Genomic DNA, 993,376 nt, shown 5'->3' with positions numbered 1-993,376 from the left:
ACAAAAGACATATGTATCTATTACACAAGTGCCAATGACAAGGATCTATCCGAGGATTTTGTAATCACACTTGAAGTCACAGCAGTATCATGGCAGAAACCAGTCACAGAATATCACTCTTGTCCAACAAGAACTTTATTATTGAAAAAAAAACATCTCCCTCTAGTGCACAGAAGGGCAGAGAAGAGCAGTACAGGTTGGCCTACACCTAGGACTCAGATCTTCATGGACCTGGGATGTGCATCTGTATCCAGCACCTCTGGAGCACACTTGGGTCCCTCAGCACACGACAATTAATTAATTCTTAAGAAGCTAAGACTTGGTTTGATGATCAGGACATAGCTCTGTGCCAACAGCAGGGAACACACCACTTCCTTGGATCCAGAAGGAATGAATTCATAGAATCATAGAACTATTCAGGTTGAAAAAGACCCCTGGGATCACTGAGTCCAACCATTATCCCTACTCTACAAAGTTCTCCCCTAAACCATCTCCACCAACACCACATCCAAACCACCCTTAAACACATCCAGGGATGGTGACTCAACCACCTCCCTGGGCAGCCTATTCCAGTGTCTAGCCACTCTTGCTGTGAAAAAATTTTTCCTAATGTCCAGTCTAAACCTGCCCTGTTGCAGCTTCAAGCCATTCCCTCTTGTTCTGTCGCTAATTACCTGTGAGAAGAGACCAGCACCAACCTCTCTACAATGGCCTTTCAGGTAGTTGTAGAGACTGATGAGGTCTCCCCTCAGCCTCCTCTTTCTCAAACTAAACATTCCCAGCTCCTTCAAGTGTTCTTCATAAGACTGATTCTCTAGGCCCTTCACCAGCTTTGCTGCCCTCCTCTGTCCTCGCTCCAGCACCTCGAGATCTCTCTTGAATTGAGGTGCCCAAAACTGGACACAACACTCCAGGTGTGGCCTCACCAGTGCTGAGCACAGGGGGACAATCACCTCTCTCCTTCTGCTGGTCACACAATTCCTGATACAAGCCAGGATGCCATGGGCTTTCTTGGCCACCTGGGCACGCTGCTGGCTCATATTCAGCTGCTTGTCAATTAGAACCCCCAGGTCCTTCAACCACTATTACTCTCTTAATGACAGTGCCCTAGAATGTGTGAATAGGAGCCTTCCTCCACCCCATTACTTTCTAGTAATTAGAAAATCCTGTATGAAGGGACATCTATAATTTCTATGACTCTGCAGAGAAAAAGAGTGCCATGTTCAATCATCTGGCAACAAAAAAGGCAAATCTCTATGGATAAATACCCTTATTTTGCCCAGTAGGACTTTTACACAGCATAGAAAGTTATTGGCATGGTGTAGACATGAGCTGGCAGAAGTGCTGAGATTCTTTGACTCAAGCCACTTTCTGTTTTCTCTCGTAACAATTCAGCATCTCTTATATTAAAAATAAATAAATTGGGGACTGAAAATACCACTGGATTTATTCCGTGTTTCCACAGCAGTTTCTCCACACAAGTCTGTGAGGATGTACTGCACACCAAGCAGTGCCAGCAGCAATGCACTCATGCCAAACAAAAATTTAAGAGGGAATAGGGAGGGAGAAAAAAAAGTCAATATGTGAAGAAAAACAAGTAAATCAGGCAATAGGAAGAGAGTAGGAATTTAAACTTCCTATTCTTGCAGGGAGGGAGACTGTCTGTCTTGCTTTCTGAGGAAAGTGAGATGAGAGATATTCCCTGGCAGCTGCTGTCCACCACCAGGCATAAAAGCCTGTGATGGGATTAAGATCCCTTTTGGCCAATGGACAACAGAGTAAGATCATAACTGCCCCTAAAAATCTAGAGCCCCTGGCAATCTACAGGCACCGAGATTAGGTGGGTAGACAAACAGGACATATCCCCACATAACATGAACTAATTTATTTCTGCAGCGAAATAGACTCCCACCAAACCATAGGGTGGGAGTCTCTGTTTGGCATGTATGTCACTGAATGTGGGACTTAATTTCTCCTGGCTAAGCAGACATGATACATTGGGTGTTCCCTTGAGCATGGCATGCCTCAGGCTCCTCAAATGACCACTTGCTTTAAGAGGCTGAGAAGGAACAGTGATAACTATAGCTGTCTTTGCCCTAAGAAAACCCTTCTTGCAAACATTCTGTCAGGGAATAAATTTTCCAGATCTAGGTGACCTGAAGAGTAGAGAAAAAGTGGCAGACTTCTTCCTCTCAGACCAACACACAATATGCCTCATTCCACACTCCTCCAGCAAATAAAACCATTTTTTTACTGTGTTTTTTCCATTCAGCCTTGTCACTATGCAGATCAGTTATGCTCTAGGATTAATTTACATGGAGAAAGAGTCTGTTGCACTAGTAGTCTTATGAAGCAACAAGCCCAAAGCCTCTTCAACTACCAGCACTTGTCAGCATTGTTTTCAAGACAGCCCATTGTGTCTGTCCAAGAAAAACACAGAATCATAGAATCATTTTGGTTGCAAAAGACCTTTAAGATCATGGAATCCAACCACTAACCTAACTCTTCCAAGCCCAGTACTAATCCACATTCCAAAGCACCACAGCTAGACATCTTTTAAATACCCCCAGAGACAGTGACTTAACAGTGACTGCTCCCTGAGCAGCCTGTCCCAGTGCCTGACAGCTCTTTCAGTGAAGAAGTTCTAATATCCAACCTAAACCTCCCATGGCACAACTTGAGGCCATTTCCTCTTCTTCAGTCACTTGCTACTCGGGAGAGGAGACCAACCCTCACCTTGCTACAACCTCCTTCCAGGTAGCTGTAGTGAGGGATAAGGTCTCCCCTCAGCCTCCTTTTCTCCTGGCTAAACAGCCCCAGTTCCCCTAGATGCTCCTCATAAGACTTTTTTTCCAGACCCTTCACGAGCTTCACTTCCTGACCTGCTGGAGAGTAGTGTAGGTGAAAGAGACCTGGGGGTCCTGGTAGACAGGAGGATGACCATGAGCCAGCAATGTGCCCTTGTGGCCAAGAAGGCCAATGGCATCCTGGGGTGCATTAGAAAGGGTGTGGTTAGTCGGTCAAGAGAGGTTCTCCTCCCCCTCTATTCTGCATTGGTGAGGCCGCATCTGGAGTATTGTGTCCAGTTCTGGGCCCCTCAGTTCAAGAAGGACAGGCAACTGCTGGAAAGAGTCCAGCGCAGAGCTACTAAGATGATTAAGGGAGTGGAACATCTCCCTTATGAGGAAAGGTTGAGGGAGCTGGGTCTCTTTAGCTTGGAGAAGAGGAGGCTGAGGGGTGACCTCATCAATGTTTACAAATATGTAAGGGGTGAGTGTCAGGGAGATGGAGTTAGGCTCTTCTCAGTGATGACCAGTGATAGGACAAGGGGTAATGGGTGTAAATTGGAGCATAGGAGGTTCAAGGTGAATATCCGAAAACATTTTTTTACTGTAAGAGTGACAGAGCACTGGAACAGGCTGCCCAGGGAGGTTGTGGCGTCTCCTTCACTGGAGACATTCAAAACCCACCTGGATGCATTCCTATGTGATGTACTCTAGGTGACCCTGCTCTGGCAGGGGGGGTTGGACTAGATGATCTTTCGAGGTCCCTTCCAACCCCTAGGATTCTATGATTCTATGATTCTATGATTCTATGATTCACTGCCACGTACCACGTGCAAGATGCCTTCTCCATCACTGCCACTCAGACACCCACTAAAACTGCAGAGTTGATCTGTGCTTGGGGAGACACAGAGATATTTGGTTAAGTTGTATAACTACAACAGCAAGAAGTGTCCAGTTTGCATCTTGCCCTGCTCAGTGTGCAGACAAGAAGCTTCATAATTACGTGGCTTCCTCACCTAATACATGCTTTCCTTATCTTTCACTGCACCAAGCAAACCTTTGTCTTTCTAGTCATAACACTTGAATAAACAACCTTTTCTAGAATTGCATAGAAAGGAAGTCTGTGTATGAAATGCAGTACAGTTTTAGCTGCTTTTCTAGTTTTAGCTATGTCAGTTTGTTTCTTATTGGAATTTATGTAAAAAAACTATTTCACTTGTATTCCTTGTGTTATGCATCTTCACATTAAAAGAAACTTCAAAACTGAATATTTTTGCCCCTGCAATTTTATTCTAACTTCTTTTTAAAAAAAGTTTTTGCCATATAGTTACTTGATACCAAATTTTGATGACTTAAAAGACTTCCCACTGCCTGACAAATTAGTATTATGCCATATCTTTTCCCTCATCATCACTAATTCATTGAAATAACACAGAAACCCAGGTATCACTTATTCTTGCCTTTCAAGCTATGAAACAGTTATAATGCTGCATGAAATCCCAAATCAGTTGTTTAACACCATCCATAGGTTAAAAAAGTTTGTGTACATATTTTAGTTCCTTAAACCAAGAAAGCTGTTCTAGATTTGTCTCACTATTTACCTGGACATGAAATCTGTCTTTTACTATGAGTTAAATCTGTACTGACTTAGTCAGAATTTAGTTGTTAATTCACACAGTTGGACATTTTTCTAATATATTAAGACAAAATTTGAATGTCCTTCTAGTCTCATTAAGATTAAATCTGATAAATTATTCTGAGGTCTCTATTCTCTGAGCTTCGTATTTCTTGTCTCTGGAGGAATGGACCAGCAAACTCTTCTATATGAATATTTCTTGCTGCTAGCAAAAACATGTTGCAGATAACTGAAAAAGAGCACGATAACATAGTGGATTTAAAATCTATTCAGCCCCCTGGATCAGCATCGCTTTTCACTGTAAGTTCTTTGCTGTTTGTACCTTTGAGCAAATATTCAAGAATCAGAACTAAGAGTATTTGAAGACATCATTTGTTATTTCTGTTTGAAAGTCTGAGGGAGCTGAACTCTTCACTCACACACACACAGACAGTTACCAGTCTGGGAATGGAGACACTACAGCTGTCTTCCTCTAACACTGTGTTACAGTCACTGTGTCTGAAAAATGCAATTTACAGCTCATTTTAAAAGATAAAGGAAAATTAAGAGAGGAAAGAAGAGGAGAATATTCTATGTTTAAACTTGGTTCACAAACATAAAGAGGAAATTTGATCAAGTTCTGCAATAGCAAATAAAAGTTCTAAAGCTTTAAATTAGAAGCACAAGATGTACTTTTTGCTTCAGTAAAGGCACCACACTTCAGTCTTAGATTTCTCCCCCTCTCAAGGGACAAGGAATAAGCACGGAATTTCAAGGATACAGATGAGGAAACATATTGCTGGTAATACTCAGCACATCAGAATCATATGCTAAATGACTTTAAGTTCAAAAGCAGTTTCTCATGCAACTCACAACCATATCAAAACTTCCTCTGCACATAAATGGTAACTGCATCATTCTCCAAATGAAAATTCTGAACCCTTCCCCAAAAAGAAACAGCACATTTACCGGCTGTTCCAAGGTCTAAATGGCATAATTTGCTGTTTATCTCATTCTCTCTCCAGATGGAAATTTATTTTCTCCAATAAAACCTCCAAGATTAAAAGACCAGATCGTTTTTGTCATTGCTAGCCAAAAGTCCTTCACAGCATTCAGGCAGGGGTTCTGGTGGGTTTTATGAAGATTTACATACATGCTGCCCAGTCTTTAGTTATTGTTAAATATACTTTTTAATGTTGCCAAAAGCAAACTTAAGGAACAGGCACGTATATTCTTGTCTAATTAGGAAGATCCTTTTCAAAACCAAAGGTCTCATTAAGAGAATGTAAGCCTGTACCACTGACTTAAATACAGGAAAACTGCTTAGGTAGGGACAGCAATTGTAAGAACAAAACCTCAGATATTTATCTGTATGAGAATTTGAAATATTTGAAAAGTCAAATCCGTGAGAAAACTTCCAGTGTCTCCAATTGACTTTGGATCAGGTCCTACAAAAAATACTATGATGCTATGGATATTTATTAGCATACTCATTTGTTTTAAAAATTAAAACAAAACAAAACTTTAAAAAAACAAGCCCCTAATCTATGTTCAAAAATACTGCTGCTTTTAGTGCAGCAACCCTATTCTAACTCAATTCTTAAGCAAAAGTACTAAAATACAGCAAACTTCCACTATTTTCTCTGAATCCTCAAAGACTTTTTAAAATACAAACCTGTTGAAAGATCATTTAACCTGTTAGACTTCAAGAAAAATGTCTACTGGAGCCAAAACAGAATCTCTCAATAATTTAACTATCCTATTTCACTTACAGAGGTTATTGTTCATAAACCCAGAGGTTATTAATTGCAGAGCTTTGGCAACATTTAAAATAATAAATATTACATTCAATATAGCACATACCTGATTGACAATGAATAGGGTTTCTGCTCTTTATAAAAGTGCTGACAGCATTGCATGTCAGCAAGGTTTTCCCATAGCAATTCAGGATTTGTTTTCCTTCTTTCCTTTATCTCTGGTTCTAAAGCAGCTGTGCCCACCACCAATTAGTCATCAGACCTCAAATATTAATCTTTTCAAAGCAATGTGATGCCCGCTCATCAGTGCAAGATGACACAGATACTATCAGTGTTTCCTTTCCCTCTGAAGGCAAGACCTAAACAGAAGTTTCTCCTCCTCCTTTCTGACATAAGAAGCTTCTGAATTTGTCATTCACTGCAGTTAAAGCTCTTACAGGACTAAATGATTTTGTAAGTTAAGCATTCTTATACTTAGCACAGAAATATTAATTATGAACTAACCAGCAATTCTGGAAGCAAATACTAAGATTTTAAAAAGCTAAATAAAACTTTTTATATCTTTGTCACAGGAAAACCTGAAATGTAATTAATATTTGTTCTGAACCAGCAATGTACTCATCTTAGACATCTTGAGTAACATAATTAATAAACTACTTTGGCATTGTTTTTAAACAGCAGACACATAATTATAGATGAGAAGGGATTTAATTTTTTTTTTAGGTAACTATGTTGTTTTTCAAACAAAGCAAATTGCCTGGATGCCATTTAAGGCAATATCTTTATTTTACCAAGCTAGCAATTATTTAAAAAGTAATTTGAAAAAATTGAATTATGCAGCAAGGTCCACTTCTTAATTATACATTGGAATTGCTTTCAAAATGCTTGATTAGTTGCACAGCATTAAACTAATTTATTTTAGGGAAGCTGACATGCTTGTAAATTTGTTTGGATAAAACCATGTTATTCATTCTTGCCTTTTAGACCCCCACATACCTCCAATTCCACACAACCTTCTGAAATCTCTTGTCTGAATTAGGAGATTTAACTGTTGTTAATCCATGCATCTGAAATAGTCCTGCCCCGGCTGCTATCAACAACTTCTCTGCAAGCACATCCAGGACCAAACCAGGGTAATATTCACTCAGTCAGAGATTCCCATGATTACCTCATGCTAATGCAATTTTTTTCTCAGTATCAGATTTGTTTTTCTACCCTGTTTCTGTGTTCCTTTCCTTGAGCATCCCCATTTCTTCTCATTACTATTTGGCAGGTCCAAAGACAGCTGCTTTTAATCTGAAATTCCTTTTATTTTAACAGACAAAGGCTTTTGCAAGCTACCAGGGACTTAAATCCCTACTGCCAGTACTTTCCCATTAGTTCTTATAAGGAGCTGGACCTGTCTCTATCCAATCCTACACGTCAGTGGTAACCTCTAAACACTGTTTAAGGCCAAGGCCATGTTCCCTGTCATCCTCCATACTAATGGGAATGTAAAGGTTTCCTGATAAATACTACAAGAGTGCACATTAATTCTTCACAGATGCAAGGGCTGCTTTCCCCTCATGTCCTGACATAGCACCTGAACCATCACTACCAGCCCCTGATTCTCTAAGTCCCTTCACTCTAAACACCTGACCCTTGCCAAAGCTCCCCCCTGTTTTTAGCACCTGTCCTGCCCCTTTTTCAAGGCAGCAACAGAGACCCTACTGCTAAAGGGTCCCTTATTTTCCACAAATGGAAGGAAAAATCTTTCAAAACCAGGAAGGACAGATGGAATGCTTCCCATAGCTGTCAGTAGAAGTTTGACTTGTCAGGATATTAGTGGGGTCAAGAGATCTTTATGGCTGTCTTCACCCCATGAAATCCAAGGGAAGTCAACCAGCTAAACAGACACCTGCCTTTTTTTTTTTTTTTTGGCAAATCTACCAGAAACTACAGCAGCCTCTGTCATCAGGCACCTTACATCACTCTAGGTTTCTGTAGAAAACTGTTCTGTATTTTCTCACCTTCAATAACTTCAGGTCATGTTGCCACAGGCACATCTAAGAGCTAATGTACATATTCTGCCTTACAGACAGCCCTGAGTAAGATTAGAGTAAAACACTTGCACATCTGCAGAAATGTCCACAAAATGCAGATCTAAGAGGATATGGATACCAAGGAAGCATTAGGAGCAGCATAAAGTAGTTACCTGTGAACTGTATCTTTCCGTTTAGATCTTCTCTCAGATAGGAGCCACAGCTATTTTGGGAAATATAACCAAAAACCTTGAATCAGGGCAACTTCAGGTTGTATTAAGGATTTTACATGTTAGATAATCAGGTGGAATAAAGAATAACTAGATAAATGATCAGGAACACATTGGTAGTAGACAAAGATAAACAGATCAAGTTCTCTTATGTAGATAACATATATTAATGTTTTCTAAAACAATTTAAAATGAGAAGGCTTTTAATTAATGTATTTTCTTTTTTTTTTTTTTTTTTTTGGGGGGATGAGCATCAAGACAGGAGTCTTCATGCATAGAAAGGGACAATTAGACTCTGAGATACAGCAGTTTGTAACAGGAGCAGCACCTGTTTGTCAGACATGTAGAGCAGCTACCAAGAGCCTGGAGACAATACACAAGACAAAAAATAATCCATAGAAGATGTAGCTCAGGATTACATGCTCTGTGCATGAAGGAGAATACATTAGTGCAAATAAATAAAAAAAAAAACACAACAGTTCCTTTAGACAAGGGTGTTGCAGTCAATAAAATGGGTAAATTTACCTACTTGACAGTCCAGGCCCATCACTGGTGAATTGATAAATTTTGTCTTGTATACCACTATCACATAAAATTATTCAAGGGTGAGCAGCTCCTGGACCCACAGGATTTCCCATGCCAGTTGTATGGTGTATACTGTCTGTATATTCCCCAAATAAAGCACCAAATTTTCCTCTCAGCATTCCCACTATATTTAGCACCCCAGGTCTCCCAGTCATGACTTGTCTTTCTAGCAAATCCACTCAGTTTGAAGAATGGTTTGACTTGAAGGTTGACCTCACAAAGAATCTTTTTACCACCTCCCACAAGTTTTAAACGTGTTATAATAATAAGATCACAGAGAAGGAGGAGTGAAGAAAAAGGGCCAGAGCAGAGCTGCAGGGGGAATCTTTTTGGATAGTGTTCATCAGTGGTTGGGTGTTCTTTGCATGCCTATTATTAAATTGCTGTGGAAATCTCCTTAAGGGCACTTGCTGATAGCTTTAAAAAAAGTACACAATTTCCTTGCAGTATCTCATATATCCATAAAAAAGTAAACTTTAAGGAAAAGAAGGATTCAATAGTATATTTGCAGAAATAAATACTGCAACCATACCTAAAAGAATTTGAAGGAAAATACCCATCCTCGTATCATCTTAGGCAAAGGTACCTTGCGTTCCTACCACAGCTCCTGCCCCAGCTTCCACCCCAGCACCACACACTTCATTCCCTACCTATTGCCAAGAGAAATGAAAAATCAATACCACAAGGGAAGGCTTATTTCCGCTCCATACAGACAAAATTAACAGTTTTAGATACAGCCACCTGGTTCACAGCACTTCCAAATCTGCTCAGGTTTTCAGCCACCAGACTAGCCCCTCTCCTTGACGCTCCTAGGTTCTAGCTGAGCAGGGACATGTCTGGATGCTGTGATCCCTTCAGATTGTGTCTAATGCTAGCTGCCGTTTCTGAAGGTCCCCTCTTTTGAAGCTCAGCCCTACTGATAAGCAACTTTGACATTGCAGAGAGACCAATAAACATGGGCACGTCCCTTGGAGAAGACTGCTTTCCATAAAGCCACAAAGAATCAGCAGAGAGTTAACTGCCTTACATATACTGTGATATAAAATGTGAACCATGCAATTACAAATATAACAACTGCTATTAAGGACATGACTTATGTCATACACCTGTTTATTACATCCACTCAACCTCAGCTTGCAAATTATTGCTGCCTCCTATTATGAGAAATTAGGCAATGGGAGGGGGAGGAACAGTTGGGCAAGGTAGAGAAAGCCTGCTGGCTCAAAGTAAACACTAATGAAGTATCCTTGGAATGGGGATGAAATCTAATTGGTCACACCCAATACTCTTCAATAGTTTTTCAACAGACATCAAGAACAGCTGCCCTTAATTCAGTCTCTCTTACAATACAACTAACACACTCCGGCAGAGCAAGATGTATTTTCTCTCCTCAGCAGACAACCTGAATCTAACTAGTAAAGCAAAGTTCAAGACGCAGAAGATAATACCAGCAGAAGAAGAAGAGTTGAGAGAGAGTTACAAAGCTGTCTGAAGTGGCTGAAAGATTCCCAAAGTATTTACAACAACTGAAGCAACTGAGCTTTATTCTTTGCTCAAAGCAAACACTTAAAAATGACTTGCCCTTTAAGGAGCCTGCTTAAAAAGAAATCAAGCCACCATAAACACCACAGCAGTGAAAACTCCTGTTTCTCTTTTTAATGTCACCACAAACAAGTAGACACAAAGAAAAAAAATGGTGACTAATGCCATGTATTTTTTATTTTGCAGTTTTCTGAATCAGACCACATTTTGCAACACTTTTAGTTCAACTTCCCCTTCAAAAATAATCAGTCTTCAATGGCAGCAGCTACTGGCTGAGGTCAGACTGGGTCATCTCCTCTTGTCTGACAGTTCATGGCCATCATCATCAGCACTGTCTCTCTCTTGTCTTCTCAGGATGACATGGCCCCTCCCTGTCCCTTGTGCTGGCTCTGGAGCTCACCTAACCCAGAGAAGTCACTTCAGCTTGGGAAATTGCCAGAAAGCTATCTCAGCAGCAGGAGAGGTAGGGAGAGAAGGATCTTTTTTTTTTTTTTTTTTTCTTTTTGATTTCAGTACTGGGCTAGTGAGATGAATCTACTGCTTGAGAGGTCAGACAAATGGCAAACCAAAAAAAAACAGGGCTGGGAGAACAGGAATGGGGGTGGAAACACTGCTCCCTTGCCTGGCTGCAAACTGTTAGATCAGATCAATTCCTTTCCTCGTGCAAGGAACATTTCTAGCTACAACTGAGGCACTGACTGAATAAAATTAGAGGAAAAAAATAGATTTAAGTCAGGTCACACAACCTGTATGCACCCTTCTTCCCCATCATTGCAAACTGTGGAGAAGTCAACCCCCTGGCCAGGCTCATTAAGAACCACCTCTTCCCTTTGATCCCCAGACAATCCCTCCTTTGCCACCCAGGGAAGTAAAGCCACAAATAAGATCCATCAAGAGTGCTGGATGACAGGCAGCAGAAACCAGCAGGAAGTGTCACAAAAAACAACATTAGGCTATTTGAGTATGGCAGGCCCTGTCACCACACTGTTCACGTGTGCTGTTCTCCCACAGCATGCTCCTGCACCCACTCCAGTTTTACTCTCTACCAGCCTTCTCCATCTTCTCAAACCACATCCCTTTCCTACCTTCCTAGGCAGCTAATCCATGACCTACATCCACCCTCCCAAAAGAAGTGCCTTCCTCCTTTTTATTCCCATTGCTCTATAGCACAGAGAAGGGATCCAGATTAAAATCTACATGGTGGAAAAAAATCAAAACCAATGAAAAAAAAATACTTCACTTTCTGAAGGAATTAATCAAATGAAAGAATTCTAACATGAAACAGTTCTCCATAATAAATGCAATATTAAAACATAAACATCATACTCAGTGCAGTTAGGAAACAACAGCATCTTATGTACATTGCTGGTTTACTGAGAAGCTTTAGAGCTGAGGTGCTCTGATGCAGAGACAGAACATTTTGAAAGGGGTTTAATTCCTACAGTGGGAACATGACTTCTGCATTCTCCCAGGAAAGCAGCTCCAGATTTTCAACCAGGATAACTCTTGAGGGATGACGGATCTAGTATATGCCAAGACTAATCAGGTTTGCTCTTCATCCAGAATCACTAAGAATTTAGGCAACATCTTGAAATGTAGTGGAAGTTTTGAGAAAATCTGCCAGTGTATTAGCACAGAACATGTTCTTTTCACCTATTACCTTGCAAAAGCAAATGTAATGGGGGAGAGGGAAGTAGCAGAGTCTGATTTGCTTGAACTGCGGAAAAAATAAAACTTCAAGGGAAATAAAAAGCTGTAATCTCAAAGAAGTCTGGCTATCCAGTTGAGGGTATCAACATGGGTAACCAGCTGGGTGACTGGCTGCAGTTTCACACTTGTTCTGTTGCTCTCTGCCCTGTCTGTTGCCTGTTTCTCAAAGCTGAAAGAACTGGACTCAGATTCCCTACTAGAGGGGGGATAGCAACAGGGAAAGAGAGCAGCAGCAGTTAAGCAACTGTACCACTCTGTTTTAAAAAAATCACCTGATGCTACAAAATACATTGGCAGAATAAAGTCCAATCTTCAGAGTTATGTAACTGTTTTATCCTTTTTTTCCAGAAGTAGCCTTTCTGTAGGCTTTAGCACATTAACTCAGTAAGGTACGAGGCCAGACAGTTGAGGGAACTGCATCTTTCAGCACTGCTCCCCTATTCATTCCCAGAGCACAGTTCAGGGAGAAGACTGTGTCACTTGGTACAGCATCAGGAAGTTAAATACAGAAAATACACAGCACCTAAGTGAAAACTGTGCTGGTGACCTCAGTTGCAAGGTTTTCAAACTGCTACACACCTACTGTTTTTAATCTAAGTGCTCACTAAACAATTTTGTTGTATGTGTTCATGGTCAGCCTCTGTTCTAGACCCATGCTCTCATCCTATGTGGGATCTGCAGTCATTTCTCTTTGACTGTTTACTTGCAGAATACATACAAAACATTGTTTCTCCAATCAGTAATCAGTAATAACTTCTTTTGACTCTTCCTGAAATATCCTGCACAAAAGGCTCCAAGCAGTTCTTGTTTATCTCTCAAGCTTGTACTAGGAGCACTCCTGTTTTCAGTTGCCTCTTTCCTTGCTTTTAAACACACCCACCCACAAGCAGATCAAAACCTCCCAGCTTGTACTTGCATTCAGGCTGGTTTCAGAAATAACTTCCCACATTCCAATTCTTGTTAAACAAAGGGGCATATAATTGTTCCCCCTTTCAGGCAGAATGGAAAGCAACTATCACATCCATCAGTCAAGGAGATTTCTACCCAGCCTGTGAAAAGCACGAAGCAACAATGGTGAGTTTTCAAAGAGCAACTTCCATCTGAAAGTCCAATAATGCAGAGTGCACTTGAAAAGATCAGGGCCTGGACACATAAAATCAGCACCCAAAATTGAGAGAAACTTGACATTTCAACCTTAATCTCTTTCTGTCAGTTTCTTTGTCTACTAAATGAATGACAGAGCTCTGAGAGATCTTCATGTGAAACCAGGATGCAGGAAGAAAGCTAGGAAAGGACATTCACAAAATCCACAGGATTGTGAACACTGAAAACAGCAGAGACAGGAGTCATTTACTTCTGCTGCACTAGTTGTGAATGTAATAAAGAGGGTGTTAGAGACTAGCAATGGTGCCTCTAGTTGAGTGCAAACAGCATTCCTGCTCATCTCTTAAAGCCATCTTATCTTGAATAACCAAAATATTTATGAACATTAGAGTTCTTTCAACAATCAATTTCCTATTTTGTCTATCTCTGCCTGGGCAGTGTTATGCAGAGGTGTAGTAATAATGACAGCAGGAATTAGGAAGGACTAGACCAGGCCTCTCAATAGAAGCCCATCCATTCCTGAACAAACTCAACGTATAAAATAATTATTCAGTTATTCCATGCAGATGAGATTGTTGGAATATGCGAACTAAAAGCATCTGGGTAGTTCTTCTTTTTGAGAGATTTAGAGAAAAAAAGTCAGAAGTGTGTTTATGTGAACACACAGTCGAAAGAAACAAGATAAAGAAATGCATCCAGTCCAGGGCTAGCAGGGAAATTGCCAAGAAGACAATACCAGAGTCCACTGTCTGAAGAAGAAAGAAAAGCATCAGAAATTGATTAGGGAGAGAAATAAAGGGATAAAAAGTACAGATATTCACCAAGCTGATATTTTTGTGTGATTCAGTGCATGAATTACAGAATAAAACTGTCTTTACTTCTCCTGTCTACCCCTCCCTACCTGTATACTTCTAAGTGACAGTCACCCACCTCCTCCAACCACAAATGAAATGTAGAAATAAGAGTAGTCTGTGTGCAGTTGCATCTTTACCATGCTGATTTCTATTTCAAGCAAACAGAATCTGCTGGAAGGTCATGGTGTTTAGCCAGTTGCTGAGATGAATATGTGCAAAAGCTGAGATGTTTTATTCCACCTCTGGTTTGTCTCTGTGCTCACTACTAAAACAAGAACCAGGAGATCTTTCTTTGGCACTTGCTGAATTGCTGTTGTTTCTGGGTAGTGCACTAGTCACAATTCTGAATGAGAATCCACACCAGGGACAGTGTCCTCAGGGAGACTCACAGGCCAGGAGAGCAGACCTTTCCTGTGAATGCTATGAAAGATCCAAGCCTGTCCTTGGTAGCCACCTCCCAAGGCTGATGACTACTGTAGAAGTACCAAGAGGAACCGATTGAGTATTGCTGGTTAATCTGCCCTCCTCCAAATGCTGGACCAGATTATTTTTAAGTGTGTTCAGCACTGAAAGAACAGCCTGAAACTCTGAAGGAGACAGGTTTCTATACAATGTATTTGCAATGTTCAAATTATTTCTGCCAATGTCTTTTGCACTCTTGGAAGAAAGAGACAGCCAGCACAATGAGGATGCTTTTGTGTAATTTACATAGTTGGTTCCTGGTTGATATTTAAGCTATTTCTTGCACATGCACCATATATTCTACACCACTGATCAGCAAATTGCATTCAGCATCTAATTTGTTAAATGGTTTCCCCTGTCAGGAGAATGTTCTCACTGTAATAGTGATCTTTTATCCTGTCAAAAAATGATTAGGCTAAAACATCTTAGTAAATACCGTAAACTACCCAATAACATCAAAAATTGTAGATGTACAAAGGCTATTCAATTACTCAGGAAACTTCTAAATTTTCAGGTAACAGAACTCATTTTCTGCTTGAATGAGTAATCAAGGAAATACAATTTTCTTTTATATTGATCATGGTATAAGGCACAGCCTAAGGACAGGAGCATAAAATGGTCTATTACATTTTCTTTATTAGTGTTAGAAAATACTTTTCAAAACTATTTCACTTTTTTTTTTCTAGGAAAGAAACCTCCTTTCTAGCTATTTTTATGCCCCATCTCCAAATTCTTAGCTGCTTGAACCTGTCAGTGGTGGAATAGCTTGGTCTCCGAGAACTCTTGTCCTTGCTGAAGTCAGTGGGAGTCTTGCCATTAAGCTCACCTGTGTCAGGATCTCTACTTCCATGTAGGATAAGAAAGAAAATTACCATTCAAATTACCAAACTGAAATAAAATTACCATTCAAAATCCAGAATAACACCAAGACTTCGGTGACCAGGCATTACTTGCATTCTGTGCCAAAAATAACCAAAGAGCAAGCACAAAGAGCACATTCAGGTTCCCAGCATCTAAATGTCCTGAAGCCAGCAAGCTGAGCTCATGAAAACAAATGAGGTTTCATATCACCATAAGAGGTTCTGATTTGAAGGCTGCTTGTGGACTGCTTCTGGGCCTCAGGGAAACTAAAACCACCCCTGGGATGCTAGAGAGCTGCTAAGAGCACGCCCAGCAGCCAAACATCTTGTTTCCCTTAACTGCACCCACTTGCCACGATTTGCTCATGTCACTGTTATGCCAAACTCCACTCTCATTAGTGAAACAACCTTGATTAGGAATGGCTTCCAGAGTTGGAATATACTGCTAATGTATATAATCAGAAACATACCAGCTTGGATGTAATCCAAAAGTAGCAAAAATATTCTTCCCCAGAAATCAGAAATCATAGCTTGGGGGAAACAGACTGTTTTTCCATGATGTAGCATGCAGTAAGACTGGGCTTGCCTACTATTTCCTGAGTTGCATTTTGGGGAAGAAAAACTACATGTATCATACCTACATGTAATAGACCTAATTATCTCCTTACTCCAACTTGCACTCACTTCGATTGTGACTCTTTTTTAGTTCTTTCCAGTTTCCAATACTGTGAAAAGTGGATTAGGCTACTAAAACAATTTATACAGTCTTGATTAGAAAAGCATTCTGTAAATAATTTCCATGTTCTGGAATATGAGATATTTAATCAAGATACAAGTCTGTTTAAATGAATTTCTAAACTGTGACTGTTCTCTTGCCACTTATAAGTGATCCTAAAATATTCCCCAGTTTGTAATCCATAGGTTTCTCTCATTAAAAGCCTAAGCCATGCTCCTTAACACAAACACATTTCCAGTGGGTGAGATAATAAGTGAGAACCTGTCCATAGTCTAATACCTCCTGCTTCTTCTTTCTTCTCCAAGTAACAAATTTTAAGTTATTTGGTCCATTCACAATTGCAGTACATGGATGTTTTTCATCCAATAGGTCATGGTCCCAGAAGTATCATGAATAGCAGTGAGGCCAAGATAAGAAAGACATTGAATATTTTATTTCTTACAATGAGAAAGAAAATACTGCTCCTGAACACTCACATCACCTTTGCATCTCTCACAATCATCATTATCCAGCTGAACCTGAAGATGCACTCACCAAGACTGCTTGAAGCACAAAACACAGATAGACACATACTCATATCTATATACACATGTATTTTCTACTTCCTTCTACATATAGTTCAATATATAATTCAAAGTATAGCTCTGCAAGAACAACAAAAACCCCATATCCACCTAGATGTTTCTCAGAGGTTTTGGATTGGCAGCTGGTCACTTGTGATAATTTCTTCTTTTTCTTCTATTTCCTGTTCAGACACAATTGAATGGGAGTCATGAAAATGTGCTAATAAAATAGCCAATATGAGGAGGGCTCTTTTTTTCTGAAAAATACATGCTTTTTTAAATATCCAGCTTCCCAAAAGAAGGATGGCAGTGTAAGAACTCAATTAAGGGACCAAATGCAATAAGCCAGTAAGTAAAAGGACCATACTTCAAAATAAATCTCTGAATCTACATCTGGATAAGATTACTATTGCAATTCAAGAAGTGCTATTAAGCAAACAACCATCCTTCTCATATTTTGTACTTTAAATGGCTTAAGGAATATAAATACTCTGATTTTGTAATATGCTTTGAATTAGATACTTTTAAATTTGTCACAGATGGAAAGAATGCAAATATTAATGAACGTATTATGTTAAGCTGGGCTACTGGACTGAAGTCTGCCAGGAACTGCTAGAAGCCCAAAGGCTGACCGTTCATTACACTGAAAGCCTGAGGAAAATACAACTAGTTCTTCACCAGTGATATGATGGAAACCTTACCAAGCATATGTTCTCGCATGAAATTTGACATTCACTTGCTTGTGCTACCCTGGATCAAAATAATCCAATTACAAGAATACACAAGAAGAACTAACAAGTGGTTTCTATAATATGATTTATGTTAACCACTATTGCAGACATTAAAGGCACATACTTCTGAGACCTCAGAAATACCCAATTTGGTTCAAATATTTAAGCCAGAGATCACAGAACTCAAAGTAGCATGCAGTGTACCTAAAATATGTCTCTAAGATGGGCGTGCAGCAGAATGAGAGGATTTCTGTGAGACCACTGGTCAGTGAAGGGTAGTGTCAGAAAGTTAATTGGAATGTAATTAGAATTCCGAGGTCCTGCTGTTGATTCCTCCCTTTGGGGTTTACACATATTCTTCATCAGCTTTAAACAATGAGAACATATGGGATGAAATTAACCAGTTTAAGAGTTTTTAAGATATTTTTTTTCCAGCTTGGCAGCCTTTCTTCTGGAATACATTACTTTTCTTCCTCCATAAGCTGTTCACATTCAATAGCAACAGGAATGAACCTCATTGATTCCCTTGGAATTTTAAAGCCAGCTGGTATTCTTTGAGAATACATTGGTGTGGACCATAATATCTCTGCTGGTAGTACCTGCAGTGTGAAGTATCCCTCAAACATTAGACCACAGACAGAAGGAAAAGTTTAGCAACAAAAGGTGGCACAATTACTTCATTTTCTGGGGCTTGAGTTCCCTTCTCTGTGTTTTACACCCTAGAATATTTCCTCTGACCAGATCCATAACTACATCTACTTCTTTTACCTGTGCTGTAGGTTTACTTTCTCAACCATGCTCACAAGCAAATTTTAACGCTCCTATATTTTGTGAGAAAGATGAATGTTGGAAAGATGTCATAGCAATGGGTGTTGGTGCAGAAAAATCCCTAATATTGAACTGCAGCAAAGCAGTGAAAATAAGAGAGTTGTTAAGATAAACAGAACCTGCAGAGACATTTTACAAATCCTGCTCATAAAATGTACCAGTTTCCTGAATCTTTGGTCCTGGTCTTTGGTCTTCCTCTCTCTGCATTCCACAGGAAAATAACCTGTTTTCTCTTTTGTTTAAAACATCCACAATATTTTTAACAACTCCAGTCTCAATATGAATAAATAGAAAGGTAATGGGAAAGGAATCTACCCCGTGTATTGGAAATTAGAGCAAAGCCAGACATAGAATCCAGTCTCAAATTTTCATCACTTGAAACTTCTGCCCCTATCAACCCAATTCTGATTTTACTGAACGTACTTCCTGACATCCAGGTTGTTCTGATGTGAAAAAAGCCAATAGTTTGAAAGCTCTCTACTTATCTAATGTTTACATCTGATACAGTCAATGCATTTCTATTAAAGCACATTATCTTCATAACACATCCTATGAAGCCAACAAGCTGTAACAAACCAGTGAATGTGGTTACTTGCACAGCAATGTGCTACAAATAGTAGTGGTATGAAAGTAATGAGACTGTTACTATAATTATTTTTAGGAAAAAAAAATCATTATTGTTCTCATTCAACCTCTAAAATTTTCTTTCTTCATTTTAAAAAACTCTTTATAAACCAACTCCTGATTGCCTTTTAAAGGAACAACACAGTTCTTGTTACTCCCCTCTTGCAAACAGTATTTTTCTTCTTGCAATATATTGTGTCTCTCTTTGTGACAAAAATCATTCTTTCACAACAGTGAAGTCTCTTAAAAACTCCTTAAGCTACCATCATATGAAAAGAGAGTCAACTCATATTAGCTAAAGCACCCAAAACCTTTTTAGCAAGCTCTTAAAGAATCTCTTAAAATACCTTAATGATTGGCTTTAATAGCAATACAGAGAAAATATATACCTGGCTCTTTTTTTTTTCCTCATCTTGCTGCTTCTTCAAGTGTTCTTTTGGCTGAGTACAGATCATTAGTAACTGCCTCCAGCAGATGCCATCTTGGTCTTTGTCTATTTTATAGTCTGTGGAGACTTCTTCTGTTTTCAAACTGACCACCTTTCCAGATATTTCTTTTTCTTTAGTCTTCTAAAATCCTTAAAAAATAGGTAGGGTTCTGCTGTGATTATTTTTTAAGTTTTTGCAAAATATGTTTCATAAAGCCAGGAAATAAATCAGAACGTGCATTCAGGCATTCAACTGGTGAACAAGGAGCTGAATTCCCCAAACTAGTGGCTCTGTCAGGCACATCTTTGGTGTAATTAATCCAATAAGCAGTTTGAAGCGGAAAGAATAAGGTGGGGCAAATCTTCAGTATCTACATTTGGAGAAATATGTATGTTCTAGAAGAAACAGACATGTACCTAATGATTTGAGGCACCTGCAGTCAAATGGAGATACTTTGTCCCAGCTGACAATGCTAAAATGTTAAAACTGCATCAACTGATGACCTTTACACACTGTTGCATCTTGAGTAAAATTGTGCTCAGTCATTAAACTTGAAAAAAGCTGCCTAAAATGGTCTGCCTTGGTGCTGCTGTGTTAGCAATCTGCAGCAATGTCCTCTATGTGGTCAGTAAAATAGGACTGCTGCACTTCATGTTCGGGTCATAAATTGAGCTGTTGATTTGGCACCTTCCTTTCACTGAGCTATTCCTGAAGTTTCTCAGCACCATCATGAGTTTTGAGGTTCTGAGAAACTTTTTGCCCTTCATCTTTCTCAGGCTGCTTAAAACTCCTCTTCCATTGGTTTATCTGTTCTGCACGTTTTTTTGCCCCTTCTTTGGAAAGCTTATCCGTATTATGAGAATTAATTTTGTACAGCACGTGCCATAGAATCATAGAATGGTTTGGGCTGGAAGGGACCTTAAAGATCATCTAGTTCAACCCCCCTGCATGGGCAGGGACACCTCCCACTAGATCAGGTTGCTCAAGGCCCCATTCGACCTGGCCTTGAAGACCTCCAGGGAGGGGCATGAAAACCTTGAATTCCTCATTATAACATTTGACATTTCTTCCCTAAAACAAAGACAACCTGATGAGCAGGTTTGAATGAAAAGGCAGGATGACACAGTTGCTTCTCAACATACCTATACTATTATCCTGAAGTGCTTTCATGTATTTATGAATTTACTGTTTTACTAACAGTTAATGGCTTATAAGGTGTTTGGGAAATAAACTACACTTGTTTCTAAGCACTGAAAATGTCCTACTGCTGTAGCAATCTCTGAGGGAGAAAAGCAGTCTGTTCCTCTCGTAAAACATTAGGAAGACCCAACTTCCCTTCATGGTGAAACTCACCAGGAAGAAGAGTCATGAACAACAATGAAAAAAAGCAGTAAGGGGGAAAATGTGGTGAAAGGAAAATGTAACAGTTCCCAGTTCATTTACTCATGGGGTAAATGAGTAAAAATCTGCCACTTTTCCCTGAAATTGTTGAGTGTTCTAAAACCCTTATGAAATCTGAGAGTTGCCAGTGCCTTAAGAGCTGGTCCCCTCCTGCTTTATACCTAGTGCTGCTGCCTCATCAAGGCTAAATGCAGTGCTAATTAGTGGGATATCAGAGCTGCTACTGTCAGAGTTAGACAGTGTCTTTAACAAGGTCCACTATTCTTGCTTTTTAATCTTGTTCTCACTCTATGCAAACTTTACTCCTCAAGCTTTCTTTTCCCAGTGTTTCAAATTTTTGAGGCATATCTCTGGCTTTCCAAGTTGTCTTCAGAGCTTTGTGGTAGGGATCTCACTGGTATTCTGTAACAACAGGTTAGTGATGGAATTTTTTTGGAATAGCTGAATAATGTAAGTAATCTGCATTTAATTGCTCAATGCAGTCAAATTCTGAGTATCTCCAAGGACTGAGGTTCCAGAAACCTCCAGGACTCCTTGTATCAGTGCTGATTCAGTCTCATGGTGCAGAATTTTTCTCCTTATATCTGATTGGAATTTTCCTTGATACAATTTGTTTCTGTTTCTGCTTGTCCTTTCACTGTCTACATGAATGGAGAGTCTGGCTGTGTTTTCTAGTGCATGTTTTTAGAGGCATTTGAATTAGATTAATTAGATAATCCCTTTCTCTTCTTCAGGCTGAAAAAAATCCCAACCTGCTCAGTCAGCCTTGTTTGTCATTTGCTCCATCCTTCTCATCATCTTGGCCACCATTTGCTGGGCTCGACGTAGGGTGGCTAGAGGGCTGTGATAATTCATCTGTTCCCAGGTACTGGACACACTGGTTCATTCATGGCATCTCTCTTTCGGGCTCTTCACCTCTAAGAGCATTTACAGACTCTCTTCCTTGTAACCAAACCCATGCAGGAAGAGAGGAGGGTAGCAAGAACCATCAAGGAAGATTTTGCTACCACACACAGTGTTTCAATGGAGTAGAGAAGAGGATGTTCTGCAAAACGGTTTGCCCATGAGTGCCTGCATCCCATTTTTGCTTACAAAGCAAGGCTGCTCAATGACCAAGGGACTGCAACACTTGGCAGTTAACTAAGTATTCCTCACTTGAGATGGTATTTCATCAGGCATTTTGGTAGCCATTTGCTTCCAGACTCTCAAGTAATAGCCAAGTGAGGTGCTGCCCTGCAAAAACAGTGGATAAAAGAGCTCTGCTCTGCCTCTACTAAACTGCATTTGCAGTGTGGGGAAGTGAATACCCAGAGTACTGCTATATTGCTACAGGATTCAAGGGACACCTCCCACCAGGCCAGGCTGCACAAGCCTCATCCAACCTGGCCTTGAACATCTTCAGGGAGGAGCTTCCACAACCTCCCTGGACAACCTTATTCCAGTGCCTTACTACCCTCATGGTGAATAATTTCTTCCTGATGTCTAACCTAAATCTCCCCTCTTTCAGCTTAAAACCATTACCCCTTGTCCTGTTACTGCCCTCTCTGCTGAAAAGCCCCTCCCCAGCTTTCCTGTAGCCCCTTCAAGCACTGGAAGGTGGTAGAAGGTCTCCCTGGAGCCTTGTCTTCTCCAGGCTGGACAGCTCCAACTCTCTCAGCCTGTCTTCATAGCACAGGTGCTCCAGCCCTCTGATCATCTTCGTGGCCCTTCTCTGGACCCTCTCCAACAGCTCCATGTCTTTCCTGTGATGAGGACTCCAGAGCTGTCATATCCATTCTGTTCCTTGCTTCTGATATCCACACTGTGTTTTGATAGGTGCATGTCCCACAAGCCTGCTGTCCCACACATCTACACCCCACTTCTTGGCAGGCCCTTTTACCATGCATGCCATTTGCATGGGTAGTCCTTGCAAGCCTCATAACTCTCCTCTAAATGTGCTGTACAAGCAAGTTGCTTTGTCCTGATGGCAAAGAACAGTGTCACAGGCAATCACCCCTGGGGGGTGAGGAAGCAGAGGGCTGAAAATGTCATTAGCTCGTACTCTTGTCTAGTTCCCAGGGCACTGCAGGTTTTCTGGCTGGAAGGATGTTTACTCCTTTTCCCAGCCTTACCCCCCACACACAATGGGCCTGCTTCCTGAGAAAGAACAATAATCACTCTGGCTGGTGTAACAGCAAGATACACCACAAACTCAAGCAGTAATACATATTCCTTCATGGTCCCACCCATGGATCTTCTACGTTTCCTCCTTACAGCTGTCTTCTTGCTTCTTCCTAGAAGCCAGGAAAGTTCCTTTCCCTCCCTTACCACTATCTGTCTGTCCCTTTCCGTAGTGTCCTCAAAAATACAGCTTCTCTGCAGTGTCCTCAAAAAAATGCCTTATTCCCTTTTCATGTAGTTTTTGGACTAAAAGCAGTTTGTGGCATGTGAACCCTGGATCAGAACAGATACTGTTTGCTCTCAAATAAAATATTCCTGATGTAAGGGAAGGGATAGACCTAAGCATGTAATGGAATCACTTTGCTTTAAATTAAAGATATTTTTTTTAACATGTATTTTACTTTGTGACTAGAATGATAATGTTTACAGTTGGTGAAATGTCATTGATTTTATTTTAGTTCTATCAGATTGTGAAATGATCCCTTCATTAATTAAATTGTTCCTGAAAGTACTTAAATAGCATTTTTTTCAATTATTTTTGGACTTTTTTTCCTCCTCTTTGCCATTGTATTACAAAAGAAGCAGATGAGTAGTTATGTAATACAATTTTGATTAAACTATACTAGAGCTAACAAGACATTTAGCAATGTTTTTGCCATTTGATCTATTGCATTTACTTTTGTTCTCAACAATTTCAAATTCAAAACAAACTCATGGCCAGTTTTCTGTGAAATTTTAAAATAAAAGACACTCCTACACGAATTCACATAGCATCTGCTGCCATTTAATTAAAAACAATTATACAATCTTCAGAACACAGTTGCTGGTAACCAGGAAGATACTGGCAATTCTGTTTAATAAGGAGGTGATTGGTGACAGCCAACCTGGCTTCACTAAGGGCAAGTCATGCCTGACCAATCTGGTGGCCTTCTACGACAAGGCTACAGAGATGGTGGATGGTGGCAGAGCAACTCACATCATCTACCTGGATTTGTGCAAGGCATTTGACACTGTCCCACATGACATCCTGGTCTCCAAACTGACAAGACATAGATTTGACAGATGGACCACTTGGTGGCTAAGATATTGGCTGGATGGCCAGACCCAGAGAGTTGTAGTCAGTGGCTCAATGTCCAAATGGAGGCAGGTGACGAGTGGTGTCCCTCAGGGGTCAGTACTGGGACCAGTGCTGTTTAACATCTTTGTTGGAGACATGGACAGTGGGATTGAGTGTATCCTCAGCAAGTTTGCTGACAATACCAAGCTGTGTGGTGTGGTTGACACCCTAGAGGGAAGGGAGGCCATCCAGAGGGACCTTGACAGGCTGGAGAGGTGGGCTAGTGCCAACCTCATGAAGTTCAAAAAGGCCAAGTGCAAGGTCCTGCACCTGGGCTGGCACAAGCCCAGGCACAAATACAGGCTGGGGCGAAAATGGATTGTGAGCAGTCCTGAGGAGAAGGACTTGGGGGTGGCAGTAGATGAGAAGATTGACATGAGCTGCCAGTGTGCCCTGGACCTGGAAGGTCAGTTGTGTCCTGGGCTGCATCAAAAGAAGTGTGGCCAGCAGGGCCAGGGAGGTGATTCTGCCCCTCTGCTCTGCTCTGGTGAGATCCCACCTGGAATAATGTGTACAGCTCTCGTGCCCTCAGCACAGGAAAGACATGGAGCTGTTGGAGAGGGTCCAGAGAAGGGCCACGAAGATGATCAGAGGGCTGGAGCACCTGTGCTATGAAGACAGGCTGAGGGAGTTGGGGCTGTTCAGCCCGGAGAAGAGAAGGCTCCAGGGAGACCTTCTAGCACCTTCCAGTGCCTGAAGGGGCCTAAAGGAAAGCTGGGGAGGGGCTTTTCAGCAGAGAGGGCAGTGACAGGACAAGGGTAATGGTTTTAAACTGAAAGAGGGGAGATTTAGGTTAGACATCAGGAAGAAATTCTTCACCATGAGGGTAGTAAGGTGCTGGAATAAGGTTGCCCAGGGAGGTTGTGGAGATGTTCAAAGCCAGGTTGGATGAGGCTTGTGCAGCCTGGTCTAGTGTGAGGTGTCCTTGCTCATAGCAGGGAGGCTGGAACCTGATCATCTTTAAGGTCCCTTCCAACCTTAACTGTTCTATGATTCTATGACTGGCTTGAACTCTTTGGTTCTGTGAACCCATAGCCAGGGTTGGGTTCAGCTATGGAAAAGAGTAGAAAGAGATTCTATAGATCTCTAGTTTTACCTCCTTCCAGTGCAGATCTAAAAAAAAATGCTTCTGCTCAGAAAGCCATCTTCACTGCTCTGTCTGCTGGAGGTTTATACCAATGCAAAGAAAACATATTTAAACAAGACTATTTCCCACAATACAGGTAACTTATACAAAAATATTTGGTAGAGGAACTAAATGTCCAGAAATTTTGTATTAACACTTTGCTATAAATTGCGTTTTATTTCTAAAATAGAGGTAGTAGAAGTATATGTTCAAATAACAGTGATTCATTGTAATAATTTTAACAAGAGTGTTCAGGGAAAATTAATCCCTCTTACCTTTTCTTCATAATCTATGAAGTTTCACTGTCGGTGAATTCAGCCTATTGTCACTCTGGGTTATTCCAAACTAATAGGGCAGACATTTGGAGACTAAGCATTTTTCAACACAATCATATATCATGCAGGATATATTGCTTTCAGATTTATCAGAAAGGTTGAAAAGGCTGAAAAGCAGCAGGGATGTCTGCCACATCTTTGCAAAGTCATTATGTTCAATCTGAATCTCACATGTGGAGAAAAAGGAAATAACAGAACTGCTGCAGCAGGTATAAGGGAAGCCTGAAAAGGAAGAAAGCTCAACTGAAGTAAACCTTGCATATTCTACCCTCTTTGTAGCTTTTCTCAAAAGCACAGTCTAAGTCTGTCCAAGTGCTTTTGGATTTTCATGATGCTGAAATGAAGCAGAAAAAGAGACTTTTTTAGGAAAGCCCGTGTGGCTCTATATGATGTATTTTTCAAGCTGAGGTAACTGCAGCACTTCAAATCCTTCTATTGGAAATGATTTATACTGCAGAATCACAGAAAAGTTATGTACCCAGAGTTAAAATAGAAGATACAAAGTTCTGTGTTTGAGGACTGACTATAAACCGTAAAGGAAATGGCAATTTAAATTAGATTCATCTTGTACAGTTCTGGAATCTTCATTGCCACAGATTTATTATATCATTTTTTGGCTGTTCTTGTCTCAATCCATCATGCAGCTGTTACTCAGGAGTGCAGCCAGCTGAGTAGTTTTAGTCTTGTCCTTGGAAGCAGAGTTTTAACTTAGTGCTTTTTTCCCCCTCTTTATGTGGAAGTTTGTGGAATTAGACCTTTGCAAATACTTTGCCTGTCTCTAGGAAAATATTATTGTTCCTTTCAGTATTCTGCATGGTCAGTGCAGCCTTATCTCTGTCAACAGAACCAAATCACAACAAGGCATTGCTTCTCAGGCTACCAAGATGGTCACAACAAACTAACACCTATTTGACTCAGAAAAATGGCAAGAATCTTCTCCTGTCTATCAAATAGTGTACTTTATTGCTGCTTTCTAACAGAAAGACTGTGAATTTGTTGCATTTTTTTTGCTGAACCTTTTAATGAATCCTAAATACACCAGTATTCCAATAAAGCAGTTTTCATAGGACAGTAATCTCTTTCCTTGCAAGTTGTACATCTCCAGAAAGAATAAAACCCCTTTAATATTTCATTATCTTTTTGTTGTTGTTTTAGTTTAAAAGGACAAAACCAGCATATTTTGCTAATGCCTGAGGCAAGGATAGCACCTTTACCTTGTAGTTTAACTGCAGAATTAGTTTCAGGACCCTTCTGCATCATCCAGTACCACCATAACTTTTTAACCAGGAAGTATCTGGGCATTTAGCCCAGCAACAAGAGACAGTGACCTACCACTGAACTTGAGAACAGCAAGTACCATGCCCTAGATAAGTATTTCCTTTATCTTCAACAGGTAGCTGTTCAAGGTACCATAAATTAGTGCTATTTTTCTCACAAGGTAAAACAGGCATCTTGCTTTTCACTTCTGCTAAATAACATAGCTTTTCACAATGATACTAGCCAGCTGATAGTTATCAGGAGAAGTAAATAAGAATGTCCTACCTTTTCTTGGCATCACTTGTTCGATTAAACCAGCTGCTGCTGCTTGTTCCCTTTACTGTATTTCTCGAAGTAAAGTCACTTTAGCTTCCCTATTAATTTTAAATTTAATTTCCTGAGCAGTCAATGCCTTTTCAAGAGTGCAGTGCTGGTCTTCCCCAGCCAATGTTCTTCCAAGGTATTGTGCATTGTATAGCTAAAAAGGCAGATGCCCAAAGAAAGTACCACAATTTGCTGTCCTAGTTATGGCTCAAGTCAGGGAATAAAAGTAATATTGAACAGTATATAATGCAATATGGGAACACCAGTGTCCTTCAACAGCAAACACTTTTCATTATTTACACAGACCTTTAATGCACTTGTAGATATACCAAGTGAGCAGCAAGTCAACACAGGAGTTATTTTACACCTCTGAGATGCCATTGATTATTCTGACCTGGAGCAGCTGGAGACGATGTATCTTCTGGGGACATTTCACCATTTTGAAATTGCTGCACAGGAACATGTTGGTTACAGGGAGGAATCCAAGTACATAATGCTTCAAAGAAAGCTCTGAGTCTCCCTAGAACCTTTTCCTTCAGCACAAAAATATGTACCATGGATGCTCTACCAGCACTGCTCTGCGACTTATCTTTTTTAGCTAAAGTTCACCTCAGGCAAGAATGGGGAGAAACAAGTTCTTAAAAATTTTAGAAGAGATACTATCACTTGCTTTTGGAAGAGTTGTTGACTTTCATCACATCCACTGAGGTCTTGGTCACAGGCGCAGCCTGTCTGCTGATATTCTATATGTACAAAAAGATTTGGTGTGCTAGCCCATAGATAAACCCACTCAAGCATTTTTAGTAAGTACTGGTCTCAGGTGGAGTTGTTACTAATAGTTGAGAGATTATTAGGAGCACCTTTCTACATTTCCATTCAGCTGTTACTGACTATGCATATGTTTCTTGGCTTCACAGAAAGCTAAAGCAGGAGACTTAAAACATGTGACTTTACCTGGATGTCACTTATAGTTGGGTATCACAACTCACCTCCTTAATAGCTAAGCCACTAAGCTTCATAATCACACAGCAGGGAGTGTGTGCTCGGTCTTTGCCACCCTGAAGGTCTCCTGTTTCAACTGAAAGTCAATTACATCAAGTGACACAGAAATAAGCTCCACACATGCTGGAGTTTCCGAGCTGGGTGCAAAAACTCCTTTTGGTCAGCCCTGAATTGGTCAGGCAGTTGGACTAGACGATTCTTGTAGGTCCCTTACAACTGAAATATTCTATTCTATTCTATTCTATTCTATTCTATTCTATTCTATTCTATTCTATTCTATTCTATTCTATTCTATTCTATTCTATTCTATTCTATTCCATTCCATTCCATTCCATTCCATTCCATTCCATTCACTATGGGGATGCTGGATCCAGACAGGCTATCACAGTTCTCTTTCATTTAGATCATCACATGTCATCCTATTACAGTCAAATTGTTAATAACTGTAACAGCTGCAAAACTGACACTTTTGAAAAGGATTTTTATTCTACTTTTGATACTTTTTCAATTCTCAGACTCTTTCACTTAGTTGTCCCTATGGAGTATATAGATACTTATATCTGACTGTGACTCAACAGTGGTTTCAGCTACTTGACATGAGTTCTCAAGGACTCAGTGTGAGATCACTAAAAAGAATGATCCTTTTTTTGTAAATTCCTAATTCTGACTTCATTCCTTGCAAAGATGACTCTTTGGTTACCAGCTGGCTTTGGAGAAGCCACACCACAGAAACAAAACTATAGAAAATGAGAAGTACCTGTACTTACAACAGACAGAATTATGGAATGGTTGAGGCTGGAAGGGGCTTCTGGAGATCATCTAATCCAGTCTCTTTGCTCAAAGTAAGGTCAGCTAGAGTAGGTTGTTGAGAGCCATGTCCAGTTGGGTTTTGAGTATGTCCAGGGAGATACTCCACAACCTCTCTGAGCAACTTTTTCCAGTGTTTGACTACCTTCACAGTAAGAGAAGTTTTTCCCTCTGTTTAAGTGGAATTTCCTTTGTTTCAGTTTGAGTCCACATTGCTGCTTCTCTTTTCACTTGGCACCACTGAGAAGAGTCTAGCTCTGTCTTCACACCCTACCATTAGGTGACATTCTTCTTGAGCTTTTTCTGGACAATGTTGAACAGTGCCAGCTCTCTCAGCCTTTTCTCATATGGTAGATACTCCAGTCCTTTCAGTGGACTCACTGCAGTATGTTCATGTCTTTTCTGTGCTAGGGTGCCCAGCACTGGCTCAGCACTCCAGATGTTGCCCCACCAGTGCTGATGAGAGGGGAAGAATCACCTTTCTTGACCTGCTGGCAGTAGTGCTCCTAGTGCAGCCCAGACTGAAGCTGGCTGTCTTTGCTGCAGGAGCAGCTCATGGTTCCTGGCCAGCTTGCTGCCCACAACAACCCCTGGGACTTTTCCTGCTAAGCTGCTTTCCAGTCAATTGGCACCGAGGTTGTACTTGTCCATGGGGTATTTCCTCACCAGCTGTGGGACCTTGCATTGTCCTAGGTTGAGTTTCATGAGGTTGCCCATTTCTCCAGTCTGTTGAGGTCCCTCTGAATGGTGGCACAGCCACTTCCCAGGTTTTGACATCAGCAAATTTGTTGAGGGTGCACTCTGTCCCATCACCCAGGTCATTAGTGAAGATGTTACACAGTACTGGGCCTAGTATTGACCCTTGGAATACACTGGGAGTCACTGGTCCAGCTGGACTTTGTGTCATCATTCATAACTTTTGAGACCAGAAGTTCAGTCCTCAAACCACTTTGCAGTCTATTTATCTAACCTGTATTTCATCAGTTTGTCTAGGAGGATGTTATGGGAGCCAGTGTCAAAAGCCTTGCTAAAGTCCAACTAAACAACATGCCCCTTATTCACCAAGCTTTTAATTTCATCACAGAAAGCAATCAGGTTGGTCAGTCCTTTGCTGTTTATCTACCTGTAGAACTCCTTTTTGCCTTTCAGTTCCCCAACCAGATTCAATTCTAGGTGGGCTTTGGCTTTCCTAACTCCATTTCTGTACAATTGACAGTGTCTTTATATTTCTGCCAGGTCACCTGTCCCTGCTTCCACCTCTTCATCCATCCTTTCCATGTTTGAGTTTACTCAGGAGCTCCTTGTTCATCCATGCTGGCCTCCTGCCACCTTTGCTTGGTTCCCTGCAGATGTGCATGGACTATTTTCGGTGATCTTGGACAATCAGCTACATCTTCTGGGGCCTTCTTCTTTCCGCCATCATATGATATGGGAGCCTTCCAAGCAAATCACCTGAATGGGCCAAAATCTGTTTTCTTGAAGTCCAGGGCAATGATCCTGCTATTTGCCTTGTTCCCTTCTCACAGAATGCTCAGCTTCACCATCTTATGGTCAACTTCTCACAATATCTGTAATTTGGAAAGAAAAGTAAGCTCAAAAATGAAAAACTTCATTGGGTGGATATTGCTGTGCTTTGTGTGATGCTAACTGAAAGAGCAGGAGCAAAATTACACCCCAATTATATGTGACAGCTACAAAATTTAGTACATTTTAAAATAAATTCTTACAGTGGCTAAGTTGAGTGGTCTGAAAGAACTTGCAGACAAAATTGAGATGTTCAGTGTCCCTCTAACATTACAGCATTATTAAAGTGCAGTACTCCTCAAATCTCTAAATGTAACTAGAAACTGCAAAATGTAAGTTAGTCAATTGTTCAGTTCTCTACATAATCCTTGCTCAGGTTCTGTCTCAAGCTAAATAATTTCCGTTTGGAATGAAGGTTTTTTTAGCTTGCTCACAGCTATCTCCTCCTTTTGGTAAGAGAAGCCCACAGGAGACATGTCACAGTCAAAGCAGAGAAGTGGGATCCTCTGATAAAACTTATCATCATGTTGATCTGAAAGGTGGAAAGGGAGGGAAGAGTAGGAATGGCCTCCATCATGAGGTATTGTATCCTTCTTGCTCCTCCTCTCTCCTCTGACCTTTGCCCCTTGACAAGCTCTCTTCTACTGAAATTGAGGACTTTGCCCCTGGGTTTATAGCTTGCAAAGGTCTGCTTTGCTTAATTAGATTCCGCAGGTGGCAAGAAGCAGAACAAAGTTCTTAATTCTTGCAGCGGCTGTATCGGTTTTGGATAGATGTGGCCATGAATGTTTGCTGTGGGATCTGCCTGGCAGGTAACATGAGAAATGGGCTGTGAGCCATTTCTTATGTCCTTGTTTTGTAAAAATCTCCCTGCATTAAAATGTTATGTTCTTCAATGTCATGCTGACAGTGCCCTCACTCTCACACACTTATATACATGTTCTAATTGCTTGTAAATATGAAAAATACAGAAATAGGAAAACTGAAGTAGCTGTTTGGTGGCCATTAGGGTCTTAAACAACACCATTCTGTTCTAATCTATTTAGTTCAAATTTCTTATTAAGCAGCCTAGTACATAACACCATCCTTAAGAACTAGCAGGAGGGGAATAGGAGCGATACTTGATTTTACTTGACATACTAAAAGTACATTTGCTCAGTGATCAAGAAAAGGTCAGGAACATTTTGTTATTGCAAGAAATTGCATCAATTACAAGCCGTCCAACCTCTCCCTGCAAAAGTAACATGCACATCAGTTACTTGCAGCCTCCAGGCTTTGTTCCTTGTTTTCTTGTGCATTTTTCCTCTGGGAAGAGTTGCCTTTAGATAGGCTTAGCACAGTGAACTACTGCTGAACATGGCATGCAACAGCTTGTTGAAGAAAGAGCTTCAGCAAACAGATCGTACAATTAAATCCATGCATCCAGACACAGGAAAATGAGTTTTGTACCTCCACACAACCTCTAAATTTAGATTACTGATTGCCAGGAGCAGTTATATCAAGGAAGTATCACTCCATACATGAGCTTTTCCTTATACTTTTCACTGAACATGAATTATTGACCTGTATTAGAAATGAGATAATGTTCTAAGTAGGATTTTGTTCTAAGCTATGTATTAATTCATACGTGTTATGAATCACAAATTACATTTTAATACACTTTCTGGATGAAGGAATGGTCTGCATTTCTTAGGAGAAAGACTCAATTTGTAGAAGCAGAAAGTTGTCATACTTAGTCTTGGGCTGCTGAGACCTGCAATGTTGCAGATATTCAGAGATTTTGCAGTTCATCGTTAAAGTGGAAATTGGGTCAGTTTTGATGGTTTGATGCAGTACCTGTACCTGTGGTTGCAAACACTGAAATTCTGCCTTCCCGTTAGGGTTACGTTTGTCTCTATCCATGACCTGAAATCATAGATTTTTTTAAAATGACTGTACAAATGGCCACATCTCCATTTTCCATGAAAGACATTGGAATTACAACTCCCCCAGAAGTATAATACTCCATCATGCTGGTTCTGTTCCTTTCCAGATTTTAGTGTTGCCCAACTAAGCAGGAATGCGTGCCTGAATTTTCCATTGCAAAACACTTCTGGTGCAAGAAAATATTTAGGCAAATCACACAGAAAAGTGAGACTGTTCTTTGTAACTCACTCCAAGTAAATATATTATTCAGCAGCACATAAAAAGATGTTTTGCTTGCACACATTAAAATTAGATGCAATGGAATACCATTAAGCAGAAGATGTGATATAAGGTAAATAAGTGCTTATCAGACAGTTTCCAAGGCACAGAATAATATATTACTGCTTTTACACTTAGCTTCTCTTTTCAAGCCTCATGCTATTAGCTGCTTGAGAGGTGCAGTTTCGCAGAGGAAAATTTACTCCTTCCTAATTATTTCAGCTTTACATTGAATTACCTTTAAAAATCTTTTTTTGTTAGAAAAAATAACAGTAATATTAGCTGTAAGGAGTTCCTGTAAGTATACTAAAGAATTCTAAAACACCGTAAAACCTTCCTCTTCCACTATGCTGACTGGTCCTGATGCTTGTATATATAATATCTGCAGTTTCCTGTCTTGTTGGTCTGTGCAACCAACAAGGACTTCAGTGATGTGATTTCTAGCTACTGCTCCTGTTCTCATGGAAACAGATGTCAGCAGTAGGTACTTTAAACTAAACAGTTTCATTTTTAAAAAGTCCTTTGAGAAGCCATGATTAGGTATGGGCATGAGTGTCCTCACTCTTCTTTTTAAAAAATATTCTATTTCTAGATGTTTTCCCTACCATCAATTATTTGCCATTCTCTTGGTGCAATCATTGGAGTGAAGCTAACGAGTTCCAGTCTGTACATGTTTGCAGTGCTTGGTACAGTCTCCAGGTAATAAAGTACAAGTTCTCATCATGTTTATTTTATAACATGTAGTATGACTCTGCTAGCACTACTGCGATTATTTTGAAATTTTAACCTATCTTAGCACATTACTGAATCCAAAATCTAATCAGTCACTCCCAGTTATTCCCTGGCCACTTTTTTGAAGAAAGCTAACCAGTGTCACACCACAACCGAGTGGTTTTCACCATTTGCTAAGTGTCCTAAAGTGACTACTATTTTTGTACCAGGTCTGGCTGAGTCACACCAGCCTTAGTCAGTCTGATAACATATTTGGGAACCACCTGTCAGGGAAAAGACAAGGGGTTGTGAATGATCTGTGATCTCTTTAAGTCCTAAAAGCAATATTGGTCTCTCAGCTTATCAAAGCTCTCAGTTTCAAAAACAAATCTGCTACTCTGTGGGATCTCTTAAAATAAACTGATCTAACAGAGAAGGTAACCACCTAGCCAGAAAGAAAACCAGTGAAATTCTGACACAAGCAATGATATCCAAATTTTATCTGGAAGACTAGGGGTTTGGAATTGTCTGAGGGTTATGTAGCTAAGCACCTATCAAATGTATGACTAGATTGGAGAACAGCCAAAATCATAAGGTGAAACAAAGCATCTGAATGTGTAAGTAGGCAGGTGCAACACATGTAACAGGAGCAAGCAATTGTGGTTTAGCATCAGAAACAAGAGGTGTGTTACTAGAAATGCAGATCTAAAACAGGGAGAACATGAGCAACTTTCTTCAAAGGTAAAATTTTTATTTGTCAGAAGAACTAACCAGATTTTCATGCAGACACAATTTTCTCCCTGCCTGCTAAAATACCCGGCAGATCACACAGTTCCATCTGGCAAAATATGAGGGTTTTAAGACCTATATGAAAACGTCAGAGACCTAGATGTGCTGAAGACAGTTCTAACTAAACAAGAAATCAATGTATCTTGTTGATTAGAGGCTCTAGACTTGTCTTTCACAGATAAACTTTTGGTGACACCAAAGATGGTGATACCCTCACTTGTACTGAGCAGCATCTTCCCAAAACACCTAGACAGTAAGAGGAGGGAAGTACTGCTTGGCTAACTGGGATACCATCATATAAAAGATAACAAAGACTGTGCAAGCTTGCAGTCAAAATCCAAACCATGCTTAGAATCTAAGCTGTTTATCAGCTTTGGACAGAAAATCCAGCCAGAACAAGAAAGTGTTTCATTTTTTCTTCCTCAAGCTTGAGCCAGTTCATCATGCAAACATACAGCAAGTGAGCAACCAACAAATGATCTGTCATATCAAGAAGTAAACCAGCTAATATCTTGCTCAGACAAACTCCTCCAGATACTGGAGGAAGGGTATAAGTTAAATAAATTGCCTTCTCTAAGAGCCAATTCCTCTTTCTCATAAGCTGTGCTGTTCAGGATAAAAGCAAATGAGAAGTATTAAGCAAGTTATCTTTTGGATATAAATGAGGAAGAAATTCCTATCATTCATGCTGCAGCCAGGGAAAGGCTGCAATGCAGATTGTAGTGCTTTAAAAACCTTTGTTATGAAATGACAAAAATCCAGGTGAGCCATGATTAATCGTCGGACTCTTCACTATCATGACTAGAACTGAACTTAACAGAAGTCCCAGCTGATGCTATTTTTTCCTGTACTCCACCATGTCTCTGAAGACCCTATAGTCCACAGTGGAGCACAACAATATTTATGTTATATATCTCAGCATGGAGGCAGCATGTTTTCATCTGCAGGGCTGACTATTCATTGCATGCTGTACTGGTGGCTGTTCCAATGTGAATGTGGGACCCTGCCCCCACGGCTGCCCCTGAGGGACAGGGAGATTGTTACCAGAGCACCAAGACCCTGGATCTTGTTCATTGCTTGCCTGGTCTGGGACTGTTGGTGGAACCCATTGCCACCTTTCAGCTCTGTCTACCATGTTCAGACAGAACTTGGCCATCCATCAGTGAGGGCACTGCCAAGGCTGGGTCACCCTTTGGGCTCTTGGCTCACCATCCCTTAGGGAGAAACCAGTCCTTACTGCTCCCTGACAGTGATTTTGCAATCCAAAAACATTTAAGCATGTCTTAACTCTCCTTCTCCCCTTATTCTCCTCATAGAAAACCAGAAGAGGATGAATAAAATTATAGTGTTTTTTTAACACTGTAACAGGGGCAGTACATATGAGATCATTTTGCACCAGGAGACCTTGCCTTCAGGTAGAGAATTTTCCCTTTTTTTTTTTTTTTTTTGACTAGGCACAATCCAAGGGGTCATAAGGACTGAGCTAATCTGTAGCCAGTAGAACTGTGGCTGAGACCTCAAAGATCAGAAAGGCAAGAAGAAAGTTTTTTACTTCAGCCAGAAAAGCAGGAGTTCAATAGCACACAGGCATGTGAAATTATTTCACTAGCTGCATGAGCTGTAGCTGCCTGCATAAAAAGAGCTCTTTCTTACCAAATTAAACAACAACAACAACAACAAAAAACACTGTTGCAAAATAAGTCCATAAAACCAGCCTGATGCTAAAACCAGCCTCACACCATCCTTCCCTCTACGGTGCCCATAAAAGACGCCTGGCATGTTTCCCTTCTCTGTTACAAGAGCTCCCCTTAGTGTCCAATGTGTGAAAAACAGATTTAGCTGCACGACTTAATTGCTGTCTACGTTGAATTCAGCCTTCCGGACTGGTCCAGAAGAGCCATATGGTCACTAAATTCAGTGTACACTGGAGCGTATATGCTACATACTGGAGTGAAAAACGCAGTCCCGGAATACTCAGATGGAAATGTGTGTAAGCTCTTCCAGTTTCACAGCTGTAGGAGGAGTTTTGAGGAGAAAAATCGAAGGTAGGTCACTTAGCAAGAAAAATCACTCCACTGTCTGTTCTCAGTCTTCTGGTCTCACACCAGGCACTAGGAAACTGCTTTGTCTTTTAACATTTTTTATTGTACCAGATTTATTCCAGGAATGATTTTGGTACTAGGACAAATGGCAGAAAACACAGATAGATCCACAAAGTTCTTTTTCAAGTTAATGAAAACTGTAAATGTTCATAAAACAGGCCTGAGTGGTGGGTCTGTGCTTAATTCATAGACTGTTGAGTTCATCTTAATATGTTTCCCATTTTGTTGAATAGTACAGAGCACTTTCCAAGAAAGCTGTGGGATATCCAGGATCTTCCAACAGACTATATTACCATTTGCAGGGACATGGCACTGCCAAAAATTTCTTGAAAAGAGTCAATGGATTACAGTAAGAGAGTGATGTGGGAGAATTCACATTGCTTTTCTGTAAATAACTGGCTCCCTCCAACTAGAATTGGGAGCATGGAAAGGATGGTACTGTGGCAATGATTTTGGGCAAAATGCTGTCTGGCCTTGCCAGCTCTGCTCCTGGAGCTCAGGGGAGCAAGTGCTTGGCTGGGAGCTCTGCCTCTGCCTGAATGGGCTCAGCATGTGCTGTTGCTGCTGCTTGTCATGAGAGGGTGGGGGAAAAGGCTCAGTACATGTCCATTGCTCCCTCAGAGCAACAGCACTGCTTTCTACTAAGAGAGTCCTTCAAGATTCTTTAAATACGGATGTTGGGGCTTTGTGGAAAAGCACTGTGAGAGTGAGCTTGTGACATTTACTCCATGCAGCTTAAAATGTCCCTTTTGCTCTGCACAGATTTTCATCCTGTGCTCACCTCCACCATTACTGGATGCAGTATCTGCCGTACCCGGTGCAGAGTCAGGGCCATATTCAGAATGTCTAAAACCACATCTGAAGTGCTTGGTTTTGGCCAGCCCCTTGGCTTTTAGAGGACTCAGCCCACAGGTAACATCATGCCTAGGGACACAGCTGACAGATAACCCAAGCTAAAACCCACAGATTAACAGTAAAGAAGGCATTTGTGAAACTCATATTTCTACAGCAATAAGATGCACTGATTTCTACTCTTGCCATGTGAGGAGCATTTACTTTGGACCTCTGCTACAGCCAAAATGTTTCTCACAATTTAAGAAATGTTGGCTGATTCTTCTTTGGAGCTAATTAGCAAGAACAGAAATTCTGTGAGTATCCAGAACACTTTGTAAAAGTTAAAAAAAATCCCAAGCAACTTATTTTCCTCCAGTTCTTTATTTACCTTGGCTGGCTGCTACTGTTACTGTTTGTTTGTGGTTTGTGTCACAGGGTCAAACATCTACATTGTGACGTTTATATCATTGTACCACAGGTATTGCATCACCTGTGATAACAGAAGTCACTGACATAGTCATAGGACAAATGGCAAGATTCCCACTGACTTCATGACACCAGGACCCTATGTGGGGTGACATTTCACTGTGGCACCCAAAACCAAATAAGACCCCGTTTGAATGGGTCTGCTCAGTTGTGGATTTTGGTATGGGTGCACTTCATATCACTCAGTTCTCTGTTTGCTTCTTAATCCTGCTGTGAAGAAGCATTTCAGATCTACTTATTCTGGGGTACAGGACATAATTTTCTGGCTTATGCACTTGACTGAGCAGTGTTCTATGCCTGTGTCTTCAGGAAAATCCCTCTTCCTCCCACCAGAAATATTTGCTCTCACTGTGGGCATAACATGAGTGTCCAAAGCCTTCAGTAAATTCTAGATTTAGAAGTAATCAGGCTGGGTAGATTTCAGCCTCTTTCCTTGATTATAGCAACCCTGCTATAAATATAAAAGCCCCATCCCTAAATAAATAAATAAATAAACAAGATAATGCTCTAGACTTCTTAAAATTCAGTGCTGAAAACTATGAAGTTTTACAAGAAGCAACTGGCAGAAATTTTTTCACAAATTATGTTGTCCATTTTATGTACTAATAAACTACTCATTCATCTCTGTAAGGCTGACTCAGAAAGGCTTTCCTCTGTTAAAGGACTTGCAAACTTCAGGTGTCCTTTTGCCTTGATGATATTCAGGACACCTACTGAATTCTGAATTTACATATTTAAGAATTTGAGAATATTGCCTGCGGCTGAAAAAAACACAGAAGTTACTCACAGTTGATAGGCAAAGCTCTTGGTTTATAAAACAAGTTATTGCTTCTTGACTGGTCCAAGCATACATTCAAGAAGTGCCAAGAAGAAAGGATTTCTAGGGATGTTAACCTGTGGTGGTATGGCCAACTCTTCTGGTTTGGCTCACTGCTTCCTAAATATGAGGTGGGACTCAGAAGGGAGATGTGCAAGTGATAAAGATTAATAGAGCACAGAGTGCACAGTCCAGCATGAAGAAGTTGTTCAAGCAATAGCTGCAAAGAGAGGGAGAAAGCAACAGTAATAAGGGAGATGTGAGGCTGGCTGAGCACTGACCAGGGAGGTTATGGACTCTGCATCCTTGGAGATCTTCAAAACCCAGCTGGATAAGATCCTGGACAAACTAATCTAGCTGACCCTGCTTGAGTGGAGTGGTTTGACCAGATGTTCTCAAGGAGTCCCTTCCAGTCTCAACTATTGGCACAATAGCAGAGAGAACAATTGGACCCAAAGGCTAAGAAGATGGCATAAGCAAAGCCTGCTAGAATAAGGTCAGGAACCACTGTTATGAAGAGAATATGACAGAAATGTCTCAGATGTGCTCAATCAATGCTTCTGGAAATAGACTGTTTCTGAAGGAGTCCCCAGTGCAACCAAGCATTGCATTCAATGTGTAACAACCAACTCTGCATAAAAAGTGCTGAGCTCCAGAGTTCACCCAGTCTTCCTTAGAAAGTATCAGCAAGGCATCAACACCTGATCCAGATCCATATTTTCTTATTTCTTCACACATGAAGACATCCCCCTTCATACTTTACCAATTGTATGGCTACAGGAAGCACTGTAGAAACAGGATACTGGTTCATGTTTGCATGCTTGTCCTTCCACCCTGGAGTATTCTGACTGATTACTAAAGGGGCATGCAGTAGGTAGCTAGAAGATCTGTTCCCATTAAAACCTGAAAACTACTCCAACTAATGAGGCTTTGAACACCTTTAATTTTCTATTAAAGAAAGTTCAATGCCAAAGGTGGCAGTTATCAGAGTAAATTGTCCTCACACCTTCCATGAACCCAGAGTACACTCATCACTGAGTCTACAGAAGAGCATGTCCTTCTCATTACTGTCACCTTTTGCAAGAATTATCATAATGCAGCCCAAAAGCTGAGGAAAAATGCTTTTTTGTTCCCCTTGGTTCCATTTTAAAAGTGTTTTAAAAGTTCAGAAAGTGCTTTCCCTTAATGTCTCCCACCTCTTATGAATTTTCTTCTTACTTTCCCCAACGCAACTTCACAGAATCACAGAATCACAGCATCTTAGAGGTTGGAAGGGACCTCGAAAAATCATCTAGTCCAAACCTCCCTGCCAGAGCAGGATCACCCAGAGCACATCACACGGGAACGTGTCCAGGTGGGTTTTGAATGTCTCCAGAGAAGGAGACTCCACAACCTCTTTGGGCAGCCTGTTCCAGTGCTCTGTCACTCTCACAGTAAAGAAGTTTTTTCTGATGTTTACGTGGAACCTCCTATGTTCCAGTTTGCACCCATTGCCCCTTGTCCTATCACTGGACAGCACTGAAAAAAGCCTGGCTCTGTCCTCCAGACACTCGCCCTTAACATATTTGTAAACATGGATGAGGTTGCCCCTCAGTCTCCTCTTCTCCAAGCTAAAGAGGCCCAGCTCCCTCAGCCTTTCTTCATAAGGGAGATGTTCCACCCCCTTAATCATCTTTGTGGCTCTGCGCTGGACTCTTTCAAGCAGTTCCCTGTCCTTCTTGAACTGAGGGGTCCAGAACTGGACACAATATTCCAGATGCAGCCTCACCAAGGCAACTTCCTTGGCTCCAAAGATGCAACAAAGCTTGGATATCAAGATTGGCTATTTGCTCCCAGCCTTTTTGTTCTTCTGCTCTGAAAATGACTATCAAGAAATTGTAAATGCATTGTTATGCAAGTTTTACACAGTTACCTAGAGCTTATGCTGCAGAGGGCTGAAATAACCTAGTCAGAAGTGCAAGCAATTATGCACATGGATAGGAAGGAGTGGGCCCCATCCCAATGCCTTGAACCCATGTGTCTAAAACTGGCTCTGCCCATTGGGAAGACTGATACACCCATGCAGATGTCAGCAGTTAGAGATGGAATACATGTATTTCACTGCATCCCCTGCCCAAACATAGAAAGTTGGTGTCTCTCTGTAGGAAATCTTGATGCCATGAGCACAGCAACTGACCGAGTCACACAAAGTACCTCTTCCTTGACTGGGTGTGCTATGTTCGCAGGAGACCATGAGCTGGGAGGTTTGGTATGGACCTGTCCACTGCTGTTGACTCACTCTAATTCAGCCCGTTCAGTTTTAAGTCCAAATTTATCTTGCAGTCAAGCTGCCTGGTTATGAGTTCAAACTCAGAAGGACATGTTTATGTTATGGTCCAGATGCTCAGCACAGGCTCTGCCACATCTACCCCACAGTGCAGTTTGGCAGGACACCAGATGCCCACCAGAGTCCTCCATTCCCTGCTTCCCAGGGCCTTCAAGAGATGCACAGCCAAAGGCAAGCAGACAGATTGGCCAGGCTCCTTCATGGAAGCCCTCTGTTATGATATGATATAAATCTTCCAAGTCTAAGACTGCATAAACTGTAAGAAGGGTATTGCTGGGAAACAGCCAGGACAAAAGCCAAGCTTCATATCCCAACTGCTTTTCCTGTTCACTGAGCTGTGCAGGGGCACTTGAAAATGGTAAATCACAGAAAATAATGGAAATTGTGAGTGTATGTGTTTGTAAGCAATTTTAGCTAGTAACATGGATGTTCTTCCCCTTGTAACAAACCTACTTAAATAAGATACAATAAACACTACACTAAGAGCTATCAGCATCAGTTGTTACAGTAAAAAGGTGATTGTGAAACACTCCACACAGAGTGCAGTGAGGTGAGGAAGGAATTGCTGCTGCTGAGGTACGAGCCAAGGGCACTGCAGATGTACATGACCACACTCATGCCTAGAACCACACAGACCTGTGGCCTCTCAGGATTCACACCCCTGTCCCATCCTACCAGATCCTTTCACAAAGCTCCATTTGGAGTTCCATTGGACAAGCTCCAAGCTCATTCTCAAAGGAAAAGGGACAGAAGACTCAGGCCCCGCATGTGTTCCTGTGGCAGCAGGTCAGACCTTACTTGTCTTGTCTTTACTTTGCTTATCTTTTCCTATACTGACATCTCATCACATAGGTGCAGAGGGTCAATGTCTACACTGCAGAAGGGCCTTGGGGCCAAGTCTGTTGTTTGTCTCATGGACTTACTGCTACAACATCTCCTTCACTGAACCTGTATGACCAATACAGGGTCTCAGTCTCCTTCAGAATCCTCCTACTGGTCCTACACTGCTTGGCAAGCACAAGAGACAACAATAACATCACCGCTTGGCACAGCTCCTCTTGGAAGGAATTATTAATTTTCTTCTTCAGGCTTCTGGGTCATAAAAGAGAATTCACGGGCAGCATATTTCGCCTTACTGAGGTCACCATGTTCCAGTTCCACACCAAGTCTACACCAGGATGTGCAGACTAGAGATACCAAAATTCTTCACTTCAAAACTATGTCTGGAGGGGACGGGCCCTTAATGTGCTCTTTGCCAGCTATAGCTAACACAGGCTGTAGGACAAAATATTACACTGCCCTGCTGGATTATTTAAAGCTTGGAGACAGCAGCAAAGGACAGACCATTTCATGGCACAGACTTTCTAATCAGTTTTCAAGCTGGTTTATGAATCGGAAAGCTCAGAGAGAGTTCACAGTAGTAGACATGAGTAAGCCTTCCTGTTCTTTTGAGAAATATTTCTCCCAGAGATGTGCAGCACAGACGCTAGAGCTCTTCAGACTTGTAAGGTTAATTTACTGCTTTTCTTCACTGATGCAGCAGAGCATGCAGGAATGGACACACTCCACAGCTTCAGGGCAAACTTTAGTAACACGTCTCTGAATCTGGTGCCTCTGCCAGGCTCTGCCTCATTTATAAATGAAGCAGTTCTTGTTTAAAACACCAGACAAACCACATAGCTCTTAGGCAAAAGGAAAGGACAGAAATGTGGTCACTCCAACTAGAGGCTGTGAAACTTTTGGGATATGAAGGTTGGTAATATAAAGCATTTAAACTGGGAAATATATCATAAGCATATCTATAAATGAGCGTGGAACAAGCTTACAAGTTCACTTGTGTTCATGCTGTTTAGAGTGAAAAAGAATGAGATACTTGAATATTCAGTGTTTCTCCACTTTTTATCTCCTTCCAAGCTGTGCTCACAGGAAACTGAAATGCAGCTCCAAATACTTAGATCAGGAGACCTTCAAAGAAAGGAAAATCCTTTCGTTTCACGTGTGCATGTGCCTGTGCTCATATAAACAGCATACCACACAAAGGTCTGCTTTTCCAGAGCAGTTAATTCAGGCCTCTTCTTCCTTAAATGTACAGTTCCTTTCTCATTTACAAACAGCAGTTATCAAACATGGGCAATGGGAGATAAAGATGGATTTTTTTGTTTTTAATGATAAGAAATTAAAGTCTAATCATGAACAGCCTTAATAGGGAGATAATGAAGCACAGTGGACAAATATACCCATATTTCACAGACAAAAAAAAAAAAAAAAAAAGAATCTGCACATATCAAATATGGGAAAATATAATTCACTACAGCGTGTGAAGGTACCTTATTAAATACTGTTTCCATTAAAACTAACCAACACCTCATATGGCCAAGAGGTGTTATGCAAAGGAGAAGCACACAAAACTCCTGTGTAAGAAAAACTGAGATGCTCTGTATACTCTATATCATAGGGAAATTATCTATGTGCTTCATGAGCCTCTCAGAACGGAAGGCACGGGGCTTCAAACCATTCTGTCCCTAACTTTACTCTCTTTCTCACCCACTTCCATTATCCTCTTTGCACACGAGTATGTAGAAATTTGTGTCATGGACATACTAACACAAGTGGAAGTTCAAAGATAGCCTGAACTGGTCGTTGCTGTCTGTAGAGTGCCAGATAAACTATGGTCAATACAAAGCCCCTGGATGGTAGGCATATGAATGGCAAGCTTGAGACAGGGGTCAGAAAATCACTTCAGAGTCCTGTTTGTTATTGCCACTCCTTTGGACACAAGCAGCTCTACCACCCTGCCACAAAAACCTATGATGAAAGTACCCTTCACTTGCTTTATAGAAAATCAGTTCATTTTAGTTAAAACTACAACAGTTATTTGATGAATCTGTCTGGCTTCGCACTGAAGTGGATGAGGAGCACTTCCAGTCCCTCCTATGCTAGTTCAAGCATCAGATCAGGAACCCTGATCAGAAGGCCAGAGAGCAAATATCACCTTAACCCAGGACAGTTGCCTTTGCAGTGACTGTCAAACAACTGGCTGCATCACCAGCTTGTTATTTCCATGGCATGTATTTAAATGTGTCACTGTTATCCCATTACAAAGTTATGCTCTCCATCACAGTAGAAAAGGTACATTCCAGAGTAATATCCTTCACTTAATCATTCTTGCTTTGTTCAGTGAGACACCTCTAAGCTGGAAAGGTTCTCCGTAAGTGTTTGAAGAATCCAAGTGTAATATTGGGGTTTTTTGTTGAGCTCCTGTAAATGAGCTTTCTCAAAATTTCTTTTCTGACCAAGGTTTGTGAAGCTAACCTAAGATTTCTGTTCCTCTTCCTTTACTGGAGAAAATGTCCTGTCTGAACTGTTCCATTTAATGGGTAAAACACAGTTCTTCCTTAGTCTGCTGATTCAAGGTCTGTTTCTCATAACAAATTGCAGCTTTGGGGGGCCCTGTGCCACCAGAGACACAGCTGTTAGCACAACAGTGACACTGAAAGTATTTCTGGCATAAATTTTGCAGCCTTCCTGGCTTTTTTAAAGAACAAGCTCCATGACTTTTGACATGTTGGGTAAGAGGGGGTGGATGCAAAGGTAAACAATCAAACTGTGCGAATTGCCAAATCAAACGCAGGGATGCCTGGCAGGGAGGTGAGAGAGGCAGAACAACTGTTCTAGAGCAACACTCAGAGCAGAGAGGTGTCTCTTACTCTGAGGTTTCAGTCTATTCTGAAGTACCTGTTTTTATCCTTCTTCATCCCAACAGCCAGAAGAAAATAAGGCTGCCTTTGTATAAAACAGACTGTGCTCAGAGCTATCTTTTCTTACCATGGCATTAAGGTTGTGGTTTTTTTTCTCTCATTCTTTTGCATTCATATGGTCAAAATAATGGTAATGAAACAAAAAACATTGTTTGTTGCTGTCAACTTTAAAAACATTGTCACAATGTTTCTTTCCTTTGCCATTGTGTTTCTCTGAGATTTCCCATGCATGAATGGTAACTTCAACTTTCTACTGCATTTCAGGGCTGGAGCTTGCTCTGATACAAGCTGAGCAGACGGGTCTGTTCAGCCATTTCTCCTCACATAATCCCTTTTCTGCTCCTTTCCCACCCTATTTTCAGTATTTTGATCTCAGGATGGTAGGTAAGAATAAATACTAAAGAACACAAAAGCATGATACACACAAACCCTGAGGAACAATCTCAGCTTTAGCACTTGACTGCCACGTGAGACAAGTCAGAAAAACAAAAGAACTTCCTGCTGTGATAAAAGGAGGTTAGCTAGGCTGACTTCCTGGTATAAGCATTTAAAATTAATGAGTCTGTCCCTTCCCACATATGAGAAATTGTCTCAAACATAATTAAACAATAAAAGAAGCAGTTTAGGGTTATTTTCAATTCCTCTCCTACTTTTTAGACTCTACAATAAATTGAGGTATTTTTCAAAGTTTTATTTGTCATCACGAGACATCTTTTTCTAAAGACCTGGGGCATTATGAAGAGCAGCAAGTGACAATGTTCACACACAAATCATGCAAGTCAGCAACTCTGAGTAGGAATCTACAGTTCCTGATGGCAGCTGCTTCTGCTCACTCTGCAAACAAGGTGATCTCAACATTTTAAATAAGGTAGTTTTTTTCCTTTGCCGCCTCATATTTTTACACTACCCATTCTGAGTGTCTTTTTTTTTTTTTTTGTGAAAGTTGTTTTTGTGAGCTTACCCTGTCCTTAACCAAAGAAGTTTGTCTTTTGCATTTTTTCCTTAACACAGGGTTTACACACACACACACACACACACACACACACACACCTGAGTTCATTCAGGCCTCAGAAAAAGGCAACAGAAGAAACAAATAAGGCACAGAATTTTAAGCAGCCTAGAAAAATCCCCTTTCTCAGTTAATTGCGTAATCTCAGTTTTGATTGTATAACACTCCAAGTGTCTGTTGGAGCATTCCAGAAAATACAGGGAATGCATAATGAAAGAAGGGGGGGGGGAAGTTCTTTCTAACTTTTTCTATTTAGCATATGAAAGCCTCAAAATACAAACTTTTCTGTCTTTTCCAAGACACTTCTTAAGAGAAATTTCACAGAATCACAGACTGGTCGGGGTTGGAAGGAGCCTCTGAAGATCATCTTGTCCGACCCTGCTGCTAGAGCTGACCTTTAATCCCACAGTTATATTGTTAATTTAAGGTAGTTTAATCACTGAAGGTAACAAGCTTTCACCTCAATAGAAAAGCAAGCAAAAAGCAGAAAAGACATCATTTGTTAGGCTATGAAAGGAAACACAAGGAAGAAAAGCCTTATCCTCAGAGTTTTGAACTGTGTACAGTTTATATTCTTTTCCTAGAATACCAGAGAAGCAACTGTAGAGTTTCTGAAAGATAGAGGTCCATACATTTTCATCTTCATAGTTTTGTGCCCTAGGCAGAAGCTGTGAGGCCTACACTTCTCTCTTCTCAAAATCTGACAGTGCCCAAAATCCATGTGTGACCTGATTACACTGTAGGGTAGCAGGATTGAATGCTTTCTTAGCAAACTCTTTGGAACAGGTATTTTCATTTTTCAAACCCCTGCTTTCTACATAAAGCAAAGACCTTTGTGAAAGCACTTCACACAGGCCTTTCAAGTTTCAGATCCTCAGCAGGAACGCTGCTGCTACAGCCTCCAACCCCTGCTCTCCATTGCAGTGGGATCATCCTGTTTCTTTGCTGCACTGCCACCACACACAGCAGATGTGTCTAGGTCCAAAAACAAGCTGTAAGAGGAGTACTGCTTCACTGCATGCACAGGAACTTGCTGCTGTCCATCCTATCATCAATCTCGATTTGCCAGTTCCCTCCAGCTGAACTTTTAATCCTGTTTTTTTTTGTTTTGGTTTTGTTTTGTTGGTTTTTTTTTGTTGTTTGTTTGTTTTGGGGTTTTGTGTGTGTGTTTTTGTGGTTGTTTTGTTTTGCTTTTTGTTTTTTAATTATGGGCCTGTTCTCTAACCATACTAGCAGGGAACACTGACGAGTACCGTAACTTCTCTGGGTTGTGGCGCTATCTTGCCTGAGCAAATCTGCCTCAGCGACATTTAAACCGCTTTTCCCCTTTCCAGCTCAGGCTGGAACCTAATCACTTATCTGCCATACGGGGGAGAAAACCACCAACAGCCGAGTCTCTCAGCAAGGTCCTAAAATGCTTGCGCTGGCCTGCAGAGCAGGGAAAAGCCTTGGTCAGGTAGACAACAGCACACGGGGAGGGCTGCGTGGGTCTGGCAGGAACCCGCATCTTCATCGGCCTTTAACAGGATTGCCAATTCCACGCGCAGCCCTCGGAAGCGACTGTTAGGAACCTGTTTCTCACTCTCGACAGCCCCTCCGAACTTCAGCCCACAGCCCCGCCCTCCGTCCTTGCCCTCTTTCCGCACCGCCAGCCGGCGTTTCGCTGACCTCACGTCGGCAAGCCGCGCTGCAGCCCCGAAGGGGAAGACCTCCTGTCAGCACCGCCTCCCTACAGCACCACAGCGCTCTACCCCCAGGACACGAAACGCGGAGACTGTGCTTAGCGCTGCTTTGCAATTGCAACGACGACAGGGCCAAGGACTTCCCCGTGCAGAGCCCACCGGCGGGGCCCCCGGGCGCTCCGGCCGCCGCTCCAGCCTCCTCCCCCGCCGCCACCGGCGAGCCCCGAGCTGCCCAGGCCGGCGGGAGGGGCGGGGGAGGAGACAGGCGAACAGCCACCCGGCTGCGGGGAAGCCGCGGCCGCCCCCCCGCACCGCCCTCCCGCGGGGCGGGGGCAGCGCCTGCGCGGCGGGGCCGGCGCCCGCCGAAAGTTGGGGTCCACGTGGGGCGCGGGGTAGGGCGGGCGCGGGGCACGGCCCGCTCCGCAGACGCTTCGGGAGACCCGCCGCGCTCGGTCGCTGCTCGCCCGCCCTCTCTCGCCATGGCCCCCGCCGAGGTCCTCAGCGGAAAGGCAGTCTCTGCGTACGTACCCTCTCTCCTCACCCCCCCCCCGCCCCGTCCTTCCCGCCCGGCAGGTGTTGCCTCGGGCGACGAAAAGTCCGTGAGGAGCCGGGATGGGAAAGGAAAGCGGTGTGGCCGGCGGGCTGGGGGGTGCCCCGAGGGACCCAGCCCCGCTGGCCGGGGGCGTGGGGCTGTGGGCGGCCTTTGCTCTCTCCCGGCCACCGGGATGAAGCGGTTGAAAGGCACCCGAAAGGTTGTGTTTTTTTCTCCCCCTGTGTTGGGTTTAAAAGCTCACTTCTTCCTGGCTGCAAACGGCCGGGCTTGTGATTAGAGACCTTGAGAAGAACCTCAGGTGCTGTCGCGGCTACGTCGCTCCCCGAACAAGCCAGCCGGGGTGGCTGGCAGGGTCTCGGTGGCAGGGCCAGCCCTGCGGAGCGGCTGGCGAGCCCTCGGCAGCGCCTCGGGTCGGTGCCCGGGCAGGGGGAGCAGCCGGCGGACGGACGGGTGTCTGTGCTGCTGCTGGGATGCTTTGGAAGCGGTGCCTGAGGTAATGGTCTCGGCGTTCCTGCCGTGCGGGCCGCTCCTTTTTAAAGCAGAATAAATCAAACCATGTGTTGGGTAGCGGCAAGGTGAACGTCTGCAGGTGTCCAGCTGTTGGAAAGCTTCCTCAGGCACTGAAGGAAAAAGCTTCCTTCTGCTTTTTAACCCAGCTGGCAAGCCCTGAGTGTATGTGGTCCTGAGTTGTGTCTTTTAGTTTGCTTATTTTTCCTACTGCTGCTGTACGTACAGGTAAGAAATGGTAAAAAAAGCTAAATCGATTTCGCTAACCCTAGGAATGCACAGCAAAGGGTAACACATTGTTGTAATACCCTGTGCACATGGGGTTTGGTGAGGTGGGTTCGTTTGGTATGTACGTCCTACAACCAGGGAATTCAGACAGAAAGTGTGAGTTTGAAATGGTCTAAAGTAATCTCTTGAAAGTTATTAGAGCTGATATTAGATATTGCTGCGTATGACACGTCTATATCCAGCTGACAGTGGAACATTTCTGACAAGTAGGCCTAATGTGTCCTGAGTCTCAATATCCATGATGAAAGGCTGCTGGCATATTTTTTTTACCTGATAATTTTTGGGCCAGTACCACTTAGATATTGCAGTCTCTCAGTCTTGTATGCCTGCTTTCTGCTTTTGGCAGTCTTGAAGCCAGCACTCTCTACATGCTGTATATATGGTCCTGATGGTACTTAGTCATGTGTTTGCTGCAGGTTTCCTTTTTATAGCATAGAAAGTGGGTGCATTAGAAAGGGTGTGGTTAGTAGGTCAAGAGAGGTTCTCCTCCCCCTCTATTCTGCATTGGTGAGGCCGCATCTGGAGTATTGTGTCCAGTTCTGGGCCCCTCAGTTCAAGAAGAACAGGGAACTGCTGGAAAGAGTCCAACGGAGAGCCACAAAGATGATTAAGGGAGTGGAACGTCTCCCTTATGAGGAAAGGCTGAGGGAGCTGGGTCTCTTTAGCTTGGAGAAAAGGAGACTGAGGGGTGACCTCATCAATGTTTACAAATACGTAAGGGGTGAGTGTCAAGAAGATGGAGTTAAGCTTTTTTCAGTGATGACCAGTGATAGGACAAGGAGTAATGGATACAAATTGGAGCATAGGAAGTTTAAGGTGAATATCAGAAAAAACTGTGAGAGTGACAGAGCACTGGAACAGGCTGCCCAGAGAGGTTGTGGAGTCTTCTTCACTGGAGACATTCAAGACCGGCCTGGACGCCTTCCTGTGTGATGTACTCTAGGTGACCCTGCTCTGGCAGGGGGGTTGGACTGGATGATCTTTCGAGGTCCCTTCCAACCCCTAGGATTCTATGATTCTATGATTCTATGAAGTGCCCCTAAGGCATGGTAGATCCTTTCAAGCTGTACATTACTCTAATTTTAGAGTGTCTAGCAACCTGAAAAGATGTTAGATTGAGTACAGTGAATGTGTTTTGGAGGAATTTTGAGCATTCACCTTAAAGTTCTAGCTTCCTTGGTACTGCACATTGCTTGATGTTCTTTTACTTTATAGGTACAGTGATGGCATTTTTTTTATGTATCTGTTTGCTGTCTATTACATTGGAAGCTATTTTCAGAGTTGAGGACCTTTGTGATGTTGTGAAAATATTTGAGAAGAGGCATAAGCTCTTAATAGGAAAAAATAGGAATACATATAGGAAAAAGGAATGCTTAGTTTCCAGCACAGCTCTGAGGTGTTGTCTTCCAAAGGCATCAAATCTTGTCCTAAAGACAACACAAAATGGAAAAATAATTGCAGCTATGTGTGTCCAGTCTAGCAAAACCATTCTGCTCGCTCTACAGGAATGGGCCTTATAAAGTTCTGGTTATTCCTAGTAGAGTGCTTGAAGGAGGAGAAAGGAAATGGTCTATTCACTCTGCAGTACCTGTCCCTTTCTTCCAGACCTTCTAGAGAAGTGCTGGTCCAGAGGATTCTCCTTGTCCAGAGTCTACTGCCGGGCCAAGAGTCTGGCAGCAGAAGCAGGAAACAGGCATGTGGTTTTTCTAGGGATTTTCAACTGAATGGCCTGTTGTGGAAAGGGAGAGTTTCTCACTTGACTTAACTGCAAAGTCTTTTACAGTCAGTTACTGGCTTTTAGGGGATGGGTTATGTTACTTTATCCTTTGATCAATAGAAGTGTTTGTAAGTCAGTCAAATATTAACAGATGAGGTGAATCGACCAAGTAGTGTTAACAGCTACGTAATCCAGAAGTGTGTGTTTTAAATCAAAACTCATAAGTATCGTGAACTTTCTTCTGCCACCAAGTGCCCCTTCCCCAAAGGGAGTGAAAAAATACCTACTCCAGAGTCATGTCAGTTATTTAAACAAAAAATCAGGTACATGGTGGCATTCTTATTTTTGTGAAACATGTTAAGAGAATAAATACTTAGTGTGTGGCAGATAATATACTCACACATAAAAAATATTTTTGTACTGTGAGAGAGCAAGCTTCATTGCTTCTATAAATAAGGAAAACTAGATGAAATAAGGCTAGTTCATACCTAGAAAGTGAACTGTGTGGTCCAGTGCCACCCAGTTCCACTGAGCTGCACCAAATATGAACAAGAATCCCTTGTGGCTGCTGTACAGACACAGAATTAAAAACGTGACCCTGCGCCAGAGGTTAGAAGCTAGGAGAAAACATTGTCTGGTGGACAGCAGGGCCACAGAGCTGTCATCTGTGCACATCAGCACCAGGTTACATGGAAAAGGGGAGTCCTGAGGGAAAGAATGTGTAGGTGACTGCCGTGTCCCCTTCAGGAAAGGAAGAAAATCTTAATACCCTTCTTAGTGAAGACAAATCATTGTAAATAAGGCCTAGAGTATTGGGTGAAGTGCTTGCAGCCCCGTAGAAATGGTTGGAGTCTTTACCTATTTCTGTTCTGTTGTCCTCCAATTAAATCACCTGATAGTTGGGTGTTGTAGCTGTTTTGGGGTACAGACCTGATAGGTGTGGTTGCCATTGCAGCATGGGAAGCTGGTCATGGCAGTTCATAGTATTTTAGCTCACGTTTGAGGTGAACTCTTCTGTGTTAAGTTTTAAAGACAGCTTTATGTGAAACTTAAACTCTGCTGTTCTGTTGGCAGCTGGCCACATTCGAGTAGTTCCTCAAGTACTGCCTATTCCATCCCCTGTGGGTGACTTCTTCAACCGTTTTGTGGTTCTGGAAACGAAAAAGCCTGTGAGAAAGCAAAAGCATCTTCATTTATTTATCTGGCCTGAAAGCACTCAGACCAAGTATTTGAACTGACACAACCAAAAGAGAATATAAACCATGGAAGTGTGAAAGTAGTAGAAAGAAGCAGGTAGTTCTTCTGTGAGGTAATGAGAGTGTTCCAGGATTGCACAGTGGCAGGGCAAGGCACTTGTCAACAGATTCCAGCTCTGTTCTCTAAACAGTGTCTTCCCTCAGCTGGACCCATCAGTTGAATTGCCAGCAGTGCTCAGATAGGCTTTCCCAAGTCATTTCCTATGCCAGTGCCACTCCATTGACACAGCCACTCTTTGACTATCCCCAGGAGAGATTCCTTTCTGTCTCTTCTTTGGAGTGCCAGGAGTGTGTTTTGTGGCACACTTGCATGCAGCCTCTTCACAGAATTTGAAGATAAAGCAGTGTCTTGCTTGCTAAGACATCGTGCTGTGGGGGTTTGGGAAAGGGGAAGCTTGTCTCTCAACACTGCAGTGGTTTGTTTCTCACGGGGGCAACAGAAAGTGAGCAGTGGCAGGGCTGCAGGCTGTAAGGAGCAATGGCTGTAGGGGCAAGGGCTCTGACCAAGATGGTGCAGGACCTGGGGAGAACCATCAGCCTCATACGGCCATTTCTGGAGGGCTGCAGCAAGAGTGTCTCTGATGCATATTTCTGAAATCTGTGATCCAGGCAGCGAGGCCAAACCCTTGGGGCAGCCGTGTGTTGTCACTGAAGGAGGTATTTGCCAGGTCATGCATTTGGCAGTATTTATGTAGACCTTGGGGCCTGTTACAGAAGGGGCAGAAACACAGCCTGGTCTCATGTTCAGTATGCACATGGGTCCCCTCAATCCACAGCCAGCCAAACCGTTGTGTGTACAGAATCCTATAGGTGGTATAGTGGGGTCTGCCTGAGGAAGCAGCTGGCATGGGAGCTGTGCTTCCCTCTCCGTTTACAGCAGAGCTGGAAGAGTGTGGTTTGTCCTTTGCTGTTCTGGGAAATTAACTTGATGAATTGAAATTCAGCTCACTGTTGCAGTCTAGAGGAAGAAAAGCTAACAAGTTCTTTAATCTTTGGATCTGGCTTTTGTGCTGTGTGCTTAGAGCCAAGTGCTGACCTTAACCTGTGTGGACCCTGCACCCTTGTTTGTAGTCTGAATTTGTGGAAGAGCATGTGAGCACAGGAGAGGTCTTAGTGTCAGAGCAAAAGCTTTTGAGAAGTAGCCACCCAGAACTTCAGATTTGTGTTTGAAGACTTAAAAGTGTTTTCACACAGCTAGTAAAATTAAAAAAAAAAAAGGTTGATTTATTAATACGAACGTTTATCTTCATGAAGACCTGAAGTTCACAAGACAGTTTTGTAAATTGTATCACTAAATAGCTTCTGATTTGCAAAGTTTAGTTAGTCATGTATTTTTAAGTCTGCAGAGTCAAACCAAACATTTTGAATTTATTTTTTCCTGAACTTTCTCTCAAACCTTTGCAGCTGTGGCATTGCTGGTAATTAGAGAGCGGTGGTAGTAAACACTAGGTGGCTGTCTAACAAGAGGTTTCTTGATTTAAGTCTCCTAAAGCATCTCAGCGCTGGCAGCAACGTTCTGTGTGTTAGTGCAGGTTACCTTTCTTCTGTAGCTGAGGGGAAGTGAGCTAGTGCTTCGTTACAGAAAATGACAGCAATATGTGAACAGTGATGGTAGCTGGGGGTGAAAGCACGCTGCAGCCCTGCTTCAGAGGACAGAGGGAAACTAGACCCTTGGGTGAGCTTGGTTCTCCACCACTGAGGAGACTGGATTAGAAGTAAAACCCAGACGTGAGACCCTTTCCAGTTGACTGTTCCTTCTGAGGGCTTTACTGCATCATAACTTACAATACGTTTCATGTTTGCTTGCATTTGTTTTGGTTTGCAGGCCACAAACCAGTGCTGTTCCTTCCTTGCTGGAACACTGGAGGCTGTTCTCAGAAACAGCTGCCTCAGAGAGCTGGCCCACAGCACCTGTGCACAAGCTGTGCACAGTGGGTTTCTGGTGCTCCGTGTAATTGTGGTGTTGCTCTGATGGGCCGCTCCTGAGCTCAGGCCCTCTTGTGTCTGCAGCTTTGGATTTGGTGCCTTCCCTAGGGGAAGGAAAGGAAGTCAATGATTTTTCCACTTTTGTCACTGGAGCATGCAGAATTGCTAGGACAAGGCTGATGAGTTCAGAAAATAGTGTCATAGCAAGCCAGTCTTAGTGTCAAGTCGTTTACAGAGGTGATAGCTAAAGGAAGCCTAGGAACTAGTATTTCTTAAGTAAAATTGAAAACAACCTCTTTTACAAAAACTCGTGAAGAGACTTCAAACAGCTTGGCCAGACACAAACACCTATAAATACTCAAAACCTGCTCCTCAGGGACTGCAGAGCTCTGACTGCGTGATGTGGGACGCAGCAGGAGAGGTGCATGATTTGGGACAGAGCAGGAGGCTGTGTGATTCCCCTGAGAGAGGACGTGGAACAGCCTTGGGGCTGCTTCTGGCTGGGCCAGCTGCAAACCATCCCCTGGGATCACTGCTGCTGGGTTGCAGCAGAGCCATGTGCTGCTCCCATTTCCTTTTCTTCTTGCCTCTGGCATTTCTGATTTGGAGCTCATAGTTGCAGCTAATAGTTGGCTTCACTGACTACTTGGCATCCTGGAATTTCTCTATGGCAGGAACTGCAGCCCTTCAGCTGGCATCAGCAATTTACTCTGTCGTTGTACAAATGCTATTTGCAATTTGAATGAACTGGCATCAACAGCACCTCCTCCAGTCTGCAAAGTCTTATTCCTTTTGGGAAATAGGAGACCTTGTGATACTGATATGAAGGTAGATGAGCACAGGGAGATCATCTGTTTTTAAAACATTAGGGTGTTTGGAGCAGGGTAGATTTGCTAAGTGTGATGGTAGCGATTTCTTACGTCTTTGAGAATAGTGGGTGTGATATGGGCTGGAGATCACATGGAGGAAGACAGACCTATCAAGCCTCTAATGTCCTATCAGGTTTGCTTACCTGACTTTTGCCTTTGAGTGACTATCTCCTCCAGGCTCCTCCATAAGATGGGCACAACTGGTCAGTTTTTCTCTCTGAATCTCAACTGCCTCTGGTGAGGAGACAGAGCAGTAGGGCTGGGTCTGCACCCAGGGTTTGGGCAGAGCTTCAAATTCAAAAGAGCACATTGGGCCTGGCACCAGGACCTCTTCCCCACCACCTTCCCTGGTGAAGAATCAAGCACATGGAGCCAGAAAGTGATGAAGAAATTAGAGAGGAATGTGAGGCTTGGGAGGGTGGTGATAGTGGTTTTTGAACTGTCCATGGCTAATTTGTCACTGATTGGTACTCGTTATCTCTAAAGCATTGCATAGTAAAGTGGGTATTAATTGACATCTGAGCTAGATTCATTGTCCTTTACCGGGACAGCATGTGTGACAGTGTTGAGTGATGCCCATGGAAGACAGGTAGATTTGGTAGATATGATGTATGTGGAAAGAAGGTTTGCTTCTGAGCAGGGAGTTGGAAATCCCAGGAATTTCTGTGCCACATTTTGTACTTTTTTTTTTTTTTTACCCTTGTATCCTATGAGATCATGAAGAGGAGGGTGAAGAAGCACAATGTCGACTTAAAAATAAAAGTTTGAATGAAACTCCCAGCGTGTCTTATGACACTTAGTGATTTTTGGAGATTAATCTTACTTGGAGATTGCTGGGACTTGTATACTCAAGGTGTAAGTGTTTACCAGTTTGCCCATCTGTCATCTTTTTAACTCCTGACTTACCACTGTATGAGAATTGAAACCCTTGGTTAATTTCTACCTTGTTTGTTTTTTTCTCTCATCAGACAAGTGAGAGAGAGACTACAGAAGCAAGTTGCTGAGATGAAGGAGAAATATCCAGGCTTCGCACCAGGACTTGCAATTTTGCAGGTATTGTATTCTTTATTGACAGATTTTCTGTGGGTTGTTATTTTTTTCTGGTTTTCTTTTCCATTAGCTTGAAGAACATCTCTACAGAAGATCTGTCTTCAGGTATTTAGAAGGAAGGAGAAAGGTCTTCTATTTAAAATTTTGTAAGAGATGCTTTGATGGAGGGCAACAAACTTCTAACCTTGTAAACTGTCTTCAAAAATTGCTGTCTTGTAGTGCTATCAGAGTTCTTTCTTGTTTGTCATGTGTTCTCTTCAGTCCTGGGTTGTTTCCAAGTCTTTTACAGCCTGTTTGCTCTTTGGCTCTCTGACACTTTTGTAAGCTACCAAACAGTAGCTTGGAGTTCATCTCCTAATACTGATATTCTTGGCGGTCTGTTTTTCAGTTAAGTCAGGACAATTAGCTGATATGTAGCACCCCACACACTATGTGCTCTTTTATTGGCTGGTATCAGGTGTCCTCTGAACTCAAAGACTAAGTCAGTTAATCTGTTTGGGATTTTTTTGTCCTGTAGTCAGGAGTGTCCTCTTTTGCACAATACACTTGGATCTGTTTGCTGACATCTCCTGATGCCTGCTCTCTCTCTCCTTTTCTGCCCTTTATGAAGCATACCTTTTCCTAAACCCAGCAGCCTTTAAAGGGGAGAGAGCCCCTTTGTCTCACCCCAGGGAAGAAGAACCAGTTCACGCTGGGTGATCAGGTGATGCAGCATCCCTGGAGCTTGTAATCTCTGTGAGAACCAGGGATAGCTCCCAAGTACCAGGGAACAGGGTTTCAAAAGTTTGCTTATCAGCTTTTCCTTATTTATTCCTCGTTTTCTTGTGGGTACAAGGAGTATGACCTTTAACAAAATATACTGGAATGTTATAAGCAGTCTTCTGAATAGCAGTTGTGCCCAATACTGCCAAAAACTACAGGCATTCGTTCCACTTGCTGCTTTCTCTTTGTGCATCACTTTATTCTTCTGTTGGTTTTATTTTGGCAGTAAAATTCTCAAGGTACAAAAAAGCAGTGGAAGAAATTTCTGCATCAAGTCACATGTATGTGCATAAAATTAAGATTCCTGGGTATCAAGAGAGGCCCAACTTTTCTGAAAGCCTTAATCAGATAATTGGATGTTATCAGCACGTGCTGATCTTGTTAATTAAGTAGAGATTTAGCTTTCTCAGATGAGATGGCAGGCAGGTATCTTCTGCTTTGGAGAGTGCTGTGTTTGAAAGGTTTTTCAACAGCTGTAAATAGTGTTTATGCAGGAGATTAAACAATGTATCTTTAGCTGCCCCTTACTTGAAAGAAAACTTTCCTGTTAGCTCCAGCTACGTATAACTTCTATCAGGATGTTTTACAGTTATCAAGAATAACTCTGTGGCCTCAGTGTAGTCTGGGACTGAGTCTCTGCAGTGTGACTCAACTCTCTTTTCAACCTTAGGTTGGAAATCGGGATGATTCGAACCTCTACATTCATATGAAGCTGAAGGCTGCTGCTGAGGTAATGCCCAAACTCTTAATATTTCATTTTTACCCTCCTACAGTAGGTGAAATCTGGATATGAAAAAACAGATGCAAAGCAAATAGTTTTTTTCTAACCTTTGCCTGTATTGGAGAAGCCATTGTTGACTTGAATTCCTTGTTATAAGGAACTGGTATGGAACTGACACTTAGCCAAGTGGGGTAGTGGTAACAACAGCAAAAGTTGGTGTCACTTTTTGTGTTATCAGTTCCCAGGTTGCATGTATCTGAAGTGCTGATGCTCTGTCTTTCCTGACCTCTGGTCATGCACTTATCTTCCTTGAATGCCTTGTACCTGCAGTTGCCTTGAATCTGTCACAGCAGGGCTGGGAATGTAGCTGAGTCCCTGTTTTTCTAGGTGATAGCTGGTGTCTTCTCTCCTGGCACGTAAAGGCAGCATGCTGTCCAGTAGAAATGCTGTTCATGTCAAAAGGTGAATGGGACAAATGAAATCTGGATCAAACTAAGAAGGCAAAGGACTAATCTTGCATCTTCTCTTCCACTAGTATTATTTCCAAATAATAGGACTGTAGCCACAGGAACAGGAGATAGGCCTGGGAAATGTGACAGAATGTAGTTCAGGATCGAGAGAATAGCCAGATCCATCTCTGATACCAGTTTATAAAACAGATAATTTCTGGGTATTCTCATTTGCAGATTGGGATCAGTGCCAATCACATCAAACTGCCAAACACAGCAACAGAAGCTGATGTAAGTAATACAGCCAATAATGAAAAAAAACATGGTTTTGAGCTCTAGAGATAAGCTTATATTTGCCCTCTCTTTTTATAAAAGAAGATTGCTTGCCTGTAGACATTAACTCATGAAGCAAGAACTGGAACCTGCTGAGATTTTTTTATTTTTAAAAGAAAACTAAGGCACTACAATGTAAAATGTAGAGACTTTAACAGGTATTTTTCTAAAAATGCAAAATGTGAGTCACTTACACTCTTGGATAGGAAAAATAAATGTATTATATGTGTCTGTTAATCCACATAGGATTGTGTTTTTTCCTTCCCATCAGTCATATTTCAGTTTATCGGCCATGAGGTTTTTGGTCTTTACTTGTAGGTCCTCAAGTGCATTGCCTCTCTGAATGGAGACCCTGCAGTTCATGGCTTTATAGTGCAGCTGCCACTTGACTCTGATAAACCCATCAATACAGAAAAAATAACCAATGCTGTTGCACCTGAGAAGGATGTAGATGGGTAACTGACTTCACCTGTGGAGAGCAGGACAGCTACTCCAGAAGTCCCTTTTTTTCCCCTTTTGAATGGTGATCATGAACCTGGGAAACTTATTTGGTCTTTATTCTTTCAAAATACAGCTTAAGTAGCATCAATGCTGGGAAGCTCTCTAGAGGGGACCTCGGAGACTGCTTTATTCCCTGTACACCAAAGGGATGTATGGAACTTATCAGGCAAACAGGTAAGGAGGTTACCATCCATTATTTATGAGTGCAGTAGTTTTCAATAAGAGGAGAAATTATGCACCTTTCAAGGCTGTGCTTCACATTGAAATTTTTTTATAAGATGCCACATTTCATGTCAACCTTTTCAGAGAGGAAAAGAGCTAGTTTTGAAGTGGTCTTTCCTTCCTGCCTCCCAACTCCAATTCCCTATCACACACAACCCAGACAAAAATCATATCCTTAAGTACCAGAGCCAGACTTGAACTGAACAAAGGACTCCAGAGCTGAGTTAGTTTGTACTAGAATACACAACAACCCCTATTTTTTACTTTCTCCTTTCTGTGGTGCAGGTGTCCAGGTTGCAGGGAAAAGAGCTGTAGTGGTTGGTCGCAGTAAGATTGTTGGTGCTCCCATGCATGACCTGCTGCTCTGGAATCACGCAACGGTGACCACTTGCCATTCAAAGACCTCAACACTAGCTGAGGAGGTAAGGACAGGAAGGCTGTAGTTACCTCCTTCAAACCAGTGCTGCCTCCTCTACCTTGCTACTTGGTGTATTGCTACTAAGTCCTTTGGTCTGGCTTGTCTTTCAAAAGTTTTTCTGAAACAGGTTCCCAGTCTTGGAATGGGAATATAACCGTTGGATGGTTGTGTAAAGAATTATGCTGGAATAGGATCCTGAGTATTTTTTGCCTTAATTAGAGGCTTTTAATTATAACACTGAAAGTATTCTTTTTGTTTTCTTTGGGCAACTGCTGAGAATTTTATCATCCCTTCCTGGCCTGTGGCCTGCAAGACAGTAAAAGTTTGTTTTTTTCCAAAAATGTCAGGTGGTCTTTTGCTTTAATGGCTGGGAAACACTAGACCAAATGCTTTTTTCCAGCTCTTTTTTTTTTCCCCAGTCTGTTTTCAGTGACTGGGAGTTGGTACCATTTTCCTCTTTAGCAGTGAAAGTGACAGAAATAGTGTGTTGCTGTGCTGCCACATACTTGGATTTCATAGAGCAATCAGCGCTGCCAGGCTCTGTAGGCAAGTATTACAGCTGAAAAGAGAGTAGGTGTATTTGAATATAACTCACAAGGAAGATCAGAAACACTGCAATGCTTCATGCTGTTAAGTTGCCGTTCAATAAGACTGTCATTAGGTTGATTAACAATTGAAGTGCTAATTCTTAGTGAAATCTTAAAAACAGTTTATCTCCCTTGAAGATTAAAAGAAAAAAATCAAAGGTTTATCAGCTTCCTTAGCAAGCATTAATGAAGCAATGCAAGAACTGACAATGAGCTTGAATCAGAAGCTCTAGTACCAGCTTTGTGCCCAGCTCTGTGAAATTTACTGAGTACTGTCTGAACAATTATTAGTGCTGATTTACAATCAGCTTTCCATGGAGTTGCATATTACACAGTCCCAGACTTAAAACCCAACAGACAACTCACCCACAAGTGAATTGCTGCTTAGAGTTTTGTGCAGGGGTTGTTCTTGGCTGCTGACTGATGAGCACTGGGTATATTTCTAGCATTGAAAAGAGCAGCTGAATATGCAGGGATATTTGAAGGGAGGAAGAGAAGAATATGCAGAAGGCTTTTATTTATCTAAAAGCAGTCTGTGTGATCCGCTTGGGAATCGTGGAGGAGTTCAAAGGAGGTTGTGAAGTGTTGACTAGCAACAGTGCAGGGTAGGAGTATGAATATAGGCCATAATTTCTGGCTGCAAGAATTTGTGCTTGCCAAGGAACTGCTTAGCTACCTTTAACTGCTGACAATGCCCTTCCATCCCTCTGATGGCTATGGGTGAGCACACAGTTTTACGGCAATTGAAGCTGATCCTGCATTTTTCCAATGCTGATACGATACAGAGTTGTTTATTTGACTTTTCTTACAGGTTGGTAAAGCTGATATCCTGGTGGTTGCAGCTGGCAAAGCTGAAATGGTAAAAGGTGAATGGATCAAACCTGGTGCAATCGTAATAGACTGTGGAATTAACCATGTGCCAGGTGCGTGGGTAATATATAAAGAGAGAGAATGTGCTTATTTGTATATAAATGCAGTTGCTATGTAAGTACATGGATACTGTTTCCTTGGTGTTTCTAGTCAATGTGGGTTTCTTTCTTTTTTAAGTCTGACTTGGCTAATGATGGCAACCTCTGAAGATGCCAGAACAAAAAAGGCTGGTCTGAAGTACTGTCCTAAAGCAGATCAGTGGCAGTTTTGTTTCTGCCTTCAATGATGCTGATGATCAGAGGAAAGAGGAGGCCTAGGAAATATTACAACACAATATCCATGGAACTTGCTGCAACTTCATAGGGAAGTCTTGCTGCTGTGGTCACTTGGGAGAATGCAGCTTTGCTGTCATTACTTTGCAGTTAGATCTGATCAAGCTGTTCTGTCTGAATTGCAGAAGTCTCTTAAACTTCTTTGAATCACGACATTAATTTCTTGGGCTTGAGTGGCTGTTGTCTTGAAACAAAGCCACTCTGCAAGAGTATTGGTGACAGTGGTTCTGGCACAGAATAAAGTGCTTGAGCATAATGGTTTTTAGAGTAGAGTTTCACTTAGCTACTCCTTCCTTATAAAGGAGGAACAGACAGTCTGGCAATTTCTGTTTTCATCTCATTTTAAATCCAAATTACTGATATTGAATGATATAGAAAATTAGTCACCATGCAACTCTCTCTGTGCTACACCCACAAGGCTTTTAAAAGGTAGTTTTCATAATTAATCAGTCATTTTGTTGCCATTATTTAATGGAACGCAAAGAAATTTCTGTTCAGGAGTCTTACTCCTCAAAGGTGACACTGAGTTGCATTTAAAAACATTAGTTCTCTGTCTAATTAAAATTTAAGTCATCTGCTGTTGCTATTTGTTGCTTGATGTATTTGTACCAAGCTACCCAAACTTAGGCAATTTGCCAAACCCAACAGGGCCACTGCTGGTTTGCATGAAGCAGAATGTCTTTGAGTCCCCCCCACTAACATGTTGCAAATAAAACTACCATTGTGTTTCTGACATATTACGGTGTCACCTTTTCTTTTCCAGGCCTGATGTGAACTCCATCTCTGAGGACACATCCCTGTTTCTTGGCAATTAGTTTGCTTCAGGCATTGCTCTGAGATCTGAGCTTCTTGCCCAGCCTAGCCAGCATTCCATGGCAGCACACTGCATGGTGTTGTGAGACTCAGTCATCAGGCTTGACAGAGTGCCATGGAAATTGTCAGATTTCAAAATGATGGATGCCATGGACTTTTCTGTGGCTTTGTGAAGCTGCTGAGTTCTCCTACTTCTTTCTTCCCTCCTGCTAGGTTGCAAAAAAGCTTTCAGATGAATCTTCTGGGAAATCAGTGCCAGAATTGTGGGAATTGCAGTGCTATAGAAGGAGTGGCTGCTAGCTTGCCAGCTTCACCAGCTACATCACTGTACAGATAGAGTATTGCTGCTAGTTACGATGGTGCTTTGAACGTGGTGGGGAGAGAAACAGCACAGTTGCCATACATCTTACTATAGCTGTAAGTGCACCCAGCTGGGTGCCTCCTAGATCTAGATGTGAGTTGCAGCTGGAGGACATGGCAACCTGTGGATATGCCTAGATTTTGCAAGTTGAGATGCCCTGTACAGGCAGATCCCAATATGATCTGGCATATCAGGACACTAACTTCATGCAAGCTTGGCAAGTTGAAGTTAAAAAAAGCAGTTGCCACATTGTGCTGTGCAAGTGCTGCATTGTGCTTTTGAATGGGTGGTGACCTCTACACTCCCAAAACTGCCAGTTTTAAGGCTAGAATAGGCAGTTCAGGCAAATCTGGCTTTTGGTTCATCTGTACTACGGCTAAACAGAATTTACTCCAGGTCTTCAGGTGGATAGAGAGAGAGAGAGGAAGAGAGGATCTCCTGAAATCTCTTATTAGAACAGACAAGTGTGTCTTACTCCCTTTCCAGACGAGTTTGTATTTGTCTTTTGCTCCCTGCTGCTGCAGTTGGAGGGCTAGTTCAGCAAATATTCTGAATGCTTTTTTCCAGACCTGTAGAAATTGCTCTGCTACAGGAAGGGAGAGCAGTGCAGGCCAGAGGATATTCCCAGAGATGGCATAGTCTCTGGAGTGCCCTCTCCCAAGTCCTGACAGAGTAAGCAACCCCATTCAGAGACTTCCTCTGCTGTGGCATTTTGCAGCCCTAGTCAACAAATAACCTTGAGCAGTGGGGTATGAGAGCAGCAAAGGGGAATCAGCCCCTGTGGGTCTCGGTGTAATGCTCTTCAAACACCAGATAAGCTACAAAGATATAGAAAGCCCTGACTTTTGTATCAAGCTGTTTGTATCTGTTTGAATCAGGCTGGCATCACAGGCCAGATTGTGTTGGATCCCTCAGGAAACACCATTCCTGGTGGTGTTTCCAGGGAAAGAAGCAGACTGCAAGCACATGGCCTCAAGTTTTATAGATGAGGGTCATGTATGATCTCATGTGTTTGCAGTCATATATTCACCAGAAACGTTACAGTTGCATGTACATGGGCACAAGTTTGTTTGGAAGTCATTTGGATATTCCCAGCCCTTGTCTGGCAAAAGTAGGACTGTGAATTATCTCTGGTCCAGAAGCTGTACTCAGGCTGTCTCTCATGCAGCTGTCTCTGGAGATGGATGGAGATCATTGTATGTTCACTCCGTATGTGTAGGCATGTCCTTCACTTTGATCTCAAAGTCCTTGGATGCTCACCCTCTCTCGTGTTCCAGCTGGCTAGAGCACCTACTGGACCAAAGAAGGCATAGGCACTGGGAACGGCTTTCGTGTCATAGAATCAGAATCACAGAATGGTTTGGGTTGGAAGGGACCTTAAAGGTCGTCTAGATACAACCTACTTTTGTGGACAAGGACACCTCCCACTAGACCAGGTTACTCAAAGCCCTGTCCAGCCTGGCCTTGAACACTTCCAGGGAGGGGGCAACGATACTCTCTGTAGCTAGTTCAAGTTTTTTTTAAAAGTGGGATGATGAACACTGAGAAGGTGAAATTATGGAGAGAAGTTGAAAGTGTTGTATGTGGGCTAAGCTAATTGAATAGCTGCTAAGTTGTGCACAGCAGTGCTTGGTGTGAGGTGCAGAGGCAGGGACTGGGGGTTGGTTTGGCATGTGCTCATCACTGTGTCTGAGTAACAGATTAGGCTTGTTTGTGTTTGGAGTGCCTAATTCATCCCTTGTTTTCTTCCTTCTTGGGCCTGGAGTCTTCCTGGCCAGGGTGGCTGGTAAGCCTGCTTGGCATTGTTGAAAGAGAATACAATTGTGTTATTTGCCTTTTGCAATCTTAATTCAATGGGGCTCTAGCCTGAGAGGCCAGATTGGTCTGCAGTTCAGGCAGCAAAGCTGACGGAGGCTGTAGGAACACTTTCTGACAGCTGTGATGTTGTTCAAGCTTTGAACTTTAGGGAAAAGAAGTGTTGCTTAAAACACAAACACAGCAAAACATCCAAGCTGCTAATTGGCAGTAACAATACAGCTAGAAATTAGTGTTGGCAGGAGCTGCTTTTATTCCCTCTGCAGTTTACCATCATCAGCTGTTTGGGAATTTGGTTTCTCTTCCCCTCCACCCCCTTGCAAAATGCATGTAAAAGTTATTGTGTTCTGTTTATTCATACACTTATTGTATGCAATGCAATATTTCAATGTAATAACACTAAAATCTATCTTCAGGTTTTTCATACTGCTTAAAAGTTCCCTAACATCCTCATATCTGAAATGAGGATCTGCCACTCTGGGAGAAGGTTAAGTTGGCCTTTTCTTTGTATGCTGTGTCTATAATAATCGAGTTCCTTAGGTGACTGTGTTAGTTGACTAAGGCATTTTGTCTCTTTCTCTCTTTATGAGTGAACTTAAAGGTCACCACTGGAAAAGAAAAAGTGATATATCTGCTTCTGAATTGTCAGGTCATACAATGCAGCAGGATATAGCAACTTTTTCATGGAGAGAAAGGAGATTATTGGAGCTCTCTTAAGCTACCTGTGGGGTTTGTCTTGACAGGACTCTGATCTCTGTGAACTGCAGTAGTTGCTGGTCCAATGTTAGAATGACAGTGAGTAACTGAAAAGCTCAGTGCTTTCTGTCTTCCGGTTCTCTAAAGGCAGGTGATTTTATCCAACAGTAAGGCAAAGATTTCCTCCAAAATGGAACAGAGCAAATGTAAACCTGGATTTTTGGAACAAGTCAACCATGTTTTTTCTGTCGCTTCTTCTAGACCATTGGTTTAAATCTCCTTCAGGTTGGCAGCTGTCCTAATCCTTCAGAGCAATACAGGAGGAGTTGTGGGAGGATGGTTCAGGTGATATGTCTATTGTGTGCCCTATTTGTGTTTAATTATTGCACAGACATGAGACTTGATATGTGCTTTAGTCCCTCTGCATTTGTTTTGGAGTCATCTTCAGGTTGTCCTGTGGGCCACATTCCACTGAGAAAATACTAAGATCCTCAAGGAAAGGGAGATCTATCTAATGGTGCTTAATGAGAAGATATGCTGCATGAGCTGTTGACACTCTCTGAGCAAAGTATGATGATAACATCTTCATCTTGTAGTGTTTTTTTAACTTTTTCTCTTTCTTTACAGGTTCCTGAGTACCCACCTGTTTGTTTTTTTTACTCTTAACAGAGGGAAGGGCTTCAGCCAGTGCTGCCTTCTCTGGTATTTTGCTGAAATGTGATGTGTAACATACTTTTTCCTTAAATCTCCAGACAGCACAAAGGCCAGTGGAAAAAGAGTTGTAGGAGATGTAGCATACAGCACAGCAAAGGAAAAAGCTTCCTACATCACCCCAGTTCCTGGTGGTGTTGGGCCTATGACTGTGGCCATGTTGATGCAGGTACGTGGGCAGACCGTGAGGCTGCTCATCATCTCCTTTAAATTTGCCTTTGGGGTATGTTGCAGCTGACCATTGGCACACTGCCAAAGCAACTGGTAGTCTTCTCATCAGGATTTCCAGCTTCTAGTCCAAACAATTTGGATTCTGTTAACTGAGGAAGAAGATAGGCCTGAAGGAAGTGTCAGGACAGAGCTCTCAAAACAGTGAGAAGCAGGCTTGCCTTACAAAGCTCTGGCTGCAGTCTAGAACTATTTGTAGGGTAATTGAATCAAAATGAGGAAACTTAACAGTATTAAGTCAGCTCCCTCTTTGCTGCTTTGATTAAGAAACTCTGCTGGCACAGAACAGCTAAAAAACTCCTGTGCACTGTGGAGAAGATGGATGGATATGGTGGGGTTTTTTTTCTTTTTAAGATAATTATGAGAAAAATATTCTGGATTTGTTAGCAAACGATTTAATCAGAGCATTTTGTGGTAATCTCAAACTGAGACAGATGGGAGGGGAAAACCTTTCTGAGTCTGTTAGTTAACCAGCATGGTTCAAACAGCAATGGTTGCTGTAAGGCATTTTCATGCTCATTTTTAGAGCACAGTGGAGAGTGCACAGCGTTTTCTGGAGAAGTTCCAGCCTGGAAAATGGAACATCCAATATAACCAGCTTACCCTAAAGGTGCCTGTTCCAAGGTAATCTTTTCAAATGAAGCCACTAGCAGTGTTCATGCAGTATAGTGTTCACTTCTGTTCCCAAGCTTTGCATAATGTTTGGCATACATGTGTGTAGATTGTAGCTGTCATGGAGGTTTGGAGAACAGCAGAAAGAAAGCACTGTGAGGCCTTGCTAAGGGAGGAGAGCTAACCTGCTGTGATGCTGTGACATATGTTGAAGTGTAGGCTTGAGTCATCTTGATAGTATTAAGGCATAAACAAGGACTTCCACAGACTCATAAGGTCAGCTAGATAGTTGCTGATTTGGCAAATAGCAAGATGCTTGTATTTTGGAATAGTTCTGGTCTGACATGGCAAAAACCTAATATCTTGACATAGGAGTTGTTGGTGTGAAGTCCCCAGGGAGCACTTGAAAAATATATAAAATAAGGGAGCGTAGCACGTTGCCTACAAAAAGGCATTCTTGGGTTGGAGGTAGGGGGTATTGGGAGTGTTTTCCTGTTTTTTTATTTGTTTGTTGTTGTTTTTCTTTGGCTTTTGTTTTTTTTTAACAGTAAACTCTTAGGATGTCTATTCTAAGGTAGCCAGTATCGGTGAAATTGATTAGTTAAACTAGGAGGGGTTGAAGTTTCCCCTTGTAAAGTATAGATTGTTTGTAGCTTATGCCTTCCAGAAGCAGGGAATTTGTGAGAAATCTGACTTAGAAACTGACTTCCCTCTCTTTCTTTAAGTGATATTGAAATATCACAGTCTTGCATACCCAAGCCCATTGAGCAACTTGCAAGAGAAGTTGGCCTGCTCCCTGATGAGCTGGAGCTCTACGGCCAAACTAAAGCCAAGGTGCATCTGGCAGCTCTGAAACGTCTGAAGAACCAACCGGATGGCAAATACGTTGTTGTTACTGGGTAGGTACTTCCTTAACTGAGGCATCACTTACATGGTGTCAAGGTGAAAAGAAATGTTATTAGCGTGGCTTGTTGTCGTATTGTCTCTTGGAGAGGTGACTGTATGGGGTGCTCTGGGTTTTAGTAAACCGCACTGTGAAAATCTATTGGTTTAGGGTATAGATTTACCTCCTGTGGCAAATGGTGGGAATGGAGTTTAAAATTTCTCTCCTGGAGATGAGTTGTTTTGCTCTGCAGGTCAAGGTTAGGAAGGGCAGCCTGAATCATAGCTCGTGTAGTCTAGTAGCCTGCCCTCAGCAGTAATTAGCAAGTTGTTTCAGAGGTGATAATTTGCCAATCCAGTTTCAAACTGGTGAAGATTAGCAGAATTTGAGTTGGCATTAACTGCAATCAGCGGGTGACTGTTTTATCCCAGTTAAGTGTGTTGGGTCTCACTACAGGGGTTTCATTGTCTGTTCTGCTCTTTTGCTGCAGGATAACTCCTACTCCCCTGGGAGAGGGGAAGAGCACCACCACTATTGGTCTTGTTCAATCCTTAGGAGCACACCTTCACCAGAATGTCTTTGCTTGTGTTAGGCAGCCTTCTCAGGGGCCAACCTTTGGTATAAAAGGTATGAGCTGTTACGTTGCTTGCAGTTGGGGTAAATGGGGGAAGTTGGCATTCAGAGATCTTACTCTGCTGCATTTTAGTTTTTCATAATTCCAAATCACAGTTACAATTCTACATAATTTTAATTTCTTTTAAGAAAGAAAAACCTTGCGGAAGTTCTTCAGTGTTGTCTTCAAGTGCTGTGCTGGAATTTAAATTAGGCTGCTCCATTAAGCAAACACATGTAGTACCACTCTGAGATAGAGAAACCTTTATTTGCATTATTTGACTCTTGTCTCTCTGTAGGTGGAGCTGCAGGTGGTGGCTATTGTCAAGTTGTCCCCATGGACGAGGTAATTCTTTGAACAAAGCCTCATTGCAAGTATACCTCACAGACCTTGAAGAGATACTGCAGTCAGATAACTTCCAAAATCTTTTTTGTTTGTGGCCTGGTGTAGCACTCCCAGGAACTGAATGCTTGACTTCAGCAAAGCTTTTTAAAAAACACACCACAAAAACAAACACAAACACGCAAACAAAAAACTAACATGTTGGATTGTTTTGGAATGGTGATTGCATGTTCAGGGAACTTCATAGAACTGAGAATTCCCATTTTCTCTTCTATTCTCTACCTTGAATTGCTGCATACCCTTCAGCAAAGTACATCCTGTGCCTCTTTTTCCCCGCACTGAAATGAAGGTGATAATGACTTAATAATGTTTGGAAGCATATTAAGTATTTCTGTCACCACTGGTGGTCACCAACTCTCTTTGTGAGCTATTTTGGTGCACTTGTGTTTTAGATTACTAACATGAAATGGGAAAAGGGAAGTTGGGAATCAGTAATGCCAAAGACTTCAGCCTGTGGGGGACTGGCACTGCAGCATATTTCTGACATGACTTGGCAACAAGTAAAATCCCATGTCTGGGGGCAGGGAATTGAAAGGCACGTGAAGCACGTGCTCTTGTGCTTGTCTTAACTCTCAAAGTAATTGCCTGTGTAATTCTCCTTTTGTCTTGTATGTTGTAGATTGACACAGGGCAATTCTGGGAAGAAAAGCAGGGATTATCAAAATGGCTGTTTGTTCCAATTGATGCAGCAAGTCTATAGAAGATAAAAATGTTAAGGATGCAGAATATTAATTTATTCAGGTGCTGAGAACATGTGTGAATGATAGATGTGACAGGAAAAATAATCTCCTCCTGTTTGGGAGTGTTAATAAGATGAGCCAAAATACTTGACTGTGTGCAGCAATGGGAAACAGCTTCACTCTTGGAGCCAAGTGGGCTGAAAGGACTTTATTTAAGTATGACCCACGTGGTATAAATACACATAGTTTTTGTGGGGGTGTTTTAATCTATGCATGTCTCATAAAATGGAAGTATCTGGAGTCCCAAGTTACAGTAATGGCCTGGATACGTCATACATGCAGCTTTCATCCTAGGAAAAGATGAGCAAGTGAGAAGCTGAGTTCATACTGCAGAGCCAAGGTAGTAATAATTGCTTCTTTTTGCTTCTATGTAGAATGGGACAATAATTAGGATTTACTGCTTTGGATTTATGATTGCTATGGAACTAGCTGCGTTCTGCTTTTAGCTATTGTGGTGGGTTGACCCTGGCTGGATACCAGATGCCCACCAAAGCTGCTCTGTCACTCCCCTCCTCAGCTGGATAGGGGAGAGAAAATGTAATTAAAGGCTCGTCGGTCAAGATACAGGCAGGAAGAGATCACTCAGCAATTACTGTTACAGGCAAAACAGGCACAACTTGGAGAAATTAGCTTAATGTATTACCAATCAACATCAGAGTAGGATAATGAGATATAAAAGCTGCATCTTAAAACACCTTCCCCCCACCCCTCCCTTCTTCCTGGGCTCAGCTTCATTCCCAGTTTCTCCAGCTCCTCCTCAGCAGTGCAGGGGGACAGGAATGGGATTTGTGGTCAGTTCATCATGTTGTCTCTGCCAGTCCTTCCTCCCCAGAGGGAGGACTCCTCACACTCCTCCCCTACTCCAGCCTGGGTTCCACCCACAGGAGACAGTCCCCCATGAACTTTTCCGGTGTGAGTCCTTCCCACAGGCTGCAGTTTTTCCACAAACTCCAGCATCCTTTCCATGGCATCACAAGTCTTCCCAGCAAACCTCCCCCAGTGTTGGCTCCTCTCTGCACAGGACCAGAGGTCCTGCCAGGGGCCTGCTCCAGAGCTGATTTCCCACAGGGTCACAGCCTCCCTGCTCTGGCGTGGGGTTCTTCACAGTCTGCAGCTGGGGGGGGGTATCTTCACCATTAACCTTCATTGGCTGCAGGGGGACAGCCTGCCCCACCATGGTCTTCACTAGGGACTGCAGAGGAATCTCTGCTCCCGTGCATGCAGCACCTCCTCCCCCTCCTTCTTCACTGACCTCGGTGTCTGCAGAGTTGTTTCTCTCATATATTCTCACTCCTCTCTCTGGCTACATTTGCTGTTGCACAGCAACTTTGCAACTCTTCCCCCATCTTAAATACGTTACCACAGAGGTGCTACCACCACCACTGATGGGCTCAGCCTTGGCCAGGGATGGATCCATCTTGGAGCCAATGGCATTGGCTCTGTCAGACATGGGGGAAGCTTCTAGCAGCTTCTCACAGAAGCCACCCTTGTAGCTTCCCCCATTACCAAAACTTTGCCACACAAACCAAATACAGCTATTTTGTAAAAACACAGTAGCAAGGTTTCAACAATATGGTATTGTGAGGTCTTTTGTCATACAACCTTTTCTAATGTCCCCTTTTCATCTTCCTCCTTTCTGCTCTGCTGCAGAGGAAAAGGATTGTTTTAACCACACCTTGTACTTCCCTGCCATAGTGCAAGTTTGTCACATAAGCTATATATCCCACTTCATCTGTCAGTATAGTTACAATGCAACTAGGTAACCTCATGTAGACAAACCCACTCAGACTATCTTTAAATGAGGTAGAACCAAGAAAACTACTAGCAGTGTCACTGTGTAGTACATGGTCTACAAGTTCTGCCTACGATACTGTTTGAGTGGTTAGCTTATGCAGAGCACTGTGCAACCACAGCTCTCCTGCTGTTGCTAGTTTTAGTTTAGCTCTATCTTTGTGGGTGCAGAAGCAGCTACAGCCTAGTGTGCGTGAGAAACTTCTTGTGCAAATGATGAGAGTGGGTCAGAAGGAAGAGGAGGGAGGAGCAATGCAGATGCCATACCATCATTTTCTCAGGTGTGAAGGAGCCTGTAAGAACTGTTCTCATAAAAAAAACATCAAAACACACACACACACACAAACAAACAAACTTTATTTGGAAGCCTCATTCTGAAAGTTTGTAAAATGACATAAATGTGGGGGAGGCATTTTTCTCTTTTAGAGAAATTCTTTCCTTTCTCCCACGTACTGCACTGAGCAATCTCTCCCCCTCCACCTTCACCCACTTTAACATTGCTATTAATACTTCTCTCTCCATCTGTCTACAGTGAATTGAAATAAATGAAAATTGCAGTTGAGGTAACTGATACATTTTTTTTGTCCTCTAGTTTAACCTTCACCTCACTGGTGACATCCACGCTATCACTGCAGCCAACAACCTGGTCGCTGCTGCTATCGATGCACGTATGTTCCATGAGCTAACTCAGACCGACCAGGTACAATCCTTTCTTAGGATGTATTTGAACCCAACCCACTTTAGCCAAGATGTTTTGGGTGTGCCAGCAGTGCTAACTAAACTACCTGTTTCATTCTTCAAGGCTCTCTACAACCGTTTGGTGCCTTCTGTCAGTGGCGTTAGGAAGTTCTCAGACATTCAGATCCGAAGACTACAGGTAAGTTCACTGGTTTCACGTGGATTTCTGGTTCTGTTCCACTTAATTATCCTTCATGAAGGCAGAGCTATGTTACAGAAACCCTCATGTTGCCTTCTGGGTCATTCTGCTGGTATTTATTTTTTACATAAAGTGTGCAGAAGTGTGGTAACCCCTCTTACAGCACAGGAAACAGTAAGATGCATCTCCAAAGACAAGAATCATTGATTTAACTGTCTTTATCATATGCTGTATGAGTAACACAGTGGGAAGAGGCAAAGGACTTAGTGCCTTTTATTAATAGCATCAATTCAGTGTCCTTAATGCAGTTTAAGAAAGCACCAGAACAAGACTCTGTGCCTCACACCTGTTACAGCTAGAGATTGTTCCCATGTGACTACATAGATAATGCAGCACTAAAAAAAAGGCAATTTATAAAATTCAGCAAAAAGAGAACATAAAGAATTCTTCGTCTTAGCCAGATTAAGCAAATATGTAAAATGGAAAAAACACCTGTCCCCTAATTCCCCACTCCTCCTCTCCCCAAAAAGGAATACCTAGTTAAATGAGTAGCCCTGTTACTGTGTGGCAGTCCCTGAGCAGAGCACAGTTCCTCTGATCCAGAGAAATTAATGTGAATTAGCACGTATCCCTGGCCTATAAAAAAAAAATGAGGATTAAGAGAGGAATAGTTTTACACTGGACTTAGAACTTCTGGCTAAGGAGGGCAGCCTGGAGCCTGCTAAGTTCATTTCAAGAACAAACCTGTTTGTACAATATTCATGTTCTATCAGTTGCCCATGTGGAGATGAGAAGCAATAGTCAGACTACTTAGGAAGCTAAAACTATGATTTATTAGCTGGCTATAATGTCTGAACCGCTAGAGAATGTGTGGTTTGCTTCCACTGCTGAATAAAGAAATCATGTCATATTGTTTGGTGTTCCTGATGGGCTGCTGAGGGAACCCCACCACTCTTCTGATTATTAAATGGTGAGGTGTGAATAGGTTGTTAATACTCCAGAAAGAGGATACTTTCATTATCTTTATTTATTTATTTTTCTACATTATGTGCTTGAAGAGGAAAATCCTTTCTTCTTCCTTGCTGTTCTTCAGCAGAAAAATACAACTTTGCTGTCTAGTTAATGGAAAAAAAGCTTGCTTGGTCATCAATCAATCGTTTTCCTCATTCCTAAGCTCGCGCCTGGATCAGGCTTCCTGAGATAATTCTTCTCTCAATTAAGCAACTTGGCAAACTGCCCATCCTCTCAGCGTGTTCAAGATCAGCTTTCTGGGATGCTGACAGCCTTGTGACCGAATTGTTTAATTCCTCCTTTGTGCTGCTTAACCAGCAGGCTGAACGCAGCGCCCCTGAGTACGTGTGGCTGTGTGCAGTGACCCCAGGCAAACCAATAAGAAATGGATGTGAGCATGTGAGGCTAATGATTAGAACAAGGCGTGTAAGAAATGGCAGGGCTTTCTCTCTCTTACTCCTTCTGTAGTTGCCTTGGACAAAGCTTGGTGACAACCTGCCCTAATGAGCTGTGTTGTCTGCCCTGCCCTTTGCTAGCTGGCCAGCAGCAAGCTCTGCTTCCAGGTGCATGCTGATATGGATCATCTTACCTTGTTCTGGGGTCTAGGAGAAGGGGCACCAAAAAGGCAGCCCCTCCTTACTTCTGAATATGCAGATGCTGCTGCCAAAGGCTCCCTTCTGTAGTGAAAGGCTCATTTCTGGGAATTTTTTCATTATATCTTTTATTTTATTTGGCCTTTCCTCCCACAGAAACTGGGCATTAACAAAACTGATCCTATGGCTTTGACAAAGGAAGAAATAAACTTATTTGCGAGATTGGACATTGACCCAAGCACCATAACATGGCAAAGAGGTACAAAAAACATTACATGAAAGAATTATTGAGAAACAAAACCAGTGTCAAAGGAGAGGTTTGCAAGTGCAGCAGGAAATGTATTTCCTGGGAAAATGGGAAAGAGAGCACAGCTGGCTCTCTCCTGAGTGGTGGGATAGATGCCTGCAGCTGGGATCCCATTTCTAAAGGATCTGACACAGGGGCTTAAATCTTAATCCTTGTGAATTCAGGGTAGATTTCACTAATTGTCGTCAAATTGTGATTCTGGATTTGTCGGTCACTGAGAGAGCTGTTTGGCAGCTGTAGCCAACAGCTTTTTACCTGACTGAGAAAACACTGAGCAAGGAGGGGGTTCTTTTCCGTGATCAAACTCAGTTTTAATCTACTCGCTGTGTTGGAGACAGACAGCAAATAAAGGTCAGATTTTTAAAAGGTTTTTCAAGATACCTAAAAGTGAGATCAGCCTCTGACCTGGCAGATTTGATATTTCACTAGCAAAAGAAATTTCAAATATGGACACTTTTTTTTCCTGGTACAAACCCCAAGAGTATTGTTTTTTCTCTTTTTTAATTAAAAATGTGTTAAATGTATTCTTCAAAATTTACTCCATAAACTGTAATGGAGCTACAGTGGTCTGCCTCAGGGGAAATCTTTTTATAAATTACTTAGAATTTTTCAAGCAGATAGTAAGAAGCAGCAAATTTAAGCTGGTATTCGATAGTTTGTGTTTCCAAGGTAATTTGAGTTAATGGGGCTGTGTAAAACTGGCTGTGTAAAAATGGCAGAAACTGACCGTTTTATCACTTAACCTATAAAATGATGATTTTATTTCCTTTTGGCTATAATAATTTCCTGATTTCACATTGACTAATGATAGTGAAAAAGCAAATGGAATAATACTCACAGTTCTGCTTTTCTGAAAGGCTTTGAACTTATGGTCAGAGCACACAGAGGGAGGGAGGCACCCTCTGGCTGCAGTGCTGGGCCTGCTTGAGGCTGGGGGCATCCTGGTTGCAGTTGAGTTTTGGGGAAGAATTACACTGAGTAGCACTTGGCTTGCTTTAGGAGAGGATGCTATCTCAAAACTGCCATCCTCTCTTCCTGGATGATTAGTTGAGTGTTGTGGTAGGTGTGACTTTTAACTTGAAACGTGACTTATCATCTTCCTCTCTGCATTCCTGGCAGTGCTGGATACAAACGACAGGTTCCTTAGGAAAATCACTATTGGACAGTCTCCAACAGAAAAAGGCTTCTCACGAACGGTAATTGTTCCCTTTTCTTACATGTTTTAAAAAGTACTTTGAAAAATGTGGCCCTAAAGCAAGTTTCTTTAACTCCACATATTCCCACCTTTTACCAATGCCTTGTTAAAGACAAAGCAGAAAGACCCTTCAACCAATTGAATCAAGCAATTAAATTCACTACCAGAGCAGTGTTTAATTTTATTATCTGTTCCCTCCTTCCTTGTGCTTTCCTGATTGTTGGCCTCCCAAACTGGGATGACTGCAGCATAGTGACAGTGGTACACAAATGCCCTCTGTGAATATGATGCATGGCAACATAAAATCTTCACCACTGCAGATGCTTTGGTTGGGATCTATCTGGCCAAAACTAGGCACAGTATCTGAGCTTGTTGTCCCGATTAATTGTATAATCCATAGAGTAAATTAGGCAACCTGAGCTGTGAGTCTTCTCATCCCTTAAGTAACTGTCAAATTAACAGTTCAAATGAATTTCTATTCTATTCTGTTGACTTGAAATGTCCCTAGGGTGCTTAGCTTCAATAGAGGTGTCTGTGTTATGTCAGATGAATTCTACCCTTCATTTCCTATAGATTCTGATAATATTTTTGTCATTTACTGTACTGTTTAGTGATAGTCAGATGAGTGAGTAAGCTCAGTCTTCAAAAATATAATTTAGTGTTAAGCATTCTTACATGAATCACTAATGTATGTGCCAAGAGAGTCATGTAATAGCAATGGAATAAGTAATTTTTACTTCATTTTGAGAAAAGTATCTAGCTTAACATGACCAAATTAAATTGAGTATGTTCTGAGAATAATGCTTTGGATTTTTTTTGTATCTCTATTTCTGTTGGGATTTTTTGTGTTTTTGTTTGTTTGTTTTTTATTATGGTGATTATTTGCCTTGTTTCAAGAATTCAGTGGAGGTAAGGATTGCTGCTAGGGAATCTTGATGAGTTCACATTCTTCTTTCATCTCTTGCAGGCTCAGTTTGACATCACTGTGAGCAGTGAAATCATGGCAGTTCTAGCACTCTCTGATGGGTTGGATGATATGAAAAAGCGACTGGGCAGAATGGTAGTGGCTTCCAGCAAGAGAGGAGAACCAGTTACAACAGATGACCTTGTAAGACATTAATTCAGTTCTTAAATGCCAAGTTTTTTCCTATTACTTCTGAAAGTCCTTGGATTGAAAAACATAAAGACAGTTCTTTACAGATAAGACTTTAGCATGTAGAAGATCAAAGATGAAATCTTAGCCCCTACAGTTACTGAAGATTTTTTTTTTACTTCAGTGTGGCTATCACCTTGCCTAGAGACTGTGTGTGTCCATGTGATCTGGGCAGGGTAAAAAGGATCCAGTGTGAATTGTGTGTGCCAAGTTGAAGCTAGCACCAGAGAAACTAATGGGGATATTCATGGGGAAGTCTAGATAAAAAGCATATTTACGACTTGGAAGAGCTCAGAATGCATCATTCTGGCCATCCTGTTTCTCAGGCTCCCTGGAGTGTGGAAAACATTGAGCCAGAAGACACCCTTGTGCAAATTTAATTATAGTAGCACTATATAGTAATAGACACTGATGTCTATTGCTGGCATGTGAAGCAGTCCTAAAGAGCAGTTGCAAGCAGCAGCAGCACTGTCTTGCAGCTCTCCATACAATAATTATTGGTACAGTTCTTAGGAAGCTAGTGGAGCATGTCAGCTAGCACTCCCCCAAATGATAGTTCAGCATGGTTTCAGGAGGATAGACTGTGTGCCAGACTCTTCTTCCAATGAATGTTTTGAAGATAGCAACCTGTTTGGAGAAGGAAAGAGGAATTGAGCCCTGTATGTGAATGTGCCCTGTCACTTGGCCTCAAGGCAGGGAACAGGCTGAGGACCATTGCTCTAGTCTCTAGAGATGTGATTTTGGTGCTTACTGCTCTCCCATATAGTAGATTTTTCACAGCCTGCTTTGCAAAAGACAAGAACGTTACTAATTCACATGACATGGTGTTAATGAGGCTTGTCTTGAATTTTTTGAGTGAACCTTTTCAGTGAGACAGAAGAATACACAGGGTGAGTATCCTGACCTGTGCTTCCAGTGAGGTGGACGCAGTACTAAGGCTTACCCAGCTCTTGCTATTTTGCTGTGGGGTTTTTTTGTTTTCTTGTGTTCAGCAGGTGTTTATGTTTTTTGTTTTGTTTTTTTTTTAACTTCCTCCCAGTATAAGTCTAAGAAACAGCAGATCAGCAATGTGGCCTGACTCTGGCCTTGCAGAAAAAGGGGCTACACTGAGAACCATTGATCTGTAAATGTTTTTATGTGACACATTTGTTGCAAATGAGGGAGGGCATGTGCCAAAGTTCTGTAGGCAGCTTTGAGATTTTAATTCCTACTGCTAGCAGGCTGCCAATTTAACCTTTAGTGCCTGAGTTTAAAAATGCTGTTCTGGAAAACAGGAGACTCTTCTGCTGCCCATCAGCAGTGGAGGCAGGAAGTTTTATGAGTTGAGTTTTATGTAGAGTCAAGGTGATAAAAGTCTTTAATATATTTATTTTTTTTTTAATCTGATTTTGTCCTTTGCAATATTGTTAGGACCATCTTACATGCTCCTCATGCAGGCAAAAACATGGTGATTGCAGAGACCAGACTGGCACAGTAAGATGTCTGTGTCCTCCTGCTGTGATATAACCAATGTCAGGAGTGTGCTACCAGGAAGCCCAAAGAAACTGGGAAGAAATGTGGAATTAAAAACTGACTGCAGTTTTTTTACAGCTGGGGTGTATTGAAATGCCACTGAGTGACACGGCCCTGAAATGTCGTCATGGAAATCTTGCTCTGTAGTTTTCATCATTCTGGAGATGACAGAAGTTTAAAGCTTATCCATTAAATGTTAAATGAGCTTTCATGTGGCAAGATTGAAACTGATGAAGCAAGGCAGTGAATATCTTTAAAAAAATATTTCATAGAATTGAGTGCTGCAATCCAGTTGAAAGTAAAAGGGGAAAGAAAGAAATCATGACTCAAGGTTTTAATAACTACTGGGAATATTTGGCTCAGTACTCATGATAGCAATTCTAGTTACTTTTGCAAGTGCTGGATAACAGCCAGTTTGGTTTCTACTGGACTGTGTCATTCACAAGGATGACCAAACCTTCCTTTTTCTCTTCCCAAAGCAGATGTGGATGAAATTACAAGCTTTCACTTTGCAGGAAGCAGTATTGCAGCAGGGTATATTACTGCACCTCAGAGGAAACATAGGCTCCAGGGTTTGCCTTTCATGATGTCAGCCTGGTCTTTCTCATGAGACTTGGCCAGGATGTAGCAGCTTATTATGACATTTTAAGGTTAATATGTAGAGCCTCCACAACCTCCCTGGGCAGCTTGTTCCGGTGCTCTCTTACCCTCAGAATAAAGAAGTTTTTCTTATATTTAGAAGTTCAAAGTCACAGATAAAGTCAATGTTCTTGGGTTTTGCAGGTAGATCTGTCATGGACCTTTTTTCTGCTCCCAGCAGAAATCACAGACCCTCTTACAAGGGTATAAAGTTCATTATCCTGCCTTGCCCTCACTGGAGTTAGTTATACTTGAGCAGCTGCTGGTTCTGGTCCTGAAAGCTCACCAGGACAAAATCATATCATAGAATCATAGAATGGTTTGGGTTGGAAAGAACCTTAAAGACCCTCTAGTTTCAACCCACCTGCATGGACAGGGACACCTCCCAGTAGGTTGCTCAGAGCCCCATCCAGCCTGGCCTTGAACACTTCCAGGGATGGAACTTCCACAGCTTCTCTGGGCAGCCTGTGCCAGTGCCTCACCACCCTCACACTAAATAATTTCTTCCTAATGTCTAGCCTAAGTCTCCCCTCTTCCAATTTTGATCCATTACCTCTTGTCCTCTCATTCCAAGCCCTTGTAAAAAGTCCCTCCCCAGGGAGGATCAAAGCAGAGCCTGACACTGCACAGGAACTTCGGGATCTTGGTACATCTGGAAACTGATTGCCTTTTTTTTTTCTTTTAGGGAGTGACTGGTGCTCTGGCTGTCTTAATGAAAGATGCTATAAAACCAAACCTTATGCAGACACTAGAGGTGAGCACAGATTATTTGCTATATGTGCCAAGAAGCAACTGGTTTAGTTCATTCCTCACAATCATGCCTAGGGGAGAGGGCTAGCTTCTTTCCAGGTCTGCCTCTGGTGTGTGAGATGGCTCCAAGGAAATGCAGTAAACTTTGTTGCATCTCTGTTCTCTTGTCTTTCATGCCAGGAACTGTTTTGGGAGTCTAAATGGTGTGAGTGCAGGAGTTGCTGGGATTTATCCATCCTATCCCTAAGAGGATTAATATATCCACTTGTGCAGATTATTATAATCCTGTTTGCCTGTAGTCCTTATTACTGATAACAAGTGTTTGATCAGAAGGCTTTAAGATCCGTCTTCTACAAGCATATTTCTTTACCTTCAGACACCATAGTACTTAGCTCCTGAAATGCTGCAGATTTGCTAAATTTTACCCTATGATTTTCTCCCTCTCTCCCACAACCCCTCCTTTTCTAGGGAACACCAGTGTTTGTTCATGCTGGACCTTTTGCCAATATTGCACATGGGAATTCTTCAGTGTTGGCAGATAAAATAGCACTGAAGCTTGTGGGTAAAGAGGGTTTTGTTGGTAAGTGTATGGGGTTTGGGGGGGGGGATTTATTTGCTTTTTGTTTGTTTAGTAGGGAGGGATCTGCCTTTTTTATTGTGACTGTCTGTTTTTTGTCTTGGAAGAAGCTTCAGATTTATATAATCAGAGCATGAATTCTCCACTCAGCAACCTCTCACAAGCTTCTTCTCTTTTAATGTCTGCTCTAGTTACAGAAGCAGGATTTGGTGCAGACATAGGCATGGAAAAATTCTTCAATATTAAGTGCCGCTATTCGGGTCTCCGGCCTCACGTGGTGGTGTTGGTTGCTACTGTCCGAGCTCTGAAAATGCATGGAGGAGGCCCTGCAGTAAGTACTAGGCAAGATTTTTATGGCCCCAAAGGGCTGTTGACTTGTTCTGATCCAGTCACTGAAAGCCCTGTCAGGATTGATCTGCTTGCAATTGTCATGAGGCTTGTAGTTGTAAAAGGAATCTGTATGTTGGGGCCTACAGGAAAGCTGGGGAGGGGCTTTTCAGCAGAGAGGGCAGTGACAGGACAAGGGGTGATGGTTTTAAACTGAAAGGGGAGATTTAGGTTAGACATCAGGAATAAATTATTCACCATGAGGGCAGCAAGGTGCTTGAATGAGGTTGCCCAGGGAGGTTGTGGAAGCCTCTCCCTGGAGATGCTCAAGGCCAGGTTGGATGAGGTTTATGCAGCCTGGTCTAGTGTGAGGTGTCCCTGCAAGTGCACCTTGTAGTCTTTTATTTTTCCTTGTATTATTTTCTTAGAAAAAGGGATCACCCTGCCGTGACACCATTTAAAAAGAATCAAGCATGAATTGCTGTCACGGAGAAAAATATTGTGGGGTTCCATATTTTTTTTCTTGCCTTTTTTTCACAGGTCACTGCTGGGGTGCCTTTGCCAAAAGAGTACATGGAAGAGGTAGGTAACCTTCTGTAGCTGTTGTGACAGTGAACCCACTAACTGCGGTCGTGACATGATGTTGTCATGCAGTGCATGCCTGCATAGCTAGTGTGTCATGTCTTTAGCTGCTGAGGAAATGCTTCCTCATATGAGCTGTAATCTTCTCTTTTTTTCCTTAATGATGTTACTCTGGCTCTGCTCTCTCAAGCGTTTATTGTGTTTGACCTAGCCAGTATTCAGAGCCTTTTAATTTCTTCTGAGCTTGTGCAATTCTCTGCACACTCAGTTTTTCATAGTAATATCTGCTCTGTGTCCCCTGACCCTCTCAGTATGGAGTAATTGCTTGGTGGAAGTACTGTCTCTGATTCAGAGTGCCTCTCTAATTATGCTCTTCTGAGCAGCAGCAGTTTCTGGTTTTATTCCCCCTCACTCCTTTGCAAGCAGGGAGGAAAGTGAACTGAAGTCTCAGCTTCTATCCTTTATGCCTTGAATGGTTGTATATACTTGGATAATTGGTCTGGCCTTCTTTATATGGCTGCAGCTCTTTTACCTGTGGAGCTTCTGTATGGGTTATTCTTTGCATAGGAAGGGATGAAATGTCTGGATTTCCATGAATAGTCTCTGATGCTGCAAGATGTAAATATGTGTAAACCAAAAGCTGTTGCCACAGACTTCAAACAACTGTCATGACATTCACTGCTAATGTTATTTAATACATCGAGAGGAATGTGTCAGAGCAGAAAATGAGGCTTTACTGTGGGGAGTTAATGAGAACTGGTATTAACTTACTAAGAATAACAAAAAAAAAAAAAAAGGAATAAGTCAAAAAAGTGATTTCTCATACCTTGGCTTGACAGTGAAATTGGTGATTATTAAGAAAAGGAATGACTGTTTCTGTCTTCCATCCAAGACCATGGACTGTTCAGAAACATCACTGGGAACTTGCCTTTGTGGTTTCATTGTCATTTTGACATTTTTATCATGAGCTGTGGACATAGCAGATATGGAACAAAAGTTCTGCTACCGCTGATAAAATGTGCTTCCTTCTTGCTGTCTTCTCTACAGAATCTTCAACTGTTGGCAAAAGGCTGTAGTAACCTAAACAAGCAAATTCAAAATGCACGGATATTTGGTGTCCCAGTAGTAGTGGCTGTCAATGCTTTCAAGTAAGTGAGCTGGGACATGGAAGTGTGATGGGAGTAAAATTGTGGCACTTTTTATGCTGTCTTTAACACAAACTCATGTTTTCATTATGGTCAATGTATTGTTTGCAGCATTTTGCATGTGGGAAGATGCGGAATAAATAGGGGAGCACTGCTGAGTAATTTCAAATGCATTCCTTACTTTAAATTAGTTTAGGATTTTATGATCGGTGACTATTATCTGCCATCACTTATATCCTGACTGGCCAACATACTGTGGACAAAAGGTGTCTGTGATGATGTGGAATCTAAGCTCCTAACAGATGGTGAGATGCCAGTGCTGTTGACCACACTGTGTTCAGTGGTCTGCTGTATGGAATAATTATTCCCCACTAAGAAGCATTTTGGACTCTGCACATTGTACTGCACAGAAAATAAAATCTGTGTGTGGTCTTTTTATGCAAGCAGAAGAGCTTTGAACTGGTGTGTTAGAGCTGATGCTGGTTGAAGAGGAGTAGCCTCCTAAGGTACCTTCATCTGAAGGTAAATGCATATTGGCTGATTTAGAGAAATCATGTTTTATAGCTTGTTGTGTGTTGTGCACATGATATAGCAGCCCTTAGCATCTCTAAATTAGCAATACAAAGGTCTTTTAAAGAGTTTGCTTCTGAAAACAGGAGGTTCATTGCCAGTACAGGACAGATGCCCCAGGAAGTCCGGAGCACTGCTCTGTCAGTAGCCATGGGATTCTGCAGGTAGTTCAGGGCTGTCTGTTCCTGTCTGTTCCTCCATGGACTCGTTCCCTCTGCTAAGGTGCAGAAGGCTGTGGTGGATCAACAGCTTCCCGTTGGCTAGATTGTGTGATTTCTTTGGACAGCTTTTGAATGTTGTTAACAAGAGTGAAAAATTATTAGAACAGTTAATTTACTGTGTGTGCATTCTAGTACAAATGCTCAAACGTTTCTCCTTACAGGACAGATACAAAGGCTGAGCTGGCCCTTGTAGTACAACTGGCAAAGGAAGCAGGGGCTTTTGATGCTGTGGAGTGCACCCACTGGGCAGAGGGAGGTAAAGGAGCACTTGCTCTGGCCCGAGCTGTTCAGAGAGCATCACAGGCACCCAGCAACTTCAGGTTCCTCTACAATGTGGAGGTAAGGACTTGCAGTATTGCCGAGATACTTTGTAAGGTGGAGGAGGTCAATTTGTTTCACTAGCTTGAGTTGCTGAAGGCTGACTGAAAGGCTGCTCTGAGAAACTGGGAAGAAATTTGGTTTTAGGAGATAACGTTTATTCCACCAGTCTCAAAGACCTAGTTAGGCAGTTCTTGATGTTTTGACTACCCAGTGAAATATCTACTTTTGACACTGAAAGGTGCTGCTTATGAATCTGCTAGAGATGACAAATGGGTTTCTACCAAGGCAGGCATGTTCCAGGGTAGGAGGAAGTTTAGCTCTTGGACTTTTGAGACCTGTATTCTTGTCAGAGCATGGACTTGGAACAAGCCTGACCAAAACTGTTACCTTACTGCAGAGCTGGGTGTGCTTAGTGCTCAGGATGGAAATCTATACCACAGGCTGTGGAACAGAATTTGTCCTTTCTAACTTTTGTTTTTTTGTTTGCAAGTAAGGCTTATGGAGTCACACTACAGGTTGGGGTGGAAGAGAGAGTATGTGTATTTCTAATGACTTTTTACATTAAGCAATTTTGACAGATGACTTGGAGGTAATCAAGTCACTGTTAGTTCCCAGATTATGGCCTGAATCCATTAATAGCAAGCACCTATTCAAGAAACTAATGAGGTGCAGAGCTGTGTCACTATGTCTGTTTTAGCTCCTTAACAGATGCTTTCAGTTTTTCTTCTTTAACCTGTTTTAATTGTGCTTTTATTTAACTGTTAACTTGTATTCCCTCGAATTGCCTTTGTCTGCTTTTTAACTTAGACTTGAGAGAGAACAAAGGTGCCTCTTTTGCAGAGGGGGTAATTAACATGTAAGCACAGCTTGTGAGAAATACTGCTATGTATCTTTTAGTTTCTGACTGCAGTAGACTAGTTTTTCCCTCTTACCAAGAGAAACAATTGCAACAAGATAAATGTGTTTTGAAAACCCACAAATTACTGTATAGCTTTGTTCTTCAGTAAATGGGAATAGCTCTTGTATCTGCAGAGGGGTATTACATGACATGTATGAAGGATGGCAAAGCTGCTGTGATGTTATGGCTTGTTGTAGTTTGGCCACACTGACTTGCCTGTCTTGTATTGTTGTTTTCTCTAGCTCCCTGTTATAGATAAGATCAGGCTCATTGCACAGCAGATCTACGGGGCAAGTGACATTGAGCTACTTCCAGAAGCACAGCAGAAGGTTGCATTGTACACTAAGCAGGTGAGTTGTCCATGTCACCTAACACTAGTGGTGCTTTTCATTGAAAGTGTTTGTGGTGTTCAAACTGTGTGTGAAGAGAATCATCACTCAAATCATGTCCTGTCCAGGACTCACTGGGTGCTGCAATGGCAGAGGAGAAAGAGGAGGTGGTATGAGGAGGGGGAAGCTGGCCCTGGCTCTAGTGGAGAAGACAGAACTCGTCTGGCCCAGTAGTATGTCTATGATAGTGTGTGGGGAGAGAAGAGCAGGAGGATTCAGTGATCTTTCTCTTCTGCACTCTCCAATCCTTCAGCAGTTTTGGAATTAAGGCACTAGAAGTGGACAGATTGAACCTATGTAGTCTCTGGTGATTGTTATTTTTTTCTTTTAATCTAGTTCCACTGAGCTGTCTCATCAGTTTTTGAACCCATACGGATTTTTGGTAGTCCCAGTTATGTTGAGGAAAGAGTTCCACAGAGGATACAACATTTCTTGTGGAAAAAACATCTACATTTTTAAGTTTTGAACCTGGCATCTGGTTATTGAATGAGATGCTTTCAGGTCACTGTGTTGCTTTTACTCTTCTCTAGCTTGATGTTTGGTGAATTTACCTATTTTTGCACTAATAAAGGTCTGTAAAGGTCTTTGAAGAGAAGAGCAGGGTGAAAACTAGCCATTATTTGTTTACAGTGGGCTCAAATAATTTTGCTTTTGCAGTCTATTTACTACTGGCATATATAGTTCCTCACTTTCATGTTTCTTGCATATTTCTTTACAAGTCTCTCAAAACACCCTAGGCATGTAATTGCAGCTTCCTCACGGCCTGCAATTATATTGATCAAACATTTCTAATTAACTGAGCTCAGCTGAACAAGTACTTCAGTTCTGAGTTGTTTAAATTAATGTTTTAGGAAAAGGGTAGAAAGTAAGTTAGCTATCAAGGCTGTATATCTAACATTTCCATACCATTAATTTTTTCCTCATTTGGAGGTGCTGAGGGGCATGGTGGTTTTTTCTTTAATGCGTAGCAGAAGGTTGGGATAGAGTTGGAGAGAGAAGGAATCAGGATGCATAGTAGTCAATGGATCTGACAGGATGTGAATGAAGCAGTTGGTGAGGAGTAAAATATCCTGATAAAATGTCTGTTGTCTGCAAAGCATGACAGAATAGAGCAGTTACATTTGTATAAAGGAAAAGTTACTGTTCCTTCACGTATTTCTCTCTCTTTTCCTTGCTTTTCCCAGGGATTTGGAAACCTGCCAATCTGCATGGCTAAAACTCACTTGTCCTTGTCTCATGACCCTGAAAAGAAAGGAGCACCCACAGGTTTTGTTCTGCCCATCCGTGACGTTCGGGCCAGTGTTGGTGCTGGGTTCCTGTACCCACTAGTGGGAACGGTACGTGATTGAGGGAAACCCCAGCTGTGGGGTGAGGTCATGAGCTTCACATGCATTCCAGCAGACAGTTGTGTTAAATTGGGACAGTCCTTGTCATTTACAGTCAGTGCTTTAACAGTCCAGTGTATTAGATGCCCTCATTAGTTTTTGTTCAGGGGAAGAGGGAAGCTAAAATAGACCATCTGACCCTTTGAATACTTAGCAAGCCCCCAGTGTACTCCTCAGGTTCCACATCTCTGTCTTCCTGGATTCTGAAGAAAGAGTGAACTCTGTGTAGCTAATGAATTCTGGGAACTGCAGGCTGGTGAAGGGGATTGGAGGAACGTCCCACCTAATGGCCATGGTGACTTTGCATTCCTGATGAAAGCACTTTGCAGAATTGCCGGTGAAGTCTCTGTACACCTGCAAATCAGGGTAAAACAAGACAACTCCAAAGCTTACAAAGCAAACAACTTTTGATGAGGCACCTCCAAAGTGAAGCTGACCTGTGCTATTAATCATTTATCAGTCTCCCCTCCCATTTGGTTTGTGTGGTTTTGCTGACCATCTGTTTGCTGCTCAGCCTGTATCAGTTCCAGCAATTCCTTTCACTGTGCCCTGGAGTTTTTCATTTCTGTTCTTTGACATGATTGGCATCATGTCAGCTGAGAGAAGAGAGAGTAGCTACAATGGAAACAGGATCCTGGAATAGCTTTGATACAAATTGCTGGGCAGAAAGAGGAGCTACCTGCAAAGTGAACTTATGTTCAGGTTTGCATCCAAAGAAAGAATGTTAGGATGAAAGAATCCACTGGAAATCTCTTATGAGCAGATGTAAAGTAACTTGCTAGACTGTTAACAGGGGATGGAGCAGTTGGAGCAAGCAGCTCTGTCTTTTTCTTATTTTGGGGGGCCTGAACCTTTTCCTGAAGTCTTCATGGCAATGTGTTTGTTTTAATAAGATTCCAAAACCTTTGGGGTGCATGGCTCAGATGATGAAATCTGCTGATTTAAGAGCTGGATCCCTTCTTCTTTCAAATCCTAGCTAGGGGCCAGATATTGCATATCTTTTCAATTCTTAAAAAAAAAAAAAAGGAAAAAAAAAAAAAGAGGGAGGTAAGGGTTTCCAGATTGACCAACATAAATAAAATAACCGCATTGTTATTAAACTCTAGCTCATCCATCTTTTTATAGAGTGATTTGTGTTTTGGAATAAAATGGAAGATAGCATGCTTGTTCCTGTTATAAATGGCATTTTTGCAAGCCAAGATTTAATCCAAACAATTTATTGGTTTTTTTAATAAGCACTGGAGAAGGAAAGGGTACACAGCATTAATGAGTTACACAAGAGAGAGATGTTTTCAGACATTAAAACTGACATTTTGTCTCTTTTTCTGATGTCTTCTATTTCTATGAAGTTGGACTCTTTCCTTTCTGCTCCCATCCCAGATTCCTCATGTTTTCTTGGACATGTAGTAAATAGTGGCCTTAATTCTGCCAGAATTAACAGTGAGTCTTCTGGCTAGGGACATGAAGATCACTCTTCTGTGGCATCTACAAATGCCAGGGAAGGGTTGGCCTTTTGAGAAGCAATCCAGGGCATTTTGAATCAGATCACTATTTTAAACCCATTCAGCAGGAGGTGTTTTAGCCTCAGAATACATTTTTGGCAGCAGCCATTGAACTGTGAGCTGAAAGTGCAGCAAATACATGGCTCCGTGCAGAAGCTTTTATGAGAAATTTGAGGTGACACTAATCACTTGTGCATGCATGTTCTTGTTGTCTGAAGTTAATCACAAAGGTATGTCACTTTATTTTTCTTCTCAGCCTCTGAGTCTTGGGGTTTTCCCTTTCTGGCTCAAGGTTCAATCTGTTGTACTTTAATGAAATACTTAGAGGTTTTAAAAGAAATAAAATTTCAGATATTATCTAGGTTTCATTTTGAGCATGGGAGATAATGAAAGTTAAATTAAGTGTTGGACTCAGATTGGTTGGGTTTTCTTCTGGTGCTGCTGATGGACTGAGAACAAATTATTTTTTCCACTCGGTTTTTTCAGTTCCTAAAGGGCTGCCTTTTTTTTTTTTTTTTTTAGTCTAAGTTCCACAAATGCAGTAAATAATACATGCTTAGTTGGTATTGGTTTTATTTGAAATCTTGCAAAAGGACTGATGATATCCATCTGGTCTAATTTTTTCATGTAAGTAAATAGTGTGAATTGCCCTGTGTTTTTTCAGTATATGTGGTATTGAAAAGGAGGAAGCTTAATGGAGGAAACATTCATTTCTTCAGCTCTGAAAATAACTGAATGAATTAAGCACTGTAGAAACTTGTACAGAAAATTAGGAGCCTGGTTGGAAATTATCCTGTACTGCATACAAATTCAGGGTTTAAACAGATTGCCTTTAAGTAATTGGTAGCAGAGTAGCCACTGTGGGCTGACCTGTGGATAGGAAAGGAGGAAAATTATCCATTCCTTTCAAAATAGGAAGGCAAGCAATAGTATAGTCAGGCTCAGTCAGCAATATGGCATCTCCTGCTCTATGGAGCATCCCTGTCTTGGCTCCTGCTGTAGTCCTCTGAGTCTGACAGTGGAGATCAGCAAAGCTCCCTCATCATCCCCTTGTACTTGGCACTGCTGAGGCTGCACCTGGAATCCTGTGTTCAGTTTGGGCCCCTCACTACAAGAAGGACATTGAGGGGCTGGAGTGAGTCCAGAGAAGGGCAGCAAAGCTGGTGAAGAGTCTGGAGAACAAGTCTTACAAGGTGCTGCTGAGGGAATTGAGGTTGTTCAGCCAGGAGAAAAGGAGGCTGAGGAGAGACCTTATTGCTCTCTACAGCTACCTCAAAGGAGGTTGTAGCGAGTGGGGGTCAGTCTCTTCTCTCACGTAACAAGTGCTAGAACAGAAGAAATGGCCTTCAGTTGCACCAGGAGAGGTTTAGATTGGAATTAGGAATAATTTCTTCATTGAAAGGGTTGTCAGGCACTGGAACAGGCTGTCCAGGGAAGTGGTGGAGTCACCATCCCTAGAAGCATTTAAAAGACATGTAGATGTAGTACTGAGGGACATGGTTTAGTGGTGGACTTGGTAGTGCTGGGTCAGTGGTTGGACTTGATGGTCTTTAAGGTCTCTTCCAACCAAAATGATTCTGTGATTCTTCAGTGTAGTGTAAATAAATAGGAATTTTCTTGCTCTGCTTGGCTTGAGACTGGCAGTGACTGTGTTAAGAACAGAAAAACCCCTCTGGGCACTTTAGATCTCCTGTTTCCTTGGCACTTGAGAGCAAAATATCCAAACAACCAAACACAAAGACAAGAAATGAAGGTCTTCTCTGTAGCCCCCTGTTCCCTGTCTGGAAAAGCAGCAGCTCTAACAAAAAGCTAGTGCAGTCCTAGAATTCATTACAAAGAGTAGACTTGGAAGGGATTTTTACCTCTGCATAAGCCATGCAAGACCTGCAGCAGTACCTTGCATGTGGGTCTGGTGTTACCACTTGTAAACAGCCTAGGAAAATGGGGCAGGATTCCAAAAGCTCCCCAAACAGTTTTGAGAACTACAGAAAATGCCTAACCAATAGAGCTTTGCCTCCTTGCTGCTTAGCTTATTATCAAAAGGAAGGTAATTTGATTAGCATGCAAAATACTTGCTCAGGGAGAAAATACCAGGTTGCCAAAGAGATCTTTAATCTCATGGAGACAGACATAACAATACTGATTGTGAAAGCTGAGGCCAGATGATGCAGAAAATGAGACCTTTATTCAAGGGCTTAAAGACCACTGGCACAAACCACTGAGCAGGGTCACATGTTGCCCACCTTTGTGGAGCACCCATGTCAGCCTACGTGTGCTGCTGGGCTAAGTGCTGGGTTAGGGAAGGGGGAATCCTGTCATCTGCATTAGCGAATGAAGCCGAGCGTGTCCCTGCTGGCCCCGTGGCTCCCACAGTGAGTGCTGGGCACTGGGACAGCTGGAGAGGACTGGCCTGGGGCAGGTGTGGTGCTGACAGCTGTGTTGCACACTCCAGTTCTGCCACTGCACAGCCCTCCTGAGTTGAACACCCCAGAAATATTCCAGTCAGGAGAACTGACCTCTCCATCTATTTCAGTTGGTTGTTTTTTCTTTTTTTAAATACTCTCTTCACAAGGATACTTATTCCTAATTATTTAACACTTCTAGCTCTAGAATCTTGAAGTATTTTAATCAACTGAGGCTTTAGAGTGGGCAAAATGCTGTTTAAACATGCATGTTCATTTTGATAACTAGGAAGCTACCACAAGCAATTATCTTACCACAGCAAAGTCTGTGAACTAATAGTTAACTGGTCAGCTGGATGTTTTAAGTACTTTGCCAAATCTTGGAGTCAGTCACTGGCAGAAGCAGAAGGCAAACTAAATCCATGTTGCAAACAAAAAGCATACAAAGAAAAGAAGTGTCCAGTCTACCTACTGAGCTTGGGAGCTCCTGATACTTGCAGTGTGCTTCAAAAATGGTAGGTGAGCATCACCCAACTAGTATGTGTGTGTGCAAGGAGCTGCAGTGGCTGGTGCCATCTTTCTCTTCAAGAATGATTAAGTATGAGATTTTCTGCACAAAACTGTGCTGCTTCCATTTCAATAGTTTATCTTTCCTTGTTCAGATGAGCACTATGCCAGGACTTCCTACGAGACCCTGTTTCTATGATATAGACTTGGACCCAGTGTCAGGAGAAGTCAATGGGCTCTTTTGAAAGGATTAACCAAAGGTGAGTGCCTTCTTTGGGGTAGAAGGCTTTCAATATTTGGCCTTTATTTCTCATCTTAAGATAATGGAATTAAGCCAATCTCATATGATGCCCTGTGTTTCCAAATGACATTTGATTATAATTCAGCCTGAAAGTTGTCTGCTGTACTATATAATAGTAATTAAACTTGCTTTTCTTTTTAGATCTTAGAAGAACACGTGATGAGTCATGTAAATGGAATTATGCCCTTATTTTTTTAAGTCAAAGCAAGATATGACTGGGAATAAGGAGCAAGAAGTGACTGGAAGGAGTGCTACAGAATCAACCACTTGTAATCTGTAATAATTTCTAAACTGTTGTGTTCTAAGCTAGATTACCCTGAGTATTAAAAGCATACCGCCTGTACAAACCTCCTGCTCCATAATTGTAGCTGAAGCAGAGTGCAGAAGCTTGGGTTTGGTGACCTCTTTTGATTTAGTAACATTATTTTAATTATTAAAAATCAAGGAGCTCTTTGTAACAGTCTTGAGACTTAACTGTCTTAACCATAGGGGCTTTGTGGCATATATTATCTTTGAAAGTCTTGAACACTGCATATTCCTAATTTCCATACTGAGTTCCATATTCCGTTTCTTGCACTATGGGAGAAACTGCTGTGCTCTGAAACTGCACCAATGTCATTTCAAAGAGGGAACAAGGGGGAATCCCCTTCGCTTCTCATTGCTTTCCAGACATGCTTACCCTGACTTCTGCACTGAATTATTCCTGCAGAGTCACCTGAGCCACATCAAATTTACCTTTTAGAAAGCCCAGCTGTCACTACCATATTTTACTGTTAATGGAAATTGAACATCTGGATATCAAATCTGTAGGGGCTGAATCTGTGGCTTCTACCAGATGTCTTTTGAACCATTTTATGCTCAATAGTAAGAAGAGCTACACCAGTGATGAGCCTTGTTTCCTAAGGATACCTTTTTAGTGAACAACATGCGTAGTGATCAATTCGTTTGTAGCTGTTTTTTTCAGGAGGCCAAAAATCATTTTGTAACATAAAAATATAGTTGCTGCCAATTTTTTTAACTAATACAAATAAACTGGTAAATACTTCAAGTGCCTTTTGGGTTTTGATGTTTGCACTGGGATTATTGATATAGAATTATTTCTGTGATAAACTGTAAGCAGCAGCAATCCTAGTATTGACAAGTAGAAGTGATTATTGCAGTAATAAGTTTCCTGCAATGCACCAATGTGTGTGTGAGTTTAATCTTGTTCCCTTTCCTAGATGATGTGTGTAGTCTATAGGAAATAAACTACCAGAATTGTTCTGTGAAATTGAGATACTTGCAGTTGACTGCAAAAGATCAGAATTGAGGCTTGCAAGGCCCATCTGTTTGCATCAGAAGAGAATCTAAAAACATTTGGATTTTGGTGAGAACTGGGAGAACCAGGATGTAGGTGTGCACCGATGTGAAGGAGCCCTGGTAGTACACAGGCACTGTGTATTATGGGGAGAAAGACAGATTGATACCTCTCAGGTTCTTCAGGAGGGGAGAATAATTACATTAAAATTACCTGGTTGTCACAGCAGCAAAGACAAAATAGCTTAAATTGTTGTAAGAGGATTTGAGATGCTTGCACAGCCTCCTAAAATCTTTTTTGATGATATTCAGCTGAGGATTTAGCAGCAGCCACGTTTGCCTGAGCACACACACAAGCAGGAGGTCAGAAGGGTTGTTCCCCAGCTGCTGCCCCAGAGCCCGTGCTTGGCCAGAAGTGCCTCTCCTTCACCTGCAGCACCTTGGCCAAGCCTTCCCTTGGAGCAGGTTCCAGAGCTGATGCTGCCAAGCCTACTGTCAGTTCCCACATTTCATCTTCCCTGCTATGCTGCTTTCCTGCAAGCGCTCTGTGTTCCACCTTCATTTTATGCTTATGAAACATGGGATAAGTGCAAATTTATGCTAAGATTAGCCTCCTTTTAGTTTAGCATGAGATCATAGACATGTGCTTGAGAGAGGTGGTTCAAGAGGTTGCTGGCCCACCTCCTGCCAGGGGGCAGAAGCTGCTGAAGGGTTTGCTACACACCAGGGGACTGGAGGCAGCAAAGCATAAGGGCCAAAAAATAGCCCCAAGCATCTCTATAGGTTGGTGGGGAAGCTTTTCTAACCTGTACTTTAAAACATGAGCTCTCCAGTGTCCCTACTCTAGATCTTACAGGACAGATTCATAAATAGGTTGTTTATTCTTAACTCTCTCCTTTGTAACTAAGTATTCCAGCTAGTTCTTTGCCCTATCAAATAGGACACAAAGGACACTTAATCTCTTCTAACTAAATATTGGAAGGTTGTCTTATCTTCCTGTTGCCTAGAGAAAAAACTAATTAAGTATAAATTTGTTCTCTGTGGGCTATTTGTGAGCCCAGAGCCCTTAAGCTGGTGTTGTGGCCACCCGTTCCCTCAGCTGTGATGTAGTGAGAGTCCTGCATCACATCATGTAAGATACAACACAGGTTTTTTTGGACTAGCAATGGGAAGAAAAGAAACAGGAGAAAGCACTGCTTGTCTGGGTTGCTGCACAGCACCAGCGCTTCACTGTGGGTTCAGAAAGAAAACTGGAGCCTACAGCTGGGTTGGGATCTTCTTTCAAGCTTATTTATCTTCTAATCAGATCCTCTGCTTGCTACAGACCCCATTATTTATTTCCCTTGCACTGTAGTTGTTGGTGCTACCATCTTCCCCTGGAGCAGCAGGAATAATTGAATTTCATGCAAGGTGCTTCTGAATGGAATTGATGAGAACCCCTGAGGCAGGGTACACATGGTAGCCATCCTCCCTGATAGCCATCCTTCCTGTTAGCCATCCTCCCCACCTCTGCCTGCTCTCCTTCCCACTGCACAAGGGGAAATACTGTGCTGAGGAGCCTTGCTTGGCTTTAATGCAGAAGCTAGATCATAATTAGAAGCCACCGCCCACCCCAGGGAGAGAAACCATTTCCAGTGAAGATTATTATCCTGAGTGAACGTGAGCAAACACATTTCATAGGGGAGCTTTTAAAAAGGCAATTTCTTGTGGTTGCTTCATCCACGTTTCTGCCCTACTGGTTGACATTTCAGCCAAAATAACCCGTTTTTTTCCACAAAGAAGCCAGGAAGGGGGAAGGCCATGTGTATTTTTCCAAGGCTGGCCTACACTGGAAGCCCCTTGCAGGTTCCAAATGTGCTGCTTTGCCTGCATTCTTTTGTGCAAACATGCTGTGAAGCAGCTAAGGTCCTTAAAATGTTTGTGGGCGTCAGTCAGTTCCCCGTGGAGATGAATGGGGACATTCAAGCATCTTGAACTATAGTTTCATGTAGTTCATCAGCCACACTTGGTAGTTGTTTTTCTGGAGGCCCTCCCATCAATCTTAACAGCTGGAGATGCAATTTATTTTATGTCACACCTCAGCTGCTTTGGAGGAAAGAGGCTCATGTCGAAGAGGCACTTTTTCTGGTATTTTGGGCAAAGATTAGTTTAAACCCAAGACCTGGCTGTCCTTTACCCCCAGCTCTGAAGGTGTAGCTCCTGCAGGGCCCCATACAGTGTGTGCTGACAGCTGCAAGGGCTCCAAGTGTGACACACACACACAAAAAAAGAGCAGCTACTAAGAGCAAGACCCCTCCCCTTCCTTCCTACATAGCCAGGCAAATGCTGGATCTGCAAATGCCTGTGGTCTCTTCCTTCTGGGTGTGTGCTGGGATCCGAACTGGAAACCACAGCTTAGTGCCTAGGAAGACCTTTGCCTCGTGGTGCAGTTCGTGCTTTGCGTGTCTGCTGCCCCCGGGCACAGCCTGGGGGGCGAGGAACGGTTACTCTGCAAGGGGAGGGGGGTCCTGCCCCACCAGGAACGATGCTGCCTTTCCAGAAGGGAAGGACGCTGCTCTGCAAGGGGAGGGGGGGACGCTACCCCACGAGCAGGGAGTGATGCTGCCTTGCCAAGAGGGGTGCGAGGAGAGGAGCGGGGATGCTGTCCCGCAGGAGGGAGGGGATGCTGTCCCGCAGGAAGGAGGGGATGCTGTCCCGCAGGAAGGAGGGGATGCTGTCCCGCAGGAGGGAGGGGATGCTGTCCGGCAGGAGGGAGGGGATGCTGTCCCGCAGGAGGGAGGGGATGCTGTCCCACAGGAGGGAGGGATGCTGTCCTACAGGAGGGAGGGATGCTGCTTCGCAGGAAGGAGGGGATGCTGAGCTGCAGCAGGGAGAGACCCTTTCCGGGAGGAGGAGGGACGCTGCCCCGCACGTAGGGCTGGCCCGGGGTCCCTGAGTCCCTTCCCCAACCCCGCGCTCTCCGGAGCGTGCGAGCAGGTGCCCGCGGAGCCGCCCGCCTGCCGGGGGGCGGGCCGGGGGCTGGCGGCGGGGGGCGGGGGGCTGCCGGCAGAGCCCTCCCCGCCGGCCCGGGGGGCGGTGGCTGCGGCGGGAGGCGGCGGCAGCGCGGAGCGGCGCGGAGCGGGGCTGGGGCCGGGCCGGGCCGCAGGTGAGGGCGCGGGGGGCGCGGGGGGCGCGGGGGGCGAGCCCCGCTCCGGAGGGAGCCGCGGGGGAGGCGACGTGCGGGGGGTGCCGGGGTCGGTCTGGGCGGCTGCGGGGGCGACCCCAAGGAACCGCCACCATCCCTTCGGAGGGGTTCGGGGGGTGCCCCTTGCGCCGAGCGGGGGGCACCGGTGGGGCGGCAGCCGCGGATCCCCCACCCCCAAACTTGCCGGGCTGCGGCGGGGCCGGGCTCCGGGCTCCGGGCAGCAGCGGCTGCGTGCGGGCTTCTCTCTCACGCGCATCTCTCAGCTGAGAGAATTTTTGCATAAATCAAACCCCCCCCGGCGAGCGCACCCCGCCAGAGCCCCTGTTTTAATCATCTTCCTACTTAAAAGCAGAATGCAAAACACTGTGTGCAAAGATTGCCCGGAGTCACTGAGCCAGTCCCAGAGAAGTTGGTCTGTTTGCAGTGACACATTTTTGCGCCTTTCTATCCCAAACCGTTCTGAAGGTGTTTTATGGCAACACTTCCCCCCCCCCCCCCCCCTCTTTTTCCTGCTTTTTTTTAAGGGTGACATATATCTCACAATATCATACATTTGATGAGCACAGGCGGTGTTATAACTGAGGCTGCCATGGAAGGCGTGCATGTAGTATAAATAAGCTCCCTTCTGGCCATGTGATTTCACTTTTGTATTCCACGAGCCTCCTTTTTGTATTCTTGTGTTTTTGCATATTGTCATATTGTCATATGGTGCATTAAAGATAAAAATATCTGCTGTCTCAGGGTGTAATTTCCCTAGCTGGAACTGTGAGTGCATATGGAGAGGAAGACTCAGCTCACTGTAGGAGAAGAAACTACAGGCGCGTGCATGTGTAATGTGTATTTGCCGTTATAAGGGGCAATTTAAAAAATCCCCTTGACCACACGAAATAGCAAAATAGTGGTTGAACATCACTGGGTTGATATCTTGGTGGCCTTATTTTGTCTTTGGATATATGGTGCTAATTAGTGGCAAAAAACAGCTATGGTGCATCCTGAGGCAGAACTGCTTTTCCAGCCCAGGTCTGCGTCTCAGCATGAAGTTCTTTTAAAATATATACTTTTCAATACTTGTTGTTGTTGTTTTTAACATTTGTTTGTTGTGTTACAGGTAAAAGATGGAAACGTTGGCCATGCTTCACATAACCTGCGAGAGGAACTGAAGCAGAAAGCAGAGCTGAGACAAAGCAGCATCTGACCTTGTCACTGGGGGGCAGAAAACAGCCACTGGCTGCCGCTGGTTTTACTGGTGCTTCAATCAAGCTCCCTGTGCAATGTGGAAGTGCAGTTCTTTCCAGGTCCGTGGGGTGAATAAAAATTGTTAACTCTTGGCTTGATTTGTCGTCCTTTCGGGGGAAAAAAAAAAAACCGAAACACACAAAAAAAGAGTAATATCAGACTGGCAATTAAGTACTCGTGTTGATAGACTGAGCACAATTTGAAGTGGGTTGTCCCGGAGGTGACTCTGGCCAGCAAAGCCAAGGAGAAGCTTGTTCAACTTCATGTCTACCCAGGATTCCTTGGAGAGGTGATAAAGTGAGTAATGAGACAAAGTGGGAGTTATAAAGCAGATGCAATAGCTTCAGCAGAACTTCTCATGATGGACACAGAGGCTCATTAAAAGGCAACTAACATTATTTTGAAAACAATTTGAGGAGAAAATGCACTTTTAGCATCTCTGCAGTTCATGTGTCTGATACATTAATCCAGAAAATCAATAATATCACACAAACGAAGGAGAGGAACAAATATGGCAAAGGCAGCTAATGAAATTCAAATGGAGAACCCAAGAGAGGTAGAAACTCACAGCACAGGGGCAACGTGCTCCCCATCAGAGGAACAGGCAGAAAAACCCTCCATGCTCTGTTTTAGGAAGAGGAAGTCCTGTAAGAAGAGGCTGACGGTGAAGGATGCATGTGAAGCAGCTTCAGAGGAGAAAAGCCAATGCATCAGTGCTGAGGCAAAAGTTCCTAATCAATCACAATCCTCCAGAGGAGCCTGGGCAGCCATCAAAAACCTCACAAAACCTCGGAGAAGGCAGAAATCCTCCTCGAGCAAGAAGGCACCCTCTGATTCCCAAGTGCAGCTGGAGGTGGATGCTGAGGAAGGCTGTGCACAAGGCTTCCCAAAGAAACGAGTGAGCTCTGGAGTGAAGATGCCCTGCGTGCGGTTCTCCAGAGGCAAGAAAAAACCCAGCCCCTCTGAAGCAGTGGAGGAGTCAGAGGACAGTGTTCAAGCAAATGAGGTGATGGGTGTCGTGAATAAAGCTAGTGAAGAGCAGGAGGATTTGCCCCCGATGGACAAGTCTGACTCCTTCAGCCCGGCCTCTGTGCAGGAGGACCAGGATACAGCAAAGGAAAGTGCTGATTCCATTGGGAAGAGTGAGCCCTTGACAGAGCCCACAACTGAAGCAGAGGAACATAGGGAGTGCACCATTGAGTCAGAGATAACAGAGTCAGAGACAGTTAATGAAACAGCCCAGGAAAAGCTGCAGGAGGGGAGCCTGCCCCAAACCACAGTCCACATGGAGGGCAGGGAAGATGCTCCCGAAGTGCCTGCTTCCCAGGATCAATCCGACAGTGCCCCTGAAACCGCTGAGCTGCAGGAAATCCCTAATATCTGCAAAGAGCTGCCCGAAGGGGATGAATCAGAAAAGAGCATAAATCTTCCTGAGGAGTGCAAAGCCCAAGAGACAGTAATGGATTTCAGTCCGTCGGAGTCCAAAGATGATGCAGTGAGCATGCAGGGCTGCTCCAGCCATCAGGTGACCCTAGAAGCCAACGTGGGCGTTGGGATTGTCATCACTGTCACCGAAGCTGAGGACTCTGATCACACCGACTCCGACCAGGCCTACGAGCTGTCCCCTGTCTTGCAGCGAAATAAGCAAAAAGGGAATAAAAAATCAAGCGGGGGCTTTGATTTTGGTAAAAAAGAGGGCCCCGCGGCTGGCGGTGGTCCCCAGGTGGAGGAGAAAGGTCCAGGTGACCAGGGGCAAAGAACGGGGGAACAGTACGAACTGCTCCTCATAGAAACGGCATCTTCCCTCGTGAAGGCAGCCATCCAGTCATCCATAGAGCAGCTGGTCAACGAAATGGCCCTGGAACAGAACAAACACAACAGTTTTCTGTGATGGCAGCGATGCCCCCAAAATAAGAGTACAAGGGATGATTTAAAACTGCATTTGGCCTGGGTGGGGAGAGCTTGAGAGGCTCCCGGGGCTGAGATGTAGTTAATTCTGCATGCCCGTTCAGTTGTGTACCTCTGTGAAACAGATCCTGGGGTGTGGGGCAGACCCTGCTACCTACACCCTGCCCCCTGGGGCTTCAGGCAGCGCCATCGACTGCAGCTGTGGGGAAAGGAAGGTGTTGCAGTGACTGCATTTTCATTTAATTGGTATCTTTATGCCAAAGCCATATTTCTGCTGTCATTCACACCAGGTTTCCCTGCTGTCCATGCTGTAGATCTGTATGTACCATGCATTTAGTGAAAAGGTCCCGAGAGGTGGCAAGCACCCCACCCGCTGCTAGGCTGGATTTGGGACACATGGGACATGGCTGGAAGTTTGCCCTGGGGTTTGGTGCAGATGAGGGAGGGTGAAGTGACTGAGTTGTTAACATGAAGACATTAGTGCCAGACAGGCTCAGGCCTGTGTTTAGTATTGCAAACAGGTACTGGCTACGTACAGATGCCAGAAGCCGTGGTCACCCCCACAGTCACATCCCATGGAGCCGGCTGGTTGCAGCAAGCAGCATTTTTCCATTTAGCCCCTGTCACAAGCTCCCTGTGCATTTCCAGACACGTTAAAGCCCAGCATCAGCTGCTCACCTTGCTGACCCTGGGCTGTGCAAATGCCAAGAAAACGACAGCGCTTCGTCTGCCGGGGGCCTGTTCTTGCACCATTAAGCCCGATGGGCAAAATTCCCGGTGGCATCGGCAGCATGGGCTGGGCAGGAGAATTCCCACTGCAGGCAGCTCCTCTCTGTCCTTCACCTTCCTCCATCCAAATCATGATGCCAGGGTGAAGCTCTCCTCGGATGTAGCATATTTTTGATATGTGGCATGTGATATAAATAGCAGTGAGCTGCATGAGTGTTAGCAGTCAGCGATTCCCTCGGTTGACACAGTTTGGGTAGCTGCCATGTGCTGCCGGCCCTGGAATTCCTTGGAGTGGGGAGGAGATTTGGTGTGAGCGTCCCCAAGTGCTGGCAGCAGCCTGTCCCACACCTTTCTCCCCCTTGCTGGAAAACCTGCCTGACTTCAGCAAGCCTGAGCATCCCTTGGGAAAGGTGCATTACGCCCGACTTGCCGCTGCCGAGCTCTGGCTGGCTCCGACATGCCATGTAGCTTGGTCTGGAACGTGCAGGGAAACGTTGGAGTGATCTTACCAAAGTCCTCAGGGAAAAAAAAAAATCTAGACATGAGGACCTGGAGACACAGCCATAAAATGCCCAGACAGGCCAATTGCCATCAAAACTCATGAACTGCCCAGCTCTGAGGGGGTTTGCACCAGTGTGGCGTGTGTGTGCAAGCATCGCCTCTAACTACCAGCTCTCCAGGAGAAAGGAGCCTTTTAATAATTTGAGATGACATCTGCACGGCTGGGATTTGTGTACAGCTGCGTGCAAGTCAGCCTGTTCTTCTGAGAAAATTCTCCTGCGTGTTTCTCAGCCATTACAGAAATAGCAGCCTGGCTTGGCAATTGCTCACTGACCATAGGCGGTTCGCTGAGATTTCCCTTCCCAGCCTAGGTTTTGGATTCCTGTTAAAATACAAGGGCTGTAAACTTTCCTACTACCCAGTGCACAACCACATTTTAAACTTTGATAAAGCATCCCCGTTGTTATGAGAGGACTGGAAGCAGTGACTGCCACAGCTTGTTCCTGTGCAAGTGAATCTTAAGAAAAAACGGAGGGGGTTAAAATAAAGGGTTGTCTTTTACTGTGGGTTTATTTAATAAGTTATCAGATATTGATAATTCAGTGTGTACAATGTTAATGGCTTTGGGCTTCATACTGGCCCTTCTAGGTATTTTGCCATAGTTTTGAAAGAGACTTTTTAAGGACTTTTATGTACCTTTGGAGCTGCTGCAGCCCCCCAAGAAGAGCCATACTGATCCTGGAGCTCACTTATGGGATAGCACAGGATTGCTGGGCACCATGACAGGTCATGGACAAGGGCTGCAGCATCTCTGTGGAGCCCTGCTGGTGTTGGCAGCAGAGAAGGATGTTTGGGCTCCAGTAAAGAAGTGCAAAATGACACTGCAGGGCCTGGCTGTCATCTCCTGTCAGCCCACTAAGCAGTGCTGGGAGGATTTCATATGTTTCTGTATTGCCTTTTAGATACAAAGCATCTTCAAAAGTAGAAGAATGGCAGAAATGTTTTGGTCCAGCTTGGACCCTGCGACTGTAGCTCCATGTCCAGGGTTGTGTTTGCATCATTTCTGTAGCTGTTGTTTTGGTTTTTTTCCCCACAGTTATTGCTGTACATATAACTGATGATTATTTCATTAAAGTTGAATGTACCTGTTGTTTTCTTGCCTCGTGATTGAGTGGGCAGCTGTGGAGAGATTTTATATACAAAAGGATAAACTCAGAGTAGTGCTCCATTGCATCCAGCTTTTTCAGGCAGTGAGCAGAAAGAAATCATAAAGTTGGTAGCAGGCCTGAACCTCTGCAGGCTTGCGGCTCTTGTGCTCTCTTTATTAAGGTTTCCATGTGGTTGTTGGCCAGTCATTTCCATATGCAGAGTCCTGAATGCCCAGGAGCTGCTGTAAGGTGTTTGGGAAGGATCACAAATTTCCAGTGGCTAAGAAAAACCATCCTGCTGCCCAACAGTTGTATTTCCTACAGGATGCCCCACACCACCAGAGGACAATATTTGAGGCTCTGCACACTGAGTGGGTCAAACCCTGCGGTGTGTGGAGTGGCATGGCTCTTGCTGATCCCACACAGTATTTTGGTTTTCTCCACGAGCCACTGGTTCATCCTTTCTGCTCCCAGGGCTCCAGGTTTCTATTCCCAGGTGTGGTTTAGTGCTGATGAGGTCCACAGTGGGGCCAGCACCTCAGAAAGGGGAGCAGCACATTTGGTGCTTCAGCACCTTCTGTTATGGTACAAACATACCCCATACCCTAATTTTATTTTATTTTATTTTTTTTGCCTAACATCATGTAATTTCTCAGTTTTTCTTTATAACATACAGAAAATGTGGGGGAAAAGGAAGTTCCACATTTTTAATAGTATATATTCTAGAACATAATATAGACTCATAAAAGCCACTAATGACTGAATTATGACTCTCTGCTCCTTCATTATGATTAGAGAGTTGAACATTAATAAAATATTTTTTCTTTTGGAGAAGGAATGTTGAATTTACTATTGTGAAGGAATCCCAGGCCCGGAAAGCTGTGAGGACATAACTGTCTGGTTGTGCCAGACAGTTGGTTTTAGGACCATGTTCCTCACTAACAGCTGAAATAAACTGGAGTAACACATAAACTTGGTTTTTTTTAGCCTCCTTCAAATTGCTTTTGGGCCATCCACCTCCTCTTCCAGAAGTTTGTTGCTTGCTGCCCTGTTGAATGATGGAAGTGGTTGCTTTGCAGCAGCACCTGGTGAATTACTTGGTTCTTCTGCTCACCTCATGGCCTGTGCTGCTGCTTCATCTCCCAGATATTTCCAGTGCTCCTCTCAGCAGGGACAATTTGGCTTTATATTCAAAAAGTCCCCTCAGCTTTTAAAAAAAATTTCTTTCCTCTCAGCTTTTCTTATATCAGCAGCAAGTAAAGAGTGTTTAAATAGTATAACTCATGCCTAGGAACACTTCCAGGGAAATAAAAATCTTTTTATAGCAACACAGCCCAGCAAGAAAACAAGTGTATCCACTGAAAAGTTCCGTGTGGAAATTGCTGGTAGACAATGATGGCACAAACATATATAGCATGTTCTTTCCTTCCCTGGGACACATGGAAAATGCATGAGAAGTGCTCAGGCTGCTTAGGGCCAGATCTCCAGCTGCTGAAGGTCACTGCAGCTCCCTGTGCTTCAAAGGACCAAATCCACAGCAGCCAGGAATCCCGCTTTTGAATCTGAGATGCTGACCCTGCATAAATGATGGACATTTTCATGCGTGTGCTTATGTACAAATTTGAAAATGTAACACCTGTTTCCATACCTGCGTATAAGAAGCTGAGTAAATTCACAACATGCAAGGGAATCCTGGTCTGTGCTCAGGATGGATGGGTGGAAGCCAGACCCTGCTGAAGGACCCACATAGGGGCAGTGAAGCCCTAATATTGCCTGTCTTATGGATACAGGGTTTCAACACGAGTAACCCAAAACGATGACATTCTCCAAGAGAACAGAGTGATTTCATTCATTTGGTTTAATATTGGTTTACATCTGCAGTTTTATTTCCCAGATAAATGGTTCTTGTTAGCTCTTGTTGAGTGGTATTAAAACAATAAGACACTTTAATCTGCAACCAGATAAAATTTTTATATGTATTTTTTTTTTAAATAACCAAGCAACTAATCAGAGGATGTTATTTCTTATTCAGTTCTTTAAGCAACAATTTAGGTTACCAGTTTTTAGAAGGCACAACTTCCATATTTATTTCTTTTTTTCCTTATCTTTCTTTTTTTTTTTTTTTTTTTTTTTTTTTCAGAGAATTGTGAAGAGCACAGTTCTCTGCTAAATTACGGGATTTTTCTGAAGTGGGGTGAAAGTTCATTTAGCTGGAAAGTGGATGTCAGCTGAACTACCCAAACCCAGCATTTAAAAATAGCTTTTGTTGCATAAAAACTGAGAAACACGCTGGATAGAAATGCGGGGAAGAAGTTAAGAAAACACATTCTGCAATTCAAATTGCTGAGATGAAAGTAGCTAGAGATGACTGGCAGTCACCCCATCAGGCTCGAAGTTAGATTTAGCAGATGCCATCCTCTCAGACCTCTTTGTTCTTGAAGAGATACCCCCTCCCCTCCAAGGTGGGGGCCCCAGCAGGGTCCCTTCTGCAGGTTCCCGTTGTCCTCGCGGGTGGTGCCTTCCCAGCACCAGCTCCTCACCAGCGCACGGACACGCCGAGCACCACCGTGCCCTTGTCCCACAGTTCGCAAGCTCTCATCCTGAGCGCGATGCCATCTCCCTGCCTCCATGGACCGCACGGCCGCGGGAGGGCTCCGTGCCCGGCGGGGGAGGGAGGCAGCTGGCTGGGAAGCGCTCCGGCTCCTGCGGTGCTTCGGAGCATCCCCAGCGGGGAGGAGGAGGAGGAGGAGGAGGAGGAGCCATGCCTCCCCTCACCCTTTCCAGCAGCCCCAGCCTCTCGCTCGCTGCCCCCGCAGGCTGCGGCTGCACCGGGCGGGCGCTGCGCCGGGTTTCGTGGCAGCCCAGCCAGCTTGAGGCTGAATTTGCATTTGGTTTCCTAGCTGGAGGGAGGCAGGAAAGGCCGAAGAGCTGGAAGCCTGCCTCGTGTTCCGAGTCTCGCTGAGGTTCGCAGCGCAGCTGCCAGCCTGCGGGCACGCCGCAGCGGGCTGGGGGGGCGGGGGGCGGCAGGCGTGTGCAACAGGCACAACAGGAACGCACACCTGCACCCTGCTCGTTCCAGCGATGAGTAAGCGGCTCACACAACCGCACCGCAGGCATAAACAGGGGCTGGTAGGGGATGCTCAGCCCCTAATGACAGGCGCCGGCGCCTGCTCTGCTGGGCCCGGCCTCGCTGCGGGGCGAGCGGGTCCCTGCGGGATGGCTGCGGGGTGACCCTGAGCAGCAGCCTCCACCCCCGCCGTGGCTGCGCTTTCGGCTGCAGTTTGGCGGGGCTGGACCGGTTCCCCCGAGGCCTGGCTCGACGCTTGACACTCTGCTTTGCATTCTTCTTCTGTGTCCTGCATGCCCCGTGCTCTTCAGACCTTCTCAAGGGCATCTCAGCTCAGGAGAAAACCAGCCTAAATCAGCAGACAAGGTTTTGAGCTTTGCTGCGCCTTTGTTCTGAAAGTGCAGCGTTTGGTTTAGAATAGTTGGTGGAAACGTTTCCTCTTTTAGGCTGCTTTTGAAGTTGTGTCATTACTTCTAATGAAACATGCAAATCTGGTAAATGCTGCAAGTGCATCTTGGGGAAATCAGTCCTGACACAGCTCTGGTTGTACATATCTAACTGGCATGGAATTTAGGGCAGATTCATCCTCATTACCTTTTCATCCTCATTCCTTATGGCTCCAAATCTGTTTTCCTAGTGCTGGACTGCTGGGAAGCCCCCTCAGTAGCAGTCCTTTTTGCCATAACATGGCAAGAGGGGGAAAGAAAAAGCTGGGGTTTACTAAACAGCAAAGCAGAAGTGGTTGCAGAGGTATGGAATGCCCTGCTGCTGGCAGATTGCTGTGGGAGGGCTTGGAAAAGCCAAGAAGAAACCTCTCACCTTGGCCACATGGTCCCATTCAATAATGCTGACTTGCATATGCGGAGATCACTTCTCACTACATTTCGAAAGGCTTCACTTGCATGGGATTTATACCTCCTGCCTCCAAAACAGCAGAAAACTATTCAGAAGCCTCTGGGGAGAGCTCACAGCAGCCTTCAATATCTGAAGGGGGCCTACAGAAAAGGTGAGGAGGGACTTTTTACAAGGACTCGTAACAAGAGGACAAGGGGTAATGGATTAAAACTGGAAAAGGGAAGATTTAGGTTAGACATTAGGAATAAATTCTTCAGTGTGAAGATGGTGAGACACTGGCACAGGTTGCCCAGAGAAGTTGTGGATGCCCCATCCCTGGAAGTGTTCAAGGCCAAGTTGGATGGGGCTCTGAGCAACCTGATCTAGTGGGAAGTGTCCCTGCCCATGCAGGGGGTTGGAACTAAATGATCTTTAAGGTCCCTTCCAACCCAAACCATTCTATGATTCTCTGATTCTGATTACACTCTATCTGGAAAGCTCATGATGGCATTATTTCATAGCTTTATTTTTAACTGCAGTGCTCACTGCTTCAGGTTTACATCCTGACAACAAATCTGTTTTTCCTTTTTAACCTTCTCAGCATGCAGAGATGTCCCAAACCCCTCTGGTGAAGGGTGCTGCAGCCATGGACAGGCTGTGTCAGCTCTTCTGCATCCTCGCACGCTGCTGCCTTGTTTTGCAGTGATTTGACAGACAACACATGAGGAAAGAGCCTGCCTGAATGGCTCGTGTAGCCAGATGGCTGAAGACACATGTTGTAACCATAGTCTGTGCAGAAGGTAAAATTAGCTGAAGGGTTTTTTTATCCTGCATGGATGGGGGGTGGGGGTGGGGGGGGTAGCATGGCCCAGCCATCACCTCCTGGGCAGTTTGCAGGCAAGAGCTGGCATTGCTCTACCCCAGCCACCCAAAAAATCAAAGCTGAAGAGGTAAAATCCAAACATTTGTTGGTGAACATTGAGAGGGGCCAGGTTACCATTTAAGGACAACTTGTACAATTAACAGGAATCAATGCCTCGCTGCTCTGGCTCTGGTAGTGCAGAAGTACAGCCTAACACTTTCACTGCACAAGTGCTACCAAATGGCATCTTCAGCCAGCACTGCAGGTGGTGAAAAGCAAGTTTCTCAGCAAAATAACCAGACCCCTGCTACAAAGGGGGAAAAATACCCTTTATTTCACACTCTTTACTAAGCAGCCCAGGAACCGTGGCCCCTGTTGGACCTGATCTGATCAGATTCAGAGCACTAAAAATATCTCAAAATGCCTATCTGAAAATTGTTTAGCATGCATTGGCAGAGAAGCCACCTAACCTACAACAGGCATGTTCAGGCCAGCACCCAGATGCATGTGGAAGTGATGGCAGCCTCTGCAGCACTTCCTGGCATTTCAGAGGTTAACCTGAGCTGGCCAAAGATTCTGCTTCCATTACAGGGCTTTGGCAGGGGTCTGATCCCCAGTCTTCCCATGTTTTTGTAAAACACAAGCTGCAGATCCCACAGCCAAAGCTCTGGTTCATTAGCTCTGCGTCCTTGATGCTGGGACCCCGTCAGAGCACAGGGCAAAGCTCTGGGGATCCCCTGGAGTTTTCAGACTTCAAGTCTCACCAGGCTGGGGCTTTCTTTGCCTAAGTCCATGTGCATCTATCAACCAATGGCAGATATCTGGGAGGAATCACCAGTATCATTATTTTGCACACTCAGACAAATTATTTTCTGTCTTCATGAAAAAACAACAACAACAACAAAACAATAAATTAGTATTTGCCAAGCTCAGCTGTGCAAGTCAGGCAGATTTTCAAGTGTGCACGGGCATAAAGGTTAAGCACTCAGTAATCCAAATGTCTTCTACATAAAGTAATAGAACTTCTGGTGATGCATCCAGGAACAGCTGCTGCCCTTGCATTCCAAACGTAACTGTCTTCTACAATTATTTTCTATTCATAAGACTTACAGAGAACGATGTTTCAAGTTAACGTAACTCGGAGCTGATGACTTCTGTCTCTCGAGCTTTTTCGACTGCTTTAATTATAAGAGCACTTCAGTGCTTGCAGTAGAAAACTGCTGAAACTGCATTTCTTGTGTTGCAAATGATGCAAAAAAATGCCTTTTACAGATGTTTGATGTCGCAGATGTTCAATACTGCAAAGCTTAGCCAAAGTACACCCTAAAAAGGGGTGTGACAATGAAAAAAAAAACAAACTACTTACAGTTATAACTTCTCGAAGACATACCGAACGTATCCATGAACACAGGGCTGATTTCAGTACGATTTCAGCCTTCCTGATGTATTTACAGGGAGCACAGCAGAGTCATTCCTACCACACAGATGCACATGGAGCTGAGACATTTGGATCATCTACCCGACTTCATAGGTTTTATTAAAGCTCCCTTTTAATGGCCAAGAAGTGAACAAAACAATCCTGCCCACAAACCAGCCTGTCCCCGAGACGCCTTCAGGGGTCCCCCCTGCTGTCACCGATACTGAGCTCTATTATCACTGCTCGCCCCTCCCTCCCGTTATCTTTGCAGAGACATCAAGGGCCATTTGACTTTCAATATCAATTAGTTTAGGCAAGTTAGGCACCTAGTCAAGTTCCAAGGTGATCACTTAGTGACTGAATAGGCTGAAAACTCCCTTTTAGCTCTTTACAGCTATACCCAAGCCAGCAGACACTCCTCTCTGTTCTTAAATTAAATGTAGGAACCCGAGTGAAGCAAGGAGCACCCACAGAAGCCAGCCCACTCGGTAAAGTGTCACACACAAAGAAGGAACGACGATAAAATACAATTTTTATTATTTACTTTTTTTTAACCACTGTGTAGAAATAGAGGTCAGCGGAACTGGAGAGCGTTTGCCCCAGTTACAAGCAACCAGTGCTGGATGTGATTTAGCTGATGCTGTTAGCCTAGGAGAGACCCAGAAGGCTCTCTTCTAGGAAATGCTCCATGTGAATCACTCCATGCTCAGACCCAGCATTTTCAGCCCTGGATGTCGGCAGGAGTTTGTTTGTTTGCTTGTTTTAAAGAAAAGCTTTTTAAGCAGAGTTGAAATGCATTCACACCAGAGCGGCTTTAATGGATACAAGCAGCTTGTCTTGCTCTCAGTCGAGCAGACAAGCACACACCAAACCGCATGTGCATTTTGTAACATCATCCGGGCAGCCTCACAGGCTGTTTGTTTTTCCCCTTTGTCTTAAAACACAATTTGGCAGCCCTCAGCGGCTCGTCCATCCCCTGGAGTGTGCAGCTCCCTGCCCAGGAGAAGCAGTAGCCACCCTTACAAAAACCTCGGATGGTCTTTTTATTCGGCAGCAATTTAATTACAGCTCTTGCTCCAGGACAGTTTCAAAGAAGACAGCTCAAGGGTCCTGACTACAAAGAGCTCTGGAGTAGGCACTTTGACAATAAACTGTTCTCACCATTGTTCAGGCTCCCCCTTTCCCAAGGCAATGACTCAACTCCACCAGGACTGGCAGGGAGCCTCCAGCTTCTCAAAAACTGGGTAATGAGATTATGAGAGCAGCTCGCAAGGCTTTGCTCTTCACTGCAAAAGCAACCTCTACTCTGTAAGAACTTTATGTACCTCTTCGGGGCCTTCAGATTAAGAGCATCTCTTGAGGGATGGGTTGGAGACTATCTGGTAGGAAGCCTGGGGTGTCTCAGGTGAAAAAATACAGAGGGACAAAACATGAATCCAAGAGGAACAAGTACAGTTTGAAACCCCTCTTGGATAAGGTACTGTTCTTCAGATTTAAAGTAATAATAAATGAAAGACAAAAAGGTTACATTTTACCATTAGAACAGGGCTCCACAAGCAGAGAAGAAATAACACATTATTTGCTTTTAGCAAGATTATAATATTTAATAATGTGTCCAATCCAAGCTATTTACAGAGTAAAAAATAGTGTTCACTGAGAAAATCCATGTGTGATATTTAATCCTGTAAAGACTTAGGTTAGGATGTGCCTTGTCTCTGAGAGGAGAGGACAAATCTTTGCATCTTTCATTCTTCCTTGCAGAGAAGATAGTACAATAAGACATCTTCATAGAGGGGCATCAAAATTTGTCTCTGCTCATGCAGAGACAGTTGACAAAGGAGGAGTTGACAAAGGAGGAGTACGAATGAGGAAAAACATATGCAAGCCCCTTGGAAAAGTAAATTTAAAATACTGTACTGATGAGGATTCCAGGACTTGTAGAAGCAAAGGTTGCCACCCCTACACCAACACCAACAGTTCCCTTGAAAAGACCAGCCTTATGGCTCTCGCATGTATTTATGCATAGATTTATTAATTGCAGTTATACAACATAAACGTCAGTATTCATCTCCTTGAGATTGCTTTTTATCAAAACCAAACTATTTGGGAAACACAGTACATATTTCCCTCTACATTTCCCTCCATCTACTTTTGGAACAGCAATTCTATGGGACACAAACAGTCCTAGGCCCTGCACAGCATATTACACGATGTCTAAACCTTACACCCAGCAATACAGTCTTTACACTCCAGTAAAGCAGAGCAGGAACAAGTTTACACTTACAAAAAAGAGGCTTCTAAGAAGGACTTAGATGGGAATAAGCTTAAGATAGAGAAGTAAAAAAAAGCAAGTACACAACTCTTCAGTGTGCAGTTCTTCACAGTTATCTCAGAGGCGACGGGAATGATGAAGACAACCAGCTGCAGAGAGCAGCCACTCACTAGGTGGAAAACACCAAATTACCCAGTTTCAGCACCTAAAGGCTACAAAAACTACTCTACCAGGATGGTATCAATGCTTTCTTGGATGAGATCTGACTCCAGTATACATTCATCTAAGTGGTCTTGGGATAAACTGGAGCTTTTCCCCACACTCTCACTGTCGCAGTAGGGACGAAACCTGGGGGTCGTGGGGCTCTCCAGCCGCTGGCAGCGGCTGTATTTGTGCTGCTTCCCTCTGTGCGTGTACATGTGTTCCAGCAACTGGCTCTTCCGGAAAAATGCGCGGCCACAGACGGTGCAACTGATTTTCCTCTTTCTTGAGAAAGAAAAGTTACAGTTCAACTCCACTGGTTCGTGGTCCTTGGAGATGAGGGAGAGCTGGCTGATCTGCAGAGGCTCCAGGTCGCTGCAGCTCGGATGCTCCAGTTGATGCTCGTCCTCCTTGAGGAGGAAGGCCCCGAGCTGGTGGCCATCCCCAGCCTCCCTGTCCTCAGCCAGAGGCTGCACCTCCCCCAGGTCGCTGCTCTCCAGGATGGAGGCCGGCACGCCGAACGGCAGCGAGCCCGAGACGTGGGTGTGCAAGTGCTGCCGCAGCCCCCCCCGGGAGTCGAAACGCTCCCCGCAGTAGTGACACAAGTGCACCCTGAGGCTGGCCTTAGCAAAGATGGGGCTTGCTACCTCTGGAGAAAGAGGGGTGCAGCTCTGGGACACCACAGGCTCCGAGTCACACCGCTCCTGCTTTACGGAGACTGAGAGCTTCGGATGCTCTTCTGCCGGCTTGGTGAGAGCAGCGGGCTGAGCTGAGGGGCGAGCGACCTGCGGGTCAAGGGAGCTATCATCCAGGCCGATGGCCAGGGAGAGCTGCAGCTGGGGGTGATCACCCTGGGCAGCAGACCCGCTGCCCACCTTGGGCAGGCTCTCCTTTGCTCCCAGGCATTCTCTGCCCGGTTTGTGTGTGGTGGAGATCTGGATGCCATACAAGTTTGAAGACTGGACCGGCTCTGGGGAGAAGACTTGGTTCATCTCGACAGCGATATGGGAGAGGTGGTCTGCGTGGAGAAAGCGGATGCCCTCCTCCAGTCGGCTCTGGCTGACTGTCTGCTTTGGCCCTTTCCCGGTGTACATGATATGCAACAAGTAACTAAATATGTCAGGCTGGATGTCTGCAGGCTGAATCTTTATGCATTCGCTGAAACAAGACAGATTATTAAGTACATACGGGGCTCCAAATGACGGTCCTGATCCATGACCTGCCCGCTCACTTGCTCTGCCATTTGCTGCTGGAGCGTGGGTGCTGCTGCCTGCCCCTTGGCTCACAGCGCTCCCCAACAAGACCTGCAGAAGTGCATGTGCCCTGTTTGCACAGCAAAGTGCTTGAGTGTACATTTATGCCCGTGAGTATGAAGGCAGCATGCACAACTGCAGGCAGGGACAGAGTGGCCTGGTCACTCACAGGCACAGTCAACTGCCACCACAAGGCAATGATGCCACCAGGTACTGGTGTGTGACACTCTAGTAATACCAGGCAAGGAATATTTGTGTGTTTAAGTAATAAATTCAGCTACTACTGCTGTGTAATCTTTATGAGCTGTGCACTGAAGTGTCAGTAAACAACATCCATCAGATAGGAAGTTCACCGATTCTCACTTCCAGCCAAAGGGCTCCGTGGCTGATGGCTGATTATTATCCTGCAAAGGAGCTGGGGCCCACATCCCTCAAAAAGGAGGGAGAATAAAGAAGGGTTCAGTTGATTACAAGCAGCAAGCCCCTGCTCAGAGGTGAGATTAGACCTTGGCATCGCTGTTGTTATACCTGTAGAACCACTCCTGACCTGGCTGGGTGAAGCATCTGAACAGCAGCTTGAAATAAATTGATGATCTCAGTCTCGGCCCTTATGTGCAAGAGTCTGAAGCACAGAACTGTGATAAGGCTCCTTGATTGCTTCAAGCCCATGGGTCCTGCCAGAAGGGACAGTTCCACCCAGCCACAAGCTAATGCAAAGCAATAAATATGTTATTTATGGGCAGGAGGTACCTGGACTGCCCCAGAGATTGCAAATCTGTGAGGTCTCACTTCAAGGCAGATTGAGGATGTTTGTTTTTGTCGGTCATGCAAATGTCTCATCTTCAAGATGTGGGGCCTGGTGTTGGTGTATGCTGACTAAGGAAGTGGTTTTAAAGGACAGCACGTTCTGGACTGGAAACGTTTAGAGAGCCGAGGTCTGTGCTGGGTTAGGAAAATAATCTCAGGCCATCTAACATCCCCAGTTACGCTCTTTTAGAAAGGGTAAAAGGCAGAAGGCTGAGTGAGCGGAGTGGTTAAAAGGTAGGAGGAGAGCTGTGTGTCCTTACCTCGTCTGATGAATAAATATCATCTTAAAATAGTTTGAAAAAGCAGCCAGCACCGCTCTGTGGGCCTTGAAGTAAACATCTCCAATGGCAACTGTGCAGTCGCACAGAAAGCCGAACTCCCGCTGCATGTTCAGCTGCTGGAGGAGGAGGACGCTGTGGCCGGTGGTATCCATGGCGTGCCTGTGAGCAAGAGAACAAGATGTTCATGTCGGGAAGAAATTACACGGCTCTCGAAATGTGCTTTTCTCGCCACTGTAAACGAGATAGGTGCCCGGCACGGAGCACGGCCTCGCAGAGCCACTTCCCTCCTCCCGACGGTCCCTGCACCCCGATTTTGTAATTTCTCCTCCCGATACCCACGTTCCACGAGCTCAAACCCTACCCGGGACTTTTCCACGTCCCGGCTACGTGCAGAGCTGTTTCTTCTACAAATTAACTACGCTCAGGGGCGCATCGGCACCAACTTTAAACCGCTGGCGTTTTTGCTGACCTCGGATTGTGCTTTTCTACCACACAACTGCGCTCGCCATCCCCCCCCCAGGCGAGCCGGGCAGCAGCGGCTCACACAGGCAGCCCTGTGTCCGCCCAACAAAGCCCCGATTGTGCCGGGCAAACCCTTACCCGCCCCGCCAGCGGCCCCTTCGCAAATAAATGCTGATATTTGCTATTGTTTCAGCTGAAAATGATTGCGGGGGTTGAGGGTGCGAGCAGGGGGGGAGGCGGTGAGCGCAGGCTCCCCGGGGAGCGTAACCAGCGCCCTGCCCTCCCTTCCTTTCTCCCTCCCTCCCTCCCTGCCGGCCCGGCCCCCCGCAGCTCTCCCGCGCCCGCGCAGCCGCTTACCCGCACGGAAGCGCAGCGCTGAGCCCGGCACCGCCCGCCCCCGCTGCCAGCCCGGCGGATGGGGTGGGCGCTGCCCCCCCCGCGCTTCCTGCCGCGGGGCCGGGCCGGGCTGGGCTGGGCCGGGCTGGGCTGGGCTGCCCCCGCCGCCACGCTGCGCCTGGGAAGAGGGAGCGCGGCCCCTTGCGCGGCTGCTGCGCGGGGTGCGCTCCCTGCGGGAGGGACCGCGTTGGGGCCCCTGAGGGGAGGGAAGGGGGGGTGGGTGAGTGTGTTTGTCTCGGGGCTGCCGAGGCGCCTTCGGAGGCTTCTCCCTGGGCTGGGGGACTTGGCTTCTTAAGGCACCCTGTGGCAGAGTATCACCTGCTGAGCTCTTCAGCTCTTCGTACAAGTGAGTTGTGGGGTTGGGTTGGTTTTTTTTTTGTTGTTGTTGTTGTTTTCGACAGAAAACAGCTATATGGTCGCCTTCCCAGTCTGCCTGCTCATGAAAATGGATGTGAAGATAAAATCTGGCTTTTTCTCTGATGTCTGCGCCCCAGGTGATTTCTTTAACCACTGGATAATCCTGTGGACACACTATTTTTCTCTCAGGCCTCCTCAAATCTCTCACTGATTTTTAAACCAGGGCTTATTTTGGGGGAGACCAGCTGTGCTGGGTCGGGCCGCAGCTGGGTGCAGCAGGGCCTGGCAGAGGAGGGGGCACAGACAGGGGCAGCGTCCCCCGACCCTGATCTCCCAGCCTCCTGCAGCTCCTCCTGGAGCACTGTCCTGAGCTGCAGCTCGTGCTTTGGTGTTCAGTCCAATCTTGGAGGTGGCTTTCCCATTAATTTTATCAAATGACTTTCTGAATCCATTTAAACTTCCAGTCGCTGCAGCCTCCTGCTGCCATCGGATTAGTTTGGTACCCACTGGTTGTTATTTTTTGCTAGAAAAGGCAGTGAAAACCGTTGTTTGTGTGTTTTCACCACATTTTTGTTGCAGTTTCATAGATCTGTCATGCCCACCTCCTTAGTGGTGTCTCTCCTTGCTCAGGGCCTCTGCAGAAGGTGTGCAGTGCTTTAGATCATTGCTGGTTTTCTCTTCGCTACTTTGCAGCTCATAATCTGACTGCATTCCTGTATTTGCAGTTTTTAATTGGGCTGTTCCCAAATCTTCAGGGCAAGTGATCCTCCTCGGCCCCAAGAATCCGTCAGTTTATGGTGGTGTTTCCAGTGGTGCCTTGAGGCAGCCTGAGTCTGGCCAGAGCATGGAGACAGGCTGAGAGAAGACAAAGCATAGGCTCCAAAGCATTTTGTTCCATGCAGTGTTTGCTGCTTATCCCACTGGCCAGTGCAACTTTGTTTTTTTCCATCAGTCTGTTTTTATTTATTCTATTTTAAATAAAAACCTTGTTGGGACCATCTTTGCCTCCTGTGTTTGTGCAAGCAGCAGGACTGAAAGTCAATGGAGGTATATTCCTGCTGCTCCTACAAATATTGGTAGCTGCTTGTCTTCCCCAAAAAGGTTGGGAATAGGTGGCTCAATGTTTTGTACTCCATTCTGGGTTATTTAACTATTTATTAACCCACATACAGAGCGAGTGGCTATTTGCAAATGCCATGCTATTTATTCAAATGATTAATTATTTACATGATATTTAGGTTGACTCTGGTCCAAAGAGGGCTCTGAAGAGCTTCAGAGAAACTGGAGCCAAAAGGATGGAACTGAAGGGAAATGAAATTTAGTGTTTTGCTATAAAGCACAAGCGATGCTACCATCCTCCTGAGCAGATATAAAGTGATAAAGCCTGTGCCCATGGGCTGAGAGCAGGACACAATCACAGCTAATCTTCATGAGTGTTTATGCTCACTCCTCAGTGGCCAAAAATAATAATAATAGATGAGGAAGGCAAGCATGGCAGGAGTGCAGAGAGGGAAAGGGGACTGCCTTGTGGCCCGACTTACTGGAGGTGGCAGAAGCTTGTGGCATGAGGCATGTGGGAGGGCTGGGACAGAACAAGGGGCTGCGCAGGCCCCACATGGGCACTCTTTTCTGGTGCTGCTCGGAGACGTGTAAGGAGCTGGAGAGAAAAAGACACTTGGACCATGAGAAAAGCAACTTTTCGGTGTGATTTGAAAACCACGACTGTGAAAGCTTACAGAAACCATTTATTTAACTTCCTATAAAACAGGAAAACCTCTGAAGAAGAAGTTCTACTGCAAGGGGTCCCTCTGCCTTTCATGGGGCCTGGTGCCTTACAGCCACAGAGGTTTTTTTTTTCCTTTGGCTCTGGTACAGGCATCACACCCCTGAGCCAAGGCTGCAGCACAGTGAGGGGGAAACACGGGGATTTTTTCGAGACACATTTTGAAAGCTCTACTTTTATTCTCTAGTGGTTGGAAATTCCCCAGACAGACCCAGGAGAAAGGGGTGTTAACCCACTTGGAAACTTAGGATTTTAGTAATGGGGCTTGTCCTGGTTGCTTTCACAGTGGAGGGATGCTGTAGGAAAAACTTCAGGTTCATTGAAGCAGGGATCGATGCTGGCACTCTTTAACATGGTGGCATTTTATTTTGTTGCCTTTTTTTTCTTTTTCATTTTCAAATTTGCAATAAAATCTTTTAAATTTGCTGCAGTTTAATTTTTCCCTGTGGCTTACCTGAAGGTAGGAGGGATCCTGGATAGTTGTGGCAAACACAAAAAACGGCGGTATATCTAGAAAGTGTCCAAATGAAGGAGCTGTGCAGATTAAACGCTTCCGATGCTTGTGCTGAATTACACATGTCACTTTGGGGGTGGAAAAGTCAAGTGGCAAGACCGGGAGGAAAGCCTGACCTGACAGATGTCTTCTCGCAGCCCTGTGGCAGGTAGCAGAGGGGCCGCCCGCAGCTGCAGGAAATCCCGTTTGCTCACAAGGGCCAGCTCAAGAAGAGCTGGATGTTGTTAGACGGGAGAGGTCCAGAGAGTGATGGGAAGAGGGCCTGGGAAAGCTCCTAGAGATGAAACAAAGAAAGTGCTATCCTTGGGATCTGTGATAAAGCAAGGCAGTGGCTGCCAGCCCCTGGGCTCCCTGTGTCATCGTAGCACCCCGAGAGGGAAGGCGGTGGGTGATACTAACGTGTGAAATTGCAGCAAAAAGGAAATACTTTCTCACGCAACTCGCAGTTGTTTTTCTTGCAACTTGCCATTTAAACTCCCGCACGCAGGAGGCTGCGGGTACAAAAGTCAAACGCTGGGCATCTGCACGGGCAACCGAGCCTGCCCTGCCCCGTCACCGCCAGCCACGGCTGGTCGGAGGGGAAAGGAGACCCCGTCCTGTGGGGACACCGCTGTGCGGGGCCAGAGCTGCTGCGCGCCTCAGGGGCGGGTTTCCCCCCGCCTCTCCGGGGGTCGGGACAGCCCAGCCCAGCCGCGAGGGTCCCGCCGCCGGAGGATGCTCCGCTCCAGGTGCCCCCCTGCGCGCCGGGGGGCTTCGCCGGGGGGGGGATGGGGGAGCGGAGGGGCCGGGCTTGTGGCACATGGGGAGGGGGCGCCGGCGGCGCCAGGCTGGGCCGGGTTGGGCTGGGCTGGGCCGGGCCGCGGCGGCCTCCCCGGCGGCATGGGAGGAGAGGGGAGCGCGGCAGGGAGCCGCCCGCCGGGCCCCGGCATTGGCGGCGGCGCAGCAGCGCTGGCAGCGGCGGGGCCGGGAGCCGCCGGCCGCCGAGGGGAGGGGTCCGGCTCCGTGCGGTCGCGGCGGAGCCGGCGCTGCGGCAGCAGAGGCGCGGCGGGGCGGAAGTCCTTTGTTGCAGCCGCGGCGGCAGGAGCAGCAGCAGCAGCAGCCGCGGGAGCGGCGCGGGAAGCTTCTTCCCCCGGGCGGCCGCCGCTTCTCCCCGCGCCGCGGGTAAGCGGGGCTGCGCGCCCCTCCGACCCGTCCCGCGGGGGCCGCCGCCGGGGAGGGGGGCAGGGAGGCGGGAGGCGGTGCGCGGCGCGGCGGCCGCAGCTCCGCCGGCGGCGGGAGGTGGGAAGTGCCGAGCGGCGCCGGCCGCGGCATGGCCCGGCGCGGCCCGCCATAGTGGCGCGGGGGGGAGCGGCGCTGCCAGGTACGGGGGCTCTGCAGCCGCGGCCGGTCCCCGGCGAGAGGCCGCCGCGGTGACCTTGCGCCCGGCGGGCCTGGCTTGGCGCCTCCCGGGCTCGGCGGGGGCCGGGCGGTGGCGGCGGGGCCGGCGCGGTTGTGCCGGGGCGCTGCGCGGGGGCCGCGCTCCGCCTGCGGGGCGGGCGGGGGAGGCGGGCGCGGCGGCGGGGCCCGGCCCGGAACAGCTCGGCCCGGCACAGCCCGGTACAGCTCGGCACAGCTCGGCCCGGCCCTGCCCTGCCAGGCCCGGCGGGAGGGCGCGGGGATGCTGCGCTGGTCTGAAAAATGAGAAGCGGCCTAAGGAGGTGCGGGGGCGTGAGGCGGGGAAGGGCACCGCGCTGCCCTGTTTACCGCGGGGCGTTTAACATCTCGAGTTTACACGTTAAACATCTCGAGTGCCGTTATCGCCGCCCAGCCCCGTCACCCCCCCACCCCCCCCCCCACCCCAGCAGGCCGGCGGATCCGGGCGCTGCGAGCTCGTTCTTTTAAAAAGAAAAAAAAAAAAACAAAAAACAAACAACAAGAAACAAAAAAACACGAAACACAAGAAACCAAACAAACCTCAGAAGTTGGAGCGAGTTGCAGTACTTCAGCGAAAAGCTGCGCTGCAGCCTGGAGGGAATGCTCCACCCTGCCAGGCGGGAGACTTGGGTTTCACTCGGGGCTGGCCGTGCAGAGGATCGCCTCGGAGGCGGCTGGAAGGGGAATGGGTTTGTCCCGTGAAAACAAGCCCTGTGTTGCCCGGGGACCCGTGTCGAAAGTGCCTCTCCTCAAAGGACTCCTCTTTTCTTGGATAGAAAGGTAGTAAAAGGAGTAGAGGAACGGGGACTGAAAACACTGTGGGTTTGGGGCTGGGGTTTCATTCCTTTTTTTTTTTTTTTTCTTCAGGATTTTTTTTTTAAGTCACATTCTCAAGTTTGGCCTGTTTGTGGGCCGATAGATGAGTGTTGGCTCCTCTTGACATGTCGGCATTGATACACGGATAGCACGGGTTGGATGCTGCTTAATACTGGGGTATTTACTGCCAGATTATGTCATTTACTTGCCTTATTTCCCTTGCACTAGAGTATCTCAAGGTACAGCACATACTGCAGAGCTGTCCGGGGCTGCAACAGTGTGGTGTTCCTTAGGCATTTAATTACATTCAACAAACATTCCTTTAATTAAAGGTGTTTGTTTAACATTCCTCATTACAACTCTTGGAAAAACCCACATAGCAGCCGTGAAGTGGGGGGGGGGGGGAAGAGGAGGATGCGGGCTTCTCATTTTTACCAAATTACAGCTTAAGCTTTCATGGCAAGCGGGGGAGAGGAGGTGGGACCATATGGCCCTGGGGAAAACCGGCCAAACATGCTGGTTGCAGCGCTGGCAGAGATTTTCCTAGGCAGCAGCACAGCAAGTTGACAAGATTGCGGGGAGGATTTTGGATGACTGGCCAAAAAATCTTGAGGAGTAACAAGTCATATTAGTTGCACTCTGCTGCTGTGGGAGGTTAGCAGGGAGCCAACAGGCACTGGACTGAGGGGGAGGATTCAATGGGAGAGGGGTGGCTGCAGGAGGGTGAAGGTGGTGAAGACATAGTTTGTGCTGCGTGGGCAGCTTGGAGGAGTAATAGAGGCCCTTCTTCCCAGTAGCCAGAAAGTTTTGTGTGGAATACATTCACAGACTTCAGCTCTGCTTGCTGAAGCCCTTTCTTTGTGCGGTGTTGTCACTGGCACAGGAATTTGCAGTACTTATGTTGAGAGTGCTCATATGAACCAGTGATTTGGGATTTTACATGCATTCCTGCTTGAATAGGCGAGGTTAAGATTTCCATTGTTGCTGACAGTGGAGATCCCTGAAAGTCTAGGATGGATGAAGCCTTAAGAGTTACTTATCTGCTGTATGGAAATAAAGTAGTTGCTCCAAATTGAGATAATTAAAGTTTTCTGATAAAAATCCCAGTGTCCTTTCCCTTAGTTGTTACAGCCAGACCTGTCACTTAGAGCCCTTGGGACCTCATGTGCATAAAGTGTGAGTAGCCCCATGTGCATTTTTCAGTCTGACCGGTGGTTGGTTGCCCAGTGGCTGGGTTGCCCTGCCCTGCTTCGCCTCTGCTTGGGCATGGCGAAGACCATCACTTAGAGTTCTGCTCCAGACACAGCGTGTGGGCACAACAGCTGACGTGATTTGCATGAGCACCATTTATATCCTCGAATTTGTCTGATAATTTTTTCTTTGTCCATGCTGTGCCATTGCAAAACTCTCTGGAACTGGCTGGCTCTTGCCTTTTTTCCCCCCATATCAAACCTGTTTCATTGGAGATCTTAGTAACTATTAGTTTTATGTTTGCAAGTAAAATGGGAAGCATGTAAGACCAGAAGGAGTCAACACAATCTGTAGTTTGACCTGTGTGTCACAGGTTACTGTGCTGCATTCATGTGCATTTAGCAAGCTGGTATGCCCAAGTATGAACTGTATTTAGCCAGGGATGATTTCCTGGAGGGCACATGTATCTTCAATTGAAGATCTCAAGAGATGGATAAACCACCAGGATGGCTCTTGAAGTTTAAAGTTAGGGTAACTCGGAGAGCCTAGATAAAAGTACTCATATTTCTGCTACAAGGCATAAATGGGGTGCCATAATTTCCCCCCCACTAATTATTTCTTTTAAACATATTATTACCATGTTGCCTGACAACTTTTTACAACTGTAAAGGTGTCAGATAAAAGATAACTGTGACTTTCTAGAGTAATCCTTTGTGGCTAGCGAGCTACTTTAAAAGGCAGCATAAGCTTTCCCTTAGTGCTTTTACTCCACTGATCTCACCTGAAGTTGTTTGAAGTTGAGAGGGGGTTTTAGTGCAAACTCCATTTTCCTAATTTATTCACTTACACTTTCCTGACACCTTACTCCTTGTCTTTCACGGGTTGTTCTTGCCTAGGATCATCTTAACTGATTCTCAATTAGCAGCTGAGAATCATAACTTGATAAATTTTAATGGCTGTTTCTCATTTATGGACAAGGATGCTGAATCAGCAGGATGCTGCCTGCTGAGGAGGGGTCAAGTTGGGGGCTTTGGAGTATTCTAACCTTTCCCTGGTTCAGATCTAGTCCAAGTGTCAGCTGAAACCTGTTTCTGTACATTGGCCACAAGTCTGTCTAAAATGAGTTGATTCAGCCATCAGGATGTGTCTGAAGATGAGTATCTGCATCATTGGAAATGGCCTCACAGCTAGCATGCCTGAAGGCAGCTGATTGGAAGGGCTATGGGAGGAGGGTAATTGATACCTTCAGTCCTTCGTAGCCTGAATAATGGAGCTTAATTAGATTTTCCCTGGCAGTACGTGGAATTCCCATAATTGTTTTAGTTGATAGTCAAGGCTACGCTTGCAATGCTGACTGCATCTTATCTATACCTGCTGTTGAGGTGGATGGTGGTCACCTGGTTCTTTGCCATTTTTGCAATGTTTGTGTAAGCTAAGGCACCTTCTTGGACTCTCCAGTGCCAGAGCAATCTCCGTGGCTTCCTGTTGAGTATGTCTAGATAAAAGTTGTTGCGTGTCTACAGCTCCGTGGTCAGTGCACTAGCCAAACACTGAAGCTTCTCAGGCACCACATGGAGAATTTAGACATACTGTGTAGGATTTTCTCTTGAGAATGTAGATGCTGCCATTTAGGAATCCAGATTCTTCAGTGGATCTGACCAACAGAGGCAAAGTAACCATAGGGAGGAGAGTTCTTGGGAACTCGTGCCAGAGTGGGATGGTGTCAAACTGGGATGGGGAATTTCTTTTCTGCTGCCTACACGCTTGTTTCTTTGGGTAGCTGGGCGTTGTTTTCTTGAGGTTTTCCAGTCTCGTTTTCTATTAGCACCAAATTCTCCTCTCGTTTATTATACTTTTGTCCAGCCTGCTCTTGGTTTCCAAAGAAAAGCAGCCTAAGCTGCATGTAAGCACTGTGTTTTTGCCTGCTCAGCAGTGGAAATGCTGGGTTTTGAAAACCAGTTACTAATTTTAGGAGCCAAAAGGCTCCTGAATTCTGAACCTTGTGGTACATCTTTTTTTAAAGACAGAGAAATTAGCAAAAGAACTTTACCAGTTCTTTGCTTGAGGATTTTTTTTTTTTAATTCTTTAGTTTTAAAACATCTTGGAAGGATTTAAATGTGAGGGTATGACAAAAAGCATGGAGTTACAGTAATTATATGTGCTTTCTTGTTAGCTGACTTACTAAAAATGTATTTAGTTAGTGCAACTAACCTGATTCATGGTAGCATTAAAATAATAATAGTATCTGAGTATTGACTCAAAAGAAAATAAAAAATCTGGTGGCAGAACAAACAGCTTGAATCAAAGCAAGGGAGTGTAAAAATATTTACTGGGAAAATAAAATGCATATGTAGACTTTGATTTTTGCAGAAAGGAGTGAAATTACCTTCCTCAAGTATCTTCACTTTTTGTTTTCACATCAGATGCTTTTCTAGAATATTTTTTCTTCAGAACACCTCTGTCTTGGTCAGTATTGCTTACAGTGTGGCCTGTTGCTGTGTTTTCTGCACAGACTGATCATTCTGAAGATGGAGTTACTTGCATTCATCCTGCACTTTTCTGCGTGGTTTGTGAATGGGCTATTTGAGTGCTTCAGAAAGGCAGTGTACTCAGCCATGGGGCAAGTGGCTGGCATTTCTCCTCTGTTTGAAATAGAAAAGAGTCAGAGATGATCAGAAATACTTGAAAATCTTGGATTGACAAAGTTGCCTGCATGGAGCTTTAATTTTCCAAGATACTTGGTGATTAATACATACAGAGGATAGCTCCCATTGGCTCCAGTTGCTGCCAGTGGTGTGTAAAGAAATGGGACCAAAAAATGCAAGCCAGATTTTAAAGAAAATGACCTGTCCTGGCAGTGGCAGCAGTGGGATGCTGCTCTTCAAGGCTGTGTTCATTGCTCTGAGATTCTTTTTGTCCCCCAGTCTCATTCACTTCACATCTTCCAAAAGCTGTGCTGAATGAGCAGGGATCTTGTGTTGTTGCTGCTCTGATTGATCCCTGGACAGATCCAGAGGATGTGCTGTCTAAGGAAGGGAGCCTTTGGTAAGAGGAGGCCTGGAAGACTTTACTACAATATATACATAAATGGCAACTGAATTAATGCTGCATTAATTATTACATTTCCTGTGTATACACCTAGCTTTGAAATCCTGGGTTTTCTGTGAGAAGGACCTGTTTTTATTCTAATGCCTCCTTTTTTTTCCAAAGCAAAATTAAAAAAGACTTTGCAGTGTTGAACCTCCCTCATGGGTTGATAAATTCTGCCATAAAATCTCTGATGTTTTAGCAATTAAAGTAACAGAATAATTATAATTGATCATTTTCTGAGAGCTTGCTCCTGATGGGGAGGAGTTTGTCAGCAAGCCCGTGGTATTTGCTGATGGCAAAGGGATGGCAGATTTGGGAATTCGGGGTTCAATTCCAGCTGTGATGGGGTGAATGCTGTAATTGTTTTCCACCCGTTCCCCAGTAAAAGCATGGGTTTATTTTTTTACCCTTTCTGCCCTAGCTCCTGCAACTTAGCTCTTCCCAGCCCCTTCCCTCTACCATTTAGACTCCGTTCACCCATTTTTAATTCCCACTGCTGCTTCCTAATCCCAGTACTGTCCTCTCAGCTCAGCACTCCTCTCACACCCTCCCTCTCACTCAGCTCCCAGTATTGGGGCTTATCCCTCCCTGACAGTTCTCCTTATTTTTTCATTAAGAGCACTGATGGGTCTGGGTCTCATCAGCCAGAACTGGGTGTCTTTTCCACCCAGCTGCCAGGAGGGATGCTAAAACCCAGCAGTGAGTCTCCAGGAAGCCCTTGCTGCCTGTTCGTCACTGTGTGGAGGTGGCACATAGAAGCACAGAATGGTTTGGAAGGGACCTTTAAAGGTCCAACTCCCCAGCAGTGAACAGGGACATCTTCAACTAGATCAGGTTGCTCAAAGCCCATCCAACCTGACCTTGAAGTGTTTCCAGGGATGGGGCATCTACTTCTCTGGACAACCTTCTTCCAGTGTTTAACCACTCTTGTTGCAAAAAAATTCTTCCTTATATCTTGCCTGAATCTACCCTCTTGTAGTTTTTTAAACCATGGCAGAGCTCTGTACAAAATGGGGGTTTCACCCTGGTTGGGAAGGCACAGGCAGGCCCCCATGAACAGAGGAGCTGTAGGAAGATGAAATGTTCTCAGTGGGGCTGTAATCTGAGATTTTAGTAACTAACAAGTCTTAAGTGTGAACAAACTGGTAATTTTTATCTTCTCCCTCTCAATCTTTTAGCTTGATTTTTCAGGCAGATTTTTATATCATGACAACATATCCAGGACATAACACTTTCATATTTAGTCTCTCCAAAGATTTTGGAAGAGAACCTTTTTATTTTTAAAAGAAAAAGGAATAATCTGCATAGATGAAAGCTCATTTTTTGAACCATATTGGGTGAATTTTTCTATGGAGGGGGGAAAAAATGGAGTTCAAAGCAGACAATTCAGAAGGAAATCTTTGCCTTTGCTGGTTGAAATGTGTCAAAGTTTTAAATAGCTCAACACAGGCTCTCCTAGTGGGAAGTGCTGGCAGCTGTAAATATATAGTTACATCCAGCAGGTTAATACAGCATCCAGAGGGAGGATGCTAGTACTTTCATTAACATAATTAACTTCAAACACTCTCTATTTTGATACCTACATGTAGTCCTACTATGATAGAGGCCAGGTGTGTATCTGAGCACCTTGGTATCCTGGTCATAGAATCATTGAATGGTTTGGGTTGGAAGGAACCTTAAAGATACCTAATTCCAACCCCCCTGCACGGGCAGGGACACCTCCCACTGGTCCACGTTGCTCCAAGCCCCATCCAACGTGGCCGTGAACACTTCCAGGGATGGGGCTTCCACAGCTTCCATGGTCAAGCGGTCTCATGCTTGGTCTGTTTTTTTCCAGAGTGGTGGCAGGAGGTGGACATTGCCAATGGGTTGTTTTTGTTTATCAGGACTCATGTTGAAAGCTCTGTGAGAGTTCACCTGTCAAACGGAGAAATATCTTTAACTTTTTTCAAAGGAGAAGGAAGCTTAGACAAGTTTGTGTGCTGTCACTCCAGTGGCTGCCAGATCTTTCCCACCATGTGGAAATGCCCTGGTCTGCAGATATTTTGCAGACAGTTTGTGACCTTCTTTCCTGGTACAGTACAGGCTTGTGCTTCTGCCATTTGAAGATACGATGAAGTATTTGTAGTGTACAAAAAAAAAAGAAGAAAAACCAGAACGTGCCATTTTGAGGAGAAATTAAAACCAGCTGTCCTCAGCCTTTTCTTCTCTTGCTAGCAGTTCACACCAAGAGGCCAGTGGTACCTTAGACTACCTCTTCTTACTTTTTTGTTGGGTTTTACTTTCATAATATAGAAGTTGAAGTAAATTCTCTGTCATTATCCAGCTGCTATTCTTAATACTTCATACAGTATATAAAATTACATTTTAGCATCTAATGAATTACCTCAAATACAAAACATGTTAGCACTGGGAAGAATATGAAGTGTTCTTTTATTATTGACGTTGAAAGCTTTGCTGTTTTTCACAGAAACATCTGAAATTACCCAGCGACTTAAGACAATAATCAATTTTCTGTGGAAAAAACATGAAGTTGTTTCAGAGATTCTCCTACTTTCAGAGCCACCCTTTTGTGAGTTAGTAAGAAAGCAATTAAATTAATTTCATGCATCAAGTTGTATTTTTGCAGTGGACATCACTGGCCCAAACTGGTCAGAGAAATATTATGTTGGGGTGCTCAGCTTGAGTTTTGGGTATGGAGGATTGTGTTGAGAGTATAGTTTAACAAACATCTCAAGGGTCCTTGTGCCAGACAAGGTCTTGTGCTGGTGGTGATCCATAGGTACTGCTGTATGAATTGGCAGTTGGGAATATTGCTGGGCACGGTGTCCATATTCTGGTCTTGAGAGGCTGAATGCATTTCTTCCATGGCAGTCCTTTGTGGAATGAAGGAACAGTGACTTAACATTACGTTTGCTACTTAACAAGCCAGGCAATGCCCACGACTTGTGAATTCAACACAATTTGTGGAATTGGATTTCTCCACCAGTTTCCCAGCCTCTAGATGTAAGTTGTCAGGGGAACAAGAAGAAATAGGAAGCATTTTTGTGTGTATTTTGTTAATTTTTGGACAGCTGAAATAATGGTTGCAAATCAATCCATGTATTGAGTCATAACATGCCATTTGATGTTTGCTAGCCTGTCATTTATTTGTACAAATCTCTTCCAGTTATTTGCCTTGTTTGCAACAACCTTTCAAAAATTTAAGAGTGCTACTTATTGCTTTGGGTTTTTCATTCAGTTAGGGTGTTCTTTATACCTTCTTCTGGTTTCTCATGCCTCTCCCCGTGCAGTTAGTACAGATTACGTGGATCAGCAAAGGTTTTCCAAAATTAGTAGTGACTAGCTGCTGGATCTAGCCATAGTTGGTTAAGTTTATCTTCTCTATATCCCATGCACACCTCCTGTGTACAGTACATTTTTCCGGATGTTTTGTTAACATAAACCGTCAAGTTTTCTTCCTCTTTTCTCCTGAGGACAAATTAATCCACTGACAGCAACTTTCAGCACTCACAGACCATTCCCTCCAGCCTTTGTCAAGGCTTGGTTTTGCTGTGGCTTCACCTCTGGCTTGTGAGCTTTCGCACTTCTCCATTGCTGAGCTTGTTGCTGTCCGGTCTCCCCTCGACCTGTTTGGATTGTATGAGAGTGCTCTGAGCGCGTGGTTTCGAGAGCAGCTGGAGGCACAGCCTGCACCACTTCCTGCCTCTCTGCAGTCCCTGTGGCTGTCACACACATCTGCAGCAGGCTTGGACGTGGGACATGCCATCGCAGCCCAGCTGCCCTGTGCTTCTGGGCATGTGGGTTTGCAGGTCCTGGTCTGCAAGATGCCTGGCAGATAAGGTTGAGACTGCCCCTGAGCTGCCCTGAAGAACACAAAGTGTGTGGACGTAGCTCGTGTGGGTGCTCCACTGATTTATCTTCTTTAATGGGGAGGGAAAGGCCAGTTTGAGCCTGGTCTGGTTTCCAGTATACATTGCATCATACGTTCTTTGGACTGACAAGTGAAGAAGGCAAGTTGAGACTGAAGAGTGGTTTCTTACAGTCAGCTTACCTTCTATAGGTGTTGTCCTGGGGCCATCATACAGAAGTCTACACTGTGAAGGTTTTGAAGTTCTGCATCCAGAACTCATATCTGAAAATCTTGGCTGTAGGACTTTGGGATTTGCTTATTTATATTCTAGCAGCTTTGCTCTGACTGACGTGTGGTGGTTATGTTTATTAGTTTACTAGTCTTGTAAGTCTAGTGGTGAGAACATGGAATTATGGATGTTTTCACTGGCATCAATACTCGTAGTAGTTACCAGCAAAGATGTCCAGACAGGAAGCTGTTACCACAAACAATGTGAGAATAGGAAGATCTAGAGAAGAAAAAGATGGCAGTTCCTCCCTATCTTTATGTGCTTTTTGTTCTTACGATTTAACAGATGTCTTCATGATTTAACAGGTGTCTTCTTCTTTATGCAGGGCTTTAATTGAAATACAAGATGGCAAGAACCAGCCACAGCAACTATGTCCTTCAGCAGCTAAACAACCAAAGAGAGTGGGGCTTTCTGTGTGACTGCTGTATCGCTATCGATGATATTTATTTTCAAGCACATAAAGCAGTCCTTGCTGCATGCAGCTCCTATTTTAGGATGTTTTTTATGAACCATCAACACACTACAGCCCAGCTGAATCTAAGCAACATGAAGATTAGCGCTGAATGCTTTGATCTTATTTTGCAGTTCATGTATTTAGGAAAGATTATGACAGCCCCTGCCAATTTTGAGCAATTTAAAGTGGCCATGAACAATTTACAGCTATATAATGTACCTGAGTGTCTAGAAGATATACAGGATACAGACTCATCTAGTTTAAAATGTTCATCTTCTGCTTCTAGCACCCAGAATAGTAAAATGATATTTGGCGTGAGAATGTATGAAGACACGCTCGCTAGAAATGGCAGCGAAGCAAACAGGTGGGGCATGGAGCCGCCAAGTTCAACAGTAAATACATCCCATAACAAAGAGCCTGATGAAGAAGCTTTGCAGCTCAACAGCTTCCCTGAACAACTGTTTGATGTCTGCAAAAAAAGCACCATGTCCAAGTTCTCTCACACAAAGGAGCGCGTGTCCCACTCGCGCCGTTTCGGAAGAAGCTTCACCTGCGACAGCTGCGGGTTTAGTTTTAGCTGTGAAAAGCTACTGGATGAGCACGTGTTAACGTGCAATAACAGGCATTCTTACCAAAGTGCCAGGTACTACAGTGCTGAAAAAATAGACTTTAACGAGAAGGACTCTACTTCTAAAATAATCTCCACACAAACAGAAAAATACAAGGGGGACTCGAGCCAAGCTGCGGATGATTCTTCATCTCCCATGTCAAACATCACGAGCAGAAAAAGCAGCACAGTTGCCTCTGAGACATCAGGTGAAGAAGGAAGCAGAGCCTCTGAGAGGAAGAGGATCATCATCAAGATGGAACCAGAGGACAATACTACAGATGAGCTGAAGGATTTTAACATTATTAAGGTGACAGATAAAGACTGCAATGAGTCTTCAGACAATGATGACCTGGATGATGAACAGGAAGAGCCACTTTACAGATACTATGTTGAGGAAGAGATCAGAGAGAAGAGGAATGCCCGGAAGACTTTAAAACCCCGTTTATCCATGGATGAGGATGAAAGAAAGTGTTTGAAAAGTCCGCGGCACCTGAGCAGGAAGGCTCCTTCAGTGCAGGAAGATGCAGAAAATGCTCCCTGTGAACTTTGTGGGCTAACAATTACTGAGGAAGATTTGTCCTCTCATTATTTATCCAAACACATAGAAAATATATGTGCTTGTGGCAAGTGTGGTCAAATACTGGTCAAAGGCAAGCAGTTACAGGACCATGCACAGACCTGTGGAGAACCCCAGGATCTGACCATGAACGGTATCAGAAACTCTGAGGAGAAAATGGACTTGGAAGAAAACCCTGAGGAACAGTCAGAAATAAGGGACATGATGTTTGCAGAGATGCTGGAGGACTTCAGGGACAGTCATTTCCAAATGAACAGCCTTCAAAAAAAGCAGTTATACAAGCATTCTGCCTGTCCTTTCCGATGCCCCAACTGCGGTCAACGTTTTGAAACGGAAAACCTAGTGGTTGAACATATGTCAAACTGCCTGGAGCAAGATCTGTTCAAGAACTCCATGATGGAAGAGAACGAGAGGGATCACAGACGTAAGCATTTCTGCAATCTTTGTGGGAAAGGATTTTATCAGCGTTGCCACTTGCGGGAGCACTATACCGTTCACACCAAGGAAAAACAGTTTGTTTGTCAGACATGTGGGAAGCAGTTCTTAAGAGAGCGCCAGTTGCGGCTCCACAATGATATGCACAAAGGCATGGCCAGGTATGTCTGTTCCATTTGTGATCAAGGAAACTTCCGAAAACATGACCATGTACGGCATATGATATCTCACTTATCAGCTGGAGAGACTATATGCCAGGTCTGCTTTCAGATATTCCCAAGTAATGAGCAACTGGAGCAGCACATGGATGTTCATCTGTATACATGTGGAGTATGTGGAGCAAAGTTTAATTTGAGGAAAGATATGAGATCTCACTATAATGCCAAGCATTTGAAAAGAACATAAGCGTAAACATACTGTTAAAAAGTGTTAAGTTGGCAGCAGAGAGAACACCAAAGCAAGGCATACAGTATAGTAGACAAAAAATTGGAAAAAAAAAAAAAGAAAAAAAAGAAAAAAAAAAGAAAATAAGTATCTTTTTTTATTATTTTTTTTTTAAGACCCTCCTAGCCATAGGTGTCTATTTAGGCTCATTAAGTATATAGCTTTGAAAAGCATCATATGTTGAATTATTACATTTTCACTGTTTCCTAATATCAGTTTCTGTTCTTAATTTTACTGTTTTACTAAGTAGATATACAAATAATTATTTTTAAACTGTAGATGAAAAGCACAATGTTACCCCTTCACTGACTGCTATTAAACAGTTCTCGGATCCACGTCCATAAGATGAGTGCTTTAATATTTCCATGTGTTGTTTCTTCATGTGAAAATTTTAGATCACAGCGATTAACGTGCAAGAGCATAATTGTTCATAATCCCCAAATTAATTTTCAAAATGAAAAAAAAAAAAAACAAAATGCCCCAATGCCAAGAAATAATCCTTTGCTCTCTGCTTCTGCTATAAGGGCAGAGCTGGCTCTCCTGGTCCTCTGCTTCTTGGCTCTGTTGGAACGTGCATCCCAGGGGTGAGAGCACGTAGCCTCAATTAAACCTTGCAAACCTGGACTGGTGTGTGCAAAGGGAAAGGGAGTTAATGACTGTCGGGATAACCGAGGAGTTCCCAGCACAGTGATCATTTACCAGACTTGAAGTCCTAGCAGAACTGTTCAACTGACATTGGCCTTTCGTTCTCTGTCTGTACCTACATGGGTGTATATAACCTGCTTATTCTGACAAACAAGGGAAGAGTGGCTGTGGTGGATTGCTAGGAATGCAGAAGGTGCACTGAAGACTGCATTTCTCAGCCTAGCTGTAAATGGTGCCTTGCTGCTTGTGTTGGGAGGTTGAAAGTGGGATGGCTGTGAAGATAGTCCCATTGCTTGGGTGGGGAGGGGAAGAGGGAGTGTGGCTCATGTGAACCTTAGTTTTTTTGTTTCTTGTTTTCATGATACTTTCTGAATGTTCTGTTTTTCAACAAGAATATAACAAGAAACGGCTGCAGAGTTTGCTTAATAAATGTAAAGACATTTTACGCCTTTTAAGATTTCTTTCTGATTCTAGTATAGCCCTAATCTGTGTAGCTTGTCTCTTAATTTAATTGAATTTAAAAATCCTGCTAAGTACCAGCTGACATCAGTTCAGTGAGGCAGTTTGGCCTTTGAGAGAATGACTGGCTTTGACTCTTAGGCACCAGCTGTCTAAATGTTTGTTAAGTGCATGATTTTTCATGGGGGGAGGAAAGGATCCTAATACGAAACGGTGGAGAAAACTAGTACAAAATAAAACCTAGCAGTACTTTCTCCCAGCAGATCTTAAGCATAGAGGGTTGTAATGCTGTTTCCCACTGAGCCATGGAGGGCTCAGATGAGCATTTAAGCCAGCTGGACTAAATGATCATTGTAGGTCCCTTCCAACTGAAATTTTCTGTTCTCTCACCTTGTATGCCAGTGGTGGGGTTGAGAGTAGGAACCAGGAGCTGAGGGCCAAGTCTGGGGTTTTCACACACTTGTCGCTGTCAGGAGTTGAGTTTTGATCTCTTGTTTCTTGGGGATTAGGAGGAGTATCGAGCTTTAATGCTAGACTATTTAGAGAAATTAATGCAGTTCACCATCTCCACTATAACTAATTAGTATTAGTTGCCTTGCATTTGTTCAGTTCTGGATGTGTGTTAGAATTTCTCTTGGTTGGGAGATGTGTGTGTTTCTGCAATGATGAAGAACCTCACCACCAGCCCTCAGTCCTGAGCCAGCAGCTGGCAGTTTGGGCCTTTAGTGTTGTGCTGTAACTGCTCAGTCCTGTGTTTTCTTGTCTGATGCTGAAGCCAACCAAATCCTGAATAACACTGAGGCCAAAAGACCCCAGGGCATGAAGGCCCTCCAGCATTTCAGTTAGTTCAGCGCTTCCCCCTTCTTAGGATTTATTCCACATTCCCCATCCAAACCCAGACTGATGCTCAGGCTGCAAAAGTTGAAAGAGTAAGTGAGATGGGTATTTTAACACTTTTTAGCACTGGAATCTGTTCGAAGGTGATGATAAGACACTTCAAAAGACAAAATATTTAACTGTAATGATCATCTTAGAGATGAAGTAGTTAAATTCCATAGTGGAAGAGTTGGATGGGGTAATACACCGCACACAGCAATTCTCTGACATGCAGGTTATCCCTCAGGGTATCAGCTATGGCTGGACTGGGAAAAGCAGCCAAGGGCAGGGGGGGAGAACTGGGGGAAGCTGGCAGAAGAGTCTTGTGTTGCTGGTGGAGCAGGAAGGCTGAGTGGGCGAGGAGATCCTGAGTGGGAGGGAGTGGTGAAGGCTGGGGGGCCAGGATTAGAGCTGGGCAGTGGGAAGCAAATCCCAATAGTGGCATAGAGGGGGCGGCCGGAGGAGTGAATAAAATGTCCTGTAGATGCCTGTGAGGCCGGAGTGAGAGTGACTCAGCTTGGCTGGGAGAGCTGCCGGCCTGCACGATTAGCTCAGTACGGCACAAAGTGGGAGCGCGGGTTGCGTACCAAGTACAGCCAGCCCCCGTGCTGGAAGGGCTGCAGTGGCACAGCAAAGCCTGCTAGATTAAAGACCTTGTTGAAAAGGAGAAGGTGACCTCTGTGGACTAAGAGATCATTCCTGAATACAGTGAAGGGCTAAGGGTGATTTATGGAGACTCAGGCTCAGGGTCAGAACCCCTTGTTTACAATATATTGGTCTGAACTTGATGCAAAAACATTTCAGAAAAAAGCTACTTCCTAGTGTAAGCAGAGCTGCCAACTACAGAAGTTAAATGGAGGAACTGGGAATGATGGGATTTGTGCGTACTATCTAACTTCATAAACACCCTGGAATATCTTTGTTTTTCAATTATAAGCTGTGTTTTGGTAGCCTTTCAAAGGAAAACTTGTTAAACCTTTCCAATTGAGCTTTGCTTCATGTTTTTTCCTGTTACAGTGAAGCAAAACCCAGTGCCTTGGAGTTCAGGTGCATGAATGTCCAGGCAAAGGCTCAAAAAGAGCATGAATTGCACTGCAGGCGAGCTTAAGAGTGGATCTACTTATATGTAGCCAGAGAAAACCAGAATGATCGAAGTAGCTAGAAGAGTGATGAAGGGGAGTGTAGGAGAACAAAAATAATAAGGCATAAACAAGACAGCCTGGCTTGCAAGTAGATGGGGAGAGCAGGGGAACAGCATGGGACTATTAAAGAAAAGGCCTGGAGTGACAGGGGGAATGTGGCTGCTGTGAACAGTGAGAAGGGGTGGGTGCTGAGGCAGCTTGGGGCTGGTCACTTTTAAGGACAGGGTTGTTTTTCCCCGGAATGGGACAACATCTACAGGAGAATGAAGTGATGGTGTTTTGGAGCTTCTGCTATAATAAAAAATACTGTGGAGACAGAGCAAAAGCAGACCTGAAAAAAACAACAACAATTGCAGTTAAAATATCCTAGAAATCTTGCTGTTACTTGAAAGATAGTGAAGGGGAAGTAAAAATACTTCCTTTGGAGTTCTGTTTCCTCTAACAAATCTGTATTTCTCAGTCATCATAACATAGTTCCTTTGCATCTCCTTACTGTGCTGCGTGGCCTGTTACAGTGTAAAAGCATCTTTGAAAGTGGAGATGCAAGTGTATCACGTTGCTCAAGGTGTAGCCAGGAAGAAAAAGACTTGCTGGACCATCTGACTTACATTTTTAAGTGATGTGCTATTCTCATTTTTTGAGGACCTCTGTTCTGTTGTTTTTCTTATTTTGGCAGTGATGTGGGGCTGCAACCCTGAAAATAATGTATAAGTAGCGAGCCTAGCTCTTAGCTTTTAGGATTTACTGAGAGTTCAAAAGAGGGAATTAATGAAGACCTGGAATGAGCTTTAAATTACCACAAAAGCTGTTGAGCTTTTGTTGAGCTCTCCTCAGTTTCAGAGATGTTTCAAATTTAAAAAATACGTATACACACTTGTAAATTCTTATGTTTGTGTATAACAATATTTGAAGCTGACACATCTGTGAAGAAATATTGAATAGATTAGAATATCACAGAATTATAATAATTTATGCCTTTATTAGAGGATTTCTCTATTAAATATTTTTAGTTAAAGGAGAAAATACAAGTCATATTTTTTATTCAAAGCTGAAGACAGAAAATGTACTGCTCTGGAGACTATATTAAAAATACATGGTTATAAAAGTAAATACTTTTATACACGATTATATTTGAACACACTAGTGCTAAACCAGCAGAAGTATTCCAGCTATTGGTGAGGATGTAAGTCAGCTCCTGAAGGTAGTGCCACCTTGAGTCCTGGCAGCCCCTTCCTCCTCCCCACCTGGTTTCAGTTCTCATACCCCATGTGTGCCATCCTCACCATTGTAAAAAAGCACATATTTATGTAGCTTCACAATCAGCTGAATCAAACAACAGGCTTTTTTTAATTCCCAGTGGGGCTCTTTTTGGCTAGATAAGTTCCCCACCGTGCTTCCCTCTCCGGCTGGATGTCAGACCTTGTGTGCTAGCACAATAGCAGAGGTGGCACAGGGGAGGAATGAGTGGCTGGGAGGGGGCTCATTTGCTTAAATAAGCTGCACCAGAACTCAAAATTACTTCCCGAGCTTGTCTCGGTCTCTGTCTCCCCCAAGCATCCTTGTGGAAGCTGAACTCTTACATTCATCTCCGATTTCCTGATAAGGAAAAGAGGCAGCCCAGCCTTCTACATAGACGGGATACATCTCTGCTATCTGCCCTCTTTATGAGAACTGGAAGCCTTCCTGCCTTCATCTCACCCCTCAAATATGCTCTGGTGCTTTCTTAATCTTTCTTGAATCAGAATGTGTAGTGCTCCACGTCACCGGGTTTGTGTGGTTGGCCTGGCCCAGGCCCAGGAATGAGCTGGGCCCCTTGTCTGGCCAAACACCAGGAATGGCTCCCACCTCCCTCTGGTCTCCGTGTCCTCCAGCTGTGGGCCCAGAGGCAGCTGTGCTGTCCACACACCCACAGCTGAGCCCCTGCTCTCCTGCTGCCTTTTGCCCCTCGCCGCTCACAACCTGCGCTTGGCTGGGTTTCACCCTCAGGGGAGGCAGTCATCTCGGTTTTGGTCTGATATTGAAAGCTCAGGATAATTCCTTGCATAAGTTAAGGAGATGCTGTCAGTGTCTTGTTACTATCCCTGTGTGCCTGCTTCTAAGTGTTTCCTAATCTGAAAGGGTTAAAAAACAAGTATTCTAACTTTCCTAAATCTCAGTTGGTTCGATGCTTGTCAAAGACTTCAAGACCTACAAGATGAAGCGTGACTAATTTGACTTTATAAAGTGTGCTGAAGGCTAGAAATTAGGGACATGTTTTTAGAGGCTGACATTTCTGTAGTTCTCAGCTATAAACCAGTTTTCTGTGTTTTCTTCCAACTTTCAGAAACTCCCAAAATATTGCTGTGCAGTGTATTGTGTGTTCTTGAGACGTGTTTGTAGGCTGACACTCTGAAGGGGGAAGATGGCAAAAAACAGGACACGTTTTATAAATTAAGCATCTTCTGCCACTTTTACAGTCACAATTCTGGAATTAATTTTAGATTTTATTTTTTTTTCATGCAGAAAGACAAATCCTAATTTGTTAACAGGGCAACAGAGCTCATGACTCAGGAGTCAGTTCATCATGACTATAAATATTCAGCCCTGAAACAAACAGCCCACATTCCTTTTCATGCCAACTTTGCAAGAGAAATGCTATTGGATTTTTCTTTGGGTAATTTTTGCCCTCAGATGTCTTGTAGGGTGTTCTTATTTAAGTCATAGGAAAACAATCTTGTGCATCATGCTCGTAGAGAAACTCCTTTGTGCACATTCTCTATATAAAAGTAGTTGAAAAAACTGCTTTTAAAATCTCATATTCATGTACTCAAGGGAACATAACAAGATTATGATAGAATTTCAGAAATTGTCAGTATCTTTGATTCTCTTGCAAGAAAACAAAAAGATTTAATCCTTTCCTGTGCCTTCTGCCATACTAAAACAATAGTAAATCTTCCTGCAACTACAACTGAAAAACCAATGCTGCATCTAGCTTATGTCTATGGGAGAAAAAAACCTTGCCCTTTCAGAGCTGTTCAAGAATTTCCCTCTCTGATGAAGCCCTGATGCTGCTGTTGTTTTTACCCAAACTTTGCTGTGATTTGCATCAGTGAGATTTTGGGGTGTTTTTTTTTTTCTGGTTGCAAGTTAGAGAGATCCCAAAACTTATGACAGGGAACAGGAAGAGAGCATCCCTTACAGGCCTCCACATCCCAAAAGCTGTGTGAATTGTGGGAAATCCACTGAGAATTGGGACTGTCTGCAAATTCCTGGTTTCTCTACCTGTCAGGCAAAGTGCCATCAGTGTCAGCAGTTGCCTTTTTAAACAATTCTCACATGTTCAGCTGAACCTACCCAACTCAGCCATACCTATTCTCTGCTTTTTTACATACCCAGCCCACTACATTGAGGTGGTCACCAGAGGGACTTCTGCTTCACAGGGCCCAGCAAATGAATAGGAGAAATATATAATGTCCTTCTCTCTATTGCAGAAGCACCTAGACCATGAAAAGTTTGTGGAAATGTAGATATGCTGGCTAAAAATAGAGTTTGTTGAATGCCATAGATTACTTTTGGTTTTGGCAATAGATGCACCAGAGTTCTGGGATTGGTTGGTTATGCTCCTTCCTTTCACACAAGTCATCCTTAGAGCATTTACTTGGGATGCTAAAGATGCTGCCTCTGTTTCCTCCCTGCCTGTGGGGGTTCCTACTGGTAGAGAGCCCCAGGTGCCAATCTGCTGAGGTTCTGGGTTCTAGCCATTGGTTATTTAATTATAGAAAGTGGAAACATTTTAAGAGATGAAATCCAGAATATCTCTCCTTCAGGAGGAAATACAGGGTAGGATCCCTTGGAACTGATGAAAAAATTGTCTTAGTACATCCCACAGCTTGGCTTTCTGAGCTGCATTGCTGTCAGGTAGATTAAATATAATTTCTGTACAGTTACATATGCTGTAAAACATGACACTGGCACAGACTGTGTGTCTGGAAGTATGAGGATTAGCCCCACCTAGTCTGCTTTCAGACAGGATTGTGTTTCACTTAGATTTTACTGGCTGGTGCTAACATAGTCAGTTCTTCCAGAAAAGTCAGAGGTCTTGTTGAACAGCAACAGAAAAACTGAAAATAAGTCAATTAAGACACAATCTTACAGTAATTGCTACAGTTCTTTCAGCTTTAGTTTGCTGTCTGAAGAGTTAAACAGTTCAAAGGCAGTTTCCTTTGGAGAATGTTTATTTGATCAAGTTCAGTGTGGCTTAGACCCCAAACAGAAATGCTAGTTTCAAACAGAGCACTACTATGAAAGTAGGAATAGTGTGTGGCCTTCCAGACCTCACAAGCTATGTTGGTTTGTTACACGGAGGCAAAACAAAGATGCCCCTTAAAACACATGCACATTAACTCAGTGCATTTCACACACCACAATCTCAGAACTGCTTTTCTCCCTAGTCATTGGGGCTGTGCCAAAGTCACTGAGATCCTGGATGAACTAGACTTCTCAGTATAATGCATATAAGGTATGATTGGACCACTGAAGCTACTTAGATCATTAGACAACAGACTTTGAGTGCTACTGCTCCTATTTACTAAGTTTGAAGTACTACATCCTTTGGATTTGGGAACACAGCTTTTCTTTGCTCCTTGAGTCTCCCCACATTGCAGAAAGTAGGGTGAGGAAGAATCCAGTGGGTGCTTCTCTTAAATGGAGCTTAGAAGATCTTCTTAGCTTTGGGGTGTTGGGTTTTTTTTAAGTCCTTAGCTGGCTGAATGTTCAAATTTCTAATAAAGGCTCTAAACATTAAAAAAACATTATTAATACGTGATGGGATACGCCAAGTTCAATCACTTAATAGAACAGTCAAACTGATGCAGATGCTATTAGTACAGGAACTTGATATCATGCCAGATCTGGAGAGTTATCTTTGATCTATCTCCAGAGCCTCCTTTTATTTGTAAACATCCAGCTAATCACAGACTTCCTCTGACTTTTATGAAGTGGAAGAAACTGCATCCTTTGTAACATCTCTGAAGTGCTGTAACTTTGCAGATGTTGGTGGATTGTGGTGTGCTGGGGAGCTCTGAGCTCCATCTGGTGGCCAACTGGGAACGTGCAGCTTTCTATTGGCAGGGCTCAAGGGTTTCTTCTACATTTGGGCAGAGTTCTCTGTAAAGAGTGAAGCAGAACCTCTTGCAGCTCTGCATTCCTAAAACAGCTTCTGGTTTTCGGGTAGCTAGAGGATTTTAGAGTCTGGAAGGAGGGCACAACATTCTACCTCTAATCTAGCTTGCTGTGGGCTAACAGTTATTACCAGTTCCAGCAGTTCTGCCGTGTTCACAGTTCTGTGCATATACCACACCACCACAGTTGGCACTGATTAACAGTATTTCTGCAGCCTCATCAACAAAATGCAGTTTAATATTCACAGGCAACCCAGCTTCCCACACTTAGAGGTGGTCCCACATGGTGTAGTTGATGTATTTGAGAGTGGTGGTGTAAAGGAGCTCAGCGATGCCATGTGAGCTGTGTGTTATCTGCAAATAACAGAGATCTTTGACTGTAAAATGCAGGCTGGCATCTTAAACAGCAGCATTAAACACTGATGTTGCCTGGGGAAAAAAATAATGCTCACATTGAATGCTGCAGTGAGAATATCCTTTTCCTCCTTTGTTAGTTTACAAACAAAAGGCATTTCCTCACCCTTGAACTAGTCATGTAAGTGCTACTCAGAGATAACAGCATCAGCCTAATGAATTTGAAGGATATATTAGGTAGAGACTCAGACTTGTTTCAGAACCAGGAGTACTTGGAAGGCAGCAGTTTGCCCAAGACCTGCTTTCCCAGCCACTGGTGCCAGATGCCTTTTTTGCCCACCATCAAGTATGTGACACAGCACATAGATAGAATATGCTGGCTGTTCTGGGCCTGGCATATGCTGTGAGGGCCTGGCCACAAGTCACACGGGGCCTTCTATATGTGCATGGAAGGGAGGAACACCACTCCAGGCTTTCCTCTCAATGGTGTGCCAGGAAATTCAGCCCTGATCTGGCTTTGAGGATGCTCTAACAGGTAAGTAATGCAGACAGCTGATAAACCTGGCTTCACATGCACCCTTGAAGCCTTTCCTGTTCTGCAGTGTAGGCACAACCACTCGGCCCAGGGCTGCCACAGCGTGCATAGAAACAGTAAGTGTACATTAACCAGAAGGGTGACAATGGTGTGCTTTTTACAATGTGATTTACATATTCAGAGAAGGAAGTGTACCAAGAAAAAAAACCCTGAGAGTTGTCTTTAAAAGTTACATCCACATGTTTCCAATTTCTTGACTGTTCGTATCGAATACAAAGCTGCTTTTTTGTCATAAATTACTTTATGTTTGGTCAAAAGAGACTTACAGAATTGTAAATAGTTATATCATCTATCTGCATTTAACTTAAAATAAGGATTTGGGGAGGGAGGTTAAGTAAATATATAACAGTTATCTCTGAACTGGGCAAGGAAGAAAAAAAAAAACCACAAACAGAGGCAAATATGAAGCAGCAAGAAGTATTCCAGGGTGGGGATGTTCCAAGCTATGAGAATTCCAGGTTGAGAGGGAATAATACCTGTACAATTTTTTGAGCATCCACTAAGTCAAGCCACAAACCACTGCAGTAACACATACAGTATCAAAAATAACTTCTAGGAGGCTTGGGAAGTGAAGTTTTTCCTCAGCAAACCTTTAGCTGTTTTGAAAATGGAGGGTGAAGGAGAAAGAAAAATAGAAGTTTTGGAGACAAAACATTGTTTAAGGCTAAGTTGTGTTTTGGTGGGATAGGGGTTGAAAGAAATGAACCCTATGGCTTTTAAACAGAGTTCCTAACTGTGGTGGGTGCTGTGAATGTAACTGAAGGATGGGTATTAAGAGCAAAACCACACACAGTGAGGTGGGAGGGACCACATCATGCTAGCAAATACAGAACTGGAGTGTGGGCTTCTGACTTTTAATATTTTTCTTGCATTTCTTTTCTGCATGGCAGTAGTGAAATAGGGACTTCTAAGCTTCTGAACAACTGAGAGAACCAGGTTTGAAGAAGACATGAGGAAGAACTGGTCGGCAAAAGATTTCATAAAAACTCAGAACCACATGTGCCAGATCTGAGCTGGCACCACCTTTGCTTTTTTGACACACTGCAGCAGTCGCAAAAGGCACCAAAGCAGTCAAAATTAGAACATGCAGTAAAACTTGGTTTGGACTCCTCTCTGTATTACAAAACTTACTTCCATGTAACATTACTTACACTTGTTGAAAACAAATTTGAAATGTCCTTTCCTGAAGCAGACAGCTAAAAAAGGCAGATGCCAGGTGTTAAGGCTTGCACAGAAATGAGTTTGCAGAATTTGCTATTCAAGTGTTGGAGTGCTCCTTTCCTGAAATGAGGCTTCTTCAGAGTTTCTGTAAAACTTGTTTAGATTTTTTAGTTCTTACATTAGAAGTGTATACTTGTGAACTAACCCTTATGTATTTTCAGACAGCTACAGTGCTAAACTATCAAGTATTAAAAAAATAAATAAAAAGAAAAAAAAAAAGATAATAAAAAAGGAGTAAGAGGTGAACAAAACCTTTAAAATATGAGGACAGAGAGTCATTGAGGAAGGACAGGATGGTGACCTGATTCCCCCCGCTGCCATGATCATAATTTTCAAGCTGAAGAGGACTTCCCATGGAGCACAGTGCTTGTATGTGGCAAAGAAATGGTACTCTGGTCTTATTACAAGAATGGTGAAAAATGTTGGCCACCAAGGAGATGAGTAAATGTGGACAAACTTCATGGGGCACAGGGTGCACCTTGTTCTGGATCTAAACCTTGTAAAAGCTGGCTTGAAGAGGAGAATCAGGCATTCATGTTCAGATTTTAGCATTTCAGGAATTCTAATGCTTCCAGCTAAATTACTGGGGGGAAAAAAGCTAACCAGAAAACCACCAAAGCAGTAAATGCTTTAAATTAGGGCCAGCATGGATTAAAAAGAAGTTAATTTCTTTTGCTTCCCCCAGACAACAGGGGATGAGATTGAGACATGTAAGCAGACTAAACATGCTATATTCTGTAGTTACGCATCTTAACTAATTTTACTCATGACAATAAAAAAAATGTTTCATTGTTCAGTGTAACTGTTATCTCAAGAAGAGTCTGTCTATAATTTGATTTATAGTTGGCATTTCCATTACTGTTGTTATGAAGTGTGTAAAATATTGTCTGTATTGCAGCTTGTATAGGGCATTTGTCTGTGCTTGCTTTACTCTTTGAGTTTATAAAGTTGCTATACAAGATGTTCAGATATCTTTGAATGTGGTTGCTTAATCTAATTACATAGCCCCAAACATTTCAGCATATAGATGTTTAAGGTCTGTTTAACACATACCATCTTTAACATTAATATAGGCACTTTAAAAGCCTTTTGTGGAATATTTGGATGCTGACACTTAATGTCCCAGTGGCTGTGCTCCAGCAAAGGGGGAGATGGTGAATATCTGTGCAAAGTCAGATACTAGTGGGGATTCTGCAGGGAGAAGGCACAGTATAACTGGGAAATCTAGTAGAAAATGGGGTGTCCTTTCCATAGACAACAAATAGGACCTTCAGAATAGGGCCACCACAAAGCAGAGACGTGAAATATGTTTATAGCACAAAGATAGGCCTTAAACAGCATACTAAGTGTAGGAAATTCAGCACAGGCTGTGACTGTTCTCTTAACTTAGCAATTATTTGTAGTCTGTATAGTGACATTCCAGGTTAGTTTTAATAATCTTTAAAGCTTATTCTGTGCTTTGATACAGTATCTTTAATAAAATATTCTTGCAAATCTGCTTATTCTCATTTAATTACATTTTATACCTGAGTTAACAACAGCCCCAACAACAGGGTGAAGTTCCAGTCACCACCTGCTTCATCTGCTCCTGTGTTTTTCCCATTCACCTGCTAAGAGAGACAAGGAGGAAAACTGAGATAAGTAAAAATCAGTCATAGGAATGAGAAAATAAGATCAATTCATAGCACTGATACAGTTCAGTTATTGTAAATATTATTCACACTAAGCACATAAGTGAATCTGAGAGATTAATCAAATTATATTAATCTCTGAGTATGAAGTATTTGTCTTTCTCCATGTTTACAGTACATTTCCCTTGTTTAAGACTTATAATAATTTTCTAGCTTTACAGTTGCTGCCAATAATTCTAGGATGTTGTTTAACCCCTTTCATAGCAGTTGTAGACAAAATGTTTTCATTTTTTCAGCCTCTGGACCATACAAAGTATCCTTTTAGTATCTTCAAACAAGACCAAGCAGAGCTGGACTTCAAGCACACTAGAAGATAAGATTAGAATTCAGAATAATTCTAGCAAGGTGCAGACATGATCTGAAATAATAAAATGTTATTTAATAGGTACAAGTGGAAACTGGAATAATTAACTGTGCAAGTGAAGGAACAGCTGTTTAATGTCTAGTGAAAAGAATCACTGTGTTACTTTGGATCAATTATGAAAGTGAGTCTGCAGCATTGTGCTGTTGCAAACAAAGGTGAAAACTGAAATGTCTAAACTGGAGAATAATCTGCTTCTTCAGAACTGCTAAGGTGTGAGCTAGTAAAGTCTCCAGTGTTTATCTCTGAACTTGAAAAATAAGGTACAGGCTTCACGCAGAGAATCAAGGAGAAAGCAATAAGAATACCTAGAAGCCAAGAAACCTTTGCCTTTGAGCACAGATTGGATGATTTTAAGTCATCTTACAGAAGAGACAGTAGAGGGGAAACATGGTAATTTTCATATATATAAAAGCTGGTGGCAAAGAAAAATGGAATAACATGTTTTCTCATATCCACAATCAACAGGAATAGAAATAATTGCCTTATATTGCAAGAAAGTATATTTTGGTGAGACATAAAATGACACTAAATAACCTACTGAGGTCCTTTTCAGATCTGATTCTATGATTACTTGCAAATTATTTGCTTTTAAGTCCCTTGTTCATTACTGTCAGTAGAGCTGGCACTGGCTGCAAGAAAAGGAGGCTGCAGTTATAGGAAAGAACTGACTGCCTAAAATGCACAGCACACCAGTTTATCTAGTTAGCACTAGTGATACTAACCTCAGCTTTTAATCATGCCTCAGCAAACTGTCAGAAGTCTATGTAAATAAATGTGCTTTAAAACCACTTAATTATAAAATAATTATTCCTTGAAACATCAAGCATTAGTTTAATCAGTGTTGACAACTTCCATGATTTTATTTGGTCTAATCAATCTGAGGCAGCCTGGTTTTAGTCATGAGATGGTGTAATCAGCTATTTTATTTATAAAAAAAAAATAAAATCATCTCTTCAAATTACATGGAAAATCCTAAAAGTGTAATCTGAACATATGCTAAAGATTAAAAAGCCAGAGGTGAATAAAGCCACGTGTGTTTTTTAAGCTCGTAGTTTAAACTAGGTTTATAATTTTAGGAGATCTGAATAATGATTTTTGAACTTCTGGTTTGGCAATTCCAAATTACTGTGCCCTATATTCTGCTGTTCTGAATAGTTCCACATTCCTAATCATGCATGTGTGTGGTTGGCTGGGGACATGTTCTACTGATTTGCAGAAATTGATTTTGTTATTCACAAAAACAAAGGAACACTTATTTAAAGAAAGATCAGGAATTGTGCCTGCCTTTCAAATTAACAAGGAGCATCTGTGTGCAAAAAGTGGAGGCATATAAAAGCGAAATAACACAAAAAGGTTATGTTGTTCCCTCACATACACTATGATTTTTAACACAGTGGCACCTTGTCAGAAGAATCTGTTACCATTTCATACACTGGTAGTTCTTCTCTGAATTCTTATTGCTAGAAATATATTCACAAATATAAGCAAGATTAAGAATTTCAGTGATGAAAGGGTATTATGACAAAGTAGTATTCTCACAACAGCTATTGCCTAGACTTTTCTGAACTGCTGTATTCTAAAATGATTAATTTATCCTCACCAATACAGTCTGCAATTATGTTTTACTAGGGAAGTTGATATGAGGGAAATGGATACCAGAATTTAAGGGCTAAGATCTTCAGATTGTCAAACCTGAACAGACCATTGCATTTCAGCTTTATCATTGTAATGATCCAAGTAGCTGATGTCAGACTGAGCTGAAGATTGGGTTCACTCCTGTTTTATAATACATTGCTTTATGAAATATAAGGGGGCTGAGGGGGAATCTTTCTTTTATCAAGATAGAGATAAGGGTTGAGTTCTCAGTTCTGCTCCCGGTGCAGAGCTCTTGCTTCACTGTAGAAATCTAAATGCCATCTTCGTTTCTGACTGGGTGGTGTCATGGAGAATAGCCTATGGTGTGTTACATAAGGCTGCCAAACAGGAGACACGGGTGCATTATTGATTCTAAACATAAATAAATAGGTCTGGAAGAGGCCTGCAACTTCCAGAGTTGCCAACGTGCTGTTCTAAATACGGCTTACAGATTCAGGATGGGGGAATAACAGCACGTTTTGTTAAAGGGAAAATCAAACTTGTGTTGAAGCACTCACCACAGAACTCACTCTTTAATTTCTGAACCAGTCTGTTTGGCTCACCTATAACATGACTGCATATGAAGCAACATAAAAGAAAGTCATGCGGCTCTTCCTATATGACTGCACAGATGAGTTGGTTCACAAATTGTGCTGCGAGTCTTAGAGAACTGCTGACAAAAAAAAAAAGCAGGCTTGTAATAGCTCTGCTGAGAGGAGAGAATAAGTCTAATGAAGTTTTAGAGGTTGCTCCCTCTAGTTAGACTGGACTTTCCCCAAGGACATTGGTAAGAGATGAGAGATGATGGCAAGAACATCACGTGAACTTCTGATTAGGAACAGAAGCTTAAAAAGCAGCTCAGACCTACACATGCTGTTGTACAAGAAGAAAGCAGCACTGACATGTTCAAGTGGAAAAGAAATACTTCTGCAACAGGCTAAAAGCAATGTTTGGTAGCCTGAGTCCACAGACCTTTTGGGTTTTCCTGGTAATGCCCTGAGTGTGTAATTTACACCATTATCATTAAAATGGTATGCTCCTACATTCCTCCAAGATCTTTTCCCCAAATTTACTATAGCAAAACAATTCAAATGATGAAATAAAAAGGACAGAGGGAGTAGTATCAGGGTAAGCAGTAATCCAGTCAATGCAAGTTAACTCTTCAGCTGATTATCAGCACATCTGAGCATGAGCACAACCCATACCAGGGCCTTAGTAGTTACTGGGACAAGTTTTGTCTGGAGCTGTCGTGCATATTTTGTGCCTGGGCAGATAATATATAGCTAAAAGCTTAGGGCCAAATTAATGAAATGTCACTTCTAAGTCTGATAAAACCTGTTTGATTACAGCTACACTTAAATGAGGTTTCAACTTAGTTTTGCTGCAAGAACTGCTTATTTTGCTAATCAATATTGTTGTGTTATTTCTCAGTCCATTTGTTCTCTCCATCTCTTGTTTCTGTACATATGTTATTCAGGCAGGAATTGTCGTTTTACTCTTAAACAAGAGAGTGAGTTTGTATTGGAGCTATCAAAACGGGTTCTCATGCATTGTTCCTAAGGGACAATCCTCACAAGGATTCAAGGAATAAAGAGGACCATCTTTTCAGCTGAGATGGATTTTACCAACCAGCTCTCTCTGTATAGCTCTGGCATTTCTCCCCGCTCCATAGGATGCAATCAACTGAATGAAGTAGCAGTGAATTACAGGAAGAGATAGTTCAGTGATGAATCAGTCCCTGGTCTAGCTACAACAGAAACCGACACCCTCCCCATCAAAGAAATATGCATATGGGATATACAGAGCAGCTCCTCTTGGAGGCAGGGAGAGCTGACAGTTTCCATTTTCCATTGACTTCTTTTGGATTTCTCCAAGGTCAGAACCCGTGTGAAAAAAAAACACAAAAGTCCAGGATCTTTGGAAGAACAGTTATTTAAGCATGTACGGTATTTCTCGTCAGAAACCGAAGCTCTTCCATCTCAACACTACAGACACATGCTACACAGAAGAGGCGGAATCCTCACGTCTTGTAAACAGGCTTTGAAAAACACACTGATTGAAACCAGGGCGTTTTTGAACGGGAGTTGGAGCATCTGTCCTAACTGCGCGAACACAAATAATTCCGGGCAAGGCTGTAACATGTTTTCTATGTGGGCTACTGCAGCACAATGCTGAAAGCTGGGGACAAAATGATGATGATTGAAGCGTACCACGTATTGAATCCTTCTGTCAGGTAACACCTCAAGTCCATGGGCAGCAGACTTAGCCACGGTTTGAAAGGAGATGCCCAAAAGCAGCTCCTCGGGTTCAAACAAGCGCTCAGCCTGGTATTTCGCTCTGCTTACTAGAACTGGAATATGTTGAAGTGCTCGTCTCCAAGTAAGGAGGAACAACTTGGGAGGAACCGCCGCCGGTTTTCGTGTCGAACACACTTTCATCGAAGCGCTTTCCTCGCTCCGAGTTAATGGCTTCTTGGCTGGGGCTGCGGGCGGGCGGTGACGACGGACAGACACGCGGGGGCGTTTCGCGAGCGGTCGCCCCGCAGGAACACGCAGCAGCAGGGCTCCCTCCCCGGACCCCTCCCCAAGCCCCCCCAGCTGCTGCTTGCGGTGGGGAAAGCCGGGTGCCGTTCCCGGGGGGGGTCCGGGGAAAGCCGGGTGCCGTTCCCTGGGGGGGTCCGGGGAAAGCCGGGTGCCGTTCCCTGGGGGGGTCCGGGGAAAGCCGGGCGCCGTTCCCGGGGGGGGTCCGGGGAAAGCCGGGTGCCGTTCCCTGCCTCCTGCCCCCCGGTGCCCGCAGGCTGAGGGGGCGGCCGGGAGAGGGGGGGAAGGCGCGGCCCGCGGGGCTGTCAGCCGGCCAGCCTCAGCCGAGAGAAGGCTGCCAGCTGCCTCGGCCGTCCCTGCCAGGGAAGCAGGGCCGAGTTCTCCTCCTCTACCCGAGGGGGCGGCTCGGCGGCCGCTCGGCCCTGACAGGACGGGGGTGGGGGGGGGGGGGAGAGGGAGGCGGGAAGGAGGAGCGTGTGTGTGTCTGTGTGTGTAGGGGGGGGTTGTGTGTAAGAATTTCTGCCGCCTTGCGACCAAATAAGGGTAAACTCCCGGCCGGCTGCCGGGGCACGGCCGGCAGCGGGGCCGGACTCTCAGGAATGACAAACACGGGGAGGCGGGCGGCCCCGCGCGCGCCGCTCCCGGGCTACGTGCGGCCCCGGCCGGGCGGGTCGCTTAGCGACCACGCGGCCCCGCCCCCGCCCGCCTGCCCCATCCCCATTGGACAGCGCCCACGTCAATCTCCGGGTGGAGGCGGGAACGTTCCAGCATCGTCTCGGCGAGGGGGCGGGGCGAAGGCGAAAGGCGAGCGGTGATTGGCCGAGGGCGGCGGCGCCCGCCGCGAGCCGAGACAGATCTAGAACAAACAGGAAGGAGCGCGGCCGGGCTGAACGGCGCGCGGGGAGGGCTGGGCTGAAGGGGGGGGCTCCGCAGTTCTGATTGGCCCGGGGGCAGGGGGCGGGTTCCCTTCGGCTCCTCGGGAAGACGATTGGCCAGCAGTAGCAGGCGGGAGTCTGGATTAGTCGGCTGCGTTCTGGCAGGTTCCAGAAGGCGGCGGGGCCGGCTATAAAGAGGGCGCCGGCGGCGCCGGGAGGGCAGATCGCGCCGTGGACGGGAGCGATAGCGGGTGGTGGGAGAGACGAGCGGGAGCCTGCTGAGAGAAGCCTGTCATCATGTCTGGCAAAGGGCCGGCAATCGGCATCGACTTGGGCACCACATACTCCTGCGTGGGCGTCTTCCAGCATGGCAAAGTGGAGATCATCGCCAACGACCAGGGCAACCGCACCACGCCCAGCTACGTGGCCTTCACTGATACGGAGCGCCTCATCGGAGATGCTGCCAAGAACCAGGTGGCTATGAACCCCACCAACACCATCTTCGACGCCAAGCGCCTCATCGGCCGCAAGTTTGATGACCCCACGGTGCAGTCCGACATGAAGCACTGGCCCTTCCGTGTGGTGAACGAGGGTGGTAAGCCCAAGGTGCAGGTGGAGTACAAGGGTGAGATGAAGACCTTCTTCCCGGAGGAGATCAGCTCCATGGTCCTTACCAAGATGAAGGAGATTGCTGAGGCCTATCTGGGGCGCAAGGTGCAGAATGCTGTCATCACGGTGCCTGCTTACTTTAATGACTCCCAGCGCCAGGCCACCAAAGATGCTGGGACCATCACTGGCCTGAATGTGATGCGTATTATTAACGAGCCGACGGCAGCTGCTATCGCCTACGGCTTGGACAAGAAAGGTACCCGGGCTGGAGAAAAGAATGTGCTCATCTTTGACTTGGGAGGGGGCACTTTCGATGTTTCCATCCTTACCATTGAGGACGGCATCTTTGAGGTGAAGTCCACAGCTGGTGACACCCATCTGGGTGGGGAGGACTTTGACAATCGCATGGTGAACCATTTTGTGGAAGAATTCAAGCGCAAGCACAAGCGCGACATTGCTGGCAACAAGCGGGCGGTGAGGCGCCTCCGCACGGCTTGCGAGAGGGCGAAGCGCACCCTCAGCTCCTCCACGCAAGCTAGCATTGAGATCGACTCCCTCTACGAGGGCATTGACTTCTACACCTCCATTACTCGTGCCCGCTTTGAGGAGCTCAATGCTGATCTCTTCCGTGGCACTCTGGAGCCAGTGGAGAAGGCCCTGCGTGATGCCAAGCTAGATAAGGGCCAGATCCAGGAGATTGTGCTGGTGGGGGGCTCTACCCGTATCCCCAAGATCCAAAAGCTGCTACAGGACTTCTTCAATGGCAAAGAGCTCAACAAGAGCATCAACCCTGATGAAGCTGTTGCTTATGGTGCTGCTGTGCAAGCAGCTATCCTCATGGGAGACAAGTCTGAGAATGTGCAGGATCTGCTGCTGCTGGATGTCACCCCTCTGTCCCTGGGCATCGAGACAGCTGGTGGAGTGATGACTGCTCTCATCAAGCGCAACACCACCATTCCCACCAAACAAACTCAGACCTTCACCACCTACTCAGACAACCAGAGTAGTGTCCTGGTCCAGGTGTACGAAGGTGAGAGGGCTATGACGAAGGACAACAACTTACTGGGCAAGTTTGACCTAACGGGCATCCCCCCAGCACCCCGTGGAGTCCCCCAGATCGAGGTAACTTTTGACATCGATGCCAATGGTATCCTGAATGTGAGTGCTGTGGACAAGAGCACGGGTAAGGAGAACAAGATCACCATCACCAATGACAAGGGTCGCCTTAGCAAGGATGACATTGACCGCATGGTGCAAGAAGCAGAGAAATACAAAGCAGAGGATGAAGCTAACAGAGACCGGGTGGCAGCCAAGAACTCCCTCGAGTCCTACACTTACAACATGAAGCAGACGGTGGAGGATGATAAACTGAAGGGAAAGATCAGTGACCAGGACAAGCAGAGAGTACTCGACAAGTGCCGGGAGGTCGTCTCTTGGCTCGATCGTAACCAGATGGCTGAGAAGGAAGAGTACGAGCACAAGCAGAAAGAGCTGGAGAAACTCTGCAACCCGATCGTCACAAAATTGTACCAGGGAGCTGGAGGGGCTGGAGCGGGTGGCTCTGGTGGCCCCACCATCGAAGAAGTTGATTAAAGAGGACTGAAATACAGACTGGTTTATGGACAGTCACTCCATTCTTTGCTTTTTTGTTTTGGTTTTTTTTGTTGTTTTTTTTTTCTAACGTTTAAGGAAAACGTCCTTACCGATAACAGAGTTTGTTCTGTTGGGTGTGTATAAAGGCAGATCTGTCAGCTTGGTTTTGATAAAAGGGAAGGCACGTCCTGCTTTATAAGGTTAGTAATAGACAAGTTTTGTTAATTCAGATACAGCCGTTTGTACTCTGGATGTTTGTCTCTGTTCAAGTGTCTCTTCTAACGCAACCACTTGCCTGTTGCAGTTGACAAGTTTCAAGTTATGCATGAAAATCTTTACAGAGATTATAAAAGAAATATGCCAAATTCGGCTTCTGGAAATTTTGGTAATAAATAAAATATATTTAAAGCATAAACTTCTCCTCCTCTCTCTGAAGGGGCTGTAGTGGGGGATGTGTGGGGGGGTGAGGAAGACCTTCCTGGTACTGTTTGTGTGCCCCTTGGACCCTGCTCTGCTGTGGGGTGGGTGCTGAAGCCTGCTGAGCTGGGGGGTGGGCTCCAGAGGGGTGGCTGGTGCCCCCTGGAAAGGTGGTTTGAGCAGAAAATTTGTTGGGGGGTGGTTGGGGGGCATCTTGATACTGTATCAGGGCTTGGGGTGGCAGCCAGCCTGAGTGCAGCCTGGTCTGGGTGGCCACCAGCTTCCCCTACAGGGCCCTGAGGAGGGGGTGCAGTGGTGTGGCAGACCCCAAACCCCACAGCGGGGGAAGTGTTCCCCGAGTTGGGGGTGTTGTTTTCAGGCAGGACCTGCTCTTTGCAAGCAGTGGCTTGGGCTGCGGCGCCCGGCTCTGCCCTGGCACTGCAGGCACGGAGCAGCGTGTTGTGTTCGTGTCTCTGAAATAAAAGTGGGGAATTAAGTACAACAGAAATAGTCCTGCTTGGCAGGCAGCTGGGCTCCATAAAATAGAGACTGGTTAGTGGCCGGCTATACAAAGTGCTGAGTTATTCTTGGGTTGCTTGAATGCAAGCTGAGCTTTCCATGTTTTACGGAACGTGGTGGTTTTTTTCCCCCATAAGATGATCAAAAGCACAGCTGCCAAGGGGGCCCCGAGAGCTGGGAGTGCTGAGTAAGGAGCCAGGAGGGTGAACTTGGTCGAACAGGCAAAATTTTTAACATTTAAACTTGTCTGGCTTTACTAGAAATCCTCTCCGAGTTTTTAGTTTGCTTCAGGAGACAAAACTACGCAGTGTTTAGAGTCCAGGGAGCTGCAAATTAATTAGCTCTGATGGAGGAGCCTGATGACATGTACATTTTGGACTGGCTTGTCCTTTAAGGGAAAAAACAGCAGAGCAGTGGGCAGCTGAAGGGAATCATCCGCCGTGTTTTTGTTTGGTTGCTCGTTAGTAAGTGGGAGTGTTGATGTGCTGGGAGGACAGGCCAGCGCTGCCCTGCTGCTTCTCTATGCTGCAAATAGCTTTTAGGATCCCAGATTCCTTAAGCTTGCAGGTGGTCTGTATGAAAACACGTTTTAAAAATATTTTACAACGAGAAGGCAGGCAAAAAGAATCTTGTGTACTATTTACTAGTTGGTGGAGGTAGGAAAGTCTGATTACTTCTCTGGGCTGGTTTGCCAGGGCACTGTCTGCGGGTTTCTCCTCACTGGCTGCAGAGGGTTTACGGTCGCCATGGGGGGAATGTGAAGCTTGTAAAAAGCTTGTTTGATCGGCTTTTCTTGCAAATGATTTTAAACCACTTCAAGTTTATTGAACAGTTTGTGTGTAAATGGCAGTGCCATCATAGGGAGATCTGAGAAGTCAACTACAGCAGCTTCAGCACCTGCTGAGTGCTTCAGTGGCATCTGCAAACCTGCAATCAGGCTGGGTGCTTTTGGTGTTTAAGGACACTGTGTTTTCCTGGCAATCAGCCTCTTGATTTCCCTGAGAATGAGAAGATACTGTGACTTCTTAATATTTTTTTTTCCTGGAAACTAATAGGTATATATGTTTATAATAGCAGTAGATGATCTGTAAGTGAAAAGCTGTTGCTGCAAAGTGTAATACTTTGTCAGAAATACTCTTCCGAACCAAAATCCCACTACTATGGGGTGACCATAAGGATTAGTTGGCACCCCTGATCATTGTAAATGCAGGTTAACTTTTTTTTTCTTCTTCTAATTAACTGACTGGTAATTGCCCTTGCCACATAGTTTCCTTTACTTTTCAGCTGCTGGTGTGCATTCCTCAGCGTCGCTTCCCAGTCATTAGACACAATTTTTTGTTGTTTTTCCCAAACGTCTATTTAAGTATATTGCAGGGCTAATGTAGCCAAACACACAGGGCAGATAGTTTGTCACACACCTGCACTGTCATCTGTCCTCTCCCTCACCTCGGCTGCTGCTGCTCTGTGCCCATTTCAGCAGTGGGGCAGGCAGGGAGTAACAGAGACCACAGATGTGAGCTACCCAGGGACTGAAGATGAACAGGATTACTGGAATAATTGTATTTATTTTTTTTTTTCCTAAGAAAAGGGGTATTTTTTAGTATGGGCACACCTAGACTGTGGGAGATATATGTAAACGATGAGAAACTTCTGCTGGCTTATTGGACTGGAAAAAGTTTTGAAGTCTCGAGGCAAAAAAAGTAGCCTTGCAAATATGAGACCAACCCCCCAGAGTGCAAGAAGTGGAAAGCCTGAAAGGCTCCAAGCTAGATTCTTTGCATTCATTCGCATTGATTTTCAGTATATTGTACTTACTGTAGAGTGAACTCTGATGCTGTTAGTGAAACTTGCTACTGACTCCAGTGTGTCCACATTTTTTGCGTCACTTGCTTAAAAAAATAAATGTCAGAGGGGAAATTGCTGCTCCTCATTTGCAAATGGGTGTATTCAGCGTGTACGTGTATTTCTGGGGAGCAGTCGCACATTTCAAATAGATTTGGCAGAGCTAAGAAAATAATCTTGCCTAAAATCTGCAGTTTCACTGCTTCCACACTCGGCGTCTCTCCTCCTTTGTACTGTCCTGACTCATGGGGAGAGCCAGCTCTTTTGGTCAGGATCATGGACCTGGGTTTCTGAAGTTTGCTTATTCTTACACAGGGCTGAGCAAAAGACCAAGCCTGTAGGAAGGATATAAAGTGGTTAGAACTTTGTAGCACTTGTGTAAATACGGTGTTGACTTTCGGTGGCTCCTTGTAGTTGCTGATTGAGTTTATACGGATAGTATTATTTTGTATAGAGGAACACCCATAGCATTAATGCTGGAGAATTTAATCACCCAAATTAAAACCCTTAAGCACCTTAGCACCTCACTCGAGGTGCAGCCAGGTGTCTAGCTATGCAAAGCAACCACTCCTGTGGCAGTGCAGGTCGCCCTGCAATTCCTCGCTTTGCAGGGGAGAAGGAACAGCCTGAAAAAGATGAAGTAAAAAGCATTACTAAAATAAAGTGCCATGTGAGAGCCCTCAGAGGGAGCTGAGGACAAGAGAGCTGTCTGAGGGCAGCCCACTCAGGAGCTGGAAAGCTGAGACAGGCTTGGACAGGCAGTGTCCAACCAGCCAGCCTGGCGAGTCAGCCCCATGCCCTGCCGCCTCTGGAGCGTCTGTTTGAAGTCAGCACAGAGGACCTAGCAGACAGGCTGCAGCCCTGCTCATCCCCTTGTGATACCATCTTAAAGACAGGAATGAATATATCCGGGCAGCCTTCCTTTTATCTCTCAGGCGACACTGTGTAGAGCCCTGCAGGTTGGGCAGCCTTTCTCTTGGGAGCTGAGCTGCCTGTCATTTATTTGAAAGGTTCTCCTTGAAGCTTTGGGGAAATGTGGGGCACAGCCAAGGGCAGACAACTCTGAAGGAGATGGGGCATCTCAGGACCGCACCATAAATTTTGTCTTCCCTATAGTGAACCAGTCTCACAGATACATACAAGGAACAGGAAGAAAAAGGGAAAAATGTTCAGGGAATTCACATTTCCAGTCTTAGCACTTAGGTTAAACCCCATGCATTTACACCCAGCATACATACTTAATTTTTAAGTTCTTCTATTGAGTCTTGTCAGTGCCTTGCCACGTAATAGCATTTCAAGCTTTGCTTGTTTATAAGGTGTTCCACATTTTTCCTCCTTTGCCCTGTGCCTGGCATGAGTTTCCCATAGTGTCCCTTTAGAAAGCACAAGGTGGTCTCATCCCTGCCCATGTCAGGGACACTGTGCCTTGGCACATGGGAATCCTGTGATATTAAACCAGCAAAGCATGTGGATGCTCTTACAGCAGCAAAATTATGTCTGTAGCTGTTCATCACAGGAAAGTTATCACCCCTCCCTACCCCAGAGCGAAACAAGTTATGCCACTAAAGCTTCTTTAGCACACACACCTATGTGGGTCAGGTATCACATCTTTCCTCCACTCTCATATTTATGCAGGCAGAAGCCTATAGCATAGACCTGCCTTGAGAGTAGATTTTGCTTGCAGCAGCGTGGTGATTATATAGTTGGGCAGGCCAGCATTTCCAGATGCAACAACATATTTCACTTCCACATATGAAACAGCAGCATTAAAAACCCCTGATCCACCCTTGCATGACCCATTTGCCTCTACTCTCTCCTTCATCAGTAGAGTGGAGACATAGACAAGCTGGTTCCTCTTGTCATCCCAATAACAGCACCACCCAGGAATTTTAGAGAGGGGATAAATTTCCCTCTAAAGCCAACATATTTACTGTAGTCTTAAGGAAAATAAAAAGCAGTATGGAAAATTTTTGTTCCTTCTCCACTGCCAAAGAGAATTTCTCCCACCATTCAGGAACTGGTATTTGTGTGTTGGCCTGTACACAAGTTGACAGATGACTGTTGCATCCTGGACCAAGAAGTGTGAGTTCATTCATGCTCATGTATAGCTGGCAGTTTGCAGCATCTGTGGCCTATTTGTTGGAGCACTTAAAAAATGTCCCTGCTGCAAAGGATTGCTGTTTAAAAATCTATTTTTAATAGAACTAAGGAGACAAAAACATTTCTAGAAGTGCTGATGCTCTGTATTTCAGCAAAACTCTACAGAAGACCCTGTGGGTTTAGAGGTCTTGGCTGCCTTGCTATTCACTGACAAAACACAATGAAATGTTTTCTAACTATCCATCCCTCTATGAGCTATTGCATGGTTGAACTAGCAGTCTAGCAACCACATGTCATAGCTGAAAGCACCATTTCTTTTGGTCAGGCTGCCTCTGTAAACACAAACGTTTCTTTCAAAACTACATTTATTTCTCATTTGGTAGACTCCTTGTTTTTCCTGCTGCAGATCTCATTCACAACATATTTGCAAATGTACTAACACAGCTTGGTTAAAGGCCATGGATGCCAGCGAGGCCTTAGTCCTATCCCAGGCATTTTTTAGACTTAGTTTATTGAACTAAAACCTAAAATAAAGTTCTCTGCAATAATTACCTTAAAAGCTCACTGATTTTAGCAGAGTTCTTGTCTACAGTACATCTATATTAAGTTTCCCCTAATTCTATAGCAGGGTTATTATACCCTACAGAAGAACTAGAAACTAGGCTATGACATTTTTTGTCAAGCTGCATAGATTTCTGAGCATCTCAGAGTCAAAATCGTATTTTTGAAAATACCTATTGAGTATGAGATGCATTTAAATACTCCCTCCTTTCTGTTACAGCCATGTTAATAACAAAAGGTTGATTGTTAGCAGCACAAGGCACATGCCTAGCTGCATGAAAATAGCTGACAACTGCTAATGTTCAATAATCTCATCTGATAAAACCAGGCAGAGGGAATAATTGCAGGAGGATTTCAGGAAAAGAATGTGCAGCTGGTTTTTCTGGCTTGCCAAAAGCAGGCTGCCTTCCTGCAAGCAGTGCGAGGCAGTCACTGCCTCCTGATTTCCCTTGCACCTTCAGCCTGGACTCAGTAGCTAGTGCTGCCTTTGCCTATCAAACACCTTTGGCCAGTTTGCCTCTGTGGGTGTAGTCCCCACTGAATGTGGCAGGTAGCCATGGGATCTCTCCAGAAGTTACAGTGCAGCTATCCAACTGCTTTGGATGATCCAAGGTTTAGGACTGACATCCAACAGTGTTAACATGTGCCAACAGGGAAAATAATTGAAAACAAAGAAGCAGGAACTTCAATTTTGCACAAATCTGAAGTGAAACCCCATACTAGTGCTCATAGTATTGTGCCTAAGGACATTATTTATTCCATTTGTATAGCATGATCCTGTTTTTATGAGCAGAAGCACTTGGCAGGTAAATGACACAGTCATGGACTAAGTACTAGCTACTGTGAAATTGAGTTCTGTGCTGGTGTGTCTAATGCAAACAGTAATGTGCACACACACAGCCTAATATTCCCAGAGAAACCAGGCCTGATGTTTAACTGCCCTTGGGAAGAGAGGAGGAAGTTCCTGTGGTGGGTATGGAAGACAGAGATTTGACACAGCAAGAAGAAAATAGAAGCAGAAAAGGGCTGAATGACTGGATGGTGAGTCAGTGATATTTTTGTTGAGTTTATGCGTGTGTTTATTTTCTGGGCGTGATATCCGAATTAAACACTAGATATACCTAAAGAATGGAAACATATACATACTGTTGAGTGTTCCCAGCTACTGGGACGCACATGGGCACACAAACACCACAAGAAGCAACATTAGAAGAAGCCTATTAAGGCTGCAAGGTCAACTGTTCAGAATTATGACAATCAGAGCAAGGCTAAATTCTTTCTTTCTTTGTGCTTATGCATCATAACTCAGGTTTTAATTACATAGTAACAAATTTTAATGTTTTTTTTTTCTTTTGTAGGGCACCTGCCTTAGTCAGTGCACACAATGGGCAGTGTATACTCTAAGAAAGTCATGTTTCCCAGTCCAATATGCACCTTATTTACTGTGTGCTGTCCAGCCCCAGATCTGGAGGAGTATTATCCCTTAGGATGTGGCCTGTGGATCTCATCACCATCACGTCGTGAGTGATTCAAAACATTAAGTGTTTAGTTTTCATCCCTGAAAAGTGTGTAATTCCCACAGAGAAAAATGCCAAAAGTCAAATGCCACCTGTCTATTATGGGGTCTTATACTGGAAATGCCAAGGAATGCTTTTTTGGACAGCTTGGTATTTATAGACTTCTTGGACTGTTCAAAGTACAGTTCCTTTTGGCTTTGGTCACACCCATGGATACCAAGTCCTGCATTTCACATTTCCATGAAGCCAGGCCGTTTGCTCAGAGAGAGAAGAGCATGCAAATAGTGGTCATTAGGGTTAAATGCGGGTTGGAGTGATTTGCCTGGAATTCTGTGACTGAAGCCCATATGGAAATCAGTTTCCCATGTAACCTTCAACTGCATTACACCTTAATTTCACTTCTTGTAATCTTCTGGCTCACTCATTTTGTAGCTTCCAACTCTTGCAACAGCTAAAGCAGGGATCCAACAAACCTTTGCTAGACAATGCCAGGCTCTTCATTTTTTTTTTCCAGACTGATACCCATTTGGGCCATCAGCAGGGGTGAGGGGCTGGGCTGAACTGATCTCCAGCCAGCATGTGGTTAAGGATGGTGCAGTGCTGCATCTGAGTACCCCAAGTTCTCTGCCCTGATAACCCAGGCAGTCTCAGGGTTCCCCCTGACATTGTTGTCTGTCCTGGCCCCTGTGCTTGGCCAGAGCCCATTCAGACCCACTCTCCACAAATTCCTTCCACATTTTCTTAATTTTCCCCAAGTCTGCTGCACTGATTCCCAGACCTTTCCTGCCTGTCTAGCCAGCTCTGTCTTTAGCTCTCAGTCCCAGTCTTTACATTCACAGTTGTTCTACCTATAGGTAGTTCTCACTCTTAGTTTCTCCCCATCTTTCATCTGGGTTTTTGTGCCAATTTGCTCCCAAAGCAAAGAGAGCCAAAGGTTTGTCTCTACTGCCTCCTGCACCACAAAGACTAACACAGGTGGCCCTGACTATCTGCAACACGTCCTTTATTTTCCCAGTTCTTTTGGGATGAATATCACTGGAGCCAAGACGGGCTGATGGTCTCCTGAGGCTGATGACAGCCCCACTCTATAAAAATGAGTCAATGAGCCATTAGTTCCATACCTCCCACTGTCCCCTGATGGGGAGCCTATTTCTATAGTGCTGCCTGGCTGCCATGGGTGAGATTTGAGGTCGTTCCCAAACCTGCTTCTCTCTGCCTCCTAAATATGTAACTTGGCTGCCAAGTCATGGAAATGTACTTGGCAGCCTGCAGTAGCAACTGGAAACACAACATACACAATATGATTGTCAAAAAGTAAAAAGAAGGTGGCTGTGGAGAACAGAGCCAGAGCTTAACTTTCAGGCTGATTTGATATTCTTGCTTAGCTATCCATGGACTGATTGTGTTTGCATGGATAATCCTTGGCAGAGTATTTACAGGAGACAAGATGCAGTGTTTGGAAGTCTATGGAAATGGGGGGGGAAATTAGGGACTGGTTATTTTAGGGAAATTTTCTTTGCCCACATTGTATTGCCTGTATGTTCTTCCATGTGATTGTGAACATCTCAGTGCTGCTTTCAGGAGTATTTTCCCTAGTTAGAAAGTATTGCAAAAATGAACAATGTCATCCTTAAGAGCTGAAAGCATAGGAAGTGATCCTTCTGTCTTACTGAACTGACATGTCTAGAACTCTTAGCTCAGGTATTTTCCTCTCTTCAAAGTCCATGCTGGCCTAGTGCAGCTGTACGAGCAGAGTTTTCCTAGATTGTGGCTGGGTTTCACCTTACAGCTGACCTGATCTATCGAGAGGTGTGGTCCTCCTCGTCCCCTTATCTTTATCTGCATATCTTCTGGCCCTTCTCTGACTCCACCATGAGCTATAAAATGCCAACTCAACAGAAATTTCCTCATTTATTTTCACTAGATTACTATTTTTGACAGCTTAGGGAGCCGCCTTGCTGTGGGGACAGAGAAGAAGAATCAACACAAAGATAAATTATGGGGAAAAAAAATGATGGGAACAAGAATGTCTCTTCCATCAACAACTGGATATTAAGCTGGTTTAGCTGTAACATGAAACCTCACCCTTCGTGGGGACTTGAATTATATTGGCAAAAGGTGGTATTGTCAATAAAACTTGTACCAATCTTGGGTGCGATCTCAGTAGGACCAGTTATAAATGACATCGTTCAACTGTGAATGACGAGGTTGAGAGATTTTCTGCTTGCAAAAACAATGCTTCACAATATCCCAAAGATCAAAACCCCTCCCTAAAAATCATGCCTTTAAGCAACCTGCCTTAATGTATGGGAATTATTTCTAGGGGCAAATTGCAAGTCCTGGGCTGATTGCTCACGTAGGGACCTAGGTCATCTCACAGGAGAATAGTCACCTGGTTGATACACTTCTAGAATCATAGAATGGTTTGAGTTGGAAGGGACCCTAAAGATCATCTAGTTCCAACCCCCTTGCATGGACGGGGACACCTCCCGCTAGACCAGCTTGCTCAGAGCCCCATCCAACCTGGCCTTGAACACTTCCAGAGATAGGGCAGCCACAGCTTCTCTGGGCAACCTGTGCCAGTGTCCCACCACCCTCCCAGGAAAGAATTTCTTCCTAATGTCTAACCTAAATCTCCCCTCTCCCAGTTTGAAACGGTTCCCCCTTGTCCTATGATTACATGTCCTTGTAAACTGTCCCTCCCCAGCTTTTCTGTAGCCCCTTCAGGTACTGGAAGGCCACTGTAAGGTCTGCACAGAGCCTTGCCTTCTCCAGGCTGAACAACCCCAACTCTCTCAGCCTGTCTTCACAGCAGAGGTGCTCCAGCCCTGATCATCCTCATGTACTCCCCTGGACTCAGTCCAACAGCTCCTTGTCCTTCTTATGGTGGGGGCCCCAGAACTGGAGAAACCTTTTCAATTTTGTAAAGTCCAAAGATACACTGTGTTTAACAGGCAGAGTGCTGTGCAGACACCCATGCCCATAGTGAAGGGACTGGGTGCAGCTGCCTTCCCTGCTGGCAGTCCTGGGCCAGTAACCAGGAAAACCTCTGCAGGTCCTGACTGCCAAAGAGCACAGTAATCCCAAACAAGTGGCTACAGAGATATTTTTGCATGGAAAACATTTTAATTTTTTGTTTGGACTCAAATGTTACCCAGGGAAGCTGCTTAGCAGAGGTGGGAAGAAGCAGAGCATGCAGACCATGAGTCCCAGCCCACAGCACAGGCTGGAGGGGGATTTGCCTGCTGGGATCTGCAGCTTGTCACCAGGGCACTGCCCTAAACACTGTCTGCCCTGTGTTCCTGGCATATCCCAGGCTAGCACCATGCTCTCTGTGAGTCTCCCCACCTTTCCCAGCTCCATCCAGGTGCTGCTGTTCACGTCTGCCCCTGCAGCAGATGCTGTGGCTCTGTGGGGTGGGTTGGGCAGGGATCTGTCCCACTGACCCAGCCAGGGAGCAGGGTGGCCCGGGGCAGTCATTCAGCCACTCATATTAGTAAGAAGCAGCTGAGATGTATTTTGAAGGCACAGGAGTGGTATTTTCTCCTTATTTTGATGTGCTGGCAGGCCTTGCTCTGCTGGAATGCCACCTTTTCTATTTTGCTTTCATGGTTCATAATCCCTTGTGTGTAATATAAAGGCATAGCATTTGCATGACCTTTTTCTTCTAAGAGTTGTAAACCAGTATTAGAAAGCTGGAACTGAAGACTAGGACAGACAAGTTGAAATAACCACTTTTTGTCAAAGGATTAGAGACATGGTTTCCTAATATTCATCTCTGTGGTCTAATCGTGGCATGGGCTGCTGGCTGCTGACATGAAATTATTCTGGTGTCCCATATCCAGCACTCTCCTGCCAAACCAGATTGAGCAAGAACTTGTGAGAGCCTTCTGGCTGACTGGCTAAATGGTACCTGGCAAAAAGTCACAGAAAACCTGAAAGTTTCACTTGGTTTAAATTTGTAGGCAGAATTTCAGCAATAAGAGTAATTTTGCTTTAAAGATGACCTGCAAATAATACTTAAGGGCTTGCAAATCTCTCGTTAATTAAGAAAGGACTAATAGATCTTACTTATTTCCAGGGGATATTTTTTTTATATATGGACTTAAAAAAAAAAATTATAGATGCTGTAGAATGCTGCTACTACTAGTTTTGTCCAGTGTCCCCTGAAGGGTCTGTTATGTTTACTGAAAGTTCTCAGAGTATCAAGAAAATGCATAACACACTCCATTTTTAAACAAAGGCTTCCTTTCTCCTGATACTTAGTCTCTACAGTTACATAAATATTATTTTAAAAAACCCAACAAATAAATCAATGTGTTCTTTAATGCATGGCTCCATTTGATTTCTCAGTCTTTATTGATTCACTGGCAATCAAAGAACTGATGTTCCTTAGCAAACTTTCAGTCACTTATTCATAAATGGAAAGACATAAAAAAGGACAGATATATATATTTCTTTCTTATCCTGGCAACCTTTAATCTCAGAGAACTTATGTTCAAATAACTCACACACAAACAACATTTGGGTGAAACACAGACAGAAGAAAGCCAGCAAGTGGCCCATATGTGCAGTGCTTGCTTTATAAATATTTTGTTGGGCTGAGACCTTGAGCATAGATGTATGACTCGTACTCCGTATGCTGATTTCTTGCAGATGATAAAAGTAACTCCAGGCACGTGGTACTGGAAAGATGATACTAACACACTTGAATTTGCAAAGTAAAAGAATGTTTAATTTCAAGTTATGCAGATTTGTAGGCCTAGATGCAGCAGTTGCAACTAAGGTAGAGTCTAATATTGTTTTGCCTAAACATCAACTGCAGGAAAATTTCGTTCTTCCTTTTTTTTAAAAAATTATTTATTTATTTATTTATTTATTTTATGTTTTATTTAGCCTGAAGCTCCTTAACTGTTGCTCTGAGGCATTTATCCCATCATATTAATGGAGAAAATCAGAAGTATGCATATACTCCACACTGCTCTCAAGATGGACCCAATACAGAGAGGGTCTGTGTGGCAGGTCCTGCTGTGTGTCAGAAATGTGCCCCATGCACTGGAGTAGCAGTGTGGGACTCTAGGTCCAAAAGCCACCCCAGGTGTCTGTGTGGGTGTCCACAGACTGATGTCCTCTGTTGCTGGTGTTACACATGACCCCTGTGCAATGCTGAGCACTGGAGGACTGCAAACCTTTAGGGAAACTACAACTCTGTGTGGGACAAAGTGCACGTAGCTGTGCTTTGAATTTCTGCAGCAGTTGTGGATTAAGACTTTAAACTATTGGGGCAAAAAAGCCCAACACCCAAACTCAATCCCTCTGCTCTCTCCTCCAGTGCAGGGTAGGGGGCATGGTGGAGTGTGGCAGCAGTGGGTCCATCATATTCTGCCTCCTGCCCTGCCAGACATTTTCCAAGCCTTTGTCACAGTAGAGCTAGGCTGCTCATCTCTCCCCTGGCCACACAACAACTGCAGGTGCTTTTCCTGGTCTGTGTCTCAGCAGCTCCAGCCTACTACTCTGCTGGGTTTGGGAACGCTGCTCCAGGGAGAGGAGTGAGCTCCTCGGTGACCTCTGCTTGTCTCTGCCCTCAGCAATTCCAAAGAAAAGGTCTGGAACTGAGCACCTGACATTTAAAACCTTCCTATAGCCACTTGAGACACCAATTGCTTGAAGGGTTTACATGGAGCAGTGCAAATGGTGGCAGAAGACAGAGCAGGAAGACCCAGGGAAGCCCTTTTACTCTTTGCTGCTGTGTTTTTGAAAGCAGTGTCTCTGGGCCTTACCACAACCCAGATGTTTTCTTAGTGTGTTAGAGGCCAAAATAGATATGCCTTTGTATCATGGGGTGTTGGCCTCTTTGTACTGCTGCTGGTAACTTAAATTCATACTCATTCACACTCAGACTCCGTATTTCAGCTCCAATCCAGCAGCTGAGAAAAACCTAAAGGAAGTTAAAAATATTCTCTTGCAGGAAATGCGTGTCAGGACGTTAAAGAGGTACTTCGATTCAGCTAGCCTAGCTCAAAAATAAACAAGATAATTTGGGTGGGAATATTTTCACCCATTGTCTGAGGATCGTGTCTGAACAGCACACGTGAAGCAGGAAGGCAGCTGTCATTTCAACAGGGTGGATGAGTGGTCTGAACATAAAAACAGAACCAGACATGCCTGGTGTTGAATGCTAGCTCAGGAGCTAGCCTGGTATGACTTTGGTAAAGTCATTCAGCATCTTTGCTGCTGTTTCCAGATTGCTCAGAATGAGGTAATAATTCTCATCTACCCTAAAGTGTATTGTGAGGTAATTAATTCATCTGTGTAAGGCGCTTCAAAGATTAAAGTATTATTATTATTATTGTTATTAATTTTATAAATTCACAACATGGGATAGCTGACTTTCATCCATTACTTAAAACCTCTTTGATCTAAATAATATAGTCACATTTTATTATATTAGCAACTAAAAGAACAACTTCAGACGCAACCTTAGAGGTGAAATGTCCTATTTTTCTCAACATCCCAAGCCTGTTTTGTGGTTGTAATGGTTGAAAGTTAGCTCAGGATACCTGCCAAACACATTTCACTGCCTGTTTCTTTGAAACTAAGTGCAATGAAGACGGTAGGTACCAGGTAGATAATCTTAATATTCTCTGACTGGAATTAACACTGTGTCCTTAAATGTTATGTACTGGTCAACCACTAGCATCTTCCAAGATGATTGCAATGCAATGCAGGCTGGCTGACACAGAAGGAAAATTGCATAGTCTGTCAAAGTGGGTACATCATAAAGATGTGATGTTGGATGAAGTCAAATGTGAGTAATTGCTGGTATTTCATATCAGCAAGGCTTTGCCCATACAAGTTAGAATGCTTTTTCTACTCACTCTGGCTTTTTTTTTTTTTTTTTTTTTTTTTTTTTTTTTTTAGGAAATATTGTTGTGGTTTTTTTTCCTCTGTGTATCTTCAGGTGCTGCTTTCCTTTTGAAAGAAGCAAATGAGTCACATCACACGCTATCATTTGCAGTGGTTATGAGGTGTGTCATTTAGAGCTTGCTTCAAGAATGATGTGTGTGTAGCTGGTAGTGGAGGGACCAGGCTGAATGAGAAGTAGCATGTGAATATCAGAGGTTTAAACTCTCTCCTCTGTGAGGCTCGGTGGGAAGCAACACCAAATGCATGTCATTGTCAACATTTGCCAAGGCATATCAGCTCTTTGAAAGCCTTCCACTTTGTTACCTAAAGGAAGGCAAGAACCTGGGCCTAAATATCTGAAGATTGTTGTCCATTTTACTCTGAGTTACATTCCACGTTAGCCAGCGCACCCACAACACTGTGTGCACTGACTGCTGATGTGACTGGGAATCTGGGCTGCCTTCCTGGGTTGCTGCTGCTCCTGTCAGAGCCACAGGGCTCTTTATTTGCTGCTGTCACTTATCAGTGTTACTGCTCCATAGGCTAAAAGCAAGGAGGCAGCAGGAGGAGCATTATATCTCAGAGGCATATCCCTGAGATCACCAGGGCCATTCAGTAGCTGCATTGTCTTTGACTTAGGGAAGTACCTGCAGACCTTGTTGAGCCTTAGCCATACTGGCCTTTCAGAAGGGGAGAGGTGTCCAAGTTGTCCCCCTTTTCCTTTGAATGTGGATGCCACCCTTCCACCATGATCAGTGCAGAAAACATGCTTCCTGGAAGTATGTCTGGTAATATCCAATTCAATCCACTCCACATGTTTATTGGAGATGATCAGTAATTGTCTAAAAGCCTTCAAAGTCTTAGGGTGAGGCAGAGAGGGGTTTCTATGAATAGGCCTCAACCCCATAGCATAGCAGAGGGCTGGAGCACCTCTCCTACAAAGACAGGCTGAGAGAGTTGAGGTGTTCAGCCTGGAGAAGAGAAGGCTCCAGGGAGACCTTATAGCACCTTCCAGTGCCTGAAGGGGCTACAGGAAAGCTGGGGAGGGGCTTTTCACCAGAGAGGGCAGTGACAGGACAAGGGGTAATGGTTTTAAACTGAAAGAGGGTAGATTTAAGTTAGACATCAGGAAGAAATTCTTCACCATGAGGGTAGTAAGGCACTGGAATAGGATGTCCAGGTAGGTTGTGGAAGCCCTTCCCTGGAGGTGTTCAAGGCCAGGTTGGATGGGGCTTGTGCAGCCTGGTCTAGTGTGAGGTGTCCCTGCTCATGGCAGGGAGGTTGGAACCTGATGATCTTCAAGGCCTCTTCCACCTTAACCTATGATTCTATGATACAGCTAATATTTGGTGTAGTGCAGGCCCTCGAGCAGAGACCAGCACCACTTCTGGAGGTGTTTACATAATCACAGTGACCTTTCTTGGAATGAGAAACTAGATAAATTCCTCATGGCCCTGCTCTGCTGTCTATCATTTGACCCGGAAAAAATTGCCCTCGAAAAGAAATGCAGATCCTTGGTCTTGTGAGTACAAGACTTTAGGTGTGTAAGTACACAGAGCTTGCTCCAGCACATCTGGAATCACAGAGCAGTCTTTTGTGTCAGAATCAGTGGGATTCTGTATATGAGCAAGGAGTGCTTGCTATACTGGCCCAGTCTATACATGGAACACCAAGGAGAAAATCCCCTTGGTCGCACTGTTTATGTCTCCTATCCCCTTGTCCTCTGTGCTCTCCAGGCCACAGGCTCCTCTGACTATGTAGAGGGACAGCTTTTCTGGGAGGGTTTGAACCCTGCCTTGCCCCAGCCTTGCCCTGAGTAGCTCGCACTGCTGTGTACGTGGCATGGCAACAGCATCTCCCTTTCAAGATCCAGTCCTGCTGCAATGGGGTCACCAAATAATTTGGCTCCTCAAGGTAATGCTGCAATTTGAATAAATCATTACTACTGCCACTGACATTGAATCTATGTGAGTGCCCTGGATGGAATTACTATCCCTTAATGCCATTTCCCAGCAATAACATTAGCATCCAGTCATTTCTGCTTGCAATACAGTGGACCAAATAGTTGCAACTGAGTGCTGGGTGTTAATTTGTGCTGTGGGTGACATTGCTTTAAGACTTCATTTCTAAATACTTTGCAAAGCAGGTTAAGATGACTCTTAGGTGCTAGAAACATGTTACAACATGAGGAATATATGCTAGGAAAGCAGTTCCCAAGTAAGGGTGTGTGACCACACTTGCTGCCTTGCAGAGTGGAAGTGGGGATGCCAGCAGAATAGTTTAGCAGCTGCTGTGTTAGAGGGTTATATGCCTTAGGAGAAAACATTACAGAGTTACAAACTGGGATGGTAAGAAGCTTCAGTGATTTTCTGGAGTCTGTAATAGTCTCTGAGAATTGATTAACCATTTTCTTAAAACATCTAATGAATGCATCCTTCATAAAGCCTTGACACAGAGAAGTGGTTATTTATCTGGATTAAAGAAAAGACAGTTGGAGGATTGCTGGTCTTAGGGAATTGATTTGTTCTACATCCATAGATTGGCAGGTTTTTCTTTCATTTTGCAAGGATAAATAAAACCGTAAGTATAGTTTAATACAGAGTGGTTGTGGATTCAATTGAGCTGCTCTTGGCTGCAATTGACAAAATTATCCCCTCTCTTCTGGCTGGTAAAGGACAAGGAAACCACTCAGTGGGCTATTACATCTCAAAATGTCTCATATCATCTACTAGTGTGGCAAATACAGAAACAGACTGAATCAAAGAGGAGTTTGGACCTCTTGCAACATAGGGTTATCTTTACTGGATCGAGGGTGCTCTGGTTAGAGCCCTGGATAAACCCTGCCAGGAGAGACATTTCATTGTGTTCTGTCATGCAGTCCTCCCAAAGTGACTCCTGCCTAGTGGTAGGAAATATACACTGACGTGCCATTGCCCAAAGGAATATTCTACAATACTGTTTTATTTATATTCATTACCTCCCCTGAAGATAAGTGGCTTCCTTGTCAGAATTAGCTGCATGTTGTGTAACATCAGAAAAGCTTAAAGAGACACTGTGCAGAAGCAGGAAGTCTGGGTATTGATCTACTGGAGTAGAAACATGGGAAAGGAAAATAAAATTACAAAAGGCAATTTTAGGTCCTCCTTAATGTTGAAGTTAATCCTTAATCTATACCAATGTCTAGCTGACATGGAGGAGCAGAGAGATACGTATTAATCACAGTATGAAGAGCTTTGTAACACTGTACCTTCTTTTCTTGCTCAAGATTTCTTATTTCCCGTTAACCACCTGATTTAATTCAGGTTTTGGTACGTACTGTATTTCAAACCAAACGTAGCAAGGACTGTCTGTTTCCTCCTGTGGAGTTAAGTTCTGGAATGGTCTTCCAAGATGAGGTAGTGGGGGCAGGCAAGAAAATTACTTTTTTTCTGAAGGTGGAGCTCTGTGATCTTGGGAAAGGGCTTTTATAACTACGTCATAGAATCATAATGACATAAAATTACACTTGTGATAAGAATCCTTGTGTTTGTGATATGCTGATGTGTTTGAAAGAATGTGAAAGATTGCATAGACTTTTTTTTTTTTTTTTTTCCCTGTATCTATGCCACATAAATCCCATTCTCAGGGCTGTTGCTAGTGGCCTGCTTAGGAAGAAAACTTCCTCCCCCTTCCTCCAAGATGTAATTTATTTTCAGAGGCTTTTTTCTTTCCTATGTAGTACTGGCTACATGCCACAAGTAGAGACAGACTGAAGGCAAGGCATGCTGGTATCATTTCATGTGTCTCATTAGTGACACCGATTATTTGCTCCCAGTTAACCTGAGAGACACATTATTTGGAGACTGGGCTTGGTGACCTGCCTAGTCCTTTATCAGCCTGATGTTCTTATATTACAGACCCATCCAATGGCTTTGCAGTCTTTGTGCTGCTCTTCTTGTAGACCCTGTGTGATAACCTAGTGACACAGAAAACAATGCTGGTTATTCCTGCTCAGAATTGGTGCTTTTTGGGGTTCCTGCCATTTGGGCTGCTTATGAGAGATGCCTAACTCATCTGTTGGAACTATTCTTGTCCACAGGGAGCTGGGTCTGATGGTCTGAATAGCTCCTCAGCTGTTTTGAACCTAGACCATATTGGAGTGTCAGTGTCTGCAGTGCCTCAAGAGAACATCTAAGATCATCCTGGCTTTAGAAGTCATTGCTTCTGAACATTAAACTTTCTTTGGAAAATAAAGTATTGGAAGGGGTTCCTATCAGAGAATGTCAGGATGAATATGGATATCTTTGTCTTCTTATGACTTTGTTGCTGATGCTGTGCTGATTCTTTGTAAATCCGAGCCTAAGGCTTTCCTGGCTTTTTCTGGTTTCAGGAAGATCTTGCAACTAACTTCAAAAACAACCAAACAGTTTTCCAAAGCAGAGGTCATGAGGCATTTCCCCACCAGAGACAGCTTGGGAGTATTCACCTCGGAAATATGTGACTCTAAGAACAAAAACCCAGCAGTGGTGGATGAGACATGAATAGAAGAAGGGCTATTATTTCTGTCCTGCATTTTCCTTCCCCTTTAGTTTCTGTTTCTTTCTGCTTCCAGCCCTTTCATGTCTTTTGAGGAAAATCTGCTGAATTTTATTAGCAATTATCCTCAAGAAGCCCAGAGCAATTGTCCTAATTTATTAAAAGTGGGTTGTGTAGGAAGCTTTAGAGCTGGAGGCTGTCAGGGATAGGAGAGATAAAAAAACCCCCAGCTCTCCTGAGTGTGAAAGGAGGCTGGTGACTTTCAGGCCAGCAGTGCTCCCAGGCACCGGGAGACAGTCGGGTGGATTACAGGGGAAGAAGAGGAAACAGAAAGCTCTTTGGTTTGGCATTTCCTTAGTGTTTGATCTGAATTGGTTTAAAATACAGGCTTGTGCTGTCAGCCATTCCTGTTTGGAGGCAGCCCCGAAAGCGCTTCATGTGCCTTTTTGAAGAGAAGAAGTAAGTGCTGTCTGTGAGGGAGCCAGGCCCACCGCTCCAGGCTGGCCAGAGACAGGCCCTGCAGATATCTACATGAACCTCCAGGACTTTTATGCAGGCTGCAAAAAGGGTTCATAAGCTGTGCAGGATCAAAGACAGCAACCTGACATGCTGTGGGCATGGAGCTTGTAAAGCTGTGTGGGGCGAGAGAGACTGTCTGGGCTCAATTCCCAGGCTCTGTGGCCCCACCAGCATTGCCAAGCTGTGCTGGAAGCATCTGAGCCCAGCTGTGCTGCAGAGGGGTCCCCTGACAGGGGGTCACACACTGGGCAGGTTGGTTGATGTGCCTGGCAAAGGCAGTGGTGTCCAGGATTCACCCTGCCAAGGTGTACTGTAGACTTATCCTCCAAGGAGGTCTGGCACAACAGCATCATGTGCTTGGTGGAAAGTAAGCCAAGGAAAGCCTTCCTTTCTGGGGGCCCTCACTTTGTCAAGAACCACAGCAGCCCAGGCCCCTGTTGAGTGGCATCAGTGAATGCCCAAGACAATAAATGTCTTGTGAGCCAAGGAGTCACAGAGGGATGAAGGACCATGAGACAGAGGAGTGTCTCCTGCAGAACTACCTGTTGACTAACTCCATGAGTGTTTCTGGTGAGCTGCTGCCAACTGATCTGGCCACAACAAGTTGCAGCAGAGCTCTGGATACCAGACTGGAAAGCTCTAGCCCTGGTATGCGGAAGCCTTGCTAGATACACAGAACAGGAAACTTTGATGGGTTCCACATGAAATTCAGAAGGGCAAAAAGCAATGCAGGCTCTGGATCTTACCTCTGCCGCTTCCACTTACTGAATATTGAAAGCAAATTGTTATGTACCTGATGGTTCCCACTGATCCCTGCATAAAATTCCTCTTATGCCAAGCCTGACATAGCGTACAACTAGTCTGGCAAGTGAAGGAGACCTTAAGGGCAGCAAGTGAAGGGAGTAGAGACAATCAGAGGCTGTGCTTTGGGCACTGGAAGAGTAGGACTCCTATCTCTGAGAAGAGAATATGGTGCGTGGCTTCTTCAGAGTGGTGGAGACCGCCTGCTCTTTAGATGTGACAGTCCCAGTGATGAACTGAAAGGGGAGAGAAACCCATATTGGGAATTTTAAAAGAAACTGAAGAAGGCGGGAGTGGATGGGAAGGTATTTCAAAGGCAAGAAACTGATGAAGATAAAGAAAGGGGAGTTTTAACAGGAGATGAAGATGATGTGGTTTAACACTGGCTGGCAACTAAGCTCTACAAAAAATGGTTAGTGGAAGGAGAATGTAGTGACAGAGGTCACACACCATGCTGGTGTTAGGAACTCTTTCCTCAGCCATGTGTGTTCCTGCACAATGTTTCCTTTCCCTGGCAGTAGAGAGGAGCTGGCAGTCCCCACCCAGCACCCCAGTCCTTCTCAGAGCCTTTTCATGCAAATTTTTCCAGCTAGATGGTGTGAAACTGCTGCCAGTCCTCAGAGGAGTCACAAACATTCACCTGTCTTCCTGGAATATGGCTCTGGGCAGCCTTGCTCCTGGATGGGGTGCGGGAACCTGGGATTCCTTCCGATCAAGCGGAGAAGGTAACCTGAGAAATGACTGAATCAAAGGGGAGCTGAAACTCCTGTGCCACAGGGCTTTCATTTCAGTGTGCCCCATTCCACAAGGTGCTGCACCCTGAGAATTAAAAATAGAATGTGTTCCCTCTGCATCTGGAACGTTGGCATTTCAGCAGGCACTCCTGGGAGCAGCCTGCTTTGCCAAATCCCTGCTCCCAGATTCCTGCTGAGCAGAGACATCCTCTTAACCCTCTTGCTGCTTGGACAGGGAGGGTCATGACAGCATTTCGTTCTTTCTGTTGGGTGGCCCTAATGCCCGCACTTACAAGACTCAGTTGGAGGAACCCATTGCACAAAGTAATTAGAATCCAAGAACTGGATGCATCTGGATAAAACAGCCTGTCCTATACCCAGCTGGGTAGTTCTGCTGCCTCTTCACTCACCTGTATTGTCTGGTGGATGGGAATGTGCAGGGCTGAGGCAAGGAAGAGGTCTAGTGACAAAAAAACCCAGCAGCATGGGAGGGTGAGCATAGAGCTGAAAAAAGAAACCATGTTCTTTAATATTTCCATCACAGTGGGGGTTGGAGGCCGGCAGGGGATTGGGATGTCAGCGTCCAGGCTGTGAAAACACCAAGGCTAGACAAGAGCTGTGTCTTAAAGCCTTCATGGTGTAAGGTGCTGTGTGAAGAGACACCTCACCAAGTTACTCATGGCAGGGTGGTGGTGGCTTCGAAGTCAGGCTAATGCTGAGCGTGTTACAATATAAGGCACTTCCCATACCATACTGCATTTACATCAATAAAATCTTTTCCAGGCTGAGTCAGTGTTGCCTTAAATGTTATCTGGATCCTCCCAGACCATTATATGAACTGCCAAAAACAAGAGCTAAGGGACAGAACTGATTAACATTCTTAATTATTAGAGAAGGTTAGGATTTTTTTTGCACACACATTTTTGGATGGGAAAGATCCTTCATCGAATGAAAACTAATGAGGGTTACTTCTGATGATGGTTTTTAACCTGAAAAATGTTTAGAATAAAAAGCTGAGAAGCTATTGATAATGTACCACCCCCAGCTTTACTCTATTTTCTTATAACACAACTATGGGTTCATGCTGGTGTTGAAACTCTTCCTTTTCCCTCTAAGTCACCATAGCAACATTGTAAAGAAATCTTATACCATGTTGGTAGACTGCTTTCCCTCCCAGATCTGCCAAGTGTCTGTGTGTTCATATGAAATGATTAGTTGTTTTTTTTTATGTAAAGGTTTTCTCTGAAAACTTAAAAAGGGAAGCTTAGGTGGAGAACATCTTCATCTTAACAATTTACATAATTTGTAAAATGCAGGTTTAAAATCCTATCTTGATAGTATCCCAGACTGGGATTTGCGAGAGTTCCTCCAGACCTGTTATTTGTGCATTAGTCCTTTTGTGCCTCCAACGCTGAGGAAGGAATAGGTGTGTCTGGCTTTCTCCTTTTAAGTTGATGGGGGTTGTGCAACCTTTTTGTGGTGCCAGTTTCCTTATGGGCGTTTGTCATAATAGGAAAAATACAGCATGTTCCCAGAGCTGCATGCATCAATGCTGCAAACACAGTTGAGCCAGCCCTTACTGATCCTTGGAGCTGGATGGATCCCTGGGCAATTAAGAGTCATGGGAAGGAGCTGCTAAATGGCACAGGAAACATTTCTGCCCCATGTGCCCCTATGAACAGCAGTAGTTCTTGTAGATGTCTGAAGCCACTGTCACCTTGCATCCAAACACCAGGCTTACTGCACCCACTGCCCTCGGCTGTACTGTCCTCCTCTTTTATGCATGAGCTCATCCCCTCCCTCTGACAGCTCTGAGAAACCAGTGTTACTGTATTTCTAGAAGGCATGATGCTCTTTGCTCACTCATTCACGTTTCTTACAAGTCCTGTCCTGAATCTTCTTGCAAGTTTGCTGTTTTCCTGACCCTTTCTGTATTTTTCTAGGTAATTAGCAACTGTGTCCTAGACATGGGAGGTGCCTCCTAGTTCAAAACTTATTTTAGGAAACTACTTCAAGCAGGTCTCTTAGTTTAATACCTCACCTGAGGGAGGAAAGCACTGAGAGAAAGAAGGGTGGAGACCCCTAGCCTTATTTCACCCTAATTATTAGTGTTATTTTCTCTTGCTGGCCTCCATGTAGGTTTCTCTGCTAAACTAGGGACTAATTCTAAGACACTGCATGAGCTGTGCAATGTTAAAAGGTGAAACTGGGTTTCACATTGAGGTTTAAGAAGCTGGGATCACGTTAGGTTTCTCCACTCTGGTGTTCTGAAGACAGAATACTGTGCTTTAGCAGAACTCACAAGGAATCAAAAGCATCAGAGTCGTTCAGGGAGTTCTCCTTTGGCAAGTGGCCCTGCTGTGTTTGCAGAGTCAAACTTCTTTTCCCTTGCACAATATGGGAAGTGTCAGCAGGATTATGGCTAGTGGGAACCAGCTAGGGAGACACATGGTCCTCTTGATCAAAAAATCAATAAACAGAAGTCAGAAGATGGTAAATAGCGCTACAGGGCTGAAAGGTGTTATCTTTATGATCTGCTCTGCATTGATGTTTCTGGAGTGATGGCAGCTGGGGATACCCTAGATGTGTGAAACACTTGGTGTTATCAGGAAGATAAGGAACATGTCAGGAGTTGGTGAGTTGATGCAGAGACAGGCTTTCCTGTGCATCTGGCAGGACCAAGCCAGATCTGTGGGGATCGGGAGGCTAGCATGGAAAAGTTGCTCTTATTTCCATGAGGGTGAATTGTGCCATCTCCAGGAGAACAGAGTGGCTCTTGGGATGTGTTCATCGCCCTCTGCTTTAATTGCTGTTTCCACAATGGACAGTCATTTGGCTTTGTTTGACAATCCCCGGGCTCAAGTGGGTGGTGAGAGCATCTTTCAGGCTTTCACCAGGCAAATTGCTGCTTCTTTAACAAAGGCCTTTTTTTGTTCTTGAGCATGTTTTAAATTTCCTCTTGGAGATACATCAGGCATCTCTCTTCTGGTTTTCAAGTTTATTGTCTCAGCATTGGCCTGGCTCTGTGCCCTTGGTAACTCTGCTCATTGCTCTTCCAGTGATGTCAGGAAGAGTTTTTTATTGACTTCACTGGGAACTGGGTTAGATCAACGCTGAGAACTTTTGAGAGGCCCACGCAGAGAGCTCAGTCTAGGTAGCTTAGCAGGAGAACCTTGCTTGCTCATCCAGCTTTGTTCTCTGTCATGTTTAATTAACTGAGCCATACAATATTTTGCATTTTCTCCTTCTGAGGCAATGCAGAAGCCCTGCCTTTCTCTTGGACAGTGGGTCTCTGCATGCTAGTAATGAGGATCTACCAGCAACAACTTTATTGCCCTGGTGAAATGCCAGCTTGGCATAGCCCCATGAGTCATATTCAATGCTCTCATTCAGAAAACTGAAGGGATGACTGCTGCTATTAATTTTGTGCTCTTGTTCACTGCCTTAGGAAAAAAAAAAACAACAAACATTGTTGCAGAAAGATGGGAGCTTCTTTGAGGTAAGAAAGACACAAAGTTAAATGGAGAGTGTGACTGTCAGCCCAGAACACATCCCTCCCTTGCACATCCAAATGCTCCTTTTCTTTTTGATTCCCTCAGAAGTTTACTTATAGAGCAGAGCATGGAGAATAAAATGTTACCTCTAGGGTCTAGGTGTCCCTGTAAAATACCATCTCTTTGCCCCTCAGCCCAAGTCTTTTCTCCCTGGAGCCTTCAGCCAGGGAGTTTCAGTCTCTCTGTAGCTCTTGGACCCCAAGCAGTTCCCACCACAGCCTGAGGTCCCTCTGAGAAGTCTGGTCTATAGGTCTATAGGTTTCTTCTCATCATTTGCCTCTTGGTTTCATCTCTGTAGGTAAGAAATTTCACAGCCTTCTTTCATTTCCATTGCTCTTGGCAACATTTCTAGATGCCAGTAAGTTCTTCTGGAGTGCAACATACACCTCCATCAGCCATTTATGAAGCTCATGATATACCAGGGCTTCAGCAAATGAATAAAAAACAGCTGGCTCCAAATCATACTGTGTACTTCCTAAATTGGGAAGTCTTCCCTTGTAAAAAGGGGAAGTGTGGATTCAACTCCAAGGACATACAGCAGTTCCAGCAATGCCGTCTTTTCAAGAACAGTCTCAGTAGGGATTAGATTTACTGGGGGGGGGGGATTCAGCTTATGCCAGGGATCACCGATGTTAAATAGAAGTAAAAAGCTAGATTGTGGCTTTTTAATCAACAAGTTGATATGCAGAGGTGGGAAGTGATGAGTTCATGTTTAGTAGTAATATTTTCTGTAATCATAATTCTGTCATTCAGGGTAGGGATCACCTTGTCTACCTGCAGCTGCCCAGACAGTAGCTGCCCAGCCAGCTCATGTCCTTCGGCTGCCTTGACAGCCACTGCAGGAAGAAAAGCTCAGCCAAAGGGTGGGTTATTGCCTCTTGAGACAGATGTGTATGATAGGAACCCCCACAGAATGACTCACCCCATCAGTCTCTTTCCATTGATTATTGAGGGAAACTGGGTGGTGATCTCAGACTATCTCCTTAGTTTCTAGCAGCAAGGCTGAGCCAGATTGGTCAGAGTTGAGATAACTCTGTTTCTAGCCTCATCTGGCTGCACAACTTAAAAAACCCAGTCCTTTCAAATCCTCACTAATGGTAAACTTTGATGCCAAGTGGTTGCTGGCATTTTAGTGGAGTCATGCCAACCTGCACTCTGGGATGCAGTAGGACCCTGAGCCTTTTCTCAGTGAGAAGGGGATCTGAATGTTCAATTTAGGCAGGCTTCTTTGCTCCAACATGTTGAGTCCTGCCTTTAGAGACAGGAACAATGTTGACTTGCAGAAAGCAGGAGTCCAGACTGCTGCTGCAAAGACAATGTGATTGCTGTGTCTGAAGTGCACATTTGACATACTGCTGAGTCCTTAGGGAACCTGTCCTGTCCAAAGGTGACACCTGCATTTGTTTTCTTTCCAGAAAACTCCATGTCAAGCACCCTTCCATGAACAACATGGTTCACCAGCACTCACCAGTGCTCGGCAGGCTGCTGCCCTGACCAAAAGACAGTGCTCAATACCTCCCCAGAGCCACACTGTTGGGGCAGAGACCCTCATCCTCGCAGGTGTGACAGCTTGCTGGTCTTCTCTGAATTGTTCACTGCCAAGTAAGGGGCTATTTCTCTGCACAAATAGATGTGGCAGTGCCATAAGGAAGGATTTCAGACAGTCGTCCTCACCAGGAGAGGAGCCTGAAGATTTGGTCTACAAGGGAGTTAGAGAGGAACAGGAGTGTAGGTCCTGATACACCTGAGAGAGGCCAAAACTTGCAGAGGTAGCACTTGTGGTTGACTATGGCAAAGAACCTACTGTCCATCGTAGTGCTTTGTTAAAACTCAGAAGTTTTCTGTGGAAAAGAAGTATGGTCTAACATAAATTTGAACAGAAATTAATCAAAACCTCTCAAAATCAAAATGTGATGTTTATTTTTCCCCTCTCATGATTAATGGCAATTTTTTATTTCTTCTTGACTTTTAGTTTTTAATAGGGTTCTGATCAGGCATCACTGAGGTACTTTTTCTGAAAAAGTGATTTTGTTACTATAGTGTACTTTTGAAATATGATTTTAATTGTACTAGAAATAGACTCTTTTCTTCTGATTCATGATAAAACCAAAATCTTTCAAGCCTGGGCACACCATATGAGAGGAATTCCATTTCCCACCGAGCCCTGGTTAACAGCAGTATCATGACAGTACTTTTAAATGTAAAATCTCATGTAAACAGGAGCACTGTAAATCAGTTTTGCTCTATTGAAGTGTATGTAAGGCTGCCTGTAAGACTTTCCTTCATAAGTCTTATTTTTCTGCCTGGAAATTAGAATTTTGGAATTACTTTAATTTGTCTGGATTCTCCAGATTGCTGGCAATCTCACGCAAAGTCTTTGGACATAGCTACAGCACACAACCAGCAAGGCTGGTATTTCTTGAGAGTGTGAAATATGCTTTTTTTTGGTGCATGCTTTGGAAGTTGGGTGCATCCTGAGCATCTGGGCTTTATAGCTTCTGCAGAGAGTCATGTAATTCGTATGTAATAGGGCCAACATTTCCAGGGAGCCCCAAGCTTCACTTGGATGTCTGCAATTCACGTTGAGTGCATGTACATTTCAGACAGAAACATGACCTGGTGTGCAAGGTGCTGAGGGAATGAGCAGGGTTATTTGTTTTTCCCTGGGGGAGTGCAGATATTCTTTGCTAAAGGAAGCAAGGTGGCTTACTGGTTTACCTAGGAAACCTTACAAATCTGCCCCCTTTTCTCCTGTTTTCCTTTACTTCATTGTGTCAAGCTCATTAACAGTTTTCTAACAGGGTGGGCATCCCTGGAGCTCATTCTAGTGAGTTAAAATCTTCTACGAACATGCCTGATGGGATGAGGGAGGAGGAGGAAGAAGAACAAGAGCAAGCAAGAAGGTGGTTTCTTCATCCAGACAAATGACCTTGGTTTGCCATCTCTGAGAAGCCCCCAAAACATGCTTAGCAGTCAGAGCACTGTGCTCTCACGAGCAGTGGCAGAAGGTGGCTGTAATCAGAGCACCTAGCAGAGGTGCCATCTCTGTTGAGTGGCATGGTTTCACCTTGCTAAATAAATCACTTTGAAATTGCAGTTTAAGAAGCCTTGCTCATGTGTCAGAGGTGGGGGGTTTAGCATGCAAGTGCCTCGACTGGGTGACTGGAGACCTGGGCTGTAACCCCTGGTTCTGTCACTAACCATTTTTCCTTCATCTTGATGTCTTCATTGCACCATTTCTGAGAAGATGCTTCTACTGACTTATTTTGGGAAGTGCTTTGACACCTGCAGGTGAATATGATTATTGATTTTAATGTCAGCCTTCTTTTTCTAAAAGGTTAGCAAAGCAACCAGGAGACATGACTTACTATAGATGCTGAAATATTTCTTTTAAAGGGAGTTACTCTGGCATCTTTCATATATTATGCTTACTTCATTTTTTTATTTCCATAATCTCTCATTTTGGTCTCAGATACAGCTATTCTAATTTATGACTCATTGTGAAAGAAGTATAGCAAAGAGAAATGCTGTTATTTAAATATCTACCAAGTCATAGATATAATTTTATATTTTTAATTATATATAAATTCATAATTGATTTTATATGATTGGGAAAGCAGATCCTAGATGTTCAAACTGAAAATACACAGTTGGGATGTCAGTATCTTGAAGCAAAATTAATTAAGGATAAGAAATGGTATAATTTTACCTACAAGACTATCTGTACATCTGATCATTAGCATTAGGAGGAAGATTTAGGACGAAATTCTGACTTTATCATAGCCAATAAGAAGAAACTAAAAAAATAATGGATGAATAAACAGCAGAAAAAAAACAGAGAGGTAATATTTTCATCATTATTAAGAGCAGAAATGTGACACCTTAGTGCTGGTTTGGAAGCTTTTTCAGCAAAATGTATCTACGCTGGAGAAAAGGGTGAAATTCTGCAGCACAATTATGATGAGAAATTTACTTTTTCTGGAGTAACCAGTAGTCCAGGGACTAGATCACTTATGTGGGATGCCTTGCACTGCCTTATTGAGACAGACACTTTAACTGCAGATTCACAGCTATTATTTAGTCTCTTTACTTAGACTGGCACGTGTTATATTAATGCCTAAGTAGCATTGTGGGCTAGGCTTGTTTTCCATTTGTCAGGTGAGTCCTTTTACATGCGGATGATGCTGTTGTGGCCTGCAGTTTGCCTCTCAAACTTTTCATTAGACACCTGCCCTAGTACAGAGCAAAAATATTTAGAAATTACCTCTTAGAAATTTTGTGGGATGGAAAACACATTGTCTCCCAAAGATACAGAAAAGATGTATTTAGAACTGTGTGTGACTGCTGTATCTTCCTCATATATGCAATGCAGAACAGTACACTCTTTATTAAAACTTAACATTTCTAGGTTATCCATTCATTTTGGGCAAGCAGGTTAGTGCTCACATGGTGGCGAGACCTTGAGATGGTGCTTTAGTTGCAGGTTTCCTGAGAGCTTGGTTGGGTCAAAGCATGTACAACTGTCTTTCCTGGCTGCATGGACTTCTCCTGGATGGTGCATACCTAGAACATGGAAGAGGCTCTTGTGGTATCATTGCCCTACAGCAGCATGGTTTCCCTTCTGAATGATGCAGCAAGATGTTGGCTAATACCTGGAGCTGAGAGAGGCTACAGCACAGTTTCCTTGCCATGGTCTTTCGGTTCCTGCATTAGGATTCCTCTCTATGCTAAAGGATGGGAACAGCTTTGTCTCTCTAGCTGTGACCCTCTGGTCTGTGGAATGACATCCCAGAACACTAGTCCTTGCAAAAGCACCTTGCTTTGTCATGTCCCAGCAAACAGATATTGTATGGAGCCTTACAAAGAGAGTGAGAGAAAAGTGTCCTTTGCCACATCAGTCCTGCATGGCAGTGCAGTCTGTGGTACTTGCTAATAACTGGGATTTGTGAACAGTCCCTGCAGTGCCTGGGGCAGAGATTTCACAGAGTTGCACACTTGGCCTGTGGTGGGCCCAGATGGCAGGAGAAGACTGAAGGGTGGAGCACACACTCACGTAGGCACCACAGCTCCTGGATGTGAAGGAGCTTTTTGTGCATCGTCACATACCTGCAAGGAGAAAGCACAGAGCAGATGCTGGTGCTGCTCAAAAGCAGTCAATCAGCTGCCCAGACTGGGACATCATGTTCAGCCTGCTATGTTTGTCCCCCTCCAGATTTAGGGGAGGTTCCTCACAGTCTTCTTCAGTGGAGCAGCTCCATGGGGGCACTTTCTCTCCATAAAATAGTGAGCAACAAGTGACCGCTTTTGGCACACCATTTTTCTTGGACAAAAGGCAGCTCTGGACCAGTCATGGTCCAGTTACTTCTCTCTGCAACTTGAACATGCTGTCTGGCTCATTCTACAGGAATTACCTGGGAAAAACCTGATGGTCCTAGTGATCAATCATTTTAAAACACTGTGATCATCAGCCAAGGCTTCAGCAGTGGCTTTCGGACTAAGTTTTCTGTGGTACTCTAACATTTAACTTTCCAGAAAGGGTTGAGAAATACCTTGAAGTTCAGATCCTTTAGTCAGCAGAGCCTTTTCTAGGGCTGCCTTCTCAGCACTAGGTATCTACTTCTGAGGTAATGGATGGCTAACACAGACAACCTATGCTTGTTTAAGCATGCAAGCAAGGCCTGGCAGCCTTTCACACATGACAGTGAGTCACCCTTCCAGCAAGAGAGAGTGAGTCAGAAAGGGCAGTTGACAAGCTTTATTTATCAGTCTCCTGTTATTTGGCCCAGGAGAATTTTACCCTGAAAAACCCACCCTTGCTAATGACAGGCAGAGCTCAGACTTGTATCAGATGACTACTGGCTTTTTTCCCCATGGGCTTTGCATGCAGTTTCATATCAGGAAACCATGGCAGGTTGGCCATTTCCATGAATTCTTATTTTTAAAGGGGTTCTGAATGTGCCAGCTATATTGAAATAACTCGTTTGAGTTGCCAACAAGAGTACAAATTCAAATTCCATCTCAGTGATGAAAAGAGCCTGGGGGGGCTCCATGCAACAGCATTTATAGAGTCCCCATTTACTTTCTTCTCTTAGGGCTGCTGTGCTCAGAGCCTTAATTGAATACTAACATGGCCCTAGTGCCTTGACTGGCTTTTGATTATGGTTTTGCCACTCATAGACTCCATCTAGGGTGTGTCAGGCTTCCCAGAGTAAGTGTCTATTTTCAGAAGTCAGATTGCTCTGTTGGAGAAATTCACACCAAGCAGAAAGTTGGCAGGAAACGTTGCAACTCAAAAATGGAAAAAGGGACAGAGAACAAAACAAAATATCTGCCTGATGGTTAATTAAGGAAACTCCACACCTGGGGGTTTCAGGCATTGCAACTGGAAGAGAGATGGTAGTGTAGGAAGTGGAACCATTGAGATGGGTGGTGATCATAATGCATAGTTGGGTGTCTTGAGGTATGGAAAGAAGCAAAGTGAGCTCAAGCCCATCCTACTTGTGTCGCAGGTGGACTTGGAGCAATAGTTTACGAAGGCAGCAGCCACGCAGTAGCAGGGCTACAGGGCTCAGCAAGTTCTCTTATGAGCCAGCATGGCAGGACCTGGAGGTCTTGCAGGTTCCTTGTCTCTGGTCCCTCCTGTTCAGTCCTGTTCTTCTTGTCCTGTTAGGGGCCAGTGTCTGATGTACAGGGAAAAGCAAGGCAGTCTCAGCCTGCTCATTCTTCTGTGCAAGAGAGACAGGCCAAAAGCAGCATTTAATCAGCAAATAACAGGTTTTCTTCCATTTTTGCTTAGACACAGTTCAGTAGTGTCAAGCCCTAGTGAGACCAGGGGACTAACACTCCTAAACACATTCAGGAATGTGGCTCTTTGTTACTACTGGCCAAGTGCAGACTGACTGGGGCTGCAGTGGTGAAAGACACCATCATGCTTCCTGATCCTGCCAGTGTCACCTCTTTGCCTGGAGTAGGGGGGGAATATTATTTAGTCCATCTTCTTTCCCCTCTCAGATAGACAAAACACTCCATGAATCCTTGACAGAGCTCTGAAGAAGCTTCTTGTCGCTCCTGTTTTTTCTGTGGCTCGTCTTCCTTGCCCTCTCAAAGCTGAAGCTGCTCCTACCAACCAACCCTCCTTCCAGCCAAGGAGAACCAATAGCTCCTCTGCACAGACAGCTGGCATCATCACCTCACTTGCTCCTCGCCTGGGGACAGCGTGGTGCTTGTGATGCCTTTTTACCTGCAGGTGTGCTGGGGAAAAGAGAGCAGCAGTCAAACTGGAAATCGGACCAGGCAGTGATTTGCAGTAGGAAAAGAGGTTGTCAGTCTGGATTTCCTTAAGCAATCCTTCCAAATGGTGGTGGTATGTGTTCCTGCTCCAGCTGGGACCAAGTCCTTCATCTTGTAAACAAACTGCATTGGAACCACCAGGTACCACTTACAGCTCCTGTGGCTCACCGTAAATTGTAAATATTTGCAGTGAGAATTTTACAGCTTGCAACAAAGAAACCAAACTGCAATTCACAGAATATGATGTTCTTACCCTAGTTCTTCCTCCATGTGAGAGAGAGCCCTGAAAGGTTCAAAGAACAGGCTGGAAGTGTACTGTCACCTGTTACAGCCTTTCTATTTGCAGGAGACACTGATAATATAAATGTAGTGTATTTCTTCATGTGATCTTTTTAATATACAGAAGAATAAAGAACCTTTTTTTCCCCCTTCCTTGAATACAGTAGAAATAAACACAAACAAGTAGTTTCTGGACATGCATTCCCAGGTCTGCTGGTCCTAACAAGATCTGACCTCAAAAGGGTCCTCCTCTGTGTGGCTCCTTGCTTTTCTCTCTCCTGTATCAAGCCAACCCAAGCACATCAACCATGACCAAGTCTGGGCAAGCATGGAAGTCTCTGACTTTGTGAAGTTCTGCCATAGAAAATAGGTCCTTGGGAGAGGGGTTCCATTATTCATCTACCTTTTCTACATTAAAAAGGATAGTAATTCTTTCTACTGAGCCTGGAAGAGTATGTATTACATGTTTCTGACTATAATAGGATGTGTGGGGATTGTGGATTAAAGACTTGCCCCAAGGCTGTTATTAGCATTTTTCAGTGTAATAATGAAGAGATGAAGGTGCACCATCTAATTTAGGTGTTCACAGCAAGTCAACTCAAACCAGTGCCCAGATCTCTATATTGATTGGATTGGGAGACACAGACCTGGATAGGCAGGGGATTGACCCACCCATTGCTCCTTTGTACTTAGAAGCTATAAGAGCTCCAACAGCTGAAGTGCTATGGATGGATAAGTGATTTTTAGAAGTAGGAAGGTGAGATGTGCCAGAGGGTTATGCTCTGCACAGAGAGGAGCAGCTCAGGTGCATGGAGTTCTGCTATGGACTATGTGACGGCTGGTCATGAGCTTATGGGCCAGGGTCAGAGGGAAGGTCAACACAGGTAACATCATGGTAGGCATCTGCTAGAGATCACCTGGTCAGGAAGACACGATGCATGAAGCCTTCTCTAGACAAGTGTAAGAAGCCTCACTGTTTCAAGCCCTGGCTTTTATAGGATGTACTGACTGACCTGAAATCTGCTGGGCAGAAAACACAGTAGGGCACAAGCAATCCAGATTTCTGGAGTGGGTCAGGGACAATTTCTTGACATGAGAGCTGGACAGGGTGAGTAGGGAGATGTTTTGCTACTCTCAAACAAAGAAGAAGTGGTTGGGGTTGTGATGGTTAATGGCAGCCTTGGAGAGACCAAGTGGTGGCAGCATTTAAGATCATGAGAAGACAGAGAAAGCTGAGCAGCAGAACAATGACCCTGGGTTCAGAAAAGCAGGCTTTGGCTTGTATAGGGAACTAGCAGGCAAATTCCCTTGGGATGTTGCTGTGAAGAATAAAGGGACATAGAGGGTTAGGTGATCTTCAAGGACCATCTCCTCAAAGCTCAAGAATAATCCCTACTGTTCTGCAGGAGACTAAGCAGGCTGTGCATGAGGCCAGCTTGGGTGTGCAGAGAACTACTGAATGAACTCAAACATAAAAAGAAAACACATAACAGGGAAGCAGGGACAGGCCCTACACAGGCAGGCAGGGATGGGGTTAAGAAAGCCAGAGCTGTCTTGAACTCATACTGGTGATGGTGTGAAGAGCAACAGGAAGGGCTTCTACAGGCAAGTTAGTAGTAAAAGGAGTAGTGAAAGGCCTCAGCCTTTACTGCCAGAGTCTGCTCCCAGGCATCCAGGTCTAATGGCAGAGTTTGGAAGAGAGAGTTACTATTCACAGTTGAAGAGGGTGATGCTGGGATCACTTAAGTAAACTGCACATACACAAATTCATGGAACAAGATGGGATGCAGTCCAGCAAACATAAGGAAGAAAGGTCTTTGTACTGAGGATTGTTAGGCACTAGAACAAGTTGCCCAGAAAGTGTGTATAATTTCTATTCTTGGAAGCACTCAAAACCCAGCTAGATGAGGCCCTGGGAAACCTTCTGTTTCATTAAGCAGAAGAATGCGTAAGAGTCCTGCAGAAGTCCTTTCCAATCTCATTTTTCCTATGATTCTTAGTAGGCATTTGAATATAAGCCGAAGATCCCCTGGAAATGTGCCTTAAATTCTACAACATTGAATGTAGCATGGCCTAAATACCACACAGCCCCCAAATGGGCCATGAGACATGGAAATTTAGAGGAGAGGGTAAGTGGCGGTACAGGGACTGCAGCTGCCAGGAAGGTCTCTAAACCTCTGCCTGTGAGGATCAGCAGGGTTTAAACATCACTCTCTGCTGCTCCACTCTAATCTGTCACCCTTTATGTGTGCTGAAGGTATTCCAGGACTTCCTGTCCTGAACCTCCTGGTGCTCAAGGCACTGGTGTCACACTATCCAAAACCATCATGAGTTCCTAAACAGATCTTTCTCCAAGAGTCCTGGGTAGGCTGAGACCTCTCGGACACTGTGGTAACATGCAAGTGAGCAACTGTGGCAGCTGATAGTGGATCTGTTCTTGTTTTACCAAGATGACAGTGGTTACAATAGCAGTAGAGTGTAATTAAGGTCTTGTCGGGGGTTAGTCACTGGCAGATGAGCTCTCTGAGATCCCTGGGCACATACTCAGGTTGCTAGGGTGAGCTGGCACTTACGCTGCAATATCTTCAGAGGTCTTGGTACCTATCCTAGGAACCTGCACCATGCACACCTCCAGTGAAAACATAGTGAAAACATACCCCAAGAAGACCTTGATTTTTCTTGTTATGCCTTTACCTCATCCCTGAACAGCTGCTGCTTCAGCAGGTTCATGCCTACAAAAAAGCTACCATAAGTACTTCAGGTCTAATTTTGGTTTTGTCAGTGTTTTAGACATGTGAAAATTCCTTATTTCAACACTGTTTCAGAAGGGCTTCATTGGAGACTACTTAATCCTCTGGAGACTTCTGGTTGGATGCATAAGCAGATTTTCCAGGCCTGTAGCCACAGACTGTGTATCTCTACAAGGAAGACACTCTGTCCCCTGCTGACTGACCAGATGGAGCCACGAATGTCCTGGAGCAAAACTCAGAGAGTTTTGGAATCCTCTCTGTGGATGATGAAATCTTCAGGAGCAAAAGCCTAAAAGAACTGACTTTAACTTTGCAGTAAGGATGCAAATTTAAACAGAACAAAGTTACATGTGCCTATTTGCAATTAAGCAGACATTTTACATCGTGTCTTTGAACCATCCTTCTTCTTGATGTGGAGTCTGAACAGCTGGCTGATGAAAAGTCCAAATGTCAGTCCCATGTATAATCTTTCAGCAGCAGTTCTGTGACTATGGAAATGTGAGAAACCTTGCTGGGAGTGTATCTGCATTAAAATAATGGATTTCTGTGCAGTTCTAAGTGTTTGTTTCCAAACAGGTCTTGATTATTGGGTTACTGTCCACTTGGCATGGGTAGAACTATATTCCTTTTTAGATTTAGAACTTTTCTCCACAGTCAGAAACACCTAACTGTTGTGACTAGAATACCACCTGAGAGGGACATTCTCTTCAAAGAAGGGAAGACTGATGTACAAACCGAGCAGAAGGTTGGTAGCAAAGCAGGTAAGTCAGGTAAAAATCCAGGAATCTAGCTTTAATATCAACAGTCATTTGCTGCTTAGACGAGCTTACACGTAACACAAAAATCACTGCAGGATAAGAAATGTCTATGTTTTATTTAATTTTTTTTAGCAAAGATCACTGGAAGATTCTTTTCAAAATAAACATCAATCTACCCAGGAGAAAAAAAAGAGTTCTCGAGTGAGAACAAACAGACAAATTGACTCTCAGTTTTGGATTTCTCCATAATGTTCTAATTTAAAACAGAATAAACAAAGAAAAAAGGAAGCAATGGAATAGTAAATTATAGTGTAAAAGAACAGAATCCAACTGTTAAGAGAACATTTACAAACATCTAATGCCAAAACATTGTTTTACCCTTCCAGTGGAGATTAGGAACTTCTTTCTATATTGTACTTTGACAGAATACTTTTCTGTGTTTTTATGCCCTCATCTGAGGTATCATCCATGTGAAGCTCATCCCTGATGAATTAATATCAATGGAGTCACACCCCAAGAGTGTGGCTCTTTCAGTACCCATTAGTCTAGGATCAAATTGGCATTTAATTGGCCCAGTCTGCAGAACTGACCCCTGGCTCTCACTCAGGCCACCCACTGCAACAAAACATGGCCATTTTGGACCTACTGCCTCCTTCTCTTCCCTCGCTTTCCCAAGCACTACAGACCTTCTCACCCAAATTGGTGAGACACATTCAGGCAAAATGGTTTTTTGTGTTTTGTTTTTTTGTGGTTTTGTTGTGTTTTTTTTTAAGTTATGCCACTTAGCCCAAATCTTTCTGCTGTGCTTATGTTTCTCAGTGAGATCACCCATTTGGACATGTGAGTTCATTTGCACCACCTGTAAACCTCCTCTGGGGGTACAGGGCACAGCACCTGGTATGGCTGAAGCTCCCAAGGAGATTCTTGGGAATCCTCCCAAGAGGACTGGCAGGTTTTGGAGACTGAGCAGTTACTCACAGAATACTTACAAGTAGGTCCCAGCTTCTCAGATCACTGTCTTGGAGGGACAGAGCAAAGCCCCATGGCTTTTGAAGTCACACCTGCATTTTGCCTTTCAGGGGAAAACAAGAACTGTGGCTGGTAACAGCAGGTACACGACAGCAAAAGGTATTTTCAGTGCAGAGCAGGGAGCTATTTTGGTCTCACAAAATGTGGTACCTTTGCTATTTATCCTTGAGTGTCTTTTACTAGCACTGTGTTTATTTATATTCACACAACTGTAGCAGCCTCCCTATCCATGTCAATAATTCTCAATGCAATGGCATTTGTAGTGGTGAGTAAAACGCAGGAGGTGGCCCCAGTCAGTGGCTGACAGCTCAGTGCTGTCCTTGGCTTCTGTCACCTGGAAAAGGAATGGAAAGAAGGAGTTGGAGCTCAAAAAGGGACATCACAAAGGCATCCCCATAAAGTCTTAGTGGTGTCGCCAAGACAATTAAAAATATTTTACAAGGAACTCAGTAGGTTTATAGAAAACCTGGAGATCTATGAATGTCAAGAGCTTCTCATCCTTACAAGGCAGAGCTGTTAGCACTGTGCTTCTTATGGTTACTTCCTGAGGTGTCCCATGCTTAGCAAATTCCTCAGCTCACTCAATTCATGCTCCAGTGATGGTATTCTAGTTTGGCAAAAGGAAATTAATTGTGTCCAACAACATGACATTTTACTGTCTTCAGGAAAAAAAATGATACGAGGAGAGGGCAGATTCGACATATTCATCAGTTAGTATTTACATCAAATAAAAGAGCTGGTCTTTTGGCTGATTTCTGAAAACAGAAGGTTAATTTGTTTGAGCAAGGTGTTTTAGTGGGTTTAAAAATCCTATATGATAATATTATGCAATAATCAAGACACACATTGCACCTGGATCTGCATGCTCTGTTGGTAAGTGTGCCTGCCTGTTCAGAGGGACACAAATTTCCTGGCACTAAGAAGAGTGATACCTCAGGGCTTTTGAGGATTAAGCCTTGGTTCCCTGTGCTGGCATTCTCTGTAAAGGTCAGTTCCCTTTCCTGTGTCCCCTGTCAAACTCACTGACACTGAGCCCCTTTCCTTTGCTAAAGATGATTCAAGCCTTGGAATATGCCCTTGACTAGTGATCTATTTTGGTTTCTGAGCCAGCTTGTTCTCTGGTGCAAATCGATGTAGGTCTGCTCTGAACTAAAAGGGGACCACTTTGCCTTTCCCACTGTATCTGTTTTGGCAGACACAGCTTATGTTCACAAGAGTGTTTTGAGTGGTGGGTCTGACTGCAGGTCCCTGCATGAAGACATGCAGAGCAGCAGAGGCTTTGTGTCTGAGGTAAAGGTCCCAGTACCAGGCTTTAGCTTTTGTTGCTGTGAGCATGATTCTCATGCAAGCCATAGCTTGGCCTGGTAAAACCTGTGCCTTCCTCCCAGGCAAGCCTTTACCAACCACAGCACTAATGCTTCTAACTGCTCAGCACCAATCTTTGTCCCACCAGATCACCACCATGTGTGGATGAAGCCTTTCCTTCAGCCCCAGGCTTGCCAAGCTTGTGCTTTGCTTGTTTCTTGGATCAGAACATATTAATCTTTGAGTGGATTCTTCCACCTCATCCTTCCCTTCCTTTATGGTCCAAGAAATCTCTCTTTTGGTCTGTGTCATAGAATCACAGATTCGTAGAATCATAGAATCTTTTAGGTTGGAAAAGACCTTTAAGGTCATCAAGTCCAACCTTTAACTCTACTCCACGATGTTCACCCCTAAACCATATCCCCAGGCTCCACATCTATATGATTTTTAAACACATCCAGGGATGGTGACTCAACCATCACACTCTAGGCAGCCTGTTCCAATGCATGACAACCATTACAGAGAAAAAAAAAAATATTCAAATGTTGAGCCCAAACTTCTCCTGCTCTATCTTGAGGCCATTCCCTCTTGTCCTATCACTATTTACTCATGAGAAGAGACCACCACCTACAATGTCCATTCAGGTAGTTGTAGAGGGTGATGAGGTCTCCCCTCAGCCTCTTTTTCATTAGACCAAGCAGCCCCAGTTCCCTCAGCCACTCTTCGTAAGTTTTTTTCTCTAAGCTTTTCACCAGCCTAGTTGCTCTTCTCTGCACCTGCTCCAGCACCTTGATGTCTTTCTTGTATTGAGGTGCCCAAAACTGAATACAGTACTTGAGGTGGGGCCTCACCATTGCCTAGTACAGGGGGAGGATCACATCCCTGGACCTGCTTGCAACGCTACTTCTGATACAAACCAGGATGCCATGGACCTTCTTGGCCACCTGGGCACACTGCTGGCTCATGTTCAGCTGCTTGTTGATCATCACCCTGAGGTACCTTTCTGCCAGACAGCTTTCCAGTCACTCTTCCCCAGGCCTGTAGAGTTGCATGGGGTTGTTGTGGCCCAAATGCACCAAGTGCATGTCTCTACAGAACAATCTAGGAGAGCCAAACAAACAAAGAATAAGGGGTGCTAAATGTCCATATCTCCACTTTATAGCTAGCTAAATTGGAGCCAGCAGTATCCGGTGGGCAGCCCAAGGCCAGAGGAAGGTCTGTGTCAGAGCCTGCAATTGTATCCCATTTTTCTGAAGACGAGACCCTTATCTTAGTCATGAGAGCATCCATAATGGCTCTCTTCTACACTTCTCCTTGCATGTACACATGAATGTTTTTCCTCCTGTATTTAGCAATTTCTGTCCTGAACTCTTTATTGTGTGCTCAGATGCAGTCTGACAAAACCCTGCCTTGCCTTTATTAAAATGCAAGCATGTACTCTGATAAGATTTGGCTTCTTCAGCTAATGGACCAGCAAAGTTTTTCCTGTTGCTGAATTTTCCTTAATCCTTGAAACCAGTGCTGTGACAAGTTCATTCACATCACATTTATCTCCTGATAATCTGGGATCATGAATATAAAATCCAGACTTCTTACATCAGTCTGAACATACCAGACATTCTCTAAGCCAGTACTTGGAAAAAAGCTATCATGAGCAGCTTCTGGGGCAACAGTGGATTTTATACATATGACTTACGCTCTAGTTTTAGCATGGGAGTATCTGAAGCATGTATTGGTGACTCATTTGTTAAAATATTGAATCTTGAAGAATGGAAATAATCTTGCTGATTGTGTTTCTGTGCTTTCTAGTATGTGTCATGGAAAAAATGGGCTGTCATGCCAGGCTTTGCCTCTAAGGAAGGTCATACTCCTTCAGCACCTGTTGATTGACACAATACCTGAAACTCCTTTCCCTACTTTTAATTATTAAGCATGATTGAAACCTCTGTGGATATTTCTAATAGCTGCTGGAATGCTGAGATAGTAGATATTTACCTGTTCTGGCCTGCTGGGCTAGAAGAACCCAGAAATAGACATTTGTTTACATTAAGATTCCTGTTCTGATTAAGTCTGCCCCAGAAGACTCCACAGTTGGAAGGTGCTATACCTGCTAACATCCTGACGAGTGCTGTGCTGCTCTTCCAGAACTCCAGAGCTGGCTAGATTTTGTCATTTGGGTCTCTCAGGCACCTTTTCTAGTACAGAGATAATGGAAAGCCTTTCACACCCTAGAGGAAACACTGACTAGGTCACTGTCACAGTTTGACTCCGGATCAGGAAAGATGTGACCTTGGAGACCCAGCAGTTACAAAAACATTCCACCGTTTGTTATTAGCCTAAGCTGGAACACTTTGCTACTAGTTAAAAGAAAGCTTACTGAAGGAAAAACAAAGCAGTAGAAGGAAAGTGGCTTCATCCTGGCTCAAGCCAGGACAGTCATATTATGTTACAGTGAAGGGCCAAAGTGGCCCAGCTGTGGACGGTGGGAGGCTTTGATGGGTCTTGGTTCTGTGGCAAATGACAGGCTGGAAACAAAGTAGGAGCTACTCAGTGGAATTGCACAGAGATAGATGGCACCTCCCTAGCCTTGCTTTCTTTCTGAGACCCTGTAGGGCAGAGGGAGCTGCCCCACGGATCACGGGGTAGTCAAGCAGAAGGAAAGAGGCCGCAGTGCAGGACCATGGGTATGTGCGCCATGAGCTCGTCTGCCGGAGTTTGGCTGAGAACATCTCACCTTCAAGTCATGGGATTTGATGGACTGGATTGGGCTGATGAAGACATGAAATGGTCCTTCGGTAAGCTAAGCCAGGGTATCCCAGGCATGCCCTTCTACTCCGTGGATCCTGCATGTCAGCATCCCCCCCATGTCAGTAATGGAAAGCAAGAGCTCTCCTGATGTGGAAAATCTACATCTGAAGCCAGTTACATCAGCTCTGTCCCACCTGCCAGGCATGTTGTAGCAGAAACACTGGATTTCAGCAATGCTGTTCAAGGTTCATAGGCTTTCCAAGAGAATTGTCTACCCAGTCCAGTGCTGGTTGCATTACAAGTGTGTGAAAAACGGTGGGGAAGGAACCTAAATTGGCAGGTTAGGGATTTACTTCTGGACTGGAAAAAGAACATTTGCTTTGTGATTTTCCAGCTCAAACTCTCTACGGACACATTCTCAATTTTTTTTTAATTTTTTTTTATTCATTCTTCCTGTAATTTAATTGTGGGATTTACTCTTTGAAAAAAACAACAACAGCAACCCCAAACCCAAACAAAAACAAAACACCACAACAACCTTTGAGTTCACTCAAAAGAAAATTTGTTAGCAGGATATGAACACTTATTAAATTAGGATGTTTATTAGTTGCTCATTTATTCCTTAAACTATGAGAGGAAGTCCTCTCTTTCGCATTTTTCCCAACCTGGTTCTGTCTGGGAAAGCTGATAAAATCTCACTTTTAAGCTGCAATTTCTCATCCTGTTTTTAGTAGACACGATGGTTGCAAACGAAAGGTGACCACAGAGGGTGTGGCTAAAATGTCATTGTTGTATGGGCTCATGATTATTAGTCACAGTATATATTGGGAAAGGCTCTTCATAATTTTATATGCCACAAAAAATAGTTTGGTTTTACTCTGAGCCTGTTAAATTGCTGTTTCAGCTGGATATTTGTTGCAGCTTGTTTGATTACAAAATCTTTGGTCATCTGGATAGTATTTCCGTAGCATGGGTGAGAAAAAGCTTTATTAGGAAGAAAATTCTACTCTTACTGTTTAGCATGGGATAGACTGTGAAGGAAAGACAGGATATTTGTTAGAAATGCACATACAATAATTTTATTATTTTTTGGACATCCTTTCTGCTCACATCATGTATGAAGCCCATTTCTACAGGGGCTCTCTATGTGTAAAATATCATAGGTAAAAAAACTTGCAGGAACACCCTCTTCTAGCTTTTCCTTCCAAAGGAAACCATATAGTAGTAAAACTTAACATTTTTTTGAAATGCTCTATGCACATGTGTGTGGAATTGAACACGCTTACAGCTCCCTGAAATGCTTCTCATGCTGGTATTAATATATAACTTTACTAACTACCTGCATCATTGTCAACTGTACTAATTTAAAAAAGAATGGTTTTGTGTCATTCTCAGCAATATGATACAAACATAATTTATGTAATGAGAACTGCTTCAAAAAGGAACTGAAGACCTCATTGTTCAGTGGAATACATAATCTGCTGACTGCTCTGTCCAATTTGAGCTTCAGGCTGTAAACTCCTGGGTCAGGTTTTTTATAATCTTGGTGTGATCTGACTGATTGAAGCACAGACAATGGAAGGGCAAGCCAAAGGTTCCAGATCTTACTGGCATATTGTTAGAACAGATTCCAAATTTCAATTTACTGGGGAAAAACAAGAAAAAAAAAAGTGTTTATCCCATGAGATGGGAAAGAAGAACTAAAAAATGGCAAGGGGTGTTGGTCTGAATCTGCAGCACCTTGACACAGAGAGCGAAGAGATGTGAACCAGCTGCTCCTCCCAGGGCAGTGCCAGTTGACAGACCTGTCCCTCAGCCAAAGCACCAGTGCTGCAGCTCCCAGTTCCCATCTAAGAGAGTACCCTGTAAAACGTGGAAGACAGAGATGATCCCATCCCAGCATTCCCCCTCTGCACTACTGCGGTGGCCTTTTTCTGTGAAGAAACTGCAACATTTACTGCTTTGGGCAGAGATCCTGTTTTGTTTCTGGTGGGGTAAAGGAGACTTCCCACCTTTGGGTGAGAGCAGGGAAGGAAAGATGTGGCTTGCACAGCACTAGAATTTTTCACTTCAACTATTAAAAAAATAAATAAATAGATGAACTGATACCTAAACTAATTATAAAGATCTCCTTTTGAAAACTGTGGCAGATGTTAGCCTTTCAATAATTTCACATTTAAATAAAATATTTAAATTATGTAAGTTTTTTGTTTGTTTGTTTGTTTTGGTTTTTTTTTGTAATTTAGGCTAACTCAAATTACTGGTATGAAATAGTTTGATTTCCTTCAGGCATTTTTTTTTATGGCTGCCCTCTGAAAAATGTTAGTAATCTAATTTATTCAACTAGCTCAAACTAGGAAATCTGCCAAATTCTTGAAAAGTCTCCACTGGCAGGAAGGGATTGTACTGTGGCTTCTCTAAAATCTTGTGTTGTTTTTATTTAGCCTGCTCATAGCTTTAGATAGTGGACAACAACTTGTAGTATTGACTGATGGTTTCTTTAGCACTGGGTTAACTTTGGTATATTTGAGGTACTGGGGACTCTGCCTGAAGAAAAGCAGGCAATGACACACAGGTCACTGAAAGGATAATTTGCTGATATTTTTTAAGGTCCAAAGGGGGGAGAACTGGCCTCACTTATAGAGTTGGGGCTGTTCAGCCTGGAGAAGAGCAGACTCCAAGAAGACCTCGGAGCAGCCTTCTGGTACCTGTAGGAGCTATAGGAAAGCTGGGGAGGGGCTTTTTACCAGAGTGTGTAGTGATAGGATGAGGGGTAATGGTTTTAAACTGGAAGAGGGGAGATTTAGATTAGATGTTAGGCAGAAATTCTTTAGTGTGAGGCTGGTGAGACACTGGAACAGGTTGCCCAGGGAGCTTGTGGCTGCCCCATCCCTGGAAGTGTTGAAGGGCAGGTTGGATGGGGCTTTGAGCAACGTGGTCTAGTGGAAGGTGTCCCTGTCCTTGCAGAGGTTTGGAACTAGATGGTCTTTTAAGGTCCCTTCCAACCCAAACCATTCTATGATTCTACTATTTACACAAGCTGCTTGCTCCATCATACCTTTTCCTGGTGTTAGTGAGTTGCTTGAAGGACACTGTGTTCCACACCCTGCTTCCAGCCTTTCTTCCACTCTAGCAAAGGCAGGGGTTTATGTGTGGCTGCAGCAATATTGTCTCTAACTTCTGCAGGTTTCAGTCTGAGGAGGGTCCCTGATGGCCCAAGAAGCTGTGACATTGTCATACATTGAGTGACAGAGCACTGGAACAGGCTGCCCAGAGAAGTTGTGGAGTCTCCTTTACTGGAGACATTCAAGACCCACCTGGACGCCTTCCTGTGTGATGTGCTCTGGGTGATCCTGCTCTGGCAGGGGGGTTGGACTAGATGATCTTTTGAGGTCCATTCCAACCCCTAGGATTCTGTGTTTCTGTGATTCTGTGATAAATACACACTTTTGACTCTGTGTTGACACACAGACATTTCATGGTCTTAAATAACACTAGACTGGAATATTCTTCTTTGATGCTAGCACAGTCATTCTGATTATGGCAGACTTCTGCCTAGGAGATGCCAATAAAGAGAGTTTGGACTATTAATACCACCTGGTGACAGTAGCATTTTTAATATACTGCTTTAATGTAGCTAGCAAACTCCTGTTTAGGAGGCTATCTTCTCTTCTAATCCTATTTATGACTTGTTAGGTATAATTTCAGGATGGCCAACACTATCTTAGGCAATTCACAGACATAGTTTATAGCATTATTTTTTAACTGAATTAAATTTGCCTCAACGCTAAGCAGATAATCCACTATTGTACAACTTATTTTCCAAACCTATTTTTCAAAACTAAAGGAGACTCATATTTACTTTCTCATGTGTTTCTACATCTTCCCACTCGCTGGTCTGAATTTCTGGCTTGTAGTTCCAAATTGGGGGGGGGGAAAAAAAAGGAAACTATCAGTAAAATGTATGGTTTGCTTCTGCATTTAAGTGTGCAGATCATCCAGTGTAATATCCCTGACTTTTTCCCCTTGCATGGGAATATTAACACTGAGTGAAAGCCTCACTTTCAGTCTATATAGACAATGTATTTGCACCAAAGTACAAAGTGCTCATCAAGTGTGCACACAAAAATGGCACTTTTAACCAGGCATTTCCTCATTTCCACTCAATTCCTAGTTACAGACAGTTGATTAAATAGGCAATCAGCTGACTGGAATGGTTCTCTGATGGTGAGTGGTGAATTAATTAATGTTTCAATGAATAAGTCTCAGAATACAAGAGCTGCAGACAAGCAGAGTTGCATTTGTACAGGGATATTTGCCTGTGCTTCCATCCCCAAGTGATGGAGGCCTGTAGTTATTCAGTGCAGAATATAACCAATGCTACATTATAAAGGGTTTCCTCCTAAATGCCTTCTCTGAACCAATGCTTTTGTGTTGAGACTGTGGCTGATTAGCATTGCACTACATAGAATCATAGACTCATAGAATCATAAAATCATAGAATGTTTTGGGTTGGAAGGGACTCAGAAGATCATCTAGTTCCAACCCCCCTGCAAGGACAGGGACACCTCCCACTAGACCAGGTTGCACAAAGCCCCATCCAACCTGCCCTTCAACACTTCTAGGAATGGAGCATCCACAAGCTCCCTGGGCAACCTGTTCCATTGTCTCACCATCTTAACAGTAAAGAATTTCTTCCCGATGTCTAACCTAAATCTCCCCTCTTCCAGTTTAAAACCATGACCCCTTGTCCTGTCACTACACACCCTGGTAAAAACTCCCTCCCCAGCTTTCATGTAGGCCCCCTTCAGGTACTGAAGGGCCACTATATGGTCTCCCTGAAGCCTTCTCTTCTCCAGGCTGAACAGCCCCCAACTTCCTCAACTTGACTGTCTCAGACTACATGTCTGGAGGAAGAGTTGCTCTTGTGGAGATATCCTGATGAAGAGAAGCTGTAAAGAGGTGTTAAAAAATCCCAACGGACATGACAGATGTGCAATGGGAGCAACTATTCACCACTCATTATAGCACAAGAACTCAGGAAAACCAACTGAAATGTTTAGGCCATTTTGAAATTCTTCACTTGCTACCCAACCAAACTGTGATACACCCCAAACCACCGGATGTTGTGGCATACAGAGATCAAAAAAATGATGAAAGATAGAGATTAAAAAATCTGCTAGTATGTATCAGCTTTCAGCTGATGAAATCTTTAAGACGCAGATTGCTAGAAACTAGGAGGACGTATCTATTTTCAGTTGCTTGCATCCTTCCTAAAAGCACTCCCTGATCATCTGTGTATCTTCCAGTGGTGTGTTGGCAGGGGAAGATGTTCAGAGCTGGGCGATGCTGCTGGCAGCTTCCAGCCATTTGCTGATGAGAAACTTCCTCAACTGGTGGTGGCTTCTGCATCTTTGTACCCAATATCCTTTGACTTCCCCTCCTCAGCTGGAAAGTGCTGTCTCTGAACACCAGGGATGTGACTGGCCAGAGATAAATTCAAGGGTTTGCTGTGCTATTTTACTACATGGTTTGACAGATGCCAAAATCTTTTCTTCTCAGAATGTTTTTCCCAAAGCTTTTTAAATTGCCATTTATTGATGAACGTCATAAAAAACAATGTCAGGAAATAATTAGAAAAGACGCAGACCTTTCCAAAAGGAAAACAGATGGAAAATCAAAGTCTAACTTGGGGGAGCTTTGCAGCTCCTCGAGGATTTCGTTTTCCTTGGGTGCCCTCTCGTGTTCAACACCGGTGCAGCCAAGGGCATTTAGACCTCGCAGAGACAAAAACAGAAGTATCCACTTGTTATCACCTTATAAGGCTAGTCCATTTCGAAATCCTTGGTTCCCCCTCTATACAGTATCCCTGTGACTTCATCTTTGGAGAATCCCTGTGCAAATCTCCAGGTTGAATGCATAGTTTATGCCTTATCTTGGACAGTCCAAAACCAAAAGCGACTTCCTCTGCTTACATTTTGTCCCTACTTATGTGCACGTTCAAACTTCTTGAGAGACTTTGGCAATGGTCTTAGGCATGATTTTAAGAGGAGTAATTCCAGCTGAAATGCCAGAGAGTGGAGGATGCTCACAGCAGCTGATCAAATCAAGGGATTAAATTTTGTGCCTCTGACTAGAAATATTTCCCACACAGGCCAGGGCATGGGGAGGCTCAGGACCCAAAAGGTTGATCTATGACCAAAAAGCCAGAGAATCTCTGGGTTTTCTGTAATATGACAACTAAGCAGCTGCTTCAAATCATTATATTTATAGAAGAGGAGCCATCTCTTGTAGAAGAATAGTAGTGTGTCATCAGCTTGCTCTAGTATACTCCTTGCTGTGCCGCTCAGCATTTGCAGGAGCAGAGAGGTATTCCCTCATACTCCAGTCTGGATTTGTACAACCCATTTGCCTTCTTCCTACTGTTGTATGAGCAGTAGAAAAAAAAATAAAATTAGGATTTTCAAGTAAAGAAAACAGTTCCTCTCTTTGAAACCTCAAATACTGAATGTCAAGCACGCACACCCCGGGGCGGGTTATATTCAGGGTTCCTGGAGGCACAGCAGGAAGGAAATCAGTCAGTCTGGGCTAACAGACATCCTGATCACCACTTTTTGTCACATTTAGGAGTGAAAATAGGAGGTATGAAATGTGGAGGTAGGTGAAGTGGAAAACAGGTCCTTTCCTTCTCTGAAATAAAAGGCCAAAATGTCGCAGGGAATGGAGCTTTGTCAATACATTTATTTTTTGTAATCAATTGGTTCTTACTGTGATTCAGGCTTCAGATAATTTACTGAAAGTTCATTATTTTGTTAGCCTAGGTGAACTGAGTGAAGGGTTATTCATTCAGCAGGCCGAATGTTATTAGTAAAAAAAAGTTTAGTTAACCTTCTTGCAAGCAGAAGGAACAAAAAGATCTTACAGAGGTGAAGAAATAACTTATGTTTTGCCAGTTGAAACCACTCTAACAGAAATGTTTGAAATACGTAGGGGGTATAAGAAAGCTCCTGTGAGTGGGAGACAAAGGACTTTAGTCTTCAGGACTGGGAACCTATTTTCTTCTATCAGCACTAACCTCACCTTATAAGAAGATAAAAATTAAAACTCCTTTCTTCAGTCTGGCATTAAACGAGGTTTGTTGGGGTTTTTTTTGCACATCAGCTCTGTATTACAGTCTCACGAGGGCCCTCTGCTGCTCACATTCGAGACGACAAACTCCAGAACTCTTGGGACTTCCAGAAAGGGCTTGGAATGTTTCAAACAATCGAAACCCCAATAATTTTGGAAGGGTTGTAGAACTTAAGCCCTCCTGGATCAAGACTACATGAAGACTACCTAACTGAGTTAAGAAGAAACTTTTCCATGGAAGGGTATTTAGAAGAGCTTGCTGCAGGATTTCTTGTGTTCATGCTGACCCCTGCCAAGAGGCACTGTTGATGAGATGGGAGCTGATCTGGCTTGACACTTGTTAATTAAAATATTCTGATACTCAAGGGACTTTGCTGAGAGTGAAAAATTATTTATTGCATCGGGCTTTCCCTTCCTATTATTGCTAAAAATGTTTCTTTATTAGGGGTATGATTTTCCCCTGATGCTCTCTACACGGTGTGTGGTTTTGTGAGCCCATGCTTGGCTGCTGTGGCACACATCACCTCACCAGCAGCAGGAGGAACCTCAGGAAGGAAACAAACTCCAGAAGCAGAAGGAATCTGAAGCTACCAAATGTTTTCATTTTCACCAATACATCTCTGAGAACAGAATAAAAAGGACAGTAAGAAAGAAGCCAAACTATATAATGGCACACTCCACGTTACAATATTGTTACTTTCCTTTTGCAAAATCCCAGAACCTGTAAATTTTTTGTTTAGACTTATGTGGGGAAGAAAAGAACAGTTTCCCACACATATGATGCAATTTCATTCCCATGAGAGGCTCAGCTTTCTGGATGGAACAGCATAGCTTTAGTATGTGCCCCAACGTGCCTCTAAATGTGCTACAGCAAGTCATTTTGTACCATGTGTCCTGTCAGTCTGTGGAGGTCTGTATGTGACAGAATGGTATGGGCTGGAAGGGACCTTGAAGATCATGTAGTCCCAACCCCCCTGCATGGGCAGAGACACCTCCCACTGGACCCAGTTGCTCCAACCTGGCCCTGAACACCTCAAGGGGGGGGCATCCACAATGTCCCTGGGCAACCTGTTCCAGTTTCTCAGCACCTGCACAGTGAAGAATTTCTTCCTAATGCCTACCCTAAATCTTCCCTCTTCCAGTTTAAAACCATTATCCCCCATCCTATCACTACACACTCTGGTAAAAAGCCCCTCCCTAGCTTTCCTATAGCTCCTGCAGGTACTAGAAGGCTGCTCCGAGGTCTCCCCAGAGCCTTCTCTTCTCCAGGCTGAACAGCCCCAACTCAGCCTGTCTTCACAGCAGAGCTGCTCCAGCCCTCTGATCATCTTTGTGCCACTTCTCTGGACTTGCTCCAACAGCTCCATCTCCTTTCAGCGTCGAGGGCTCCCGAACTGGACACAGAACTCCAGCTGGGGTCTCACAAGCGCAGAGTAGAGGAGCAGAATCACCTCCCTCGGCCTGCTGCCCACACTTTTGGTGCCGCACAGGGCACAGTTGGCTTTCTGGGCTGCAAGCGCACATTGCTGGCTCATGTTGAGCTTTTCATCGACCGAACAACCTGAGGTCCTTCTCCTCGAGGCTGTTCTCAATCCAACCTGCACTTGTGCCCGGGTTTGCCCCAACCCGGGTGCAGGACCTTGCACTTGGCCTTGCTGAACTTCACGCGGTCGGCGTGGGCCCAGCCCTGGGGCCTGCCCAAGTCCCTCCGGATGGCATCACACGGGAACCCCGGCATGAATGTATCAACTTACACCAGGTTAGACCACAAAGTTTTCAGGAACCCTCACGTTCCGCCTGGAGCACCAGACCCACCACAAACCACCACGGGCCTGGTCCTGCAGAACTGCCCGCAGCCAGCTCCAGCTGGCCGCAGGACGCTTTTAACCCGCGGGACTGCGAATAAAACGCCGCGTCCTTTGAGAGCGGGGCCCGCGGCCGCTCCAGAGCCATCCCTTCTCGCCCCAGGCAAACCGCGTCCCTCCCGACCCTGCCAGGCCTCCGCAGCTCGGCGGGGCCGGGGCTGGCGGGGCGGGCAGGGCCCGGTGAGGGAGGGGCCGGCACCGGAGGGGCGGGCAGGGCCCGGTGAGGCAGGGCCGGGGCAGGCGGGGCGGGCAGGGCCCGGTGAGGGAGGGCCGGGGCAGGCGGGGCGGGCAGGGCCCGGTGAGGCAGGGCCGGCACCGGAGGGGCGGGCAGGGCCCGGTGAGGGAGGGCCGGGGCAGGCGGGGCGGGCAGGGCCCGGTGAGGCAGGGCCGGCACCGGAGGGGCGGGGAGCGGCAGCAGAAGCCTCGCGAGAGCGGGCAGGGGCGGCCGCCGCCGCGCTCCTCCCCGCGCCGGTCCCGGCGAGCGAGGCCTGCGCCCAGGCCGGGCTGGGGCGGGCGGGCGGCGGGAGAGGCGGGGAGGGGGCGGCGGCGGCGGGAGGTTGGCCGGGGCCCGGGCTCGGGCCGGGCCGGGGGGAGCCGGGCAAGATGCCGGGCGGGCGGGTGTGCGCTGCCTGCGGCTGCTCGGAGATCGAGGTGGACGCGGCGCGGGGGGACGCGGTGTGCACGGGCTGCGGCTCGGTGCTGGAGGACAACATCATCGTCTCCGAGGTGCAGTTCGTGGAGAACAGCGGCGGCGGCTCCTCCGCCGTGGGGCAGTTCGTGTCGCTGGACGGTGAGAGGGGCCGGGCCGGGGCGGGGCGGGGCGCACGTGCGCGGGGCCGGGGGATGCGGGGCCGTGCGGGGCGGGGGGTGATGTGTGTGTGTGTGGGGGGGACGGTGCGTGGGGAGGGGGTGCTGGGGAACAGGGGACAGAGCAGGGAGGGGACGGGAGTGCTGGGGGACAGGGACGGTGCGTGGGGAGGGGGTGATGTGAGGGAGAGGGGACGGTGCGTGGGGAGGGGGATGCGGTGCCGTGCGGGGCAGGGGGTGATGTGAGGGAGAGGGGGGGGGACGGTGCGTGGGGAGGGGGTGCTGGGGAACAGGGACGGTGCGTGGGGAGGGGGATGCGGTGCCGTGCGGGGCAGGGGGTGATGTGAGGGAGAGGGGACGGTGCGTGGGGAGGGAATGATGTGATGGAGAGGGGACAGTGCGTGGAGAAGCGTGAGGAGAGTAAGGGGCAAGGTATGGAGGGGGGATGCTGGGGGGGGCAAGGGAGAGCGTGGTGGGGGGCAAGTGGCAGTACGTGGCAGAGGGGGTGGTGTGAGGGGTGTGGGGTCAGGGACAGGGCACGGGGATGAGGGATGCTGTGCCGGAGGGTGGGTTACCGGCATGGTGCAGCGGGGAGTGGTACTGGCGGGTCAGGAGAACGCGTAGGGAAAGGGCGCTGTGCAAAGGGGTTGGTGCGCGTGGGAGCCCGTGTTGCACAAAGTGGAAAGGGGGCATTGGGAGGGAGGGCAGCGTGCTGTGCAAGGTGAGGCAGGAGTGAGGTGGGGGGAGGCCGGGATGAATGGGGAAAAAAAAGCTGTGCAAGGTGGGAGAGATGTTCTATGTATGATAGGAGGAAGAGGGCTGGAGCTCTGTGGGGTGGGTTCACAAGACAAGGTTTGGGACTTGGTGAAAGGGCTGGGTGCACAGGGAATGGGGAGATATATGACATGATTTGGTGTAGAGGACAGGAGAGCTGGGTGCTTGATGGCCAGAGAGAGTATGTGGAGGCATGGAGGGAGTGTGATGGAGGAGAAAGAGGCTGGAAGCGAAAGGTCAAGAGTCTCCTTCTGTAAATAGGTAAATTTGTGTGAATGCCCTGGAGGATAAGGTCTGTGTGCCTATAAAAGGGCCACATGAAGAGGACATGGTATTTGGAAGAAGAGAGAAGGAAAACAAATGTGGGGAATGTGTACAAGGAAAAAGAAACATAAACAAGAAGCATGGGAAGTAGCTCAGCAGTGAAAAAAGGGAGACTGTGGGGAAGAAAGAGAAGTAGTGGTGGAGAGAGCAGCACTGCATATTGAAGTTTGGGAGTTTATTGTAGACAAGTATTTGTCTCATGCCATTCCTGTCTTCCAACTCAAGGCACTGGCATTACTTTTTTTATAGCTTATAAGCAGCTCTTGTATCCTTCACGTTTTTCCTGTAGTGATGTGGAGACTATGGTTTTAAGGACTTATACTGCTTTTTCCCTCCCACCCAAAATTATGCAGGACAGATGGCAAGCAAGCAAGAGCTCATTTTGGGATGCCTTCTTCCTATGAAAAAAATACCACAAGGGAAAGAGAGAAGTGCACCATACTGAGGCTTTTTCTGAATGAATGAATGAATGAATGAATGAATGAATGAATTGCACAGTAGTTTAAGTTCCTTTAAGGACTTTTCCCCTTTAGTTGAAGTCCTGAGATGCAGTTGTTGACTGATCTTTTTCTGATGGATAGTGTGTTAATTGCTTGATACTGCATGCCTAGTAACCCATCATGTGTTAATCTGAAAAATAATTCCAGCACCCATGAAGACAGATAAGCACTGTGGTGATAGGTGGGTGTGTACAAGTCAAAATGTAACTGGAGCACATTCTAGCATGCTTGTGGTGGCTTTATCTGTCTGGCACAAGATACGGTTGCAGGGGCTTCCCTGTGTGCTCACACCATGATCCTCTAGCAAGTCCCCATGTGCATTAATATATGTGTTTTGGTGAAGCGTTGCTTGTGGAAACAGTAAAACAGGATTTTCAAAACAAGGTATTTTGTGGAGTTACTGCAAGTGTGAGTGTGGGCCCTGCTTTACACAGTAAATATTTTAAGGAAATATGGATAGGGGTGGTTTATGCTGGTGTAATCCTCTGTGTTCCAAAACAGATGCTTCTGTTGTGAATATTTTTTTTTTGCTTGACTTAAACTGAGTGATGCAAGCTAATCTGAAAAGATGTATTTGTGCTGCAACAACAGTGTCTTCGTGCTTGTCTATTATGCTTGTATGACACTGATTTTAGTCCTTGGGAATGGGCAGAGAAATCATTCTCCTGTGTAAGGTAGACAGAGTCAGTGTTGTGCTGGCTGAAGAATGTCTGATGATGTGTATATGTCTTTTAAGTCAAACATTGCTGAAAGCAATATTTTCTGGTAAGCTATGGCTTTTGGTGATTTCTGGTTTTGTAAGCAGGTTTCTATCAAAGTTACCTGTTTTAAAGACCTTTTCTTGTCATCTTTGTCAGCTCTTTAGCTCTGTGGCTCTGAGGGATCCCCTGTATATTAAATGTCTGGGGTTCAGGCTCCTCAAACTGCAGTCTGGTGTTCATGGGCAGTCCTAATGTTTGGAGCATTTGCAGTGTCAGAGGTGCCTGGGCTGCTGTTTTGGAGACACTGGCTCTAGGTCAATGGAGCTGAGTGGGTTGGAGACTGTTGTCTAGGTTCTCTGTTGCAGAGTTGAATGGGGCTCTTGGTGTCTGAGGTTCGGAGCTCCTTTTTGTGCAGTTAGATTCCCCACACCCTTTCAAGATCCATGAGGGCTTCTGTTTGTGTGCTAAAATATGTTGAATAGTTATAGATGCCTTTATTAAAAATCTATCATCATCATAAAGAAGCAAAAGAGGATGGGAAGCACTGAGATACTGTTACTGACTTCTCTTTAGTACATCTAGCAAAACCTTTTAGCTTGCCAAGCTGTGTGTTAAGGATTCAGAATCTTGTGTTTGTGTGTGGAAGGAGGAAGAGTCCTATATTTTTCCCTATTAGTACAAAGTGACCAGTCTAGTTCATGCCAAGTCCTTGTTAGTAAGTCCAGCAACTTCCCTATAAAACATGGGAAATCCCTTCTATTCTCTCAGGGCTGGAGGACTGTTTGAGGCCACAGTTAATTTTTCCCAGGCAGTATTTACACTCAGCTGTCAATGTGCCCAGTGTAGGAAGCCACAGCTTCAACACTGGTGGCTTTCACAGAAGTTTGGTATAACCAGTGCTTTCTGATGCAGGTGTGTGAGTCTCTTTCTTTCCATTGTTTTGACAGTCTTAGCAACTGAACGTGGTGTGCTAAGAAAGTGTAGGCTTGTGTTTGGGTAGGAGTGAGAGGTTTTGCTTTGCTAGTGCACTGAGGTTTGGGGTAGTGCAGGCTAGTAAGTCTGTTAGGTAAAAGTGTAGAAGCAGTGACGTACAAAATAGATGGCTGTACATCTTAAATAGGGGGAAGAGTGCTTTTTTGGCAAAGTGACGTGGCTTGCACATCTTTTGGGGCTTTCTAAAGAAGTCAGTAAGTGGACAAAGCAAATTGTTGGATTTGCAAAGGGAGGTCAGCAAGATCCTTCACCAGAAGCTTTTAAAGAAACTGAGCTGTCATGGATGAGGAAAAGTCCTTATAGAGCAGAGTAACTACTCAATTTATTAGGAACTTAGAGTAGAAATAAGTCTTCTGAAGGTGGTGCTAGTGAAGTCCCATAGAATCTGGGCTGATGATCTGGAAAACAGGTGAATGGTGAATTAATGGGGTTTGCTGGCAACACTAGATTTTATTTGGGGTAGTAAAGACTGTAGAAGGCCCTGTTGTTCTTAGTAGCTGGGGAGTAGGATAGCAGATGAGATCAAGAGTTGCAGTGAAAGTTAGGATTGTGCCTTCCTTCCACATGTGGGATGGCAGCATCTGGACTGGCTAGTATAACTTGGAAAGGACATCTCTAGGTCTTAATGGATAGCTTTGTAAAAACATTTAGCTCAGTGTTCATTTGCAGCACACACACACAAAAAAAGAGTGGGGAGGGGTATGTTAGAAGTTATCAGGAAAAGACTATGTCAGCCTATACATACACTGTTAAATATCCACAGCACTATCTGTAGCTTCAATACTGTGTGCAGTTCTGATGTGTTTTGTCCTTTTCTGTCCCCTTCTCAATAAAATCTCCAGTAGAACTAGAAAAGATACTGAAGAGGAAAATGGGGTGATTAAGAGGCGGGCTTCTTGAAGAGCTTCTCAGAATAACTGAATAGACTCAGCCTCTTCAGACTGGAAAAAGATGATTGAATGGGGACATAACAGAGGTCTGTAAATAGACAGCAATAGTAATATAGCAAGGAGGAATGATTGTTCAGTGTCACATAATGCAAAAACTAGGGAGCATTAAGAAGCCCAGCAGCTAGCTTGTTTCAAAGGTAGCAAGTAGGAGGTTCAGAAGCATTAGGAGGTTTGGTTTTGTTTCTGTTTTTTTAGAAAAAAATCCCACAATTTAATTGTGACTCTTAAATTATGGGTGTTAAGAAGTTTACATTAAAAAATGATTGTACAAACAATAAAAAAGTGTAATGGCCATTAAAAATACTCTATTTGTGGCTCAGGAAATCTTTGACCTCTAGACTCAGGGAGGTTATATGAGAGAAGTATGGTGACAGACTTTCATCCATGATTTGTGTTTGCTTGTACATTAATGGACTTCACTGTTCAAAGGTAGGTTACAGATCTAGATAGTCCTTCCATCTGACTTGGTGCAGCTGTTCTTTTGAGTCTTCAGAGGAAGAGCATGTTCTTTGTGTTCTACAAAGATGCTTTTGAGGGTTTTGATCATTCTTTTAAAACTGATCCAAGAACTGGAGGGCTGTGGTTTTGCAGCATAAAGTGTAGGTGTCCCCAGGTACTGGGTTTTTTCAGCTTCTGTTTTGGAAAGTGGTGAGCAGAAGTCCTCTGACTTTGACAGTTCTCTAGGTATGTTCACACTTGAAAATACTTAGCTGATTCTTCTGATTTCCTTGTGACAAGTAGGTAGTAGAAATATTTACAATTGTGAGAGTCTGTGATGTCCAGAAATCCAGAATGCAAGGCAAAGGCTTATCTGGAGTAAAGTTTATGAAGTTGCATATGAAGTAATTTGTAGTAAGGACCATGAAATCTTCTTTGATGGTAGCTGGGACGTATAAAAGGAGAGAGCATGCTGATGCTAATACACACAAGAGGGAGCTAGGCTGTCCCCAGCCTGTTAAGATGCCCTTTGGAGATGGGCACGACCTGCCTCAGCATAGTAACACCAGTGCTCTTCATTGCCATGGTCTTCATGGAAACACAGGATATGATTCAGGTTAGCCTAATCCCACAGTTCCTTTTATTGTTGTCTCTCTCATGGAGTCTCCTCTTGAGAAGTACCTGTCACTTGGTAGGTCACAAGCTGGTAAGTTCTTTCACTATTAAAGGGGGTGAAAGAACTTCTTTCATGCCCTAGAAGGGGGCTACTATGTATCTTTCTATTGTATTCTGAAAGTTGTCACAAAGCACAAGCCCCGTGCTGGTCCAGTTAGTTATAGTTCTTGATTCTGTTGCAATCTGTCACAGTCAAGTCCAGCCTCAACACTTAACCCTAGACATGTTACTCTTGAAGCTTGTGAAAGCCATGGGTTTGAGCTTGATTGATTTGCCCCTGGATATGTCATGTACTAGAGGAAGCTGAGTCTAGGTTTGAAGAGTAACTATCCACCTTATAACGGATAAACAATTCAGACTGCCCCAAACTAGCCAAGAGAGGTTGCTCTCTGTGGCTTCTTTTCACATTTGGAGAGCATTTGAATTAAAATGCCTCATTCTGCTAATTGGAATGAAAGCATCTTGCTTTTTTTTTTTTTTCCTTCATACCTGAGTTCTTAACAGACTTTGGTCATAACATTTGAATGCATCCCAGCATGAAGTACATAATGAAATGCAGCCTCCTTAGTCTGAGGCATCAGAGCTGTGGGATGAAGAAGACAAGTTGATGGACCTAGGGGCATTTATCAACTCCGTATAAGACCTACAGGATACTTCATCCTGAAATACAGGTGGTGGGAAGCTTCAGTGGGAGGGTTGTGCAGTTACTGTAGGCTGGTCACCAAAGTGGTCTTGTCCCACAGGACTTAACCTGCCTCTGAGGTCTGAGATGAATTGACATCACTGGTATGACTGTGTGAGGCTGAACTGCGTGACTGTCTTGAAACATGTTGACTTTTGTGGTTGATTGCTTGAAATTTCTATTTGTTTGTTTGGCCTTTGATTAAAAAGTATGTAATAGACAAAATTAAAAATGCATGTTATTGTCTTTAAATGCAATGCTGGCATTTGTTATGTGAGATTTACAATATGAATTAAAGTATTTTAACTTAGTGACTAAGCCAGGAGTTTTTAGGATGGTGACAACTGTAGTCACAGAAATGGGAGGCTGCAAGAGGCATTGACAGCATTAATCCAACTTCAGCACCAAGTCATGGTCATCTAGAGCTCATGGTTCCGTTACAGCATACATTGATAGACGCATAGAATGCCAGGTTGGAAGGGACCTCAAGGATCATCTGGTCCAACCTTTCTAGGTAATACTGTAGTTTATATGAGGTGGCTCAGCACCCTGTCAAGCTGAGACTTAAAACTGTTCAATGTGGGGGAATCTTCTTTATCTTTGCTGCTGATGCCCATGTTGATGCAGTCCAGCATCCTGTTGGCTTTCTTTGCTGCTGCATCATGCTGTTCACTCCTGTTGAGCCTGTTATCCACCAAGACCCCTCATTAAGACATAAAGACTCCCTGTCTCCAAGGATTCAGGAGTTTGCAAGATAATGATTTGAGACTGGTGGGAAGAATGTTGTTTGTGGAAAGTTCTCTCTTAGCTTTTGCTCACAGGGAGAAAGTGAAGTTGTGAACTAGTAGCCCTTCACACAAGAACAAATGTTTGTTAAAACTTCTAGGCTCCACAGCATTTCTAAGTAGGGTTTCAAACAGGTAAAGTTTCTTCCTGCTAACACAATTACTTTGTTGTGAGTAAGTTGTAAGCAACTCACTGATAGTCTTACTCTGCAGGTTCCTTTGACAAATACAGTGTATCTTTCTCTTTGGTAAATTTGTGGTATGCTCGATTTTTCAGGCATATCTATGAAAGCTTACTGAAATATTTTGTATATGCTCCTTTATTCTTAAAAACTTGTTTGCTTTTACATCAAGGAGCCTATGTTGACCTCAAGTGCAGAAATCGACTGGAGTTTGCCTGAATCAAAGTATGTCAGTCTCTTAGGGTTTGTGGAAATGGAAAGTTATGGTCAGCAAACTGGAAAGAAGAGAGGGACTAGGTACAGGGCAGGAAAAAGCTTTCATAACATACAAACTAAGCTTACTATCCATTCTTTACTGTCAGAGTAAGTGTTAGTGTGACAGCTGACAAACTGTTTTTATCAGATTCTGTGCTTTTTGTCTGGTCAGTTATGTACAATCAAGGATCCTTTGGTATTTTTGAATATTACAAAAGTGGAACGAGTCAACATTTTGGTTTTATGTGGTAGTTGTTCATTGCTTACCATATAGGATATATTGATAGACCAGATCCTGACCAAAAAAAAATGTCTTATAGTGCAGACTCAAACAGTCCTGAAGTAGGTTCCTCCCAGTAATACACACACTAAACTTGAAATGAAAATGCTGGATACTGAAAAGTGTCAATGATGAATATCAGCAACATTTCTCTTATTTGTGGTCCAGATTTCTGGAGATGACACTAATTTATGATTAATTTTAAATTATGTAGAGATGCGAGAAGCAAGTATGGATGTGCTGGATTTGCAGTCCTTTTTGGGAAATCCTGAAGAGTATTTACCCCTTTTACTTTGTGTTGGGTTTTCCTATTACAAAACTAATTAATAACCATGTTGTGTTGTGAAGGAAGAGGGGAAACTTACATCTACTTCACAGAAAAAAAAATTATCCTCTCTGTGTGTTTTAGTGAGATGAACTGAATCAATTTTTTGCTTCTCTCCCAAAATCCTCCAGGTGGCAATCTTACATCGGAGTTAAGTGTATAGTGTGTTGGGTTTTTTTCTGGCATTGAGTCTTTTATATGCTGTCCTTGTGATGGCAACAAATGCTTGAAGCCCTGCAGGGTGTACACACTGCTGTCAGTTGTGAAGAGGTAGGATCGTGCATGTAACTTGGACATGGGCTGGTTTCACAGACTAATGCAGCCCTAAACTTGGGTGTGGTGGACACAACAGTATACTTATCTCTTTGGTTGGTAGTTCTGAAAATGATCCCATAGCTATGATGGACTATAAAAAAGTTGATCTAAGTTTATTGAGCAGTACTATTTCAGCAGGCTGTGGTATGTGCACATCTGTTTTTTACTTCTCTGTAAAAATGGCTGAGAAAAGAATTATTTCGGTTACAGATTTCAGTAGTTTTGTGTGTTTAGAAAGCTTCAGTCACATAATTTTGCTATTGTAGACATGAATTGTAATAGGACATTTACCCTTCTTTTTACATTTATAGGCTAACTTAAGTAGGAAGCTTATTAATTTTTTTATATCAGATTATCTAGTGTACCCTGATTATGAAACCATTGGTGTGATGCAGACTGCATTCTTTACCAGACCCAGAATTTATGCTGGTCTCTAAATACATGTGTTTTCAGTTGAAGGTTTTTCTCCTACACTATCCTGAAGAATGGACTGGTGGTTTTGGTTTTTTTTTATTTTGTAGGGGAGGATTGTGATGGGACTGTTCCTATCAAATAGCAGATACACTTCAATTCAAGTTGCAAGCAGCTTCATTGTCTGTCTTCACTTGCGCATTTATGCAGAAGAATCAAAATCCATAACACTGGAACTGAATCTGTTTCTTCTCCAAGTGCTGAATCTGGAACTCAGCATGTCACCAGCTCTTTGAAAAGTGCCCTTTAAGCTGCAGATACCCGAGTGGCTGCACTTTGCCTCCTCTGTATGGAGAGATGTGATAAGTGCTGTTCCTGCTATTTGTCGTCTTTTTGCTGTTGTTGAAGGTCACCACAGACTTCAGGCTTTGCTTGCTCCTTTTGCTGCTTGAGGAACATTTTTGTTGAGAAGCAGAGTGATGTTGCTTCCTTTGTTAGTGAGTTGGTGGGGCAAATGAAAACTGCCAAGGTGCCTGGGTCTGACCTTGCAGAGAGCAGCTGTGTCCCAGACTGTGCTGCAGGGGGCAGACATGGGGATGGCTGCTCTTGGCTGCTTGAGGGACAGGCACTGTACAGTGTTCAGGGCTTGAGTAATGCTGAGTCTGGACCTGTGTAAGCTTGGATCGAGTATTGTCACATTTCCAGGGTTATGATCTTCTGCATCTTCAGTTTTTTTCTTTTGGTGTCTCAAGGCATTATAGCCCTCTGAGAGGACCACAAAAAATTGGTTGGCTGCACTTTTGAGCTACCTCACACATCGCTCCATATCTTCTGTTGTCCAAAATTTCATGTAAATGTCCAAAGCCAACTTGAAGAGGAGATGAGGCTTTGGTTATGCAAAGCTTAAGAATCTCTGTTTCTGAAAATAATCAGGAGATGACAGTGTGCCTTGGGAGGCACCGCCTCATGAAGGAGGTATTTGAGTTGGCCTAGGGAAATGTTGGTGTTAACGTTGAAGATTTGGCAGGTGGTACTTGAAGACACCAAATACTTCTTGAATATATTTTTGTATATCTTGAAGGCTGAATATGAAAAACCAAAAGCCTGTTTAATTCACTTTTGAAGCTGTAGAGGGGAAAATGAAAAAGGTCAAGAAATGTAAAAATTTCAGTTAAGCTGGGATGTTCATTTGCTTGTGCCTAGCAATGGCTGTTCCTTTCCTTTGTACTTTTTAAATTGCTAGCTTTGTAAGGATTTTTGTCTTTAAATGCATTTGATGATTTCACAGTTTTCTTTTTTTAAGAGTTTATCTTTTTATTACCCAGCTGAACAGTTACGCTAATGAGTTTTAGTTTGCATCCTGCTTGTAAAGATTAAAGCTGATGGTTAGATTTCACAGTCAATGGCAACATTATTTTGCAGTTTTGAGAGTGTAAGTGCTCAGCAGACTGGTTTTCTGTCAGTTTTCAAGGCCAGATGCTAATTAGAGATGTACAGTCTTTCCAGTTAAGTCACTGAGAAATGGCCACATCAATTCTGATAGCAGGATTTGTCTTTCAGATAGCTCTGCCAAGTATCTGCTGCAGACTCTATAGCTTGAAAAGCAATGACTTTTATGTACAATATTATGTCTTTATGTCTAATGAAAAAATCTTAAAGAACAAAACCACTGCAATCTCAACTTAGTTTTATTTTGTTGGTATTCTTTCTGGATTTTAGCTTCTGAGCAAGTTAAATTATTTTGCTGATACCAAGCTTTTTGGTAGCAAGAGGGAAGCCTGTAAAAGAGCAATGTAGCTGTTTCCACGATCATAGTCCAGGAGAGTGTTCAGTATCTTGATGCCCTTAAGGATAGAGAGGACTGAAAAGTGGAGCTTTTGTGCACAGGAGGGGGCAGTGGTGCCTTTGAGGCAAATGCTGGGTTTGCCTGCTACCTCCAGCCTGCCCTGCTGTCTATTCCTGCTCTTGCCCTGCAGTTTATGGCCTCCTCTGCTGCACTGATGTGGCGTGTGTGCTTGCCTGCTGCGAATCAGACAAGTGAGGTAGCCTGCTCGGTAAAGCAAAGCATAACACAGCAACTAGGAAGGTAGGAGGCAGAATTTCTAAGTTAGAATGGCTACTGAAGAAAAGGAACGTAAAACTGTTGCCACTGTTGATATATTTTTTTAGCCAGGTAAACCATTCTTATGAAATGTACACCAAAAAAGTTATGCGTGATGGGGCAGTTTGTTAACCTTTCCCTGTTTTGCCTCATTGGTTTGTTTTGGAGCATGTGTGGGAATACGAGACTGTACCTGTAAGAATGGCAAGAAGACCTTGCTGTCTGTAACAGTCTGGAACATATAGAGAATTGGGAGTTTTGTCTCTATAGCCAGTGAGGAGTATTTTTCATTTCTAATTAGGTTGTTGAACTGAAGTACTTAAGGTGTGGGGCATTTGTGTGAAAGCTTCTGATTATTGTTTGTTGAAAGCATCTGTTAATGAAGTGAAGGTGAGGTCAGTTTCTGTTGTGGATAGCACTGGAAACCTAAATTTAAAGATTGTAGGAAAATCAACTGCTCTCAAGTGCCACTTCACTCCTCTGTTATGTTTCTATCCCAAAGTCATTCTAGACAAGCCATTCTAGACATCTACAAGAACTTGAGGAAAGACTCTAGGCATCATAGGCAACAGGATGACTTTTTTCCCCTATTCTGAAGAGCAGACTGTTTGAATTAAGTAGAAGCACAGTTACCAACAAATGACTTGTTTTCAATCCTGTGCAATTTAGCTTTTTGGTCTCACTGGCTGTTAAGCTGATAGATTGGAATACAGTGCTTGAGGTAGCCTGATTGTTTTAAAAGGAGACTATTTCTGTCCTTGGTAGTTTAATTCCCTGTTCTTCAAGACTGATTTGTGAGAGTAGTTCTGTTGACTCCCAGAGGACTCTGCATTCAGGCTGCTCAGCATTGGCAGAGATGTGTAAACCAGCCTCTAGTTTATGCTGATTTACAGCTCAGACTTATCTTAGTCTCCAGCCTTTCAGGGTATAAAAGTAGTAGTTTCAGACTTGCAGTTTTTGTAGCCTAAGTGTCACTGTTTGTGTGCTGAAAGTTATTTTAAAGTGTTATTTCTGTAGTAGCCATCCCAGTCATTATTGAATGTTAAACATGTTTTATGTTCTGTAGTGACAGTAATTAGTTATTAAAATTCTGGATTTAATATTCTTCAGACGAAAATATGAACTAAGCAATTGTTTCGTAATTTATTTTGAGAAATATTTTACAATATTGATTTTCATGTTCTGACTTCAATAGTGGCTGCACCATTTTGGTACTTTCTTTGGAGCTGAGATTGGGAGGGTCTATAGAGCCATGTAATTCTTATGGTAACCCAAGGAAGAAATAAATTGCACAGGATTTGTACTCAGTGTCTTAAGCCCTTCAGGTTCTTTTGTTGCCCTTTTTCATGTAATTTGGGATATCATAAATCATATAGATACTGGAGATATATATAGATGGCACAGTAGGTTTTGTTTTAATATTTTAATTCAGTTATTGCATTTGACGTGTCTGTCTCTTTTTCTTTTCTTTTTTTTTCCCTTCCCTTATAGGTGCAGGCAAAACACCAACTTTAGGAGGAGGATTCCATGCCAATCTGGGAAAGGAGTCACGAGCACAAACTCTACAAAATGGTACTTGCAAGTTTCAGTCTTGATGTGACTGCTTTAATTATTATTATTAATATGGTTGATTACAATTAATTTTTAGTTTTGAATGTGACCTCAAAGCCTTGGCAGGCCACATTATTCAGTAGACCAGGCTGCCTAGTGCTGATTTTACATTGTGCTCTCCTTTGGTTGTTGTACCTGATTTATGAGGTCAAGTAGCTGGCTAACAAAGGGTAATGGCACCTGACAATACTATCATAGCTTAAAAGGGCATTTTCAAGGTTGAAATGCTCATTGCACCTTTTTATCATCTGTGAACTTATTGTGGCTTTTCATTTTACCAATTTTCAGGGTTCTTGAAATGTTTTATCATGTTTATTTTTAAGTGTAATTGTTCAAATGCTTTTTTTAATGCAGTACAAGTGTGACATAATGCATATATTTATGCATACTGCATAGTAATCATTTGCTTAATATGTGACTGTTGAACAGAGAGTAGAAAAATGGGAAAAAGATTTTAGTGTCCAGGGATATTTAAATAAATATTCTCATTACATGCTATACACTTTAATTGAGGTCTACATAATCTACACTCTTTACAGAGAGTGAATAAAATCAACTTTTATTCCATAAACACAATGGTCTTCCATTTTCAGTTGCTGTTACTAATATCAATGGACAGGAGTTGACATTTTTTGGCTAATTAATACCTGTCTCATGACTCTTGAAGATGACAATTGATGGACTGTCATATGAAAGATTCAAAAGCTGACATGTATTTAACCAAGGGACGTAGATGGGTTTTACTGGTCTGGAGCTCATTTGGGGGGATATTTTAGATAAAGGTGTTTTTCTAAATTAAAGTGTTACACTTGCAACTCAGACTGAGAAAATCTCATTTGATATTACACCTGCATAGGTATACAAAGGATAAGACTGATCTGATATTATATTTCTAAAGGTATAGAAGGGTTAAGATTGATTTGTGTTATTGAAATGTAGCCAGATTGCTTTACTCAGCATTATTCAGCTCATTTATATACAGATCGTTTTATATACAGAGTGGTTTATTCAGCTGTTTGTACTGAATAGTATTGAGTCCTGCTTGCTGGGCAGAGTAAAGCTCTCACTGCAAGAGCTAGTTTCAGTGTCAGGTCCAAAGTTACTATCTCATGAATGTTAAGAATGCCTGTATAAAGCAGTGGAGTAAAACTACTAGAATACCTTTTACAGTCAGTGAACTTTGTCTTTGGAGGAAGGTAGTTTAATAAAACTGTAGTTTTGCACAGGCATTTAAAAAAATAATCTTGTTGAGCATAAGGATTGCCCAGTTCCTTGTCTTTTAATTGTAGAAAAGTAAAATGCTGAGGGGAGAAAATGGCTGTCCTGCTTCTTGGAGTGTGTGAATCCTTCAGAAGCCCTTTTGGTTATACTGAAAGGTGATCACAGTTAAAGACAGGGTAGGGTTTTTTCTGAAATCTAAACACTGCTTCTTTCTTGGATAAGTGTTTACTGGAAAATATGTCTGAGCATCTTCCTTCCACACAGCTTTTGTTCATGGGGCCCCCCTAATCATATACGATGATTCTGACTTTTTAAAAGTCTATCAGCATCATATAGAAGAAAAATTTCAACTGCTTTACGTGAAATTGTCTCCCAAACAGTTTTGAAACAGGAAAATAATTTGTCTTTTTACCTGTTCCTTTCTGAGGCTCTTGATGGGTTTTCTTCTCTTTTTTTTTTACTGTGGCTTTTATGTAACAAAAAAGGAGTTGGCCTTTGATTTCTGTAGCCAACCTGCATCTGTCATGCTGCCAGTATGTCTCTGGGAAAGTTCTTTTCAATGAGCAAAGTGGTGTTCTTGCTTAGTCCCATGCATGACAACAGCAGCTGATATTTCAGGTGCAGCAATTGGTGTTTGAAAGGCTTTTCTTTCTGCTGCTATATAATGAGGTACTTGTCTGCTGCATTTAATTGCATTTTAGCTTTACATAGTTTTTAATGGTGAACTGAGCTATGGCAGTGAACTTAAGAAATCTCACCCTGTCTTGTGCCCATCATCATGTTTTGTTGTTTTTTTTGGTGAAATTATGTTAATATCCATTTGTTTTAGACTTGAATGTATAGCGAGGTAAGTAAACTCACTGTATGTATTTTAAAGAAAAAGTCTGGGGTTGTTAATTGAATGAAATTAAAGTGCACTGTTAGTTGGCTGTATTAAAAATGAACGGTTATCCTTGGAGCACTATGCTGTCTGATCAGAAATAAATGCTAAGCTACTTATTTATTTGCTGGTACTACTAAGCTTGCATTTCCAAAGTTCAGTGAGTTGCAAATGAAGGGCTGAAATTAGCTCCTGTCAGTGCTGGCGCAGAACAACTTGCTCACAAGCTTCTGGAGGCTTATTCCTGCAACTCGCTGGTGGCTCTTACGTCAAGCCTGTGTCCTACCTTCAGCAGTGTGAGCACGTGATTTTCTCCCATATGATGCTCTATACGGACTATTGCCAAAGGGAAGAAGCAGACTCTGGAAAGCAGGGATGGGTGGCGGGGCCCAGATTGGTCTGGAAGTTGTCCCCAGTGTATTAGAGAGCAGCTGGGAGCATGAGTCTGTATGTGTGTGGTCTGAGAGCACTGGCAGGGCTCACGCTGTGCCTGGTCTGCTTGCCAGCAACCTGCAGGCTTGACATAACGTGGGGAACAGTCCAGCAGTGGAGCAGGGTCTTGATGTTTTTTACAAAACAACAACCTCCCCCTGCTTTCACTTCCCTCCCCTATGTAGTTTGGGCCAGCTTCTTCCTTGCTTTGATGTCTGTGCTTTCAGGGGAGATGATCTGGGCTTGCTGCCTCTTATTTAATCATGAGTCAGAATCACAGGCTGGTGTGGGTTGGAAGGGACCTTAAAGATCATCTAGTTCCAACCCCCCCTGCATGAGCAGGGACACCTCCCACTAGACCATGTTTCTCAAAGCCCCATCCAACCTGGCCTTGAACACTTCCAGGGAGGGGGCAGGCACAACCTCCCTGGGACACCTGTTCCAGTGGTTCCAGCAGTTAGGGTTGGCAGTTAGGGTTGTATGATGCTGCTGTTTTTAGAGGCTTTTAATAAAAGGATGTTTAGAATTAGATAAAAAACAGTTTTTTGTTAGAATACCTAAGGTAATTTTACAATAATTGTTTTTTCTTTTCTTCCATTCTAAAGGGAAGAAATGCAGCAGTAAAATCTCCCCAAGAACTGCTCAATAGTTGTGGACTCTTCAAAAAAATCATTACTTTGTGCATTGGTGCTTATATATGTGCTAAACAAAGCCAGGGGCAAAACCTGAAGGTTTTATAGTTTCTAGGTTTATGTAAGAGTAGAACTAGTCTCCCTTAGCACATGTGCCTTTGCTGTATGTTTCTTCACTATATATAGTGTGATGGTGCATGGCAGATCAGAGTCTCTGCCTTCTTTTGCTGAACCTGTTTGTGGGTGTTCGTTTGGGAATTGGCTGCTTATAAAAGTCTTCTTTACACTTGCTAAAATATTTACTCAGGAATGACCTAATACTGTTGTATTTGTTCATAATCAGTTTGATTTTACAGCGTGTGGTACCGTGCTAATTGAGCGTGCTAAGCTGCACAGGTTCAACAAGCTCAGGTCCACAAAATAGTTCCTATCTGTTCATACCGAGCTCATTTTTTTGGTAGTAAAAACCTGCACATCTATAAGAAGATGTGAAGAGGTGTTTCAGCTTTTTTTTTTTTTTTTTAAAGGATTTGACAAAATGGCCAAACAGCACTGTTTTTGTGGGAAAGAAGAATTACAGATAAAATACTATCTCAGAGCAGACTCTGACAAAACTGCTTCTGTTGTGTGACCTTCGTCAAATTGTTACAGTATTGCCCACCGTTTAAGGTTGCCTACAGGGCTGCAATGCAGAGTTCTGTTTCTTTAATTCTCATTTTACAGCTCTGTGCTGTGTTACATAATCTCTCTAAATAGCTGGTTTATTCTTGCTTCCTTGCAGGCAATCTGCTCTCACTAAATCCATCTCAGAGTCGTAGCTACAAGGGAGTTGTTCTTGACTTGGAGCTTTGAGACTTTCCATAGTCTTCAGTGGCCAAAAAGAAAAGGGAGAAGGGAAGGAAGGTCAATGGCATGATTATAACTTGAAAGCATCAGTTGCAGGTATTCAAATTTGGTTTAAACTAAGGTTGAAGATTGCAGCTGCATCTGGGTTAATCCAATTTCTGAACTCTTAGGCTGTGTTTTTAATAATTTCTTTAAATGTGTTTTCCCTCAGTTCTCTTAAATAGCAAAACATAGCTAGCAGTATTTTAATGCTAAATGGGAAGGCATTTCTGAAGATGTTCTCTAATGCATTTTTGACTGTTTACATTTTAATATTTGTTTAATTCTTTAACCGTTGCTGTCATGACTAATTTCATAACTGGTTTATTAAAAGTGATTATGGAGGGCTCTGCTTCCTGCCAGAACTATACAGCCTGAAGTAGACCAGGACAATATATTATACACATGAAGAACAGAAGTATCCAAAGAAGAGGACCAGAGAACACTATTTAACAAAACTAAAGCAACAAGAGAGGAGAGGATAGTAGAATCCTAGAATAATTTAGATTGGAAGGGACCTCTGGACATCCAGAAAATGGTGGCTTTAAAGCTGTGTTAATCTGCTCAGGGCCTAGTACAGCTGAGCTTTGGATATCCCTAAGGAAGAATATGATACAGTTTCCATGAACAACCTGTTCTCTAATGCTTGACCACCCTCATTGTGAATAATTTTTTCCTTGTCTCTAGTTAGAACTTAGTTTGATGAAATGTGACCCTTGTGCATCTCTGACAAATCTGTTTCCATCTTTTTTATAACCTCCCACTGAGTAGCTGAAGACACCAATGAGATCTGTCCCTTAGTTTTCTCATCTTAAGACTGAGCAAATTCTGCTCTCAGCCTCATGCCATGTTCTCCAGTCTCCTAATCATCTTAGCAGGTCTCTGCTGGACTTATCTCCAGTATGTCAATGTCTTGTCTGGTGCAGAGGAGTCTAGAGCTGGACAAAGGGGATAATAGTCACTTCACTTGGCAGTCTTAATAATGCAGCTCTAGGATGCATTTAGCCTTCATCACTGCATTTGAGTTCTGCTCAGTCATGGTTATCTTTTTGTCCATGAGGAATATAGGTCCTTTTACCACAAAGCTACCCCCTAGCCAGTCCCCAGCCAGTACTGTTACCTGCACTCCTGTCCCACCTGCACACACACACAACAAAACAAAACAAAACAAAAAAATTGCATTTGCTTTGTTTAACTTTGAAGTTTCTGTCAGCTTACTTCTGCAGCATCTTAAGATTCCTCTGAATATCTGCTCTGCCCATCAGTGTATTGACCACTGTCCCAATGTGATTATATCTGCAGGCTGGTAAAGGGAGCCTTCTGTCCCATTGTCCTTGTTAATGAAGGCATTCAACAGTACTAACCTCAGTATCAATCCCAGTTATAAGTGTGGTGGTTAGGTGCTGACCACTGCCCTTTGGACCTGGCCAGATTTTCACCCAACTCAGAGTTGACCTGTCTGTATCTCCTCAATTTGGCTCCCAGTTTAGAAAGGGAGAGTGGTGAAATGGGATGAGGGAACAGTGGTGGTTGCTGTTTACCTGGATTACCATCACTAAATCTGTGCTGGCAGCTCCCAGTAACTTTCTTACCTTTTGTGTGTCTGGAAATGGTTTCCAGGTAGATTTGCTTGACAGCCTTCCAACAGGCTGAAGGGAGGCTGGCTCAGCTCTTGTGTTCTTACTTCCCCCTCTGGAAGACAAGTCTGATGGTTGCTGCCTCCACAGAGAACCTCCCCTGATTCTACCCCTAATATGCTTCTTTTTCCCAGCTCCCTTAGCATCCCTCCAGTGCATCCCATCAGATCCACTAGACTTGTAACCATCCATCTCCTTACTCCAGTCATGTGAGCTGTCACCCCCTAGTGAATTTGTAGTTCTGCAGCTGTGCATAGCCTTTGAATTCTTCCAGATTGTTTCCCTTGCTGGATGCAGTATTTTAACTTTTCCTCCTGTATCAACTCCTGTCTCAGGCTTTGATTTCAATAATGAAACTTCCAGTCTAGTCTGTCTTCCATTTTCTTGTCCTTCTTGCTTTCATTTCTGTTTGGATAGAAACTAATCCTAGTCCTTCCATATCCACTTTTGATTAGCACCCAGTTGGGTTTCCTCTTACTGTCTTTTAAGATAAACATTGCTTAAAGTTCTCCTTTTCTGGTTTTGTCTGGCATGCTCCTAAATTTCTTTACTCACCAAGGCTTTGAAAGACTTCCTCTTCTAGCCAAGCCATTGCTTCAGTTTTACCCTCTCTGATCTGTCTACTGCCTTTTCTCTTATGAGTTCTTTGTCATCATTAATGACTTCTGTCTCAGTCATTTCCTTCATTCTTCCATTTGAACTGTTAACTTTCTCCATCTCTTCTGGAAGGAGGATAAGGAACATCTTCCCCTTTTCATTTGGGATAATTTTACATGGGTTTTGTGTGTAGATGTGTTTTGTTGTGTTTTTGTTGTTTCAAGTGCAACCTTTTCCTTTGGTAAACTGCTTTATTCTCAACATATTACTTCCATTGAGTTCCATGGCATGACTTGAGCAAGGGTGGGATTCAGCTGGCAAAATTTAGATGTCTGTGTGAGCTCCTCATCCTGAACTCCATTCAAGGTTTCTGCATAGAGGCAGACAGATTTAGGGTGTGATTAATTTAATCTGAAAGGAAGTCAAATGACTCATTCTTGTAAGAGTCTGTTTCTCTTCACTCACTGAAAGGAAGTCTGGATTGACTAAGCTCAGATGCTTGTTTCTCCAGATAAGGGTGATGAATCCTGGGCTTTTGTGTCTGCTTATGTGCATCTATCTCCTTGTTGACACAGACTTAACATGGCCAAAACTGAACTTCTGAATTGCATCCTACTTCTCAGCCCTTTTGCATGTTAACAAGTTCAAGCTTCCTCCCTTTGATCCCACTCACAGCTTTCCCTCCTCCTGTCTTGTACCTCTATCCTCTCCAGCATCTGCTAAAACATGGATGTGTCCTAGCTGTAATACTAACATATCTATGTCTTGCAGAATTGTCTCTTGAATTTCATGACTTCTCCCCTCTGTTCAGAGGATGCTCCAGAGCCAGGAAAGCAGTAAAGTTGTGACCTGGGTTGTTAAATATTTGGTACCTTAACTTTTTAATAAAATATTTTTAAAAGGAATGTTATTTTCACAAACTTTTTTGCCCTTTCACATTTGTGATCACTGTTACTTGTCACATAACAGTTCAACAGGGAACTTCTCTAGTGTTACTAGGCTGTTTTGTTTGTCTTTCAGCTTGCTGGGCCTCTGTGCTTCTGAGGTTTGCTTGAGTGTCAGTAGGTCTGGGCTTTCCTGGTACTCTGATGCAGGCTCTGGTAAGTCACAGAAGCACAAGCCACAGCTCAGATGCTGGAGGCCCTGATGGATGATCTTCAGGATTTCACAATAGCTTGCACACATTTCTCAGAACTTCAGCTTTCAGGCTTTGCAGGCAACTTCAGTAATCAGCAAAGACTTGAAGAGACAGACAAACCACTTAAGAAAAACAAAATAAAAAGCCTCAGAGGTAGAAAACCCACTCTTTAGCCAGTGTAAGTTATTCCAAGAATTTGGATAAAAGCAGCAGAAGAACGTGTTCCCTTGCTTGTTTCCTTGCTACTCTTGGGGACCCGTGGAGTTTGATTCAGAGGCATCTGAGGAAGCTGGGATCATTCTGGTACTGCAGCTTCTCCAGCACATGGAGTATCTCCTCTTTTTAGATGGCTGATGAGACCCTGTGTTCCATGATCTCCAGTTATCTTTTGTTAAAAGACCAGTCAAATTCACCAGCTGATCTGGGACAACCTTTTGGTTATGCATTGTTTAGTTAGTTCCTAAATGGGTTCAGACTTGAAAATTTTTATTGTCTTAAGCCTTGGCCATCTTTGTGTTTTTGTTAGGGAATGGTGAAGTACCTTTCTCAGAGATGCACTGCTTGTTCTTACAGTGGCAGTATTGGGGAGGAGAATCTGTTTACTTTATTGAGATATGTTGCATTTATGATAAAGAGGGTCTGGGATCCTATATCAAGGGTAGAGGATCTGCTGGAGGTAATGTAATGGTAGGATTTTGTCAACAGACTGATGGACATGTTAAAACTTTGAGCACAGCACCTCACTGGGTTGAAATACATCAGTCAAGCTTTGCTGTTCTTCCTGATTCTGTTCCTGTGTTTGCTTAGCCAGAAAAGGGAAAAATAAAAAGGTACTTTTAAAATTCCTCGGACATAGGTGGTCAGTCTGTGTGTGGACTCAGGATGATCTCTGTTGTTGCTTTTTCTTTGAATTTTGAGGATTGTCCTTGAAGTTGAAAAACTAAAGAAAAAAAATCCAAGTCTTAAATGAGTTAATGGATGACTTCTGCTGCCTTAACTCATAAAAAAAAATATTTGTGTGTTCAACAACTTTGAATTGGCCTGTTTGTGATTCTGGAGTTAAAGGCATCTTTCATGATTCCTTTACTCTGTCTTCTTTCCTGTCTCTGTTTTCTTCGTTTATTAGTTGCCTGTAGGCAAGAAAAGTGTTGTGCCAGAGAAGCACAAATCTCTGCTTCATTTTGACAAACAGAAGAAGAAACGCCTTCTAAAATTCTGCACGCTTGTGAAATTTCTTGCTTGGATATTAAAGTTTTGGCCTCTTGTATATTAAAATTTTTCCCTGTTAACTTTGACAATTTCTATGTGACATGGAGTAGGACAATATATGTATCATGTTTGTGGAATTCACTGACAGAGATTTATCTCCTTGTAGCCTTGTGTAGGTAATTTCTCTTGAGAGCAATCCTTTACATAAAGACAGTTTATCTAGTGGGCTAATGTTTTTTAAAACATTCACTTTTTATGGCACCATTCAAAAAGAGATAAATTTGGATACTAATGGGTCTATCTTCCTTCTTGTAGAGTGTGACAGAAAATAGGGAACTGCATCTCTCCTCCCTTCTTCCCCTCTACTAATATCTATACAATTTTGTGCTGGTAATCTGCCTTTTCTACCAAGCTTCTGTATTAAATTAACTATTTTAGCTTTGGAAGGTTGTGAGACAGGCTTAAAATATACGTCAGGTAACGTAGCTTTTGTTTAAGTTCCATGGAGCTGCTGCTCTCTTTCTTGATAATGGAAAATAGGTATACCATTTACATGGTGTAGGACTGTTTTTTAAACCTTCACACATGAGTTTTGAAGTGTGTGTAATTCTACAGCTGCTATGGTTTAAAACCCAAGGGGAAGAATTGGTGTTGCTTTTTAATGCTGTGTTCCCTGATAGCATCAAGTACTGTTTCATGTGTAAAAGTCGTCTTGTTCTGCTCTATGAAGTTTGATTGGAGAGCTGGTAGTGCAATAGTGCAGGAAAGCATTCCCTGTGCCTGGGGGTCTAAAAGGGTGGTCTGCTGATGGAGCTCTTGCAGTTTTCTTGGAAGATGGCTTTTCTTAAATAATGTCCACAGCATTAAACTTCTGGACTCTATAGGGTTAACAAATAACAGAAAAAATTCAGTGCCTGTAAACACTTTTTATAAGGAAGACCATGATTTATTTGTTTGTGTTCTTGCAGACCTATATTTGTGCCAGTTTCACCTGCCCTCTGCAGCTGAACTCGAGTTAGCTGTGATCCCAAGTTGCTTTCATCTCATTGTGGCTGATGATCTTGGAGGAATCAGCACATCTTTTGGTGTGGAACACAGGTGGCATCAGCTCAAGCGTGTCTGTGAAAGGTTGTGCAGGCCCATTGTATTCCTGTTGTAGGGCTGCAAGAACACCTGCCCAGGCACATCTGGTACAGTATCTCACAGGCATCCAGTGGTGGCTGAGGGAGCAGTATCAGAGCAGTGCATGTGATAATGTGTCTCCACAATGTTTTCACCTCGTTCCCTGTGCAAAAGTGCATGTGTAGCTTCGATTGTCCTCGTGGCCTTCCCAGTTGTGTCTGGTGTCCTCTCAGATGAATGAGCACTGCTCTTGCATACAGTATTGAGAGGTTACTTCTTGGCTTCTGCTCAATGCCATTGCTACAGCAGCCTTTCTCAGGCACATACAGTGTGCTGATGGGAGACCCAGATGTAAATGTAGGTATTAGAAATTAATAGAAACTGCAGGGTACCTGATATGAGATGTGTGTGCAGTGGGAGGGTCCTTTGTCCAATAATACAGCCACACTGGCACATGCATCAGTGGACTGACCTATGTCAACCTCCTGCTCAAAAAAAAAAAGCCAAAACAAAAAGCAAACAAACAAAACCCTCAGAAAAACAAACCCTAGCCCCAGCCTGAACCAGAAGAACTCTGCACACACAGACAAGTTGTTTTTAACCTGCATGGCTGTTGTGCTGGGATTTGCTGTGCTCCCAACAAATAGCTGTGTGAGGCCAGAGAGCTGGTGTGCTGTGGTGTGTGGGGAGGAGTGAGGTGTTGTGTGTTCAGGAGCTCATTTGAATGGTGTGGCCATCAGAGTCCTCTGTCTCATAGAGCTGAAGTTCTGGAGTCCAGTTCCACAATAAACATCTCTTAACATCAAAGCCAGTTTGATCCCTGCTTTTGCTATCCCTCAGCTGCCTTTTCCCACTCCCCTCTTCTAAATGTGCTAGGCTTTAGCTTGGGTAATGCATCTGTTTACCAGGCAATGAGAAGATCTGGGTTTCACAAGCACAAAAAAATAAAAGAACCAACTGCTTTTTTTTATTATTTCCCTTCGATCGTTTCATTCCTCCACATACCACCCCAGAGTGGAGGAGGGAATGGATGCCACAGAGATGAGCAGGAGCCTCTGAGCTGGCTTTGCAGTAGAGGCTGAATGAAGGACCACATTGTGACTCTCTTGGGTTTCCAGGTTTTGTTTTGTTTTGTTCTGTTTTTTTCCCAAACGTGTATTTATAACCCACTGTCCTGTTACATCCAGTCCTGCACAGTCAGAGTGAAGGAAGGTGTTTTCTGTTCTTTTGGCTTGACTTAATATGAGTGGGAAGCTTTTTAGAAATGTTCTGTTCATTGACTGCTGCTAGCAGATGGATGCTCTCTGCTTGAAGTGCCTCGGGCCTTTTTATCTTCTGCTTTCTCCCCTTCCTTCTTCCCAGCACACACCCTGCAGTGCGCAGGCTGTGCTAATTTAGTTGCAACTTAAAAAGGAGTGATGAAGAAGAAATGCTCAACTCTAATAGAATTCTTGTCACTCAAGACATCTTTAGGGAGTACTTTTTCAGGATCCTTACGAATTTTTGCAGCAATTTGTATTAGATGTTCTGCAATGATTTGCTGAACAGCAGTAAAGTTCTTAATGCATTAGGACCAAAATGTTTATTCTGTTTACGTATTAATCCATTCAGAATATACAGCATACACGACAGCCAGTTTGCTATTTATTTTTTTCAAGTGATTTTAATAACTGAGGCTAGACTGTAATTCTAAGGTGGCCTTTCATCTGTATGAACGATAAACCAAACTTTCAAACAAACAGGTCATTATCCTAATATGTTAAAACATTTAAAGCAATTTTTGAGTTTTACTAAGCTGGCTGTTGCTATGTCAAGAGCTTTGCCCACTTCCCAGTAGAAGCTGATGCTAGCTCTGAGGAGTTTGATTAATTTATTAACGAAATCACAAAATGTTACCATTTACTGATACAAATCGCATGTATTTTTAACTGAAAAAATTGCAAACTATACACAAACAGGATTAAAATCTGTTCCTCTATGCTGATTACTATGCCTTAGCTTAGTGGATTTCTCAAAAATACTGTACAGCAGAGATCACCAGGTGGTGCTGTTACACACTGCTTACAACGCTGAAAAATAAGCTTAAATTCTGTCATTGTCGTAGTTATTCAACTGTGATTTCATGGGAGGAGCAGTAAGAAAGAGCATTTCTTTCTTTAATCATGTCTTTAAAGTAGAGCTTTTCCTGAAAATTTTGGTTTTACTCTTCTGCTAGCTGCTGGCAGTGGCAATCCCTACACATATATGACCATCTGTGCTGTAAAAATGGCATATGGGATAATTTAGGAAGTTGAAAGCTGGGGGTGTGGGACCATACCTGGACTGCAGCCTGTGTGATTCCTTCTTGGGTGGTGAGTTCATGAAGGCTCTCACTAAGTCATGAGGGAGGAAAACATGCAGGTAGTGCGTATTTTATCACAGGTGGAAGAATGATGAGTGAAGTCTCATCATAAGCTGAACATAACATGTTTCCTGAATGACTTAAATTTAAACCTTGTGAGTTTTGAAGGGCCAGAACTCCAGCCTGCTCTGGAAGGAGGCTTCTTACAAAAAAAGAAAAATCCCAGGCTTTTATACACAACTTCTCTTAGATATCTTAAATAAGTGTAATGTTCTTCCTCTTACTTAGAAAAAACATTTAGGTCATACATATAAAATAGTTATTTTTTTCTTTCTACAGTTGTAAAGTAATTAGAGTTGTAAAAAAAAAAGTTGCTTTTTTTCCTAAGGCTTTTCAGAACTGGATATTTCTGGATAAACTGTGGAATGAGAAATAATGAGTTTAAAGTTGCAAACTATTCCTTTAGATGAAGATTTCTTTTTCACAGAATCACAGACTGGTTTGGGTTGGAAAGGACCTTCAGGATCATCTAGTCCTAAATCCCCAGCCATGGGCAGGGACACCTCCCACTAGACCAGGTTGCTCAGAACCCCATCCAACCTGCCCTTGAACACTTCCAGGGATGGGGCTTCCACAGCTTCCCTGGCAACCTGTTCCAGTGTCTCACCACCCTCACACTACAGAATTTCTTCCTAATGTCTAACCTAAATCTGCCCTCTTCCAGTTTTAATTCACCACCCCTTGTCCTCTCACTCCATGCTCTTGTACAAAGTCCCTCCCCAGCTTTCCTGCAGTCCCTTCAGGTACTGGAAGGTGCTCTAAGGTCTCCCCAGTCTCATCTCTCCTCCAGGCTGAACAGCCCCAAATCTCCCAGCCTGTGATCTCTCACTGCCCTCCGACACACACACACTAGAGCTGCAGATCCTGCGGGCTGTTCCAGCTCAAAATCACAGAATGTTAGGGGTTGGAAGGGACCTCTGGAGATCCCCCATCTTATAATTGGGTATTGAATAACTGAATACTCAAATAATTTAATCATTATGGACAATACAGACAACTACGTAATAGTCGGCATAGACTAAACCTAAGTGCCATCAACCACATAGGTAGAAATAAAGGAAGTTTAAGTAATTACAGGAAGGGGGATGAGTTGTTAAATGCATATGTCTCCTGAAGGTACTGTTACTGCTATAGTTTTAGATGTAATTTCCTACATTGAGAATGTAACACTTGAATAATGAATTATATTGTTTCCTACATAGTGAATTTACAAGAGAAATCATATGCAAATGACACTGAGAGACAGAAGCACAGTATGATCTCCTCAACCCCACATGCCAGTGTGGGTACGGACTGCTAGTGCTGAGGCAAGGAGCTGAGCTCATCATGCTTAAACATGTTTTTAAGCTACTCTGTTTAGACCTACCCTGGATATCAGCAGGAGCTGTGTTTGCTTGGCACTATTGTTTGGGATCCCAAATAAATACGGAGAAGTCTGGCTTTAATCGTCTGCGTTTAAAGCCTTCATGCTGTTATAGCAAAGCTATTCCAAACAAACACAGCATAAATTAAGTGAAAAGGTAATTGATAGCTTAGCTGTTTAAAGTCAGAGGATTTCTGCATTTTCAGCCCAAAGAGGCTTCTCTTAAGTTTGAACAAGAGAAAAATAAAAAATTATACTTTCTTGAAAGGAATGTCATTAGCATTGAATGCAACAAAACAAGTAGCTGATTCAAATATGTGATTCCCTAAGAAATTCTATTATCCTAATGAGTATATAAATGATTTTTAAAAATAAAATCAGTGAGGAATGGGATTTTTAGAAGAAAGCAGTATATTCTTTCTTTATGTGCTTTAAAACCACACAGTTGTTTAGTAGTAATTTTAGGTAGTATGTTATGAAATGCACAATATTAAGAAAGCAGTTTAGGGTCATAGTTCCAGTTCTTGAGGATATATAGAGCTGGGTTAATGTACAGGAGTTAGACACACATGTTCTTCCATCTGATTGTGATTAGTTAGAGAGACTGTATATGAACAGTATTTACAGTGTATCTTAGACATGCTGTTTGATTGCCTTTATGAATCAATATTCAGGGAAAGCATTCCATACAGTAGGAGTCATGAACTTTGTATTGCTACAAAGTGAGCTATGTAAGGTGCAGTAGTTGGACGTTGCTTTGTAGTCCATTTAGGATGAATTTCTGAGAATGGGTTGCTCTCGAGACACTGGTTGTTAGTTCTGGTCTGATGTTTTTTTGTTTTTTGGTTGTGTCCTGTCCTTGCAAAATTGATGTATAAGATAATGCCTTATTTGATGTTCTTCCTTTTCAGAGAGCATCATGTTATCTTGCCTAAAGGGAGATAGAAACGCTGCAGAATCTCCTGCCACTCTCTTTAGCCTGAGTTCTAAATCATGGATGATCATCCTCAGTAGTCATCCTGGTACTTATTTTCAGGGATTTGCAGAGCAACTTGATGCAGAAAGGCATTTTTGGTTCCTTTGGGCATGTGTGCATGTATGTGTAAGCTTAGACAGATGCATAGAAATCCTTTTACGTGGTAAAAGACATTTTCTGAATTGGATTAGGAGACTGATGCCTTTGCTCATGGAATATGTATGCTGCATGTTTTGAGGAAGTCCATGCACAGCTGTAAACAATCTGCTTCCAAACTCTTTGTAGCATATAAGACAAATCAGGGGTGTTGTGTGTTATGGATGAACTGCTCTCAAGGTTTGCTGCTGTACTTCTTGCCAGTGCTTGTCTTTCTTGCTGTGGCTGATGCCTGTAGAATACCTGACTGATTTATCTTTTTTCCTTGGTTTGTAGCTCTGCACAAAATCTGAAGAGCACTGAGAGCTGGAGCAAGGATTGGTGGTGGGATGGATGGAGGAATGTTGGATTTTCCTTTTCAACTCTCTCTTGTAACTTTGTTCTCTGATATTTTACCTGCTTTGTTATAAAAGAAAAAAGTAGATTTTTTCTAATCACTAAATGATTAGGAAAATGCTATTACAAAATAAGAGTGATGAAAAGCACAGCCCTGTCTGCTCTAGTTGTACCCAGTTTTCAGGCTGAGGTTTTCATGTGTTCTCTCCTAGTTCTTACCATCAGTATGCTGTGAAGGCAGGAAAGCAGACTTTATATGAAAAAGCAGTAAATCAGTAATAGCTCTTAGTTTATCATTCACTCCTCACTAACTACCAGTTTCCATTTTAGATGAGAGATGAATCTTCAGTATTTATCCTCATTTTTGAAGGTGAGCACAGCTATCCTCCTGTTGTCAGCAAATCTGCATCTGTAAATGAGGGAGATTTTGGAGGGATGCCTTATTCTTCAGAGCCCCATGCACTTTGCCAAATCCAAGCAGGTGTTATGTTTGCTTATTTTCCTGGCCATGAAAATCCTGTGAGCTCAGGGAAATAGCTAGAAGTAAAATTATTGAATGTCAGCTGAAATCTTGCGATTTCAGAGCAGTACTAATGTGGGTGAATAGCCTTGTACATTTCTACCTTAAAATATATATTTCTACATCTAAAAGCCTCTTTCTCTTGGAAAGTGAGAGGCAGGGAGATAATTCAGACATTTTTAGCTGCATGTGATTTTTGTAAGCTTAAATAAAAGGAAAATAATTTACAAGCTTGCATAATTATGCTGTGGGAATATTCAAAATAATCTCAAAGTAGATTTGGAAACTATGGTTCCTAACATGCACTGGGGAAAAAAAAAAATACTGTTTCTGGTACAAGCTGAATCAGTCCTTGAGCGTGTCAAGAAAGAATACCACTTTTCAAGTGATTTTTGGAACAAATCCAGGGTGCTTGTGAGGTGACGTTTGTTGTCTGAGTGGTCTGTGTTATTCCAGCTGGCCCTATACTAAAAGTTAACTCTTGCTTGCTGCCAGCTTCTTCCTTGCAAGAAAATGGGTGTCTGTAGCTTTGGTTAAAATAACATCGTTAGAAATCCAGTGGATCACGGTTGGTCTGCCATGCATTGATGGTAGACTATTTCCTCAAGGATAGCCTGCATCCTAGTTCAGATTATGTTCTTTCTGAAGGATTACAGTGGTGCTCACATATTTTCTTTGCCATTGACTAGACAGTTTTCCTACTGTGTATGTGGGTGGTTTTGTTTTTCCCTCAACTCTTCTCTTTACTTTTTGATCTGACATATACAACAAATTTCATTCTGAGAATGTTGCAATGTTTGATACCAGCTTTAAGAAGAAAAGGAAACTTGATGTTGATCAAGGTCTTTGAAACAGAGAAAAAAAGATTTGAGATAGTTTTGAATTTCTGAGAAACGTTGATTTGATGTGCCAGGAAAGTCAAGTTGTGGGGTTGCAGTGACACTGAATATTAAATACCAAATATAATTCTAAGAAAACTTCAGGAGATAAGGATGAGCATAAAGGAGTTTAAACAGTGACATGGAAGCAAAAACAGTTTCTTCAAAGAGTACATTTGGAATGGTTTGTCTCCTCTGCATCGTGTAGCAGAAGTGAGGGACTGCCACTTGCCTTCATGGTTCAATGTGGAGAATCGTGTGTGGTTTTCCAGCTCCTCCAGACCCACTCGCTCGCTATTAAACTAAAAAGAAGAATCCTTATGTAAGATATCTAATCCTGATTTAGTCTGTGGAAGGCATAAAAGGGAGACAACATAATAACAGCCACTTGGAGCAAAATGTTGTTGAAGTTCGAGTGCTGTGATTTCAAAATGATAAGAGACACAGTTACCAGATGCTAAAACCACAATTGATTTGAGGCCCTCAGAAGTGTTCTCTTGTGCCAAAGTTCAGTTTCACATCTATAGGAGCATGGCTTTCAACAGGAGTTGAATGCTAAGGATAATTAAAGCTGGATTAAATAAAGCAGCACCTATACTTCTTGTTATAATGCAGTAGGGTGGTGTTTGATCATACAGAGATGTTAACTTCAGCGTGTCCTGTTGCTATTGTAGCTGCCAGGGCTGTGGTTATGTGGATGTAAGGTAGTTTTGCACAAAGCTAGATCAGAATTTCATCTCTCTGGCTGTTTTTCCTAATGCTCTGGAGTAAGATATAAAAGGTTAGAAGGAGAAATGGCCAAATTTCGTTGTTTTGCAGAGGAAAAGCATGGTCCTTGAAGTTGATTAATGTAGCAGTAGAACTTCAGAGGCTTTCAGTGAGAAGCTGCTTGTAGCATTAACAGGTCTGAGGCAGGCAGCTGATTGAAGTATTCTTTATTCTTGTGGATCTTAAAAGATGTCAGTAAGTAGAATTTACCCTATGGATGCTACCAAAGCAATATGTTAGGTTCAAGATGATCCTGATGTTAAGTGATTTCTTAGGGTGCCTTCCTCGACTGCAGCACCACAAAGTCAAAGAGGACAACAGTAAAAACTAATTTTGGTGTTGAAATCACCTGCCTAATTGAAACTCTGAGCCAGGTAATGTTTTATAGCCAACTTATTTTTTAAAAGAAATTTCCTGAACAGTCATCAGAAAAACACTATCAAGTTGAATCTGAACATAGTCTGTGGTCAGACTCAATATTACATTCGGGTACATCATTAAACAACTGGTGTAAGAACTATTTCTGGGGTACATTGCAATCAGTTTTCTTCCTTGTGTTCAACATCAGTGTCTACTGTGTAGGAGCAGTGACAGTATCAGGGGAGAAGAATCTGTCTCCTTTAATGAGATGTTAGGTTGCTGCATAGCAATCATCACATAAATCCACTGATTTCTGTTTAAGTCTTTAGTCAGTATGTTCTCTGGTAGCTATTTTTCACCATGCCATATTACCTAGGGGAAAATGAATTATTAATGCATCTAGTCTTGGATATGTATGTTTAATGGATGATCTCACATCCTACCTTGGAGTCATACTGCATAGAGAAAGCCCTTTTGTAATTGATCTTTGAGGTTTTCAGCACATAATGAACAGAAAACTGTAATTGTGCTTACCTGAAATTTTCTTTAACTACTAAAGACTGGCACACTAGAAGCCACTGGATCATGGAGAAGAGCAAGGGAAGTTGGTATCTAAAGATTTGGTTATGCACAAAATTTCTCAGACTTGGTTACTCCAACAAGTTTTGAGGTGTTTTTGCTGTGTGTTATTATTTGGGGTTTTTGGGGAGTGGGTGTTTGGATTTGGTTTTTTGTGGGGTTTTTTGTATTGTTTTTCTTTCCCCTTCCAAAGCATTGGTAATGCATTGTTTAATATAGGAAAACTAGAATGGCATGGTGACTACAAATAAAATAAATAAAAAAAAAATAGAGGTGGGAACTGAGTAGGTGAACTTTTGCTTGTACAGGTCAGGTTGTTCAGCCTGATTGACATTGGATCTGTATTGTTCTGCTGCCAAACTGCCAACAGGCTGGAAAGCTGTTGTACTGAGTCAGCAGAGACAGCTATTTGGGGAGGAAGAGAGAGGAATTTTTTCCTCTCTTCTGTAGACTCAGAATACAGAATGATTCTGTCATGTGAAGCAGCCTCTCTCTTAAGCTTTACAGTTTTGCAAAAGAACTTACTTTAAGCTAGTAAATCATCTTAGCCCATTTTTTTTTTTTTTAGATGGGATCACACCATATAATGCATTTTTGTTATGCTTTGCCCTTCCTGGATTCACTTATTCCAAGCAGGGGAGTTTTCACCAGTTCCCTTGGGAAACTATTATGAGGTCCAGTGAGTTTTGTTTTAAGTTCCTGTTAACATGGTGCTTTTCCTTTGATTTCACATTATTAGTCCTTAGGCATGAACTCCTGTTCATATCTGTTTATGGCTTAAATTTCCATAGTTATCTTCTGCTATTCTCTTAAAAAATCATGTTTGGTAATTCCATGAGGGCTTTAAGTTTGATCTCTGGGTCTTTAAACATCCACCCCCTATCTCCCTGCCGTGCTCTCCATCTTTAAGTCTAGGGTGATGAGGGTTCCTGAGGAGAAGAACAAAGTCTGGTGAGAATTCCTTCCTCCCAGAACAGTTGGTGATAACACTCTGTATGTAAAGGGTAGCTTCATATATATGGAAGGGATCATGGACATACAGATAGATATTATTCAAATATGCCAAATATTTTCAAGATGGCTGTGCTGGCTCTGTAGAAATACATAGATGACATTGTAATTTTAATTCTTTACTGGAACAATCTGTACATCTGACATATAAATGTTATTGTTTGAAGAAATATGTGCATTCTTTCTTTAAACATAAATCTCCATTCAAGTCCAAGCTGAAGTAGATAGCTCAAGAGACTGACTTTGATAAATAGCATCACTGATTTCACTACATTGTTTAGCTGAGATTTGTGGCAACCTTCACTTATTTTTATTTTAGAAACGAAGGAAGTGCAAAAGTGGAGGCTGAAGCTCTGTCTTTACTTGCTTCCACCATCTATGGGCAGTACACAGATAAAATTATCGGGTGCAATTGTGGCTCTGATCAAAATAGGCCTTTTGTAGTGGTAAAGGAGAGCACAGGCCCCAGTAGGTTCACACTCCTTGTTATCTGTAAGTGATGGACTCAGCTGCCAGGGACAAACTAAGGGCAGAATTTCATTCTTTAGCTGCAGCCTGGATAAAGATTGATGCTCTCTTACCTAACTGCTAGGATTCTTATTCCTTCCATATAAAGGAACAAGTATTTGACTGCTCTTGTCAGCTTCATATAAAAATACCTTAAATAAGTATTAACCTAATACAATCTTTTATAATGGCTCCGTGCCTTTCCCAGCTTGATTTTGCTGCTTCTCTTTCTGCTTCCATTTTTAGATCATGTTTTATTTCTTATCCCTTTGATATCTTTAATAACTGCCTCTTTTTCTTCACTACCCCTCCAACTACTTCTCTTTATATGCTTCTTCCCTGGGTACCTTTTCACCATATTTCCATTTTTTGAGATGATTGAAGGAATTTGCCAATTAGTTATTGTTCATGAAATTTTTACTTCTGGAATGACTGTGTCTTACATCATCTTTGCCAACTGGGTAAGGGCTGACTGGGGACACAGTGCCTTCTGCATGTAGAATTAGGAAGGACAGAAAAAAACCCCACTGAAACCAGAACACATGAGTAGCTTTGTGCTCACAGGCCTTTTCAACCCCAAGGAAGCAGCAGCAACCCCAAGTCAAGCACAGGCTGAGAGCAGAGTGGGTATTAGTCTCCATCAGTAAGGTATTTCCCTGCCTGCACGATTGGATGATGGAGAGTGAAAATAACTTAGCACTAACAGCTGTATTTTGACAGAACAACTGGTGTGCAGTAGAGCAGGGCTGAGCTCTAGGGGAGGAAAACTGTTCTGCGTATGTTTGAGGACAAGTAAATTTTCAGGCATGTTACATAAGGTGAGTATTAAAGGTGGACAAGGAAAGTAAGGAAGGTGCACAGAGATACACAGGAGCCCCTTGGCAGGAAAAGGGAAAGGCTGGCTCTTAAAGCAGGAAAGGTAGATTAAACAGGAAGATTTTTTAAATTCTTTTTTAAACAATCTTAGTATGCATGACCTTAGCTAACAGTCACTGCAGTGCAGCTGAGAAATGGTAATTGTTCAGCTGCAGTAACTTGATTATATCTGCTCTTGTCCCTGTCCCCTTGGCCTCAGTGGCAGTTCTGGCCAGGGGAAACCTTCAGCTCCCGTGTCTTCCTCCTCTATGAGAAGAACTCGATTCCCGGGGCTCCTGCCTGCTTCCCTGGTGTCTGCAAGACTCAGAAAAATGGCTCCTGTCAGTTTTCACTCTTCTTTGCCTTGCAAAAGCCCTGATCTGCAGGGAAGGCACTAGAACTTTCTGTCAGTGAGCAGATAACATTGAGCTGATTTATATGCTGTTTGCATCTGTGAAGTTTTCCATTGCATCAGTGGATCCTTTTGTGTTGTCTTCATTTTTGTTTGAAGGATTCTGAGAACTTTTACCAATAGGCAACAAATTTCTTTTTTTTTCCTATATTGTGCTGTATTCATGAATTTTTCTGTGTAGATTGATGACAGTTGCTTGTTATTTAAATGCTTTTTGCTTTGTAGGTATGAAACAAGTTCTGATCTCTCTAATAATGCTAGAATTACAGGTTTTAAAAATATTTTTGAAGTGGGCTTTTCAAAATGGTCAGATTATGTCGAGCAAATTTTTGCTTTTTCTTGCTGTGATATATGGGGTGATTTTGGATGGTTGAAGGGACTGCTTGGATCAGCAGTAATGCTGTGTGACAGCAGAAGAGTTTAATTTCTTGTTGTGAGAAGAGTAACAACTGGTAATCGATAAGTGTGGGGAAAAGCTTTACATGTACATAGATACACAATAATCTCTTAAGAATAATTGTAAGAACTAATTAAAGAAAACACAACAAAACACCATCCAAATGAAACAGAGAAAGATTAAAGCCGAAGTCTAACTGATAGTGTTTTCAAAGGGAAATCTTGGGTGCTCAAAAGTTACCACTACCTAAAAGTTCTTTGTCATGTTCAGTTTTTCTTTCTAATTCCCTTAGTGTCAGATAGGTGAGGGCTATGCTAAATAATCATGTATGTGGTCACAGTTCTTGCCAGTAGTCAGCTTTCCAGCTGTTTCAACTTTGAGAGTCTTACATGGGTAAAAAATGCAGTTAACAAAACTTCTTAAATTAAAAAATCCGTATTTGCTTGCTTCTTAAATTAATCTTAAAGGACCTGAAGCATTCTAACATACAAACAACTGATGAACATGTTCGTGTTTGTTTGAACTGTGATAAGTCAGACTAGTGTGAGCTCACTTGAATGAGAGGAGTGGTGAGAGCTGGGAGCAGTAGCAGGGAAGAAGGAGGGATAGTGTGTACTTTTCTCTTTGACCCATTTAGGGAGCAGTCTCACATTTGCTTTAAGTTGATCCACGTGTATGGTGCTGCTGACAGGATTTCTCCTCACCCCAGCCACATTCTGATGGTGTTGGGGCTTTGGAGGCAGCTTGTTGAGTTACTTGAGGGAGCTAGTCCAAATGAAAATGTAACTTTTTGTTGTTCAGGCTGATTTTCAGCAGAGTAGGTTCCATCATGTGCATCAGCATTCAGCCACATAAATGTGCTGGAGATGGGAATACTGTCTGCAGCAGCAGCTTGGGCTTTAGCTGGGTTTTAAACAGTTGTGATCCAATGCCTTCAGATGTGAATGAACCAACATCAGGGGTTTTGTTGTTTGTGTGTTGTTTTTTTATAATGTCAGCATTGAATATGGTTTTCCAACTTGACTCCAGAAGTGAAGTTCAGTAAGATGAGCAAGAAGTTCTTCAGCTGGATTAAAAAAAAAGAAGCAGGGGTAGGAAGCAAGCAGCCCACTGTCTAAAGATGATGGGGTAAGATTAGCAATAGATTAGGTGCAGCCCATGAATAAGCTGTATCTCTTGTTGAAGTAGGGGTAGCAGTTGGATGGATGATGGGAATGAAATGGCAGCAGTAGAAGTTCGATGTGTGAGGGAAGCAGAATTTCAGGAACTGAATGCAAGAAGTCAGAGGAACTGCTTACGATGCCAAATTTTTCAGAGTGTGTAAAGCAAATGAGTTCAAATGGCCAGTTGCTGTATATGCAGAGGCTGTCCATGTGGGAGTGGTGTCATATAATCAGGGAATGGAAAAAGTGCGTGGGGATAGAGGGTGGGGGAAGTTATGTGGGTGCTTGGCAGGCCTGCTTTGGCATTAATGTAATATGAGGGCCAGTTTTGAGGGAATGAATACTTCCAGAAGTACAGATACGTGTGGGGAAGAGATGTTAACAGTGGACTTTCTAGGTAAAAGAAAAGTAGCTTAGTATCAAATATTTAAGGAGTGGTTAGAGTAGGGACCACTACCTGTTTTTTTAAACCATTAGTTTAATGGTTAGTTCTGTTTAGCTGAATGAATGGATGACTATTTGATGTGCAACAGAAGGGCTCCACCAGGAGAGGTGGGGAGCTGCACCTGGTAGTTGGGGTGCTCTCATGGGAGGCAAAATGGATGGGCTAGATTGTTGTCAGCAGAAAGAGAAATTGAATACAGGTCTCTGAGCTGAGATAGTCTGCTTCTGGCCGTAAGAAGATAAAATTGAGGTATCAATCCTTTGGTAAACAGGTCTGGATTAAGTATTTTTATTTTTTTCCACAAGGTTATTTTTAACAAGGATCAGTTTACAGCTTTGGTTTTCTGTGCAGCTCCACAAACAGTTGTGTTGGCGCAGCTGGTGGAATATCACAGGGAAAGGGCCAGGAAATGTTATACTCTGGTGAGATAAGGGGAACAGAGTGTTCCATAGGGCAGTCCCTGCAGTGGATCTGCCAGGTGACACAGGCATGGAGATGCATTGGTCAGAGGGAGGTGGAGCATGCAGGAGCTCCAGGTTGCTCAGCCCTGGGACTGGCATGTCCAATGAAGGAACTGGGGAGTTCTTGTGTGGCAGAGCACTGGTCTGGGCATGTGGAGTGCACCTGCAATTAGATGGGAGTGAAGTGGGGATTTGGGGCTAGACTGGAGTTAGGCAGAGCATGGGAAAGAGGCCAGCATGTTCATTACTTTCCTCATAGGCAATTAGGTGTTACTGGGAATAACTCTTAGCTATCCTTAATATAATAAGTTGTTACTGTGCTCAGCCAACATTGCTGTAATGTCCTATAGTGCTGGTACTTTACTGTTCATTGGCCATTTCCATTACAAGCCTGCAGAGATAAAGCTCCTTCTCTGTCACCATAGTGTGGATGTTGCTGGAAGTGCTCAGTGTGATCATGGCAGCCTCGGTGTCCTCCCTGCCTTTCCCCATAGTTTGGACTTTAAGTATTTTCTTGTCTTTTGTTGTGGGACTTTACCCTTGATTAGGCTTCTGGGACCAGCCTTCATACTAGTAGGCCTACTGGTATTCCTGGACTTTCCCTGTTGTGGCTTTGTTTGTTTGTTTTAATTATTTCTAACACAAACATAGAAGCCTGGCATGGAGCAAAGAGCAGGACATTCATTCAGGCTTTGAGCTGGAACTTGCTGAAATTGAAAGATATGACAAAGCATGCAGGGATGCCCACACATAAAAAACTGCTCTTTTTTCCCTTTATTGGGAGATCTTTTGGGGGAGCTTTTTTCAAATGAAGAAAATAAAAGGAGTGAAAAACCAGATGCAGAATAAAATCTGCACATAAAATTCAATCAGTGAAGTAATTCAAATTCTGGGAATGAATACCCAAGCAAAACCCATCCAAAATGTTTCCTTTAATAGAATCTAGTGTTTGTTACCATAACAATTCATGTTGAAAAAAAAAACAAACAACAAAAGATTAGTGCTGTTAACATGACTCTACTGCCTAATTCAGGTACTGCTAGTTTCCAGGGCCCCTTGAGCAAATTGCAGAAAGGGGAGAAAAATCTGTATGCTTGGATTTTGATGGTGCATTTTAGTATCGTAATAACAACTCATTTAAGCTCTGGCTGTGTGCTGCCTGTTATTTCCCTGGAAACTTACACTTCATACTGAAAAGTGCTACTTTGGAACAGTAGCATTACAATCTCAGTCAGTCTGAGGGGAGGGTTGCAGATGAGCAGGCAGAAGCCCGATGAGAGTAATATGTAGCTGTAGCTGCTTGCCATTACTGACTTTTAAGGAATAAAAAAAAAAGGTATGATTCCTCTTGAACAGTGGAAGAGAATGAGGTGTTTTTGTAGGAACAAGATCATAAAAGAAAGAAAATTGCTAGTAAAGAATGAGTCTGATTTTTTTTCCCCCTCTTCTATTTTGCTCCTGTTATAACTTAAGCTGCAGTTTTGCTGTCAACTGCCTCTTGTGTAAGCCCTTAAGATTACCAAGGTTTTCTGCAAATCTTTTTTGTGACAGTGATTTCCAGCCTACACTTTTTTTTTTTTTGGTAGTAACTACTGTTTCCTCTATCAAAAGAATTGAAATTTTCTGAAATGAAAGGATGGGGGCATTCAGCAGTCCTATCTGAACTCATCAGTTCAGGTCTTATGACCTTCAAAGCATCAAGGTTAGCACCAGTTCAGAAGATGATGGTTTTTCTTTCAGCATGATGAGTGTATGTGGGTAGAAAGGCTTTTTTTTTTTTTTTGTAGGCTTGGAACTAAAAACTGAAAAGGGCCTTTTGTTTTTAGATGCAGATTTAGGAGCATGATAAACTTTACTACTTGGTAGCCTGGGAACTTGATTTTGTGTGTTGCTTACTGAAGTGCAAGCTTTTCTCTCTCTTTTCTCCCCTCACCTCCCTCTCCACCCTGATGGTATGATGAGCCTTTAAGAAATAAATGGGAGCTGCCTGATGTGTCCTATATATCACAGAAATTCTGTAGTTTCTAGACTTTGTTCTTCTGCTCTTTAAAGCAGAATAATTTTACTGTTTTGCTGATGAGGGAAGGGTTTTTTGTAACCTTGCTGATAAGCTTGTCCTGCCTTTAAAAAGGCACTGTTCCTTGTCCTTTTCCTAACAATACTTAGACATCACTTTAATGCCATCACTAAATTGCAAGAGCAGTGTGAAGTGTAAGCGTTGACCTTAAAGGCTCTCTTTCTTTTGGTTTTTAGAAAAAAAACCCTTAAGGCCCAAAAGAGGCGACTCTTATTGCAAATTACTAATGAAAGATGCATGTACATGGGGACTTCTTTTACCCCTGTATATTTTGTCTTACATGTTGTACTCTCGCCTAGCAGTTTAGAAAAAAATGCAATATTTATTTTTGATGTTCCACATGAGGATGTTCCTTTATAGTACAGAGGCAGTCATCAAAAGTTTTTAGAGTAGTGCCCCACTGAAACTTCTTTAGAAGTTGTTCTACTGGATTTAATGGATTAGAAAGTCAGGAAGCTGTTGTCTTGAGTTTTGTTTTATCACCCAGAGCATGGCAATGTTTAAAGGCGTGTGAGTTCTTTTCCATCCAGTAGAGAGCAGTTCAGTTCATTTGAGTTTGTACCACGATGTAATCTGGTGAAGACAGTTGAGCAGATTGCTAACAAATTGCATTGTAATGTTGGATATTCCCACTGTTTTGGCTGAGATCATAAGGCTTGTCACACTCTTACGGATAGTTGGACCAGCTCACTGCACACTAGGACCATATGATCAGGCTGGCAGAAGGGGCATCAGCCAGGCATTAGGGCTGGTTGAAGCCACACTGGGAGTCTGGAGCAAATTATAGAGACAGTCAGGGGATAAACAACAAATGGAAGGTTATAAAATGCCACCCAGCTAGTGAGGAGCGGTGGGAGTGGGAGTAGGTTCAAGGGCTGATAGACATCATGCAGCACTGTAGGTTTGCTGGAGGGGATTGTTCATTTCCCAGCTCTGTAACTTGCAGCCACTCTGCATTTCCTCCCTGCACTGACTGTTTTGCTGGGGAGCCGTGACTTGTGTAAGAAGGTATCTGAATGCTTAGAAAGGTTTGTGGCTACCATTGCACAGTTGTGAGGACATCTCATGTTGAAGGCTGGCAGAATGAGTGGATATTTGGTCTCTGTCCACGTTTGCCTTTGTCAACAGTAACTGGAACATTGGATAGATAATCTATTTTGATCTGTTGTTTTCTTAAGCCCAGTTTCTATAAGTATGAACACCTATTTTTCATATGCCAACAGTTCACTGTATTTATAGTTACATGAAATTTTATGAGGATGCATTTTTCAGCTCTGAAAATGCCAGATTGGTGAGATTGGCAGGAAGGGTTGGAAATAATAAAATTACATACTTCTGGTTGTCATCTGTGTGGGGTGAGGGCACTGTGCAACAGTTCAGTACTGTACTGCTGTACTGGGCCAAAAGCCATTTAGGTGATACCTGCCTTTTCTTGGAGTTACCTTTTGAATGGAGATGATGCTTGAATCTGTGAAGGAAACAGAAGGAGTACAGGGTATCTTGTGTTCGCTGTGGAGAAATTTAGAAGTCCAATTGCTAGTGCTAACTTTTCCAGCTGTGTTGTTGTTGTTAGTGTTACATAAGATACCAAAAAAATCAGAATTTAATTCTCATGTTAAATTCAAGGGGTGGAGGTGATGGGGGAACAACAAAGCTTTTGATCTTTCTTCAGTAAATAGGAGACTGGTTCCAGAATGTAAATGTTTATCTTAGAGGATGCTGTAAGCAGTACATTTATTTCTCTCTTGTGACAGATAAGAACAAAATCAAGTTAGTCATCACAATACACATAATTTCAAAGATGCTTCTTGTCCTCTGTTAAGTTGTTCATTTGGGGATCAGTGGCAGTGTAACAGATGTCTTATTTTCCCACAAACTACACGACTGACATAATACTACAGAGCAGCTTGAGGGAATATTAGCACACAGAATTAAAGCCTTCACTGATCTGCTGAAAACATTCCATAAAATAGCGTTTCCTAAGTGGCCAAGTAACTTTCTGTGCTCTTAGATCTCTTTTATATTTGTCAGTAGGCAATGATTGGTCACCCCTAAAATAATTGCATTTTAAAATATTGATGCTGGATGAAGAGCTCAGCAAAAAGCATATCTTACTTAAGCAATCATACTGTTTACCCAGGATGGACTGTGATGAATTATATTTCAATATTTGAAATTAAGAAAAGGTTAAATACTCAGAGAATATTCATGTTAGCTTGGGGATGGGACCAGCTCAGTGAGAAAAACAGCTTGTGAAAGAAATGAATTTCAAATACCTTCCTTGGTGTTGGTTTTTGTTTTTGTTGTGTGTTGTGTTTTTTTTTTGTCTTCTGGTGTGTTCTTTGTTTCTGAAGTGCTTTTTGAGTTGTGAAGCCCTGTATGAGACTGCTGTTCTTGGGAGAAGGATGAATTACCTCATAACAGGGATGGGCCAGGGGAGTAAAATGGGAGAATTCTCATGTCCTGTTGTTACTTTGCATCTCCAGCTCATTTGGGCTGTTCTCTGGTCTGTGTCCAGGACCACATCAGCTAGTGGCATGGGAAGCTTCCTCAGCATCTCGTCTTGACTGATGATGAACCTTCCTGGCATCACAAGGCCCTGCATACCAATTCCCAGGAAGCATTTAGGAGTGTATGTTGCTCTTCCTTGGCACAGGAGCCACTGTTGTCTCTGCTTTTACAAAAGCTTTACTTAAAAGTAAAATTCAGACAACACTACTAAACTAAAATTGTCTTGTTATCAGCTGCTTTTTTCTTTGAGGACACTGTATTGGACCAAGTTATTTAAAGTGAATGCTGTGCACCTGCTGCTGCAGTGATTCCAGTCTGGATTTCCCTGCAGCCAAGGGAGAGCTATATAGGCATGGTCATGTCTATTTTATATATTTTTTTAAGTGGTTGTACATCTGTGTGTAGTGCCTAAAAGCTCTCTGCAGATTGCAGTTCTTTGTGTCTTCATTTCGGGAGCCATGCATGGCAAAATGCAACTACATGTAATGGGATATTTAGGTGATAGGAAGAGGTGGCTTTCCATAGCCTGGCTGATCCGTGCTGGCCTCCACAGTGGACTTGCTCAGGGAGGGGAACAATGAGGGTAGCTGCTTTGTTGCCACTGCAAAAATGAGTTTTAGTACTCAAGGGTAAGTGTGGGGTTTTTTGCCCACAGATGAGTGCAAAGTGATTCTTTCTTAGGGGCATGAAAGTCTTGATCCCACTTCAGCATACAGGTTGTGGAGTAAGAAATAAAATTCAGGGGAGGGAGAGTGCTGGTTAGTATCTTAGTTTTGGGAAGATGTAGTATTTGTATTTGAGGCTGTTGAGTGCCAGTCCAGAGCCTGCTGATAGCAGTGGAAAAACGATTCACTTAATGGGCTTTGGATTATTCTTGAGTAGCTTATTGTACCCACACCTCCTGCAGAAGGTGATGTGTCCTTCCTCCATCAGTACTTCTTCATCCAAATGTGTAACACCTGCTTGACCAATATGCCTTAAAGGAGATCTCATTGATGAGTGCACTGATTGCCACGTGTGCAGGAAGCAGGAGCTGCTGCTTTTTGGCAGCTGCTGTTCAGCTGGAGTCTTGCTGACCCTGGCTGTGTGTCTGGAGTCACTTTTTATTAAAGCTGAATTGAAGCAGTATTTTTGGCAGAAGGTTGTTCAGAGGTTAAGCATTTTTACCATGTTATTTGTGATGATGGTGTAGGGATTTGCGTAAGATTAAGCCATGCATTCTGTGCAGGTGCTGTTCTGATAAGCATCGTGTGGTTGCCATCACTTTCTGTGAGCAGTGGTGGCTGAGGCACATGGCAGGTGTCCTTCCCCTTCAGCAAAGCTACTCATGACATCTCTGAAGGGAACAGACAAGTGTTTCCTGTAAACACACGTACTGGAAACGTCTGTCTGGCACGTTGAATTAAAGGATTTTTCTTGATGTGCCATCTGACCCCATATGCTGAGGAACTCCAGTGCTCTGTTTTCCTCATGACTTCCCCCATCTTAAGCTGTCTTTTCTGCACACTCTTCCGCAGATGGAGCAGCGAGGATGGGCCAGACCTTGCTTCCCGCATCTGTCCCAGCAGCTGTACCACTTCCTGCTGTGACTCATCTGAAGCACACTTTTAAAAACTATTATTTTATTGAAGAGTGAAGGCACATTTGTTTCCCTGAAGCCACAAGCTAATCTCGTCATTCTGGCAGCCAAGCCTTAAATGCAGGCTCTGGTGTGAAAGCCTTCAGAGGAAGGAAGTGCCTCCCATCGGTGGTGATCACAGGCCAACCCGGAGCACAGATCCTTTCCTTGTGGGCTTCAGTTGTGGTCAGAGGAACTGCAGACTTCATCACTTCTTGGAGAGTTGCAGCAAAATGTCTCCACTATTTGTATGCCCATGTCAAACATGCCACGACCTCTGGTTTTCAGATGTTCATCACTACAGCTAACCAAGTGCTAATTGGCAGATGACGTTTGGAGTGAGAGGGACATAATCTTTTGCCTAAGAAGTCTCAGCTGTGTTTTGGATCCTCTCTGGGGCTGATGTTTGCAGTTTTGTTTTCCAGGGCTCATTGATTGCATGTACTGCAATTCTAGCAGACCAAAATGGGGCATTTTTTTGTCCTAAGAAACTGAGGATATTTAGTTCCTGTAACTTGAGAGGTTATTGTATTTCACACAGAGATTAAATCTAAAATCTGCCGCCTCAATTTTGTCTTAAAAAAACCAAACACCACAACAAGAAAACCTCAAACCAAAAGCACACTAACTACCATGTTGATGAGCAATATTTTTTTTTCTTGTTAATTTTTCTAGGGAAACGTCAGATTCATCACTTGGGAAACCAACTTCAACTCAATCAACACTGTCTGGATACTGCCTTTAATTTTTTCAAGATGGCCGTGAGCAAGCACCTCACCCGGGGAAGAAAGATGACCCATGTCATTGCTGCATGTCTCTACCTGGTGTGCAGGACAGAAGGAACTCCTCGTATCCTTTCATGCTTAAAAAATAAAAATAAATACATAAAAGACATACTTGTAGCAAGTTAACTATCCAGTTAGACCTTGTTTCAAAATTTGCAAAGGTAAGTGTTTATGAGCTAGCTTGGTCACTGCTGGTTTTATATAGTGAAATGAGTGGGAGTTGTTTTTTTCTATCGTTCAAGTAAATCTTTCCCTTTCTAAATGTGCAGTACTTTGTATTTAAAAGAAGCTATAAATGTCACTGCCTTCAATCAATAACTTGAAATTTCTACTTTCTCAACATTTTCTTCTAGCATAAGTTTGCACTTTTCCTGTGCTTTGCTACATATTATTTGGTTTTTTTGTCATTGTTGTTTTGTTTTGCTTTTGTAAAACAAATGAGAATTACCCAAGCCTCCTGTAGTGTCAGCATTGACAGATTAGAGTTCCAGGGGGTTTTCGATAAGCTATTTGGATTTTCTTCATTCAGTGCTTGTGGGAAGGACAGTATCGTTCCTGTTTTAGCTTGGGGGTAAAAGGGCATTTGATAAATCCTGAAATTTGCTCAAAGATCATAAAGGAAATTGGTGGCTGGAGGTGGGACTGCACACAGGCCAGAGTTCTAAGTGATCTCTCCTTGCCTCTAGACCATCCCTATTTTTGCCTTGTAGAACTTAATTAAATTCATGTAAACTTTAAATACTGATGGCCATCCAATAGTATTTAATAATACGTATTTTTACTTCTTCTATATTGTGTTTCAGTTGCTGGAATTCAGAGTTTAGTATCAAACAATTTATTTGGTGTGATTTTAGTTCTTTTCTACTTTAAATCAGCACGTGCATATCATCAGTATTGTTTTTGATTTTATGCTTTTTCTAGATTGCTGTTCTCATTCTGCATTTTAGCAGTGGAATAGCTTAGTTTTCTTTGTAAGGTTTGTAAGGTTTGTAAGATTAGTTTTTCAGAAACCACATTCAGTATTCTAAAATTAGTGAGTTCTGCTAGTGTTTTGGTTGTTGCATTTGCATGTTGAAAAACTGTGGTTTTGCAGGAATAATGGTATTAAAAGGAAGGCTTGTCTTTTACATTGGTCTTTTCTAAGGTAAAATCTCTGATCTTTGAACAGTATAACTATTATAAAGATGGTGTTGATTTAAAAGCATTGCCAGTATTTTTTTATGCCTGTGTCACATTTTAAAAGTAATGTATTTAGTCATTATTTGATAGTATTGAATAATAGCTAAGCCATAATATGCAAATCAATTTTCCCCCAGTTGTAGTGATAAAGAATCATTTTAAGCAGTATAAGCTGTAATAGCCAAGTAGGTACATTGTTACATAGCAGCCATCTGTGCAGCAAGTGTGGGTAACTTCTCTAGCAAACAAATTTTTTAAATCCTCTGCTTGTTTGACATATCCTTCAGTAAAGTATTTCAGCATGTATCTCACTCAGTTATGTGCAGGCTGTACTGCTCTGGTTGACACTTCATAAATACCTAAATTTGATCCCAGCTTTTTTTTTTTTACATGGAGATATCTTGTATGACGCTTCACATAAAATACTAGGACCAGGATATGAATAAGACTGCAAAACTCTGTCTTTCTCTATCAGTACCAGAAAGTTCTCCATCTTCATTTGCATGGGTGCTGTGCCACCTGGGAATCAGGAATTGGTAGGGCATGGCTCGATTTGATTAGTGTTGATTTTTTTTATACACCCATTGGATAAATCTAATTTTGTAGTTCCTATTAAGAATTTAACTGTGTTGCTTTGGGTGAGGGAGCTCACCACCTGCCTGTGTTCTGCTCTTTGGATTTTTGATTTGGTTTGGTTTTTAGTATTTAATATAGTTAGTATTTAGTTTAGAGTAGTTTGAAAAACAAACCCCAAATAAATGATGGATTCTGAACATCGAAATAGAAGTTCTTTTTTTGATACCCTTTCATTAGAAACTTGAAAACCTGAAAGCTGAAGGTGCATATTGCTGGTCTTCGAGATGAAAATACCATGAAGCCTCCACAGATTAATTATTATGGTAATTATATCACCATGTTATATTTTCTTCCAGCCTAGGTCTGGCAGTACAGAGATGGTGCTACAGGGGGCAGACGTGTTCCCAGGGTCTATAGTCCAGAAAGACCAAGAGCTAGTGTTGAGAGTGGCTTTGTGACAAGATCTCTAGCAAGAATGCAGATGCATGCTCAGGGTAGTAAGTTTGCAGTTGTTTTTGGTCTTCTGGAGAAGCCAGCAGAGGATGGCATGCAAAGAGCAGAAATATGCTGTACAAAGGACATGCAGTATTTGTGAGACTTAAAGATTTATGTAACACTGCTAAGTAGATTTACTGAGTTTAGTGTTTCATTATCATTAGGTTGGTTATAGAAATCTTATGAAGAAATTTGGGAGAAATTTAGAAAAGGAAGTTGAAGACTGAAGATTGGTCAACCTATTTTGGAGGAAAGACCATGGAAGAAGTAGTGATGGGCAGAGAGTTTATCAGATCTCAGAGACAGCAGCTTTGTTTTGGATGGGCCAAATGAATCAGTGGAGTGACTTGGGAGTCATAGAGAGGCAAGAAAGATTAGAATGGAGCAGATTAGTCTCTGAAATAGAGGACAGTATATTTTTTTAAGACTTATTAAGATAGAAGGTACAATGTACATATGTAGTCTGGGGAGGTACCGTGGGATGTAGTCAGGGGCTGAAGTGGCAAGAAATGTTGTATTCTCTCCAGTGGCAGAACCAAATGAGTGGGAAGCATTTGGAAAGGGAAAACTGAATTTAATTGTGTCTGCATTGAGTTCAATTTGAGGGAGTGGAATGTATTTATCTGACATGGATATCTGCTTATTCTTCGTTTTTCATAATGTACTTGTCGCCAGCCAGCCTCTGTGAAAATGTGGGGAAAACTGTAGCCAAGTCTACTGGTGCAGTCTGAGTTATGCTGGAAAAAAAAAAACCTCAGCCTGAAATAGGAAAACACAAAGTTCTCCTTAGTTCTTATGCGTTGTTTAATTAATGCAAAAATGCAAAATATTCTAGCATCACACATTTTTTAATGTGAAAAAATAGTTCTGGAACTTAAAGAGAATATAAAAGCTTATTTATCCAAAGTGCAATTTTTATTTATAGTTCTTTAGAGAATTTAGTAGATTATTTGAGATTTGAATTGATTTTACCTTAATTTATGGTTTTTATTAGCTTATTTGACACAAAGCCCTACAGTGTAGCAACTTTGACATAGCTTTTCATTTGCCTTGCTTATGTAACTTGTCAGCATTAATGTTTTAAAGAGAAGATGGCTTGTTAGCGATTAAGCTGAATTTGGGAGGTATTTCATCCTTTTGATGAGCTACCTATAAAAACCTTTAAATTATTATTCTTTTTATAAAGTGCATCTATATTATCAGTGTCAGAAGTAAAGGTATAACGCGGAAAATTCATCTGAAGGAGACAGTGATTTTTTAAATCCTCAGGTTTGCTGGAACCGATTGTCCCTGTCCCAGAGGCTGTGCAGTGTTGAACGTTTCCAGTGACATCTGTCTTCAGCTGGCACTTCCAGCCCTCCAGGCCTTTCAGACTCTGTCTCTTAATTTGTTTCTTGGAATAGTAACAGTCCTCAGTTGTTTCTCTTTAATGTTTTGAACAGTTTTACCAGCCCTACATATGTTTGAATGGAAACAAAGGGCTCTTTAGCTGGTCCTGCTGTTCCCAAGAGAGAGAGAAACTGGGAAGAGCCGGACAGGGTGTTTGAGTGACTTACGGGCTCGGGTGTAACCTTTGGCTGCCCCAGGGTCACTTGGGAACAATGACAGCCTGGCCAGGATTTTCCAGGTGGGATATCGGTTTATTTTAATTGAGGAATGTTTTATTCTGTTTGTAATCCTGTTCACTGTACAGAACTGTTAGAAAAATTGTACAACTGCCCACTGTTTTGTTTGTAAGATTTTCCAGTGCTACCATCTGGGTTTTTTATAGCAACATTTTACATGGTAAATGTATTTTATCCCCCACACATGCACCTTTTTTATTCTATTTATTTATTCTTTTCCTTTGAAGTTCTCTGGAAAATGCACCTTTAGTTGTAAACCAAATCCTGTCTTGTTAGAGCTTAGTAAATAAAACATTTTCCACATGAGAGGAGTCCTCGCAAAGTTCCCTCACCAGCTATCTTGTGTAAATATCCCTCTGTTTGCCTCTGGGGGTAAACCCAGGGCACGTTTTCCCCCCAACTAGGAAAGCTGATCAGTCTCCATGCTGGGGGGCTTGCCAAGCCCTTCCCGCCACCCTGGGCTGGGGCAGCCTCCTGAGACTGAGGTTACCCATGTTATTCAGGTGGTCTCCAGTGGTTTTGTGTGTAGTCAGAGGAAAGATGCGAGGTCCTCCTGAGGTCAGTCTAAGGCAGCCAAGTCAGGCCTCTCCTCAGAAGAACCTTTCTACTGAATGTCTAAGAAAATAACCCCTTAAATTTGAGTGTTTGGAGTGGAAGGCTGACAGGAGAAATTTTGGTGTCTTGTTGTCTTTGATGTGTAAACTTGCACTGGGTGGGAAAGTGTAAGGCGTTTTTCCCTCTGCTGCTTCCTCTGCCTTGTGAACCTCCCTTTTGTTTAAGGGAACATCACAAAGCTATTGTAGGATCCCAGCAGGCAAGAAGGAATTGGGAAAAAAATGGACATCTCCTTGCTGAATGAGGTAGTACTTTGTTACTTCCTATTTGCCTGCAGTACTTGCACTTTATTGCCAAGCTCTTTGAATGCCTTCTGGTTTAATGTGTTTATTTTCATGTCACATTAAGGGAAGTTGAGAGTATTTATCTTCATTTCCAGGTGCAGAACTCAGGCTAGGTGACACGTTCAAAGTTATAAAGAAAATCTGTGGTGGAGTGAGGAATTGGTCTCTTTAATCCTAGATTAGGTAGCAGCTATGGAGCCTTTCTGCCTTGTTAGACTTTGCAAGAGAAGTTCAGCTAATTTCCTCTTGAGCATTAGCAGCCTCTGTTGGCTTCCATACTGTCTTGGGAAGCTTTGTGTAATCCTGCCACAAGAGCCTTTGATGGATAGATTCTTTGTTTCCATACTAACACTTCAAGGTCTGTCTTTGCAAGGAAAAGGGCAAGACTTCCTTTTTTATCAGAAATGAAAAATTAGATCTTCAGCAATCTTTTGACCGCTACTAAAACTTCCTGGAGCCAGCAGGCCCTAGTCTTCCTGATTAAAATGTTAACTTTTCAAATTAGGCTTTAATCAACAAAATTTTAGAGCTGTAGTTAGGGAAGTTAATAAACCAGTTTCTATTTCTCTTTGGTTAAGGACTTTCTTTTTTAGTAACTGACCTTTTACTTTTGATTAAAGACAGTAGCATTGAAAATGAGTTTTATTCAGGTGTTGAGTGTGACAAGGACACCAGACATTAAAAAAGGATTTTAAATTGCACAGCTAAAAATACATATAATTTTTACAAAAGCAAATTGCTTTATTTCATGTCACTAGATATTTTGTGTGTGTGTGGTAAAGGGCACCAAGGTCTTCATTCATAGAAAGTTGAATAGAATATTTTCAGTTGGAAGGGATCTGCAATTATGATCTAGCCCAACTCCCTGATCACTTCAGGGCTGACCAAAAGTTTAAGTATGTTATTAAGTACATTGTCCAAATGCCTCTTAAACACTGACAGGCTTAGGGCATCAACCACCTCTCTAGGAGGCCTGTTCCAGTGTTAGACCACACTCTCAGTGAAGAAATGCTTCCTAATGAAGCATTTGCTTGGACTTGAAGTCTTGGAAAAGCCTTGTCCACTTCATTTCAAAATGAAGTTTTAAAATTGGTGTGCTTTTGAGTGGATGGATTTTAGCCGGGAGAGTTTCAATCTATGAATGAAAAAATGCCACCTTAAACAGGGTGTGGCGATGTTGCCCCATGTTATTAGCATCTATTTCCAAATAGCTGTGTTTGGTAATGCTTGGCTTGTCTGATCATTCCTGTTTGGTACCACAGGAGAAAATGCTGGAGACACAGGGAAGAGGCCAGCAACAGAAATTTGATTTCATCACCTTAATTTCTCCCTGTCACCCTCTCCTCCAGCCTGGGTTGGGACTGCTGAATTTCAGTAGCAGGGCTCATGACCTGAAGCCAGTGTATCCAGTCTCCTTTTCCCTGGAGTGAAGGAGAATCACATGATGTTTCATTCACAGTCCTGCCTTGCACTTCTTTGCCATGTAAAAGATGTATATATAAAGGAAGTACAACGCAGAAAAAATGAGGTGTTTCATGTTTCCTGTTGATGGGAAAGTAAAATTTTCCCCTCCACGTGATCACTGACGTTGTATGTTCCATTGTGTGGTTCCATTTTCTTCCACGCTGCATCCCCTTATTGCAAGGGCTGCTCCTGGCTGCTGCCCTGTGCTCGAGGATGGGTGGTGGTGGGGCAGCAAGGCAGGAAGAGTCAGGGCTATATCACTCACCTATTCTAGTAACACTAGGTTGCCCAGGGAGGTTGTTGATGCCCCTTTCCCTTCAGGTGTTCAAGGCCAAGTTGGATGAGGCTTAGTGCAGCCTGGTCTAGTGTGAGGTGTCCCTGCTTATAGCAGGGATGTTGGATCCTGACGATCTTTAAGGTCCCTTCCAACCTTCACCATTAACCATTCTGTGGTTCTGTGCTATTGCACTCTCTGGTATCTTGCCTGGTCTCCATTTGTATTGCAGAAGAGCCTTAATTTCCTTAGGTCCTGTGTCCTGGTTTGAGTCCTCTGTGGATGTCTTTGTAGTATCTGAAATTGTGCTGGGTACATGAATTGTTCCACTTGTATCTGGTGATTTGCAATCTCTTTTAAAGAGAATTCCCTTTGAGAAGAAAATAACCTGAAGCCTTTCAAACTGGTTTTCTGGCCTGGCACCTGAGGGCCAGGGCTGAGGAGATGGTTAGTGGCCCTCAGGTCCTCCTCTTGTCACTTGTGGAGGGCAAGCTATAAACTTCACTTATGCATGGCTTAGATGTGGCAGGAAAACTGTGTGTGTGTGATTGCTGACTGGCATTATCCTGCAGGGTGCCCCGTCACTGAAAATCATTGAAGCTTTCTGCAGGGAGACTGCAAATTTTCCTGTGGAGATTCTGTACTTGGGTGATTTTCTTTGTTCCTTTAAGATTTTAAAAATATAAAAGGGGAAGGGAATTTTACATTGTAGCGTGTGTCAGCTCATCATCTTACTGTTTAAATCCTTGTGCTGAATGCCCGTTATGGATGCTGCAGGGAGGGAGGGGAAAAGCTGCTGTAAGGGCTGTAGTGATAATTGACCCACTTAAGAGAGCTGCTCTAATTTTGCACGTTACAGCATCCTGGAAATTCAGATAAGAATGTTGATCTCTCCAGCTAATAGGATTTCTAAATATATCATCCAGAAGAAGCAGGAGGACTATAATTTTGTGTGTGTGTGCAGGGTAATGTTTTGGTTTAGTATTGCATACACAGAAAATCTGCTTTTCTGTTAACTTGTTACCAACTCAGGATAAAATAGTATTTGACCTCAGCTGCTGGCAAGGGGACACCTGATCCTGTCCCATTGAATTCACTGAGGAAGTTCTCAGCAGCTTTTGGGTAGAGGAGTGACCAACTTTTTTCCCCTCAGGATGTTGGTACCCAGCAGGTGGCCCAAATTGTCAACTTTTCCATAATGCAGCATTAAACAAAGTATCTGCAGAGATATAGAAGGGGACAGGGTCACAAGATGGCTTATCAAGATTACAGATTTTGGCTGGTTTTGATAGCTTTGTTATTTGTTTTCCTCATTTAAGGGAAATTTTGAACAGTAAGGTCAAAATAGTCCTCTACTGAAATATAACTGCAAAAATACAGTATTGCTTTACAGAGCTGTGCTTCAAGTCTCTCTCTAGGCAGTTTTCTGTCAGAGCACATGGATAGGTATGACTGCTGAAAACCATGGGGTTTGCACTCCCTAGAGCCATTGCACCCAGGTTGTTTTAATTTTGGAGGTCCTATGCTGTTGCCCATCATATATTTTTTGTGATATAAAAACCAGTAATCATGATCTCTCTTTGAAAGGAAGGGACACGCTTTAATCTGTAGGCTTCTGGATTAAGTCCACTGAATCCCTTGCCACTGTAGGCTTGAATTCCATTATGGGCAGGTAGAATAAGTGTTTGCTGTTTGGCAGTCCTCTGCTCTGTCACCATATTGGGCCTCGTGTAACACAGAAATACTTAACAGCAGGCACATCTGAGCCAGATTTTTAATGCGTGCACCTAGTGGTCTGTTTCTGTGTGCATAAAAATAATAATTAATAAAATTCATTGCATGGTCTGCCCCCTTAGTAATTAGGTTGCAGTTTGGGGTTTCTGAACTGATGAGACATTCTTGTCATAGAGGTGAAATTAGGAGAGGGGAAGAAGCAAGGAACAGGAGAGCTACAAAGGCATCGGTAATAGCAGGATAAAAATACAAGGGGCAGCCCTCACTTCCCAGCAGCACTGGGAGGGGATGGTGCTTTGAAACACTCTAGCAGAGACATGGGAACTAATGAGGGGAGCAAAGGCAGGACAAGTTCTGGGTGATGCATGAGGGAAGGGAAATGTGACGGCAGAGAGGTCTCCTTCCAGTGAAATGAGTACAGAGGAGGGGTGATAAGGAAGGGGATCACACCTCTGATGTCTCTGACCTTCAGCGATCCTTGCATGCTTGTGAAAATAAATATTTAACCATTTTCTTAAAGCTTGTTTAAAAGAGGAAATTATTAGGTTGGCTCTCTGCTTAATTCTCAAGTTTATCTCTGCATCTGAATTTTGGTGCTTATGTCAGCAAAAGCAGCATTATGACTGGATAGTGTTTTGACCTGATGGGAGCTAATATGTTGCAAAAACCAGCGTGGTGCAGCCGGTCATTGTGGAGCACGTTCTGGCTTTTGTCAGAGGATATGGTGGATGTGGTGTGGGATGTGGAGGAGACGCTTCTCCTTCCTTCCCTGCACACCCACACCCCTTAAGAAGAAAAAAAAAAAAAGAAAAGAAAAAAAAAAGCATTACTTGATGCTTTGTTTGAATAAATCCTGGTAGCAGAAATGATCAATTATGGTTGATGTTTTTGATCGGCCACTGAAAAATATTCCTGGTTGGAGCCATCGCTAATGTTTTCTGCATGTTAATACTTCAGAAGTCAATTAGAAAATTAAATATTCTCCTTCATTAAAATAATTTTTAAGATTGAGTATTTGCATTTTAATGCAGTAAGAATGATGTCTTAGAAGACAAATTCATATTATTAAATACTTTAAGATCAGTAATGCAAAATAGGATGAATAAAAACCAGTGCATTGAGAACCTATAAGCACTTTGGTGCTTGCTATCTGCAAATATTATTTTAGCTTGAGGTCTTCTAATACTGTGTCCACTTCCATTGTATTCTTAAGTCTTATATAGCTGTTTTTTCTCTTTTGTCTTCTGTTATAAGAACAAAGTGAAGGTACGTCAAAGAAACAATATTTGGAAAAACAGGATTAATTCTTACACCTGACCTCTCCTCATATATTGAAAGTGCTCTTGATATGATTTCTTACATCCTAATAAAGTATAAGCCTTTAAAACTTGGTAAAAGTACTTCTCAAGAGCTGTCTTCTTCAGATGTTTCTCACTAGGATTTTGTTTGTGTGACATAGGCTCCATACATGAGCTTCATACTGGAAATGCTTCTCAATGAAAGATTTTTAGCAGTTTGTAATCTCATGCTAAGTAAAATTGTGAGCTGAGCCTTTCCTAACCTTTTCACTGCTTGCCTGCCTCTGTGGCAAGTCCATGTCCTTCCTTGAAGGCAAAAGAAAATGTCTTTTAAGTTTAACTGCCAGACTGGCTCAGTATTGTAAGTCTGAATGATGTAATACTCAATCACATGGTGGTATGTCTGCTATTTTCCCCCCTTTGAGAGCAAAAATAATCTTTCCATCTTATCCAGTTTTAACAGTTTGGGAAAATAGCAGCCTTAAATGGGACCCAAAACAACCCAAACCTTGATTTTTTCCAGAGCTCTGTTTTTGAAGCCAAATGTTCCCTCTGCCTTCTTTATTTTGACTTGCTAATTGGAAATAAGATGTTGAAGATAATGTGTGCTTTGATGCTTGTTTATTGTACATTTTATTTAGATTTAATCCTTTAAACATTTGACAATAACACACAAATTGCAGAGCTCTCATCTTTAGATCAGCTGTAAGTGAATCATTTAAGTTTTCAACATCCTTCCAGTTTGGGGAGAAACACAGTAGTTTCAGTGATGTTTTGACTGTATGTGTTGGTAAAGTGCTGTGAGATTTGCTAATCAGTATTTTTAAATTGAGATATAGAACTGTTTCTTCAATGAAAGAGCAGCTTGTCTGCCAAAAATAAAGTCTTTGCTTATGCCTCGACAGGGAGTAGAAATCAGAATGCTCTTCAGATTCCTTTTGTATTGGTAAGCAGGGAGGAATGGTGAACAATATATTTTCATAGAATGTCTTGCATTGGAAGGGACCTCCAAAGGTCCTCTAGACCAACTCCCCTACAATAAACAGGGATATCTCACACTAGAACAGATAGCTCAGAGCCCCATCAAGCCTGACCTTGAAAGTCTCCAGGGATGGAGCCCTCACCACCTCTCTAGGCAACCCATTCCAGTGATCTACTGCCTATGTATTAAAGAACTTTTTTCCTAATGTACACCCTAAATCTGCTCTTCTCTGGCTTGAAACCACTACCCCTTGTCCTATCATTACATGCCCTAGTGAACAGGTCTACTCATCATGAAAAGCATATTTTGAAAAATAAAATATATAGACTGAGTTAAAAAATCCTTTTATCACTGTAAATTTACAGTATTTTTCCTTCCATAATTTTTAATTTATTTTTTTTTGTGTTCATAGATCCTTTTGGCCTTGCAGTTTCCAAGGGGAAACAAAGGTGTTATTGTCATTTCAGCTACTGTAATGTGAGGCAAAATCCTAGGACAAACAAAGAGTTTCACGTTATCAAGTTAGACTGCAGAAAAATTGAGAGGTTACCTGAACTTATTTCTGAGAAGTCACCACTGTGTCCTTGCTTTGCAAGGATTTTGTCCTCTCCTAGTTAACGTGCATTAAAAATACACTTTTTCCTGTGTCCCTAATGAAACCATGGTTTCAGAGTGATAAAGTTCTGCCTATTCAGCTCCAGAGATGGTGAGATGACAGATGCTTTTCCGTGACTTTTCCTGCTGGGTAAAAGAGCTCGACTGTCTAAATTGAGAATATTTCTTTTGAAATTTGCCACTGAAATCACCAGTGAGCCATCCTTGATCTCCAGGGAAATAAGGAAAGAAATTTAAAATAATTATAAGTCATTACTGAATAAGTCTTTTTTCAAAGAAACATCTGGAGGTTTCAGCTGCTGTGTCTCAGTTGCTACCTGAATTCAGAGAATGCTCTAGTTTGTATGTATCTGGAATTGAAAGTTTGGTTTTCCCACATGAGTGCTGTTAACTTCTGCAGAATCTAAGCTGAATTTGGTTTTCTGTGTGAAATTTTCTGGTCCTTAAAGGATCGGTCTTCTGGAGAATGCACCAGATGGGCTGCATCTGTGCTGCTGTCTCTGAGGGACTTCCAAATCACTGCATTCTTGTCACATCTGGAGGACCCAGATCATTGCCAATAATTATTTCCAGCTCATACTCAGATTATAGTTTTTCAGTTTAAAACTATTTTTGTCAAGGTTCAGTTTAATATTTATTATCTTCCACCTAGATGCTAAGCTCTTACTGTGGCAGAGGAAAACTCCTCAAGTGTGGTTGCTGCTGTTCTAATTCCTCAGTCTTTGAACTAGTGGCTTCAGTGTCTCAGCTGTTTCTCATAGTCACTCAATGATGAAACAGGAGAATGCTCCAGTCCTGGGTTTTGCAGATAATGTTGGCAGCCCTCCCAGCAGAGCTGTAAACTGGTCAGTTTCCTCCTGTTGCAACTGGAGAAGTTGGGAGCACCACCAGGAGCCAAGAATGTTGGCTGAGAGGTAGTATCCAAAACGTAAGAACAGCATCAAAAAAAGAAGCTGGAAAAAAAATAATAAAATGTACCTTGACAGAAGTGTTTCATTGCAACAGTCTTTCCTACTGACAGGTTCTAGGATGAGAGGAAAAAGAATGTAGAGCATTTTCCACCAGCTCTGCAGCAGTTGGAGAAGGTGTGGTACATACAGAGAAATATTTGTACAGGCAATGAGTCTGAAGATGATGAAATAGAAAGGAGACAATCCAGAAAGCCTGTGTCCTGTGTAGGATTGTAGAGTAATTTAGATTGGAAGGGGCTGCTGGAAATCTTCTTTCCAGTTCCGTGCTCACATCCTCCATAGATTGCTGAAGCCCTACTCTGGTTGAGTGATGGTTATCTCCAGCAATAGACATGTCATCCTCTCTGGGTTTTACTGCCTTCATGGCAAAGACTTTTCTTCCTAATATCTAGTCAGATTTCCTCTTGCTGCAACTTGTGTCTGTTGCCTTTTTTTCTGTGTGTCTCAGAAGAATTTGGCTTCATGTTCTTTATACGGCCTCACTAGATAGTTCAGACAGCATTAGATCTCCCCTAAAGCCCTCTCTTCTCCAGTCTGAGCAAGCTCAGCTCTCTCAGCTTTTTTTCATATATTACATGCTTCAGCCCCTCAGCCATCTCAGTGACCCCCAACTGTAGTTGCTCCAGAGTATTGAGGTTGTCCTTCAGAGCCTAGACTTGAACATGGCTCACTGTAGGTCCTGAATAGGGGGGAGTAGCCACTTCCCTTGGCTGCTGACTGCATTTTTACTGATTTGCTTTGGTAAGGGGAGTTAAAAGCCAAGAAGGTTGTCAGGGCTGAGCCCTGCATGTTCTCCTTTTGAAGCTGTTGTTGCTGTGCAATCTGAAAGGCAAGAGTTGTGGGGCCAGAAGAGCAAACAAGTGGACACTTTTATAGGTGAATGGCCAGGCTTTGAGAGGATTGTGTACCTATTTCAGCTTCTTTCTCTCAGGTGATTTCTGTGTGTTTCCTTATTTTTTTTACTAGTGGCTTATTATAATGACCTAATACGTAAACAGTTTGCATCCTCACTGATGGTTCTGCTGGTGGAGGTGTAGAATTATAGCATTTCATGGAGAAGCTCAGGGTTACGATTCTGGTTGGTGAAACTGGGACACAGAAGGGAGGCAAAATGCTCATCAGGGCAGTAATAGCATGCGGATATATTTGTGTCCCTTGTGCACCTATACCTCATACAGTCATATGCTGCCTCCCACAATGTAGGAGGCCTGTTCTGCGTGTTACTGTCCTATTTGATTTTGCTAACATCCTGCAATATAGGTTTCCAAGTATATTGGCTAAAATACTTGGAATTTTCAGCTAAAATTGTGAAGAGTAGCAAGTTCTCCAGGCTTACTAGCTCTGGTTCTGTACTGAGCTTGTTATAAAAATCCTAGGCTGAATTTGTAAGTCTCAGTGGTGAGGAAAAAAGAGTTATCATTTTTGAAGGCTTTGCAAACGTGACACAATCAGCAAGCAGCTGTAAACAGACTCAATAGCATTCTCACTGGTGGTTTGGAGCAGAGCTGTGTTTCAGGAGTTTGCCATCAGCACACTGTAGAATGTTATTTGAAATTATGCTGCTTGGTTACAATAAAACTGCTGCAAGATTGCATGAATGGCGTCCAAAGAGATCTTTCCCAGCATATCACTGGCAGTTTTGATTTTCCCAGAGACAGATGATATGTACATCATTACAGATTATTTTTTTCCACTCATGAAGGATTCCAGCAGCTGAGATAAGTTTACAGCTTCTTAAAAACTGATAATGAAAGAGCAGTCTCTGTGCTGTAAGAGAGACACAAGATAAGTGCTTGCCATTGCTACAGCATTCAAAAGAAGATAATACAGGGATAAAAATTTAAAATGACACTTCAGGAAAGTATTCCTCATTTTCAATCTTGATTAAATCCATTTAATGAAGGTGTTTAACTTCTAAGAACATGAGAAATGCCATTTGCAAGTAAATTAACTTTGGTACGTTCACTCACTGATGCTGTGCAACATTGTCTTGTGATGCTTTGGGAACTCCTACCTAAGTGAAGTAAATATTGCCAGTAATGCCAAAAGAACTGTGACAAGTACAGAATTGCAGCAGATCACTTACTGAAGACCTGAGTTTTCAGTAGGGTATTGATATTTGTGTTCTGGCCCCTTCCTACCCTCCCCCCCTCCCCACCTTTCCCCAATACAGAGTTTTCCTTTAGCTCCCTAAGGATCTCAGCATAAGGATGAATAACCAATAAACAAGGAGTTGATGCTTCCATTTTTTCAACACTGAGAATTGATATGTATATTTATGAAGTGATTTTACAGCAAACTGATACAAAATTGAATTAAATGTAAAACTGAGTAACGAAATAAGAAGTTGTTCTAGGAGCTTCTTAGCTTTGTGTTTTGGTTAATAAAGATGTGAAAATTAGGGCTGGCATATTTGAAAGGAGGGGCTGAATCTGTGATACACGTTGTGTCTGTTTTCATTGCCAGGTGCTCAGGATGTCACTTGGCTCTTAAGCCCTTTCTGCATGTTTTGGCCAGGTAGGCATATCATAAACCCACTGGTTATATCAGGACAATGCATTAAGACAAGATGTAGCTTGGGTCTTTCAAAGGTGAGGACATGGTCTGAAAAATAATTATTGACCATAAAGTTAGTTAAGTATGGGGAGATCATAGCAGAAGCACATTTGAAAGCTTGTTTCTCTGACCTTTGGAGAGACTTGGGAAGCCCAGAGGCAAAATGTGCATTATAATAGTAAGATAAACAGAAGATTTCAGAGCATTTTACTGAGGAAGGGGAAGCTGTTGTCTTCATTATAAAAACATAATGAAGGAAGGATGAAATGTTTTTTGCAGGGCAGAGGCAAAAATGGAAACAGAAACCTAGTCTTCTCAGGCACAGCCTGCTGTTTGTTTTCTTGGGGAAAACTGGTTCCAAAGGAGAAGCACTTATTTCCCACCTTTTCATGCAGATAAAACACAATCATATAAAATGCCTGTGATTGTATTTTTGCTACTCAATAGATCACCTCTAAGATTTATTCTAATAATTGAACTCTTCAGAAAGTTAGCTGCCTTAAAATCTTAGATATATCATCATTCTTCCCTGCCATGTGAACTCCTCCCTCTACCTGCTGTCATACACTTGCTCAAGGACCAAATTTAATCTTTTTCTAGGGGCAACTTTTCAAGACAATTTTTAAAAAATTATTTAAAATCCAGTATATTATGTCCTTGAAGGGGAATGTGTATCCATTTGAAAGCATGATGCATCACCTGTGTCAAGTCCTGAAAGGTATTTAAAATTGGTATTTGGTATTTTTAAAGTTAGAAAAGCTATTGCAGTTCTCTCTCTCTTTTTTATTTTTCTTTTATTTTATTGAGCCTTCTTCAGTTGGGCTCTCAGGAAGAGAAGGTATCTTCTTACCCTGCTGGTGACAGCTAAAGGTGTAATCTCTCACTATCCTTTGTGCTTTGCTGTGAAGTAGAAGTGACGACATGGTTACATACTGCATCTTGTCCACAGGCTGGTAAATTCAAACATGCTTACTCAGTTGCTTGTGTTTGTTACTATATCCCAAGATACCTGGCTAAATGTCCAAGGAGGCAATGTGAGTTTTCTACTCCTGTACTGCTAAATAAACCTTCCTTGAATACTCTAAATACTCGGCAGCACTCTAAAGCGTAGCCTGTGCAAGATGCATTATTTTTTATTTGGTAAAATGTGTTATTAATAACTCACTTGGGATAAGCTGCTGTTTATGAACCATAAGGCAAGCCTGCTTTAGAAAATGTAACTCACTTTAATAAAAATCAAGTTCTGTGTACCTCTGTGCTGTTACGAATTATGTAGGCTTCTGTCACAGTGAACGTGTCGAAATTGTTTGTATATTCAGTGCAGGCATTTATTGAAGTGAAAGCATGGGTTGTAGACTTTTCAGCCCACTGATGCAGGGCATCAGTTTAGCTCCATGTTTTCCTGTTCATTTTATTGAAAATGACTAAACCAGACTGCCTTGAGGAGTTCAGCCAGTGTAGAAGTGTTGTGTTGTACTGATTTCCAAGTACTGCTGATAAACTCATCCTAAGCACCCAGTTTTCAGCTCCATGCAGCATTTAAGGTCTGTAACAAAGAGATGACAGGGGAAGTTAGAATGAGTTACTGTGATGCCTTTAATCAAACTTGCTTTGATTACTACAAGACTAGTAATTAACAGTTTGGTAACATTTGTGGAAGTGTTGCTTGGTCATGCCCCAGGACAGAGCCAGCCTATCTATGAAGCCATTACTCCTGGTGGTTTTCAGCAGTGCTGGAGGTGTGAGGGAGGGTGGGAGTGCAGAGAGCTCTCCTGCCTGTTGAGGTGAGGTTTTCTGATCAGCAGGAATACACCATTAGGGCAAAGCTATTCCTGTCCTGCCTGCTTTTGGAGTACAAGGGCTCCCTTTAGTGCACAGCAGCAAATACCCAATTCAAATAATGAAAGAGGTTTCTGCAGGTATGTGCCTACAGGCATCTGATACAGAAGGGCTTATTCTGTGATTATGTTACATGACATATGCTGATACGAGTCTCTTAAAGGCCTTTGAGAAAGGGAAACTTAACACATCCAATTGTTGGACTTCCAATCAAAAGCCATTGAGGAATCAGCAGCCTCAGAATTTAGTTTCTTTTTGAAGCTGTACTTTTTTTTTTAAAAAAAAAAAAAAAAAGGAAAAGCTCTAGTGTCAGAAACTTTCTGCTAAATGAGTGGCACTGTTTTACATGTAAGATATTAGATAATGCCAATGCATGGATGAATCAAGTTCTGTGGCAGGGGGCTTGGACTCGAGGATCTTCAGAGGTCCCTTCCAACGCCTACTGTGACACTGGCAGAAAGTAGCATCTGAGTTTCTGTGCAAACTGCTGTGTCCTAGTGCTGGGTACAGCAGGTGCTGTGCTCCAATCCCAGCAAAGGTCTGTTGAGATGATTCTCTGAGGAGCACTTAATACCAGCACATTAGACTCAGTATGGGCATGAAAGAAAAGATGTAATGCTCTGCTGCCAGCATGGAAAATGTAAAACATTCTGTATCTACAGAACTTGGTTTTGTTCTGGTTTAATTGAGCACAGTAATGCTACTTTTCTAAAAGTATAGCTGGATGTTTACTGTGGCTAAACCAGAACAGTACTTTGATGAACTTTCACACAGTAATTGTGTGTGTACTTCAAACAAGGAAGGTGTTATCAGCTTTATAAGATTTTTGGTTTACTATAAAGCAGTTATTTTGCAGGCTTTTTGCTCCTTATTTATTTTAAGGTTTCTTTTACAGATAAGGTAGGTCTTTGTGTTTTGGAGGGAGCTGGGCAGAACTCTGCAAACAGTTACTTTAAAGAGAAATTTGAGAAGGTGGGATGGGTGAGTGAGAGATTGTCTCAGGCTCTAGTTTTGATGAATGCTTTAAAGCAGTGTGAGCTGGTGTGGCTTCAGAAAGAAGTAATCTTTCTTTGCCCTTGCCTGCTCAGTCCTCCCCCCCAGTCCATCTCCTGCCTGCTATCAGCCCAGGTGTTTGTGCATGTGAAATGAGGAGTTAATCCAGCTGAAAATGGGCTGTTGGGGTAGAAAAGAAAAAAATACTTGTTTTGGTTATTTCCCTGGGCTGGTTTGCCATGTTGCTACACAGAGAGCAGCCCAGGGAGGGGAGTGGTGATGGGCTGGAATCAAGCCAGTTTGGGGCAGACCAAGATTATTCTGTTCATTCATCTTGGTGTAAAGTGCTAGGCAAACCACAGGTCTAATACTTGCTTTTTGTTTATTATTGTTTTTTTCTTTTTCTGTATCTTTCTAAACTCTTCCTTTTGGAGTTGTATGCAAAGCAGAGCGGGCAGCTCAAGAGAGGTGCTGGTTTTCCTTTGCCACTTCCAAGCAGGCAGTGTTGGCTTTTTTCTCTGCTCTCAGTTTCTGCCACTTCTCTGTCACAGGAGCTGCTTCACGTTTCCAAATGTGTGGGCTGCTGCTGTGCTGAATACCTGGTTCTTCTCAGAATAGTTCTTCCAAATCTGCACCTCTGAGTTTTGTGAAACTTTTCTTTTGTTGTTGGTACAAGAGTCACAACCTTTACAGACTTTGTCTACAGGGGAGACAGAGACAACTGAACTCCTTTACATCTACTTAAATCTTTTATTATTGGCGTCCTGTTTCCCAGCTGCTTTTTTCAATGCCTACTTTATTGTCAAGTGGTCATTTGGTGCAGATTTTTGGACCAAAAAATGTCATACCTGCTTATGTGTTCAAATTCTTTTCAGACATAGGATGTTTTCTGCAGTGATTTTACTGTTTACTCTTGTTTCTTGTTCCCTTGCAGCCTGAGCTTTGCTCCTTTCCTGGTGCCTCTCTCCCATTATTGTCTGCCAGCCTCTCTCTTCTTATAAGTTCTTCCTTAAACCTTGCTTCTCCTAGCAACCTCTCTTGTTTTCCGTCCTCAGCACTTGTTCAATTTACTGTTCAGGGGATGGGGTCTCTCTTTCTTCTTTGGAAACTTTTAGTTGTTTGCATATAGGCAACTGTTATTTATACATGGTCACATTGTCCAGGTTGAAGATTAATCTCACGTCTCTCAAAACTTTTAAATTAATATTTACATTTTCAATCCATGCTTAAATTTTATTTTCCCAAAGTAAATATATACTAACTAGAATATCTTTCAGTAGCTTGGTTCAAATAGTTTTTGCATATTTTATCTGTCTGGTATGTTGAATAATTGAGCTTTGACTGTACATGCATTTTGGGACAAGAAATATATATTTTATTTTTTACTTTTTTTCAGTGTTGTTGCTCTGTGCTTATAAATTTACATGCCACCATGTAAATACTTTGCAATATCCCACAAAGCAGGTTATTTACTTGAAGTCAGTAACACCAGGGATACAGTCTAGCCTGAATCTTTTGAAGACAGTACTCTCCAAAGGCAGCGTTTCCAAAAGTGCTGAACACTCGCTGCATATTCAGCTAGCCTGGCCTGCTTTGGAAAGTGTTCTTCTGAATGGGCAAGACTCTGAAGACAATTATTAAGAAAAGCTGCAGCATTAATTTAGTAAAGACTGAACTGTGTGTGTACTGGGGAGTCTGAAGGTTAATGTAGCTGCCAGGCGTTGGATCCGTCCAGTCTAACTGGCTGAGGCGCCAGCCAGCAGCCTAAGTGCCCTAGAATTTGTCTCCAGACACTGGAGACAGAGGAAGGGGGAACTGGTGTCAGAAGCTAATTCAGATCTTAGGTGAGCCAGAAAACTACACTGCTAACCCTTTCAGTTAACGCCCTGAGTTGAGGCAGGCTGAATGCAGCCTCCAGTGCCTGTCTGCTTTTTGAATAATCTGCCACGTGATTTGTGCGATGCTGAGTTACTGCTGTTAACTTTATCTTAACTATGAAGATAAAGGTGTTGCATGTGCTGAAAGGGAACTGCTAGAGAAACATCCTGATTTACCTGGGGAAGGAGTGTGGCACTGCTTTTTGTCCTGAAGTTGAGAATTTTAGAATACAGAATATTAAAAATGTTTTATGAAATACAGACGTGTTGCTGTGTGTGAAGAGGGAAAAAACCCCCCATAGACCAAAATGAAATTCTTTTTTTGTTCTAGCATTATTCTACACATAAATAAAGATGGCATTTTATGAAAATGGCATTTGTGCTTACCAGTTTGTTTAAAAATAACCAATAAAATAAAATGTTGATTTTATTTGTATACTCGAGTGGAACCTGTGATATGTGGGCTTTTCGCACAGACAAAATTGCAAACCTAAAAAACTTTGAAAGCTGTAGGATTTTCAGCCTCAAGGCAAAGCTTTTATTACAGTTGTCAGAACTGAGTTTTCTACAAAAGATTTTGCTTTGGTTATTATTTTCTAATAGTTTTAGTTCAGTGTCATTGGGAAGAAAAGTGTTTATTTTAAACAATTAGTGCTGTCAGTCAGTTTTAATTAATTGCTTATTTAAATCGTAAAAGTTTGTAAAGCAGCAGAGATATAATAGAAAGTCATAATCAGAAATCACTTGGTGTATGAAAATATGGAAAAGGAAGTTTGTGAAATGGGTGTTGAACTGAAAGGTGGAAATCTGGGTTCTGAGCCAGCCAAACACTGTCACTAGTATTTCACCCCAGTGTTAAGCTTTGCTTTTTAGTTTGCAATTAGCTAAATTGCTCTTTTTGAGTACAGAGAGGGACTCCATGATTAAATATTTTGTATATTGAATGGATCTGGTTTCAGTTTTTGTTAGAAACAAAGTGTTTTAGTTTCAGTTGAAAAGGGGTTATTCTTGGTTAATGGACAGCACAAATTTTATGGATGTCAAATTTCTGTTGAGTGGCTTGCAGTCATGATACCTTGGCATCAGTCCTTTTTCTGTGGTATGGCTGATTTTGTAGTAAGCTTGTAAAATTAAGTAAAAAAAGTTCTGAGGATAACTTATGAAAACTAACTAAAATAAATCTACTCCCTGTCTTCTCTGTGCAGCTTATTGAGTGCCTGTATCTCCCAGATATGACAGGCTACATAGTGGAAGAATCTCAAGAAAGTAGCATGAAATAATCTGTTTGAAGGTTTCCTGATTGTTGTCAGACACTAAAATAAAGATTTATTCTTTTAATTTTTTTAGGACAGAGGAACAACTCTATTGTAAATGATAGTTGTTATTTTAAAGGCATCTTCCACAATTTATTCCTGCAGCTCTGTATGTAACTTTGGCCAACGGCAGTTTTGCCTCCTGCTTAATGTTAATATTGAAAATCAAGGAGATTTTGCTGCATGTAAGTACTTTACAATTGTTGAAATATGTAAAATGTAGGCCTATCTGAAGGACAAATGCATGCTTGTTTTGCTATTTTGGGTTGTAGGTTTCCAGTAATATTAATTTCATCCGGAACTTTTGTTTCCTCTGGTGCTGAGAATGAGATCATCATTGCTGTGATTCATGGCACTCTCCTGTTACCCACAGATTACTGGATTAAAAAGGCAGAAAAGGAGCTTTCTGGCCACTTGATCTGACCTCTCGCATCATGCTGGTCAAAGGATTCCCTTTCATTAAATCTTTTGAAGTAAAGCCTCTAGACTCATCTAATTCCAATTTGAAAGTTTCTGGTGATGGACAGTCAGTTGCAGATCTGGGTGAAATTAGCATAAAAAATGAACAGCAAAGGAAAAGCAGTTTAAACTGTTAATGCTTTTTGCTTTTTCTTTTCCTTTTTCTCTTTTAACCCAAGTCCACTTCTGCCCTGTTATTTTGTATATGCATACCTACAACATCAGGAGCTTTCTATCCCTTTAAGAACTGCTGTGCTAGCAGTCTCTGTATGTAAAATATCATTGTTTTCTTTCAGCTTCAAAGAAAACATTTATCTTATGATCGTATATTTTTGACTACATATTTAGTATTATCTGCTAGTTTCAGCTGTTGTATGTTCTCCTGAACTGTTCCAACTTTGAACAGGAGTTTGAAAACAACTGCCTGTTTTTACAACTACTTCCTGCTGATAATTGTGCTCACAATATTCACAGTAAAGGCCAACTCGTTGCTACTGCACGACTCAGATTTCCCCTTTGCTTTTGCTTTGCTGTAGCCACTACAAGTCTAGAGAGAGATTGCTGGAGGCTACCTTAAATGAAATCCAGAAATGCCACATTTTTACTGTGACCTTTCCTTACCGTTTCAGTGGACACTTGAACTAACTTCTCTAAGGAGCCAAGCAACTGTATGTTAAATCATCTATAGTATAGTTCTAAATTGCTTCAGAGCTGCCTGGACCCTGCAAGTGAATTTCCCATCTTCTTAGCTGTAATATTTTGTTGTTATAAATGCATGCAGTGCTTTCTGTTTCTCATTACTTGGTCAAAAAGATGGATTTTAATTTTTTTTTCTTACAGTAACACAGCCTGAGCACTTGTGTTATTAAGCTTAGGTCTTCCACCATGTTTGAGGAGTATAAAGAGTACTTCAGTGCACATATTTTCATGAGTGTAACTGAAATATCTAGGTGAGAAAAGTAGCACTCAGGCTCCTCTAGGATCTGAATTGGCCTCTGTCACTGGTGCTCTCTTTGTCCCCTCCTCTGTCTCCAGTGGCAGCAGACAGACTCTGGGACTGCTCAGTTGCTCACTCTGGTGTCTCAATAACTGATGAGTTGTTTTTATATATTTTTTGTGGGTTTTTTGGTTGTTTTTTTTGTTTGTTTGTTTTGTTTTTCCTATATTGTGATGAAATCTCTCAGTTACAAGTTATATTAGTTTATCTCAATGGTGAAGGTATCTCGGGGAGCACAGAGTACCCAGACACATCAAGTCAGTAACGAGCTAGGAATATTTTCAGACCTAGAATATTTCTCAAGCAAAACTGGTGTAGTGATTTCTTCCTAGGTCTATTGGAGCTCATGACTATTATAGCTCCTTGGTGATGTCATTGTTAAAGTCTTTACATTTTCTCCTTTCTCACTATTTTGACCAAGAAGCTGTGTCAAATTCAGTATTGCTTTGTGTGAGTTTCTAAGGTCTGTATTTTACAAATTGTTTTTTGTTAACAATTTCCTTATTGTGTTAATGTCTTGCATAGTATTATCTATAAGGAACTCTGGATTTTTTCAGAGCCATAGTGAGTTTTCAGCTAATAAAGTATCCAGCTTTGCTGTGTTTTCTTTAATACTAAAATTAACCAAATAATATTAACATAATGCATTGAATTTTGTAACAAGTTTGGAGTACTAAAATAATATAATTTTACATGCAAACAAAGGATAGAAATTCTCAAGGATAAAAATTCTTAGCGAGACAAATGCTTATGTATAAACTGATTATGTTATCTGAATTATTCTCTTCCATGGCTCATAATGTGTAGAAGTGTGTACTGTGTTACTCTGGCATACTTTAAGAATAACATACACTAATACTTGCATTACCATGATGTACCAAACTATATTGACTTTCCTGCATATTTTTTTTTAATACTGGATTTCTTAACACGCTGCCACATACACCCCCATGTACACCCTTTCTTTGCCTCTGTCTCCTTCTCTCACACTTTATTTTGACACTTCTTTTAATGGTAAAACTGGAACCCTTCTATGGTGTGTAAGCCACACCTGAGAAGCTGATAGGAGATGCAGCATGTGTTTGTTACTTTGGTAACAGGGAGGAGGCTACCTTTGCACCTTAAGCTTAATGGTAGGTTTTTTCTTTTTCCTTTATTGCTGTGGCAGTATATTTATAAGTGTGCTTATTTGCAGTAAAATCTAATGGAAACTTGTAGTAGTTTAGCTTGGTTTTAGCTATTATGAGTTCCACCTGTGTTTATAATGAGTATTAGACAGTGATCCAATATTTTTATGTGATGGAGGGATAAAAGATAACAGCTGATTTTCTTGGTGAGAGAAGCGTAGCCCAAGTGGGTTTCTCGTCATAGCTCTTATCAAAGAGGTCCTCACAGAAGAGGACAAAAAAACCTTACTGCTGTTTTCTTAGTTTGCTCTTCCATCTGTTTTCCAGGGATCCTGGGCCTCTAAACTGGCAGAGGAGACTGATATGATGCTTTACATTCTTAAAGAAAGTATAATAAGAGTATTCTTTCTTTGCTGTTGTTTTTTTGTTCTCATCAGTCTTGGGATGCAGTATGTGGGGAGTATTGTAAGTCACACAAGGTGTTGGCTTGTTCTTAGAGACCATGACTTCACATAGACAACTTGTGCAGTAAATGCAGTGGGTGCTGGCTGAATTTTCTGGGAAGATGAACAGTGAGCTGGGTGCTGGCTGTTAGCAGAAGGGGTGCATCCAAGTACCTAGCCCGTTTGGTTTGTTTGACAGCTTAACGTGGGTTTATTTCTTCCCTTTTTTGGGTTGCTAATGAAATTAAGAAACACTGTCACGTTCAACAAGCATGTATGTTCCTTGACTTCCTCACAGACATGTTACTTGACCTCAGTGATCTTCTTCAGGTATTTTATCTTTTTTTCTTTTTTATTTGAAACTTTTGTCTAATTGTTAAAGTTTAATTGGAAGCGAAGAGCTGTCAGCATGGGCTGTTTGGGGGGATTTATTAATTTCTCTCTAAAAATTCTGAATTGGAAAGTCACTGAGTAATCATCCAGTAATCATTGGTAAATCTGAGTAATCATCCAGTAAACTTAAATATAAAATGTTTTTGCTTTTAATCCTGCAAATAACATACCATGAGTTAGTGCGATCCTTTCATCAAGATTCAGAGTCATTGCAATGGCAGAGGGTCAGATGTTACACGTTTTTAAAACAACAGTTGTTGAAGTCTGGTAGGTAATACTGTGTAAGTGGATTACTGCACTGCAGAGATGTGTTTTATAACATGTATTTTGAGAGAAATAGGGACTTGATCTGTACGTGGAAATAGAAACCCCTACTGACATATGTTGTCTTACCCTCATTCTCCATGTTACAACTGTTTTACATACAATGTGAGTAGGTTAGTTGCATCTATTTTTGTCTTCCCAGCTGTCTTGCTAAATGGCATCCTCTGAAGACTATTTATTGCTTGAAGCAATCTGCTGGAACTGCAGTAACCAAGTGAATCTTTCATTCTAAAAATTAGTCACTTTTTGCTCTTTTCTAAACTCTCATTGAATTATTTTGATTACTTATAATCAAATACTGTATGGGTAGAATGGGAGGTGTATTTCTTTCTAAACACATGGTGATTTTTTTATGAAATAGAATGCTCAGAGTGTTGTGGTTTAACCCCAGCAGGCAACTATTAACTCTATCCCAGCTGAAACCAGGACACATAGTAATGTGAAGAACAGTCACACAAGGTGAAGAAGGGGTGTTGTATCTGTATAAGAAAAAAAAGATTTATTGTCAGCAGGGACAGACAAGAAAGACTGAATTTCTCTTTTCCCCTCTGTACGTTGCAGCCAGAAAAGGTGCTGAGATGGGGCATATGAGGACCGAAAGGCTAAAGATGAGAGAGAGAGGCAGAAATAGATTAGTAGGAGGGAAGTAATAAACCTCAGAGAAAAAAATGCAAAATTTCAGTATCATGGTCTGTATTTATGTATTTAACTTGGTGAAGACTTCTGGTGTGCTCTACTTTATAGCTTCTTTAGGGTGAATCTGAGCAAACAGGAATCTTAAACGTTATTCTTAAACTGTAGCTGGCCAGAAAGTCCTGTTAGAGGACTTAGAAATGAGCTTTTCAGGTCCTAACTTGATTCCTCCCCCACTCTTGAGTTTGTTCAAAAAACCCCAACCAACCAAAACAAGCAACAACAAAAAAAATCTTGATGGCAAAACATTTATAGCTCAGGCAGAAAACTTCAACACATTCTGCTTTAGCTCAGCCATTGCCTGTAGACTGGTGTGATTGTGTGCCCAAGAGAGAAAAGAAATTAATTCATTTGAGACCTCTCCTAGAATACTGCATCCAGCTCTGGTGCCCCCAGGACAAGGAAGATGTGGACCTGTTGGAACATGTCCAGAGAAGGGCCACAAAATGATCCAGGGGCTGGAGTACCTCTCTTATGAGGACAGGGTGAGGGAGTTGGGGTTGTTCAGCCTGGAGAAGGCTCTGGGGGGACCTCATAGTGGCCTTCCAGTACCTGAAGGGGCTACAGGAAAGCTGGGGAGGGACTTTTTACAGGGGCTTGTAGTGAGAAGACAGGGGTAATGGTTTTAAGCTGAAAGAATAGAGATTTAGGTTAGAGATCAGGCAGAAATTCTTCAGTGTAAGGGGGGTGAAACACTGGAACAGGCTTCCCAGAGATGTTGTGGGGGCTCCATCCCTGGAGGTGTTCAAGGCCAGGTTGGATGGGGCTCTGAGCAGCCTGTTCTAGTGGAAGGTGTCCCTGCCCATGCAGGGGAGTTGGAACTCCATGATCTTCAAGGTCCCTTCCAACTCTAAACATTCTGTGATTCTGTGATTAGATAGTTCTATATTACCTTTTTGGGTTTTTTTCCCAAGTACTGGTCTCCCATCCTGAATTTGGGATGTGAATATAATTAAAGATTGATAACAGTACTAGTAGTGGCAGTGGTATTTTTCCAAAATATTTAACTTGCTCAGTCTCATATGTACAAAGTATGTCATAGTGGTCCAGGTAATTGTTTTTCTTGGTAAAATGAGAAAGGTGTTAATTTTATATCAGGAAAAAATCACATCTGAAAGTCTAAAAATGAGCTACTGCTGACCTTCCCCAGCTGTGGCCTAGGTGCTAATAGCAAATTTTGAGATTTTTCTTCAGAATGTTCTACTTGATGCAGCTCAGTTGCAGTGGGAGGTGAAGTGACCTGCGGGGCTGCTCATCTGCTGACTGCAGGAATTTTTTTTAAGAGAGTTACTAAATGAAGCATCCTTAGGGAGTGTCTTCATAGAGGGTACTGACTGAATCACAGAACACTTTGAAATAGGTTTCAGTGCATTTGAGAGAGGGGAAAGAAACCCACAACATAGCCACCTTTTGTGTATTGCTTCATCTAAAAACAAAAAGTAAGCTTTGTGTGACTCCAACTACCAGCAAAAAAGAGACATGAAAACCTGTGAACAAGGGCATCCGTTGCTTCCTTTTGCCATCTTGCAGCTGGAAACAATATTAGCTGTGACGTTCTGCACCCCACTTACAGCACCTTCCCTATTAATGACCAACAACCAGTGTCTTGCAGGCACTGGGAGAGCCAACACCCTCTTTAGCTCACAATGTAAGGAAGTTGGTAGCTAAAACTAAGAGTAGTATAAAGAATATTTGAATCTGGTGTTACCTGCAACTCAGTAGTTGTTGAGTGACCTGTCATAATTGTGTTCTTTCTTTCTTGTTCTTCTGTTTAGCCTTAAAAAAAAAAAAAAAAGAAAAGGAAGGGAAATTGAGGAAAATTGTGTGTCCTCATAGACTCTGATTTGTATCTCTTGTACGTCTCTTCCTGTATTTATTGAGTTGCTTAGTGATTTGGACCCCATTCTCCATTAAAAAAAAAAATATGAAAATTGTCCCCTGTAGTGCAATATTCTTTAAGAACAGTATTATGCAGCTGAAAATTCTCAGTAGAGGGGACTAATTTTCACAGTTGATGGCTATCTTTTTAAGAAGCCTTATCAGTTTTCCCCTTATGCTGATGACTGAGATGTGTTTGTCTTGATCCACTGGCAAACTACTACATTTCATAGTTGTTGTTTGGATTTTCAAAACTGCTGTCATCTTGGAAAAAGCCAAAAAGTTGGCGGTGGTTTTTTGGTTGGGTTTGTTTTGTTTTGTTTTTTTTGTTTTAATTGGAAAGGCAATTTCTTGGGTTTTTTTGTTTTTTTCCTCACATTTTAACTTCAGGTGATATATATCCTATGTTTTGGAAACCTCTGTTGAAAGTGTTGTCAGATCCAGTATGCCTCTGGTACATTTAGACTTTAAAGCATTAGCTGAAATGAACTGAAAATGTCCAGACCACTGCTACAAATCAGGCTCCTTCCTTGTGCAGAGCAGAGCCATGCTGCATGTTGATTGAGTTGGAAGGATGATCAGTCATCAGTCTCTGACAGCGAAAGTACTTGCTTATATTTTCAGATACTGCATTTTACTTGCAAATAAAATCTTTAGAGAGGTCTGTAATCAGGCCCTTTGTTTCCTTTTTTAGTCCAATCTGAGCGACAGGCCTCGCTTGTTTAGGAGAGTTGTGAAGCTTGTCTAGCCTTGGCCCAACTTTTGAACAGCTTAGGTTTGCTCATGTGTTTCAGAGCACCTCATTCCTTCCACCTGGAGAACTAGTTGGCTGAAGTTTTGATCTCAATGTGGAGAAATGCTGGCTGGGAAATGGCGAAAGTTTTTTGGCCTCTTGTAATCTCCAGTCTCATGGTCTTTGCAATGTGGTCATAAAAGACTTTGTGAAGAGGTGTTGGCAGTGCTTCGATCTCCAATTTCAGCCTAGTAGAATATAATTTTTATTGTGCCTTGTGATGTGTCCTGCTGTTAAATAAGGATAGTGCTTACTGAAAAGATGTTAGGCAGAGCCAGGTTCGTTATAGGAGCGCACAGCAGGAGGATTAGCAGCAATGGACATAAAAATGAGATGTTTTGATGTGTTATCAAGAAAATTTTTTTCACCATGAGGACAGTTCAACATTGGAACAGGTTGCTTAGAGCAGTTTTGAAGTATCTGTCCAGGGAGGTTTTCCAGATCCTGAGCAACCTGCTCTGATCTTGTAGCTGACCTTGCTTTTTGAGCAGGAGGTTGAGCTGGAGACCTAACTATACGGTGCTTCTAGATAGGGAAAAGGGTTGTACAAGAAGAGAAAATCAGTAACTGGTACCTGCTTGCTTTAGTCCATCCTCCTATTATCTTTCCACTTCAAAACACAACTCTCATCCCCTATTTCTTCAGTTCATCTGGTCAAGTAACAATACTTTCTTGTCCAGAAGGAATTTTATTGCCAGTTATTTTTCATAGAATCATAGAATGCCAAGTTGGAAGGGACCTCAAGGGTCATCTGGTCCAACCATTTTTGTATGCTTGTCGATTTTATTAAATGCAACATTGGTCTCCCTGATTCATCTATGCTTGTTGCAAATGACTCTCTGACTGTCTTGCGTAGATGGTAGGATACTGGTTTATTGTACAGCTGTGGTGGTGGAGAAAAAATGCTGCGACTACTGCATACGTGATTAGCAAAAGCAGACTCTCCCTTCAGAGTCCCCAGACTAAAAGCAATGCTTTAAAGCATAGCTTGAGAGGAAGCTGCTTGATTTTGATTTGTGTCTGTGTTTGAACTGCAGTCTGACAAGCTAGGCTTGGTACCTGTTTGTCGTTTTTTGTGCTGTCTTTTGAGATGAAATGTAATGTTCTGGTTGCAGTATGCATCCAAAAAAAAAAAAAAGAAGTTTCAGTTTATTGTGTGGAGAACGGTAAAATACAATATTTCTTAAATACTGTACTCATTTGCTTCACTTTTTAATACCCTTTGTTCATTTAAAGTTATTAACATGTTGACTGCATTTGCCTTTATTGCCCCTATGCAAATTGCTATGTTGATTGAGTTAATTTAAACAACCTGGTTGGGACCTTCAGGCACTACTATAGTAGAAATGTTAATAATGAATCAAATAACCACAGGTGCCTCTTTCCCCAGCAACAGACACTCTCCTTAAAAACTCATTTGCTTTTCATGCTTGCTTAATTATTTAGGCAAGCAGCCATGGATGTTTCACAGTGTGAATTCTCATCGCTTTCCAACTGCCTGGTCTTTGTCTTTCTAAAAAACAGGGGACCTTACCACTGTCACAATTTGTAATATTTTTCCAGAATGCCACATCATGGTCTTGAAAAGACTTTTTGGAAACTGCTCCTAGTGAGAGAGTATTGATTTATAAATTTACGTAACTTCTCGTCAAGCAAAAGCTTTCATTTAATGATTGCAGCTTTATTTTTTTGCCACTGTCCAGAAGGTAAAGTGACCTAGTAACTGTATAAATGGGAGATTCCCTGTTTCCCAAAGAGAGTTTAAAATCCTGGAAGGTGTTAAGACTGATGAAGATCTGAATTCCCATGTCACTGCAAAGGAAGTGTTTGTTAGAAGCCTTTCTTCCTCCAACTCCCCCTTTTAACTAATATAAAGTCTTCTGCAACAAGGGCAGAAGTTAACTATTGGTTAAGGACAAAATTGTACTGAACCTGAAGTTCTCTGTAAAACCTTTGGTGTAAAAACGTTGTAGGAGATTTTTGTTGTTTTGGCTTTTTCACTGCTTTGGTGAACACATTTTGTCTGAAAGATGTCTTCCTGCTCTAGCATCTAGTTGTGTTTGTTTTTTAAAAAAACAACTCAAGTGACAGGTCCCCATATGTTTGTTAAGTTTACTCTGTTAAATGTGAACTGAATGTAAAATAATGCAGTAAAAACTACAAGGGTGTGAAGATACTAAAATGGGCTCTCTGACAGAGGTTGACACCACTGTCTATTAGATATTGATGTTCAAACCTAGTCATTGCATCAAGTTTAGAAAATGTTAATATCTGATCAAAATACATGGAGAAGACAAGTCTTATGAAAGTCTATAATAAAATTGTTGTATTTTTACCAATTTGATTAGTGAGAGTTTTGGGGAAATGCTGTTTTTCAGTATGATCCTTTTAAATTAAGAGGGGAGAAAAGAAGCTGAAGTTGATGTGGTAAGCTTTAAAGCTGCACCAATTCAAGTCTAAGCCAGACACATCCTTTTAAAAGGGCATTTTTGTTTATTCACCATTCTAAGGACTCATATAAAATTAGGTTTTATAAATGCAAATGTCATATGGTTCCAAATTTGGAGCATTAAGCTTTTGATGGATTGGAGTATATGAATTTTTATAAGAAGTTCTTAATGAAGAAAAAGCTAGAAATTAAAGTAGGCCTCTCAATTAATTCTCTTAATTTTCTAAGCTTAGTGGAGTGCAAAAAAAATTACAGATTATGAGAGTAAAGAAAGACTCTATGTGCCTGTTATTTATCTCTCATATCTCATCAGTTAAAGGATGTGTATGAGTAATTAAAATTAGTGACAGTGGCATAAAATGTTAGTGAAAAAGGGTCTTCTTCAACTAAAATCAGAATTTCTTAAATGTTTCAGCTGTTCAATGCCATGACACATTTCTGGGTGAGCTTTATGCCATCTTTAATTTCCTATTTCTTGAGAAATACCCCAGAACCTGTGAATATCTGGTAACTTTTAAATATAAGAAGTGCTTTCATTATTTGAGAGGGCCTGAAGTCTCTTTTCCTACCGATTTGTCAGGAAAACTGGAAGCAATTAAATATTCCTGATTCTTTTTGTGACTTTACCCTGGCATTAAAAACATGTGGGCTTCATGAGGAAAACAATATAGAGCATGTAATCCACTGTATATTATGCTTTCTTTCCAAATAGGCAGGAACCAGAAACTGCCAAGAAACGCACTTCTGATCAAAAGGAAGAAATTCCCTGATGTACCATTTCTATTTGAATTTATTATTTAGTGGAAATACATTGCCTACACCTTGAAGTTGGTCATAAAACACTGATGATGTGGGAGAAGTGGAAAAGCAGGTTAGATTTAAGTACCTTACATCTCAAATAGAACATGGATCCAGAGACTTTTAGTTAGGCCAAGGAGAGGAAGATGAAAAACAGGCATTGAGCAATTTTATTATGCATTTGTCTTTGCTTTTAATTTTATTTGGCACCCATTTGATTGTTAGAACTTCACTAGAACATCACTAGAACTTCACTGCTTCTTTATGCTTCTTCATGTTTATTTGTTCTTTGATGATTATATTTATGGAAAGTTTGCTTGGGAGGAGTTTCTTAGAGAGTGACATGATTTGATGGGGACAAACATCAAGTATTTGGATGTCGTTACAAAAAAACCCCAAAAGGATAAATACTTGTTTGAATTTGAGTGTTTTTTTCTAGGCTAAAGTGAAAGAACTAGATGAGTTTGTGAAGCCTCTGATGGAAACATGATATGTACTTGGCTCCCCTGAACTAACTTTATTGATTAGTGCAGTGAAATCATCCTTGCAGAACAAGATCTAAGTGATGAGGTTTAAGATTTATAGTAACTTGGTCGGCCAAGTTAGAAGGCTGAAACTACAGCCAAACCCCCAATCTTGATGTTAATATTTCTTAAGACAAAAGGTCAAAGTAAGCCTTTCCAAACTTACAGTGAATATAGAGCATCTAAAGCCAACTGAAACACTGCAGATATTTTGCTGTGCTGTGTCTGTTCTCTGTGGCTCATGGAGAGTCACATGCTCTCAAGCTCCTATATGAATTGCCACATTCAGTAGGTGCTAATTTTTCTGTATAACGTTTGGTGACTTATTTCCTAAGAAAAATACTTGGTTATCCAAAGGGTATATTTCTCTCATGGAATAGTATTTCTATGTTGTCTGGTATTTCAGGAAAAAAAAAAAAGGTGGTAAACTATATTTTTTGTACCTTCCATACCAGTCCGACCACTGGTTAGACAATGCAGGGAAGACACCCAATACTTTCCAGTAAATATGGAATGAATTAACAATGTATGAAGTACCCTTGATTGGGCACTCACTTTCAGGATACGTGAATCGTTCTGAGGATTTCTTTGAAGTTCTCATTTTTACATGTTTTAGATTTGAGAAAAATTCCTGTTAAGAACATTTTCTCATAAAGAAAAAAAATGGAAGTGCTAGGGGAAAATGTGTCTGATTTTTTGTTTGTTTAAATATATGTATTTATTCTTGCTAGCTTGGTAGAAGCATCTGTAAAATTGGGAGGAAAACTTGCTATTAAACTGTTGGTAAAGCTCTTTTGTGAAACTGAAAGAGAATATACTTAGTACTACGATTTTTTATTTCCATAGGCTTGTACCACCATCAGCAACTCAGTTGTGTAATCGACTGCTTAGTAAACACCTTCATTATCCTGACATAGGAGGGGCAGTTCTGTTACATAAAAGCAATAGAGTCTATACTATCCTAAAAATAATTTTTTTAAATAAATTTGTTTGTAGTGTAGGAGGTTGAAGGTTTTTTTTTCTACTAACTTTGACCTTTATATGTGCCTTGGGGGAGCAAGGTGTTCGTGGAGCTTCGTGGGAATGTTTGCAGCTAATTAGGAACTGAAGTATATCCTGCCTTTCTTGCCGACCACAAAAACACATCTTAAGATAGCAAAAGAAAACTTCCTCAGACTTTTAAAATACAAATATAGTCACCTAACCTATAAATTGCAAATCAAGAGTATGAAGAGTAACTCCTCCCCTCAGTTTACATCCTTTTTAGTGCAGCAGCAAAAGACGGGGGAGCAGGGCTCTAGCTCCTTAGCAGGTTTTGGGATGGTTTAGGGTTCTTCTGCATTGATCTTTTGTTTTTAGGTAGGGTGATCTGGGGCGATGTCCAAACAGTAAGAAATGAAAAATAACCCTTGGGGCATGTAGCACCACTCCTTGTTTTGGTGGAAAAGTTTGGTGTGTGCTTGTGCAATACTTAATTATACCACTTCACATGATCATGCAGAGCTGAAATTTGTACTAACTTGTGAGTATTTGCTCAGGTTTTGTTACATTACAAGATAAATGACACTTTATATATACTGATAATAAAGGCAACTTAATGCTTTGAGATGTTAGATGACAACTAAAAAATAGTCCCAAGTATTACAGAGCAACACCCTACTGAAGAGAATAACCAACTTTTTGTCATTTTTTCAGTATATACTTATGCTCTGATTTACAGTGCTAATTTGTGCAGCTTTTGCTGCACCCAGTAGTATTCTGTACCTACGAGTATCAATTCTGGTACTTCAGTTGAATTTTTTTAAAGCAGGTCATTTAAGATTTCAAAAGTTGGGGTTATTTTTTTCCTTTGTGTATAAATGTTCTATTAAAAACATTTGTGGTTTAAGATTTAAATAATGTGTTTTTGTCTTTTAATAGGTGAATGTCTATGTGCTGGGAAAAACTTTCCTTCTTTTGGCCAGAGAACTCTGCATAAACGCTCCAGCTATAGGTATTTTTTTAATGATTTGACTTTTGAGTATTTTGGGTGTATTTTCTGCATGGTTACTTCACAAGAATACGTATGTGTGTGTGTATATATACATAGTACTGTGTGCTAAATACCAGAGTGCTAATTTTAAAATGAAGCTGGAATCACTCCAGGTGTAAAAGAGCATTACTGACTATGAAAGCCTGTCCTACATTATGGAAGAGTTTTTTGGGAGCTAGATGCTATTTTCTTTTACAAATGGTTTTGTTGCTTTTTCTGAGAGTAGTTTAGTACCAAGACAATGGGCTGATGTGTAATGAATTTGTGTGTCTACAAGCTTGCACAGACCTGTCACACTTCAGATCCACAGAGATGCAACATTTGATAAATATGTGCCAAATTTACTATCTGTCCATCACCTATAGCTGAGGTGAAATACAAGTGGCTTGATGGAAAATGAGGAGCAACTTTTTCCAAGTGTGTAACTTTTTAATTAGCAAGTCACCACCAAAATCCTAACCCAGTGATAGGAAGGTGGGGTTTAACCTGTTAAAGGGTAAAAACAAGCTGTTGTCTAGGCTGTAGCTTTTAAGCTAAGGGCACTCGTGCAAACTGAAGTTAGAAGAGTGTGTTTATAGAGGCCTTGTGATTGTTACCCACCTCTTTGCAGGAATTATCTTGTAATTATCTATGCAATGATTATCAGAATCTTAAGGAAAACACCTGCTTTTATCAGTCTTTGAGAAAACTGAAAGCTACTCAGTATAAAATGACTGCCAATAGTGGATGGAAGAGACTTTTTAGAAAGAACAGAGGGGGAAGGAGAGATCCACCAGCTTTTGTTTAAGGTGGCTTATTTCCAATTCATAAATTTGAGTCAACCTAAAGATGATATTGCAAGTATTTCTCTAATGTCTGCTCTTAAGTGTGAGGAGGGGATGTCTTTTTAGATAGTGGCTGCCAGTATTACAGTTCTGGGTTACATCTGTGATAAAGCCTGTCCCTGCATTACGCTTCATCAGCAAGTCTTGACTCTGGCTGTTTAAGGAGGGTGTAGTTTGGCAGGTGTCAGTGTTGCTGCTGGCTGGGGAAGGCTGGAGGTTAATGCAGAAGATGTGTGTAAATGGGCATTAGAAGCTTTCAAATATAACCACTGGATTATTGTGATCATCTTTGATTACACTCACGGTTTGTCTCCAGCTTAAGCAACACACACACAAAAAAAACCCACCTGAGCTTCCACATGTCAGCTCCTTTTTTGTGCAGGAAAATAAAGGCTGCTGGTGGATTCTCTCAGTTACCAGGCAGGGGAACCATCCTATTTGCAGTGATAACTATTGCCCTGTGCAAATGCACACAGACTACAGTATCATCACCCCTGTTAACTGTACTGTAGCTGAATTAACAGACACAAGCCATAAGATCAGCAATCATCAAGTACACAGGATTTAGGGCAAGTAAAAACATTTTATATTTAACAGATTCGTAAACTGCTCTAGTTTAGAACATTCTGTTTGAGTCAACTGCAAGTCTGCAAGTTAGTTATCTATATACAAAATAAATGCACAGTACGTGCAAAATTTAACATTTTTCTGCTTGCTGCAGTCTTAATAATTAAGTCAAATAGCTTATGAATAAATAAAATAAGATTAAATTCAAGAGCATTCCTTCACTTATTTGAATAGCCTGATGTAGCAGATAGGTAAGTAGCGTAACATTCTGTACTGCTGCAGTTCTTGGTAAAATTGAAAAACCCCTTAATGTGCAGCACTGGAAAACCCATCAAGGTGAAATGCGTCATGCATAGAAAATGAGCTCAGGTATCTGTCCGCCTTGTACTCCAGTTCCATTAGTACTGTCCGAGGAGCACTGGAACTGGAACGTCACTTTCCCGCACTGCACTTCAGTCATTCCCTCTTGCCCAAAGTAACTGAGCTCGTTACCATCGAGGATAGCACTGACATTGTAAAACGTGTCTTGCTCCACCTGCACAGGGTGTTCAAACCACACCGAGAAAGTGTTACTGGAGCCATCGGAGGTAAACTTAGTCAGGTTTTGAGCCAGGACCACTCCTAGGCGCTTCAGTTCGATTTTGACGCTGTACTCGGCTTTGCCGCAGCTCGACCCGTACAGCCCCAGTCCCGCTATAAATATCCGTTTGTCTACGGCAAACTGGATGCTGTCGCAGCGCCCTCGGTACCGCCACTGGTTGCTGCGGTACGCGGACGACTGGAACCGGTGGCACCGCTGAGGGACGAGTCCTTTTCTTTTCGTCAGCGGAAACTCTAGTTTGGGTTTGTTGGCGGCCGTGTACCACAGGAATATGTTGTGAGTTTCCTCAAGGGTGAGGATGTCGGACTGGGCCGCTCCGTTGGCGAACTCTTCCAAAGTCATGGTGGGAATCCGCACCAAGTACAAAGCTTTTCCTAATACATTCCTCTTGTTGCGTGGCGTAGCAGGCAGCCCTTGCCTTTTGCATTCAGCCTCTGCCCAGTTGAGAACAGCCTCGAAAACCACCACTTCCTTGGTGTTGAGCGCCTCCCGGGTGACAATGATCTCCAGTGTTTGTTGATCTATCTCGCAGAAGCCCTCTGACTTCAGTGCCATTTCTGCCTGAGCATCAATCACTTCCCAGCAGCGCTGCGTCAGCTCTGGCTCCTCGAAGAGCCTGCTCTGAGACAGCAGGACACAAGCGTTCTTCGCTTCTAAACTGGTCTCCAGAAAATTGACGCAAGCCTTTGCTAGGGCCGGCACAATGTACTTCTTGGCAGCATAGAGTGTAGCCAGAACCGTGTCAGCCTCCAGGTCTATTTCGTCACTATACATGTATCTAGATGAGGGGGGGGAAACATAGTTTCTTAGGGGGGAGGAAAATAATATACAGGCCATGAAAGATTGATCTATAGTCTCCTTGGCTGGTAGTGAATCTGACATTCACTACTTGTCAGCACATTAAGTAAACAGTAATAAGTGCATATTGCACAATACCATTTAGGAGATGTATATGTTATAAGCTACTTCGATTCTCTCCACGTCATTATTAAGAGTTGTAGTGGCCACTTACTTTAATAGGATTAGAAAGGCTGCGGGTTCCACATCTGGTATATGGATTTCAGATTTGACCTCTGCGAGATCACCGTAAAACATGGCATAGAAGACAGAGCTGCCAACTGCCAAAACATACTGGAAAATAAAGAGAGAGAAGCCTCAGTGCTACGTATGGGTAATAGCAGAGCGTGCTGGCTTTCAGCAAGAGCTACACTTAGGGAAAGTTTAAAGCTGCAGTGGAGGCAGAAGGCTGCCTTGGACTGCTCCCTTTAACTGCAGCGTAAGTGAATTACTTCTGGCATTAGACAAGAGCTGTAATTAGAAAAAACAAAACAAAACAAAACAGTGGAACCTAGTTTTAAGATGGGGAAAAGGCAATATGCACAGAAGTATTTAAAAAAAAAAAAAAAAACAAAAAAACAACCCAAACGAAAACAACACCCAAAAAATTATCTGCACCAACCTTATGGGCAGGAACTTTCTTGGATGCCCCCGGTGGGCCCACGATGAAGTGAACGTCAGCCATGAGTTCGTTATTGAACATCAGCGCGTTCCTGCAAGCGAGGGGAGGGGGGAGAAGGCCGGTTAGCCGCGGGGAGCCCCTCACCGGCTGCCCCTGCCCCGCTGAGCCTCCCGCTGGGTCCATCCCATCCCGGGCCGCCCTCACCGGGACGGCGCAGCCCTCAGGCCTGGCCTGGGTGCAGGTGTACGGGGCCGGGCACCTCTTTGTCCCGCCCGCCCGGGGAGGGTGGCGGCGTGCGGAGGGGCCGGGCCCTTACCTCTCCCGCAGCGTGGGGTGGAAGGACTGCCAGTTGGCACTCTCCAAGTTGTTGTTGTTGAGGTTTTGGAGCTGGGGCGGCGGGGGCGGCTGGGCGGTCTGCTGGAGCTGCAGGGCGTTCTTCTTGCTGTTGGCAGCGGTGGCTGCGGCGGCGGCGTTACTGTTTGCGAGGTTGGTGTTGGTGCTGGCAGGGTAAAGTTCTGCAGCCATCTTCTTCTTCAGGGACAGGGGCACTATCTCATAGCATCCTGGCACCTTGCCGTTTGACCTCACACTCTTTTTGGACTTCTTTAAGGTCTCTGGAAGCAGAAGAAAAAAAGTCAAACACTTCATGATCCTGCCATTGAGGCAACCATGGGGCAGTGGCATCAGCAAGAGAACTAACAAATCCCAAACGCGAGTCCCACTAGCTGGATGTTTTGTATGCTTCTAGATGCAGGGTGGTTTGCAGTTTTGGTGGTGTCTGGTGTTTTTTTTTTGGTGTGTGTGCGCGCTCTTTGGTTACAAGCCCCGACGCACCTTTCCAGGGGCCGAGGGATGATGATGCTGTATCGGATCAATGCCAGCGCTCACCTTGCCTCGAAGGGGGGTCCCAGCCTCCACGGCACTGCCACGACTGCAGCGGGAGCCCGAGCGGGGCTGGCAGGCAGTTCCTTCCCCCGAGAAAAGAGGGGGGGGGGGGGGGGGGGGGGCGGGGAAAAAAAAAAACAGGCGGAAAAAAAAAAAAGCTTAAATCCAGCAAGAGAACCCCACAAATCCAGCCGAGACCGTGGGTCAGGAGCGAGAGTCAGTCCACAAATCCTCCGAGTGCAGCAGCCCGGCGAGGGTGAAGCGCAGCCAGCCGCCTGCTCCCCGCCGCCAGCGCTCCGCTCCGTCCTTCCCCGCCCGGAGGGGGCACATCCGCGGCGACCGGGCCGAGACGAGGCGGCGGCTCCCCGCAGTCCTGCTTCCCGGGCGGCCCCGCCGCCGCCGCTCGCACCAACTTTCCTTCTCTTCCCCGCGGCGGTCGCCGCTACACGACGCTGCTCCTCCGCTTTGCGAAGCTCCCCCCGCCCGCGTCGGGGGCGTTGCTGGCGGCGGGGCGCTCCGGCTCCTCCGCGGCGGGCGGGCGGGCGGGCGGCGCTGCCCCGGGCGCTCCCCTCAGGGCGGCGGGACGCAGGGGCTACGCGGCCGGGCTCGGCGCGGCTCTGCCGGGCCCTGCCTCCGCCTCCCGCACTAATAGGCAGCCGCCGCGCCGCGCGTCACGCCCGTCCGCGCCAATGGGAGCGGCGGGGGGAGCCACCCCCCCCGCCTCCCGCCCCGCCGTGTGTCAGCTCCGCCGCGCTCCCCCCGCCCCGCCACCGCCGCCCGGGGGCGCTGCGCCCGCCGCGCCGGGCACCGGAGGGGGCTGCTGGGCGGGGGGGGGCGGGGAACGGGACCCTCCGCGCCTCGCTGTCCGGCGGTCTGAGCGCGGGGCTGGGGGGGGTGGGGGGGAGGGATACGGGGAACCGGCCCCGCCGTGCGCCGCGGAGCGAGTCGGGCGGCCCGGGACACGCACCGCCCTTCCCAGCCGGCCCGAGCGGGGGCGCCGCCGCGCCGCGCACCGCCCCGCAGCGCCGCGGGGAGGGCCGGAGCTGGTCCGCGGGGGCTGGCGCCCGCGGCGGGTGCGGGGCATGGCCGCGGTGGGGTGGGTTAAGGGAGCTCGGCAGGGGGGTTTCTCCCCTGTTTTCGCAACGCGGAGGCCGCCGTGCCCCGGCGGTGCGGGCCTGGCCGGCCTGGGTCCCTGCCCGCCTTACCGGGGGTGCTTCAGCGGGGACTGGCTCCGCTCGGCCGCGCTCCCCGTGCCCGGTCCCCGGGGCCGGGCGGGCAGCGGGGCACGGCTCCGGCCCCTCGCCCCGGCCTTGCCGTCCCGGTTGCCTGTTCTGGCAAGTCTCCCTTCGGTAGCGTCCGAGGAGTTTTGTTCAGTATTCCTGTTAATGACTATGTGGCATCTAGGTAATTTCAGAAGTCCCGAGTCAGGAGTGGGATAGAGAGAGAGAAGGGAAAGTCTTCAGGAAGACGTTACTCTCCTTTCTTAAAATATAAATTTATTAATTTATTTCGATCTACTTTCACAGCCCACTCGCTCCCCACTCAGGCCACCGAACGGGTTGTGCCCCACTTGAACCTGCTCACTCATGTGCAGGGGTTCCGGTCCCAGGGTCTCCCTGAGGGAAAACAGGACTCTCCTGGGAGCAGGACACCCTCTGTGGGTCAGTGCTGCTTTAATACCCATGGAAGGAATCGAGATCTTTGGGTTTTACAACTTATAAAAATACATTATTTTTTCTAATTCTTTGCATCTATATGGGAAATGTTTATGTTAATCTTGGCCCTACGTTTAGTTTATATATTAGTAGTGCTACTTTCCACCCATTTATGGTCTCTTAGGTTTTTCACTTAAAACCCACCCACGTATTCGTTTTCTGGCTGTTTGGTAACTTCAGAATTTAAATTAACGATGCGCAATGTTTTGTCAAATGACCCGCGGGCATGAATGCCAGCAAAACTGTCTGAACAGCTACAAAGCAAACGTGTAAATGCTCCCGAAACTCAGCTTGGAAGAGAAAGCTGTGAACTGCCTCACTCTGCTCGGCGGCCGGAGGAGCTGCGTTTGAGCCCTCTTGGGATAAGATGAGGTGGGAAAGCTTTGTATAATCACACACGGTTCTGTAGTGTGAAAAGGAAAGTTTAAATGTCTGTTGAACCCTAGGCTCTCCCTTCTGAAGGGGTTTTTTGTTGTTGTACTTTGGAATTGGTCATTCCTGTTGAGTACAGTTTTACAGAATCATACTTGGAAATACAGAGCTGCTGCCCTTAAGAATCATGGGGATGGGTTAATCTTTCCTAAACCTTTGATTCTTTTAAGGTCAGGTTTAGGAGGTGACTGCACTCTGGAATTTCTTCAGTTTTGAGTGAGATGTGTTTGGAAGTTCTTGCTTGATAAATCCTTTCATTTCAGTGCTTTTTCAGGGCTGATAAGGCGTAATCACCTACGGCACGATCTCGGTAATTACGGATAGCAACAGAGCATCATTGCTAGAACTTGGTGCTAAACTAAACTGCTTTGATTAATTGTAAATCCGTAAGGTTGTTCCAGTCATTCGAGCTGAATTTTCATCTTTATCAGTTTAAGAGCCCACACAGGGAATCAGCTAAGGAAATTGAATCGAGACTAATAGTTAACAATTTACTGTACATCATGGATTTTTGGTCAAGTGATAAAAGGCTGGCAGGAAATGAGAAGTTGATACCTCAAATAAGAGTAAACATGTGTTAAGTATAGCTTTTACAAGATTGTTTGATAAATTATAAATCGGGTTAGGCAAGGCACAATCCGTGCTGACATATTTCAGTTGGTTTGAAGCTGATAACACTTGAAATAAGTTTATACATCTGGAGGCAGATCCGTGGCCGATGTAAATTGTCATAGTTCTGCTGAGAATAATTGCATTCCAGCAATTAATGCTGATGAAGACTAAGTCTTGGTATAAACAGCATTTTGTGTTGGTGGAACGTGAGTCTGAGAAGGAGCTGGAATTAACTTTGAAAGTGTAAGAAGGCTTTTGTTAGGGACATGGGATTTTAAGCAAATTGATTTTTTCCAAAGATTAGTTTGTGGGTATTGAGACATGCAAGTTACCTGGCTTGTGACTCTGCAGGAGATGTTAGAAGTTTTGGGCCTATGTTACATCCTCGTTTTGCAAAAGCTTTTGCAAACACTTGGCTTGGTGTGTAAATGTCACTGATACCAGTAACACTGCTCAAGTGTCGGAGTCAGCCTGCAAGAACATGGAAGAAGAACTTTGTGCAGGCTATAAAGGTCTCTTGTCTGTAAAACAAGAAAGGGTTTTGGTTTAGCTTAACTAAAAGGGTGCTTCTAAAGCTCAGTGATGAGAACATCTGGCCCAGCAGCACGGTCTGTGTTGTTTGCTGAGGCATGAAGCAAGCCAACCACCACAGCCATCAGAAGCGCCGCTCAGGTGCTGCATTTCCTCTATCAAGGGTTAGAATGATCCATAATCCTCTTAATTTCCATTGCAGATCCATGTTTATATATCCCTCGTTTTGCACACATGCTTGAGTTTGGGGATAAGAACCACGAGGTGTCCATGACGGCTCTGCGGCTGTTGCAGAGGATGAAGCGGGACTGGATGCACACCGGCCGCCGGCCCTCGGGGCTCTGCGGAGCAGGTACCTCAGGCACGGGGTGTTATCACTGCCCATGCAGTGTGCTGGATGGGAGAGTCTGAGAGCTGGGAACAGAAGAGGAGTTTCTCATTTCCTCACGGATTCCAGCCATGTTCTCTGGGTTTTGTGCTGTCGGGCACCTACAGATTATGTAGGTCTTCATCAAAATAGTCTCTGAAACTCAAAACTTCATTTTTGTCCTTGCCTCCTGTATTACTGGCTCAGATCCTTTGTATCTTATGTTTTGGGTTTTTTAACCTCCTTTCTAGTGCTCTTCTTGCCCCCACTCTCTGCAGGCTCTACCTGCTAAAAGGTTTTTTTGTCAGCTAAAATGACACCATTAGAGCGAGCACTTTGATTTGTGTCTTTACACAGAGTCTTATGCAAGAAATGTCCTCTTTGACCTCTTTTGTGAAATAATTCTCCTCTCCTTCTTCATCTTTTTCCAAGATCCATCACTCTCATGATCCTTACAAAAAACCTACTACTGGTTTGGAAGGGTTGGTTTTAAAAGGTAATCGGTACCAGCCAGTGAGGGCAGAGTAAGGAAGGGTGTAGTCACAGAGTTCACATGTGAGCATTATTTTACTAGATCGTAGGTGTGTATGCTGGAAGTAGAGCTCAAACCTTAAGGAACCCAGAACTATGTGATCTTCTTGAAATACTTAGCCCCTAATTATAAGTACTTGCTTATATTATGAGTACTTGCTTATTTATTGCACATTGCCAAAAATTTTAATATAGCCTCTATGGGAGACCAGACTAGTCTTTTATTCACTACTTAGACTATGTCCAGACAAGCAAGTGCTTTATTCAACAGACAAGGAACAATAGAGTGAAGCAGGTGGTGCTGAGTCCCCTCCATCCATCCACACAATACGCAGATCATGTGGAGTACTGTGGACTGGGTTCAGTTTGGTTTCCTGGCCTCCATGTCTGTGCCACATGTTGTTTGAAGGACCAGTTGTTAGTTCAGCCCCTGATGTTCCCCTTAGGAACGGGAGCACTTTAAACACATATCTGAGGTGAAGTTTAGTTTCCTTTGAAAGGAAGAACTTTTGGATTTGTAAAACTGACCAGCACAGTGAAACCACTGCAGGACGAATGGGGCTGATGCTTCAAAACTGAGCTGAATCAACACATTAATATAAATGCAGCCAGTAAGTTACCTAGCTGTGTAGAGGGTCTTGCAGAAGAGCACTAAGGCACCAGCAAGACAGTGATAGTGGTGACAGCAATGAGAATAACTGCTTAAGCAGCTTGTGTTTCACTCCTGGCTACTGGGAAAATTAACTGGAGATCTTTTTATTCATGACTGATAAATTCTGCTAAAAAGATGGTAACTTTGAAGATACGTGAACAATGAGATGTTCTTGTGCTGTATTTAAGTAGTTGACTGTGGGTTCCAAATGCGAAAGCATAGAATTTTTCAGGGTGTAATTTGCAATCAGTTTTATTGGGTAGGAAGCAAAGTTGGTTTGTCAAGTCAATCACCTGTAGTTAGGGATGCAGCTGAGCATTAGCATGTATAGGTTTTAGCTGAAGGCAGGGACAAAGAGAGGGTATAGTTATCTGACTGTTTTCTGGTTTTCTTTAGGAATTTTTCCTCTTTTTGACGTTGACTTTTCCTGCTTATTCTCTAGCTCTGCTCGTGGCAGCAAGAATGCATGATTTCCGACGTACTGTTAAAGAGGTCATCAGGGTGGTCAAGGTTTGTGAGTCTACATTAAGGAAAAGGTCAGTGCAGTTTTATTGCTTTTATCTTTCGTTTACAGTACTAAAAAGTGGTGTAGTCGAAAATGAATGTATATCAGAGAAAACCAGGTTCTTTTCCTTTCGAGAAGCGCCAAGAATAAAATAAGTACAACATGTTTTAGCTGGTCATTTTTAAGCACTAACACCTGCCTCTTATGTAAGGCCTCAAAAGCTTAGCAAAGATGGTAAGAAGCACTGTGCCCAATTTAACAGTTAAAGAGTTGAAGGCAAAAAAAGACTGGGTCAGAAATGTTAACGGTATTGTCATGTCCTCAGAAGAAATCACTGATTGATTCTCAAAGCTGAGGATATACTGCAGGATATTTATTTATTTTTCATTTATCCAGAATACAGTGCTGAAAAGTCTTGTCCTTTAGCTGTTGTTGAACAGAACTTTTCTGAACGTTTTGCTGAAGTGTTCACATTGAATAGTGTTGCACTGCTGATAAGTAGGAGACAGCATAGTGAGTCTAATGGCAAGTTCACTGAAGAAGTCCAAAGTGGAATTATCAGCAATTTCCCAAGTATCTTTGGTGTGTGGGGGGTTTTTAAGATCTAGTCATATTTTGCATATTTTCATGAAGGAAGCAGTCATCCAGTTTCCCTCATTAAGTCAAAAAATCATCTAACTGTGCAATACCATACTTTCTGCTGCTCTCAGTTGGAAATTTGTGTACCACCAGTAAATTCTGAAGTCGTTCTACCAAGGTCTCTCCTTAGAAAACCCCCCTGGTGTCATTTCTTTCCACCTTTCTGAGACCAGCTGAAGCACATCCAGTCCAATACTTGTTAATAATACTAACTTCTTAATTGTGAAAAATGTTTTTGCCCCAGATCTTAATTTGTGGAACAAGAATTATACTAGTTCTTTACCATGCATGAGTGGTATAGGGACAAATTTAAAGTCTTTGAAGTCATTTAAGGTGCTACAGCTATAAGGATGGAGCAGTACAAGTGCCATTTTTTTCTCAGGTCAGCAGGCCATGTATTTTAATGTGCATTTTCTATGATTAATGATGTATGCACCTGCAATCTACTTCAAGATACCTTGGTTAAGTAGTTAGAGTTCATTCTTATTAAGGAAATAAGCATAATGAATTAGAGTTGGAAGGAAAATTAATTTGAGCAATTGTTTCAAGCGAAGAAATCTTACTTCAAAATTCATGCTTTGAAATGTTTACTCAAGTCAACACACATCAACTAAAATGACAGCGTTATTTACTTTGACAGGGAAAACGTGACAGCTGAATTATTCTCAGGCAGCTATAATTACAACTGTATTTATCACGAATCTATAAATTTGATTGATGTTTTTCAAATAAGAGCACGTTATATAGTATTTAATGGAGGCAAATAAAAAAATACCTTTGAATAACTCTTTCTACGCTCCAGTTTTGTTCCTCGTTTTTCAATAATTCCTCTCAAAATGCCATCAGGTAGAAGTTGTCTAAATTAATAAGCACTTGTTTCACGTTCTTAAAATTTTCTTTGCTTCTCAGTATGATGTACAGTTTTATTTCCTTTTAATTATTGCTATAGTTACTCTGGTTTGTAAAGAGCTACTGCTGCTTTGTGTGTTGTGAAGTTGTTGAGCGTTGGTGGGTGAACAGTCATTAGTGGATGGCGTTGGATGCTGCGCTCACTGCTGATGGCTTTGCCCTGACAGTTTCTGAAGTCAAACCAAACAGGAGGCCAGATCATGCCAAAAAAGTCCAGCCCGCGGGTTCTGAATGTGTTGTTTGATTTAGTCCCCAGTTGGCTACATGGCTCCTGGGGAAGCACAGGCCATTGGAAGTTGGATTTGCTTTCGGTGACAATGGGTTTCCATGGCAGAAATCTGTAAGGGGAGGGGCAACACTGACACAAGGTGCCTTTTCCCACACCCTGTGGAGGCAGCCCAGCAGTCTGCAGGGGACAGGGATGTGCTGATCAGTGGCTTGGCTGAAGATGTGGGAGCAATGCTTTTTAAAAAAGCCCAGCTTGGCTTCCTGTTTTGGGAAGACCCTCAGCAAGAGGTGGCAGCCCTTCCCTTAGGATGACACTATCCTGTGCAGTGCAGCTAATGCAACTGTGTAAAAGGGGATTAGTTCTCTCTGTTGTCCATCAGCTGGAGAGCACCAAGCCCTACATCCCTGTAGTCTATCACCTCTCACCACTTTGTCCTGCAAGAGTAGCTCTTGGGAGGAGGTTCTCAAAAATGTGACGTACCTTCAGGTCATAAAAATGAATGATCTGATCATAAGGGAATCTGTTCTGGAAGGAAAAAGTTACAAAGCATGGCCTGTGGACCTGTCACTCATCTTCAAATCAAGAGTTCTTAATTTAACCACCTGTTTGCTTAGAAACCAGAGTGTGTTTATTCTTAATATGTGTGGGTTTTACATAGGATCTTGGTAAGAAAACTTTGTAGTTACTTCGCAGGGCCTTCTAGCTTTAGGTTTTGAAGCACCCAATTAAAATGTAAAGCTCATTGCTGTTGTTGAAAGCGAATGTATTAAATATTAATAAATGCACTGATAATTCTATCTCATTTCCAGTGTAATTGAAATTATATTAACTTATATACCACTTTATATATTCAAAGTACTGTGCAAATATTAACTAATTAGTCAAATTGTTATTTTCTGTGTAATCATCTATGGGGATAGCAGAAATTAACTTTTAATAAACCCAACCCTTTTATTTACTTTAAAATTCAAATTTGTGCCTGTGTTCAATGCATCTGTCTTTGCTGCTGCCTTTTTAACCTTTACATACTCTGCCCCTTCATCTCTTTATTCATCTCTTGCATACTTGCTCTGCATTCTAAATTCTGTCTTATCTGCAGTGATAATAATTTTTGTTATATTTGTCCATTATGCATTATCTAATACTGTGTGGCCCTTTAAGATTTTACACACTTCTTCAGTGGAAATGATAAAAAAAAAAAAAAATCAGCTTATCTTTGTTAACACTTGCATTTTACTTCTTTGGCTTATTTTCTTTATCTTTAAATAGATCTGCATTTTACATTAAAAATATTTCTTCTCAGTTCCATAAAGTCCTACCTGTTCAAAAAACCTATTTGTGATGAACTTCAGAAGTAAAGCTTCATCTAGAAGGAACTGAAAGGCCAGAATGGGTTTAAAGTGTTCATTTTTGAGGTGAATGTTTTTTCTCACAAAAAAATAGTATTTTTGGGGGAAGGAAGACGAGATCTGTGGCAAAGGATCTCCATGTACCCGTTGGAGATGAGGCAGGGGCTTTCGTAAAGAGGGTCCTTGGCTCCTGTCCTAGGGACCCAGCTACAGCTCTGTTGATGACCTTGGTGGCCATTTTCTGGAGAAATGAAAGATTAATGCACACAGATAAATGTATTGCCTGCAGCTTCTCTTACTTTCATTTCTGCAGTATATAGCTCACAGAAACTTCATGTCCAAGCTCTCCCAGGGCACGCTCAAGCTGAGTAGGTTTCTGCAAGCACAGACAAAGTGAGGAGCAGGTCAATGCGTGAGTCCAGGGTCGGGGTGGGAGGAGAAGGTAACAGGGATATGGTAGCTGGGAGGTGGCTGCGAGGTTACGGTTTCCAAAACACCAGAGCCTTGCCGGGGTCAGAACTGGAGGGAAGGTGTGAAGAAGTCTGTGTTCAGCTGTGATCCAAGTGCAGCTGTGCTAAAATCCTGTGAAAGGTTTCTGAATTAAGTGAGAGCCGTTTACTTAAGGTATGTGAGCACGGAGAAGGGCAGAGGGTGCTCAGTATGTCAGAGCTGTAGAGGTGCTCTTGTTTGAAGAGCGGTTTGGAGAGGAGCTTTCAGAAAACTGGGCAAGTTACTTCATGTAAAGGAGCTTGTGGTGGTGTCCACTCTGATCGCAGATTAGCGGCCATGGAGCTCCTTTTCTGGCCACCGTTGTGGTAAGCTAAGAAAGTAAGTTGAGAAATATTTTATGTCTCCAGTTAAATAATTTCAAGCGGCTTACAGATGATTTCTAGAAGTCTTTCTTGCATAGCAAGTGAAATACAACTTGATTCATGCAGCCTGGTATTGCATACTTGGGTGAGTTGGGTTGTCTTGTTTTAGTGAAAAAAAGGTTCTATTTTTGAGGCATCCAATTTCCCAGGCAATGTTGCTTTTTATAAATCTGGCTTCTCTACAGCTAGTACGCTAATACATTAATTAGATTCCTAATATACTTTGGTACTCCATGCTTGTTTTTAAAATGTCATTTCAAGATTATTCAGTGTCTGTTACTTTTGAAACAATAATTATTAGCACTAACTTGGGCTTAGATCTTGTAAACAGTTTTCTCTGTGTTTGACTTTCCTTATCTGAGTGGCTGTTAGGAAATTAAGCAGCACACTATTTTTGTTTTCCAGGAGATCATAGAGTGTTTTTGACAGACCACAGTGGAGGAACCATGCTAACGAAACACAATTTTAAGGAATGCATATTGTGTCATTATCATGGTGTGAACACTTTAAGGGGCGGGGGGGGGGGGGGGGGGTGGGGGGGGGGGGGGGGGGGGGGGGGGTAGGGGGAACAAAAAAAACACACAAAAAACCCAAACAAAACCTAAAACCAAAAATTCCTGGAGGTTTAGGCTGATGGACTTGTGGGCTGGTGGACAGGGAGATCTGTTGCTGGGATTACTGGTGGGCTTAACATGTACAAAAGTGTTAACCTGAGTTAACTGCATGTGTGTTTGCAGAATCAGGGCTTTAAAATTTATGCTAACAAATTTGTGATAATTTTAAATCTCTTTTCTGGTGTGAGCAAGTAAAAGCAACTAATTCCAAAAGGTGCTTTTATTTAGTACAATAAGTCTTCCCAGGTATGTATTCTTTAATACTTTAAAAAAAAAAAAAAAAGGCCAGAGAGTTGCCTGCAAATGTGCACCATAAATTATCAGTCACCAGTTAATTTGCTGTAAATGACTGTATGTGAATGCTCTTAGTCCATTGCCAAAAGAGTTAAATTGTATTAATGTACACCATGCAAGTTGTTTAAGTGAAAATACTTCTCTTTACAGTTGCATTGGGCTGGGAACAGACAAACTAGTTTATAATTTGGCACAGCTCAGGTGATAAGCTGTAAGTTGTAAAATCACAGTAACTGGATCACCTCTAATTTTATCCTTGCCTTTAGTAATGAGGTACTCATTCATAAAGGCTTAAAAAATACCTTTTTATATGGCTGCAAGTACTTGTAAAACTATATATATGTGCAATTATTAAAATAAGGAGATTCCACTTCTGTTTATTTATACTGGTGGCTTCTAGAAAACTTTTTTCACGTCATGTAGGAGACATTTAATAAATATTTCTGATACATGTTCTCTATTAAGTATCACTTTTAGGTATGTATTTACATACTTCCATAAATAGTTTGTGCATGAACATTGTATGGTTTTGGGGAAAAAAATGAGGAGGGGATTATGCAATAGACTGAACTTTGTAGTATAAAAATAGTGATGGATTGGCACACCAGTTTGAATTCTGAACTTCTTTCCTATGAGTGAGTGCACAGGTTTAGTGTGGTAGGTAGCACTGATGAAGGTAAAGTTAAAACAGTGGGGATATAGTGTAATATTTTGGTACTTCACTAAGATAGAAAAATAAACCCCTTACTTTTCCAGAGTTTGCAAATGTTTGAGTTGTCAAATCAGCTGATCTTTTACTAGGATATTTATAATTGATAGGACATTTAGGATTATGTAGTTAACATGTAAGTTATTATTTAGGGTTTTAATTATATTGTTAATTTGGGAAAAATCAGAGGAATTTAATTACCACCAGCCGCTTATCTTGCAATAAAGGTTTTTTAATGTGTTTCTGCTAACAATATGCCAATATTCAGCTTTGTGGTTTGGGGTTTTTTTAACCCATTAATAAAATATTTTAAGTAGTGTGAAAATACCTCTCACAACAGGTAATTTAAAGACTGCCTGCTCAGGCTGAATTTCACATTCACTCTTAAAAAAACCCAATTGTCACTGAAATTAAAATTTGTTTGCCCTTCTGTATAGAGGTTCTGCTCAAGATACCCCTGCATTATGCTGCTTGATTTCTAGAGTTGGGTGCTGATTGGGTGTAAGTAGGAGGAGACTGGGGCTTTTCCTAAATGATCACTGCTTAGAAGTCCCTCTTGGAGGTTGAACTTGGACTCCTGAAGCATTTGTGAGTTGGACTCAAGAAGATCTTGTTCTTTTATGTGCTTTGTTGTACCTCACTGCTGCAGAATTTAAATCCAACATTAAAACTGAGCAGCTAGCTACACACAGGAATTGTTTTGGTTTTTATCCTTATCTGTAGACTGGATTAATAAGTCTACACTGGTTGGTATCACTGAAACAAAACAAAGTGAAAAAAACATTGCTTGTAACTTCAAAATGACTGACCCATTTTCCCTTATTGGGAGCTAAATTAAGTGTGAACAGAATTGTTTACTGTTTTGGGCACAAAAGTGCATTATCAGAAGATGAGGTGTGTTTTTTTCTGTAAACAGATGGAACAAAAACTGTAGACATTTTTCTTTGGGAAAAAAAAGGGTTGGGATTAGGGGCAGATGACACCAAGCTCTAGGAAAACTTTTCTCCCAAAGGAATTTGCTTTAAAGAGTTTGCTGTGAGAAGCTGTAAGAGGAGGGTTTATACTGGAAGCTGAGCTGTAGTGGTTGACTCTGCTTCGACTATAAATAGACGATACTTGTCTGCCAAATTTCAATTTTTAGAGCCCTTTTGAATTCATGCCAAGGAAATAATATCTTAATTTGTATATCTGTTTATTTTCCTCCTTCTGTGCCTGCCTTGAAATGGCAACTCTGATTAGATTTTTTTAGATTAACAAAAGTGCAAAATGAACTTTGACATAATTTTTATGTGGAACTTAAAAAAAAGCCCGCAGCTATTTTCATTTATTTATTTATTTATTTATTTCAGCAGGGCACTCCCTTGCTGCTGAAATTATTCTGTTTAGAATTAAGGTTGCGTCAGTTTCTCTCAGCTGCCAAACTAATGTTACCTTGTTTCACGCGGTGCAGACTGCTGCCTGCATCAGTTTGTTGCTTTGGTGGCATGTGTCCAAACACTGGAGAAAATTAAAGAAATGTTTAAAAATACACAGACAGGAGGATATCAGCCAATGTAAAGTGTTGAGGCATGCGAGTGGTTGGCAAGCACAGGTATTTGTTTATATCAAGTTAAAGGAGAAAATGTTGAGTGAACAGCTTGCTCTCCCACAGAGATGATGCTCAAGCTGTGATCCTGACCATCAGGGATGGTCCTTCATTTCAGGAGGAAGGCTAGAGCCTTGTGGTGAAGACCAGTGAGGAGTTACGAAATAACATGCTGCTCCAAGTTTGGGTTTGCCCACCAGCCTGTGCCTGCACCATTGTGGTGGCAGCCCTCACCACCAGCCCTTGCCCCGGTGGGCTTGGATGAGGACTGAGGAAGAGGAGGGCGCAGGTGTGGTGGGACTGGATGCTGGTGGCTGGGTTGGATGGTCGAACAGTGCTGTGGATCTGAGCTCCCTGCTAGCACCACCAGCAAACATGACGTGTCCTAGTGCAGATGCACGGATGGTCTTAGGAAAGACCTGTGCTGCTGTTCTAGCTCAGGGCTGAAGCTGGCACTTGAGGCCAGGCTCCTGGGCCAACATCTGATGGGTGCAGGGTACGTGACGCGAGTCACACAACATGGTGGACAAGGAAGACAGACAGAGCCTCAGGTGTCCGCAGGGAGACGTGCCACAGGGTTAAGTGTTGAAACTGGGCATGGTCATCTCATCCCCAATGAGGATGAGTTGCTTCATGAGCAACTGGTTTTGCTACTGGAGTTTTCTGTGTTGCTCCTCATGCCTGGAGGAGTTGCTCTTTTGGCTGGGCTCTGGGTCTGGCTGCTCATCTCAAACTTGGGGCGAGTGTGGGGTAAACAAACTGGGTGTCTTTGCCAAAGAGTGTGTTGGCTTTTTACAGTGGGAGGAAAATAACATTTTGACTAGATGAGACTGGTTGGGAAGAAAAGTCTTGCTGAATTGGGACTACTTGTGAGTGCATGATTCATATGTGGAGAGATGGATGACTGTAATTTAATGATGGTGGCTGGGAAGATCCATGTTCCTAAAGTGATGCATGGATTTGGCATTAAATGAATCCTGAATTAAAATAATAATAACAATGCCTAGTCAGGTTTCTCCTCTAGCCTGATAGATGAGGCTCCCTCCTGGAAGGTGGGTAATGCACACTGGAAGCCCATTAACGCTGAGAAAGATTTCTAGGCTGTTAATTAAAAGCTGGGTGCTCCTGCTGCCAACAGCATCCTCCTCTCCTTTCCAGTTTGATCTGAAAGAGAGGAGGAGGGAGCCGGTCCCTGGTACTCTGAGGGAAAGTTTTGGGCTGTCAGTCACTCTCAAATACATGGCTAATTTGGGGCTTCGGGGAGATGGCTCAACTCCAAAAGCAAGACTAGGTTTTAGAGGCTTTCATCTCCTCAGAAGCACTAATTCTGGCAGGCATAGCCCTGCGTGGTGTCAGCGTGCTGCTTGCTGTAGGTTTTATGTAGAGGTGCTGAGCTCTCCCTGCTCATTTCACAGCATGAGATGCCACGTGGCTTGTGGCCTGTGCTCTGGGAGCAGGGTGTATGGGCTGTCTTGTTCCTCAGTTTGTAAAAAAAAAAATAATAAAAAAATAAATACAGGTACTGCTAGGATATATAGAGAGAGCATAGCCAGTTGCTTTGACCCTAGAGTTGATTGGAAGCTGGATTTCTCTCCTGGATAATATTTCTTTGGAAGGAGTTTTGTTGCAATTGGAGGCAGAAGGGAAAACCTCAGCCGCGTTTTGGGGAGGAGACAGGCTGAAGGGTCCTGTGCTGGGAGTACTGAATCACTTGTTTCTAGTTTCCTAGCTTAGCAGATGGAAGCTGTTGTCAGCTTTGCTTCCTTTGGAAGATGGGAATATTCAAGTGAAGCAGCTGCCGTTTTCCCATGGAAAATGTTGATGCTATTAAAAGGGCACTTTCTGTCACAAAAGCATTCTGCCAGACATTTCCTGACCTGGCTTTGTGCTTAACCTTTTGTCTCACTTTCTCCATCTGTAAAATGGATGTGCTCATTCTCAACCACCTGTGTAAAATGCTGAGAATTGTGGATGAAATTATGACAACATGGTCTCATTTAAGTACAATTCCTTTGAAAGATTCAGCTGCTTTTATGGCAGTTCTCCATGGAGCTAGTCCCATCTCTCACATAGGTAGGAACTTCTAAAATGCGAAAATTAAACAAATACAAGATGTATTACTGTAAAATTACATGAATTCATCTGTTCCATCTGTGCAACGTGCAGAGGATCCTGTTACTTCACTGCTGCTTCTGTGCCCTGGAAAGCTCACTTCTTGTCCCTCTTCCAGTCTGCTGAAGATGTTACTTTAACTTTTGCTTTGCATAAATTAATCATGCTAACATATCAGGAATATTTTTGAGTGTACTCCTAAGCTAGGATGGCAGATATTTTAGTTTGAAAATGTGTTTTGTTGTTGTTGATAGCAAAAGCAACAAGACAGGAGGAATGAGATGCATTTCTCATCTCAGTTTTGTCAGTCTATGCTTAATTGACTGCAGTGGCTGCAGTATTTCTGTTCAGTCTTTTTTCATAAAGAAAAGCATGTGTTTCATACTTTAATAACAAAAGCTAATTTGTGATATGAAAAGATACTTTCTTTGCAGCAGATGAAACAATTAGTATCACTTCAGATCTAACGTATTCTGTACTTGAGCCAGAGTTTCTAAGGATGACATGTTTATTCAGTAAGTTAGCAATTTGACAAATTTTGTTACTTTTAAAGGAATTCTTAAAGATGTTATGATAATGTGCTGTATGCTTTGGTAGGTTGACAGAGTTTGAAGATACGCCAACAAGTCAGCTAACCATAGATGAATTTATGAAGATTGACTTGGAAGAAGAATGTGATCCTCCTTCGTTTACAGCTGGTCAGAAAAAACTGAAGATACAGCAGGTGAATTCTGAATCGGATGCTCTCTGTATTTCTCTCCTCCCTCTTTATGTTCCTTTTTGAATCAGTTAATACTAAACCCTAACTGACCAGCCTTTGGTAACACTTAGTTAAATTTATTTTGAGGTTCTTCAGAGAAAGGTGAGCATTAGTGCAAATGATACCCATTAACTACAGGATATTTTTTAATTTTACTGGCAAAGGGAAGGCTTCCTAGTTACCAAAAACTATTTTTATTTTTTTTCTCCTAAATCAGTCTTGCCTCCTCCTCCAGAGATACATGCTCTTTCCAATATGTAGCTTCAAATGTAGCTTTAAACATCCCCTGATGAGTGATCCAAGGATGTCTGACCTCTCAGCCAGCCACTGTGGGAAGTGCAGACTCTGCTCTCGTTAGTGCAGATGAGAAGGTCTGGGTGGCCAAGTAAATGAGCTCCAGCTGAGCCTCCATGCTTTGCAGGGTACCAGTGTTTAGTGCTCAGCCCACAGCTGCTGTATTGTAGATGAGGGCTCAGCACACTCTGCCCAGATGCTCCCTTTTTGCAAGCTGATGTGGTTCTAAGCACTGTTATCTTCTTTATGCTTGCTTCCCTGCTGCATGTGTGTATCCCTCTTTGTGCCCTGATGTTTTAACAAAGCATCAAATATTTTTGTCCTTAAAAAACTGAGGGCTCTCATATGACAAGTGAAGCTGAGCTTGTGGCATGGAGGTCTAGAGTAGCTGTCTTAGTGTCTGCACTTCTCTTCTGTGTGCTATATGGACTCTTCCACCCTGGTTAGCAGGTATGGTCACAAAAGTGTAATGTTTGTGACTGAAGCAGAAGCCAGGTACTGGTTTTAAGGAGATACATGCCCATGGTCAGGAGAAGTGCCCTTATATACAACTTATTTTTTAAACGCATATGAAAATAATAACCCCATTACTTTAATGAGACTGCTGTTTTTTTGTGTGGTTCAGCACCTGCTTCCACAGAGATTAGTTCTCATGTGGCTTAATTTCTTTACAAAGCATGAACTCAAGCTGGCACCAGAGGAAAATGTTTTACTACCATCATAACCAAATGTTACATTATTAGTTTTTCAGGGGGTTTGTTTTTCAGCTCTAAATATGCTATCATTTAAAGGCATGTCTGTAGGTGTGTTCATCACGTTCTCAAGAGCCTGCCAGGTGTTGTAGGTCAGTACTTACTCTGCTGTCACCTGTGTGCTGTGTCTGGCCTGGGCACTTGCTCACAACTATACGTACATTCATAGAGTCTGACTCCTGAAGAATGGGGGCCTTTTCTTTGCAGCTTGCCAGCATGAAGGTTCATTTTGAAGTGTAGAGCGGGGCAGATAACATTTAAAACCAGTCAGTATTTTGAAACTTGTCTGTATTACCTGTCTGACACTACAGAGTCATTTGAGTTGGGATTCAAAACCTGCTTGATGCTTTTAAAATGCCTTATAAGTTTCTATCTCTATATACAGTTCACAAAGTTTTGGGGCTTTCTTAGTAATTTCATGTTTATTTTGTTTATTTTAATTTCAGCTTGAGAAGGCACTATCAAAAAAGCTGGAGGATTTTGAAGGTATGAATTGTGTTTAGTGTAACATACCACTCATTTGTTCAAAATTGCATCCATGAGTGCTGAGTTTTATTTTTATTTCCACACCACAGGCGAAATATCGAGCTATCAAGATGAAATAGAGATTGAATTAGAAAACAGTAGACCAAAAGCAAAAGGTGTATTTGCCAATTTCACTAAAGATGGTAAGTCTGTTAAGTCTTGTGACTGCTTAAATGGTAACAGGTTCAGATCCTGCAGGCAGTCTTAAGTGTGTGAACTTTATTGTGATAAATGTGGCCATATATATGCTTGCGTAGTAGAAGATCTCTTTTGCTTTGGGGTTCTCTCTGCCATTTAGTTGGTTCATATATCAGTCTTCAAAAACAACTGCATTGTTAATTACGATGACAGTTCACTAATGATTTCAGTTGTTTTTTTTCTCTCCTGGTGCAGTATAAACTTGGCACTGGCACCTGAGAATGTTCCTTTTCACCGTTAAGAGTGTAGTGGACCAGTATCTAGACCCTCCTGCCACTGAATTCCTCAGCTGGTGAAGTGACATGGAAGGGCTTTGGGCAGGTTGAACTGGCTGGCTTTTATTTGTAATTATACCACTAAGTAGCCAACTTCTCTTGCAAAACCCTTTTACCTGCCATGATTTGATAGCATGGTACTTCTATGTTAAATGATGACTTGATTCCCAAAAATACATTTTTATAGCCATTTTAATTTGAAGAGCACCTATAAACATCATGTGTTCATACGTTGTACTGAAATATTATGTATTTCTACAGATTTTCTCTAAAAGATTTTTATTCTGAGTGATCACCTCTCTATTTAGTTTCTGTAACAGATGGGATGCAATGATCTGCTGGGTTTTCTTGCCTTACAGATTCTGTAGAAGATAATAGCTCTAGCATACTTGGAGAGGAGGATGCAGAAGATGAGGAACTGGAAGCAGCTGCTAATCACTTAAACAAGGACTTTTATAATGAACTTCATGAGAAGGATGGAGCAAAAACAAATGAAGATGAGGAATGCAAAAATGGAAATGAAGCTCTTGTAAGACCACCTGCACTGGAATCCCTGCTTGGCCCACTCCCCACTGCAGCTAGTCTTGGGATAACAGAGTCCATAAAAGAATGCATATCCACTAAGGATCGAGAGCCTGGTGAGTAGAGACCAGCTTGGAGTGGAAAATGGGAACATGCAGCCAGTTGTGGGTTTTGTTGTGTCATTTCCATGTATCTTGATCGTTACTGTGATAGCAATTCTGTGAATCACATCAAGTACAGGGCCTATGAGACAGGATGGGACCAGTGGCCTTGGTTGTTGATGTTGTTCATGGGCATCCGCTCCTTAGGAAGCTGCAGGAAAATCTGGAGCACCTGATTATTTTCTGAAGCCTGAGAATATGTATCTCTTAGTTGAGTGTCAAGTGGATTTGCAGTCATCTGATAGCTGATGGGCATATTTTAAGCCATGCCGTCTCAATTAGGAAATTAGAGGAAGTGTATGTATTCCTGTAAATATGACTAGAAATAAAAACCCAAGTATAAGGATTGTAGATCAAGACAGGCTTTCTCAGGAGACATTTCACTGGAGTCAAGCATGATGCAGTCTGTCTCTCTGATTGAGAAGCTTTGCAAATGGCAAATATTTAAATGTTTGTAAGATTTAGTAACGGGCTGTATGCTTTTTACTTTTGGTTTAGGCTTTAGTGTATGTTTTTTGGTGGTAGTTTTGCTCTGTTTTTCTTGAAATCCTCAGATCTATCTGCATCAGATAACTCTGTATGGTACAGTAGGGACAGGACTAATCAACTAAGGAAGCCAGTTTTACCAGAGCCATCAAAGCAGACAGTACTGCCAACAGGCAGTTGTCCAGGCAGGTTTGCTTGCTTTCTCTTAAGTTTGATGGAGCTTTATGGAGATGGCATTTTTTAAAAATTCATTTTGCATTTTAATGGCACTGAGAACACAACCCATCTAAAGGGCATTTTATTCTTTATCACAGTTAATTTGTCCATCGTAAGACACACCTGTCTGAATCTCTTTTGTCAGCTTACTTGGGAGTTGATGCAGCAGAACATTTTGCTACCCAAACTGTTCCAATGATAATTTCTGTTCAGCAGCACCTACTTATTATACGGTGCTCCTGCCTCAGTAGATGAACTGAATGAGTTCAGATTCTTATGTTAGTGTTGACATCCCAGAAATACAGCAGGATGACTGTGTGTTTATATTTGGTACAAACAAAATCCTATAGAAACAGTTGAGTGGTTTGGTTGTGCTTTAATTATGATGTAAGAAAATGGATGGCTCATGGCTTGTCTTTCTCCTGGATATCAGCAGTTCGTGTTGAAGAGAGGTCAGTAATGGCCAGAAGCTGTTGTTGTCTGACTAGCCAATGACCTGTAAAAGTGAGTTCCTGGTGAGGGACGCTTCTCAGCTGGCATTGCTATTGACCATTTTAATGGACAGGCTGAGAGCTGAGTTTAAAGATGAAACTAGGCTGGTATTGCCAGGGAAGTTGCTCTGAGTCGGGTTTCAGGCAGGTGGGCAGGAAAGCGCATGGCTGCTCATGCTGTGGCTTGTCTGCATTTGCTGTTTGTCTTCTCCAAAAACTTGAGGACGTGCCAAATTAACTGAATTTCAAAACTGAATAGGTTTCAGTATGTTGACTCTCTTAATTCATCTGAGAAATCATTGCAGGTGTTTGAACAGGTACTTATTTTCTTAATATACTGTGAAGCTCACATGCTGAATTATTGTTTTGGTTGTATTTTGATTGTAGATCCTGCCCCAAACTTTTTTTTTTTAGTGACTCTGCTAAATTATTGTAAGCATTTAAAGTTTCATGTTATGTCAGATTCTGGGTGCAGTTCCCAGTCTCTGAGCCCTGGCTATGCAATGCCTTTGAATTTAGTGTAATTTATATTGTGAATCTCACCTGGCTGTAGGTTTGCTATGATACTTCATGTTCCAACACTTAAGTCCCTTGAAGGGAGAAGAGAATCATCGTAACACTGCACCTTTAAGGTGACATTTTGGTCCTTCTCCACAGCTGTGTGAGTCATGAACCAGGAACCTTCCCCTTTCTTCAGCCCTCTCTAACACTGAATCATCTTCCACTTTGCGGACTGTCTGGGTTCAGGTTGGGCTGGTGGAGACCTTAGCTGGGACGATTTTGTATTTCCTGCTGAGCTTCATGTGTTGTTAGATGGGTGCATTACTTCTGGTGAATGCAGTGGTTGGGAACAGGATGCCTGGTACTATGTGGTGAGGATTCCCTGCAAACCCTCATGGTGATCCACTACATGGTTGGGCAGGTGGTTATTAAATAGGAGCAGGCTGGTGCAGTATGTGCAATGTTTGGCCTCCTGAAATGCAGGATATCTCCTCTCTTCTCTGTAATGATCTCTCTTCCTCAGAAAAACCTCTGCTGTAGGTACCTTCTGCAAAGTTTTTTCATTTGGCTTTTGCTTGTGGTAATTCAATTTATAATTGCCTACATCTGCTGCTTTGGGAAATCTTTCACCTTTGTGCCACGGTGGCTGCAGCAATAGCAGAAGGTTTCTTACAAACTGCTTATGCATATAAGATTTAGGTGCAGAGCCTAAGTATTAAGAAAAAATTAGTGTATTTTTGCTCCACTTACAACTGGTGTTTGAGCAGTGTGAGCTTGTCTATATAAATGTTTTATGGAAAGCATAGTATTTTAGCAAATTTGCATTACAAAGACAGCATGTAAGGTACCAGGTTAATAAGTCTGAGGCAGTAAAATGCTTAGACTACACAGTACATTTGATTTTTTTTTTTGTACAAAGTGTATTAATTTGCAGGGACATTCAAGCTTGAGTCTTTGCTGCTTTCTTTTTCTTCATGATAAAAGGGCTTTATAGTGAGATCTCAGTTTCAGAGGTGGAGATCTGGTACAACAGTCTGCCCATTTTCGTAGCCGTGCAGCATCTCACCATCCTCTCCACACTCTGTGTCCTCTTTCTGATTCTGCAGTTCCTCAAAACAGGGCACCATTTCCTTTAGGAGACTGTCACAGTCAAACACCATGAGCTTCATTCTCAAAAAATACATTTCTGGTGTAACATTTCCCTTTGCAATTTATTTTCATGTCCCTTTTCTACCACTTCAAGCAATTTATCGTCTTCCCTGGTGTTCTGTCTGTCTGATGTTTGTTGGCTGTCACCCTGTCCTTCCCACGTCAGGCTGTACACCACCAGTTCATCTCTTCTTGCCACATAAATCCAAAGACATAAACTTAATTTTGGCCAGGGTTAAAAGTGAGGAAGGTCTGATAATAATGGAGATAAAGGTAAAATACAGGGTGTAAGTTACCAGCTTCCCATTCGTAATCTTGGTAGTGTTTGAGCCCTGATTTAGTTTCTGTTTTGAATCAAAATTCACATGAAGTCATTTAGGGCAGTAGTTTCAGATAACGTGTGTGAAGTGGGTGGTAACACACTCCTGCACGTCCTCATGAAACTAAGTGGTGTTTGTGATGAGAAATCACCCTGCATGTACCATCTTGTGCTTGGGTAGGCACCCAGCTAACTGCATTTGCTGCTAATTTCACAAAGAATACATGGGAAAGGTTTTGTGCTTGTTCATAATTAATAGTTTGCTCATTTATTGCTCCTTGTATTTATGCCTTCATTACTGCTGTAGGCATAATCGGACACGGGGTGAGGTCAAAAGATGTTGCCCTTGGTTTTTGTGGGTGTTAAAGACCCTGTGCAGGCAGTATTCACTGATCAAACAGTTGTTGACCCTGTGCACCAGCTCTTTGCAACTTCTTGCTTAAGGAGGATGTGGAAAGTGGCTGAAGATGGAGTTAGATGAGACAGGGTGGGCTCATTCTCCAGGGTCTTACTCTTTTCCTTCAGTTTTCATTTCCCTCACCCTACCAGCTGCCAGTGCCCACTTCATCCTTAATCCCAGCTGGGGCAGACTCTTCCATAACCCAACAAAGAAAAATGCCTGCATGCATGATCCCCCTATGTTTTTTTGGCAGCAGCAGACAGTCTGTGCTGGCAGCACTGTGGGCAGGGAAGTTTGCAGAAACATGACATTTCTAGCAGAGTCAGAGCTGCCGTGGAAGTATGTTTAAGGGTCCAAATGCATGGAGAGTGACTGTTGTCAATGTGTGCGCCAAAGAAGATTGTTCATGCCATCCAGAAGACACAGCCTGGATTGCTGCACAGTGGGGAGAAGGCTCACAGCTCTCGCAGTTGCTGCTCCATCAACAGATGGGTGTTGACCCCCTCTGCGGGCTGGTTTCTTCTAGCATCCTCCTTTCTTCCTCAGGTTTTGTCTGAGGAAGACATCAGTGCCAACTGTTTGAAAATATATACATGTATACGTGCATATAAAATATACAAAAAGATGTAATCAGTAATTAGAGAGAACATTATGAAGCCCTATTAAATTATAATTGCCACATACATGAGAAATAAAGCTGCTGAGTTTAATGCTAATTGTCTTACATATGCAAAGTACACTTGGTCAAGTGCAAGCTTCTGTGTCCCCATCTTGATCGCTCTGCTTCTGCCTCTGGCTTCAACAGTGCAGTTGATTTTGTGGTTTTAAGCCCCACCTGTGGAAATGAGCAGTGTGTGGTGCCCCCTACCTTGTATGATGCCTTCTGAGCACTTCAAGGGTTTGATCATTGTCTCCATGTATCATTTGCTCACTGGAAAATATTTTCTGGGGCAGGACCAGCTCTTTCCCAATCTTGAGATCTAAGCAATAAAAGCCCTGATACAAGGTTATCTTTCTCATCTAGCCTCTATATGCCTGTATTTGGCAGTCCTGATAGACTGTACTCCTGATTGAGCCTTCATTACGCTGTTAATGAGATGTGAAGAGCTTGTTGCAGCCAGCATGGTAATAGGAGACCACCAGCTGCTTTGAACACAGGTTTTTGATACCTGAAATCTTGGGTATGAATTACAGATGACATTATTTTCTTCCTTGACTATTTTTGTCACTCACACACAAGTATTGTGTGTGCATGCATTACTCCAAACTCTGTGTATGTGATTTTTCATGCAGTATATTTGCATTGCATTAAAGGATAGGAATGCTAGAAATTCATTCCATGTTCTTGCTGTGAGTAAGTAGGAAGGTTAAGGGATGAAAACTGATCATATATTTTGGCTGAAAGATTTCCAAACAAATCTAGAGAGGTGATTTGGAGCAAAACCTGCAGCTTGTTAAAGCCATCAGGGAGATAAATTTGAGTGAAAGCATAAGCTGAATCATGTGAGTGCATTTTTAGAACATTTGTGGATGCTTTAGGAATTTTCCAAAGGGTTGGCTTATCGAGACAGACACTCTGTATAGAGAAATTAGTCCTTTTTGTCAGGAGTCTTGGTCAGGAAAGACTGCCCCAGAGTAATGGTTGCTGTGGTTGGGAGATGGTACTGGAGAGTGGACTTTTAGGTTCCTGAGCTTAATGGAGCAGACCCATCTCCTAAGCCTTACTTGGCTGCATCCCAGGTGAATGAATGTCCTTAGCCCCTGGCTGACCAGTCTGGCTGTCTTGTTATCCTGACTGTTTTGGGGGAAGGGAGTCTCTTTATGTCTTTTTCCTCTCCTCTCTCTCTCCAGTTCAGAGATATGTGGCTGGGAGGGGAGGGTGAACGTGCTGAGCAGGGGCTCTGGCACGTCATTCTGCATGTTGATGTTTGACGTGCGTGTGTTGCTGCATCGATACTACATTTTAATGGAGCAAGGTGAAGCAATCAACGCAAGCAGGTTTTTATGCATTGTTTTGCCTCAGGTTGAGGGGAAGTCCAAGTCATCTGCCTACCTAGGCTTAGGCTTAAGGAGGTGTCCAGGAGCACAGAGCTGTACAAGCAGGGAGGAGAAGCTCAGCAGGGGCTTTAGAAATCATGCTTTTCCTGTGCCTAAATAGCAAAATTATGAAAACAGTTTTACCTCAAGTACTAAGGGAGTGTTGTGTTTCTAGGCATCAGTATAAGATTTTCCTTATGTTGAGGTTTATTTTTAAGGTTTTCTTCTGTCTGCACTCCCTAGCACCTGGAAAGATGCTGGTTCTCAGCATGGGAGATACTTTCAGGGGCATTTATAATTGCGGCTATCTTTGTGTGGGCCAATTCTCAGGGAACCTGTAGAAACACAACCATCTGAGGGATCACTGTCCAGCTCCTAAATCCTGATTGAAATAGGCTGCTGATTAAAACAAGACTGGGGGAAGTGGTGTTGTGGGGTGATGATGCAGACACTTACAGGCACACAGGAAACCTGGCTAAAAAAAACGTGAATTAACTCCCTGCTAGTATGAGAATTATATGATTTTTCTTTTTCTGCACCTGCCAGAATTCAAGCCCAATAATGCTCACAGTTATCTGACTAGATGGTAGTTTGCAGAAGAAATGCACATTCCTGCCCTGCCCTTCTGCCAAAAAGGAAGAAAAGTCTTTCACCAAAAGATTCACTAAAAACTTAAATTGTTCATTGGAGAGTTGGGGAGAGTGAAATGTCTGGAGGCTACGGAGAGGACGCTGTTTGGATGGAAACCTCCCTGCTCAGGAGGATGTTATTTGAGCAATTCATCACGGTATCTGAAATGTCAGGAGGGGAGGCCTGGGTTCAGTTCAGGGAGGCTTCATGGTCTCAGTTGTTACTGAGAATAAAGACTTACTAACTGAGGTCAAGGAGCCACAAAGTGTGCCCTTGGAAGAAGGAAACAGTGCAGAGAGATTTGCAAGGCTTAGCTACTTTGGGTTTAATAGGATGGGTAATAAATTCATGCACAGAGTTGTGTGGAGCCTGACCACTTAGCATTTGTCTTGCATCTTCTGAAAAAGCTGAAATAATCCTCCATTTCATACTTTTCTTGTGGTACAGGTTCAGCTGCTAAAGGCAATACCTGCACACTGAAAATCCACTGAAGTAAACTCTTTAAATGGAGTTTTGCTTCTGCAAGGTTTTAATATTTTTGTGTAGCAGTTGTTTTGCTTTTGTTCCATAGCTTTCAATTTAGTTTGAAAAATTATTTCCTATATCCTCTGAAGGATTAACTTCATCACAGCCCTACACACTTTGTCTGTTTTGTTTGTTCATCTGAAATCCGTAGGACTGTCTACTAGTCAAGATAAATGTGTATGCATGGGTTGGACTGTGACTTGAGTAGATGACCCTTGTAATTAGGGATTTCAGATACAGCACCACAGACTGTTGATGCAAACAGTCATGAGTTTAGCCTTGTGTAATTATAGTTTGACATTTCTGGTTTGCTAAATGCTTTCACAACTAAAATGGATGTATTATCCAATAGAGGAATAATATTAGTGTTGACACTGTTGGCAATTAAAAACAATTTTGGAATTTTACTACTCGTGATTGCTTTTGAAATAATTTGTTTTTCAGTGTTGCTTTAGGATTGGTTCATTTATTAGGTCTTTTTTCTTGTGTGACAATGAGATAATTGCTATTTATTTTTCTCCTGTAAGCAATTATAAGCAAAACGGCCAAATATTGAGTCTGCTTTGACCTGGCATCAGAGTGACCTGCCAACAGGAGGCTACTCTACTCTTCAGCTTTTGAATTTATTTTTTTTTGTATGCACTCATCAGAATACATTCAGTAGGGCTGAAAAAATTGCAGTTAGAGTTTTCAGTGTTCATTAATTGCAGTGGTGCAAAGCTGTAGAAACTGGCAGATAAGACCAACTTTGGGTTGATTATTAGTAACAAAAATCGTGATCTAGGATTGTGTGAACTGTGTTTGGTCAGTGTCCAAAGCAGTTGGAGGAGGAGATGCTGGCAGGCTGGGTGGGGTAGCTGCAAATTGCCATGAGTTGACTCCAGGGATTTTTTGCAGCCATGTTTTACTACAAGGAAGCAGAAAATACTCTCTTAAAGTCAGCTGTTTTAAGGTGAGGCTCAGGTTTCTTAGCAAAATGTATGTGTACACCGAAGATGGTAGAAGTTGTTCAGTGTCACAAAAGACCTGGACATTTACAACAGTGTAGTAGAAATGAGGAAATGAATATGAGAGGGGGTAAATAATGCTGTTAAGTAGTACCTGGACAGAATTTCAGGGCAAGAAACAAGACTCTTGAGATAGGTATAAATACAGAGAGAGGTATAAATACAGAAGCCAGAAGTAAACAGCTGTACCGTGGGTGAAAGGATCCCATTTGTCAGCAAATTCACTACTTAAATACCGTGTTTGATTTAGTTACGGTTTCCCCCCTGTGTGCTCACAGATGGGAAGGAAGTAAAACAGTGCTCTGTGATCGAATTGTTAATGCTTCTGTAGGGACAAAACGAATGACTGATTTTGGAAGCAATACTTAATGGTGCTAACTAATGTCCTGCTAAAGGTAAAAAATGCAAATTCGCATGACCATAATAGTCATGTATTGAAATGCAGCAGCGTCCATGTGAAGTGATGTCACCAGTGGTGGTATTGTATTCTGACAGTGTTTTTCATTTAATAAAACACGCTTCAGTGAAAAGCTGCTTTTCCATAAAATCTCTTTGCACTTCAAGCCCAAGTTTTTTTCCCTCAGTGAGAGTATTGCTTACCCTGCTGCCACCCTGTCACATGGCTCTGTAGCTGCTGCAGAACTAAGTCAGAGCTCCTGAGCTAAGTTCTTCCCCAAGAGTAAAAATAAAATCCCAGTTTTATACTGCATGGGTTGAATTTGGCCTCCAGTTTTAGCACGGAACAGGTGTGGCAGGATGTGATGGTGTGGGTGCTGCTGGCTGAGATTAAGAAACCTCTTGCCTTACTGGCTCATCCTCCTTGTATCTGCTGGCATTTGGGCACGTGTAGTTGCCTCCCTTACATGGGTCTGTCAAAAATGTCTCAGGCTTATGCAGCCGTTTTTAATATCAGGGTCATTTTGACAGAGGCATGTTAGGGAGCAATGCCTGGGCTGGTGCAGCAGCAGGCAGGAGGGGAACAGTACGAAGAATGAGTATTTTGGAAGCTGGGAGTGGCATTTGTGCTTGCACTGAGGTATCTGTGCTGGGAAGGTTTTATGACCTGTCAGTGAATGGGAATGGGCAATTTCAGGTATGCTGTTGCCCAAGATCATTTTATAGGCAGGGTCTTTGTAGAGAGAGCAAGGTTGATGCTTGAAGTTCAGCTCCAGAAATGCAGCACTGAGAAATCTGCAAACAATGAAGAGGTTTGGTTTAACAAGGTGTGGAGGGAATTCCAAACGATGCGCTGAATTCTTTCCTGGAAAAGCCTTCTGCTGAACTTAAAAGTTTGTTGCTTTATCTCGATTTTCAGAAAGTTGCAATGAAACTTTCTTGCCTTTGAGAGCTTGATGAAAACTCTTGAAGTACTTTGGCTTTTGAAACAGAAAATTTAATGGTGAGGCAGTTTGAACATGGAACAATGTTTGTGGGCGAGTAATTTAAACAGGTACTGATACGAAACAGTGTTGTACCTGGAAAGCTACAATTGGTATACACACACAAACTGGGTAGAGTATCTCTGGGAGCAGTAAAATGTAGGAATTCTTCATACTGCTTTCATTGCAAACAATTTTTATGGTATGGCCTGTGAAGCAATTGAAATGCAGAGAGCTGGCACATCACTAGATTGATAATTCCTCCTGCTGCTTACAACTTATTCTCAGTACAGATGTCCCCAATTCTTTCTTTCTATCACATTAAAGTTTCTTGTCTGCTTCAATTTCATGCCTGCCTCAAGTGTAGAATGTGTTGAAATTGCCCCCCTTTTTTTTTCCTTTTTTAAAAGTTTACATCAGATGAAATCTAGCTGCTGGTTTCATCCTAATGTTTACACAAACTTTTAGGAGGCTTGTTTTTAAGAACAGTCTTTTCTTGAGAGAGCACTTGGCTGATCCATCAATAATTATGTAGTAATAAAGCAACTGTGTAAAAATGGCACCTACGTGCCGAACAGATTGGTTTGCAGAGGCACTGACAAAGATGAATGTTTATTACATTTTACTACTTTTGGTTCTGCAGATGCAATAGAGCTATTTTCTTTCTGGCGTAAGCATCATGAAAAGTAATTTCCAATTGTGGAATGTTTATGGTAATAAGGATGCATAACTAGGGAGAGCCCTGACTGACTTTCAAATACCAGCATGAGTTTGCAGTGCTAGTAATTTAGAAAAAAATAAACAAAGAGCATTTAAAATGTTATTTCTTTGCTTAACAATTTCTTGAAACAATCACTGGGACAGAATAGACATGGCACCCTACAATGTCTTGTAGTTACTTTTCTGAATTAGTTGCTACTGTATTAATTTTTTATTACCCCAAATTTGACAAGCTTCTTCATTCTCTTTGCAGCTTCTACTTCTAATTGCACTACAATATGGAGAAAATTGTAGTGTCTAAAAATAACATGAAAGCCTGAAATTGTTGTTCTTGTTTCCTTTTTTTTTTCTTTTTCAAGTGGCAGTATAATTTAAGGCTGTGATTTAGATGACTTCATGTTGTCCAAATCTGTCCTCTTCTTTTGGGTGAAATGTGGAAAACATAGTCTGCAAGTTTTTATGGCCAGTAGATGCAAAGTCATTTTGGTCAGTCGAGCTGATTGCAGTGTCACAGCAGTGATGAAGTAGTCTCTCAGTAACGGCTGAGAAACACCTTGAGAATTAAACTTCTGTGGATGCAGACATTGGGATCTCTGTGTCCTCGGCCCCCAGCGTGGCCTCTTGGCGCTTCTTTGTTGGCTTTCCCCACGGTGATGCTGGTGGGTAGGGCTGCCGTGGTACAGCCAGGCTGCCTGGCAGAGGTGTCCCAGCTCAAAGGTGTTTCCAAAAGTCACCAGTTTTCTGGTGTCGCTGCCAGGAATAGTGACTTGGCCTTACTTTGGGTCTTTTACACCTGATTTACAGGGAGGGATGCATTTGGTCCTATGCCCAAAAGGCCTTTAAGTGGCATAGCTGCAGCTTCATGCCTTTGTTTCCTAGGGGCAATGCCAGGGTTGAGGTCCACATGCCTGGTTCAAATCAACAGGAGGTCAGGAGCTATTCTGCAAATGGGTTTGCTGCCACAGCCCTGAAATCTTTGTGGCAACTTGTAGCTATGTCAGCAAACGGTTTCAACCCAGAGCATTCATTTCAGTTGGCAGTCATTGACAGTGATATTCCTTTGCTTTATTTTAGCATTTAAAGATTTTTATGTTGATTTTGATGGCATGAAGAGAAGTGCATGGAAGTGTTTTGCCTGAACTTCAGTATTCTCTGCTTTATCTTGCTAGTAAGATTCAAAATCTTACTCTTTCAGGAGGCAGGACTTTTTTTCTGTGCACCTTGCTAGCTCTTCCCTTATCTCTGCCTACTGTGAGCTCATTATATGGGGCTTATTTCACTGTCCAGTTAATGATGCTTAAGTCTGCTGTGGAAAGAGTTCGCCTAGTTAAAACTAACATAAAGAACAATCCATTTCCGTCTTGCCTAAAAAAAGTAAAAAAAGAAAAAAAGAATTATTCCATAGGAAGGGATAGTAAGTCTGAATTTGAAAGGATGATCTGATGGGTTGGGTTTCATTTTGTAATGAAATAGTAAAAAGTTATCCAAAGCTTACTTTCAGCAGATAGCTTTGTTTTAGTTAATTCAAAATAAACTTTATTGATTTTGAATAAATCAATATTGCATTTAGTGCTGAATATGTTTAAATGAATTGATACATGAAATGCACATCCCTCTCTCCAAATGGTCTGCAGACACGTAGTCATGTTTCTGAGAACTGGTGCCATAGTACAGTATGTTATGGTGAACTGAGATTAAGCCCTATGGGAAAGCATCGTTATTTAGTTAATTAAAGAAGAACAACTTTAATACTAAGCCATATGCTGTAAAATAAAATGAGAGCATGGCAGAAAGAGCCACGAATCCTTTTAGAGTGTGTGAGACTGAACTACTATTTATGACTTTCTTCTTGTCTCTACAATACTGTGTTAAGTAGAGGCCTAATATATTTAAATAAAAAAATAATTACGTGTGATGGGTTGTGGGACCTTTTCTTTTCCAGTGCTCTCTTTGCAGCGTGTTATCAACCTGCCTGGTTTTCAAGAGTTTGTAAAATCTTTTCAAACTCATCACTTTGCTCTGCATCTAATCAACATTTAAACAGGATCTTTTGTGTGCCTGTACCCTGGAGAATGGCAGATTGGTGAGAAACTGTAAAATCAGCAATACGGAACCTAGCTAAAATGACATTAAATATAGTCCTGTTACTCTGTAAACTTTATATACAACAGTCTGATGTTGAGATTAATCAGAATGACAGGCTGTACAAGCATATGGCTGGCCGTTCTGGTAGCCATTAGCTTGAAAGGCTGGCTTTGAAACCGCCTCCATTATTTATAGGTGATCATGCTGCTGGGCTTTGTCAGAAAAAGGTTATTTCTCCAGCTCCACCAAAACCTCCTGTGCACAGAACTGCCTTTTTCCACTGTTCCTGGAGAATAGCTTGTCTTATTCTCCAGGAACTTCTCCACAACTTTCTTCTTTTGGAAAGTTGTGGTGTCAGAGGGCATTCCAGGGCTGTAATGATGGATCTCAAGCATATGGAGTACACATGCTAATTATGCTGTGCTTACGGTTCAGTCTATCCAAATGCCAAGGCATTGGGGCCTCAGAGCTGCTGCAGGCAAAATGTTAAAATCTTTCACCACTGTCTACTGCGCATCTGGGAAAATGTTTGCTGCAGTCCCTAAAACATCTGGGGGAGGTGGAGGAACAAATGCATGTCCTCTCAAGGACTTTGCTGCAGTCCATGTGCTGTGTCCAGCAGGACTGTGCTGCAGTTTGACCAGGTGACCAAGTGAACTTGCCATGCTCTGCTGTCTCTTAAGCCACCCAAGCAATGCAGAGATCCTTATGTACTTCATATCATTGCCCAAATAGACACAAAAATGCCCAGGTCCCTGGAGTAGGGCTCATATGTGAGCTGTGTTTGGGTCCAGAGCAAGATAGACAAGTACTTCACCACCTACCTGTTCCTCAGCCATATAGGGCACGGTTGGAGACAAAAAGCTCTTCATCTATCATGAAACAGTGCGACCTCCATGGTTTTTAGTTAAAAGCATGGTCTGTGTTGGCTGTGGCTAATGCTCTTAACATGGATCTGCATATCTGTAGCTGCTGCCTTTTAGTATTCAAACCCATGTCCCAGGTTTGTAAACCCCAACTGGTGGTCCTGATCACTGAACCAGAGTCAGGATCTGATGAGTGTCATCTCTCTCTGCTCCATGCCTCTGATAGTCCTGGCTGCATGAAACACTGCCTGCTAGCTGCTCTGAATCCAGCCTGCATCCACAGCAGAGGCCTTCTCCTTTGGGGCAGCTTCCCACCTAACTGCTTCCTTTACAAACCTTTTTTTTTTTTTTTTTCTTGCAGGGAAGCTTCTGCTCTTGCTGGTTATTCTACTATAGTAATAATAAATAATAATAGTAATAAACTTTTACCTTCTCTTTCCTCTCCCCATCTCTGTAATTCTCTGCTTGCTGTTTCTCATTAGCAATGAAGGAAGGAAGAAGCTGGGTACCAAAATGAGAAATTTCTTACCTGATAATTTTCTTTCAGTTAACAGCTTCCCACTGTTCAGCCTGCCAGGACAGCACGATAAGTGGCCAGGAAACAAACTGGTTTTTTTCCCCTTTAAACAAAGAATCAGGTATATAATTTCATACACTACTATATTGTGGTGTTGTCTTAGTGCTCATAATTGCCTCCTGAAGCATTTCTGAAGTCCAAGTGGCTTCTGGTGGCTGGCACTGAGGTTGTTGCCAGATCTACCATAGACCAGCTCTGAACCTCAAAGGTGGGGGTAGAAGTTAGTCCGCCTTTGCTGAGAGATGGTAAGGGCGATTAGAAGAAAATTATAAGTAGAAAGTTCAACTTGATTATTGTGGATATGAGTCTCTGGCCTTTGGATGCCCAGTGCTGACCTGTGTGCCTGTCCCAGAGCTGGAAAGCTGTGGGCTGGGAGTGCAAGGGAATGTGGGTAACTCTGACAGGGCAAGAGATGTGTTGGAGTTAGGCTGGGGCTCTGGTTTGTGCTTTCTGAGGATAGTTCAACCATTTGTATTTCTGCTAAAGGAAAATTGCTCTAATTTTGGGGGCCATCATCTGAGCCAATCATGGCTTTTCAGTGATATCCTAGGAAAATAAGCTAGCTTTGCTTTTGAGTTCCAAGCAAATTAACCTTAAAATGTTGTATTGTGAGTCTCCTCAATTTTTTTCCTGTCTTTGTAGCTTAAAAACTGTGTGCGTATATGGCTGTATATATTTACATTTTTTTCCTGGTGGAACAGAAATTGACTCCTGATTAAAAAAAAAAAAACAAACAAAAATAATCCAAGCAAAATTCTAGGGTTTACTCTTAAGTTCTCTGTAATGCAGAGCTCCCTGTCTCATTTTATGCGGTGCAGGGAGAGCAGCACATTAGAGGAGTAGATTTACTTCTCAATAAAACATATGTCCTTCTGCTGGGATGCCTGAGTGCTGGCCAGGCAAAGATCCTGAGCTAGCAGGAATGGACAGCAGAGCATTTAGCACCCACAGCAAGACCTGGCTGCTGCACTGGTGAGCTGCAGTTGCAGAAATGATGCTTCAGCACTCAAAACATTAAACCAGCTGTTCCCTTTATGGCTGGCTCGGGTGTGAAGTGCTCTTGCCGTTTTTACATAGTGGCCTGGCAGAATGGAGAAAGTGAGCTGGAGATGGATCTGAGCCTGGCTGCCTTTGCTGTCATCTTTCCAGGGCGCTGGGCAGTCCTCGCCCTCTGCAAGAGATACGGCGGTGCTTTGCGTTTGGTGGGGTTGGGAGGGGGGGAACTGATTTAGATTCTGGTCACTTCTCCCTGGCCTCTCCCTTTATATAAACTGTTACTGTTGGATACCCCTGCAGAGATTATAAAAAAAAAATAAAATAATTCAGAAAACACAGGCCAGAAGGCACCAAGAAGAAGGAAGGGTGGGGGAAGGGAGAGAAAAGATGCCAAGAACAGCATAAAAAGGCAAAGGAGGAAAATACAGCAGGGAATTAGTGATTGGATGGAAAAGAGCAATAAGTAGGGGATATCTTCATTGTCTAATTTTAAAAACTGACTAGTCCATAACTATTCGGGTGGGAGGGGATAAATACGTGGAAGAGATGTTGAAATGGGAGTGTGTGCCACCTTTGACAGGAGCACTGTGATCGGTCTGGGTGTTGCTGGATGCAGAAGTCACAAGTTGGAGAAAACTTGTCTGGACGTGGGAGCTCATATCATTTCTGGGCTCTGAAGCTGAAAAATTTCATTTGCGGTAGCTAATTAGTGTGTTTCCGGATAAGTATTTCTCAGGTTGATAATTAATAGTTTCATCAGCAGAAAATAGCTTGCTGTATTGTTGAGAGTAGTTGTCCTATGAACCCTTGGTCATGGCGTGTGAGCTTAAAGAAGAACAATGAGTTGCCTCAAGTAGGTTGCATAAAGGATGCTCTTTTTCACTCTTTTCAAAAGGTGTTGGAGAGGTTATTCCAGAAGAGGAACATCTGCTGCTGGTTTTGAGGACAGTGTCAAGATGTTCTTCAGTTCAAAAGCTTAACTTACAGCTGTATTTATTTTGGGAGGTTGAAAGGATTTTTTCTTAAGGGATTTTTATATTGCTATGTAGTTCAATAATAAGCACAAGCTTACCTTTTCAAAGAAGAATCTTCAGAATCAGAAAGGCATTGTTTATTGCTGGAATGTTTTTGTACTAACTGCTTTAAAAAGCATACATATTGTAGGGAGGATTTCTGGAAAGAGTGGAGTGATTAACTTTTTCTGATGAATTAGTGTTTAAGTTAACAAGTTTCCATATCTATTAGAACAGTAGCATAACCTGTAACTAGATAATAAAATTTGTGGATGTGGTTTGGTTACATCCTCTGTGGGCTGCAAGGTGAAACAACAGCATTTGTTTCAGTGTGGATGTGCTGCCAGAAAAGCAGCAGGGTTGGAGGGTTAGGGTTGTTTTTTTTTAAATGAATACTTGATTTCTAAAATAATTTGTTCAGTGTATCATAGAAGTTCTGTGAGAGATGTGTGATGTAGGAAAAGCTTTTGTCATAATTCATTCCCACATATCATTAAGCACACAAATTTGAAATTGTATTCCTGTGATGAGACAATTGTTCTGCAACTGCAGTACCAAGGTGGCTAAAGCTGTCAGATGACAGTCAGCTGCTGCAGGACATTTATAACACCCAGACCTTGAGTCTCAGTGTGAGCAAATAGAGATGCAGGCACTTAATAAGGATGGCTTTGTAGTTCTGTGCCAGGTTAAGGCTCAATCTTGTAGGAAAGCCTCCTTCCTGCAACAACATGGATGAGCCCGATGCAGTGACTGCAAACACACCTGGCCTGATCCCACTCCTGTTTCTCTTTGCTTTGTGGGAAGGTCCTATTTTCAACAGGTAGGAGCAAGGAAAGAGCTAATGAGCTTGTACATCCCTGCTTTTGTACAGGTTTACCTTGTACAGCAGCTGTCTCTCCCTTGCCATAGCAGGGTATGCAGCAGATACGTGGGATTTCTCCGACATCTCTGGGAAGACGGGGCCTCACTCTGCGTGGTGCAGCGTGTTTGCTTTCTCTGAAGGAGCCAGCAGGCTGGAAACTTGGCTTCAGCTGGAGAGGACCCCTTAACCTTGTCTTGGCAGAAGGAAATAATAGAGTGACAGACTTCATTTATCTTTGTGCTATATGTGTGGCCTCGTGTGCTCCATATGCCATCAAACCTAAACCTTGGTGTCGAATTGGCACTGTGAAGGAATAGGCTCTAATTTTCAAGGTGGCTTCAGGTAGAATAAAATCACAACCATTTTCACTTAAAAATGAGGATATACATTGTGCTTTTTTTGTGACCTTATTTTGTCAGTTAAGTGCAATCAATTTTGCTCTGTCCTTATATCTTCTTTTTGTGGCATACTTCTGTTACGATGGCTCCTGATGACGTTGCCAAAGGTGACTGGGAGGAACTGGGGCCCTTGTCAGCCATGGGGTGCTGGCTGTGGGATGGGGGCACAAGAGGTGCTGGCTGGGATTGCACAAAGAGATGCTTTATCCAGAGCATTGAAATTGGCAACAGCTTAAAACTGCCAAGATAACCTCCCAGCCTGCTCTGGAGGCTCCGAGTCTCATAAAGTCACAGTGTCCCCTGCTTGTACTGACCCACAGGCTCTGGTCACACCTCGGTGTGTGGCAGGTTCATCTGCACACCCACCCATCCTCCTCTGCTGCAGTTCATGCTGTGCTGCTGCTACTGCAGCATTTTCATATCCATTTCCCTCCCTTACCTGATGGCTCCAGTGCTTTGCCCTGTGCTGCCACTGCTTCCCTCCTGCTTACCCGTGCTTAATGACTGTTCGCTTCACACCCCTCGGTAAATCAGTTATTTTCCCTTCCAGGTGGGTTCTTGTCCCCTCTGATCAGCTAATCAATTATATTCTGGTGCGTTTGTGCAGTGCCTTTTCTGACTTTAAGCTACTGCCTTCCCTTTGCAGTCCTTGCAGCTCCCGAAGTGGCACCAGAGCCACTCATCAGATTTAGTTGCAAAAGCTTTTCTGCCCCGTCAGGTTCCTCTGACAATCTACTGGAGCTTCCACTGGCTCCCGTTGGTTTTAATCCCTTCTTGGAAAGCAACAGTCAGTCCCACTATTTCTGATGCCCTGTGCTTGGGTCGTTTGGTTTGTTGCTTAAGGATTTCTGTTAGTAAAAAAGCTATTTTGGGATTTTGTTGTTCTCTAGCCCCAAAGCATTTCTTTAATGCCGGGGGTGCTTAGTGTCTCGTGTGCTGAATAGGTGGAAGGGGTCTTTGTTTAAACTCTTTCTGCTCTTTGACTGCTACAGGCGGTGTGGTGGGGGGTGTATTTGCTGCATGGGACCAGAGCACCAAGTGCCTTCTATTATATCTGCTCCAGAGGATTTCCTGGGAAGTGTTCAGCCTCCATTTCTGTCAGTAAGGAAATCCTCTTATCTGGGCAGAGCAATAAATAGTGCTGCCTCCTGTAATGGAAACAGAAAAACACATTCTTCACATGGCTGTTTTTAAAAACGTGGGGTTTAAAGTCTATTGGCTGGAATGATTCTTCTGTAATAAATCCCCATAACAGTGTGCTGTGTGTACACTCACCTGGCTGCACAGAGGTAGGGAGAGAGGGAGATGGTGTGTGAAGAGAGGGTTTAGTGTGTATTTAGTAATGGCAAGAACAGTAAATAATCCTGCAGGTTTACAAGCCTAATCTCCAGTGTCTGATTGTAGCCCTCACATCTACTAGAGCTGGTTGGCAAAGATGTTAAAAGCCTGTAAGGAAAGGGCTTTGAGGGGGGGTTATTTTTAAATAGTGAGGGAGCTGCTGGGTGACTGATGGTTTTAAGGAGCATGAATGTAGTTGCTTCAGGACCTTGATGGAAAACTGTAGAGGTGCCCATCCTTCTGAGACATTTAAGAACTGGATTTGAGGTGGAAGGGTTTGTTGTTTTTAACACCCAACTTAATTTTTTGCCTGTGCCATGCAGCAAAGTGGTTGTTTTTCTTAATAGAAGAAATCCGTGATGTCTAAGAGCCATGCCACGTGGTGCCATTGCTTTTAAATAAGCTTTTAAGAGGTTGGACCAGATGTTGGCCACATCTGTGTTTTTATTTCATTGAACATTTCATTTTGACTCTTTTATTAAAAGAGAAAATGATCATTTAGATATGGCTTTGAAAAGTTTAGCAGCTGCGAAGATCTTTCTGGCATATAAAAAAGCAAGGGGTTTATGTTCCTTGCCCTGGAGTGAGCCATGTAACATCGAGCAGATGGGTATTTATGGCTGGTAGGGTCTGCTCGTGTTGGAAATGAATGCCATGGAAATTTTCAGGTAAAAACGGGTGCATTCTGTTTTGAATTGACATTCTGTAACAAAGCACATTTTGTTTTTGTTGTTGTGATATTTTTTTTTTTTCTCAGTGAAAGCATTAAACCAGGGATTTGAAGGCACCTTCTTTTCTGGAAAGCTCCTCATGTTTAATGAATACCTATGGCCTTGGCAGGAAAAAGGGACAACTTGCAGGCAGAGGGATATCCTGCAATTACTCCCTCTACTGCCATTATGGGATCTAAGAAATGCTTATTATGTATCACTTGCGTCTGGATTCTTCTCTGCAATTTAGCAGTTGGAGAATGAGTTTTCCGTCCCCGTTGCTAATTGATCTGATGAGAAAAACTGGCACCTAATTCAGTAAGAAGTTATATTTAAAATTATATATGGAATTGTTAGTGGTGCCTGCAATTGCATCATTTTCAGTCTGGCTTGAAAGAACTGTGTAAGGGAACAGGCACCTACTGTACTGTGGCATATTAAATTTTAAACCTCTGATCCAAAAATAGAGAAGGGTATAGGAGGAGCGAGGTGTTTAATGGTGAACAAAAGCAGCAGCAGCAGCTTGATTCCAGTGGGATGTTTTTATTGTGGCAGTTTTTACGACAAATAATTTGAGGATGTAATTTTATGTAAAGTTGAGCAGTGACTTGGGTAGTTCTGTCACGACTTCTATGCTTTGATTTTCTAGTCCAAGATTTTCAGAACCTACTAGTGATTTTTGAGGTTGGCTCCCTTTTTCTTTGTCCCTAATTCCAAGTCTGTTAACTGACAGTTTTGTTTATCTGGTGCAATGAATATGGAAAAACAAAAAGAATCCTTTACTCACTCAGATAAATCACATTGAAAGTTGGGGTTTTTTCCCCAAAAACCTTGAGAAAGCAAAAGGTAGGTAACATGAAGGGAGAGACTGTGCCTCTTTCTGTCCTACAGTTTAGTCATTAAAATGCTTACCCAAAATATGGGAGACCCAGTTTGAGTCCTGTTTCTGCACAAACTCCTTCTGACCTAGGAGAACAGGTCATTCTGGCCTGGGCACATCTTGTGCTCTGCTGTCAAGCTATTTGTGTAAGGAAACATTTCTTGAGCTCAGGTGGACAGTCTCCTGGGAAGGCACCTCAGACACTAGACCATAGCGTTTATTCCTTTCCTCTGTGAACATCTAAGTGTTTTACTCGCTGGAAATTTGTATCTGACTTCCAGCAGGAGGGATGCATAGTGCTGGTTTGCCGTGAGGGATTCAGGGTGCAGTGATTCCTTTCTGCCCCTTGCATGATTACTGCTTGCTATAAAAATTCCAATCAGTTACATTAAAGAGGCAATAAACCACCAGGATGTGTTTTGTCACCTTGCTTTTCTTCTCCAGCTTCAAGCCAGGGCATACTTTGCCATGTCCACGGTCACTTCTCTGCTTGCCTAGTTGTGAGGTGCCTGCATGAGGAGCTGGTGGCCCTAGTGCAGAAAGTTTTGCTTTTAATGCACAATGGAGGGAAGAGGCCAGAAGAAAGGCTACTGTACTGAACGATTACATAGTTGCTATGAAATCTTCTGCAGTTTAAAAATATTTTTAGGGAAAAAAGTTTGTAAAGTAAATCTTAGACCAAAGTACAGTTAATTTCTAAATGTAGTGGCAATCAGGTATGTTCCTTGAGAGCTTTTCAGTTATTAGCATCATATTATCTGAATTGACAAAGCTGATACTACGTTTATGAGACAGTCTCAGAAGAAAATCAAAGCACAGTGATATGTGGTTCCTTGTGAAAGGACATTTTCTTTGGGATGAAATTTGTGTATGACTTGGTATGGGAGGATTTTAAAAATTTTTATTGGTTGTTTACGGTGGATATTGAAAAAACATTTGTAAGTGCTCAGTGTTTAATACTGGTAAAAGTCTGTTGAGCTGAGCAGCCAGACCCTTTGCACCATCTCTAGAAGCAGAGCCTTTATTCCTAACGAGGTGTTTTGGTTGGATTCCCATCTCTGTGGTTTCATGTACTACAGGCAGCTGGTTTAAACACCTGAGTTTTGCCAAGCAGAGCATTGTTTGTATCTTCTGGGAATGCTCATGATTCCTACCTTTGCTTGTCTTCACCATTTGTTGTGCTCTTCAAGCCTTGAGGCTCCATGTTGGTCAAAGAGCTGCAGCTGCCTTTCCCCTTCCCTGGTCCAGCGCCGCTCTGGTCCATGACTGGGGAATCAAACCATTCAAAGGTCTTGGTTTGTGGGGAAATGCATCCCCAGGACTGGGGAGCAGGAACCCTGAAGATGCAGAGCTGTTCTGCACCATTTCAGTTTTCATCTGTTATTGCAGGTTGTTGAAACTTCATTTGTTTGTTTGTTTTTCTGCAAGTAAACTGCTTAGATCATCTTTTGTCTAGTCTTGATTAGTGGTAATGGACATGACCAAGAAGATTGCTTCATTCTCCAGCACAAGACTTTGTTGAATAATTTATTTTCTTCTCTACCTGGAATACGTTAATAGTTCATTACTGCTATACATTAATGTGATGTGGAAAATCAGGTTTTGCTGCTCTACATTGTGCCAGTCCCAAATTAGGTCTCAGTTCTATGCTGTTATGCTTTTAATGGGCAGAATATTAAAAAAAAAAGTGTTTTCAGAAGTCTTTTTAATAAATACAAAGCTAGAATAATTACAGTGAAATTCTAATTACAGAAACTCATTATAATTTTAACATTTTCCATGCTTTGAAAAGTTACTTTAAATTTTAAAAATTTTACAGAGGGGAAAAACTGGTACACATCTTTTTACAAAACTGGTATGAGGTAAGTGGTTCAATGCTGATAGGTCAGAATCAAGAAGAAAGCCATGGTATGACTGTCAGCATGATGTTATTCGCTGGTCCATGCTGCTTCCCTGAAAACAGAACATTTTCTGAGTCATAATTTATGGATAAATCATTGACCTGAAGGCTCTGACAGAGAAATTAATGTTATGATGAAAGAAAAATGGTCATCTTTCTAAAATGGTGTATCCAGCTTCATGGAATAATGGAATCATGGAATTATCAGAGTTGGAAGGAACATCTAGAGATCATCTAGTCCAACTCCCCTGCTAAAGCAGGATCACCTGGAGCACATCACTCAGGACTGCATCCAGGCAGGTCTTGAATATCTCCAGAGGAGGGGACTCCGCAACCTCCCTGGGCAGCCTGTCCCAGGGCTATGTCACCTTCACAGTGAAGAAGTTTTTCCTCATATTTCAATGGAACTTCCCATGTTCCAGCTTGTGCCCGTTGCCCCTCATCCTGTCACTGGGAACTACTGACAAGAGTCTGACTACATCCTCCTTGCACCCACCCTTTAGATACTTAGAGGCATTAATAAGGTCTCCCTTCAGCCATCTCTTCTCCAAGTTGAAGAGTCCCAGCTTTGTCAGCCTTTCCTCATAAGGGAAGATGCTCCTTCCTGCTGATCACTTATAGCTGTAAATTAAAATGGAAAAAAAAAAAAAATAAAAAAGCATCTGGAAGTGTCCAGCAGATTTTTAGTACTGAAAAGGACCCTACCAGTTCCTGAATTTTAAATTAATTCAGTGTGATGAATTTGTGCATTTGTGTGCCCCCATATTGAAAATATTCATCCACGTGTTAAATCTCTTGGATGAACACAGAAGGATGCAAAACTCTGAAGGATGATTGTTAAGTTTTACTTTACCATAGAATTTGAATTGTGATTGCTTTGGAACAAACATGCACCTAATTAAACATATTCTTTTCTGTAGGTGAGAATACAGGAGATGGTGAATTAGATCTGAGTGGGATCGACGACAGTGAAATAGATCGGGTAAGGTGCCCTCTTCTCCCATCTCTCTGAGGATGAAAAATGGTTCTTACCTGGTTTATCCTCTCCCCTTTAATCTGTAGAGGGGTTCAAGTGATTCCAGTGATCTGAGATCAAAACTAAGGTTTGTGCAAGCCTATGAATTTGATATTCCTTGCTCATTTTGTATATATACAGGACTGCTGCTGCTGCTTGTTCTTACCCTGCTGGAATAATTGTGTTTAAGAATGTCTTTTATTCTGAAGAAGGACTTTTAAAAGTTTGGTGGAGCTCTAAATTCATTATTTCATTAAGATATATTCAACATTGGAGGCTGCCATGGAAACCAAATCATAAAACCAACATGTGCAGCTTCTCCATTCTTTGTAAGATTTCTGTAACGTTTTCTGAATTTATTATTATTTGTGTGGCAGCAAAAATACCCTTTACCATACAGCCTGAATATGAAAGACAGCTTTGGAAAACAGCTTGTTGAAGGCCACGTAGCAGGTCAATGCTTGCACACGTGACAAGGGTCCATCTCTCCTGACTCTGAGCCTGATGCCTTCTCCAGCTGCCACACTGGTTTAAAGCGTATTTGAACAGATAAATGCCAATGCTAAAAAACCCCTTTGGGGGTACAGAGTCATTGAGAGTGATGAGGTTGTGGAGGGGTTGCTGATCTGCAGAAAGTTGTTGGTAATGGATGAAGGAGCAGGAAAATGCTGAGCTTGGCTTCAGCCGTGAGGGGGTTTCTTTAGGCTGGGCATTAGGAGGGGTCTTGTGAATCAGGTGGACTTGGTGTGGAGGGAGCGGAGAGGCTGAAGTTTTTCCATATAGCAGGTGTGTAATTCAAACAGTCATGGAAGAAGAGCAAGCACATTTTCTCCTCCTCCTAGGCTCTGTGATGAGGTCATAACTCTGCTTTTATGAGCTTATGTTCATTTCCCTGGCAATAGACTGTAGTGTTGTAAGGCCAAGATTATGGACTCCCTTAAAAGCATAAGAAGAATGAATAACTGAGCTAGGAGGAAGTGAGTTTTACTACTGGAGCTCACCTTTAATAGGAGCAGGTGAAAGACTGAAAATATTGGTTTGATAAACAAGGACTTGCACAGCTGTTTGCTCACCTCATTTGCCCTCAGAGGAAGAATGTCTCCCTGCAATAGCTTCATTTGACTGGAGTTACTTTTGTCATAAAATCCTGTATGTACATTTTACCTCAGAGAAAATATCAAATACTCAAATCCATAAGATGGAGAAATCTCAAATTGTTTTGTTTTGTTTTTCCACTTAAACATCATTTTACAAGCCTTGGCTCTGCTGCTTAAAAATAAAGTGTCTTTTTAGTGATGGATGACCCCATTTGTCTTAAAATTGCAGAGGTTCTTCGCTCCCAAATAGCATCAGCTGCAGAGAACTTCTGTTTCATGGACAGTTGTGCTAATCACTGGGTTTACTTTTACATTTAAGTAACAGAAGAGATTTATCTATCTACCAACCTGTCAGCCTGCCTGCTCCCTCCCTACCTATTTATTTATTTCTGTAGTTTATCTGAATAGTCCGAGGTGTGTTTTACAGCTCGACACCTACTGATGATGCTCCTGAGACTAAGTGGAGTTAACTGAAAAAGCTTAGGTGTGGTTACAGAACCTGACTCTAAAATCTAGAGCAATCTAAGCTGGTTTCATTCACACAGATGTGGCCATTGAATTAATAATCTCAGTAACTGTGCCTAAACCTTTGCAGAAACCTACCCAGAAGACACATGTTTCTGTTTTGGTAGCACAGGGCAGTGGTTCCTCTTCTGTTTTGAATTACGGACCACCATCAACATGCAGAATTACTTGCAGACGATCATGTTTTCATGGCACTCTCTTGTATCATCTGAAAAAGATCATAAAACCAGGATAATTTTAGGTTAATTACAGACTATGTACAACGAGTCCTGGATGAATGTTGGTCACCCCATTATAGTTAGGAAAACAAGCACAGTATTTTGAAAACACGCTGTTGGGGTGTTTTTCCATCTTTGAAATTACTAGAAATGCTCACTGATTGTCACATCTCAGACATACTTTATTAATGTAAAACATTTAAAAATGTAGGTGGGACACAGGGGGGACCCCCAAATGGGATGGTTGGACTTGGTGTTCTTGGAGGTCTTTTCCAAGTGTGACTATTCTGTGAAAAGAGAATGTGAATTGGCCTTGCCAGTGTTTTTTCAATTCAGTTTTGCTCTATGGTTTTCAAGATGATTTCTGAAAGTAGATAAACTTGTTTTGTCTTTTAGTATATTCTTAACGAAACAGAGGCTCAGATAAAAGCAGAACTCTGGATGAAAGAAAATGCAGATTATTTGAAGGAGCAAAAAGGTAAGTGTATAGGACTGAAATTCTCCTTTTGGACAGTGTTGCTGAAATATGCCATCTGTGTAATCTTCATGCTGGTTACCCTTTTGTCTTCTTTCAGAAAAGGAAGCAAGAATAGCAAAAGAGAAAGAACTTGGGATTTATAAGGAACACAAGGTATTAAACTGTGTGCTAGTTGTGTGTTTGAAAATGTCCTGGAAACTGGTTGCATTTGCTGATCAACCCCATGTAGGATGTATGGGCATAATGGTACAGGTCACCACTAAACCAGCAAAAACTGTTGTATCTCTACCTGTTATTGAAATACAAGACTGTAATTTTTCAGGTGGTGAGTAAAACACTTTCTTGCCCAAACTTTTATTTTAAGTTACTATTATGAGAAAATTCTGTGCATGGCAAAGTCAGAGCTGGCTCTTTGCATTTAAGATTGCTGTCCTAATTGCTTGCCTATTTAAATACAAGTCTTAAGACATGCCTAATTTATTTTTTAATGTGTGCATGGGGAATTTGTTTGTACTTGCCATAACTTCAGTAACTTTCTTTGCTCTTAAAATAATGATTTCTTTATGAAGAACTGAACAGATCCTTGTTACAGTCACTTGAAGGAATATTTTGTTCTACCTTTCATAAGGAATGTGACAGTTATGTTAACAAATGGCGTGTCCTGTCTCCGTGTTTAGCAGTTTAAAGCAGCCTAATTGGCCGTATATTCATGATTTACAACATCAGTATTTTGTGCAATTGAGCAAGTGACAAGTCAAATCTTCTACATGCAACTAAAATCCACGTTAGTTTTTAGTGTATATATCCTCTATCTTTTTTTTTCTGCCTAATGTGAAAGACAGAGTTTCCTACTTCCCCGAGGTATTTCAACAATAAAAACAAAACCAGACAATGAACCACTGTTTTATGCTTCAGAGTTTCTCATTCATCCTGCCCTTACAGAGACGTGGCAGTCTACCAGCAATTTTCAAAATTGTATAACTCGTTGGCACCGCCAAGAAGCCCGAACACCCACCTTTTTGTTCGGACAACACAGGAGTTTTTCTCTAACTCTGTATTGTTTCTGACAGCTCGAGTAGAACTTGATTAATACAGTGCTTTCCGATTTCAAGGTAGCACTTGACCCATGTAGGTAAACAGAAGGACTATTATCCATTAAAAAATAAATCTCCTGCAGAGCTCGGTGTTAAAACCTTCCTTTGAAAAGGAAAATGCTGAATGAGAAACAGAGGTTCTTTTTTGAAATTATTTTTGTACCTACCCAGGCATTGGACACGGATAGAAATGTTCTCTGGTTCATTTCTCTGTGTCTGGCTCTGCGCAGCATCAGCCTCTGCAGCGCAACTCGGGCTTGGGGCTTCCAGGCTTCCAGCCTTGGCCTGGGAAGGGCCAGGACAGGAGCTGTTGCTCTGTGCTCGTCTGTCTGCAGCCTCCTGCTTCCCATCTGTCAGCCCACGCTTAGGAAGCTGCTGCTAATATCCTTGGCCTTTTTCAATGTGGAGGAGGAGTTGGGTAGATGCTCTCCCACACCACATGCGGGCTGGATATGAAGTATCACGGCAGTGTTGACACAGAGTTGTCAGTGTTTGGGGAAGCTGTGACCCAGCTTGACTCTAAAGGGAATTTTAGCAGGGGAATTTCTTTATTTGCGTGCTGGGTGATGCTATCGGGGTCCCTGTTCCTGTAATAGGACTTCACTCCCTTGGTTTTTGGTTTTTTTTTCATGCTTGAGAAATGGCCCGCATTTCTTCTCTGGCAGCATTACAAATATTTAAGTAAAGAATTTGTAATAAGCTGTATGGGCACTTGGCAAAAGCAAACACTTATCTCTTGGAGAAAAAGAGACCTCTGGGGGCTGTTGAGTGGCAGGAGAAGGGAGCACTGGCTTATCCTGGCCACATCACCTGCATCCCCACATCAGCAGCACCTGAGCCAGGACTGCTGAGCTGCAGCGTGCCCTTCTGCTCTAGGGAAACTTTGTTTGTATCTACATCACTAATTTTATATTTTAATTAAGCCAAAGAAATCTGCAAAGAAGCGGGAGCCAATTCAAGCCAGCACAGCAGGAGAGGCAATTGAAAAGATGTTAGAGCAGAAGAAAATCTCAAGTAAAATTAATTATAATGTGCTAAGGGACCTGAACAGCAAAGGAAGTAACACACCAAAGAAAGAGGATGACAGCACTGATGACAGCACCAACACCAAGAAGCTGTCAAGAAGAAAATCTATTGCCAGTAGGAGTATAGCCAACCCCGTAAACAGTGTGGGAAAAAGGTACTGCAATTGTTCATTTATATCTCTGTCTGTGAGACTGTCTATGTATCTTTCTGAGCCAGACAATATAGGGACTGAAACATTTGTTTGAGGCTAAAATAATGTCGGGGCTCTGTTTTTATTTATTCTGCTTGCGGTGTCACGGCAGCACCTTATTTATAGCTCCTGGATCAGAGGTCTGCTTTGGTGTGAGTAAATCATCCTAGAGCCCAAAAACAAAATCAATGGAAATTCATAAACGTGAATCTTTCAGCCAGGACACCTTCTCATTATATCCTCCTGACATTTGCTGTCCTTCCTTTCTAAGCTGTCTGTATCAGCTGACATGACACAAAATGTTAGAAAGCTTTGGCTTTTGGCTTGATTTGAAAAGTATAGTTTCCATCTGTTTTGACAGCTCGCTGGTCTGATTAGTTTTTATTTTAGTTTTATTCCAAACTTTAGTTGTTAATTGATGACACAAATATAAAGCCTTACAGTAAATATGCTTGTCAGTTTTCTGGTCTGCATTTGCAAATGTTTTATCATGTGATGAAATCTACAGTTTTAATGAGTAAAATACTTGACTTGCTGGGCAGATTCGTAGTGTGCTGCAAACAGTATAAGAAGATTGTTGTATCCTATCTGCAATGTTCAACTATTTTATTGATCTTCACTATATGAAATCATGTTGGATGATCACTAGAATCATGTCTGTCTATTGTAATTTCTTACTTAGATGTTATATATTTATTTACTGTCTAAATACATAGGTTTTTTTACTTCCAAAAGTATAGGCCCAATGCCACAAGGAAGTTTAGGTATTTAATTCTGAAGTGTAAGATGGTGTCTTTGCTCTGTAGTTCAGTTTTAGGTGTTCCTCTTCAGTAATGCGACTGAAGATTTTAAATGGTTTTAATTTGCTCCATAGTATTTCTAGGGCTATTGACTTTAAATTTTTTTGAGACCCCAACTATATCAGAAGTCTCTTAAAGGAGCAGTTTTTCTTTCCTCAGCTTTCCTAAGTCAAGGATGATGACCATTGTGCATGTAAGCCTGAATTCATAGAATCATAGAATCCTAGGGGTTGGAAGGGACCTCGAAAGATCATCTAGTCCAACCCCCCCTGCCAGAGCAGGGTCACCTAGAGTACATCACATAGGAACATGTCCAGGTGGGTTTTGAATGTCTCCAGTGAAGGAGACTCCACAACCTCCCTGGGCAGCCTGTTCCAGTGCTCTGTCACTCTTACAGTAAAAAAAATTTTTCGGATATTCACCTTGAACCTCCTATGCTCCAATTTGTATCCATTACCCCTTGTCCTATCACTGGTCATCACTGAGAAGAGCCTAACTCCATCTCCCTGACACTCACCCCTTACATATTTGTAAACATTGATGAGGTCACCCCTCAGCCTCCTTTTCTCCAAGCTAAAGAGACCCAGCTCCCTCAACCTTTCCTCATAAGGGAGATGTTCCACTCCCTTAATCATCTTAGTAGCTCTGCTTTAGTTACTTGACGTTGTTTGTTGTAGCCCTTAGCAATGTGTGGCCTGTGAGCCAGCTGTCCCTCAAAGATTTCTCCCTTCTGACTCCATTCTAGGGAGCTGGACTCAATGATCCTTATGGGGTCTCTTCTAACGTGAGATGTTCTATGATTCTATGTATTGTAGCCAAGAGCAGGTAAGGACCAGGGAGGTTGGGAGGACAGCCAGCCACAAGGTGCGAGAAACAGGAGACGTAGGACACCTGAAAAGGTGAAGCTGGGAGGAATAGTGAGTGCACATCCCTCAGAAGCTAAGCAAAATAAGGATGACTAGATCCCAGCCCTTATTTTGACTTCATTTGACAGCAAGACCAGAGACATGATCTTCAATTTAGGCTGAGAAGCTTAGATTTGGCTTTGATGTTTGGCTTCTCAACCAAAATTGAAGACTGTGCCTCTGACCTCACTGTCACCTGGATACAGGTTTTTGCAGTGAACCAAACATCGTTTCTTTCTCTGCTGTACCTTCTTTATTTTAACAAGTTAGCTTCATCCTTATTCAACTTCTCACCCTTAACATCAACAGCTTTGCTTTCCAGTTTTTGACTCACAGTGTGTTTTAGTCTCCTCTGGAAGTTGCTACTTAAGGTGATGTCTAATGGCTGAAGCACGTTTTCCACTAGTGAAGGAAAGTGAAGATGCACTGAGGATTAACTAACAGCATTTAGCCTATGCTTTCTTTGGATTTAACAGGTATCAATGAGTCTTGTGTCTGGTATTTCTAGTAAAATATGGCCAGTTCAGTTGTCTGAAATGAAGTGCTGTGATGGAAAGTAAGGGCTGGTCAGGATCCTGGTTGCATTTCATAGCTCAGCTGTAGCATCCATGCTCAAGTTGCTTCACCACACCCAAACCTTGTCACTGAGGTTTGCAGAAACATTGGGCACTTGGAGCTCCTGTTGAAGTCAGCACATTAAACTCTTTAACAGGTGTTAAACTCGTTGGAAAATCATGCCATAAATATTTAATGTAACAGTGGTGCAACTTGAAAAGGTTTCTAAATAAATACAAATCAGTATTTTCCAAAAGCAGCTAATAAAACATGTTTATTTTTCCTCTTGAGAGCCTAAAGTACGTCCTTAAGATGCATAACAGAGTTTCCTGATGATGATTAGCAGATCTTGGATACAATGAATATTGCAACAGAACACTTCAGAGGAGGTTGGAGATACATGCAGATCTGTGAGTTAAGGAGATTTTACACTCCAGAAGCAGGCAGCTTTCTTGCTTAAATAGTATCAAGGACTTGGCAAACCATTAGTTGGGCTTTTTTTTCCTCACAATTCAAGATTTATGACATACTTTGGTTTTTTTCTGCTAGTAGTCTAAATGCCATGCCTTTTAAATGGCATGCATAAATTTGTGTTCTGTATTGTTCTTGTATGCCATGCACTCATTGCCTTTGTTCAGCATTGTTCCTCTGAGAGGTGAATGGCTGAATACTTTCCCAGTGATACAAAAATCATGGTAATTTATATGCAATTAATAATAATAAAAAACCCTGAACATTGCTCATTAGGAAATGAATGAGGCACATAATGTATCTTTATCTAGGAGGCGTTTGCAGAGATCTTGTGAACCATTTTAGTTTGTAGTGATTTGCAGTCCTGTGCATTTATCTTAAAATGCCTTAAATATTTACCAAGCTGTATTTGACTGCAGTAGCACCTTGCATAATCATGCTTTGATTTGGTCCTGTAGATCATCTGAGTTACTGTCAGATTCTAAAGAGCTACTGATTTAGTCCTGATCTCAATTTGAAGGTAGGAAAGTAGGGCTTTTTATAAAGAAATGTCTTTATTGCTTGCCTTTTGCAAGCCAAGATTTTATATCCTTCAGGTTTGGACAGATAATGGAGCCAAATTTGTCATATGTGTCAGGAGTCATCTTCATATACAGTATGTAACACCCTAGAAATAAGAAGCTGATTTTCATCTCCATCTTTCTAATTGTCTCTTGCTATGAAATACTCTGTGCTATTATTTCTGGCAAGACAATTCTGGATTATCCCTGAAAAAATGGTTGACTGAGCCAGACATGGTGCAACCTCTGGGTTGTTTTTCGTTTTTAATATGACATAAATTAGCAGTTACACTGTTAATCATGTAGAATATTGGGAGAGCCTTTGTTTACTGATGTGATAATGATAAGCAAGTTTTACAATCTTGTAAAAAGTTGTTGGTTTGCAAGACATTTCTAAAGAGCTGGAATGGTCCCCAGAGCATGCTTAAACTGGCTATTCTTTTACTTGGTGGCCCTTTTAATATAGCTTTATTACTTTTATAATCACTCTTAACTTGATGGTGACTTAATGGTGACCACAGGCATTATATTTTATCTACATGTGATTTCTTAAAAAATCCAGATTTTGGAATCTCAGAAATGTTTGGTGTTTTCTGAAATTTTGTTTGGAAGGTACTTTCAAAAAAATCTTGCAAGGATCATGCAGAGTTCTCATTTTAGACGAGTAGATACTAAAAAAAAAATATTTTCAGAAGAAAACTGGACTTCTAAACAGGTTTCTTTACCCTGAATGCAGTGCAACTTCTTCAGTTTTATAAAAAGACATACTTTTCTCAGGCACATTTCCCAGAACTGTACTGGGGTTTTACTCATTGTATCTGTCAAGGTGGTAGAAGACTGGTAATGACAGTGTAAGTAATTTTAGGAAATTTTATGTTGTGTAAATGTATTTCATTACATTTCTTAATGCATTTTTGTTCCAGTGGGTATCACAACTGGGGCCTTGTACGCAGAAGCTTTTTCGTTCTCTGTGTGTTAGAGATGTGGCACGATGGATGTTACTGTAACAGATGTTGCAACTTTAATTTCAATTACCAGTTGCACATTTTATCTTCACTGGTGTCTTCTGTGCGTATGAAGCATAAGAATAATACGTTGAACTCCTAGAAAAGAACATTTGCCACTTTGAGCTACTTAAAACCTAAGCTCCACTGAGAGGTATGTGTGCACCGGAGCTCTTCAAGTCCAGTAAAGAGGGGGTTTCGGTCTGAAAGCTTTTGGTTAGAAGCTTAATAATTTATTTTAGATTTACTTCAGCTGAATCTTACAGCATCACTTGTGAAGTGAAATGTATTGTACCAAGAAAATGTGGGAACAAGAAAGCTTTCAAGTCACTGCTCTTCAAAAATTTTAAGCCTATTTATTGCGATGTGCTTGAAATTGGTAATAATATCAGAGAAGACGGGATGTATTATCGGGGGAATAAATGTGTCAGGTTAATCTCCTGAAGAATTTGCCTTGGAAGAAATGAAGCAGGGCTGTGAAGCACAGCTGAATCTGTTGTAATGAAACAGGTTGTTCTGAATGGAAGCATATGAATATATAATAGAAAACCAAATCATACCTGCTACGAAGATGACAAAAGCCATTGGTAGAGATCTCAGATTTTATTAGATTTGGAAATTCATGTCTAAATTCTCCGTGGTCTCACTGGTATTTATTGACCATCCATTTTGCTCACCCACGTTGGCACGTGGCTCCGAGCCACGGGATCTGGGTATTGTGATCCATGCATTTGCAATACCAGGGACTTGTTCTGCTGCTCGAGTTCCTGCCCTGGATGTAGACTTTCAATTAGTGTCAGCTCCAGCTACATTTTTCTTGGCTTATCAATGGGTGTCATGACCCCAGAAAAAACCTCTTTATCATTAGGGTGACTGTATATAGTACTTTTCTACAGCCTAGTGTTCTGCATCTCATTTAACCTGATAAATTACTTGGTGCTTTCTTGGCTCTAATTGGAATCACATTCCCCTGAAGGGGGGTAAAATATTGGCAGAAGTGTAATTTAGGTGCTTTGCAGGGGCCTGATGATCCCATGTTGCAGAGGGAAACAGAGGCAGCTCCCCACCATGAGCCTGTGGGAGCACTGCTCCCCCCAGCTCCCACCCCCATTTACTCTCGGCCTTTTCTCATGTCTGGGATGGGAATATTACTCTTTAAGGTGGATATTTGTTTCAATCTCATTGTCTTTGCCAGATTATCATTGGTAAAGTGATGAAAGGGAGGGGGCATGGTGTACTATTTGTCACACCCAGCCTGAAAACTTTATCTTCACTTGTTGATCTTGCTGATATCCAGCAGAATCTGGATTTCCTGCAGAGGAATGAGTAGGGAAGAAGTCCCAAACCACCTGTTAGGCTCACACCCAGGATCACTGAAAAGCCCTTTATTTGTAGTTCTCTGGTTTAGGGTGGTGGAAGTGTGGTGCTGAGTGCCCTGCCTGGTCCTGGCTGGTTGCTCCTAACTCAGCAAAAATCTGAATGTCCTGAGCATGTATTCTGTATTAGCCATGGTTTGTAATTTATTTTCATACCCCCAAAGCAAAGAGTTTTTTAATGCACATATCTTTACTTGATTTTACATTATGAGGCTGGTATTTGTGGAAGGGAGGAACACAAGCTCATGTTTTTCTGATTACTTAGATAATCCAAAACGGTGTGAAAAAATCCAAAAAAGTGTGAAACAAAGCTCAGTTCAAATAATCCAGGGGATTCCTGGGTGTCTGAAGTCCCTGTGTTTGATAGGTAGGAGGCTTTAGAGTGAACGTTTTCCATGCTAACTTTGCTAGTATGTATTCTCTGTACAAATTGGTCCTTTGAGATGGCATCTTAAGAGTGCTCTTATATGCTTTACTTTTCCACCATATATTTTTATTTTTCAGAATTGCCTTCAGCTCTTTGTCTAATTTACCTTTGATATCCTCCTCCTCTTTCTACTTTGAAGTTTGTTACGTGGTTTGGAATTCACATGTATTTACTCAAAGTGAGATACTAAATTTAATTTCTTGCCTTGTGCTGCCTCAGGCTTTCTTTTTATATATGACTAACATGTTAGCACCAATGTCCCACTTGGAATAGATTTCCTTACAGAAGATACTGGTAGTACTTGTTGAGATGGTCATTAGGAATTTCTTCTATAGCATAATTATTACTTCATTGGTATTTTTGATGTTTCTTTTGGAAGGAGTCTCATGTTGGCTACAGGATTAACTAGACTGTGATTCCTGGGTATGAACGTGCATGTGGTGTTAGCCTTCCTGTTGAGTGTGTGGAGTCAGCTTTTGGTTTGAATATTATGTACATGGTAAATAAATTCTCTAACCACTTTGACATAACTGTTTTCTTATGTGAGCTGTGCTTTGAGAATTTCTTTGGAGTGTAATTTTATGTATGTTTGTGCTTTGCTGTGGTATATAATCATTTAAATCAAAGGTTAATCAAAATGATTAGTCATTTTGAACAGGAAGACAGTGACATTTGATAAGTACCTCCACTTAAAATAAATCTTACCAGTATTTTCCAGTCTTGTAACTTTTAGAGGGACAAGCTTATCCAAATTATGTTTAGAATTTTATTTACAAAAAGCAAAGCCAAGAAAAAATGAATTCAAGATTTCCACGGTTCTGCTTTTCATGTCATGCATCTGCTTTATTAAAGTTAGTTGTGCGGGGGAGAGCTTCACAAATGACCTTGAAAGGAGCTGACACATGCATTGACTTGTTCACAGTTGATTTGAGGAGTTGATCTAGTAAAGCCTGTAGTAATGTTGTAACCTGGCTAATCCTGCAAGTTGCTGCTGTTCATATGAGCTAAGAAGCCTTTTGTAATGAGGAGATAAATCAGAGGCAAGAACTGAAAAGAAGCGTATCTGACCCAACATGTTTTAAAATGAGTGTGTGTTTTTAACTTCTGAATGCTAAAATGTGATGACTGGCAGCCTTTCTCTCTTTATAAAGTGAGGACACAGGAGGAAGAATGGCATTGCTTCTGTGCATAGCACTTGCTCCTGAGCACACAAGGAGTTAAGCAAATGCCACTGAGAGGCAGGAGCCAGCATGGTGTCCGGGTCACGGTGCAGCAGGTTATCCCTTTGCCCTCAAATTAATTTCTCTTGACACTGAGATAAGACAGAAGAGTGGGGAAAGAATTCTAACTAATTCCCCCAAAAAATAAAGAAAAAAGAAAAAACAGTTCCCCAAACCCATTCTTCCTAAAACTGGCATGTATTTCTAAGAATTTGACGTTTGTTCTGAATACTCAAGCCATTTTGAGGATCAGTCCCCCCTGATACCAATGACAGCATTTTTCTTTCACATCTGATGGCCTTTATACCCCTGAAAATACATCTATATTAAGCTTTGAAACATGTATGGATAGTGTCTTGCCTGGATGTGCTTTGTACTCTTGAACCAGGAGCTCCTTTCCAGCCATTGCCCAGCACAGCTCTCATCCCCAGCCTGCAGGGTTAAAGTCTGTTTCTGCCACCGACTCCCAAGGCACCTCAGCAGTTACTCCAGCAGTTTTGCAGTTTTCTGTCATGCAGCATCCATTTGTTAGGATGAGGTTGCCAAAAAGCTCATTCCTTCATCCCTCAGTCCTTTCCTCCCTCCCTCAGGAGGTGAGTTACAAAATCATTTTACCCTTTCATGCCTGTTCTGCCAGTGAGTTAAGAGAAATGCTAAAGGTTTTCTAGCTTATTGTGTTATTAAAATTGAGTATTTTTCCTAAGAATCTCCATTTTTTAGTCCTGGAGTTAGTTTTTGAGTCCTGGAATAAAATGCCAACATTTCAGTAAGGCAACTAACTCACCTGTGTTTTCACTTTTTAAAATGTAATTGAAGAAAAACTACCCTGGAATAACTTAAGGATAGGAGAAATGATGTAAAGAAGCCTTTGTGATATAAACTGTACTGATTTCTGCAAGTTCAGTGATGCTGCAAATCATCTCTAGTTGTACATCTTTCAATAGGAACACTCAGATTTTGGAACAGAGGTGTTTAATATTGTCAGAATTTGGTTTAGTGTAAGGATAAGGGAACATGGTCTGCTGGGCCTGCAGGGGAGTGTTCCTGAACTGTCATTAATTTTGACTGATGAGAACCTTTGAGAAACATTTAAATAAACCCTTCAAGATTGGGTGAGGACACATCTAGACTTGTGCCAGTGTTTCAGCAGTAACCGGTATCTGCCAAATCCAGTGCTCAGTTCTGTTTACCCAAAATGATTAGAATGCCTTCAATTTTAAACTAAAAAGGCATTGATCTGGCTCGACCTCATGGCCCAGAACCCAGGTCAAGTCTTCTTATTTTTACAGCAACCTTCTTGTTTGTTTAATATAAATTGGATATTGCTTTTCAGCCTCCCACTCAAGAAAATTGTCTCCTTGTCAGATTCCAGGAGAGGTTGGCTGAGCAGCACAAAAATGCAGAGGGTTTTTTTTTTCTGAGTGTCTGAAATAATTTTGGCTTGCATTTTAAGAACAAATAGGAGCAATTTTAACCCAGAAGGTAATTTTGTGTGACAGTTGGATTGTGGGTGCCTTGTTTATCTATGTTCTCATTTTCAGGTTGGTTGTAAGAAAATGCTCTGTGAGCTTTTTTTCGTCCAAATTATACCCAGTGGGTCTAATGGGAGGCTTAATATACGTATATATGTGCAGTCTCTTGAACTTCAATAATGTGTTAACAAAAATAGTTATGTGTGATGTCGCAGGAAGAATTAAAGAAATCTGAAGTGTTATGGCTCTTTTTACCAAACCATGGAGGTGTATGTCCTGCTGTCACAGCTGAGAGTGCTTCAGCACTGTGAAATGCTCATTCTCTGTCTGTAGATTTTTCTTGACTTGACCCTAATCCAGCAGGATCTGCTTGTTGATCTTTACAGTGTGTATCTGCTCATTTTTTGAGTATAAAGCAGGAAAAATGTGCGTCTGATGCATGTTAGATTTACAAATTAAGTTGAGTCTTCAGTGAGTATTTGTTAAATGGTGAAGGAAATGGAACAAAACAAAAAATTCAGGTTTTCTCACTGCAATATAGCATATGTTATTTTACCAAGGCTGATTCTGTGATACCCAAACTAGGAGAGCAGCCACATGGAGCTTCTAGTTTCTTGGTGTTTACACATATTGCCAGACTGGTTAGCTGGCAATCATTATATGGTTATGATTGCAGTTCTTTCACCATGGCTGCGTAAAATATTGAAAAGTTCTAGCAGTTTTCTGCAAAACCTGAAGTACTGTTTGTTCACATAATATTTAACAACGTCTACATAATTAGTTTTAAATAAGCCAGTAGTACTGTAACTCAGTCTTTTGTGTAAATGCTGTTTCATTACCCAGTGATGCTTCTGGTGTGCTGACTGATTTCAGTTTTACTTTGCTGCAGTTATTGCTAAACATAGGATGAAACACACAGAGAACTTCTAAATGTGGTCTTGTAAGATATATGCAACAAAGTTAACTTTCTCTTCTGGTGTTCAATTTCCGATTTATTATGAGTCAGAAATTTCTGCCCAGCATTTTCCCCTTCCTTCAGTGCAACACAACAGTAGATTTAACAAACCCATTACTGTGTTTAGGATATGCAGGAACCAGGATTAACTTCCCCACCTGCTCTAGAGCAGCCCATCCTCCTTCTGTTATACAGAAGGATCCCATCTCCTTCTGTGTGACGCTGAGAGAAGGGAGGAAATCACTGGCTTTTGCATACATTTTCCTCTGCTCCTGTATTTTGCCCTTGAAACCTGTGCTGCTACAGACTGGATCATAGAATCACAGAATGCCAGGTTGGAAGGTACCTGTAGGATCATATGGTCCAACCTTTCTAGGCAATACTATAGTTTATATGAGATGGCTCAGCACCCTGTCAAGCTGAGACTTAAAACTGTCCAATGTGGGGGAATCCACCACTTCCCTTGGGAGACTATTCCAATGTTTGACTGTCTCATGGTGAAAAATTCACCTCTTGTGTCCAATTGGAATCTCCCCAGGAGCAAGCAAACTTGTGCCCATTACCCCTTGTCTTTTCCACGTGACTCTTTGTAAACAGGGAGTCTCCATCTTCTTGGGAGCCACCCTTTATGTGCTGGAACACGGTAATGAAGTCTCCCTAAGCCTTCTTTTCTCCAGGCTGAACAAACCCAGTTTTCTCAGCCTCTCCTCATATGGCAGGTCCTCCAGTCCTCTGATCATCCTTGTGGCTCTTCTCTGGACCCTTTCCAGCCTGTCTGCATCCTTTTTGTAGAGCAGGGACCAAAACTGAACACAGTATTCTAGGTGTGGTCAGACAAGTGCTGAATAGAGTGGGATGATGACTTCTTATCTCTGCTGCTGATGCCCATGTTGATGCAGCCCAGCATCCTGTTGGCTTTCTTTGCTGCTGCAGCACACTGTTCACTCCTGTTGAGCCTGTTATCCGCCAAGACCCCCAGGTCCTTTTCCACAGGGCTGCACTCCAGCCAGGTGGATCCCATTCTGAACTGCTTTCCTGGGTTATGTGTTTCCAGGTGCAAGACCTTAACACTTCTCCACATTAAACTTCATTAGGTTCTTGCTAGCCCACTGCTCCAGTCTGTCTGGGTCATCCTGGAGGGCGGCTCTCCCTTCTGGAGTGTCAGCCTCTCCACTTGTCTTGGTGTCATCAGCAAACTTCATCAGGGTGCTCTTCATCCCAAATCCAGGTCACTTAGGAAGATGTTAAATGTCATTTGGCCCAATATCAACCCTGGGGGACCCCACTTATGACCGGTTGCTAGTTTGAGGAGGAACTATTTGCTGTCACCCTCTGGGTATGGTCTGTCAACCAGTTCCCCACCCACTGCACAGAGCCCTTGTCAAGGCCGTAACGAGTCAGTTTCTCCAGGAGGAGGCTGTGGGAGACTCTTATCAAAAGCCATGGAAAAGTCCAGGTAGACAATGTCCACCACTCATCCTACATCAACTGAATGGGTTACTTTGTCATCAGAGGTGATCAGGTTTATCATGTTTGGATGGGAAGGTACAGAGTAGAGGGTAGCATGTCTGGACCTCAGGACCTGCAGTTCATCTTGAAGGACACATGCAAGTGGAGAACCCCTGACCCCAAGTGCTCTTTTGAGACATGGCCTGACTCAGCAGCTGTCAAAGGCTGAGTACGATTTGAAATGTTTCCGTTCAATCAGGCCTGCAATAGCTGATAGGGAAAGGATGCAATGAGGATATTACAGCCCACAGCTTGACGTGGGGTGAGAGATTTGAAGTCTGTATTGATATTCCGAGTTGAGTGCAACCTTGCTGAATTTGAGCACTGGAAGATGCTTGGACATGGAGAGCACTCTCAGGCCCCATACCAAACAGAAGTGATGGGCATGTATTCAGTAGTCTATTGTTTCTTTTTTCAGAAACTCTTTTATATGTGGTATTTCTGTGAAAGAAATATAAGCTACATTATAGCATAGTGTTCTTTTAAGAAGTTATCAACATATTTAATCTGAGTGTTTTGAGATCTGAAGTATGAAGGACACGGATACAAATTTGGAAGTGGAATGAAGTGGCTGGCATATTTATTTTGTAAGGTTATCTTTGTCTGTCTAGAGCAGTGACGTGGTAGTTTCAACAGAAAAATGGCTTTGTACACTTCTGCATGGATTTTATCATGCAGTAAAAAAGAAACAAAATAATTTGGAGTCCTAACTAAAACTTTTGTGGCTGAAGTTGATCGAGACAATTGTCAGATTAAAGCTGTAGTTGAACTGATCAGTTATCTCATGAATTAATAATGAGATTGAAGTCAAGAGTGAACAAAATTATTACATTAAGAGAAACAAGACAGGAATCAGGGTGACTTAAAACATATGACTGGTTATTACAAGGCAGTAAGCACAGATACCCAGTAAGCATTACCTGCTGCCTGGCTTCTAGAGGCAGACATGGACCCTTCCAGTTTGTCCTTTAGTAAGTCACTTTAAGGGTTAATTCTGTGCCTAAATATGCTGCTTAGATGAAGGTGGTTTAGACAATTGTTCTTTTTCTACGTCCTGCCAAATGAACTGTGTTCCAGCAATATTGACTTTAAAAAATTATATGCAAATATAGCACATCTTAAACATGTTTGCACTTTACTCACGTTTTGAAATACTGTAGGAAAAAAATGATGTGAACAGAGTAGAAGAAAGGTGAACTCCTTTGTGTAGGTTGTTTGAGGTACAGGGTGGGTAGGAGAGCAGTTCTGGTTGCTCATGTCACCGATCGATGCCTGCTGCGAGCTTTCTTGGGGTATTCCTACATCAGGCTGTACCTTCTGGGGTCTCTTCTACTCTTCTGAACAATATCCAGGAAATTAGGATCATTAATGGCTCTCAGTGATGGCACAAAAAAACCTACCTTTTGCTGATGTGTTCATTTGTGATTCTGCCTCTGCCACACCTCTTCAGATCTTCTAAACACTTTGGTGAAATAAGAGCTTTCTTTGCCTACAGCCTGGTCAGTCCCAGTGTGAATTTGACCTTTGGGCACTCAAGGATATAAATAATTATCAGTCCTTAGTGTCAGATTTTGTATAACTTATTTTTAAAGTCAGAAAACATATGGTTCAAAAATATAAGAGAGAAGCTTACTGAAAAAAACTTCAAGTATCATAATGGGAAAAGTTTGGTATGCATATGCCTTAAATTTCCTTAAATCTCTGTAGGAATAGAACTACTTTTTATCCACGCATCTGTATTTTAATTTTATTTTTATTTCTTAAAATGTTCTTATTCCTGTTCACCAGCAGAGCATTGGGGTAATGAAATAATTTAACTGGATTGCGTACATGGATCTTTGTCTCAGGTAGCCTGTCATATACTTAATGAAAATAAACCTAGATACTGATTCATCAACTCTAAAAGCATAAAATTGCAATACTTTATTCTGTTCTATTAAAAAAACCAAAAGCAACTGAGGCAAAGCATGAAGGGAAGAAAAGACAAAGAAAGGGCTAATTAAGGATTTAAAGCCATTGGGATTTGGGGTTTTTTGGCAACCAGTGAACTGAATCCAATGTAGTGTGATGTGTGTAATCCATAAGAAATCATAAATTCTGTATAATGCAAAATAATGTACTGCAAGTGACTGACTGGCTAGAGGGGTCTTGGTTGGCAGGGAAGGGTTTCTGTAAAAATTAACCTCATCTCACTGACCTTTTCTGACCCTGGCTGCCTCTCTCTTAATCTAACCTGAAGAGATTAGAAAAACCCTTAACATCAAAAGGAACGGTAGACAGGATTGTCTCCCAGAGTCCCATTGTGTTGAGGAATGATTTATTGGGAGGCAGCAGCCTGCTCCTGCTCCGGAGCCTTCACCCGCTGGCACCAACAATGCAGCCCTGGCTGTGGGTCAGGCTGGCGGTGGCAAACCCTGCCTTGGAAAAACAATGCACAGCTCCCAACATGATGGATGGGAAACTCGATTCTGGGATTCATTAGCTCTAGCTTGTTTGAAAGATTTGTTGGTTTTACTGAATCAACGTTTTTCAGGTGCTTTCTCTCTTTTATCCAGGAGTGAATAAATAACTCTTATTTTGTCCAACTACAGAGAGCATGAATATAATTAAATCACATTGAAAGTCCATCTTTCGGCACTCAGGTTTTACAGAAAAAGTTGTATTAACTTCCTGGTGAAGACCAGCCTCTAGAAAACTCAAGTTTATGGCTCGGCATTTATTGATAAGATTTGCAGCTCAGGGAAGTCCAGATTTAAGATGGTTTTTGCAGAGTACTGGTGAGAGACCGTTTGCAGTAACAGATGCCTTTTTGTCTAAATTACTTTCCCTCTCTTTTCAATTTCAGTGTCTGCTGATTTCATTTAAAAACCCATTTTAAAGCAAATTAAAGCTAAGACTTTTTCTGTCACAGTAATCAAGACCTTTAATGCCTTCCCTCTCTACAGGCCACAGTTTTAAGAGCTGATGGTGGTGGTGCTCTTGCCTGTGCTGGGCAGGGTGCTGAGTGTACACTGTGGGGGACATAGTGGAGCTGAGAGTATCTGTATTAGGCCCTAATTTCAATAAATTTTAAATGTTGATCAAGATTCTCAGGCTTTTATTAGAAGACTTGTCTTTTACTAAAGCGCCCTCAGCAGCAGAGCTCCTCTGGCCTGTGCACCATGCTCCATATCACAGCTCCAGAGACGTCTGGCCAGCTTCCAGTTTAAATGCATTTAGCAGGATAAATCTGAAATGATTTACCACCGTAACCAAAGGTTGAAAGCCAGCATCTGTAGAAGCACTAATATTCAAGAGAGTTCTTGAAGAGAAATTTAAACGTAGCTGCTTTAAAAAAGTCAGTGAGATGAGACAGGGAATGCTTGAGGTAAATTATTTCAATCACCCAAGTCCTGTATCAATGGCTCATCTTAAAATTTTCCATACTGTAACATACCTAGGGATGGCTGATTTTTGTCCCACTGGCCTTGGTGGACTTTGGCTCATGTGCTCTAATGATGGAGCAAAGTGTATTTTGGTATGTATACAGCTACCACAAAGAATTGTGAGACTCAGTCTGTAACAAGGCATGTCAGTGGCTGAAAGGATGTTCTCAGGCTTAGTGCTCACTTTAGGAAGGAAATGGTAAAACAATCTACTTAAGAACATTTGAGTTTTTGCCAATTTGTGCTGTGGTTTCCCTGATAAGTTACTAAACATGCTGTCTACTGCTATTGTTGCAAATACTTTTCTTTTGTGCAATAATTTTTAGGATGGGTATCACCTTGTGTTTAATGATCTTGCTTTTCTTTAGCTCTTATCAAGTGTATCTTAGTGTTACTTATTGTCTTTCTGTCTCTTTCAGGCTCTGAGGTACTGTTTTGACTGCAGTCTTCCTTAAAACCTAGAAAAAGAACCTTTCGTTTTGCATGAAAAGGAAGAAAATAGCAATGTTTTTCTTTCCTTTGAACTTCAAAAGCACAAAAAACAGATTAAATAGGAAAATGGAGAGAAAATAATTCAAAAACACAGGAATGTACTCACTGATGAAACTGTAGGGAACATTCACATGTCTGCCATTTGGTCTCCCGAAGATCAATACTATGAGACTAATCTATGATACTGCAGTAGTCTATAATAGCTCTAATGTATTATCTTTCAGGGTATTGTTACTGGGATAAAAATTGCTGGTTTGAAATTTTGAAGATATTGGGATACTCGTCATGGCACTCATTATTTCATAACGTGGATCAGCAGTGTTCTCCCTGTGCACGCAGTTCAATACGCTTTCAAAATTATATTGAAGGGTAGTCATGCTGTTCCAGTGATCCTGTCCAGCACAGTTACCCTTGGATGGATGCCAGGAAAACAAATGGGTAAAGAAGCAAACAAAAAAGCAAGAAAATTGACTGCCTTCTGTGTGATGCTCTGCATTAGGGAGGTACCATCTCTCTCAGTTGGATGATGAAGGAAAGGCAAAGGACTGTCTGCATTGGTGTGGTTTTTGCCCAGTGAGTTGCAAAACAGCTTGAAACTTTTTTGTCTTGATTTCTGGTCTTAGTAAGTTAGATACTGGGAGTTTGTAATGGGGTTGAGGAGGGAGAAGCATCTTCAGTAATGTATTTATTGCAGTATTGATAGACAAGTTACGAAGTTTGGGCCAACTATAATTTCTTGTGTCTCCGTAAGTGGATTTGAAGTGACTCGTTTTCTCTTGTGCTGTAGTAACTTCTGTCATTTGTTCTTTTTTCTTTCCAGATGAATGCCACATTGCCTCTAAATTGAAAAAATACTAGATTTCCTTAGCCTATTTGTTGAGTCTTGGTTTTGCAATTATATTTGGAAACACTGATGGACAACAGTGGAAACAAAAAGACATGATTCTTACTGAGTCTGCATTTGGAAGCCTGTGTTAAAAATATGCTTATAAAGCAAGCTGTGCAGTAGAACTAGCAAAGTCTAGTTTGCTACTGATTGTCGTCTTGTTTCCCTTGGCCATTATCTTCCTCTCATGGAGAAGGAGCCCCAGCTCCCCTCTGTGAGCCTTTCCTGCAAGCAGAGATGAGTTTAGCTGTTGGCCAGCTGATACCTGCATGGGATGTGGTCAACTCTTTCCCCTTTGGTGGTGGCATTATCTTAGGTCTTCTCTTCCTACTTCTGATTTTCACAAAGAGCATAGGAACTTTTTTTTTGTGACTTCTACCTCTGTTGGATTTTGTGGTTCCTGGATGTTTCCAGGGGCTGGGGCAGAGTGAGAGGTGGATGGACTGTCAGCCTATTGCATAGTTACTCTATTTCTTTTCCATACAGTGGAGAGTGCACCTTGTGTGTGTAAGAAAAGATTTGAAAATGAGGAGTGAATTTCTCTTAGCAGTAGCTAATTAAAGAGGATTTTTGGAGGTGTGGGGATGGCTTTCTCCACCACCCCCACCCCCACCACCCCCCAACTGAGCTACTATGTAAGTAGCTTCTAATATTTAGAAACTGTTGTTCTTGTGAGAAACTTTTTGGAGTGAATCCAAAATCACAGCATTGCTAGGAAAAGAATAATCTTTAACCCTCAAAAATGGCTATGTTAAAGTTGCCCAGTATCAAGAATGAATACATAGGTGTGATGAGTTTTATCAGCTCTGCTTGTAGCAAACCAGAAGGCATTTGCCATAACACGAGTTGCTTATTGATGGCACGGTTGTCTGTGATTGATTAAAAGTGGCAGATTTATTTCAGCTTCAACTCTTTCCATTAGCATTCCTATCGACCATCTGGCAATGGAAAACCTCACTTGTGAGATAGACTAGGATCTTGTTAAAAAAAATATGGGATTTCTTGGGGCCTTTTTTTTTTTTTAGCCAGAGTCCTGATGAGCCAGAAAGTTGTCACTTTCAGTGACAGTTCTGTGACTTGTTTTTAATGGCTTTTAATTATTGCCTTGATAGCAGTAAACATTTAGTTAATGGTTATGGAAGTATAATTTTGTATGCTTTGTAGCTCTTCCATGATGTTCAGTTGTTGGTTAGAATGAGAAGGAAGATATTGCTGTTTAAGTGGGAGGAGCAAACAACTTTTTCCAAAATGGTACCTACATAAAACTAGAACTTTCCCTGAATTACTCAATTATGAAAATGCCATATTATAGTCAGAATAATTTGTCCGTGCTTAAGATACTCTAACCAGAATCATTTAAAGATCATGTAGCAAGGAGGGATGTTTAAGGGACAAAAAATGAATTCTAATTTAATTGTGCTTTCCAAAATGTGGGGTTACCTATATATCCATTAAATGGCACATATATGCCCTAATATGAGAGAAATATGGAGCAGGCATACAAGGGTGATGAAACCTTAGGATATTTAGTGGAGCTTCTGCAACAGTGCTATGAATTACAACATGATCTGAAGTGCAGCAGCTGCTCTGGCCCCACTGTCCCCTGATGAGTAAATAGTGTATCAGGGCTACCTTGGGTAAACAGCTTTATGGGGCTTTTCTGCTGCAGTGCTTGGCACTTGGAATTGTAATGCTGCCCTGGCTTCCCACCTGCAGCATCCTTTGCTCCCCATAAATACAGTAATTCAGAATAAAGTAATGAAATCTTGTGGATAGGGCCCCTTGCAACTATCTGTTATAGAGGACATAGTAAAGATTAATGTTATCTGTGAGTTGCAGAGAGGTGAGTTATGGACATAGAAAATATATTTTGTATGAATTTCCCTGTATCTGCAGGTTTAGCTTAAAACAATACTTTTAAGTCTTTGTTAAGCATTTTTTTTTTTCTGGGGGGAAGTGGAGGTTTGAAAGAAATATTTTTGTTTCTCAGAGTGTAGTAGATTTCCTTCCAGGATCTCCAGGACTTGACCTTGGTAGCAGTAAATATTTTAAACAGTTCTATGGATATTTCAAGCTTGTGGCTTATTGAGGCGTAATGCTCAAGGGAATTTTTCCTAAATAGGCTCCTTATTGCACTGGAATTCACACAAACATTGCAGCAAGTGAAGGTGTTAAAAAACATGCATGAAGATCAAAGTGACAGCTCTTATTAAGAGATTACTGGCAATAGTTCTCTTGAAGAGTAATCTCCTAAAAAAATTATTCTTGATTTTGTATTTGATTTTGGAAGTTGTGGAGAAGCAGCATTAAGATTACATAGATGGTAGTTACTTGTGCAATATTTAGCACTAGAAAGGAGATGAATTCCTTCTGGTTTTATTTTTCATCATTAGCAGTGTTTATGCTGGAGGAGTATGCAATTTCTGAAAAGGAAATGTTTTTGGACAGTTAGCAGGGTTTATCTGAAACACATGCATAATGTATAGTGTAATTCATTTGAAGGTCTCCCATGTGATCCTTTTTTTGGTCTTAAATTAGGATAACATTGGAGTAAAAATTTGAAAGAAATTTATTCAGCCACTAGAAGGCATTTTGTGGAGTTTTAAGATTTGTTTGGTTTAAAGTGTTACTCAAAAAATGCTTCTCCTGTCTGCTGTTTTAATTGTGCCATCACATCTGTGAAAGATCATTATGTTCTTCCATACAGGCCCCTGTCAAAGTGTTCCTCACTCCCAACCATCCACAGACTATTTGATACAAACACTTCAAAAACGGAGCTGCCCACAGATGAGGCACCATCTTGGTATCAGAAAGTTTCTCAAATTTCCTCACCCACAGGTTTATTTGTCCTACTTAACTACGTTTTCTTTCAGAAACAACACCTTTTGGCAGCTCCTGTTGTATTCATACTGGGTTTTGGATAACTGGCCAGACTTATGCTCAACACCCTCTCAATGCACTCCTCTAGATCCCTTGCCAGTTGTCTGCTTGAAGACCATCTGTTCCTGGCAGGAGTTACCTTCAAATACCTAACAAAACAGGTCATGGGAAAAACCAAAATCTTCCAAGAGGTAATGGTGTTAACATACCCTGCTTCTTGATCACCGTTAGCATTTTCCTCGTAGCACTTCAGGAAACTTGGACTATTTAGGCAGATTCTTTCACCCCAAGACCTTTCCTTCTGAGGAGCACCATGTCTGCCCAAGCAAACAGTGAGGACGGTGCTAACTTACAAGAAGATATTTTGTGGAAAGCTCAAACGATGTGTGAAATTCAGTCCTACTTCATAATGAGATGGAGAACTGTACTAATGAAATCTGCAGGAGACAATAAAGTGAGTCATACAGCAAAGAAGACTGAAAACGGCCACGCAAAGCAGTGCCCCTAGGAAAAAAAAATGTAACTGAGAGCAGGAAATAAAAAAGAGCATCTTGGAAAAAACACAGGCTAATGCATCCAAAGAAATATAATCTGAAATGCAGACATACACAGGAGCAGAAGCTGTAAAAGCCATAAGGCTGAAAGAGATAGAGAGATAGTGGACTGCAAATTAGATACGAGGCTCTACAAAAAGACCAATTTGGGCTGTGTGTTGGAGAAGCAGCACATGACAGATTAGTGAGGCATTAGGCCTGTCTTGGAGAACCATTTCTTTCTGCAGATGAGAGAATTGGAGTCATTAGGGTGGTTTCAGCAAGAAACAAAATGGTGCTGGTCTGGAGGAAATGCTGAAACGCCCTCCATAGTGCGATGGTAGGAGTCCACACGTACGTTAGTATGTGAGCATTTGGATCGTAGAGGAGGGAAGCAGGAGCATCTGGCATGGCAGAACTAGGCTGAAACCCAGGGAAAGGCTAGTTTCAGTGGGACAGCAGAAGGCAAGTCTTGGTTGTGGTAAGGTTGAGTGCTATGTTTGAAGACAACATAGTCAAAATACAGGTTGAGGGCCAAATGCTGAAATGACATGAAGATCCTTGTCTCTTTTTGGAGCTGTATCTGATTAGATTAAGTCTGAATCTGTTCTTTGAGGCACTCATACACTTGAAGAAATAGAGATGAATGGTGACAGTAAAGCATTTACACCTGTGGGTTCTCTGTCGCTGGAGGTGAACTTAAACCACGTCAAACCAGAGGGTGCTGACATCCCAGTCAGTAATGGGTGAGAGGAGGATGCTGGACTGGCCTCGTTCCATCTACCTGTTTGTGAGCCAGTACCCTCAGATTTTTTTTTCAACTAAGAACACAAGTAAACTGCAATAGGGTTTGAAAATATTTTTTAAATAGTCTCTAAATCAACAGAACCAGTTTATTTCTGCTGCAGGAGTTTAGCTGTCACAGGCTCTTTGAGGTGAGGGCAGCTGACAGCTCCTGCCTGCACTAAAGGGGTGGTGCCTGGGAACTGCAATGGTCCTCTTGACCTCTCTCCATCATCGCTTCTGTTGGCCCTGTTAAAGTGAATTTAGTCTTAAAGAAACAAATCTTCAGCCAATTATTTCCCCATTCTGGTTGCCGTTCTCATAAATGTTTTACCGTTTTAAGTAGAAACAGTTCCTTTAACAATTATTTTTTTTTAGTGCAGCAAGCAGAAGGAGAAATTAAAATCTGATTTGCTGTGATCCTGGGAACAGGTCTGTTGTTCATGTTGGAAAAGTTATATGAGAACAGGTTACTTGGTCTTTCTGAAAGTGGTCTGTCTTGCTGCTCAGTAGGACTGCATTTTGCAGAGCCTGATTATTCAAACTCCCTTTTCTAGTATTAGTGTTAATTCCCTTGTTAGCAGTATTATAAAGTTGCTTATTTCTCAGTCCTTTTAAATGTGGGAGACTGTCTGTAAGCACAGGAGGCAGCTTATCAGCCCAGCAGCCCTTACTGCTTGCCAATATCGTGTGTTGGTAAATGTTTGTGGTCAACCTTGAGAATTTATCAACATCGGCTTGTGTGTCTTTCTCTGTATTTCACTGCACTGCTTAAATCAGAAGTATTAAAAATCCTGCTAAATTTAGAGAGAAGAGAGAATCTGTGAATATGCCAGCCCTGCCTCCTCCCACAAACAATGCATCTCCTGGCCAGAGAGACTTGGAGCCAGCCAAGGGGCTTGGGAAGTTGGGGGGCTCTGCAGGCCTACCCCAACAGCAGTTCTGTGGGTGCAAAGAGAGCCCAAAGGTAATTCATGACTTTGTCAGAGAAATTAGGAAGGAGTAAAAGAGCCTTCAAAACAGCACTTTTAGTAGCTCAGGGTGGGTTGTTTTTTTTCTCCTTTCAAATGTTTTTGTTTTATTATATCTGACAGCAGTCAAGGAGAGAAGGAAGCTCTTTAACCTTAATGCAAATAAAACAGTAATGCTTTAGAAAAAAAATTGTTCACTTCATGCCTCTAGGCCGATGGTTCTGACAGACCAGAGAATTTAAAAATAAAATTACTCATTAGTTACTGTATTTTCATTATATATTTAGCTGTTTTGATACGTTTGAAGTCTGATTTTTTCTTTGGAGCAATAAAAATTTACCAATAGCAGTGAAGCCATCTGTCTGTCATGCTTTTTGTCTGTCTATATATCTATCCCCTACAGACTTTAAAATGTTGTTTTTTATTTCTATACCATTGCTGAAAATCAATTGTGACATTTTCTGTTTAGGCTGCTAAAGATTTTGGCAGCTAGAACATGGATTTTGTCTTTTGATGGTGAATTCAATTCAGCATTTATTGCAAAGTCCCCAAGTGTTTAAACGTGTGGTGATAGACAACTAAAACTGCTGCTGTGCTAAACTCCACCAGGTCTCTTCAGTAGTTCTGCTACTCAAAAAGAATTGGGACTTGTTTAATCTGTTTTTAATAAATGTGAGCCTTGCACGCTATTTATATCAGAACTGAAGCCAACTTTGTATTTGACATGTAGAGGTCTAACTTTTTAGCTCTTGTTCTTAAAGACACCTATTCAACTTACAATTTTGTTAGCCTTTTAAAAATGTGAATGGCTTTCACATTGTCTTGACTAAACTGTGATGTTGAAATATACATGAAAGGAAAACAAAAGTTGATCTGCAAAAATGCTGACCATGCGAGAGAGTACACACCTGGACTTGCTTACTGGCCAAGGTGAGGACCACTAGTGTATGGGAGCAGTTGGCTTTGATTGTGTCCATCTGTCGTGTCCAATGGAGTCCTCTTTTGACTATCAGAAAATGAGAGGAATATGGAGCTGGTTTGGCAGGTCAGGTGTCAGCATCAGCCTGGCATCTCCTATGTCATCTTGCAGAAGCTGTGTAGGTGATGTCCACAGGAAAGGGTTTGGTGATCCCAAGCTCCTGAGCTTCCTGAGAGCTGTAACACCCTGTAGGTGTGATTTGGTGTCTGAGCTAATGTGCATTAACTGCTTTCAACTGTTAGTGAGGGCAGTGGAGGCATTGCAGGCATCAGTGTGTGGCAGATGAGGGAGGGCTGTTCCAACGTGGGTTTGCCAGACATGCTTATTGTGCTGCCAGGACTGATGGGCCAGGAGCCCAGGGTGCAACCACTGGGACAGCACTCGATCCATGACTTCCCTGTATTTCTTTTTTGACAGATGAGAAAAATCTGCTCTGGGGCTCTCCGTGTGGTGCTGCCATTTGGTAAAAGTGCCACATCACATGTATGCCATGTCTGAAGTGTATTTTTTCACTCTGTCCTGTGAGATGGATGTGGAATTTAAATATTTAAACTGCTTACGTGGCCATTGTGATTCAGTGGGGAGATGCAGAGGCAATAAATAAGTTTGGTATTGAGTGGACCAATTTTTGCCGTTACTAGTAATTTATTTTAGCACCTTTGTGTAAAGCAAGTTCATGGTAGAAGCATGTATTTTGTTTATGAAAAAAGACAGTTTGTGCTGCTTTCTTGTTCAAATAAGGTATTGATACTCAGAAGCCTAGAGGTAACAAGAACCTTAGAGGAGCTCCAGCTGTAATTTACCCACTGAGGCCAGGCAAAACATTACACTGCTGAACTAATGCATTCTTGCTCTTAGCAAAACTGTGAAAGTTCATGTCAAAGGGTTATAAATGGCTACCAAACTAATTTCCTCATGTAAGTCTATCATGCATGTGTTTAAATTTGATTCACTTCCTTTAGAACAGTTCACTTTGAAAAGCTGTTTCTATAAAAATGTGCACAGTGAAAGTGTTTATATTACAATATGGCACTTACATTACTTAAAAAAAAAAAATACTTTATGCATCTGTTTATTTGCTGTAACATTTCACTAACAAACTGAGCAAAGTAACATGGAGATCTGTAATGTCATGCTAACAACCCAAGTGTGAGCTTGCCAAGTATTGATGTTCCCACGATACTTTGTAGAGACACAGAAACTAAGGCAAACTGAAATGATGTGGTAGTGCTGATAAAGGAAGTGCAGTGTATGGAGATTAAACAGCTGAAAAGCAGACATGTATTACAAGTGAGTCTGTGCAGGCTGTTGTCTTACTGGGGCCAAGCACTGTTTAGGCATTTGCTGCATATTTTGACCGAGTACAAAATGTAACTTAATGCAATCAAGACTAATGTTTTTTAATAAAAAGAGGGAGGGTGTCACTGTTGTTTTTTTTTAATTAGAGGGGTTTTTTTTCTTAACTGATTCTTCAGAAATGCCTTCAGAGAGCTAAACTGAGAGTGGTGATGAAAGAGAACAAAAGCAAAGTTGCTTATTAGACTTAGTTAAAGCTAAGTTGACCATTGATACGAATTTGCATCATTTTCCCAGTGTGGCATTTGGTAACAACTTTCCTTGGTGTGCTTTTGTTTCAGTTGACATTTGCTTGAATGGCCAAGCGAGTTGGCAAATTTTGTGCTACTGGTCTTTGAAGTTGTGACTTCAGCCCAAACAGCCTCTCTTTGTGTGCGGCGGGGAGCCCCGTCACTTTGGAGTGGGATGAGGGCAGCACAAAGCCTGGAAAGGGTCCCTACATACCAAGTCTCACTTCTTAGCACTTAACTTTAAGTAGCTCAGGTCTTGTTGGAATATTGGTTTATTTTCTGTGAAATTTTTAATGCAAGGAGTTAAAAGTTCAGAAGTTCAAAGTTCGAATGAAAAAAAATAAAAGGGCAGCAGATTAACCCGAAAGTACATTTTTTTATTGATCTTTGAACATAGGCTAGTATTTAGAAGGATTTAAACTACAGTGGGAATTTACTGTCTTCTCTTTTCAATACAATTGTTATTTCACAACAGGGTTCAAGTACAAGCTCTCCTAGGCACAAAGAAGTGTAGGGATTTACTTGAGATGGATAGTGTTTGCTTCATGTTTTACTCATTCTCACTAGTTGTACTAAAATCTCTTGTATGTCAAAAATTGTCTGAAAAACTTGACAGAATTCAGTGCCAAAAGGTGAATGATAGGATGGGAAGGAGGGATTGTATAGAAATAAGGCAGTGCAAAAGTATCTATTTATTGTAGTATTTGTACATTTCATGGTCAGTTGAACTCCTTTTGCTGTTCATAGTCTGTATCTTACTAATGGTGATAGGAATGCAGCCTGCACAACTTATCTGTGGGTCTTCAGACAGCCTGATTTCATCCCTACCTGTACATGTCCAAAGGAGCAGCACGGTGCTGAAAGGCAACTGCAACCATTAGAGTTTTTCAGTATTTCTATGTACACAAAGTTGGGGATATGCATGAGCAATTTTTGGATGGAGCCTTGTAGCCACAGTAATCTTCTTTTTGATGCATCTTGTGTAGCTGCCACAAAGTGGAAGGAAGGACATTGTTCAGCAATAGGAATTGCTTGCCTGGCTTTTACACTGCCTTTTCTCATAAGCTGGATTTTTGATGGCTGAACAACTTAAGCACTGTGGGCCCCAATTTCTTGGAAGGGATGAGAAACAAACAAAAAAAAAGACGGAGTCAGGATTTTTAAACAGATCTTGTTGCGTGGGTTTTGCTGTGTTTTGCGTTGACATGGAGTGACTAATTCCCAGTTACAGAAGCTTCAGTTACCTGAATGTTCAAGATTGGGGTCAACCTTCCACCCATCCAGGTGAGGACTTGGTGGAGGGGAGGGCAGTGGGAGCCATCTGAATGGGCTGTAAGCCAAGGCCAGGGAAACATCTTCCCAGCTGAGCTCAGCCGCTTCGTGCCGTCCTTCAGATCTGCCGGCTGACCTGCTTTTGCTAGTGCCCTTCAGCCAATCTCAAAAACTGGAGTGATTTCAAAGGTAATAGTTGGCAAAGGTCTGGTTAGGCTGACCTGGCTGCTTTTGACGGAGCCAAATTAGGGACAGGTGACCCAAGCAGAGCTGTCTCATTCACTGGCCCTATGCAGCTGACCGTGGGCAGCATGGACCTCACCTGGAGGGCTTTTCTGATGGTTAAACCAGCATGAGATGCTGCGAGAGGTGTCTCCCCTCCAGTTTGAGTGAGGCTTCTATTGGTTAATTTTTATCTGTTAACACTCGTATTAAGGTATATTAAAGCAAACCACTATGAAAGAAGTCTGCTTTACAGGTAGGATCCCCTACAATAGCCAACCTAACTTAATGACAGACGTGCCAGGTAGAGTTTACACAAGACATCGAAGGAGTTGGTGCTGTCCGCTCCCCACATCCAAAGTAGTGTCCTCCTTCCTTGAGAGGAATTCCACATACTCTACACAGATTTTTAAAACTGCAAGTAATATTGTCTTCCTTCCTGACACTTTTGTTTGGAATTTTCTTTCCAGAAGAAAATGTGGTTGCGTTTTTTACACTCATTTTTCTGTACCAAATGCATTGCTAAGGAGCTAGGTTTTGTATAAGGTGAAGGGCTTCTGCAGCCTGGTTCAGTGATTCACAAGTACATAGCAATCTGTGGGAGCAAGGATTCATCATCTATAGCAATGCATCTTTTAAACTTGGCTTGTTTTTTATGGTAAATAGCCATTGTCTCAGTGATTTGTACTAGTTTTGCACTTTATTATCCATGCAGGCTTATTCCCCACTAGAGATTGCTATGGAGGCAGCTTCCAAAGTTGGAATAAAAGGGTACAGTTCATTTTCTGGACCTTTCTTACATCAGTAGATGTTGGATGCAAAGTTGTGAGGCCTCTATGAACTTGCAGATTTACAGGAACTTTGGTTTGGAGCTTTATTGTTCTAGCAGAGGATCTTGTTGGGTTTTTTTGTGATGGGCTGCAGATCAACCTCATTATAATGTTTCCAAAGGGCTGTACAAAATGATGTAGATATGTTCCCAATGTATGCTGACAACTGATTGATTCATGCACTGGATGCAGTGTGATCTTGCCTGTTGCTGAAATGGTGCAGTTTCATCTCTCTCTCAGGTTCCCGAGTCCCTTTGGTACAGTATCTCCTGGTGAGGTGAGAACAGGTATCCGCCAGCATACCTGTACGGAGCAGGGAAGCTAGCTGCAGGCACGCAGGGCATCACAGCACGGGTGGCAGAGAAGCCTGGCATGGCAGAGCTGGGAGGAAGATGTGACAGACCAGTCCTACAGGCTCCATTAGGGAGCCCAGTTTAGCCAAGACAGAAAGTACTCAGGTGGTTACATGGCCATCACATGCCAGCCTGACTTGAGCCATCAACAAAACATGGCTATAGTTATTAGCTAACTATTTCCATAATGTTTGTCTCTACAAGTTATAATTAGAGCCAAGCCTGCCCCTAGCTAATTACAAGCTTGCTTGGAAGTATAGTTTATATAAAGCTTTTAAATATATGGGGAAGATACACATCCACAGGCATTATAGGAATGACGCCTTATTTTCTAAATGAAGTGTATAGGCTTTGGCATCTGTTTCTCCCTCCCTTTACAGTTTTCTACAGGCTTTTTTTTGTTGCATCCTCATCCAAAGTTTTTCCCAGAAATACTCTCCAAGTTTCACTGACATCAAGCCAGAGATTTTTCAGTTTTCTTCTGAGTGTTTCGCTCACACTGCTGAGTAAACCAGATGTCAAGATGTCTTTCAGCTTTGCATTTGGAGAAGATTAATAAGTGATACTTACGTCTCTCATAAAAAGAAGATAAGGAGTTTTGAAAGTGGTGAACTTTTTGTTTGAACACATTAGTACAAGGTCTACATAAGTAATGTTTCATCCATGGAGATTTGTTACATGTTTTTTAGATGGTGCTGCACCTGTATGTCTCTAGCTTGGGAGTAAAGCAAAGGTGGCAGCATAACCCTGTTAGACCCTGAAGCAGGAGTACAAGCAACTCGGTGACAAGATGGGTCTTGAATATGACACACGGTTGTGAAGTGGGCTGGCCTGGCTGTGGGTCTAACACAGCATTGCCCACACCCAGGTGGTCACTCTCTGGGATGGCAAAGGTATGGCCAGGTGGAACTGTCATGGTCACTGCTGTCCTTCCATAGTGGAACCCAAATCTTTGGGTTTTCTTGGTTGCTGTCCTCCCTTCCTCGCTTCCAAGTGCTGCTCTCTCAGGAGAGAATGGTTTCTGAAAAGGATAGAGATTGCAGGGGAGCCTGTGATATGTGTGCACTTGGGTGTTGAAGACCTTTGGTACAAGGAAATGCTCACGTAGCCTCCAGCACCACGCCTCCTTGGTAAGAAAAGCAGCCATGTATGGCTAAGGAATGGAAACTCATGAAGTAGCTCCTGCAGCTGATGAGTTCCCTCTCCCTGATTCTGTCTAGCCATTTTTAAATTTGATATTAGTTTGATTATTCAGGTCAGATCAGATTTAGGTCAGTTGTGATGGATTTTTTCCAATTCCAGTTCCCTTGATTCCTACTGTAAACGCTTACCAGATGACACTATGTGGAGCTGGAACAGACTCGAGCTGTGTGATGACCGAATAAAATCTCAGTGGGAATCACTTCCACGTTCCTGAGATCAGTTTCTCATGTAATAAATTCTGTATCCAAAATTGTATCAAATACTTTTCTGACAAGAATGAGGGTTTTTTTCTAACGGACAAATCCCAGCAGAGCTATTTATAAGAAGCCTCCCTCTTGTGCTTGCACTCACATGGCTGTTACTCAGACCTACACTGAAGAACAAATGTAAGTTAAAACTTCTCTGTATCCCTGCCAGTGCTTTTGGACCCACCCTGTTTTGTCCTGTCTGACATCCTCCACTATATTTCTTTACTGTTCTTTTATTGGTAAGAGTTACCACAGGAAACCACAATTAAAGACTTCTCCATGAAGGAATAATCTGAATTTATTTGGTGACACCTTTTCTTTGTCGTTTCGCTGCTTTGTTCTGCATGATCCTCTCGTGGCCGTGAGGGCTGGGGAAGAGTGATCCAAGAGAGTGCCATGCTTGTGCCAAGTGCCACACTGTGTGGGAACACCTGCAAAACCTCATGCAATGGAGAGTAGCCCAGAGGGGGAGCACTGGGCAGTGCGTGGTGGTGTCCATTGGCTTGGAGGGAGGAGGCCAGGCCACTTCCCAAATGCAAATCCATGCATTGGAAAAGCTGCTTGAGTTGTTTTTCTTAAGTATTAAATTTAGAGCTGTGTCCTCTCACCATTAATTCCTAAAATGAAATTAGAAAACCTCCAGAACTTTGTACTAGACCAACCAGCTGCTTCTCCTGTTACGGCCTCTTTATTCATTTCCTGATATGGTGAAGGGAAGCCTCGACACCAGACTTCCCTGAGGTGTGAGCTGGCTCACGTATCGCTACGTCAGTTTCTTCTGCATTAAATCAGACAGATGAGACCTGTTCTTTGAGTTTTGGAAAGTCCTGGTATACCTGGGGCACCGAGGGGAGCGGGTTATTTCTTGTATGTCTCCTCAGTGGCTGCAAAAGCCATGTTAAATCATTCTACCATTTGGTTGCTTGATTAGATGTTCTGTGCCTACCTCAAAATATGTGGTGTTTTAAAGCTAGATTTGCTATTTAAATAAGAGGTTTGCCTTAATTGGCTGGTATAAATTACAAGCAAGAAGGAGTGATTTATTGCGTATAATTAGAAATGAGTTACGAAGGAGAATGTTGGTAATCATAAAATAAAGCTTGGAATACATTGATTTCCAGATGGCTGGCAGTGAAATTGCTCTTTAACTTATAATAGACCAGACACAAGAAAAAAAAAAAAAAAAAAAATTGTCATCCATCTTTATTCCTTGATGGATTACTTATATAAATGTATAGTTACTTGAATTTTGAAATATTCATTTTGGCTGCATAATCAGATGAGAAGAACTTAATTTGCACAGTGGTAAATGCTATCAGGGGTGATGGAAGAGATGAGTTAGTATTTTGCCTAGCATGATTTTTGTCCTTGTAATGTCAGCAGGGAAAATCTAACAATAAATATGGTATCACCTTTGGGTATAACAATCTCAGTGGATTGTTCTCAGAGACTGCAGGTTACTAAGATGTTTTTCTTTTCATCTTTTGCCTCATTAGCTGTTTTTATGAAGTTAAGATTTGATCAAAACACCTGTCCAAAAACAAATATCTGTAATCCTCCTTACTTGAATGTAGAAAAATATATTTTCACCAGAAACAGAGATGACAGTACTGCTGCTGAGAATCTACCAATAGCATAATATTTCTGTTCAGATGATGTGTTCATTTAACTTTTTAAATTTGATTTCTATTATTGTAGTTCCAGGCATGATTTTTAAATTATTTATATTTGCATTATCTGCTAATAATGGTCCTTTCTGCCAGAACAGATGCATTCTGCACTGTTACTATTTGAAAGACTGTGCTACAAGATAGATATATTTGGGTTGTCACCACATGAGTTGTTTCATGTCCATGTTTTAAAAAGAGACAAAGCCATTAGACTTGCTTAACTGAGACCATCATGATTACTCATTTACCTTCATTAAAATGCTTCATAGCTTCCTTACTTTAAGTAGCTTTTCCCAGCAAGGTGCAAGTCTGCCTTGCTGCCATCATTTCATCTGGAAAAATTTGCCTAGTGAAAGGAATAGCATATTTTCAATTCATATTTTCCTGACCTGTGGAGAGATGAGCTCATCAGTGTCTTTACTGACAAACCCAGAAAGAAAGAGTGTGGGCCAGAAATATTAGATCAGTCGGTCTTTCTTGTCCTGGAGCAATTGTAATTTCCCATGGTCTGCAGCAATTTCCTTTAGAAGCAGATATGTGCAGAGATTGTTTTGGATCTGCTGCAGTAGCCTAATTTAATTTGGTCCCAATAAGGTGGCCTTAGATTTCGTTCTTTTCATTTTTGCTGTTGAAAAACTTTTGGTTTAGTCATTGGAAAGAACAGCAAGTTGCTATTTTACACCATCTAATTGAGGAATGAATGCTGCAGCTACTCAGAAAAATATTGCCAGCTCTGAAAAGTCTAAACTAGGCATTTAGTTCACTGTACCTTAGCAAAGTTCCTGCTTTTCAAAGCAAATCGGTGACTGACGTAGGTGCTTCATTCCTCGCTGATAAATAATATCCTTTTGTGAATTATACAGGTTCTTACTTTTTTGCCAATTCCCTCCTGTGAGCTTTGGTCCCTAGATACTTAAGCCTGGGCATTTGCTAGAAGAGGCCAATCTCATTAGTGCTGAAGTTGTTCTCAGTGCTGCGTTGTCTGATGCTGCACTGATGAAAGCAAAGCTCCTCTGATCCAGCATGAAAGAGGACTGAGTGGGAATCAGAAGTGGGAACAATTTCTCATTTCGCTCTAGTTTTTGTTGTCACTTCAGCTTTGGTTTTTTTTATACTTGAAATGGCTCTTTCTGTAGTGTTGCTTGCTTGGAAACAGGAGGGAAACCTTGGCTGTGTTGGTGCAGTTGGTGGAGTTAGTTCACGCAAGCGTGTTGGAGCAGATGTAGGAGGCTCAGGCATTGACCAACACATTCTTGTCTTGTTGCCCAGGTATCTGGTAGTATCTAGCAGGGTTCAAACCCTGGCTGCTGCTCACTCAGTTGCATTGTGCAGCTGGCAGCACTGGGGTTAGCCAGCTCCGAGGGACCTCATGATGACGTGTGAGCTGATCTCACTGCAATGTGGATGTGTCCTTCAGTTGGCATCTTCTGGTCTTTGGTTGGGGTTTCTGCAGAATGTCACTGCGCAGAATGATTCAGGGAAACTCTCTAGAGCTTTCACACTAATGATGAGCTGGGTGGGGTAAGGGGCTGGTCAGCCTGGCCTTCAGAAAGCCAAGAATAGGTGCCTACCTCACATTTAGGCACACACAGTTTTTAGGTGTGAGCATCAGAGGTGCTTTCTTTCTGCAGACTGTGCTGTTGTCTGAGGTTGTATCTGACTTCTGGTGTGCCATGGTGCACCTTTACACCTCGACCCCTCCTCAAAACATTGGGAAGCTGTTAGTTGGTGTGACAGCCAGCCATGGCCTTGGCCACCTGCCTCCATTTCCTCTCTAGGGGAGGGGACAGCTCTTACGAGCACCCTGTTCTCATCCAGACACAGATGTAGAAGACAGTGGGATCTGCAGCTGGATGTGCAAACCCCAAAGTGCTCCAGGGTCATCGTTGTGACTGCAGTCTCTGTTTTGCCCTTGGGAAAAGAGCAGTGGTCTGAGTCCAGGAGGGTCACCCATTTCTCCTAATCTAATGGCAGAACAGTGGGTCCTAATGCTGTTGCATTTCCAACAAGAGCATTAAATCCTCACAGAAAGGTAATTCCCAGCTTTCCGGTAAGCATAACACTGATGGTACCTAATTAAAGGGCACTTTTAGCTGGGGTAAACATTTATATTAATTTCCTTCTCACCAGATGTCTGGTGAACTGACCTCCTGAGGCAAAACCATCTGGCCCCAGGTGGGAGGAGGATCTCAGCCAGCATGGAGAACCTGATTGGTCTCTCACCAAATTGTTTCTCAATAGCTTTTCCTGTCACTGCAGTGGCATACATATGAAAGGCCTGTGGTATGGATATATGGGCATTTTTCTTGGATGACCTGCATAATTGCAGGCTTGTGGCTGTGGGCTCCGTTGTGTCTCTGCTTTCCATCATGTATTCTGGGATCATCCATGTATAAAATTAGTACGGCTGGTAAGCAGCAGTAAGGTGTTCCCTGCTTGGATGGATTAAATGAAAATTCAGTAAGAAACAGAGCTTTGGGTGAGTTTCCAAATTACTTGGAGGATTGCACTAAGATTGTTATGGTCCTGCAAACCTTCTTGGTGGGCGAACAGCCTGATGCAAGTGAGGTGGTGTTAACTGCCTGGCAGTGCTCTTTCTGTTGTGTGTACTGTGCCACCTGAATCTTTTGTTATTAAATAATAAGCAAAATAAAAACCGTTGTTTGTCACAGCCAGTTTGTTTTTCAGAGCATTTGCTCACTTTGAAAGTTCGGTCTGTGTGATCTCCAGCCCTGTCAGGAGCTATTATACTGAATCTTCTTTTAAATTGTTGAGCTGGAGGACAAACCTAGATGTTACTGTGCACATCCCAGCTGAGAGCAGAGCAGATTCAGCAGGGAGCAGCCTCTGATGCCATGTACCATGCCACTAGTTTTTGTCGTGAACGTGTCAAGATCATCTGCTTCTAGTGTTGCATGTGTTGGCTGATGTGAGCATTTGTAGATCTGCATAATTTTTGAAGTAGTTTGAAATGTGGTTATAACGCCTGGGGCTGTGTGAAATCTTTTTTTTTCCTCTTTTACACATCTCGTTGCTGTTCAGAAAGTCACTTGTGTTGTTACTCCCTCCTACAAGGTACTGTATTAATTTGCAAAGTTCCTGATGAAAATCACCCAAACTGGAAATCATGATAAATAGTGAACAACTCCTGAAATACTTGGGTAGACCAGTTGCAACATCCCATTTTCAATAGAGGCTGTTGGTGCTTTAGCATAGATGGGATTGTATCTTAATGCAGGATATTATTGTTATTTATGGAACTTGGCAACCCTGAATTCAAACTGGACTTTGATGGATAGGATTTTTCACATAATGTATGTGCATGTCTGCTTCTTGGTAGCCTTTTGCAGATGAGGTTGAGTAATGCACAGTAAAGATTGGATAGGATACTTCAGTTACTTCTCTTTTCAAGCTGCTTTTTTGATCATTACTACTCAAACCTGTTCCAGCCTTGAAAGCAGTCGTGCTCTTCCATGAAGACCCTGTTTTCCTCCCTCTGTGGTGCAGCCAGACAGCAGAAGGAGCCTGTATCTGTAGCCATGGCAGCCAGTAATTTATTGCTCCATATGGCTGGTGTGGCAGCAGCTGCTCTGGTTTAAGGAGGTCAGGGCGTTGGGGCATTTAAGAAACAAAACAAAACCCCACTATACAACCTTCTTAAAGTGGTTTTGTACAGTAATAGTAGCATTCTTCATAGGTATAAGGAGAGCCAAAGGAAAGAAATTAGCTTCACTTTTTATGTATTTATAACTTTTCTATCATTTTAATCAAAAACATTATTTCATGTGGGGAAATAAGCTTTTGTCTTTCCTTGTGATGATTTTACTTTTTTTCAGTTTTCATTGCTAGTGTTTGTAGGTAGTGCATGACCCTCCAGACCTGCACTGCAGCAGGTACCCAGCAGCCAGGACAAAAGCAGAATCCAACCTGTTACCTTTGGATGTATTAGGAATTATGCTGAGAAACTGCCCAAAGGGAATGGCAGCCCTGTATTTCTAGCAATGAGGTAAAGATGGATGCTTTGTGAGCAATTACCTCAGAACAGAAATATAGCTTTAATTTCACTTTGGGTGTGAGATTCACTCACTGTTGAAAAATGGTATAGAAAGGCTCTTGGATTTAGCTCTAAAGTTTGCAAATAGGCTTTTCATAAAGGTGAGTGTTTTTGTTTTCATGAAGGGACCCTTTTAATTAAAACGAAACTGGAATGTTTACTCTTTACTTCCTATAGCTGTGCTTGTTTTCTTCACTCTGTGAGCACATGTATAATTTCCTCTAAAAGAAATGTCAGCAGTTTCTGATTACCTTGTGAGTCTTACTCAACAGCTTGATTTTAATTGGGGGGAGGAAAGATTTCAGGGTGCTCCAGGGAGGTCTGATGTGTGTGGTAGCAGAAGGAAATAGGTGCTATCTTTGGTACAAAGTTAATTGCACTAATCACTACTACTGGTTTAAAATAAAATCCTTCATTTCTTACCTTTTGTTGTGTTGGGTTTTTTTTTTCCAGTCATGTCAATGAAATACACCCTGTTGGGTAATTAACATCCTGCACCTACATAACCTTTTGATGTTGCTGCATTTGTGTGTTCATAAGCATCTAAACAGGGTGACTTTTGGAAAATAGTGATTGACAGTAGATAAGTTATCTCAGATTTTAGGAAACAAGGAATAATTTTTTTTATTATGAGGGTGGTAAGACACTGGTACAGGTTTCCTAGAGTTTGTAGATGCCCCATTTCTGGAATCATTCAAGGTCAGGCCGGATGGGGCTCTGAGCAACCAGATCTAGTTGAAATTGTCTCTGCTCATTGCAGAGGGCTTTGACTAGATTACCTTTAAAAGCTCCTTCCAACCATTTTATGATTCTGCAAAAACTCCACAATTCAGGTTAGATAAAGGAAAGGAAAGGCAAGGCACATAGGGAGGAGTGTGTTCATGCCTGCAGATACATTCTCTCTAAGCCCAGAAGTTCACCAGGATTTAAAAGTAGTAGATAGTTTATGTGGATCAAGAGTCTCTCCTCCTTGAAATTTTTATAATTACAAAATATTAAGTATCTGTAGCAGAAGAATAAGTTCTGGATCCTTCAGTGGCACAGCTCCTGAACCATTCCCCTGGCTTCTTTTTGGTGAATTCTACTGTAAGGAGACACCTTGGACTGCTTTGGTTGCTGAAATGCCTTTTGGGTGTTGCAAAAAGCATTTCAGCGATGACCAGTTTCTGAACATTTTGGAGCTTAGCTGATATCTTGTATTTTAATATTGTCATCTCTGTCAGAGATAATGATCTGAGTCTCCCCTGCTCATTCTCTGGGGTTTTATTTACTCCTGCTGATTATTTGAAATAAATAAGTAGGAAAACAACCAGTATCTGTTTGTTAACAAGGAGGAATTACTGGTAGAAAAATAAGAAAGATACTGCTTATCCTAAAAGAATGTATCTCTGCAGACATAAATTGGTATTCATTAAATTGTTTGCCTAGACTTAGTTAAAATAAGTACTTGAGGAGCTGTCTGAGCAGTATTTCAGAAGAGAGCAAGTTATCCTCTCCATGACTAGATGCATCTAGATGAGGAGAGACCAGAAAGCAGCACTAAATGGATTGAGAGCAGCCTTCATGACAGTAAGAAGACAACAGGCTATGAAATCTTTTTCAGAAAGAAATATTTAACACTTAGGTGTAGAGTAATACTGATCCATCTTTTCTGCCTAAATATGCAGTTCTTTTTTGTATCTGATGCAGAACTTCTAAAAATGTTTATGTTCAATTTCTGCATTTTTCATTTGAATTATGCAGGGTCTTCATGTTTTTGATGATTTCTGTAGCTGGAGGTTGGAATTTCACCTGTGATGATTATGATACTCTGCTTGTATAATCTTCCTGGTAGCCTCAACATTTCATCAAGTACAGAGAAGTAGTTGCAGGGCAGTGCTGGGTAATGCAAAGTGTGGCTTATTTTTGCCATGTCTGCATTCTTCCAAAACAAACCAGTTGAGTCTTTTGACTTTCTAATATGTGACAAAACCACCTATTTCAAAAGACCTTCGGGCTTAAGTGGGGCTGCAGATTGAGATGAGGTTTTCCTGCTGTGCTTGCTGATGGGCATCTTCTCTTATTGTCCTGAACTGGGGCAGAGCTTACAAGAGAATGTGTGTATTCATTATTGTGGAGTCTGTGGCTCTCCACTCTTTATCTTGTATCTTTAAAAAGTATTTGCACAATGTAAAACTAGCAAAGTGCTTTCACTCTTGTGTCAAACTCTTGTCATGGTGTGACTTTTCAGATGTTCACCATTTCTCCTTCCCTCCTTTGCAGATTAAGACCCTTGATTTCGACACAGCCCACTAAAAAGGCAGCCACGGAAGAGGTATGTAAAGTCCAGCACTTCCAGTGCTGCAGTTTGAGTTTGGAGATTCCCACAAGCCTTTCACAGCCCAGCTCTAGTTATGTGGTAAACAGCGGCAGAAGAAATCAGAGTCTTGTGTCTCTGATCAGATCAAGAACTGGTTACTGCCACCACTGCAAATTTGAGGTTGCCTGTTTTCTAAGCAAGGTTTGGCCTTTGCTTACCCATCAGCCCCATCATGCCTGGTATGGGGAAAAAAAAAACCAAACACAAAACCACCACCAACAACAACCCCTAAAAACAAACAAACAACAACAACAACAAAAACTAACCAAAACTAAACCCATCCCTCCCTGCAGGATTCTAAAAGGTTCATATCAAACAGGTGGCAGAGCTTGTGCCTGTTTCTCAGCACTTGGATCTTCCCCATGGAGAAGGGGAATGATGCAAAGTGCCCCTTCTGTGAAGCCAACAGAGACCCAAGGGAAGGGCTGGGCTTCTGCAGGAGACTGGTCAGGGAACATGAAGTCACAGGTTACCCTATATAGAATGGTTTACTCTTTGATTTTTCATCTGTTTGGTTTGAAAATATATTTGTGCCATAGAAAAGTTAGTGCCACTGCCAAGAAAACCCTCCTTGGGTGGCTTTGAGCACCTCCATTTTCTGCCAAAGGGATTCTGACTGTTATTGGAGTCACAGCTATAAGCATTTTCTTTCACTATTATCTTCACACTGTCTCTAGCAAACATACCCATTTTGTGTACAATAAAATAACTATATATTGCATATCAAAAAAAATCTGTTCCTAATATACTAGAAGTATTTCCCTTTTGAAAGTGAACAAGTTACATTGGGTAGTTTAACATGTTTTGACACCTGCCCATGCATACACAAAAATATATGCCAAACTTAGGTCCAGGATGTCTGGAAGTGAATTGAGGAAGTCCTGTTTTAAGCCATTGTTTGGCTGCCTTATTTTTTAAATTACTAAAACCCACTGATTTTCAGAAACAGTTTGATATCCTGCCTGGGGAAATACATTTTCACTTCTTATGCTGTGCTCATTAGAAAACTCTGCACATTTGTAGAAGTATAGCAGTCTGGAAGTGGACATGATAATTAGAAGAAGGTCACATTTTAATTAGCATGGTGCAATTTTAAAAAATAATGACTCAGTTGTAGTTCCTTTGTATTCACCCACTTTTTCAGAGTAGATGGATACTTTAAGCATGTAAATTGATATATGTTATGATGCTGATTTGTCTCATACTGTTCTGTTTTTGCTTATACTGAAAACCTAGGTGGACTCAATTTGATCACTCTGCAGTCAAAAGTAGTGGTAGCAAATATAAAATAAACTGGAGGGAAGTTCCTCTAAATAATATGATTAATTTGAGCATTAAAAAATCATGAAGACCTGTCTGTGAGTGATCCGAATTTCTAAATACTTGATTTTCTATTAAAATTAATGGGTGTCTCTTGCCCTATTAATGAGCTATTGGAGTGAGCCCTTAGGTGACTTTGAAAAACTCAGGCAGATGCTTTAGGTTGACTGCCATGGTATATGACAAGTTCAGGAACAGCTTTGATGTTTGAATAATTAGACTATCAACGTTCTGGTACAGGGATTTTCTCTTACGATGTGTCTCTAAAGTGATTCTGGGAGTTACAGCATGCCAAGTAGATACACTTCTAAATAAATAAATACCTAAAAATAATTCCTGCCGATGGAATTGGAAAAGATGCAGCAGTACATAGTTGAGCACTATGATTTAAAACCTAAAGCACCGTAGGGCTTTTGTTGTGGTAGGGACCAGAGGAGTTGGTGTTTCCTGGGCTCCTTTGGACCATTCATTGTTAGGAACACCTCCCCACTGCCTCTCCCAAGGAAGAGGTCCCAGTCTCTTCTGTGTTTCCTAGCAGGGGAGATGATTCTTGCTGCTGATAACAGCTGACTAGTGACAGATACTGTTAAGTATCCCCTTCTCAAAACTGCTTACATGATAAAGCAGCATTAATGGTTAATTTTTAGTGTTCTCAAATTGCCGCTAATGGGGTGTCTCTTGGGCCACAAGCCTTAGTGTACAAACTCCAAATAGTCCAGAACAGAGGTAAAAAATTCCCTGTTAAAAAGCTGGTGGAGATGAAGTTCCTTTGGTGTTTCTTCCCTAGATGAGAGAGGAAAGTGGAGCCCTAGAGCACACCATAGAAGTGAGAGCTCCAGAGACACCAGAGCCTGGGCTGTGCTGGGGCAGACCACGTGTCTGGTTCCTGCCCCATTCCCAGATCTGTCCTTGGTGTGAACCAAAGGCAGTAGTACCTTCTCCATATGCACCTCTGTCTCCTTGTGTTGTTGTCCTTTCTCTCCCTCCCTGCTGTGTCCTGCCTAACCTTGGAGCAGCTGGGGAGGTGCACCTACAGAACGGGTCCTGTCAGTGATGGATTCTCAAGTTAGTGTTTGGGGATCATTATTCTGATGAATTTCATAGCTAATGTTACAGGTGCTGGCATGTATCATCAACCTATTGCTCTGCCATCACATTAAGTGCTGTCTAAAGAGTGCTGTTTGTTCCACAGATCATTGTGCCTCCATATAAATCCAACCAGAGCTGTCAAAACTAATTCATGTTGGGTTTTTTTCTGATTTGAAGGGTACATTTTTGCTATCATTGAAGTGTCAATAACGTTGTTATTGTGTAATAGGCCTGATGTGAGTCAAGCACAGTGAGGAAAAAGTTGCACGTTTTCCTGCAGTGCTCTGCTGAGGAGCCTTCACTCCCAGATTTCTCCTTACCTTCTGCTTGCAAGAGAATTCATGTTCTGCTGTTACTGTCTCTGGATATTTCACTTACCTGGCTATGAATTATGTGAAATCCGTGAATGTTTGTGCCTGACTTTTATTTGGGTGACATTTCACAGAGCAACTTTCACGTCCCCTAGAAGAGCTAAGCTTCTAACACTGGATGTGGGCTTTCCTGTGTGGAAGCTACTAATGTTTTGTGCAAATACTGAACAAAAGGAAGGGCTGCTTTACTGACCCCTCTTGTTCTTTGCAGGTAACCTTTCCAAATGCACGAGCAGAAGCCCCTGATGCAGAAAAACCAGCAGCTGTGCTAGTGGAGAGTGGCCCAGTAGCTTATAACCCTGACGAAGAGGTGGAAGAGGAAGAAATAGAAGAGGATGATGATCACTGCATGAGCGCCTTGCAGTTAATGGGGGGAAATGGTGAGCTGGGATGCTGTGTGAATTACCATCTGCTGGTGCTGTGGGCTTCATTTTTGCAGGTCTGAGGACAGACAAGATTCCCCTGCTTGTCTTCCAGCAGCAGAGGTGCTGTTGCCTTTCTGGCATTGTTCATTCCTGTGGGAAAGCCTGGAGTCACCCTTGTCTGAAAGCTGACCTTCTTAGAGACTCCTGAGAAAACTTTGCATCTCGAGCATTAGGCTAAGAGGGCTTCTCAAGAGCAAGCTGATGTTATGCCTTTTTCAGAATTAGATATATTAATGTGGATCTGAGGACCTGTGGGGTCAGTACCACCCCATCAGCAGTGCTAGGGCCTTGTTGCCTCCCAAGCAGAGCATCCCTACACATCTTGCCTCTTCAGCTGGGGCTGCAGGGGTGTCCAGGTTGTCCACGAGCCCTGGGGACGTGGCTGCCTTGCTCAAAACAAAATCATCACACACCATTTCTGGGTAAATTGTAAGGAGGAAAGAGTTCTTCACCATGTTCAGAAGTTGCCTTGATCATGTATGAAGTGCTGCGTGGTGCACAGATGTGTGCTAATTTCTTCGGGTTACCTAGTAAAGCCACTCATTTAATTACATGTCTTTGCTGGCAGGAAAAGGCAGTATCCTCTCCACTGCAGTTTTTCATAGCTGGACACATCCATGTTTATCCTTTATTGAAAACTTCCCTTAGAAGTTAAGCTTTAAAAATACACAACAGTATTTTTAAAATGAGAGCTGCTAAGTATGGGTGGTGAAAAAAGATGGGAATAAGTTTTCCTACTGAAATGCTATTTACTGCAAAAATCTTTCCAGTGCTATTCATTTAACTTCCATGGATAATACGTATACATTTTACAAAAGTGTCTGGTGCTTTTAAATTGAATTGTCCACTGGAAAATAATTGCTGAACTGTAGGAAAAAGTTTGTGCCTGCATTTATTATTAGAATAATGTTCCCAAGAAAGGGCACCCATGAGGGGGAGGGTGGTTCTATGTTTATTAATAACAATCCCCCCCAAAATAGAATAAAGGTCACTGAGCCCTTTTTTTTCTTTCTTTTTCTTTGTAAATGTTACTATTTTTAAACCATTCTGAGAACATTCCACTACTCCCTGTCTGGTCTGGGCAACAGCTGAAATATCAGAGTTTAGAAAAAAAAAAAACAAACCCGAAAAGGAAAGGAGTATTCCCAGAATTCAGACGCAGGTGTGCAGAGCTGCTCAGCAGAACAAATAACTCTTTTCTAACTGCTTTCTTCATGGGTTTTAGACCTGTCAGCCTGGAATAACTGCAGGAATTACAGATGGTGAACTTCACCCATTCTGCACAAATTATTATAGATTACACTTAATTCTGCTTCTGAACATTTGCTTGACTCTTTGGATGAAATGTTGCACTGTGTTGCATTTGGAATATAAAGGTTAACTTTACAGAATGCTCATATGTAATAGTTACCCTTAGGTTTGACTTTGCAGCAGAAAAGAACCGTTTCACTGCATTCAGAAGCACACAGAAGAGAAATTGGTGCATTAGAAACAGGCTGACATGCCTCCTGACACACATCACAGATCTTAGTGCTAGGCATTGTTTAAGAAAACTAAACTGGATTAAAAAAATCTGGACAAAATTAAAATTGTTCCTATAAGTGAGTGGATACTGAAGGTCTGAGTCAGATGTGTTGGTCAGGATTCGTTGCACGACTCTTTTGCTGCTGATGGGAACTCTGAGGTATCTCTGAACCCTTGCAGTTTCAGCTTATAAATCCATGAATAATGTAAACAACCCGGCTCTTTCCTTGGTAGCTGTGTCTAGTGAGAACTGTTCCTACTTGTCTGCGGCTGCTGCTGCTTACTAGCCACTGTGTTGCAAATTACTTGTGACAATCAGGCTTGATCACCTTAACCTCTAAATTAAGTATTTCACATATCCATGTGTCAGGTGTTCCTAAATGAGGGTCCAGTGATGAGTGAGGTAGTTACACATACATGCTTACAAATAGTTTTATTTCACTGAGGAAGGCACCTGCAAGAACTTTTTATTTATCACTAAGGAAATATATTATTTTTTAAGAAGCTTACTTAAGGAAAAACTCACCATCTAGTTACACAGCAGGAAAGGAACCTGAAAGTAGCAATGAATTTGTTGTTTCTTCCATCTACCTGGAATATTTGCAGTTTGATATGTCTTTGTCTTTGTGTGTTTCAGATTATGGCTGTGATATGGATGATGATGAGGGCTATTAGTTCCATTGACTTCCAAAGAACAAGGACTGTGTCTCGTTCCCAGAAAATCTTCAGTCTTCAAACTGTATGAATAGTGAAAGCAGCTGTTTGTGATCAGCAAATGTAATCGAACAATCCTTACTTTTGTAAAGCAAATTTTAGGTTTTCATTGATTCTGGTCAGTTTACAGTGACCCATAACCCAGCAGTAAAGGTTGGGTTTGTACTTGAATTTTTTTAATATTTTTTTTTTTGGTGGATCATTGTTTGAGGATTAAATTAATGGGAGTGATGTTTCCAGAGAACAAGAGACAAAATAGACTGTGTTTGTGTGGCTGAAAGCAACACATTTCTTATTTATGTGACTGCTTTTAGGCATGCTGTTGAGAGGGAGCAGACAGGACAGATAGAAGGACAGGTGAAAACAAGGAGCATGTCTGTTGATTATTAGAGTACAGTAGCATTAGATGTCTCATCATGCTACAACTGAAAGAAAGAAAACATTTCCAACCTGTATTATAAACATGACCCTGTTAATGTGTACAAGCTTCCTTACCCAAACCCATCAAAAATTAATGACAAATTCTCTATTTGCAAGGCAGTATCTGTTTCTCTGAAATGAAGTAAATACTTCTTTATATTAATCAATTCATAGATTTCTTAAAAGGTCTGACAACAGCAGGCAATGTTGGCAGTGAAGAATACCACTGCGAGTCTGGTGTGGTTTATGTGGAAAGAGGGAGAAGACCTGGGTAAAGCAAGAAGTGTAGAGATCAAGCAGAGGACAATCCTGTGCTCACGTGCCTTTGCTGGGCTTCCCTAGGGACAGGCAGGTCTGGCTGTGGCTGCTGTTGCTGCAGGAGGGGCACTCTGGCCATGTCAATGGAGCTGCTCATGTCCGACTGAGTTAAGAGTGAAGGGCTGCTCCCGAGAGCTGCCTGGCTCTAAAACCAGTTGAAACAAAGGGAAAGCTGAGCTTTTTAATAAATAAGCCAGCATCTGCTGTGGCTGAATTTAATTTAATGTAATTTATTTAAGTTTCAGTGGGTAAATTAAAGGTCACCGCGCAGCAGTCTGACTTTCATGGCTCAAATCCCACCCTTGAATAGCTGCTGCTGTGTGAAAGATGGTGGAGCTCCAGCCCTGTGCACCCCAAAATGTCAACAGGCAGGTACTTCTCATCCAGATACATCAGCTCTCACAGTGCTGTGGGAGCTGGGGTCAGGGAGGGTCCCCCTCTTGCCATTTCCAGCTTCTTGCCTCTGACCTGCCTTTCCCTGGCACTGCTGTGTCTGAACGGGCTCTCAGCTCCGTGGGAAATGCACTGCGCCCTAGATCATGGTCTTGATGGCTGCAGCTGCAGGAGCTGAGATGTTTTCATCTCTCCCCATGTCTAGTGACAATCATGAAAGCTGTAGCACTGTCAGCTTCTCTTACACCAGGCAAAGATGGACATTTATCTTACCAACATGGTTTCTGTAAAGCTGTTTCTCCTGGTCAGCTTGTCCTTTGTACCTTTTTTGAGGAGCTCTCATCACTAAAGCACCATCCATCCTCACTCATCAGAGGGAGGTTTGTGGCAGGAAAAGAAGCTGCCTTGGGAAGCTCTGTATCTACTGCCAGCCAGAGTGATGATGATACTCATACCTGTGGTCATCACCAAAGAGGGGAAGGGCCATATGGCCTTCCATATCTCCTCTGTCCCTCTCAGTAGCTTCCTAAGAGGGATCGTGTAAGTAGAGCAAGAGCGAGTGCTTTTCTTAGGAGCAGACTTGATATTATTTGGCTAGTAAATAGTTTGTTGGGTAGGTTGTATCTGCTAGGTATTTTTGAGCCAAGTGTAGGAGTATTTCTGCAATGACTTCTTAAAAGTAGAACTTGGTAACAAAAATAGAGAGGCCAATGGGAAGAAGAGTTCAGTTACTTAGCTTGCAGCATTTCAGCAGAAAGAAGAGATTCCATATAAGTCTTTGGGGAAAAGCTGACATTTTCACAAAAAAAAAAAAGTATGGATTATTTCCTGATACTTTATAAATACTGCACAGAAAATGATACTGAGGGGATAAGCCTTGCTACCTCTCTTTTATCTACACCATAAATTCAAAATCATGCTCTAAGCAGACAATTTTTTAAAAAGTAATTTGTTGTATCAAAATTGATGCTCGACAAGTCTTTGCAGCAGTTGAGTTTGTGCATTTGGGGTTTGAATTAATCTGCCAATAGCACTATTACAAATACCCATACTCTCAGTACATTCTCAAATCTTGGGTTTCATTCCAAGGTACACATTATTCTCTATGCAGGAAATAAACATGCATAAATAAACATGAGTATGACTCATGTAGGTCGAGTGCTTTTCTCAAATTCATGTTGTTGGCTCTTAAAGAAACCACTAAGATGAATTCTTCATTGCTGAAGGTCTTTCTTCCAGTCTTCTGTGTAGATTTTCACTGCTTTGTTCCCCCAAAGGATACTAAGCCTGCTGCCAGTGTAGTGTTGTTATGTGCAGAAGCTGAGAGTCCACCCAAATAACTACTGCTGGTAAATTTGAATTTCAGTTGCACATTGAGTTCCTGAGAACATTGTTTCCTGCACTGGAAGTAGAGGTTTGCAGTTTTTGAATGCTCTCACATGATTTCATTAGGAAAGACTATTGCATAGTCTGCTAGAAGGCACTTTGAGAGCAGAAAAGAAAAGAGCTACAATTCCATAGCATCTCAGTGTTGCTAGTGAAGTTAACGATATGGTTTCTGTACAGGAGTCCTAATGGAAAGGTCATGAATTGGATAGGCAGACTTCACTCTGAGCATTGTAAGGCTTCTTAAGCTGTAGTGCTTATGTACATTTTTAATTTATTGGTGACTTACCAGGATTTTTATAATGTTCATTCCTTCTTGATTTAACTAAGCTCAGGAAATGTAAACAGATTAGAACATGCTAGTTTCTGTTTTTATAGCCAGTCATTAAAATGTAAAAAAGATTAACACTGCATTAACTCTGTTTACTACTGTTGATGTATCTGGACAATTTTGTTGTATATAAGTGAGCCTAAATTCACTTGGAGTAATTTGGACCCTGCTTTTCTCAGGATTCTGATTATAATGAAGAGAGCTTATAAGGCTTCAACATTTGTTGTTCTTAGATCTTATTTGAACCCACACAAGCTCCGTATCTTAGGTTCTGTTGCCTAAAGCATGTCTCTTGCTGCAAGTCACTTTGCTTGACAGGCAAAACCCTCCAGCTGTTGCATCCAGCTTGTCTGCCATGCAGCCTTTTTAACAGTCTTGTATTGTGGGAGTGAAAAATGAAAGAAATAATGAGAATAATGGGATTCTTCACTATGGTGAGTGCATTTTTAGTGTCTTAATCATCTATGATGTTTCTTTAAAATCACTGCATTCAGTACAGCAACATTTAAATTGTGCCAGACAGCTTTGTCTTGAGGGTTAAACATGTTCTTCAAAAAAGTACTTGCCATCCTGTTGGCTTGTTTGTATTCTTTGGATTGCATTGAAAGTCCAGTCACAGATGTGTACAGTTAGTGTAGAGTTTGCCTGATAAATACTCTGTTTCTTATTTTTGAGTTGTATCCTTGTGTTTGGTTCAGTTAGTGCTAAGGAAATTAAACCTGTTTGATGTAAGCATATGTATCATCCCTACACAACCACAGTATGAGCCCTGGTAAGCTTTTTTACTGTAATATATTTGCTGTAAATAAAAAGTAAAACCCTTGCATAATCCATCTTTTACGGTGCTCTCCTGCTAATTTCTCATTTTTCTGTCTTCACTCATATGAACATTTGGTTTTGATTGCTGAATGATTGGTTGATAGTGGCCAAAATTTGTAATGTAGAGCTTTCTTTTGTCTCTAAAAGGGAAGACGTGTCCCATCAGGCAAGTGGTTTTTACAAGACACTGTTCCACTGATAAATGTAGATACTTTCTGTAAACTACGTAACATTAACGAGGTTTTTCTGCTAAGCTATATAATTAACTAACTGTGGGAACAATGTATAGTGTGTGTGCTTAGTGGAACTGATCCAGTGCTTGTTTCTGGAAGTTGTATCTTGATAAATAAGCTGTGTGCTGACTAAAAAATCATGTTGCTTTATCAACATCTGGTCGCCACAGTTTGGAGGCCAAAACCCACATCTACCCTTTGTATTTGCTCCTTTTATTTTTTTTCTGGAAGTGGAGCTACTGCTGGATCCTCAGACGTGTCTACTGCAAAGTTTGAGCCTATAGTAGGACAATAAGCTGGTTTTGGTAAGGCAATAAGTATGTGTCATTCCAGCATTTCACAGAGTTCCCATGCTCTCCTGTAGGTGCGTATCTGCTCTCACTGACATCAGGATGCTTCTCTCACAGTTCCTTAGTGATGTCTGTCACTGATGCTCTCTCATAACATCTAAGCTGTTAAAAAGTACTGGCCACCTTGGCCTCATCTTTTCTGCTCCCCAGGCTGTACAGTTTATTGGCTTTGTCCTGTAATTTTTCTCCTCCCTACCACATCAGACTTTCCTAACCAAAACCATTTGGTCCCCCCAGCTGTGTCCATCAAATATGCCTCCTTTAAGGGTCTGAGAAATTAAAAAATACTAAGAAAACAAAATCTTGCAAAGCTTTATATTAGCTTCATTTGTCACCTGTAGATCGTAACACACTCATTCTTAGGCTCACATTTGGTAACACAGAAGAAGCTGCTGTAATTTTCTACTCCTGCCATGTGTTTAAGAAGAGTTATAGCATATTATTCAGTATTTCTTAGGCCCACCCTGATACCTGGCAATGGTCTTGGTGAGTGGTGGTTTTTTGGTGAAAGGGGTTAAACAAATGAGAAAGGAGGCTGGGTGGAAATGCATGACTTACAACATAACAAATTTACTTGATGAGTTCCTTCATTGTAATTGTTTTTTTCTTATGGGACTGTTGTGCATTCTCATGGAAATGAGGGAGGTGCATAGAATTCATAAAAATGCAGAATTAAATTCCCATCTTGGCATGTGACTCTAGGAGCACAGGATTTAATGACTTCTAGTGTGAATATTACATTGGTTATTGTATGGGTCAGCAGTAAGTGGCACTGCACTGGACATTGGGATGGCAGTCATTGTATTATGCATTCCTATTGCAAAATTGCAGCAATACTTTCTTATTAGTAAAATTTCTAAATTCTTCAAAACCAGAAGAATACAGGAAATTAAAGGAATGTTAAGAAAGCAATGAAAAGAAACAGCACTAAGGTGCTTAGCAGGTAATTTGCCTTCAGTGCTCTTCTGTGGGAAAGGTAAAAGATACTTATGCACAGAGACTAAGAGGGGCAAAAGCTGAATGTTGGCAGGAGCAGAAGTGGGGCAGCAATGCCCATTTTCCCCACAAGAATTCCTGTTGCATGGTGTATCCTGCACTGTCTTCATCATTTGTAGACTGGGCAGTATTAAAAGCAGTAGGACACCTAGCCAGGTAAGGAAGAAGAGATGGTGAGGTGCCTTTGTTTCAACTGAGTGAACACTAAGGAGGTTAACTATTTAGGGTGGTTTTAAGGGCTGTAGTTTGATGTTACAGAAAAAGCTGCATTGAAAAAAAAAACATCAGAAAGATGAGGAAACATTTCATTGCAAGGAGGAACCCACAGGCAGTGAGTGAGCAGACCAGGGACAATACTCATAGCTCTGAAAATCCAGCTGGTCTCACAGCTGCATTCAAAATTGAAGTCTTTGGCTGTGCCCATGTTGCTAACATACATCTGCTTTTGTCAGGTGTGATTTCTAACTGCCCTCAGTTGTCAGCTGCCTCTGTGCTGCTTAATGGGCAGCAGCATTCCCCACCCATGGGCTGTCAGGTTTCTGGCTTGGTGCAGATGTTTCCTGTCCCCCACCCATAGCTGCTTATTCCCAAAGAAGAATTTGCAATGTTTTTTGGGGGAAAAAGAGCACCACATGCTCGTTTTTCAACTCTGTCTTTTTATGACCATGACAAAAATATAGGCTAAACTGCTGACTGCACAGCCCAAGCTGGCCTTGATGCACGTGATGGAGGACAGCACTCATGGGTGCTGCAGCCATCCATCCTCCAATGGCTCAGCTGGAAGTGAAGCTGGCAAATGTTCTCGGATTCCTGGCCTTTGTTTTGATGAGGGTCTCCAGAGTCTGCCATTCTTGCAGAGGTGCCAGTCCTGTTCCTTGTTAAATACTTTTGGGACACATAAGGATTTCTGAGCAAACATTTTTGAGTACAAGTCCCTTGTGAAGAATGTGATCTGTGCCCTAAGCAGATGTCTGTTGGCAGTGAGGGATCTCAAGTTCCTAAAAATGCAACCAGTAGGAAGGTGATGTGAAAATATCCATGACAGATGGTCACAGTTGGTCAAAACTGGTAGAGGTCCTGTGACTTCACATCAGGCAAGAAGAGCTTTGCTGGTTTAGATCAGTTGGGTATCTGTGCCATTGGCAGCAGTCTAGAGGTGGTAGCAGTAGTGAGGGGAAATGAGGTAGTGCTCTGAGGTGAAAACAGTTGGTGATGATGTGCTGTGCCACCCAAAGCCACTTCTTACTCTATTTGTCAAGCACAACACATTGCCTTGCCTAATTACCCAGCAAAATGGAGTTACCTTTTCTGCTGATTTTAAAATAAAAAAGAAAAGGGAACTTTAGCAGTAACACGGGATGGCACACGGTGTGTCACTCTTCAGCTCTGAGGCCATTCATGATACCTCAAATGAAGATCAGAAGCAAGCAGGATGAACTTGGCTGAGGTTTGGAAGTAAGGCTGTGGCTCTTCCAGTGTCACTTCAAGCCTCTGTTCTCAGTCAACCTTAGGTGTCAGTAAACTATTGAGTAGATCATAGGTTGGTTGGGGCATAGGGTAGCTTGCCATCCGAGAAAGGGCTTTTGGGGGGATTGGGTGTGGGAGTCTGTGTGTTTGTTTTTAAATTGCTCCTTCTATTGCCATAAATTGCAAGGACTTTGCTGGGGATTGCAGTTTTCCTTCTTAGCAGAGTCCTCAGTGCTCAGCAGGAGTAAGCAATCACCACTGAAGAGCAGAGATGTTAAATGACACAAAAAGTTGCAAAAAGCATCACAAACAGAGGATTGTGATAAAACACGGAGCGTGAAAACATCAGTTGCTCCAGGTGTAGGAGCCAGGGATGTCCCTCATCGGAGGTGGAGGAGCAAGGAGTGAACACAGTGGAGGAGACCTGGTCTGGTAAGCTGTGACCTGAAATTCCCCCTCATTTCACCTCCAAGACAGACTCTGTGTTTCCTAATACTGCAAAGAGGGCTGGTGAAACCATCTCAGATGACTCCCCACGACATCCCTTATTCTTCACCATTAACAGCTTGCGTGGGCATGGTGCCCAACTTGCTCTCCTCCTGCTAGTGATTATAGCTCACTCACTGCCAGCTCATGCCCAGCTCAGCAGGCAAAGGGACTGCAGCATCACAGCAACAGCTTCTTTTCCTGGAAAGAGAGCAGTGCTGTTACTGGGTGGTTCACTCATGCCTTTGCTCTGGGTCTGGCTGCTTTGCTGTCTCTAATGATCTTGCTTAGATAATTTCTTGTTTCTTGTATAATTTGTTTTTAATGTAAGGACATGAACGTGGGATCTGAGGGAACCTAGAACCACCAAGGGCTTTTAGCAAATTGGCATGGGGCTGCTAAGTCCTCTTTATACAAAGACACTTAGCACCTATGTTGTCTACCCTTCTCTGTATTTTTACCCTTCAGTGGTATTTTTGGAAGGGAAGAATGTGGTGAAATAATTCCCCGAAATGCTGCTCTCTCTTGCTGTTTGCTTGGCAGCGTGGCAAACATTGTAAGATTGATGCAGAAAGCAGCAACATCCCAGCCACAGAAGCATCCAGGACTGCCAAAAAAATAAGCCATAAAGAAGCAAAGGGTCCTTGTGTCTGAGGGTGCAACATGTGAGAAAGGGCTGAGCTGGGAGCATGGCACAGGCAGTTCAGTTTAACTGGAAAGCAGGAATGACAGCTGCTTCCCAACCAACACCAGAGGAGAGTTTCAGGGATAGGAGTGGGTTTTGCTTCTGGATGGCAGCTTGTCAAAACATTGGACTGCATCCTTGGCTGGTGCAGCCACATGTGCATGGCAAGACTGAATCCAGTGCCCCTGTCATCCTCATCGCTGGCTGGAAGTCCTAACTCGTGGTCACCTTTTCTACCAGAAAAAAGGGAAAATGCCTCTAGAGGAAGCAAAATTACCCACTGGAATCCCTGCAATCTGTAACAAATATTTGAAGTGTAAAGAACTAACAAAATGGAATGGAGTCAGACATGAAGATGAAACCTGCCTTTCTCAACTTGAAAACAGTGTGATATCAGCAATGCTGCAGTGTCTGGGAGCAGTCTGAATAAAAATGTGGGATGCATTTAGGAATTATGGTATTTGTACTGGAAATGTTCAAAGGGCTGAAGTCTTCAGTTTCTTTAATTAGTCATGGGAGTGAACATCATTGGCTTTCTGTGAAAGAACAGCAGATTGTTCCTGTTCTGTCTTTCTAAATACATGTCCTGTTTTCCCCTTAGTATATTTCATTATAAAATACAACACTAAGGCTTGAACAAGACTTTATTAGCTAGCAGATGGGTTTGCAAGCCATTTTAATGAGATGAAGAAAACCTTAATGGCAGGCATTTAAAGTTGTGCATAGACAGACTATTGCCTTTGGAAAAATCTCGGGAATGTTTTTCTCCCTGCTTTTTGGTGGAGCTTGGCACCAGATTATGTACAAGGAAATAGAAGGGGATGATTTATGCTGACTTGTTCCCTCCTGAGAGTGGTTTTACATCAGTGTAACATCGTTGAGTTCCACAGTCACGCTGTGATTTAGAGAGGTGCAAAGGAAGAGGGAAATGTCATTAACTTGAAGCAGTTTAGGAGAAATACTACATTTCTCATATAGTTGTCTCATTCTACTGCCATGGTCAAGAGATTTTTGGGAAGTTTATAGGCAGCCCACTTGCAGGAAGGGCAGCAGTTTGCCAGCTCCTTCTGGACATCTCTAGATCTCCACATCAGCAGCATGTGGGGATAAGAAAAAGGAGATGAAAAGCAGGTAAGAACATGGTTGTCAGAAAACCTTTCAAGGCCTTGGTGGTTCTTCCAGGCCTGTATCTCTCTCTTGGGCAATGACCACCACATTCTTTGGAGATGCAAGCTGTCTTGTAATGAATATACTCATGTGGAATATCCAGTCCAAGACAAAGAGGGTTTCTATTCCTTTAAATATGCAAGTTCTTGTTTGTGGGTTCTTTAATGTGAGTGGTTGCTGACTTTCAGACCTGCTTCCTCCATGGGTTTGTTTTGGCTGTGCAGGGTCTTGGCCTCTTGGGAGCAGGGAGTAGGGAACATGTGGTGATTAATTTGCACAGCCAGAGGATTGACTGTCCCTGCACATATTAAGAGATGAATAATGCTTCACAAAAGCAACAAAAAAATGCCTACTAAATGAGTAATTGCCTGGCTGTCTCCTTAGTCTGTCCAACTCTTTGTTCCTCGCCTGGACTGCTGACCTTGTTACACCTGGACAAGCTTCAGCATCAGCTTTTTGCACTGTTGGAGACCTTTGTCCTTCTCGTTTTTCTAGATCTAGCTGATCTAATCTCAAGAGCCATTTTTCAGATTTGGAAAAGCCTTGCAGCTCTATGCACTACACAGGCCATTAAGGAAAGCCTTCCCCTTTCTCTCCAGACAGAATGTGTTGGATCATCTACACACCAGCAGGAAATAACATGCTGGAAATAATATCTAGGAGATACCATGATGGACTTGTTAGAAATGCCCACACCAATGTACAGAAGGGATAACAAGAAAGTTTGCTGGGGCATTAACACTCAGCAGAAGAGAATTTCTCTACCTGTGAGCCCTGAAGACCCTAAGAGTTGCTCTGAAAAGTCCTGTGAGTGCCAAAGACTGGACATGAAGAAAGCCCCTTCTAACAGCGATGTGTTTCCCAGCCTCACTGCTCTGGAGGAGCTTGGGAAGGAGGTCAGAGTGAACTGCTCATCAGGATCCCAACAGCAAAGGTGCCTCTGTACAAAGGGAAGTACCAGCTCTTCATCTTTCCCCCTATTTTCCCTTTGTGATGCTAATATTAGGTAGCAAATAGGGGGCATCCATTGTCATTTTGTCACCATCCCTACATTCATCTCTGTTAGCTTCTGGCTGGTAATACAGAGCCTTGCCATGTTCTGCTGTTTTCTCTGTCCACGGATGGGTATTTCTGTGGAGGCTTGTCCTGAAAGAAAGGGTTCTTGCCAAAAGAAAAAAATTCCTCTGCTTGCCAGGGACACAGAAGAAGCACCTGTGCCCCCAGCAGCAGATGAACTGCAATGATGAGAACATTTCTGCAGCCCTGGAACATGCCCTTCTCACAATCACAAGGCTGATGAGTAGAAAATTGCTATCTGCAGCTGATGTGACTCTTGCAGAATGAAAGCCATCCCACTCCTGCCAGCTCTGCCAGGCTCATAATTGCAGTGGTTGCAAGTACACAGCTCCTCTCAGATCACAATGGTGACTTGCGTGGTGGCCGAGGGGACCATTGGGCAAGTTTCCAGGACAGGTTGTTCTGGAAATAGACCTATCTCTCCACCATTGCGTTAAAATGTCTCACCTTGTTGTTCTGACAACACACCTTTGCTGTGTCCTATGGATCCCACTGACTCACAAATTGACCACTCCATGCTCTGATGTGTAGCAGTACCAGCCACACTCCCGTAAATACATGACAACATCTCCATAGAGCTCTAGGCTCTCTAGGAATATTTTGTTTCATTTAAAGCCATCATCTTGGTGACTCCCTAAGCTGCCTGTTTCACTCCACTGTATATACAGGAGCTGTTGGTGAGTTGTTCAGACAGAGCCTCTGCCTTGTAAGTACCAGGAGTGAGGTGAGGAAATCCCATTCCCATCACTCTCAGCCTTCATTTAAAGTCCTAATTGTTCTAAAGAGCAAGAGGTTTGAGTGCCTCCCTTCTGCTATTACCCAGCCATCAGGTGCCACAAAACAAAAAAGCTTTGAATATATAGCTAGGGTGACTTGGCATTGTAAAATGTTGCACCATAAATATCTTAGATTAATAATTTGTTTATTTGCCACTTCACAATAGGCAGGGGGAGTATCTGCGAGGCTGCTAAGCAGTGCTCATTGCTGCTAAATTTGGCATTTGAAACATGCTCGTGTGATAGGCATTGCAAAAACTTTGTGAGGAATGAAGACAATTTAAAATGTCTGAAGCACATGTAGAATAAATTGCAGCTGGCCTGTTTGCACTGCACAAAATTGTGCCTGCTAGCTTCTTCCTCTGGCATTTCCCACACTGCAGTTTTATTACTGAAGTTGTGTCACGTCCTGGTCCATCTGCATATTTAATTTGGGCTCCATTAATGAAATCTGAAGTTCATGTGAGCCAAGTTAAGCCACATCGTGAATGCTGCAAATCTGTCCCTGGCCCACCTCTGCAGTGCCTGTGTCCATGTGCTGTAGCTTGGACTCATCAGAAACCCTCCAGGAACAATCCCAGTGTGCTCTGATCCCTCCAGAAGGAACTGCTCTAGCTGCCTCTGGAGGTCTTTTGACCCAGAGTCACAGTGACTGTGAACTTTCTCCACCCTCTAAAACTAAAGTATGTTTTGGATTGAGTCACTTCCCAAGAGACCACATGGCGTTGCAGCCTCATATGGTGCTGGGGATGAAACTCTTGCTGCCACTGCATAGGCAGGGATTTGTGGGGTGAAGAGCCATGCTGGGTCTGGCACCCTACATATAAGCTGTGGAAATCTTAAGCTGTCCCTAAAAGTTGTCTCTGCTCTGCAGTGCTTATGTCCATTGTGGGACATCCTTGGTGGTGAAGTAACCTGGTGCTTCATTGGGATGGGGACTTGGAGTGTTGTCTTCATGCCCGGACTCAGGAGTGCATATCCACAAAGATGTTTGTGTCAATTGTATTGGAGAAATGCTGCATGAAGAAGGTTGTGTATAAATAAAGTTTCACCTAAATTATCTCATTGTTTTCAGACACACCAGTGAGCTGGGAAAGGGGAATTTGTGCCCTTCCCTGTGGCGGGAAGTCATTAAGAGGCTGGACAGTGCTGCTATTGACCTTTTACCTTCACCTGGCTTGTGTGAGCCAAGTATGATTTAAGGCACCTGTGTACCCCTACTGCTGGGCTCTCACAGCAGCCAGGCAAGCCTGTGAGCAGGGAGGGTACTGGGGAATAAATCCCAGTTCAACACCTTCCCAGTGCCTCATGCCGGGGCCAGAGGTAATGGAGAGACCCCGAGGGTCACGGCAGAGCTCTCACTAAAGGCTTGGAACACCAGCAAAGCCAAAGAAACCAAACAAGAAGAGTTGAATTCCTCCCAAAACAACTGCTTGAGTTTGAGCTGCCTCATGTCTGTGTGTGTGATGAGTGGATGTGGGTGTGAGCTGCCTTGGGACTAGCAGGGGGTACACCTGGGGGACCCTGGCTGTGGCTGGATGGGCAGCATCCAAGTTAACTGGGGGCAGCATCCTGCCTGCTCTTCTGGCTCCCAGTGGAAATCTGGGGGGACACACATCCCAGACCTTTGAGTCACATGGGAGCTATCATCATCTTGTGCTTTATTTTTCATGGCTGTTGGGGTTTGAGCCATTTCCCTGTTGTTGATGACTGCTCAGTAATGCTCATTTTTATAGGGGACAAAAAAGACTCCCTGTTCTCTCAGGAAGGACAGGCAGCCCCACCCAAGTTATGCAGTGTGTTAATATTTCATTTAAAATTCATGTGTGCGTTTGTTTATGAAGTGAAGAAAGCATGTTAGAGCCTTGTCAAGACTGTCATCTGGGTCTCCCTTGAGGTGCAGCCCTGTACTTTGCCCCTGCAACCAATGACCCTGTGTCCAATATCCCCTGTCCTCCCTCCTCTCTTCCCACACCTCCACCTAAGGAACGTTTTCACCTTTGCTTCCCTCTGGCTATTTAAAATACAATATGCAGCATGTCAGGATTGACCCTAGGGCCTCATCACTGGTGCTGCAGACCTGGGAGCATGGATGTGTCCCTGTAGGAGAAGAGCCCAATCTGCCAAGGCAGCTCCTGCCCCAGGATCATGGAGCTGGGGAGGTGGCTGGAGAGGGCTGCAGAAGTCCAGGGGTGTTGCCCACTGCTGGGTGTGAGGCTGTGCAGAAAGGCAGCCGGTGCATTTGCTGCTCCCAGCTAAAATAGTCTGGATATATATGGGCTGTGTTTCCAAGCGGGCAGTTTTTATCCACTCTTTAATGCTAAGGGTGAAGCTGTGGTAGAAATTCCCATGGGAACAGCGTAGAGTCAGAATGGGAGAGTCTTAAATCTCCGTTCAGTGTTTTCCAGAGCAGCACTGGAAGAGGATGGTATGTCAGCCTTAAATTGGAATTTCCTGTAATTTGTCAGTTTTCAAAATTCTACAATTATTAAAATGAGAGTTTTCCTTTTTTTTTTTTTTTTTTTTTCCTTTTGCAGTTGCTGGATGCCATGAATCAGAAAGTGCCTGGAACAGTTATCCTGCTCCAATGTAATTTGATACTCCCTCTTCCCCCCTTAGTATTTGATGAGAAACCTTTGTATTTTCATGCTTTAAAACAATCTGGCACATAATTACAAATGACTCATAGATAATCTTGGTCATGGAGCTCTCTGAAATTAGATGATAATTTAGCCTGGAATTTCTGTAGAAAGAATGAAGGAAAAGACAATTATAATTATTCTAATCAAGATATCTTTTTCTTTGCCTGCAATATCGCTGTGTGAGCTGCCAGAGGCCTGAAAGTGTTTGGACTGTTGCTGCCGGTCTCAGTTTCCCAGGCAAGCACTGCTGATCACCACAGAACTTCATCACCATGAAGCTCCTGAGCTGCTGACAGAAGGGAGGAGATGAAATGCAGGGGGGGAGAACAGCAGGAGATGAAATGCCTGTGGGTGGGGTGGGAGCAGAGCAGCCACCGAAAACCAGTGGGTCCAGGAGCCTTGTGCAAACCCCGATGGGTCTCTGCTGGGAGGGACTGAATCTTGCATGGCAGCAAAGGGATGTTTTGTGAGATCCATCACCCATCCCCACACGATTATTAGAATCATAGAATTGTTAAAGTTGGAAGGGACCTTAAGGATCATCAAATTCTAAGCCCCCTGCCATGAGCAGGGAACCCTACCACTAGACCAGGCTACACAAAACCTTGTCCAACCTGGCCTTAAACACCTCCAGGGATGGGGCATCAACAACCTTCCTGGGCAACCTATTCCAGTTCCTCACCACCCTTATAGTGAAGAATTTCTTCCTAATATCTGACCTAAATCTCCCCTCCCTCAGTTTAAAACCATTACCCCCTGTCCTATCACTACCTTCTCTGGTGAAAAGCCCCTCCCCAGCTTTCCTGTATCCCCTTCAGGTACTGGAAGGTGCTCTAATGTCTCCCTGGAGCCTTCTCTTCTCCAGGCTGAACAGTCCCAACTCTCTTAGAGGTGTTGCAGCTGGCAGAAAACAGGGCTGGGTGTACCTGTTCACAGGATTGGATCACAGTATCAGAATGGTTTGGATTGGAAGGAATTTAGAAGATCACCTAGTTCCAATCTCCTTACATGGGCAGGGACACCTCCCACTAGACCAGGCTGCTCAAAGTCCTATTCAACCTGGCCTTGAACATTTCCAGGGAGGGGGCAGGCACAACCTCCCTGGGCAACGTGTGCCAGTGTCTCACCACCATCACACTGAAGAATTTCCTCCTAATGTCTAACCTAAATCTGTCCTCTTTCAGCTTAAAACCATCACCCCTTGTCTGTCAGGTTCCGTATGGATGGCATCCCAATCTTGTGCATCATCCCTTCCTCAGCTTTGATGTCAGTTTAGGTGCTTCCAGTCAAGCACTGGGCTGAGTGGAGCTGTGCTGAAGGGGCAGTCCCACCTCACACAACAGAAATAATGTCCTTGTCCTCACATAGTGTCCTTGTCCTCACTGTCAAAACTGGCCAGTTTACAAAAGGGATGTCTCAACCATGGGATGTTGGGCAAGAGAGAAGTCACTGTGAGGTGTGGCTGTGAAGGGGAAGGAGGTAGTTGTGTGTGGCTGATCCTGGCTTGGTGCAGGTGGGCACCAGATCTCATGTCCTGGTCACTCCTATACTGTGGGTGGAAATACAAGCAGATTGGTAGGAAAACACAGCATTTATCTTAGGAGAGAGTTTTAAGAGTGTGGCTTGTCTCACCCAGCAAAGGCAAAGAGGGGATCTGAGTTCAATCTATAAATACTTCAAAGAGGCAAGCACCAGGGAAAGGAAAAAGCAAAGAAAAAAAGGTTGCAAAATAATAAATAAGAATAAATTAACCATGAAGTAATCTAGGCTGAAAACTGGAAAGTTTGTTGGTATTCTGGGGAGTCTCTCCGGGTTTTATGTTCTGTTTATTCAGGAGAGGGAGATAAAGGCTGCTCCCTTCATCCCACAGGATGAGTCTGAAATGTAGTGACCAACCAGGTCCATTCCAACGTTGCTGACTGTGCTGCTGCTGATTGCTTCTGGCAGCAGCATGAAATGCATGTGTTTCTGAATGATCCCGAGCCCTGCCCTGCAGCCCTGGTGGGCAGCACCCTCCTTCCCACCCCACCTCTGGGGCTTCCTGGGGCTGGCTCCTGGCAGTGACTTGGATAGGGTCAAGTGCTGATGATGCAAAACTTCTCCTGGTTAGAAACCAGGAGATGTTAGGCCAATATAAAAGTCAATTAAACTGAGCAGAAAAATGTCACAGGAAGAGAGATGGTGTTGCACTGATTCGCATGATCGCTCTTGGCATTTAATTGAATAAAATACAGTTTTCAATCTGAGGTGGGTGCTTGTTTCTCAGCCAGCTGCCCTTGTGTGCAGCTGTGACTGGACTCTACAGGACCCAGCACACCAGGTGAGTGGGACCCAAGATGGCTCCAGCCCTCTGGGAAAGGTTTCTGGTGCACAGATCTCTTCCACCACCCCTCTCACCGGTTGTACGTGAGCTTTACCTTGGTTGCCTGCCTGTCGGAGGGGCGAGGGCTGGTGAGGTGACCTGTAATTGCAATGAGCATGGCCACTGGGTGCCAAGTGCCACTTGCACTGATGAAGCTATGTGCTAACAGCTGAAATCTCACCTTGGTTTTGTTGTTCTGTTTTTTCCCTGCATTTTATAGCTCCTGGCTTTTCCCCTGCCAGCTCTTTTCCCACCTCCCACTTCCTAGCACACATCATATTGCAGCATCACACCAATCACTTGGTGAATGAACCCACCGACCGGGACTGAACAACAGTCTCCTTAAAAAGGATTTGACCATTTTTGCATGTATTTAAGTAAAAATTCCCCCTTGCTTCCCCAGCTACGATGGCATTTCCAGCGCAGTGTGTGCTGGGACACCGTGTCAGCGGAGCTGCCAAACAAAGGCCAGGTGAGAGAGATGCTGCGGCTTTGCAAGGATAAAAGTCAGGAGTACTAGTGTGCTGTAAAAGCCACTCTGAGGCCAGGGAAGGTGACAACAGCTAATTCTCTTTGGCAAGCCACCATCCAGTTTTGCAGACATGTCCCCAGCTTCAATTCAAACCCTGCCAGCAGCTCCATCCTGGCTTGAACTCTCCCTTCCAGACCTGCTGCAGGGCCTGCGAGGGATGAGGGCAAAGGCAGTTGCTACGAGTGAAACAGGAGTTTCCCAACTTGCATTAAAGGCCTCCATCCACAATGAGGTTATCTGCCATTCCCAGGAGTTCACAACTGCAAGCTCTTGGGGCTGAGGCCTCTCAGCCTCAGCCTTGATCCCTTGGGGTAGCAGCTTCCCCTCAAGCATGAATGGTAACTGTTGCTGTAGGATTATGGAGGCAGCACAGGTATCCTGGAGGAGCTTCTCCCTTCACCTCCCAGGAAAGCAGCCAGCAGAGGCTCAGATGGCCAGGGGAAGCATTTTACCCTTATTTTGCTATGAAGCTGTGCTGCCAGCAAGTGGGACGTGCTGGCCGCAGGCTGGGCCAGCACAGAGGCTAAAGGAAGCAAAACAGTGGCAGGTTTCATGTTTCCCCTCTGAATTTATTAATAGCAAACACAGGGCAGGCTGCAAGGACGGGAGGGTCCGTGTGGCTCCACCACATGAATGAGTTGCAGCTCCAGGGCTGGGAATGAGCTGGAATCCCTCCAGGATGCTGCTGTGGGGTGGGTTGCAGCAGACCTGAGAGCACGACGGGCAGGCTGCTGGCAGGGCTGCCAGGCAATGGTGTCATGTACATGATGCAAAACAAACACCTTCCCCATCCGTGATGCAAAATAAACACCTTCCTGTAGGAGGAGCAAAATGCTACAGGGCTGGGGGGCTTCCTGGGGCCCTAGATCCAGGTTCCCATCCTGTGGCCCTACAAAGTTCAAGGAGTTGGGGCTTTTTTGGTGCAGTTTTCAACAGAAGCAGGAGAGAGCACCCTGTTCCTCACAGCCCAAGCCTAGACATCCGTTTTTGAGCATAGGATGTGTGTGGAGGGGTGCAGACCCTGTGTTGGAGGAGGAAGCAGGACAGGCAAAGCTGTAAATTTGTTCTGTCTCACCCACCTGAGCTTGGCTGAACTGTGCTGGAGCAGTGATGTGAGCAAACCCTGGCAGATTCTGCTTTCAGGGAGATGGTGTACTTTATTTTATGTGCCTACAAACCCTCATTATCTCAGCAATAGTGTGAACAAACTGTTTTGCTGGGAAGCAGCTTGTGAAAGGAAGGCCTGCTCTGCCAGGGGTTTCTCAGGGCTGTCCTGCTTCCCAAAGGCTGTCAGAGCTGGTTTTTAAGATGCTGTAGAAGTAGCAGGAGACTAAAGTCTCCGATAGATGCAAAACTAGCAAGATCACAGAGAAGTAAGATTGGATTCCGAGCAGCTGCTGGGAAACAGACTCTTTGCAGTAAACTGAAATGTTCTTAGCACTTGATGTTTGTGTGCTACAATGAAAACATCTCTGGTACAGTAGGTTTATTTTAACTACAGAGGACAGAACCTGTCAAATGAATGCACAGCCCCTGATGGGATCTAATTCATTTTCATGTGTGTGTTTTCTCTGCTTTTTGGCAGCTATTGTATGGCTTGTTGAGGCTGATTTACTCATGCTGTTTGGAAGGTGGGCTTTATGGGAAGCCACTGCCTCTGATCCCCGTGCAGAGATTCATTATCTGTGAACTCAGACAGGACAGAAGAATAAGCAGGACAGTGATGGATGTTTGGATTTGCCAGATGAACTAAAACGCTGAAGGAAAAAAAAAAAAAAAAAAAAAAAAAAAGCAGTTCTAAACATTTTGCTTGATCTAAATCCAGATATCTGATTTCACTTAAGATAAACTGTGTATTTTTTAATATTTATCCACCCCTTCCCCCACTTAAATGTAACTTATAGTTAATGTAAATTTGCTCTAATGTTTACATTATTGTAAACTTTTGAAACACTGTTTTAAAAGGAAAAGTTAATTTATTTATTTTTTAAATGTAATATTGTAATCAAACTTTCCCCCATCAGGCAATCCTTCTGACACTGACCTGTGAGTCTTTTGAGTTCATCTGAATCTGCATTTTTAGTTGCAAAAGCTCTGAACAAAGAGGTTGCCTGGCTGTGCTAGAGGAAGCTGCTCTGCTTCCTCTGCCCCAAACACAACTACCTGCCCCTGCTCCTCACCTGCCTTTTGTTCTCAGCTGGGAAGTGTTTGCATCGCTCCTTTGGCCCAGCAGCAATTTCAGAGTGTAAAATAAGGAAGCCTTGTTCTGTATTGATGTACTTGGTGTTTTCAGGGGTGCAGCCAGGGCCTTACAGTGCTCCCTGCTCCTGGTTGTGCTCCTGTCTCTGTGGGGATAGTTTGTGCCTGTCCTCCTGCTGATTTCTGAAGGAGAAAATTAATAGGCATGAAGCCAACAGCTTTATAGAGGTGGGACTTTGTGAGAGAAAGGGACTTGGGCTGTGCTGTGAAAGGAAAATTATTTCTATACAACTTAACATGAATGAATGTCTCTTGAAGATTAAAAATAATAATGAAAAATAATAATCACAACCTGAGGAACAACAAAAAAAAATACATTGCTTTTAGCACCATGGTGGTTGTGATGCTTGGTAGTGGATGTTGGAGACTGATTTCTTCTTTGCCCAGGCAGCAAGGACAGCAGGGCTGGTGGAGCAATTTCAGCAGGAACAAAGCTAGCAGGGCTTCTGGAGACATGGCTGAGGTAGGTGTAAGGCCCACTTGGACCCAGAGTGGCTCCTCTGTACTTACGCGGTTTGATTTGGGATGCTTTCTACAGCCCTGAATGCCACAGAGATGTGGAAAAAAATGGTGGAAAAGGAGGGTAAGCAGTTTTCTGGTTCTTCTTCATCTGAAGGCAGCACCAGCTCGTCTTCAGATGACTCAAGAAACCTTGTCCCATGGGTAATTCTTTCCTCCCTGGCACCTCAGAGAAACACACAGAGATGAGCATCTACTCAGCTCAGCGACAGGTCTTTGTACAGATTTGGGGGTGAACTTCAGAAGGTTGTTGATAGGGAAAACATTTTGCAGCACTGTGGACCCAAATCCATAACGTACAGCAGACAAATCCACCAGGTGTCCATCTTTCTCAGCCCTTCTGATGTTATCCTCAGATTCCTATAATTAAACAGCTTTTCCTATTAAAAACCTACCCAGAACTTTGCAGGCCAGGAATAAGCAAGTATTTCACAGACTCATAGAATTATAAAGGTTGGAAGGGACCTTAAAGATCATCTAGTTCCAACTTGCCTGCATGGGTAGGGACACCTCCCACTAGATCAGGTTGCTCATAGATCTAAATTGCTGAACTGGTACCAATCAAATAACAAACATGGTTTTGATAAATGTTCATACTGCACGCAGAAGCTACAGTGCTTTGAGAAGCAGAATAACTCAGCCAGCAAGTACATGACTGCAAAATTAATGTTTGACTCTAGATTCCATATTTATTTTGATGCATCACCATCATTTACTTTCCCTTTTACCTACCTGATTTGGTCCAGAGGAGATGACTATCACTCGGTGGAGAAAAACCATAATGGATCCTTCAGCATCACCGGTGGACCTCAGGAAGAGCCTTGGTGGCACATGGTCCTTGGACCCCAGGACCAGCTGCCGAGGGACGAATTTCAGAAGGAAGAGGTCACAGCTGGGCAGATACAGTATGTTCACAGACAGAGAAAGATTTTCTTTTAAATTTGATTTATGGTAAGTGCAGAAAGGGTGGGACTTCCCAAAGCAGCTAAGGGAATTAGGTGCCTGATTCCCATTGATTTCCCTCTGACAGAGATTAATGCACTGTTTTCCACTTTGCGATGTGCCCAGATGCGTTGGCAGGAGAGGATATATATATCAATCAGTGAGTAATGTGTCTGCTTGCTAACTCCAGTGAACAGTAGAAGGATATTTTACATTAGCCTCTGAATCAGGCTTTTGGCTGCTTGTCATATTTTGGGTTCTTTTTTGCTGGTTGGGATTTTTCTTGGGGTATTTTTTGGTGATTCCAAGATGTGTTTGCAGGGGTTTGTGGGATACTGCACCAACAGTAGGTAAGGCTGAACTGTGGAGTTGTTTTTTTTGCATGGGGTGAGGCAGCAGCAGGTTTTAGAAAAGCAAAACCTCTGGTTTGTTTTCATCTCTTCAAATTCACAGGCAAACATGTGAAGAATCATTTGACTAAACGGTATTTTCCAACCACCTTCAGGCATTTTGCTGAGGCTGCATTTGCATGACAGAGCTTTTTATTTTCCACCTTCTGATACTCAGCAGGACAGGGGCATTATTGTCACTAGAATATTCCCAATTCAGTGAAATTTGAGTGGGCTAATTAAATAGTGTAAAAACCTTGCCAAAGCCCAACGGTTTTGTGAGAAAGGAAACTGCATGGCGTCCCCTCTCTTTATTTAAATGGGAGGAGAGGAAATATGTGAGTCTAATGAACTCTCTTAAGTTCCTGTGGCTTCTTCTGAGCAAAGCAACCTTTAGCACTACTTGCATTATTAATATCCCGGATGGGCAAACTGGCTGATGCTTGACATCAGATAAAAATCACATGGAAAGACTCTATTAACTTCTTTCTGCTGTCTTCTTGGGATTCCTCCTCAGTCTTGGGGAGCAAACACCACTCTTGAATGTGCTGGAAATGGTGAGCTTTTTCTGTCTGTATTAGTTTAATACTCTATTTATTTAAGGACTGAAAGTTTCAGCCTTGAAAGTCAATACCAGGCTCCCATTTATGACAGTTGACTTTGGATGAGGCACGAGTTGCTCCAGGTCTTTTTAGAGAGGGATGTGAACTTCCATCTTGACAGAAGGAAGCAGCCAGGTCTCCATTTCCGCCAGAGAACCACACTTTTTTTGTTGTTTTTAGGAAAATTCAAAGTGTTTGCACACACTTTCCCTCTGCAAACCTTGCCACTGCAAGACCCATGGTCTAACCGGGGTCCCTAGGGGGCTCATGTGGCACTGCTGGGTCATATCTAGATGTGACAGAAACATGGACATGTCAAGGACAGATCACCAGGCCTTCCTTTGCCCCAGTGATGGCTGGGAGTTATTTTGAGTCCCTAAATACTGAATCCCTGAAATTATCTAAGTTAAAAATACCCTTCTTTGATAGATACCCTTTTAACAGCAGATTAAAACCAAACCCGGGATGATTTCAGTGGAATCAGCCCTGCAACCAGGGCTGTGGAGTCAGCTGGGAAGGAGGAACTTTGGAAACTGGATTTGCCACCAAACCTGGAGGCTCCTGATTCTTCACCCCCTCCGCTGTAGCAGAGGTGCCTCCATGGCAGAGCAGGCTCAGGAGGCCTGAAATACACCTTCTTTAGGGGCTACACTTCAGTCTGTAACCTGAGGATGCTGCTGTTCCCCTCATGCACCTGTCATCTGTCCATGCGACCAAGTCAATAACCCTGGGGCATCAGGCAGCATTGCTGGTGTGCAGTGCCACATGAAGTGCCTACAGAATTGTGTGGAGCATCTAGGAACACTGTGTTACGTCCAGGTAGCAACTATATGAGAAAACTCAAGAAAAAACTTGCAAGTGGCTAACAGGGATCCCCGGCTAAACAGGAGGGGAGATGTGGGAGGATCGTACCTCCCAGTGTCTCAGGTAACCCTATGGAGAAGTGTGTCTTGATCTCCAGAGCTTTTCCTTAGGAACCTGACAGGTTAGATTTACACTAGGAAGATGTCTCATGGTTTGCTGGTGGGTTGTTTTTTTTCTTCTTTTTTTTTCCCTCTCTTTTTCTTTTTTTCCCTGTATACCATCTGAGATGTGGTGAGAAGAAATGCTCAGATAGTTTTGTGCCCAGATTGCTGTTACAAGTGAGCACCTAAGGCTAAATGTTTCTGAATGACTTCACTGTCCAGTCAGGACTGTTTTTTCTGCTCCATCAGGTGCTGGCAGTTTGCTGGATGTGTTAAGAACTGCTGGGCTTTCAAAATGCCTTTAATACATAGTCTGCCCTTGCCAGTGCTCTGAGAAACTTTGTGAGGTCCCCAAAAGGTCAGGCAGACCTTGGAAATGTCCCAAAATGTTTGCTGGAATAAGAGATGCTCTTCTGATTTAGCTGTCCTGTGCAAGAAGGCTCTGCAGCCGTTGAGGACCTCAGCTGCCAAGTGCCAAGAGTGTGATTGCTTTTAAGCAAGTGAATTATATTTTAAAAGCCAATAAGACTGTTTGTATGCCTGACATTTGGTTTGGTTTTTGCTCTGCTTTCAGTTAGGGTTTGATGTTTTATCACCTTCCCATTGTGCTTCTGCAAACTCATCCCTGCTCCTGTGTGTGCTCCAAGCCCCTGCCCTCGGTGTGGTGGTCCCCTCAGCCAGCTGTGCCTCCCTGTGTCACTCCCACACTCTGGCATCAGCCCGTTCCCCCCCGCCTGCCTGGCTGCAGAATTGTGTTGTACAGCACAAGGGACGAGTGTTACCCTTGTTGTTCCCCAGCTCCAGTCAGTGGCCACATAATTCAGAGGACAGAGAATGGATGATACTGCAAATGCAGTCAGGCAGGAGGCAATAAACCGAAGAGAAGTGTTATTAAAACTGCAGCAGCTGCAGGTTGAGCTGCGCATAAAAGTTTGCTGTAGTTCTGCTTCCAGCCTCCCCCTGAAATGGGCAGCAGCCCTGGGGTTTGTGTGGGAATGCACAGCAGATGACAGGCAGTCCTTGTCATCGCTGTTGTCCCCTCCTTGATGCCCACCAGGGTATTCAGGAGGACCTGCTGTGTGAATGTGCTGGGACTGGTGTGACACCAGGCTGGAGTTTCTTCCACCTAAAAGGCTGGTCTGTTCGTGTGGTGGTTCCAAGATCTACTGTCTCAGTTTAGTGGTCAGGGCAAACCAAAACCCAGAGGACAGAATTGCTCTTTGTAACCCCTCTCCACCCTCCCAGGGGAAGATAAAAGGGACGTAAAGGTTGGGAATTAAAACTAGAACAGGTTTACTGGAACAGGGAAGGGATTACAACATGTGGGATGAGGAACAAATATACAAATATATACAAAACCTGATACAGATGTTTGTTGCTATGTGTCCAAAGGTCCTTTGCAGCAGAGCCGACTCAGGAAAAGGGTCCGTGGCTCTTCCCAACACCAGGTGGATTTAGATCCTGCCAAGCATGTGGCAAGTTGATGACAAAGGGCCACAGCCTCTCTTTAGGACCTTCGAGGAAGAAGGGGACAGGAAGTGGGGGACTTCTGCTCCTCCTGGCTTTATAGAGTGAGACAAAAGATGGGAGGGAATACTGTTCTGTCCCCCAGATCCTTCAGGGTCCTAAAAACCCTCTTTCTAGGTCCTCATGTTGATATCATAAAGTTAGCCTGAGTCCCCTTATACCATAACACCTACAGAGGTGCAGCTTTGCTGTGTCTCTTCCTTTCTCCAGGGGAGGCAGAGCAGCACATGGCCCACACTGTGCCTGCCTGGGACTGTGCTTGTCATGCCCGTGCATCGCCACCTCTGCCCCAGGCTCTCTGCCCAAGCCCAAACCTGTAGAGCCTGAGAACCTCTGCTGCTTCTGTGAGACATGAGCTGGTGCTGGGGGTGGGAGGGAGGCCCCTCCACTGGGCTGCACGGGGCTGCCTGTCCCTAGGCCAGCATGCAGTGGTGGCCACTTACGTGCCAAGGATGGCTACCAGCCTCAGAGTGGGTCAAGCAAGCCAGCTGCCTGCGTTTTGTGCTTGAAGGATGGACTGTCACAGGGCAATCCAAAGCACAAATACAGACTGGGAGGAGTATGGATCAAAATCAGTCCAGAGGAGAAGGACTTAGTGGTGATGGTAGACGAGAAGCACAATGTGAGCAGGCGATGTGTGCTTGCAGCCCAGAAAACCAGCCATGTCCTGGGCTGCATCAAAAGAAGTGTGGCCAGCAGGTCAAGGGAGGGGATTCTCCCCTTTTACTCTGCTCTCGTGAGACCACACCTGGAGTACTGTGTCCAGTTCTGGAGCCCCAGGCATAAGAAGGGCATGGAGCTCATGGAGAAAGTCCAGAGAAGGGCCATGAAGATGATCTGAGGGCTGCGGCACCTCTCCTGTGAAGACAGGCTGAGAGGGTTGGTGCTGTTCTTTAGTGTGAGGGTGGTGAGACACTGGCACAGATTGCCCAGGGAAGCTGTGGAAGCCCCATCCCTGGAAGTGTTCAAGGCCAGGTTGGATGGGGCCCTGAGCAACCTGATCTAGTGGGAAGTGACCCTGATCATGCAGGGAGATTGGAACTAGTTGACCTCTAAGGTTCCTTCCAACTCAATCTGTTCTATGATTCTATGAGTCAGGCTCTTGGGCACCACCAAATCATGCCAAGGCACATGAGGTGCCTTAGACCTCCATGGCTCTGGAAATGAGCTCCTGTGGTCATGAGTGAGAGGTGCCATATTGGGAGGAGACATGAAATGTCCTTCCATAGGTTACAGATGCTTCTTGACATTCCATAACACCCGATACCTTTTTTCTTTCTTTCTTTTTGGTGTTTTTGTTGTTGGTTTTATTTTGTGGAGTTTGTTTGTTTTTAAAGAACAAAAGGGCAAATGAGGCTGAGAGACCAGCAATGCTTACATCCCTGCAATAGTAATTTCTCGCATAACTCCCCCAGGGAACTGCCCATGCTCCTGTGCTATGGAGAAGGCAATAAAGTCCTCACAGTTCCTGCCAGTCTGATCACTTAACTCTGGTGACAGGTTTAACTCCAACTCACTTGGAGGCTGAAGGAAAACTTTGTGTCCTAAAGCTGCCTTCTCTGCTGGGTCAGTTCTTGTCCTCCCATTTTCTGTGCTTTCTGCTTTCCATTTTTATCTGGTGCCTAGGTTTGCTGAGCAAAAAGTGCCCTCGGTCACTCCTCATCAGCTGCCTCCCCAATCATGTCTCGACAAATAGAAGTGTAACAGAAGTCCCAAATGGCAGAAGAACTGCAAAACTTGAGTGACTAATCCCTGTGAAAGGGTGCATCACAGCCACCAGGGCCATTTCTGCTAAGCTCAGGCTAAAAATCCCAGGGCAGATGCTATTTATGTTGCACAGCACTTCAGAGGCAGCGCTGCAAGAAAGCAGATAGACAGAAATGAAGGTCAGTCCAGGCCTTTTTAAACACTACATTACTTAAATGGCTTTTCCTGCCTCAGCTGTCTTGCTCTGAGATTAGCCCAGCTCCAAATGAGGAGGGTTTTTTTTCCCCTGCAGCAGTAAATCACATGCATATTTCTGTGGTAGTTCTGAGGCTGGAAGATAGGGAGTGATCCTACACATTTGCAAACAATTGCTCCAACTGAATGCCTGGCTGGGAGATCCCTTCTAAAATAGTTAACAATTACAACCTATCCCCAAATTGCATCAAACCTTTGATCTGCTCTGTGTTTAAAAAAAACCCAGCAACTCATTTTCTAAATTGCTGTCAAGTCTTTAATTTTTTAGATACATAAAGCTGACATGTGAACACACCCATGTCTATAGCATAACCTTGGCTTCTCTGAATTTATGAGGAGCTTGGCAAAATATAAATGATTGAGTTACTAGAATAACTTTCGATGCAATTAACATGCATTGCCTTTCCAGGTAGCAGGGAAATTGGATAATTGAGGTTCAGGTGAGGGAGGTTGCATGGCTCTTTGTAAAAACACAGTGTCCGCTCTACCTCTTTGAAGCAACCCCATTAAAATCAATAAAGCAGCATATCAAAACACTGTGTACTTTATGTTTTGGGAATAACTTCTGCTCTTCTGTTGTCATTATTTTCTCATAGACTAGCTGGAAAACTGGTCAAGTGCTCATGAGTGAGGGTTGGGTCTTGGAAGATGCTGCATTCAGCGAGCTCCAGAGATGCTGCAATGACTGTCTGAAGTGTTTATGCCTTCTGACACTTTGCAGGGGCAAAGGCCAGACTGCATTTTCAAAGCAAGTGTAAATCCAGATTTAGCACCCTATGGGTTACAGATTTAATCCGGTATAACAGAGAGCAGCATGTGGCCCATACTTCAGAGCTATTGGTGGTTCTCCAGTAATGAAGCAGTGGCGCAGACCTGAATGCCTCAGAAACCAACTTTTCCTGAGTGCCACCCCACCCTGACAACTGCATGCTGCAGGAATGCCTGTGCCCTGGCTCAAAATTGCCTTCACCAACATAGTAGTTAACTCAGCACTATCGTAGTGTTTGTAATTTGAGTGGCTTATAAAGGCCTCTGTGGACCAAAACGGGCACGTCCTTGACCTATTGCTATTTAGGTAGATTGCCAGATTATAAATTTAGTTATTTTTCCTATGTTGCCTTGAAGACCTGTGAAGCAGCATGGTTGCCCTGCAAGCCATCTCTTGACTGGCCGAGTGAGGCATGAGAAGACCTTTGTTCCAGGCTCTCAGCATCAGCTCCACCTGTTCCACACCTTGGTGGTTTTTCTTTGGAAAGAGAATTTCTAAGTCTTTTAAAGACATTTGAGACACTTGTCTGTGTCCAGCTTCCGTATCCTGGGGCTGCTGGAGCACCTCTCCTATGAAGACAGGCTGAGACAGTTGGGGTTGTTCAGCCTGGAGAAGAGAAGACTCTCGAGGGACCTTGTAGTGGCCTTCAGGTACCTGAAGGGGCTACAGGAAAGATGAGGAGGGACTTTTGACAAGGGTTTGGTGAGATGGAGTGATAGGACAAGGGGTAATGGCTTTCCACTGGAGGACGGTAGATTTAGATTAGACTTCGGGAAGAAAATCTTTAGTGTTCAGGTAGAGAGACACTGGCACAGGTTGCCCAGGGAAGCTGTGGATGCCCCATCCCTGGAAGTGTTCAAGGGCAGGTTGGATGGGGCTCTGAGCAACCTGATCTAGTGGGAAGTGTCCCTGCCCATGCAGGAGGGCTGGAACCAACCCAAAACATTCTGTCATTCTCTGATTCCATGATCCTGAGAGTAGCTGGGCAGGGCAGGAGGTACCGGTGCTCCCTTTCACTGTGTGTCCCAGGAGGGAAAGTTCTCTTTTGGGTCATAACAAAATAGAACATCTGTGGGAAACGCTCACAACAACATCTGAACGCACAGAAACTGTGCAAATGCTGGATTTCTTTTTTTTGGTCATTGACCAAACTGAAAAGGAAGCTCAAGGCAAATCAATTAAAACTAGAGTTTTTAAAAGTATTTTTGCAAGGTTAAATATTAAGCAAAGTGTTTTGTTTTACCGAAGATATAAAGTCTAACTGCTCAGATACTTAACTTTGTTATTTTTTCATTATGAAGTTTGAAACAAAGCCATATACTTCTTGCCTGAATTTCCAAGAATTCCACTCTCCTTTTCTTTTTCCTTTTTTCTTTTTTTTTTCCTTTCCTTTTTTTTTTTTTTAATTTGGAACATACCCAGGAAATTCAGTCCAAACTAATAAAATCTGACCATCACGAACACTTCATTTTTAGTAAATTCTTGTTTCACCTTGATATTTCTGGCTGGTTTTCCTATGTGGGGCACCCAATCTGATGCCCCCAAGCCTTGCCTCTGGCACTGTGCCCCATGTGAAAGCTCTGGGTGAACTGACATTTGTGTTGTCAAGTGTGACTTTGGCTTGAAGCGCAGCGGGTCCTTCAGAATGGTCTCCAGAGACAACTCAGGGCAGCTTCCCAGAGACTGGGAGTTTTCTGAGCAACAGAAGGACTAAAAAATGTTGAGAGGGACAAACTTTTGAGCTCTGATCTACATAACAATCATAGTTAAAGTGTGCATGGCATCCAAGCTATAGAAAAGCATCTTATTTTGCAAGTCGAATGTGATATCAGATCCAATTTAAAATAGAAAAACATAACACAACATAGCTTCAACCCTGGCTCAGAAAACAAAGTTGATTTGACTCAGCCCTAGCTAGGACACCATTTAAATGTGTTTTCAGCCTTAAGCACGTACTAAAACTTTACTTAAATTGGACCTTGAAAATACTTATGTATATTTTGCTGTCCAAAAGGTCTCTATGGAAGCTGTTCCCTTCTTGGGTAGAGAGAAAGAGCTTGGTTCAGTTTCCAGAAATGTAGAAACTATAATTACATAAAAAGGCAATAATTGGATTTATCTCATCCCAGTTTTCTTTGGTGTGAAATCTCCTGTCTGCATGTGGGTGAAAGGTTTTCTTTCATCTTCGCATAAAACCTAAGAACTAAAAAAAGTGAGAAGCTATAAACATAACCTTCAGCTGCAAGTGTTGTACTGAATTAGCAATTCTTCTGCAGCTGAAGTGAAAAGATGTTGAGTATTACTATATTGTAATGTACACATTAGTAGAATATTATACAAAAAGAGTGTTCACTGTTCTCCATTAAGCAGAGGTATATATGCATTTAAATAGGCACATCATGACTTGGGTTTATTGCACCAATATTTTATTTATTTATTGCAAGCTTATTTTTACTGCTGACAAATATTTTCTGCATAGCTTGAAATTCAAAAGAAATCCTCACAAACAGTCATTAATGTTTAAAGTCACAGGTTATTATTTAGTGTAGTGCTAGTTATATTATACATTATGCATTAAATACTTTTTGGTGCTACACTTATTAAATACAAATTGAGGCAAACCAATCCCTCAGTGGGAACAGACTTGCCAAAGAACTATTTTCTTTTTACTTTCAATCTGACATACAAATGCAGATCTTTTGGATTTTCAAAGCTGGTGCTGTTTTTCCCCCCTCTGCTCTGTTTTCAGTGTGGATTTCCCGGGCTTTGGGGACTTGTTAAGGAAAGATCAAACATAATATATATATGTATTAATGCATGAAACAGATATACTTACCTCACAGGGGCATGGAGAATTAATTAGTCGCTGATTAGAAAGCTGTGGAAAATGGAAACCACTATCTAAGCACTCAATACTGTTTTTCCTTTGAGTTTGCAGCTGAAAATGAAGCCGGTCAGAGACGGTGTTGTGGGACATGTGTGCACTGATTGTGGTCTGGGCTGAGCCTTGGGGCAGTGTCAGTGCCCACATGGGCCTGCTCCATGCACTTTGTCTTACTGAGTTTGGGAAACAGCTTCCTTAGCCTGCCTAGGTGAAAGCTTCTGATGGAGTCAGTCCGTGCCCTGAGCCTCTGGCTGTGTCCCCAGGTGAGCTTGGAGCTGAAGTGGCTTCTTTGCATCAAGTCCATGGAGCCACTTGGTTTGGCTGAGGAGGGGAACAGTCCAGGGACCCCACAGGCTGCTGGTGCACCCCGTTCCTGGCCACACAGGTGCTGCAGCAAAAGGGTAAGAGCAAAGCAAACACGGGATAATGGTTCCCCTCAAAAACCTTTCAACCCATACTGGTTTTTGGCTCAGGGATATCCCAAGCCTGATGTGGTGTCTGTACATCTGAATAAGTCTGAAGATTTATTTTCTGTGGGTGGACTTATTCTTCCCTTAAAGCCAGGTAAACCCTAAGTGCCCCCAGGTCAATGCTGCAAGGAGCTTCCAGAGGATTTTTGGAGAAAATCCTCTTTTTCCTTTGTTTTTAATCCACCACCCACTAATTTGATGCCACCTCATTCTTGTGCTGTGGCAGGCAGCAAGACGTCATTCCCTGCTCACTTCTCCATATTACGCTGAGTTTATGGACCTTTATCCATCTGCCCTCAGTCATTTCTCTCTCAACGTAGAAGCAAGTTAACACCTGTTCAGCTGTTTCTTGTGGGAGTTATTTTTCCTGAACCCTCCTCTAAGGACAAGGCTCATTGAGCCAGTGCCAAGGGATGGAGATCTTGATAAAACTGACTTTACAAACCCTGACTTTTTTCTGCAATAGCTCTGGGAAGGGGGGAACTCTCATCCTGCTGGGAGGGGAAGGGGAGGCACCAGGAGATGGGCTTAGAAATGAGATTCTCGTAGCTAGCTCAGTGTGTTGAATTACTGCTCCTTTGTGAATTTTGATTTCTGAATGCTATGACAGGTACTAGTATATTGGGATTGTAATCAGGAGGCAGGACAATCAGAGGCTTTATGTAAATGCCTTTTGTTATTTAAATCTTCTACATATTGTCAAAGCAATCTCCAAGCTGTCTGGGCTGGCTGTCCAGCTCATGTCTAACCTCAGTGAAACCCATCTACATCATGGAGACTGAGTCAGGTCTCCACCCATCACAGCCCCCTACTACAAGAGGGGAGGAGAAAAAGCCTCTCTCCCACCTCTGGGACTGAGTTCAGTGAGTGTGATTTGGGTTTTCATGTGAGTTGGAGACAGAGGTGCAACGGTTGGGTGGTCACGGTGTCCAGTGCAGCCCCCATGCACACAGGCAGTGTTTCTCAGACCATCCCCTCTGGAGAGCATGGGACTCTGCAGAAGCTGTAAAAATTCAAAGAAATTTAAAACGCTTAAAGAGGAGAAAATAACAAATTGGGATGGGTTTGTGGGATTAGAAACCATGCTTGTTAGATGCTCTTTAACTGTTTAATTTACTGCCAGTGCCTTTAGGCATCGTACTTTTATGAGAGTTGAAAGCAGGCACAAGGGGTGCCTTGTGGCCTCTTCCCACCTGTAAGACTTCAGCCAAAAGGCAGGGGTGTTGCACCCTCCATCAGCCCCTTGGACCAGCTGTAGCTGAGCACTATTTCCAGCCCCTGCAGGAGCAGCCATTCACTGCAGCACTGGCCAGCCCCAGCCACAGTCTGGTTTCTTCTTGCCCGTGTGCTGAAAACACAACACAGTCAAAAGAAATTTTGCAGAGCCATGTTGAGGTGTGCTCTGAACTCCACCAGGGTTCCTTGACGTCACATTTTTCCATTGCTTGGGGACATATAAAAGCATCCACCCTCTCCTGCTGGGTGGGCTGAGGATCGCAGTGGGAGAGGGTGTACGTGTGCAGCTCCAGGCCAGGCTGTCAGGGTGCTTACATGCTGTCCTTTGCACAGGGCTCCATACATTTTAGCTAGGACCCTTTGGATACCCATCTTGCAGCACACAAACAGCATCTCCCAGCTGGTCTTTCTGCTTTGGCAGTAGATGGATTGAGCAGCGACTAATTGTGGTTTTTTTTCTCTTCAAATCAGACAGACCCCCAGCACCTGAATACCTCATTGAACAAGCAGAATTATTGCCTTCTACTTTCATATAGGTTTGGCCTTAGCCTCTTATCCACTGTGCTTCCCACCCTGTCAGCTCCCTGTCCAGGCAGCAAGTACCAGCAGACACTGTGATTTACTGGGCACAATGCCTACTGCTTGCCAGGCCAGCATATGTATGTTTCTTGCCACCCACCACTGCCTTTCACCATGAGACTGGAGCTGAGTCATAGCAACCTTTTTCTCACCATAAAAGCATACCATTAGGTCTTATGCTCATTTTACTTAAAGCTTTTAGGACCTTAATGTCTTTGGCTGCATCTAAAAAGCCATGGGAGTGGGCAGGCAAGTAAGTGGAAAAGCAGCAGCAGAGACCAACGGGGTGACTGCTGAGACAACCAAGATGAAAATAGGAAAAATAGGAGACAATGGTAAAAATAGCTGCAAATTTTTGAGCCATAGGTTCTTCTGTAGGCTCAGTAGAAACAGAAGGACATTATACCCCTGCAGAGAAGGTAATAAATCCATTACAACTACTTTCAACCGTATGGAAACTGTGGCAAAAAGGCACTATAATATTTTACCTGCCACCTCAGCCCTCCATCGAGGAGGAAAGGGCTGAATGGTGAATGGCTTCTTCCAGATGGTGGGATGAGGTGCTGGGAGGGAGTCCAGGGGAGGTGGGTTTACTAGGCTGGCTCCCAGTTAAAACATTGGTGGGGGCAATCACAGCTGGCTGCTGACAACGGGCCGCGCGATGGGGCAAAAATGGCAGCAGGAGCTGGCGCTGGCTTCTGTCCTGGGAGAGGTCTCTGCAGGGTATGGATAAGGTGGTGGCTTCTCTCTACTGACCTGGCAGCTGCCTGCTCTGCCTGTGGCCCTGTTTGACCCAAAAAGGGAGAACCAAAATCCAGTCTTATGTTTTCTGTCAGGAAGAAACCATGAGAAAATAGCAATGCTGCAAGTCAGAAAAGAGCCTGTTTACATCATTGCCGGAGTGGATGAAAGCATCTAACCAGCTCTGTTTATTTTAGTAAACCTTTTATGGATTGTCAGGAATTTTCATTAAAGGGTTATTTTTAATTTTTCTTTCGTCCTCTGAACCAGGGGAGAGTGCAAAGCCAAGGAGACCCTCTTGAGGCCCAGTGCAGAGTGCCTGACAGAATAATTAATCCACGTTTTCTAAGAAACTCTCCTTCAAGTCTCACAGCTTCAAAGAAAAAAAACAAACAACCCACAATACCTCTGGCTGCAGGGTGTCCGTGTCTTGCTGCATGACATTTGATGCAAAGGGGATTCATTCTCCCACATCCAAGCTGAAATTCCCCAGGTACTAATCAGCAATTTCGCATTTTTGCCTTGAAGTTATTTGTGTGAAAGCCATTAGATGCTAGAAAGCAGGGTGTGTGAGAGATGCTCTCCCTCAGTCTTTCCAAAGACAAAGTCTTTTTTTGTTTGCATTCCTTGACTGGTGACTGGAGGTGTTTGCTCTCAAATTTTAAGCTGTAGAAGGAGCTGGCCTACCCTATGCTTCAGTGTTGATAGACACAAAACTCTGGCTGTTGAGTATTTGTGTGTTGTCTTAAACCTGAGCTTCCCTGCTGAGATATCTTCTTTAGTGGAAATTAAATAACATACAGTTGCCCCTGTCTACAAGGCTCATTACTGTCTGTCAGTTCTGACCATTATAGCCACTTAAAATACCACAGGGAGAGCTTATTGGGATTCTTCTGATATACTATTCTTCCAAAAGTCAATCAAGAACCAATCTAGTGCACTTAAGGCTTTTACTGCTTTGCTGAAGACAACCTCCCAGTATCAGCTAATCTGCACAGTCTGCTCTGATAGCATAATGATCTTTAAGGGCATGTGAGAAGAGATTACCTACCTGTTTGTAAATGAGAATAATGGCTCACTTTCAGTGGGTTGTGGGTGTATGACCAAAGGTGACAAATGCAATTACTCCTCTTTCTCCAGCCGGAGAGAGAGGGAGAAAAAAACCAGCCAAACAACCAAGTGCAACGTGGTTGTTTGGACTGTGTCATAAAATCAGTGGAGAGTTGCTTGGTGGGAGGATATAGTCAGTGGGATCATTGATCTGGGAGGTGAACAGCAGGCAGTGGAGCTGAGTTATTTCCCTGAGGTGCTGGTATGTGAAGCAGACACCAGTGTGGGAGGGGAAGGGTTTGTTTTCAAAGTAGTTAAGAATCCCAAAGGGTCCTGGGGCCCTGTGCATCGCTTTGTTCTGCAGCACAGGCAGGGTCGTGGGGAAACCGAGGCACAGCTGCGATGCAGGGGTTGTGGAGAGTTCCAGCCTGCAAGAGCAAGGAGGCAGGGACAAGCCCCCTGAGCAGACTGCATGCAATGCTTCCTGCAGATGGAGGGACAGATGGACAGATGGACAGGCACAGCATTGTCCAGTCAGAGCGCGAGAGGTGTTAAGAAAATACGTATCTTTGAAGAGGGTCTGTGTGCTCCTAGGACACTCCTCAGGAGTGGAGCAGCATCCTCTCCAGCACAATGTGGGGAAACTGAGGCCCAAAACACTTCCACGATTAGCACAGATAGTTTACAGTAAAGCAAGGAACAGAGCAGAGGCATCCTTGCTCCCTGCCCTGCTTTAATGGAAAAAGTGTCTCTTTGCTCCTCCAATTTAAAAGTAAGTTTATTTTCTCCATTTTTCAATCCAGTGTCTCTGAAGGTTGTTGTACTGGAAGTTAGTGTCAGTCTGGCTTGCAAATGACACAGAAAGCCTCCACATATCCCCCCACCATCCATAACCCAGGTACTTACTGCACTGCTGGTACTCTCACCCACCCAGCTGGGTTCAATGCCTTTGGGGAGGGGCAGCCCACGCTCTGTGCTCTTTCCCTTCTTGCCCTCTCATAAAGCCAGGGCCCTCCTTCTGTGCCAGACCTCCCAGCTCATGTGTCAATTTAGGTGTTTTTCATGCATAATTGAGGTATCCTCTGCATGGTTGTACTGAGCATCTGAACAGAGAGGAACATTGCCCCAGCATAGCTCATCCTGAGGCAGAGAAGTGTGGTAGTGGGGCTTAGGACAACTTAAACATTGTTTTTCTATGGGTATAGCCATGGAATATTGTCCTTTGCTCATTATAAATCACTAGTGGCCTTCACAAGCTCCCTGGTGTTCAGGTATGCTCTTCCCTTCTGTACTTCATGCCAGTTTTCCTGATCAAGTTGGGCAATTAAATTCACTTCCTTTCCTGAACCTTGTTATAGAACTGGATGATCTTTAAGGTTCCTTCCAACCCAAACCATTCCATAATTCTGTGATTATAATTTTCATGTCAAGTTCTGCATTTGCTCTGTTAACGTATTAAGTGTTCTTTGAATGGCCCAGGGCTTATCTGTTAGGGAGCTGGACACTTGCTATGATGTTCCAGGACCCCCTTTTAATATCCAGGGCTCAATCTCCAAATTTCAGTTTCTCTTTCCCTTAGGTGAATCTGGGATCTCCCTCTGTTAACTCAAGGTACAGTTTCCTTGCCTGAGGGATTTATTTCAGGGAGGGGAAGACAAAGAACAAATGCAATGCCATCTGAAGCTAAAATGCTTCAGACTTGCCTGTGCCTTCTTTCAGGATCCATGGGGTGCATGAGACCACAAAATACTCTGGAAACAGAAAGGGGTGGACTCAACCATTTTGCCTTCCCCAGAAGTTTGTTGAGTAGTATTTCTCTTTTTTTATGCTTTAACTAACAGTGTGAACATTAGATTACTTGTTTCTCTGTTTCCACTCTGGACACACTCCTGTAAAACCTCACGCATCATCTTAAGAAGATATTAAATGCATAATCTTTTGTAATATTTAAGTTCAATACTATCCTGAAAGCACCAGAAAGGGGTCATTGTACCCCATCTCAGCAGCCCTGACAGCAGCTGTGGGTGAACAGACACAGCCCAGCCTGCACTTGCAGTTCATTGCTGGGGCTCTGTTCCCTTCAGTGGAGAGAACAGAGCCTCAGTGGTTCATCCCCTCCTTCCCAGCCTGCAGGAAAGAGTCTGTTTCTGAAGCTAGTGAAGAGAGAGACATAATCACTCTTGTCCTGCTGATTACTCAAAAGCAGAGGCTGACTTTCTAAGCCTGTGATTTTGCATGTTGCTGCACAGACACAGCATCTGACAGCATGGAAGAGCTTGATGTGTTTATCCTCAGCTCCCTGGGACACAGGGGAGTGTGTTCCCCTCTTCTTCTGTTTTACGGATGAGGAGTGGAGCAGAGATGCTAAAACTCAGCCTGACTGTCTTGCTCACAGCCATCAAAGAAATCCACAGCACAGAAAGGAGCCTGTCACCAAGTATTTCTCCTGCATGCAGAGGAGTTCAGCAGCATTGGCCAACAGGGCACTGCAAGAACCAGGGAGGGCCCAGCTGGGCCTGGGGGAGCATTTCCTTGCCTGGGCAGCCCCATACTCCAGAGGCAGGGAGATCCTCCTACCCAAGTTCCACAGCCATACTCAGAGGTCACCTGCCTGGAGTTTATGTCCCCATTGCTCCCATCCTGGTCCCTGCAGCTCAGATAGAAATTGACCTCATTACCTCCTTTCTACCATCCTAAGCACATGCTGCAGAGGAAAGTGATTCTGCTGCTCTGTCCATGCAGTAGCAACGTCCAGATGCTGTAAATGCTTAACTAGGCTTAACTGGGTGTTACATGTTGGGTTTGAACTGCTGAAGCCTGCAGTTACAGTTGAAAACTCAAATAGTGTAAAAATTGGAAAGTGACTCATAAAATGACTAACATGACACCCAAACAGACTTCAGCAGACACTTCCAACCCTTTTCAGGCCAATCACAGATTAATTCATCAATTCGATAAAATAAAAAGTAATTAATATATTTCTGCCATGTATCTCCTTGCAGTCAGAATGATAAAATATTCACAAGGGAGGTGGCTTGGAAACATGAATTTGATGAAGATGATTTAAAAAGAAAGAAACTTTAATTAAAGTCTAGAAAGGTCATTGAGTCTTACCATCAGATAATGGTGAAATTATAAAACAGATGGCAAATGTCCTGAAGAAGAAGAGAAGCAGTGATCTGGAAAAAAAGAAAGAGTTACTGTTAACAAAGTAGAACTCCACTTAGCAGAGGCATTGCTGTAACAGCCTGGAGAGCAAGGAGAAGTGGTCAGAGAATCTGACTTGAAGAACTAGATTTTTTGACTGCTAATAAAAAAATTAAACTTTTGGAGAAGGACATTGTATTTACATTTGTCTCAGTCCTTTATTTTTTCAGGGGCATTGTGGTGGAGGAAGACCCTCTGGTGTCTTCAGAAAGAGTAAACCTGAGTTGATTTGAAACCTCATTCTTGAGACAAGCTAACAGTGAGGACCAACTGATCCTGCTGTTCCTGGATAACTGTTCAGAGCTGAAACTCAGAGTCAAAAGATTTTGTTGGCAATGGACATCGATGTGTTCTTAATCCCAGTGGCTGAACGCACTGTGTGTGCTTGGGAAGGGCTGTGGATTGGACTGTGGTATGATCATCCCAGGGATAGAGCCCCATTGTATTAGAAGCTGTAGAGACACAGAGAGCACTTCTGTGCTCTTGCTGTGACCATTCCATCTAGCTACAGCTGGAAATGCAAACAGTAAAGAGGCGTTGGCAGAAGTAATCAAGTTGGCCGAGTGTTTTGGTGGAGCTGCACTGTTTGCTGGCCTAGCCCACCATGTCACTGCTGATAGGGAAGAGAATAAAAATAGGTCATGTCCTTCTTCAGCAGTGTCAATGCATGCAGCAATGACCAAACCCACCTCTAAAAACCCCACACAGATCTAGAAACACTGCAGACATGAGGGACGTTTGGAGTGGCTTCCTTGGCACGTGCCCCTGGCTAGAGAGGGGTCTTCAGCTTGGATGAGGGTCTGGAAGACAGAGGCCATTAGCTGTCCTCCAAGGAAGGGACAGAATTCTTACAACATAAGGAGCAGATGAAGAAGGAATAATTCACCATTCAGCCACTTTTTTCCCCCTCTAATTCTGTAGGAAAAAACTATGAGACTTCACTAGACAGGTGCTAGTTCAAAGTAAATCACAGGAGGTGGTTTGTCACATGTCTCACAGCTTCACTGGAACTCATGACTAGGTGTTTTTAAAAGGGATGGAGAAACACTTGGAAGAGAATCCATTGAAGTTTATTAACATTTAAGATGCTGGTTTTGGCTCAGAAAGTTTTCAAATTAGAGATTTTGGGAGCTAGGACACATTTCTGAGGAGGTAGTACTGTGCACTTGCCTCATCCTTCTGCTCTTCTCTAGGGGTCTGATGTTGGCTGACTGAATTTGGAGAAAGGGCATCATATGAGATGATAGACTCATGGTTTAACCCGGTGAAGCTATTCTTATAATCTTATTGTTACGTTTTCAGTTAGGTTAAAGTTATCTGTGATTCCTCTCTGACCCCCAAGGCCTCAACGGTGGCCGCAAATCACAGGACTGAAGGCTAGAAGGAACAGCAGGAGCTCATCTAGCCACTCTCTTGGCCCTTGGCAAGGTCACCTGGGCTTAACATTTTCCTGACAGATGTGTCTGTCTATCCAGGGAAATCAGGACCGTCTCTCCAAGGGCTTTTTTTGTCCTGAGCATTAGTGTTTCATACTTTCAGGCCTAAACCCAATTGTGCTACAGTCTTAATGTCTTCTCTTTATTCTGTCCCCAGGGGCCAGGAAGACCAGGGCTTGACACTTAAAACTAAGCTTCACCTATAACCAGGAACATTTACTTTTCTGGAAGACCATGGTCAGAGACAAGAATATGAAAATTAATCAGATAAAGAAGCCATGAAATCATAGTGAATGCACTGGTTGTGGTCCAAGAGGCAGAGATGTCCAGCTTGTTCCATGGTTCAGTTTTTATCTCCTATGTTGTGGGACTGGGTCACCTGTTGTAATGCAATATATATGTGTTTCTTAGGAAAATAAGGAGGTTTCAAAAAAACTCTGAAAACCTGAAGTACTTTTAGTTGCCTTATCCAGACCACTGTGACTACTCTTCTGTTACATGCTGCTTCCCCAGAAATCCCACTGCTGCTCCCAGAGTGTTGTTCACATCTCAGTGTTAGGGAAGGCCAGGCTCAGGGTTGCTCATGCAACCCTAATTCACCATGATTTCATCTTCACCTACATGTCACGGGCTGTTTTGTCCACTAAAGCCTGTCTCAGTTAATGCAGCGAAGGGATGGAGCTCACTTACTGACACTTTACTCATTGTTCATTGTCTCATGCACAGCCCCAGGTGCTTTAAGCTCCCTTGGGTTTTTCTTCTGCCCTTTACTGACAGGTGAGTGAATGGAGGGCTGAAGAGATATTAAGAGCAAAGGTTTGCAAGGAGGCTGAGTACCTGCCTGCAGTCTACCTGATCTGTCAGACTACTTCAAGTCTTACAACATGTCCTGTGGCACCCAGGAGGGCTCAGCCCTCAGCACCAGCAGACCCCTGAGGACTGAGCCATGCTGAGCACACAGGAAGTGGTGGGATCATCACACTATCATCCCCAGCTAAACCAAGTGGATTTCTCTTCTCTTCTCTTCCCTGCCTTTATGCATCTTTCTAACCTTGCAGACAGAGAAGGCAGTAATTGCTCTCCTTTGCTGCCTGGCATTGACTCACACCACAAGCACATTCATTATGGTGAGAGGCAGTGACATTGTGGGAGAAATGTCAAGTGGCTACGCAATGAAACATGCCAACAAAATTATATTTATACCAAATGACTTCTCAGGGTCTCTTTCTTCACAAGCCAAACAGGAGGACACTTTGTGAAGGAATCTCATTGGTTTCAGTAGAGGATGGGTTTCTCTCACAGCTTGAGTCAGCCTTGATGTTGCTGCCTATCAAACAGCATCCTTGGCATCTGTCTCAGGCTCTCAGCAGGGACATGTACGATTTGAAGTAATGGTCTCAGACATTTAAATTGCAGAACCTTGTTCCACGTTGTAGATAAAAGCAGGTGAAGACAGGGAAAACTAAGCTATGCCACATGTTCCATGGTAGGGCAGGCTGAGGGAAATAAACTGGGTTCTAACCCCAGGGCTGGGGTTCTAACTCCAGTTATCCACACGGTTCCCCAGCCCAGCATGACCCCTCCAGGAGCTGGGCTGGCTGAACAGTGTTAGTCCCTGAGCAGTCATACTTCTTAGGGATTTCTTCAATACCTAAAAGCATTAACAAAGATAACCAGCAATTTTCAAGGATATCATGGGCTGCAAACTGGCAGATGAGCCCTACACCCCCTGCAGGAGTCCTGCTACTTGTGGCTGGGTGGGCAGCACGAGTGGGTACATGTACCTCCACTGCTTCAGGGAGATTGGTCTGTGAACCTCAGCTGGGGTCTGGTTCATAAAATGGTCTTCAAATGTCACCAGTCAAGCTCTGCACCCTCTGACCCAGTTCCCACTCTCTTTTTCAGCCATCTCTGTGTTTCAACATCACCTCTTTATCCGACTAAACTCTAAGACCAAGGCAATTTCAACGTGCAGTTTTATTTCTAAAGCTTGTATTTGAAAGATCAAAGGTGGGTTAACAGGGCTGCTCTTTTCCCTCACGTCTTCAGCATCCCTTTGGCTGGCTGAGAACTGGAGATGGGTGACAGCATGGACCAAACTCTCTTAGTTATCTTTTGGGCACACAGTGGATGAGCTGAGACAAACATAAACCAGATCTACGTGTCTCTTGCTTTTTTCTTCCTTAAGGAAAATTCAGTGCCCAGGGAACAGGGATTTAACACACCAGAGTTTGACAAATTATTATTATTTTTTATTTTCTACAGCAATTAGTTGAGTTTCTTTTGATTTGTCTTGTATTTGTTATCGAGTGCCTACAATGTTGTGCAGAATGTTTCTTTGATTTCCAGCACATTTGTAGATTCCAAAGGAAATAACTCCCCCTCCTTTTGCCTATTGCAATGGTTCATGTGTTTAAATATTTTCTCCTCCTGCCAAAGGCAGTATTAAAAAAAAAAAAAAGGGCTTTTGCAGTGGTGTCCTCGGGGCAACTCCCTGCTTTCATGTACAGATCCAAGTTTATGCAGTTTCCTTCCATCACTCACAACATTCCACCATCAGAAATGGGGTGATTTCGTTATATTTTGCAAAAAGAACATGTAAAGGCCGTTGCTCAAGGGATATTTTTGTCATTTTAACCCAAGGCTGATGCTGTTGAAAAGCCCAAACCAAGCCAAAACTTACTGCTGTATTATTGAAATCTACAGGAGGACATGCCAGAGGTTTTGAGATTTTTGAGGAAGAAAAGTTGAAAATGGGCACGTTTTTGCAAACTAACCCTTTTCATCTAGCTGGGGGAATGGAAACATTTTACTTTGAATCTTTCAGAACACACCAAGTGGACTTTAAGCTTTCAACAAGCTTAAAACAATTGTAAGTTAACTACACGTACATACTCTTTATGATAGATGCCCAAAGAAAATACAGGGGGACGCCGTCCTGCAAGTGTTCACACCTGGGTCTCCGTGGTGTTCAAGTGATTTATCTCCAGTAAAGCTGGAGAATGTCACAGAATCTCCCAGCTAGGAGTAGGGGGGAGGTCAACCCCCCAAAGACCATCTGCATCCTAAAGTGACTGATTTCTGTTGGGTCCAGTCTCAAAGAACAGGAATTTGTGAGCACCCTGCTTTAGCATATGTGCATGCCTGGAGCCAGAATTGAGCTGCTCATTTGCATGTCCATGCAAAGTATGCAGAAAGTCTTCACACTGATGGCTGCAAGCACCTGCCCAGGTAGGAAAAATCAGCTTATCCTTTAGTAGTTGAATGATTTGCTAATGGCTTTCAAGCACAGGAGATGACTGCACCTGGCCACCCAATTGCGTATTTGCATTTCCAAAGAGAAGAAAGCTCCTCCTAGCCCTGAGGGAAAGCTGCTGAAATTGCCTCCTGTTAAGAGGAGGATCAATATATCCTTGATGTGCTGGCTAAAGAGAGCTTTGAACTTAAGGAGGAGAAGCAACAGGCTGCACCAACCCTGATTTTTTTTATTATTTTTTTTTTCCCCCTCTGTGAATGGAAACTGAGCATGAAGAAAGGGCATCCTGTGAGCAAGTCCCTGGTGAGTAAATGTCTCCAGACTGTTGACTCACCACGGAGGAGGAAGTTTCCTGTTGATTTTGACCTTGCAGCCGCCATATGAAATGCTCTTTTCTTTCCTTTCTCTGATGGATGACTTTAGGAACCTGGCTCGTGTGGATTGTGATTTCAAAGTGATGGGCTAAAACCAGGGGATTAATTTCTATGGTAAGGTGAACTCTTAGCAGTCCAGTCTGAATCCAACAGATTCGGAGGAACATGCAGGTGAGCTTTTGGGCAGCAGAAGCAAGAGCGCGTTTAGATAAGTCTGTAATAGGGGTAGAAACGCATGCAGTCGGAGTGATGTGGATGAAATGTAATCACCACCTCACGCACACATAGCATGTACCAAATAAATACCAAGTAAATGCACTTATGTCCACAAACACTACCATTTATTGCCAAAAGAAGCAGTGTATTTGTATCTGGATATCTGGGCTGTATAGCTATGTCATTACAGTGTACTTACCACCAGCTGGATGGGATAGATAGCCATATAAGTACATCTTGTATATTAACTCATTCTTATGGTATAAGGCCATATAAACACAATGCATTCATAGCCACATAAAATCTCTCCTACTTATCAGCTCATCATCTCACTTCCTATCTCAGCAGAAAATGTCTTCTCTCTTACTGAACCTTCTTGGCTCACACTTCTTATTTAGATGAATGATTCTGCCCTTTAGCTTCCCTGATGCAACGTGGGGATAGACCTTGTACAAAAACGCTTGGCAAAAAGCAGCTCACAGAAAACAAGACGGGCAGAGTTTTTGTGAAGTTATGTTGTTGATTCCTTAGCTATGAGCAAGGGCTGGCAACACTTGCATCACCCTTGGGGAAATTTCATTACTACCCTGACAATTGCTCCATAAGAAAAGATGAGCAGGGCGGATCTAGCCCTGATCCATCCCACCACCTCTACAGAGAGAGCAGGGCAGGCTGGCAGGGGGAAATCCCAAGCCCAGGGAATCGGGCACCTCTATGGCTGCAACTGCAAGGCAGCAGTGTTAAAAGGTGGATAGCAGTCCAATTTTTGCTCTTTATATTTCTCTCTCCTTGCTTTTGGTAGTGCCTAGGGTGCCTAAAGGACAGCTTGTCTACACCTGTAAGTGGGATGTACTGAAGTGTTATTTTTTTTTTTTTATTGCAACAGCAAGTCAAGAAAGTGCTAACACTGAAGGTTAGGTGACAGCAGGAGATTTGATGTAGTTCATGGTACCCTTTTTATATCAGCTTACATTTTGGAGCCCTTTCTAAAGGGTTTAGGCGAATATCCCCATTTTATAGGGGGGAAACAGAGGTATGGGAGCTTGCTAAGGTCTGGGACCAAGTCTGGTAACAGAATTAGAATTAAGGTTTCTGAGGTGCTTCACTACCAAATACACTGCATACAGAATAGCTGAGTCAGATGAAAGATGCTTGTCTACTTTATTGATTTAAACAATTATCTGTGACCCTGGTGCTGTGGGACAGATGATGCTATTATTTTCTCATAGTAAGGAGGTATTACAAAGGGTTTGTCAGGCTCATTTTGATCTGATCCCGTACTCAGGAGCATCCAAGCCAGAAGCAGTTCATAACTGGTTCCTCCTAGGCAAATTACCATTAAAATATTTTCATCTTGTTCTTTCCTGTGAGGAGTTGTGGATATGCAGTATATTTCTTAGAAAAGCTATTCTGATGCATTTTCAGATAATTTAATCCCTTCCACCCTGTATTTAACCTTCTTTCCTAAAAGAGCAAGGCATATAGAACTGCAGGAACCATCTACCTGCAGTTTCTCCATCTTCCTCTTGACCTTTAACAAGGGTGAGCCCCTGAATTGATTCCAGCTATAGCTGACAGAGGGATAGAGATCTCGAAAACACTCTGTTCTTTTGAGTTTTGTGAAGCTGGCAGCAGGAGGAAGCCCTGAAGGAGTCACCATCAGAGACTCCAGCATGACCTTCCCAGTTATGGACAGATTTGGGTGGTAGACAGGGGAGCATCTGAAGGGAATCACAGGTGTGGAAGGGGCTGTGGGCTGTTGCAAAAGGATATATCAAAATCCAGGGTACACAAGAAAACAAATCAGCAGTAGCTCAGCTCTCTTGGACAACTTTGCTCACTCTCTAAATGCTCCTGTGGTACCTCTCTGGGAATCACCAAAGCCAGTTGTCAAAGGAAGGGGGTAGGGAATGCCAAACAAACCAGAAACCTGCTCCAAGTTGTCTGCCATCTTCTTGAGACTTTGCTGTGCTGCACTGGAGGTATGTGGACATGGATGAAAAACTGCATGCTATGGGAACTCAGGTTTTTCATTCCCAGTGATATCAGGTCTCTTCCATGATGTAAGTCACTGGGACTTTGCTGGCTTCAACAGAGCCATGCCAGGTTCCTCTGGGTGAGGAAACCTTCCATCTTAAGCCCAGAAGGCTCATTTGTTACCGGCTGCTAATTCCCTCACTGGTCCAGGACTGATTTGATCTCCTGGGAAGGGGCCAGCTGGAGAGGTGAGATAACATGACACACACCTCAGCTACATGGAGCTGTGGTCCCAAATGAGATGCTCTGGTGTGCAAATGTCTACCTTTGTCCCACCTTATGTTCATCACCATGCTCTCCTGTGAGATGCTGAAGCGTAGCTAACCCTGGGCACGTGCAGGTTACTCACTCTGGGATGGGGTGGACAGTTGCTTGTTGGTCACACAGTCATTAAAAAAAATAAAATAGGGGAAGCATCAAGGAAAGTTTTTTGGTCAGACCCTCAGTCCTATGATGTTCCTTGAGAAGGCAGCTGTCTTACACTAATGAAAGCCCTACGTAAGTGTGGGAAGAGGACGGTGCAGTTGAGATGACCTGGGCTCACAAGGGAATGTGGGGGAGCTCCCAAGCTCAGCCCGTGGTTGCTGCAGCGTGTGGTGCATTACTCAGGGCTGAGAAGCTAATGCTCCTGCAGCTGCTGTGTCTGCTGAGCAAAGCTGCAGTGCTCTTAGATGGCTACTGAAGCAGTGAGGTGCTGCTTGAGTTACACTAACTAGACCTCCCAATTTTGCCCTCTTCTGCTCTTTTTTTTTTTTTTTTTACCCAGTGCACTTCCATGACATGAAAGCCCAGTAAGTGACACTGGGCTGCTATCAACTCTGTTTTAATATGGCCTTTTCTGAGGGACAAAAAAAAAAAAGAAAAAAGAGCTTCTTCCAAGGTCATTAGCTGACAATTGCAGCCTATTTGAAAATTGCTTGCACTCTCTGCTAATTGGTCTACCAGACCTGTTCATTTGTTAATTTGATGCCATTAGGTAACTGGCACATCTCTGCTGCAGACAGAACAAGGCAAGGACTGAGGATGTTTTGGTTTTTTTCTTTGGATGCTTTGAGAGAGCAAAGCTGGTCTGTGCCTGCCAGAGGGGACCATCCTTGGGAGTGGTAGGACACTGTACAGACAAGCTGGGTGTCACCTCTGCTGGGTGGTATAAAATCTGGGCTCTGCGGTGAAGGGGACAGGCTGAGTGAATAAATTGCTTTAGGTTGAGTGAATAGCTCAACCTTAACACGATTATTGCAATTACTTAGATTGGCCCCAAATTGACTGGTTTGTATTTGCAAAGTGAAAGAAAAAAAGGTGTTTCAGGGTTAAATGAATGCTTTATTTGACTGGAAATGGGTTCTATAAATAAGGGTGAAAGGCTGGCCCACAGAACAGGCACCAACACCTGTCATGACCTGCTCCTCTGTTGTGAAACCATAACCTGGGATGAGGACTTGGGCCTCAGTCATCAACCCTCCAGAATGGTGCCCTGGGCATGGGCAGCTGTCCATCCCCCCTGCTGTTGTGTAAAACGTGAATGGGCAGATGGGAGAAGAGGCAGATTGGCTCTGCTCTCTGTTTGGTGAGGTCAAGCTTGCACAGACCGGTATGTGGAGATACCCCACTGTGATCACCACTGGATACGCCTTGTACTTGGATGGTTAGGCTATTTTTGGATGAGAAAGACCTTGAATTCAACTGGGATGGGATGTGAACTGAGATTAATGCCTGAAATGCTGCAACAGAAGAGACATCAGCTGTGTCTCTCAATCTGTGAAAGGTGCCAAATGCCCTGAAACTATTTATACATTTAAGAGTACTCAGTGAGTGCCACCCACACTGTTTCAGGTTGGCTGAAACAGGATCTTTTAGCAGCTTCACTGTAAGCTTTTCACTTGTATCAGATCTGTCTCCTCCAGCCTGTTGCACTGCTGTGCCAAGCAGAAATGCAGCCCATCTGCAAACCAGTGTTACTGGTGGATGGTATCTCTGTGTTAAGGACCTGTTGTTGTTGTTGTTGTTTGTTTTCAAATGGCAGGCATAATTTCTTCGGTGTGGAGAAGGAAAATTAATTAGCTCAGCCAGAGCACAGAGCTGCTGGGTCCTGCCAGGAAAGGTTTCAGCTTCCAGCTCCCTGTGCTGTCCCCAGTGTATAGGGAACCTGTGACATGGTCAGAGCCAGGGGTCAGCCAGGACTTTGTCTCTCACTGTCCAGCAGCTCTGCCTCACTCTGGCACTGAGTCCTTACCTATGTGCCTTAAAACCCACCCTAGGACAGAGTACCATGTTGCTTACTCCAAGGGTTCACCTGCCAGCCCCCTCCTATCCTTTTCTTGTACCCCTTATCCTGAAGAGACCAGAACAAACCAAACTCAAAACTTACTGCCTTCAAAGCACCTGCTGCTTTCCAAAGAGTGCATTTGAACCCTGTAGTTTGCCATCACACACATGAATTTTTGCTGCTCCTGCCCCATTGCAATGGCAGCAGAGTATGACATGAAGGGCTGCATCCAGGTGCAGGAGTGTGAACCTCTCCTCCATGAAGGGCCTTGCTGATGGCAGCATGAGCAGAAAAGGCTGTCTTGTCAGCAAGAGCAATGGTAACAACTTAAAAATCCAATTTTGGAGCAGTTTTGCTGCTTTCAAATTAGGTAGAAAAATGTTCCTTGTTGTTACAGGTCATTCTCAGTTCCTGGCTCTCACTGGCTGAATTGTGCTACCTTATAGTGGTGCTTTTTGTACCCCATGCACCTAAGAAAACATTATTTGGATGTGTGATCTGGGTGCTGGACACAGAGATTGAAGCAGATCCCAGGAGCACTATGCCAGGGTGGGAAGTGAAAGGGACACTGGTTCCTACCTTGACCTGCCATTGTGTCAGGGCTGAGCCAAGGTCCATGTTTGGAAAGCTGGGTGTGGGGAACTGGTTGAGCACACCTGGGGAGGACCTGATTTTGAGCGGGTATCCTGTGTTTTGGTTATGTTGAAGTGAAACAAGCAAAAGCCCCCCCAGTTATCCCTAGGTTGGGGCTCCTGCCAGCCTGGCTGTGTTAGTTGCAAATTGCACCTCATTGCACCCGACAGTTGCAGCTAAGCTGGAAAAAACTTGTCATCCTGAGCTGGTGTCAGGAGCTGGAGGATTTAGTGGGCTCTTCCTTGCTGCTTTTTGAGAATTTCTTAAGAAAACACTTTCCTTCCGTGGGTGATTTCACAAGCTGGGAGAAAAGCAGCTGTTGGTGGTTCACAGCTCAGATTTCCCTGAGAAGTGTAAAGTCTCAGCTGGACACCACGATGATAGATTTTTATAGGTTTCCCCCTGCTCCCTCCACATCCACCAGGCAGCTAAACCCAACACTAAGTTACAGTGTGTTTCTCCGTGTTTAACTTCTCCTTGAGATAATCCATTTGCCTCTGTTCTTTGAAAACTTACTGAATAAGCCACTTGTTTCACACTGGTGGGGAAATAACACTTTGGGGGCCCCTTTTGTGCCTGTCTTATGTATAACAGAAGCGTGGAGTTTTATAAAGTCTAATAAGTACCCAGCACTGCCAGATGTTAGCTTTCCTTTTTTTTTTTTTCTTCTTTTTCCTTTTTTTTTTTTCCCCCTAGTTGAAAGGAGGTCAGAATTTGAGTCCCAGACTTCAGCTGACTGGAAAGAAAATGGGACTGTTTCTAAGAGGCACGTTGTGACAGTGTAAATTATCACATTTTAGATGGTGCTAAATATAGAAACGCCACTTAAGAGGGGATGCGTTTTGTTTGGTATCTGATAGTTGTCAAGACATCCTCATGAGATGGTGTCTGTTTATTATCTCTCCACCTTTTTACTCTATTGTTCTGCTCTGTCTGCTGACAACGATTAATGAAGAAATTGTAGCCTTTTCTGTGTTTCATGGTCCTTGAGAGAGGGGAGCAGGTCACTACGCAGCCCATGGGGGCTGACTCCACGTTAGCACGTGGTAGAGAAATTCCCACTTAGAAGATCTGCCCCTTCCTCCCCAGGAAAATCCTCTGGGCTAGATGCAGGGAGGGGAGGCAGGTGAAAGATGCAAAAAGGCCATGATAATACCCCACCTCATGGCTATAGCCAGGGCAGAGGGGCTGAAGGGTCCACAGCAGCCAGGTGGAGAGGCTGGAGAGATGGGCTGAGCGAGGAGATGCAATACAGTCCAAGTGAGGAAAACCAGGGTGAAGAAGAAAAACATTTCCCTTAGTCTGGAACAGACAAAATTCACTGGAGTGGACAGTTCTGAAGTTTATTAAATTATTTTGGCTATATCTAGCTCATTGATGGCTCTATTTCCTTCCCCCATTGGAAAGGCACGTGTCTGGTCTCATTTGTATAATTAAAAAGTGCCATTTTCTTTATGCGTGTGCTCTCTGCTGCTTCTCAAGAGTGGTAATTGCATGGAAACTTGCATGGTTTATACCTAAAGGAATCTTAATTTTAATACATACAAAATTACACTTATTTAAGCCTCATTTAGTTAGAAGCAGTGAGTTTTCCATCAAACATCTCTCCAAACAGAAGCTGGTTTTGCACTTAAAGTGGATTCTTAGTTGTAACTTTATCTTCACCACCTTAGTCTCAGCTCCATTAAATTTAATCACCATCATATACTATTACCCTTTCAGTTAATGAAAAATAGTTTTCTCCAAAGGTAAAGTGTTATAATTAGGGGCTCTGTAGAGCCACAATGGCTTTTGTGTCTTCAACCTTTTTTCATTTTTAAAATTGGTTCATTCCGTGCAGAGCAAAAGGCCAGAAATGCTTATAAAACAAAATAATTCTGCTCAGAAGATGAGGAAAAAAAAATCATGTAGGATTACATGGTCACACATAAAATTTTGCAACAGGTTCTTGGCCCTACCATGGATCATCAGACAGATCTGATAAAACTCCTAAGTAGGCTAGCATTGCCCAATATGTTAATAGATGTTGTTTTTAATTCGGAAAGATACCAAACTGCTTTTAATGCTGTAATGAGACTTCTGCATGATAGGGCATGTGGTCTGGCCAGAGAACCTGGCCCGTGGAGGAGAATAGGTCCATCTCACTATCCACAGCACCCGTTTGTCATCCCAGCAGTTCAGAGAAGTGTTAGTTTAGGCCCAGCTGAGCTGAAGTGAAATAATTTGTTTGAATATTCACAGTATCAAGTTGTTTTGTAAAAAAACCTTTATTTTTTGCATATGCGCTGAACTGATTTTGCATTCTCTTCCTCAACCCCAAAATTAAAAAAAAGTCCTGCATGGAAAATTTCTGATCTGTGCTAATAAAAAATATGTTCTTGTGTATGTTCTTATGATGCACATCCAGCTATATAAATATAGTTGATTTGTAGCTATACACAAATAAAGCGGGATTTTCAAAAGCAGCCTAACTACTCCCAGCCTAAACTACTTGGAGTAAAAGCAGGGAGAGTTTATAATTAAATTCACTGGGAGCTGTGCTAGTCCCCTGCTGAGTGCTTTCAAACATTCCTCTCCTTAGTCTCTACTGGGAGAGAAATACACTGTATTTATAGCCATCTTGTTTCAATATAAACATGTCAAACTGTAAATCTTGGAGCGAGATGGGCTCAAGCTGAAAAATTCAGATCCAGATTTCTGACGTTCTCTATTTCTGATCATCTCCATTGTGGCTTTGGTTTGAGGACCTAGGGCTGGTTTCTCCCTTGGGTCCAGTTTCCCTCCTTGCATTTGGAGAAGGTTGGTTCTTGGACCCTGTGTCCTGCTGAGCTCCAGTTTCACTGTGTGTACTGAATTAGCTCTTGATTTCTCTCAACTCTAAGGTGATTTCCTGGAGTGAAACGCCCTTTGTGCTTCAGCACATACGTCCCTTATAACCTTGCTTCCATTCTGAAGATGATTGCGCATTTCCTCCGTGATGGGAGCAACGTGTACCTGTCTTTGGTTTCACTTTTCTGTTCTTTGTGTCCCTGTGTCTTTTCTTCCATGCCCTGTGCAGAAAAGAGCCTAATAATACAATGGCAGCAACAAAAATAGCATTGTGGTTATTATTAGCATTGGACAGGACTGATGGGTCTGTGAAATGGGCCCTGTGCCACAGGCCGGGGCGCTTCTCCTGCCTCCTCTGCTGGGAGGCAGAGGTCGGAGAAACACACAGCAAAGCCCAATGAACTTGGGCTAATTTGGGAAACGACAGCAGCGACTGGTGTGTTGACAATCCTGAGCAGTAGATCTGAGGGAGAAAGGGGGGGGGGAAAGAAAATGTTTCCATAACGACTGGCACGTGAAGGCTGTTAAGGTTCCCGCGAGGTGCTCACAGCACACGCATCTCCTAAAAAGGTGTGCAGGCTCTGCAGATGTTTTCTCAGAGCAGGAGATGTCCTAATAAGCAGGTACATTGTTCTGTGTGTTTAATCATGAACAGCAGTGAATGGCTGCTTCAGTTCTCCTGACCCTTTTTTTCTTTCCTCTTGACCTTTTCTTTTCCTAGCCTGTCACAAATGAAGAATGATTATTAACAGAAATAAGGAGGGGGGGAAAGGAAAAAAAGAAAGTAAGAAGATTACTTGAGGGAGAAGGGGGACTTGGGATCATAAAGGAGAGTGGAAGTGTGTTATATAGCATTTGTTTTCTCTGCTGCCATTTTATTGCTTTTCTGGGATCCCTGCCAGAAAAATGGCGAGTAGCACTGTAATTAAAGAGGGCTCTGTGTGCGCTCCAGCTGTTCCTCATGTGACCGGCCTGTCTACGGGTAAAGCCAGGGATGCTCCCGCCAGCTCACCCAAATCAATGCTAACCTAATTCCCGGCCACACACTGTCAGGCGTTCGTGCAGACCTGCAGCATTCAGGACACTGTCTGCCAGCCAGATGCTCGGCACCCTGTCCTGTTCCTGGTACCCTCACGTACCCGGAGGCAGAGGCTGGCAGCGGGATGGCCGGGGGCGCAGGGGGGAGTGCAGGGAGGTGGGGCTGCTCTTAAAACATTTTCCCTGCCTGCGGCAATATTTGTAACCTGTGAACAGATAGTGCTGCCTGGAAGGAAGGGTGTTTTGGGGTTGGTGGTGGTGGAAGCTTGGGCCTCCCACTGAAGATTCTGGGAAAGCAGAAATTGGCTGGGAACGGGTGTGGCTACATTTTCAGCAGTAACCCAGAGCTGAGATGACCTAGGCTCACAGAAGACCAGTGCGTTGTTTGGTTTTTTTGGTCAGGTATCTTTTTGCTGGCTTTGGAGAAAAATAAATTCAGCTGGCAAAGAAGAGGCCAGCTATGCCCATTCACCTGAGCTGAAAATCTGGCTGTGTGTCTGGAAGGTGGTGCATGAGTTCAACTGCAATGTTAAGAAAATACTAATAAAGCAAAGCTGCCTGACAGGATGGAAATTTTGGTGGTGACCCTGTGAGAAAACTGACATAGGATCTTATAGTTTATGCATCCTAAAGTTGTGTTTCTTGTGAAACTGTCTTCTGAACTGAGTTTCTTGTGGAAGAAAATGTTTACTGCACTGATGCAGGGTATATAGTCCCTTAAGACAATAGGTTGGACCGAGTTCTTGTTTATGCTACAGGGCCCCTTTGCAGCCCTCTGCCTGTGTGAAGGGCATGAATATGAATGTGATGTTGTTTGTGCCCACTGTAAGGCCATTTTCTAGTGCCAGGCAGGTGTAAAGGGGCCTCTCTGTAAGAGAGAGTGTAATAAAACCCCCTGCTTTTGTTGCAGCAGCTCCGTGGCAGTACTGCCATGGCCAGTGTTGCTTCTGACATGCTAGTTTAGGTGTGACATAAAAGGTCCAAGTGTAACCTAAAGTGTCCCACAGCTGAAACTTTTAATTGTACTTTCACACACCTCACCTACCACTAAGTAACATGAAGCTGCTTCCTCCCAGAGTGGGATGGAGCTGAGCCTCACCCACTGACCTATGTGAGACCTTTTTTGGGAGCTTTCCAGCTCTTTCCCTTTTGTAGCCTGAGAATTGTTCCTTCTGTATTTTACTGTCTCCCTGCACACCTAGGCCTGTTCACACAGTTTATGGCAGTGGAGATGGATTGATAGAATACACTGAGGAGATTCAAGACCTAGCAATTGTGTTTGTGAAAGTCAGCTTTGGAGTAGTGGGGAGAGGCTGGGCATCCTCCCCTTTCCAGCAAAAACGAGAAGTAGAGGCAAAACCTGATAAATGGGAGATGGTATGTGGATGTGGCAGAAGTGCAGAGGTTTGGATGGAGTCTTGGTGTGCAGGTGGGAGGTTAGAGCTCTACCTTGTATGCTTTGTCCAGCCTTAATGTGTTTGCAGAAGACCTCACATTAGCTAAACAACTGTTGATGTGTGTTGATTATATTTAGAAAAGGATCAGCTGAGTCCTTTCTGGTGGAGAAGCCATGTTGCCAGCTGTGGATCTTTTCTGAGCAGTAGCTGGAGGCTCTGGAGTCTTTTGTGCAATATTTCCTTTGTGTGTTTACTGTGAAACCCAAGGGATGCTTTGGGCAGTCTCTTTGCACACCCACCAAACTGGTGCTGTCAGGGTTTGGGTTCCATCAAATATAGCAGTGTGTTTTCCTCAGATGTAGAAATATCTGTGTGTGTGGCATGTTTGTGGCCCAGAGTCTGGCCATGGTCATCTCTGCTTGTAAGCTGGCTGCACACTCTCCTCTTGGCTGGAAATACAAGGAGTTCAGGGCCTTTTTCTTTTACACTCTAATGCTGATCTCATTTCAGTGACACCATCTGTTCATTTGCACCCCAGCTCATTTCTCTGAAGTGATTTATCTGTTTTCTTCAGTTTAGTTTTTCTTTGGGTTACTCTGTCACAGGAGTCTTTAATGTCTCTGGTGCTTTTTCAGCTCAAAACCAGATTGTCTTGTCCATCCATGCAAGTTTCTTTTACAAGAAAACTCATAAATTATTTTCTTTTCTCTAGACTATTTTTTTTTTTTTGGCTTGCTAGGCAGTCTACCTTCTCTTCATATACATCTGAGTGAACTTTGTCCTGGATGCTTTGAAGTACAGGCTCAGAAGCAGCAACAGCTTCATGAACTAAAGATGATCTGGGAAGAGCTGGTGCTTATATAGGAGGTCCTTTCCTGTTCTCTGCATCAGGTGCTGGGGGAAGACAAAGACTTTTCTTGTACAATGACACGAGTTCCTTATTAGCAGTATTGTTTTCAAAATGTACTCAAAGGTAGCATGTGTACCAACCTGGTTTACTTCTGATGCTTCTGACAAGTCTTTCCTTCTGCAGCTTGCACACCTCTCTCCCAGTTACAGGCGGCTACTGCATCTTTTGCTAATATTTATTTATGTAATTTTTTTTTTGTACAAGTGTTTGTTGATTTGCTGGAGGCAGTCCTTGCCAGTGTGCTGGCCACCCTCAGGGCACAGCTTTTACTGTTACTCTGTTGTGGTCTAGCAGGTGCCCTTATCCTTCAGGTTTGCCAGGCTTTCAACCAGGGTCCTGTCATCTTGGCATAATCAAGATCTGCTCCGGGTGTCTGACTGCCTCTGTTGGGTGAGGTTGTCTCTTGATGGTTGTTCTTTGACTCCTTGATGACGAGATGGGAGCAGCTTAGGGTTTTTCATGGTTCAAGCCCAGCTCCTGTTGCTATGCCTGTGGGCTTTTCCCACTGCTGTGCAGTTCCTGACAGCCCCATCTCCATCCTGTCCTGAGCTGTACCTCATTGTGTTGTGCCATGTGATGTGCCATTCCCACCAAAAATTGGGCTGCTACACTTTGTCATTTCTTCATAGGACATTTGGTGACCAGATGCAGTCATGCCCATCTAAGCACAGCAGTCTCTGGCTGTGGCATTTGTTATAGCTGTCTGCTCATCTTGGCACTCTCTTAATTCTGTTTCCTTAATCTTCCATTGGGCTAAGGCAAACTACCCTGTATAGGAAACACACATTTCTTTTTTTGGACTAGTAAATCAGTTTTCCATGCCTAGATGTTTTTTTCCAGTGGAAATATGGGTGCTGTAGGAAGTTGGATAAATAGGTTTAATTCCAACACAAGGTCTGCATGCAGCCAAGGTACACAGCCAGCCTAGCAGCTCCAGCACTCCTCATCCTGCTCAGACATAGACTATGATTTATCCTCTCTGTGTCTCTCCAGGCTGATTGTGGCCATCATGTTTCCTGTGCCTTGTGAAGAATGACAGTGTGAAAGGATCCAGGTCTGTAAACCTGGATTAGTTCAGCAGTGACAAATCTAGAAATGCTGCAGGCTCAGGTGATGTTCCCGCAGTGTGCAAACAGATCTGGAGCTGACACAGTCTCTGTCCTTGGCAAGGTAATGACTAGCAAGACAATCGATGGTCTGCAGTATAGTCGGGCATCAGGCTGGGACAGAGGACAACTCAGAGGTGGGTAAGGTCATGCTACATGGTGAATGACACATCATAAGCAGAGGGAGAGGGACAGTCTGTGGGACCAACAGGGGAGGAAAGAAGGGCATTGGAGGAGGCAAAAAGAAATAAACGGCAGGCAGAAGTGTCTCAAATTAAACTCTGATGCCATTTAAAGCTCTTCCAGGGAGAATCATGGCTATGGCTGGCTGAGGACATGTCTGCATCAGAGGAACGCAGCTCCCCAGTTGCCTGTGAGCGGGCTGGCATGGCTGTCCAGAACAGGGCTGCACAGAGACACAGGGATAGTTGGGTTACGCCAAGCAGTAGGGAAAACGTTCTGCCTGGTGCAGCTCTTTCCACTGTGCCTGCTAGTTGTTCCCATGAGGAGTGGGGATCTTGGCGTGGGGGTGCACTCCACTGCACAGTGCAGCCCTAACACCCACCCCACTGATATTCCACACCAGCTCCTACCACTGTGGGTCCTACAGAGACTAAACAGGCAATGTCTAATGATGAGTATATGAAGCAGGAACCAGCTGGGCTGACCATGTAAAACTGAATGATCTTCCTGGGTCCAAAGTGAGGGACACCCACTGGCCATGGCAAAACAGACATCTGATCTAGCAGCACTGCTAAACAAGATCAGTTTAGAGATCAATTTGGTGTGCAGTGAAACATGCCTGGATGGGTGGTTCTAAAGCCCTGTACATCATAAATACCAGTAGTACTGGTTTGGACACAGCCCAGGGCTGCTGCCTAATGCCTGCCTGCCCTGGAGGGTGATGCTGCAGGCTGGGTGAAGAGGCTCATAAAACCCCATGCTCCACACCCCATCAAAGCCCATAAAACATTACTTTAGCTGTAGGACAATTATACCTTTCTCAAGCAGGACAAGGCACCTGGCTGGCTTCCCATTGAGAAACTGTCTGAGATACTTGGAAAGTGCTAAGGGGTACAAGATCTTTGCCTGTCAGCACTTTGAGCTCAGGGCAGGTGGGTATGAGTACAGTTCCCACTGCGGTACCAGTGCTGATGGACTTGGGGAAGTTGTGCTGGGACAAGAGCAATGAAGTACAGTGGTATGTTCAGGCTGAAGAGCTTTAGGGAGTGAACAGAGTTGATAAAATACGAGGTGCCTTAAAGCTTTTTTCAAAAACTGAGTTAAGCCCACTAGTTCTGATCAATGTAATATGATTATTACTATTATCAGTCTTTTAACACAGCCAGGACTTGGTGGTGCCAGGTTCTGTACTAACAAAGAGCAAATCCCAGGATCTACCCTAGAGTCTGCAGTCTGAATGTGGGATTAGCAACAGCAGGCAGGTATGGACAGATGGGGCAGCACAGGGAAGCAGTGCTGTGATGCCAGCCACCAGAGTAGGCTGTGGTGGCACCTCAGCAGCAGCTTATGAGGGATCCAGGTTTTTGGAGATGTTGTGGCAAAGGGGAACCTGAAGGATCAGCTCAGCTTGCAGAGCAAGATGCAGAGAGCTTTAGGGTGCCTGAAAGCGTGGCTGTGGAAAATGGGGCTATAAACTGAGCTCTTAAAGGTGGCCTCTTGGCCTAGAGATAACAGGTTATTGTGAGTGGGTAGAAAAGAAAAAGGAACATTGGGGTCATTGCTCTGTGGGGAGCTTTGGAGGACACATAGGTGCAAATTGTAAGTGGTGAGTCTCTGCAGCAGCAGTCAGAATGGCTCTGAAGGGGTGAGGATTGTATTTGTGATGGCAGAAGAGGTGATGCTGCAGTAATTGAGTTGCTGAGAATTTGGCCAGGCTTTTGGCTGTGCAGAATGATAGAAAAAGCCACATCTGAGTGGCATCACTTGGACTGAACCTGGAAGGTTTATCTTGGAGGTGCTGATATTGGGGAAGACTACAACTGGAAATGGCTCCTGGAAGGGTGGTCTCTCTGGGCTCTGATGTGGAAAGAAGAGGGAGGCAGGAGTCTGTCTGAGGGACTTGGTCTCAGCTTACACCTGAGGACACTGCAAGGCTTTGTTTAAGCAGGTCTTGGGTAAGGATTGGGCCAGGAGCCTCCCACATGGAAGGAATGGCTGAACTTGTGTCTGAGATGAGGGTGGTCTTGGAGGCAAATGCAGTGGGAGAAGGCAGCATTGAGAGCAGAATCCAGTAGGGTCCCCTTATCAGGGACAAGGGAGGTGAGGAGGACCATCAGAAATACTGGGAGGGAAGTATGAGTGGAAATAGGACAGAAGAATTTATGGAAGCTAAAGGAAAATACACCTTCAGGAAGGTGAAATGACTGAGTGAAGGCTGGGGTGACTGCAAGGAGGCTGGAGCTAGAAAGCTGGATCTGAGATGGTGAAGACAGTTGTCTGGAATCCAGGCAGTCTGTTTGGCCAGAAATTCTGGTTTCTGTATGTCTGCTTTTGATCTCACTATGAACTTAAGTAAAATATTTCCAGTTTTCTGGCAAAGTGGATGTCCCTAGACCATGCAGCTGCTCAGTGAAAGCAGCTTTGTTATCAGGATGATGGCCAACATTGCAACAACATTATACAGCTGCTTGGGGCCCTGCAGTCCTGCTTGTATTCATCACCTGCCTTTGGACTGGTCCCAGCTCTCATTGCTGACCCACTGGAAACCTCTGCCTTCCACCAAGCTATCGTTTATCAGACTTGAGAGGATCTGAATAAAAAACTTCCTCTTCCAGGGAACTTGGATGTTTTGACAAAACTTTGGTCCCATCTTGCAATTTCCATCGGTGCCTTTTTGGTCTGTGATCTGGGCTGAGCGCAAGGAGAAGATGCAGTACTTCTCCAGTTGGTGCCAGGCTATTGTGATGGCTGATGCAATGTTTTGGCAGCTAAGCTATAGCAATGAAGGTTTGTGTTATAAAATCCAGGTCTAACAGGAGCTTTAAGGCCTAATCTTTGGGAAAGAAAAAAAAAGCCTTACTGAATTGGCAAACAGCCAAACCATAGTGCATAACCTCTGAGCACTCCAGGAGTTTTTTCCTAGCAGCTGGATGAGGAATGAGTTGATAGAGACAGAGCAGAGAGCGTTCAAAGTGCAGCCTTTCTGGTGATTTTTCACTGTGCTGACTTGATCCTGCACACCCTTGGCCAGAAACCCAAACTGTGCTGCACACCCTCTCCTTGGCCACCTCCACGGTGGAGCTGCTGGTCTCCCTGTGCTGTGCCGGGGTGTGAGGGAGAGGTGTTCCATCCTGTGGGAAAGCAGGGAGCATGAGCACAGACATTCAGGCTGTAATATGATAACAGGTTTGTCCCCATCACTCACTCCTACTGCTACTAATAGAGCAAGAGAGGGGAACCCAACAGGCATGTGGCACCTTCCACATCTCTTGGCTGTGGAAGAAACCACAGTCCTGATCTTCCCCACTGCTTTGTCCAAGTCAGCGGCTGAACCACTTCTCTTCATACAGACTAATGCCATGAAGGCAACATAGAAAACAGAGAGGATACACTGAGTGTAGCAGATGCAGGTTTCTTTGGGAAGCGAAGAAGAGGGGGCTACAAAGTCTTGCTCATCCATTAGCACTTCCTCATCTGGCTCCATGACCTGGGACAGGAGCGCAACTGGGAGCAAATCCCAGTCCCCAGCAGAGCCACACCTCCCCAGTGGCAGGGAAATAACCTCCTAGATGCAAGGTGCACAGGCCATAGTGACTTTATTGGCATCTTACTTTTCTGGCAGTCAAGAAGCTTATTTTAGTGGTTTTCAGGTTTGGGAGGACAGGTGGTACTACCAATGTCTGGCAGAGAGGTGGGCTGTATGATGGGGTTGGATGGTGTGATCGTGTGGGACCTTCCTCCTCACTAAACCCACTGGCAGGTGAATTTCCCAAACCAGTAAATTTATGTGGGCAGCTGTTTTTGTAGATGGCACAACTGGTTTTTGTTCCAATGAGGCCTGGATGCCTCAGTGGAGGTCAGACACAGCTTTCAGCAGGACACTGTGCACACACAGCCCTGCTACATTGGCACTGGTTAGAGGAGGCTGGAAATAGGAGAGACTGACCACAAGTTGTTTGGTACATCAGAGCTGGAGCCATGGCAGAATGTAGTTTTCCCCAAGTGCCTCTGTGTCCTCTACTCACCCTCTTCATCTCCTGTGTCTGAGTTTGGCAGATGCAGATGTTCCAGTTACATTCCAGTTTGTCATCCAAAAGCTTTGAAGTTTCCTTTCTCCTCTGAGGTCAGCAGGCATGGATGGCAGTTGGAGGCTGTCCTTTAGCTGTCCATTTTGTCCATGTGAAATGATGTGGGAGAGTCTCTACTTGCTGTAAAAACAACTTAATGATTTCTCCTTGTCCTTTGCTATGTTTTTGGTCTCATTGACATACAAAAAGAACTACTTTGGTGGGCTGGGAAGATGTTACTTTGCTGGGGAGGTGAATCAGTAGGATGTGGTCTGTCACAGATAGGGAGAGATGGCTCATTTTGGTGAGCTCTATTTTCCTGTGTGCTTGGGGGTCCATGAAGCTCCCCAAACCAGCCCATCTGGGTTTGGGGGCTGTGCTGGGAGGGCGAGACAACCCTCTGTGAGACTTTTGGCTGCAGCACCCCAAAGAGCAGTGCTGAATAAACATGCATGGCTGCACACACATCCACTTTAATCACTTTTAAAATGTCCATCTCTTTCCTGGCTAAGTATTGTGAGACATTAAAGGGGTGCCTCCAATTCCTCCTTTGCTCCTGCAAAACCTGCTCCTACCCTCTCTCATGCTGGAGAAACTACTGCTGAAGAGACTTTCCCTCTCTCTTTGTCACTTTGTAATGAGAAAAACAATCTTTCATTGTTAGATTTTAAAATAATCCTCTTCTGTCAGAGTCTGACTCCTGCATCGAGCAGCCCTGGCTGGACTCCACACCAGAGGGCTGTGCTGAGGAGGTGATGCGTGTCCCGCTGCCTGCTGCTTTTCCTCTCAGTTTCCCAGGAACTGCTGCAAAGCCATTCCCTTCTGCTGTGGTCAGTAGGATAATGTAAATAAGGGGTCTGGCTCCAAGGCCTTTGAATGGTGTGCAGTTCCCAAACCGTGGAGGATTGTGGACAAAGTCTTAAAGGGAAAGGCTTGGGAGGGATTTTCAGGGAAGCATCCGCTGCCAAGGGGAGCGGCCACGGCCTGAAGCTGGGGCTGTCCCCCAGGCCTTTGTTCCTCCGGGTGGTCGGCTTCCTCCACCCGGCGAAGCACAAAGAGCCTTTGGGAGCTGGCCCAAAACCAAGGAGTGGCAAAATGCAGTTAGTTCCCCTGCTTTTGTAAAAGGCATGTCTGGCTGCCAAGGGAAGTTTCCGTATCCTGCTGCTTTCTGTTTGCTGGGGCTCGGCTGGGACCTGCTGTGCTCCTGAGTCCTTGGGCTGTGACTGGAGTCTGGGAGCTTTGCTCCTTCCTTTGTAGATGGGTGGAGAAAATGGTCAAGTTTTTTTTTTTTCCAGTTTTTCAGCTATTATAAAGCTGGCTGACTGGGCCAGTTTCCTGACATGAGTTGGGTGTCCTGGGGACATTTGCTTTGCTTCTGCCAGGGCTGAGCTTGTGGAGACATAGGGCCTGGTCAGAAACTTGGGGAAGATGCTGAAAAGATGGCTGAGGGCTTGAGAGTGCCCTCCAAGAAAGACCCAGCCCTGGGCAGGGGATGTGTGAGCTGCCTTGCTCAGAAAGCAAATGTAATGTGGGGAAACCACCAACTCCTAAAGACACTAGAGACCATCTCCCTCAGTGCATTCTGGCTTGAATGAATTGTGAAGGCTGGCAATAAATAACCTCTTTATCAGGTGAAATGGGTTCTTTGGTGCAGATCCTTTTCTTGTGGTTAATCTTGTGGTGAAGAGGGAGTGTTGCCAACACACAGGAGGCAGTATTGGGACAAACCATAGCACAGGCTTTGTAAAAGGGAACTAAAAAAGATTTGAGACACATGGGATCAAATGACAGTGTTTCTTGGGAATTACTGTCCTGTGGAGAAATTTTGCACTGATTGCACCAATTAGCTGATATCAAGATGGTGTTTAAGCTGCAAAAAGCATCCATGATAGTGCCATGGGCAGAGGATTGGAAGGATGGAAGCAAGCTGTCATTAAAATGAAGATGCAGTTACAGGAGGTGTTTTGCTTTGAGTTCATACAGTGAGACAATTTTAAGATAAAAGGTAAAATTTGGGGGATTTGCTTTTGTTAATTTTTGGATAAGACAGGGTTTCTGGTGTGAGATAATGTACTGGAGCATGATAGCTTGAGGGCTGTCTTCTACAACCCCCACCTCTCAGTCTGTAGAGCCAGGGCTTGGGTCCCTTAGGTGGGAGCAGTTGCAGGCAGCTATCATACTGGATCAGCCAAAAATAATAGCATAAACATACTTAATCTTACGTGTGTCCATAATATGAAAAAAAGGGAAAATCTGCTGTTTGTTTGACTGGAGCATCCTCTAGCCTGGGGAGTGCTCCACTCAACAGCCACATTTCCTGCAGAAGGGAAGCCAAGGCATGCAAAGGATCTCTGAAATGTGTTCTGTGTTTGTGTGAAAAGTATATGAGAGTTTTTCCATTTTCTGGGGGGAATCAATATAATAGAGCTGTCATCTTTCATCAGTCAAATTTGGTGGCAGCTGAGCTCAGGGGTGGGAGCAGAGAGGAGGGTGTGCAAAGAGTGGGGAGAGAGCTGGAATTTGTGTGGAGAGGAAGGGATTTTTCTGTGCATCCTAAGGAGAAGTGAAGGGCTATTCTTCAGGGTTTGCTTCTGTCAGAGATCCTGACAGATTTTGGGCTGGGCTGAGCCCCCTGGAGTGGGCACAGAAAGCATCTGGGTATGAAGCAGAAGTTGCTACCAAAGGAAACCAAATCGGTTTGTTTTTGTTGTGGTGTTTTGTTTTTTTTTTGAGACATTGTCAGGGTTATTTAGAGGTAGGTTTAAAATATGCTGCTCTTTTTCCTGCAGTGAGGAATACCTCTCTGAACTCTTCCCAGAGGACAGGCTACACTGCTGAGTAGGAGGGAACTACCCTGCTGGAGCTTGCATCTGAGTATATCCGAAACACAGTGAAGCTGACATGGTTCAGCAATTTAAGCAGCAGTCTAGTGCAAAATTTGGTATTCTATATATTTAATGTCCTATATAAAATCTTAACCTATATATTCAGAATTTTATATTAAAGATGTGTATGTACAGTGTCGAGCACATTCACGTTTGCTCTCACTTGCTGCAGAGTCATAATTTTGCTAGACACTGTATGACCCTGCTCCTGGTAGCCCAAGTCTTGACCATACCAGTCTACAAGGACCTCCTGGGCAGAGATGAACACCATGAAGTCTCCCAAGGGGCCATACAGGTAGAAGACTCTCAGCAGCTCACCAGAGATTACACAGCCTCAGGGTCTGGCCATGGTACTGCCTGGCAGCCCCAGAAGAGCATTTGGAGGGGTCATGCAGGGGATTTTGGGCTTGGTCCCTGCCCTACTTGCCCCTGCAGATCTATGGCACTAGAGCTGCTGCTCTGAGATACATTTATCTTGGGCAAATGTTATATTGGCTTCGTCTTGGCGTCTTTGAGGCTCCTGAGGTGGAACTGCCACAGTTTGCCACAGGCATAAACCTGCAGTCCTCCTAATTGCTACCTTAAGGTTTTAAGCTGGGCTTGGCAATGTGGAAACTGCCTGCAGTTGTCAGGACAGGTCAAGCATCTTTTTGTGCCTTTACAAGAGCCTCTCCTATCCATGCAGCAGCAGAGCTGAGTGACCTTCAAAAAGCATGTGACTGAATGGAATTACCAAGAAGGTGGAGAGAGCAAGTGGACTGTTTTCTTCTTTTATTTATTTAGTTTTTTTCAATGTCTGAAACATTGGGACATTCCTCCAGTGACTGATCTAAATAGTGAGAGGAGAGCTCACTCTCATTATCAATGTATGCCGGGAGAAGGAGCTGTGTATAAGCCTGTTAATGCTGCACAACCGTGGATAGGGCTTAAGGCAGAGAACTGGATCTACTCACCTGTAGGTGCACAGCTTTCTGGCAGTCCTGGGACACATCCTGGGTTTTTTATAGGACCCTATGCCAAGCTTCAAGTGTTTTCCAGTGGAGGCTGTACCAGGAGAATAAGAACAAAACTTGGGTGCAGACCTGTGGATCTGTTTTCTCTCCCAAGTACCCTAGATGATGTGATGAGGGAAGGGTTCTCAGTGTCAGCCTTAGGCAGGCTCATTGGTGTCACCCAGCATGTTGGGCTGAAGAAGGGAGAAAGGTGAGGTGAGATAAAGATTTTGGTGTGGGAGTGACTGGATGAGGTGGTCTCACTCCAGGCAGGAAACCCGAAGATGCTGATCTGTGTTTGCCTTTCCCCCTTTTCTCTTCTTGCTTCACTTAATTAAATTTCTTAATCGCTCTGCAAGTTGCATGGGACACAGGCTGGTTTTATGTTTGTTTTGTGCATATGCAGCTGCAAAGTGCTGGGCACAGAAGGGCTCTGATCCTGACTGAAGCCCCTGGGCCTCCAGGGTGGGTGTCTGAGATGTCTTTCTTTGGGATGTGGACTGTTACGACTGCAGGAAGCACTTGTATCAGACAGAAAGTGCTGCTTGCTTGTGTGGTTTGGTTTGTTGTTGTTGGTTTGGTTTTTTTGTTGGTTTGTTAGTCCTCGCCCCCCCCCACCCTCCCTCCCTCCTCTGCTGGATCCCCTGACCCTGCATTTTCTACTGTTCATTTGCTTGGACAGGATAAAAATGAGAAGTGGCTCCAGTTCCCCCTCCTGCAGCAAGGCATCGTTGGCAAAGCAGTGAGCACTGCAATGACCTAACTTCCCACCTCTAAATCAACCAGTTTCACTGAATATTTGCTTGGCACTCCCCACTGAGCAAGAAAATGTCATGCTTTAGAAGCTGCTTGTTTGAGTGAATCACCTCATAAGCAAGGGGCAGCCACTGGGTCTGAGACTGCAGCTGGGAATTCTGATGGGAAATCTTGATGCTTCATCGAAAAACAGAAAATATGGGGATCTTTTTACTTGAAGCATATCACCATCCCATCCTTCCACTCCCTGCAATCTTCTGCTGAGATCATTGAAATCCCTGGGGCATATTGTGTTCAGGGTGACCTTCAGTAAGCTCGCCTTGTGACCTTAGAGCTGTGCCCAGAGCAGATCTCTCTGCACCTGCCAATATAACCAGGAGTGTGTTATGCAGAACAGAAGGTGTTGCTTCTTGGTGGACCTGACAATTGGCTTGAAACCTCCTGTTCAGTTTGAATTTCAATCTGGCCCTGTATGTGGTTTTTTTGCCTGGTTTCTAAATGGATAATGTGCTTCAGCTTCCTGTGTTGTCTGGTAGGCATTTTTATGCTGCTTATATTTGTAAAGACTGGCTTTCTTATAAATTGACCTTATCCTGCTGTCTCATCACCACAGTTACTGCAGGCCTACGACACATTTTTTCTTGGTGATTGTATAAAAAATATGTATGTTACTCAGGACGGGACATTGGCAGAGCTCGTGACATGATTTGTAAGGTTGATATCTTAGTTATTTAGCCTGAAAAAGGTGTCAAGCCTTCCTCCCATCACTGCACATGATGTAAATGAAAAGCTGGGGAAAAAACCAGCTGTAGATCCACTCTTCTGCAGACGGCTAATGTACATAAAGAGGATTTTGTATCATGTATTTGCATAAATAAAGGGAAAATAACATTACTGGTGGGTAGTACCTGGCTGGCATTTACATCTGTCAAGTGTAAATGAGAGCAGAGTGTTTATGAAGCGGAATGATTTAACATGCCAGTCTTCTCTCAGCTGTCATCTATTTCAGGAATTTCAAATCTTTCTAAATTAAGCTGATTTATCCTTCTTGCCTGGCTCCACAGTGGGAAAAACTTTACTGGAATAGACAAATAATTCATTTTTGTTAAGTCATAGTGGTGAGTGGCAAGGGGGAAAGGTGAAGGCAGAACAGAGTAATTACTTTAACTCAATACAATATTGACATGGGTAAGTGAAAGAGGGAATAAAAGGGAGGCAGAACATGTGATTGTCCAGCATCCAAAATGTGCAGCGTAAACAGAACTTCTGTGGTGAGGGATGGCAACTGATCAGTTGGCAAGTCAGGGTGGAGAGCAGTTGCTCAGCCTGCTAGGAAGCCTCATTGCTCAGGTGATGGAGCCACTGTTCTGTATTTATTCACCAGTTTTGTTGTGAGCCAGGGAATCAGGTCTTGGTGTCAGTTTTGGACAGGGAGGCTGGCAAGTTATCTTGCCTAATCCTGAAATGGAGCTTCTCCAAACAGCTGATCCTGCATGGGGGAAGCCAGGGTTAGTGTTGCCCTGACACATAGCTAACTTTATCATAGGCTCCTCAGGAGGGAATTGCAACTCCCCACCAGTTGGAAGAATTGTCTCATGACTTATTTGCCCCCTCCTTGGAGGTGTTCAAGGTCAGGTTGGACAGGGTTTTGTGCAACCTGGTCTAGTGGGAGGTGTCCTGCCCTTGCAGGGGGTTTGAAACTAGTTGTTCTTCTAGATCCCTTCCAACCCAAACCATTCTATGATTCTATGACTTCTCCCTCTTACATATAGATCTTATCAGTTCCCACTACTCTCCACTTGTTTCTCCTTGCTTTCCTCCCCTTGTCTGTTGTGTCCTGGATAGATAATCCTCCTGGCTGATGCAGACACAAGTTCTTTCTCCCGGGAAGCTGGATACACCTGGTAAGAGAAGTCCTGCTGCTAAAAGCTGTGGAGAGTGAGCATTAAGCAGCACTTAGTATGATCTGAGCTCTCTGTGGTGGAGCAGTACCAGGAAACAGGATATCGTGCAATTCCCATTGGTGGATTTGCCAAAGCCACTTGGTGTGGGCGAAATGAGGATGAGTGTGAGCTGTTGGTGACTAATTATACTTCCTTATGGGCCTGGACTTTTCTTGGAGGTCTTTCTCAAAGCTAAACTTCTCCAGGGAATTCCTGATAGTTTCTCTACAGCTCACCTGTCTGTCTTATCAGCCTGCTCACCCATGAATCCCAGATGAGCGGTTAAGCACCCCAGGCACTGGCCTGTTGCACCAAAGTTCAGAAGACCTTGATTCACAGTTGAGGATTGTGATGTGCTTGTTGGAGGTTCAAGCCTTTGAAGCAGCAGCAACAGTGGGTTTAAAGCTTATTTCAAGGAATAGGTGAGAGAGCAACCGTGCCAGTTTTAATCTGAAGCAGCTACGGTTTCATTGCTGCATGCCAGAGTAGCAGCTGGAGAGTGCTGGGGAGCATGTTGTTCTTTGATGTTTCCAAAATGTGGTCCTGGGGGATTTCACTGTAACCAAAAATGTTTGAAGTGCTGGCCTCTTGCCACACTTTGGGATGAAGAATGTTTCTGAAAACCTTCACAGTTTTGTATGGAACTGGAGCATGTTTTTCCCATGTAGCCCCAGGCAGGATTGAGAGGGATGTACTGTGGAATTGACTTATGGCATCTCTAATTCATAACCCCAGGGCAACAGCAAAATGCTAGGGACCAGATTTTCAGGTCTTAACTCTAACTAAGAACTCGTTCTTGGAGAAAAGGAATATCCAGTAGTTCACATTCCTGAACTGCAGGGTGATTTCTGATCCCTAGATTTTTATAAAGTGGAAGAGTGATATAAGTTTGCTTTGTGTATATATGTCCCTGCTTCTACACATGCAAAGAGCCCTGCAGAAAGGAAGGTTTTGTGTTGTTTTTATTTGTTTGTTTTGTTTGTTTGTTTTTAAATAACAAAGTAATGTTTCCTCAGTTGAAGTGGCTGTAAAAGGTAAAAAACAGAATGTAAGCTATTAGATTAATCGTATGTTGCATGTTTTTAATTCTGACCTGAAAGGAATTAGTGTCACAGCTGAGGGAAAGAATAACTGTGCTGTTTTGTTGTTCTTCAGTAAAGATTCAAATATAAATTATTCTATATTGTTTTGTTGTTCTTTTTGTTCTTCAGTCAAGATTCAAACATAAATTATTTACCCATTCAAAAAGATGTTAGTTCTGGAACAGATAGAGTATTGGCAAAGAAGGGATTTTGTTACTCATTGGTCTTAGTAGGCTTTAATCCTCAAGGCTCATTGGGACCTTGTCCACGTGCCTTATAAAGAAGCTCAGTGAATGGAGGGCTTTTCTCTTTTTCTCTTCACAGTCCCTTACTATATTTTTCCTTCTCACCTTCCTTCTAGGTCTATGCCTGCATTTGGCTTGCTGAGCTCTTAGACAAGTCACTGAGAAGCTTTCAGCAAAGAAGTGGATTAAAAGGTCAGCTTAGCAGTAGACAATTTGTCTTTTCAGGCAATATCCTAATTAATTTTGTTATTAGGCTTTGCCACCAATTGCTATAGGTGAGGTCTGACCCTAATAAAAGCCACACCCCTTTGTCGTGGTGCCTCCACCGTGCCATGACCTGGGTGTTGGAGCAGCAGATGCTCTGGATGGAGTGCCCAGGAACGTGCCTTGGTACCACTTCATGGGCCACCACGACAGCTGGTAGCCTGAGAGGAGTAAAGTTTGGTGAAGTCTCCTTCCTGCATGTCTGGCCAGTTTGATTCAGGGGCCAGTACTGCCCTGTGTTTGTTCGGTGGGGCATCTCAGTCTTCAGGTACATGATGTGCCACCACAGCCTACTGTCAATAAAAGGCTTTGAATTAAAAGCCTTGATCACCTCCTGCTAATGCTTCACACCAACGGTGCTTTTAAAAGGTTGTGTGGAGGATAAAATGGGTGACCTTCACATCTGAGAGTTTCAGAAGTGCAAGCTATGCCGTCCCAGTAGATTATTATTACCAGTTATGATGTCGTGCTATAAATTGTGTTAAGACCAGGCACAGCACTGAAACAGAGCTACCTGTGCCTCCCCCCCAGTTTCTCGTTGTGGTCACTGAACAACAATTCGCACCTTCACTGTTTCCTGCACTTCACCCTGGATTTTGCTCCTCAGCATTTTTTAAGCTGGGTAGAGCTCTTCACCCTCTAAAGCAGCTTCAGTTTTCATGATACAAGCAAGTGCTAGCCTCATGTAGGTGGTGTCAGGTGCTGCTGGCCCATCAGCCAGATGTAAAGTGTTTTCCCTGATGCTGCAAAAAATGAGAGCATTCTCTAAACAAGGGTGGGGGGAGGGAAGAGGACAACCTCGGAATGAGTGACTGAAACAGAGCTTTTGTATTTCAAAGGGCCCTTTGCGTGTCAAACAGGAACCTCTTGTTTTTCACGCCTGCTGTGCCTTGAATTGGCTGATGCTCACCTCTCTTGCCTGCTTCCTGCTGAATCACACAACCTCCTCTCACTGTGCCCCGTGTGTGTAATGAAGCAGGGAGGGACAGTGCTGGGATCAAGAGGAGCTCTGGAACTGTAAGGAAGTGCCTCTGAACCAAGCAGGGTGTGTGCACCAGGCAAGTTTGAAAAGCCTGTTTGCTGCTTACGTTATGGGCTCATTTTGAAAGAATCACCAGTATTTTTGTCCTGGATGATCATTAATTTTTCTTTCCCTGGCTGTTCTGTCCAGGCTTCTGGGTGTTTCTGCTGCTATTCGGTCGCCAGCCAGAGTCTGCTTCTGCAGCCCTTCCTTGGATGGGCATGTCTGTTTTGGTGAGCCATGCAGCAAGCAGTGGTGACCACTGGCAATGGTTGTGTTCAAGTTACTCGTCTGAATCCCTATGCATGAAGCACTTCATGTTTCTCTGGGTGTGTATCAGACTGCTTTGCTGGCTGGCTGGGGAGCAGCCACAAACTGTACGTTGCCAGCAGGCTCAGAAGGGTGCTCAGTATCTCTCCAAAAGTTCTCTGCACTGTGCAGTGATGGGAAATCTCATTACTCCTCTTCTGCCATCAATGTTAGATAGAAATCAGTCAGGCTTCCCCCTTCCCTTCAGGAAGAGCATCCCAAATGGCTGTAGCAGGGGGGGGACAAAAAAAACCAACCAACCAAAGCCCTGCGCTAGGTCCAGCTGGCAGTTCATAGCCCAGGATTTGTCTTAAACATGGTATCAACAGTTAATCCTGTAGTCCTTATTCCTTGCCACTTGAACCCTTGGGTGATGCAAAATAAAATATGCCTACAAGGAATCATCCTGCCAGGAATGTGCTCCTTTAGACACAAGGGAGTTGCCTGTGGACACGAACAGGAGCTGATACATGCTGTGAAAATCCTTCCAGAAATGGTTTTTCAGTCCAAGGGTGTTACTCTTCCACTTCTACTCACTGGATTAATATTGTATTGTGGGGACACTACAGACCAGGGGAGAAGAACCTGCTCATGAAATAAGGCTAGTAGGTTTTGGTCCAGATTCTGTATCCCATCTCCCTGCTGGCCTTCACAAAGCTCACTTTTCTGGCTGCCTTTACATCTGAGCTTTATAGGTTTTCAGAATGATTTCTGGAGTTCTTCCTGATCCATAACTAGTAGTGGTCCCTCTCTGGAGGGAATGTTCTGACATGATATTACCCTGCCATCCGTTTTCTTCTCGGTTTATAGCTCTCTTTAATATCTAAGTGGGTTTCTTGCTGCTGTGCTTGTGCCCCATTTACCCAAATAATCTATAACTCAATGACTTCTAAATCCCTCTTCACAAGTTGTTATATTCATTATAAATGAATTGTGCAACCTGCATCACAAGAAAATATTCTCATCATGGAGGTCTGTGCTGGGATCCAGCAGGAGCAGCAAATATATTAAACCCATAAAACCCCCAAGACATACCATACCATACAAAATGAGCTCTAACTACACACTTTATTCCTCCTTATCACTTACATTCTCCAGCCATTCAATGACAAGGTACTGCATGCACACCAGGCAGCTGTTCATGCAGCCACAGCACCTCGTACAGCTCCTACTAAGGGTTTGCAAGCAGCTGGCACTCCTGGCAAGGCCACTTAGAGATGGCTGGGGTTGCAGGTCTCTGCAATTAGCTGTGTGAGTCTAACTGCTTATGCAGGAGGGGCCCAATCCAGCAGTGTTCCAGGCCCTGCAGCACAAGAGGAGCCAACATCCCGTGCTCAGCTTCAAGCCCATGACTGGTCTCACTGGTTTCAGAGGCACCAGGCTTGCTGCCTGGATGTTTTTTCAAAGTTGAAGATGCAGCTTGGTGCTGAATGGCCAAGGATTCAGACGTCCCTCTGAGTCTTTGGGAGCTTTATTATTGTCACAGTCAGCTTCATCTGCCCAAGGGCTTTGTCTGGTAGGATCTTAGCTACTTTTTAATCTCAAATCCCAGCTGATTGCTGTGCTTAAAGCCAGCTTCACAACTGCTTCTTTCCTCAAACCTTGTGCATCTGAGGATCCTGTATAGACATTGCTCTTGAGATTTAACTTCCTTTTAAACTCTTTTATTATTTTTTTTATCACCATGCAGTAGTAGATTTAAAAGGGATTTGAAAAAAAAGGAAATCTGGAGTTTGGAAGAGATTCCCTACTCCATTCTGACAATGAATAAAGGAGAAATATTAGAACTTGGCAATATTCCTTTGCTTGTAAAATTTGATAGATTTAGATTTGACTGGTTTGCCTTGGATTGAGTGGGAATGTTATTAGTGCATGAAATTCAATGAGCTCTAATGCTATTTAAAAAGCCCTAATGAGAAGGGTGCTTTTGTGTCAAATTCTATTGTTTTGTTTTTTTTTTTTTCTTCTTCCTTTTCTGCTTTCCATATTTGAAGAGCTCTAAAAATATTTTTAACAGCTAAGGAGGGAAAGAGACTTTTGTCTGAAGGACCTGGGGGAGGCAGGGAGTCTGGGGGAAGGAGAGTGAATTGATTTGGTTGGTAGCTTTTACTGTATGTATGTGTTCTTCTGTGAACCATTAAATTGGGGAGTTCACTTGAGTTACAGCTGGTGCTAATTGTGATCTGAGTTTACTGACTGACCTCCCTGTCTTTCCAATCAAGAGTCATTGTCTTTCCTGTCTGTTGAGATTTTTTTGTAGTGACTTAGGGAAAGTAACAGCTTAAAGGACAAAGAATTGAGATGATCAGTTTTTACAGGGTTTTTTTTTTAATGGTCTTTTGATTAAATGCAGTATTCCTGTTCATAAGACCTGGTAAGGAATTGTGTACTTTGGCTGGTTTTGGTGGGATTCACAGCTTCTACAAAATTTAGCGTAAGGAAACCTTCTATTTATTTTTTTAAAAATCCATGAAGTGAAAAAAGATCTAAACCAATTAATTTTTTATCTGAATGAAAATACTTAATTTGTTGAATCCAACTCTGAAGCATCTTGTTTTGAATGAGCTCATTGTTAAATTGGGCCTCTCTGTGTCTTAAAAGTGCTGCCACTGCACAGACCTGGCTCAACAACTATTATTTCTGCTTTGATTGGGCTCTGTGGTGCATCATGGAAGTTGTTCCTATAGAGGCATCACAGAAGGTATATTTTGGGTTTGAAGCCCAACCCACCAAAAGGATAAGAGCAATTAACTCACAAACACCCATTTGCAGTAGGCACCAAAGATCATAAACTGATGCAGTTACTGGCAAACAGTCTTCAAGCAAGCTGTTTCTAACAGCATGCTAAAATAAGATCTTTAATGGTTTAAATAAACTTTCAACTTAAATTCTGAATAGGACTTTGATACTTCAGATTTTTCTCCAGCATGGAGAGAAAAACAAATTATGAATAATCAGAATTTACTGTGAAATGTTACATTTGTTTGTTTGTTTTGTTCCAATACTACAAATACAAGCTTCACGTTTATATCTTATTTCATTTCGTGCCATTTAAAAATAAAAAATAAATAATTTCAGCTCCAAAAAACTTGACAGGTCTCTGCACAGAAAGCCCCAGGACAAGGAACCCCAAGTATACTGCTTCCTTCTCTCTCGCTAGCCTCTTGAAGTGTGTATATTATGTCAACAGACAGAAGAACCTTTTTCTAACTACAATAAATCTGATGACACTTTACTTGATACGAAGTCTTATGTAATGTGCTGTTTATCTTCTGGGTAGAATTTCTCCTTGACTTCTGACTTAGCTGAAAGTGCAGGTACTCTTGCAGCAGGGAAAGCCCCCCCTTCTGCAAGTGCTTCCACCCTCCTGTTTGCATGTCTGGCTTCTGCTGCACTGCATGGGTGGGAGATAACACTAGTTTTCAAAACCACCTATGTCAGCCAAACACTGCATCCTAAGGTGGATTTTGCTTGCTAGATTCAGTGTGCAGATGTAGCTGAACCACCCAGAAGCCTGGGTGTATTCCAGTTGGCACCTTCCCAAAGGCTGCTGGGGCTGTGTCCCAGGGCAAGGAGATGAGCTGCTCCAACGTGCAGCTGAAAACTGTCTTCACCTTGTGGCTCTGTAGCTGTTTGCTCAGCTCTTTCCCAGAATAAAGCAAAAAATGGGTTCAAGTCATCAGGCCTGACTTGTGCAGAATCCAGTCAGGTGTGGCTGATAATAGCCACGTGCTGGCAATGGTCTTCTGTTATCTCCAGAAGTGAAGGAAACTCAACATCTTGCAGGATGCAGCCCTTACACAATCTCCTGTGACGTTGCTCATGGCATCATGCAAAGTATCAGAGATCAACAAATAAACATTATTGTGTCCAAAAGTGGTCACAAATCTGTTGCTTATTTTTTGTTTTCAGTTGTTCTGCTCTGGTTGCCCAGTGCACCTTGCAAAAAGCAGCTCTGGCAGTACATTTATCCTCTTTGAAAAGGATAAAGTCTCATAAATCATGTACAAGAGCCTGATCTTTACAACCACTTAGTCCAGACTACAGACCTAAGAGAGAAAAAATAATCAGCTCAGTCTGTGGATGCCTCATCCACAGAATTAGTTGTTTGGGTTTTCATCATTCTCTCTTGGCTCTTTTGCAGATATTTTTTTCCAAGTTCGTTTAAGAGAAAGCTAAAAAAAAAAAAGCCATCACAGTATCAAACATCTTTCTGTACATGTTTAAAAAAATGCCTCTTTATGTAATTCAAGGTTCTATTGTTGCTCTATTAACCATGTGACATCTGCCTATTGGCCCAGAGTTTCATGCCCAGGTTGTTCTCAGGGGACTACCACTGCTATATTGCTGGCACAGCCATTTTTTTCCAGGGTAACTGGTGCACAAGGGCAGTGCTATATTAAGTGCAACATATGCTAGAAATCAGAAATGGAAATGCCTCCTCATTGCAGTAAGAGCAGTAAGCCAAGGCTTAGTTAGCAGCTGGGACACAATATAAAAATAGTAAACCTGGGTGAGAAGGGCTCTTAGGAGAAAAATGCAATAAAAGAAGCAGGAACTTCTCATTTTCATTTTCAAAACTGACTGGGGAAACATTCTTGCACAGATTTTTCATCAAGTTAGAAACAATAGACCCCCCCAACTGGGTCTGTTGAAATCATCAGTGAAAACTCTCAAGGGTTTTGGCTGAATACTCTTGTTCTCTCTGAAGTGGTTGTTGTTTTTCAGTTAAAAATGGAAAATTTCAAGGAAAAAAGAGGCTTCTTCTCAAAATCTGTCTTTCATCAAAACCTCAAGTACAAGCAGAAAAGGGAAAATGGAGATAAAACTTCTATACATTTAGGGTTTTTTTGTGTTTGTTTTTTTTTTTTTTTTACAGTTATTTGCAGAACATATTACTCATACTTTAGGCTTTTTCTGGCTGGATGAAAAGGGTAAATATATTCCAGAAGAATATCTTATAAATCTCAGTGTCACATCACAAAGAAAGTATCTTCACTGGCTCTGAAATGATTGTAGACACTCAGAGAACCTAGGGGTACAGACCAAACTTCAGTGGCCACTAGACTGGATGTAGAGCTGGGGACCTGGGACTCAAGCCTCAGGAGAGCTCTGGGACTGTTGAAGTGTGACTTTGGTTTCCTTCACTCTGCAGCAATGTACCCAGCTTCAGAACAGTTGGACTCTATGATCTTAAAGGTTTTTTTCAACCTAAATGATTCTCTGATTCCCAAATGATTCTATAACCAGAGTGCTATGTGCTGTGCTGCTCCATCTGTGGGCCCTTTCTATACTTGGCATGGGTGTTCTGAAACTTGTGGTAAAAAATAGTTGTGGGCTAAACATGGGCAGTATTGGAGTGGGTCTTTAGTTTGAAGTAGCCAGTGAGGCTTCTGACCTTAAATCCCTGAGTGAGCCATGATGAGCTTTTTGAGGCTGGATGGAGGCTGCTGCAAATTGGCAAGGCTGGAGGTGTCTATCAGGGAGCAGCCACTGGGCGCATGCAAGAGCAGGGATCTGGCAATCATGGAGCCTGGGAAAAGAAAGACTTCAGGTTGGGAAGAAAATGCTTCTGTCCAAGGGAGGGGCTTGTGGTCAGGGAGAGCACAACAACCATCTGTGAGCAGCTGAGCTGTCTGCTGCTTGTATGACTGTGCTGACACCAGCCAGGGTTTCTGCATCCCCGTATGTGATCGATGTGCAACACCTGGGGTTAGACACACTGGGCACTGGTTTAGGCTCTCAGGATTCAGCTAATCAGGAGTTTGTTGTTGAACTGTTATGTTCAATTTAACATTATGGCATGTAGCTCCTCAGGATTCTTCATGCCTCATTGGCTTTTGTAGCACCTTACACCAAGGTGCTGCTTGCACAGGGTTTTCCAGGCAGCTTCTTAGAGTCAGCTCCTGCTTAGAGAGCACCCAGCTCCCTCTTGTCCTCTGCACCCAGTCCCATACCATGGCTGGGTGTTGCGCTGGATCAGTGAACACACAACACTGCTGGTGCTTCACTGTGGCATCAGTTTGTAGTTGGAGACTTTATTGTGTTGTGCAAATAGAACAGGCCGATGATATTGTTTGGTTTCTTCTCTTTCCTTGTGTCTTCAGCATTCACCCCCTTTTCACAGCAGTACTGATTCTTCCAATATATATTTCACCAAAAAAAAGCCTGTAGACTTGCTGGATCTGACCAGAATCATGTGGACAGGGTTTACCCGGCCCCTGCCAGCCCTATCAGTGTCACTGTGAGAAACCTGGCTCTTTAGGAGGGTAAGCAGGAAAATCTTTCCTATGCAAGCTGAAAAAGCTGCCTGGACATATTTCTTTTCAGAAGCACTGCTGGGAACATTGATTTAGCATTCTAGGTGATACCCACAGCCCAAACACCTGACCTGAAACCTCATCAGCCAGCTCTATCCTAAGTGTCACACAGGGCCAGTGACCTGAGAAAAGTTGAAAGCACAAGCACCCCTGCACGCTCTGTAAGCCTACTCTTGGCCTCCAAAAGAGAGGCATTTGGTGCAGCACTGGCTTCTGCTAATGATGGATCTCCCATAGGTATGTGCTGGTTGTGACAGCTTGATCTTCTTAAAATGGTGCGTTGCTGTGGGTATCATATAAAAGTGTGCCTTGAGGAAGCACTTGAAGCAGCAGAGGACAGTAACTGTGAATTAGTTCAAGAATGCCGTGAAAAAGACTTCCATCAAGGGCATCATGCAGCTGTGTGGTATCAGCAGAAAGACCATTCAATGTTCTATCTTGCTCCACACTGAATTTGCAGACAACTGCATTTCATTAAACTGGCTCTGCCTGTCCTTTGAGAACACTGGTGAGCAAGGGAGGAAAATGAAGCAAAAGCAGACAGTTCTATTGTAGAAAAGTCATGACCTGACTAACCTCTGGCCCCTTATTCATACAAACAATACTGTGACCAAATAAGACTACTGCCTTCAACAGATGGAGAGTCAATACAACACTGCTGAAGGATGATGTATTAATTTCATTTACACAGCTAAGAAAATCCAGAACACACCAGTTATAGTGAACGTGTTCTGCCCTCTAAGTTGATCTCTTAGAAAATTTTAACACAGCTATATAAAAAGTGAGAGAGAAACATTAGATGCTCATCAAATTAGGAGAAGAAATTGCCTGAAAACAGCATTTGGGAGACCAAGCTATACAATCTTTAAATAATAGACTTGGAAACAATGAAAATAGCCCTATCAAAATACAATATATATGAAAGAACTATTATAAAGCTTCACAAGGCTTCCACAAATATAATATGCAAGCTGGTAATATTGGATTCAAAATAATAAAAAGCTTCCAGTCAATCTCTATCTCATTGCAATGAGTTCAGTGGCTTTAGGCAGATTGTAAGAGGTTGCAAGTGCTTAAGCAGTTTTACACAAGAGATACATATGATGGATCCACATGTAGCAGAAGCACTTCTCAGGATAAAGAGAATCTCCCAAAAATCACAGTAGAGGCAAAGCTGGAAGCTGTGATGTATTCATCTGAGGCTACTGTATGAACTACAGCAGAATAGGACAATTAATCTCAGGCTGTACAGTGAGTAGATTATAGGATCAAGGACTTCTTTGCATTTGGAAACCAAATGCCAGGCTAGAATGGATGACTGGGAAGCAAAGACGATCCTTGAAGACAACAGCCTGTGGGTACTGGATCCAGCTGCTCTCCACAGCTGTACCCAGGGTTTTTCTGTGTGCTGAAGGAGTATTTGCAGATGCAGTCCTACCAAAAGGTGAGACAACACTGCACAGAGCAGATCAGATTTTCATCTTAGTGACGTATGTATAAGTAGCACTGTATGACTGTACATCTGAAGTGAGGTCTGGATTGCTGCATTAGGCACAGTTCACTGCAAGGAGGACTTTGGGCAGCTCTAAAAACAGCTGTCTGGCTTGTGTGCATGCACGCACACACACACACACATTCCTGTGATGAATAAAGCTGTACACAGGCTGCCTCTCCCACCCCTAGTCTGACTGCATAGTTACACGTCTCAAGACCAATACAACATGTGATGCATCCTACTTTTTCATAGAATACTTCCTAAAAATAAATTGGAAAGTTTAATCCTCTCCCTCCTGCTCCCCCTCAACCTGTTTTTAAATCTTCTTAAATGATGTTTCTTTGTGCTGCAATTTAGGATCTATATAAATATATTCTGCTGCAAAGGGTGATAATTACCACACCCACACAATTTTATAATGCACACATCTAATTGTAGTACAGTTATTTGTGGCAGCCAAGCACTGAAAATATACTTTTATTGTATGTCTCTAAGCAATGATAAAAAAGTCTTTTTATTGCTACCTGGAGGTATACTTTCAAGGCATTTTTATTTCACCTAACTAATCTGCTTTTAGATTTTTCTCGTTGTGTGGTTTTCAAAATTCTCTTTCTGCAATTAAAAATATAGGTGACTAGTAGGGACATAAAAAGAGTCTCTGGGAATGTCTCATCAGTGTGCCACAGTGTCCTGTGATGATGCCCAAGCTGGATCCTATAAAGGTGAAAGCCCTTCCCATTGCTACAGCAGAAGGAAATTCAGATATTGCCATTTCTTGTGGGTCAGTCTGGCCAGGGCAGGACCTTGACCAAGGCAAGGAGCATAGTCATGGTCTATTTTTCATTCTTTTATCTATGTCTTGCTGAAAGAAAAGCCAAGTCGTCCTCTGCCTTTCTTTCCCAAGAAGCAGCAGGTTTTCCCACAATTAACCCCTACTCCTAGAGGTTTTACCTGCATTGTAGAACAAGCTAGTGCCATTGTTTGCTCCCACATCCTGGTCCCTTGGTTGCCAGCACTCCTCTCTGGTCTGAAAAAGGTCCTCAATGGCAATCAGCTAGAAGTTAAATCCCAGTATTGTTCTGGGAATGGTTTTCCCCAGGGGCTGTGCCCTGCAGGCAGTCCCTGTCGTTTTTCTTACAAGCTGTTCCCTTGTCTCCTCTGCCTTTAAGACTTGATGTACTCAACATTGTCCCCTACCTGTGTCTTCATCTTTGAGGGGCAGTTCATTCCTAAATCAGTTCCTGAAGTCTGTACTGATCAGAACTTGTTTCAGGATTTGCTTGAGAGTAAAGCCCGACCCTGAAACTCTCACTCCCTCATGTAGTCTTAGCTCCCAAGATTTAGGATGTCTCAAAGGATTATATGCTGTACCATAGAAATTCACCACCTAAAAAGATTGTGATTTGCTTGCTGCTTGTCTGCTGCAAAAGGGAAGATCCAGTGCAGCTGGAGGGAGCTTTGAGTCAGATCACCAAGGGTTCTGCCTCTGGGTGGCTGTGGTCATTTTTATCTCTAGGAAGAAAAATCCCCTTGGGCAGAAAACATACTTTAACAAAGTCCTTACTGAGTCAGGGAAGGAGACAGAAGGAAATGGCTATGATACCCCAGAGTGACACAGCTGAGGGAAATGTCCTCCTGCCTGGTGCATCAGAGGAGGCTGCTGGGTGGGTCACTCTGCGTGTTTGCAGGCACCCTGCAGAGCAATACTGCTGCACTTCTCTGGGAGCTGTGTCCTCTGGGGGTTAAGCTGCTGCAATTTTGACGGTAGAGGGGAAAAAACCTCAAACAGTTCAAAGGCAGGGTTTCATGGTCCAACTTATATGTGAGATTACAGCAGAAAGGCTGGAGGAGAGGCTAGAAGAAGAGTGCATGGAGAGAGCTGAAATTTGGCGTGACAGCCAGCAGCAACACCCCCAGTGCTAGGACTTCAGAGCATGCTTAGAACCTTATCTGGGGATCTCCACATTTCAGCTTCAGGGGTTAGAGCAAGCCTTTGCTAGTCATCAAGCTTCTTCTGTCCTCGGGCTGTTTTCCTTCACCCTGTTGAAAGACCTCTCCTTAAAAAGGAGGTACAAGCAAAGCCTTTCTCTCTCAAAGGGTTTGAATACATCCCACTCCCTTGGAAAGGACACAAGATCTTGTACCTTCTGGCAGTGCTGAAAGCCTCTGCCCTGGGGCTGCTGTGGGACCTGCAGAAGCTCTGGAGGTTTCCAGCACGGTGGCAGTGTCAGGATCCCACTAGCCTGTGCCACTACGCTAAACCCTGAAGGGCACCCTGCACCTCTTCTGTAGCTAAAGCAGGGGCAGGGTTGGGCTGCCAAGTTGCTATGGGCACAGCTGCAGACCAGATGCCTCCTGTCACAGATTGTTGCCAGGAGGCAATTAATCTAATTGCATAATTTGAGGGACCAGGTGGAAAAGCCCTTTGGAACCTGCCCCCTCTCCTGACTTTCACCCTCCCTGGATAGTCTAGGTTGCACCCTGCATTGTACAGGTCCTCCTGTCTCCATTTCTCCACCTACCCACTTCTGCTCTCTTCCTGAGCTTCCACTATGGATCCCAGTATCAGCCCCTCCAGGCCCTTCACCTCCCTATTCTTCCAGCACTTTCTGAAACCAATTTTCCAACCAGCTCTAGCTGTGACTTTTCTTTTGGGACTCTGCTATCTACCATACCTGTTCCATGATTGTCATCATTATCAGTTTATGAAGGTGTCACTGAAGCCCAGCCCCAAGGACTTCTGTTCCAACAGTCACAGGGCAAACTTGTAAAACATCAGCCTGACCCAGCGTCCCCCAGATCTTTCTGATACGTTGACAGTAATAACTTTGTTGGTAGTCTGGCTGTCTTCATTGATTCATTTAGAGTGTTTTTGAATAATCTTGCTCAGCACATTTTTAATATCCTGTCTAATATTGATTAGAAAATCTTGAAAACATTAGTTCACTGGAGGTAAACAGATACGATTGAAGTGTAGAAGAGAGATATGTCAGGTGTGCCACCAAAAGATAGGTTAAGTATTGATTTCTGTCTGTCTCTAAGCCAAGGTGAGCCAGACTACACTGTATAAACAGTTGGAGGCATGAGGAGACTGCAGAAAGTTACTGTTTTAGGGGCTGTTACACTTGACTCCAGCTAGAAGCAGTGCCTGTGGTGCAAAGTCCAGGACACTGTGGTCACTGCTCAGTGAGAAAGGTGGCACATCCCTTGGGAAATACAGGTTGGTGTCTACCAGAGCCCTTTCTGGCAGAGCTTATCTGGAGTTATTTTCTCTTTGAGAAGAAGATGTGGTTGCTCCCTCCTTGGTGCATGGGTCTGCCCTGACGGATGAGGGTTGGGAATGCTAGTTACCCTTGCTGGCAAAATAGGTGGCACGTGCCACAGACCCTGGTGCAGTGCAGGCACGAGGCTGCCCAGTGCTACGAGGATTGAATATCAGCAAGAGAAAGTCTGAAGCAGGCTGAGAAACCTTCCCAGGGCCAATTCATTCAGAGCTGCATCACCCTGCTTGTGCTCCAAAACATAGGAGTCAGGTGTCCTGGCTTTTGTGTCTGCTCTGCATTCCTTATAAGTTACTGAGTGACTGGGAATTCAGAATGTCCCTGTGAATATTCAGATTTGACAAGTACATGCACAGATAATAACAGAAAGCTTTTATTATGGAAATAGAGATCAAGTTAAAAAAAACACAAGAGCCCTGTTTCTGAAAGCTTTGGTTGCACTGTAATATGTTACGTTTGGTGACTCACCCTGAGAGTCATGAGGACATGCATGCTAATGCTGTGATGAAGTAGCCTGGGTAATGAAGAAAGAAAGATCTTTCCAGCCAGGAAGATGACAAAACAGCTCTGCTCATCCACTACCTGCATCTCTGTCCAGGCTAATGTGCAAAGCACCTTATCTGTAGCCCTAATCTGTTTAAATGCATGACTCACACAACAGGCCCATGCCAGAAAGATGATGGCAAGAGATCTGAATGCTGGGGCTGACAAGCTCCCTCTGAACCTGCTCACCATCAGCCAGAGGACCGAGCGAGCCGTGTCCCTTGGCTCTCGGGCTGCAACTGGGAGCCAGTGATGACTCTCTAGTCCAGGTGCTCTGGGCATCTCCACTGGCACAGCAGGGCAGCACTGTGGATGAGATCATTGTCTCGTGCTGGTGCTCCGGTCCTGGCTTGTGATGGGTGTCCAGGAAGCTTGGAGCATGGATGGAGCATCTCAGCTGGCAGCTGAAGCATGTTTTGAAAACACACCTATATTAAGAACTCGCAAGAGGCTGATAGATCCCCTCCTGTCTCAAGATGAAGGTTTATTTGAAGGAGACAGCCCTACCATCTGACAGGTAATGCAGTCTGAGTAAATGCAATCTGAGTGCCATTTACATCTGTACAGCCTAGACTGGCTCAAGTCTGCCCACTGCAAGGTGTGAGGATTTGGTCCTCATCATCTTCAGGAGTGAGGCTTCGCAGAAACCTTCCTTTGACTCCTCTTCAGATAATTCAAACCTGCCAAAGCACTAGGTAGACCTAAAATTGCTCAGCTCCTTTTAAGAAATAAAACGAACACAGACTCCTGAAATTACAAAAAACCAAAGTTATCTCTAACAGGGAGTTGTAGGAATTTTTCACTGAGATGGCTGCACTGGGAAGATGGAGTGGCAGGAACAAGGGAGATGAGTGGATTCATAGACTGACATCTCCTACTGAACAGCTTCATGACCACAGAAGTATATTCACAGCCATCCTCAGGTGCTGCAGGCTAGCTGTGGAATATCTTGGCTTCCTCCCTTGCTACTCCTGCTGTTTTTAACTCTAAAGTTTGCCTGGCTGAGGGATGTCTGTGTGGATCAGGGCTGGGTGATGCTGATGGAGTGTTCCAATCTCTTTCCCACTGAGTGACAGACAGCATATGAATCATCAGCTGGTACTGAAGGGGAGGTCTGCCATCTCCTTCAGTCTCATTTCCCCTTTGACAGGTCTCCCCAGGGCTTGTCACATATGAGAGGCTTGTATAGTCGAGGCCTTACTCCCAGTTTTATCCTGGGATCAGTAATTGAGTAATTGCCTAGATAAGAAGGGGTTGATAAACATCTTGATGGCTCTTAGGAAAAGACCCAAAGAGGATGAGCTCCTGAAAGCCAGGTATCACAGCATCTACGTATGAGGAGCCTGGCCTCAGTGCTGCAATTCAGCATTTGGTGTGAGCAGCCTGTGGGCTGGAGCAGGGTCATTCCCAAAGCAGTGCTGAAGTGCTTAGCAGGGGGGTGTGTCGCCTTCTGCCTGCTGGCAGAGCCTGAAGCTCCTACAGCCAGGAGGGAGAGAAATACCAAGGGCTTCAGTGACTGAGTAGTTTCCTGCATCTGCCTCCTGGGAAAACTTGTGCTTGTTTTAGAACAGTTGGGAATTTATCTGTGGTCTTCACTGATTTCCATTCTGGGATCCTGCCTTCACCCTGCAATGGTCAGGAGAAATGGCTGAACTGTAGCCATCTGGACCGGGATTCTGTAGGAGTCTCTCGACAAACAATTTGCTCTTTACATGCTGTTCAGTCCTTCCAGTGATGCTGTGCTAGGGATATCTTTAGATGCACAAATTCTTAGAGAGGCATTGTTGCCTCTGGTCTAGAAATTCCCTGGGAGCTTCTGAAGCCCTGGAAGCTTCAGCTACCCCTGTGGCATGAGAGCAAAGAGCCTGACTGCTATTGCCTGGGCAGAAATGGTAAATCACTGAATTATTGAGCCTGGAGAAGACCTCTGAGATCATCAATCCCAGCCTAAATAACCAGCCCTATCCCACTTCTCTTTAGTCACTGATCTACTTCACCCACCCTGAGGAGGTTCAGCAGAGAAGGGCTGAAAATGCTTGCTGCTGAAAGGCTTGTCTCTTGTTTATTCCTCAGATAAACCCTTTCATTTATCTGCTGACATTTCAGCCAAGCTGTCTTTTCTTGGGGACTGGCAGAAACTGAGTGAGAAACTTACTTAACTTGGTGGAAGGGCTCTGCAGTAAAAGTCCAGCAATGCTGAAGGGTGCTGAGGTTGTCAGTTCCCTCTTGCAGGCAAGAAAAACCTCACAGCACATCAGTCTGCTCCTAACAGTTTGTTACCTCCCGATGTTCATCTGCTTAGACTTCAACCTCTTCACTGGGCTAATGGGAGTAATTTAGTCATTATTTCCAGCACCAAATTGACTCCATTAGAGTTCAGCTGCCCAATGCTCCAGCTGCTAAAGGGGTGGGAGTGGTGCTGTCTGGCTGCTGCAAATTAGACATCATCTCAGTTCCCAATTTGCCTTCACTGCTCTGCTTTCCTTCTCTGCATCCCTTCCAGCGCAGTCCTTGGTCTAATGCTTTTCTAAGATTTTCTCGAAGCCCTGGTCTCCTTTTCATTTCCATGGACAGTGCAACACTGGCAGGTTTGTTGGTTTGCCATCTCGTCCTGTGGTTCCTCTCTATCTGAGATGCTCTCCATTCAGGCAGCGTGTAACACGGTCACTGCAGACATCTCTCACTAGCTGGGTCCCCTTGCACTTGTACCATGCAACTCCCCTTTCCCACCGTGCACTTTTGGTCCACAGCAGGTGCTGTGAGCCTAAGGGAGGGGGCAAAACCTCCTCTCCTCTTTATGGCAAAATTCATGCACAGGCACAGCTACCACTAGGGCTTTGTGTCCAGGAACAGAAAAGTTAGTGACCCTTTTGTGTTATGTTGACCATTTGTTGAATTTTTAAAGTCCATCTGTTTAGGATGAAATCCTTTTAACTACTAGATATGAACAATTTAGTGATGAGTTTTCAGGAGAAATTTGGTTAGCTTTGATCTTTCGCGCCCATTGCTCCAGCTGGTGAAGCACAAACACCCGTTCAGTGACAGGAACACAGCTTTGCTAAGGATCATTAGGGGTGGGTGTCCAGCCCCATCAGGAGAGTACAGCAGATGTGATTTTCTTATCTGTGGCACCTGAAAACTCTCCCTCCCTACATTTCCTCTCTGTGCGCTGGGAGAGATGCTGTTTGCTCTGCTGCTTGTTTCATTAGGACATTCTAATTCTGTTGTTAAACACTGGTATTTTTTTATTCCTCCTCCTGACGGTGATGTTTGTACATGTTCACTGTTCTGGCTCTGTTTTTTTCCAGCCATTTGTGTCTAAAATACTGGCCTTCTGTAGCATATGTTGATGCCTGAAAGGTTCAGAATCACAGGGAACTGCATCTTTGAGATGAAATGTTTCTAATCAGCTGCCCTCAAATGCCTTGGTTCTGAGTGAATTCTGAAGAAAACATGGGTCCAGAAGTAAAAAAACCCACAAATTAAATTATCCAGGTAACAGGAAATTATGCTGAGTTAAAAACCAAAACAAGTAGAAGTCTTGCTAGAGCTAAACATTTTTCATGTGGCTGTTTGGGGAAAAAGAGCCCCAAACATTTTACTCTGTATCTGCAATGTACAAGCACCAGCAAATAGGAATGTGGCAGAAGGTGACCTGATTTTGATAATAGCTTCTTCTCAAGCAGGTGATGTTTTCACTAGGTTTGGTTTTTTTGTGGTGTTTTTTGTTTTGTTTTGTTTTGTTTTCTGTAACTCAGGAGAGCAAAGATCAAGCAGTGTACAGAAATTTGAGAACTGAGTTTATGGCTGATCTGGTACTGATTTGGGACTGAACTGGTTTAGTGGAAGGATAAGGTCTCAGATCCTCACTGTATTTATGATTCAGGCATGGGGCAAAAACAACCCCAAAAGAATTAAAACTATGAAAATTAACATTTCACAAGCAAAGGAAGTTATAAAACCTAAACTTAAATATATAAAGCACACAGAAAAGCAGGATACTATAGAAAAGGAGATCTAGAAAGGGATGTTCCTAGTGATGTGCCACAAAATGTTACCCACCAAGCTGAACATGCCATGGATTGATAACGCTGTCCTGCTAGAAGATCAGTAAAGCCCGAGATGAGACCTGTCACATCTGTTTTCAGTAGATATATGAGCTCTGACAGTGATCCAGAGTTTTTGGCATAAATTTAAGCAGTTTTCAGTGGATGCATATTACCACTAATTGTAATTATCTGTAATTCAGTGGACTGAAAGCAACCAATGTCAGCCCTGTAAATTACCAGTTAAGCAGGGTTACAGAGTGAGTCCCTGTCCTGGGTGTAGTTTGGTGAAGCACCACTGATGCAGCACAAGCTGTTGCCGGCTGAAAACCAGAATGTTAGACACTGAAAGTTTGTGGCAACTCACATCTGTACAAAGTGCCAGAGGAAGCTCCAAGTTGCACTCAGGGTAGTGCAGCACCATGCACACGGCCAGCACTTCAGGAGCACAATGCCTTGAGAAGCCAAAATTGGAAAGAGAGGCAGTGCAATGAAAGCTGTCCCCATAGCTGGTTGGTACTGTCAGCTAGAAAGACACGTATTCAGAGTAATAGGGAACATCTCCAAATCCCAGGAAAAGAGGTGAAAAAAGGGCACTGAGAATGTGTCAAGTACAACAGGCTGGAACGGCTGAAGCTCGGGTGTGATATGGGCAGAACTGATGGATTTACTATTGCTGGGAAACACTTGTGCTGATATTTCAGGGTGATCCATGGGTACATGCTAGAGATGCCAAAGAGACTGATTAAATATTGGCTGAGGAAAGCAGTGTTGGCTGTGTGTTTCTGAGTCTCTTTGCCCTATTGATAAGCCTGTGTCTTGCTCAGCCTTTTGCTATGCAGATCTGGTGGGTCTGGGACACCGAGGATGCCACAGTCAGCAGATGGCACAGCTTTGGGTGATACTGTCTCCCTCTTCTCTGCTGGATCACTTCCCACCAGTGATACAGACATCACCATTTGAGAAATTGTTTCAGAAACAGCACTTGGGGGAAGAGTTTGGACTTTGAATGGTGACAGATCTCCCTGTCACTTGTAGGTCAGTTGAACAGCAGCAGCAAAGGACTACTCAGCATTTATTTTCAGCAGAATTTGCCTATGCCCTGCTCCTCTCCACTGGTTCATGTTATAATCCAGTCAGCTGAATGAAGAGGTGCTTATATATCACATGAAGATGTTAAGGATTTTGAAAAGCAGTCTTCAGTTTGGTCTTGCATCCTCATGCAAGAATGTCCTGGAAATTTGGATGGGGCAGACTTTTTCTCAAGCTTGTTTTAAGGGAGGCAGATTTTAGCTTCCTCTGGAAAGCTGGGTTCAGCCCCCATCTCTGCTTTCAATGCAACCTCAGGAGGGCAAGGGCAGATTCTCAGTTCCTCTTTTATGGCCAAACCTCAGCTGTTTTAGTCTGAACTGTGAGCAAAAGGAGAGATAACGCATGTGGATTTGCAGGTTGCTTTGTATTTCAGCAGCCCTTGAGACGTTTTTGAGAAGCATGTACATCAACTGAAGCACTTGGGGGTTATCCCTGGAAAGGAAGGTCTGGGCTACCCTGAATGGAAGCTACTCTGTGAGTCAGAAAGCCTTGTCTGTGGTTAGCTGCTGACCCCTAATTCCTGATGTTCACATCACAGGTTTCATGCCAGGAAATAAAGGCCCTGCAGTCTGTTCTGAACTGAACTTCCCCATCACCTTTCTACTGCACTTCCTCAGCTTTCATTAAGCTTCATTAAGGAAGTCAAACATCCAGTATTTATATGAACTGACACCTTTTCATTATTGTTGAAGAGGATGAAATGCAATTATTTGCTGCAATTCACGCTTGTGTTACAACAATAATGCAAAAAAAAAAGGCTTGGAGGACTTTTATTTCCTTGTTACCTTCTGCTTAGCAGCCCTGGCACCCCAGATGTTAATGGGGAAACACCTGGGCTCTGGCTCTTCTTGTCCTTAAGTTGTCCCTCTCCCTGTGTGCACACTTATACATGTGGTCCCCATGGTTTATGTGATATCTGACAAATAATTTGGCTGAACTGCATGTGGAGAACGACCTCTCCTTTGGAAGCCTTTTTATATATGTGATTAAGGGGAGGATATTTTTTTCAAATCATAGCAGCCTGTTTAATCAGCTCTTCTTTTTCAGCCCTCAGCACTAACTAACAGATGGACCATCACAACAGCTAGTCCTTACCTTTGGGTGGCTCAGACCTCAGGTTCCAGTGCCTGCATGTATTCACTTAACTGGTCACTGGTCTTTGGCAATGAATAATGTGTGGCTGAAGGGAGAACAGGAGGAAATGAATGGTGGGATTCTGAGTCTGGGGAAGGAATGAGGGTATGGGTTGAGGGTTAACGTGGGCCAAGGATGTTATTTTTAAAGTGGGACCCTTATGAACAAAGATTAGATGGAGGAATGCTCACAGTTCAGGAAACACCTCAGTTGCTTTGTTGTGGTTTTTTCCAGTGACATTAATCATGTCTTGGCTAACAAGCAAGGATTTCTGACTGGATGGCAGGGCACTCTGTAACCACCTATTTTTAATTATTATTATTTTTTTAATGTATGTGTAATGATATATGCACAAGCTCAATGGGAAAGATACTTGATGAAAAAGAAAGAAGGGGGCTGTGAAATAATACCTCTCTCCTTACTCCCCCCTGTATCCCATACGTTCTCATGCTTCTTTTAAGCATCTCAGCATCCTCTCTTCAGCCACAGCCACTTCCCTTAACCTGAGGTCCCCTCTTCCCTGCTGCAAACACCACTGCCATCTTGCAGTTGCTAGTCCAGAGGAAAGAGTTTACCCTTGACTTCTCTCTGCTCTTGGACTTTAGCAGCTCTTCCTCACTTTACTTTCAGGATTTGCTCTCATGTTTCAAGGGCGAGACCTCTGCTTTTTTCAGTGTGAAGGCACTGGCAATGCTAGACACATCAGTCTTGTGTTTATTCACAGGTCAGGTACAGGACAGGCAACAGCAATCTGAGATTTCCCATGCTACTTTACACACAACACTGACCTCTGCAATGACCCAAAATGTTATGGAGGGTAAGAGGTAGTTCACACTCTGCATCAGCTCAGCCCTCAGCCCACAGAGTATCATGCAGGATGGCTCAAAGATGCCAAATTGTGTGTTGTGATTAAGTGGAATGGTCCATGATCTATTAAGAACTGAGAAAATTACAGCCACGTTAATTAAACATAGGCTTTCTGGTTGAGCCTAAGCCACAGATGGCATCCCACAGATGGAATGCCACTCTTGGTATTCATGGAGCCACTCAGCCCTTTAACTTCAGCTTGTGCTGATTAGCAGAGCAATTTATTTGAGGTGCAGCTATTGGCTTCTGCTGAGGAGAGTGCTCTTAAATGGATATCACTGACAAGGGCCCAGTATACAGAAAAAGGCACAATGGGGAGTGGGGATAATGGAAGCTCCAAAAGTTATCAGCTCTTCTTCCATCCCGGCCTTTCAAAGCAGCAGGAAGGGAATTGGGCACTGAGTTCCCACTGATATTCAACAGCATTTGGCTATTTTACTACCTTAGGTGCTGTTTTTTTGACTGATTGTAGCTGTGATCTGTTGGAGGGTGTTATGATTAGCTCTTTTAATACTGAATTTGGAGCTCTTTTATAAGGGAAACACTTACCCTTTGCAGCTGAGACCTAAAATCATCCTTGTCTCTCCCTCCAGAAGGCTCAGGTTATGGCTCATTGGTTTTTGTGTTGTCTTTTGGCAGTGCCTGTGGGAAAGATGCACGGTAGCAGAGCAGGGTGTCTTTAGCAGGAATGGCTGCTGGTGATAACCTCAAGTGGGGCCCCATTCTGTTAAGTCCTGTGCATCCTCCGTGCCAAAGAGGGGAAGGATTATATGAAATAAAATTTCTTATATCTGGCCACGTGGAAACTGATGCATGGGTATGGAATGACTTTTCCAAGGTCATACAAAAAAATCTGTGGCAAAGCTAAGACCCAGCACAAGACAGTCTGAGTTCTAGGCCAGCACAATAATGTCAATTATAATTATTAATGTCAAAGGAGGAGGAGGGAAGAACAGAGAAATGACATTTCTGCAAGGAAGAGGACAGCAGGGAATTATTTAACACTTTAAGGCATCCTGACACTGTGTGCAAAGATAAGTGTGGGATTCTAAAAGCAAAATAGATTTCTTTTAAAATACACCATCTCATTTCTAACATTAATTTTTCGTTAGAGAGGTGGGAGGGAATATTCTGTTACTGTCCTTGAAAGAAGGCAGCCTGTTACATTAGTAATTTAGAGTGGTGCTGGAAAGGGCTTGCATGCTTTTCCCTCATCTGCTTCAAGGCCTCTTTTTTAACTGCATGTGGCCAGGTTTGCCTGAATATGCAGTGGTTGCCCTGATAAAGGACCATCTTCAGAAATAAGTTGAAAGTAGTTTGGAGGTTCTGGTGTGGGTTCTGGATTTCTGGCTCCTGGATCAGAGCTGGCATGTGAATTTCAGCCTCTGTTGCTAAAGGCAACACTGGCCAACAACCACCAGGTAATGGTGCAGCTCCTGGAAGAATGGGGACCAAAGCCCTGGAAAAGCTGGAAGCATATTTTTTGGATTAACAAAAAGAGCAACCCAATGTTCTGGCAAATCTGATGTGGATGTATGTCTCCCTATAGCCAGCTGTGAGGCATGCCCACATCTCATGAAAGAGTAATGAACTTAATGTTTGGGGCAAGACATGGACTACATGGAGGGCAGGGCGGGAAGGACAGTGCTTCCCACTGGTACCTTCTCTCCACTGACATCTCTAGGGGACCATCTGCACGGCATAACACAAAGTTAAGACCCACAAGTTAAGAGCTGTGACGAACCAAGAGCAATTAGTTTCAGGCCATCATCCTCTTCAGCTGAAGGTTATTTAAGTTCTTTCATGTGGGCTGTGGTTGTTCTGGGAGTGCTTTCTTCTGCAAACAGCTGTGGGGAGCTTTCTTTAGTGCAGCATCTGCAGTTGCTCCTCACTTGGCCAGTAATAGAAGGTCGTGACTGAGCTTTCTTTCATCATCATGGGTACTGGCTCCAAGCCAGTACCTTTGGCCAGGACCCCTCACACTTTCTCCTTGGCCGTAACGTTTGTGCATTTGAATCCTGGTGTTGAATCCCTTGTGTTTAAATAACTGCTTGTAGGTGAGGAAAATGAGGTTTTCATGGAACATCCAAGTGCTGTTATCAAGTTTTCTAAGATTTTAGGCAGGGGTATGTGCAGGAGTAGTATAATTTTAATCACTTTTTGGGCATTTTTCTCATTTTCATGAGAAGTGTAGGGTTTAGGGAAACTTGTTGTCCTAATAAGCCTATTGCCCACTTCATATTTCAATGGACTTGACTGAAAAATAGATGAAGTTTTCTTGGGCAGGGGCTTCACGTAGCCAGTAGGAGATTTCTCCAGAGTACTATGGTTAGCAACAGCACCTGTGTGAAGAGCTGCCTTTGAGCCAGTGGCTGGAGGCTTGGAGTTTGAGTTGGAACAAAGAGTCTCCGGTTTCATTATGGGAACTGCCTGGATGCCAGGTGATAATTTATCTCTCCCTCAATTTTGTGGCTGCTTAGAGGATTTCTTGGAATTACGGCTACAAAATTCTGCAGTTTGTATGAAGAAAAAAATGGAAAAATCTGTTTAATAAAATAATAAAAAAAATTACTTCCTACAGGAAACTGAGATTTCAAGTTCTCATTCATACTCAGAATAAAAACTGTTAAATGTTTTGATTCCCAATAGTAGGAAAATATTATGACTAATTATCAGTGGCATTGTATTTTTCTTTTCCACTTTTCCTGTGTATTCCTAATTAATTCTCATTTTCATTTGGAATTTTTTAGGACAGAGCTAGTGAACAGGACCAGGTGATTTTCCTTGTTCTACCAGATGTGTGCAGGCTTCTGGGAATCCATTAATTCCATGTCTGTTGAAAGATCTGTTTTCTGTCAGTAATTTTCTTCGCTCTAGTAAGCTGGGGTGCTCTGCTGGGTTGAATATTCTCAGCTATTGAGTCCTTGATCTTGGTCAATCTGAATTTCTACCAGGAAAGTCAAGTTACCTAGATTCTGTTACTTAACTACCTAAGTTTTACTCTGAGACATACTGAAGTCTTTGGAAGGCTTCTCCTGATTTTATTGCTTATAGAATTAATACTAACTTTATTATTTTCAAAATATGCAACAATATCTGATTTTTTCCCCCTGCTTCACTTCTGAATATACAACTTTCAAGAGAAGCATCAGCAAAATTTATTTGCAACTGTAATAGTTTTACTATAAGGCATATTTTATACGAATTCTCATAATACAGATTCCAATATAAGACCTAGCCATCTTTTCCTTTGGAAAGTGTTTTTCTGTGCTTTCTTTCCCAGCTTCATAATGTTGGGTGATCTGTCTCTTCCCAAAAGTGTGCTGTCAGTTTAGCTGGCTGTTACTGGTAATGACAGCCTTTCACAAATTAATAGCCTCCTTTGGATTGTACTCTATAAGAACCACAACTGATTGTGTGGATAGGGAGTGGAGAAACTGAGAATGTTGAGAAATTTCTTTCAAAATTGCTACTGTGTTGGAAAATTTTTAACATCTGCTTTCCTTGATATGATGAAGGCCAATGGAAGGAAAAATGGAAAAAAACAAACATCCAGAAGGAGATAATTAAATGAAAGGGAGAATTAGTCCTTTCACCGTCTCATCAGAAAACTCCTGGAAATGGGGGGAAACCAAAGCTTGCTTTCTTTTTGTTTTGAAGAAGTAATTTCTTTAAAAACCACCCAGTCTTGTCCCAGCTCTGTTGATAGCAAAGCTTATTGATTATTTCTCTGTATTCATGGTGCCCTTCCTGACCCTATTTAATTTAGCTCCCATGTGGGCACTTATCTTTGTGGTCGCTGTGGTTTAATGTCAGTGATTGAAAAATGATACACGGCTCCTGGAGTCATCTTCATGGGCTGGCAGCCTCCGAAGCCATTAGGTCCTGTCACCTTTGTTCACCATCTCTTCTGTCCTGTCTTGGGACTGATAAGCATGCTGTCAATATGATATCCAACAGCATGTAGTTATGCCGTTGGAATGAGACTTTCCATCATTTCTTATCCAGGTATTTGCATTTTTATGCCCATGTGTGTGATGAAACATAGGGCCCCTTCATTGCTGGTGCCTCAGCCAGTGTCTGCGGGTGTTTTGCCCCTCTTCCATCGTAGCCCTGCAGCAGCCCTTTTTACTTTGTAGGCTCATAGCGAGTAAGCTCAGCTCCATGCTCTGAAGTCCTATGCATCCAGCTCTTGGCTGGAGGTGGATAAAGCTCTGAATTGTGTTACCCATGCCCTGGAGTGGAGCTGGGAGTCCAGGGGAGCTGAGGATTTGTTTAACAGCAGTGGATTTGGCCGAGACGCGGGCTTCCTGTGTGGGACACAGTGCCGAGGAGAACAAGGAGGATGCTGTTAACATGGGGCCTGGCAGACAGGAGCGAGAGACTTTAGAGAGGAGCTTGTTTCACTGGGGAAACGTGAGCCATGGGCCATGAGCCCTAGAAGGCTGAGTATGCCATCAGAAAAGGAGTGAAGAAAGCTACTGAACAAAGTGACTTGGAGGCCACGCGTTATTGCTTTGGATGTGTCCCCTACAATGCAGTTCTCCCAAGGAATGTGAGGAGAGCCCTCAGCAATACCTTGTCTGGATACTGGTTAGATAAAGTTTTACAAATCAGAAGACAAAGCATTAAATAGTGGAGAGGCTGGGACTGCAAGGTCTCTGCAGCAAAGGGCTCTTTCTTCCCCCCTCTGCAGGCTGCCTAACACAGCAGGGGCCCTGGGCTGTCATTAAAGCTTACTCAGCACTAGCTCAGTCCAAATCACCAATATGATGGTTGACTGGCAGGAGCTTTGGAGGGGGAAAATAGCAATTACAAACTAAATGGAAGGGGAAGAAATAATGGAAAAATGGAAGTTATTGAACAGAACTGACCGCAGAATGGAAAGAGAGTTTCTGGAAACCTAATAAAGCATCATTACCTTTGCTATAAGTACAAGAAGAATAGAAGTGGTAGAATATGAAGCAGAAAAAGTGATGCCTGCTCAATGCAGGCCGTAGCCCTTGGATCAGACTGTGCTGGCCTTTTCTATCAGCCTGTGTTTCCACAAAAATAAAGGGGAGGCACTTAGGGGTATGTGCTGCTGTTCCTATATTCTCTGGTTCCTTTTCTCCCACTTGCTAGCAGCAGCATGCAAATATGCCAAATTCAACTTTTCTACTGTTTGCTGAAGAAAGGTAGTCTCTACCAACTCCAAATCCCCTGGAGTGTCAAAGGGGGTTGGGGAGAGGGGATCAAGTTAGTATGTTTTAAGTTATCTCAACCTAGTTTATTTCATCTTTTGTTAGGAATACGTATTCATTGACCCTTCTTGCTTTTCCACCAGAGATCTGATTACCTTGTAGCAGTTCAACATAGTTTTCTGTTGGTATTTACTGAGCCATAAGAACAAGAGCTTAAAATTAATCTACTTTAGGCTACTTCAGCTGTAAGAATGCATAGCAGACCTCATTTACTGTGAAATTAAACAAGATACCTGTTTATAATGCCTGGAGTGAAGCCAACAAACGTATTTAATTATTATGACTAGAGAGAAAAACATCCTCTATAGGAATTTTCTTGACCTAAGTAAAAGAATTCAAAGAACTGGAACCACTTCGCTCCTTAGATTAGATTAACAACTGAAAGGCAGGCAAAATAGGATGATTTGGTTAAAAAATTATCTTGGAACATGTTTACAAAAAACCCTCAACAAACCACTAACTTGTCCCCTGTACCTGCATTTTTACTGAATATTTGAGAAGAAAAGCTTGAAATGCCAACAATTATTCCTTTTTAAAAACTGAAATGAAAGAAGGAAAAAAAGAAGCCAAGCCATTAGCTAACTGCTGTGTGTTGGCTGGTGAGTTTGATCAGCAGTGCATTTTGTAAGGTTGTGCTCTGTCATTATAATAGCTGATTGCCCCTCAGAAATAAAATATTAGCATGCATCTGATTGCAGAGGTTCAATAATAATAGCAGACAGTGGTAATACACTGCAACCAGGGACAATGAGGGAGCAGTCAGCAGCAGTAGCAAAGTACTACCTAATTGTGTATCTGAGACCCATCTTGTCTCTCTTAATTTAGCCTGCTGCCAAGAATTGCTTTTATATTCTGTTCCTGATTCCTGGGTTCTGGTAGGTCCTTCGATTTTCTCCACTCTGCCCATGTCTCCCTTAGCATAGATTACCAGGACTTTGAACTCTACCCAAACAAGTCTTGCCTACTATACAAACTAGTTACTCAAAAGCAACTGGTAAGCCAAGGATCTTGCTTTTGACATGAGCTAAATAAAAGACAACAAATCACACTTTTAATCTAGGATGATGCTTACTGGGATGACCCCCTACCTCAGCCCTGAGTGTCTGATGCACATCTACACTGTGATCTGAGAGCAGACTGTTTTTTGGTTGTGTGTTTGTGTAGGCTGGGACATGGGATTTCTAGAAGGGAACAAAACCTGATGAGCAACAATACTGCAGGGTGTGCTGGTAGATGAGTAGCATCCTGAACTGGGAACTCTGCCTTTCTGATTGGCATTCTGCTTCTCTTCTACCTGCCTGTACAGCCTTGGCCTCCCCAGATCCTGGCCCTATAATTTTCTGTTGGGGTCTTTTAGGGGTTGGCTGGGTGCAGGGATGTGGGTTAGCTCAGCCCTGCTCTGAGCCAGCCAGGCATCAGCTCGCTCCTGTTCTCCCTGCTGAGAGAGAGGACTCATTAGCACAGGCACAGTGTGTGCTAATGAGTTGAAATAGCTTCTGGAAGAAGTTAATGGCTCTCCAGTACACTGAGTGGGTGTACCTCATGGTAGCTGCATCTCCTTCACTGGGTCTGGTTTGCTGAAGAGCATGTTTCGGTGGGAAAGGGAAGAAAAATGGATAGATTTCTTATTTCTCGCACATTCCTTCCACAAACAACCCTTCCCTGGAGCCTGCAGATTTATCACAGCTGAGAGGGAATTCTGTGGCAGCTTCTTATTAAAATATTGGCAGCCTATTACTGTTCCTTACAAATGATGCAGATGGATCACTGGTAAAACAGTGCTGAAAGGCAGCTCTGTCTGAGGTGAAACACTCTTTGTCCGTCACTGCTACCTGCGCTTTTCCTCACTGGAAAGCAGATTTTAAAATTTATTTTTTCTTATTTTGCCTACCTCAGCAAATCAAGATCCTGAAAATTATTTCAGAGGTTCTCTTATCTTTTAAAAATTACCTATGGTCTGTAGCTGTCCTGACCTTGAATTGGTTACCTGTGCATTTCTCACATCAAGATTAGATTATTGCGACTCCCTCCTGACAGCTTGGCCTGATAAGATCCGGTACAATTTCCAGCTGGTGCTGAGTGCTGCTTCTGGGCTCTTGTAATAGAGAGATGATCTCCACATTTCACCTCTGTCCAAAGCGCTGTGTTATTTGTCAGTTAAGCAATCTATTGACTTGAAGAGTTCCCTGCTAAAGATGAACTACTCTTTTTATCCACACGCACTCACGTATGTGCTTCGAGAAGCGAGAGGAAAGCGCAGGCAGGTGCTGACTGCCCCGTGTAACGGTGACAGGAAGGGCACTTGGCACCTCACCTCACTTTACCTGCATTACTGACAGGTTATTTGCAGCTCACCTCTAAACGGGATGGCATGAGTCCACCCTATTTGGTCCTTTATCTTGTCATTTTCCTCACCTAACAGTAAAAGCCTGAATTGGTTTCAGCTGTGTCTGTAGGGTCCTGTCTGATAACTCCTGAATTTTACAAAACGGGATGCAGGAGACTGCTGCCATCAGGGATGGAAGCAGGAGGTGCTCTGTGGCTAAATGCAGCAGTTTTGTACCCTGCACTACCGAGCTAAGCCTGCACACAGCCTGCTTTAGCAGACCTGTGTAGATCGGGAATCATCACATGCCAGACACCATGGTGTGTTACTGCAAACACTGCGAGGCTGAAGGAAACGACAGAGTGCCAACTGAAAAATGAGTAGCAGGGGGCCTTTGCAGGAGAAAGAGGTGCAGGGGATGGCTGAAATGTGATATTGTGCATAATCTAATAAAAACCAAGGTGGGTGAAGGACTTCTTTACTGCTTAGCATTTAGATGTTCATTTTTTTCTTTATTTAAAAGAGGATTTTCAGCATCTGTGATTAGTTGGAAAAAGAAGACTGTGTTTCAGTAAGGAAGCTATTGATGTTCTTGCTTGGTCCTTTTTTTCCTCAGAACTATAATTTTTACATCCTTGATGCTTGGAGCATATTGAGGAAGAGAAAGAACTGTATGGTTTTGCAAAAATTATCCTCCCTATCGCCCCCAGGCTGACCTGTCTCCTACCTGTTTCAGATAGGTTAAATGAGACTTTCTCCCCTAAATGGAGGGATTAACCCTTCTTCCAGTTTTCCAAGGGGCTGGTGGGTTTTCTGTCACCAGAAACTTTATTTTCTGAAAAGACATGTTCTAGTTTAAATAAAATAAAAATTTTAATAAAATAAAATTTAAAAATTTTGAAAAAGTGGATCCTCCAGGCTATTTTATCTTTCCTAACTCCAAAATAGCAGTGATTGAGACACGGTGGATGCTTCTCTCCTGTGCTTGACTGGCTCCAGAGGACAGCCAGCCTTGACAGCACTGAGCTAGAGGCTGCATCAGATTCAGAGTTGTGACTTTATGTTTGTACAGATGCAGGTAGAATTAGCCTCCACTGAGGTTGAATTTTGCTCTCACATCCAAGAGGGGGTTTATGTTGTTACCTAACTTTATATTAACTGGGAACTTTTTACCTGCCATTAGCTGCAAAGGTAAAAGTGAAAAACCCCAGGGCTTCACCTCTCACACTTCAAGGTCTTAAGTCTGCAAGGGAGGAGGGAAGAGGGATTTTGTGTTGCTTTTGTTGTTTGAAATTTAAGAGTGGAGAGGTGTGGTCAGTGTAATACAGATGTTTGTCACTGGTGAGATTCTCCATCCCTTAGGATTATATCAGAGAGCAACAATGTGGTGGGGAGAAGTTAGTAGAAATTACATGGAGGTGCTTTGCATTAACTTCCTTAGCTCAGCATTTCCAGTTTTTGTGGCTTTCACAATCCTAGGACTCCTAAATATTAAAAAAGCAAAAAAAAAAAGAAACACATCTAAGCAAATGAACTCAAACCATTTGAAGAAATATGTTCTCAAAGCATATGCACAGTGCTCAAAATAGCTAATTTCTTTTCAGCCATGATAGCTCTGGAATACCCTTGACCTTCCAAAGAGGAGAAATTTGTACTACTGCAGTATATAGGATTTTAATATTAAAAGAGGTTAAATAACAGAAAGTGAAAAGCTCTTTGCTTCCTCTTTGGTAAGAAGTGAGCTAATGCCAGCAATTTCCATGGCAACAGCAAACAGACCATCCTGTTCACTTTCATGTTATAAATAAAACAAAAATATTCTCAAAATTACTTGCTGTGCCTATGTATATTTGCTATCACCATGCTCAGCAGACACTGGGAAATATGTCTGTACATGATTTGTTAGAAAAGATTATAAGGTTTATGCAAACTAAATAGTCTTGATGGGCTATGATCCTTTGAGGAAATAATAAAAATGAACTGAAAACAATGCCATCCTTTTCACTGCTGCTGTTCCCTGAGTTTTGCAAATAATTACTAGCCCAAAACCAGTAACTTACCTGCAGCTGGTGTAAACAATAATAAACTTGTAGTAGCAGAATTTTAAACAGGAATGAAAGAAATTTTAAAAAGGTTAGGTGATGACTGGGACTTCTGCCTTTACATTTCTGATGGGACACACACAATGATTGGAAGGACAGTTGGTTTGTGTCTTATTTTTGCACAGATTACAGTAGACCAGCCCTACTTTGTGGGCTCTAGCTTCATCTCATAGTCTTGTTTTCTAAGTCTGAAATATAAGCTACTCCAGTTCACAGCAATTCTTCAGGCTGGGGCATGTTTTCATCCTGCCCTTCTTTAGGTCCATGAAGTGGTCTCTCCCATGTGTACAGCTGCAGGGCTCAGACAAGGCTTGGGAGCAAGGGGTAACGCACAGGAACGTCTTGTGCAAAAAGCAGCTTAAGAACTTTTCTTCAGATTCTTCAGCCCGAGACCACATTCAGTCAGGGGGGCAGGGGCTGCAGAGCCATTAGGGGCCCTGCTCCCCTGCTGCACTACTCCAGAAGTGGGGATCTAGATTTTGAGCATGGGTTGACCATCCCATATGCCACTTCCCAGCCATAAGAGCAGGACTGGGAGATGTGAGCTGAGTTTTCTGCGACAGCTGCTTCTGTTAACTGCTCCTTGAGGCTGAGGTGACCTTGAAGGAATAACCAGTGCTGCTAAAAACAGAAAGATGCATTAGGCTGAAACTGCCACTCTGTAGAGTTTTTGCTGGGCCTGCCCTGTCCATTTGCAGCTTCTTCAGAATTCAGCAGCACAATTGCTTGCCATTACCATCCTATTGTGCCTACTCAGCATCCTGGCTGCTGACTGATCGTGGATGACCAGATCACTTGGGTTTTTAAAGCACATAGGAGTTCTGGCCTTGCCTCTTTTCACACCCGAGTTCTCAGGCTATAAGTAGCAGCAAGTACATGTGCTCATGTTGAGTTTGTGGGAGATGTAAATGTTGCAAAGGAGACTCTTGTTTCCACAATTGCCATTGAATTATCTGTCTCCTAAGTTAAAACTGGAAATTCTACTGATTGGCCTGTCCTGTTGCTTTCAGACAGAAATCTCTAAAAATGTATTCTCTTTCCTGTGTATGTGAATGTTTTGCTGGTTTTTCACTCTCTTTATTACAAGGTGTTAAGTCAGGTTTGATTGCTGATGTTGCATTTTATTGCACTTCTGCATATGTAAAGAAGGGCATGAGTAAATACAGATTTATTTTTGTACCATGTATTTTTATTCCTGTTAAACCATCCAAAGGTTGAACTGAAAATTGCAAATACTGCATAATAAACACTTTGACACAGCAGTGAGGATTTAATAGATTCTGTTTATTAGAGATGAAATTAAAATTGCAGGCAAGGTTTCTAATTACAGTACAAATTATTTCAAGTGTATCTTGCTCCGTTAAAACCCTGTGTAGCGGACGGTGCTGCACTTGAATCAGAGCTGGGAATCCAGCCAGAAATGTGACCCCCTTGACCCCTCCATTCAGGTTTTTAAAAGCACAATTGAGGGTGAGGTGGAGGAGGAAATGTCTCCATTTTCTGTTATTGAGTGTTGAATACTGCCTCATCCCAGGTTTGGCTCAGCCACCTCAGGTTCCACCATCCTCTTATTTACACTGGAGATCCCTGCTATTTACACAAAAGATCTCTGCAGTGCTCCTCAAATGAGGCAGACAAATTTAACTGCTTTTGTAGTGTCAGACATACCTTATGCTAGTCTACAAGTTTACGCTGATTTTTAACTTTAAAGGAGCAGGGAGATGGCTGAGGAGCTCTGTTAGTGCTGTACCTTCAGTAGGGAAGGAACTTTCCATGTTGCTTACCTGTGCAACATGGTAAAGATGCTCACTGCTTGGCCAAACTGGGGTCACTTATGGGGCTCCATGAGGGATTCCAGTCCTGTACCTCTATGCAGAAGATGCTCTGTCGCACCAGTCTTGGTAGTTTGTGTGAGGTGGGTGTCCTCCTGAAGTCCCAAGCTTCCTATGAAAGGGTGGAAGAGGGGACAATGTGGCCTAGACAGTGCTGCAGGGTGTTATCCAGCAGAGCCATAGGTGTGCATGAAGGAAAAATAATTCAAGTATTGCCTATACCCCATTCAACTGCTTCCAAACTCCTTGTCAGGGCTCTTAGGGAGTTAGTAGGCCTTAATTGCTCTGACCAGCCTCACCTGCAACCCACACCCTTGCAGGGACTCCATTTAAGCTCAAGCCTATGCTTTCAGTCTCTGCATGAGCTCTGCTGTAGGTAAACCTGCCTTCTGGGTGTGTCTTGGCACTATGTTGTAGGTATCTGGTCTTGTGGCTATGTCATCCTGAATGTATGTTGTGGATTGCTTCTGGGCCTGTGTTGGGGCTTGACTTCTGCATGGAATTTGGACCCATGTTGTAGCCTTGTTTCTAGCCCTGCCTGGGGCCCTGTTTCCATTTGCTCCTGATGAGACTTCCTTACTGGCCTCTATATCTGGTGCACCACTTGCCTGGTCTTGTGCTACTGATGGACTCTTCTACCAGCACCTGCCTTTGCTCACCATGTTCAGACTCTGTGAGGACACTGCCTGAGCAAGGGCTCACCCTTGCCTCCTGAGCTGTGCCAGCCTTGGGGAGCACCCAAGACTTTGCCTGGGGAGAGCTATGATCTCTGCTCCCATGATCTCTCACCCATCACTCTGCCGTGCCCTTACTGAAGCACTGTCCCTCCCAGCCTTGAGTTATGCCTTCTGAGGGACGTTTACCTCAAACAAGCTTGGACTTCTGTGTCTAACTTCCCAGGCCATCTCCACTGCAGTTAGAGGGAGTAAGAGTCTCAGATCTCAGCACAATGGTTTCTCCCTTCTCTCCTGGTTTTGTCACTTCTCTTACAAGACCCAAGCATCTGTAAGTGTCTCTCGCCCTGGAGTCAATGCCGTTAGACAGAATACAGCAGCACAACTGGGCTGTTCCTCTTTGCCAAGTAATGGTGCTTTGTTCTGCCCTGCATGAAGTTCTCTTCTTTGTATTTTGTGTTTGGGGTGGGGGGAGTGGAGGGGACACCTGGTCCTTTAGCTTTATCTAGGGAGATGTAAGTAATTGACATGTGTCTGTGGGTATCAGGGGAAAGGAAAAAAAGAAATAAAAGATCCTTCAAGCCTTTCCGGTTGCTAAGAGATGGATGCTTCAACTTTGAAAGCCTCTGTGTGCAGGGGATATTATCCTGGCAAATTGGACTTTTAAGTCTGGCAGCAAGGCAAAAAGGTGATGCCCAAAAAATAGAGGACAGTTAGGTGATTTGATTTTGGAGATATCTGTTCTCCTTTGCTAGGAGGGTGGGGGGCTGCTCCAGCTAGTAAACATATGTGATCACGTTATATGTCATAAGTTTACTTGTGAGTGTTTTGCTTCTGTGCTCACAGCTTGGCCAGGTGACTCCCTTCTTCTCCCTCTTTCCGTCCTGGTTAATTTTTAACTCAGCTTTTGTGTACAAAGCTTGATTGTGTAGGCAGGCCATGTGTAGCACTTGCCTTGAAGCCTGGAACATGTTTGCATGCAGATGGACGCATGATTGAGAAGCAGTTTAAAGTTTTATACCCATGGGACCTACAATCCTCCATAGCAAGAGCCTTCCACAGGCTGGTGCAGGAGTGGGAAGCACAGAGCCTGCTCATCTGTGACGTTTGTGTCTGGAATAGCAGCTGCCTCCCGTGGTGGCTTTGCTGTAGCTTCTTCAACCAAGTAACTTCCACTGTTGTGTGCCTGCCAAGTGAAGCTTTAAGAAGGATGCTAAAAAGGCTGGGACCTCTTATTTATTTATTTATTTTTAATTTAATTTTTTTTTTTTTTTTAAGTTTAGTCTCTGCATCACATGATGGCAAGGGAGTAAATGCTAACACTGTTGTATTGCTCCTCTCACTAGCTGAGATGCTCACGGCAGTTTGCAAAGGGGTGCAAGCAAACTTTTGAGCTCCCTGTGCACTACTTAGTCTGTAGAATGGGCTGGGAAATTGGTATGTGCCCTGGATTGATACAGAGGAGCCATGGTGCTCTTGTTGCCATTTCTGTGCTGCAGGATGTCCTTCTTGCACTCTGCTCTGTTGGTGTGACTTTGGCCACGGCTGACCGTGCAGTCCTTGCATGACCTTGCTGTGTTAGTTGTAGGGCTTGTGTTTGCAGAGCAGTGAAGAGGGGGATGGGGATCTGGGGCTGCTCAGTGCTGCATTGGCCAGGGGGCAAGGCTTTCTTTGCCCTGGGGCTTTCGTGTGTGCTGGGCTCCTTCAAGGAGAAGCTCCTAGAGCTGTAGCTGTTAGTGCCTGGACACAAAGCGTTGGCAATACTGGCTGTTTAGTGAGCAAGTAGTGGTTTCAGTCTCAGCCACGGTTCACTGAGAGGTGCACTTGAGTGTGGTGAGCTTAATTTGAAAATACGGAAAGGACACAGAGTCTTGGAGGCAAATTCTGCCAGTTGTGCAATATTAAACACCTGTACCTCAGTACAGGCTTTGAGGGCAAAGACTTCATTTTCCTGGGTTCAGGCTCAAATAGCCACCTTTGTCTTCTTCTTAAAGGCACAGGGAAAGATAAATCAAACATATTTGCAACATAAAATATAAAGAATATCAAAATATATATATTGTAACAGTACCTCTGGCTTCCATTCCTTGTGATTGTAGAGAATTATTTAAGATGATCCATCTCCTTGTTTGCTGGCTTTTTAAAAGGCATTAAAGGGGGTAACATAGTGTTTTGGAGGTGGAGGTTAGGGGAGATGGACCAGGGCTGCTCTGGCTCTGGACCCCTGATCCTGCTTCCTTCTAGAATAATGTGCCAATAGGATAGGGGAGAGGAATAGCAACCTGTGAGGAGACTAACTCCATTTCTTTTCCCAGCTGCTACTTAACCTCACTTGTAGACCTGTCTGACATCAGTAGTCAAACCTGTAGCTGCTTACTGTCTGTTTTGCTTTTGGGCAAGCACAAAGCAGATCCAGGCTGGGCATCACATCAGAGAGCTCTTGAGGTTGAGAGCTTATGAAGCTAAGTGCAGACCTTCTCTCGGGCTGGTGCTTCAGCCAGCAGTAGAGCAATTGTTAATATTGTGATTACTAAATTTTAAAATCTATTTTCTTTATGCATCTCACAATCTCAGGGTAGCTTTGGAGAATGACTAGTATTTGCCATCTAAAGCAGATGACTTCTATTTTATTTGTTGAACAGGGCATAAAAAGAAAGGTAGAAAATACATTCAAAGTGAAAAGGAGAAGATGCATGGAAAAAGGAAAAGGAGGGGGGAGGTTTGATTTTTAGCCAGTGTTTGTGATTAAACCTGAAGCTGAGAGCTAAAATCAGAGGCTCTTCCTGAGCCAGTTTCCTCTCAAGATCAGGGCAAAGGGTCAGCCATGTTATGGTGGGCCAGAAATTAAAGGAGATTAATATAATAGGTTGTGTGGTAGAGTTCATCCTTTTCAGGTCTGCCGTCCTCATGGGACTACTGTCAGATGAAGTAGTCTACAAAGTGGTGACAGACCCATCCTGTTGCTATTTTGCTCGCTGATTTCCAGCATACCCATTTTGGGCTTGTCACTCTAGTCCCTGCCCTTCCTGTTTACCAGGTGTGATCTAAACTCAGCATTTTCCAAGCAGAGTCCCTGGCCTTCCTGTTTAGATTAATTAAATCAGTAAGCAAATTTCACTGGATTTTCTGTGCAAAATCACACAAAAGGCTGATTTTCAATTCTATTGGACAGCATCACATGGCCACATGTCCAGTCTCACTCCTGATGCTGTCCTTACTGCTCAAAGAACTCAATATTTTCACCCGAACAAGAACCAACCCGAAGCCTTCTAGTTTTCCAGGAAATAAAGACTCGGAGCTAAACCTTTTAATGCAGTCTCTTCCCCAGCTTTTCTTTTTCTTCATTTTCTTTCCTCTGCTGCCTAATTGGAATCTCCTGTCAGTGTGTGCATTCCTAATGGACTTTTCTGAACACAGATCCTGAACCCTACATGGTAATGTAAAACCATTGCTCTGTGCTGTCTGTAACAGATGGGAAATGTAATCTTCTGGGTCCTGTCACAGGATCTGCTCATTATTATATGAGCAATGAGAGAAGAAATGTGGAAGGTGCAGTGTGGGTTTATTTCCTGACGCCTTGTTTAAAAAGTCTGATTCTTACTCACTGTAAGAGTTTCTGGGAGCACTTTGGTGTAGGAGACCTCCAACACAAAAGGAGAATTACCCTAGTATGACTTTTTTTAATATTCTCTAAATTTCTCTCACCTTGGGCCTTTTGTTCTAACTTGCCATTCAGGAAGCTTTGAGTACCAGCATGCATTTATCAGAGCGTGTGACAAGGGGATTCCCACTGTTCAGTGAATCTCGGGACATTTGTTCTCAGAATCTCTTTAGCCTGAAGTTTTTGCTCCTGTCTCAGACCTGAAGTAGAGCTGCAGGGCTTTCTACAGATGCATCTCTGTGTGTGTGAGACTTATTTAATTTTATTTTTCAAAGACACCTCTTCCTGCAAACCTGCCTCCTTCTTGCACCTCTGAGGCTGTACCAGGATAAAACCTATAAAGGACACTTTTACTAGGGGTAACATCTTTGGTCTCTGTCTTTTGACTCAGAGTCTGAAATTTGCTGGGATGCAATCAGTCTTTTCATTCTTCTGATGAAAGTGGATGGTATGTTGCCTCTTTGAGACAGTTTGTGTTTAGTTATCTGGCCTATGATGTCAAAAACACTGGTTATTCAGACCAGTAAGAGTTACTAAACATCAGGAAAGAGACCTGAACTAAAGCTAAATGGACCATACAAGTCAAACACTGCTAGCACTTTTCCCCCTGTGCCCCCCATTCTGCAGTGTTCTGCAAGCTGAAGTAGCTTGAATGACCACCTTCACAGAACTGAAAGAACCCAAGTAATGCATTTTCCTGTGGGACAATGCCTTCCCTCTTCTCCTTCTCTGTGTCCTTTTCTGCCCCTGACCTGTCTGCTGGCAGTAGGCCAGCTATAGAGTCCCTGGTATATGATCTTCTGCTATCCTCTTACCTTGCCTGCCACTGGCATGCAGATCACTGTGCTGACCCTGTTTGAGGTTCCAGCATGATGGACTCCATTTCCCTATCAGGCCTATCAGTCTAGCTGGTTTCAGCATTTCAGCAATCTTCTGTGTGGGTTGGTACATTACCCATAAGGAGAGCAGTTTCATGCTGGAGCTATTATGCCCTACTTATTTTTAATCCCTCTCCACCATCAGCACCTTTGCCAAGAATTGGAGTCGAGCTCTGCACGCACTGCTTTGATCTTGCTTGCACCTTGGGTAACATCTGTAGCAGCATTTGCATATTGATTCCTGGTGGAGGGGTTCACAAGCCAGATTTCTTTTAAAAAGCAAGAGCTGTTTTCCAGTAATAATTTCTTTGTCTATAAATATACACACAGACACTCATACACACATGGTCTTGGGTTTTAGATGTGCTTACAGCAGTTCCTCTCAGTCCTGCTGTGTGCCCTTGTTTTATGGGAAAATGAATGACACTGGTTTCTAATCAGGAGAAGGGAATTAATCTCAATTTTATTTGAAGATCTTTTAAAAACAAACATGGTTAATTTGAAACCCCAAGCATTTGAGTTATCAAAAGTGCTTGACTCATCATATTTCTTAGTATCAGCCAAAGCCCACATAATAAAATCGATGTGTAGGTATTAACCTTTCCCTTTGCAACTCACTATTTTATGAAAGTAAAATATTTTATTTTATATTAGGCTATACGTGTTTTTTTCCTCCTGTATAAAGAGAGAGGTAACCTGTTATGAAAGCTGCTTTTTTAGGGTGGTGCTGGCTGGAGCCAGATGTGTATTACAGTGCCACCACAGTTGTGCTGTGACATGTTACATCATGTACTAGTAATTAAGGAGTAGGCTGTTGGGTCACCTTGGTACACTGAGCCACTTAGTGTGTTTTCCCTAAGAGGGCTTGGTAGCTACCAGCCCTTCCATGCAGAAATTCCTAGATAATTTTGAAAGCCTTACCTTCCTCCATTTCCTCATATTGCTGAGTGCTTACTTCTAGTTACTAATGTAGGAGTGTTGGGGAGGAAGGGAGGCAGAACAGCATAAAACCCTCGCTATTTGTATTTCATAGATCTAATTACTGTATCTTGACATGGCAACATATACAGGCACGTGAATGTATATTAGAATTAGGCAAATACAGCACAAATATATTTGTGTAGGTCCTTCCAAAAGAGCGAAACCAACTGAAGTTTCAATGATTGATTTTTCTAGTGTATGAAGTTGCAGCCTGGCTTATTGGTTTATTTGTAAGCAGCTGAGTAAGTGAGGTTTTATCTCTCCATAATTTCTGCAGAAAGCAGAAATTGTAGCAAATATACAGCAAATAATTTTTCTGGAGATTGTTTGTACAACAAATGATGCTATGGCCTCTCTGAAATTTATTTGCAATTTAGTAGGTTTGTGAGGGAGAGTGAGAACACGGTTCTGCCCATGGGTAGGTGCAAAGTTCAGAACATGTGCTGTCCCTCACCTTTGACAGTGTATGATTTCTACTGCTTTGGAAGAAAAACAGTATCCTTTTCCATTCAAGAGCCTGAAATATCCTTAAAACTGTTTTAGGCCTTATCTGTTCATATCTCCTTCGGGTGGTGGGTATTATGAAAGTCAGCATGTTTTTATGTAATATGAAATGAAGCTGAGGAACTCCTTGCTGCAGGATAGTTGCTAGAAGTTCATGAATTTGTGGGGGGACCGGACAAGTTCACAGAAAATAAAATCCGTGCAGAGTGATTAGACACCAGTGAAGCACTTTTGTCTCTGAAAGTTTTGAGTCTCAGACTGCTGGTGATCAGAAGGAAGTTGTTGAAATGTTGCAATGCCCTGTGTTTTAATCTTTCCTATATATCTGCTTTAGGGTTCTTACGGAGACAGGTTACTGCTCTTTGCTGTACAGCCTTTCTGTTCTTGGACCCTGTGAGGGAACTATAAAGTCTGTAGTGAAGCTGTCATGAGTGAGCTGTCATGTCCAGCTGGCACACACAGGTCACTGTGCACGGAAATATTTTAAATCTTGTGTAGCCCCTTCTGGGGGCAGGATTAAGTTCTCTCTTGGATCAAGGCAGACACGAACAGACTATTTGTGAGCGAGTTACAAAATACAGCTTGCATTCCTAAACTGTTCCATTGCATGTTTAAGAAAAATAGAATAAAAGTGATGAAAATCACAGCCTTGGCTGGTAATTTGTGATCAGACAAAGGGGTTAAGATCTTGCTCATCCAGCTGCAGTGCATATGCAGACAGACATAAAACATGTCAATGAATATTTTATTCATATTGAGATATCAAAAAGCTCCATGTGTTGCACAGATAACAGGAAGGCCCAATGTGCAGAACAGAGATGCCTTTTTTTGTCACTCTTTAGATTTGACTCTACCCCACTCAAATCAGTAAGGAATTTGCTACTGACTTTGGCAGAACTGAGATTTTCATCCTGAATTATCAAAATGCAGGAATTCAAGCACCTATCTTTACATGGTCCAGATTGGAAACACAATGTTTCTTTTAGTTATATACAGAGGTGCTGTATTCCTAATGTCTCATCAACTTAAATTTCTCCTCACGTTTTCCAACAGCAGGAGGAAAAAAAAAGAACAATGGAGCAAAAGTAGTATGCTGAATTAATATTATAATTTATACACTTAAAGGAATTTAAAAAATATCTTTCCATAGAAATTACTTCAGAAATACATCAGAGGCACAAATTAGGCCCTCTGAGGTATAAGTAAATGTGAGGATGTAACACACAGTAATCGAATAATGTCATTTCAGAGATGTGGAGGTGATCAAAGCATTAATAAAAACTGCAAGGTCACCTTGAATTGAGGATTCAGTTTCAGGTGTGAAATGTTTCTTTCAAACACTTATCTTTGGCTTGTGAGCATTGCAATGACTTGGGAAAATTTTGTCCCTGTGCATGAATCACCATTAGTTAAGAGAAATACGAGGCTGAGTATGTGCCTATATAGCCTACCTGCTGGAGCTGATCTAGCCCTGCAAGGGACTCTGAGCAGCCCCTGCTAAAAGGATAATAAGGTGCAGGGAAGGGATGGGTCAAGCTGATCCTGCAGGATTCTCAGCCTAATTCTTTTCCTGCATCAGACCTAGAATATTGCAGATATAGACAGCTAAACCCCCAGCGTTTCCAGGTGGCAGAAAACCATGTGGGTTCCCAACCCCCCATTTTCTGTCAGCCTAAAACAGCCCTTCTTCTTTACTTCACGTGAATCGGAAAACCCAAGAAAGTCTGTTTCAGACACACCAATACACAGTGTTTCTGAACTGGATATGCTCCCCAGGTGCTGCAGCTTCTCAGAGAAATTGATGATCTTGTCAGTTCTGCCACTGATAGCAGCTGCTTATGTCTCAGGATTGGTGGCTGGGCTGGAGCCAGTGCTGCTCTGGCTTTCAGAGCCCCCAGCTCTCTGTCAGAGACCAGTCCACTTGAGCTGCTGGTCTGGCCCACAGGTGTGGGCTCTGGTGTCCTAGAACCACCATCTTTGGGGCAACCTGCAGAAGGGATCAAGCCCAGGGCTGAGCCAACAGCTAGTGAGACCATTTGAAACCTCTGACTCCAGAGACCCCAAGTCCCACCCAATGGCCGTGACCTGGAAATTAAGGGTTTTCTGCCCTTGAGTGATGTGCTTGATGCCATGGCCCAAAGCTGGGGCCTCAAGAAAACTTATCTCCTTCACCCTGACACAACCAGTCTCAGGAATCCCTTGCAAATCTGGAACTGCACGCCGGTTGCAGGCCCCCAAACTTGGGTGGATTTCCCCATTTCTGAGGCCACAGGGTTTCCATAGCATCAGGTTCCTTGGTTTCTGCAACAGGTTGTTGATGCAAAGGTGGTTTTGACAAAATGTGAAAGGCACCATCAGATGTAGTTATGGCCTCTTGGCTATGACGTGTTTCCTAATGTATGTGGAGAAAACTGAGACAAACCAAGACTTTATATTGGCCTGAAAATGCTTGACTACAACTAGTCCGGAAATGCTTTGTTTTCTTGTTGCAAAATTTGAGGAAATTAATAAATATTTCTAATGTTTATAGACTTAACTTAGTGAAGAACTTTTCCTGTGAAATTGTGAGGAGGGCTTTTTTTTTTTAAATTATTTTTTAAGCTTTGTTATTTTTGAGGAGAACCCCATGAAAAGTTGAATCAAAAGGTGCTCTGGGAAAACTGATTTGAAATTGGAAGACTTTCTGAAGTAATCTATTTTCCTTGAAGCAGTTTTAAGCTTAGTACAAACTCCAATTTTCTGTTGAGAGAAAAAATATTGTCCATTATTCTGGATTTTGGGGCAGCTCTTCAATTCCCCAGGGATGGAATAGTACAAAGTAATCTTAATGGGTATCTGAAAAATGAACAGAGAATTATTTCCCCAGGTCCAGGAGGTCACCTAGCCAAGAAACCAAGGAGAGGAGGTTGGAGCAGGAGACTCTGCTTATTCCTGGCTGGGAAGATGGAGATTCAGAGGCTGATTTTGTAGCTCGTTGTTACGCTCTGTGTGGCAAAACTCCACACTGATGAATTGCAACTTAAATATGCCCCCAATGGATAATTACTAAGTGTGGAAACATTATTTATATTTTCCAAACAATTTCAAGCAAAACAACCCCTGGCTAATGGTAAAGAAAAATTCATCATCAAATCCCCTCAGTCCTGTTATGTGTTCCTGCTTGAGGAATATCATGATCTGCACAAGGACATGGTCCTTGCAAGAAACAGAATAAAGTGCTTGCATGCTGCTAGTGACCTCTGTGGGAATTGCTGGCTGCTGGAGAAATATTGGTCTGTGCTTATGGGGGAGGTTTTTATGTGCCCAGCCTGCTCTTCTGACACAGTACTAATGGTTGTTTGTAAACACTTCCAGCCTTGGTGGCATTGAGGATGCAGAATCATGTCAGATATTAATTATACTGTGAATAAGTACTGAGATACAAACTCTATTTTTATTCTATTTTTATCACTGGCTAGGTAGTGGATATTTACTCTGCTTTTCTCAGTACTGCTTTTCATCTTGGTTGTATTGCATCAATAAGTGCATTCATTAAGTGATTTTGCAGACTCCTTGCAAGCTGAATTTTCTTCTAAGATGCAGCTACTAATGTAGCTTATAAAGTAAGCATATAAAGTAGATTATTCTCCATAAAAGAACATTTGGGACATTACTACATCTCCAAAGATTTTCCAGAACTTGTCTTTGCCCTCACACAAAGGATGTGGATGAAATTAAACATGATTATGTAGTGTTGCATGTACAGCATGCATATTCACACCTACTTTATGTCATAGATTTTTATAGCTGTTAAATTTTCTTTTCATTATATTTGATTTGCTAAGATGAAGGCTTGTTTTATCAAAACTAATTACATGGTATGTATTTAATGTTCTGTCCCTAAGGTTTTCATAGTAATAAAATTGATTGTTACTGATTAATACAGTTCTATTACATCAGCTTAATGTCACTTGAGGTGAATGCAGTATTAGAAAAATGGCCATTAAAAATGTTGAATAGGAAACACAGAGGCAAAGATTAGATAATAGGAAAAGATCTTTTGAATGGGCACTTAAAAAAAATTATTATGATCAAGAATTTAATAACACTTCACTTGGCAGTGAAATGTATACAAAAATATATGTGTATATGAATATATACCAAAATGTATACAAAATATTATTGTTGTTATTGCTTTTAGGAATCTCATTGGATGACTGTTTTCCAGCTCCTAGGTAAATGTTCAATATGCAACCTTGAAAAACAAATTTTGTCTTAATTTCTTTTGTTGTTGTGGAGTATAGAAAAAGGCAGGCAAACATGGAGAGCCCTGCCATGGAAAGGTAACACTGTCCATAAGATGACATAAATGAAGCTAATATTTGAAAAACATGATGAGGATCCTCTATTCTCTGTCAAAGTAAACGCAGCAGGTTAATAAAGGTATATTATGGGAGGAAGCAGGGTAAGGAACAGCTACAGCAGCTGTTAAGAGAGGTCTGGCCATGCCAGGGGGAGCTGTGGGTGGCTCCTGGGGCTGGGACCGAGGGCAGGGGGTGAAGAGGGTGGGTGCAGGGAAAGCATCACGTTTGAATTTGGAGAGAGGTCACTGAGAAAGAGGAAGAAACAAAATAAGAAAGGAGGAGTCAAAAGAGGGGAGATAAAAGACTGAAAAAAAGAGAGGATGTTAAAGAACAAATCGGTAGAATCTGGGCATTTTTTAAGAGGAAAGTCAACCTCTGGGGACTCTTCCACTCCTTTTTAAGTTAGCAAATACAGAGAGTACACCAATCCCTTTGCTTCACTGCTATTGTAGTTCAGCTTTTCCAGAGCTGTGCATGGCTCACTTTCAGTGAGTCAATATCCTCACGATTTGTCAAAATATTTAATATTTTTTCATGAATCCCAACTTCCTGGAGCCACGTGATCAGCTAGGCATCTCTGTTCTCTCTCTCTCTCTCTTAAAACCTGGAAATGTGATTAATGTTTAGTTACTCAAAACCCAAGAAGAATTAGAAGGGTGTAATTTCATAAAATTTGTGGGAAATTTAAGTTGCTCCTGTATGTTAATGTCTCAGTTTAGAGCATCTGCCCATAACTTTCCCCATCCTCTCCTGTGAGGGAACTTTTAACAAATTGAAACCTACCTGACCCCATCATCCATACCTCATCTCTCCCCAGTCTGATGATTTTATCAATAATTCCATATTCTTTTTAACTGAGGCTGTTAGTACTTGATGTCATTTGCAGCTGACTGTCTTTTCCAAGAAGGTCAAAGTGTCCCACTTCACTTGGACTTATGCTAAACACCTTCAAAAAAGCTGAATTCAGTTGTATGGTTAAAGCTGAATTTTGCAGCAGGGTCAGCAGTTTCTTCTTTAGTAACATGGTGGAGTTGGAATGTGTTTTGTAAACCATAGTTGGGAAGTGTCATGATGCAGCATCAGAGGAAAAATCCATGAGCTCTGTGGGGGGAGGAGGGGAGAAGGAAAAGTCCTGAAAACTGGAAGCTTTCAGAGGAAATCCATAAATATATAGTAACAATGAAACAATAATAACCAAAGTGGGCAGTGCAACTCTGAGATTTCAGTGACATTTTCCTAGGAAACCCATCCATAAACTACTTAGGAAACACTGCAGACAAAAGTTACTCTTGACATAAAATGACATTTTCTTGGGCTTAGTAAATCTGTAGGAGATGATGACTGAAGACTGGGGAGTGAGTGTCTTAACCCCAATATTGTGAGAAGACAATTGCTGGACAATATACACAAGAAAGGAATAAACTTCATCCAAGGCAATATTAATCTTTTGCTATTGAGGTATGCTTTTCAAAGCTTTCAAATACTGTGTGCATATTTATTTCCTTCCACAGTCAGTTTTAATCCATTCTTGACATTCCATTAAGTTGACCATATTGTTTAATTACCAGAATGGAGAACTTTGTATCCATGGAGAGAATGATCCTTGTTATTTGTCAAGAAAGAATGACTGGGTATAAGGCCCTTCAGGGTAGGAAGACAGAAGAGGAAACAAGGAAACAGGAGAATCTGAGGGATCCTAGCTTGTAAAGTGTGTGTAAAAAGAGAAATTATTGCGTCTTTCCTCTGGCTGAATTATAGCCAGTCCCAGTAGAACAGGTATATTTATTCTACAGCTTACATGTGACTTTCTGTTCTGTGCTTAGACCACAGAATCACAGAATTACAGAATTACTGTGGTTGGAACAAATCTTCAAGATCATTGAGTCCAACTGTTAACCTAACATTGACAAGTCCTTAACTAAACCATATCTCTAAGTACTATGTCTATACTACTCTTAAGTACCTCCAGGGTTGGTGACTCCACTGCTTCCCTCCCTGGGCAGCCTGTTCCAATGCTTGATAACTCTTTCAGTGAAGAAATTCTTAACATCCAGTCTAAGCCACCCCTGGTGTAGCTTGAGGCCATTACCTCTTGTCCTATCACTTGTTACTTGATTGAACAGACTGACCCCCACCTCTTTACAAACTCCTTCCAGGTAGAGAGCAAAAAGGTCTCCTCTCAGCCTCCTTTTCTCTAAGCTAAACAATCCCAGCTCTCTCAGCTGCTACTTGTAAGACATATGATCCAAACCCTTCATCAGCTTCGTTGGTCTTCTTTGGACACACTCTAGTAGCTTGATTCTCTGTGTTAAACCAACCCTTCTTCTGAAGGGCATTTTTCTGTGTCCTAGAGGAACTTTGTTCTTCAAAGTAGTCCTTAGAAGGCCAGGAGCTAGTAGGAAATCTCATATGTTTGTCCACAGGTTAAGGATGATATTTTGGGACAGGTAGGTCTGTACTTTTTGCTGATACCCAAACTAGAATAGGATGATTTTCAGTTAAACATCCCTTTTATTTACTGATAAACAAAATGCTGAGGAAACTAGAAGTGTCTGTCAATCAGCACTGGATTTGGTCTCTTACACTTTCAGATTAAAAAGAAATCTGAAGAGAATTATTTTTAAGTTTGAATGTTTTATTTTTAAGGTAAACCTTTGAACATTGTGATTTGCTGTGATATCTTGTGGTAAACTGTAGCAAAACCTAAATTTAGAACAACATTGGAAAGAAAGGCTTTGTTTGAGGCTGAAAGAAATAACCTACTTCATTGAGATGTTCAAACATTTTCCTTTCAGATCAGCCTAAAACCACTGCAGTTTGACCAGGAAACGTGAAGTCAGTAATTTACATAATTCTACCCAAAGCACAGCTTTGGTACTGGGCGGCAGGACCTGATACTTAACAGCTGCATAAATCTCAAGGTTTTAACACTTTAAGAGAAGCCTGGGCCAGGAAAACTTCCTGTCTTTGTCTGATTCATGTTGTCAGCTGATAAAAGGGTTAAGGGGGGAAATGAGATGTATAGGTATTTTGAGAATATTCATACCATCTTTAGGCTTCTAATAAAGGTACCTAGTTTATGAGCCTTAGACAGGTTCTATATTCCATGGGGAGAGGTAAACTCCTAGTTTAGCTCTTAAATCATCTCCAGAGTCTCCTCTGACTATAAAGCAGTCTAAGCAAGGCACTCAGATTTGGTACTTAGAAATAGGAGGTATGGCTGCTTTCCTTGGATTCCTCAAATGACCGTATTAGGGAGTTTCTGATAGTCTTTTCAATGTTTAACAAGCAATGGCTCAACTAGTATCCAGGAGGAACTGGCATGTTGCTTTCCAACAACATCCAGCAATGCAGCCTGTGGGAAGATCACAGTGTCTTCTTTTACAATATACTGATTTTAAGCATCTCTGAGCATTCAAACCCAGGACACGTGTAATATCCAGTGAAGTGACAGTTATTCTTGTGTTTACAGAGCAAGGGAAAACAGACAGGAAGAGAAAGCTGGGAGCAGCAATTGCCAGCTGTGCATGCACAGGAAAGGGCAAGAACCTTGTGCCTTTATGAAAACCTGCCTTTAGAGCTGTTAAATAAGGGGGAGAGGCAGGAAGTGGAAGGAGTGGCTCCAGCAATTCTTAGCTGGATGTTTATAGCAAAAAAAGGGTAATTGTAACCATAGACTGAACTGCAGCACAATGGAGCTAATTTTAGTTGGCTGCAAGTCTATCTCATGCATTTATGATATACCCACTGCAGTAGGTAACTGGAGCTGTAAGAGCAGAGTGTATCTCCTTTAGTTTATACAGAATTTCCACTAATGAAGATGCTACAGAAGAGCCTGCCGAAAAGTGAAATGTTAGCTTCTGGGCTGATGTAAATCACTGTAATCCCATTGAAGTCAACACTGAAGATTTAACATCAGGCTAATTGAAGTCAATGGAGCTCTGCTGATACATACCAGCTGAGGTAAATTCCCCAGTGCCTTCTTTCTAGCTCTTACCAGTGCTTGGAGCCTGTGCTCTGGTTTAGTCACAGAGAGGCCCCAGCTGTGCCTTTCCAACCAGGCTCCTTATTTAGAGCTGACCTTTCCTAAATTCCAGTTATGGTGTTGAGACTGGTGATTTCAATCCAGGTTCATCCCTACACTTAATTTGCAGGTTGGGTTTGTTTGTTTGTTTGTTTGTTTTTTCATCTTCCTGCTTCTTCTGGTAATATTCCCTTGTGTTTCTAGATTTTTTGCTTTTTGGCCCGTGTTATTTAATTAGGTCTGATATATTTAGCTGTCACAGGGTATAACAATCTGTAGGTAGGGTTCTGTTATTACTGATGGTAATACTATATGGAAGGATCCCCAGATGGTGTTAAACATAGTCTTGTGAGTTCCTTTTCTGGTGTGTAAGCAAATGCTCAGTCTATGGAAGACGTGCTGTTTGATTTGGTCTCTCTCTTCATTATGGGGTGATCTTTGAGCTTTTGCTGTAGGAAATCATGAGTGCTCACATGTCATTCTCTAGAGCTAATGACAATTCACAGTATTTTTGGGGAAGTAGAATTGGAGTTTAGGGTGGAATTTCTGGAGAAGGAACTTTGCTTGAGGGTACTTGTGGTTGTCTCCCTTCAGAGGGTGTTATATAGTCCAGATAATTTGAGCTATTTAGCCCTCTGATTTTTCTACCAGTATGATGCCAGTGTCAGAGACTGTTGCCCTCCAGTGTGTTGGGGAAAATGTTGTTTCCAGCAGGTGAAGCAAAAGACAGATTGCAAATATTTTTCTCAATGGAACCATTAGAGTGGTGGAGTCGTACAGATGAATTATTTTAAAGCAACAACAAAGCCAACTTCTAGTGATGCAAGAGGCATAATCTGAGCATCAAAATATCTTTGCAGATGGTGTGAATGACGGCAGGGCCTCTCTTTCACAGCTCTTTGTGCTGGCTGGCTGCAGGTTGGTCCTGTTTATTAATCTTGTGAATTCTGGCAAAATAGGTAAACTGTAGATATCTAGATATCTCCACAAGGCTAACACACTGGCTCAGTGGTAGGGAGACTTATTTAGAGTAAAGCAAGGAATTGAACATGAGCTCTCAGACTATAGAGAATCTCAAGCCTAGATGCCTTCTTCTGGAGTGAATATTTTAATCAGTAGGCTCTTTCTTGAAAAATATGTGAGTTGCAATGAGTATATCCACCTTTGCCCCTCTTAAAGGCCAGTGGCAAGAAAGAAACTCCAATGAAACCTTTGACTCAGATGGGGGGGGGAGGTGTGGGGGGTGTGATAAGTGACTTCTGGGATAGGTGGAAAGAACACCCAAATCCCACTTTTAGACACACAGAGATTTCAGACACTTTAGCCTCAATTTAGACGTCTGAGGTCTCTGTTATATTTAGCTTTTAACCTTTGCATGTTGTGGAAATAATTGAACTTCCAGTATCCTGTGCAGTGGTGTGTGCATGAAGAACGGCTTCAAGGGGTTGCATTAAATGTGCTCATGAACTCCTAGAGATGCCAAATGAATAGATTTAGGTTTCTGCCTTTTTGTGCAGTAGATGAGAATACTGCCATGGATTTTAGAGTCACATGCAGGAAGCATTCCTTGTCACCACTGCCTGTATTTTTAGGCATTTTTTAAGGTCAGGAACGCTAAGAACATCACAGCAGCTGATTCAAAGAGCCCCTGCTATGGAGAACCTTGCACTGCTAATGAGGTCCTGTGTAATCTCTTGTGGCTGCAGGAACTGCCAGTTACCACTAGGAAGAGACCTAAAGAGCTGGTGAGGAACATAAGGCTTGTGAGAAGCAGTTTGCTGAGAGCACTAGCTCCACAAGAAACCTAGGGTTTAGCAGGCACTGTTTTCCAGATGGACAATACAGCTATGAGCAGCTGCAGATGAAATCTTCAAAGCCAGGATGGGGTTGGAGATGAGGGGAAGGGAGGAGAAAATTCTGCAAGCTGCTAAGACAATGAGAGAAACCAGTCATTAAAGTCAAATAATGGTTGAAAGAATGTTGAGAGTGCTCCTCCCTGAAAACAGGACAAATGTTTTCTTCTTTGCTGCTTGGGGGAATTCCTGCCCTGCTGCATCCTGATATTTCTTCTGCCCTTAGGGGCATGGTAGGCATCTTGCAAAGGCATTCTGTTCTTGCTTCTGCTTTCTGTGCTACCAGAGGGCCTGGTTCTGTCTGCTGAAATCCATGGGAAAGCTCCTATGGCCTCCCATCGTGTGGGGCCAACTGCTGGAAACAGTATTCCATGGGATAAATCTAGTTGGCATCTTCCTAACCAGTGAAGAATTGAGTTTGGTTAGGCTGAGCACAAGTTATCTGCAAACCAAAGGATTTACATGGGTGGATTTTCTTGATTTTAGATGGTTTTTATGTATTTCATTTGATGTGGGAGAATTTTAGCAGCAGCAAATCTGTCTCTGTTGTCCTGGGCAAAAGGAGAGAGGCAGCCATGGGTGTGTAGAAGGGGACTGCACTGCATAAAACTCTGTGAGAATGAAGAGGAAACTATTTTCCCATTGAGAACTGCAGTCAGTTTTGCCTCTGACAGGGTAAAATGAGAAACGATGAGCAGATGGCTGGCCTATGGGCTCAAGACACTCAGAAGCTGTTAGGGGACATCTTTGTGGCAGGGCTCAGCACTTTGCAGACACCAGCCCTCCCTGTGAATGAGGGAGGATAACATGGTGCAGCTCAGGGATGCCATCGTATCTGTGTGCGGGGCCGTATTAATGAGCTTGATCAACAATTCATCAATGCAAATAGGTATTGGTAAGTATTATGCAGCTGATCACTAGTTTTAGCAGTATACTTAACTAGTTTTAGCAGTATACTTAACTAGTTTTAGCAGTATACTTAACAACAGAGTCTTCTTCTCTGTTTGGTGTTGGATTATGTTAGGCAATGCTACAGGCCAGCAGTGTGTGTTTATATGGGCAAATCGGTAGATAGCTCAGGACCTTTGAAATGAGTTGGTACAAGCTGGAAAAGATCCTGGGCCTCTGTTGCTTGGGTTGGTAGATAACACCTCACGATAAGGAAGTCTACCTATGTTTTACATGCTCTTACCTGTGACTGTATAAAGCCCCTCATAGGGTTTATACAGCTGTTACAGTCTGTACAGAGACAGCCGGTTTTGAGCGTTCCCCAGCAGGACCAGGAGAGGCTGATACTGTTGGAAAGAATCATAGAATCCTAGGGGTTGGAAGGGACCTCGAAAGATCATCTAGTCCAACCCCCCAGAGCAGGGTCACCCAGAGCACATCACACAGGAACGTGTCCAGGCGGGTTTTGAATGTCTCCAGAGAAGGAGACTCCACAACCTCTCTGGGCAGCCTGTTCCAGTGCTCTGTCACTCTCACAGTAAAAAAAAATTTTCTGATATTCACCTTAAACCTCCTATGCTCCAATTTGTATCCATTACTCCTTGTCCTATCACTGGTCATCACTGAAAAAAGCTTAACTCCATCTTCTTTAACACTCACCCTTTACGTATTTGTAAACACTGATGAGGTCACCCCTCAGTCTCCTTTTCTCCAAACTAAAGAGACCCAGCTCCCTCAGCCTTTCCTCATAAGAGGAAAGAGACTTTGTCTCACAGAAACAGTTGGTGCCTGACAAATCCCCAGACTAGCAAATCTGGCATGTTACTGTATGAAAGTTTCCTCTATGTTGGCCTGTTTGGGCAAGTTCTGGGAAGAGAGGCAGCATTAAGTCTCTCTTCCTTCATAACCATGTACATTGTGGGCAAAAGGGAAGTGTCTGCAAAGTCTGTTCTGCCATGGGCTTGTGCTCCCACTGTGTTGAGACAGCCTGGCTTGGAGACAGATTCTGGCTTCATTATGAAGAGTCTGAAGTTTTCTTTGAGAGTCTGAAGTACAATTCTGTATTGAAGCAATTCAAAGCTTCCAGCTGGAAGTAATATGTCCAAGGCTGTTCTTTGCTACAGCTCTTTTTGTCTCGGTCCCTGCCCTTACAGTCCACAAATGCAGATGGGTAAGCACGTTATGTCTGCAGTTTCACTGGGAGAGCTGTCTGAAATGGCTAGCTTTGTTCCCTTCAGCAGAAACAAAATGAAATATATGCATGTCTGTTGCCCTGTTGTAAAATTTTCACATGAACTGTGAATTTGCTCATGGCTTTCTCCAGTCTGCTCTGTGCTAAGAGTAGTGGCTTGTTGCAAAACACCTGAGTGGACATCAAGTGAAATAAAAGGGAGGACTTGATGTAAGCCTGCCTGATTTCTGGAACAGTTGTTACCAAAAATCAAGTTTGAAAACCATGATCTCCACTATGGAGAGGGCCTCCGTGCTGTTGTCCTGCCTCGTGTGGCAAGACATGGGTTTCCTTGAATTGCTGAGCCACTCAGATGAGCAGAGAAATACAGTATTTAACCCAACATGGTCCTTGTTTTGAGAACAGATTTATTTTGTTGATGGGGCTCCACTCATTTACATTTCTAGAAAAACATCTACCATTTGGGACGATTTATGTTTGCTGAATCTTTTTGCTCAGGCTCTAGCAGAGCTTGGCTGGTACAAAGGCTGTCTGTGGCTCCAGCAGCAGTGGTTGACATGTCCTTCTCAGTAGATCCAAAGGGTGTCTGGGATCATATAGGCTCTACTGAAGGGGTTGTCCTCATCCAAGTGAGCATGGTCATGCCCTGAAAACACTCCTAAAAAGAGATGGTGAAAACATCTCATGTCTCCATCTTGGCTGGTCCAGAGATGTGCCATGTTTCCATAGAGATGAAACCATCCCAAAGTCTCTACCTCTGTTATCCATGCCTACTGGATATGGTGGAGTAGACACAGGTTAAAACCACTCTCAGTTCCCTGTTGTGCATTCAATCCCATGCTCAGGCATAACTAAAATCTGTGCCAAGAGGCAATTCAGGTTAGGAAAGGGATATGCCATTTTTCTCTACCTCTGCTTCTTGTCACATTTTGTTAAACGCGGTCATGTAGCATGTAATGAAGACATCTGTTCGTTTTGTAGGAAACTGTGAAAAAGTGTGTGCATTTGCCTTGTGCCATCTGTTGCCATTCTGATAAACAGTTGAAAGCTCTGGCAAACATAAACAAAAACAGTGTGCTTTGGTGAGAACTGCACCATTTTCTTTCCTGGTGCTCTGTATTTGAGCCTTTCCTTGTGATGCGTTAAATATTTGGGGCTCTGATGTGCTGTAAGGAGAGCTGCTGGCCAAAACTGCAGTTCTCTTCTGTCCGTGTCCCTCCCTTGACCTCGAGACAGTAAAAGAGAAGCAGGAGCTCCTGGAATGATGTGAAATACTGTCTGTGCCACCTGGACGACTCAACTTTCCCCTTCTAAATTTTGTGCCTCTGAGTGGAAACTTGGCTGAATCGAGGAAATTATTCGGCAATATACTACTGATCAGGAGGGATTTAGATATATTATACAGGATTATTATTTTTCCAGAAGTCTGTCCTGTGTGCAAAGGTTCTGTGTTAGAGAATATGTTGAAAATAAGTAGCTTAAAATGGATTTCTGGCTACTCAGTGAAGATGAAACTATTGCTGTGAGGAAAGACAGATAAAAGGCACTTTTTTGAGGCTCATGCTGGCAGAGAAACACATAAGACAATGCTGGAGAGGAGGGTATGGTGGCCATTTAAAAGCAGACAGTGGAAAAAGAACATGTAGAAACTTTTGAGTTTTTGAGTGTGGCATTCAATGCAAGGGTATATAGCATTTCTCAAATATTACTATATAAACATCTTTCTTTTCTAAAGGCCAGAGGTACTTGCACAGAAGGCTTTAGCACGTGTTGCTTTTCATACACCAGACTAAACCTACAGAAATAATTTCTGTGGAGGGGGAAAAAGACCTCTGTTAACTGCTTATGCTACATACTTACTAAATATAGTGTTTTCTAGTGACAATGCATTTTTTCCTGGCATATGTAGACTGTGCCAATTAGCAGCTAAGTTACCTTCTGTAGCTTTCTGCCTGAGTTGCCTATAAAGTGGGCAACGCTGCAGGTTAAAACCAAAATGTACTGTTTTAACAATTATTAAAATTCATGTCTTATAAAATGCTATTTGCAAAGATGTTTCATGCAGAATGTCCAAGCCTATATACAGTTTTCTTGAGACAGTTCTGACAAGGAAAACAGTGAGTAGACAGTGGTTAAAAATACAAAGAAGCTAGAAACAGATCACAGGAGAAATAACATCTTTAGAGACAGGCCATGGAAATGTGAAATTAAAAAGTACTCTAATGCATACTGACAGGGAGTGGAGACAACTCACATTGCAACTACAGATGTTCATAGCAGCTAGTTATTTTTAGTTGTGTTTCCTTAGGAAGCCAGGCCTATGAGCACAGGGGTATGTTTGAGTGTGCATATACAGGCCTGTGCACTGTCCTTATGACTCCTAAATCTCCTGGTCTCTTCTAGCAGTGTTTGGCAGAGCAGTGCTAGTTTGCATCCTGACAGGTTTCCTGACAGTGGAGGGAGAGAGGAGTTTGACTCCATCCCTTGCTATGTGTGAAGGAATTTGCATGGCTAGAGACTTTAGAATAATTCTCAAGCTACAGGAAAACCTTGGGAAAGGAAGGTCTGTCACCTTGTTAGACACAGGAGAATCTGGCTGCAACACACTAACTCATAGGAAAACAGGTTACAACAATTCCATTGCTTATGGAACAACTTTTGAGGAGGTGGGACTTCTGGCAAAAACTTCTCTTGGCAGCTTCAGTGGACTCTGCTCCTCTGGGGACCAGGTGGGGAAGATAACATGAAGCACAGACACAGCAATGGGCTGCACGAGCTCTTGGGAGTAAAGCTGCCAGGCGCTGGAGTTTTGATTTCTGAGAATTTTCTGTTGTATATCTGAGAAGATATTTCTGTTGTAACTTTTGGGGGGAGGGGTAACAAACTAGACAGGCACAAGTAACATCCCTCATGGGTACATGTATCAGACTATCTTAGTTTTTATTTTAACTTCAGAGTGGTTTTTAAGTCTGTGAAAAAATGTTGAACTTTCATTCTGACAAACGTTTTGAGACTCCAAATGCTATTGAAAAGGTTTTCTTCAGAAAAATTTTCAGAAGAATTGTATGTTCCTGCAAAAAGTTAAGTTTTATGCAAAAAACATATTTATTTATTTAAAAAATAACCTTGTGAGAAAGAGTGTATTGTTTGGAGTCTAGCCAATTAGAATATCAAATCATAAATCAATCTGTACAATTGCAGCTCTAATGGGGATTAGGTCACAATAAAGCTTATGAGCACTCAAGACTTAATTAGCTCAGTGAAATCAGTGTGACTCTATATTGACTTGGTAAGTCTTGAATCAAGATCTGAAGGTCAGATGAGCAGGAGGACTGAGTACTGTGGTACCTCAGTTTCACTGATGTCTCCCCAGATTTGACTCACTGTCATGACTCTCTCCTGGAGCCTGTGAAGGGTCAGCTGCTCTTCTCACAGCAATCAGAAGCTGTGCCATTCCTTTTTTCTTTTTCATCTCCCCCACCCTCTGTTTGGTAACAGTCTTAGGGCCTGAGCCTGGATCTGAGATATGATTCAAAATAGCCTTCTACCTGGGGGATAGGGAACCCTCATTTCCCACTTGAACCACCAGATTTAGAGATTCTTCTTGGCTCCTACTCTTAGAGCTCCTCTGTTTTGCATAAGAATAAAAAAGTTGACATTGTCATAGGGAGTCACTCTGGAGACTTCAGGCAGGGACACTTGTAGGACTATAACCTTGTTTGGAGACTTGATAAACTGAGTAGCAGTATCTTTACACAAGGCAGGAGCTTCTGGCTCTGACTGAACTCCAGCTTTTCGCCCTCTCTTCTGTCATGGATCAGAGTCTTTATTCTTTCTTGTTGTTTGACCTGGCCCATGGACAGATAGCCCTGCTGCATGTCTGCCCATTTAGATGAAGGAGAAATGAGTTGCAAGCTCAAGCTGTGTTGCTGTACTTCTGCAACTGATTTTGAGCAGCTTTGATAAGAGACTCCAGAAGAAGCCTGACCTCTGGGAAAGGAGGGTGAATTTGAATCAAGTCTTCTCACATTTCAGCCAAACACAATTATCACTCGGTTAGAAGTTAAAACTGGAGAGTGTGGACTTGACATGTTTTGGCCAGGACCTGGTACAGGCCTATTCTTTGCTTTACTTACTCAAATGTTTTCTTAATTGAAGGATTCTTGCATACAACAACAACAACAACAACAAAATCACAAGGTGTTTTTTATCATTGCCGAACTGGGATTTATTTGGCTTCATTTTTCTTGTGTCCCTGCTCATGTGTGTGGGACTATGTGGTTTAGTCAGCGAGTTTCCAAGTCCTTTCCCAGTGCATTATGTTCTACCATCAATCTATGTCTTTCTGGCTGAGAAATGCAGCTGTAGGGTGTTGGGCTCTGCAGGTGTAAGTTAGGCTGGGAAACAGAATCATAGAATCACAGAATGTTAGGAGTTGGAAGGAACCTCTGGAGATCATCAAGTCCAACCCCCCTGCCAGAGCAGGACCATCACAGAATCTAGGGCAGGTCACACAGAAACGCATCCAGATGGGTCTTGAAAGTCTGCAGAGAAGGAGATTCCACAACCTCTCTGGAAAGCCTGTTCCAGTGCTCTGTAATCCTCCCAGTAAAGACGTTTTTCCTCATGTTGAGGTGGAACTTCTTGTGCTCCAGTTTGCATCCATTGCCCGTTGTCCTATCACAGGGCTCAAATGAAAAAAGATTGGCTCCTCCTTCTTGACACTACCCATCTGGTCTGTGTCCCTCAGTAGGGCAAATGAGATGGTGTCAACCTGATCAACAGCATAAAGCCTCAGGCAGTTCTAATAGTGGCCCAAAGTGTTAAATTTATGTCATAGAATCATAGAATCCTAGGGGTTGGAAGGGACCTCAAAAGATCATCTAGTCCAACCCCCCTGCCAGAGCAGGGTCATCTAGAGCACATCACACAGGAACGTGTCCAAGTGGGTTTTGACTGTCTCCAGAGAAGGAGACTCCACAACCTCTCTGGGCAGCCTGTTCCAGTGCTCTGTCACTCTCACAGTAAAAAAAAATTTTCTGATATTCCCCTTAAACCTCCTATGCTCCAGTTTGATCCCATTACCCCTTGTCCTATCACTGGTCAACACTGAGAAAAGCCTAACTCCATCTCCCTGACACTCACCCTTTACGTATTTGTAAACATTGATGAGGTCACCCCTCAGTCTCCTTTTCTCCAAACTAAAGAGACCCAGCTCCCTCAGCCTTTCCTCATAAGGGAGATGTTCCACTCCCTTAATCATCTTTGTGGCTCTGTGCTGGACTCTTTCAAGCACTTCCCTGTCCTTCTTGAACTGAGGGGCCCAGAACTGGACACAATACTCCAGATGCGGCCTCACCAATGCAGAATAGAGGGGGAGGAGAACCTCTCTTGTCCCTTATGTTAACTTTATTAGCAAAAATGCAGGTACCTTGGGACTTGAGGTGCCCAAAAGTGGGGGTGCAGCATTCTGGGAGATTTTAACATAAACTAGTTTACAAATGAAGAAAGAAGGAGCACAGGGAGTGAGGGGAAGTAATTAGTGTGTCACATTTATCAGTGCAGATGGGATTCTTGAAGCCTCAACCGCCTGCTTCTGCCTGTTCTCCTTAAGATCCTGTGTTCCCACCTGTGTGAGCTCTGTGTCTTTGCTGCTGACAGGAAATAGAGTTGGAGGTTAGTTCTGCATTTAAAATAAGGTGTTTAACTGAAGGAAAATAGGTCATGATCTTTTGATCTTTTTTTTTTTTTTTTGTAAATGAGAACTCTTTCATGTTGTATTGCTGACACTTGTGAGCTTAAGTGGCAGAAGACCAAACTGTCTGTTAGCCTAGTTATGCCTTACCTGCAGCAAAGCAGCTATTAGCACAAAAGAGAAACAGGACCCCCCGTGGTCCATCTTTTGAATTCTGTTATTCATCCCAGTAAACAATATGGGTAAGTTTTACCAGATAACTTTGTTTCTGAGGTAACAAATCACACAGCAAGCAGATTGATCATGAGGTAGCGACAAGGACGAGAGAGAAGGGAAAAAACAACCCCCATCAGCTATAATATTTCTGAAAGTTAACATGTTGCATCAGAGGTGTAAATGATATGAGGTCTGAGGGCTGCTGGATTTCCAAATGCTCTGCTGTAATATCTTGGGCTGGCAATTAATCACTTTTCTGTGCCTTTTAGAGTTTTCCTCTGAACAATGTTCTTCCTCTGAAGCTCATTAGGCATCAAAACCTGTCATGTCTACACATGTTTTTCTTGCACCTCATGAAGAGTTTATTGATTGTTGGCTTCTACCCCTTTCAGAATTTGCTTCAGAAAATTAATTTCAACCAGAGTGCAATTTAACTGAATGTTTTTGTCAATGCCTGATAATGACTTGCTTTGTTAAGATAATTTACAGGTTTTCAGCATATTTATTTTGTTTTGCCCCCCCACCCCCCCACCCCGCAAAACAGAAATCATCTTCAGCTGAAGCAAAAATTGAGATAAACCTTACCTTGATAAAAATGTATAATATTAAGATAGATGGAAGCCTGAAGCAGTTTCAGAAAAGCAAGAAAACTTCATAATTGCCATTGATCAATTTGTAACAAGTGTATTTTATAGCCACCAGATTTTTCTTGCTATATGAGATTTGTCAATACAATCATTCCATTGAGGGAAGAACATAGGCCAAGCAATTAACTTTTTTTTCAGAATTGCTTTGGTAATTAGGGCCAATTTTTCACGGATAGATTATTAATTATTCAGGTCTCATGGGTTTTTTTTTAATAGGAAACATTGGTAAATTCTTTCTGCAGTCATGAATGAACTTCTCCTGAGTCATCAGCCAGTGAAGTCAGTCAGATCTTTTTCTTAGGAAGAAGGAAGGAGAAAAAAAGGCTATTTAGACTTAGCAGTTTCCTGATGTTAGGTCTGTTTTGGTTAATGCATATAGAGAAGGGAAGGCTCATCTTTAAAAGCTGCAGTGGCAGGCAATGCAATGGTACCCGTACCACAGGGAAACAACAGAAGTAGCAAAAGATGGAGGACAAGATTTATCCAAGGTTTCTCTCTGCTTTTGGAGGCAGATAATCACCTAATGAGAGCTGCAGAAGTACCCTCATAATGGAGGCTGAAATCTAGTAGAAATGGTGTATCAAACCTTTTTGTGTACTTTTGACACTGCAGTGAGATGATTACAGCACCTCGTCTGGAAGATGTAGCACTAAGGGTCTTCTTCCGAAAAGAACCTCTCCTGACTGATGAGGTTTTTCTTCTTTATCCAGTCTCATTGCTGGCTGTTTGTTCCTGTCTCTTGCTTTTATAACACAGGTTTTATAGACTCCTTCAGTTGTGTCAAAATTGTCTCTTGTGACAGCAGTGGGCAATGGACAGATGAACCAGTATGAGTCAAAATCAACCCTCACAAACTGTGCCATACAGTACAGCTGGTGGGCAGTGATTTTGGAAGAGAATCATAGGATCATTGAGGGTGGAATTGATCTCTAGAGATTGTCTAGTTCAAGATTCTTGCTCATACACATTGACAAGATTCTTCTTAGTCCTTTCTTGTCTAGACTAGACAATCTTGGCTTTCTTAACCTCACCTCATATGTAGGTGAGGTGTAGTGACATTTTAATCTGGCTTCACTGTCAAGAGTAAGCTTGTGAAAAGTCACTCTAAGGATATCTGATAACTGGAGCCAAGGCTTCTGGTTTCCCAGACCTCCCTGTTCAAGCCTTAATGGTGTTTTTTTGACCTTTCATCCCTCAAGTTTGAAAGACTAATAGTAGACATGACTAGGTATGCCCTTCTGACCTTCAAAGCCTCAGATGGAGAAGTTTCCCCCTCCATTATGTTGGTTGAGATATGTTCCATGCTTTATGTGGTTTCCTCCTCCCAGCCTCCCACAGTTAATTATACCTCTGTCTTGGCAAGAATGGCTGAGTTGACCTATCTGTCTTAATTAATTAGGGATTGATTGGATGAGATTCAGAGTTTCAATTTATTTTAAAGGAGATAGGTTAACCTGCAATCTATGGTCTCCCATGGTCTACTGGAAAACAGTATTTTAAATTCCAAGTAAACAATACAAATTCATTCAACTACCAAAAATAATGACAAAATCTACAGACACATTTGCTGTGTTAATTCTTCCACATATCACTGGAGGAGAGATATTTAAATGGCTTTCTATTAAGAAATATGTCATCTACATAGTTTTAAAGCCATTTAAAATTAAAGGAAACTTTCCCTTGGTACTATGGAGTTATGGAGATACCTATCTATAACCCAAAGTTTTTCTAGCATTTGAAACCAGGAACTGCTAGACAGGCCATGCACTGTGCTGTGTGGAAAGCCAGTCCAGTCTCTTTCCATCCTTTAGCAGTTTCACATGCTCCAGGGAGAAGCTCAGGGGCCTTGATGAATAATAGTGGCTGGATTTGTAATGCTACTGCATTAAGTGTGGTATAGGGATAAGGACTGTGGGTGAAACCCCCTTCCCTGTACAAGTGCCAGGCTTGCAAATGCATTCAGGGTGCATACTGACTGCAGCTGGTGGGATTCTAGTACCATAAATGACTTTATAGATCAAGGTTGCTGCTAGGGATCTTCTGCAGAATAAAAGAATAAGTTCAGGTCCTGTGGGCAGGTTGGATGTAAAGTAACTACTGTTGACCACGAATAACCATAGACCAATGTGATCTGCACTGAGAAGTATTAACACCCACAAGGCTGCTCTATTCCCAGGTCTCAGGCTGTTATAGTCACCACTCTCTATACTCTTCTTGAAAGTCTTGAGTTCTAGCTTAAAAGCAGTTGGGCTTATTTTGCTCTGCTTTTCCCATTGGCAGGCTGTTTTAGACCCTAATTGCTGTAGTGGTTATGAACCCTCTTTTAATTTCCAACCTTAATGTATTAATGGCCAATTTATATTCATTTGTTCTTGTGCCAGTATTGTCCATTAACTCAAATAGTTCTTTTGTCTTCTGGTGTTTATCCTCAGGATACATTTGTAGAGAGAATTCTTCCCCATTTCACCAGCTATTTTGCTAGTCTAAATGAGCTGAGCCTCTTTGGTGTCCTCTTGTAAAACTGGTTCTTCATCCTGACTGATCCTCATCTCTTACCCAGTCTGAAGTCAGCTGTATTCCAACAGACCCAAAACCAGAACTCTTTCCTGTCTCTGGTGGCTGTATCATCCTCCTGACTTCAGTAAGTGTATTTATTCTGTGGACACAGTGGCCAAGCATTACCATTCTCCTCAAGTATCCCTGTTTGTATTTCTCTATGCAGAAGAGAGCTGGAGAATCTGGATCTAACATTAGGAAGATTTGTGAAGAACATCAGCCATATGCCCTGCTGCAGCAAAACTGCTGTATTTCATTTGTGTCGGACTGTGGCTAATGCAGAGACTGCTTCTTAAGGCTGGTTTCTCTCATGTGGTGTTCTTGATCTCTCCCTCCTGTCTCCTCTCCTATTTTTTTTGGCAGGGCGAAGCCTTTAAGAGGATAGTCAATAGGATGGTGTGTAAGAGCAAGCCCTGCTTTCTTCCTGACTTTTCTTCCTGTCTGCCAGCACAGTTGCATTGAGCTGTAGGATCAAATTGAATATTTCCAGCTGCTCTGACATCTCGCAGTTTTTCAGAAGTCTAAATTCTCTCCTTGCTGGCACAGATTTAAATGCCTTTCATTAGGCCTTGGTCTTCATCAGACAAAATATCAGTGGTATGTTCAGTTTTCATGATGAAGAGCAATCCTACTGGGAGAACACCAGTGAATTTCTAAGCTAAAACTGGTAAGCTTTGAGTGTTTTGTTCACTGATGTTGGCAAGACTCTGGAACAGTTCCCTGCAGGTCTAATTATTTTTTACTAGACAAACTCCCATTGCAAGGAATAGGCAGTTTGGACTCTATCATGGTTTCCATGGACTTTATGCTGTAAGTCTGTCATGTTGGGGTAATTCATAACTTACCATGAGAAGAGACTGCACTGTGAGAGGAACGTGCTTCCTGGTGTGTCTTGTATAAGCAGGACTATACTCTATCAATAGTTCAAGATCACATTTTGACTGTGTACATTGTTTTACTTTGCAGTGTCTTGGCAGTGCAAGCAGACACATTTGCTAGTGTTTTAAAAGAACAAGGGCAATTAAATATACGAGAGCATTAGGATAGGATTCAGCATTTGACATAAAGCTACAAAATTAAGGCAATCTAGACTTATGCCTACTTTGCTGCCTATTGTTTGCATCTACATGCCCCTCAGCTTCAGCTCTATGACATCTACCACTTTGAAGGGACAGTTTTATGAGTTTGTGATGATGAAGAGTGATTTAAGGATGGATTGTGGCCATAGTATTATGCTCTGAACTTGTTGGTTTATTTTTTCTTTTTTCCTCTTAAAATATGCTCTAACATCAGAACCATGGTTAGGACTGGCTTTACTCACAGAACCTGAGCTACAGAAGGTCCATGTGTCTTTGGGGGTCAGGGTTAAAATGGTAGAGACTGGTTCTGACAGTGTTTTTTCTAGGTTAGTCCTTAGCAAATTATGTTTGTGTCACGGGTACTACTGTCTTTTTATGTATTCCTCAACCTCATCTTTGGAAAGGTTTTTTCTCACCCTGCCAAATGACAGCATAGAAAGAGTTGGGGTGGTTTATATTATTGGGAGAGGAGGAGATATCATTAGAGAACTGGTACAGAACTGGTACAGAAAAGAAGTTCAATTTCTATCATGTAGCTTTTCAGTGAAACCTCCTAAATTTCTGCGTACATAAAGAAGTTCTTTGTGAAGTCATTCAAATAAAAATATTTTTACCTCAAAAACTCCTGAAAGAAGATGTTTAACCAGCTCTCCAATATAGTCTTGTTGGAGCCAGTGCCAAGATAAAAGCAAGGTTCAAAAGACTAGGGGGCAAAACCACTTCAGTTCCTAATCCGTGTTCTTTGAGGTGACACTCTCCCTCCTTAAGAGTAAGTCTTGAAGTGTGTTAGAGCAGCACTGTGTTCTCTTGTTGCATGTGCTGCACCTGGCCTGTGGGTCAAGGATGGCATTTGATCTTCAGAGCTGTGTCTCATCTGCTGTTAATGAAGGCAGGAGTACCTAGGAGCTGAGACTTGAGGAAGAAACATGACAAACCACATTGATACAGTGTGAGTCAAAGTTGATCACAACACCTTTTCATGCCTTAAACTCCCTATTTAGAAAGTTGGACAGAATAATGCTCCTTTTCCTGCAGCCTCAGTGTGTCTTGATGGTGAGCTCCTTGAGACCCCTGTTATTGTACAGAGACTGGTGTTATGGGGCCACAACAGTTGCAGGGGGCCCCACACATGATGACAATAAAATACTGCATGATGGTAGTAGGGAGATTGTAAAAGTCAGAATCCTTGGCACAGCTCTTAGACTAAAATTTAATCCAGGCAGTAAAGATGTATCTGTCCATTATCATTTAGATACAGAGCTGGTCTTCCAAGCACTACATATCCTAGTTCTGTTGGTTGGTGAAAGCTTAATAAACAGAATAACAAAACACAAGACTCCAGATGTTGCATCAGGGGAGTACTTTAAAGGAGCAAAAAGCTGCTCTATGCTTTTGTTTCCATGGGCACTCTCTAGTTACTGTTATGAAGCAGGGATTAGTGGCTCAGTAATTAATTCACTGATTTACAAATAAAGGGCATAACACATCAGGGTGCACTTTTTTAAATGTAAAAATACTACTTCATAGCTTTCAGATTACTTACTAGCTGAATATACAAAGTTAAGGTAGTTTCATTTTGGTGTGTCAATCGATAACTTCAATGAGTGGAGGATGTGGGAAGAAGAAGAGAAAGAAAACTAAAGGAAAAGTTCCTCCTGACCCTCTGCATAGGAATTATACTTGAACAAGCCAAAGGAGAATAGTCTGAACACAGAAAAAGCATCTAACAGGGCTGTTGACAACCAGAATCGTGAGAAAATAGCAATGGGTTGTTTTAATCAATACAGAAGGTGGGATAATTGATTTTAGGGATAGCAAGGGGTTACTCAGCTGATAATTAGGCACCTTATCAAAGTCACCTGATAAAACCATGGATTATGCGGGACTCAGAGTCCTGGCACTTTGAGAAGAGTGAAGGTCTGGATTTTCCTCTTCCCCAGTGCTCTTTGCTGCTGACATGCTGCTGCAGCCTGTGCCCTTTGTTCTTTTTCACAGGCAGAGGGATTCTCTTCTGCTCCAGCATCAGCACAGGGGCTCTGGGAAGAGGCGCCGTGTCAGTGCATGACAGGGCAGAGCCAGAGCTGTGCAGGAAATATTTGTGCTAAGTTTCTTTTATGCAATATTTCTCTACATTAAAAGGGGGCAGGGAGGATTACAAGGTAAGTGTAGGAAGATTATCAAGTTATTTTACATTTTGCCATCCTCCCCATCTCTGCCTGTACTCCGGTGTCTGCAGCACTTCAAGAATGCTTAAAGGGCCCTTGTTAAAGGAGGTGGTAGCCCTTCTGAAGGCAGAAATACTCACTGGTGCAATTGTTACTGAGATGGCTGGAATAAATTGCAGTAGTGAGGAGTTCTGAAGCACTGTCTTTATTTCTGTGGCTAACTTGAGCCTTTTCTGCAAACACTTGACCATCCAGCTCAGACTGCAAATCAATCTGTGGGATAGACTTCTTTTTAATTTCTGAGTCATTGCTGTGTCTAAACAGAGGATTATATTTAGAAATAATATTTTGTGTCTTAAGATAATGAGCCCATTCCATTGATGCTCTGAATGAGATTATTCTGTACTACTGGGATTACAATTTGTTTGTGCTATTATAGTATTGTTCAGACCCATCAGAAAAGATCAAAACCCTTTCAGACCCAGATAATGAGAAAGTTCCTTCCCTGTTTAGGGCTGAACATTCTTCATCAGTTTCTTTTCAGCAAAAAAATATTTTTGCCAAACTGAATATTTATGTGGAAAAATCTGTTGAAGAGACAGAAACATACTCTGCATTTGCAAGAAAGAAAATGTATTTAATCTTATTTTACAGCAGGTGACCTCAGATATGATGGGACTAAATGAACCATTCAGTTTCTTTTAGTAAGTCTGTGGCAGAGCTAGGATCTCAATTAGTAAAACAGAGGCTCTAAGCCTTTCTTCTGGAATTTTAAGCACAGGCTCATCTTGTTCCTCTTTTATGCCTTTAAACATAGTTGGACCCTACTATTTCCATGAACCCTGTGATACCGTAATGGGTAAGAGTGTGGATGAACAGTCACAAGAGCGTCAGTTGTATCCCTGGTTTTACTGGTACTGATGAGGACCACTCAAACTTGTGCCTGGTTTCTTTAACTGTAAGATAAAGATAGTGCTACCACCTCAGTTCTGCTTTGTTCCAAAAGTGCTCTGTGCTGTCATTTTGCTTGCTGAATACTCAGGGCCAAGACCTGTGCTTGTTACTTGGCACTGTTGAAATCCAGGGTTTATTTGCATGTTACTGCATTACATTTGCAGGGTTCAAGGCAGCACCGTCTGTAAAAGTCTACAGGAGCTGGAGGGAGGTCTTGCCCTGGCACAGCTCTTACACACTTCTCCTGATGCCTTCAGAGAAGCTCTTTTCTGTAGCTTTTGGCATGTGCTTAAATATCCAGTTGAATTAGAAAATAAGAACAGTGAATGGAAAGCCAGTTTTTTGTTGTGTGCCTTGCAACATTCTCTTGGAGGATTGCATGGGAAATCAAAGGCAACTGCATGAAGATATCGGGAAGGTGTGTTTAGAATTTTAATTTTGTTGTTTATGCTCAGACAATCAAACTGTTCTCAAGATATTTCAGTATAAAGCATAAAAGTTTGTAATTAAACTTATAAATCAAGAATGCATGTACTAAAATATTTCCCACTACTGGATGCAGAAAGTATTCATGTGATGTGTCAAGGAGCAAAAGGTGCTGAAGAAGCTGCAAGTAGTTGCAGATCACATATTGAAATACTCATGGTGTATAGGGCAGTGGATAAAATATCACCTTGTCCATATTGATAAGCTGGGTCACAGACATGTATTTTTATTTTTTTTTCATATAACTTTAATGCATGCATGTGTAAGTGTGTCTTTGCATAATGTGAGGAAGAACACTCGATACCAGGTGTCTCTCCTCAGTTATTATGTTGGCAACTCTATTGTAAAAAATAAAATAAAAAAATTGCCATCAAGCTGAAATGTAAAAGTCAGTATTTTCGGTCAAAAGCCTGGAAGGAGCAACCAGACTATCTTGGCTCAATGGGTCTGTAATCCCCAACTCTTTTCCTTCAGCTTGAAATATAGGCTGTCAGGTTGTGTTAAGACTGTATTAAAACATTTCCTTGGAGATCAGAGTAGGTTCAGAGCATGGACAAAACAGTACTGTACGTATGGAACACAAACCTGATACTGTCTGTTGCTGTTTTGCACTTGAAAGAGAGATGGTACTGCAGCCAGGTCTGACTGACTGTCCAAGCCTCTGTGTTCCTTTATAAGACTCATATTCCTGGAGCTAATGTCCAGTGTGGCCGGAAGGATAAGACTGATATTGTGTCTTCATTTGAGTGTTTGTTTTTTTCTTTTAATGGGAGGGATGGCAATTGACCTGCTGGTGGGTGGATCCTGTTGCTAGGAGTACATCTGACCCTCAGGAATCAGAGGGCTTCTTTTGGCCTCCAGCTCTGGGATGAAAGGTTAAAGTACTGTGATGCTGTTCAAAATCCATTAACCAAACAGAGTCTTAAGGAGCCTTTGAGCTTCTTGACCTTATCCAGTCTTTAACAAACAAATTCTCTAAGCTAATCAATGAAACAGAATAACTGAGGTCTTAACATCTATCTACTCTTTAGTGTTTTTAATCCAATGCTACAAGGGGAATTATTTTCTTCTGTTCTTAATGTAAAGGCTGATAACCCTCTGAGCTGTGTTTCATGCCTCTTGCTAGGATGCTGTTCTCTCAGACGTTTTTTAAGGCTACAGTTCAAGTAGGCACTGCTACACCTGACAAACGCATTCAGCCATTTGGAGCCTAAAAGTACTTGACTGGCCTTGGCACTAGGTGAGATTTTCACATGCACAGCTGTAACAATAGGCAAACTCTTTATGAACAGCATGCAACATCTTCCTGTGGATGCATAAGCAAAAGGGATATGAATTATGTGTAAACACTGATGGGCTTGAAGCCCAAGAGAGGGGATGACTAAGTTGTATCTCTGCTATAGATAGACATAATGAAAAATCCCAGGTTTCTTGGGGACACAGAGACAATCCCAGTGGTCTTGGCATTAGGAGGAGGCCCATCAAACAGCATTAGTAGACTAATTAAGTGTGCAGCTTAAACTTAATTTTCCTGGTAGCATTAAGATGGATTAAACATTATTCATTTGTGATGTCCTTGGTTCTTGGTTAGTATTTTTCGCTCCTTTTCCCACCTTGTCATTTTGTTTCTATCAGTAGCATTACTGTTTTTAGTTTGGGAAATGCTCCTGAGAAGGATTTAAAAATAGGATTTTCTGAGCAAATCTTCAGAATTTACAAGACCTGGCTTCCTATTTCTCATAGGAAAAGCACTCCTCCTTTTAATGAAATAGGTTAATTATGCAAAGTGTGAACATAGTGGGTAAGTGGAGAAAATTTGCTAATCTGTAAATGAGGAGGAGGATCTGGTTTATAAGGTGCACTTTCTGTGTTGCTGTTTCTTTTTCTGCCATGCAAACTAGATGAGGCTGTGTATTTGCACCAGTATCAAACTGCAGAATACCAACTATGTTCATTTGTAATTCTGCTTTGTTTTCTGACACGTGTGTCCATTTGCAGTGTAAATATCCAGTACATTCTGACACAGAATGGGAGCTGCAGCCTTGTGCCCTAGATCTTGTAACTTCTCTTTATGAGTCTACAGAAACCTGGAAATAACTGAAAGACTCAGATGCTTGGGGTAAGGAGCTAAATTTTTCTTGCCCTTTTTTTTGTTTGTTTTTTCTTCTTCTTTCCTGGGAAGACGCCTTTAATTTTTGTAATTATTTAACTAATCTTGAAGTGCTGAATTTTGCTTTGTGGGTAAATCCGGATCTTGCAAAGAGATGCCCAGATGCTGATTGCACATGTGGTGGGAGTTTGACTGATGTGTCTATTAATAGGCTATACAAGACCTGTTCCTTGGGATTTGAACTCTGGCATTCTGTTCCAAGGATTTGGTGGTCTCTTCAGTCTATCAGGAGCTGAAACTCTTGGATGTCATACTGAAACTTGCATGTTCAGTGGCAGAAATAGTGGCCTGTTCAATGGCCTTTGACTTCTGGGCATCTGCTCTCTGATATGGTCTTTAATTACATAATCATGTACTACTTTTCCATCTGAGTCTCTAGATAGGTTAGCAACTATAAAATATCTGAAAGAGAAGAAATTTTAGAATGACATGAATCAGTTGTGATTTATTTCATTTTGTGAAGCAAATGTCTGATAAAGAGTAGGATAGCAGGATACCTTGAAGCTAAAGAAATGAACTTCCCTTTAATCCCTTTTATGTGCCCTTGAAATAATTCATTAGCCTTTATTGCATCAGGGATCACCAAGCATATGGCTGGACTCTGTGATCCTAAAGGTCTTTTTCAAGCCTAAATTATTCCATGATTCTGTGAAATGATTCTGAGCATGTAATTCTCTATCACAATGAATAAAATTGGCAAAATTATCTGGAGCACAATGTGTCCCAGGATATGTGTGAGATCTTATTTTATTGATTGTTTTTTTTGCATGGTTGTTGTTGACTTATTTTTCCAAGTAGATGCTTATATTATTTAATTTCCAGTATCCCACTGGGGTTATTGGCTCTGGATGGTTGCTCTTCTGCTTCTGCAACTTCTTCATTGCTGTAATCACACTGTAGTAATACAGAGGGAATTGGTCAAGAGAAGCATCAGACAATTTTTGTGATTACTGCTTTTGCCTCATTTGCATCGAATTACTGTTTCTTAGAAGGAGCACTCAGTAGTGCTCTGTGCTTTCTAGTTGTAGAAGAAGGGATAATTCCTGCTTGAAGGAATACATAGCTTGTTGGCTGAGCCAGGAAAAAGGAGCAAACAGAAGTATTTTTCTGTCTAAATCAACAAAATTCACAAACATCAGCACAACAAGAGAGGTTTATTAAGAGATGGTTCAGCATAGAGGAGGTGCAGGCTTGCAGCTGAGGTCATGCCAGGATGGAGTGAATTAGAGGTGGTTATTAAAAGCCTCCTCCTTCAGTTTGGTGATGGCAGCCTCTTGCCAGTCACCCTATTCAGTGCATTCATTTGATATTTTGTTTTGTAACTTGAGGGACCATGAACTGGGAAAAGATGAATGCTTGCAAATGGGTGGTGATTGATGCTGTTGTGTGGCTGGACTTGCAGCAGTCATCTGAAGCCCATGGACTGTTTTAACCTTTAAAACCTTGCTCTTGTAATGACAACGTGAAAAATGAAAACTTTCCTAGCACCCAGCCTTTTAATTTTCACAAATGCTATTCACAAGCTGGAAAGTAGTAAGGTAATATGTATGTCTGATTTCAAAGAGATGGACAACTTAATTGGTGTATAAATTTAGTGCTAATAATGCTTTTTTTTTTTTGGTAATTTATTCTACAGAATTGATGTTAGCTGGGTAATTTGTTTCTGCCTTCTACCTTAGGAAGCAGTGGGACAGTGCTATTTGTCTCATTTCTTGCAGGAGACTTTTGTAAAGCATATGCTGGGCTGCTGATAGAGTGCATAACAAACAGTTATTGCAATTTTTACTCCTCTGAAGCCATTTTAAGAAGCACGGAATGGAGAATGTGGCTTGAACAGACAAAGTGTATTTAGTTTGGGACTGGTGCATTAATTTTCCAAACAGAATAGCTAATCAAAGAGTGAAGTTTATGGAATAATAATGTGGTTGGAGCTGGCTGCTTTATTTACTGATACAAGTCATGTTGAAAACAGGATTCTGAGAAGCAAATTGTCTGTCGGTGAATTTTCCCCTCCACACTGCTGAAGCAAAACCTGTGTATTGAGTATTCTCAGGGCTCTGAAGGCACTTAACAGGTGAAAACCTCCTCAGTGGCCCATTAGATAGAGACCATTGTGATCCCAACCATGTTTGACACTACAACAGGAGGTAACAGAGAAGACGTGGGAGGAGATGTTGGGAATTTGTGGTTTGAATCCCTCTCCTTCCCCCCAAAACCAAGCGACCGCTATGAAACTCATTTTCCCCTCCTCAAGTGCCAAACATATTTCTTTGGTTTTGTCTCCCCATGTGTACACATGCACTTGCATAAACTTATGTGTAAATAAAAATAAAATGTTTACCACTAGAAGACCCTGCTCTGACTGCTGAGAGACTAGGTCATCTACTTGGCAGTTATGAGCCATGTCATTCAAAGTACTGCTGGAACATGCTGGTTTCCTTCAACAAGGAGCAAGGTGCAAAAAAATGTAAACATTAAAATGAAATGTCAACTTAATGTTTTGCCACCAGAATGATGACTTTAAACTCTAAATTATTATGAAGTAACCAGACCAGGACCACAAACTCCTGATGGAGGACAGGCTTGTGTCTCACACAGCCCTGCTTTCCTGCAGTACCTTTTCTAACTTGCTGAGGAAAAAAAAGTTGTGGTGTTACTCTTATTACTATTACTACTACTATTACTTTTTACTTTATTTAATGGATTCCTGGTGTTCTCTTTTGTGCAACAGAGCCTATCTGTGTCAGCACTTTAAATTGTTATAATTGTTTATTATTTATTATGTGTTAAATGCTGACAATGTGACATACAAAAGGTGTGGGCTGAAACAGAGGCATTTACGCAGATGTGATTTGTGCTTCTTGTAAGCTGCCTTTGTAAGAATTCTAAGCTTTCATATTTGCAAATCTCAGGTTGGTGGGTTTTACAGGCTATTCAACTAATTCAGTTCCGTCTTTCAAACATCTGTTGCCTCTGAAAAGTTCTATGTGTAAAGAGGAAACTGTTGTTTATAAGAAGAAGCTGTCAAAGATCAGCTATGCTCAACAATCCAAAGCATCGCTTACGTACATCAGCACTAAACTATGCTCCTTTGGATAGCATGAATGGCTAATTTTAGCTTAAAATTGGAAGCAATTATGGGTTCAGGAAGAAAAGTAGGGCTGTATGTCATTAGTAATTGATTTCTTTTGTGGAAGAGCTTGAAATGAGCAGTTAAGAAGAAAACATTGTTAAGTGATGCAACCTGTCACGTGCAATATGCAGATGTTTCCCAGATTTGTGTGCATGTGTCTCAGGTGGATGGATACTTCTGCTGTCACTCCCCCTCCTCCCTCTAGCTTCCTAAAAATGTCTACTTTTCCCCCTGCATCTCTGACTTCTGCGAAACTCTTAAGCTGATGGTAGCTCACACTGCAAGCATTATGGAACTTCTATACAGAGGAGAGTGGTTTACCACAGCGTAAGAGGCTCTGAGTCACTTTTTAAGATGCTGTTGTCTTTCGGTGACACAAGGTCTTGTAAGTAAGTAATTGTTCCACCTGTGCATGTTATGGTGAACTACAATAGGCCAGTCCAAAAAACCAATTATGTTCTGCACACTGATGGGAAAAACTTAGAATCTTTTGTACAATATAAGTAGGGATAGAAATGAGTGGAGGAACGGACTCCTGTTCCTTCTTTTCTGCTTCTTGGAACAGTCTGTGGTCTTTCAAGGGAGTGGTCCCTGGCAATTTAGGGAGTAACTGCTGTGTTAGGAGTCCTGACCTCTCTCAATTGAGTCAGGTTGAAGAAATTGCCTTGCACTCACTTTTCATTGAACCTTGCCTTCTCATCTGCAGGGGGACACCAGAGTGATCAGACCAGCTGCTGGCAGTGAGTTGTCATCTTTGCTGCTGCCAGTGCTATAGTGTCTTTCTTGGGGTATTGTAGCCAAAGCTACAAAGGATCACTTCACTGGCTCCCCACTCTAAGAATGATTTGGGCTAGTAGAATAAAGTACATTTGCCTCAGTGGGCCAATAAGTGGGGAGAGGAATGATGAAATGATGGTTGTGTCTGGAAATCAGAATTTCAAGAGACTGTTGGAGATGTCAAGACCCTGTTGGATCTAATTTCTGGAAAGGGTTATGTTCATATGGTCTTTTGCAAACAGATGTGAACTGTTTGATGAGTTTAAACTCACTGTTGTGCTAATGTGATTAGAGCTAGATTGTGTCCAGTTAATTTAGTATGTGGGCAGGGTGAGCATGTATCTGTCTACACAAGTTCACATGGACCTGCCAGGTGGGACTTGGTTCCTCAAGCATTATGTAATTTTTGGCTCTTTTGAGATATGTGAGGGTGTCAGAGCCATCCAGTAATGGGCTGGTAGCAGTAACATAGAACCTACCTCTGACTCATGCTTGTCTGCAGGGATAGTTGACAGCCAAACAGGATTCCTGAGGGCATCTAAAAAGGACTAAAGACCTTTGTGAACCATACACCTGCTCTTTCTGTCCAGAAGGCTGAGGAGCAGCACATGTGCCCTACTTTTTAAGTGACTGCCTGGCAGAGATGGCCTGTCCTTTGTGGGGCTAGGCTGAAAAGAGGTTCTCTGCCCTCTTTACTAAGAAATCCATTGAGAAAGTGACAGTTTTGCACACAGCTGGGAAGCCAGAGGTGTTCTGTAGAGTTTTAGTTCATGAAGACAAATACGTGCAGGAAAGTTGGCTGAAAAAGAAGAATTTCCAGTTTGCTGAAGACTTTTTTTATTTTACTTGGGTTCAAAGCTGGCAGGATTGCTATTTCCGTGAGCAGATGAGGGGTGAAAAACCCTTTACTTCAAATCTTGGGAGGATGTCTGCCAAGTACATCTGCTTTGGGACTAGCACACCTTGCTAAGCCAAGACAGCAGAACTGTAAGGAATCCAGGCTTCACTCAAGAGCCTTTTGTGGATTAAGTCAACATTTGTCAAGTCATTTTTTTGCAAACAAAGTTTTTCAGCTCAGCAAACCGTTTTTGATGACCTTGTTTCAGCCAAAAATTTCCAAGAATCTCTGCTTGCAGAGTCTGAACCACACACAGGAGACATTTGGCATGAGTATTTTCTTTCCTTAGGACTCTTGATGGCAAGAAAAATTACACAAAGATTCCACTTATCTCATTTTTGAAATTCATATGTAAGATTTATGTGTGCCTCTGACAGACTGTAGGCTGATCTCCAATCACTAATCCTCACTATCCCAAAGATAGAAAAGATCTCTGCAAAATTCTTGTGGAAGAACAAAATACACATTTGTATTTAGACACTCGATAGCTTTCTCTGACTACATTACAACTTTGTCTTAATTTCAGTTATGTAGAATTTATCCAGTTTGGTATCTTCATTTCTCATGACTTTCTGGCTCGTTGCAAGGTATTTGGTGTTATTTCTGTAATGTAGAACTTCTGATCATACCTAATCAGCCCAAAATAAAAAATAATATTGCACAACACTTAGTGTATGGTAAAATCTAAAAAAATTCTAAAGATGACTTCATCTACTACTGTCTTTTCCCCCTGGAACCTCCTGACTCTGGAGCCCCCACACCTGAGTTGTAGACATTTCTTGATTTCAGCATTGCTGGATTAAAGAAATAAAACTCCAATTCCTTATATTCTGGTTTCCTAAGGGAATTAGATTTAGGACCTTATTCTGCCTGCCTGCCAGTCATTCTCTTAATAACTTTTGAATCCATTGGCTGGCTTCAGCCACCTTTGACACAGGATAGCCACCTCTCCGATATTGAATTCCTACATGTTTTGTGCAAATCAACAGCTGGGTCAAGGAGAAAGATATTTTTTTTTTTAATTAGAAATCCCTCCAAGGGAGTAACAGGGATGTCTGTTATCCCTCCCCTAGGGTAGTAGCCACCCAACCAGTCAGCAAGTCGGTGTGGATCTACTTCAGGGCACCCATCACACCTGGGCTGCAAAACTGGGACACCTAGAAGTGTTGTGAGTCCAGAGGAGATGTGGGAATGTCTGGAGGTGTGGGAAGGGGAAAGGGTTAGAAGTGTGAGTGTTTGAAAACATGGGGGAGATGGGGATGTTGCAGTGCATGTGAAGGTGTACTTATAGTAGGAGTGTGCCTGAAATGGGGTGAAAACCAAATCAACAGGGATATTTTGCTCAAAATCAAGGAGGAACTTGGCACAGGGGGCAGGTGAGATGCATTTGCAATTCTGCTTGTGTGTTTCCTATGGCAGCTACTTGGTGGGTGACAATGAGTAGTTAGACAACTGATTATTGAGTGTTTGATGATGATCTGTCTAATCTTAGTCCAGAGCCAGTGTATTTAACATGTTGATTTCTCTATTGAATAATATTGTGGCATTGCTTGCATACAGTACTTTTAAACATCTTATTAACTAAACAAAATCACAGAGCGCTTTTAACAATAAGTGGTTTGTTTGGCTGCATTAATTTAAATTCAAAATGTTTTTAGTGTCACTGCATACATATGAACTTCTCTTTCAGAAAACCAGATTTATTACTTTGTGAGAAAAACTTTAATAGAAGCCCCCATTACCCAGCATACTCCTCTACATGAGAAAATTTCTACATTTCAGCAAGTCTTGCAGTAAATAAATGCAGCAAATATTTCATAGTGTGTTATGGAGCTAACTTGTCAGGTTTTCAAACCCTCTGCAACAATTCAAAGAAATTATTTGATGTTTTGCTTATGTTCTTAGTGCTTTGGGAAAGGAACATTTGCAAGGTTTTACTGAAAGAGAGCACGAAACTGGGTGTCATTTTGGTTTGGAAAATGCTGTCATTATGCTCTGTTTATTTATCTGTTTTGTGGCATGATGTGTTTTGTAGGCAGTATAAAATGGAGAGTATGAGATAAAACAGCAACTGCTATTTGACCCTGTCCACTGGCCTAGTTTATTAAACCTGGTGTGAAACAACTAAAGCACTAGTGATGAATGTGTCTTAGTTTTTCATAAAATGAGCTCCTGGGTTTTTCTGGTAGTTTCATATGAAACTGGTAGAACATCTCATTAAACAAAAGGCAATTATATATATGAGCAATAATGATAGAATCATAAAAAAAAAAATCAACCAAAAAATAGCCCCTATGGAGATAATTTTAGAAATACATTATGCAAGGGGTTAATTTGAGAGCTGTTTTTATTCAGGTTTTTAAAGCTTTGCTGTAATTTTGTATGAAATTTGAGATCAGTGAGTCTATAATATCTTATGAATAATTTACAACGCCAACAGTCTTTCTGTGGAAGAATACTAAATTAATTAAGGCCTGGAGGAATTTCCATGTGTTTAAACCACATTATATCTTCAAGGTTTTACTGCTTCAAAGTCACTGAGATGAACTCCTGACTTTTCAGGTGTTAATAGTCTCAGGAAAACAAGATTGGTGCCCTTGCTTTAGCCTAGAAAAACTAAAGGGCCTGAGCATGTGTATTTTGTGTGAATCTATTAAAATGGTACTACCTCACATTGACTTTGTTTCCTCACTTTTCTGGGTTGTTGTATTTAAAGGAACTGCCTTACCATCTCCCACACCCACAGATACTTTGCTGAGTTGGATGATACACTGCAGTCCTGAGCCAGGACTTTTTTAGGGTGACTCATTTCTCTGGGTTAAAGGAGACGGAAGCCAGCTCCTGACAACAGGAGCAACCCATAACTGAGCTTACCCTGCACTGAAAAGCACAACAGTTACTTCTAACTGGACCAGAAAGGGATTTCTTTGAACCTTCTGGTCAGCCTCCAGAGAATCAGTCAGAAAGCTCTTATTTTTGCAAGTCTCGAGCCATCAGCATCTCCCACAGCTGATGTTACAGTGAAGGATGGACATGGTGAGAACACCAACCAGCCACACACATATTATTTATTTATTTAAAGAGAACACAATAGCTGCTTTCCAGCTGCTCTTGATGCCCTTGAGTTGAAATGCAAATACAGAAAAAACATGTGTCACTAGAACCAGCTGACAGCCATTCCCCTTTCCTGAAAACCAGTCAAGCAAAATGGAGAGGAAATAAGTCCCTCTCTCCCATGGCTAATCACCCCCAGCATCCTCTCCTTGCTTTCAGCTGCTGACCAACTACCCTGAGTAGGGCAATTTTCTGTGAGAAACTCTACAAAGGTCCCTTGTTTAGGCTCCCATTCAGTACATAATTTATTGAACTACCCTAGTATTTCCATATCTTTTGGCCTGGGCTCTGAGTGCCTTGGTTATTATGTTCTTCTTACATCTCTTCTGTGCTATCCCTACTTCAGGGAAAACAAAGTGGAGCACAGAGTGCAGAGGTTACTTTGCCAAAGGTTCATAAGGGCCTTGGTGACACATTAAGACACTGAATTTAGACAGTCATATCAGCATATTCCCCATTTCACACCCAAGTCCTACCCCTCCTGCTTTTCAAACTGTGTACACATTACTTTGTGCCTACAGTGGAGCAAACTAAACAGTTTTCTGGCTGGGAAAACCTGGGTGTGGGAGACCTGGGCTCCTGTACCTATATATAGTATAGAATAATCCATACCAAAATATACTCCCATCAGCCTGCAGTGATGGTACCTTGACCAGTTTCTCTGCACTTTATCTCAGTGTGTTTGGGGAGGGAGGTGAGAACTGAGCTCCACCTTGTCTATTCAATAGGGTACAGATTGTTCAGGCTTAGCAGTCTGGTTTCTTCCTGAAGTTTCTAGGAGAGCAGGAGCATGGAGAGGCAGTAGATGGAAAGGGGACGCTGTGAGGTGCTATGCTGTGTCATCACAGAGATCCAGCTTTTGTAGCTGTACAGTGTATATAGGTTGAAGAGTTGGAGATGGTGGTGCTGCCAGGACTTGTGCTGTCAAGACTTGCAGCAGAGATCTCATGTCATGGGATATTCTTGTTCAGGTGCTGTAACACACAATGTGCCTGTCCCAAGAATTAGAAAAGGCAACAGAACCTCAGCTGCATAATCTCAGATAAGCATAGACCTGAGCTCACTTCAAGACCAGACATGTCAGTTATCCTTCTAGCAAACACATTTTCTTGTGTGGAGGAAGGCTGTCTTAGCTGTGGGGTTGGGATCTCTGCAAGTGCCCAGCTCCTGCCCACATGGTTTGGCTGAATTCAACACTGTCCGTGCAAGTGCACCATGGACTCATCCACATCTTCAATTTGGTTCCTTCCAAACACTGGGTGGGTTATTTGAACCTGGAGTGCTGCTGCTGCAAAGCCTATGGGACATGAAGAATGTTGTGCCTCACCCTTCTCCTAGCTCCCCAGTGTAGTTTGGGACACCTGGTCCCTCCTCAGGACAGAGCTTTGCTTCTTCCTCACAGGCGTGTGCTGAAACGCTTTGCTGAATCAGGACCTCTCTGGCACCACAACCAATTTGCACATACATTAAATCAGAAAGGAACCAGGGCAAAAAACTCAGGATAGAGAAAGCTGCAGTGTCTGATTGTATGTGGTCATATTACTGGTTGTGTATGTTCAGGCTACTTGAGCAAATTAAAAGGGGGGGGGTGGAGGAAGGACAATCAATGAAGCCTATATGATTGCAGAAGGTGGGGGAAGCCAGGCTAGGGGCCCTCAGCAATGCCCAAATTGTCCTGTTTGCCAATATCCAGGGATAATTTACACATCAAAAGGAGAGAGCGGAAATGGACATGAAAAGTGACAGCAGTTGCCAAGTTAAATAAAAGCCCCTCAGTGAACATGAAGAGGAATAAGAGCTGTTTGGAAAGTTGGCTGCAGAAGAAGAGGTTATGTGAGAGCTTATACCCGACCGCCTTCTTGGCCCTTTGGGAACCAATACAGACATGGAATTCACTTGACCCACAGGGCTGAGCAAAATATGGCCACACATCAGTAAAGCCTGATGCTTAAGTCATAGGAAACAAAAGCAGGACTGTGTCCCATGCCAGATGAGTGGGATCAGGTAGCAGGAACCACAGCCTGACTTCAAAACGCCTGAGTAAATCTAGGCTGCTGAATTTCCACTGGACTGAATCTGAAGAAAATAAAGTGGAAGAAAAATGCTGGTTTTTTTCTTTCCTAGCAGGGTACTAGAGGATTAATATAGGTTGAATTTGAATAAGCAAGAGGCAATATTTACAAGACAGGGTGTTTTTTCAATATATGAGGCTTTGTAGCTTTGGCATTAAAGTAATTTCTATTCTTGTCATGAATCACTGAAGGACAGACAGTGTGTTTAGGTGTGCTATTAACACCCAAATCTTTCCTTGCGTCTCTGCCCTCAATTGTATATATATATTTTTTTAATCCTTTGCTTCAAGCAAGTTTGCAAATAATCTTGATTTCCCCCAGCACATCCCAGTCTCACTTTCTACTGCTGAATAGCTGCTTAAGAGATGTTGTCAAACGATGTCATCCTGGCTTGACTCTTCTAAGAGATGGTGTGAATGATCTGGGGTTTGTGATGCAGGCACTAGGAGAGCAAAACTAATTGTTGCCCCAGGCAAGAACCTTCCAATGAGAAGCTGATCTCTTTTACACAAGTCCAAACCTGAAATAACTCCACAGATGTCAGTGCAATCACTCTAGGTGTGCAAGAGAGGCAAATCTGCCCCCAGGTCCTCCATCTTCTTTCCCAGGTGAGGGCAGCCTGGCTTGGTAGCTGTGGAGGGGGGAGAGTGCCTGCAAGGATTGCTGCCTTTCTATACAATCTGCATCAGCTTTGTGATCAAAGGCTAAAAGTGATCAGAACAGACAGAGTCCTGGGCTTTCCCATTCACACAGTGCAGACAAGCTTAACCCCCCTGCCTGCTGAACACTGGGACTTGGGGCTTTGATGCCAGGAGTCACGTGCATCTCCACTGCTGTGACTTTGTTCCAGGTGGTGGTGAAGCTTTTGGGGTGGTGCTGGGGGGTGAAGCAGAGGGGATTTAAAACCTCAGATGTCTGGGATACATTAAGGCTTGATTTGGTCCAGAGTGCTTGGGGTCTATCCCTGTACCCCAGCACGGAGCTGCCTACTTTCCCCTGTGAGCAGCTCAGTGGGATGAAACCTGCAGCTGCTGGGGGCCTCTCCTCTCCAGAGACGAGCCAAATACCTCACGGGGTGGCTCTGTCTTTGGCTGGTGTACAGTAGGGATTGGATTACAAGCAGCTTCATGCTGACAGGGCTTTGGAGGAATAAGAATATCTTGAATATTACAGAATTTGAGGAATAATAATATTGGGGGGATAATAACAGCCTCTAGGGAACGAGGCTGTCTCTCTCTTTCTTGCAGCCCTGGCACTGAGAGGCGGTAGCTTCTTATATGTAGTGGGAATTATCAGCTTCTTCAATGCCTACGTGCCAGTTCCAGTTAAAGTGTTCCCAGCATGTGTTCTGGCACTGCAGATGGGATGGGGATCTCCCTGTAAAATAAAACAACTGGGGCTTCCAGATCAGATTGAAGTCACTCTGCTTCCTCTGCCTGGGAGGTGATAGTGCTCAGAGATTTCTCTTGGCACCTGCTCTTCCTTTCTCCTTCTAGTCACTTGAGGGCCAGTAGGGTGTTGCTCTCTGACATTCTCTGTAAGGCCTAGACTCCCATTTGCTGTGCTTGTGCATAGTTCCATGAGTTCAAAGGAGCCAGTGTAAATCAAGCTGAGCAAGTAATACTCCGAAAAGATGGTTTGGGATATTGAACTCTAAATTCAGGATAAGGATGCTGAAAATATATAACCTGATTTGTTTTTCCTTGCTAGAATAGAGCCCATTTCTGATGTAACTGATTTGCTTTGTCTTCACAAAACCTTTAATACCTGAGGCTAAAGGAGACAAGTTAGTTTTAACAGTGAAAGGGCATCGCAGCAACGTGTCTGGAGGATGCGGGTTTCTGAGGCTTTCTCACAAAAGGAGGAAAGTCCCCTGGATGAAAGCTCTGTCCTGTACAGGAACAGTATACATTTCAGTGTGGTGTTCTGGCTGGGGAGCCTTGCTGGGTCAGGAGGGGTGATGGGCTTTCCAGCCTTCGGGCAGTATGAGAACAGCATGTACACTGTGAGGCCAAAGAGCTGCATCCCTCAGGAGGGGTGAGCCCTAGGATGGTGTGGCTGCTGTCACACGCTGCTGCTGACCTGCTGCCTGTCCACGGGCTGTTCACCCTTCTTGCCAGCTCCAGATGAGGTGATGCTGCCAACTCAAGAGGGAGAAGAACTGGGCAAAGCATGATACAGCTCTGACCTGGCTGACCCTGTAGAGCAGCAGGGGGATTTGCTGCATAATCTAGAGGGATCAGTGGGTTCAGAGGGCTCCTAAACCTAGGACGAGCTCAAGGCACATCTGAGCTCTCAGCTGCAGTGTACATACAGCCTGCAGTGCAGCCTCAGCCCTGCAAGGACAAGGATTGCTTCTGTCCTGGTTTGAGCCAGGGTGCAGCCACTTTTCCTTCTCCAGGCCAAAGCTGCAGGCAGATGGGCATGTATTAGTATTATTATTATATTTTAGGAGGTTTACTAGGAAAAAAAGGGGCTGGTATGAAATCACATCTCTGTCAACTACAGATGTGCACACCTAGTGCATAAACAAATAGGGATCAGTGGCCAAACTAATCTGAAAATCCTCTGAGCTGCAGAAAAAGAAACAACCCCTAAAGTGAGAAACCAACCTGCACTGCCCGGATCTCTTTGCCGCAGGGCTGAGGGGAGGGAAATCAAATCAAACTCTGTGGATTTTAGCTGCCTTTAGAAGAAGTTTCTGCCTGACATGAAAGCCACAGTCATGGCAGAGGCTCAGAGGTGCCTTTCAGATGATTGCATTAGCCATGGCTCCAGGTGTCCAAGGGAGACAGCTGACAATTACACCTTTTGTTTTCTTTTTCATGTTTGACAGCCAGATGCCTTTTTGATCTGCAGTGTGTGCTTGTCTGTGTGCACATGTGTGCATATATGTGTATTTATACATAATCTCAGATCTGTCACTCCAGCAGTCACAAATAACTTGTCTGAGCGTTTGAAGAAATACAGGGCTGATTTACAGACTATAGCGTCAAATGTGGGGTTCCCTTTTAGCACTTGTGGTCCCCGGCACTTTTATAAAACCCATCAAATTCTGAATCTCCCAACATAAGAAGGACATGGACCTTATGGGGAAAGTCAAGAGAAGGGCCACAAAGATGATCCAATGGCTGGAGCACCTCTCCTATGAAGACAGGCTGAGCGTTGGGGGTGTTCATCTTGGAGAAGAGAAGGCTCTGGGGAGACCTTATAGTGGCCTTCCAGTACCTGAAGGGGCTATAAGAAAGCTGGGGAGGGGCTTTTTATAAGGGCTTGTAGTGAAAGGACAAGAGGTAAGGGATCAAAACTGGAAGAGGGGATATTTAGGTTAGACAATAGGAGGAAATTCTTTAGTGTGAGGGTGGTGAGACACTGGCACAGGTTGCCCAGGGAAGTCGTGGAAGCCCCATCCCTTGAAGTGTTCAAGGCCAGATTGTATGGGGCTCTGAGCAACCTGATCTAGTGGGAGGTGTCCCTGTTGATGCAGAGGGGTTGAAACTAGATGATCTTTAAAGTCCCTTCCAACTCAATCCATTCTGTGATTCTTTCTTGTGGCACTATGAAATTATAAGGTTGTCATGCAGATTTTACTGAATAAAAGCCAGTCCTGTGGCTGGTTTCCCAAATACTGAGGAACTATGCAGCAAAATTTTTCAACTGGACTTGAGTTTAGCACCTTACAAGGCCTGTGGTGGCAGAATGCGTGTTGTGGATGATGCCAATCCAGAAAGAATAGCTGGTTTGGGAACAGAGGGATCTCAGTGATGGAAAAGCAAACGATTTATCAAATGCATAGAGGTAGAACTCTTTCTGTAGCTCCAGAAGTCCTACAAATCAGGTGTTTCCTACTGACTGCATGTTATACAGCCATTGTTAGACATGGAAATTTTTTTATGTTTGTTCAGATACTGAGAACTGCTTTCCCTGCCAATGGAGAGTTAAAAATCAAATCCCTTGAGCCCCTCTCTTCCCTGCGTATTTACTACTGGTCACTGCAGGAGACAAAGTATTGGCATGGAAGGCCTCTTATTGACCTTATTACATTCTTATAAAAAGCAAGTTGTTTTCTGGTTTAGAGCAGAGATTTTCTGCTCAGAGAAAAAAAAAAAATAAATTGCTGGTTATTTCTGGCTCTGGAGCCAGCCAGACTACAGGAGCTCTGAGGCCTCCCAGGTAATGGTACAGTCTGCAGGAGACCATTAAGGGGTATTTTGAGAGATGAAGTGGGCACTTCCAGGCTTGAGTTATGTTAAAGTAGTTTACAACCATGGTGCTCACCACAGCATTCACAGCCTGCCATCAGAATTGTTTAGGAATAAGGCAACAAAAACATTTGAGCAACCAGTTGTTGTGAATAAGAAAAACACTGACCCAAGAGGGGGTTTGAACTAATTAATGTGTGACCTTATGGCTCAAGCCAAGACCAAGACTTGCACAGACTGCAAGATTGTGGACTGTCATTATGTGAAAGAAGACTTGTTCCAGCAGTTCCTTCTCTTTCCAGGGACTACTGGCTGAGGAATTAAAAGCCTGGGGTGAAATATTTATTTCCTTCTTGGACTGATCCGAGTGGTGAGGGTGAATGTTGCAAAAAAGGGTCTTGTTTTGGTTTGTTTTTTTCTACTGGAGAATTGATGTATGGGAGGGAAAAAAGAACATAATTAATATAATAATATAATTAATAATCTTATAATAATATAGTTTGGGGCTTTGAGAACCTGGTCTACTGTAAGGTGTCCCTGCCCATGCAGGGAGGTTGGAACTAGGTTATCTTCTAGGTCCATTTCAACCCAAACCATTCGATGATTCTGCAATAATTCATGATAAAGTGCTTTTCCTGGCAATTATGGGTAAGTCCCAGATGCCTTAGAGAAATAGGTGGTACAGAGCATCTCTGGTCACAAAATCCCTGAGGATACCTGGTTCTCCAGAGCAGCCAAAGAGAAAGGCAGAGGTTTGTATTTCATGGTGCTCTGAGAGCTGAGCTGCCTTGGGAGGAAAATAAGGCTGTTGGTGCTGTCAGCACTCTCTTGGGACAGCCCAGGGTGCCACATACCCCAGCTCACATTCATGAGTCTGCCTCTGCTGCCTCTGCCCATGTGTTATGTGAGCAGAAGGGAGAGAGCTGTGAGTGCTGGACATATGAACTCTCCAAGGAAGGGAGATCTAATGCTCCTGCCTAGCTGTACTGTGATTGCAGTAAGTTCCTCTTTTAATATTTATTATATTCGGAATTAACAGGAAATCACTGTAAGTTGGTAGTTTTAATGGAAATTGACCCTGTAAACTAAGTGATCAAATCTCAGGTCTAGATGCCATGACATATGCAAATCATACACAAGGCTCATGTACAGATGCATGTACAAAGATCATGCTCTACCACAAGCAAATCTCCCCTGACTGCAATTACAGGTTTACCCAACTCAGCTTGAGCTTTGTACATATAGCTCTATGTGGGCTTTGCACATCATTTGCATATGTCATGTAATGTACAATGTGGTATTGTGTACTAGCTGTCTCCCCTTAATGAATACATGATAAAAAAACTCTCAGAGAATAATGATTAAGAAAAAAAATGTGCAGAAGGAAATTGCTTGCAAATGACCACACTGGTGAAATTATAACCAGAAATATTCCAGTCCCATTTATTTTCTGTTAGGTTTAATCACCACTAATAATTCAGTTGAGGGTAATTAATCTTTGCTGATCAAAGTACAGGAAAGGGCTGAAGTACTGTAGCTGCATCATAATGACATGTAATGCTGATGCTGCACAATGGCCTGTTTGCAGAGAGATGTGAAGATGTCCTCAATGGCATTCAGTCAATGACTGGGAGTTCATTATTACTCAGTAGGGGATAGAGGCTCAAATAATAAGGTAAAAAAACCCCAAGATACACATATAGCTCATTCACTGAGTTGGAGGGGTATGCGTGGGGAAAATGTGGAGGTAGAGACCAGTGAGGAAAATGACTCCAATATTCTTTGTTTTTCCTGTAATATCTCTGTTGAAGTCCAGCTTATGCTGCACTGAAGAGAAAAAGAAAGTTTCATCCCCAAAGCCCTCACGTTACCCAGCAGAAAGTCAGGTTCTGAAGTTCCTTGTATCAGCCAGTATCAGGATGGAATCTTGTTGCCTCCATGGGGCCAGCTGGTACTTTGTTGTCAAGGACATGTTTGCTGGGTGACTTGATGGGGCCTGGATGCCTTAAAGCAGATACTTTGTGCATCTTCTGTTGGGGAAGGTGGTTGATGAAGACAGGGAGACAGACTGGGGAAGATTCTGCAATGAAACCAGCATGTGGCTGAGAGCTCAAGAGAGCAGGCAAGCAAGGTGTCCATCTTGGCTCTTCCTCTACCAATTTTTGAAGAAGGGTTTCAGATACTGATTGTGCTGTTGTCTTGGGCTAGGAAAAAATCCAGCAAGACCATTCCCATCCATATGGCCAGAGAAAAAAAACAGGGGCATGTTGCCTCCTGAGTTACTTCAGCTAAATATGTGACATGCTTGAGCTTACAAAGCTGTGCTGTATTAAGTTTTGCAGATAATATTTTAAAATTCCCAACACCTGAAGTATTTAGCCAGAGTTAATTTATTTTAATTTTTTCAACCAAGTCCTTATTTGGGAACTGTGATCTGAAAGTAGTGTTTATTTTCCAAGTACCAAAAAACCCCCTTTCCAAGTCTGAATTTTCTAGTTAAAATTCTTTTGATATTCCCTTCTATTTATATGACTACCAAACATCAGTAGTGTTAAAAAACCCCACAACACCTATTACTAAAAAGACAGACAGTATTTAGATCTACAATGGTCCCAAAATACAGTGAATCAAAACTGGAAATCCATCAGTTCTATGGCTGTTAAATTATTTCCATGCTGGGCTGGCATTTATCTCCCAGTACAGAGAAGCTTTTCAGAAAACAGCAAATATTTGGCAAGGGACCAGAGGCTCTGGGTGTAAGACAATTAGCAAAACGGGGGGAAAGGAGGGCTTCCAGAATTAGAGATGAATAAGAAATATTTGTAATGTGTGGTTTAAGTTATTGGTTTGAGCACAGTAAATGTTTGTCACTTGTTTATCTTGGTTGTAAGCGTAGTGCTGTGTTACTTGTCTGGTTTTGCTTTCTTCTGAATTAGTTTCACCCCTGAGGGGTAGGACTGGTACATATCACACTTGCTGTCCCCTTCTTCATCTTTAAAAGGCTACTTTGTTTGGCTCAAAATAGATAAAAAGGCACCTTGCTAGTTGTTGCAAAGATAGACTGCTCCCTCTTAATCCACTGCCTCTCTCTCCATATATAGCTTTAATTAGAGATGAGGATTTAAGCTTTTACATTCTGAGGCAAGTAACAGTCAAACTAATAATTAAGAGGATATATTTAGATGGTTTAAAAACCCCATTGTACTTCTAAGTGTAAATCTTGATGTTTAAAAGTGCTGAAGGGTTTCCAGGCTCCTCACGGTATCACGAGATGTAATTTTGCTCTTATTGTCAAAGGAAAATATCCCAATCACAGTACACAAACAGACTGTCAAGTCTAAAATATTAAGAGGTTTCTACCATACTGTTAGAAAGAGAAGGTATAGTTTTACTGATTAAGGTCACATCAGCTGAAATTTGGGAATTTCTCTTATGAAGGTGAAGGATTAATGATTAAACAATGTCATAAACCTGGCTAATGTTAGGGACTGAAACGATAATTTACTTGAAACCTAAGAGAAGGGAGACATGTGAAGGCAATCTTCTGCAGTACTTAGCCCTGTTTAAGCCTCAGCTGGGATATTGTGCTTTTGGATGCTGGACAACATGGAAAATGTAGGTCAACAGAAGGAAGGTGGTCCTGAGAACTGAAAACTTGGAACTGAAAAAGGCTGAGGATGTTTAGTCCAAAGAAAAGCAGATGTGTACCAAGCTGCTGCAGAGCAGAACAGTTTGGTTTTCAGAATGGATGAACAAGGATTAATGGACTTAAAGTTCAGAAAGAGAAGTTTCATTAAGGCGTTAGGAGAAACTTCCTGATGTAAGGGTAGTTAAGGATTGGGTGAGATACTGTCTGGATTATCTGTGGAAGCACATCAAAGTTTTCCCATGCCAGGCTAAAGCAGTATCTGTTAAAGATAGTTTAGATTGGTGTCCTCGTTGACATGAATGGTTCTTGAAGTTGCTTTCAGCCTAATTTTCTATGGCTTTCACTACTCATGCTGTCCTCTCACAGCTAATAGTGCTTTACTGCTTGGACATTGGGAAAATAGCATTACTGGTCTTACAGGTTTTTGGAGCCCAGCATAGATTTAGAGTTATACATCATGGACCTGATCACAATATATATTTATCTGTTTATCTATCATGATGAAAATGTAAATGAAGATGAACATATTTTTTTCTTTAAGTGTTGTCATGGGATAATATTGACTACTTTTTTTTTTTAATTAAAAGAGCCCCATGGGAAAACAAAATAAAAAATATCTCATTGAGACAATCCAAATGAAAACATTGTACTCCAGGAACTCAATGGAGATTGCCTACTGGTGCTATGATTTATGGGAGTCACAGCTTTGCCTTCCAGGCAATGGTCTTTGGAATGGAATATTGCACTTTGAAATGTCAGAATACATTGAAAGTTACTCTTTTCAGTCAAAACCTGCCTCTATGTTCTAAGTGATTGTTTTGTAGAGTTTCTTTTTCTGGCAAAAAGCAATGTTTTACATTGAGAAAAGCTGTTTTTCCCTTTAGAAAATGCATGAAAAGAGAATGTTCCACTGAAAATTAAACTTTCAGTGGAAAAAACCCAAACTAACTCTTCCTTGCCCCTTCGCTGACTCTCATTCTGATCACTCACAGGGAATTTCTAGAACTAAAGGCTCTGTATGGTGCTCACTGCAGAAAGAAGCTCCAGGATGTAGCCAGGAGTTGCAGCAGGATTCAACCCTTCATGCAACCACCCTAGGGAGATATGCTCCAAACTGGTGAGTGAACAATGGCAGCAGGAATGACCTCTGGTCTGTGATCCCACTTCATTGTGGGGGAAGACAGGACAAAGGTCTTTCCTGAATGACTTTTCCCTTGCAAACCTGTGTGAGAGGGAGGTCTCCTACATGTTCCCTTGGTTGGTATATTATCAGATCCTTCTGAAATGTTCTGTCACTTGAGTTTGGTTGCTATCTCTCAGGGGTTCTTCTATGTGGTAATTCTGGCCCTTATTTCTTGCAACATCTCTGGTCTCTCAGGAGCCCAAGGCCAGGGCTCACCAGGGAGGCTTGTTCCTTGGGCTTCATTCAAAGCTACATTTCTTTTGCACCACTTTTGCACTTCAGGCCCAGTTCCTTGCTCCCTCTGAGACCCCCATTTACTTTGTTCCTCTTTTCCGAGTGACTCCAAAGTGCTTTGACACTCTGGTTTCAAGGGCTTCTTTCTCTATCTTCCACCTGAAGAAAATTACTCAAAGCTGTGCAAGAAATGTCTCTCTTCTTCTCCCAGGTTAGTATTTCTCCTGGCTGCTTCCAAGCCCTTTACAACTGTCACACAGGAACCATGTGCAGGGCCAGTGTGCAAGTCCCTGGCCTTGCACTGCAATAAACCCTTGAAACCTTAATGAAGCAGCTGAAGCGTGACTGAAACCCTGAACCTGCAGTTTCCTTTGTAGAGGGTCATGTAATTAGCAAGGGCTGCTGTTTGATTGCTAGTAAATGTAAAGCTGTGTGGAAACCAGCTACCTGTGCCCAGAGCTGTTTCACAAGTGGTGTTAGAATAAAAGCCCTGCTGAGCTGACACCCTGTCCCAGAGTGACCTGGAGATCATGGTAATGGGTCCCAATCCTGCCTCTTCCAGAAACCCATCTTGGGGCTTTCATATCTTCCAAGACTTCTCTCCCTTTTGTAATGTTAGCCTTTTTGTCTCATTACCCTGAAAGCTACTTGAGGCAACAGTCAAATCCACGGCTAACTGTGGTGAGCCAAATCCTCACCTACCATAAATGTCACAGGTTAATGACAAATCCCAGCTCCAGGCTGAGCCTTGTGTTCTGAGGTTAAACCAGCCCTGTGTTTTGCAGCACATGTGGGCTGTGCCTGGCTCCACGAGACCTGCTTGAAAAATTAGTATGAAACAGGCTGCTCTTTGGCAACCTGGGGCTTGGGAGGTGAGACCAATCAGCCCAGCCTGCTGGGAAATTTCAGTGCGTAACCCTCTCAGGCATGACTCAGGCTGTTGTTCTGTGTTGCAGTTCTGGGGAAGATCTGTCATGTCAGAACCTGCAGGCTGGTGACATCCTTGTCATTCCTCTGGAAAAATAAGACAAAGTGCAAGTCCAAGGCTTTAACTGAGCTTCACACCGTTGTGCTGTTGTGTATAGGTAGAACACAGGTAGGTAGGTCAATCTAGTAAAGAATGAGTTAAACCAAATAAGGGACAAAATAAAGGTAGTTGCATTTTAGAGATGAGAAGAACATTTTCCCAGCTGTAAGCCTGCATCAACCAGAGAGCTGTTATCTCTGTAGTTATCTCTGTGCTGAACCCAGTTGTGCCTGAACATCTTCCTGTCTCTCCAGTCCCTCCTCCACTCTCTGCTCCTCAGCTCCAGTATTAGCATTGCACTATGAGACCAGAATTCTGAAGAAGGGAAATGGGATACAGGAAATTTATCCCCTTCCTTCTTGCTTAAAACAAAGCACTGGATGCATATTCTGGCTGGCAGAATTTCTAGGGATGGGTCCTTTGCTGAAAGGGAGTCAGGGTCTGTAGTGCCCCTTGCCCTGGATGGGACCCTGCACCCTGCTCATCCTGTACAGCACAGGCAGATTTCCAAACCAGGAATGAGGAGCTCCTTGGATGAAGAGTTTCTCAATGACAGTGGCTGGTCTTAGTGGCATACAGTCCTGCTATTCTTGTGCTTCTTGTCACTCAAACCAGCTGCCTCTGTTACCAGAAGTGAAATCGTTTACTTGCTACAGCCGATCTTAACTGCTGCCAAGATCAAACTTCAGCATCTGCAAATCATCTGCCTCTCTGTCTTTCTCAACAGCATTTTAACTACACGGGGGACATTAATTATAGGTTGTCTTTTTCAGACCTATGCTTCTGTATTACTTGTTGCTTTAGGAGCTGAAAAACCGGCCGCAAGAGACAATGGCTTTACAGTGGCTTTTAACCTCTCAGGACAAATCCCAGAGCTGACATCATCTGCAATTATGGTGCACAGATCCAACCACTTTGACATAAGGTGGTAAATTATTCATGATTTGGCAGCCACCGTAAATGGAGACTGTGCTGTAAGAAACCTCAGAATTGCAAGACTGGTTTGTCACCACAGTCCTATTAGGCCAGTGGCCTATCTCTAAAAACAATGCTTTGGCTGGTGGTGATAAAGCCTTTGGGTAGACTTATGTGGTATAAATTATTTTCCTTTGATTTCATGTGAATTTCTTGGGTAATATGTAAAGGCACAAGGATTAACATCCTTCCCATATGGGCCTTGTGTCTTCTGCCTCAAAGACACTGCAGTTTAAACTGAACCAAAGCTAAGTTCAGGGTGAACATCCAATTGTAGCTGATTTGCTGGGTTGGTGCAGGGTGGGAGGAGGGTGAACTAATAACTGTGGTTATTAGTTGGTTATTAGAAGACAAACTTTCTGTCTTGTTCTAACAAGTTTGTGCTCACTTCTGTACTGGCCAAAGATGAGGGACAGGAACCAGGGCACACCTGACTGAGAGGTACAATAACCACAACAGAAACTGGTGAGAACGGAAATTGAGACTTGCAGGCTTTTGAGTTTTAAGGAGCTCAGGTGAGTGATGCAAACGTACCTCATTCCAGCTAGGGCTATATTAGGGATCTGAGAAAAAGGATACTCCTTTTCCTTTGTACTGATTAGTAGCATGAGAATCTTAGCATGGGATGGAAAGTTAAAGCTGCTATAAGCAACCAGCGTGAGTCTTGCCAGTGACTGCAGATCACCTTGTGAAGGAAAAGCCTTCAGGTTAGACTGAGGCCATCTTGAGGATCAGAAGGGGAGGAAATATTATTTGTCATCAATGTTTTGCCCCTTTGGACACCTGGTGTGAGCAGAGGCTTACCCAAAGATGACAATGCCACTGTCCTTGCTGGTTGTCAGGACATGAGAATGGGTGTACAACACAGTACCAGCAGTCTCCTCTGGCTCTCGTAGGTCTTGCCTTCTTCTAGAAGACAACAGTATTTTGTACCTTGCTATAGCACATCCCTAGTGAGGGCCCAAAACAACAGTTTGATCCTGATGTGTGATAAAATGTATTTCCTTCTCACTGTTTGTTCTTATGCAAGCTGACCATACAGCAGCAACATTGCTGTAATGAAAACACATTTATTAATCCAGGAACCATGGGGAAAACCTACCAGGCTATTGTCTCCTTTGGGAGAGGTATATCTGTTACTCAGAGAAAAGCCCTTTGCATCAACTACGCTATTGATTTACCCTTTATATTTAAAACCTTCAGTCCTGTAATCTAGACATAAAGTAGAAGCTGGAATTTTTTTATTTTTTTTTTTCAGAAAATGATGAAACCACAAATGAACTCATGGATTTTCACAGCCAGTATGGACCATTATGTTCTTCTAGTCTAACTTCTTGTACAGCTGAGGCCATAGAATATGACCAAGTAACTTACAATATTAAAAGAAACACATTATTTGTAAACTGCATTTTACCTAGTCATTGCTCAGGCAATATGTGTTTGTTAGATTGCTTTTATGTGTGCTGAAAATGAAGGTTCTTTCCCTTCTCGTTTCCAATTTCAGTCTTGGAATTTCCTCCAGACCCATTTACCATATACATCTAACCCTGGTAACTCTGGATAATGCCAGAGGGAAATGGTGTTATAGTCAGTATATTTTGAAATGCAAAGAAGAGGAGCATCCATCAAAGGATAGATATTGGCATCCAAGAATGAGATTTATGTATATTCAAATACCTCTGGGTGACAATTTGAATGCACAATGTTTTAATGAATGGTAAATAAAAGCCAAACACTAATGCTGCTTCCTATTAAGCAAGGAACCCATGTAAATAAGATTCACCAGGAACAGCTGCAAATAGAGCCCTTTGCAGAGAGGTCCTTTGAATTTCTGCACCTTCGTGTTAAAAGCCATACCAAGAATGGCAAGTTCCTTGCCACCTAGCAGCTCTCCAGGCAAACAAAACATAGCAGCTCTACTAGCTATGATGTGGCAAGTCCAAGTCCCTCTGCAAAACAAAATCCCAATAAAACACTAAATTGTAGGAAGTCAATAATTGTATCCAATTAGGCAGGATAAGTGGGCTGGTGCCAATCTGGTATCTCACATTTGAACAAGATAGACACAGCTGCAGTGGGATGCTGGTGACAGTTTTCCCTCCAGCAATCTGGGATGTACATAAATCCACTTATAAGCATGATATCATGATATTTCCATGGAAGCTGGTAGTCCCTTTCCCTGCAATTCAAAAGAACTGTTTTTGAGTTTTTTTGGCATCTCCTTGCATCTGAGTTGGTGTGATTGATCCAAGGTGGAAAACTCAAAGATGAAGCAGCCAGACTCCTCTCCTCCTTCTGGAGCCATAAATCAGCATTAGCATGTTGCTGGCCTGAGGCCTGTGTTCTGTCCCCTTCTTCTGCATCAGTGGATGTGGGACCGTCACATCCTGCACCAGAGCAATAGAACCTCCAAGACCTTGTCACCCCTTTGTCTTTCTAGTCCCAGGGTGCTAGAGAAGGGTAGATTTAGGTTGGACATTAGGAAAAAGTTCTTTAATATGAGGGTTGTGGATCACTGGAACAGGTTACCTAGAGAGGTGGTGGGGTCTCCATCCCTGGAGACATTGAAGGCTAGGCTTGATGGGGCTCTGAGAAATCTGTTCTAGTGTGAGATGTCCCTTCTTGTTGTAGGGGGTTGGACTAGATGATCTTTAGAGGTCCCTTCCATCTCAGGACATTCTATGATTCTATGAATCTATGATTATATGCTGCCAGATGATGGCCACTGAAGGAGACCTACTCCTTGCAGTTTACAGCCCACCTGGGAGAACAGGAACATGTTCAGTACTGAATGTGGCAGAAGGGGAAAACATTTTGTGTGTTGGTGAGTTAAGGGACACTTCATCTGACCTAGGACTGAAGGAAGCCACCTCTGCCTGCCTGGGGATTATTCCAGTAGTGTCTGCACATGTATGGTTTATTTTGCACCAAAAAAGACTAACAACCAAAAAAACCCACTCAAAATTCTAAAATAAGAAGACCAACTTAGATGTTTAAGGCTGTAGGTATTACTGCTGGATTTGGAGTTATTCAGTGCCATGGAGTGCCAGCCATGGAGGAAGAGTGAGTGCCTGTATTGGAGGAAGCTTTAGTGATACCTGTCACTGTCAGAGGACCTGAATCACAGCTAAGAGGGCCACAACTTGTTCTGGAAGGAATTATGTGATAGAGCAGACAGGACAGAAGTTGTGGGGGATTTAGCAATACTTAGCAGTTCATCTTGAAAGACAGAAATAGCAACAAGTATCTGCAACGAGTGAGCAGCAAATTGTCCAATTTATAAGCCTGACCATCACTTTTTTTCCTCTTTCCTCTTTGTGCTTAGGAGGCCTGGTGTTCCTGAGAGCCAGTACACAGTCCACTGTCCCTTGTGATGGACACAAGAGTGAGGTTGGATGAGAACTGGAATGGAGATGATGGCAAAAACTTGTGCAGCCAAAGTGATGCTTGCTCCTGAGCCTTGCTTACGGCAAGAGGGCTGCCTGCACCAGCTTACATCCTTGAATATTTTAAGCCTGACATTCACACCCTGTGTTTTCCTACCTGCAGGGCTGGTGTCCTTATTGTACTTTGAAAAATACATGTCATTGCACAGAAATCTCTGCAACAAGTGTTGTATGTTAAGCTTGTATATATGACAGAAAAATGTGTATCCAACTAGTACCTCTGTTACAGGCACACACGTGCCAGCAACACCTTTAAAGCTTTCAGCATTTGTTTTTGGTGCTTAAAATTCAGTGATGTTCATGCTTCAAAAACTGGAAGGATAACAGGAATGCATAAGGTGCCTTAGGGCAAAGCAAGTGAGTTCTTAGAGGTATTTGTGACACATGATTTAAGATAGAATGATTAGCTTTTGTTACTCCAGATTGTTTCTGTTGGTAATGGATATAGCAAATGCATTCCTAGTCTGGCTACTCCTTCACTTCCAAGAAATCCAAGTTTTATTTAAAAAATGTACATGTAATTAAAGGACATGTAATTCAGCAGAAAGTCTTTTAAATGCATATCTGATTATCTGCTTCCTGTAATTGCTGGTTTGTATATTGAAACTTAGATTGAGTTGGCAGACAATAAAATATTATTTTTTAATTAGATATACTCATCCTTATCATTTGGGAATAGGGGATATTTTCCACCACTGCTATTCTTCCTATCCAGGAACACATACTAATCTCTTGCTTGATATCAATGTCATTTTTTCCTGAATAAGAAATAAACAGAAGCCTGCCTCTCTTACAGAAAAATTGTGACTAAGCAGTGTTTGTCATTTCAGCTGGATAGGATGCTGGTAGCAGGGTGTATATGTATGCATTGGATGATACACAGCAAGACTATGTACCAGGACCAGTTTAAAGTACTGTGATTCACTTACAATCCCTAGGGGTTTTTTTACATTCATTCTTCATTAGAAACCCTGCTTTTCCATCAGTAGGTTGTCAACGCAAAATTATGACCCCCAAACTATTCTTTTATGGAGTACCCAGCTAATTTTTCTTGTGTTTGCTGTATCACAAACGAAGAGACTGTTATCTGTCTTAAAAGGCATTTCATGTAACCTCTTGCCCTGCAAACTCCATCTGAAATTATAATATCTCTAGAGACCTTTCTTAAGAAACAGAGTTGCAGCCTCCCTCTGGCTTGACTTCCACTGTCATGGCACTGGAGTGTTTGGAGCTCTCTGGTGATAGAGTGGCTGCAAAATAAGGTGTCTAGCTGGTGACTTGGGAGCAAGTCACATTCAGAACATGGGCTCTCAATTTAGAATTCTCTTCTAGTGCAGGGACAAGGTTTCAAAGCCAGTGGCTGGGTCCCCACAGTTCTCCTGATCAGCCTGCCTCTGCTCCTCACAGCCCCAGTTCTGTCATGTGGCCACCAGAACTGATTCCCTGGCAAAGTGAGGAGGGATCTGCATGTATTTGTAGCTTTTCATGTAGTTCAGCCACTAGAAAAGGAGGTGGTAGAAGCATTGGTCACCCTTACCAAGTCCTCTGAAGACACTAATACGAACCCATGTGTGCTAGCACAACCAGTCCTTTGTTCACATTTCTAGTTAGAAATGTTTTGTGATTTGAGGCACGTGGCAAATCTGTCTCTCTAACTGAAAATACATGGAATTTTGTTTGCCCCTGGTTTTGCTCTTCCTTCTCCCTTTTGCACCTGCAGTCTCCTCTGCTTCCTCCTCCAGCCCTTACCCTGGTGCAGTTCTGCTGGTGTAATTCCTATTCATGCTATCCATGACATTTCCTTCTGAACTGCTGTAAATCTCCTTCTATTGCATTTATTTTTTTTTCTGTGAGCCTCTCTCTAAACAAAAGGGATGTGATTCTTCTCTCCCTCACACTGGCTTTAACCTGTTGCAGTTTGCCATGTCATTATTCATGATTTAAAGGAGGCCAAGCAAGAGAAGAATAGTGCCCTGAGATTTTCATTAGGCCAAAGCCATGCTATTCTCTGCATGCAGGCTTTGGTATTATATCACCCCGTCCCTTCACTGCTTTCAGAGGCTTCTTTTCCTACTGATCAAGCTCAATAGTATGCTAAGGACTTTCAGAGCTTGTTTTTGAACTTGCCTGATGCTGCTTCTCTGATCTCATACCCACTCCCACACACATTTATTTGTCTTTTCTAATCTGGCGATCTCCTGTGGCTGTCCCAGCTCTGAGCATCTGGGGAGTTTGTTGTTATTTATGCCTCTCATTCCTCTGATGCGTCAAGGCCCTGAGTCATTTCCCCTCTCTCAGTCTCACCTTTGTGGCTTTTCTTGCCCTCCCAGCTGGTGAGCAGGTGATGCAAACACCCTCCCCCTCCCCCTCCTTGGGATGGTGCTGGCTGGGACCATGGGCTGCAGGGTGATGCCTTGCTGCAGAGCTCCTGGTTGGGTTGAGTTGATTCCTCTGTTTCCTATGACTTCACAAGATCTGGTGGCTTTTCTGACTTGCACCAACTGTTCAGAGCCCCATTGCTCTGCTGAGGTGGGTGAGCAGAGCCACTGGGGCAGGAAGCCCTTCCCTCTGTGTCCTCCCCCACAATGGCAGCTGTGCTGCTCTGTCACACACTTCCCAGCAAGACTCCTCACTCCAGCATCCTCCATCCAGGGCGGGTCTCCTCTCTGCCCTCTGAGAAGGGTGACAAGGTGTCCCCTGAGGCCACCTGTGCCTGTTTCCTGCCAGGAACACCGGGATCACAGGGGCGTCCCTGACTGCAGGTCCGAGGTGTGATTACCAGTGGTGGCAGCACACAGGTATTGCCCATCTGGTCAGCATCCAGGGACTTTTCTGTGATTAAACAGTACTAATAAAACAAGCTTTGTCAAGACAAGTGTTTTTCAGGCTGCATTTTAATGCCATTGACTCAGGATTTATGCTCTTGCAACAGGATCTTCACGTGTGCAGGCGTAGGCTGCTCGTTCCTTTCCTGCAGTAATTGCTCGGCTGCCCTTTATGTGGAGAAGAGAAAGTGAGAGGTGGTGAGCAGCTGAGTAACCTCTAGCTGCTACTGCATCTTCAGAAGGCCTTTCCATCTGGCAGGTGTAACCTTTGGAGAAGACATATTCTATCATCACTCTTCCTCTCCACCCACCAGGCTACAGCTGGGGTGATGTGTGTTCAGATGATTCAGAGAAGAACCTCAGGGCAGGACTGCCTGAAATATCCAGGTATCAAATAGACCAATCGTCTCTGTATAACTTCCTTTTTATTAGAGGACATACTAGAATAACGTGGGTGCCCAGCTTGCTGCCCAGAGCAGTAATTTGCCTGTGTATGTGTGACTCTTGAGAGGTGTGTGCATCTCCCCAGTGCTGCAGCTGATTCTGTGCAGCTTTTTTGCCTTCTCAAAGGCACCAGCAGTGCCTTTTGGTGAGGTGTGGTATTCATGCATTTGAGATTACCTAGACAGTAAGGAAGAATAAACTTATATTTCCATATAAATGATAGCAACACTGCTGGATTTTTTTTTTTGTTTTAATCTGCCACCCTCCCAAAAGGTTGGATAGCACTAATTTAGAGTGACCCCCAGAGAAGCTGTGCCTTCTTTTGAGCTTCAACAGCTTTTTTGAGGCTGACCCATCAGTGGAGAGCATGCTCTGACCACACATCCCTCACTCAGCACATGCTTTTCAATATATTTGTGAGAGCTGTGGGAAGAGCTGACCTTGGAATTTGACCACTGGGGGAAAACTGTGATGAAACTTCTATATCCCTTTATGCAGAGAAGATCAACTCCAGGACACATGTGGCAGCCACACCAGTTGTCTTCCATGTGAGTGAGTATGGCTGGGAAGGAACAGGATTGCATTCTGGAAATCTCAAGGCACTTTTCTGGAGCTACCAAGTTGTTTTCCCAAACCAATTTATCCCCAGTGTCCCAGCCTCTCTGGCTGTTGCAACTGAGCTCTATTCTGCTGACAGGTTCATTAGAGGATTCAGGCCCGTTTTTGAGGGCTGGGAGAGGTCTGGTTCCCTCCCAGTGTGATACTTGAACTGTTGCTCTGCTCACAGCAGAGCAGGCAGTGTTGGAAAGATCCTTCTCACCCAGTGAAAGTGCATGTTTCGAGCTACTCCGCATTGTGGAAGAATTTTAAGTTGAGCAGTTCATTAGCTCTGTCTTTGATTTCAGAGGCTCTGGCTGCTCAGGCAGAGTAAAAATTACAGATGCATTTTCTGCATGTGCCCAGATAAGCTATAGGGCACGTGTGGTGTGTCCAGCATTTTCAGGAGCCACGGGGCTTTGGTCTGTACCCTGGACAGATGGTCTGTACATGCACAATAAATGCCATGTGTTTCCAAGCACAGACCATCTGTAAAATGTAGGCATAACGTGTCTGATGTTTCCTGAAAACCTGGGACAGAAATATGGCAACCCTATGGCTGATGCTCTGCTATGTGACAGACCAGAGTTTTCAAAGGACTTTGGACTTTCAGCTGCTGCTGATGTCAGCAGATCTTCCTGAGTAGATGCTGAGCAGGGCTTGGACTCCATGACTGGGTCATTTGGTAGGACAGATGTTGCACATTCAGGTCCTGAATACAGAAAGGGAAGGCAAGGAAGCTCTTCACTGGGAGGCTGTTTGAAGTCTGGTGTGATGTGGAAGGCTACACAGTGCAGCTGGGGTCAGGAAGATATTTTAGCATGAATTCAATGTGATGTAAGAGCTGTGGCTCTTTTACTGGAGTTCTACAGATGCAAAAAATGCACCTATTGCTATTGATAGCTGTTTTATTTATTTACTTATTAACCATCCTTGAAATTACAGTCTATTGTACAAATATCACTATCTTCTTCTCCAATGGATACCTGCTTAATGTCTGGTAAGCCAGGTATGCTCTGCCAAATGAGAGTGATGTGTTTCCTAGCTGATAGCTAAATAATTCTTTAACTGAGTTATTGTCTCACTTGCTCTGGTAGACTAGACTCCCCACCTGATGAGCCCTCCCTGTGCAGAACAAAATTCACTTAATTTTGCTCTAATTTAGAATGGTATTAGCATAAACATTCAGCAGTGAGAAATTGCCTAAAAGGTTTTCTGTTGAATTTTCCCTGTGGGCCATCTCATATTTTAAGCTCTCCCGAACAAAAAGGTCATTCTATTTATTTCAAGCCTTTCTGGAGACTAAACTATAGCCAGTGTTTATCCAGGAGAACACTCTCATTAGCCCACTCCTGCTGTCTCTCAAGAGCATTTTGAAGGTTTTTCAAATTTGCAGTTCTCCCATATCAAGTCATGAAGAGAAGATACCGTTTGGAGTTGTTCACCTGTTCTCAGATAAGGAAAACACAAGTATTGGAGATTAAATGCCCATCGTGCCACTGGGGTCTTCACTACCTCAGGAGTTCCTGGAGCAGGTTCCTGGGGACAGTTCAACAGCGTTTCACTCCAAATTAATCTTAACTTTCCATCTTAGCTGACCTCATCCCTCTCATCTCCCATTCCCTTTCCGTTTCTCTCCCCTTTCTCTGGACCCACCCACTAAGCAACTCTGTTTTGCTGTCTGGCTCATGTTGGTAGCTGCAACCCCAAGAAAAAGGAGATACTCTTGAAGGCATTAAGCTCCTGAGCTTAGCTTCTCTCTCAGATATGGTCCTTTCCATCCTTTTGTTACCATCAGCCATCGTTCCATTCTTTATCACTACTATCTTTGCTGAAAAATCAGTGTAGAGTATTCATCTAATATTGGTGCTAGAACCTTCATGTCAATAAGTTCTCATTTGTCTGTCCCACTCCTTTCCCCACAGTTTATTTTATTCATAGAGCTGAAGAGCCCATTTCTGTTTACCCCTCTTTTCTTTGCAAGGTCTTACTAGATTTCTGGCATTTCTCATTTTAGTTTCATTTGGACCTCTCTTTGCTCAGTTGTCTTTTTTACATCTTTTGTTGGCCTTTGGTTAATTGCTATTGTCCTGTGTTGATGAGGTTTACCCCTTCACTTAAGTACAGAGTAGTTTTTACAGGCTTTGTTTTTCCCTGGCTTGGGACATGTATTGGAGGTAGTTTCTATACTTTTGGCTGAAGGGAGTCTCAGGCCTTTCCCACATTCATGCCTTTCAGTTCTTTAGTCCAGCTGAGTACACTAATTAGTTCCTTTAATTTCTCAATTTTTACCCATTTGAAATGTAGAACCTTAATTACAGACCTATTTTTGTTTACTCTTCCATTTCATTTAAACTGAATCAACTTGTGATGGCTCAGTCAAAGGTTATTTTCTTTGATCCCTTCTTCTGTAATGTGATCCCTATTTACCAAAACGAAGCCTAAAATAGCATCAGTGGTTTAGCTCTCTTTGGTGAATTAATTTGTTGGCAACTACATCTTAGACTGTCGGGGCCATGCTACTAGTAGTAGCTTCTGTTTCTGTGAAACTGTATTTATTTCCCTCAAATTTCATTCCTTAGTGAACATGGTGAATCATCTGTGATATTGATAAAGATGCAAATCTTTACACAACCTGGAGAGGAAGAGCGAATACAATAGTGAGTGTTTTTAAGGCTCTTTGTAACTCTTTAATGCTGTGTGCACTTCTGGGAGTGACTGTCTCATAAAGCATACAGCACAGCTGGAAAAGGTTCAAAGATGGGCAGCAAGGTTGGAATATGGAAGGGCTTCTGTCTGCGGAATAACTGACTGGAATAACATCTGAGGATGAGAAATCTGAGGGTGTCATAAAGATGGTAAATAAGAAAGGATTGTTCACTGTCCTCCCCCACTTAAGGGAATGTAAGAGTATCAAAAGAAACTGGCAGATGCAACTGGCAGGTTGGTGCAAAAGGGGCAGAAATAAATGTTTATTTGCATGGTATGTAGTTCTGTGAAAATACTTGCCACAGGTTGCTGCACATATTACAGGGTTCAAAACAAACAAATAAAACAGCCTTAGGCAGATTGATGGGAGGAAAAACATTAGTGAAGACTACTGACAGCACCTCTGACTCAGAAAGCATGTGCAGGCAAAGTGTTTCTTCTGAGGAAATAGCACTGTACGTTTTCTTTCTTCTGTTCTGCTCTGGACATCTGCCTTTGACAACTGTTTGGGACAAGATGCCTTCAAAATGATTCCCAATTCATGGGCAAGGATAACAGAGGAAGAATAATAGCAGTTTATATTTAATTTTCCTTTCTTTGCATATTTCTAGAGGCCAGAATAATACTCATTTCTGCATGGTGTCTGCTTGCCATTTCTGGTCAATTTCCAGACACATTCTTGGTTGGACATAGTCTGGGTGCTGGGTAGGCAGCATGTCACTGAGTGAAATGCCAGGGAAGCACTGGCTTCTGGTTGAGCTCATCCAAGGAATAAAGGTAGATGAAGTCAAACAATTAGAGAAATGTGATTGGCTAATAAATACAATCAGGTTAATGGCATCATGTATGGGAGAGCTGAGCAACAGTGTTCTCAGGCAGCAGAAATCCTGTGAGTCTATCGAGACCACTGGACTCTGCTACCAGCTTTTATCCTGTTCATTCTACCGCTCTGTTCGCAGAAGGTGCTGCCAAAGCTGAGTTCATGACATGCAAACCTCTAACAGCTGCCTGATGCTCCTTTAATCTTTCACATATGTTGCATTCAGCCTCCTTACGGAAAAAAGCACAAGTTTTCTAAATTCTGCAGCGTCCTAGGAGGCCTAGCTTTTGACTTATGGCTCCCCCCAAACCAAAGGTAATTGGCAGCGTGCAGTTGTCCAAGTGCTTTGGAAGTGCTCAAGGAATGGGTGTGTGTTCAGAGGACTGGGATCCTCTACCCCACCTTTGGTAGTTGGCCCTAGTTTATGCAAAGATGTAGATCTGTCTTGGCACATATGGGGGGAGTACTCTGTCTTTCCTAGATTGTTTCCTTCTTCAACCTTTTGTCTTGTCTGTTAAGGTCGTTAGTTCCTCAGGCAAACTCTCTGCACTGTTTGTTCAGAGCCTAGAACAAAGAGAAAATAGTTTGGCCCCTAGACACTAGTGCAATGCTGCTATGAATGATCCTTTTTAAAAACTGCACGGATCATACTGGTGGACTCCCACTTTGATGCTTCCAGTCTGGTCATATGCACATCATTCTCATGATCAATTTTTTGTGGTTGCTTTGAAAAACATCCGTTTACTATGGGTTTATATGAAGAGGAATATAAAGAAGCAGTGTTCTTACTATGTCTCTTATGAGATAATCTCCTTTGGATATTTTCCAAACCTCGTTCTTCCTGAGGATTTGTTTTTAGAGATTTTGCCCCTAAAATTCTTTGTTGTGCCTACATTAGTCTGCTCTTGGAGCATCTTCAGTTACAGCTCAACAAAAGTTGATTTTTTAAAAAAATTCACAGACACATTTAATAATACTTTAAAATTCCTTCCTATTCCTTCAACACCTAGAGTTCCTATTTTTTATTAACCTGTTATTTTTTTATCTTCAAGCCTTTTAATTAAAAGTGAAAATACTGTATACCAGTTTATGACTGACTATTTCAGCATCTCCTCAAAGCTAGGACTGGAATTATTCTGTGACTTCTTCACCATTTCAAATTACTGTTCTAGGGCTGTCTAGCTCTTTTTCTGACTCTTGCTCATAGCTATTTTGTCCTTTCCTTTTTTTTTTTTTTTTTTCTTCAATCTCAGGAAATACTCCCTAATTTTTTTTATTTTTTTTTTTTTTCCCTGGGAGAGGGTCACCAGAAGCTTGCTGCCTTCATGTAGCCCAGCAGTTCTTCTCTCATTTTGTGGCTTCTATGCCTGGTTAACAGAGTGACTCACCAAAATATTTTGCATCTCTCTGTATCAGCTGAAATAGCCCTTTTGCATCAGCATGCATTTATATATAAATATGTATGTGCTATCCTGCTAACTTAGGGTTCTATTTACCTGCATATGTGTCTGTCAGTCAAGCACTGTTCTTGATGGAAATTACTTCAATGTCTCTCTGTTACTTTAAAGGGATTTCTAGACAGCTACTTACCAAAGAATATTAACACTGATGGCAGATCTGTTTCCCCATTCCTGCAATTAACAATTCTGTCCAGTGAAACTGTTTTTATGGGCCCATGACTGAGGCAACACAGCAAGAAAGTTATACCTGGGAATGCAGTAATACTTCATGTAGCAGAGGGCAGCAGGACCAAGTACAAGGGACTGAACAAATGTGGTATTTCATTAGGCACATATAAAGAGAGGAATTTAACTCCACTGAATTCAGTTAGTTATTGTCTTCAACAAGGCAAAGAATAATTTCTCCGCTTCTCACTTGCAAGATTCTCCCTTAAGCAGATATCCTGAGAGCTGGTCCTGACAAAAAGTGCTGTGCAAGCTGTGGTACTCCTAAATACAAAGGGTTTTTTTCCTTTTATTCCCCTTTTCTTTGCTATGTCATTGCTTTATACATTCTGCAGTTTAGTAGCTGTCAGGAGTTTTGGACCTGACACTTTTATCTTTGTTGATCAGGAGTTTTATTGGGTACTGTAAGTCAGGCTGATTTCAGCAGAATGATTATTTGACAAGGGTCATGTACTGTCGCTGGTTTTGGGCATCTAACATAGTTGGCTGAATTAGGCATCAAAGCTCCCTGTTGAGTCACAGGAATTAATCTGCCCATTTCACAGGAAAACGCATTCAAATGTAACTCTTGGACTATTGTGGGAAAACTACGGGATGCACCTCCTGGAAAAATTACACAGGGACAGAGTTTGCCTGGGGGAACAGTACTGTGTTCTTGCCTTTTCTTGTGATTCCTGGGATAGGCAGGCACTACATGGAGCTCAGCGGCAGGTCTGCTCTGCTCTCTCACTGCTGCAGCCGGTGTCAGTGTGACTGTCCCTCTCTGCTCACCATGGCAGTCCTTTCATATGATAGATGAGATGTTCCTGGCCTGGATTCCAAGGGCAAAGGGGAGAAGGATAACAGCACAGACTCTGGCTTTTTGAGCATTTTGTTTACTGGAACATCCTTTTAACCATTCAACACTGTGTACTGTCGGGTTAGGGGAAAGTCATTAATGTTGCCCTTGGTAAGAGGATCAAGTAATAGTGCCATATGTTCCTATGCACTGAAATGTAATCACTGCCTAGAAGACTTTTCAAACTGAAAAGATACATTATACTTATCTTTGCTTATTTTACCTTCCTCTAAGTGTGCACACCATCACTTTTTCACCAATGTCAGCGAAGTACTAAATGTACTGGTTGCACATATGCAAAGCAGAGGTCTAGAAGAACCAAGGAAAGAGTTTCTTCCTCAAATAACTGTTTCTCCACTTTGTTTTAAAGCAATTTCTGCTTATCCTTTTGTCCATGGAGTCAGAGCTCTGTGTCACCACTGCTTGTTCTGGAGAGTTGCTTATGACTTCACCTCTACAATCTTGGATATTCCTAAAGACCACTGCCAGGCTGGGTCCCCACACCCATCTGCTGAGGCACAGACCTCACTAGGTAGGTGTGAAGCCATAGAGGCCCTGTGAAGCTGTCATAAAGACAGAAAAAAATTAAACTGAGGGAAATTAGTAGCATTGGACTTGGAGCATTCTTTGCAAGAGGCTCAATTCTGTGCTGGCTCTCCCTTTAATCCACCCCGGCTGACAAGCATCAAGCGTAAATCAGCACAGAGCCTGGCCCCTGTACTGTGCAAACATTAACTAATTAATCCTCCTTATAGCCACTGCAGGCTGGAAAGGACTTATTATTATACTTCTCTTCACAGAGTGTGAAACTGAAGCAGAGATGGTAAATAATTGAAGGACACGGATATAATGATTTCTGAATTTGGGTGCAGAAGGACTTTTGGACATTTCTGCAGCACTTTTCAAGTATTTTTTAGCAGTCCCAATTGAGGAATAAACAGGAGGAGCTCTACAAGCTATTTTCAGACAGGCTTCAGGGCTTTATCCTTATCTGTGTTACACTTACAAATCTGGAAAAATTCTGTTTAGTCCTTGGAGGGTTTACAGAAATGCTGAAAATCAGAATCTGTCCCATCATATTAATATAACATGTGAGGAGAAAATACCCAACAACAAGTAAAGGGAAATACAGAAAATAGGTTTGTTACAAGCAAATTGGTTATGTTTGTTTTTTTCTACATTAATGCTGTCCAGACCTCCCCTGTGTATTCTCAAGGAAATGACTTTGTTATATCAGTGAAGTATATTGAAAATGAAATCAGTGGCAGCACCAAATGTGCCCAGACATGACAAGACTTTTAAATAACAACAGAAGAATTCTATCTCCTTTCCTGTTTGTTCCATGTTAACTTAAGGAGATTGGGGCTGACTTTCTGGAATGGCTGCAGCAAACTGTAAATGATGTATGAAAATGAAATGAAAAATCTCTGCCCAGGCCACTGTGCACAGCAATCACTGCTGAGCCAAGTTAATAGCTCTTTGCTCCTGTACCCTCTGACATGAGAAGGAGCCAGAGAAGTCAGTAGTGCAGAAATTGGAACAGCTACCCAAAAATATCCTGAGCAGGATGTCTGCTGATTCTTCACTCACCCTTAGTTTTGGTGATGGAGTTTTTTACAGGGTTGAAAGGGAAGAGACCCAAGTGCTTATAACCCTCCCTGTATAAGCCCAGTGGTTTGCTCACAGGAAGGTAACAAGTAAGGACTCAGGTCCTGTTTTTTTCCTGCCTCTGTTTTCCAACGTTTTTCTCTGTTCTCCTCCCCATTTTTATCCAACCCTATCCATGTTGCAGCATCAGCACCCCTGGGCTTTGGGGCGGTGCTTGCATCAAATGGGTGTAATTAAGGCAGTGCACGTGTGTGGGTACGGTTGACACCTGGTGATTATGTCAGCAAGGTGATGGGCACGATGACAGAGGGTGTTTCTGGTGACACAGCTGCTGAAAGGCTCCCGGGTAGTCACACTGCAGTGCAGCCCTACAAACTGATTATTAATACCAGTAAAGATTCATGCAAGCCCAGGTTCTGCAAATGCTCTGCCACGTGAATAGTTTTGTGGAGATAAAGAGGGCACTACAGCAAGGGTAGAAAGCCCATGTGTGGGTTAATGATGCATTGGTCAGAAGTTGCTCTTCAGAGCTTTGGGCTCAACCAGCTTCTGTGTCCTGAGGTGATGGAGTGACCAAATATTTCAGGTAACATCCCACATGTGGCATCCCCTTTTGAACATTTTCTCTGTAGCTTTCTGCTCCCTCTTTTGTTCCTTTCTGCATGGGTAACTTCTGCAAGTGCAAACTGAAGCTAACAGAAATTATAAAATGCTACAAATTAAGCAAAATGCCTGTTGCATGTTCCTACTTCACAGCCTAGAAGCAAAGGGAGACAGGATTTAATTTAGGCTGGTCCTCTGCTACATTTCAGATAAAGGATTTTTAATCTAGTTGTAGCTTGATAAAAATACCCCTCTCTGATCCTGCAGGCAACTTTTTCTGCCAATTTTCTTTTCAGAGAGGAAGAGAGGGGAAGAAATAATTGAAAGAACACTGCTGCATAGAAATGCCACTGATGGAGTAATGGACTTTGGAACTGTGTGCTCTGCCAGATCCTTGTTTTCTGCTATTTTTTTTCTTCCTTTTTACTTCAGAAATCTAATGCTATTTGTAATAATCAACATGATTAGGTGATTTTTTTTTTAGATTATTATATTTTTTTTTTTGGTCTATTTTGAGTGCTAGCCAGGTAGCAGCCTTTTAAATACAAAATGACTCCTCTATTCCAGAGTGTTACTACGACTTTCCCAGTACAGCTTGTTCCTTTCCACCCCAAGCAGAAATTTTTTCAGGGTTAATTTATTCATCTAATTGCTGGATGCACATGTGGTATTGCAGTCCACAGTGATTTTATGAACTCAAGGCTATGGTAATGACTTAATAAACATGCATGTGTACATGATTTGAAGGCAATATATTCTCTTGAATGTAACATTTCAGAAAACATGGCATGAAAAATAGAAGGGTAGCCAGAGGCACATCTCAATGCAGGGGTGAAATGCTGAGCTTTTAGTCTTTTTTCCAAATTAAAGACTCTGTTTAGAAAAGGTATTACCTGTCCAGTTTTCTGACAATTCATGAGCATTTGAATAACAAAAAAACCTCCACATCTCACAATACAGTGCTTTTTTTTCTTCCTTTGTCTCCATGTTATTCATTTGAGCCCTCCTCTAGGCTCTTGAAGTTAGTGTGTGTGTATCCACAGGAAAGCAAAGTTGAGCTGAATGAAGGAAATGAACAGTACAAGTTTGATGGACCAGTTTCATGAAAGGCATGTTAGAAAAATCTCTGACGTTGTCTATGAAAGGGTGAAGGGGGTCGGGAGGGAGGGAAAAGTTTCAAGGGCTGTTGATTGAGGGGCTAGAGAATTAAGCCACACCACCTTAAACAAAACCCAACACAAAAGCACCTCTGTTAAAGTGTATGAATTTACAGTGGTTTAATGTTAAACGGAAGGAGGGTTGGACTCCAGAGCTGTTGGGCAATTTGTTACGCTTGAAAGTTAAAATGATTTTCAATTGTCCCACTGGCAATTCTTAAACCTGATGATCTGGATGCAATTTCCCTCTTGGGAATGAACTACAGGCTGCTGAGGCTGGGAACACATGCCCAGGGATGCTCACCCTGCACATGGTTCCTTCTTACCTCCTTCCCCTCCTCCCCTGCTCGCTGCTGAAACCAGGGTACCAGCTGGGAGGGGCCTTTGACTGGCCCCATTTTGCAGTCCCTCTGCTCTTCCAGCAGTCTGACAGCCCAATGACATTTGCATTTTGGCACTTCATGAAGTGGCAAGATTTATTTTTCCCCAAAATTGGACACTTTAAAGATTTGGCTGGACAGGGTGCTGGGCCATCTTGTCTAGACCATGCTTTGACCAAGAAAGTTTGGACTAGATGATCCTTGAGATCCCTTCCAGCCTGGTATTCTGTGATTCTATGATTTGTTTTCTGATGAGTCCAATTTTCATTGGCAAGCAAGCTTGCTCTTTTCTTTTTGAGTTGATTCTTAGCAACTACTGGGCTGTCTGGTGAAAGGGTTGGTTCACAGATAACTGGGACAAAGGAGCTGCTTGTAATGAGAGCTGTTGTGTGTGTCAATGGTTGGGTACTCAGTGATTCTGGGTGGCAGGGCTCCAGGTCCTTATCCTCTGCTTTCCCAAATTTACAGTGCTATGTTGTTTTATACATCTTGTGGAATGGTTTAAGGCAGCATCCAGACCATTAAGCCATGAAGGCAGCTGCCAAGTGGTTGGCCAATAGCAGATGTGAACTTCTCTAAGTCTTGGAAAGGTCTGTGTAAGTGTTTTAGCCATTGCCTAGGCCTGCTACCTACAACACCAAATACTTTAGGGCGTTGTGTTCTTTTTTTTTTTTTCTGGAAAGGGACAGGTCACAAAGTTTATGAATTAGTTCAGATCTTTAGTTCCATTTTTAATAGCATTAGGCTCAGTTTGTAAGTACAGCCATTGTGTGGATACTGAAGGCTCACCTGCACTTAGTGTCTCTGCTTCCTTTAAGCTGTGACCAGAAAACATCTCACTGCAACACTTGGCCCCTGCTTCAGATGGAAAAGCCTTCTCTGGTCAGTCACAGTGAAGCAAGATCCTGCCACAATGGTTGTTTTTAGCCATGACCAGACAAGTGCCCTGGGGAATACCTGTAAGTCCTTCAACACACTGTGGATTTGGGTGTCATCTCAGCCTGCTCTGGCTCAGGAGGCCAGGTCTGTGAAGGTAGATGTAGGGAAGGCCAAGGATCTTTAGACAAACCAATGGTTCTTGGGAAGGAGCATCCTACATCCCACTGCTCTTGGTTTGTAATATATATTTCTGCATCCATGCCTGCCCCTGTAACTTGGTCCTCTGCTGAAACAGTGATTTTCACGTTTTGGGGAGATAAATGCTGATTTCTTCTGCTTAAGCTATGACATTTTCTCTCCAAGAAGGTGATATGTTTTGGAGGCAGAGCTGGTGAAGGACAGCTAATTACTTTCTCTGTTGCCCTGCTGTGACTCTGAGGCACAATGGGGATATTTCTCTTTCTTGCTGCCCCCTTGCCCCTATTTACTAAAAGTAAAGGAAGCCAAGTTTAACTAATCTTTCTGTTAAAGTAAGGAGCTAAGGCTAAAAACTGAGCCACTGAGGTGCAATTCTTTTGAAGTCTGTAGTGGTTCCAGCTGTCAGCTGCCTTGTTGAGGGCTGCACCACCTTCACACATGCTTGATCTAAAGGCAACAGGAGTGTTATTACAGATTTCAGTTGGTTTTATTTGCCTGGAAGAAGGTGTGATGAACTGGTCTCCCACTTTCACCTTTGCTGTCCTGCGTACCTAAACGCAGGAGCACTCTGTGCATCTGGCAGCCCTAGAGACCATCTGTAGGTCCTTGCTCATCTTGCTTAATGTCCTCAATGCTGGCAGCATAAGGGTAACACCTAAAAGACCATGAGCTCCCTCTGCCCTTGATGTGCAGTTCCTGTGCTTCTTGCTGCTTCCCAGCCTCACTGTTTTTTGTTTTGCTACTGCTAGTTTTGCTACTGGGGATCGGGCTGAGGGAGTGAGGCTTCACAAAGCTTCACACAGGGTGAAGTTACTTCCACAGCTCGAGATCTAATCAGCAAAAAACTGAAGGTGACTGCAAGCACATTCTGGAGAATGTCATTGATTTTGTGTACATACAACCCTGATGAAACTATTATTCTCTGCCCTCTTGGGAGACACTATTTAAATGAGGAAAAGGCAGGTCTTTCTTCAAAGACTGTGCAAGCTAACCAATCAAGGACAGGAGAAAATAAATATTACACTGACTACAGAGATCAAAAGCAAGGCTTAGAGATGCTAAATGATTTGCCTGAGTTGATATAAGCAGTCCACAGGAGTGCAGAGGTAGGGACTGAACCCAGAGCCCCTGACCTGGCAAGCAGTGTCCTCTGAAACGCTACCTGGTCAAGAAAATGGCAACACTGTCAAAATCCAGCTGTTGCCTGTGAAGTCTGACACCTCAGAAGAAAGTGACAGCATTAAAAAAAAGTTTACTTTTCTGATAGTGTTATCCTCATGTTAGAACTTTTTCCCCCCACAAATTTCATTCCTATTTTATGTTGTTACTGTATTTAGCAGCTACTTTAATAGGGCTTTTTTGATAGCAAAATATTTTGAGATTCCTGAGACTAAATGTTCCAGAATTCCTGTTCTCATAAACATCTGTGAGCTGACTTCTTGTTCCTATTCTGAATGAAAAGAAACTGGCATATGTTGGCATTTGTCACACGACAAACCTTCTTTTGGTGAAGGATGAAGAGCAATGTACTTTGCACTGGAGTTTAAAGATTTTCCCTTCCTTCATTGTTGTATCTTACCTAGTTAAAAATAGGAATTATATTAATTGCATTGGAATATATGTTTGCAACACACTTGTGTGGTTAGCAGAAACACTCAGTCCTTAATTACCTGCAAAAAACTATATTTTGCCTTGTATACTCTGGCACTATGAATATTAGCCCTGAATTAATTCCCTTAAAGAAAAATAACTTAAAATATTACCATGAACACATTTTTGCCATTAACACTGACTTTGTCCTCTGCATTCAAAAAAGAAAGAAAGAAAAAATAATTTATTCTTTCCTTGAGCCGAGGTGTAAGGTTTTATTTTCTTGGGCAAGCAAAGGAGAACTGGGTTCCTAACTCTTAACCCCTCGCATTTGATGGAGCTGCTGGAAGCAGAGCACACCCCAGATTAATTTTTCTCCCCTGTTGCCACAGGCTACACTGCCCCAAAGGTGGCTCCATTTTAGGAGAAGGAAGTTGAGTAATTGCCCTCTGACAAACCTCCCTGTCAACTCTTCAGGATATCAGTGTGGGGTTGTTTGGTGGGAAAACACCTAAAGTCAACACAGGGAGGTACTGGAAATAGCATTCAGATGGTGGGGTGATATCCAGTGGGTTGGATGGAAGCACATGAAAGAGAAGGGCAGAAGCAGAGCAAGGAACTATTTAATGGAACTACTTAATGACTGTAACTGTGTTTCTTTTCTGGCTACCAGGATTTTCCTGAGCAATTGCCCACTAGCCAGCAGTGCATGTGTCTGTTGATGGTAAATGCACAGATTTTTCTGTTGACTTTTACTTGGCTCAGGCGTGAAAACCCTGCCTTGAAGTTGAGGGTAATTACTACTGCATAGCAAACGTGTGGGGCTGATTAGTTCCATGTGAGATAGGGAGAGAGGCTTCCCAGGTAGAAATGAAAATAGGATCTGTCCTTTGCTCCTGGGAAATGGGTGTAGGCTGAGGCTCACTCCAGTTGAGGATTTGGGTACCCAGAGGAGGACAGAGGTAAAATTAGGTCCTACAGGACAAAATAGTAATGTAAATTAGCTACTGCCTAACCCTGAGAGGGTCTGGATTCAGTATCTAAGTATCTGCAGCAACACTTCTGTGTGCCCTGGGCTGCCCTGCCTGATTTGGATCCAGAGACTTCACCTGAGAGCACATTGAGCACCACTCAAAACCTCTCCTGATGTGTGTGGGTGACTGTTTCGGGTACCTGAGAAAGGGCAAAGCCGTGTTGGTTACATCCAAGGAGAGGCAACATGAGATGGGGATTTTGGGGACTGCAACTCTAAGATTAGATAACTAAGTTCTGCTTCCCCCCTGCTTCTGTGCCTGACCCTGTTCTGTGTCTGATCTTCACTCCACAAATGAGGAACAGCTGCCTGTGCTGGTGGCAGGTGACTGAAGAGGGACTGTGGTTACAAATTATATTGTCACAAGAAACTGGGAATTTTTTGGTGATAAGAAGGATGCAGGTGATGCAGGTTCTTTGGTGATGCTATTGGGCTGCATCTCTACCTGTGCATTAGTGAAACACTAGCAGAGTTGAAAATGAGCCTCACCCCAAAGAATGGGTTAACTGTTTTATTTTGTCATCACCCTCTTTTTTTCTTTTTCTTTTTGGTTCATAGAGCTTTGCTTTTATGCTTTTCCATTACACAATTTTATGCTGTTACTGTGGATGGATTAATCTTATGAGAACAGTTGTGGCTGTCCTTTACTGATGGGGGAGGAGGGCAGGGGGAATGACTTCAGTGCTCCTTTAATTACTGATCTCATTAATTATGCTCCAAACCAAATAGCTCGGAGTGGTTTCCACAAGCCTCAGAGTAGCCTTCTGGAACTGGTTTACACCTGAAAGGGTAATTGCTTCCTGACTCTACGCTCATGTATTTCCAAAATCCACCAGCATCTCGTCCAGCTTCATCCTACACCTTCTCCTTCCACAAAACTGGGTTTCCCCAGTTAGTTAGGAAAGTTCCTTATTTAGCCCCATCTTAAGACTCCTGCCTGATAATAACCCAGGCATAGCCTATGGTCAGGACCAGGATTTCCATCCTTTGGTTTATGTTTTGGAATAACTGGGACTGGCAAAATCCATGCAGGCAGGCTCAGAATGGCCAGGGATGTCCATGAGCTCAGCAAACACCCCAGGGCTGCTCCTGCTGCAGTTCCCAAGTGCTGTCTCTCAGCCTAAAGGCTACGCTGGTAACAGTGCCAGAGAAGCAATCAAAAAAAGAAAAAAAAACAAACCAACAACTTGACCCACCAGAAAACTGCTTTCCTGTTATGGTTCCCAAGGAAATGTGGTTCTGGCAAGGAAGGAGGATAAAAATGCTCCCCTCTTTGTGGGTGCACTGCCCTGGCTGGGTCCTGCAGCCCCGCTGTTGCTGCTCTGCAGGCACTTTATGAGTGATGTGACAACTTCCCTGACTGAAGTAATTCCAAGTACTGTAACATGAAGTGTCAAGGCAGACAGCAGAAAACATTTCAATCCTTTTCATTAGAACAAAGCACTATTCTCTTGACGGCTTTCAAATGCATATTGTTTAGTTATTATGTGCTAACCTTGACTATTATATTCCAAGCATAACAGCAGTGGGAGCTTTCTGCTCTTTTGTTCGTTAGTGATCATGGTAAGAGGATTTCTTCTTTTATTTCAGGGTCAGTAAAATATTCAGGTATAAAGAAAAAAAAAAAAGAATTAAATATTTATGTTGCAGTAACAGTGAGAAGGAAGTCTGAGGTCTTTCTTTGTGTCTCAGTTTTCAGGTGGGTCAGATGGTTTCCAGTATGGATTTTTACCCCAGTGCGGCTTGTACTTGCCTTGACAGAAATCAGAGACTGTAAGTGCATCCTGCCTAGACTGCTCATATGGCGAGTGACAAGCTGATGCTAAAGTGACTGCAATGTTAGCTGCTGAAAGCCTCAGGCAACATACAGCAGGTAAATGGTTAATTAAAATGATTCTTCAAGGATCCCTTTAAGGGAACATGGAGCCTTTCCAAATCTCTGCAGGGAGTTATTGATGAAAACTGCTGCTCCACATTTTCTCTCAGGAATACACACAGGGTGGGTTACTTTAACTGTTTCTGACATTTCTTCCATTTGACCATGAGGTTCCTGAGATAGGGAGATTAAATTGCTCCCGTAAGAATGAGATGTGACACAGGTGAAAGCCAAAGATAAAGGTACAGAAATGTGTAAGCAACACATGAAAGCTCCTGATAAAGCCCGAGCACTTTCCTAAGACCAGGTGGACCAGGTATCCCAGAGGACAGAAATTCTCCTTGTTATCTCAAAGGGCTTTGTAGTCTCTGCTTGCCCAAAGGCCTGATTTTTTTTTCTCCATTCTTCTGAGCTAAGCTTTTCCAGTTTGCACTATCTTATCTGTTCCTCATCTTTTTTTCCCCCCTCATCTCACTGTTAATTTTTGAACAGCAAACTTGGTTTTTTTGACTTACTAAACTTTCTCAAAGTAATGCAATTCCCACTCCCATCTAAACCCTTCTCCCTGATCTCTTCCCACCCTTTCCAAACTTCTCCCCTGTACCACCTCTCCTGTTTTTTCATGCACCAAACTCAAACTCTAAGAATACCTCCTCTCACTGCCATCCCTTCCTCTCCACTGGCTTCAGCTCTTCCCTCTCTGTTGTTTGATTTTTTTTTTTTCCCTCCCTCTGTGCCAATGCCTGACAGGGAAGGAGTCACTGATTATATGTCTTCATTGTAATTAAACTGGGCCAGAGCCCATTCTCTGGCACTAAGAGCAAGTGGCACAGCCTGGCTCACATCCATACAGCTAAACTCTCTTCCTCCCAGAACAGGATGGCTTTATCCTTTCTGCCTATTGGGAACAGCCCTTGGCAAGTGCTATTCTCTGAACTCTGCCCAGACACAGTCTCAGAGAGAACTCCCTAGGACAAGCCAAAACTTTGCCAGGGAACATGCTAATAATGAAACACTATTGACTGTGCTACAGGCCTCAGAGCTGTTTCATTTACTGGTAGAAATGCAGTGGAGAGAATGGGAGAGGCAGTGTCCTTGCCTTCCACTCAGGTGTAGAGCCAGGCTGCAGGAGAGGGGTGGGTTTGGCTCATGTGAGGACACCGGGCTCTGAAGGTGGAGTAGGAGCCCCTGGGAGTTGTTATCTTTCAGGCAGAAACTTGACTAAATATGGGCAGGGTCTTTTAATCTATTGGGATTCAGGAAGTATGTCCTTGGTTAAACTCCTGCCTTCCAGCCACCACTGCCAAGTTCCTGCCCCCAAAATATGAGCTTCCAAGCAAGGATTTTCTTGGGATTTTTAAATATGAATGCAAAAATTACAATTTTTTCCTGCTTCCCCTCTGAGCTGAGGACAGCAGAATTCAGCTGAAGGAGAACACCCACATGGGAAATTACAGCTCCTTTAGTGAGAGTGAGGTCTTCCTGCATGTAGGCAGTGTAAAGCATTTTAGTAGCAAGTGGTAACAGCTCTACCTGCCACATGTGAGTGCGGGTATACACTCAGACTGGGGGTTGGTGCTGTCATAAATCCTTTAACAAATTGTATTTACCTGAAGTTAAGCCAATGCTGCATCAAAAGGAAGGTCTTAAGCTTTCAGGATGGGTTTGGGAATGATGTTCTGAACCAGTTCAGTATGAAGTTGTGTGAATGCAGAGACAGTGCTGGTCTGCTGGCTGTGTGGTAAAGCACTGCAAACCTGGGACTGTGCTCTGCCATCTGGAAACCCTCCATAACCACTGACTCTGTTATTCACCCCTCTTGTTTTTATATCCTGAAAGAGCTTGAGATAAACAGCACACATACATCCAGGTGTGTAACACACCTGGTGCCTGTATATATGTAAGTATATTTATAGATTGCCAAAGTCTAACATCACTAGATTTTAAAATTATTAAAGTAGTAAGATAGGTTATTGCTGTTTCCACTGCTTTGGAAGTGTTATATATGTGTATATATATATATATATATATAGCCAGTAGTAAAACCAATAAATAATCACTGTGTTACTTAATTCTAATGTTATTTCTGAAATAACCATGTATATTTTCTGAAGATTTTGCTTGTCTTATAAGCCTGAGATATTAGGCAACTAATGTCTGTAATCCACCTGTTTACTTTTTTCAGATGTGTATATTTGTAGATTGGATCACTGGTTCTCTGCATCAACAAGGAAGAAAAGTCTTGAAAACAGCTTTTCAGTCAGTGAATGTTACGTGAAATTTGTCTTGGACTAAGCTTTCAGATTTTGCCCTCCAGACTTTAATATGTTCATCATCTCATGCTTCATGTAACCACCTCCTTCTGTAGAGCATGAAGGAGGATAACTGAAATATGCAGATGGCCAAAGTGTTCCATATGTCATTTTGTCCTCAGGTCCCCTTGTTTCCTTCTGCCAAGCTGCTATCCTGGGAGTTTGTCCTCTCCCAGTGCAATGATAACTGCATGTGGGGTTGGAGTTGGTTCCCCAGTTCCATGTGCTGGGTGTGTGGTCTGAGGCAGAACAGTTGCCTGCTGCAGTACAGCCCACGTGCCAGGCTGCACACCTTAGCTGGCATGGAGGTGATCCTTGGGCCTCCTCTCTAGTACCAGGATGCTTGCTTCCTACAGTTTCTTCCCCCCCACTCCCAAATTCTATTGTCATTGTGTGAAACCAAACTAGATGTTTAAATTACATGTGTATTAGCACACAGCAAATTAATCCAAAAAAGATCTGATAGGCCTATCTTGTGTTAGAGGCATAAGCAGCAGTGTCTTTGTGCACTCTGTGGGAACTGACAAGACTGTCTTGCTGGGGAGATTGGCAGTAGAAGGCTATTAATGCACAGATAAAGGAGAAGTGTTATCTCCTGGCGTTCAAGTCACTGGCAAATTTCCCTTCAATTCCAGCAGAGATGGGAGTTGGGCTGAGAGACTTGCCTTTTTATGGACAGATTTTTCTTTTCAACTCAGAGACAAAGATTTTTGGAGGGGAAAGTCAGTGGCTGTCAAGACAGAAGATGGCTGTGAAAGCAGCAATTTTGTTGGCAGATCTGAGTGCTGAGGGACCTATACATAAATGCTTGAACAGGCAAGGAAAGTTTTCCAAGCTGGAACCCTAAGTGAGACAAATAGGGCAGAGCAACAGAAGGCAAAGACAGGCCACCAAAGCAGAGGTGAGAGCTGGGAGGTGCAGGCCACAGGGCTCAGCACAGTGCAGACAGCACCCACATCTCAGACCTTTCAGCTCATATTGGTGTGTCACTTAGGTGGTTCAGCAGGCTCATGGAAGAATGGTTATCAAAACACTATCAGCCTCTCTGAAAGAGGGAGAAAGCTGCAGCTGAAACAGAGTCTATATTTAAAAACAGATTAAAACTGGCATCTAGTACTTGTGCAAATAGATCTAATGCCTTCTGCTGTTTTGCTGGCCTTCACACCTTTCCAGGTCAAGAATGCAAACACTGCAAGGCTGCAGTTTGCTTCTGGGAGACACTGGATTTTCTTCAAAATGAGAACAGCTCTGGGCTCTGCAACTTTACAGCTTTTGGCAGAATCCCTCCCATTTTCTTCTTCCTCCTGCCATGTGTTGGTGGAAGCCCTGTGGAGAGGACAGCAAGGTCCACACAAGAGCTGAGCAGAAAAGGTTTGTGGAGGTCCTCAGCTGGAGCCCATTTCAGCTCAGGCTCCACTCTTCCACACTCAGGAAGGATTTAAACCTTTTCCATACTAGCTGGGGGTAATAGCTAGAGGAGATCTTGGATTTCTACGGATTTTGGCTCAGCCCACACTTGTTTCCACTTCGCAAGGAGAGTGCACTGATGGACTGATTTATGCACCCAGCTTTTGCTGGGGCTTTATGAGCACTTTCATAACGCAGAGCCTTTCCAGCAGAATAGGCTCATGCTATCCCCACTGCCCAGCAGGTGTGTATGGCCACGGGCCATAGAGCTGATGATAAAAGGCATGGTGCAGGAGTGAATCTCTGCTTTTCTCTGCCTCTTTCTCTTCTTCCCAGTTTCTCCCAGCTCAGCAAAGCTGCCAGTGCCAGCGTGGGAGCTCATGGTGCTCATCTGTGAACTGGAGCTTCTTTCTGATTGTGTTCTTCCATTGCAGCCAGTTAAATCAGTTCATGAGGGGATCTGATGGGCATTGGAGTTAGCACAAGGCTGTGACAGTGGTGGGGGGAAGAGTATACTGAGGGGGCTTCCTCTTTTTGGTTGCTGTTGAACCAATTCACTGTGTCCCAAGCATCTATAGTGACTGCAACACTTCTGTCCATCTGTCAAACAGAGCAAGAGAAAGAAACCCCAGCAGTTTCTGGCTTTATTTCAGCAGTCAAACATTGTACTTAACCCTGCTAGCTTCCTTGTGTGAGCTTTGCTTGTGGAACCTGCTTTCTGCTGTGTCCTGCTGAAAGGCTTTGATGGGTCTTTTTTGCCAGGGTGACTTCCTCTACCCGAGGCAGATGCTGTTCCCACAGGAATACTGGAGAAGCCTGGGATGATGGGTGCTCAGTGGCTGGCATTGTTGATTGTCTTGGGGTACTGAAGGCTTCAGGTCCCTCTCTGTGCAAAGGCTTGTTGGACCAGGGACTTTAAGATATTTTGTGAACTGCTCTGCCTAAGGGATAGAGCTGTTGTATAGGAAAGGGTTTAGCTCTGTTGGAGAGCAGTTCACCTGGGATACCCTCAGCCAGCCAGCTCCATCCAATCAAGTGGAACCCCCCTTTGATTTTTAATTAACTGTCTTCCAAATTTAGTGTTTCCTTTTTTAGAGGATGTGAAGGAAGCACAAACCTAAATTTCCTCGAGAGTTATTTCTCTGTCAAGACTCAGCAGCAGAATACTACACATGGGACTCTGAAAAAATACCCAGATTCTCTGCAGGGAGATCACTGATTTTGCCTCTTTCACTCTAGATCCAACAGTTCCTGTCAGGAACATGAAAAGCATGTCTCAGCAGGCCAAAAGGACCTTCGAGCATGTAACTGTTATGGAAGCCAGTGTAGGCTGAAAAATGGGAGCAGTGGAAACCATAGGGATAACTTGTTCCTAGAGATGCTGGAGGTAAGAAACTGGGTACTTTGAAGTGACAAAACAGCTTGTTACCCACAAGTAGTAAGTGGCATCTGCTCCCTAAGGGAGGACAAGATGGGAGATGAGGGTGACTCCAGCCTGGGCAGTGACGGGGAACAATCGTGCAGGGTATGAACATAGTGGGCAGAGTTCAATGGCTACACCAGCATTCCCAGACGAGGCAAGAGATGAACCAGATCAAGGGTCCACTGGAATGGTTCCAGGGCCAGAGCCAGAGCTGGACACAAGGCTACAACATGGATCCAAAGTCCATCCAGGAGACAGGGCCAAAGACAGGACTGGAGACAAGCAGCAGGGTAGCACTACGCCTACACAAGCCAACCATTTGCACTCACTTCTTTTCTAATCAAGATGTCCTGTGATTCTGATTGCTCCAAGGTACTTCTGAATGTCACTTTGGATCTAGAATGTTTTGGATGCCATATGACAGGAAATCCATGTAAACTGAGGAGACCACTATGGTATCACCCCTAACATTCACTTATGCTAAAAATATCCATTACTTTTACTGAAATATTTGCTGGATTGTCTTATTTTTAAGTGGAATTTCATAAGGCTTTTTGAATCTCTCTGACCTAATTTAAAATAATCAATAACCATGCTAGAATTAGTGGGGTTTTTTTATTTTATTCAGTGCAGTACACAGGTCTTTGGGACTAAAGGTCATATGATCTTTCTTTGATGAATGGTATTGCTAAAACAAATTTGCTATCCAGGCAGAAATTATCTGTTTCAAGTATCATGCAATATTTATAAGATAGAAGTTGATATTTTTGTTTCCATGTGTATTTTCCTAAAAATTCAGATTTATCCAGCATAAGAGACCAACTTGTGTTGAGCTGTCTCAAGGACTGAAGTATATACGTTTTGTCACACAAAGCTTCACAAAGCTCAGCACATTGACACTATCACAGGTAGCATTCCTGGTTTTGCAAAGCATTTTAGAGGCCAATTTTGTAAGAGCAAGGCATAGCTACTGTGGTTTCTTTTTGTGTCGTTATCTTTTTTCCACACCACTAATCATGTTTTATTTATCAGTCGAGTTTTACATTATTGATGGAGAATAAAATTCAAGGTTCAATTTCAGAAGAACGAACCCTCTTCTGTTAGTACAGCCATTAGATTGTCCTTCTAATTGTCTTGTTCACCTTTCCCCTTTGCATGATACATAACTTCTTCTAGGCAGGCATTTTACTCAGAAATGTGGTTTTTTTGTTTCTTTTTGAATGGACAAAGTCAGCTAAAAAAGGACTTCATGTCATCTCTTTAGCTGGTGTAAGAGCAAGGAGAATGGCTGCCTCCTGAAGTCAGCACCTGGGAGGAATGGAATCCCCTTGGAGAAAGGCACGTAATGAGGTTGTGCTGCAAAGCAAAAATCATCTGAGAGCAGAAAGTAGGACAATCTTCTGAATTTAAAGTTGGGATCCTCTAAGGAGTGTCTGTGAGTTAATTATTGTTAGGCTTTCAGTCTCTTGAGCCTCTTGACCATGTCTTCCTTGCCTTTATTGTTGACCTGCCAGTGCCTTCCCATGTGAACTTCCTTGTCCTGCAGGTCCCTCAGCTTTCACCTACAGCTTTTGATGTACATGCCCTCAGCTTTGCAGTGGGCTGGATAGGCTTGTGATGTGGCTTACACTAAATTAACTGGCTTGCTCCCTGTTCTCTTGACTCTTCAATTGGAAGGTAGTGCAGACATCCCCTGGAGACGAGGCAGAGAGCTCTGCGAGACATCCTTGGAAATGTCAGCCTAAAAGACTGACTGGATTTTGGGAGTAAGGGTGAAAAAAAGAGCAGTTCAAGTGATGAGTTCCCTTCCAGTGTGATGCAGATTCCCAGGCTGCCTTGGGAGTTTCAGGTTTGCGAAATCAGGGCGTTTAGCCAGATGCCAAAGACAGACCAGTGCCTTCAGGTGTCTTAATGATGCATTGCCTAAAAATGCTGCAAAGGGAATAAGAGAGATTAGATACAGTGTATGGAAAATGCACAGCTTTGACATGTCTTTAGGCACCTGACATGGGAACAACCAAAACCTCTAATTACCTGGAAATTTGGCTCCACAAGTACATAGGGAAGCTGAGCACTGGGCTTTCCTTTTAGAAGCAAGGAATGTTAAATATGCAATGATTCACCTGTATTTATAGATAGAAAAAGGTATTTTCCATCTATTTTTTTGGTTTTCAAAGTTTTCAAAGACTTCCTCACTGTTTATTTTTGTAAATGAACATATGAAAACATATTTACAAGTGTACAAATACCCAGTATTGAACAGTGGAGGGAAGGGTGTATGTACATACACACACACACACACACACAAATTCAATTAGAGTTTGGTGGTGGATCTAGGAGCCCTACATTTCAGCCCTCAGCATAGAGCACGGTCCTTCAAAAAGTGCAATTGTGTTAAGAAATTACATTTTTGAACAATTTGGGGAACTTCCCATGTAGGAAGGACAGGCAAGGTTCCCTCTGTGCAGGTCTCCTCCTGCAAACCTTGCTGAGAACATGGCAGAAACCACATGCTGCCTGTTTGGATCTGCTGGCAGCAGTTTTCTGATTCCAAGTACCATATCACTCCCTGGCACACGTATTTTCCTTGGCTGAATCCCTCAGTGCCTTGGTGGCTGTGTGAGAAAGCTGTGCAAAGCCTGGCTGAACAAGGGAACTTCTCCACCTTGTAGAACTCGTGTGCAGGATGAACCAAGGCAAATCCTAAGTCATCTCATTGCATTTGGAGTAGTGACAACTCTTCAACACATGGAAAGGAGCCAGCTACCCAGGCCAGCTCAGTTTTCTTCATTTAATCTCTTAAGCACATTTTCAGGCTTAAATGCTTGAGTGGTAGAACCCCCATCAGCAATTTTAAAAAAGCAATTATTTTGAATCTCTTCAGAAAATATTTTTATCTGCAAGATCCTGCTCAGCTTCTGCATATAAGAAACGGCATGAATCAGTCTGAAATGTTGATTGATAAGATTCGTGACCTTAAAAACATTATTAAGAGCAGGATATAAGACGTGCACTGTTTCATTTTGGCCAGGGGGAACTGAGAATTTTAATGAAAGACTGTTAATTATCACAAAGATGGTAAAAAAATCTTTAGTGGAAAAGTTCCCTGTATGATCGGTCATGCATTATGCCTTTCACTGCACACACAAAAAACATACTGGATGAGTTATAACTCTGCAAATCCCTCTTGAAAAAGTCACTTTTCCAGAAAGTTGTTGTTTTGCTTTTTTTTTTTTTTCCACAGCACAGTGCTCTTCTGAGCCATCACAGCAAAGGAAAGCGTGGCAGCTCTGTTTCCTCTGATCTTCCTGCTACTAACAGTTCAGGTTTCGTAAGAACGCTCCACTGTCTGTAGTTACTGAGTGACATTTAGGAAAATTTCCATTTGTGTTTTTCTGTGCATGCAATGAAAACCTCCAACACCCTCCACTGGTTATTGTGGTTTCAGAGATTACAGAGACCCACTGGCTCACCTCATTCACTGTGCCTGCCTTTCTCCTGCTCCAGCTTGTCCTGTTTCTCAGAAGTGTTTACCTGATTAGCACAAGCAATTACTGATGTGTGCATAAGGCTCAGTTCAGCTTTTGAATGTTCCCTGAACCTTTCACTCTAGATCAAAGCTCCCATGTCCTCCCCTGCCAGATCAGCCTCCTGCTGAAGTTGGTGTGACTTTGGCTGTTAACTTTGGCCCACAAACACATTCCCAGAGAGCAGGATTAGGTGGGGGCTCCAGCACTTTGCTGCATCAGGAACTTTTTTAGAAACAGAATCCAAACCTTCATGTTTTTACATTATCAGTCATTTGCGAATTCCTTATAATTTTTTAAATGACTTTTGCAGAGAGAAGTCAGATGCTATTAAAGTTTTACTGAATTAAATTGGAGAAACTAATTTTGCTCTTAGTATTTTATTTCAGTGTGTAACTTGATTTTTAAGAAGCACGTTGTATTGCATGGCCCTTCATATTCGCTTTATGAGCATAACATAAAGGTTTCCCTGGAGTCATGGAAAAATTACCTTCTGTGTCCCCTATCTAATTAACACCATGTATGTTGCCTAACTCCTTATAATTCACTCCTGTGCACAGTATATGGAACATGATTGGCAAAATAATTTGAAGCAATGAGAAAAAAATGCCTTTTGTCATGTATATGATATGGCCAAATACGCTTCCAATCAAATTAGATTAAAAGAGAAAGGACAGCAGCACTAAAATATCTGATGTTGAAAGGAGATACCAAAGGCTTAATTAAAAAGTGTGCTTATGTTTTTAAAGGGGACTGCGTTTAAAGGATAGTAATAAAACCATTCTGGCTGAACAGCTCAGTGACCTGTCTTGTCTGGGGCTGTAGCTGCCTGGCTCCCTGGTGAGAGCCCTGATCCAGTGTTTGGTGGGTCACAGAGGAGCTGCTAAGCCCTCGGGGAGCTCTGGTGGGCCACGTTCCAGGAGGGAAAGCAGTCAGCCAGCACAGGGGTAATTGCAGGGCTGGGGTCTATCGTGAGGACACAGCAGATGAGCTGCTGCAATCCAGTAAATGCAAGTATTGCCTCACAGCTGAGGGGGTGGTAAGACTTTAAACCACTCTTAACTAGATTGTAAGTTAAGATCAGGCTGTGGGGATTTTTCATTATTCTTTTTTCTTCCCCTTCCCCCCTTTCTCCCTGTGGAGCCTGGAGGACTAATATGATTTGGAGAGAGAGCAAGTGTCAGCGGACTCATTTCTCAACAGCAGTGGAACCAAATTCCAAATGAAGAAGTTAACCCATTACCCTCTGCAGATTCACTGAAGTTAATCAGATCATGTGTGTGTGAGCCAGGGCTCTGCTGAAGCCAAGAGGCTGGATTGTGCATCCTGAATAAATCACACACGGAGGTGAGGAGCTGGGGTGCATGCAAGGAACTGAAGCAGCCCACAGCCACCCAGTAGCAGCACTGGTCCCATTAGTCAAAAGCAGCTTTTGGTCATGCTGCAAAGTTGTCACCCCTCCTAGGACCTGTCACAGAAGGACTCAGCTCTGACCTGCCATCCCTTTGCTCCCTTCATGTATGATGGACACCTCCCCACCCTCGCCTTCCTTGTGGAGGGTCAGTTCACCTGGGACCCCATGAGCCTCTTGCTTTCAGATATTACTCACTGCTGGTCTCTCCTCTGCAGAGCTTCTCACCCTGGGTTGTATCCAAGTGTTTTAAGGTCCTATTGCATTTCCTTACCAGAGGAAGAGAAGGAAAAAATATAAATATATACTAATCTTGTCTATATTTGCACTTACAAAATGAGCATTCCCTTTTTATGTTTCTAAGAAGCTGCAGTGTTTTCTGAATGAGAAGAAAGGCAAGTAGGAAAAGAAATGTTTTTGATTAAAAAAATAAAATAAAATACGTGTTTATTTTATCCAGAGAACCAAAAATGTCCACCCTTTTCAGAAACCACTGATTTTCCACTGGAAAGAAGGAATAAAAAAGGAAACAGAAGTTCCTCACTTGCTGGTTGTTTTGGGGAAAGTAAGTTAATGCAACACAAATTTTCCTCTGTGTACTACAGGAAAGAAATCTCACTCTGCTATCTCCTCTACCCTCTGCCTGGGGTAAGGACCACTACTCACCCATCTGCTACGGTTTCTTGTCTGACTACCCCACCATGGCTGAAGTGTGGGTCACCCAGTGGCAGCCCTGCACTGCAGCCAGGGCCTCTGTACTGCTCCTCCACCTGTCTTTAAACTCCCTTTCCACCAAAATGGAGATGACAGTCTGCATGGTCTGCTGGTGAAAGTCCACATCTTGCTGAATTCAGCAGCTCAGCTCACCTGATTTTCATCAGCTATTGATTTGGCTCTGCTCAGGACTGGGGATGTCCATGCACAGCAAAATGGGTGGAATTACTCCAGGCTGATGAGAGCAAAGACTGTGAAGAAGCACCCAGTCTGTTAGGCTTATAATTTCACTTGGAAAAGTGGACTTCAAAGGTGTCTACTGGATGTGTGATGTAGGGTATGGAAAGAAGACACAGTATTTGACAAATTGACTAAAGCTTCAAAAAACAAGATGCACAAGGTGTACTTTGGTGGCAGAGCCAGGGTGGCCTAAAGGATGTAACTTGGGCATTTTAGGAGGAAGTATTTTGCCTTAGTAGAAGGCAGCTGCAACAAATGTGCCTACTCAAGCAAAGGCTACCAAACTCAGCAAGTTGGTTTTCCCCGGTCCCCCATATAAATCCAGGCAGTCCTTTCTGTACCCCCACATGGATTGCATGGAGGGCCTAAGATGACTTGAGGTCAAACTTAAATTTCTCTGTTCACTCCCTTCCATGAATTCTGAATTTTTTTCCTTCATGGAGGAAGAAAATATATCCTGAACATCCATTTTCCTTTCATATCCAAGTAGTCTTTCCTTTCCTTTTGCTTTCTTATTTTCAGACGTGTAGGACTTAAGAGCTCTCCCCTCCCATTCCAACCTCGGTCCTGTGCTTTTCCTGCAGGGATTATGAGGTGTCTGCATTTGGCGGGTTGGTGACTCTGCCACTCACTTGTGAGGTGCTGGAGGACTCTGCTTTGGATTCTGAAATGCTGCAGGTACTTGACACACTGCAGAAGTCAAGTGAGCAGTATGAGATGTTTATTAATTGGGGAAGGAATATCTCATATGCTGCAATGGAGACAGAGAGAAATTGGTTCAGGTGCTGCAACACGGGCGCTGCCGGCTGGAGCTCTTTCACCTTTTGTTAAGGGATCAGTCACAAACCAAATTCCTTCCTGCATTAACCAAGTTGCCTGTTGCACTGGGTGTATCTCTCTTCATTAAATCAAAATTTTCCAGCTCTAAACCGCAGCTGTCAGTTCTTGAATGAAATATACTGACTATTAAACATGTCACCTTGGAAATGACATTGATTTTCCATTCCAAACATTTAGAGGTTGTTTACTAATCTCTGAGCAGGTAGAGAAGAGTGCCACAATTTAGGATTACATAAAATACACCAAATACCTTCCAAACTGAAGTGATATCTGTTCTCCTGGTCAGTGTGAATGGAGCATTATGCCTTCAAATCTCCTCTTTTCAATTTTATCTTTTAGGGACACTGGTATATGATCATGTATTGTGGCACTAATACTGTTTGAATGAGCTTTGCTTATCAATATGGTAATAATGGGCTGATAAGCAGACCTCACCAGAAATTGAAATTTCAGAGGGAAAAACATGTAAAGAATGTGACCAATTTACATTTCAAGATATCCCACAGAGTGGAAGTAGGAGGTAAATAAGAGAGGGACTAGCCAGTGCAAAATTCAACTTTAGATTTCATCTTTTGAAGATTTTTTCTTTTTTGAGGCCTATTTATATTCTGGGCTAACAGCATCCCTCAGCCCTGGTTTTCTAATCTATATCAGGTGTGTTTCTTGGCTTTTGGTCTGGATTTTCCTTCCATGGAAATGAGCATCTGGTAAGGCTGGCCGTGTATGCCCTGGCTGCTCTTGGGAGAGGTTGAGGAGTTGGGTGTTCGTACAGAGAAGTGCTCCCATCTCACTGACTTTACAACCATCTTAAATTCCTTGGACTGCCCCAGAGCTTCAGAGTTTAGGGACTTCCAGGCTCCCCATGCCCTGCACCCCAGTGAACCTAAGTGGAGACTGGGAAAGCCCAGAAGGCAAATGACCAAGCAGGAAAAATGGGCAGAGTGCTGTAAGACTGGAGGTGTTTTAGGTCTGGCTTCTCCCTGACTGGTGAGATGTTGCTCCTTGACAATAGGCTAATACTTTTTTTCACCACCCTTTTTGAGGGCATGGTTATCCTGACCAGGACTGTGGTGACTTAGGGCTTCCATTATGAAATAATCTACCTTGAAAGGTTCCCTGAAGAATTTAGAAAAGAGACAAATTCATTTTTAATATACTGAGTCACCCTGGCAATGCCTCGGCTCCTGCAGGGCAGTGAGGAGTACAAAGCAGCCCTGAAGACCTGGTCTGTTTGGAGGCAGTGAGGTAGAGGAAGGTCTCTCATATTTTGCACAGCAACTGAGCTGATCCTGTGCTTGGGGTGGGTCTCAAAGGGCAGTCAGATTGTATAACCTTAAAATGACTGTCTAACCTTAAAACCTGTTAATATTATTAAAATAAAAAGCCAGCCAATGAGTAAAGATGGTCACTCTGGTTTTTAGCATCCTGAGCTTCCATGGGACAGTTCTGGTTTCCAAAAATATCTTTTTCTTTTCTATTTTTTTTTCCCCTCTTTTGGGAGGTCTTTTTATATGGAAGGGTTAAAAACCCTATGCCTGAATTCAGGTAACCTGGAGTTTAGTATGCTGGAGAGCCAGTTCCAAATATTTTAACTTGATCTCCTTTCTGGTAAGGATCCATGGACAGTTTCTAAGCTATGCACGCTCAGCACGAAGCACGGCTGCAGTAACAGTTGGGAGCTGAGCTCAGGCACACAGTCAGGCTGGGGCTCAGCAGAGTGGGGTTTATTTCCTCCAGCTGACATGTCTTTCCTGTGTGATTCTTGGCAGGCCACCAAATCTCCCTGGACCTCACTCCCTGTCTGCAAAATCACACCTCTCTGACCTGCTGCCTCAAGAGAGAGCTGAGGAGAGGCCATTTGTTATTATGTGTTTATAAATTGGGGGCTTTTCTTTTGGACAAGGCCCCCAGACAATCTCATAACACCAACTGCAAGATAAAGCAGGCAGATTACTTTAAATAGTCTGGCAGATGCTGAAGAGGCTCCAGCCATGAAGCAGTCGGGAGGTAAAACCCAAGCTGCTTGCACAGGGCTGAAAAGTCTCACTGTCTTTTTGTAGCTCACCCCTTGTGAACGACTCATGATTTATTTATTGAGGAGCAGTTTCTGAGTCACCTCCTTCTCCCCATTATGAAAACACTGAGAAAGTGAGTCATTTTGAGGAACTGAGCCTGCAGAACTCAGTTCCTACCCTTCTGCCTGGGGAGAGCCCAGCAGGTGGGCTTGGAAAAGAGCGAGAGAGGGAGATACAGCTTGCTACTCTCCAAGAATTGTCATCTGACCTTGGGAAAGTCATACAGCCTCTTTAGGATTTAGACCATAAACTGAAAATGGTGGCCTGGCCTTACTCAGAAGGGTGTTTTTTTTATAGCACGACATCATTAGAGAGTCTGTTGGCTTCTGTGGTAACAGGGTCCTCTCAGAAGACTTGGACAGGGAGAATGATAAAAGTGCAGATGCAATAACTGATTCTAAATGTGTAAAATGTGGCCACAGAGACAGCCAGAGTAATGTGTTTCCCATGTTTGCAGTGAATTGGAGAAAAGGCAGTGCCTTGAAGTTCTAGCAAGGAAAGACATAGCTTCAACGTTAGAAAAAACTTTGTGGAAGTGATGTGTTGAAGGCTGGGATGGATTGCCTGGGGAGAGGGTGGACTCTCCGCCCCTGGGATTTTAACCCTGTTTAGATGCACATCTGTTTGGGATGGTTCAGGTGGAGCTGCTTCAGGCTGCTTATTTCTGGCTCTGTGCATAGGAACATCCGTGTAGGCAGATCCCCTTGTCCCTGCTCTCACCTCTCCTCTGTGTGACTTCAGTCTGGGTTTTGCTCTGGCCAGGCTCTCTGCCCTCACACGGCTGCCTGCCACAGCTGATGCTCTTTGTCCTGCTTTGTTGGTGGCAGAGCTGTCCCTCCCTGTCATCCCATGCAATGGGGGGACTGCACATCCCACGGAACCTGGGTGACACCAAGGGAGCAGTATAGGTACCCCTGCTCTGTCAAGTCCTCTCTGGTGACTTTGGCTTTCCCATCCTTGCCTCTGACTGTGAGGTGGCATCTCCATTCAGTGTTTTGCCTTATGAAGGTCTCTCAAACACAAACCTCCCTTGTAGGGAGCACAAAGTCTGCCCAAACCCTATCTCCTGGCTAGCTGACTTAGCCAGAGGGCCACTGGAGCAGTTGACACATCAGGGTGTCAGTGAGTTATAGTGACTCTGAAACAACCAGTCTTTCAAGAGTAAAAGAGATGAAGTCCCCCTGCATGTGCTAGAAAACACTTATCCATGGTGCCCTCTTAGGGACAAATATCTCTGCAGGCAGGTGCTGGCCAGCACCATGATGCTTGAGTCCTAAGAAGCTGAAGGTACCATCTGTGTTGTGTTTATGCCACTGATGCAAGCTGAGACACCAACCCAATGTGTCTCTCTGTATTGGATCTGTGTGTGAAGACAACTGCTAAGTTTGGGTACAGAAGACTTGCTTTCTCTGCTTGATGTGTGGTCAGCTGTCACTGCCCACAAAGAGGCTTGTTGTGGCTGTGTGCTGTTTCCTGCACACTGGGCAGGTTTGGCTAGGAGAGCAAATAAAACTCAAGGATGTATAAAGAATGGGACAGAAAGTCCTTAGGATACAATTTTTTATGTTTCACCATTTCACAAATCAGTAGCACTGAAATTTCTGGCTGAACAAGAGAAAAGAGGAAGGCACATTTTAGGAAGAGAGGAGAAAAGCACCTTGCTTTGCAGTTCAAGTAGACCATGTGAAGGATGCTGAGTGCCCTCTACATCAGCCATGTGCAGAGCTGGTGGATGGCAAACCTCTGGGATGATCACAAGGATGGAAAGGTGTAAGCTGGCCCACAGTGAACAGTCACCATGTCAGCAGGTGGGGTTTCCACCCCTCAGAGCTGGGAGGGCCTGCAGCAGTGAGGGACAAAATTGTTCACCAGTTTTAAGATAGAAGTTGATGGATTTTGAACAGTCTACTGAGTCCTTCCAGTCCTACATTTCTAAAGAAGATACTGGAAAAAAGACGAGCTATAGAAGGGATAAGAGAAATGCTAAGCTGTCTTCAAGAAGAGATTGTGAAAAAGCAGAAACGTGGGAGAAAGAAATGGAAGGCAACATGCTAAAAGTGAAAAAAAGGGAAAAAAGTCTAAAAAGCACCTCCACCTTCTATCAAATGGTGCAGGGAACGTAATTCAGGCTTTGCTGCTCCCCCTCCTCACCAGACAGGAGCTTCCAGTAACACTGAAAGGCAATACAGGGTAAATTCATCCACTCAGCCCCACGGTGATGCAGAGTGCAAGGAACCTGTGGGAAATGGCTGCCATTAGGTATCACTGAGCAGGAAGGATAAGAACTGGATAGGGCTGGTGAGAGCATCTGTGGTTATATATGAAGGGATAAAAATAAGCATTATAAACTTGCACGCTTCCAGGCACAGGCAACCTCAGACTCCTCAGGGTGAAGAAATTTCCCTTATAAATAGGTTATTCCATAACTGTCCATGGCATTAGCTTCTGTCAGAGACAGGATGCTGGACTAGATGGGCCCCTGGCAATTCCTCTGGAGAAAAAAAGGACCCTAAAAAAAAAATCCATGTAACAAAGAAGAAATTATTAAGAGGTTTTATTAAATACATAAATTTGAACAGGGAGAACAGCAGTTCCTTTGTTTCCCCCCAGTTGGAACTGTGGGTCTCGGAAGGGAAAACGAAACCACTGCTCTGAGTAGCAGAACAGCATCCTCAGCTCTTGCTTCTTCCAGAATAAAAGGCCTATATTTAGAGGATTCCAAGTATTAGAGATGTACTGAGCTGGCAAATGTTTTGGGCAAATTTCCAAATCCATCTGATTTTCAACATAAGTTTGACACTTCACTAACAGAAGAAGTTTGCAAAAAAGGTCAAAAATAGTGTTTTTCTGTCTTCACAGCCCAACCTGTTGTATTCAATACATTTTTTAGAGAAAGTGTTTGGTAAGATTTGATGTAATCAATACTAATTTGCATCTGGTTGTAGAATGGGTGTGTTTTCATCCATATATTCTCATACACACACATACACGTGTGTACACACGCTGAATGTGCATGTGGAGGCACCTACAGAGTAAGGTAACCAGGCTTTTCTTTTAGGTTTGTTACTTTCTGAATTATGCATTAATTCATTGTCTTTTGACATCTGTCTATCTAGCTATCTGTCTACCTATCTCTTGTGGAACTTCTCTAGCACAGGTATATTAGGACAGAAGTCAGGCTCTGTGTGCAGAGTTGAGTACCTGTGATTTAAAAGCCCTAATAACTCTGCTTTAAGTGAGAAATTCAGATGGATAAGGCTGTGATAAAGGGAAATACCTCTGAATCACTGTAACAGTTGCAGAGTCCCCCAGTCAATAGTTTGCAGATACCTCACCCTAATACAACAACCATGCTGGGTACAAATTGCATCTTGCTTTAAGAGAAGTGGTTTTCATAGCAACCTTCCAGAGTATCACAGTGGAAATAACAGCAATTTCTGTAGTGAGCCTTCCATCATCCCAAGTAATCTGCCCTTCCTATGCTCCATTTTTGATTGATCATACATTATGCATAGACCATTTTGTCTGGTGATTTCTATGTTTGTTCTCTATCCAAGAGTCAGTCTTTTCACAAAGGAAAATTACAGCTGAAGGGGTTTTTTATTACTGCATTAGTCTGGTGTGGTCCAAAGGTGTTTGTCCTACTGCTTTAGATCTTTTCAGAGGTGCCTTTATTATGATGTGATCTTCCAGGTGAGAACTGGTGGGAACATAAACTTTGATGTTTCTCCCTGTGCCTTGTGCTGCATAATGGCTGGGCTCAGCCAAATGCTTCAAATCAGCAGTGGAAATTTTTAAGCACAGAACCTGAAGTTTAGACAGCACGGGCCATAGTCCTGTCAATCTGCAACAAGAGGAACTCAGTGTATCTTGGATACTGTCTCCTGTTAATAAACATGTATGGATTTAAGGTTGGAAAAGGAGAATCCAAACAGACCCCACATCAGAAATGTATCAGGGCAGTTCAAAATATATCAAAGTGATTAATGCAAAAATCATTGGCTTGCTTGGCAGATTGCTTGGTAGCAATGACTTTTTGGTCATGCTGGGGTTTTCCTGATTGCACTTTTCCAACCTGGTCTAGTATCAGTCACCTCACCTGCTTGTCGGTGCATGCGTGGGCTGTCTCTGCTGCAAACCAGACATTAGGTGTGGGCAGAAAGACATAAGGATAAGTCAGTCTACCATCAGATATAATGTCATGAGTCACTCATTCCTGAGTGACAGGGCTTCCTGACAGTCCTTGCCTTATCTGACAGCTCTGACAGCTCTAGGAGCTGCTTGGAGACGAGCTGGCCTATCAGACCTGGGGAAACTCAGGGAATTCAGTGATGCTCACAAGTCCAGGATGCCATGAAGTCAAAAGAGAGAGTGTGCTGATGTGTTTGAGAGATGTGGGTTTCTCCTGTGTGACTTGAGAAAACTGGGACATCTAGGACCTCCTTTGAAAAAGAAACACTCAGAAAAGCAAGTATATTGCCAGTGACACACATGTAACCCAGCTATTATTGTTAATGCACACATGACAAACATTTTACCCTCTCATTAATTAACAACACTTATAGGGTCATTATTACCTAACCATTATACTCATCTTATCATCCTCTTGGATACACAAGTTGGCATTTCTAATCTATTGTTAATTTTAGTGCAGTGCATGAGCACAGCATAGGAAATGTTTCTCTTCCATGTTTTTTTAAAATATCATATATAAAAACCCCTCGTGAATTGCTAGAAAGAGCAGCTTAGATCAAACCCATATGGTGAAGTGATTTGAGCAAATATATAAATGAAAACATCTCTTTTAGACATGCCAGAGATTAAGATGTGACCTTCAAAACTGTTCAGTGGTGACAAGTTCAGCAGACTCAGACTGTCTCAGATAAGCAATTGCCTGTACATTGACTCCTGTTTGAAGGGAAGGTTAATGCAGATATCTACCTGCAGCCCATGAAGGTTAGTGCTGGACCAGATATCCACCTGCAGCCCATAGAGGATCCCATGCCAGAGCAGGTGGATGCCTGAAGGATGCTCTGACCTGTGGGAAGCTCTTGCTGGAGCAGGCTCCTGGCAGGACCTGTGGAGACTGGAGCTCACTTTGGAGCAGATTTGCTAGCAGGACTTGTGACCCTATGGTAGAGCCATGCTGGAGCAGTCTGTTCCTGAAGGACTGCACTCTGTGGAAGGGACCTACACTGGAGCAGTTGGTGAAGAACTGTAGCCTGTGGGAAGTCCACTGGAGAAGTTTATGGAAGAGTGTCTCCTGTGGGAAGGATCCCACACTGGAGCAGGGGAAGAATGTAAGGAGTCCTCCCTGTGAAGAAGAAGGAGCAGCAAAAAACCTGAGCCAGCAATATGCCCAGGTGGCCAAGAAGGCCAACAGCATCCTGGCCTGCATCAGGAATAGTGTGGCCAGCAGGAGTAGGGAACTGATTGTGCCCCTGTACTCAGCGCTGGTGAGGCTGCACCTTGAGTACTGTGTTCTAGGCCCTCACTACAAGAAGGACACTGAGGTGCTGGAGTGAGTCCAAAGAAGGGCGACAAAGCTGGTGAAGGGTCTGGAAAATAAGCCTTATAAGGAGCAGCTGAGGTTGTTTAGCCTGGGTAAAAGGAGGCTGAGAGGAGATCTTCTCACTTTCTACAGCTACATGAAAGGAGGTTGTAGTGAGGTAGGGGTCATTCTCTCCCCAGCAACAAGAACAGGACAAGAAAAAATGGTCTCAGGTTGTGCCAGAGGATGTTTAGATTGGATATTAGCAGGAACTTCTTCCCTGAAAGGGTTATCAAACACTGGAACATGCTGCCAGAGAGGTGGTTAAACCACCATCTCTGCAGGTGTTAGGGATATGGTTTAGCACCAGACTTGGTAGAGTTAATGGTTTGACTTGATGATCTTAAAGGCCTTTTCCAATCATTACGATTCTGTGAACTGACAACAACCCCCATTCTCATCCCTGTGTACTGGAGGGGAGGAAGTAGAGAAATTGGGAGCAAAGTAGTTTGAGCCCAGGAAGAAGGGAGAGGTGGGGGAAGGTGTTTTAAGATTTGTTTTTGTTTTTCATTATCCTATTCTGAGATGATTGGTAATAAATTGAAGTAATTTCTCCAAGTTGTGTCTGTTTTGCCCCTGCTACTAATTGGTGAGTGGTCTGTCCCTGTCCCTATCTAGACCCATGAACTTTTAGTTTTATTTTCTTTCCTCTGTCCAGCTGAGGAGGGGAGTAATAGAGTGGCATCCAGCCAGGGTCAACCCATCTCACAGCTATTACTATATTTCTTAAGGAATATATTGTGATTCAAACACTTCACATCCTTTTAAATAACATGGTTTATTTAAAGGCCTGGTTTGGCCTCTTAAGTCACTCGTGCCACTCTATGAATGTGATGTTCTTCTATGTCCTGTTTACTGTTGAATAATGTTTGAAACAAATCTCACTGGCCATCAAATTAAGAGCTTAGGGTTTATTGGGGTTTTTTTGTGGGTTTTTATTGGTTTGTTTGTTTGTTGGTTGGTTGGTTTAAATCCCTGCCAGCCCGAAAAAAATCAGTTTGGGCTTGGAAGTCTGGGCTGTGCTGTCTCTTTCTTGTGCCACTGATGAAAATATCTGCAGTTATGACAAAGCTATTGAAGACGCAGAAGTTGAGCAGAATGGCTTTTGCTTTCTCACTGCACAGCTGGGAGGAGTAAACATTTACTAAAGACCATAAACTGAACAGATGTTGTGCAAAGGATGTGCACATAGGTCCTCATTCCAGGCTTATAGAACCACAGAATGGTTTGGGTTGGAAGGAGCCTTTAAAGGTCACCTAGTCCAACCTCCCTGCAATGAGTAGGCACATCTTCAGCTAGAACAGGTTTCCCAGAGCCCCATCCAACCTGACCTTGAATGTTTCCACAGATGGGACATCTACAACCTTATGTAACGCTGTTAAATTCAGAAGCAGGATCCCATCAAGTGCCCCATGTAGTGTTACTGTTGAGGAAGCTCAGTAAAACTGAAATTAAAATGAAGCTTAGGAAACAGTTGAGTCAGAAAGTGTTATTTTTCATAGAAATTTTTTGTTGTTGCTGTCATTGTTTGTTTAACATAACATCTTGGAGACCCAAAGATATTTTGTTCCTTTTGACATCCTGACTTGCTCTTACTGGTTTATGACAGGCAGGATTTAAGGGTAGGCAGGAACCACAAGATATAAACAACATGCTGCAAAACACACTGCTCAGGCCTCACTGCTGAGTGGCCTTTCTGTCTCGTCGTGAGGCTGAGCACTATAAACTTCCAAAGAAACCACAGCATAGGATGGAAGAAGGAGTCAGTTATTTGCTCAGGACTCTGCCTGGGTCAGTGCTGCACCTGCATGGGCTTGTCTGCCTGTTCAGTGTGCCTGTGCATCCCGACACGTTTGTGCATGCCGACTGATTCCTGTGCATCTGGATCTCCTGAAGAGGGCTGCCAGGAGTAATTATTCTCCTTCAATCGTTTCGCACTCAGACCCTCTCCCAGCCAGTTGCAGCCCGCGCTATTGCAGAGCTGAGCCCAGTGAGGTCTGCACAGGCACAGCTTTGCTCTTCTGGTGCTTCAGTGGTGTGGAATGTTCTGCATCACGCTCAGATGGCTGCCGTTTGATCTCTGGTAGCCCTACTCAGGCTTGAGAAGGCATCCACAGTCTCTAGGAAGTGCTCTCGGTGCTGCAGAGCACCAGGCCAGCCAGCAGAGCTGCCCACAGGAAGGGAGGTGTCTGCACGGACCTTGTGCTGGTGAAATCCTTGGCTGATCCCGACAAGGTTCATCTCCCGAAGGATTAGCGGCAGAGCTGACGTCCTCCAGGCTCCATGGAGCATGACTGGGAACAGCACAAAGTGCAGAGCCCAGGAGAGGGAAGCACAATTAAATAAATACCCTCTTTTCCCACACACAAAGGGAGAATGGATACCCTGGTCAAAAAGCCAAGTGCTGTTACAGCAGTTCTCCGTTAAGGCATGTGTTTATTGGTTTTAATAAAGTGTCAGAGAAGATGCCTGTGTGGATTTGTGGAACAGGTACTAAAACATCCTTCAAAACGATTTGTTACGTACAGTCAATGTAGCATGAGGAGTCCAGTGTCTTAAATAACAAATGGCAGCCATAACAAATGTGAAATATCTTGCTTTCAGGTTTTATATCACAGCTGATAACTTTACTCCCTGCAAAGAAGGGTGTAATCACTGAGCAGATCTGAAAGATCCTGATAAGACACCATCCTTAAGGGAAGTGAGCTGTTTCACAGGGATACACTTAATCCTTTAATTTGACGAGGATTCAAACTTCCCCTCTGTAAAGGAAATTGCAGGATGTGGCTGGTGAACGCACTGTTGCAAACAGTTAGCCTGAACCTGATCAGAGCACACGAGCTTATGATCCCTCTCTGAGAGCAGCAATATCAGGCTTTCTCCAACCTGATTACAGGAGTAGACTTCCCCTGACAAAGTGAGAAGCACAAGCCCTTGTGACCACAACATCAGACTGTGGGTTTGCATTCACTCAGGGTGAGAAAGGGAAGGAGTGATGGAAAACATCACCTTTGCTGCTGCTGCTATGTTAGCCTGGCTGCTCTTCTGGAGTCTATCTGTTGGAGCAATCAGTATGGTGTGGCTACCAAGTTTAGTGGAAACAGCAAGGGTGGAAAATATTTTCTATTGACAGAATGGCTAAACTGACTTTACAGTTGAAATCTTCCCTCTAGTGTGTTTTGGCTGCTGGGATATAAACACCGATCCTTTTCATTTTCTTGTTGCTAGTACTCAAAATGTTGAGTGTTCCTTTGATGAACAAGGCTGAACTGAGACATTTGAGCAGGAGTCTTCCCCAACCTGAGCGCTGGAGCAGTCAGTGCTTGCAGAGCACAGCTCTTTATCTTATGAAATTAGCTGTGCTTGCCCATAAGCCCCCCAGGGTCCTGTCCGTGTTCCCTGCAGACTCTGCAATGGGCTTGGAGGTGTAGCCTGGGTGAGATAACCTCTTGGCTGCTTGAAGTTGCTCTAAGTCTGCACAGCTGCTGAAAGGTTAATCCCACCCCATCCCTTCACATGCATCCCCCCTTCAGCCATGTCCTCATGCCATCTAACCAACTCTACCAACACAACTGCCTGGTTGCTCTGTGGCTGGCTCAGGTCTGAGGGTCAGCTTCCCAGCTTCTGGGAGCAGAGGAAGAGACAGGAATATACAGCTGGGGATGGAGGGGAGCTGGCAGCTGTGTGGATTAAACAATTTTAAAGTAAACTGGGAGCATCCTAAATGATTGCTGTGACCTGCAGTCTAGCAAAGGTGGTTGGTACCTTGCAGCAAAAGTTCAGTGCTCTGTGAAGGGGTCCAAGCCGTCCTGCTTGCTCCTGAGCCAGCAGATGCTACACCTGCTGCTTAAGAGCAGCGTTTTGCTGCACAAACTACCATGTCAGCTTTAGAGCCATGGTGATTCCCCCATGGCAGGCAAAGGAGCTAGCCCTCAGTGAGGGATGTGCTCATGTCCTGCTTCGAACATAAGCTGATTTTGCTCTGGAAATGAAAGCTTTTCTGCATTCCCTGGCACCCACACACTGAGCGTCCTCTCCTCCATGCACACATACCACCAGCTTTCTGCTTTGAATCTTCTGTGCTGAGAATAATCATAGTCCAGTCTTTTCCCCCCCCCCCCCCAAGATTTTTTCTCTCTGCAAGATCAGCCATTTCAACCTTCTTCAGAGACAAAACCTTTTTTTCAGTTAATCTTTTAGGGCTGTAGAAGTGATGAAGCATTGGAAGATGGGAGTGAAGACCCATGCCAGTCTTCATGAGATTGTTAAGCCCTGCTTGCAGAGGCTTTACCCCAAAATGTATGGACAAGACACAAAGAGCATTTCACTACAGACTGTCCCACCTGGGTCAGTTGTTCAGCCTGAAGAAAAGGAGGCTGACACCTTATTGCCCTCTACAACTACACGAAAGGAGATTGCAATGAGGTGGGTGTTGGTCTCTTCTCCCAAGTAGCAAGCAATACAGCAAGAGGAAATGGGCTCAGATTGGATATTAGGAGAAATTTATTCACTGAAAGGGTTATCAGGCACTGGAACAGGCTGCACAGGGAAGTGGTGGAGTCACCATCTCTGGAGGTATTTAAAAGATGTGTGGATGTGATGTTTAGGGACATGGTTTAGTGGTGGACTTGGCAGTGCTAGGTTAACAGTTGAACTTGATGATCTTAAAGGCCTTTTCCAATCAAGACTATTCTGATTCTATGCACGGGCCAAAAAGAGCACAGCCTGAGTTTCAGAGCTGGTAGCTGAAATCTCATTTCTTTACAGGAGGAAACCTAGTGAAAGCTGAATGTAAGTGTTTGCTGCATGCTCATGTGAAGTGCAGCTGTCCTCTAAATTCATATAGACAATATTTGTTGCATTGTCTGAGCAGACAACATTTGCAGAGCAGAGGCCTCTTTTACAGTAAGGGATAGAAGGTGACTGCTTCTGGACATTGCTGCTGTGTGAAGCAAAGCAGAGGTAATGAAATTTGTTTTGCTTTTAATTAGAACAGTCACTACTGGCAACCACTCCAGTCTTATCTAAGGAATTTTCAGCCAGTAACTACATCTTGGTGAAATGCAGATCCTCACTTTTGGTAGCTCTCTTTTGGAGCTATTTTGAGTGTAATTGCTTTGCTCCTGATTGAGGGGTGGGAGGAAATCCAGTCAAACCATTGCTCCAGCTACAGTGACCTGGAAGGCATTTTGGTGAATAATATTCCACCATGGTTTGTGCTGCATCAGGCTGAACTGTTTTTCAGTGATGGCCTTATTTTGACCAGTGTTTGGCCAGTATTTGACTGGGAAGGCAGGACAATGGTAAAAAGCAAGGGCATAGTGTTGGTTCTTATGTTATCATATTGGTGGGGATGAAGGGACCCTTGATGTCTGATCCATCACAGAGGATGTACAAAAGGGGTGTCCAGGCTAACTCAGCAGTTCAGTTCAGGCTAATTTACCAGCTCTGTGTTAGCTGGCAGCTTCTGGGACTTACATGAACAATGGTGTGTGGCACATTTTCCATAGGAGAAGAAAATCATCTGAGCTCTCTCAGACATAGGAAGTGACTTGACCTTGGTTCTTCCACATCATAGTGTTACAGAATTCTAAAAAAACCCAAAAAACCCAAACAAGCAAATGGTTCTCTGCAAGAAGTTAAATGCTTAAAGGCTTTCTCTGGTCAGCAATCATCCTAAATCAATATTTAAAGAGAGAAGGAACTAATTGAAAACTCCATTCATGAATTATAATGTTGCCTGGACCACAACAACATGGTCTCTGAAGACAGATTTATTTATATTTGGTTACTGAAGGATATGTGAAAAGGCTAGTGATAATTGTCAACGATAGTTCATAAGGAAGGCTTCTTGCTGGTGTAAAAGCACTAATTATTGAGACAAATTTAGCTGACTGGAACTCTGCATAAAACAGCAAATGATCTGAAACTTATGTGAAATGAATTGCATTTGCCTTTGCAAACATCTAGTTTCTGAGCACCAGAGCTATGGAGCAAGCGAAAATGAAGGCAGTCCTGAGAAGACCTGACTGCCAGGTAGCAGTGAGAGACTTGTTTTCTCCTGCAACAAGTAAAATACAACTGGGTGTCACTGCTGGAATTTTATACCTTTCCCCTATGTTTTTCTTCTGTGAAGGTGTATTGGAGATACTCATAGAACCAGAACAGTCGAGCTTACCCTAACCCAGGCTACATGAGCAGCTTGCCAAGAACTTGACATCATTGTGTGATACTTACTAACACTTTATTACCATTGCAAAGGGGATGCATCTCCCATGATCTTGCCCCCCTTGCCTTTGTCAGAATCAAAATTAAGTATTCCTGTTCTAGTAAGTTTTCTGTGGCTGCTTCATGGTGTTGTAGATGAAGCTTAACATAATTTTTTTTAACCTAAAACTGTATATTGTGTTTGGTGATGAACCTCCTTGTAAAATAACGACCCATGGCAGAAAAGTGAATTTTAACATATGGTCTGACTCTGAAATAGGAGAGGTAGCCATATACCTGTTGTTAAAGCCCCACCTTTTCAGATTGGTGTGGAGATGACATAGGACACACTTGTGGTAATGCTGTATTTGCAGTTACCCTCACAGAGATGTAGGAAATCAAGCACAGGGACTAACTCCACTGTTACTGATTGACAAATAATTTAAGGTTTCCTGTGCTGTCCAAATTCTTTAAGTAATGTGGCTTCAGATAGTTAGGGAAGACAAACATGGATGTTTGGACTCAATTCAACAAAGTACTTTAGCATTCATCTAACACCAAGAAAGCAGGTGAGCTGAATTTCAAGGGTTATGTCTAATACCCTCCTGAGCCTGAGATGGATAGCTCTGTATTCATCTAAACAGCTTTCTCCTTCACAGACAGTTTGTAAGTTAGACCATTTACTGCCAGATTCTTAGTAAGATTTCCTGAGATTTCAGCAAAAGAGATAACCACATAACCCCCAGGGGAACATGTGGTCCATCTGGCAGAGGATCTGTGTAAGGCTGCCTCAGCTGCTGCAGCTCTTTAGTAGAAAAAGGCAACTAATGCTTTGGTTGAGGAAGTTCTCAATTAAGTCGGGGTTTCTTGGGGAGGCCAGTGAGTCTGCTGTTGGGGCTTCTTAAGAATGACCTCCAGGAACAGTGCAGGTCAAGCTGATCTTGTGTCAGAGTAGGGTGATGGACCAGATGACTGCCAGACATCCTTTCCCAGGGATTTCATGTTCCCAGTAGAGCTGTAACCGCGTAAGTAAAATTTCAAACATTTTATACCTCATTGTGTGTGCCCCGTAATAGAAGAGGTAGCAGTTAAATCAGTATTTATTAATAAAACACTAACTATCACTTAATATTTTAATCTGCAGGTATGGATTTCACTATAAGGTGCAAACCAATGCAGATAAATAACTCCTGTTTCAAACATGCCATAGTTAGTTTTCATTCTCATTTTTTCATGACTTGAATAGTATGATCTTTGGGATCAGATTGTAAAAAGTAGTTTCTTATAACCATAAATTTTGTGAAAAATATAGATCTGATAGAAAAGCTTTCATTTCTTTGTTGGATTAACAGTGTGTTCCTGCACACAAGCTAGTATTTTCAGATTGATTGCTAGGAGCAAGTTACACATTAAGGGAAGAAAGAAATAGAAGAACCTGGAGACCCTGATGCCACATGTCACATTGCTGACACAGGAGGCTGCACTGTCAGGATAGACTGACTGAGCAAATCAAGAATTTATTTTGGAATTAGATGCACTGAGGTAGCTGTTTTTAACAATCAATGGTGTTATGACTCAAAAAGTAATTTACTCCTTATTTCTAGAATTAGTGGTGAATGATGTGCGTGTGATACATGCTGACCAAGTGTCATCATGCTTCTCGGGGACAAGTGAATGACTGAAGGAACCCTCCCTGCTGCACAGTTGTTGCTCAGCTTGCATTTACATGGGAGATAAGTCTGAGCAGAGTGACTACAACTTCAATGCCAGCTGCCAGTTGTTAAATAAGGAAAACTCTCTGAATCATTCCTCACTTTATCTTTGGATGACATCGTGCAGCCAGGGTGAAACTCCCAACCTGGGGGAGATGCAGTGCAGCCACAGAGTGGCCTCTCCCCTCCTGTCATCCTGGCTGGATTTTGCATGCTGACCAGAGGCAGGCTGGGTTAAGAAGTCCTGCTGGATATTTGGTCCACATCAGCTTGTGTGTGGATCTGAGCCAAGGCTCACCCAGCACCCAAAGTGACTGAACTGAACTCTGCCACAGGTGAGCTCTGGAGCACAGCTGGAGACACACTAGAGCTTGCTTTGTCCATGAAGGCATAGCTGAGAATGGCCTGTAGCTGCTGTGGTGCTGTGGGAGACATGAAGGACAGGAAATCTGTCCTGGGGATGGGGAAGATGCCTCAACTCAGCCTCCTCACAGAACTGTTGTTAAAAAAGCATCTCACCAACGTGCACATGTGGAGAGCTGCAGAGCATAAAGTTTATCTCAGCTGCATCCTTGCCATCTTCCTAGTGGTTTAGGGACATCTCCTGAGGAAAAGAAAGGTGAGGTCATTAGGTGAGTCAGGGAAAGGCCATGACCAAGTGGGTCCAGTATGTGAGCACAAAGCATCATTGTCTGTGACTGGCAAGCAATTCCTTTCTGGGAATTGCAGAACAAGAGCTGAACTATTTCCACCCCCTCTCACTTCTGGTGGGCTGACCTCAGAAGGGAGTGGTAGAGAAACAAGCTGGGAGTAACTAGCTTAAAATGGATCAAAATTGTAACTGGAAAACTTCCTTAAAGGGTTACTGTGGAGGGGACAGGGAAACACCTAGGACATTCAGAACTAGCTAGCCAGTTGACTTGGAAAAGGAACAGCAAAGCAAAGCGGTCTCCCCTCCACTAATCAAGAGATATAAAGAATTGAAATACTCCCTGGAACTGATGGAAAATCAGGTCAGGAACAGAAATATTCATGCATTCGCTCTACTGGAGGGTAAAGAATTTCCAAATCCAATTTCTTTTGTGGAAACCTGGCTCCCTAAGGCTCTGAATGAGATGCAGAGAATGCCCCACTGCATGTGGTGTGCTGGTCCAGGATCCCTGCCAGGGCAATCACTCCCAATAACAAGCAAAGCAAAACTGAGCTGCCAAGTTCCAAATGTTCGTGGGAGACAGAGACTCATGACTGTAGAGTGAGCAATGAGGAAGCATGAGTTCATTTACTTCCAAATCAGTCTGAGTGTCCCCACTTGTTGTGCTGTTGCCTCAGATAACATGGGTTCAAGCCCAGTTTCTCATTGTTCTAAGAACTATACTGATACACAGCCCAAGAAAAGAACACCTAAAATTTAAGATAAGAGGGAGCAGATTGATATATCATGGTAGATGAAACTCACGTAAATAGCAGATCATCTGGGTCGTAGTGCAATGTGATGCCTCAGTGCTTGTGGAGTCCAGAAGCAGACATGAGGCTCTTATATGTAGGACAGCCTTCAAGGCTATGCAACACATGTCATGGAATCATAAAATAGTTAGGTTGGAAGGACCTTCAAAGGTCATCTAGTCCAACCCCCCTGCAATGAGCAGGGACATCTTCAACCAGATCAGGTTGCTCATGTCCTTGCCTTCATCCTAAATTCTTTCTGACCCTTTATTTCCCAGGGCTTCCCTTCCCCTGTCCCTTATTTTACATGATTACTCTTTTCCAGCCCCTCTTCTGTTTGATTTTATCTTAGGTTGGTAATAGTGTTGGTTCAAGTGGAAGGTTGTGCTGGAGATCTCACAGTTTCTTCCAAGCAGCATCACTGATTCTAGGGTAGTGTCAAGCTCTGCTCAGCCTCAGAGTTACCCTCTAGACGTGCAATCTCATGATGGTTTCAGTGATTTTCTGCAGTGTTGGTGGATTTCAGCTTCTCTCTGCCTCTAACCAACTTATTACAGTGTATGGGAACAGGCACCCAAACAGCTCAATGCAACTGTGCTCTCACAGCTCCTTTGAAACATATTTTTGGGTGATTCTGTCTCTTCCTCCCTATTTTAGCCTCACTCTTGTGTCAAGTATGCAGAAAGAAAAGAGAAGAACTTTTTCTGATTTGTTTGTGCTCCGTGTCAGCCTGCAAGGTGAGTCTGGGGGTATTTACAAAGTTGCATATAATACCCCAAAATATTTTAGATACACTGTCTCCATTTTAATATTAAAATATATATTTTTAAAAAATCACAGAAAAAAACCCGTGCATAAACAAGAAGAATTACAGTTGGTTTTCTTTTTCCTGCAGGCTTTGTGCTAAAGGGCCTCTGTGTCAGGGACATCTGAGCTGCTAGGGCAACTAGCATGATAGCTCTGTTTTGACAGCACAGAGGCCCCTCAGCCCTTGCTAAACCTGATTGCTTTATCAGCCCAGGTTCTCTTCTTAGCTTCAACGATTGTTCTAGATCTTCTTCCAATGTGAGACTCTTGTTTTGATGTCTTCCTCCTGATGTGATGAATCACTCCAGGAAGCTGTCAGCCTCTCTCCTGGGTGAGCACAGGGGCTACCAGGCCACCTCGGAGGTTGTGAACTGGGAGGGAAGAATTTATGAACGTTTGCACACGTGGGCTTCCGTGCCCCAGGAAATTAAAAAAAAGAGCACAGCAAACACTGAGCAGCACTTCTGTCGCCAGCACCTGGCAAACATCACTTGTTTACAGCTCAGGAGCTCACATAGCTCCTGTTCCAAGGAAGCAGGTCTGGGCAGGAGCAGGGAGAGGTCTCCCCAGCCCCATTGTGCCCAGACCAAGCTGTGACTCAGTGAGCAATCACAGCTGAGCACTGAAGCCTCACTTGGCCTTGCTACAGTAATACCTGAAACTTCTGTTTGCTTCCCGGGGGGATTTAGCAGTGAGGGAACAACCAGACAAGGAAGAATGGCAGATAACTTTTGCCTCCTTTTGGTATAAATGTAGTTCCAGAGCAGCATCCTTCAGTACTAGCATTCCCACCAGAAAGAAACAGTAAACAAATCAAGTAATTGTAGGACCATCTGTAAATAATAATATCAACAGTAATAATAATAAAAATCCTTTCAACTAATCCTTTATTTTCTTTCATAAATAAGGCTATTTTGACCTGACAAAAGCACACACCAGGGAACGATGCTGTGTCATCCAAGGAAAAGCAACTCTTGTTTCCCTGCTTCTCCTTTCTCTGTTGTCCCATTAGCAATTTGTGAGGACACATGAGGAGGAGGCACAGAAGAAATCTCTCTGATTTTGTGGCCCATCTTACTATTTTGGAGGTGAATCCAGCTCTTGGGAATTGAAGGTGCTTTCTGTGAAAAGGAATTTTTGCCTACTTTGGTGTTGAAAACACGCTGTATAAACTTGAGTGCTCTGATAGAAACTGTTGAAGATGCATATGAGATGGGCAAAGACACACAGAAACGACCCCATGGTCCAGTTTAGGTCACTGTTGTTATACAGAGGCAAATACTCCCTGCCCTCCACAAAAGCACTGCTTGAAAAATGCAGCCCTTCAGGGTGATATTATATTATCTAAGTTCCTATTACTGCCATTTGTGTGTTACCTGCTGCATGAGGTGAAAAGGAAAATAACGGGGGGGGAAAGTAAAAGCTTTTACCATTTCTTGCTTTAGACATTTAGCATAATTTCTTATTACTTTGTGCAGGAGTTCTGAATAAAATTTCCTAGCCTCCAGACTCTGCATTACAGGTGTTGTAAATGTGAGAGGGTTCACCTGAGAGCCCTGACTGTTTTCACAGGGATAAATATAGGTGGAAGAATCATGTCTAATGAATCTAAACTGCATCTTCCATTTGTGAATTGTCCATGAAGACACTGTAATTTTGTTGAGCTGTTTGCTGAATCACTTCTGGAAATCATTTTTCACTGGCAGCTTCTTGAAGAGTAATTTGTTTGGGAGCATTTCATAGGCAAAGTTTGCAACTTGAGCTACTTTTATGAGATGTGTCAGTTCCCTGGTAGGATCTGTTCCTTGGTTGCATGAGTGTTAACTCCCAAAGTTCTAATTTTTGTTCTGAGCAATCCCAGTTATGAAAATGAATGTTGAAACTTTGCAACGGTGTCCTGAAATATTTGTTTGATATCTGTTTGAAATTGATTTGGTGTTGTTTTGGTTGTTTTTTCAAATTTGGTAAAACATGGGAAACAAAACCCAGGAAGCTTGAGGCAAATTTATCACACCATTCAAATGAACATCAAGGCTGCTGTCAGCCCCTGTGATCAGGCTCTGTGCTTTCAGTGCTGTGGCTGATTCACAGCCTGTGGCATATCAGCTTGGGTCTAACAGTTTTTGGTAAATGGTATTTTTTAAAAGGTAGGGATAAAAGAAAACCTGACAGAGGTCAAGCATAAGCAGAAAATGTTAACACTGGTGGTGAGCAGGTGCTTCATATGACTTATTCAGAATTACAGAGTTCTTGACCCTGATCTTGCTCAAACATAGCTATTCTGCTGACTTGGGCACAGCCTTTCCTGGTGTCCTTCATCTCTGCCAGCAGCAAATTCATTTCTAAACTTACCTCAGCTGAAAGAGTTGACAGGCAAGAGATTAGCTGGAAATAAGGTTATCTGGGAAGAACACTCTGCCCCTAAATTCTCTGAGAGACACGATTCAAACTTGAGGCTGCAATGGAGACCCTAGTGGTGGATAAAAACAGAAGAAGGCTCTGAAGAGAAGGTTCATATTTCTGTTGGCAGTGTTGTATAAAGTTGTTCCAAACCGATTTATATTGCCAAGGATTGTTTTTGTCAGGCTGGGCTTGGCTTTTCCTCTTCATGTCCTCACAACGACAGCTTGTGTTGAAGGTGAGGGAGTGTGTGGGAACCAGTCAGAGGATTATTTTATCCTCACAGGTATTTGGTGCTGCTCCAAGCTGTGCAGTGCTTTGGAACAGAGATGTCCCTGCAGAGCCAAGGGTCCCTGCTAGGGACCAAGACGGTGTCTACAAGGAAAACTTGGTCCAGTCCTCTATCCCTCCCAATACCTGATGTACATAGCTGCCTACGGAAAGGTTTTGAGGAGACCTTATTGTGGTTTTTTGATACCTAAAGGGGGCCTATAAAAAGGATGGGGACAAATATTTTAGCAGGGCCTGTAGTGAGAGGACAGGAGGTAAGAGTTGGAAACTGAAAGAGTGTAAATTTAGACTAGATATTAGGAAGAAATTTTTTACAATGAGAGTGGTGAAACGCTGCAACAGGTTGCCCAGAGAAGTTGTGAATGCCCCATCCCCGGAAAAATTAAAGGTCAGGTTGGATGGGACTCTAGGCAACCTGATCTAGTTGAAGATGTCCCTGCTCACTGCAAGATGATTGTATGAGATAGCCTTTAAAGGCTCCTTCCAACCCCAAACATTCTATGATTCTATGAAAACTTGCCTGTGATGGTGAAACAGCTGAAGAAAAGCAGCTGAAAATGAGACTCAGAAGTTTGTTGAATGGGAAAGAAACGAAAGCCTTTTAATACTTGCCTCTGTGCTCTTCCAACCATGGAGAGAGAGGAGGCCTTATCTTTTGGTCATAAAAGAAGTACTGACAAAGCCTCAAATAATCCCAGCAAAATCTGTTCAAATTAAAGTTAGCACAGCACAAAGCTGTAAAAATTAAAGAGTTCACAGAGCCTGTCATTCAAGAGGAGAGCCTAGCGCCTCTCTGAATTAACCTAACGAAGACAAGATGCCACTGGCATCTCTTATCCACCTGGAGAAGGACAGAAACGAGCCCAGCACCTTTCCAGAAGGAGAGAGCTCAGAGCACGGAACAGTTAATGGAAAATACTCAATTGCAGGTGATCAGGATTCAGCCTGGAGCTCCTACTAGTGGTTGCACTGCTGGTCTTTCTCGAACCAAAGGTCTGTAGTTAAAAAGGCAGACAAATGAACTACTTTAGCCCACTAATGATTTAATAAATGCATGTGTCTGAGGAATGATTCCCTGTATAATGCCTGCCTCCCACTCGTATTAAGCCATCATGCCTGGATAATCTAACACTTTGAATTAAGCCCTCCTGGTTTACCTGTTCTGTGCTGAGAAATTCTGTTAGTGTTCAGCAAATCGCTGACCCCTATCAAGTCCTCACAAGTACAAAATCATTCACTTTATTTATATAAGTCATCCTACAGGGCAGATTTATAGGCCAGGCAAAGTAAATGCACCTGTGTTGATGCAGTGGTAAATTTCCTTGTGTTATTTCAGTGGGAATCTGTGTAAAGACGGCGACTTTCATGATGCAGCTTGATGGGGTTTAGCTGCAGAACAGCACAGCTGGCCAGTGAGCAGGGCTGAGCAGGAGCAAGACTGGATCTGAAAGTGCCTTTTATGGCTCTTCTATTCCTAAATAATATATATTAAAAAAAAAAAAAAAAGAAAAAAAGAAGAAGAAGGAAAAAAAATATTGATTTTGAAGAAGAGAGGAAAAACCCACTCATTAGCTGTGTGAGGATTAACAAGGTAGCTTACCATAATGTTAGAGGGGAGGAAGTCATTTCATGGAAAGCACTGTGAAGAAGATGATTGGTTTTGTTTGCAGGTTTTTTTTCCTGCCTCCCTGTTGTTCTTTTTATTTATTTCTTAGAACAGACTCAGAAAGTGGTGCAAATCATATTATTTGTTAATGTGCCAGCCTGGTGAGTGAAGAATTTTTAGTGGTTTACAAAGAGAACGAACACAATTCCTGTTATTTGTTAATCACTTCTGTGTGCATAACTTTCAAAGACTCTTTTAAATATTTATCTTCCTTTTTCTCCAAGGATTTGTGTTTGTTATGTTTAATTCCTTCCTGAGCCCAAGCCTGGTGGGCATAAAGAAGATAACACTCACAAGGAATGATTTAACGCCTTCAGCTTCTCATTTGAAATCTTGAAAAGTATCTCAAGGAGTCCTCCATCATGCTGAAGGAAAAAAATTATACATGTTTTCTTTAAGTAAGCAGCTTCACACAAATTCACCTTTTAGCATTACTAAGAAGTGTCACTCCATGGCAAGTTGCAACAGTGCTATCTGCAAGGGAATGGATCAGTCACAGAATAAGCCCTGGCTTGTCAAAAACTTCTCGTGAAGCAAGAAATGGCCAGTCTCAAAGCATTGTATTTCAGCTATTATGCAAATCTACCAATAAATTGAAAACCTGACTTGCTTGGATCTTAGTCACCTGGTATGTCTGCCCAGGAGAGGCGAAACAGCTTAATGGAATTAACTACAGTCAGACTTTGACTCCTTTATTTTTTTCCTTCCTGATGTGACATTAACTGCTTGTGATATTTTCAAGTTCCTTTTGGTTTTTACATTGTGTAAAGAGCTATTAAGTGAGTCATTCTACATGGAGAAGGAAAGGCAGCATGTGCTCTGTGGCAAAGCTGGAGCCAGATTTTGGGACCCACTGAGCCCTGAGTAGAAATCCTTGGAGGGAGTATGATTGCATGGGGATGTTTCTGTATGGGGTGAATCACAAAAAGCATTCAAATGCCACAATGATTTATCTTTTTTATTATATTTTTATTATTTTTTTAAATTGAAAGCACTTCTTTCAGCTTGGTAAAGCTGAGGGTGTAAATTGGTTACTTTGCCCTGTGCAAATAGCTTTGGTTATTTGTTGTGATATTTTTGTGTCCTTAATTTCCCAGAAGTGTTATAGGTATATGGGATGGAAGTTTTCTTTTCTCATTTGATAAGGCTTTGTTTTAAAATGTCCATCATCCAGTCAAGGAGGATAAGCCTAATGATTGAAGTCACCAATTACAAAATCTGTGTACTGAATACCTAAAGGCTGCAGCTTGCAAACAGCCAGATGACGAGAAAATACCGTGTGATACTAATCACGAATCATAGCCTGCTTAAGAATGACATTTCCAGGAATCAGGATCAATTTGCCAATGATTCAGTAGCTGTAGAAAGAACTAAATTCATAGCATGCATTATTTGAGTGAGTGTTTTGATCAGTTCAGTATCAAAAGCTGCTTCCCATTGGCTTCAGAGGAAAGAGGCAATCAAAGTCACCCATGTTTTTCACATAGCTTGTTTTTTTGAAGTTAAATACTGCCATGAAAAGTTTGTCAGACTGAGACAGAGCCTTGTCTCTATCACTGTATTATGTACAGCAAAATGCTGGTCCCACTGACTTTGGTGACAAAATTTCAGTTCATTTAACCTCATGTCACTGGGTAGATTTTTATTGACATGCTAGGGAACAATTAATTATTCACCCATCAGCCTGGGAGAGCGTTTCTAAAGGATTTATTTAAGTTGCTGTTCCTTAAGAATCAGTTATCTCAAGGCATGTGATACCTTATGCAGTTGACTGTGCTTAAGTACCTTCCACTCAATTAGCTCATGTTTTTATTCAAGAGAGGAGATGGATAGGTCTCTTCAGCTGGCAACGCTTTCAGAGTGTGTCAGGCCAGAGGGAAGCTAATTAGAGGGAAGGGAGAAAAACGTGGAAGTTACTGTTTGCAGAGGGCACTGCAGAGAGAAAACTTTGTTGAGAGCAGCTCACTCACATTAAACATGCTGAAGCTGTACTCTTCTGACCATAAGATTAATGATGCCAAGCCGAACATTATACCCATGTCTCAAGGGTCACAAGCAAACTTCTTCTCTTATCATCTGTTTCTCATTTTGCTGGCCACTAAGGTATTTACTTAGGAATTAGTATATATCCAGGTTTAAGTAGATTAAACTAAAAACATGCCACTGTTTACTGGATACATCTGCTCTCATTAGTAGAACTTGTTGCTGTTGGCATGAAGCAGTTCAATTAAAATGACAGCATAGTTTGCTGTGGAATCAGTACCTGGTCCCAGTGGGGCTCCTCAGGCAGATGTGAACAACCAGTGCCCACTGTGGTGGCTGCAGATGGAAGCCAGGGCTCCCTGTCACCCCTTCAGATGGTCCCTCCTGGAAAGGACATGGAGAGTGCAGCGCTTCCACTTATGTTAGAACAGTCTTATTTTCTTCCTCAGTTATACTTTGTTTAATTTAGTCCAACTCATTCCATTAATGCCTATGGATGTTGTGTATTCGTTAGTGACTTTGGTGTGGGATGCATTGGTTGGTGAGCTAATAAAACCAGGCCCTGGAATGATGCAGGTACCAACTCAATAAGGAACGAAGTTGCATCTGCTAAATACTAAGGGAAAGTCCAGAGGCACCATGTCCCCTGCTACACATGTGTTTGCCACAGAAAAGTTTCTCAGTAATGCCAGTACCCCAAAATTGATGTAGGTTCCAGAAAATTCTCTGTTTGCCTTGGAAGTTATGAAAAAGTAAATTAACAGGGTCCTTTGCCTTCTGTTCTCTGAGTTTTAACAAAATACTTGGCAAACATATTCAAGGACTTTTTTTCCTGCAATGATGTAGGTTAGAAACTTGGCTGGATCAGGAAACTACTCTGGCATGTGGAAGATGTGGATGTTTTCAAGGTATATGGTCAACACACATTCACAGTTAAGATAAATAAAAAATTGGTGGCCCAGGCACTTCTCTGGAGTTTTAAGCCAGGACTAGAATTTGAGATATATCCATCCTATCAGCTTTGCCAGTGTTTTCCTGTTCTCCACGGGCAATCCTCCCCAGCACCGAAATATAAGCATCTGAATTACAGTTGTGGTTGCCCAAAGCTCCCCAGGATAGTCAGCAGAGGGGGAAAAATTTCTTCAGAGAGTCACTGGAAGAGAGGATCGTGGGGATCACCTCCCAGCAGCTTTTCCTGTTATAATGTTATTAAGTAATATCAATGTTCCATTTGAACAGGAGGGTGACTCAGTCTTCTGATGGCATGGGAGCTATTGGAAGATCTGAGTCTTGCCGTGTGTGACTGACAATGCAATTTCTGCACCTTTCTCGCAGCTCCATCTTAGATGAGTAGCTTAATGAAATGACACTTTTGTTGAAGGGAAAGATGCTGTCATTTCTTAACCACGTTTGGTCTGAGAGAAAATCAGCAGCCTGCTCCTCATGCAGCAACAGGAGTAGAGTGGTTAAAGAATTGGATAATATAAAGCTTGTGGTGACATCTGAACTCTGCTTTCCATTCCTTCTGAGACAAAAAAAAAGAAAAAAAAAAAAAAAAGTGCAGTTATGTAGTAGAGTTTTTTGAGGTGCTTTCAGAAAAGTGCTTCTCTTGCCTGGGCTCACTGGGGCAGATGCCAGCCTGGGCCAGTCCCTGGCATATGGGGTTCAGGAGGGCAAACACATGGGGATGCAGCTCTTCTCCCAGAGTACTATTGTGCACATCTGAGATGGGAAAACATTCTCTGTCATGGTGGCTAAACAGCTATTGAAGCACTTTTGACTATCTGGCCATCAAACTGTGGTAGATGTTAACCGACAAAGAGCAGAAAAATGTCTCAGTGATGATGGGCTATATGAAGGAGTGGGGCTGAAAGTGCCTTTTCTCTCACCTAAACAGACAAAAGCAAGACAGAGATGGTGACCTGCACATGGAGTCCTCTTTGAAGTGTCAAGGTAGAGCACTAGCAGACCTGGAGGTAAAACCAACAGCCCTTGCTGGCCTCATAGGTCCAGAGGCCATGGGACAGAGCTGTCCCTCACTTGCCTTTTTGAACCAATGGTTTGTTTTACCTGTTTTTTTGTTTCTAAGAAGCTTCCTCACTACTTTCTCCTTGGTTAGCTCCATGGATAAGCTGTGAAGTGGAGCCAGAGAACAAAGTCTGCAATGAGGATGTGTTTATGTGGATGCACACACTTTCCAGGTATAAATACAATAAAGGGAAAATGCTACATAAATTCACTTGCTGACTGTTTTACTCCAGTGTCGTGGTCCAAGAACAATCACCCAGACTCATCCATGTGTGAAAACTGTAATACTGGAAAAGGCTCCTGTGTTTGCTATTCGTGATATTTCTTTAAAATTACTTTCCTCTGTAAGTGGATACAGAAATAACTCTTCAGATTATGGATCAGAGCAGGGAGATGTATTTGTTTTGTGGTGTAGCTCCATTGATTGGTACCCCCCTGCTCCGTAGAAATGTTTTAACCAGCCAGAACAACAAATACTGCTGCAAAATCTACATGGGTTACACTGAGAGCATTCAGATATAAAAGCAACTAGGTGCTTCAGGAGCCCAAACATTATTAGTTTTCAATGGCTGTGGTGAGGAATGGTTATTATTTATTGTTTGAACACAGCAGCACCTACTGGCTCCAGCCAGAAATCAGGACTTCACCATAATATGTGTAAAAGGTGGTGAAAAAAAAAAAGCTTCCTCCTTCCTGAGTGGTCTGAGTTTGGGTAGGAAGGAACAGGCAGTGTGTTTGGACACCACGAGCACAAAGGAGGAGCAGGAGGTGATGGGAAGCCTGGTCTGATCTGCCTGGTTAGTTCCAGCCGTGCTGGGCTGTCCATGTGGTGTTGGATGGGATGAAGAGCCTTATGGAGGGGAGGAAGCTGATGGCAACATGTTGTTCATGTTTCTGCATGACAGAAACAAACTGGGACAGGTGACCATGAAAGATGGAGGTGTGGGGGAAGCTGGAGGGGTGTTACTGCCTCAATGTCATGTTGTGGTTTGGAAGAGAGGAAGGTGAGGAGCATGCATGGGATGGAGTGGGAGAAAGGGAGGAAGTGGGAAAATGGGTTGGGCACAGGTGGCTGCAGAGTGACAATGGCATTTTCTCGTAAAATTGTACTAAATCAGAGGGGGAAATAACCAGTGGTTTTTTTTTGTTGGTTTAGTTGGTTTAGTTTGTTTTGGTTTTTTTGTTTGCGTTTGCATTTGTGTTTGTGTTTTTGTTTTTAATTGGAATTTCTTTCTAGAAAGCCCAGCTTGGGAAAAACTAAAACTAAGCCTTTTGGCTTGAAAATTACCAAGCTGGGATGGTTATTCCCATTTGATATCCTGCATGGCATCATCTTTACCCACCCAGCCCAGCTGGCAATAGGCATGCCATGGAAGTGGGCATTGGTGTCCTTCCTCAGGCTCCTGGGATTCAAACCTCTACCTCCTGAAACCAGGATTTACAGAGGGATCTGGGCTGTTGTGGAGGCAGAGGCAGGTGTAAAGCTTCTTCAGCACTTCTTCCCCAAACTTGCCTAAAAATTCTTCCATTCTCTGGAAAGCTCTTGGCAATTTATCTTGCCTCTTCTTACAGAATGACATAGAACATTCCATGATAGTTTGGTTTTTTTGTTTCCCAACACAAATTTGAATTTATTTACAAAACTGATTTTCTTCTGAACAGATTTTAGTTTTCTTCCATAAGAACATTTTTTTCTTTGAGCATCATTCTTATGGAAAACTTTATGGTCCTAGTGGTAAACGTGCTGTTAAAAAAATTATTTTTGCAGCAGCATTTTAAATATATAAGGTCAATAAGAACTTGTCTAGGCCAGGAATCAGGAAAAATGAAAAGTAGTTAAAATCCATATTAGATTCCATTTTAAGACATCTCTTTTAGAGCTGTGTCTGTATAATGGTTCAGAAATACCCAGGGAAGTTCTGTCATTTCTGGTTTCCATCTCAGACTGCAACTGCAACAAGCAAACAGTCTTACAGAGAACCTGGTTCTTATGAAGAGATTTCCAGTTTCCTGTGTTTTTATCCTCACAAGGTTAAGATAAAACATCCAGATTTTTCCATTTTTAACCTGAAGTCAGACTCAAAATCTGCTGAGGTTTCCCCATCACTAATTAGAGCATGTATGTGAAATTATTTGCTGTGAAGGTGAAGCATAGTGTTAAATTAAAATCAGATGCATCAAGAACCAAGTCTTCTGCTTTGGCAAGTGTCTTGGGTTGGTGCTCTGAAGAATAGTTTTTCTTTCATCCCACTATTTTCCTAAATGATCCAAAAGGGTGCAACAGAAGGAGGGTTGTGGTTTAATAAGAAAAAAATATTAAAAAATTGGAATTTTATCTTGGAAAAGAAGATCAATTTTTCTGCTTCATCATTTCATGTAATTCTCCCTGCACTTGCAGGTGTGTTCCCTCTGTCTTGCAAGAAGAGGTGCTGGATAAGGACAACTCTTACTAGCAGGTTGCTGGCAGGATGCAATGTGGTGTAGAGCTTGAGCTCTCCAGGGAGTGAAGGGTGTGTGGCTCATTCCCTGCCACCCTGGCCAGCCCTCCTTAGCTGGCAATAGGAGCTTCTTGGCTGCAGCAGGAGCCACAATGCTTTGCTCAGTTGGACTTACCCTGCATAGATGAACAAGGAGCTCCTGGACAAACTGAAATCCAAAAAGGAAGCCTACAGAGGGTAGAAGCAAGGACAGGTAACCTGGAAGGGATACAGAGAAATTGTCTGAGCATCCAGGGATCAGGTTAGGAAAGCTAAAGCCCCGATAGAATTAAATCAAGGGCAACAAGGAAAGCATCTATAGGTATGCTGATGATAAAAGGAAGACTAGGGAAAATGGAGGGCAGACTTAGATTAGCTATTAGGAAGAAAGTCTTTACTGTAAGGGTGGTGAGACACTGGCACAGGTTGCCCAGGGAAGCTGTGGATGCCCCATCCTTGGAACTGTTCAGGGCCAGGTTGGACAGGGCTTTGAGCAACCTGGTCTAGTGTGAGGTGTCCCTGCCCATGCAGGGGATTGGAACTAGATGAACTTTAAGTTCCCTTCCAAACCATTCTGACTCTATGACTCTATGTACAACAGAACATCTTCTTGAAAGTTATGGATGGTGTTTTGCTGACTTGGTGATCTTTTTTAACTTCGCAGAAATTGGTTATTTGGGGTTTTTTTACTTCTTAATGCCAAGAAAGCTTCCTGAGTAGCAATATCTGGTGGCTGTGAGTTCATGCTAAGCTCCTTCAAATTAAAAATAAATAAGAGTGTTTAAGCACAGAAAAATCTTACAGCTCTAAAGACTTTTCAACTCTCACCCTTCTAAAATTGCTACTAGATGAGGCCAGGTAGGGTTCCTGAAGTCATTAGTCTGGAATGAACAAAACTGAAATTTTGGAAGGCTGAAGTATTTGTACTTTTAAAACCTGGGACAGTTACACAGGAGACCCTGGCTCTTCTGTGTGTGACCATCACTAGCCTCTGAAAACAACAACAACAAAAAAAACCACAACAAAACAAAACAAAACAAAAAAAGCAGTTCCTTGGTCTCAGTCTAAAAATGTCATAAGAGAAGTTGACCCAAATCACTTTGTGATTATTTTTAGGATGGCAATTAAAAATACCAAACAAACCACAACAAAACCAATGTCCCTCTCCCTCCAACAATCTATGAGCTAAATTCCCCTGAAACTGGCCAACATTTGGTCCCAGTGACACCAATTATTGTGAATTGGGGGTGATATCAATTACTCTCCATTACTACTTGAGTGCTCCTACAGTGGTTAACAAGCCCAATCCTAAGTTGCCCTTTATGTTTGTGGGGAAGACCAAAAGTAATTAAGGAGCCAAAGATCTGTGGTGACAGCAGCACAAGTGCAATACTGAGTGGGTTGTTTTTTTCTGTAAATCATGCTGTTCAAGCACTGCTGGATTTGATCAGAAGATGGACTCTGCCTGGTGCTACTTGGGCTGAGAGGTCTGTGGATAACCAGCTCTCCCTGGATTCTGTCTGTTACCATGGAGCTGTAACCCATGGCTGTGGTTCACCAAGGAACACAGGGTGGAGAGTGAGTTTGGGGTCTAAAGCATGTAGGTGCAGAGAGAACCCAAATGACCTCATAGCTTTTCAAATTTTTGAGACACTGTAGATAAATTACCACGTATGTGGACAAGCTGTTCTCACACATGATCACCAGCCATATTATAAACCCATCCACTGTCTCTGTCTTTAGTTCAATTTTCACTTCATCATTGGACCAGGGCACTCTATGTGTACCTTATTATAGAAATCTTCTCAACAGGATGAGATCAAGTAATCTCTTATTGTGACCAAACCTTCTTGAGCTTTCTCTTGCCAATCTTCTCATTTTTTTCTAAACTCCTGGTGATTTTACAAAATTCTTTTTCCAGTGTGGATGTCAAACTGCTTACTGAAAACTGCACTACCCAGAGACCATATCTGATGTCAACAAAGTTAACTTTCTCAGGGATACTTGTCCTGGACAAGGCAGCATCAAGTTTCTTTATGACCAGTCTTATTTTTCATAAACTCATTGTGATTGCATTAATTATGCTGCTATCTGTGAATAATTTGCTGATTTTCTCCCATATCAGATTTTGCATGCAATTCCAGATGTGTTGATTCCAGATGAACCAACTGATAGTTACACAATTTTGGTCAGTGGCGTCTTTCTACACTGGACCAGTATCATCTCCCAGGCTTTGTGACTTCCCTAATTTTCCAAGAGCTGTTGTAAATTGAGGTCAGTGTCTTAGGCAGCTGCTCCACAGATTTTCTTAGAAAGCTGTGATCTGCATTATCTTGGCTTGCAGAGAAGTCTGGGGAAAAGAAGCCACTCCACAAGGGGCTCCCTGTGAGTAGCTCCAGCTATCTGAAAGTCAGTATGTAGCCAGAGTTGTCAGACTGTCTCTCTCCAAAATCAGTGGAGAGCAGGAAACACAGCCAGAGGTGTGGTTCCTGTCATCCCAGGGGAGCAGAGGTTTCTGCAGTTGCCTATCTGTCCCTACTGACAAAAGAAAAAGTCCAGTTAACTCAGAGTGTGTGGTTGCTTGTTGTGTTCTTCATACGTGAGAGGTAGGACGTGTCTTGACCTTGTGCTCTGCATCCTGTAGGCTGTGCCCAGAGGATTTGTGTTTTCCACCCTGTGACTGAGACAGTCACCAGATAATGACCCTTTCTCAGAGATTTCTTTCTTAGATATCTTCTTACATGATTCACTATATCTTGCCAGCTATCTGTAGCACTAGTCACCTTCCAGCACTGATTTTTACTTCATCTAAAGCTATATTTTGCTCCACCACCATTTTTCTTCATCTCTTTTATAAACCCACATTGCTTAAACCCAGACCTTCTCACGCTGTAGAGGCTTCTGCACAGCTTTCTGATTGGTAGCACACACACAGGCTCCTCAACAGAGGTGTGTTTGAGTGTGCTGGGAATGTTTATTTTAAGAAATAACAGCAAACAGTGGTTCCCAGCACATTTTCTATGAGCACAGCATTGTTCCCCTCTATATAAACACACGAAGCAGGCCGTGCTGTGGTCAGACGAGGTCTCCACTGCCCATCTCAGCCTGTAGTTGCCAGTCCCACGGAAGTTCTTCAGATAAAGCGGCCTTTTGTCTCCTCCTGGCCTGGCTGGTTTGCATAATCTGGTTAAAGAAAACTAATACACACATGTGCAAAGAACTGTGGGGGGAAACGGTGGTATAAGTAAGGCTGAGTGGTCCAGTCTAATCTGAAAACAATGTAACAAATCATTTATTTGTGTACACTGGAACAACTCCTTGGGACTGAGGTCTATTCCTGTTTCCCAACAACACTGTCACTAAAACAATGAGCACTGTAATTACTGTGATAAACAGGCATTATTGCTCCAGTTCTTCATCTGGCCCATGTGCAGAAGGAAGAGGTTTTCTTTATAATCTCCCTGCAGAAGGAGCACAGGGACCAGAAGGCTCCTTCTCCCACTGGCTCTGCCTGTACAAAAGATTTCTCCACACCGGAGGCTTCAGTGTGAGAGCCTTTGTCTTAAATGAAAGGGCATAACACAGGCCTTCTGCCAGCACTGGCTAGGCATGAAAGCAGAGCCTTTATGTACCAGCTCACTGCTGAACTGCAGACAATACTGTAAAATCTGTGCTCCTCCATTACCTCAGCTGCCTTCGCATGGCTGGGGTGTTGCTGAGCCTTGAAAAGAGGCTGAGGGCGCCAGGCTGGGGCTGCACAGAGGCTGTGGCTGTAGGAGAGCAGAAAATCTGCTTGCCCAGCACAGCTTCCCTGGTGAGAATGAGGAGGGTGGTATGATTAATACCTCAAAAACAGTTGCTCCAGCTATTTCTGCAGCTGGGACATTTCTTTCTGGCAAACTGTGTTTTAGCTTCTCTTCAGTCGCTTTTAAAACCTGCTAGTTTGGCAGATCACCGGGTTGCTATCAGCTTGCTGCTCAGCTCTTGTAATGCTAGACTCTGCAGGAGATAGCCCACCAGTGAGCATTTTTTGCACGGGTCTTCATGGAAAACCAGTTTCAAATAAGCCCACCAGCTCATAGAAAATATGTGAACATGGCCTGGAGAGCCAAAACACTGGCTAGTTTAGGTCAGTGTCTCTCCACTGACATCAGCAGAGCTGCTTTGCCTGTCACAGTGTATTTGGGTTTGGAAGGGACCTCTGAAGAGCATCTAGTCCAGCCCCTCTACCAGAGCAGGATTGCAGAGGTCACAGAGGAACATGTCCAGATGGGTTTTGAATGTCTCCAGAGAAGGAGACTCCACAGTCTCTCTCTGGGCAGCCTGTTTCACTGCTGTTACCCTCACAGTAAATAAGTTTTTCCTTATGTTGAGCTCGACCCTCCTATGCTCCTATAATCCTGTCACCCCTGAGAAGCTGGGCTGCAGCCCTTCACATGCTGCAAAGTGCTCAAGCAGTTGCTTAAATCCTCCAGGTGTGCTGCTGCAATTTTTGCTTTTGTGAAGCACCTGCCTTAGGGCTCTTGCACCGTGAAGTACTGACTCTATCAGGGACAGAGAAAACTGCTCTCCCTGGCTGTAGAGGTCACCGAGAAGAGGGCACACCAGCTGGTGATGCGAAGGGCTGCTGGCTGGTGGGATGGCACACACATCTCCCTCTGGTGAGAAATGCAAAAGAATATCCCTAAGCTACTGACACGACCACTGTTAATACCAACACCCTCTTTTATAAAAATGTTTACCCCGTTGCAAGCGTAACTGATGTAAATTGAATGTGTCAGGCTGAGTAAAAACACCTACCCCCTCCCTGGAGCTGCTCTCCCCTTGTTTGACAAGGTATGAGCAGAAAGCCCGGTTCACATGTGAGAGGAGACTACCAAACATTGCATCAAAAAGCAGGAGCCATCCTGTTACAATCTGCTGCTTGTCAGGATTTGACAGCGTTGTGAAATATAAATGATCCCTGAGATAGCAACGCCTGCCTCAGTCACCGGTAAACAACTCCTCTCATTAAAGAGATACTTTAGAAATGACAGCACCAAATTATGTTAATATTTTTATGAAGTCCTTTCCAGCCAGAGATCCTAAAGCAACGTTTGCCATTCATTTGCCAAAAACCATTTCTTTGCAAGCAGAGGCAAAGTGGCCTCACAGCTGAGAAACTGATGCCATTAAACAGGTTCCAGCTGGGACAAAATTGGACCTGTTTGGATGTAAGAAAAGTGACTGTGAAAGAGGAGATTTTTTTTCCTAATGCTCCTTTTTTTTGTTTTGTTTTGTTTTGTTTTGTTTTTTCCAGAGTATCATCTATAACCTTTTTTGACCCATAGATTGTTTTCAGTTCTGAGTTTGTTCAGTGCCTAATTCAATATCTTTAGCCATGACAGTAACTCATAGGTCCTATCCTGCAATACAATCTTGCTAATGATTATAATTGGCTAGATCTGAAACTTGCTTGATCTGAAACTATATTCTACTGTTCAGTGCCCTTTGAAACCTTGTTAAGAGAACAGATTCAGAAACAGCCCTTGGGGAAAGAGTCCTGAGTCATCCTGCCTTTCTCTTTAGCATTTGGATTTTCCTTGGAGAGTTTTCAGTGAGGTTTTTGCCTTGATTTTTCCTGTCTTTGCAATCTACTGAGATTAGAGTCCAAGACAGAATGGCTGCAATGAAATAATTTCAGATTCCACCTGCATCCTGCTCTGAGTCAGAGAGAAATTAGCAGGATAATAGAGGCTGTATGTATTTCTCAAGTGAGAGAGCACTGAGATCAGTCCCTGTCAGAAATACCACCAGTAAGAGCAGGTCATATGCAGAGACAGATAATATTTAATAAGATTTCCAAACTTATTTTTTTTTTTCCAGATGAAAATATTTGATATTCTTCTTGTCAGCAGGTTTGCTCTGAACTTCTTATATAGTAGGAGCAGTTTTTCTCAGGCAGTCTGCTGCTACTCTTGAACAAAGATCTGGGCTCCCCTTCTGCAGAGCTCTGGCTGTACCTGCCCCAGCACAGGAGCAGCACAGTGGTGAAACTGTCCACCCATTGCTCTCTGTAAGGATGATCCAACACAGGGAGCTCTTCTGTGTCTTTAATGTGATGAGGAAAGCAATGACTGCTATGGACATGTCCCGTCAGTCCTGGATGTCATATTTTCATTACATTGTTCATTTGCTGTTTTGAAGATCTTAGGACATCCATTCAGCTGTTGGTTACGTTCCTCTAGCAGGTGATAACTCCTTCTCTCCTTTTTTTCCTCTCAGAATCCCATCTAGTGGCCCATAGAGTTGCCTGCAGCCATGTTAATACAGGTTTTTTAAAAAAGATGACAATATATACTGCTGGATCTGAAAACACATGGACACCCCTCTTTTTTGGCTTTTTCAAATTAGACATGTGAGTTCAGACGTGAACCTCAGATTAATTCTGTCTGTCCCAAATTTTCTACACAACAAAGAAAATATGCCTGCCTATTCTTAAAACACAAATATCCCAGGTTTTATATTTACAACCATAGTGTATGAATGTTAAGTGTAGGAGTAATCATAGTGTTGTACAGAAAAGAAGGAGAGTATTTTGATACTTGGTCCACCAAAGCCTAGCATATGATGCACTTACCACCTCACTAACCTTTCTTTCAGAAATTTTATTGTTACTATCTTGCCCAGGATTTTTGAAGACCTAAAGATTAATTACACCTCTTGTTTCTGTAAATGGTAGGTGTTAATTTGTGTTAAATAATTTTAAATTTATGAAGAATTTGGTCTCCACCAACCTGCTGATGAGATATAATAATTTCCTTTGCAGTACTGTACAGTTAAGCAAGACTCTCATCCCAGCAGAGGTTTTTTTTGCTCCGTATAACATTCATGTCCCCTTCTGCCAGATGGAGATCACACGTTGCCCTTGCTGTGTTACAACTGGTATCTTCAGCAAGCACTGAGAAGGTGAATCACTTAGTTCACATTGAGGGAATGCTTGAGTCTGGAGGTACTGTATATTTAAGGCCATCAGCACTCCCAGGTTGTGATTTTCAGGGTTGGTTTCCACCCACAGGAGTTGTGCAAGTGTCCTGTCAGCTTTTTAGGTAGATGAGACAAGGCAGTGCCTCTTGGATAAAAGATCCATAACTAAAGATATTGTTTCTGCACACCTGCAAAACCTGCATTATAGCAACTGCCTTTACTTTTAACCTTGACATTTTGTTGGCACCAGGAGGGACTGTGGGGTAACCACTGAACTGTGGGTACTGGTCCCTGTCTTCTGCCAGGGTAGGGAGCATTGAGGTGGGCTCAGACAGACAGATCTGCTAGTTGGCCCCGTGGGCAGGAGGGCGAGTTTGAGGGGGAGGTCACCACCTGCCTAAGCTGGCCAGGCTGTCCTTGGCTTGTCACAGGCTGGGGAGGAGTGTGCCCACATCTGCAGCAACCTCCCACACACCTTAATGCATCCCCTTTGGGTTTGAATTTCTTAAGGAGTGAACAATCCCTGGGTGTTTGGAAAACACTGGTGGTTTTGGGCACCACCATGAATAAGTAATTAATATTAGCTTCATGCAACACATTTCCTTGTATCCCTAGTACATAGGATTGCTTGCCTCGGTCTGTATTCACTATTCCTCACCTTCCCATCTTTGCTTTCAGGATTAATGAGATGTAATTAGGACTGTACAATCAGGACAGCTAGTCTGATCTTTTTGCACCTGGCATGTTTTCTAATAAGCTTTTTTTACTTACTTTGAAAACAGACGCGGAGCCCTGATACATTTAATCTGACAAGGAAGCCACAGCTGTCAAGAACTGTACTAAGGTGTGAATGAAAAGCTTATGCTGACAGAGAAATCTGGACTCATGACTCTGATTTCCTTGGGCAGGTTCAACTGTAGTCTGCTGACAGCAGTTAGATGTTGCACAAGAGCACAGCTACCCCAGCTCCTTGCCAGGTTGCTTTTCGTAACACTACGTGGTTGTTCTTTTCTTTTGTCTGCCTTTAAGACAGGGGAATCAACTATCCAGAAGCAAGATGGTGAGTTAGAAAACACAGCCTGCCTGAGCTGAGGAAGCTTTCTCTGTAGAAAAGCAGGACTAGTAGGGCTTGGATAACATTAATGTAAGTTCCCAGGGAAAGAGTCTGACATTGTTAGCTGCAATGCCCATTAAAAGTTTTATTAAGTAAAAATAAAAGGTTTCATTTACAATGCCTTTCTTGCAACAGCTTAATTAAACTACTTCATGTTGATCAGCTCATGCTAGCAACTGGATTTTTACTCAGTATGAAGTGAAGATACTTATCCAGGTTAGGAAAGGACTATAACAAAACACTTGGCAAGATATGGATTTGAAAGTGATGTAGTTTTAACAGTGGTGCAGCTGCCTCTTGACGCTGTGGAGTAGATGGAAGATGGAATGTTCTATGTCTGAAGGAAACAAGTGAATTCCAGGTGTACCTGCATCACTGATCTTCTTATGGAGGGATGGAAAGCAGTCTGCCCCTCCTGATTTGAAAGCCTTTGTGTTTATCCTGTGTCTGTGGATGAAATCTAAAATCCAAGCTAGAATCTCAGTGTCAGTGGTTGCAAGGGATATCAACTTACATCCCAGCTTGCTGCTTACCCAAACCACCTCAGAGCCCTAGGTTTTGGAAATCACAGAAGAATGTGATTTTTCTTCATACTGCCCTATACATAGTAGGAACTGCCTCTAGGGCACAGGTGTAACTTCCCAGATTGAGGACACACATGTAGGGGAACTGCAAACACACAACATACCCATGGGTGCTGATACACAGGGGTGACAGTCAGAGGGCTGCAGATGCTTCCCACAGCTTGGAGCCTGTGATGGTAAAATCACAAAAGACCTCTGAAAATGAGAACGTGGGAGAATTGTCAAGCCCTTGACTGAAGCCCAGATTGCTGTGACGTGGTTAAAAACTTTCCTGCAGCTGCTAGACTGTAATCTCCATTAGACGGAGCAAATGCTGGTGCTCTGGCTGGATTGTTACACCTGTGTAACAGTAATACTCATGTATATTTTAAAATACTCAAATATTGTTTATATACATAGCAGAAAATAATAAATGTGTGTAAGGTTAGCTCTACAACAGATTTCTTATACACCAGCAATTGAGTGTATAAAAATACACCCACACTCTATCGTTGCTCCTTTAAAATAACATTATTTTTTCTACAAAGCCCAATTAAGCCAACAAGAATTCCACCAAGAACAGAAAGTTCTCTGTCCTCAGACTGCTAATATATATCACTTAGTCTTTTGAGAGCCCTAAATGTAATATTTAGTACTTTGTTTTCAGCAACAATCTTCTACAAGGGAGAAAAAGAATAATTTATTTTTGATTCATAGGAGAAGTGGCTAAGCAGGGGATCACCAGCTGGTATTTTGATTATTATCTTTGTGGAATATATTATGGACTCTAATTAAGTAAACCCCTGACAAGTCTATAAAGTGCATGGTTCAGTGGTGGAACATCTTGTCTGTGGATGGAGTTGGATCAAGCCTGTAGCAAAGACAATTATATGTGTAATAGTTCTAATCAGAGCTCTTACAGTAAATGCTAGATAAGGTTTCAAAGCACATAACATGTTCAAGAGAGGAACCGGAGAGGAATCCAACCACTTCTGGTTTTGCTTAGTGCAGTTTTACAGAAATTCACAGCATCACTCAACTAACTGCAGTAATCAATAGCAGTAAGTAATTGGAATAATTGCCCTTGTTAAGGTGCTGTAAGCCTGGTCAAAATTGGGAAGGGAAAGCAGTTCTGGGTGAAAACCTTTAAAGACTGAGCCTTCCTTCCTTCCTTCCTTCCCTCCTTCCTTCCTTCCTTCCTTCCTTCCTTCCTTCCTTCCTTCCTTCCTTCCTTCCTTCCTTCCTTCCTTCCTTCCTTCCTTCCTTCCTTCCTTCCTTCCTTCCTTCCTTCCTTCCTTCCTTCCTTCCTTCCTTCCTTCCTTCCTTCCTTCCTTCCTTCCTTCCTTCCTTCCTTCCTTCCTTCCTTCCTTCCTTCCTTCCTCCCTCCCTCCCTCCCTCCCTCCCTCTCTCCCTCCCTCCCTCCCTTCCTCTTCCCTCCGTCCCTCCCTCCCTCCCTCCCTTCCTTCCCCTGCCACTGTCTTCCCCACTCTCTGTCCCTCCCATCCCCAACAGCCCATTTTCACATAAATACTACTAAAAAAAATTAATCTCCATGCACCCCAGACAGCTTGTCCAAAGTGTCACAGCTATCTGGGATTTTGATGCCTGGTGAAATGAAGATTCTATGATATTCCTTTAGGGTTTTTGTTGTTTTTTTTTGTTTTTTTTTGTTTTTGTCTGGACAGCCTTGGAATAATGTTCTGTTGCATTAACCCAGTGCATTTGGCCTATCACCATAAACAAGATGCACTATACATGTCAAAACAAGTTCTTATGTAATACAGATCTCAGTGGTTTCATTTACTAGTAACACCCTTGGTAAGTCATAACAGGGAATGAAGCAACCTCTGTGATATGGAAATTTCTTCTCAAGTGCATGAATTATGTCTTAATGCTTCAATTGCTAGAAAAGTGGGACAGTCCCACAGGTCACCATTTCCATTCCAGTGATAAGATTTGCAAATATTAACAATGATTTCTGGTTTATGAGGAGGTTTAACTTTGGCAGGCATGAGGGGTCCAGTTCAGTTGAATGTGGTGGGAAAAAAAGCCTTAAATGTAATCAATTAGCAAAATCAAGAAATGAAGGCAGCTTTACTTGGTTTGGAGTTCTTTTATAAATTCTCCCATTTCTGAAAGGCTAAGTTGTGTGCTCAGCTCCCACGTCAGACCTTTGTGCCTTCATCTTTATCCCAGTCCCTATGATGGGGATAAGAGGCACATGGACTCATACAGAGGAAGAGATGCTGCACTGGGACCTGCCCTCGTGTCTGCCTGTGCTACAGGGTTGCCCTCTGCTCTCTGACCTGTTGCCTCTCCTAAAACTTCTGGACACGTTCTTGCCTGAAAGCTGCCTTGGGTTTTGAAACTCAGTTCTCATATAGGCCCTGGGTGTTTTCACAATTGATTTCCCCTGGAATTACAGTGGTTCAGCATGTTTCGCTGCTGAGATGAGTGTAGCTCATCAGGAAGGTTTCTGAACTTCCAGAAATACATGCAGCTTTGCTTTGCTGTACTCATTTCTCCTTGTTTGAGCACTAAAACCACATTCAGGCAGCCTCTTAAAGTCATACAAATAACAGGCATTGAAATGGAAAACACAAAATGATGAATATTGTATAATGCAATGTTAAGTCACAAATAAATTTAATATCTGGGGCCAGATGTTCCTGACGGATTCCTGTGAGGAACTGACATTCCTTTCAGCACGGTTGTGTGTGCACTTCTGAGAGCAGAGCTTGGCCCTTGATGTAGACGAGCAGTGTTTTTAATGTAATATTAATGGAGGATGGTTTCTCCATTAAAAACAAGGTAACTTGGTAGACGGAGAGATTAACATATTTTATAAAAACAGCTGAGAGTGCCTTTACAACAACCTTTCATGACAGTGATTTTTTTTTTTTTTTTTTAAGGTTGAAAGGCTAGAAGACAACAGTGAAACAAATGGGAAGAAAACTCTACAGAGAACATATCTTCATAGAAAACCTTCTAGCCAGACTAGGCACCTCAGTGGAAGAAATTAAAAAGCCAAGTAGTAATTCACTACTTTCTGCACATTTTCTTTGAACCTTTAATTAAGGTGTCCTTACTCTCTGGAGATACGTGCCCACTTGCTCTTGTTGATGCCTCATTATGCTATGCCAAGGACCAACTCCAGATTATGGTACTCTTCATCTTAAGTTCAGGGCAGGCATTATAAGGCATTTGTTAACAAAGAGCTTTTGTAGGGCAGCCCTGGTGTGACAAGCCCCCTGTGCATCCCTTGCCATTAGATGTGCAGTCTGGGAAAGGTGGAATCCACCTTGCACCATCCAGCCCTTGAGCTGTGCCCAGCCAGCACCCGGGGCTCTGGTTCAACCAGGGGGACCTGGTGGCTCCAGACAGCTTGGGAGCTCCCATGTTTCAAAATGAAGGTTCAAGTGCATGAAATTACGTTTTGAAAACATCTGGCTATGTATCTTGCCCCTGGACAGCCACCAGCAGTCCACGTGTTCAGAGAGGCTGTGAAGGAAAGAGGCATAAAAGTCATCAATGTTTCCTACAAGTTTTTAATTGGAGCAGAAGCCAAGCAATCAGTGACAAAAGAGTATTTATGTACTGGTGACAAGGAGAGAGAACAGTCACTTTTTGACAGTGTCCTTAAAGTTTAACAGTTCCATCTTCATGCTACTCCTTACCCATTCTCTTCCTTGATCCTTATCAGCTTGTGCAAATTCAGTCTTTTGCCCAGTGTCATCTGCTTGCTAAGTCCTTTAAAAAAGCAGAATGTTCTTGGCCTGTGGGTCTTAGCTCCTCACTGCAACTACCTACAGATGGCAATTTCCCAGGTCAGGGCAAAAAGCCCTCCCTTCCAAACAAACCAACCTGCAATCTGGAAATCCATCTCTGTAGCACAGCAGGTGTAGCTCAGGGCAGGCATTTGCTATTTGCTAGTTTGCATTTCCTTGAAATGAAGGAAGAGCCATGAAAAAAGTCTGCTTAACAGTGTTTTGGTCAACCCTGCGTGACATGACATCATCACTGACCCAGCCAGATGGGCCTGAGCTGTGTGTCTGTGAAAAATGTTCATAGGAGCAGTGAGAACCTTCAGCCAGACGCTTTCCATTAGACTAAAAACAGATATTCCTTTTAAAAGTGTGCAAGGAAATCGAGCTGCAGACTAAATCCAACAGTTAAACACAGATGTTCTTTTGCCTTGCTGGCTCCTCCCAGTTCTTTCTCTTTTCAAGGTGTGGGCTCAAACAGGAAAATTGGAAAAATGGTTGAAAAGTTCTATGTATGTTTTCTTCTGCACCATGGATTTTATAGGACAAGCTTGCAGTTTCCCTTCCAGTTTTGCTCATCCAAATGTTATCTACACGAAATCCACACACTAAAACTGGAGGGGAAAAATTGGATATGCCACCCTTCGGGTGTAAAAAAATTGTGCCAGAGCTTTTACAGGGCCTTTAAAAATTGTGTCTCTAAATAGCACCTGCACCACACATTTTATACGCCAGTGATTCAATTTATGATGTTTCCTTTGGCTATGGCTGTACCCTATCCTGGTTTTTATATCTGACAAGAAATCCTCTGCCATGTCTCTGGAGTTTTTGGACTTCAGAGTGTTAATAATGAACATCTTATACTTGTTTCAGTGCCTATGTCTGACAAGGACAGTGCTGGCTTTTAAAAACATTTTATCTGAGCTGAGCAGAAAATACTCTTCCCTAACCATGGGGTTCTCTGAGTCTTCGGTATTTTCTCCTCCTGTGCAGAAATAAAATGCATGCCAGGTTTGTGACAGTTTGCTGTGCCACAACCTAATTTTGGTCTTTTTCACTTGGGTTGGTCTGTGCTCTTTACCGACGGTGGTGATGTCTGCTCCTTCACACAGAATCAGCTGGCCAAAACAAAGTGAAAAATCTCCTTTCCGATGGGTGCTGTGGCTGCAGGGTGCCATGGCCAGGCAGATGTGGCAGCAGCAGTGGGTGCTTGTCCATGTGCCTGTCTCTCTTCTTGGGTTTCTGTGCAAGAGCAGTGGCTTTCCTGCAGCTTAGAGGAATTCCCCAACAGGTCTGTCACAAGCAGCGAGTTCCTGCCAAAAGTTTCTTTCCTTGAGTCAGCATTTTCTGACTGAAATAAAGACATTCTGATCATTTCTGTGTGTTATAAATGAACAGACTGACAGTTCCTGGGACAGAGACTTTACCCATTGCATTAGGTTCAGTGTGGGTCTAAGAAAAAGACAGCAACCAACTGGCCTAATAGAACAACTCCCAATATTTCAATGTGGAGAAGAGCTCTGCCCTAGTGTTCCTGCTGCAGCAGGGGGGTTGGACTTCAGAGGTCCCTTCCAACCCCTACGATTCTATGACTCTATGACAATACTTTTTAAAACAACTGCATGTTTAAAAAGACATTTTTTGGTCATCTCCAGCAGCCTCGTGCTCAAAGCACAGAGAAAAAGAGAAGGTTGCATTATCAAAGACTTCAGCTTTTTCCCCTGGCTAATGTTGAAAGTGAATCCCAAACTCACTGAAGTGCCCTGGGCAGACATTTATAGCAGTACAGGCTATTTCATTGCTGGAAGCAAGTCTGTAATAGCCTTTTAAGCATCATTCAGCCTGAATTATCTGCTTAAGACATGTACAGAAATCATGTTATATTACACAATATTTTTTCTTGCTCGCTTTCTTGATTTTTGCTCCTCCAGTGCAAGTTCTAGAAAAGAAGCCAATTAGATTTCCTTCAGTTACTCATCACAGCTAGTGGAATGATTGAGTTATGCCACGAATTTTTGGTCCAGTTCTTCATATTCAGAGGAGTGAAATTCTATCTAATGGAGTGGGAGAGGTGTTACAGAAAGAGGAGGCAGTAACTTATTATAACTCATTTTACCCTGCTTGATTTTCTGTCATTTAACAACCTGCATATGCTCTACACTGTGGTGGTACCTGGATGATCCATTAACTGAGCCTCATCCTCACAATTTCCCTCTGAGTGAGGTTCATGTCCTAACGATGGGGCCATTAGCAAAAGGATTTTAACCACCTTAATTCATCTCAGCCCTAGTTTCCAGCTATTTCATACAAACATAGTTCTGGAAAGGGGGTTAAATCCCATTGTGCCTGCTGAGACAGCTCCTTTGAGTGCTGCAACTCTAGTGTTTCCACAGAAGAAATGGGATAAAATACAGAAAATATGGCCACAGCAGGGAACAGAAATGAGCCCCACCTGTCTGGCTACAAGCCATAAGCAGCAGGCTGACCTTGCATATCTGTCCTCTCCTGCTTTGGGAAATCTCTTATTCTTGCTTTAGTGGGGACAGTGATTCAGGAAAAAGTGAAATGCTCTCACCTGAAATTTCAAAGATAACCAAATCTTAGAAGTGGGGTGAGAATTGGCAGCTACTGAAGGAGAGACACTTGAATTACAGCCCCACATAAGGAATGGAGATCCCAGTCCCTACCATACACCAGGAGGGCAGCAGCCACCTGGCTAGTCACTCTGCAGCAGCTGAGGGTGGAGACTGTGAGAGAGAGAAGTCATTGCTGTGTAGGCCAGAGGGCAGAGGACACAAATCCAGGGGAAACTGGGTCTTGTTAGTTCTGCTCCTCCAAAAGCTATTTACTAATGCTACCTCTTTGCTTGCTGCCTGGAGAATTCAGTCTCAATGCACGTGTTTGCAGGTGACAAGTGGCCCTGGGGTTGCCCAGTGGCTGGAGGGGGGATGATTCAGTAAGCCTGTGGTACCATCATGTCCAGCCTGTTTGCTCCTAGAGGGTGGCCAAGAGCCCAGTGAGTGACAGACACTGCAGAAGTTAAAAGCTACTGAGCTGGAGCAGGAGCCATCTACACCCACATGTACAGAGGCAGAGCAGTCCAGATTTGGTGTAGGAAGGTTGAGTGAATCTATTCCCAGCTGATTGTGAAGTACAAAAAGTGATATATAGAGGAATTTAAACAACGAGGTTAAAAAGCAGTGTTGCTTACAGCCTCTGTTGCTGTTCTCTCTGAACCTGGTGCCTGGCTCTAGGCCCATGGTCCCCCAATCCACTGCAGGACGAAGACACTTCTTTTTAGTGGTAGGATGGAGTAGAGAAGAAGTGCCAGTCCATCACCTGCCTGTCTAGATGAGCTGTGTACCTGACCGAGTGCTAATTGGCTCACAAGAGGCTAAATGGCTTGAAGTCTTACACAAGGGCCCAGGGAAATAGGATTTGGACTTGATGATCCTGATGGGTCCTTTCCAAGTCAGCATATTCTATGAATCTATGAAATGTGAACAAGTCCATAATGGGTCTGTGACCAAGAGCTGCGCATTGACTGTTAGTGAGATAACTGCTGAATTAATCCTCCTCCCTGGAGTCAGCGTCCCTGAAGTGTGTCCAGGTGACGTCTCTGGAGCTGAAGGTGGCTAGAGATGTTCTGCAGTGTTAACACCAAAGGAACAGAATGGTTTGGGTCGGAAGGGGCCTTTAAAAGTCATCTAGGGTGACCCCTCTGAAATGAGCTAGATCAGGTTGCTTAGAGCCCCATCCAACCTGACCTTCAGTGTTTCTAGGAATGGTGTTTCTACCACCTCTCTGGGCAAACTGTGCCAGTGTTTCACCATCCTCATTGTAAAAAAATATCTTCCCACTATCTAGTCTAAATGTACCCTCTTTCAGTTTATAGTCATTACCCCTTGTCCTATCCCTACAGGCCCTGCTAAAACGTGTTTTTCAGTGATCCACCACCAGCACTAACACTGGAGGGACACACTCTTCAGTCATCAACCCCTTTTAGATGTGAATAGTGGCAGATCTCACTAGGGATGAGAAGACAAGCTTATTTCAATGAATGTTCAGGCTGACAACACAAATACCAGGCAAACTGCAGTTGTGTTTGCAGGATGTTGACACACGCCCACGGGGAGCACGGCTGCCACCGCCACCTCATTTCTCACAGGCCATCAACAGCTGTCAGATGATAACAACTTTGGATAATTAGTGTCCTGAAGGGCTTGAGCTGAGGGCTCAGAAATGAAGGACTGTATTAGAGAACAGCTATTCCTTCCTCACCCCTTGAGACTGGCTCAACAATAACATTAAAATATAAGAACCGAGAAAAGCAATATAGCAGGTTAAATTGCATTTGCTGCTTCTTGCTCTTCCATTTCTTTACAAATAACTTCTTACTCGGGGTATGGTCTTTTTAAGTCATTAAGACAGGTCCTGAAGTGTTTTCTCAGTTTTCACTCATACCTCGGACACTTTCTCATTAACTTTAGTGGATGCTTCTTTGTCTGAATGAAAACTGAAAGGGGGCCTTGGGATTTCAAATACTGGGAATTTTGCTTGAGTAAGCAGCAAGAAATCTGGCCATGATAATGACCTTTTCTTTTTTTCTTTCCTTCTATTTTTTTTTCCTGTTGCTTTTCTGACAGCTCTAAAAGAGTGGGAGGAAAACAGTTAGGACTCACCACCTTTTTGGTTTGTTTTTGAGGGTTTGTGAAATGTTTTTCTTTTGAATTTCTATGCAGAAGGTCATTTCAGCTGGAAAGTCATTATGCTTAATTTAGAAAATGTCAATTAAAATATTAGTGGCTTTTTTTTCCTACTAAACCAACATGGACATATCGAGATAACTACCAAAACATTTAGGTCAACAAAACTCTAGCCTTTTTTTGGATTAAAAAGGCCTCAGAAGTTTCAGCTGATTTTTTTGCCATGTTCTAAAGCAAAAGTCTGGCTAAATCATTCCCATGGAGACTGTGTTCAAATAGGGACATGTTTACATATCTGCCTCTGATCATACAAGATATTGCTGGATTATGGGATATGCTGGCTTTCCAGCCCTACAGATTGACGTGTCCACACCATGATCCTGTCTCTCACCACAAACATGGACTATATAGATAACAGCAAGTTCACCCTTTTCCTGACCTCAGAGAAAAGCTCTTTTTTTTTTTTTTTTCAAGAATAAAGTGAGACCAAGGGCAAAACTGTATTTCAGCACTTGTGGACACTGCAGAGAGGCTGCCCCAGTTTTACTAAGGGAGAGTGACGTGTCGTATGGAAAAACTTCATTCACAGAAAAAGTTTACTTTAGTCTATTTTTAATTTGGTTTAGAAATCACCAAAAGGTTACTAAGAGTTAGAAAAACTGTGAGCAGATTTATCTAGGGTGAAATCAAGCGTGCCCAGCTAAGGGTTAGCAGTCAGCAATCACAGGTGCTGGGGAGAGGAGCTGCTAACCTCAAGGGATGCAGAAAGGTGACAAGAAGCAACTGCAGGACAGTGACAGCTTAAAACTAACATAGACGTCTCTGCAATTAACATCTGAACATGCTTATCACTCTTTTAGCTGTGTTTTAAACCTCAGACCTCTTTTATCCTATTTTGGGCAGCAGTTCTGCTGCTTCACCACCTCCCTGCTCTGCCAGAGGAGCTCAGAAGAAGCTGTGGCAGAAATAACTGGGTATCCTGAGGGTATGCCCATACCAATCTCCACAAAATTAGTCTTTTTTTCATACACTGCAATGCAATAATGGACACCAGCCCTTGCTCAGCCTCATTTAATGACCCATAACTGAGTGAATAATTCATTCAGTGCCAAGAGATCCTGCGTGGAGAGTTGTTTTACCACACATCCCCTGGGAATGAAAACAGCAATAAAGGCTCTGCTTTTAACCCATCCATTTACAAAGCCCCATGATATTATTGCTTCCATGATCAATTTAATGTCGGAGGTTTACTAGCAACCTTCCTGTATTTCATGTCCCAGTACATATTTTTTTCAGAGCATTTACAGTTTATACTTAATGTTGGTTTGAAGGTAACTGAGAAACTCCCAACTGCAAAGTCACACTTTTATTTAAAGCTTTAATTGTCTTAGAGAAGAGCCTCTCTGAAATCCAGCCCTTTTGGAGTCACTGATGCTGTTTATTATCCACTAAACTCTCTTAAGCTTTGGGACAGGTTTATACTCCTCAGCATCAGTATAATTTTTCTTAGGCTGTCTACTGCGTATATATGAGGATCTTCATTTTGCTTTGGCAGCAGAATTTCTTTTCTGCTTCTGCAAATTACAGAAAAAAAAAAAAAAAGAAAAAGAAAAAAGGAAAAAAAAAAAAAGCCTTCCTAAGCTGGATTGCTTTGCAGCTGTGAAAACCTATAATAACTTCAGTCGGATTACAACTACATCAAAGGTATTATATATCCCTGAGTAACATATTTACTAGGCTTTTCAACAGCTGTATAATTAGCTCTGGATGAGTACTTTTTTTTTTTTCCTCCACATCTTTAAATATCCATATTTCAGAATTCAGAGAAGTTCAATGGGAGGGTGGTTTTCCTTTTCACAGAAGGTGCAGCCCACCCGATTTTTTTCTTAGTTATTGGGTTTTGGGTTTTTTTTTTTTTTTAAATAAAAAGGAAAGAAAAGTTTCGTGTCCCCTGGTAACCAGACCCAAGATATCCATCACCCCTCCTCCTTGCCTGCTGCACCCACCTGATTGATGAGGGAGGTGGCTCGGGCAGGGGATGGGGATGGGGAGGACCATTTGTGGTGCCCCCAAGGAGGCAGTTTAGAAGCAGCAGCTGTCCCCAGAGCCGGCCGCAGCCCCCTGGCACAATAGGACGATGGCAGAAGGTGAGGAAAACGCTCGTGCCTCCACCAGGAGGAATAAAGACTCCATATGTCCGGAGCCTCAACAGATGCTCCTGCGGGGTGACCCCCTTCGCCGTCCCCTCCCTCCTGCTTTGCGCTGGCAGCACCTCCATCACCGGTGCTGACAGCCCCTATTCATGGGGATGTCCCCGATGAGGGTCCCCGTCACGCCCCGCTGTCACGACAGGAGCTTTTGGGGAGGGGGTTGGACCGGAGAGCGCGTGGAGTCAACCCCCCCCGCACCCGCTGTGATCCCGCACACGTCCCCTGTCACTGCTCCCTGTCATTCCTTTGCAGAGGCTTTTGTTATGCAATTGCTTTTATTCTGGGAACAGGAGGGAAAAGAGGCTTTAAAAGTCTCTTTAACTCTAGCTGGGCTTTTCTTTTCTTTTTTTTTTTTTTTTTTTTTGCCCTGTGACGAGTAGCAGAAGGGACTAAGCACTTCAGTGTTGACAGGGAGGGAAGGTGTTTTCCCTCAGGAGAATACATTGCAAGCTGCTGGTTTATGTCATGCTGATTGCTCAGTCCCACGGCCAGAATGGGAAAGGAAGGTGTGAGAAATGCTTTTCCATGGCCTCTGTAGAACTGCTGGTTTCCTCTTTCAATTTTCTACTCAGCTGATGGGACTTTGAACTCGATTTTCTCTTCAGAAAGTTTTCCTAAGGTGAGCTCCTAGCCTGGATTTGTCTGTTCCTCCCAGTGTTCCATTATGGCCCTGTGACGTGTTGGCTGTCTCTGATGTGCAGTAAAGCCCCAGCTGGCTGAGCACTTTCAGGACAAACAGATAAGACAATTTACTATCTGATTTTATGAGAGCCATTTACACTCTGCAGAAATTTTTAAGCAGCAAGCCCTTAAGAAGCGCATTCTGAGCACAGTACCTAGGAGAACTGCACACACATTTCCTGTCAGCAGCCGGAGAATAGTGTCTAACACCTGCTATGAAGAGCTTGAAATATATTCTTAAATGGCTTGATTGCTCTGCGTTTCCCTTGAGATGAGATGAGACATTATGGCGCAGTTTCTCTTCCACAAGGAGAACCTACTGCAGATACTTCTTCAGTGAAGCTCCTGAGCAGAGTGGCTGAGCTTGCTAGTGCTGATGCTCACTGGGATTTCAGCCTGTGCTTAAAATCTATCATCTGCTCAGAGGGACCCTCAGCCCCCATAGCTGGGGGCAGCAGGCACGGACCACAGGCAATTGAGGATGAGATCCTGCTCTACTAGGTTGAAAGTGTCAGTTGAGAGCAGGGATAAAACCTCTGGAAGGTCCTTGCTGGAAGCACACACCTGTAACTCTACAGCATGTGCTCTTTCTCTGCATCATCCCAGGCAGCACTCTGCAAACCAGCAGCCAGAGAGCCATGCATTTTGCAAGAGAAGTAAAAACATTCATGTTGGTTTCCTGGTTCCATCTGATTTATCAGTCACAAAGTCACCGAGTGGTTGGGATTGGAAGGCACCTCTGAAGACCACCTAGTCCAACCCCTCTGATAGATCTACACCTATTGTAGATTACATAGGAACACCTCCATATGGGTTTTTAATGTCTTCAGAGAAGGACTCCACAACCTCTCTGGGCAGCATGTTCCAGTGCTCTTTTACTTTCACAGTAAAGGAATTTTTACTGATGTAATTTGAACCTCCCGTGCTTCAGCTTCTGCCCGTTGCCCCTTGGACACTGCTGAAAAGGGACTGCTCCCATCCAGGTGCCCTGCAGAGGCATCAGGAGAAAACCTTCTCACCCATGGCCAGGTGAGGGCCAGCATCACTCAGGGAAGAGGTGGACACACTTTTCCCATCATCCCTGAAATCTGGCACCCCACCCAGCCAGATGCCCTTGGCAAAGATTAATCAGTTACTACACAGAGAATATTCAGCTCCCCAAACACTGGACAAGTAACCAGAGCACCGTCTATACAGCATTTCCTAAGATCTTAAACCCCAGCCTCTTTGATGCACAGTACATGGGCAGGAGGTGCACTGGGAATGACAGGCACTTGTACAGGGAACCCTTTTATTTCAGCATCTTGAATGGGAGCACGTTGCCTCCCATCATCTCTCAGCCCTCAAACTCCCCTGCACCAGCCTCCCCCACTGGACTGGTTTATTATTCTTTTAGAAGACACTGTGGTTTCAGTTCAACTTGGTAGGAGCTGGAAGCTTTTAGCTTCATTGAAAACACGGTGCAACCCAGTATCAAACTGATATGAAAAGGAAGCAGCAGTGATTTTCTACCCCAGAATGTTTCTGTTCTCAGGCACCTGAATCTAGGCCCTGTAAAGGAAAGAGGGAACTTATTAGGTATGTAAATATTAATATTTATAAAACAAATCCTGAAGTTTCAACTCTTCTTTGGTTGTGGATGTCTTGAAGCTTATTCCATGGAGGATAATGTTTTTCTGCTAACAGGTAAAATGGTGGAAAAATCAGGACAGGCAGAAACTTGCTTAGCATTTCAATTAACAGGGAAAAGGCCTTGGAATTTAAGTACCAATTTTTTTGTAACTTTCACTAAACATTTTCAAAGCTTTTGCAATAATGTAGTCCTCTTTGAACTTCAGTTGCTGGAAGATGCCCAGGAATTTCACATAGATAACTACGGCTTTCTCCTCACTGCCACTCCTCCACCTGCAGGAGAGTTCCACTGTGATTCCTTGTTCCTATTCCATGTTCCTGTGCTACTACATGAATACTTCACTCCGTATAAAGACATCCAGACCTGGTAGTTGCAGTTAGGTGCTGGTGGGGAGGCTGGATGTTATGCAAATTTGACTAACTCCAGCCTTTGTGCATGAATTTTACTCTTGCAAATTTAAAAAAAAAAAAAAAAAAAAAGAAGCAAAACAATAAAAATGGATGAGTGTGAACATATGGTTATGGGACAGCTTCAGAAGCTTTCTAGTCATTTTTTCATCTCTGGAGGAGCAGAACTGATCCTTGCAAATGCTTTGCACAAAATGGAATTGAGCTGAAATGTCCTTACTTAGGGGTCACTCTGTCAAGCAGAAACAGAAAAATCCTAGACTCTTGTCAAAATCTTCATGAGAAGGCTCTGTCAGATAAGTGTGATGAGGACAAAACAGCATATTTCAATTTCACCCTGCCTCCCTGGTGTAGTTTATTTTATTGTCCTTGTGCCACATTTCCTAGTTTTGGGAAAGAAAATAGCACTCTCCATAAAATAAGGTGGAAAAAAACAGCCTGGGAACCCTGGTTGACTATGGAGAACCACTCTTGCTGTCAGATTGCTCTCATCACACCACATGCTGTGCTCATGCCCATCATTCCTGCAGTTCAAGGCTGGGCAGGGGGAATGTTGCTGATGTGATCAAATGCTTATGATTTCTGAGTTAGAGCTGTAAGGAATTGGATATGCCTCCTCACTGTTCCTAAGGTATCTCATTAACTGGCACAGATCAGGGAGTTTCCAGGGTGGTGTGAAGTCAGCTGTGTCCCAGCAGAGCAGGGAACCCTGCCCAGGGAAACCAGTCCTTGTTCCTGGTGTTGGTAGCACAGTGAACTTCAGAACCTGTACAGCTCTGAGTTTACTGTAGTTAGTTCAGAAATGTTGGTACCTCTGTTTTAAAGGAAGGCTCTGATATTAAGTATTTAAATTAATAATCAACTTCTCTGTTGTGGTTTGGCAGGCAGGGGAGAGGGACAGGGTAGTCCCTTCCTGCATGTGAAATCCTGTCACCAGGAAGAGAGCCCGTACATCAAAGGGGCCTTGCTCAGATGCTGAACTGATGGGACCCTTCATGCACATCCCCGGAGGGAGGGCTGGTTCCCTGCCTCACTGTCCCCACTGCCTGTGCTCCCCAGCTGGGCACTGCTGCTCAGGCAACCACAGCAGATCCCTGCTGCCAAAGCATCCTGTGGAGTTTCTGCTCCACACATCCCACAGCAGATGTGACAGAGTGAAAATGTGAGGGAGCGCTCAGCGGCCAACATTACACCCTGCGGTAAATCTGCACAGGGCACCCACTGGGTTGACTCTGCAGCTGCCGCATATTGGTGTAGACCTGATGCTATCTGCAAGGTGATGCTTCCTTCAGCCAGGTAAGGAAATGGCCTATCATAATCTTTTCAGCTCTGCAGTGTGAGACAGTATGTTAGAACATCTCCCGTGACCATAGCTCATATTAGAGTCCATGAGTCACCTTGATTTCCATTCACCAGTGTGTCCAGAGTGAGAAGCTCTGAGTTTTACCTTGGCTCATGTAGACTGAGGCAATGAGGAGGTTTCCATTTACTTGCAGACCACTTCCCTTTTCATGGAGTCATACTGTACATCCCAGTAAGGGATTGGAACCTGTTATGGGTGTGAAAGTATAAATGCCCATATTAAAAATTAAGAATAAAGTCAGACACGGTAATTGTATGTCTGCAAGATGTTTAAGAGAAAAGGCACTGAGTTTCAGGTTGGTGCTCCTAAATAAACATGAATGATAGCACCATGCAGACAAAAAACAAAACAAAACAAAACAAAAAACCCTCAACAACTCAAAACCAACAACCAAACCCAGCAGGAGGAAATGAAAACAAATAAAATAGCCTACATGGTGGTTTGTAATGGATCTGACAAGTGTAGCGGCTACTTGTGCAGCAGCACGAGCAGACATTCCAGGATGCACTGTTTTATATTGTACATGTTAAAATATTTAGTAACTACATTGCTATAAACATTGTTTTGATCTCAAAGTGCACCATATTTTAAAGCCCGTTGTACTCCAGGAAGAGTTATATTCTCCAGCCTCCTTAATAAAAGCCACAATCTATGATGCTCTTGATGCGCACAGGCCTAGCCTACACAGTATGATGACATTCTTCAAGAGGCCTTTAATGAATTAATGCCTCTCCAAATGGTTTTAAGCTTACAAAAAGAAGATGTGTGCATGATCCTAAATCATTTGGAGCCATTTTATTCAGTGTCTATTGATTTTAGTGCCAGTAAACCTCACTGCTGCCTGCCTCTGATGAGTATTACATTATATCCTCCATAGCACACAATGGGATTTAACGGCGCCAAAAATGTAATTTCAGCACAAAATCCAGCAGTCATTATGACATCAACTCTCCTTTTTCTTCCAAATTTAAGGTACCTGAGGATCAAACTTCTGAAGAAACTGGAGCTGCTTCTCTGCAGTGAATTCAGAGAACTTACTACTCCATCCTTAGAGTAATCCTTGGAGCTGATACGGGCTTAAAAAGAAGAAACGGCAAAGTTGATGTTTTTTTTTTCTCACACAGCCTTTGTATGAACTCATTTTAATATTGATAATGGCAGGCAAGGGTGGCTGCCCCTGTGCTTGGTGTGTATTTGTCGAAAGAAGTTGTCTTTCTTTTCCCCATAAGGCAAATCAGACAAGATGTTCTGGTGAGCAGGGTCAGAAATGGCCGTGTGGCCACAGCGCAGAGAAGAGCTATTGTTCACTCATAATCCCCATCGAGAGAGAAACCTACAGGGTGATGTTAATGATATCTGCTCCAGACTGTGTATGGGACAGGTTTTTGTTTCCCAAGCATGGTGACTGACTTAGCAGTTTGAAATATCCACCTTGCACATAGTCTTTGGGGCAACAGCTCTGGTTTGACGCTGTAGACATGTGATTCCACAGCCAGCTGCAGACACAGACCCAGAATGTTCTGAGTTTCTATCATTGTGAACAGATGATAAAACCAGCCAAGCCTAAGTGTCAGAGAGGAGAAACCTTGCATGATTTATTTTTATTTCCTTTATTTACATGTCTCTTTTCTATTCCTTTTCCTTTCCCCAGCAGTACCATTCCCAGCCCACTCAGATGTTTATGCTATTTTATTCAGTTCTCAGGGAGCTGCACTTAAAGATGAGAATAAACCTTATTTCCTCAATTAACGATGCATCTTCTTCAGTTGTTCTCTTCGGCCCATACACAGCCCTGCCTTGCAACCCTGATACAGCTGGTTAAGCAGAAGGATATAGCCAGCATCTGACCTCTCCAAAAGTGCTGCTATGGGGCTGGGGGGCACCTGGCTCTGAATTGTAATGGGTCTACTCTTGTGTCAGCCCTCATGGAAACAACTTTGATAATTTCCAGCAAGCAAGAAGATAAAAAGAGAGATCTTGGGAAAAGAAGCTGTAGGCAAAGTAAGTCTGTACCATGGGAATAGACATGGATATAAGACCCATGGAGGTAATGGTTCTAGGGCAAAATGGTCTGGAGTATCAACAGGTTGACCTGATCTCCTTATCTAGCACTGACCAAGGAGAAGAGCTGGGATGAATTCACCAGCAAAAGAGCCTCTCCAGGGACAGATTGGTCCCTGTGGGTGAGTTTCACCCATACTCAGCATCTGAGGATGGAGGTGCAGAGGGGATTTGCCCACCGCCTGCTTCACTGGGCTCCTGCCTTCTGGCTAAGTACTGCTGCAAAGCTGGGAGAGAAGGGTGTAAGAGCCTTTCAGCAGGCAATTAAAAGCAGAATGTTTTCTGTAACATATAAACAAGCCCATTAAGCCTGACTTTAATGGGGCTGAGATTCTGTGATAAATAATTGAAAAGAAAGCTGAAAGTGAATTTCAAAGATGATTTTTTTTTTCTCCCTTTTAAAATGTATTTACAATACTTCAGTACTTTATATAGCTTGAATGTTTAATCAATTGTCATTTATAGAGAGTTCAGTTCCTGGAGTTCTGTGATATATGTGTGCTAAACACACCACTTGAATGTCAAAGACACGTGGAACAGCAGCTCTTGGATTGAGACAGATTTGACAGTTTGTGGTGGCTTGTGCCCAGGAAAAGCTTGCTCTCAACATCTTGCCATCTCTCTGTGGATTTCAAAGGTCTTGAACCAGCTTGAATTTCTCCTGCTGCAGCACATACAGGACTACAAGATAGCTAGCCAGGCACTGGGCAGGAACCTGCTAATTGCTTGCCTTCTCCCTGTGCCCAGCCAGCAGCCAACTCAAGGGCTTTTTTTCTCTCTCTTAGCTTTGAAGCAAAATCCCAGCCCTGCTTCAGCCAGGCCAGAGGGACGGGAGTGCAGAGCAAGCAAAGGTTTGAAAGGACCAGCTGATGTTTATTGTGGACTAATCATACTTGTCAGATGCTTTGTTGTAGGTGTTTTTCCTGGGTTGGTTTTGATTAAGGATGTCTGGGGTGAGATGCTATTCCCCTCTCAGTGAGTGAATGTTTATCCACCTTCCATTAACACAAGGTGCGATGAGATGGGAATGTCCCTCAGTGCCTTTCAACACACACATTTAAAATGTCTTGTAAATTAGCTAAGGCTTTGGACTTCCCGTCAACTGTGCAGATTTCCTCACTGAGGCTAGACTGGCACCACCTCGGGGACATCACTGGAGTCCCACTGCAACCCCCATCCTGCTGCTGAAAACCCCCAAACCTTTTTCTTGGTCCTTCTTCCTCTTCACCACCTGTGCTCAGACCAGAAGGATGCTGATCTCTGTTTTGCAGAGGAAAAGCAGGCTTTCTCTAAGCCTCAGAGGTCAAGTGTGCCTTTAAGCCCTAACAGCTGTTTTGATAGGAGATGTTCTGTGAAAGCTCTCATACATGTTTTAAGGTGCTGAAGTGCATTGGGACTTGGGGTATGTAGAAACTTACTGATGATCTGTCCCAGGCTTCATGTCCTACTGAAACAGGACTCACCAGGAAATCGTGAAGTTTTTGTTGTTGCTGTGTTTTTTTGGGTTTTTTCCCCCTCCTTTGTGTTCCTTTAAATGATTCCCAGTGCCACAGTGCTTCCACAAACCGGGAGACTGCTTGCACCCTGCCTTGGCTGGGGTGTTAGCAGCCCTGAGCACCCCACAGCTGAGTGAGGGTTAAACTGGCACCAAAAGAGTTAATCAGGAGGAGGCTCTTTGCCTTCAACAGTCTGGCACAGTACCCTCCCTGCTCAGGAACACAGCAATAATTGCCCAGATGGTTTATAAGTAATAATAAGTAGATATTTAAAATCATAAAAACAAGCAAAGGAGTATGCAAATGATTAGAAATTCAAGGCAAAAGGGCTCAAATCCTGCTCTGAGCTGCTGTGCTGGGCCTGGTGCGGTGCAGTCCTGGCTTTGCACCATTGTGCCTGAAATCACAGCTCATTCCCACAGAATCCCCTAATCACCGTTCCATTAACTCTTATAGCTGTATGGGACTGGAGCAGATTTCTCAATAAAAATGATGGATAAGTAAATTGGGAGAAGCACTCTACCACTTAGCGGGTGTGAAGAGATTGACAGTCCCGGCGCTGCTGGGGGAGGGTTGCGTGCTCTGACTTGGGGGTGTTGCTGTGCAGAAACCCTCGTGCCTGGCTGGAGGAAAATTGCCATGATTTTTTATTCTGAGGGAAATGGTGATGCTGGAATGGGATGTTGGAGAGCTGCTAACACCATGCAGCACAGCACAGGCAGGAGCCACGCAAGGAAAGACCAAGAAGTCTCCCTGGCTGCTGGCTCTTCTCGTCACCACAGTAAGCCTGAGCGCTGGAAGTCAGGGAGCTGCTGGCATTGCAGAGATGTGTCTGGGTGTGAAAACCCAGGTGGTTGCCTCAGTGCCAGATCTGAGGGCAAACCCATGTGCCTGGGACGTGCTCTTTTTTTCACAGAATTATAGAATGAATTACAGAATGGTTGGAGTTGGAAGAGGCCTTCAAAGGTCATCTAGTACAACCCCCCTGCAGTGGTGGTGTCTGACTCTCTGCTCACATGTGGCTCTTAGCTCCTGCTAAAAGCATGGTTTGGAAGAAATATTCCATTGGCCCCCTGGACCCTCCACACTGGTAACATGTCCTGCAGCTCCTCTTCAGGCTGCTCTGATCCCAGAGTGAGGAACTTTCCCTTGTGCTGAAAACCCCACCAAGGCCATCCCACTCAGCATTTCTGAGTATTTCTAACATGCTCAGCAGCTAATTAGCAAAGACCTGTCAATGACACCACTCAGAGATGAAAAAGGCCCTGTGGTTTCCTTGCTGCATCCAGAGAGTTGGAGGCAACACAAGGTCCTGAGTCTCTCCTAGGACTGTGCTTCTCACTGATGGCCAGGCTGCTAGAGCATGAGTCTTCCCAGGGCTGCTATGCTTCTCACTGGGGAGGCACCATCACTGTCCCCATCCCTGTTCCCACCAGCCCAGCTCACTGGACAGGCCCCTTCCCAGTGCTACCTTGGTGCACCACTACCATTGGAGAGCCCTGGGCTGCAGGGAGCTGCAGCAGGGAAATGTCCCTGTGACAAGAAAAAAGAGGTTAGGGGGACACCAGGATTAATTTTCCTACATGGTGCATGGAGAATTAGGTGTTTGTTGTAAAGATTTATTGAGTGAGAAACAATCCTTTGCTTAATCCCTTGGCAGGGGGAGCTGATCCAGCTAACGACTGCTCAATAATTAGTTCTGGGAAATCCCCTGCCCCCTCCTCTGCTCTGCCTCTGAGGTATTTCGCGTGATACTGAATCCAAAATTGTACCCCACTGTCATAAGTAGGTCTCACTATCCTGCAAGCATGTCAGGATGCTCTTCTGGCTCCAGAGACAGGGGTTTTGGGCAGGGTCGTTGGCCACTATCCCTTTCCTTGACCACCCTCTAGCAGCAACAGAAAAGCCCCGGGATACCCCACCAGGCCTCCTGGGGTGCCATGGGGGAAAAGGAACTTCCCTGAGCATGTATCTCCTGGCTGGATTGATTTTGCTAGTCTTTGCTGCCTGGCAATGCCTGTTACACATTTTGAAGCCCAAAGATTAAGCTGTTTGCCACAGTCACCCCCGTGGATGCCTCCTACCCTAGGGAGGGTGCAAGAGGAAAAGAGTCTTTTCCAAGTACAATGAAACAGTGTACAAGTAACTGCTTGTTACATGTACCTGAGCTGCTCTCACCCCGTGAGTGATAAAGGTGTGAAACAAGGACTCTCCCAGCACAGGTGGCCACAGCACTGCTGGATGCACATCTGCTGGGAGGGAGGTGATGCTCCCATCCCCAGCCAGCACCAAGCACTGTGGTGTGCAAGTAAAGGCAACAGCAAGACCAGAATGAGACAAGCAGAAGAACTGCAGGTGCTGGGCAGAGCAGGCTGCTGGAAACCACAGTGATCACATCGCATTGTCTGCTGGATCTCCATAGTTGTCGCTCATCCGTGGCAGTGAGCACTTCCCTTACAGATCCTGAGGCAAGAGGCAGCAGAGAAACCCAAGATGTGCTCTGGGGTTGCAAAAGAAGCAGGCAGAGTCCTTCTGAACAAGGCCCTGAGGCTGGCTTCTTTGCACAGCTGATGATGCTACAGCAGGGAGCAGTGATGGCCATATGGTGTGCCACCACCATGCATTTCCCCACTGCAGGTGTCCATCAGCTGGAAGCCAGGAAGGTAGTTAAAGGAAAATGATATTTGCAGAATAGTTCTGGAGTGTTGGCCCTGAATGAAAAACACTAGTCAGTTACAAAAGTGAAGGTTATGCCTGACACTGGAAATTTATTCTCCAGCTTTGCTTTTTGTACCTCAGCAGTTGCTGCAGAGCAGCATGAGTTATCCCGGAGGTGCAGTCCCCTACCCCTGAGCTGCAGGCACTACCTTGTCAGTCTTTCTTAGGACTAAGGTGGGTGTCTACAAGTTATTCCTGAAATGCATTTTTATAGCTCTTTCGCTTATCTGGCTTCGTAAATGGCAAAGCTCTGACTAAACCATCCCAATGAGCCAAGTTTTTCAGGAATGACTAATGGTTTTGGATGGCACTGTCTGGGTCCCCTTGTAAGAGTGAGCTATTGAGGGTATTACTTGTGAGTCAACTCCCACTTTTGAGAGGCTTTGACCATAATCTCAAGATGACGTTGTTTTACAAGTCTCGCAGCCAGGATAGGCACAAGACACTTCCCTCTGTTACAAGGGATGAGGATCAGAGTAGACATGTCTCGGGACAAATTCCACAAGCATCTAAATGTGAACCCTGCCATTCAAACTTCACTTTCTTCCAGCACTAAAAATGTCCCCACGCTTTTAAAATTATGCAAAGCAGGTCCCCTGTGCAGCCCACCTGATACCCAACAGGGATTTTTATCAGGCAGATGCTGACAACACAGGGGCTTTTCAGTCAGAGAGTGCTTGCTCCTAACATTTCCTAGTATTACTGACGAGATTTTCAGCTCACTTGATATATTGTTAAAAGTAGCTATGAAACTAATTAACTGAGGAGAATGGTATTTAACTGTCAATAAACCTTTGGATCTCTGCCTCTTCCCTGTAAATTTAGACATTCATTCTGCAAAACCTTCTCCCTCCTTTATCCCTCAGCTTCTCTCTCTCCCCTTTTCACAGCTCCTTAGTGGCTCCTTCTTGCTTCATGTAGCCCAAGCTGTGAAGCACCAATGCCTGATGCCTCTGTGTTCTCCATCACAATTTGGCAGGATACTACGCCTCGCTGCTGCTGTGCCGTCTCCACTCTACCAGCACTGAAAGCCCGTATGTGCCTTTCTCCCAGGTTGGAGCTTGTCCCTGCTGCAATTTTTGGGCCTTGTTCCTAACAGGGCTGTGCTGGGCACTACAGTGGTGGCATAACATAAAGGCTGACATGTAAAAAGAAAGAGCTTCTAACAGAGGTGAATATTTATCATCCAAGCACCACCCCAACAGCTGTACCTGCTGGACAGCCTCTTTAAAATCCAGTTACCTTTACTTTCCTGACTCAGAGGGCAACACTTCCTTTCACTCACTCATCTTCCTCCTTAAAATATGCCTTTCAGTTGAGCTCATTACTGCTAATGCTTATTCCCTGTGGAAAAGCACCTCTGGGATCCTCTGTGGCAGTGGTGTCAGCTCTGTGTCACTGCTGAAGGAGCCCTGAGGACCACACGGTTCCCTGGCATCATGCAGCAAAAGCTGCTGCTGCTGAAATAATAGTCCTTTTCTCTGCACAATTGACCCATGCATGTAGTGGCCTTGCAGGGAACAACAGATGACTGTAGCATCAGAGCAGATGTATGCTCATGTCATGGGTTTTGTAAAAGAAATCTGGAGACTGAGGGGGAGAGGCAGATCTTTTACAACAAACTATGATGACTCAGATAAAAAAAAAAAAAAAAAAAAAAAAGAACGAAACAAACAACAATGCAGAGAAAACTCAACTCTAATATCTTTGTGTGGTGGTTTTTGAGGACCTTGCTAATTCAGGGCTGTCTGAAATGTGTTTTCCCTAGAAGTTAACCCTTTCTGCGTTTGAAAGACAGACCAGAGCTTGACTTGAAGGGACAGAATTGCTCCTGGATTTGAAAGTGTCCCTCCTTCACAAGCTCAGCATAAGGAAAAATTTCTACTGTCTCCGGGAGAAAGCAGCAAGGGCTTTGCTCCCCTCAAGGCTCCTCAGGGTCTGAACAATGAGGTAGAGCCCTGAACATGTTTGGTTTAGTTGTGCATGAACTACATTAAATTGCGGCACTGTGGGTCTGGACAATCCTGAACGATAGCAACCAAAGGAGATGTCTGGGCACAGAGTTTTTCCCACTTGAATGTTGTGCTGCATCTCCCTGCTAGGCCTTTGCTTGGGTTTGGTACATCCGAGTCTAGGATCAATAGCCCGGCTTTCTTGGACACACTGCAAGAGACAATATGGAAGAAGCAGCAGCCAAAATAGCAACAACAGAAGTTGCAGCAGGCAGATTAGTAGCAGCAGCAGGCTCTGATCAAGCTGTTCTCCTTCTGTCACCATTTTGAGTGTTTATTGTGTAACACTCCAAAGTGCTGCCTGTTACAGGGCTTTACCAGTGCGAAGGGATAAAGGACAGTACAAAGGCTCTATAGGAATGCACGAGCCCACCCGGCTGCGCCGTGCCGGAGCTGGACGCCTTCCCTCTCCTTCATTCGCAGCATGATCAGGCCCACCTGACTCCTGTCCAAGTCACACATCCTGGGGAAATGGTGGATTTTTCTCTTTGATAATTTGCTTATAAGCCTGAGGCCTGAAGACAACAAAGCTTCTGTCACACTGAAGTCTGTCTGCCCGTGCCCCCTGCCTTTCTCCACAGCTTCTCAATCTGTTGGCCAACGTCAACAAACCTTGTCAGGGAGCTAAAGGCCTGCAAGCTGCAAAACTCCTGCAAGTTTATTAAAAACATGAAGCTGTGTTGAGAAGGGAGAGTTGATTAACATCCATGGAGGCCCCTGCAAAGCTCCTGGCTGCTACACGTCCTATGTTTTGCCCAAAAAGCAGAGGTAGAGCACATGGCATATGATGGGAACATCACCATGGCGTGCCCAGGGGAAAAAGCACAGAGGAGATTAGGTGGTCAGGAGAGACCCTCAGGAAGCAGGTTCTGTGTTGAAGGTGCTGTAGGAGGAGATCTGCTGGCTTTCTGCAAGAGGAGTGCACACAACTTCAGAGGCAAATCTGTAGGAATCCAGGATTAATTGTTTTTGCTGCTGACAGAACAACTTAATTATGCACCAAGGGTCTCATTTGTTTTGGCCTCCCTGTGCACGCCCAGATAACGAGAAGCACAGCTGAATGCCCTTTAGCTCCCTGGTTATCTCCAGACAGATTTCACTCTCATCTTCTGATACAGGATTTGGGGGAGGAGCTGCAATTCCTGTTTAGGGACAATCTTAACCTAGTGCAGTCTTAGGCACACTGGAGATACACATGACATCCAGGTTATGTAGACTGTGCTGGAGCACTGTGAGCCCCTGGCACCCTTACAGGCAGAGGAAGAAGAAGGTGATACCCCACCTCCCACTCACTCTTGGAGCTGCCGTGGTCTAGAGTGCTGGCTTTCTGTTTTAAATAAAAATCTGCTCTGTGAGAGCTTATGAGTCTTTCCAGGGTCTGCAGCTGGACTGCAAATAGACTGAGAAGCCCTAATTTCAATATGGATGGAAGCCACATTGGGCTTTTACTGTCAGCCCACTGGTCCCTCAGGAGCACCCCAGCAGGTTTTGCAGCAGTTCAGATGCACGGGGAATGGAGCGCAGGTCTGAAAAGGAAGATTATTTTTTTACTATTTCTCTCAACTTTGGAAAACAAAATAGAAGAATAAAAGGCTGTAAAACACCCAGTCTGCTACCAAATTGCTTTTTATAATGTCTCCAACTTTACAAAAGTTGCACGTATCACCATTAGGCATCCCTTTTCCTGTTACCGACTTACACCTCTTCAAAGCTGAATGGAAAAATTAATGCTGAACCTACCTCCCCTCATCATCAAACATTATAATGCTGAGAAATTCAGAGCAAAGATTACACGGAACAGTCATTCCATAACAATACAATTATGATGAAATCATTTTAGCATCTGTGGTCTGAGATGAGATTAAATCTATTTTAACAAGATGTTAGATGGGCTTTTTTCTCCCGTATTTTTTTCCTCATGGCGCCATTACAGTGCCAAATACATTTTGGGTTGTGGTTTTTTTTTTTTAGTTTCCTCACTTTCTGATTTTTCTTGTACAATAAATCCAGATTCCATGTGGGGGAACTAAACTGAGAGGTTTGTACCACTTGTTTTTAAAATACTGATACATTCCCTCCATCTTAGCTCCACTTTGACAGTTTCTTTTGCTGAGAATTTCTGTTTTTAATTTTTTTTTCTCCCCAAAATATAGCATATTTTCTACATCAGCAATGCTGTTGAAGGCAGACTCACCAGGACCCTGAGGCTGTCAAGGAGCTGTGTCTTGCCAGGCTACACTTATAGCAGCTCTATTTCAGAGAGGCAACAGAGAGCTGCCAAGAGACTTGGCAGTGCTGGCTCCTACTGTGCCATCAAGCCAGTGGTTTGGAGAGCTGTGTCCCTGCACTCTGTCCAGGACTGGCAGCACCTGCCATTCCTGCAGCTGCCAGAGCCCAGGGCTGCCCCCCAGCCCTGCCTCACCCAGGACTGAGTGTGTGACCCTGGGGGAGCAGCACCCTCATCTTCAGGGTCACTCCTCAGCATAAGGTCATCCATCCATGGCATTTGGACCACAAAATAGTCACAAATTACTTGCTCAAGCAAGTTAGAAGCTTTGGTTACTTTTTTTTTTTTAAATTACACATATTACACATATTTATTTTGATGGCAAAATCTGGGTGGATCTCAGATTTCAAAGTGATCCTAAGGCTCTTTAGGGACTGATGTAGTTTGAAAAGGCGTGGGCTGTCCCTGTCTCAGCTGGGGAGGGTTTTTTTTAATCTTTGCTTCAGTTACCACAGCTTCTTCTCAAAGGCAACCTCCTTCCTTCGATCCAAACTAAACTCTGGGAAAATGTTGCCTCATGGATCACCTTCTGTGGTGTCCTTGCTGAGCTCTTCAGCCAGCATCACACAGGGGCTGGCCAGCTGCTTGCTCTTCCTTCTCCTGTTTTGAAGAATCAGGTAGACAGATGGAAATGATCTTCCCAGGGAGCAAATCGGGTTACTTTGCTAATCGGTTCAGCTGTGTGGCCAGCTGGAGGCTTTAATCTGGGTACCTCTGCAAGGGATGGCTTCAGATTCCCCTATCATCTGTTAGATCTACCAGGCCAAGGGCAGAACTAAGGCACCACATTTGATGATAACTTGCTCCACATAGAAAACAAAAAAAGTGGAGAAAAGGGAGCTTTGTTCATTGATGAAAGTAGAGGGAAAAGGGCTGGAGCTGATGTTATGGATGACCAGCAAACTGCCTGTCCTGGAAAAAGGGTTGTTGTCTTTTTTGAATTTAAAGCAAGAAGGTTTAACCAAGTACATGCCACAGAAAGGAAAAGCCCCAGTCTCCATCTGAAGGCTGAAAGGAGTTAAGCTGAATCTCTTGGAGCCCTTGAGTTAAATGCATGTTGAGAGGAACAGATAAAGATAAACACAATAATGGAAACTTGTCTCAGAAAGAGCAGGTAGGTCCCAACTGTCAACAATAACCTGAACCTATAACAAGCAGTCTTGTTTGAAAGTGAATCCAACTGAAAATGAAAGATTAAACAAGTACAACAACGTAAGAATAAATTACACATAAATCTCTCTGGTATTCAGGATCAAAGGAAGATTAAAGAACAAGCTATGGAAATGTGGTAGAGGCAAAGAGAACCTATTAAGTGATATCATTTAGTAAGTATACGAATAACAGAGACTTCACATCTAAGTTTAGAGGAAAGGAAATGAACTTGTAGCTGCTAAAAGGGACTTCAAATGATAGCTGGCATTAATGAATGTGTGTCAAAGAAACCAAGCCCAGTTCCAACAAAAATATGACTTAGGAGCTGAGCTCCACAGTTGCTGGTTTGAGAAACCTGTTTTCAGTTGTGTTTCAAAGGAGATGGAGGATAACTGAGTTCTGTCAGTCCATCCTGTGATGTTGAGAGTGTGAAGGTGCATACCAGCTACATAAAATGTTCAGGACACCCGAGAAAGGGTGCGGGTGGCTCCTCAGGGCAAGGGACAATCCTGGGAGCAGAAAGGCCCATCATTTCCCCTCCTGAAGTTTCTCTTTCCCTTTCTGCCTCTGTGCTGGGCTCAGGTCATAGCCTGTTCTCCAGTGAGGATGCTCAGTAGAGACAGCTTTTCCCTTGGGGAACCACACTAAAAGACTTGACTGTGTGTGTAAGACTGTGCATGTGTTTATGCAAGCGCGTTCTTTTACAGTGACAATATTAACACCAAAAGGCTGCAATGTTAGAGCCTTTGCTCTCATATTTCATAACCTTCTGACTTTTATGAACTAAATAAAGCAAAAGAGAAAAAAAGGGAACCTCTTCTCCCTGCAAATGCATGTGAGAGTGCTTAGAATAAGTGGGTGTCTTGTCCCAGCTCAGCCAAACCTTGAACCAGTGAAGTGATCCTGTGTCTCAACAGTGCCCTGCTCCATCCTCCAAAAGAGGGGTTTTACAGTATGAAATAGAAGCTACTTCTCAGCTTCCCAGGGTAATAAACTGCTTTTCTCTGCCACAGCTGACCACTGGCCCAGGATGAGCTTTCACAGGGAACTGTGTGAGGGAGGGGGGTGCAATGAGATAAAAAAAAGAGTGGTGCTGCTCTGATACAGAGCTCACTGCTGTATGAACCTTCTGGGTGGGATGGCATGGAGATTCCTGGTGCCTGGCCACTGTGCTTTTCCCCTCAGGGAGACACAGTGTGTCTCTGTCTTTGGGTAAATAGGAAGGGGCAAGAGGTGCCTGGATCAGCTGGGACTTCACCTCATGTGGATGGTCTAGCCTCACTACAGCAGGGACAGGAGATCCAGAGTCTATTTGACCATCTCCAAGAGACAAGCAGTGAAATGTATTGACATCCTGAATGTTTGTGGTGCTCACAACCATTCACACATCATTTGTTTTTAAGTTTTATCTTTTTCAGTGTAACCTACAGTTTACTTTGTGAAAACCAGACAGGAGAGTTTAGAGTAGAAAAATTTATCTAGCCCTTTCCAATATTTTCCCATGGTGAAACCAGCTGAAAATTGACAGAGACCAACATGGAGAGGGTATTTGCATGTGCAAAAGGTGATACAGGAACAGCTGAGATTATAATGGAATCATAGAATGGTTAAGGTTGGAAGGAACCTTAAAGATCATCAGGATCCAGCCTCTCTGCTATGAGCAAGGACACCTCACACTAGACCAGGCTGCACAAGCCTCATCCAGCCTGGCCTTGAACACCTCTGGGGAGGGGCTTCCACAACCTCCCTGGGCAACCTATTCCAGCACCTTACTGCCCTCAAGGTGAAGAGTTTCTTCCTGATGTCTAACCTAAATCTCCCCTCTTTCAGTTTAAAACCATTATCCCTTGTCCTATCACTGCCCTCTCTGGTGAAAAGCCCCTCCCCAGCTGTCCTGTAGCTCCTTCAGGTACTGGAAGGGCACTATGAGGTCTCTCCAAAGCTTTCTTTTCTTCAGCCCCAACTCCCTCAGCCTGTCTTCATAGCAGAGGTGCTCCAGCCCTTTGATCATGTTCACGGCCCTTCTCTGGACCCTCTCCAACAGCTCCATGTCGTTCCTGTGTTGAGGACTCCAGAGCTATATCAAAGACAGTAAGTACAAGGTAGTTGGAGGAAATATCTGGTCTTTGTTTGGCCTCCAAACCTAACCAAATAACACCCTTTGATAGCTTTGGAAGTTATTTCTTGCTCACACCTCAGAAGGGTGTGCATTTGCTAAGTGGGCAATTACCTGTGGGCAATTTGATTCATGTTCAAATGTTTGTGGCACATGAGGTGCACACAAAATCTATTTATATGTGTGTGTTCATTATCAAGGTGTGCAAAGCAGAGCTTTTCAGCCTACACTACACAAAACAGCTCAGAGCTGTGCCTGGCAGCCAAAAGCCCTGCAGAGGTACTGACCCAAGTTATTGCAGAAGTTTCCCTTATCCAAGCAGCAAATGCCTGTGCAAAGGTGCTCACGCCAATGACTCCACCTATGTTATCTCTGAGGCAGAGGAAGGAGCAGGAATTGGGTGAGGTCCCATGATGAGGTTGTGGGTGCAGTGTAGGCTTCTCACATGGCACATGGGGGAAGGGGAGACCAACTCCCAGCACAGATCTAAGAGCTATTATTGTTGCTGCTGGGACCTGACCCCACTGCCACCAACACGCTGCGCTAACCCTGTCGTACTTAACCCCCTCTGATGCACACAAGGCTGCTCTGAGGGGAAGGTTGTTAATTTAATGGACTGAACACATGTCTCATGAGACAAACTCTCCATGGCAGGGACTGTCGCTTCATCTGTGTTTGGAGTTGCATTGTTCTGGTTGTTATACAGTCAAACTGCATAAATAAAATATCTCCTGCATCTTTTATCATTAACAGAGTTCTCACTGCGCTTTTCATTTTTAGACACTTCACCTTTTCAAATGACTCATTAAATATTAATGAATGAATCCCTCTCACACTCCTGTGATGCATTCAAGACATTTTCATGATGATCATCTTATGTTCTGTTTTTCATTTCAATCTGAAATACATTGTCAATGTATCATTCAATACAATTAGCTGGCAGCCACAAATGGTGCCAGAAACCAGACCTGGCAGACTGATTTTTGCTATATGTATTCAACTGGCACCAATAGTGTGTTTACTTGTCTCATTTCATTCACATGAGTCCTTTTTAGTGGAAGTGATTAAAACAATCAGTAAGATCAGCATGTGCTTGGCTGAACGCTCACCTGCATCTGGGCCAGATCCTGCAGCCAGTGGGGCATCCGTGGGGTAAGCAAGTGTCCACGTGACACACCCCTGGAGTAAGGGACTCTGTCACCACCCCCAAAAACGGTAGGAAATCTGGGAGCAGAGCCTCTGGGCAGAGAGCTCATTCAGACCCCATCATCTTGGATACAAGGTATTTGTCATGTTCAACATGGAAGACCATGCTATCCAGACCTATTTACAGGAGGAAGCAAGAAAATGCACTTTCAGGCCACTGGCTCTACTCCAGGGACTGGTGGCCAAGGTCTGGCTGCTGAGAAAGTGAGGACACTACTGGTGCCAGAGCCAAGCACACCTTGCCAGCAGACACTGCTTGCCCTCTGCAATTAGGAGGCCATTTTCTGCAGGACAGCAGCAGTGACTGGCTTCAGAAGAGCCTGATCTCATTAGCTTTATTGTGAATCTCAAGGACTTACAAATGGTGCAGAAATAATTGGGGAAAGTTGCCTCATTTTGAGAGCTGGGGTGTTTACCTGGGCTTCAAATCAGTTCACATGAAGCCTTCCCTGATGGTGTCCCAAATAATGACAAAATCAAATCTGCTTGTGTGGCTCAGAAAGTCTCTAGCTTGCTGTGAGAAAATGCTGAATATGTGGAGTGACAGGCTGGTGGTGGCTTCCCAGGGAAGTTTCACCATCACTACCCATCTGCCCCTGCAGATCAACACACCAGCCTAAGGCTCATGATTCAGCTCAAAGCAAAGTGAGCTCTGTTTTCTTTGATGCTTTCTGAAAAACAACCTTCACCTGCTGTTTTTTGCTATGTCATTTAGTCTTTCCATGTGAAGGTGATGTCCCCCGATGATGCTTGGTGCTCGGTTACAGGCTGCTGGCCCAGCATGATCTCAGCAGTGATAAAGTTCTCAGACAGCTTCCTAGCAGGATGACTTCATCAGCATCACACCTCTGCCCTGCCACCAGGTGCCCCACAGATCCCTCAGGGGGTGTGGAGAGTATCATTGCCATGGGTACTGCAGTCCCCTTGGTGGCACTTTGCAGGGCTGGAGGGTCACTGTGCATTGCTCAAGCTGAGTCCCACCATTTTTCTGGTCACCGCCTGCCTTGATGGAGGTCTCAGGCTCTCCAGGAAGTCTTGTCCCTGAGGCCTGAGGGAAGAATCCTGCCAGGAACAGGAGCAAACACATGCTGATGGGAAATGATGCCACGAGCCTTGCTTTTTCCACAGGCAGAGATCAGGGAGAGGGGCTGCCTGCAGCCCCCAGGAGGACCTGGGTCAGGCTGAAGTTCCTGGCTGCAGCCTCCTTGCTGGGCTGAGCTGCCACATTCCCTTCACACTGCATGAGAAGCAGGCATATTCAAAGTGTGATACAGCTGATCTCCTTCTGACATCTGCTCTGGAGCGAGACGAATCAGTCTCTGCTGGTCTCTCTTGGCTAACTGCGGGGGGTGATGAGGGTGACTTGCTCCAAGTTAGGTGAGGTGAATCCCAAACTACGCGGGCAGCACCTGCGTCCCGCTGCTGGTCACACCGCTGCATCCGAGCTCGGCTGCCTCCTGCAGCTGTGTGCTGGCTTTGCAGAAGGATGCTCCTCCTGGAGATGGTGGCTTAAAGCGGCTGCATGGGGTGGATATGGGTGGGGAGGCAGCGGATGGGGGGGAGCAGCTCTGGCAACGCTGCATCCAGGTTCCATTTCAAACTCTTTGGAATGCCTAGCACTTAAAAAAAATTATTTTGGAAAGGCAAAATACAGGATAAACATACGAAGACTTCTCTCTTAGCAATATGGTTCCTGAACCACTCACTGCCAAAAAATCTTGTTGAGGATGGGCTTCATTTATTGTCTGAGTTTCCACCTGGTCAGCATCACGCAAGACCATTATCTGCATAATTTAGCACAAGAATTATGAGGAGCAGCTGAGGGACCTGGGGTTGTTTAGTGTGGAGATAAGGAGGCTGAGGGGAGACCTTATCACTTGCTACACCTACCTGAAAGGAGATTGTACCAAGGGGAGGGGGAGGGTTTTCTCTTCTCCCAAGTAACAAGAGATAGAACATGAGGAAATGGTCTCAAGTTAGGCCAGAGGAGGTTTAGATCAGATATTAGGAAAGATTTATTCTCTTAAAGAGTTGTCAGGCACTGAAACAGACTGCCCAGGGAAGTGGTGGAGTCACCCTCCCTGGAGGGATGTGTAGTTGTGATGCTTAGAGACATGGTTTGGTAGTAGGCTTACCAGTTCTGGGTTAACAGTTAGACTTGACGATCTTCAGTCTTTTCCAACCAAAACAATTACATTATTCTAACTTCATGCAGCCAATTTTTGCAGGAGCCACTCCATGAACAGCTCCTCTCATCCCCATTTCCAGCCATGCACACACAGCTCACAAGCAATTTGCACTGGCAGAATATAAGAAATTCTTCTGTATTTTGCAACCTATTGGGCATCCCCTCTCATGGCTCTCAGACAGTCCCGTGGGTCTCCTTGGGGCATCACCACCTCTGACTACCATCCATTTGCCTTCCACAGCTTTTGTTTCTAGTGCCACCGTATATCCTGCATCCATGGCCACCTGTAATTACCTTTCGGCCGCTAATTTTTCTGCTGCAGCATTGCTCCTTTCATTCTTGTTCAAAGCAACCCTCCTGCACCAGGGAAGTTTTTACCCTGGCCCTCCAGAGCTGGGAAGTGCAGGACAAAACCAAAAGGGAAAGCAGTTAAATGGGAGGAGATTTGCCAATCTGTGATATTACAAACAGCTGCTCTTGTCGACAGCTCTGTCACATGGAAACTCCACTTACCCCAACCTCCCCCATGCTTAATGCTTCTAGAACTGGTGCTGTTGAAGCAGATCGTGTCTATTGCTTTTGAAAAGTGGTGGGTGCTGTACTTTAGGAGAACATGAACAGGGAAAGGCTTGAAATCCAACCAATACTGTAAGGGAAAGGAATCTGTGCTTGCTTTGCATTTCTTGCCCCTTTTTTCCTCCTTCAGTGCTCTCACACTGACACTTGCTAACAACTAGAGCAAAATGCTAGTTCCTTACATAGGAACTGGCTGTGTTTAGCAAATACATATGTAATTTTCAGTCAGAGGAGCAACATGAAACTGTATCAACCCCTTGGTGGAAGCACTGGTGAGCAGTAGCACTGGGACAGAGTGGAGGCTGCAGACTTAACAAAGTTTGCAACATAGCTAAAAAAAGTCATTATGCAGCAATTTAGCTGCTTGGAGCAGATGTTAGACCCGCCCATCACTTAAAAGGGATGCACAGGTTGAAGGGAGAATAATCTTGGTTGCAGAAGATTAATACGGAGAGCAACAGCCTGGAGTAGCTGACCTTTTGCAGTGAGACACAGGGACTGAGGGGCTGTGTCCTGCAGCCCACATCATTCTACAGCTCCTGCTCTAGCTCCACATCAGGTGCATAAAGGTGGGATGTACCTGACTTTGGCAACAGGCTGTTAGGAGGGGAGTCCAAAATTATTTGGTAAATTCAGTTCACCAACTTTATGGGTATTTTACAGCCCCAGATCAGCTGCTTGCCAGGCTCTCTCCATAAATTGTCACACCCAGCCCTGGAGGAGCTGGGAGGTTTCCTTCATCTGCTGTTGGATCTGCAGTGCCCTGACACCACTGGCAGCTTCTCATTGCTCCTTTTTGCTGCAACTGCTGGAAGTAGCCCAGCTGAGGAGCTGGGCAAGAAACCAGCTGAGCTGCACTGAAGAGGCTGAGGGCTTGTGGACTGCTGATGTTTACAGCTTGATTGAGCAGAGGAGGCAGGTCTGCTCTTGTGCCGGGTGGAGTTAAGGACATCCATGCAAACCTAATTACAGGTGGAAAGTTTTAGGTCTTTCTGTATGGGAAACAGTAGTGCTTTTGTAGCTCTGGTCTTTTTGCAGTTGCAGGCTGGGGCTTCTGGATTGTTTATTTTAATGTGTCCTCTCACTCATCAGGACAATTTCAGTGGCACAATAGCTGTTGCCACGGCAGCTTTTTGTTTCATGTATCCCCTTGGATTTTATTTCCCAGATGCCAACAGTTTTTTAATTCCTCATATAGCTGTTTTCCCACAGAAATATGTAAATATATATGTATGTATCTGTGTACTCAAAGGGTAGCTATAAAAAAGAAAGGCAAGGAGTCCACAGGAAGACCTGTGGAGTTCTGCAGAAGAGCTGCAATAACCCCAGTCATGTGTACAGGCTGGGATGCACCTGCCTGGCCAGCAGCCCTGCCAGAAGTGACAGAGCATGCTAGGTTAGACTTCAGCCAACTGTTGCTGTCATCTCAGATAAGGCAAGCCACATACCAGGCTATGTTAGCTAGAATGTGGTCACCAGGTCAGAAGAAGAACGTCCCTCCTCTCCTTGGCACAAGAGAGGCCACACTTTGAATATTATGTGCATTTTGGGTTCAAGAGGGGTCAAGCTGGAAAGGGTGCTGTGGAGATGATCATGGGCCTTGAGTCCCCATGAGGAGACACCGAGACAGCTGGGGTTGTTTTTCCTGAGGAGGAAGCTAAGAATTGAGCTGACACAGACTAATGCAAAGACAGTTACAGTGATGAAGGAACCAAGCTGCTCTCAAGAACAGGGTAATGGCCTTGACTGCGGCTTGAGATGTTCAGGATGGACAGATGGTAAAAATGCTTCGCCAGCAGGATGCTACAGCTTTGGAGCAGCCTGCTCCAACATCCATTCTCAGAGCTTTTCACAGCTCAGCTAGATGAAGCCATGGCTGGCTTGACCCAGTGCTGGCCACAGGGTCCAGTTGAGAGGTTGGACAAGAGACCTCCAGATGTCCCAAGACCACAGCCACATCACACTGCTTGTTCTTTCCCTGGTTTGCCACCAGCGGCTGGGAGGAAATATTTTCCTTCTGGTTTCCTTGCCCAGCTATAATCCTGTTCATGTGGAGAAAGGAGAGTTCTGGGACAGCGGTGGTCTTCAGATTTGTTTCTACCGTGAGCCATAGCACAGTGGGTACCCACATACAACAGAAAACAGATGAATCCTGCAAAAGAGCATGTCTGCAGTTTCTTTCCAGTACATGAGTAACTCAGCAGAAAACAGAGGTGGGACTTCACGTCCAGCAAGATCTGCTATAACCACTCATCAGCTGTGTTTTCAGGTATGGTTTCCCTGCAGCAGGGCACCTGCAGCTATTTCCCCATCAGTGAAAATAATTTCCAGCCAATCAATCTTCATTTAACCACCAAATAATGAATCCATGTTGATTCTTTAGCAAAGCCTGAGCCTTAAATACAGTTGAAAATAGAGACTAACTAACATGGGCAGGTGTGTACCAGTGTGCATCTTGGTCTGGATGTGTGCATGGTGAAAGGGAAGGGTCTGACCAGAATCAAACAAAAATAGAATCCTAATGTCTTTTTTTTTGTAGAGCAAATTGGAGCAGATAGTTTCCAAACGAAATCTGAGATCATGCCAGCTGCCTGCAAACTGTACCTACTTTAAAAATAAAATCTCACTCCCTGCAAATCATCCTCATCTATGTTGTCTCGAGTACAATCTTTTTCTCACATAGAAATGGAACAAGAAACAAGTAAGTATCCCTTCACAGTCCCCTAAGATGTGGGTACTAAATGTCACCATTTTGAACTCAGTACAGCTCATGCCAACTGCTGACCTGGGTAGGGCCATGGCCCCTTTTGGTCCTGCTGCCTTCAAGTAAAATCCCCTCCCTCTCCTTCAGGAAGACTGCTGTCCTGCCAAGAGAATTTTTAAGTATCAAATAAGGACCAACTTTCAGACATCTTAAAAAAGCCGTATCTGCCACCAAACGCTCCCAAAGCAGCAGAACAACCTGGCTGAGTAATGAACAGTAGAAATGTTAAAGCAGCTTTACTGGAACACTAAAAGAAATTAAAACCCCACGAAACACAATCATATTGAATAAATACTTTGCACATTGTTGTGCAATGGGATTCAGCTGACCGAGACATTTATACAGGGAAGGAATCATGGCCTCATTGCAATCAATAGACATATTGCCACTGACTAATGGAGCTCTGGTTTCGTGATGTTTATATTGCAACAAAAGCCAAGATGCCTGTGAGCTGTCAAAACCCTTTAGAGCCATTTGTCCCAACAAACCCACAGTATCATCCCCTAATACTCTATTATGCAAAGAGACCCCTTTTATTTTTATTAGAACTAATTCACCAGATGGCTTCTCTCCCCTCCTCCCTGCTTTGATGTAGAAAACATGAGCAAGAGATTTTGCTGACTACAGATCAAGGCACAGATCAGTGCTATTTGCCATGCACAAAACATGAAAAGCGGAGCAGGGACAGTTGGGCAAATCAAACATGTTTATAAACAGCAACAAAACCTTTACAGACACACGGGAGGGGAGGCAGCCCGCTCCCCTGATGTGGGGGGGCTGCTGGTACCGCTCCTACCACCCTGCAGGGACTCGCGTGGGGATGGGGGGTGAATTTTTGCACATTGATGAGAGATCAGCCCCACTGGTGACACTGAAAGCAAATTAATGAGAGCACAGAGAGGTGCCTTCAGAAAGGAATGAGTAGAAACAATGGGAACGGGGGATTCTGTCCTTGAAAAATGAGGATGGGCACAGACAGTGGGACATGCTCTGCAGTGACCCACGCCTTAGGTTACAGTGCCAGCTTCAGGGCTTTCTTTTCAAGTAGCAAGGCTGTTAATTGCAAATTTCAACAGAAACAACAACAAAAAAGCAAGTATTGGAGCCAGAAAGTTTCACAGCCAGGAAGAATGTCATTAAGAAATTAAAATTCAAACTCCCTGCTGCCTGTGAATACAGCCTTACTGCCTGTGAACAGCAATTCTCACAGAAAACGAGTCCTTCGCTGCAACACTGTGTTAAAATCAGAAACAAAAACAACAGCCCCCCAACCTCATGCAGGTTGTAAACACACACAAAAAACCCAACAAAACAACACCCCAAAGAGGAAGCAAGTCAAATGCAAACATAAAACACAGGCTTGCCATGTAGTGCAGAGAGGTGAGGGGCAGCTCTGGGAACGGGGTGTGCTCTGTTATTTATGGTGCAGCCGTGTTTGGGAGAAACTTCATAGACACTGGAGACTGTGTGAGGGGCTGCATCGGCTGGGGGTGAAACTTCATCTCACCCAGATGCCTGCAGGAAGTCCATGAACAGCCACCAGGGAGGGGGGCTGCCCCCGAATTATTTTCTCTGCTTGCAGCCAAGGGTGGTTCAAGGACTTCTGGAGCCAGGCACGGGACCCCCATGTTAGCTCCATCCAGTGTCTGCAGTAAGGAATGGTGCACAATGCCTGTGGCATCAGAGCTCCTGTCCCCAAGGTTTACATCACCTTGTGCCCCACACATGGCATAAAGGCCCTCAGTAATGGATGGGCCCATGTTTTATAAAGATTGACATGACTTTAAAAAGATATGTACTTTTAATATAAGAGCTTGATTTTATGTGATGCTGAAAGCAGATGGGCTGGACAGGCAACAGCATCCTGCTTGTTTATTGACATCTGCCTCCTGTGTGGACTCTCTGGTGTCTAATAAGCTGCAAACCATGAGTGAAGGTGTTCCAGCTGCTGAGACGTGTTCATCACTACAGATTCCCTCATGGCTCAGCCTCCCCTTCAGCGATGGTGCTAGCAGGTTCTCATCTCCTGTGGTAGCTGCTTATTCTCATGAGAAATGGAGCGTAAAATCGTTGGGACTTTTGCTGCTCTGGGAGATCTGATTAAAATTATTTACTGGGAAGAGAGAACTGGTTGATATGTAAGAAAGGCATTGACTTTGCTCCCAGTCATGTTTCTCTTGTTGGAAACCAAGTGGACCCTGGTGCCGTCCAGGCTCAGGAGAGGAGCCAGAGCTGACGAGTGCAGGCACAACACAAAATTCTTCTCAGAAAAAGCAATAGTATTCACCCCGTTAAGATAAATGCATCTACCTCAGTGAACAGAAAGAACTTTGGCTTTATACTGGGTGAGATCATCCCCAAAGATATCTGCCTTATTTACTGCCTTGCTCTGGGCCGTCTGCAGCAATGAACTCTTTATTTTCAGTGAAATCCCCACAATTTGTATTTCCTATCTAATAGTTTCTAGCACACCTTGGAAATGGAGGCAGGTGGGTAATTTTTTCCAGCTTTGCCATGAGGTGGGTTCCTTCCTGGCAAGGAGGATGTGTGTGTGACCTCTGGGCAATGAGACCTGGGACATGGAGCATGGGATATAGGCACTTTTGCATTGCCTACCATAGAGCAGCACAGGAGCAGGGAGATCAGGCTCCTGCGGGCAGCAGGGCCTGCCCATCACTGATCACATCTGGGAAGCTTACAGAGGTTCCCACTGAAGTTCATAAGCACTTCTCTGGAGAAAGAGAGACCTCTGCAGTGAAGAGACAAGGGAACCTAATTAAATCAGTAAAAATTCCCTTTTACACCCAGTAGAGGAGACTAAATCCCTTCTATGCTGCTGTGGCACTCACCCCATCAAAACACCCCAAGTTCTTTCTCCCAGTAACACCAACATATTTGAGAGGGAGTTGCTGGTTTTTCTCTCAGAGACAAAGTTTTTTTTTCTGGCAACACCTCTCCAGAACAGCACATTTGCACAAACAATGTTAAACTGCTTGGTTTCCATTAGTAACACAAGCAATAAAAATAGAGGACAGGTGTTTCTTAGGAGGTGTGAAAGATTAACAGGATTTTCTTGGATTGTGGATGACGCTGTCACTGTAGGGTATCTACTTTTTTCTCCACAAAGAATATGTGAAAATTTTTAACAACCTTCACTGGTGCTTGGTGAAATTCAGGCAAGTTTGTGCCTGCAGTCCCTGCAGGCAAAGAGCAATTACAGCAAATAACCCCTTCCTTTGCTCATGTGGCTCCAGATTCTCCTTTCAGAGACATCCTAGCAAACTCTCACGAACAATTAGCCCAGGACTTCTGTGGAGAGAATTACATGGGGGATGGAGGGCCCCAGCAGAAGCACTGAGCTCTGGTGGAGCAAATGAACAGAAGACGACTCGAAATTGTGGTGTGAGGCCAGTTCAGCCATTCAGCTGGTATTCGTAACAGGGTTTTTACTCATTCTCTGTGTGAAAAAACATGCCAATAAGAGCAAAGAAGTCCAGGATCTGTTCCTTCAACTCCTGCCCTTCAAGCCTAATTGCACTAAAAGTCTGGAAGGCTCTTCCGTGTGACTTTCTTCAAGCATCTTCTCAAAATACCTTGCACTGATGATTTGCCACAGTGGCTAACAGGTGGAAAGGACCAGGAGACAGGGTGGTGGTTCAAGTTACCTTTCCTCCTCTCTTGCCAATCATCCTTGTGCCAGGAGGGCTGTACCTGTGTACACAGTGGGCTCAGCAGAAGTGCATTTTCCATAATGTGAACCAGCATCAGCAAATGCCATTAAATACAACCCTAGCATCAAATGTACAAACAGTCTGAATGAAGCTACAGGGCCTCATAGTTTGTGTACAAACCTTAAATGTCTTACTGCACCAGCTGAAAACTTGATTGTGTGTGAAAGCCAGCCAGGCATTTCCCCCCACTCCCTTGCTTTGTTTACCTCCTGCTTATGTCAAATGGTGTATTAGGGCTGTACTACAATATACAGCATTTGAACTTTTCTTTTGTAGAGAACAATGTCAACAAACTGCTTTTCCTGATGAAAAGATCCTGAGCCCATAAATATTGCCCTAGTGTGCTGTACTTTGCTCCCATTGTATAAATCTCCCCACAGTGCGCACCTCTGCTCCTGTACCACAGTGAGATAAATGCAGTGCTTAAGGCCTGATTTATTTCAGTCAAAGGACAAATACTTTCATATCAAAAGGAGCTTCGTAACAATTAACATGACAGGCAAGAGGATTAGCTGTTGTGATTCTTGGTGTGGCATAAGCAGGCAGGTGCTGTTATTTGGGCTGCATCCCTCCCCCACACCCCTTCCCACTAAAGAGATAGTTATTGTACCGCTGTGAAAAGAGCAGCTGCTGTGCCTGAATTTCCCTATCAGGCACTGCTTCTAGTGTTGGTATGAATTGGGGACACATTGTGGGGCTTTAATTAGCCTTGAGTCCCACCACCACAGGACTGCCCTGCTCTGACATGCACCCCAGGATGCTTGCATTGAATGTGCATTAATCTTCACACTCCTACTGGCTGGGAGACAACCTCTTAAAAAAAAAAAAAAAAAAAAGAAAGATACCTTTACAGTATTTTCAAAATGCTTGGCTTTATGCTAAGCAGCCAAATTAAACACAACCTTCACTCTTGACTCCAATGGCCACACTCTTCTCTGAGTCCAATTATGATTTTTCAGATCTTTGCCATTGTTGCTGACTCTTAAGTTTTAAACTGATGAAAATTTATTTTCAAACAGATGAAAATTGGCTTTGCAAACCTTCAGCCTAAACTTTGAGGGGAGCAACATTTCACAGGTACTATGTGGCACATGGGACTGACTTCTCCTCCCAGGGATTTGTGTGAAGTTGGCTTGTGAGGCAGAGTGGGCACAAAAGGCGAGGCGGGTTGCCAGCAAACCTAGGCATGACTGATCCTGCATAATTACTCTGGTCTCACTGCTATCACCAAAGGCTGCTTTAAAAATAAAGAAAATACCAGAAAAAACTTCTTTAGTGTGAGAGCGACAGAGCACTGGAACAGGCTGCCCAGAGAGGCTGTGGAGTCTCCTTCGCTGGAGACATTCAAGACCCACCTGGACACGTTCCTGTGTGATGTGCTCTGGGTGACCCTGCTCTGGCAGGGGGGTTGGACTAGATGAGCTTTCGAGGTCCCTTCCAACCCCTAGGATTTTGTGATTCTGTGATTCTGTGATCAGAAACTGTGGGATAGCCAGAGCATAAAAATAGTAGGCACATTTTTTTTTTGCAAGATGGAAGAATTTCTCATCTCCTTTCCTGACCACACTCCTCTTTCCCTCCTTGCACATGAGCAGACCCCGTTTCCACACCTGGGACGTCACCAGCCACCTTTTGCTGTAATCCTGGTACCTCTTCTAAACTGTGCAACCTTGGTCCAGATCAGGATAGGGACAGGGCATTTCTGTAACACAGCAGAGTGCATGTGCAAAGCCTTCTTGGTGGTCTGCATCTTACTGTGGCCAAAAATCAGATTCTTCACAAGGGCTGAAGTAAAGCCATACTGGAATGAATTAGCAAAGCAATTATGCTGGCTGCCTACATTCAGATGATGATTTTACAGTGTTTTCTGTAGCCTAACTGTATAAACAGCCTCTTAACTACACTGTGCCTACAGACCCTATTTTTTCAGCCTTTACTTCAGACTACCCCTGAAAGCATAAAACACCTGAGGAAAAACAGAATTGTTGGTGAGGCCTGAAGAGTTAATCTCTCCACAACTTGTCTGCCAGCTGGTAGGAAGATCTTTGTAGCACAGTGATGTTTTCACCTGCTGTTTGTGTAGCCTGTAGCAAAGATGTGAACTGGAGTATTTTTGTGGGGAAGTTTTGCCAGCCCAGACTCTCCCAAAGGGAGTACTCTCCGGCCAAGAGAGGGTGTGCACATGCACGTAGGGAGACCACAAGAAAAAGCTTTGCCAGAAACAGTTTGAGAAGTGCAGAGATATTCCAAGTGGCCTTGAACTTCAACTGAAATCCTGTCATTTGCTGCTGTTTCTTTTGATCACTTTTGTCTTCATTCCACATGGATGCTAATGGGGAAATTAAAATTTATTATCCCCAGAGCTAGATCCATTCCATCCATGCTAGAATGGATTCAGTCACACCAGGTACAGGAGAGATCAATTTGGCCCAAAGCTGGTGAAATGTCTGTTACTGATATTCTCTTCTTCAGCTTGAAGACATACAGATGCAATTTTACTGCTTCTTTCAAGGAGATCTATTCTAAACCTGAGTTTTTCTTTCTACATAGACCATACCTGCAAAAATAATAACAGCAGGGATAGTGTCTTCTCAGTGAGTGGTGAACTCTGTAACTCAGCCTCTGCAGCCCCATAACAGTAGCTGGCACCAGATCACAACAGTTGGTTTAAACTCCACTCCTTGTTCAATACACCAAAAATAAAAATAATGCTGAGAGACAAATCAAACCTGGGTTTGGCTTTTTGTCCTTTCTCTGAACATAAAGAGAAAAATGTGTTTTTTAGTCTAGATGACTCGTCTTCCAAAGAGATGAGAACGATACGAAACCACTACCAGGTCCCCCAGGAACAGATGAGAACAGTGACTCATTTTGTAATATTTTCATGTGCACTGAAACTTCCACTGAGGGGCCTTGCTGAGCAGGAGATAATTTCCCCACCCTGCAGATATATATATATATAAAATAATCTAGACCTAAAACATCAAAAGCAAAACACATTTGACAAATGAAAATCTGAAAAAGTCAGTACAAGTCTCAAAACTGTTTCCCTTTTCTTCAAAGCATCCCCAGTTTTGAAATAACTTTGCTCTCACTAGAGTAATTATTTTCTAGGCAGAAAGAGCAACCAGCATTTTTTGTTTTGAATATGCCGCAGCTAATTCACTGTTTCAAACCCCCTTTCTATAAAGAGAAAAAAGGGAGAGGAGAATAAAAAAGTTGAAAAATGCATCCAAACTGACCATTTCTCACAAAGCCAGTTTTCATTTCTCCGTATCAGCATTTTTGAACAAAACAAGGCACTACACAACTGTCCTGAGCAGCTCTATTCACGCAGGATGGGAGGCCAGCAGGGATACTGCTTTAATGTAATGATGTAGTTGGGAAGAACAAAATTATTCCCTTTCCCCCAGCCTGTGTATGCACAGCAGAGAAGTCATGAAAGAGGGGGAATTACTATGGTAATGACCACATAGCTGCTGCATGTTTATGCAGATTGATGACTAATGAGCCAAATCCCAGTGTCTTTACGTCAGGGAAGCTTTGCTAGCACATCAGCCTCTTAAAAATTGCAATCCAAAGAAGGCCCAAGGAACTGGGAGAGCAGCAGTTTTAAAGTGGATTTGAAAATATTTCAGTGGTAAATAGGAATAAACCCCATTCGTCTTACAGGAGAGATGCTATTTTTGTCAAGTCAGAATAGTTTTCCTTAACTGTGGGGTGAGTAAAGGGAAATTACCTGACCCCCCCTGGAAATGGCTGTAGCTTAGTGTGGGACTGAACAATTCCCATTCAGGCGTTACAGTGCATCTGGATTTGCAGGGTTAAACCGACAGGGAAGAAAATGGGTTCCTTCCTGAATGTTCCCATTCCCAGTAGTGTCTAGCCAAGCTGACAGGAAAGATAAAGTTCACTCTTCCTTCCACTTAACTGGTGCTGGGAGAGAGATTCACACCCAGGAGAAAAGGAGACATGGCATCAGTCATGACTTCTTGGCGTAAATTAAAGGGAATTTTGACAGGCATAAAAATGTTATTTTCTCATGAAAAGCTGCTGCTTCACTGCATGAATGGGGATACTTCTTGGGAAAGAAAAAGAAAGGGGAAAAGAAAAGAGCAGTCTTGGCCTGGTGCCAGTTTATAATAATTCACAGTATCGCCCATTTCTCACTGCATAATGATCTCCTGCAAAGGAAATGATGAACTCTTATTTCTGGGTCCACATTTTAAATATCAAAATAATTGGGCTGAGGAAAGGTCATCTCTTCCTGCTGCTGTTAGCCACCTTCCTTCCCCAGCATCCCTGGGCTCCTGTGAACGCTTTTGGCACCTCGTAAGAACTCACATTGCTGGTAAAACCAGATTCATGTGGGGAAGGGGGCTGGGAGTCTCCTGGCATCTGCTGGCAACTTTGGAAAACGAAGGGCTGCCACGTACTGCTGGATGATTGGTCTGGGAGCTGTGAAATGGATTAATCCACTTGATAGCCATGCAACCTGTGGTTGCCTGCTCTGGCCATCAGTCTCCCTGCTCCCACTCTGCCTGCTCCAGCTGCCCTGAACCGCAGGTTTTGTGCCAGCCCACCCCTGCAGCTGGCTGAGGAGCTGTGGCTGGGTGGTGGCAGTAACACACACAGCCATTCTCTGGGATGCTGCACCCCATGGTGCTGCTTGGTCCCCAGGTGAGTGGCAACCACCAGGGCAGAGGGATCTCGGATGAATCTGTTCCTGAATTGCCACAAAACTCAGCATTATGTTCTGGCACTGATGGGTGGGTGGATGCTTATAGGAGCTAACTTCTTCATGCAGCCAGCTCTGGGCCACTCTCCATGTACGTGGTGCTGGGCTATGGGTAATCACCAAGGCTCAGTCATTTGAGTCAAAAACTAGTCCTGGGCTCTCATTCAGCCATTCTGCAACCTTAGCTCAAGCAAAGATCTAATCTTCAGCTTTGCTGTTCTCTAGAGACCCTACAAGCCAAAATCATTCTTATGGCCTGAAGAGCAGCTGCCCCGATGCCACTCTGGATGGCTCTGCAGTCCTTATCATTAACTCTGACACCCTGATTCTACCGAATCCTCTTCTGCGTGTCCCAACCCTGGCCCAGTTTGACTCTGCAGAACCCCACATTATAGTCACTATCCAATCCTCCTTTCCAGCCCTGTCCTGAGATAGACCTATGGACCTCAATCCTAAATCTTGCTAGTGAGACCCAAAATGTGACCCGAGCTGAGAATATGTGAAGCCTAACTCTAACACCAGGCAAGGGAACATCCCCCAAACCTTAAATAATTTAGATGCTTTCCCATATCCCTCTCTGACTTCAAAGGAATAAATTTTTAAATGTTTTCTCCAAGCCCTGTACCTTTTCTCCAAGCCCTACAAGCATAGGTCCTAACTCAAGGCACAGTAGAACATTTATAAATCTGCTATAGAATGAATCAACCCTGCAATGCCTGAACTTCTTTGTGTGTTCTCAGGGCATGTGTGTGCATGTTTGTTTGTATGCACATAGAGTGTGCACTCTTATCTTTCTCTGAAACTCTATGCTCTGGATAGTAAATAGCACATCTGCATTGCCTGGGAGGGTTGGGGTGAGATTAATGGTAGGACCTGTGATTTGTTGCTACCTGAATGGTGTGCATGTTTGGTGTGTCTTAATTTCTAAGTGAGTCATATTATACAAATCAATTGCTAATTCAATTAATCATGAAAAACATGCAAAAGGACATCTCCGGGAGCTGATTTAGAGCATGTTATGTATGGGTGATGAAGCAAAGAAAGTTAATCTGGGTCAGAAGACTTTGATTTTTAATTCCTAATGTCACAGATTTCCATTCTTTTGAACTAAAAGCTGACTTACAATTTATTTTTCTGAGGGTGCAGCTTTATAGCTCCATTGACATTGGCATGTGTGGTCATGCACATGCAGAGTCTGTTCTCTGATGCCTGACAAATAAGAGCTTTTATGGATACACAGATCAATAGAAGCTTAAGATCTATAAAGGCCTGCCTGGCAGTATTCATATGCAGGACCCATCTCATTGCAAAGTTGTTTAAAGGAGGTAAAATTATGATTTTATTGCTTTTTTCTCTCTGCTTCTCTATTCTACGAGAAATAACATATTTTGATCTTCTGTCTTCCTCTGCAGTTTCTGGCCTAAAACTTTCCAAAAAACCCCAGCTCTCCAGGTGAAGAGGGTATGAGTTTGTGGTGCAAAATAATGTCTCCATCATTATGTGTATGGAAGGCACCCCACGAACTCTGTGAGAAACAACTGTCTGCACCTCTTGCAAATGAGAAGTAATAGGGTTATAAAGTGGCCCCAGTCCACTGTGTGGACAAACTCACAGGGTAGATTCCTTCCTGGAGAACTGGCTTAGAACTTTTCAGGATATAAGAAACTCAGCCATGAAGAATCAGGTGCCAAAGATTTCAGTCTTGGATGATAAAATATGCATAAGTCCAAAATAGGATGCTGTGTTCCCTCTTGAAAGCATGACAATCTGACATTTCTGTTTTGTGGTTAGCCCTAGGAAAGACATGGTGCTATAAATAGCATGTCTGTGAATGCACAGAGTTAGGAGAAAAGGTGCAAGAAGCTTCCACTTGTCACTGAAACGATGGGTACCTTTAACTTCTACTCGCCCTTGAACATGAGGACTGCTGCCTGGCCCTTGGGAGAGCCTGGTAGAAGATTCAGGGCTGGGGTCTAGCTGGGTTTATTAAATCTCCTTCCCTGACAGGCTTTTTCACTTGAGCAGCCTGGGCCAGGCTGATTTCCAGGTTGGAGCTGGTTGCCATCCCAGCAAATATGAGCTAACTCACAAGTCAGTGCAGTAAGGAGCTAAAGGGATCTGCACAGATCATGTGGTATGGGAGGCAGCTGCAAGACTCTCTCCCATATATGACCATGCATGATTTAGGTTTTCCTAGATAAAACACATAATCATGGCATTTGAGAGAAATTCAGGTTGGAAGCGACCTGAAGTCCCTAGTGTGACCTCGTGCTCAAAGCAGGGTCAGTTTTGAGATAAAAAAGCTTTCATCTTTGTCTAGGTAACTAGACAGTAGGTGCTCCAAACTTAGGAGAAGGCTCCAAAGCTGGGTGGCCTGGCTTTTTTAGGAAATGCATGACAAGTTGCACAGAGATGTGATTGTCCTGGGAAGAAAGATATTAATTCCAGACGAGAAGAAATCCCTAAAGGACACACTGTCTTTGTGACTTTGAACAAGGTCAGCAGTAGAGGAGCTGACGGGGAGGTTTCCAGTTTCAGAATGAGGTTTTTCTTCCAACATAATTCAATATACACTTAATGCAGGGAGTGGGAAATAAATGTGTTAGAGAAGTGAGTACAGCATTATCAACACTTCATAGAGCAGAACTACTCAGGGAACATGAGTAGATAATGCAGGTAATGGTGATGGATTCCCTTGTCACTCATGCAGGTAGAAATGGCTGGGCTGCTACCCTGCTGAAAGGCATGAAAGCATTTAGACAAATAATCAGAACACAAAGATGACCCTCAAGAAGAGCATGAGCTGCTAACAAGACTTGCCACTCTTTGCAGTCATGCACCTTCACTGCTGCTTCCTCAGAAGGAATGCTGTAGGCAAAACCTTTTCTCCAGAACTCAACATCATGCAGCCCAAATGAAGAATGGAGATCCAATCAGAATCCCTTTTAATCAAAATTCCTGGTTAAACAGCATTGCTCTAATTACACCTTGGATCAGGCCCTGCTTCCTCGGTAGCACACCTTCCAAAGGCAACAAGTTCCCTGTCCTTTGATCCTGTGGACCCATGGGTAGTGCTGAAAGTTTGAGGAAAAGACTATGTGACAGAGCAAACAGAGGTCACAAATCTTTGAAGACAGAGCTAGAGGAGACTTCAGGGATCCACTGAATCCACATCCCTGATCCAGTTTCATTGGCAAAAGGTTACTTTCTGGTTCAACTAAAATCAAGCTTCTCAAGTCCACCAAAATTGATTTGTAAAACAATTAACCTAGTTGCCCCTGGTGGGCCTATAAACCAAGAGGGTGCAGAGAAGCCGAGCCTTGAGGAAGGGAAGCCTAAAGCTGTACAAGAATTTTAATCTTTTGCCTTTATATCCCTGCAGTGTGTGCTGAATGGGTCACCAGAGTCAGGAATTTTCAATGCAAAAGTTTTAGTGGCTGTTTGTCTGAGGTTTGTTATCCAAAGAAGGTTAGAAGAAGGGTGCCTGTTTCCTTATCAATCACCCTCTGCACACATGAGCACAGTCAGTGCCTCCCTCCTTCCACAAACAGTTCATTTCAGAAGATTTATTCCCCAGGTATCTTTTGTATTCACTGGCTGGCTAGTCAGTGTGACAAAGATGACATTGCTTACTCTTTTCTAGATGCCTTAGAAGATGAAACAACTTCATAACCTGAAGAACTAGCTATAATAAGTCATTGAAGAAGTGGTGAGTTCACTGAATGGCCAGTTAAGTCAACTGCAAATGCGGCCTTTGGCTGTAATTTACAGCTGCCTGCCCAGCTGGCAACTCTGATTCTCTGCAGCATCCTTCCCCAATGTTGATACAAGATGTATTGTGCTTATACACTTTCCACTTGCAAAGCTTCAATTCTTTCATTTGGAAAGCCCCTGTCATCAGGAGGGGCCCTCCCAAATCCCACCTGTCTTGCTTTACTGAATGGGATGAGGAGAGGGGACTTTTCTGCAAACTAGCATCTAGCTTTAAATACCTGGAGCTTGTAATACTGCAGTGGGGTCATAAAGTCCTCAACTCTGGCCTTCTCTTTTCCCATCCTCCCACAGCCATTCTGCCAGACACAGAGTTCTCCATCTTTAGGGAACATCTCCCACTGGCCTGACTGCTCTGGCTCTGGCCTGCCAAGGGGGCTACTGAAGGAGTAATTGTTATTTGGGCTTCATTGTGTTTTACTAGCTTGTATGTTGGTATGCATGGTGCATTTAATTAAAGATCCTGCAGGGCAGCTAAGTGCTGAAATTAGAGTCTGAAATAGATTTTGTCTTGGAGGCAGTTTCCTCTTGGGCTTCAGAATGACCGTGGCTTGTTCTCGTGGTGCTACTGGCCAAAATTTAAGCCTTTTTCTTTTTCCCAGACTCTTTCCCACATCTCAGCACTCCCCACAGTGGCAAATGTGTCCTTCAGCTTTCTGGGGAGGGGGATAATTCTCCCACAATAGACATTGATCTCTCATTAGATTCCATCCTGTTAGTTAAAAGCTGTTTTTACTCATACAATTCAGAACTCATTTCAAACCTTAAAAGGTTACACTGTTGGATACTCACCCAGGGTATAATTTTTAACCACTCTGCTTACTGAATCTACAAAAGCTGTTATTGGAAGTGTTTGTATACAGTAATTTCTTCCTAGGCTTCTGAAAGCAAGAGCAGATAACCCAGCATTGCTAACTGTGGTCAAGATTCTCCCTATTCAAAAGAGACAGTATTACCCCATTTCACAGAAAGTCTCTTTATGCCATGGTGGCCTGAGCTGACTTGCTTAAAATTGCACAAGGCAGACCAGGGCCAGTGTCCCAACCTGGGGGCTGTCCCATGCTTCCCTGGACCTCCTCTCTCTGTCAGCCAGATGCAATGCCACTGGATGAGCCCTTGTGCTATGCCCACTGGATGAGCTGCTGTGCTCAGGGAGGAAAAGCAGAAATTCCTAGTGATATGGTAAAAAGCTTCCACATCATCAGGACAACTAAATGCAAAGAGTAATTAATGAGGTACAGATCAGTTGTCCTGTTGCATGTACACATACATATAGTCCATGCCTTGCAATTAATTGGCATAGAACTGAATTCAGCCAGAACTTTAACTCAAATTGGCATATATTTCTTACAGCAGTACTGTAGTTTAACCACAGATTTTTGAGTTTTTAGAAGTTACCAGGGACACTGCTGGGGACTCTAATTCCTATCTGGGAGGAGGATAGCTTAAACTGGCACAGTCTGTCCTGGCTCTTCAACGTCCTGCCCTGTGCCAGCTTCACTCTGTGCTACCATGTCTAGACCCAAGGCCAGGAGATGCTGTGACATCACTTAGCTCAGCTAAAAGCAGAAAAGCCTTCTTTCTTAGACTTGGTCAGGGGTCTGTGTGTGGATGTGGATATGGATGTGGGTGTGGGTGTGTGAGAGCAATCATGGGGGCCATCTACTGTGGCATCACCAAAGATTCACTTGTTAAACTGGGCCCTGAACCTGAGGCAGGTTAGACCTTTTATGTCTGGAAATATTACACATGTGGCCAAAGTCACTAACCAAGTTTGACTCATAAGTCTGCGTTAAGAGGCTGGCTTTTTATTTTTTTCTCTTACTGAAGTGACTGATAACCTTTTGATGAACACACTTTCCTTGATACTTCTTAGCCTACTCTGCTATTTCATTGTGTTTTTAACAATGCCAGCTGCTTCACTTCAGGAATTGGTCTTCTGAAAGTGAAATTCCTCTTATCCTAAAGCATCTCTGGATGGCATCCATTATTGATTTGGAGCTTATGGTTGCAGTAGCTGTCTCTGACTGTGTCCCATTTAGTGCATTTCTCCTTCAAGTTAATAATAAGCAGCAGAAGGCAAGGAGGAACTCAAGGACTGTCTCTATAGTGTGACTGTACATGCCAGGCACACTCAGTACAGGGCATATCAGGGCAGCTCCATTCCCTGCCATTTTCCTGTGGTAATGTGGGATATGATTTGATAGGTATTTTACCCCTTAGAAAGGCTCAGGACATATTCACCAGGCACAGTGTGTGAATTTTCAAAAGGGGCAATTTTGGCTGATGTGACACTGGCTCACAGGCAAAGGAACACCTTTTCACTGCAACAGAGTTCCCAAATACAGACAGAACTGGGACCTCTGGGACCTCCCCTTTCCTTTTATATCCTCAAGCACCAGGGGGGACAGTCTCTGGCCAGCTGGCCAAGTGACTCTAGGCTAAAAGTATACCTTCTTAACCAACAGTTCTTGCTACAGATACTGTAAGAAAGGGACAGGTGAATTTGCTCATTCTACATGGTAAATCTCCTTGGCAAGGTTTTGCTAACGGCCAAGGATGCCACACAATGTCCATCTCCTGGGATGACAGGGAGGGACAGCATGTGGGCACAAAGTGCTGCCCACAGCTGGGTTGCAAATACTTCCAGTTTGACCTCTCACTCCAGCAGCTGAAGCATGGAGGTGGAAAATGAAGAGAAGAAAATGCTCCTTGGCCTATTTAGAAGTGCAAACACACAATTTATTAATGCCTAGGAGATCATCTGCAATTTCTCTGTCATCTTTACAAATTATTTTGTTGCTGACTGGCCAAGGAGAGCTTTCATTCAGAGACAATGCTCCTGTGCAGGCAGCCAAGAGCTTCAAGGTGATTCAAAAATATGACCTGAACAGCAGGCTTTTTCCCAGGCTTGATGAAGCCTCACTTCTATTTCATTGACATCCACCAACAGATCAAAATTCCTGTAATTGCTTCTTCCATATCCTGCCCAGGCGAGGGCAAAACTGTGAGAGATCTTCCATGCATTTGCTGTTGGAAGGTAACATGGTGATGGACCTTGGAGAAAGTGAAAAGTAGTGTTTGCAGGACTTCAGCAGTGCAGGTGCAATCAGCATCATTCAGTGAGCAGTGGCACTAACTACTGGTTTCTGAATCCCAGTCCGCACTTACTCTTGCAAGCACAGAGATACAACAGAAATCCCTAAGTTAATGCTATGATTTTTCTAAGAAAATTTACACTATTGGGAGGCTATTATCTTCATTTTAGAATAATTATCTCTAGAAATGAGTATTTTTTCTTTCCAGTCAGAGCTTCACAACAAGACTTTCTATTTTAGCTATGACTAAAAAGTCTTTTTAGCTTAAGACTTGGGCTCAGAGCTTGGGTAGAAGTAGACCCAGATCTCCAGGGATCCCATTCCACTGCAGTGTCTTTGTCTGCAATTCTTCCATCTGTTTAAGCCGATCTAAATCTACATTGATATAGAAGGGAGTGCATCCATGTTCCCACCTCCCAAGACTTCTCCTGCTTTATGCCAAAACTTCCATGAAACAGGGCAGACAAAGAGGCTGAGAAAATGCTTTGCCAGATCTGCAACCAATCAGACTGAAACACCTTTCAAAACTAATCAATCTGAATAGAAGATGGTCAAAGTGGACATAGAATGGTGAGAGTTTTGAACTGCTCTTTTGGATCTTGGACATTTTCAAGTCATAATCATCTGAAGACCCCGTATTTAGATGACTGGTTATAGTGAGTGCAAACTGCTCCACACAAGTCCTCAGACACGATCCTAGCAACAGAGAAAGAACAGCCTAGATTGCAATGGGAAGTAGCTGCTGAAGTCCCTGTGGTCCTGGAGGTACTCAAGGGGTCATTAATGAACATGCATTGCTTCTTTGGCACAGCTAGGGGAAGGCCAGTGGGAGTATTTCTACCCCTGCTTCAATCACAGCTCCTGACTGCAGTGCAGACACATCCCAAGCCATGTGTTTTGCTTTCTCTTACTTATCTGCTTAGATCTCTTTAGTGCACATTTGGGCTCAGTAGCAGGAAAGCTTTGTCCTTCTTTTTGGTTTTGTTGTGTTGGGTTTTTTTATTAATGTCATGGCCTTTCTGTGACAAGTTCTAATGGAGATTTGAATAAAACTAAAGAATCTGATAGCAAACAACCAATCTGTCTGATGAAGCCCAAGGTTGTCTGTTGGTGGCTGGGCTTTGCTTCAGGGGGGATTGCTGAGACAGTCAAAGGGCTGTGCAGCACAGGCAAGGTCAGGTCTCATATGGCATCTTGGGCTTGCAGAAGGCTCGTGCTAGTGTCTGTTGGACATTTGGCTCAAAGCTGATAGCAGATTTTCCCAAAGGAACCAGTGTGCTCTCTATTAAAGGGAAAAAAAAAATGGATATTAAATACCACAGTAACTGATACTGCCTCTTTCTAATTAAATTCCCTCTTTTTCCAACTCCTTCTCCTGCTTCCTCTTCTCTGACACCTTCTGCTGTTTACTGAGGCCACCTGCATGCATGAGATGAATAAACCTGCAAAAGCCACAAGAGTGCCCTTGGGATCTCCCCCTCTGTCAAAAGCTGCGGAGTTGCAGGTGGGAGAGGCAGGCTGGCAGTGCCGCAACGGCCGCTGCGCTCATCCCTGCTGAGGGCTTTGGAACCAGTATTCACACAGGAAAAAAAGAGACAAATGCACACCACATGACTGAGGAAGCAGAGGATGTCAGATGAGGAAGCAGAGCTGCCTCCAAAAGCAGTCTGCAGGACACTGCTTCCCTACTCTCCTGCATCTCCCCAAGACACACTGTGGCCACGGCCCAGATGTGGCTGTGGTCTGGATGCCTCCTGCCTCATTCCCTCAAGCCACATGTTTGCAGAGGGCACTTCCTCCAGCTGTCACCCCATCCCTATCAAAGGCTTTTCCCAGCAGAAACGGGAAATGTGAAGGGTTTGTCTGGCTCTGAAGACATGCTGCAGCATGGAGGCTTTCTCTGCTTGGTCTGAGCAGGTCTGTGTCCCATCCCTGCTCAAAAATCTCTGGGTCACAGCACCAAGGGGGTCTGGTTGGCCGGAGTGAGCAGGCTGAAGATGCCCCTCTGAGGGCCCCTGGACAGGGAGCCCAGAGCAAACAAACTTAGAGAAAAAAATCACTGTGGAGGAAAAGGAAATCATACTGTCTTCCTGTTTTCAAGATACCAGTAAATCTAAGAGGAGGGGACAAGAGTCTGGATGGCCTCTCTGGGACTGTGTGTGTCACTGAAGTCACTGCAGAGCCCCTGTTACCAGCAATGAGCTTCTTTTACAAAACATCCTGGATCAAAACGTCTGGTTAAGAGCAACTGAGATACTCAATGTCTGTCTCGAGGATCCTGCTCTTGGTTTTAGCATCTTTCTTACCTCCTCTGTTGGTCAACAGTGCCTTTGCTGGAAAAACTGGGCAGGGGCTGGGAGATCTCATCTCAAACATTTCTACTTTGTAGTACAGTAAAAGGGTTAAAATGGTACTTCAGCAAAAGGCTCAAAGCTCACAGTTAAGAGCCCTAACTGGGACGTGAAGAGAATTTTTGGTCACTGAATTATTCTTCTTGCTGCTAGATGGCTGAAGAGCCACAATCATAAAACCCAGCAGCGAGTGCTGCAGACAGATTTAAGATAAATCAGTTCCTGACCACAGCATTGTTTGGAGAAAAGGGGCCATGCTTTATTTTTCTTTTCTAAAGAAACAGAGAAAACTGGGTTGATGGATGTTCCCTCTCCTGATACAGCTGAGTTGGTGTCCCCCAAACCACAGGTCATTGTGGTTTCATTTAGATTTGCAATCTTGTTTCTCTAGGGCTTTATTTTAGGAGTTGTTACTTCAGTACAAACAGTTTGCATGAGGTGTCTGGGCAGAACAGAGACTCCAGGCTGTCATTGGCATCCATGGCCATAATAACCTTGCATGAGTAACATAGTAAAGCCAAGAGCTAAGCTATCTTATCCTTGAACAGCTGCAGGGTTCCAATAACCCTCACTTCCCTCCAGCAAATAGACAAAAAAAAAAAAGAGAAGTAATTTATATTATGTCCAGGCTGGCACAAGAACATGGATACTGTTCAGTACACTATTAATTGTGGAATTCTTTTTTTGCCATATAATATTGATTTTCTTCCAGATAACCAGATATCATTAGTTTGATTAATGCTACCACAGCTTGGAATAACTGGCTGGAAAGTTCAAACTGGGGAATTTGTCAGGAGAAAAAGATAAAGCACAGCTCAGAATTCTATATTGATACCTTGGAATATGCTGGCCAGAGGGTTTCAGATGTGTGGAGCCAGACAACTAAGAAAAGGGATGCTAGAGGAGAGCTGGAACTGCACTACACAGCCTGTCTGATAATGTCAGGCTAGTTCAACCATGCTCAGGGCTGAATTTATTTTGGTACCAAAACCTTAGGTTTTCTTCCTAACAAAGGTTGTCACATTTGCAGGGAGAGCTGAGTCACACTGGCTGCCTCAGCTGGAGCTGTGCTCCTGCACTGCTAGATGTGGAGGCGGTGGGGTTGTGGATGCTCATCCTCTTTGATTCCTTCAGAGGAAATAGAAGCAGATGTAGAAGCTTCCAGTGGCTAGTCCATGGGTGGGCTGCTGCTCAGGGAGCAAGTGCATTGCTTAAGGACTGAGCATGTGCTTTGCCATGCAGAGGGAGTCAGCTTTGCCATGCTTGGGGACATCACTGTGAGCTGCCATCAAGAGCCCTGCTAAGACCCTGTTGACTCCATAACAAAGAAGGCATCTCAGAAAGAAGTGAGATGAGAAAGTGAGACTCTGTCCTGCAAAGGTGGCCAGGGACAGCACACACTAACCCATCCCCTGGGTAAGGACTGTATGCCACCTCTTCAAGTTTGTTAATGCTGCAGCCTAGGAGAAGGTATCTGCTGCCTCCTGGGATATGCAGGCTGAAAGCAGAGCACTAATTGGTATAGCCTGTGAGCTCAACATCAGAAATGCTAATGTGTCTAGTCTCCTGTGGTCCTCAGGCTCAAAATAATGGCAGAAGGAGCAGAACAATCACTTGATCATCACACAGCTCAGAAAGTGGAAGAAAAGATAGAGGAATCTATTTTCTTTCTTTTGGCACATCGGAAAAGTTAAGGAGCTCCGTGTGGTTTTTAGTCCAGGGGGCTGTACAGGAGACAGGCCAGAGGAGCTGGTATTTGGGGCTATTTGGGCTCTAGTGAGGGGATGGTCACTACAAAGGACTGTAGAGCACCTGTGCAGACCCCTTAACAGCCTCCCTACTCACGTGGGCTGTCCCAAAAGTAAGAAAACCAAGAGGTCTTCTTGCAGGGTAAGATGTGAGTGAAGGTAGAGCCAGAACTTCCTCACAGGCAAAGCCTCAGATCTAGCAATGTCACCTGTTTAAAGGCAGCAGAATGCAAAGTGTTTTCTTGGGAAAAATTGGGCTGATCTGGGCAGATGGGTCCATGAGGAGATGGCACGGATCTGGTTTGGCCTAAGATCACAAAAGCACTCCCAATGTGTGTGTTAGTGCTGCAACACATATGTGAACTCAGAATTCACTACCTGTTTTTTTTTCCTTTGCCACTTAGCCAGCCTCTATTTGCAAGCCTTTTAGCTGCCTAATCATTCAAATATCCTCCAAAACCAAGCACAAAATGCTTGTGACTATTGTTGAAACAGTCATTTCACACATCCAAATGTACTCAACCGTTGCTTTGTATTATTCCCGCTCTCCTCACACATTCCTCGTTACAGGTTCAATTTTACTAGCTCTGACATTGGGAACCTTTTCTCAGCCACAAGTGTCAGCAATCGACACCTTGTCTGCCTTAAAACCACAGTAAGATCTAAGCAGTCTTCCTTGCCAAGCATCATAAAGTGCATTGATGCTTTCTGTTATTCCGTCTACTAGGCAACCACACATCGTCTGCATTTATTGCTACGGAGAGGGAGGGGTGATGTGACAAACACTTTCTGCAGGCTGGATGGGAAGTGCAGCTGAGGATTTTGTGCAAGCACCAGAAGTGCACAACAGTCTGTCTCTCTCTTGGAGGCACAACTGAAGATCAAAATTATTTGTTGTTGTTTTCCTCAGGAAGGAAAGTAAATCTTTTTAAATCTCTGCCAACCCTCCAAATTAGGAAACTCTGAGAGACTCCAAAATGCAGTAAAGGCAAGTTTAGAGATATTTAACAGCTACTGTTAGCAATTGTAAGCTGCCAAAGATTGATATTCCTTCTACCAGACAGGTTGGATATAATGAAAACACAGGGTAATAAGATAGGAAACTGTTATCTAGTCAGTACAAACTGTTAGCTAAATCAATAAATTACAGACTTGGGAACTTCCATAAGCTGAGTTATTGCTGAATTACTTCTCTGGAGAACCACCTCAAATTTTAAAGTTAATTTACAAGATATTGGGAAGGAGTCTGCAAAGAGAATGGAGCTACTTCACATATAACAGAAGGAAGATAAAAGACAGAGAAGAAAAATTAGGGGTAGTGGAAGTGCTGAGCAGTGCCTACCTTTCTGACACTGCAATTCCCAGTGTGAGTGCAAAAGTCTCAACTTACAGAAGTGACTTGTGATTTTGGGATGCTCACTGGAATTACCTTAAAGAATCTAATTTTCAGAAAGTACTGAAAATCTTCTGAAAAATTAAGCTCCCATAACAAGTGTCACAATGAACATCCGCTGTCACTATTCATGCCTGTGACCTTGGCCTTGCTGTTGCCGGTAAGTACGAGATCACTTTGAATTCCCCACCCTCTTTCCAGCTGGAGGATTATATGGTGAAAAGAGCCATACTGAATGAAATATTTCTTTGCTGCCAACTTGATTTTAATTATACAACATGTCCTAGCCTTTAGAAAATGTCTTTATATTTAAAAATAATGGTGTGGGGAGCATGGCAGGGGAAAATGGATGTCCCTTACTAAGGGACAAAAGATTTTTTCTCCAAGTGATGAACTGGAGTGAAAATGGCAATAAAAAAACCTGCACATGGGTGTTTGGAACAAAGGGATCATCCAGATGAAGAATATTCTGTTGCTGCAGTAGCTTATTCCTGTAATCCTTATGTGACACTTTGATTGCAGATTAATTTGATACCAATGAGGTCTTCACCACTTGGGATTCTGAGGTAAGATTAAGTAACCTGCTCAGCATCATGGCAAATCTCTGGCAAGACCAGAGCTGACCCCACTTCCCTGACTCTCTGTGATTTCACAAATTTCCAGGTAACAGCTTTCAGCTTTGTCTCAGCCAAAAGGCTGTAAAAGGAAGGTGAGTATGGAAGGACCCCAGAAGAAGGAAGGAATTATTTACACGCAGCTGGACCGGGGTAGAGGGCTGCAAATGGGAAAAATGCAACCCCTTGCTCTCTAGGTGTCACAATCAAATCTCTTCCTTGTGTGGAGTGGAGGTTTCCAGATCACAGCATATACCCAGATGAAGTTTTTGCACAACTGAAAATCCCCTTGTGGTGTCTGCAAGTGGGGAGAAACTGCTCTAGGTCATGGTGACACGTCACCCTCAACACCAGCAATCTAACCTTAATAATAGTTGCAAAATCTTATGTTCCCACCATTTTTATTTCCAGTCCTCTGCATGCACCAATATCCACAACTCCATGCAAGGGTGCTCCCAAAGCCAAATAATTTGCAACCAAGAGATACAGGTTCAGTCCCTGAAGCAGCAGGTGAAGAGCAGGTGGAAGAGAACACCTGAGCACTGGAGTTCATCACCAGTGCTTTTCCCAGTCTTGTTCCTGCCTGTTAGCTCAGTGGTGGTTCACAGCAACCAGGCTGTGGTGAGGAAAAGCTTAACCAGGATTCCCATTAGTTCCTGCAGCCTCTCACATCAGTGAGTATTTCCACCGTCTTGACTCTAAGAATGAAGACTTTCTCTTTCTCCTCTCTTCATGCCTCTCAAAGTGCACAATGTGCCTCTGACCTGGGGCTGGGGCAGTAGCTGTTGATTTAAGACATATTTTCTGAATGGCACTTGTGACTGCATACAGTATTGGAAATTTGTATTACCTCTGGATTAGCATCTTTCTGTGCCTTCCCTTCCAGTGAATGTATATCTGACTGAATTATTTGGCCTCAAATACTAGCTACTGAAGAAATATGGCCACCTGCTTGCAATGTTCCTGTCTTCTTCCCTTTGTGTTTGTCTGCTCTGGGCCAGGTCGGAGGGGCACACAGGGACTGGTGAGTCTCTGATCTGGCCTGGAAAGGCCATTCCTCATTCCTGCACTGAGGCACCTCACGTAAAACTCACAAATTTGCCATTCTGGTTGTGTCTAAACAGATGTGTAAAATGGGGTTGGAGGACAAGCCCAACAAATGTGAATGATGTTGAATGCTGTTCCAGCCAGCTGCGTCCAGACATCTGGAGTGACTGGCTTTGTTTTATGTGGCAGATTTGAGGCAACTACAAGCTGATGTAAATGTGAATTTCCATATGGCAAAGCTCCTGTTTGAAAGGGGCATCAAAAGGAAAAGATAACAAAATTCAGAACCATGTGGAAGGAAAAGGAAATAGCTATTTGGAGCAGATCAGGTTTCAGAGCAGCAAGAGGGCTAAACCTCAGTCTTGTACCAGCTGCGGATTTCACCCCAGATCCCTTCAACTTGCAGCCAGCTGCTTACCACTCCCTGTGCTCTCCAAGCAGCTCTGTTTGTTTGCTACCATCCCCATACCTTTTTATGTGTGTTGCTGTTTTGGGTGTTTCGCTCTTTTTTTCAGCATTACATGGTAGTTTTCTGCTTTGGGCTGAGGAGCATCTTGATGCAAATGTGAAGCCAGAAGTTTTGACGCGTCATGAATGCTGACTGAAAGTTGAAGCAATAAGAAGAAAGAAATGTGAGATAGAAGAGCTTCAACACACTACAAAATTCACTTTACATCACCATCTAATAGGTGAGATTTTCCTTCAGCCTCTCCCAGAAATCTGTGGCATTAAGGACATCACAATGGCCACAAAAGGTGCAGCTAACCCAGGATTTTTTTTCTTAAAAGGTGTCTCAGGGTGGGTGGCAGGGAAGCAGTGACAACCTCCCAACCTCCCGAGATCTAAAGCCCTATAAAGTACAGTCCCCTGCCTGCCTATGACCTGCCACACACGTTTAAAGAGATGCCCAGTGCCTTCTTTTAGTGACTCTCCCAGAAGCAGATTAAAAGTCTTCACAAAGCCCAAGGTCAGTATCCTCTTCCTCATTACTGCTAGTTCCCTGTCAAGGGACTCCCATTAGTTGGCTGAATATTATCATAGACTCACAGAATCATTTAGTTTGGAAAAGACCTTTAAGGTCATTGAGTCCAACTGTAAACCCAGCACTGCCAAGTCTACCACTAAACCATGTCCTTAAATGCTGGATCAACGGGCTGAGGCCAGCTGTATGAGGTCCAACAAGGCCAAGTGCTGGGTCCTGCATTTCGGTCACAACAACCCTATTCAGTGCTACAGGCTTGGGGAAGAACAGTTGGAAAGGTGCCCAGTGGAAAAGGACCTGGGGGTGCTGGCTGACAGCTGGATGAACATGAGCCAGCAGCGTGCCCAAGTGGCCAAGAAGGCCAACAGCATCCTGGCCTGCATCAGGAATAGTGTGGCCAGCAGGAGTAGTAGAAGTGATGGTGCCCCTGTACTCACCACTGGTGAGGCTGCACCTCGAATCCTGTGTTCAGTTCTTGGTCCCTCACTACAAGAAGGACACTGAGGTGCTGGAGTGTGTTCAGAGAAGAGACACCAAGCTGATGAAGGGTCTAGAGAACAAGTCCTGTGAGGAACAGGCTCAGGGAACTGGGAATGCTTTAGTTTGGAGAAGAGGAGGCTGAGGGGAGATCTCATTGCTCTCTGTACCTACCTGAAAGGAGGCTGTAGTGAGGTTAGTGTTGGCCTCTTCTCCCAAGTGAATAATGAACTAGAGGAAATGGACTGAAGTTGTGCTAGGGGACATTCAGACTAGATATTAGAAAGAATTTCTTTACCAAAAGAGTAGTTAGACACTGGAACAGGCTGCCCAGGGTGGAGTCACCATCCCTGGAGGTATTAAAGAGACTTATAGATGTGGCACTTCAGGGGACCACTTCTAGTGGGCATGGTGGGTTTTTTGGGGTTGTGCATTGCTGTTGGCTGAAGAAGTCTAAACCACTTCTGTTGGGCATCACTACTGATTTCCCTGGGATGTGATTTTGGATAGGTGAGCACTTGCTTCACATCAACTGACCATGTAGTAGGACTTCAGGATGCTTTTCTGGAGATGTCTTCTTATTCTAGACAGAACTTCATCTGCATGCACAAAAAGCCTCACCAGTGAAAGGGATCCAAGGCCATGACACAGACTGGTTGCCCCAGGAAGTGCTGTGCAAACCTCCCAGGGAGCTCTGAGCACAGTGGTGGCACTGGCAGGCTTTGGAGGAAACCAGTGCACAGTTTTAACCATCAGAAAGTAAGGTCACCCTGACAGTGAACCTCTCTATTCCCCCCTGTTTCAGGAACCCCTCCCACTGGCAGGTAGCCATGCCTTGGCTCCTTTCCACAGCTACAACATCTCAGCCAACTGAAATTTGTGCAGAGCCTAAAAGGAGATGGGGAGCTCTATAAATCCTCCAGCCCAGACGGTTTCCATTGATCAGTGGCAGCATGTTGTACGTCCTGATATCAATGTGATGAATGTTGTGCTGACTTCTGCATTGTGCATGGCTGTGTACTGAATATTGTCGGCTGGAAAGTAAATAACAGCAGATGAGCAAATGGGGCTGTGATGACATTTCAGTGTCCATAATGTTACCATCCACAAAATGCAGTAGTTATGCATCATTTTAACGGTAGGAATAGATAAGCAGCCAGCTATCCATACCCGGAAAATCAAGAAGAAAAGCAACACTAGAGGAAATAGATAGGCAGTGGGTGTTCAAGGGCAATGAGTCATTCTTGCTACAAATAAGGCTCAGAATGAGAAATACTAATAATTAGGCAACATATTTCAGCTTTTCCCTCCTTTCCCAAATTATCTTTTATGCCCTGGGGATATTTCGGAATGACAATGTCTGCACTGGGAGGCAGACATGAAGAAAATCCCCTGTGGGAAGAAATGACCAAACAGTAGGAAAAAAAAATGTTAAGCTGTACAGCTTCTTTTTCCAGAAACTCAGGTGGCTCCCCCAGCAGGAACTGGCATGATCCTTGTCAACCGACAGAATAAACCTACACAAGGGAAGGACAAAACCTGTGGCCACTGACCTCAGTACTTGAAGAACACATCATTAGCACCTTTCCACATGATACTCATTCCCCTGAGCTTGCTCTGTTCCAGAGCCATTCAGCAAATGAAATGAGTCCTTTTCTTCCCCTGTGCTGTGGGTGAACTCAGGAGGAAGGCATGTGCATCATGCTTCGGTATGCTATCTCTTTCCCAGAAGGGGGACCACTCAAAACTCATGCATTCTGCTTTGCTGGAGCTGCCTTGGGTTGGAAGCAGAAAGAATTTTGACCCTGAAACAGGCTAGCCAAAATCCTGGACTGTGTGGAGTTGAGCTGGGATTCCTTACAGTCTTTCCCTGCTTCCCCATAGGGTCCCTCCCATGGGAGAGATTCCTCCACAAACCTCTCCTTCATGAGTCCTTCCCAAGAGGTCAAGGAGCAAGCTGCTCCAGTGCAGACTTCCCTCATAGTTATGGGCTGCTATGGGAACAGTCACCTCCCCCTGTGCTGGGGTCTTCCACAGGTGCATAATCCAAGTCCACTCACAGCAAATTCAAGCTCACCCCTCCTGGTGCCTTCAGGAGATGTTCCACCATATTCCTCCATGAATGCAGGGGGTCAGCCTGCCATCTCGCCATGGGTTGCAGGAAACTTCTGCTTGGGCACCTTTTTCCCCTCTTTCCTCACCAACCACCAGCACTGCTCTGCCTCTCCAGCTCAGCTCTTCTTAACTGCTTGTCCTGCTCAGGTCTTATATCAGTTCTTCTGTTTGTTAATTGCAGAGGTGCATCTATTGTCTCTCTAACAGCTCCTTGACCGGGTTTGGAGCTGGGGGGAGCTCTTCAGTTTCTTACAGGAGCCACCCATGAGGCCCCTCCTTCACTAGCAAAAAACCTGCCAAACCAAACAAGAACAGGAGTAGATCTGGATAAAGAATAGAGATTCCACTTCGATTCCCAGTGCTCTGAGTTCCTGAAGGTTGGAGGCGGAGATAAATGACAGGCTCTGTGTTCACTTCTGAGGATTTCTAGAAAAGAAGTCTCTTCGGACCTTCAACATCTCTGAGCATGACATAGTTAACTTGTAGTCCTAAAAGCTCTGAATTACAGAGTTGTCTGGGCCTGTGCCGGGTAGAGACTAATCCCTTTCTGAGCTGGAATAAGCCCTAAACCAGCAACCACGAAGTCTTGTGAAACTGCAGGGCTGCAGTGTCATCCCAGTTTGTTTCCCTCCTTCCCTCAGCTGCAGAGCTCTGATGGCAGCAGCCTGACTTCAAACGCTGACAAATGTCATCGCTGACACTGCTATGGTGGGTGCACACCATCATTATAATCTGTATGCATTTAGCCATCCCAGCATGATAAGAGAATGATTAGGAGAACGGTTAGAGAGTAAATTAAAAACTCCCAGCAGTTTCCTGTGTGAATCTACTAACTTACAGGCGTATTTTTTCACAGCATTACTGAAAAATGCCATTAGTTATACCTGTGAATACATGTTAGATTTAAACCCCTGGTGAGAATTTTTATTAACATACAAATATGTTAGGGCTCTTATGCTGCTTAAAATGTAATTAACCATCTTCTGAAGATTAAGGGTGCAGAATCATAAAAGAACTGCACTCCTGTGCATTTAATTCTTCTAATCTGCTCTATGTTGATGTTAGTATGGAAGAATAATTGGTAGTTTGCCTTAATAGTTTGGGTTTATGCTGTAGGAAGAAATTGCTATTGAATGTGTTTCTAAACTTCAAATTTGGTGGGTTTGCATTGTTGGAAGATGATTAAGTGCACTGAGAGATTAGGGGTAAAAAACACATCATTTTTCTGTTCTGCTGCTGCTGTTGCAAATGCCCTGCAATGGCAAAGCTGTGTTTCAGACGGCTTCATTCAGCAGACAAAAAGGAGAAAGGGACAGGCACACCCAGTGAATGACAGAGTTCAGAGCAATAAACCTTTTCTGTTTTTTAGTATGGGAGCTGGGTTTGTGAATTGCACTCTAAAAAAAAAATAAAAATTAATGCTTTTATGTAGTCATTAAAACATGCTATTGGAGTAGTTTGTCCTCCCAGGGCTATCAGAGTCCTCATGCAAAGGCAATCAGGTTTATTTGAAAAGAGGTTAAAACCTTCAGGGACGCAGTGTTGCTCTTCAGGGCTATTTCCTTTCCCAGCAACACATTCCATAAAACTACTAGGTAACTTAGCTTCACAGAAATCTTTTTCTTCCCCTTCTCTACTAGCATGATTTCTTGTAAACTAAGAAGAGGTAAAGGAAGAACAGTGAAGACTGTGGATTAAAGGCATTTGCTGATAGTCACTGCATGAATTCACACTGAATTCTTGCAAGAAGGCTGCAGTATGCTCCCAGGGGAATCAGTGAAGCAGGAACTCCCATGGAAAACACAGGCCCATGCCACTCCCACCAGAGCAGGGTGTTTCCTCCTCTCTTGAAGTGAGCAGAGGCTCTGCAAAGTCCTGGAAGAAAAGTAGCTCCCAACAGCAATTTTAGTGAACAGGAAAACAATTGTAAAATAATTCCCAGCCTATTTTTTTTTAAGGGTCATTTATTTTAGTTGAGTTCTCTAGCACTCAGTTCTCTATGGAGTGAAAGACACCTTGCAGCTGATTGTTGTAGTCAAATGAGCCCTATTCTGACTGGTGACAGTGTGACCATAGGGAGCAGTGCCACACACAGCCTGAGGAGAGCTCCTCAGCTGCTTTGTGTTTGTTATTTCCAAGTGAACAGGCAGGCTTTATTGAAAGTTGCTTGTTTTCATTACAGCTTCCTTTTGACAGGTGTGACAGGCAACATGGCAGGTTGCTCTGGGCCCTTCACAGCAGAGCTCTTGAGGCAAAGCTGCTTTCTGTAATTCCTTATAAAGGAGGCAGCTGCCACACTCCATGTGGCCACCTGTGCTCTGGGACCAGCATGCATAATGTCAGGGAAACCTTTTCTGTGGAGAGCACATCCAGCTTTTCCCCCTCAGTGCTGACAGGGAGGCCACAGCAGCTGCTTCTTGGGGGAGTGATGGTGGGGGAAACTCCTGCTCGCAGAGTCAAAACCTGTAACAGCAGTGCAGAAGCTCACCTGGGTTTCCCATTAGGCTCTCAGACTGTGATGCTGCATGAAGAACATGGTGCATTTCCAGTCTTTGGCTGGCTCTTTACAAAAATGCAGAGAAATACCAAAGGTCGTTTCAGATCCCTCTGAGATTTTGTCCCAAGCTGCTATTCCCACCTGCCTGCATTCCAGTAGCACTAGGTGGGGACTGTGCTGTCAGATCAGAGCCTGCTTTAGCGAAGTATGCTTCATGGCTTGAATCTAGCCTTTTCAGAGAGGCATTAAATAGGTTAAATCTTAAAGTCCTACAGAAATTGCACAAGAGTTGAGGGCACAATTCCTTTAGGATGTCTTGAGCAGGTGGAATATACATATCCTAGCCAACAGAAATGACAGCAGACGCCCATTTCCTGCTCTATTTAAGATCTGCTAGTGGAATAACCTTGGATAAAGTGGAGAACCTGATTAATCCTGCTTGGCATACAAGCTTGCACTAAATAAGATATGAAACTTCAGACAGGAAGCCAGCCATTCTTCTGTTCTAACAGTTTGCTGTCAACGCAGGACAATAAAATATGAAAATGTTAGGTTCATTTGCAGGCAAATAGGAATTAGGAGCTGTGTGGTACTTCACATGCATGGCTAGCTCAGTAATGCTAATGTGATTATCTCACTGAACTTTTGCGCTGTTGCTTAAGGGTAACTTTCTCTTGCTTAGCTGGGATATATATGTTTGTTTCTACACACAGGTCTATAGACCTTTTTATGCTTGTAAAAATGAGGGAGTGTTGCGGGCCAGTATTGGGGGGCTACTGGCTGTCAGGATGTTTTCACTACTTCCCCCCCCAGTGTGGAGAGGTTTGTGAATGAGCCCGAGGGTCACACGTGGCGCTGCCTCTCGCAGAGGAACGGCCGCTGCGGGACCGTGTCTTAGAGGGTAGATTAGAATACCCTCCCACCATGCTCACAAATTGCTACTGAAACCAATGTTTAGTTTACGAATGAATCGGTTTATTAAGGGTCAACACAAACTAAGGGATCAAGGTTCAGGAGAGGTTGTCTAGGTGTATATCGGAAAAGGGATTCAAATGTACTATGGTCTTATTAAAGGCACACTCCGAGGGAGAGGTGTAAAATCAATGGAGTGAAAGGGTAGGAGTTGAGCCCAGTAGGAAAGTTAGAGTGTGTGAGTGTGTGAGTGTGTGTGTGTGTGTGTGTGCAGGTCTTGCCCTCTTTTAGAGATCAGAAATCAGTGTTCGAGAAAGTACCACTGTTCAAATTAGCCAATTAGCACCGGCCAGGTACATACTCTGTCAGAGGCAGTTTTTAACCTATTGTCTATTTATCTGCCAGTTATCGTAACCCTTATGCTGTTTTCTTGCTGTGGACTTACCTGGTAGAGCAAGAGGCCTGTTCCAGTCCATCCTTGGCTAAATCAGCTAAAAGACGCCACTCTTGCTTTGCTGGCTTGAAAGGCATTTTGTTTAGTCTTATGTGGGGGGAGAGAAGATGGACCGTTCCCCACAGGGAGCCTGATTTTTGTCATCTATAATGAAGTATTGTCCTTCCTTGGCATTGTTTGGCAGCAGCAAGGCTTGAATAAAATTTCTACAGGTTCCCACCAGTGTCTTTGGATTGCTTTCCATCTGGAAGTATGGGAAAACCACACGAACATTTAAAGTAACATGTCTGAAATGGAGAGATGAGGAGGATAATACAAGCAATACATGCTCAAATTCAGCGACATTTTCAAGCAAAACATGTTTTTGAGGTTGGCCTAGTTTGATCAGGATTTGGTTTTGATGGCCAGTGATTCTGTTTCCCTGTAAATCCATTTCCCTGTGCCACCCTGCCAACACAGTGATAGCATGGACCAGAGGTGGGGTTGCCAAAAGCAAATCTGGGCAGAGCCAGACAGTCAGAAGGGCTTTGCAGGCCAGAACAAGGAAATCTGGGATGGACTGGGAACAGCAGCTGAAGTACAAGAGAAGGCTTTCCCTGCTCCAGTGTGGATTGCCTCCCACAGGAGACACTCCTTCATTAACTCCTCCAACATGAATCCATTCCACAAGGTCCAGTCCTTTAGGAAGAAGACTGCTCCTGTGTAGGCTTCCCACAGAGCCACAGCCTTCTTTGGGTGCAGTCACCTGCCCTGATGTGAGGTCCTTCGTGGCTGCAGGTCCGTATCTGCTCTACTCTGGTCCTTCACAAGCTGCAGGGGGGCAGCCTGTGCCACCTTCACCATGAGCTGCAGGGGGATCTCTGCTCCAGCCCACCTCCTTGCCCTCCCTTACTGGCCTTCGTACCTGCCTAGGTGTTTCTCTCACATCCCTCTCCTCTCTCCCCTGCTGGTCCTTTTTAGCAGTTTCTTTTTCCCCTTTCTAAATATGTTAATCCCAGAGGTGCACCCGCTCTAATGAGTTTGGCCTAAGCCAGACAGAAGCAGGTCTGACTTGGAGCTGTAACACGGTCTAGCAGCTCCTCACAGGAGTCACCCCTGTGGCCCTGCTGCTAAAGCCCCACCACACAGACCCAACACAATCTCTTTCCCCTCACCCCTTTCACCACTTGTTTCTCTCAGCCAATAATATAGCTGAGCTATTTTTGTTTGGAGGTGTTTGGGGTTTTTTTTATATAACAATAATTTTGGAAGCATCAGTTACACTTGGCATATCAACAGTTTCAAATCTCTGCACTACAAAGCCTGAATGCATCACAGCACATTTCCTAAAGGACCCATATTGGACTTCGAATTCTTTGATCATTGGTTGATTTACAGCACACAGGTCTGCTGGCAAAAGACAAGATACACCTTTTGTAAAGGGGGAAAACGATCCCGGCACAAGAGCCAGCAGGGCTCATTGAAAGAGCTTTAAACCTGGCTTGAAGGAGGAAGGTCACAAAACTAGGCATGCTAGAAATAAGCCTGAGGGAAGCACACTAATGTGTTGAGGGATGTGCTAGCCAGTTCTTTCAGTCTGCTGTTTCAGTGGACATAGGGGATGGAGATCCATGTGGCAGCAAAGATGCAAGGGTTCTTGATGGGTCAATAACCATGGAAATGCCTGAGAACAATCAAGTAGGAATTAGGACTTCTTCCTGCAAAGAGGTGGTGGTGTTTTCCAGCCAAAATGATTCTGCAATTCTATATTTGTCATGGATTTCCAAATATGCATATAAGAATGACTATATCATTTCTAGGATGCATCAGACACCCTCTCCATACACAGATCAATTGCACATCAAATGTATAGCAGGTCTACATTTTCCCAGAAAGTTGAGAGTCTTTGATCATGGGTGAAATGTGCTGTAGGCAGTGAAACTGTCTAGGAGATATCACTCCATCCATCCAAAAGCCAAGAATTCTCCTAGATGGAAGACAGGGCACTTCCAGCAAAATCTGATAGGTGCAAACAGGAGTCCAGCATTTCCAGATATGTCTATGAGAAGGTTTGGCAGATCTGAATCAAGAAAAGGCTTATGAGAGAGCTGACAGTCTCAAAGTAGCCTGTGTGTTGAGAATAAATAGTCATGTGGAGCAAAAGCCAAGGGATGTCTTTACCCCACCCCACCCCCCCACTTTTAAACTGGAATATTTCCAGAGGAAGCCTAGTGGGTTTGCCTTTGTTGGTGGAAGTGGCATTCCTGCATGGTTTTCAGGTTCCAAAGTAATGTAGATATCTTTTTTTTTCTCCCATGTTCTGATTCCTTGTCATCAAGCAAGGCATGAAGAACTACACTGGCAAGAAGGATACAGGCATCTCTGTATTCTCCCTCTGCCACATACAGCTCTTGTCAAACCACAGAATCACAGAACACCATGTTGGAAGGTACCTCAAGGATTTTTAGGCAGCTTGATACTTCAGGCAGCTAGATGGGAGGGCTGGTCACCACATCAGTCTCCAATGGAAGGGCGTGCTGTTGGATGATATACACCTGAAATGATGCCAATCTATGCAAATGTCCAGCTCAGCTTGGCTGTCACAGGACGTGGGAGGGTATTGGCAGTGCAGGTTAACACAGAATGCCAGTGCCACCACACATCAAAGGATTATCAACTTTATTTGACAGCCCAAGGAAACAAATTGTTAGGATCAAATGGTGCTAATCATGGCTTGTTACAGTCCAGCTTTACTGTTATTAAGGCTGTCACCTTTTCTTTATAAGCAACATGTTAAAATCATCTCTAGGCTAGTTCCTATTATATTATAACACAGGAAATAATGAGGACCAAGGAATGAAAGCGAATACATCAGATGCAGGAACAGCTGGGTTAATAGATCCCTGCATTTGGAGTACTTTTGAATGGCCAGGAATTACCTGCTAGGAAGTGAACTTGGCACCTGGTGGCAGCTCACAGCATGCAAAGTGCTAGATTTACAACACTTGACTTCTTTGTTTTCTGACTGGAAAATCAAACCAAGTCCTCAACACCCGGTGTAGCCACTGCAAAGGGTAAACACAGGGCAGCCTCTCCAGTGATATCCTTTCCTAAAGTAAAATAGCCCAAATAATTACTCTTAAGCCTCAGTGGTTATAATGACATATCTGGGTTTGGTAGGACCACTGAATTAAGGTGTTTTCTCCAGCAATACTTTATTTGTAGCAACAAAAGAGAAAGTACAGGACTGGAGAAACTAGTCATTTCTCAGTTTAAGAGCTGTATTTTACAACAGTCTAAAAGAATGATTTGATTCTGATGCAACACTTAACTGACCTGAAACAGAAGCAGCTGTTTCTCTACTTGCTTGAGTGTCTCAGCCTAGCAAACTGCAAGACTAAGTGGAGGTCTGTGCTGAGAAATGTAAAATGATGGATTTTGCGCATATTTGGCACTCCCTGTTCTACACCACTCAACAAGCCTTGTCTACCATGTGAAGTGGTATGGAAAATTACTGGTGTAAAAATGCACCTGCTAAGGCAGAGCTTGAGGTCTGCATGGGAAGCGTATGTGGTCCCCCTGTGCTCCTGAAAACAAGAAGAGTGATAATTCTTCTCTGCAGAACAGGAGACCACAGAACTCCCTGAGATACATTGACTTGATGTTGGAGGCAGAGTCAGGACAGGATCCAGATGTGCTGTGGATGGAAAGAGGTGCAATGTGGTCTGCTGGTCTGTGCATGCCACTCTGGGAACTGACCAGGGAACAAGGGGGGGCTACTGTCCCCTCACCTCTCCAAGCCAGCATCTGGGTATTACCCAAGCTGAGAGGGGGGCCCACAAGAAAGCTGGAGAGGGACTGTTTACAAGGGCATGTAGTGGTAGGACAAGGGGGAGTGGATTCAAACTGAAATAGGGGAGATTTAGATTAGACTTTAGGAAGTGATTTACTAGGAGGGTGGAGAGACATTGGCACAGGTTGACCAGGGGAGTTGTGGAAGCCCCACCCTTGGAAGTGTTCAAGGCCAGGTTGGATGGGACTTGGAGCAACCTGGTCTAGTGGGAGGTGTCCCTGCCCATGCCAGGGGATTAGAACTAGATGATCTTTAAGGTGACTCACCATTTTGTGAGTCTGTGACTGTGTTTGCTGTCAGGTAGTAGACAGAAAATGGGCTGGGTATTTGAGGTCTGCCTCAATGCATCGGAGTTTTCTAGTTGAGCTGAACAAAAGAAATTAGAAAAAACCCAGACCCAGTGGACAGCAGGATTGTTTTTGCAGTGCCCCCCAAATCAGATTTGTCAATTATGACAGGTGGAAACAGCTAATAAATTTAATTGGCATAGCTTGAGACTATTAACATTAGAATCATAGAACCGTAGACTATCTCAAGTTGGAAGGGACACATAAGGATCATCAAGTACAACTCTCTGCTCCTCACAGGTTACCTGAAACTAAACCATATAACTAAGAGCATTCTCCAGATGCTCCTTGAACTCTGAGAGGCTTGGTGCTGTGACCACTGCCTTGGGGAGACTGTTTCAGTGGCTGACTACCCTTTCAGTGAAGAACCTTTTTCCTAATGTCCAATCTGAACTTATATTGCTTAATTTCATTTCCTCACGTCCTATTGCTGGTCACCAGAGAGAGGAGATCAACAGCTCCCTCTCCACTGCCACCTTGAGAAATGTGTAGGCTGCAATGAGCAGTCCTCTGTTCTCCAAGTTGAACAAACCAAGTGATTTCAGCTGCTCCTTCTAAGTCTTGCTCTTAAGGCCTTTGACCAACTTGGTCACCCTTCTCTGAACACACTCCAATAGTTTGACATCCTTCTTATATTGAGACACCCAAAACTGCACTCAGGACTTAAGGTGGGGCCGCACGAGTGCCACATGGATGGGACCATCACCTCCCTCAATTGGCTTGATGCACCCCAGGACACAAATTTTTTTCCCTGCAGTGACAAACTCTCTTTAGTCCTCTTGTGTCACCTGCCTTTGCTTCCATTGTCCATGTATTTTCCTTTTTCCACCTAAGATACAGAAGAAGATCCCTGCTCAGCCAAGTTGTCCTTCTGCTCCGCCTGCTTGACTTCTGACACTTCGGAATTGCCTGCTCCGGCTCTTCTGAGAGATGACTCTTAAAAAGTGTCCCACACTCATGGACTCCAATCCTGCAAAAGCAGATTCCTAGGGGACCTTACTAATTAGATCCTTCAGCAGCCTAAAGTCTGCTCTCCACACATCTAGCATCAAAGTTTTGCTGGTAGTTTTTCTCCTAGCACCAGAGCTTGGAAACTGAACTACTTCATGGTCAGCATGACCAAGACAACCACCAATCACCATAATTTGTTTTTCCCTTATTCCTCTTAAGCTAGCTATCCCTAGAGGTTTCCTTTATAGATGTGGGGGCTTGGCAGCCACTCTTGTGCAAGCTGTGGGCTCCCAGCAGGTCTCTCCACTTCCCTGAGGTTTCCCCAGTTCAGGAAAACTCTGCTCTGCTGTGCATCCTGCCAGCACTGCAGCTGTTTACCTGAGCAAAATGGTTTGGCCCAAACAATTCTTAAAGCTTTTCCTTGTACTGATTCCTAAGAGCTCACAGCTTACCACAGGCTCTCCCTCCCTGTTCACACTGGTGTGCATCTGGCTGGCTTTCCACTCCTCAGTGCAGTGAAGAGAAAAACTAAACAAGGGCATTAGGTCCACCCACCAGCACATGCAAACGGGAGTTTGGAGGGAAGTCAGCTGGAAATCAGGCTGCCTCCATGTACTGAACTGGAACAGCAAGGAAGCGAGTCATGAGACTCCATCATTTACTGGGTTTGTCCCAGGAACCGTCGCTATATATTCAAATACATTCAGACACATACAGAGAGTATGTGATAACTCAGTCTCTGGCTGCTTAGCCTAAGTACAGCTATTGCTCTTGGTTGAGGCAAAGCAGTTTGCAGATAAGTTACTTTTGCTGTTTGTATCATCTTTCATCAGGGAGACACAAAAGCAATCTGACTTTTTGCTATAAAATCTCACGTGCATCCTTAATAGGACGGTGCACTGATGCCATGTTCCATTTCCAGGGCTCTCTGCTCAGTTGTTAGAACAATTACACAGACCTTTTTTTTCCCTGCTGAAGAACTGCATAAAGCTCTAAAACTATATTCCTGCTGGGAATGTGCAATTAATCATCATGTGAAATAAAAGACTAGTTCCATATGTCTTCTGGTGCACGCCACATTTACAGGTGTCTTTGCCTTGGATTCACATACCTTCTGTGAGATGCTAAGAGGAGAAAAGAAAGCTCAACCTGATGTTCTCTCTGCAAACTTGTGCATATAGGTAGTCAATGCTGAAGATAACCAAACTTCATGCTTTGAAATCCCTCACCAGATCTTGCTGCCTGTGAAACAAAGGAAACATGCAGCTTCTTTATTAAAATAAATAATAACTGAATAATAAATATCAGTGATTAAAATCCCCAGTATCACAGCCCCATCTAATGGACTGGCTGAAAGATATGCAAAGGACATGCAAAATAAGTTATCGTGATAAACAGGACCCCGTGGCATATTAAACTTTAAATTATGGGCACAGGAGGCATTGTGTCTGAAAATTAAAAAGGTTGCAAAATGGCTACAGCCTCTGGGAGGCAATTCTTAGAGGCAAAATGTAGCTCAGTGTTAGTGACTCCTTTATCTACTGCCTTCAGTATTCTCTTGGCACGGATTAGCATGGAGAGGGGAGTCTCCATATTTCTCAGTTGTGTTATCGTTATGCCAATGACTCTGGAATGCCATAATCCTACAGAGCAGCTCAGGCCCAAGGGAAAACACAAGGAAATCACTGAGAGAAGAGAGATGCCCGTTAATCTAGGCTTCATTTTCTATTGTACATTTAAGTCTTTTTTTTAATTTAGGCAAACATGGCAGGCAGTGTGTGGCTTCCAGAGAAGTGGCTTGGCCTGTACAGCATCAGTCTAGGGGAAGTCCAGCCTCAGAGCTGCCTGCACTACGAGCTTTGTGACACATCTACATAAGCCTGCCTGAAATGCTGTTATGCTGGTACCACCATGATCAGAAGGCTGGTTGCCAACTTTTTGTGTTCCGTAAACAAAAACCTGTGGATTAGACCACACAAAACATGGCTACTAGCAGCATGAGGCTACATGGAGTGGTGTCACACCCTGATCCAGAGCTTATGGAGGGAAGCAGAGGAACCCTTTTAGTTATATTGGGTAGCAGATGGAGTAACTACTGATTTCTAAACATCTGCAAAAGGTATTTTGCATCTCAGTAGTTTTTATTAGGTCACTAAGAATTTCTAGTGCTTTTTCCTCTGAGCTGCTCTCACCTTCTCCAGCAGTGTCAACTGAAAAAGTACATCTTACTCAGAGCTCTGAGCCCCCATCACATTCAGTAGTGCTAATTAGGCACCTTTCTCCTGGAAAGAGGAAGAATTAGGCAGCAGAAGACCTTTGTAGGTGTTCTCATCCTGAGAGCCCACTTTTGTTCTCTTCTGAAGGTTTCCCAGCACTTTACTCAGCTCATGAAGAAAAAAAGCTCCAGGAAGGAGACGTCTAACATTACCTTGTGATACTGAGTGCCCATACACAAGCAAGGTCTCTTTGCACCAAATCCATAAATCAATGCTTCACATGTTACAGGATTTCTGAGTTGGGTATTTGACTATAATATTTACTACACAGTGACCTTAGGGCCTGGTGCTGACTTAGGTAAGAGAAAACATGCTGGTGCAAGCCTGAGGAGGTGTGGCCATGGAACTGACTCCACCAGAGCAGGAGCATTTGTCCTCCTTAAATTGAGACCCTCAGGTAAGTCCTTGCTTAGGTCAAGATCATTTTAGGGGAGGGATCACTTCAGAAAAAGCAAATGTGTGTGATTTTCTATGCTGAACATTGCTACCTACTTTCTCTGGGGTTGAAAGGACATGGTGCCAGCATTTATCTTCCAGATGGACAACTATTTCAGCAGCCACAAAAGCTCCCTCATGCTGACCCAAGTGCCAGCTTCCCATTTGAATGGCGTCAGTCTCCTTTCTGGGCCTGTACAAAACATTCACAAGGAAACACTCAAGGATTAATTAGGGAAATGATTCTGCTTTGGTTACTGGCTTTACCTCCAGACTGACTTTTCTGGTATGGATTGATTCACGCGCAAGGGGCAGCGGTGGCTGCGTGTGCTGCTCCAGGGCTGGGACACCACAACAGGCTGTGTGGTCTCAGGGACAGGGTGTGGGGGTTCAGGCAGCCGTACCCAGATACACGGCTGCTGGTGACTGAGCTTTACATCACCTCCTCCAGAGACACCACAAAACAGGAGCAGAAAAGTTTTGTGGACAATATCATTCCCGTTACTGAGCAGCACCGTCTCTCCTAATTGCCACATGTGGAGGACCAGTCCCAGTTTACTAAAAGGTGATTAGGGAGGAAGAGGCTGAAGCATTCAACATTTCTACATAGTTTGAGCCCGAACTTTGGGTCCTGGCTGCGACAACCCTGCGCATGCCCTGCTCTGGAGCGCTCGTCAGAAAACAGGGGCATCTGGTGGCTGCGTCAGGAATTTCAATAAACATCACGGGTCCCTTGAAAAGATAGGAGAATTGGCCTTTTTCCTCTTTCAGCTCTGAAAATAAGAATGTTTTATTCCATAGCATTACCCGAAAGAGGAGGGAGAGGGATAAATCCTCGCCAGGTTTCGCGCTCTCAGAGCAGCTTTTCTGACCCGGTTGTGATGCTCTGCTGTGGTGTAACCAGATTAAGTGAAGCTGCTGCTGTTTTCTGATGCAGCTGCTGCTCTGGAGAGCCAGACCTGCTGCCCCGGGTCCTAAATCTCGTGCTGATTCACTGCAGGGGAAATGTTCTGTTTCTCTGTGCTGATACAGGCATCTCAGGGAGCATCTGCAGGCAGCAACTGCCTGCAAAGGTTTCCAAGGCTGACTGCTCCCAGCCTTTGGCCCTTCTCCAGGGACTGAGCTGCAAGCACCTTCACTGTGTGTCATATCATAGAATGGTTTGGGTTGGAAAGGGCCTTAAAAATCATCTAGTTCTGAACCCCCCTGCCATGGGCAGGGACACCTTTCACTAGACCAGGTTGCTTAAAGCCCCAACCAACCTCGCCTTGAGCACTTCCAGGAATGGGGCATCCACAGCTTCTCTAGGCAACCTACCCATGCTGGCTTGGGCTCTCCAGCCACTGATGCTAACAAATGATTGCAGATGGGATGAGCAGCCCACTGCAGCGCTGGGCTGTAGCCTGGATCCAGCCAGGCCACCAGAGCTGATTCCCACACCACAGCGAGTTTGACAGGGAAGGAAAGCAAAGGACTAACGTGAGTTGGTCCTGTGGCTCCTGCTGACTGGCTTTACCCACTCAGCTGGGGGCCCTGTGACACCAGAGCAGAGCAAAGCGTTGCAGCATCTCCGTCTTCCCTACTCTGGAGTGGGAGCCTGTGCTTTCCTTCTGGACAGGCACCATCCCAAGCCACAAGGCTTTTTTTACTTGCAGGGAATGAGAGGGAGATGATCCGAAATGTAGATGTGGAAACCTTATTTATTTTAATTGCAAGAATAGGTTGCAACTCCACATGTAGCTCCCTCATATAAGGCTCTGAGTCAACACATGCTTGAAAAGCAGTCCTTGCAAACAGTACTTTTCAACCTATTCACACCCTAGGGCTTACAAATGTGACTGTCTGGTAACTGCCCCTTGGCAGTGACAGCTTTCAGTCCCTCTTGCTCCTTTAGGTTCCCATCAGCATCACTGGCTTAGTGTGATTTGAATTTGTCTGCTTCCTAGTGTATGAACAGAGCTGGCATATTGCAAAGGGACTATCACATAGGAGAGTCCCATGTTTTTCTATTTAACAGCTAAACAGAGGACAGCTCAGGCTCCTGGGCTGTCAGGCATTTAACAAATGCAAAATTCATTCTTTTATTAAGCAAAAGGAATCAGGGAGAAAGCACAAAACAAAAAACTGAGTGCTGAATATTAATAGGACTGTTGCTGTTATGTAATTCTCTACAGAAAATCAAAGACAAATGATAGTACTAGAAAGGCACATTATTATTTTATAGGCTTAGTCCCAAAGTGAGAAGAGGAGAGAAAAACATGTGCAGCTGTTTCTACCTTCTCTGGCCACTTTGATGCATCTACAGGATACAAAATTTTGCAAGGTCTGTATGTGTTCCTTGCAGGTAAACTCCAAAACCTGCATTCATCAGGCATCCTGTGTTCCTCATAGATGTGTGTATTGATGTGTATAAATACTGTTTATTTTGCTAAATTTAGCAGGCAGGCACTCAGCTAAGAAAGGAGAGGTCTGCAAGGTTGTTGCTGCTGTGACTGCCATTCGGCTGAATGCAGCCAAGCTCGGTGAGTGCACCCAAACCCAGGTGGCAGTGGGTCCATGCAGGAGGGAGCATGGTGCTGCCCAGAAAGTGGGGAAACACATCAGCCACGAGCCCATGCTCAGCTCTGAGTGGTTGCAGCAGAGGGTTTATTTAGCTTGGATAGAATCATAGCATCATAGAATCTTTTTGGTTGGAAAAGACCTTTCAGATCATCAAGACCAAACAAATATTGAAAAATTTGGTTGGGGTCAAACCAAATATTGAAAAAACTATGCACAAGACCAAAGCCAGAGGAACTCTGGGTGTGTCTGTCCACGCTGCAATCAGATGCCCTTGGTTGCTGAATAAGTCAGTCCTGGATCAATGTTTTATAGTGGCTCTTTATTGGGTGACACACTCTGTACTGCTCCTGCTTGGCAATTACACCACTTAGTAGAGACATTCCAGTTACTTTTTAAACAGAGGTCATGGGGTAAAAAGGGACAGTGGGTTAGGCCAGTTCTCCCACACGTAGGGTAATCAAACAGTGGGTACACTGGGAAACATAAATGGGAAAACAGAGATCTCCTTCTGTTCCTGCTCTGCAAGAAATGGATTTACAGCATTGATACATATTTGAAAACTCAGGTTATCTGCTGTCCCATGGGTGTTTTTCTTCCACATACTCACATGCACACAGAAAAAATGCACACAGATATGATGTGGCAAGTGATGCAACTTTGGTAATAATTTTACAGCAAAGCTTTGAAGTAAATGGCTTTTGAACAGAAGGAGTGGAGCCTTGAGATCAGTTACAGCAGAGTTATATGTGAATGAAGACATCTTTATTTGCATATCTGTTCCAACATGGAAAACAACAGCTACTTCAGGTCTGTGCAGTCTGCCAAGGATGGCCTCCCCTCAGTGCATGTCTGAGGCTGCTGTGTGGGCACAGACCACCCCACAGAGAAGCAGCTCTCTGGTCTGTTCTTCCTTTCCTGGTGGCCCCAGCCAGCTGCAGGGATCCACTCATCTTTTCGTACCTTCAATTCAAAAAAATGAGAAACCAATGCATGAATCAGAAGGAGGCTCTAGCTTGCTCTGCTCACTCTTCATAAGAGAAGGAGATGGAGAAGGTCAGTGCATGCCCAGCAAGGGTCTCTCTTACTGGAGTTGGTGTTGTTGGCAGAGGTCCCTTAACAGACAGCCATGACACCTGCCAAGGTGACACCAGGGACTTGTCACTGAGTGTGCAAGTGCATCTTGGGTAGAGAAAGCACTTGGCGATTGTGTTTGTCTCCATTGGTTCTTCTGAGCTCACTTTCATCTGTGTGGCTTCCTTAGGAGGGGAGCAAGTTAAGCAGCATTTTGATGAGAAAGAGTAGGAATCAGTCACAACAGACAGGGACTGCTTCTTGCTCCCACTTTTTCCTGTGCTGCAGTGAGCTGCTCTCCCCAGTCAGCTCTCAGGCTCAGCCAAGAGCTTGATACTGAGGGAACAGCAACAAGCTACCACAGATCACTCACAGTAATTAACTGTGGGACCACGCTTTTCTCTTGGCACTCATCCACCAACATACTCAGTCACCACAGCTCAGGTGACAACTCTGCCATGTGTTAAGCTGCAGGAGCCCACTTGCATGTCTGAGATGCAGCGATATGCTAATATTTTAAACATTTTGATCTATTACTTATCCTCTAGCTAAACAAAAAGGTCTTTTTTACCTGCTTTTAATTTATTTTCCGTGCTGCTGAGAGCAGTCGGCATCTGCCGTGGTGATGAACGACCTTGCACAAGCTCATGTAAAAGCCAGTGGTTCTTGGCAATCCAATCACCAACCCCTGCTCTGCTTTCTGCAGCCCAAGCCACCGGCGCTCTGCACTGGTTCCTCGTTGATCATTGTGGACACTGGAAAAAACCACCCCCTCCCACTGGAATTGGGCAGCATCTGCAGAGTACTTGGTTACTGAGCCCAGAGCTGGGAAGCTTCGACTCTGCTATGAGTCTCCTTCATTTGTTTAACATTTCCAGCTCCTTCATAACACACCCAGGGCTAAAATCTGTCAAAGTAATTGTCCACTTCCCTCCTGGGAAGCTGATCCTGATCTGTCAGTGTGACAGGAGAGGCAAGGGCTGCGTGAGGACCTGTATGAAACAGTAACCTGTGGAGATCTTGTTGCTCTTAGGAAAAAAGAGGCATCTTATCCCCAGATAACAGGTGCAAAGAGTGAAGGGGTTAATGGGAAGCTCACAAATCTGTGTGTCCCAGCAGCCGCTTTCAGAGCTGGTTGATTTCTAATTTCTAATGAAACTGCAAGAGACAAAAGGCTTCTGCCTTTCACCAAGGAAAGGATTCTTACAGTCATGAATGATCAATGCTCACTTAGCTCTGTTAGTTTAGGAAGAAGGGAGGTCCCGGGTTCCAGCCATGTGCCTGGGATGCAGGAGTCTGCCAGGTTTTTAATGCTTGAAGTGATCTTCCTGATCACCCTGCCTAACTTCCCATGTGACAGGGACCAAAGGAGCTCCCCCAGTCCCTCTTTAGTAGAGCTGTAGCTTTAGTTTACATTGACAACTTATTTTCCAGAAGAATACCTTTTCTGAAGTGACTGAAATGTAGAGCTGTGTTTGGTCCCCAGCACGAGCACAGGCTGCAGGCAGCTCATCGACACCCTCCAGCTGGGTCTGAGCTGTGGGATTCAGGAGTGCTGATGATGGTGCAATGTGATACAATATCGGTGCCTCGCTTTCCCCTGTATTATCTGGGGATAACAGCCTGTTGTTTCCACAGCTGCTTCCTCCCCAGTGCACTCAGACTCTGGACATTTTTGCACGTGGGTCTGCTCCAGCACCTTTGCATGGGTGGTGGCCCTTCATTCCTCCTGTGGTGCTGCTGCTGCTTCTCCCCTGGTGCTGAACAGTGATGTTTTACCAAGGGCTGCACCACTGCAGATTTCAAGCCATGGTGCTGGTGAGCTGCACTCAAGATGCAGATGAAGGTGATGCCTTGCTGAGGAGGTAGGAATGGACCTCATGACTCAGAGCCTGCACCCAGGCTCCTTTCCAGGAGCCCCATGCCCTTTCCCACATGGTAAATGCATCTCATGGGTGGCTTGTTGACCTGCTTCCCCATATCCTACACAATGACTATTAAAGCTTTGCTTCTGACAACAGGCACAAGACTTTGCTTGCAAGGTTCAAAACAGTTTGCATAAAATGGATAACTGAAACAGGGTACAGGGGCCAAGGGGAGGAGATGAGCAAGAGCAGGTAAGAGCCCTTTTCACCTCCATCCTCTGAACCTAACATCACCAGTAACATTGGTCCATAAATCTTCTTCAGCAATAAATAGTTGTGCTGGAACACTGTGTAAGTTATTGCAGGTTTCTTCTCAGATAGAACTTTGATTAGAATTTTGCTCATATTATTACAAACTCCCATCCTTCACGTCCTTCCAGTCCCCTTCCCTGGCTGCAGGGTTCAGCCCAGGCCACTTTTGCTACATTTAATCTGCCTAGGCATATTAACTGCAAATTCCTGCAATAATTTAAACACTTAAGTCTCATATACATGCCCGTAACTGATGATTACTAATATTTTACTTGGAAATTTATCAAGAGGATTGAATAATTGTTCAGCTCCCCACTCAGGATGGCATTGGAATGGATTATCTAAATTTCTAAAGTGTTGGTAGCAATTTGAAACATTCCTATCAGTGTTACATAAGGATGTGCTACAAGCAATAACAGTGTTTAATGAAAATGTCATTGTGAAGTACAACAGTATGGTGACTTCATTTTAATGAAAAAGAACTGAATCCTGATAATTTCATTCCCAGGACAGCCATTCAGTTTGCTCTCTTCACTGTCCTTTCTGCATAGACTTCATGACAGTCATGGATCTGAGGAGCTGCAGTGTTGATTTCTGGATTACTGCCCCTTTTGAGCATTGGTGGCATCTTTTTCACCCCTGGTTGGGCATTTTTTTCAAAAAAGAAATGTTTTACCGGAGATGCAAGAGGTATGTTCCCCAAAAATGTGACAGTGTCCATGTTGGGCATTAAATGATTTGACCTAAAAAATGCAGATGTAGTTACATCAAGGGAAGGCAGAGGGGTGGGGATCACAGTGGACTAAATGTGCAAAGTCATTACTCATGTAAGATGTCTCCATTTCAGAAGGTCCTTCTTGAAACTCCTCCAGGGCCTTACATTGCTTAGACGTCTCCAGCAGAGGTGCTTGGGTGCTTGGCTATATAAAATGCAGCCCTGCACAAGACTTGCTGGTAGCAGGGAGCAACATTACCAAGAGCTAAACCAAAGCTCTCTATAACTTAGGAAGTGATCGTGCCCCTGTCCTCACCACTGGTGAGGCTGCACCTCAAATCCTGTGTTCAGTTTTGGGCCCCTCACTGCAAGAAGGACACTGAGGTGCTGAAGCGCGTCCAAAGAAGAGCAACGAAGTTGGTGAAGGGTCTGGAGAACAATCTTTATGAGTAGCATCTGAGGGAACTGGTGTTGTTCAGCCTGGAGAAAAGAAGGCTGAGGGGAGACCTTATTGCTCTCTGCAACTACCTGAAAGAGGCTGTAGTGAGGTGTGGGTCGGTCTCTTCTCCCAAGTAACAAGTGATAGGACAAGAGGAAAAGGCCTCAAGTTACACCAGGGGAGGTTTAGATTGGATGTTAGCAGAAACTTCTTCACTGAAAGGGTTGTCAAACACTGGAACAGGCTGCCCAGGGTGGTGGTTGAATCACCATTTCTGGAGGTGTTTAGAAGCCATGTACATGTGATGCTTAGGAATATGGTTTAGTGGTGGACTTGGCGATACTGGGTTAATGGTTGGACTTGGTGATCTTAAAGGTATCTTCCAACCTATTCTATTCTATTCTATTCTATTCTATTCTATTCTATTCTATTCTATTCTATTCTATTCTATTCTATTCTGTTCTGTTCTGTTCTGTTCTTATTCTAATTGTATCCTAGCCTATCCTACCCTAGGATAGCAGGAGGAAGGGAGAAATTCAGATCACAGTAGGGACTGGGTCTGTCTTCAGCCCCTGGAATTGTTTTACTCTGAGCTAGTTTTGAGTGACATAGGACTGTGCACAAAGTTTATCTGGGGGAAAATAAAAATACTCATTACACTACTAATGAAAAAGTCTTGTCCTATGAACACAGATCTTAGAAACTCTTCTTGTACACAATTAGCTCTGCTTTTGTGTCATCACATACAACACTGAGCTCTGACAGTCAGCAAATAGTTGACCTGTATCTGCACATCCTCTTATATTTAAGAGACTAAAATGGCAGCTTTAGAGGCAGAATTTAAAAAAATATTTTAAGAGTCATACTGGCTAATCCAGGAATCCTTTGCTATAATCCCATAAACACAGTGGGCTGTCATGCCAGAAAGAGCCCCTCATTTCCATACTGTCCCAGTAGCAATAGGGAAAGTATTGACTGTTCCTCTCTCCTCACTCAGGCTCATTTCCCTTTGATGATGTTTTTAAAATACAGTCCTGCAAATGTGCCAAACTCTGAATTTTGTCAGGACAACTGTTAATCATAAGGCAAAGATGCCTTTTCTGATGGATGTTTCTGTTATTACAATTGAAGTTTTGTCTCTTGAAATTAAGAAACAGTAATTAAAGTATTTAGCGCCATGGGCTGATAGAATTGTTTTGACAGTAGTTCTTGAAAAACCTGAAGCACTTGATCTTCCTTCCCTGCACTGGCTTATTACAGGGACTTCAGAAAAATAATTGAGAACTGTAAGTCATTTGGGGCTGTGGTTTGATTGCATTTGAGGTAACTTTTAAGGGTGAAGAAACATCTGGCACCTTTTAAAAAAGTAGTATTTGTGAACAAAATTTATAACAAAGAGAATATTGACAAGCTGTGATAAACAACCACCTGTCACAAAGGCAGAAAATGTACCATGGAAGATTTTTGTTTGTTGACATCATGGAATGTTCAATATCCCTAGGACAAACTGTAAGAAGTATCCTAATGGAGTAACTGTAAAGGGGCAGGGTGGAGATAATCCTTCAGTCTCATGTCTGTTGTTGGTTCCCTTCATGATCATCACAAATGACATAACTCTGCCCTACTTCTTTCTTTGTAAAGGAGACTAGTATTGAGGTGCTGCAGGGCTCGACTCTTTCCTGTGTGTGCAGTCCTACACAAAGAGGTGTGCACATATGCAGGCACAGTATTTTGGGGTGGCTCAGAAACTGATGAAACAGAATAAAAAGTCAGCACATGGGCCAGGGCTGGTTGATGTATATGATGTAAGCTATGATAGCAAGTGTACACTTGAGCAGGGTACTCCTTGGTACTCCAGGTACACTTGAGAAGGAAACTCCTTCTCTCCGGATCCATTTTGTTTCCCCCTCTCCAAAAATATCAGGAATTGAGCTGCTAAACAATAGCAGATTTTCTGGATTGACTGCTGAATAAAACCTCCTGAAGAGTATGGACATCTTTGTATCTGGGTCTTTTCTGCTTTTTCGTGCTGTTTGGCAAAAGGAGGCTGGGCTTATGACAAGCTGGGCTCTCACCTTCCCTTGGGAAGGGAATAACCCCAGGGCAGAGGAAGCAATGAGAAGCAGAGCAGGAACACCCATCCCTCAGTATGTCCAAGATGTCAGCTCCAAGGTGCAAGACACTAAGCTGCCTTAATTTGCCCTGGAGAAACATTTAGGAAGTGGAACATTTAAGTGTCCCATTCCTTCAAGAAGGCTGGGCTGTTTAAGAACAGTCTTGATGAAGGGGACCTTGATCAAGAAAATCACATGCTTTCAGCATACTACATATTGGATAGTCTTTAGCTGTACTTCTAAGTGCTTTTCTTGAAGCTGCTGCTCCCAGATCAGAAAAAGCAAGAGAGAAGAGAGAAAAAGGCTTGGAGCATGCAGCAGAATCAAAGAACTAATCAGCATGGCCCTCTGCAAGTGCTGGAGATGGGGGTTGGCAAAACGATAGCCGTGAAAACAGCAGGCTCTGGGTCTTGTGAGCCTGAGAGGAGGTGACAGAGATGTATAAAGATACAACTGGGGTGTTAGATACATGGCACATGGAGGATCTGTCATTTCAGGAGAAGCTGACAGGCTGAAAGCTGTGAAGGGGGCTTTTAAAAAAAATTATTTAGTTCAGAGCTTGTGGATGTAATTATAACAATTTTCATAAAAATCAAGTCCCATGTACAATTTAATGGGGCTTGGCAGGAGGGCTTGGGAGCGCTTGGTGTTTCGGAGCAGCAGAGGAGAGCTGGAGCACGAGCTGCTGCTTGTGGGGTACCTGAGAGCCTGAAGTGCCCTGCCAGAGCTAGCAACAGCAGTCTCTCATACCCAGCTCTCCATTTCTGAAAGAACATATGGACTTTCCAATGAAAGATCATACAATCATATAATCATAGTATGCCTAGGGTTGGATGGGACCTTTAAGATAATCTAGTTCCAACCCCCCTGCACGGGCAGGGAGACCTCCCACTAGACCAGGTTGTTCAAAGCCCTGTCCAACCTGGCCTGGAACATGTCTAGGTTTGGGGCATCATGTCCTCCTATGTCTTCACAGGAGAGGTTCTCCAGCCCTCTGATCATCTTCATGGCCCTCCTCTGAACTCACTCCAAGAAAAAGAAAAAAGAGCCTTGATGTGGCAGGGAACTGAAAATCTCTTTCATGAGAAACATCAGCTTTCTCCATGCTTGGATGCTGTGGCAAAAGGGCAGATATAAATATAATGCAAGAAAACAATGCATCGACTTTGCCATTAAATGTTATAATACATGCTCTGTTGTTCCAGGAAAGGTTAATCGTGCTGCCCAAAAGAGAAACATGCTATTATGTTCTAACCTATTCCTGAAAATAATGAAAGTACATTTAAAAGGTACCACCCTGGGCTACAACAGAGCGTAGGAGAGGCCAACTATTAACTTCACTTACAACAGGATGAGAAACAGGCACCAAAGCTTATTGGAGGGCCAGACTTTGCCAGATGGGCTTGAAAAGAAAGTTTATTTGTTAATGTGCCAAAGGCATCACCAACCCCTCACTTGTCACCCCTCTCTGGTTTCCAGAATGCCCATCAGTTTTCTTCATTTCTGCCCCTGTTTGGAGTGGCAGCAGCAGTAAATGAGGAGTGAAGCAGACTGTTTGGGTGAACAAGAGGCATTTCACAGTTCACCTTGCTGTGGTGAATCAGTGCTGCATGTCCCTCTGTGCACTTGATTGATCGTCACTGCACCCTGTATTTGGCTGGTGCCACCACCCTATGGTCATCCACTAGACAAGGCATCTAGTCAAATGAATCTCCTACTTGTACCTCATGGAGAGAAACAGGCACTTGTAGAAGGCAGTTCATCTGACCTCAGGTGTCTGGTTTAGGATTGGATGAATGACCCCCTAGCAAAACCTCCTTCTCTTCAGTACAGTTTTATTAGCAAGTTGAGAACAAGCACCTCATTTTCAGACAGCTACAGGCACATGGCTTGAGACTAAGGTATCTTCTCTTCTCCAGGCTGAACAATCCCAACTCTCTCAGCCTGTCTTCACAGCAGAGATGCTCCAGCATCTTTGTGGCCCTTCTCTGGAGTTGTTCAAAGAGCTCCATGTCTGCCTTATATTCAGGGCCCCAGAACTGGACTCAGTACTCCAGGTGGGGTCTCATTAGTGAGGAGTAGAGTGAGAGAATCGCCTCTCTTGACCTGCTAGCCATGCTTCTCTTGAATTCCACTAAATACTAACAGCTCTGGAAACCTCAGCAGCTCTTTAAGGAGCACAAGACCACTCTTGCAAATCCAACCACTAATGGGATTGCAGGAGGCCACTGGGCTGAGTGCTGAACTCAGTCCTGTCAGAAGGCAAACTGAGCCATTGCTACCTACCAAAAGTGGGTTACATTCCTCTACGGGTTTTTTCACTCTACCCCAGATTTTGACAACCAGAAGAGGTGAGGAGAGAGGGTCTCAGCAGGCTTCCTCTCTGCCAGGCTGCTGGACGGTGGTCAGCACTTCTTGTTAATAGCTCAATTGTCAAGAGAATGTGGTGACCAAGTCCAAACAACCCTGTCCTCTATGGGGAGAGATCAAAGCTTGAGATGTTAAGGGAGTTTGCTCCTAAGAGTCTCCGTCTTGCCTAGTATCATCTCAACCAGATATATCTTCCAAATTGTTGAAAGGTGGAAGACTGTTTGTTTGTTTTCACTGGGCTGCAAGTTTTGTGGTAACAGGGGAAAGCAGGCACCAGAAAAAAAGGACTTTGGTCAAGTTTGGGGTGAAAGACTACAATACAAACTCCTACTATCCTAAACCATTCAGAGTCATAAGTGAATTAAACCATGCAAGTAAATGCTGTGTTTTTAATACAACCACAATTGAAGCAGTGGGCAGTCGTACACACTGGGAATTCATGTGGAGCACTTCTATGTTAAATACCTTGATACAAAATCAAGGCTTGACTGTAGACCCACAAGAGAGAAAATTCTGGCTTGTACTCTGCCTACATACACTCAAATTAATGCATAATGCAGCAAGTTTCTTCCTCTCCCTGCCTGTCCCTTTCTCTTTCTTTCACACACACATGCACACACGCAGCTGAACTCCCACACAAGTTCTGCAGGGAAATTACAGTCTGCTCATGTCACCCCCTTCTTTGTCACTGCAATAGTGCCATAGGTCTGGAAAGTGCTCTTTCTCTGCAGTACCAAACTTTTTCCAGCTCATGAAGATCTTACTTTGATAATATAAAAATCAGAGTTTTATATACATATCGATGACTTATATTTTCTTCTTCCAAAAACTAGATTGCAGCAACACTAGTCATAAAATGTAGCTTTCATGTTGGCAAATCTTTTGGAACTAGGCATGAAGAACCAAACTTTCTGTTGTCAGGTCACATTAACTCCAGGATTTCTCACAGGCAAATTGTGTCTTGAATGCTTTGCATGATTCACACACAAAAAAGGCATTTCTCCATGCAAAGCATCAGCTCCCATTAAGCAGAAGAAATAAACCACTGGATGCAGATTATGTGAGCACATGGCTCATGAATAATCAGAACAACTTTAGTAAAATCACCTCAGAGCATGGAGAATAGCAATAACACATTCAGATTAGCATCTCTGATCTTCCAAGACCAATGCTCGTGGCCTCCTCTGGGTGTTGAAGAGGGGCCACAGCTCATGGCTTGTTACCAGTGATGGTGAGAGGGGAGTTTAATGCTGTGAATCCACAGGGAATCTCAGGGATGGAGTTGAGTGAGGAGCAAGAATGAGTGTTTGCCTCAATGCTCAGCAGGAGCCAGTGCAAGTGGCTGCCAAGGGACAGTGGTGGAAAGGTCAGAGGTAAGTAGGAGGTAGGCAGAGATGGGCTTGAAGAAAATTTTATCACTGTAAAGCAGGGATGGCTCAATCTAAAGAGACTGAGGGCTATGACTCTACTATGTCCAGTGGTATAAAGCAATGGCTTTAAAAAATGGTTTGTTCAGTATTTCGTGAGGAACCTTGCCATAAATACTCCTACTTCACCCCCTTTCTCTTTGCATTGTGGCAGGGATGAGGAAGGTTACAGCCCAGTGCAGCCTTCCACCTGAATACAGTGCATTCCTGTTGGGCTTTAAGAAGTTTGCTCATTGCCTGCAGCCTCAACCATAAGGCTGCAAAAAATCACCATGTCCCACCATGTCCTACTACCAGCAGAGCTCCAGTACCTGCTGCCATCATACTGCAACATGGAAGACTTTGCCCTGTCTGTCACCCACCTCAGGGGTCATCTGCTGTCCTGCTAGGTGTGTGCAGTATGCAAAATTTTACTACTGCAGATGATAGTGAAGCAGTTGTGATTCAGGCCCAAAACAGGAGATCTTGCCCCTTAGATAGGGTTCATGGAAACCCTAAGGAATGTTCTTTGGGGATATTTTTCCCTTCACAAGGTGTATACCCCCAACAGTTTCTTGATCTCTGAGTTTATTGTGATTTCTCTCTATCAACCGATTCTGAGTGTTAATGATTCTTTACTTATTTTGGCCCCCAGGTAAGTATTTCTATCCTTAGCTCTGTGGCCACTGAACATCTGATTTGGTGTCTTATGGTTACTCAGCCAGGCTTGAGAAGTGGGAGAGGTGAACCAGCATTGCCAGGTAAACCATATCAACATTGATTTGTAAATGTCAGATAGTTAATTATTTATTAGCAACACAGGGGAAATAAATGAAGCACGTGGTTTTGGACATGGAAAATACATGACTTGACCATTTTTCTTCACATGAATATGGAACATAGTTCTCCCAACTTTCTCTCCAGGACCTTTGGGAAGGCACCACCAGAACTTTATCAGAAAGCAAAACTATAACCACAAAGAGATCTCAGCAAAGCTGTCAAGTCTCCATGGGAGGTATTTCTTTGGCCTTATAGATCGGAAAATGACAGTATTAGAACATTTGTGCAGAGAAAAAAAAATGAGACTCAGTAGAGTTCAGACTCACTGCAGCCAAATTAAGTAGAAAATTAAATATTTTAAGAAGCATCCTATGGTAAGTGAATTTGAATTAGCTGCAAACATGGTTGATTCTCTTCCAATTGCCAGACCACACAGACTAGCTGCTTGGATTAAATTCAGCCTTTATATCACATCTGTCTTTCCTTTATTTCCTGGCATATATATATGCATGATTAAACTATCACTTTTGATATCCCAAAAAGCTGAAGAAAGGAGATTGCACTATAAATCATAAAAAGTCTCCTTTCTATTTGTGAGTTTTAGATAGCTTTAAAATTTTTCTCTTGTGATTACAGCAAATTGCAATAGAAATAAACCATAAAGTGTTATAGGCATGTTTTTAGAGTCCTGGATTTACAAGATCTGTTTATAGGGATAATTTTGACAACAAATGCAAAGTCATTTAGGGTTTGTTACTCTCTATGATGCTGTTAGATTAAAATGCCACTTAAATTTGCTACGTCTTTGTTCTAACAGAAATGAAAAGGTGGCATCCCAGTGAGCTGGTCACTGTCGTTTTTCATTTGGCTTTTTCAGGACAGATTATCCCCAAATTCAAACTCCATTGGTATGTCTGCTGCAGCCACCCCCGGAATTATACCCTGAGTGACCAAGCCCAAGATCACCAGCAGCACTGGGAGCCCTTGGGTGCTGATGGCTGTTGAATTACTGCTCTGGAGATCTGGGGCTGCCCTCCATGGCAGAGGGACCTCTGTAGGCTCCATTGGTGCCCACAGATCCAGGACACCTCTCCCTCTGCGTGTGTGCCCTGTGTCCACTGGCTGCACTGGGACCACCACTTCAGCCAATGATCCCGTCACGTGGAGAGAGACTTTGCCGTTTGATCCTCTGCAGCTCACAGGGAGTTTGTGGAGGATGAGCCTGAACATCTGTGCTCTTGGGCCCCAGTCCGAAAGGAAAGACTCGCCCTGGGCTGGGCAGGATTTGAATTGAGTCCTGGACTGGCTTAGGATGGATCAGGAAATAGACACAAGGTAAATACAAACCAGGTGAATGGGACCCCATGTGTACAGGAATTGCTTCAGCTCTGCTGAATTGGAGGCACAGCAGAAACTCCAGTAGTTCTGCTGTGCCTGATTAATTTTACAGAGTGAAACCGTATGCCCTGCTTGACTTCCAGGGCTAGTGCAGAGTAGCACTCAGGTGTGCTTGCTCCCAGGTTTCTCACCGTCTGCATCCAAACTGTGAGGCAGGTGGGTGCTGGGAAGGGACAACTCCCTGCCAAAGCCAACTCTCCATCAAAGCCAACTCTCCAGTGGGGCAGTCCTAAACCTGGTGGGTGCACAGTCTCCAGATGGGATCCTGGTGCAAGCAGGCACAGGTGCAGTCAGGGCATCCTCACCAGCCAGGAAAAGCTCTCAGTCAGCCAAGTGGAACATAATTGTAGACAAGACATCTTGTGTCCCATGTACAGTCTAATTGTGGCACCATGAATGAGGCGGAGAAACACAGCATGGAATGGCTGATATTCCAAAAGGAGGAAACACTTTGGACAGTACTATGTGTCAACCAACAGAAGCCAGTAATAAACTATTAAGTGCTGCTACCAGCTTCCTCCTTCACTCCCCAGCAGCTAGTGGGGACTCTATATACTCTATATGCCCACACTTTTTTTTCTAACCATTTCAGTAAAACTGGGAGTATGGGATATTTCTGAGGAGGAACACTTTTCTGACCCAGTGATCAGAGTTTAGGGGGTCTGATGAACACGGTACAGGGACCAGGACAGATATATATGTGCATATACATATCCCTGCAGCGATGCAGGGCATGGCCTTAACACTGGAGAAGGCAGCTGGCATTGCAGCAGCTTACAGAAAGGTATGAGGGCACATGCCCAATGAACCATCCAAACTGGATGAATAATTCAGAGTATCATTTGTACAACTCACTTTGCTTTTTTCAACTCAATTTTTTGAGGTGAACTGCAGCCTCTAAAGCATTTATACAGTCACTTCTCTTTTAACCTCTTTTAACCCTGAAATCAAGGAACTGCTGGATGTATGAAAGGGCTGGTGGCTCAGAGTCCTTAGTCCCAAGATAAGGGTGCAGTCTGTCAGTCACTGGTGCTCTGTTTGTTCAGGCTTTGTTCAATTAGTTTCACAGGATAAGTAGTCTCAGGAGGCTGTGACTTGGTACCTTGGTTCTGAGCCATTAATAGATGGTAAAAACTGTAATAGTTGTGATAATTGCAATGCAATGCAGATATCAGTATCCTTTCTGTTATGTTTTTTTACTCTTGCATCTTGAGCTTGGCCAGACCAGGTGGTCTCTGGACAAGCCCAGGCTGTGGCAGAGATGCAGAACAAGCCCTGGGGCAATGTGTGTGAAGGCCTCCCAATGGAGGGATGCACATCTACCAGTGAGGGCTGAAGGGCACCCAGGATGAGGATAAGGGGAGGGTCTCAGATCTGGCACTTGACTGTCAGCATGAGGACTGGACTGCCTTGAAATGGGACTTCATGGGACAGAGAACAGATCTACCAATGTACACCAATTTGTACTGTAGAGCCACTTGGATTTGTAGTGAGTGCTGAGGGAGAACCGTGTGTTGTTGCACTGGAGTTACCCTCTGATGATACAACATTTACACTTCCTGATACTTGTAGTTATCATTAAATCTATAATCAGCACATTCCCCACATGTCTGAAAATCTCTCCCATGTTAATACAATATAATTAAAACAGCCCCTGTTTCAACAGGATCTGCATTAAAAAAGGGACACCAAAGAGACCATAATAGGTGAAGAGAGGTTAATAATAGGTTGCATGGTTAATCTTCCAGTTACAAGGGCAAACATTAATTACAGGACTGGGAAGGGAAAGGGCAGCCTGATTGCAATTTGATTATGGTGACCTTGTTAAGAAATGATCCAAGTCACGATAGGGGCCTCAATAAATAATGATAATACATCCCTTAGCACCTCCCAGCCAGCATCAGATGAATGCTGAGAGCAGCCTTAGCCCGCTCAGCAGACCCAGCTGTGAGGACAGAGGCTGAGCCCTGTCATTCTCCAGCCCCATGTCAGCACAGCAGGATTGCTGGCTTCTCCTGCTGCTCACTGAGAAAAACAAAAGCACCAGCTAGAGATAACAAATACATCGTGCTGACTTTTAAAGAGCTCCGCAGTACAGTGTGCTACAAATTACAGTGAACCTCAACATGTTGGAAGGCCCGAGATGCAGCAGAGCAGTGTGATTCCCCATGCTGGTAATGGTGTGTGGGGAATTCCCAGGGTGCTGCAAAAATATTGGTTTACCATCTAGGCTGAAAAATGGTAAAAACTCAAGATTTTTCTGCTGTTTATTTAATCACAAGTATAAACTCTGCTGCCCAGGAAAACATATCCTACATATCATAACAGTTTCATTATCTCAACAGAGAATTTGCTGTCTGTGCTGCAAACTGGTCCATGGAGAAATTACCAGGCTCCCAAATTTAATTAGGGCAGGACTCAGACAGGGAACACAGTGAGGTTAACACAGATGTCTGTGTGTCCCATCATTCTCACATCCTGTAATAAACAAGCATTCGGGGAACAGTATAACTCAGTACTGGAAGCAAACAGTCCTGTATTACAGACAGGAGGCTGGTGCCTGCTAAACACTCATAAAACCACTTGGGTTATTGGTATGGAAAGTCTTCTGTTTCTCATGATGATTTTGCATGTTAATTGAGGACAGAGTTAATGTGAAAAGTTGTGTCTCCAGACACATCAAGGCTGTGTAGAGCAACTTGGTCTGGCAGCTTGGCTGGATGTGAGCAGGGTGAGAGTGAGGACTGGAGCTGTTCAAACACTCCTCATTTCTGGTTGTAAAATGTCTGCAAAAATATTATCTGTTTTTGATATATATATAAAAATATTTGTTAAGGTATACTTTCTTTTACCTAAATCTATATTTTGTTAAAGAGAAAATTCATTGCAACAGCCACATGCACAAGGAAAACATTCGTTCTGGCTTAGCTGCACTGAGCCCTGCTCTTGGGTGTCCAGAAGGCAACAGGGTGCCTGCAATGCCAGTTTGAGAACTTGTTGTGCTGGAAGGTTTGGAAAACTGCAGGCCACCAGCTAAGGTTTCCAGAAATGTGAACAGTGTGGGAAGAGCACTGGAACCCCAAAGGTGTGAAGGAAATCTGTGCCAGCTGTTTCTGCGTAGGTGTGTGTGTGCAAAAATGCAGAAAGCAATTAAACTCTGATGTTTTTCTCCAAGATTCCCCTCATGAGGTTTTCCTGTTTAATATCAAAATAAATTCCAATTCATTCATTCCCTTCTATCCACCCTATGTCTTGGTTTGCAGGTGCTGATAGAAAGTGATTTCAAAGTGATAACAGATAACCAAAACATGTTTACAGGGCAATTCCTCTAGCTCCCATACTACCTTCTGCTGTACCAATTACCAACCTTTGATATACCTTCCTGAATGTTACAAAAGCAAAACCAAATATATAAGGATAGTAATTTTCTATTCATCCCATTTCTTTCTACTGTTAATTATGCCAGGTCAGAATATCCAAGGAGCAGAAATTGATTAACAGGAGAAAGGATCAGATATTTGGTGATTTGCCATGAATAAATTTTCAGCCAGTCCCCTCATACTCAAAGGTGAGCTGCTTTGGGAGGAAGCAGTAGGTTTAGTCCCTAAACACCCAAATATTATCAAGATCTAGAACAAGGGCATAATACAACAGGCATGGATGAGACTGCAAAGTCCCTGTCTCTTTCTGGCAAGTGCAGTCACACTCATAAATTGCCCAAACTCTGCTTTTGTTCACCTCTGCAGCAGACTAACTCCTGCAAGTGCCTGGGGAGAAGAGGAGGGAGGGTAAGGGCCCAGCTAATTCCCAGGAGCCAAGTTGCTGCAGAGGACTGCTGGCACCTCGGGTGAAATTCCCTCTTTCTTCAATGATAGAGTCACATTTTATGAGTTTTGACAAAGCTCATTTTGCAAAGATGGCTAAATTGAGCCACAGAGCTGTAAGGAGGGCTCAATACACCATTCTGGACCTTGCCAGCTTTGAATTACCTCTGATCTGATGACATCTGTGATTGCATCTAATAAAACGTAACTGTTTATTTCTTGCTCTAAATCAAGGATTTTGTCAGGGTTGCTAAGGGATACTATTCATTCTCTTTTTTTTTTTTTTTTATTTTTTTTCAAGGCTGAATAGTAAAGTAGTTCTTCCTGGAAGCAACTTCATTTGTGATTTTGCTTTGTAGAGGATGACATTAACCAAGCTCTTGCTGCTGCTCAAGTCTTTCTGTTTCTCCCCTAAGTTTAAGCATGACAAAAGGAAAGACAAAAGCTATGAACTTTCTGTTAGAGTAAAATGCTGTAAAAAAAACCCCCACATTTCAAACATGTTTTGAAAAGAAAAAATACCAAGAGGATTATTCCATGTAGAAAGGAATACAATTGATCACCACGCCTTCTGAGCAGGCCTGCTGTTTTTCCTTGTAACATCCCTAATGAAAGCCTCAGATTATACCACTGGGTTTACCCAAGGATCTGGTGTATTAAAACAATCATAAGCCTCATCAAGGCTCTGAAAGCAATGATGAGTCCAGAGACACAAGCTGTGATGTGGTACCCAAACAGCCAGGAAATGAGAAAGATTATTTAGAACAGTTCTTTGGCAGTGGAAATATTTATTCTCTGTACTTCAGAGAGTAAATACTGCATTACATTAAAGCCTCTAGCTGCTCACTCAAAGGATTTAGAAGTCTGACCTTCATCACCTTTCAAGTCGATGTTGTGCCTTGCTAAAATATTAGGAAACAGAGGAAAACTGTATAACACTTGAATACCTAATAGTTTTTTCTGATGCCTGAAGCACAAGCAGTTCAGAATAGTTGCTTTGATTTCCAGTGAGCCTACTAGCTATTGTAAATGCATCCCTCTCCACTGGTAGCTTTCTACCTGCGTCTGACAGCTTGGTGTCATCTTGAAGCTCACCTCCATCCACTTTGTTGCAGTCCCAAACAATGTGACTCCCTAGAAGTTCTGTGGACTGGTATTAGGATGCTCTGGCTATCCACTTCTGCTAGATAGGAGAAAGTCCATGTGAACTGGAGAGAGGGCTCTGGGAGGTGAGATTAGGAATGAAACAAAGGAGGCATATAGAAGATGTTGACAATAGGGCTGGAAGAGAGGCAATGTATGAGTTTTAGAAAATTATAACTATCCTGTAAAAGAATAAAAGATCTAATGTATCCATCTTAAGCTAGAGAGAGAAATGGACTTTGATCATCTGGAATATTTTATCCTTTTCCATTTCAAAAGGAGCCAAACATTTATCTTCCAAAAAAAAGACATTTAACAAGTGCAGTTCCTTTTCCTGAGCTGAGGGCAGCATGCACACGATCAGGCTCAGGTCCCTGTACAGGTGAGAGCTGGGTCTCCAGGTTGGCACTACTTCTGCAGGCCCCCAAAGAAAAGAGCAAAACAGGATGAGGGTCACCTCTGATAAACTTTGGTGAAAGTTCCTTGTCATTACTGAGCTTAAATCTGCCAAGAATTTTGTCTGTTCTCTCCATGGCGTCGAGACATTCAACCTCAGCAAGATCTGCAGTATGTGTGGGAAGGGCTTCTGGCTGGATTTTCTTTCAGATGGGATCCCAGTCATGCTGGTGCGGGGAGTGGAAGGACAGAAAAAGGAGAGTCCCTCATGTTTGTTCTACACAATAGTGGCATTACTCAATATTTGCATGAAGTGCTTTTCACTGATTGAAGTTTTATTTATTAGGATGTATGTTCCTAGACAGACTGTGTACCTCAGAGGGACTTGAATGAAATAATCACCACACGCTCTGTACCACTGATCAAATGCAGGATAGCAACAGATGGCCACATGCTAGCAGTTTCCTGGCAGATGGGTCCTATCCACCATCTTTCACTTATCCAATTTAATGCTGAAAACCACAAGCAAACTAATTGAAAAACAGCATTACAGGCACACACAAACCCTCTTTTTCTTCTTTCATTCCCTTCACCCCAATTGAATAATAAGTAGTAGGCGATGTATTATCAGAGGCACAACTGCTTGCATGGAGACTAATAAAAGCATAACTTTGATCTGTTTTGACAAACACAAGTACAACTTTAAGTATTTAATAATTACATTAGTCAAAGCCACTGATGGTGACACGCAGCAATGTGTTATTTAGAGAAACAGGTATTCACGTCACCAGGGTGGCTTCTAATGCATGAAGGCGTTTTTACCCTTCTTTCTTCCATGTCCTCCAGGTGAAAAGAAATCAAAAAAAGCCTAGGTTAAAGGGAGCAGTGCCCTATCTCCAGGTTCAATTAATTATTCCTTATTGGAGCAGTATCATGTACAGCTCATCGTTTGCTCACGCAATATTTGAAGAAGTTTTGCAAAGTTATTTCCCATAAAGATGCTCCTCACCAGTCTGCTTGACTGATGCAAGACAACCAACATGCTGAGCAGCCCAGACCCATTTCAGTGCAAAGTGAAACAGGGTTACTGAAAGCTCCTTAGCAGGGGTTTCAACTACTCTCTTTCCCTCTGTGCTGGAATGGTCTAAGCATGGTCCCGTGGTCACTTTGTGTGTTGCACCTGGAGGGTGGTATCTTCTGAAGCAGTTACAGCTTTTCCTCTGGTGAACATCCACCAGCCTAAGGCTACTGAGTTCTTAGAACAGATCACGCCCTGGTAGATAATGTACAAAGACAGAAATCTCTGACTAAAGAGCTTTTTGTCTCAGCAGGAAACAAGAGATAGTAGCTGGAGACAGACAGACTGACTAGGAGGAAAGGCAGAAAGCAAGAAGCAAGGAGACAATATTGGTGAGGATGGCGGCTCATAGTCTCAGCATCTCAGCAGACTGGCTGATGTCAAGCTGAGAACTTTGGCAGAAGGCCATCCTAGTTCAGCAATGGAAGGAAGGCAGCAACTGGAAATAAAATAGCACTATGTAATAAATGGAAGGGAAAAAAAGAAAATAGCTAGTAATCAATATAAATGAGAAGTTAATGAGGTACAGAAAAATTATAAATGTATATAAAGGCACAAGAGAAAAAAACATCCTGAGGAACAATATGAAGAGGTTTTACAGAAGAAGTGCCAAGAAGAAAAGCAAGAACTGAGATAGGCCAGTTATCAAAAGGAGCTTGGGACATGGGTAATAATCGTCCAGAACAGACATAAAAGTCCCATTACCAATTTTGAGTGTTATCAAGAGGAGCAGGAAGGTGCACCTGTATCACACATGATAAATTTCCTCCTGTTCTAGGCCAAGCTAATCACTTACATTATCAAATTAATTATTAACATTTCACAAAACTACCAGGTAATGTTTATATCATGCAAAAAGGAGTGAATTAAAGTACCAGTCAGTCATCTGGATTGCTTGTTAACCTGGGCCTACTCTAACAAAGTGAGTTTTAGCACAGAAAGGTGCAAGACTTGGGAACACAGAAAGCAGATTAAACCTATATGTAACATGCAGAAAATATATGCTGTACAGCACTAATTTTGGCAAGGTTGTGAGATGCATAATAAAGAAGCTGCTCAAGTGAAAGTGGAATCACAACCTGTACTCTGAAAGATGTCATGGCCATTAGCCTGCTAATGCAATCTTTTCTTGCAAAACCAGGAGAGCTGTGAGGAGGAACAAAGACATTTGTCGTCCATATGGGTTGCTGAAATCTGGGACATGCTGCAAAGTGCCTGCACTTTTGGTGTTACAGCTGAGCTGAATTTGAGAAGAATGTAGAAGACAGAGATGAAGCAATGTGATGGCTCCTAAAAATGCCTGTGTCTCCAAGTCTTAAAGAAGTGAGTCCTTTTAGGTTATCAGAAGGATTCGTGAGGGGGGGTCCTGATTGCAGCATGTAAATATGCTACTGGAGAGAGGACACGGGTCCCTAGACGAGTGCATTAAACACATGAAATTAAATGCTCTGAGATATTAATGGGAAGTCAGACAACAGGACTTGGTGGATACCCGAGGGCTGAATATTTGTGAGTCTGTAACATCTGTAGGCAGTTAGAAAGGATGGAGTTTGGAGGAGAAGGATATGGTAGCTATGCAGATGGCAACCCACAATTCCTTCTAACAGGAGAATGTAGTTCCAAAAAACCTCCTAGAACACTCTGTTGAAGATGTAACACATCAGCAAAGGAGACTGGTCAATTAAAAAACTGGAAGATAAATCCAAGAAAAATAATGAAGTCTTACCACAAAGGCGCAAAACTTTAAAGCAGTGGAGAAACGGAGAGAGGTAGAGAGAGAAGAAGGTGGAGAGAGATGCATCTAAAAGTCAAGGGCCAGGGAAATCACAGTTTGCCGCAGAATTAAGAGTACCTGATCAAGAGAGAAGTTTGTAAAGAGAACAGAAAAGGACACTGCAATTCCCAATTTATGATTATGGAGATTTGGCCAAGAATCTGAGCTCTGTAGCTGAAAAGGCAAGGCTGTGTGCTGAAGTTGCCCTGGAGAAGAGGTTGGAAGAGAGGCAGGGAAAGAAGAAGGATGGAGACAGATGTTCAGGAGATGAAAGAAGTGCCAAACAGGCCACTTCATCACAAATTCTTACTTTTGCTCCAATGCCACCAGCAGAAAAGTTGCAGATATTGTAAACACCAATGCTGGGCACTGGATCTTTCCATCCCTTGAGCTGCCTTTTGGATTTAGGTCTTCCTAGAAGACCTCTCCTTAATTTACCACTTCCATTTGCTGCCAGTGCATACCAGAATACCTGAATCCCTGGGAGACTCCAGCACTGACAGGTTGTGTTCCACAGGGATCCTGTAGGTTAATACAGTAAATTTTGCGACCAATATTTCTTTCCTGGTAGGGACCCTGAGAGAGAAGTATCAGCACCAGCTGTCCTCCATAAGCACTACTGAATTCCAGCTTTGAAAAGAAAAATCATCTGCAAGATTTCTGAAAGCTTCTGTATTTCTTTGTAAGAGCAGCTTTGGGAAGATATAAATATGTATATACATATATATATAGATAAAATCCTTTTTGAATTACAAGAAAGAAAAATGTCATTGAAAATGTTGTGCTTTTGTTATGTATTTAAATTTCTGTTCACAAATTTAAAAAGTTTTCCTTAGCTCTTTTTTTAGCAGGAAAGAAAATGGAAACAGTTCCATCAAAATTTCCATGTCATTAAAAAGTCTTTTTTTTTTTTTTTCAGTTGAGAAAGATGTCAATGGTATTGCTAAGTGGGATCATCACAGAAACAAAACCAATCTGAAAAGAAAGAGGCAAAAGAGGCTGATCTAGCCATTCCACAGCATTCAGCATCAATCTAACAACACAGCCAGATTCCCAGTTTGGGGCCGTATCTGTTTAAGCAGGAGACTTCCTTCCTCCCTTTTGCTCCTGAGAAACCTGCAATGTCCTTCTGCCAACCATAACTGTGGGAAGCTGGAAGGAGAACATTCCCACTGTGAATAAGAATCACTAATCCCCAAGTGATGCAACAGGGGAAGTTGTCCACATCTGAGGAATGAACACACAACCTGGATGGTCTTAGAAAATAACTATCTCAGTCATTCAAGGGACACCCTGGATTTTGGTTTCGGGGTGTCCAGATGTGCTGCCTTCTCTCAGAGCTGCACCAAGTGGCCTGCATCAAAAGAAGCATCATCAGGGGTCAAGGGAGGTGATTCTCCCTCTCTATTCCCCTCTTGTGAGACTGTGCCTGAAATACTGGGTCCAGTCCTGGGGGCCTCAACGTAAGACAGACATGGAGCTCTTGGAATGAGACCAGAGAAGGGCCACAATGGTGATCAGAGAGCTGGAGCATCTCTGCCGTGAAGACAGGCTGAGAGAGCTGGGATTGTTCAGCCTGGAGAAGAGAAGATACCTTAGTCTCAAGCTAAGCCATGTGCCTGTAGCTGTCTGAAAATGAGGTGCTTGTTCTCAACTTGCTAATAAAACTGTACTGAAGAGAAGGAGGTTTTGCTAGGGGGTCATTCATCCAATCCTAAACCAGACACCTGAGGTCAGATGAACTGCCTTCTACAAGTGCCTGTTTCTCTCCATGAGGTACAAGTAGGAGATTCATTTGACTAGATGCCTTGTCTAGTGGATGACCATAGGGTGGTGGCACCAGCCAAATACAGGGTGCAGTGACGATCAATCAAGTGCACAGAGGGACATGCAACACTGATTCACCACAGCAAGGTGAACTGTGAAATGCCTCTTGTTCACCCAAACAGTCTGCTTCACTCCTCATTTACTGCTGCTGCCACTCCAAACAGGGGCAGAAATGAAGAAAACTGATGGGCATTCTGGAAACCAGAGAGGGGTGACAAGTGAGGGGTTGGTGATGCCTTTGGCACATTAACAAATAAACTTTCTTTTCAAGCCCATCTGGCAAAGTCTGGCCCTCCAATAAGCTTTGGTGCCTGTTTCTCATCCTCTTGTAAGTGAAGTTAATAGTTGGCCTCTCCTACGCTCTGTTGTAGCCCAGGGTGGTACCTTTTAAATGTACTTTCATTATTTTCAGGAATAGGTTAGAACATAATAGCATGTTTCTCTTTTGGGCAGCACGATTAACCTTTCCTGGAACAACAGAGCATGTATTATAACATTTAATGGCAAAATCAATGCATTGTTTTCTTGCATTACATTTATATCTGCCCTCTTGCCACAGCATCCAAGCATGGAGAAAGCTGGTTTTTCTCATGAAAGAGATTTTCAGTTCTCTGCCACATCAAGGCTCTCTTTCCTTTTTTTAACTTGCATCTACATTTTGACAATTCTTTATTTTTGAGTCAGAAATACATACCCAGCAACGAGTCTCTCATTTGCCAAGTACCACCAAACACTTCATCTCTATTCCTCTGCTTTCATTATGAACACCAGATTTTATTATTCCCAGACTTTTCCTTTCTCATCAAAGCCTTCACAAACTGTAAGGTCAGAAACTTCTAATAATGTTTAGGAATCTGTTGCATAGTCAAAATAGTTATGGGAAACACTCCAGTTCATTTTGCAAAGAAGGAGAAACATTTGCTAAGTCAGCAAACCTTTTGTTAAAGCACTAGATCTAATAGGATTAAATCTGGTAAATTCATCATAGAACTTGCTTCAAAAGTCTAAGATGTTGCTCTTTCCTAAGTTATTTCAGAGGACTTTAAAATTAGTTGTTTGCCCTAGCCAACCTCAGCCTACATCTGTATGAAAATTATTTAGGCTGTAGGGAATTACCTTATTTTCTACTTACTATTAAGAAGCTTTTATTTAAGCACTGGACAGTTTTTTTTCAGACAAGCACTGTTGTGACTAAAAATATCTCTTGTATCAGTCAAATTATCTGTATGGATATTTTTTGGAATGTGAAAAATGATTTTACATGCAAGAACGAGGCCTTTTGACCCAAACAAAATAGGAAAATAAACCTAATGGTTTATTTCAGTGTGTTTAACATTGAAATACATTGCCTTCTACATTTTGAAGAGATGGTTCAACTCAGTATTTGACTGAATTCAATTTTAAAGGAATAAAAAATTATTCACAAAATGACAATTATAGTTTTCTTTGTTCTGAAAGGACTTCCAAAACTTCCTTGAAGGAGTAAATAAAGAGGAGGAATAAGATCTCCAGGATCTAGAACTTGTTCACATTTTTTTTTCATTTTATGATTTTGTAAGCACTTTTCATCAAGATGTGATTGCCACAGCCACTTCTCAGCTGTGCTGCTGCCTCCGTCCTGATTGGGCAGCTGTGACTTTTTAATTGAGAGCACGTAACGAACAGCAAACCTGTGCTGTTGGGTGAAATTCCCTCTCATCCCTGTCCCTAGAGCCTGTACTCTTCTTACATGGCACCTGCAAGCTCAGAAATGGATGGAGTGGTTCATACAGAAGTGTGCAAGGTTTCTGAGCTCTCTGTGGGATGGGTTTGATTCCTGAGGAACAACTATTTCTGCTTTCTCTTCATTAAGAATAAACATGAGGTACACAAGCAAAACCAATCTGAAGAGGCCTTGGGGATGGGAGAAATAGCTGTGAACATATCTTCAGTATCAAGCAGCTTGGTTCTCCGGGACACCAGTGAAATGGTGCATACCTTCAGTGGGATTTATTTTTCCCTGTTTTTCCCTGAGGATCCAAGTTTTCAGCCTCATCCTCTGGTAATGCCACCCCTCAGCTTCATCCTCTCAATACAGTCACATTTCCAGGTGCTGGAGTAGCATCAGCCTTCCTCCGGTTCCACCTCAATTTGAAGACTGGTAGAAAACCCCCCTAAATGGGAGGTGCAAGACTAGAGGTGGGAATTTTTTCAGGCCTTGCATGTCAAGCAATAACAGCGTTGTGTTTAGTAGCCCAAACTCTGTCCCACTGGAGAGCATCCCACCCCTTGCAGCCCCAGCACTGCAATCCTACAGCCTGTGCACAGGCAGGCTCAGCTCCTCACCATGCTGAGCAAGCTCCACGCTCACAGAGCTGAGGAGGAGTGAATTGTGCTCAGGAGTTTACACTCACCAGGGAAATGCCCTATTTCTAACACTTTGACAGAAACTTCTTCCAGCTCAAATGATCCACAGGGCAAAACTTGCAAGGAAATTACAGAGGAAATTTATTCCCCAGTTGTGTGCCTGAGCGTGCCCTGCTCATTCCATGTGGACACTCTTGCATAGCTATGAACATTCCCTATAACTTTATGCACCTCCCCACGCCCCCCAAAATAAATAAGATAGGAGACACATATTTGATTTATTAAAGATAGCAAGGCAAGAAAAGGAATTAAAAACTAATTCCCCAGCTCATGAATTAGAACTGTCAAAGCTCCATCTCTAACAGTTCATAACATTGCTAAAGAAGTTTTAAAAGGATAAAGACAAAGCCCCATTTTTTCAAGTTCATAAACAGAAAGGCAATCTATTTGACACAAAGCCCATGATCTAAATTAATATTTCATCATTCAGCAGTTTTATTTCCTGGGAATAAATTGTTTTCTCTGTTAATGGACCTAGGGATGTTTCATCAGCAGTAGAACAACTCTGCAGATTCACCCTGTAGGAGCTTTTGAAGTGCAGTGTTTCTATTTACTACAAAAGGTTATTTTCTGCTTTCAGGAGAAATCCTGACTGAAGGTGTGACAAAATAAGGTAATATCTGAGCCTTGTTCTTACTGGATCATTTACCCCAGGTCTTCTGTCAAAGGGGACAGACGATGGCTCCCACCCAGTACAGCCAGGATGCATCAGGGGTGCACAACTGTGTCCCAGGTGCCACGGTGCCAATGCCATCTTTGACAACCAGGGCCACTGTGCTTGAGAAGCAGCTGCTCTGATGCCTTTTCTCCTCTTCAGGCTCAGGTCTCATCCAAGGGTTGCCTCTTGCCTCCCCCCCATAAAGTACAATTTCCTCACCAGTCCCTCCCAGTCCTCCCCATCAGCCTGCACTGAGTGGCCCAGCCCTCCCACACCCTGACTGCAGCCATCCCACCCCAGCCTGCACAGGCAGAAAGCCCAGCTCTTATCTTCTGTGTTATGTTGGCTGAAGCCCCATAAAACATCCCACTAATACAGCTGTCAGGACTACTTAACGCTCAGTGAGTTTAATCAGTAGATGTAGCCTACAGTCACAAAGTGAGATGCTATTTGCTTTGTGCTATAAAAACGTGTGTGAGGGACAGTCACTGAGTCACAATCCTGCCTGGCTTGTGGTTTGTAGCAGCTTCAGCAGAAAGCTGGGGGTGACAAAGTCCAAGCACTGCTGGACCTGTAAAGGTGTGGGCATGGTGACACTGTTTTTCTTCTTAGAAACTAACTGCACCTTCAGGAAGAGCTACCAAAATGTTTCTTTTGTAAAGCACAGTAAATATAAGCATAATTCAGGGATGGAAATCCCATGTCTAGACACAGAAATAGACATATGGAAAACCACCCACTGACAACACCCCAAGCTAAGGACTCTTTGCCAGACGCCTGGGACACCTGAAGGAATCATATAACCATATAATAGTTTGAGGAGGAATGGACCTTTAAAGGTCATCTAGTCCAACTCTCCTTCAGTGAACATGGACATGTTCAACTAGATTAAGTTGCTCAGAGCCCCATCCAACCCAACCTTGCACAGTTCCAGGAATGGATCATCTACCCCCTCTCTGGGCAACCTGGGCCACTGTTTCACCTCCCTCATATATATAAAAAATCCTCCTTATATCTAATCTAAATCTACCTTCTTTCAGTTTTGAACCATTACCCCTAGTCCTATTGCTACAGACCCTGCTAAAAGGTTTGTCCTCATTTATGTTACAGGCCCCCTTTAAGTATTGAAGGCCACTATAAGGTCTCCCTGGAGTCTTCTCTTCTCCAGGCTGAACAGCCCCAACTCTCTCAGCCTGTCTTTGTAAGAGAGGTACTCTAGCTCTCATCATCTTTGTGGCTGTCCTCTGGACCCACTCCAACAGGTTCATGTCTTTCCAATGCTGAGGACTCCAGAGCTCCACACAGTATTCCAGGTGGGGTCTCACCAGCAGAAGGGGAGGATCACCTCCCCTGACCTGCTGGCCAGACTTCTTTGGATACAGCCCAGGATACTGTTGGCTTTCTGGGCTGCTTAATCCCATTACTGGCTCATGTCCAGCTTTACATCCACCAGAACATCCAAGTCCTTCTCAGCACTGCTTTCAAAAGGAAGGTCCTAAACATTAAAGCCTAAAGAGATGCTATTATATAGGCCTTGTACTCTCAGAGGAGATCCCCATGTTCCCATTATAATAATCCCTGAGATGATAATTAAGTGGGCATAATGCCAGATAGGCATTTTATAGGTACCTTTTGTGTGTGTGCAGGGGCGAAGCGAGATTCAGAGTAATGATAGGAGTGTGAAAATGCTGCTCTGATCCATTAGATGGTGAGTGTTATATTTAATACACAGCTATAATCCAGTGAGTACAGAAGCTTCCATGGATTTAAAATAGAATATCTTCAGGGTTTTCATAATAAATCTAATACTTCAAAGAGACATTGACTAATGGCTTTTAGATATTATAGGGCAGACTCTTCCCTATAGGAAATCAATTAAAGTTGAATCTTACTGATTTTAACCCATTACTCCATATGTAGTGAAAAAACAGGCTTTGAACTCTCTTTGATTATAACACCAGTAGTCTTCCCTTCCATGGCTGAGGCAGATGCAATTTATAATCAGATCAGGTGAAAGAAATACTGGCCTATTAGTTTCCTCAGTTTTAAAAATCAACACACTTTCTTCTTTGTAATCTATTGGAGGGGAAGCAAGATAAATTCCAAGTAACCCTGAAACACTGAAAGCTGGAAACAGGTATAATTTGCACATTCATAAACCAGAAAGCTGATATGGGATAGAAGTGACAAATAGACATGGCACTGACTCTCTGCAGTGAAATGAAAGTAATTTCCAGCCACCACTTGCAGATACAGAGCGAAGAATAGGGTTGAATCTTCCTAGGAAGTTCTCTTGATGCCTAGTATTTCTATCAGTTTCATGGTGGGGTTTTCTCTGCTGTAGGTTAAACAACAAGTGGGTCCAAATAGCTTTGCCAGATTAAGTGGTGACTGCTTCTAGTCTCTGAAGGTTCACCTCCCCTAAATGGAGCCATCGAGTCTAAAAGAAAGAGGCACTCTGCAGTTAAGTTCATCTGATCTGTGCTAGACATTTATTTTAAGGGAGGTAATTCATGTCATGCTAGACTCCTTTTCTTGCCTTTGACCGTACAAGGATCACTGACAACTAATGGAGATATAGATGTGCACTGCAGATGTCTAAAACTGGGCAGATTAATGCTACCCTGTGTACCTGTGTGGAGGGGAAACCTTCATCTCACTGACAATAGCATAATAAGATTTTGCAGCTGGAAGCTGAAGACAGATAAATTCCCATAAAGGATAAGGCAGAAATTCTCAACCATTGGGTTAGTAAGAACAATTTAATTCAGGAAGTTGTGAATTCACTACCACCTGAAGAGCTTAAATCAAGTCTGGGTTACAAAACATGCTCTGGCTCAGCTACAAACTTTGGAAATGCAGAAATTGCTGTGGGAGTGAGGGAGGCTTTGGCATCTTTTGTGTCAGAAAGTTGGTGCAAAAGTTTTTTTCTGGAGCTCAGGTGTTCTATTCTTCCTGCTCCAGTTCATACAGAAAACCACATTAGAGCAAACACCGCGGTGATCTGACTTTGCTTCAGTGCCATATTGTAATCAGCAGGGAGACAAGGGTGAAACAACATCTCCAGCGCAGCCAGCAGCAGCCTTTCTCCTGCCCTCATCCCTCCACACAGTCCTGTGCTCTGGTTTCTCCTGGCTGAGGGCTCTGGGGAAGCTGCCCTGGCCATACCCTTGGTATCTCTGGCTCCCTGTGGCTTAAGACTACCTTGTGCCATCCCTCACAACACCATTCTGGGTTAGCAATCTCCAGGAAGCCATGTAAAACACCATCCAGAGACCTGGGTCTGGTCCAAATATTGGTAGAAGGATTGAGCAATCACAGCACAGACCTTCCCATTTGCAGGAAGGCCAGGCGGAGCAGTAGCTCACTAGTGAGGAAGTGTGGCCAGGTGTGTAGCTCAGCCATACCAATACTATTTAGGACAGAAAGTGACAAGCTGTGCATACCTGCTGTGTATCTCTACATGGGGACAACCAGCACAACTGAGATCAGAGTAACAGCCAGAGCAGTAAGCCAAGGTCTTTTAAGTCCAGCTAAGCTTTGCTTAGCACAAATCCCAAGGAGAAGTAAAGATGATTTAAAACTCTTTTGTTCTCACAGCAAACTAAGAGACTATTGGCTCCTTACCATATATTTGAGTACTTCCAGGACAATTCTCATTGACTACAGCAGAAAAGGGTTCTCTGGCCTGTGTTGCCAGCTGACTACACACGTCGGCAGAGGATGGATGGTTGATCCAGACACTCTTACTGGCAGCTCTGAGGACAAAGCAGGAACAGATGCCACTTTCCTTTTCCCACTGGAGAGAGGACTGCAGATCCGTCTCGTAACTCTCAAAACTTTGGAAACAAAATCAGCATTGGAAATAAATTCCAGAAGCCATTAATCTGTCTCGTTTTTGACAAGAAAGGATAAAATATAGATCTGTTAAAAAAAAAACACACCCTGTGAGCAGTATATTTTCATTTTCCAAATTACTGAAAGAGCAGAACATGAATCTTTGTCTGTCAGCCTGAGAAAATATTTTATTTTCCCTGTGATGAAGAAGCAAATGTAAGATAATGCCATAAGTAAATGCAGGGAGTGCAGTTAGGTGAACTGCAATATGCTGCAGCCATCAAAAGAGCCCAAAGATATCTATTGATAATAAGAACAATTCAGCAGAGATATATATTTTTTATTTTTTTTCTTCTTGATTGAGTTCTTAGGTCATTATACTACAAGGAGGCTGCACAGCAAGGACAAGAGCTGCACTGCATGGCCTCGTGGGGGACAGTAGGTGGGATGGTGTGCAGTGGTGCACAAAGTCCTCTTTGCAGGTCCTGTGTCTTTCATTTAAATATCTTATATATTTTTTTTATTTTTTTTTCTCAAGAGGAATTAAATGCTGCTGTTTTCCTGATGTGTAAATACTAGCATAGTGCCTAAAAGCAGGCAACTGCCACTTCTTGAAGGCACCTAACTATAATAGTGAAGGGTGAAAAAAGTGCAGGTTAAGGTGTCAAGAGTTTGGATAAGAAGAAGCCTCTTCAATAAAGATGGTTTTAGTCATGGATGTTGTAGAGACATAAAATATACAGAAGCAGAGAATGGAAAAGCATAAATAAACTAATTTATAAACAAATGAATCATTGTCTCACTCAAAGTGGCAAGTGGGAGGCAGAGGGGTTTAATAATGAAAAAGGAAGAAGAGTGGAGAGGAATAGGGAGGAGGATGGTCACCGTTTATCACATTTAGCCTTGGATCACTGCCACTGGCCATAAGGCAACAGGTCTGCAAGGACTCTGGAGGACAGAGAGCGTGTTGTGGCCAAGAGTGGATTTCTTTAAGGCATTAACCCTAAACTTGCATCCTTTGTCTTTCAGAGGTGACCTCAACAGAAGCTTTGGATGGCAGACGCTTCCCCTGTGGCAACCTCTTCTTTCTTCTCAGCCCAACAGAAGGACTGGACCTGCTTGATAGAGGGACATCTCCACACTCCCAGAGCCTGCCCATGCTGTGGCCCCAGCACCAAATAGAGCTGCTCCTCTAAGTAAACCCAGCTCAGGAGGCCCTATCCCAGCCCACCTGGCACCAGGGCTGCCAATGGAAGAGCTCAGGGCTGCCATATCCACCTGATAATGGCTGCAACAGATGGGGTGCCCAAAGGGGTGGAGACCTGGCAAGGACATCCCTGTGGAGTCATTGCCTGGCTTGGTACAAATGGCCAGTGGGGAAGGAGGACGTTGTCTGATAGAAGGTGTTCTCAGGAGGGACAAGGGCTGAGAGGACACAGATGTGGATTTACTGGCTGCCCCAAAGCAGTTGGCACTAATCAGCCATGGAGTGGTTTCCCCAGACATTTTTGCAAGAAGCCAGCCATACCAGATACCATTCTAGGTGCCCACATGATGTACATGAGAATGCTCTGCAGGCTTGTGCAGCACCAGGAGGAACACTGGGCTGCTTCTTTGCCTTTCTTCTTCCTTTGCACATTGTATCTCCCATCCTCTCTTCAGTAATCCTTATGCCAAGAACAAGAGAACCCTGCTGGGAGATGATTACATTATTTTTTTCTTTTCTTCTTGAGTGTGTGCCATGCTGTGAAGACAGGAGTGGCTCAGCATACCTGCCTACAAGGGATAAAATCAACATTTCTGAGATTCTCCTTCTGGGTGCCCTCCATGCACAAATTGTCTCCTGAAGCAGATGTAAATATTCATTTTTTTCTTTTAGTAGGGCAGTGAGTACCCATCTTCCAGTATATCATCCATATTTAAATGTTTATATAAAAATATAATCCAGAGATGCAGCTAGACTCATGGCTTCCTAAAATTAGTAAGGGCAATTTTGATCTAATTTCATTTCCTGCAAAGCACAACTTGTACCATGTCTCCCTGTGATTCCTGCTTTGATTTTTAGGTGAGTTCACACAAATAAAATGCAGGCTCAAAGGCTGCAGAAATGTCTTCCACACATCTCTTTTCCAAAGTGGAGTTATTTTTGTTTTCTTCCTCCTCTGCTGTGTTTGTCTCCACTGCCCTTGGCTGAACGGTGTGAGAGGAGCATGGGAACAAGCTCTCTGTCCTCTGTTCTCTGAACCCAGCAGCTCCCAAACTGGAGGATGCTGAAATCCCTTTGTTATGCAATGAAAACAAGCAAAATTCTTCCAAATACTTCATTGAGCAAGGAGAGTGTTGCAATCCTGTGTGAAGGAGAGGGGATATATCCCAATATGTTTAGGAAACTATTAAGGTGGAGGGATGGAAAGAGACTCATTTCCCTTAAGGAAATTGGGAATGTCCTTTATGTTGCAGCAAAACAGCCTGTAGGCAAGAAGAAGAGGAGTCAGCTTGTAGTTTGCTGACAGTCCTCAGTGCTCATGGCAGGCTCCAGCACAGGGATGGTTGTGGTGGGACATAGCATGGGTCAGCCAGCAACAACCACTCCAAGAGCCCAGCTGGAGGGACTGGGGATGTCAGGGCTTGCAGGGGCCCAAAGGGGTGTTGGAAAGCAGGAGGAAATAATCTCTTCTTCACCTACAGAAGCAATAAGGCAGGAAGGACAGGGTGAAAGTTGCAGCAGTTTCCTGTGGCACTAGAGAATTTTGCAGCTGATCCTCACCTATGGGGAACCAGGGCTAAAATATCAGCCCTTCTGGTCTAAGATGAAAACAAATGATGTCGTTGTCTGGAGCATCTTATGGGGTGCCTTTACAGTCAGCTCCTGTTTCTTCAGGGTAAAGAAGAAAGTAACTGATGGAGGGGAAAATAAAAGTGAAGGCAAAACCCTGAGCAGTGAGAAGAGACAGTGGCTGTCTGCCAGGGAAAGTGCACCCAGCTGAGCAGAGATGTGGGGCCAAGGGCCATCATCTCCTCATGGCAAGGAGAGGGTCTCATCCACTGGTGTCCACCTGGTATTGCTGGTCAGGCTGGGTGTTTCAACATCCCTGGCATGGCTAGTCCAGCCCTCAGTAACAAGAGTTAGCATCTGATGGGGGAGTCATGGAGCCCCTAACTGGCTCTTTCTCATGCCCTCTTAAAAAGGGGTTGCAAACTAGGCAGCACACCCCAAAGTACCACCATTTGCTAAATGCATGTATCAAAACTCACAGCACGTCTCCTGCCAAGCTGAGATCTGGGAGGCAAAAATGCTGCTTTGAAATTAACAGATTAATTTTATTGGGGCGTAACAAAGTGAACTGCATCTAAAGGCCAGATTTTCTTTTTTTTTTAGCTCATTAAAACCTATTAACAGGACTTGTGGTTTGACCACATCTCCATTTTACATTGATCTAAAGACGACTCTGATGCCAAGTTGTTCTTGCAAACAGAAAAGTCAGAGGGACTGTAACTTTTATGTAGAAAGCTCTTTAGCAGCTGAACAGTTAAACGATTATGCTCACTATGTTTTCCTGTCTTGCAAATTCCTCATTCATAATGTATGAGTGAGATCATTAAAAGCAACATATTGGCTGATACCATCACAGCTGCTACCTAACTGTAACACTTCATAGCAAGGAATAACATTAGTCTTCTCTTACGTAAGTGTTCAGAAAGGGAAAGAGACTTAGAGCTGCAAGAAGAACAGTGCAAAATGTTTAACTTCACAGAAAAAAAAAATATAAAATCACATGTTGGGCAATTACAGATTTGCCAGGAATGTTCTCAGAAGGAATAAAAAAATATTAATCTCCTTTTGCCAACCCTTTTCACCTTCTGCATACATTGCAATATGGCAGCACATTATTCCGCCCCCCCCCCCCCCAATCAATATTGCATTAACTTCCCAAATAAAAAAATATAAACTCCTACAATAGGCAGAGAATTTCATCTCTATCCAGGGAATTTTTAAACTCTCCAACCCATGACTGTTTAGAAGCATAATTATGATTATTTTAAGCCAAGGATGGGATGTGTCAGTCTAATCAGAGGGAGAGAAAGACATCTTAGGGCTTCCAGGCATAAGCTCTGTGGTTGGTGTTTTTATTTGTAGGTTGCCCTAGCTGCAGATCTGATTAAATACATTAAATAAAGTGCATTTAAGTTGACAAAGAGGAACTGTTTTATCTGAAGAAGGGCACTTTCCTTTTTTCATGGGTTACCTGAATCTTTACAATCTTTGAGCCTACTTTTTTTTTTTTTTTAATTTTTTTACATTTTAGAAACAGGAATGAAAAGAATCTACCATATAAAGCTGGTCTTTAATTTCCAACTATCTTATTTCATAATCCAACCTGAGAGAGATGCTGTTCTATATAAACCATGAGTCATCTCTAATAGCTTTGCTCCACCACACATCTGAGAGTTCCTGGGGCCAAAAGGAAAAAAAGAAAAAAAAAAAAAGCAGCCAATTCCAAACCATCATGAGAAATGAATTAGCTGTCTCTGAAAGAGAGGGAATTCCCTCTGGGCATGTAGGAACAACTCTGAACGTTACTAGTGTGTCCCCAGATGCCCAGTCTCACTCTGAACCACCTTGTGCCTGAATGTGCACATCTATGCCCTGTCCCACAGTGATACTCCCTCCTCTCACACCGGGCTCTGCACCACAGTCACCCTTCCAACACTACCCGAGGTGTCTCGGTACAGGCATCTGGTCCACAAGCAGAATGGGGTCTCACAGGTTCATTAGTCTGAAGGTTTGAGTGAAGTAGCCAAAGCTGGGATGAAAGACTCCTTCTGTTGCAAATTCATAATTTGTTTTGAGTGTGGCACATGAAACAGAGAGAATAACGTGGTCCTCCCTGAAAATTTTTATTTGGGGTTTTAATTGTGTCTCAGAGGAATAAATGCGGGGGGTTTGCCCTCCTCCATTCCCTCCCCTTTCTTCCTCTGATAACAGCTTGGGTTTTACTAGCATCACTTATGGCCTCTTTTATAATTTCCAGCCTCTGACAGAAGTGCACTGCTACCCTTTCCTGTTCAATAATGAATGGGCACATTTGAAGCTGCAAGTGTTTGCACTTAGGAGCTTATCCAGGCAAAAGATACAAGAAACGTGACTTCTCCAAATGGCAGCCAGGGGACCAAGTAAATCACACCCCCCTTTGTCATTCCTCTGCCCTGCCTCCCAGGCACGAAGCCTAAGAGAAAGAAGGTGACAAAGTCTTGCATCAGTTTTTCTGCTATTTCTTCCCAGTCTTCAACCTCCTGCACAAAATGTCTTGGGGAAGTTCCATCAGGTGCGTCCAGTTAATCCGGGTGCATTTGAACTTGTCACCTTTCACAGCCAGTGGAGACCAACAAGCATTCTGAGGATACAGTTTATTTACTGCTAAGGTATGTGTCCAGAGCAGGTCAGATGAATCTCTCTCTCCCTAAAAGTGTCTCTTTCTCTTCAGGGAGCTGTGGCCATAGAGAAGGAAGTCTCTATATGGGACTGGCACGAGCTTGGTCAGAGCATCAAAAGGAAACCATAAGTGCACCCAATCTTGAATGTCCTTGCCAAGAGTGATGTGGAACTACTCTTTGGGTAACTGCTAAAACCAGAGTTTATTTTAAGCATGTAGTCAGGAGAAGGCATTGAAAGTAGATGCAAGAAGACTTACGGTTCCTCTTTGGGGTGATTGGAAACTGACTCTGCAGCACAGCCATGAGCAATCTCTGGAGGAGGACAGGCTCTTCCCTTGCTTCAGTCCAGGCTTGTGCCAGAGGAGATATTTTCCAAAAGCTGCCATAGCCTCCGGTGCTCTGAACATTCTCACTAATCCATAAGTCTCTAAAAATCTTTTAAAAAATTAGGCACTGCAGTGGCTAACTTCTACATGTATGGTGTCCACAGCAGAGCTGACCACAAAGAACTGTGCAGAACCTGGGGATGGTGAGGAGTCTCAGAGAATGGTCCAAACCATCCAGGATCATAGAATCCTAGAATGGTTTGGGTTGGAAGGGACCTCAAAGATAATCTATCTTAGACCCCCCTGCATGGGCAGGAATACCTCCCACTAGACCAGGCTACTCAAGGTTCTGCCGAGCCTGTCCTTGAACACTTAGATGACGAGAAGGGAGCTACCTTGAAACAGGCAATAAGGAAACAATAAGGAAAAGGACAAATCCTAAAATCCCTTCACCTTTCTCAGGGCTACTGGCAGGTCACTTGGGCTGCAGAGGCCAGGTCTTCTTCCATTCAAAGCATAGAGATGATTTCCCTCTTTTCTTCTAAACCACAACTGGAAAAGATGTTTTCTCCTTCTATTGCTGTCTAGAATTTTATATAATATTCTTAAAAGCTACCCCTGCAGAGCAGAAGAGCCAGGAACAATTTTGCCCTTTTCCTGAGGCTGTTCAAATTCCTCTTTCCATCAAGCCATGGGGACAAACCCATCCTGCAAAAACCTTTACCCAAGAGAGGGAACCTGTCTCAGGCTAAGCCAGCTGACTAGCAGCCAAAACACCCTTCTGTAAGTCAGAGATGTTGGTGTGTTCCTGCTCGTGCAAAGAGAAGAAGGAATTAAGTGGAGATCCCTCATTGAGAGACTGGACTAAGCACAAGGCTACATCAGGAAGGGAGTAACCAACATTTAAAGCCTGGGCTGTCCATGTGTGCCCGGGATGCCCATGTGTGCCAGACCTGCCTAGCAGGGGTGTCTAGGGAAAAAAATAAATTGGTTTTGCATCTTCATAGGCTATTTTTATGGCCCTCAGACAAATTAAAGTGAAAAAAGCAACACCTGTAGTGCTGGTTGCCATCAGGAGTAGCACAGAAGGATAGGGGTGTTCAAGTGCAGAGCTGGGCAACTTTCTCCTGTGCTTCACCTCCATCCCATGATTGGCTTTAATTCCCAATCCTGGAGGTTGCTCTCACTTCTTAAAAGAAAGTGGAAGAGTTTAGCACTGCAGAATATGGATGAGCTGTCCCCAAAACAAACCTCAGAAAGAAAAACACAGCTATTTTGGAGTACCTAAGTGTAATACTCTGCAGGCACATATAGTGTGGCTTTAGGTTTGTAAACTGAAAGCTTTAGAAACAACTTTTGTTCGCTTCAGTCCAAAAATGTGAATAAATGAAACCCATAGAAAAAGAGAGATGAAATGTTCTGCTCCTGGGCTGTGTCTTTTGAATTCCAAATTTTCCTTCGGAAGCAATCTTCTCCAGCTAAGTCTGAAACACCCTGAATCTAGGAACAGCTGACAAGAGTGCATGTAGTTTCAATAGTGCCAGTGGGCACTGCTGCAAAAAAACATGGCTGATAGTCATGCAAAAGTCCTCCTTTTTCTCTTCCCTCACTCAGGCAAGCACCAGGAGAGTCTGAAATGTAAAACACATTCCTATGTGACAATGAAAGAAAAATAACTTCGAAGAAGACAAGGAGGAATTGAAGTTACTCACTCAAACAAGTCAGGCTGACAAATTGCTTCTGCTGTCTCCATTTATCCACATAATGGCTCTCCCATTCCCTGACCAGTTATAGAAGAATAATTATCTCTTTCAGATCAGCTGCCTTGGCTTCATCATAAATCATTTCTTTCCTCCCCTCTTGCACTTCCATTGTCTCCTTCCGCATTTTTATCAATGCATCCTTCCCGTAAGCCTTTTGAGTCCAGCTTCTGATTGACTACATGAATCTGATTACCAAAGACCCCTGTGAAGGCCAACAGCATCCTGGCTTATATCAGGAATAGTGTGGCCAGCAGTAGAGAAGTGGTTGTCACCCTGTACTTCGCAATGGTGAGGCTGCACCTCAAATCCTGTGTTCAGTTTTGAGCCTCTCACTACAAGAAGGACATCGAGGGGCTGGACTGAGTCCAGAGAAGGGCAACGAATCTAGTGAAGGGTCTAGAGAACAAGCCTTTGAGAAGTGTCTGAGGGAACTGGGGTTATTTAGCCTGGAGAAATGGAGGCTGAGGGGTGACCTTATAACTGCCTGACAGGAGGTTGTAGCAAGGTGTGGGTTGGTCTCATCTCCCAAGTGACAAGTGATAGGATAAGAGGAAATGGCCTCAAGTTGTGCCTGGGGAAGTTTAGATTGGAAGTTAGGAAAAAAAATCTTCAGAAGGGTCATCAGGCACTGGAACAGGCTGCTCTAGGCAGTGGTGCAGTCATCATCCCTGGAGGTATTTAAAAGACATTTAGTTGTGGTGCTTAGAGACATGGTTTAGTGGTGGATGTGGCGGAGCAGGGTTAGTGATTGGACTTGATGACCTTAAAGATCTTTTCCAACCAAAATTATTCTAGGATTCCATTATTTTTGTTACTCAACCCAAAGGCCTTCTTTCCTGCCATAGCTGAGCAAGTCCACGTGTGCATTTGCCGCAAGTTTGCAGAGCTCAGAAGATAAGAAGCCAGTCATTCAGCATAAAGGATTACACAAGATGAGTGGAGCTGATCCAAGCCTGACTCTACATGGGGAACTTCTAGCCTTTTTTAAGCTCCACACGAATCTCACACTGCTAACAAAGTCACAGCCCTTTGAGCAAAGCATTTATGGTTGTGTGTAGTCTCATTAAAGATGCAGGGATCATTGCAGAATGAAATGAGAGAGAACAGCCATACCCAAGGAATCAGCATGCAAATTTAAGTTTGTTGCTGATGCTGGGAATTAGCAAGATGATTGGACACCATCAAGTCTGGGATAGACTTGCCCGAAATGGGCTGAACTCTTTTAATTGGTAGGGTAGGAAATGAAGCCTGTTCCTCGTTCCTGCAGCACAGTTGGTGTATCAGGGCCAGGAATGACTCTTTGATGGTCTCTTAGGTATTGCTGATCCTCAGCTGGGCTCCCCTTGGCACTAGTCACCCCTACACTCTGCCCCACTCAGATGCTCCTCTGCTTCTCCACATTGTTCAGAGCTGGCAAAGAGAGACTTCAGCTCCCTCCTCTGGCTGCTTTAATCTACCCAGTAAACTGACACCTTCCCACTTTCACTGCTCATCTCTCAGTCCCATTAGCCTCATACCTTCAGCAGCTGAACTGTGGCTCTGCTGGAGTCAATAGCAAAAAATCCCAGACTCCCAAAAAGCCCTGGTTTCATTGGAGCTGCCATCAGAACAAATAGCTGGAGGGCAGATCACCCCAGTGATGGACAGAGTGCCTTCATGCTGAAATGCCTTTTTGTGCAGTCCATTGGCTTGGTATGATTCCATGTTAAAAGCTCTTACCCATTTTTCTGTCTACTATTGTGTAAGGTTTTTTAGTATTATTGCAGTACCTTGGATACTTTAAAGTTTAAAAAGGTCTTTTTAATGCATTAAATGGGCTGGTCAAAATTCCATGGTTTGCTGATGAGAAGCAAGGGGGGAAAACCATCCAGAGCAGTCACTGTGAATTTCCCTTCTTTTCTCTCTTCTCATTCAGGTTTCCTGAAATACACATGGCAGAGCAGAGATTTTTCTCATACCTGCCTGCCTGGCAAAACTGGATGGAGCAAATTCTTAGAGGCCCCTGGTAAAATAACGCTGGATGTACTTGGCAGAAAATTTCAGATACCAGTCTAATAGTCATTTAAAACCCAAAAGGCCAAACGGTTTCAACAGTCTTAGTTTTTTCCCTTCTTTTATTTACACACACTGGTCCTGAGAAATGTAATAAAATAAGCTTGACACTCTATTTGGGCAAGATCTATGAAAAACAAGCTCCCACGGCTGAGTTTTCATAGTATCATAGTATCGTTCTGGTAGTAAAAGACCTTCAAGATCATCAAGTCCCACCACTACCTTAACTCTGCTGCATCCACCGCTAAATCCTGTCCCCTGGCACCACATTTGTCTGGCTCAACCACCTCCTCAGACAGCCTGGATCACCAAGTTCATCTGCCACCTCAGAACAGGACAACCCCAAAGTTCACACCATGTCCCTAAGGGCATTGTCCAAGTGTTTCTTGTATATTATCAGGCTCGGTGGCATTACTGCTTCCCTGGGGAGCCTATTCCAGTGCTCCACCACCCTCTGGGTGTAGAATCTCTTCCTAATGTCCAATCTAAACCTCCCCTGCACATCTTCCTACCTCAGCTCCTATCATTGGTCACCAGAGAGAAGAGGTCGGCGCCTACTCCTCCTCCTTCCCTAATGAGGAAGCAGTAAGCTGCGATGAGGTCTCCCCTCAGTCTCCTCTTCTCCAGGATGAACAGACCAATTTCCTATAGCCACTCCTCATACGGTACCCCCTCTAAACCTTTCACCAACCCCATGGCCCTCTTCTCTCCAGTAGCTTTATATCCTTTCTGTACTGTGGAGCCTAAAACTGCACACAGTACTCAAGATGGGGACGCACCAGTGCAGAGTAAAGGGGATCCATCACTTCTTCAAGAACTTCTTCCTTCTGCCCTTGCCTTAGGGTGTGGCTCCACCCATCTGTTTTGCTTTCGCATTCTCTGATGCTTCTTAACCTTTCTACCTCCTCCCTCAGTTCAACCACCTGCCTGAGCAGATCATGTCCTTGCTCACACCACACACACGCGGTGTCACCGGCTCCCTCCAGTACCAGTGCCAGGCTCAGGCATTCGCTGCAGCTGGAGATCTGCACGAAAACTCAGTCTGAGGTCCCACGTTCTTTCTCACGGGGGGGTTTTGGTTGTGTTGTGACCCCCTCTAAATTGATTGCATGGACCCACTCTAGCCTGGCTTGGGCTGCCCTCTGCCATGGCCACTGCCGCTGCCTTGAGGAGCTGCCAAGAGGCTGCCTATACATTTTGCCGCGGTTCTCAGACATGCCCCAGCACCTCAGCCTCCCGATTCCTCACAGGATTCCCGCTCAGTCTCAGGTCTGCCTGCTCTGCCCCGGCTTCACTGTCTCTGGGAAGCCCGGGCCCATCTCAAAACTCTCTCAGCAATTAAAAGGAAAAGCTTTCACTGCTGCTGGTGCCGCTGCCGCTCTCGGCTCCGCGCTGCCACCTGCCCTGAGTGGTTTTGAGTGTCTGAAAAAAAAATCAAGACACAGACATAAATCATCCTTTACAGCAACAACAGTTTATGGACGGTGTTCTGGGTGGAGTTGTTTTCTTCCCAGGGCCAAGTGCTGTAAGCCTTAATCTGAGAGCTTTGAGCATTTCCGAGTTTTTTTTGAAGGTCTTGGTACAAAGCCCTCAGTTTACAGGTGCCTGGTCCTGGGGCCCAGCAAAGCACAGCATCCGTGTGGCACTGCTGGCAGCTTCCAGAAAGACCTTGGGACAGCAGAGAAAAGGTAACACAGGAGCATCAAAGTGGAGGTGACAGAAGAGGCTGATTTCATTGGCAGCACCTTGGTGTGCTGTTCTCTCTCTGATTTCACACAACCTCCAGCCACACAGTGTGGTGGGGGAGAGGTGGCTGAACCAGCCCCAGGCTGCAATCAAGCAGAGTTCTCCCATTTCCTTAGAGAGCCTGGCATGATGCTGCCACAGGGAGGGGGATTCAAAAGGACTTTGGGAAGAGGCAGAGAAGTAAGAGCTTAATGAGCCTACAAGGCTTTCAACAACCAGGCAATAATCTCCTCAACATTATATAGAAGTTTCTGAGTGTGTATTTGATGCTACTTCCTTCTTCCCTAGTCCCTGCCTTGCTTAATTAGATAGCCCCTGTGAGAACAACAGGTAGATTAACTGTGCTGAGGCAGGAGTAATTACATTATTACTTTTCCTTGGCACCTGGACATATATTCCAACCCCTAAGTCATACATGAGGGATAAATCCCTGAGGGGATGGCCATGCTCCTTCCCTCCATGGTCTCTCTTCCTTACCACATGAAGAACAAGCAGCTTTGCTGCTGCCTGCAGAGGCAAAGCTGAGCATCCACAGCAGCAGCCAGTGTACTTCTCTCATCTCCGTGAGTCTTCTGAAGGAGTAGATTTCTCCAAATTTATTTCTGCTACCTTTGAGGAGAGGGAAAGTAGCTTCATCCTGGACTTTGGCTGGGCAGCATGAAGCTCCTGCTCATCTTTCTCCCCATCTCACACACTTCTCCCTGGCAGCTGCCAGTTTCCCAAACATGCCCATATTTTCCCCTGTTAAAGGGTATGCAAACTGCCAGCATGGCTGCCTGGGTCCAGGAACCTCTCATCTAAAGCATTTGCACACCAAAACTACCACCTCTATTGTTGGCTTTGCACACTCATTGTCCAGTTATGGTTTGCTCCCGCAGCCCTTCCTCAAGCAAAAGCCCCCTGTGCTCTCCTGTATACAGGGAGATTCACCCCTATGCAGACACCTGGAAGGTTTGGTGCAGCCTGATGCCGGCACAGGAGCTACAAAATCAAGTCTTTTCTCTCTGCAAAGCAGATGCTGGGGTGGCTGGGGTCTATGTGTGTGACAGGACCCCAGACTGGCCAGGGTCTCTCAGTGAACAAGTTAAAATCTTCCCTTATGTGGGGAGTCAGGATGAGACAGGCTTTTCAGCTCAGGAAAGCCAGGTTTACTGAACATAAACTAAATGCCTAGCCTCTGCAACAGACACAGTACAAAGATACTCAGTAAAGCAGAGCAGAAATAAAGAGGATTTACAGCCTCGTCTCTCTCTGCCCACCGCATCCTTCCTTCTGACTTTCACTCAGCCAAGTCCCTCTGGCTCCTAAGAAATGCTTTCCCTTGCATCCTTTAACCCTCTTGCTGCAGAAAACATGAGAGTTGCTACCATGGCCTCCAAGCCTTTAGTTTTTCAGGAATAGAGCTCTGCTCACGGCTGCCATCTCCATTTGGAGAGCTGAGAGATGCAGCAGTCTTCTGGAGACACGCACGGCTTTGGGCAGTTGTCAGGACCCTGCTCGACTTCTAGCAAAACATGCCCATCTCCATCAACTATATACAGGATTTAGGCCTCCAGAATGAGGCACTCTGTATGAAAATTCAGTTTTGTGCCAAAAGCAGAGGAGAAATATTCAAGAGGGAGCAAACACTGCAATTTAACATCTTGGGTTGGTTCCTTGACCCTTCTACACAACACCAGTGGGTGCAACGCCACAAAACTGTCCAGAATAAGGGATAAAACTGATTGTAGGGCAAATTAATTAGCCAGGAGGTGCACAGCCAATTACAGCTGAAGGAATTTGATGGATAAGGGCTTGTTAATTTGGGTGTAGCCAGAAATTTGGTGTTTGGGTTTTGTATGTCTTTTAAAAGCCTCTCAGAAGGTGGCGTGAATGCAAAATTGGACAGAAATTGCCATGCTTGTAGGCAGGGACAGGGCTCTGGCCCCAGGAGGTGCTGTCTTCCTCCTCCCTGGCATTGTCAGCTAAGACAGGTGATGGCTCTCAGACCTTTGCAAATCCTTGTCCCTTGTGAATGCCTGATGCTACAGAGTCTGAGATTTGGTAGTTTGATCCACAGGGGAGAGATTTAACATCCATTGCATTTTTATTAGAAATTTGTCAGTTCTGATTTTTTTACAGTAATATTGAGATCCAACCTGCAGTTTTTAAAATGTTTGAATGGGGAAAGGCTGAGGAACACAGAGCTCCAGCATGATGCTCTATAAGAATATCTGCAATTCTTAACGTGTCTAAGGAGCAAGGGCCCAGCTTTAGTTATGCAAAAGAGCTGATATACAGCACTGATCCCAGTTGCCACACATTCCAGAAAATTTGTCCAGTAATAGAGAAATAAATAAATAGATAGATCTGCTATTTCAAAACCATAGCAAAACACCAATTAATTTTGCTTACCCAGGTTTGCTAACCAAGTTCACCCCATGACCTATGAAACAAAGCTCATATTTAAAATCCTATTCTCTTCTCTATTGCAAAAGAAGAATTAGGAGATAACTGCAATAGCACTGGATGCACCAGCCTGAGACATATGCTTTTAATCAGAGATGACAGCAATATTTATGGGATCGTGGAGTGTTGATATAAATTCCTCCCCAAAATAATAATAATAATGACAACAACAACAACAACAACAAAATAATGATTATAATAATAATTATAACAATGATAATAATAAACACAACACAATCTGCTTAGAGAGTTAGTGAGAGAGAAAAAATAAATAGGTTGTGAAAGAAAACCACCAGCAGTTTAGCTAATGCTTTTGTGCAAAGAATGAACCAGAGCCAAGCCAGTCACGTTTGTGAAAACTGGGCCTCACGGAATTAAAGATATTGCTCATAAAGCTGCAGAAATGCCTACCAGATGTAAGAGAATTTGGGTATTGTAGAAGATGCTGGATCTTCACATGCTGAGAGACCAGATGAGGTGACCTTCTTGCTCACAGCTGAATTTGGAAAGAAGAAGCACTCTTACCCCTTTTACATGGGAAAAGTTGATGGTTGGAGAGGTGATGGCTCTTTCTCTAGCTGGAAATAAAATATGCTGAAGCTACTTCCCTGGGTCTGAGAAAAGGACACAGCTTAAGCCCACGCATTTAATTTATTTTGTCTCCAAAACACAGTTCCAGGTAGTGTTTGAGCATGGGATGTCTCCTAGTTTTTAGTCTCAAACTGTGGCTGGACAAGGGCTGGAAGAGGCTCTGGGGCAGGCTGGACCATGCGAGGAAGCAAGTGAGTATGTATATGTTTGAAGTGCCATCTTGGTGTCACTGCCACCTTGGTGCACCCTGATACCTCTGTCATTATTTGAAACATTTGACAACAGACTAAGCCCCAGATCAACAGCTGGCAGGAGACTACTGATATTCCTCAAAAGATCTTTATCATGATGCCTTTACTCAGGAAAAAAGAGATAAAATTTAGCATTTTGCCTGGGGCAGCAGTATGGGATTTGGTGTCTGCAACTCTAAGCAGGGGAGGACATTAAACTCAGCCCTGTTCCCTTGCTCCCACCCAGCTTGGGGAAGGAGGCTTCCATGCTTTATCATGCCACTTTCATATTTTATTTAACTGAGCAGTTTATTAAGTCCCTTTAAATAGAAACAAATATTTGAATAATTTATCTAGGAGTAATTCCCATTTCATTTCCAAACCTGTTGCAGTCACTCTTGGCTGCTGCTGGGAGCCAGCAAAGGTGCACGTGCTGCAGGGCACCAGGAAGAACAGCAAAGTCAGGGGCACGAGTGTCCACACCAAGCCTGCTCCTGGGCTGCATCTAGAGCCTCAGTTCTCTACCCACCTTGGAAGCAAATCCTTCTCACTCACAGCCTGTGTGAGCCCAGTGGTTTGCTGAGTCCCCAGGTGCCCTGGTTGCATCCCAATGTAGCAGAGAGGAACTGTGCAGCACCTTCCCCATCTCTGCCAGTCAGGGCTTCAGAAACAGGTGCTGCAGAAACAGAGGTGCTGCAGGGGTGGGTGAGGTAACTTGTGCCTGGGCTGCAGGCCCCAGCTCTCAGGAGCTGCAGGGCACACCAGAGAGCATGCAGATGGGGAGAGCAAGGTTTCTCTGTCTCATCTCCTGCCATGCAGCTGCTCTGACCCTTGCATCCACCTGGGAGAGCAGCTGGGAAAGAGCAAGCAGGGCTGGAGATGGGGATCTGCTCTTTTTAGGGATGTTCAAACCTTGGACCAGGTTAAAACAGCCACACACAGGTGTGCAGTCTGGGCAGCAACAGCAGATCATGGGGAAGGCTGCATTTACTTATGGAACAGTCATATTGTGGGAACAGAGTCATCAAGTTTGGAAAAGACCTTCAAGATCATCAAGTCCAACTGTCTGCCCTACAACCCCCAACCACACTGAACCAATCAACCACTGCTTTCAAATTGCTGTGATAGCACAAAATGATCATGCAATTAACCACGGAAGTAAAATCTGCCACTTCTGGGCCCTTAGACCTGTGCCTGTTCCTTGAACAAATAAAGCTTTAGTGCCATGTTAATTGTGCACAGCTTGTTGGAATTAAGAAGCGCTTATTGTGTGCTATGTAGCAGAAAAAAACCCGACAAAACAACAAAAAACTAGTGAGGAGGAATTTTTATTGCTGTGTCATGGCTTGTGCTGAAACCTGATGCTTTTCTAGGTATTTTCCACAATCAGATGAAAAATGCAAATAAGCTTTCAGCATCGGTTCCAGCTGCAAAATCTGCCTGTGCTGATTGAATCTGCAGTCTTCATTTTAGTTGTCACTTTGAAGCCACTCTTAAGAGACAGAGTAGATATTTTACTTCAGGATAGAATGTACAGTTTTCACCATCTCATAATTTATCTTGCTAAAGGGCAAAAATTTGCAGATTTGGTAAAGTCTTGAAGAACCATGTACATTCCAGAATGCTCCAAGGAATATGTGCATTACATTACTTCCATCCCATTTATGATCTTGAATAGATAGATCTTCTTTTTGTATTTCTTTTGACTGAGAAGTCAATGAAAGGGTGTATTTTTTCTGCTAATTAGACAACTGGAGATTGCCTCAACTCTTCAAGAACTACCAACCTATTTTTTTCATATCTTTCTTCTTCAATCAAAGAGAAAGCCTTTGTGCCACTTTTGGTTTTTCTCTAGTGAAGTGATTATTGAAACATCTAACGATTTTGCTCCTTTGCTTGTTGAAAAATCTTTTATAAGGTTAGGATAAACAGGCTTGTAAATTAAATAGATGATCAGATAGCTCCATTCTAGGGGGTGAATGGCAAAGTGTTTTCCCAAATGACTCAGTGACTGCAAGAAGAAAAATACTTGTTTATGATATGACACCAAAAAACCTGTATGCTCTTTATAAAATGTTCTTGATCAGATTTTGGGGATAGGAGAAGGGGTGGGGAGAGGTAAACCTAGACTGTCATGGTAACACTGGGAAACTTGCTATCACAGCAGTGCACAAAGGCGATCAGAGGACCATCAGGGTGAGCTGTGTTTGTGGCATGGCAGAGCTTGCTCTGAGGGCACATGCAGCAAAATCTGGACAGACTGGAGGGCTGGGCAAAGATGAACCTAATGAGGTTCAACAGGAATAAGTGTAGAGTCCTGCAACCTTGGGAGAAAAAATACTGTGCACCGATATAGAATAGGGGTTGACTTGCTAGAAAGCAGATCCATGAAGAAGGAACTTGGGGTCCTGGTGGACAAGTTATCCATGGGACAGCAATGTGCCCTTGTGGCCAAGAGAGCCAATAGTATCTTGGGATTTATTAAGAACAGTGTGTCCAGCTGGTCAAGGGAGGTTCTCCTCCCCCTCTACTCTGACCTTGTAAGACCACATCTGGAGTATTGTGTCCAGTTCTGGGCTCCCCAATTCAAGAGGGACAGGGATATGCTGGGAAGAGTCCAACAGAGGGTTACAAGGATGATTAAGGAACTGGAACATCTGTCATATGTGAAAAGGCTAACAGACCTGGGGCTGTTTAGTCTTGAGAAGAAAAGACTAAGAGGGCACCTTATTCATGGCTAAATATCTGAAGGCTGGATGTCAAGAATGGGCCAGTCTCTTTTCAGTGGTGCCCTGTGATAGGATGAGGGGAAACAGCACCACAGGTGCTGTTACAACACAGGAATTTCCACCTCAACATGAGGAAAAACTTCTTTACTGTGAGGGTGACAGAGCCCTGGAACAGGCTGCCCAGAGAGGTTGTGGAGTCTCCTTCTCTGGAGACTTCTAAGACTTGTCTGGACAGATTCCTATGTGATCTGCCCTGGGTGTTCCAGCTGCAGCAGGGGGTTGGACTTCAGAGGTCCCTTCCAACCCCTATGATTCTATGATTCTATGAAAAATGAGCGAATGGGTGTCATCTTTTGAAAGGTGCTTAGGCCATGCTGCTTAAGTTTTGTATGATTTACAGTTTCATCTGTTTTCAGGAACATTTTGAGAAAGATACTTCAGAAGTAGCTGAATTCCTTTATGAAGATCTTAAATGCTTTTCAAACCCTGGTCCTCAGGGGTCTGCATCGTGCAGACTGGTGAGGGAGTCATGACTCTATCTCTTTTGGTGTCCCTGCTTATGGCCTTCATAGATGAGCTCTTGCCAATGAAGTTGCAGCCACCCGAGATATCACCAGCTCCAGCCACTTGCTTCCCATGGCTGCTGACTGCGCAGGTCCCAAAGCTGGGATGGTAGGTTGGAATGTATGTGCATCCACATCTTGGTTACCTCTGTTTGGAGCTTCATTGAAAGAGCTTTCTCCATCATCTCTGGCAGAGACAGACCAGTGGCACAGATAGGGAAAAGAAGCTGAGGATCTGCCTCTGCTAAAGCCATCCAGGCTCATCTGCGAGAGCACGATGTCATTTTGTCATGGCAGGGCTTGGCTCAGCAGTGCTCAAACACTGTAAGGGACACACCTCAGCTCATGCAGCAGGTTGGTGGCAGCCCTGCAGAGCAATGACATGTCTCCCACCTGCCAGCCCAGTGCTCCATCTGCTGCACCCACAGCTTTGTTTTAACTTGGGCTTGTTTTGTACTCAAAAGCATGGTTATTTGTATCCAGTGAAATAAATGGTTTACATGTTTCTAGCAGTAATTGTAAAACAACAGAACTCCTATTCACAAGCACATGATTGCCCTTTAGTCTTCTATTTGTGGTTCTTTCTTCCTGCATTTGTCCTTCACACCTAAAAAGAATGGCAAAACCCCATTTCATTAAGATAGTAGCAAAAGGAACTACTGGCACATTCTGGCCAAACAAAAGCTGCAGAAAACATCTAGAACATTCATAGCATTAACCTTCTTGAAACAGAAATGTAAGAAAGTAGGACAGAAGGCAGATGAGTTAGGCTTCTCACTTCTTCCTGGCACCTGAGCTGCATCGTTCTGGTTTCCTGCTCCTGTGGAGCTTGAGCTGAAGTGCAGCAGACTGCTGGGCTGCTCTAGGTCATTTGATTTTGGCAGTCTGTGTTCACAGCACGGAGACATGTAGCTCTGCTCCTCCTTTCGTGGTGTTGGCCACATAAATAAAACCTTCAGCAGTTCTTGAGTGACTCTCCTCTTCACTGCCTACTCCAGTCCTGGATCCAGGCACAGTCAAACCTCTCTCCTGCTGTGTATGACATCAAGCATGACATGGTCTTCTTCTTCAGCATCTTAACATGCTCAGTTCCTGCTGTCTGGCAAAGGCCAAAAGGAGACTCAAACTGGCAGCTTGTCAGGCTCCAGACAGGGTTCTGAGGGGCTGCTGCTCCTGCTTGGATTTATTACTGTTCATCTCTTGTCAAGGGACACAGATGAAGGGCTGCTGTTTCACTAAGGCATAGCTGCTCATCTGGAGCCAGCACAGCCTGCAGGGCATGGTGCAGCATTCCCTGGGTGTCAGGTGTGGCAGCAGGCTATTCTGGATATCTGCTTCCCATCTGGGCCTGGTGTCAATAATTATTTGGACACTGCATTGTGGATGGTTCAGTTACTACCTGAAATACCTTATTCTACCAGGAAGATTTTTTTCTCTGTCACATACAAAATTAGTGTGATGGTGGTGGCCTCTGTGACACTGATCACATTCTGGTTCCTCCCCTTAGAGCAATCCTTTGCTCTCTGAGACAAACCAGGTGAACACATTTCAGAAGCTTGTGTGCCATTTCTGTATTAGGGACAAATACTGTCTCTAAGTATGACCCAAAGAGGGAAGCAAAGAAAGCCCCAGGTATGCAATACAGGTGTCAACAACATTCCTTTGAACATTAGGAACTAGGAGCTGAGTGAATCAAAGTCATTGTGGTGCCATTACTGCCAGTGAAGCTCCTTCAGTTGGTGTGGCCCCCTCTTCACATGCTGCAGGAGTACAGAAACCCTGTGGAAAGGGACAGACCAGCCTTGAAGGTGTCACCCCAGCTCACACTGGCCTTCAGGGGTCACTGTGCAGAGTAACAAATGAACAAAATCATAGCTCATGGTACCTGTGCATATTGAGGGGAAAGGATTTTATTTTGGTCAACATTTCAATGAGGCCCCTTCCTGCTGGTGGGGATCCAGCTCTGGGAGCAGTTGGGCTGATGCAGCAGAAGAAAGAAACATTGCCAGCCTCTGATTGATGCTCTATTGGGCTGTAATGCTAGGAGCTTTTGCTTGCACGAATCAAATGTTTGATCTCTCTCTCAGGGTTTTATTTTGCTAGTACCTGTGGGAACCAGCTGGGCTGGATGCCCAGAGAAAAGACAAAGCAAGCTAGACAGGAAGTTTATGGTGATTTAAGATAGATGCTGATTACTGATTAGCATTTGTGTGAATAATAAAATAAATACAGCGAATGGGAGCAGTTGCTAGTCTATTTCTGTGTTACTACCCCAGAAAAAAAAGAGCTGCTGTGTGTAAGTTAAGGTTGAGAATTTTCCCACTGCGGCAGGTATTTTATTGCAAAGAAGAGAGCAATCCCCTGGAGAGGCAAAGATCTACAGTATTGTCAATGGTAGAAATTCTGCACAGAGCACGTTTATGGTGGTGAATTGATTGGGAAGGAAAAAAAGTAACTTTTTCTCTGAAACATAAACAAGAAATACTCTCAAGGGGGCAAAAGATGCGATTCAAAAATTTGGAGCAAGGCCTCACAGGCATGCTCCAGCAGTGCCAGAGCTGCAGGAGTTCAACACTTGAAATCCAGCCCTGGAGGGACGGGGCTGGTGCAATTTGCTTACTAGTCACAGCCTACAGCACTGCTGCTGGCCTGGGGCAAGAGATGAGCAGCCTCTCATTACCTGTCTTTGCTGGAATTCAGTCAACTATGGGCAAATTCTGAGAAGTTATTTGCTGGACTTTATTGTGACTCTTTTGAAATGTGCTGTCTGCTTTCAGTGAATGAAAGTACCTTGATTTGACACCTGAAGTTTTATTTCCTGCCTTTAAAGCAGAATGGGTCATTTTTCAGCAGATTGTGTCTTCTTCAAAAGTCTATTGTGCTGCAAAATTAAATGCCCTGCCTCAGGAAACAGCAATAGAGACTCTGAACTTCTTAAGTGACTTAATAAAATTCGAGATTAGGAAGAGAGAGAGCTGTCAGTTTTTAGCCTGGCCTGAGGAAAAAGCTTTTTTCTGTAACAGAATCAGAGGAGAAGCTCTGGAGTCAGGCAGACTGCAGGTAGAGAAGACCTTCTTTCTCAAAGGCTGGTTGAATTTCTGGTGGACCCAGGAGGCATTTAACACAGAGGGAGTGGAGCCACTGCCCTGGGAGGGAGGGTTCACCAAAAAAGACTTTTGCTGCTAACCTCGAGCTCCTTTGTCTGTGGGGCCAGAGGCACCAGCCACTGAGGATGGGCCCTGGCAGGTCCAGCTGATCTAAAGAGCACCATGAGCTGCTTTGAAGCCACATCATCATTTGGTCCCAACCCCGTTTATAGGGCTCTATAACACCCTGTACACTTTCAGATGGCTTGAATAGCCACTCTTGGTTTCTTTCCACATCTCCTTCCATCTGCAGTTACACCTCTTGATATCTTCTTTACTTCTCAATGATAAATTTGGGCATGATAAAATCTTCTGCATTGATTTTTCTACCTGCCTTCTCTTTTTTTTTTTTTTTTCCTCTCTGCCAGCAGCACTGATTTCTGTTCTCTTTTCACTCTTATTTCTTCTTCAGGATTTCTCACCAGAAGTCAATGAACAGGAGAATAGGCTTTTTTTCCAAGCCTGGGATTTTGTTGCATGGCCAGGGCGGAGTCTAACTGTGTAGAGAGATAAATGATAATGGAAAATAGCTGCAGTATTCTGGTTCTGTTCACACAGATCCTAAAATAGAAAGAAAGGACTCTTTGTAAGCTGCAGTTCAGATATTTGTCTGATGCCATGCTAAAAAGACATCTGACTCATGAGCCCAGTAGGATTTAGCTGCAGCTTTTAGAGATACCACCGTGCTGAACTGTCTGCCCTCCCCCTTGACCGGTGGTTATTGTTCTTCTACCAAAAATAGAATGAAACAGCTGTCCTCATAGTAACCTCTTCATCCTTGTCACCATTCACAGTATCAGGTTAGGACACTGATGATGACAAGTTTGTTGTAAAAAACTGCTCTGTGAATTGAGGCAAAGACCTGCATTTTTATTTCTGCAACACCATTAACTAAGGCAGAGGGTACAGAGGGCACTTGGGAATCTGCTACTTTGACTCCCATCAGCACAGAGCTGCCCATACAGTCAAAAAGTATGGCTTGCCAGGACCTTTCTGGGCTTTTGTTGGTGTCTCTTCAGTGAGCAGACCTAAACACCAAGGAGAGCAGCTCCCTGTGAAACAGAGGTGCAGGTTTCCCGCAGCCACCTGCAGGGAGCTGTGCAGAGTGCAGGGGGCAGAATGGAAATGTGTTTTAAATATGAATTGGACTGTGAGACCAGGAGTGAATTTTTCCTTGCATCACCACATGTCCAGCATTATAGGTGCAAGAATGGCACTGACAGGTGTCTGCAGATAGACTGTGTACACATGAGCTGACCCGTGGAGGTGGCATGATCAGGGTCCCTGGCTCTGGCTAGGGCCACATGAAGAGTGGTGCTTCAAGCAGCTGTTGTGTGGGGCAGGGCATCTCCATTTCCACTGCTGGGAATCCAACAACTTCCTCCGGTGCTGAATTTTCTCTGCACTTGACATAGCTAATCAAAATGGAGACATTAATTTGGATCACAGAAAATAAGCAACACCAAGCTAGAATGTAATTTAAGCTGCGTAAGAAATAAGATTTTGATCTGAATAGGAGTATGCTGGGCCAATATTTTAGCTTGTCAAGGTGGATGGGTGGACAGCTGAAACCTTTACCCACTCTGTCCACCCTGAGACCTCTGTCCGTGTTGTGCACAAGCCCAGGTCACCCTGTCAAGCTTGTAGATGCTCGCAGGACTTGTGGGGTTCACCTCAAGTGCAAGACAGCACCAAGCTGGTGTCACCCCAGCTTTGGGCAACATGGTGCCTCGGAGCTGAGGAGGGCTGAGGAGCCATTTCATTGCCTGGGTCAGTTGTCCCTGCAGCTGTGGGAGCACAGGGGACATGGTAGCTGGCAACACGGTGCCTTGTGCAGAAGGAGGAGAATGAGGGTAGCTGCTGCATTTCAGTTGGTTGCTGAGGAGCCATCTGCTGCTAATGACTTTCCCAGACTACTCCTCTGTGTTGGGTCTGAATTTCCAACCCAGAGGTGAAAGGCTCCTTCAGTTATTAGGCTATTAATTGTCCAAACCATCAGTCTGGTTCTTAAGTGACAATTAATGAGAAGCCAGACCCACAGCTTATAACTGGGAGGAGCCTTACAAAAGAAGATTAATAAACAGCAGAGGAAAGGGCTTGGGAGGGCGTGAGATCTGGGCAGGTCACGCACCCAGGCCGTTACCACCAATCCTGACAAACAGCAGAGCCAGGGCAGAAAGTCCCACTTGGTTTCTGCTTTGGCCCAAGCTTTTTTTGCCCTTTCCTGAACAGCAGTTTTCAACAAATGGCAACTCTTCAGTATTTCAGTTCTGTTTGCATCCATAGGCATTACACAGCCAAGATTGCCTCTGCTGTGAGAAGTCCACCAAGGTAGCACAGCAGAGCACAGCCCTCTAACGTGCTTCAGCACAAGACCTGGATGTTCAACGTCACGTTAAAAGGCACATTATTTATAGGAGAAAAGATTCCAGTGTAGTTTCTCAGGTTACTTCCCTATATATTATATTTATTTGCCATTCATCAGACCCCTTGTTCTCTGTGCATAAGTAGACTCCTTATTTATGGTGTCCACAGCAGACATGTGCTGCAAACAGCAGGAGGAATGGGCTGAAATGCAGGTTCTCAGCGACTTGCTCAGAGACACTCTGCAGATGTTTTATGCAACCCTGTGCTTTGTCATCCAGTGAAATATGCTCAAGCAAGCAGCCAGTACCTACTCATGAGAGACATTGCTTAGATGCTGAGTCTGCTAGAGACAGCTACACATGCCCAAGACCCTGTGAAACTCAATGCCACCTCTGATGTCTTAGGGGTGGGGAAGAGGTATGTTTGAATGCAGTACATTAATGGAGCCTTCTCAGCTCACTGGGACTGCAGCAGTCATTTTCAGTTGATGTTCTTTTTATTACATACCTGTTCAAGCACCAGAAGAAAGCTGTTAAAGCTGCTGCTGAAGAGAACTAAATAGTATGAAGAGCCATTTCACAAAGGATCTGGCTAACCTGCTCAGCCCCCTGCATTTTGGACATGTTGTGTTGCTGTCACTTTGCAACTCCGTTGTCCCTAGACTTGAACAGTCCAATGTGCTCTCCATCAAGACAGCCTGCAGGGGAGCCCTTCATGCTCTCACAAGTGTGACTGATGGCCACAGGCAGCTCCTGATAGCTGAAGGCTTTATCCAAAGCTTGCTGACCCCAAGGGAAAGGTCCCTGTTCATTGCAGAGCCAACCCTCCCCCTCAATGGTGACACAGCTTCTTGTCTAGCTTCACAGCTGATCATTTTTAACTAGGGGCACGAGCTGATATTAAATATCTTTTGTAGTGCAGGATGTGCCTGACATGGGCAGCCTGGCAGGCAGGCTTGGAAAACAGGGTTATTCAACATGCAATCTGCATAGATTTTCAGCAGCTTTTCTCAGCCTTAACCAAGGCTCGTGCCTCATTGACTTCTGAAGTGCTTTGGAAAACAGAACAGTAATGAAAAATAAATAGTTTGTCCATCAGGTTTTCTCAGAGTGGCAGAGCCATTGTTTTTTAGACCAGCAGAGCTGTTAGGTGCTATAACTGTGTTGTAAGAGGGCAGAAGTTCCAGATTTCCACCAATGTATTTATGTGGCTGCTGCAGACAGGGCACAAGCATCTGTAGCCTTAGTGCAAATGCTTTCCAATTCTTTGCAGAAATTAGGAGAAACATATTATTTCATGAACTGCTGCTTATACAAGTTTTGGCAGAGGATCAAAGTTCAAAAAAACCTGCTTATTTTTTAAAGCATATGAAGTGAAAAGGAAGGGTTGTGACAAAAATTCAACCCTCGAGCTTTTTTTCAGGTTGCAGGGGGAAAACACACCATCATTTTACCAGCAATGAAGAGAATCCCTGGAGTTAATTATAACAGCACTTTTCCATAGCTGGGTGAAGCTGTATGTGTCAGCACTTTTGCTCCATTCAGAGCTCCACAAATGGTGCCATTTTAGGTGCCAAGGCACACACAGATGCAAGATTTAAGGGGAAATCATTCTTAAAATTGTCATTTTGGAACAAAATGAAAACCAGAATGTTGACCACTTTAGAGCTGTTTTCTTTTTGTTTGCATTTGAAAACATCTGCATTGGAAAACGTAGCATAGCAAATTGAGGGAAAAAAAATGCCATTAGTACATGACAAAACTTGTTATATTTGTTTATTAGTGAGTGTCTCATGAATGTGATAGGACAGGAGCAACACTGCACATCTTTGGCCTTTGTCCAGCAAAACCCTTCGTTCTTTCATGGTGGTTTGAAGTCATCAGTTATGAGATATGAATAAATACGAATAATTCTATATGGTTTGCATGGTATGCACATTTCCTGCCTGGCTCACCTCCTGTGTACTGCACTAATTAGGGTGCTTAAAGTTTAACAGACTGGAGCCAGCTCTGTTAGTTGCTAATGGTTCAAGACTCCATCACTTTCCTGTAAATGTGTACCTGGCAAAACCCCATTCAGAGGCAACACACACCTAAATTCAGCCATCTCTTTCTTGTTTAAGGTCCATGCTGGGTAGGATGCACTTTATTGTAAATCCTCATTCTCCCATATGCATCCCATCCACATGCCTCTCATTTGTCTTGGAGCAGTTGCTGCTCTTTGCCTGGTGATTAAAGATGGATGGAGGGTGGAGGAAGAAGAGATGCACCTACACCACACAGCCCTTAGATCCTAAAGTCTCCCACATATATTGCAACCTACCCTGCCTGCCTACCCCTAGCTACCACTAGCTCTCCTGACTCCAGAGTTAGACGTTAGATGTGTGATAACATTGCTTTCCAGACTAAGGACTTCCTGCCCACATGCCTGCTCAAGCATGTCCACCACCAGAGACTATCAGAAATCTGTGGGAAGGGAGCAACCCACACTATGCAGGATAAAACCAAACCGTAGAGGAGAGACAAAGAATAGGCTCAAGGTACTAAGTGCTACTGTGGGGCCTTGACCAACAGCCAGTGTTGGCCAGGAGGAAAGTTGAAACCAGTGTAAGACCACCCTTCGCCACAGATGCTTTATGGTGGAGGCCATCTGAGTGCTTCACTTAGAGCAGTTCATTATTCTTAGCTATCAGTTGTGGATGTTAGATAGCAAGTACTTGCCTTGTGTTCTGCAGCTGTGTGCATTCTTCATACAGAGCCCCCGTAATCATGGTGAAGGTCGCCCCATAGAGGAACAGTAAGAACAGTGTTTCAGGACCACCAGCCAGTGGCAAACGGGCTCTCCTGGTCCACTCGTTGTGGCTGATGTGTTTACGTGCAGACATTTGGATTTGGAAATATCTGGCATGTTTTCCAGCTCCACAGTCATCCTCTCAATCTGTTTGCACTGTTGTTACCTGCTAGGTTTCCTCCCCAGCTTTGCTGGACACAATCCACAGCACAGTAAGGAACAGGCAGGTGGCACTGAGCCACGCCAGCCCCTGCCTCCTGTGGTGATCACAAAATGCAGGGGAAATGTTACCGTAACTGGCTTATCCCGGATCATAGGTTGGAGGTTGGGTAGCTGGTCCGTTTTCCACCCATTTGTGCTGTTGATAGGGCACAGAGAAAAAAGCTGTCGAAATGAAGCTGTCAAAGACTCCCCATGACACAGGAGCTTTATTAGGTGACAACAAGCTGGCACAGCCACCTTTTTGCCAGCCGACAAAATTCAGTACAAAGAGCAAGGCAGGGAGAGGATAAGGCAAGCTGTGTAGCACGCTGGCACGTCCTTGGTAGAGGCAGCAGCTGGAGGCAGGAGAATGAACACACTGCCCCTCTAGAGGCACTTGACTTGCTGGCTCATGTTCCTGTCGAGTCCTCTGTGGGCACAGCAGAGCACGGACATTCCGGGCCGCACCCAGACCTGCTCTAAATCACCTCTGACAGGACACTGCCGTTCCCCAGACTATGAGGTGGTGAAAGCAGGATGGTGTGAATCCCCCTGGTAACACCCTCCTTAATCCAGTCTAGGTTTTGCAGGGCTCCATGGCCTGGGACTGAGAGCATAAAGGAACCTTATGCTGTGTCTGTTTGCCCTGCTCTGTGCTGAGCTGAGAGGGATCCCAAAGCAAAGCTGGAAACCAAACCCAAGCCCTTTTATTCAGATAACCCTGTCCCTGCTATACAGGCATCTCCCCAGCTCAGGTGCAGCAAAGCTGCCTTTTCTTCTTCGTTTCCAGGATCTGTTTTACCCTCGATTACTGCCTTCTCTTCTCTCCTCCCTCCATTGAGCAGTTGCCAAGGGCATTTTCTATGCAGCTTGTCCCTTAACGTGTTGCCCTAAGCAAGCAGCCAGGACTCCAGCTGCCTGACTCCACTGCAGCTGGATGCTGACAGAGAGCTTCAGATTCCCAACCCTGAGATAAGCCAAGATGGCAATGCTGCAGATATACTCAAACTGAGGCTTGTATCTGGGTCACAGAGCTGCCAAAACCATCCCCATTTTGTTCAAACAGCTATTGAATTTGCTTCTAGAAGGAAAAAGACAGTAACATGCCAAGTGACACTAATTGTTAGGCAGCAGTGAGCAAGTATAATACGCTCCTGCAAATTATCTGGGAACATTTTTTCCCCTGTTTTGTAATGAATTTTGAGGGAGGAATGGAGAAGTTGATCAAGGTGAATGCATAGTCCATGAAAATCTGTGAAAATGTGTAGTTCTTCCAGGGGAGCACTTTTAGTAGAAAAATGTTACCTGTGGGTTAGATGTTTGTGGGGGAAATATTAATGAGGTCTTACAGATTTGGGGAGAAAAAAACACTCAAAATCACCCAAACCATCATCAGCTTATATGTCAATGTTGTCAACTCATCACAGGCAAAAGCCTAGTTTTCCTTTGCACCATTTTCAGCACTGATTAGGGAGATGGAGATGGCAGTGGGAGAAGGAGAGCTCCTGCTTTTGAAATGATGATAAGCCACAGAGTATTCACAGGATCATAGAATCACAGAATGGTTAAGGTTGGAAGGCACCTTGAAGATCATCAGGTTCCAACATCCCTGCTATGAGCAGGGACACCTCACACCAGACCAGGCTGCACAAGCCCCATCCAACCTGGACTTGAGCATTTCCAGGGAGGGGCTTCCACAACCTCCCTGGGCAACCTGTTCCAGTCCCTTACTACCCTCATGGTGAAGAATTTCTTCCTGATGTCTAACCTAAATCTCCCCTCTTTCAGTTTAAAACCATTAACCCTTGTCCTATCACTGCCCTCTCTGGTGAAAAGCCCCTCCCCGGCTTTCCTGTAGCTCCTTCAGGTACTGGAAGGCCACTATGAGGTCTCCCCAAAGCCTTCTTTTCTTCAGCCCCAACTGCCTCAGCCTAATCTACACTCTTTCAGTTTAAAACCATTACCCCAACAGTACTATTTCTTTCCTTTCTTTGAGCCATATGCACAGACTTTTTTCATCATCATGAGTTTAGAAAAGAGATACCAACCTACCAAAAAAAGCCAAATTTTCTCTGTCTTGGGTTAACATGTTGGATTTGTAAAAGATGATAGAAAGTGCTGCTGAGCATACTATTGCCAATACCCAGCAGAAAAGTCCCATTGGATGGATTACCTACTCAATTAATTCAGACTATCAAATTGAAGGGACAGTAGGTTTTGTCACTTCCTCCTTTATCAAGGCTTAATAATAATAATAATAATAATAATACAATAATAATAATTTCTTACCTGCATCTGTTCCCCTTTTCCAAATTAAGCAGTACAGTATTCAGCCAGAAGGAATTCAGATGAATATTCAGAAACAAAAGAGATGTTCAACTTGAATAAAGGTGGCAGAACTTGGTGATTAATTAATTGCCTTTATTTTTCTAGTTGGAAAAGCAAGAGGAAAAGACAGCAGCAGAGTAATTATACTTAACTGCATCAAGAAAGACAGACTGGAATCACTAGAGAATTATTTCATGGCCGGTGGGCTATAGAGGCAGCTCTGTTTTTTTCTGTGTAAGCTGCAGATCATTATGGATGTATGACAAAGTATGTACCTGGACTTTGAGGATTTGAGAAGCCTTAAAGAAATGGTAGCAGCTGCTATTATCACAAACAAAGAAGAAGGTCCTTTTACATGCAAACTAGAGAAGAATGTTACCAAAAGATGTATTTTTCCTGAATTTTAAAGGTATCAGGTACATTTCTGCATTGTTTCCAGCCTTAGCTGAGATTTAAAATTTCATTGTATAATTACAGAGATATTTTTTACTTTGAAAAAATGTTTTATAAAAGCTTTTCCCAAGCAAGCTTTCAGTATGACTAACAGAAACACCTTTTAAAAAGAGTAGCCAGTCAGGAACAACATTTCTAAGGAATATGCTCCCCTTCTTTGCCCTGTGCTGCTCAACCCAATAGCTGCAACTGTGAGAAGCAATAGAGCCTCAAGGGACCATATGCTGCTACTAACAGGCATTTTCTGTATGTAAATTTAGAAGGTCATCACACAAGAGGTCTCAGATTTGTTACTTCCTGCCTCTCATCACATTGTTCCTCTGGAGCAGGTGCCCAATCCAGCATCTGCACATCAGTCCATAGAAGTCTGTTCCCGTTCAAGCAGGCAAATGTTTATTTTTGTTTGCTTTCACTTTGTCTCTTCACACATCCCAGCCTTCTATACCTTGCTTTTGCAATCTGCTGCTTCAATGAACTACTATTTTTTTCTGTTGCCACAGCAAATACTTCCTCAAGCATGTTCGAAGCTGAGAGTGTTGGAATATTTTGCTGAATCAGAAATTCTTTGCATAGCAATATCCCACAGTGTGTGCTTGGATGGGGAACATTTAGCTACTGCTACAGGCTAGCTGTAAAAAAATTATCTTTTTCTTTGGGGCAAAATATTCCTTATTTAATGTAGTTACTGCTTTGCTGACAACTAAACAGAGTTGCCACAACAAAACTCAGCATGTAAGTTGTAGTGTAATGATAGCTTAGATATCAGTCTTTCCTACTTATTTGAATGACTGAAAAAAAATGCTCATAGTGCTGAGGATGTCAGTCTTGTCCAGCCAGAGAGTGCAGAGCATCCAAAAAAATCCCTATAAGTGTCTCCTTATCACAGAGAGCTAAAAGAAATAGTGGAGAGTATGATGATCCTCACAAAGATTTAGCTTAAAGGAGAACCTCTCCCTTACCAAGAGCTGAAAAGGACTGTGAAATATATTTGTGCAATAAAATAATTAAAAACCCACCAACAACACCAAAATAAATGAAAACAAACAAACAACAATATGTGCTACCCAATAATAACATGAAAATAACTAGGATCTTCTACCATCAAGCTTATACAATGCCCGTGCCTGCCTTCCACTGATTCTGCCAGTTGTGGGACATACATGGTGGAATGTAGGTTGCCTCACACCAATTTAGGAACAGGGATAGACACTAGGGGTACTAAAAGTGCTGAGCTAGTTCAAATACAGGTGTGGTATGGGCAAGCAATAGGATTTCATAGAAGAGTAAGACAACTTCAGTACTGTGAATGGTTCTTGAGAGGCCCTTTTTGGAATATTTATGTCCATCCTGTTTTCCACATTTCACTAAGGAATCTGAAAACTTGAAAAGGGGGCAGAAAAGGTCTCCAGGTCTTAAAACTTCTCTCATGTAACTCTCAATGTAATATACCTAATTTCTCCAAGAGATCCAAGTTGTATTTAGTTTACCTTTTCAGACAGAGAATGTCTAACTCTCTCCCTCCAACAGTGCAGACTCTATACTTCTCATCATCTCTGCAAGACAAAGGGTAATAAAATATAGATGTAGATGTGCTCTTCTTTGCTGCTTGCAATGCAACCCGCTATGGAAGGGATTAGCATTCTGATCCAGAGCCTGCTGAAGCCCACTGGGAATGTTTCTATAGGACTTAGAGCCAAAGAATATGTCTGTACTGCCTGGTAAGATGGCACCAAAACTAGACTCTGTAAGCCAAATCTGTAGACATGAACGAAGGAGAGTACATTGTCTGGAGAGCTCAGACTGTGCCTGAGCAGTCATGTTCCACCATGGTTATGGAGACAGCTGGTGGAGAATGGGATGAACGTGAAGGACTCCCACCTTAGGGCTGTTCTGAAGGCTGCACTTTAAGGGCAGCTGACATGTAGTGAAGGCCACATTTGGGCTCCATGCCACTGATCACCTTCTATCAAGTACTAACATCCTGAGACCAGCCAAGATAGGATCATTTTGTCTTGAGAGACATCTGGGTAGTTTGCTGTTAACTCTGCTGTGAACTTCTGTTACGAGCATAATTAACAGAAAAAATCCTGTATAAGGCCATTTATTAATATTATGATTGAGCAAGGAGTCCATGTATCTAGGAGATGTGGGATAAATCTGAATATTAATCCACAATTTCACGGATGGAATCCATTCTTACAGGGGTTTTTTTCTGTAGCAGTGGGTACTGTTTTGGAAACTTTGTTTTTCCAGAAGCTCCTCTGTTTTGTTTTGTTTTGTTTTCCTTTTTCAATCTCAATGATCTCTTCTATTTCTTCACTAAGAACTCTACCTTCCCATTTATCTTCGGTTTTCATTTTTCCTTTCAAGCATTTTCCAGCATGAGGTACATTTTGGCCTTAAATCATATCTGGGTGCTGTAATTTCTTTATCTATTCTCACAGCAAGTACAAAGCACACCCTTTTTAGAGAAGGGAAATGGAGCCCACAGAGATTAAATTATTAACCTCAGTACATCTGTCATGCAGCAGAGAACTGAGATCAAGGCTTCCAAACCCAAGATTAGACCTTCACCACCTGAACAAATCACACCAGACAATTAAGATCCTGGGAAGTCCCACCTGGTCCTGATACAGCACATGGCCCCGCCAGGTGTTCAGCAAGATCCTGACAGCTGGAAGCATCAGGACTTCTAAAGATGTGTCATCTGAGCTGGCATTCTCCTAGGGTGCAGGACAGTGCTTCCTGTGCCCTGGTTATTTTTGCTTTTCTTCATATATTACAATCTAGGTTGCTCTACAGGGTGAGTTTCTCCAGTGAGTTCAGAGGGTTTCCAGAAGCGGCAAGAAAGGTTTGCATCTAACCCCGGGAGGGAAAAAGGGACAAAGTAAGTTTATTTTATTTCTCTTGACAAAAATGGGCAATCTGCACATTCAAGCTCTCAAGTGAGAAGACAATAACAAGAGTTAGAAAAGGAATTTTCAGCAACAGCGCAACTAAGCAGCTCCCAAATCATCTTCTGTGTGTCCTGACTCAAGATCGAACACATTGATACTCAAACACAGAGGAGACTCTTGTTTACATTCAACAGGGATGACACTTAGCAGCCCTTTTGCTGATGCTGTCAAAGGAGTGTTAGTTGAAATAAAGGAGTTATAGCTTAAACAGCAGCTATTACTATAAGTAGAGAGAAGTCAGGAGCAGACAACAAAGGGTTACTGAGACATGATGAACTGGTTGAGGCTGAGAGAAAGAAACACCTGCAACATGAATGGAGTCTTAAGTTTTCCTTTTTATCTTCTTTAGTATCTTCCAGTATAATTTTGACTATTTATGCACTACAGTGACCTCCACTGCTGCAATGTCTAAATGTCTTGCTGGTTTTTAGATGTCCACTCTCAAAGCACTCTTTTGAAGGAGGGGAAGAGTGGTCCCAAGGTTAAAAAACCAGCACTGAATGAGCAAGAAGGTGGTGCCATTTCCCATATATGACAAAGTGATGCTCTGGTCTGGCAGGTTTGTGGGGGGGGGAGCTCAGCAACGCAAAGAAGAGGAGTTTGGAGGGGATGCTGAGGAGCTGTGAGCTACTAAGGAGGTGTGATACACCATACTGAGATGGTGCTGACTGTAGAGAGTGCACAGATAGGGAATATGGGAGCCTGAGAAATATATGCGTGCTACCCATGATCACCAATTGTGCTAAGATCTAGTTTCACATGATTTTGGTTCATACAGATCCCTCAGTACAGTAAATTTCCTTTCAGGCCCTAAAATAATTAGATGCTGAGCTGTTTCTCAGCTCTAAAAATATAAGCTTATAAGTAACCTTAAGAAAGCAGAAAGCCTCACGGGTTCACACGTTCTGGCAGAGACCTGTGTACTAGCCCTTTGGTCAGTAGCATTCCTGTAGCAAATCCACTGTGCTGAGTAACGGGGATTGAACACAATTCTGCATGTTTCAAAACTTCTATGCTTTTCAGGAGAAATTATCTGTCTCTCTAATCCCTGCAGCTCTGTTTATCTCTGATCAGAAAGGGGAGTGCCAAACTGGCATACTGATTCATGTACCAAAAAAGAGCGTGCCTATAAGCACAGATCATGATTTGCATACTTATTAGCCTTGACTGCCAAGGAACATTCTGGCTCCTTTGTAAGCACAGAAACAGTAAAAATATGCTAATAGCAGCATATCAAATTTGGGCTTTAGCCAATCTGTCAATATTGAAATTACTTGCCTGTAATATAGTGGGTAAACAACTTGCTGTATAGGATGATCCGAGGCATGATTTGAACTTGTTGAAATTTAGTCATTTTGTGCCTGAAAAACTCACAGATCAGAAAGCGAAACATAAGCATACATGCAAGACAGATGTCACGCTGACTTTCTGTTCTGTTATCTGTTTGCTGCCTCCTTTTCTGCTTTGTGAAGTGTCTCATTCAAGAAGCCTGAGGGGTGGGTTCATTTCCAGAGAGAATCAAGGGATCACTTATGGCCCCATCGATGCATGTCCCCCATATAGACCCCATTTCTTCTCTTCCCTATACAATAAAGAGAAAACGTTTCCTGACATAAACTTGGTGTAAGCCCAAGTCAACCCTTTCTTACTATAGACAAAACCAGCTTTCCCACTACAGCAAGGATCAGCAAAACCCATCAAAAGTTTATGATCTTTCCTTAATTCTCTGCAGCTCTCCTACCTCTCAAATCAGTAGAAAAAAGGACTACAGCTGTCCAGAGGAGAGCTCTCCCCTGTCACTGAGCTCTTACACCCAGCACATTCAATCCAGTGTGAGTCCAGCCCTCAGAAAACCCTCAATTACATTAATGTTTGTAGTGATTACCCCATGCAAACTGATCCTGAAGTCCTGAAAATGACTGAATCAAATTTTCCCCTGCTTCCTGAGGGAAACTCGCTGCCCAGATTAGAAAACTCCTGACCATCCTGCGTCTCTTCTGGGCTGTGATGCTTCAGCCTGCTAAGTACCCCCTGCTTTGTAGACCCCATGTAGTCATGAGCTGCTGGATCCCTTTTGCTTCCAGTTCAACCACAATGTATGGTGTCAGGACAGTGTTTCTGTGTGCCAGAACACACTCCCTGATGTTCTGCATAACAGTGCAAAAAAAAAAAAAAAAGTGACTGTGGTGGGGTCTTCTCTTAAAGTCTAAATGTCTCTTAGAGTTCACTTTCTAAGCTAGGGGCACAAAAAGCTCCCTGGGCAGGCCAGCTCCCTCTCATGCAGCACAAAAGGCCACCTCAAGCATCTGAATGCTTTTGCAGTCATGGTCTGCAATGCAGGACAAGGCAGACTTCCCAGATCACCATAATATAATGCCATTTTTAACCTGGTACTCTTCTGCAATCTCCAGGCAAGAGAAGCTTTGCCAACATGACTGGCTCAGAGAAGGATACTTTGAAGAGACCAGAGGGTGAGATGAACCAGGCTATGTGGATGAGCTCATTTTTCAAACACAGTCTTCAGGCCCAAGTGTTACTAACTGAAGCCACAGCAGGGCTGTGTTACCCAAGCGTTTTCCTCTTGTCTCTCTCTGTACATTTATATGGCAAAGAGGACCTTTTCTCCATCTCAACTATCTATTCTTTCATTCCTTTTTTTTTTTTTCCAATTATCTGGCATAGTCTGTGCTAATTGTGCACAGTTGCTTTCCCTTTTTTGTGTGCTGTTCCAGATAGAAGGGAGAAAAATGATGATGTAGTTAATGAAATATTTTTGGCCAGATTCTCTTCATTTTCAAAGAATGGGTTTGAAAGTCGCATTTCTCTGAGTGGAGCTATAAATAAAAGCAGAGAAATAAAAAAAGATTCGGAAAGACTCCATGAAGTTGCTTCTGTTTATCCTCAGCATATCTTCACAGCCACTTCTCCTCTAGCCTTTGCATGAGACAGACTCTGCAGAGCAGAATGTCCCAGTTGCAGCAGAGCAAACCAGGAAAGCCCTTGAACCAGAAACACCATCCAGACCTTGTCGAGCAGCCCCTTGTACTGATTCCAGATGTTTCATTCCAGGAAACAGCTTCATTGATCCTTCTGCAAACCTGAGAAGACGGTGTCACTGACCTGAGACTAAACTTTTGTGAGCTCTTGATCTGCTGAATGAATAGCCACATCTGGGTCCCAGTGCTGAAATCAGGGAGAGGAACCACAGGAATAGATAAGCAGGAAGCTTTTTAGTGAAGAGATTTCTTGGCAGGCAGAAACCAGTACCCTTCACAGTGTAAATGTGAAAAGTCAGACACACAAAGAAGCATGTGGAATGGGACAAGAAGGCAACATTATTGACAGAAAAACAATGTGGAGCTCAGCAATCCCATCTGTGATCTAGAGAGTCACACACATCCACTCCCAGACACATCAACACTTTCTTCTCCACAAATTGTGTGTATTTGCCAGAGACAGGAACCATCCAGCTAACCAAGATAAGCACTTCCCTGTGAGGAATAACCCATGTAATGGCAAGATGCACAGTATTTAATGCCAACATCTCCACAGCTGGGATCCCAGTTACTGACTGGAAAATACCAGGGCTAAAGGCAGTGTTTCCAGGATTAGTAGCTGCAGAGAAAAGTATGGAAACGTGTCCCCTCAAAACCTGAAAAGAATGAAATTATCCAGTTTCAAAACCCATGTGAAACTTGTGTTTGCCTATTGCTTTGGGTCCTCCATGTGCCGTGTTCTGAATGAGCCCAGTTTTTAAGACCATCCACCAAATTTTGCAATTTATATTTTTGCATAATCTCCATCCACAAGTATGACAGAGCCTTGTTCTCTCTTCTTCTTTCCATGGAATGATTCCAAGTTTCACAACCAAGGATGAACAGTAAATTAACAGGATTTTCTATGATTTGCCACGAAAAAGGCAGTGTGGTGATATCTGAAGCACAGCAGGCCCTCCTTGTACTTCACAGAGCAACTACATGGGGTATCTCAGATAGCACAGGGTGGTAATTGTAGAGAAAAGTTAACTTGCTAATAGCAACCACTTTATCTTGTTTGTCAGTGATTAGTTATGTAAATTTGTTCTCCCCTTCAATTCCATACCAGTGCATCAAGGTGACATGCCACATGTGCGTAATTACTGCCAGTGTTATTTCCAGACCTTGATCTACAAAATTCAAAGTGCCACTTATTAGAAAGTCCACACAATCAAAGAGGCTTCTTTTTATTCCTCTACACGTTTGCTGTTCTCTTTTGATAGGCACAGCATGCAAGAAGCCAGTAGGAAGCAAACACTGCATTCAAAATGTGGCTTCTCCTTTGTTAATTAGCTAGATCAGGTGCATAATATTGTCTGTATAACTCCTAGAGACATTATTGCTCTTGCAACACAGGGAAAGCTGCTTTATCCAAGTCTGTAAGACAAAAAAAAATTAAAAAGGAAGATGAAAAATTGTATTTATTTATTTTTTATACAGCACCACAGCACTTCACAGGCAAATGATATGAGACTGAGCCCCTAAGGAATTCATAATCCACAGGCCAGATTCAAGCTGTGTCACTCTTAGCTCCCTGTGTTGCCCAGCTGACTTCAGGTCAATTCAACAGAAGTAATAGCATCAGGATCTGGCTTTAATTAAAGAAAACTTCAGTGGCTAATAGCCAGGAAAAAAACAAACAAAAAACAAAAAACAAAGCAAAAAACCAAAACAAACAAACAAACCAAACCAAACCAAAAAATGAAAAGAAAGAGAAAAAACAACAAAACCAAACCAAAAGCACAAACCAAACCAAAACCCCAAGAAAACAAGCCACACAAATGAAACAGCAAAGCACAAAAGAGCTTTTAGCTGCAGCCACATTTTAGTCCTTGATAGGCAGTCGTCATGGCTGGGACCAGCTTGCAGAGTCAGGCAGTCAGTTTGGTGCCCACCATGTCTAGCTGTAATAAAACTGAGCTGCTGATGACTTAAAAGCTCCAATTAACATGCACTTCTGAAGAAAAGCATGCCATTGTGGACACTCAGTAACATGACTGAGAGTCCCATCCAGCTCACAGAAAGAGACAGACTTCATCCCAAACCATTCCTGTGTTTGCTCTCCAGCCCTCTTTGTCTCATCATGTACCACTCCTACTTCCAGAATCCACAGACAAGCCAGCAGACATCCCTGCTCTTCCCTCTACCACCCACCTACCAGAGAGGCCACGCTTGACCCTGTGCATCAAGGTTTGGCCAGCAGGAACATGGTCTCTGTGACCAATACTGGGATGAGGTGTTGTAGTCCTATAGCAGCTGTTGCTGTATTATACAAGGACCCCAATTCCAGGCGGGACCTGCTTCTATAAGGCAAGCAGAAGAAGGTAGCTGAACCCATAGAGCTGGGACTGCCTTCTTAGGTCTGAGTCCAACTACATATGCATTTCCAGTCAGAAAGAGCTTCTTTGGAAAACTTATCCAACAGCAAGATTATTTAATCAGAACCACAGTTCACACTGGCATTACATGTGGCAGAGACAAATGGCTTCTGGGGAATGCCATTCCCATTTGATTTAAAAAATGATGTGTGCACAGAGGATCAGAGATCACTATCACACCATAATGCAGCACTAGGAAGCAAGAGGCAGACAAATTATTGTGATTTAGAACATTTAGTAATACTGCATTAGTCTAAACATAAATGCAGCATCACAAAGTTACCTAACTATAAAAAAGGCTAAAGACACAGGACAGAGCCAAGGAAGGAGCATTAGGCTTCTGTAAGAAAACTCATGGTGTGCTGTGTCCTAATCCAGGCGATTTGGGGCATGTCTGAGGCCCTTAATACATTTATAAAAACAGTGGAGAGGAAGGAAAATTTGGATTTAAACTGGAACAAGAGGCATCTGGGCACAAACAAAAGGAAAGTGCTACAAGATGCACTACAAGACAATTTGCCTGAGAGTCTCAGAGAAAAAAACTCCTGTGCCAGGCAAGATCCAGTAGCCTTGGGTTAAAGTACTTGGCTCCCCCCAGGTCTGCCTGGCAGGGCAGATGCAGCATCTTGCCCTGCATGCTGACATTGGTGGAGAACAAAGCCAACTGGTGGAGAAAAAAAAAACCCTCTCCTTTCCTCCTTAGCTGCTCTGCCAGGCAGATGGGCCCTCTCTGGTGAGGTGAGCTGGAGGAGGCTGTTGGTGTCAAGGCCTGGGAGCTGCAGGGCAGTAGGGCAGGGGCTGTGTGGGCAGCTATTGACCCCCGTGCTCTGCCTCTCTCCTGGAGTGGGGGGACTGGGGGGATTGAGGGCAAGGAGTAGATGAGACTGAGACCAAAGGTTTCAGCAAAGAAGTTGCCGCCTGCTTACAGACCAATTCAATTACAAACATCTTAATGGAGACCCGCTTTGTAACTCCCACTCAACCAGACAGGGTGAAGGGGCATATGTGACTTGCTGACATATAACGAGTTAGGGATCTTCACCCTGGTCCCCAGCAGGTTTCCAGTCAAAAGCGAGAGCAAAAGCTGAATAAATAGGCTGCTGCCAAATGGCTGGTTTAATAACTGACCTGGAGACGTGGCAAACCTTTCCTCTGACCTGGAACACCTTCTAACCCCAGTTCCACTCTGTCCCTACTAATAGAACTAATTGAAATATCAGGAGACAATCAGAGCCCTGAGGGGTAACAGAGCAAAACCACCTCTGCTTTTAGATAACTTCTCCTACCCCTGTGTGCATCACCAGGTAAATACATACATGTTTGAAAGCTTTGGAGAGTGAATGCTTATTCCTGTTTAAAGCCCTACAAAAATACTCCAGCTGAGATGAAGAATGGCTTGAAGAAACAGGATTTTTTGCCTATTGAATACATTCTTGTGTTTTTCCCAAAGGCTCTTGTTAGGCTGTAGTATAAAAAAATACACTAGACCCCTTAAGGTGGTTTGATAGCAAGGAAAGACATACAAGAGCTGAGCAAACTGTCTTGTCCAAAGATTATTCATCCTTCTTCAGACGAATGGTTTTCTTGTTCTCTGCAAAGTGCTTGCAGACAAAGTTGCAGTGGAGCTGGGATGTATTATTAGTAAGGTTTATTATAGCATCTTGCCTTGAATGGCTGCAGTGAAGGAAGCCCCACTGAGTGACCCAGGGTGCAGATGAGTACAGAAGCTGTGTGATTCTTTGTGCACAGTGCAGTGTGAAATACTTGCAGCAAACCAATTGCCTGGGGAAGAAATGGGTCTCTTTCTGTCTTGGGGGACCTGTGATCTAGCTGGTATTTGCTTGGATTTGTTGCTTGAATTATGCTTCATGACCTTGTCTCCCGAACATGCTTTTGCCTTTTAAACGTGTGTGACGGTGAGAGTACCTAACACCCCAGGCTCAAGCTTCAAACTGAATTGCTTAGTAGGAAAGGTGGGTCAGGTGGTGCCATTTCTGTTCCTCAACTACATAATCAAGTACTTCTAGGACATGGATTTTCAAATAGTTTTCTAAGAATATTTTTTTTTTCCCTTTGTAATGTCAGCAGAACAGAGGCATCCAGAACACAGCCTGTGGAAGGACCCCCTCCTAAGGGTCTAAACTAAACCACTACCTGTATCAGCCAAAGGGCCAAACCTTTGGTACCCCAGAGATGGGGCAGGTTCTGCACGTCCTCCTAACCACGCTGCACTCAAGATGCATGTACCAGACTCTTACTGTCTCCATGGGAGACAACAGCAGGATCAATGCCACCCCTACCAAGTTTCTTTCTGTTATAGAGAAATAGTTGCCAAAGTTGTATGTTATTTGCACGAAGTCCGTTCAGTCGTTGCAGCAGTTGTTTTCCTCTCCTAGCACATAAAGCATCTAAAATTGGTTATAACTAGCTCTGTCTTTCCCAATACTAAAAATAATTAAAAAAAGGGATCAAGGCTAGAATGACATCCTGATGGCAGAGCAGAACACCCAGATGGTCCATTCCTTTTTTCTCTGACTTCCCTGTCTGCTCACAGGCTTTACTGCAACTACTTGTCTCAGGTTGAAGTGTGCTATTTCCTTCCTAAAATCTCTTTCTTGTGCTAGTAATCAGGGCAATGTAAAAATGTTCCTTTTAGACCATCTGGAAGCCACAGGAAACATCAATTAACTGCATATATTTGAATCATAAGTACATTAGGCTAGAAATTTCTACATATTCTAAAAATTTATTCCTATAAAGATTTTAAGCTATGGAATATTTAATTAAATGGTGGCCCCAGAGCTTGGGGACCAGAATCGTGTCCCTGGGCCGCGGTGCAGGGTTTGCCACAAATCCATACAAGCCAGTCTCCAGCAGAAGTGCAGCTGTAAAGCTTTTTTCACATAGTGAGCTCCCTGTCTAGCTGGCGCAGCCACATCACAAGCATTTCATTTATAACCTCTTTTGAAATGCAGGATTTTATTGGATACGTCCAGCAGAGTTGCTGAAAAATAAAGGAAGTGTGCTCCCTACTGTCTAGAAACCTCCAAAGCAGAACCTGTCAGTTTGATTCAAGCACACTGGTCTGAAATACCAGCAACAGTTTAAAATTTAAGCCAACTCTTTTCTTTCTATGCCTGCAATAAGCCAGGATGTGTGTGCACCACAGCCCAGCTCTCTGCTGGAGCAACTCGGCTGCAGTCAACCACTCTGCAGTGCAGCCCTTTGGTGGGCTCATGTTGCAGTGGGAAGATGAAGGACAAGGAAGGGTGCCATTCCCACCCATTCCTTCCTGTAGGGACCATTTGGTTTAGCTTTGATTCTTGCCTTTGCTTGATGACCTCAAGCAAGTCACTGTGTTTCACTTTGCCCTTCTTTGTGATCAAAGCAGGACTTGAATGCTGTTATTAGTGCATGATACTGCCATCACTGCTGGGCCTCTGACTATGACCTGGCTGTACGGGAGCAAAGAGACTTCCCTGTCACTGAGGGCAGCCCAGAGCATTACAGAACTGTAGAATGTGTGGGGTTGGAAGGGACCTTTAAAGGTCATTTAGTCCAGCCCTCCCCCTGCAGTGCACAGGGACCTTTTTAACTAGATCAGGTTGCCTGGGGCCTTGTCAAGCCTGACCTTGAATGTCTCCAGGGATGGGGCCTCCACCACCTCTCTGAGCGACCTGTTGCAGTGCTTCACCACCTTCACAGTAAAGGATTTCATCCACACAGAAAAGAATTGGGGATGCAGTTTGAGAAGAACTGAGTGATATAAAATGAAGACGAAATGCAGTAGTACAATGTTCAGGGTCTTGCACTAAGGAACTGATGACAAAACCTTCTTCTATAAACTGGGAACTCATATGCTAGAGCTGAGTGAAGCAGAGAAAGACCTGTGCATATGAGATGATTATGCAACGATTATATGCTGCCAATGTGATGTAGCTGTGTATAAAGAAAATGTGGTCTTCAAAGGGATAGTAAAACTTCATCCCTGTGGTGCACAACAGCCCCTGCTGACGGCAGATGAACTGCAGTGGGAAAGATGCAGCCACCAAGGGGGAGGAAAGTCTGTTCTAACAGGAGGCTCTGAGCACGTTGCCTCGTACAGCCCAGCATATTGAAAGAAATACTGTTTGATCTCTACATAGCACAGGCACCCGACACCCAAGACGGAGAGGTGCTACTTATGCCCATGCACAATGTTGTTTCAAGAGGGAACGGGTGCGAAAAGGCCATAAATAAAGTGAAACTGGAAGTTATGAGGTCAGAGCTCTCGGAACGAGCTGATCCCGGAGATGTGTGGCAGCAGAGAGAGAGGAAAGGCGGTGCTGCAGTGCCATCGTCTGCCCGCTTACAGCAGGAATGCAAGGATCTCAGGAGGCGGATCAGGGCTGCAAGGATCAAGCAGTACTTCTTATGCAATTGGCTAAAAAATACACCGGTGTGTACGCTGTGTTTTGCACCAAACCGGTGCAACAAGTGCCGGCTCTCCCCTGGCAGCACAGCTGGGCGTGCAGCTCTCCCCGGCAGGCACGCTGCTACCTGCAAACGGAGCAGAAGGACAACACATATTGCCTCCTCTGCTGGTTGGGACGGGCCGTGTCACAGTCCAAACGCAGCAGAGAAACCATAGCAAAACAGCTACAGCTTCCTCGAGGATAAATTTAGGGGGGGAGGGAAAAAAATAAAAAATAAAAAGGGGGCTGGATAAGCCAAACCCACTTTCTAACTCTAATATCAACTTTACAAACATGTGGTGCCTCGGCTGGTTGGTTTGCAGCAGATCAGCACGCCCCCTGATGGTGTTACCTCTTGTTGGGATTGTGGGGATAGCGTAGGATGGATGTTTCTGCCACTCATCCCTTTCCTAACCACCTTACGTAAGGCTCTGTGACATGTTAAAGAAAACCTGCAAACATCTTAGCTTGGAGTACATGCTTTGGCTCATTAGTCCTCAACAATATTGATTTTCTGTCTTGTTTTCTTAGTTAATTGTTCCTAATGGAGAGGGGCTGCCAAGGCCGTAGAGCTGATGCATATCCTCCTAATTGCACGCCTCGGAAGAGGATGGAAGGTCCATTTTTAAGCTACTAAGTGTAACTGCGTCACTCCTCCAAACCAGACCTCTTGTTTTTGCATTTGTAAACCTTTTGCAATGCAGGATGGCATCAATGCCTGCCCGCATCGGCAGCAAAGCTGCCAGCCAGCTTATTAACAGGCCAGTTTTCTATGCAGTAGTTGCTCAGTATTGCCATGTTACACCAGAGCCTAGATGGCTCTGCCATCAGAGTATTAATTTTCAACACTTTTTGCATGTATCAATAGAATTGTATTCTTATAAAGTGCTCTGCTACTCCCCTGTTAAATGCTGCATCAGCGAGTTGCTGGAGACAAGCCCTGAGAATAAGGAGAACTGTGACTCAGCACCACATTTCTGCAAGGAAACCTCTGTGTGATTGTTTCTGACTAAGCACTGGCACCACGTGTGTGTGAAAGGAGTGCTCGTCCCAGGCAGAGCTTTGTGGGGTGTGCCAGGTGAGGAGATCAAACCCCCTGAGAACACGGGTCCTGTCACACTCTGGCAGGTCTGGCAAGGATGAAGTGAAGGAGCAGGGGAATATATCCTTCCTTGCAAAAACTGTGAGAAGCTTAGGATGCTAAAGAGCTCACAACAGCTTGCAGGACCATGCCAGGACCACACAGGTCTGCAGCTAGAGCATTTCCTAGTGTTTGCTCTGCATTCATGTCCACAGCTCACTTTGGGTGTTCCTGGCTCCCTTGGAGTGCAGGCAGTGCCCATACTCCTGCCCACCACCATCCCTGCATGCTGCTGCTGCTTCTCCTCACCTCTACAGCCCCCCTGCCCTGCCCGCCAGGCAAGCTCCAGCAATGGCAGCAGCACCTGCACGAGCACCTGGGCAGGCTTCTGGTGCTCATGTTGAAAAGTGTGATTTGAAAAAAAAAATAAACCAAAACAAAACGAAAGATCCCTTGAAGTGGTCACCGCATGCTGATGGCACATAAACTGCCCGAGTGTGAGAGGGGCCGGGCTGCAGCCAGGCCTGGGGGGATGCCATCAGTAACAATCCCGACTGCCGACCCCCTGCCCATCTCCCCACCCGCAGGCCAGGGAGAGCAGCCGTGGCTGACCTGACAGGAGGCAGGGCTGGATGTCTCCAGGACGAGTCACGTTAATTAAACATCACCTCCTGCACTGTGCGCCACAGATAATTGCCCTTAATTTTGCACTGGGCCAGGCAATATGGCCCCCGCTCAGCATGTCTCCCTTCCCCCATGGCTGTCAGGGCCTGCTGGAACCAATGGTGCCCAGTCACTCAGCAGCCCTGGAAGGAGGGCAAGTCTTTGCCACCAGGCCTCTGCCTGGAGCCAGCGGCACAGCAGCTGGCCATGTTTTCAGTCTGTGAGCTGAGGACTTTCCCCAAAGCATCCAAACCCAACCACATTTGATGGTGCAGGAAAGTGTGCTGTAGGACATCCAAGAACGCATACCAAGTGCATGGAAGAAAGGCTCCTCGCGTTCATTCACAGTCTGAAGACATACAAGAGTACACAGAGGCTCCCTTATCTCATCTGAATGCAAACACTTCACAGACATGAATCTCAGACATCAGTACTGCTCCACGCACCTCCTTCCTCTGGGTCCTGCATAAGAGATATAGTGTGTGCCCCAGCACATACAGAGATGAGAGGAATGCAGATTAACCACAGCTCTTAAATCCTTTTTTCCATCCGTTATTTACCTTTTACATCAAACATCCTCTTCATCCTACTAGGCTTTCCAGTTGATTCCTTCCCTCCGCACAGCGCTATACTCTCTTCCAACTCTTACCCCTAACTCCTTGTTAATCTGCCTTCTGTTCCCTCATCTTCTCATCCATGACAGTTCAGGCCACGACAGACATGAACAAAATGTGTGAGCCTTGAATTACGCTCTGGCCATCAGAACAGACCAGCAAACAGGAAGCCAGAGATACCCCATTGATAGTTTTCTCAAGGTTAGTTTCTCTGCCTAAACTGGAATGACTGGCCATTACTCTTTGAGGAGAGGCTGCACAGGATTGGGTCCTGCTGCCCTGTGACCTCAGTCTATCTGAAGCTTCCCCAGCCCTTGTGAAAATGGCCCATGCTGGAGGAAAACTACTGAGCAATACTAAATACATGTTTCTTGATGGCCACCACCAACAGCCCATAATATTGCAGAGTACGTAGGATCCACTCAACAGCAATGTGGACATAAACAGATGCATTTTACTAATTTTGCTGTGATTACTGAAGGGGACACGCATACGCTTATTTTCCAAGTTAAATTTCTGTCATTCACTCCTGATAACTTAATAGAAATCTTCTGTGAAGACAGACTGAGAGAGTTGGGGTTGTTCAGCCTGGAGAAGAGAAGGCTCTGGGGAGACCTTATAGTGACCTTCCAGTACCTGAAGGAGCTACAGGAAAGCTTTGTGCAAGGGCATGGAGTGGTAGGAGGAGGGTAACGTTTCAATGTGAAAAAAGTGTGGCTTTAGATTAGATACAAGGAGGAAATTCTTCATTGTGAAGGTGGTGAGACACCAGAACAGGCTGCTCAGGGAAGTTGTGACTGCCCACTCACTAAAAGTGTTCAAGGCTTGGTTGGATGAGGCTTGGAGCAACCTGGTCTAGTGGGAGGTGTCCCTGCCCACGGAAGGGGGTTTGGAACTAGATGATTTTAAGGTCCCTTCCAACCTAAACCATTCTGTGATTCTATTAACTAAATCTCCTTGGGGCTTTACAGGTCTTTTTCCTTGCTTCCTGCACCTAGGCTTATTAAAATAATCATACCCAAGAAAACATAAATGCACTCTTACCATGACCAGCCAAGGCTCTGTCTTGCCTGGTGTCCTCCTCCTATGATAGCCAATAGACACTAGTTAGGGAAGGTGTAAAATGGGGCAAGCATGCAGGGATCCTTCCCTAGACACTTTCCTCCTGTCTATCACAGCTCAGGTACTTCCTGAGCCAGAGATGGTTTCTTGGTGGTAGAACTCAGCCACCAAGGAGGTAGTTCTATTGAGTCCTGTTTCTTGCATTAATTACACTGCCCTTTGAGTAGAACAGACACTTCATCTCTGTTTTAGTTCTTCAACTGTGTTAATATGTTGATCTCAGTAGGTTAACATTTTCTAAGACATTTCATGTTGACTTGATCTTGGTTACACTTTCAGGTATGTATCTTTTGGAGAAATGTAGCTTTAGATCAATTGGAATAATTAGCAAATTTACATCAACTGGAGCTAACTGTTTTATCAAAACCAGTGTATAATTAATTGCTGATACATGGACAGAATCTAGGTCAGGCCTGACCTAGTTGCTCTGCAGAGAGCAGACACAGCTCCATTCACGGAATCACTGAATCACGGAATTGTCAGAGTTGGAAGGGACCTCTAGAGATCATCTAGTCCGACTCCCCTACTAAAGCAGGATGCCCTAGAGCACATTACTCAGGACTGCATCCAGGAGGGTCTTGAATGTGTCCGGAGAAGGAGAATTCACAACCTCCTTGGACACCCTGTTCCAGTGCTCTGTCAGCTTCATAGTAAAGAAGCTTTTCCTCATATTGAAGTGAATCTTCCCATGTTCCACGTTGTGCCCGTTGCCCCTCGTCCTGTCACTGAGAGCTACTGCAGAGTCTGGCTCCATCCTGGCTCCATCCACCCTTTAGATATTTAGAGGCATTAATACGGTCTCCCCTCAGCCTTCTCCAGGCTAGAGTCCCAGCTCTCTTAGCCTTTCCTCATGAGGGAGATGCTCCAAACCCCCAATCATCTCTGTTGCCCTTCACTGGCCTCTCTCTAGTAGTTCTCTGTCTCTCTTGAACTGGGGAGCCCAGAACTGGACATGATACAGCTGAGGTTATGTGAACCACACCAGAGCAGGCTTCATGGGCTATAAGCAGGGAGTACAGTCCCCTTCACAAGTCCTGTGATCCCTGCTGCCCTGCAGCACAGGGTACACAACCCCCTGTAAGATGCCATGCACAGCCACCGCCCCTGCCGTGTGCGAGCACTGCCAAATGTTCCGTGCTTGGTGTTCCTGCTCAGGAATTCAAAACAACTGAGATCCTTTCACATTGCTAATACTGCACAACAGTGTGACTGATTGAAAGGAAAGAGGGGTAACAGATGGGTCAGCCTAAGAAAAGTGCTGTCATGCAGAGAGCACATTTTAACTGTATTGGGTGAGTCAGTTTTTCTGGCTGTTTATGATCATTAGTGACATTACTCTCTGAACTTCATGTTCCCATTCTATATAGGGAGGCATCTTTTCACAGGAGTGATATCTATTGTTCTTTCCATTGTTAAAATAGGTTTTCTCACCAGTTGAAAAATGTGGTGTTTTGCTGTGAGCTGGCTGAAAAAGATTACTTACTGAAAGGACATGTCAAAGTTTCTGCGTCATTTTCCAAAAATATTTGTCTGTGGTGGTGCATGTTCTGCACTTAGACGACTTGGCAGTCTTTTAGGTCTTTTTATCATTAATGTTGAGTCTGGATAAGAGCACTTCTAAACTGCAGAGAATAGTTATCAGCTGTCTCTGACAACCTTAAGATTATCTCCGGTAACAAGTGACTAAAGCATGCTCTCATGATTTTGAGTTCAATGACTGTTACTTATTTGCTAAGGCTGTGAGAGAGAGGCCAGAGAGGTTAATTATACAGTGAAAGTGCTCTTTAATATGTTTTTTTTATTATTATTATCCTTTTTGTCTTAAAGTGTATTGTGTGTGTTAGGAGATAACTGGGTGTTAACTGAAATGAACAGCATCAACAAACTCAATCACAAGGTGAAGTAACACACAGCAACTGGCAACCAGGCATGTTCACTACAGAAGGGATTCACTATTGCAATACCTGGACAAAAAACTGGGATCTTTATATAGCCCATGTTTACAGCTCAGACGAACATGTTGCTGAGATCTGTGACTCTGATCCAGCAAAGCACGTTTAACTAAGCATGTGAGTAATCCCATTCACTTAATTTGTCCTACTTACAAACTTCAGGATAAACAAGTATTTGCATGGCTCCTTGGATGTGGGTCTCACTGAGCCAGAAGGGCAGAAAGGTAGGACATCATGCAGCTCCATGAAGAAGAATATGTTGAGATTTTTTTATTTTTATTTTTATTTCCTTCCAACAGATGCTGCATGAATGGCAGCCCCAGTAAAGGCTCACTTAGTGTTTGTGGATATGACCACCAAGTGTCTTTTGGCTGATAGTGACAGGAGGCTTTAGGGACTGTCTCGACTCTTCTCGCTCATATTTGCAGGGTTGTGTTTCCTTTAGTTTAACAGATTTCAGGACTGGAAGAAGTTTTCATGGATGCTTTTCATGGTGCTCTCACTCTTACAATTAAGCAAGCCATTCTTTTGCCCTGTAAGGGAATGCTGAGCTGGTCCTTATATAGTGAGGAAATTGTTTTCCATTGATATAAGTGCCTGTGTCCATATGCAATACAGCTGGAGCTGGAGGGTGGGGGGGGGTGTTGATGCACACAGGTATTTTGAGCTGAGAGAAGCCTCTATTGACTGCACACTTGGTCTCCCCACTGAAATGAACGAGGTGAGGTGCTGTAAGGCACATTATTCCCATTCTTACAGCAGGGTGAGCTTGCCAATGTTCACATTACAGGGAGACCACTTGACCCATCTCCACTTACAACGTGCACACAAAATACGTGTCGTGATTTTACTACAGAGTGGATGACTGGTGCCATGGCTCAGCCTATCATCTTTCACAAACTCCAACAGGCAGGAACAACACCTTCTGGGCAGCAGCCAAAATAACAACTGCTGAGGAATCTGTTGTTTGTTTCACGTTTGTATCAGGAGGAGTCAAGCGATAGATCTATCACTGCACTCAAGTTTCTTACTCTGGGTTATGGAACATGAAGTCAGTTGCTCCAAAGCTGTGTAAACTTGTAGGAGACAGTAAAGCCAGAACATACTAGAATATAAAGCATTGTTAGAACTCTCCTTCTGCAGTTGGTCTTTCTGCTTAAAACTGAAGATTATAATTTTTACTTATCCATCTGCTCGTTTCAGGAAAAACAAAAATATACAAAACCAGATGTTAATATGTTTTATATTCACTTCCATGTGACAGAGTTAATTTCTGTGGCTTGTTGGGAGCTCCTGACTTTTATGTTTCTTCTGGAAAGGCTCTTTGCAGTCTTTGCAATTTACAATTTACTTTTCCTCCATAGAAACATCTTGTTTCGCTGTTTGCCCTAAAGACTAAGGGAGAGTGCAAGACAACTCTATACTGATAAAAGCTTTGCTATCCACTGCAGCTCCAGCTGGCATAATAAGAAGTGATTTCTTCTGAGGTATATAAGATAATTTTTCTCCAAGACCTCAGTGATGTACAATTAAACTCATGGTTTAATGAGACAGACAAAGTGGTAAGAAATGTCATATAATTCCCATCAATTAGAAAGGTATAAAGCACTTCCCAGGAGAACAATTATCCAATTTTAAATTAACTGTCATTATGCTGCAGGACTTACCATGTATTGTCCTTCCAAGACCTGTTAAAATTAAGATTTAAAAGATCACATAAATAATCTAATGTGCACAGTTTTACCCCCCAAATTTCAGGCCAATAAAAGGAATCAGATGAAGTCTAGTGAGGCACATGGGCCACAAATGAAATGCAAAATCTCAATCATTTTCAATGGAGCCAAAATTCTAGTTAGGAACTCTGACACTTCAGTCCTTATAACAAAACTCTGTTTTTAATCACGTATTTTCTTCAGTTATTCATGGTCCAGTCCAAATGTCTTATATAATCTGGGCTGTTTTCTCACTCTCATGTGTCTGATCGCATTAATTGTGGCAAGCTCTTGATTAAAAAATATCTGGTACACTAAGTACCACGGGCCAATCATATAGTGCACTAAAAATATTTTTACCAACTTGAAACATTTTATCAAATGAAATTTTGCTTATAAAATAACTTGTGTAAATTTAATGTTTGGCTGTCTACATAGGAAATACAATAGATATGTTAAATGTCAAAGTGGGTAAGAAGAATGGCCCTAACAGGGTTTTTTTGTTATTTCATAGAAATTTGTTTGCATTACTCATACTTCAGTTTCCTTTCCATTTCTTCTAACAACTCCATTAATCTATTGTTAGTCTTTAGATCTCTTCAACACTCTTTGTGATGCTTTGGTTCAAAGGCAGCCCTGCACTAGTCAGTATAATTCAGTTCCCCCTAAACATTAGCAACAATCCTGTGGACAATATTAACTTTTAACTCTTTTTATAGCTGGATGAATATGATCACCATTTTACAGAATTAAAAGCTAAGTCTCTGGTATTTCTCTTTGTCTGTTCTGCTCTGCTTTAATCTACTGTGTTTTCACATGTACAATGTGGGTTTTAGCTGCCAAAACCATAATTATTTCAGCAAGAGTGAGGGTTAAATAGTGAGCACTGTAAGGGTAAATTTAACCTAGAGCCTTCTTTGTTGATATCCCACCAGCCTCTGCTTCTCACATGAACTGCTGCTTTTCTCCCATTATCCCAAAATTACTCATGTCTGACCTGTTCCCCTTCCCAGATTCCTTCAGGAGATAGATTCCACCACGACCTGGGCAATTTGTGGGCTACACAACCACCTCTAGAAGGAGAGAATGAGTCAGCCAAGAAGTACCTGAGGGAAAATTAACTTTCAGGATATGGTACTTTTAAAAGGGTAGATATGGGTTATCTGAATCATAGGTAATACATACAAAATATGGCATCAAAGACGCTCCCTTAGCAAACATTCTGTCCACCTCTGCTTGCCCCCTTTATCTGACTGGGAAGTAAATTAAGTTGCAGCAGCAGGAACAAGCAAAAGAGTTGTTAGCACTTCTGAATCCCAATGAGCTGAAACCCTTGAGGACCACCACAGTGTAAGCACTCAACAGCAACAGTAAAGATTCCAGATCAGATGTGCTGTGTTTCCCTTTTCAGAGTCTACACAGGAGATCTCTAACAGTCTCTTAAGATCTCTGGGCTAACAAATTCCCCATACCAGATCTGTAGTTAGTGTAATGTGGATCAGCTTTCCTCATGTTAATGGAGATCAGGCACGTAGGAGTGATCAGGCCTCCTAGGTTACTTACCCTATTTCTTTGCCATTGCTGGTAACCTTTGCCACCCAATCACCGACATAAGCTTATCACAATCCATTTTAAAAGTAGTTACCTCATTTGGGAGAATATTCCAACTCTTTAATGAAACTGGTTTTTTTGGGTTTTTTTTAATTTTATTTTAGAAATCTTCACTATTTCAATTCTTTCCTTCTGAGACATCCTCTACATGCAGATTATGGGGGTTTTTTTAAATGGTTTCCAACTAATTTCCTCTTTTTTTAATTTAGGAAACATTATCCCTAATCCTTTAATTAACCACACTGCCCATCTGCTCCAAGCTCTCATCAAATAACGCCACTCATGTGGCTGTGCTCTTCATCTAGTGTTCAGAGATATCACACTGTCTGGCCTCCATGATAGCCAACCTTATGTTCCAGGCTAAGGAACCATCTCTACTTCCATTCCCATGACTGTGATACTGGCAGGCTCTTTGCTATCAAAAGCCTGTTTTCTGTATCGAATCATTATTTTGGTCAGCAGCACCACCAGGATGCAGCCTGGTCCTGAGGAGCCCATCACAGGCAAGGCCAGTGTAGTAGTAGCTGCTGTCAGCAGGTGGCTCCGTTACAAACCATTGCGACAGTTTTTGGGTCTGTGCAGGGGAGGGTGAGATCTTGCAGTCCTTTATATTCCTTTTTGGAAACCAGGTTCACACTCCAATCGGTTTTTCCTCTGCATGTGTTAGGTGGAGATAGGCTGTCCAAAGAGTAAAGCTCATCAAACAAAAACCAAAACAAGTATGTCAAAACATGACAATCCCCATATATTTTTAAGTCAAATACTACAAGAAAGAACTGTGGTACCTCTGATTATCAGGATAACAAAATTAAAACCAGCTTCCTTCAGTTTGTCTTTGTTGGTGTTGCCTGGAGTTTGAAGATGTTGATAGAGGCCACAGCTTTTTAGTATCAAACTTGAGCCACTGATCTCTTTGTTGCATAATAATGTTTAATTGCACTTAACCATAAGAACAACCATACTAGATTAGGTACGTGGTCCTTATAGTCCAGTATACTGTTTCCAACAGAGATTGAGAGTAAATGCTAAGGAGGACTATAAGAACTTGTGAAAAAACTGTGAGATCCCCCAGGTATCCCAGAGATCAACCACTCATAGTTCAGGGTTACTCTAAATTGAGGTAGTCTTTACATATTCACTAATCTTCAACAGGTCTCTCTTGCATTATGTTGTGCAACTTCATCTAGTGCCTGTTTAAGACTTTCACACCAGCAGCATCCCACATCAAGATGTTCCACAGCTAGTGTACACAGCCTGAGGTGTAGGCCAGGTATACCCTGGCCAGGCAATTCACAGCCCCATGTGCTTTGCTTGGTTTCATCATGCAGCTCAGCAAGCAGGATATGCTACAGCTTTGCCAGGTGGCTAAGGGGAGCCGTGGTGCAGTTCATGACATGGTTTATGAACCCATTCCCTCCAGTGCTACTGCACTGTCTGGCCCTAATAATGGGGTTTTCTCAGTCTCAAGCACTTATTCAATTTAATTTTGAGCCATCTGCAAGTGCAACTTTCACCACAAGCTGCAACCAAGACTATATTTCTTTTTACACCCAAATTATATTTAGTGCCATTAAAAGGTAATGGTAGCTCAGGGAGTTCATGCTGAGTAATCATGGGCATCAGGCACTTGGTTGTCTCCTGTACCTTTGGAAATATCTCACTAATAGTAAAATGGGGAAGGAAGAAAGAGTATCCCCTGTGGACCCTGACCCATTGCTATTTCAAGTATAATTAAGTCTGCCTGTCTATCAGAGCCCCGTTCCCTGCACCATGTCCTTCTCACTCCTTTGGTTTTGTCTTCTCCTGCCCTTCTTCAGGTTTGTGCCTGACTTTGCTCCTGACTGTGGTTCTGTCCTTTGAGACAGATGCATCTTTCCCACCTCAAGACCTCTAGATTTCTTTCTGTGATGTATGGATAAATTACTCACTCACTATCCAAAGTCTTTCTTCAGCAAGAGAAAGAGTCAAATCCCTGGAACTACTCTTCTGTATGGTAAAAATAGTATGTAGAAAGATAGGGATACTTCAAAATCACTCCATAAAGTGGTCAAACTAATACTTAAATATCTGGAAGGAGGGGACACTGGCATTGGGCACACTGTGTGTGTTTCACTTCTTGTCATTTGCATGGGAAACATGCAAAAGCTGGCAAGAGATCTTCATTAAAAACTGGTTCAGGTCCTCTGGCTGTTTTGTTATGTGGACAGGAGCTGTAAGGCTTTGTGCTGAACTGCTATAAACAGGAAGCATTAACAATAGCTCTGAGACAAGAAGGCTCCCCTGAAATTCCGTGGCCCAGATCTTTGGCTGGTGCTAATCAGAGTAATACAACGAGGTTTCAGGGAAATGCATTGATTATATCAGGACTAGTCCCAGCTCACATATCACATGTGGAAAAAAACAAGTGACACCAGTAGAAAATGGTGGGAAAGCATTTTCTTGTCCAGGTGAATGTTTCTCATAGGTCAGAAGAGAGGTCTCTGTCCAATGTCTTCTTTCAATCCACCCTGTAAATATCCCATTTTGTTGGCATTTTTGGATAACTCAGAGGAGATGCAAGTCTGGCGCATCCTCTGCAAGGCTTGATCACTAATAATAATTTCACCACAGGAGAATTATTGTCTCCTGTGATAATTCCTGACCAACATCTGATTCATAGTCTGCAAAACAAATGAATGTAGCCTGGTACCCATGGACAGCTTTGAACAGGAGTATGAGTGCAAGAAGTGCAAGGCAGAAAAAACCCTAATTACTATAGTAAGTAAATCACATAGAGTTCGACTTCCCATGTGTCACCTTGCCCAGATCAGCCACCACTTGTCTCCACATCTTCATTTTATTCTCTGTCTATCTGTTTTAGAGGCAAAGGATTTTTTTGTTCTTTAGGTATGTGCTGGTACCTCTCACCGACTCACGCTCTTGGCTGCCCTTAGGTGCCGCTGCAGCACAAATAAATCCTTCTGGGCTCTGCTCGGTCTTCCTCGCGTCTGAAACCTGGCCTTTGCACAGGCTGTCATGCACGTTAGAGTTATGGGTAGAAAAAAATGAGTTCGTCAAAATTACACCAAACAAGAGTCGTAAAACTCTCACAGCTCCCTATGGAACAGCCTGCCGTTTTGGGGTTCCAAATTGTTAAATTCAAGTGCCTCCACATTCCTAAATCTCATTGTTCCCTAACCTTTATTTTTATTTTTATTTTTATTTTTATTTTATTTTTATTTTTATTTTTATTTTTATTTTTATTTTTATTTTTATTTTTATTTTTATTTTTATTTTTATTTTTATTTTTATTTTTATTTTTATTTTTATTTTTATTTTTATTTTTATTTTTATTTTTGCTAGGTGCTTTTTCCACACTTAAGACATTTTTATTGTCTCTTCTTCCTATAAATGGGCATTCACTGTCCAGTTGTCCTGCCCTGGTGTGGACACCCCCACAGACACCCAGTAGCCTGATCAAACACTTCCCTACTTCCAGCCTTGCTGGTGCAAAACTTCCCTATCTCCAGCTTTGCAGGTGCTGCAGGTTACAGCTTACTCCTTCAGGGCAGTGCCAAAGGGCAGAATGCTCCAGACTTTACAGAGGATGCTAAATGTTCTTCATTTTCATTAGTGGAAGAAGCACACAGATTGAGCTAAGCAGTAAAAAAGCAGTACAGAGCTCCGTGCTGAGCTCCACCACTCTTAAGCCTTCTGTAGGTTTTGGTCAGTGATCCTGAGGTGGCCCTAAGTGCAGCACATGGCTTCTCCCGTGGATCAGGGGATCTCATTTTCTCCATCCTATGTGCCAGCTTCTCTGGTCCTCAGCTTGTGAAAACAGCTCCTTTGCTATAAAAGCTTGCCCTCCTGTTTCTGTCTTCTGCCCCAGTTTCCTTTCCCTCTTTACATTTTTTAAGGTGAGAACATCCTGATTTCTTTGTTTCCCCCTCTGAGGTTTCCCCCTTTCTCTTTAGAATGCAGAGTTTCAGATCCGAGGCCAGGTTCATCCCTTGAAACTCTGGCATTCAAGCAGAGCCCAGGATAACAGCTTATTTTCCTTGCTATGTAGCATTTCACAGCAACAGAGGCAGGAAGAGTGAAAGTGTTAAGGATAGTTCCAGGCTGCAACTGCCTTAACTGCAATGTTCAGTGATGCAGCAATTTCATGAAAATAACTCAAATTCACCAGTTAAGAAGAGCCTCTCCACAGCACTCCAGTCACTAAATGAATGAGGTTAAACCAGAACAAAACTCTGTCCCTGGGATAGGCAGTGACTTGCCCACAGCATCGGAAAGAATGGAGCTAGATTTTTTTCATGCCCAAGGATATGCAATTTCTGCACTTGAAATCATTTCCTAGAAGGAATGAAATAGATTAGAGGCTCTGCTTTCCTCACTATGGGAAAAATTCTGAGCTTATTTTGGCTGAGACATGCTTGTGAGCTAAGTAAAAATCGTTTACATGGGCACCTCCTGCTCACCTGTAGAACTTCTCCAGAAGTTCTCCATAGGTGCTGCCAGCAGTGACCAGACCCAGACATATCAGAACGTAACACAAGAAATTGATCTTATGGATGCTTTTTTGCTATGTGTTCAGTCCTCTGGGTTTATCCCCACACAACTGATGCCAGGACTATGGTAATGGGACCTGTGGGTGTGGAAGGAGCCTCTCTAGGGATCCAAGTACAAAGTCTTGATGCCTAATATTGTGCGCCCAACTCTGTAAACTGTGGCCAAACTATTTTAACTAGGCTAAGGGCTTACTTCTCATATTGCTTCCTGTGCTTTTGTGCATTGTTACTTTTACAGATATTCAAAACATCTAAAGGAGGCTGAAGCAATTACATTGCAACTAAAATAAAGTCCTAATTTTGTAATCCACTTCCCCCCTCACCCACACAGAAAAAATCCACAATGAAATATAGTGCATGAGAAAATACAGAATATTCCACCCACCCTTCAACAGTGCATGTATGAGCACAGCTCTATCACAGCCACCACCAGGCTAGAGTGCTTTTCATTAACTCACAATATATATGGGCAGAAGCTTGATAAGCAAATAGCAGTATTCCCAGCACACCAGCCAAGCCCTATGAAAACTAAAAACAATAAATTTATTGAAAGCTTTTTCAAAATAGGAGGAAATTATTACTCATTTGAATTCTGTTCATGTTGAGGTCAATGGCCTTTTTTTCAGATTCTGATTGTTAATATTAGATGAAAGAACATTTCCTTTACATTGTATTTATGAACTCTAATGGCACAAGGAGGGTAACAGCCACATATACTGCACACCAGAAATATTTCTGAATTTTGCATTGTTTGAGAATTAGTTCATTACTCATTTTCCTTTGACCTTTAAGTTAAAATCAGGGTTCTTTAAATATGTTGGTCTTGACTGTGGTTTGGGATGCAAAAAGAAATTATCCTTCATTTTTTCCTTCTAGAAGTTTAGTGTGTGTAGGAATATACGTTTTGCATTCAATGCAACTTTAGGCTATTCACATGGACAAGAACATAATTTCAATAACATTGGTCTGAGGTTATTCAGTTCTCTCATGTTCTATGTGGGGGAGACAAAATTTCCAAGAGGTTTTAAGATGGGGCCAAAGCTTCAGCATCTTCTGCTGATTTTACCAGAACAATCCCTGTTTATGCATGTAAGGATGCACACCACAGCATTCAGCTGAAAGTGCCCAGCTTGGTATGCTAAAAAATGCCTGCATTGCATGATTGTGTGGGTATTCAAAAGGATATTTTTGATTCCTCAGGTAAGAGCTTTCAAATGTTGCACGAGCACAAAATTATGGTCTTAAGATGTGTTGTGGCTTTCTGGTAACAGCAAAGATAATTTGACAACTGCAGGTAGCCCCAGAGCCTTTTGTGTGGTCTGTAATATGGAATAGTTATCCACAAAAATTATACTCCCAGTGACATTTCCACTGCCTGAGAAATTGCCACCTTTCACTCTGCTGGTGTCACTGTCACTTCAGATCTTCATGAAGGACAGTCAAAGGCTTTCTGCTCATGTGGAAGAAAAATAAAGAAAAAGCCCTCAAATCTGCCAGTGTTTAGGTACTGGATATTGATCAAAACTGTTGCATCAGATGATTGCTACCAGGGACCAAAGGATTGTAAACATCAAACTTTCACCCAGTTGTGGAGTCATTTCAGACATCCCCCAGTGTCTGTGAGAGCAGGGCTTGGCTGTGGGTATTCCCTCCTTCTCCCTCCCTTTCCACCAGCTGCCAAGGCTGTACCTTTGTCAGCAAGATCATCCAACCCTGTGCTTTGCTACAACACTCCTGCCAGCTCTGCCACTTCCACAAAACACCTGTGAGCTGTAGCTTCCTACGTGAGGTTGTGCCCATCGTTCCTTGGGAGTGCAGCTCATCCTCTCCTGACCAGGGAAGGGTAGAGGGGTGGCCAAGGCCTTAGGGCTACCAGCCTCTGTTTCAGCCCCTTCCTGGAGCTTTTCTCTGCTTTCCACTGCATCCTCATGGCTGGTGCTTGAGGCAGTTGCTCCAGCAGTGGTTGTACCTCTTCGCATGGCTGCTGACATATTGCTCTCATTTTTCTGGTGAGTCATACCAGAGTATGCCCTCTTCCTCCTCATGGCACAACAGCTGCAACTCTATAGAATGGCAGATCAACTCCTTTTCCTCCTGTCTTTTCCTCTTCTTGTAATGACAGGATAAATTGTGGCCTTCTCTTGCCATGGAGGGCAAACTATAGCTTGGCAGCACGTCCTCATGGTCACATATCTCCATCAGAGCCTTTGCAGCTCTGATGACAACGGAGATTATTTTGACATTTTTCAGTGGTTTGGAAAGATTTAGAAGTTTCAGAATCATACTCCATCATATCTAATATAAACACAGTAGCAGTTCAGTTTATATCTTCCTGCAGTACTTGTTCAAGGCTTCTAGAAAATACATGACATTAATAAAGGCATTGTCTGGTTTGATTAAAAAAAAACTTTTTGCTTTCAGAGTTCAGCAATAAACTCTATGTTTGGGTATCACTGAGAAACCTTAAAATATTAATTAAAAAAGATTTCAGCCCTCTAACAGAATGAGACAGACAGCCTTCTCCTTTCACTTTCTAATCCCCTCTGCTCCCACATGATGTACAACAGTAAAGCTGCACAGCAGCTTTTCATACATTTCTGGTTTGTAAAGAACTCCACTAAAGTTTTAGTCTCAAGTAAAATTTTAGGACCTCCTTCAGATTTCAGAGTTTTGACCTGAAGAAAACCTGAGCTGATACATTATTAGCAATGATCTGGACAGCCACAGATCATTTCAAACTAGTAATACTATAGCCTTTCTGATAAACTGTCATATATTTTGTCTATGTTAAAATTTGCAGAAAAGGCATTTGGAGATGCTTTACAGCCTTTTCAATCAGGGCAAAGAACACTATTTTTCCTGTCAGCCTTCCAAACACATGTATCTAAGGGCAGCTTAAAGTGAAAGACATAGTGAGGGTGTCATGAGGCTGCCCTTGCTGCAAAATAACAATAATAAACAAATAGTTCAACTGTTGAATAGGACTGGGTAATCCTTTGCACTTTTAGTGTTTCACCATCTGCCATGTCTCAAAAGAAGTACATGTAGCCAGGAGCACTGTGAAAGACAGGCAGGCGAGGGATCATGACCCCTGCTTTTGACCTTGATGCTGAGAACTCACATCTCAAAAGAGATCTAGGACTGCAAACCTGTCACTAGTCCTGCCCTTCAGAGGTAGACAATTGGCAGGGCACAGATTCATCTCTGTAAAAATGAGAAACTGTTGGGGGTTGGGGGGGAGAAACTTGAGGAGAGGTGGGGGAGAACATCAGAGAACAACAACTGCATTTTGAAGCACCCAACTAACTCCGCAACACTCCTATCAGCTTTTCCCTTCTCTCATTTCCATACTGAAGGCAGATATAAAGCTGTGAAAGATGTTCAAGATGTGGCATCCATTTGGAAACTTCCCAGGCAGTTGTACGAACATGTTTTTAAAGACTGCCTGTAGGTCTTTCATCTGGATTAGCTGCACATTCTTCCCTTGACTCTTTTTGTACTGAAGAGTTCTCTGGCTTTTATCGGCTGCAGGACAAAGTTCCCCTTAAATCCCCACCTCAGAACTAGCTAATTTACACAATAGAAGAGGCTTGCTCACCGCTGCTTTTGCATCTGTATTTACACACGAATGGCACCTGGATCGAAGTGAAGCTTCTTTTGGGGATTGACTTCCCTTTGCAAATCAGGAGCACATTCCAGAGCTTCACTCACTTTAAGTTCACACCAAGTATGTAAGTTCAGTTGGCTTGTTCATGGGAGTAAGGCAAGCAAGAGCTGGCCTCTTACTTGACTTCACATATAAGCCAACTCTGTCTTATATCCCATTATTATTATTATTATTATTATTATTATTATTATTATTATTATTATTATTATTATTCCCCCCCTTTTTAAGTGCAAGTGCTAAGAACAAGTAAGCAGAGGCTTCTGCTTTCAAAGAAAGGACTGGTGGATACATCACACCAATCTTCTTGTCCTGGGCTTCTTCCATTTCATTAGGTTGTTTTTTTTATTATCAAAGAGGAAAATAACACAGATGGAAAAAAATTCAGAAAGATTTATACCAGACACATGGAGCAGAGGTGTTCATGTTTTGCAAATTGTTTCTTCTCCTGTCTGCTCATTGATAATGGAGTTTTTGACACTGAGCCACGAAAAAACAACAACAAAAAAAGTTGCCTGCCTTTGCCAACCTATTGAAACAAATCATCTCCTCTTTCCAGTCTGTTTCCATTCTCCTCATTAATCCTTCTTTCCTGCCCAGCTTAACTCTCCCATCCTGTTATCTTTGTTTCATGATGTTTCACCCAAGACAATGACATGCCTACCATAATAAATTCTTCCAAGAGACCTGGCAAAAAGAGCATGACAAGAATCTGCAGGTAGACAGAAACCTGAGTGGCTGGCCTTAAGCTATATTGATATTTCTGTAGTGATATATATAGGAGTGCAGTAAAAAGCTAGACCTTTGGCTCAGTAGGGCCAGTTACTTGTTTTTAGATGTGGCTGCTAATTAGTCCTTCAAAGGAAGATGAAAAGTCGCTCTACTACACTGAGCCCCAGTCTAATGCTACACAGAGGGAATTTTTCCTTGACCTTACAAAATCAGCAAGATATGTCATGCTTATTCCAGTATTGTTTTCATCCAAACACCTACAAATGTTATCAATCAACATCAAATAACTGAGTCCTACTCAAAATCCAGGTCAACAAATCTGCCTGTGTGAGACCATGTAGTTGTGTCATTGGTCATGATATGTTGCCCTTTAGAAATGTTACTTTTCCTTTGTTTTGGAAAGGTTGAAATAAATGATCTGATTGTCTTTGACCAGGCAAAGGGAAATGAAATAAGAACAGCTGGGTAGGTCAAGAAGGAGATGAGTCATGTTACAGTCAACTCATCAGGAAGGGACAGAGATCTGGACTACAGGAATTAGGGCAGCTGAGTGGGAGTAAAGCAATTGCAAGTATATTAGACTCTTAACCAAATGCTTTAAAATGGGCTTTGGTTCTCTCAAAGACGGGGGGAAATAGAAGTCATCAGAAGTCATCAGAAAACTGGTAACATTTTGTTGGAAATGTTTGAAAAAATAGTGGAAAAGAAACTGCTTTTAGCACAATGTTCAGAGGAAAATGTCAATCCTTTATTTGAAAATAAGAGCTGTTATCTGAAAACCTGGGAGGTTTTAGCAGAAGAATTGTTGCAGGAAAATCCAAATTAGTTTAGGTGAAATCAGCACCCTCAGGCATATTGTCAAAAGATTTCTTACCCTGACCTGATGCAAACTGTTTGGCTTTTTATTCCTGAGGTATGTTAGACAGACCAAAATCAATACACTGAAATACTGGCAAGCATTACAAACAATACATATGCTTTCATTTAACTGTTAGTGACATTAATGCTAGAAAGAGCAAACTGTGTTCTTTTACATGTATCTGATTACTTCCACTTACAAATATGGATTTGCTTTAACAGTGACCTTCCAGAACAGGACACACCTATGAATGCTTCACACTTTTCCCCCTATAAATCATGTGTAAAGTCTTTCCCCTGGCCAAAGTCTCTCTGCAACACTGCTCCTGATCCCTTCCTCAATTTCTGCTTCTTATCCACCCACTTGATATGACAGTGTCCACAGGTAATTGTCCTATTGATGTCCCAAACCAAAACAAAGGAGTTGTGGATGAGTGACAAAAGCTTCGAGTCCACAGGACCTCAGATAAGGCTCTGACTGCAGATGTGCAACACGCCAGTGGAACAGCTGGAGACTCTCCCCAGGTCAATGAAGATCAGGCAAAATTGAAGGCAAGCAAAGGCAGGAAAGCAGTCTTTGCATTAAGCACACATTTGTGTGTTGTTTTTTTTTTTTTTTCTCTATGATTTTGCCTCAGGTTCATTCTGAAGTTCATAAGGTTTTTTAATTATAGCTCCAGTGTTTGAGGTTTTATTTGGACTTTTGGGGTTTCTTTTTTTTTTTTTTTTTCTGGGTAAAAAGAATATCGAAATATGACAAATGCTCAGACAAACTGGCATGAAGTGTTTCCTGAAACCAAGAGAAACAAAGATGAAGATGAAACTACCAGCAACTCACATTGCCTTTACTAGTCACTCCAGTGCTGAAGGTAATAGCTTCTGCATGAGGAAGAAGAGGGAATACATTTGCAGCAGCAACATCTCCAAAGGATCAAGCAACATCTCCAAGGATGAACTCCCATTAGCTCAATGCTAATAGCTGCATGGTGGGATGGATGTATTTAAGTTATCACACAGCTTGAGGAGAGCAATGAGTGCTTCAGATCACTTACTGTTGTGGAGTATCCATCCTTGGAGATACTCCAGACTCAGCTGGGTATGACCCTGAGCAACCTGATCTAACTTTGATGTTGCATCTGACTTTGAAGTTGGCTATGGGTGGGCGTTGGACTAGGTGACATGGAGAGGTCCCTTTCAGCCTAAGTTGTTCTATGATTCTCTCTAAAGTTGCTCGAATTCGTTACTCATATGGCTACAGTGGCACAAAGAAAGTGATAATGTTTTATAACAGAAGCTAAGGGCAGCAACATGAGTAATGTCTCTCTTTCCAGAGGTGAAGACAAAGATGTGAGAGTTGCTAAAGTCATGATGATCTAATGATATAAACAAGGCAGTTGTTGGGAAGGTAAGATAGTATCTTTTTATTAAACTAACTGATAACGGTGGAAAAACAAAGATAAGGTTTGGGGCATATAAGCTTTTTTCAGGTCTGCTTTTTCCATATCAGGTTGTCTTCAGTTGATCTTGTAAATAATCATAATTACTGCAGTGCTAAACTATGGAGAGATGATGACTCTATGCATATAATTACTCACAAAAATGAAGAATGTGAGATTAAGCTCTAAAATATGTGTTAAGGAGATGTACAGCCTGAAGCAAAAGGAACATTGAGTTTATATTGAAATGAAATACAGTGTAAAGGTAAATTCTACCATTTACAATTCTAAGTTGCATTTAAAAAGTAATTTTAATTTCCAGGCTTACATTTCATTTCTTTGTGCAGACTGTAAAAATACTGTTCAGTCCACTGTAAATGGTGGTATCTGCTGGAAAGAAGCTCTTATCTGCGACAGCAGAGGACATTTCAAGTCAAAGGTAGAAAAGTTCTTTGCTAACAGTGATGGCTCTCGAAGAACCTCCTAGAGCTCTTCTTACCTTGTGCCAGTTCTGTGAGTCACTCTTTTACACAAGCAATAAATGTATCCATTTTTTATATACTCACAGGAGGAAGGCAGGCTTTATGCCCTGTTTTTTTAGAGATGTCTTTTTTCTTCGACTGTTCGACATGAAGACATCTCCCAAGCTTTGTGTGGCAGCTGTGTACACCCTGCACTGAGGGAGCTGTCTGACCATGTCAAGGCTGGTCTGTAGCTTGGACAAATCTGAACCTCCTGTATTTTTGCCCTTAGATTGGCCTCTGGATGACTTGTTAAAAAGTCCCTGCCATTCAGCAGCAGAATGAATTATTTGTTTAGAGCCTCATTTCCTCTGGTTCCTGACTTTCTCTAACTGCATGCAGCTCAGCACCCCTCGTCTGATGCCTCACTCTCTGGATTAACTAAGGGTGATGTTATCTTACTGAGGGACATGGGGGGTCTCTTGGGGACTTGTTTCCAAGTGCTGTTTTTTTTCAAGAGCCCAAGGTTCTGTGAGAGGTGGACTATACATGTCCAAAATAAGGTAGCAAGCTGCTGGTTGGAAAAGGCATAAAGGACCCACATCCAAATCCCACGGGATCAATGGAAGGATATGCAACAACCTAATCTGATGAAGCACAGGGCAGTGAGATTCTCAGAAGCCAAAGCCTTTGATACATGAGCCCTGTAGCAAAGATTCCCTGGATACCATGAAGGTGAATTGAGGTTAGCAGGGAGCAGATAAACACAGGAGGGTGCAGACTTCCATCCACCTGATGCGGGAGCATAGTTTGCTTTCATCTAAGTGAGGCCCTGTGTTTTCTAAACATTTCAGATGCTGCCTTCTTGTTTTGGTTTGGTTTTCATTATTAAAAACCCAGCAAATGAAACGCCCAGAAAAAAAGCAGGAGAGCTGCTCCCACATTTTCACCTCTAGGTGGATGACTTGACCCTGCCCACAGCGCCACCTCGACTGACTAACAAAAACATAAATCCCTGTGGGACAGGGGAAGATACTGTTTTTATGAACCAGCAGAGCATTCCTCAAGAAAAGATATGAAATCATTGCTGAGGCATCTCAGCATTTGTATGCAGCTCCAAAGTAATCACCATCTTCTGTTTATTGCCTGGATAAACCCCTTCATTTCTTGGGTGCTGCATATTTGAGTTCCTACCTATCATAGACAAAACAATAATTTTGTTTTTCTTGCAGCTGCATCCTGTATACTCAGAGGTGTCCCATTCTGTCTCAGATTTTCCCCTCTTTTCTCTTTATTGGCATCATTTTCCCCATTGAAGAACTACAGTAACATTTTATTTGTGCAGGAAACAATGACATATGCCAGAGCTACCATGAACATCCTGTTATCTGTAAGCAATGCTCCCTATGGTTATTTTTCACAAGGAATATTTCAAGATTTCCAGACTAAAATGGCTTGAAAACTCATGAAACTCTCCAGTCTTTAACAGAGATGATATTTCTGTAAGTATGATAAGGCTCTGAAATCCATCCTCAGGGAATTATGTCTACAGGGCATCAAGGGCCCTACAGGGAGGGAGAAAAGTTCCTCATAACTTGCAGCACATTATTTTGGCAGGGATATCTGTACCAGGTGCCCTGTCTGTGGAGCAGAGGCCACTCAGGCAGCACAAACCACTCCATTCCCCATGTACATCTATTACATGCATAGTTGTTTCATTGATGCACCAGGTCCAGCAAAGCAACAGCTGATGGAGAACACCATTTTGACACCTACACAGACTTTGAACCTTTGAAAACATGGTATTTTCATTATGAGATGAGGAACAGCTTTTTCACTGACATATGTCTTGTGCCTAGCTTCTTGTGACTCTCAGGCCTTGGGTGCCAAGGCAAGAAGCACCCAGGTTAGGAAGATGCGTCCAGACGCTACATGTCAGCCCAGGGCAATAAGAGTTTAACTAAGCTGAGGAGATTAGAGGGAGAATATCTGTTCTTGAGAGCTACCCAGCACAGACCTGATGTCACTGTTTGACTCAGGTCCAACAACAATGCTTTCGATCCCCTCCCCCTCCCACCCAGGTAAGGAAGCAGAGAGAAAAAGAGAGAGACTTGGCTGGATTGAAAACTAAACTACACAGCTTTAATTAAACACCAATGATGAAAGAAAATACATACAATTATACACAAATATGTTCAGATATGTGCAAAAGCCTCTCACCTCCCCCCACCCCCAGCAACTCCCACAGCATCTCCTGAGCTGAGAACAGTCCCAAAAAAGTCCTGGAGCTGCTGGAGAAAGCACAGAGTGATGAGGGTCAGGAGAGCTCAAGCTTGGGGGTCGATGGTGATGGATGGAGTCCTCCCCAGATGCTGGCCATGGAGGGAAGAGAAGGGAAGAAGAAGCAGGAAGGAAGTTGTCTTCTGTGATCTCTGACCTTCCTCTGAGCTTACATAGATATATGGAATGGAATATCTCTGGCCAGTTTTGCTGTCTGTCTAACTCAGCCTCCTACTGGGAGGGGTCATAGTTCTCCCCGTAGTGCCTGAGCCAGCAGAGTGAAGGTGCCACCTTGGAGACCCAGCAGTTAGAAAAACATTCCACTCTTATCAGTCTTAGGTGGAGCACTCTGCTACTAGCTAAGAGAAAGCTTACTGAAGGAAAATAAATCAGTAAAAGGAAAATTGGCTTCATCCTGGCTCAAACCAGGACACCTGAGCAAGGGTTGGAACACAAAACAATCAACATGAGAAATTTACTTGAGCCAGAACTCTAAGATTTCAGCAGAGTGAAATCTGTAGCATGCCCTGGGGAAATGCGGGAAAGTCATCCTAGGAAATTTCCCTTGACCTTGAGCTGAACTGAGACCTGTGTAAGTATTAATCCCAGGTAATGATTCTATTGGATTTTGCTAGAAGAAAACACAGATATTTGATACTTGAGTACCCATGGACTAAGGAGAGCTGGGTTTAATGCCCAGTCTTCAGCAGACCCTGTCTCATGAGTCTCACATGCTGGCTAGGGATTGCTGGGTGAAAGACATCATCACTTCTCTGGTTATATCCTGCGGACTGGCAGGAATTACATGGCATCCTCTTATTCTGCCCATCCCCATGTTCTCCTCCACCCTCCACCTTTCCAGTCCAGTCCTTGCTGCCTGCAGGCAGCGGTTCCAGGAGCTGTGGCACAGCCTGCTTACTTCATGGCTCTACTCCTGGGCAAGCTCCTGTTTTTATGCGGCTGTAAAATGCTGCTCTACCAAATTCATGTTGCTTGCAGTCTCCTTCTCTGGCTGTGCCTTTTCCAAGGCACAAAGATAGGTTTGTTAACACTGCTCTAGCTACCATGCTTTTAAAAAAATCACACCTTTTGGCTTGTGCTGGGAAGTCTGTGGGTGTTGGAGTGAGAGATATATACACATACACACATGTGTGTCTATGTATGTTATATATATTCTGCATATGTGTGTATATATATCTATATTAGCTTACATATATGTGTATACGTACAGCTTAAGCCTTATCTCTAGAAGCAGGCTAATAACCTCCTTTTTTTTGAAAAACAAACATTTATTGCTGACTTGTCATGCATATTCCTTTTTTTGTTGTTTTTAACTTGGCCAGTTCTTAGAGTACAATAGTACATTGGCCATCTGTGCAGAGAAGAGGGGTTTAATGAATAGACAAAGCAGGGAATGATTGACTGATTGGGACTCTTTCCCAGTCTCATTCATACCAGCCATACAATGGAATCACTCCCCATTTACACCGCCCGAAGTGAAAGGAGAATCACGTCTGTTTTGAGTTCATTCCTCAGAAGCTCGGATCATCTTCCTGGGCAAAAGACTTTAAAGCACGTGCTGCTGAAGCCAGGCTATCTAGTTTATTCAGAACATGCCCAAGCCTTTTATATGAGCTAGTAAAATTAGCTTCTCCTCGGCCCCTCTGGTGGTGTCACGAAGCAGACGTGGCCTTTGTATAGGGCTAGGACAGTTTGTGTCCGGACAAACTTGTTTATGCAACCCAGTATGCCGCTTCCTTTTTTTGTCCCCACATATAATGACAAAGTTCTAGGCACGTGGGCAGATCACTTTCTTTCCCCTTTTGTCAGACTACAAATTTACAACAGCCTGTTTGCATCCCGTGCGCTGGATTTTAATCAAGTTCACTGTAAGGAGAGATAATAAAAGTGAGAACCATGATTAGTTCACAGTTGATTTCATTTGAATAAAGAGCCGCTCAATGACAGATGGTTTCTAGAGCTGCTCTATATGTGAGCTGCCATGATGTTGAATAGTAAGAAGAACAAGAAAGTATGCTGCTGTGGTCTTCAGGTCCTTACTTAGTCTTATCTATATTCATGTTTTATTCAGGGAGGAAATTAGATTCCACACCATTTTTTATTCAGAAGACAAGGTTGGAAAGGAATAATACACAGTATGCAAACCTGGCAGCTTATCCCAGATCAGGTCCACAACCCTCTGCTCTGCCAATACTGCTTTAACAGCATTCTGCACCAGCAAAACACCTTATTGTGAATGTAGCTTCTCTCAGGGAAACTGCGCTTTTGGCAGTGTGACTTGGTTCACCTCCACCCTCAGCCCAGAGACACGTGTGTTACCCCAGAAAAGCAAAGCAAGGCTTTTTGTTTGTAAGACCTATGTGAGGAAGGGACATCTCTAGGCACTGCCTGACATGGCTATACCAGACACACTTTGCAGTGCAGACATGAGCTGTCAGGCTGTTTCCACTGGCTTTGCATTTGGTTATTTCCAACAATTACTTTTGCCAAGCCTATACGCTACAGGATTACAAAAAAATTGTGGAGGACTTTCTTTTCAGAGTTTAATTCTGTGGCAGCAATGCCTCTCTGACACACATTGGGGAAGTATAAACCTGTCCAAAACAAAGACAGATGCTTGCAGACTCTTTCCTGCCTGCAAAACCTGCCTGCTGATCACTACTCTTTCTTAGAATCATAGAAGGATTTTGGTTGGAAAAGACTTTTAAGGTCATCAAGTCCAACTATTAAGCAAGCACAGCCAAGCCCACCACTAAACCATGTCCCTAAGAACCACATCTATGTGTCTTTTAAATACCTCCAGAGACGGTGGCTCCACCACTTCCCTGGGCAGCCTGTTCCAGTGCCTGATGACTCTTTCAGTGAAAAAAATGTTTCCCAATAACCAATACAAACCCTCCCACAACTTGAGGCCACATCTTCTTGTTCTATCACTTAACTGGGAAAAGAGACTGACACCCATCTTACTACATCCTCCTTTCAGGCAGTTGTAGAGAGCAAGAAGGTCTCCACTCGGCCTCCTTTTCTCCAGATTAAACAACCCCAGGTCCCTCAGCTGCTCCTCATAAGTCTTGGGCTCCAGACCCTTAACTTTCTTAACTTATCTTGCAAAATCTTGGTGACACCTCCTTGTTTGAATTATTTTCATCATCGGTCTCAAATAGCTTTTTCTTCTTAAACAGAATATTGTTTGTCCTCCCCTACCCTTTCTGATCTCTCCCTGATTGCAAGCTTACCTGATCCCAGCTGCATTATTCTGATTGACTCTCTTGTGAGCTGCAATGAAAAATCATTACTTGATTAATTAAAGTGTTAATCTTGCTTTGTGTTTGGAACGAGTTTTCCAGAAAATGATAAAATTTTCTATTTCTGAGATACAATTAATAGTTAAGAAGGTCAAAATGTGTAGGGAGCAGGAATAGCTTCCATTAGACCAGCTTGCAAGGGTTACACAAGTTTTTAAGCACACCACTGTACTTCAGTTCAGAAAGTACCAGTCTTCAAAACTGAATACAGGTTGAAAACTGTTGCTCTGAATTCAATTAATACATCAGGAAGTTTAAGATGAAATGTAGTTGGTTCCCGTGGCTTGTTGGTGTCACAATGGATTGCTAGTAAAAGTGAACTACAGAAGGGCCCATGTGGTTCAGAGGGAAAAAGACAGGTAATTTATCACCTCGAGAACACAGAGGTATTTGCTGAGAATAGCTACTGAGGGATTAGAATGCACCAAAAAAACCACTGTCTTTATTGTATTCACAAATTTGAATCCAGTAATGATTAAAACCAAAAGGTAAATATTTCAGCTCCTCAGGCCTCACTAATGGGAGTCTTTCCAGTGGCTTTAAAATGCTTTGAATTGTGCTCACACAGAGCACATTCATCTTGTAAGCTTTTGGACTAAACTTTTTTGGCTGTTGAATCATGGCTTTAGCTAGTGACCACCTGTGACTCTTGAGATCACTGTGATTATTAGCTTAGGCAAATGCACTTGTCTTCCATTCCTCCTTCCTGTCTCCATTTATCCTACTGGGTATTCACCTGTTGTGCATTGTCTAAATCCTTGATTAGGAGGTCCCCGGGTCAGGGCCTGTCTTTGTGTCCTTTGTTAGATCTCTTCAATATTAATCCCTTTCACATTGGCAGTATATGAAAGGTGGAGTCCTCACAAATTCTTATTAAGTACCCAATTAATAAGAGCAAGAGCATGTTGAGAGCACAGCACAGATACAATGCTCCATTCAGATCCTGCATGGAATCTTGATGCTGATACTGTCAGTTGAGTGAAGTCTGTCTGGGGCCAGGGATGAATGCCATGATGAGCACTAGGAGAGGATTATTAGCAGGGCTGGAAATGTTAAAAATTTATTTATTTGGATTTCAGTGTGTGTATGAAGAAATAAAAATGACAAATTATTCCTTTGTTATTCACTATGCACCATTTAAACAGATTTGATTTTAGAACTTCAGGAATTACTTGATCCTGGGAAAAGAAGACAGAAGCATACCAAGGTACAAACCATTTTATGGCCATTTGGAGGACCAGCACCTCTAACATCCTCTCCTGGGATAGCTCTGTATTTCTAAGGGCCTCATCAGTTCCCATGTGCCAAAGGATTAACGAAGTCCAGGCAACATCAGACCCAAAATCCGAGTAGAGCAGAATGCCTAAGAGCATCAGTGAGAAACTTTGTGGCAGAAAGGCCCTGAATAAAAGAGGGGCTGTATTATACTGAGAGGGGAGCTGGGAGACAGATGACTGAGGTCAGTGATAAAAGGCAATTGCCAAAGGCCAGCTGACCATGAGAGCAAGCAAGATGAAGGGCAAGGTTCTGGTAGGCCTGGCTGGAATTGCAGGTTGAGACAAAACCCTGAAAACCAAACTAAACAAGGAGCATGCTGCAATATTTTTTATCAGAATAGATGGCTCCACATTTCTGGAAGGAGGTTCACCTCTGAGGTTTCCAGTGGGTCCATACTGAGAGATGCCAAGATATGAAACCTGGCTGTTTCCAAGCTCCCTCCCCTTGCAGGGGTTCAGACTTCCTCCTTCCCCTGCTCCAAGTATCTGCAAATACAAATGTCAGAAAGCATGAGCATGCATAGAGTGCCTTGGGTTTCTGACTCCACTATGCAGGGCCTTGAAGAAATATTCCCACGGTGCACCTCCGGCTGTGGATGCAAGGTGATGAAGACCCGCCTCTGTGTGCTCCCAAAGATGCTGGGTGCTCGTTTTGCCATTCTTTGCCCTATAGAGCAGCCTTGAGGCAGCTCTGAATGGTAACAGGTGCTTCTGGCCCCATTGTGCTGTCCCAGCTGTCAGGGATTTCTGGGGACCAGTAAGTGAGATTGTGTAGGAGTTGCTTTAGTGGCTCTTTGCCATTCAGGAATTCTTTTGCGCCAAGGGAATCCTCCAACAGCTGTTTGGGCTGGCTTGGTGACAGCTTTGTGCTGCCGGAGCTGGGCAAAGCAGCCCCAGCTGGGCCAAGGATCTGGCTCCTTGTGTGTAACTTGCTTATTTAGGCCTGTCGCCCTGTTTTGTAGGTAATCTCTGTTACCGTCAGGGAACGTGGGGAGCTGCTGAAGTCGGTGGCCTTTGCCAAAGAGCAAAATACCAACTGATGTAATTGGAATGTGAGATCTGCAACGCTTGAAAATTCTGCCAGAAGCTAGCTAAATGGAGATGGCATCTCATTAAAGGGAAGAATGGGGTCTCTGTCCATGTTTTCTGTCCTTAGTCTGAGCAGTGGGTCTCCAGCAACTTTCCTTTGCGAAAGATAAAGAAGAAGAGCTGGATCTGTGTGTGAAATGTGTAGGCACAGGCCTGCGGTTCTCAAGGATGTGACATCCAGGTGCAACAAATGAAGACCCCGCTGAAGGCTACACGTCCCTCATAAACAAAGATGTGCTTTGCCTTGCCATACTTTTGGTGTGTGCATGTGCCCTGAATGTCCTCCCTCATCCCTTTGTGCTATTGCTTATTCAGTAGCCACAAGGAGCATATCATAAGGCCAGCTAGCGACAGTGTCTCCATATCTACTGAGTCACGACTGGCAATGCATGCTTCGAGGATCAGCTGTTTGATTATCCAGAGAGCATGTGGCTTTACTCAGCTGCTCCAAGCAAAAAAAGCCAAGGAGGACAACTGACTGATTGTGAAGAAGTGTGGACAATGAGGCAGAAGGGGGAATCCATGTGACCGGTTTCTGAGTGTCGTCCTTCAGTACCCAGTCAAAACAGGACTGGCTTGAGCTATCTGATGACCTGCATATGTAAAAATATTTGTCTTTATTCAAAAGGGAGTGGGACACCATATACTGTGAATGGAACAATGCGTGCAAGCACTTGGAAATCCAAGATGTGCCTTGTAGCTAAGTCATATGAAATGACACATCTCCCCCAGTGCATTGTTGGTGGACCATCAGGTCCCAACAAAGCTGTGAGGAAAATAAAAGTGGCACAAAACAAACTCCTTGCTAGTGAGCAAGCCCGTTATTTGTCTGCTGCTAAATATGTAAAAACTGAAACAGATTAAGCAACAGTAGCTTAAAACTAGGTATTTTTCTGTTCTTTTTTTCTGTATTTTGCAGCCTAATGGATTATAGTACAAAGCTGACAGGCTGACTTAAAGAGATGTTCCTTGTGGAACATGAATAAGTCTTCATATAGTACATTAGACAAAACAGACAGCCACCACTGTCTCTGCTCTAAACAAAAATGGGATTGCTTTTTATGTTCAGTGTTACTAAAGGATATGCTTTATTCCGGTAACTGGATGGAGGAAGGAAATGCAAGAGAGATAGACATCATCTAGAAATTGCAGTATTTGCCATTATTTGCAATACATCTCCCTCGGGAGGATGGTAAGAGTTCCCTTCCCTCTCTTCTGTAACCATGTGGTTACAGAATTATGTGGCCTGGATTCACCCGTGAAAGGAATGCCTTGGAGGGACCTTCCCAAGGGGAGAGAGGCAAATGTGATCCTGTGGTTCCCACCTAATTCTTCCTGGACCTTAGTAAAGACACTGCTTGTAGATGGCATCCCTATGGGATGCCAGGCTTGATGGGCCACAAAGTGTCCATGCTCCCAGGATGGTCTCCAAAGCTCACCTGGAAAAGCCAGAAAATACCGGAGCCCCATCATGTCTCCTGCACTGTCTCCAGGCTGTCTGCTGGGGAGCAGGGGGGCAGGCGTGGGGTATCCAAAGCCCTGTGGATGAGCTGGATTTTCCATGGATCCCCTAGGATTTACAATATGCCTGGAAACCTATCTTATGTGTACTGTCCACCTCTCTCCTTTCTCCAGCCACAGTAATGAGACTTCTCCAAGTTGACTGCATGATGGAAAGAGGCCTTGGCTTAGATGATGGGCACCCTTCAGACACTTACTGGCCAAGGAGCTTTGGCTCCTTCTTCCCTGCTCTGGGGGAAGCCAGTGCCCACACCCAGGGAGCCAAGATGGGGGGCAATTTCCCACAGGAGGGGAGAGAGTGTTGGGTGGGTTTGGAGCCATGGCTTGCAGCGGTTTGAATGCAGAGGTAAACCTCATCTGCACCAGGAGCCAACGTGCATGGGGGTTGGAGGGAAGGAGGGATGGACTCTCCCTGAGGTGATATCCTCCTGCAAGGGACTCTCCAGGGTTTTTAACTGTTGGCTGCAGAAATCTTTTTGATTCGTAGATACATGTTGCTCTTCTTTGAACGAAAACAATCTCTTCCACCTTCCCACCCTGCTGCCTGGGCCACTTTATCATCTCCTTCTCCCATGGGAGTACTTCATCCAAAGAGAGAAGACTCCTCATTATGTTAAAGAAAGGCCAGCTGGGGCCTTTCACACCCAGCTGGGTGTGAGCCATTACAGCAAATTCAAAATAAACCTGGAAAATACTGCCAAAAATAATAAGAAGCCTGTGTGGTGTGAGAAAACATTTTGTGAGCAGGTTAAAATAGGAAAGCTAGGGGTAGTTTCCCTGAAGTAGAGCCTAGAGGACCTCTTAGAGCAAAGCTTGAGCATTGCTGATTCAGCTTCTGCCCTTCCACTCTTCCTTCTGTGCTACACAAAGTCCTCCCCAGTCTCCTGGCTCTTCTCCATCACACATGTTGCCTCCTTTCCCACATGAATCAGTGTGCCAGACCCATTCCACTGCCTCCATTGCCCCACACTATAAAAAGTGGCAGCCCTGTGCATGAAGCTCAGTGCAGATTTACCCAGCTTCAAAGTTAGAGCACAGTATAAATTAGGAAGAAAAGCTTCAAGCTCCTCTGAGACAGAGTCTGAGTTTATGTCATTGCAATCTGCTAATTCAGGAAGAGGGCCAGTGATTATCTTTTCATGCAGAGCTTTTTGTCAGCTTGAATAGAAATAATCTGAGCTCACTGATACTTTTCATACTTTAATAAAATGTAACCAACATTTTGGGAACAGCATACATTTACATTTTCTGTCTCAACCACCTCGAAAATGAGCAGTACCGAATGCTAGATGGTTACCACAACTGATTTGCAGTCACTGGGCATGGTGGCCCAGATAGGAGAGAGAACATTTTTTTTCTCAACACTACTTTTATCTCATACTTTAAAACCCCATCAAAGAACTTCATACATATTTCTCTACATATTACAACTTGTTGTAGGGGCTGGACTTGGATCGTCTTTTTAGTTAATTGCTACTTCACTTTATATTGTATTTAAAATACACCAGTTCCAAGAAGCTCTGCTAGGAGGTCATTGTCTCAGATACTGTGTAAAAGTCAGTTATGTTTTCATTTGCTTCTTTATGCCCTTTTTTTTTTTTTTTTTTTTGGTTACAATTTTCCTCCAGGCCATTCCCCCTTGAGGTTCAGAGCCCTTGAGCCTCTGTTCCAGCTCCTTTACTTTCCAGCTGAGTATCCTACTATTGTTAGTGATGTAGGTCCAAAATGCACACATTTCTTGCAGCTGAGATAAGAATCTTAGGGGTTTTCTTTGAGTAATCTCTCTTCCTTTCAGCCTCATGTAAAAATGTTGTTGTTCATAAGCAACAAATCTGCACCACTTTGATTCACAAATTCATCTCCCCGTCCTTGTGGACCTAACCCTGTAATTGGATCCAGACACAGAAGCTACATGTACACTAGTAAATTAAACATGCCCAGCAGTGTTCCTGCATTGTGGCCAGTTGGCATGGAAAAGGCAGTGTCTGTGCTAGTGAACTGCCTAGTTAAATGTGTTCACATGGTAACCACTTGCTGGAATGGTCCCTGGACTGGTCTCAGTGCTGTGCCCAGGAACAGAGTCAGAATGGGCCAAATTCATGCCAGGGATGCTCTAGCAGTCTGCTAGTGCAGGCTGTCACAGCCCAGCACGTGGGGATGCTGCTGCCATACCTGAACTGACAAGCATAGGTGTTGCTGCCTGAGCATCTTGCTACAGAGACAGGGCTGTGGGAGCAGGCTGTAAGGGTCAGCCCACTATTTTGTCTGGGAGAGGTGTCAGTACTGTGGTGCAATCCACATTTGCTGTATATGACAGCACACCACAGCTGGCTTAATGGCATGTCCAGGTATCTTTGTCTCAAGTACTGCAAGATACACCATGAAGCTTATGCCATCACTAAACGACACACATTATCTGGACACACCACTGGATGCATAGACAGATAGCTTAGGATTTCTATCCTTTGGCCCTTCTCTGATGTCTAATTGGAGATTACAAAGTGGAAGGGACCTCAAAGGAATCTCAATCCTCACTGCAGAGCATCAACTCAAAAATTCTTACACAGGGTGACCCATGAGTCCAGGTGACCCAGGACCCTGACTCTGACCTGCGCCAGCTTTGTAGAGAGTCCAAAGTAGAGCATGATACAGTAATCCTCTTGTGGGAACAGCCTGCTCCCACGTTTTCTCAACCAACAACTTCCTAAGCCTTTGCATTCAACAGAGAGTAAAGGAATTTTTCATCAAGAATGTTTCTATTCCTCTCTGAAACCAGTTACAATCTTGGCTTCCATAACACCCTGGGTAAGGAGTTCCACAACTCCATTAGATGTGGTATGAAACAGTATTTCTTCTTGTTTGAGTTTGCTGCTTGATCACTTCTTTGCATGTCCCAGTTCTTCTGTTACAAGAACAGCTGTCTTTATTTACCTTTTCTATGCCATTTGGGTTTTAAAACATTTTTCTCAGATGTTTTCTTTCATCATTGCTTTTTTCCATGAGGAAGATTCCAGACTATATGTTCAGTCTTTGCATGTGAGTTATTCCTCCATGACTATCATACCCTATTCTGTCACAGTTACAGATCTAGTCTAGTTCTGCTCTGTCTTTCCAAGATGGGGGGATCAGGCCATCTGAATGTACTTCCATTTAAGTATTTGCTTAATGACTTTTTCTTTTTCTTTTCCTGTATTCATTTTCCAATAATTACTAACATCCCATTAGTGTTCAAAACTGAACACTGGTGCTGTGATAGTTTCATAGAACTGTCCCTGGTGGCTCCAGTTTCCCTTTCCTGATTGGTAATAAGAATATTAGGAGCCCTCATTACCTATGTAATATTCAGATTACTTTTCTCCAAAGTGCATTACTTTGCACTTTCCAACATTGAATGCCATTTTGTGTTTTATCATCTGGGCCCTTGGGAATGCCAGCCTCTTCTGCAACTCTGCTGTAAGCTGTAGTTTTGACAGGCAGGTCCTACCAGATTCAGTAGAACACCCCTATGCTGACTCCTAATTCTACCTTTAACTCCTCTCTTTTTAAAAAAGCCATTCCAGAGAGGAGCCCACCCAGCCCTTTGCAGGCTCTATGCAACCTACATGCTGTTGCTGTTGTCCAAACAGAAGTCTTGTCATAGACTCGCTATTCTTCTCCAATTGAGGTTGAACAAATTAATTAAATCCCTTATGCATGTTGCTGGGAATAAGACTGGACTTCTAGTCAATGAGTGACACACTGTGCTCCACTGACCCCCTGCAGAAGTTCTCATCTTCACATATCAAAGTACTTGCAAAGATGGGGGAGTATCAATGTCTCCAGGTGACAGCCAGGGAAACCGATACCCCTTCTTAGCAGTAACAGTATGCAGTGTTCTAGAGTGGCCTGAGTGCTATTTGTTGAATAAATTAGTTAATGAGTAACAGCAATAGTTGCTAATTAACATACTCAATGAATATTTATGCTGGCATCTCGCCAGTTGTACATCTTATACAATGTGTCTTTCACTCTCATTTTCCTCTTATTTATTTCATACCATGAGCTCCAATCGGAAACAACCTATCCTGGCTCTGCCTCCCCAGCATCTGTCACAAGCACAGCCAGCTTCTCCTTCCCACCCTACAACAGCCAATCACAATAAATTGTTACCCTCAAAAATCATCCCCAGGCTCCCTGTGTCCCTACTTCCCAAAGCAGTCGACTCATGGGATAGAACCAACAAGTACCTGCACATTTTTTGCCACTGTCGCAGACCAGCATCAGAAGAGGGGTGCCTTCAAAATGTAAGTGTTCTGGAATATTTAAAGCTTCATAAAGAAAATAAATATCTTAATTTCAACCTGCAATCCAATCTGCAGCCTGCATAACTCCAGGCCCATCACTGGACCCCACAGCCTGGATTAGCTCCAGTGCCTGGAATAGCCCCAAGCGTGTGCATTACACCCATCTCACTAATCAGGCACTTCAACTCTGTACTCCCTGTAGGATGGTGAGGCAAGAATTGGTGTTTATAATTCAAGAAATGAGGTTGTCTGTTGGTGTCATCTCTCCTTTTGAGATGTCCATCACATCTTTGGACCAAAGAAAAGCATCATATGGGCACAAAACCCAAAGCCTGATGGCTTGTGTCCAATAACACACTTAGAGGTGGAGCTCTAAGCATTAGTCCTGTATTCATCTTGCCCAGGTTAGTAAAAAGCTAATGCAAACTGTGAACTGCAAAACAAGTAATGCTGGTTGTGAAGGGCTGCAGAGTATCTCACTCCAGTAGTGACTGCAGTGTCACATTAGCAAATGATAAGCTAGCAAATAAGATTTCATTATTACAAAAGCAAACCCATGTTTTCTGGGAAAAATCCCATCCTAACAATGCCTATACAGTAATGAACATTACATTAGCTATCACTACTCAATAAATACACCCTGCAAGCACCACAGATAGTGCTAGAAGTACATAACTCAGGATCCAGCAGCACTCAGAAAAGCTGAACATCATTAACAATTAGGAAAGAAACTGAGAAAACAAAAAGATGCCTGTCCCTTCCCATCCCTGTGTTGCTGTGTGCATTGATGGTGTGTGCTCTCTTCACCACTGCAGGCAGGGCTGCTTGCTGTGCCTAGGAAAAACAGAGCAGGACCAGAAAGGTTCACAAGAGATCAACAGGGATGATCAAAGCTACAGAAAGCCTTCCAAATAAAAAAGTATAGCATGGGCTGGGACTATTCAGTTGGAAAAGAGACCACTTGGACAGCACATGAGAGAAGTATGTGAAATCAGGAATGGGCTGGAGAATGCAATAAAAATGTGTCTTTCATAGTGCAAGGACTGGGGAGCCTTTATGTGATTAAGTGTCAGGTTTAAAGCAAACACACCCAATGCATAACCACATTGTGACACACGTTGCCACAGGCAGGATGTCGTGGAAGCCAAAAGTATAAATGGGTTCAAAAAGCAATTAGAAAATTTTTGAAAGAAAAGTCCATCAAAGGCTCCTAGCCTGCAGAGATGAAGATACAGCCCCAGCTCAGGAAGTCCCTAAACTCCAGATTGCCAGACACTGGAAGGATGGAGTGGAGGAAATATTGTTGTACTTGTCCTGCTCTTTTGCTCTTTTGCTGAGCATCCGCATGGGCTGGTCAGAGACAGGATATGGTCTAGGTGACCCCTCGGTCTGACTCAGCACTGCTGTTCCTGCAGCCTGGATCTTTTCCAGCCAAGCTAATTCACACTGTGGCTTCTTGGAGACTGTATTTCTTCATGTCCCACTACCATGTGTTATTCAGGTTATCCAGAAGAGAGGATCATCTCTGCTAGTGAGGGCAGACTCTTGCTGGGATCAAGTCAAAGTGGCATAAATTTATGGACACAATGGCCAGAGCCAAAGAACTTGGTACTACGAGGTCAAGGGTCCTGACATGGAACTGCAAAGGAAAAGTGATGACAAGGACAAAAGCTAAAACTCTGCCAAAACCAGGGCTGTTGTGGCCAGACTAGCACTGGCTAACACATCATGTTGGCAGGATCTCACTGAGGTGTAAGAAATCACGCTCAGATCCATTTCTTCTGAGACAGGATCCATCCCATACAATCCATCCCATACACAGGACAGGGATACAGATGGGTAAGGGATTTTGAATCCATGCCATGCCCAGCACTTAAACAGTTTCTGCCAACTTTGCTTTCTACCAGGGCTTAACAGCCCTGGGATTTGCACTGCAGTTCCTTGTTAAATGAAAGAGAGGGTGAGTGTTGCTCCACTCTCCTGCCAGGCTCTTTGCTGAGACATCCCAACCTTCCTGTGGCAGATGCACAGAGCTGCAGGAGGTTCAGATAAGGCCTCATTCAAAAACAAAATGCCAAAAACAACAACCCCCAAAACCAAACCACTTGAGCACCCAGGTAATGAGCAGCACCTGTGCACCTCTAGGCACATGGCTCTTCCCAGCCGAGCCCATGAAGCTGCTCCACGTGCTGGAAATTCTGCCCACACTTCAGCATTTTCCATCGGGCTGTAAAACTGAGAAGAAAAGCCCTGCTTTGCCTCTCTTTGCAAAGCTACAGTGTTTGTGAATATCTTGCTGCAGATAAGCAGTTTAAGTGCATTGTAGCACCGTGGCTGTTTTTGAATTACTAAAATCCCAGCACTACAAGCTTTGCCTGTGATAAGCCTAATCTCCTCTTCTCATCATTATCATGCTAGAAATCACGCTGGAGGCCTCTACAATCTGACTTCATTTTGCATTAACCATAATTGTGAGAACTTGCTCTCTGCATGCGTGTTCGGGCAGAGATTGTTTGCCAATGACTTTATACAACTATTTTACTCCCAGAAGTATGCCAGAATTAATTTCTTTTGCTTGATATAAAAACTAAAAAAATAATTACGCCAGAGGAAAAAGAAAGGGAGAAGAAAAGAAAGTCCCTGTTGCAGAGCACAACTCTGAAATGTACAGTAACAAACAGTGGCACAAATTACAAAGTTAGAGGTGCTGAGTAAACTTACTTCACCAGTCAGCCTGGCACACATTGCTTCAGCGAATATTGCAGTGACAAATGAAGTCCCAACACACCAGCTCTCAGTGGGGGAAATATGGAAGGACATGTATTGCAGATTTATCTTCACCTTTGCTACTTGCTAATTAATTTAGATACAGTGTTGGGTTTGGACATTCTTTTTTTTTTCTTCCAAATTTTACCAAAATCCACACTGTCTGTTCACTCATTACTTTTTTTCCTTTTCTTTGCAGACCATCAGGAGTTTTCCTTACCTCTAGGAACTGAGCCTATTCCTACTAAACTGACAGGAGACCTCACACGATGTGTGGGACTGGGGCAGGACTTGGGCTGGGAGCTGCAGAGGAAGCTCTGAGCTGCGGAGGGTGAGCACAGGAGTCAGTCAGGAGCTACAGGGCTCAAAGAGCAGAGCCAATATTTGCAGCTGCAAAGCAGACCTGATGCTGATTCCAGCCCTTCTAGATCCCAGTCTGATATGAGAAAAAAAATATTTTGCAGTCTTTCCATTAAACACCTTATCAGCGATGTTAAAGCATCTGGAGTGACTGAGTGCTAAGGAGGAGACACTCATTGTGAGAGAGGCTTATAAAGAGGAACACCTAAGAACATGTAACCAAAGATATTATTATGGCTAATGAAACAAAGGCATTTGATTAATTACTGACATTGCAGAAGTACATTTTAAAAAGTGATTACTGTAACAAGAGATGTCGAACATGATAATATGCACTAAATAACATACAATAGGGCTTGGAGAAGATTTATGAGATTCCCCTGCACTTTGGCTGCAACAGGGTAAGTTCATGGAGTCCCAGGAGTTTACAGGAAGAGACCTGAATTGCTGTGGGTCTTCTCCAAAGCCCCAGAGAGCCATGTTAACTCCCTGAGACTGTCAGTGATAAAGATGATATACCTTGAGTCACTCAGAAGGTGAGGCTGCTAGGCTGATGGCCTGTTTCCAGTACAGGGGTATGGTGGCTTAGCCCTGACCAGAATGTCTGGGAATTGCCTAGTGGAAGCCTCACGGGGCAATCATGATGTTTATGCTTCCACATGCTACATCTTCCCAGCATTCCCCATGGAGCAGTCTGGAGGTGGTGGGCTGTTCTGCCTTAGAGGGGCAAAACTGAGTTTTCCTGAAGGGCTTCACCATGGGAAGACCTGAGCACGTGTGAACTTGCTGTCTGCTGATGCTTTCTAACACCCTGGCCAAGGCATTTCAGAGTCATACGGCTTCCCTCTTCCTTTATGCTGCCTTTCAGCACTTGGCCCTGCAGAGTTTGCTTGGGAAGCACCATTAGACATGAGCCTCATCCACTGCAGAGGAGAGAAAGCATCCTGCCTCCATTTGATGGTGCATGGGAAAAACTGGCCCAGGGAGGAAAAATCTTCTGAAGAAGGGCTCCTGCTTTGAGATAAAAACGTCACCAAAAGCTGAGAAGAGACACTTGTTTTACAGATTATTGGAAAGGAATGGAAGTATTGGAAAACCACCCATTGCAGCACCTGGGTCAGATTAGTCACTGCTGGCTAGCAGAGCAGTCTGGAGAAACACCACTATCTGCTACCCTGTTATTATCCTCTTCCACAGACACCAGTCCCTGGCTGCTCTCAGTGAGCACCAACACAGCCAAAATTCAGGTTACACATTGCATGTTAATTCGTAAGTTAGTTGCTCTGTTTGTGCCCTGGCCCTGAGTCCCTGCTCACTGTTAGAATGAGCTGTGCATAATCAGACAGAGACGGTAAGGGAGGGAGAGCTCAGGGCAGGCAGGCAGCCCAGTCTTTGGCATTCCCACCTGCATTCAAGTTAAGGACAGTACTTAGAAACAGTTCTGCTCTCTGCATTCTGCACAGAAAGGCAGTGTTATCGATTACTGGTGGGGCTGCAAACAAAGTGTTTCTGAAATGGCAAAAAAATGGTGACCACGGAAAGAAAAACAAGTTATTCAAAACAAAACAAAAACATCAGGAAAAAACCAATCAGATGTAAGAAGGCAAGTTGCAACAATGAACACTTGGGATTTGTCTAGTGGCCAAAAACTAACCTGGTGTTGGTAGATGCTCTTGGACAACTGCAATGTAAAGATTGGGAGCCAGATTCCCAGTCAGGGTAAGCAAGAGATGAAGTAAATTGCACTGATCTGATTTATAGCAGCAGAGACTCTGCCATTAAAAGCACAGATCCCTCCAGAAGAGCAAGGGGCATCGTTCAGGAGTTGCTGCATGACTGTGAATCCTTACGCACTGGAGAAACCTCTCCATGATCTCACTGGCAGACACATGCCCTTAGGGATGTTTCAAAAGGTGAAAAAAAACCCAACAATATCCTTAAGCTACCTGTAACAATTGCTAATTTCCAGCTACCATTTTTTTTTTTTTTTTTAATCATCAAGACTGGCGCATGTTGACATTCCTTTATCATCGCTATTAATCAGATCTGACTATCTCTGTTTAACTACCACCTTCACATGCCCCGTGGCATTTATTATTATTATTTTTTTCTTTTTGCATTTGATATGACAGCTCCATAACCTCACCCTGTGCTAATGACACCGAGCGTAACGCGATGGGCTCAGATAAAGGTGCGAGCAAAACACCTTTGCAGAAGCCCTTCAGACCGGGGTGCTGAAGGAGGATCCCCAGCCCTGCCCTTGCCAGCAGAGGTCACTGCAGAACGGACCTGTGAACGCTCCCCTCGGAACCATTTTAAGTCAACTACACAGTATCTGTTTCTCTCTTCCTTCTCACACCTGTGTCAACTCACACACGAGGTCCTTTTTTATTCATTTATATTGGGTTGTCGTTTTTTTTCAATTTACTTGTGGAGAACTGAATCCAAACGGTGCCAAAGCCTCCAGGTAGCACAGTGGATCTCCCCAGAGCTGAAGTGACCTGACACAACGTATTTCTGATGCTCATGTCTCCCTGTAGGCCTGAGCACACTGGTTTTAGGTGAGGTTACTGACTATAACCAAAAGTGACACAACATTGTCTCGAAATAGCAATATATTTTAATATCATTGCCAGCAGATCTATTGTGTAAAAGAAAAAAAAAAAAAAAAGGAAAAAAAAAAAAGGAGGGGGCTATTTTTAATTGTTATTGCTCTTTATCTCAGTTTCTGAGGCTCTAATGCTGAATGCTGTAATCTCAGTGAGATTTAATTCTGATTACCCAGTATGAGAACATTTCTCTCTGGGATATATAAACACAATGTGAATATGGATTTCCCAGAGCACCCAGGGTCACACGAGAGCTGTCAGGGTAAGGGCTAAGGGGGATTGGCAAATCAACTCTGCTGGACATTTAGTTTTGACACAGGAGCTTTCATGATGATCATCTGACCTGCTGTATAACCCTGATATAGAACCCTATCCCATGAGTTCTTCTCTATCTTTAAATGTTGCAGAGGAGATTTTGGGAAGTCATCCACCCTTAAGGGAAACTGAGGATCCAACTTTACTCTAGTAAGTAGTAGTTAATTACCTTCAGTTTTTTTACTTGACTTCTGTTCTGGATGTGTCTAGCATCAACAACCAACCACTGGATTTTATTATGGGTTTATTTTCTGCTTGAAACATCTGTTGCATTTTCCCCATGCTCATACTTGTTGACCGCAAGCAAGTCACCCCTGAGCCTTCTTTCAAACAAATTCCATTGAGTTCTCAGTCTCCTACTGTAATGTTTTCCAGATCTCAGCTTGCAAATGTACCTTTCCCTGATGCCTTTCCAACCTGACAGCATCTTTTTTCAAAGTGTGGACTTGAAAATAGGACAGAGCATTCTGGTGGTGGCCCCATGCTTCTGTGCACAGACATAAATCCAGGTCATGTCTCCTCCTGTGTGTGTTCAGGACATTCTGCACAGCAGCACTGCACGAGAGGGTGACATTTATCTGGTTATTTCCCATCACCCCTGCATCTTTACAGCTCCCCTATGGTGCAAGGAATGGAGTCCTTTTCAGAGAGATCTTTGACCTCCTGCCCCAGCTCCATACACGGTAATGAAAGTTTGGCCCTGAGCTCAGTGAAGAAAATGGCTCCCCTGATCCTTGGACCATTTGGCTTCAGACCAACCCCAGGTTTAAGTTAGAGCCTCCAGGGAGACTCCCCAGCTGCAGCAGCACAAAAAGGATGGAGCTGGGAGCAAGGGTGGAGCCTGCATTCCTCAATCTAAAAGGAGACTTTTAGTCTCTTTGCCTCCCTTTCTTTGAAATGTCTCTCAAGAGATGGTTAGAGAACAAAGACTGAATAAAACACACATTATCAGCACTTTGCATGAGTCCTGCAGGGAAAGGTGGCAAGCTGTCTCCTTTTCTCCTCTCTTTCTTGTTCCTCCCTTGCCATAGTGACTCTCCCAGCTCCAGCTGGCTTGGCATCCTCCTTGCAATTCTTTGCAGATCTTCCCTTGGAGTCACAGGAGATGCTGGCTCCCTTCTCTGCAGGCCGCCCTGCTTTGCTGCTGCTTATTAGCCTCCCAGTTAAAAATGCCTTGATTGGAACGACACAAATGGCAGTAACAGAGGGCAAAGCATAAGAATGGGAACAAAATGCTGCACAATGAGAAATGAAAAGCCAGAACTGTTGGGGGGTGGTGCATACCACTCACTCACTGGGGAGCAAAGCAGAGCCATATCTCTCCATGCCATCAGGAAAATCTGTAAGGACTAGGGATATATCCCAGAACAATGACATTTTTATAATTAACGTATTCTTTCTCTTCTGTCTCTCAAAGCTCACCTTTGAAAACTATATTGGCCACTGCTGCACCATACTTCTATTTTTTTACATAAGATTTTAATGGAAATCACTTCCTTTCCAATCCATAGATCTTTACACACAGTTTTTCCAAGTGTAACTCTGCTAATGGCATGGAATAGAAAACCAAGCCCAACATCCTGTCCTAATTGGTCAAAGTTATCTGTATAGGCTAGAAAATCATTCAAATGCATTCTTTTATTAGCTGATAAGGGATTTATGCCTTTTCCAAGCAAGTTCTGCAGAAGATGAGCATTTGCTAACCAGGAATATGTCAGCATAGCTTCATTAATGATGTAAAGCCAAATCTGAATAATGCCATTGGTTTTAATTTGCATGACCACTTAATATAATCACAGAGAAGGTGGATAGGGATAGACTGCCCATTGTTTTTTGCTGTACATGAACTGGGTCCAAAACAAACAAGAAGTGGTAGTTTAGCATGCAATAGATAGTAGATCTTTGGAATTGCTTGCCAAAGGATATTGTGGATGATAACAGTTTATAAGGGTTCAAGCAATGACTGGACAAGTTCACAGTAGAGAAATGCACTGAGGTTACTAAACATACAGAAACCACACCTGGCCCAGGGAGTCCCTGACCTGAGAACAGCTGGATGCTGGAAAAGTATCAGGGTAATGTATCTTACACAGTTGCCCTCTCCTTACTCTTCTCAAGGTATGTCCTTATGATTACCCTCCAAAACTAGACAGAGCTTGGCATGACCTGGTATGGCTACTCTCCTGTTTTTATGCTTCTGGTACAGATAGTGGTGACAAGGAGGCTGTAGTGTTGTGTGTATTTCCTGAAGTGTTTAGTTCTTATGAGAAAAGTTGCCTAGATATTTGTATGTATTTCTACCATTACAGTATGCTTTGGGTTATGCTTGGCTTTCAAGAACCAATGTTAACTAATGGCAATATTTTCTGTGGATGAGCTGAGTTGTCTTTATTCACAGCCTCACAAGAAAATCAGGACATAAAAAAAAAAAAAAGGAAAAAAAAAAAAAAAGAAGAGGAAAATTAAAAACAGAGTACACGTGTTGTTTTGACCCAAAACAAGTCCATGACAGCTTAGTACACACAGACATTTCAACAGGCATGTTGGCTTTATAATCCCTTTTTTGGCATCAGCATAAGTGATGAAAGGTAGCCATGTGTCCAGATAACTCCATATGATTGATGAGAAAATTTGGTCATTTTTCCCATGGCACAGGCCCCTACCTGCCTTTTTAAAGACAGCCTTCATCCAAGATGCTTGATGACTGCCAGCTTGTTGCAGTATTACCAGTAATGTCACATACCTGTGAACGTGCAGCCCAGCCCTGCGAGGAGCTTGTGCCAGGGAAGAGGATGAGAAGCAGCCCCCACAAGCTTGAATACTCCAGATGGGCAGACTGTCCCCAGGGAAGAGAACTCCTCTTGTTTCTATCAGCAAGCTGAGGGAAACAGTTAAAAGAGACAGGCCTTGTTTGCACTAATATTTGGAGTGTTTGGGCCAAAACGTAGCTAAATAGTTAATCTGGAGGTACTAAACTCTGTTGTGTGAAGCTGAAGCTCAGACCAAACAGAGGAAGAGAGGTGGCAGGAAGGCGTCTTGGGCAAGCAGAGACTCTGCTTGTCCCTGTGTAGCATCCAGGTCTCTCTGGATGAATCCACTGAGATGATAATGAGAGACTGTGACAAACCCGACAGCAGCCTCAGGAGGAAACAATGGTGCTGACTTAATGGCCATCAGAGAGCTTTTATAGAAGCAGCTAAGGACTACAGTTTAGCTGAGAAAATCCAGCAAGGGCTTGTCTATCCAGCAAGCCAGAATCACTCTGGCTAAATTAACCAGCAAAAGCAGGAGAGGCATAGCTTCCCTGAAGAGACAGAGGTCACCAGAACTTCCCCAGTGCCAGTCAACAGGAGCGGCCAAGGAGGAACAGGCACTCAACGATCATCACTGTATGGGATGTTCAAACTACAGGTGGAGAACTGGGCTCAAAAACTACTGCCAAGATGCTGCTGGGGATGGGAAACAGCAAATCTCACTTAGCAGCCGTAGATTAGATCTAGATGCAGACACAGATGTTGTCGGTTTATTAATGTGCCTGTTCTCAAACTGGGTGGCATATCCCCCCAGGGGGGGCTGGAACACGTAGGGTTGAACAGTTTACCTCTGCAAGGGAGAAAGCAAGTCTGAAGCAAATCCTCCACACTGCTTCCCACTGTGTTACTGCCCGGATCAGCCAGACTTGCTCTTCCAGGATGCCGAGAACCACAGGCCACATCCAACATCCACGGACCCAGCAGGGCTGGGTGAGGAGCTCCCTCCTCTGCATCGCCTGTCCTGCTTGGCCAGGAACATGGCAGCTGCTCTCACCACGGCCTTGGCACTGGCCCAGCCATGTTCCCAACCCTGCACCACACACTCCCCAGTGACTCCTCATGCTTCCCTGAATGAGGATATTTTCCCCAGGGACTGCTGTCTGAGTGTCAGTGTCTCCAAGCTGAGGCTACCACAGCTTTTCATTTCCTTTTTTTTCCTCATACACTAACTCAAGCATCTTCCATGGGAAGCTTTAACTAATAAAGACACCTGGATAAGATACTGGTTTTCCTCAGCCTCCAGGCTGGTGGTAGTCATTACACCTGGTGAAATCACAAGGCATTTAAACACATCTCTGCTGCTGCCAGTGGCAGGTGAAAGGCAGGGGGGTGGGGTGTTGCAATTTGCATTTGATTTGCAATTTGCATTGATTCCTCTCATCAGTGAAGAAGAGATGTGATGCTGGGTCAGAAGGAAGTTCTTACATTTCCTGTAACTCGGTTCTGGCTGAGGTCTCGTCAGCACCTGTGAGTCTTTTGTCACAGTCTAATGGTTGGGCAGAACTTGGCATTGGGATTGTCAATGGGGAAACTGAGGCCAGAGGTGTGTTTACTGACCAATGATCAGATTAGCTCACCAGTGCCACAGCGATGGAAGTGCATCAGTCACATAAAAAGAAAGACCACCCAATGCTGGTGAAAGGATGGAAGATATTCTGCCTTAGCCTCTCCTGTGGATCACCGCAAATTTAAATGCTGGGTGTAGGTTCAAGAAGGCCCTTATTTCTGTGATGAGAAATGCAGAGATTTTATTTGATTTGATGCTGGAGAGGTCAACACTGGAGAGCTGAAGCCTTCAAATAAACACTCCCTCTCAGCAGAGCCTGACGCAGCTTCACAAAGAGCTGAATTTCATTCTAACTGGATATATTTATTTTGGAAAGGTGTCCATAAAGCCAAACATGGTGCAAGTGTGCTGCTGGCAGTGAATTTTCTGGCAAAGCCCCTCTTGGTGTGCCACAAAGTTACTAATCCAGCCCCACTATTCATGATGGGCCTGAATCACCAGCATGTTGCTGCAGCCTTGTGCTGGTTACACTACAGAGAAGGAGTGAGCCACTCTGGAGAGCCCTTGAACCATGCTGTGCTCCCACCTGCATGGCAAGAACATTGGTGAAGCTGCCTTCCAGCAGTTGGCTCCATGCAGGAATGCCCCTCTGGCCACATCAGGATCCTCCTGGTGTTGTCTTCCATCTGTCCATCTGTGCCTTGTTTTTTCTCCTCGTCCTCCATCAGGCTGGTTGGGTAGGGAGCGGCCCAGAAAAAGGTGTAAGTGGCTGCTGTGTCTTCTGGGAACAGCAGGAACTGTGTCCCAACCGTGTTGCAAAGTGACAATGACAGGGACGCTATAGTGGAAACGGGGGCAGAGGCACAAAATCCTGGTGAGCTTTGCATCTGCCCAAGGCAGGTATTGGGGGAGAGAGCCAAGTGGCTGAGTCAGATGTATGCCTTGTACAGACAGGCAAAGAATGATTTTGAAGCCAAGACCCTCAACCAGTGTTTGAAATAGTAGGGTTTAGTTCTTACTGTTGTCATGACAATGTTATTTCTTCATGCCTCAGTTCCCTCCCTGGGGAATGGGGTATTTCATCTTCCTTCTCCCACGCTTTGCTGCTCCTGCCTATTTAAACCAGAAGTCACTTTGGCCAAGCATTGTTTCTCACAAGGTGTACATAGACTGCACACATCCAGGAATAAAAATGGGAACTCAGGACTCCTAGAATTGATAAGCCCCAGTGAGGAACCTGCTCACCCAGCAGCCTGAGACTACCACGTGGCAGCACATGTGGTCAGCTCTTTGAGAAGTATTCATCTGATGTTTCCTGGTACCCTCAGTCTCTTTGACCCCGTGTGCTGCCACACACCCACGGCTACAGCAAGTCTCCCTCACCACTAGCTGCTGGCAAACACAGTCACCAGCCACTTCTGAAGCGTGCCAGACACACAGTGGAATATGTGCTCCTCTCGACCCATCTGCACAACAGGCTACAGATGCCAGCTGCTCTCCTTGGAGTGACATGAACGAGAGAGAAAGAAGGGAAAAGGAGAAAACAAAGTAACTGAAAACCACATTCTCCACACTTCTTTAATGCATTTCCTTCTTGTCTGCGTGCTGTTGTCTTGGTGTTGCCCCAGTTTTAATCTCCTGTTCATTTTTCCATTGACTAATTAGGCTTTCACTGAGGGAATGAGTTTAGTGAGATTTTATTGCATGACAATAAAATACGAGATGTTCCTGAGGTGTCTTCATACTAGGTCTTCCAAATATAGGGCTTTTATTTAACATATCCCCTGCTTGATGGGTTAGATCATTTGAATGCACTGACAAGAGCAGCCAGTTCATACCTTGATGAAATTCACCTGTCTTTTGGAACGAAAACTAACATGGCATTTTTCCTTGGGAATACCTGTGATTTAAAAAAGAGGAAGATACAAAAAACTCTGTTGTCCTTTCTACTTTGCTCTGTCTCCACTGACCACGATGAAGGTACTCCTGGTTGATGCTGGTTGGCAGTAGTTGAAATGGAAGTTGAGCAGACTGAAATGGAATCTGGCCAGTCCACAGCAGGAATATATGAAAATGTGAATGTGCCTGCTGGTAGAGCAAACTGCTGTGAACCAGTTTTCGAGGTAAGTAGCTGGTCATCATGTTGCTACAATATCAACAGGAAAATGAAGTCACAATGACTCCTGTGCATGATCACATATACTTTGTAACTATATTTTAGGAAGAAAACGTACTTCTTAATTTTTTTATCCTCCTGGTGCAGACATACATGTAACTCCTCTTCTTTTAAAATACATGTAGTTGGATATGATTTTGCACACAAAAGTACAAGAACATGGCTGTATCACCTCAATAAATTCCAGTTCAATAGGACTGAACTGGTAATACAAACTAAGGTGCATTGGGCCACTTGGATATAGGAAAAAAGCAGAAAGAGATATAAGCTGTGTGCAACTTTTCCTTTCAAAACCAAAAATGAATGAAAGGAAGCAAAGGTTAATAATTCCATGTGCCCTCAGATGAAAGGTGGTTGATGAGGAGAAGTCATTCCAGGAGACTGATTTTTTGGCACATAGATTTTTGTGACATTTTGAATTCCATCAATATCTACCACATCAAGCTCCCCAGCTTATCTGGCAGCTCTACAGACCCTCCCTGCATGTGTAATGAATAAATAAAGATTGTGAACAGCAGAAACCACAGTTATTCTGAGTGAAGTCTGTCTGCCTAGACACAACATATGAATGAAACTATTTTCAATTCACAACTCTTATTAATTTGGTGACAGAAGGGGAGAACACAAGACTGGTAGGTACAATGAGCTAACTGGATAAAAGGCATCTGAAAACACTATACCTATAATGTACCTTGTTAGCATATGCAAATGAGATAATTATACAGGCTGATAGCAGTTAGGCACAGTAATACATAGTCCATGTGAACTGTCCACAAATGCTTTTGAGATCAAGAAATGAAAGTAAATTCTTTAAACATCCTAATTGGTTGCCAAAAGGAAATTCATTCCAGCTAGAACTTAGCTCAGCATAGAGTAACATTACTCATTTAATCTCAATGAAGATCAAAAAAAACACCATCATATCCAGACAGTCTTGGATTAGGACACATTGTTTGTATATGTTTACTACATAAAGTTGTTATGCAAAAACGATCTAATTGAGATGAAGGCTCTGTGAAATGATTAATTACTATTTCTCATGTGTTATTAATGAGCTGAAAACTGTCCTGCTCCTGCAAAGAGACACCAGATTTTCCTAAAATCTGGGTGTGCATACAGATTTGTACAAGTCAAGATTTGGACAGTCAGATGTTTCTCATTCCCTCAACTGCACTCAGTGATTTTGCACTTCAAATGCTTTTTGCTTACACAAATGTAGGCCAGCCTCTCACCTTTGAAACTATTAATGTACCTCAGAGACATTTTCTAGGGAATTATTCAGGTAGACAACATTTTTTCTACTTGATTTGCTATGAAATGACAAGCACTGTTAAACCAAAGGTTAATAATTGATTAAGTTTAATGACACTAAAAGAAACAGGTCATGTGAGAAAGCAATTGCACTTTCATTTTTGCTGTCACAGGTCATTTATAGCTTTTGATTCAAATTCCACCCCACGCAAAGAGTTGCTAACAACATCCTACTTCAAATTCTAATGTACTACAACTGCAGAGCAAGCATGTGAGCTGGCAGTAATCAGGCTGTTTGTAAAGCATACACAGATTCTTTCATTCATCCTGGCCGTTAAATTGTTTGAAAAGATTATTTTATTGTTCCACATTAAGAGGCAGTGCTTTTGACAACTTGTTTTGCAGAGAAATGCCCCATTTTATTTGGACACAAGACTGTTCTGCCGTCGTCGTCGTCGTGCATTTAAGAACCTCACACTCATCACCACCTGCAGCTCTTCTCACTTTGGTATGGGCTCAAAACAAAACATAACACAACACCAAAAAAAACCCAAAATAAACAAAGAAAAAATGAAACCTGCTTGAAAAGCACTTATTTTCTCTGTGACCAATAGCTCTTTTGCCCCAAAATCCATGAGGAGCTGAAAAGTCAACTGTAAGTCTCTATGATTTGTTCAAGGATGGCTACATCAGCAGGGAGCTGCTCAGAGCAGTAACAGCACTTGCTTCTGATCTCATCCTCCTTTGTACCACAGCATATCCATTTGGTTCCAGGACGTGACTCTTCCATTACTTCAGCATCAAGGAGATCAGAGTCAAATCTTCCACCTGCTGAGGGAGAGTTAATGGGCATTGTTAATCCAATATGAATCTATGCTTTGGCCTACTATCCAAAATAATTAGCCCTCCAACAAAGAAAGGAGCCTTTGAAAACTTAGACGTGGGCAGGAAATAAGCAATAGAAGTAGATCATGAGGCTTATAATGCTATATAAAGCCTCTGTAAGCTTTCTTTTCTTCCTTTTCATCCACATAATAAGAAAAAGGAGGGTGTACTGCTCTAAGCATCTGGGCACTCATCAGGACCCACGTATTTTATGCACAAATGTCAAAGAATTTTCAAAACTGACCTCATCTGAAAGATAAAACATAAAGAAAGTGAAATTGGCTTGGCCTAAAAAGTCAGGGTTTCTTTTACAAAGAGCACCTATGTGCAAAGGGGAGCTGTGCTTTCAAAATACTAATGGTAGGACAAAAGAGATGAGATTGTCTTTATTTGTAGATTGTGCACTAGTCCAGGGATGAGTCTGGCTCTTTTAAACTAGACCATGACCAGATGCAAAGCTGGAGAGAATAGCTCATCTCTGCAGAATAGCACTGGATCTTCCTGCCATAGGCAAATCACTCCAGGTGTCCTTTAATGAAAATGAGCTGTTAGTATAGATCAGTTCCAGTTTATCACTGCAGTTAATATCAAGAAATTTGCTTTAAAATGGTAGTAGAATTGATTGAACAAAAGGAATGCCTTGAATCATTAAGGTATTTCTCATTTCAAAGAATGCAGAGAGCACTGCTCACATATATAAATCATGAAGAGTGCTCTAGTTCTGGAATATTGACATGAGTTTTTCCCCTTTACATCTAATTCAGGAACTATCGTAAAAATGTCTGAATTAAAACCTCTCATTTTTAATGTTGCAGCACTGAAACATTGCCATGGGCTGTCTGAAGAGTCGTGCCACATCCACATCTATTTTCACCCTTTCAACCCAATTCTATATTGTGACTGCTGAGTGGTGGGGCTGCCTTTGAAAACACACAAAGCAGGTGATTTTCAATTGTGTAAGGCCATGTTTGGCTTTAGGCATGTGTGTTCAGGGAAATAGCCTTTGAAAGGGCCTGGTCCAAAGCACAGTGAAGTCAATGGAAAATCTCCAGGTGACTTCACTGAGCCTTGGATCCAATCCAAACTCTGGAGCCTCAAAGTCTGGAAGTCTCAACTGGGCTTGAAGTTAGTCCTAATTGTTCAAACTCAGAATGAGAATTTTGCAAGTTCGACCTCCTCCAAACATTTTGTATCTGATTTTGCAGTGACTTGAGAGTCTCCTCCAAGGCTGCAGGCATTCAACGCCTTGCAAAATGAACTGCCATCTTAGGATAAACCTTTTCACAAAACTCACAGTGGTAGATGTGCCGTGGATTTATTACATTGTCTCTGTCTCTCTCTGCCAAAATTAATCCAGCTGTGCAGTTTAGTCATCTTTAGCCACAAGTTGTGGTTGCAACTCGTCTGCTGAACTTAAAAAGCCACCTGGAAATTCACTTCTAGGAGACCATTCCCTCCAGGAATCAGCTAAGAAAAGTAAATAAATAAAAACAAGACTACTAATGTTTAAAAGTATGATCTGATCTCCCAAACAATCCTTTACTTATAAAGTTCCCACCCAAGGAACTAGTTATATGCGTGTTTCAAGGAACTATATTGTTTAAAGAAACTGCAAATGTCACACAGTCAAAAGAGAGAGATGCAGCTAGATTTAGTTAAACAATTGACTAATAACTCAGTCAACAATATTCTTATCCTAGGTAGTAGTTATCAGCTTAGGCAGCTGTTACAATCTTTCACTGTAATACTTAAAAGGCAAACCACCAAATTCAATACCATATTGTTTGTGTAGCAGTGTTTGTTTAAAGGTAAATCACTCATAAAAGTGTAATTTCCTGCTGATACATAATGGCGGAGGGTGGCAGGAAGCTGGTCTGAGCAGACTGAGGCCCTGAGATAGGCAGCACTAAATCGCCAGCAGTGCTTCACTCCAGCTCTAAAATGATTGTGTTTTTACACCCAGTCACACTTAAACTAGCACCAGCATATTAGGCCTCTTTGCAGATGCTTCTTTTCTCTTTGTGCAATGGCACAAGATAAGAAAAACTGCAACAATTGACACAGTGAAGTCGTGTTTCTCCAAATAAATATTCCCTTCCTGCTGGGGAGAGCCTGCTGAGCAAAATTCCCTCCCCAGTCTGTTTTTCTTACTGATTTGTTACAGAATCATACTTAATTTGGGTTTCCTCCTGTTTTCAGCTGACACGCTACCTCATAGGATGTCATCATTTTGGGAACTGTGGATTTAAGCTCCCAAATCCAATGTGTTTCATTCATGGGTTTCTGAGTGTCAGCAACTCATGTTGCCTTACAAGAGCTGCTCTAGAATCATGTCCTCATAACCAAAACCCCAATTAACTTGTAAGCATGTACTAGCTCTTCACCTAAGAGTCCCTCAACCTATGTAGGGACTGGCAGTGTGAAAGTGCTGGGGATGCTCCCAGGAATTAACCCAGACACACCGGCACTATATCAGGTATGGAACAAAATGTGCCTTGAGAGCAATCACCTGTTATTCCCATCTCGGTCCTTTGAGCTGAATGCTTTTTGCCCAGTTTTATCTGCCTGAATCTCAGGTTGTTGAGTCCAAGCCAGCTCTCTATGAGATACATTTTAAATTACAAGCAATGAAAAGAAGTTGCTGTGCACTCCATGTACCTTTTTTGGCTGGGATGAATCAACATCCATTTCTCAGATGGTCCCTAGTGCCCGAGGCAGGTGGATATGCATTTTCCTTTGCTGCATTTCTCTAAAGAGACATCCCAGGATGCCATCAATATGCCTTGATGGCCTGATGCCAGAGCACTCCCCATGTGCCATACAAACAAATGGATAAAGTCTTACAGTCTATAGCTCAAGCCCACGCAGAGTGGGGAGGAAAGGACTCACCCTGCATCTCTTGCCCTTTCTCTGCCAAGAGCCTAATTGCTCAGGCAGCTTCAGAGAGGAAGAACAACTTGTGTCTTCTGCTCTCTCTTACCAGTTTGTACTTGAAAAGCCAGACCCAGCCAGACGTGGATCTAAGCCACAGTATTCAGAGGAAGCCTTGACAGAGTGAGGTCGTTGAGCCTTGTTTGGTAGGAAGGGCAGTTGCTGAGGAATTTGTAAGGGGACTCTCATCTTCTTTTGGACAGGAGAGATTTCTGATACATGCATATGTCAGTATTTTTACAGAATTCCTTGTAGCAGGATAGAGAAAGGAAGTAAGAGTCCACATAATTCACAGAAAAGTGAACTACTCTGCTAAATTTAAAATCATAAAACATTAATAGAAGGTGAAATTGGAAATCAGTTCCATCTTCCTCCATCTGCCAAGCTTTGCTTTCTCAGCTGTAAAGCATGTAACTCAGGGTAATTCTCCCATCTCTCTCCATGAGGGTTTGATGCTATCAGCTTTTTCCTGTCACATACAGAAAATTGCCTTTAATTAGCTCAGTTTACAGCTATACTACCAGGTCTTGGAAACTTGTTTTGGGATATGAGGAACCAGTTGTCTTCTCAAGTGCCTTATGAATCATCAGCAGCAATAAATACATCAAAGTCCTGCAGTTCAGGAGGGCTGTCTGGCATAACCAAGGCCAACACTTAGTCTTGGAGATGAAGCTCCACCAAACATGCCATTCCCTGTGCACAGCTCTGCATCCAGTCCAGTTCAGCCATCACTGCCCCCAGGCTATGCCAGCACTGAGAGAAACAAAAGCAAAAAGCTACCTTGCCTTCTTGTCTCAGCAAGACTATCCCAAATTATGAGCTAGGTGGATGATTTGCTTGCCTAAAAATGCCTTTTTTTTTTCAGTTGTTTTTCTTTTCTTTTCTTTTCTTTTCTTTTCTTTTCTTTTCTTTTCTTTTCTTTTCTTTTCTTTTCTTTTCTTTTCTTTTCTTTTCTTTTCTTTTCTCTTCTCTTTTCTTCTCTTCTCTTCTCTTTTCCTTTCTTTTCCTTTCTTTTCCTTTCTTTTCCTTTCTTTTCTTTTCTTTTCCTTTCTTTTTATTGTTTGCTTGTTTGTAGTTTTGTTTTGTTGTTGTTGTTGCTTTCAGGAACATGCGTTTCCAGTGTAGTGTGAGCTGCCCACATTCCCTAGAGTCCTTGTTGTTAAAAATGAGGGGGAATTAATTTCCTGACAAGTTGGATGAAAACCTTTTGCAGGTTGCAAAGTTCACAACTAAATATAGTATTTGTCAATGCCTTCCTCACCCAGAGGAAAAGAAGATTGTCTATTGGTTTCCTCTTCATTAAACAGTTGCTAAAATAAAAGTCTTTGTTTAACTGAATGCCTCAGCAGACTCAGTCAGGTGCAAGTCCTATTTCTTCAAACAAAAGGATAACAAAAGAAACATACAACTGCCATATAACCTTGTCATTTGCTTTGAGGAGACAAGAGTTACAAGCCAGTCATATGTTTCCCCTCAGTGCTCCAAGGACAGAAGGAGCAGCTGTCAGTCTGGGGGCAGCAGGATGGAGGAGGATGACACACTATATAAAAGCAGAATAGGATTTGGAGTGAAATTGCAATCAGCAGGGGAATGGTCTGGAAAAGGCTATGAGGGACACAGTTTTGTCATGGCAGTTCTCCCTGCTGGACCATCAGGTTTCTGCTGCGGTACGTAGTTCCTCCTCCAAAAAGTTCACTTGAAGCCAAGTGAGATTTTACAGTGATCCTGGTGTGAGTGACCATGCCATAATTTTGCAAAATGGATCTCTCTGTTACAAGGATCCAGCTGCTGGCCTGAGTCAAGGATTGGGTAAATGTCTGTCCTTTTTTAAAGGAATATTTTTTCCTACTATTTTTGCACTGTAACCCTGAGTGAGAACAAGACCTCTTCATGCTTACAGAGGCAGATCTTGCCCCTTCAGACTTGCATTTGAAATCAGTAGGAGATATGGTATGGCAAAGATAACAGAAATGGAAAGGAAAAAATGTGGTTGTCAGAAATCACCCCAGAGGTTACTGGCAGTGCCTGAATGCTGATTTTAAGATGCTAATGATAGAAAGTAGGAATATGGAGAAATAACTAAGGAAATCTCCCAGGAGTTCATTACTCAAATGTTAAAATTCAGGGTTTCTGAATAACACTATTACTCATAATAACAGAATTCAGAATAACACGCACTGTGAATAACACACATAGACCCATGTTTTTGCAGTCTGTACTCCAAAAAGCATAGAAATGTCAGGCTTTTCCTTTCTCAGTTTCCTGGGTCTTATTTTTTTCTCCCTTTACTCACAGCAGGGGTGACTTCGTGGAAAACCACCAAGTTACCCCAGAGCAGAATTCAGCAAAGACCAAATCACCTGCCTTGCAGTCGCAGGGAGACTCTGCCTGTGTTGCTGTTGTAAGACACATTTGCTAGCCTGTAAGATATTTCCATGTGAACCTGAATCCATCCCCTCTTCCCTTCTTTCATACCTTAAATCTTACAGCACAGGCTAAGTCCCCCGCTGATCTCTGTCTGTGGCAGCCTGTGCATTCATAGCTCCCCAGGCCTGAATGCCTTCTCTAACAGTAGAAGAATAAATCTGGGCAATGACCTCAATTCACAGATCTCTAATCACAGAGGTTTTAAGGCCAGAGAGGTTGTCATGATCTCGTGATCTGATAGTTTGACCTTTAGCATGACCCAGGGCACAGAAATTTTTGCAGAAGTTCCTGTACAACCCTGTGGTCTCAATTTGTGGTTGGTGGCTGTTTAGAAACTATGGTTTGCTTCAGTATCCTGAGGATGGAGAATCACCACATCCCTGGTCAGGTATTGCAGTAGTTTGCTACACTCTGTGAGTCATTTAAACACAAATCTTCTTAGGCCTCATAGGCCGCTCACACCTGGAAACCATGACATTTTGCAGACTGTCTCAGTAAAATATAAATACAAAATTTGTGTTGGGACTATTGTTCAGCCTAAAGCATCCAACAGAAATCAGAGCTGGTGCTCAGAATACATGGATATTCTCTACAAAGTGTCACTGAAGAGATGAAAACCTACTTTCTGCCTACATCACAAATTTACTAACTGGTGTATTATCCAACCCATTGTTATTTAAGCCAGTCTTGGCCTCAGAGAGATGGTCTGACTTTGCCAAGAGGCTTCTAAGGACATTGAAACTGAATTTATCTTCCTATTTGAAAACATCTTTCACTGAAACACTGTTTGAGGGAAATCACAAATGCAGGAAACAGCAGCTACGGTGCCACATGTTTGTCCGTAGAGAAGGAATGTGATGATATCATTTTGGAATGTGCTTTCTTTCTCAGGTTTTTGTTTTGGTGGCAGGAATGTCACTTTCTTAAAAAGTAAAGCACATTCTTGGCTGTTTTCTCCCTCCCCCTCCTTCCAAATTTTGCCTACAAATCATTATTCCCATCTCCTGCCATGTGTTTTTCCCAACCTGTCAGATACCGTTCTCGTGTTACTAGTACCACCATCTGATGCCAGGCATCCCAACAGGCAATTATAAATAGTTATTTACTATTAGCTAGAAGGCTTATATATATAGATATAAGTTTCAAGATGTTCTTTGCTATTTTAACTTGAAAGCATTATTTATTTGCATTTGGCATAGAGGATTTGACCATTTAAAATGTGTCCATTTCCATCGTGCTGTTGTAAAAACCCAAGTGAAACCTTAGCCCTCTGAAGTGAACCATAAATACCTCACGTTCTCCATTTTCAGAGGAACTTAAAGGCATGTGATGTCCTGTTCTCCACAAATATGACCAGGCACCTCTCAGTGCCTGAGACACCCATTTCTGAGTGAACATATCTTTATAGCCAGACAACATTTGTCAGTGCAGATGAAGCTGGCCAAGATATGGAGATCTCCTTTGCCATGCTGCTCTGTGGAACTCTAACTTTTTCCCCATTTAAACCTAATCCATGTGTTATGAGCTTCTACTACAGCCCCTACTACATCAAGCATTTATGCTTCTGCTTTGAGTTGTTGCTAAGACTAACCTAAGGTGAAGCAATATCCTAAACCTGTCCCTCAAGGCTCCCAAGGACTAATGCCCCACAGGGACTGAGACTCTGGAGAATGCACCTGCACTTCCAGGAGGCAAACTCTGTCTCATCATGCCAGGTTGTTTTCTCTGGGGCCACCTTCCATCTCATGGAGGAACGAAAACTCAAAATTGTACAGTAAACAAACCTTCAGACAGAAGAATCTGAGAGTTTAACACTATTTTTCTCTTCTGAAACTGTGAATCTCAGTGCTTTGCAGGTGATCAGGACAGAAATGATCATTCCAGGAAACAACATGGGAAACTCTACATGGTTGGAAGGTTCCGTTGTCCACATGGGAAGAATGAATGTGGCTTTCCCAAAACAATCCTGGTGCCTCAAGAGGTTGTCCTGCAGTAGTCTGAGATCACTTCAAATGGCAAGTGGATTCCTGCTGGTTGGAAGGACAAAATGAGCGTCTTGTCCACCACAGCAGCCATACTCATAGTGTTTAAATTTTGGTACTGAGAAGGGCAATGTGGACCAAGAACGAGTTACAAATATCCTATTGATCCCTAAACCAACAAGTTTTCTGAAGTGTGTGCTGCAGTGATGAACATCTGGTAAAGAATACAGTAGAAGAATAGCAGGGCATTGCCAACACGGGAACAATTTCAAATGCAAAAATGTTGATTTCTGTGTAAATGACAGCTGACTTGAGAAAGCTGTCTTAAAGTCCTCTTGTCCTGGTGTAACTCATGTCTCAGAAGTGACATGGTGTGTTTCTTAGGTCTTTATTCTCAGAGAACAACAACACGAACATAAGTCAAACTGCAATTTCTGATCAGGATCATCATGTCTAGAGCAATGAATGCAAGAGTAGTGACACCAAGTCACTGTCCTTGAACTAATGTTCTGTCTGACCTGTGGAGTAATTTCCAAGGAATGCTACTGGGGTTTTTTTAATCATAAAAGTCTTTCTTTTTATTGAAGAATGCTTGACAACATGCTAAGGATCTGTAATAGGATGGAGAATCAAAATTATCTAATTTAATCAAAGACAATGAAAGAACAAATGTTGACTTTACACTAGCAAAGCTGTAGCTACAAAAGAATTCAGAAGCCTGGCTGGGCAGATGTAATCGTGTAAGCATCAGCTAATACATTTGCTTAAGTCTTCTATACTGGCTTCAAAATGATTATGCAAAACCAGAGGCTTCCTACTGAATTAAATCAGGATTGTGTGTGGGTGTAAGGGTGTGACTTCTCTGGAGCAGTTTACATGGCAGAGGCCAGAAACTCAACTCAACACGTCTCTGTATTCTTTAACAATTAGATAAACCAGTAATAAGTTCATAATTGCAATTCCACAAGGTAATTTCATGTGCCTGGGAGATGACAATATGCATACAATTAAAAGCAGAAAGCTTTTCATCCCTGCAAAACTGTATCACTGGATACTCCAGTCTTTTCTATTTGCAGCACACCAGCAGAAGGGAGGGCAGGGGTCACCCTGAGCAGCAAGGAGGTACCAAGAGGGGAATCCTCAAGGCTGTAAATTCACTCAGTGCAGTTCAACAGAAAATATGGAAAAGCAGCTCCCTGATATGCTGCCTCTTCTTAGCAATTTTCAGCTTTTTGGTTGTACTCAAGAGGAAATGTCTTGGGATAGGGTTCTTAGATCTGGTATAACAAATAGGGTCTGAAAAATCCCTTTTCCTCTGACCATGTTTGAAATAACAAAGCAGCTCAATTTCTGAATTATTATATTTAAGCTGTCTTTCAACTTTCCTTTTTCCCCCGACAGCTTTAAATCTCTCTGTGGGTGGAGGTCTAATGTCGACACATGCAATTCTATACTTTAATCATTTTTTAACTACAAGATCAAAGGAAGTAGGTTTTTATTACTCCAGTGTCCGATACTTCATAACTTAAATCTTGAATGTCAGGCAACAGCTTTTCTCAATGCACTGCATTAAAGTAAATCTTTCCAGCTACACTCCTCTTCCACCAAGAAATGTATTAAACAAATGAAACAAACCCAAACCAAATAATATTTTATTAATAATGCAAAAAATAGTAGTCATATACAGAAATTTAATGAACTTGCTTCTATATCTACTCTGGGGCTGCACCAGCAGTATAAGAAGAAGCAGACGTTATTAAAATAATCTTATTTTTATTTCTAACACTTTTCCTTATACTTTCTCTGCTCCCACAAAGGAACCCAGAGAAATTAATATCTGGCCCCTAGCCAGACTGTTTGGATGAGCAGTCCTCTGGGGTATGGCTCCTCTGACCATGGCAGTGCAGAGCCGTCTCACTGGAAGAATGAAGCCATCTTTTTACTCCCCTGGTGTCAATCACTCCCTAAATGTGCTTGAATCTTGCCTACGTTGCTGGTCCCTCCACTGCCCTGTCTATGGGAATTCCTGCCATGCATTTGTTAGTGTCTCACTCTCATGGCTGGATAACGTGAGAAGGAAGTTTTCTGGGCTGACTGCACACTTGTTCTTCTGTTGACACCACTAGCTTTGAGTTTGGGACAATAATTGCAAGACCAGGCAAAATACCCATCATTCCTTTGTAGAAAAGATGTTCCTTACAATGCCAAAGGACTTGTTAACGTTCACTGTTGCTCATGAGGAACTGACTTAACCTCACCTGGCAGTCCAGAGGAATTTTAACAGTGTCTTAATGTGAGCACAGCACAAGCACTGAGCCAAACTTCCCTGGGCACGAGGGGCAGCCCCACTGACCCCTGCCATTCAGCTGCTCCCTGTGCACAGGGCTTTGCTGGGCTGCGTTTCCACGCCAGCAGAGCACAGGCAACACTTGAGCTTTGTTGTCAGGTTGAAATCCTCCCAAATACTTCTCTGTCACAAGCCATTCCAATTAAGAAGGCATGCAATAATACGCCTAATTACATTTTACTTTGATGCGAGATCTAGGCATTTTTAAAAAATGCATGTTGTATAGGGTTAGGAGAATCTTCATTTCAATTCTTGGCATATTTTGGCACGAGTGGTGTCTCTGCCCTTCGGCGGGCTCTGGGCCCTGCAGGGGCACGTGCATCTCTCCTGCTACAGCATCCCAGGCTCTGGATGTCAGATGCCAGCAGAGCCACCTGAGGTTTTTTTTTTGCTGACTCACCCCAATGCTACATCTGTGAGCTCTGACAGCTCCCATGCGAGAAGAAAAAAGACCCTGAGCAGCCCAAGGATTTGGATGGGGGGGTCCCTGTGTAAAATGCTCCCTCAGAGCTGTTGGGTTCATGCAAGTGCTCAGAAGGAGATTTATATTTTGTTGATTACAATGGTAATAAGCCACAAACACAAATTCAAAGGGAAGAGTCAACCAAACTCATGTTCTCTTTGAGGGAGATAAAATCTCTACTTTTTACACACCTATCAATTGATGTGTTCCTGGATAAAATGTGTAATTTTAATTAACTGAAAGTATCTGCCTTTTACATTGAACTTGGTGCTAAAACCAAAGAAAAAATGCCATGTTGGCTGAGTGCATCTTTCTTTCATGCTGAGAAACTGGTATGTGCCCTGCTTTCCTCTCAATCGATACACATTAGTGTGTAATTGGGGACTATAAAAATACCCACATCACTTTGCTAATTCTCTTGCGAAAGAGGCACAAGCTGCTTTAATGCAAGTTCCACGGATAAATTTCTATTAGTGAAGCAGCTATGGTGACTGCAATTATCCCTAAAACAAGGAAGGAAAAGAATAAAATCTAAAAACAAATGGGTCGACACAGAACTTAAGTTAAGCACAAGGAAATTAGATTCTTCACTGTAATTGCTTAATACAATTAAGTGTGAAATGTTTGTCTCTATTATTTAAACTATTATGTCAAAGCCAACCCCATTTGACACACATATATGTAAGTACAGATGGAGGTGGACTTATTATATTTATCTATACATATCTCAAGAATGCTGTGTTTTTGTTGGATCTCTTAGGATTATTTGGTCATTACAGATCCCTTGATCATACTAAAGAAGAATTTTAGGCCAGGAATTTATATTTACACTGAACCAAAAATCTAAGCAAATGTGTCTTTCATTAGAGCTAACTTTTAATCTCCATCCAGACCCAGGTCTCAAACTCCCCTTCCTGGATATCCTCTGTTGTCTCTGCCCAAGGGTTTTGCCATCTCACTCTCTCTTTCGACACCACCCTGTTGTTTGGCTACCAAGACACGTTGTTTTTCTAACTAGATCAAGGATTTTGCCAAGTCCTGTTGCTTCCACTTCTGTAGCATATTTAGAATTCCTCCAGCCCTCTCTATCTCAAAATTCTTGGCCCTGCACAACTGTTTTATTTTGGCTGCTAGAAGCCCATACTAACCTAACCAGATTTTGGCTGGCAACACAGATCTTTTTAACAATGTCTGTTTTATCCTGGGCACATCCTTGTTTACCAAGTCTGGCAGTGGTGGAACCAGTATAGTAAAACTCAGCACATAAAGACACCAAGGAAAATCCACACCAAGTCTTTAAAACAAATATAAGTGCCACAAAACAGAGCTGAGGACATGGCTTATCCTAAGACTCAGGTCTTCTTTGGTTTTGTGGAGTTTTTTTTGTTTGTTTTTGTTGTTGTTGTTTTGAGGGTACCCATATCTGTCTACTGACTACAACTTCTTTTTAATGTTTCCAAAACGTAAGCATGTGATGTGCAATTTTAATTTTTCATGCCCAGTTTTCACACAGGTGAATGCCCACAAGCAACCGTGTCTGGGTAATGGCAAACATGATGCAGAGACTCTGGGATGCTTCCAATAAAGCCAACTGACTTGGGCTATTACAGATAATAATGTCTATTAATGCATTAGCGGATTGCTAGTTTAATGTACATTGGTAGATAAATGTAGATGTTGGTATTGGTGATGGCAGTGATAAAAATATAACAGCACAAATGCTCTGTCTTCTGATGCCAATGATTTCTTCCTTTGGTGTTTTAAGTAAAATTGAACTTCAATTTTAGAAGCAAATCTTTAAGCAAAGCTCAGATAACATTTATGCCATTTTTATCGGTATTATCTTCCTCCTCTGGAAGGTTAGATAGACCACTAATTTCAACAGTTTTCCTACACAGAAAATGCACAAGATTGATTTAAGAGTTGCCTCAGCAGTTTACTAAAAGACAAAGTTCATAATTTATTTATTTTTTAAAGCTTTTTATAAAATCCATTTTGGCTGAACTTGGAAAATGTGACAATACAATGGAAAAGGGCAGGCCCTCCTTTCTTTTTTTTGTGTCTGAACACAATGGCAGGATAAGGGAGGCACCGCTCATTACAAGGAATACACTTTAATCAAGTTGCCCAGCACCAAGTATTCCTCTTCCACCACTCTAGATGCCAGTGTTTGTTTTCAGTCTGGGAGAAGAAACAGACAACACTTTTCACTTTAATAAAAATCTTTCAGAACTAAGCAAACAAATGACCTAATTTGGAAGATCTGCTTCTTTATTTGGTGTGCAAGTGATTTAGGAGGTAAAGATGACTGGAGAATCTCCCATTACAGCGTTACTGGAGATTTAACACTCTCCTGCCCAGTTTGCTAGCTGAGAAGCATGAGACCAATTGCCATAGTGTTTGTTTCAACCCTCATTGCTCCAGCAATATTGCCATTACTATTACATACAGCTTGGCTCGAGGTGGGAACTGCAAAATACATTCCTATGACTGGAGCTGCAGTGGGAAAGCTGCAAATCTGGTTTTATTAAACATAGGTATGAGCCTGTTAAAATTACTTCTACAAGTAAAACCAGGACTTCATCTGCAGTCTCACAATAGTCCCATTCTCTGCTACAATAGCATCCAGTGCTGCCAGTTTTAAGGATATCATTGCAAGTCTTCTGATATTTTTTCTTTATCCTACAGCACTGGGTGTCTAAGCATATGAAGACAAGAAATCATCTTAATAAGAAAGACTCATCTTTCACCTAAAGAATTCATTTCAAGCCTCCAAATTTGTGCAGAAAACCACAAAATCCTTACATACTCACAGTGCAGGAAAACGAAAATGCTTATATACTTTGAATCTTCAGTATACCATGGCTATTCTTGAGGACTTTGGGGCTTGAGAGCTACACTTTTTTATGTTGCTGGCTGACAACAGATACTAACAACACTTGAGAGCTTCAAGCATCTTGTGCTGTCTTTATGTAGCATCTGATAACAGCAGACTTACTTTATTATTTGTGACCAGGTAGAAATAACAGCCTGAAGACTCTTGTTCTGTTATAGGATTCACCTCCTTTAAAGCCAGATCTCCTACTCCTTTCTCCTAGCAACACTTAACTTCCCAAAATCAAGGGAGGAAAGGTTAAGAGGAAGGGTGAATAGACAGAAGCATGAAACCTAAGTATTCTTTCCCCTACATCACCTCACATAGCAAGGGAGCAGCCCTGCAGGTTGCCCTCCTGGGACTCTCTGCTGGGAACGCCAGAAAGATACCAGGGGACAGGGGACAGGAGGTTGTGGTAGACTGAAACCAACATGTTTTCTGCCGTGCACTTCTCCCCAGATAAATCCCTACTTGCTTTGTGTTACATAGCCCATAACAATTGAAACTTGCTGGAATCTGTCAACTTGTTCACAGCTTCCAAAAGATATGGTATTAACTTTCAGCTACCAACAGACTGTTTCCCTTGGAACTTGTGCTCCAATGGTGAAGGATGTCCACTGTCAGAAACACAGATCTCACTTCCCATTCACTCCTGGTGACATGAACAACAGATGATTATAGAATCATAGAATGGTTAAGGCTAGAAGAGACCTTAAAGATCATCAGGTTCCAATCTCCCTGCTATGAGCAGGGACACCTCACACCAGACCAGGCTGTACAAAGTCTCATCCAACCTGGCCTTGAACACCTCCAAGGAGGGGGCATCAACAACCTCCCTGGGCAACCTATTCCAGTACTTTAGTACCCTCATGGCAAAGAATTTCTTCCTGATGTCTAACCTAAATTTCCCCCCTTTCAGTTTAAAACCATTACCCCTTGTCCTATCACTGCCTTCTCTGATGAAAAGCCCCTTTCCATCTTTCCTGTAGCCCCTTCAGGTACTAGAAAGTGCTCTAAGGTCTCCCCAGAGTCTTCTCTTCTCCAGGCTGAACAGCCCAACTCTCTCAGCCTGTCTTCATAGCTCCAGCCCTTTGATCATGTTCGTGGCCCTTCTCTGGACCCTCTCCAACAGCTCCATGTCTTTCCTGTGCTGAGGACTCCAGAGCTGTGTGCTGTATTCCAGGTGCAGTCTATTAAACCTCTTGTTCTGGGGAGGTTCTGTAGAAACCCTGCTGAATCTCACCCACAGAGATGGTGATCAAAACAGTTGAACTCAAATATCTCATCCCTCATTAATCATGATCTTTTACCCTTTTTTTGCAGTTGTGAGAAAATGTTTTTCTTCTACCCAGAGCTTTTAAAACAGTTTTTGTTTAGCAGTGTCTTGTCCGCGCTTGGGAAGCACTGGAAACAAGTAGAGAAACACATTTCTTTTCTATAGATTGGAAATCTTTTTTTTCCAGTCAGCTCCGTTACCGACTCCGCTGTCCTGTGCACTGCCAAAGGAAGTCATGGGAGTTGTCCATACTGAACAGAGGGAGCACAAATCAGCAGGAGAGAAAATTGGGTTTCCCTTGAGCCACAAGCGAAACCAAATATATCAACGATGTAAAAGGAGACAGGACTCACTGCAGACTTGCAGATTCTCTGCACTGTATTGATGATATCTAAATTACATGAATGCTTTGCAGCTTTTTTTTTTCCCCTTTAATCCTTATAGTATCAGACTTCAGATTGTTTCTCAGCATATTGTCTGCTTACAGACATTACTGCATTGATTTCTGTCTGGTGCACGTCTTAGAAGTTTTCTTTGCAACCTTAAGGATCAACTGCCTTTTTTTTTTAATTTATTTTACATAAGTTTGGATTCTGAAGCATGCTGAAGAAAACAATCACAGCAAAGAAGCTCCAAATCTCTTGCAAACTTTCCCCTGATCACTGGGCATTCAAAGATCTACCAGCAGCTGTTAATATAATGTTATGGATGTTTATCAGGACTTCCTGTATCTAATGAGCATAGCTCTTTCTGTGAGGAGACAAAGTGTAATGTTGTCCCAGGAAAATAAAAACGATGTAACATTCAGTCAGGAATGCACTTACTAGATGGCCCAGAGTGGTGAATTGATCTCATGCTCCTGTAACAAAGATCTCATCTGTAGTCCCCACGCACTGCAGGCACTGGCGAGGCTTCAGAAGGAGCATGATGATCCTGCTCCCAAAAGGAACTGATTAGGAGGGATGTTCCAGGAGCTATTTGATACAGGCAGCAAAATCCAAAATGTCATTTACAGAGTAAAACAAAACAAAACAAAACTTAAATATTTTTATGTCTAAGAATACCAACAGCATCATCTAATTGACAGTGAAAATAAAGCTTTCTAAGCACTCCCATGAACATGGTGTTCCTGGATTTGAAGTAGTCAGAGTGGATGGACAGATGTTTTGGTGTAAGGTACATGAGAGAAAAGGGTTCCGTTTGTTTTCTGCTGCTTTCCTCTTGATTTGCACAGAAATTCTATATGTAAGTCCATTTAAAATCCTACTGCTCATTTCTGCATGACTTGTTGCACACAGAATGTATCCAGGGATATGTGAAGCAAAAGGCCAAGTTCTGAGGCGACCGGTGCTGTTGGAAACAAGGATGATATAAGTAACACAGGCAACTTGAAAGAAAGGCTTTTGGCATCTTTTGCCAAATATCCAACTTGTGGCAACAGTGCAAGGACAGGACTGAAAATGTATTAGGAGTTTTGCTTCGTCAATACTATAAAATAAACCTAAGTTAAAATGGGTGTTGCCCAATCCAATTGTCAAACATCGCTGCTGCAATACAAAGACAAATGTTTATTGGCTTAACTTTGAAACTGCAGTAAATGCTCTTCTATTCAATTAGATAAACAAATAGAGTACTGAGTATATAATAGGGTCCTTTCAAGTAAATTATGCTTCCTAACTCATGTGTAAAAGAAAAATTACTTTTAATGTTTATATTCCTGTAAAATAAGAAACCATCAAGGCTCTCCTTCTGTTATATTCCAAATCTAAAAAAAATAAAGAAGGTTTAAATTATGTTCATTTTATGACAATGTGAGCAAAGCAAGTAGCAAAACCAGGCTGACTTTCCAGCTTTTCTTCTATTAAGAGAGAGAGAGAGAAAAAAAAAAAAAAAAAATTACTCCATTCTGTTCTCATTTACAGAAGCACAAATCCCCAGGAACTGTACTGACTTCAGTTGGTTATTTTGGATTTATGGCAGACTGAAAGAGATTACAATTTGGTCACACATGAATGAAGAACAGAATATCCACATTCACCCTAAATCTCTTTTCCTTTCTTACATACACAAAATATCAATGCTGTCCTTAGCAAAGGCAGATTATGTGCTACTGGTTTACCTGATTGCCTAGAGATATTTTATACAGGTACCAAGTGGGATGCCCCAGTGAAGAAAATACTTAGTCACCTTCTCCAGGAAATGCATCCACATCTGTGTCCAGGAAGAAATGCATTCTCTACAGGATCAGGATGTTAGGCAAAAGGCTAAAATGCATACATGCTGCATTATGCATCCAGTGATGAGAACCACCTGTTTGTGAGTCTGTTCTATTGTTTCTGCCAAAGATTGCCTCTAAGTCATGACAATCTCTCATGGAGATATATTAGCATGTGTGGATAGTATATCCTTAAAATACCAAATAGAAAACTGTAGTAGATATTGTAGAGTACTATGGTCAACACAACATAGAATTCCTGATCTTGATGAAGCCTGCTTAGTGATGAGACTCTCAGATCTAGTGTGAGCAAAAAAAGCAATGCACTGAATAGCTCCCTATTTAGAAGCAATGATGCCCCTTGCACAGCATGAATCAGCTTCAGATCCTCATGCCCCATGGCTTGTCTGTCTCATTCAGCTAAGGTGGAGCACCCTTAAGCACAAGCAGGTAGCCAAACAGTGTCCCTCCTTTGGTCTTGACACCTATCAACTTTAAATAAATACATACCCTCTTCCATTCTGCAGGCTTTCTAATGAAATGGCTGCAAGTAAGTAAGAGGCAAAAGTAAGTCAAAATAGACTGCTCAAGGAGATCAAAAAGATGAGGGCAGGATATCCCTGGGCTCAGTTATATTATGAACACACTAATGCCCAAATTTTCAATTGAAATGTCTGGAAACCTTCTCTGCTCCCTCCAAGAACACCATGCAAAATAGTAAATCCAGCAAGAGGGTTTACAAATAGGAAAGGGGGGTGAGGGTTGTCTTTTGTGCAGTCAGGGGTTTGGGTTTCATTTGCTGAACTATACCCAGAGAATGCAAAATGTCTAAATATGCAGAACATTTCTTAAAAATAAATGAATAAATGAAGGAATGAATAAATAAATACATAAATAAAATTGTCAAGGTTCCAATGTCAAGCACTTAAAAGTCTGGACTTTCAAAACTGTTGGCATTGGCATTTCCTATGTAAGATGCCTAGGATTTTATTTTTCAAAGCCTTGATTCTTATGGAGATCAAATCTCCTAAAGACCCAATCTCTAATTTTCCAATGAGCTATTTACAACAGATCAGCTCAGCTACTTCCAATTCACTTGCTAAATCATCTCAACTCAAATCATTTCAACCCCTGTATTGCTTCCTTTCTTCAACTTTCCTACACTGAAATCCTGCTGCCCTGTATCTCCAGCCTACATCCCACACTGCCACAGTGCTCCCAGGCTCTGATCTGCACGCAGACCTTCAATCACACATACTCCTTGATGGAAAGTTACACCCCCTTGAATTAGGTTGTGGAGAGCTTCCCCTGTCCTTCCCCAGAGCTCTCCTCCAACTGAATTCTAACCACAAGAATCTCACAAAAACTTTTAGGCTGTTTTGTTCTGTGTTTTGATACTGTTGAGCACAATAAAGCTCTGGATTCCTAAGCACTACTGCAATACAATGAAATATGAAAATAATATGGTTGTCTAATGAGGAAGAGGCAGGAAAGTGGCTGGTTGTGTCTCCTTACCTTTTTATCTCATAAGTCACATATACATGTATTTATATTTAAATATATCAGAACAGAGGCCAGGTACCTGCTCCCTACATCTGGTGGAAAAAAAACCAAACCCTCTGACTATTTCTTTTCTTTGGAATGTCTCAATTTACTGAACAGAAACATTTCATACAGAGAAGTATTCAATTAAATTCCTTTGGAAAACAGGCAAGCTTCCACTGGAGCTATGCCAGCCCCAGCTTTGGAGCAGCCCAGCTGGTAGCCTCCTGAGGATGAGGCCATCCAGCTCACACAGCCTCAACAAATCTTGCTAGGCAAACTGCCTGAAGATTAAGGACCCCTGAGCTTATAATGCCTGAAGTCCAGGGCATGTTACCAGGCATAGCTCAGTGTCATGGTGACTGGAGAGCTCAGAGATAGCAGGGCCATGGCCAGAGCCATGGCCAACATTCAAGTATCCAACAACTGCAGTCCTTTTTACAGACAACTTCAAAGTATTGGAAGACCAAGGTTCCCTGAGAAATAAAAATGTTTTTCTCCTCTATTGCACACATATGAGGCAAACAAAAGCAGATTGTTCTTATTCTTTTACTCTCCGTAAGCTGCTCCTTCTTACCGTATGTTTGTCTTGTTTGTTCTTTTGTATGAATTAGTTTGCAGCTGTCTTGGGAAACACACCATTTTTCTACCTGTATTTGAACAGTTTCTAACATAATGAGACCCCAAACTGTAGCTGCACATGGTACTGTAATACAAACAAGAAGGTGTTATCATTTTCTTTTTTCCCTCATTAGAGAGAAGCTTATTGAAAAATCAAAGTCTTCCCTCTAATCATTTTCACTCTTAGCTGTCGGCAACATTTGTTGGATAGTAATTAAAATAATTTAAAAGTATCTAAATTTTGCATGCATATTGTTTTGTATTTCTTCACAGACTATGTGTTTGTTCTTTCCCCATATGAAAAGCTAGGAACCAGAACTTACTTCTCATGTTCTCACCTCCCTCGATTTTACACCATATTGCAACTTGTCATATTATATTAGAAATATCTTATGAACTGTCTAATTGACATATTAGTTACGTATTTATACTAAAGAGCTTTTTTCCTCCACTATTTTTAGAGATCAATTTTACATGTCATGACATCCCTATCTGTACTTATACTGAATATATTTCAATTACTTTTTTTCTTACCATATTTAGCACAAGGATTTTAATGATACGCACTAAAAAAAGAGCTTTGTATCAGCCCTTCATTTCACGAGGCAGATGGATACATTTCAGCTCTTTTGGGAAATCACACTACTCTACTAGACACAGGTTAAGTTTTTCACTACAGTCACAAGAAACTATTTGACTTTACAAGGTAAAGACCAAGATGGTCCTTTCTCATTAAAAGAGGCGCATTTTGGCTTTCTAAAAAACACAGAGGTGCTGCTGAAAATGCCTAAGGGAAACAAACTGAAATACTCCTTTATTTAAGAGTGGTGCTGCCAGTCCTTATGAACCAAATTCTACAAACCCATACATGAATAATTACTCTGAGTTCTTCAAACTAAGGCTATTCATGTGTTAAAATCAGCTTTGAACCAACTGATGGTGACTAAAATTGTTGGAACATAACATTGTGTACTGAAGTGAAGACCTCTAATTTTGTATTTCATGATACATGATAGAAATGTGAATTATTTTTTTAAAAAAAGAAGTAATTTCTCATAAATTTTACTACCAAAACAAAAATACAGTTCTCTAAGGCTCTATTTACAATGTCAGAATTGCATAAGCACAATTCCTGACTTTCATGAATGTAACCAGGGTGGTTATGCCCCAGAACTAAATAATAATTAAAAGCCAGATATTGGCAGCTTCAGGCTTGCTTTTCTGCAGGAGCCTAAGGGGTAAACTTCAGAAGGCAAACTTCCCAACAGCCACTTCATGGTGGAAAGAACCTGCATTTATCCCCAGAAAGGCACTCAAAACTAATGTCTTGATGGTAATACAAGGATGGCCCTCATGAAGAGGACAAGATTTCATGCTGCCAGCCATGAGGATTCCCAACATGAGATTACAAAATATATGGGATTTTGGATATTTTAATCCATTTTTCTCACTAAGCCTTTATAGTAAAGGTGTCCGATCTTCCTGATACTCTTGTGTGACCTCCACCAAAAATCCATGCAGCCTAGGGAGCTGAGGAGGAGGATGAAGTTCTGCAAATAGTTTCCAGGCAGAAGACAATGGTTCTGCAATTGTTCCAGCTATCTGCTGCTGGATGGGGCTGAACCAAGCATGCAGCTGGATCCTGGATCAGCCAGTGCCTGTTGGTTTCAGCAGCCTCTCCTGCCTTTTTTCTGCCCAGAACTGGGGATTCAGGTTATCTGTCATCCCAACATCAAAGCCTTTCTACTATGTATGGGGCATTGTCTTGGCACAGGGCTTGTGCTTAATAGCTCACAAACCATAGGTTTGCCATGGTTTACATCTCCTGGCTTTTTAAATTTTATTTTATTTTTTTCTCTTCTTTCTTTCTTTCTTTCTTTCTTTCTTTCTTTCTTTCTTTCTTTCTTTCTTTCTTTCTTTCTTTCTTTCTTTCTTTCTTTCTTTCTTTCACCCTCTCTTCCTCTCTTCCTCTCTTCCTCTCTTCCTTCCTCTCTTCCTCTCTTCCTCTCTTCCTTCCTTCCTCTCTTCCTCTCTTCCTCTCTTCCTCTCTTCCTCTCTTCCTTCCTCTCTTCCTCTCTTCCTCTCTTCCTTCCTCTCTTCCTCTCTTCCTTCCTCCTTTCTTTCTTCTTTCTTTCTTTCTTTCTTTCTTTCTTTCTTTCTTTCTTTCTTTCTTTCTTTCTTTCTTTCTTTCTTTCTTTCTTTCTTTCTTTCTTTCTTTCTTTCTTTCTTTCTTTCTTTCTTTCTTTCTTTCTTTCTTTTTCTTTCTTCTTCTTCTTCCTTCCTTCCTTCCTTCCTTCCTTCCTTCCTTCCTTCCTTCCTTCCTTCCTTCCTTCCTTCCTTCCTTCCTTCCTTCCTTCCTTCCTTCCTTCCTTCCTTCCTTCCTTCCTTCCTTCCTTCCTTCCTTCCTTCCTCTCTTCCTCTCTTCCTCTCTTCCTTCCTCTCTTCCTCTCTTCCTCTCTTCCTCTCTTCCTTCCTCTCTTCCTTCCTCTCTTCCTTCCTTCCTCTCTTCCTCTCTTCCTTCCTCTCTTCCTCCTTTCTTTCTTTCTTTCTTTCTTTCTTTCTTTCTTTCTTTCTTTCTTTCTTTCTTTCTTTCTTTCTTTCTTTCTTTCTTTCTTTCTTTCTTTCTTTCTTTCTTTCTTTCTTTCTTTCTTTCTTTCTTTCTTTCTTTCTTTCTTTCTTTCTTTCTTTCTTTTTCTTTCTTTCTTTCTTTTCTCTCTCTCTCTCTCTTTCTTTCTCTCTTTCTCTTTTTTTCCTGCAACCATGAGGGTTAGAAATAATTTTTTAAATATGAAAGCTGTGAACTGCAAGTCAGCATGCCTCTTGTTGCCGAGGCTTTTGTGCTCATATTACCTTAGTAACTACAGTATTCACAAAAATCGAAAGAAATATAAGAAAGTAATGATACTTTGTGATATATCAAGGAGCTCTCTGGGATAAGAAAGGCTCAGGACTTGATGTTTTTTGCTCATGAGGAATGGCATGTGAAAGAGCAAAGTGAGCCTGGTGAGGACGGACTGAATTTGAAAGCATCTACAGAAACGCACACCCACAAAATTCACTATGGAAAATGTGCTGGCAAACCGTGCATGAATGAACGCAGCAGCTCAGGCACTTTGCTAAGCTCCAGCAGGAAGAGGGAAGTACTGCAAGGGACATTCCTGGGTGCCCACCCACGGTAAACAGTGGGGCTGCTGCCTGAACAGATGGGCCAGGGCAGGTGGCAAAGGACTGTCCTGCCTCCCTGCACACCCACAGGCCACAGGGTGTGCTGGGCTCCCGGAGCCACCAGGAGCTGAAGGGCTCCCGCAGGAAACATTCTCCGTTGTGTCCCAAAGCAAACAGCAATAAAACAAACTGCTAACGAGAATGCAACCTGACCCTATGCAGAGCACATGCCCAAGGACTGTGTCTGTCTTGAAGGGGAAGGGGAAGGACCCTGTCGGTGGAAACTTCAAGCTCAAGGGATTTTTTTAAAAGAACAACAACAAAAAATGTGTTTGGCTATTTTGCTGGTAGTAAAAGTTACTCACAAAGTAACAGAGAGCAAACACTGCATTGAAGGAAAGAGAAGTCTGCTAAAAAGAACCTTGCCCTGTGGAAAAAATTCCTTTTTAACACTAATGTTAACATTTCATTTTTTGTAAGAGATCCCAGTGAATCTTCCCTCAAAACTCTACAGCTCCAGACAGGGCACTTCTCTTTTTTTTCCCCATGCCTGTAGACCTACTCTGCTGACATCTCTTCCCAGGAGAGAAACAAATTTTGTTCTGTTTTGTTTTGTTGTTTGTTTGTTTTTTTCTGTTTATCACAATGTTATACAAATCATTCTCAGACCCATTAGAACTTGTGCAGGCAAAACATCTAGATTTTAGTGTTTTACAACAGGACACAAGCAGCTCTAGGAAACTAAAGAGCCCATGAGGAAGCTGCTCATGACAACATTCACAACCTTGTGTCTGTTATTTTAAATGGCAAGAAAACTACGTATCTTACAGAAGCCACTTCTAAGGAAGATAAAAGGGATGCATTTAATGTAGTGAAAGGCATTCTGACACCTTTCAGGTTTTGGGGGAGTCTAATTAACAATAACGTACAGCAAGGAAGATGCGATGGCACAAGGCAGCTGGGTTAGGTTGTCGAAGCATATCGTTGGCAGCTATTTCAATTAGGAATGTAATGATAAACATGGATTGTGCTCTGTAAAGAATCTGTGATGGTGGAGAATAATCCAGCATGTAAGAACTTTGGGACACTATCTAGGGACACTATCATAGAAACAGAAGTGATACTGTATGGAGTAGGGCGTATCAAAGCCAAAAGATTTTGCAAGCAGTTAAACGTGGGCTTGAAACTTAGTACTGGAACCCTCTCCTTGAAGCTACTAGACATGAACACAATCCTCAAACATTGGAATTATGAACACTGATTTTCACAAGTTTCTGGAGGAACACCACCACTAGCACTTGTGCTTTAGAACAGGAGCAGACACACAGGGACGTCGCGTAACACATAGCAGAGTGTCTCAGGGATCATCCACAAGATGATCGTTACCTGAGGCTATAAATCCATTCAGGGCAGCCCTCTGTCTGACCAAATACACATGGTCTCTCCATGTCCTTTGGAATCAAGTTACTCCAGCAGAAGTGGTGCGAGTGCACGGCAGGCACACCTGCCCTGGTGGGACTTGAGTGACCAGAGCTTCCCTGGCCCCCAAGCCAAGCTGCTGAGCAGCCTCTCTGCATTGCACCCCCTGGTCCTCCTTGCTGTGAAGCCTGTGCCTTTTACAGCCAGGCCAGTCGCTGCGCCAGTCAGCACGGCCAAGCCACAAAGCAGTGCAAGGGAACAGCACAGCAGGAGTGCACCTCACTCACTCAAAAGTTATTCCCCTTGGTTACTGTCTGTTAGAGCAAGTGGCAGCTGAGGCACATTTCCTTCCCAGCAGGGTTCCTGGACTAGCAAAGGCAAAACTTCTGCCTCCTCTGGCTATCTAGGCTTTCATGAAGAATCATAAGGAAGCTCAGGCCCAGCTGCTCAACACCAGTCACACCACGCAGGACATAATTTTCCCCTTTATTTTACATGTGTCACCCGTAAAATGGTAACAATAAGGCACCTCCTCGATCTCAGCCTGTTAAATTCTTAGTTCAGCTAGAATATTCACAAAGAATTCTTTCCAACAAAGAGGCCTACAACTTTCAATTGCGCTTTTAACACTAGAGGACCCTGAAGTGTGTTTTCCTGTGACACTGCACTCAACCATCACAGGTTCATTAGCTAGATCAGGTCTGTGACACATCACAACCCCAAAAGCTTCCCACCTAAGACTAAGAATGGAACAAGCAATCCATCACATGCTATGACATGTTCCCCAAAACACACACACTCTCAAAACCTTAGTGGTGTCAGAATGTTTATTGAAGAGGGCAATCTAACTGGCTGAACCAACCTGGGTACCCGGTAACTTTTAACATAAGCAAACAGAGATACTGTAAACTTGCTGTGCATGGAATCTGTGTTTATACTTAAATTGGACTTGGAAGACTGAAATAATTTAATAGAAAAATATAGCTTAAGTTCCCAGGAGCTCTCAATGACCTCAAGATCATTCTGCAAAAAGCAAAAATAGAGGGGCATATCCAGTGCTGGAAAAAAGTTCCACAAATATTTTCTAAGTCTGCTAATAAAATATATTTAGTTGCCTACTTGTTAGGATAGTTTAGCAAATACAGTTTTAAAACCACACTTTTCAGTCCCACCAAACATTTCTTTGTCATTTGCTTCACCAGAACTGATGGTAAGCATTCTGTAGTCCAAGTGCTGCCTCATTTACTTCTTAGTGAGTTTCGTAATTGCTGGATTTGGTCTTTTTAGTTATATTGCTAAGATTCTCCCTACCACATGACTCCCTTAGTGGAAGTAGACTAGAAGAGAAAAAAAAGAGATGCAAGAATTTCAGATTACTCTCAGTGTGGTCGATATAGTGACAAAGGAATTTAATTTATATAGCAAATAAAGTAGCTGTACAATGGTACATTTGCATAGAGAACACAAATCAGAAGGATAATGACAAATTGTGAGCTCTGTTGCTCACAAATCTAGAAAATAATTACTAGGAATATTAAAACACCACGTGGAATCTAACCTACTGTCACACGACGATGATCAAACTCCTATGGAAATCAGGAAATCGTTAGTTCTAAGACCGATTTATTTTAAAGAATGAAGTGAAAGGGTAGAGGGCAATTGGCAACTAGATGAGTCTAGCGGCGCTGCATCTGTCCTTCTGCTCCGGGCTGGGTGCGCGCTCACAGCTGGAAGCTGGCCCTGGGGAAGGCTGAGAAGCACCAAACCACAGGCTGCAGTTACCAAGGAATCCGCCTTTCGTTCCTGCATTTTCCACGCCACTTGTACAATTCCCATTCCGCCACGGAGGCAGTACGGGGGCAGACGTAAGGGGTTGTGTCGCCACGGCCCGTATCCCGCAAAACTCTGCGTTTGCCCAGGATCGGGACTAACTGTGGCGAAGTTCAGCCACCTGGGTGTGTTGAAGGAGTAGAAGTGACAAGGCCCCCTCCGTGCTGCTGCCGCGGCCCAATTTTGGGGCTGAGACACGGCATTTCGGCTCGCCTCGGAGGGCGGAGGGCAAGAGGGCGCCGCAGCCCCGTCCTGCCGCGGCTCCGCGGGCCAGCCAGCCGGGGAGGGAACTGCCGGGCCCCGAACCGCGACGGGGACCTGGCCGGGCGCAGCAGCCGCGAACAGCCCGACCGGCCAAGGCCAGCGCCGCGGGCTCTGCGCGCACCGGGGCCGCGCGGCGCCCTGCCCTGCCCGGCTCGGCCCTGCCCGGCTCGGCCCTGCCCTGCCCTGCCCTGCCCGCCGCCCTCGGCCCTGCCCGGCCCTGCCCTGCCCGGAGCCTTCGGCCCGGCCGCCAGCGGCTGCGCGCGCCTCTCCCCTTCCTCTTCCTCCTCCAGCCCCCGGTGGCCGCTGCCCCCGGCAGGCATGGAGGCCATCGAGGAGCTGGCGCTCAAACCCTGCACCTCCTCCCTCTACCTGCGGCCTTTCCGCCTCTGTTACCGGCAGGTGAGTGCCGCCGGCGGCTCGCCCCGCAGCGCCCGCCCACCCCCCCCCCCCGCGCTTCCCGCACGGCCCAGCCGGGCCCTTCCCTCCGCCCCTTCCCTCCGCCGCGGCCGGCGGGGCCTCCTCTGCCTCACCGCGGGGCGGAGGGGCGGGAGGCCGGCGGGGAAGCGCTGCCCGGCCCCTCCGGTGTCCCGGCACCCCCCGCCTCCGCCATTTTGGGGCGCCGGCGGAGGAGCGGGCGCCTCCGGCTCATGGCGCCTCCCGCCCCGCAGCGCCCGGAGCCGCCCCTCGGGCCGCTGCTCTGCCCTCCCTGCGGCGCTGCGGGCGGGCAGCCAAGGCAGCCGAAGCGCCGGTGCCGGGGAAGGGCACTGCGTTGGGCAGTGCTACCAGCTGTCGCTCTGCCAAGGCTCCGGGTGCCCGGTACCTCCGCGGGGTCTGTGGCCGTCTCCTTAACCCCGTTCTGGTGTTTCGGTTCACCTTGGGAGCTGGGCAGCCCTTGGATTTGGGCCTTGCTTTGGTGCCGCCGGTGTGTGTGTGGAGCCCGTGGCTGGCCACCTGTCCGCACGGCAGGTCGGCTGTTCCATCGGCAAGGGACAACGCTGCTGTGCAAGGCCAGTGCCAGCTCCTGGGAGGCAGGGAAGGAAAGCCCTTGCCTTACCGTGTTTGTATCGATACGAGTCACCTTTCACTGGATCCCAGAGAACTGGTACCTCCCAACAGTGGCAGAAATGCAGGGCGTGAAAGGCAAGTCGCTTCTTAGGGTAAAAAGGACCGTTTTCTGCCAGTGGGGCCATACACAAAACTGGTGGTTTCTTTAGCTGACAGTGCAGTGTTGGCTGGTCCAGGGTGAGCTTTCACCTCCATAGAGGGTGGAAGTGGACAGCCCTAGAAATGCTACAGACCACGTATTCGCTTAATCTTTCTTTGCTTTCCTTCTCAACACATCAGTTGAAAAGGCAGAAGAGAGAGTGTATATGGAGGAGGAATGTTCAAGTCCAACAGCGAGATAAGATACAGAAAAGGAAAAGCAAGGGTTCAAATAGCTTGCCTCAAAGGTGATGAACCTTTTTTTAACCTTTTAACCTTTTTTTAATACATTTTGTACATGAATTTTCTAAAGAAAGCTCTCCTCATTGGTTGGAATACGTGAAACGTTTTAATTTGTGAACAGCTTCACACTGAATTCTTTTTAGGTATAAGAAGAAAACCTGAAGAACATTCTTTCATGTTCTGAGCTTTTGCTGGCTTAGTTCAGAAGTGACATGTCTTAGTTCTTCATCTCATTTTCATGTATGAGTCATGCTCTATTTACATGAAAAATGGGATTTAATTAAAATGTACAAAACAGTATTACAAAATTACATTTAATTGAATACAAGTGCCTTAAATCTGATGAGTATGGTAAAGAAGAAATAAGGATGTGTTTAGTCACGTGGTGTGATTTGACAGAGACCAGCATTGCCATGGAAAGAAGTAGACTTGCCCTTTCTGCAAGTCTTGCTGTGTTGGTGCAGCAACGTAGTGAGCTGGATCATGGATGGGTCCAGGTCAAATCTGATCTGGCCGACAAGAAAAGAGTTTCATTTTAACCTAAACAGCATCTCTTGGTTCATCTCAAATGCTTATGCGGGCAGAGGGGAGGTGGTGATGTGGTGGTTAGGGATGAGCCTTTGGGGTCTGAGGGTAGAGATTGTTTCTCTTGGCCACAGCACTGTCTTAAAATGAACGGGAAGATGTAGTTTTTATGGCATCTGTACAGAAGCTGGCCTAGATCCAGCCTACTGAGAGCATAAGCTCAACAAGTGCACAACTGTCAGCACCTGACCTGAGAGACAGGCTCTACGTTTATTAAAAACACATTTTGCATTTAAAAACTGACTTACTAACCAGAGGAAATGCTAAATAGTTTTAGTCATCTAGTCAGACTAATCGTTTCAAAGGCATTTAGGCCTGTTGAAACCCCCTTAAATACCTAAACACTTAAGTGTCTTAAATCTAAGGGAGTTAGGTGCCTGATCTCAAGTATTTTTGAAAATTCCACCACCACTCATCTAAAACAGAGTATTATTTCCACAATCTAGCCTTTGATCTTAATGGTTGCATGCTAAGTAGATCCTCCACTTGTCTAACTTTTTTTTTATTCACTAGCTGGGAAAATAAACTTTTATTTCTAATTGGTGCTTTATTTTAGAGTAAAATTAGTTTCCCCCTCCATGAATTCCCTGGACATGCTTGCTGAACTTAACCCAAATGTAATAAGAAAGTCTTTCTGAATAACAGAACAAGTTAAATGAGGAAATTTTCAATAATGACATTTGTTGCCTTATAAAAACTGTTATTTACTTTATGCAATACGTGGCAGCATGCTGGAACTGGAAGGTTAGATCTTACCAGGTACTTTTTGTGAAGCTGATAATTCTGAATAATTTGATAATTCTGATAATCTGAATATTAATTTATGCATATTTTTGTGTTATATAATATTGCTGAAGGATAATTTAGGCCTTGAAGACTGAGATTTTGAAATCTGTTTTCAAACAGTTATGTTCCTCAAACAGGCATTGATATTTCAACATAACTTCTCTGTCCAGGGATGTATAAAACCTGAGTTTTTAATTTTACTAGTTTGTTTTCTTGCAGCTACTACTTTTCTGTATAAAGAGGTAATTGAAAGAATTGCTATGTACATGTAATTTAAAGGTTATTTCTAAGCATTCATAAACACTTCTGTTAGAGCATTGCTTTGTAGACATTTCATCATGAACATGTATGCTTCAGCATTGATTCTAAGACATTTAATGTAAAAAATACGCGATTTGTGTGGAGATAATTTTTGATCCCATCATTATAACTAAACCAGTTAAATTTTCAACAGTTAAATGTAAATTTAGATATAGATTATTTATCTCACAATTTACCCTGCAAGTCTAGTTTTAGACATTGAACCCGTAGTGCACTGAGTTGTAAACCACAGTTGCTCTAGCAGGTTTGCAGACAAGTGGAAGTCCACAAGACATCAGAAATGGATCCTGAAGGGGGGAGAAATATAAACCAAAGGCTGAGGAAATTCCGTTGTAAACCCACACAGGTTCCACATCTGAAGAAGATGCTGGTCACACCTGATCAACATTGGAGCCAAAGACTCAGATAGATGATCATCCTCTTGTCCATCAGAGACACTTAGCACATTTGAAATTGTAGGCCCAAAGATTGGATTAGTGTTTCTGTCAGCTGAGTGTTTACCATGGGCATCTGGATGTTCAGAGAAGGAGTCATGGACACATAGAGGAACAAAGTTGTATGTACTAAGAGTCAAGTCAGGCGGTTACTGTTGTGTTAGACAAAACTCCAGCAGTGTCTTTCTTGATTTGTGCTTGAGTAGTAAGTTCCCCTGGTTCCAAGGGCTTGAGTTGTCTTTGGATTAGACCTGTTACATTTGGTTACATATAGACATACTCTTCCAAAAGATCATGAGAAAAAAAAGTGCAGATTGATTTGTTGTCTGAAGTGGCATCTTTTATTTCTTTTTATACATGTATTGCCTCCTGAAGAATTAGCTTCTTTACCAGAACTCCATGGTAAATCTCTTTTTACTTTTTTCTGTTGAAGTTTTTCAGCTTTTCATAAATAATTTATTCAGGAGACCAGAGGGATGGCTAATGAGAGATTAACTCAGTGCCCAAGGGCCAGGGCATTTCCCTGGGATGTGGTAGAGTCATGCTGCAAGATCTTGCTTCAATTAATATTGCTTCCCACATCACAGGACAGGGTGCTTACTGCTGGGAAACACATTTGTGTGTAAATCTTCAGCTCTCTTTTGTCTGCGTTAGCCAGGCACTGGCCTATATATTAGACAAAAAAATCCCCAAGTTAAGAATTCTGCTGAGACTTAAGTCATGGAATAGGTTCTGACTAGTGACAGTTGAGCAGAATTGGTAGGATTTGGGCAATGTTAAGTATCCAAATGGCAATTGGATTCAATGTAATCTTCTTCATCAGCACCTGAGCAGCGATTTCAGTGGTTCTGCAGGTTGGATTTGGACCCTAACACGGGGCTTCAGCCACCAGAGCTCTGATGAATCTCACTGTGGTAATTTTAATAAGTTACTGCATGCAATTTTTTGGCCCTGTGCTAGTAGTTACTAACCTCTGAGAATCAGCAGAAAGGAAAGAGGTTTTGTTTCAGCTCTTAGTCTGCTGTTGCAGTTCAAACCCACCTTCATCAGCCCTTTAAGCTAAATTACTGAGCTTTGCATAGGGCTAGTGAAGTGCCTATATATTCCTTTTGGTGCTCTCTGTGCTGGGGACAGTATCCTGCAAGGGGAGACAGAGCATCAGCTGGGGGAATAATATCTTGAGCTGTTACAGAGACTTGTGCCCAGAGCTCATATATCAAAGCCTTTGTGGATCTAGCCCAGACTCCTTCTGCTTTGTTTTTGAAGGTCGTTCTTGCAAGGGAGCTCTTGCCACTGTTTCCTTGCATTGTATAAACATATATGTGCATTCTGCCCAGGAACTTTTAGAAGTTTGCTATTAGACTAATATCAACCTTCAGGAATTTTCCCAGTATGTGTGAATGAGTTTGTATTTGAAATCTGTGGAATGATGGATGGGCATCTATTTCAGTGATGTGGGATAAACCTCAAAAACTCTGTGCATATCAACTGAACCACGCAGTTAGTCGTGGTAGATGGGAACCGTTGGCTCTGTTGGGAGTTTCACATTCCTTCCACACTTCAGAGAAATCCAGTACCTGAGCATCACATTGCCTCTATTGATTTAATGTTTAGAATAATTCATTTTGAAGTTAAACACGCAAAATTCTCCCTTCAATTTCATTTTAATGAATGAAGTTTTCATTCAGTGTTAAGGGAATTTAATTATAAACCCTTTGTGTTTTACAGTAATTCTGAAATAATTTTCAAGACTATTGCAGATTTATACACATCATGAACTTTATAATGGGTAGAACATGTACTTTGGGAGTAGTGCACAATTCATCAGTGAAGATTTGCTAGTGCTTTTGTGACCATGAGCAACCACTCTGTTTCTGTGCCTTGCAATTTAATCTTTCAAGGAGATATGAAGATTTAAACCCTGTTTCTATGTATACAAGCAGAGAGAAGTGAGGCCTATATCACTGATGTCATGAAAACTTTGAAGGTGAAAACAGCAAAGTGGTGCAGTGTTACACAAACAATCTGATTTTACATTCAGAATTTTTTTTTATTATATGGTAATAGCAACATGAATGTGCCTACCTGCCTGCAAGATTCTCTGGAACTTCCTCTGCTTTTTTATAAACATAAAACATTCTTCTCTATTTTGACAATTAAAAATGATGCTGTTGAGAGAGCAAACAGATTTTTAAGTTACCTGTTCAAACAAGTAAGTCTTCTGTTGAATCTTCAAAAGACTCCAGTAGTAGGAAATATGCTACCGAGTAATACCTGTATTTGCAGTTCATTTTTTCAGAGCAGTAGTATAATAAAAGGAGATGCCATTTTTGCTGCAAAAGTTGTCCCATTTTCTTCAGCTTGTCAAGTCTGTTATGTCAGTATATAATATTAATCTTAAATGCAAATATACTGCTTCTAGCACAGGAAGTCCCTGAACTACAAATTGCAGGAGTCTGAGAGTGTTTTAACAATACATTCTTCTTCAGGCATCTTGGCTTTTGTGAGAGGTAGGATCCTGGATGAGGCAGATTTTTGATCTGACTGCTGCTGTGTTAACCAGGAATTGTGGTTGAAGTGCAGTGTAATTATTTTATATAGGTGAAAGAAACATGAAGTTTCTGCAATGACAGCATTAGGGAGTTAAACACCAAGGGAACTTGATTTCTTTTGAGAAACACTGTTTGCAATTAGAAAAGATACTAAGGGATTCTGTGATTTGGTCTGGGTCTGCCATATATACCTTGAATTCAACACTGGAAATTTGTACAAGTTATTTTGTGTGAGACATTTATGTATTAGTAAAGGAAGAAATCAGAAGAATTAGTTAATAAGAGTAGTGATTAAAAAGAGCACTGGTACTTGGTTTTGTTTCAGTGAATATTACATTATATTAGTCTTAATGTCATTATCCAGCATGCTTTGACAAGTGAATATAGGGTTCTTTGAAGTAAATCCATGAAAAGCAGTTGGCAGTGACAAAACTTCACATTTTTAGGTCAGTCATATTATAATTTAACAAACTTATGACAGCAAATGTCACTTATTGGAAAGAATAAGGCTCTGTTGAGCATCTTTTTGTAACATTCTTGCACAGTGCTGAAATGTGTCTACACTTGCGTAAATGAACTTTACAGTCTTTTAATGTCATCAAGAGCTGGGCTACTTGGACTGCTGTGCAATAGCTATCAAGTTTAGACTGAGTATTGGGAGGAGTTATGTAAGTTGTAGTGAGCTTAAACCAGTATTTTTCAAGTTCTGATTGTAGCTCATTGAGGGCAGTTGGACTCCTTGTAGGTCATCCATGTGAGTCAATTGAGAAAAGCAGATCAATTATCACCAGATTTTAATGTGTTACTGAGGTCTGCAGCTTCCCTGGAATATGTCTCCAGGTCTGCAGATGAAGAGGTTGAAAAACACTGGCTTTGACAATACCACTCCAGTAGCCTCATGCAAGGGCTTGTCTACACAGGACTTTCCTGATTAACTCCGTGTCTCATTCTACAACAAAGAGTCTGGTTCTGTTTACATTAAACCATTTTCAAAGTACAAATGCACTTTGAATTCATACCCTACCTTAATCCACGTTAACTTTCCAGTGCGTGCCCTAAGGGAGCAGTAAACTAAACTGAATGACTGTGTCCACACAGTGGTTTAATGGAGTTTAACTAGCAGAATTCAAGTTCATCAAGGTACTAATTTCAGATGCATTTTCTTGATGTCCTGGTGTAGACAAGCCCCAAGAATGAAAGTGGTTTGCTTCTACGTGAATGAACCATGTTCAAAATCCATCATTGAGATTTTATTGTATTTTTTGTGTGCAAAGTATGACTAGTGTAGGGTATAACATAGGATTTTTTGACTGGTTTGGTACTGTCTCTTTTGTAGTAATTGCAGTTAGAGCTGAGAAATAAAAGCGTTCGTGTTCTTCAACAACTAACTATTCTATTTGTGTTTCAGTTTGGATTAAAATACAGATGTTAGCTTAAATAGCAAAAACTTCTTTTTCCAGTACAAAAAAAAATCTGTCATCTGAGTTATAATTCCATCCCTGATATTATGTGTATTTGGTATGTTTTAAAGCAGATGAGCACTGGAACATTTTAAGCATTTGTAGCAAATCTGAATATTATAGAAATTAGTAATACTCTTTAAAATATCTGGTTTGGATGGTCTATATGGGATGAAACTATACTTTATTGTATTATTGAAAACACAAGTGTGTTTTTAAGTAACAGTATTACCTCAACTGCTGCCATATTTTAAATACATTTGTATTTTCAGCTGTAACTCATAAAGGTCAGCTCCCATGCTTTGAAAACTCCACACAAGTCAATGTTGCCTAAATAAGCATGCTTTACACAGCAGGCTTATAAAGTTAACTGCCCCTCTGACTTGCATTCAGATTAATTAATCTTCATAATTTTAAACTAAAACAAGTTAAATAACTTAGTCTTTTGGTGCCGTCCTTCAGACATTGATAAAAATCTTGTTAATACAGTAACACTAAAGTTTGCTGAAGTTTAAACAAAGTAAAGCTCAGTTTTTCTTAGTGGCCAACTCATGTCACACTAAAGCCTGATCACTGATCAAAACAGCATTAATTATTTGTTTCACGTTTTGGTTGCTGTGTCAAAATCCTTTAAATACCTCTTGGAGCTGAGAGGGAATCTTATGGCCTGTGACAGAGCAGCTGGTCTGGACATGGGCTGATGCCCCAGTTGACAGGTTGTTGGATTAGAAAGAATATCAAAGGCAGTGAGTAAGATTAGGGATAAGTGAACATCTGACAGCAGTTTGCAGCAGGGGAGAACAGATGATAAACAATGGGAGCGGGGTGCGTGGGGGGGTTGAGAGGTGAGAAGGCCATGGGAAAAGTGTGGCGGCAATCACTAAAGCTCCAGGTTGCTGAGCCTCATGAATAGGACAGGAAATGGGATTTGCTGGGACAGATGTGCTGAGCAGTGATGAATACATTATAGGGAAATGAGGCTAAACTCCTAAAGGTGAGAGATGTTCTTTCTCTGAAAACAGAAAATACGAGGAAAAAAAAAAGTTTATCCTTCTGGAGAAGTAAGCACTAATACTTGAAAAGCAATACAGAAAGAAATAATGCTAATGGTAATTTTAATTAAATGATTATTCCAGAGTAGCATTGATGATGAACTCCAGGACATGTATTTCTAGCATAACAATCTTATAGTGCTATTGCATAAATAGTATTGCAAGTATTTATTTTAAACTTAAAATTGCACAAATGGTAGTAGTTCGAACAATGGAACAGCAATGGAGGCTCTGACTAGATTATGCTCAGATGCATATTCTGTATCTGGGATGTATTATAGAGCACTCATAGCGTGTGTTTGATCCTGCCACCGTTAAAAGAGAGTTGAACTGAGTGATCTTGTGAGGTCCTTCCAGCCTTATATTTTTTCAGTTCTGTAAAGGGATTGATTGGATGTATGCTTGTAGAAAATCATACATGACTGTTCCTGTTCTTTAAGATATTGTTTCTGAACTTTATATTCTTGATGGATCCTTTTCCAATATTTATGATATAATTATCTCAAAAAGCGAACAGAAACTTTTTGTGTATTTACTGATGGGACTGTGTGTGAGTTCACTGACAGGACTTTTTGTGGGTTTTTTATTTATGTTTTAAAGATAATCTTACTAAAAAATATATTGACATTTTAATTGTGTATTAGCAGAAGGGGGAGATGCAGAATATGATTGTTGACATTGCTTTGAGAAAATATCAATAAGATTTGTTCTCAGACATCTACAACTTTGTTCCACGATGTATTCTCCCAGTTCATTTTACAAATATGAGCTTGCTAAAAGAAAATGGAAATGCAAAGTGTTGAGAGTCACCAACTGGAAAACATAAAGCTCAATGGTGTAAGGACAAGAGGTGACTTAGCTGTAATGGGAATGCCCACCATCTGTCTTTCCTGACCTCAGATCTCTCGTATGTGCTACCCCTGTCCTCAAGATGAGGAGACAACATAATCTGGCCTCCTTTAGTCTCAATTTGCTCCCAGCCATGTGTACTGTAACTGTTGCTCTAGTTTTTAAAAGAACAAGGGATTGGAACTAGAATCTGGGATGAATAGTTATGTAGGTGTTCATGTTGCAGAAATGCCATGTGTGGTATTGTCAGCACAGCAGCATCGCTGAAGTACAGCAATTGAACAGTCCATAGAGCTTTGAAGTATTGTACATTCCCCAAATTTAGTGATCAACAAAGATTGTACTTCAAGTGCCCATAATAACAAAGAAATAAAATGGTGGTGAGCACAGCAAAATATAGATAATAAGAGTACGCTTTACTGATTCTGATCCATGTAATTGCTATCAGGATAGTTTTGTTTTCCTTATAACTTTGATTTCTACATTTCCATGAAACTATAACCGAAGAACTTGCCATTTATTACAGGCAGTTCCTGTTTTAAAGAGCGGTTGAAGAGTAGTTGCAGTTGGCTTGCATAGTTCTTTAGTTTCTATCTTTAAACTGTTACAGAGTAACTGTCATTATGAAGGTTTCAGAAATACTAGAGCAAAACATAGAAATGGATATAAATCACTTAATTACATTAATTGAATGACAGTTATATATGACTTCTAAGCAACAGGTACATTTCTCTGTGCCAGTGCTGTCGTCAGAATAGATGACAGGTTAGAAGGTGTTTCCAGGTTACTTCTTGACTCTTTCTATGTATTATTTTTTCCCAAAAAGGAAGATGATGAGATGATCACCACTATGAGAATCAGATTTCTGTTGAGTCTATCAAAATTGAGAGGTAAAAGTGAAACTAAGAAAATAGCAAAACCTGGAGCTAGTTGCCTCTGTCATTTTGAACTGATTTTTTGGGGGGTGGAGAGAAAGGAGAGGATGAAAAGCCCTGAGGATCTTTGTGAGGAGGATCTGTGAGAAAGTCTTAGGAGAAAAATCTAAAGATTGTTACTAAGCCTTGGCTTCTATTAGCCGCCTGCTGCTGTTCTTCATCAAGTTGTTTTAATGGCTTTCAAAGCAAGTGAGTGGAAAATGGTTTCTCTGGAACTTTAAGAAGACTGAACTGAAAACTGTCATTGCTTTATAAGTAAAACACATCAAAGATTGATGGAAGAATTGCTTGTTAAACACATTGTAGATTTTAATTAAAAAAAATGGGAGATATCATAAAAGAGGCATCAGATCATTGTAACTACCTAAAGGTGAAAGTTTAATGGCTTGTCATCTGCTCAGGAACCTGTGTTAAGTATCTCTTTCATAGCTTTTGTGACCCTCTGTGTGTGTGCATGTGTGCACGGTTGTTTTTTTTTCTACAAAGGGTTTTTTATCCTAATGTACAGAGGGCAATCCACACCAGCATAAAAATGTAGGTGGTGGTTACTGTGCTTTTTATTTTTCCTTTCCCTGTATTTAGGGATGGTTTCTTCTGGTATTTTTAAATGCTTAGTGCTTCAAATTTTTATCTGTTTCTGAAATAGTTCTTTTCCCTTGTGTTGCACAGTATAGGGGTTTTTTATGTGTTCAGTATATGAAAAGTACATTTGTCTATCATCTAGTACTAGCATGAGGGCTTCTTCTAAAACCTGGTCCTCTCACTTGCCTCTCCCTCTCACTACCTCCTTTTCCCTCCAGCCCTCCCAGACAGTAAATAGTATGTTTTTTAGACTTAGGCATTAGATCTAATTAAAAAAAAAAAAAAAAAGGAAAAAGTGTACATAGAAAAAAAAAAAATTAACTGAGCCTTTGAGCTTTTTTTTGTAAGCCAAATGCTTGTTCTGATATGTCATACTACATATGATCAAGGGGCATATTTAGCAAGCAAATACAAACAATTGTTTTGAAACACTAGAAGAATTCCTCAGCAAGCTGATAGAGCACACTGTGCAATATCCACTATCCATTTTAAGATTTTGGAAATGTTCAGTGTTGTAGTTTCAGTTGTAATTTCTGAGTTCTTGACTCTATATCTCATTCTTAATGTAGAAAATTGTTTTTCCCAAGAGCCTAGTATGTGATGACTGCAATTACTGGATTCTCTGCAAAATGTGTTTAGAAAAGATATATATAATCAAAAAGCATAACAATATTTGAGGGATTCTGTAAGATTCTCATGCTGTACAAGATCATTTAAATGAAGAGTCAGAATATTGATTATGCAATCAAATACACAGAATTTGATAATTTGCTGTTATTATTTTAAGTATTATTTTCAATTATATGTGTCATTTTAGATGATGTTTTAGTTAGCTATAATAGTTAATTTGTGATCTTGGATTGGATGTAGCATTTTGTTTTTCTGCATAAAAAGGTTCTAAACCATAAATGGGTCTGGACTATGAAAGGCCAGACATGAAGATCCTTAGCATGTATTTTTGTAACCTTTTGAAATCCCAACCTTAGACAATGCATTGGTATTTTTGTTTCTGTCACTGGTGAGGCCAGGTCTTAACTTGCGTTGTTTCTACTTCACATAGTTTAGGCATAAAACTAACAGACTTTTTTTACTTAGAAAGTAAGGTCACTGGAGTCACAGTAGTTCAGTGCTTTTTGACCAGAAATTACGTGTTCTGACAAACTGAGCTGGAAATCAAGATGTGGAAAAAAAGAGGAAACAGGCACATTTGTTTATTGAGTATAACATTGTAAATAGTTTAAAAATCAATTTAGGATATGAGTTTATATAGCTCTTGTATATATACTTATCTGGAACTGCTGAAATAAACTACTCATGTCAGCTTCATTCAATTTGTTTTGGCTTCAAGACCTACCTTTGTTATTATTTGGTCACTTAAGTTTGTTGAGCTTTTGAAGCAGCAGGTTTAGAAGAGAAGCTGGCCATCAAATCTTTTGGCAATCTTCTGTCTTAGAATTTCATATGTATGTTTGCACTTAGCTCTCTGCTCTCAGCATTGTAGTATTTCTGACACTTCGAAATACCAGACATAGGTAGACAGTTTCTGGCTTACTTTGTCTGCACGACTTGTGTTGCTCTTTAGAGTGACATTTTATAGATCACAGAATGGTTTGGGTTGGAAGGGACCTAGAAGATCAACTAGTTGGAACTCCCCTGCAAGGGCAGGGACACCTTCCACTAGGCCAGGTTTCACAAAGTCCTGTCCAACCTGCCCTTGAACACCTCCGTAGCCCTGCCGCTTGTGCGGCCTAAAGGTTGATCTGTAACTCACCTGATTTTTACCACTCAGACAAATTAAAAAATAAGATTATTTTGCCTCCTATTAAGTTAAACCAGTTAGTAATCATTAGTACACAAATTAGTACTACTACTTTAAGGGATAGTTTCGTTAAATTTGAAACCTGATTGTCTCCCTGATCTTCCTGTAAACTGTTATTTTTTCTTGTTGTGGAGGGATGGTTGATCTGTCAGTCTGGAGAGCCCTGTTTCTTTTTATCTCGTTATTTTCTCTTTGATCTATCTAGAAGTTAAAACCTCTTGGCAGAGCTCTCACAAGATTCATGGGGACGTGTGAGCCTCCCTAGAGCATTATGGTACACTCCACAGAGAAACATTAATTTGTAAGAGTAATAATAGAAATGTCAAGATTTAAGTGTAAGAAATATCTGGGGGGATGGGGAGGAAGTAGAGATTTAATCACACCCAGGGGCTGAAAGAAGCTAGTCGGGGAAACCATTTCACAAAACGGAAAAACTGTTGGAATATTTGCTTTTGAAGTATTTCTCAAAAAAATCCAGATGAATGCCAGTTGGCATTGTGTCTTCCCTCCCCTCTGCCTGTACATTCTTCTGCAGCCCTTAGGAAAGAGCAGTGGCGTGCCTTGCAGTACTGCCTTAAGTGGGATGACAAACCACACCCAACGGTTGTGCCCTGGGGAGAGGATGAAAGAGAAAAGAAACGACTTTCTGCAGTGCTATGTTTTGTATACTATTTGGTCAGAGAAGTGTATCTTGTTCTTGCAAGGGAAAGTGTGTAATTGTCTGTAGTACTTGTGGAAGCTAATTCTTCATTCTCAGACTAGCCCTGCTTAATCTATGGCATGAATCTGTGACCTTCATTCTTTGTTTAAGATTTTAAGCTCTTCTGTATCTGTTGGGTTCATGCCGTTACATGCTCAGGATGAAGTGTTAGAGCTTAAAGTGTGTTATTATTCTGTTGAAGGAGCCAGCAGAAATGGCAATAAATAGCTTTACCGTGCTCACAGTATTCAGTACTGTTGGGGAGACATTCTAAAAATCCTGGGACCTTGTCTATGAAAATACTTGTTGTAGGTGTTAACCTGAAGTTCCTGTGAGACTTGGTGTGTAGGAAGCATCCTTCCCTACTCTCACTTCACCATGGAGACACCGAGGTGCTGCACCTGGCTCTGTTCCCAACTTTGTTGGAACTTAGAATCTCCCAAGTGCTGCTTGCTAACCTTGGCCAGTCTTGTTAATGCTGGTCCTTTGTTGACGTGTACCAGACTGGTGTGTGATGCAAGGTATAAAGTTCACTGAGCTGTTGCTCCTGCACTGATTTGACTTCTGCATCAGAAATATTTTGTCCTTCGTAAGTTATAAATAAATGAATAGATTTGCTGATTACTTTTAAAAATCATACTCGTGATCAATGCTATTGCTTTACAGGTGTATTTGCAAAACCAAGTAACTTTGAAGTTGTGCATGACAGATTGTTTTGTGTTGGGTTCTTTTAATCCAATTTTAATGATACAACAGTCTATACAAAGGCTTTTACTTATCAGCGTTCTGCTTCAGGTAACATAGTCGGTGGCTTTTGTTTCTGAAATTAGAACAGCATTCATGAGCTGCATAGTTTTTGAATGCAGCTTTATTATCTATCTAAAAATAGAGAGGTCCAGTACTGTGGAAGAAGAGGAATACGTTTTTTTCTGCTGACTCTTTGTCAACCAGAGAAGATTTTAATCAGACTTTGTGTAAGTTGCAGTAGAGTTTGTTAGAATGACTAAAGAAGTACTGAGAAATACTAGACAACTGATGCTGGTGATTAGCGTTTGGCTGAAATACCAGTGGCAACTTAAACTGTGGTTTTATGGTGTTGTCAGTGTTGTTTTCCTGAATGGCATAGCAAAATTAATGATGAAAGGACAGTTTCTTTCCTTCCTCTTTTGGATGAGGGTCATGACCTAGGGTAGCAAAGAAGAAGAAATTAAGCTTGTAGGCGTAGTGGTTGCCTGATTTTTATTCATTTTCTCTTTCTACTTGCTATACTTGTATTTGCTTCTCTCCCTGCTGTGCCTGCAGAGATGAGGTGAGAGCCCTAAATCCTGGTGAAGTCAGTGGAGTAGATGTCTCTCTTGAGACAGAGATTCTACATGAGTGTCTTCAGCAGTCTCAGATTCTTTGGTGTGCTATACCAGTAAGTGGTCGGGGAAATTAAGAGTTGTGGGAATGTAGTTTGGGCCAAAGAAGTGTTTGTCCAGTATGTATCATTTGGAGAGTCCCCATCCTAAGGCTCCATCAAGTAGCAGAGCAGAAATAGTTTTGCTGTTTTAGGACAATCTTGCAGATTAAGTCCCACCACAGAATACAACATTATTCCATAAAGGTGTTTAGATGTTATTTGCCTGAAATTACAGTGATTCAGAGTGAAGTCTAAATTCAGATCTTCCATCTTTCCAGTGTCTTAGAAGTGAGGGTTATTGAATGCTAAAGTGCTTGCTTAAATCTTGTCTTTTTGGAGTTCTTAACGGATTATGATAAATTGGAGCAGGGATATGAACACGTCTCTTGCTCTCCAAATTAATTTTATTACTGAACTACAAAGGCCACGTTTGTTTGTTTGTTTTTTAGCTCCATGACTATGTAACAGTTTATACAAAATAGGAAAAACTCTGAAAAAGAAATGAAACACAGAACACCTAGGAGTTCTCAGCAGCTCTCTAGTTGAGGTATTTCCCTGGTTTATAATCTCTGAGCTGAAGCCAGCAGATGTGCTGCCTGGATCTATGTTTCTCAGCCTCCTAGATTGTTCAGGGAATTTTATTTTTCTTTTCACTTGATGTTCACTGGACGTGTAATGTGTACAATAAACAAACAAACAAAAATATAGTAGTGCCACGTTCCTTTTCTACAGGAATGCTCTTTTAATGTTAATATCACTTTAGCTTGTCCTGATACGGAATTCAGAAGACAAAATGTTACAATTTCTCATCACGGTTTACCCAGGACAGTTGTCTCAATTGCTTCTACCTTCCGATCCTCTTCAATAAAACTATTAATCCTATCAAACATCATCATCAAGTCTAGTATGTCTGTTTTGCAAATCAGAACTGTATAATACGCACCATGAAATTACAGGTACAGTTGTCCCCTCTTCTGTGTGTAACATACCTATGTGCAGTGGCGACATGACTGGCAGTGGGAGAAACTTGTGTGTTGAGTTGGTTTAACCAGGTGACATCTTTAGTGTGGCTCAGTGTGTGGCTGCAGAAACCTTTGTGCTGTTGGCACGGAGCAGACTGTGCAGAAAGCAGGGAAAGGGAGGGTGATAGATTTTGATGGAAGTGCTGATTTTGGTCAGATTGCGCAGAAGGTATGACAAAAGAAATCTCAGTGGTTTAAGTTTCCTGAGTTTTTTGTCCCTTTGATAGTAATTTTGTAAATAAATAGTTATTGCAAGTTGTGTGAGATTTTTTTCTTTAACATAGAAGTATAGGGAAATGGGCTTTGCTGTGCAGGTTTTCAGCAAGTACAGATATAGGAGCTGTGTGAGATATGTAATATATCTATTTAAAAGTATAGCACTTATTTACAGAAAAGTATTTTGCTGTTGTGTCAGCTCAATGCACAGTTTGAAAATGTTATCTCTGCTAAAACATCTTTCATTACCAGGAGTCTGCTCCTTAACTATGTCTAGATAAGGTTTCAGATCTCATGTTTTACTGTAACTTTGTGGAAAAAGTAGTGTTAGTAATTTTGCAAATATGGAAAATGTATTTTCCTTTTATCCCTGTAAAATAAGAAAGTTTGTCACAGACTTCAAAGGGAAAACAAAGTTTTGTGACATGGGGTAAATACATCCAGCAAAATTTGATAATATGACAGGAATTTAAGTAAAAGACTTGTTGAATACTTTAAATTTTGTCCTTTATATACATTAACATTAGATTCTGAAAAGTCTACCTGTTAGCAATTGGTTCCTTTCAACAAAATTGGAGTTAACTTAGTACTAGGAGAGCTGCATCTGTAGCTCAACTTATAACCTTAACTTAGATGCTGACCTGGCAGTAAAATGATGTGAGAAAAGTCATAAATCTGACCTTTGTGCATATTGTGTTTCTTAATGCAAGCACTGTAAACTTACGCTTTGTAGTATAGATTTCAGTAGACTGCGTTTTTGCCTTGGAGTAAAGTGTGTTTGATATGTATATACAATTGTTCTTAGTGATGATGTATATTAAAAACAGAAAAACAAGGCAAGAAAGGAGATTTGACTTAATTTAGTGTAGTTATATATGCTTAATTCTCATGTTTTATAAATTTCATTCAAAGGTAAGTGATCTTACTGATAGCTGAATGCCAAGCTAAACTGCAACAACTCCATTGTTGAAAAGTACACACAAAAAACAAACTGTGACCTGAAAAGTAAACTTCCAGAGGATTATACCAGAAAGTTTACTTACGCATCAAGTATCTTAGTTGTAATTGTTCTGGCAGTTGATGTACATAAAATGAACAAAGTGGCTTGGCCCAGTGTTGCATTAACAGTTGAATAAATTAATGTGTTCTCCATTGTTTATTTTACCTCTTAAAGTGTGAAAAAATTGCACCTTTGAACAGTAAACTCTATTGCCACAACCATCTGTTTGCAGTTTCATTACAAACTCCTACCAGAATAACCCTCACTTTGATGAGAAAATTGATACGGGCTGTAAAAAGTACAGTCTATGACCTTAGGTTTTACGTCTCCTGAGGTATCCCTGGTGGGGTCTCCACTGGTATACATTATGATTTCTTCAAGAAGTACCTTTATTCCAGCTAATTTCAGCTAAGAAGTGAATTCCAGGCCTCAAAGGCTTTGCTTTCATACAGAGCTGAGCACCTCTGTCTTGTGTTCAAGAATCTTCATACGTAAACGAGTGTAGTGGAGACCTCAGCAACTTTGCCCTGTCCAGAACTATCAGCTGGACCTGGCATGTTGCTCTTCAGCAGACGGGATGATTTGTCACCATGAACTTTGCTAGTTTAGGCTTTGAAATTTTTAATATTGTCAATTAAAGCCAATTGGCGGTAGTAATATTTGTGCCTCAGATAGAATGCTAATTTTTAATGATGCGGAAGAGTAATCAGTTTGTGCTTTTTTGGATGCAGTTTCCACAAAGGCACTAAATCCAGTAATTTCTCACTGAAATATTAGAACACAAGTAAGTTAAAAACTGCAAAATGCCATTATTTGTAATCACGATGCTTTTAAACTAAACATTCTGGATGGTTTAGTAATGAAATCTTGCAAGCTTTGTTTAAAAAACAAACACTCCCCCCCCCCTTCCTCTTGAGCTTAAACAGTGGCTTGTTTAAAAAACAGTAGAATTCCATAACACTTAAACTCTTTTGAAGTAGTTCTTCAACATCAGCAAGTAATTCTGCAAATTGCTTTTGAAGATGAGGCTTCATTTACTCCAGTGTGTGCAGTCTGATGGAGTGGATTAGAGGGTGTGGACTGAAATTGTAATTTAGGCTTTTTTGTGTGCATGTGTCTTTCTCTAGAACACTCCTTATCAGATACATCTCTATCCTCTTGGAGTAATTTTGAATAGACGAGGGCAGTTTTGTTTAATAGTCATTGGTGAAAACTTAGTATGTATGTATATAAAGACATTACATTCATCTTAACTACTAAAAATCAATTTTTTTCATCAGGTTTTATTGTAGAGCACGTTTGTGTGTTTTTTTAAATCATATCTGTTCCCAGAATCAGGTTGCTGTGTGGTTGCACAAATGCCAGTGATGGGGTAGGGGGAGAGGAGAGCTGTGCAACAGGGAAGGACAAAGGGGCAGCCTGAGTTTTCTTTGGGAGGGGAGCTAGTTATGGATGTACACCCTAGGACTGAGTGAATTTAACAGCAATACTTAACATTTAAATTAGTAGTTGTATGATATGATAGCCAAGCATAAGACAGTTCCCCTAATACTGTTGTATACATTCAAAAGGAATAAAAAGAGGGCCAGGCACTCAACTACTGCAAATTAGAATGATTTTATTGATTTTACTGTTATTTTTAATTGAGTTTCATGGGTTTATGCCAGCTGAAAGTGCTTCCTTTCATTTTGAAACATATGTAATACTTTCTATGAAAACTATAATTATATAAAATGACATCTTTCTCCATGCTCATCACAAATCAAACCTTTAAGATAGACAAAAAAAAAAAAAAAAAAAAAAGTAATTTCAAACAGTTTTCATATGCAAAATAGCTTGTTCAGGACAGGGGTTTTATTTTAGATGAAAAAGTTGAATATTAATTGTCCTTGAATTTTTGACTTTTCCTTTGCCCTGTTTTTTTGTGCATGAAGATTTTTTGGAGCAGCATAGCAGCTCTCCAGCTTCTATAAACATAAAACCACCCCACTAACTTAACTAACTTATTAATCCAATAAAAATATTCAACAGGAAGCAGTGAAACTTCTAAAGCATATGGAATAGGTATTCTATTTTATTCTTATTTGGAAAACTGCACAAATACAACCTGTCTTTCTCTTTTTGATTTCTGTTGTTCACACAGGTTTCACAGCATCATTTTGACTACTAATGCTTTATCTCTTAAAAAAAAGGCCCAGACTATGGATTTTTGGGGGCCAAAGGTGGTGGTTTATTTTATTTATTTACATCATTTTTGTATGTGGCATAGTGTCGAAAATACTATGGGAAATATTCACACAGTGCAAAGTAATTTGGTCACTAATTGCGTGCTAGGAAAATGAAAAGCAAAAACTGTTCAGTCTTGAGTTTGGCTGGGGGATGCAGCTTCTGTGGGCACATTGTGGCCCCTGGAAACATTATGTATTGATTATATCTAACAAAGAGTTATAGCATTAATAATTCAGCTGGCGAGAAATGGTTTATATTAGATGATAAAACCTCATCTGTTTCCACTGAAAACTGTCACAGATGTGACATTAGATTCCATTAAGCTGAGAAGAGAAATGTAACAAGGAAATGTCAACTGAGAGAAGCAGTTTTTTGTAGCAGGTAGAGAAAGGAGAGATGAGGGCTTAATTTAGCATCCAGTATCTCCTGTCTTGCTGGGTTTACCATTGGGGAAGTCCACTCTGTTTAGCTCTAGAGCTGTGACTCAAGGAGAAGGAGCAGCTAATGCACCTGTTCAGGGCATATTTTCCCATTGTAGAAACATATATTTTATAAACCAAAAAGTAATGAGTTACTGAGTTGCTTTTATTGTACGTTTATCTCTTGACAGTTTTTATTGGTCATAAAAAGGTGAATATGACTGAAAAGCGTTAAGCTAAGAGTGCTTAAGGAGATGGAGGTGGTAGGAGGCTGCAGCAGTTGCCTGTGTTTGTGCAGGCTTTTTTGTCTGTCTTTATGAGTCAGAAGCTTGATTCTCCAGGCGTGCTGCGCACCTGGATCGACCTCACAAAAACTCATCTAATAAAGTGACAGGTTTGGTGTTCTCTTGCCATGTGGTTCTGGGCAAAAAAGTAGACACCTCAACAAGAGAATGTGTAGTGCATTTCCAGATACAGTCATTGCTGTGCACTTGGCTACTAAGCTGTGTAGATAAATTCATAAAAGATTAGTTGAATGTGAAAATTACTGCAATAGAAAAATAATTTTTACATATGTTTTAAAAAAAACAAACCAAACAACCCTCATACCTTAAAAAAAAAAAGCAAAATCTGATTATTCCTCTAGGGAGTTTTACTGCTTTGTTACATGTAAATCATTAAACAGGGACCACACACTTGCTTGGCTTTGCTGACTCTGGTTTAAGACCGTTATTTGCCAATTAATTCTCTCATCTGTTTTTCTTTACCTATAGTGTTATTATTTTATTGGAAGAAGACTGGTCATAATCCTTTTGAATTAAGGATGTTAACTTAAGTTTTGTGTGTTAGGAGCATGGAAACACAGTAAATGAAGCAGTGAGGACAGAGTTATTTTTATGATTGTTTCAACTTCTTGAGTTAGATTTTTTCACAAACAAGGAACATTGACTTCTTGTTTGACTGCTTTAAACCCAGTCCAACTGGTAGAGGCTAGGAAATCATGACTGTTGTTTGCCATTTTAACCCTCATAACTTGTGCATGTAGCTTATCTATACCATAATGTATTTGTCATTATTCCTTAACTGCCTCCCTTTGTTTACACCAACTTTTGTCTGGGTTCTAACTGAATTGTAAGATCACTGAACAGGAACTGTTCCCACTACCTATGTTTAGTGCCTATCACAATGGGTCGCCAAACATCGTGTTGTCTCTCCTGTAATGTAAACAGTAAGAAGTTAATCATTGTCACAGATTTTTTCTCTTCTAGTGGCATATGTGAAGTTAGTTTGCTTATTTTGGACATAGATCGCCAACATTTTAACTGACCTGCCTACATGGCTTGTTACCAGTCTACTAAAAAGTCTGTAATACAAGTTATGAACCCATTTCACTGAGGTCATTTTGGTGTGACTTTACAGTTCTTGGCAGCTTTGGCTTTCTTTGGCAAAGCAGCAGTTTTCTGTGGATAAACATGGGAGATAACACAGGACAGTGCCTTTAATTCAGTTGCTTTTTAAAGTATTAAATACTTAAATGCAGCAAATAAGATAGGAGAAGCTTTAAGCATATTTTGGGTAAATAAAGATTGTTTCTGCTTCAGTCACATGTTGTGTACGTATCCAGAGCTCATTACAGTAAGTCATTTAAATCAGTGCAAAACCAACATAAATTTTGATTTGTTGAATGGTCTGAACTCTCAACAGAGAAACTACAGGAAATCTGTTACTGTAAATGTGCATGTTGAGGATTTATTTTAGACACCCATGTGTGATGCAGTGAAACAATGATTTCATAGAGTTGAAGGAAGCATTTAAAGAGGTTTTGTGAATGTTACATGAACATTTTCAGTTTACTCTTCAGAATAAAACTTAATAAAATTTAAGAAGTGTAAACCTTAATTATGCATATTTAAAACATGTAATAAAGTAGGTATTTCAGAAGCTATCATTTAGTTGTTTTATGCATAAAACAAGCACAGCAAACTTCTCTGCATCTGCTGGACTTCAGCACTAGTTCCTTGAAAGGAGGTAGTTGAGTGCCCAGATAAGCCTTAGCCTTTCTCCTCAGGTAGCCAGCTATGGGGCTTCTGCATAATAGTGAATAGTTGTTTCACATTCTGCATCCCCACATCATCAATGATTTTACAGACTTATGCCATGTCTGCTCTTAGTGTGATACTGTGCCTAGGTTACCTTCTGCTGCACCACAGTCTGCTGCACCATGATGTCTTTCCCTTCCTTGTCTCAAAACCCAGTAGCATTGGAAAGGTGCTTCTTATTCCCTCTACTTGAAAAAGCTGAATATATAGATAAACTTGTGAGTCTCAGCAGGACTGTATAAAACACTGGGGAATACAGTCAAATGGCAGAGGGGAGTCGTTTGTTTGGGTTGGGGTTTTTTTGAAGGCCCAGGATTGTATTGGTGTAACACTGAGCTGAGCATTAGTATGAGCGGAAACACATTTTCCTGATGTATGAGATGGTTCAAGAGCTTCTCAGGTAGCAGACCATGTACGGGTTCTGCCCTCAGGGACAAGAGGGAGGCATTCAAGCTGCCCCAGATGAAGAGCAGAAGGAAACTCCCAGATAACTTGTTTCAGAGCGTGTCCAAAGTCTGTCACATGGGGACCACACCCAGTATCACCATCAGATCAGTGCCAGTGAATTCTTCTTACTACATAGCTAGGTTATCATATCCTTTTTTTCTTCTTTGTTGGCTGAGTTACAGGTAAGTTTCTCTTGAAAGCAAAAGTTATCCTGACAGCAATTTGACCATGTTGTTCAGACATTATATTGCCTAAGGTAGTGGAGGAAACCAGAGGACAGCAATATCCCTGGTGCAGTGATTCGTAAGGCATTTTAAGCCAGAGAGAGTGTAGGCAGCAAAAAGCATGGTATTTTGATTATAGACTATAGACAAGTCCAACTGATCCATAACAGACCATGTGAACAGGCTCCTGCCAGTAATTACAGTAATAAGCAGGTGCAGGAAGAGTCTTAGGAATATTAGTTCAAGGATGGAAGGAGGACAGAGAATGTGGAGATCAGGTATGGGTGGCATGAGAAACAGCTCTCTGCTGGCAGGAGTCACGTCTGCTGAACTTGCATCCATTGTCAACACCTGTCTAGCAGAGAGGTCTTTGCAGTGCATATTTGTCCTGTATTCACTTGAACCTAAAGGGATTGAGTTCTCTTTGTGCAGACTGTCAAGCTGGTAACATATTGTTATAATTCTGACTAAGCTGCCAGTGCCTTTATCCAGTCAGTTTTACAGACAAGATGAGCAGGACTTGTGACACACTATTGCACATTCAAATAGCATAGAAATGTCTACTTGTACTTACTGTTCAGGATAGGGGGAGAACTGTGTTTAATTTGGATGCCTTTTTGAAGGATTGTCTTTTGATACCCTTCAGCTGCCTTTCATCAAAGGCTTGGAAGAGGATTCTGGAGAAGCAGGGCTGTATGCCTCCTCTGTTCTTAAATATTCCTTTCACTGTTAGGGTACTAGGCAAAATGGACATCTCATCTGACCTGGTACAGCTTTCTTATGCAATTTGTGCTTATGTAAGTAATCTGTCTTCTGTGTAATATGAAATGAAGTTGCCTCACATGCTGCCTCTTCTGGAATACAGCTTTATTAATTTACACATACTATATGCACTAGTTCAGCATGACAACGTCACAGAACCTGATCACTGAGCACAGAACTAGGGTGTGATTGCTTTGTGAGTAAATTTAACAGATCAAATATGTGTTATACAAGGTAGCTGCAGTATCAAAATTGCTATTTTGGAAAGATAAAAACTAATATAAAATACTTTTGACATATTTGTCTTTAGAAAACATCACAGAATGCATTTATAATTTGAATAATAAATTTAAAAATCTATCTCAAATATAATAATACACTCCTTTCTCCTTCCTGCCATCAGTGTTTAGATATCCAAGTGATCAGTTATACTTACTTCTGTTTCTTAATTGAGAGATACTTTGTTTGATCCTTATTAGACACTGGAGAATGGACTATTTTGTAATAATGCAAATACATGTTTTTTACAATTGAAGGGTGTTAAGGATTCAAGAGAGCTTTTGTATTTCACAAAGATACTTCTTTTTTAGAAGTGATGTTGACTACCCATACCTTTAGTTCTTCCAACTATCTGTAATTGTGGTGATAGGAAAGCATTGTGAAAGGCCAGAGTATATGAAATGGAACAGTTGAAAAGTAATTATGGCTACTTGCCTCTAAAAAGCATGAATTTTGATCCGTTTCTGCAATTAATATTTTTGTCTTAAAGACAGAGATATTACATACAGCTTGATATAGTTGGTTAGAAACTGGTTAGAATTAATGTTCTGTAAAGTATGTAAAGCAGCATAAGAACCATTGGTAACTGTTTACATGCTATTAATAATTAGCAACCTTCATACTAGTCTGTTAGGAAAGAACCATGCATTGAGTACAATAGAAACTCAACTCCATACGGTTAGGTTCAAATTACATTTGACTTGGACAATAGAGCATGAATGGGGCTCATTTGAGTTTCTGCCACTGTAAACAATGAGATGTTGGAATGTTTCATTTGTTTATTGATTTATTTATTTGGACAGGTGCAGGTTGATCATATGAAATAATTTTTTATTCAAATATAGGCAGAAAATAGCTTTGTCTGGTTAGAAAAAACGTTGTCTGGTTAGAGAGTATGATGATAACCAACATCTTGAATGGACAGACACAGAATAATTTAGCCTGTGGCCGATTTTGTCTTTGGGTCCTAAACTAATCAAATCACATTCTAGAGAAAGTGCTTTTTGTGCAGTCCAGCCACTCAAAAAAAAAAAAGATTTTTTTTTTCTGATTAATTTCTTTTTGATACTAAGTTCCTTCTTTCACTTTCTGTTAAAGATTATGTGCATGTAGATTCTGTTAGTGCTAATGGGGCTCATCCTTGAAAAAAGGTCATTCAAATCTGATGGATCCCATCTGGATGAGGATCATTCTCTAGGGTGTAATTTTCCTCAGCTATTTGAAACCCTTTCCTAAGTACTCCAAAGCAATCACGTTTGCAAAATGATGGCAAGAGGAAAGAGCCAGGAAGATTGTTGCTGGGTTGATACGTTAGGAAATGGTATAACAGGACTAACAGCCTAAATTAATGCAAGAAGAGCCTTGATTCAGGCTTTTTTGTCTTCTCCATCACCTGCATTTCTCCCAAATGGACATTACAAAGGGAGCATGGATGGTGATAGCACAATTTACCATTTGGGGCAAGGGAAGGTTGAAACTAGAGTATCAGTTTGAAGGTACATATAGAAGACATTATCCTTTTTCCACAGTTTCCCAGCTCAGTCATGTCAAATAGAATATTGCACAGTAATCGGTGAAAAAAAAAGAGAAAGTCCAACAAATACATGACTTACAGGTATAAATAAACCTACAAAAGGTTTGAGAGAACCTTACATGTTTAGAACCTTAAATTATTTTACCACACAACATAGCCTATACTATTAAGTTTGGGTGTTGCAACTATGAGTTGTGTCATAGTCATTTCAAAGTTGTTACTTTGGCTCTCACCAGTGGAAGAAATTGAATATACACTCAACTTGATAAAGGACATCTTTAATATTTCAGTTCACACTGAGAATTTGCTGTCTTTATTTCTCTTTCAACATTATATTGCAATTAAACAATGACAGGGCTTTTCTTCTAATGCATGCATTTGATTCCTGTCAGTGCTAACAGAAGGTACCCGCCGACACCAATGGCAGAGTAGACTAGAGTTTCTCTTGAGGTGAACAACTGTTTATAGAGTTGTGGGACTGAGGGAAAACACAGCTAGCAAGCAAGCAGTCACTCTTCCCAAAAGCTTGGTAAACTCATAAAGCTCTGGAGCTTAATCTCTGAACCAGAGTGCTTGTTATCTAATCCCCACCAGCTGTTGTGTATTCGGTAGCCATGACATCTGTAATAGAGCTGAAGAGCCTGTCTATATTGGTTGGCACCTTTACCCACCAACTGAACTTGATTCTTCTTTCATTGCTCCCATTTACCTGCTTTAAATCATTAACCAGTTGCTCAGGGTTTGATCATCCATTTAACCATACTTTATAATAGAGAGCTTGTGCTGCTTTTCACATGAAGCATATTTGAGTTATGTAAGTTTTCAGCAGGTCTCATTTTTGCCTTCCTAATAGGAGAAAACTGTCAATCAATAGATTTCCTCTGATTGCATACTGATTCCTTCTATAGACTTAAAACTGACCTAGGAATGAAATATCTTCAGTTGTATTTCAGCTGAAAAATGCCATCACACTTCTAATAACCAGGACAAAGAATTATATACATGTCTCTGTTGACTGGTGTGTAGGAATTGATGTAGGTGATTATACAAGATGAAACAAATGTAAGCAAGAGGGTACATATTCACTGTAACTGTGGAAGAATCCTATGCTGTAGTGGGTGTAGTTCTTTTAAGGTATCAGAGGACAGAAATTGGCTCTACTTGAGAAAATAATCCATTTTAAGTCTCCACATTCTCAGGTGGGCACTGTGACTTGAAGCCTACTGTTTGACTGTATCCTCACCACCACAAGCAGTGCAGAGTAACAGCTGTTGGGCCTTGGAAGGGGTAAGAGGGGAGGATCTGTTGTTCCTGAATCCCAAATGAGTTTTGTGAGGAGGTAAGCACCGAGCTGTCCTCCTAAAATAAAACTGTATCTGGACATGGGAGAACATAGATCTGTGGGTTATTTTACTGGTTAAAATTTAGCTGCTTATCTCTTCCTAGCACCTGAATGATTAGATTAGGTATCAGGAGTTGATACTGTGGTCAACAATGGGCTGCCTGAAGACTACCACAGTCTTCAGTTAGCTGTCACCATACTTGTCATCATACTATTGTGGGATATAAGATTTTGAACTGTTCTAAGACAATTCTCAGCATCTATAATACTGCCAAAATCCAGAATAATGGTCTCATAAATAAAACCAAATAGAGCAATTTTTCAAATGAATGCCTGTTAATAATTTTTTTAAGTTTCATTATAGTAAGTTTTCACTTGAAATTAATTTTACTGATGGATTTATTTTATTTTTTCCCCCCAGAATGGCACTAAGAAGTTCTGGGATTTTATGAGGACACATGACAGGTAACAGATGGAATCACATTATTTGCTTCTGTCTTTATATTGTTTTTCATACTGTATTCACTTCTATTGGTCAAATCCTGTTGATGTGGAGTCACTTCTTTTTCCTCCAGCTTCCTCTTCAACTCTCACTTCTTGTGTAATACTCAGTGTTCTAGACAGAACTAGCAGAAATGTTAAAGTCTCCTCATGATTTGTAATGTTCTCAGTAAGTTTAGTCTGTGCTTGACTTTTCAAATATGGAATTTTTTGCACATGATGTGTTTTACTTTGTAATGATTACATTGAAGATGGAACTGAAAGTTTGGATTGTACAAAGTTTTCTTTTTTGATGGTGAGTATATCACTTATAGGAAGGACTCTGCCCCCAAATACTTAACCCGGTTGTTATTTGTGCTGTTAAATGGTCTAGGCCCAGGTATGTGACCAAACTCTCTCACCTGTGAGTATACAATCCCAGGAGTTGTCGTAATATAAAGGCTGTTAAAAAGCAATCTGAAGTTATTGTCATACTGTTTGATTTTTTTTCACTGGCAATTACTTTTAATGAGGTAGAGAGTCTGTTTTATGTTTTATGCTAACTTTTTTATTTTAATCCTCTCCATCTCTGATATATAAGGATGTTTCAGGCAGAGCCTAATTCAAGTAAATTTAGAAATGTCTCAAACCTTTCAGGCTCTCCATTCTGTACATCAAAACCCTTTCCTAAGAACGTGGGAAGAAATGGATGTGCAGCAAGTTTGTTTTGTCTTTCTAATTGTATTTCTCCTATCAGGGAAGAAAAGCAGTTGACTCTGAACTGCAAAGATCAATTCATGTAAAAGTATAATGAATAGAGTATATATGAAACAGACCCAGTCTCAAAGTTACTAAACACTAAAATATTCATATCTCTTTTTTAAAAGTATATTTTATCTAGTCACTGAATATTCAAATACTAGAAGATAGAAATAAAAATCAAAGGTAACAAAGTTTCCCTAGAAGAAGCTTTTCTAAATCTATTAAATATAAAACATGTAGCAAAACACTAATGATGAAAGAAATTGTGACTTATGACATGTTGAGAGATTTATTCTTCTTGTGCATGGAATAAGTAGATAAAGTCAATTGAATTTTGGAAATCCTTCTCTGTTGGAACCCACTAAATCCTTACAGTGCATCTTTTTGTGTGTAGGTACCTGGGATGGACATAAAGTGAGAGCAACACTTTTTATCAATGTAAAGATTACAGAGGTAAAAGTTCCAGGAAGACTGGGAAAATACTGTAGAGATAAAAAACGCCTGTACTGCTTGAGAGTGAGGACAGAAAAGGGAGTGATATTTCAATACTGAACTTCACACTTGCTTTTGGAATTTGCCTGTTCTGTCTTTGCACTTTGTCTATCCATCTGGGCATGTGCCTGGATTTATGAACACAGATACAAAGGCTGAAATGATAATTGATTGCTGGAAATTTAATATACACCCAGTACTTTCAAGCAAGTGAATCCAGCCTCAAGTCACAGTACTGAGAACATGACTTCCAGATGAATAATTTGTATTATTATTTTTGCTTTAACTTTAGATTATCACTCTGTGATAATGTGTGAATATATGCAACTAACTGAGTGGGGTAAATATCAAAGGATCAGTTTTCCATGAACTCCTTGAGAGCAGTATTTCTGAGGGACTTTTGTGGACATTTTTAAAATTGTTGAGAACATAACTGTATAAAAAGGCTGTGGCCATATGTCATGCCAGTCATCCCTGGTCACATAACATTTGTTATCTTCAGATGTACAACAGCTGCCATCTTAACTTATTAGTGACTTTTGTTGAACTGTAGAATATCTAACACTCTTTCACAAGAGAATTCAATGCAACTTCTGACACCAAAGGTAATCATGTGAACTGTCTGTATAGGAAATCCATAGTTTTACATTCATTCTATTTTTGAATATGAAGCCAATTATTATCAGATAAATCAGGTTCAAAATTCCTTATAACTCATTGAATCCCTACATTTTCCTGTATAGGACCCCTGTGATGCTAATTATATGGAAAAGTCACATTATCTCGTTGCTGAAGATTATCAAGGACTTGGTACTCGGAGGGCTCTTAGAGGTTCATTATGCTAAATGAAGGAAAACATTTTGCAGAAGAGGTGGGGGCCCCAAGGCACATGACCTTTTGGTTGGCATTTCCTAATGCACATGGCTTTTTCAGGAAACTTGTAGGTGTTTTACATAATTAAGATCCATTTTCTATGATTAAGACCCTGTTTCCAAAAGCACTCAAAACTTATCTTACTTCTGAAAATGCTGCAGCGATGTTAAATGCTCCCAAGTTTTTTTTAAAAATGCTGTTTACCTAAATTGAACATACACATTGGGATGCCAGATCTGTGAAGTATACATATGCATGTATTATATATTTACTTGTATTTGGTAGGTGTAGGGAATCTAATGATACTGAATACACACACAAAAAGATACTGTGCTAATATTAAAAACACAGACAATGAGCCTAACTCATGTCTTTATCTGTCATCCTCTCTCATCAGCATAAGTAAACATTTGCTTAAGACTTCCTTGCTGTATGAGTGTGAACTGGGAGCTTGTGTGCTGGGTTCACTTGGGGCCCCAGTGTTCTTTCTCATTTCCAATGAGATCAGCATAAGCCAGTATTCAACAAATATTCAGAATATAGACTTCCTACAGGAAAATACTTAGTAAGAGAGATGAAGTTATTTTTATATAAATTTATCCTTTCCAACTGTTCAGATGAACAGCTGATTAAATTATACAAAGACAAAAACATGAGGACTGCAGTAGTCATTTAATTTGCCTTATGTGTGAGTCACCTCCTTTAAAAATCTCCCAATATATTGCAGTAGGACAAGAACATTTAACCACATGCAAGCTGGGGTGACATTAGCATAAGCTGAAGTAGCAGGTTTTGTATTAGATGTTCCTTTTTAAAAAAAATTCTTAGTTACTGCAGATCTGGGCTAGAGTTTACAGTGTGTGGCTCTTGAGCTTCCTTCAGATAAAGACTGTTCAGAAGTAGGGTATCCGTCCTGGAGTCACTTCCAGTTTATTAAGTTTGTCATTTCTACTGAACATATAATTCCCTGCTCTTGGTCCCTCTATGCCAGTGAAAGAAAAAAAAACAAAAAATCCTTTTTGCAAAATGATTACTGGCTACACAATAAACTGTTACCAAGGCAAACCTTCAAAACCTACGTTGATGAAAGTCAGTTGTGTGTTAGTATAGACAAAAGCAGGAGCATCTCCTACCATAATAATGTTTAAATTGTAACAGAAGGAAGATCCAGGACTCAGACATACCCATGGAGAGTAGTTAAGTCCTGGAACAATTTGCTTAGATAGGTTGAGGAACCTCCATCCTTGGAGAAATTCAAAATTAACTGGACAAGAAATAGGACCTAACTTAGTTGTTAGTCCTATTTTGAGCAGGAGTTTTCTATGAATTTATAATTAGATTTAATACCTAATTAATTTTACAGTTTCCATCTGACAACTGTCAAAAAATTGTAAACTTGTCGAGAAATCTGTCAGTTTATAAGCCATTTTTCTATTAGAAAATAATGCATTCTTGTCCTATGGAGTTACATTTAAATTAATCTTTATTTGAAACATACAGATGATAATTAGCAGAGCTCGTTGCAAGGCTTTATTACACCATTAGAAACAACAGTGAAGATTACAAAAAATTAATACAGAAATATAAAAAGCTTTCATTGCATCTTTTCAACTGTAATTATTTAACAAGTTTGTTGAGGTGGTGCTCATAAGTTCTGCATATTTCTGACCTGTTGTGTTGGGCAGATATACAGAGTAAAAGATGCTTTCTGCAGTTATTTTATGCATTGCTTGCTTTTCTAATTAAGCTTAGTTTCCCTCTGCATACTCAGCTGCTGTGTTTGCTCATCATGAAAGCAGGAGGAGTAGAAGAGATGAAAATTTAAGTGCAAGGTGTATTTAAAGATGTTCCTTAGACATGAGTCTGTCACAACTAGTTAGCAATTTGTGGTGTTGTGCTTTGTGGGGGGAGGAGTTGTTAATTTTTGTTTTAAGGTCAATGCTTTTAAAAATAAAAAAAAAACTGACCAGGAGAATATTTTCTTCCTGCAAATACCTGCTCTTCTGTCAGAAATGGAAATGTACCAAATATTGCAAAGTATTAATTTATGCCTGTAACAAAAAAAAACCCCACACCTCTAAAATCAGACTCTCTCATCCTAATTTTGCTCTATTTAGTACAGTAAGAGCCTGAAATGTAGTACTGAGGTTTTACATTCATCTGCTTTATACAGCAATAGACCAAGTTCGTTTCAGGTTTCAGCACCTCCCCTTAAACAGATTCAAGGCTTTTAAAAAACATAATTTGGGAACAGGTGAAGGTCAGTGTACAGTCATGTGCTCACTTTTGTGCTTTCAGTAATAACGTTCAAGAACAGGAGCATAACTGTAACTTCTGCTAGCTGACAAATAGGAGGGCAGCTTTCAAATTGCATTATGAATGGATATAAAGCAAAAATTATGACTACTTCTCTATTTAAAAGTATAAACAAAAATCACTAAACTGCACTACGTTTGAAGAAAAAAAATATTGAGGAGACCGAATTGCATGCAAGATTGTTTTGTGAGTTCTTTTTAACCCTGAAAATATCATGTGACAAGGCAAAGGCATTAGGACCAGAAACCTTATAACTCTGCATGTGCATTGTACCCTTGTTATGCTCTGTTTTTAACTACAAAAACATGTCACAGGGACTCATTAATGCTTCCTGACTTACACATTCTTAATGGAAAAAACTTCTAAGTATTTTCTTATCTCCCTAAAGGGAGAAGGAAACAATACTCGTGCCTTGTACGACTGGCTTTTTTTATGTAAAGAGATTAATTTGTTTCACATTCATATCAAATTAATTCTTAATTTAATTTAACTATTTGCTTAGAAAAGAGGCTTTATATTTCATGTATTATAAGGACAACTAAGAGGTGTGGTTTTCCATCAGGAGGGAGTTTGCAGGCTGAAGGGAAGCAAGGCAATCCGCACCTCAGCGTGTTGTCTCCAGCAGGTACCAGCACTGGGTGGAAAGAGAAAGAGGTTCTCAAGACAAGTTAAAAATGGACATAACTCAGAAAGGGAAGTTGAATATACCCAGTGGGTCACTCTGAAGTTACCTGGTCGAATGCTGGCATCTGAGGCCGTTGAAGTTGGGGAGCATGGCCGTGCAGGGAGGAATGCCTGGTGGAACAGCTGCGCCGGGAGCTGCCCCTGCCGCTGCCCAGGCCACCAGAGCCTGCCAGGTGACGGGTCGCGAGTGGCCTGGAGGAGCTGGGGTTGCTATTCTGGCTCAGTGGCTGTAGCAGGCAGCTATGGAGACAGGGTGGAAGTCATGTGCCCTGACCACATTATAGAAGTGGATTAAATTCCTTCTCCTGTTTCGTATGCCAGATCATTTGGGCTTTATGGAAACTTAAGCCTGGATGTATTCTTCTGGTTTATGTCCTAGGGTATTATAAGACACCATGAAACTTAACTCAGATGCTTCCTTTGTGCAAGAATTATCACAGCAGCTTTTTGGGTAAAATACAACTTTTTAACATCTTTATAAGTAAAACCATAAATATCTTCCTTGGGTGGCATGTGCCTTTTATGTGCAATGATGTGCTGTTGTACTGTAAACCTTGTAAGGTCTTTGTAATGTCTCCTCCAGGGTGTCAATGATGTGGAATTTTCTTGATTATCTTCAAAGATAGTGCAGAAGATAATGCACTGTTTAAAATAAACTGGATGTAGTTCAACAAACAACAAAAATGATGAAAAGTTTAGGGAAATAATAACTAAGAGAAGGTAATAATGGCTGGGCATGTTCATGCAAAGGATAACACAACTGAAGATAAAAACTACTACTTATCACAAAAATGTAAATGAATGTTATGAAGCAGGCTGGAATCATTAAATTTCATCAGTAATCAATGACAGAACAAGAAATGGTGTCTCACATGGAAGGTATTTTTTACATCATACACTGAGAAACCATTTCTACCAATAGGCAATGTGACAATCTGGGAATGCATGTTTTGTAATCACTGTCATTGAAGACATTGAGGTCTAGTCTTCATATCTGTCTATCAAGGGTGCTTTCAGAATATTGATATTTTTCCTGCTATTGGAAAGAAAAAACATAGTAGCCTATTAGTTTCCTTCAACCCAAGTATTTACACTATTTGTTTGCATACGATATTTGCAAATAAATTGCACTTAATGCTTGTGGGTTTTTGTTTTTCATTTTTGTTTTTTTTTTAGAGTGAAGACTTGACAGATCCTCTGCTTGTGTGCCAGGAATTCTGTAGGCATATTGACTGTGTTTTAAGATGTCTTATAATGTTGTTACCTTAGGATTAGATCTAAATAAAATAATAACAACAAGACAAAAATAAAAATGTATTCAGTACTGTAAAGTTATCAGAGAAAAACAAAAATTCAAACCCCAAGTTTTCAGATTATCTGTTCACTTTTTAAAGTATGTTATATGATAGCATATAAATTCTTCTCTGCTGTATCATTGAAAGAAGGTAAAACGGCAATAAAATCTTAACTGAGGGTATGTCTTCGTTGGGAAGTTAAATATTTGCCTAATTTTAAGAAAAGAATCCCTAAAAATTCTTAAAACTAAGCAGCTACACAAGAGTTTTGGCTGATGAGTCATAATTTTCTAAATACAGATTTCTGGTATCCAGATTAGATGCATCTAGTTTTTACAGCTGTAGGGATTTAATTTTTTATTATTTACAATAATACTCAAGTGGAGATGGTTATTCTCCTGTAGTTGCTGAAATCAAGAAGAGTCTTCCCTTTGCTTCCAGGTGGTTTTGAATTAAAGCTGTTCTGTGTGAAGAGTGCCAAAAATTTACATGGTCTAGAGACAGTAGCATGGTCATGGCCTACCTTTGGGATTGGTAAAAATAATCTTATGAAAACTGGGAAGTGTTCTATAATCGAAGTGCCTGTATTTTTAGAATTTTATCTGAAAGTATCTCTTGGAGAAAAAAAAGGAACCATTCAAGTGATTATTCGAGAAATGGGGAAAAATAGGTAAAATGTCAAAACCTGCCAGTTTCTCAGTCTATGTTTTACACTAATGGTGGTGAAACTATACATTTATACCTGAGAAAAGACTTGTGGTGTTCACTTCATACTTGGTTTTTCTGGTTCATCACTTACTTTAGCCAAAGCAGAACACTCAGGTTTTTTATTTTTGGAGCTGCCTTTGAAACCTGATACTATTTTAAAAACATTGATTTTTGCCATTTCAGAAGTGAGTCAGACCTTTTAGATGGATTATTTATTGGTCTTATTATGTGATAGCGTTTATAAAAGTCAGCTTCACAAATAGTTAGGAATTGGAACAAAAGCCCATTAGGCTCTGACATCTGTTGCACATAATGCCCAGAAAGCTGTATTTAATCAAATAAACTAGAATTAAACCTGAATGTATTTATTAAAATATTTTGTTGAAAGAATCCCATTCAGATGCAATGTGTAATTTCCAAGGGTATCCTGGGATACAGGCCAAAATATGACACTTGAGGAATGTTATTGAGAGCAATGTGCTTTGATGTCTCATTTATTTTGCAGTTGATTTTACTTTCTATTTTTTTCTTTGTTATATGAAAACAGGGGGCTGGGAGGATTGTTTATTCCACAGAAGTTGCCTTGCATCCTATTCTTTAGTTGGGTGCAAATTACTACTTTACAAGAAGAGAGAGATTATGTTTTAAAAGTGCCTTTATATGGATTTGTTAGCACTTCTTAATTCATTCTTCCACCGGTCTGATGATTAACCAAACATAGGCTTCCTGCTTTATGGCAACTTCCTGCTGGAGTTCAGTTTACTGAAACTAATCTTCCTTTTGATTTTTTTCCAAAGTAATATTTATTTTCTTAACTATACGTCTCACCACTTTATTCTGGTTTTACTTAGTATTAAATACTTAAGTTGTATTGGAGAAAACATTCAAATTTCATCAGAATTCACAGGTCTTCTAGATGTCTCTAATTATCTTTTGCCAAATCCACTTTATCTGTGATTAGTATGAAAGCCTGAATGTTTTTGTCAGGAGCTTATAGCTTTGCTTTTGTAATAGACTGCATTTTAAGTAGCCAATTGGGTTGGTGTTGGCCTTTGAAAAATGTAAAATGCTTTGAAGGAAGACTTAAATGAACCAGTAAAGATTGTGCAAGCACACACGTTTAATCTCAAGACTATCTGCATTATAGTCAAAGCTCTGGGAAACTAAAGAAATTGCACTGGAGAATAATCAAAGGGTACAGCTTTATTACATCTGTTCTGAAAATGAACGGACTGTTTTCTGTGTCTTAAAATCCTAGGTGCTGCTCTGATAAAAGGAAGAAGACAGCACTTTAGATACCACAGTAGAAGTTTTCAGGGACATGTCCAGCTGTGAAATGGATGGTTAATTTCAATACAGAAGTGACACGGGGGTTACATGCCATTCTTTCTCATGGTCACCAAAACCAGTTTTGAAATAAGATGAAGCAGGCCCTCCTTAAGGATGAATCCTCACAACAAATTACTTTTGATTGTTAACTTTCAAACAAGCTTGGGTTTTTCAATTATCACTTTAAAATTGAAAACACAGTCATTTCTGATTTGAGGAAGAAAAGAACACTTGTTCAGTAACATGTTCTAACCCTGATCTGGGGTGTTTCTCAAAGGTAGTATTTTAAGAGGACTTCACAGAACTATAGTCTTGACACAGAAAACAATATGAAAGTTTAATTTGTAGGCACTGCATGAGCAAAGAAAGCAAAATTAATATAACTTCAGTAAGAAAAAAACATTTTTTCTTTAAAGCTAAAATAATTATTTGACATCGAATTGCTTTTTATCTTACTAACTTCCCTTCCAGTATGATTCAGAAGTCTTGCCATTTGCTCCCTTATGAGCTACATGGGCAAAAATATTGTGTGCATGGTTTATATTCAAATGCTCTCCAGCTGACATTAATACATCTCTAAATATTCTGTGGTTGTACACTGCATTTGATTATTTTCTTCTGATTGTATCAAAGGGATTTTTAATACCAAAAACTGTTGAGAGTCAGGGGGACTGATTAAATCAATTATTTGCTTTTATTCCTGCATGCCATTTCTGTGTTTCTTTTTTTGGAATCTACCATTCTTTTCTCATTGTCCTCTTTGAGAATGGTAACTGGATTACCACAAGCCCTGATACTGTTATGAGGGCTTTGGTGTTTTGGTCTGGTTTGTTCATTAGGATTTTTTTCAAATCAAAGATCATTACTTCCTAAAGTCTTCACTGTGGAGCTGAGATTGTTGTTTGTAAGCAGCACAAACTGCATTACAGACTTTAAACTAAACTTGAAACAATTTTTAGCCTTTAAAAGTAGGTGGAAGTGGCTAAGGTTAATAGCTGGAAAGCCCTGGCTTTCAATGTTAATATCAGTCTTTTTTTAGGTGCTTTACCTTGATTATTCAATTCTGATTTGAATTTGTGTGACACACACATAACCGTGCTAGACATCCACACACAGAGATCTTGACTTGCTCTTACAATGATTAAAGAAAAGTCAGTTAATTTGCCCATATTACTTAGCATACTATAGTATTAGTAGAAGATTATCTTTAAAAATCCTCATCTCCAGCCTTCAGAGTCTTATTTCATTCATAGAAATACAAGAGAATCTTGTTCTTTCCTTTGCTATTACTACACTGTGACTTTTATTTTTTTAAAATATTTTTTAGTTCTTGAAATTCACATTTGTATAGATTAGGGTCACATCTAGGAGTAAAGAAAGGCTCAATCAATGATTATTTATTAAAGGATTTTAAAAGTTTGTCTCATAAAAGTCAATCAGTAAGTGTTAGCAGTTGCTTGCGGATTAACTGTAGCCCAGGTCAACAACTGACAAATCATCAAGACGGAAGATTACCAAACTGATGACTACAAGGTGAAATTACATTTCTATTAAAAAACAAACAAACAAACAAACAAACAACCCCCCCCAAAAAACCCCAACAAAAACCAAAACACAAACAAAAAAACACCTCAGACAAAAAAACCCCAAACCTACAAAAACAACCACAAAAGAACCCCAAAGCATCCCAACCCGCACTCCCCAAAACCTGCCCTCGTATGTTGCATCTCTAGAAGTACATGTTCTTGTAGCTTTGGCAAAGCTCATTTGCTGATCTTAATTGCTAGGATGTATTTCAAAAGAATTCACTTTCCATCCGTCCATGTATGTGCACATTTTAACAGGATGTCAGTTTTCATCTGTCCCCTTACCTCGTAACTGCTGTGGTCAAATACTGTGTTTTTTACATTGCTCCTAGAAACACCCCCTTCCTTTCTCAGATTTGAGTGTGTGAAGTTGTAGTGGTATTTCTATATAAATGTCTGCTCAGCTGGAATGTCATAAACCATCAGTTACCATGAGTTCAATAAATACAGAGCTGTACTATGTTGGGGGAAGGAAGGAAACATTTTGCAAATAGTTTTCTAGGCCAATGGCAACACAAGTGTCACTCTCTAAAGTCTTGTAGGAGGTGTTTTCAGCTGTTAAAGTTGTATCCAGTTGGGTATCTTATCTTTCAATGAGAGTCTTAAAAGTGGAGAAAGAATTAAGATCCTGAACTCCTGTGTTGCAGATATCCATGTGTCAGCTGTATGTAATTTCTGCATATTGACTTAGACATTTTAGGGAAGCCAAATATCCGTTAGAGAATCCTAATACTTACCTATTTCGTTCAGGGTTTTCTTTGAAGTTTAAATGGTTAAATGCTACATGAGATCCTTAACTGAATAGTTGGAATCCCTTTAAGAAAACATTTTGTTAGATGCCAGGCCCGGGCACACTTTAACTGCAAACTTGGGTACAAAAGGAGGGGCTGATCTCTTTTCAGTCGTGCCCTGTGACAGGGCAAGGGGCAGTTGATGCAAACTAGAACATAGAAAGTTCCACCTCAACATGAGGAAAAACTTCTTTACTGTGAGGGTTACAGAGCACTGGAAGAGGCTGCTCAGAGAGTTTGTGGAGTCTCCATCTCTGGAGACTTTAAAGACCTGTCTGGATGCATTTCTGTGTGACCTGCCCTAGATTTGGTCCTGCTCTGGCAGGGGGGTTGAACTCAAGGATCTCCAGAGGTCCTTTCCAAGACCTAAAATTCTGTGATTCTGTGACAAAAAAGATCAAGTACAGCTTAGCTGGTCTTTGTAGGTATGCCTTGCTGACATTTTAGGTAGATATCTTCCCTAAAATATTTCAAGGCTACCTTAATTGTTGCTATATTTGTATTGAAAGTGCAGCTTCCTGCATTATTGCACAGTAACCTCTTCACTGGGAAAAAGTTTTCTTTAATTGGAGTGGTGATTTATTGTATGTATAAAGTAAGCAGGAGCTACTGCAGGAGAAACTGAGGAGGGGTTGGGCTGAAGGCAGACCAGGCCTGTGGTCTTCATCAGCCCTGGAAAACACTGTACAAAAAATGTGTTCAGTTGTTCTGTGTGCTTGGTGGGTCCCTGGTGCAGGTCTGTGCCTCAGTGACGTTGTGTTTCCATTAATGACCTCTGCTTTTACACCAGAGATTTTCCTGAATATCAGCTGCTGGAGGAATGGCCAGCAAAGATGTGTAACTGTGGAATATGGTAAAAAGTAATTCTATGCCACCAAAAATTAAATGGTTGGCAGGTCTAAGCTCAGACAGTGTTTCATTTGTGCAGATGTGTTATAACTTGGTTTTCATAGAATCATAGAATGGGTTGGAAGGGACCTTAGAGTTCATCTAATTCCAGCCTCCCTGCCATGGTCAGGGACACCTCCTACTACACCATGTTGCTCCAAACCCACCCCACTGTGGTCATGAACACTTCCAAGGAGGAAGAATCCACAGATTCCCTGGGCTCTGTTCCAGTGTCGCAGGACCCTGTCAGGAAATAATTTCTTCCTAATATCCAATCTAAATCTACCCTTTTAAAGATTATAAGGTACAGAGGCAAGTTTTGGATCCATCACAGCCCATTTACATCTAAGTATTCTTTTCCTTCAAAAAAATAATAAAAAGGTGGTCTTATGTTCCTCTACAGGACACATGAAGCCTGTGTTTGGTTAAGACCTTTGATGTCCATTTCAGATTAAATTCTTTTCTAGGATTCCTGTCTTTTTAGGAAATTTGTTTTGTCTTGTTTTGTTTTGTCTTGTTTTGTCTTGTTTTCTCTTCTACTGGTTCTGTGTGATTTATCTCTGATAACATACAGCTTGGGCTTTTTTTCTCTTCTGTATCTTTTATTCTTCTCAATTGGGAATGTTTAGATTGTTTTATATGTTTATTCTTTATTGATCACTTTAAAGCTTATAGATACATATATAATATTGTAAAATAGGATTGCTTGTAATATTTAAAAGGGAATTGCCTGGAAATATCAAATACCCTTGTAATGTCCTGAGGTGTGACACCATTGAAAGATGTTTTTGCAACTCTGCTTTTTGGTAGACATACCATCTTTAAAAATAGTAATCTTGAAATAATTTATTTATGTAAGAGAATTTATTTATGGAAGAAATTGATTTGTGTAAGAGAAATACTTTCCTTATCGCTTAGGCCAGACCAAACAGCTGAACCCACATATTTGGGTCATTGCAGTAGTAAGGAAATCCATTGATCATTTGAATAGAGTTTCTCTAACTTTCTATAATAGTCGAGTAACTGTGCTCGGTGAAGGTTCAAGTGGGTTTTCAGAAGTTATAAACTCACTAGCCTGTGGAAATATTTCATGTTATATTGTTTCTTGTGGAATAAGAAGTATCAAATGTCATTCCTCATGTCACACTCCTCCTAAGAAGGTGCAATTCTGAAATTCCTCCTCCATGACTCTCCAGCTCTGACAAGAAATACTAGAACTTGTGTGTTGTGGTTTGTTAAAAAAAATGTAAATTTATGTTCAAAATTGTTTGTCAGTCTCTCTGAAAATTAGAAGTAATTAAATAGAAAGTTCTACAGATTTGTGCCATTTCTGTACCCTCTCATCTCAAGATGGTGTGAGAAGCAGACAATTGTAATAACTTGCTGCTACTCCTTTCCAGCTTAATTTGATCTTGTTCCTTAATTCTGACAGATTGTTTTTAATTTTCCCATCTGTTCCATAAAAAATCTCAAGTGATTGACTCTTAGGAAAAAATAATGTCTATTAGCTGAGCCATTTTTAATGAGTTGGTAGGAGTTATTTAATGAGATGTGTTGTAGGAGGCAAGCCAAGGAAGAGATTAGGCCTGGGGTGGAGGATGTAAATCAAGGTGAAAGGCAGTTGTCTTCTTCAGGAAATCTCTGCTCTGTAACCTCATCTTTAGATGCTGCATTCTTCAGTTTCAGGCAGTGCACATTGTTAGACCCACGGACAAAAAGCAAAGGTTCAGTAGCAGCAGTAGAGCCTTTTCCCCTTTTATTTAGTGCAGCATCTACCCTCAGACAGTACTGTTTTGGGGAAAGGAATAATCATATAAAGGAAAAAAAAATTAAAGAATAACACCCAGGTAAACCTACAAACATTATAGGCTGTGGTTTAACTTTGTCTCGTTTAGCAACCTATACCATAACTCCCAGTTATTCTGGCTTTAGGTTTGAAAGAACCTCTGTGCCAGTAAGCAGAGTGAATGTTCTCCAGCTTCTCCAAAGGCTAAACCCCTTTGCTTTAAAATTGCCTGCAAATGACATCTCCTGGGGCAGGAAGCCATCAACATGCAACACAGGTCTTTGAGAACAGCAACCATGAATATAAATGTTAACATCTGGACTTCTCCCTACTGTTTTGGTTTAAATGTATTATTATAATAAACATTAACATTATTTTTGATAATAATCAAATAGCAATTTCTCTGGCAGCCTGAGAATTCATTATTAAATCAAATGGTGAAAATAAATATACAGCTCTTTTACAAGGCAAGCTGGAAGTTTGACTCAACTCTGCAAATATGCCATTGTTAGTCTAATCTGTTGTAGAATTCATAGAATAATGAATTAACTTTCCAATTACATACAGTGAGGCCTAACAAATGAGAGAATGCTACCATGGTAATGAGCAAAATATCCACTTGTTTTTGCATGCTTTAATGGGCTACCAAGGCAGAGGAGAGACTTTTATCTGCATTTTTTTAAAACTAGTAAAATCTGAAAATTATTTAAGTGGAAAAGAGTGCAGGGAGCATCAGTACTCCCCACTTCTAGAGCGTCTCCAAATACTCAGCCTGCCAGGTTTCCCTCTGACATGTATTTTAAACAACCAAAGACGATGGGGCAAGATTAAAATGTGACTTTTAAACCACTGACTATGTTAACAGTTAAAACTGCTTCTGGTTTAAATTTGTACAGAATTGGGCTTGGATGGAGTCTGTTTTAAGGCCCAAGCTGAGACAGTAGCCACAGATAGGAGATGCTCTATGCTTATAAAAAAGTCCCTGGCACTGAATAAGACTAGACTGTGCCTAAGAGTAGGACTGTCCTATTCTGGCACTGATATAAGGGAGGAAATTTTTTGTATTATTTTTAAGGGTTTTTTTCTTGTTATTACTGTTTAATAGCAGAGTTCCTAAGTTAGACTTTTTTGGACAAGGTTCTTACTGCGTTGTGGCTTTAGTAATAATTTTCCTATGTATCTGTGTGGCTGAATTGACAAGATGTAAGTTTAATAGTTTTGCATTAATCCTTCATAAAGCATTGATCTTTTGTTTTCTGTCTTCCTCCTCAGTGTGTCAATCCTGATCTTCAATACTTCTCGGCAGTGCTTTGTTGTGGTCAAGCAGTTCCGCCCAGGTAATCCTCTTTTTTAGGTTTACTTTTGCTCTCTAGTGAAGCAAGCTTTTAAGGATTTAGCTTTTAAAAGTTGGTGCATCTGTAGTGATAAAATCTTTGTTCTGTATTCTGTTTCTTTGTATGATAGCCCATCCTTCTCAGCTGGTCAGAATTTCTAACCAGGGAAGTTTCCATTATGGATGAAGTGAATGATCAGGGTAGCCTTACATTCTGCTTTTGGACCAGTCATTGTCCTCTTGTGGATGAAATTGTAAACAGCTCTACAATGGTCATGTAACTGATCACTTTTATTTGAAGTTCCTCTTATCTATCTAGTATTTAGTAGGCAGCTTCTCTGCAGAAGCACAATAGTAATTTTTTTTTTTGTGTTAAATTTTCCTTTTTTAATGTGTTATTGTGCATTGTACACTTGGGAATTTAGAATGAGGGAAATTTGTTACTCTATGCTTTTTCAATATGGAGACAGGCTCATTTTACCAATTATTATGAATTCAGGTTAAAATACCCTTTTTTTTCTGAGTTTTTTTATCAGTTATTTTAATTCAAAGTGATTTTTACTTTTTGGAAGTTAAAAATTAAATGCATAATCTCTGCATGTTAATTAAAAAAAAATAAATCACAAGACATTTCACTGACTGTTGCTAAGAGACCATTTCAAGACTGTTCCTGGTAGACTTTATAGGAAACTTTTAAGGGTGGTATCATGCTGTCCTTTCTTACTGACAGTGATTGACAGGCTCTTCAGTGTTGTGCAGCACTGTTACACTGACACTGCATACCTCTCATGAAGCACTATATTGACTATTAGAAAGCATTTGTTTATTTGTTTATCAATAATCCAATGTCTTCTATTTGCCAACCGAATGAAAAACTAATACAGCTATTGCTCTCTTTGAGGTACTCTTAGGTAGAAGCCTTCATGTATTTGCATATATATATATGAAATGAACAGCGACATGTTCATTACATCATCCCTATGGAAGTGTCAAATCTGCCTCAAAAGACTGGTCTGTTCTTGGGAGTTGAACTGTTCCAGAGTCTGGAGCTGCTCAGAAACTTGCCCTTAGGGATGATGGTCAGTCAAACACTCCATAGAAGTTCAGAGTTTGCAACCATGCCCTGACATTACTCACATCACTGTAATGATGTTTTCATGCCATGGTTATTGTCTGTCTTGGTGGCTGTTTCACAAATGAAAATTCAGGCTGAGACTTTTCTCACTGCTGGCTCCTGTCAGGGTCCCACCAGGAAGGCGATAGCTTGTTACTTGTGAGCAAACAGCTGTCGCTCACTGGCCAGGCTTGTCCCCTGCACATGTGCTGGTTGACATATGTGCTTGCCTTTCCTTAGGGCACAGTGTCATGATCAGGTTTTCCCACTGAAGTGTGTGCTGCTTACCAAGGCAGTCATTGCTCCCTGCCTGTACATACCCACCCCATTCCCTTCAGCAGCAGCAGCCCTTATGCAGCCACAGCAGAAGACTTCTATGGCTGAAAACATAATTTTGAGGATTAGACAGTTATCTGAGTGGCTTGGAATGGCTCATGCTGGCTTGAGGAGTAGCAGGAGCACATGACAAGGATGAGGAAGACAGGACCATATTCTTTGGTGTTCTATGAGCTTAGATAATTTTGAATGAATCACGTGGAAGGAGCAGAGAGGAGAAAGTTACACATACATGTCAATAGTTTCCATGTTAGTTCCTGACCCGTGACTTGATGGGCCAAGATCTCGTGCAGTGCGCATTTTGATAGTCAGTTGGCCACACAATTTAAATTACAGTAAAATATGTTCCTGGGAAAACCAGGGTTAGTACCTATGGACACATGTCCTGTTTTCTTCACTGTGAGTATAATGGCCTTTCAGTGGATTGTGGTGTTTAATTTTGCATTGACTTAAAAGAAAAAGAATCAAAGGCATGTTCTGTTTCAGGAGGTACGAAACGCTGATGCAAAGAGAAATCAGAAGTTTAAAGAAAAGCTAGCACTTTCCCAGTCAGCTAACCCCAGAGTCTCTACTGCTGTTTTCTTTTCTTTAGGGATAGTGAACAAGTCCCTGTATATAAGTCATCTAACAAGGCTGCTCACAGTTAACAGTTACGATCTTATTTCTTGAGTTTGGTCGAGCCATCTATCGCTTGTCCCAGCTTTGCAGGAAGGAAAGCAAGTACATCAATCTTACTGGAGTTTCCACTGAGACTTCTTGCAGCTGAGTGGCCCTGGAGTAATTAGTCAAAATTTTTAATGAGCAGTCGGTGGTTGTTTGAGTCCTCACTGTGCTGCTACTCCACCTGATGTGTTCATCTGATGAGGGAGGAAACTGCCCAGTGATGATGAAGCGGCAGTTTCTGACCAAAGTAACATGAGCCACTGGAAGGCAAGAGAGCAACCAGACCTGGGACTGGTGGTTTGGTTACGGTGCTGGGACCTGTGTTTGTGCTTCTAGTTTCTGCTCTCCAAACTATTTGTGCATTTGCCAAAAGCTGACAGCCTATGATGAGGAAGAGGAGAGTCATGGGTTTTCCTTTGAAGAGTGTGCCCTAGCCAATAGACCATAAACTGCTTTTCCATCCAGTACTTTATCTTCCTGGGGGCATCACTTGTGCAGTCAAGTTTGCACCTTCAGGAGAGGTATAGGTGACTGCTCTATTTGGTTTTCCAGGCTTTGCTTATCTATGAGAGATAAATTGAGGTGGACCCTTTCTGAGCCTGCTGATAATGAATTTGTAGTGAGAGTCCTTGGTGAATGCTCTAATTTTTGACCCTTGCAGAATTGGCTGGTACCACTTCTTTTTTTCCTTATCTGCAGAGAAAAGCTGTTAGTGTGCTTTGAGTGTTGGCTTTGCTCTGAAGAGGACTGCTGGATTGGGTCCTTTTGGGAATGTAGGTTTTGATCTACATGGAGCCCAGTTGCACTGAGAGAGAAGGAGAATGGCAGGTGCCTGCTGGAATGACAGGATTGGTTTCAAAGATTCAAGAGATTTGAAACAGAGAATTACTTTAATCACAGTTTCATATTTCTGTACCCACACTTTACCTGCATCCTGATTTGGTCCTTTACTGGAATGTGTCCCTTGTTCCTTCTTGTACTTACTGATACAGATAGGTCAATACTGAAAAAGCAGTAAAATCTTAAGAGTATTTGGCTCATCTCAGAGAGATCCTGGAGGTAGTTATTATTTATGATAATTGTCATAGCTCTTAGAAGTTTTTGGAATAATGACAATAGACAGCCTTCAAGGATCTATCCTTCAGACTCTACATGGAACTTTTTTTTTGCCTCATTCACGCTGCATTTTAAAAAGAAAACTGAGCTCTAGTCATGTTTTACAACTATGAAATGAAAGTCCCTTTCCTGAAATATTTAATTCTCAAAGGCTTTGATGTACCTACTGCAAACAGCTTTGAAAGTTTTAAGTTCTGGAGAAATATTAGAATTTTTTTGCAAGCTTCTGCACTTCATCTTTCTTTTTAGACTGGTGTAGACATCTCCCTTTCAGGTGCTAATCTTTGCTGCACTGCACTTCTGAGGCAAGAAGCATTATAGAAAGAGCCTAGGCACAAACTTCTGGGGTATTGACTCTTCCCCAGAGACCAAGTGCTTGAGAAGTCACTGTGGTACTTTACTGTTATGGGAGAACATTTCTTTAGGGACCTTGTATATCACAGTTTTAAGAAAGAATAAGCTAAATCCAGTAACTGGAAGAACCAAAAGTTGTCCATTAAACCTAAATTATTTTATATACCGATTCTGTAAGATTTAGAATGGGAAATAAAAGATAAATTCATTTGAAAACTGTGCTATGTGTATATGAAATACATATGTCTAATATTTTAATGGAATAAAAATAATTTCAAATGTTAAAGTAGTTTTATTAGGATGTTTCATAATGCCCTCAAGGTAACCTTTCATGAAAAGCCAGGGGATAGACATGAGGAAATTTCAAAAAGGAAACACGTGGGATTATACCTGAATGCTAAAGTTAAAATGATTGGAATTGTCAGTAGGGATTCTTCGTGTATTAACATCCAGTCCTGCAGTTCTCACTCAGGCAAAAATTCTGTTGACATCAGTGAGAGGTTTTGCTTAAATAAGGACTAAAATCTGGCATTTGCACTTTCTTTAGGAGTGCATTACAGTGGCAGCTGTTTGTAGATTAATTCAAGAAGTCTTTTTCAGACTCCACACAGGAATCTGTGCAAGGAACTATATGTTCAAAAGAGGATTTATTTTTTTTTCAAACAAACATACATGCTTTTCATAACCTTTTTAAATAACAGCTGAGTTGACAGGCTGAAAGACTCATCATTGTGCACATGGTACATAATGTGGAACCCAACTTTTCTGCAAGATAACTGCATAGTTTAAATTAAATCCTGATATCCTCATTGCCCAACAAATGGAAGCTGTTTGGAGCTTCTGTGACCCAGACTTCTTGGATGAAGTAGCTTTTATATACATATATATTTAAGGTGTGCATGAACATTACAAATTATGTAAGCACAAATAGAGTTTAAAAATTAATTTTACAAGGATGCCAAGAGAATCTTTGTTCTCTAAAATTCCTATTTCAGTGTGTTATAATTTTAATAGATAACACAGCTGAATTCTTTGCTACTCTCAAAAGCTCTGATGGTTATAAATTCCCAGATAAAATTTGTGTCTACTATTCTTTTTTCTATTTAATATGTATAAAATAACAATTTTTTAAAAAACTATTGCTTCTTTTGTTTGTTTGTTTGTTTTAAAGCTGTTTACATGTGTGAAGTAGAAAGGCATCATCCTCAAGTCTTTCAGAATCAGGACGAGGAGAGCTCCTCTTGTCTGGAGGATCCCTTACCTGCTGTGGTAGGAGTGACATATGAACTCTGTGCTGGCATCGTAGACAAACCAGACCTCTCTTTAGAAGAAATTGCATGTGGGGAAGTCTTAGAAGAGTGTGGCTATCGTGTTCCTGTGACAGACCTGAGGAGGATCACTTCTTACAGGTAAAGAGCAGTCAGAAAAAAACGTGTTTTGTTGCTTCACAGATTTCTGAAGTGGCTTGTGCATACCTTAATGTTCCCTGTCCCCTTGTTCAAGCCACGTGTTGGAGGAGCTTGGACATCTCAAAGTATCTGAAAGGTGTAATTTTCTGCAAGTGAGAGGAGGATTTAGAAATTTAAGGAATTATAAACTCATAATTACCGGATTAAATTCCGAGTAAGAATGATACTGTTGTGATTTATTTAAAAAAAACTATTAGAACTGGGAAAAGTTGCACTGGGCTTTGAAGATCAGTTTGTTACAGTTCTAAAAACCAGCCTGTCTCTGCTGTGCCAGGCATTTTCCACCTCTGATCTTTATTATTCTGTTTAGCAATAGAAGCTGCCCAAATCAGACTCTGATTTTCAATTAACACAACTTTGTAGAAATGTGAAAACTTGTACCTTGAGATCTAGATTTTAGATTATAAATGGACCATAATTCAGGCTTCTTGGAATTGAGCAATAATTAATGTTATATAGGGAGATTTTGATGAGTTGTTATATATGGAGATTTTAATGAGTTGAGTGTGAAAATATTTAAATTCTATTTTTTGCAGAGTTTTAAATAGTTACTGAAGTAGATTTTAACATGTTATTAAACATGCAAGGAGTAAGAGAAAAACTTACTATGTGAAAGGAAAAAGAGTTGTTGGAGGGGAAAAATAACAAAAAAACTCAACCAAACTCAGAAGAAACTGCACACATCTTTAATCCCATTATATCTCCTCCCCAGCTTTTACTATTCTTATCCAAAATGTATGTATGTTTGTATTTTATAGAGAAAGCAGATTTTTTACTTTCTTTATTTTGCTTGACATCTCCATTGAACTAGACCCTGTAATGGGTTTTTAATTTGGGAATTGAATACAAACCCACAGCTGTCAATCCTGGCAAATGTTATTTCCTGCTGGATTAACATGCAGTGCTTCTGTTGAGGGGAGGGGGCGAATCACAGGAGCTTTCTTTTACAACTCCTTGAAACTAGATTAAGGGTTTGTCCTACTGAAAGAAAAAGTGCCTGCTAGATTTATGAGTGAAAGCTGTCTGTAGAATTTCATCAGTTCTTTGACACTGACAGGCCACAGGATGCAGATGTATCCATATGTCTATGTATGTATGTGTGTATGAAAGCAAAATAGGTAGAATAAAATCTAATTTCTGTAGCTGTAGAAGTTTGTAGCCTCAGTGTAGGGATTGACTCAACACGAATGCTTTACATCTGGCAAAAACACTGCATGTTTTTTGGTTTATGAATGGCTTTGTATCTTACAGGTGGTTGTCCTTCCAATTGTTGTTTTTTAATGGCACTGACTTGCAAAGAGAGTACACAATGGGAGTTTTCTCTGTTGAGACCCATGCAAAGGGCACTTAATATGATAATCCCTCAATCCTGCTTTGTCTCTGTGGGCACAGCTTTCTGTCCCTGGAGATCCATGCTGAAGTCAGAAGGGCCTGTGTAGTATTTCCTCTTTTAGATTGATATGAAAAGTTGAAACCTCAAATATGGTATTTTACAGTTTCTTTTGTTGGATTTCCTGTGCTCTGAGAATTTTATCCTAAATGTTACGATGTTCCTATTAGGAATGTCCTGTTCTTCCTTCAGCCAAAAACTGGCTTATCTCTCTGATCCTTGAGGATCTGATGCAAAGACAGAAACTAACTGATGCTCCTATGGTCTGCTAAGGACATTTTTTCCATACATGGCTGTTTTACATGTAAGAATTTCTGGGCTTTTTCTAAGTGTAGCAGGTTTTTCTAAATGGTTTATGCTGTTGTTCCATGCTGTGACTGTCTCATGTCTTGCCTAAATTTCTCTTTCTTTACTTCAAGTCTGAGACTTACTGCCCTGTTCCCAGGGGACATGAACTACTTTGCACTTTCCACATATTTCATAGAATCATATCATAGAATGATTTGGGTTGGAAGGGACCTTCAAGGTCATTTACATCCAACTGCCCTGCACTGGCAAGGACACCTCCCACTAGATCAGGTTGCTCCAAGCACCCTCCAGCCTGGCCTTGAACACTTCCAGGGATGGGGCTTCCACAACTTCCCTGAGCAGCCTGTGCCAGTGTCTCACCACCCTCACAGTGAAGAATTTCCTCCTAATGCCTAACCTAAATCTCCCCTCTTCCGGTTGTAATCCATTACCCCTTGTCCTCTCACTCCATGGCCTTGTAAAAAGTCCTTCCCCAGCTTTTGTGCAACCCCTTCAGGTGCTGGAAGGCTGCTATTAGGTCTCCGTGGAGCTTTCTCTTCTACAGGCAGAGCAACCCCAGCTCTCTCAGTCTGTATTCACAGGAGAGTTGCTCCAGCCCTCTGGTTTCCCCTTTATTTTATTTTTGCCTATGCAAAACTATCATAGGTGTTTCAACTTTCTCTTTAGACCATGTTTTCTAGATGTCTGATCATGCCTTCCACTGTCCTCTGCCTTTTCTCCATCTGGTCTGAGTATTTCATAAAAACATAGTGCCCTAAGTGGAGCACAGTATTTTAGCAGGAGCTCTTAATAGTGTCAGAGTGGGAACAGTATTTCCCTAGGCTTCCAGATTATTGTTTATATGGTGTAGTGTGATGTTTGCCTTAGTTGCAGTGGCATTATGTTGTTGATTTATGGTCCACAGTGCCTTCCCTGTGTCAAACTACTTTCTGCAGCAGTCCTGCTCTGCCTTTCACCTCCTCTCTGTTTGTGCTGCTCATTACCGCTGCCAGAACACAGAGCCTTGAACTTGCCATCACTGAATCACATCCTGGTTTTTTTAGACCATTTCTCCAAGTTGTTGAGAGTATTTTGAATTCTAATAAGCATCTCTAGCCTCTTATAAATAATGTAGCTCCTCTTTGTTACTTGCAGCCTGCATTCCCGCATACAAGTCCTAAAACAAAGTACTGAGTTATATTGAATGGAGGGTGGCCCCCAGTGGAATCCTGTTTAGGTTGTATTTCTGATTTGAAAGTGATATCCATTCCATGTGTACCATTTTCATACTAGTTTTGCATCCATTTCACAGTTTCTTCTAAGTATATCATGATCTCCTTACTTCTTAATGAAACTACCACATTAGATCCTCTTCAAAGCCTTGATAATGAAGTTCAATTTTTGTGTTGCTGCCCCTATCCACAAGACCTGTTATCCTATTATATGTGATATTTGTTATGATTGCACTTGATACATTCTTGACAAATCTGTTAGTTGTTGTTCCTCAATGAGAAATAATGCAAATAAAACTGCATTAAAATATGTAGGTAACTATAATTAATAATTAGCCAGAAAAGTCTATTATATTTTTGTAGATAAAAACTCACCGTTGTGGGCACAGTGAAAAGATGCTTATACAAACATGGGCTTCCATGTCATCAAACCCTTTGGACTGAAAGCAAGGAGTTGTTTTGTGTTCCTCATGGCACCCCTTTCTGGAATCATGGTTATGAGAAGGAAATTACAGGACTTGAGCTAGACCTGACAGAAGAACATGGAGAGCAGAAGACACATCAAATGTAAATAGAGAAATGTGTTTGGCTAGGGAGGTCAGTTCAGTTCTGTGGCTGATGGATTGAGAAGGGGAGGGCATGGGCAATGTGTAGGGAGAACTAAAAGCAAGAGGGGAAAATGGAATAGAAGATCCTCGTCTTCCTCATCTAAAAGGGGGAAGAAGTGATGAAGGAACAATGCCCAGAAAAAACACAGCCTAAGAAGTAAATGGCCTCAGGGAAAGCACGTTCATGGTGGTGGAGAATTCTGCTGAATGAAATGAGGAAGACTGTGTTCAAACAGAACTTGGCTCTGTTCCTCAGCAGTAGGTACAATAAGGATTGGAGGTAATCTAAAGATAGCATTTTTGCATATCTTTTTCCTCATTTATTATCAAGGCCTGCAACAGTGATTTTAGGGGAAATTTTTTGTTATGTTTCTCAGCTAACCAGAAAAGGATATTACTCCAGCTATTTAAAAAACACATACAAATAAGCTGCTGGATCCCATTCTGAAGCTCTGTCAAAGCTCCTGTGAGATTCATCAGATAGAAGTCAGGCACCACCTCCCTGGGCAGGCTGTCCCAGTGCCTGACCACTCTTGCAGTATAGAAATTCTTCCTAATATCCAATCTGAACCTCCCCTGCCTCAGCTTCAGGCCATTTCCTCTAGTCATGTCATTATTTACTTGGGAGAAGAGGCCCACACCCACCTCCCTACAACATCCTTCCACGTAGTTGTAGAGGGCAATGAGTTCTCCCCTCAGCCTCCTCTTCTCCAAACTAAACATCCCCAGTTCCCTCATATGACTTGTTCTCTAGACCCTTCACCAGCTTTGTAGCTCACCTCTGGACACGCTCCAGCACCAAAATGTCCTTATAGTGAGAGGCCCAGAACTGAACACAGTACCTTGAATAATTACCTTGGATAATCCACAGAGTAGCTGCAGAGTCAATCAGGAAAGAAGCCAGGAGTTGAGGAATTTACGCTACTTGAGCAAGAGTCTTCGGAACAAGTTGTTCCCGTGACAGGACAGTGTGGTGTGGGTGAATGAAGGAGACTGGATGGGGGGCAGATAGTGAGAAAGACAAACATATTAAGAGGGACTTGATTGGAGGACGTCAGAGGAAGCACACTTTGAAGAATTAGAAATATCTGTTCCTATTGTAGAAAAATGCCAGCCAGAAGAGGAATTTAAATGCAAATAGTTCATTTTGCTCTCTAGATGGAGGCAGGAATCAATCTGAAATCTGTAGAGTCTGCAGCCTGTTTGGTGGTTTTCCTCTTCTCATCGTGGCTGCACAAACTGCTGCTTTTCTGCTTGACGTACATTAAGTAACCTCATGTTGGTATTGCAAAAAGTTTGTTTTCTCTTCTGGCAGCAGCTAATCCACTTTTGGAGGCTTCCTGGAAGTTTTGATGCCTACTGGTGTCTTGAGTTCTTGTCAACTATCTGTATGGCTTCAGTCAGAAATGGCATAGGTGGTAGATACGATGAGTGTAAAGGAACCATTTAGATCAATAATAAAATGAAATGACTACTAGAGTAGTAGAATTGTAAACTGAGGCTTCATGAAAATGATTGTCAGTTAAATTGTTCATTTTCAAAAGCTCTGACACAAACCTGTTAGGTTCCCTTCAGGCTTTTTTTTTTTTGCTTTTTTTTCCCCTAGATGCCAAGTTTTATAAGTGAATTACTTTGCACTTACTCAGATATCAGATAAAACAAATTTTCTGTCATGGTATCCCTGCAGTTTTCAGTTTGAATCCCGTGTGAAATTCAACTGTGAGTTAGTGTTTTAGGTTCAAGTATTCCAGCTATATTCCCTGAGACTTGTTCCTTTACAAGACAGAGGCAGGGAAATCTGTTGTTGTTGCTATAGATGTTATTGCCATTGCAACTTACAGTATTTCCTATTACTTCTTGAAATGTTTAGTCTTCTTGAAGAATATTTATAAAATCATTTGGGCTTAATTGACACCTCAGAACATCAAGATAAACTTGATCCAGAGCTTGTGGTTCCACTTTCTTTTCCCTTGATGTTTTCTTCATTTTCTCCCAGAGGTTGTAATGAACTCTTGGCTATGAATTGGATACAATAGGAGCCACAGATTCTCAGAGCTGCTGCAAAAAAAGTCAGATGAATTAGTTTAAGAACCTAACTATATTAACATAGGTACTTACTTTAATCTTCCTACATTTGATTTTTTTTTTTTTCCCAAAAGGATACAACAAAGAAAAGTATTCATAGAATTAATATTGGATGTTCCAATTACTGTGCTATGGTGATTAGCCCCCGTGCCATGAGGTTAAAATGGTTTGTATTCACAGGTTATTATGTAGAAAGAATAACAGCCTTGAAAATGCTGGAGTGCATTATAATTAGAAAGATCACCTGCTAGTACACCTGTTGGGTGATCGCATAATGTAATATAATTTTATGTTAATTACTTCTCTGCTTTTTTCCTGCAGCTGCTGCTTATAATGTCAGACCTGTACAAAGGTCCTAAGAAGTGACAATAGGAGCTGCTTGTCACTGTTCATCAGTTTACATGTTGCACGCCTAAATAGATCTTGATTTCAGCATAAATAACAGAGATTTATGCCACATTTATTTGCAAACATCAATTATGTATTCACTATATACCCAGTTTCTGCATCCAAATGGTTTACGTCTCATAAAAGGATACATTGCATTTAGGGATTTTCATATTAACTGTGTCATGTTAAAACAAAAAAATGTATTTCTGTGTTGATAAGAACAGGTAAATGTTAGTTGCTTATAGATTTAGTATTTGTTAAATGTTAAGAAATGCTGAGAATTGTAGCTTTTAACTGCTGTCTTATCAGAAATCTGAGTTAAACTAATAAGTCTTCACAATGGTAAGTCAATATATTTGTTCCCCACCTTGCAGCAGGAAGTTTATTTCCTCATACATATTTGTTCCTTCAAATTAAAAATGTGATATTTGTGAATGTAGTAATTGTGAATGAAGGAATTGGTCAACATAGATGAGCACCCAGACATGAGAAGAAGGCAAAGCCAACCCTGAGTTCATGCTTTGAATTTCGACCCTCCTTACAGCTGTGCGTGTGTCCATCCGTGCGGGGAGAAGACACACACTCCCTCTCACTTGTGGCTTTTAGAAACTACTGTTTTGTTTTGTTTTTTAAAGCAGTAAGCTCCTTTTAAGCACTTGTGAACAAAAATATGTATGTAAGGTATTTATTGTTATGAACTTAGAGATGATGAGTGAAAAGTCCTGTTTTGTGAGCTCTAGTTCTTGTGCTGTGTATTTCCTCATGCATTTAAAAAGAGCAGAACAAAGGCTTTGTGATAGCTGCTATTGCCGTGCTTCAAAAGCAGATTGGAGTGACAGTCTGTCTCTTGTCTTCTCCCTGGTGTAAGAGGGAAGTAGCTAAAAAATACACTAGTTAGAGCCTTGTTCTGTCAGCCATTCCCACCCCAGGGCAGGAGGTGAGGTGAAGCACTTTGCAGTCATTCTGCAGAAGCCACTTCTCTGCTGTTTGGTTGCCTACAAGTGGGTTGCCCACAGCTTTGAAAGCCACAGCATGATTTAATCACAGCGTTGAGTGTTTTATTTAAAATGAAATATGGGAATGCAGCATGCAATCTTGTTTTGGTATGTTAAACTTACGTTTAAGTTACTCTTGTGATGAAAACCATACCACTTTGGTATCCTTACTTTGACATGCTTACATTCTTAGACTTGCTGTTGTCAAAGGTAATGGAGATTTCTAATTGTCTCTGAAGCTACACTAAAAGTTTAGTGCTAATAGACTTTTGGTTTTAAAAAATCTCTCTCTGTAAAAGGGTTTGTGAGCCTAAGTCCTAATGATTTGACAAAGAGTATTTGTCAGGCATGTAGCTGGTAACTGACCAACTATAAACTGCTCATAGGAAGCTGATCCTCATGATGAAGAGAGGAAAACGGAGCTGTGTTTTGTATAGATAATTTGCATTTGTCCCACAGTGGTAAATAAGAATCAAGCACTGTACAGACACATCAAAATACATCTGGAACAGTCAGCTAGGTCAAGCCAGGCTTAGTAAGTCTGGGTCAGTATGAGCTATGACATCCCGGGTCTGGGCAATGTGGTGCTGAACCTGTGGAGTGAGACTGAAGCCTGAAATCTCCCCCTCAGCCGATGCTGAGGGTTCAGACTCTGCTTGTCCTCCCCCAGACCAAGCCTCTCTGGTACTGGGAAGGGGAGACACCCCTAACAGGAAGGTGGTTTTCCCAGGGTGAAACTTATCACTTGCAGTTCGGGTGTGCTGACCTCTGTGATTTTCACAGATGCAAAGCTAATAAATGTAGCTGTAATCCGTTAATAGGTGACTCATTTCAGACCATGGCAAGAGCATTTTATTTGTAATGGGAAATACTAGAGCAAGGAAAAGCATGTGTCACAGACTTGGGATAGAGGAAGAAGGCGGTAGAATAAGGAATATAATAATGAGAAAAAGGCACATCAAAATTCCTTAAATGTCATACTCAGAAAGTGCAAGTGAGTGTACAAAAGCATAGGGAGCTCCTAGTGACAGATAAACCTGAAAGTATAACAGCAGCCTGTTGCTTCTTTACCAGTCAGACACATCTTCTCCCTCTCTTCTCTCTTCTTTCTCCGGTGTCAAGTACCCCAAATCACTGAAAATTAAAGTATACACATTTTCCAAGGGTATGTGTTAAAATACTTCATTACTTCAACCAGACGGAGGCTCAAACCAGCTTCCAAGTAACAAACCTGCTCCCTTTTGATTTTTAAAAATAACAAAGGTACTAAGACAAATGAAACATTAATAGCATTGATTTTTGGACCAATTTCTACAGACAGGCAGGATGTATTAATATCTAAGAGTCTGGTAATGTTGTGAAAGACAGCAGTAGGCAATATTGGAGAATATTTAATTTAGTAAAGAGCATTGCACATGGATCCATGCAAAAATGATCAACTGGCAGAGTAAGCCAGAACATTTAGAGAAAGAAATATCAAATTAAAAAATGTAAGAAATAAGTCTCTTTTTATAAACTGAAGGATTTTTTTATATCTTTCAACCTCTTTTCTGCAACCATTGAAATACTCATGTAATTAGATAAGAAAAGCTGTGAATATCTGCATAAATAAACACTATTTTAGATTCTGTGTTTAAAAGAAGAGTATATATTGATGTGAGAAACCAACTTCAACAATCACTAGCAATTTTCCAAACAAAATAATTGCCAGTGTTCTTAGAAAACTGAGAGATAAATGATTAATTCCTGCTACGGAGTGTGATTTATGCTAGATTAGCTGAAAGATTTAGCTGACTAATAGTTGGGTAAGTATGAATATGCATTCTAAGATCAAAACCCTGCTACAAATCTTAGAATCCTCTGTAGAGAAGCTAATTTTTCAGCTTGCCCCAGCGTTTGATTCATAGTTCAGTGGACTTTGGATCCAGGTTCAATGTGAAAAGTCACTTGTAATCATGTGAAATGAAGAAGTTGTGATTACGATGTGAATATTTTCTTGCACGGACTAAATGAGTGGATTATGTACTTATCCCTTATTTAATAATACCTAAATGAAATAGTCCTAAGGAAATAGAGGATTAACAAATAAGTAGTATAATACACAGCAAGCAGTCTAGCTGAAGAAAGACCACATAATCTAAAATATCCTCAACTAAATCCACTGTAACAAAATTAGTAGGGAGACTGAATTAGTTCAGACACATGCGTGCTTACAGTGGTCCATTTGGGTCAAGGCTAAAGTTCAGGGAGGATAGAGGAGGACTCTCATGTACCTATCCAGTCCATGCATAGAGGGCTCCAGCTGTGAATGGGCATAATCTTCTTAAGAGTAAAAAATCTAAATATTTGTATAAAAACAAGCTAAGAAGTGTAGCGTGATAGCAAACAGATACACGGAGGAGCTTCCCCCTGCTTGCTTGTAAATCTCTATGAGTCATCCTGCTGTCCAGCTCTCACTGAGGTCAGTTGAAAAAACTCTGTTGACTTTAGTATATTTAGGACAACAGTTCACCAATTCAAAACCTTTCTTTTTTTTTCTCCCAAATGAACAAACGAACATTTTTACAAAGTTACAGAATAGATTTGAAGGCAGATCCATTTCATATGCAGCTGTATTCAAAGTGTTGATATTTCTGCATGAAAGTTGCAATCAGTTTCTGTATTAACAAAATTGCATCTATAGGTTCTAAATTACATTAGCAGAGGGTAAGGATGTGTTTTGATGTTGCTTAGTGATGCAAGTTAAGGATCAAGGTTTCCATTCCTAGGTCCTAGCTACCTTCTTTTTATCTAAACCAAAGTTTCCTCTGCTTTTTTCCAGGTCTGGAGTTGGTGTGACAGGTTCTAGGCAGACATTATTTTATGCAGAAGTAACAGACCAGATGAGAACTGGTGAAGGAGGTGGCCAGCCTGAAGAAGGAGAGCTGATTGAAGTTGTAGAAATACCCTTAGAAGACTCCATGAAGTTTGCTTATGATGAGACTTTCCCGAAGACAATGGGTGTCATCTTCAGCTTCATGTGGTTCCAAAACAACATAGCACCAAAGCTACCAAAAAAATAAAATCAAAGCACCATGATTTTAAGAAAAGCTTTTGTGATGGTTCTGTGGATACAGAAAACTGCAAATCTGCCTGCCTCAACTCAACTTTTCACAGACCAAATCTTTCTTGAAATAAATTTGGAAGTAAAATCTGAACTGAAATCCTGACCCAATTTCCATCATTAGTAAAACACTTGCTGGCTTTGATGGAGCCAGGATTTGCCTCTGAGAGGCAAATGTTGATTTTCACACAAAGGCTGAGTAAATGTGTCCAGTCCTCCTTTTCCAGGGCACTGCTCTACCACCGTTTTGAAGAGTTGCTCAGGACCTCAGTGCAGCTGCTGTACCAGCCTGTCACTGTGGTCTGCACTTTCTGGCAGCTGTGTATTCTCTCTACTTTCTCATATTTTTGGGGGGAGGCAGCAAACCTTAATAGTCACAGATACCCCAACTACACTTCTGAGTTCTGTAGCACAGCTTCCAGGGAGCAGCTTTCTCTATGGTGTGTAGCTCCTGTACAGAGAGAACGTTTGCATTTCTGAACATGCAAACCTTTATTTCAAAAGCAAACATGTCTGTAAATCCCTCTGCTAATGTGTCATGTTGACAATAGACCAGCTGTAAGATGATGTGCTTCTGCTTGTTGCCACTATAATGCTGAGCAGCAGTGGTGGTGATGGAGGGATGAATGATAGGAGCTTCTATAGAAACACATGCTGCTTTGTTTGTTTTACGGGTAATACTTGATTAATTAAATCTAACTTTGTCCTCTAGAGCGGGACTCAAGAGGCCAAATTATTTTCCTTTGACTCTGGGGTGACTAATACAAGTGATTTCTCTGAGGTGTTCTGTGGTCTGTTGCTTTATCACCCAAATGGGAAGAATGGGACTTACCCCTCAGACAACGTTCCTTGAAATCTAATGATCGGAAGTGCTTTATTGAGAGATTTTATCATCATTGGTGCAGTTTACACTGAAGCCTGTACAACCTGCACAGACACACTGAGCAACACAATTTGATTTAATAAAGTGGTCTAATTAGAATGTATGTTATTTGTTCTATCAGCATAGTTTAGATGTGGACTATTTGTCATGGGAAACTGTTAAGAGCATGAATGAAAGAGAATCAAGTCTGGCAATTTAATTATGCACTGGTTTATGTTATTCACTGAGTTAATGTCAATTAACATGACTACATTATATGTGCTTCTAGGATTACTGAGGTACTAAGTATGTTTAGAAGAGGAGTACTGCAAATATTTAAACTTCCATAAAGCAACTGGAATAAGTGCAGTACAGATGCATGATGATATCCAGTGGCTCATTTAAAATCACTGCATATCTAAATAGGTGTATAAATAAATAATTTTTTATAAATTGTATTTAGAACTGATACTTGCTGGTTTTCCTACTGACAGGGAGGAAAGATCCTTGGAAAGCCACTTCAGAAAGAGCAGCCTTTGTGGGAGTCAGACACCTTTTGTGAAAGTTCAGACTCATTTGTGTTGAACTGTGCCTGGTCTGTGGTGAGCCAAGGGCTGAGTTGTCATGAAACGTAAATAGGTTTTGTCTGTCTGTTGTATTTACATTGGAAGGTGTTTTAAGGTGGGGTCTCTGCTTCTCTGTGTCTTTACAGTGTTGAGTACAATGTGTCCTGATTGCTGCAGAGACCTTTACAAGCTACTTCAGTATGTATAATAAATGTCTGTTATTCCAGGCTGTAATTACTAAAGTATCTCTTTTATTCCTTGAAATTATTACACTGTAACTTGTTGATCTGTTTAGTGTCAAGCTAATGAGTATGTGTGTATACATGTCAAAACCCTTTTTTCTGCATAATGCAGTAATTTGGGGAAAAAAATTGGGGGAGGGGGGGCAAGTCAGAGGGTTTGAAACTTTTCAGAGCAGTATTTCTGTATTTATACTGTTTGCCCCAGAATTACAAATGGACAAAACTCCACTGAGCCTCTTGGTGTGACAGTGAGACCTTCCCCTTGGTCAGACATTCCCTCCCCTGCCACATCCAGGGCCTGGAGTCAGTGCTTCTCAAGGTGCACTTACATTGCATTAACAACCTTGGGGAGAACCCAAGGCTTTGACCCACAGTGGGTGACAATCATTCAGGAGGTGACTAATCAGACTAAATACACGTCACTGATTAGTCTGTCTAGAAGAGCCTTCAAATCTCGGGTTGTGCGTTTGCTTTGGGCTCATCAGACCATCCCTGGAGGAGTCAGGTCAGACCATCCCTGGAGGAGTCGGGTCCACCAGTGCTGGATCTCTTGTGCCACCACTGAATGTGCATGTCATGAACTATGAGCTGCTGAGCCACCAGAGAGAGCACCCGGCCTTACCCAGTGAGGGGGAAGATGAAGGTCCTAAAATCTCTGTGTGTATCACACAGCTGGTGCCAGCTGGTTGTGCCTTGCCTGCGCATCTTGGGAGCTGGACAGTTTGAAACACAGGCATATTTTGTCCCCTCCAAGGCACTGTGACTGTCCCTCTAACCTACCATCCCTCCCAAACAGTATGTGTGTTGGGGGAGTGCCAAGAGCAGTGCCAGACTTGCCAAAATCCGGCCCAAACTACTGCTGCTGAACAGCATAAGGCTGTTCCCCATCACTCAGGAATGTATATGAATTGCATGATAGCAGTGGCAGAGGGCAGTTGCATGAGCTGTGCAGTCCCCCAGCACTTCTCCATGATCCAGAAGGCCAGGCAAGAAGCTGGGCAGCATTGCTTCTGCCTGCCAGTCTGTCCCTCCCCATGGGGGCTGCAGGATACCTACAAAAACCCGGGGGTCTGTGGTGGTTCTCAAGGCATCCCAAGGGATGCTACACCCCAGCCCTGTGCTCTGCCCAGGCAGCCCTGCAATTTGTAATTCTCAAATAGAAACAAGATGGTCAGGGGGTTATTTTGGTTTCCTTCCTCAGTTCAGGAATTTTGTACAGAAAAAGCACTGGTGCAATATAGTGAAAGCTGTACATAAAGTGATGTTGTCTCTGGTGTTTGGCTTTGCAACATTAAGCATAAACATGTCCTCATTCTTTCCTTTTTTTCCCCTGTACATTTTGGTGGGGATTTTTGTAAGGAATTAGGAAGGCTTGAAAATGTGGGAGAAAGGGCTTGAACTTTTTTCAAAACAATAGATGATTCACATTTATAAAAATAAACCCAGAGCAATTCAGATGCTACTTCTCTCGTCAGGGCTCATTTCAAAGATTGTAATTAGAGCAAATCTGATATACATCAGCCAAGCCCAGGCAGGAAAAAAGTGCTTCTAATGGAAGCTTGAAATCACGTCTATGTTTTAGATGCATCCTTTGGACGTGCCACCACACATATGTCCGTGGAGAGCAGACAGTTTGGAACAAAACAGGGTCCCCGTTTGCTGGTAATGAATACTGATTCCAGCCTGCAAAAAACTTCATCTGATCTCATCCAACCTTCCCCATGAGATCAGCATCTTTCTTTTATTGAGTACAATTGAGTGACCTGCATTTAAAATACAACTCGTAGCATCTCTCTCCTCTTTGTATGTGACTTCGGGCTAGAATCTGATGAAACTGAGATTATGACTGAGGCTTCTAATGAACAAATGGTAAAATCTTGAATGTAACGTCACTGTCAGGGTTGCTGTTAGGTGGTAGGAGAGTTGTCATCAGCACCTTGTGAAGGTCCTGCACCTGGGTGAGCACAACCCCAGGCACAAATACAGGCTGGGGGAGAATGTCTGGAGAGCAGTCCTGAGGAGAAGGACTTGGGGGTGGGAGGAGATGAGAAGCTCGACATGACCCACCAGTGTGTGCTGGAGCCCAGAGAGCCAATTGTGTCCTGGGATGCATCAAAAGAAGTGTGGCCAGCAGGGCCAGGGAGGGGATTCTGCCCCTCTGCTCTGCTCTTGTCAGACCCCACCTGGAATACTGTGTACAGCTCTGGTGCCCTCAGCACAGGAAAGACATGGAGCTGTTGGAGAGGGTCCAGAGAAGGGCCACAGAGATGATCAAAGGGCTGGAGCACCTCTGCTATGGAGACAGGCTGAGAGAGCTGGGGCTGTTCAGCCTGGAGACGAGAAGGCTCTGAGGAGACCTCATAGCACCTTCCAGTACCTGAAGGGGCTCCAGGAAAGCTGGGGAGGGGCTTTTCACCAGAGAGGTCAGTGATAGGACAAGGGGTTTAAACTTTTTTCAGCTTTAAACTGAAAGAGGGGAGATTTAGGTTGGATATCAGGAAGAAATTCTTCACCTTGAGGGCAGTAAGGTGCTGGAACTGGTTGCCCAGGGAGGTTGTGGAAACCCCTCCCGGGAGGTGTTCAAGGCCAGGTTGGATGAGGCTTGTGCAGCCTGGTCTAGTGTGAGGTGTCCCTGCTCATAGCAGGGAGGTTGGAACCTGATGATTTTTAAGGTCCCTTCCAACCTTCACCATTCAGTGATTCTATTTGTAAAGTATCCACAAGCCCTGAGCTGCTCCCTGCTCTCATGGTAGTAAGCACCGAGCAGCGACATGACTAAACTGCCTTCTCCAAGGGGCTGACACTGACTGAACGAGCTGCGTTACACCGCAGGGTAGGTGGGGGCAGGCTGGGGGATGGGGCGCGGGGTCCCCTGGCTGCCCGTGCCCCCCAGGGCACTGGAAGCTCCCTCCTGGATGTTGCCTCTGCCTTTTCTCCTGCTCCCTCATTTCCGTCCGTCCCTGCCAACCAGGAGGGTGTTGCTCCCAGGGCTCCCCGTGGAGCTGCAGCCTGGTCAGGCCCAGGGCAACCCATGGGATTGCTCCTGGAAGGCACGTGCCGGCCGGGCAGGGCGACCCGCAGGACAAATAGGATTACTTTTTATGTATTATTTTTTTTTTTTGCTAAATTAGGACAATGCCCGAGTGTGCTTCATCCCCTCGCCGGGGCATCTATAGATAGATGAAAGGCACACCCAGTTGTGCAATCTGTTGAAACGGCACACCTGGTGCTGTCTGCAAGGCTATTCACAACCGTTAGCAGGTGCGACTTGGCCTTTGTGGCCATAAAAGTCTGGCTGCGCCGCTCCTGCTGGGCTCCCCGCGCCCCGCGCTCCGGCAGGGGAGGCTGCCACAGATTAAGAGGGTTGTTTGAAGCTGTTGGGAGCCACCCCCTGCAGCATGTCGTGGCTTCAGAGGGATCAGAGTAAGGCCTGAGCGTGCAGGAGGGATTTGCAGCTTCAGTCTCGGTGCCTGTGCTGGAGCGGAGGTAACGGGCAGGGACACAGGACTGTGTGGTCCCTGGTTTTGCAATCCCAGGGATGCTGCCCAGTGGCCCTACCAGCAATTTGTGATCTAGCCCCTCTTTGGGCTCAGCCTCTCTAAAAAGGATTTCTCTTGCTCTGCCTTGGGATGCTGCATCTCACACAGCAGAGCTCCGAAAACCCCAGCCACAAATCCAGACTCAAATTCAATTTAAGGAAGGATGCCATGGACTTTGGAGCAGGTTTCCAGCAGGAATTTTCATTCCCAGTGGTTCACGCAGGATTTTGCCTGATATGAACAAAAAAGGGATGCTCAGACAAATCCTGTGCTACTGCAAAGGTTACTCCTCAATTTGTCTAATCCTTCAGAGCCAGTCTCACTCTTTAATAGGGAACAGATTTTTACAAGGGCTTTAATCGCCCTCCAGATGAATCACGGGGGAGGAGAAGAAGTCATAACATAGCTAAATGGCCCTGATTTGCAGGGCTTGGAGCTCTCTGGCCTGCCTCAGGACTGGCTTCAGTGCATTTCTCATAATTGGAAATACAATCAGGTAGGTATTAAACCCTGCCAGCCACGCACTGTATTGCTCTGCTGCTGAAGTACTCAATATCCTGTGCTGGCTTCGGTCTCTAATAAAACATTCAACAGCAGCAAGGCTCTGAAAAAAAACCCTTTCGGACACTTCGTTTTGATGAAAATGGGCTAGGAATGGGCAATGCAGACATGGCTGTCAACCTCCTCACTTGGTGGCTACTCCCATGCCCCAGCCTCATGAACAGAAAAATCCCTGGGCTCTCCTTGTTCCCACCTGGGGTTCGGTGTTGGGGGTATGGATGCAATGGGTAGAGCGTTCAACAGGAAGATAAACAAGTTTTTTTCATTTTACAAGAGCAAAATGTTTCTAGGATCACTACAGACTTGCTTATGGCAGCCAGGAGCCACATCCCACCAGCTGGGGACAGACAAGGTGCTACGTGAGCCTTGAGCAGTATGTGTGTGTATGGGGACCTCCTGGGGTTGAGGCCACCTTTGCAAGAGCCTGACTCCTCACAAAGATGCCCCCAAGTGCATGTCCATTGCAATGTAAACACAGCCTGGTTTTAACCCTGTTTCCCTGGAGTTGTGGAGGAGGGAGCTTGGGAAAAAGAGCAGTTAATGAAAATAAGTCTAGGAGGACAACATCCCACCTGGCTCCAGGTGCAATGGAAATGGGTGACGAGCCATGCCCCACTGCTTCAGGGTGTCTGGCACAGCACCAGTCCCATCCCCAGCCCTGTCCAAAGTCCTCAGTGGGACCTGGTGGGCAGAGCTGAGTGCTCACTGTGCCCTGTAGGGGGTACAGCCTGGCTACCACTTCTGAAGCCTTCCCAGGAGCCACAAGCAGGTGCCAAGGACATGGGAAACAGTGTGCCCCATCTGACTGGTCCTCTCCGGAGCTGCAGCTGCTCCAGCTGCTCCTACAAGCCTGGGGAATGGGGACAGGTTTAGGGGCCAGAGTCATTAACTTGGTGTCCAGTGAAGCTGGCTCACGGAGGCCACAGTGAATAAAACATCCCTCCAGCTCCTGGCTCTGTGCAGGTCCCTGCAGCAGCCCCGCCGTGGGTTTGTGGGGTTGGGGCGGTCAGGTAGCGCTTTTGCTCATGCAGCACTTGCTGAAATAACTGGACAAGGCACAATCACGCACTTGAGAGTGCTAGAAACAATTCAAGAAATGTTCTTGGGACAAACGGCGGGTGCTGTGCAAACAGCTCCCGGGGCTGGTGAAGGGGCCCTGGCTGCCCAGCCCTGCAGGAATGCACTCACTCCGATAACCCGCTCCGCTCCTTTCGTAACCTCCTGCGTTTCGTCCTTCAGGACCTCCCTCTGCTCCCACTTGGGGGTTTCAGGGTGCTCCTTTTGCAATCAAAGCAGTCAGAGAAAACCCATGCCACACCATCTCCAGCTTCTCTTTTCTATTCAGCATGAAAGCGAGGGCCTTTGTAAGGACTTCAGCACTCCCCCATGGGTCTCCCCAGAGACGTGACTTGGTTTTGCCCCCTCCAGGGCTTCCCAGCCCCAGCAGACCAAGCTGGAGCTCTCTGGGCTGGCTGGGTGTGCAGAACAGCCCGAGCACTGCTGACCCCAGGGCTGGCAATGCAGCAGGGATGGGAGGGCTTGAGTTACAGCAATCCATCAGCTGCTAATCCACCCTGCCAGCCCCTCTGCTCCATGCTGCTATCAATCACAAGCAGAGCCCCAGGGTGGGTTTGCAGCTTGTTTGCTCCAGTTCCACTGGGTGAGCAGGACTGTGGCAGGACATGGAACCTCCCAAGTGTATGGGGGCTATACACAGCCCCCAGAGCTGGCACCTTCCACAGGTGATGAGAGAAGGAGGAGGACATCCACAGTGTGTCTCCCTGGTCCTTAGGACCGGTTTTGGGAACTGTCCCATCTCTTCCTATCATGGTCAGGGAGTCAGGGGACCAGCATCAGCACCATCCTGCACCTCAGGAACAGGCAAAGCAGCTGAGGTCGTGTTCAAGATCTGTGCTTAGTCATGGAATTGCTTCAGAAAACCCCATTTGCCATGGTGAGCAACCTCTGCCTCCAATACTTTTGTCTGATATTTATGAAATATCTTTCAAGAGCTGAGAGGGGGGCTTGCAACAGGCTCCCAGTGCGAAAGGGGAGCAGAGTTAGGCTGATACTGGCTGCATGTGAAAATTGCATGGCCTCACATTGGCCCTCCAAAGCAGCCACCACCCCTTGCATCCCCAGCCAGCTGATGTTGTAAGGGTGGAGGTTGTCCCCTCTGCAGCAGCTTTGGTTTGCAGCAGCAGTGTCATGCTGAGCAGCTTCTGGGCTGCTCACAGCCAGAGAAATGCACATGAGACAGCCAAGCCAGGTACCAGCTTTGTACCCAATGTTCTTGTTTGCTGCATCTTCCCAGCCATTCTGCCAGCTTCATCTTTTCAAATGGCTTTCTTTTACCTTTAATGTCTTTTTTTTTTTTCTTTCTGTTTTGTTCCTTTTAATTTTTTCTTTCTTCTATTGCTCTTCTATGCAATCTGAGCCCAGTCTATCAGATGAGCAAAGTCAAAATAACACCAATACATCAAAATAATAAGATCTGATTCATGGGGCTCTCACAGAGCAAAGGCTAACGGGTTTATTGATCACTGCAGAGTGACAGCTCTCTCTAGCACAGGATTTAGCTCCTAGATGGACAATAATGTATAGATTTGTTTTTTTCTCATTGGCAAAAGTGATGGGTAAATATTCAGCTGTTAATGATACAGGTCTGCTCCCAGTTCGATTAATGGGGGACATGTCAGCAAACATGAAAAGAGGCAAAAACATTGAGGTGAAGGTCTTGCCTTCTAAAGCCACACGACTGATCCTAGTGCTCTGTCATTTTTCTATCAATCAAAGCTGATTGGAAAAGCTTTTAAATTCAAGTCTCTAAGCAGGATGATCAGTGTGTACTTAGCTAGTGTTGATTTCCACTTGACCAGGCTGCTCTGGAGTGAGGTATCATCTTATAGCACAAACCCTCTTACAAGGGATAAAGAAACTGAGACCTCCTCGATCCTCCTTGTCACCTCCTCAGACCTAGTGATAGTCCTGAGCAGATCTTGGGGTGGGCTGGGGGGGTCAGGGGTCCTGTGGGACAGCAGCCAGTGAGTCACATGGCTTGGAGGGGAGTGAGACAGAGTGCAGGACATCACATTTGGCCCAGCCCAGCTGCAGTGACTGGCTCCCAGCTGCCTGGCCACGCATCCCCCCACACCCTCCTGGTCCCCAGCCCTCGCCCCTGGGCACCACACAGGGCCTGGGCCTGAGTCCCAGCACTGCTGCAATATAAAACACCTGGCACCAGGAGCTCACAGCCTGTGGCACATCTCCCCTGGCTATTTTTAGCTGTTTTCCAGAGAAACTGGGTTAATGTAGCCTGCTTCCCAGTGCAGGGGCTCTCTGGCGACTGCCCACCCCCCATCACCTCCACCTCTTGCATGGGATGGTTGCTCTAGGATGGGTTTAACAATGCTACTGGAGAGGGCAAGCCAACAGAGCAAGACATGAGCATCCCACAGACATGGTCCTCAAACTTTGCCACTTGCAGGGTGACACAATCTTCCCAGTGTTTCTTCTGCCATCTGCACCCAGGATCCCATTCAGGGCTGCCTGGCAGAGAGAGAAGAGATGGAAACATACAACTAGTTCAATGTTAAACAAAGTGACTCATTTTTATGGAGCAAAGTTTTTTACCTTGTAAAACATGTTGTTCTGTATGGTTCTCTCTCTGGGAAAGATCAGAGAGGGTTTTGTGGGTCAATTCTGAGCATGGCTTTGCAGGATTGGTGCTTGCAGGGCTGGTTTTGCCTCACTGGCTTCATAAAGCACATCCAGAATGTGCATAGAGCAGCACAGAATTAACACAGAGCACCTACTCTTCATAGAAAAATGAGGACTTTTTTCCCTCAGGTACTATATTTTGATCTATGTGGAATAGGAATTTTGGGGGTTTGTGTTTTTTCCCTGAGAAAAGTAGAGGCCCTGTGCTGAGACCCTGGAAGTAGAAGCCAAGCAGAAGTTGGAGCCAAGCAGAAACACCCTGCATCCCTCAGGAGGCTCAGGATCCACCTCTGGCTGAGACTGCCATGGCATGAGGAAGCCCTTGGTGCTCAGGAAGGGCCCACGAGGCTGTAGGGGCAGCAGTCTGGTGTCCCATGCAACATGCCATACTACTCCAGGCATCCTCCAGCTGCAAATACCCATCCTATACATTGTTCAAAACAAAAGTGAAGTGCTTGGCTGCAGGAAAGTGATCAAATCAACCCAAATCTTGGGGTGTTTTGCAGCTCCTCTTGTTTTGCCAGGAGAGCAGCACCTAACATCAGACTGAGCTACAAGGGGGAGTCAAGGGAGTCAACATGAGCCATCTGTGCAGTTGAGGAACTAAGTATTTCCCTCCTTTTAATGAGTTTCAGGCCAGATGGGTCATTCTGGAGCAGGAAGAGTGTGCCTGCCCTGTTGTCTTACCCAGATCCTGAGCAGCAGCATCTGATATGGAGCAGCTCAAGGGTATTCCCAGTCTGTGAGGTGAGGGACTGCTGGGCCCACCCCCCAGCCTTTGGTGGGCAGGTCATGGATTAAATCAGTTCTTCTAAAATGCCTGTAATTTTCAACATTTGTGTACATATGTCCAACAAGTAAAAAATGGTCAGTGAAAAAACAGGACCTTTGTGTGCTGCAATATGAAGGCAGGGATCCCATTTTTCTCTCTACCCATTTATTTGGTCTAGCCACCTACACCCTGCCCTGGGATCTGTGTTTGTGCCCTGACTTTCTGAATGTGATCAGCTCCTCCTTAACAAATGAAAAAAAAACAACCCCAAACAACCTGTTCCTGTTTAGTGTACCTGTGTAGTCACATATTCACAACAAAGGTCATGCATCTCAGCTCATTATAATGTCTTAGTTCACAATAGTTTGGTGTTCACATTTAAGGAAATGTAAGTGCCAAAAAATAAAAATAGCAGATGATTCCTTTAAGGCTCTAAGTGTGAAGGCTAATATTCCTATTGGTGACAAAACACAGTATTGAACATGGAAAGACTATTGCACTGATGTCCCTTGTAAAACCAGCCTGAGTTTGAGTACTCAGAAAGCTGCTTATCTTTTGCTTGGACTAAGAAGACCTAAATGCCTTTCAGTTATTAAAGTGCTGAACTATGTCTTTGTCTGAACTTGGAAGTCAGAGGAGCCACAGACCTCTCTTGAGACCTCTGAAGGAAATAAAGTCCTTCAAACCCAAGATCAACTTTTCAGAAAGAGCACGCGACTTCAGGAGAGATCCCTTTGTTTGTTTGCTTGTTGGTTTGTTGGTTTGTTTTCAGTCTAACTTATTTCCAAGTGACTTGCACTAACACGCTTTATGGGCTTGGGCTTTCCAGCCCTTCAAGAAAAGTCCCAGCCTCAAAGACAGTGCCATCCCAGGTGGTAACAGATGTTGGTGCAGGGAAGGACTCCATGCCCAGCCCTGTGTGTGCAGATCAGTCTGACTCCCTCCCACATGCAGCAACCAGTCTTTTAATAAAGGATGTTGTTTTCACCTGAAAATTTGGAGATCAGGAAGTTCAATCTGCTTATTTAGGTACAACCTAACACAGTGCTGTAATCCTGACAGATTTCAGCATCAGACATTGCACTTGCAAGCTGCTAAAGCTTTGATAAATGGAGTCTGTCTTTCTAGAACACCAGCCCTGGGTGAAAGCCAAGGTCCAGAGCGTTGCAGGATGATAGGGAAAAAGAGCAGACCTGCAAGGATACTGGATATATTTTCTATCTGAAGATTTATATGTCTGTCCTAGCATGTGTTTTTTGTCATGCATACAGCACGAGCTCTATTTGACACTCTAAATCAAGGAACAAAGGACTCCAACAGTAGAGGGGACTAAATTGAATTGATTTGTTTATTCTGCAAATCAACATCTGCTCAGACCTATTTCTTTCCACTCTGAAGTTGTCATAACGGAATATTTTGCCTTCTGCTCAGTCTAATTATAGATGTATGAGCCAAAAGCTCTTAATTTTGCTCTGAGCCATCAGTGGGAGCTTTGCTGCCACAGTAAAAGCGGGCAGGGTTAAACCAAGCTGTGTTTAAAAAGCTCTTTTTCAGGAAGGTGTCTTTCCCAGTAAGCTGCATGTTGGTACCTTTCTGAGGGGTTGTTTTTACAATGAATTCATTGTATAGCTCCTTTTCAGCACTGATGAAAATCGTCAAAAAAGATTATGCCAAAGGATCAGGCTGGGCTGGAAGGAAAGCTCTCAGTGGCACACAGCTCTCTGTCACTGTCACCCTGCCATGCCCAGGAGTAGATGGAATTCTGCCATGGCACAAATTATGCACCTTTTAGAACAGAGGGCCCTGAAAAAGGTCGTAACTCCATAAATATCCATCAAGAAAGCTTCTCCTCCATCCACATGTGCAAGTGTGGCTCCTGGAGGATGGAGGTAGCCAGGCTGGGACAACTGTGGGGCTGATGGCTCCACAAAGCCCAGCACAGAGATGCCTGCAGGGTCAATGGCATCAGCCTGGAATGCCTGAGCCTGATGTGAGCTTTTCTGCACACCTTGGGCTGCAGCATGAGACCTTAGCAACCATGATCATTAGGCTGCATTTCTGATCATCTCAAATCATAAACTTTTCCTGCCACCTCCACAAAGGCTCCAAGTGTCCCTCACTGTAATGTTAAAGGACTGTGGCTTAATTCTTCCAGGTTTCATATATTTTCTTGGAAATACGTAACTTCCCTGCTTCAAGAGCTCTCTGAAAGCAGAGGGAAAATTCCAGCAGCTTTCTGTCCTCCTGGAAATGATACGGCTTTATTTGCAACTTTGGGGCCAAACCAGTTTGGATGCAAACAAATACAGCTCCATTGTTGTCAGCAAAGGGTCTTTGTTGACTTACACTACACAGGAAGATAGCATCACTTTTCTTTGCCATGATTGTTTTGGCACAGCTCCTGAAGTGACATGTCTGGCCTATAAGCAGCAGCCAACACCCAACCCCAGCTCTGCTGTTGAGGAAAAGGAACATTTGCAGGGTTTCCAGGATTTCTGAGCACAGAGCTGATCAGAAAAAGGACACAGGGAGAGAAATGTGCAGGGGGATTGCTTTTCCCTCCCTCCAGAGCCATAGCTGTCTCTGAGTTCTCCCCAGGACTTTTTCTGGTCAAGAGACTCCAACATCTGCTGGTGGCTGCCCCTGATGAGGCCCTGCCCTAAGGCTCCTTGAGATGTTGTCTGCTGGCCTCACCACCCTGCTGCTGCTGCTTATCAGCAGCCCTGGCTTGAGGCTACCCCAGTAATTCTGGGTTTCAATGCATGGCCATTATTTCCTCTGTAGAGTTGCAGAGTTGGGTTAAACAACAAGCTTTTCACAACTTTTGATATTTACAGCTGTAGTTGCAAACTAATTAACTCTCCTATCTAAAGTCATCTTCAGCACAGCAACTGGGTCTTCTTTAAGTAAGGCTTATTTTAAAAAAGAGCATCTCTTTAGCAGTATTTGGCCTCATACATTTAGGGTTTTCTCCGAGAGGCTTGGGGAGATGAAGAGGTTTTGCCCTTAGGTCACAATTTGAGTGCTTTTCTCTCCCTTAGAAATATGCCCTGGAAAATGCAGCTGCTGGAAGCAATCCCTGTGCTTTCAGGGTCTGTATTGGCATGGACATGGGAGGGGTCAGGATGGCTGTTTAACTTTTCTTTGTGGATAGATTTTGTTGCCTACAGCGCTTTCCTTACTTGCTGTCTCTGGATCCTGTGTCAGAGCTGTTGCCTCAAATATCCTGGGGATCTTACCTCTGAATATGACTGGACCAGAACTAAGAGCAAAAATTTAGTATTACCATTTAAATATAAATGCAATATTAAAAAAAAAAGTCTTCTGGAAATCAGCCCACACAGTCACATGAGGCAGCTGAGTTGCAGGTTCACCCTCCAGAATCCCTGAGGAAGCAAAAGTCCTTCAGTGGTGTCAAATGCAGGAGTGATCCAGATGTTCCCTGTAAAATGTGGAATAAACAGCTGGAGTGAAGTTAGTGCTGTGGTCAGCTATTGAGACACTGCCTAGAAGATAGGTACAAGAGACCTGGGACAAAAGGACATGGTAACTGTCTACTTTTCTCTGAGTGGTACCTCACTGACCTGTTCAGATGAATTTTAGATTCTAAAAAACATTGAAAAAGGGTATGAAATAGAGCAGCAAGTCACTCCACTAGTTTTGGTGGGACCAGGATTTGACTCTCTGCCAACTGCCCTTGGCTGTAATTCTGTGTAAGGAGTGTGGCAGTGGCTGGATGCTACTGCCACATCCCAAATATCTGCAGGACCTTCTCTGCAAGCAGCACAGCTTTCCTCCAAAAATTTTATCTGGAAAATTAAGGTAGCACTTAAGCAATATCCTTTGCTAGAGACCAAGCAGGAATTCAGAGCACCTGAACAATCCATCCCCAAGGAATCTTTTCCAGGTTTGCTTCTGATCCTGCTACATGCTGTGACAGGACTATTCAAATTTGTCATCAATGCTGTAGACATGCTGTAGGACCTTATAATATGTATCTCACTGTCACATCACAGTGCTTTGAATTGAGGAGCTCAAAGTATTGTACTTTCATGCATATAGTCTGCATCTCAGATAACTCACACCACTGTAAAAGAACTGTCCTTTGCAAACAAGTACTTAGCTAATCTGCATCTTCAGATAACCCAGGGGTCATCTCAGAGAATCAGTTATGTGTGTGAAATCATGGGTATATGGTGGCAAGCAGCTGTCCCCACTTTCCTCAAAGCCTTCACCACCCATTCCTGCTCCCACCTCCTTCCCACAAGAAGACACATTTTCTGCAGGCCCTATCTCCATCCCCTTCTTCAGCAGATGGGAGAAATGGGACAACAGGACCAACAGCACCTCATGCTGCTCACACTTACCCTTCGGTTCGGTTTTGCTTCAAGGAATAACTGGTGGTGCTGGTGCCAAGCAGGGACCACTCCAGGAGCTCCAGGGGACAGCCAGCACAGTGGCAGCCTGCAGCTGCTGGGAGCTGCTAGGAGGAGGGCAGAAAGATGAGTGAAAGTCACAGGTTTGGCCCTAAAATGGCTGAAAACCCAAATAACTGCTTCTGCCTCTATCACATGTACTGCACTCTCAGAGGCACCTCTACCCAAATGATCTTTCTGCCTCTTGTTTTCTGATTCCCAACTCGGAGTGCAGGCAGTAAAGCCTCCCTGATGTGAATTTCCATTCCAGCCTACAGAAGCTTGGCAGAGGAGCTGAGCATTTACAGGGATGCTTGCTGCAGCCAAGAGCCTAATATTAGACATTTAATGACACAGCCAGCACCCAAGAGGTGACCTGATTTTCAGAAGCGGGGTAAATTTCAAAGTCTGGCCCATGTATGGCTCGATACTCCATGGAAGCACTTGAGTCTGCAGCAGCTCTGAACCTGCTGCTTAAGCCCAGTTTTGTACCAGCTGGACAGGTCTGCACCACAGAAGGACACCACACAAAATACACCCAACTGGCCTCTCCTTATGGGACTTACCTGCAAAGGTGTTTAATCTGTGGCAAATTCATAAGCCCACCTTGCCTTGGCCAAAATCTTCTCAGGTGCAAAAGCGTCTGATCAACCCTTTCAAGTTCTGCAGTTGAGCAACTTTGTGTAGATGTTTCTGATGTGCTTCTGGTGGCACAGTGTGCTTGCAAACTGCAGCTCATGGGCACAGAAATTTGCCAGGCTGCAGGGTTTATTTAAAAGCATCAAGGTATGTAATGGTTTTAAAAGGAGCCAAAGAAATGGCTGGCTTCCCAGGCAGCAGCAGCAATGCTGCAGGGTGGACACAAGGCCAGCCAGCTTCAGCAAGATGGTGACACATAAAACCTTTTTATAACAAAACCTGTGAGTGTATCCACTCCTTTGCACATGCTGCACCTTGGGGCATGTGTTTGTTTTTGACCAAGGTCATCAAATGAATTGGATCCTCATCGCAGGGTTTGTTAGAAAGGTCTTTGAAAGCAGATGGGATTGTGAAACACTCTTTTAGTACACCTAATGCATTGCAAATAACAGTGAAAAAAAAATGACAGCAGGCTGGAATGCTGAGAAAATTGCTTTGATAAACTAAAGTGTTTAAAATAAACTTAAATGTTAGTGCGTTTAACCCATGTCAGGAAGCTGAAGCAATAAGCATTCTTTCTAGAGTCAATGAGTTCTGCTCCAAGTCTCTGCAAAACTGAAAAAAACAACAATACTGGGAGCACAAATTAAGCTGTGAAAAATTACAGATGTGTGAACCGCCTCAGAAGAAAATAAACACAGGCTGAGCATCACTCAAAACTTGCTCTGCTTTTAGTATTTTCTTTCACAGAGGAATAGGAGCATCCTAGCCAGTGTCATGTGTCCTGAGATGAGAAAGCTTTGGACAGAGGATGCAGACAGTCAGACACACTGTTCCTGGCACTGCTGTCCTCCAGGCAGGGGAGAGCTCGTAGAACTGTTCTGGTTGGAAAAGACTTTTCAGACCACCAAGTCCAACCATTAACCCAGTACTGCTCAGTCCACTGTTAAACCACGGCCCTAAGCACCACATCTACATATCCTTTAAATACCTGCAGGGATGCTGACTCCATCACTTCCCTGGACAGCCTGTTCTAGTGCCTGATAACCAATGTGGGGAAGAAATTTTTCTTAATATCCAATCTAAAGCCCACGCCAGGCAGCACTGAAGGGCCATCACCTAGGGCTGAACCAGGACCTTTCCAGGTGTCTTGCGTTAGAAGAATTTCTGTTACAAAGTCACATCCATGTCTTTGGTGGCTCCTGGATTGCCACATGGCATCCCTTGGTTCACTCTCTAGAGCTGAGCTGACATGAGCACGTTCACCACCAGGCAAAGGCAGTGGAGAAGGGGGGACCCTGTGATCACGTCAAATTGTCTACTAATGCTGTGAAACAAGAAGTCAGCACTTGCTGAAGTGATATCTGCAGAGACATTTTTAAGTCTCAGGCCCTCATCTCGTCCCAAGCTTAGGAACATGGGAGTTGTCTTTGCACCACTGTAGGCTGGGAGGAACAGCAGTGACAATCTCCTACAGGCAAATATCCCCAGAGCCACCAAAATACATAATTTGCACTTCTCTTGTCCATGGAGACAGGGGAGTGTTTGCAGCCCAAGGGACAAGGCACTGCCCTCCCAGACCTCTTCCAGCAGAGATGTCTCCTCCAGGCAAGTGGCTGTACAATGAGCAGCTGCTCCATGGATCCATGGCTGATGGATGGGCCACACTAACATGGACCAACAGAGAGTCAGGCCCATTGCACACCGGTCCTGCCAAGCAGGCTGGAAGGGCAGCTGACCCTATTCCTGGGCTCAGGGATACCCGCCGTGCCAGTTGTCCGTGTCCTTTATATCTTCCCTCCTGTCCTGGAGGTCAGCACTGACAGAAGCTGCCAGGGCTTCCCCAGACATCTCTGTTTCTTATTGAGGCAGCTGGTCACTGGCCTTTCGAGATCAGAGCAGAACATATGATTGTCTCCAAGGAATTTTTTTGCTTCTCCCTCCTCCTCTGTTTCAGTCCTTCCTTTCTGTCTGTGTGGGTCCTGTTTCTGCTCAGGGTTTGTGTTGGTTCAATTAATCTCTGTTCAATGGTTGACCAAGCAGAAGACACAACCTTTAAACAGCTAAAGAAACTATAGATGGCCCAGGAGAGTTGGAAAATGCTACCTTCTGTCACAGAGCTGGGATGGGACTGGGGTCTTTGAATTAACCCTGGATTTGAAGGCTTTAGTGTCCATCCTGCTCCATGTCCAAATCTCCTTGCACAGGCTCTGAGATGAGCAGAGGGGCAGATTTATAAAGGCAGACTTGTGAGGGCTGTTTGTTTCTTTTCCCTGGAAATCTCCCAGCCAGCTGCTGCCATGGCCTCATGTTGTTTGGCTCATGAGGTGTGATAGGATCAGAGCCCGAGTCAGCACAACCACAGGCCAAAATTACTGGTGTCATCTGCTCCTCACTTGTAGGAACGAGCCCCTGAGGACCAGATGGTGACAGGTCTGTAGGATCCCTCTTTGGGGTCCTCCTGTCCACAGCACCCTTCTCTGCAGAGAGGATGTTGCTGACACATGCTCTAGCTCCCTCCTTTTGAAGCACAAAATAACCCTACATTTGTCTCCAGGCTTTGATAGATACTGCTATGTAAAGCAACTGCTTAACCCCTGAGGGCTGTGTGCTCTCCTTTTGGCTCCGAGCATTGGGATGTGGAAGCAAGATAAAACCAGAAAACTCCTGATGAAATAGCTCTGCTGGACTCAGGGACAGGGGAAACATGATGGGAGCTCAGGAACCCCAGCTCCAGCCCCACCTTGCCATGAGCAGCACAGAGATGTCCTCCTCTTCTGCCACTTGATCTGCCTCTGCCATAACCTGCTCCACTTTCCTACAGCAGCTGAGGCTCTGGTGCTTTGCTATTTGCACATACCAGCACAGCCCCTCTGGGTATTAAATTCTACCTCGAGTCCAAGTCTTTAAAAATATATATAAATATGCACCATTTATGAAAGCCCATTGGGACTGGAAAAGCCCTTGGTGTTGGATTACAGAGGGGCAAATAATAATAAAAACAACAACAACCTTAAATGAACCTGTTTAGAGTAACGACTGTTCTTTAGGTGGTCACTGCAGGCTGGGCCCTCCATAACCATGTCCCCCCATACTGCCCTGTCCCAGACTGTGCTGGTGGCCATAGTATTCCCTATGTTTGGAACCAAGGAGCCAATTGTGTGCCAAAATTGGCTCCTTGGAAAAAAAAAAAAAAAAAAAAAAGAAAAAGAAAAAAGAGGGTGTGATTTGGCCCTGCAGATATATTTTTAGACTTTCTATTTCAGACTACTCATCTCTAGCATAACATCTGTTCGATCATTTTATAGCTGTCATTGTTTACTGGTGACCGGCTGACACTGACACTGCAGGGATTCAGTAATAGTATTTTTTCTCTGTGTCTGTAGATCCATGTTACTGGAAGGCAGTGGGGATGGGTAGAAGAGCTGTATTTAAACACCACAGCAAAGGGAATACATTTGAAATTAATAATTTTCTTGCTACTTGTAGGATTATCTAGTCTGTAAAAGACAAAAGAAGCAAGCTCTAGGCTAACATTTGCTATTCAGAGATTACCTTGAATTTGACCCTTCTGGTCAATTTTACTCTGTAGAAGCTGCTGAAATGGTCATGTCCAAATGCCACAGTCAATTAATCCTGGCTTTGCTGTTGCAACCCTGGCCAGGGACTCCATGGTTTCTGCACTGTCAGTTCCTGCAAGAGCCTTATCTGCAGAGTACATCAGACAACAGAGAGTGAGGGGTTTAAAGTGATAAAATTGTGGTTTATCCCAACAAAAAAAGGAGGGAGATGGAGGGAGAGAGGCAGAGAAGATGGGAGGTTTCCATGAGAGGAGAATCAATCCAGGCAGAATTTCCAGCAAGGCACATTTAGACACGGCGCGTAATGGAGATTACATTGATTTTCCTCCATTTACTGTAAGGTAACTGCAAGTGAAACTGTAACAGGAAACTTAGAAATGCTCTTCACAGGAGCTATATTTAGGCAGACACACTGACATGATACCACTGAATAAAATAAACATGCAGGAGACAACCAGTCCTGAGAGACTTCCAGCTCCATCCGCATGACATGCAGCAAGGGGAGTGCGTTATTCCCAAGCCATCTACGCGACCTTTCCTGTACAAACCTAGAGACAGCCAGCAGGCTGCTGGGCAGCAAACTGTGTAAACTGGGGGCATCTGACATCAACACAAGGGTTTTGCCCTTCCCCACTAAAACAAAATGCCTGCTAGCTGGCCGGAGCACAGCTCCTCAGGCTGCTGTCCCCCCTGTTTTTATAACAGGATAATTTATGGCTTGTTGTCAACAGAAAGAGCAACAGCTTGTTTGTTGCACAGGCTGGAAGAGAGAAGTTTCTCCAAAGTGTGGGTCATTTCTGGAGTTAGGAGGCAGCTGCTTCTTTAAAGCCCCTGGCATCGTCTCCCACATGAAATTAAGCCATACACCAGGCCCAGCCTGGGCTTGATGATGCAAGGGCCTGATTTTCCTTGGAGGGCCCAAAGGTTTGTCCTGTTGCCTGTGCTGAAGAATTCCCCGTTGCTCCTTTCCCACTGGCAAGGGACGATTCTCCCCGAAAGCACAGCTCCCAAAGTCTCAGAGAAAGAGAGCAGCCCTGTGCCCTGGGGCTCTTGCTGGTTTTTATGTCCTGCTAGGGTCTTTCCAGAGCCACTATGGACAAGTCACTTAACTCCCCTGTAAGTGGGAGCGATGATGATTTCCCTCTTCACAGTCTGCACGTGACACACACTATGTAAATATTTAGTATTTGAGCCAACTAATGCTTGCTGGAGCAGCACAAGTGAATATCAGATCTGCAAATATTATGTCCAGGAATGCAGCAGAGAACACTGTTTATTTTTATGAGCTAAGTGCACACCTTCTCCTCTTGGCTGCAAAGGCTGCTCTGTGATGGGAGGGGAAAAGCTAAATATCTGAACATTGTCCCAACTCTCAGCTTATTGCTCCTTGCACTGCATCCATGTTGAAGTTACCCTTGCAGGCATTAAGGATAAAATGTGAAATGACCTTCACACTAGACTGGAAGACCTTAGCGTGCCACCAGTATTCTCCAGTAGCTGAGGAAGACAGGGAGTTCCCACAGGTAGCAGTAAGACCCTCTGCCCAGGCTCTGAAGAAATGGGTGCCAAGGCCAAACAAAGTCAGAGGATGGTGTGGGGAAAGCAGGGCCTGCGAAGAAGGCACAAGGACCTATACCAGCTGGGCCTTGCCATGATCCATACTTGAGGATCTCTCCTGAGCAACTGGGGAATAAAGATAATCCGCACAGGCAGAGGGTACATTTCAGCCCAAGAAGGTGACCCATATAACCTACCCTTTGTTATCAAGCAAGCCCATTGTTTCCCATCTTCAGGTTTATACCAAGTGCCAAAAATGATAGATTAATTTGTGGGAATCAGCCACATGAAATCAAGCCTGTTTTTGCATACCTGGGGTTCAGTCACTTTTTGTGCATTAAAGAACATTTTATCTATTTGCCCACCAGAAAATAAATTCCCAAGTCTTGGCCCAGACTGACTGCCAGGCTGGGGGGCTGCACGACCAATGACTTGCTCCATCTCATGTGTACACGTAACATTTGGCTCCATTAATCACACAAACCCAATGTCTAGGCCATTTCTTCTGCCAGGCAGAGGCAAAACCCCCTTGCTCCAAGGTTACAGACCACAGAACACGCTCAGTGCTGAAGCCACGAGCTAAGATAAATATGTTGCATAGATATTTAAAACATTTGCAACTGTTTCCAGGACGAGTTCATGGACGAGCTTCACTAGTTATAGACAAGTGTCTGTAAGGCATCTCCAAGGCTTTTATCCTGTGCATGCTCCATCTTTCAGATGACTACTGTGGTTAATCAGCATGAGATGTCTCATGTAAAAATCTGCCACGTGACAATTAGATGTGCTTGCCAGTGCCACTCATCCTTGCTATATTTAGCCACAGGAGTACCAGGTGGGCCAGAGAGGGCTGACCCGCTGGATGATCTCACCCCTCTGCAGTCCCATGGTGCAGGAGGGGAGGAGGAGTTGTCAGCTTGGGCCAAGGCGAACCAACTACATGTCTTTTTTCAGTCATTCTACTCTTTATTTTATGGTCTGGTACAGGTCACAGGGAGGCCACTGGCCAAGGCAAAGAGACAAGTCTGCCACCTCTCTGAGAACATTCCTCCACACCATCAGTAGCCTTGATCCAAGTGGTACCCGCTCATTAGGAGCACATCCACAGGCAGCACCTGGATGTCTTTCAACGGGAAAGTGTGGTCCAGTGGTTGCACTCCCAAGAGAAGATGTGATGGGACACAATGTTGGGGGAGGGAACTGAAGGCCCGAGAAGGGTGAAACAAGCACAAGCAGTTGCGGACACAACACAAGCCGTCGAGTGCCATCTGCTGCTATCTGGAGATCATGTTAGCTCCGCGAAGGGCACGACACTCAGGGGTCTGCCTAATATGGAAGGAAAAGCAGGAATGAGCTCAGTGGTGCTGTGCCTGCTCTCCCAGGCTAAGAACAAGCAAGAAAAGGGGTCTGGAGATTGTTTAGATCTCCCAGCTGGCTCAGCACAGCCCTGATGCAGAGAGCAGCCATGACCCCAAGCTGGGGAGGAAAGTCCTTCCCAGTGATGTTTTTCTTGCCACCAAATGTTAATAATGTGGTATGAGGTCCTTGCAGAGAGGCAACTGAGGCCCTTTCTCCTTAGGCTATGGAGGTCTCTGAGATGATGCTTTCACTGCTGCAGGGACAGCTGGTCTGCATGGCCCAGGCTGATGCCACGCAGGGCCTCCAGAAGCAGAGAAGGCAGAGCAAGGCTGGCAAAGTGTTCATAGGAGCACAAGAGCAGCTGTAGCTCCCAAAATAGTTGGGTTGTACTGTTTTCATCCCAGTGGGCCAAACTCAGCATCCAGGCAGAGCAATCAGGAATCCATTCGGGCAGTATTCAGTGCCTACACAACCTTTCCTTGTCTTCTCTGGATGGATGGAGCTGCCACAGCAGGACGTGAGCCACGGGCCACCAAAGGAACACCACCTCAAAGAGGCTGTGTGACACACAGATGCCTGCTCTCCTCTCCCAGAGGCCACACCACCCCAAATCATGCCCTAATCATGGCAGGGTTTTGCCAGAAGACAGAGGATACACACTGCAGCCACACCACACCCAAAAATCCCCTTGCTCAAGCCTGACTCAAAGAAAACACAACCCCTTCCTTTGACTTCCTCCTCTCCCTAAACGCAAAGTGAGGTCCATGCCTGGTGTCCATGCCTTGTATCTGAGCCTGGTGTGAGGTCTACATACAGGGCTGTGGCTGCCTCAACTTTACTCTCAGGCAATGCAGGACTTGCAATTTTCAACCAAGGGCTCTGGAGAAAACCTCCTTACAGCATCATGTAAGTTTGGCCCCTCCTGTCATTCCCTTGAGAAAGACAGACAGAGCTAGGAGGGCAGGTTCATGTGTCAGTGATGCAACAGCTGCAGTTAAACCCAATTCTGCTCCCTGCCATGCAGCTCAGCAACTTGTTCACAGACCTTCCCTGGTTGTCCAGCCACGATACCATAACCTGCTCCATGCAGTACTCAGCACTGAAAAGAGTGATTGCTTTAGAAATATGGGTGTATTAGAGGAATGAGACTCTTTCTGGGTGGAAAACACTGTTTTCTGGTATGTCATGCACTGCAAAACCCTTTCTTCCTCATTTGTAAAGAAAAGCAAACAGTAAAACTAACTTCCTTCCTTCCTTCCTTCCTTCCTTCCTTCCTTCCTTCCTTCCTTCCTTCCTTCCTTCCTTCCTTCCTTCCTTCCTTCCTTCCTTCCTTCCTTCCTTCCTTCCTTCCTTCCTTCCTTCCTTCCTTCATCCCCTTCCCTTTCCCCTTCCCTCCCCTTTCCCCTTTCCCCTTTCCCTTTCCCTTTTTCCCTTTCCCTTCCCTTTTCCACCTAGATGGGTCTTTGGACGTTGAGAGCTACTTCAAGGTGTCATTTCTCTGACCCCAGCAGAAACAGGACAGGTCTGGGCAGAGTCCCCCACGATGCTGGGGAAGGGGGATGCCAGGGAGCAGCTCTGGGGTGGGGATGTGGGCAGCGAGGGGGAACAGGCACGTGCCAGCTCTGCCAGCAGCACCTGCTCGCCTGTGAGTCAACCCCTGAGCAGGAGGCTCTCAAGAGAACACAAGAAGGAAAGCAGATACTTAAGAAATTAGTCACAAACATAATGGCTTCGTCAAGAGCCCGTTGGAGGCAGTTGAGCTCTGTTTCACCACAAGCTGCTCCGACCACCTGGGCCCAGGCGTGGGGGTGAGGGGTCTTGCTCAAGGGCATGGCCAGCTCTTGGCATTCCTGCATCCCTCCCCTCCTGGTTCCTCGCCAGCGCCAGGGAAAACCTCCCACTGTGTCCCTGCCCTTGTGGCATCTCAATGAGCCAGTCCAGGAAACCAATCCAGCTGGAAAATAATACAAGGGAAGAGGAAAAATAAATAAATCCCATTTTCCCCACAGGCAAATCTGGTCTCTGCTGTCATCCTCACCAGATCCAGGTACCCTCCTACAAACATGGCCAAGAAGACAGAGCAGAGCAGGAACAAGTCACTGGGAGGGAGGAGTGGGAAGGGTTGTTTTGACAGAACCTCAATGTGGTTGGAGATAATGAGCCCAGAGATGGGTCACTGGCCTGGGCTGGTGCATCCAGCAGGGTGTCACACCACCCCGGGGCACGCTGGTACTTGGGCCACCACGCTGAGTAATGCAGGCATCACCTTCATGCTTTGAAAGCCTCCACAAGACACTACATGGTGAAGGCCTCCCCTTGCTCACGCTGCCTGATGCTCCTGTAGCTGTTGCTGTTTGCTGTAACAGCAGGTGATATATATATTTATAATGACAACCTGGCTGTCACTACCAAGGAAACAGAGGGCTGAGATGCTGTTTATGCTGTTCACACTGATTAGATCTTCTGAGCAAAACGGACATTAAAAGCGAAGTAAATTCATCTCCCAAATGGTGAAATAAGGATTATTTCATGAACAAAAGAAAATTCAGACTGGATCATCTGAACATAAGAATTCCGGGGCTGAAACTACCTTGTATTAACAGCTGTCTATTTAATGTCAAATTAAGACTGGAATATATCCTTCTAATAGATAGGAACAGAGGGCACATTGCCATTAATAAATGGAGCAGAAGCATTTCTGCTGAAATATTTTTGCTAGTAGAAACAGCAATTTTTATATAAATAGCCTTTCTCTGTTCCATAAAAGAAATCCAGGTTTTCCTAAGAAAATCGAAAATGCTTCAATACAGCTAAAGCTTCATGTTGTCAAAAAATATCCCAGAAAAGGGAAGGAACAGATAAGAAGAGGATTTTCCTCGTCCACTCTAGGCATTAGCCACTTTGTTGCTTGGTACCTTGACTTCATGACTTCCACTAAAAAGTGAAGCTGCAGGACAGGGAGGAGCCCCTGCACAATAAAATCCCATTTCCTGTCTCTACAAAATGCCTCAATAAATGCTTGGCACAATGCAAGAAGTTCTGATAACAGATATTGCCAATAAATTTCCAGCTGTATTAGGATGCGAATATAAAAGATAAGCATTACATTAAAAAAAAAAATAAAATAAAGTATTTCTGTTTAGAGCATTCAGGATGGAAAAAGCAGTTGCTATAAACAAAGCTAGAGGTTTGAATTAGATCTTCCTTTTGCTTAGCCCACCTACTTCAATCTGGCTCATGAACTGTGAGCAGAATCTGTCTTTTTCAGTGTATATCTACCATTTGCATATCAGGTCTATGAAAATGTGCTGTTCAGCACATTGTTACTTCTCATGGGTTGCCTGAACTCATGCACAAAGTAAGACTACATGGCCACATTTTCCTTACAGTAAAACAAATGAGAGCAAGGATGGAATAAAAGCTACCAGCAAAACCCACTCCTTCTGTTTAAAATTATAGATGTAAGCAAAGAGCCCAGGGAGCAGCCCATATTAGGCAAAGTGCACACTTTTCTTGTAAAAAGTTTGAAGAATTGAAGGCCTGCTGTCCTCACTTACAATCGTCAGGGCACTTGAGTACTGCAAATGAAAACAAGAGTAGATGCACGGATACCAGGGCAAAAAGGCTTCAGTCTCCTCACTGCAGGGACTGAGGGGTGGGTGGGGTGGTGAGACGGGCACAGAGGGAAATCGTGGGGTCACCCCTGCTTCAGCTTGGGACCCACGGACGAGCTGGGGTGAGCATCACTGCTGCACCCACTCTGCTAACAAGAGAGGAGGTTTTGCCTGAGCTCTTGCAGGGGAGAGGCAGGGAGAGCTGCATCCCAGGAGCTTGTCCATGTTGCCCACCTCTGTGCTGCAGGTGGTGGTGATGGGCCATGCTCGGCCCCACAGCTGATAGTGCTTGGCTTGGCAGCCCAGCACGGAGCACCCGGTGCTCCCCAGGCACCACCAGACAGACCATGCACACCCAGGACACAACGTTCAGGCTGTGATGAGGAAATCAAAGCTCCTTTTAGCTCTGAGAGCCTCGTTGTACGTGACAGTGCTGGGTAACCCAGCGAGGACATTGCAAGTAATTGAACCTGTTGGAAGCACAATGTAATGCTATACCTGGGTCAGGATCCCAGGTATGATTTCTGCCAGCTCTGCAGCTGAAAACGTGCTTTCTGGTATCTGGTCTGTCTCAAGCTTCAGGGATCAGATTGGTTTATGAACCTGCTTATATTAAGAGCAAACAATTTATCACTGCAGATTTTCCGAGGAGTCGCCTCACTGTTGTTCCCCTGGTTTCACATCTACCAGCCCCCAAGAGCTCAAACCTCAACCCACAGCTCCTGGGAGCTGTGCAGCCTGAGGTGACTCCACGGCTACCTCTCCCTCCTTCTGTCCCCAAGGCACACCTAAAATCTGGCATTTTTAACCTTTCTTTTTACGTTTCTTGTAATTCTTCCTGCAAGGTGTCTTTGATCACAGACATTGTTTAGAGGGTGGTGGTGTGTGACACCAGGAAGAATGGCAGGTTCTCATCCTTTACACACAGTTTCCTTCTTTACATGCCATGGCTTTTGGGTTGGTTACACCACGATCAATAAGGTGTTTTTTTTTTTTTTCCAGATAGACTCTACATACCATTCAGTATGTTTAAAGTTGCTGCATCAACAAATCAAAGTAAACAACCTCCTCTCCTCTGTGAGATGATGAAAAACATAAATTATGTAGTCTTTAAACAAATGGTAAAGAGTTTCCTTATTAGGCTTCAGGGTCCTGTGTGTGTATATGCCCCTTGTAAAATCCTTGTCATTCCTGGGTCTGTTGGTCTGTCTAATGTTCTTCACAGGTTCAACTGAGTGGTCAAGACAGTGTGCCTGGACTGATGGATTTGACATAGACACACAGACACACACATATTTATTTTTATAAACTACAGTGAAAAAGTTAAAATCACCACTGATTCTTTTGAAAAAATTTTCTGGAGGGTGAAACCTTGCCTTGCTTTTGGTAGGAGATTTCCTCTCCCATTTTCCTTCTGTAGCATTTTTTAGCTCACCACAGCACTATAGAAAATGAGTGTCTCTTGTGAGACCCCACCTGGAGTACTGTGTCCAGCGCTGGAGCCCTCAACAAAAGAAGGACACGCAGCTCCTGGAGAGTCCAGAGGAGGGCCAAAAAGTTAGTAAGAGGGCTGGAGCACCTCCCCTATGAAGACAGGCTGACAGAATTTGGGTTGTTCAGCCTGGAGAAGAGAAGGCTTTGGGGAGACATCATAGCAGCCTTCCAGTACCTGAAGGGGCTACAGAAAAGCTGGGGAAGGGCTTTTTTTACAAGGGCTTGTAGTGAGAGGACAAGGGGTAATGGATTAAAACTGGAAGAGAGAAGATTTAGGTTAGACATTAGGAAGAAATTCTTCACCACAAGAGTGGTGAGACACTGGAAGAGGTTGCCCAGGGAAGCTGTGGAAGTCACATCCCTGAAAGTATTCAAGACCAGGCTGGATGAAGCCCTGAGCAACCTGGTCTAGTGGGGGGTGTCCCTGCTCATGCAGGCGGGTTGGAACTAGATGATCTTTAAGGTCCCTTCCAACCCAAACCATTTGATAATTCTATGATGCTATGAAATGTCTCCTTTGAAACAGGACACAGTGGTGACCATTGGCTACCCGAGAGCACCTGTGAGTACAAGAGGCACAGTGCTGGCCCTCCCTACAGAAATAATTTTGCTTGAACAAATAGCATCTAGTTCATTGTGCTCCTTATGGGGAATATCTTGTACAAGGCAAATACTGAGCTTATCAGTCAGATATGTCTTATCTAAGGCAAATGGCTGTTTTTAGGGGGGTCATCACTGTTAACTGATTAAACACAATCCTGATGGGATGTCTGGCATGTACTTATCCATAGAAATGCCTCACTTTCTCTGGGTAGCTTTTGAGAGCAAAAGACCATCCTGGTCTCTTGCCCAGCTTCTATTTCCCATGCAATTACCTGTTATCTCAAAGTAAAGGAGGAGAACCAACAAGAACTTTGCAAAATGAGGTGCTGAGCTACAGCTAGGCCTCCAAGGATTACAGCAACACAAATAAGAAGTGTGTGTAGCCAAATGTACTCAATATCTCACCAAGCAGGCAATTCTCTATCTCCTTTCTACAGCAGCTTTTCACCCCACCACGTTACTGTGTCTCATTTGAGATGTAACTTACAATAAAGGTAGAAAATCTTTCAAGTTTCTTTAACCAAGCCAATGAACAACCACTCCAGGATAAAGCTGTGAAACTGCAATCTCTGAGGACGACGATCTTTTCCCCCCTCCTATTTCTCATGGGCCAGTAAGGAACTCTTCATGTCTTCAAAACTACAAATGGGACTGGAAAACCAAGTATAGCACAGGCTAGACAGAAAGATTAAGGTTATCTTTAACTACACAATGACCTTAATTTTCTTGTCGTATTGCTAACAATTGGTCTCTGCAGCAGCTGAGTACTTTGCCATCATTGAGGAGTCCACCAGCAAGACTCCCTGAGAGACCTGGTGGCACTACCTGTCTTCAAAAGTTGGAAAAAGAAGGCAGTAGGAGATTAAGGTCAAAATCGCCACCTTTCCAATTACTAGGAGTGCTCTTCTTGACATTTTTCTGAAATGTCATCAAGCATCAAGCAGACTTTGTGGTTTGAGCATAAATACATTGCACTCAGATATCCGGAAGTCTGAAATCAAGTATTAATCCAGTGCTTGTGCCCTTACATCCCTGCTGAAGCACAGCCAAGCCAGTGGATACCTCCCACCTCTGCCCTCTCTTCCCCCCCACAGGGCACATGTATGTGCAAGCTCAGCAGACACGTGAAGGGACAGGAGAGACAAGAGAGCAAATAATGCAATAATCCTTGATGTCCAGGGACTTCACCTTGGCTCTCTACTTCACAGGGAAGGCACTCAGGTGCTACAGAGCATGGTGGCAATATATATCACAGTGAAACAAATGTCTCATGCTGAACACATAAAAAATGAGGTTTACATTAAAAAATTGCATTTGTCTAATTTACCACGTACTTCATGCAATTTTCATGATGGGAGGTGCAGGGGAAGAAAAGGTTTTTCCAGCCTGGTGTTCAAACACTCTCCTCAGACCATCTCTTCTCCCTCATCTAACTCACCACCACCTTTCTTTGGCAGACACTGAAGAAGCCCCCCAGAGGCCTGTGTGCTCCCAGTAAGCCCTCAGACAACCCCTGGAGCACCAAGACTAAGAGGCTGGAGAGAGGTGGCCCACAGTGTGGGAGGCAAGACTCTCCCACCTTGTCTTACAGTCAACTGAGCCTCGAGCTGGCTGGATCACCTTGTGTCCAGGACCAGAGGAGAAGAAAATCACCTGTGCCCCTGCCTCTGGGCAGCATTCACCCCTCACTTTCTGCTTGGCTGCTCAGCCCCAGGCTGTGGGAGAAACCAGTGAGCATAAGGAACATGGACACCAGGTTGTCCACCATGGCATGGAGATACTGGCAATGTGACAGATATCCCAGCTGCACGACAAATACAGCTTTGGTCAGGTGGCACGGGGTCTTGACTGAAACCAGCCTCTGTTTAGTTAAGGAGATGGTTTTCAATCAACTAGGCGTTTTCATAGAATCATAGAATCATCTTGGTTGGAAGGGACCTTGAAGATCATCAGGTCTAACCATAACCTAAGTCCTCCTACCATAATCTGATGTACCTGTTCAGTGCTTAAATTTTTTCACTAAGCACTGCATCTACATTTCTTTTAAATACTTCCAGGGACGGTGACTCCACCACCTCCCTGGGCAGCCTGTTCCACTGTCCAACAACTCTTTCAGTAAAGAAATTCTTTCTAGTACCCAGCCTAAAGATGAGCAATTTATAGGTGACTTTTGGCTTTGATGTCTTAGCACACACCGCAGTTGGCCTCTTTAAATCAGTACTTTTTAAAACCCCTGAGGTAAAACTATCCACAGTTTCTTCTCTGCTTTCAGCACTATCAGTCTTTCATGGTGCCACATTCTTTTTATCTGATTACTCCTAATTTTACTTGTCCTACCTAGTGGTTAACTAGTGGGTAACTGTTGTTGCATCCTGAAGCAACAGTTCTTGCATCCTCACCCATGGGTTGGAAGAAGAAAGGTTTGTGATCTGGAAAAGTGGGTAAAGACTGACTTACTGGGAAGAAAAAAGCAGCTCATGCAAGGAAACATAGAGATAAGCATTTAAAAATCATAAATACCTGCTATGTCACCTGAGCTGAGGTTTTCTGCCACAGATAATTCAACACAGTTGAACATAACATTAGAGACCTGACTCCTGTTTCATTTACCTTACTGAAAAAAACCCACAACAGAATAAATCCATGATATTCAGAGGGAAAAAAAAACCACAAACATTTTAAGGAAGGCTTGGAGGTCAGCTGTAGGCATATGAAATCTAGGCAAGTTTCCATGATGTAGGAGTCCCCAGTTTTCCAGCCACAGTGTAGCTATTAAGTGAATGATCAGCAGTTCATGATTTTAGTGTTGGCATGCAGTGCAAGGCAGCAGATGATAGAGTAATACATTTCAAACCATTCCTGTGAATCACATTTAGCTTGTGCTTTCATTGAGGGCTGCTCACCATTAGCTCCTGTGGAGATCTTTTCAGATGTCAGCTGTGGGGGAACATGCACTGGAATGTTCTCTCCCTATGGATTGATAGATGTAGAGAGACAAGATCATCGAATCATGGAATGGTTTGGGCTGGAAGGAACCTTCAAATCATCTAGTTCCAACCCCCCTGCATGGGCAGGGACACTTCCCACTAGACTAGGTTGCTCCAAGCCCCATCCAACCTGCCCTTGAACCCTTCCAGAGATAGGGCAGCCATAGCCAATGTCTAACCTAGACCTACCATCTTTCAGCTTAAAACTGCTGCCCCTCATTCTGTTGCTGGGGTAGATGGAAAGTCCCTCCCTTGCTTTCTTGTAGCCCCTTCAGGTACTGTAAGGCTGCTGTAAGGTCTCCCCAGAGCCTTCTCTTCTCCAGGCTGAACAATCCCAACTCTGTCAGCCTGTCTTCATAGGAGTGGTTCTCCAGCCCTTTAATTATCTTCAGAGGCCTCTTCTGGATTTGCTCCAACAGGTCCATGTCCTTCTTATGTTGGAGTCCCCAGAAATAGACACAGTACTCCAGGTGGGGTCTCATGTGGAGTGGAGCAGGAGGTTGATGATCTGCACACTTACACCCATCAGGACCATGCTGGGCACTGCCAGAAGCAGCCCCTTTGTGGTCCAGCAGAGTCTCAAAGCCCTTTTTCAGCATCTCCTACTCAGGGTGGAAACCACTGTCTATCTCTGCACTCCTAGGACAGTTCATGCTGAGGCAGGACCAATAAATTGTTGCTGTTAACATCTCCACTTCCTCACTCTAAATGTCAGGAGGCTTACGGGGTACAATCTGCTTTTCTGCTCAGTGTTGGTGAGGTGCATCCCACACTTCCTGCTCTCAGTTTTGCCCATGCATGCACTGATTGTGTGGGTACTGCCTTATCTTTATCCCAGCTAAGTTTTTTTATCTGGACTCAGCTGTTTATTGCTTCATACATCCCCCATATAATCATTTGGTGGCTGAATATGCCTTGTGAAAGAAAGGAAAGAAGTGGAAGGGTACTTACAGTAGATTGAGAGACTTAATACAGTAACCAGAAGTTCTGCCAGACACTACACAGCCAAAGCATTGAATAGAGTTACAAAACCTACCAAAATCCAGAGATTTTAGGCTCGTTTTTTGGTTACTTCTCTGTGCCCCATTACTGGCTCAAAATAGTGCTTTTCACGGTACAGATCCATACCAGTGCTACTTTTCCACATGGGTAAAAGAAAGACCCCTAGGACAAGCACAAAGGTCTTCAGCAGAGATAAGAATTTGCAGCTCTGTCCCTCCAAACATCTCCCCAGTAGTGGTGGGGCTGGACAGAGCATTCTTCCAAAGGCTCAGGGAGGGGGAGCAGTGCCTGTGACCCAGCAGTCTGCCATGAAGAACTGCTAATGGCATTTCTTATCTCTTGGCAAAAGCTGCTGGTGATCACAGTTTCCATTTCCACCCATTCCCACCTCCCATTAGACCAATTTGTCCCCTGCAGCAAAGCAGAAGGATAAAATATTTGCAGAGCTGGTGCAGACTGTCACCTCACGGGCCAGCAAAGCCAGGTGTGCAACACAACTTATTTAGAAAGTCACTGCCATGATTTAGAGTCATTCTGGTGCTTTCTTTGCTTTTTCCTCACTCCTCCTTCTTCATCCCTATATTTTTTGCCACCAGGACTGCTGCCTTCATTTCTGGCTTTCACCACAGGCAGAAACACCCTCAGTACCCAGTCCTGCCTGGTCTGGTGCTCAGCCTGAGCTGATGCCTGCACAGCTCCTGGAGCTACAGCGTGCCCTGTCTGCCTATCTGGGTCTGATAGTCAGGTCACAGTGCTCTCTCCACATCCATGGGAGGACATAGAAATAGCATAAATGTTCCTGCATCCAGTATCCAGGTCCAGGAACAGGGGTTTACAATCCCAAGGCACACACCTGACCTCTCCAAACTGCTTTCTGACTGGTCCCAGTTTGCAGACCCTCCCTTCCCAGGAGATCGATGCCCAGGAGGGAAACAGGCCTGCTGGCACCAGGGTTGCATTGCTCACATTGCAGAGCCACTTTCATCTTGTTTGGTGATGAAGTCATTTGTGCCAGCTCCATGGATGAAAGCTCATCATGGATGGTGAGAGTGTAGGAGATCAGGGAAGCCTCTGGGGTCACAAGGACTCTTTACGGTGACACTGTTGACACTTGTACTGAACTGGGTGAAGCCCAGCTGTGGAACTGGCCATGCACCATGTTTTCTTTATCTCCTAAAAGCTGGATGCAAAACAAGGCTCTCCTGATGCAGCAACACTGCTCCTTGCTGTCCCTTCCCCAGAGGGAGGTCAGGCAGATGGGGATCAAGCCCCTGAGGTGAGCCAGAGTAGGGCTTGGAGCCCCTTGAAGGGCAGCCACATTTGAACATAGGATCTTAATTCAGTCTGCAGTGAAGACAGAACCTGTTTGCAAATCTAGGTTTCAGCAGGGCTCAAAACTTCCAAAGTAAAGACATCCTGTGATTTAAATAGGGCATGTCTTACTTAAATGTTCACTCAGGAAAGAGCTTAGCTCTTAATCCTTCCTTCTCGGGAAGGACGGGCACACCACCAACTTAGATAAATAAATTTGCTTTGACTTTTGTACGTTAATGGGGGATTTATTTTCTTTAAAGCCCGAAGCTCCACCTGTTCTGTTTCTGGGTGGGTTTGAACAGGACTCAGAGGCCCAGTGTTCAACCTGGGCTTTGAATAGGATCCCACAAAGCAGTTGCTTCGTTCAGACCCCGAATGCGATGGCGATGGCGAGTGCCCAACAAGTGAGTCAGTGAGGTTCTGTGAATCTGTTTATCAGACAGCAACAATAATTTGTGGAAATGTCTTTTGGAGCAACAGAAGAGTCTTTTTGATGGTAGCACTGACTAATGTAAATGAGGATTAATTAATGTTTTCCTGCAGTGATGTTGGCACTGATAGCGCCTTATTCATGTAATTTAATTTCTATTGACAGGCTGCTAATGGCAATGGATAGCAATGGGTGTCTCTTCCATCAGGCACAAGAATAATTCTTCTAACTGGCAGTTGGACTCAATTGTCACTGGAAATGTGAGGCAGTAAAAGAGGATGAGTCAGAAGAGTGAAACAAAGGGACTTACTGTCTAATTTGTAACAGTCACTGCCCAGGTATTTGAACCAGGAGGAACTCGGGGCTTCAGGTCTGCTCTGAGCTCAGACGTCCCTGAAGACCAGGTTTGATTCAGCCCCAAATCATGGACGTACAACTTCCCAGTGGGAAGAAGCATATTTGAAGCAGGCAGGGGATGAGCAGGCAGTCCCTCGCAGCGCCGCACTATGGCTAGGAAAGGAAGGGGACAGCAGGGTTAATGCATGCTGGGCTGGATCCTTCCCTTCTCACAGGGAAATCCTGCAGGTACAGATGCAGAGCAGTCTCTACTTTGAACAGGTCCCTAGGAAAGACACCAGTGTTACCCTGAAGCAGTAATCAGAAATAACTGCTGGTGTTCAGGGATGGTTTGAGTCCAGCAAAAATAAGGCTGGGACACCTTTTTGAATGGCGAAAAATGGGTCAGTCTTCCTCTGTGTTCAACTCCACATTGTCCTCAACCACTCTCCTTAATGTTTTGAAGGGAACTGCAGTTTGTCAGAAATCATGGAAGTAGGAAAGGAGAAAGAAATGAACGGGTTGAAAAACTATATTGCCTCTTTCCTAGCTCATACATGTACAAAATCCACATACAAATATTTTTTTATGTTTAATGTAATTAATTCTGCACATTGCTTAATTTTTGAGCAAAGATACACTTTCTACATGTCTTTTCACTCACGGTGCATTTCCAAGGGACTATGATTTTACCCTGTACCGAGGAAGCCCCACACAAGGCTGACTGGAAGGTCCTTCAGGTGAGCTGGGAATTACCACCCCATCTGAGCCAGACACATGCCATCTCCTTTCTCTTTGAAGAACAGAATGGCAGGAAACCACCTGTCAACATCTCTGTATCTTCATGCCCCACCAAACGTCTGAGACTGAAGAAATTTTAGCATTTTAAAGTCTTTCATATAATCACCCTGAAATACTCCAGGCCATGTTTTGGACCATAGAGCCAATTATATGACAGTCAGTAGAAAAATACTTTGAGATGTGAAATTTGTCAGGCACAATAAGTGATAAGGCTGGAACATGAGCAACATAACAACCTGCCACAGCCAACCTGGAAAGAAGGCAAAGCAACACCTCTTTGAGGGGCAGGAGCAGCCAAAGCACCAAAACAAGAGTCCCTGTGGCCTGGCCAGTAGCAGCCCCATAACTCTGCTTGTCCCCACATGCAAGGGCCTGCAGCTCTCCCTCTAATCTGATCATCCATTTACATGCTCACCATTTGCATTTGCTTAATCCTCATACCTTCACTGAACTCCATCCTTGCCCTTTCAAAGGCAGAGCAATAACCTCTCCCCTCTGGGTATGCTGCTGCTTTCCCCATTCTCTAACCAGACCAGAGGCTCTAATTTGATGTTTCTGCTGTGCTCGGCCTGATTGCAGCAAGAGTGAGGAGAGTCCGGCACCTTGGAAAATGAAATCTTCACCGTCTAAAGTCAAGCACCCAGAACTGGAACATGCTGAAGACTTGAGGGGCTGTGGTGTCCAAGTGAACCACAATGCTACCCCAGACACCACAGTGTGCTCAGAGCTGTACCTTGGGTGGTGGCAGCAAAGCTGTGGAGGCCCAGCCTGCACCTGCCCCCCCAAGATCCTGGTGGGTTGAACCATTAGTGCTGTAGCAATTTATTCCCTGCTGCCTTCTGGGGTATCTCATTGCTGCTGCGGGCCGGGAGGACCCCAGCTGTGGGGACCAGGCCCCCTGGTTCCCACCATGGGCACATTCAGACAAGGAGAGAAACTCACTGGAAGTAATCCAGGAGGGCACCCACGCCAGGCTGGGATGCAGCAGCATTCTCCATCCTTCCTCCCTCTGATGCTGAAACAAAAATAATGGAGGCTCTCATTAGCCAGCAGATGAAGAGTGGAAACAGCTCCCCAGCCTCATGCTCAGGGCACCCCTAAGGAAAGTACTCTGCATTTAAAATTAAAGACATGCTAAAAGAGTTAGGGGAACAGGGACAAGAGCACAGGATTTTCCTCTCCTTGCCATTAGGCAAGGCCAGATTTGTATGGAGATATAATAACCCTTATCACACAAGTTCACGTGATTAGAGAAAACAGGCAAGTTTCCAGGTCTAAAAGCCCTTCTTTGGGTTTGAAAGAGAAGCAGCAATTTCAGTCTGGGGATATCTGCACAATTTCTTGAGTTTAATTTTGTTAATTACTTAGAGTAAGTGAAAAGAAGGGTTAGCACCTGCACAGAAGAGAGGACTGTTAGCAAAGTGAGGAGGTTAGGGAAAAAAAAGAGCAAGAATTACTGCCTAAGGAAGGGAGAGAGGTTAGTTCATGGTAAGACCTGAGGTAAAGTGTTAATAAAAGCCTCTGGAGCCCTTGTTTTTGGCAGTTAACAGAGCTATGGGGTCTAGTTTCCAGGCTCACCTTTGTCACAGAGGTATTTCTCCCCCATTCTTACAAGCACCTGCCTGCACAAAGTCCTGAGCATGTAATCTGTGACCAGACAGCTGCAGTGCTGCCCTAAAAGGTGAAGGGAACGGGGCTTGGACCTGTCCCTCTCACAGAAATGCTTTCATTAGGTGATGGTATGGAAAGTGACTCCAGCCAACCTCCCTCCCCCTCCCTGCCTAGGGCAGGGAGCTGAGCATCAGCCCTGGCCCCTTTTATTGGGGAAGCCAGGTGGGGGTTGTGCAGAATGGCTTCTCGTTCCTTTTTCAGCATCTTACTGCCACGTGCTGTGCCTGCTTCTGGGATCAGACCCCTCATTGCTGACAACATCCTACACCTCAGTGGGACAGGGGCAAGCAGGCAGACAGAGGCAAGCAGGAATCCCCACCCAGATGGCAGGCAGGGGTGAGCAGGAATTCCCACCCAGATGTGGGAGCACAGGCAACACGTTCAGGTGCCGAATGGAAACTGCAGCTGCGTGCTTGGTGTTCAGTGCTCCCAGTTGGTGCTCTGGCCATGCCTGTATGTGCCCCTTCTCTGGGGATTTGGCTGTGCTGGAGCCTCATTAGCTAATTTTACAGAGCTGCCCCGAGGCTTTGCTGCCAGGGTGCACACATGGGCAGCTTGCACTCAGTGCACAGCACCCAGGGGACACCACAGCTCAGAGAGCTTATGCAGAGGCTGAGCATCGACCTGGTCCCACCTGAGCAGTGGTGCGTGCCCAGCAGCACCCCTGTGTTGGTCTTGAAAGCCACTGCCCTGATAGAGCCACTGCTAAGGAGGTTGGGCAGCTCTGGGGTAAGAAGTGGAGGTTTGACCTTGGATGCTTCCTTCTATTTTTATCACCTGCATCCTTAGCTGAGCACAGCTCACAGCAGCCCTGCACAGGTTATGCCCACTGAAAGGGGCTGCACAGAGGCTGGCAGATGCCATGTTGCTGGAACAGACACAGTTGCACAGATGACCAGAGGTGTTTTGTGAACATCACTTTTGCACTGTTACAAGATTCTGCATTTTGGACGTTGACAAACGTCTTTAAAACCACTTCCATACATGTGACCCCTGAGAGGCTGAGAGCTGAGTCTCTATCTGCAGGCTTGTGCAGTTTCTGCTGGAGTACCAATATTCTTTCCCCCCACGTATTTGCTGCTCCCTAAGCCTATGAGCTGACCCCCATGGACATAGTCACTTAGATTGTCTGTTGAGGAAATGTGACCAGCAGGACTCATGGATCTGCTGGATCCACCAAGAGTGCTTGGCAGCATCTGACAAGCACACTTGCTGATCTTCTGATAATAATACCATGTCACCCTACATCTTCAACACTCCTACCCCACGCAGGCTTTCCCTATCTGTTTCATTTAGAGAACATAGTGATTATCTGTTTTACACATGAAGATCCTAGCAGCAGCCTGGCATTGTTCAGCTCATGGTGCTTCACTGCAGGTTGTAGTCTACTCTCACAGCCCGAGAGGTAAACAAACAGCCTATTTAATAAGTACCAAATTCTGTCAATGCTGGTAGTTGCTATGGTGAGAATTCCCGGCGTGGCGCTGCAGCCCTTGGTCACTCCAGGCAGACAAACGTGGGCGTTTCGGATCACAACACTCTTGTTTACAGAGGTAGGTCTGAAACGCATCAGGGGGCAGGGGTGGAGGTTGCTGGGATGGAGAAGCCTGCTAAGGAAACCACCAGCAACAAACACTCACGTGTGGGATGATTTAGGAATAATCAGAAAACCAGCTCAGGTCGGCAGCACTGGACTCAGCGCTGGCTGAGAGCTGTTCGGTTTCTGTTGCATTGGTATTTTTCAGGGCAACCCAGAGTGCTCAGGGACCCAGAGCACAAAATCCTTCAGCACGGCAGCCAGCAATGGCACCAGTGAGCTGCTGCAGATGGAGAAATATCTGCTCTTTCAGCCCTGGGGGAAGGCTGTGCAGAAGAGATGAGAAGGCTGATAGCACGTTGCTCGATCTGCCTGCTGCATCCTCACTGTGAGAGGAAGATTGCAGGCTCCAGGGCTGTCAAACCGTCAACTTGCACTTGGTTTGACAACAAACTAGCTTCACATATATGGTTACGTTTCAAGAAAATGAGGAAAAAAAGAAAGCTGTTGCAGCAAGTAATTTCCACAGATGCTTCCTAGAAGTAGAATGTTATTTTGTGATCTGGCACCAATATTTTAGCAGCCTATAAAAGGTAAAGTTGGTACTACAGCCAGCCATTTGTACTGCACAAAGAAGAGCTGTGAATATATTCTGGAAGTAATGTCAAAGAGGACCAGATGGGAAATGAGCAGCACTCATTCTAGTTTAACAAAGACAGCTAACCCAGAATATGCATTAACATGTAGCATTTTTCATCTGCCTCCATTCAGAACAGATTCTCGGTATCATTTCCAAGCAAAGGAAATTGAAGGAATATGTACTCCTTGGTGAATTACTGTTCTCTCATAATTGGAAAAGTTTGGCATCTGAAGCTAGGTGTAATATGTTTTGCCTGGAAATGTATGCAAGGACACAATACACCCACAAAACCCTGCGTTTGGGCGTGCAGCCAGCTCCATGTGTTTTGGTCCATGCTGGATGGATCCAGGGTTTTGGAGGCCCCGGGCACGTTGCTGGCCTGTGGAGGGAGATTCCACACGGTGTGGCAGTGAGGGGAGGCTGCACCAGCCCTGCGGTGGGTCTGGCAGAGGAGCTGGGGGGGTCCCTCCAGATGGGGGTCAGTTTGCACATTAAACTTACAGCAGGTCCAGTTCCCTCTTTCCCTGCGTACATACATCATGGGTTGTGCGTGACATACGCTTCAGACACACGCTTTGAGGGCTAAAACCAAATTCATAGGCTACCAAATCCTAGCTGTATATTTTTAAAATGCAGACTCATTTTTGGCTCTTCCAGGACTGCAGTAAGTAGGGTGAGCCTGTTTGAGGGGAGGTATCCCAGAGTACAATAAGCTGTGGGATTTCTTTGTGTCTTTAGTAGAACATCTGATCCTATTTTTAAACAAAGCACCATTTCCATTCCCTCTCAGTTTTTTTCCTTAAATATTTAGAAGGGATTAACTACAGAAAACAACTAACATTCTGAGCATTTTTTTTTTTTTTCTGAATGAATTAAACCTTATTCAAAATTGTTCATTACTGGAACTTCTCTCAACTTTCAGGCTCCTTTGTGTAGCATTTGTTGTTTGTTTTTTTTTTAATTCAGAACTGCCACAGTTCCCCCAAACCTCCCATCCCAGCCCATTAAAAAGCCGAAGTTTTATAACATTCTGCTCAGTGGAGCTCTGCATTTAAAACATACCATTAGTTTGTGACAGCAGTGCAACTTTGACACGTGGTTAATGAACTCTACTACCAGAGCACTCTTCCTTTGTCTGGGAGAAATGCTCAGACACAACCTGTGCTGGGATCCAGAGCTTTTTCTATGCTGCTTAGCAGTGTTTTCTCAGTTTTCTAGGCAGCCCACAGGCCAAATCCTGCCCAGTGCGTGGCCCTTCCAGAGCCGAAGGTGGGGAGCCCTGCTGCAAAACCTCTCTTTTAATAGCAGCAAACAGAGTGAAAGCCTGAAAACCAGCTGAGGTCAAACCGGATCACCATCGAGTTCCTGTCTGACCTTGAAAATCTGATCAAAATGCAGAGCTCTGACTGCGAGTTGACACTGTACACAAAATGCTTTTTGTATGACTGAAATACCTGGTTTAAAGGATCCCTTTAGTCCATTAGCTTTTTCAACACAGAATGAGATTTGGAGAGGTTATGAGTAATTCCTGGCTGGTGATCTGTGTCTGCAGGGCACAAACACTCTTTCTCTCTCTGTCAGTAACACCTGCAGTACATCCAGTTGGTATGGGAAGAAGCCACTTAGGGAAGCAGAATGGGATCTCCACAACTTTCCAGGCAAGGACTCTGCCCTGGATCCCAGGGACAGCTGTGCTGGCCTGGCTCCACAGGGGAACCAGCACACTGGGGGCAGATGAAACCCAGCAGCAGTCCCCAGAGAAGGTCTGCACCCAGCATCAGATCCATCCCAGCAGCCTCACCCAAATCCCTGCTCCTCAGCTCTGGGATTGTGCCCTCCAGGTCCTTGCACTGTTTCCTACAGGGTCACTCCATAACATGCATTTGCTGTGTGATTCCCTGAGAACACAACACAGGGAGCCTGCCGAAAGCACTGGCAGCCTGCATCACTACCTGCTGCACTGCTGCATCCAGTGCTGCTCAGCTGGGTGCAAAACCAGCTGCCCGTGAGCCAAACCAGGCACACGCTTTGAGGCTTGTTTGTGGGTGGCTTTGAGAGTCTATAAAGCAATACTGAACAATGTGAGATTGCTGCTGTGTGCGTATGCTAGGGATCACCATGGCCAGGAACAAAAATGAAGGCTGGGAAAAATCTTAACCTGCAATTATGTGCAGTATAATGCACCAAATCCTCTATACCCCACAACCTTTTTTTTTTCCCCGTGCTTTCAGCCTCTGCAAAGCTAAGGTGCAGCTTGTGTCCTATTCATTAGGACTGAAGTAATGACTTCAGTGGCTCCTGAAATCTCTACCCTTGCTGGCTAAGGCAATGAAAGCAGCATGAATCTTTATAGGCAAAAAAGACTAATCACCTCTCTTCCTTCTACCTTCCTCTAAAATCCTCCCTCACCCCTCCTCTCCCGGAACAAACACACTTTTTAAAAGGCTTTTAAATAATCTCATGTTCCTTAACAAAATTACAGCAGCAGTTTCCTCCTTTAATAGTGCTCTTCTTCTTACTAATCTTGTTTTAGCTACAGTTTTTGATGGGGAGCGCTGGTAGATGAATCATCTGTCGCTTCTCTTGGTTATTTTGCCTGGCTCCAGGAAGAAGGAGTTCTGTTTTGGAGCAAGGTCTTGTGTTCAGAAGAGGAAGCTCTCATTTATGTCAGCTTTTAACTAGGAGTGATAAAAATTTTATTTTAATGGTTAATCAGGGCATAAACAGATGAATTGCGAATGTGACTCGGATCTAGCACAACGGATGGTCCTGGCTCTGAGCCACCTATCTCAAAATGAATTGAGCTGTCTTCTGCAAGCTGGAGGTCTGCTCCTGCACTTTGCCTTCATACAGAAAGCACTGGAAGGCAATGGCTGAAAAAAAAAGGTCAAAGACTGACCAAGATCCAAGTGCTAATGGAGACAGGAGCACAGCAAGTTTCGTTCAGGAGCTCTGATGTGGATGATCACTTCTCTGACAACCTCAGCTCTACAGAAACCCAAAGAGAGAATTTTTTAGAAAGAGATCTGATTTCATTTATCAAAGTATAAGGGGCTGGAGGTGCTAGTTTGGGAGAGTAAAGGTTGAATGAACATGCACATCACATTCAATTATGCATCAGGCAGCAATTCAAATGAATGCATTAGTAATGGGGGAAAAAATCTATAGGAATGTTGTGGCTTTTGGTTATTTTTATTATTTTTATTTTTTAACCAGTGTCACTGTAAGTGCACTACTTTGCACTGGAATCCAAACTGAGTTTCAATTAGATAAACTTCTAACTGCATCTTGGATAATTTCCATGTGAATTTTCCATGGGAATTACAGATCTGACACATTAGCAGTTGGCTAGAACCAATACATACCAAGTGGGTTTTCTTAGCATTGGTCATACCAGTTCATGTATTAAAGGAAGAAGGGAAAATCCCTTCCATGAATAAAGTACTAGCTATTTTGGTCACAAATGGCATCAGCTACTTAGAACTTTTTTTCCTGGAAATAAATGAACGGCTGTGCAGGTGATATCACTAGAAAAGGCTTTGACTTGTGTGAACTTGGATGGATGTTCCAAAAAAAAGAACTGGTAGATCAGAGATTGTATTCAACTCACAAGGCAGGAAGAGTATCTCTGTGTCCTGAGCTGCTGAATGGACACAACTAGGATCTGCAAGGACTGGCTTAAAAAGTGAACAGGTAAATAGAAGCATCAAGTACCTGGGCAGAGGCCTATAAGCTAGGGGGAATATCATTACTCATAAGAAAATCATTGGAGGGATGCTGGAGAGTATAATGGATGAAATAATGAAACAGCATGAGGAATAAATAACAGATTAAAACCTTGATACATTATCAACCTGAGAACTGAATCTGACTCTAACCAAAGAGAAGGAACCACTTATAGCATGCAAGAGGAATGCAGCTTGGGTGAGAATGACCATGAAACAACGGAGTTCACAAGTTGTAGGAAAGGAAGGAAGGAGAACAGCAAAATAAATACAATGGACTTCCAGAAACCATATTTCAAAAACCTCATAGAACTGATAATCATGAGAAACAAGTCTCAGAGAAAAGAGAACTCAGGGAAGTTGGCAGCACCTTAAAGAAACAATGGTCAGGACATCAATTCAAACAAACCCAGCCGAGAAGGGAAAGAACTGTTGTAAGAGATGGATGATTTGCTTAAATCACTTTATTGACCTCTAATGTAAGAAAACCTGCACTCAGAAAACAGGAGATTCACTGGCGTTGGGATGTAAATGCATAGGCTGAAGATGTAGGCACCAAACCAAAAAAATAAAGATGTAAAAAAGAAATAGGACCAACAGGATCAACAGGATGTTAAGAAAACATAAAATACATTGGCAGGGACATGAAGGCCATGGAAGAACTACCCAGCAGGGAAGGAAAGCTACCAAAGCATGATGTAAAGACTTGCCTTTTTCACTTGAGCTTTCAGTAAAAACACCACTTGCACACAATTAGTGCCATGGATGACAGAGAAAGAACTCAGTCTAGAAGGAAGAAAGAAACTGTGAAGAATACTTAGCTGGATTAAACACTGTGTGCTTAGGGCTGCTTGTTGAAACAATCTCGTGGCTGTTAGCATGATCACTGCCCTATCAGTGGGGCAGCAGGGTACACAAGAACTAGTAGATACAACAAACCTATCCTTTATTAGGCATTTTGACAATCACATTACATTCTCATAACTAGAAAACACGATCTGAAGCTCCAAGGGTAAAAAACTGCTCAGTGGAGGGCAAACCAAACTGCAGTCAACAACATCATACTCTTGTAAGAAAGAAAGAAAAGAAAGGAACATTAGAGCAAACATCATGCTTGCGTGCATGGCCAGGAGTGACGTCTGCCTAGTCTGTGATGCATTCCTGTCACTCCATCCAGTGTTGCTAAGATCTCACTGGAGCTCTGTGTCCAATTTGGGGCACTAGATTTTGAGGAAACTGAGGAACAATGGCAGAGAGACTACAATAGGACCACGAGAATGACAGAATCTAGAAAATATGGTCTACAATCATGTAAGACTAGAAAAACATTTTATTTTTTTTTTCCATTGTAAAGTGGAGACATCAGAGACAGTCACAACTGTAGTCTTCAAACACATAGAGGGTAGCAGCAGAGAGGAAGGGTCTATGCTGTGCTCCATGTCTATTGCAAGTAGGTCAAGAACCTCAGCAGTACAGGAGCATTCATTTTCTACTGGTTAACCACTAGAACAGGTTATCACAACTATGACATTTCTGTCTGAGGATGTTTTTAAGAAGAGGCTGGATACCCATCTGTTATGCAAGAAGCAGGCACTGTTTGTCCTTCCTTGTGGAACTGGATAAAGTAGATAATCTCTGGTTATCCGTTCTGACCTTATTTTCTATGATTCATGCACCAGAAAAGTCATACGTGGAGGTTTCTTTGAGGATAACTGTAACAAACCTTACAAACAAGAGCCTGCTGCAGGTACTGGATACAGCATGGTCCAGAAGCTTTTGAGAAAGCTTCTCAGATGGGTTGTCTTCTGAAAATCCACAAAGAAGATAAGCCTCTAGGAGAGCAAGAACTTTACGTTTAAGGAAGTGGACTCGGTCCCAGAAGTGAGATAAGCTGAGCTCCTTTGCTAATTTTTTTCCCCCTGAAGTGACCACCCAAAGAGTTAACATTTTGAGCAGGGCTTTGAAACATGAAAGATGATCAGCTGGCTGGAAGGAAGTCTCAAAGACTGCGTTCAGTACAGCTCTCTCATTTTATTAATATTGCTGGCCTTTAGTACCAAGCATGTACAAACTGAGACCAACTGACTTCTTGGGCCAGACTCAGCATATGCTTCTGCTGGCAGAAGACCAGGCCCCAGAAGCAGAAAGCATGCCAGGCAGCAAAGTTGAAACGATAGGAAACCACCTTCTTTCTGTTCTGGAGCCCACAGAGACCAGCGCCAACTCAGAGCTGGGCAACCACTGAAATAGGAAACGGTGGTGCCAAGATCTCAGCTTCTTTCCTGGCACAACTTCCATCAAGCATAACTTTACTTCCCTAGTAGTAGTTGGGAAGGCAGACAAATAGAAGCACTACCTTATGCTTCTTCCACTTGGTCTTCTTGTGGGCTGTACAAGCAGCTCAATCCTAAACAAGAGGAACCACTCCCAGGTCTTATACTGGAAGATATTTAAAAACAACATCCTTGCAGTTCAAGTCTGCTTTGCTTCCATGAAGAGCACGCAGATGCATGTACACACTCATTAAAGACATTATGTGAGCCATACAAATCCAACAGGACTCTTCAGTTGAAGTCAAGGGAGAGGACATGTTTTTACCCTGCCAAGTCCACAGCAAAGCTCAAAATACCTTTCTCTAGCCAAGTTCCACAAAGAAAGGAGAAGGAAAAATCTTTCTCCTCTGGTTACCCTCTAGCTCTCTTCCTGAGCAGTCTTGTCCATTCATACTGTTAGCCCCAGCCCACAAGGCTTCTCATGAAGGAGGAAGGAGAGAAATTAATTCTTCACAGCTGGTTCTGTCCTGCAATGTCTTGCTCTCAGGACAGGCAGCTGTAGCTGTTCTGGCCAGAAAGGGAGGGTTAACTCCTACTCTGCCAAATTTCAGATGGACAACATCCAAAATGATCTTCTTGCCTTTAACTTTCCCAAGTATATGCATTCTGGCCTGGGTAAATGAGATATATGTCCATTTCCATATCCACATGCATATTGACAAATTACATCCCTATACCTCTGCATTCTAGAAGGCAAATGGACAAACCCCATGCCTTCCTGGCTGCTCTGATCCTCCGGGGGGTGTTTTATGCAAAAGATCTAATGAGCATAGGATTTGCATACAGGCATTAAAGTGCACAGCCAGAGCACAGAAGCAGAAATCCTGGCCCAGAGCACTGGGAATGAGGAGGTGTGGGATGCCGGCACTCCACCCTGCCCGAGACTGGCGGTGAGCTTGTCCCTCCCCTGCCAGAGGGACCAATGTTCTCCAGTCCCGTTCCTTGTGCAGGATGAGTAACTGCTGACTGCAAGCTCAAAGCCCCGTTAAAGTCAAGCATGAGTTTCCTCAGCCCTGTTTCTGCCCCTCTCTCATTCACAGCCCTTCATCCCGCTTGCTACCCTGGGCAGGGCTGCTGGAGAAAGAGCAAGCAGGAGCAGGACGAAGCAGCAATGGGAGGATATTTATGGTTTCTTTATCTGGGTCTTGATAGCTCCTGTTTTGGTGGGAAGAGAGTGAAAGAAGGGCACCTCAGAGCTTGTGCCTGGCATGGGAAAATTTCTATCTGCTTCCTCTGAGCAGCAGGCAGGTGCTTGCCTGCATGGGATGCACAGATGCCCTGCGACTCAACCTGAAGGCACAGGGATCTCTCTTTGGGGAAGGTGAGGGGAGGATGATCCCACAGCAAGGAAGGAGGTGTCCTGGCCTCACTCACCAGAGAAAGGATGGCTGCCGGCATGGGGTGCAGCCAGATGCAGGGTGGCCGGGAATGACAGCGGGTTGGGTGACAGCAGGCAGGGCTGCAGGTGTGGGTGTAAGAGGAGACATGTTACACTTGGCAGCCAGGGCCTCCAGCGAGTCTTGGAGAGAGCAGCTGATTGGGAATGAGTTATGGAACCAGCCGTCTCCAGCAGGCTTGCTCAGAACTGGGGAAGCCCTGTCCCATGAGCTGTCCTGCAGCAGTGCTCCAGAGCCTGGGAAATGCTGGAGCAAGAGGTGGGAAAATCCTGCCACTGCACACCTGGATGCAGAAGAGTTCACTGGCTTGTTGGAAGTGTCCAAGGCACCTCAAAGGCTGAACAGGACTTTTCATTGTATCTAACTTTTATCTCCCCCAAAATGCCAGTGGGAAGCAGCCCCCATGGGAAGGCAAAGAATATGTGGGAAGCTGGAGTGTCCCTCTTCAGGGTTGGTCCTCCAGGGGTGGTCTGATGTGGGTTGTCCAAGCTGCAAGGGATAGGTCCTATTAGCCTTACTCAGCATTCCTCTCCAGATCTGGCTACTGGGCTTTTAAAAACCCCTCAAACTTCCTTACATTAAGAAATATTTTTGCTGCATTTGCTGAAAACCATCACTATCCGTGCATAACAATAATGAAACAACTTTGCCTACCTGCAGAAGAATAGAGTGAATGTCCATGGCACTTGAGAAATAATAGTAACCACAGTGAGAAAACTAAGTTCAGGCTGAAAATGGGGCTGCAGCGTGAAGAAGAATAAAACAAAAATTTCCCTGAGCAGAGAGAATGCCTGGAAATAGCTGCACCTCCCATCTCTGCTTTTGTTAAGTCAGGTTACAGAGGGAAAAGGCATTTTTAAATGGCATCAGAGTTTTTGAGTCCTGTAGAATACTTACAAAGGGGAAACAAAAGCACAAAAAGACCATGCAGTGTGCTCAAGGTAACAAAGAAATTCTGTGATACAGCAGGTAACCGAGCTCGGCTCTGCAGAGACTGAGCATATGCTGTAACTACTGGATCATCTTTCTTTCTGTATTACGTTTGCTTAGCTTGGTGATAAAAATATGTCTTCCTTCACAGGCATATTGACCGCATAATGCTGAAGGTAGATGATGAGGTTTTCTGTTTGTTTATGATGTTACATGCAAACAAAATACCTGTCTTGCAAAATATTTTTGGCTGCCATCCACTGCAAAATAATAGTTAGGCAGAAAGCTGGTCTAAGAAACTCCTTCCCTTCAGCCACCAGAAAAAGTAATTAAAAAATAAAGAGCATTTGCCTGTCTGGAAGCCAGCAAGCAGCACAGCTGGGCAAGGGTAGGGACCCAGCGAAGTTTCTGATTAGCAAAACGTAGTGGCTTTAAAATAACACCTTAAACCAAGGCCCTGGCCCTCTCTCAGCTCCCCTCGCTCTCCCTTTGCCGCCTTCTGAAGGTGGTTGTACCAGAGGTTATCTTAACCAAAAAAATGCTTGAATGTTGGGAGGCACAATTTCAAAGACAGGACACATGAAATAATTAAAAGCAATATTCCCTGCTCCACTTCAGAGAGCTCCTATTTGAGCTCAGGAGGCATGAGAGGGAAAGTAGGGGATGCTTCCTGGGGAGCAAGTAAGGTGAATCAGGACAACAGAAGGGTAGGCTCAGGACAGTGGGGAGGTAGGAAACCGGAGCAGATTGTGGCCAGTGAGAGACGTGGGTGGGGAAGAAGAAGCAGGTCTGTAGGTAGGGAAGCAGGAAAGCAAGGGGAGCGGGGTGGACAAGAGGATTTTGGAGAGCGGCTAGCCAGCTGGCACACACATAGCAGCTGCTGCTGTGTCAGCCTAGGAGAGGAGCTGCAGCTGCAGGCTGGCCATGAATAGCAGAGGAGCAGGGTGCCGGCTGGCTGCTGGAGGGACGGGGGGCAGCCGGGGCGCTGAAAAGGCAGGCGGAGGCTCTCTGAAAGGTTTTCTACACAGGGGAACATGACAGCCCTTTGATTTCTGAGCTGTTTGTTCTCCAATTGTCCACTTCTCTGGATGATCAGTACTAAAGAGTTAAAATGGGGAGAGGGGGGAGGGAAAGAAACAGAAGGAAAACTTAGGACCTAATGCAGATCTGGGCTTTGATAGCATATCCATAGCATGCAGTTGTCTGGATGTATATAGCTTTCATAGTTGTCAGCAGGGATCAAAATCACAGGGTGCTTAAACTAAAAGAGAAATCTCTGCTCAGTTACTCTCTTAGCTGCTTGAGCCACCACTGGAGGAAGACACGATCCCACCACTTGACCATCTGCTCTGTGTACTGCACATGTCACTAAGAGCACTCTATAAGCTATCTCGTGCAAACTCCTACATGGCTGTGGGTGCACACACCCTTTCTGCTTCTACACGAGTGTGGGTGCAGGCATCCCATGTGCTCTTCCACAGCCAAAGGTGCACCACCCCACACACTCCTTTGGGGCTGTGGGTGCTCCCACCCTCTGTTTCTCTACAGCCACGGGTGCACCGATCCCATACACTCCTCCACAGCTGTGGGTGCATGCAACATGCATCCCACCCTGTGTTCTCTTCCACAGCAACAGTTGTATGCTCTATGGGTGTTCTCACATGGGTGTGGGCACTCGCAACCAGCATGATCTTCCATGACCGTGAGTGCATACATTGTGTGCACTCCATAGCTGTGGGTGGTTCCACCCTGTGCCCTCTTCTACAGCTGTAGGTGATCCCACCCTCTGACCTCCTCTGCAGCTGTGGGTGATCCCACCCTGTGCCCTCCTCTGCAGCTGTGGGTGATCCCATCCCATGGACTCCTCCACAGCTGTTGGTGCACGAGCTATGCATTCTTCTACACTGCTGGGGTGCTCCCACCCCAAATACATCTCATTCACTGCGTGTTCCTCCACACCTGCATGTGCACATGCCCGGCACAGTTCCACCTGAGCACGGATGCACGTACCACGGGCAGGGGCGCACCCGCCTTGCACACTCCTCCACGGCCGTGGGCTACGCGTACCCCACGGTTGTTCCTCCAGCGCTGTGGGTGCCCGCACCCCGCGCGCTCCCCCGTGGCAGCGCCTGCAGACACGCACCCCACTGACACGCGGCTGTGCGCGCCAGTACCCCACCCGCGGGCGCTCCCCCGCGTCCCCCAGGGCTGCCAGACCCCCCGCTGCCAGCGGGGGCGGGCAAGGCAGAGCAGAGCACGGCAAGGCAGGGCGGGGGCCGCCGCCCGCCGCCCTTTAAGAGCCGCGGCGGGAGCGGCGCTGGCCCCACCCGCTCGGCCGCGGGGCCGGGCCGTCCCCCTCATTAATATGAAGGCGGCGGCAGCAGCGGCGAATGGGTAATGAAGCTGTCACTCCGGCACCTACTTGTTGGGTGTCCGCGGAGCCGAGGCGCACAGAGGGCGAGCGGAGCCCGCGGGAGGGGAGCGGCGGCGGAGCGCTCCGGGCGGCCCCGCCGGCAGCCCATGCCCTGCGCCCCCCGGCGCGCTGCGGGCGGCTCCCCCGCCGCCCATGCCGCGAGCGGCCGCCGGTCCGTGGCCGGTGGGCTCGGCGGGCTCCTGTGAGGCGGCTGCGCGGAGCAGCAGGCATGCGGGGCGCCGGCCGGCGGAGCCGGGCCCCCGCGCTCGGCCTGGCGCTGCTCCTCGCCTCCTGCGTGCAGGTAGGGGGGCGCGGGGGGCTCCGCTCCCGGCTCGGCGGCGCGGCCCCTTCCCCTTCTCCCTGTCCACCTTGCGCGTGTCCTGCAGAGATAGGTGATATTTCATCTATTCACGGTGGGGCTGAGCCCTCCGGCAGCGAAAGTTGGAGGGCTGGTGGTGGGGGGGGGGGCGGGGGGGAGAAGCGGGGAGCGCCGCAGCCCGGCTCTCCCGGCGCTGCCCCCGGCCGCGGGAGAGTAACGCGTCCGTCTCCCCTTTGATTTTTATTTTTAGGTGTCCCGGTCCACGGGCTATTTCGAGCTGCAGCTTAACTCGGTGCGGAATGTAAACGGCGAGTTGCTGAATGGGGAATGCTGCGATGGCATGAAAAGCCCCGAGAACCTGGGCTGTACCCGGGACGAGTGCGACACTTACGTGAAAGTCTGCCTCAAGGAATATCAGGCCAAGATCACTCCGGTCGGACCCTGCAACTACGGATTCGGATCTACCCCCGTTCTCGGTGGAAATATTTTCTATTTGAACAGCAACAAATACTCCCATCAAGGCAGAACCCCCGAGACGGGCAGGATTGTTATTCCCTTTCAGTTTGCGTGGCCGGTAGGTTGATCATCGCGCTGTTGTTATCGCCCTTTTTCTGTTCCTTCCCCCCCCCCTCCCGCCTCCTCCTCCCGTCGGTTCTGCAGCCCTTGCCCTCTCCCCGGTTAGAAAGCGGGGCGAGCTGCGGGTGCGCTGCCCGGGCGGGGCCGCATCCCGGGGCTGCGGGACACTGGCACGGGGGTGCGGGGCTTGTGCGCTGCCCTCGCCCGGCCGAGGGGTGCGGGCGCTGCGGCAGCCTCCCGAGGGTCTGGTGGGGGTGCCGGGGAGCGGCTTTGCAGAATGGCTGGCGGCTGCGGAGTGACTGCGTGACGGGCTCCTCCCGCACAGGCTGCAGGTGCGGTTCGCAGCGGCTGGCGTGCGTGAAACTTAAAAAACAAACAAAAAAAACCCAAAACCCCAAACAAACAAACAAAAAATCCCCCCTCAGCAAACAAGCCCAAAGACGCCGGCGCTGAGGAGCCGCCCCCCAGAGCCGGGGCCCGACGGCCGGGGCGCCCCCCGGAAGCCCCCGCGCAGTGCGGGGCTGCCCCCGGGAGGGGGCGCTGCCGGGCGGCGCAGGTGGGGGCGCGGCGCGGCGCGGGGCGCGTGCCGCGGCTCGCGAAGGGCGCGAGCTGCCGCCCCTCCCGGGGCGCGGGCGGGGCCGCGCGGCGGCAGCGGCGCGCGCGGGGGGTGCGGGGCGCGTGGGGGGGGGGGTTGTGCTCCCGCCGCCCCCCGCACCTGCGCGGGGCCCCCGCCCCGTTCCCCGCCCCGCCGGGTGGGCCAGGCCGGCTGGAGCTGCGCCCCTCCAGGCGCGCGGGTCGGGAGGCAGCGCCCGCAGCGGAGCCGTGCTCGGTTCCTGTCGGGAACCGGATCCACGGCGGGTGTGCGGGCGTGTGCGGGCGAGACCCTGGTGCTAGCGCCCTCCCCCCCCGTCCTTCCTTCCCTTCAGGATCTGGGGGGTTTCTGTTACCCCCGAACCCATCGTCTCTGCCTCCACCGGGTGCACCGCCCGACCCCGCGGGCACGTCCGCGGGGGCTGCGGGGCAGCGCTCGTCCCGGCCTCTGGAAAACGGGAGCTTCCCTCTGCTGCGGGGGGCCCGCGTTGGGGAGGGGCGGGCGGAGGAGAGGCCGGGCTGGCTGCCCGGCTGCAGGCAGGTACGGTCCTGCAGGGAGTTTAACAGCTGTTGCTCTCGGCCCTTCCAGGTGGGCCGAGAAGCTGGCAAGTCGGGAAGGGCTGAGGGATGGGGATGGTGCAGCGCCCTGGTCAAGGGGCGGGATGAGTATGACACGTCCCGGTGCCTGCGGATCGTGTTTGGCACCTGGTGACTAAACAGATGCAGCAGCCCTTGCTGGCCTCTCAGGATAACGTAGCTCGCAGGATCTTTGTTACTTGGAAAGCTGCTGCTAGGAGCAAACCTGCTTGCTTACGTTGCCTGCTCGAGGAAAACCGGCGCGCATAGAGCTCCTCGCTTTCTGTGCTGCCACGGGCCTTCCAACCTGATGGTCGTGTACCTCAGGTTAAGAACTGGTCACTATTTGAATGTAGGGGTTTCACTGGAGTGAGGGTTTTTAAGGAATGGTAAAACCAATAAATGTCTCTGCAGAGGCACTTGGATTCTGGCTGCCAAGTTGGGCTGTTTGGTCTTTTCTTGGTCCTATTGAATGTAGAAAGGTTGTTCTTAACAGATGCAGCCAGTGCCATGAAAACGAGAGTGTTTGGAACTCTTCTCTTACAAGATCAAAGGGAAAATTAACCTTTCTCCTCTGTGTTGACTGTTTAATACAGTCTTAACAAAATCATGAACTCTACATTAAGAGATTTCAGTAACATTAGCACCTCAAACTTTACATGTTATCTGCATGAGGAAGTAAAGGTAACTTAATGCACATGTTTATTTTGTCAGTTTCTAGTATAGCTACTTGAAACAAGAGAAGAGTTTGATAATCCTTACAGTGCAGGTCCCTAAGCCCAGCCTTCTTTGGTTTTTCTCTGTTGGAACAAGCACATTCCTAACTTGCAGCTGCCGGATATTGTTGTTCTACACTCTTTAAGTCCTAAGAAAGGCCTGTTTGACCTACCTCTTGCAGGTAAATTACCACAGTGTCTCTAGCATACAATACTGAGTCTCTTTCTCCTACCATCGCCTCCAGCATTTTAAAGGACTCGAGGTCTTTGGTCGGTCTTTCCGTTGTTGTGTTGGTGGTGTTTGTTTTTTTTTTTTTTTGCAGCTGTTGCAAAACAGCCTGTAATTCATTTCAGTGGTGCCACTGCCGTTTAGTGGGTGGCTGGCTGATTTTTGGAAGGTTTACTTGAATACTCTGCCTGCCCACCCTTGATTCTAAAAATAGGCTTTGGAGTAATTGTACTTTTAAAAACAGTCCCTCTATTGCCATCTGTGGATGCACTTATGGAAAGAAGTACCTTCTGAATGTTGCAGTTACATCTTGAACTCTGGACATTCAGTCTGATGGGGAATGTGGCATCTTTGTCACAGCTGTACATAACACTGCAATGACAGGCTTAATTGTGATGCTAGTTTAGCACAAGGCTTTTTGGAAGTAGACTGAGTTTCTGGGTTAGCTTTCAACTCCCTGGAGTAATTTCAAAATTATTCTCAAATAATATTTTCCCCACTCAAGTTTGCAAAGAAGAAACAGCAATATGGACACAGTCTTTTCCTATGACTTTGATTTTGCATAGGAAAAAGAATGAAATGAACATTCCTTTATTGACTATGCTGGGAAAGGACAAGGTTAAATGGAGTCAGAAAGCATGTCCTTCACTTAGGAAACAAATTTGCCTAGGTGCTGGCCATGAGTGAAGGACTTCAGTAGTTCTAGCTTAGATTTTTAAGACTGAGAAATCCAACTCTAATGGAAGCATTAGCGTATGTTGATTTCTTACTGAACCTCATCTGAATAATGTCCTTACATTAATACATTAGTCTCCTAAAGTATAAACCCCATTGAGGGAGGTTTTCTTGATGTCTGTGTGATGTTGCAGTGTCCTGAGCTAGCAATAGCTGTAAGGTATGTAGTATCTTGAAAGGTGTGTTTTTGCCTGGGTTTTTTCGTACGGATTTTTTTTAATTTTACATGCTAAAATTTTAGTCTAAAATTTGGACGAGTGTCTATTCTGTAAAGCTGTAGTACCAGAGTTCACTGACTTCCACTCTTTGATACAGTTATCCCATTTATTTTGATTTCCTCTCCTTTTTTTAATATTATTAGTCTGATCTCTGATTTGCAAGAGGAGCTTGGGATATTGCCAAAAAGTTTTAAAAATTGCTACCTTGGGATACATCATCTACAGAAATCTGGCAGTGGGAGAGGCTGAGGAACAGCTAGAACAATAGAGCTGTCTTCTTCACCCACCTACCTCATTTTTGTTTTTACTTTGCCTCCTGCTATAAAACTTGCAGCGTAGTGCTTGTCTGAATTTGTTAACAAACAAATGATGCAATTAAATTTGAAGTGCAACTTTAAAATGAAAATGGCAGAAGAATTCAAGTAGCTTTGAAGAATGGATTCTGATCACTTACACAGTTTGTTCATTAGTCTTGAGCAGTTTCCTTGCTCGAAGCTGTTCGTTCAGACACTGAAGCTTCAGAAACACCTTGCACAGCAACATTTATCAATGACAGGTTATTGGCAAAATTTTAGATTTGGGTTTAATAAAGAAGTGATTACTTTGAAGGCTGTTTCTGAAGATGTTTTCATGTTATAGGCCTTCTGCTGCGTGTCTTTCGTGGAACCATTTTTCATACTCCTTTGCAAGATGGCATGAAATGGAGGGGTGTGTGTGGTTTTTTCCCTCCACCCTGTTTCTCCCCTCAGGGAATTCACAGCTTTTCTTGCACCATAAATATTGGTATGGCATCCATTACTTCAGTTAATTAGTCACATAGAGGAATTGTTCTGACTAGTCGTGGATGTTGAAATAATGTGTTACAGTATGTGCATCATTATCTCCCCTCTGCCCCTCTGTTGTTGAGATCCTAATGTGACTGACAGCCAGTGCAGTATGCTTATGAGTACACTATACTCTGAACTCCACAGGTGAACTTCAGAGTTCAGGGCCTTGGGGGATAAGTAGCAGAAACCAGCAATTTCACTTCTCTTTTCCTGGTGCTAGGACTCTTTGTACCAACCTGGAGAAGGAGTAGTAGTTCAGGCAGTCCTCATGACCTGCTTGGGTAAAGGGTGCTTTCTCCATTCAAATGAGGCAAATTTATCATTTTTTGAAGCAGCAATCTTAAAGATTTTCCTGTTTAGAGTTTGATTGTAGCACACCTCTCTAAACTTGTGAAGTGCTGTTAACTTTCAGGTAGATAAAAATGTGTACAAGTGTGTAATTCAACATCCAGGCTGTGTGTGGGTTACGTCCACATGCAGTCCACATACGAGTCTCATTCAGATGCTTGGAAGGGTTCAGTCTTGATCTGAAACATACACAGGAGCATGAAGCATCAAATATGTAAAGCTGTTGAGAGGATAACTTGGCTGGAGCAGTAAATATTGAATTTCTTAGAAAGCAACCCCTCCCCTGCCAAAACCCAAGCAGGAATACTTCACAGCTTTTATTACTTCATGGATGCAATGTTTTGTTTAGCTCTTTTGGATGTTTTCTGCTTCAATATGGGACTCTACATCGAGCTCTCTCAAACCTTCTGACTTGAAAAACTTTTATGAATGTGGTTATGCCCTAGAAGGCACCTCGCCATTATCTGGGATCCTTGGTTGCCTGTAGGGAACTAGATAGCCTGACTGTAGGAAATATACTTGTCTATTTTTGTTTGGGTAGGTCTGGAGTTGGTCTACCTTCTGTCTTAACACAGCCATCACTGCTCTCTGATCAGGACCTTGAGGCTTTGTAATGAAGACATCCTGTATTAGATTGCACCCTGATGGAGGGAACATGCATCCTGTCAGCTTGAATGACAACCCATAGTGACAGATATGCTGAAATTAGGCAGGTTAAAGTTAGGCCATTTAACACTGGAAAAGGTGCTTGTACACAGCTGTACTAGAGGAACAATATGTACAGTTATGAAAAAAATCAGAATTTTGCACATGCTCAAGTGACACACAGCAAGCTTTACCTGTGATTAGTTGTTCTTTGCTCCATTGAAACTCCCTTTAAAAAAAGGAAGTGCATGAAAATGCACAGACCCAAGCAAGATCTGAGGGCAGGGAATAAAACACGAGAGCAAGACCTTGTACCAAAATGTAGCATTCACCTGGTATGGTGGTGGGTTATACTTCACATGCCTCACACCTTGTTAGCAGAGGAAGTCAGCATGGAAAAATAGTGTAGTTGATAGCTGTGTATTGATGAGCTATGTAAATGTTTAATGTCTTACTTGCCAGCAGACTAAGTTTTTTTCCCAAATGGATGGCTCTGCTGATAGCACAAACCTTTCTTTTTCATACCTGACCACTCTTTCCTGCCCCCCCCCCCTCCCCCCCACCTTTCTGCTTGCTTTCTGACTCTACCTGCGTGGCTTGTCAGTAGACTCTAGGACTGCTGTGGTGGTGACTGTTTCTTATTTTGACAAAACACCTGTAGTCCTTGTGCTCATGAAGCCTTCTCCTGCCTGTTGTAATCCATGGGCAGGGGTATTGTGGATCAGAAGACATGGATTCATGTTTCCTCAGTCTTGGGGAAGTTCATCAGAGAGTTGTCTGCTTTCGCCTGCTCGGTAGTGTATTTGCCTTCAAGTTTTTTGGATGAGAAATGAATGGCTGATGCTGGGGAGGCGGTTCATAATAAGTTATATCAGTTTAGTTTCAAGTTATGCAAATGCAAAGAGTGGCTTGTAGATTTTGTTATTCTTTATCTGAAAAGAAGAGAATTGGGTGATGTTTTAGAGACTGACTTTAGCAGTTCTGGGTAGTGACAACTCCAGTTGACTTCAATAGCAGCTGCAGGTGTCACCTCTAAAAAAGAATCAAGGCCTTAATAGTGGGCACTTCAGAACCACTCTTTGAAAAAGGGATTTATTATTGGCATGCTGTGTGTGCCAGCAACTATTTGCAGCTTGCCCAAAATAGAAAGCATAAAGACTTAAGTTTCATGTAACTATAGAAAATCTGTCTTCTAATTTTAAGCAGAAGTGTTTTTTGCACTCTTAATCTTTCACACATTGATGTCACTAGGTCTAGAATTTCTTATATCTTTGAAATAAGTATGCCTCAGAGGACATTATTCTCGTAACTATTTAACCTTTTATACCTTAAAGTTCTGGGTGGTTTTTGAATGTCACAGAGATGGTCAGATAGTAAAGAACACAACTATTTATACTCCTTGAAAGCTTCCTTATATAAACACATGCTTATTTATTAGAAACACGGAGGCTGAACTCAAAACTTGCAGACAAATAACCGTACCTCCCAGAGGCTGAGAGTGTTACGTTTAGACATCTCCTGTCAACTTTCTGATGTTTATTCCAGAAGGTACTCCTGCCAGCCTATCAGTGAAATGCTACACTCCTAGCTGCACGGCTGGCGTGGGCATTAAATCTTTGCCTGAAAATGGAATAGGTATTAAAGTAGTTGGGATTACTCTTACACTAGAGGATGTGAGCTGGAGAAGAGGGTGAGGTAGAAACAGAGCATGTTTGATTCACCACAACATGATAGAGGCTTCATAGCATTGTCTTCGGGCTGTTTGAAGATGTTTCAAACACTGTTTTCTCAAAAAAGGTGTCTGCATATGAAAGGTCTAATGAAGACATGACTACTTGTACCTTTAATCTTAAACACTCAGGTTTATCTTTAACATAGTTGGTTGGGGTAAAACCATAATTGGTTGTTTCTATCAGGTGTGTGATGTTTGGCCTCCTTGGGCTGTGTTCCCACTGTGTTGTAGACTTTCTGAGCCCTCCTGTTGGAGTTCAAGGAAATCTGTTGGTGCAGATGTTGAGAAACTCTGTGTTGTATAAGCTACCTACTGTGTTTGATGCTACTGCTTGTATTCCTTGCACAAGACCAGCTTGCTTTGAGTTACTATTGGAATTCACTGTTTGTCAGCATAAAAGCTGCAAAAAATTGAACTTCTGTCAAACAGTAAATGATGTGAAGCTACTGTTTCCTGTATGTAAAAAAAAAAAAAGGCCAAAAATGTTTTGGTGTATTTCTAATCTGTCATCAATCAGTTGCCACAAAATTTTTCTTGTATGAGAAGGATGGTATTTGAGACAATGTGCAAGGTAAATTATAATTTTAAAAATACTTTGAATATTTTTAAGGTTGTGCTGTCCCTGTGGGCCAGTAGCTGTCTGGCCCCTCTTCAGCAATGCCACCGAGTTCCCTGTGTGTAGGTGAGATGAGTGGAATTCATCTTGTCTGAGTCTTTCACTTATTTTTCCTGTAGGTGTTGCTTTGTGTGAATGTTGGCTCTGATATACATGCTGTGACCATACTTTAGAAACTATTAAGTTTATAAAAGCAACTGTGATTGCATTGTAGACTTAGTCATCTGCAGAAGCTTTAAATTGCTTTGTGCCTGAAAGCTTCCCTCCCTACTCTTCTGAAAACAAGGCCAATGTTTTGTCAACTCTGTGTGGGTCCTATTTGCATTGTTTGCTCCAGTTCAGAGTTTCTCAGCCTACTGAAGACACTAAAAAGGGAGGATCACTTTCCTGCTAGCACATCAATTTACTTTGCCTTGGTCCTTTCCAATTCTGGCTGCTGGTAAATCCTCTGGCCTGAGAGAGGCTTGGGAGCAGCAATTTGGTAGGAGAGAGGCCACTTCAAAGAGTGAGGAGTAAGGGTATATTGGCATTGCTCCTGGCTCCTTAATGCTTAGCCAGATGCTTATCCACAGGAGAGCTGCTACTGCTCCTTGGCAATAACTTCACTATTTGCTTCCTCCTCAGCACTCTGATAGCCTTTGGTGGGCCAGCTGCTCTGGCTTCTGGTTAGTGGGTATCTAAAATTGGTCAGTCTTCGAGCAGAGATGACCACTGGCAGTACTGTCTGCTATATCCAGTTGGTAACTTTTGAGCTGCGTGTTCATTTTTCATGTGAGCAGGAGGTGGACATGTAGCCTGACCAATTTCTCCTTCCCCTGCCCCCAGGGGAACTATTGTGGATGTCTAGGACGATCTGTGCTAGGTCATGTGGGCACCTGCTGAATTTGTGACTCCCATGGAGCAGCGTGACCCTCTTAGAACTGCTGCCTACCTGTGCCGTACACCCAGGGAGACCTGTCAGGAGGGAGAGAGCTGAAGAGTGGTGGCTCATTTGTAGATGATCTTGAGTCAGGGAGGAATGGCCATCCCTGATTTCACCATAGACTTTTGGAGCCTTTGCTTACTGTCTAAAGAAATACTATATATAAAACTTTAAGACTGCTGTCATAGGTGCAGACTATATGTCCATTGCTATTATAGATGAGCAATGAAGCTAGATTAGGATTGAACAGATGAGTTTATTTTTCAATTATTCTGAGTCTTTCAGCTTTTTTTTACCTCCTGGTCTGATGGACAGAGTTTTGCTGAAAGATACTTGGTTTGTGAAATCCAATGTGTGCAACATAGTAAATACATTTCAGCATCAACAAACATTTAAATGTCACTCAACTCTGTGAAATAACTGCTTGCTATTTCACTGGAATGTCTCTACTGCTGCTTTCATATGAAGCATTTTTCTTGCAATTCTGAGAATTTTTTTTTTAATGTTATAAAATCTTGTTGCTTAAGACTTGGGCTATAGCTTGTGCTCATTCATTAAACTTTGTTCCAAAGGTAATTTTTTTTTAGTTTTTTTTCGTATAAAAAGGAGGAAATTTAAAAAATAAAATTATTGATTGCTGTTTTAAATACTAAAGTATTAAAAGCATATTTAACATGAAGGTCTTCTGGGAGCAAGTGCTGAGAGGGACTCTCAGCTGAAACAGTAAACATGGATTGTTATCTGTGGCTGAAATGGCTGTTTACTCCTCAGTTGCAGCTAGAATGCTGTGTTAGATGGAAGGGGCAAGGCATTTCAAGGCTAAATGACAATCTTAGTCTTACTTGATTAGAGCTTGCAGAGGTTGCTAAGAAACGGCCTAATAGTCCTTGAGTAACCAATTATATGCCCCTTGGACAGATGCACAGGTGCTCATTCTCTGAAGTTGTTTTGGTTGTTTTTTGTTGTTTGGTTTTTTTTAAATTTTGTTGTTGTTGTTTGTGTGGGGTTTTTTTGTTTTGTTTTTTAATCTGAGATAAGACTGGAATACAAGTACATACAGAGCAATCGGTTTTCATCCTGCTTTGGGCTTAAAGTCCTGATTATATATATCTTGTTCCCAGCAGGATGTGTCCTGGTGTGTTTTTTTAGTGCATTACTATTTAATTATTATTACACTTAAATTGTTCTTGCAGTGCCTCCCACTTCCACACAGTCAGCTAGGTCTGTAGTCTCTCCTGTGATTTTCTAGTACTCTGAACATATCTGCTTAAGTAACTTTAAGCATCTAGCATTCAAATTGGATAAATTTTACATTTTTGGACTTCCAGTGGGTATGCAATATTAATATTGATGCAGTAACCTACAATTGGTAGAAAATGCTAATTTCAAGTAGCCTTTCTTACTCCTTCTGAAGCAGTTCTGTACATGCAACTTGTAGTGAAATATTGTATGAGCTGGCAGTTAACCTAAAACATCAAGTAGGATTCTTTCAGTGTTTGGTTTTTTCCCTAAATATGTATAATTCCATTTATAGCATTGTAAAGTTGAGACATTGACCTTAAAACACAGTGTACCCTTTTATTGTTAAAAGTCTGGGGTTTCTCGCTGGAGAAGTTAAGTTCTAATTAGGGAGCTTGTTCATACCTGAAGGCCTGACTGACATGTACTTTAGGCAGTAAATTGAGAAATACATAAATAGTGTTAATCTACTCCAATCAAGACTGAGGCAGATTTTTTTTAGCATGTGCTGTTTTTGGTACCGCTTACCTTCCTATTGTTAGGACAATTTTAATAGCTCTGCTCCGGTAACCTGTGTTGCTGCTTAATAGATTTTAGTGGCAGTTCTTTCTTTTTCACAGTGTACAAAAAAATAAATTCTTGGTGTGCTTCTGATATTACTAATTCTTCTATGTTACAGTAACAGAATTTTCCTTATTGCAAGGTGGAGTTTTTACTGTAACTGGCTGCATGTAATCAACAAAGTCTAGAAGTCAGATCATGTTTACTTGGGACTATTAAGAGCAAGCGTAACCATCTGCTGCCCCTCACTAATGACTAGGGTTTTTGTACACAACAATGGACCGATAGCAGCTCCTGTGTTGGTTATAAACTGTTGTTTAAACCATATGTTTATATATAGGCCCAAAATGGTTTAGTGTTATATTTGGCTGTTGGAGACCTTTCTAAAGCAGAGTATTGTTTCCATGATTCATCCACACAGACCAGTGCTTTCTTCTATCAGAAGGTGAGGAAGGGAAGGAAGTAGAGAAACTGAAATGTTTAGACTTGCATAGGCACCTAGGATGTTGGTTGCCAAGTATGTAGTGCCCCTGCAGTGTCTTCTGATGTTTGCTGGTAAGCTGGGATATCTTCAGGGTTGTGTGGTTTATAGCTTGTAGTCACTTTACATCTCCTCTTGCTCTGTAGGAGGTGAATGGTAAAGTGGTTGCTCAAATCTAGCTGGTGACAGCTCTTCAGAGGTTAATTTGCAGAATTCATATTCTTCTTTTCTAACACTATGTCCTGGATTTAAACTGGACTGTCAATACATAGTTGTCACAGGGTTTAGACAGAAGAACAAACTTGCATATCAACAGATCTTCTCAAGCTGTTAATATGAATTCCCAGATCACTGCAAATGTAACGTATGTAAATTAAGCGTTAGCTGACAGGAGAAGATAGTCTTGACTTGTGGCAGCTTGCTGTTGGTGATAATTTGTTTGTCCCTAAGCCCTTAGGATGGATTTCAAGATTTGGTAGTCTGTGAAACTTCAGCTTGCTAAGGAATCTGTAGAAGGCTGAACAGTGGAAGAGTCAGTGGCAAATAAAATCCTAAGGAAACTCAAAAGTATTCACTAGTACACAGTCTTATGAGTTCAGCATTGGACTAGCAAAATTAGTCTCCAGGTTTTTTTAATGTCATTTTCTGTGGCTTCGTATTAATGCTCATCCTTATGAGGGACTCTGCAACATTGGCATCCCCCAGAGAAATAACTAGGGGTCAACAATTAAATGAACTTGAAGACTTGCTGAGTTCTGATGCTGCATTGTTAAGGTGATCAAGTCTTGGTTGTCATATGTTCAGCTAGCTACTGTGGAATTGTAGGCTATGTATGCTTTTGTATACTGTGTTTATTTGCTGATGTACACAGTTCCTTTTTAATAGTAATTAAATACAATGTAATGGTTGGTGCTGCAAATGTGATAAAATTTTACTGTAGTCACAAAGTACTAGTCAGGAGATCCAGTTCTGCTGCTAGAATGCAAGACAAGCATTTGTTTCAGGAACATGTTTATAAATTTCCTTTTTTCACAACTAAACTCTGGTGCTTCTACTTTTATTAACTACATGCACATACCTGTGTGCAGAATCCCTGTTTAATCCTTTATTCAAGTTCCTTGAATGCATTGGTCTACATGAAAGAACTTGCACCATCTTGTACAGTCGTGACTCCTGTTTTTCTGATCAACTTACTGCTGTAAATCTATGATTAACAGCAAGATACGGGTATAGCTTTGGTTGTCTGCAGTGTCCTGGCTGAGAGAGCTGAGGTGGTAAGGGAAGGTGAGCAGCTATCTATTAAGTTGAAATAAGGTGTTTTCTTTCTGTTTTTTTTTTTTTTTCTCTCTACCAGCCTCTTTAGCATGTGCAGAAATGCAAAACTGATCTGGTGCTCAGTTTGAGGCTGAAATGAGGAATAGCTTTCACGTATTATCCCCTTCCTCTGGATTACTGACATAGCTGTTATTAGCCATGAGGAAATCTATTATATATTCAACAAGTCTGTTATGCAAATTTGAACTTCAACTTGATTGCAACTGTCATGCAGTTCATGTAGCAATAAAACCTAGATATTTGTGTTCATTATTGTGAAAAGGCCTGTGAAAATCAATACCTGTGCTGAGAGCCAACACCACTGGAGAAAATGATGCATCTCGTTGGGAGCTGTATGAATGTTGGCCCAGTCAGCTGCTGCCATCACTGTGGGCCAGCAGAGCCTTTGTTTGCCTCTTCTGTCCTCTTTCAACTGTGACTGATGCTGCCCAGCTAGCTCTGGAGTTGATTCAGTTGTGTAGGACTGATGAGAGGGTTGAAGAGTACTTGGAAGAACATTGCCCTAATCTCTGTGTTCCCTTAGGAACAGAAGTTGAACATGGGCCTCTCTTCTTCCCAGGGCAAGACATCTAGGCTCATTAGTTTAAATTGTTTTCATGGATATTTGCTTTTTAAAAACAAAGGGAAAGTCTGGTGCTATCAACAGCTAACATTATTTCAAAGGGTTAAGATAAAACACTACTGTCTTCCTGGGAGATTTGCATACATAGAACTTGGGGGCATATCTATTTTTTTCCCCCTATATTTGCCTACCTTCTTAGCATGCATCTTTCCAATACAAAAGAGAGTGCATGCAGGTGTTCTCTCTTTAGAACAATAATTAAAGTATGTTATTACATAGTTAGTTTAATTCCCTTTTGACTTCAAGTTGAAATGATAATGATGCATGGCTTGAAGTGCCCAGAGGATACTAATATCCATGCCACATGGAGGGGAGGGGAAGGAAAGGGCAGTATTAATTACTAGTTCATTTTTGAATTATAAATATTAGCATAAAACAAGTCTTGTGCTAACCATTAATGGGTTTTCACAGTTGCTACGTGCACTTCAAAAGAGACAATCTACTTACATTTTCATTAATGTAACAAGAAAATGTACATCTAATGGGCTTAATTTGTCTTGGACTTCTTCCAGAACTTTAGGAAAGGAGCAGGACGTGGATACTTGGTTAATATCAAGTTTGTCTGAAACAGTTCAAAGGTGGTAGCAAGGCTGAAAGCTTCGGCTTAAATCTAATAAAATTATGTTAAGATGGTACCCAACTGTCTGCATGGTAATGTACTTGTACACATCTCTTTCTAAAAGGCTTTTTCTCTGCTCTCTAATTTCATCAATACTTTCCTCTCTTCTTTGCTATTGGATTAACTCAGTGGATTTCTGGAAACTGCTCATGCTAGCTTCAGCTGTGGTAGAGAGGACTGTATCTTAATGGCTGTGAAGTATCTAAGATGTAAATAGCTTGTTTATTTCCATTACATAATGATCAGGCAAAATGTATATTTGAAAGCTTAATCCTGTGACACTCTGTCTAAAAAGTGTTTTCTGGCAGGTTTCTGACCTCTGTCCACTAAAATTTAATACTAACAGAGAAGCATCTGCTGGAATTGCTACTCCTTTGTATATAACTTCTGGTTTCATCTCAATTTCTAATCTCAATTAAAAATCAACATCCTGTGATTTCCCTGATTAGGATGGAAGGGAAGGCTATTACTTGAGGTTATAGCATGTGTGCAGGGTTGATGCACGTGGGGTTAGTTTCATTTTCCTTCCTGCTGTTTCTGCTCTAGAACTGTCAAAACCAGAAATGAAATCTGGCAAGGTTATACTAGGCTCTTTCATCTGAGAGACAGGTACAACACAAACTGTGCCACTTGTTTGGTTACCTTCAGGTAAGCCAGTAGGATGTTGTCTCTTCTTTTTACATGGTTGTAGTGTAGCATACTGAATTATGTTGTTTTGGTAGCTGTTATATTTAAATAGTTTTATTTTGTGTTTGGCTGGCTTTTCTAGATTCTGATTTTTTTTTTTTTTTTCCTAAAGTAAAGAAGGAAACTTGCTAATGCTTTTTTATATCCCATCTTTCTTTTCAGAAAACCTCATTGGATCAGGCACACATCAACAGACATTTAAAGACTGGTTAACTTCAGGTTGCATAAAGTTTGTGTATATAGGTGTGTTAGGTAAATTAACTAGCAGAGGGGAGCTGTGGCAGTAGAAGAGATGACTAATCCTTCTGAGCTCTGGCACTGCTGGTTGTGTTAGCTCTTCTGTGTTCTGCACTGATTATTATCTCTGATCAGCTATTGAAGCAAAGCTAAGTGATGAGCAGGATGGTTTGTGAAGACTGTTTTCAGGTGGATTTTACTTTGCATACGTATCATCCTTTTTTTTTTTTTTTTTTTTAGACAGTTGTTCTACACTAGTCGTGAACAGGGCGTTGCAGTGGAAGAGCTTTCCTTTCTGATGCCTGTCTTCCACATGCCTGCAACTTTTTGTGGGATGCTTAGCCACTGTCCAGCAGACCCAATCCTGACCTCCACCATGCAGCCAAAATCTGCCATGCTCTGTGTTGCAGACTGGAATGTGTGTGGTGGGTAGGCTTCCTTTGCGTGGAAGAAAAGCAGTTTTATTGAGTTGTTGAATGGTACTCATTTTCTGAAGTCTTTTCCCATTACTTGTTAAAGTCCTGAAGGAGAAGGTCTTCTGTGGGTACTGACCAAAATGTTTAAGGTACTATTTCTGTACTGGACAGTGTGCAGAAGTTTAAATCACAGTTTACCTGAAACAGGATAACCTCAATAGTTGTGGCTCTGAAAGCCCTGAGATGTCTTAATTCCTGCTTTCCTTTTGGTCTAAAATGTTTTTCCTGAATTGAGTAAGGATTCTGATCTCAGCTCAAATTCTAAATCTGTGTTGTCTGAGCCCTGAGCTGAGCCTATACTGACTGACAGTCAGGTACAAAGCTACTTAGGCAGATCCACAGGGCTAGGCTGATTAATCTACTGTTTTCCTTTATCAGGAGTACGCTAGGTATCCATGCAGAGTATCTAGGAGCATCTGTTAGAAATCTGGACAATCAATTTGACTTGCTCTAAAGAGACTGAATCTTTTTGCTGTCTTTTGTGTCTGGGTTTTGAGTAATGACAAGGATTCCTTATAGTATTTGCAGGTAGGTTTAATCATAGAATCGTTGAATGGTTTGGGTTGGAACAGACCTCAGAGATCATCTAGTTCCAGCCTCTCTGCCATGGGCATGAACACCCATCTTCCTCTAGACCAGGCTTCTCAGAGCCCCATTCAGCCTGCCCTTGAACACTTCCAGGGATGGGGCATCCACAACCTCTCTGGGCAAATTGTTCCAGTGTCTCACCACCCTCAAACTAAATAATTTTTCCTAATCTCTAACCTAAATTTCCCTTCTTCCAGTTTAAAGTCATTACCTCTCATCCTATCTCTACATGGCCTTGTACAAAGTCTGTCCCCAGCTTTCCTGTAGGCCCCTCTAAATATTGAAAAGCTGCTGTAAGGTCTCCCCAGAGCCTTCTTTCATCCAGGCTGAACAACCCCAACTCCCTCAGCCTGTCTTCTTAGGAGTGGTGCTCCAGCCCTCTGACCTTCATGTTCCTCCTCTGGATTTGCTCCAATAGTTCCATGTTGTCCTTATGTTGGGAGGTCTGGAACTGGACACAGAACTCCAAGTGGGTCTCACAAGAGCAGAGTAGAGAGGGTTTATGGTTAGCTGTGTTGCATTTGAGGTGGTTCGATCAAGTTAGGGCAACTTGTGCAATAAGTCTGTTACTTTTTAATTTTTTCCCTTTCAGTTTTAAAATTCTGAGACTTTATTTCTTACTAGTTGGTATTTTGAGACTGTCACAGATGCTTTTGTCTTCAGAGCTTTTTTGCCAGTCATGCTAACCTAATCTTTAGCCTTCCTTTTCTATTCTTCCCTTAATTCTCCCTGGAGAATATAGGTGATGTTTTGAAAGCTGTTTTGTTCCTTAGAGACACTGGTTCCTGAGTGACTGAGAGGTCTTGGTTTTAATGGGGGAGGTATTTCTTGCTTGCACTTTAGCTAGTGTGGAGGAGCATGTCTGTCTGGAATGGTGATACTTGGCTCAGCAACATAAATAGGCAGTGCAGAACCACTTTTGGTGGAGTAAGAGTAGGGATAGGTTTTGACTACTGTAAATAGAATAGCTAAAGTTTGAAGAGGAATTGCCTAATTATTTCAGTTACTTTTTGTGTAAACCTCAATTTCGTCTTCCCCAAGACTAGTACTGGTTTTCTTATAGATAAACCAGGATTTTTATTACAAATGTGGTGACAAATTCTTGTGTGAAAAATTGCTATGAAATCAATGAGCTTAGTATTTTGCTTGGCACTTGTCAATCTTCAGCAAGTTAATAAATGATAAATGCTTGCTGCATTTGTGCACTTCTCTTATCTGCCCTTGTATGACAATTTCTTCTGCTCTGTCACCTGACGTAGTCACTCGTAAAAGACTGGATTACATGTTCCTCAGGGGAAGCTTCAGAAGCCTATACTCCTCTAAACCTTTATTCCAAATATTGGTCTTCCAGTTAACAGCTCTAGCTCAGCTTGTTGATTTTTCTGAATAACATTTGTTGCATCTACTGTAAAACAGGTACATGGTTTGACATGCATGTATTGCATTACATGGTTTACTGATTTTTTTTTTTGCAATTATTTTATTGCTTGTGAAATTTCAGTAATGCAGAAAGGAGAATCTTGATCATATTCTTCCATTATGACAAATTCTGTCATGGCTTTCAAGCACTACTTCTGAGTTAAAATTATAAATCTAATTCAGACCTGTTTTTTGTTTCTCCTGGCTTCTATTTCTTTGTTTGTTTTTGTTTAACACTCCTTGGTCACAATTTTGGTTATGCTGGGATAGATACTGCTGGCTTGAGCAGACATGCAAGATTCTACAGGGTACGTTTTTATTTGTTTAGTAATCTCTTAGTTTAATTTCGGCCCTCGGAAAAGTGGTTTTAGAACAGCACTCATACTGAATCCAGAGTTCTGGTAGTATAAGCAAATGTTCATGGAAGTCTTAAGGGTAAGGATGTGGAAATTTTCATTGTCCTGAGCTTTATTTTCAACTTGGGAACTTCCTGAACTAGTTGTGATAGATCTCTCTGAAGTATTTCTGCCAGTCTGCACTTGGACCCACAAAGCTTTTAAAACCACTTTACCTTTAGGCAACCTGTGTAATTTTGCTGAGCTTTGCATGAAGTGTCATCATTCATTTCTTTTCTTCTGACCATTGCTCCTGTTAGCTTAATTGGATGCTCTTTAGTTCCTGTCAAGAACAAGAAAATGGATCATCTATTCCCAACCATCCCCAAAGCCTTCTGTAGCTTTGTAGACTTGTCTCACATATTCCAGTCATCGCCCTTCTAGGCTGAGGAGTTTTGACCAGCTGTTTCGTTCATCTTGTGGAAATCATTTGATTCTTTGTTTCTTCTTGTTGCCTTGCTCTGGACCTTTGATTTCTAACATTCCTCTCCTGGGGGATTCTAGTCATCCCCTCTCTTGGAAGGGAGTGAATGGAAGAACCACACTGCTTCCCTCTGTTTCTGGTTACAGAATCACTCAGAGGCATTAACACTGAATGTCTCTTTCCTTGTTTCCCCCCTTGTTCTCTAGCCTCCCCTTCTAGCCAGGGTGTGCTTTCCAACTGACTTCTGAATATTAAATAGTCAAGACAGGGATTTGAGTGGGAAGCAGATCTCTTGATCAAAGAACTTGTGTGGAGCTTCTGCAGAGAACTCACTTAGCTAGAAAGAAGCTGGGCTTGGGGGATTGGAGGATTATATGTTTATAGAATTGACAAATCACAGCATGTATTTTGTGAAACCTTACTCATCAATCTGAATTTGCACAGAAGAACGAAGTCACAACTGTCATTAACTCAGGATTACATGAGGCTCTTTGAAAATGTTTACATTCAGCAAGGTTGGAAGTTTAAATGACAAAATGGAAATTCTTCCATTATGACAATTGGTACAAAGAATTCTCAAAAATACCATGGAAAGAGAAATAAATTAATTGGTGAGTTTATTTCTGTGTATACATTAGTCTGAACTGGTTTCAAGACCTCTTAGAATTGCCACTATTCTAGTCACCAGAATAAAACTGTAGTTGCTGATCATTCACCTCAGATTAAATGGATTGTTTTTTTAAGAGTATTATGCTTTCACAATCAGTTGGCAAAAAAAATAAATCTGTCACTTGTGATTTATTGGTTGTTTTATAAACCAGTACTTCTGTTGAGACTTGTGGCACACAGGAGGTGCCTAGAGGTGGCATAGGCAGAAGGCATTTGTAGTAAAATAAGTGTTTCAAGAAAACTGGTAAATATGCTAGCTGAAAGCTTGTATTGGTATTAAACATCTGTATTCTTATTTCTTGCTGGAAAATCTCAGCAAAGGCTGACATCACAGGAGCCCTTGTACCTGAGTAGGTAAGTTTTCACTGGTGCATTTTGGCTTTTCTGGTTTGTTGTGGAAGTATAAAGAAAATAGATTACGTGGAAGCAAATCTATCCTATGGTATTTGTTCAAATTTGAGTGACCACAGTTGACAGCTTGGACTTCAAAGTTGGAACTTCATCTCCCTGAGTGCAACAGAGATGTGTATATGCAGGAATCGGGGGAAGGGGGATGGAGTAGGATGGGGGTGAATAGCAGATATTTATAAAAAGCAGAGTCAGGAATTACTTCTGTTCTCCAGGACGTGCATTGCTGCTGTGCATGTAATGGTGAAAGGCACTGCTTTAAAACTGGGATGGGCTCTTCTAGAACCTTTAATGTCCTGTGAGCGCAGAGTAGCTAGCAGATCAGATTTTCTTCAGCTAAGTCTGACACTACTGTTGCTGGGTCAGATCTCCTGCAGTTTTTCTAAATAAGAAGCTAATGACTTGCTTCTGGCACTGTGATAACTGTTAGGGAGGTGCCTGCTTTGTGGGTATTCAGGGATGCTGCTGCTCTGTCTGCAGCAGCTGTCTGACAGAGGGTGCTACCAAAGGTTAGGGCTGGTACTGTGGTATTGGGAACAAAAACTCTAAGATGTAATTTGTCACAAGGTTGAATCAGCTGAGATTCTTTTTTGAGCTTCTGTCTATGGTGCTAAGTCACAAGATGCTTGTGGAATCTTTCTTCTGATGGCTTAGCTTCTCATAAATAGGTGGATCTCCAGAGAGCTTTCTCTTTGCTCTGTGTGTTGTCCTAGGTGACTGCATTAGTGTCCTCTTTTGAGGAGCTCTAGTCAGAGATAGGACTCTTTGACCTCTTGCTATATGAAAATGGGTCATTATTTCTACAGGAATTAGCTAAAACCAGTGTGTGACCTCAGATGACTTTTAGAACTCTACTGCTAGATTGTTTGCTGAGTCATTATATATCAAGACCCACTCATACTGAGAAACTATGATTGCAGGATCAGAGTATCTTCAAATCTGTAATATGTCATCTGGTAAGGTATGTCATGATTTAGTAGTTCAATTACCTTGGAGAAAAACACACTAGGCTCTGGCTTCACAAAGAACTGGGCACTGCAAAATAGATGTTGTAATACCCCTTTGAGTTCCACCTTGAAGTTTTTTTATCCTTTAGGTGCATGCAGCTGGTGGTTGGTAGGATTCTTCTGCCTAGTTGCTGGGTAATTTTCTTTAACTGAAGGTGAGTCTCTACCTGGGAGTTAAATTTGATATAGTAACTCCAAGACTGACTCTAGCTTATTCACCTGTTGTTTTTATTTGTGCTCCTTTTGCAATAAAATGAGTCTTAATAGTCTAGACATCTAGATTCCCCTGGCCACCCCCATATGCGTACACACATACACACCCCTCTGGTTTTGACTTTGCTTAGCTTGGGGTAGGAGTGGAATGAAGTGTTCAAACTTACGTAGCTGGAGATATCAGCCTCTTGGCTGTTTACCATGGCAGAAAATACCCGTTTCTCCCCCTGGTTTTGCAGACTTCCTGAAGATTGGTGGGTAGAGCTAATTCATAAAGAGTTCCCCTCACACAACAGTTGAGCTCCAGAGTTTGTAAACATCATCCTGCTTTGGTGACTGGGCCAAGAGGAGTATAACAGCAGTAATTGCTCTCAAGTAAAAAAGCTTCAACTTGCTCAGCTGCCTTCTGCCATCTGTTGCTGATGTTTGCAGTACTCCAACCTGGCCTTTCACAGGACTCCTGAAAAAGTGGGATTGTTCAGCCCTAGTTTCTAAATGGGAGGCTTTTGATTAGGACTCACTATGTCAGTGGTGCGTACTTCTCAAATGAAAAATCAGGATTTAGAGGATTGGTGTCTTTATGATTTTGTGTGGTAGAATGGCCTCTGCATTCAGCAGGCATGTTCTTACATGCAAGTATCCTGCATGAAATATCCTGCAAGTTTCAAAAAACAGCCCCCTTCCCAGGCACCTCAAAATGGGGAACACTTATACCTTCAGTAAAGGTCTCTGTTATGTCTTTATAATGTCTGCTTCTAAGAGGTCAACCTGCAGGGTTGAACACCTTCTGTCTACCTCTTACACCTGTGTTGAAGATGAGTCCTGGACGTTCTCAGAATCTTTCCTCATTTCTTCCTTGCTCCCTTTGTACTTCTGGCTTATTCATGAAGAAGTTGTAAGAACTTGCCTGGCTGTGAGCTCCTGGAGAAGGAAATAGGATATGCTTGCTTTTAAGTCAGCTTTTTCCATGACAAACAGGCTGCTGGGGGAAAGGGAAGAGGTGCTGGAGAAAAAAGGTGGGGAAGCCCCCAGACCTCTGCTTTCCTCACTTGTCTAGACGTTTTATAGGAAAGCAAATCTGAGAGTCGATCATGCTGATCAAGACTTGGTTGCAAGAAATAATTTGTGATGAATGATTCCAGAAGTTACAAAAATTAGGCTAGTAATAAGAATAATTATATGTTGCTGTTGTTTGATTTGTTTTTATGGTTGAAATGTTCAAATACAAATATTGCCTGTCCTAGACTGAGGTTTGAAAATAAATGGTACTTACTGGTCCTGAGATTCTGTGTTTACTGGGTGACTGTGGAACAGGAAGGTAATGTGAGCTCTGAGTTTGTTCAGGAGCTGTGCTTTTTGGTACTTCATAGCTGCTTTCTTGAGGTTTTCCCCTGTAGGAACTCCAGTCACTCCTTCTATTGAAATAAAATTGATAATTCTTTGATAGAATAAAAGTATTTTAATCCACAGTAGCTTGTTACCAATGCAGAAAACATCAAGTACTGTTTTCAGTTCAGCCATAGCTTTTTGCTTTTTTCAGATTTTGAATTGGAGAATATAAGTTCTATAGCTGATTGAAAGTCCTGTCAGGAATTTGATCATCTTTCTTGGAATGAAGAGTCTGACTTGACTGGTTTGCCAAAAAAGAAACCCAAACCAAACCCCTGTGAATGTTATTTGTTAATATCAAGGTAATACTAATAGTTCATGAAAAGACAACTCCAAGCCAATACTACAGATCTTCTTCCCCCCTCCACAGAAGGGAGGTCGCTGGGATAGTACAGGGAGTGTTTTGTTTAGTGTAAACAGTGGAATAACACTTTGAAGTTGCTTTTGTCAACATCAATTCTGAGAAAAATGCAACTGAAGCAGCATCACCAGGATAAACAGGCTTAATTTGTATCTTTCCAAACTGCTTGACATACCTGTTTCGTTAACTCCTATGAGACAGTTATTTTGTAAAGCTGTCTTCTTCTGCAGGAGTGTGGTGATGCTCCTCTTCTGACTTTAACATCTTCTGTTTTGTGATTTGGTGAGCACAGATGCTGTTGTATGTTTTAATCTTTCTGGAAGATAAACCTAGGCACCAAAGTCAGTAGAAACAAGTGTATTTTCAGTGTTGTTCACCTCCATCCTCTCCACCTCCAATCTCTGCCATGGCTGCTAGAAAAATGCTTCAAAAATATTTTGCTACTACTAATTGAAATTAACAACAGATGCTACTTTACAAAGCTTTTCTTCTACATGAGAACAGACTGGAATGTCCATGTCTTGCTATTGCAAGTTTCTAATCTCTTCAGCCTAGAAGAAGAGTTCTGTGCAAGCTAGAAAAGAAGCAGGTGTGGTGGTGCCTGTCCATTCTGCATAAAGGACTCATGCACTTGGGGCAGTCTTATGACACTTGTTAGAAAACTAGAGTTTTCTGTTAAATTCATACAGGAACTTGAAGACACTTAGATCAACAGCCTCTGTGGAGAACTTCTTACCTTAAATAGCTTTCAAGCTAGACTTAATAAAGATATATCAGAGAGCCAATATACTGCTGGATGATGTGAGGAGTTTAAAAATTCACAGTATGGGCAGACCTTAGATTCTGGACAAGAGCTAAATTAATGCAAGTTCTGTAATTGTTTTCTGGAAGCACAATTTAAGATAAATGTCATCTGGTGTATTTATCCTATGCTCCGGAAGAGTTAGTTGCAGCTGGTGCTAGCAGATGTGCTGGGTGGTCTAACATACACTTTCAGTTGAAGAGTACAGATGGGACTAATAGAAGTCAATGGTAGAACTTTCATAAAATTACTGTGTCTATTGTGTAAGCTAAAAGTATTATTCAGTAATTTATATCCATTATTTAAAAAATTGTATCCATTAGCGTTATTCAGCTTATAGCTCTTACTCTGGTTATTGGGCAGGGCTCCCAGTATGGGTGAGTGTATGGACATTAAACTTTTGACTAATGTTTTTGATGGTCAAGCAAATGCTTCCGATAGTTGAGCAGTAACTAGAAAGCTCTTGGTGCCGCATACCATGAATGTAATTACCCAGGGAAGTTGTGGAAGCCCCATCCCTTAAAGTGTTCAAGACCAGGTTGGATGGGGCCCTGAGCAACCTTATCTGGTGGGAAGTGTCCCTGCCTATCCAGGGGGTTCGGAACTAGAAGATCTTTCAAGTCCCTTCCAACTCAAAGCGTTCTGTGATTCTATGACAATCAGTAATATAGATGCTTCTTTATAAACTTTCAACTGTTTCAAAATGAAGTGCAAAATTCAGAAGAATTTAAACAGATCTAGTGCAAGACTTGATACTTGTGGAGGGGAGAGGGATTTTTTTGAACCAGTAGATCAAGGATCTGTTTCCTGTTTCGAGGTGTAGGAATTGTAACACGATGATCCATCTGCTACCATGGAGAGCAATTTCTCTTTAAAGTTACTAAATAGCTGTAGGTGAGGAAGAGATGACAGGCTGGCTTGGTAACCTTAACTCTCTTACCTAGAAGTAGAATAGCCACAAAATTCAGTTTCTCTTCTGCTTATGTTCATACTATGTCTTTTAGGGGGTTTTGAAGGGTGACAGTGTAACTGTCAGTAGAAAGTAGGAAGTAGCACTACTGAGCTGTCCCAGCTGAAGCTGATTTTTATAATAATGTACATTTGTCTATCAGTACCATTTACTGCCATTTGCTAAATATCTCTGATTTCCTACAAGTCTGACTAGGAGCCTTCCTGAAATTTTACACTCTCTATGCTTGCTTACATGTAAACAGCCAAGTGTTTTCCTGTTACCTACTTCAGGGCTATGGGAAAACAGAGGCTGAGATGTCAATAAGTGACAGGATTTAAAGTGTGGGTCTTCTCTTTGTTACCTATGTTCTTTAAGATTTTTATAGATAGGCATATAGCTCTCGATGGCCACCAGTGGGAGGGAGGCTAGAAGCGTGGGCTTGAAACCAGGCTTGTGCAACCTGGAGCTTGCAGAGCCGTGTCCTTGCCCTGCCTGCCACCAGGAGGCAGCCAGAGCTGCATGGGCTGCAAAGGTCACTTCATTTGGTCAGAAATTCAGTTGTCCTCCATCTTGGCGGAAGAGTTATGCACCAGTCATAGTTGCCTGTAGCATACTATTAAGTTCCTATGAGGTAGTAGAGGAGTATTTTCAACTCCGGAGCCTGTGTCAGCTTAGATGGTCGGGTTTGCCACTAGAGCTGCGTGACTCCTTATTTTAAGCATCTTAAAACTGGTGGAATGCTTCTTTAAGCTCGTTCACGCCTTCCCAGCATGTGCATGCTGGAACACTGCATTATGTGGAGCTCTCTTTGCCCTCAAAAATTCTCTAGCATCCCAGGTGAAGACAGAAATGTGCTTTCAAGTAGAATGATGGGACGGCATAGCTGGCTGATCTGTTTCTGAAGACAGCAAGCCCAGCTAATTTTTTTTTTTTCTACCTTAGCTTGTAAGGGCAGTCAGATGCAACAGCCAGTTTGCAGTAGGAAGGATAAGCACTTAAATAAGATAGGTGAACATCTGGAAGCACCTGAGCATTGTTTTGTATTTCTAATACAAATCAATGGAATACAGGAAAACTGAAGGCTATATTAGAAGATCAGTTGTTAAAAGCAGGAGAGGTGAATAACAGCTTTGGATCATGCATTGATTTGCAGAATTGTGCCTGGGTTAACACTTCTAATTTTGACTCAAAATGAGATTTGTAATTGCCAGAAGATAACAGGCAGTACTATGTAGTGGTTACTTTCTAATACTAATCACTGTATTTTTCAGGTAGCAGTTTAGGAGAGGGTTGATAGGTAGTGCTTTCAGAATACGGTAGGACCCTATCCTGCTTCCCTAAATGCTGAGCATGGGGGGTAGGGGAAAGCAGAGAGTTGAAGGGTAAAGCTCCTGAAGTGCTTCACTAACACTTTTTTTCAGAAAACTTCTGGAGTTGTGTTGTGCTATATTGTCATACCTCAAAAGTAGAGGCTTTCAGTTTTTCAACTAACCTCCACTAGTTGTTCTTTTCCAAAGTAGTCACTGCTGAGCTTCCTTTTTCTCCTCCTTCCTTCATGGTAATATGTTTACCACTAAGCCTTTATCTTGGTTCAGTGATGGAAAATCTGCCCAAGTGTGTGTGTGTGAGACTGAAAGTACAGAAGAAAAAAATTTCAAAGGAATATGTTGTGGCTTATATGTTAGTTTAACTAAGCAATATAAAAATACTCAATTAAGTGCCTTTCTGAATAGGCTGATCCCTTGCTGTAGTCTTGAAGGACCTCAGGCAGAGCCCTTCTGCTCAGGTTGCTTGGAGTCATCTTTCTTGCTGCTGCTGTTGTTCCAGAAATGGGAGATTTCAGTATTATGATCAATCTTTGGTGAGAAAGGGAAGGGCACACAAAGCACTTCCAAGCTATCTCCAGAGAAAAGTGTACGACTCTTGATGCAACATCAGATAGTCATAAGCACCCTGAGAAAGAGCTGAATTTTTGAATAATCCTCTTCTGAAGACAGTTCTCCATTTCTTGGCTGAATGTCCATGTGAATTAATAGGCTGTTAGCCTGTGAGTTCTGTACACATTAAAACTGGGCTCTGCTGTATTTAATGAGCTTCAGTTTTTGGGGTGGCTTGCTTCTAAGCGCAAAGATGTGTATGTGAGGGTTTTAGGGTAGTAGTGCAACCATTCCTGTTCCTGGAGGTTTTTTCCTTGCTTTTAAATGTATATGAGAATCTCAGCGTTAACTTGGACAAACTAGAAACTGGCAAAGCTGAAGGGTTTGACAGATACTCCTGTTAAACTGAAAACAGGTAAATGTTACAGGTATGCATAAGATAACTTTCTAAATAAATTTAGTATTTGAATATCAATATCTATCCTATATATTTGCTCATAAACCTAAGAAATAGGCCTGAAGCCTTACTTTAGTAAAATAAAGTCTTCATGTTTTTCCCAAACCATGTTAAAGCTGTCTGCAGTCATGCTTTTCCTTTTTCCTCAGGGGAAAGTGTACTACCCAGTGTGCTTCCTGTAACAATTTATCTTTCTACTGTGTATTTTGAAAGTCCGTTTTTCATATACCTCTTTCATGAGACAGAAGTAAAAATTCTTGATAAGTGTAGGGTGGATTTTTGTATGTTTCTTCTTTCGATATGCTTTTCTAGAAAGCAGTAACCAGACCTGTTATATAGGCTGATCTTTCATGTGCTTCCTAGAGGATGTCTCTGATTTTATTGCTTTTTCTTTTTTTTTTTTTTTTTTTTTTTGGTATTCAGTTGCTAAAGTCCTAAACGATCTAGCTGTTTCCCAGTGTTCAGAACCCTTCATTTCATATCAAACCGTTCAGAGCTGCTTCTGAAAATGGTTTCTGTGGCTAAGCAAAGCTGAGAATTAGATGCAGTAGTAGGAAGAGAAGAATAATAATTCAGTCCTTGGTGTGTGTGTGTGGGAATGTTTTTGTTTTGCTGTTAGCATGTTTTGCCCCACGATTTTTACTGCTGTTATATTTCATGTGTTTGAGAAGATGCCTTCAAGGGCTTTCACATGACAGCAGAGAAGTGAAATTTTTAGCTGCTTTCAGTTGGCTTTCTTATAGCAGCAGTATTTCCTTATTCTAAATCCCTTTTTGTGCCTGGTGTGTAATGGTAGTTTTTTATTACTATCTAATTGATGTTTTGTTTCTTTTCAGAGATCCTTCACGTTAATATTAGAAGCATGGGATTGGGATAATGATACAAGAGCTGGTGAGTATTTATGTAAAACTTGAAGTTTTCACTTACTCTGTGCTGTAGGTACACAAATTGGGGGGGCGGGAATGCAAATCAGCCTGAATGCAAGTCTGCTATCTAAGTAAAGGGCATGTGCAAGTTCAGGCAGAGCATATTGGGTTAGAACTGGGAAAAATTATTCCTGATAAGAAAAAAAAAATAACAATAGGAAGTGAAGGTTGTAATGCATGGCTTGTAATAATTAGCTTTAAAAAAATGTTTAAAAGATCATGGTAGGCCTTTTTTTTAAAAAAAAAAAGGAAAAAATTGATGCAGAGTTGCACTTGAAATTCTCCTCAGTTTACCCCTAACCGTGTTGTTCAATATTTTTCATCATGAGCTAAGCCAATAAGCATTCTTGCTCTCCATAAAGGAGCCATATTTGATGTATTTGAAAGTGTTTTAAATTGTGGTATGTTTTTTTCTTCATTTGTTTCTCCTCAAGTACTGGAAGTTACCTTGCATTTCTGGTCTGTAAATGCTCATGCTCAGTGTCAGATCATGGCTGAAAGAAAAGCAAAGTTATTGTTTAAATACCTCAAAATTGGATGAAGTTGCTGTTTGACATATTGTTGCTAAAGTAGGATTCCAGCTCAAATCTATTCTTTGGTAATGGTTTACAAACCTGTCTTAAAATAATCAACACTTGTCGCTGCAAGTGTTAAGTGAACTTCAAACTTTCATTGTGGTTAATAATGGACTATTTAATCTTGGGTGGGATGAATATAGAGGAAGGTAACTGTTTGGACATTAAGAGAGTAAAGGTTTATGTCCCAAATCATTATCAGTTTCTAATGATAGGTTCTATTCTCTGCTGCTTCGCTGACCATACTTATCAAGATGCATCAAGCATAAAAAGTTGGCAAAGCTTGATATTAGGCTATGTTAGAGTTTCAGGGTCCTCTTACTTGAAGATTGAGATCCGTCCCACTTGCATTTTCCTGACAGACTTACCATTTTCCTGACATAATCTGTCTCCAATGATAGACAAAATCATGATGAGGTTGTAGTTTGTTCCTGAGCCCTCCCCTCTGTTAGAATTAAGCTGCTTCTGTCTTGTTGTTTACCAGCTCCTTTAACCTTTTCTAATAGGTATGTTTTCTTTAGATGTCTGGTAATTCATGTTGCTGCAACCCTTCAGTTGGTCCACAGCCTTCTTGAATGGCAGTTCCCAAAGCTGAACCTGGTATTCAAAATGAGATCTTGTGTGCTGAGCAGAGTAAGCCTGAATCTTGAATAAGTTTAGATATTCTACATAGCAACTCACTGAAGGCCACCTTTGTTCAAAGGGTACTACATTAAGTTAATTCCTTTAAATAGTTTCCAGCTTGGGAATAATTTACCTTGGGGCAGTTAATACGGTGACTATTGAAATATTCATGCCCAAGGTCTACATGGCAGATAAACTTATGAGGTGGTGTAGAAGGGGTGAACCTGAAGAGCCTATCCTGCAAAACAGATCTGTATGCATTTAAGAACTACTTTTTTAAATGAGCTACTTAATAAATAATACTCTTCTAACTCACTATGTTTGTCTTGGAATCTGCAGGATCCTCCTGTGAGTCTGTAGCTTTAAAATACCCTTGACAAAGGGACAATCACTTTACGCTTTTAGTTTTTTAACATGCTCTTTAACAAATCTTTTAACTTCTATTGATGTATTTTTTTTCCTGAATGTCAAGACAAGGGGGGGGGATATACAGTGTCTTTTGGAGGCCCAGTGGGCCATCTCCTTAACGGTTTCTGTGAACTGGAGGAGTCTAATTACAGCTTAGCTCTTATGAGAAGCTGCTAAACTCCCTTTAATATAGGCTCCCAGAGAGGTGCTGTAAAGTTGTGTTATATTTTTAACTTAGGAGGCTTGCCACGTGCATTTAGGAAGGCTTTCTTGACCAATAACGTGGCAGAAGTTTAGCTAAACATTTGTGTTTGTTAAATGTTTCTGCATTCTGCTTACTGATTCCAGGGTAGAGACCTCTTGTATTGCCATAATGCAATTTAGATTTGCATATTGGATTCCTAGGAAGAATTCCTTAATGCTGAAGATTTTTTTTTTTGAGTGGTCTTGGCAGGGCATCCTCTAATGGGTTTTTTGCCTTGTCTATCTGTCAAGAGACAAAGACACTTCCCTTGTGTTACTGCAAAGACTGCTGAACTGCCAAACAGGGACAAATGAGTAAAAAATCATGTAAAAGAATAGGAAAGAGAATATGGCATCTTCTCCAGAGAAACACTGTCTTCATACTAGAGGGGTGAAGAGAGTATCTGTGGAAAGCTGAGCTCCCTGTCATATCCTGAACACTGAGCTGATCTCTGGATCAGGTTACATGTGTCTTTTGTTGCTACTATAAGAAAGATTAATGAAAGTAATTGCCAGAGTCTGTTTATAAGCTGATTAATTAGTTCCAAAATCAGGTTTTACTTTCCTTTAATGAGGATGAGTAAGGCTGAAAGTTAAATGCAGGTCCTGTGCTCCTGCTTGGACTTTCAAGTGGGTATTTATAAAAAAACAACAAACAAACAATAACCCAAACAAACCCACCCCAAACAAAAATCGAAACCTGGGAATGTCTTGAAGGTTTTAGAACACTTGTCATTCTTCCCTCCATGACCTAGCATCCTGTATTCTTCGTACCCATCGAAAGCAAGGCGGGGTGATCAGATCTGTGAAGAACCCACCTCCAGAATAAGTCCAGCAGGGCAAATCTTTCCCCAGTACTTAACTTTAAACTACAAACTCAGAGTCTTTCAGATCCTGATTCCTGAACTACTTCTACACTTTTTTCCTCCCCTGTGCCCCAGGGTTGGATGAGAGGGAACCTTTTGTGGCAGTATAGTGTTACCACTTGTTTACTTTGTGAGGGTGGAGGAGGGGGAGAGGAAACTGCCTTAGATACAAAGTCCCTGTGAAAGGTCTGTTCTCTGTCATCTGTCACAGCAGTTTGTGCTACTATCCAGGTAAGTCATTTGACTTGGCAAACTTCTAGTTGTGTAGCAGAGGTCTTGGCAATGCCTGACCCAGTGCTGCCATTATGAAGCAAGCTGGCATCTTTACCAGTGGAGTAACTTTCCATTTGACTAGATGTCTCCTGCAGGGATGCAGTGGTTACCTTCCTCTTTCATGTTAGTCTGTAGGATGCAAATCTGCCTCCTTGAAAAAGGCTGAAGACAATGTTACTTCCTGAGAAGGGAACCCTTTGTTCCTTTGTGCATGAAGTTCTTACACACTCATGTTCTTACGCAAACAGCTACCAGCATCACCTTTTGTATTGCCCTGTGAGTGGCTTGTTGGCAATGTCTGACCTATGCTGAAAGTGAGGGTGCTGATGAGCGCACCCTGAAGTGTAGTGACAGCTCCTGACTGTACAGTTACAGTTAAATACTCTTCAGATAAGGATTCCTCTTAGCAAAATCAGTTGCTTAATTGAAGAGCTACCTTTTAGCTATCATCTTTTATACAAACATCTGTACTATTACCTGCTTTCTAGAGAGACTTGTAGAAAACTTAGTAAGTAGAAAGCCTTGTTGCTTCTGAGCTGGAGGGAAATGTTAGAGCATGCTGCTTTTATGACCAATAACCAGTCACACCCTGTTATGCAGCTCGTTGCCTTTACTATGGGCTAAAGCAACGTGTGTGAGTTCCTAACGTGAATTTTAATGGTTAAACCAAATGCAGGGAGCAAACCCATCTCAACAAAGCAGTTAAATGTGAGAGACTGAATATCTTCCGAAACGCTTCGGTATTGTGGGGGAGGAAGGAGGAACCTTGACAAACATGTTCCTCCCCACGATTCCAGATCTCTCTGGAAGATGCACCTTCTATTTGGAATCAGTTTTACTTTGAAGTAAAGCAGAATTCTCATACTTCGGTACTTAAGAATTTAGTATTAGAAACTAAATGTCTTGGAGCCGGTTTCCTAATGCCTTTGTGGGTTCAGAGTAAATTATTTGGCTTGCTTATTTAGGTGGTTAAGCCCTACTTTTACTGATACAAGCTAGAGGAATAGCTCTCAAGAGTCAGAATATAATCTTTTTCAGAGGAGTTTGTGAAGATAAAATAAAAAAAAGGCGTTAATGAGTTATTTCCCCTGTTCTCCACTCTGGGTATTAAGAGGACTGTTCTGCATAAGTATATTTGTAATAGCTGTAATGCTTGTTCCAGTTGTTTAACTATCTGATAAATCTGCACTACCCTGATGCTTGATAAGATTTTAATTATATAAGCCAGTCCTTTAATCTCAGGACCTGTTCTTTAGTCCATCTGATGAAGTTTGAGGAAACACTGGCTGTTGCAGCTGTTTTTCATGAACCTGTGTTTCTTATGGCTGGAAAATGGCTCTATAGTGCAAGTTGGCTATTTGTTCAAATTTCTTGACTGACCAATTATTCAGCTCTTTCTAGTTTTATCATAAAGGTTTTTCAGATCAATAGTCATTAGAGAAAGAATGTTTAATCTATTCATTAATCTTTTAATGGTGTCTGGTGATATGATAGATATCTTGTTCAGTCAAAAAGAAAATGCAGGCATCCTTTTCTAGCTTGAAGATTTCTTGTCCACTCTTACACTGACCCACATAGTGCTGAACAGAGGAGTTCACATAAAGAAATGTGAGAGTTAAAGAACAGGGATAGACTTCAGCCTGTCTGGTCTAGCCATAAAATGTTTTATGCACACTTGTCCAGGCAAGCATGAACTGTAGCCTATACATGGCAATACCACTTCTAATATTAGAGATACTGAGTTCTTAATGATTGGAGAGTCTTTCAATGCTGAATTAAAATAGTTTGGTTTTGTTTTTGTTTAATTAAATGTTTCTTAATATTAAGAGAAAAGACTTCTATGGTAGAAGCACACTTGAAAAAAGATGTTAAGATAACAAAATGCACTGCAGAGCCCACTACTTCTGTAGATTTCCTTTTCCATTAGTGCTGAACTGACTGAAAATTGTCTGGAGTCCTTTTACATGCTGAGGGGGAAGTGCAGCTTTGGTAATGGCTGCATAGTTTACCTTTATGCTGTCAGTAACTTCCTAGGTGAGAAACAGTCATTCCTTTGGTTTTATTTTCTAAACTGGTTAGGTTAATGAGTTCTAGAAAGTAAGTAGGTGAAACATATTTGTTGAAAATGATAGTTTAATGTTGCTTACTACCAGCTTTGTGTGCTTTATGTTATTAATAGTCTGAAGTTTAGACTTTGTCTCACAACCATTACAGCCTCTTCTTGCCCTCTGCAAATTTTTGGGTTTTAATTTCTTTTAATATGAATTTTAAAGAATCTTTAAACTTTAAAGAAAATGGACTCCACTGGTTCTGAGCTGGCAGTATTGTAACTGTTTCACAAATGGGTAGGAAATTCATGTATATAAATGGAGCTTCTGTACCTCGGTGCCTTTCCTGAAATAGTGCTTGGAGTTCCAGATGCAGCTTGCAGTGTCACCTAGAAAAACTCTTGCAGTAGGATGTTACCAGATTTGAATAATGAAAACCTTTGAAAACTCATGTCACTGGGGTTACTCACTGTCTACCCTTACCCTTATTGTGCCTTGCTTATTCTTAACATTTACTGACTATAATTGTGTCTCATCTCCTAGTACTGAAGCTTCTATACCAAGAATAAAATGCATAAATACAAAATGGGCATTCATAAAAACGGAAATACTTTGTGTTGGCAGTTTTATGATCTTGTATCCTAGAATCCTCTTGTCCCGTGTGACTGCTAATACTCTGTGCACATTTGATCTCAGTTAATGGAGCCTGGTGGTAGCAGTGCTGCTGCTTTCTGTGAGGACAAGGCAGGATGCTTATAGAATGTATTGCAACACTGATCATAATTATCAGTAGTTCCACTGAGGATAAGGATAAGCAGGATACAGAGTTGAGAATGGCCCCTTGACAATCTGGGTTAACTGGTATCTTTCTTCTGAAAATGTCAAATACCAACTGCACAAAGTGTTGTATGAAATGTCTGGTAAGGATATTTTGCCTTTACTGTAGAGAGAATGATAAAATGGAAAAATCTAGTTTTTGTACATGATGGATGCCTACCAGAGCATTTACTATTGCCTAATAATTTTGCAGCAAATTGAATGTGTTTTGCTTTATTTTTGAAATGGAATTCGCATCAGAGAACTTCAACATCTCAGCTGCTAGGATATGCAGATTTTGCAATTTTGTAAGAAAAAAAGGAGGCAAAAAGAGCCTCATATCAAGATAAAGCTGCTAGTTGTCAGCATGTGGGTGTGGTAAGTTTGGCTGCCTTGAAAAATAAGCTATTTCCTATGGATTATGTTCCAGGGTTTTTTAATACTTCCTTTGGGACACTTTTAAATTGGCCTTCCTGTAATGAACTTTGCAAGGCAAAGGAGAATTCAGTTATATGGTAGATCTTTATCATATCAGCATTTTCTTTACTAGGTTTTTCTCTTAACCAGTTGAATACTTTTGATTTGAATTTATGTGCTTGTGTGCTATCAAACTTACCACCTGTTGACTTTATCTTGTTTAAAAGGTGAAGACTTGTTAATAGAACGAGTGGCACATGCTGGCATGATCAACCCTGAAGATCGATGGAAGACACTACAGTTTAATGGTCCTGTTGCCCATTTTGAAGTTCAAATAAGAGTGAAGTGTGATGAAAATTACTACAGTGCTCTGTGCAATAAATTTTGTGGCCCTCGAGATGATTTTGTCGGTCACTACACGTGTGATCAAAATGGAAACAAAGCCTGCATGGAAGGTTGGATGGGAGAAGAGTGTAAACAAGGTAGTATTGTTTGCTTCATTTTAGATTAGTTTGAATGTATGTCTAACAGTTGTAAACAGCAGTAGGTATTTCTGTAGTGTGGGTGGTGTAGCATATTAGTTTTAAGACATACATACTTTGTTCTTTGAATATAAAACTTTGAAAAAACATCCTCTGAGGAGTGGAGCCCAGGGCAGGATACAGTGTTGCTTGTGGTGTGTGCTATGGAGGGTACACAACAGATTCAGGATTTGAAATAGTGAATCATCTTTTTACTAATTGACTTAATTCAATGGTGGTGTTAATTCAAAGCATAAAATGTTACATCTGTTAATATAATATTTTATTGAACAGTGATTATATCAGTAACACTGTAGCTTTAATCCTGTAAAAATGCCTTTGTCATACTACTTTTACAAATGAAAAAATTTGAAGTGTATTGGATGCCAAGCTGGAAGTTTTTTGATAGCTCTTATGTGAACAGAAATTCAAGTGCAGTCAGCCTTTTTAATGTACTACTCAGTCAGGTCTCTTTGCATTTTACCTTTAGTCTCAGTGAGTACACTAGTGCTAAAATTACTTCATATACTCTTCTGTTGAGGGCTTCTTGGTTTTGTTTTCAGTTCCTTTTCTGTAAACACCCTGTTAATGAGATGTAAGACCATTTTTGGTGCTTACTCAGGTCATGTGTATCTTTGACCATAATACCAGGTCTAACACCAGGTTTAAAAAACCTGTATTTGTTAAATATTTCAGTGCTGACGCTCTTACTGCAAACCTATTTGGTAGCAAACTTTACAAGGAGTTATTTTTCCTTGATAGTTGTCATGGGATTGTGTTTTGTGAACTAGCTAGCCAGAAGCAGTACCTACTGGAACATTGCAAAAGACATTCTGCTTTGCCCAAGCAATGAGGAGGCTAAGTGACAGAAGCCCTAGCTGAGCAGTTCCAGATTGCTGCTGTACTAATGGATACTTGGCTGCCCAGACTGATGCCCAGCCTTTTTCTATTTACAGCTGTATGTAAACAAGGATGTAATTTGCTCCATGGGGGTTGCAGTACACCTGGGGAATGCAAGTAAGTCTGCATGCTTGAGTATCTTTTATTGAGTACTGATCTTTCTAGTATTTTTCTGTGTATGTTGCTACTTTTAAAAAGTCTACTTCAAAATGAAAAAAATAATCTGATTAAAAAAACATGGTTGGAAATAGATCTGAAGCAGATTTCACATATGTAAGAAATGCACATACTTCATACTGTTTTGCAATCCTGTTATATTGTGCTTATAGGACTGAACAGGTTTGCTTCATGTAATCTAAGACTGTGCCTTTATCGAATAAGAGTAATCTTTTTTTGTTGTTGTTTGGGTTTTGTTTCTTTTCGAAGTCCTTGGGAGCTTTAACTTCAGTGTACTGTCTGTTCCTCAAATAAAAAGGGGAACTTGCTTGTTGGACTTTTATAAGGAGGAAATGCTTACAGTGCTAGAACACTCAATGTTACAACTTTGATCACTAAAATATAGTAAACTGAGGTTTTCCAAGAAAAAAAGCATTTCTATCCAGGTGAATGCTTTTTGTCCCTAAATCTGAGAGTCTGAAATGTTCCCATAACTTTGTGATGAAGACTGAAGTAGCCTCTGTGGTTGCATAAGAGTTGATTGTTTCCTTGTAAAGGTTCAGGCATCCAACACAGTAGGTCAAGGGGAAGTGGGTGTTATTTTTACACTGGCTGTTGAAGAAGTGGGACAGGTCTACTTTCAGGTTTGGGATTCTATGTAAGTTGAGTTTATTTGTGGTCAGAGTTGTATGCATCATTATAAGAGTGGGTTTGTGCAGTGATTTGTTTGTAAGCTGTATTGGATCTGCTCGCTTGGAATGTGAAACTGAACTGGCTGCCAGCACCCCTGAGAGATAGTTTAAAGAAATTCTGCTCCATCCTCCTACTAGTAACTTCTACATCACAAACTGGCAGAAACAGGATGCAGATTGCTTAGTTTTGCTCGGCTTAGAGCTTAGTTTCTCATCTGTGATGGCTGACATGCAAACAAGTCCCATCCTGCTGGAAAGCCTGAAGTTTCTGAGAATGGGTTATGGCAGATAAGTCTCAAATCATTGCTCTACAGAGTGGTTTCTTACCACCCTGAAACATCAGATGCTGCTGACTCTTAAATTTGTTATGCTGTAGCTCTCAAATTGGACTGAAAACTGTAAATTCCAGTATATGAAGTGCAATGCTTCAGTGCATGTGCAGTTTTCTCTCCTGAAGAGCTATAAAAACCTCCCTTGAAGGAATATTTTAATGGCAGATTTTGAAACCATGGCTTCCTTTTTATAAGAAAGAACATTTCTATTTAATGTTGTTTGGGGTCTTTTCATATAATGAAATATTTTGCTTGTTATTTCAAGTATTGTGTGCCCCTACTGCTGTTGCTGATTTTTTTAGCTTACAAGTAGAGATTGTGGTTGACAGCTGGGCTATTATCACTTCTGCCTGAGTAAGTAGTCTCCTTCCCTTGAGCTTTCCAAGTGGCCACTTTTCCCTTTGAGAACCTACTCTAATGGATTTGGACTCATGTAAGAGTTTCTGGAGTCCTGTAGGTGTCAAAGGAGTGTCCTAGGATCCTATGAATATTTGATTTTTAAATGTAAGGGACCTTTGAATCAACGTGAAAAGGCAACAGGGTTAAGCAAATACTGAACAGTACCCTTTATGGGGGCAGCTGAGAGGGGCTGGTACCATTTCCCTTTTGGCTTTCATTTCTCTGTGATACCAGTTGCATCTGGGAAGACAAAAGCTGGAGAGAAGGTGAAGGTTTTAGAGAAGTGAATACGAAACATCTGAAGATGAGGGGCTGTGTGGCTGTGGTACCTTTAAGATGACTTGTTGAAAAGTAGCCTCACGTGAGCAAAGCCTTTCCTTGCAGCCTGTCACTGATGTGCAGAAGCATCCAGTGTCCTAAGTCTATGTGCTGCCTTCTGACTTGCCCAGCTAAACAAAGCTTATGAAAATAACACTGAGTTTATAGGACTCTGACCACAAGTTTAACTGTTTAACAAGTGGAAGGAATAAGGGACTTAATGTTTCAGATGGATTGTATGCCATCTGCCTTGTGTCTTAACACCTATCTGCTGAAGAGATGGATCTACGATCAGCAAGTTGAAGGAAAACAATGGCCTTTCTATGTGCAGTCACTCTTATTTCCAATATTGTAGAAGGTTCTTAGCTACCTCTTTAAATGTGATTTGGTAGCTTGAGCTTGTTCAGACAGGTATTCTTAGCCTGTATTCTGTAATAGTTACTAGGCTATGTTAGAAATGTTGCGTATAACACAAATGGATAATATTTTCTATAGAAAAAACTATGCAGAACTAAAAATAAGCAAGGTTTACAGGCATGACCTTTATCTTCAGCAGTACTAAAGAAACTTTTTTAAAAGAGACTGCTGTTTGGTGCTATTGAATTATAATCTAGGTTCCTTCATCCTGGTTTTTGGACAGTTGCCACCATCATTTAACAGGTGAAAACAATGTCCTTTTTTTTTAAATTCAGAAAGAAAATGAAAATGTGAGAAAAACATGGGTGTGAGATGTATGGAAATCTACTGGTGCCAATAGCTACTTGATTGCCAAAATCTGCAGTGGCATTTATAAATAGAAAAGTTGGAAAACGGTTTCCATCTTCAACTTGTGTGAACACGCAGGTAACTTGAGCAATGGCTTGGAGGCTTCAGACTAATTCTCATAGCAAGGTTCTGCCCTTCATGCTTTGAAGTTCTAGTGTAATTTAGAGCTGTTCTTGGGTTAAGTGTTATACCAAAAACAGATCTTAAAAGTAGCTAAAAGACTGCAGACTGTTAATAAAGGATAAGCCATTTAGCTGTAACTACATCATCTGTTGGATGAAGTTCATGTACCCCTTGTTTTGAGGAAGTTAAAATGTTGTGAAGTTTGCTGTTTCTTTTGTGAAGTTTTCACCAAAGAAATGGAAAAAAAGTAGTGGATGACCTGATGTCTCAAAATTACTTAATGTAGGAAATGATTTTGTGGTATGGCTGGGTCTAAGTGCTGGCTGTTGTCATTGTGGAGACAGTTCAGCAAAATTTACTGAGTAATGAGCAGAATTGCATCCTTGAGGAAAGCAAAAGCAGCTTAGCTGAATCTTGCAAAGATGGGTGTGGAGAACAGCCCGTCTTCTCCCCCCACATAACACCGGCAAACCGCAATCTTAAATAAAAACATTCCAGAACAGCCCTCACCTGTACCTAGGCTCAAAGTGTTTGGCCACTATTATTTTTTTATTGTTAGCCAGCAGTGGCAGACCAGATGGTCTTGTTGATTGACTTCACCAGCCCAAAGTAGTAGGAACAATTGACAAAGAAGCAACCCTGCCAAGCCGTGATGATTTGTACTTGGTGTGGTTTTTTGCCATTTGAAGCACTCTGTTAAATTCCATTAAACTGTGTAAAAAAGAATGAAGTTTGATCTAGTGGCTTATAACTGGCTTAGGCTCAGTCACCTTATGGAATTATCAAAGTTGAATATAGAGAAGCCACAAGTGACAGTGTCCTTCCTTGATTAAAACTGCTGACTTAAGTATGTTTGGTACCACTCAAAGTGTCAGTATGTTTAACGACTTCATCTTTCGCTTCCTTGTGATCCAGAGTGGTGTGAGCTTGGCAGAACTCCAGGTATGCCTTTTATCTGGCCTACATTGTCATATTCCTGCCAGGATGGTGGTATTTTCAAAAGCCCTTCTACCTTTCCTGTTGCCTTTGAATGTTTAAGTTTCTCTTCCAAAGCAAAACAAAAGGAGTCAAATCCCTAACACTGCTCAGCTTGTGTTCAGTTTTTGAAGCTGTGGTAGGACCTAGGTTATCTCCTGGCAAATGCATGTTGTACTTCACAAAAATTTCCTTAGAATGTGTGGACTAACTGAAATGAATTAGAAATGGGATAATTAATAATACTCTAATGTGAATTTATGCAAGCTGAACAAAGTAAGCATACAGTTTTTAAAACTTTTAAAGTAAACTAATTGTATATTCTGTGTGTTTTGAGCTGTCTTAGTCCAGAATTACTTTTGATATGTGACAAAATTTTGGGTTTATATAGTTGGTGATTATTGCTTTTTATTTAATCACACATCCTATGTTTGTCCTATTGAAACATGTTTCTCAAACTTCCTGTGCAGTTCTGTGCCTTTTCTAGCCCTTGTATTCCACTTCAGCTCTGCTTGTCAGGCTGTTTGGTGTCCAGCAGTGCCTGCAAGATGCTCCCAAATGGTTTTGCTCCAGTCTGTCACTACAAGAGCCAGAACCTGCTCAACTATTATTCAGTACTTTCTGTACAGCCTAAGTTGCAAAATGACCTAAAACTTCCTGAAGTTTCAGGGGTATGATAATGTTTTAGCACTCTTTTGTTAAATGTTAAAGGCTTGCATATAGTCTTCCTGTCCTTTCCAAGAGGCCTACCAGGATGACTAATGTCTTGCTTGTGTTTTCATGGCAGTTGGGTGGATAACATGGTTAACATCAGCACTGAGGAACTCTGCCTAAAGTAAAAAAAACAAAAAAAACCAAAAACAACAAACAAACAAACAAAAAAAACAACAAAACCAAAACAACAAAAAAACCCCACATCACAACCACATAGGTTCTTGTACACTCATTCTTGGGTACAAGGAGCTCTGGTGAGGCATCTCTCAAAGAAGGTTGTTACTGAAATACTGTAAAGGACTGTTAAAGTTCTCTTGTCTGTTATCATAACCGTTATGCTTTTATTAGGTTTTTTTAATGTCCTAGTGGCAAGCCTCCTGGGATTGTTAACAATTATTTCACAACTAAGTAAAGTTAGAGAGAAAAGAACCATGTGTTTTATTTCTATACTGGTCAAGAAACTGAGGCATGCTTTGCACTTGCTTCCTTGGATGGTTGGTGGGTAGAAAAGCACAGAATATATCCTAAAGGTAGATGCTCCTTTCAGGAGAATGTGAGCAGGTATACAGGAAGTAAAAACATGCAGTAATTTAACCTGTGTCTACAATAGTAAGTAGTGGAGACAAATTAGAGCAGTAGATCAAAGCAGCATTGAGAACCCAATATCCAGACTAAAAATTTTTTTAATTTTACATCAGCTCTAGTCTGTTCTTGTGGACTGAATGCCTGTTTGCAGCTGGAACATATTAGGTGTGCTCCTGGCATGCATTGTCTTACATTACCTTAGTTTAACCTAAAAGGAATCCAGTTTCTCCTTTCCAAAACAGATCTATGATGTGAACCAACACACTGTCAACAGGAATGATCAGGCAGTTCACTTAGAAGGTGTGCACCTGGTGTGACCTAATGCAAATAAGACACACCCTTGGAGCCACTTCCTTCAAAGTAACTGTGCAACCTTTCCCCATATGTTCTGGGTAAACAATTTTGAACTATCGCCTCTATCGGCTCCTCCACGAAGCCCTAAATAAAGTACTGGAGTGTGGATTTTAGCTTTCAATAACTTTCATTATTAGAGGTGCAAAAAGTTGGTAGGGAAAGGTTTGTATCTTTTGGTCTCATAAGAATACGAGGGATGAGAGGTAAAGACAACAAGCTTTCAGGTAATGAAATTATTTGAATTCATTAATGACCATCTTTTCCTTCCCTATTTGCAAAACTATCATTCCCATTTTAAAGGATAGGAACATGGAAAAAGTGTTTCTGTGATTAGTGTTAGTGAGTGAGTACTGTACTAGCTATAACATGGAATCAGGATGCTTAGAATTGTAGGATTTCCTAACAGCTAGACCGTATTGCTGCCTGCTATGCAGCAGTTTTTCTCTTAAAAGATTAAACAGACTTTCTTATAGTTATTTTAAGTAAATAACTAATATAAAGCTATTGTTCTGGCCTATGCAACACCATCCTGTTCACGTCATTAGAAAATTTAGTGGTTTTCCATTTAAGAGGGTTATTTCTTCCCCCACCCCTGAATGATGCATTTTGCTTCTGCTCTTAAGGTCACTGTTTTGCTTCGTTTTCCTGTGTTGAGTGTTTTGGCCACAGCTTCCAATTGAAATATGAGTGGGAGAAGTTCTCTTCAAAAAGCCTGTTTAAAAAAAATGGCATATAAATATGGCATAATGATCTTCACTTCAGCTTCTGTAGGATGTGGAAGATATCAGTAAGGTGTAATTTGTGGTAATTAAAGGCTTATACCACATTGTCTGTATCTTTAGGATTTTTTTCAGTTTATGCCACATATTTTGACCTAGACTTAAGAAGTACTTTGGTTTTGATTTCCTTCACATCAATAATTTAGGTATACTTGTGCATTAAGTGCTGCCAAAGCTCAATAGCTAGATGTGGAACAGAATTTATTTAGGTATCTTCTCATTCTCCTATATTACAAACATTTCTGTAAGGTTAACCAGAGTACATTAGAGAATGGATAAAACCATCAATATGAAGTTTCTGAGGCAAACTTTCTGCAAAAGAAAGTTCAGGACTCTCAAATAGCCAGAAGTGATTGAACCAGGACAATAAACTATGTGTAAATATAGTACAAAACAGCTGAGTTAATATTGACTGTTGAGAGCACCCTAAGGTTATTGTTTGTAACAGGAGTTTTTCCTTTTGGCTAGGGAGGAGTTAATTGTGCAAGGTGCTGAGGGACCATGGTTTACAGACCATAAGGATTTGGGTACATCTCTCTGCCTTTCCCCATCACTTCCATAGCACCTATGTCTTCAGACTGTCTGTAATCATGGGTTCTTCTATTCCTTGATAGTAAGTTTACTACTTCAAACACATGGAGACTTGTTGTAGAAGATCTTTCTTCCTAGCCCTGGAATTCAGCTGTTTGAAGCCCCAGTTGCTTATTTTAACCAAGTATACACCATCAGTCGAAATATTTTGGCTTTATATACTTGTCAATGACAACAGTATTTTTCCTGCACAATTGCAGTTTCTCTAATCTCAAGACTAAAATGTTATCTAGAAGCTTTGCTAAGGTTAACCCCTGCCACCTCCGCTTCTCCAGTTTGAATTTTTTTTCCTGTTGCTTCCAGACTCTAATCTAAGGAAAATGGAAGCTGTGAAGCGTGTCTGTAGAATTATCATGATTTTTCTGCAAGTTCTTGGTTTCACAATAACCAGCAATTATTCTTCTATTCCTGTTGCACACTCAGTGTTAATCCTGACCTGAAAGGATGCTTTGGTCTGGGAGCAGATGCCTGTACTTCAACCTTCCATCAGGAAGTTACTAAACTGTAACAGTCTATTTATGGTAGCTCCTTTTGTACTGTTAATAACCCAGCTTGAGCTAAGATTAAGCCATCTCTGATTTTGTTTTGCATGCATTTGGTTGTAAAGACAAGTTAGAGCCGATGAAGTCAGCAAAGGGGAAGGACAAAGGAAGTAGGATCTTGATTCCAGTAAGAATTTTCTTTGTCTGTTGAACAATGGGAATCCTTATGAATTCTCTAAAGTTGCCTTTCTTATTTATTCAAATGCGAAAAATTTAGGATTGCAGAAACTTCCAACAAATTTTTCTCAACTGGGAGGGACAGGGAAGAAGGAACTTTAGCCCACCATTAACTGCACTGGCTGTTCCCTTTTGGCCTTTATACAAGTGGCTGTTACTTGAAAAGGAATTCTGTTGTTTGTTTGTATTTTAAGTAGATAATGTTGCTTTGTGTCTCTACCTTTTGGACTTCTCATAGTGGATCATTAATTTTTTTTAATCCTTGTGCTTTAGCTTGATATTTTTCTCATAAATTACAATGTCCCCATTTTAGAATTGATTTCACTTTATAGATCAAATCTTGATCTGGTGGTGGCTGAGATCCATGTAAACATTATCTTTTTAGAAGGAAGTGGAATTAAAGCTGCTCTAGCACCTGCTAATGTAGGATGCGACCAGACTTCCTGTTCAAGAGGAAATCCTAATTTACTCTTCCTTGTAAACTGGAGGCTGATCAGCTTACCACATAGTAACCTTTTGACTTGTAAACAGTGTGTTCCTTTGGACTGCTTTTAGCCTCTAGAAATTACTTCCCTTGGGCTTGGTGGTAACTTTAACTGTAAACTTTTTGAGTCTGTTGAATATCATGAAAAAGAAGCAACCCTTTTCTGCTGCACTGATTTTAATGCAGTCAAGCATACCTGCAAACTCAAGTAGGTACTTAAGATGCCTTCAAGTTCTAAGAAGGTGGCTGTATTTTTCTTTGTACTCTAAACACAAAGAAACTTGTTATCCATTGGGTATGGAAAACAAATTGAGGTATTGTGATTATTTGCTTTGTGATGCAGACTTTCAGCCCTTGAAAATGGTTGTTATATGTGGGTGGGGAGTTGGCTCTGGCTGGGATAGTCATGGTGAATCACTGGCAGTAGTGCCAGGTTTGGCATGGATGGAGATCTGGGTTGGGGCCAGTAAAGTGAATTACAGTGCTTTTTTTTTTTACTATTTATTGCCAGCCCCTGAAAAGATTTTTTTTCTGTCCTTGAGGAGGAAGGAAGAGATCAAATTTAGCAGGAGCAGTATTTGTTTCCTCTTACTGCTAATACAGGACAAGAGAGCTGCTTTTGAAACATGTATGTTCTGCAGGCTTCTGACAGCCTTGCTTAGATGAGTAAGCAGAGGCCTCTGGCCTAGGTAGACACCTGAGGCTATCCTTAGGGATCCTGCAGCTGTGAGGTATTGAATGAGGAGCAGATACTGGGAATAAGAACTCCAAGTAGTTTTAGAACTTGATACTGAAAAATTCTCTTGCAAGAATCTGCATCTAGATGCCTCCTGCCCATGTCAATAGTAGAAACTTAAATAATATGCTGCCAGCATAACCTGTGCTATTCCTTTGAGCACTGATGCAGCTTACCAAAATGGTGGAAGTGGATTGATTCACTAAAATTCCTTGTTTATACTTCTTTTCCCTGTCTTTTCACATCACATCCTAAAAACTTAAGAATTTGTTTTCAGTTCTTCTATTTCAAGGCATGTTGATAATAGAATGGTGGTGTCTAATTTTAAAAAGTAGTTTTCTTTGTAATGCTTTTTCCCCTAGGCATTAGGGCTGTGTTGGCATGCCTGTGACCCACTCCTATTCAGTCTGCTTTTATGCATCACTTTGCTGCTAGTATGGCTCTTAAACTGTCTATAAGAAATACTCTTAGAATAGCTAGCAGAACATTTTTTTGTTGGCCTGAAAGACCAATGTTTTTTATTAAAATTTGTGAAATCAATGTTAAAATACCCATACATTAGCCTGTGTCCTTTTCTTTTTCTTGCCTTTTTTTTTTTTTGTAAGTTCAGACTGTAACACTTTTCCTGTAGTATAAACAGTTGCTTTTTTTAGCATAATTCTGTAACAGATAACAAAGATACTGGTCTCTGAAGAAGTCTGGTGACAAAATTTCAACTCTGTTAAAAACAATGAATTATTAATGGCTTTTGTTTCTGTTCTTTCTCCTTTCTCTAAAGAGCACTTTTTTTCATAATGTCACTGGAGAACACTGGGGCTATTATACAATAAATCTGTATGAAAGGTTCTCTTGAGAAACTAGGTCCTGAGAAAATTAGGATCACAGAATGGTTAAGGTTGGAAGGGACCTGAAAGATCATCAGGTTCCAACCTCCCTGCTATGAGCAAGGACACCTCACACTAGACCAGGCTGCACAAGCCTCATCCAACCTGGCCTTGAACACCTCCAGGGAGGGGCTTCCATAGCCTACCTGAGCAACCTGTTCCAGTACCTTCTGACTCTAATGGTGAAGAGTTTCTTCCTGATGTCTATTCTAAATCTCCCCTTTTTCATTTTAAACCCATTACCCCTTATCCTGTCACTGCCCTCTCTCATGAAAAGCCCCTCCCCAGCTTTCCTGTAGCCCCTTCAGGTACTGGAAGGTGCTATATTGTCTCCCCAGAGCGTTCTCTTCTCCAGGCTGAACAGCCCCAACTCCTTCAGCCTGTCTTCCTAGCAGAGGTGCTCCAGGCCTTTGATCATGTTTGTGGTCCTTCTCTGGACCCTCTCCAACAGCTCCATGTCTTTCCTGTGCTGAGGACTCCAGAGCTGTAGTAGTCCAGGTGCTAGGTGACCAGGCAGCTGCCTCTCTGGCTGCCCTGGTCTTCCAAGACTGTAACACTCTAGAGCAAAGTAGCTAATATCTTGAAGTCTGTCTTCATAGAGAGAAAAAAAAGCTGTGGTGCTTGATGCCATGAGCCAGCAACCTGCTTTTGAAAAGTAATTTCAACTTTTGTATGCCAATCACAATTTTTAGCTTAGTGTGAGATGATTATGTGAAGATGGGACTTCTTGTGAGACAGCAACTAATTAGTGTACAGCTCTCATCATGCATAGCGCTTAATGTTGTTTGTTGCCATGATATGTAATATTGTTGAGGAAGGTGAGTTCCAGTAAGTGAGTTCTCCAGGACTAGTATGTCCCTTCTAAACAGGAGAAATAATTTTTTTCAATCTGTTGCACTTTGAATGGTTGATCTTGTTCTTGAGAATGGTAAGTATAGTGTTCTAAATTAAATACCTGTAATGCTGAAAATTAAGCATCATGTTGCTAACTTTTAACATGTGAACTTACATCTTAGGTGTCATTATGGTTGGCAAGGACAGTTCTGTGATGAGTGTGTCCGCTACCCAGGCTGTGCTCATGGGAGCTGTACTGAACCATGGCAGTGTAATTGTGAAACCAACTGGGGTGGCCTGCTCTGTAACAAAGGTACTTAACATTCATGTACAGGAAAAATAAGTAAAGTTGCATGATTAACTGATAACTCATTAACCTTTTTTTTTTTTCTGCTCTTGTGCAACTACCTGAGTATTTCTGTGCCTAATTATTCTATAGCAGATGGTACCTAAGCATTTTAAGCACAGGAATTTTAAGACAAGAGGCTTGAAGTGGTCCTGACTCTTCTAACTCATGCAGTTGGTCTCTTGCTCATCCTTTCCTGTTCTGGGGATAGTGATGGGATGACAGACTAGCTAATTAAATATAGGGATGATGTGGGTGAATGATGTTCAAGCCAGAAAGGCATCTGTATGTCTGGCTAGGTATTAAAAGGGTGAAAATTGTGTTCCCTATTGATTGACACTCTTTTCTGTCCAGATCTGAATTACTGTGGAAATCACCATCCCTGCCTGAATGGTGGAACCTGCATGAACACTGAACCAGATGAATATCGCTGTGCTTGCCCAGATGGCTACTCCGGGAAGAACTGTGAAATCGGTACTTCTGGGGGCTTCAGAAATCTGAAACTGTTTTAGGCAGGGCTAGGTTCTAGTGACCTGTGTGGCATTTTTGTCATGTGATCATTGTTGCTTTTTTCTTTTTTTTTCTTTTTTTTTTTTTTTTCTTCAAAGCAGAGAGACCATTTTCTCCTTTCCAAAAGCTAGCTTGGTTTCTGAGAGGGGAAGTGTGAATAGTACAACTTGTCCTTCCAGCTTGAGTGTTTCTTTGGGTGGCAGTGGGGATAGGCCACCTCCATCTCTCCTGTCTGGTGCCTTAAGCTAACTATCCAAAAATCCACTGAATACAGCAGAAATGTAGCAGTTGCCTTTGGGTTTAGATAATACTGAGAATATTTCTTCTCTTTGGATTCTTCACTTCCTAAATCCAAACACTCAGTTGGGCTATAGTTTCATGGAAATGGATTACAGGTGCACCTTTCCCTGTTACCTTTTCCTCTGCTACCCATTTTCCTGTATTTTGGCTTACTTGCAAATCTGCAACTTATACAAGCTGGGTTCTAAGGAAGGGAGTAGTGGTGGTCACATCAGTTTTAACTGTGGTGTGGGTTTTTGGCCCCGTTTTTAGCTGTTTGAATATGTTGACTATCATTTTTGGTTAACTGAAACTTGATTTTTAAAATAATCTTTTAATATGGTGCTCTTAATACAGTTGGATAAATAGATGTTAACTAACACGAAAATGTGCTCAAGCCCTCCTAAGTAGCAGTCTAAATGAAAAGTTAAATGTCTTTTCTGCTCCTATTTGCAAAATGAAGAGCATTTCAGCTGTAATTCTTCAGAAGTATGTCTTGTCTAGAGTCTCACAGATCTGTGTCCAGTGTGGAAAAACTGCTTCCTAACTCAGCCACTCGAGAAAGATAGTCTAGTGCTTTTATGATGTGTATCTGTATATCTGTTACACAAAGATAAAAAATTTCATGTACTGGACACTGTTTCGGTATTTGGAGACTTTTCCTGGCTGTTCTGTCTCTGGAGGTAAAAGGTCAACTGCACAATATCTGTTTCTCTCCTATTTTACTGTAAAGATATGATGTTTGGAGGAAAAACGAGAACATTCAGTTTAACTTTTACACCTGTAGTATTCAGTTGGGTGTTCTACAGTGACTTTCTTTGCCATGATGGATCGTTAAATCCTTTTTTAAAATGTGATACTCCCAGTCCTCTCACTTTGAATTTTGCTGTTCTTTCACAGTTGTAAGGGTAGATGGGAAGAGCTAATTTTTTCTTTCACTTAACTGTTTGGCCTTAAATTCACTAAACCATTATCAGCTGTAGTTTCACATTTATCAGGGTGTAGATAATCTTAACTTCTAAAAAGGGCTATGTTACTATAAAAACTTGACTTTTGCTTCAACTGGTAGAATGTGGTGCAGAACTTTGGCTAAAATTCATAGAATCATAGAATCTATGATTCTATGATTCTATGATACTTAACATCCTAAACAATGTAAATTCAGTTTGCAAAGTAGATAACATCCCTGAAAGAAAGATTCTAAAATATACATGCTACAGCAATTGGGAAGTCTTAACTAGTAAGACGATGTTTTCTTCTTTCTAAAAGCTTCTTTGGCTTCTGAGAGGGGAAAATATCAGAAGTGATGGCATATTACTTGTCCATCCTCAACTTGACTGTGGCTTAGTGAAACTTCTGCCAGTGTTCCAGCCCTACACAGAGTGACAACAAGCAGTACTGCCTGTAATTGCATGGAGCTCTATTCTTTGCTGTTTCCAAGGAACAGTATTAGAATGAAGCTAAACAGATCTTTGATACTGTTCAGACCTCTGCATATAGTGTATTTGTTTTGTCTCACTGAAGAAAGAAAAAAGAATGCTGGGGCATTCAGGAGGTGGAAGTGTGTGGCTGGAAGCAGTAAGTTATTGGGGAACTACTCCAGCTTCTGGGAAATTGAGATACGAGTGACCTGTCTACCTCCAGGCTTTCAGTAGATACAAAGGATTATGAACCTCCATTAAATTCCTGCTTCATTCTCATACTGGGAATCTGAGTCTATGCAGGTGGGAGAGGGAGGCTCCAAACTTCTGTACAGGCACCCTTCCACTGCTCGTGCTCTTAGTCAGTTATAATCAGAATGCAATTTCTAAGCGTATAAGTTCTCTTTAGTTGATATTGGAAGAGTATTTAGCAAGAATTTCTTTGTCTTTCTTCCCAGCGGAGCATGCTTGCGTATCTAATCCCTGTGCTAATGGTGGAATTTGTCATGAAATTTCATCAGGCTTCAAGTGTCACTGCCCATCGGGGTGGAGTGGACCAACATGTGCTATTGGTGGGTATGCCTGTACTGAAGGCAGGCCTGTTGGGTTGGAAGGGGTCAGTGCAGCTCACTTGATAATTGTGCTCTGTGGATATGTGCTGGTCTTTTACCTGTCTTGTAGCAGATGAGTATTGAGAGCCTTTGCAGAGATAAAGGGTGCTGTGCAGCCAGCAGTATCTGTTGGATGCATTTGAGATATACAGGTTACCAAAAGCATAGCTGGGCCATATCCAAAGAAATGCCCTGTTGCCAAAAGCTTGTAGGACAATTTCTGACTCTTCAGCCGATCTGAAGCAAAACACAGAATGGATTAGTTATGAGAGAAATGTGAACATGAAAGGTTCTCTCCTTCTTAAAGTAGTAGAAGAGTAGATTACTCACTTAAATGCTTGGATGTCTGGTTTGGAAGACAGGAGTAATTTCAATGTAGTGTGGTCCTGTGTAATTCATTTGCATGTTGCTTGTAATTTGGAACGTGAGATTTTTATCTATTTTAAGCAGCAGCTATTCTCAAGAAATACTGAGTCAACTTATGTTATGGTTTAGGAATGTGATTTTCAATGAATGTGTTAGTTGTTGGCAGATTAACTGAATCATCTTGGTGTTTGCAGATAGAGGAGAGAGAAATTCTCCACGGTGTGAGAAAAACCTAAGTAAAAACTAGGTTAGAAGTGTTAGTCTGTTCTGAAACTTACTTGATTATACATTCTCCCACTTTATCTCAAAAGAACTTTAAAAGAAACTCCACAGATTAACCAAAACTTTAAAGCATGTAATGGAAGGCACACTTTGACTTTCCAGATATCGACGAATGCGCGTCTAACCCTTGCGCTCAAGGAGGGACCTGCATTGATGGGATTAATGCCTTTGAGTGCATCTGTCCACAACAGTGGATTGGAGCAACCTGTCAGCTTGGTGAGTAATTCCCTTCTTAAGGTTTGAAGACCATTGGAGATTATTCTTCAATACCTGTGTGTGATTCTGACATGATGTTTATTGAGGTTGTGTGTTGCTGTTGGAATCTTAACTCTTCTTTAATAGATCTTACAGCCAAAAGTTTCAAGTGAACCTGTAACTACTTAAGCCCCATTTTAAGCTTACTTAAAATAATTCTTCTAGACTGCCCAGTAACTTCTCTGTTTCAAAATACAGCATTGGTGGTGGTAGCTCCTTCTTCATGGTGGCAGAACAGTTGACTATAAGCTTGTTGGGGGCAAGGAAGGGATTTGCTCTGACTAACGTATTACCTGTTTGAGTTTTGGCAAAGGGAAAAGTAAGATAACGAGCATGTGCTGCTGTAGACAAGTGTGCATTAAAATCCTATGGTGTGTACATGTTTTTAGTGCCCTACCAATGTAAAATACAAGCTTCTGATGCTTGGATTGCATGAAAACTTTGCTTGGTGCGGTGATAATCTGTTTCTGGGTTTGTTCTTTATTCTCTTCTTTTATCTTCTTTCACAGATGCTAATGAGTGTGAGGGAAAACCCTGTGTTAATGCTTACTCTTGCAAAAATCTCATTGGTGGATATTACTGTGACTGCATTCCAGGATGGACAGGAGTAAATTGTCATATCAGTTAGTATTTATTTAGTATGTATGTTGACCACAGGATGCTTTATTCTTTAAAACGGTTTTATGATGAATTATAGTATACATATTGTACAAGAAAAAAATACTGGAGTCAGGATTTTCCTAACTTCCAGCAGTGTAAATTGAAAATACTGTTTGAAAATTTATTTAGAAATATAATTGGTATTAAAATGAGCTTAGATGTACACTTAGATAGCTCTAATAAATCTCTCCCTTCTCACTCATCTCTGATTCTGAACAATGTTATGTACTTACTCAATTTGAAATAGTTTTTGGCTAAAATGTTGCCTATGGAATTAACTGATAGCATTTGATTTAATGTCTGTTACACCGTAATAGAAATATGTAATATGTAGTTTCCTATTGCATAGTATTTAAAATAAGAATATTTTAAGACATCAAGCATCCTTGCTTTCCATTAAAACACCTAGAAAAATCCTTTCTGACATAGTATGTTCTGCATTTTTGTACTAGACCTGTACTTTACAGCTTCAAGTATAAATTCATATTTATGAATGTATGCATATTTTATCCATAGATATTAATGACTGCCATGGACAATGTCAACATGGAGGGACTTGTAAGGTAACTCTTGTTTCTTACATGCTGTTGAAAATAAATCTTGTTCTAGCTAATTATAAATTCTATAGCTTGCAAGTATGGGTTGGTTAAATGAGATTAAATGTTAAGTATAGTGTAGCACTTACAGACTCTTGCTCCTTTTCACAAATTTTGTTTTTTGTGCTACTACTGTTTGCAAATCTGAAATATAGAAATAGCTTAAATTGTTGTGTACAGGTTTTATCAATAAACAGATCTTTCTACTTCTTGCTTTCCCCCCCCCCTTCTGTGAAGGATGAAGTGAATGGTTATCGCTGCTTATGCCCTCGTGGTTTCACAGGGAAAAACTGTGAGACAGAAACAAACGAGTGTGAAAGCAATCCATGCCAAAATGGAGGCCGTTGCAAAGACCTGGTGAATGGATTCATTTGCCTCTGTTCACAGGGCTTCTCAGGAGTCTTCTGTGAGGTGAGGACAGTGGAGACATTACTGCAATACTTTCCATGGATTGAATTCTTGAAATAAATATATCTCAGGGTTTAAGCAGGAGTAACCCAAGGCTAAAGCATTACTAACCTAGCTATTACTTGATGCTCTGAATAAGCATTTGTTGTGCAGTGCTGTCATTGTAGCTGTAACACTTGGATCTGCAGGCTGGTAAACTGCAAGTTATTGCACATAAGTGTTGGTTCTCCTAAATGTTTTGAGGCTGTAAGTATTCTTTAACCTTGAAACATTTCCCTTTTTGATTTTCAGGACCTGTGTCCTTTTGTTACACTAAAATGTTGTAGGTCTTCATCCTAATAACTCTGAAGTACAGAACTGAATTACCTTTCAAGTAATTCTGCTCTTGGTAGGAGTACCCATATGATTAAAAGCAGGCAGGTATGCAAGTATTGGCTCTCAGACCTTGAGATGATTGTAGGAGCATGTAGTTTTAGTGCTTAAATAAGGGTTCAGATCAGAAATACTGAAGTGCTAATGATAATTCATGCAGTACTTTGATAATGAAGATCTACCTCTAGGGAGGACATTGGACTTTCAGTGTAAAATTGTATTGCCTGAATTGAGGGTTTTTGCTGATAGCCAAATTCATGTTAGTGTTATGGTTAGTGAAACAATGCCAACTTGGAAACAATGGATTAGAATTTTGTTATATTTGCTCCAGAATTTTGTGTAGGGGTCATTGGAATGCTCTCTCTTAAATGAGGAAGTAATTTTATTCTGTATTATTTGCTTTGTTAAAAAAGCAATGCCCTCCTTTTGTTCAAAATCAAAGGGTTGCAGATACTGACCAGATTAATAAAACTGGTGCAGTACCTAATAGCTCATGTACTAGTTCTACAGAAGGATCATAGACTGAGTGCTCTACTCTTGGCTGATTCATACCATACTGTGTAATTAAAGTTTTAGCAAATCTGTTTGAATAATAGGCGTTGTTGGCTGCTTGCCTTGTGTGTTGCAGGAAATATCTACCATTGATTCCAGATGCTAAAGTACCAGCTACTGAACTTGCATTGGGAAGGGGAAATTTACACTAATGGAAGGAAACAAATGGAGATATCTGATAGAGGAGATCTGAGAATCTTTCTCAGACCTTAGCTATTTTTTTTGTAGTTTGCTTTGAATGTTCCATATGAGAGTGTGAAAGAGCTTTCTGAAAATCTGTTGCATCTGGAATTGTACATGCTTCTCTGAATGAAATACTTACTAGCTTTTGTGTTCCTTCTGGTTTGGGTAGCTTTGAATTTTTCTCTTGCTTAGCTACAGAATTATTACAAATAGTGACCAAATCTACTGTCAGACTTAACTTTATGTCTGTAAAGTTCAGAAAGCTGTCTTTCTCACAACAGAGATGATGAGGGGTAAATGAATATGAGGGGAGGAAAGCAATCCTTAAAAACAATTTGGAGGGAAGATACTAAGACATAGCAATATCCCTTGTGAGGCCTCTTTGTGGGTTTTGAGGTTAATTTAGGATATCACCAGTAGGTTATCTTGTGTCCATCTAAGATACAGAAGAAGTAGAATAGGTTTGCTACAGTAATTTGTGTTAAAGGTTATGTTATGAAAGGCAGGTGTTCTGCTTTTTGAATCAGATGGTAAGAAGTGTGTAAAATGTACCTAGTATTTCTGTGTGTAAATTGGCATGGTGATAGTATTTGTAAGAATAAGGTCCTGAGCAGCTTGGCCTTACTTTCAGCAAGAGGTGGGAGTAGCTGACCTCTAGAGGTCCCTTCCAAGCTATGTGGTTCTCTTATAAATTCTATGTGTTAATTGAGACGGGAAGAGAAGTTGCTCTAGAGAACAGGATTTTTGTTTTTAAGGTTCTGTCTATTTTAAGTGCAGACACAAATTTGACAAGTGCACTGGTACTTAACTTGCATTATAGCACTTAGTATGTGGGTGTGAAGGACAGAGAAGTGCCTTAAAATGATCCAGAGTAGTCTCAGTAAGATGTCTCTTAATGGCTTGTTCTTTGCTAATGAAGTTACTGGAAATTTGCTTATACAGCCTCCTGCAAAGGAGTATCTTTTTAGCAGTATCAGAAAAACGTTGTATAAGGGTTGACTAAAGTAACCTGGAACTTCTGTGTAGCAGGATGGAATGTAATATATAGGATTCCTAAACCTTCTTAAAACTTGGGTTTCCTTGTAAATTAGCTTCATCTGTGTCTTTGGCAACACAGATAATGCTTCTTGCTCCTGGGAAATGAAGCAGCTGCTGCTAACTGTGGATTCTCTTACAGATGGATATTGATTTCTGTGAGCCTAACCCTTGCCAGAATGGGGCTAAATGCTATGATCTAGGGGGAGATTATTACTGTGCCTGCCCTGATGACTATGATGGAAAGAATTGTTCTCATCTCAAGGACCACTGCAAGAACAATTCTTGTAAAGGTACCTGCTACTGTTCAGAAACTTGTCTTAATGTATTGATGATAAATTAAAATGGAAAAGTAGTATTTTTGGGAATAGCGTAATGCAGAAACATCTTTGTTGTACTCGTGGATTTTGTGAAATAGTGAGGTAGTGAGAAGTGCTTGTAGTAGTCCTTAACTATACCCTCTGCCCCTTTATATTTAACTTTTCAATTGTGATTAGCCTTAACTTTTGAATAACTTTTTAAAAACTACTGATGGGTGTTGCAGATTTAATCTGATTATATGCTTCTCATTCTTAGTAATTGACAGCTGTACAATAGAAGTCTTCACTAATGCTACCCAGGAAGGAATCCGTTTCATTTCATCTAATGTTTGTGGGCCTCATGGACGATGTATTAGTCAACCAGGAGGAAATTTTACTTGTGCCTGTGAAAGAGGTTTTACTGGAATATACTGCCATGAAAGTAAGCGAGAGTTTTTTCTAAATTATTATTTTCCTCCAATACTTCCTTCAAGTTTTTGTTTTGAAGCTTTACAAGGTAAAATCGTAGAATCATTTAGTTTGGAAAAGACCTTTAAGATCATTCAATTCAACCATAAACCTAACACTGCCAAGTGCCACAAAGCCGTGTCCCTGCCAAATCCCACTAAAACACATCCCTAAGTGCCACATCAGGGAGGTACTTAAAAAAACAAAAGATAAAGATTTTAATGCAGTTGTGTAGAGCAGTTTCAGGTGTGCTGCTTGAAATCCAGTTTCTTCTGGTAACAGTTGTCTTGGTAGTGGTTCAAACTTCCTCTGTGAGAGAAAACTGATTTTAGTCCACATTCAATGTGAGTGTGTCTGTATCCGCTACCTTTACATACAGGCTTACAAGAAGCCATGGATTTTTCCAACATGGGAATGATAAAGAAGGGACAGACACGTTAACAACACAGCTTAGGACCATGTGTATTGCTGTTCCAGGTATTTTTTAAACACCTGGCTGTTTTTGCCAGGTAAACTTAATGCTCTGGTTCAACTTGTTACATGAGAGAGAATACACTTGGAAATCCTACCAGGACCTGAAAACAGTTTAAGCTGTTCTTGTGTATGTACAAATGGAATAAAACTTTGTGTTTGTTTTCCTAGAGACGCAAGTGTAGCTCACTTTTCTAGGTAGGTGAAGACAGCCTTGAGGAATAATTACTGATCTTTTGTTATAGATATCAATGATTGTCTTGGGAAACCTTGCAAGAATGGTGGGACGTGCATCGATGAAGTTGATTCATTTAGGTGTTTCTGCTCAAGTGGCTGGGAAGGGGAATTGTGTGACACAAGTGAGTACTGCTAAGCATTGTGAAGTTCAGTATTACAGCTTTGCTGTAGCAGTTGGTGATTGGTTGGTGTGTGATTAGTAATAATGGGGTAGTTTCTCTGTTCTGTAATAACAGCCTACATGGTGTTGTTTGCAAAATTATTTTCAGAAAGGTTTTTAGGTGGCAGCTCCAAGAGGCTCAGTTCCTTTTACAGGACTGCATTCTGATTCATTGGTATAGTGCAGGATATATCTTGGGAGAAGAGAATTTCTTTTTCTCCTGAAGAGAGGCAAAAGTGAATATACTCTGTTGGGAGAACTACTCATTATATTGCTTTTATTGCTCTAAGCATATGTACTACTTAGTATTTACTGGGCATGAATGTCTTGTCCCTCTCCCACTCTAATCATACACAGCAGTCTCCAGACTTGAAAAGCTTTCTGGCTTTAAGCCAGTGCAAGCTGTAATGTACTTCCATCTTATTAAAGGAATTTATAAATTTAATATCTGCTCCTTTAGTAAGAAAAGAACTCCTACTCAGTGAGTATCATGAGTCAATGTTTTGTATTCTTGGTTCACTGTACTCTTGCTATCCTGGCTGGACACATTGGGCCTTGATTGATGAAGAAGCGTAGCAGGCCAGTTCATGGTTAAGTTACCTCAAAGGAAGCTGCAGGTTTTTGTTTTTTTTTTTCTACTGTGAATGAAGCTACTTCTAAAGTGTGATGGCCAGGACTTGCTGAGACTTACTACAGGACATGCACCAATTGAGATGTGAAATAAAGAGTGAGAAGCTTTTGGCAGGTATCACTGTCAAAAGAGCTCTTTTGTGGTCTAGATTGTTTGGAATAATGATGTTCTACCTATTAAAACATCTGTCTCAAGTGAAAAGAATTCTCTCAAATTCACTTATTTTTATATATGTTTACTGTGTATATGCACACAAAAATTACAGATATATATATAGATAGATATATACATACGGGTAAAACACCTAATGGCGTTAACTCTATTTTGAGATAAAGCAGGAGAGGGATCCTTAACTGCCTCGTGTATGTCCTTGGGTGGGACTTCTTCTCAGGACATCGTGTTCCCTGCTAGAAAGTTTCCTCTGAAGTTCAGAATGTAGCTGTTTGCTGAAGAAATGAAACTACTTTGGTACCCTACTTAGAGTCGACACTCTAAAAGTCCACACTGAATGATGCTTCTGCTATTAAGCTGCCAAAATCTTGCATAGTTCACGTTGTTCTGTATTAAATCAGAGGGGGTTTTTCCTTGCATATATAAAGATAACCCGTTAGCAATTAGGAGTTCTGTTTTCCTAAATAGTGCACAGTTTCTTTCCTTTATAAATAAGTCTTTTATATTTTCTCATGGCCTTGCCTAGGCTAGACCATCTAATTTGAAATAACACTTTTTCTAGATTTCAATGACTGTTCTCCTAACCCATGTCATAACGGTGGCCGATGCATTGACTTAGTGAATGACTTCTATTGTGAGTGTAAGAACGACTGGAAAGGCAAAACTTGCCATTCACGTAAGTGTTCTTTACTTTGATTTTTAGTTTACCCAGAGATTTGTTTTCATTCTTCTCGTGAGACTAGAGGTCCTGAAATTTAAAATAAAGAATTGCAGGAAAATAATAGATGTATTTTCATTACCTTGTCCAGTTTCCCTACCACAAAATGAAACATTTAAAAAATGTATTCCTTCATAAGATGTAATGAAATAGTGTCATAAGAGATTAGATTCCACTCTTCTGTTCATTGTAATACAGCAAGTGAAACTGTGTCTAGTGCTGTGGCATTTAAATACAAAATTGCTTTAAAAGTAACTTTGTGATGAAAACATACTTGGTCAAAAATTCACCCAAAAAAAAAAAAAAAAGCCAAAGGGAATTAAAGCTGGTTTCTTGTGATGTGTAGGTGAATACCAGTGTGATGCAAATACTTGTAGCAATGGTGGAACATGCTATGATGACGGAGATACGTTTCGCTGTTCGTGTCCTCCAGAATGGATTGGAAGTACTTGCAACACTGGTGAGTTTAAGTTGTCTACAGATGAAGACAGAAGTTAGTAGTAGAGGAGTGTTTAAATAATACTTAACTGTTTAGTAAGTAGGCACACTGTTCTGGCTGGATAGTTCAAAGCTGTTCCAGTTGGCCGGCAACTGAAGCTTAGAGTAATTTCTTCCACTGTCTAGAAGAACATCACCTGACATGATACTGATTTGTAGGAAGTGGGTTTTTTTCCACAGGCTGCTTACATGGTCTTTGACATAGCTTCTCCTAAACAGATCTGGAACACTTGGACTTGTCTTGTCCTCTCTATTAGATGCTGTGTAAAGGTTTTGTTGGGAACTTAGTCCCCTGCTTTTCTTGAAGTTCATACTGTGAATAAGTTTGTGCTCTAGAGGGGCTCATGAGGAGACAAATCCAAGAAAAATGAAGTGGTCCTTCCTAGGAGATTTGCAGGGTTAGTGCCTGCTGTAGGGAGTTGCCCTTGATCTTTTTTGCAGATTGAATGTAGTCTCCGTGGTACTTTTTTAATAAATATGCATCTTCTGTTAGGACCAGGAGGCTGGATGAAGGTAACTTAGTATACTTTTTTTTCTACTTTGAGATACAGTTGCAGCATTTAATTAAAATCTGAACTTTAATTACTATTTTATTAGGAAGTACACATCACAACCTGGGTAACTTACTGCCAAAGTAGGAATTTAGCAGTATTTGAAGAATGCTGACATGGACAGGGAGAAAAAAAAGATAATATTTTATAAAAAACTTAATAGTTCAGTTAAACAGTTGAATTCTGGTGATTGATGAAGGTAGGTTAGATAATCATGCGATGTGCCTGTTTGGAGCCTTTTGGCCTTCTTGTGTAAGTCTTGCTTTGCTGAGTTAAATGCTGTTCAGAATTGTGATATTGACATACCCAGTTGATAACTTTTGTTTTCTGTACTAAATAGACACTTTTTCTGTTTTCAAAGCTAAGAACAGCAGCTGTATCCCAAACCCTTGCATGAATGGTGGAACATGTGTTGGCAGTGGAGATTCCTTTTCTTGCATCTGCAAAGAAGGGTGGGAAGGACGTACATGCACACAGAGTAAGACTTTTACCTTTCTTTCCCTGCATTCCCCTGGGATATTAGGAGTGTCTGGCACAGAGCTGTTAACCAAAACAAAGCAAGTTTATAGAGTTCATGTGCCAAAATATCTGAATCATTCAGAGTGGGAGGTAGGTAAAGAAGATCATGCCTGAGTAATGAATGGAGAACTTGGCATGCTTCTTTTTGCATCTAGTCTCTACCAAAATAAGATTTTCAGACTTTTATAGAAAAAATTTTGAGGAACATGTGCAGGGCAAAAAAAAAATCCTCACAAAAATACTAGTTGGAATGCTGGAAAGTATGTGGAAAGGCAGGCAATAGTATATATTCCATCATTTTCTGAGAGGACAGCAGTTAACTACTTTGACATATCAATACAATGAATTGGTTTGGTGCAATAAAGCCTACAAGTTTGATTTATTTATTTTTTTCCAAGGTGTGACATAGAGAAAAAAGTATCTCTGAGCTCTGTTTTTACTCCAAATCTACTGTGAAATTACTGCTTTATTGATGTATGCCCTAATTAGCTGTTTTTAAGCTGCTAGTGCTGACAAATAATTCTGAGTCGTTTATAAGGGGGAAAGGTTTGTTTAAGAAATCTGGCTAGTTCCATGTATACATAGGAGGTGCCAAAGCAGTAGTAATCCTTTAGAAAGCTTTTAGAGCCTGACTGAATTATTCACTACCAGTGCAACTGATACCCTGTTTTATTTCTGTTACCTTGTCATCATCTGTTTATCAGCCTGTGCTGTTTATATATCAAAAGACACTGAAGTTGTAAAACGTTGCTTTTGTCAGCCTATTTGTAAAATTTAACTTAATTCATTGGTCTGTTAGGCTTAGCTAAACCTTTCTTTGCAAATGTGGAAGTAAGTGTTCAATTCTGTATTATTTTTCTTGGCATCCATATAAAAAAGAGCATCCCTTGAATTATAATATATGTTAGACAATATGCCATTAGTTACACTGGTCTGTATTCTTCTCTTTTTATAGATACAAATGACTGCAACCCTCATCCATGGTAAGTGCACACTCCAGTTCTGTACCTGTTGTGAAAATAAAAGTGAGCACAGTAGTATGGATTTCCATTTCAGATTAGGACTAACTGTACTCTAAAATAATTGAACACAGCCTCTGTAAAATTCTTAAAACAGTTTTTTGCCTTGCCTTATCTATTCCTTAACAGCGGCAAAGATCACAAAACAATCCTGAGTTGATTCCTATTGAGCAGATTAAAATATTTAGTGTAGTCTTCATGCCAGAAATGACTAGAAAATTGCTGTGATATGAAACTAATCCAACTTGGTAACACTTCAAGTATCTACAGCTGAGTTTTATTATAAAAAATAAGAAAGCAAAACGTGTTACTTTACAATAATTTTAGATACTATAAAATGTCTGGTTAGATCACATACTATGTATAAATGTGTTTTAGAAAAAAAATTAATTTTTTGGAAAATATAATGGGAGCATTTTAATTTATACCATAGAATTAGAGTGGTTTGGGTTGGAAAGGATGTTAGAGATTGTTTAGTTCCAACTGCCCTGCATGGACAAGTTTAGAGCCCCATCCAACCTTGTCTTGAACACTTCCAGGGGTGAGGCACAACTTTCCTGGTCAACCTGTGCCAGTGCCTCACCACGCTCACACTAAAGAATTTCTTCCTAATGTCTAACCTAAATCTCCCCTCTTCCAGTTCTGATCCATTACCCCTTGTCCTGTCACTCCAAGCCCTTGTAAAAAGTCCCTCCCCAGCTTTCCTGTAGGGAAATAAATATAAACGTAGAGGTTGATGTTTATGTTTGAAGGGGACTAATACTGATATGTGGATGGAGCAGTCTACCTTCTCTTTCTCTGTTGTTTATTCTGATACAATAACCTGTTCTTCATTAATTAAAAATCTTGCAAAAGCTTGAGCTTTCTCTGTATTCACTTTAGTGCTGTTTTATCTGCTTTTGTAGGATGCTGCTGTTTTAATGGGTGACTTCCTAAGCAATATTGTTTATCTAACATTATGCTTTCTCTGTTGATGGGAATTGATCATACTCCTAAACAGCAGAAGGTTTAATTAACAAAGATGTAGAGACCAATGAAACAATGTAGATGGCTTATTAAGTAGGCTAGTATTAGCAGGGACTTTTTAATTCTCCATTGTTGAATTGTGAGAAGGTAATATGAAAAGGATCATAGAAATTGCATTTGAACAAGCTGCATAAGATCTCTGGTTTTTGCTCATCTTCAGACTAGTGAATCCACCCTGAGGGTGCTTGATTTAATGATAGGTTTATTATTTTTACAGTTACAATGGAGGCATCTGTGTTGATGGTGTGAATTGGTTTCGATGTGAATGTGCACCTGGATTTGCTGGTCCTGACTGCAGAATTAGTAAGTATCTGTATGGGTAAAGACCTGAAAGTTTGTATCATTCTCATGCACAGATCAGAAAGAATACACTGTGGCCCTTTTTGCATTAGACTAGCTGAATTCCAGCTAATGAAGCCAAAGCCACCTGGCAGTCAGACAGGTGCTGAGACCTTGTAAATAATGGCAACTTTCCTCTTGTTAAATGGAACTGAAATGAGTTGGCTTAAATTAGTCCAAAACTTTGTTTGCTGGATTTTGTCAGACATCTCTGAATGTTCTGGGGTACTGGCTTCATAGAAACCTATTAAGTTTGAAATATTTTTCTTGATAAGCAGCTTGTTAGAGATAACGCACATGTCTAGGTGTTTAACATTTGAAACTGAAATCCACTGAGATGTTGGAAGTGAAGACAAAAACATCAGGAGTGCTGGCACATGAGTAACAGAAGTCTGATAAATGTTTTTCAAAGCTATAAAACAAACCTGTTGCACTGCAGCTATCCTGGTGGTTGGAGACTGAAAAGTAGGAACAAAAGACCATAGGACTGCATTGAAGTGCTGTGGAAGAGTCTTTTTTTTCTTTCTTTTTTCTTTTTTTTTTTTAATGGAATATTACCATTTAGGCTTGAATGTGATGGGTACCTTATTTTTACTGTATTTCATTTATCCCTCTTTGGAAGAGCAGATTCTGAGTCTTCTGTACCCTCAGGGCTGTTGGGCTTGGTCCTTCAGTATGGTGGTGTGTTTTCAAGTTGAGATCTCAACTTCATCCTGGCAGATAATAAATGAGCCAGCACCTCTGGTCTAGGGTAACTGTAGCACTTGTGGCAGCATCAGCTTAGGGATCTCTGGACACAGAACCAGGGATGGCAGATAATCACATATCTAGATCCAGACACAAGGTGAGGGCTATTGAAATCTACTTTTCCAGACAAGAAATGCAGTGAGGACTATCTGCAGTCAAAGGCAAATACTGTGCATTTGTAATGGGACTGCAGACTTCTTTCTTGTTTAGACTTACAAGACCAAAGCAGAAACTGACAAAAAAAATGCCTTTTATGGGGACACTGGTAGCAGAAACAGAGTTAACAGTCACTTTTTCAGTATATAGAGGCTGGAGAATCTTAAACCAACATAATGTGAAGAGAGAAAGAAAGTATTTAAACACTGTAGTAGTTTAGATGATTCTGTATTTGCATAAAACTTCATCTGAAATCTTAACAGGTTGATTTCTGTTGCCATTGTTGGTAGACTGTTGCATAAGTTAGTATGGATCACTTCCCCAGGATGGCAAGTAACACTTGGCTGTGCATTTGAGTGGACTGTTCTTCCCTGCCTTATTCAATAGACTACTATGGCTAAGTCTCTGAGTCTTTGAAAGTTATTCGTTTCTTTGAGAGACTTTTGTGCTAAGTGTGTGTGTACTATGAATTAATCTACTTGCTATTTCAAGGTTACTAAGAAAAGTTACATCAGATGTTTGTTACAAACTAAATTATTACCCTTCTTACTTATGGTGAATTGTAGTAAGTCACTCTTCTGAAATGCACTTGAGCAAATTCTTCATTCAGCTCTTGCACTGTGATAACTTCCTGAAAACATGGGCTTTCCTAGGAAGCCTAAAAGTCTGAGATTAGTGCCAGAACAGGATGTGGAACTTCAGTTCCATAGCTGAATGTGGAGAAGAAATTAGCACCTTCAGCTGTCCAACACATCTGCTCTCAGAGATGAGTCAGCATATGACTGCTGCTTTGATTACCAGAATTTCAATTAAGGTGCAATTATGAGGAATCTGTTAGAGGTTGCAGCTGAAATGGTAGAACTATCCAATTAAGAGGAAAGCCGAACTGTCCTTTGCGTGTTACGAAAGCAAGTATCATCAGTTCACATCTCAGTAAATGTTTCATTAGTGTTCTGTGTCCCTACCATTGAGTGTTACCTGCTTTCTCTCTAGATATTGATGAGTGCCAGTCTTCCCCTTGTGGATATGGTGCCACTTGTATAGATGAAATAAATGGATATCGATGCACTTGTCCCCCTGGAAGAATTGGTCCTAGGTGCCAGGAAGGTATGCCTATATCTGCTATCAGCCTTTACCCAAAAAAGTATGATTCTGTGATATGATGTAGCCACTCCACAGTTAATATACAGTTGTCTGATGTGTAAGGAAAGGTTGTCTTTTTAATTTACATTTGTATAGCATCAGTAATTCAGAGGTGAAGTGTCTTGAGTGTCGCTTTTCTTTTCCTTAGTGATTGGAATTGGAAAGCCTTGCTGGCTTAAAGGACTGACCTTCCCCCATGGCAGCAGGTGGGATCAAGAATGCAACAACTGCCACTGTTTGGATGGTCGTATTGACTGCACCAAGGTAGGCATTTTGACCTATGTTCTGAAAGCCTTTTGGCTGAAACAAACTTGCTGTTCTTCATGCACAGGTTAATATTTTTTTTTTTTCCATCTAGATACTTGAATACATCTCCCCCAAGCTACCTTTGTTGAAAAGAAAAAGGGTGTCTAATGACTTCCTGTAAAAATACTTATTGTCTTTATGATTATAAGCTGCCTACCTGCTAGAACAAGCTCTCTAGAAGCAGGCAGGCACTTTTTGTAGGAAAGGAAATATGAACTGGAATTGAATAATGATCCTTAAAAAGATAAATAGATCACTCTGCCAAAGCTTTGCAAAGACAGTTTCAGGGCTCCTATTTTTGTGAAACATTAGTTCTAGGGTAAAGGACACATAGGAAGAAAAGCTTTTCTGGTGGGCAATAATAACCTTTTTGTATTGTCCTTCAGTAGGTTTATGGATTGACAAACTGCAACCTTTGTATATTTATTATGGGGTATATCTTAGTGGTTGTGACTTAGAAATCCTAAGACTAGCCTAAATGCAGCTTGAACATGTTACTGTATGTGCTCCAAGCCTTTAGGACCTCCTGAGATAGCATTACTCAGTGGATTTGTGGTACTTGTGCAGCTGTACATAACAGCTGTAGAGAATAAAGATCAGTGCTGCTGTAGGGCTGGGTGGGTGGCTCCAGATGAGCACCAGCAGCACTTTCAACATTGCCTCAGCTGAATCTCATGTTTCGCTAGAAGCTCCAGTTTAAAAACCTCTGGGTCTTACTATTCTGTCCAGCCTTAATCTTACTTTGTTTAGCTAGGTATACAGTGTAGGCAGAGAAATAACAAAATCTTGCACTCAATCGTTTAGAATTGCTGTTTTTAGACTCTTTATAGTGTTGCAGTTTCAAGTTTCAGTTGTCTTCATGTACATGAATGTAATTAGAATTTCAGAAATTGTGCTGTAAATGTAACTGATCCATATATGGTGTTTGGTTCTTTCATGCATAGTGGAAACATGCATGGTTTTCTTGCTTACAATTGTGCTTTAAGAGATCCGTAAATACCTAAACTAATAGCTGCTGTAGTATTATGAGTATCTTAAAGTAAATAATGAAATGCAGCTGGTTTTGTAAGCTTGCTGTGTCTTGATAACTTGGAGGTGCCAAAATACTCTTTCATTTTTGGACAGCAGTTGAAGTGACAATGCTTATCACCAATGTGTATCAGATCTTAACATCTTCAGCATTCTGTGGCAAGAATCTTGGTATAAGTGTTGAAGAGAAATGAATCCTTGTGGAGGGGCTTCTTTTTCCAGATTATAGAAGCCTAGATGACTAGTTCAAAATAAATCCTCAAAGTTTTGTGTAACTTGGTTAGGGGTGACAAATACTGAAGTCTCTAAAGAGATACATCCTGTCCTGGTGTCTTGGGTAATCTTTGCACAGTTCTTACTGTTTTGTCCATGTAAAATGTCCTTGTTTTGTGGAAGAGCAGCTCCATCTGCTACTAGGACTACAACAGTATTGAAATACATATTAGTAGATCATGACCATCTTATGTGAATTGCTTAGTTTGATTTGACACTTAAGAGCAATTAACTGTAACAGTATTTTGTTCTCTTTTTTTACTTCTAGGTCTGGTGTGGGAAAAAACCTTGTCTGTTACACAGACACTGGGATAATTCAAATAACCAGTGTCCCATGGGTCAAGAATGCCAGGAGAAGTATATGAAATGTTTTCAGCCACCCTGCACAGAATGGGGAGAATGCAGTGCCTCTGAACCTTTGCCTGCCAATATCAAGTGTCTGCCCAATTCTGGATATTTGGATAATGATTGTGCTAGAATTACCTTAATTTTTAATGGAGACAAAGTCCCCCAGGTGAGGACAGAATTATTAACTAAGTATGGCAATATATGTAGGGATATATTCCAGCTTAGAGCATGGAATATTAATGCTTCTAATAGAACTCCTTGCTGTCACAAGCTTGCAAAATTTATTCCTAGACTTCTCTATTGCTATTAACTGTGCTTTGAAGAGAAGGCAAAATCGAGGTTTGCAGTGAATATTTTGCTTTCTTTTTTAAAGCTCAAAGAAATAAATTCTCTTTTACATTTCAAGGTGGGTTCAGACTGTACTAGGATAGTTGTGCAAGCTCAGTTTCTCACCCTTCATTCCAAACCCCTGTTCCTCACTTTTCTGCCCTTCCTTGTTGCTCTCTTTGCTGCCTTCATCAGATCTCAGTAACTGCAAAAATGCTGAACATGTTTATTTTTATGTACTACTCTTTACTTGAGCTGAAGTCATACAATCTCCCTTGCTTCCAACAGGGCACTACAACTGAAAATATCTGTTCTGAAATTCGGTATTTACCAGCTACGAGGACTGTTTCTAGGGAGAGAACTCTGATAATATTGTGTGATCTGTCCTACTCCACAGAGAATGCAGTGGAAGTTGCTATTGTAAGTATGAGACTTGCATTAATACACATAGGAAAACGTTTTCCTATTAGTTTGATCTGGGGAAGAGGTTGTTTAAGCTTGTTTCACTGCAATCTGTGGCTTAGTCTGACTGCAAAGTGATTTTTGTGATCTCACAATTTCCTGTAATGATAGGTGGCTGAGACTGCAGGTTTCATTAACAACAGAAGGCTACCACTATCTTCTGATAAATGACTCTAAAGACTAATTCAGCCCAAATTGGTGAACAGGTGCCTTACTTGTCATCAACATTGGGCTACTGAACTTCTCGGTAAGGAGATACAGATGCAGGTGTCTGGACTGGCTCTTGTAAAGAGGTTTCTGCTGTACGTTTAGAGTACAGGTGCTTCAGGATGTGCATTGAATGTGTAAGTGCTGAATGGGAAGTGGAAGAACGTGCAAGTTGAGTAGGTGAAAGTAATTGTTGCCCTGCTGTGCCAAAGACTTGCTTTAGAGGCATTTACAGCCCAGTCAGTTGATGCCTGCATATTGCTTAGCTTCCAAGTTGAGAGTTAATTTTCATAGTAATTAACTTCTGAATTTGCATAAAAAATACATACTAAAATGTTTTTCCAGGAAGAAGCTGGACTGTCTGTCTCTATCAGTACCATAAAGAACATGCTGGGCCATGATGCAAAAAGCAAAGGATATGGTATAAATAGAGCAGACTGTTACTAGTCCAAGCTTCTATCTAGGTAATCCACATGTCTTGAAGTGCTCCAAACTATGACTAAGTTTAGCTCAGCAGTGTAAGTAACATGGAAGTCAGTTGCCTTTTATTTGAGGTGCATACTTGATGAGCAAGTAGGCATGTTACTCACCAAGTCTGACACTGCATCTGCAGTTTGGTAGAGCCAGCCATGCAGTTGCTGCAGGAATCTTTCAGGGTACTGTTTGTAACTACCCTCGGGTAAATTCAACCTAGTGAACTCTACTGAGACATAGCTGGATTTAAAAAGTAAATTTCTGTGGTTAGGTGATTGCAATAACTTTGTGGTTTTTTTCTCTGTCAACTCTCTCTAGTCTTTTGTCCCCCATCGAGATGAGCAAGACAACAGTCTGATCCAGAACGCTGCGAATATCATAGTAAATGCAATCACGAAGCGGCAAAACAGCACCGTTATGTTGGCAGTAACTGAAGTCAAAGTAGAGACCATAGTTGTTGGGAATTCATCGTCAGGTAAGGTTCCCACTGCATACACTCTGAGTGTAAGCATTTTTTGTTCCCCTACTCTCAGTTTCTTCTCTTTCTTTACATCTTGGGGGAAAAAGGTAGGTCGGGTTGTTCCTTTAATTACTGGCTGAAGAGAAAGTGACTTTATTTTAAAGCCACAAGAAGATGCCTTTGTGTGCTAGTTTAAACTTATCCTCATCTCTAGTGTAGTATCCCCACCTGTCTTTGCTCCTTTTTTGACTCTGACTTCCAACCCTATTATCCAGTCTAAGCATACATTTCACAAGATCAAGGGTTCTTCTCATGTATTGTTCAAATTGTTTCTGATTCTTCTATGTTAACCTTAACCCACTGCTGCTGCAGTGTAGAAGCTGAGGCTGTGAGGTATTGAAAATGTGATAGAGAGGAGGAAGACATAGTGTGGTACCATGTCTCTTCTGAAGTGCTTATGCATTATTTACCTTAGCAAGAGTTAAAGATGCCTTTTATTGTCCAATACTTGGCCATGATACTGTCAAACTTTGCTCTCTTTTTCAACATGTGTTTCTCACTAGTGTGCAGCTGACTTAAAATGTAGTGTTCATTGCTCTTAATGAGGGCATGATGGGATTGAAGAGACCTCTATCTCTGTATATTTGCTCTCCAAGGGGCATGCCAAAATAAGCAGTTGAAGATTTTGCATGCCTGTGTTCCTGCCTGGAGGAGACCATAGAAGGTCTTGTGAAAGGCCTCTGGAAGGCTGCAGTTCAACTAAGCCTCAGCGTGAAAATCTTACAATGGCAGGAGACACTCCCAATTTTCACCTAGTCCTCTCCAACATAATCTTCTTGAAAGATCTTCCATCCATAGTCCAAACAATTAGTAAATTGCATGGTTCTCCTTCCCTTGCATTTCCCTTCTAGGGAATGCTTTTCATCTCTTAAAGCCTTGGCAGATATACTGTTTCCTCAGCTTCCCTGAAGGAGCATACTGGCTTTGTTCTTGTCTTAAGCAGATATTGTGTAGATGATAAAGAACTGAGCTGAGAATTCTGACATACCTCCTCAGCCTCTCTTTGTTCTAATGCTAGGGCTAAAAGGACAGGAATTATCTTGCCTCCCACCTCAGTAAGATTCCAAAGTTCTCCTAGAAAAAGTGGATAGACTTGGACTAGGAGAACTAGATTAGGGCTAGGGAGTGGTTTCCAGACTCCCCATTTTAATGTGGATGTTCAGGATTGACCACTGGCCCCTAGTTCTTTAAGTGGAGTTGTTATGAAGTAAGCTGTAACCTGGAATCTCATGGTCTTTGATTTGGTTTGTTTTATTGTTACCCCTTAATTGGCTGAAGTAGATGGAGAACTATTACAAAATGTGGTGTGAATCCATGTGTCTGTGTTGAGAATCTAATTTCTGTGGGATGCTCAAGTGTCTAGATGGAGATGATTATTTAAAGACTTCACCAACTTCCTTTAGCTTTAAGAAAAAATATTCTAAATTTGGAGTCTCTATACAGACAGTTCTCTGTGTAAGAACCTTCTATTAAGTAAACTTGGATTGACAGTCATATGATGAAATAATAGATGTGATAGCCATGAGAATGCAAGCTTTGTATTCTAATCTTGGAGAAGCTGGTATGAAGAGCTCCTTTTTCATTGAAGTATTCCTCCCCCTCCTTCATGGTTTAGTATTAGATTGCTTATGAGAAATAAGGAGAGAATAGCAGTTACTCCAGAGTACAATCCTTCCCCAAACTGCTAAAATACAATTTTTAGCTCCCTTGAGGCCAACCATGTTCACAGTTTATTCATCCCCTTTAACCGGAGGAAATGTTTGAGAATGTGTCATCTTCCATGCGAGAATATGTTCAGAAGACACTTGAACATGAGAGTTGATGACTGTGGTGTTGAAGCAGCTGGTTGTTTTCATACAAGCATTTGCAGGTTAATTTGTAAGTGATTGTCTTAAAACTGCAGTGGGAATTTGTTTGGATCAGAGGTTAGAGTGGTAGATGAACAGCATTCACGTGCAGAGCTTTGGAACAATCCTGCTGTCTGCATAAAGCAAAGCACCTCATGTCTTACTGCTTCTTACCATGTGTGAATTCTTGCTTGTCAAGAACAGTAGAAAAATGTTGTTCTATCCTAGAAGTAAAGCCCTTGGAGGAGGAGGGGGCAGGAAGTCCAAACATACATGAGTTTTCAGGAGTTATTTCCTAGAGAAATAATCCATGTCTGTGTGGCTGGGCTGGAAGAGCACTGGTGTGGTTTGTGATTGGGAATGTGGAGAAAAGCAGTTGCCTCAACTCCTGTTGTTTAGTCATTGAGCAGTGAATTTTCTGGTGGCAACATTCTGGTGTTTTCAAACATCCTAAAGAGAGCATGATTGATTTGGTTACATATTTCTAACGTGAATGTTGTGAAGATCGTTGATACATAAATGTCTGTGGACTTGATGGTAAAGGACTCTTCTTTGAGATACTAAACACAGGACATATTTCAGATGTGTCAGTACTTCTAGAGCAACTTAAAGGGACAGGGTTGGATCTAGATGATCTTTAGGGTCCCTTCCAACCCAAACCATTCTATGAAGATGACAGTACTCTTTAAACCCGCCTCCTACAAGAACAGATGTTTTAATATTATTTCTTTCTTAGTCATTACTGAGGTTTTCTGGGCCAGTTTAGCTTAGGTGCTTGAGAAGAGCAATGCTGCTTATATAACCAGTTTGTTGGAAGGGAAAAGACTTCTCAAATCTAGTATTTCCCTTCCTCACCATTTAGCAGGGAAAACCTCTGGCTCAATCCAGTAAAGTGCATTTCTAGATGGACTGGTGCGTTTAGACAGCTGACATTGTGCTGTACTGACATCTTATTTCCTTTCTCCTAAAAATCTTTCTAGGGCTAACCTGTAGTTCTATTTCTCTTGCAGATGTCCATTGCTATATATTTAGTTTTCTTAACTCAATACTTTTTTCATTTGTCCTCTAGATTATTTGGTTCCAATTCTTTGTGTGGTATTTAGCATTGTCTGGCTGACCTGTATAATCATCTGCGTGTGGTGGACTCGGAAGAGGAGAAAAGAGAGAGAGAGAAGTCGTCCTCCCAGAGAAGAGGGTGCCAATAACCAGTGGGCACCTTTAAATCCCATAAGAAATCCTATAGACAGATCTTACAGTAACAAAGACATTCGTTACGAATGCAAAAACTTCATATCTCCTCAAAAAAGAACTTGTGATGCGGTAGAGGAGTATGTAGAGTATGAGGAAGAGGAGGATGAAGAGGAGGAAAGAGATGAGGAAATGGACAAATTCCTCTCTCACAAACTCGCAAAGCCTTTGCCGACAAAGGCACCTGACACATCAGAGAGCAGTCCAGTAAAGAAATCCCATCAAATAGGCAAAATGGACAACAGATCTGTAAAAAATGTGAATGCATCCAACTTTGAAGGCAGTAGAGACTAAACCTGTATTTGGAATGTAGGCAGACGGTGCCTGCGCTTTCTGGGGAGGGAAAAAGTTGACATCTCCACTTTGCATCAAGGACTAAAAATATCTGGAGTCAAATGTTCATAGTTTCTTTATTTTGCTTAAAAAAAATAAATAAAAATAATAATAAATAAAATTTATTTTGTTTCTTTAGCCTTGTATAAATTATTCAATGACTGTCAGATGAAAAAAAAAATGAGTAATCTTTGATAGTTGCTATTTTTGTAAAGTTTACTTATAATACACTCGCTGTGTGGCAGAGGAGAGGTATTTTCAATATGTGTAAAGTTTATTACAAAAGACTGTACACTGTTTACAGAATGTATTTCTTTTTATTACTTGCTCTAATTTAATGGTGGCTTTAAAACCTCCTGGTTGAGGAAATTGTGTGAACTTTAAACTGCTTTCTTGACTTTGAATCTCTATTAATGGCAGCTCACTGCACTTGTTACGTTAGTAGCTTCTGTAAGATTTTGTCCAAATTTGCCTTACACACTTTGTAATAGGAACAAAAAAATAATAATTATAGAGATCTTTCAACTGTGGTTTAAAAGTGGCCTTTTTGTTTGTTTGATTACTTTAGAATTGCAGTATTGAAGCATGTGACAAGTGCCTTGAGATTAAACTTTTTCTATAGCAACTGTCAAAGACTGCCATATCAATATAGTAAAATTGTGAGAACTCTAGGTTCCCCAACTGACACAGTTTATTTTCTAATAATGAAAGTGCTTTTTTTGTAAATATGTACATATTAAATGAATCACTCTGTATATTTGATTTAATAACTTAAATATTTTGGTCTTTTTTTTTTTACATGTCATTCCTTTTAATTTATGTTGCAGAAAAGGAGGTTTTATGGCAGTTTCTAAGACTTTTTGGTATTATGTCCGGATTAGAAAAATGATGTTAATACAATCAATGTTAGGAATCTGTTGGTCATTTGTATTTACATAGGAACATAACCACTTACATGTAAATAGATCCAGAACTGTTTGTTTATTCCCATGTTCAGCCCATCTCAAGAACACTAACGGGTGCATCTACTGTACAGTACCAACATAGCGAGGCATTGTTTTTTTTCTTTTGTGAATATGTTAATTACATGTGGTATTACCTTTTTTTGCGTTTAAATACAGGCCTAATGAAGGGAACAATATTTTCCTCAATCTTGTTTCTGTCGTGCTTTATTCATCTTTCACTCTAAAAGAAAAAAAAATAAAGGCTGGCCAGCTCAGAAGATGGGAGTATCTCATTAGACATGGTTACTTGTAATGGAAGGCTTATGCATTGGCTGTTGTTTGTTGTTCTTTTTTTTTTTTAAAGGCTTTATTATTGCTATTAACTGGTCAAACAATAAGTTTATTTTAATTATTGAAGAAGCATAACACTACTCACACCTAGTTACCCTACCAGTGAGAGGAGAGGATGTTTGAGAGTATAAACTCTGGCCCAAGAACAATATAAACAGGAATGTTTGGAAACCAGTTATTTTATACAGGAACGCAGGATTTGCTTTGCAGGATCTTCTGTTTTAGTACATTTTTGTTTGACATGTTCTTAAAAAAAAAAGAAAAAACTTTCAGAAAAGAAACTATTTATTAAAGCATTTTATAATGATGTTTGTTGTAACTTTTTTACTTGTGCTAAATATTCAAAACTTATTTTGATAACCTGGTTAGGAGTTAGTTTAGAAAAGGGTACTATCCTTCTCATGTTCCCCAGTATAATCCTGAGTATTTAAACCAAAACACTTTTTTTTTTTTTCCTGCTACTCTTGTAACTTTTTGTACTGTAATGCTGCTGTCTTCCATAATCTAATAAAATGATTCCCTCATTGTGTGTAAGATACTTCAGATTGTCTTTGCTTTCTGAGGGCTTGGAGTCCTGATGTGATGAGCCTAAAGGAAGGAGGAGAATCCTGATTTAATACACAGTGCAGCCTGTGTCCAGGTGCTGGTACTTCCTGAGCCAACTTGGCAGCATTGTCCTCTGCGCACCACTGACCCTGTGTGCAGGAGTTGCTATCCCAGATGTGCTCTAGAGGCACAGACACCTTCAGTACCTGCCTCTGCAAGTGCAGAGACTGGGTTTAGCTGCCACTGACCCTGCTGCCGTGGCTCCTGACATGGCTCTTCTCCCAGCTGCTGAGCAGGGGCTTGTCTAAGCAGTGTTGTTTTGCTTCCTTGGGTGATGAGAGGGCTGTTTGAGCATGCTGGGGCTTGAGGTATTCTTGCCAAATCGAGCTGGATTTTTAAGTAATACCTTTCTCTGCTGTTCTGCAGCCATTCAGACCTTTTACTTGTCATGCTCCAATTTCAGTTTAATTTCAGTTTTGTAGGTAGGTATATGCTTGTTTCTTAGTGTGACTTGAATGGTTTTTCTGTGGAATATATGCTGTAGTGAAAATTGAACTCTTACATAAAATAACATGGAATATAAAAGTTGAGATTTCCTAGTAGCCCTCAACCTCCAAAGCAGATTTTTTTTTTTCATTTTTATTCCTGTTATTAAGTTACTTTGTTAATATTCTTCTTGGAGTACTGGTTTGTCTTTATGTTGATAAGTGAGAGCTGCCAAGTCAGTTCTTAAAATCAAATTCTATTGTTACCTTGGTTTCCCCTTTTCAAATAGTCTCCTGTCCTTGAAGAAAGGCTGATGGGGAAGGAGAAATCCTGAGGCAGGGAACCAACACTGTTTTCAATGCTGACTTTCTAAATCTACCCTATGGTGCCTTGGGAAAACTTAGTGGCTGCCATTAGCCACTCCTCAGAAATGGTGGGATCAATGCTATAACCGTTCAGGACAGTGCCAGGTTTGAAAAATAGTTTTTTGTAAGATGCACTGCTCTCTGATACTGCAGTATTTGTGAGTACCTGCTGCAGAGAGCAATTTCTGATCCTCACCATGTACTTAAAATAGCTGAGTGGAGGCTCCTGGTTGGATGGTTTACATAAACACAAATAAATGTAGTAGGTGTTGCTGCTGTAGGCAAAAGGAGAAGTAATAGATTTTTATAAACTTACAGAAAAAGGCTGCTGCTGTTCTGTTGTGCAGCAGTGAGTTGGCTCACAGCTCTTGAAGGTGCTCATTGTTCTTTATTTTATTGAAACAGTATCTGAAGTAACGGGGTCACAACAGTGGTTGTCACCTACTCTTCTAAACAAAGGCTCAGAGCCTTTGCCAGTGGCTGATTGTGTCCAGGAGTTGTTCCTCTGTGGATTCACAAAACCAGCATGGACAAGCATTCAACTTGGGAGTGTTGTTTGCCTGCTAAAAAACATTGTTCTATGCCACCATCATGTGATGACCAAGGACAAGTTACATAGACTGAGATACATGAAACAAGATGGTGGAAAGAAGAGGATAAACAAAAAGTAAACTTTTTGACTTACATGGTTTAACCTTGATATGTTTCATGCCAACTTTATTTCTGTGGTGCTCTTAAATTAATTGCATGTCTTCTCTGCTTGCTCCACATCAACTCTATCATTAGTTTTGTTTCAACTTATTTTTATATGAAATGTTGAACTCTTACATCTCTGCTTCTTGCTGGTGCATAACTGGGAAGTGTTAGGCTGCTTCCAGAATTGTATCTCTTCCAGTAATTATGTAATTAGAAAAATTAGGAAGAGGACTTTTCCTTGAGTCTATTTCTAAGCAATGGGTAGTTCCAGATTAACTTATCTTCTTTGCTTTTGTGTGGTTTATTCATCATATAATGAGTCCTCTTAATAACCAACTGCTTGGATGGAAAGTTGGTTCATACAGCAAAAACAAATAGATGCTGCCCAATACTGCTCTCCAGGAGCAACCTAAAATTTGACATGCGTTTTAGTCACTGCCTTGAAAGCTGCAGAGGATGCTAGTTTCGGTGCTAATTGGGAGGTATCTTGGGCAATGAGGGATTGGGGTAGCATGGGATTAACTTGCACAGGAATTTGGGTTGGTTCAATTCAGCTACATGTGTGATCGCTCCATGTCAATGCACTTGAGTGTTGATGGGCTATCATAGTTGTTCAGATTTAACAAGGAAAGGATGAGCCTGAAGAAGAGTTCAAGCATCTCTTCTGTTAGCCCTCCAAAGGTCACAGCTAGATCATCTGTGAGCAAGGAGGGTAGAAGCTGGCATTGCTTTCTCTCCCTTCTCAACAATAAAGTCTGCATTTCAGTCAGTTTTGGTAGAAATCTTGCTTTGGAAAAATTATATGGATTTCACACTTGTTCTGTTCAATGTGGCAAAGCAGTCTCTAACTAGCCTCTTGTCCTTATTTAATCACAGATGGTGGAATAAAAAATGGGCTTCTAAAGCACTAAAGGAACAAAAAGTCCCCTTGGGAATGAGATGACTAAACCCTTCCCATGTTCATCCATATAGCAGCCATTCTCATGCACACAATGTTTCTGTGTGGATAAATGAAACCCTTTGCTTTTGTTCTCTGTACAAATGATTTTTTTTTCAGCATCACAGGGACTTAGACTAAGGGCAGAAATCTCTCTTCAATTTCTTTATTGTAAACATCTGCTTCCAATCAAAAGTTTATAAATTAGTATTATAGGTAATAGTCTTAAATAGAATGCCTTTTTTTTTAAGCAGGCATCACTAAGTTTCCTGGTTCATTGGGTCACCTTTCCCCTTGCAAAATCCAGTAAATTCTGGGTGGTTTATGGGAATCTCAGTATATTACTTCAGGAGGAAGAAGAAACAGCTGTTGTACAGCCTGGTGTCTGTCTTCATAGCACCAAGTCAGTCTTACAGAGAAGCTGGACTGGGATCCAACTCTTCTACTATTGGACAGGAAAAACAAAAGTGGTCCTCAAAATTAACAATCCAGATGATTTGCAAAGAATCAGCATGGTTTGCAGAAGGTATATAACTTCACAAAGACTGATCAATTCTACCTCGATGATTCTTGCAGCCAACAAGTTCCACAGTTCATACTATAACCCGTTCCTATGGCTCTGCAGGTGGAGCACATCTTTCTCCAAGGGTGCTTCACCAGGACTTTGTGAAAGAAGTGAAAAATAACCAGGTCTTTAGATACTCAGAGGAGGAATTTTAGTTAATTTCTTTCTCTAGTAAAAAAGCTGCTTAAAATGTTTCTAGATAGGCAAAAAAAACAAACCCAAACACACAAACATGGAAACCTTAAACAGGCACTGTTTAGGAGGTATTATGCTTTTCTTCATTTTATTGATACTCCATCCATATTGCTCTTTTTAACCAGACACAAAGAATTTGTGCTTTTATGAAAACCAAATAAAGATTTTTTTATATTTTTCAGTGGTGGTTAAGGCAGAAGGGTCAGTTTGCAGGTGTAAATGTGACAATCCTGTAATGATGCAAGACCGTGACTAGGGAGTCACACTATGGGTTCCCAAGAGAGACTATTGCTTCCAAATGTTCTGTCCAAAAAACCCACAAAGCCAAACAAATTCAGACCTCTTTGGTAGCGAAAGACTTGTTAACTTGTAGATCTTTCTCAGCTGCTGATCCTAGCTGTTCTCCCACCCATCTGAGGGAGGCTTGGGTTGGAGGGGACTTCACTCTGCGGCAGATTTGCTGGGTCGATAGGCTGCGTATGAAAGAAGGTTGAGCAGGGAGCTGTGAAGCAGGTTTGGAAACTGCTGTGGCAGCAGCAAATGTAGGGCCCTTTGAAGGGTTGGCCATCTGCCTGAAGGCATAACTCCGGGCATGACCCCACCTACTAATTAACAAAGCCCTGCCTGTGGGTGGTAGTTGATTCAGCCAACAGTTATACTGGAGCAGATCAAAGGTCCATCTAGTCTAGTATCCAGTGTCCTGTGGTGGCCAGTGGAAGATGCTTAGAGAAAGGGCCAGAAAGCAGCAAATTGCAGCATGAGCACTTCTCCGTCCAGCTTCGGTGAATCAGTAGTTCAGGGGCTTCCTGAGCCAGACAGGCACCTTTTCTCCATAGGATCATAGAGTCTGTTTTATGTTTTAGGCCTCCACAACGTCCTGTGGCAATGAGTTCCCCAACTGCACTATGAATTGGGTGGAAAAGTGCTTCCTTCTGTTTGTTGTGAATCTGTTCCTTGATAAGGTGG

The 993,376-nt window shown here is 42.9% G+C and overlaps 10 protein-coding genes and 1 long non-coding RNA gene across 21 annotated transcripts; 9 read left to right on the top strand and 2 right to left on the bottom strand.

Annotated features, from left to right (window-relative positions):
- The first annotated feature begins 47,454 nt into the window (after positions 1–47,454).
- Positions 47,455–90,425, top strand: MTHFD1 (methylenetetrahydrofolate dehydrogenase, cyclohydrolase and formyltetrahydrofolate synthetase 1). The gene is made up of 28 exons (XM_051622597.1): positions 47,455–47,707; positions 55,272–55,356; positions 56,786–56,845; positions 57,523–57,576; positions 57,937–58,073; positions 58,193–58,293; positions 58,627–58,763; positions 60,158–60,269; positions 64,986–65,113; positions 65,699–65,796; positions 66,510–66,683; positions 67,158–67,294; positions 67,579–67,625; positions 70,806–70,913; positions 71,016–71,090; positions 72,851–72,953; positions 74,121–74,197; positions 75,164–75,304; positions 78,186–78,254; positions 78,719–78,830; positions 79,019–79,158; positions 79,695–79,736; positions 80,784–80,884; positions 81,834–82,011; positions 83,134–83,241; positions 84,465–84,617; positions 89,232–89,336; positions 89,519–90,425. The coding sequence occupies exons 1-27, from the start codon at positions 47,667–47,669 to the stop codon at positions 89,319–89,321; spliced, it is 2,808 nt and encodes a 935-aa protein (XP_051478557.1). The 5' UTR covers positions 47,455–47,666; the 3' UTR covers positions 89,322–89,336; positions 89,519–90,425.
- Positions 90,426–93,796: 3,371 nt separating this feature from the next.
- Positions 93,797–97,044, top strand: AKAP5 (A-kinase anchoring protein 5). Its single transcript, XM_051621433.1, has 2 exons — positions 93,797–93,818; positions 94,966–97,044. The coding sequence occupies exon 2, from the start codon at positions 95,605–95,607 to the stop codon at positions 96,982–96,984; it is 1,380 nt and encodes a 459-aa protein (XP_051477393.1). The 5' UTR covers positions 93,797–93,818; positions 94,966–95,604; the 3' UTR covers positions 96,985–97,044.
- A 10,085-nt stretch (positions 97,045–107,129) lies between these two features.
- On the bottom strand, positions 107,130–111,266 carry ZBTB25 (zinc finger and BTB domain containing 25). Of its 2 annotated transcripts, none has more exons than XM_051622244.1 (3): positions 111,193–111,266; positions 110,353–110,532; positions 107,130–109,190 (listed from the first exon to the last, which is right to left on the bottom strand). In XM_051622244.1, the coding sequence occupies exons 2-3, from the start codon at positions 110,523–110,525 to the stop codon at positions 108,053–108,055; spliced, it is 1,311 nt and encodes a 436-aa protein (XP_051478204.1). In that variant the 5' UTR covers positions 110,526–110,532; positions 111,193–111,266; the 3' UTR covers positions 107,130–108,052. The 2 variants fall into 2 exon arrangements, with proteins under 2 accessions (XP_051478204.1, XP_051478205.1); XM_051622245.1 differs by lacking the exon at positions 111,193–111,266 and adding an exon at positions 110,735–110,985.
- Positions 111,267–111,461: 195 nt separating this feature from the next.
- LOC127385559 (uncharacterized) lies at positions 111,462–112,586 on the top strand. The gene is made up of 2 exons (XR_007889701.1): positions 111,462–111,725; positions 112,344–112,586. It is a non-coding gene; the product is annotated as an uncharacterized LOC127385559 (long non-coding RNA).
- A 1,966-nt stretch (positions 112,587–114,552) lies between these two features.
- ZBTB1 (zinc finger and BTB domain containing 1) lies at positions 114,553–139,006 on the top strand. 5 transcript variants are annotated; one of them, XM_051621238.1, is made up of 3 exons: positions 114,760–115,046; positions 124,864–126,603; positions 137,179–139,006. In XM_051621238.1, the coding sequence occupies exons 2-3, from the start codon at positions 124,884–124,886 to the stop codon at positions 137,187–137,189; spliced, it is 1,731 nt and encodes a 576-aa protein (XP_051477198.1). In that variant the 5' UTR covers positions 114,760–115,046; positions 124,864–124,883; the 3' UTR covers positions 137,190–139,006. The 5 variants fall into 5 exon arrangements, with proteins under 5 accessions (XP_051477196.1, XP_051477198.1, XP_051477197.1 ...); XM_051621237.1 differs by having other exon boundaries at positions 114,761–115,046; positions 124,864–126,775; XM_051621236.1 differs by lacking the exons at positions 114,760–115,046; positions 137,179–139,006 and adding an exon at positions 114,553–114,613 and having other exon boundaries at positions 124,864–127,393.
- A 5,638-nt stretch (positions 139,007–144,644) lies between these two features.
- HSPA2 (heat shock protein family A (Hsp70) member 2) lies at positions 144,645–147,231 on the top strand. The gene has a single exon (XM_051621664.1). It carries the CDS (start codon positions 144,912–144,914, stop codon positions 146,814–146,816), a length of 1,905 nt encoding a protein of 634 aa, XP_051477624.1. The 5' UTR covers positions 144,645–144,911; the 3' UTR covers positions 146,817–147,231.
- Positions 147,232–158,395: 11,164 nt separating this feature from the next.
- PPP1R36 (protein phosphatase 1 regulatory subunit 36) lies at positions 158,396–173,832 on the top strand. The gene is given in 12 exon segments (XM_051622039.1): positions 158,396–158,493; positions 159,686–159,766; positions 160,470–160,496; positions 160,498–160,580; positions 160,734–160,799; positions 162,101–162,200; positions 165,048–165,154; positions 165,965–166,079; positions 172,024–172,137; positions 172,217–172,361; positions 173,592–173,692; positions 173,694–173,832. Coding segments are annotated over 12 exon segments (1,176 nt in total).
- Positions 173,833–196,518: 22,686 nt separating this feature from the next.
- BRF1 (BRF1 RNA polymerase III transcription initiation factor subunit) lies at positions 196,519–714,442 on the top strand. 3 transcript variants are annotated; one of them, XR_007889705.1, is made up of 19 exons: positions 196,519–196,743; positions 208,943–209,023; positions 239,285–239,458; positions 263,409–263,440; positions 272,883–272,955; positions 280,823–280,972; positions 282,613–282,706; positions 292,585–292,711; positions 294,240–294,279; positions 294,369–294,461; positions 295,151–295,429; positions 317,880–317,941; positions 320,211–320,292; positions 320,390–320,445; positions 322,310–322,566; positions 358,506–358,557; positions 361,594–361,762; positions 363,969–364,897; positions 714,432–714,442. XR_007889705.1 is itself a non-coding variant. In XM_051621438.1 (18 exons), exons 1-18 carry the CDS (start codon positions 196,557–196,559, stop codon positions 364,004–364,006), a joined length of 2,046 nt encoding a protein of 681 aa, XP_051477398.1. In that variant the 5' UTR covers positions 196,519–196,556; the 3' UTR covers positions 364,007–367,726. The 3 variants fall into 3 exon arrangements, 2 of the variants coding, with proteins under 2 accessions (XP_051477398.1, XP_051477399.1); XM_051621438.1 differs by lacking the exon at positions 714,432–714,442 and having other exon boundaries at positions 363,969–367,726; XM_051621439.1 differs by lacking the exons at positions 196,519–196,743; positions 208,943–209,023; positions 239,285–239,458; positions 263,409–263,440; positions 714,432–714,442 and adding an exon at positions 270,386–270,511 and having other exon boundaries at positions 363,969–367,726.
- BTBD6 (BTB domain containing 6) lies at positions 274,382–277,934 on the bottom strand. 2 transcript variants are annotated; one of them, XM_051621441.1, is made up of 5 exons: positions 277,334–277,934; positions 276,762–277,059; positions 276,446–276,536; positions 275,999–276,117; positions 274,382–275,764 (listed from the first exon to the last, which is right to left on the bottom strand). In XM_051621441.1, exons 2-5 carry the CDS (start codon positions 276,968–276,970, stop codon positions 274,732–274,734), a joined length of 1,452 nt encoding a protein of 483 aa, XP_051477401.1. In that variant the 5' UTR covers positions 276,971–277,059; positions 277,334–277,934; the 3' UTR covers positions 274,382–274,731. The 2 variants fall into 2 exon arrangements, with proteins under 2 accessions (XP_051477401.1, XP_051477400.1); XM_051621440.1 differs by having other exon boundaries at positions 276,762–277,934.
- A 97,316-nt stretch (positions 714,443–811,758) lies between the features above and the next one.
- NUDT14 (nudix hydrolase 14) lies at positions 811,759–870,227 on the top strand. Of its 3 annotated transcripts, none has more exons than XM_051621453.1 (5): positions 811,759–811,994; positions 838,513–838,556; positions 853,354–853,418; positions 858,169–858,406; positions 868,276–870,227. In XM_051621453.1, exons 1-5 carry the CDS (start codon positions 811,914–811,916, stop codon positions 868,514–868,516), a joined length of 669 nt encoding a protein of 222 aa, XP_051477413.1. In that variant the 5' UTR covers positions 811,759–811,913; the 3' UTR covers positions 868,517–870,227. The 3 variants fall into 3 exon arrangements, with proteins under 3 accessions (XP_051477413.1, XP_051477415.1, XP_051477414.1); XM_051621455.1 differs by lacking the exon at positions 811,759–811,994 and adding an exon at positions 812,115–812,735; XM_051621454.1 differs by lacking the exon at positions 811,759–811,994 and adding an exon at positions 825,655–825,705.
- A 47,347-nt stretch (positions 870,228–917,574) lies between these two features.
- On the top strand, positions 917,575–989,163 carry JAG2 (jagged canonical Notch ligand 2). Its single transcript, XM_051621437.1, has 26 exons — positions 917,575–917,898; positions 918,167–918,490; positions 944,702–944,756; positions 951,289–951,543; positions 952,539–952,599; positions 963,105–963,235; positions 963,623–963,742; positions 965,937–966,050; positions 966,840–966,953; positions 967,502–967,615; positions 968,169–968,215; positions 968,486–968,659; positions 970,941–971,091; positions 971,375–971,539; positions 972,282–972,395; positions 973,798–973,911; positions 974,300–974,413; positions 975,364–975,480; positions 976,477–976,504; positions 977,784–977,869; positions 979,802–979,915; positions 980,100–980,215; positions 981,828–982,073; positions 982,523–982,654; positions 983,696–983,852; positions 986,814–989,163. Exons 1-26 carry the CDS (start codon positions 917,575–917,577, stop codon positions 987,284–987,286), a joined length of 3,960 nt encoding a protein of 1,319 aa, XP_051477397.1. The 3' UTR covers positions 987,287–989,163.
- The last annotated feature ends 4,213 nt before the right edge of the window (positions 989,164–993,376 follow it).

This window comes from Apus apus, chromosome 5, assembly GCF_020740795.1.
Source record: "Apus apus isolate bApuApu2 chromosome 5, bApuApu2.pri.cur, whole genome shotgun sequence".
Taxonomy (NCBI): Eukaryota; Metazoa; Chordata; class Aves; order Apodiformes; family Apodidae; genus Apus; species Apus apus.
Note: the sequence above shows the minus strand (reverse complement) of the source record. Positions and strands in the feature narration are given on the sequence as shown.

Bases quoted from the DNA above. Each gene is read 5' to 3' on its own strand.
- ZBTB25 (XM_051622244.1), bottom strand. From the start codon at position 110,525: ATGGATACCACCGGCCACAGCGTCCTCCTCCTCCAGCAGCTGAACATG. The intron at 109,191-110,352 runs GTAAGGACACAC...GTCTTGTTTCAG, and splicing joins ATATTTATTCATCAGACGAG to CGAATGCATAAAGATTCAGC.
- JAG2 (XM_051621437.1), top strand. From the start codon at position 917,575: ATGGGTAATGAAGCTGTCACTCCGGCACCTACTTGTTGGGTGTCCGCG. The intron at 968,660-970,940 runs GTGAGGACAGTG...ATTCTCTTACAG, and splicing joins TCTCAGGAGTCTTCTGTGAG to ATGGATATTGATTTCTGTGA. The intron at 973,912-974,299 runs GTAAGTGTTCTT...TGTGATGTGTAG, and splicing joins AGGCAAAACTTGCCATTCAC to GTGAATACCAGTGTGATGCA.
- MTHFD1 (XM_051622597.1), top strand. From the start codon at position 47,667: ATGGCCCCCGCCGAGGTCCTCAGCGGAAAGGCAGTCTCTGC. The intron at 58,294-58,626 runs GTAAGGAGGTTA...TCTGTGGTGCAG, and splicing joins GGAACTTATCAGGCAAACAG to GTGTCCAGGTTGCAGGGAAA. The intron at 60,270-64,985 runs GTGCGTGGGTAA...TTAAATCTCCAG, and splicing joins TGGAATTAACCATGTGCCAG to ACAGCACAAAGGCCAGTGGA.
- HSPA2 (XM_051621664.1), top strand. From the start codon at position 144,912: ATGTCTGGCAAAGGGCCGGCAATCGGCATCGACTTGGGCACCACATAC.
- BTBD6 (XM_051621440.1), bottom strand. From the start codon at position 277,129: ATGCCACTGCCCCATGGTTGCCTCAATGGCAGGATCATGAAGTGTTTG. The intron at 276,118-276,445 runs GTTGGTGCAGAT...TTTATTTTCCAG, and splicing joins AGAAAGTTCCTGCCCATAAG to TATGTTTTGGCAGTTGGCAG. The intron at 275,765-275,998 runs GTAAGTGGCCAC...CCCCTCATCTAG, and splicing joins GCCTTTCTAATCCTATTAAA to ATACATGTATAGTGACGAAA.
- BRF1 (XM_051621438.1), top strand. From the start codon at position 196,557: ATGCCGGGCGGGCGGGTGTGCGCTGCCTGCGGCTGCTCGGAGATCGAG. The intron at 196,744-208,942 runs GTGAGAGGGGCC...CTTCCCTTATAG, and splicing joins GCAGTTCGTGTCGCTGGACG to GTGCAGGCAAAACACCAACT. The intron at 361,763-363,968 runs GTGAGCTGGGAT...TGTGTGTTTCAG, and splicing joins GCAGTTAATGGGGGGAAATG to ATTATGGCTGTGATATGGAT.
- AKAP5 (XM_051621433.1), top strand. From the start codon at position 95,605: ATGGCAAAGGCAGCTAATGAAATTCAAATGGAGAACCCAAGAGAGGTA.
- NUDT14 (XM_051621453.1), top strand. From the start codon at position 811,914: ATGGAGGCCATCGAGGAGCTGGCGCTCAAACCCTGCACCTCCTCCCTC. The intron at 811,995-838,512 runs GTGAGTGCCGCC...TTTTCCCCCCAG, and splicing joins TCCGCCTCTGTTACCGGCAG to AATGGCACTAAGAAGTTCTG. The intron at 838,557-853,353 runs GTAACAGATGGA...CTTCCTCCTCAG, and splicing joins TTTATGAGGACACATGACAG to TGTGTCAATCCTGATCTTCA.
- ZBTB1 (XM_051621236.1), top strand. From the start codon at position 124,884: ATGGCAAGAACCAGCCACAGCAACTATGTCCTTCAGCAGCTAAACAAC.